General features: G+C 45.2%; 2 protein-coding genes and 1 pseudogene across 9 annotated transcripts; 1 reads left to right on the forward strand and 2 right to left on the reverse strand.

The window, feature by feature from the left end:
- Positions 1-13,143: 13,143 nt before the first annotated feature.
- On the reverse strand, positions 13,144-133,886 carry LOC138301789 (DNA fragmentation factor subunit alpha-like; annotated as a pseudogene).
- Positions 133,887-134,783: 897 nt separating this feature from the next.
- Positions 134,784-554,508, forward strand: PEX14 (peroxisomal biogenesis factor 14). Its single transcript, XM_069241206.1, has 9 exons — positions 134,784-134,925; positions 204,728-204,763; positions 303,651-303,735; positions 447,694-447,822; positions 518,422-518,507; positions 525,926-526,028; positions 538,759-538,856; positions 552,652-552,743; positions 553,478-554,508. The coding sequence occupies exons 1-9, from the start codon at positions 134,899-134,901 to the stop codon at positions 553,938-553,940; spliced, it is 1,119 nt and encodes a 372-aa protein (XP_069097307.1). The 5' UTR covers positions 134,784-134,898; the 3' UTR covers positions 553,941-554,508.
- Positions 554,509-713,713: 159,205 nt separating this feature from the next.
- Positions 713,714-917,904, reverse strand: CASZ1 (castor zinc finger 1). Of its 8 annotated transcripts, XM_069241214.1 has the most exons (21): positions 917,682-917,904; positions 813,355-813,882; positions 799,405-800,218; positions 796,588-796,704; positions 791,633-791,701; positions 778,615-778,705; positions 774,341-774,505; positions 766,201-766,373; positions 758,174-758,284; positions 757,470-757,645; positions 756,101-756,233; positions 752,573-752,636; positions 751,746-751,867; positions 750,225-750,347; positions 744,024-744,335; positions 740,738-740,936; positions 739,961-740,132; positions 733,895-734,043; positions 732,866-733,103; positions 729,882-730,166; positions 713,714-719,283 (listed from the first exon to the last, which is right to left on the reverse strand). In XM_069241214.1, the coding sequence occupies exons 1-21, from the start codon at positions 917,728-917,730 to the stop codon at positions 718,151-718,153; spliced, it is 5,223 nt and encodes a 1,740-aa protein (XP_069097315.1). In that variant the 5' UTR covers positions 917,731-917,904; the 3' UTR covers positions 713,714-718,150. The 8 variants fall into 8 exon arrangements, with proteins under 8 accessions (XP_069097315.1, XP_069097308.1, XP_069097310.1 ...); XM_069241207.1 differs by having other exon boundaries at positions 757,470-758,284; XM_069241209.1 differs by lacking the exon at positions 917,682-917,904 and adding an exon at positions 915,969-916,039 and having other exon boundaries at positions 757,470-758,284.
- Between the last annotated feature and the right edge of the window lie 235,529 nt (positions 917,905-1,153,433).

Raw genomic sequence — 1,153,433 nt, forward strand, 5'->3', positions numbered from 1 at the left:
GTATGTTGTCAATCTGACATACTTTGGGACCAGATTTGGTATTGAGGACACTGTGTTACGTCTGCCTGCAGCCTGATGTTCATGTGAACCCTGATAAGGTGAGTGATGGTATAATCTCATGTAGTATAGAATACATAACTCACACCTATTGTGTACGTACACTCATACACATCCATTCCTGCTGTATGGTGTGTGAGGAAAAAATTGTGACAAATGTCACATACGTAAAGATTGTCTGGAAGAAAAAGTAGAAAAAATATTTTTCTGCTTAGACATCCAGTGAAGAAGACTTATTCTGTCCAACACAGCATTATACTGTATAGTTTCTAGTTACCTCAGAAATAACCCTCAGGAAGGGTAGATGATGGTACAATCCAGACCACAGTGCATAGATATCAGCCCACATTCTTTCAGGCCAGTTGTATTGACATTCTATTGGCATTGACATGAGGCAAACATCACTAATCTCCCTCACTGTTGATGTGTCACATTACACAGAGACAAAGTGGTTGTGTAAGTGCTATTTATTTTAAAGTACTGTAGTGCTATTTTACATAGTCCAGGATTGTGAGTCCATTAGTGTGACACCTTCCATTGTGATTCTACACAAGTGCAAATGGACATGTCATTGGACATGCTGGGGTGAAGTGTCATACAGTGCAGAGGGACATGAATTGCCAATGAGGTAGTGAGAGACAATCACAGGGCAGAGTGACAAGATAAACAGTGGGCTGGAGAACAGTGCTTGTGAGCAGCTGTTGCAAGACTGGCATGTTACAAAGCACAGGACCTTGGTTATAAGTGGCCATGTGGCATGGACTTGTGCTACCGGGTACTCTTACGGGTAAAGGTGATCTGTTCCACGTCTTTATCTTCTGATGTGTGTGGTGTCCCTTCTGCCCTTGGTGTTGGTGGGTTTGAAGGGTCAACACACAGTTCAGTGTTTGAAGACGTGGAGTCAGAAATCCCGGTAGCTGCCAACTGTGGGGCTGTTAAGGGCAGTACTGCAGCAAGGAGGAGCTGCTGGTTCCGAAGGATAGCAGCTACATCACTGTGGTAGGCAGCCAGGTCGGCCCTGAGGGGGTCAATATTGCATTCGTGCACACGTTGAAAGGTTTGTTGTTGGGGGTGTTGTGTCAAATCCCTTACTGCTGTGCTGATTTCTTTCACAGTTTGTTGCAGTTCTTGCAAGATAGATGTTCGCCCCTTGCATGGCTGCTGCCTGTTCTGCACTTGTCATCCTGCACGAACACACTCCCTCTAGGCTGGCTGCCATATTTTGCATCCCCACCAGCACCTCCTTGGCCAACTCCCTCTGTACCCCAGCTACAGTTCTCTCAAAGCTGGTGCTAGTGTCGTCAGAGTCGTACAATTGGGGTGGTGGGTGGGTCCTCTGTGATGGATGCTGTATCTGTGCTCCTCCTTGCGACTAAAGGTGGGGTCTGGAGGGTTCCGAGGACATCTTGGAGGGTCTGCTGGCTGATGTTTGTCAGCTCGTCATCCATGTCATCAGGGAATTCCAGGCCAGGCATATCCCCAGGAGAGCCATTGTCCTCTGCAATGAGATATGGTACAATTAGTGTGTCTGTGTTGTGGCATTTGTAATGTGACGTGCCTGACTTCCTATTAGTTGAACATTGTGATCTTGGTTCCTGTTCATTGTTCCTGTCATTCATACTAGCATTCTCCCAGGTCTATGCCCCACCTCCATGTCACATGTAGTGTGGGCAGTTTGAGGGCAATGTCAGCGTCATATCCTCTAGGTGTAGGTTCTGCCCAAATTGTATGTTGCCACCTTAATTGTCTTACTCAACCCTCTGTCTACTTCCATTCTGATGTTGTGGCCTTGCACTGGCTGTGGGTGTTCTGATGGCACTTGCACTACACTTAACAATGTGGAACTGCCCCAGTCTCAGATATTTCACATCCAGTTATATGTTGCTGAGACCTAGCATATACTATGTATAGCATTGGCATGGCACACTACAGATGTCAGCATTGGTATTGTGTAATGTTGATGTTGGGGAATGTGTGCTACATTGGATTGCACTGATGGTCCTAGCAGTGTTTCATTTCCTCTTCTGACTGTGCGGGTGTATCTCACTAGCCAGTAACATATGTTCTCCCCCTCAATGCTGTTGCCTGAGCAGTATAACAGTTTGGATGTTCCATGGTGTCATTGCAGCTATTGTGACCCAGGCACAGGGTGGACCCTGACATATGCAGCATGGGTATGACATTACTGCTGTGTACCTCATAATGTTTATGACAATGGCTGATGTTTGTAGCGACTATGGACATTCACATTTGTCTGGATTGGCACATTTGTATTGATTACAGGGGATTGATAACATTGTCCTCCTGAACCCTCTAATTTGGGCGTGTTTGATCCATGGTCACGTAACTGCCATTAGCTACTTGACCGCCACACACAGCAGAGGTGGTAGTGGCAACTGTTGTAAATGTTAAATTACACTTGTGGATATGGCCTGAGACTGTTAATTGAGCCCTTGCACATGTAGGGAGAATACCAGCTGACATGTGACAGCAGGCTAGTCTTACGTTGTACCCTACCCTCCTGGACTGGCTTTACCTTTCCATCATCCTTGTCATGGCAGCATACCCCCAGGCAAAGGTTGTTGGTGTAGTGTAGTTCTGTGCCCCAAGTTTCCTCTGGACAGCCCATGCCCCGGTGCCGTGCACCTTTGCCCATTCCACGCCCTGAATATCATGATTTCCATGCATTGTGAGTAGGTAGGTCCCCCCCTTCTTATACAGTAAGTTTACAAATAGCCATTTTAGTTCCTCATGCCACTTACATTGCATCTGTGTTGTCTCCTGGTAGTCTGCGCTGTCCTGTCCTTCAATCCCTGTGACGATCTCCTCAGGGATGACGGCTGCCACCATCTCCTCCATGTGGTCCAGGACCTTCTGCGGTGCTGGACTCCCACCTCCAGTCTGCAGTGCGGCCTTCCTGTTCCTGGCCATCTTTTCCTTGGTCCTGCGCTTGCAGTCATACCAGCATTTCTTGCACTCTATGCCACACTGTTTATCTTGTCAACAATTTGTTGCCATATTGCCTCTCTCCTACTAATTGGCAATTTAGAGGTGACAAAAAGTTGGTGCTGGTGTTCCGTCACCTCTTTCACCAGTATTTCCTGCTCCTCTGCACTGAACCAACACTTTCTTTTCTTCTTCTCCCTCGCCCTCTCCTGGGTCTTGTGTGGGTACTCCTGGCTGGTTCCTGGTCTGTTGTCATCTTCCTGGGGTCTGTCCAAGCTTCTGGGATCCATTTTGGCTCTCCACTGCACATTTTGCAGTGTTTGCGACGCTTTTTGATGCAATTGCATAAAAAAAAGGCATGTATCCGGTTTGCGACGTTGTAAACCGACTGACAATCATTTTCGCCGCGTTAACGTCGTTTTTCTTTCCGACGTGACGCATTGGTTTGATTAAAAAAATGACTCACATCAGTGGTTTGGCCCGCTGTGCGTCAAGTATAAATTTGATGCCCAAGCGGCGCAAACAAATGGCGTTAAATTTTTTGACGCAAAACTACGTCGCCGCAGTTTTGCACCAAAAAGTTTAAATATGGCCTGAGTGTTTCATATGGATGTTTATTCACTTACTGCCCGTTTGTTAGATGCATGGCATATGTTACATTCCATTGCGAACATGGGAATCAGTGACCTATTGAGTTGATTGTTTAGGATCTGATTCTTAACGGTAGGTTGTATTTCTTGAACATGTTTGGTGGAAGGTTGTACAGACCGGTTGTTGGATTATGTATATTCATGTGTGTTTTTATTGTGAGTGGCACAGGTAATCGTTTGTTGAATATGTCTGTTTCTTATGGATGATTCGTGCCAGGTTTAATTTCATTGTGACAAGATTAGTGGACGTATTTAATGGATTCATCATGATATACTGAATTTGCCCAGGAGTGCATTGTATTGTATTCTATAAAGTATTCGCAGTGCTAATAGGTATGGATTCGCACACACACACTTTCTATCAAGTGTTTAATGCTCCGGATATACATTTCTTGTGGCGGCATTTGCACATTGCTTGTTTCATATATGCTGTTTCTAATATCTTCCGTCTCTCTCCGCACTCTTATATTACAGAGTAATCGAAACCACGTTTAAGCCTCTCCACGCCACCTTCCACCAAATGCTGGTCTCATTTTTTTTCCGTTTGTAAAGAGCGAGCGTAGTCCAGGGTTGAGCTGGGTTTATGTCTAGCATGGTGAAAATTCTTTCAGAGAATTAGGAGTTGTTTTCAAGTTGTGTGTGTTCCATTGGTGAACAAAGTGTTACATTTGGACATTTTTGGTAAATGTCCACTAAACTTCATTTTTTTCAATCACTTCATTTCCTAAAAGCAGTTTAAAATGCGTTGAATTTTGGTGGAAACTGCAAATGTTATGATCAAAACAGCATTGTATAATTAATTCCATATCGTATAATTATTATATAAAATAATCACACGAGTTTAAATATACGTGGCTGGTGTTTGTCCTATATAAAACTTAAAAGTTAGTTGAAGTAGAGAAATAAAAAAGACAGAGTACCGTCAGTACCCCTATGACTGACGCTGATGCCCACAGGTGGAGACTATACGTTAGCCGGGAAACTCCACATTTCAGTGAAGTTCATCAAATTTCGATTGAAAGTGGCTTTTGCTTGGAGATTGATTTAACTCCCTCGTGTTTGTTGAAAAAGTTCCAAGAAAGAGTACATAAATGTGCCCATTAGCGCCGGGTCTTGCAGTGAAACGATGAGCGGTGGTGCTGACGAGCATGGAGATGCTTTATTGCCTGTCGTCGCTGTCCTCTTTCGGTGGGAAGTCTCCGAGTGATTTTTCAGAGGTTAGAGGCGGGCTGTAAAGAGCTCTCTGCGCTTCTGCAAGAATAAGAAGCAGCAATATACTATTTTTAGACACGGTATTTAGCTCTTGCTTTCTCGGGCTTCTGTTGAGCAGAACATTTGCAAGTCAATTGCAAGGAGTGTCCTACAGAACAGCCTTGAAAATGCCTCATTTCGTTTATGGCATCAGAGCAGTGTTTGTTTATTGGAAATACCTGTTGACGGGGACTTTACAGTGCTTACTACAGACCTGGGAACGCTGACAGGACCACCTTGTCCTGGTGGCATGGACCGGTTGGCATTACTTTCTTGTTTTGGGAAGACATCCCTCTAATCAGCGGGTACTCTTTGCAGAATGGAACATAAAACACAATGTCCTTGACGTGGTGGCAGTGCTTGGGGAGTGGGGACTGTCACTTAAAGGGCCATGTTTACAAAACTTTAGCACAGCAAGTCATCTTGCTGCGCTGCCCTGCCCTGCGTCAAATAGAAAGGGCAGGAATGTGCCGTGACTATGCCGTAAAAAGGGAGGAAGGAAAAGCAGATAGGTGGAAAAACTGGATACTGTACGAGTTAGACTGATTCTTATCCGCAATACATTAAGTGTTAGCATAAGCAAGGCTGTGTTTCCCCCAAGATGAGCCAGGTACTCTGGTCACCAGGAGGTCTTGAGGGGGACCTATATATCTCTGGGTCTAGAGTACAGGGCAGTAGTGTACCGTATACATCCATCTGTTTATTACAGTATATTTGGGAGTCCAGCCACACCTTGTATTTGAGCGAGCTCCCACGTCCCCAGCAACATGCAACCGGCCTTTTTGCCAACATCAACCAGTGCTGTGTATCTCCTGTAGGCACGGTGTTATCGCACACCTACCACAACCCTCTGGTCCCTGGTCACCTCATGGCTGATCATTGTAGTGTGGCAAGCACTTCATTCCTGTATGACTGAACACCACCGACGGTCCATGCCATATGTAAGAGCGATGCATCTGAAGGGATGCAGCAGGCCCAATTAGACATGTCTCGCAGACCCAGAGAGCCTACTGCTAGAGGACAACAGACTCGTCTGGGCGCAGCAAAAGGACCACACCTTTTCCAATACCTATTTACTGCTTCCGTCGGGAGCGTGGGCTATATGTTCGTGTTGGGGTGTCCTCCAAGCAGGTGCAGTAGAGCTTCTAAGGGAGCTGCTTCTTGGAGGTGGCCATGGTGAGGGACTCTAGAGCCCGGCATGTACCTGTTTTTTGCTGGAAACTTGGTGTGCGTTCTGAGAGCTCCTCTTATTTGGTAATACAAAAAAAGTATCAAGGAGAGTCGACATGGCAGTGCCTCTGAACTATTCCCATGGTTTGAATCTTTTTAGGTCGCAGCCTATACAAAAGACATCTTGGAGAGTTCCAGAAAGTTGACCTGGGACTACATTCTGCTAGTTGCTTGCCATAGGCTTTGAGGTTTGTAACTCATGTTTTCTGAGTTTCTGTTTGCTGGCTTTATTTGCTTAAGTTTCACCAGCTCGAGTTCGTAACTGCCTATGCTAAAGAGGAGCATGTCGTGAGAGGTGTACCCGTATGGGGTAGTGTACCAATGGTGAAACATTAGCAAGTGTTGTAGAGTCTGCACGTATTATAAAATATGTATTCCAAGTGACTATAGCATAACCCACCCACACAAGTGCCCAATGCCATCAGGACAGTCCCCTTCCCCTGTCCCACATCATCAAACATATAGATGCACAACTGTGATAACTATTAAAAAACAAAAAGAAAACAAATATCTCCATCTAATTTGATGGGGTACTAACCTTGGACGATACCAGAGCAGTCCGCATGGGTCTCCATGTACTAAGCATAAGGGTGCCAAGGGCTAGGTGTCCTATATGCCAATACCTTATGACAGGTAATCAGCACAGTGGGGACAACAGATCCCTTTGCATTAGCACTGATGCAACTCTCGAACGAAGCTCATGCAACTAATTAGAAGTAGGGTTTAGAAGAGATGCCGTGTACAAGTAGTACCTCTTAGTGGTCCTGCAACATTGTTATATTAGTCTGAGTTAATTTGTCACAATGGTGAATCGTCTTGGTCTTGATTGGGTCTCTCTCTGCATGACCTATATTAGAAAGTCTGCCACTAGCTAGGATGTTTGAAATACGTGCTTCTGACCTTCACGTGTTACCTTCACCCTATTAGGGTACAGTATCGCATGCTGAATGTTGGCTTTGAATAACTGATGCTTGGTGGGTAGGAACTTCCTTCAGGTTTCTTGCACTGGAATGGTGAAGACTGGATAAATGAAGATGTTAACATCAAAGTTTAATTTCCCCTTCTCCCTTGCGTTACGGAGTGTTGTGTCCCTATCTCAGAAGTTCAACAGGTGCACTATAATGGTCTTGTTTAAAAAAGGAGGGGGGCACTACACCCCGAATACCAGGGCCCATCTAGGCTGATTATACACCTCTGAGTCATGGGCCTGTACAGGGGACCTCCTCCCCCCCAAACCCATCCCCACCACTTCCCTAGCAAGTCCTGCTGCTCGGCACAGCTAACTACCAGTGTGCCTACCAATGTGCTGCAGGGCCTAGTCATGCGCTGATAGCTGGCCCTCCCAGCGGAACCGCCCACTGCCAGCTGTGTGTCCCAGCGGCTTCACCCACTCTCATAGCTCTCTGTCCAGTCCACTCATGTGGCAGTTCAATTTTCCCTCTGAAGCCTTTCTATGGGGCCACTGGTGGGCAGATGGTTTCCCACTGTATTCTGAGACCACAACGTGGCACGCACTCTTTTGTCTGCCAGGCAGCTGCTTCGCTCACAAGCACATCGCCATGACTGTTCGCCTTGTCGCTGGTTGCTCTCGCAGGGCTAGTTGGGTACATCAAACAGGATGTGGCTGAGTTGGGAACTGATGATAGCATAGTTGATCAAATTTTGACAGATTGTACCCTTCGGCTGCTGGAGTCTCACATAGATGCGGGCAGCTTGCTTGCATGCTCTCTGGCACCCCCGATGCCCCTCTTTTTATCTTTTCTAATTGGAGGACGTCTCCTACTGCTAACCCTTTATATGAAGGGGGACTACAGCAGGAACATGCGTCAGTGCAATGCTAACATTTGCTTAGAAAAAACATTTGCTGCTAATGGCTACTTACAGCTTTTCATTGCTGAGCACCTCCCAGTCTTTCCATCATCATCAGGAAATTGTCAACAGCAGCATGCTTCATCAGCTGTCCAGGCCTTCAAAAGGGAGCACTATTTTCTCTGCGCACACTACCTTGTTGGAGCACCATCATGATTAGCTTAGTGACGGGTTGTCTTGGCTGCTCCTAGTTCAGCTATGCATGATTTGTCAGGTTGCAGATTTGTGACATGTGTATGACAGTGTTGGCTTAAGTATCACCTAATAGCTCCAAATACAGCTGGGATTCAGCACAAACCTCAATCAGTGCTAGCAAATACATTTGAATAATTTGCTCAATAACAGTACATTGTGAACATCCTTTCAAGAAAGGTTGTGGTGAGAATTTCCTACCCCAGCCATTACCGCCATCGTAGACAGCAAGACTATTCGTATGTTTTAGAGTATGGATTATCTGGTTTTGGATATAGACGTATTTCACATACACAGTGAGTGTTCGTGTGTGTTCTTTCCCATCTGTTTTTATTCAGCTTGTTAAATACCTAAAGTCCCGTTATATAAGAGTAATTTTTGCCCTTCACCATTTTGTCTGCATTGTCTTGCAGAACCTTTAACATAGAAGGGGCCATGGTTCAGAATATAACAGCTAATAACCATTGATTGTTAATTTTTGGATACAGGGCAGAAAAAAATGTGTTGCTGAATCTTCTTGATGTGGAAGAGCACAGCATCTTTGATCACGTACCTCAGTGTAATCCACCGCTTGGAAGCGATGCTATTAGTTATTAGCTACGAGTTCATAGAGGTGACAACATACTTAAAAAGTAATTTCACTGACAAACAGAGCAAAGTGATGAAACACAATAAACACTGCACTACATATCGGCGGTGCAAGGGAGCAATTTAAACTCTTGTAAGCCCTACGAGTACCTCCAGCTGATTGTGAGTTTATAAATATTACCAACGGGTATAGGCAAGGTCAGGTGGTGGCACATTATGCAGATAAAAAAATGTAAAAAGTGTAACACATCCAGTATCACCTTATTTATTGGATCATGTGAATATTACAGGTGGTAGTGTTGGTGTTTTTAAACTTAATATAACATGTATGAGTCATGACCAAGTAGGGAGTCAGATATGAATGGAAGGAACATTGTTGGAAAGTATGTAATAACTAGAAACAAGCAATAATCAGAGCTACTGTATTAAATCCATTCTCTAATTTTCTAACTGTGGAGGCTTTTGATGTTGGTATCAGACTAGTTCTTACCCGGTTAGTGAGAGGCGTTTGCCTCTCATTTTTTAAGGTACACTTAAAGACCACAGAGAGATTTAGGCTGTATCCTAACTGTCGGATGTTTCTTTAGGGAAGTTTGTGATCAGAATTAACTGGTTACTGTTTTTGATGGAAAGTAGTAGCACAGGTAAAGCATCAGCTCGCTTAGTGCGATTTCAGAACAAAATAGACCATTCGAGAAAGCATATAGACACGAGGGTCAGTGGACAGCAAAGCTGACTGTTGATCAAAGCTAACCAAGTTTCATATACACTAAATTAAAACCAGTGATTTCAATGAGTATCTGTGATTTAAATGCCTTGGGAGGTGGTAGAAGCTGATGAGACAGAGACAACAACTGACTTGGCCCCAGCCCTACCTGCCTGTCTTCAGAACCTGCATAGCGACGCATCCAGCGGGACCAGTGACCTCTGAGGACTCAGAGGACTGACCTGCACCTAAAGAACCAAGAACCAAGAACCTCCCAAGGACAGCGGCTCTGTCCATAAACAACAACAAAGAAAGCAACTTTAAAGAGTCTCTAACTTCCCGCCAGAAGCGTGAATCTTCACACTCTGCACCCAACTCCCCCGGCTCGAGTTCTGGACAACCAGCACTGCAGAGAGGACCCCCAGGCGACTCCAACAACGTGGACACCCTGAGTCGACCTCCCTGCACCCCCACAGCGACGCCTGCAGAGAGGATCCAGAGGCTTCCCCTGACCGCGACTAGCTGGTAACAAAGGAACCCGACGCCTGGACCAAGCACTGCACCCGCAGCCCCAGGACCGAGAGGAACCACCTACCAGTGCAGAAGGGACCAGCAGGCGGCCCTTATCCTAGCCCAGTCGCTGCCTGGCCCGAGATGCTCTCCTGTGCCCTGCCTGCATCACCAGAGTAACCCCCGGGTCCCTCCATTGCTTTCAATGCAAAGCCTACTTTGCACGCTGCACTCTGCTGCCCCTGTGCTGCTGAGGGTGTGTTTTGTATCCTTGTGTGTCTCCCCCCCCCCCCCCAATGCTCTACAAAAACCCCCTGGTCTGCTCCCCGAGGGCGCAGATACTTACCTGCTAGCAGACTGGAACTGGAGCACCCCTGTTCTCCATAGGCGCCTATGTGTTTTGGGCCCTCCTTTGACCTCTGCACCTGACCAGCCCTGTGTTTCTGGTGCGGTGGCTTTGGGGTTGCCTTGAACCCATAACGGTGGGCTGCCTATGCCCAGGAGACTGACTGTGTAAGTGCTTTACTTACCTGAAAAACTAACTATTACTTACCTCCCCCAGGAACTGTTGATTTTTTCAGTGTCCACTTTTAAAATAACTTATTGCCATTTTTACCAAAACTGTGTGTACTACTGTTTTAAATCAAAGTTCTATACTTACCTGTGTGAAGTACCTTGTAATTTATGTACTTACCTTAAATTTGAATCTTGTGGTTCTAAAAATACATTAAGAAAATATATTTTTCTATATAAAAACCTACTGGCCTGGAGTTAAGTCTTTGAATGTGTGCCTCATGTATTGTCTGTGTATGTACAACAAATGCTTAACACTACCCTCTGATAAGCCTACTGCTCGACCACAGTACCACAAAATAGTGCATTAGTATTATCTAATTTTGCCACCATAAACATCTAAGGGGAACCCTTCGACTCTGTGCACACTATCTCTCACTTTGAGATAGTATATACAGAGCCAACTTCCTACAGCCCCTGTAGCATAAGGGGGGCCCATCCGTTTAGAGGGCACCCCGTCGATCCCAAGACAAATGAATATTTATGGAATCTGGGAAAGACCAGGCCCTTCATCACATTCTGCAGACGAGCCCATCATTTTGCGTTACACCACTTCATTTATTACAAGCCAATTGACTTTACGAACGGCAGCTCCAAACAAAATATATTCACTGGCGAAAAAAACAAAGATTAAAGGGATGTTATAGTTCGGTGAAAATTTCAGTTAAAATATACTGTTTTAAACAAAGACACTGAAATTCACCAGTTATAATTATCTCAAGTAACTATATAGCATGCCCTAAAGTAACTATAACTTGTTCCTCCGCCATTGCCAATGTGTCATCAATGGCATAATTTTCATTGTTGGAGTGATGTTATCAATCTTGTCATAAAACATGTCATGAGTGCTGTAATATATGAATTAATAAGCAGTGCACGGTGAGGTACAGTTAGAGGAACAAGGTATAGTTACTTGAGATAACTAAAAACTGATGAATGTCAGTGGTGTTGTGTGTTTAAAATATGTTTTCAATGATATTTTCACCTAATTATGATGTCCCTTTAACCTTTGTTTTTTCAGTGAATTCCTACGTTTTTTAATGCAACGTTAACACATTGTTACAGTTCCTAACTATAATCTTACTTTAACATTTGGTTTTTTTTTCAGTAAATTTCTGTTTTTTAAAATGTAAAATAGGATGGCCATCACCGTGTGTGCACCCCATAGCTGGTACCCAGGGCTGCATTGTAGGGCTGGGTGCAGGGCCTGCAACCAATCCACCACTAGTGCCCAACCCCCTCACTGCACATAACCATTGGCTGTGCGCAGCATGGTGTTGGGTGCAGGCCCTCCACACAACTCTCCACTGGTGCCCAACACCCACATCTCAAGGCCTTTTGCCATGCTGGGCGCAGGATAGGGCACACCTGTTGGCTTGCACGGCTATGTAGTGTTCCAATGTAAAGGGTTTTATTTTTAGTAAGGCAGGTCTACTGACTTTGTCAAAGGTTCAGATCACCAAAATATAAAAAGTTGGCATATTGGCTTTATGAAGGGATCAACATATTAACATGTATAAAGCACACCTATTAACTTTGTCAAAGAGTCACTGTTTATTATAATCAGATGTACATTACGTAAAAATGATTGTCATAAAAAAAAAAAACCTTATTAAAAAGATCAACATCTTTGAGTCTTTCTTTTAATAATTTTCAGGCCATAAAATGCAGCTATAGAAGCCACCACAAGCAGGCTCTGCACTCCAGCTGAAGGGCATACAGCTCCATCTCAAAGTGCTTTAAAATATATGGTAAGCTCTCCTGAGGTCATGAATTTAATGACCCAGGAGACGTACTGTGTTTTTTTTTAAAACAGTTGCTGGGGTGGTGCTGCACTCCCTCCAGCCCACCACAACATTATAAAAATGCTTGGTGGTGCACCTGTCCCTTCAAGAGGCAGTGCGTCAGACCGCTTGGTGCTATATAGGAATTCGAAGCAGCACTGACCTGTATATGTCACACCCAGCAGGAGCGATGTTCTGAATTGCAATCTTCAAATGCCCAACTGTGCTAACACTGATTAGTGTATCTGTATGTCCTAGATGCTGGACTGAAGATGCAAACCTCCTACATATGCTGTAGTTGTGCCCCTCCCTGTCCTCTTATTGGACAGAGTTAACCAGCTCGCTTAGGGCCCTAAAGGACAAACAATATTGGGACACTGCAGACCACTGCATACGGGGATGATATCCAAAACCTAAAATGTCCAAGACTGAAATACGCTTTATCGATTTGTCTCTCCTAGGGGCTATGTGACATATCACAAGGCTATGGAAATCGCCCACTCCACCTCTTATTTTGAGTTGTTATGAAGAGGAAACAAAATGGGGCTCCGCAGAGGGACTGGCGCTTCTTAGAAAGGAATATGGGGCACTACGCAAGAGACCCATATCCATGACTTGGGACGCCCTTTTAGAACAGTTAATAGCACAGACGGAAGACAACAGTTACGTTTTGCACAGTACTCTCAAATCTCACAGGAGCATGTATGATATCCTCTGACCAACTATCAATATTAGCCATCACACCAAATCAAATGCAGGACACACTTTATTTTTACATGTGCTTTTTATATACCTTAACTGTAATGAAGATTACAGGTTGCTACGGTGCAAATGTTAAGATGTGGGGGGAGGGGAAGAGTTGAGCCAATGTCTTCGTTATTATTGTTACGTTAAATTAATTAACATATGAAGTTAATACCAGCAATGGTTGTACTTAACGTCATGTTTATTTACAAGAATACTTGCTACAAGTGCACATGGAAGAGAATGTGTCTAATGATGTAAGTTTAACAAGGGATGTAAATAATACAAAGACATGATGATATTGGTAACTTAGATTTAAAATATAACAAATACGGTTTTTTTTTTAAACCCTGATGAGTGTAAGAATGACCCACCTGGATAAGTCACTGAAGGGAAAGGGGGAAAGAAAACAAGGTAAGTGGGTGGAAGAGAAACTTCTTGGGTGGCAGCCCTGGGTCTGCCACTGTCTGCTGTCTGGGATGCTGGCTCGCAGAATGCTGTGCTGTGTACCAATGGAAGGATCAGTACGTGAGATATGTGTGGTCCTGGAAAAGAGAGAGGGAAGTCAAAATATGCACGACGCTACTGGTGGTGTTCTGTATAATAACCTATAACATGTATATGCTATACTTGGAACAGGGTAAATAATGCATTGTTCTGAAACTGAGTGGAAAGAACTGCATCGTAATGCTTTGTCGAAGAATCCCAGACAAAACCCAGGTGGAGACAGGTAAGCAGAGCTCGGGACACAGCGGAAGATCTTAAAATCAGGGCGTAGGAAAAGCCTAAAACTCTTAGTCAAAGCCCAGCACAGGATAAGTAGGTTCCTGGGAACACTCACTAACTCACACTATAGCCCTTTCCACACACACTACTGCACACATTCCAGAATGAAAATAAATGCAAGGCCACATGGCACGCTGATTAACTGTTGGGTTTAGTAGGGCCTTAAGGACTCTTGAGGTCCAGTATACACAGGAATAATAAGGCTCATTCATAAAGGCTCTTGGTAATAAGGCTCTTTCTCTCACATACATCAGTGTTGGGAAGCAAACCTCCCTTGCCCCCCAATGGAGAGCTGCGTGGTATAAGAAGGATTTCCCAAGCACTAGCTTAGTAGCTTAAACGTCTTGCAACTATGTTTTACATGGAAGTCTTTCTCTTTAATACATGCCCCTGATGCACATCATGTGCACTTTGTTCTGTGTTCTACTTGGCTTTTCCTTTGTTTTTGCGGGATAGTATTCAGCACGTAGCAGCCGTTAACCAGGAAGGAGGCCGATGCTGCAGTGATGTTAACTGGAAGGAAGATGCTGTCCTGATGCAGGACTTGAAGGAAGTTCTGCAGTGAAGCAGAATTGAGGGAAGCTAATGCTGCCGATTCACATATCGGAGCTGATTGTCAAGTAAGGACCTAAGATGGCCTCTGGGACTTCCACGTCTTGTGCGACAGGAAACCACCAATAGGGTGGTTCCCCGTCATTGTCTGCCAGGAAGTGCAGCCGGGCCCTGCGCCTGTGTGGCATGTCTGCGGGCGTGGCTTTGCCTAGCATGTACAGCTCTAGCCGATAGGAGCCCATAAGGGGCCTAATGGTGACCAAGACTAGGCGGCTCTTGACAGACCAATAGGATCCAAAAATATAACCAAAATGTTCTTACAGGGCAATATGGGGGAGGCTCCTTGTCTCGGCCAGTGAATAATAAATGAGAGGCTCCTGTTGCTCATTTATTATTCATTTTTTTAAAACTTTATATATATGTTTTTGAGTGACCCACATCTTTTCATTTTTTATTTTTTATAATTGGTGGCTGTGGCGGGATGCCCAATGCTTAGTGGGCACCTTTGTGTTTTTTTTTTAATTACTTGGTGCCCCAGAGCATCTATAAGAAGTTATAATCTTGGAGGTTGTAGGGGGAGCCCCGGGGCACCCGCAGACCCTGCCGACTCTCAGGCCACCTCTGTGGCAGGAGCCAGCCACCTTTTGATTTTTTGATGAGTGCCCCGGTGACCACCAAAGAAACCCTCAATCCTGCCTTTCTTGAAGGCTGCTGGGGGGGATCTCCAAGGCCCCCCCCCGGCCACAGCCAATTTCCTGGCCAGCACCATACTATGTGCTGATGGGAGCCGGCCCCATTAATTTGCTCCTGTGCAGGTGAGAACAGCTGTTTTCTGTGTTCCTGCCTGGGCAGGAGCAAAGATATATTGTCTACCTTGAAGAGTGAAGGCAGGGAATAGATTTCCCACCCTATTTCTGATCCCTGCCCACACGCTTTGTGGCAGGAAACCACATTGTTCTAGGGTATGGGGTGCCTTGGGACACTGCGATGAAGCTAGGGCCCTGGAGCTGATCTTCAGGGAAGGGGGGACCCATGTATGCCCCTCCACACAAAAAATACACTATCCCCAGGAAACAATGAATGCGAAAAACATATTTTGAGACCTCCCTTTTTCTCGGCCCCCTGATCACAGATCACCGAAGCTTTCCAGGAAGGAGTTGAGGTTGATGATTCTTTTTCTTTTAAAGTTTCATGAAGATTCGTCAAAGAGTGCCAAAGTTATAAGCAAACAAAAAATCCTTTCCTGGTCCCAGCTATAACTTCCCAGAAGCACTGTGAGATATATATGTAAAACCTACTGGCGGTCGCCAATAGGTACTTATAGTTAGGACCTAGGCTCTGATTTATACTTTTTTGCGTCACAATACCATCATTTTCTGATGCAAAAGCGGCGCAAACTTACAAAATATAATTGTATTTTGTAAGTTTGCGCCGCTTTTGCGTCAATAAATGACGGTAATGTGGAGCAAAAAAGTATAAATCAGGGACCTACTTTCCATAGGAAGAGCATTTTTTGATTTGCCAATAACTGGTGCCGCTTGACGAATCTTTATGAAATTTTCAAAACTTAGACTTTATTTGGTTCAGATGTTGTCTTGAACGTTTTGGGGTGATCCGTCAAGTAGGGGCTGAGAAAGATGGGGGGGGGGGGCCCAAAACATGTTTTCCCCCATTCATTATTCTAGAATCTTTAGACACACCTACAGCCCGAACTGCTGAGCAGAATTACACCAAATGTGTCAGGAAGCTAGATCTTGGTAAGCATATTGTGCTTTTTGTGATTTGGTGCAAATATGTTCAGTAAGTAGATTTGGAGTTATTTAAGGTTAAAAAATATAGATATATAGGGTTGGGGGAATGCAGATCTGGATCCACAGATCCTGACTGGAATCCGCGTATCCAGGGGAACAGCAAGACCCTGATTGGCTGGCCGCAACCTGACAGAAAAGTTGAGCTCATCATTTTGTTTGTCGCATCGGCTGCAAAAGCACATAAGGAGTCAGGATACAGGACTCCTGACCCCATAGGATTATTAGAGGGGTTTAATTTGATTCACAGATCCAGAGAATCTTTTTATTTTATTTTTTTAAAACACCCACTACATCTAATCTCATGCTGAACACGGGTGAAGGCTATGCGCAGCTTGGTTTGGGTGCATGCAGGGGGGTTGGCCACCGGTTCTGACCACAGGCCAGGCCCTGCTGCCAACCCCACCACACGCGATTATATTTACATGTGTGAGTGTTAAAAAAAAAACTATAGAAATTCACTGAAAAAGACAAAGGTTACAGGGGCGTTAGTTAGGTTCTGAATTTACTTGCACAGAACTATAGAAATAGTTATAGTTAATTCACTCAAGTAACTATACCTCTCCTCTGTGCCGTGCACAGCTAATTACTCCACATATTACACAATTGACGACACCTTCTATGGCATCATTGGTATTATCACTGCGACATTTGCAATAAAATTATGGATGAGTGTGCGTGGCAGGGGCGTGAGCTATAGTTACGTTAGGGAGTGAGCAATTGTTATTTAAGTTAACCATAACTATAACTGCTGAATTCTGGTTTTGTGCGAGTAAATTCAAAAACGTACTATAATGTTCCTGTAACCTTTTTTTTTTCTCAGCTAATCTCTCTCTCTCGCTATATATATATATGCTTTCCTGACAGTTTAACGATGGAGAAACATGTTGGGGCTCGTGAGCGGACGCCAATGCTGTACACTGTATCGACCACCACTGCACGTATCGGCGGACAAAACAAGCTACTCCAGCTAGTGTAAACATTCTGGCCAGTTTTTTAGACACTTTGTGGGAAATTTCCTATAGTGGGCAGTCATCTTCCTATATTATCTCTATATTACAAACACTGTTAGGACCAATATAACCACTGCGTCTTTCCCTAACAGTAGGATTTATCCTTGCTATATCATGCATTTTGTCCTGTTTTTTGGACTTGGTCTTTTGAGATAATTGCTTTAATAATAATGTCACAACCGTAATTATGATTATATACATGATGTGCACTCCTTACAAACTGACCACATATTCAATCGACATTATATCTTCAAGATCAATATGGCCAGCGTTCTTTCCATCTTTTCCAACTGCATCTTCTTATACAGAATTATTAATATGGAAGAAAGACCTTGTCTGATCTCCATTTCGTGATGAAAAGAGTGAAGGGACTCATGCGAGAATTCCCCTTTTTTCTGTGCATAACATAAAGATCGAAGTAGGACCTGGTTTATCGCCACATGTCATATATAAATAGTGCTATATTCTGAAGCGGCTTTTCCGCATTCAATATGGCGCCCATTTAGAATGCTGCAACTCTGACTCCAGGATTATTCCTAGGATTCCCGTACCTTGAATCCAGGTACGGGATATCAGGCTTATCTAAACCAACACATACTCACTCTATTCAAATTAGAAGCATGTTTCATGACCCCTAACAACATCGTACCCTTTTATTATTTAAGACTTATGTCTCCGGGTACAACAATTACATGAATGACAAGTCTCACACTGTTCCTTTATATAACACATTATATTGATAATACCAATAAACCTTTTCTGTAATATCCAGTTGGGAAACCAAATTACATGCAACACATTTATGTATATTTTTGGACTGTTATCTTCTTTGACTAACAACTGTATTTCTGCATTGAATTGTTATAGGATATATACTGTTAATTATATTATTATTATGTCTTGCTCCATCCCACTAACAACCTGTTTGTACAGTTAATTCAGCAGTTAGTTAATGAATATTCCATTTCTTGTACCTAGATCATCCACATTTAAAAATTAACTTAGTGAGATGAGTAACCCAATGGTATGATGCTTTTCGATTACAACTATTACGATAGTTTCGTTTGACTAACTCACCATGATCACTACTCAACACTTATGTGGTTCTTCTATTTAATTGTAAAGTGCCACCACCATTCTTATTTCTTTTTTGGTTCTGGATCTTTTGATCTCATTCTTGAATGAATCTTTTCCACTTTCAACTCTTCTCCTATTTGACTTATTGCTATACCTTCTTATTTTTCACAACTTATGGATCTGGTTATGGGACTATTACTTATTCGAGCTCACTACCCATCACCTCTTTCCCTTTCTTTTTTCCTTTAGCATACCTATAATCTTGCACCTCTGGGTTGTACCTCTGCATGGTTCTTACCACTATTTTAGCTTATGAATCCCGACAACCCTTTTTTTCTGATCTACCATCTCTTATCACTTGCAGCCATGAAAAAGGCTAGGTGAACACACCACATGGGGCGAAACACGTGCCAACTGTTTCTTCTTGTTATCTTCAGAACAATTCCAATGCTTGGAATCAATAAATACACTTTAATCAAATATGAGAATCTGATGGATTATTGCCTGCTTGCAACTTGTAATTCCATTCCAACTTTAAAAATGATCTAAGTGGGTTCTCAACTCTTGTGCTTTCTGATGATTATTCTTTTGGGGAAAAACTGGTCCAAACACCCACTTGATTACCCACTGTTTAAATCAACAAATCTGGGCAATTGTTGAGGAGGGGAGGATTGGACCTTGGTTACTTGTGCTCCAGCTAGTGTATTGTAGCCAATATTTAATTTGGCAGTGAATCCAAATAATGTGTTTCAACCTCAAAAAGTCTTCGTCACATGACCTGAATGATCATTCCATTCTATTTAACAGCATCATCGTGTTAACATAAAGTGCGAAAAAGTGAAACGAGTGAATAAAAGTGAAAAAAGGCTTAACGTTTGGGCACCTGTGTTCAGTACAAAATCAAATAGATCAATTTCCGTTCTGCATTACCTAATCTATTCATCATATTGTATTTACATTTGTCACCATCATTTGTTAAATTATCATTTTATGAGCACTTCCTTCAATTAATTTCTCTAGCTTTCAATAACCACACCAACCATTAAACAACAGTTTGGACAATTTTGTCAAGTTGCAGACACTAGAATAAATCAATTCGCCATTTAAAACATTATCCTCAGGTTTTGTAGGCTCTAAGCAGCCATTGTGACCTATCGCAGTTCCAACCATCTTTATAGCTCTAGTAGCTTCATGAAAAACTGTCCACATTGGTCACAACTCCATTCTTGTAATTCCCATCGGGCAATCATGCAATCTCTTGTGCCGCAAACACATAACAATCCTTGTCAAATGGACTGTATTCATCAACAATACATTTACAAGTATATTTTCATAACATTCAATGTATCGCACCCAGATGGCTCCTCCCTGCATGCTCTCCAATTCATCTGTAAAAAGAAATCATGAAAAATAATATCCATAACAAAGTAATAAATTAGAACCCAGCATATCCTTCCCTTGAGTCATCTTTTACCCTTTTAGTCACATAATTACAATAGGCAATTACAGATCATACACATCTATGTGGGTGTGGGAAGTCTCATCGTGTTTCATTTGATCCCTCTCATTACAGGTGTACAACCAGTTTCCCATCTCTGTTCATCCCTGCTGGTGATAAGCACCCAGGATCCAGGACAAACATGGATTCCAACCCGCGGAGGGATGTTACCCTGTTCCATCCTCCAGGGTGTTTAGTCACTGTGTCAGTTCTCCCAAAAATGGCTTACTTCTAATCTCCCTCATGCTTTTCATTGAAATGTTGTGTGTTGTAGCTCTGATCATTGTTGGTTATTGCTTACCAGTGCTGTCGGATGTGTTTTTTTTTCTACTGGGATAGTAGTTGAACCAATATACCACTTGTCACACGACCATACAAAACATATACAACTAAATCTAGTTTGAATGTGATATGCTTTGTTATCCGTCCCATTTTGTGCATGTGAGGTAATGTTACCTCTTGTGTGTTGACACTGTATTTACATACATTGCACTGACAACAACGTTTGAAACCCTCTCCCTGTTTCCACCAATTTGGCTGTCTAGGTATGAAAACACTGTGGACTAACAAGTCCTTTAGAGATGTATTGCTTTGGAAAGTCACAGAGGGATGTGTACCCACCTTATTTTTTAAAATAGGGTAATGCGACAAAATATCCCATTTATTCTGAAGTATCTTTTTAAATCTATACGATTTCTGTGTAAATTTAGTGATGAAGAAATAGGGTTCATTCTCATGTGTGGGTCTCAGAGTTGTTGGCCTAAATAAAGCTTCTTCCCTGTTCACTTTGTTGGCAAGTATATTTGCTAGTGTCAGTGCCTTATTGGAGCAACCCCTCAGTTTGGATATTTTGATCATTGCTTTCTTGGTTCTACAATAGCCCTCCTCAGTGCTATATTTACGCTTTGCCTGGAGAAAACCACTGAACGGGATACTCCACCTAAAATTGGGTGGGTGATTACTTGATGCATATAAAATAGAATCCCATGCTGTGTCCTTCCTGAAAGTTCTGTCACTAGAGTCTTGTATTTTTTTTTTTTTTAATAACCAAATTTTTATTATTTTCATTAATACAATAACAATGTGTCACATTTGCATAGTTGCAGATGTCAAGCATAAAATAATTATACCTGGTACAGCCATTACAGCCCGGACTTTCATCATACAACATCGAGACAATCAATAAAGCTAATATTGTCCACTGTATTGTTCAGCCCATCTAAATTTGTGTTGACTCTAAACCAGACTGAATATTCCACAGCTAGCGAGACCAAATCTTAACATACTTCTGTGGGCATCCACGAGTCCTACATACCAATCGTTCTATGTGGATGCACCAGTCCACCCCTCGCCTCCACTGCACGAGTGGCGGTGGACCACTCGCCATCCACTGCACTGCAATATCTCTCTTCGCCGCCAACATGGCTGTACCCAGCAAGGTTCTCTCTGCCTGCAACTTCCCCTCCCCCTCCACGACCCCCAAGATGACCACCAAGGGGGAAGGTACTGTTGTGTGACCCATCACCATGGAGAGTTCACTTAACAACTGCTACCAATATTGTGCAATGACTGGGCAGCTCCACACCACATGGAAAAAATCAGTAGACGAGCAAGACGAGTGGAATGACCAAAGATGGGCACGCTGCAATCGTTCAGGTATTAGGTAAGCACAATGCAAGTAATATAGTTGCACCAGTCGCAGCCTGAAAGAGAAAGTAATTTCACAAGGTGCCATAAGGGCGTCCCTCCAGTCCGCATCTTCCAGTGATCCCAGCCATGCCTCCCAACGGGATCACAGGTGTTGAAGGGGACCAGCTGAATTCAGTATCAGAGACCTATATATCTGGGAAACTCCCCCCTTAGCACCTCTTGCAACCACTTCCCCTGCCATAGGGGTGTGTGTAGTGTAATTTTCCCCGCCATCCTGTGCTGCGATGTGCTGCACTCCACCCCGCAAACACCTTCCTGGTGCTCTCTGTAATACTGTGGTAGATGGGACAGCCATAGAGTCGGTCCAACACGTGAGAAAACCCCATCAGTGTTAGTTCTAAACAATAGGCCGGATCATCCGAGCCTCCGTAAACCATTCACAGTTTATCAAATTTGGGACGACAAGTACTAGAAGTAGGGACTTCTCATACCCATGCCACCCTCATAGGAGCTGTGTTGGCATGTATCCCAGTTGAGACTCTGTATTTTGTCGTGCCATACAAATTTCCCTGAACCAGTGACTCAGTATGCTAATGGGAAGATTGTGGAAAAGATAAAAAAAATCTAGGCAGCACTCACATTTTGTATAGTGCAATATGGTCCGTATCATTTAAGGGAAGGGAGTGCCACTTTTTGAAATCCGCCCCAACCCTACGTGCAGTCGGGGTAATATTGGAGGCCCAAGTCATAGATGTGTCTAGGGCAACCTTAATGACTAAATATGTGAAACTAATGCGCTGGATGGGAATAGTCGACTGCCAATCAATGACATCCTGAGACCTTGATATATGTGCAAGAAGGGATTTTTTAGGGTTCGCCTTGAGACCCAAAGCCTCTGCAAACAAGCTTAGGCAGTGAAGGCAATGGGAACTGCTTTCAGCTGGATTCAATATGTTTAATAAAACATCATCTGCATAAAAAGGCGATGTGGTCATCATCACCCACAGGCCACCTACAGCCAGTGGATAGTGGGTCACTGCGTAGCAGGCATGCAAGAGGACCTATGGCCAAGGCAAAAAGGAGGGGAGACGGGGGACAACCCTACCTTGTCCCTCTACATATGGTAAAGGCCTCTGACAGTGTTCCATTAACAAGGACACAGGTGGTTGGTCGCTCATATAATAATTGGACCATGCGCCAGTATTCACCACAAAAGCTGGCCTTACTGAGTACCTGGCCTAAGTAATCACAGTCCACAGTATTAAACGCTTTCTTAAAGTCTATCAGGAGTAAAGCTAACGATTCGTGGAGTCTGTGACGATGAGCCAATGAAACATGTAGGCGCCGTAGACAATGTCTTGTGCTACGAGTTGGTATAAAGCCACACTGGTCCGAATGAATCAAGGCACCCAAAACCAGATGGAGCTAGTTCACCAGAAAAGTGGCATAAATATTTATTTCCCCATTAAGTAAAGAAATCGGACGATAGTCTGCATACGAGATCAACAGGGTTGTGTTTTTGGTAGAACCATTATCATGGCTTGATCGAGATAGTGGGGAAGGCGGCCAGTGTCACTGCCTCTTCATATAATGTGTGCAGAAGGACAGCAAGTACATCTCTAAATTTTGAGTAAAACTCAGTAGGGAATCCGTCCGGACCAGGAGTTTTCTGTGTCTTGAGAGACGAGATGGCGTCACCAATCTCCTCTGTGGAGATAGATTGGTCCAGTACTAAACGCTGAGTGTTGGTAAGACAAGGCATGATGATCTCTGTGAGAAGTGGCGTTTCTAGTTCTGAGGCAGATTTTGGTGGCGCTTTATACAAAGTGGCATAATACTGTGTAAACTTATCCACTATGTCATAGGATGAACTTTGGGGAGACCCTGTAGAGTATCCAATTTCAGGTATGATCAGGTTCGCCAAGGACCTATTGGCGAGCCAATAGAGTAGTTTACTATTTTTATCTCCCCATCCATATATCCGTGCCTGGAAGGCACGTCAGCTCTGTCTCGCCGCCTCCAGTGAGTGGGCTCGGATTACCACTCTGGCCAGTGTGAGAGCTCTATCCACACCACTGTGCTGATTGCCTACAATTCGGGTTACTAGCTGCAGTGCAAGGACCTCCAAGCAAGTTATACGTGCTCGCTTGTCCCTCTCCTCACATGCAGCCCACAGTGTCGCAGCCGCTTGGACCATGTCATCATTAGCCACAAAACAGGAATTGAGCTCTGTGTGAATCTTGTCAACAAAATGGTCATCTTGTAACAGCCATGCATTGAAGCGCCACATGGTACGACAGGTTGAGTCAGATGCGCCAATACTTAGAAGGAGCAGGGCATGACCTGAGTTGCCACTAACTAATATACAGACTACGGATACCGACAATAGGTCAGTGGCCGGCATAAATACCATATCAATATGTGCGTGAGTATGGTTTGCAGCTGATGTATGTGTATATTGTTGGGTCTTAGAGTGCCAAGTACACCATACGACACAGAGACCAAGGCCAGCTATCCATTTATAGAGAGAAGTGGAACGACGTCGTCGCACCTCAGATGGGAGTCTTGTAGCATCCAGGGCAGGGTCCAGGACCACATTCGTATCACCAGCTATAATAGTGAGGCCTGGAGGCATCTGAACTACTATGTCTGTAAGTGTGCCTAAGAATGGATCAAGTGCAATAGGTGGGTGGCCTTCTGACATTCCCATCAGAGCCACATATCGGCCCTGGGAATCCAGCCACGATCAGTGCACTACCATCGTGAAGCCACAGTGCAGAAGTATCGCCACCCCTCAGGATCCCTATGTGAAGCCTGCGTAATACATGCACTCAATCCCATATCGTGCGAGGAACGGACAGTAAAACACCCATCAAATGCGTTTCCTGCAAGAAAATAATGGAAGCATGGAGTTGTAGTGTGGATTGCAGCACTGTTGCTAGTTTACTTCAATTTAGTAGTCCATTCACATTCCATCAAAGTACCATGTATTCCGGCAACTTTACAAAGACTATGCAATGTGACAACCTGGAAAAAAACAGGTAAAATAGTTCTTGAGCAGATAGGCATGCCGAAAGCTCATCCAAAACAACCCAACTCCTCCCTCATCTCTCCCCCCACCCCCCAAATGAAGAAGCATCTGTCACCCCCACACAATCCGAACAGAAATTAAGACTGAAAACTTTCAATACGATGTGGAGTGGTGGACCCCTCCAAGTTGTAGGATAAACATGGTGTCATGCCCGCCATTTCAGACCCAGCAGCTTAATCCCCAAGGGTGGTATTGGGTCATAGCATGGGTGTTTGGCTTAATTGCTCCCCATTTCATGCTGAGTCCTGGCCTCCCACTTCTGCATCTGGACAGGAATCTCTGTGATGTGGGGATAATGGTGGCGATGGCCCCAAACTCAGCGAGTGTGAGTCCTGCTAATTCCTCTCATGTCATTTACAGGATCTAGGCTGGGAGCGCTTGGACTTTCCGAGTCTCTTCCCTTTCAATTGGGATGGACCTGCTTGGGCCGGGTGCAAAAAGGAAAGCAATCCAGCATCGCCCCAGAGATGTTACTCCTCAGCCATTCCCATGCCAGTAACAAAGAAATGGGCTTTCCCTTCACAGATAACCTTAAGGTGAGCCAGGAACAATAGCATATATGACAATTGCATTGATCTTAATTTCTGTTTCACATGTTGATAAGAACAGCGATGTCCTTGGACCTCTCGTGAGTGTTCTGGCTATATTAGTATTTTGGAGTTTTGAATTTGTAGGATCGCCTGCACACATGCTTCTTTCAAGATCAAATCTCAGTCTCGAAAATTAAAGAAATGGACAATCATCACCCTAGGTGAAGCTCCAGGAGGAGGCTTAGCCGTGAGAGCTCTGTGATCCCGTTCGATAGCAAACCATGGGTCAGCATGATGGCATCTAAGTTTTCAACCAGGTCTCAAGAAATTCAGCATTCCGAGATCCCTCAGCTCCCTCCAGAAAGCCCACGAACCGTAGGTTTCTGCACCTCAATCTGTTCTCTGCATCTTCCACTCTTTGCTCAAGCTAATGGGTGTGCGTAAGCAGGCGGTTCACGTTAGTCCTCTATTCGCGGCCGTCCACTGAGGAAATGTGTGCCTCCACCTCTGAGACCCGGTTCGTGGCATTTTTTAGATCCATTTTTGAGGGTGGGCCATATCCACCCTCACTCCTCGATTTTATTCTTCACTGCTGCCTGCTAACTCTGGATCGCCTGGAGAATTGTTTTGTATCACGTCCAGCCAGGGCAGAATCAGGCATAGTGTCTCCTCCTTGGGCTGTAGTCGGAGTTGTAAACTTGTCAATTCGTGTTTGGGAGAATGGAGGTTTCGGTTGCCTATCTTTACCCATCCTGGGTTGTTTGTTAACGGGTGTAATAAGATTAGTGTAAAGTTCATCTTCCAGTAATGGCTAGATCACCAGATGAGATCAAGTGCAAGTGCCGACAGCATCGATTCAAATTGCGTTTTTGAGATCATCAGCCTCCCCTGTGCCAGCCAGAGTTCCAGCACCCCTCTCAGTGATGGTCACCTGTTAGGCCCACAGATCAAAGTGTCAAGTTGATTGCATGCCAGTCCATGCCAATTTTGTTTCATTGCAGATGAGCATGGGGAAGCCAGTAGCCCAGGCAGTGCGCTGCTGAGGGAAAAGAAATGTAGATCAACGGCGCACAGGTCTGGATGAACCTCACCAAGCATCACTAGTCAACAGCAACCCAGTCGCAGAGAGTGCAGGGCATACCTGTCAAGAGGTCCTGGTCGTAGCCTGTGATGTCGGTGTTTTCAGCCAGCATCCTCCATCCCACAAAGGAGGCCCACCTTCCAATCTGCCCTCTGTGAGGGAGCCCCCACAAGGTGTCAACCGCAGAATGGAGGGTTTCAAGTTAGACCCCTGCAGTGGCGCACCTCAAAGGCTCACATGATTTTCCATGCAGCGACCACCACTCCACAACCCAGGGTCCCCAACAGGAAAGTCAGCCACATCATTCAGTTCAGTTCGCTCTGGTAGCCAAACCACCCCAGCGGTCGTGGCCGGGCACGCACACCTCAGGACACCCACATCCACATTCTGGGCCCAGGGGGCTCGGAGGTCAACAACAGATTGAAGTATTCTCCAACAGACAGTTTTGTGACAACACTATAGGTCATCCAGGAGTGTTGGTTCAGCTGTCATGAATTTTAGGCAATCAATGCAATGTAGGTATACTGTGTTAGAAACTGCATTTTATCCCAGCTGAGCAGTTGGTTACTGTACCATTCTTTGAGATACTCTGGAAATCTTTGTTGGAGATTTGTATAGTATGCTTTGTCAACTTTTTCATAGCATTATCTATCACTCAGTTGCCTTTATGCTTCCTTAACATAGTTTTCCCTAGACATAAGAACCACATTTCTGGTTTTCCAGACGTCAATGGTTATGTTTAGATTTTACAGTTCTATCACTATGTCTCATGTTATACATTCAAGAAGAATACTTTGAAATCTCATACACCCTTTCAGAGGTACTTTTTTAGGACAAATGTCTCTCTCAATTGAGTCCTCATTTTACTGTGCAATTCAAAACCCAAAGTTACACTTAAGAAGAACACAGAAGAGTTTTAAAAATATTTTTGTATCTTTCATACACGATATATAGAGTGTAATAAAATCAGTAGTACCTAAAATTCATGGTAATAAATTATAATATCATACTTTAAAGGTGTATGAATATACTCTTCCACCAAATTTGCTTTATCTGTAGCCATCATCACTGGTGTCCTCTACTGTGTCCTTTATAGATCCTTATTTGAGGTGGTAGAGAGGGTTGTAGAACAAATCATTTTATGATCTATAGGAAGCAAAAGTTTAGAAAAAACATTATCAAACTCTACTTTGATGGATATCCCAATTAGGCAAAAAAGCGGAAATATACATTTGCATTTACCGTATAGCAGGGATAAGGATCGGATTTTGGTCTTGTCTCAGTAACACAGAATTATGGGCTCAAATAATAAGTCCTGCCTACTAAAATTTTCAATAAAAAAAAAATCTTTACATTGCCCTTATTCATAGGAGTGTTATTGTTGGCCCCACACTAACTATATAAGATTTTCGCACACGTTCAAGGACTGAAAGAATATTAAAGAACATCACTTAGTTACTTCACATGATAAACAATAAAAACATTTTTTGACAAAAAAGCAATCAGATAGAAACAAGTGCATGGAGGCAATTTAGAGAATCCTTAAAATTTGAATTATTCCCAAGAAATAGAGTATATATCTAAAATAATTCTACCAAGTCTTAACTAAGTCACTGGCTAAGCTGAATTTATAGTTAAGTTAATAGCATCCTTTAACAGTCAATGCAGCATCATATTTACATTTTAATTATATAACAATATACTAACACGTAACAAGAACAACATCTGCCAAGAGTGACTCTTTACAGACCCACACACCAATAACAAATGCAGTACTAGCTATATTTATACTTCCTGTATCACAGCAGTTTTAATATAAACTGCTCTTCATTCTATCAGAATAAATTGAGAAACACAACAAACAAGCTCATATTTAAACATCAACCCAACGTTTACTTTTCTACAGGTCAATCTATTTGATGAAAGCAAACTTCATATGATCAAGCGATTGCAGCACATTCATGTTTAGCATTACAAATCCACTGACCACTGCCCCTCATCAGTTTGTAAACTCTAAAGAAACAAGGAGAACCAGGGTGTATATTACTTCTGCAGATATTGCAAACATTCTCCTCTAACTCTCATTTTGTGATTCGCGCAGCAAGCCAAATTACTAACTGTTGAGTTTGAAATTTGCTCTTTCTGCAGGGTCAATCCAATTTTTTTGCCTTTTTGCTGAACCTTATTTTTGCTGGCTATAGAATTCTGTGCAATTTACCCCTGCTAACCAGTGGTAAAGTGCTTGTTCTCCTCCTTTTATCCTTTTGAAATGGGTACACTCCTCATTGTCATATTTAACTTACATACATCTCCCTCTGGTACAAAAGTGTACCCAGGGCCTTTACGTTAAATGCCACAAGTGGGCTGCAGCACCCATTATGCCATCCACTACAGTGATATAATGTAAACTTCGCTGCTTGCCTGCCACCAGCAGCCTGGCAATGCAGGCTTTAACTGCAAATGTGACCTGTAAAAATAACCCCTTTTGACAGGCCCTATCCTTCCTTTAAAATATATATGTCTGCCCTAACACGGCCTTGTTGCCGATAAGGAAGGGTACATAGTATTTATAAGTAGGACATGTAAAAGTTTAATGTTTCCTTACAGTGACTAGCACCTCAAAGCATTTTTCACTATAGCATGGTTGGCTGTTCTATAGGAAAGCTCTGGAATACAATATTAAGTTTATTAAATGCTATTTCCACCTGGGAAACAGCTATAAATTGAATCACTGGAGTTTCTGAAATATTTATTACAAGCCCAAATCACTGGTGAAGTAGGATTTGATTTGTAATAAATATTTTGTATCATTGACTTTTAAAAAGTTACCTTTGCCCTGCCTGAAGTTCCTGGAAACTCGGGGCCTCATTACAACTTTGGTGGTCCTTTCATAGGACCGCCGAAGCCGCTGCAGGCAAAAGACCACCAGTAATGGAGGTCTTTTGCCTGCCACATTAGGAGTCTTCCGCTGGGCCAGTGGGTGAAAACAGCGTTTTTGCGAGCTGACCCAGCGTAACAGTCACCACCACATTGACGCCTGCTTGTAATTGCGCAGGCTGCAATGTTGTAGTGCGTCGGGTGCACCAGCACCCATTGCGCATTTCACTGCCCATAATTCAGGCAGTGAAATGCGCAATGGGGCTGTGCATGGGGGCCCCTGCACTGCTCATGCCAAGTGCATGGGCAGTGCAGGGGCCTCCAGGGCCCCCTCGACACCCCCATTCCTCCAGCCTTTCCTTGGCAGTGTTTACCGCCATGGAAAGGCTGGTGGATTACAACCGCAGCGACCACCAGCCTGCAGGCTGGTTGCAGCCTGGCAGAGTCGGCAGTCTGACCGTGGCGGCTCCACCAGTGTCATAATAGGGTGGTCGGACCGCCCTGTCTGCGGAGGTCCGACTGCCATCGCGAGGCTGGCGGTCTTAAGACTGCCAGCTTCGTAATGAGGCCCTCAATCTGTATTGTGCACTCCCTCTTCCACCAGCCAATAACTAGCATTCCAATAGATGTGAAAGATGTAGAAACTTTATCCCAGGTCATGACAGGATGGTCAGAGGGCTGGGCCCAAGGACTTGATTAACTTCAAAGAGGCCTACCATGTCACAAGCAGATGTAGGTAACACCCAGGCCTGCAACCTTCTTTTGTTGCCCCTCTCCACCCATCCAGAATGACCCCCATCTCAGTGGATCTCTTGTTGGCATCACAGTGTCAGATCCTTCTGGAGTGTTAAGAACTGCTTGACAAGTCTGCTGGAGTTTTTGATGTGACATTTGAGGTGCACTTTAAAGGAGGGAAACAGAATGCCAAAACAATATGTATGTGTTCACTGTCTGGTTGCTGAAAGCTCAACTTTCTTCTTCCAGACATCTGTCTCCGTGTTTTTGGGGGTACAGGTACTACCTACAACTGTATTGTCATGTTAGATTGGGACAACACCCACCCCCACCCCTCAGAGCCCACATTTAGAAGACTTGAAAATGCGCTGTGAATCTTAGGACATCCCAAGGGGTTCATTCACCAATTTCAGACCAAGCGTGGACCTGCGTAAGATCAGAAGAGAACTGAGCCTGTTGTCCGAGACCTTGAAGACTAGACCTGCCCTCCCTTTTATATTCAGGACAAATGAGTGGACTTCAAGGGTCATAAGGCTAACTTCCAGTTAAAGCTACAGGGACACAAGAAGCTACAGGAGGCATTTTCCTGCACCACCAATGCAGCTGGCATTGTTTTGATGAATTCAGATTACTTAAAAAAGTCTGAGGTGAGAGGCTACTCTGCCAAACACAGAGGGGTTTCGAAAGGCTAGGCCCTATATTGAGGTATTATTGATTAAATGCTGTAACCCTTCTGTGATCTCCTCAATACTGTATACTTCATGGCTGCTAAGACCAGTGTACAAATTCCTTCAGATGAGAGTGGCCATGGGGAGGCACTAGGGGACCTTTATGTTCTAGTTCCTTACTACTTACATATGTTAAATAGGATTATGATCATTATGTTTGATCTAAATTACTCCAGAGCACCTGTAATTCCTATATCCTATGATTGTAGTCTATTTTATGCAACAACAAAAAAAAAGTTTAGGAAAAAGAGACCTTATCAAGCAACTGTCCAGCTGACCAGTGGCAACTGGACCTGGACTGGATACTCCTGTTGGCCTCTGTCTGTTGCTGCGTGAATCTCTAAGTGCTTCCCCAAAGGTCCTGAGGGGCTGAGAGCTGTACTCCTGTAGTGGATTGGTACATAAAGGGCTAAAGTCAGACGTTAAAATTTTTGACCCGGATGAACCTGGTTAGTATAACTGAACCTGGTGTAATGTGGCATTGCCATTTTAGACCAAATTTAGAGTAAGGTGTAATATGGAGACCTCCCAACATGTTCCTGTGAGCGAGTTCCTGTGGGAGGAGCAAGGAGCGTGAGAAGTGGGGCACATAGTGACTTGCAAAGGAGAACCACCACTGCTACCGCCGTGGCCAGCTGGGCCAAGCAAGGAGGAGCAATGAAGAGAGAGGTCCGAAGAGGCTCATAGAGGAGAGCTTCAAGAGGAAGCCGCACCGCTGTCACCACGGCGGGCGAGGATCCGGCTGGTCTACGATTAGTATCTGCTGGCAACCCAGTGAGGAAGCCGGCGTGGAGGCGCTGATGAGTAAGGCGCAGGGACAGTCTGCGGACTGCAAGGTGGGGAGCGAGTGCCGTCACCATATGCTGAAATGAGATATGACGGTATAGATAAAACCGTGAAACTGGCCACAAGTAAGGCAGTTGTCCAGTAATCAGTAACAGTGACATTTCTGTCCGATCGCTCTACTATATTGGAGGGGATAATAGTGTGGTTGGGTATTACCTATATTAAAAGGGCTTAGCAATACTAACTACACAGACTCGAGGGAGCTGTTTAACTGAATAAGGTGCTCCTTGCAGGCCCCCTGAAATGCTCTAAAGACCCCTCTTCACCCCTCCATACACCAGATGCTATCCGGAGGCATCTGAAAGCAGAGCTAAGCGTGGAGGGCCTTTTAGGAGTGAGCCCGGTTACCCAGCGGAAATGGCCCACCTAGGATTGGGTGCAGCTTGCTGGGTTAGGTAGTGTGCTCCTGCCCCGTTGGTGCGAATCCTCCTGAATACTGTCTGTTTGTATTACTGAGGGCCATTCAGCTTGGCTCCCTTATACTGTACATCAATCCAGTCCTATAGTGAATCAACATTGAGACCTACATTTTTTTAGATAACCGTCTAGGAGGCATCAGTAGGACAGCTCTGAGACTTCGCTCTGGTAGACTAATCTCACAATAGCCTGCAGAGAAACCAAGTCAATTCCACTTAGAAATAAGGGGCTTAGCTTGACCCAGACAAAAAGTTTGAATACCATCTTCCTTTTCCAAAAAGATAAGCAAAGCAACCCTTCTTTAACTACAAATATTACCGGGGACTTTACTTTACCTGACATTGACATCAATGTTAATTTGAGGAGCCTTGTGGCTTGTGGTGTACCTAAGTTCCCAGTAGGCCCTTCAAAGGCCTCTGGTCTAAGGCTTTTTAGTAGTACACCATCAGATCAATTATCTTAGGTACTCCAAACATCTGTAAAGCCCGAATTTGAGATACCTGGGAACTTGTCCTGTGATCTTCCCAGTCGATATGCATTAATATCTGAATCATTTAAGTGTATGGAAAAAATCTTGTCTGGACAGAAGGCACCTATCACTATTAGAAAAGTCAGTGAATAATTCAGACCATAAACAAGATATTCTATTGGTAATATTGAAGGTGTTGATGAGCTAAAAGGATGAGGGGATGGGCCTGAGGAAGACATTTTGTAACTGCCACGCATGAGACTTGTGAAAAGCTGGGTGTTCTACACACTGGTCCACTTCCTGAGGCCTCTGAAAACAATGTGCTCGTGAACGCACCTTCCCCTCCCCCAACGACTTTCAACTCTTGAACAGAGAACTCAAGTTGGCAAGCCTACTGAAGCAGCCCCATGTTAAGAAGTCGGCGAAACCAGAAAGTCCTGTTTATTAATTAAAAAAGATTTTTGCTTCCGACTTTCCTAGCCCTACCGTCTCTGCCGCCCGTTTAAAGACTCGGGTTCCGGGGTGGAACCATTTCCCATTTTTAGATCTGCAGACCGGTCCGTAACAAGACCATTAGTTTTTCTGCTCCTATAGCTACTAACGAAAAGGGGAAAGCAAGAAAATTATCTTCAAAGAAGATTAAATGGAGCATATCAAAGAGAAATCCAAAAAAACTTTGGTTCCAGGAAGGAGACCCTGGAACTTCATCCCCAAAGGTGACCGGTGGTCTGATGCCGATGCAAGAAAAAAAAGAGCTACAATTGCCACTGGTTGAGCAAACCTTGGTAGATCTGGCATCCTTGAAATTTAATACTACAGCTGGTCCTTTTGTTGCTATGACAAATTTTGAGTCCAGTGAATTCCAAATTCGCTGTCAGCAGAGTGGGAACTTTTCACCGTGTGTTATTGCTCTCACGCAAACTCATGTGGACACTTTGGCCCATGTTTATACATTTTTTGCACCACTTTTGCACCATTTGTTGCTGCAAAAGTGGCGCAAATGTACAAAATATAATTGTATTTTGTAAGTTTGCACCATTTTTGCATCAAAAAATGGTGGTAAATTCGGCGCAAAAAAAGTATAAATATGGGCCTTTATAGCTAGACTTTGTTGCATTATTTGACTGTGACCTAACTATGAACCACTCTTTTTTATTGTCTTGCTTCACAGACATTGGAAATGTAAAGTGTTTAGCTCAGGACCCCAGAATGTCATACAAGGGTCCAGTTTTATTCTAAAATTGTTGCTAATCTAAGTTTACAAAATTGTGCTCTGTTACAGTGTAGAGGCATTGATGTAATTCCGGTTTTGGATGAAAAGCTAATAACTAGCAGACATTTTGTTCATTCAAATCTGCCACTGTCTGATGAGTGTTTGCTGTCTTCTTATGGATTATCTACTAGCAATTTGAAAAGTTTCAAAAGAGATTAGTAAAATACTCTGTGTCTGATGTTTCTGCCTCCTTTACTCCCTTAGCAGAGGATGAGTATGTGAAGTGGAGTTGGTTAGCTGGAGCATTAAATAGTACCCAGGCGCTGGGGCATGTTTTAAAACTTGGTCACTAGTAATAAATTGAGAATTATCTGCTGGAATGCAGCAGGACTAGCAAACTCTCCAGAGAAATTGGACTTCTTAAGTAGTTTAAAAGCTGATTTAATCTGTATCCAGGAAACCTTGTATTCCTCTGACTTTTCTTGTGAGGGCTTGATTGTCTTAAGCTGTAGTGTCTTGCCTTCTAAGAAGAGGCACGTAAAAGAGGAAATGCTGTTTTATCAAGCAATAAGTTAAATGGGATACAACAACTTTATAGACCACTCTAATCTTTTTTCAGGCCCTAAAGGTTGTGATTTGTGTAGAGGAAGACAGAAGAGTTCCTTTGCTAGTAGAGAATGTATATAGTGAGAATGTATTCCCCCAGATAAATTTTATAACAATATACTCTTTCATGTGTTTAACTATATTTCTGATGGATACAAACTACCTGTGGATTCCTCACCTTACGAATTTGTCCTTGCGCCAGCATCTGACAGAAAGTCTTCTTCCCAGCTCTCCACGTTGATGAGGACGTCACAATTGCACGGCTCCACGCGACTCCGTCTAACATCACCGTGCCAATAAGAGGTCCTTGCCGGCGTGGTGACGTCAGTTTCCTTTTTTCCGTGCCTTCGACGCTAACGGTTGTTTCTCCTGGCTTATTGGATAGAGTTGTAGCTTTAGTAGTTACAATGTTTCCCCCGAGAAAATCGGGTTTCAAGCCAAGTAATGAATGTGGCGGACGGATGTCGGTCACTGATCTGCATGGGGACTGCCTTTGGTGTCTTAGCTCTGAGCACGACGCCAAGGCAATGGGGACATCTGTTGAGGCACGCTTGGCTGAGGTCCTCGTATTCTCATCGGATGTACAGACCACCTTACTAGACTTGCCCTTTGATGGTGAAAGGCTGTTTGGGGAGAAAGCAGACTCTGCCCTTGAACGTTTTAAGGACTGCTGGGCTACAGCAAAGTCCTTAGGCTTACAGGCTACCCCTGCTGCCCCTTATAGGCCTTTTCGCAGGTTCGGAGGGTTTGGTCATGGGGCAGTTTTTCAGAGGCCCCAGTACTCGGCCCAACAACCTGCCAATCCATCCTATCGATACTTTAGAGGGCGAGGGAGGGCTAGAGCTAGAGGGGCAGCCCAGCAGCACCCTTCATCATCATCCTCTTCCTCTAGTGGACAACAGCAGGGGAAGCAGCCCTAGTTTTCCCCACCTTATCGAACATGCCTCTCCTGTAGGGGGAAGGCTTTGTCTTTTTCTCAGCGAGTGGGAGTTGATAACAACAGACTCCTGGGTGTTGAATATTGTGGAAAAAGGATATGCTCTCCCCTTTCAGGAATTCCCTCCTCCCTCCCCCCGTCCCTCATTTTTTTCAGAAGACCATCTCCTGTTGTTGCAACAGGAGGTTCTGGCCATGTTATCGAAGGGTGCTGTAGAGTTGGTTCCAGAGCAGGAAAGGGGTCAGGGTTGTTATTCAAGATATTTCCTGATCCCCAAGAAGGACGGTCGCCTGAGACCGATCCTAGACCTGAGGATTTTGAATTGGTTCCTCAAGCAGGAGAAATTCAAAATGCTGACTCTAACGCAGGTACTTATGGCATTGAACAAAGAGGATTGGATGGTGTCTGTCAACTTGCAGGATGCGTACTTTCATATCCCTATCCTCAAGTCACACAGGAAGTATCTCTGGTTTGTGGTGGGGTTGCAACACTACCAGTTTGCGGTCCTTCGTTTGGGCTTACTTCAGCACCTCGAGTCTTCACAAAGGTGATGGCAGTGGTTGCAGCACATCTCAGGAGAAAGGGAATATTCCCCTACCTGGACGATTGGTTGGTCAAAGCCAAGTCTCCAGAGCTGGTGCTGCATCACCTGCAGGTGACAACTCAGTTGTTCGATCTGGGGTTTTCGATAAACGTGCCAAAGTCTCACCTGGCGCCCTCTCAACACCTCCTGTTCATAGGGGCAGTACTGGACACAACATTGTATCGGGCCTACCCCCCGCCTCAGCGGATTCGGGACATTCAGGCGCTAATTCCAATGTTTCAAAATGGAGCGGTTATTCCAGTCCTCAAGGTCTTACACCTGCTTGGTCTGTTTGCTTCGTGCATTCTGTTGGTCACTCATGCGTGCTGGCATATGAGGGATCTTCAGTGGTGCCTCCGCAGGCAGTGGTTTCAGCACAAAGGAGATCTTGAGGAATGGATAAGGATCTCCAGGGACACTGCAGCGGATCTCCAATGGTGGGCAGTGGAAGTCAACCTTTCCCAAGGAAGGCCGTTCTCACTACCACCTCCAGTGGCCACAGTTGTAACAGATGTCTCCACTCTAGGGTGGGGTGCTCATCTGAGGGATCTGGAGATCAAGGGTCTTGTCTCCGGTGGAACAGATGTTTCATATCAATCTGTTGGAACTGCGGGCGATACGTCTGGCTCCCAAGGCCTTCCTCCCTTCCCTTTGCGGTTAGTCGGTTCAAGTCCTCACAGATAACACTACAGCGATGTGGTACATAAACAAGCAGGGAGGAGTAGGGCCGTACCTTCTCTGCAGAGAAGCTCTGTGGCTCTGGTCCTGGGCTCAGGACCATCAGATTTGCTTGATAGCAAATCATTTGGCTGGGGTTCTGAACGTACGTGCGGACAGTCTCAGTAGGCACTTCTCGGCCGATCACGAGTGGCGTCTCCATCCAGACCTGGTCCTATACATCTTCGGGATGTGGGGATCTCCGCAGGTAGATCTATTCGCCACTCTGGAGAACGTGCACTGCCTGTTGTTCTGCAGTCTCCAGTATCTGATGCAAGGAGCGTTGGGGGACGCGTTTCAAATACCCTCGGACGGCCAGTTGCTTTACGCGTTCCCCCCCATACCCTTGATTCCTCGGGTCCTGAGGAAGATTCGCCAAGACAGGGCCCAAGTCATCTTGGTGGCACCGGATTGGCCGAGAAGGGTGTGGTACACAGACCTTCTGCAACTTTCAAAGTGCCCTCTGCTTCGTCTCCCGCTCAGGGCAGACCTCCTCTCGCAGTCGCAGGGGCAGGTTCTACACCCCCACCTCCAGAGCCTGCACCTTCATGCCTGGAGATTGAACGGGGCAACCTGAGTTCCTTTTCTCTCCCACCGGATGTAGTGGATGTTATTCTATCGTCCAGGCGACACTCCACTAAGTCCATTTATGCCGGTAGGTGTGCTAAATTTGTGATTTGGTGTGGAGAGAAACAGAAAGATCCCTTGAATGCCCACCTTTCAGATGTTTTGTTATTTGCTCTTGATTTAGCAAATAAAGGCTGTGCAGTGGCTACAGTTAAAGGTTATTTGGCTGCTCCATCGGCTTTTCTTTGCCTCCCGGACCAGCCCTCTTTATTTAAATCTCCGATTGTAAATAGATTTATTAAGGGCTTGCTTAGTAAGTTTCCTCCCACACCCTTTCATATGCCTCAGTGGGAGTTAAATCTTGTTTTAACATTTCTGGTGAGTTCACCGTTCGAGCCCAGCCATTCATATCCTTTAAGGTGTTTGGTCCTTAAGACTGTTTTCCTAATCGCTATAACCTTTGCTAGGAGAGTTGGGGAGCTTCAAGCCCTTTCCGTAAAGCCCACCTTTACCTTGGTTTTCCCTGATAAAGTGATACTGAAAACCAGGGCGGTTTTCCTGCCAAAAGTTGTCACTCCTTTTCATATAGGGCAAACTAGTACCCCTCCCTCTTTCTACCCTCCTCCCCAGCCCTCAAAAGAGGAAGAGAGACTCCATCGATTGGACCCTAGAAGGGCTCTCAGTTTTTATATTGAGAGGATGAAAGACTTTCGCCTGGAGGATCAGCTGTTCATGGGGTATGTTGGTCAGTGGAAGGGCAGAGCAGTACATAATAGAGCAATCTCCAGGTGGGTCATTCTTTGTATAAAAGTTTGCTACTCACTGGCAAAGAACGTTCCTCTGGAGGGTATCAGGGCCCACTCCACCAGGGCTAAATCGGCCACTTCGGCCCTGGCAAGGGGGGGTTCCGGTGGTGGACATTTGCAAGGCGGCAAGTTAGGCGTCCCGCCATACCTTTGCAAAGCATCACTGCTTGGATTCTGAGGTTTGGAGGGGCGGCCATTTTGCACAATCTGTCTTACAGGATTTCTTGGTGTAATCACACGGGCACCCACCTCCGAGTGCGGTACTGCTTTGGGACTCTATTCATTAGGTGAGGAATCCACAGGTAGTTTGTATCAATCAGAAGAACAAGTTACTTACCTTTGGTAATGCTTTTTCTGGTGGATACAATAGCTACCTGTGGATTCCTCACAGTCCCACCCACCTCCCCGTTGCCTGTCTGATTGCACTAGGATATTCCTGTATATATAAATGATGGTTTTCGATTATGTTGCATCATGAAGGTTTTATGTATATATGTATTTGTTGGAGTTATTGAGGTAGTCGGTTCTCACCTGTTCGCCTCAAAGGCACATAAAAAATGGGTGAAACTGATGTCAGCACGCCGGCGAGGACCTCTTATTGGCACGGTGACGTCAGGCGGAGTCATGTGGAGCCGTGCAATTGTGACCTCCTCGTTGACGTGGAGAGCTGGGAAGAAGACTTTCTGTCGGATGCTGGCGCAATGACGAATTCATAAGGTGAGGAATCCACAGGTAGCTATTGTATCCACCAGAAAAAGTGTTACCGAAGGTAAGTAACTTGTTCATCAATGATGAGAAGAATGAAGGGGAATGTGAATTTTTGTTAGCAGGTGATTTGAATTGCAAAGTGTCTAATCACTCTATTAATACATTGTGTGATGCTTAGAAGGAAACTGCATTTAACATCCCATCCTTGCTGTTTCCATTGAATGTAAGAACAGATAAAAGAGGGCTTATACTTCTAAACCATCTAAGAAAGAATGACTATATGATTTTAAATGGTAGATTCAATTTAAACTCACCAGCCTAGTTCACACATAAATCCTCGCTAGGGAGCTCCATCATAAATTACATTGTTGCTTCCTTTGCTACAGCTCAACATGTCAAAGACTTGACAATCTTAGACTCCTCATTTAGCAATCTTATATTACTTGTTCTCTCTCTAAATTTAAGCCTTTCCTCTGTAGGGTCATGGGAACTTGATGGGTTACTTACTAATTTCAATAAGAGCACAGGTAGAACAAATGTTCCTCTTTCCAAAATAGATACCTTAAAAAGATGTTTATAGAGGGGTATTCTGATCCTAGATCTTTGAACAGGAATATCCCTAACTTTTTTCTGATTTTATGAGGCAGAATGTAAAGGATAATCGTCGGGCACACTATAAACTCACTCATAAAATGTGTCCCTTAGTACTTACCCTGAACAAGGAAAAAAACATTAACTTGATTACAGTTTATCTCATTTTCAAAGGAAAGGGCAGACTTATTATTAAAGAGAAGAACGCTGCGGCTGAACATAGGCTTAAGAAAGCAAAATGCTGAGCGTAGGTGGATTGACCTGAAAGAAACAACCTGCATGAAAAGTTCTCACAAATATTGGGTGATTATTGCAGAGTGTTGAGATGCTAAAATGATCTTCCATCCACCTATTAGTGCTGAGGAGGGTGGAGAGGTTATATTCTCTCCCTCTATGCAGAAAACTCAGATACTACCTTTCTCGTTAATGATGGCCTGTTCGATGGTAAAAGATAAGCTGACCTATACTGTACCCCTTCAGTAGACGAGACTGAGGCATCAATCAGAGCATTGCAATCATCTGGTTCAATAGGTCCTGATAAGGTTGCAATCTCAGTGAATAAGCAAGAGGCCTCTCTTAGGGCAATGATTCTACAGCCTGTATTTGAATACTGTTATCTAAAAGGTACAGTTCCCTCCCCATGAGTTGGAAGTGTCACTATCCCTTTACATTAAAAGGGTGACAGAAACTCTTCTGCTAAGTACGCCAACTTCCTCTGCTGGACGCAGTTGGGAAGGTTTTTGCTAAAAACCTGTTAGAAAACCTTAAGATTTGGGTCGATGGCAGTATGATCATTCCACTGGAACAAATTGGTTTTAGGAAAGATCAGAGAATGATAGAAAATATGGAGGCTTTGCCATTAATAAATGAAAAATACGTAATGATTAGGGGTGCTTCAGTTTATGCCATCTTTATAGACTTCTAAACGGCCTTTGATAAGGTTGATCACCAGATTTGTGGAAAAAGCTACCCAAGCTAGGCATTCCAGCAAATTTGCTGCACTTGATAGTACCTCTACCTGGCGTAAGGTACTGATGGGTGGCTATCGGGGCTTACCTACGGAATTTCCAACAAAAAATACGGTTTGAAGCAGGGGTGTTTACTGGCACTGTTATAATTGTTGTATATTCATGATCTTCCAAATGTCTTCTCGAAGAGTTATAGTTTTGGGCCTAGAATTCAAGGGCGCCCTCTGATATGACTACTTTATGCAGACGATATTGTAATGTAGATCTGATCCCTAGAGGTCTAAATAATCATCTGGCGGCCCTCCAATGTTATGCCGATCAACATTACTTGAAGATCAATACCTAGAAATCCCAAGTATTATGTTTTCTGGGGGAAACCATACGTAAAAAGAAACTTTTTATGGTATTTGGGTTCTCTGAAGTTAGAGCGAGTTAAATCTCATTGCTTCTTGGGGAAAATCATGTCCAGTTCCCTTAGTGATTCTGAACACATATCTAATAATGTGGGTAAGGCCTTATCCCAAACGTGTGGGTTAGGAGCCTTCTATAAGTCATTAGGTAGGCGCCACTTCTTTCACCTCCTTGCATTCTACCAGGGTAAGATCCCTGTTACGTTGTTATATGCAGTGGAACTAACAGATGTACCAGATTGGGGATTTCTGAATAAAACCGAAGGACAAACTTTAAGACGCTTGATTTCTTGCAACTGCTGCTTTAAGGATAGAGTTTGGGATCAAGAGCTCCTTTGCACAAGGCTTAGTAGGGGGAGATTCGATGGGCTTATTGTTTGTCTCAATATGATGTTTCTTCACTAAGGCACCTTATGTATAAAGAGGTTTTTGTCACTTTGAGAGAGAAATCTCTGTACCTTTAAAAGTTTTAAGTACGTTTTAGAACATCTGGAGCTAGATTTAACTACAATGTTTTATTTATCATCTGCCCAGTTGAAAACATATTTAAATCATGCTTCTATAAACAAAAGCTCCCATTTGGACTTAACCATCTGGAGACAAAAGAGGAGATTTAGGGGGTCATTCTGACCCTGGCGGTAAATACCGCCAGGGCCGGGGTCGGCAGTAGCACCGCCAACAGGCTGGCGGTGCTCCGCCGGGCATTCTGACCGCGGCGGTACAGCCGCGGCCAGAAGCAGAAAGCCGGCGGTGTACCGCCGACTTTCCGCTGCCCATGGGAATCCGCCATGGCGGCGCAGCTTGCTGCGCCGCCATGGGGATTCTGACACCCCATACCGCCATCCTGTTCCTGGCAGGATGGCGGTATGGGGTGTCGTGGGGCCCCTGGGGGCCCCTGCAGTGCCCATGCCAATGGCATGGGTACTGCAGGGGCCCCCGTAAGAGGGCCCCACAAAGAATTTCAGTGTCTGCTTTGCAGACACTGAAATTCGCGACGGGTGCAACTGCACCCGTCGCACCTTCCCACTCCGCCGGCTCCATTCGGAGCCGGCTTCCTCGTGGGAAGGGTGTTTCCCACTGGGCTGGCGGGCGGACTTTTGGCGGTCGCCCGCCAGCCCAGTGGGAAACCCAGAATGACCGCCGCGGTCTTTTGACCGCGGAACGGTCTTCTGGCGGTTCCCGCTTGGCGGGCGGCTCCCGCCACCCGCCAAGCTTAGAATCAGGCCCTTAATGTTTTGATTAATTCCGCTGTCATAAGAAAATCGCAACCCTACTTAGCAAGGAATTTGCCTCAGGGGTGAGGCGTTTTTGCACTTTAAGAGTGGATATGCCTCCGTTAAAGGTTTTAACTTCAAAATGGTATGACACCTTGAATGTATGTGACTATTTTCAAAATGACATTCAAGATTTAAAACATGTCTTATTTGTTTGTCCATATTTACTGCTATTGTGTAGAAAGTGGTTGAAACCCCTCCTTGAAATTCAATGTACGAAAATCAGGAGAGGCCCTCAAATTGTTAAATAACCCTCCTAATTAAATGTTTTGATTTCAAATTTTTAACTTTTTTTAAAGTATTTTTTAAAATGTACATTGACCTATTTAAATGATCCTCTGAAGTTTATTTATTTTTTGTTAGTAATGCACTATGTTTGTAATATTTTGTACATTTTATTTATTTTCTATGTTTTGGTTTTTTGTGTTTTGTTTTTTTCTGTCTTTTAATGTGGACCTCTTAGGAGTTCCAAATCATGAAATATACTTTGAACTGAACCCTCGCTCCTTGTGGTCAGCGTCAAATTCTGCTTACGTCCTGTTCTACAACGACCATTGACTATCATTAGGACTTTGTGCTTCTTGCCACTATTTCTACTAAAAACTTTTACATTTTGTATCTACAGTTTCCCTTATTGGATTTTTGTCATTTTTGTGTCATTTTGATCATTAAATGTTGCTCTATTTATCTTATTCGTTTTGCGATGTTTGTTGTTTTGTTGTAGACTTAATTACCGTTTTAGTACTACATAAATACATTACACATGGTCTCGAAATTAAGCCCACCAGAGGGTTGAGCTCAGGTTTATTTAGTAACTGTAGTGGTTCACCCTGACAAGGATTGTGATTATTCCTTCAGACGGGTACTTATCCCCCTCAACTAATAACCCAGATTCATATATAACTATATTCATATTTAATATGTCACAGCAGTCTTAATGTAAATCACTCCTCGTCATTCAATCAGAATAAATGAAGAAACACAACAAGCAAACTCATGTTTAAACAATACTCCAACTTTTACTTTTCTACCAGTTACTCTAGTTGATGAAATCATGCTTCATTTTAAAACGTGATTGCAGCGCTTTTATATTTAACCTTACAAACTCACTGACTGTTGTCTCTCACCAGCTCATACATTCCAAAGAAGCGGAGAGAACCCCTACATTGATAAGGCCCGGCGAATCTCGACATAAGTCTCCTTTGGATCTATTTTCTAAAGCGCACAATAAGCCTAAGTATCACTTACCTGCCAACATTAAGAAATGCAGCATTCGGCATAGTCTTCCTCTCATTGACCACCATGTTATCCTGCTGCCGCAGCTTATATGCTCGTACACTAATTACTATACACCAAGTACCCTGATAAAAGCTAATTCGTCCGTATTTAGTTTTCAAAAAAGCTTAACTCCATATCTGACCAGTAGGAGTCTGGTATTAATGCATTCTTCTTAAACTCAACAGGAAAAATTCCTCTTAAACAAACACATCAATCCCTGCTAATCAAATAACTATTCGTCTCATCAACAGAACATTTACTTCTATTCCTGTCCCTGCATGTTTCCACTACCACCTTCACCTCGTTGTTCTCGACTAAACCGCTCACACATGCCATAGCATCTCCCAGTCATCGGTTCCCTGGCACCCAAATTAATCTTCCCCTATTGAGGATGGAATACAATTTTTGAGGAGTCCCAGTACACATTTTTTTCAGTGCACATGGCAAAATGATGTTTCGACTTCTACATGCTCCCTTTCCCCCTAGCAAAAAGGCCATTATACAGCATTTGCACTCTCTGTCCCACTCTCATCCAAGTGACACATAAACACATAACTGCCAAGTGGTCCCATAAAGTCACTCCACTCCCGTCCGAACCAAAAGTGCCATTGCTGTACCACACCTTGGACCCAAAGTCTACTGGGCTGATGCTACTTAATTCTCACCAGCATATTTCCTGTCCAGTACCTCCTTGTATTTTTCCGATAAAATGCAGAAAGTCCTCAGCTGGAGTAATCCTGTTATTTTATTACCCTGACGCACACACACTCCAACATCCCTTGCTAATACTATATCAAGATCTACAGACTCCTCTGCTAGTGTGTTTAGGTTATAGGATACCCCCACACAGCTCTGTGAATGCTCCTTGATGATGACTGGATGTAACCCATGCTATTCAATTAATACATCCCTGACGCGGTTCTACCAATGCACCTCAGCGCTGAGATGAAGGACCTTACACTATTCCACCAATGAATCCCTTACACAGCTGTGTCAAAGTAGTCAAATTCACAGCTGATTTACAGTAAGTAAAAATCTAACAGTCACAGTATTTAACAAAAGCAATATTTTTATTGTTTTTAAAATTGAAGGGGCAGTGACAAACTACAGTGTACGTCTGCAGGGAAGAAACCCTCAAACTTTCTTCACCAAACCCTTCATAATAACCCTCATGGCTGAAATGATAGCATCATATCTAGGTCTTGTATTGCGATTCATAAATCTTCTCTTCATATGTTATTGTGAGCTAAAGTGCAGGGACTTTTTATCAAAAATCCTTTGTTATCATTGGTAAATACTTTATGTTTTTCCTCCTTGGGGGGGTTTTGTTACCGCCTGCAGACTGCCCCTGTTACATGAATAATTGCACGATTGCTGATACGTTTGACTGCGAGCAAACTTCTTTTTCTTTTTGTGTTTCTCCTTCACACTCGTGCAGCCATGGCACTTTGAATCGGCTCGATTATGTCAACTGTTTTACTTTTCATTTTCAATTTAAGTGGCAAGAAAAGTCCAGGTACGAATTTACAACGCTTATAGCTCTAACTCGAGCAAACACAAGACCCATTGTATTGCGAAAGCTTGTTAAGAGCAGGGCCCGGGCAGTTAGCCCAAGGTGCAACTTCCACCCTGGTAACATTAGTGATATTGGATTGGAATTTGCGTAGATACTATAAAGTCATTCTCTTTTTCTTTTAATTTTTTTTTGGGTGCTTAAAGTTGAAAGAAAACAAAAGATAAACCAGCTGTTGCCAACGGGAACCAATTACACAAGCGCTTTCTACAGTAGAAGGCAACATCACAGCAATGCATCATGCACAATAAGAACATTCCATCATTGTCAGCCGAAACAACGATCCAATATATCAGGTAAACAGACCTATGAAGGTCCATGATATACAAAGTACATACAGTCCCAAAAGAGTCCAATGCCCCAGATGGGGGACATTATCCAAAACTCAAATGATCTGAAAGGTTTCTTAGCATAAAGAATCACAGATACCGCCTCAGCTCTGGTTATAATTGGTTTATTAGAGCAAAAGGACTAGGTAGATTCACCGGAATGTCCGTGGAAGTGACATTTCACAAACACACACCTCGGCCCAATCCCCCCACCCCCCAAGTCATCACAGGGTTGAGCCCTTTGCCTCACTCTTACACAAAAAGAGCTTTCCATTTATTGCTGATGGTCTAACTTAAGGCAAGGAGTGGATTTTTTTTTTTTTTTAAGTAAAGGCGTTTTCTTGAGCCCTCTTTTACTACCTGTCCTTTGAGATCAGAGGTAACAAAGAGGATAGCAGGTGTATCAAAGGACAAGCCAGATGTATGGGCGACTATCTCTAGTTAACCTCTATGTTAGTGATGGGCTTTTTACAAGACGAGCAAAGGACATTCTGGATTCCATTAGATGGGGTAATTTTGAGAGCTGCAGCCATTGCCAGTGGTGCATGGGAGGAACGTGAGAGTTCTAGGTGTGAATAGGGCAAGCTCTAATGCTGCTCACATTGTCCGTGGACTCTTATCATTGCCCACCTTGGCAGCACACGCAGCCCTGCTTGATGCATCACGACTGACGGATCCAGTGACTTCAAAACGTATGTTTTTAAGTATGATATCATTCAGGACCATGCGAGTGTGATTTAAATGACTGTGTTTGAAGTATTATTTTTTATATTTTTGAGCATTTCTGTGTCTGGTATCTCTCCTATTCTGTTCTTGAGGATACTTTAACCTAGAGTGGCACGGAAACTTCTTCTCAAAGCTAATTCAGATCTTTGCACAGTCAGTAGTTTGCATACATCATGGCAAATATGCAGCCACGCTCCTTTCCTTTCTGCAGGTTCCTGCTCTTACAATGTCACTTTTTCAGCCGTTTGGTTTGGACTAGTACCGGTTTCTTTTGTGTTCAGCGTTTGCATATGGTGGGAACCAGCTTTACTTTTTTCTTCATTTTTTTTTTTTTTAACCTGTTTTCAACTTTCCATCAGCTGGTGTAGCCATTGTTGCAACTCCCAGGTTTCGAGCCCTGCTGAAGAATCCAAGTATCTCTTCTGTGTTTTCTGTTTTCGGAACAACCCTCTCTGCTGTTATCAGGATATGATTTCTCAGGAAAAGCCAGGCAATCATGCAGAGTAGAGGTGACTCTCCCCAATGTGATATAGGATTTCATTTTTAAGAGTAAGCACTCTAGAGCAAGTGCATTTGGTTGAAAACCAGTCGTGGCACGCAACATCAGTTGTCTAACTGAGAAAATCCAAGTGCCTTTTGTTCATCCTTGGTGGCCAAATGCAATATGTTGTAGCATCGCCTGCAAATGGGAATCCCGCAAGGATTAACAACCATTGTTCCCAGAGTATCATAAGACTTCATCCAGCTAGTTATGGTTGTCACGAACTAAAAACACATAGATGATCCTAGTAGTGAGGCCATTCCTCATATAAGGAAATATGAGTAATTGCTGGTCAAGGTGCTGAAAAGGGTGTCCATTGTGTCTCTTTCCCTCACACTCTCTCTCGCAGAACACTGCTGTTATCGCTCTTTCTTAAAAGTCCAATGGTCTATTAACATTCAGATTTCTGTTAATGCCCCTGGAATGCAACTGGCTGTGGTTGTTCACACTTAACTTGAGGTATTAGGTTTGACCATGTTGATGTCATTGTTGATTTCACGCCTTGTCACTCGATACAACCATATTAACCAAGGTAAATGCTAAATTTTGCAAGATGAGATATTGTTTTTGTTTCTTTGATATGTGGCTGATTATATCGCAGCTATAATATGGTATGTGAAATAAACATCAAAACAGATTTCTAAATAGAGGAAAACAATAACTTAAAAATTAAAATTAACATATACATAACCAAAACATACGTTACCTGATTTAAATGATATTAAATAATATAAAAGAGTCTAAATACTGTGAACAAAATATATAAATAACACATTAAAAATATTTGAACACTTAAAAAATACAATGATGTTAATAACATAAAAATGTATAATAAACATAAAAATAATAACATTTCAACTTTAAATATATATAAACAGTAAAATATAGCTAAACATCACATTTAAAAAAAAAAATTTTTTAACATTAAATAAAATACAAAAATCTATAAAGTGAATCACCCAACACTAGCAAAAGTGTTGGACTTAAAAGAATTCACATGCACTAATTCCAATGTATGCAAAAGTGGGAAAATTGTTGGGCTTTGGGGGGATTAGATTTACTATTCCCACTCCAAGATAAGCAAGAGTAGAAAAGGTGCTTGACGTTTGTGGAGTTAGATTTATTACTTACAGTCCATCATACACAAGATCAGTGAAATTATGGACTTTGGATGAGTTAAATTTACTATTCCCACTCCAATGTAAGCAAATGCAGGAAAAGTTTTCGAACTTTGTAGGGGTAAGATTTACTATTCGCATTTTGATCTGGACAGCAGTAGGGAAAGTGTTCGATTTTGGAGGGGTTAGATTTACTATTCTCACTCCAATCTAGGGTTAGCTTTACTATTCTCACTCCAATCTAAGCAACGGTATGGAAGTATTGGGCTTTGGAGGGTTTATATTTACTATTCCCACTCAAATGTAACTGAAAACATGGAAAGTGTTGGACTTAGAAAGGGTTACATATAGCATTGCAACTCCTTATCATTTTTAAACAAACATTTAAATACCTGGCAACATAACATTATTAAAAACCTTAAACATATGTACTATAAAAATAAATAAAATGAAATATAATTAGTGTTAATACAAACTTATTTAATAAAAACAAAATAAATATGCTTCCCTCCCTACTCCCTGCTAGGCAAACAATAGGCACCCCACACAAAAAAAGCAAAAATAAAACAATAATGTTAAAATAGTAATTAAGTAAAGCAAATAAATTAAAACTAATACCCATATACAATTTCCAAAGCTTATTAACTATACTTAAGTAAAAATACAACAAATAATTTACATAACAAATATTCTATTACAAAATATATCTAAATATCAATTGAAGTATGTAATTAACCAAAAATTAATTTGAAAACAAAGTATTATAATTTAAATCACTTCTCATCCTTTTCCCCTACAAACTCAGTAGCCCACAACGAAAATGTACATGAGTAACTATACAAAAATATTATGTACATTAAAAATCATAAAATACACTTACATAATTAAAATAACAATTAAGAAAATAAACAATTTACATAATCACAATTAATTAAATATGTAATTAACATAAAAGTTACTCCTGGGACATCAGGAGTAAAATGCCTCAACCACATGGTTGGACCTAGTAACCCCTGCGTGCTACGTGGCTCTCTGAAAGGGGTTCTGACAATCTGTCTGTGGTGGTAACAACAGCCTCTCTGAAACATAAGGCTTCATCTACAAAATAGAAATAAGATCAAATGTCTTGAGAAATAATTCAAGCAAATATTCCCATTTGGTGGTCTCTTGTTACAGCAAACTAATGACAATAGCTGCTTTGCCACCTACTGTCTCTAGTTATGGCACTTTTTGGTATCCCTTCCTCCTGCCTCCTTATTTACATGAAATGTATTATGTTTCATTTGGGTAAGGAGGAAGCAGAGCAACCACTGCTGCTGTCCAGGAAACCCATGGACACTACTGCTAGGTCCATAAATACCAGCCTATGCATACATCAGTAAATGTGGCTCTGGCCTTCTGAATTAAAGTAGAAAATCCTAGATAAAGTCATTGATTTGCCCTTTGGCAGGAAGCCTCTTTGAACTTTGAACAAAGAAGTGCTGCAGTGGTCCTCATTCACACCGAGAATGCAGCATTCCATCCAACCAGTATAAGCTAGACAGAAAACCTCCTTTCAGCAGCCCAGTGCGTGAGAAGGTTTGACTCTACCTAAACCCATTGTAATTACTCTGATGTCTTCCATTCCATAATTTTAAACTTGCCTGTACCAGTCCAGACATGACACTAACCATGGGCAAATCAGTGATTGCCTTGCCACCAAAAAGGAACAGTATTGTCCCCTCTGACCATGAATAAAGCAAGTTGAAAAGCTTTTCAGTCTTGTTGCGTGTCATCATTGGGGTGAAAGTACTGTCCCCATAATACTGAGAAACCGGGATCCTCTTCTGGGCATACAGTTTCACAAAAGGTTACTCCTTAATAGAGCATGAAACTGAAGAATGGAATACTTTGACTCAATCTGAACCACTGATACTTACTCTGGTACATTCCATCATTTGAGTTTGTCTGTGTCATAAATCAACCATATGCAGATCATTGTTGGACCCACCTATAATAGGAGCCCTTCACCTCGGACTGCTGTACTGTGTCCCCTTTAAACTAGAAGACTAGCAGCACCAGTTGTGTGTCTGTTTTGCAGGGCTTCTTCTCTGAGGTACAGCTTGAAGTCCTATGTTTTAAGGGACTGATGGAGATATTGACATGCTTCATCAAAGCAAAGCAAACATCAAGGTTCTATACTCGCTGTAGTTTATGTAGAGCTTCATAGACGTCTTGCAGCAGTCTGAACAAAGCACAGCTGCTGCTAGAATCAGCATGATCCAGTGGGGATCACTAGACAAGACAGGACTCCCCTTCCAAGAACCTCAGGCGGAACAGCCACCTCCCAAAAACACATATTACATGGTAAGATATATAAACTAACTTGGTTTGGTAGATTAATTGAGCCACTGGCACCCAGAATACAGAGAATATACTTGCTACTCTACCACTCACTCAACCAACTCATGTATAGATTACTTTCTACTACCAGCTATAGACAAATAGATAATAACGGGGGTATGAATCCTCCATAGAGGCCCATCAGCTCATGCTCCATTAAAGATCACAGTGGGTAGGAAAAGAAACTCATCAAAAGGGATATGGAGGTTACATGGCATAGTTAATTTTCACACGTTCTGTGAGTGGAGAAAGAGATTATTTTAAAACATAAATGGATAAAGTTAAGTCAGCATGCACTTTCTGGGAAGCATATAAAACAGTTATTAGAGGGAAGGAAGTGACTTATCAAAAAAAAAAAAGTGAGGAAGAAAACCAAGTGAGTCTAGAATCCACACTCAAAAGAATATGTAATCAATATGATAGGGTCAAGACTACACGTGTGGCAGGTAAAAAGACTATTACATTCTGCGAGAGTGAGTGAAAACCTCTTTGAAAAGGCCAACATAGCCGCTAAGTATTATTGACACTAACGAAAAAGCAGAAATATACATAACTCAAGGGTAAACACAATCCGAAATTCTTAGTATCACTTCTACAAATAAGCAGATAACAACATTTCTTTCATAAAAGCATATACATTATCCTTTTTATGAAGCAAGTTTGAAAGGGTATTCCACAACTATTGAGCCATAACAGAAATAAAGCTCCCACTCCTGTTCTGAATTTAGGGATGCAAGGCATCCATAACAAACTCAACAGTTTTGATCTCAAAGATCATTTAGCTGAGAATTTCAGAAGAAGCCTATAGACGTCATGTAAAAGACCTTGTAACAGTAGCACAAGGCTTTAAATTCAATGAGACTCTCTACTGGCAAGTAGTGAAGAGAACTGCGAGCATCTGAAACAGAATCATATTTACAGAGGTTAACAACTGTCCCGACTGCACAATTCTAAATAGTCTGAAGCTTAGAAGTCGCTTTGTAAACTCTGCCAAATAGCACGCATTTGCTTAATCCAAAATCGAGTTGTGAACAACATTTGCCTGCAGTGCTTTAGTGCTACTCAGAATGAAAGGAAATACTTTTCTTATTTGAAGAAAACATGCAGAGACTTCTGCATTAATCTGTGGAAATGGCTTGAATTCTTCATCCAATATGAACCCCACTCTTTATCTCTTCTGCACCCATAGGCAGAGATCCATGTACTTCTGGCCATACAGTAGAATTGATTATTTTTGCCAAAGAAAATCACTTCGGTCTTGGACCCGGTTGGTATTGAAAAAATAGGTTTAATCTATTTCCATATTGCAGAAAAGCAGTAATTAAAATCATCCTTCATTTCTGTCGCAGGTTTATTGAATCACAAAAATAGCCTGTGTAATGCGAATAAGTGATTTTAAATCCAGTGGGTCACTGCTCTCATCACAGAATCGCAAAAATGAGTTTGGCGACAAAGCAGGGAAGACTTTGAATTGGCTGGCCATGGAACAAGAGAGAGACAGCACAGTCGCGGAGATAAGCGATGACGAGGGTAAAAGGATTGTGCCATTGCAGTTCATAATTCAGGTATTTGCAAATTGTTATAAAGAGCTGTATGAAGCACACCCCCTAGTGCACCAAACGTAGTAGCTTGAAATGCTTTGTGTGAGATTGCATGACTCAAAGATGCTGAGCGCTGAGAATTAGAGTAACCACTGACAGTAGAACAGCTGCCTGAAGACCTCAAAACTGAATAGTGGTAAAACGTGAACCTACGAGGTCTTCCAGTGGAGCTTTTCGAAAGACTACCTTCCCTCACAATGCCAAACCCGCTCGAGGGCATAGTAGTTTTGGCATCCTTGAGGGACTTTGACCTCCGACTTGCCGATAGCCACCATCGTAATAATCCCAAAACCCGTCTGCCCCCAAATCACTGTGGCTCTTACTGCCTTATATCCCATATTAAGATCAAAACACATTTAATTGTTAAAGCCCTAGTTAGCAGATTAGCTAAAGTAATTGCCACGCTATTCCATATGGGCCAAATGGGCTTCATATCTGGGCGCAGAAGACACCACCTGAGGAAAGAACAGCTCACCATGGAGCAGACCACTACACTTGAGGCACCATGCCACAACCTTTCGCCATGCTTGTGGAATTTGAAAAAGCTTTCAACACATTAAATTTGGATGTGTGAAGTACCTATTACAACAACTGATACACATTTCAAATCCCAGTGAAAAGCTGTAAAAGGCAACAACACACCCAGCAGCCTACCTCGCAAATAGGAAATCATTGGCTCACTTGGATCAGCAATTTATACCGGGTGTTATTATTGGTAATTCACACAAGGGGGTTTTAGAAAGTCACTGCATTTGTTAGTATCTGGATTTGAAAAGAGTCAGCCATTTGTGTTTCACAACACCCAGTCTTGAAGATGGTCACATACGTTTTGCAATTAAAGAGACCTAAACATCGACAAATTATACACTTTGGCTTTTTAAATCAGATCACAACTCATCTATCAAAAAGAATACAAGGACTACCCCATGGACCATTAGACGTTTGATTGGTTTCCACGCTGTCTGAGGTCACAACCATATTAACTTTGACAAACATTTGTGTGGCTCAATTTCAGTGTGTGAGCTTTCTTATTGACCCTCTAATGTGGTATGACTGATTTAGTACTGAAAAAGACTACTCAGAACAAACACCTTCTCATTCAATGTGACATTAAACAGTTTGTCTCATCATTACATCTTATAGGTAATATACTTTTTCATAATTTTTTCATTGTAACCAGGGGTTGGATTCTATCCATGTCAATTAGCATATTATTGAAGCTATTGTGTAATTAGTATTTTCAAAGTCCCTTGTATTTCTGAAAAGAATACTAATTGGACTGGGATTCCTACTAATATAATGTGACACAGTCAAACATTGGCTGTCCCTCGCAGCTTCACCTATGAGGGAACAGCTGCCGGGCATGGACAGGGGTGCAGTCATGGCAAAGGTAATTTATCTAGCACAAGGGTACCCACACAAACACTGGGAAATTTGCGGACTGTGGACACCTGACTTTGATCTAAGTATCTGATGCATCTGGAGACAATGCTAATGACAGCAGTATATACACTAATGTAAAAAAGCTTGTTGTACTCTTTGTAACCACATAGATTGGAAATGTGCCTATATACAATGTGCTGTTTGGTTGTGAAAAACTCGATAACAAGATTTACATAGAAAACGAACCTCAGGTGGTAGTAGTCTTCCACAGTGAGGGACAAAGAAGAGGTCAGCCTCGAATGTCGCCCCCAGATTGCAGACTCCACCTTGGGGGAAGTGGGTGGTCATTGGGTGGGTGGACAGGTGAATGTGACGGGACCAGAGGCTACAGTTCGAAGCTGCACGAAACAACCACAAAGTATAAGCGAGGGAACCATTTGACAACCACAAACATTTTCATGCAGATTGAGATGAAGATTGTTGTCATTGTTCCCAAAACTATTTCAGAACCTTGGGTCGGTGTTCGAGTGACATTGACAGTGGGTGACAGGTAGAAGGCCAATATCTCATGGATAGCATTGCAGCAGGCTTACAAAAACAACGTTAATGACTTGTCTTTGATGCCTTTAATGTGTACAGTAGGGTGCCTTGATGGATCAAAGGGAGCAGCGTGCGAGCATACTCCTGGTCCTTGCTGAGACCGTATTACTGACGTGAGTGCCTGGGAAGGACAGGAGCCTGCTCAAGTGATAAAGATAAGGCTTTAAACATAAGGGTCGTAGTGGTTTACTAAATAAGCTATTAGGTTGTACTCTTTTTCACCTCTGTCCCTTCCTGGGATGCATAATATTCATGCCCACACAAAGGTTGAGAACATGTTCAACTAGCACCCTGGTTTTGTCTGTCTTCTGAAGATTTAGGGCCCTATTTCGAGTACAACTCCTACATCGTAGTGCATAAACCTTGGACTTTGGACTTAGAAGAACGCATTTATCCGAGTTTTAAAGCGAGGCCTTTGTATCTCGTTTTCATTTATCAGGTACCCAATCAATCTGCTTATATTTTCAGACCTTGGAACCCTTTAACTGTCCACCCGAGTGTCCCAGATATTGAGATGAAGTTAGTCAGTTGTGAAATCATGTACTTTGTGCTGGTGTGTGGTTTGTGCTCAGAATAAGTCAGCCGTATCATCTGATCTAGTCATAAACCTATCTTAAGCCACGTGGGGTGTGACTAGTTCTAATGTAAATTGTAACCAAATATTGTTTGTAGCTCTCGAATGTTTCATTAGAAATTACAATTCAGGCAGTAAGTATATTTGTTTTTTTCATATCTTTGGTAAAGTTGCAAATTTGCTTACCATTCAGTGACTCAAAAGCATGCTTCGCTGGTAGCTTTCCAGCTTTGAATTTCCTCTGGCACTGTGTTCACCAGTGTTCATAGTTCAGAAGCATTATAATCAGCAGAAATATTGGGTAACGCTTTCTTTGTTTTGGCATGTGCCCAATGAGGTGATTTGGTTTTCATTTATAATTCACATCAAGAATTTGTGGAAGGGTATAGATGAACTGAAGTATCAGTAAAAGACTTGCCTACTACACACACAGAAACAATGAAGACAACGTCACACCTACCACCAGGGAGTGTTAGAAATGTTTTCTAGGCATGTCAGTGCTTTGGGATGCCGTAAAAACCTAAATTTCCAGGGGCAAGCTTAAATTTATCCTTAAGTCTGCATCTACTTTAATTTCTGCAAAGGTGCTAAGAGTAGCTGATATTTGAATACATACCCAGGAGCAAAGGAATCCTAGCAAACCTGTGTGCTACGAGGTTCCAAAGAATCTTATACCAGGAAGGTCTCAGAGGAACTCTCAATGCCTAATGAAACTATGTTCCTTTCCCAACACTAGTCTGCAACAGCATGTGCCATGAGCTGCATTTAACGAACGACTCAGTCAACGAGCCTTGGTACAATCAACTCTTGCCACATCCTTGCACTGGTTTCTAGAATGCTCTTGCTCGTGTGCTGGTAGATACATAATCAGTGTGGTTTCTCAACTGCTAAGTCTTCTGCCGGCCATAAGCCCTAACAAGTATGAGAATGGTTCTGAATCTTTATCTAGACTTCAGTGGACCAAACTTCCTCAAATTAATCTGGGGACCTCCTCATGAAGAGTAGTATCAAGACGTCCCTTCCTTGACTGATAAGGTAATGAGTCTTTGCAGTGTCTTGGGGTTGATTCTATACTTGCTCCAAAGATCAACTGGGCAGATATGTACCAAAAACGCTCTATACTGCACAGAGGAGTGGAGCTCTCTTTTTTGCATCTCATTCTGCACTGGCTTTCCAGAGCCTCTCAAGATATTCTTTGTTTCAGAGGGTAGTGAGTGCCCTGGACTGGCCTCACAGTTGCACTTGCTGGCATCCTTACTACTAACACCTCTGTTGGCCTTGACGGGAATCCAATTTGTGTCCAGGCTTTATCAGCACCCTGATGTCTATCTTCTTCCAAGTAAGGCACTGTCTAGGGGCCCAAGTTTCATCTCTCCATTGGCAGTTTCAGGCAAAGCTAGCCTTATCAGAAGTTTATCTCGAGTATATTCACAAAGTTAATGACATCTGAAGCTATGAGAGATTACTGTCAGGACTGCTTTTGTACTGCATCATAGGATTATGTGAGTCACTGAAATACCCAATAGATTCTTCGATATATTAAATGTTTTGAGGACTCTCATGCGTACCTTTTAGCAAGTTCTAACCCTAGGTAAATGAAGGCCATTCCCCGACACATATGCTCTTATGTGTTTTGATGTAAAGTATGTAGACTTCCTTACCATCAACTACACTTTTGTCAATTCAGCAGTTGCTTACTCCCCTCAACCCCCTTTCTGGAGCCAGCTCAATGTATTCTCTATTTGATTCTCACTGGGTTATACTAACTCATCCTCGAATACTGTGTCTGACACTTGTGCAGGACCCAGCACTGATGTGGAATCTGGCTCCCTGGATCCAAACTATGACCTGAGGTTGAGGTCTCCTACAAGTCTAGATTTGTCTATTTCATTTTAGATTATATAAAACATGGGGTAGGATTTATGGAGCGAGACTTCTCTTCAACTCAAATTTGGATTTTGAGGCATTCCAGTCCTCTTGGGCATGAGAAAATAACAGAACCCTTTTGGAGCCCGATGGTTGATACCGGAGGTTCCACCATATAAAATAAATTCTCACCAGTTCCTACTCTGTTCGCAAGATGACCATCATTTGAGGTATTTGCACCTCTTAGGTAAGACAGGAACAAGTTTTACCACCTCCCCTCTCAATAAGGAAAATATATTTTTGAATACAGTAGGGAAATGGTGTATGTCAAAATGCTCAAGAGTGCCAAACCAACACTGATGCTATTCGGGCCAGCTGTAGTTGCAACAAAACGTGAACAATCCTTAAGAGATAGGCAGTGTAATTGTAGTGGTTAGCATATAAAAAGTGTCCTGTTCTTGCCAGGTGTAGTCCACGGAATGCTAGCATCCTCGAGCCAGGCCAAGAATATTGTAACAAGTTTGTCTGGATTTCCTTCAAAGGTGGTGCTTTTGTCTAAATGTTGCAAACTACATACCGCTGGCATTTTCAGTCAGCATACCTTCAATAGCAACTCCATTTTCCTGGCCATGTGGCAGCCCCAGGAGTCTTTTTCTAGCAGCCACATTCCATCGCAAAGGAATATGGGACGCACACCAGCTTTGAGTATATGGCGTTTCACCAACACTGTATATAACAACTGTGTGGTCATTCAGGGGCTCATTCAGACGTTGGTGGTCTTTTCCTTAGACCGCCGAAGTCGCAGGCGCTAGAAGACCACCAGTGATGGCGGTCCACCGACCGTCATATTTTGAGTACTGAAGGATTTCTGCCACAATTTGTGTAAATCCTCCAGTAGTAGTGCTGGCAGTCGGCGGTGCAGATGCAGTTCCACCGCAGGCCTCCCCACCCTGGCAAAAGGACTCTGCCAGCTGTATTACAGTCTGTAATACGGCCGGGCAGTGTCCTGATGGCGGGGCACTGCCGAAGGCGGGAGCGCCGCGTCCAGTCGCCTCAGGGAGGAGCACCTCGTCGGACGAGGTAAGTGTCCTCTGCAAGGGGATGGGGGTGAGGGGTGTGAATGGGTGTGTGTATGTATGCGTGTCATGAATGGGGGGGTGGGAGGGAGTGGTTGTGCATGCCTGCATGTGTGTCTGTGTGTGAATGTGGTGATGTGTGTGTGTGTGTGCGCGTGAGTGTAAGGGTGTTGTAAGTGTGAGTGAGCTTGTGTCAGGGTGTGCGTGTCTGTTGGTGCGTGTGTGAATGCGGAGTTAAGTACAGAGATCTGGGTGGTCACTACTGCGATCGGGGAGTATGTACAGGGATCAGTGGGGTGGAGGAGTCATCTACCAGCATCAGAAATGCAAATTCCTGTTGCTGGTAGCCTTTCTACCAGGGATTTCGTGGCGGTGCTACTGCCACGGAATTCCTTGCAGAAAGGGGACTCGGAATACCGGCGATGGTATTGGGTGGGCCGCCGGGTCGGAGATGCTCGCCTCCGGCCTGGTGGGTCCAACCGCCCTGGAGATAGGAACGGGTAAATGGCGGTGTGGCACAGACCAAACCGGCAGTCTGCACCGCCGCCGGCGTGGTGGTGGTTCAGTTACTGCCATACTTGGAATGACCCCCTGAGTAGCTCAAGGTTAAATATACTGTTTTTTTTTCCATTGAATTTTGCCATATCTTGTATCTTTATTTTTGAAAATTAGTACACCTCTATTTTTGCTTATCAGACCCTTTCCAAGGTAAGGTGCTGGTATACTCCTTCCGGCTCATGGCATGGGTAACTCCTGTCATCACCCTATATAAAGGAGAGATGATTAGAGCTTGATGTGTTGCAACTCTGCCTTGTTCACAGTTGCTCGCTCATGGCCTTGCAGTTTACTCCTGTTGGATACTTACTCAGACCTGCAGCTACCCCTGTTGGATATCCCATCTGAATCCTCCTCCATGTCGAGGCCAGTTGGCCTGTGATTCCAGGAAGGTTTTTCTTATGCTCAGTTTTTTTCCTTCCAGGAACTATTGCTTTATTTGTAGCTTCCTGACTTCCCATCCATTCTGGAGCCAGAAACTGCTAGAGGGAGCAAAAACTCTTACCCTAGGGACAAGAAAACAATTGAGGCGTTCTCTAGAAGACCTGGCGTTGACAGTACGTGAGAAAATTGGTCTGGCTTCATTTATGACTTTTTTAAATGTTCAGAACACCCCTGACTGCGGATAGTCAGAATCTGCATTGTAAATATTGCTGCAGAAGGCAGACTTCTTAATGCCTTGCAAACTGTGTGCATTTTGGAAATTTCCTGCACATTTGTGGAAACGAGAAAGACCATGGATGTTTCAAATGGCTTGTGTTCTATAGACACAAAAATATGTATAATGGGTGAAGTTTAGTGTATTTTGCTCGATCATTTCTTGGCAGTAAATTTAAACAATAAATGTAAATTTTCACAGTCTTTTTTGCAATGGAGAAGGGCAGAACACAATACTATGTTATAATAAAATGCCACAAGTTGTTGATGGAACTGTAAATTGGAGAAATAATAATAGTGATACCAAAAATAATCCTGAAAAGAAGAAAAAAGATAAACAGACTTCACACATTACATTTCAAACTGCGGCCATGCAGTTGAAAAGAATGGCAATTGGATACAATTCTTGTATACAACAAGCTAAATAAATTAATCTAAAAATGGTATCCACATATAAACATAATATATTAATTTGCTTTTTGAGTCATATTAAAAGAGTAAAAAGCAAGGTCTTTCGACAAATGGCAGCGAAAGAGCATACAGACCATGAACAGTAGGTGCTGCATTCAGGAGGTTAAAAGGTGTGTTTATTGGCTTGTCAGGTATGAGTGATGAGCACGGGATGTGGTTGTACATATTACAAATGCAGGAGAGGCACTGTGGTCAATCAAAAAGGAAAACACAGACAAATGTTTAATGGTTTATTAGGTACCATACAAGCCTGGATGTAAAGTAATGGAAACATGTGGGGCAAACATTTCCTTTGGCTACTGATGAGGCGCCAGTACTCCTGTGCAAAGCATTACTTTTACACGTAATTATTTTATTTGTCTGACAACGAGTTTCTAAACACAATGTGTAGTTATGTAGAACTTTATGATCATGGGCAAAACAAATGCTTGTCTAAATTATCGCTGCCGTGGTATGCTTTTGTCCCGTACAATTGCAAACAACAGTCAACTGAACACCCGGGATGGTGCACTTCTAAAGTTCAAAGTGGACACTGACCACAGTATTCTGCTTTTTAGTAACAAGCATATCCCTTGCGTTTAAACTTACATGGACAGCGCCATACTTGCCAGCATAGAATAGGCAAACTGCATTTTTCCACAACATAAAATGTGCCTTTGTAAGCAGCATAAATGGAGTCAACTCGGCGACAGCATACATTAGAAACATTCGTGATGGTATGCAGATGGCTGGGAATTCCATCAGAGAAAACAACTTCTCAATTTGATTCAAGCACATAGGGAGGACCACTGGGATAGGTCAAAGGTAAACAGATGTCATCTATTGTTAAACATACCTAATCGAGAACTAGAATAATGACTATCTGAACCAAACCTCAACCATCTCAGACTTAGGTGCATCTCCAGGGTCAGCATAACAACATAAAATACTGGTGGAGTATAACCTGCATAAGTAGGTCAAATGCACATCAGAAGCTCAGACAGACTTTCAACACACCTATAGGTGCTATGATTACTAACTCACAATTGCTAGAGTTGGCCGTTAAGGAATTGTTGGCTAAGTTTGACTGTCACTGGTGCAAGAATAATGCGCTACCTCATGTTGAACTGAACTAAGACAACCCAACAACAGAGTGGAAAAAGCCCCCGAATGACTTGATGCAACTAACAGGGCTTCCTAATTAAATACTGTACAATAACCTCCTCCACGTGGGTGTCTGGGGTGTAGGCTGCAGAATATTACTTCGTTAATGAGCCCAAAACCACTCAAAATTGAGGTTGCGCCAGATGCCCTTTAGTAAAAGTTAAAAAAATTAAACTTTTTTTAAAAAAACAACCTACATTTTTTTAACACACTGACCCGTGAACTAAAATGACTCTTGAGCAGATCACTCACACAGTGGATTACATTAGAAGAGCCTTTAAGTAAGCAACCAATAATTGTGTCTGTTTTTTTCAAAGAACACGTTGACACAGTGATGTCTAAACATCACAAAGTACAGTTCCAAAGAGATCGGATTGTGGAGTGTATTGCTCCCAAGGCCAGACAACACCCTACTGATGAGACTCTCGTGTTACCTTTAAGTAAGCAACCAATAATTTTGTCTGTTTTTTTTTTTTTTTTCCAAAGAACACCTTGACACACTGATGTCTAAACATCAGAAAGTACAGTTCCAAAGAGATCGGATTGTGGAGTGTATTGCTCCCAAGGCCAGACAACACCCTACTGATGAGACCCTCGTGTTACCTAAGGCTCTGAAAAGGTGATGCTGTTTATACGTTCAGTGCTTTGTCTGTGCATTCTTGTACACTTCCTTATGCATCACTTCCTGCGCTTTGCTCGTGGCCTATGTCCCTCAGGTTGTGGTTCCCTGCCCTTTGAAAGACTGCTTAGGGAGCAAAGGGAGTGCACTTGCTTTATACGCCGTGACAACTCTTCTTGGCAGGCCTCCTGCAGAATCCTCACCTTGGGCTTGTCCCATCCCAACTCCAGAGCTAGGGTGTCCGTGTCTTCCTTGCAAAGAGCATTACAAAGCGAGCTCCTGAACATGCATCCAAAGGAAGTCCTGATCAATATCAGATTTTCAGAATAACCAGAGACTATGTATAGAGTTTTACTTTAGATTATTTTTTTTTATATATTTATTTATTAAAATCCACTAAAAATCGGTGTTCGGTCATTCTGGATTTACAGGTTACTCCTGGGCAAGAGTCACAGAAAGAAGAGTACAGCACACTTGAGAAGAACAAGACTTGCACAACAACATTTTCAAATATCCCCCTCCGACATGCTTAGAATCCCTCGGGGCTCACACCCCCATCCTCATAAAAATAGAATTAATTTAAACCTTGCCTATTTAAGTCCCTCTCTGTCTCATTCACTCATGTCGCCCCACCTCGCTGTAAGTCAGGCTGGTGAACCTATAGCACCAGTTAAGTCACGCTGACCCAAGTCTCACCTCTAGCTGTAGGTTAGACCGGCTGGCCACACAGGATGCCTTGCACCTCACTCATTTTCAATGAAGGTTTACACAGATTGACTAGGTGGAGCAGGCACGATCCCCGACTCTTCTCCAGTCGCAGTGCTGGCTAAGCCTAGATTCTCAACTAGCAACATTCTGGGTGAGTGAACCTTTGGCCCTTAAGTTAGGAAACCGAACTAAGCCTGTCAGTTGTCCAGGCTGACCCAGAATCGTCTTCAGCAGCAGGTTCAGCAACATGAATTCAGAATAGCATGTAGCAAAAGGTTGGACAGCCTGAACCTGGACTCCCCTTAAGCAGTAGTTTGCACAGGATGACAACAGACTCATGTCCAGCAACACAAGGTCACTAAAGGCTTCCCCTATTACTTACAGATGATCCTTATTACTTAGAGTTCACTTATTCCTCTTTGAGGCAATTTGAAGTCTACTCCACTGAACACAACATTCCCTCCATGTACCTCATCTACCTAACTACATTACATATGTTCCTTTTTTTCAACCTAAGGCTCCTCCCACATACTCTCTTATCAAACACATTTCTCCTCTCTACAATACCTGTTAATACCAATCAGTAACATTAATGGGTGGGAGAAGGCAGGGAATCTAGGACTTTCACAAGCAAGTAACGAACTCAGGGTAATGATGAGCATGCACAGCATTACCCTCCTTAACCTCCTCCTTCATCATAGACTTTAACCTTTGGGGACAGTCAATCAAGTATCAAGTCGAGTGCAATGGAAACAAATAACCATGACACAGCTGCCATCCAACATCTGTGTGTTAGCACCATAAGGTTGCTAGGATCCTAAGACTCACCACATCAGTCTGCATTTGTTATAATGCACAAACGTATGTAGGGACATCAAGGTATTTGCACTGCAGATGCTTGGTTATGAAATAGCATGAGGTTATACACATGACGAGGCCACCACACAGTTTAAAATTAACCAGAACGGCGAAGAAGCTATCATGGTCATAGGCAAACAAACTCCGAGTGAAGGCATATGAAACATAGGTATGTATGTAGGAGGTATTTGTATAGCCTAAAACTAGCCAAAGGCAGTGAATCTTTGAAGCCTCTCACTAAGGGTAGCTGGAGTTGGCTTCATGGGCTGGCCATGTATCACAAGCAAAGACTCCGAAACTCTGGGCATCGGTGCATACATATAATAGACCTTCAAACATGAACCACAATCAAGGAAGGACACCTCATCCTAAGAATGGTTAGTTAAAAGTGAAGGACAGACCAAATGATGCTGTCTTTAAAAACTGACTACACCTTTGTCCTAAAACTGCTACACCGGAAAGTAAACAAGAGACGAGATTTGTGATCAAAGACAACCCTCAACTCTCTTACCATAAAACTTCTTGCAGTTGCTCAAGGTGATGAACCTCAAGAACTTGCGGGGGAGAGGGAGATAACAAACATTGCACGAGGGAACCTACAGACATCCTGATGGGCATCAAACCTTTTAACATGTACAGCAGATCATTCTGAGATCTCTGTCACTCTTGCCCACCCGCCATCATAGAAGATCTCAGCACTTGAATAGGTGCCATCTGCTTCCACAAAGCACTGACTAACATGTCACAAAAAGCCTTTGGTGAAAGATCCAATACCAGGAAGAAATCAATCAACAGAGGAAGTGCCATTGCACTACAGCTACTGGAAGAAATGGCTACTTGTAGAGAATATACTACTAGGGTCTCCTTCAGGCTAGACTCCTGCATCGGCCCTCCAACCCTCCAACCTTCTCAAGCCCTAGCCATTACATATTCAAACTTCTAGTAAAAAATTAGCATGAGTGTTGGCAAAATCACTGTGTAATCTCCTGAAACATCTTTGGCAAAAGGTGTAAATTGATGGATAATGGAAATATTAGATTTAGTAGATCAGCACAAACAGTTCATACTTACTCAGCACCATTAAGTAGTCAAAAGGTTACATGCAGCCCTTTACAAAACTCTTTGGTAGATAAATAAATTGCTAGTAGAAGTCAATCTGCTAAGGTTCAGATCATTGACCCCAGACTGACCATAGGATAAATCAGATGCCTTACTCACAGTATGCAAGTTGAGATAAATGTATGAAACATTAATTTCTTAAATCATCCAGTATTGACATATTTTAATCAAATCAGGTGTACCCACTAAATAAAGGAGAAATCTGTTCGCATAAACCGAAGAGTCAAGGGAGACACCCCCTACATCAGATGGGGATAAATAAGTCAAAACCCAGTAACCTGTTGAACACATTGACTCTAGCATCTCATACTCCAGTGATTGAAATGTGTGAAAATGTGCCCCATTAGGGGTTTGGTGTGCAACCTGGTCAAATGCACAATACCTCAAAGCAAACAATGCACATAAGACAAAAACACTTAGTATTAGCTATCCCTCACCCACAGAGTAAAGCTATTCCTCTCAGAAGATATCGTGAGAATGACCATAAACGTTCTTCTGACACTTGGCAATGACAGTAAGGTTTGAAGATCTCCACTCGCTGCCTCTGCTCGTCTGTATTGCCTTTAAGAACAAATGCATCACCTCCAAACCAGCCCATAATCCACTGTCATTCATGATAAAATCCTCTGAGCAAGTAAATATGACCAGCACCTGAGAATAGACAGATTGGAGACCAGGAAGTGCAGGCAAGAGGAAACAATGCAGACACTAGGCATTTTGCTACCACGCACCAAGGGTATAGATATCCATCACACAGAAACCGACCTCCTTTAGAAAAAAAAGGGCAAGGGCCTACTGTTCAAAAAACATCTCGGCACTTGGCATCCACACAACTTTTTTTACCAACAGTAAAAAGGCCCTCATCTACCCTTACATTGCTATTTTCACTTACACAACCTCGCTTTGATCCCCGTATCACAATTCCCCTGTTATGGCCCCACCTACCTAAAGACTTCTACTGCCATTCATAATGCTGCATTCCAGCCTGGCTTCACCTTCATCTGAACATCCTTCCCTCTCTAACCCCCTCCATTGAGTAATTTGTATCATTACCTGTACTATACAAATGTTTTATAGGTAGACACATACAGAGTTATGATGACAACCCACTGAACTAAAAAACAAAATGAATAACATATAGTGAGTTCCAGAAGCTCATTTGCGTGATTAATGGAGCCAATTCTATAGCCTATTTACCAACATAGGGTAAAGGAAAAAAGGTTTGACTCTGCTCCAGTGGCCATTACTAGGTTCATAAACTGGAACACCCAGTTAAAACTCTTGGAGCTCATTCCAGTGTAGTAGCAACACAGTGAGGTGCACCTCCGAAACTAGAGCTTCTGGGTTTTACCCAGTAAGGTATTGGTGTGAGCCAGATAAACTCAGAACCGGACGGCATGCAGAATATCATATCCTCATAAGTCTATATGGCCTATTGAGAAACAGCGTAATTCCATCTCTATGATTAAGTACTGGCATCAGTGGTGCAGCTTCTACGAAGATGCAATGATGCAGCTCCAAATAAACTCTGGGGATCAAAGGAGCAGCAGAGATACTACCCAGGCAAATGCAGCTCCCAAAACAGCGCAAACAATAGTTTACTGAACAATCTATAGGATCCACCCAATAGTGAGTCGGTCTAACAAGGTTTATATGACAGAATCAACTGCAAAGCTAAGGGAGAGGCGAGGCGCACAGCGGAAAGAAGTATTAGGTGTGGTGTGTATCCACGTGAGCAGGATAGATTGTACAGGAATGGTAGTTTAGTAGCAGAGTTTGTCACAGAAAAGGTGAATGCTTATTTTTCAAGAACAGCAGTCTAGTTTGAAGAATGAAGATTCAAAGTATTGAGCTCAAGCGGTATTGATGTGTCTTGTACGGAACCTAAATATGATCAAACAGAAATGTTTAACAGGAACTTGCACGTAACCTTCCTCCCTTTACCTGGATAACATGTTAAGAGGCTGTCAGTTGGATGGCAGACAGCTAGCACGTCACCTAAAGCCGATCAAGTGCAAATGTATAAGCTACCGCAAAGAGAGGCAAGGAAAGAAAAAGGCAAGAAGGGCAAGAGCAGAAAGGCTTAGGTCAAGTGAGTGTAGGAAGGGGAGGGTAGAGGTGTAGGGGGCTTGACACGAGAAACAGGGAACAAGTGTAAAACAATAAAAATTGTGTGAAGGTACTGGAGTGAACAAAGAGTGAGTTTGAAAAAAAACAAGGCAATCTATTCCCAGAACACACACTCTTAGGTCACTCCAATCTTAGTAGATAACTATAACTTAACAAGAATTTCTAGTTTTACATCCATCTGATTTGATTTTTTCAGCCAGGTGAAGAGAAAACCACATTGGTTTGTCTCCTGAAGTACATACACTCTTTTTCCCTTGCAAGTGCTGTGAAGAAGAATCACGAGGAAATCAGCTCAGTCTATAGGATAGATAAATGTAATCTGGATATTCAGCTATATGTTCAGCAGGCTAACTCATGATGTACCCTTAGTATGGTTAAAAGGCTGACCACAGACAACCTTTAGCTGTCAGACTGAGTGACTCCCAAACCAGCATTTGCTGACTCAAAGTGCTGAAAGTAAAACCTGTGTTCCCTGCAGGGTGGCTTAAGTAAATCATAATGGATCAGACCCTCTACGAGATGCAGTATGTTTCATGATGGCAGAGGCACTTTGGTAAGTGAATTTTAAAGTATGTCAGTGTTGAGGATATTTTCTTGTTTAGGAGGAGGCCACAGAAGTTTTATTTCTAAATCCACTTCACCTTTTTATTAGTGCTGTTCAGCACTGCTGTTGCTCACTTCTGTCTATACATCTCATCTCAACAGTTTACACAATCATCACCAAAATATCCACTGCAGTCTCGTCCCAGAAAACAAATTAAAAAAAGAGTAATAATGGTTGGTGTGTTTAGTCTAATCAAGCATGTGTTGGCATCCATAATCTTTCGCCTTACTGCAGCTGCTGCTTCAGTAGGCTGACCTCCAGCATCCAGCAGTTAGTCAAGCAGACTTAACCAAGGTTTTCTGCCAGAGCAGTTTGACATGTGATCCCAAAATGGCCTTCAGCTCAAATTGGACATGCAGACCACTTATGTTCAGCTGCAGGGTTGATACACAGACCCCAGAATGTAATTTTGAACTGGCAGACATCATATGTGTTTGTTCCGAGAGACTGCACAGGTAAGTCTGGACTCACCTCCAGCTGCAGGTTGGACAGGCTTATCTCAGGGCTATTTTTCTCCTTTATTAAAGAAAGTATTTGGCAACTGAGGTGGATGTTATGCGATCTCCCAACGCTGAAACTCATGTCCACTTCGTCAGTGGCTTGGCCTGTGGAAGATCCTATAAGAGAAAGAAATTTTTTGTTTAGTCCCAACATGGTCTACATTCAGCTTTACAGTGTGAGGATAGCTCCTGTAATGAATCAAATACATCGTGCAAAACAGAGAAGACTGGCAGCAGCAGCTCACATGCATGACTTTGTAAAGACAACTTTCTTCCCTGCCAACACAAGTAAGTTGACATTGCAGAGATGCTCTGGTATTTCAAGACACACATTAAGTGGGTCCAAAGGTACTACTTGTTAATTATTCGGACCAGTGTTTGAGGAAGCAGTACTTTGTAGACAATTACACTGCATGATTTTCAGAGAAGGAAAGGTTGATGGTCATCATGGAGTGTTGGTGTTGACCGGATTCAAGTTGTGCAAGCATAGCGAGCGAGCTGCACAGCAGTGCCAGTGAACTCTTGTGAGTGCAGAAAGATGACGGCCTTCTTAGATCTTTAGGTGTAACTTTCCTCGTGATTCATGGCGTCCTCTGCTAGGCAACTGTGTTACAATGTTGCTGCAGCCAGGACCTTGCTACTTGGATATCTTACTGCAAGCACCCAGACAGGAGTGTCCTTTCGATATTTTGGTTTACAAAGAAGTATATTGCATTCTGTTGAAATAATGAATTTTGAACCACTACTTGCATATTTATTTGAACTCTCAGGTCTAGGCTTTTGTGTAATATTAACAGTAGTAGTCATTAGCTTTTATTTCTGTCAAAAACCATAAGAAACACAAATATCACAAAATATAATACATTCGAGACCTTAACACAATATCTTATTCCAATAAAAATATTCACAGTAATACAAGTTTTAATGTAAATAGTAAATAAATAAAACAAATGTTAAGGAAAAGGAAAAATCTAATTCAATCTTGATTAAATGTTTAAATCCTCCTGCTGCCGCACTAAGCTAACAGCAAAAAGATATCTATTCAGGTTAAACACAATAGGCTCTGTCAAATCTGACTTTAAAATACGCAATGCCTCTATAGGTCGCCTAGTCCCCAAGTTTCAACACATAGGTTTGATAAATTTCTTTCTACCTTTAGTGTAAGATGGGCAAAAAACAAAACATGTGCAGTATTTTCTTTGGTGTTCAAAATGTACAGAGTGCAGTTGACCACCTGGCCGTATTTGCCTTGATCAGTAAAATATGAAAACAAAACTTAATAGAAGGAGTTTTTGCTAATTGTGGTTGCACAGTGTCCAGGTAGAGTTCAAACCCTGGGGAAGGTTTAATATTTAAAAACTTGTGCAGAAAGACTACCAATACTAGAGTTACTGTGTGCACTATTTAATATGTATACGCAGTAGGTTTGTTTCAAAATCTTTTTGGATTGAGCAGTTAGTGAAGTTGGCTCCTCCCAAAAATGCCTCAAATCTAACTTGTTAAATCAGAGCCATACATGGCAAAACCATGGGAAAGTGTTGCTTCTATCTAAATCCAGTAATTCCCTCAGTCCCTTACTTTAGGAAGTGAGTTTGTGAGTAACCCAGAGTCTTGCTCAAAGTAATAAAGGTCTCAAGATGGCTAAATGCTCTAATCTCTGATGCCAAGATCTCAGTACACTGGCAACATAGGTGTGAACTCTGGGAGGCAGAGTAACTTACGTGCAAATGTATTTTCACCTACAGTAAGTGGGTCCAGTTTACCGCTTGCCCCCACAGGTTTGCCCCATAAAGCGCTGCTGTTTAGGCCTTATATTTGTAAACCTCCAGGGTTGGTGGGAAGGTCTTTGATTTAGTGGCTTGATTCTTTTTTATAATTGCCATAGAAGTCTGTGGCAGGGTTGCTTTGGATTTTACTGTTTTAAATTCCCATGAAAATGTTGTATCTATTGTGATACCAAGGTGCTAAAATTGGTCACATGCTCGAATTTCTGTTTGTGGGCTGTGATGTTTTTCTTAAAGAACTTATGCGGTCTTATGGCCATATATTTTGTTTTGTTTGAATTCATTTTTAAAACCTTTAAGCTACTGTAATCATTGAACCTATCTAATAATCTTTTCAAACCCCTTCGGTGTCTGAGTCATCAAGATTGTTTCATCAGCAAATCATAATGCTGGTGTTGCAATCATGCTTCTCCACGACTAGGTGGGATTCCATCTCAACAGATGCTGTACTACGTCATTTACGTACAGTGAAAAAAAGTGTGGGTGGCAACATGCATCCCTGTCTAACACCCTTTTTAATTGGTATAGCCTCTGTAATTTCACCCACAGGGCTGCAGTAAACTTTAGAGTAAGTATCTTGGTGTAGTCTGGCTATCTGTCCCAAGAGCTCATTGGGAACATCTTGTTTTTTCAATGTATCCCATATTAGCCCCCTTGGCACCAAGCCAAAAGCTGCTTTTAAGTCCACAAAGGCTATGTACAGATGGCCCGCCCCTTCAATTTGTTGTATTTCCATACTATACAAAAAAGCCTTAAGACCTGGTTGGTTATGCAGCATCTTGGTCTAAAGCAGAGGTCTTCAAACTGTGAGTCGCAACCTCCATGGGGGCCGTGGAGTCATCAGAAGCGAGGCACGCATTCCTCAACCACTTCTGCCTCGAATCCAAATCATCTTCATTTTGGAAAACAACAACCGTCCTGGGACGGTTAATTTAGATTGTTTAGAAAGCTTCAGCTGAATTGTCATTCGGTGAGTCTCCTGTTAAGTGAATCCGAGGGAGGGGCAGACATCTAAACAAGTGTTCTTGTCAGTGTGCCTGCTTGCCTGAAAGAAATGCAAATATGCGCTACCAGTTATTCTGCAAATGTAAACTGTAATCTGCAGGTGTAAAGGATACTTGGGAGCCCGTACTGATCGGATCACTGGAAGCTTTGTGATGACAAAGATTTAACTTTTTTGAGTGATAGTAAAAAGCGTTAACAACTGAACCATGAAGTGCATGCTTTTAATTGTAATTGTATTTACATAGGGGCATATTTATACTCTGTTTGCGTCGGAATTGCGTCGTTTTTTTTGAGGCAATTCCGACGCAAAACTAGCTCCATATTTATACTTTCGCGTTAGACGCGTCTAGCGCCAAAGTCGATGGAGTTTGCGTCATTTTTTTGCGTGGACACCTACTTTGCGTTAATGATATGCAAGGTAGGCGTTCCCGTCTAAAAAATTGACTCCGAAGCATGTGCGCCGTATTTACACTCCCGGGCAAAACTCACGCCCGGGAGTGGGCGGGTCAAAAAAAATGACGTCCAGCCGCTTTTGCGTCGTTTTTTAGCGCCTGGTCAGGGCAGGCGTTAAGGGACCTGTGGGCTCGGAAGGAGCCCAGAGGTGCCCTCCCATGCCCCCATGGACCCCCCTGTCACCCTTGCCCACCCCAGGAGGATGCCTAAGGATGGAGGGACCCATCCCAGGGAACTTAAGGTAAGTTCAGGTAAGTATATATATATTTTTTTGTGGCATGGGGGGCCTGATGTGTGCCCCCCTACATGCCACTATGCCCAATGACCATGCCCAGGGGACAGAAGTCCCCTGGGCATGGCCATTGGGCAAGGGGGCATGACTCCTGTCTTTGCTAAGACAGGAGTCATTTCAATGGGGTTTGGGAGTCGAAAAAAATGGCGCAAATCGGGTTGAGGCGAAAAATGTGCCTCAGTCTGACTTGCCCCATTTTTTGGCGCCCAAGCTCCATATTCCCCTACGCCGGCGCTGCCTGGTGTACGTCATTGAATAAATACGGCGCCCGCATGGTGCTTCAGAATGGCGTTAGCCGGCGCTAATTTTTTTGACGCAAAACTACGTTAGCGCAGTTTTGCGTCAAAAAGTATAAATATGGCCCATAGTGTTTTCTACCCCTAAGGAGGTGTGTAGGAGGCTGGCCTGGCTTGTAGTGTGTAGCAAGGGGTACTTACACTCTGTACCAGGTCCAGTTATCCCTTATTAGTGTAGAAGAGGTGTTTCTAGCAGCTTAGGCTGATAGAAGGTAGCTATAGCAGAGCAGCTTAGGCTGAACTAGAAGACATGCAAAGCTCCTACTATACCACTGGTATCATATGCACAATATCATAAGAAAACACAATACACAGATATACTAAAAATAAAGGTACTTTACTTTCATGACAATATGCCAAAAGAATCTCAGTGAGTACCCTCAGTATGAGGATGCCAAATATATACAAGATATATGTACACAATACCAAAAATATGCAGTAATAGCAAAAGGAATTAATGCAAGCAATGTATAGTTACAGTGAATTGCAATAGGAGCACATAGGTATAGGGGCAACACAAACCATATACTCCAAAAGTGGAATGCGAACCACGAATGGACCCCAAACCTATGTGAGCTTGTAAAGGGTCGCTGGGGCTGTAAGAAAACAGTGAGGGTTAGTTAGAAAAATAGCCCACCCCAAGACCCTGAAAAGTAGGTGTAAAGTGCACCTATATTCCCCAGAGAGCAGAGAAGTCGTGATAAGGGAATTCTGCAAGGAAGACCAACACCAGCAAAGCAACCAAAGTGGATTTCCGGACGAGAGTACCTGTGGAACAAGGGGACCAAGTCCAAGAGTCGCGACAAAGTCGAGAGTGGGCAGATGCCCAGGAAATGCCAGCTAAGGGTGCAAAGAAGCTGCCAGCGGATGGTAGAAGCTGTGGATTCTTTTAGAATGAAGAGGGCTAGAGACTTCCCCTTTGGAGGATGGATGTCCCACGTCGTGAAGAAGCTTGCAGAGGTGTTCCCACACAGAAAGACCGCAAACAAGCCTTGCTAGCTGCAAGGGTCGCGGTTAGGGTTTTTGGATGCTGCTGTGGCCCAGGAGGGACCAGGATATCGCCACTTGGATGAGGAGACAGAGGGGGCACCCAGCAAGTCAGGAAGCCCTCACAGAAGCAGGCAGCACCCGCAGAAGTACCGGAACAGGCACTTGGAAGAGGAGTGAACCGGAGCTCACCCGAAGACACAAAAGGGAGTCCCACGACGCCGGAGGACAACTCAGAAGGTTGTGCACTGCAGGTTAGAGTGTCGGGGACCCAGGCTTGGCTGTGCACGAAGGAAATCCTGGAAGAGTGCACAGGAGCCGGAGCAGCTGCAAATCACGCGGTACCCAGCAATGCAGTCTAGCGTGGGGAGGCAAGGACTTACCTCCACCAAACTTGGACTGAAGAGTCACTGGACTGTGGGAGTCACTTGGACAGAGTTGCTGAGTTCCAGGGACCACGCTCGTCGTGCTGAGAGGGGACCCAGAGGACCAGTGATGCAGTCTTTTGTTGCCTGCGGTTGCAGGGGGAAGATTCCGTCGACCCACGGGAGATTTCTTCAGAGCTCCTGGTGCAGAAAGGAGGCAGGCTACCTTCAGAGCATGCACCACCAGGAAACAGTCGAGAAGGCGGCAGGAGAAGCGATACAAGGTTGCAGTAGTCGTCTTTGGCTACTTTGTTGCGGTTTTGCAGGCGTCCTGTGCAGTCAGCGGTCGATCCTTTGGCAGAAGGTGAAGAGAGAGATGCAGAGGAACTCGGATGAGCACTTGCATTTGTTATCTAAAGAATTCCCCAAAGCAGAGACCCTAAATAGCCTGAAAAGGAGGTTTGGCTACCTAGGAAGGAGGATAGGCTAGCAACACAGGTAAGAGCCTATCAGAAGGAGTCTCTGACGCCACCTGCTGGCACTGGCCACTCAGAGCAGTCCAGTGTGCCAGCAGCACCTCTGTTTCCAAGATGGCAGAGGTCTGGAGCACACTGGAGGAGTTCTGTGCACCTCCCCTGGGAGGTGCAGGTCAGGGGAGTGGTCACTCCCCTTTCCTTTGTCCAGTTTCACGCCAGAGCAGGGCTGGGGGATCCCTGAACCGGTGTAGACTGGCTTATGCAGAGATGGGCACCATCTGTGCCCATCAAAGCATTTCCAGAGGCTGGGGGAGGCTACTCCTCCCCAGCCCGGACACCTTTTTCCAAAGGGAGAGGGTGTAACACCCTCTCTCTGAGGAAGTCCTTTGTTCTGCTTTCCTGGGCCAGGCCTGGCTGGACCCAAGGAGGGCAGAAACCTGTCTGAGGGGTTGGCAGCAGCTGCAGTGAAACCCCTGGAAAGGTAGTTTGGCAGTACCCGGGTCTGTGCTAGAGACCCGGGGGATCATGGAATTGTCTCCCCAATGCCAGAATGGCATTGGGGTGACAATTCTATGATCTTAGACATGTTACATGGCCATGTTCGGAGTTACCATTGTGATGCTATACATAGGTAGTGACCTATGTATAGTGCACGTGTGAAATGGTGTCCCCGCACTCACAAAGTCTGGGGAATTTGCCCTGAACGATGTGGGGGCACCTTGGCTAGTGCCAGGGTGCCCACACACTAAGTAACTTAGCACCCAACCTTTACCAGGTAAAGGTTAGACATATAGGTGACTTATAAGTTACTTAAGTGCAGTGGTAAATGGCTGTGAAATAACGTGGACGTTATTTCACTCAGGCTGCAGTGGCAGGCCTGTGTAAGAATTGTCAGAGCTCCCTATGGGTGGAAAAAGAAATGCTGCAGCCCATAGGGATCTCCTGGAACCCCAATACCCTGGGTACCTCAGTACCATATACTAGGGAATTATAAGGGTGTTCCAGTATGCCAATGTGAATTGGTGAAATTGGTCACTAGCCTGTTAGTGACAATTTAGAATGCAGAGAGAGCATAACCACTGAGGTTCTGATTAGCAGAGCCTCAGTGAGACAGTTAGTCATCACACAGGGAACACATACAGGGCACACTTACGAGCACTGGGGCCCTGGCTGGCAGGGTCCCAGTGACACACACTAAAACAACATATATACAGTGAAATATGGGGGTAACATGCCAGGCAAGATGGTACTTTCCTACAAGGTGTTGAAGGGTCAGTTATGTAAAAAAATGTGTATTGCGTATGGTCTGCGTATTACTAAAATCTGTATTATGGAAGCACTATTTTATGGTAAAACATTTTGCACATTTTGTATTAGTCTATTTTATAGTGTGTTTATTGCAAATATAAAAATATAAATTTCTGTCCTCTCCGATTACCCACAGACCTCTGCAGTGCATTAACTAAGAGGTTTCATAATGCACTACAGTGCATTTCCCACTGACTAACAACTTTCTTTCATTTATTTTTATTTATGCTGGCTGTTATTTATAAAAAACGTACAGAATATTTTGAAGCTTATTTATGACAGGTTTGCGTCACCAGAGCATCACTTTTTTTGATGCTCCGGCAGCACAAGCCTGTCAATCATACCTATGAGGCGACACAAAGCCACCCTATGTGGCTTTGCATGGTCTTATAGATATGGAGAAATGCAAAGCAGTGCAAGCTGCTGCGTTGCCTTACTCTGCGCCAAGGAGGTGTCCCATGGGCCTTTTGACGGCTGTTCCCACGCAACACCCGTGGATTTTGACGCTGCCCCAGATTTTCAAATTCATGTAAACTGGAGCAGTGCTAAAACCTTATGTCTCCCCGGAGCAGACGTAATGAGGAGAAATGGTCTCTTCTAAACTAAAATGAGGAACATATGTTATAGCTTGATTCAGTTAAGTAGAAGTCAAACCGAATAGAGATTGTGAAGGCGCCGGAATAGGCTTGGGTAAAATGTCTACTCCAAGTACCAGGGTCAAGGCAATGATCTCTGGTGGTGAAGCCCTCTTTGTTAACATGAATGATTATTTACCAAAACATAACAGTATCTTTGGGCCTCATTACAAGGTTAGCGGGTGACCGCTGGTCTGCCGGCCAGCCCCTTGGGGAGATGACTCCCATGGAGCTGGCACCCAGCCCTATATGATGTTTCCACTGGGCTGACAGGCAGAAACCTCCTTATTAGAGGTTTCTGCCAGTCAGCCCCAGGGAAACAGTGCAGCATCATTGGCCTCCGCTCCTTATGGAGCCGATGCAGTTGCATAGAAGGGGACCCCAGCACCCTCAGAATGCGCACTGTCTGCTATAGAGAGTGCAGTGCAGGCCCCCCCCACCATGCTCCCCAGCACTGCCTTTCTGCCATCCTTTTCATCCATGAAAAGGCTGACAGAAAGGGGACTCGTGGTCAGCATGGCGATGATGAACTCAGCGCTACCGTTGCTGACCACGACTTCAACTACCGCAATCCTGTTAGGAACCATGGTCCTCGCAATGGCAGCGGTCGTAATCTGGAGGTCAGACGCCAGGAGTCGGCGGTCCATCCACCAGACTTGTAATGAGGCTTTGGGCACCTACAATCAGGTCATTCCAGCTGGCCTCATTTCAATTTCTTTCGGCTAAGGTTACCACTTTCCTATATTCCGGTCTTGCATCTCTCACTAGTTCCATATTTTTGGACCTGAGGGCCATTAGGGATCTCTTCCTGGCTACTCAACAATCCTTAGGGTACCAGGGACTGTTCAATGGATGCCTAGCTGTACCAGTGTTAGAACGTTTCGAATTAGGCTTAGTCAGATATGGTTTAATTTTCTCTATCAAGGTATGGTGGATATTTAATATAGGAATATTTGAGAGTGGTTTATCTGCAAAGGGTAGTATAACATTGGCAAATGCATTGTATATCCCTGTCAAGGTGTCAAGTTTGTTCGCTTTAAGTGGCCATTTGACTGACCTACGGTTGTTACTGATAATAAGCTGAATTGAATTATCTGATGTAATCAGGGCCTGAGAGTCAAATAACGTCCCTGACAATACCATACAATACCATACACATTGGTTGATGTTCACTATCTTCTCTGTTATCCACCTTAAAGGCTATCAAACAACTCCAAGTTGTGGTGCTTGCCAGAACATAATCAATTCCAAATTCACTGTCGCCTCTTTTAAAGATAAATGCATTTGGTCTGTCGGATGGCAATATGTGTAATATTAAAAACACCTGTGAAGAAATAGGATGGGTTTAAAGAAAAATTGTATACATTTTCATGAACACTGTACAAGGTATTAGATTTCTAGTCTGCCTATACATTGCTAAGAAAAGGGAACATTAGGATTTTAATGGAATTCCTTGTTATCTCAGTTGTATAGAAGTAAAATAGAAACCATGCTAATCATCTAGAAGCGCGTATAGGCCTACTGTGGTTATTTTAAACTTAGGAGAGTGGTTTTCATGCACTTGTGTTTTTGAGATATTTCTGGTTAGTTTCTAGGATTTCCTAGTTTCCTCTCCAAGTGTAGAGGTTTGGTTATACAAATATACTATGGTATATCTGGTCTATCTTTAGTTTTCTATGACCAGTTACTTAAGACATCTCTTATTGTGTAGAAATCTGGTACAGCTTATAGACCTCTCTTACTCCAGAAGTGATGTGGGAGCGTTTTGGTTCCTGTGTCAGTATTTTTGTCTATTATCCGATTCCTTGCTTTTACCACTGGCGCTAATGTAGTATATATGGTCTTTGGTGGGACCCTTCTGCTAGAAGATGCACATAAGGCTAGTGCTATCCTGATACTCACCCATTAAAATGACACCAATATACATTAACTTGTGATTGTAAGGAATCCCATTTAACAGATCAACCTGCAGAGAGCAAGGCAGCAAGCCCTTCCCAAAAAGGAGTTCAATTACATTACCTCCGGATCCCAGAACCTGACACCTAAAGTCCTGTCTGTGAGCTTCTAAAATTGAAAGATTTTCGGTGAGACCCAAGTTTTGACGAGGGTACATAAACTGTAAAAAAACCTGTAAACTTCGTACTTGTATAGCGCACTACTCACCCGTTAGGGTCTCAAGTCGCTGTATGCATACCGCTGTGGAACCCCTCCTGGCTTTTCCCTGTGAGGTGCCCACTCCTGGGCAACCTCCAAGGTGAAGCCAGGCATCCCAGCGCTGTTGGGGCCGTTGTGGAGATTAAGCAAGCTAATGCCCAGAGTTACAGAGTGGGGCCCATTAATTAGATTAGGAACCGATGCGAGAATTATCAGGTCTGAGGAAATTGAGCCCAAGACCCGCTGAGGCGGGAATTGAACCCTGGTCCCGGGCCAGATTTCTGCATCAGGGTCTGCTGCTCTAACCATTGAGCCACACTTCTCCACCATAGAAAGACATTTTAACCTCTCCTGGCATTCCTGCAGTCATCAGTAAGTAATACAAACTCAAAATATTATGTTCTTAAAAAATAATGTAATGGAAATGACAGAAACATACGACATCCTAAAATAATAAATGAATTCAGTACCTCGAATGGTGTTATTAAGTGTAGTTTTTAATACGCACTGGGGGAAAGGGAAAGAGTCTTGCAGAACCTTGCAATCTGAACCTGAAGGAAATGGTGGTGGTGTCCTCCCTGGTACTGAGAAGGAATAATCAAATAAACAACTCAGTAATGCAGGAAGAAAGCGGGCAGAAGTCTGATCCTTGCTGAAAAGTACCCACCTCCTCTCTTCCCAATTTAAACAAAAAATGACCAATCAGGCATAGAAATTGTAAGTAACAGGAATAGGAATGATGAGATATGCTTGCTGTTTCTTCCATGGGGATTTACTTGTCCTCTTATTTTATATGAAGGTTGAGACTCAGCATTAAAATGGACATTTCAATTTATTTGGAAGACTAGGTAGAAAAGTTTATTTTGCAGAATTGCAAGTATGAAAGACAAGGTAAAAATAGGGTAGGTTACTAACATTGAGTTCCGATATGGAGAATGTCTTTCCAATTTTTCCTAAAAAATTTAGAGCACTGATATTTCGTCTTTCAAACAAATACTATATATAAATATTGTAAAATGTAAGATCTGCTATCTTCAGTATCTTATTTTGTTCCAACCTATCAAGATCACATTTTGTTTGGTGACGCTACTTTTACACAGAACCATTTGCACTTCATGCTTCAGTATTCATATTTTTATTTTACTTTATTTAATTCCAGCCATTTCGGCAAGGAGCATCACAGCATTTTAGAGAACACACTGTAGCTATATTATTCAGTAGTTGTGAAAGCCCATTTTTGTACTTCTGTGTAATGAAAAAATATTTTAATAGAATGAAAACAAATCAGAACCCTTTACATGGTGATGTGCAAAGGATAAATATGCATTCTGAAACCACATTTTCAGAGATTATTGTTAATACACTATATAGTTTTATCAGTAAAGCTGCAAGTTGGTGGGAAGATTTTAGAATATTTCTTGGAAATTTACTGTCTGTAAATGACAGTGTAATACCACATCATGCTTCAGTAATATATTTATTAAAAGTGGGCATTTAAATATAAACTGAGAAACATTCCTGCCCTGATGGCAATGCTGTTAGTAAACTGAGAAGCAAGTCATGGATGACGTGTCCCCTATATGTGGGCTAGATTCTTATTATACATGGAGCAAACATTTATGCCGTCATTACGAGTGTGGCAGTCTTAAGACCTCCACACTCGCGGTGGCAGTCGGACCGCCGCCAAAGTGGCAGTCCGACCTCCATATTACGACTGTGGCGAAAGCGCCACAGTGGGACCTCTGGCACCGCCACTTTTAGGCTGGACGACGGCCTGGTGGTGCTGGCGGTCTTAATCCACAAGGACTACTGTGTCTGCCAGCTTTTGCATGCAAAGGCTGGCCGAGATGGGGTGCCAGGGGCCCCCATGGGCAGTGCAGGGGCCCCCATGGACAGCCCCTTTGCGCTTTTCACTGCCTGAATTACAGACAGTGAAAAGCACAACAGGTGCCATTGTACCCGACACACTGCAACAATACCGCCGGCTCAATTATGGGCTGCTGTCAATGTTGTGGTGAGTTTCCCGCTGGCCCATCGGGCAACTCATAATAAGGCCAGCGGGCGGAAGACCAGAGTGGCGGTCTTTTGACCCAAAGAATTTGGCGGGCAGCCTTCGCTGCCCACCAAACTCATAATGAGGCCATTAGTCTATTAAATCAAACAAAATGTTTTTTGTACAGCAAAAATGCTGAGCTCACATAATTGAAGGTGCACTCATTTGTGAGAATGAAGAAAAAAACGACTCTGTACCCAAAAATATTTGACTAGGATCACACAATTTGAGACCCATTTACGGGTCAAGTACATTGCAGTTAGGTCGGGTAGATTATTCAAGCTACTCGACCTGCAGGTCTAGTAAACGTTTTATAATTTTTCAAGTACAACGTTCAGATCACTGTGCATGGGTTGGCTATACCTTGTTTAGCAATGTAAGTATTTAGAGAAAATGATTTAGCTTCCTTCAGTCATCTCACTCTGTTTGGTTATAGTGTAATATCCTGGAAGCCCACAACTTCAATCATTAGATGTACATGTCCAATACCCAGATTAACACTGTGAAGAACACTGTGAGACTAGTACCTGGGTTCCACTGGAATTCAAGGTTTAGTGGGTGGTATCCTGTTGTACGACCCTGAAGTTCCAGGAACCCCAGTACTAATGCACTCCAACTAGGTAGCGTGGGTACAGAAATCAAGCCATCATGAAAACTGTTGATGTTTACTCTAAAAGGTGGTAGGGGCAAGAAACTTAACGTTAAGCCAGTGCTGTATATTTAAAGAAGATCAGGAGTTTCATGTATACGTAAGCAAAAAGAACAGTAAAATATAACATAAAGAAAACCCAGAAGGTGCTAGCAGCTTTTGGGCTCAGATAAAACTGTGGACAAATATCTTTGTGACACTTATTAGTGAAGAATGAGGTTGTATGTAACACTGGTCAATGTTATCCTACGGGGATACATTTAGGTCAACCTGTGCTATTTCAGGACTCTATTAATTGATGCAAAGATGTAGTAATCGCAGACCTTCTACATGAAAATGACTGATAAATTGATCTCCTTTTTTCTAGACTAGAGATTCACACATCAATGACGACAGGCTGGACCGGTAAATTCCTTGACTACCTTAAATATTTCTAAATATACATTATTACTTAAGAGAAGGCAAGTCCACAAAACTCTGAGTGAGCTTTTGTAATGCAGACTTTATTTTTTAACGTGCTAACATATTTAACTTTAGCCTCAGAAATGTAGTCTTTCTGACACACTCTCTCAAGGTGTTTGCAGGAATGTTTAAGTGCAGCAAAGGTTGGGGAACATCACATTGTAGGTGGCATCTTCTGGTGTGAATTAGTAACTTGTACCAGAACAGCTGACTCTAGAGCAGAAGAAAGCCAATAATTAATCATAAGCCTATTAGTCCAGGTTTCATTATGAATCAGATAGGAGGGTGACTCGAACATAACACAACAATTGCAAATCTTTGCTTCAACCATTTCCTCTTAATCACAAGATCAACAGCAAGCCCAGTCTTACTTCAACTCAAATGGTAAGGCAACATGATCAGATCATGTTTCCCTCAGGTATGGCGGACTGGAAATAAAATTGTCGGAGACAAATCTAATATATGGCTGGGAGAGTGGGTCAACGTTGCAATTATCTACTTACAACCAAGTGCAGCATGAGGAAAGCACATTGTGCGAGCCAGACACAAATGACACATCCACACAGATATTCAAGTCACCCAATGCAGTAAGTCTGAAGGACCCCAAGACCATGGGAAAAAACTATTCATGAAACTGAAGACAAAATCTAACAAGGTACCATGAGGACCATTCACTTGAATGTGCAAGACATAAAAGTAGCTGAAGGGGGAATAGAAAAGGCCAGACTTCCTGCGGTGTTTCTACAGAGGAAAAACATTGACCATCAACCACTCACAATAGAAGATAGCTAGACCTCCTCCAATCATACCCACATGATCCTCATTCAGAAGTATGAAGAGCAGGGAAATAGCCATATGAATGTCAAGTAAGGGTGTATCTTCAATCCACATTTCAGTCAGGAAAAAATATGTAACTTCTGATCTACAAGTAGTCAGAAAAATACTAGACCACTGAGTGACTGGAAATGCAAGGTGGTGTCGCGGTTCTCAACGGTCTTACCCTCGCAGCGGAGAGGCGTAGGGGAACGGTCCTTGTTCCGACGGGTTCTGCTCTGGCCGAGGTAGGGGCGACCCCTTCCGGTAGCCACGGTGCTGTTTGGTATGAGCGAACCACTACAGTCCGTGCCCTCCAGAAGGAGTCCCAGAGGAAAAACCCCAGTAGGGTAAAAAACCTCCACAGGAACTCCCTGAAACGAAAGGAGGACACCAGGGTATTAGGACCGCAGTTCAGGAAGGCAGGAAAACAAAGCAAATCAGGAACAGACAGGATTCGCAGAAGGATATCAAATAGGAGCGTGACTATCACCAAGGAGTGTTGCAACGCAATGAACAGGCAGTTGGAATCCCCTTAAATACCCCTGGACAGGAAACAGGAAACAGGAAGTAGAACACCGCCATCTTGGATTGGGGAAAAGAAAACAGTAATGAATTAGGTATGTGTGTTAGACAATGCATGCTGGGTAGAGAGGAAGTGTTAAGCATGCTGGGAAGAGAAAAAAGGCAAGTATAAAGAACCCCCAGTGTAAGGGTTCGGTTTGTCCTAGGAACATCGGTAAGTGGTGGTGGGCAGGTGAATACATGCAAGAGAAATAAATGTTAAGCGCATAATGCGCTGTGTGCGGCCATGCCTGAAACCCCCTCGGGGTTTCAGGCTCTGCCGCGTCTGCCTTTAAGGCAGAACTTGAAAAAGGGGGAGCGGCGAGCGCCGTGACCCCCAGACCGGCTCCCTGGAGCCTTTATGGCCCTCGCCGGAGCTGCGGCGACCCCCGCGACCTGGGTGTCTGCCTCGGCGTCTACCGCGGCCCGGGCGTCGGCCGCGGCAAAATTAACGTGCCGCGCCGCGGCAACCTGAGCCCGCGGCCGCAGCGAGCGCTGCGGTGTAACAGTATGCCCCCTCCCCGAGGCCCCGGGTTTGTGAGGGAAGAGCCGAAAAAAGCGGCGGATTAAAAGAGGAGCATGGACTGAAGAGGCATCCTCCCAGGAACACTCACTCAAAGGGTACCCCTTCCAATGAATAAGGTATTGGAGGCGCCCATGGAAAAATCGAGAGTCACAGACCTCCTGCACTTCGTATTCAGGCACATTGTCAACCAACAAAGGAGGGGGACAGGGCAACTGCCTATGAAAGAGATCAGGACGGTAAGGTTTCAGTTGCGAGACATGGAATACTGGGTGGATCTTCCATGTCCGAGGTAGGCGAAGACGCATGGACACTGGGTTGATCTTCTTGAGAATGAGAAAGGGACCATAAAAGCGGGGCTTGAATTTGTTTTGGGTGAGTCGGAGAGGTAGGAATCTAGAGGAGAGCCAGACCTTATCATGGACTTGATATAGAGGAGCCGCACAGCGTCTCCTATCTGCTATTGTCTTCATGCGGGACTTGGTGGACACAAGGTTAGAATGGATAATTCGCTGTATACCCCGTAGCTGTCGAACGAAAGAGGAGATGGCGGGAAGGTTGGAGTTGTCTCTCAGGGGAGTTGGGAAGGCCCTGGGATGGAAACCATAGGAGCCATAGAAAGGAGAGACTTTAGAGGCACTGTGTAGAGAGTTATTATAGGAGAATTCGGCAAGCGGTAAGTAGGGAGCCCAATTACTTTGTGTAGCGTTACAGAAGCTACGTAAGTACTGCTCGAGACCCTGATTGAGTCGTTCTGTTTGTCCATTGGTTTGAGGGTGGAACCCGGATGACAAGGCCACCTGGATCCCCAAGATCTTGCAGAATTGGTTCCAGAAACGGGAGATATATTGGGGACCTCTGTCTGATATAATAACTTGGGGTAGCCCATGTAGCCTGAAAATTTCTTGAGTAAAGACCTGACTTAACTCCTTTGCCGTGGGTAACTTTCTCAAGGCCGTGAAGTGGGCCATCTTGGTGAAGGAGTCCACAGTTACCATTATGACGTGGTTTCCCATTGAGGAAGGTAAGGCGCACATAAAATCGGTGGATATGGTAAGCCATGGGCCTGGGGGAACAGGTAATGGGCGGAGTAAGCCCACAGGTCTGGTTCGGGGTGTCTTGGCTTGAGCACATGTAGGACAGGATAACACATATGCCTCAGTGTCAGCCTTGAGAGTTGGCCACCAGAAAGAGCGAAGCAAAAGATCTTGAGTCGCTTTCACTCCTCGATGACCCGCAATAGGAGAATCATGGCACATGTGTAAGGCTTCGATTTGCACTGTTTTAGTGGGTAAAAACAGGGCCTTATCATGATAATAGTAGTCATGATCTATGTGCAGCTGTGGACGTAACCTCTTTAGTTCTGTTTCGTGTAGACGGGCATATTCAGACTTAACTTGATCTAAAAAGGTCTGTGCTACCCCTATGATTTTATTGTTGTCGAATAAGTTTTGAACCGCGGAATCACCGCACCCAGGATAACGTCGGGACAGGGCATCCACCAGGATGTTCTGAGAACCAGGGATGTAGGTGATATAGAAATCATACTGGCTGAAGAAGAAGGCCCATCGAGCTTGCCGGCTATTTTGGCACTGGAAATTTCTTAAACACTGTAGATTTCTATGATCGGTCCGGGCTTCGAAGGGCTCCTTTGATCCCATCAAAAAGTGTCTCCATTCAGTGCACGCGACCTTTAAGGCGAGTAATTCGCGTTCTAGCACGGAATAGTTTCGCTCAGAATCAGATAGAATGTGGGATAGATAGAATACAGGGTGTTCTAGGTCATCATCGTCTTGTCTTTGTAACAAGGCAGCCCCAATGGCTCTTTCTGAGGCGTCTGTGACAACAATGAATTGTTTGCTAGTGTCTGGGTGTCGAAGAATAGGGGCTTGACTAAAGGCTTTCTTTAAGTCCTGAAAAGCTGACTCAGCGCCTGGTGTCCAACAAAAACCTTTCTTTAGGTGTTCCTTTTTGAGGGTTTGAGTAATGAAGCTGGTTCTCTGGGCAAAGTCTGCAATGAACTGCCGGTAGAAGTTGGCTAGTCCCAGAAAACATTGAGTCTCCTTGATGGAAGAAGGAGATGGCCAGTTCAATATAGCCTGTACTTTGTCTGAGTCCATGGCAATTCCGGTTTGGTCTATACAGTATCCCAAATATTTCACTTCTATCTGATCAAATTCGCATTTTTCAGGCTTACAGAACAAATGATGTTGTCGGAGTCTTTCTAAGACTTGGCGGACGTGTTTGGAATGTTCCTCTGGATGAACTGAATAAATTAGGATATCGTCAAGATACACTACCACTGTTTGTTGCAAAAGATCAGAAAAGATAGAATCCATGAATCTTTGAAAGATGGACGGGGCATTAGTGAGTCCGAAGGGCATTACTCTATATTCGTAGTGACCAAAAGGTGTTCTAAAGGCGGTCTTCCACTCATCACCTTCTCTGACTCTTCGCAGATGATAGGCTCCTCGGAGATCCAGCTTAGTGAACCTCTTGGCTCCTCTGACTGCTTCTAAGATGTCTTTGATGAGGGGTAGCGGATACCGGTCTTTGATAGTGATCCTGTTTAACCCTCTGAAGTCGATACAGGGACGCAGGTCTTTGGTTTTCTTTGGTACAAAGAAAAGAGGAGCCCCGGCGGGTGAAGAGGAGGGAGTTATTAACCCACTTTGTAGATTCTCATCTAGGTACTCCTTCAGAATTTGTTTCTCTGGTTCGGTGAGGGAGTACATCCGCCCAAAAGGAACTACAGTGTCTGGCTCTAAAGAAATGGCACAGTCGTATTCTCTGTGGGGTGGCAATTCAGGTCTTTCTGGCTTCTGGAATACATCGATATAGTCCTGATACTGTCTGGGAACTCCCTGTAGAACATTAATGGATCCTCCCACCTGGGCAGGTGCTGTTGAGAGACTTTTTGGGGACCAATAATCCCCGGCCGGATAGCAATGGTGTTGACAAAAATGGGAGGATAACGAAATGGTTTTTGTTTCCCAGTTGATGTAAGGATTGTGCCGTGTAAGCCATGGAATTCCCAGGATCATGACATGGTGTGGTGATGAGATTAAGTCAAACGAGAGAATTTCCTGATGTTTACCGAACTGTAAACAGAAAGTAGGGGTGGTGTATTGTACCGGTCCAGAGGCCAAGAGTGACCCATCAACAGTATGTACCTGTTCTGGTATTTCTTTGGGTATTTGTGTTATTTGTTGTTCTTTGGCCCAGGTTTCATCTAAATATAGGCCACTGGCTCCGCAATCCAATAAAGCCAAAGTTCTTGCTTCGCGGCCATCAGTTAAATGGAGGATAACTGGTAAGAGAAAAAGAGCAGTTCCTTCCTCCCTGGAAGAGCAAATAGAAGGTATATCACAATATCCCGTCCTCACCCTTCTTACTGGGGACGGGAGTTGGCGTTTCCCAAGGGCTTGATTGGACGAATGGGGCAGGCGCGAATTAGGTGACCAGCTGCACCACAATATAGGCAAAGCCCCTTCCTTCGTCTATGTTCCCTTTCGCTGGCGGATAGAGGTCCGCGAGCTGTGTCAATCTGCATGGGCTCTTCCTCGGTATTCCCTTTGGATTCAGGGCGGGCTTCCTCGGAACGATGGGCGAAGGGACGAGATGGTACTGAGTGAAAAGGCAAACGACTCTTCTTTTTCTCCATTCGTCGTTCATTTAACCGATACTCTATAGTTAGTGCTTGGTCCATCAACCCTTTGAGGTTTTCTATCCTGGCAGAATGTACTAGTTCATCTTTGATGTCCTCTCTTAGACCTCTACGGAAGAGTGTCACCAAGGTACGTTCCACCCAGGTTGTTTCTGCAGCTAATTGTCTGAAACGGGTGATGTATTGTAATACATCCTGACTCCCTTGTTGGACTTCGCAAAGAGCCTCTTCTGCGGACGCCTCGAGTCCAGGGCGTTCAAACATCTGTTTAAAAGTAGTGATAAAGGTGGAATAATTAGATAGACAGGGATCGTTTCTGGTTACTAGAGGTGTGGCCCAGGCCAAGGCTGGTCCTGATAAGGCACTAATCAAATACCCCACCTTGGTCTTATCTTGTACAAATTGCGAGGGGCGAAAGGCAAAGTACACCGTTAAGGCATCCAGGAATTCTTTTAATGTGGTGGGATCCCCGGAAAATCGAGGTGTAGAGGCGGCTACTGCAGGGACATCTGTGGTCCTGGAGGCAAAGGTTTGTCGATAAACAGTATTCTCAGTACGTAATTGCTGGAGTTCTTGAGCCTGTTGTTGTATCGTCGCCAGCAGGTCCTGGTTAGTAGGTTCCGTGTTTACCACTGGGTTATCCATAGTTCCGGACTGCAACAGGAATTGTGGGCGTTGCAATCTGTCGCGGTTCTCAACGGTCTTACCCTCGCAGCGGAGAGGTGTAGGGGAACGGTCCTTGTTCCGACGGGTTCTGCTCTGGCCGAGGTAGGGGCGACCCCTTCCGGTAGCCACGGTGCTGTTTGGTATGAGCGAACCACTACAGTCCGTGCCCTCCAGAAGGAGTCCCAGAGGAAAAACCCCAGTAGGGTAAAAAACCTCCACAGGAACTCCCTGAAACGAAAGGAGGACACCAGGGTATTAGGACCGCAGTTCAGGAAGGCAGGAAAACAAAGCAAATCAGGAACAGACAGGATTCGCAGAAGGATATCAAATAGGAGCGTGACTATCACCAAGGAGTGTTGCAACGCAATGAACAGGCAGTTGGAATCCCCTTAAATACCCCTGGACAGGAAACAGGAAACAGGAAGTAGAACACCGCCATCTTGGATTGGGGAAAAGAAAACAGTAATGAATTAGGTATGTGTGTTAGACAATGCATGCTGGGTAGAGAGGAAGTGTTAAGCATGCTGGGAAGAGAAAAAAGGCAAGTATAAAGAACCCCCAGTGTAAGGGTTCGGTTTGTCCTAGGAACATCGGTAAGTGGTGGTGGGCAGGTGAATACATGCAAGAGAAATAAATGTTAAGCGCATAATGCGCTGTGTGCGGCCATGCCTGAAACCCCCTCGGGGTTTCAGGCTCTGCCGCGTCTGCCTTTAAGGCAGAACTTGAAAAAGGGGGAGCGGCGAGCGCCGTGACCCCCAGACCGGCTCCCTGGAGCCTTTATGGCCCTCGCCGGAGCCGCGGCGACCCCCGCGACCTGGGTGTCTGCCTCGGCGTCTACCGCGGCCCGGGCGTCGGCCGCGGCAAAATTAACGTGCCGCGCCGCGGCTACCTGAGCCCGCAGCCGCAGCGAGCGCTGCGGTGTAACAGGTGGTTGCCACCACTCGGGGCAAGCCAAAAAACACAAAATGCTAACAATGTAAGTGACGCAATAAATGCAAGGAATATTAAAGAAAAAAGTGCTGAAATCTCCCTTCAATTCTTAACAATAATATAAAAAACAATAAAATCTTCCAATTCGAATCAGGTATGTTAATACAGGAGGTTAAAAGAGTGTTAAATACACTTCCCACCTGCAACATCCAATAGAAAATTCAATAAAATCATTATACTACCAAAAGTGATATTACAAGGACACAATTAAAACGGAAGCAAGTCGATAGTGTAAAGAGTGTGTTAATCTTCTTCAGAAATGACTGTTGAACTAAACAATGCTAAAAAATCTGGGTCACTTGGTGAGCCACAATCAGCTATTTTTTTCATTTGGTAGCACCCTTAGTAGGCTTGCCCGTTTATCAACAGATCAATTCATCTCTCATGACTGGATCCCTCCCGTTAGAGTGGAAAAGAGCATACATTATTCTGTTAGTTAAAAAAAAAAAAACATGCACAGTTCTTAGGGTCTATTGTCCATTTCTATGCTCCTTTTTTGCCACTTTGTAATTACAGCTCACATCCTCTTGCACTCAAAGTAGCCAGGGTTCCATTCTTACCATGGAACCAAAATAATGTTTGTTATTGTCAAACATGATGATGATGATTCTGGATTAGGATGGAGTTGCTTGTCATGTCCATCCAGATCTCTCTGTAGCCTTCGACACTTGATGCCTTGGTGTTTTGGTGGCGAGGCTCAGAGGGATGGGAATAAAGGGGCGGTGCCGGATTGATTAGATCTTTTTCAACCGGCATAACCAACTGGTATTTATGCATCTCTTAAGATTAACTGCCAGACGCATGCTCTACATAGTTCTTCAAGGTTCCACTCCATGGCCTGCACTAAACAACCTTCATGTAGCTCCTCTTGCTGAGTTTTTAAATAAATACCATCTCTGGTGCATCTGTTATACAGACCATACTCAACTTATTATTTGGATGGAAGGCAGCAGGGAGGAAGTTTGCAGTAATTTCCACTCTGGACAAAATGCATTAGCAGACTGTATTCCCAAATGCTGTCTGAAGTTGAATTTGGATTAAACCAAACTTACTGTTCTATGGGTCTTCTGGCTGGTGGCCACATACTATACGCGGCTGTCCTTCTCTAGCGTGGACAGTGAAAATCTAGAGGTCACATTTAATAATTAACCCTCTTTTACGGAACAGGTTTGGATAGTAACATATTGAATATAAATAAAGGAAATTTTTTCTTCCTGTGAAGGTTCAATAGCCCATTCTTCAAGGAGTGGTAGGCTCTTTCCTTGACTATTCTAATGTGCACAATGTATGCCTTTCTGGTTTTACCATTTAGCAATTGCACTTATTACAACATGCATCTGAGTGACCTTTACTCCATGTGCAGCAACAGATTGAGTAAATGTTCTCATTCCTGGAAATTTCTGGACCTTATTCTGCCACCGGTCACAGATGCGCAGTCTGTTCAAAAGTTGTGTATATGTTTTAAGGCCCTCCAAGGCGTAGGATCTCTATTCATTCAACAACTTTTTTACTGATATTTAGTGCTCAGGTACGATGTTCCTCTTCAGTATTCATACAATAAGGAAGTCTTGACAGAGTGGTAGATCTTTTGCCTATCAAGTGACAAAGCCCTGGAGCTCTCTGCCCTTGGATCTGAGATCACAGTATTCTAGAGTGCAGAGTCCCATTCCTGACCAGTTTATATTGGTCAAGGAGTGAATGTGGATTGGCCTTGGTCACAGTTCAGAAGGTTACAGTTTCTAGGTTGCCTACTATAAACAATGAAAGGAGATAGAACGATTTCTCCTCCGAAAAAAGAAAGGCTGGTTTTGGAGAGTGTAGCCTTAAGCATACTTCTAATGCAGCATAGACTTTTTCTGCAGTGTTTTGGGGAAACCTGAGGATTTAAAAGGCAAAAACGATTAAAAAAAATGTATCTGTCCTACAGTCGACAGATTTAGTATAAATCACACATAATAATGTATATTGTATAGTAATCACTTTTATATAGTGCTTTGTACCCCTGATGAGGTGATAAAGTACATAAGTGAATGGGAAGGAGACTACTCTGATGAGGGAGGGATTGGATTTGGATGAGAAAGTGCTAGACTTGGAGATAGTAAGTGCTTTGCTGATTGGTCAGAGTGGTGTTCTTCTTTTGGGATAGGGTGCTACATTTAGAACTAAGGGCAAGTTGCAAATTGGGAGTCGCAAAACCATATTTACAACAGTGTACTTCACACTGTTTGCGATTCCCAATGGGGTCGCAAATTACCTACCTCATTAATATTCATCAGATAGGTCGCAATTTGCCACCCCACTGGGAATGGCTGCACTCACAGGGATGGTGGCCTGCTGGGGACAGCAGACCATGTCTATGACTGTTTTTAAATAAAGCAGTTTATTTTATTTTTTTAAATGAAGCCTGTTTTCCTTAAAGGAAAACGGGATGCATTTCAAAACCAAAAATGAAAAGTTTTCTTTTCATTTTTTCAAAGCAGGCAGGGGTCCTTGGGACCCCTGCCTGCTCTGAAAAATTATTTTCGCTACCATTCACAAAGTGGAAGGGTACCCATGGGCACCCCTTCCCGTTTGCGAATGGGTTAGCACCAATTTGAAATTGGGGCTAACTGTGATTGTTTTGTGACTGTATTCACGGTCACAAAACAATCATACATTGCACTGCGACTAGCAATTCGGAGGGGAACTCCCCTTCCTAATGGCGCCTCGCAAACCTATTTTGCGATTCGGTAAATGGATTACTGAATCGCAAAATAGGGTTTGTACATACCAAAATGCTTTTTTCTTGTCGCAAACAGCCCGATTCCGCAAATCGGGCCGTTTGCGCCAATAATAAAGCTACGTACATGTGGCCCTAAGTGCTTAGTGGGATGAGGCACAGTTTACATGTCCTTTGTAGTTAATTATTTTATTATTGTGTTTCGCCCGATGGGTGTGGATTATCATTGTGTTCTATGTAAGAATTGTTTATGTGTTAACTGTAATGAGTAGTGCTGCTATCAAGTATCTGTGCATATACTCTAGTTATGATGACATACCGAAGAGTACAGTGACAGATGCGTGTCACATATGCATTATGTGAGGTCTGCTTTGACTGAGATTCATCTTCTGCGGTTAACTCACAAATGTTGCGGTGTTAAAATTTCAGCAAACAGGGTTCTGATGCTTTAGAGACACTTTGCTGTCACAAGCTAAGAAAATAGAGGGAGTTAGACCCACAAACTCCTACCCATTTCCATGGTTTTACCACTGCCTTCTCCCTTCAAGGCCTCCAGGTATAGTTGTAGGAGTTGTTTGGACTGGCGCTCATCCTCTCTATCATCCAAAAGACGTTGGAGTGTGTCTTGCAGGCCTCGCACCTTGCTGGACTGTCTCCCATCTCTAATGCCAGATCTTGACAGGGCACATCTTCTGAGGAGCTGGAAGGAAGAGAGTGTTACTTTTATTTGTAGAACAGCACTATTCACTCCTCCAAGTCTCGGGTTTCTAGATTTACCCCAGTGGTAAACCCACATATGTTTGTACTCGATTTCTATGAAACACACATCCACTTCTCCAAATGATCAGGACATTAAATCACAATATAGAATAATGTTTCCAGATATGTTATTTATTATCAGTGGTAGTCGCCATTGGATGGTTATCGTTCGAGTACCCTTCATAGGAAATAGATTTTTTGGTTTGCTAATACGTTTGGCGCCACTTGACAAATCTTCACAGAACTTGTCAGTAAAATCTCATCCACCTCAGCTACTTTCTGGAAAGTTTTGTGGTGATCCGTCAAGTGGGGGTCAAGGAAAAGGGGATGTCCCAAGAAGTGGTTACCCCATACAGTTTCCATAGAAAAATGAGACCCAGCTACAGTCAAAACGGCTGAAATGCATTATACAAATTTGGCAGAATGCTAAAAATAAGACCCCATTCCCACCCGAGATGAGGGTCAGAGAAATTTACTTTTTTGTAGAGTGGGTGTGAAGCCCCTTTCCCCGAACCTTTAAAGAACCCCAGGGACCCCATCCTCTTGGGCTGATTGTTTTATTTTGGGATAGGGGCATGCAGCCCCTTGCCCCAGAGCTTTGTCAGGCCCTGGGGGACCACATCTCGCTGGGCCAATAACTTACTTGCTCTATCCAAGCCTCTTTAAGGCCCAGGGGAAAATAACCCCTGGGGCCGAACTACCCCTCTCCCTGTGCCTCGGAGAGACCTACTACCTCCATTGGCCATTTTTTTGGGGGGTGAGGGGGCTCCATCCTCCCGGGCCCGATCATAACAGTGTCTTGGGGATCCCATCCCCTGGTACACCTCTGTGCTCCCTGCCCTGTAGAGTGCGGGAAGGGAACGTAATCTTTATTCCCTGGCTACACTCTGGCAAGGAACACAACTTTGCTCCGGCCCAGAACACAGCCGGCTCCTACTGGCACCTGTGATGAGTGCTGGCTGGGGAGCCGGCCTGGACCTTGCCCTCCCCACCCCATGGCCTCCAACATTGGAACGGTTGTTGATGCCCTTGGGTGGGCATCAGGACACCCACTTTGCTGTATGCTCTTCAGCTGGAGAGCAGACACAGCTTGTGGTTGGTCCTATTGCTGCACTTTTGTTACCTGAAAAATGTTTGGAAAAAAAGACTCAAAGACACGTTCATGTATTTTTTAATAATGTTTTAATGAAAGTATTTTATAACAATTGCTATTATTAAATACTGCAAAGAGTGGAATTATTGAAATATACATTTGATTATAGCTATTGGTGACTTTTTGACAAAGGCAATATGTCTAATTTATAAATGTTGGTGTGATGACCCCTTAATCAAATAAATAGCTCACCACTTTTTATATTTCGACCCTTTGACAAAGCCAGTAGGTCTGCCTTTCTTAATACAACATCATTTATAATGTTACATGACATAGTCAACTGTGTGCGGCAGTGGAGATTGGGCGCAGGGTGCTCCGAAAGATCCCTTATTGCTTCTGTCATGTATTTCACACTTGTCTGCTGAATAGACACAACTTCCTTGGCCTGTGTGCTGAAGACAGCATCACACTTTGCTCCTGAAACTAAATTATGCCTGCTGAACAAGAAGAGATGTTGCTTGTCTATCAGCTGCACTAGAGTAGATTTGCAAAGATTTTCAGCAAAACAACATCTGTTGTATAAGCTTCAAGACACAATTAGATTTGTGCAGCAATATATTCAGATTGTTAACATTAAATGGCCTGCATTGTCTGATGTACTGTATATGTCCAATGTACTGACATAAGAAAATGTTTCCAAAGCATTTGACAGTTATGTATCCTGTCAGTAATATGAAACTGAGCAATTTAGGATCCATGAGGACGATCTTCTGGTGAAGGTATATGGTCGCCGTGCTTACATAGTCAAATACCAAAAGTTAACAAACATATGTATCAATTGTATCAAACGTCTTACACAATTCATAAAAGATGCACACGGACAAACTGTTAAGATTAGAAATAATTAGGAAAAATATATGTAATTTTACAACAATTAATTTCTTACTCCTGAATTGCACCTTAATTATTTTGGGTTGTCAAAGACCCAGAGAGGTTTATGGCATTGTCTTATTTTGTCTATTTTGGGCGACACTCTCACTACTATACTTTCTTCCGCAGGCACTGTAAGGTCTCTGCAAGGCTGCGTGAACACCCACTGCACTACCTGTCTCATTGCCTTGTTTTGTAGAACACACTTAAGTATAATTTACACAAAATCGGCTTTACCTGTTACTTGTCTGGTACAAGCTTGATATTTCACCTCTCAAATGTGTGTTTAGGGCCAAGTCGTCTACAGCCCTCCTTGCCATTCTACATCTATCCAGTGCCTGATAATGATCAGGATATTCAGAACATTTAGATCCAGTGGCCGGAGCAACAGGGCTGTTCTTTAGTCTGCTGCAAGCTTATGCTCAGAAAATGTTTGAAAGGTGCAAGCATGCAGCAGCGTAAGTGACAATACAGATCAAGAATAAAATATGTAAGCCTATAACAAATTTAGTAAACATGTTTGTTAATGTATTAACTGATAACCACAAAACAAGCTGAAAGAAGGATATTGCGAAAATTGGAGAAAAATAAGGTTAGTAATTTCTAATGAGTAAAAATGGCAGCAACCGTTGATAATGTAGGTTGCTAAGTAAATCAATAAAAGCCTATGGAAATATAAGAAAATAGTGAAATGAGGATGGCCTAGGTGAACATTAATATGAACTGTAAGCACCTGCAGTCAGATAAAGATAGTGCATCAGGCCAGACAAGAAACCTTAATCTTGAACTGAAGTGACTTTTCTGGAGCAAAAATTATAGCAATGGCCAGGATGAAAAACTGTATCCATGTGACAATTTTTTTGTTTTTTATTGTTAATTGCTATTGTTATTAACATGACAAATCAATACAATTCTCGTTTCTGACATAGCAGAATATTGCAACAGTTATACTTTTTGTGAGCCCTTATATGTTGTCAGCAAGGGCACTCTCGCTGGCCACTGACGCCTGGGGTTGGCGCGTCGGTTACCCGGAGATGTGTATCATAGCTTGTATCTATTAATGTCTATAGAGGCTGCGATCCCAGCAGTTTGCATAGTGGACGGATAGTCATTCATGTCCAAATACATATCACTGTTTGTCTGATCACCCTGCCGCTTCATTGCGTGACAGTAAAAGTAGCCATTTGTTTGTGCATCAGTGCAGATTCTAAGATAGTAATAAGTAAAACAGTAACATGTAACAACAAAGGAGTACAATAGAGTTATGAGTCTGGTATAAATGCTTCAATGCGTCCACCTGTTAGGAATTCCCCGAATAGCGTACAGAAATATCTGCCCATGCAACGACCAACTTGTGTCCAAATATATCACATCATCGCTGGGTAAACCTATCTTTTGGGTATTAAAGTGCAGCGATTGAGGGGTACACCAGTTACTTTAGCAGGATATCACCTGTGGCTCATGATCACTAGGTGACTGTGAGTAATTCAGTTGTCTCAACTAGGCCAGAGTCTATCTCCGGGGCCCGCAAGGTTGTCAGCATCTCGTCCCAACTGGCCGAGATGGGGTACCTACGCAGACCAAGTACATCCTCTTGCCTCAGGGCCACCCCCTCAGCCTCCGCCCAAGTCAAAAAGGAGCGCCTCCATGCCGACACAGTCGGCGCTTCAGCAGCCTTCCATCTCCGGGTGATCGGCTGTTATAAACCCCAGGTCCAAGAATCGTGTTGTAGCCCTGTGGTGCGGGCCTCTAGAAAACAGGCCCAACACACAGCTTTCCCATATAGGTGACAGTGTGCACAATGTGCATGCTGATAGACAAGCAATAATAGCTCCTCAGTAACTGTGCAAAAGGGAACAAGACCACAACATGTGTAGGGTATCTGCGTTCAAATTATTGCAACAGGGGCAGGCTGCATCACATCAAAGAAAATATCTGTTAATGCGGGCTGGTGTAAGATATGCCCTGTGAATAATGTAAAATTGTTTAAGTCGAAATCTGGAGTTGCAGGGGATTGTTATGTGGCTAGACAGGACAGATTTCCATTGTGTGTTTGTGAAGGGTGTGCCAGAGTCCCCCTCCCAGGCAGTACGTAGCGCTACATAATCATGTTGTGTATGAGTCCGAAGTGCGTCTGTGAACCACTTGATCTAATGTTTGCCCTGCCCCATGAACTGCATGTATTGTACTAGCAAATGAGTTGGAGGGGCAGTCAATAGGTCCCCCCATCTGCTTGGCAGTGACCTCACTAAGGAATTATATAACAGAAAATGCCCCGCTGGAAGGCCCGCTTCTGCAGCCAGGGTAGAAAACAGAATCAGCTTGCCATCGCTGTACAGGTCGCCCAGTGTGTGTAATTCTATGCGGTCACCGCCATTTGGCCGCTCCGCGGTCAAAAGACCGCGGAGGCCATTCTGGCTTTCCCGCTGGGCCGGCGGGCGCCCGCCAAAGGAGCGCCCGCCGGCCCAGCGGGAAAGGCCCTGCAACATAGAAGCCGGCTCCGAATGGAGCCGGCGGTGTTGCAGGGGTGCGACGGGTGCAGTTACACCCGTCGCGATTTTCACTGTCTGCTATGCAGACAGTGAAAATCATGCTGGGGCCCTGTTACGGGGCCCCTGCACTGCCCATGCCAGTGGCATGGGCAGTGCAGGGGCCCCCAGGGGCCCCACGACTCCCGTTCCCGCCATCCTGTTACTGGCGGTGGGAAGGGGGTCGGAATCCCCATGCTTGCAGCGCCGCCATGGAGGATTCTCCCAGCCGGGGGTAATCCGGCGGGAAACCGCCGGACCCGGCTGGGCGACCGCGGCTTTACAGCCGCGGTTGGAATGCCAGATGAAGCACCGCCAGCCTGTTGGCAGTGCTTCCGGCGACCGCCAGGGTTGGAATGAGGGCCATAGTGTGGGAGAATGGAGAAATAGTATAAAAGGCGCAGTAGCACAATCATTTTCAAAAGTGCAACCCTGCCTGCAACCGACAGCGGCAGCACCTGCCAAAAGGTCATTTGGGAGCAGATGGACGCCATTGCCTTCCCAAGAATCCCGTTGCGCTGGTCCTCCTTCCGGTGATATATGTGAATGCCCAAATATCTGAACGGGTGTGGCTGCCAAGGTACATCTATGCCAGCAAGGCGCAACCGCGGGTTCGGGAGATCTGGGTCGAAGGGGAAGAGGCATGATTTCGCCCAGTTAACGTGCAGTCCTGAGAGAGTCGCAAAACGCTGTAATATAACCCCGACCACCGGCGGGACATTGGTGATGTCTCTGAAGTGCAACAGGAGGTCGTCAGCATATAGTGATACGGTATGTAGACCGTCACCGAGCGCGACACTCTAGTGGGGACCTCCGTCGCGTAATTCCACAGCCAATGGCTCCATCGCGATGGAGAACAGCAAAGGGAAAGGGGGCAACCCCGCCTCGTGTGTCTGCGCACCTCAACTGGTCCCGAAATGCTCCCACCCATCTTGACCCGGACTGTGGGGGCAGTGTATAGCAACTTAACCATATGTAAGAAACGTGGACCAAAGCCAAACGGTTGCAAAACTTCGAAAAGGTACGGCCATTCCAGGGAATCTAAAGCCTTTTCCAGATCAAGAACCAAGCATCCCACCAGTGGCCAGTCACTTGTCAAGTATTGCATAACACGGAATAAGCGCCTGATATTATGTGAAGTGTCCCGTGCGGGCACAAATCCGTTTTGATCGGTGTGGACCAGGTCTGAGACCATGGGCGCTAGACGCATCATCAGTATTTTGGCCAGTATTTTATAGTCTGTGTTGAGCATCGCCAACGGTCTATAGGAGCCAAGTTCTGATTGGTCCTTGCCTGGCTTAGGAAGTGAAACCAGCAGTGCCTCATTCTGGGACACCGATAGGGCCCCTCCCTGTATAGATTCCTCATATAAACGGAGGAGATGAGGCGCAAGGGTCAAAGAGAAGGTCTTATAAAAGTCAGCCGGAGTGCCATCCGGGCCAGGAGTTCTACCTGTTGATAGATCAAGAATGCTGCTCTGGATTTCCGAGAGCTCCAGCGGCTCCTCCAGTGCCTCGCGGTGGGCACCCCTCAGGCGGGGCAAGGTGATTGAGGAGAATAAATCCTCGCAGGCCTTGGTGGTTCGGGGTTGCAGCTGAACTGTAGAGCACCCTATAGTATTGTATGAATTCAGAATGAATCTCTGTGGGAGTATGGAGCATCCTCCCAGTCAGTGAGCGGATTTCCGTAACCGAGCCCCGTTCTCGTTCGCACTGGGTCAGCCAGGCTAAAAGTGTGCCCGACTTGTCGGCAGAGGCGTGAGTGTAGCCGAATGAGCAGCATAATTTAAGCAGCGTAACCGCTCCAAAAGGAATAGATGATCAGCTCGGGTGGACAACAGTCGCGTCGTCCCTGTGGGGTTTTGAGTGGCCTCCTGCTCTAGGTGTAGCAATGTCTGTTCCACCAGCGTGAGATCATTTTCAATAGAACGGCAGAGGTTCCATTGTGTTCCCATGCAGTGGCCTCTAACAAAGACCTTAAATGCATCCCACTTGATCAGACCGGAGGACGCCGTACCTTTGTTATGTTCAAAGTATTCGGGAATCGCCCTATCTAATTACGCTCTGAACGCTGTGTCCTCCAGGAGTTCAGGCCGGAGCCTCCAGGTGGGAACACTTGAGGGAGAGGTATCCCACCCTAGAAGCATGAGCTGTGGGCTGTGATCTGAGTGTGTGCGACCCACGTAGTCGATCTCCAATACTGCAGGGTAAAAATTATCTGTACATAGTAATCTGTCAAGACGCACATGCAGGCGATGGGGGGGGGGGGATTAATGAGAACAGACTTTGTCGGTGTTGTTACAATGGCGCCATATGTCTAGGAGGTGCCAGTTCTGAATCCAGGCGTTCAACGCACGTGGAGCAACCATGGTGGACGCCGCAGGTAATGGAGGAAAGGATCGATCTAAGTCAGGGTCCAATACACAGTTGGAGTCCCCCCCCCCCCCCAATAACCAAGGATAATCACTCCATCCCGATAGTTGATTGGACAGGGAGCGGAGAAAGGAGGCCTGATCCGAGTTCGGTGCGTATATGGAGCCCAGCGCCAAGGCTCGGCCTGCAAGTTGCGTCCGTACCAAGGCATAGGGCCCCTGTTCGTCAACAATTTGGTCCTCTGGCACAAAGGGGATGCCCGGCCTGATCCAAACCAAAGCACCTCTGGCATAGGAGGAGTAACCTGTTGCGTATAACTGTCCCCTCCATCGTCCCTGCAGGCAAGACACTTCAGGTTGCGCTAAATGTGTTTCCAGTAAGAAAGCTATGTGTACTGAGTGTCTTTTTAGATAGGAATATACGGAATATCTGCGCCAGGGCGTGTGTATGCCGCGCACATTCCATGTAAGTGCAGTGTGTGTGTTCATGGTGGGTCATGACAGTAGTAGCAGTTAATCAACTGTGTGCGTCGTGCATGTAAGGCCGTGTGGATAATAGCGGGGTTCCAGTAGACTGGCAGGCTAGGAAGGTTCAGATTCCATTTCAATACTAATAAACAAAATTCCATTAGAGCAGAGGGACAACCGGTATCTGCCCAAACCAAATAACCTATAAGTTCAACAAAACAAATATATACAACAATTCTCCACTAGAAGGAGAGTGGGGTAGGCACGGTAACTTGGAGGCGGCTGTGGAGTATAGCGAGCACCCCAGAAAACATGGGTGTGGGGGTACCAATGGAATTTGACACATGGGGAATACGAGAGCGTGTAGAGGCATTAGGGGGGGGCTCCCGCGGGTGTCTCAGCGCACCTGGAACTGCTCCATAATAGTCAAAGTCATCGTCAGCGCACGGAGCAGGCAACACAGGACCCACTTCCGGGTACAATGAACACTGTCGTTGAGGGGGAGAGCCTTTTGGGGGAAAGATCCTTTCAGGATACCACTGATGGAGCAGAGATGGTGTAAAGGTGTTAGAAAAGGTCATCCGCCGTCCAGGGTGTCACCCCTAAGCGCGTTGGGGACCCCATCCCAGAAAAATGTTCAAGAGAGGAAAGTTCCTCACTGTTGGTTTGTGAGAGTTCAGTTTCCACTTCCGAAACAACCTGGAGTACATTAATGGCTGCTGCCGACTGCAGTGCACCTCGTCGCTCCTGTATGATCTGCTCCAGGTCATAGATGTGCTTTGCTTTACCCGGGGTGGCAGTGCGTGTTCTGCGGCTGCGTCTTCCGTGGGAGCGGTGATCCCACGTTGATGGCGTGCTCTTTTCCGGATCGCGTCCACTGACACAGCCAGTGGACTCCAGCCATTCCCACGCCGATTCCGGTGTAGTGAAAAAATAGGATTTGGTCTCAGTTGTTATGCGGAGTTTGGCCGGGAATAGAAGAGAATATGCAAGATTGAGGGCCCGAAGTTTACGTTTTAAAGGCAAATATGAGGCGAGCTCTCTCTGCACTGCCAACGTATAGTCAGGGAACAGCATGACTTGGGCGTTATCCACTCAGAATGGGGGGTGATGTCCTGACCGCCTGGAGGATAACATCCCTGTCTGCATAGTGAAGTAAATGGAGTAAGACAGGGGGAGGTCCGCTCCCTGGAGGCCGTGATCTGACAGGAACCCTGTGTGCGCGCTCCACCGAAAAGAAGGGCGTCAGGGAGCCCCCCGGTACCAGTTCCCGCAGCCAAGACTCAGAATAGGCGACCGCGTCGCTGCCCTCCACGCCCTCCGGAAGGCCAATGACTTGAATGTTGTTTCTACGGGTGCGGCCCTCGGCATCCAGCCCTTCTATGTGGGTCAGGGCATCCTGTAGCGAAGACTCCAGACGATGCGTTGTGGAAGCCAGCTCGTCAAGGCGGCCCTCAAGTGTATATGTCCTGTCCGATAGTTTGCGGTGGTCTGCATATAGCAGGGTAAGGTCACTGGTCACCCTATCTATCTTTCCCTCCAGGGAGGTACGGGCTTGTTCCAGTGAATTGCCTATGCGCTCCACCACCGCCAGCACGGCATCCAGTTTTTGGCTGTCTTGGGGTGAGTTGTCCAGCAAGGATTTAACTCCGGCTCCAGAGCGAAGGTGGCCTGCTCCCGCCATATTTGTGCCAAGAACTTGACTCGCGTCTTTGCAGGGTGTCACCATGTGCACAAGTCTGGTTTCAGCAGATTTGATGGGAAGGGGCCCGCTTGCACGCACCGCTCAGGAAAGCGTGCCTGGCAGCACGAGCAGCCCCGATTTTCACCTCACATGTGTCGCCAAATAGGGCAATGTCAGTGTAGGCTGGTGCCACTCCGGGGGGTCCACCAACAAGTTGTAGTGTGTTCTTGTGTCTTCCAGCAAACGCAAGGCTTCTGTTCCCCGGCCCGCAAGGTTACCGTAAGTGCCCAGGAGGCCGATAAGAAGGTGCCCCCAGGACACAGCTGTTGGCAAGGTCCAGCGTCACCTCGAGGTAAGAGGATCAGTCAGGCCCACTTGCATGCGCATCAGGCGAGGTATGGCGCAGCAGCACGAGCAGCCGTGCCGCCCTGCGTGGCGATGTCCCCGCAGGCGCTCAGCTCAGGGGTCCTCCACGTGGGTCTGTGTCAGGGCCCGCCGGCGGCCGCAAGACACCCAGGGGATGCAGGGGCAGGCCGCCCCACACTTATCTCATTTGTAGGGCCGCAGCAGGCCCCAGGGCCACCCCAGCCGTCAGAGGGCGGAACCGGCAGAGGACGCGTCAGTGCACTTGGGTCGGGCACACATCCGAGGTCGGCGTTCCTTTCGGGCGTCACCTCCACCGCAGGCCGTACGCGGCCGCCGCACGTCTCCTCAGCGAGGTCCGCCCTCCACGCCTTTTCCAGGAAGGCCGCTACTGTCTGTCCCACACGCAATAATACCGCTCACGCAGCGGTCGCGGCGTCCCCCACTGCCGCGATCAAAGCCATCGCCGCACTGGGGGTCCAACTCGGGAGGACACCAGGTACATGGCGCTCATTGGTCCCTCTTGCTGTCGTATTGCCAGATAAACCGGGATGAGTCGCTGAGCGAGATCAGTTTGCGTCTGCCATCTTGGCTCGCTAGCCACGCCCCCTGTATCCATGTGACTAATGACATCAAATTTGCAATGAAGACGAAAATCTAAGTCAAATCAGCTACAGGTAGCTGAAGGCGTCCAAAGTGAGCCATCGCACAACATAAGTTCTTCCAAGAGGTTTTGCTTTGTTAATTTATCTTATTTTAGCTCCACTCGGTACCCACAACAGGTAAACAGAGCAGAGCAGCAAAGGAACGTGACAAACAACTCTAGAAATATTTCACAATGGGTCTAAGCAAAGCCCAATGTAAAGAAATACAAAGTTGCTATTGGTGCTCTTCTAAGCCTCAAAGGCACCAATCATAATTTGGCCATAAGCAAATGTATTGTAAAATTTAAAATTAAATGACCTCCGGAACGTCTACCCAGATTCACTTTCAGGTCCCTCATATTTTATGTGCAATTTTCTAGAGTTCCAAGGTCAAAGAAATCTCACCTTGTGGTTATGAGCTTCTGTCTCTATCTCTTTGTCCCACACCTGCCAGAACATCAGTGATCCCATGTGCTTTGGTCCATTGGAAAGACCCTACTGCTGGGCATGCAGCCAGCAAGCCTGGCTTAGCCCCAGAATGAGAAAAAGGTTCTCGGCCCCTTCTTTTGTATGATAGTGCATTACTAGCCCAATTCCCAAATTGTGAACAAATATAGGACCATTAAATAGTGCTGTACAAGTATTACTGAGTAAGAATATCTAATATATGAGTTTTGATCTAAATTACATATTGTTATGAACTTAGATAACTGAAAGACAATACTTTATAAAAACAGAAATCTTACGGGGAGTGAGCTACATCACATATAGTGTGATTTTATAAACCAAATCAGTATGATTGCTGAATAGGTCGTAAGCCATTTATATTGTCAAAGAATTTTGATGTACAATAGCATTGGTTGCCTCTTCCAATTTTTCTTTCAATATCCAAGATCATCATCAGATTGCCATACATGTATCAACAAATGCAGTATCATTTTTGGATCCGGCTGAGTTTCTATGTTTAAGCAATATAATTATGTTATCAACCGTATGCTTTTGTTTCTCGAGATCTGACTCCACATCCACAATTGGCATTTTCATTATGCCATTTGATGCCACATATCTCTCTGTGAGACAAACTGATTCTGAGGTTTTGTATTATATATCTGCATGGCCCACCCCGAAGGTCTGTGGTCACATCTGGACAGAGAACAGGTTTCCAAAATGTTATAGAGGTCCTAAACTTCGTGATAGTCCAAATTAGAAAAGAAGCCTCACACCTTCAATTGTGAGCCAGTTAATTTTTCCTAGGTGAACCCTTACTGGTTGGTCTTCCCCAATTCTCACTGAGTTCAGTAATTATTGCATTTGTTCCACTGTCTGAGGCTTCTCGTTAGCACAATGAACTACTTACTCTAGCTCCTTGCCCAGTGATCTTGTCAGCTCCCGCACTTGCAGCTTCCTTTGGACATCTGACATCTCTCCAGTGTACTCAAATTCTGAACTGTAGTGCCAGTCACGGGTGCCGATTTTCCTGCTGCACCATGTTTGAGCCCTCTATTTTGTGCAGCTCTTCCGTCACTGCCATGTGTGGTTAGGTCAGTCTCAGCACAAGGCTGCTGGCCAATCAGTGTTCGCTCCTTCTGATGTGATGCCCCTCTTCATGGATCTTCTCGTCTCCCCTCAATTTGGGAGATTCCTGGACCAGATGCAATAAGGAGACCTTGTCTCTTGGCTTGGCATAGAAGGAGGCAACTAACTAATTGACTTCCATTATCAGCCATACTATGCTTGATTAATTTGGACAGTGCAATATCAACCATGCCATACTAGAAGCATGCCTACTCAGAATACAGTAGAAGCATGAGGTTTTCAAAGGGACTGTTGCTTTTACAGCAAAATTACCCTTCCTTCAAATAAAATTAGGTTGTCTATTCTTAGTGCTATCATCCTCAAAACCATTATTTGTTTTCATCTCCTATGAAGAAGCCACGCTTCTATGTTCAAATCACTCTGAGAAGAGGCCACTCATAACTCTTCTCTGCATTGTTAATGCCAATCTAAGACAAGGAAAATTCCTAAGCGCCCTTAAGATTGGGTTGATTCTTGCCCTGCTAAAGAAATCCTCTGTGGAACAAGCCAACTTCACCAACTTGCAGCCTTTAGTCCACCTTCCATTCAAAGGAAAAATCATTGTAAAAGCAGTCAACACCCAGCTACAGGACCACATCAGCAAGATTAATCTACTACAGAACTACCAGTCATGCATCAGAGCATGCTGCAGCAATACTGCAAGTATTCAACGGCAATTGTCTCCTCAACAGCAAGACATTTTGGTCCTGTTTGACATTTATGCATCCTTTGACAAAGTCTACCACTTAACTCTGCTTAACACCTTAAAACAATGCATGAGATTTTCAGATCCCATCTTGAAATGGTTCATATCCCACTTCATGAACTGGCACCAACTTGTGCAAATTTCTACAATATCATGGGAATTCCTTGTCTCCTGCGGAGTAACCTAGTGGTTCATCATTCCTCCAATCTTCTGGAACCTCTCGGATCCATTTTTGAAGACAGCAACCTCAAGATCCATCAATATACAGATGATACCCAGATCTACCTAAAAATAGCTCCACCCACCTACATACAAATACCTAAATCCTGCCTGAAACGCATCCATTCTTGAATATGAACTAATTTCCTGATGCTAAATTGCTTAGAGGCTAACTTCCTCCTGTCTGGCAAAAGCACCAAACAACCCCAGATTCTCCCCTGGTTGGTTTTATAATCAAAAAAACATATCACACTTCATTCCTCCAGCTGACAGACCATGCAAAATCTCTTAGTTGACCCTTGATACTGACCTCTTATTGAAGCAACAGATTGCATGGAAGGTGGTTCCAATGCTTCCTCTTGAAGAAAGTTAAAAAATGTTTTCAGGGAGATGACTTTAGGACAACATTACAAGCATTAGTCCTCATGCATCTGGATGTAGGCAACGCCCTGGTCATCTGTCTCCACTACACTGTCCTAGCACCCTGCAAGCCATCCCAGAAAGGGCTCTAAGACATTTAGCATCATCCCCACATTAAAAGACCTACACTGGCAGTCACTTCCAGACGGATAATCTTGAAGATGTGCCTTATCACTTATAAAGCCTTCAACAAGACTCCAGCTTGTCTTGCAATCAAACTAACCATGTTTGGTGTTGCTTTTGAGCTACGTTTTGGTTCCTTATATACCAACACATACATACAAGTAGTGTGAATAGGTTAGAGATGAGAGTTAATTAAAAACTTATGTAAGGATAACTTTACAAATGGGGATGGGGTTGGTGGGTTCTCCCAACCATGACAATGTAGTGTCCCGAGATGTATTGAAAGGGTGGTGGGGGGGCTATAGTGTACAACAATCTAGTTTCACGTGATATAGTAGTAAATAATCCCATCCAAAATAACAATGGTTCCTGTGATCATCACACCAGCAGGTTCTTGAGAAAGTAAAAACATGGTAAATAAAAAGAACTCATTACCAGTAGTTGAACAACCACAGCAATAAATGTTTGTGCACCTATTTCGCAGGTTTTAACTCCACTCAAGTAGCTTTACCATTTACAAGATCAGTTTCTGCTGTACTCATAATCCTTATTGGGGGGAAACTAGTTTCTGTGGGAATTATGTAAAGGAGGGCCAGAGAATGACAAGCACTTTAATACCTAAGTGCAGACAGTCAGATAAGATAGTGAACTAAGCTGAGTGATGATGGTTATCTTCAGGCTTGGTCACAAACTGGAGCCAAGACTTCATTTGTTTGAAGTGTAAAATGCATAATTGATGAGGGCTCAAAAGGGATAAACAGCCTATTTGAATGATCTCTGTGAAGAAGAAAGACAAAAACAAAAACGCCACTGGGTGACATAGGTGTCCCGTGGAAGACAATGCTTAACACAACCTTCGAAGATGCTCTGAGAGCTTTTCTCAGTCAGTTCTCATTGGAAATTTGGCAGACTGATTCTGTAGGAGGCTGGCCTGGCTTGTAGTGGGTACCAAGGGGTACTTACACTCTGCACCAGGTCCAGTTATCCCTTATTAGTGTAGAAGAGGTGTTCTAGCAGCTTAGGCTGATAGAAAAGGTAGCTTAGCAGAGCAGCTTAGGCTGAACTAGGAGACATGCAAAGCTCCCACTATACCACTGGTGTCATATGCACAATATCATAAGAAAACACAATACACAGATATACTAAAAATAAAGGTACTTTATTTTTATGACAATATGCCAAAAGTATCTCAGTGAGTACCCTCAGTATGAGGATAGCAAATATACACAAGATATATGTACACAATACCAAAAATATGCAGTAATAGCAATAGAAAGCAATGCAAGCAATGTACAGTCACAATAGATTGCAATGAGAGCACATAGGTATAGGGGCAACACAAACCATATACTCCAAAAGTGGAATGTGAACCACGAATGGACCCCAAACCTATGTGAGCTTGTAGAGGGTCGCTGGGACTGTAAGAAAACAGTGAGGATTAGAAAAATAGCCCACCCCAAGACCCTGAACAGTAGGTGTAAAGTGCACCTAAGCTCCCCAGAGAGCACAGAAGTCGTGATAGGGGAATTCTGCAAGGAAGACCAACACCAGCAATGCAACAACAATGGATTTCCGGACGAGAGTACCTGTGGAACAAGGGGACCAAGTCCAAGAGTCGCGACAAAGTCGAGATTGGGCAGGTGCCCAGGAAATGCCAGCTGAGGGTGCAAAGAAGCTGCCACCGGATGGTAGAAGCTGTGAATTCTGCAAGAACGAAGAGGACTAGGAACTTCCCCTTTGGAGGATGGATGTCCCACGTCGTGAAGAAGCTTGCAGAGGTGTTCCCACGCAGAAAGACCGCAAACAAGCCTTGCTAGCTGCAAGGGTCGCGGTTAGGGTTTTTGGATGCTGCTGTGGCCCAGGAGGGACCAGGATGTCACCAATTGCGTGAGGACACAGAGGGGGCGCCCAGCAAGACAAGGAGCCCTCACAGAAGCAGGCAGCTCCTGCAGAAGTGCCGGAACAGGCACTACGAAGAGGAGTGAACCGGAGCTCACCCGAAGTCACAAAAGGAGATCCCACGATGCCAGAGGACAACTCAGGAGGTTGTGCACTGCAGGTTAGAGTGTCTGGGACCCAGGCTTGGCTGTGCACAAAGGAAATCCTGGAAGAGTGCACAGTAGCCGGAGCAGCTGGAAATCACGCAGTACCCAGCAATGCAGTCTAGCGTGGTGAGGCAAGGACTTACCTCCACCAAACTTTGACTGAAGAGTCACTGGACTGTGGGAGTCACTTGGACAGAGTTGCTGAGTTCCAGGGACCACGCTCGTCGTGCTGAGAGGGGACCCAGAGGACCGGTGATGCAGTCTTTTGTTGCCTGCGGTTGCAGGGGGAAGATTCCGTTGACCCACAGGAGATTTCTTCGGAGCTTCTAGTGCAGAGAGGAGGCAGACTACCCCCACAGCATGCACCACCAGGAAAACAGTCGAGAAGGCGGCTGGATCAGCGATACAAGGTTGCAGTAGTCGTCTTTGCTACTTTGTTGCGGTTTTGCAGGCGTCCAGAGCAGTCAGCGGTCGATTCCTTGGCAGAAGGTGAAGAGAGAGATGCAGAGGAACTCTGATGAGCTCTTGCATTCGTTATCTAAATAATTCCCCCAAACAGAGACCCTAAATAGCCAGAAAAGGAGGTTTGGCTACCTAGGAAGGAGGATAGGCTAGCAATACAGGTAAGAGCCTATCAGAAGGATTCTCTGACGTCACCTGCTGACACTGACCACTCAGAGCAGTCCAGTGTGCCAGCAGCACCTCTGTTTCCCAGATGGCAGAGGTCTGGAGCACACTGGAGGAGCTCTGGGCACCTCCCAGGGGAGGTGCAGGTCAGGGGAGTGGTCACTCCCCTTTCCTTTGTCCAGTTTCGCGCCAGAGCAGGGCTGGGGGATCCCTGAACCGGTGTAGACTGGCTTATGCAGAGATGGGCACCATCTGTGCCCATCAAAGCATTTCCAGAGGCTGGGGGAGGCTACTCCTCCCCAGCCCTGACACCTTTTTCCAAAGGGAGAGGGTGTAATGCCAGAATGGCATTGGGGTGACAATTCCATGATCTTAGACATGTTACATGGCCATGTTCGGAGTTACCATTGTGACGCGTGTAATGGTGTCCCCGCACTCACAAAGTCCGGGGAATTTGCCCTGAACAATGTGGGGGCACCTTGGCTAGTGCCAGGGCGCCCACACACTAAGTAACTTAGCACCCAACCTTTACCAGGTAAAGGTTAGACTTATAGGTGACTTATAAGTTACTTAAGTGCAGTGGTAAATGGCTGTGAAATAACGTGGACGTTATTTCACTCAGGCTGCAGTGGCAGGCCTGTGTAAGAATTGTCAGAGCTCCCTATGGGTGGCAAAAGAAATGCTGCAGCCCATAGGGATCTCCTGGAACCCTAATACCCTGGGTACCTCAGTACCATATACTAGGGAATTATAAGGGTGTTCCAGTATGCCAATGTGAATTGGTGAAATTGGTCACTAGCCTGTTAGTGACAATTTGGAAAGAGAGAGCATAACCACTGAGGTTCTGGTTAGCAGAGCCTCAGTGAGACAGTTAGGCATCACACAGGGAACACATACATATAGGCCACAAACTTATGAGCACTGGGGTCCTGGCTAGCAGGGTCCCAGTGACCCATAACAAACATACTGGAAACATAGTGTTTTCACTATGAGCACTGGGCCCTGGCTAGCAGGATTCCAGTGAGACAGTGAAAACACCCTGACATATACTCACAAACAGGCCAAAAGTGGCAGAAGTAGGAAAGGAGCAAATAGCACCCCATGCATTTTAGTTTTAGAAAGGGTCATTGGAGTCCTTGTGGGTCCTTGCTATTCACTGCTACAAGGCCACTTCGGGGCATCAAGAAACACAAGGCTCCTGTAAACAGTGGCAGTTGGGAAGCTGTTTTGTCCAACTTTGGCATTCAGGATTCAGTCCAAATAGCCTTCTGATGTACAAAACAGTTTTTTTCTTCTTATCAGGAGCTAGGAAGATTTGCAGAATATGTGCAAAGCTTGGTGGGCTACAGCATTCAGGGATGTGGAATTCCTATGAGAACTCTCTGCAGTTGAGGTAATTTGTGTGCCCGTATGTTAATGCTGTTCAAACTTGTATTTATGGTATTAATGAAAAGCCTTTATTATTAGGGAGAGTGCTGTAAATAAATGTTTTAAGGTCGCACTGCACTACTGACAGAGGTTCCATTAAAATAAAGTGTAAACATGTTTGAAAAGTTTACCAATATGAGGCTAAACATAATGCTCCCAGAATGCTCTCTGATTAGATGCAAATGTTTGCAGGCAGAAGCTTGTAAGCAAGAGTGATGATTCTTTGCTTTCAAAATAAAATGTTCAGAAAAACAATGTGAGTAGTAAAAAAAACGTTTTTCGCTACAATAACATTTCAGGTGTTATTTCTTTGGAGCGTCATTTAGTAAAATGTGTTGATGCATGCTAATATTTCCCAAAAAATATTCCTAATGGAAAATCAGTGTAACCGTTTTCAGCAAGATTATGGAAAGCATGAAAATGAACAAGCACTGGCAAAGCCAACCGATCTGACATTTTTTGTGAGTTTGGAGAGTGGCCCTCCATGTTCTTTGCAGGGGGGCCCCCTCCAGTTTTGTTACACCACTGATAGCCACAGTAGCTCCTGGCACTGAACCAAACTACGTTGTGTGCCAATATGCTCCTTGTAGAAGTGCGGAATGCGATCACTAACAGTAAAGCCAGTGGATTGAGAGAGAAATAGAAGTTTATTTAAAACAAATGTCTGTCTTAATGCCAGACCTAATTAGGGACCGAATTGTTTAAAAAAAAAGTCACAAAAGTGTACCCATAGTATATGTCATTGAATTAGTGGCTTTCATGAATTCACAGAACTTACAGAAGTAGACCAGTAAATGGTACTCCTAGAAAATATTTGTGAACTCTCTTTTGGCAGGAGCAAATCATGCATGTGTAGATTTTATCATGTGAACTCTATTGAGTGTTTACAAGTTCACTTTCCTTCCAACCAGTTTTTTCCCGATCCTGGAAGAACTACTTCTGCCATTGTCAGGAGTAAGTTCCCAACCATTCTCATTATGGGAAAAGATTAGAGAAGAGCTGGTGAAAATCCGTAAAACATGCAAGTTAGTAGGTTTGCAGACTCAAAGGCATTCCAGCCCTGGAACTATTGCTTACTGCTTCCTCCAGCCCCATTATATAGTTCTGTGGAAAGGTGGCAAAATAAGGAAATTGCTATAGCAGGGATTGAAATTGCAAGTATTCAAGCCCTACCATATTAGTAGCCCTAGCATAATCAAAGAGGCTATTATCAGAGCTCTTACATAATGAGATTGCTGCCATAATTTGTCATCGCACTACATGGCACTAAAGGGACAAGTAGATTTTTTTTTTACGGGACAAGAAGATTTAAGAAGCAACCTGGCCCATGTACAAGTAGATATTTTTTTTAATTCCACACCCCTGGGCAATGCATTAGGCCCAGGGTTACACCAAGGTGACGGCAGCACAGTCATGCGTGATTTACTTTCAGCATACTCAAATCTCAAGTGTAATTTCCTGGAATGCCAAGTTAAAAGCAAGCTCTGAAGTTGGTTAAGGACTCCTCTATTCCTATGTCTTAGGCCTCCTTGTAGAACAAAACTGATCCCATATGGCTGTGGTGACCTCTGAGCAGAGGGGGTAATCCCTCCAATTCCCTCATTAAGAGCTACAGACTCAATGGGGCTTCCAAGCACAGAAGAGAAAACCAGACCAGAAAAGAGGAAATTGGCAAAAAATAATATAGTCTTAACCAGTTCTCCTGACCCTGCATTTTATAAATTCTAGCAGTGATAAAAACAGTTATTCGTAATTTCACAAAATTATGTGTTGTTACCTATCCCCCATGGCCAACAGGTGGAGCCTTGAATATGATCTGACCCTTATTGGTAGCCCATGCAAATGACAAAGCACTGGTGTTGTATGGAATTTCCTGATCATATTTGTCTCACTGACATGCAGCTGAGAAAGCAAACCATGAAATAACTCTGGTCAGACCCAATACTGACACGAGTTACCATATACTCAGGTAACAAGAACATGCAAATCCTATGAAAAAAAATCAAGTAGTACAAAGATAAACTGAGAACTGCACTGGCTCAGACCTTCGTTGACAGTATAGCCTCCAGGCACAGTCGATTTATTGAGTATCCAGATACCATTGTGCCTGGAAGAGGCCATCAGAGACCCTGGCTTAGACACAGTGGGTAAAAAGGTTCTCATCTGCTTAATAAATGTCAAGAGTTATCTACTCAAAACCCCAAGGAGTGAACTGCACTGATATTATTATACAATTGAAACCAAAATACATAATTCATAATTTCTGTAAGTAAAGATCCTTAATTCTCAAAATATTACTAAAAAACACCACCCTAATGTTGACATGTGTACACATGAAGAGTCAATTTTGTAAACTTGATAGGTAGCGAGCTAAGGATCACGCCAGATATTATACCATTTTTGCACTTCCTTGTCCATAATCATAGCCACTGGAATTATGCGGCAGGAGAGTGCCAAAATATGCGGCAGGGCTGAGTAAATTATGCATCATGAAAAGGCAAATTATGCTACTCATTTTGTAACAGTATTACTACATGATTTCGTCATTTTTAAATTTGGTAATACTTTCTGGGCATTGGTTGCACCTTATTAGTACCAGTTTAATACCCAAATGTAGGAATAATCAACAGAAAGGCGACCAGTCGATCTTTACAGAGGGCCTTCCACTTCAAGGTCACACAAGTCATTGCAGTGTTAGTAACATTTGGGCCGTTTGAGCTAGAAACAATATTTTTAGTTGAAATCTGCAGGCTATTCGGCAGATGATGGATTGTGTGGCAAATGCAGCAAAACTATAATTATGCAAAAAAAATCGCTACAAAATCGCACAATTCTAGTAGCCCTGCCCATAATCCATCTAGTTCAGGTAACCTGTTCTGACCTCCTTGTATGAAACTTGTTCTTGAATTTCCAATCTCTCACTGTCACAGAATGGTGCTTTAGCACCTCTAGCTGTGCAAGCTGCCATGGCTGGAGGCACTACGAGCGCATAATTCCTTAAGGTGCTATGCAGCAAGGCGACATATTGAAATAAGATAAATGCGAGTCTGCGTCTGGCAGCTGCACAACTTAATGGTGCTGCAAGTAATTACTGAACAGACATTTCCCCTTAAATTCATTAGATGTTTTTGGCTGTTGTAATAATTTCCCTTGAACAAGGAGATTTTATAAGTAGTGCAAGTACATATGATTTTCTTTACTTAGAGTAACTTTAAGCTCCTGAAAAGTTAATGAACTATAGGGTGTTTTGATTTTAATTGTGGTAATGCGGAATGGAATGCATACAAAAAGAGATTGTGAGGATATTATTTACTCAAGGTAGTTTTTTTCTACACACGCGAACTAGCAGGTTGGGTAATGTCATTGAATCCTTCCTACTTGACATAACAGTATAGATTCTGTAGGTTAGTGATTCTGTGCCTGTTTTTAAATCATGTATTGAATTAATTGGCTTATAAATAAAAAATTCTTTGCATACCCTTTTTAACATGAGATTCTGTTCTGATGTATACAGGTCAACATAAGGGTGTTCTTTTTGGAGTAATATTTTAAGAATTAAAAATCTTTACTTGCAGTAAATATGAACTTTTTTGGTATTTAGGTTTAATTTGAATACATCCTCAGTGGCACGTGGATATCATTTATATGCCCAAGGGAATGTGTTTAAGGTACACTTTAAAACTGTACTTTTATTACCAGAACAATAATTCAGCATGTGCTAAAATATATTACTTTCTTTCAAGAAAGATCAGTGCAGCCCCTTGCGCAGTATTTGTGTACTCAGTGGGTTGGTGGAATTTCGTATAGTATTTTAGACGTTTTACAAAATTATGTTTGAAAGCTTAACCTTGCAAAAATAAAATATAATATTTGAGTATCAATCTAAGACCTCTATGACATGTAATTGTATAATGGTTCCTGTCAATATATAGAAGTTATGGATGATGGGCTTCTAGGCCTCCTAGGAACAATGGTTTTTACCTACGGACAATAGTATGGCAGCTGGCCATAAATAACATTTAGCTTCAGGTGGCCTAGGTTAGATTATTTTTTAAAGTAAATGTATATCTTCAAACTCAGGAGACACTTGGGTCGCTTTTGGATCAAGTTTGGATTTGGGTATTGAGAATTTATGGAAACACAAGCCATGCCCATAGCCTCACTTGCATTTCCTACACAGGAACCAGGTGTATCTTCGATACCTCAAATATAAGGCTTAGAAGAATCACCGTGGCTAAGCGATGCCTGCATAATTCTGCATGCTGAACTTGTGCTGAGCACAGACAAGATCTTGCAAATGCCCAGGGTGCTAATGACCATGTACGGACTGCTGTGAAGGTGGTTCCTGTTGCGATATGTGCCGTGTATCTCTTTTCCCCCACCTTCTGCTGCTGCAGCACGGCAAACACCACTTATGATCTTACAGTATGACTTGAGTGCATGCTGCTGATTATAGTCCAGATGCCTACTAACCCGCTTGCTGCCCATTTCCAAGGACTACTAGTCCTTGAGCATCTTCTGCCCCAATCATTTCCCTCTTCACTTTTTGGAGCACTAACATACTGCATGAATCTCCACTAAATAGGCTCATTTATGTTAAGCCTCCTCAGTTAAGTGCTCAGAGATGGTCCATTTCAATAGAAGTTTAACCACATTTAACCAGCTTATACTTTTATGTTTCCTTGATTTTAGTTCCAAGACTGTTTACATCTGTAAGTTTGTTCGAGGAGTGTTAACAGGACTTTCACTGCAGCTTGAACATAAGAGTTTTAGAATTTACTAGAACGTTGGCATTTTCTAGCTTACAAAAGCTTCAGAACTGTATGTGCTTAGATGATTTAATAATCACCCTATTTGGTTTGTCTATGAGTGTGTTGTGTGTTAGGCTAGTGCATGCTTCAAAGTAGCCACCGTCAGTATGTAAGCAACAAGACGTATGCATCAAACATTTTGCTTGTGCATATTTCTGGAGTTAGCCATGTATACAAGTGAATTCATTTTGTCAGTTTTAACAGAAGCACAGTGTAGTAGCCAAGAACGCAGTTTTTTGGGCTCACAATAAAAAGGGGATTCCATTCGGTTCACAACTTGCCTTCCTTTTTTTAATATCACAACTCCTTCTGTCATCAACACCCACCACCTCTCTGTGTCCTGTTTTAGCTTAAGTGTTAGGGATATCTATACCAGTACCTGGAGATCTTCTTCAGACAGAAGAATGATTTGGGATAAGTCACATTTCAGCTATGCAGCCAACTGCTTCCACCGTGGCATGTTTGGGGAGTCTAATTCATCCACAGCTGCTGAAGATACATGAGCTGTGTTCATGCCTTGAGAGGCACAGTCTTTATCTAGAGGTTTTGTGTTGAACACAGAGGAGGCACTCCAAACTTTCACTAAGGATTAGAGGTATGGTTGAACTAATGCAGTCAAGCACCTGCAAACAGGTAGAAAGGCCCTCGTCACTCTCTTTTGCGCTAGTACCTTTATACTCCTAAATGAATGCCGTTGTTACCAATACCAAACCTCACACAAATTAGGAAAGGAAAAAAAGAACAATAACGAGGCAATATGTGATCGGTTTAAGGGTTTATATGGTGTTTGGGCATTTGAGCAATTTATTTAAGTTTGTGATTGTGAAATTAACTATGGCTGTGGCACAAAGACAAAGAAGCTTGGCAGCACAAATCCAGCATAAACACTATCTTTAAAGGGGGCGGTATCAGCACTTTTGTGAAGTAGTGTTAACTGGACCTCAATTTTACATGTTTTTTTTTTTAAGTATTTGCGGGAATCAGCAAAATATGTAAATGAGCATCCCTGGACGACCTATTGACCTCTCTCTGCACAAAGAAAGTTCATAAACATTGTGAGTGAATTCTTCTAAGATAATGAAAACATTTTTCCTAACCTCTAACACAAAAACTAGGATCTCATAGAAAACTGAAAACATGGTTTCAAAGACTCGAGCTGTATTACAAAACATGTTGACAGTTGTGGAGCACCATGCAGAAAAACCGAGTGAAACACATTACTTTTATTTTCAGCTTCATAGTTAGACGCAAAGGATATCAGCAGTATGGCCTGATGGAATAGCTTGGGACTCGCATGTGCTCCGAGGAGGGAGCCTTCCACAGTGTCTAGAGAGAAAAAGCAAGTAACCGAGGGAAACTCCCCTCACAGTAAGCATGAACAAGATGGTCTAGGTACAAATCTTAAAGCATGTAGGAAGCTGGCTCTGTATATACTATATCAAAATGAGATATAGTGTGCACAGCGTCCAGGGGTTCCCTAGAGGCTTGACAGAGGCTGAAATAGATAAAACTATTGCTCGAATTGTGGTAGTGTGGTCGAGCAGTTAGGCTTATCAGAGGGTAGTGTTAAGCATTTGTTGTACCCATACAAGTGATAGAAGAAACACACACTAAATGACTTAACTCCAGACCAATAGGATTTTATATAGAAAAATATGTTTTGTTGATTTATTTGTAGAGCCACAAGATTCAGTTTGCAGGTAAGTACATAAAATGAAAAGGTACTTTGCATATATATATATATTCAGGACTTTGAATAGAATCGACAATGTGTACAGTTTTTCTTAAAATGGCAAAAAGCTATTTTAAAAGTGGACACTGCAACTTTCAACAGCTCCTGGGGGAAGAAAAGATAGTACAGTTTTACAGGTAAGTATTCAGCTTACAGTTCTTATCTCAGGGATTTAGGGAGTCCGTTGTTGGGGGTTAAAGCTAACCCCAAACACCCACCACTGGCAACATGGGGCCGGTCAGGTGCAAAGGTAAAAAAAGAACCAAATTAACGTGGGCCGCTATGGTGATAGGGGTACTCGGAATCTAGTCAGACAGCAGGTAAGCACCTGCCCTCGGAGGGCAGACCAGGGGGGTTTAGAACAGCACGGGAGGGGCCACAAGTAGGCACCAAAAACACACCCTCAGCGGCCCAGGGATGGCTGGATGCAGGGTGCAAATAGGACATCGGGTTTCCAATGCAGGTCTATGGGGAGACATACAAAAAAGGGTGTACACTGTCCCAAATGGAAAAATATAATCATTAGAGGAACATTAAAGTTCAGGAGCAAGAGCCCTCACACATCAGAGAGGATGTCATGCTTCATAATCGGGTAGCTCCTTGTCAGACCGGCGCTGCAATGTCTGACGGGCTCCCCGTAAGGGGTCTCTTTGCCGGAGATCTTTTAGGTAGCAGCCGTGGTAGCGGACACTACAAGACCTGGTGTTGCAGTCAGGCGCTAATCCTGGCAGGAGAGTGAAAGCTAAAATTGGTTCCCAGTCTTAATAGGAGCGAGTCAATTTAATTAATCAATGGAATAAGACCGGGACCAAGATTAAAAACAGAAGGAAAGTGTAAAATGAGGAATAATGCTCAACCACTTTCTGCATGGTGTTGAAGCTTAAGGAGATTATCGTCGGGCTCCTAGGACATGGTCAACATGTTTCGCGTACAGTGGTCTCACAAGATCCTATGACGCTTCTTCAGGACCAATACATAATAAGACTTCTCCTGTCTATATTACCGAAAGTTTGCAAAAATGTCAAACAAATCATATAGTCACTTACATTGAAGTTCACTAATTGTCAGAAACCTCTAATGGTCGCCCTAGAAAAATACAAACAAATCATTATGATCAAAACACATGGAAAAATAAGGAAGGACACCCGTGACACAACAGTGTGTAGTAACCAGTTGTGTAAAAACATAAGACAATATGCTTACCATCCCTTGGTACATGGGGGGCCCCTTGAGAAGTAGCATGCCGAAAGCGGTCACTACTAATAAAGTGGTAAAGCAGACACCATGAATGCAGTGTAATCAATCAGAACCAAAACAGTCACATTCACTACTAGAGGTCGGTTGGTTAAATTGATTATGAACATCAAGCACATTATTAGTCCATGTCACTTGGAAATTCATACACAGACTCGTCACTAGCATTTATGACATTTGTTGAAGGAAAACTGGGAGGAATAAAACAGTTTTACAACAGAAAATATTTCTAAAAAGGCTTGGTGAGTACTGTAGCAGAGTGTAATAGTCTGCGTGGTGATTTACAAAGGCAAAAACACACTGGCAAAGCGTGGTTATCCATAGAATATTAAGGGATTACCCCGACCTAAGTCTGTTAATATTTTGAGAGATGTCATTAGTTGAGCTCTATGGGGAGACCCCAGAGGTCACTCAGAGGCTGCAGGCAGGGTCGAGGGGGGGTGTCTCGGGCACACCACTGGTCGGATAAGAAGGAGGGCTGCCTACTGAACGATGAGGCACCAGGTGTCGGTTTCTCCAAGGCATGGGGGCTGCGGGTGCAGTGTGTCCTTTAGGCATTGGATATCTTTGTCCGGAGCTCTTGTGCGGGGGTGTGGTGTGGGGTCCTCGGCATTCCCTCTGCAGGTGTCGTTGTGGGGGGGTTTGAGTGGTCAACCCAGGCAAGGGTCTTGCTAGCAATCGCCTGGGGACCTTTTCTTGCTGGATGGACCACTGGGACAAGGGCCGTGGGCGTTGGGTGCCCAGGTGTCAGGAGTCACGCATCTGGAGTGATGTGGGAGTCCTTAGTTGTAAGTTTCTTTTAGTCAGAGCCGCTGTCCTCGTGAGTTCTTGGTCCTTTTGGGTGCAGGGCAGTCCTCTGCAGTTGGCAGAGGTTGCTGGGTCCGCCGGATGCATCGATGGTCTTCTTGCAGGTTCTTTGAAGCACAAGACAGGCCGGTAGGGCTGGGGCCAAAGCAGTTGCCTTCCTTCTTCTCTGCTGGGGTTTTAAGCTTAGCAGTCCTTCTTCTTCTTCTTGTAGGTTGCCAGGAATCTAGTAAGCTGGGTTCAGGGAGGCCCTTAAACCCTAGATTTAGGGGCATGTTAGAGGTCAGAAGTCAATGGCTGCTGTCCCTGAGGGTGGCTACACCCTCCTTGTGCCTCCTCCCTTTGGGGAGGGGTCACATTCCTATCCCTATTAGTCCTTGTCCTTCAAATCAAGATGGAGAATTCTACAGGGAGGAGGTCACCTCTGCTCTGGACACTCCTCCTTGTTTTCCCTAATTTTCCTGCCGGTTTTGCCACCAAATCTGGGGCTTTGTCCGGGGGGTGGGCATCTCCACTAGCTGGAGTGCCCTGGGGCACTGTAACCCGAGGCTTGAGCTCACCGCCAAGTGTTACAGTTCCTGCAGGGGGAGGTGTGAAGCACCTCCACCAAGGGCAGGCTTTGTTTCTGACCACAGAGTGCACAAAGGCACTCACCCCATGTGGTCAGAAACTTTTCTGAAAGTGGCAGGCTGGCACAGACCGGTCAGTCCTACACTAGTAGTTGGGCTAACATACAGGGGGCATCTCTAAGATGCCCTTTGTGTGCATTTTTCAATAAATCCCACACTGGCATTAGTGTTGTGCTGAGAAGTTTGATACCAAACTTCCCAGTATTCGGTATAGCCATTATGGAGCTGTGAAGTTCGTAATGACAAACTCCCAGACCATATACTCAATATGGCTACACTGCACTTACAATGTCTAAGAATGGACTTAAACACTGTAGGGGGTATTGCTCATGCAGCTATGCCCTCGTCTGTAGTATAGTAGGGCTATAAGGCCTGCTAGAGGGGTGACATACCTACGCCACAGGCAGTGGGCTGTGGTCATGGCACCCTGAGCGGAATGTCATTTCATCTTGGTCTTTTTCTCCCCACCAGCACCCACAAGCTACAAGGCAGTCTGCATGGGCTGAGTGAGGGGTCCCCTAGGGTGGCATAATACACTCTGCAGCCCTTAGAGACCTTCCCTGACCACAGGGGCCTTGGTACCATGGGTACCTTTTATCAGGGACGTAACTGCCTGCCAGGGCTGTGTCAATTGTGGAAACAAAGGTGCAGTTTTAGGGAAAGAAAACTGGTGCTAGGGAGTGGTTAGCAGGGTCCCAGCACACTTTCAGTCTAAGTTGGCATCAACACTATTCAAAAAGTGTGGAGGGAGGGTAACAATGCCAACAGTGGCACTTTCCTACAAGGCATCAGCAGTATCTCAGCCAAAAATATGATGCTTTCATCTATTGACAAGCAATCACATATGTACCAGGAGACATTGGTGTCCATGTCTGGTTTCCACTAAGAGCCACAAACTTGGTGTTCGAAGGTAAACACAGGAAGTAGTCTTCATCATCCACAATGGTGCCAATCTCCTCCAGTACCAAGGTGATAGGCTGTGATAAGGGCAGTAGCTCCAACACTGCAAGAAAGAAATACCAAACACAGTAAGTCGGTCAGACTGCACCTGAGAACATACACACATAGGAAGACAAAGAGGGCATACAAAAAGTACAGGCTGTGCTAGGCAGTGTTCTTGGACCAGAAGCAGGCACAAAGTACACAGTCCATGTTGCCGTACCCTATCTAGATCAGGCATTGTGTGGAAGGATATATATATAGAGGAGAAAAAAACACAGACAGCAAAGGCAGTTTAGTGGTTATGTAGACTAAGCTGAGACAGTCCAGAAATCTGCAGATAGAGCTGGCACAGTAAATGAAGATGCACACACAGCAAAGAAATGTCATGAGAAGATAAAACAGAACAGAGAACGTTTCTGAGGATGTGCAAAGCGAACCATTTGCAAAATAACTAACATGAAAGCTGAAGTACCACAACATGTTGGCCCTCATGACGTTTGCTGATACAGGGACAGCACAATATTCTGCTAAGAAAGCAAACACTACAAGCTCGAAAGTCAAACTAGACCTCCACAAATAAGGTGGTGCACACAACAAGAAAAAAATCTAGCAGCTTGGTATGGTTCTCCAGCTCACAGAAACACCTGATGAATATACCCTGAGGTGAGGGAAAGCTGTCGTTCTAAAACGTAAATAAAAAGCACTACAAGTCTTTTTCTTGTTCTCACTGGGGAGTTTTTACTCCTTCTTTAGAGTGAAGCCAACTTACTAGCGGATGTGGTAAGTAAAAACATCTATATGGCGACAAGACAGAGATAGTGTTATTTGGGAAAGCTCAGGATTGTTGATCTGATGATTGGTGGCAATTAGTACCAGGCTTCCCCCTCAACCTAAAGCGTTAGTCAAGAACCTGGGTATCTTTATTGATGATCGCCTATCCATGAAAGAGCAGTTCCTGTTCGGTCTATTGCTTATGCTGAAAAAGGTGTTTCAGTGGATTCCACTTCACACAAGAAAGACCCTTATTCAACCACTGGTAGTCATTTACCTGGATTATGCCAATGCCTTCTAGGCAGCAGCAAATTATTCTCTCTTAGCCAAACTGCAGGTGGTGTAGAACACTGCAGCCCATAGGACTACAACTTTCCCCCTTGGACTCCATCGCAACCTACGTTAACCCCCAATTTACAGTCTATCCTTTCCCTATTAACCTCTTGCTTGCTATATTAGGCACCAGGGATTTAATTTCAATTTTATTTTGGGGAGCGACCCCTTGGGCAAGCGTCGCTCCCCTGGGTGGCAATAATAAATCCTGGTTCAGCCCCCACTGAGGCAGATCGGTTGTTTTTTCGGCCGATCTGCCCCCAGGAGGGTGGGGTCGAAACCCACTAGACAACCAGGGATTTTTTGTTGAAGTATTTGGGCAGTGACCCCTTAGGCAAGGGTCACTGCCCCGGGGACAATATTTTTTGTATATGTTTCGCCTCCCCCCGGGGCTAGATCGTCCATGTTTTTGGTCGATCTCGCATCCAGGGGGGTCGAAACCCACTAGGCCCCAGGGATTGTGTGGTGTGTGTGTTTTGTGTCTTGGGGGAAAGGGTCGCCCTCCAAAGGGGGGAAATTAGTATTGGCCATTTCTGCCCCTCTTGGGGGCAGATGGGCCTATTTGTTTTAGGCCCATCTGCCCAAGGGGGGCAGAAACCACCAATACGCCAGGGATTTTTTTTGTTCCCCTTTTTTTGTTTTGTGCTGGGGTACCCCCTTTGGCAAGGGTCGCTCCCTAAAGGAGGCACAGAGCTATTGGCCATTTCTAACCCCCTTGGGGGCAGATCGGCCTATTTTGTTTACGCCCATCTGCCCCCAAGGGGGCAGAATCCACTTAGACACCAGGGATCCTGTGTGTGTGTGCGTGTGTGTGTGTTTTGTGTGGGGGTGGGGGGAAAACCTTTGGCAAGGGTCGCCCCCCCAAAGGGAGGAAATTAGTATTGGCCATCTATTTTTTTAGGCCCATCTGCCCCGACAGGGGGCAGAAGGCACTGAGATGTCAGATATTTTTTTTGGTTCCCTTTGGTTTTTGTGTGCTGGGGCCGCCCCCTTTGACAAGGGTCGTCCCCCGAAGGGGGGCACATTACTGATGGCCATTTCTGCTCCCCTTGGGGGCAGTTTGTGCTATTTTTTTTAGGCCTATCTGCCCCCACGACGTGAGGGAAATTAGTTAGTTTTTTTGTGCTGGGGTGCCCCCTTTCGCAAGGGCCGCCCCCCACACAGGGTACAGAGCTGTTGGCCATTTCTGCCCCCCAAAGGGGGCAGAAGCCTCTTAGGCACCAGGGCCAATTTTTAAGTTCTTGGTGGCGGGGTGTTTGTCATCTGGCAAAGTATTTGTATTTGTGATTATAACAGTTTCTAGTTCAAAGCTTTTGCTTCCTTTTCTGAGGATACTTGTGGTTTTGGCAGTAGTTGTCCTGCGGTTTCCATAGTTGTATGTTTTAGGTAAGTAAAATCAATTTACACCAAAGGAGTATTGTTGACATGCATGAATGAAATGTTTGTAGGTGGTGTACTAAATGCAGGATTGTGTGTGAAATTGTCCTTAGATTTGAGCACAATGATATTTGTGTTGTCATATGTCTAATTTTCTTTTGTTCTTTTTAGTGGGATATCTGTGTCTGTGCAGAGTAGTTGCTGGTGAGTAGCTTTTTCAGGCAAGTGAGTGGTATCGTTTTTTAGTACATAACTCTTTGTGATAAAGCTACACTTTGTTTATTACTTATTTTAGTGTTGGTTGTTGTAGGCAATCCATTTGTTGTTACAAAAAATCATGGCTAGCCGCAGAGTGACCGCTCAGCAAGTTGTTGGCGTGCTTTTTGAGTCGTCTTCTGACCATGATTATGAGACTGACTCTGCATCTGAGGCGGAGGAGGAAGTGAGAGATTCTGGCAGTGAGTTTTCTGTCCGAGAGGATTCTTCTGATGAGGAAGCCACTCTCGGTGCAGAGGAAGGACCTGTTTTAGAGGAGGACATTTATGTGCCAAGAGTGCAGCAGCCTGGGGCTGAAGGGTTTCCCATTAGAAGACCTGACACCTGGATTGCCCCAAACATGGAGCAGCCACAGTTACCTGCATTTACTGGTCTCCCAGGGTGTAGAGTCAATATGGAAAACTTTTTGCCTGTCAATTTCTTTCACTTGTTTATGGACGATGTATTTTTGGAAGAGATTGTTGAGCAGACTAATTTGTATGTGGAGCAATATTTGAGGGACAACGCTGCCAGACTTAGGCCTCATTCTAGAGCTACTCAGTGGGTTCCCACATATCCAGAAGAGATGAAAAGGTTTTTGGGTTCGATTTTTTTGATGGGGTTGATAAGAAAGCCGTCACTGGCATCTTATTGGTCTACTAGTCCCTTGATGGCAACGGCTATATTTCCTGCAACTATGACTCGTAATCGCTATTTTTCTTCTTCTTTGTATGCTGCATTTTGTAGACAATGATTTAGCCTTGCTTCGAGATCACCCTGATTGTGACCGTCTTTTTAAGATTAGGCCTGTCCTTGATCATTTTGTAGATCGGTTTTCAGAGGTCTATGTTCCATGCAAAGAGATAAGTGTGGACGAGTCTTTGGTCCTTTTCAAGGGGCGTTTCGTTTTTAAGCAGTACATTCCTAGTAAGAGGGCACGGTATGGAATTAAACTGTATATGCTGTCAGAAAGTAGTACAGGATACGTATATAATTACACAGGTCTACACTGGTAGGGATTCCAGTACTGACCTTCCTGGGTGTCCACCCACTTTTGGAGTTAGCGAGAAAATTGTGTGAGAACTTGGTAGACGACTGTTTAACAGAGGTCACCATTTGTACGTAGATAATTTCTACACTGGAGTGCAGTTGTTTAAGGAGTTGTTTAGAGTGGACACTGTTACTTGTGGCACAATCCGTTCTAACCAGAAAGGCTATCCAAGGGAGCTTGTCTGTAAAAAACTTGAGAGGGGACAGTGCAGTGCCTTCTGGAATAATGAGCTGCTAGCTCTGAAATTGTCAGACAGGAGGGATGTGTACATGCTATCTAACATCCACGATGAGAGTACTTCACCTATGACTGTTTGGGGTCAGGTTGCCGAAGTGCGCAAACCTGCGTGCATTTTGGACTACAATAGGCACATGGGTGGTGTTGATAGATTAGATCAGAGGGTGGAACCTTACACTGCTCTTAGTAAGTCTTACGTGTGGTATAAAAAGTTAGCCCTACATTTATTTCATTTGGCAACTTTTAATGCTTTTATTGTGTTCAAGGATTGTTCATCTGAGTCAAGGATGAAATTTGTTAAATTGCAGGAGTCAGTGATAGAGAGAATTATTGAGATGGAACAGGTAAGAGTTCCTAGAGTAGCAGTGGTGGAGGATGTGGCTAGATTGAAAGATCGCCACTTTCCAGATCACATTCCCCCCACTCCCAAAAAAGACTTGCCCACTAAGAAATGTAGAGTATGTGCCCGAAGAAGTATCCAGAGAGAGAGCTGGATGTACTGCCCCGATTGCCCTTCAAAACCTGGGCTGTGTGTGGCCGGCTGTTTCAAGAGTTACCCCTCCAAAAAAAAATTGTGGGGGAAATACAGTGAGCGTAAACTGCCCATTTTATATTTTCATAGGTTCAGTTTCATGGTTGGCATTACTGTCATGTCAGTTAGAGGTTTTGTGTTTGTAGTTTTGTACTTATTTTATAATTAGTTAGTGGTTTCTTTGTTGTTTATAAACAAAAAAGAATGAATTTTATAATTAGTTAGTGGTTTCTTTGTTGTTTATAAACAAAAAAGAATGATGGTGGTGTGCGTGTAGTGGCGCTTGGCTGGCGGTGTGTGTGGAGTGGTGCTTGGCTGGCGGTGTGCGTGGAATAGCGCTTGGCTGGTGGTGAGCGTTGGGTGGCGCTTGGCTGGCGGTGAGTGTTGGGTGGCGCTTGGCTGGCAGTGAGCGTGGGATGGCTCTTGGCTGGCGGTGTGTGTGGAGTGGCACTTAGCTGGCGGTGTGTGTGGAGTGGCGCTTGGCTGGCGGTGTGCGTGGAGTAGCACTTGGCTGGCGGTGTGCGTGGAGTGGCGCTTGGCTGGCGGTGTGTGTGGAGTGGCACTTGGCTGGTGGTGCCAGCCAAACATCAGTCCACACACTCCCATCAGCTAGTGTGATTGCTGTATCAGGCATGTGGGCATATGTAAGTGATGGGCCCTTGAGTGGCGCTGTGTCGATGCAAGTGTTGTAATGTGCTGGGCCCGTGGCTGGCAGCGTGAATGGTCTTGTGCATGCCATGTATGAAAGATGTGTGTATGGACTGTAAAACGGTTGGTGCCTTGACGCGGCTTTACAGCTCACGAGCTGTGAGTCATTGGTTCAGTTTTTTGGCCTTTCAGTTATTAACAGTGCATTTCACTTTTGTGAAATCTCTTGTTAATAAAATTTGATCTACTGAACCATCACTCACCCTCGTGCCAAATCCAACCAGTATGTGTGGTAAAAATGACAAAACCTGCTCCGCTGTAATCAGGCGTCACAGCATTCTTGTGACACGCTAGGTGTCTCATATGGGACCCAGATGATGAAGCATGCCACCAACTTGGTTGGTGGGTGAGGGGTCTTTTTCATGTAACCTAAGTGCATTTCTTTTCACAATTTTAGTGTTTGGCACATCACAGGCGTATGTGGACACATCAAAATGATATATTACAAAACAACCTGTGTTTAGTGGGGAGGGGGCACCTATGTTTTTGGTCCTGGGTGTGGCCTTCATCTAGGGAAACCTACCAAACCTGTGCATTTTTTAAAACTAGACACCCCAAGGAGTCCAGGGAGGTGTGGCTTGCGTGGATCCCCCAACATTTGCTTACCCAGACTCCTCTTCTAACCTCAAAATTTGCTTAAAAAAGCATATTGTCCTGACTTTTGTTTGTAGGATCACCGCTCCAGCACAAAATTCCTACTCCCCAGCGTTCCCCTCAGTCTCCCAAGTAAAATGACACCTCACTTGTGTGGGTCCCCAGAGTAGAGTCAGCCTAAAGATGTATAAAATTAAAAAATATGCTTATCAACTCGCTGTGCTATTCCTTCAATCTCTACAGGTTTTTGGCCTTTTTCTGTTGCAGGCACCTGGCCCACCCACTCAAGTGAGGTATCATTTTTATCGGGAGACTTGGGGAACGCTGGATGGAAGGAAATTTGTGGCTCCTCTCAGGTTCCAGCACTTTCGGTCACCGAAATGTAAAGAAAAAGTGTTTTTTAGCCAAATTTTGGCGTTTGCAATGGATTCTGGGTAAGAAAACACTGGGGAATCAACGCAAGTCACACCTCGCTGGACTCCCTCGGGTGTCAAGTTTTCAGAAATTTTTGGGTTTGTAGTTTTCCCTATATGGCTACTGAGCCCAGGACCAAAAACACAAGTGCCCCCATCTCCCCCCCTCACAAAAACAGTTAGGTTTTTTTTGTTGATAATTTTGATGTGTCCACCTTGTGTTTGGGGGCATTTCCTGTCGTGGGCACTAGGCCTATCCACACAAGCGAGGTATCATTTTTATAGGGAGACTTGGGGGAACGCTGGGTGGAAGGAAATTTGTGGCTCCTCTCAAATTCGAGAGCTTTCTGTCACCGAAATGTGAGGAAAAAGTGTTTTTTTTAGCCAAATTTTGAGGTTTGCAAGGGATTCTGGGTAACAGAACCTGGTGAGAGCCCCACAAGTCACCCCATCTTGGATTCCCCTAGGTGTCTAGTTTTCAAAAATGCACAGGTTTGGTAGGTTTCCCTAGGTGCCGGCTGAGCTAGAAGCCAAAATCCACAGGTAGGCACTTTTCAAAAAACACATCTGTTTTCTTTGGGAAAATGTGATGTGTCCACGTTGTGTTTTGGGGCATTTCCTGTCGCAGGCGCTAGGCCTACCCACACAAGCGAGGTACCATTTTTATCGGGAGACTTGGGGGAATATAGAATAGCAGAACAAGTGTTATTGCCCCTTGTCTTTCTCTACATTTTTTCCTTCCAAATGTAAGAGTGTGTAAAAAAGACGTCTATTTGAGAAATGCCCTGTAATTCACTTGCTAGTATGGGCACCCCGGAATTCAGAGATGTGCAAATAACCACTGCTTCTCAACACCTTATCTTGTGCCCATTTTGGAAATACAAAGGTTTTCTTGATACCTATTTTTCACTCTTTATATTTCAGCAAATTAATTGCTGTATACCCAGTATAGAAGCAAAACCCACTGCAAGGTGCAGCTCATTTATTGGCTCTGGGTACCTAGGGTTCTTGATGAACCTACAAGCCCTATATATCCACAACCAAAAGAGTCCAGCAGACGTAACAGTATATTGCTTTAAAAAATCTGACATTGCAGGAAAAAGTTACAGAGCAAAATGTAGAGAAAAAAGGCTGTTTTTTATTTCAGTTGGTATTTTCTGTAGGAAACCCTTATAGGATCTACACAAATTAACCATTGCTGAATTCAGAATGTTGTCTACTTTTCAGAAATGTTTAGCTGTCTGGGATCCAGCATTGGTTTCACACTCATTTCTGTCACTGACTGGAAGGACGCGGAAAGCACACAAAAAAACGTATAATGGGGTATGGTCCAGTAAAATGCCAAAATTGTGTTGAACAATTGGGTTTTCTGATTCAAGTCTGCCTGTTCCTGGAAGCTGGTGATTTTACCACAGTAAGCACTTTGTTGATGCCATTCTCAGGGAAAAAAACCACAAGCCTTCTTCTACAGCCCTTTTTCACCCTTTGAAAAAAAAAAAAAAAAAAAAACTTTTCGCTGTATTTTGGCTACTTTCTTGGTCTCCTTCAGGGGAACCCACAAACTCTGGGTACCTCTAGAATCCCTAGGATGTTGGAAAAAAAGGACACAAATTTGGTGTGGGTAGCTTATGTGGGCAAAAAGTTATGAGGGTCTAAGTGCGAAGTGCCCCAAATAGCCAAAAAAAGGCTTGGCACCTGAGGGGGAGAAGGCCTGGCAGCGAAGGGGTTAATATCTCTCCACTGGCTTCTCATCAAAAAACGAGCCATGTTTAAACTCTTATGTATTATATTTAAGTCCTATTCTGGAGCAAGCCCCTCCTACTTTCGACAAATTGTCCTTAACATAACATAACTTTAATGAAACCATATCAAGGCAGGAATGAAGGTTGGCAGGTATAGAAATCTGTGACGACCACAGCCTGTGTTCTTTCATCCTTGTCTGCTCCTTCCTTGGCAGCTGTGATGAAGAAAGCCTCTGAGGCCCTTGTTTGTGCTTGTTCTCAGATCTCGGTACAAAGGTCTTAATCTCCTGCATAGCCCTGTCACTGCCTCTCTAAACTTCCCAGTCTTGGACTCGCATAAAAGACCTTAACACTCACTTTCCATATATGCCATTGCTTAACCCTTCATTAATAGCTCGTCCCAAGCCCCTCATAAATAGTCCTGCTCTCACTTCGTACATTAGAGCCTTATCATTGGCGTATTTATATATGCTAGTGCTCAGCTGTCATGGGGGCAGGTTGGGTGAGAGCACCTTTCAGCCTTGAGGTATTTCTCTTGGTGTTGACAGACAGTCAATGGACAGATTGACAATGTGTGCCAAAAAAGCCAAAAGGGCCTCCAAGGTGAAGCCAAAGCGCTGATCAGCCAAAGTAGTTTCTTGTCAAATGTAGGCAACCTAGTAAGAATATTTGGCAGCTCAAAATAAAGGACTGTTAACCTTATTTTCTGTGGAAACCATTTATGTGTCCACATTCCAAACTATTTTTGCTTGCACGTATCAGATATATGGTCCTCTATTATCCCAACACATTGTTTGAATCAGTTTGAGGATACAGCACGCAACACAAAGTTAATTATCTTGAGGCACTAAGAAGAATTTAGAGTCTGGATTTATCACTCCTGAAGGCGTTGGTCTGGAGTCTTGGTGTTGTAGTCCCACATAACAGGGCAAGCTGCAGAAAATGCAGACGATGTAAGCTCTAGGTACTGGTCTCCTGTATAACTCATACCCGCTCAATTAAATAAGAATGTACAATAGTATACAGAGAAGAACCCTTACACCCTTTTAAACTCATAAATGTTTTTCCCCAACTAAAGTAGACCTTGTCTGATATGACCACATTTTCTTGAGCTGGATGTAAACACCAAGCTGTTCTATCATAATTCACTACACTGACGATCTACAAATGGAACAGCCAGGCTATGTGTAAACTGCAATGAAAAATGACAACATTAGAAGTCAGCAAACGCATGTAAACCTCAGACGGTAGGTGTAGTTACAAATTGGTGACCGTTTGTGTGTGATAATCAGCTCAAACATTAAATGCTGCATCTTTCTATGGCACCAAATTCATACATGTCCTATACAGTCCAATGCATATTTACAATCTAGAGGTTATATTCTAGTAGGGGCTGAGGTACTGCCTAACAGCTTTCTATTGGTGGCTGAAAAGCTAATTTGCGGATCTCTACGCTAGCAGATTGCAATTCAGGCTTGCAGGTTACAGTAGCCACGGCATTCAGAATAAACATTCGGGGTACAAAAGAGACAACATGAAACGTTTCGTCACATGTCCGCACATCAGTGAGTCAGCCTTTGAAAACTCATTTTGGAGCAAACAATGGCTTGTCCCCCCAATCCCCTTAAAAAAAAAACATCAATATCAGCTTTGTAACATGTAAAGCCCAAGCACATATCTGTTGATCAATGTATCTGCTACAACAATATGCTTGCAACCTGTTGTTTATAGGCCCTTTCAGTCTATCAATATTCAAAGATAGATAATATAACCTAAAGGCAACCGGCTCTGCAAAACAAGTTACTTCTTATTCAACGTTTGCCATTTGTGTCTACACACCAGCAGCACAATTTTATACATGAATGGTCAAATACTAGCGCAGGATGCCTTGTGTGCACAGAATTCATAGTGTGGGGAAGACTCCCTGTAGGAAGTCAGATTGCAGGTATTTTTTCTTAAAATAAGATGAGTACGCAAGAAGAAAAGGAAATGCGTAGTTTTATTAACGGGTGCACAGCAGCCACAGGCACGTACACACAGGACGAAGACCTCAGTGCAAATGCCAAGCCGGGGTACCCAAAGCTCTAGAACCTAACAGGGTTCCAATTGCCTAACGATGAAAGAACTTATAAATAACAAAAATAAACACAGTGTAATGAAGAATAACAAAAGTAAAATAACACAAGTAATAAATCATAACATTATTAAACCAGTACATATACATATATACTACATCATCTTCCTTCCTTACAAACGAAAACAAACAAATAAAGCTAAATTTCAACCTAATATGAAATCATTAAACTTGGATGGAATTTTGACAAGTCTGTGGCTGCGCGTGTACACAGGTTCCACTACTAACGATGTTGAAGTGGTATTGAGTCCATCATCATAATAACGAGAGTTCTCCATATGAGTAGAAACACCACCATCTTCAGGACTACGATCTTCGTGACTTGTTCCACTGTTCTCCGTCTGATTCAACCTCAGACCATCAATGAATGTGCTACCATCAATGAATGTGCTACCCAAACTGGCACCATCTTCCCTCCCTGCATATACACTTCGGAAAATCTTTGTTTGTGGTAAAGATATAGGAACCACACAGTTTCTGTTCCACCGCCCTTTACCCTCCAACAAAACAGAAGTCTTCGTAACTTTGATTATTTTAACCGGGAGAGAAAATTTTGATTCTCCTTTGCATATTTGATGTGTTTTTTTTTAATTAAAACCCAATCATTCACATTTAGTATAACATCCTTCACATTTTTCTTGACATCATAGTTATGTTTCTGCACCCTCTGTTTCTCACAAACTCTTTGTCTTAATTCTTCCACATCCACATTCATATCTTTGTTACATAAGGAAGTCATCCAGGCTTGCACTAACTGAGATCTGGATTCTCTACCTCTAAGAAGGACAAAAGGAGAAAAGCCAGTAGTAGAGTGAGGGGTATTCAAATATGCCCAGACTTTCTCTTTCAAAAATTCCATCACATCAGAGTGGTTGCTATAGCTGTTTGAATGCCTTCTTTCAGAAAGCGGTTAGCCCTTTCAACTAGACCATTGGAGGCTGCACTATACAATGCCACTCATGAATGTCTAATGTTAAACTTTTTCATAAAGTTCTCCATCTTGGCAGATGTAAAATGCACACCGTTATCAGTGACGATCACAGAGGGTGCACCCTCTAGATTGAAAACACGAGACAAGAACATAATTACTGAGTCTGTGTCAGCATGTTCAACAAACTCATAGTATATCCATTTGGAATAATAGTCTATGGCAACAATTAAGTACCTCATGTCCTTGGGTAACAAGTAAAAAAGACCTGAGAAGTCCATTGCTAAGCTTTCCCAAGCATTATTGGGAAGAGGAATATTATGCAGAGGCTTAGTATGGCACATCTAGTGTTTATTAGACACCACACAGAAGGCACATTTATCAATAAAATCAGTTACATGCTTATCAAGACTAGGCCACCAGTACTTCTCTTTAAGCCTCCTGCAAGTGGCTGAAATGCCAAGATGACCTTCATGTGCCGCTTTTATCAATCTGGATCTCAAGCCACTCGGAGGAACACAAACGGAACCTCTTGTGCCGCTTTTATCAATCTGGAACTAAAGCCACTCGGAGGAACACAAACTGAACCTCTCATGCATATACCATTTTCCCAAGAAAGTTCAGCAGCCAGTTGACAATATGTGTTCAGTTCACCTCCATACTTCTTTCGATTGGGCCAACCATGCTTAATATGATGTATTACTTCCAACAAGAGGGAATCATTAGACATAGCTGAGTGCCATTCTTGCTCAGTAAATAATCCGTCTGATGCTGAAACAATGTCCAGTGTACCCACTACACATTCAGTGTCCTCATCAACGGGATTCAACTGACAAAGCGGCAGAGGTAAACGTGAAAGACAATCGGCTCTAACATTCTTTCCACCAGATAAATACCTAACGTCTAAATTGTATTCTTGTTGCTTTGAAAGTAATCTTACCAGTCTGGCAGAAGCTTTTCCAAGCCATTACCATCCAGAAGGAAGACAAGAGGTTTGTGATCGGTATATAAAGTACAACGAGTACTTCAAATGTATGTTTATGCACCGCCCAGGCACAAGCTAGAGCCTCTCTTTCAATGTTGCTATAATTGCTCTCAGCCTCAGAAAGAGCCCTGGACACAAAAGCAACCGTGTGTTCCTGTCCATTAACCCATTGGCCAAACACTGCTCGTAAACCTTTCAAACTGGCATCCACTGTAATGAAACAGTTTGCTGAAGGTATAAAAGATTTTAAAGCTGGAGCAGACAAAACAATTTGTTTAATAGCAGCAAACGCACCACTGGCTTGCTCATCCCAGATGAATTTACTACCCTTTTTCAACAAAGACCTGAGAGGTTGTACTATCATGGCATATCCATCAACAAATCGCGAGTAATACTCACACAAACCAAGGAATGAGCGGAGTTCATCCTTGTTAGTGGGAGAAGGAGCATCCTTAATAGCTTCTAAATTCCCCTGTTTAGGTCTAATGCCTTCCGCAGAAATAGTATGCCCTAAATATTCTACACTTTTCACCATAAATTTACATTTCTCACCTTTAATGGTCATACCGCAATTCTCAAGAATAGAAAAATTTTTGTCAAGTAGAATTCTATGTTCTTCAATGCTCTCAGTGTGTATTAAGATGTCATCCTGAAAAGCACACACGTTTTTAAGATGACCAAATAGCGAATCCTCGTTTTCTGAAATACACTCGCTGCGGACGCTAAACCAAAGGGCAATCTAAGATACTTGAAAGCGCCAAAAGGAGTTACAAATGTGGTGAGTTCTTGAGAACACTCGCTAAGGGCAATCTGATGATACGCAGAACGCAAATTAATTGTGGAAAAAATCTTCGAGGCACCTAAACTAGAAATTAACTCTTGTATGCGTGGAAGAGGATGACAATCTACAATAATATTCTTATTTAAGGACCTGAGGTCCACACATAGCCTCAAATCACCGTTCTTTTCTTTGGAAGCACAACCGGCGAAATCCATTCTGATGAATCTGTGGGAGCTATGATGCAATCTTTAACTAATTTGTCCAGCAGATCTTTCAATTGTCCTCTTACAGAGATAGGAACAGGTCTGACTTTATGTGAAATGGGAATAGCACCATCTTTAACTCTAATACAATGTTCAAAACCCTTTACTGTGCCCACTTTGTCTGCAAATACTCTGGGAAACTTTGCTATAAATGACTCAGCATCAAAATCAGTGGAGATATTATACACACTAAATTCAGTTACATCCACAGGCATATCTCCCAAAGTTATTGGGTCATCACATCCAGGGTGAAGAATAATGCCCAATTTCGCCAAATCTTTCCATCCAGCAATGTCTCTGCCATTCAATGCTACATCAATTGTAGTCGCGGTGCACCTTCCTAAGATAGACAAAGTAGCAGGAAAACATCCTAATAGATCAATATCATGATCACCAAAGGCTTTGGGACTAATGTCTGATTGTTGTAACACTTTTGTCGCTGGCCAATATTTATGATAAGTTACATCTGCTAATATAGTAATTGGTGCACCAGAGTCTGCCATGACAGAAATTTCTTTAGTGTCAATAATTGCCTTGCAAATGGGTCCTTTGATGTTCATAACACCTCTTCCTCTACAAGGAGGAATGTCTATGGTCAAAACAACATTGGATAATTTACTCGCACATTCTTGAACTGCATTTTAATCCTGAGTATAGATACTATTGACTTTCACTCTCATTCCACTATTAATTGGCCTGGGATTACGATTAAATTGTCTGCAAACAGCTTGAAAATGACCAATTTTTTGGCACCTTAAGCATTTCTTACCTACAGCAGGGCAAGATTGGCTACTACTAATGCGACTACGCAAGCCACATCGGAAACATGACAAAAAAATTATATTTTGTCTCGCTACCCTTTCCTTAACATAACAGACTTCTGTATCCTCAAGCACTTGATTAATACTAGTATGTTCATTTTGCCCACACACTACTTTGGATGTAACAATGGACCTTTCAACAGCCTTAGCAATGTCAACAGTTTCATCCGAAGAAGGATTACGACATGCCAACAAGAGTTCTTGAATTTTTTTTGAATGACAATGAAACACAAACTGATCTCTGATGTGTACATCCACAATGATGCCAAAATCACATTTTGCCGCAAGCACACGCAAATTGGCAACAAATCCATCCACCGACTCATCTACAGCTTGTTTGCACATAGCGAAATTAAACCTTTCAAGTAACACATTCGATTCGTCAGAAAATTGTTTCCTAATTCTTTCTTTCCCTTCAACATACACATTCCACACCACATTATCACCTCCACTGCTATCCTCCGTGGGAGGGGAAACAGGAGGTGAATTATCAAACACGCGCTGTCCAGCCACACCAAGATTATTGAAGAGAAGAGCTAATTTCCTAGCAGGAGGAAAATCATTGGCATCAATTGCAGTCAAATAGTTCTCAAAAATTCTTAACCACTCAGTCCATTTGATATCTGGTTTTCCTCCCTTTGGTAAAAATGGTGGTGGTTGAACAACTAACTGATTTGAAGCCATGTCGCTCAGTTTGCAATCCCAAAAATAAATTCCAAATCTGTACGTATTACATAAACAAATATGTCTTAAAGAAAAGTTTTACATTGCATAAATACAGTCTCACAGTCTTATCAAGAAGTTATCGATGTTTCAAATAATTCGCTGGAATGAAATAAACAAACTCTGTAGGAACTTCCAGTAAGCAGCCGCCGAGCAATACACTTAACGCGATGTGCATGTGCGTGTAGTTTACGTGCGCACAAGTGCGTGTAGTTTATGTAGAAATAAACATCCTGGGAAGCGTATAGCCGCCTGAAATATAAACGTGATGCAGCCGGCGAGGTGTACGCAGCGTCCGCACACAAGCAATTAGGTAACCAGGCAACGCAAACACTTAGGCGGTCATTCTGACCCTGGCGGTTGTAAACTGCCAGGGCATAGTGCCGCGGAAGCACCGCCAACAGGCTGGTGGTGCTTCAGGGGCCATTCTGACCGCGGCGGAAAAGCCGCGGTCAGAAAAGGGAAACCGGCGGTTTCCCGCCGGTTTCCCACTGCCCCAGGGAATCCTACACTGCGGCGCTGCAAGCAGCGCCGCCATGGGGATTCCGACCCCCTTCCCGCCATCCTGTTTCTGGCGGTTTTCACCGTTTTCACCGCCAGAAACAGGATGGCGGGAACGGGTGTCGTGGGGCCCCTGGGGGCCCCTGCAGTGCCCATGCTTCTGGCATGGGCACTGCAGGGGCCCCCTAACAGGGCCCCATTAAGATTTTCAGTGTCTGCAAAGCAGACACTGAAAATCGCGACGGGTGCAACTGCACCCGTTGCACACCAGCAACTCCGCCGGCTCCATTCGGAGCCGGCTTCATTGTTCGTGGTTCTTTCCCGCTGGGCGGGCGGGCGGGCGGCCTTTTGGCGGTCGCCCGCCCGCCCAGCGGGAAAGTCAGAATGACCGCGGCGGTCATCTGACCGCGGTGCGTTATTCTGGCGGGGGAACTTTGGCGGGCGGCCTCCGCCGCCCGCCGAAGTTAGAATGACCCCCTTAGAGCGCACAGCCATTAGACGTCACCACTCAGAGCGCGCAGTGTGACGTAGCACTCTCTCTGCGCTCGTCTACAGTTCCATCGTGCTCGAGCCTCGATGAGAGCTCGCGTACCGAAGAAACGGCCAACGGTAAAATGATAGGTCCATAAACAGGGTTCACACGTAAACTCCAGTGTTAAGGAACAAAAAAAATTATAATAATAATCTCCTCAACACAGCGAAAGTTCCTGAGCGGATCTAAGAGCAGAGAGCCAGTGCTGGTTGGTGGACCCGTAGATCTTTTCCGATGATCACATCTTTACCCCACTCCTGGTACCAAATGTAGAAAGTCAGATTGCAGGTATTTCTTCTTAAAATAAGATGAGTATGCAAGAAGAAAAGGAAATGCGTAGTTTTATTAACGGGTCCACGGCAGGCACAGGCACGTACACACAGGACAAAGATCTCAGTGCAAATGACAAGCCGGAGTACCCAAAGCTCTAGAACCTAACAGGGTTCCAATTGCCTAACGATGAAAGAACTTATAAATAACAAAACTAAACACAGTGTAATAAAGAATAACAAAAGTAAAATAACACAAGTAATAAATCATAACATTATTAAACCAGAACATATATACTACACTCCCTTCTGCAATTACATTGATACGGAAAAGATAGGGCGGTGTTACACCACCCTGTGCTCTCCGAAATTCTAAAATCTGTTTAGCCTCTCTTTGGAGGCGGTTCACTGCTATTGACTTTTGCAATATGCTTCATGTGTATCCACAACCGGCAGGCTTCACTGTCTAGAACCACAGACAGGTGACTGCAGAAAGGCAGGGAGATATAGTGTCAGTATCACATCTGGTGTGCATGTGTTTCAGGTGGCGAAAGTTTCTCCAACACCTCACCCCACTTTACCTTTCCTCTGCAGTTCGCCCAGATTGGCAGCTGCCACCCCATGTCTGCCTCCAACAGCTCTTGCGCTGACCCTACACATCTTAAGGTGGAGCCGGTCGGCATCTCCAGCAGCGTTCGCCATCATTAGAGCTGGACTGTGGGTAACCTGCAACCAGTTTACTGCTAGCACGCTATGACTGTAAATACATTCTGTCTCCTGGCTTTCGCTGAGAATTATCGCACTACTCCTGGGCCACGTTATCGTCTACCACTAATATCGTTTAATTCGCCTCTAATCCCACTGCCCTATGGCCCTTAATATTCAGTGCCCCCCCGGTACTCTGCACCCCCTCCAATTCCTTCTGTACCCTCGTCTACAGCGCTCTTACTTTCTGCTTGCTACCCGATGTTCTCTGTCGCAAGCTTGATGTCCCATGAAAACACCTGTGACTAAAAAAAAATCTAGTTTAGTAAAAGAAAGAGACCGCATAATCCGAGCCTCCGGTCCTGACATAGAATCTCTACCTTTGACTCAACTATTTCTGTTCTTAACTAACTGCAGGGCCGTGGTGAATGTCTATACACTAAATATTCCTTCAAACCCTTCGCCTATTTAGTAGCCATCCGCATACAATGCAAACACTCCCATATTTAGCAAGAAGACTATAAATTTTCAAAGGTAAAAGAAAATTTATTTCAGTTTTCTTCCGCTTAAACTGCCCCGACATTAATGCCGATTACTAGGAAAGTAAATTCCCTGGGAATTTTGCGTACCGCCGCCCCTAATTGTGATACCAAATACTGTCATACATACATCTCAGGAACAAGCAGGTACTCTGGCTAAGAGTACCGGCACTTTAATTTTCCCATTTCAAGCACTGCATACACCCTTCCGAGCTCAAACACTGGGACCTAGGCTCGTTTCCGCACTCCTACGAGAGACATGGACTACAGCTCCCAGACGAACCATGCACACGGCCACCATCTTTGGTGTGTGTCAAAGTCGGGGAGGCTACAAAACTAATCTCTCCCCCCCACCTTAAAAAATAAATAAAGAGGTACTAGTTGAGGGGGATAAAAATTGCGTGCTTCAAGGGGTACACAGTCAGCGTTAAGTTCATTATTCGCCAACTCCACGCTTCACTTCAGATACTCGATCCTCTTCAAGATGGCGCTTTGGCATAAACATCAGGTGCAGTCCGTTTTCATGTTCAGTGTGCATGATGGAAAAGGTAGAAGGATCCAGATGACTCGGCGCTTGACTGTTCCTGTCTGCATTAGCGGGTGAAGGGCGCCGAGAATGAACTAGTGCAGCCTGGGAAGATGGCCTCCAATGAGCAGCAGAGGCAGGTGAGAAGGTAGAAAAGTAAATGGTGGGGGGTGGTTATGCCCCTGTGCAAGAGAACCGCCAAGTGCTTCACACTCCCGCCCAAACGTTAGTTGAACAATTCGCTACTTTCACTGCTGCACCTCCTGGCTCCGTGATCTCCTGCATGACTGTCTCTATAACCGCCAGTTCGTCGCTGTAGCTCAAACCACTGCCCTGTATTGGCCAAGCTCCCTTTGCATTACTGATTCCGTATCGCTCCTTGCGTTATTCTTCCAGCCTGTGCCTCACTTAACCCCCTGTCAATACGGGCAAGCCGGAAAATTAGCGGCGAGAGGAATCCAGAGGCAGGAATCTGGCTCTATGAACCAAAACACATGCCAAACTATGAAAGTCAGCGTTTAAATAGAGCAAAGGTCACGTAAGACATGATAAATGCAGGTTAAGTTTGAACATTTGGTTGCTTCTTGAACGTTTGTCTTTGGCATTGTGGGACAATTCTTTTTATTAAGGAGGTCTGCAGTGTGCCCACACGCGCCTACAGCCATAGTCCTGCGGGGCAAATGTTAACAGATGTTAAAGAGTTAAACACCAACCCTTAACCCGTTCTTTCCCACTCTAATTTCAGATCTGACCCTTGTTTCTACGCTTTGACAGGACACACAATAGGAGCTTTCGACCCAGTTTAGTTTTTGATAATACTTTCAGTTTTATTCCGCGGCACTTCTGCCTTCTATTTAAGCCCTTTGATTTGACCTCACTTGCGCCTGAGCTGTAATTCTAAAAGCGCCTAATTTCTTTATACCGCCAGCTCCTTCCGTAACAAGGGTGAGCGTGGTCTCCATAATGTCTGAAACCCTGTTCTAGTGTGTCTGAGATCTTTTCTACACCAATTTGCTCCCATACGCAGCATACCCGGGACCTTTGGATTGGTAGCTTGCTTGTTCCTCAGTAAGAAGAGCACTTGCTTGGCAGCCCTTAAGAAGAGTGGTAATAGCTTTCCCCTAGAAGAGCGCAGCCAGTAGTCTATCTCTTATACCATGTTTTATATATGTTGATATTGTAAGAAGTTTGAACATCAATTCTGTTGTCCAGTACCTCATCCCAGTATTTTTTCGGTTTGGGACAATGCCATAGTAGCTGAAGGAGGGTACCACCACGTTTTACTTACTACACCTTATTTTTGGACTTATCTCCAGTGTACGCTCTCTGCTGTGTACTCACAATATGTTATTGTCACTTTTAGAGATTCCCTGTTACAGTTGTAGCTGTCACTTTTGCTGTGGTACGCATAATCCTAGTACTTTGTTGCAAGTAGCCTCATAGTTTCCACCTCTTCTGCCCAAAGGTCTTGACTGCTTGTATGTTGTGGTTCAGTCCTTTTGTATATTTCAGAATATGCATTTACATTCTGTTTTGGTGATACTCCATTTTTCAATTGGTGTTAGTGGTCTTTTTGCCAGCTGGTTAATAAATGTGTGATCTGTTGCCTAACTTGAAAGTGTCAGTCTCTCACTTTCTGGAAACCTGTAGTCCATCTTAATTTTCATTAAGGATTTCAAGACTATGTGGTACAAGAGTATTCTTGGAGCCTGCCGCTTGCCAGGCTGCAGACGTAACTTCCTCAGTAGTTGGATTGTTCTCTGGGATGTTGATTGTAAGATATTGGATGGTGATTTGGAAAGGGTGACTACTCACCATAAAGAATAATCTCAACCCTTGTCAGGACAAACCGTCAAAGTCAATACATTACCCTGAGCTCAAAAAGCAGGTAGGTATGATACAGCACAGACAGGCTTAACTTAGGGCAATGTGCAAAGTAATTATGCAGTATCCAAACAGTAAAGTCTTTTTTTTCTTTTAATAAATATTTTTATTGAGCAGAAATGGTATACATTATACAATGCACAGAATAAGAATAGCTTAAAACATCCCGAAAACACTAGTCAGACTTTACTATTGACAAACGTCATCAGTGCAGCATAGTTTAACAATATAAAAATATATCTTGCTGCAACATTTTTCACCAAATTTCTAGTATGCAACAATACCAAACGCCCAGATAGTGCACTAAAACCCCAGATCCTAAAATCCCAAAATTGAATGAAAGTGAACATGTGCTTACGTAAACAAGTACGAGTGCTTGATAAGCCAATACTAAAGTGCTGGTGTCCTGAAAAAAGCATAGTCTAATACCACCTAAAAGACAAAGACACACGAAATAGGAGGTTAATATGTGATCTATGACATGAGGTACCAGAGCCCAGGCAGAAAGAAGCATCAGAGAAAAAGTAGAAAACACGCAAAAAGCCAGGCCGGAGTGTCACATAGGCTTTCCATGCCATCCAAACATATCAAATTGATGAATAATTCTATGAACTTGCTGTACTACTAAAGTGAACTTGTGCAAAAGTGCCACCAAGATAGGGAAGACTAACTCCATAGTACCAAGAGTAATACTATTCCCATACCACGCTGGTAACTCAGATAATTCATAAAGCACCCCCCCCCCCCCCCCCCCCCCAATTTATAAAAGGTTGAGTTTGTGCCATGATTACTGAAATCTCTTTAGGCCCCCACCCTTTTAGTATATGCCTCCCTAAAACCTTCTTCTTTTGTATATGTTTTTTAACCAGCCTTCATACAGTGGGACACGTTCTGTATGCCAAAGTTGTTGAAACAGTGAACTGGCCACAGAAAGCACAATTGAGAGAAATATTTTGCAGGTTTACTCACTCAGTAGCTCTGCGCTTGGCTAGTAAAACCAAAAAGAACCAGCAATGGTTCCCACGGCTACTCCCAGAGCCTGACTCAAGGCTAAAGAAAGATAATGCCAAGAGGGTGTCAGTCTTGGGCAGGAGTAAAAAAATATGAAGCCATGCCCCAGCGCCCTCCAGCTTGCACCAAAAACACAGATCTTCTAAAAAGGGGAACATTCTGTGGTTGGCCACAGGGATATAATACGCTATGCACCGAGATAGGAACAACATTCTCTTTAAATTAGCCATCCTTTAAGGCTTTGTGGCCTAAAACGGAAATCAATTGCCAATCATCCTCAGAGAACCGACGTTGCGAGGCTTCTCCAGGCAAGCCATCAGGCACATCTGTGCTCCTTGGTTACGTAGCAGCCTATACCCAAAGGGCTCGACCTAACAAGCACCCACAACACAGGATGAGTTTCTGAATAATGAGACCTCAAGAAATGAACAATCCTCTGATAACTAAAAAATAATCGTCTGCGCGAATCACCACACCGTACACAAATCTCTTGCCAAGTAATACATTTACAGAAGAGCAGAAACTGTCCTATTTCCTTTAGCCCAGAATGGTACCAGTATCTAATCTGAGAAGGAGAAGGTTGCAGCCCCACATACCTGGCCCCATAAAGTTTCAGGAGTGTAACATTTGATACCATTTGAATAAAACAGTAAAATAATGACAAACGGGCACTTCAGCCCTGTATTTTACTTGTTATCTTTTTTTTTTTTTTGTGTGTGGTAATTACAGGATCTTAATAAATACTGGAAGCCGTGTACCAGCCTCATTGCATCTAGAAAGACTGTGTAAAGCATTGCTTCCTCAGCCAGTGTTATGTCCATATTATCTAGAACAGCTGCCTCACAGTAAGTCTGTATATTGAGGGGTGGGGGGCACAGTCTCAAGCTGGAGTACTGAATACTTCACCCTAGGTATTTTGCATTTCCATACGAACTGCCTAAACATACTGTCAAGATTGCAAAAATATCTCTTAATGGGAATATTTAAGAATAACAACAGTAATAGTGGGAGGATAGACATTTTAATAAGGGCCATCCTGCCTATCAAAGTCGGTGCGAAGAGTGTCTATATGAAAGACCCTTTATTTTATGAAACATAGGGAAAAAACTGTTAAGTCAAAATGTAAAACACTATAATAGCACACTGAATTAGAAAAGCAGAGTAAAATGTTATAAAATTACACCAAAATGACAGAAATTCAATCAGGGGATCCACAGGTGTGAGTCTTTAAAGATTTAAGGGAAACCCCCCCCCCCCCCCCCCCCCCCCCAAAAAGCACAAAGAGCCAATTATAGTCAATAGCCTTAGTAGGCTGGAACCTAGGTGCAATTTGAGGTTACTACAATGGAGTGCAAGTCAGATTGATCAATTGTTAGTCCTGGTCAAAGAAAGATTTTACCTTCTGACTTAATCTTTTACGTCCCAACCAACACCGGTGTACACTTCTCCAGCACATCAGGGGAGGCACTTAGAGACTCAAAGGGTGTCAGGCAGAGGCCAATAGCAGAGTCCAGTTGCCACTGGTCAGCTGGGTACTTCCAGGAAATGGCCTTTTGTAGCCTGTTGTATCCCTGCTTGATCAGGAGGTCAGCCACCTGACCCAGGTAGTCTACCTCTTTGTTCTGGGTACAATAGGGAGCTGGTTCAGTTCTTCACTGTTCCTCTCAGGTCAGATGACAGGTCCCGTCCCGTCCTGTTCTGATCTTTGAAGGTCGAGGAAGTATTCTGAAGGGGGGGCCAGGAGTTACCACATTTGTGCCTGGCACTAGTGAGTGTGTGGAATGACTCTTTGGCACACTCCAAACAATGGGATTAAAGTTCCTGGGCCCCTCCCTAGCCTTTTTGGGCATTTCCAATATTGCAAAAGTCTTCAGCCAAATTCAGTTTGGGCTGGGGTGTGTGGTGAGTGTACTATGGTGACTCTAGCGCCAGACCAAAGACCTCCTTACCTTCAGGAAACATCTCAAGACCTGGCTGTTTGAACAGTAGCAGCACCTCCTCAGCACCTTGAGACCCTCACAGGTGAGTAGTGCGCTTTACAAATTCCTGATTGATTGACTGATAGTGCCCTCCCACATCTAATAATAAAATCCAGTTTTAGGCATACACTGTACCCACAAACCAAGAAAAAAAGCAGAGTTCTTCAGCAACCAGAGAGTGGATCTACAAGAAATATCTTGGCATTCTGTTATCTCTCCTTAGAAGTGTGCCTTAAGTGTTATATGTGAACCCAGCAGACCCGTCAAACTGAATCTGACACTCAGTCAGGATTTGGCACTAGTGTGAAAAAAGATGCCTACAGGCCCTTCCCCGCATTTTCTGTGGAACTCGCAGGAGTCATTTGTGCTCATTCACGGCAGCCTATTGCTTGCTCCTGAGGGGCATTTCACACTTGTTCACACAAATTGAAGGCTAATTACAGGTTGGTAAAAGCTTTAGAGCCAATTTCACAATCAAATTGAATTTTAGTAACTATTGAAATGATACTTTATTTTTGTAGCTGGTCTCATTCCGGAGATACAGTATTAGCATTTTACAGTGGGTAATGGTATAGATCAGTCAAGAAAGGTGTATATGAATTGTTTTTGAAGTAATATTCAGATTATTTATTTTAGATTAGGTAAAGAACAGAGTAATTTTATTTTTTATTTTTTGTTTTTTTTGTTATTGCAATCCTTCATGTTTTTTTAACATTGTTTATATCACATAGAGGCTTGTGACAAAGGACCAGCCAACAAGTGTTTTGTCCATTTATGGCACGCAGGCCTGTAACTTTTACTGACTATTAACCAGTAATAGTCAAACAATCATTTGGGACCCTCTAAAAAGTACATGATTGGTTGATACATGTCAGCCAATCCTATGCTTAAAGACTTAGCTGCAGAAATGACGAATTACTATGTCACTTTTCAAGTTTGGCTTCGATGGCATTATGCTAATACAATGCTTAAAAACTCTGCTAGAAAAACAGACATTTGCGGTGAGCAGTTGTGGAGTGTTCCTTATAAAGGAGCTGCTCTTCACCTGAAACTTTTGAACTTTCTGAAGTTTCCTACTCCTTTTTTTAACCTAATTTACACAGTACTGAAAGTCTAAAACGGTGTGGCTTTGTTGTGTGCGTGTTAACACAAACATTGTTGGTAAAGGCCTAAGATGTACTTCAATGTTTTGTAAATGTCAACTCTTTGTGTTTGCATGCATATGTGGTAACAGCTGATATTTGTAAGAACCCCCCGTTTCCTTTCCCAGGGCTAACATTAGCTTTCATTAGCTTTTAGCCCTTCCGCACATTACTTCAGCCAGTTCTCTCAAACGATCCCCTGGCCTTCTGATATGATGTGGCTCGCGGCTGTATCTGTGTATTCTTGAGCCACAAGTTTGTACGGCGTTCTCTCTCCCGGCAGTTGCTTGCTGACGGGGTAAAAGAGCACCGCGTTGAGGAAGAGCTCGGTGAGGAAAGGCTTTGATCAATAAATCCTACCTGTCCAAGTACAACGCTGTCCTGGTTTCCATCCTTACATTTGTGGCAACGAGCGTCAGCAAGCAGGTAGATTTCCTCCTCACGCGGATGCTATGAATCCATGATTTCAGGTTTCGGCGTGGGAATCCTGATGCTCCATAGGGACCGGCGATCTGTGATGGTGTTTTTATTTTCTTCAGCTGTCCTGTAACCTGATCCTCGGCTGGGTGCTCGTGAGTTTTAAATATTTGGCACCTCTTTAAAGTCGCGCACCTTTGTGAAGGCTGCACTGTGCGCGCGCTGTTTGAACTGCTGCTTCTCGCCTGTTTGGTTTCCTGGCAACGATGTGTTGACATTAGCTGACGCTTCTGTGCGTTTGGAGGCGGCCATCTTTGAGAGTTGGGAAAACTCTCATTGAACCAGACAGTGCCTACATGGAATCGCTCACCATTGCATGGATGACGTGCCAGTTCTCTTTGTTTCTGTAAAAGGATTCCTTCACTGACATAAATACACTTAAATACTCAAGGAGATAAGTGCCTTCTGCAGTGATACGCGCACCTGGACTCTACTGTGTTGCTACTTTGTGGTTGATCTGGCCTGTTGTAGTGCTTTCCTCTTATTTAGTTTCTAAGCACTAACATAACACAACAGAAATGCACTTCTGAGGTCAAAGAAGACTTTTATTGTTGTTTTATTCTTCCCCAACCACAATGTTTATGAATGAATGACGAATTAGTAGCTTTCAAGTCCGCGTTAATCAAACAAAATATATCAGTTTGCAATATACACAGCAGGTTATATTTATAAGATATTGAATGCAAAGCAAAACAAATACTTCACCGTGTAGGAACTATTTACAGCTACATCTTTCTAAGGTCTGCAAGCTGATGACCCCTGTCAGCCGCGAGAAAGAGTGTCATCTACCCACACGGGATGCTGGCAGCTGGCGCCAAGCTCCAGCACGAGGTCCGGCAGATTCGAATCTCACTCTCTGCAGCCTGTTACATTCGTTACAAAGGTGTGCCCCCTCCTCTCAGACCTGGGAAACTGAGCTAGCCTTTTGGAGACTGGCCAGGTCTCCAAGACTACTCCTGTTCCCAAGCTCAAGGGAAGAGAAACGACGCCCATGTACTCTCTCTTATCAGGTCTAGTCTACTGTGAGAGCAAAACATCTTGGTTCTCTGGTGCAAAAACACAGCTTGGAAAAATACAGAACTCCACGTTAAAGGCAATGGGCAGCTAACCTAAATATCAAATGCAATGTCATGTTAAAGGCAATAGGCAGCTAACCTAAATATCAAATGCAATGTCTAGTGTCATGTCAAAGCCAATAGGCATCTAAGCTGAATACAAAATACAATGTCTTATATCATGTCAAAGCCCATAGGCAGCTGAGCTGAATATAAAATGCAATGTATAATATCATGTCAAAGCCCATAGGCAGCTGAGCTGAATACAAAATGTAATATATATCATGCCAAAGCCAATAGGCAGAATATCTAATAGCATGTCAAAGTCAATAGGCAGAATACAGAATGTAATGGCTAATGCAATGTCAAAGCCCATAGGCGGCTCAACTGAATACAGAAAGTAATGGCTAATGCCATGTCAAAGCCAAAAGGCACAATACAGAATGTAATGACTAATGCAATGTCAAAGCCCATAGGCGGCTAAACTGAACAAAACATACCATGTGCTACTGGTGTACCTTGAGCAACTAATATGCGCAGTGGTGAAACACAAAGTCATTGGTCAAAACATACTTTATCAAATGGCAGGACATTCCGCCCTTTGACCAATGAATTTTTGTTTCACATATCTCATATTTCAAACAAACAAAAAAAACATCAGCACAAAAAAAAAAACATTATGATCAAAGCAATCCCTGTAAAGCAATAGAAGTGAATTAACACATTGACTTCATAACCTTTCACATCAGATACATCTACATAGAAAAGACTGGGCACATTTTTTTTTTTTTCTCTAAATGAGTCTCTAATTCAACAGTGTTAGCAATTTGATGTGGCATGAGTTCTACTCATGTAAAGGTGCACGGTCCACCTGAAAGGTTTGCTGGAAGATAAGCAAAAGTCAGAGTTCCATACGAGAGGGAAAAAAAAAAAAACACAGCAAACAAGTTGAACTTGAACTGAAGGCGCAGTTTGCGCAAAATGGATCCATGGTGCTGGCACTTTACTCAGCCAGGTTCAGGTTGGGGATTCGGTCCCTTCCCCGACCCCACACGCACACACCGGAAGGGGGACCACACAGCACACTCAGGGACAGTGGCGAAACGTGGTCGGATCTGCAAAAGAAACAAGTATGACTTTTCTTGCAAATAACATTTTTCATTTAAACTGCACCCTTCCTCTTTCTTTCCCTGTTTTATAATCAGCAGGACGTTTTTGAGGCCCTTTGTTATATTTTCTGCAGGTTCTGGAGGATCACTTGGGGCTTCAGCCCACACATCAGCACTGAGGTTTTTATCTGCTGCGCCACAGCTCCCCTTTTCTTGCACTGTCAGAAGGGCTGGGGCAGACTCCTTCTTTACCAAACCTCCATTCACTGCATTTTTGTCAAGTTGGGCCATTCTGTCTCCAATTTGTATGAATGAATCAGATTCTTTTCTAGGTATCAGCATAATTTCGATTTTTCCTTGGTAATTTGCAGCAATCACTCTCCCTAAAACCTGATCAATTTGCCATTTCTGTTCTGGTAACTTTCCTCTCCCCAACTGCTCTGTGACTGCTTGCATGACAGATTGCTTTTGTGCGTGCTGCACAGTTTTTATCAAATCTAGGGGAATGTGCATCTCTCTCATCTCTGCCCACCTGTAAGTGGCCTTTTCACATTTCTGGGGCACCCACATAGCTATCCCCACTAAGGCAGAATTCTGGGTGAACACTTCTCTCTCTGCATTTTTCTCATTAACATCTGCAAGGTAATTGAACCAGTTAGGTGCTAAAACATTATCAAAGAACCAAAAATCAGCATAAAAATGACACATCTCACGTAGCTCTTGCTTTAAAATCTGACACACATTATACAACGCTGTTCCTTCTACGGTGCCAGAAAACAACATTTCAGTCAATGAATCATTAGTAAAACAAACATGCTTTTTATCTTCAGTGGACACGAATTCAAATGGTGCATTCAACTTCATTGGTAATTCTTTTATCTGTGGTACTCTAGCCCTGTCTTGCAAGTACCAGATCCATTGTATGATTCTAGCTAGGGGCAGTATTTTCTTCCCTTGTTCTTGAATTACATGTACATAAGTATTTCCTTCTTGCACTGCGCAGAAACCTAAAGTCTGCATTATTTCATTTGCCAAATCACAAGCGCGCAGCTGCATATTATTTTTCACAGTGACCATGTACAAAAGTGTTAGGATTTCTCTCAAATGAGGGCTATTCTTTTTCCAAAAATCAAACAAGCTAATGAAACTCGGGGTGTCTTGCTCTAAAATCCTTCGTTTTACTTGTGCATTTTGCAACGGTAACTCGTAAATCACATTCTGAGCTCTCTCGTCTGTGTTATCAGTTAAGGAATGCATTTTGGCTGCCAAAAACCCTGGCTCACACGGAAACTCAGTGCAGCTCGGAGCTGTCTTAACCCCCTCATTACTGGAATGGGACAAGAAAGATTCTTCAAAAACAGCCCTTTTATAACTTTCAGTCTTATTTTGAATTATTGTATCCTGGCTAATTTGCTCACGTAAATTCCTATTTTCATGTTCCAACTTCCTACATTTGTCCTGCATTTCTCTGTAAGCAGATAAAGGTATACAGACCTTTCTGTCATCATTACTTCCAAAACACACTTTTTCTACATATATACAACGGGAATTATTTCTCAAAACAACATCAGGCATTTTAGCTACACATGCATTTTCTTCTGTAATTCCCCAAACAGAAAACAATTCACAGTTTTTCTTAGCACCATCAGGCAGTTCATCAACACATGTATTCTCAGACATGGTCTGCCGTGCTACTGTGATTCCCCAAACAGAAAACAATTTCTGTAATTCTCCAAACAACAAAAAACAATTACACTTTTAAAGTGTGCACTTAAAAATCTACTAACTCGTCAAACCCCTTCTTAATCACCTCTTAATGACCGACACCCCACTCCTGGTACCAATTGTAGTGCTTTCCTCTTATTTAGTTTCTAAGCACTAACATAACACAACAGAAATGCACTTCTGAGGTCAAAGAAGACTTTTATTGTTGTTTTATTCTTCCCCAACCACAATGTTTATGAATGAATGACGAATTAGTAGCTTTCAAGTCCGCGTTAATCAAACAAAATATATCAGTTTGCAATATACACAGCAGGTTATATTTATAAGATATTGAATGCAAAGCAAAACAAATACTTCACCGTGTAGGAACTATTTACAGCTACATCTTTCTAAGGTCTGCAAGCTGATGACCCCTGTCAGCCGCGAGAAAGAGTGTCATCTACCCACACGGGATGCTGGCAGCTGGCGCCAAGCTCCAGCACGAGGTCCGGCAGATTCGAATCTCACTCTCTGCAGCCTGTTACATTCGTTACAAAGGTGTGCCCCCTCCTCTCAGACCTGGGAAACTGAGCTAGCCTTTTGGAGACTGGCCAGGTCTCCAAGACTACTCCTGTTCCCAAGCTCAAGGGAAGAGAAACGACGCCCATGTACTCTCTCTTATCAGGTCTAGTCTACTGTGAGAGCAAAACATCTTGGTTCTCTGGTGCAAAAACACAGCTTGGAAAAATACAGAACTCCACGTTAAAGGCAATGGGCAGCTAACCTAAATATCAAATGCAATGTCATGTTAAAGGCAATAGGCAGCTAACCTAAATATCAAATGCAAAGTCTAGTGTCATGTCAAAGCCAATAGGCATCTAAGCTGAATACAAAATACAATGTCTTATATCATGTCAAAGCCCATAGGCAGCTGAGCTGAATATAAAATGCAATGTATAATATCATGTCAAAGCCCATAGGCAGCTGAGCTGAATACAAAATGTAATATATGATATCATGCCAAAGCCAATAGGCAGAATATCTAATAGCATGTCAAAGTCAATAGGCAGAATACAGAATGTAATGGCTAATGCAATGTCAAAGCCCATAGGCGGCTCAACTGAATACAGAAAGTAATGGCTAATGCCATGTCAAAGCCAAAAGGCACAATACAGAATGTAATGACTAATGCAATGTCAAAGCCCATAGGCGGCTAAACTGAACAAAACATACCATGTGCTACTGGTGTACCTTGAGCAACTAATATGCGCAGTGGTGAAACACAAAGTCATTGGTCAAAACAAACTTTATCAAATGGCAGGACACCTGTCAAACATCTGTGTGAGGAAACATAAATTTATTAATTTTTTTTCCTCGTTTGAGCATACCGACAAACTTGCTCTTAAAGTACTTAAACACTAGTTTCGGATTTTATGATGGATATGGTGGCCACTGCTGTGCACTCTCCTCCTCAGTTTTTGGTGCAACCTGGAAGTCCGCCAATACTTTGGGAGGAGTGGATAGACGTATTTGATAATTATCTTGTAGCTCTGGACGGTTTAGAATTCTCCTCCAGTAGGAAAAAAAGCTATCTTACTTAGTTCTTTAGGCAATGAAGGTCAGCATGTGTTCAAGTATTTGCCAAAGGCTGTTGATCAGTCTGGCCAGCCTATTGATGATGTATTTTTGGAAGCGAGGCGGAGATTAGAGTTGAGGTTTACCAAGACTGAGAATGTGGTCTTGCAAAGGTTTAAGTTTTACACACAACCACAAAAGGAGGGTGAATCTCGGGATGAATTTGTTGCTCGGTTGAGGGAGCTTTCTGTTAAATGTAGATTTGGAGCGAAGACGGACGAGTTAATTCATGATCAGCTCATAGTACAATGTAGGAGTAAGAAAATGCAGGAGAGATTATGGGCAGCGAAGGACTCTAAGTTGAAGGATGCTATAGAAATTGCCAAGGTGGTTGAAGTTTTGTATGAAACAAATGGAGAGGAGAGAAGTTAAGGGTTCTGAGGAGGTATCGCTGATTGAGGGTGATGTGGCTGTTGCGGGTAAATCATCCCAGGGAAGGTCCAGTGGTACTTCCTTTAATTTGAATAGGGTTAGTAGCAGGAAGTGTAACAGGTGTGGGAGCAAGTATCATACTTCTGAGTCCAGGAATTGCTTTGCTCTGGGGAAAGAGTGTCGGAAGTGTGGGCGCAAAGGGCATTTTGCGAGAGTGTGTAGGGAGAAGCAACAGGTAAAAGGGATGGTGGCCATGGTTAGTGATGCTGTTGGTGACATGCTCATGGGTGACAAATTTGAAAGGGTTTTGTGTGTGTCTGGGTCTGACAATGCGGGGGTGAAAGTGGAAAGAATGCAGAGACCTAAGGCAGAATTTACTGTAAAAAATGTGCCTGGCCAACTAATGGTGAATTCTGGTTCTTTATATACCATTGTTCTTAAAGATTTGTCTTTCCTGAAGTGGCCTTCAACCAGATTATTGCCAAAGGACATCAATCCTGGGGGTTATCAACGTGAACAGATAGACATCATCGGTTATAAGCTCTCTGAAATAGAGTTTAAGGGGAGAAAGGTGGTAGGCAAGGTTTATGTAGCGGAGTCCAGTCCACCTATTTTGAGTTGGCAACACCAGTATGACCTTCGCATTGTCAACAATCCATGTGCCCCTAGTCGGGTAGCAGTGATTGAGGATGTTTCTCTTGCTGAAATTTTGAATGGGGTTAAGGAGGTGTTTAGAAAAGAGATGGGAGAGTTGAAAGGATATGTTCATGAAATTAAGTTGAAGCTGGATGCTGTTCCTGTGCAGCACAAGGTTAGGAAGGTTCCAGTGACAGTAAGAGGCGGCGTAAAAGAGCGTCTAAAAGAAATGCTTGACAGTGGGGTGATTGAGTCTATGGAAGCCTCAGAGTGGTTGTTGCCTGTTGTGATTTTTAAGAAGAGAGATGGCAAATTGAGGTTCTGTGTAGATTTGAGGGGGTTGAACCAGAACATTGTCAGAGACACTTTTCCCTTGCCAAACATTAATGAATTGATCTTGCTTATGAAGGATGCTAAATATTTTTCAAAGTTGCATTTGAAGCACGCATATCACCAGATTAAACTTCATCCAGCTTCCAAAGCCCTCACCGCTTTCATCACCATGGAGGGTACATTTCAGTTTACCTGGATGCCTTTTGGTCTGGCATCTGCTGCCAGCGTTTTTCAGAGGAGGATGAACCATATTTTCAAAGGGTTGGACAATATTCTATTTTTTCAGGATGATATTCTAGTGTTTGGTGACACTATTGAGAACCATAATGTCACCCTTAAGATGTTGTTGGACAGATTGTTGCAATCTGGTTTGACCTTACATCGGGAAAAATGCCAATTTTTGATGGAGGTGGAGTATCTTGGCCATTCACTGTCGCAAGATGGTGTTAGGCCAAAGAAAGACCTGCTAGTTGCTATTAGATCTGCTCCAGTTCCCAAAGACAAAGATAAACTGTGGTCCTTTTTGGGTTTGACTGAGTACTACTCCAAATTTGTCAAGAACTTTGCCAGCAAGACTGAATGTCTGAAAGTACTTTTACGCAAGGGAGCTAGTTTTGTATTGGGAGAAGCGCAATGCCAATGTTTTCAATTGATAAAGATTGAAGTGTGCAATGCTGGCATTCTGGTACCTTTTGATACAAGGAGAAAAACAATGATTACTGTTGATGCAAGTGCAATGGGTATTGGAGCTGTCTTGTCTCGAATGCATGGGTCTGCAGAGAAGACAGTTGCCTTCTCTTCACGGACTTTAACTACTGCTGAGAGACATTATGTGGTCATTAAGCATGAGACTTCGGCTGCGACATGGGGTGTGGAGTATTTTTGCGCATATATCTGGGGCAGTACCATCACGCTGTGTTCTGATCATAAACATTTGTTAAAAAATTTGTCACCTGGTGGGACTGGTAAGGGGTCAGCGAGACTAGCTAGGTTGTCCTCCCATTTGCAAGAATTTAATTATAAGATTGAGTTAATTCCTAGTTGGAAGAATGTGCAAGCAGACTGTCTTTCCCGTCTGCCTCTTGAGTGGCAGTCTGTTGATGGAGATAATGTGTTAGAGCATGAGCAAGAGGGAACTGTTGCACCTGTAGGTGAAGTTGTGCATTGGAGTAAAGGTGCTGTGAAAGAAACCGACTAGGATTTGGCTATGAAAGGAGATTAAGTTTTGTTGAAGGTTGTTGATTTGATAAGGAAGGGTGGGAGGAGAGACAGTACTCTTCCGGTTTCAGTGCGGCCTTTCAACAAAGTTTTGAATGAACTTTCAGAATTTGATGGTCGGATGATCCTGCAGGGTGATAAGGTTGTTGCGCTTGCGGGTGAGCGCAAATGTTTGTTTGATATTGCACACAAAGGTCACCTTGGTCAAACAATTACCAAAAGAAGATTGAGAATGGCGTTTTGATATCCTGGCATGGATGATGATGATGATGATGATGTGGTGAGATGGGTAGAGATGTTCTGAGTGTATTCAGAGTGAGAAACGGTTAAGAATGGGGGAGCAGTCTGTTGGGGGTAGCATAACTGATCCTGGTAAATCTTGGCGTAGTGTCTGCTTGGACTTTGTTGGACCTTTGTCTGGCATCGGCAGAGGAAGGAATCTTGCCTTGATTATGGTGGACGTGCACTCCAAATGGCTCATTGTCAAGGTTATGTGTGAGATTACAACGTCGGCTACCATAAGTGTCTTAAGAGAGATTTTTGCGGAGGAGTGGTTTCCATTGGTGTTTATTTCGGATAATGGTACACAGTTAACGTCTGAGGAGATGAAAGCCTTTTTAGACTCATGTGGTATAAGGCATGCATGTACAGCATTGTACAATCCTTGTGCCAATGGCATTGTGGAAAAGGCTAACCGCATGATCAAGGGTGGCCTGCAATTGTCTGTGGTCAATGGTTTAGATGTTGGATCAGTGATCTCGGAATTAGTGTGGGCATATCGCACCATGGTGTATACAACTTCAGGTAGAATACAGTTTGTTGACATGAGAGGTAGGAAACCTGTCCGTAAACTCAAACCTTCATGGATGGAGAAATTGTTGGGAGGTGGTGGTGCATTCAATGGGGACCTGGTGAGTGGAACTGGGTGCAGTGTTGTGAGGATTAAACCTGGTGATTGGGAGAAAATTAAATCTGGAAGTAGAAAAAAGGGTCTTTGTACGTTTTTAGGTCCGTTCAGAGTACATCCGGTACACAGGTGGCATGTTGTGCTTGAAAATGGTCAACGCTGGAATTTCAGGCGTGTTGCAAAATTTGCTGCTTCACTGCGTGGGAGGAATGGAAAGAGGTGTGATGATTGTAGTGGATATATGTTGATGAAAGATGAAGATGTGACTGATCCTCGTGGTGGTGATGCAAATGTTGGTGGCAGTGAAGGTATTTCTAATGTTTGTTTGGGTTCCATGAGAGCTTCTCCTTGTGATCTGAGTGTTAGGTCTCCTAGGACTCCTAGATTCAGGAGACCTTCTGTGTTTTTGAATGATTATGTAACATGATGTAAGCATCTTTGTTTTGACTGTTATTTTCTGTACTTTAGACTCTCATGTTTTTTCTTTGTTCTGAAAGGGTTTTTTCCGTCATTTAAATTGGGGGTTTGATTGTGGGTGTTAACAGAGAGGAGTGTGTTATGATGTGGCTCGCGGCTGTATTTGTGTATTCTTGAGCTGTGAGCCTGGAATGTTTGTACGGCGTTCTCTGTCCCGGCAGTTGCTTGCTGATGGGGAGGAAAAGAGCACCGCGTTGAGGCAAAGCTCTGCGAGGAAAGGCTTTGATCAATAAATCCTACCTGTCCAAGTCCGACGCTGTCCTGGTTTCCATCCTTACACCTTCATATAGCCTCAGCCAGCACTAAGAAATCCCAGGCTACACCTCAACTAACCAAGAAATTCGTAGACACCTCAATTGGCTCTTGGAGCTTATTGCACGGCCCGGAGGACCACTTCAGCTTGCCTTCACACCCTCTCAGCTGATTCTGAAATATAGTTGAAGTGTATCTTTTAGCCCTCAGTTCCTTACTTTTATTTTTTAAATATCCTCTGTCCCTCAAGTGACTTCTGCACCCTCCACTAGTCCTTAGAAGCCATGTTGTGACTTTCACTATTCATGAAACTCCCTGAAAGTCTTTCCTCAGCTGGTTATCCTGTAAGGTTCCCTAGCCCCAGCATTCAGTGTATATAAAACATCATTATTAATCTGCACTCATTATGTCATCACACCAAATTGTGCCCCCCCCATGCTAAATGTGAATTTAGTGGCCAACTCCCAGGGTTGAGCAACTTGCACTGCTTTATATGAACATTGCTACTAAACTGCAAGACTGGTAGCAAAATTGGCTGTAAAATGTACAACTCTCCTATGTCAAAGCTCCACAGATGCACCTACGTGTCTACGTACACATGCAGTTTATTATTAAAGTGTTTTAGGTTAGGAACACTGTTATGTCTTTTGCATCACACTAGATTAAAACCTGATTTTATGCTCTCCTTGTGTACCTTGTGCTTACATTATAAGATAAATAATATTGAATATATATGCTTTTCTCCGTTTCTGACATTTTCGTCATGTTTTGTATCTTGGTTTATCCCTTTGCTAGATGACACAGGGAGCACATCTTGATGGTCTCTGATTGACCCCACTGAAAGTGTCATTGAGGTGTGCCACTTCTAACACCTACCTAAATATGCCCGAGGCAAAAGATGGGCGTTCATTGCAATCAAACAGAGGTTTCTCCCTCCTTGCCCTCAGACACAGCGCAGGACCTTCACTAAGGTTTTATCCTTTTTTAGTCACATAAATAATGAGGTCAACGTTACATTCTGTTAGCCTCCTTGCTGTTGTCTACTGATACTTATATGCCCTCCCCTGTAATGCATCTTCTTCGTAGGACCAGCGTATATAGAAAGACACGCCAGGCCTGCGCTTGTAGAATGGACGCTGAAAACCCTGTGTTATGTCCACCAAGGCCTGCATCACGTTCGCCCAACTATCTCTTAAAAGTATCAACCGACCAGACTCCTAAATTGGACCACCCAGTACAGACTAATCCGGAACTCTTTGAGGCTAACTGTCGGGAGTATCGAAAATGTCTGAAAAATTCATATCTTCTGCCCAACATAATAGACTAGCTCGTTTCCAGATTTCAAATTCTACTGTTCCTTGATTGACCCAGTGCCTAGTGCACTGATACAGCTGAGTAGCTCTGTATAAACATGTCAAATAATGAAATATGTACAAATATTTGGTAGCTAGAGTTGAAAATATTGGGAGAGAGCCATTAATCACTGAAGTCCGTTTATGATGTGCTTGCAGACATTGTCTGAGTGAAAGACTTACATGTGACCTCCGTTTAAAGAGAACGCATTTATCTTTAGTTTGATCTCCCCGTTCTGGACGTTATTTTGTGTCATGCTCTGGGATTACTAGTTATTCAGATTTTGCCCGTGTGGAACGCTGCCCTGTTAGCGCACTTTACGCAAATGTAAGTAGATGCTGCCCTCTTGTGGGGAGAGCCTGCTACTTTGTAACATTTTCGGTGTTTTGTTTAGCGGAAGCGGACATTTACCCAACCTCTGCTACTTTTCGAAATCTTAGGAATGTAACAGTTGTGTTTATTTCGTTTTTAATTTATTTGAAATATATTGAATGTAAAATTTTGAACAGAAACAGTTTACATAGCAAAGATGACTGTCTACAGATCAATGAGCCGCAGTGGTTAACACACTAACTGGTAGTAAGTGGCTGAATGTATTAATATCGTCATTTTGAAGTCTACGTCTATGCTACTGGCACCTTTAACTGTCTGTTGGCCAGACATATTGTTTCCAATGTACATAGAATACACTTTCGGTCAGGCTCTTGCTCAAGACTGGGGAGCTCTGTTTGCTTATCTCTTCTTGATTTAGTGACTTTCCTTCCCATTCTTTTGTTTGTCCTGTCCAGAGGCATTTCGTTCTCACATTGCTCTGATTGGTTGAAGTGTGGCACTCCTTTGCTGATATTGCTTGCATTTAGACTCCTACATTTCCTAACTACAATGCCCCTCTAACTTTTGTTTTTTTTTCCAGTGAGTGAATATGAATATATATATATACACACACATTTGAATGCACACCGTTGCTCTTCCTGCTCTACTATTTCTTAATGCATTTTATTTTTTGCTGTCAGTTTTCAAATATCTATTGTGTACATTTCCAATAAAAAAATAAACTTTTGATCACTCCATAATTTTTTGGCTCTCTCGTTACTCATTTGCTTGCATCTTATGTGATTACTTTTCTTTCTCTTCTTGTGATTGTCCCTCTCCTGGAGCATAGCTTCTTAGCATCTTTTTGATTGGATGACAATCACATTCCTGCTCTTACTCAAAACAGCTGTTGTATTTAAGTACATGTAGCTAGTTTTCCGTAATTTTAAAGCTGTATTACATGCAAAACGCTTGTAAATTCTTTGCAGAGTTTCTTGTGTGAAATTTGAAAAATAAACCATGCCATTAGAAAGATTGAAAATATTGAATTTAATGCTGCTTTTTAAAATACCTTGAGATATGTTTGATTTTCTTTCATATTCTAGATCCAGTATCAAAATGTGCTCTTGTGCATATTTTTATTTTTTATTTTATAGCTACAACATTGGATTCCCGTGATCTTAGAATGGTAAATGAAAAAAAAACAGGTGGTCATGTAAAGACACATCCACACGTCATATTAAATGCCCATATCTCACAAGGCACGCCAAATAACGTATTTGTAAATCGCACGTTCATCTTGCCGCTGAATAACAGATGTTCATTGTTACCCAACTCAGTGGGACTCATTTTATGGACCTTAGAAAGATGAAAGGCTGAGTTAACCTGTCGGGATTTGAACCTGTGACCATGAGGTCAAACAAAGTACTACACTGAACACATTAGTCCACTAAGCCACCGGACCAGCCAACTTGGAATGGGTTTGCTGTAATAAGAAACCCATTCTAAGATTATCAGACATGCGTGCGCATGCAACCTTACATGTGTGTGTTCTCATATTGGTGTAAACAAGCATTGGCAACAGCAATATAGCTTGGCTATATAAAGCCTAGATCTATTGGTTTTTCCAGTACATATTTTATGATTATGATTGGTGACAACACATGCACCCAATGCTGTGACTTGCCTATTAGATCTTAAATTCATGAGATATAAGTATTCACACATTTTTAACAGAACAGTCAGAGGACTAGTCTCTTTTTTTTCAAGTTGCACATGGTATTTCTTTACCCCTGTTTTTAATTCTTCTAGGGAGAAAGTGGCATGGATAACTGGTGGAATGGCATTCAAACAGTAAGGCCTTAAGATGGAAGGATCGAACTCTGAGGCATTACCGGGTGGTTTGAGGGTACCTTGGAGGTTGACTGACCACAGGTTTTAAATAGGTGTGTGTACCTTAGTAAGGTGTTGAGAGGGGTTATCATTTACTGATTTGAAAACCATAGTCAGTGACTATAGAACATGTTTCTTGGCAGTGAGCCAGTAGGCTTTTCTGACAATATGTTTAGTTGAGAATATTTATATTCAGTAGTTGGAATTATGCTGTGTTTTTAAGACTGTAGCTATAAACTCGCTGCTCTGACAACCATGGTTTCCTCTCAACCTCAATACCCATGGCTTGTTCAATTCCCTGCTTAGCAGGATACTTGCTTCCATACATCCCTTGATTTTTTGAGTAGAAGTATCCAAGGGAACATTAAGAATCACCTCAAACCATAAGCAATGATCTTTGTTTTCATATTATAAATTCGGTGTTTTAGGAGGGGTGGGTATCACTTCTTGGAGAATGCGACAGAAACGATGGTACCCTTTCTATCTCTGGCTCACTTAAGAAACTATCCTCTCTACATGTCCTGCCAAATAGGGAGCTTCCTAGAAATCCTTGGGTATTCAGTGCTTTATAAATGCAGTTGCAGTAATAGCCTCAGTAGTAATTGTTGCTAAAAGTTGAGTATCAGATGTAGAATTTGTGCACTGAGGTACTATGTCAGTCACTAAATGTAGTCCTAGGCACTTAGCTTCCCACAGATTTTAGATCTACTTTATGGTCCTCTACTCCCCACAACTTGGAACCAGCAACTAAAGTGGTATTCCTCGCCTGGAATGCAGCCTTGCGTCTTATATGTTTTGAAAACCCTGCTCCCACCCCCCACCCCCGTGGCAGGGTACCTGGTAGAAAGAATCAGCAACCTTACAAGGGTTGGGAAGTGGGATCTATTGGGCATATCTCAGCTGGGGGATGTATGGAAAAGGATGTCCATGAGATCCTTCCATGATCTACAAACCACTTATCAACTCTCCCATCTTCAGTTTTATAAATATCTCCAGCTTCGTCATGCGCTCAATGTACACTTGTCTCATACTGACACTCCGCCAGAATACAGTCCACTAGAGGCTAAAGTGCTCATGGGGGCTTTGGGGAGGGGGTGTCCCAAATTTATAAAATGTTAATTAATCCTTCTCCAGGTGACCTAAATGATCTTAGAGATCGGTGGGAACGATGGCTGGGTCCCCTCGAGGAAGCAGATTGGCAAAATGCCCTAATGGTGCAGAAATTAATAACTATGTCATCCAGGTTGCGGTTGATGCTGTATGGGTCATACCTGTTGCCACAGGTGATGAGCGGACTCAGTGGACTTATTTCATATGATCTGGAGATGTCCTTACGTTACTCAGTACCAGATGATGATATTTCACGAGCATAATGAAGTGATAGGTTGGGGGTTCCAGATGTCTCCATTGATGGTCTTACTGGAGGTGGAGGGTATGGGAGGTTCATGGGAAGAACGTATCTTTTGGGGACTTGCTTGATGGTGGCGAATAGAGACATTGTGACTAAGTGGAACTCTTCAAATAAACCATCCCTCTTGAAATGGAGGTGGGGGTCACCTGCTGTGCAAGACAGGAAATACCAGCTTACTTGGTGAGGGGCTGCCATCGCAAACACGCAAGGGTATGGGGGAAATGGTTAGGACAATTACCATGAACATCCAGGGGAGTAGGGTGTTTGATGATTCTGTACCTTTGGTCTGTAACTGTGTCTGACTGTTGTACCTAGAATTGCACAGTTGCCTGTACATTGTTGGCTCAATCCTGAAGAGATGGTGTGTTATTCCTTGTGTTTCTTTTTACTATAAAAAATCAATAAAAATTGTGTAAAAAAAATGTAACCATAGGCATGTTAAAATAAGTCCTAGCTTATTTACACGCAGGTCAGCCTACCTACTCTCTACAAGCTAACCAGAACTTCTCAGTCAGCATGATCCATGTTAACAGTGCAAAAAAGTCCACTGGCTACCCGCATAGCACCAGACCCACAGTGAAGCTCCTCACCACATACCCTGAGACATCAAAATGACAAGATTGAGAGATATTGGCAAAGCCACTAGGTCTCATCTATGCAAGAGCTTTTGGCTTTTCCTATAAGTTTGAGCCATGTTGTACACCAACCTGGCAGCTGGCTAAAAGTTAGTGGAGTAAGGAAGAGTGGCATGGAGTGTCGTAAAGTAGAGTGTTGTGGAGTATAGTGGGGTGCTATGGGGTGGCGTAGAGAGTTGTGGAGTGGCGCTGAGTAGCGTGGAGTGAAGAGTGTCATAGAGTGGAGTAGCATAGTGTTGTGAAGTGGCATAGAGTAAAAGGGCGAAAAGTGTCATAGAGTTGACTGGTTTAGTGTCAGAGTGAAGTGGAGTGCATAGAGTGTTGTGGAGCTGTGTAGAGCAGAATGGAATGGTGTAGAGGGTGTTGCTCAAGGTGAAATAGAGTGGCGGAGAGCGGAGTAGATTATCATAGGCTGGATTAGTGCAATAGAGGGGGTATGGTATAGTGTTGTAGTGTTGAGTGGCGTAGTGTGTCAGAGTGGAGTGTCACAGAGTGGCAGTGACGAGTGGCGTAGAATGAAAGGAGTAGAGTGGAGTAGTGTGTAATAGAATAGTGTGCCATGGAGTGTCGTAAAGGGAGTTGAGTAGATTGTTGTAGAGTGGAGTAGTGTCATAGTGGAGTACAGTGTTTGAGTAGAGTGATCTAGAGTGGAGTTGATTTTAAAGGAGTAGAGCATCATAGAATGAAGTGTTGTAGAATGGTCTAGAGTGAAGTGACGTAAAGTGCACTGGTGCAGAGTAGATTGGCCTAGAGTGCAGTAGCTTACAGTTCATTAGGTTTGAGTTTACTGGTGCAGAGTACAGTGGCGCAGAGTACAGTGGCGCATAGATTGCAGTGGAATAGGGTGGAGTGGCACAGGGTGGAGCAGAGTGGCATAGTTTGCAGTGGTGTAGATTGCAATGGCGTAGAGTATTTTGTTTGAGTAGAGTGAAAGAGTGCAGGGTAAAGTGCAGTGGTACAGGATAGAATGCATAAGTATAAAGTGGCGTGGAGTGCAGTAGTGTAGAGTAAATTAGAGTGGCACAGAATGCAGTGGAGCAGAGTAGCGGAGAGTTCAGTAGCCGAGAGTGCAGTCTTGCAAAGTAGAATGTCTTAGAGTGTGCAATGGTGTGGCATGCATTGGTGTAGAATGTTGCAGGCTAGAGTGCTGTAGAGAGCAGTGGGATACTGTACAGTGGTGCACAGTAGAATAGAGTGGCGTAGAGCGCTATGGTGTACTGTACATTGGTGCAGAGTAGAATAAAGCGTTGTAGAGTGGTGTAGCATGCAATGCAGAGTGCAGTGGCATAGTGTTGTAGATTATAGTGGCACAGGGTGTAGTCGTGCAGAGTAGTTGCTTTGATTTTTTATTAAAGTGGTGTAAAGCTCATTGGTGTAGAGTGCAGTGGTGTAGAGTGGCACAGGATAGAGTGTAGTGGCATAGACTGATGTTGTGTGGAGTGGCATGGAATGGTGTGCAGTAGTGCATAGAGTGGGGTAGAGTAGAGAGGCGTAGAGTGGAATGGCGCAGAATAGAGTGATGTGGCGTGGAGTGATGTAGAGGTGGAGTATAGTGACGTATGCATGGTGTGTAGTGCACAGCCATTACAGAAACACATCTCCAATTGAAATGACCATGACATTTGTACAGACTGTTGAAATGTGTGGAAATGTCACCTAGTGTATTGATTTGTTTTGATGATATTAAAATATTTGTTCCACCACACATCAGAATTACCCCTGGAGCCAGCATGATTACACACAAATCTTTTCCCTTTTGAAGTCAGCAAAAGGAAATAAACACTAAGCTCCCCCAGAAGGCAGAGCTTTACATTTGACAGCTGTCTTTAAATGCACAGCAAATGTGACAAGTTAAGAATAAGATTAAAGGAGAACTCGGAAGGATACTATAAATAATGTTTGGGCAAGGGAAGGGGCGAACTAGAGCTGGATAGCCTAAAACAAATAAAGACAGCAAATAGAAAGCAAGAACTTGTGAATTACAAACCAAGAAGCCAATGGTAAGCAATGGTTAAAATGCATTCACAGGGAAGCTTTCCGAATATCCCTAAGATGTTATTAGTAAAACAGACAGCGTTGCTGTCTGGTAGGCTTTGGTCTAAAAAAGGGTAGCAGGCACTCACCCAAAAACTAATTATGCTATAATGTGGGGGCGCCGGCTCTCTGTATAGTGCACTAAACTGAAGTATACTGTGCAGAGTCTAGTAGATCCCCAATTGGTATTGCAGAGGCAAAAGTAGTAGGACTGATGCTCTATTGTTTTGGTAGTGTGGGTGAGAAGTTTGGCTTGTCAGACGATAGTGCTAAACATTTCTTGTATTCATAGAGGCAATAAATGAGACGCACACTCCAAGAATAAATCCAAGACCAATTTAGAAAAATAACATTCTTTTTTATATATGTTTCAAAGTCAAGAACTTCATAATCAGGTAAGTAGATTTTCAAGCACAAATACTTTGCAGTTTCAAAAATCAACACTTAGTGCAGTTTTTCAGTTTAGCAATGTTAACCTATGGGAGGAAAATAAGAATGCAGTTTTGCAGGTAAGCACACAACTTACACATCCAGTCTTCGGGGTTTTAGGTCAACAATAGGCAAGGTTCATATTGGTACCAAGAGTACACCCACAGCGGCACAGGGGCGGCGGGTGCAGAGGTCAAATTCGGAGTCGGACACCCAATGTTAACCTCTGGAGACTGGGGTTATCGAAGATGTGCTGCTGAAGGGTGAGTAAAGCGGTGTCAGGGGTCGATCTCTTGGGGTTGAGGTAAGTGCAACGGGGTGCTACAAGGCAGCACCAAACTTACACCCTCAACTGCATTGGGTGGTCTGGTGCCGAGTGCCAATACAGAATCAGACGCCCAATGTTATCCAATGCAGACTGGGGGTACCCAAAGATGCGCTGCTCACAGGTGAGTAAAGCGGTGTCTTAGATCAATCTTCTAGGGGTTGAGGCAAGCACAGGGTGAGCCACAACTCAGCACCAAAGTTAGAGCCTCAGCAGCACAGCGGCAGCCGGGTGCAGAGTGCCTACACAGCATCGGGCACTCAGCGCAAGTCAAATGGGGAGATCAGTTTGGCAAAACGGTTGCAGGATCGGACCAGGAGGCAGAATGAAGAAAACCCACAGCTGCCTAGATAAGTTCTGATGTTAGGGGACATAGAAATACCGATTGTCCAGCTCCCTAAGGCCCAGGGGCTCCGGGGGGACCTTTGGCATCGAGAACAGCTTACCAGGCAGGTCGTGGTAATGGGGAGTCTTTGGTTTGAGGCTGCAGGCTTTGAGGCAGAGGCCGGCAGGGGCCAACCCACAGTAGACTCCGACTCAGAGTTGCTTGGGAACCTTAACAGGACCAGTGGTCCACGTGGACTTAGGCGGTTGGGTGCAGAAGTGGGTCCGGAGGCAGTTTTGCGGTTCTGTTCTTTTAAAGTTGGGTTCTTCTTGTACAGGTCCACTGTTCTTGGAGATCTTGATCTTTGATGAAGGCAAGCAGTCCTCCCAAAGCTCTGGAGGTTGCTTGGCTGCAGGACAGGTCGTTTTTTGGCACTGGATCGTCGAGGGCTGCAGACAGGTGGTAGGGCTTGTGCCAGGTCAGTTGGTGTCTTTAGTCTTCGCTGCTGGTGCGACTCTATAGTGTCTGGCTCTTCTTAGGTTGTCAGCAATATGAGTTCTAGGGGTGAGTGGTGCCACCTAAATACTGAATTTGCAGGGAGTTCCAGGTGGTAGCCAGTGGGCTACTCACCTTTAGGGTGACATGCTTTTTATGACCACTTCCATTGGGAAGAAGACATAACCCTAACCCTAGAGGCCTAATGCCTTCCAAACAAGATGATGAATTAAAAAAGTAGTGTCCACTTCAGCCTGTCTACCTTAGGGGTGGGACTGCCATGAAGGGGGCACTTCTCCTAATTTAACAAATGTTACCGCCTGTGTGGCCACCAAAAGTGGGGTCAGGACGGAGGGGTGGGGTGAGGTTGGTCATCTGTAGAGATCTGGGTCGCATTACAAAGGCAGCAAGGCCTTTTAAGCTCCCTGCCCTGGAATGTCCATCCTGCCTGGGAGAGGAGGTCACACCTTTGCCCAGAACTCTGTCTAAGGTGGCTACACTGGTTTTGACCAGTCAGTGTCCACGCTAGAAGTTGGTAGGTTTTCAGGGAGCACCTCAAAGGTGCCCTCTGAGTGCATGTATTAAAAAATCCAACACTGGATTCAGTGAGGGTTTATCAATACGAGGTATTCGATACCGAACATCCCTGTCTTCAGTGAAGCCATCATGTAGCTGGGGAATTCGCAATGACCAGCACATGTACTGAATCGACAGACATATCAGGGGCATATCTGGTCATGCAGGTATGCCATCACATGTAATATGATGCACCCCACCTTTAGGGCGGGAAGGCCTGCTAGAGGGGTGATTTACATATATTGTATGCAGTGTAAAGGGGACAGGGCACACAGGCTGTGCACTGTCGTGTTTTCATTTTAGTTCTGCACCAAGACACGCAGCCTGAGAAAACAGCACTGTGTGTACCTAGTGTGAGGGTCCCTGAGGATGGCACAATTTGTGCTGCAGCCCTCAGGGTCCTTCCTTTAGTACCCCATGCCCTAGGTCGCAGGGGTACCATTTACTAGTTCTGCACCAAGACACGTAGCCTGCGAAAACAGCACTGTGTACCTAGTGAGAGGGTCCCTGAGGATGGCACAATTTGTGCTGCAGCCCTTAGGGTCCTTCCTTTAGTACCCCATGCCCTAGGTCGCAGGGGTACCATTTACTATGGACTCACAGTGGTAGCAAGGTCTGCCAATTGGGATAAACGACTGTGCAATTTTGGGGTAAAGCGATCTGGGACTGGGTACCTGTTTAGGAGGGACCCAGTGCACTTTCAGTCGAAATAGTGCCACAAACCAGGTAAAAAGTGGAGGGTTACCATGTCAAAAGTGGCGCTTTCCTACACATAAAATCATGCAGATACTGTTCTCTGCAGAGATACTGGGGCACTATGCATTTATTTTTAAAATGAGGATGATTATGTTATTCACTTCTACTTGTGCTCCGTTGAATCAGTAATCGAAGTGTCAGAGACTTCTGTTCAGTGTGCATATTCAACGAAGCTTAAATATCTAGCCTCATTTCATCAAGCCCATTTAAGTTGCCTTTGAATGAGTCTGCTCTGAAAATTCATTGGCTATGGATAAACAGTCGGGCTTTCCTGCCAAAACCTTTCACATCTTTGTGTGTGTCGGGATTCAAATGTTTTAAGAATCCAGACTTTGTTATATGGGTCCTACTAGAATAACAGGACTGTGTATTAGGACTACAGAACTTCAGAATTTAGGAGACTAAGTCGAACAACACTGTCAGAAATCGCTGGCCCCACTTCTGGCTAGCTCACAGTGCCTCACCTACACCCCTAATCCTGCTTGGGTGAAAGGTGATTGTTGCAAACTGAATGTGACCCTCTGACTCCCAAGGAAGTCATGGAAACAGATCTCCCCCTTTCGTGGTATTACTGCTGCATGCTCAGCCAGAACAGAACAAACTAGAGATACGAGATCCTTCTCAATACATTTACTGAAACCACCTTAGTCTTGCGTAGAGAGAATGAGCTGCCATAATTAGGTGGATGAAACAAAGCAAAGTAATCAGCATTACAAACATGATAAAGAGGATGAACAAACCAAGCATGATAAATGATTTCAATATATTCCTATATAACCCTAAACTATACTGAGAGCATAGTGGGGATACCCTCTGCCTTTGCCCGATCTAAAGGATCGGCCTTAACCCCATACCTGGAAGCTGCGTACGGAGTCAGCTTGTAGTGTGGATGACAGTCCTCATGGAAAGCAGGTAGATTAGGGCTAGCAAAGCTGCATGTCGAATATAGCCCAAAACGGTTGAGGCTGGAATGCCCCTCTGCCACTTCCGGGTCAGTGCACCACTTATATAATAAGCCACTGTGTTAGAAGCATAGCTCTGATGTAGTGCTATGTCTAGATGTTAGAAGCTGTCTCCTTAATGGGTAATGCAATCACTGGATATAGTATACTGTGTTCCTAGCCTTGAACAGAATGTACTAATTACATGTCTATAAAAGTCTATCGAAACCAAGCAACTTGTACAATATATTCCTAGAATAATAGCATGCAAGTGAAGTGTGGAAAATGTCACTTCTAAAAAGCCATGCTAAAAACAGTGCAGCAAAAACATGTAAAATATAAAACGGAGCTAAACGGGGGAACCAATGTGGGGAAAAGAGGGTATCACTGCACCCTCTGCTTGGCCGTGAATAGACAGATTCTGCAGAACCCGTGTTATGAACGTAACAAAAGGAATAAAATGTTCACTTCAACAAGCAAAGTAACAAGCTGAATAAAAAATGAACCAATTAGAAATATCAAATCAATCAGAACAAATTACTTAAAAACAAGAGAAATTTTAAAAATGAATAGAAGCTTCCAAAGTGTCATCCATATTGTCAGTATCAATAGTATCAAGAATGTATTCAGCTTCTGTTGACGACAGAGCCGCAAGAGCCTCGGTGACATTTGAAGGAACAAACATGGTCAAAATCCACAGCCGCCACTCAGGTTTTAGCTTCCTGTGCAGTGCCCACTGGTGATGAGCCAGAAGGAAGGAATCCTGGAGATGTAGCATCCATATCCACGTAAAATGACTAATAGTAGACATCCTGAAGCAATGGCAGTACCATGGGACATCACTGAAAATGAACCCTTAACACGGACATCAGCAGATCTATGTCCATAGATTGTACCAATTGTTTTGCGATACAGATGTTGAGTGCACAGTTGAAAGGGCATCAAAGACAGTGGAACACAGGCTGCACACAGTAAAACCATACTGGCCAAACGTATCAGACCACTTGCCATTTTGTTCCTCCAGTAAGGGTACGCCAGAATACTGTATCATGCGTTCATGCCACATCTGGACGTGCGGTAGCTCCATCACCATTTGGCTTCGAGATGGGTCATCCATTGCGGAGCTGCAAAAGTAAAATTACAATATAACCAATATAGAATAACACAAGTGGTATGACTCCAAATACACTCGAAAACAAAGAGTGTATAAAAGATGGAATACTCTGAAAACAGTCTGGAAAGTACTGGCACACCCATACCGAAGTTCTTTAAAAAAAAAAGTCCAACAACTCAGGTGTTGGACACAATAAAAATGTGACTCGCAACTTCACCAAAGCATTGTGGAAAGTTGGGATTTAACAGCGTTTGTATTTCGGAGGGCTAGCTTGCAATTCCAAAGTTTCATGGATGTGAGGGCCACGTTTTTCTAAAACACTAGAGCCTTCAGCTGGCTCAGTTTATCGAAGTTAACATTAAAGGCAGTAATGGAAGGCCAGGACTATTCTTGTACCCTGGGGGGAGCCGGCAAAACCAGTTCTGAGAGCTGAGCACAGAAAAAGCATTTAAATCTCTGCTTTCATGCTCTATGGCAGAAGAACGCGTTACAAATATCCAGGGTTGTTTGTTTTATTTTGACGGACAATATTACTAATTAAAGCTGTAAAGTGTGAAGTTTGTAACGCAAATGTGCATGTTTACATGTCTATAATCGAGACTATTCTATAGGAATGATCCAGCTTAGCTACTGGAAATAAAGAGTTGTTCATGGGAGATACACCGGTTCAGTTACTGCCTGGTACTCAAGTTGTGAGAGAATGTCCTGCCCAGAGCTTTTGCTTTGTGTTTTATTGGATATTGAGATTGCAGTTGTGGGCTGGACCTTATGGGTATTACATGATAAGGCAATTACTTATTCAAGCCCACATGGCTGCAGTATAACTCAGGGGCTTGTGCGAGGGCCCATTCTGCAGCGTAGACTTGTTTAACTTCTTCAGAAACTAGGTCTGAGAAAGATGGTAACATTACATCTTCCTCTTGTAGGAGAGTTCCAACAAAGTCCGGAGGCCAAACCTTTCCGTCCAAGAGAATGTCATAACTAAGTGTTGGTGTTTCCCAGCAAGTTACTTTGTGCTTTTATGCCCCCCTCAATATGTATATTCAATGTTTACTCTCTTTCTTGCGGGGCAACCCGCCAATCTGGGGTTTTGACTTCTATGTAGTCGTTAGTTGCTTTCGCATCCAGAAACTCTTGAAGAATCTGGCAAACTATTGTGACCTCTGCTGCGCTCTATAGCAGAGTCCATGCCCTGTTCTGAAGTAATGTTCTCAGTGTGTGTGGCCTATTTTGCTGAAATTCTCACAACCTTCTTGTTTTTGAATTGAGGTTTTTGTTGTGGAAGTTTGTCTTCCTGTTGTGTGGGATGCTTTTTCAGGTTTAACGTACTCTTCCTGTCTCTGCTCTGACCACCACGTCCTCTCAGACCATATGTCCAATAAATCATGAAAGGAACAAGAAGGATGTGTATCGGTGTACTGATACCTGCCAACTTGTTTCCAAGTATCATGGTCACGTAAATTATAACGTTTCTCAGAGCTCTTCAGTTGCAGAGATTCTCCCAGTGATTGTTTTCTCTTTATTGGTTCTTTGTTTATCCCAGCATTTTTAGAAGACTCTGGTGCTTGCTTGGTATGGTCCTTTACATGTACTACCTTTAAACTGTGGCTTATTTGGTCTGGCTCCTAAATTATCATGACCTATAGATGTATGGGTTTCAGCACTAGCTTTTGGTAACTCGCGCTACTGATCTATTAATGGAACCTGTGCAAGGCATTGACGAACCACCCATGCTGCTGCTTCCCCTTTAATATTTCCTAAAATTGAGGATACTGTGGCGAAGTTGCTAATTAGTTTAATTCCTCAATCGAGGGCAGGGGCAGGCCTGTATTCATTTTAAATCTGTTTTAACACATCAAGTGAAGGTTTACCATGAGTTATGGTATACATTGCAGCAGAGACTGAACTCCATGTGGCACAATCATCAATAGAGGTTACCATCCCAAGTGGCAAGCACATTATGTGAATGCTAGGTTTATCTTGAGGTCCCGCATGGAGAAACACTGCTTCAAGCTGGTTGTTTTTTTTAGAAAACTAGAGCGGAAATTTCCTCCCATCTGGTGGGAATAGTATCATTGTTCTGGGTTAATACCAGGCATAGCCAATTGTGGTTGGATACCTTGAGTAGCCCTTTCTGGGGCAGATGTTACTGTACTCATAACAAACTGTGTTAAACATCTTTATAATCTAATTAGATTATTATATGTAGGGCACAAATCAGCCACAGGTAACTTCTGTGTGTTGGGAATAAATGTGTAGCCTGCTAGGGCTGGCCATATGACCCCATCATTACTGAGGGGACCCAGTCTGATGTTTAATAGAACTTGTGGTAAGGTGCCCTGGAACTAATTTTGTTGTTCCTGAAATGTTAATGGTATCTCCAAATCGTGATATTGGCTGTTTTTGCCTGGTATGTTGGCCCCTGTATATGTATGAAATATGTTTGTGTTAGCATCGACTGCAGAAAAAGTGCCCATGAGTAAAATACTTCAGTTTTATACGCATTCTGTGCCTCAACCACAAAGATAACATCTACACCCCCTTTGGGTAGCCCATGCATGTTTAAATGTGCTGTAACAGCATGTCTGCAATTGGAAGGAATATTAGTTAAAACCACCATTTTAGTATCTGGAATTCAGGGAGGGAAGTGCTAAGGTGGGGTATCATTTTAAAGGTTCGAGCTTGAGTAACCTACAGACAAATATAGGTGCTTCCTATAGTGCTGGCGAGATCATCATCCCTAACACCACAGACATCTCCATGTTAAGGTGAATAGGGAATCTTGGTCAGAAAAGAGAAAACTTATTAGGAGACCCATTAAACGAGTACCTGACCTATGTACTTTGGTGGTGCCATGTTATGCGGTTCCTCCTAAAATAAGAGGACTGCGTATTCGTATGACAGATCTTCAGAATTTAGGAGGCTAAGACTGTCTACACTATCAGAAACGGCTGGCCCTATTCCTAGTTAGTTTACAATGCCTCAACTACACCCATAACACTGCCGAGGTGAAAGGTGATTTTGGCAACCTGAACATGATACTCTGACTCCCATGGAAGTTGTGGAACAGAGCTCTCCCTTTCGTGGTATTACTCATGCCTGCCAAGGCAGAACACAAGAGAGATACGAGATATGTTTTCAATACATTTATTGAAACAATCATAGTGAGAATGAGCTACCATAATTAGGCGGATTAAGCAAAGCAAAATAATCCGCATTACGAACATGGTGAAGAGGATGAACAAACCAACCATGATAAATGATTTCTATATGTTCCTACATAATCTTAAAACTATACGTAGTGTGTTGCGTAGGTTCTCATTATGCTAATAAGGCTACTGGATTCGGGAGACAGGGTGACATGGATGGTGGGTACTAAGTATGATTCCACACCACATGATGCATGTCGGCCTAATCCGGGTTCTCCGGCTAACTAGCAGTGCCTCATCTCTGGCCGAGATGATTGTGGGAACCGGGCGCATAACAAGGAAGACTCCTCAGGGGAATCGTGGTCGATCAGATCCCATTCCTTTCTCTCAGTTACTGAAAATCTCATATAGGCAAAGAGAACAAAGCCAGAATATAGTTCAATAAGGATTTATTGAAGTAACTGCATCTTAGATAAAAACGCATGTATTGCAATAACTAGGATGATAAAACACAATAAATGCAAGCAGGTGACTAACAGAATAAAACACAAGAACGTTCCTACCATACTGTCACTAGGAGTGATAGATATATATAATTCTCCTACCTACTCCATGTTTGAGCATAGCGTAATAAGCCTAATCTGCCCTACGGGTTTCCCCGCTGGGGGTATATCATTCCTCATACCTGCAGGAAGAAGCCTGTAGTCTAGAGAGGTACCATCCCTATGTGGATCAGGGGTCCGGCCATCTAAGTAAGTAGCGCATCTGGCTGGGATCTTCCTCTAATGTTTCTGGGCCAAAGGAGTATTTTTACAATAAAACAGCTGACATTCTAAGAAATGGTCCCCACATATGTGTGTGTGTTTTTCTGTGAATGTTGGAGACGCAGCATAGCACGTTTGTTGGCAACCCTATCTGACTGTAGTCTTGGAGAAAGCACACAGTGAAATAAATGTCCTACTAAAACGTGATGCTTTCCTAGGCGAAAGTACAATGCGATAAAGAAAATAAAACAGCACCATAAATGTGGCTATTACTAGGAAAATAATGAAATGCTAAATAACGTGTAACTGGATTAAAGTGCACAGCAGCAGGCCTACTTAGCTAAAAACAATGTGTCTAAAACATGGCTAAATGGCTATACAATACCCGCCCTTTGCCGGTCAAAGGTGGTTTAAAAGCTCAAGGTAAAATATTCTAATAAAACTCTTACACTAAAACATATATGTCAATAGTGACAAGTTAAGAGACACAGAGGCAGTGAAAGGATAATTTGAACACATTTAGAAAAACACAAATTCAATAGTCAGTGTTGCTTTGGAAATCGCCAATTACATCTGGGACAATTGAAACCAAGAGACGTTCCACTTTGGCAGGTGGTAAAAGATCCAGATCATATCCAAGGAAAACCACAGAGCACTCATGTTCCAAAGCCTGAGCTCCAGCCGAGGCAGCAGCATTATGTGTCATGCCCACCATAAAGTTAAGAGTTGCGGAATCCACAAAGGGCAACTCCTAAACGGCTTCCTGTAGCAAACGCACCCTCAACGCGCATGTCTGATAAGGAGCCCTTATCAAGAACATCAACAGATCAGTGTCCAATGAAAGTAAGCGCTGCGTAGAAAGACAGACTTTCAGTGCACATTCAAAGAGGCACCAGAGGCATCTAAACACAGGCTGCACACAATCCAAAACCGGTCAGAATGACAAAGACCAGTCACACTCCAGATATCCCAGGAGTGGTGCTCCGAAATACTGCATTATGTGTTCACAACACAGTTGTGCTGGCAGTAGCGCTTTCAGCCCTTTTTGCTGTGAAGGGACAGCGACTGCGCAGGAGAAGTAGCAACAGCAAAATGCCACCTATTCTAGCCAAAGTAATCGGAAATCCCCCTGAAATCTTCAAAAATATTGAATGTATGGCTGATGGTATTAAACGGAATATAGAAGAGAAGGTGTGAACAAAACTAGAATCAACAGCCTTAAAAAAAAAAAGTGGGCGATTCCAGTAGGACTGGATGCATTAAATATTCGTCCCACGTGTTCATCAGTGTGTTTGTACTCAAAAGGGACTGAATCTCCGCCGATTACCTTTAAACCTGAAGCGCATAGGTGTGGCGTGCAGATGTAAGCGCCCCATGTTTTTGAAACAAAACCTTTAGTCTGCTCAACTTGTCAAAATTCACATCAGAAGTAGCAATATGAGGCCAAATGTCTGCTACTCCTTGTAGCTGCGTACGAAGAAAAAGGACATTCCCGCAGCACTTAACAATTTGGTAGACCGAAACGACATAAGCTATTCCAGTTCGCATTCCACAACAGCTCTCACTGTTAAGGAGCACATAGCTGCCATTTGAGGGCACCACAATGCAGGTCTAATCAAGGGGACTGGGACTCCCTTCAGATAACAAGCCAAATTTGCCTCGGAGGCATTACATGCCCTGTGCAAGGACAGCTTTTTACAAAGCATCGAATGGCTCACAGAAGTCTCACATTCCAGGCCTCTTTCAGGCCACTGAAACATTTGTATGCGAAAAGAAGCTCCCACACCTCGTGTTTGGATCCATCTCACAGTCTTTCATATCCGTCCACTGGATGTGTTTCAAACAGGATGCAAATTGAAGCATAAAAATGGGCAGATTTTTAACCCGATGTATTAGCCATTCAGCAGATGGTATTTCAACCACAGTAAAAGGCAACTTTTCTAACTTTACAATATTCATCATGACATCTGTTGCTCTTTCTTCTTCTTGTTGTCGCGTTGAATTAAATGTTGAAAATATCTCCCTTGCGCTCACGTGTTGCCAGGGAACGCAACCTGCTTTCAATGTTTGTAGTGTCCAACCTAACTGCGCAATGGATCTTAGCTAAATTTGTCATGTTGCAAAAATGATACATCACTCTGTACTATATCTATTGCAGAGGATGAAGTGTTATTCAAGGTGTATATTCGGTCAGGCAAGGTGTTAATCCCATTATTTGCAACGGTTAATGCTTTCTGCAATTTGTTTCTGAACTATTTGCCTTAACCGGGCAGCCGCTTCTTGTTGGGAAAGCTTTCATATTTTCTTATATGCAGCATATAGGAAGCTTTTTCTGCGTTGTCTTCTGGGGCCTAATTGGAAATCCTGTAGATATGTGTTATTTGACATGAGGCTTAGATGTTCTTTTACAGCACCCAGCGAGGAACCCTTCAACCATTGCTGGCATAGTGTCCCTACACTGTATGTTGTCACTATAACCGAGTGTTCTGAGGACATATAGCGAGGGTCCGGCCTATTCGTTCTCAACCCTCCCACCCCCCGAAGAGTTAACAAAACGTGTATGGCAACCATTGGTGTCTACAGACAACAATATCCACCCACCAGGACGCGAAACTGATGTGTTACATGTACCATTCATTGGCCCAATTAATTGAGCTGATCTTTAGATGCATTTGTATACTTTTGCCATTTGTCAAATTTAGCAGGGGCGGGAATACTGGGCGCATTTAATTCTTTAATGTTTGCTAAACCTAAACAGCTTGTTTGCTGCACTGTTTCATTTAAAAATGTAATCTGAACAGGAAACGTGCATGCTCTAAGTAAAGCTTCTGTTCCTCTTATTTGCCAATTTTTTGTTCCCCACTCACTTTGTAAGTCAATCGACTTCGACCAGTACTCATAGCCTTCTATAGCCACTCAGAAAACACAGGAATCTGAGTAAATCAATTTTGTGTCTGTCAATAAAACATGTTGACTTTCCATTTCTGGCAATTTAAAATAATATTGACTTAGCATTCTTAACATTGTGCCCAGAAAAATATGCACATTTTTCAGTGTACGTTTTAGAACTACCTACTGGTGGAGTCGGGCAGTGTTCCCATTTTATATATTTAAAAATAGTCTTTGGGGTACATGCTCTGTGAATTAAATGATATCCATAATAATTATAACAGAACATATCTCCATAATATCCTTTAAACTGGTACACATCTTAATTTTCAAATATGGCATAATGCTGCAGATCAGACATCATAGCATCAACAGTTTTCACATCCCAATCATCAGAAACTACTTCAGGTGTGATTACATAATTCATAGAAAGTTTGAATACATATGTTATTTGAATGACCTCAGTAGGCCCATATATATCAAATAATACTTTATCTCAAACAATCCCATTAGGAATTGGTATGGCTGTAATGTTCACTAGGGACAGACAAGTCTCTGCAAATTTTGTGTGATTAAAAAATTTGGTTTTAGGACCTCATCCACCAGTTCGACTGTAGAGCTTTCAGGAAGAAAATGACCATGCATAAGAAAAAAGAAAACAATAACAAACCCAATCCAAAGGAGAAAGGCAAGTATAGTCAATAAGAGCCATAGATAATAACATGGACCAATTAAATAGTTAATTTTGAGCCAATGTATCAGCTTACATGCTCTTGACAGTTCTGTTGCAGTAGAGGCAGATGAGTTCGTGAAAGTGTCATTAACGTTGACAAAATACCCAAAATCAGTTTGTGCAAAAACTGCAGCTGTGTTTTGAAGAGGAGAACTTGCAGAAGACTCCCTCTGTGGTTCATAGTAGACTATGCCATCCGTTTGTGTAGGATTTGTAAAACATTGCTCATTATCATCATTAATAATTGTAGAAGTAGTTGTTAGTAGAACCAATGAAAGCTCATTTTCCATCCTCCCCAAGCTCAGAGAGGCGTCAAAGTTTCTGTTGAAGACTTGTAGGGGGACATCCTGGTCTGAAGTGGGAGGGATTCGGGTACTACCCAGGAGTCCTCTAGGTCTGCTGTGCAGGATCGGCCACATGGTGTAACTGGACATTGTCGATGGACACAAAGCAATTTTCTTTAGAGCCAGGCAGCAGTGGTAGAATCACAGTTCTGGCTCTGTGTATTCCCAGGACTGGAACTGCATGATAAGAAGGACCGAACTCCTTTTTCACAGCAATCTTTTCACGCACTAGATCCCCAACTTTAGGAATCCAGCCGGTAAATGTTACTGGTGCATTCCTAATTCCAGAGGAGGCAGCATCGGCACATGCGTTGTCATCACGGAACTGTTGTAAGTCCTGTAAGACAGTGACGCATTCATTTATGTCAAAGGGTATATCTGCCACCTCCACGCCAGCACCATCAAGATCTGGAACATACGTTCAAAAGAGGCTTTTGTATAATGTACCCCCACCTCCCCTGGACCCTCTGGGCATATTGTTAACTGCTCTCTGGGCTCCATATAGGTGTATAAGCCAACTACGACCCATGCTTAATACTCTAGCTGTTTAGTATTGTTTTAAATCTTGGTTTCGTTGCTCCACTACACTATTTTCCTAGGGATGAAATGGAGACGAGTAATGCAGTTAGACTCCTAACTAAGCCATTGTGTCCCTGTAAGCCCTTAAGGCAAAAGCAGGGCCCCGGTCTTAGTGGAAAGCCGCAACAGCATATGTGTCAATACAGGCTTGCAAATCTTTAGTAACAGTTCGAGCGTCAGCCGAGCATTGTGGCCAAACCCATGGAAATCTGAAGCATAAGTCAACAGCGACTAGGATGTATTTGTATGCACTATCTGGGGGTCAAGGGACCACAGTGGTCCAGGTACACACATTGTAAAGGTTTGTTAGAAATCATGAGGGGTGTCTGCGGTGGGTGTTTCACAGTAGACCCTTTTTATTTGCTGGCAGATGTCACACCATACGACATACTGCTTGGTCTGTTTGTAGAGACCTGTGCACCAATAGCGTGATTGTAATATTGAAATTTTAGCTGCCACACCAACATGAGCAGAAGCAACTCCCTCATGTGCTGCTTTTATTAATTCAGGTCTTAGGTCTTCATAGGGAATTACTCGAACTCCCACACTTGGTATTGTTAATTGTGCATCAAACATGCCTGCCATCCGGTAGGCATATTTAGCAGGATACGCTTTAGGCAAAGGCGTCACGTCAGCCGAAGCTTTCACGGCTGCCAATGTTTCATCATCAACTTTCAGCATATAATGATTTACTGCAGCAACAGAAGCCAGGGATACTGCTGATTTGGCTGCTTCGTCAACCAGAGTGTTGCCTTCAACATGTATTCCAATACGCTGATGTCCTAGTGAATGCACAACTTGGACATTAGGAAGCGTTTTTTTCAGCTCCTCTACTTTTTCCCACAGTCTCTGTTTAATGGTATTGCCTTTTTGAATCTCTGAACCCATTTTTGTGCCAGTAATGCAGATATTCATTGAAGGACTGGACACAATAGTACGAATTACAGACAATTAATGTCATCTGCTCTGGATCCGTATGTTCCAGTGCCATCACTAGAGCCTTGAGCTCTGCAAATTGTGCAGTGCAATCTCCTAGACTCTGCATGTAAGTATTTTGTGGATGGAACTTGCCATCCTTTATGTAACCACTCACGACTGCGCAAGCAGTGGAGTATTTATGTTTGGTTCCCATTGCTGTTTGGGCTGAACCATTAGTGTACACAATTCTATGATATTGTTCAATAGGCAGTGTATGCTGGAACTGGATACTCAAGTTCATATTGTAAGAATTCTTGAGTCTGTAATTTGAAATTAAAAACATAATCAACATCAGTGGCGGTTAGAGATGTTGCCCCTTGGCTCCAATGTGGATTTAATGCTTTAGCGTTTGGAATGCTCGATTTGGTAACCGCCTCAAGGGCTGGAATTGGCGATACGATAATAATGCGCTTCCCCTGGGCAAGTGGTCTCTCTTAAAGGACTGCCATCTGGACAGCAGCGAGGATTTTCTCAGTGGGAGCAAAGCGTTGTTGTGTATAAGTGTGAGTTATATGCAATTGGGGCAGTCTCACCCTCATTGAATGTCACATATGTGAAACCAATGGCACCAGCAATTACTCTGATGACCAAATGTTTTTATTGTCCCTTGTATGCAAGTTTTTTGCTTCAGGCATGTCTTTTTGCAAAGTTTTTATAATGCGTGTGTGTTTGTCCAGAATTTACTAGTAAAATCAGGACGTATTAAGTCATACAAAGGTTTAATGCGTTGTGCATAGTCTGGAATATATGTTATGCCAAAATTTAAAAAGCCCAACACTGACTGTAGCTTTTTTATTGTGTTTGGAAGTTGTGGTTGCATGCATTTTTCTATAAATTGGGGCGCCAGGCTCCTGCCTTCATCTGACAGTTTGTATCCTAGAAACAGGACACTAAGGAAGGCTATTTTCTTTTTTTTAAAGTTGAATTTGTAGCCGATTTTGGCAAATCCTACAACATTATGGGGTTAACCATTTTAGATGTTGCATGAGGTCGTTGTCTGTGAGATAAATGTCATCCACATATGACAACACCTCAGGGTCAATATTGTGTAGAATAGATGTTATATGAGCCGAGAACAGTCCTGGGCTATTCTTGTACCCCTGTGGGAGTAGGCAGAATTTTTCTGAGATCCAAGGTTGCTAAAACTTGCTAAGTCCCTACTTTCAGGCGCTATGTTTTGGCAGAAAAACCAGTTGGATATAGCTAGGATTGTCTTGTATTTTTTGCGCACTATATTGTTCATAAGTGCTGTGCTGTGTGCATTTTGTATGGCAAATGTTTTTGTGTGACTGTTTAATTGTCTGTAGTCTAAAACTATTCTGTATGAGTGATCTGGTTTAGTGACTGAAAATTATCGATTATTCATGGATGAGACTGAGGTTTCAATGACACCCTGGTACTCCAGTTGATTGAGGATTTCCCTCACAGGTGCTTCTGCATTATATTTTATTGGGTATTGAGCTAGAGGTTGGGGTTGGGATTTTATTGGTATTCCATGGTAGAAGGAATCTTTATCCCAGGCTACATGGTTGCGATATAATGCAGGTGCCTGCGCCATTGCCCAATCAATGGCATGCAATTCAACAAGCTTTCTGGGAACAAAGGCCGAGAAGGATTTTTCAAATACATCCTCTCCATAAGGGAGATCGCGGATGAATTCTGGCGGCCAGTCTTTTTCAGCCAGCAATATATCATAAATAGAAACGACGCAATCCCCAAAAATGGCATCTATCCTACGTTCAATGTCTCCTTCCAACTGAATAGTTATTTTGTACACCGTATTGGGTGTGGAGACACTCATGCCGGCAGTCTCAACTTCTGAGAAGTCATCAGTTGCTTTCACCTCCAGATGCTCTTAAAGATCCTAGTGAACTATTGTGACCTCTGCTGCACTGTCAGGCAGTGCCAGTGCCCACTTCCTGTTCTTCAGTAAATCCCTCTTCTTGAGTGGCATGTCGTATTGTAACTGCTGCTACTTTTTGCTTTTTAAATTGAGGAACCTTCAGGCGCTTGCTTGGTAGTTTATTTATTAGATCTGCCTTGAAAGTGTGGTTTAATCAGTCTCAACCCCAGACTGTCTCGAACAATACTAGAATATGTTTCTGCGATAATCTTTCGTAGCTCTTGTTCTTGATCCTGTGCGGGAACGTCTCGGAGCCTCATGTGCACTGCTAGTGCAACTGCTTCCCCTTTAAAGTTACTTATTGAAGACACTGTGGCAAAATTGCCCATTAATTGCATCCCCAAATCCAGGGCCGGGACAGCCCCGTATTCATCTTGAATTTGTTTTAACACCTCCGGAAGATTGGCAAATGTTGGTGTATCGTGTGTGGTAGTGCAGAGCGTGGCAAATACCATGCCCCATGTATTACAGTTATCAACTGTGGGAACCATCCCGAATGGCAAGCAAATAGTGAGAATTATGTTTATCATGAGGCCCCGTATGGGGAAAAACTGCTTCCAGCGCATTTATTTTTTGAACTAACCAAAATGGAATTTCCTCCCGCTTGGTGAGTACCTTACCCATGATCGAATGTACAGTCGCAGGGTTAATGCCTGGCATAACTGCATGTTGTTGCACTGGGGCAACACCTGTTGGGTTAGTATTTAATGTTTGCATAACAAACTGTACTAATAGTCTGCATATCATTGTGAGCTCTATGTAAAGGTGGCGCACCTCATCTACTGCTGAGGTTGCTGCATCAGGGTGTGTTGTGTATGTGGCAAATAAAGGCAAGGTCGGGCCATTGTTGCTCAGAGGACCTAACATAACACGTAATATTGTATGTGGTAGGGCGCCATCAAGCCAGTTATTATGGTCTTGATAAGATAAAGGTATTTCTAAATATGTATACGCTCTGTATTGTGCAGGTATGTTTGCAGGTGTGTAGTGGTGAAATGTATGTGTGTTCTCATCTACTGCTGGGGAAGTGACCTAAGGGTAAAAAAAAATCTGTTCTATAGGCTGGATGAGCCTCAGCAACAAATGTGACTGGACCGTTAGGCCATTAGCCAATAAATGTGCAGTAAGGGGAGGTCACATATTTACTGCAATTGCTACCTGTTGTGGGTTCGCAATTTTAATGGTAGATGTATGTTCAGAGATAAAGACACCAAGTGGGGATTGGTCCTTTTAAAGTTCAAGCTTGAACAGCCTACAGGTCAAGATAGTACTACCTATTTTAGTTCAGGTAAAAATCCTCAATACCATGGACATCTCCGTATATAGTATTGAGATGTCTTTAGCCTTAAATGGGACAGAAATACTCAGGACGATCCAAATATTAGTGCCTGCCCAAACGGTGGCGCCATGTCGCGTAGATTCTCACTATGCTAATGAGGCTACTGGATTCAGGAGACAGAATCACGTGTGGTGGGTACTAAGTATGATTCCACACCACATGACTCCTGTCGGCCTAATCCGGGTTCTCCGGCTAACTAGCAGCACCTTATCTCTGGCCGAGATGATTGTGGCAAACGGGCTCATGACAAGGAAGACTCCTCAGGGGAATCGTGGTGGATCAGATCCCATCCCTTTCTCTGTTACTGAAAATCTCATATAGGCAAAGACAAAAAAGGCAGAATATAGTTCAATAAGGATTTATTAAAGTAACTGCATCTTAGGTAAAAAGACATGTATTGCAATAACTAGGATGGTAAAACACAATAAAAGCAAGCAGGTGAATAACAGGGTGAAACACAAGAACAGTCCTACCATACTTTCACTAGGAGTGATAGATATATATATATATATATATATATATATATATATATATATATATATATATATATATATATATATATATTTCTCCTACCTATACTATGTTTGAGCACAGTGTAATAAGCCTAATCTGCCCTTCAGGTTTCCCCCCTGGGGGTACATCATACCTAGAGGTAGAAGCCTGTAGTCTAGAGATTCACTGTCCCCATGTGAATCAGGGGTCTGGCCGTCTAAGCAAGTAGCTGTAGTGGAGCAATCAGCATATAGTCATGGTTGTCTGGCTGGGAGCTATCTCTGATGTGTCTGGGACATAGGAGTGTTTTTATAATAAAACAGCTGACATTCTAAGAAATGGTCTCCACGTACGAGTGTGTGTTTTTCTGTGAATGTTATAGACATAGCATATCACGTTTGTCGGCAACCCTATATGACTTTAGCCTTGGGGAAAGCACAAAGTGAAATAAATGCCCTACTAAGAACGTGATGCTTTCCTAGGCGAAAGTACAATAAGATAAAGAAAATAAAACAGCACTGCAAATGTGGCTATTGCTAGGAAAATAAAGAAATGCTAAATAACATGGAACTGGATTAAAGTGCACAGCGGCAGGCCTAGTTAGCTTTAACAACGTGCCTAAAACACTATACAACAAGAGCATAGCCGGTATATCCTCTGCCTTTGCCTGATCTAAGGGATTGGCCTTCTCACCATACCTGGAAACTGTCAGGATTCAGCCTTTAGAGTGGGTAGCAATCCTCACGGAAAGCTTGTAGATTAGCACTAGCAAAGCTGCATGTCGAATATAGCATTTGTCCCAGGACTGTTGAGGCTGGAGTGCCCCTCTGCCCCTTCTGGCTCAGTGCACCACTTGTATAATAAAAAGTCACTGTCAGAAGCAAAGCTGTGATGTAATGCCTTGTCTAGATGTTAGAAGCTGTCTCCTGAATAGGTAATTCAAGCATTGGCTATTGTGTACTGTGTTCCTAGCGTTGAACAGAATGTACTGAATATATGTTAAGAAAAGGCTAACTAAATCAAGCAACTCGTACAGTATATTCCTAGAACAATATCATGCAAGCGAAGCATGTAAAATGTTATTGCTAAAAAGCCATGCTAAAAATAATGCAGCAAGAACATGAAAATATGAAGCAAAGCTAAAATAGGAAACCAATGTGGCCCCAAGAGGGCATCACTATAACTCCTCATTGTAAGCTTTGGTCAAATTCTCAAATTTGTCAGGCTACAGAGCCACATCACTGTGGCCACAAAACTAAACTGGATTTTAAATTCAGAGGTGTGCAGTGGTCCTCGCAGAACCAATGATAGGATTTTGAGTCACAATATCTACTGCTGCATGTTGACGTTTGCTCCTTCATTTATGGCAATTGTAGGAAAGCAGCATTAACTTGATCCAGTCAGATTCGGGCCAGTAGCCCAGGGGAGGCTTTGAAGTATGCCAAACATGAAGAGCGGTACATTTTCAGGGTGGGTGTCACTTGATACCTTGCAAGGAGTATAATTGAAAGGTTAATTATCTACGCTGGTGTATAAGGAATTCTTGTATTTAGTCTCAGAGGGGTGAGGATCATTGATGATGATTTGCAAACTATATGTGCTAGTGCAACCCTCCATGATAAACAAAGCCATGTGTTTAGCACGGCATGGTCCATTCCAGAGTCGATATTTGTTTCTGACAGGACAGAGGAGGAGTTGAAATTGTAGAACAGCAGGAAGCAACTATTTATATATGATTTGGTAACAGAATGTATAAGTACACAGCTGACTGGTATAGATGGGTGCCATGCTTAGATTACTATTTTATATCTACAGAACTACAGAATGCTATAAGCTGTTGGAGGATATGGATAAAGGTCCTTATGACAATTTGTCTGTTCCAGTGTCCCATTGCAAGAAAGAAACTTCCTCTTCTTGAGTTTATGACAGATTGAGATTTTTGGTGCTGGGTAGAGGATAAATCACTGTTACACCCTTCAAATGCCTTCGCAACCTCGGAGATTCACCATAAACCTCAATGAAAGTACAGAGCCTGAATATTAGTCAATGCTTGGCTCTGCTGTGGTGGCCCAAGTCGGTGCATTGGTTAAGAGCATCGCCTGGAATATCTCCTTATCCCCTGGCTCCTCAAAATTGACCACCTGTTGAAGCTCACAAGAGCTTTGTCAATAGCGTGACCTGATTACTGCAACATTGCCTACACTGAACTTCTAAAGAAGCGTATAAAGAGGAATCAGAGGCATTGAAACAAGACTGCCAGGTTGTTTCAATACGAGGAAGCATGCTTAGGTAAACCCAGTCCTGAAAGTGCTCTAATGTGCGTAGATGATGACAAAATTCATTTTCCTCTGCTTCAGTCACAAGGCCCTTGGGGGTGGGGGGGCAAACGCCCTGCATATGTTCAAATATTAGAAGTCTGTTACACACCCAACATGATCCTACGTTCGGTGATGGAGTTTTAGATTACCCTAGACTCCTTTAATCGTACTACACATGGAGGCAAAACACTAAGGCGGTCATTACAACATTGGCGGTAAAAGCCGCTTACCGCCGTGCAGAAGACCACCAACACACCGCCGCGGCAGCGGAAATCCGCCACAGCTATTATGACCCACAGCACGGAATCTGCCAAAATTCAGACACCCACACAAGTCCGCCACACCAAAGGTCAATGATAAACTGGCGAAAACAAATCCTCCACCGTCACGCCAACAGAAATACGCCCACACTATCAGGACCCACGAATCCACGCGGCGGTCTTTCAACCGCGGTATTCCATTGGCGGTACACACCACCGCGCTCCAAATACACGCACACTTACAAAACACTACCACATTGGACAATTCGAAATACACACACCTGATACACATACACACACCACTCCCACACACCCAATACAATACAAAACACACACCCACATCACCCACAAACCCCTACGACCACAATTACTGAGAGAAGGCCAGAGAGAGACACCACCATCAACAATACTAGCATCCACAGGCACACAACACCATCACCCACATAACTTCTACGCACCTCACACTACACACCACTACATATCAGCACACTTAGCACCCCACACACCACCCCACACATCACCTATGCCACCCCATGGCACGGCAAAGACACCCCAGGTTCTCGGAGGAGGAGCTCAGGGTCATGGTGGAGAAAATCGTTGGGGTAGAGCCACAGCTATTAGGATCACAGGTGCAGCACACCTCCATAGCTAGGAAGATGGAGCTATGGCGACGAATAGTGGACAGGGTTAACGCAGTGGGACAGCACCTAAGAAATCGTGAGGACATCAGGAAGAGGTGGAATGACCTACGGGGGAAGGTGCGTTCCATGGTCTCAAGACACCACCTTGCGGTTCAGCGGACTGGCGGCTGACCCCCACCTCCTCCCCCACAACTAACAACATGGGAGGAGCAGGTCTTGCCGATTCTGCATCCTGAGGGCCTCGCAGGAGTAGGTGGAGGAATGGGCTCTGGTAAGTCAAATCTTAACTATTACATCCCCCACCCTACCTGCATGCCAGCACATACCCCCATCACTCCAACTCCTCACAGATGTCCCAACATCACAAACCACACATCCTAACACCAAGCCCTGCATGCAACAACAAAGTATGGACACCCATCACTAAAGCATGCCCACTGCACATACCCATACACCCCCCTAAACCATCATCACACAAGGTCCCACACAGGAATGCAAGCACTGGGGTACACTGTCACCCACCCATTGCACACCATGGCGCACACAGATGTAATAAACATCCTTTTATACCCCTGCAGGACCCCTATCCAGCGTCACCGGACAGGAGGGTCCACACATGTCCACACCACCAACAGAAGAGGCCCACAGTGATGACAGCACCTCTGTCCAACTGGATCTAAATGACCAGCCCAGCCCATCGGGGACCTCTGGACAGTCACCCAGCGGGCCCATACCTCCGTCCCCAGGACACGTCAATCAGCAGTGTGTCCACCACTACAGGGAACCCAGGCTAACCCACCACCCCAACAACAACAGGGACCTGGGGGCAGTGGCAGTGGGCACACGGCCAAGGGGACAGAGGCCCAGGAACACGGGAACTGGGAGGGCTGCTGTGCGACGGGGGGCGGACAGGCCCAGGGAACCCACTCTCCAACATCATGGGAGCCTACCACCACTCCCAGGAGACGATGGCAACGGTACTGGCCAAGTTTCAGGAGACCCAGCGCCTGCAGGAGGAACAGTATTCGGGCTTCAGGGAGGAACTCATAGCCATCAATTCCACGCTGCGCACCATCGTAGGGGTGCTGAAGGAAGTACTCAACACCAGGAGGGACACTGTGGCACTACAAGGGACCCCTGACACTATCATGGACGATGAACTGCCCACCACCTCCGCCGGCGCTAGTGGACAGGAGGCACCGCCACAGGACCAGCACCCTACCCCCTGCAGAGGGAGAACCACCTCGCAAACGGTCCCTGAGATCCAGGACAAAGACAGAGAACGATGCCAAGACCCCCGCCAAGAAATGAAACCACCCTGAATGTCATCCCATTGTCCCACTTTGTCACCCTGTCCATCCTTAAAATGCCCCAGCTCCACTTCCTATGCCCATTAGGGCAATGCACCTGTGAGACTAATAGACTGGACTCTGCCATGGACATTCCTCCACCATCACCCCTCACCATTTTGCTACCCCCTCCAATATTGAGCACCTAAATAAACACCCTCAAAGCACAAAACAATCTGGAGTCAGTCTGTGATTTCGGAATAGTGTATTAGCAATTACTGTGGCAAAAAGCTCTTTCATTTGTAATGTCAACATACCTATGTCACACAGCTGTAGTCCATGAGGAATCAAAGCAGATGTCACACATTGCGACCCTCATCTGTGAAATCGTAAGGGAAAGTGACAACCCAGTGACCATACACTGGGTGAAAACGACAGGCAGTAGAGAGGTAGTAGTGTTCAAGTACATGTAGTAGGCAGATTTGTATTCTTACCTGTGTTTCACTGGAAATACTGTTGTCCATGTCTTCTTCTTCTGCTTCCTCGTCTTCACTGTCCACAGGCTCCACAGCTGCAACAACACCGCCATCTGGACCATCCTCCTGCAGAAAAGGCACCTGTCGTCGCAAAGCCAAGTTGTGAAGCATACAGCAGGCCACGATGATCTGGCACACCTTCTTTGGTGAGTAGAATAGGGATCCACCTGTCATATGGAGGCACCTGAACCTGGCCTTCAGGAGGCCGAAGGTCTGCTCGATCTTCCTCCTAGTTCGCACAGGGGCCTCATTGTAGTGTTCCTCTGCCCTTGTCGTGTGATTCCTCACTGGGGTCAGTAGCCATGACAGGTTGGGGTAACCAGAGTCACCTGCAAATGGCGAGGGACAACTATTAGACACACACTAACCTGTAGGGTTATCCCAATACAACCATTCCCACTGTCTTGCTTCCAGGTGCCCACCTAATAGCCACACACGGTGCCTCTGGAGTTGCCCCATCACATAAGGGATGCTGCTATTCTGCAGGATGTAGGCGTCATGCACTGAGCCAGGGAACCTGGCATTCACATGGGAGATGTACTGGTCTGGCAAACACACCATCTGTACGTTCATCGAATGATAACTCTTCCGGTTTCTGTACACCTGTTCACTCCTGTGAGGGGGGACCAAAGCCACATGTGTCCCATCAATGGCACCTATGATGTTGGTGATATGTCCCAGGGCATAGAAATTACCTTTCACTGTAGGCAAATCCTCCACCTGAGGGAAAACGATGTAGCTCCGCACGTATTTCAGCAGGGCAGACAACACTCTGGACAACACGTTGGAAGACATAGGCTGGGTCATCCCTGATGCTATGCCCACTGTTTGAAATGACCCACTTGCAAAGAAATGGAGCACTGACAGCACCTGCAATTGAGGGGGGATTCCTGTGGGATGGCGGATAGCTGACATCGGGTCTGGCTCCAACTGGGTACACAGTTCCTGGATTGTGGCACGGTCAAGCCTGTATGTGATGATCACATGTCTTTCCTCCATTGTCGACAGGTCCACCAACGGTCGGTACACCGGAGGATGCCGCCATCTCCTCACATGTCCCAGCGGACAGTGCCTATGAAGGACAACAGCGAGCACAGAGTCAAACAACTCAGAGGTACGTACCCACAGCTTACACAGAACACCAATCATAATCTAAAAAGTGTCCTGTATGTGTGTTGAGTCTAGGCCTAGGTATGTGTGACGCAGTTAAAAATGAAGCCATGTGGGCCCCTGAAATGGCGGCTGCCTGACCTGTAAAGTGGGACAGTTGGATGTGAGGTAACTGCGCTGGCGTTGTACACCGTTGCGGTAGGCGGTTGAAGACCGCAGGGCTATGCTGCATTTGTTAACATTGGACCCTACGGGTCCCAGGAGCCAATGACGATGTACGCCGGTGGTGATGGTACGCACCGCCGCGGACATGACCGCCATTTTCTATCTGTTCAATCAGTCGATACCTGAGCTTCGACAGGAGAGGACCTACACTGCAAGTGCTGCTGTGACCTCGGTCTGGAAAAGACAATGGCTCGAGTGTCTGGGGAAAGGGCCCCTGCCTTCACATCGGAGGAGTTGGAGAAGCTCGTGGATGGGGTCCTCCCCCAGTACACGCTACTCTACGGTCCTCCAGACAAACAGGTAAGTACACTGGGAGCATGCTGTATGGGCTATGCCTGTGTGTAGAGGGCTGGATGTAAGAAGGAAGGGGGGCGAGTGCGGCGTGCATGAAACGACGGTGAGTGCATGTGCCACATGCCAAGGGTAGGGATGGGGGCCAATGACTGACGGTGCAGTTGGTAATACGTTTCTCTTCCCCCTGTACAATTCATGTAGGTCAGCACCCACCAGAAAAAATATATTTGGCGTGTCATCGCCAAGGACATCCGGACCCTGGGGGTCTACCACAGACTGAGCACCCACTGCCGGAAAAGATGGGAGGACATTCGCCGGTGGAACAAAAAGACGGCGGAGGCTCAGCTGGGGATGGCCTCCCACCGTGGGAGGGGTGCCCGTCGCACCATGACCCCCCTTGATGTTCAGGATCCTGGCGGTGGCGTACCCGAAGTTGGATGGGCGCTTGAGGGCATTACAGCAGCCACAAGGGGGTGAGTACACTCTCATCCTGCTGATTTTGCGCACAGTAGAGGGGGTCTGGGTGGGGGAGGTGGGCTGTGGGTTTCCCTAGGACAGGGCGAGTTCCGTAGGCAAAGTCCCTCCGTAAGGCAGGCCATGTGGCACCCCACCCCACCTCTGTAGAGTGCCAAGTACACCTAGTCATGCCCCTGTGTCATCCATGTGTGCAGATGTCGTCCATAGCCTAGTAGGCCATTTCCCAGGAATTGAACAGTGGAGCCCAAGAGTGCGGCGTAGTGCAGGGGGCTTGTGTGTCTGTCGTGTCCGCCAACGGTAGCGGTAATGCATGCACTCAACATGTCTTTCTTCTGTCGTCCCCCCCCCTTTTTGTGGTCTCCCTGTTTTTGTGTGCATTAGCATCGTCAGGCGGAGGAGGAGTGCCACCGGAGCAAGAGGGGGCTGCATCCCACATGGCCATGGAGGGCCACACTACGGAATCGGACTTCACCAGTGGGACGGAGGGCGAGGGGAGCTCCACGGCTCCAGGGGAGCTACACGGACTCGTCCTCTGAAGGGAGCTCCCCTGTGGTGGCGGCAACATCTGTGCCCCCCCATCTACAGGTACAGCCGCCATCCCCCCTTCCAGCACCGCCCTCCCAGCAGCCCCTCAGCCTTTGCCCTGTGCCCGCTCACTCGGGACGGTGGGCATCACCTTCGCCCCAGGCACATCAGCCCCTGCCCCAGTCACCCCTGCTGCCCTCAGTGAGGAGGCCATTGACCTCCTCAGGTCCCTCACTGTTGGGCAGTCTACCATTTTGAATGCCATCCAGAGTGTATAAAGGCAGTTGCAACAAACCAATGCATTCCTGGAGGGCATTCATTCTGGTCAGGCGGCCCTTCAGCGAGCTTTTCAGACTCTGGCCTCAGCACTGATGGCAGCCATTGTCCCTGTGTCTAGCCTCCACCCCCCCCCCCCCCCCCAACTTCCTCCACCCAGACCTAATCCCCTGTACCCCAGCCTATCCCAAACACACCTCTAGACCAGCATGCACACACGTCAACACACAAGGGAAGCTCTGGCAAACATAAGCACCACACATCCCACAGGCACTCATGCAAGCATCAGACACATGCAGACACACCAACATCCACTGCCTCCACTGTGTCCCCCTCCTCCTCGTCTCCCTCCTCCCTCCCAGTCTCGTCTACACTCACACCTGCATGCACTACCTCTACAGCCACTACTGCCATCACCAGCACACCCACCACCACACCCCGCTCACGTGCAGTCACCACCCCCACTACCATTCACACGTCACCTGTGTCCTCTCCCAGTGTGTCTGTGACGGCACCTCCCAAGATACACAAACACAGGCACACACCCACCCAACAGCCATCCACCTCACGACAGCCTCCAGCGCATGCACCTTCACCCAAAGTCAGCAAACGAACACCTCCTACAACCACAACCTCTTCCTCCACTCCCAAACCCCCTCCAGCTACCCGTCCCAGTGTCTCCAAAAAACTTTTACTGTCCAACCTTGACCTCTTTCCCACACCTCCCCCACCCTGTCCGTCTCCTAGGTCCCGAACTAGCACCTCAGCCCCAACATCTCTGGGACCAGTGGCTCCTGTAGTCACCGGAATCTGGAGTGCACCGACAACCAGGGCAGCCAGTGTGGCACGGAGCCACAGCACAGACAGTCCCCCACCTGTGAAGCATCAGAAGTTGGCCAGTGCCCGGTGGGATAGGGGGAAGACTCCAGCCACAAAAGCCGCTTCCCGGGGTCCCGGTGGGAGTGTGTATTCAGCTGCGACACCTTCCAAGGTGGGGAAGGGCCACAAGAAACCAGGAAAGTCTGGGAAGAGCAGCACGGCGGATGACACCGCCATCATCCCCGCTGACCAGGAGGCCACAGCCGTCATCCCCGCTGACCAGCACCACAGCCGTCATCCCCGCTGACCAGGAGGCCACAGCCGTCATCCCCGCCGGGCTAGAGAGGACCGCCAGCACAAGCCCCGCCGGGCTAGAGAGGACCGCCAGCACAAGCCCCGCCGGGCTAGAGAGGACCGCCAGCACTAGCCCCGCTGGCACAGAGACGACCGCCAGCACAAGCCCCGCTGGGACAGAGACGACCGCAGCACAAGCCCTGCTGGGCCATGAAGGACCGCCAGCAGCTGAGTCACTGCAAAGGAGCCTGCCGCTCCAAGCACCGCTGAACAGGGCACCGCCGTCTCAAGCACCGCTGAACAGGGCACCTCCGTCTCAAGCACCGCTGAACAGGGCACTGCCGTCTCAAGCACCGCTGAACAGGGCACCACCGCCTCAAGCAATGCTGGCCCATGAGCGCCAAGGGCACTGACGCTACTGAGTCCGTCACAGGCAGAATGAAGCACTCTGGGCACCATGCCCCCTCCAGAACCAGTGGAGTGATCCATCCACTACCTCTGTCCTTAGCAGGATGAAGCACTCTGGGCACAATGCCCCCTCCAGAACCAGTGGAGAGATCTATCCACTACCTCTGTCCTTAGCAGGATGAAGCACTCTGGCCACCAAGCCCCCTCCAGAACCAATGGAGAGATCCATCCACTACCTCTGTCCTCAGCAGGATGAAGCACTCTGGGCACAATGCCCCCTCCAGAACCAGTGGAGAGATCCATCCCCTACCCCTGTCCTTAGCAGGATGAAGCACTCTGGGCACATTGGCCCCTCCAGAACCAGTGGAGAGGTACATCCACTACCCCTGTCCTTAGCAGGATGAAGCACTCTGGGCACAATGCCCCCTCCAGAACGAGTGGAGAGATACATCCACTACCTCTGTCCTTAGCAGGATGAAGCACTCTGGGCACAAGGCCCCCTCCAGAACCAGTGGAGACTGTTATCCACTTGAGAGACTGTGGCTTTGCATTCCCCAGGATAGAACAGTGGGCAACCCACCCACTGTAGAGACTTGAGAGACTGTGGCTTTGCACTCCCCAGGATTGAACAGTGGGCATGTGGCCCTCTCGTGGATTTGGCGTCGTGCACTCAACCGGCTGAGGTGCCCCCCCTTTGCCTCCCCCTGAGGTGCCGGTTTTCTTGCTCTCTGATGCCTTGCAGTGTTCTCTCTGTCATGGTCGGGATCTTGTGTGGGCTTCGCCCATACCGTGTGGGCCCAGTGTTCCATGGACTTAATTGGAGCACTACCTGGACTACTATGCTTGGTGTATATTTTGTTAATGGTGTATATATATATTTTTGCATACTTTTAATATATTACAATGGTTACACTCATTTCCTTTTGGCTTTGCATTCTTCCGGGGGGGTTAGGGGGTGTGTCAATTATTTATTAGTGTGTGTGGTAGTGGGTGGGGGTGTTGCGTGTGTGTGTCCCTGTTTTTTCCCTCCCCCCCCTCCCCTGTGTCGTAGGTGCAGTACTCACTGTGGTCTTCGCCGCCGGTATTTGTGCTCCTGGTAGAGGAGCAGGAAGACTGTCGCAGGGAGAATTTGGAGTTACTGCTCCATGGTGTCCTAGTCCCTCGTGGGGTGTGTAGAGGTGAGCGTTTTCCCTTCGGAATCCTGTTTCTGCCGTGTTTTTATCCGCAGTGAATCCACCCCGGAAAAGGTGGCGGTTTGGTAGATTGTGATACTGTGGGCGGTACTTTGTCCTCTGCCTGTCTGTTGGCGGTGACTGCCGCGCTGTTTGTCTGTACCGCAGTGGCAGTCCGAGTGTTAAAGTGGCTGTCTTTGTTGGCGGTTTCCGCCACGGTCGTAATTGCAAAATTTGTACCACCGGCCTGTTGGCGGTCTTACCACCACTTTAACACCGACCGCCAGGGTTGTAATGACCACCTAAGTCTACAATTCCAACTGAGGGGTCTGAGAACCTTGTCCAACTACTTGCATTTCGGAAAAGGCTTGAAAACTGAACTGTTCTCTGTTCTTGCGTTTGAACTTACTTTCGTTCACTGGAAGTAGAAATTAAAGAACAACAGATTGGGACTTTTATTGTGTTTACCATTTGGACTCATTTCTATCCCAACCAACAGATTCTAGCACATCTTAAGTGCTTTGATACTGATACCATCTTCCATCAAAGGCATAAACAGTGCGCAATTAAGTTAACCCTTGGGGTGCCGCATCCTGCCAGTCATTCTCATGCACTTAACACACCCACGGTTTTGAACTTCCACTGGACACGAAGGGAATATACTTTTTGTTGATTGCTAATTGAGTGAATCCAGTGGTAGTGGAATTTGTGCACCATACCCCCCAAGGGGGTCAAATCTAAAGACCATCAAAAGAGAGACTTCTTTGCTTCATGCCGTGTGGCCTAATCCCAAACTGACCGAGCAGACAGTGGACCCCATGCTACTGAGTTATATGAAAGCTACAATGGGGGAATATCGGTTGCAAGCTCACAGCGAGTGAGATGAGGCTGGAAGAAATTAAAAGAGTACACATAAAGGGATTGTATCGGTGCCTAACTCATCTGGAAAGTTCCATCATTAAACAGTTTGGAGCCCCGGAAAGTCATCGTGATTTCTGAAAATACACTCTCTGCCGCTGTCTATCTGGAAAGAGAGGTTGAGGTGTTTTGGTCAATGCCTTACAGGCCACACACCTAAAATGTTGATTCCCTTGTCTCTGGAGCAGAAGGAAAATATCAAAGAGGAGGTGTAACGTTTCTTGCAAACAGAAGTAAGGAACCTGCAACTTCGCTGGAGGCTCATAGGGCGACTCTTCTGCTGATAAGAGGACTCGATGGGACAAATTCAGTGACTTGCTATTTTTTGGGTTGATGTGCTGCATTGCTTTCCTCTGGTATCCAGTGAGGCTTCGTGTGCAATGTGAGTGGAGAGTCTACACTTTGACAGACACCCAGGCAGTGAGGAATTTCCCATGAAGCGAAAGATCAGATACTTGACTGGAAAAGTCAGAGGGTTCAGATAAGAACTGAATGAGAACTATGTATGGCGACTTGATATTATTTTTTTAAAAAAATATTTGGTTAAAATATCTTTCTTGTGCTTTATTTGGCAGTTTGATTAATTGGGATGGTTCTCCACCTAGTAGGACATGTGTCTGAAAATGTTAAGTCTCTAGACGTCAGAAGTGTTGAATGGGTATGCCAAAAATCTGCTATGAATAGCACAGTCTGCAGACATGAAGCAATAGGCTTTAGCGAATTTGACTATTAGGTGCGTCTTATATATGTGGTTTACCACACACAACAATACTTTCAGCCTCAATGTCACAAAACATTTGCTATCCGAAGTTAGCCCGGTACAGCTTCTGGGATGGCTTTCCCCCCATCAACCTTCAGATGTCTGAAAATTTCTTCTGCAAATGTTCGCTCTTTTTATTTTTTTTCATTAATTTTAGCTGAGGGAGAAGGTGAGAACAGATTTAGCAAGAAAAAGCTTTCTTCCCTCTAGGTGGGGAGTAACTGTAATTTTCTCTATAGGGCCACAGGCTTGGCATAGTTCCATCGACAAGTCAACATGGACCTCCGTCTGGATGCTGAGTGTCTCAGTTTCGCGTTGGCCAGAAAGACTATGGCCAATCCACTCACCCCTCTGCCCCCCCAAAATCGATTCGGCTGAGCTGCCTCCTCCTCCAGTATTAAGAAAGTATACTTCGGTTTGTGGGACAATGTGGTACTGACCACACTTCACTGCTAGAGGCCAGCTACAAGCAAACAAAGACTCTATGTCTCATTGTTCTCTAATTCTAGATTTAAGACCTAACCACATACCCCGTGTAGCCAGTCTTCCTTGAACTTTCTGAAGTAGTGCTGAGGTGTTAAATTATGTGACCTGTTATCCACATTGAATTGTTTACGTTCAACATTCTGCATTAATCTGACAAGACTTTTCTGTTCTTGCCCTCTCGTCCCATCTTGTATATTTTCTATCCCAACAGACCGCACTGCACTTTCACTGGTTGGCCAGGTCTGTAGGTCCTTTTAGTAATTCTCCCAAGTTATGTGCAATAGAATAGCTCCATGCAATACATCAGGGCTGTCAGTAACTTCTAACTTGTTCTGCTTTCTCTGTTCTGTTATTTTTTTCTGTTATCCTTGGATACCAACAATAAACTTCGACTCACAGATTCTGATGGATTGTAAACACATCGCTAGTGCTTGTCTGACTCCTATACTTGATTACTAACCAATTTCTCATGCTTGTCCCATTCTCACCAGAACCTCTTTAAGAAAGCCCAAAGCTAGGAAACATCCCAACACTGAGTTCTGTTTTAGGTCTGGCAAGCTACACCATCCTACTGGCCCACTCAAGTAAAGTCTACTTCTAAATGCTAACATCCCAAGTTTGTTGTATGCATATACGTGTATGTTGCCTGTGTGATGCGTACAGTTTATGAGTTGAATGGAGTAATGGATGCCTGCAGGTTTCATTTTGAAAGCTCCTGGTCTTTTCCTGTGCACAAGATGAAGGTGAGGTAGTTTTCGCAGACAGTGGAAGCGTATTGCTGACATTTCTGAAACAGGAGGAAAGAGACCTAGTCTTAAGAGTGAGGGGAAGGAGACGGAGCTTCTTCAGAATTTGTGTTACTTGCTTTTGCTGAGAGGGGCTGCTGATTTAGCCTACCCGTAGCACTGACATTTGGTAGAATGTGGGGGTGACAGATGGGACTGCAGTTTCCATTGCTCAGGATAAGGACCCTTTAGATGAGACCAGCTTTGTTTTCCTTTTCCTTGTCACTGTCAGTGTGGCTGTTGATGAGCTAAGTGCAGAAAGCTCCCAAATCTTTATTGCTCTGTTGTGGGTACTCCAGGCTGGATACTTCTCTGCTGTGAAAAGTATCACTGTGCAAAGGCTCTGTCTTGAGACAAGCTTGCGAGGAGTAATGAACACAACCACCATTGGTTCTGACAGAGAATCCATATTTCCTGTCTGCTTAACCTCTATAAAAGTGGCAGTCACTCACCACTTGTTTCCAGTTCCAGGCTATCTTCAACCAAGGGAGTGCTCCTCAGAGCACCCAAAGGACTTCTGTGCAACTAGAGCTGGTCTCTCCTTACAACCAGTTTCCCAGAAGTGAAGGCACATCACCTGCAGTCTGATCCGGAGGAAGATCTATTTTCCCTGTCCCGGAACCTCTGCAGAGTCCTGCCTGAAGGGAGTGTGCCATCGCTGCTGGAGGACCAGACTACTGTTGTGGACAAGCAATTGACCCTGGTGCTGTGGATCCATCCACCAGAGGCTTGCAAAGAAAGTGACTCGCATGCTCACAACTCTGAGGCAGACACTGAGGCCGCAGTGGACGATTGGCATCACTTACAAAGTGTGCCTAACAGGATCTGGCTGTCACTCCTGCTGTGGCACTTAAGTGTGTGAGTGTGTGCGTGTGCTCTGGGTGCCTGCAGTGATGTAGCTGTGGACTTGTCCACTTGTGCCACGGTAAAATAAACCTGTGAAGCTGTGGCATTTGCTCAAGTGTGCCAGATATACCAAGATTGTGGCTTTCCTGCTGCACTTGACAATTGTGTGCCTGTGCAGTTTATGTGGTAGGAAAATAAGGCATCTATTCCAATGCACTTGCAAGTGTGCCGAAGAGAATGGGTGTCTGCCTGTGATGCTATCTCCATGTGTACCTGTTGGATTCAGCTGCTGCTGGGCAGAAGCACCTTGAACTAACCCAGTCGCTGACCCCAGACCTGTGCCTGACAGAGGACTACACATATTAATTCCCTCATTCCAGGAAGGCTTGAACAACTGACTCCAAGACTCGCCCGTCTGGAGGGAGAAGGCCTGACTGTTACCTACGTGCCCACCTGATGCTGTTTTCCAAGACGAGGAAAAGGGCTGCCATCTGAAGACAGCTGCACGCTGCTGCAACATCCAGAACACCGTCTTGCAGCCCTGTCTGCCTATTAGGAGTGGAGCACCTGCCTGGTACAACTTTGGTTCTACACCTTCTCCCTGACGAGGAAGGATCATGGACTGCAGAATGGGAGGCCAACCATGGCGAACAAGGGAGAGAGACTGAGTGCCGTTATAGTCGAAGACTGGTTACTAGGGCGGAAAACTTCTGCACCCCTTCCCACACCAAGGCTACCTTAGAGTAGAAGGGAGCAGAATGAGAAAAGGGGACTCCCTTACCTGGAAGGATTAGCCTCATACTTCTAACTCTATTATCTGGATATTTTTGTGTTAGTGTGTAGTATTGACTTTTATTGTGTAATAAAGTGCTTCTTTTATTAAGATAAACACTGGGCTGTACAGTCACATTACTGAGCTCTTGGATGTCTGTTGTGGATTGAGCCTGATGTACCCACTCAGTAATTGAGAGACGTCTGTGACTGCTCTCCATCACTACAGTTTAAAGTCAAGTGTTAAAGGGTTTAAACTTGCCCCGGCTTGCAGAGCCATAGTAGGACAGACCCCCGGGACATCGGAGACTAATGACTCCGTCCCCTGCAGCAGTGGCCCAGCAGCCCATGCCTGCTCCATGCCCCGCCTACCCCCCTGATCCGTGTGACAGGTTGTTACGCACTCTGAAGTTCGATGCCTCATTCCATCACGTCACTACTGTCATGAAGTGTAGTATCCTCTCCGCTTCCTTCTGTAGTCCTCTGTTTTCCACACTGCCTCCTCACAGTTCCCGTTTAGCTGCTTTTCGAATTTTCCGTTTTAATTTGTAATTTTTGCCATGCTAAATAATAATTTAACAGAAAATAATCCAAAATGTTATAAACCTCTACCTGAGGTTGTAACTGGTTAGTAATTGCCCTCCCAAGTAATTGTACTACTCTTGGTAAGTTGGAAAAGACACTAAAGTAGTGGAATTGGATTCATGCATGCTATATGTCTCTAGTAGAGGCAGCGCTTCGCCTCCTTGCGGATGGTAGGTGAATGACTTGCAGACCGAGGGAACCAATGGTTTCAAGGCCACTGAATATAGGTTTTCTAATGTCCCTGTTCCTACTCCATTTAGCTCTGAGTATGCAACTGTGAGTTTCACTAACAAATCTAATTGTTCTGGTATACGATTAAAGGAGAGTGAACATCACTGGAAAATACTAATACATTGTCTATTTTAAGCCTCCCCTGTCTTTGAGGGTAACTTTATGCGTACAAATCGTACTATTAGGATTTTTTAGGATATTGTGGCTGTTTCACCTATCTCCTTGGTAGTGCAGAGCATGCAGAACTTTCCGCCTATTGGCCCATGACCCTAGATACACATAGTAGTCAGAAGTTTGATTCCATATACATTATAACATGGCATCAAGGAATATATTTTTGTAATACACATTGATCGTACACTTAATTTTGGATGCTCCAAATAAAGCCAAAAGGTTCTGTCCCTATCAGCTTGTGACACAATAGAAATGATGGCACTCTGTATCATGAAAATGAATGGATCTGATGGTATCAGATGGGATAGTGTTTGTTTATGGACATTTTTTGCAGTCATTTTATTGAAAGAAACACGCCCATGCTATCCAGCAGTCCACAGATATCCTATTGACCAGTGCAATCGTATGACACTTTCAGCAACAGTGTGGTGCTTAGGTCATTTATTACAAAACTCTGTGGGTGTACTATGTGGTCATGAAATTATTGTGGTTGTGGTTATGTGAGGGTCCGGGATTTTCACATTCCTGTGGACTTAAAGTAAATATATATTTTGGGTACTTAAAAGCTAACTTGATATTTTTTTGGTACCTCCACCGTTCTTACACTTTATTTTGGGGTTTGCTTCGGAGCCACTGGAAGGCAAAATAGCCATGTTTTAATTTTCCTCTTCCGCGATGCCTTCGTTTTGATGTCTTTATTTTGTTCTGTGTTCTGTTAATGTGATTTTCTTTTTGTACTATGCAAATGTGCCTCCGTTTTTTTTTATCAATAAAAATAAAATCACCCTTTTTTGGTGGTCGTGGTCTGAATTATTGGGTTCTCAAAAGGGATCTGGACGAAAGCCATTTCATATTGTTGTGTATCTTAGTTCCCACCATGCTCAGGGCTATTTTGGATACATTTGGTTTGGCCAAAGGTATCACCTGGAGGAATGTCGGTGGTGAAAATATTATGGAAAGTGGGAGCTGTCTAGAACACTTAAATCTCGAATTCTGATGTCTGAATGTTAGAACTGGACAAATCCACCTGATTTCCAACATTGTCTGGCTTCCCTTGGGGAGGGGGGGGGGTTCAACTTCAGAAAAACCGAGAGACGGTGTACCGAGGAAGTGTGCACATGTGCCATACGATAATGACCACATTAATCTGCAGGTTATTGGCAACTGAGGACACAGATAGAAACGAGGGATCCTACAATTGACATCCATCTGCACCTGCTACAAGTGTACCAGGTTGGCTCATGATAACCACCACTTCTAAAGCCACTCCACTGTAGGCAATACTGCCACTGACACCACTCTGGGAACGGCTATTGATGTCTGAGAAGCTATGATGAGTCAGCCACAGCTGTTGAAGATCTCCCCCATTATCTAATAGCAATTTAAAGAGGATGGCATGGTAACTTCCTGTGATGGTGGGCAAGGCAGTCCTAGGCACCTTGTGGCTCCTAATGATACATCAGCTGTACCTATTGGTGTACGTTTGAGATCGTCCATGCAGGAGGTCCTTAAGGAACTTTGACCACTTTCAAAAAAGAGCAGATGCCTCCCTTGGCTAACTCCCTGAGGAGGCCAAGCTCTTCCTGCATTAGCAGACGTGGTGACCAAAATCTGGAACATAAAGATTTGCAGTCCAGATTTGCCAAATATTGCAGGATTTCGGAGAACGTTCTTTCACTGCCCCATGAACTGGCTCAAGATGTCCAATCTTACCATCAGGCCGTCATTGGAATAGGGCTTAATTTGTACTGGTGGTTCTAGATGGTGGACAGTGGCACATATGTGTGTGAAACGATACATATTTTTCGTCATCAGACTTTGAACCCAACATGAAAGAAAGAAGCAGAAAAGGGGCAAACAAAGAGAAAGATAGGAAAACAGTGAGAACGAGAAAGCTGGAAGAAAAATAATCTGCTTGAGGTAAAGAGAAAGGCAGTGTAGGGTGTTGGAAGAAAGAGGCATGAAGTGAAGTAAACATTCAGTAGCCTTTTGTTCAGCAGTGCTGGCGGGCTGCTAAGAAAAACTTTGGGTTCCTCCGCTTGTATTTTTGCGAATTAGGTGCAGGGTATAGGAAGTTGGCTCTGTATATACTTTCTCAAAGTGAGAGATAATGTGCACAAAGTCCAAGGTTTCCCCTTAGAGGTTGTTAGTGGCAAAGTTAGATAATACTAATGCTCTATTTTGTGGTAGTGTGGTCGAGCAGTAGGCTTATCAGAGGGTAGTGTTAAGTATTTGTGTAACACACACAGGCAATAAATGAGAACACACACTCGACTTAACTCCAGGCCAATAGGTTTTTATATAGAAAAATATTATTTTCTTAATTTATTTTAGAACCACAAGATTCAGAATTCAAGTAAGTACATACATTGTAAAGTACTTGGCATAGGTAAATATGGAACTTTGAATTAAAACAGTAATGTACACAGCATTGGCAAAAATGGCAATAAGCTATTTTAAAAGAGGACACTGCAAAAATCGACTGTTCCTGGGGGAGGTAAGCATTGCTTAGTTTTTCAGGTAAGTAAAACACTTACAAGTTCAGTCTCTGGGGCATAGCCAGCCCACCGTTGGGGGTTCAGGGCAACCCCAAACACGCAGCACCAGCAACACAGGGCCGGTGCAGGGGTCAAAGTATGGCCCAAATAACATAGGAACCTATGGAGACAGGGGGTGATCCGGTTCCATTCTGTTGGCAGGTAAGTACCTGCGTCCTCGGGGAGCAGACCAGGGGGTTTTGTGGAGCGCTTGGGGAGGGGGGGGTCACAAACATGCACACAAAATACACCATCAGCAGCACAGGGGTGGCCGGGTGCAGTGTGTGATGCAGGTGTCGGGTTCTAGGTAGAAATCAATGGAGAGACATGGGGTCACTCTGGTGATGCAGGCAGGGCCCTGGAGGGGGAGTGGGGGGGGGGGCTTCTTGGGCCAGCCTCTGACTGGGCAAGGATGAGGGCTGCCTGCTTGTCACTCCTGCACTGGTAGTTGGTTTCTTGCGGTCCCTGGGGCTGCGGTGCAGTGCTTCTTCCAGGTGTCGGGTTCTTTGTTACCGGGCAGTTGGGATCCGGGGGAGCCTCTGGATTCTGTCTGCAGGCGTCGCTGTGGGGGTGCAGGGAGGTTGTCTCAGGGTGTCCACGTCGTTATAGTCACCTGGGGGTCCTCTCTGCAGTGTTGGTTCTTCTGGACACAAGCCGGGGGCGTCGGGTGCAGAGTGTTGGGGACTCGCACTTCCGGAGTGAGGCTGGAGTCCCTTTAAAGATGGTTGTTTCTTTGTTTCTTGGACAGAGCCGCTGCCCACTGGAGTTTCTTGGTCCTTTGGTTGCAGGGCAGTCCTCCGAGTCCTCAGAGGTCGCTGGCCCGGCTGGATGCGTTGCTTTGCAGGTTATTGAGTCTGGAGACAGGCCGGAAGGGCTGGGGCCAAGTCAGTTGTGGTCTCTGCGGGGCTTTCAGGTCAGCAGTCCTTCTCGTTGTAGGTTGTCAGGAATTTTGTTCCCGGGTTCAGGGTCGCCCCCTAAATACTCAATTTAGGGGGGTGTTTGTTTAGGTCTGGGGGGCAGTAGCCAATGGCTACTGTCCTTGAGGGTGGCTACACCCTCTTTGTGCCTCCTCCCTGTGGGGAGGGGGGGCACATCCCTAATCCTATTGGGGAGAATCCTCCAAAAAAAGAAAGAAGATTTCCTAAGGCAGGTGTCCCCTCATCTCAGGACCCCTTAGGGGCTGTCCTGACTGGAGGGTGACTCCTCCTTGTTTTTCTCCTTATCTCCTCCGGACTTGCCGCCAAAAGTGGGGGCTGTGTCCGAGGGGGCGGGCATCTCCACTAGCTGGAGTGCCCAGGGTCGATGTAATACCAGGCTTGAGCCTTTGAGGCTCACCGCCAGATGTTACAGTTCCTGCAGGGGGAGGTGTGAAGCACCTCTACCCAATAAGACTTTGTTACTGGCCACAGAGTGACAAAGGCACTCACCCCATGTGGCCAGAAACCAGTCTGGATGTGGCAGGCTGGCAGAAACTGGTCAGCCTAGGACTAGTAGTTGGACTGGTATACAGGGGGTATCTCTAAGATGCCCTCTATGTGCATTTCTCAATGAATTCCACACTGGCATCAGTGTGGATTTATTGTGCTGACAAGTTTGATACCAAACTTCCCAGTATTCTGTGTAGCCATTATGGAACTGTGGAGTTTGTGTTTGACGAACTCCCAGACCATATACTCTTTATGGCTACCCTGCACTTACAATGTCTAAGATTTGGCGTAGACACTGAAGGGGCATACTGCTCATGCAACTATGCCCTCACATGTGGTATAGTGCACCCTGCCTTAGAGCTGTAAGGCCTGCTAGAGGGGTGACTTACTAATGCCACAGGCAGTGGGTTGTGGGCATGGCACTCTGAGGGGAGTGCCATGTCGACTTAGTCTTTTTCTCCCCACCAGCACACACAAGCTGTGAGGCAGTGTGCATGTGCTGAGTGTGGGGTCCCCAGAGTGGCATAATACATGCTGCAGCCCTTATATACCTTCCCTGGCCACAGGGCCCTTGGTACCAGGGGTACCATTTACAAGGGACTTATCTGTGTGCCAGGGCTGTGCCAGTTGTGGAGACAAAGGTACAGTTTAGGGAAAGAACACTGGTGCTGGGGCCTGGCTAGCAGGGTCCCAGCACACTTTCAATCATAACTAGCATTAACAAAAGGCAAAAAGTTAGGGGGTAACCATGCCATCAGAGGCATTTTCCTACACAGGGGCATGTCCTACAGTTGAAATTTTCAGTAGTGTGTCCAAGCTCCTAAGGCATGAACTGACTGTTCTACAGATTATAGAGATTGCTACCCGAGACAACTCAGTACCATCCACCGTCCCTCTCCTATACTCTACCTACACAGTCATCCCAAGGGGTGATCAGCCCATGCTGTCCAGTTTCCCTCCACATGAGGGTAACCACCTATCAGACAGTAACAGTTGGTGTGAAACAGAATTCTGGGAAGTGGGGTGTTTTAGTTACTGGTGGGGTATGGTAGGGCAGCTAGGACACTGAGGTGTGGGGCTTTAGGTGGGGTAGGATAGTTCAGCCATGGGGTGAGTCTTTTGGGGTTAGTGTGTGGGTAGAGTGGAACTGTTAGGGCACGGGATGTTGCAGGAAACAGTCACAAACACTTTCAGATTTTGAATCAGCATAATTTTGTACTATACTTCCTAGTCAGGTACATTATTGTTATGTAGGCTATACTTCTAAATGATGTGTCTGATGACCACAGCATCGGCTCCATTTCGATGTGCAACGTGTCCCACTTCTGCTGCCTTCGCATCATCATCATTTGTCTTTGTGTCCTCTCCTCCTCACGCATTGGTACATGTTGCTGCACCGCAATGTTGCGTGGTATGCAGCAGATTAGTACTGTGCGACACACACTATCTGGTTTTTACCTAAATCCTCGCCTATTGTGGTACAGGCAGGAAGCGCCACAAAAGCATGCTTTACTGTGTTCCATGTCTTGCAGTGGGCTCTTTGTATAACAACTTTCTAAAAATAGCTGATGCTTGGGTAAGGGGCATTGGTTGTGGCATCACTGAATGTCCCCTGCAAGCACTAATGGGAACCTGTAATCAGAGATGCTGAGAAAACACCTTTAGGTGGGCGTGCATTTGATAACATTTGTGATTTAATTTTTTAAATCATGATTTGAGCACTGGCATTTCACGAAGAAGGTACGAGTTACATCACATATTTAAACCAAGTACCTCTGTTTAGCACTTAACTACTTAGTGGTAACATAGCTGATCAGCTTAAGGCTTTCTCAAGGAGGCAATGCATGTTTAGACCCTTAGAAAATAGAAGAACACATAAATGTTCTTAGTAACTGATTGTCCAGTCAGTGCTTTACTTTATAAAATACAGTTGATTCAAAACATACAAGAATACGAACCTGTACATAAAGTAAAGATCAACAAATAAAAACAGAATCAATGGGATCCTCCTCACCAGAAATACAACATTAGTACTCTTCCCAAAGAAGTGCTCATCTAGTCCTTGGCCAACACTAGCAGCTTTTCTTGAAAGTGGTTTTGGAGGGTGTCTGGTACCTACGGATAGAGGTCTAAGTCCTTTGTGGATAATAGCCGTTTCCATTTTCAGTATACGGGGATACCTGAAGTTCATAAGCCTGTATTCAGAGAACCACCTGTGGCGGTGACAGTGTTCTCATGACAAAGCTCACAAAGGTCTGCTGGCACTGGCTTGTAAAGATCAAGATGGAGACTCCGTACTTGGTGAGTTGAGGACAGCAGTTCAAGGCAGATATCCTCAGAACTGGTCGTCCTATGAAGATGTATCAGGGTTCTATACTCACGGTGACCCCTTCTAGCTACATCTCGGAATCCCCGGGTCAGGTGGTGAAATCCGTATAATCATTCAGGCCTCTAGCAGCAACTTGAGTGTGCACATACACTCCTCTTAGCCAGGGTGGAAAGGTCAGAAACCAGTCAGAAAAAAGGGCATACCTTGACCTCAGAGCCTATGTCTCATAATCATTCATTGTAGGAAGATTTTTGAGGACATTTTGGGGAAGGGGGAGGGAGACGCAGGGCAGCAGGTTTCTTCAGATGCAAACAGGGGAGTTTGTCATAACGATGTTGCGTTGCTTGACAGCACCCTGGACGTTTTTCCCTTCTCCGGTGGTCATATCTTTATATCAGAATCGATAGGTGTATGGTAGGGCTGGAGTTCATATTTAGTACTGCCAAGTAGCAACGTCCTGAGCAAGAGCATGCCTGCATGGTGTACGCAGTATGCAGTGCTTCCTCCGAGTGTTGGAGTGGTAAGGGTAAACAGGCAGCCTGGAACAGCAGGGCTTAAGGAAAGCTCAGCTCCGCAGTCCATCTGTTCAGGGATGGTATGCTGCATTGTCCACCTGCATTACACCTTTCCCCTGGCACTAGACGCAGCCAGTGTTTTATTAGAGCGATCCATACCCCAGGCACATTTAAAGTAACGTCTATTGACCTACATTTGTCTTCACTGTATTGTCCACTCCGTTGGAAATTATGTGGAAAGCAACTAAATTCAGGAAGAATTCATTAGCTGCGACAGTATTTTTGTAGCACTGGGCTATGCCAAACATTGTGCCAGGCCCACTGTATGCTGGACAGTCAGATTGCTGAAAAAATGAAGCCCTGTAAGAAGTAGGACAAGAATGGCATGACAGTCTGATTAGCAGCCTTTATTGATAGGCAGTCTTCAGTGGTAGTCACAATAATTGTTTCATATCTGTTACCGTAAGCTGTGTGTTAAATTGTCAGGAGACTGTGGTACGTTTGAGGTTTTGAGCTGGGAATCCTTTGCTTTCTTGTGTGATTAGGGACTGATATTGATCTAACTCGCTGTGCAGTCTGGTACAGTTATTCCAGCAGCATGGCATTTTGTATAAATATTAAGATCTGATGAAGCACAGGGAAATGTACAACACGACAACAGCTGCTGCCATGTTGGTGCTTGAGAGGGGTTGTGAAGAATGCATTTATATTCATTTGTGGTTAATAGGACTCTCATTGTGTGATCGGTGTTCAGATGTTCATTATTGTGATTTTTTTTTTTTGTGGTACTGTTACTCATTGATAAAAATGTTTTTTTTTTTGTTTCAAATGTGTAGTGTTGCATCACATTTTTGTGATGTGTGCTGATTGGGGAGTTTGGTATTTGGATAAATTCTGCTTGATTTGTGCAACTTTTCATCTGCTTCTAGTTGGGGGTGCCTTCAAGGGCAAATCTTGTTCAGTTGTTGGCCCTTGAGGACGTAATAGCCTGGCTTTTCTATGTGTGAAAAAACTGCATGTGATAACCTCCTATGTGATAAAACTACTGGTGTAAAAATCTCATGTGGTGAAACCGTATGAGGTAAAATTGTGCACTCACTCATAATCTGGGTGGGTGATTTTACAGTAGATATCCAGTTAAAACATTTGGTAGCAAAATAGAACCAAATGTTAGTGCTAGTCTTTATTATATTAAATTGATGCCCAGAGCCTTGGAGAACTTCTTGAGGAAGCCTCAGCTACTTGATCACCGTTACCACAGGTGAATTAAAGAAACTACATAAACCTTTGTAAAACATTGCAAGTAATCGCACATTGGCTACGAAACCTCCATTAGTCACAATCAACATATCCCCAGATTGCTGGGGAAAAATTAATAGAAAATCTTTGTGGATAATAGCCTAACCACCAATACGGCTGCCCCAGAGAAGAAGACGCCATGCCCCTTGACCCATGATATTTCTTGTAGCAAAATCTCATGCAAGTTGAAAAATCCATTAGATTAACCCAGCCAAGTGGGGTTCCTGGCCCAAATAACCTTCCCACATCCCTTCTGAAAAAAGCGCCTGCGAGATTGACCCAGATCCAGACTAGTCCCTTGTTCAAGTAATTTCTCACCTCAAGTCACATCCCAGACAGTTGGAGGGGGTCGTTACCAATACTCATCCAGAAAAAGAGAGATTTCAAAATGCCAGAGAACTTTTGATTGATTGCCCTATTAAATGTGGAAAGGAAGTGTTTCACTTTAATTTTAAGTCAGGAATTGGAAAACCAGGCCTATAAAGTCAGCTAATCGTGTATTTTCAGATGAGGGGGGTATAAAAGGGTTGTAACATCAAGGATAACCTCCTGAGCTTAAGCACATTGACTGACAATACTATGGCAACAGGGGAAAAATCATTATATGCTGCATTTATTGACTTCATCAACGCATCAACCAACGAAGGCTGTGGTCCAAGCTGGATACGTGTGGAATTCCGTCACCCTCATTAAATGCCATTATTACCTTGTACTATGATACATGGGTCAAGATAAAGATTACCACAAAATGGGCCATGTCAGATAAGATCTTCACCAACAAGGGGCTGTACAAGATTGTATTTTAGCTCCTTTTCTGTTTCTATATAGCTGATCCGAAACAGATTGTTCTCTCCATTATCATGAGGCCAAAAAATCCAAGTACTGCAATACAAGGATGTTACCGTTCTGAAAGATAAGACGCCCATTGGCCTGCAGAGATTGCTTGAGGCACTAGCTGTTACTGTGAGACAAATCAAATTTTAATTAAACTATCCCAAACCAGGTTAGTGATTTTTGGGCGTAGATTATGTAAAAGTTGCACTTGTTTTTTGAGTAAGTTAAAATTGAAGACGGTGACTGTCTAAAAATACTAAGGAGTATGGCTGGATGAAAACTGTTGATCCACACAACCTATAAAAGCCCTTAAGTGTTCATCCCCATCCTTGATTTAAGCTTTCCAAAGATTATATAAAAACCCAGCCTTTCTGGAAATAACTGCTTTACATAAGGTTGTCAGCACTTGCTTTTGGAGCAATTGCCTTGAAAGTCAAACAGGACACCTGGATGGCTAAAGCCCAACGTAAACGTAAGGTGGTAGATTCCACCTACCAGTATGCAAAAGTCACTCGCAAACGTATTTAAAATTGAATCTCACAAGGATACATCTGTCCCTGAAGGCCATGTTGCTTGCCTATTATGTCAAACTAAAGAGGGCGCCAGGTGGATGCCTTAAACTTCTCTTGAATTTCACTAGAGGTTCAATACATTTGAGGGCCAATCTTCTATTCAAATATCAAGAATGTTGTCGAAACAAGCAAAAATTATCTCAGCAGATTAGGACATCAATGATCTCAACATAACATTGCATGGAAATGTGGTAGTTCAGCTGTAAGCCCAGAAGATACTGCCTATTTATTTAAAACAATACTTGTCCAGGGACCAGAAGCAGCAGTTGATGCGGCTAAGATTTGGGTTCATAGCCCTGAAACACTATTAGTATGGAAGATTAAGTGGCAGGAAGAACTGCAACTACAAACTGTGCAGCCTCCTGCTTGAGTCATTAAGCCACATAGTGTGTACATGTAAGAGGTTGTTACCCCTCAGGAAAATCTGCCTGCAGACAATTTTAGAGCCCTGGGCATTCAGCCTTGTAACAATGCAATTGAATATTGCTTGAAGTGGAGGCAACTCATTTGGTAGCACAGTTTCTCAAGTATTTGAATGCGCCGCAGATGTATTCTAATTCACTTTGTTTTTTAAATCACTTTTTTATGCCTCCAATACTATCCTCACCTCTTTTCTGCACTGGTTGCACTTTGTGGTCCTGGTATTGCTTAGAACTCTGGACACTCAAGTGGCAACAATACTATTGAATGGTGCACAATGGGGCAGGTAATCCAGCTACCTACATTGCTTACAAAGTATCTAAAAATAAATGTTATTCATTTCCTATGTATTCAAGTCAAGCTAGTGGTAGGCACGGCTCTGGCAATGTATAAATGTTTTCAAAGGATTTTAGGTCATTTTGAGGTTGAAGTGCTTTTTAGGTGGCAGCCTACCAGACAGCTTGCTAAGGACATCTTTGGGACTTTCAGAAAGTTGACCTAGGAATGCATTCCGCCCGTTGATTACCATTGGCTTTCTGGTTTGTATACTCTGCACTACTCCACTCTACACCACTGCTCTCTATGCCACTACACTTTATGGCACTGTACTCTACTCTGTACCACTCTGCGCCACTGCTGTCTATGCCACTACACTTTATGGCACTGTACTCTATTCTGTACCACTCTGCGCCACTGCATTCTATGCCACTTGACTTTACCCTGCACCACTGCCCTCTGCATCACTCTACTGTATGCCGCTTTGCCCCATTCTGCTCTGCCCCGCTCCATTCTGCCACTCCACTCCGTGCCACTGCTGCACCACTGTACTCTGCACTCAACTATGCACCACTTTAACCCATGCTACTGCATTCTACCACGCTGCATTTTATGCCACTGAACTCAATGCCACTACACACTACACCACTATACTCTGCAACACTTTCTGACACTGCCTTCTACGCCATGCCACTCCTGTACACAACACTTTGCCCCTCCACTCCACCCTAAGACATTCCCCTCTGACACTCTTACCCACTCTTCGCCATTCCGCTCTACGACACTCCAAGCGACTCTCCTGTATGCCACAAACTTTTAGCCATGCTGAACAGTAAGTAGCCATGCTGGAGAGGGCTAAAACACACTGGCAAAGCCATTAGCTCTTGCATAGGCGAAACCTATTGGTGTTGCCAGTGCTTGTTCTGAAAACCGCCGTTCGATGAAGAAGTTTTAGACCTCGTTATGACTCCCGTTCAATAAATGAAGGACTAGTCTGAACCTTTCGGTAACTAGCACGTATGCCCGGTGAATACATTCTTTTCACACCTAGCAGAAGAATCGCTTTGAAACTCTCTGAAATTACCTTGTAGCTAATGTATAACCCGCTATGGATTGTGTTACTTCAGCCAGGAACGGCATGATATGTACGGCCTTTATTAACCTATGGGATCACGTTGTGGATGTTCTGATTTTAAATGATCGTGCAAATAAATCTATTACAAGCGACAGTCCTTTCGACCCCGTGGTCAGTGAGGAGAAAAGACAATAGCAAATACTGACACTGGGGCCGTTACTCTTTGGCCTACACCAGTGCCTAGTGAAACGCTCTAACATGAAAAGTGATTGTCAGTTTATTTTTTAACATTAAATATAACAAAGTTCTGGTAGTGCGCTTCTATTTTAGCAGATCGCAGCGGGCTTGCAGCTGACCTAACTCTAAATTGCTTGACTGCGGTGGGTGAACGTTCATGTTTTCAACTCAATGCTGTTTTCCGAATGTAATGTGCTTTGTTTGACCAGCAGATGGCACCAGCAGCCTATTTTTTTCAGCATTCCCTCTCTTTTCTTTCAGAATGCCGGCGAGCCAGCCGTCCCGCGAGAGCAGCTAGTAAGTGCCACCTAAGTCTTCTACATCTTACTCTGATTAAGAAAATGAAGTAGTGCAGTTTGGAAGCAGGTTTACTTGTGGACTCCTGCTCTAGACATTCGTGTTGGTCAGATTTTGAGAACATGTTAAACAGCTGTTATCTTAGTGAAGCAGCGCAGGGCTGTGCCTACGTTTTGACAATACGGGGGTGAGGGAGGGGTTCTGACGCAAAAGCCGTTTCTGGGAATACGTGGTGTAGTCGTATTGGAAAGAGTTAAGAAAGGGTCAGTCACAGTAGCCAGAAGGCGGTTGAACTTGCACACCTTTTACAGCAGGCTCCTTCACATGCACAGAGAGCTTGACTCCAGCTGCAAATGAGAGGAAAAAATAGCCACACTTACTCGTGAAAAGTTTAAACATTTATCCCCACTAAGCAGCCTTCGAGAGTTCCAGGATTGTGGCTGCTGGTGGTGGCTTCTAGCTGTTAAAGGAGCTCTCATTGGTGCTAGTAGACTCGTTGGTACTAACTGTGTGTGTGTAGGATGACTATGCCACCCGCATGCTTCTGCTTCCCTAGGTGGCCACCTACTGTTGCCTTAATACAGCCTCAGTCCTATCCGGTGCAAAATTCTGTGTGCGGGGTGACTATGCCACCCGCATGTTGTTGCCCCAGGTCTGTACCTACCATTGCCTTAAAAGAGCCTCAGTCCTGTCCGGCTCAAAAATAACTGCTTACTACCTTACTTTCCAGGACTGACTATTAGTAGTTTGACATGGTTAAAGTACTCCCCATCATCAGGCAGGGAATCCTCCATAGTTATTATTTGCGAGGTGCAAACACTTAGGCCCTTATTATGACCCTGGCGGACCGAAGACCGCCAGGGCCGTGGTAGTGGTCTCCCCGCCAACGGGCCAGTGGTGAAGACAGCCATATTACGAGGTCGGTGGATTGGCTTCTGCCGAATCCCCGCCCGTCCCGCCGCTTTTCTGTGGTCTGCTGTGCTGGAGATGAGTACATCCAGCGCGGTGGACCACGCAATACTGCCAGCGGTATTACAAGGCGGGAGACCGCCAACATTTTCCTGGCGGTCGCACCGCCAGCAAAATGTTGGAGGTCTTGCATCCTGGCCACAAGAATAAGCATTCCTGTCACCAGGGCACACTTGCGCGCACACACTTCAACATACCTTCAAGAATGCACCAAAAACACTCCTACATGCACACAAACACCCCCCCCTGCACCCACGCAAACTCGACATACAAGCCCATTCACACTCACACATACACCGCTGCACGCACGCATAACTCCCCCATCATAACTCATTCACGCACCTCGACTAAGCCCCGCATTCAATCATGCACTCACACACACACACATGCATTCAACCCCCTGCACCTCCCCCGCAGTCGAACACACACACACCACACACACACCCACTCAACACCCCCACCACCTTCCCTATTGGACGATAAACTTACCTCGTCTGACGAGGTTGTCCGGGACGGATCCCGGCACATCTACCGCCGGCAGAGCCCCGCAATCAGGACACCACCACGCTGTATTACTGGTCGTAATAATACTGCGTGAGGCCTCCTTTTGACGTGACGTGGCATTGCCTGCAGTGGGACCGCCTCTTCAGCGCCGACAACAAGAAAGCATGACTGCTGATGTATTTCCGACTAATTTCTGGTGAAAATCCCTCAGCACTCGTAATATGGCAGTCTGAAGACCGCCAGCTCTGGTGGTCATCTGGTGGCGGCCACGTCGTTAGTGGTCTTGAGAGTCGTAATGAGTGCCTAAGAGCCTCACTTACCCCTTGATGATCAGTTCCTCCTATTTTTCACCATTCGACTAGAGAATGGAAAGGCGTCCTCACAGCTATGCTTTTTTTATTTCCTTTTGTGATTGGATGGCTGAGCCCTGGGATAGGAATCACTTTTCTCCTCATGCCTGACGCACCATCAAAGAGAAAGTCCTTTTACAAGACTTGTAACTGATCTGGTGCGAGGAATATCCAGCCCGGCAACCCTTGCATGAAGTGCATTTGCCACTTTCATCAACCTGGGCATTCAATGTAGAAATGCATTCTGTTTCAGACGTTCAATCAGCAAGAGTTTGACAGACAAAGAGAGGCCTCTCTACTCTTTGCTTTAAACGCTGCCTCCTTCAGAGGAGGAATCAATCCATAGAAAGTGTTGCCCTAGCCATTTTCTCAGGGCTAATAAATCGAAGCCGAAGCTTGTCGGCTCCTAGTATCTGGTCTTAACCTCTTGCTTAAAGACACTTTCGACCCATTCTTCAAAAACCTATGCTTGTGGAAGAGCAGACATCGGGTGGGTACAAAACACCTAGTTCTTCCGACACCTGATTGGTGGCTCCTTTGTCCATACTTGCGAAGGCGCCAAATGTTTCTATATCTGTGGTCATCTTAGCAAAGGGTTCTTTACCGATAACTGCTGCTCTTTGACAGACTATTTAACATTTAACAAAGGAATCATCTTTGTTATTCCCTCTGTCACTTCATCTCATTAATCTCCATGTTTGTGGCACCCTGGTCAGCTGCTTTGTCTGCAGTCATAATCACCATAACTACTTTGTCCGCAGCCACAGTCCCAACATTGATGACACCCTACAACATCTCACTATCAGTGATCTCATGATCAATGACCGTACTGGTGACAACGCTGACACAAAGCATACAGCAAGGAGAAGACATAGATGACAGCCAACATGATTATGCTGTAGCTCAAGCACACAGAATCTGAGCATTTGTCTCATGCTTGGCGAGTCTTAGCATAAATAGGAAAGTTATTGCTATGGTCTGTGCTATTTCATTAATAGCTGCTATTTCCACTCCTTCACGTGAACTTTCTTTATCTACCAAAGCACATATTGAAAGCTGTGACTGCTTTCTACCACTAGGTCCGTATGTGTCTCTGCCATACAACGTATAACTGGTACCAGGTCACCCTCGTTTTCTGCTTCTGTGTTCCCTCTGCATCACAGCAAGTTCATCCTCTGCACCCACCACCTGCTTCTTCTGTGCATTCTGCACAACCTCTAGTTCCATAAAAGCAGCATCCGCCTTTTCCAGCTACCCCTGCCTCTCCCCTGTTCTTCCTCAGTAACCTGCTTCAAGACCCTCCGTCAAGTATCTGGTTCCTGAGATTCATTGTGGCAATACAGACTACATGATGATGATGATAATGATCCAGAGGAGCCTTCGCACAGTGACCAGGCCTGAGAGTGGGTTGCATATGAGGTTCTCAATAATGCTGTTGCAGAACTAGCCTGCAAGACTCTCCACCAGATGACATCACTAGTGTTTACAACCTTTTTCAAATGAAAGCCCCAGAAAAGTGATGAACCGCTGTATGCAGTTGAAGAGACATGCTTTCTTTTTAACTTTTAAGGTAAGTCCAGGAAATCCATCATATCTTTACCACAGTTGGATCACCTCTGGGTGGAAGGCTTGGCATATGAGAATTCCAGCCCTGGTGTCCCTTTCCTAGCCCGACCAGGAATGATTTTAGGTCCCCAGGCACTTCTTCTGTGTGCCAGGGTTAATCAAGTGCAGTATGAATCCAATACCTTTGCCGCAGGCTAGCGGCAATCTTTCAGTCTGACAGATGTGCCCTCGGCCCAGATCATGAGGGTTGACCATAGGGTGGAGGATTGGTGCCTGTAAGGCAACTTCTGTCAAGGTAGCAAGTGCCTCTCCTTTTCTGTCCAGGTATGACAGACAACGTTGGGGTTAAACATCTTTGTTCTTCTAAATGCTGTCTGATGAACACCATGCCGAAGCCAATGTTGTTCAAAAGTCAGGTGAATTTACATCCTCAGCCCTCATCAAAGCTTCTTTGAAGGCCTCCATCAGTGGTTTATGTCAGATGATTACTGGAACATCTTGCACACTACTTCATTTGCCACTGAGGTGTGCAGTCAGCAATTCGGGATATGCAATTCTATTTCCAATACCATTTAGTAAGCTGGTCATGAAGCCATAAAAGCCCTAGGTAAAACAAGGTGGTTCCACATCCTCCAGCGCCAACAACACTCATCGTACAGGCACCAGAAATATGGTCAAAAGAGCACTATGAGCCTTCCTGACTTACTTTTTATTCACTCATATGGGTTCTACCAACGGAGACAATCCTATCCACAAGATAACACGTAGTGACAGTATAGCATAAGTTCTCACAGAAAGAGTAGAGGAGCCTCGTCCAACAGAAGTCAGGACCAGGCCCAACTAACATGAATCAGCATGTTGGCCATCCCTCCTCCCACAACAGCCCTTCATCGGGGAAAATCAGGCTTCTATGTTTAAGACATGATCCAGTTAGGTCATTTCCACAGAGTTAATTTCCAAGTCCCATCTGAGGCGATTAAAGATACAGTACCGTCTTCATTTGAAGGCTCTGCAGACAGAGGACTGCTTTTCAAGGCGTGCATAACCGGCTTGGGAATTCTGATCAATTGATTCTCAGTAAGAGGATGTCGAGCTCTGTATGTCTCCATCTCATTGTCTACAGTTTGGGCCACACAATGAGGTGACTGGGTTAAAAGTAGCATGTGTGCACTGCTAGGTAAATTATTTTTACTGAGGAATCACAGTCTTACAACACACAATACTTCAAGAGCGAGAATATATGAAAAATACCAAAGCTCTATGGCGGGTACAGGCAAGTGACCCTTTCTTTGCCCAGAGCCAATACTATTGTTCTCACTGCACACTGGTGACTCATGTTTATTTTATAAAGGCCAGCCTAGAGGAGTGTCTTCTGGTCGCTGCCCTTCTGGGGGTCTCTTAGGACTGTTTGTGGTTTAACACTAGCATCGCATCCAAAACGACCCTCGAGGTGCTCTCGATGCATAGCAGTAGTTTTCTCTAGGACGCCCACCCCTGCTATGGCTAGCTGTGGTAACGCCTATCAAGATACGCCCGGTGGTTAAGACCAGTCTGGAGTGGCTAGCTGTGGTAAATGTTATATAGCCAGCCGGAATTGGGTGTCAGCACGGCTCGCTGTCGTAGCATTAGAGAACTCTTTTAGGTTAGGTGGGATGAGGCTGTATGGCTAGCCATGGTGCTGACATTAAATATCCTCAAGGTGACCCTGGGGGAGGTCTTGCACTACTGTTGAGCGGTCTGCATTTTAAGGTAGAAGATCGAACGGGCATTTCTTGATTTATCACCTGTTTCAAATTGTATTTAGCCCCTTTCTCTTGCCCTCCCGCCAGCACCTACGATAGCCGTGTTTTGCTGCAGGGCCTGTGGACACTCGGGTTTCGTTGACAGCGGGCGCCTGACACATCCCTCTGCCGTCCTCTCTCCCTGGCACATGCCCTGTCTGCTGGCGATGGGCATCTTCACCTTGCGTAAACGGAGTGTCAGCACCTCGCTCCACTGCTGTTTACGATTCCATTCGTCACCATCGCAGGATCAGCCTCACCTTGAGTCGTGTGCGCCCCCGTCCCCTCCCCCTGAGCAGCAGCGATGCTTCCCGCGCTCTGCCGGAGGACGCACCGGCTAAAGGGCTTCGTGCAGAGGGCAGTGCGGGCAGCTCCCATGGCAGTGCTCTGCAAGGAAGGGGCAGTGCGGGGAGCTCGCGCCTCAGAGCCTCTCCTGGGGTGGAAAGGACAGTGCAGGTGTCTTAGCGCCATGGCCTTGTGTGTGTAAAAGGCAGTGCGGGGAGCTCTTGGCAGAGCTCTGCAAGGAAGGGGCAGTGTGAGGAGCTCACGCCTCGAAGCCACTCCTGGGGTGGAAAGGACAGTGCGGGTGTCTTAGCGCCATGGCCTTGTGTGTGTAAAAGGCAGTGCGGGGAGCTCTTGGCAGAGCTCTGCAAGGAAGGGGCAGTGTGAGGAGCTCACGCCTCGAAGCCACTCCTGGGGTGGAAAGGACAGTGCGGGTGTCTTAGCGTCATGGCCCTGTGTGTGTGTAAAAGGCAGTGCGGGGAGCTCTTGTCAGAGCTCTGCAAGGAAGGGGCAGTGTGGGGAGCTCGCGCCTCAGAGTCTCTCCTGGGGTGGAAAGGACAGTGCAGGTGTCTTAGCGCCATGGCCTTGTGTGTGTAAAAGGCAGTGCGGGGAGCTCTTGGCAGAGCTCTGCAAGGAAGGGGCAGTGTGAGGAGCTCACGCCTCAAAGCCTCTCCTGAGGTGGAAAGGACAGTGCAGGTGTCTTACCGTCATGGCCTTGTGTGTGTGTAAAAGGCAGTGCGGGCACCTCCCATGGCAGAGCTCTGTATAGAACGGACAGTGCGCGGAGCTCTCGTGAGTTGTGGATGGAACACTGTCCTAGTGTGGGGGGGGGGGGGAGCTCTCCAGCCAGATCTCTGCGCGCAAAGGACACTGATGGGAATTGGGGCGCGCCTTCCGTTAGTGCAGTGGCACCGGGACCTAGTGGCATGAGGGGGGCTCACTCTGCTCTGAATATTGATGTGTTTTATAATTCATTGAGCAGGTCGGGCGTTCCCTCCTTTCACCAGCGCCGCGACGCACTGGCTACGCTACAGGCTGGGAGCTCTAGTGACAGTAATCGGCGTGGGGGGGATATACAGGAAGCGTTCATGACGTGATCCGCACGCGGAGGACAGTGCGGAGAATTCTCGCGCCAGAGGCTGAGCACTGCCCCTTGGAGCTCATACCCCAGAACCCTGTCTTACATCAGTCTTAACTTCATGGTCCTGCGTGCAAAGGGCAGTGCTGGACACTCTTCTGTCAGAGCTCTGCGAGGAAAGGACAGTGCGGGGAGCTCTCGTGTCTGCTCTGCGAGAAGCCAGTGCGGGGAGCTCTCGTGTCAGAGCTCTGCGAGGAAAGGACAGTGCGGGGAGCTTTCGTGTCGGAGCTCTTCGAGGAAAGGACAGTGCGGGGAGCAAAGGACAGTGCGGGGAGCTCTCGTGTCAGAGCTCTGCGAGGAAAGGGCAGTGCGGGGAGCTCTCGTGTCAGAGCTCTGCGAGGAAAGGACAGTGCGGGGAGGAAAGGACAGTGCGGGGAGCTCTCGTGTCAGAGCTCTGCGGGGAGGAAAGGACAGTGCAGGGAGCTCTCGGAAGCTCTCGTGCCAGAGCTCTGCGAAGAAAGGACAGTGCGGGGAGCTCTCGTGTCAGAGCTCTGCGAGGAAAGGACAGTGCGGCAAGCTCTCGTGTCAGAGCTCTGAATGGAAATAACAGCATGGGACAGCTCAATTGGAGCTTTTCTACTCGGTGTCCTGATGCATCCGAGGTCTAATCTCTAGGGCTCTTCCCCTGACCCCTCCACTCCTTACATTAGTTTTACCTTCTCAAAGCACAGTTCAGTTTATGGCTATATTCCCTGACAGCTCTTCAATGACGGGGCAGCACGGATCCCAGGCAGTTCTGCATCATAGACGATCTAACCTCTGACATGTCTCCATCACAGCCCAAAATCACATAAAGGTTCTTACTCCTCCACAGCGCTGTACACCTTGGCAACTCTTTACACCTTCGCAGCTTTAACTCCTTCACAGCTTTAAGTTCGCCAAACCTTTAAATCGTCGCTTCCCTGCGCCTCTTTGACCCCCCATCTCTCCAACGTGACTCCTATTCCCCCTCCTCAACATTTCTACCAACGGAAAATACTAATCTCCTGACTCTCTTGACATCTAAAATCCTTCAGAATGTGAATGTCTGAGAGCCCTAATCCCAACCTATTATAACTCGGAATAGCTCTGTTCTTCTTTAACCCAGTCTTTTGAAACACTTTTCTTTGCCAAGGGCAGGGAGTAAGTCGTCTCGCTCACCTCCCGAGCCTTCCCCTTAACTTTGCTAAATGATGCATTCTTCTGTCCTTTCTAGGAATGCCCAAACTCCCTCCCTTGCTGCCTCACTGTCTAGGGCATGGGTACTCCCAGACATTCTCCCAAAAGCCAAGAAGTTTGGTCTGTGGTGTAACCAAGGGCCGCTGTGGAGGGTAGGGGTAAGGAGGTGGGAGAGCGGTAAAGGGAGAAAGAAGCATGTACATCTAGAGGCTTCATTGAGTTACACAAGCAGGAACCGGAAAATCTCTCATCAATCTCAGCTTCCCCATTTGACCAAATTGTGTGATACTAGGCAATTGTTTTATTTCACTTTCCCTCTGTCCTTATCACACATGGAGGACCTCGAAATACATAACTTCAGGATGTGCGCTACACAAAATGTTTTCCTGTGTAGTGTTTGAGTCAATAAACTATAATGTTATTCTTGTTTAGTAGCAACCCAGGCCACTAAAAGGGTGCATATAACAACTTATTTGCCTCTTAGTTCACTATTGGGATTGTCAGAGTGTGTGGAAAGCATTAATATTTCTAAGTTCATGTTTGAAGACTATCGCTTTTAGAAATACTTATCAATGCACTCATAATCTGATTTACTAAAGTGAAATAAAACACACTTTTTGAATTTTGAAGAGACTTTCTTGTATTTTCATATGTTTGCTGCAAGATATCTTAAAAAAAAATGTGTTTCTAAAGTTGAGCTCTGCAGGACATCCTAGTTACTTTTTTCTTTAACTGCAAGTAAGTCAGGAGGGCCAAATGCGGTTCCCAGGCTGTACTTTAGGTATACTGGTCTAGGGGCTTTTTTTGGTCTGACAACACGTCTCCCACCCTCAACTCGTGGGCAGCCTGGAGAAGCTGGCTCAGGGATTAGGTGTCCATCCTATTGTTTCTCCCTCCCCTTTCACATCTTTCAAAGACACTCTGATATAGGTTGATAATAAAAATGCACATTCCAAGGGATCTCTCCCCTTCTCTCTTCCAGCCATTCTAGCTCTGGGCCACAACTATACACAAAATCTCAGATTGGACAACCCAGTACAATAACTAGCTGAGCAGACTGTATCATACCATAAAGGGGCCTGCAGAGCTGTTCAAAGCTACCAGCACACAGAAAACAAACAAAAAAACATACACGACCGTCTCTTGAACTTCATCATCCAACGCACTTCTACATGCTGCATCCCATAACATGGTAACCACACCTCTGTGGTCATCACGTACGACATGGAAACACTTCCCACATTGGATCATAACAAAGACCGCATCCTTCTAACCACATGCCGTACATGATGTAGCGTGCCACTCCGGTAGGCAAGCGTTTCAGCGCCTTGTATAGGGATAGTAAGAGCTTTAAACATGTTGCAGTGCAATACTCTAGCCTCTTTGGAGTCTCTTCCACCCTATGGTTAAGGTTTTTACCCCCACTCTACACCACCCACTTTCCCTTTATATCCTCGGCTCTTTTGCACTAATGTTTTTTTGCTGTTTTCCCTCACTATTTTTCTCTTCCGAATTCTAGGTGCTACTCTTTCTTTATCATTGAGGGACTTTCTCCTTTCTGTCTGGTTTATCCAAAATGTAATCTCCTTTCCTGTCCCAGGCACTTCTTGGGGACCTCTCACTTTCATCACTTGGGTTGGTGGTGGAGAATACACATGCTCTTCGAGAGAACTCTCTCACACATCTATGGTGTTATACTATGTTTACACCCAACTCTGTAGTCTTTCAATACATTTCCCTTTTCATGAACAAATACCCATTTTTACCGGACATTAGGAAGGCACAAACCTCCGCTTTCTAGGAGACCAGTCCTGGACGCTGATATTCTCCTCTCTTCTCAGTGCGACCCTAGGATGAGTGGACGATTTTGAAGATTTTCAACAATACATTTTACCTTGCACTAATGTTAAGAACTTTATAAGAAACACAAAATGTGTGCAGGGGGTAAGGACCAGAGGATGCCGCCATTTTTCAAATGGAGACTGTCGAAATACTTCAATGCAGAGAAGCTTATACCATTTAAACTTTAAGCGAACCAACACAACTGATTGCAAGTGAGATTACTGTCAATGCCTGGAATTTGTTTCTCCTCCTCCTTATGTTCAATTCTGTCTGTAAATTCACTGTGAAAATCGTTTGGAAATAGTAGAGAAACTTTAATAAAATTACTACAGCTATTACACTTGCAGAAGTCCTGGGGTCTTACTTTACAATTGTTTTTCTAAATGTGCTTGTGTTCTCAAAGAGGAATTGTGCGACCAAAACGATGGTATGCTGTGTTTGTGTGGTGTTGTGTTTTTGGAAGGTATGCGTTACAAGTGAAAAAAAAGCTAAATTTGCACGATTTATAGCAATCGGAAAAGTAATATGATTTCGAAGGTTCGATTATTACTGACTTTATTAAGTACTCATGCCTCCATTTGACAGGGATGCCTCCGAGCATTTTACCCTTTGTACTTAATCTAACATCCCATGGGTATTACCCCTTGTACACTCCAAGGCCAGGCAGCTCAGTTGGCCCGTACCCCCGTAATATTTATTTTTAGTGCTTGCAGTTTCTGAGAAATGCAGAGGTGGAATGTTGTGGACAGTGTCGACATGCTGGTGAATGTTAAAGATTGGTTTAGGACTATTGCAGTAGTTGGTCACTAGTATGTTGACTAGCACCAGTCCTTCCCCCATCTCTGCTGATGCCTACAGACCCTAAGAGAGGCATTATCTGGATGAAGTCTAGGAACCTGTGCATCTGGTTAATTAGTGGGAGGGGAGAGGAAAAACAATCACTACATGCTTAGTGGTGAAATGTTCCAGTGCCATCTGCCCCCCACATCTTTTCACTTTTAATAGTGAATATTTTTCTCTGCAGGGGCACCTGTCCTGGCGTTTTCCGAGTCATGAGTAGGTGACTGGGTGGTACTTTTATCCTCCATCATCTCTCCTGGTGAGTGGGTGCTCTTGGGCTTAGTATATTGTGGTGAATGGCACTCGTCTTCTGTTTCTACTGATGTTGAGTACACGCTGTGGATTTGTCAGGTACCTGCAGTCTGTCTTGTGGGTGTCATGTGTCTTGCCCACTTGTTAATTCAAAGCTTGCGTCCAGCCTGCAGTGTGATGTATTCTCACTGTTGGGTTTCGGGAACCTGCTCAATGCTTTCTTCTGGCAATGAGTGCTTGCCTCAAAAGGGGACCAGGATAACGTCTTCAGTGAAATGAATGGAGTGAAGTAGAGTTATAGAGACGCACAACTACCTCTAGTGTTGAGTACAAGTATAATCTACTAGTGGTGAATACATGCCTTGTGGGCAATAGAGTGTCTGTAGTTAGCATGCATCTTCAGCTTCTTCTGGTGATGAGGAGAAGTGTTGGGTGCAACACACAGAGAATAACACCCGGTTTTGAGCATGTGTCCTCCGTATTGTCCGCCAATGATGAGTTTCTGCATGTGCGGAGACAAAGAAGTTGGCATGGAAGATAACGTGTCTCCCGGCATACAGGTCCCTATTGTTAAATGGGTACCACCTCAGGAGTGATGAAGGATTATTTGAGGCTTGCATCATCCCTTACTCTGTGTCAGTCTCCCTTAGCGCGTGTCGGTTACATTTATGTTTAAGTGACTTTGTTTAATACATTTCTAAGCAAAGTAACTTAATTTAATCAATATGGGGATACATTGCAATCTAAGGAGAGATCATGTGCACACTCACATTGCGATATGTACATGAAGCAGTTCGGAATTAGAGTTTTTTTCCCCACTGTTTTTGTAAAGGTTCAACTTGAGGTGCATTAGCAACAATTCGGAGTGCAGATCAAGCAACTGCCAAACAATACAAATTCTCGAGTGTTTAAAAAAGATTTGGTCCAGTGCATCTCCAAGAGGATTTATTTTTTAATGAGAATGCATAAACGACTTACAACCTATCTTAATCTATAGGTTCCTCTTTAGGTCAGGCTCAAAATGTGTACACATTGATCAAAGAAGTGAAGCTGCAAGCACTCGGAATCGAAACACCCGAGAAGTATCTCAGACCACAGGCTTTCCTAGGGGTGTTCGTACTGCATTGTAACCAGGGATATTTAGACAAAATAAGTTCTGTAAAAGAAACCTCAGGGCATTATTAACAGAGGAAAACATTATTCCCATCTATAACAATGAAATCAAAAATATTTGTTCGGTTTCTCGGCACATACCCATACTTAAATTACAGTCACTGCAGCCATAAAAGGCGCATAAATAATACATCCTCGCACGAGTGAAAAATTAAAACCACGAGTGATTCAAGCATGTGTATGCCTGCTGAAATGTTGCAGTGATAGACATAGGCGAAACAGTGTAAACTAAACCCAAATAAAAAGGCAATATTCAGTAATCCAATTAAAAATCAACATCAACGTGGCCAAGATGGCAACCGAAGCGGACGCTTGAAAACCGGCTCCGCTCCAAGCCCTGCAATTATACTGTTTGCACTGCCCCACTCGGACCCCTAACTTACTTGGAGGGGGAGCCCCCACTACTGGACGTGGTGAGCTGGACCGGCGCGAGAACTAAGGAGCGCCGCTGCGGCCTGTGGTGCGGGCGTGGCTACGGGCGCTGCTTGACTGGAGCTCCCGCTCTGTGCCCAGGGGCGGGCACGCTAGGCCTGTCTGCATTACGCGCCTAACGCTGGCTGATGTTTGAGGCGGCGGCCACAGCGGGGCATGGCGGATCCACCGGGACCCAGGAAAGGGTGCGGCATGGACAGAGAACAGTAATGGCCTGCAATAGAAAACTATGAGCATGGTGCGGGGCAGTTAGCACAGCCCCTTCCCATGGCCCTGGAATAATGAGACAGGCCCTGAATAGCAGTGCGAGACACAGCGGAACTGGACAAGGAGCACGGAGCGGGGAGCTCACAAAAGGCTGTAGGCTGGAAAAGGCTCGAGCGGGCGAGGTGGATTATAAGGACCATAACACACAGATAAAAAGTAAGGAGGTTGAAGGAGGAGGGGGGGGGGCAATGATGGTGGCACACAAGGCAGGGTACCTCCTGAATTACAGCCAAGAGTAGGGGAGGATATCCTCTAGAAACCTTAACCCCTTGTGGGCCACCCGATTGGCACCCCCGTGCAACAAGTGGAGCGCAACCAGAAGGCCTCGGCGAGCGGCAGCAGCAGCCTGGGAGCTCCATAGCGCCTGCAGACCACCTAGAAATACTTCCCAGTACACCCTCCTATACCCCGGACTAGTGGGACAACACGTACCGTTGAGGTGCTATATAATCAGCAAGATCTCAGTGCCCATGACTACTTAGGCGCTGTGGAATCAACCGTTATACCGCTAACACTGGAACAGAGATGGGACGCACTAAGCAGGATAAACAGACGGATGGCCATGGGATGCAGAGCTGTCGCGTGACTGGAGACAACATGCACTCTCCACCAGATCGCCTGGCAATGACTTTAGCGGAGTAGTCTCAAAGGTTTGATGAGATCCTAAACGTGATACTTGATATTAAAACAACATTGGGATCCAAGATCGACGCTCTATGAATAGATATGGGCCACATGTGGGAAGGACACAAGAAACAAAGAACGTATTGAGGCTACGGAATCTATAATGGCTTCATTAGACCCCGTGATTTCAAAAGCCACCACCCACAACAGGGCCTTACAGAGAGAGGTGGCTCAATTCCGACAGCATGCAGGAGACCTAGAAGGTAGATCCTGCCGCAATAATATATGTATAGTGGGTCTCCCGGAGTGAGTGGAGAGCCTCAACATGGACTTGTACATTGAAGAATGGCTCTAAGAAACAGTACTTCAGGGCAAACATTCAGTGTTCTTCTCGGTGAAGAGAGACCATAGGGTTCTGGGGGGACCGCGCACACCCGTGGGAGCCCCGCTGCGCCCTGTGGTGGTCCACCTATTCAATTACAGAGTTAGACATCCTATATTACAAGTATCCCACACAAGGAGTCCATGGACAGTGCAGGACAGTGCAGGACTCACAGGTGCACATCTACCCAGATTACACCCTAGAGGTGCAGCTTAAGTGATCCTCTTTCTTATTAGTCAAACGCACCCTACGAGAACCCAAAATAAAGTATGTATCGCAGTTCCCGGGAACACTACGAATCCTGGACGAGGGAGCCACCACATTCTGCAACACGCCAGAGGAGGCATGGATGGAAAACAGAGGCATATCTCATGGAACAACGGAGGCACCACCTCTGGTGCCCAGGGATCTGAAACGTGGGAACCGGGGCCTGCGCTGGCAGAGCATGCAGACAGGCCTGGCTAGGGAAAGGGCCCATGTGTTGGCAGAGGTGGAACAGCAAGCCTCACCAATGTCTCCGCTTTCACCTGAACAGGAGCACTTGGATGATGAGGAGCTGGGCACTGACAGGGCCCTGATGCACTGCTGGGTGGCGGCCCGCGGGTGACTCCGCAGATATTGGATGAGATGATATAAGGTTTGACTGAATTAGTAGATGAGTAGGTGCAAGTACTTTACTAAATAGCGACAATGAGGATGCAATCGGAGGGGCACCACTTAAATACGTACATAATACGAGGTGGGACATAAGTTTGCATTATGAGGGCTGGATGCTATTATGCAAGAGCTTTGAGGATAACACACAAAAGGTGTAATCAAAGTTGATCAGTTGTTAATTATATTACTTGTGCGCATCATAGTGCTATTGGCTGATCGCCTGTTGACGCAGCAGCCTTGGATGGGGAGTTTGGTGCCACATTTGAAATGTGGCAGAGGGATCTTTTTTATTTTTTTCTATTTATCCAATTTATTCACCTTTTATTGTCAATGTTTGGGTGTGTGATTGTAGGGGAATGGACTGGAGATGGACGAGGGTCTGGCAGACACAAGGAACTGCCTTTGCATGACCTAGTGATACATTAAGTGGTACCTGTGAAATCAACAAATGGATATGCAACTGTACCAATACTCTTTCTTAACTTGGACCGTCTGAGGGTTGGCGGGATTTGTTAAAAGATACCAAGTATACCAGTACTTAGAAGATGTAAAATACATGTGACACGGCTGTAGGAGGCCCACCTCACTGCCCCAGATCTGCAAACGTTGGCGGGGCACACTGGGGGGGCCACGTACTCCAGATATGCCAGGGGGGCTTTCATTTGGGTAGCGCCAGGGGTGCGGTTAGAACTACTACACACTCGGGTGGACCCCGAAGGAAGATACGTAATTCTGGAAGGGAGTTTAGACAGTGCACCAATCTCAATAGTCTCCTTCTACGCCTCCAACTCCAACCAGGCCACATTCTTACAAACGCTCACACCAGCACTCCTATGTAACATACTGGCATGATGCTACTGGGTAGGAAACTACAACTGCATCCCGGACATAGAACTAGACTGGTTGCGCCCACCAGTATCCGGGGTCCAGTCCGTAACTCTTACACAACATTTATGTAGATGGGTGACACATAACCAACTTTCGGCTCCCTCAAGGGCCCTATTCCCTACTACCTGTGAATACCCCCTATTACTCTGGGTTACACGACCTACACACAAGAACAGACCTCTTTTACTGTAACTCGGAGGCACTGACGAAGATTAGAAACGCAGAATACCTAGGGCGAATATGGATAACGTGGAACCGAACCCTCCCCAGTGTATACCCAAGTGGAGACTCCCAGCATCAGCCCTACAAGGTGGTGCATTCAAGGACTCCTTTAGGGAGCACATTGTCCCTTACTTTGAGATAAATAAGGGCTCGACTATGGACACAGGGATTGAGTGGGATGCGTTTAAGGTAGGGCTCAGGGGACACGCAATAAAAACGACATATGGCGTCCGGCTTACACTGCGCAGTGAACTCCAAGAGCTAGAATCAGAACTGCGGAAATACGAAAAACTCTTACCAGCAGACGAGTCGGATGCAGCCCTCTTGGCACAAGCTCGCGTTGGCATATAAGGAAGCCCTGGATAGGCTTAACAAATTAGATTATAAGGAATATCAAACACAGAAGCACTCGGAGGGTGATAAGGCCAGCATGCTACGTGCTTGGTTACTGAGATCGGATGCTGCACGCGTCCCAATCACTGCTGTACAAGATGGGGCTGGACAACTACTCAACACACAAGTGTCTGTTCACTCTGCTTCTATTTATACTATTCCAAATAATATTCCGCCCCAGAGGAACCTGAGGGCGATCACATTAGGTCATTTCTGACTGGCATCGACATACCGCGCATAGCAGCAAATGCCCAATTACTCTAGAATCTAATTTGCAGATCTCAGAAATAGAAGAGGCAATCAAACAAATGGCACGAGGGAAAACACCTGGAACCGACGGGTGGCGGATCGCATTCTATGCCACATATCAAAGGTTATTGGGCCCCCAATTGCTGGTAACATATAACACAGCATATGCTGAGGGAATTCTACCCAAATCCTTGCGCGGGCAACGTTGGTAATGATACCCAAACAGGTAGAGATCCATTACTGATGGGGTCTTACTGCCCACCATCCTTGCTTAATACAGACTTTAAAATAGTTGAGTACTAATAAGTAGATTGATACCCATAATTAGCAACATGATTCACCCGGATCAGAACGGATTCATTCCAGGTAGGAACATGTTTATGAACCTGTGTGGCTGTTTCTACTTCTGAGCTGGGCGAAAAATAAGGGGGACAAGGCCTGGGTAGCCTTGCTAGATATAGAAAAAGCTTTTAATACCTTGTGCTGGGAATATCTAATTACTGTACTGGGGAGAATGGGCATAGTATCCTGTATCCCTAAATGGATCGCCCTCCTGCACAATGCCCCACTAGTGAGAGTGAAGTCCGGTAACCTCATATCGGAAAAATTTGACATCAGGCGCGGAACCCGTCAGGGATGCCCCCTCTTGCCACTGCTTTTCACGCTAGTGATGGAACCCCTGGCCATCGCCCTCCAGGCACACGCACTTGACTGGGGCCGCTGGTGGGAGATAGGTGGCACATAATATGGTAATACGCTGATGTCACACTTGCATATCTATGCAATGAAGGCAGAGTACTGGACCAACTGATGTCTCTCCTACAACAGTTTGGGAGGGCGTCTGGCCTGCGTGTAAACTGGAAGAAATCTTGCTTATTTCCTCTAGCACTGTTATCCAAAGAGCTACAGGAAAGATTACTGTCCACTTCTTTGATATGGGCCTGCAACACTATTAAATACTTGGGGGTTAGAATATATCATTCGGAAAGGGACCTTATAAACGCAACTATCGGCAAGGCCAGAACAGATGCAAGATCCTCGCTGTAGTTTTGCCCGATGGGTAGAATTGCTATTTCCAAAATGCTAGTACTTTCCAGGATCCTGTACTTTTTCTCAGTCGTCCCAGCCTTACCCCCACGCACAGTGTTCACTGAAATGAGCTCTGTGTTGATAGCGTTGATATGGGGTAAGAGCCGGAGATGGGTAGCAATAGACAAATATACATACCATTGACAAGGGGGAGGGGCTGGGAGCACCAAATTATGACCACTACTTCTCATCTGCCCAAGTTCAATGGCCCAAGCCTTGACTGGCATCGTGCAACCAGAACGATTTAGGACATAGTTATCGAGATTGACAACCCTCTACCCCCCCCCCCCCCCCCACCCACTCCCCCTGCTAGGATGTTAAGGTGGCTCATGCAAACTGACCCAGATGCCCCAGGGGATGACAATAATGTCCTAATGAGAACTGCCAAGAAGTGTTGGAATATGTAAGGAAATGCCTCCTTGGCATGGTTACCATCTGACTTTTTGCCTTTGCTGATGCTAAGTTTTGATTGAAAGTGTGCTGGGACCCTGCCAACCAGGCCCCAGCACCAGCATTCTTTCCCTAAACTGTACCTATGTTTCCACAATTGGCACAACCCTGGCACTCAGATAAGTCCCTTGTAACTGGTACCAAGAGCCCTGATCCAGGGAAGGTCTCTAAGGGCTGCAGCAGGTCTTATGCCACCCTGGGGACCCCTCACTCAGCACATGCACACCGCCTCACAGCTTGTGTGTGCTGGTGGGGAGAAAAAGACTAAATCGACATGGCACTCCCCTCAGAGTGCCATGCCAACCTCACACTGCCTGTGTCATAGGTAAGTCACCCCTCTAGCAGGCCTCACAGCCCTAAGGCAAGGTGCACTATACCACAGGTGAGGGCATATGTGTATGCCCCTACAGCGTCTAAGCAAAACCTTAGACATTGTAAGTGCAGGGTAGCCATAAGAGTATATGGTCTGGGAGTTTGTCAAAAAAACGAACCCCACAGTTCCATAAAGGCTACACTGAAATCTGGGAAGTTTGGTATCAAACTTCTCAGCACAATAACTGCACACTGATGCCAGTGTGGAATTTATTGTAAAAAGCACCCAGAGGGCATCTTAGAGATGCCCCCTGAATACCCATCCGACTACTAGTGTTAGGCTGACCAGTTCCTGCCAGCCTGCCACAAACCAGACGAGTTGCTGGCCACATGGGGAGAGTGCCTTTGTCAGTCTGTGGCCAGGGACAAAGCCTGTACTGGGTGGAAGTGCTTCTCACCTCCCCCTGCAGGAACTGTAACACCTGGCGGTGAGCCTCAAAGGCTCACCCCTTTTGTTACAGCGCCCCAGGGCATCCCAGCTAGTGGAAATGCCCACCCCTCCGGCCACTGCCCCCACTTTTGCAGCAAGGCTGGAGGAGATAATGAGAAAAACAAGGAGGAGTCACCCACCAGTCAGGACAGCCCCTAAGGTGTCCTGAGCTGAGGTGACCCCTGCCTTTAGAAATCCTCCATCTTACGTTTGGAGGATTCCCCCAATAGGATTAGGGATGTGCCCATCTCCCCTCAGGGAGGAGGCACAAAGAGGGTGGAGACACCCTCCAGGACTGTAGCCATTGGCTTCTACCCTCCCAGACTTAAACACATCCCTAAATTTTGTATTTAGGGGCACCCAAGAACCTAGGAAATCAGATTCCTGCAACCTGAACTACAAAGAAGGACTGCTAACCTTCAAGCCTGCAGAGACGACGGACGACAACAACTGGTTTGGCCCCAGCCCTACCGGCCTGTCTTCTGATTCGAAAACCTGCAACCAGCGACGCATCCATCAGGGACCAGTGACCTCTGAAGCCTTTAGAGGACTGCCCTGACCACCAGGACCAAGAACCTCCCGTGAGCAGCGGCTCTGCTCAACAATCTGCAACAGACTTGCAACTTTTCTTCACCTTCAAAGACATCACTCTTCCTGCTGGAAGCGTGAGACTTCACACTCTGCACCCAACGCCCCCGGCTCGAGATCCAGAGAACCAACACCACAGGGAGGATTCCCCGGCAACTGTGACCCCGTGAGTAGCCCAAGACGACCCCCCTGGACACCTACACCTGCAGAGAGAATCCAGAGGCTCCCCCTACCGTGACTGCCTGTAACAAGGGACCCGACGCCTGGACCAAGCACTGCAGCCTGAGCCCCCAGGACCAGAAGGAATCGAACCTTAGTGCAGGAGTGACCCCCAGGCGACCCTCTGCCTAGCCCAGGTGGTGGCTGGCCCGAGAAGCCCCCCTGTACCTGCCTGCACCGCTAGAGCGACCCCCGGGTCCCTCAATTGAAACCTATTCAAAACCCGATGTCTGCTTTGCACACTGCACCCGGCCGTCCCTGTGCCGCTGAGGGCGTGTTTTATGTGCCTACTTGTGTCCCCTCCCCCCAGTCTCTACAAAACCCCCCAGGTCTGCCCCCCGAGGACGCGGGTACTTTCCTGCTGGCAGACTGGAAGCGGAGTACCCCTGTTCTCCATAGGTGCCTATGTATTTTGGGCACCTCTTTGACCTCTGCACCTGACCGGCCCTGGGCTGCTGGAGTGGTAACTTTGGGGTTGCCTTGAACCCCCAGCGGGGGGCTGCCTATGCCCAGGAACTGAGACTTGTAAGTGTATTACTTACCTCACAATCTAACCAATACTTACCTCCCCCAGGAACTGTTGATTTTTGCACTGTCTACTTTTAAAATAGCTTATTGCCATTTTAACAAAAACTGTATGTTATTGCTCTAATTCAAAGTTCCTAAATTACCTGTGTGAAGTACCTTGCATTTTATGCATTTACTTCAAATCTTGAACTTGTGGTTCTAAAAATAAATTAAGAAAGGATATTTTTCCTATATAAAAACCTATTGGCCTGGAGTAAGTCTTTGAGTGTGTGTTCCTTATGTATTGCCTGTGTGTGTACAACAAATGCTTAACACTACCCTCTGATAAGCCTACTGCTTGACCACACTACCACAAAATAGAGCATTAGAACTATCTAATTTTGCCACTATCTTACCTCTAAGGGGAACCCTTGGACTCTGTGCACACTATTTCTTACTTTGAAATAGTATATACAGAGCCAACTTCCTACAGAATATATATACAAGCACTAAACAACACAAACCCCCTTATGCACCGCAGCTGCCGCTGTGGGTACTGCCAGGATGCGCAGACATGCACCCTGGGTCAGACGCAATCGCCTGGGAGAGGGCAGGTATAGCAGAATGCAAGGACTTATTTATGGATCGGATTTTGGCCACATTTCATAGTCTGGTCAATGACTATGGCATACCGCCAGGCACCTTCCTGACATATGCGCGCTTACACGATACCTCTAACACTACTTGAACAATGCATAAGGGGAGCTAACTCTTTCCACACTACTCCAGACATTACTATCTCACTATGATGCATGTCAAGCAGTTACTAGCATATACGGTGCTATAAGTATGGACAAGGAACACTCCCTTCAGGCTCTCAGAGCTTATTGGGATTCAGCCTTTCAAATGCAGCTTACAGATAAACAATGGCTGCAGGGCCTCTTAATACCAAAGATCATATCTACGAACGCCAGGCTTAAGTATACACAATTTTTAATTACCTGCACCACACGTATATTAACCCTTACCAACTGGGGAGCATGTACCCGGGATTGGAGGATATATGCCCAAAATGCCAGTCACAAAAAGTCGATTTTCTACTCATGGTATGGACCTGTGCACCTGTAATTACCTTTCGGGAGTCCATAACCGGGATTCTAAACACAGTGACAGGAGAGCATATACATAGGGATGGGATGCGTTACGTATTGGGGTTTACAACCCGTACAGCACAAAGCAAATCTTTTAATAGATTTCTGGATTTGATGCTAATCCTAGCCAAGTGCAGACTAGCAATGTGCAGGAAATCAAGTGCAGCACCACATATCACATGGTGGTTAACCGCTCTCCGGACAGGGATACTTGTAGATCAACAAGTTGCGCTCACAACCGGCATGCATGGAAACCCCACCAACCAGGCTACCAGACTGGCAGAAACTTTTAGAGGCGGTTGAAAGACAACTGCTCCTACATGGACCCTGAGCAGGTACATCACACCAAAGACCCACCACAACATGAGGCAACTTCCTTCACGCCACCCTTGCACCACTGCACAGTACACGAACTATTGATCATTCGTACCGCTGATATTCACACCCTAAAGTTTAAGGTTGTAAAGAGTTATTGTTCAGGGTTTTAAGGGTATAGTACAACCTAGATACGATTGAATGCACTAGCGCTATAACACGCGCACATAGAAGGGGAGGTCAAGTCCGATGTATCACAAGCAAAACCTATAATGCTAATAGACCAATCAGCAACAATGTGACTGTAAATCACCTGACATGTATGCTTATGCGACAAATGTAACGGCCAGTACTAGTCGTTTTATGTACCCCTGTTTTTTTCTTTTTTCTCTCTATTTCTTCTCTTTGTTTCTTAAACCAATAAAGATTTATTTTATTTTTTAAAGTCGGCATCAACTGGTCACATTAAAAATGTAATATAATCTACCAACTAAAGTTTGAGGTATTAGAAATTGTGAATCGGCATCCAGCAAATGGTATCAATAGAATCTAGTTGGGCGAAACATTTAAATGGAGCTGCATTAGACATGGTTGTCTCATGTGTATCCGACATCACATTACTAGTCTATTGGATTGTGGGAGAAGGAACCCTGCAATGGATTTTAGTGTTACGTTCCTGGCAACACTGTTTTGGGACCAATGCCTGCACATGGTATGAAAAACCCTACTGAACTGTCAGGTCCGAGTAATCATGGTCTGATGGGATTGTAGACAGGTAATCTTGACAACCATACTTTGTAACTATCAACTACATTTTCTGAGGGTATTTTTATTTTCTTGAAATCCACTAGATTACAGTTACTTTACTCGATACAGCTATCTGCTAGTGAAGGGCTTATATGCTTGAAATTCCATGAGTACTAAAACAAACCAAAACTATTTGTCTGCTGTAAGATTTGTAAGGAATTTTTTATAATTGAATTTACAGATACTAATAAGCAACTGTGGTATCACTGAAGAGTGCTAATGAACGGTGCAATATAGAGTTTAATTGAATGAACAAAGTAGCTTAAAAAAATATTAACTGATATCAAAATATAAAGCAGTGCAAGGATAGGCAATATAGTCACAGTGATTTAGTACACTGAGAAGTCCGAGCCTAGGCGGCTTTCTCCGTTGCGCTGTGAGGTTGAATTTGAGGATTGTACCTTGAAAATTTGTTTTTGAGGAACATCTACACATAATTTGGCCTTCGTTTCTCCTGTTAGTGAGTCCACGGCTGGGTGGGAATAATGCCCTCAGTCGCTTCTGGTTGGGAGTACAAACCTAGCACAGGACTTGTATTGTCAGTCTTACCTGCTGGTGAGTGCACATCTTCTCTATCATTGGTCTCTCTTGATGCTAATTACTTACTTGTGGGAGGGTTTTTGGTATCCTCCGTTTTTCCTGATGGAAACTATACGTTGTTGGCGGGGCTCCTGTGTTCAGTTTCTCACAGAGTTGAGTCTTCACTCGGGTAGGACTTGCATTCGGTCTCTTGGTGCCGAATACACACCTTATTATTTATTGTTAATCTTTTCCTTTTCTGTCTCCCATTCTTTCTTTCATTACATTTTATCTTTATGTGTACATGTAAAAGCCAGAGGCCTGAATGCAAATAACCTGACCCGGAGTACTCACCCTGGGTCAGGCTTAATCCCTAGTCTGGCCCCGTGATGAGTATCTGGTATGGGGCTTAAGTCATGTGTCTTTGCTGGTGCTAAAGGAATGCCTCTGATGAGACTCATTTTCTCGTTTGTCGCAAAGAACGCCTGGATTTGGGCCTCTGTCATAAGTCTCTCTTCGAGAGAGTACACACCTTTTTCTGGACTGATGTCCCCGGTCTCACTCGATGATGAGAACACACCAGGGGTGGAGTTTCTTTTCTCGTACTCTCCAGGTGGTGAGTACATAGCTGCTGTGGTCCTTAGCCTTGCCTGTTGATGTGTACACACCTGGAGTGTGGGTTGTGTCTTCAGTCTCTCCTGGTCGTGAGTACACACACCTGAAAACGGGATGGTGCATTTAGGCTCTCCAGTGGTGAGTAACATTGGATTTGAGATTCATCCTCGGTATAGGTCAGTGGTATGTATATGCCTTGGATGGGGCTTGTTTCCTAAATTTGTGGAGGTGATAACTGCACACCTTAAATGAGTCACATGTCCTTGTCGGCTAAAATCTGTTTGGTACTTGTGTGCTTGGTTTCACTCACTGTTGAGTACACACCTGGAGCTCCATTTAGTCATCAATCTCTTGTCAGTCACGAGCACACAGTAGGCTTAGGGCTTCTGTCTTCAGTCTTTATTTATTTTATTTTTTTACAAGTACATGCCTTCGCTAGGATGTGTTCCTTCGGTTTTTCCAGGTGGAAAGTACACACCTGAGGTGTATACTATTATTCTGTCAATGCATGTTGTATGTACACTCTCTGCTTAGAGCCTCTGTCCTTAGTCACCTATTGATGATTTTGGAGCTTAGCCTGTTCCCTTAGACCTATTGGTGGAGAGGTCACATGGGGGGGGGTGTATGTATGTGTCCTTAGTTTCTTTATAGTGAGTACACACTTGGGGTGGAGCACTTAGCCTAATTCTGCGTCCTTGTTGAGTACTCTGCTGAAGCAGGTCTTTGTCATCAGTCTCTCTTGGTGGTACATCCATCATTTGTATGGTGTTTGTGTCATCAGTGTTTATTAATGGTGTGTTCACAAATGCTGAGCTATACGTTCTTTATCTTTTCTTAATGAGTGTGCTTTTGAGGTGGCACACCTGTTCTTAGTTTTTCTTGGCAGTGAGTTCACACGTGAGGTGTGGCTCCCTTCTCTAGTGGCTACACATCGATAGTGTTCTAGTGTTTTTAGAAACCTGGTGGTGAGGCTTGTGATCTTAATTTCACCAAGTGGTGAGTGCAGTTGCTTCATGTTACATCCCCCGTAGTAACTTATAAGTACACGCCGTTGGCGGGGCTCATGCCTTACGTTTCTCACACTGATTAGTATGTGCCCTCAGTAAGGCATGTGTCTATCTCTCCGTGTGACGAATATGCCCCTCGGACAGGTCTCATGTCCCCAGTCTCTCCTGAAGATTGTGACTGTTGGCCTCAGTCTCTCTGAGTGGTGGATACACGGCTGTACTGAGTTCATGCCCTCTGTTTTGGGCAGTGGGAAGAACACACCGGTGGTAGGTCTTGTGACCGTCTCAGCTGAGGGGAATAAATGCCCGACTCATTTCTTCAATTTAATTGTGAGGTGTCCACACCCTGGGCAAGGATACTAGCATGGTCTCATCTCGTAGTGAGTGTGTCCTGGGTTATTCCTGGGAGACCACACACAGACTGGTTGTTGAAAGTGTGTAGCTATTACACTGTGGCAAGTACACATAGGAGGTTGAAATTATTTCCTTACTCGCACCTGGTGGTGAGTCAACATTTTTGGTGTACTCTGGGTCCAATCTTCCACAGTTGTGAATCTAGGGTGGGACTCGTGTCCTCAGTCTCTCTGGTTGGTGAGCACCCGCTTGGGGTGGATCTTGTGCGCTCGTCTGTTCTTGTGTGCTTTGACACTGGATTTGGGGCATTTCCTCGCAGTCTGTTAGTGTTGAGTATATGACGGGAGACCTTGGTGTCTGAGTGTAGTGGGCACGCTGCTGCACAGGGGCTCGTGAATACACTCCTCAGGTATTGCTTGTGCCCTTAGTGTGTCTCTTCAGGTGGCGAGAACTCAGTCTGTTGGTGAGGAGTACAAGCCCAGGCTGTGGCACGGGGCACAGGTCCTCACTCCCGCCTGGTAGAGTTAACTTGTCGGGTTTCGCTTGTGCCCTCAGTGTGTCTTTCAAGATGGGGAGTACACATTTGGGGGTGGAGCCATTGCCATCAGTCTATTGGTGAAGATGACAAACCTTGAGTGGATTACCGGTCCACACTTAATAGAGAGTTCAATTATTGCGTGGTGCTTGTGTCTCAGTCTGCCTTTCCAGGTGGTGAGTGAGTACACACGTGAAGCGGAGCCTGTGCCCTCAGTCTGTTTAAGAACAGTAAAGACTGTAGGAGCAGCACGTGTCTTCAGGATCAGTTCACGCCAGGTGTGGAGGCTGCGCCCTCAGTCTGCTGGTGAACAGTACACACCCTGGGTGAAGGACGTGCCCTCAGTATTTTGCGGGGATCAGTTCACGCCACGTGTGGCGCCCCTGCCCTCAGTCTGTTGCCGAATACTACACATCTTGGGTGAAGGACATGTCCTCAGTATTTTGCGGGGATCAGTTCACGCCAAGTGTGGAGCCCCTGCCTGTTGGGGGACAGGGCACATCTTGGGTGAAGCACGTGTCCTCAGGGGATCAGTGCATGCCAGGTGTAGATGCTGCGCCCTCAGTCTAATTGGTGTGCAGTACACACCTTGGGTGAAGCACGTGTCCTGAGTATTTCGCGGGGATCAGTACACGCCACGTGTGGAGCACCTGCCCTCAGTCTGTTGGTGAACAGTAATGGCCGCTGGAGCAGCGCGTGTCCTCAAGGGATCGGTTCACGACAGGTGTCTAGGCCGTGCCCTCAGTCTGTTGGTGAACAGTACAGACCGCGGGAGCAGCGCGTGTCCTCATGAATCAGTTCGCGCCAGGTGTGGAGGCTGCGCCTCAATCTTTTACTAACGAGTACACACCTGAGGTGGGGCGCGTGTGCCGTGAGTCTCCCGATGGAGGGTGCACGCGTTCCTGGAGGAGGGGAGCACCGGTCGCTGCTGCACTCCGCCCCCCGCCTCTCCTGCTCTGGCAGCGCGAGTCGCCGTCCGGCCGCCGGGTGAGATGGCGCCCTGCCAGCCTTCACCACAATTCATTCTCTGTCAGTTTAATAAATGCACTACTTAAATTATGAAATTACAAAAGAAAGAAGAGAATGCACTTATTCAGACTCTAATACATTAAAAATAAGGCATTAAAACCCTAGCTTTTTTTTGTTCCAGAATCGATAATGAGCAGGATGGTCTGTAGACATTAACGGTCCCGGACATCCCAACTGTGCGCCATAAATTATCGGACAAGAATGCACATAAGTCTTGAATAATGTAAATACATTAATGCATTTAATAATTTAAACATTAAAATGCGGCTGGAATTTGTGGAAAAAGGCTGTGCTGAGTTGTGGAATGCACTGGGAAACTTTCTGGGGGTTGGGGTCGGAAGGGAGGGCTGTTGTATTCTGAGTTTATTGGGTCGTGGGGGCTGCTGACATGCTCCCACTGGCGCCTCTAGTTTCTGGCTGCTTACCCCCCGGAAATGCGGGCGGGTTCCCAGGGGATGTTTGAGTTCTGCATGGTATGGACGGCCACTGTGGGTGCTGAGGTGGACCTGGCGTACGAGATTCTTAGCAGGTTCCACCTGCTTATTTATTTAGTTTTTTTTTCTAAAGCGCAGGAATGATTCAGGATCGTGCTAAAGCGCTTGACACCAAAGCTATAGACATGATACATTATAAATGTACAATGGTTAAAAAGTGAGGAACCGAGAGCGTATGGCGCTTCAGCAGTCAGAGGTGTACAGTAAGGTACAGGACAAAGGTAAGGTACATCCAGTGTTGTGTAATTGCAGCGGCTTATGAATGTGGGTTTCCGAGGAGCTGGGAGCTGAATGTATACCAGGCCGTGTAGTTGGTTTTAGTGTGGAGAGGGCAAACGTAGTATTCAGGCTATGGCCGTCAGTTTCATGATTAGGTAATTTTTCAGGATAATGTGGGTCGTGGCGCCCAGGGGTAGCCGGTGACATAGCGGCGTATTGATGGGGGTTTCCCTCTTGGGCCTTTTGAGAAGTCAAGTTTTACGAAGGTAGCCCCAGTGTGGCACACTTCCGCCAGACAAATCCAAGTCTTATATGCTTTCCTTCGGGAAGGCACCACCAGTCTGTGCTCCATTGCTTGGTTGCCGACCCCTTGTGGGGCAGTGCCAGTTTTGGGCCTGCTGGTTGTAGTATTCTTTTAGCTGCCTGGCTCGTGGAAGGCAGTGCCAGCCAGAGCTTTGTCGGTTGTTGGCTGGTTGACAATTTCGGCGTTGCATTGGGCATGTCTGGGGCTGGCTGCTGGTGGGGGTAGATTGCACCATGTGGGACCAACGCTTCTTATTGGGGTACCCGTTTACAGTGCTTAGGATGTCTGTGCTTGGTGCAGATGAGCCCTCCTTGCGTCTAGTGGATCTGTTTGGCCCTGGAATACGCAAAACCTCAGCACGCTACTAAAGGAGAGACAAGTAGGCCGCCTAGATTCCCCTGGTCCGGGCTGAACCATTGTGTCCGTGAGGGCGCAGTGCTTTCCTTGGTGCAAGTTGAACCCATGTCTGCTTGTGGTTAGAGTACCTTCTTGTGTGAGAGATGTGGCCTGTGTTTGCCTGCAGAACGGCTACCACCTGTGTGTGCCTCTCGTGTAGGTGAAGCTTCCGGGTGAGCCTCTGCCAACCCCTTGAACAGGTGGAAACATTATCGGATCCTTAATGGAGAGGTGAAGGAGCGAAAACCCTTTTGACACTAGGGGCGAGTGGAAACTTTTGCCCCTTGGGTAGGTATGGGGTTTGTTTTCTGTCCTTGGGGGCAGATAGCCAGTTGTTCCCTGCGTGGAAGGTGGCGGCGGTTTATCTGTTCTTTTAGGCAATATGGCCCACGTTCGCCCCTGGGGTGATTGATGGGAGAGGCCAGAGGGGGTGACACGGTGCGGACTACAGTTACATATGGCAGAAGTCACATTGTGACTAGTTGTTCCCATCACCTGGTGGTGTCTCGCTCTTCAGTGTTTGTGTCATGCATACTCCCGTGGTGCCCCTGTGCCCCCTAGCAGGCCGCCATTGGAAACCTTTCAGGCGCATGAGCCCGCAGATCCATCCACTTCTGCGGCATGAAAGGCGTTTCTGACTGTGGGCAAAGAATGTGGCACAACCGGAATCTCTGCATCTAAACCACCTGGCAAGATTCCGTCTGAAATGTGTATTTATTCGGGTGTTTTTCTTTGCGAAGCTGAGGCTTTCTGCCGTTTTTTCAGCGGCTCCGCCCTGCGTGGGACGGGGCGAGGCCGCGCTCTTGTGCAACACTGAGCCCGCCATGAAAGCGCTGGCACCGTTGGCACCGGCAGCCGCCACGCCTTCCCTGCTTGTACCCTGTCCCTCCTTGCGTCCCCTCCACCGACCCGCATCGTAGCAGGAGAACAGAGGGTTGGGGGCATTTTTGTCAAGTAATGTTGCTGCGGCTGCGTAGAATGTGAGGGCGTGAAGGCCACACTCCCCTCCCAGCAGTCCAGTACCTGGATGGCTTTTCCGCATCCTTGCTCCGGTGTCGTAGGCAATTAACACCCTTTCAAAGAAAAAGTATCTTTTATTGTTACGCATTTCTAATGTGTCTTGCCGTCTAGGCCCGCCCTTCCTTTCCGCCAGTGTATTTGTACATCATAATGACACTGCCCACGTGGCCTGTTGAAACAGTTCACCGGGTCAGTTTTCCACTACAGACCTGTCCACAATGTCTTTAACCACATGTGGCAGTGGCCTCCCGAACTCTACTAACTCCCTAGGAGAAGACCTCCAAATGGGACACTATACTTTTGTTAAGACCACCACAAGTGGGCACAATACCCGAGAAGGCTTCTAAAACGTAGGATAAGACCACCTGAACAGAAACACACTCACCCAGCCGAGGCATGCAGAACTGTACATAGTACTGTCGGTTCAACCGTACTGGGCACAGACCTCAGACGGTGCATCCTTAACTGGATTGAAACGCCCTGATGATGACTCGTAATCCGTATTCAAAACCCTAGTGGGGACCTTTTAAAATGGAGACAATATTTAAGTTTCTTGATTCAAAACATTGAATTTTAAATTTCAAGTCCATACTGCTACAGGTCAAAAACTGAAAAAATGTTATAATGAAAACTTTGTTACACCAAACAAAAAGTTCTCAAAATAATATGATTTTAAATTGTTAAAACGTGTGGAATTATTGCTCAATAATGGCACATTAAGTATTGGTGCTGGGTGTGGAGCAGAGTCAAGTCTTAGAACTGTATAAGACTGACATGGTTTTGGGTACACTATTGCTGCATTTTATTTTGGAGTAAATGATTCTTCTGTTCGTTTATTTAAGTTTTCCTTTTTAACAATAGAATGCTTAGACTTCACTGTTGCCTAAGTGCTGTGATTGTGCTGGCCCAGTAGGATTAGAATATGTGAATAAAAGTAATGCACAGAACACTGCAGTAGGGTCATTAGCCTACCCATATGTGTGGTCATGTTTGAAACTTGTCACCACTAAGTTCCATAGGCATTTCTGCAAAATACACATTTACTTAGTTTCCCACTGAAATGACTAAATGCGACTTGAGGAGTATTTGTGAGTTTTTTGTTTTTTTGTTTTATTTGTCCAACATCCATAACGTTTTAAAAATATTTTACAAAAGTAACAGAACATAGCACAGTTTAAAAAGGTGGTAAGCCAAGTGGTCCCTTTTGGTGTGCATTACTAGTACCAATTTTGTGGTTACCTTTAGCAAATTATCCAGCAGAACTCTGTCTAGAAAGACAATCTGGGCTTGAGTGTTTATATAGCATTAAGGAGCAAGTAGACACCCATGGTGTAGTGGGTGGACATGGTAGCTCATTGCTTTTTTGAACTTCTGGCTGAAGAGTATGCCCCAGTGTCTGATTGCAGCAATTTGCAGTGCAGTAGGACATGTAGATAAACAGACCAGAACCTGAAAATTGCACATGGCGACTTGGGCGAGTTTAAGAGATTATGGTTGGCAGATCTTAAGTTGTAGGGTGAAGCGTATCCGACCCCAATGTCAGATAGTAGTCAGAGGCAGAGCTATTCAGTGCTTAGATTAGAGGCTTGACTATCGCCCTGATTATGGTGGAGAGTCCGCTTGCTTGGTGACGAAACAGTGAGCTGTGTTTATGCTTAGGCACATTATAGAACGTTCTAGTGGTGAAGTTTAAGATCTTGTTAAGTGATGCAAATAAATATTTGGTGGAGGCCCACTAGTTATAGACAGATCTTATTTATCGTCACTATTTGACATTGTGCAGCAGTAGACATGTTGGTAATGAAGGATGCCATTTTCATGGAGGGGTTGAAGAGAACATCAAGGTTTCTTGCAGAAGAGTAAATATTATCAGGGAGGAAGTGGGTCAAGCCTGCGGGAGAAGTGGACGCTGATGAGACGGGGAAATCAAGAACCTCAGTTTTCAGAGTTTAACACGCTGCACAGTAGCTCTCGTCAGTGACTGATAGTAGGTACTGTCCGATACTCCTGAATGAAGCACAGTGGAAAAGAATTAAAAGAAGTCGATATGCCTGTCATCGGCATGAATGTGGTACAAGAGTCCAATGAGCAGATAATGTGTCGTAGGCAGGTGATGAAAAGAAGGTTCTAGGCATAGAGTCTCGAGTGACAGTGTGAGTGTAGAAATGCGGGCAGTTCACTGTTGAGGCAAGGGGAGCAGTTACTTCTGTTCCTTTCCTGGGTACTCTGGAGAAAACTGGATTGGGCTGGTAAAATAATAATAATAAAAAAACCTGCTAATTGGAAAAAAAAAAATGTCAGTTACTTCAGAATTTGTGATTGCAATATCTGCTCTTTGGTGGGGAGCCGACCTCAATACAGATTTCAGCCACTCGTTATTTAATTTTTACTGCACAGTCAGCCCGATTTCAACTGTTATCTAGTTCTCGAGATATCGCAGTTTGAACTTTGGAGTTTTATTGATTTGCTTGAACATAATCCTAATGCTTTTTAGACTTCAGAGCTCCCTAGGCATTAAAAACATGTTGACCTCCTAGTTTCGAAATCGAGGCACTGTAAGGTAACCACTATCCCTAAACCTGACCATGAGGTTGCAGTACCCTGGACCAACAGAAAGAACTGGCTGCTATTTATCATTTTCCAGACTATTTACTGTCTATTTTAGGTCTGTTTTTTTGACAGCGCTGCTGCTAAATAAGCCCTTTTCTAACAATAGTCATAGAGTGGACTTGGGGACTACCCATTTCAGCAAGATGTTTTAATCGATCAGCCTCTTTCAGCCATTGGCTTGAGACTTTGTCAATCACATTATGGCTTAGTATTATTCTGTCACCTTTGGCCAAAAGATCCCAGATGTCGCCGTATTCACACAAACATTCATGAACCCTATTTTCCTAGACTCAAAAATGTGCTGGGTTCAAAACTCTACGCAGTCAACTATACCCAATGAGCATCCTTTGATTCCCTATCAGACATATCGAGACTGCAGCACTAAACTGCTGTGGCACTCCAAGATCTATGTTTTGCCAGCTCACTGTCAGTGGGATGGGGCAGGAGAGTAATTTCCAAATACACCATTGTTTCGAAAAGATTGTGAAATGGGACATGTAGAGACAGTAGTTGCTGTTTTGCTTATGTTAGACTGTCCCTTGTGAGAACTATTTGATAGTTTTATCAGCAACTGTAAATGCAAGGCACTTAAGATTCACATTGTTTCCTTTTATCTACTCTATATGTCTATTTTATGGACATCTCTTTTCAAAGAATTATGCCAAAACAATTATCGATCTTTGTTGAGAGTAAAAACGTATATCGTATTCAAAAATAACATTCTCATAGTTCTCAAAAGTAAACCAGCCTTTAACTGCCTGTCCACCTCCATACAGAAGAGCCAAGGAAATTGAAACAGTCTAGGCTGTTGTAAACAGTATTAACCAATGCATGGGGCTTTTAGCAATATGTAGCCTTTGAGGCTAATGGATAGTCACTCTTGCGGTCTCCCTCTATAGACCTTATCTTCAGGCGCCCAGTTGAATGCAGACATTTCTTCAGTAGTTCCACTTCCCTCGCACCTGAAGCTGTTGCACGAGGTCATTTGTGTCATTGAGGAGGTCTGAAGTGACCTTACATGATCTGCTCACAAAGGTAAATATACATATGTATATTCACTATCACACCTAGGTGTAACTGTACTCTTTTTTGCTATCCACCATTTCCAAGTGTAGATATACAACTTATTGTAGCTTTGCGGGTTTCCACCACATCAGTGGAAGTGGTAGAGACATTGAAGACTGAACTTGCAAGTGAAAAGTTACTACTAGCAAGTTTTCACACACAGGTGGAGATTTCCACTATGGTGGTGGAGATCTCTAGATGGGAAAATATAAAGGAAATCAATAATGTTTATTAATTTTATTCGTTAATTTATTAAAATATTAATGTTAAACATAAATGCAAACTAAGTGAAAATAACTATTTTCAACTGGGAACTAATAATATAACATGTTACAACACTAACTTTTCAAAATAGATGTTTATTACAGAATTTAAATACATTGTTTTATAAGTATACATTTTTAAACAAAATAAATCTTACCCATGCTACCAATTCCAATTAATATTTATTAGATTTAATTAGAATTTATTTTCATTTGATCATTTTTAATAAGTTTTACAAAATATAATTTAATGTTTAAATAAGTTAATTATTACATTTGAAAATACAATATTTATCATTTGTTTATTTGTAACTTTAAATAATTATATATCTTTAATTTAAAAAGCAAAATGATTTCCATGTTATTAACATTATTTCCTACGGGGTAGAGTTATTTTAATTCTGAACCTTGATTTCCTCCCCCCCCCCCCCCCCCCCACCACCATTGGACCCTGTTGCAATAAATATGAGTGGCCATATGTGGTGCTTGACACATTTCCATGCTGTGCTCGATTATATTTAATACTGTTGAGTCATTACTAGGACTGTAGTAACTTTAGAAGTGTAGTTTGTGAATAGGAACAACCTTACTATTTTTAGCTGTTTTTTAGTAACACATGCCTCCCTAAGTACCTGCATACATTTCCAAACCCTTCCCATTTTGTATCAGATTTTCCCAATTTTCCTATGAAGCGCCCGGTCCCTCTCACATTTAATCCAAATTTGCTTACGTGTCAACATCTCTGCCTTGAAAAGACAGAAGAGGCTTTGGGCCTGCACGTCAGTGAATAGCATTTTGTAGTCCGTGATCAGTACTACAGTAATAGTATTTCTCCTTGCTACAAAAAAGTGGTTGTGAATATGCTCTTGGGAGTTCTGTACATGGCAGGATTGGAATTGGTGTTGTGAATTTTTTTTCTCTGTCTTTCCAGAAGGAGGATACATAGCCTCTGCAGTTTTCCTTAGTGTTTTTCATGTTTTCTCAACCTTTTTTCCTTTTTTTTCCAGTGCCTTATCCCCAGAATCTCTAGACTGTAAACACTAACAAATGCTGTAAGCAAATGTCCATTATAGACTCTCATAAGGAATAAATGTGGTTCCCGGTTCGTTGCATGACTCCAGCACTTCTATGCCATGATATATCGGAATGCAGTCTGATTGTGGGATGCAAAGTTTGCTTTGGCTTCCATGAAAGGAACATCAAGGATGCTTTCTAGGTCAGTATTCAACTCTGAGCCAATCCACTGAGAGGCAACAAGGACTTCACAAGAAACACAAACTCCTCCTCCTTGCCGCCCAAGAAGAACAACACTGGAGGTACTGGGAGTGACCTGATTCCTCAGAGGTTGTCCCAGTTCTACAGCTAATCAAGCAGGTGTGTTTCTCTGCTCCTAGCATCTTTTAGAAGTAAATCAAAGCCTTCCAGAAGGTCATGCTGCCTATCTTCTTTCAAAGAACTTCGTACTGACCCTGGGCCACCATGGGTCCTGCAGCACTTTTGATTCATCAGTACTCACAGCCTAGTCTTCTGCTTCTCATTGAAGAGCAGTACCCCTGCATTATCATCACCAAAGCTGGTTTTTAAGACTGCAAATCCTTTTTGTGGTGTTTGGTCCAGGCTCATCAAAATTGATTCTGACATAGATGATTGTCTTCATCCTTGAGATTGTCAGAAAGTGGGTGGTTGAGTGTTTGAGAAAATCTGAGTTACCACAAATGTCCAAAATTACTCATCTTGAACACTGTATGAAGTTATGATCTTTTTCTGTTCTGAGTTGAATACTCTGTGCATCTGTCCCTCCTGTGGATATAGACTCTGTTAGCGAGGTTGACAACCTTCTCCCATCCATGCAATCAGACTTTGCCCTGCACTTTGGAAATCACTTTTGATACAGACTACCTCAAATGAATCTCTTAAGAGAGGTAGTTGATGACAAGTCTCTCTTACTTTTCAACAAGTCTCTTTTGGGCACTCTTAAGGAGCCCTGAATTAAATCAAGCTCTGCTTCTGTTAAATCTCTGAGGGCCATAAGAAGGTTTATGCCGGATCCTTGCAACCCCTCCTGCTTTCTCATCCATTGTCGGGAAAATGTGTTAGTTCAGGCATCATCTGCAAAACTGAAAGCCAATACATTTCCATCTGTGCCCCCACTCAGCCCCAACATAGATTCCCAAAGCCTTGGCATAATGGCTTAAAAGGTCTTTACCTCTGGCAGCCTTTAGCCTAAAGTTACTAATACTGGTTGTCTTTGCAAACGCTGATCGAGGTGCAGCAAAGTGTTTTTTTTTCAGTGCACCTTTTTGCTTGAAGCTTACAAGGATAACTCTTTCTTCCTATGACGTGCCAGAGAGGGTCTTGATATTCTTTTGAGCATCAAACACCTTTCCACCAAGTAGCAAGCAGATTGCTTTTTTGCCAAAAGCTATAGATCTGTATGCCTAGACCCCCTGAAATCTGGCTTTCTGGATATCCTATAATTTCTCTTTAAATTTGGCATTTCTGCGAACTTGCTTGAAGAAATTGCTGCTCTGGGATTCCAAGCTCATTCTGTGAGATGAAAGACTGCATCTTCCTGCTCTTCTGTAGGGTGCAGGTTCAGTCAAGCAGCACTTGAACCATCCTTACATTGCTTTAACATTGTTAACTCGATGCGAAGCTCGTTTTAAAATCCGAGTTAGTTAGAGCTGTTCTTCTGCTTTCTATTGTAATTTGGTGGTATTCTCACCCATTCTTTTTTCCTGTTGCTTGGAACTGTATGCAAGGTGTCTGCAAGTGTGAACATCCATTAGAAGAAAAAAGTTATGTGTGAATGTTTATTAGACAAAAAAGTTATGTTTGCAAGTGAGGATGTCCATTAGAAGAAAGCATTATTTACCTTTGTTAACGTTGTTTCTGATAAATGTGTTGCCCTTACTTTTCCTTCATGTGGATTTTTCTTTTATGTATGATTTCTTTGGCGTCGTCCTGTGCATCCCAATATCTGAGAGATATGTAATTCAAGGGTGGAACAGACATCATTGGCTCCAGCAGTGCAATATGTAGGACTCTCAAACATCATTTTCCGACTCCTCCACTCCGAAACAGACCTTATGCAGCAGCTCCTTGGGGTGGATAAACTGCTACAGGTGAAAAATTGTAAAACTCCTGTCTGGCTCGTGGAGATGAGGTTCATACAAGGAGCCTGAGAGAGATATCCTATTCGTCAGAATTCTTTTTAGCAAATCTAACCAGCACTTAACAAGAGTGTGAAATATCTGCAGATTTCTACTGTTGAACAGACCTCCATGTTGCTACTTGGGTCCACTGTCATACACTTTTTAGGGTTGAGCCTGCAAGAGCATGCGCTGGTGCATGCATCTTGCATGCCAGACACCGTTGTTAAGTAAAAGGGCTTGGGTCCTGCCCATTTGCTGGCCTATAAGGCACTCTTCTTTATAGCCTCATAATTCGTCTAGGCAGGCGTAGCATAATTTTTGTTCCTCTCAGTGGAGTATGGACCAACCACTGATTTATTCAACTTAACTAGTGCCTGTCCATTGCTCCTGATGTGATTGAGGTAATATTTTGTTCTTTTTAACTTCTAGTGCCCTGCAAACATAAGGCGTGTGACTGACAAAAAAGTGCCCTGCAGGACAAACAAAACAATAATTTATTTTCTATAACTATCTTTCTTTTATTTTGCCAAGTCTTCTTTTCTCACTTTGCACTCGTGTTTTTTTGTTGTTTTTACTCATGGACGCTGTTTTCAAAAGATGAGGATGATGCATTAACACGTAGTTGTGCAATACACCCCCAATTCACCCCACTCTATCCCACTTAATCCATTCCATCCCAGATCAATCCAGCCCACCCACTCCAATCCAGACCACCCAACCCAATCCACTCCAGTCCTCCCAACCCACCCCATTCCAATCAGCTCCATTCCATTCACCCCACTCCAGTTCAAAACAATTTGCCTCACTCTAACCAAAACAGTCTGGCCCACTCCAATCTAAATCAATCTGCCCCATTCCAATCTGCCCCACTCCAATCCAAAACAGTGAGCCCCACTCACTTTACCCCACTCCAATCCAGCTCACCTCCAATCCAACCCACTCCAATCTACCCAGTCCACCCACTCCAATCTAACCACCCCACACCGATTCAACCCTCTCCAATCCAGACACATCCAATTCATCCCACCCCAATTCAATCCTCCTCACCCGAATCCAATCAACCTCAATCCAATCTACCACACTTCAATCTAATCGCCCCAACAGCAATTTAATCTTCACTCCAATCCAGCCAACCCCACTCCTTTCCAGCCCACCTCAATGTAATCCACCCCACCCCACCCCATCCAATCCATTCCACCCCACCTCATTTCAGGTTGTTGGGCATTTTGGACTGGCTCAGAACTACAAAGCTATGTTACAGCATCTAATTCAAAATGTCTACACCATTTTATTCAAAGCATTACCTGCGCTTTAAGATTTTTTCCTTTTTTACCAGCAGCTGATCATTAATTATTTTTAAGAAGAGTAGCCTTTTTAGTATATTTTTTCTAATCCCGTACGCAGTTGTGCACTTTTTTTCTGTAAATTTTAGAAAAGGTACATGTAGGCTATCCTGAATAGTTTGCTTGCCCTTTTCTTTGCCGTTCAATTTCTCCCACAATTTTCTAAATAAACTGGTGATAATTGTTTCGTCTATTGGAACATTTTCAAATTTTGCATGCAGGGTTTTTGGGGTTAGGCATTGGTCAAGGCCTGATCTTATTAAATCATATGTAATATACTCTATTACATAACATAGGTACTTTCAGTCAACCTCCTTCATTCATTGGTCTATTGTGTAATTCACATCTTTCCTCCATTCTCTACAGCATACGGCATTGGGCAGTGGTCAGCCCACTCCAGTTGTTGCCTATCTTCAGTGTTAGTGACTTCATTTCGCTGTTTCACAAGGAGAAGATCTGCACATAAAGTAGCTCTCTTCAGTGCCGGAGAGATTTGTGCCAAAGTGTGTCTTTTGAGATCGAAAAACATTTATTTTAGCTATTTTTTTTATTTATTTTTTAAATATTGGCGAGGGCCAAGCAGCTAAATTGTACAAAAAAATGACAAACCAACATTAGCAATGCCAAACAGCTGGCAGCCGATGCTTTATTTTCTTTCTGATTGTTAATTTGGTATCGTTTTCCCAATATGTTCGTGTAGCTCCCCTACTGTCCACAGTCTTCTGCAACCACCTAAAAGTCTCCTCCCCTCAACTATCCAAGTGTCCCTCCTACACTGACTACACAAGTTCCCTGCCATATCTGATATCCATATCCCTTCTCTACTCCAGCACTCCCTCAGCATTCACGAATCTCCCTCCCCATCTCCCAACAGGTTTCTAGCCGCCCTCCCCCTCCCTCACCCTTTCCTCCGTACTTGCCACATGGCAGGCCCAGGGAGGCGGATCTGATTGCAGTAACCCCTCTCTGTCTGTGGGCCCATCAGTCTGAGAGCACCCAGGCAGCATCTGCTCTTCTCACATCACTCGTGAAGGCAGCTAATTAAAATAGAGCTTCATTTTTCCGAAGCATTGTTTGGCAGGAATTGGACCCGGGTCTAACCCAATTGCCGCGTGTTTATGAGCCTTTATCATATCAGAGCTACTCTGCTCTCCATGTCCAGGGCAGCGGGGAATGAATTGATCCGCACTGCATCTTCGGAGACGCATTAATGATTTCTCGTTCAACTTTTCCACTTCCTGACTCTAGAAAGCTTTCTGTGCCCCCACCCATCAATCCATCTTCCTCCCACCGCCAGTGCCTTTGTTAGTTTACTGCGAGGACCCTCTCACAACTAGCCCCGCACTAATTGGCCTCAGGTACACTTACCACCGCCCACCCCATATCCCTTTGTCTCTCGCTCCCTCGCTTTTGTCTGTGCAAACTGTACGGGGGTGGATTAGTCGGTGTTCGGGAGTTGGACTTCAACCCAGGGCCCTTAACTGCCTCATCCCGTCCATTGCCATTGCATTCCTTTCCTTACAGCTGTCCTCCGATAACTTACCTCTCCTCTTTTGTCTTTACCTCGCGCCTCACATTGCTTATCTCTTATCCCCCTATCAATTACCTCTCCTCCCATTCCTTACCTATCCCGTATTACCTCTTCCCCTTCTCTCTCCTACTCCTTCGTGCTTTTCTCTTGTTCCTTAACACCCCCTTACTCCTAACTCTTTCCTCCGGCTCCTTATCCCTCCACCCTTTTGTCACTGCACTCCTATGAGTGGTAACTTTTCTCCTCTTTTTCCTAATCTCATCCTCCTGTTCATTATCATTCGTTCCTGTCCCTTCTAGTCCTCTTGCACCTGTCACTTTTAACTCTTCTCATGGTCCTCACCGCTCTCCAGGCTGCCTGAACAAGATGTTGGGTTCTTTCTTAAGGAGAGATGAGTGTAAATTAGACGGAGCTGTAGGTAAAGCTTATTCCAGGGACAAGAAGCCGCTTATGAAGTTTGTCTTCCTGAACAAGTTTTCCCTGCACAAGGAATGTTCAGATGTGTCTGGGACAAAAAGCGAGTGACCGGGCAAGAAAAAAACCTAACTTGAATCTCTCCTGAAAGTAGGAAGGACACCAAAAGTTGATCTCTGTCTCTCAGGCTGAAGATTTCAACAAGATTCTCTTGTATAAAGGAAGCCAGTAAACTTAAAAAGGTGAAGGGAAATCAAATCGGATTTATAGAGGCCATGAAGCAGATAGTTTGTTGCGTTTTTGATGGCGTGAAGTCTTTTAAGAGACAAATTTGGGAAGGCTCAAGTAGCAAGCATTTTAATTGTTGAGGAGAGATTAAATTACTCCTTGGATAACATCGTGCCTACCACCGAAGTCTAAGATAGGGTGGAATCCCCATAAATGGCAGTAACCTTGACTATCTGCAGTGTGAATGATACTGTCAAATAAAATATCCAACTTATGCACCGTTTGCACTGGAGTAGAAAGGGAGCCTAATTGGTGAACCTATCAGGCCAATATCCAAAAAGATGGGTTACCAAAAACCAAAACCTCAGTTTTATGGGAATTTACTTTTGCATAATAGAAGGCATACCGCTGGCCATTGTGAACAGGCAGGATTGAAAGGTTGTGGTATTAGTCACGTTAGGTCTTCTCATGTTGACTAGAAGTTGTGTCCCCCTCTTAGACATGCATTGGAAAATCATAAGACTTGACAAGAGCAGTCACTAAGGCCATGCATTCATTAGAGTTGGGCTAAAGGAGGATCCCTGAGAAACCTTGCAACTAAGTGGTCCTCAGCTTGACCTGAATGGACAGAGATTGTTTTGGAGCTTTTTGGTAAGAGACTTTATCCAATCAAGTGCTTTGCAAACGATGCCTACACTACAAAGGCTCTCAGTACTGGATTTTTGACAGTGGCAAAAGCCACTCATGGATGCCTTCCTGAAGTTATCTAAGGCTGCCATAATAGCAATATCAATATCAGAAATAGCTTTAAAACCGGCTTGAGCTGGGTTAAAAGACTGGATAGATTAGAAGTGCTTTGAGAGTTGATAGTTAATTTAGTTTTCAAGACTTTTCAATGTAAAAGGAGTAAGCCACAAGATCAGATTATAGTATATTAGTTCAGGTGAATTAGCATTGCTTTTCTTAAATAAAGGGAGCACACGTGTTGCTTAAGTGAGGAGAGGACAAAGGCCTTCTCCAGCGAGTAATTGAGGGCTTGACATATGACGGTTGCTACTACTTGAGCAATATGTTTGCTAAGGTTGAGTTGGATTTATCGAGGGACAGTTAAGTAATAGTCAAAGGGCTGAATTGGATTAAGTTCCTAATGATATTAGAAGAACAAGTGTCAGTATGAGTTCCTGATGTCCTTGATTTTGGAAATAACGAACTCTGACAAAATGTCACATAATTCAGATGATGGCGCTAATGTCTAATCTGAGAGCAGCTCGATGGTTAGTTCACTGTCAAATATGGCTTTATTGCTATTAGATGATAGGCATAGTAAATCTTGGTTTTAGCTAAATCTAGCTAAAAGAAAGAACTTTTTGTAGGCTTTGAGCTCAGTCTTATATTAAGATTTTGTCACAGGAACATGTTTCTGGTGTCGCAAATATTCATACTTCTCCAAATAAACGTACGTATCTGAATCAGCCACGGAGCAGAGGTATGTGATTTTACTCGTTTTATGAGGAAAAGTCGAAGTGATTGCTGTCTGGATCCTCATAATGAAATGGAACGTTGCCCTCTTCAGGGCCATTTTAAGAAGGCGGGACATATTCTGTAGTTATATTGGCAAAAGTCCATACACTTAGAAGTAATTACGTGGAATAAAGAAATCAAAATATTAAATACACTAATTAACTATTGTGTTGTAGGAAATACCTGGCAGAATTATTGTAACAAATGCTGAAAATTATGTTTGATTAACGGTTATGAAGTACACACCGTGGAATCCAGAACAATGTCCATGCTCCATGTATATTAATTTTGTGTTGAGACAACTAACCAGTGTTGGAAACCCAAGCTACCCCCTTAAACATGGAAAGCAGGGAGCAAGTACTATAAAGAGGAATGTCGTCTGGCACTGGCAGTTGTCACTTCACCATAGAAGGGCTGTCTCAACATCCTAATACCTTCCCTTTCAGTCACAGCTAAGGTACAGACTTTGCAAAGTACCTTATGCGTGCCTTTAAGTCTATACTTGACACCTGATTTTCTTATGTAAACCACATATTTATTTGTTTTATAACGCATTGATGACCCTTGCTGGGCTGTCAATGAGCCCTGCAGATTAGAGAATTTAGCATAACATCCAAAGGATGAAGGCGCAAAAAAACAAGATTAGAGCTTGTGAAGAAATTATTTGGGAAGGAGTATGCAGTACTCACAGTAGAACGTGGGGATATCTGCCTGATAACCACTCTGTGGTTCATGTTTGTTGCTTGAATGTTTTTGCAACTTATATGACGCTCATTTATTTCATGGTGATGATCTGACCTGTATTATATGTACCGTACCGTATGTTCATGTCATCTACCTGTCATGGGAAAGTGGTCAGCGTTTTAGACAGTCATGCACCTGAAAACGTTCCACCCCACCTGCGAGCCATAAAATTCAAACTGAGGAATGCAAATGTTGCTTTTAGGAGCAATATGCTGCTTTACACTTGGAAATCATCAAGTTAATGTCAGTGATGACGCATAATGTCAAATGCATTTATTTCTGATGCATTATGGAAAGTGTGCCTTGGTACTTAAGTGCAGTTTTACGTGCAGGGATTGCAGCGGTTTGTGATCATATTATGTTTTTTATTAGTGCTCCGGTGTGGTCTCCTGACTGTGTCAGCGATACACCAAAAACAACAATGTACTAGGTATTATCACCGATAACAATGTGAAATCATTTAAAAGCTTTTACTTACTGTAAATCACATACATATTTTCCACATATTAAGGTATAGGGTAGATGACCTTGTGCTGCAAAATGACAGAAGGGGAGGGAAGTTTTGTTTTGTATTTTTAAAAAGAAAGCTTGTCAATGGATAAAAGAAATATGTTGTGCTAAATGTGCTGATGTTTTGGTTCTAATGCTCTCTGAAAAGTGAGGTGCTTCGAAATTCCAGTCTGGTGTGTCTCCAACTCCGTCCAGCACCCTTGAGGTATACTCATCACAGTAACAGCTGACTGCTCCTGTCTTGTTTACCTGCCAATCTTCTCCTCCTCTGCTGATGGTACAGGAGGAAACCTCTGCGTCATTCAGCTTTCTTCCTCAGTCTCAGACTTGAAATGGTGATGGCCATTATAGATCCACTGAGTCTTGTTTGCAAGGGATTGAAGTTCATCTTGCTATCATCTAGAGATTGTCAAGGGCCTTGTTCTCAGAGATGTATTCTGCAGAAATGTTGTCGTCCAAGGAATTTATTTGGTTTGGAATTTTGTGTTGAAGTCTTCCTTTCAAGGATTACAAACTCTATACATCTGGATCATCATTACTAGGATTATGAAAGCTATTGCATCTAGTTATTGAAGAAGCTTGTGAATCCCCTATATTATATTGACTTTGTTCATATAGCTCGAATTATGTATTGTTTTACGGTACATCCAGTGATGGGGGAAGTGAATGTATATTGCCACCAGTTGCTATTGAGTATTCATTATTTAGAGATGACGAACTATGTATTTTTAGAATCATTCAGATCAGACTTGATATCTATCTTGTTGAAGGTTACAAGTTACAAATATAAGAACTTGTATTACAGTTCAGGATATTCCACCTATTATTTAAAAAGGTTGATTAAATATTTCACCTCTAAGAAATTATAGGGTTACCAGCAGCCATAGAGTGCATTATACAGAGATTGACACAAGGTATATAAAATATCATAGCAGAAATAGTGAACTGTAATATTATTGACCGAATACTAAAATAATTATTTGTAGATGCCAGTGCCTCTGCAGTGTAGGTTAAGTCCGGTGCAAAAAAGTGTAGGTTAAGTCTAGTGCAGCAACAGGCGAGGTGAAGATGTCCAGTGTCTATGTTTCTCTGTATTGGCCCATTCTCCTTGATCTACCGCTGACCAGTATAGGTATTCTTTGCATGGTTGTCAGTGTGTCCAGGGAAAGGTGGATAGTAGCAACACTCCTGTTGGATCTGAATGGCATAGCAGCACAGCTGTGGCAGGCTTCTATGATAAATTATTGGGTAGGCCCACGCCCCAGGAGTGAGTTTAACCTTGACCCAATGCTCTCTTTGGTTCCTTAATTTAGCATTCTTTATCACTCTCCCATTTTGTACCTCATCTCATGCTACCACACTCCCCCACTACCCTGTTTAGCATCCTATTCCTTGGCTCACCATTTGTTTCTTACTTTTGTTACCCTCTGCCTCAAGTCTGTTTTCCATTTCCTTCTCTCTCTCCAGGTATCTGCTCCTTACTTCTCTGCTGTTGTTCCTTTCCAAACTCTGTTCCTCCCCACTGCTCATTCCTTGGCAACTTTTATCCTTTTCTTAGTGACGCCTAACTTTGTATGCCTTCATTACCCACTTCGCTTTCCTCTTTCTGAAAACATCCCTTACAAGTAGAATCGATAGTGCTGCTGTTAAGGAAATGCATCTGGTGTGTTTCGGGGACATGCTTGTAGTTGGAGCATGGGTGTTGGTAAAAATGCCTGCTGTTGTAGTGTATGTTGGCACAAATGCTGCTGTTACAGGAAGTCTATTGGCTGGAATTACAGCATTAATAGCATGTATGCCAGAAATATAGTCTTATTTGTATACTATGTGCTGGCAGAAGTGCTTCAATTGCTTAATGGTAACATTATCATTCTGATTCATTCTTGTTGTTTTAGTACCTATTTGAGGACTCCAACTCCTGCTAAACTATAATACCTCTCCCTACCTAAAGCGTTTTTACTAAGAGCTTTTGCTACCACAGTCTATGCCCTTTTCCTAGATTTGGAATAGGGCTTTACAAGAAAACTCATATCGAGTGTCCTGGAAAATTACAAAGAAATTTTCATTCAATTAACAAAAAATGTAGTCCAACGAATATTGAGCATCCAAAGAGGGGCATTCAGTGGCATTGTGTTGTGAAAACCTAAGGTGGTACAAAGCAAAGTTGAATGATAGTGCAGTGATCATGTGACTAACACGATCAATGAACTATTAAAAAAGTAAAAGCAAAATCAAAAGACTAATGGTTGCAAATGCAGTAAAGTAGGACCTAACTCAATGTGCAATGATTTGGAAATTCAAATTTGAAAACATGTTTAATTAAATACGAAGGCAATCTAGTAGTCAGTAAGTTGAGGTTTCGACAACCTGGCAGGTAAATAATATTTCAAGGAGTCTTCATCAGGCATGGATATCTATGACAATTTAGGTATGGCACCCTTATGGATAGAAGATTGGGTTTCAAACGATAAGCAGCATCAATAATGCATGTGAAGGCCTCCCAGATATTTCACTATAGAGTCTCGAGCGATGCAGAAGGCCAAACAAGTTCGTCCTTATGCATGTCAACAATCCCTAACAAGGACTGTCTTCTGTGATTTATTTTTTTCTACAATTTTTGATTAGGAGATATCTTGTAGAGTCCTATACCAAATTTAGAAAGATGTTAAAACGTTTGCTTCTTCTGCACGCCCTCATTGACCAATTTTCTTACTAATTGTACTCCACTCAGGTCCCCAGGCTTATTGTATTTGCTCGTTATTCTTTTGTATATAATTTGAGTGGGCAAATATGGTCTGAAATATTTTAATTAGGCAACATGTGTCAATGTTTAAGGATTAAAGGAGGAACAGGATTCGCACCTGTCCATTTACAGTTCCGGTGTAGACAGAAGCTTCTGCTAGTATGGATTCTGCTGGCACAATGGCTTACCATCATGGTTTGTGTTGGTGGAGCGGCCATCTTTTATAGCATAGTGACACTTACTCTGATTATTGCCCCTGAGTTCACAGGAAACTCTGCTGTATGAGGCAGCGTGATGGTAGAAATACTCGCCGTTCTAGCATGCGATAACAAGGAGCCTTGCTGTTATTTGGGTGTATTCCCTTCGTTTTAGCCTGTTGCAGAAGTTTCCATGGCTGTACTGCGTGCTGACAGATCTGCTGCTTTCATGGCTTGCAGGCTGGCAGTAATGCATGCAGGCACACCTCGTGTTGCCCATACAGTGTGCGCGTTTATTGGCATAGTGAGCGTTTATGGACAGGACTGCCTGTAGCTGGACGTGATGGTGTTTTACAGGGCGTGCAGCGAGAGGCGCGGCTTCAGTAATGCTGTGAGTGTTGCAGAAATATCTTTTGGTCTAGTGCAGTGGTTCCCAACCTGTGGTCCGGGGACCCCTCGGGGTCTGCGAAGCCTCCTCAGGGGGTCCGCGACTGCTTAGAAAATTAAATAATATTAACATATTTGGTCCCCATCTATCAGTAATGACCCAGTGGGGGGGTCGCCGGATTCCAATAATGATTTAGTGGGGGTCCCCAGGTTCCAGTAATGAAAAATTGGGGGTCCACAGAAGTTGAAAGGTTTGGAACCACTGGTCTAGTGTGTGTTTACAAAGATGCCTGCTGGTATAGAATGCGTGGTGGCTGAGAAGCTTGTTATTCCTAGTTTGTATTACGAGAAATTGGCGCTGTGGTCGTATGCGTTGATAGAAATACTTGTTAATTTCCTTTGTTGACAAAAATGCCTACTGTTAGTGGGAGAGGAGGAGGGTGGTATTACAGGAATGAATGCTACCTTACTAGAAGTGTATGCTGTTGTTTTTTTATGTGTTAGGCATTTTGTTATTGTTTTGCATTGCATCGGTGCAACTTGGCGAATGTTTAACAACGTTCTCGTGGGAGGCAGTTACATTGAGTGGATAAAATACAGTACTTTGGGACATAACAAGTACTATGGGCTCTCATGACAGCATTACACAAGGACAGTAATACACTATGTATTATCACCTATAACAACGTTACATCGTTTAAAAGCTCTTTTGTAAATCACATGCATATTTTTTACATATGAAGGTAAGGGGTAGATGACCTTACAAGTGCTGCAAAACGACACGCGGTTTTGAGAGATGAGTTTTCAAACAAGTTTTGAATTTTTACAAAATTTCTTTTTGTGTAGAGGTGTAAGGGACATGAGTTCTAGAGCCAAGGAGTCCTGAATATAGACAGATCTACTACCAAAACGTGTGCACCTTACTGAGAGTAGGAAGAATCGGTCTTGACTGACTGAACGTGGACAACTTTCAGTCATTATGGCGACAGGAAAAAGGTAAGGTCCGAATATGCTTGTTCATAAAGAAAAGTTCACTTGGCTAATCAATTTTTTGACTGTAGGCAAGGTTCCATTTGTTCTTTGGGCTCCATGCTTGCAAGGGCACGGGGAGGGGTAGAAATCTACCGCACTGCCTGTAGTAGGTTCAGGAAAACGGCTCATATTTTTTCATGGCTGAAGATGGGCCTTTTTGCTGCTGCATGCCAAACTTGACTTTTCTGTGGACTTAGATGATGTAGATTTTTTTTTTTTTACCTTGGTAACATGTCTTGACATTGCTCTTCACAAGCCTGGTTTTTGTAGTTGGGCTTGCAGCCATTCTGACGGCACAGGAATGTTACACACAGCCCTCTACCCTGGCACCCCACATAAAAAATTCAGATCCCTATAATTGACCAATAGTGGTGTTTGAAATACAGCATTTCTGAAACTCTTTGATTGCCCACTACCGTCTTGTTGCTTTACATGCAATAGTCTAGAGTTTGCAATGGTCTTCTACTGCCCTGAGTCATGCTGTCTGACAAGCAAGCTATTCTGAAGCTCCATGGCTGCCCTCCACAGCATTGAGTCGTGGTTTTCCACATGCAGCTGGAATATTTGTGCCAATGTGTTCTTGGTATCCCTCATGCAGTTCTTCTACAGCTCTAGTATTCACCTCAGCCCTTGATTCAGATGTCTCATATTCAGATAGTCTGAATCTGAGGAGTTATCCTCGAAAATGCTCCTGGCGTGCATGTGGCAGCCATGTTGGGGCTCAGGATTGTCTTCCACAGCCCTGGGTTCTTGTGTACCACGTGCCGCCAGTCTGAACCTTCTCCAGGCACTTTGTGTCTGGCATCGCAAGATGAGTGCATGGCACTGAAGGGATATCACTGTACGTCAGACTTCCAAGAAATGCACTTATTGTATTTTTGTCCTGGAAAATAAATTTATGGAGAGCATTTGATTTAAGAAGGGAAAAAAAATCTCTTTACGAAGTGAACCTCAGATGCGGACTCGTCGATTTGAAACTTAATGAAATCTCGAAACTGCTCAATAAAAGCTCAGTGATGACTTTAAATGTTTAAATGTAGAGGTTTTTAGCCATCAGGTTAATGTTTTTGTATCATTTTTTGATTCAATTTTGAGCACTTCGCCAGGTACCTCGGCCACTTGAGGGGCTAATCTCATTTCCAGATATAAATGCTGCTTGCGGCCTCTTACCTCACCGGGTACCCAGCTCTCATCCGGCAACTTGGTGTGTTTTAAAAGTTAATACGTCTTTATTTTTAGGGAGCGGGTGGCGTAGGACGAAGGAGTATACACAATCCTCTCTATAGTGAAAGGTGGCAACATTTCTGCTTTTAAACCCTTGGAGCAGTGTTGAGGTTTGGGGGCAGGGAGAAATGCTCTTTAGCAAACCTTCTGATCCATAATCTGAGCGATAAGAGGCGTTGATCGCTGCACTGCTCCTCTGTAGAAACTGAAGGTTATCAAATTGAGTTATGATTGATTTGGGAGGTGAGGGGTGGGTGGCGAGTGCTCCTGACCTCTTTCTAAAGGCTTTCTCTGCATTCTCTCTTCTCTTGTAGTTAAGTTGTTCAAGTAAATTGCAAACCTTTTAGCCCACTTCACACCTGGGTACCTCCAGTTAAACATCCAGAATAAAAAGGAGCGTAGTGTTGGATATTGCCTCATCGGATGCCCAGAGTGCCAGTTTCGGATCCTGGTTCTATGGAAGTTTACTCAGTTTAGTGAATCAGTGTGTCAAAATAAGGTTTGGTGCACACTGTGAATGCTGCACGCAGTAAAAAAAATTGATGGCACATTACTGTGACTCACCCAGAATTAAGAGTCCAAGCTTGATTAGCATTCCACATAGATGTAAACTGTAAAGTGAATGGATTTTTGGTTCTAATTTGTCCTATTATGAATGTTATCGTTTGAGAAGAGCAGCCGACTGAGCTACAATTTTGTGGATCCCAATTGAAAGAATTGCTTAAGTTATGTAGAGGTGGGTTTCTGAAACAAACACCTTTTTATAGGTCTTGCCCGAAACAGCACATGCGCTGTCGCTTGAGAGACATTTTGATAGCTTAAAGGGGGGGGTGCCTATAGTTCACCCATTTCTTACCATTGATTGACTTCATCGTCACTCTACTTTCTGTGCTTTTTTTGGTTAGCGGTTCTGCTTTTAGTTCCTCATTTTTGTTGTCCCATCCATGGAGCACAAAGTACTTCTTTTGTTGCCATAAACTGTCCTACCTGGGCTCATGCTTTGACGGCAGACCCATTTTGTTTTCTTTTAGTTAAAGCTTTCATAATACTATCTCTGTGAGGAAGCACTCCGTAATACTGCTTTTACGAAGAAGCACTCTACAATGCTGAATCTGTGAGAACACACTCCAAAATACTGCATCTGTTTGCAGGCCGTCTATTTCCATTCTGCTCCCTCTCCTGCTTCCTGCACGCTTCACTGTGGCAGAAAAGTTTATTTTCAGTCTGCTTATGTTTTCTGAATTTTGTTGTCTGATTGACATGTCCTTTTATGTTGCCTTTGCACCCTACCTCCTGCCCTAATACTCTTCTTTCGCACCACCTCCCCCTTCCACCCTCTGTCCCTGTGGCTTTGACCCCTATCTTCATAGCTCTGTCTTTGTTACTGCTTCATACATGCTACAACATCCTTGAGAAATTTTACTTGCAGAGAATGCGTGTCACTTACGTTTTTCTGACTTCTGTTTGATTGTAGATATGATACTTCTTTGTGTTGCTTGCCCTCCCACATCCGTGTTGCCTTTACCCACTATCAGTCATTGTGGCATCCCCCCCCCTCTCTCAGTCCCTGTGGACTTTTCCCCATCCCTACCACCCACCCTCTGTCCCTGTGGCCTTTTCCCCATCCCTCCCTCACACCCACCCTCTGTCCCTGTGACCTTTTCCTCGTCCCTCCCTCCCTCCCACCCACCCTCTGTTCCTGTGGCCTTTTCCCCGCCCCTCCCTCCCACTCACCCTCTGTTCCTGTGGCCTTTTCCCCGTCCCTCCCACCCACCCTCTGTTCCTGTGGCCTTTTCCCCGTCCCTCCCACCCACCCTCTGTTCCTGTGGCCTTTTCCCCGTCCCTCCCACCCACCCTCTGTCCCTGTGGCCTTTGCCCCCTCCCTCACCCCTCCGTCCCTGTGGCCTTTGCCTCCTTCTGTCCTTGAGGCCTTTGTCCCCTCCCACCCTCTGTCCTTGTGGCATATGCCCCCTCCCTCCCTCTGTCCTTGTGGCCTTTTCTCAGTCCCTCCTATCCACCCTCCGTCCCTGTGGCCTTTGCCCCCTCCCTCACCCCTCCATCCCTGTAGCCTTTGCCCCCTCCCTCGCCCCTCCGTCCCTGTGGCCTTTACCTCCTTCTGTCCTTGAGGCCTTTGTCCCCTCCCTCCCACCATCTGTCCTTGTGGCATTTGCCCCCTCCCACCCTCTGTCCTTGTGGTCTTTGCCCTGTCACACCCTCTGTCCTTGTGGCCTTTGCCCCCTCCCTCCCTCTCACCCTCCATCCTTGTGGTCTTTGTCCCCTGCCTCCTCCCCACCCTCCGTCCTTGTGTCCTTTGTATTCCACCCTCCGACCTTGTGGCCTTGGACTCCACCCCCTCTCCCCTCCGTCCTTGTGGCTTTTGGCCCCCTCCCTCTCTGTCCTTGTGGCCTTTAGGCCCCCTCTGTATAAAATGCCATAGTATACTATCCAATGACTGGTTATACCATACCATTCAATGACAGGCCAGACCATACGATTCTATAAAATGACAAACCATGCCATACCATACAATACAATGACTAGCCCTACCATATTGAACCATACTAAACTATACAATGACAAGGCTTGCCATACTGTACTATGCAGTTACAGGCCATACCATGCTATACAGTGATAGTCCATAGCATACTATACAATGACTGTTCGTACCATAACAGCCATACCACACTGTACAATGATAGGCCATGCTATATTATACCATAACATACTATACAAAGATAGACCAAAACATGCTATACAATGACAGGCCGTACCATACCATACCAGGCCATACCATACTATACAATGACAAGCTATACCATACCATACCATACTATGCAAATGACCGGTGATACTGTATTATGCTATACAATGACCGCCCATAGCATACCACCCTATAATGCACAATGTATAACTGCTGCGTTGGCTAAAAATATTGACAAAGCCAACAGATCTGGACTTTGCTATCGAATTTGCCAATGCTTTATATTTATATTTTACTTTTTCACATACCTTTCAACCAAGAGCAACCACCACTGTGCATAATCTTTAATTGAAGATTCCATGGAGTGAACAGATAGCTTTTCTTTGAACCCCTTCTCCAAGTCAGTACTTAATCCCGACAGCCTCCTTTTGGGTCTTTCTTGTGGAAGCCCAGGTTGCCTTCCTTCAGAGGCTTGTTTTATGAGGCAGTTAGTTCCAGAAGCCTTCTGTCAAGGCCTTTTGTCATGAGGTTGTGTGTCCTAGATGCACTATTTCAGGGTCTAGTCTTGATTAATTATTTTTCACTGGTTGCATTTCGGTTCTAGTCTCCTGTGATTATTATACTCCTGATACCTACTTGAAAATAATTTCTGTGGGGTAGTATGGCCCAGATGCCTTGTGTGTAAACTGACCTCAGTTGACTGCTTTCAGAATCTGGTGGTCACCTGTATCCAGGGTCTTTTTTTTTTATGGAGTACTAGGGACTACTTCCTGCTATCAGGATACAAGATTATCTCCAGTAAGTAGTCTGATGTAACTTTCTCTCTTTTTATCAAAGTGGTCGTATATGTAATGATTCATTTATTCTGTCCAGCCCCCTCTTTCTTTGCCTTTTTCTGTTTGTGTAGTTTATTGGTAGATTCTTTGAACAGGAGTTATGATTGGAGTGTGCAATCTACCATCCCCATCAGTGCTAGAGTTCCGTTGTAGTCTGCGTCATTACTCTTCAGTAGACATCCAAGTCTCCATGGTTCAGTCTATGGTGCCTTTGGCTTCCTGTCATGCCGTAAAGTTATGTTACTTATGGTGTCTTGCGGGGTTCCATGTGACTTACTGTACACATAAGATGAAAGGACAAATGCTACTATGTTTGCAAAAATTAGATCTCTGTACCAATTTTTCCGTTGTCTCTACGAGCAACAACGATCATGTGCAAAGCAGCATCACCTTTTCACAGAACAGAAGCAATGAAGCACGCAATTAAACCTCATAAAATATCGAGTTTGGGTCATGTCATTTTTTTGTTAAAAAACCTATTTTATTGAATGTTTTGCAAAGTGATCACAACAGACAGAAACATACTTCCATTGTCTAGTAGACTACACCATTAAAGTCAATCGCAAGAACAATTGCAGTAACTTCAACCAACCCCCAGCTCTTCCTCCCTCGGCCCCGCTCTTCTTGAGTCCTGCCCACTGTAAGTTACCATTAGTCTTGTTTTAGTCTGGGCGCTTAGAGCTATAGCAGAAAAATTGCAAAAGGAGGTCTAGCAGTGTGTGTGTTGGGGATGGAGGGTGCAATTCTGTGCATCTGCTCAAGTACGGACTGATCACTCTCAACACTCATCCCGTCTGACGAGATCCCCTCCTCAGAGTTTCTAAGGAGTCGGGTTGTTGATCGTACTGGTGATGACTCCTGGGATTGCGCTTTTGGTTCATTCAAGCTGTCCACTAGAGCTCCCCAGGCTCTCACCACTTCGAAGGGCTGCAGGCCCCTCCTGGCCTCTCTGAGTAACACTTCCCCCTCCTATGTTGCCCACCCTTTTAGGTCCCTGCGCCAGACTCCTATGCAGGGTCCACTTGACACCTTACAGTTTCAGATGATTTCTCTTTTGGCCAGAATGTACACCGAGTCCTAGAGTTGGTTGGTTACCTTTTCAAAGCCTCTAAAGACTGAGCCTTGTCCCCCCTCATCATCCTATAAAGCACATAACTGCCATAAATGTACCGATGATAAGGCTAAGTATTGGCCAGTGGCTTGCAACTTTGGTTCAGCTAGACCTGACTTCCAATGCTTGCGGAATGCTGCAGTGTTGGCTCCATGAAGCAGAAAGTGGCCTGTGGTAGGTCAAACTCTGCCCTGAAGTCCTCAAATGGAAGCACTATCCCTGTCTGGAACAAGTTGCTTACTTTGGTCACCCCTGCCGTTAACCATTTAGCCCTCCCCACACAGCTGCCACTGTGAGTTAATGGATGCAGGAATGACAGGGGAAACTCTGGAGAGTTCTGGATGTGAGGCTTTGTTTTCTGCAGGCACCTCGCCCAGCAGTTGGGTATAACTCTGAGTTCTGCATGTCGCCTTCCCATGCCCGTCCCACTTCCAGCAGCACCTCTGTCAGTTTCATTAGCGTTAGGGTAAAGGGTCGCACCGTCCCTTCTGGGTTCCGCTTGCTCACCAGCCAATGAGCTGACCATTGGAACTATGCAGCTAGGTAGTAGGATTCGAATTCCAGCACCGCCAGACTGTAGTCAGTCGATTGGCGCTGCAGTTTGGATAGAGCCACTCATCTCTTGCTTGTCCCTAAAATGAATTATGTTTATTAGGGCATCCAGTTCCTTAAAGATATGTCTGGGCATCCATATGGGAAGTACTGTGGAAAACGTACAGCAGGTGTGGGAGGACTATCATCTTAAGAATGGGGACTCTCCCTGCTATCGAAAGTTGTAGCGTTCTCCAAAAGGTCATGGCAGATCTAGTGGAATGGATCACCAGTCCCACATTCACGTCCAGTATGTCCTGCTCGTCTTGGTAAATCTTAGTCCTCAAATATGACCGGCTACTAGGTTTCCACAGTAGAGTACCAAGCCCGTCTGGTGGATCCCTGTTTGCACTCAAAGGGAAGAGGCGAGACATCTGGGAGGTTACCTGCATACCCGACAGGGTACCAAAGTCTGCCAGCATGGTCCTGGTGCCCCATAGGTCTAAATGCATGTTACATAGAAATATTACCAGGCATCAGCAAATAGAGCAAAGTGATGATGTGAAGTGCCTGTTTGCATCACCCAGTATCAGCTTCCCTCCCTTGCCAGGTTTGCTGGGGGGGTCCATGGCCAATGTGAATAGCAAGGGCAAAAGACGGCAGCCTCTGTCCATGGTGCAACGTTCCGAGATGGCCTGACCAGTACGTACCGGGGCCGTATAGGTGGTATATAATAGTCAGACCCATTGTATGGAATTCCCCTCTAGTCCCATTTGGATCATAACTGCATATAAAAAAACTCCCATTCTACAATATTGAAAGCCTTCTCTATGTCCATCGCTAGAACTGCTGCTTTATCTTTATCACATGAGGAGTCATCTAGTACAGCTAGCAGTCGACAGATATTAGTAGTGGTATTTCGGCCAGGTATGAACCCTGCTTGATCGGAGTGGACTAGCCAGGGCATGAACGGGAGGAGCCTTGTGGCCAATACTTTGCTGAGGATCTTATATTCCAAGTTTACTATTGATAGCGGTCTATAAGCCCTACAGTCTTTTGCCGGTTTCCCAAGCTTTAATAATGGCACCACCAATGCCTCCCGTGTGATGATCGGGTTAATGCCCCTCTCGGTATGGTGATTTCACTCCCCTCTGCCTTGTCTCCTGTGAGAGTTGTGAGGGGTAGTGGTGCCAGGAATGCCCGAACTGCTCCTGAATAATGGCAGATAGTGCTCTTCTAGAGCCTAGCGTAGTAACTCATGAAATGGCTGTTTTTCTTCCAGTCTGTAAAGCCAGTGTCCCTCATCTGTTTGCATTTCAACTATTGTGGAGCCTCTTTTTGGCCTGTTTAGCAACCAGGCTAGCAAGGATCCAGTATTGTCCAGTTCATCATGGGCCCGGGCCATGTATTGTTATAATCAAAACAGCAAAGTGTTTCTACTTGACTTGCTACAGTCTCTTTGGCCTCCAATAGTCTGTTGAAAGTCAGGGTGTCCTGGTCTCCGCTTTTCCTCTGCCTTCAAAGTCTCCTTGACTGCTATGACTTCCTTTAGTAGAATGTGTTGCACCCCCGACTCTGCAATACATCGCCCCCTAATCAGCACCTTGAAGGCATCTGATTCTACCAGGGGGTACAAGCTGTACCATCGATCTCTGCAAAATAGTGCCTAATATGTGTCATCACCTCTAAATATTGTGGGCCCTCTAGCGATTCAATCTTCAGCTTCCACGTAGGAATACACGCCTAAGGGCGCCTCCATCGCAAGTAAAGCAGTACTGGGTTATGACCGGAGACCGAGCAGGCCAGATATTCTGAACCGGGTACCGAACCGTGTATATCAGTAGTGCAAAGAAGTGTTTCTAGCCGCACATGAAGGTCATGGAGAATCGAAAAAAGGACAAGTCACGTGTCTGTGGGTGCACTCGACGTCGCAAATCTATAAGGCTCCATTGCATTTGCCAGCCTGCATATTGCCGTGCTACCTGTACTACCAGCGAGTCATAGAGCAGGGGGATGAGAGCGATTGAGCTGAGGCGGTCTGCCATATAATAAAAATCTCCCCCTACGACTGCAGCCTGTACTAGATATGGGACTAGGTGACCCGATAAGTTGGCCAGAAAGGCCCCCGGCTCTGTGTTAGGTGCATAAATGTCAGGGTTGATGATGTCCCCTGTGTGTTGAAAAGGGACCCCCAGCTCTGATCCAAATAAGGGTACCTCTTGCATAGGCAGAATAGGTGGTATAATATGCCTAACCCCTTCCTCGTAAGTGTGGTACTGCTCCCTCACAAGCCATGAGGTGCGCTTCCTACTGCATTACCATGTGAATGCCCCTCCTATTCAAATATGAGAAGACTTTGTATCGCTTTCACTGTACGCATTCCCCTTGTGAGGAACTTGTAATTCCCAAGTGTAGTCATCTCATCTGTGTCCATTCCTCCCCTCCACCTTCCCGCTCACTACGGTTCCCTACTCAAAAACAGTAACCCACCTTGCATTAATGTCTACAACCCAAGTGGCGTAGGACTCCAATTCCCTTTACTAACAATCCAACAACAATCATCCCAATCCCCCGTCCACAGGACAAGCAGGCAAAAACCGCCATCCAAACTTTCAACCTTTTAACTACACTCGCAGGAGTGCCGACGTGCAACATTTTAGGAGGGATCAAGATAACCTTATAATTCCCACCTGACATCCCCCCATGCAGTTCCTCTTCAATCTGTGCTCACCTGGCTGTTGGTTGCCCCCTTCCTAAGCCCTCCCCGCCCTGTTTTAAAAAAAAATGTAAAACAAGCATTCCTCTCTGCGCTCTCCCTGAATGACATGCACATTGTCACTGGTTCATACCATTAAAATGTCTCAGTCAAATGATATTATCAGATGTCCCTGGGGTCACCGCCGGCATAACATTGCCTGAGCCTTGGGAAATGCAGGAATCGCAGTCAGATTCCGAATGGACTTGATTCTGAATGGACCTGATTCTGAATGGACCTTCGTTTCCGGGTTGCGTAGTCTGTCCGTTACTACGGTCAGTGCCGGTGATAGTTCTTTATAACCTTCTTCTCTGTTGCTGATAACGTTCTGCCAGGTGGCAATGGTCATTGCACAGTATCCCCATGTCCATTGAGAAGGAGTAGATTTTTCTCTCTAGGACCTCCCGGGATGGTTTAATAGCTTGGCATATGTTCTGTAGGGTGGGCCTCAAGGAGACTGTGTGGTTCAGTCGACTGTCTTCATTCTGCAGGAGTGCGGATAATCCCCCCCATGTGGCCTCCTCTCATTCCCTGCTCTCTTATGACCGGTGAGTGTATTGTTTCCGATTTTTTGCAAAGCAATCTGTAGGTCATAATCCTGCCCCAGGGGGTATCATAGATCTTCCCAGGTGAGGTGGGGGAGAAGGAGGGAGAGAGCAGCAGATATGGGGTGAGCAGGCTTAAGCTGCCGTCCTGCAGTACCTTCACTTTGTGTTTGGGGTTGTCAGGCGCAAAGCTCCAGGCATTGAGCACAATTCCATTCTCTCTGCACTCAGTTACTAGTCTGGGCCTGCTCTTGCATGCCGCGAGCCCCCAACCCGGTCTTATTTAATACAGCGGATTTCCAATGAGATGTTCTCTTTGAGGCCCTGAAGTCATGTCCACTTCATTCCACTAGGGTTAGAGGTTCAACAGTCAGGGACCACCTCCTGTGCTGCACCCCATTGTGCCCCCAAGATGGTCTCTCTCCACTGTTCAGGCCGTGTCTTCTATTTAGTCTTCTGCATAGTCAGGAGAGGGGCATCCCAGTGCCTTCAGATCGCCATCAGCGCCAGTTGAGCAGATAAATGTCTCATGAACCAAGATGCTGCCAGGTCCCCTGGAATCCCTGCATAGCCTGGGGCAGTGCTCTATCTATGTATCCTCGGCCACCATCCCAACCTTGGCAATAACTCTTTGGCTACTTCTTCGTTGGAATACCTGCCCCCTCCTAAGAATTATATTAAAAGCTTGGGAATCTGGTTAGACCCTCATCTCACCCTGGAACATCATGCCAAGAACATTTCTGCTGCTTGCTTTGGGTCATTAAGACTTTTGAGAAAGGTATTGGGAATACTCCCCCCTCTGGCAAAAAGACTTATTGTACAAGCAATTATTTTGGCTCGACTCGACTATGGTAAAAATTCTTGGCTCCCCCAAATATGTGGTCAGTAAATTGCAAGTGGTCCAGAATGCTGCAGTGCGTCTTCTGCTTGATATTCCAAAGCATAAACGGGCCTTGTCCTCTCTCCACTGGCTTCCGGTGGAACAGCGTATAAAATGTAAAACTCTCTGCATTATCCACAGATCACTGCACAATAGAGGACCTCATGTGTTAAAAACTTTGTTATCCTCTAACCTCCTGGTCGGTGCCCCTCCGCTGTGCCAGCACCCACCTCTACAGCCTTACAGTATTGTTCTAGCCTCCATGTGAGGGAAAGATGTCCCTGACGCACTATGTCTTGCACGGCCACCAGGCGCTGCCAAACTATGTCTCCAGGCACAGTCACGCTGATTGTATGGCAGGAGGAGTAGGGCGACCAGCTCTCCTAGAATCTGCCGACCGTTGCCGCCTCTCAGGGTCTCCGCTTCTCTCTGTGCGCAGGCAGGGCTCCAGGGGTACTCGCTGTTGTTAGCTCTCGCTGGTGTGCTCCCTCCTCCAGCTGGTCCCCCAGCTGCAGCCACGAGTCCAGCCAGGTCCTCCCCACAGCTGATCGGAGTGTCTTCGTGCAACCAGAGTGCCCTTCGCCAGTAATCCTGAGCGGCTCTAGTCAGTGGTGTTTTTTGGTGCCACTGTTCCTCTCTGTTCATCCTGTGCAAGCTCTGCAGGGGCAGAGCTGAGTCCGTTCACTGGCTTGCGACCACTATTTTGGAGCTGATGCCCAGCAGTTGTTTGATGCTGTTTTTGCCATGCTGCGGCTTTCACAAACGACGTTTAGTTGTGCCATCAGGATGGAGGTTGTCAGCTGTCATCCCCCAGTGTTTTGGGGGCCTGGATAGCCAGTTTTGGTTCCATTGGTGTTAGAACACGCCCCGGGTCGGGTCATGTCATGTCCATTTGTTAGGGTATCTACGTTCCATCCTTGTGATTACGAAACAATTGGATTTATCCAACTTTGCGTATATTCCTTTGCAGATTTGCAATATGTCTGATCTTTAGTGTGCAAAAACAAACAGGGAGAAGGAGGTTGTGAGGCTGGGTCTGTCCTCCTTATAGCCTATTTAACATTACAAAAGAGGCCCAGCTAAACAAACTACCACAGGATTGATAGGAAAAAGGATTTTCCTGTTAGAAAAACCCTCACCCACCCGGGTTACCCCTTGGTGGCACGCTTCCCGTTCCGCTACGGAGTTGGGTGTGCTACGACCTATGGGGATATGTGGAAGCACTGATGTAATCTTGTCAATGTAAATACCAGTCTCCTAGTAATCCCAATGATTTAGTAGATGTCTTGGTGGCGGTATGATTAAAAAAGGGGCTGCAGGATTGGGGGATGTAATATTCCTGACTTCCTAGTCTACATGTTTCGGAGCCTTATCCCTAGGCTCCTCTTCAGGACCAAGGTGGACTCCCTGGTGCCACTCCTTGTTTGAGTACCTCTAATGAAAGCATATATAATACATGCCCTTGATATGGTGCAATTCACCTTACTAATGTGGTGACATAAGATAATACCTATCATTTGTGGTGTCTGTCATTGATACTCTGTAATATTTGGATTCTCATATCATAGCTCCTCCGGGAGGGGAGTGTGCTTGTAGTCATACTTTCCTCAAAGTGACACTCCCGCTCTGTACCTAGTGCTCACCTTCCCGGGGTCTGAAACGTTTGCTGTGACAGGAACTCAAATTTCAGCACACCAGTTGACGGGTGACAGACAGACGTGCTTTTGGTTGCTTTTTGGGTAACCGTTTGGGAACAACTTGTACTTTGGGAGTGTGCTCAGACTGACTGGCATCTGGTTACCCCTTTCCCATGAAATTGGTATGCAATAGTGCAGTTCCTTCATAGTTAATCCCTATTTGGTGCAAATATAATGGAATTTCCTTTTGATTTTCTGAACCTGTACCGTACACATACTGGTAATGGGTTAAATACTTCTATAAATATTTGTCTTTGTTCCAAACAAGTTGGATTGTATCTTGTGTTCCAAATGACTCTACTTGCAGCAGCAGTGAAGTGGGGATTGGGAGCCAAAATTCCCATTTGCTATATAATTTTAGCTAATGTCAGGGTTTAGAAGGCTTGCTAGGTAGACAACTGTCTTTTCTTATTTACTCCATTATTTACTTAATATATAAGATATGACCCTTGCAAATTACTTGTTTTCATTGGATCCAAAGGGTACGTTTGTCCATTATTTGCAGATTTGCTCTTTATCTGCTACATTGAACTGTCAGTTTCTTTTTGTCTATTACATCGAACTGAAAACTGTGTTTGTAGTGGATTTATCTTTCATAATGTGCATCCACAAAGTTCTTTCCATCTCAGCTATTATTCATAGGTGATCTTAGAATCCTGGGTGAGTTGTCACCAGAACCCAGGTGCATTTATATTTTTGCGTATTATGGGGGACTTCCAAAAGAGATCATACACCAACCTCCAGCTCGAATGTTGATGAGCATATTTTAGGGAAAACATCACTACAACGAAGACATATGCCTTGTCTAATTGTATGATATATGCCACAGTCCATGCACATAGAATAGAAGGGGGTAGGACCAGAGCTAGGAGGGCTCACTTCCTTACGTTGTCTATCTGTGGATTGGATGGTTGAGGAAGCCATTAGCTTTATGCCTGATCCATCCTCCCAGAACTCAAGACACACCTGGGAGCCTAAACTTACTCCACGCGTGACTTCCAGATCAACCTTATAATAACTGAGCTGTGATCCTGCTCACTGTCTCTGAGTCCTGCAGAGGAACCGAGCGGCACCCTATATTTCTTTTTGTAGCATCACATTCTAGGCAATCCAGGGTCATGATTCGTTTTCTTGCAAGATTTCTTTACCCACAGTGTGGATGAAGGAGTGTCACTGCTCATGTTTGGAAATGTTGCTACACCAGCTAACAACAAAGAAAGAATATGTAGTTACTCTGGAGGGTACAATTAATGTATTCTAAGAATCTGTAGGTCTTCCCACAGTAATGAACATGAGTGGTCCAGAAAATGTCACACTTGCATTGGTTTGAAGACATGGACTGTAACGATGAAAGTCCAAGCATTAAACAGCAGCTGTACTGCTACACATTTGTGCGTTTTTGAGGGCTTGCCTGCTAGACAGCGCCAGCTGTCTAGTTGTGTAAGACCTATTGGGAACTTACAGTGGATTTACAGCCCATTCGTTGCTTACTATTAGTTGGCTTTGTCTATATAATTTGGTTGCTTCTCATTTGCCTCCCTCTTGTATTTGTCCCTTCCCTTTATGATCCTTTAGATTGACTTGCGTGTATCCTTTCACTGCTCACAGTTCAGGAACTATTTTTTTTCTTTCATTTAGCCCACCATGAAGAGTGCATGTGTGTCTAGCTCTCTCCCTTGTGTGTTGCTTTCCCACCTAACACCCATCCATGTGCTGTGTTACTCCCGTCTGTCCCCACTCTCACTTTGTCTGTAAAAGCACAGCACCAGGGATACTTTTGCTGGGGTACGGCTGAAGTGCAGCGGAAAGCGGTTGTTTTTGTTGTATCTCCTGGATGCAAAATATTTCAAGAAAGAACACGTGTTGGCATACAAAGTCTTTTATCACACTGGATGAATAGTCACCAGCTGCACTCACTCAGCGAACTACTGAGGTAGAAGTTGTACTTCACTTGACACTTCTGCAGGAAGCTCATACATCTTTTTCCTCGGCTATTACAAATGACGAAATGGCTGAATCCTTTAAAAGTAGATTAGGCCTTAGGAAGTGTTTCCCATTAATTTCTGGTTTTTCATTCTTTTTAAACTCTGTTCAGAGTTTTCTGAGTAAAAAGCATTGACAAAAATAATCCATTCTATTTATAACGATTCAAAACAATGAATTCAATGTACAAGTTTTGAGATACCATAAGATGTTTGTTCCCTTAACTCGAATGTGTGTGGTTGATACACCCAATATGAACAAAATCCCTGCTAGAGCAACATATGCCTGCGGTTGTTGTACGTCATCGCTACAAGATCTGTCCTGTGTTTTAGACTGTTTTCCCACAGGTACTGCTGTAATCATCTGTGTTTCTATTTATGTGGTGGCTGTTTCGATGTATCTATTTGATTGTGAGCTTGATCGTTAACCGTATAAATGGGCAACTTCCCTTATCCAGTATTTCAGCCATTTCAATGAACTTCACAAGACACTGAACAGTGGGGGCTTGTCATAGACCCTACTTTTTTCCAGCCTCGATCAAACTGGAGAAGACTCCCTACTTGGACTAGTAGGCCTGACCTACCTACATCTCTACCCCTCTGACTTGCATTCCCCCAGCAAATAAGAGAGTGGGCAAGGCGAGGATGCATAGTCATGGAGTTGGCTTAGACCACTGAGCTCTGGTGCCGACTGCACAGCTACATCAGAAAAACGTGATGCAAAATAAAGGTGCATGTGAGTCAAAGGATGGTGAGCGAGCCTCGCTGCTTGATCAATCAAGAATATTAATAGAGGATGGCAACCCACCTTGGTAGAGTCTCCCTTTCCCTTATGCATTAATTAGCCCTGGGAGCCTTCCAGTAAGTTTGTCACCGTACATGTCCCTTAGACACTATACTTCTTCATGATCCTTTCCTCATCCCTTCCACTGTGCATGGTCTTGAGCAGGGTCAAGGACTACCCTCTATGCTGCAATCGGGTCTTCCTTGATCTTTGATCAGTGGTATTGAAGTTCAATCCCACTGTATCTTTGTAGTATGACCATTGTTCAAGCAGTTTACTGCTTAAATTAAGGGGCTGTCAATCTCATCTGCCTCACCCGCATCCCCCGACTCAACCTGAGGGACTGCAGAAGCAGAATTAACTCCAATGAAACTCTGACACAAATATCCAAATCCAAGATTCAGCTTCTCCTACTGTAAGCTGGCCCAGGCCAACTCCATATTGGGAAAAGGCGACATCTGCTCTGTAAGGGCCAGCTGAAATTGAGAAATGGGCATGCTTTGTCACATTGCGACCTAGGGTGACCAGGCATCCCGGATTTGATGGGACCGTCCCATTTTTTTCCCCCAGCTATCCCTGCAGATTTTGGCAACTTTCACTTATGTCCCGATTTTCAGTGAGGGTTGACTGAAAACACATGGAAGAAGAGATATTATATTTTCTAAATCAGAACTAGCTTATCTCAAAGCAATTTAATTACCAGATATGGTTCTTGGTTTAAAACGTGCGATTAATTGTATTCCCTTAGTGCCTTGTTTGTCTGTTTCTTTGATGAACACTGTCATTCTCTACCCTCGGTTGCTGTAAAATTGTAGTCCTCGATTTATTTTTGTGTAACATTCCGGTTTTTATTTTCTATAATCTGGTCAGCCTAACTATACCCAGAAAGTTCTAGAGGCCTTAGTCACACTTTTCTGGTGCCCATAGCTTGTATATCTCCTTACAGATCCCAGATAGGGAACCAGTTCCATCTGGGTGGACTGCAGATTTCAGAAATACAGCCATTGGACCCGTGGGTCACCAGAAGCGCTTGACCACATTATAAAGCAATACATTATTTTCAGACTTTGGCTTGTTTGTATAAGCATAAAGGTCATGGCACCAAGGAAACACAGGGACGCCATGAATAGCTGTAAACTAGTTTGAGAACCTATAAACCTCCCAGAAAACAGTTTTTGCCACTCCCATTCCTATTTATTGACCTGACTCCTCTTGTAAATTGTTTCTACTACAAGAGCTACCCATAGTGCTAAAACTCCATAGATAACAGTGGCACTTAGGTTAAAATTGGGATATGCTCCGTGCACATTAAAAATCTATTATTTTGAAAAGTAATTCCTCTCACCCGACAGTGCATTGGTTTATAATAATTAATGTTGTATCGTACCTGTTATCAACCTACATACCACGTCCGGGGAGCTAGTTAGACCTTGCTTGATCAAGGTTAATTTCTGAAAAATGGGGATTCTAGAGCATTCAGCAGGGAGGAGCTCAATTATTTATTTGCCCCAATGGCTCTTATGACCCAGTCTGTAACTTCTGTAATAGTTCTTGATTGTTCTGCTCCCCTAGCTGGGTCCTGCAGGCCCCAGAGGGCTCTAGTTTGTTTTTGATGTATGCTCTATTACTCAATCCCATAGGTGTTTAACTTAGTAGTTCCTGTGGCCTTGGCACCAGTGACCTTGTCGTGTGCTCCTATTTCTCCGGGTGGCCTTGGACCGAAACAAACTTTGCACCCATCACCACTTTATCTGGCCTGCACTCATCTCTCCATTTGTCCCATGGCTTTGTGCAGTGTTTACTTGTTTCTAGGGATGAGCGCCCTGTACCTTCTCCAATTGATCAGTTCTGAACCCTCTCCCTAGTCAGAATATCCATGCTTCCATGATGATTTGCACTGCTTGTCTGTTTATTTTAAATTATCATAATTACACATGTACAACTAAGGGGGTTTCTTGCCATTAGCCACAGCAGCGATGTGATTATTGCTCTTAAAAAAAAAAAAAAAGAAAAGTTGATGTTACTTATACTTAAGCGATATCCACATCCTTATTTCTTTTTCCTGAACTCCGTGCTTAATTTGAGCCGATGGTTTGCGGTGCTTGGCACTGGCAGTTAATTGTCAAAACTGGCGCCCAAACCATTCTTAAAGCTGTGGGGGACTTTTATAGTCGGATTTATGATATTTGTTTGAGTGTGGTGTTTAGTAGTTGTGTTGGTAGGTCATTGGCAGCCTGACAGGGGCAGTAGATGGTGCAAGCTGCAGTGGCCTCCTGACAAGGGCCCTGGCACTTATGTTTTTTTATACAAATTAAGCACTGCCTAAACTGTAGCGGAGCAGATCCAGGGTTGCTCTCAGCAGAGACAGGAGAGGATAACAATATTTAGACCCTACTTTCTCCTCATGCTCAATATATTTTGGAAGCATGGAACCTGGGGAAGCCCTTAATTGACAGAGCAGAGAGCTTGAAAAAGATGGCACATGATAGCTTACACTGTTGAAAATAGTCCTTTGTCCCTTAACTGATTGTTGCGTTAGATCCTGTCTTTTTGGGTGGGCCTTCCTCCTGAGTTGGCTGGCCCGTGGACCTCATAACACTGTCATGTGCCTACTGCATAGTCTTTCTATGATCCCCTTTGGCTCTGAATGGTCTGGGCCCCTGCGATCCTAGGTGGTCACAGGGCCCTGTGGTGCTGCTCTGCTCTTTCAATTTTTATTGCTTGGCCATGGCTCTGGGTTGTCTCAGCTGCCCATCCTTGAGTTGGTCAGACAGTTGTGCACAGTCAGCAGGAATGTCACCAGTTTCCCTGTACAGCAGGTGTCTCCAACCAGTCTATCATGAGCTACCAGTAGCTCTTAGACCTATTCAGAGTAGCTCACATCCTGGAGTTCATTTTTAATTAAACACAGTCACGATTTTCCTTTGAGAGTGGCGAGAAGGCTGTGTTTATTTTATACGTATGTACTCCTGTTCATACATCTCCAAAAGCCATACTCTCGCTGACACACATGGCGGCTCTGTCATAGTGTCCCACGGCAAAGTATTTTGTTCAAACCATAGTATCTGGCTTTATGGACTTTAAGTGTAAAGTCAAGGATGCTGGGTGTGTAGGGTGTCCGATAATGCACAAGTTGTTTAGCCTTCGGTAGCTCACAATGATTTTCACTGATCAGAAGTAGCTCTCCCTACCAAAAAAGTTGGAGACCCCTACTGTATGGTTTTCCATGATACTTACAGGGCTGAGTGAAGAATAGACTGCTTTACAACTTGCACCACAGGGGAATTAACACAGTAGCACTGACTGAATGTCTGGTACAGTGAAAGAGTTGTGTAAGATGTGAACGAGGTCCCTGTAGAGATGGGGATTGTAGTTCGTCAGAAGAGTCCTAAATACTTAGCCAACTTCGTTGTTCAGAACTCACCTTCTTACCGACCTCTGCAATCTTCACACCACAAACTACTGAAGGAGAAATCGATAAATTCTTCATCCTGGTTCCCATTTTCACCTCCCCTTCTCCCTTTAGCAATGTTTCCATATAAATACACACATTGTAAGCGATATTAACCCTTTTAGTGTATTGGGATGGACTGCCACCCCCCCTCTGCACTACCTCTAGGATACAGAAAACATTGAGGTCACATCATGACATTCAAGGCTGAGAATCGCTCTGGTGCAAGTACCAAAGGAATACCCTTTTCAGGCCCCCACCCAGGGTTGCAAAAGAAGAACTCCATACAGCCTCAGATTTTTTTCTTTGGCCATTTATAAACACGCACTCACTCTGAAAGCATCCGGAGCTCAAAGGCTGCTTTGAGTGTGATTAGTACTCATGAGCACTGCTAAATAACCACCCCTCAAGCAACAAAAGAGGCACTGTTGGAAAGAGGAGATTCTCCACTTTCTATTGGTATTCATCCCTAGTTTCTTTCTGCGTGGTGATTATCACAGAAGGGAGATCATTGAGGAGGAATCCACTGTGCTAGACCACCAGGGAAATTATCATGGGTGGAATTGGGCCCCCAGCATGAGCTAATACTCCCCTCATCAAGGGGAAGAGAGGAGGTGGGAGATACAGCCACTCTGCCCACTGCTTTTCCCTCAGTCTGCCTGCCCAAAGGGAACAATCATCCCACTAGACTCTGCGTTTTTTTAAATATATATTTTAATGAGTCATAGCGGGCTGGCTTCTCCCAACATCAGGCAGCACATTCTCACCACTGGGCAAACTTAACCCTTCTACCCTCTCCCCTTCCTAGGGGCGGGACAGTTGGGTGGGGCAGGGTCTATCTCAAATATAAATGCCTAGAAGGAAAGGCTGCTATTAAAGTTAGGCATATTTTCACTAAATGCTATTGGTAGGCATATGTGCTTGCATCGGGCAGGACCTGCTCAGTCCTGGGTTCACACTGTGTTTCTGACCCACCAGGAATCTGTTTGGTGGAATTTCGTCCTAACTACATAATTATACTTACAAAATTCCTAATTTCTGCTCTGTTTCCATTAGGGAGATTGAGAAAAATGCCCCGCAAGTTTCAAAACTGGGCCTACAGAAAACAATGTCCTCACTTTGCACAGGCGATGAATGGAGTATTGGGGACCTAGATAGACTGGCACCTGTGGAATCTCACCTATTTTGGAAATTCCTGAAACTAGAGACTCTGTGGAATCCAGGATGGATTGTATGTGGATTGCCTGATTTCCAGCATGTTTACTGGCCTAGAACACACAATTTTCTCTCACTTTTAATGGGGGATAGCTACATTGTTCAAGCCTGGGACCAGCTGGCAACCAGCCGTACCAAATCTTCTGGCGAACGAAAGTTGATTCTCAGAGACACCATGGTCCTGAAATTGGGAATCTGGCAATGCAAGCGGAGTGATAGGTCCTTCTGTGCTTCTCCATGGCTTGATGAATTAATTGCACTTGTCAAAATGCTTATACTATGCAAGTTTCTGTGCTTATTTATAAATATACCTGTATCCCCGGCAAAACATTTATTTGCTAGGCTATGCTTGTTGTAACGAACTTAGCCTGGGGAAGCAAAATTCCTTGGCTTCAGTGGGAAATAGAAGCTCGGCCATAGAAGGCGATGGCTTTTCAGGGCCAGACCTTAAAAGATATTTCCTTGCTGCATAGTGACACTACACATTGTACTGAGCTGGATCCTAGAACCTAGCCCTTCACCTGCCTATTCAAAGAGACCAGGTTGAAATTGGCAACCTCAAAATGTTGCTGACCTCTAAACTGCGTAAGCCTCATTAACCAGTAGAAACTGTCAGTCATGTGCAGTATGAACAGCCACTAGAGCAGCAGAATACAAATGTGTATCCACCTGATATGCCTGTAGCTCATAACCCTGCTTTGCCACCATCAATGAACAAAATTGAAACTAGACCTTCGAGGAGTATGACATGTAAGAAACAGGCCCTCCAGATGGCACTTTCCTTACACGAGAGCAGTTCCAGGAGTGTGGGACTTGATGTGTTTTCCTGCTTTTGAATTTGTCAGGCAACGGTGACAATGTGAAATACATTCCCACATGAACCTGAGGAGTTCTCCCACTAACACAGATGTGTTTCTGTAAAATGTAGATACCCAGTCTCTGGTGTTTGCACAACTGCTACATGGGGCACGTGGCTCCCCCAAATTTCACTAATAAGGCACAACTGAAAGTCGACCAGGTAGAGGGGATAGGTCCTAATACTTAGCAATTTTGCTACGAGCAAACTAAGTTCTTCTACATTAATTTAAGACTTAAACTCATAAACTTCTACTTCTTCGCCAGACTATTATAAACACATAAACGAGTCCACAGAATAGACTCCTCACACCTGTCGCACTGCACCACATGCACATCGGACCCTGCCGACTTCTTGCATTTAGCCTAGAAGCATTGATATTGGACTGAAGTGGCACATTCAGTCGGGAAACATGACCAGTATGATTGAAATATATAGCATTAGTTATGTTATTGAGGTATATCTCAGGTATGCCATGCACAGTTGGACAGTTTTATATCCTCTTAGTCTAAGTAGTGCAATATGCGAGTTTCATAATGTGTTGCTTATTTTGTGTGGTGTTGACCTGGATCTGCCGCTGTTGGGAGATAATATGTTGTACAGTTTCTAGCATTGTAATATCGATAAATAGATGGGAAAAAACATACCAAACCTCCGGGTTTCTGAAAACAAAGGACCAAAAGAAATCCTGGCTTGTGTGGATCCAGCAGCTTTTCTTTCCCAGAACACCCAGCAAATGTCAGACCTGTGCCTAAACTTTCCAAATATGGGAGATAGCTGCAGGATTTGGGCCGAGGTTTTGAGGCACCCAGAGAACTACCAACCCCAAACATTTCTGAAAACGAGAAACCCAGAAGAATCCACTGTTGTTTGGCTTGCTGCATCCCATCATTTGTTCCTATCTAAAATGCCCTGCAAATGTCAAAGTGTGAGTGCATAAACTTTATGTCCTCAGTTTATCTGACAGAAAACAATAGAACTTGCAGCCAACAGCAAAAGTTCTGCCATTGCCACTCTTCTCCCGAAAAACGCTTTACACAGCTATTGTACCGGACAGGAATGGCTCAAACTGTAAACTTTTGAAGTCAGTGTAATATTATGTTGGCCTTCTCATGGTCGGGTTAGATCCGTTTCTTTTGACTGCCACTGGCCCACTCACACAGCAAGGGGCTGAGGAACATAACTAGATCTGGGGGCTGAGAAGACTGAGAGCATCTAGAGGGAACAGTTGAGGAGACCATATCTATAAAAGAGATTACAAGGCAGTCAAAGTCTGGGATTAAGCACAGAACCAAAGTAAGGAACTCAAGAACAAAGGCAACAAGGTACCTGGTATTTCCTCCTGGTCTGTAGAGAGATTAGGAGAATGGGGCTGGGTCGGTGATGGTAATGCATTTTCTCCTCACTCTTCCAGGACCCTCTGAAGCAAAGACCCCTTAATTTAATTGAACCCCAAATCAAGACTAAGCTAGAGGGAAGGTTGCAGAGGTTGGTTTTAGATATAGTGTAATACAGTGTATGGCTTAATAAAGGCCAGTGTCTGCTGGAAGGTATTTAAAATGGAATAGATTCTTAATACACAAGAGGTTAACAGAATATGTAACACAACGGCTAAATCAGAAGTATCTCAAAGTAGCGACTGCCGAGATATGACGCTCAACTATTTGTACATACTTGAATGAAACGGAACAAATATGGTCGCTCGTATATGTACTTTAAATTCGGAAATGTTAAATCATAACGTAAACATAGTATGCATTATGGAATGCTTCAGTCTCCAGGTACCTGCTGTGTGTTTTTTTTATTTACAGACAATCAGTCAATCAAGGATTAGAATATACTTCTGCATGCCAATTAGCACTGCCACAACAGTTTTGGGGTGCCAGAGATTCAAGGTAGTTCAGATAATTAAGCTGCTGTTGTGGAGTTTAGGGCCAAATGCCCAGTCATGTTCCCAGCCCAGCGCTGTAAAAGGTTTAAATGGTGAATTAGTTTTTGGATCCTGCTGCAGTCAATAGTTCACAATTTCTACCCGACCTTCCTGGTAGTCAAAAGTGGACATTGAAGTTCAAACTTCAAAGTGGATGGTCAAAATAACACAGTTATTGGGTTTTTTTGGGTCGTAGCAACGCAAATGGGTAGAGGCTACCAGGTAGACCTCATTAGCTAGCATCCAGAGATCCACTGTTCTTGCTGCCTTCCTATAGGCCTGTTGCACATTTTGAAATTTGTTTCAGGAGCTCTTGAGACCTAGGAACTAGGAGACCTCTTATGGGTGCGAAGGAGTTCCCCTTAATCATAATTTAGCACGACCACTGGTAGTGAATGGAGGTCGTCTGTACATAACAGTGGTCCTCAGGGAGCCCCAGGTGTTTCCCAGCCGTCCACCGGCTGCAAAGACTCACAGAACATTACGGAGCAGTACAGACAGTAGCCCTTAATTGTTGAGGATTCTCCTTCCCATAGCTGAGGCTTTTGTTTGATATTTGGGCATGTTGTTGTGAAGCCTTTATAACTTGTTTTCCTACCAAAATATCCAGGGCACGCTTGAGTCCATTATTCCTCACATGTTGGGAATTGTAAAGGTCCCAGGGTTCGCCAGTCAGCCTAAGCCTGAGAAAAAGCCAAAATATGGCAAACAACGTTTTACATAAAATGGGACAGTACTGTGCAGCAAACTGTTTTTACTCTAAAAGCGACATCAATAAAATAAGCAAAGTGGATTGTTTTTCACCACGGGTTTTCCAATTGTGTAAGTGGTGATCACTATTTCCTATTTTGTGGATTTACCTGCTTTCACTTTGTGTGGGAAAGAGGTTGAAACCAATCGAATGACACAGAAAGCCAGACGTTTCAGAAAATAGCTGAATCTAGCAACATGTACTACTAGCTGTAAATTAATATAGTGAAATTGAAGGGATAACAGGCATATGGGACACAGAAAGTAAAGGGAGAGCATTGTTTTTATATGTACGCTTTTGCAGTGAATGCCAATTTACAAAAGTAGTACATTGTCACTTCTGTCAGACTCTTTAGGTCGCAATGATGTTTTGGGTTGTCCAAAAAACTGCGGTTCTCTGAGCCATCAACCAAAGTGGATTACTGTGATTTTACATAGTGTGCAGTTAATGCATCATCTCGGAACGAAAATAAAATGCATAAAAAAGGTTATAAAGTAAACGTGTGTTTTTCGAATGTACTCCAGAATCTGAATTGGAAAGAAAGGTTGTTTGTATCGCTCTTAACCGTGAATTGCCCAGCTCAACCAGAACCCCAAATTCCGGTTCTATCCTCACTCTGGTGTGACTCATTAGTCCCTCACTTTGGTTCTGTTGCACAACTCTTCTAAGCGTTTGTATCCCTCTGTCCCTTGCTCTGCAAACCCCCAGCTCCTCTGTCTTTTCCTCAAACCCTCGCTCTAACCCCTCGACTTTCCAATGTATTTATCCCCTCAGATCCTCACCCTCTGACCTCACTCCTCATTTTTTTGCCCTCCGCTCATATTTTTGTTCTCTGCTCTCTCCTCTGTCCCCAGCACCCCGCTGTCTGTCCTGCGCCCATTCCATTCTTAAATGCATCCCCTTGCCCTGTCATATTCTTCCGCCCCTTGCTCTTTGTCCTAGTTTTCCTGCTGTCTGTACCCGCAACCCCATGCTCGCTGTCCATAACCCCACCTTGTCAGATTCTCTTTCTGTCCCTGTCCCTGTCCCGTGCTGTATTATAGCAGGTCCTCACTTTCTATCCACAGCTCTTCGCTCCCTCTATCGTGTCAACTCCTCCATCTTTGTCCATCATCTCAGCACCTCGCTTTCTGTTCCACTATTTCGCTACGTTCCTCGTCGTCTGCCCCCAGTCACTTGCTGTGCCTATCCCCTCAGCTCCTCGTCCTCCGCTCCACGCCCAGCCTCTCTGGCTCCATGGAAGCTGAAGCCTCTTTAGTGAGATCTACGACTCCCTAATTAGCCCCTTGCATTTCTCCAGTGCTAGCATCAGCAGTGTGTGTGAAGGCTCTGGCTGATTAACAGCCGCTTTGCAACTATTTCCTCATGCCATGGATGACCGTATTTGTCAAACTGTGCCTGACAGGCCTGATTTCTTGCTAAAAGGCAGCCTTTCTGTTTGATGGCACTCCTTTGTTCACTTGGGTGCCAACGGAGGGGGCTTGAATGTCACCCTCCATAAATCTCACCAGGGTTGTTAGTTAGATCTACTTGTGGTACTAGAGCTCGTATTGCTGTGCGTGGGCCAAGTCACTTCAGCATCGTGTGAGGGCTCCACACTGTTGTGCGAGGGCCGGTTTTGTGCATTGGGTGATTGGCCAGAGCATCCAGCAGAGCATCAAGCGATGGCCTCCTATGTAGATTGTAAGATCCTGTATTGTTGGCATTGCACGTGGAATAATTCACCAAATCACTTTGAAAGGAAACTCTTTAATTTGTGTTCTTTTAGACTTCTCCACCAGACAGCGCAAGCTTATCTGTTGATGAAAATACCTATTTTCTGTTTACAATACGCTTAGTGCCCACCCATTACTATCATTGGTTTGCTTGATTGTTGCTCTCATTTGCTTGCTTGTTCTTTGTTACCTTGTGTGCCCTTTGCATCCTTTTCTTGTGTTTGTCCCTGTCCTGCAGCAGGAACAAATTACTTGTGTCCTTCCAATGCTAATTTTTCAGGCGATATTTTTTTCTGTTTGTTGAAACACTTCACAGTAGTGTATGTTTTTCGTCTGTCTCACTTCTGTACTTCTGCCCTCTCCGCCATGCTTGCGTAGCTCTCTAACTTGTGGGCTTCTCTCTGGCCCCTCTGTGATGCCCTGGTCCACGTTTGCTTCCCCTCCCCTTTGTTGCTTTCTCTGCCACATGCTTCTGCATCCCAGCTCTACATTGCTCCCTGATGCCTGTTTGCTTCTCTCCCCCACTCACTGTTGCTCTCTTCCCTTTTGCCTTTCCCAATGTTGCTTCCCTGCACCCCAGTGTTGCTTCCCTCATCAGTACTACTTTTTTCATTACTTACCAATCCAAATGGGATCAGTAACCCCCCCTCAAAAAAAAAAAAAAGCACTGATGTCAGTTTGCAGGCACAGATATGCGTGGTGTGTGTGCCTACAAACTGATGCAGGCAGCCACATCATAGGCTTTTTTCCTCTCTTTCAGCCATCCTCCACAGCATCAGGAATTTTGTGCAGCTTGGCTGAAAACCGTTGCCAAATCTAATAGGCCCCAAAGGTGAGACGTGTTGGCTTTGCCAATACTTGTTTGTACTAGGAGTCTTCTCACTACTGGCGAGATCACCGCAGCTTCGTGTGACCTGCATCACTTTGCATGGCTGAATTCTTAAGAACATTGTACAAGGATTGTTGTGGGTGTGCCCATTTACTATAGTTTCTTATGAATGCTGATACTAGGACTTGTCACTGCACATGGCAGAATGAATCTGCATCGTCTAAAGAATGTCATTTAACACCTGATACAAAGACTTGATCCACTGCTCAAGGGAGAATTCTCCAGACCATCCTGCTAAGGCTTCCCCTTGAGGTAATAGAGCAAATGCAAGAACCTGTGCTTGGTGCCATTAGTTCTCGTCTACAAATAGCTTTTAGCTCCCTGTTGTCAAAAGACCTTTTGTGGACAATTTCAGAAACTTACAGTGGGCCTACAGTCAGCCCATTGCTTACCAGTGGTTGGCATTCTTTTCCTTTTCATTTGCTTGCATGTAATTTAATTTATTTCCTTCCTTTTCCTTTGTGGGCCCCTATCCTGCAGCATAGCTTCTTTACTACCCTTTTGATTGGAGGAGTTGTATCCTCCCACTGATCACATTTAAAGAACTACCTTTGTCTCTTTCTTCCCCCTCAGAACCCCCCCCCCCCCCCCACCCCCACCCCCAGTACTGTCTGTTGTGCCCTCCACCTCTTGGATTACCCATTATATACCCCAACCCTACTTGCCTTTTTTATTTGCTCTATCATTTTTTCCTCTCCCTTGCCAGCTCACCCTTGCTTACCTCCACCCTGTGTTGACTTTGTCATTGACTTTGCCATGAGGTGCTCCACCCTTGCACCCCCTCCTGGTGCATCCTTTAAAAGTAAAATCTTTTTATGTTTTGATAGGGCCCTGCAACTTTCATTTGCTGCCAGGACACTCCTATTGTCAGATACTCTTTTGTACACTTTAAGTTACTTTTCTTTTAATTTATAGCTTCCAGATTAGCATCATCTGGCAATAGTGAATAAAAAGGACAGATGGCAGCAGTTAGCCATGTACATGCACAAATATGATGACTTATGTGTGCACATACATAATCATGATGGCCAGCCGCAGAGTTGTGCATGCAAAAGTCGTGATGCATGCACATCTAGAAGCCAATGCGCTTTTTAGGTGAGTGGGATATTTTACACAATGGGCTTGCAGCCTGCCCATTTCTTAACTGCTCTTGGCTTCATTGCCACGCTTATTTGCTGTCTTATAATTGGCCAGTGCTTGTTGGCTTCATTTCCTCTTCTTTGGACTGGAGCATGGACCAAGAACTGATTGCTTCTGCTTGGTTGCTGTCCTTCCACCGATCACTGTTATTGAGATGCTACGTATATTTTTTCTTCTTCACTGTTATCCTTGTGGAACCTCTTGCCATCAATAGGCATCATTTACTATGCCACACAAACTTCAAAGAAGCCCTGTTCTCCTTTGAAATGAATGTTTATTGTGACAACAGATGTCTGCTTTTATTGTGACAACAGAAGTTGTCGGCTTCCAAATGTATTTTCACTAAGATATTGATATGGACGCATTTGCATTCTTTATGTGATATAATTTTTGGGGACAAATTACGTATTTTATTTCTTTTTCACGACTGGGAGATTAACTAATTTGCTCAGAATCACAGGGTTGTTGTGTTTTGTGCTGAGACCTAACAAACTTTGGCAAAGTCAATAGGTCTTGCTATAAAGACCATTGGCTCTGCTATTGTCTTTTATTCCTGCTGAACAGTATGAGCATTGACAACTTTGACAATGATTTGTATCCATACTGTAAAGCAGTGTGGCTAAGAATAATAATAAAAAAAGACTGATTCATCCAGCGCTAACATAATTTGGAAAAAAACAAAGTGAACTAGTCTTGGCCTTGTCATAGTGTATCCTTAAACTAGTTTTAGCCACACTGCAAAGCTTCTGCGCTGGTGTACAGATATGGCAACAAATCATTGGCAATAGCTCTGATAGGTGAGACCTATTGGTTTTGCGAATGCTTGTTTATTTCCTTTGCTGCTGCAGCAACAGCAAAAAAGCATTTCTGTTTGCCAGTGCTGACTTGCATCTTCATTGTTTTTTTGTTGACAAAACCAATAGGGCGAAAACAAGTGGTATGGCCAATGCTTCTTTTAATTTGGCCTATGACTTTGGGTGTATTTGATTAACAGAACATGTGTATTTATAAAGCTTGCGTTCACCCGTGGATTTTTCGGTGCTACGCAGCAGATTTTTATTGTTCGCCAATTAAGTTGTACTAGTTTTGTTGCCCTCATGAGCATGGAGAACTGAGTGGGCCTTTTGGGATGCAAACCAGTGACCTTAGGGTCACAGACAGATCCGGCAGTAGATTCGTTAGTACATCCTGCCATCATACCCAGAATTGTAGATCATTGTCTAATCTAGTACATTTGCAGGACTGAAAGCCGTGCAGTCGCCCTGCAGTTAAACATTGCTTTAATCCCCATAAATACCCCGTCTTTGTTTTTACCTCATGGTCTCGGACCCCAGAGACGCACCTGTATGCCGCTGTAAATGCTCATCAGTAGAACTCTAGGCTCTGGCTGGGGGAAGGGTTCTGTCCGCTTTACTCCAGGTCCAGTGGCAGTCTAGTTCAGAGGAGTATCCCTGGTTAGCTGCGTTTGTGTATAACTGCTGTCCCGTGGCCTGCGCTGCTGACGTCTGCAGCTGGTTAGCAGAAATGTCTCTGCATGCTTAGCTCTGCGGTGGCAAACGTGAAAAACATACTCTGGATGGTTGGAGGTTAAAGTTCAGGTGCAAGATTGTACACAGTGATCACGCTCAAAGCTCGGCGCTCAGACATTGGTGTTAACTATCAGAGTTCTATATGGATAGTTGCAATATGTGGCAATTAAATTCAAGCACATACTTGAAAAGCCTACAGCGGCACATGTAAGTACAGCCACCAGGCACATAACTCTATGGGAGATAATCATGTTCTTTCAGAAAGGTGTGGTTCTCTTGGGATTCCTGATGGTCTGCTGGATTTTTGAGGAATACTACAGTTTCTGATCCCTCTCTCTAATCTGTCAGCTTCTACAGTGTAGTGTACACTGAAGGGTAGCATATACTGCCTTGTGGGCACCGATAGGTCCCTTTACAGGGTTCAGAATATACAGGAGTACCAACTGAAAATTGTGTCTCCCAGTTGGCATCCAACAGCTAGAATCAACTTTATAGGCCTCTCCATTGTTTCTTTGGGCATGATTTCATGTTTTACTGGGGACCCACTGGGCCAGGTGCAGCCACAGTCATATAAACCATAGGACTAGGGTCAATGTGGCACCAGGTTTTTGGATGGGTGCACCCGACGATTGAATGGATCCCATTAATCTCAGAACCAAGAAAGACATGGCTAGCCTGCACACATGCCATAGATTTTAAATTGGAGTGAGCCTGTTTTCTTTTAGTTTCAGGCCAGGATAATCTAGAGTACTATGAAACACGACGTCACCTCAGACTCTTAGCCCTAGACTCGTTGGCTCAATACTAAAATGGCCACATCAGTGTATTGAGGCACAATGAAGGCTGATGCAGAGGAGTAAGCTCCACAAAGCAGAGTAACTACTTTGTGGCTTTTCCCACACACCTTGGATTTCTGTTCTAATGTTTGGTTTTGCTTATTTCCGCTGCACATAAATGTGGCTCGTTTGCTGGAGCCCCCTCGACCCTACTTCCAACATGCAGCGGTCAGCTAGGCCTCGGAAGCAAGAGCCAGCTCCAAACTTATGGACACACTTCACTCAAGACATAGGGCGCTGCAGTTTGAGACTTTCTATGGGTACTCGGCCAGGCTTGATCTGAGCTGAGGCATGGTGCTGGCTAATAATTTTTTCCTGCATTATTAGATTTTTGTGTTGCAACCTACTTATCTCTGTTGACTTTCTTTAGGGAAACATCTACCCAGGGCACCTGCTCAGTGCCAACTTTAGACTTTCCAGATATCAATACAGATTTTTTGGGGGGTATGTAGACCTCTGTGTTCATTTAATGAGGTTTCACATGCTCTCTGGAAACATTTAGCAGCTATCCCGTCTGTAGCAGGGTGCTTGAAATCCCTCTGGCAACCTGTCTTTTATTCCACTTTTCAGCACCTAGCCTTCTTGGCCGGGTGCTTAAAGCATAATTGGACGATGTGTACATTCTTTTAACAGTGGCGCATGTCACGATCAGAAGTTGACGAGGGACCCGCACTTTATATGCCTTTGGTGCCTTGAGCGTGACCACGATCCAAAGGCCTGTGCCAATTGCCGCACCATGAGCCTGAAGGCGTTGAGGGAGTGTGCCCTGAAGCTCCTAGTGGCTCACAGAAGTCTCAATCCTGGTTGAAAGAAAGATACAAAAGTGGTCGTGGAGTCCAAAATCTTAATCGAACTCCAAGTCATACGGTCATTCTGGTAAGTTTCACCGCAAAAAAAAAAGAGCAAGGAGTCGAAGAGGTCTTTGACTTCACCTCCTGTCTGCCGACAAGACAAGTGAGCATCGTCATTCGAGGCTTTGCTCTGCAGCTGAGGCAGTGCCTGGGCCGTCTCTGCACCTCCCTGAGTTTCCGGCAGCTGGAGCGACCCACCCCCTCAATTTTGACTACTTTATGAGGCCATGCACCTCATATTTGGTTGGCCCGTTCTCTCTGGCACTCCTTTGGGCCCTATGGGTTTGGGAGGGGCCCCTATGGGTTCCGCCCTGGCACATTTTGGGCCCTTTGAATACAATGATGGATCATACCCCGGTCATACCAACTCGACCTTCCCCGGCTTCGTTCCGAAATGCTGATGACACTGGTGCCATTCCCATTCTGATTCCTAACTCTGATACGGAGCCATAGGGCATTGGATGACGTTGACTCTCACGCCGACTGGGTCCATGCTTTCAGTATCAGCCCCTGAACCTCATATAGACTGGTGTGAGAACCTGGGGTGTGCCGGCAGACTGGATACTTCTCCTGGTACTGGTGCGTTCTCTTTTCCTACCATGGCTACGGAGGAGGGAGCCTCTTTTGCAGTGGTGGTGAGGAGGGCGGCTGAGGTTCTTGATCTTCAGTTGCCCTCAGTGGCAGTCAAGACTAACATCTTGACTGAGGTGCTTCAACTGGGAGTGTCCTCCTCAGAACCTTTTCTCCATTTCAATGAAGCCCTCACAGAAGTCCTGCTAGGGTCTGGGTCCAAACCCTGTGGAGGGGCTCCCCTGTGAGCAGGATGATTGCCTGCCGCAACACCACTTCAGTGGACCCCAGTTTCCTCACCCAACAAACTGCCCAGAGAGCTTGGTGGTCCGAGCCTCTATGTCCTGAGTAAATCCTGGTGCATTCCTTACTGTCCCACCAGACACGGAAGCCAAGAGACTGGACACCTTAGGGAACATGTTCTCTTGAACACAGTGTGCCTTTTAGGCTGCTACTCCTACGCTATATGGGATATGGTTGCACAGGTCCTGCCAACGGTCCCTGAGGAGGCCCGGGCTCAACTCTTCCAAGCTGTTGCTGACAAGAGAGATTCAGCTAAGTTCATGATTCAATGTATACTTGACACAACCGACTCACTGGGCAGAGCGGTTTCATTGTCTGGCTGAGGACAACTGGCTTTTCAGGGATGTCCAAGCATCACTTAGGAACATGCACTTTAATGTCTCCCGTCTCTTCAGAGGCAAGGCAACCTCAGTGCTGGAGTGCTTCAAGGATAGTAAGGCTACGGCCAGATCCTTGGAACTTTCCCTGGCCCCTTGCCAACCTCATTCTGCCTTTCGTGGCCATGGCAGGGACTTCCAGCCCTGTCTTTACCAGTCCAGTCACCACGGCCCGCAAGCTTCACAGCTTCTGCATGGCCGAGGGCACAGTCCCCACAGACCCTGTGGGTTGGGTAGCCAGAGTTGAGGTCAGTCTACCACGCACCGACAGCCACAGCCTCCAAACCCCTTTAATTTGCCCTCATACTATCATGGGCACCCAGTGGGAGGCAGGGTCTTCCATCACCTGCCCCATTGACGGTCTATAAGATCAGACTGCTGGGTTTTGCAGATTGTCCGAAAGGGCTACTCCCTTCCCTTCGTAACCACCCCTCCCCTTATGCCACCCACTTATGATGACAGGCTGAGAGGACCATCCATCCCTTCTCTGCTAGGAAGTGATGACTGTCTCTTGCCAAGAGAGCGATATAGAAGGTGCTGATGCCACAAGTAGGTTGTGGTTGTTATTCCCTCTACCTTCTGCTGCCCAAAAAAGGCAAGGACCTTTGCCCTACCCTCGACCTGCAGCCTTTCGATTTCTTCCTCAAGAAGGAGAAATTCAACATGCTCACTCAGGTCCTGTATGTCCTCAACCCCGGAGACTAGATGGTAGCGTTGGATTTGCAGAACACACGCTTCCACATCCCTGTCCTGCCTACTCACAGGTGCTACCTGCGGTTCACGATAGGCCACAAGCACTTTCAGTTCATTGTGCTCCTCTTTGGTTTTACCAGTGCCCCTCTGATGTTCACTAAGTGATGGCTGTGGTTGCAGCTCATCTGCAGCGATCAGGGGTGCCAGTCATCCCCTATCTCAATGATTGACTGTTGAAGGCGAGCTCACCCCAGGCTGTTGTCTCCAGCCTCTAGACTATGGCAGACCTCTTGCACTTCCTGAGGTTCACTATCAATATGCCAAAGTCACACCTTACTTCCTCTCAGACAGTCCCTTTCACATGAACTGTTCTGGAAACGGTGCAGTTTGGGGCTTATCCTCCTCAACGGTGAATCCTGGTTATTCAGCCTATGATACTGATATTCCAGCCCCTTATCCTGGGTTTCGGTAAGACTGCTCTGAGGCTGTTGGGACTCGTGGCCTCCTGCATCTTGTTGGTTATACATGCCCCCTAGCATATGCGGACTCTGCAGTGGGACCTGAAGTTCCAGTGGGCGCGCAGCATCAGGGAAATCTATCTGACATGGTCCAGATCTCAGAGGAAACTGCAAAAGATCTGCAGTGTTGGCTACTGAAGCGCGATGGGGTCAGTGACAGACCCCTCCATCCCAAACCAGATCTGTCAGTAGTGACAGACATGTCACTCCTGTGAAGGGGTGGCTATCTGGGAAAGGTGGAGATCAGAGGCCTCTGGTCTCTGGCAGAATCTGAACTCTACATCAACCTGTTGGAGCTCTGAGCGAAGCGACTGGCATCAAAAGCCTTCCTACTCCAACATGGGAAGGCTAGTGCAAGTGTTCTTGGACAACACCACCGCCATTTGGTACTGCAGCAAGCAGGGCGCGGTGAGGTCATGGACCTTCTGTCAAGAGGCCCTGCACCTCTGGACATGGCTGGACTATTAGTGCATTTCACTGGTGGTTCAACACCTTTTGGGTTCTCTGAACGCCAGGGCAGACAAACACAGACAAAAATGCTTAGCTGATCACAAATGGTTTCTCCATCCAGAGGTGGTGCAGGGTCTTTTTCAAGAGTGGGGAGATCCTTGGTTAGATCTGTCCGCCATTGCGAAAAGCGTGCAATGTCAGCAGTTTGCATGCTGGAATTTGCAAGGTGACTCTTGCTCAGAGACACTTTTCATCTTGAGTAGAGCTCAGGCCTCCTGTAACACCTTTCCGCCCATATCACTCAAACCTGTCAACTCTTGGCTTTGTGTGGCGATTGAGCAACGAAAGTTGACAGTTTTCGACCTTCTGCCCGAATACTGCAATGTTATTCTGGCAGCCGGGCATCCCTCCACCAAGATGGCATATGCCAGCTGTTCGGGAACATTTGTGGCATGGTATGCAGAAAAACTGGTCATTCGCCTTCTTCCTCCCTTTGTCATGTTCTTCTCTTCATTCTTTCTCTTGCCCAGCAGGGCCCTGATCTGGGCCCTTTAAAGAGCTATCTTTCTGCTATCATAGCTCTACTGTGGTTGCCTGATAAGCCATTCCTCTTCAAATCACCTACTGTAAATAGATTTTGGAAAGGTTTACAACATCTGTTTCCACCTCCTTTCCTTATGCCTTAGTAGAACCTCAGTCTTTTCCTCCCCCTCCTTATGTGTGCTCCTTTTGAGCCCTTGTCCTCTAAGGCTCCTTACTATCAAGACAGCCTTCCTCATGACTATAACATCTGCCCGTAGGTCAGTGAGCTTCAGGCTTTGTCATCCAGGCTTTCTACCAAAAGCGGCCATTCCATTTCACATAAGCCAATCCATCACTTTGCCTACTTTTTAGACTGCCAACTGCCACTGGCAGCAACTTCTTTTGAGGACCCAAAAGGAGTGTTGTCTTTCTAACTTGACTGCACACAAGAGTGTTGTGTGGACATCTAACTCTTGGTGGGATATGTCAGAATGAAGAAAAGGCGGGCTGTGTAAAAGCAGCCTGCTGGATCATGCTCTGTATTAAAATCCGCTATGCATTGGCCAAGAAGCAAACCCCTAAGGGTTTGCATGCTCTTTCCACCAGAGCTAAAGCTGCAACCACTGCATTAGCACGCGGAGTTACAGTTGTGGACATCTGCCAGGCAGCAATATGGGCTTCTTTTCACATGTTCATGAAACACTCCTGCCTAGTCAATTAGGTCCGTCGTCATGAGCACTTTGCCCGGTTGGTCCTGCAGGACTTCCTTGTTTGAAATTGTCTTGCTGATCTCCCTTTGGGGAGGTATTGCTGGGGTATGTGTACTATAAGGAATCTGCGGCTAGACGTCTATCATATGAACAAGTTACTTACCTTTGGTAATGCCTTATCTGGTAGAGACTCTAGAGTCCAGATTACTTACCGACCCATCCTCCCCCCTCTATGAAGTGATAGCTAGGGACAGGGCTGTTCCCCTTTCAGGGCCCTAATTTTCCACAACAGTGGTTAGTGTTCTTTATGGCTCTGTGCTTCTGTTGTGGAACATCACAAAAAGAAACTGATGTCAGCATGCTGGTGTGGGGCCTGTATTGACACCACCCACATTAATTCCAGCACCAATGACGCCACACAGATTCAAACACCCCTTACCAGCACGCAGGGGTACTGCTTAAGTAAAGTTTCCACAACTAGTGTGACGCCTGGAGATAATTCTAAGTTAAGGAACCTGTGGTTAGATAGTTTCTACCAGGAAAGCGTTACTGAAGATAAGTAACTTGTTATTTAATAGGCTTAGAATTCCACTACAGGCATCAGAATTCATCTGTCCACCGGAAGCATTTAGCAACAAGATACCTGTTCTTTCTTGGGTCCGAAAGCTTGGAAGTCACATGGTCAAAGCTCAGCAGGGAGGGTTATCAGATGGTCAAAGCACAGTTGTCATTTACCATACTTTTGTGTTAAAAAACTCTTAAAGTTTTGGACATTGGTGCCCATTTCGGGGCCAGTGAGTTAACACTCACGTACCAGGTGGCATTGGGAAAGCAGGGTTCTAATAACATGCCCCACTCTGAGTCATAGTGCTCACATTTCACAATTAAGTACTGTAGCCGAGCTGAACCAAAGTGCCCATCCTGTCTGGGTTAAAGAGATGACTGTGTTACCTGGTGTGTCGATCAGACAGATTCCCATTGTTTTGGGGTCAGATAGCTTACACTTCCTGTCTTGGTGTATATTGGCTAGTAGCCAATTGGGTCAGAAAGTTGACCTGCTAGGCGGCTATTAGAAGCGAAGCTGGACCAAGCCAAGGTGCCTTTTATTTACAGGATCAGAGAGCTCATCTTGCCTGGCTGGGTACATAAAGCACAGTTGAAACCGCTTACTTCTCATCTGGTGGGTTGGAAGCACAGCTTTTATTTACAAAGTGTAGCTTGTCATTAGATATAAGAGCTTGCCTCACCAGCCGGTGACCAAAACTGCAGGTAGGATAATATTCATTCCTTGGTCCTAGATGCTGGACTGTTGCTGAGGCTCAGATGTGCAAAATGCAGCAGAATAATTTTCTTGACCATTTGTCGAGATGTCTCCCAGCAGATTGATTTCATCCTAAGTCCACCCTGAGTTAAGCTGGCTGGTGCTGCTGGCCCACAGTGCTCTGCATGGCACTGTATCTCTGTATCATTAGGCCGGCTGGTCTCATAAGGGTTATCACCTCTCTCCCTTAGGCTATGGCCATGCAACAAAGTGGAGTAACCAGGACGTTGGCTGGATGAAGTAAACAAACCTTTAGGGAGTGCTGTGCATCTCGGAGTTGGGCAACATGCATAGGATCCCTTGGTGATACACACTACGTCTCCCTGTGTCTATCAAGTGCAAGACGTAGTGAAAGTGTGTGGTCCAAGCGAGTAGTTCTTTAGAGCATGTTTGGGTACAGATGAGAGTAGTGGAGCATGCAAAGGTGTGGGAAGTACATGCCGGGGATCAAGAGCAATGGGCAGCCAGCCATGCCCAGCGGAGATGCTCACACTGGTAAAGTGTGCTGTATTAGGGTTTACAAAAGTAAATGTGGTGCCAAAAGGCTGTTTTGGCCCATACTGGGGGAATGGCATAGATCCGAAGGTCTGTAAGACACTGAATGGAAACAGTTAAATGTCAAGCCCTTTGTACGTTTCTGTAGTGACACTGAAGTTGGATCCCGAGCCTTGGTCGTAGTAGAGCTCTCGTCAGCCTACGACACGGGAGGGCGAGGGTGGTATTGGCCGTCCACCCGCTGAACCCGGCTGCATTCTGTTGCTCCCACACCGAGGACTGGCTGCAGGAGTAAGCCCTGATCTGTGCTCCATAAATAAAGGTAACCGGTGGCAGTTCAGCCGTAAGATGAAGGTTGCACAAGCTGCTTCTGACCCTTGAAGGCCTACTTCTGCAGTTCCAGATCTCCAGGTCCCCTTTTTTTGTCCGGGCCCACTCCACTCACTCCCCTTCCGTGGCTGGCGCCGGTCGGGGCTGAAGCTGCTTGAGCACTCAGCGCCCTGCGCTTCATTCCATCAAATTTAAAAGAAGGGGGGAAACACATCTCTTCTTTCTTAAAATCCATTAATCAAGGCCGTAGTAGGCAAAACGAATCCATGGGACAATGCAATAAACATGAATTATCCCCGCGCCAACAGCGGTAATGGCAGCGCACTACATCAGAGCAGGTGTAGGTCAAATGATTACTTATTACACCTGTGGTGGGTCTGATTCAATTGGCAAAAATCATCTTTAATAGGTTAAAAGGCTGAGCTCGTCAGGCTCGTCTTAGAGTGCCTGCAAAGAGCCGATGATGGAGGAAACTGTCATTGGTAATTCATTTAAGGGCAAATCCTGGAGGGGAGGGTGGTGTGGGGAGCGCAGGGGACGAGAGGCAGTGGAAGGCAGGTGGGTGAGAACGCCCTCGAAGTAAGCGAGAAAGTCGAATTCACAAGCGGAGCTAGCCGAACCACACCCACAGGAAGCAGATGCTCGCATCAGTCCACATGTGTCTTCACCCCTCTTACACTTAGGCACGCCCCCTCGCCCTTCTCCACACACGCCCAGCAGTGGCGGCCGGCTGCTTTAGGAGGGAGGGGGGCGGGCGGGCGGGGCACACACACACAGACACACTCATTCTTTCACACACAGGCACGCACGCACATCCATTAACAACACTCATACCATTCAAACATGCACGCACCAAACATTCATTTTAAAACATCACACACATACACACACACATTTACCTTCGGCCTCCAGGTCCCAGAAGGGTTGGGATTGCTGCCTTCCCTCATTGGCTGACCTCAGGTCAGCCAATGAGGGAAGGCTTCAGTCCCAGCCTCGTCACAGAGTGGGATGGGGTCAGTGAGACTGCTGACCCCACCCCACTCTTTGACGAAGTGTCACTGATTGACACTCACCCTGGGCACTTCAGGGCTTAAACTGAAGCGCCCAGGGAGAGTGTCAATTGGTGACGCTTTCCTCGGCACCCAGGGGAGGGCCTCGAAGCACCTTTGCTGGGCTGAGGAGGTCACGCCCATAGGAGCTGTGATCTCCTCAGCCCAGCAAAGTTCAGCTCAGGCAGCCAGGAGTCTGCGCAAATCGCGCATGTCTGCTCCTGGCTGCCTGACCTGAACATGAAGAGTGACTATCAGGCTGACCTTCGTTCAGCCTGACAGACATTCTTCATGGGGGGCAAAAGGTTGGGGGGCGTGGCCCCTCCGCCCTAAAGGACGGGCCGCCACTGACCCCTAGCCATCCCGTTCCCACCCTCTACATAGCAATCCGTACATCCACCCACTCGGCCTACCCGCCACAATCCTGCCTGCTACATTCCCTATGCCCCCTCTGGCAGCCTACCTCCCCATTGACCCTCCCGCCCCCTCTGCCTCTATGCCTACCTTCCACTTTGGACTGTTTCAGTGCCTTCCTGCACGCCCCCTCCACGCTCTGTCTACTACTTTGTCCCCCAGAACCTACATCCTGCCCTCGCCACCCATTCTGCCTGAACTCCCGCCCGCCATACACTTCATCATATGCACCCACTTTACCTCCCAGCTCTCATTACCCTAAGCTCCCTCTTTCACCCCACAACCTAAATTACCCCTCACGACTTCTAGCATCCCATACCCGTTCTCCAGCCACCCCCGCTAGCACACTTCTTCTAATCGCCACCCACCCTAACCTTCCCCATCCCAGCTTTACCCTCCTACTTAGTAGCACCCATGCATCTTAAGCACCTCCCACCCTAAACCCATATCTGTTCACTCAGCTGTGTTTACGAAATTCTGAAGGCTGTGACTCGTACATGTACGGAAAATGTACATAGGAAATGTAGGAAAATAGAGGTTGTAGAATATGGGGTTATTTCTAACATCGAACACGGTTTTTGGTCTATACAGACTTCGTACTCCTAGCCAGAAAGGAGTATAAAAAGGAGTATAAAAATACAAATGGGCCTTGCAGCCCAGTTCATGGGCCCCGGATCCTAGGGCCCTAAGGACTGGCCAGTCGCTGGACGTGTGCTCATCTGTAGAACTCTAGGCTCTGGCTGGCTGGGGGGAGGGTCCCGTCCTCTTTTCTCCAGGTTCAGTGGCTGTCGAGTTCAGGGTATCTCTCCCTCTGCTTGCTTAGCTCTGCGGTGGTAGGCGGACGATGCTGCTGGCACAGGTGCAAGGTTACAGGGTGTTCACACACAAAGGTCGGTCTCCAGACAGCGAAGCCTTTGCGGCCTTCTGTTGTTTTGTGTAACATTTATCGTGCCATGGCGTATGGCTGATGGGAGCTGTTGCGCACACCACGTTGCACGAAGGATGGGGAGGGGGACGACTTTGGGAGTGGTGAAAGGAAGGAATTCAGTACATTAACACCAGATTCACTTGGTTATTCAAAGAAGCGATCTTGCTTGTACAGGCTTTTCGGAGGGTGCACCCTTCTCATTGTTGCTGTAGCTCTCTACTATGGTGACAAATGTCCAGGGGGCTTAATGGTGCTTGGTAGCTCCTCAGCTGGTTTGGCCCTCATCTCCGGTACATTTCCAGGTAGCTGCTGATGGACTGCATCAGGGCAAGTGGTAGACCTTCAGGCGTGGTACCAGTCTTTGGTAGGTAAGAAGCTCATTTGTCATTGTGTACCACCTTCCCGTAAAGGATAAGTTGGCAATTAAAGAGATCAGGTGATATTTTAACTTGTATCCTCAGTTTCGTACCTAGCAGCCTACTGCCACGGGGAACAGCCTTAACCTGAGGCCTTCACTACTTGTATGCTTTTACCAAACAAGGTAGTTTAGTGTCTGCATTATCTGTCTTATTTACTGTTTGGCGTGGGTAGTGGGATAGGATGGTAAAGGTGTTCTTAGGGTTTAGAACTGGGTAGGGTGTAAGGTGGTAATGGTATTTTTAGGGTTTGGGGAGGGTAGGGTTACAGAGTAGCCTAGGTAATAAAAAAGGGTGATTTCCCCAATAAAGGAAAACAATGTAAATTTAAAATAAAAGGTGAGGGGGTTTGGTAGGGTCTCCACTCGAAAAAGAAAAAAAAACAGATAACAATGTGAAATGATATATACGTTAATTATACTTGCCTTGTGTGGTAAAGGCATATGCGTTGTAAACTCGTACAACTAAAGTCATACAACCACTTCCACTGCCAGCAATGTCGGTAGGCAAGGTTTTGGTGCCAGCCAGTTATTTTGGTTTTGTCTCGGCATCCATTCTCCCGTAATAGAGGGTCAGAGGCTGGCTTTCACTCCTCCTTTGCGTATTACTTGATTCAAGGCAAACATGAGAAAATAGAGATTCTTTTCCCCTCGATGGGTACATTAATATGTGTTGATGATGCTTAGTTGGGAAAACTGCCTTCTCTAAAAGATTTGCTGCTGACTCTCCCCCCCCACCCACCCGCTCTTTACTGATTCTTCCCCCCCACCCACCCGCTCTTTACTGATTCTTCCCCCCCACCCACCCGCTCTTTACTGATTCTTCCCCCCCACCCACCCGCTCTTTACTGATTCTTCCCCCCCACCCACCCGCTCTTTACTGATTCTTCCCCCCCACCCACCCGCTCTTTACTGATTCTTCCCCCCCACCCACCCGCTCTTTACTGATTCTTCCCCCCCACCCACCCGCTCTTTACTGATTCTTCCCCCCCACCCACCCGCTCTTTACTGATTCTTCCCCCCCACCCACCCGCTCTTTACGGACTCTTCCCCCCCCACCCACCCGCTCTTTACGGACTCTTCCCCCCCACCCACCCGCTCTTTACTGACTCTTCCCCCCCACCCACCCGCTCTTTACTGACTCTTCCCCCCCACCCACCCGCTCTTTACTGACTCTTCCCCCCCACCCACCCTCTCTTTACTGACTCTTCCCCCCCACCCACCCGTTCTTTACTGACTCTTCCCCCCCACCCACCCGTTCTTTACTGACTCTTCCCCCCCACCCACCCGCTCTTTACTGGCCCTTCCCCCCCACCCACCCGCTCTTTACTGACTCTTCCCCCCCACCCACCCGCTCTTTACTGACTCTTCCCCCCCACCCGCTCTTTACTGACTCTTCCCCACACCCGCTCTTTACTGACTCTTCCCCACACCCGCTCTTTACTGACTCTTCCCCCCACCCACCCGCTCTTTACTGACTCTTCCCCCCCCACCCACCCGCTCTTTACTGACTCTTCCCCCCCACCCACCCGCTCTTTACTGACTCTTCCCCCCCCACCCACCCGCTCTTTACTGACTCTTCCCCCCCCACCCACCCGCTCTTTACTGACTCTTCCCCCCCACCCACCCGCTCTTTACTGACTCTTCCCCCCCCACCCACCCGCTCTTTACTGACTCTTCCCCCCCCACCCACCCGCTCTTTACTGACTCTTCCCCCCCCACCCACCCGCTCTTTACTGACTCTTCCCCCCCCACCCACCCGCTCTTTACTGACTCTTCCCACCCACTCTGCTGACTCTTGACTCTCAGCTGATACTTCTCACCTCCCCCCCAGCGGATTCATCCCACATATCGACTGATTCTTTGTACCCGTCCTCCGCTGATCACCTCCCCACCCCCTCTCTCAGCTGATTATTCCCACCGACCCTCCTTGGCATATTCATCCCCCCCACTATTGGCAGATTTTTCCCACCTACCTGTTCTCGCCACTCTTGGCTAATTCTTCCCATCCACCCACTCCCTCACTCTCGGCTGATTAATGCCAAAATAAGCTGTCTCCCCAACACTCTGCTGAGTCTTGACACCCGCGCACCCTCACTCCACTCTTGCCTGAGTCATCCCACCCGCTCCCACTCTCGGCTGAGTCTTAAATCCCCTTCTCGGCTGAGTCTTCCCACCCGCCCACAATATCCCCCTGACTCACCCATGCTCCCCTATTGCGGCTGAGTAGTCTTCCCACCCGCCCTCCTCTTTCTCAGCTGAGTCTTCCCACCCGCCCTCCCCTTTGTCGGCTGACTCGGCTGAGTCTTCCCACCCACCCTCCCTTTTCTCGGCAGACTCGGCTGAGTCTTCCCAACCAACCCCACCCACCCTCCCCTTTCTCGGCTGAGTCTTCCCAACCAACCCCACCCACCCTCCCCTTTCTTGGCTGAGTCTTCCCAACCAACCCCACCCACCCTCCCCTTTCTCGGCTGAGTCTTCCCAACCAACACCACCCACCCTCCCCTTTCTCGGCTGAGTCTTCGCAACCAACACCACCCACCCTCCCCTTTTTCGGCTGAGTCTTCCCGCCCAACCCCACCCACCGTCCCCTTTTCGGCTGAGTCTTCCCGCCCAACCCCATCCACCCCCCCACCCCCTTCTCGCCAGGGTCTACCCACCCAACCCCATCCACCCCCCACCCCCTTCTCGCCAGGGTCAACCCACCCAACCCCATCCACCCCCCACCCCCTTCTCATCAGGGTCTGCACCCCCACCCACCCCCCTTCTCGCCAGGGTCTACCCACCCACCCACTCACCCCCTTCTCGCCAGGGTCTACCCACCCACCCACTCAACCCCTTCTCGGCTGAGTTGGCCCACCCACCCACCCCCACCCCCACCCTCTTCTCGGCTGAGTTGGCCCACCCTCTTCTCGGCTGAGTTGCCCCCCCCCACCCTCTTCTCGGCTGAGTTGCCCACCCCCACCCTCTTCTCGGCTGAGTTGTCCCACCCCCACCCTCTTCTCGGCTGAGTTGTCCCACCCACCCACCCCCACCCTCTTCTCGGCTGAGTTGTCCCACCCACCCACCCCCACCCTCTTCTCGGCTGAGTTGTCCGTCCCACCCACCCCCACCCTCTTCTCGGCTGAGTTGTCCGTCCCACCCACCCCCACCCTCTTCTCGGCTGAGTTGTCAGTCCCACCCACCCCCACCCTCTTCTCGGCTGAGTTGTCCCACCCACCCCCCCCACCCTCTTCTCGGCTGAGTTGTCCGTCCCACCCACCCCCACCCTCTTCTCGGCTGAGTTGTCCCACCCACCCCCACCCTCTTCTCGGCTGAGTTGTCCCACCCACCCACCCCCACCCTCTTCTCGGCTGAGTTGTCCCACCCACCCACCCCCACCCTCTTCTCGGCTGAGTTGTCCCACCCACCCACCCCAACCCTCTTCTCGGCTGAGTTGTCCCACCCACCCACCCCAACCCTCTTCTCGGCTGAGTTGTCCCACCCACCCCCCCCCCACCCTCTTCTCGGCTGAGTTGTCCCACCCACCCCCCCCACCCTCTTCTCGGCTGAGTTGTCCCACCCACCCCCCCCACCCTCTTCTCGGCTGAGTTGTCCCACCCACCCCCCCCACCCTCTTCTCGGCTGAGTTGTCCCACCCACCCCCACCCCTACCCTCTTCTCGGCTGAGTTATCCCAAAAAACCCACCCACCCCCATCTCGCCAGGGTCTACCCACCCACCCCCTTCTCGTCAGGGTCTACCTACCTACCCATCCCCCCACCCCCTTCAAGCCAGGGTCTACCTACCTACCCACCCCCCACCCCCTTCAAGCCAGGGTCTACCTACCTACCCAAACCCCCCACCTCCTTCTCGCCAGGGTCTACCTACCTACCCACCCACCCCGACCAACCACCACCCAGACCCCCTTCTCGCCAGGGTCTACCTACCTACCCACCCACCCTCCCACCCCCTTCTCGCCAGGGTCTACCCACTCCCCCCGCCTCCCCACCCCCTTCTCGCCAGGGTCTACCCACCCCCCCCAACCTCTTCTCGGCTGAGTTGTGTCACCCACCCACCTTCTCGTCAGGGTCTACCCACACACCCACCGTCTTGTCAGGGTCTAACCCTCCTTCTTGTCAGGGTCTATCCACCCCCCACCCCCCTTCTCGCCAGGGTCGGTCCAGCCGACCAACCCACCCACTTCTCGCCAGGGTCCGAACCCACCCCCTTCTCGCCAGGGTCCGCCCATACCCCCTTCTCGCCAGGGTCCGCCCACCAACCCACCCACCTCCTTCTCGCCAGGGTCGGCCCACCCACCCACCTCCTTCTTGCCAGGGTCGGCCCACCCACCCACCCACCTCCTTCTTGCCAGGGTCGGCCCACCCACCTCCTTCTTGCCAGGGTCGGCCCACCCACCCACCTCCTTCTTGCCAGGGTCGGCCCACCTCCTTCTTGCCAGGGTCGGTACACCCACCCACCCACCTCCTTCTTGCCAGGGTCGGTACACCCACCCACCCACCTCCTTCTTGCCAGGGTCGGTACACCCACCCACCTCCTTCTTGCCAGGGTCGGTACACCCACCCACCCCCTTCTCGCCAGGGTCAGTCCACCCACCCACCCCCTTCTCGCCAGGGTCAGTCCACCCCCCCACCCCCTTCTCGCCAGGGTCTACCCAACCACCCACCTCCCCACCCCCTTCTCACCAGGGTCTGCCCACCCACCCCGCCATCCCCTTCTCGCCAGGGTCTACCCACCCACACCCCCAACCCCCTTCTCGCCAGGGTCTGTCTACCTACTCACCCACCCGCCCACCCCTTTCTCGCCAGGTTCTACCCACCCAGCCACCCTCTTCTCGGCTGAGTTGTAACCACCCACCCACCCCCACCCTCTTCTCGGCTGAGTTGTCCCACCCACCCAGCCACCCTCTTCTCGGCTGAGTTGTCCCACCCAGCCACCCTCTTCTCGGCTGAGTTGTCCCACCCACCCACCCAGCCACCCTCTTCTCGGCTGAGTTGTCCCACCCAGCCACCCTCTTCTCGGCTGAGTTGTCCCACCCACCCAGCCACCCTCTTCTCGGCTGAGTTGTCCCACCCACCCACCCCCACCCTCTTCTCGGCTGAGTTGTCCCACCCACCCACCCCCACCCTCTTCTCGGCTGAGTTGTCCCACCCACCCACCCCCACCCTCTTCTCGGCTGAGTTGTCCCACCCACCCACCCTCTTCTCGGCTGAGTTGTCCCACCCACCCACCACCACCCTCTTCTCGGCTGAGTTGTCCCACCCACCCACCCCCACCCTCTTCTCGGCTGAGTTGTCCCACCCACCCACCCCCACCCTCTTCTCGGCTGAGTTGTCCCACCCACCCACCCCCACCCTCTTCTCGGCTGAGTTGTCCCACCCACCCACCCCCACCCTCTTCTCGGCTGAGTTGTCCCACCCACCCACCCCCACCCTCTTCTCGGCTGAGTTGTCCCAAAAAACCCAACCCCACCCTCTTCTCGGCTGAGTTGTCCCAAAAAACCCAACCCCACCCTCTTCTCGGCTGAGTTGTCCCAAAAAACCCAACCCCACCCTCTTCTCGGCTGAGTTGTCCCAAAAAACCCAACCCCACCCTCCTCTCGGCTGAGTTGTCCCAAAAAACCCACCCCCACCCTCTTTTCGGCTGAGTTGTCCCAAAAAACCCACCCCCACCCTCTTCTCGGCTGAGTTGTTCCAAAAAAAACACCCATCCCCTTCTCGCCAGGGTCTACCTACCCACCCCCCACCCCCTTCTCGCCAGGGTCTACCTACCTACCCACCCACCCACCCGACCAACCACCACCCAGACCCCCTTCTCGCCAGGGTCTACCTACCTACCTACCCACCCCACCCACCCACCTACCTTCTCGTCAGGGTCTACCCACCCACCTACCTACCTTCTCGCCAGTGTCTACCCACCCCCTTCTCGCCAAGGTCTACCCACCCACCACCCACCCCCTTCTCGCCAGGGTCGGTACACCCACCCACCACCCACCCCCTTCTCGCCAGGGTCGGTACACCCCCCCACCCCCTTCTCGCCAGGGTCGGTACACCCACCCGCCACCCCCTTCTCGCCAGGGTCGGTCTACCCACCCACCCCCTTCTCCCCAGGGTCTAAACCCCACCCCCTTCTCGCCAGGGTCCACCCCCCACCCCCTTCTCGCCAGGGTCTACCCCCCACCATCCCCACCCACCCCCTTCTCGCCAGGGTCGGTCCACCCACCCCCTTCTCGCCAGGGTCTACCCACCAACCCACCCATCCCCTTCTCGCCAGGGTCTACCCACCCACCCACCCATCCCCTTCTCGCCAGGGTCTACCCACCCATCCCCTTCTCGCCAGGGTCCACCCACCCACCCATCCCCTTCTCGCCAGGGTCTACCCACCCACCCATCCCCTTCTCGCCAGGGTCTACCCACCCACCCATCCCCTTCTCGCTAGGGTCTACCCACCCATCCCCTTCTCGCCAGGGTCTACCCACCACCCCCCCACCCTCTTCTCGGCTGAGTTGTCCCACCCACCCACCCTCTTCTCGGCTGAGTTGTCCCACCCACCCACCCCCCACCCTCTTCTCGGCTGAGTTGTCCCACCCACCCTCTTCTCGGCTGAGTTGTCCCACCCACCCTCTTCTCGGCTGAGTTGTCCCACCCACCCCCCCCACCCTCTTCTCGGCTGAGTTGTCCCACCCACCCCCCCCAACCCTCTTCTCGGCTGAGTTGTCCCCCCCAACCCCCCCCACCCTCTTCTCGGCTGAGTTGTCCCACCCACCCCCCCACCCTCTTCTCCCACCCACCCCCCCACCCTCTTCTCGGCTGAGTTGTCCGGCTGAGTTGTCCCACCCACCCCCCCACCCTCTTCTCGGCTGAGTTGTCCCACCCACCCCCCCCACCCTCTTCTCGGCTGAGTTGTCCCACCCACCCCCCCACCCTCTTCTCGGCTGAGTTGTCCCACCCACCCCCCCCACCCTCTTCTCGGCTGAGTTGTCCCACCCACCCCCCCCCACCCTCTTCTCGGCTGAGTTGTCCCACCCACCCCCCCACCCTTTTCTCGGCTGAGTTGTCCCACCCACCCCCCCCCACCCTCTTCTCGGCTGAGTTGTCCCACCCACCCCCCCCACCCTCTTCTCGGCTGAGTTGTCCCACCCACCCCCCCACCCTCTTCTCGGCTGAGTTGTCCCACCCACCCACCCCCCCACCCTCTTCTCGGCTGAGTTGTCCCCCCCACCTCCCACCCTCTTCTCGGCTGAGTTGTCCCACCCACCCCCCCCACCCTCTTCTCAGCTGAGTTGTCCCACCCACCCTCTTCTCGGCCCAGTTGTCCCACCCACCCTCTTCTCGGCCCAGTTGTCCCACCCACCCACCCTCTTCTCGGCCCAGTTGTCCCACCCACCCGCCCACCCTCTTCTCGGCCCAGTTGTCCCACCCACCCGCCCACCCTCTTCTCGGCCCAGTTGTCCCACCCACCCACCCTCTTCTCGGCCCAGTTGTCCCACCCACCCACCCTCTTCTCGGCCCAGTTGTCCCACCCACCCACCCTCTTCTCGGCCCAGTTGTCCCACTCACCCACCCACCCTCTTCTCGGCCCAGTTGTCCCACTCACCCACCCACCCTCTTCTCTGCCAAGTTTTCTCAACCACCCACCCACACCCCCTTCCTTCCCGGTGGAGTTTTACAGCCCACCCACCCCCCCTTCCTTCACGGCTGAGTATTGCCACCCACCCTCCTTCCATCACGGCTGAGTATTGCCACCCACCCTCCTTCCTTCACGGCTGAGTATTGCCACCCACCCTCCTTCCTACACGGCTGAATATTATCACGGCTAGGTATTCACCCCCCTTCAAGGCTGAGCTTTCCCACCCCTCCCCCCTTCACAGCTGATTTCCCCCCTCTTTAACGGCTGAGTTCTCCACCCTCTTTAACGGCTGAGTTCTCCACCCTCTTTAAGGCTGAATTCTCCCCCCCTTCACATAAGGCCCCCCCCCCCAAAGCTGAGTTTTACCACTCACCAACCCCTTCACAGCTGAGTTTTGAGACTCCTCTCCCCTGCCTCACGACTGAGACTCCCCACCCCTGCTTCACGACTGAGACCCCCCTTTCTTGGCTGAGTTTTCCCACCCTCCCCCTTCTTGGCAGAGTCTCTCCCTCAAACACCCCCACTTCCCCCCGCCGGCTGAGTCTTGCCCAAAAAAAAAACTCTACTCACAGAGGTATCTTCCCACCCACCCCCACTCTCGGCTGAGTGTTCCCACCCACCCCGGCTGACTCTTCGCCCCCGTTCTACAGGGAGTGCGGAATTATTAGGCAAATGAGTATTTTGACCACATCATCCTCTTTATGCATGTTGTCTTACTCCAAGCTGTATAGGCTCGAAAGCCTACTACCAATTAAGCATATTAGGTGATGTGCATCTCTGTAATGAGAAGGGGTGTGGTCTAATGACATCAACACCCTATATCAGGTGTGCATAATTATTAGGCAACTTCCTTTCCTTTGGCAAAATGGGTCAAAAGAAGGACTTGACAGGCTCAGAAAAGTCAAAAATAGTGAGATATCTTGCAGAGGGATGCAGCACTCTTAAAATTGCAAAGGTTCTGAAGCGTGATCATCGAACAATCAAGCGTTTCATTCAAAATAGTCAACAGGGTCGCAAGAAGCGTGTGGAAAAACCAAGGCGCAAAATAACTGCCCATGAACTGAGAAAAGTCAAGCGTGCAGCTGCCACGATGCCACTTGCCACCAGTTTGGCCATATTTCAGAGCTGCAACATCACTGGAGTGCCCAAAAGCACAAGGTGTGCAATACTCAGAGACATGGCCAAGGTAAGAAAGGCTGAAAGACGACCACCACTGAACAAGACACACAAGCTGAAACGTCAAGACTGGGCCAAGAAATATCTCAAGACTGATTTTTCTAAGGTTTTATGGACTGATGAAATGAGAGTGAGTCTTGATGGGCCAGATGGATGGGCCCGTGGCTGGATTGGTAAAGGGCAGAGAGCTCCAGTCCGACTCAGACGCCAGCATGGTGGAGGTGGAGTACTGGTTTGGGCTGGTATCATCAAAGATGAGCTTGTGGGGCCTTTTCGGGTTGAGGATGGAGTCAAGCTCAACTCCCAGTCCTACTGCCAGTTCCTGGAAGACACCTTCTTCAAGCAGTGGTATAGGAAGAAGTCTGCATCCTTCAAGAAAAACATGATTTTCATGCAGGACAATGCTCCATCACACGCGTCCAAGTACTCCACAGCGTGGCTGGCAAGAAAGGGTATAAAAGAAGGAAATCTAATGACATGGCCTCCTTGTTCACCTGATCTGAACCCCATTGAGAACCTGTGGTCCATCATCAAATGTGAGATTTACAAGGAGGGAAAACAGTACACCTCTCTGAACAGTGTCTGGGAGGCTGTGGTTGCTGCTGCACGCAATGTTGATGGTGAACAGATCAAAACACTGACAGAATCCATGAATGGCAGGCTTTTGAGTGTCCTTGCAAAGAAAGGTGGCTATATTGGCCATTGATTTGTTTTTGTTTTGTTTTTGAATGTCAGAAATGTATATTTGTGAATGTTGAGATGTTATATTGGTTTCACTGGTAATGATAAATAATTGAAATGGGTATATATTTTTTTTTGTTAAGTTGCCTAATAATTATGCACAGTGATAGTCACCTGCACACACAGATATCCCCCTAACATAGCTAAAACTAAAAACAAACTAAAAACTACTTCCAAAAATATTCAGTTTTGATATTAATGAGTTTTTTGGGTTCATTGAGAACATGGTTGTTGTTCAATAATAAAATTAATCCTCAAAAATACAACTTGCCTAATAATTCTGCACTCCCTGTAGAGAACAAGGCCAATGGCCACGCTCTGATTCCAACCCCTGCTGTGCAAGTCTATGCATATGAAGGCTTGGGCTTGCATCCCACTGCTGACAGCCATGATGCTACCACCCGGGCCAGGGGACGAATACTCCTTATAGTGCCTCCCTTTGCCAGGCAAAAGTATACATCATAACCAGTTCACAAAGTTGTAGTCAAATCCTGCATCTAAAATGGCTGCACACAGGATCACAATTGCTTTTTGATTAGCAAATTATGTTCCAGCTTCTAAAATTTTTCCTGATGTGGGATTCACGTGTTCCACATCTCTGGGCACTCAACACTCCTTTGTTGTCCAGTGACATTTTATAGCATGGATAAAGTGGGCAAACCGTGATTTGTCAGAGGCTTCACCTTCTAAGCCCCAAACCCCGCCCTAGTAAAGTATAGTTTCTGTCTGGCTCACTGCTATTTATTTCTGTATCTCAACCTTCGAGGTATAATTTGATATTGTTAGGCAACCGGGGCATAGTTTCAGGGAAGATGTTTGGGGGTACTACACCCGTTAATAAATGTATTTTGTGATAAATAGTTGGGTACAGGTTTTTCAGTCAGGTATGGTGCAGTGACTGTTGGATTTAAGCAGGATTTATTTACATACACAGACAAAAACGTGCGCACACTCCCTCTCTCTGTTTTGGAAAGACTTTAAAATGTTGGTTATTTCACAAAATAATGGGTTTTCTCTCTCTTAGTACTCCTACCAATCCACATTCCTCTCACTTTCCGCTATCTTTGAGCCCCTCTTGAGTGTCCTGCTTGCCCTACATTATATACCAGTGTGATTGTTGAAGCTGAAGCTCACTTCTTCCCAATCTTGCTGACCTAACTACACCCCTGTAGGCAACATAGGGGCCTTCAAAATATTCTTGCCCAGGGTCCCAAAATCCTCAAGATGACACTGCTAGAGTCAGACACCTCTGAAGGTGCACCCCCCCTCCCCCCCCACCCCCTATGGCTCTTTTTATTTTTTATATTTGCAAGATGTGATTGTTAACTTATGAGTGGAGAATGTAAAACTGCACAGATGTATAAAGCCGTCAACCTTTTAAAGCTCACTGGCACTTTTTTTAATCTGAAAACTAATGTATGGATTTAAACCCAGCTAAAGATAAAAGGCATGCTTTCTGAGTAAAGTTCTACTTTCATAACTAGTGTGGTGTAAATCTGTTCAGCTGTTTTGGCCCTTGGTTTAAACAAGTTTTCTGTGGAAGCTAAAATGTGAACACCTTGTCTTAACTTTCTAATGCCGGCATGAAAAGTGGCATGCTGGGCCTTCAATGACTGCCAAACGATTGCCATATTTGGTGCAAATTTATCCATGAATTCAAAAGTTAAAATCAAATGAAAAAATGTCTTTTTAGTGGACAGCACAGCTGAACCACAACTGTGCAGTGAAGAACACTACTGTGTAATATATATTCACCGAAAAAAAGTTAACGTGAAATCATGGTTAGCTTTTGGTTATAACATCTTAATATATATTTAAAGAAAAAATAGGAATTCACTTAAATAACAGCTAACATATAGTTATATATCTGAATAAAAACGGAATACCACTAAAATTCACAAGTTATGGTTAGGACTATAATTTATAATTCTCTCAAAAGCCATGCAACCCATGCTTTACCCTCCAAATGCAGTTTTACCAACCAGAACAGAAATGAAAATAGCTCAAAGTCATGGGCATTGGGGCCTTCGTTGCTAGAGAGATGCAGTTTAACATTCATCTGGCCCTGCAGGAGTCTGTAATGATTTTGTAAGCTCATTACCCATCCAGGGAGGAGTGATCAGTGTCAGAAACGCACAGTATTTAATTATATACCTTCACAGTAAACACCAGCATATGGGCATGCCAGATTAATTTATATTTGCATTGCTCATCAGTAGCAACAATGTAGTAATCTTAGGTTCTGAATGCCATGTTATGATAAAAAGTTTATGACGTATGAATTTGGGAAGTAGTAACATGCTTATGTTTTTTAAATAAGGCGTAATATTAAAGGACGTTACAGCAAGGTAATAAGGTGGAAGCTATAGCTGTTTCCTATTTAACCTCTAAAGAGTCTACTTGATGTGGTAGGGTGTGGTCATGCAGGGAACTGACATCATTTGTCATAAGAGCGGATCTGAATGGTCTGTCCTGATCTGGTGCATGTGGGGGAACAGAGTAAGTTATAGTAGATCCAATAATGTTTCGAGTCATTTGCATAATTTTAGTAGGAGCTGAGCGATATATAAGGGTCAGAGAGAGAGACTTTAGTGATTTCAGCTACAGTGCTGCTCTATATCCATCAAAAGAGAACGTCTCTAGGGTGGGCCCAGTCAGCTGCACGCAGAGCTCTGTTTTAAGCATTTTGGATTTCTTTTTTCCTGGTTTCCATAACCCACGGCCAGAATGGAACTAGCAGTGCCGGACTGAGAACCCACAGCAGCCCTGGCAGTTTTTTCCGGACCAGCCCCGAGGTGGGTTAGGGGGAGGCTCCGCTGCTTTTGTTACTGGAGACCGATGTTGCAGCACTGCTGTAAAAGCGGCCCCAGTAACAAAACTGGCGCCCACAGCAGCAAAACCGGCCCCAACCCTTCCAGCCTCCCGGGAAAACGTCCGATGCCCGCTACGGCCAGTCCGGCCCTGTGAACGCGTCTAGTTCACGAACTGTTGGAGGGCTCCTTGAAAGCAGGGTTGGCGTGTGCGCGTATAAAGAGCAGTATCTCCACTTTCAGCCTCACTTCAGCAGTAATTAGACTGCCGCCCCTGTCTACTCTCTGTCCTAGGCCCACAACAGATGGAAGATTCATTTGGGATTTTAATTAGAACAAAAAGGATGTGGTTCAAAGAGCACAATGTAGGCCTCCACTCCTCACTCTGTAAAATCCACAGACAATTTATTTCTTAACACTCCAGTATATTCAAGTTGGAACAGGATCTTTTCTTTTGTTGGAAACAAGGTGGGTTTCCGTTAATAACAATAAAATACATTTTAACATGACTAGTGTATCTCTTGCCAATGAGTGATGGCTGTGTTTGAGGGCTGAATTAAATCGGAGTTCTCCTATATCCAATAGAGTACAACTCCGTTCTTATCAGATGTGTGGTGGATAAGCCATTTGTGTTAAGTACTAGTTATTTTCAGAGTGCTGCTGCTGTCTGCTCTGCGTGTGTATGCGGGTTAAACTGCTACCGTATTTTACCTTTTTGGGTGGGAAGTGTGCACTTCTGCTGCTCGTGCGCTACCGGTCTTGTACTTTAAGGAGGCTTTAACTCTGCACAATCTGCTTTGGCTATGCCTGTGTGGGATTTTTCTCACTGGTGCACTTGGTGCAGTACCTATTCTGTGTGTGTGTGTGTTTGTAGCGTTCACAGCTATTGCCTCTTGTATTGAGCCTATCCTGTGTGTGTATAAAGCGTGTGCTTCCACTGCCCGTATTGTACCTGCCCTCTGTTTGATGTAAGAGTGTACTGTTGATGATACTGTAGGGTTCTGCAAGTCTCTTAAAGTCCATCCTACTGCTTTTGTGAGCGCTTGGCTTGACTTATTTACTGTGAATTTATTGCTGCCCCTTTTTCTCTGAACAGATTTCGACAGCTGTGAAGTTTCTTCAAAATCCCAGAGTTCGCCAGAGCCCACTTGCCACACGACGAGTGTTCCTGAAAAAGAAAGGTAATGCCCTCTCTGTGCCAGGCTTCAGCAGCAGTAAAGCGTGGGATTGTTTCCTCACCTGGGAGGCATAACTTACTCGAAGAGTCAAAATGCAGGTAGCATTGACTCCGGGATCTAGGATCACAGGTGCCATCCAAGCCCAGGATGAAACTGGACATCCCAGCATGGCACCCTCACTGTTCCAAGCGTACACAGGGCAGAGGCATGGTAGAGGAATGTTTGGTATACAGGGGAGGCTCCTCGCACCCTGGCCTCAAGACAATATGAAAATATCCCCTTTTCTCAAAGTCACATGGAGATCTGTCCACCCTCCAGTTACTGGGCGGTTTTTCCCTCGCAGAGTCTCAGGTATACAAGTACACCGAAACCCACGGCCCTTATTTACCAGGGTCAGCAGCGGCGGGCCACCAAGTGTGTACATACATGTACAGGAAGTATTCATACTCTCAGCTTTTCCAGAGTAAAGGTGACAGTGACCGGTTCCTGTTTGGGTGGTGTCCAGCACTGATGAGCTTGTAATCATTTGACAATTCCAGAACTCGGTTTAGAAGTTTTGACGGAACTCCACAAAACAGTTTCAAACTTCAACATGAGAAGTTTTTATTACAAACACATTCAATGAATGTGGGTAATTTCTTTCACACACGAGACGTTTCTAGTATAGCAGCAGTTCATCACCTTGTCAGAACAGCAGCGTTTTTCAGTGCTTTACAGAATGCCTTCGCTAGCATGGTCTCCACCCGTGCAAGGTTTCCACTGTCAGTTGCAATAGGAGAGAGAGACTGGGAGCTCTTGCAGAGTACTTTAGTTACTTAGGTTGACCGATCAGAGTTCATGCGATCTACAGCAAGTCAATGGTTACAAATGATGGAACATTTTTACGTGGGTCAAATTAAAATCCAAGCTAGAAGCCAGTCGGATTATGCTACAGATAAATATCATATTGTTGTTCTTTTTCATGAAAGCGTGATCAGTTGCATATTATTAATAAACATTCCTGGAGGCAGCACCTGGTGTACACTTCTCTGCCATCACGAACATAGCACGCATAGGCAATTTAATGAATTAATAATCATGTAGGGCTAATGTGATACCAGATATTTACCTTTTTGTGTCTGAACTGCATGCAATGACGTTAGCAGAGTACCACTTCTCTAATGTGTTTTCAAATGTTATCACAACCATGTTGTGGTTCACACATTTTTTCCCTTGGTAGTAGGTGTCCCTCATTTGTTGCCATTTGCCTACTTCATGGAACAAGTACAAAGGTGATGCATAAATGATCAAAGATTTTGCTGGGTGTAAAGTGTGGTGCTCAGGGTGTCAAAAGTCAAGATTTTTATTCTGTAGTTAATTAAAACCATTACAATATAACAGAAACATATTCATGATAAAGAATTCCAGGTCAAGAGAAAATAAACACGTTTTTTACAATTGATAAAATGCCAGTGCATATGGTGGACACATAAGTTGGCTAAAACAATAAGCCTGTTTAACTTTCGAACTTGTGGCTACAGACCAAGCTGAAAACCTACCTATATATAATAAACACAAAGTGAAGTGAAGGTAACTGCTTTTTCCAACCAGTGAGGGGCGCATGGAGACTTTTGTGGGCACCTAAAACAAAAGCATTGTTAGGGGCTGCGGGCAGGTTAAAACAGGCCACATGTTTAGAAAGGCTTGTTAACTAAAAAAAAAACCAAAAAAAAAAACAAGCATTTGCAATTAAATAGGTTTCGCGTTTGCTCGAGCTAGATCAATTAGCACTGTAAACTGCTAACCGGACTTTTCTTGCCACATTAATTGAAATTGAAAAGTAAAACAGTGTCACATAACTTACTGGACTTTTCTAGCCATATAAACTGAAAAGTAAAAGTTTCAAATAAGCGAGCTGACGGCTGCCATCAGCGCAAAGCAGACACACAAAGGGAAATAAAAGTTTGCTCGTAGTGAAACCTATCGTCAAAAATACAATTATCCATGTAACCAGCATAAGTGCAATTAACTATGTAACAGGGTCAATGTCATGCAAAGCGCTCGACTTCTGACCAGCGAGATCGCACTTTCGAAAAAAGAGAAAAAGAAGTCCAGAAACCGGATGGAAAACAGCGAGCCTCGTATATTTTCAGAACTTGCTCGAGGAGGGCTAAACACCGGAAAAGGCATGACGTATGCATACCTTTCACTAATAAGAAGCAACGAGATTTTAAAAGGCAAGCCCACAAACCAATGAAAGAGACTGACGTGACATGGGCATGGTTTGAAGCACAAAGGTCAGGACTGCCACTTTTGGGCCATCAAAGGGTAGCATGTTACTCTCACCCAAGGCCAGCATGTATGCCACAATAAGTCAGAGGGAAGGAGATCCACATTAATAGTGAAAAAGGTAGCAGTGTCTGGTGGGGGATGTAAGGTGCTAGACCAGTGGATTGTATAACGCAGCACAGGGGAAATATTAAAATAAGAACAAACTTATACCACAAATGGTGTGTACCAGCAGCTGGTAACAGCTAAGTGCACCAATTAAAATAACAGAGTTACAATACCGTTTCATAAATGGGGATGGAAGTGAACCAATAAAAATTTACATTTCACAGTAGCCAGTGACTAAAATTTCATAGCTATCACACATAAAATATGTGCCGCTACAATACAGGGCATTCACAGTGGGTTCTTAAAGCTACCTATGATTCAGAGACTATGGGGATGACTGCGGTAGGCAATTCAATCAGGGGCTCAGGCTGGTACCACTTGGTGGAGCCCTCAGACAACAGAGTTTCTTAGATGGTAAAGATACAAACTTAACCAACAAAATGTTCAGAGCACTGTTGTCAGGTTTAAGGGCATTGGTAATGACCTGTCTGCATGAGCGATGCCCAGTATGCTCCATTCCCGCTTCAGGAAAGATTTTCGTTCCTCAAATAAAGCTGGGCAGCTGCTGACAATGTGTTCAAAAGATCCATCGTACAGACCACACCCCCGCACGTTGTTGATTCCAAAGGCCTGCGCCATGTAGCTAAATGTTTTAGGAATGGCCACTCCCAAAGTATGAGGCCCATGAATCTTTATTGTTTGTGTTTTTAACATGTGCAGGACAGATAGGGTGAGGAAAGAGCCCTTGATGACAGTCTATGCGCCCTTACATTTCGCTAAAGCGACTATGTCAGCCTGATGAGAAAGGATGCACACGCACTTTTTAATACATTTCTAAAAAGCACGTTGACTCATGTGGGAAGCCAAAGCTCTCCAACCTTCCAGGTACAAAGACAATCCTCTAAGTACAGATGGTGGGGTTGCCTAGATCCACCAGTTTGAATATCATTACACAGTAGAGCCTCTATTTATCTTTTCCTGGTGAGTTTGAGTTTGTAGCAAACATTTAAGAAAGCTCCTGCTCTAACCACCCACAGGTTGAGGAGGCCCAGTTCCAGCCAGATATGAGCAGCTGAGGAAGATCTCGGCAGGCGAGGTGCAAACTTGTATATCTTGGTCATAAGTTTATTCAGGAGCTTGTCGTCCGTCCTCAGTAAAATTTCACTACCATAGGACAAAGATGGAATCATTTTTGCCCTAATTACATTCAGGAGAGGGAGAAAACTTACCCCCTCACAGCAAATTTGATACTTTTGAAAGGGACATCTGGAGGGCCAAACTTTGATTTCAGTTTCCTTCATTTGCTGGACAAAGGTGCATATTGCATCAGTGATGACCCCCCCAAGCATTTGTTTGACTTCCTTTTTGATCTTGTCATTAAAGTGCCTGCAGCCCAGCCCCCCTTACTGGATTTCCTGCCTAGTGTGGTAATTTTAGTTTTCCTTAAAATGACTTGGCAATTGTATAGGAGTGCAGTGTGTTTAGTAAATGCCGCAGTCCAACTCTTGTATAGCTAAACAGTGCTAGATCATCTGCACAAAGCAAATTTCTAATGTTTGCCTCCTATCTTAGGGGAATGGCTGTTGATGATATTGAGGGCGCTGGACAAGTTGAAGATGAATAAGTTAAAGATAAGAGGGGCTAACACACACGCCTGTTTCACACCCTGCGAGGTTGCAGTTTTTCTGGATACACAGGACCTGTCACCCAGTTTGATGCTGACCCATGTGCTAGTGTGCAGCTGAATGATAGCCTCCTGGAGTGTTGGAGGGATGCCCGAATTCTTTAACTTTGTCTAGAATGCCCCTGTTGGGACACCAATCAAATGCTATATGTATACACCCTTGTCCAAGTAGGGACCACAATCCTAGTCAGAGTAAGTCACAATCTAAATTATCCTGTGCCCACCCTCTGGTAGGTTGACACTGAGCAGACAGGCTTAAATTAGAAGGCAATGTGTAAAGTATGTGTGCAATAAATCATAGAGTAATACAGTGAAAACAGCACAAAAATATACCACACAGGTTTAGAAAAATAGATAATATTTATCTGAATAAAATAAGGTCAAAACGACAAAGATCCAATAAGCACAAGTTGAAATGTCGCTTTTAAAAGGTTTAAAAGAGTCTCAATCCATAGAAATAAACAGTTGTCACTTTGTTACACACAGTACCTGGTATGTGTCAAAAATAACGACGCACAGAGACCGCAGAGATGGAGATGCCTGGAAAAATAAGGTATTGTGTCGAATTTTCAGACGCCGCACAGACGATGTCGTTTCTTTCAACACTGCAGGGGGTTTATGTAGCTTTTTGGCATGCTTTCTTGGTTTCTCACTGCAATGTGGGGATATTTTGACACCAAGGGACAATGCGTTAAAAATCCTTGACGCGCTAGTTGAAGGCACAGGCGCTGCGTTGATCCGGTAGGTGATGCTTCAAATTTTCAGTTGCAAGGTAGACGCTGTGTCAAATTTCCAGTTGGGAAGTAAGGACTGCGTCGTTCCGGACAGCTGTGTGGCGATTTCTTGGTCGCAATGTAGGCTTTGTGTCGATTTCTGCAGGTGGTGTGTTGATTTTTGACGCACAAGGAGTTTCTTGAAGAGATGAAGTCTTTGTTGGCCCTGAGAATTCAGAAACAGGATGCAAGCTCAATCCAAGTCCTTGGAGAGCACTTTTGGGGAAGGCAGAGTCCTTCCAGCAAAGTCAGAGGCTAGCAGGGTAACGGCAGGGCACCAGTCCTTCTCAGCAAAGCAGTCCAGATGAGTCCTTTGGGCAGCCAGACAGCTCCTCTGACAAGGTGCAGGTGTAGGTCCAGAAGTGTCTGAGTTGGTGGGTTCAGAGACCCAGTACCCAAAAATGCCTTTGAAGTGGGGGAGACTTCAGAGAGTGGTCTTGAAGTGCACAAGTTCCCCCTTCATCCCAGTCCTGTCTGCCAGGGTCCCAGTGAGGGGTTTATCAGTCCATCGTGTGAGGGCAGGCCACTGGCCTTTGAAATGTAAGTATCTGGCCCTCCACCCTTCCAGCTCAGTAAGACCCATTCAATATGCAGATGAATGCAGATGTGACCGAGTGCCCTGTGTTTGTGGTTGTCTGGGTGAAATGCACAAGGGAACTGCCAACCAGCACAGACCAGACTTTGATTGGAGATCAACGGGTGGAGGGCCCCCAACCTCTAATGTCAAAATTGTGTCCTTCCCAAGTATTGGCACGTGTCTCCACAAGCCCATCTCCCATTGCTATTCAGGAACCCCATGAGCCCTTAGTGTAGCTTCATATGCAGCAAACCACTTATCAATGGCATCTCCCACCACATAACTTGATTCCACATCTTTGGGTATACAAAGCTTTTTGTCTCCAGCAGGTCCTGTATGTATGCTGCCACCATCACTACTGGACTCAGACTGGCTAGACTTGAGTTTCAGCTCTTTCAGACTCCGTTCATGAGCCATGATGAGTTTCTTTCCAGCCAAGGCCCTTTCAGCCTTAGGTTGTTTGGCTTCTCTCTCTTCTCCTCCGCCTCTATTTTTTAATCTTGCTAACTGCAGCTGGAGTTCTCTCCCCTCCCTCCTTTCCTCTGCAGTCAGGCCGTGACATGAGACACTGCACCCTGGTTTAGCAGGGGGAAAAATCCAGGTGTCATATCCCCCACTGCAGCACCTCGGGCGAGCCATCCACTTGCTCCCCCAGCTCACCATGCTCTTGTGAGGGGGCTTCTGCCCAGGCCCTCAGCATCTTTTGCTGCTCCTCCTTCTTGAAGGCTCCACAGGTGGGTACCCCCATCCACTTGAAAAAGCACTTCAGCTGGTTAACTGACCTCCAGCTTAGCCAGGTCAAACTCCCCATCTCCACTTGTGGATTTCAGCCAGAGACATGATGTATAGGGTTAGATTAGAAAATGTCAAGCAGGGAAATTGTAGCAAAAAGAAAACAAATCAAATTGACCTTTAACTGTGGGTAGGTAGTGTACACATAGCTATTGTATGGCACTGCACAAACACAAGTCCTATCCTCCCCGCTGATCACCAATGTTGGAAATGGGGTATCTAGTTGACAGTTATACACCCTTGTCCAGGTAGGGACCACAATCCTAGTCAGGGTAACTCGCACACAATCCAAATTATCCTGTGCCCACCCTCTGGTAGCTTGGCACTGAACAGTCAGGCTTAACTTAGAAGGCAATGTGTAAAGTATTTGTGCAATAAATCATACAGTAACACAGTGAAAACAACACAAAAATATACCACACAGGTTTAGAAAAATAGATAATACTTATCTGAGTAAAATAAGGTAAAAACAACAAAGATCAAATGAGCACAAGTTGAAATTTCACTTTTAAAATGTTTAAAAGAGTCTCAATCCTTAGAAATAAACAGTTGTTTCTTTGTTACACACAATACCTGGTATGCATCAAAAATAACGCCACGTGGAGACTGCAGAGGAGGAGGTGCGTTGAAAAATAAGGTGTGTCTAATTTTCTGACGCGGCAAAGATAATGCGTTGTTTCTTTCCATGCTGGAAGGAGTTTGCTTAGTTTTTCACAGCGCAGTCTTGGTTACTCACTGTGATGTGGGGATATTTTGATGCCCAGGGACAATGCGTTGAAAATCCTTGACACCCTGGAAAAAGGCACAGGCGCTGCGTTGATCTGGGAGGCGAATTTGTGTCGAATTTTCCATCGTAAGTTAGGCACTGTGTCGAATTTCTAGTCAAGAAGTTGGGGCTGCGTCTTTCCGGTCGGCTGTGCAGCGGTTTCTCAGTCGTAATGGAGACTTAGCGTCGATTTCTGCAGGCGGTGTGTCGATTTTAGACGCACAAGGGGTTTCTTGAAGAGATTAAGTCTTTGTTGGAGGCAAGCTCAGTCCAAGCCCTTGGAAAGCACTTTTGGGGAAGGCAGAGTCCTTCCAGGAAAGTCAGACGGCAGCAGTCCTTCTCAGCAAAGCAGTGCAGATGAGTCCTTTGGGCAGCCAGACAGCTCCTCTGACAAGGTGCTTGTGTACATCCAGGAGTGTTTGAGTTGGTGGGTCAGAGACCCTGTATATATACCCTGGGCTTGAAAAATCCTCTCGCATTGGCGAGCCTTTAGTTGATCAGGAGGAGCTATCTTTAATACTTACTTGTCCCTTCTGGTGAGTTGACACTGAATAGGTGTTCTGTTCAGTTGAAAAGTGGAGGGGCAGTAAAAGATGCCTTTAAATCTTGTTCTTATGCACATTTGCTCTGTGTTCACAAACAGAGGTCAAAAGTCATTTTTTCTTACAATTAATGTTCCTCCTGACTGCAGAGTTCCAGGACTTTGTAAGGTGAACTGTGTGACCTGCTGCTTAGAATTTAAAATAAAAGGATATAGGGTGTCAGTTTTTCCCTAACACAACATTTATATGACTAAGTCAACTGTGCAAACATTTGAAAATATATTTCAGTAGTTGTGAAAGCCCTTTTTTATATTTCTGTGTGATGAAAAAATATTTTAATAGGATGACAACAAATCAGAATACTTCACATGTTGATGTGCAAAGGATGTGTCCCCTTAAACCTAATTTTCACAGATTGTTAATACACTATATAGTTTTATCAGTAAAGGTTAGGTTGGTGAAGAGGTTTCTGGACATTTCTTGGAAAGTTACTGTGTGTAGATGACAATATGTTAGCACATCATGGTTTAGTAATATATTTATTAAAATTGAGTGTTTAAACAAGCTGAGAAATACTCCTGCCTTGATGGCAATGCTGTTAGTAAATTAAAAGAAGTCCTAGGTTATGTGAGCTAGACCTCATGGGTATGTGGGCTACATTCTTGTGATGCATACAGCAAACTTCAGTCTACTTAACCAAACAAAAGAGGGTTTTTTGTACTGTAGAAATGCTGAGCTCACATATTTGAAGGTGCAATCATATGTGAGAATTAAGAAAAAGGTGACTGTGTAAACTATTTGCCTAGGATCACACAATTTCAGACCCGTTTACGGGTCAAGTACATTACAGTTAGGTCGAGTAGATTATTTAAGTTACTCGACTTGCAGGTCTAGTAACATTTTTATGACTTTTCGAGCCCTGATACCCAAAAAATGCCTTTGAAGTTGGGGAGACTTCAAATAGTGGTTTTAAAGTGCACAGGTTCCCCCTTCAGCCCAGTCCTGCCTGCCAGGGTCCTAGTGGGTGGTTTATCAGTCCATTGTGTGAGGGCAAGCCACTGGCCTTTGAAATGTAAGTGTCAGGCCTTCTACCCTTCCAGCCCAGGAAGACCCGTTCAATATGCAGATGTGACTGAGTGCACTGTGTTTGTGGATGTCTGGGTGAAATGCACAAGGGAGCTGTGAACCAGCACAGACCAGGATCGGAGATAGGCTATAAGGCACAGATGTTTTTAAGTGCAGAGACATGCTCACTTTCTAAAGGTGACATTTCTAAAATAGTAATATTAAATCCAACCTCACCAGTAAGTAGGATTTTCTATTACCATTCTGGCCATACAAAATACGACCTGGTTACCCCTTTCAGATCAGAATCTACCACTCAAAAAGTATTAGGTCAGTCCTAATGCTAGTCTATGAAAGGAGCAGGCCTCACAGTAGTGGAAAACAAATTTAGGAGTTTTTCACTACCAGGACATATAAAACACATGTACATGTCCTGCCTTTTACCTACCTAATGGGTTACCTATGGCTACCTTAGGGTTGACTTATATGTGGAAAAGGGGGAGTTTAAGGCTTGGCAAGTACTTTTAAATGTCAAGTCGAAGTGGCAGTGAAACTGCACACACTAGCCTTGCCATGGCAGGCCTGAGACATGGAGGCCTCGGAGGGAGGTGCTATACAATAGCTTTCCACTAAGTTAAACATTTCTTTATGGCATTTGGATTAATCAAGGTAAGACTATGAATTTCTGTCTGATCTCGTACAGTTCAGTGGAACTTCCTGTGTACGCCTTCCATTTAGAACTTTAAAACCTAGATTACTAAGCTGCAAGACGACAAATAGTCCAACATACTTTGTGGGCATCCTTTGGGCCTGGTTTGTTCTGTGAAGTTCCAAGCGCATCAGCCAAGGTGTCAGGTGTTTCCTCATGGAGAGGCTCACATTAAAGTCTCCTTTTAACACACTGTCAGATGAAGTGTAGTTCCTGGCCAGATCGAAGGTTAAGTGAAGAAAATGGGGCCAAAGTCTGGGGACTAGATTCAAGTTAGAGGGACGGAGGCTCCCCTATAGAATCAGTTCACTGAGCAGGCGCCCTTGTTCTTCATACCCTTCAAGACCATTGGTAATGCCTTCCTTGTCCTGCCAGACCTTATCACTTCACTGCTTTTGTGGCTTGTAACACAGAGGCTTTTTGGAGTTGATCTGGGCACTGAAGAATGGTGACGCAACTTCGCCTCCTCAGCACTGGTTGGAGCGCTGGTTGCTGAGGTACAGCCTGCGGAGCTTCCCCTCCTCGTGTGTAAATGTACACACGAGAACTGTTGGCAATCCGCTCTCTGCAGGTCCTCAATCTGCAGCTACACAGGGAGTTACTATGGCACTAGTTCAGTTACACAGGCTCTTGGCTTCACTGCTTCTCAGATTCCCTATTAGTTATTCAAGGTTTTGTGCCGATTTCATGAAGGTTGGACCTTTCTCCACTTCATTTAGCGCCACCTCAACCTCCCTCCCCCTTTTTTTGTAGCCTCCAGCAATTTTACAGGGAAGGGGCATGAACACTCTACACAAAGGCAGTTAAGGAAGATTTTGGTGTGAAATCTTTTTTTTTGTTTTTTTTTTTTAAGTAGGGGAGGGTTAAAGACTGAGGGCTCACTCCTCATGGCACCTTGGCTTTTTCTTCTGGTCGTTGCTTCTGGCTGGATTGCAGCCTGTTGCTTGAACTAGTTGTTAAAGCTTGTATATGATGTTCAATGTTGATGGCTTCTTAGCACGGCTAACAGTGTAGAAAGAAGACACCGGCTGGCAGTGTGGTAACAGTAGTAGGTTGAGGATGATGGGCACAAAATGGGCAGGAGAGTGAGTGGCAGGTGTTTGTTCCCCTGCTGATTGATGCGTTGAATGATGCCTCTGGTGGTGACTAAGCGAGTGTGCGGAAGGACAAAAGGAAAACTCAGACTGTCACAGCCTGGCACAGTGCAGGATGGGAGCACACCCAGGCCGCAAGCCGCATCCAAACCTGGTTGGGCTGCTTTTGCAGGCCTGGGGCTCAACCTAGAGCAGTGGGACCTACACCCACTGAGCCTGCTTGGCCCTTGCCCCGCTACTCTGTGTCCGGGAAGCTGCGTCAAAAATTCGGCCTTGCCCTCTGCGGTGTCTAGCAATCTCCACCTCACTGACGCCATGCTGCAGAAAGCCTAGTGGCTTGGGGGTATGATGGAGAGTCTGGAAGCAGAGCAGTAATGATGACTGCGGCCGGCTGGCCAGTCGCTCTCGCAGTTGTTAGCAACAACGTCAGGAAAGGAAATTTGTGGCTGGCATGTGTACGAGTGCCGAGTAGGCAAGCTGGGAGAGGTGGGCAAAGAACAGAAGAATGAAGGTGGAGGCAGTAGCCTCCTGCCGCTTTCCTGCTTTGCCCGCTTGCCTACTTGCGGCCTGCCATCCTCTGACTCCTCCAACCGCTCCTCCTCCTCCTCCTCCTCCTGCTGCTGCGTCGTTACGTCTGAAGTCACATGTCAGCCCCTACAGTTCAGATGCCCTGAATAAGGTGGCAACCTCAAAGGTCGATCCAGCGGACTTTAACAGTACTCAGGTAAGTGTCATAGTTTCTAGAGGATGGCCAGCATGATGATGAGGAGTGAGGACTAGCTAGCCTTTTATTATGTCTGTTGGAAAGAGGTATTTTGTTTAGTGTAGCCTTGAAAGAGTTTGGACATCCGTCGGGGGTGTATTGTAGTCGAATGGGATGACAAAGGAAATCTGAAACAGCAGGAGGTAGGGACGAGCAGTTGGAAAGCACTGGAGGGATCTGATAAATATATCTTAATGCAGATTTCTCATCTTATAATTATATTTCATGGGCCAGACTGGGTCCAGAAACTTTTTTCCCCAGCAGTAGCTCTCTCGTGTTGCCAGGTGGTCCCATGTCGCTTCAGACAAGACTCTTCCAACATCTGGGAGATTAAATTTGAGTATATTAGAAGGTAGCTGCCATCAGTTCCTGTGTTTCCGTACCTCAACTACTTGGGTCAGGAACTCGTGCTTCACTGATAAAATTCCTCAGCTTTCAAGAGTGACTAGATAAAATGTCTCCTCCCAAGATCTCAAAATTTAAACCCTGTTGATGATGCTGCATCATAAGGTCTGTTGGACCGACATGATACTTGCATGTGGCGTCTGGGGTCCGACCATGATTCCATGTCCTATGACTCCTGTTCCTTATTGCATTCAAAAGCCACGAGAGATCAGGAGCCCTATGTGTTATTGGCCAAGGTCTGCACAGACTCATTGTAGCATTCCTCTTCTCTTTCTGGTCAGTCTAAAAGAGAACAATCTCTCAGAATATCTTCCCACAAAAACTCCAAAGGAAAGAAAAATTCTACTTCTTCCTCAGGACTTGGTCCAGTCCTGTGTGTTCCCTCAACTCCAGGCTCTTTCTCTTTGTCTAAGATGATCCAGATCTTGGCAGAGATGGTCAGATTTTCTAGGTCCTTTGGCTGACTCCTCACAAATCGAGGCTTTCTGGAAGGCTGTGGTATATTTGTTTAGGGGTGCTGCAGTTTCCTCTGGGAAGCACTGACCAAATGTGTACACTCGGATTTTGTGAGTTTGGCAAATCTGACTGTTATGACTATTCCTGGCTCCTTGATTCCACTGGTTCTGGCCCCTGTGCATAATATGTCTTTGCCCAGGTTGCTGTCCCCCATTTGGTCAGTGCCTCCCATGATGCAGTCTCACATACCACTCTAAAAGCCGCTTTCAACACCACCCTTTAAGCCTTCAAAATTGGTTAAAATCATCCAGTTGGCCAGGCAAAGATTAAAGCATACTTTGGTGACAAGCCTTTGGCAGAGCATCTTCCTAGGCCCCAGCGATTTCCCTAGATTAAATAATTATTTGTGTCCGATTCTGATGCCCTTGTCATGCCTGATAAGATGTTGTTGCTTATAGCATTTATGACAATAGAGAAGACAATGACTTTGAGGCTGAAAAGTTTGTTGGGCCTGGCTTGCCCTCCGAGACAGTTTCATCAACAATATAGAACATTTCAAAGCTATTCCAAGTCACAGTTGTCCTGGCATTGTCAGCCTTCAAAACTGATCCAAATATAAAACAGGTATACTTATCCTTTCCGGACAGGAATGTATCTTGTGAATTCCAGCAACATGAGGAGATCTAAGCCCCACCATATTTTGCTGCCTCATAACCTCTCTGATTTCACTCATTAAGCTTAAGCACCATTTGGTGGGGATAAGCATATCCACCAATCCAGAGACCCATCCTCCACCACTACCTTGGCAACCTCTTCTTTCAGCAGGGCAATTTCAATATATTGTTCTTGAGCAATGTCCTGCTGGCCCTCTTCATGGAGACTTTTCTGGTGTCCCTACACTTCCAGGGTGCCTACTTTCATCTTCCAATCTTCTCCACCCAGAAGGTTTAAGTGAAGTTCATCAATGGTTACCAGTGTTACCAGTTCACTTTGGTACTACTAGGCCTAATGATTGTGCCATGTGTTTTGAAGAAAGTGTTGGCGGTTTTGTTGGCTTCACTACAGAGATCAGGAGTCCATATATTTCCCTACTTGGATGACTGAATACTGAAAGTGGGCTGCCTGGAGCTGGTCGAAGCATATCTTCAGTGCATTTTTACCCTCCTCCACAACTTGGACTTTGAAGTCAGTGCCCAGTAATCTTACTCGCCCACATTGAGGCTGATCTTTGGACGCAACCTACATGAATGCCTTTCCTCCTCACAGGTGGATATGCAAGAGATGATTCCTTCCAATAACACCATACCTAAATCTGGTGATTCTCATTATTTGTCCTCCAAATAGGGAGTAACATGAAGAACTGGATTTACCAGTTCCAAATCAGCATGTGTATTCCCCATCTGGGAATTAATAAGCTTCCATTCAAACTGGGAACCTCCGGTCTAAAATCAACTGCCTTGATGGTTGTGGACATTAATCTCAATGTAATAGTTTACTTGCATTATAATTAGATATTACTAATCTAAAAGATAATGAGTCATGGTGAACTGCTTCAGATTTGTGGAGTTCAACAGATTACATTCTTTGAAATCCAGTTACTTTTGCTTAACCTTTACTGAATTACGTCTCTGGACTGAAAGCAATTTTGAACTAGGTGGATCTTGCACAAGACGTAGATTGAGGTGACCAGCCATGGACGTATGTGATTAAGGAGTTGACTCATCCTGCTATCTGAGTGAACTTGCAGATGGCTATACAAGAGGTGGAGTTGGGAGTGCAAGAAGCAGGGAAGCGTGATTTCTACTTTGGCTTGGTTGAGGAGAAAGCATTGAATGGCCATTCATTGACGCAAAACTGAAAAGCAGCTGTTGACTCGGGCCTTGACCGAAGGAATTAAGATGTGAAGGACAATACCATTTGCATGTCATCAGCAGAGATGTGGCATTTGAGCCTAAAGCAACAGATGATGGTTCTTAAAGTAGTGGATAGTCGAGGGTAGAGGCTAAGGCCATTCTCAGCACAAATGAAGCAATATACTTTTTCAGAATGGGGGCAGTGTACCCATTGCACTCCAGTGCCTCTTCATCCCTTCACTGTGGGTTTAAAAGTCATTGCATGGCTGGTAAAGCTTTACGCCCTGTCCCCTTTTCACTTTTCCCTTCCTGTTTTTTTCCTACTTGTGGGCGCCAACAATTTGTGAATTCATTGGAGTGTCTTCTAGGCACCCCCCAACAGTCCTGGGGTGCAAAGGATTTAAATGACTGAATGGCTTGTTATTGTTAAGGGTGAATGTGTCTCATTTCCTTCCTCCGATGTCTCACTAGCAGTACCTCAACCCTAATTCTGTGCATATTTTAATTTCTAATCTTGACTTGCACATTCCCAGCGCTGGTGCCAACCTAGGTTGAACTGGATTAAAGCAACCTCAGGAGAGTGTCCTGGTTGGAGTCTTGACCACATGAGCTTGATGGTGTTAAGGGATGGTGTGAGGATGATAAGATTTGAAGGGCAAAAACAGTATTGACTGATAGGGATCGGAGTGGTGCCGGACAGAACGTGTTTGTATGGTGTATGGAGGGTGTGGCTGAAATGTTTAGAATAAAAGTGTTGTCCGAAGGTGTCCCCTGGAGTAGTTGGAAGGTTCATTAAAAGATTGTTGTTGTAGGGCATACGTTTTCAAACTGGGGGGTGGGGCCCCTAGGGGGGCCTCAAGTGATCCCAGGGGGGGCGCCAGACTCTGGCCAAAAGAAGCATTATACAGATAACAGGACTTTGTTTTAAGCATAAGCATGATATTGCATTTTTTTTTAAAGGTAACATTACTTAACTGCAATGTTTAAATAGGTCTAGACATATTTAAACATTACCATCTTTATAAAATAATTGTGAAAAATTCTGAGGGGGGCCCAATGATTATTTTTCAACGGGGTGCGCGGCATTAAAACGTTTGGAGACCTCTGGTGTAGGGTGTCGGCATGGACGTCGGGTAGATATTGCCACTGTTCATGCTACTGCTAGTTTCAGGGCTCAGGAAGGAAGTGACAGGAATAGTTAATAAACATGCAGCTTCCACGGCTTGGCTTTCCCCTAGCCCCTCAAAGCAAACAAGCTGTTGAGCAGGCAAGGTTGGGACAAAGTAATTTAATTGGACCCAAAGGGTGTACAGTGTCAACGTTGGCTTATTGGTGAATCGACATCCAAGTAGGTGGAAAATTTCAGAGGACAGTGCAAGTAGAGGGAGTTGAGCGAGTGTGTTTAAGATTGCTGGGGAGGCCTGCTATTGGTTGGTCCTGGCAGAGCTGTCTGGAGGGGTGTGGTTGGATATAAGGACAGGATATGGGATGCGACAGGTGTTTTTGGAGGATGGCTGGAAGGGAGCGACTTACATTTGATGGTGTTTGCGTGTATAATTGGATGCTGTTGGCAGAGGGCTTATTTGCAGGAGGATTTTGGCACAGTGTTCTGGGGTGGGGCTTTGTGTTGGCAGGAGTTGTTATTGAAAGCAAGTCTGAGGGTGTAAGGCGTGCTCTATGAAGGTGAATTGTGTGAAGGGGCGGCGAGCGATGGAAGGGAGAGCTTCGGCCACGCCCCTTGCCTCTTTCTCCCGTTACCGTGCGTCCACGTGGGAGTAATAAATGATAACGACTCGGGGCTCGTTACCGTGCGGGAGCCGCAACGCGCCGAGGAAAACTGAGCCTAAAAGCTGCGTTGATTATCTGTGGAAACCCGAGCCGGAATCCATGTTCTCCAGGAGATCTTTCAGCCTCGGAATATTATCCGATATGATAAGTGCTGGCCCTGCTCTGGCCCTCTCCAGCCGCCCCGCTCTCTCCGTTGCCAGCGACAGGTATTGCTGATCCGCTTCTACTTTCGCGGCCAGAGCTTGGGTTTCATTTTCCAGCGGAATATTCAGAGCAGTTTAGAAAGAAGTGTCCCTGGTGCCTGCTGCTCCCCGGACGCCTCGCACGAGGACTTGTCTCCATCAGCGGCCGCGATGTCTCCATTTCATTGCAGCCTGGGCCTCAAGGGGCGGGATGCCCCGCGCGCGCTACTGCTTCCGGCCCGCCACTTATCCTCTCTGTGGTAATACTGAAGGGGGCGCTGCACCTTCAAGAGATTCATGTCGTCAGTGCTGAAAGTGCAAACAATTCGTTTCAATCCACGTTTGCTGGAGTATGGAGCTTATGAGGCGCACAACTAGGAACGACAAACCTGATCCGAATGTATTTTTCTCTGTCCTTCACTTACCAAAACTGACACTAAACCAGCAGTCCAAAAGCACAAATCCTAAAGAGTTGAACCATTTTCTGCTTGATGGCAGTACAATTAACCCGCCACTAATTTAGAGTTCTACGTTTCCTTCTCGCAGCCCTTTAATGAGTACGCTGTTTGTACCCATACAAGTGACATCCTGGTGCTTGTATGGAAATATTTTGTGTACTAGTGCCTGGAGGAGAGAAGGTGATTCAAGCTGCCCTATTTGCAGAAGACTGCTGACTTTGGCAGACATTCCGCAGCTATCCGTGCATCCAATCTGTGGTGAATGTTCTTCTTGTTATAGAAAGGAGCTGGAAAGTGGAACTTGTGGTGGAAAAGCGGGACCAGGCTACAGATCCAATGTGTCCTCAAGAAAGTAAAGATGCAACATTCTTGAGAAAAGAATGTTAGATTGCCCTAGTCGCTTGGCAGACGCAGTAGTAATTGGAAACAAAATAAAAAAAATAAAAACGAGTAACTTCACACGAAAGTTTTGACAGGTGGAATGTTCACCGTCTGCAACATCAGAGGCAAAAAATAAAAATATGTTCCAGCTCAGAACACAAAAGAAGCCTAGACTCAGTCCTTGATTTAAAAATCCCACACTTCAGTAACCTCGAAATACTTTGTTATCCAGCAAACTCGTAAAGGCTCATAGCAGCAAGTTGAAAACCATCTTCCAGAAAGACTGGTACTAGAGGAGTTTTACATTCCAAAGGGCACGTACACCTGCAGTGTAGCTGGATTTCGAGTACCCTGCTGTTCCCGAGGCCCTAGACTGGCCCTTCTTCTCAAGATGCCATGCAGATAGTACCTACCTACTGCCCTTAGCCAAGACAAGAAGTACCTTCCATCCTTACTCTCAACCAAAGATGGAACCGTTAAACTTGGTAAAATCACTGATTGGTTTAAGCCTCTGTTTGAAATATATTTGTGTAATCTGAAGCTCACAACTTTGAATCATAAGTGAAATCAAGGGGTTTGTGGTGCTGCTTCCCCCATCTATGAATATAAGACAAAAAGAGGGAGTTGAAGGTTTTTTAACATAAATCAGAATGCATGCTCCCGATCATGGCTATCCATACAAGAGTATCTGGTCCTAACAAGATATATACATTATAGGAGTCTGGATCTAGGTTCTTTGTGGAAATTCTACTAAAAAGAACATAGGCCTCCTAAGGACAGGGGGGTCTCTATTTATTGGTCATCTCATTTTTATCGTACAGTACTAGTCATATTCCTACATGGTCATTTGTTGTAGTCTAGAAAAATAAATAATTTTACATCTTATTGTTCTGTCATTTCCACACCTAGAAGCAAATATTCAAGAGATGGTATCACTGCTGTAGAGTCTGCTGTGGAATTTCAGTGCATCAATTTGTTTAGGATATTAGCAGTCCAGCACATATGATCACACTTCATTACCAGATATGTATACCACTCAGCACCTGAAATATAAAAAATCAGACATAGTTAAAAGCAAGTGTTCGTCGTTCTGTGGAGGACTCACCACAACAGATGTATCCCCCCTGGTTCGTATAGGCTCAGTGATGGTACCTAAAAGTGTGATCAGAAAAAAGTTACTATTGTGTAGTGTTCTCTTGATAGGTGAAATAGCCAGCCACTCACCTCCAATGTGTACACTGGCGGCTGCAGTCGAATCTGTCTGCCTAACTGCGTCCTTTGAAAGCGCACTTCCTCTATTTGTTAAGAGTTCTGTTCACTGCACCTGTGCAATAAAATCTCTGCGCGTGCATGTGGATTAGAGGAATGCAGTAGATAATAAGTGGATTATTGCCAGTTATCTTGAAATGGCCTGCCTGAGCTTTGCTTTCTGGAGTCATTATTTCTGCTGAGATAGAGTTATATGATCATTTATGATGAGTCATTCACAGCATTGAATTTTGTATTGGTGGAACACCAGTTGTCTTTGAGATTGTATTTAAAAATTGTGCCTGTAACCATATTAGAATTTCAGAGTCGGGTATACAAATTGTTGGTGCTAGAAGTTTACTGCTTCAAATGTGAAAAAAACAAATGGCGTCCAACTTGAAGAGATTTCTTTTCGTTTTGTAAGTCAGTTCCCTTGTCATAAGCAAGCTTGACTTCAGGAACAGCCTCTATGCTGGGATTGACAAAGAACTCACAGGCTGTTGACGATTCAGAACTCGGCTGCCCACATCACTCTTAACCTCCCATGCCGCCCTTTCATCACCCCACACCAGAAGGCGCTCCAGTGGCTTCCCATATGCAAATACGCACAATTCAAATTCCTCACCCACCTTTTGAAGGTGCTAAATAACACTGACCCAGTATTCCTCAGCTATTTCATCTGCTTTCACCAAACCTTCCAGACACCTCCACTCACCCGGACTCCTCCTTGCACACATCCCACACATAGAAAAGCAGATATGGCAGTCAGGCCTTCTCCTGCATCGCTCCTAAAGCATGGACTGACCTGTGACTACACATAAAAGCCCTCTCCTCACATTCCTTAAATCCCACAAGAAGCTGAAGACCTGGCTTCTAGAGTAGTCCCACTAGGCATGGCTAGGATCACACCTGCTTAGCGCCAGCTTACCCTCCTGGGTGATAGTGTGATCTACAAATCTGCATAACAGAACAATGGGTCTTCATTGTAAATCAATGTAGTGAGGGCTGAATGAAGACACTACAAATATACATGTGGTAGTGTGGCCAGTTATTAAAAGTTCATTGCTTGATTTAAGTGAGATTAACAAGCCACTCCATATTTTAATACCACTTGGTGTATTGAGAAAGTCATAAGTGGTTCCATTTAATGCTGTCATTGAGGTGTGAGCCCGATCTATAACCCACTGCTGTTCGATCTTGTAAAGGGTGCATTTATCGGACCTGAGGACCCTCTCAATGACACTGCAGTGTAGATTATTTTAAGAATCGCCCATTTGTTTTAAATGGGACACTAGTTTCATAGTTAGCTTTCCTGATGTTAGGTTACTTCAGAGTTCGAAAATGTGTGTTTTTATGTTCCAGGTTGTCATGCCAATGTATTGAAGCTGGCAAGGGAACAGAAAGAGTTAAATTACAGAGTCTACATTACAATTGGGAAAGGATCTTTGTTGCCGTGGGTAAGGGACACCCAGGTCAAGGGAACTGGTATGTTTAGTGTACATGCAGATATAACAGTTACTACATAGGAAATGGACATGAGCTGGTAGTGGAGACAATAACTTATCTTCAGTGTCGGGGGTTAGCAGTTCCCTCGACCTGGGAAATCATACAAAGAACCCATATTCAGACTGTATTTATTTGTATATCGGGACTAGTACTCTTTTGCGTAGCAACATCCTTCTGTGTATAGCGATGGCTTGTTAAAGTTTCCTAATCAGGCAGGGCTGAATTATCCCTTTATTCCTTTTAGGACGAAGTAAGTTCTATTGAGTTAAGAGATGTTAACAATAACTATCTAAGAGACCCTTCAATTTATGCGTGCATCATACATTATAATTATTTCTCTTTTCACATAATTAAAAGTACAGCGTTTCACCATGGTTCCTTTCCCTAGTGGCAGAGAGATCCCCTCAATCCCACAAGGCGTAGCACTGTATTTCATTAAATCCCAAGCTGAGAGTCAAACCTTTTTATTCAGTTTTATTGATTAGAGAATGACAGCTTTCTGCATTTGCCAATCATAAAGTCTCAAACTCTTCCAACCATTGAGTCTTAAAGTAAAACAAGCATGGGCAAAGCCAAGAAGTCTGTCTTTAATGTACTAGTGTATGCAGCGTTACCTCACTAGCCCACAATGCACATAAGGGCGCTAGCAAGAGGGGACAGTGAGCCATATAGCTGTAATGTAGTTTCTCATGCAGTTCAGTGTGAGCACTCCTGCGGAGGTGGAAGAATCTATCCAAACAGCCAATTTGTAGTACTGCATCATACTTTAAAAACAGAAAGTTTAGTACTGTTAAAAAGATGTTTATGAATTTAGTTCCCTGTGGTTAGCGCCTGCTTATTGTACTGCTTTGGATTTTTAGGATGCTTGTATTAAATTATTTTTGAAGTTTTCACTCCAGATATTTGTCTGCACATAGTGCTGAAGGACAAAAAGAAATACAACAAATGTGCAGATGAATTTACTGGTGGAAATTGAGTGAGGGACTGTGAAGCACTGCCCATTTAGGATTTCCTCTAGCCTGGCCTTTGAGTGATTATGAAGCGCTGAAGTTGAAGACTAGGCTTAACTTCTGAGAATTGAGTGACCCTGAGCCACTGTAGCCAATGAATGTACTTAGAACGTGAACAATGATTGACCACATATCATTGGGATAGAATACCAGGCTCAGATCCCAACCTTTCAGTGAACAAGGACAACTAAGATATTGACCTGAGAATGACTGGACCAATGTGATGGACTACTGCAGTGAGATCAGAGCCTTCAAGATTCTTTGAAGCACTGAGGTCTAGGACAGTTCTTTGAGTATCAGTGGACTAGTATGTCAGTGGAAAGAGTTAAGATCCTAAGCATTGTGTGACCCTGGGCAACTGCAGTCTGGGACTTTGCTCAGCTGGGAAACTGAGTGATCATGGTCCAGAATAGTGAACAGTGGCTCATACCTTTAGCACTAAGTGACCATGGGCTACTGCAGTCTGTGACTGGACTCAGAACCTGACCTTAGATTGACTGTGCACCAATGTGATGGATGACTTTGTATAGATGCTGAGCATGAAGTGACTGTGGACCACTGCAGCCTTGGACTGGGTCCAGAACCATATCCATGATTTATCTCTACTTCTACAAAGGTAGATTAGGCTCATTACCTGAGCTATGACTGACTGAAGATGGTTACTGTGGAAGACTGTTCAGATCCTTACTCGTGAGACTGTTTACCACTTCTGTTGAAGGCTAGGCTTCCACCCTAACATGGACCATAGTGACGGCTATCTAGGTTCATATTCTGACATTTGAGTGGAAGGGGTACAACATTCGAAGACTGTTCTTAAAACTAGCCATGAGAGACATTGGACTACTGTGATAGAGGGCTGAGCGCTCAATTCTGAGCAGAGTGACAAGGGTCAATGCCCTTAGGATCTGAACTCAAGCTATGAGTGATCAGAGACTACTATGTTTCAGCACTGTGTTGATATCGTGGCCCGTGAGTGCCATGGAGTGTTCCGATCCTAACCTGGAAGTTAAAGTGGAGCAGTGTGACTGATGACTGCAATAACAGCTTAGTCTATGGTTCACAATGGCCACTGCACAGGATAGGGCTCGGAGCTTGAGTTTTGAGTGACTGTGGACCAGTGTGATTTTGGATTGGGTTCAGATCCTGAGTATTGAATGGCCATGAACATGAACCACTGCAGTCCAGGTCATAGTTTCGAATCTGACCAAAGAGTGACTGCAGATCACTGTAATTGATTACTGAGCTCAGATCCTGAGATGTGAGTGAAATGGGACCACTACCATGCTTGAATGCAATTAGATGCTGAACTGCGAGGATCCGTGGCCCTTGATTTGGATACGAGTTGGTGAGTTTCTTTCTCAGTGTACCTAGTAGAGTTTCATAGTTATTTCCTGCACGTGGAGAAGTGGGACTTGTGCTACATCAGCCACAATGACCAGTGTGTGAGGTAGGGGTACAAGGGTGCTTCCTACATGCTTCCCACACTCCTGCAGTCTCTTTGCCAGCAGCATGTGATGAAGGCAGTGGTGCAAGAGATCTGATTTCCTTCTATCATTTATTCTTCTTAGAGTCTCCTATATACTTCCATCTTTCTCTTACATTTAGTGAGTGCCTGCTAGTTTCTCTCGTTGCTTTATTTTCCATTCTTCTCCCCGCTGTGTCTCTCCCTCCCATGTAATTTTGTGTCTTGTGTTATGAGCTGTGCCCTCCTGTATGATTCCCCATTGTTGTGCAGTCTCTCTCTCTCTCACACACACACACACTCATTCCCCCTCTTTTTCACCCCGTCCATAATTAATCAGATCTCCTTTCCTATATTCCCCCGTGTCCCTCGTCTCTATTTTTTGTCTCCTTCGTCTGTGATATGTTCACTGATGTGTTCCAACTCCTCTTCCCTATAGTCTTCCGTCTCTTCTGGATTCTGTGGGCTTTGTGTCCTCTATTTCCTCCCCTCCTCCTGTGTACACCACCTCTTCTTATTCTCCCCCTCCCTTGTTATGTTTTCTCCATTACATTCTTCCACATCCCCGCTATTTCAGTTAAATTGTGCTCATTAAAATTCACCGTCATTCCCTGTTTGACATCACTGCCCCTCCCTACTATCTCCTCAATTTATATCCCTCTGGTGTAAACATTTTCTGCTCTCATGACCGATCCAACCTTGCTTTTTTGGACAGTTTATCTAAGCTTCCTGTTTCCCCCCCCTCTTTGCGTGTGGAATCTCGTTACAATGAGAGCTTCTTAAGCATTGATTTCAGAACCATCTTAATTTAATAGACCCGTCATTACCGAGAAGTCCTGGGAGTCGGGCCTAGCTTTCCAGGTCAGCGACCTTTTAATTATGCACCTTGTTCCCAGGGTCAGGCTTCTATCGACTGGCCCCTTTCCAGCCCACATGCCATAACTTGGCGATCCGGAGAGCCTCTCTCACCCCCACCTTCTGAAATAAAAAGTAAATTATAGCCACCTGATTTCCTAAAACGAATGTTCTCCTTTGACTTCCCTTTGTAATTAATTCTGCTCTGAACACGTGTCTGGAGTCGCTGTGCCGACCTTCCCCTGAGCCCGCCTCACTGAGGCCAGAATGGAAGAGATTGATCAGTGAAACGGAGGGCTTGTAATTCACCCAAGTCCCTCTATCACAATCACGAACATGTACTTTTGTGCCAGCTTCTGTGTACTATGTGCAAAATCTGGCAGGCTCATCATCTCTCTAACAGCCTCTGGCTTGTGTACCTATCATGCCTGGCGCCACAACATTTAACCCACCGGTGACATGCCCCTAGATCTCTGTCCTAGCTCTTGTAAGTCACTGGTGTGTGCCTCGCCCCCATCAGGCTCAAGACTTTCTACCAGGGTTTGAAATCTCTGCCCAGACACTGCCAGGGATTATGCCCTCCCTCTGCCAGAGTAAAGAATCACAGCACTAGCCCTCTCAGGTTCTAAGATCTCATTACAACGTCTTCCAGAATCTCTGACTTGTCTCGACCAGGACCTGTGCCCACCCTAATACCCTTTAGAACCTATTTCCCAACTTTGAAGGCTCCAGAATGTCTGCCCCACAGCTGGCAGGCTCCATGATCTCTGCCTATCTCTGTAATTCTTGAGGACGTTCACTCATGTCGGTCAGTCATGGGCACTTCTTCCAACACCTGTCAGGCTTCATAATCACGGGCCACCCCATGCCGGGCTCCCCGAACAGTGCCTCACCTCTGCCAAGCACTAGGTTGTGTGTATGCAGTCACCCCTGGCTCTATACTCTGTTCCACTCCTTCCAGACTCCAGGGTCTCTTCCTCACCTCTTCCAAGCACCAGGGTCTTTGTGCAGACACCCCAGGCTCTAAACTCTCTTTTCCACTCCTTCCAGACATTTCTGCTAAGCACATTGCTGCGTGTGCAGACACCCCAGGCTCTAGACTTTGTTCAACTTCTTCCAGGTTTCAGGATCTCTTACTCACCTCTGCCAAGCATTAGGGTCTGTGTGCTGACACCGCAGGCTCTAGACCCTTTTTTCCATTCCTTACAGGATCTCTGCCACACCTCCACCAAGCACCAGGGTCTAGACTCTCAGTTCATCTCCTTGCATATTCCAAGATCTCTGCCACACCACAGCCAAGCACCAGGGTCTGTGTGCAGACACCCCCAGTTTTAGACTATCTGTACCACTCCTTCCAGGATCGAGGATCTCAGCCATACCTCTACCAAGCACCAGGATGTGTGTGCAGACACACCAGGCTCTAGACTCTCTGTTCATATCCTTGCATATTCCAAGATCTCTGCCACACCACAGCCAAGCACCAGTGTCTGTGTGCAGTCACCCCCGGTTTTAGACTATCTGTACCTCTCCTTCCAGGATGGAGGATCTCAGCCATACCTCTCCCAAGCACCAGGATGTGTGTGTGCAGACACCCCAGGCTCTAGACTCTCTGTTCTACTCCTTCTAGACTCCAGGATATCTTTCTCACCTCTTCCAAACACCAGGGTCTGTGTGCAGACAACCCCGGTTCTAGACTCTGTTGATCTCCTTCCAGACTCCAGGCTTTCTGCCTGACCTCTGCCAAGCACCAGGGTCTGAGTGCAGACATCCCAGGCTCTAGACTCTGTTCCACTCCTTCCAGACTCCAGGATCGCTGCCACATCTAAGCCAAGCACCATGGTTTGTGTGCAGACATCCCAGACTCTGACTCCCTGTTCGTTTCCTTCCAGACTCCGGGATCTCCACCTCATCTCTGCCAAGCACCAGGGTGTGTGTGCAGACACCCCAGACTCTAGGCTCTCTGTTCCATTCCTTCCAGATTCCAGTGTGTGCAGGCACCCCACGCTCTAGACTCTTTTCCACTCTTTCTAGACTCCAGGATCTCTTCCTCACCTCTGCCACGCACCAGGGTCTGTGTGCAGACACCCCAGGCTCTAGACTCTGTTCATCTCCTTGCAGATTCCAGGATCTCTGCCTCCCCTCTGCCAAGCACCAGGGTTTTTGTGCGGACAACCCAGGTTCTAGTCTCTCTGTCCACTCCTTCCAGGCTCCAGTGTATCTGCCCCACCTATTTGAGACTGAGGAATCCTCAACTATCCTCTGCCAAGCACCTGGATTTTAGACTCCAGGATCTGTGCCCCCTCAGCGAGGCTCCGAATCCCTCGCCGCTCCTCCGCCAAGCACCAGAATCTGTCTGTACTCTGCCAGGCTCCAAAGCCTGCCTCCCTCCCTTTCCAGGCAATCGAATATCTGCCCCCACAACCCTCCAGCGCCCCCGCTGCCAGGCTCCTTGTCCCGTGACACGCCTATATTTTTCCTGTTCTCACTCAGCGGACTCCTGTAGATCATTTACCTTTCACCCTGTTGCAATGCGGGCGCCGTAGCTTTTCTAATTCGTTTATCAATGGTTTTTAAGAGTTGTGGTGGCTCAGTTCCAGAAAACTCGCATTTTTTATTATTCATCTGTGACAGCTGTTTCTAAAATAGGGATCTAGTCTCAAGGGCAACATCACTGTACATTTACAACAAAAGGGATAACAGTGGCACCACGCAGAAGTGACTGATATTTCCAGTACAAATAAAATTGAACAGACTAAGTAACATATAACCGGTCCTAAGAATGTATGTAACCCGTGTAACTTGATAAATGCATTGATTTCGTCCATTGCTTCTTCCCAGGAACAGCTTAATTTTATCAGGGGGTTTCATCCAATTTATGCTGCCGAAGATGGACAAGGCATAGTCATGCAATATACCATACTCAAGCTGAACGCATCCCTATATGCTGCGATAAAACATGACACAGATGATTGCCCACCGCCCTAGAGAGCAACATTGTATGCATTTCACATATGGCTTAATTTTATTACATATCAACCCCCTTCTGTAATCTAGAAACCCTCTCCATCATGAAGTAAGATGGCCTCTCATGACCTTCCTTCCCATATTTCCAGACATTTTAGTTTCGGTTTTGGCAGACACCGATATTTTAGTTAGAAATGCAGCAATTATCAGTGGGCAAGCAGTGGCCTGCCTTGGCAGGGTGGCGTGCCCCTTCGGAGGTTACCTTTCTTGTTTGTTTTAGTAAATTTTTTGTGTGTGAACGATTTAGACTCTGAGACTTGACACCACTGTTTGTATATAGTGAAGAAATGTCAGGTCTCTTTGGTGGGTATACAAAGAACTAATTCCTCTGACAGTGCTGCTTCAGGCCTGAAGATGGTTAGGCAGGGTGTAGTCTGAGAATTCTCTGCTTGGGGGCAGCAAGTGACCTCTAACATGCACACGTGACACCCCACCGATCTCCTTGATGTCCCTGAGGAAGGCAGATGGGCAAAGGAGTGCCTTCTAAGGACTTACCTCCTCGAATCCAGAACACGTTTTACTACTGCTCATTAAGGCAAGGACAAAGAAAAGCAGTGCCAGGCATACTTTTCTGTAATTGACAATTATGGCGCAATTATGTAGGAAGGAACAGAAAAGTACACATTATCATTTTCGAGTTGCAGATCTCTATTTATATAGTGCTTTACACTGACCTTTAGTGAGTTCTGAATGCTTCCACATTTGGCAGTAAAGTGAGTTTGTCAGGAATCACGCAATTCAGTTAAATGAATTGGCAGGGTGGAATTAGGTGCCTGAATTTTGGGATCCACCGTCGACACTCTGGCTACAGTAGCAGGCCATGTCTTCTCTGTTGGAGATTTCTAAAATCTCTAAAGCCATGTCTTGAGAGAGATGTAATTGGCACAGGTGCACTAGAGTTGATGTGCTGTGTTAACAGCATTATCTCTTGGCTCACCAGTAGGCAGACAGGGGATTGCAGCTTGCAGCTGGCTTTCGAAAAGAAGCCTTGTCTGCCCCTCTGGTTTGGATATAAACCCGAACCTTAATCTGAATAAATCACGTGTTTGGTCATGTAACTTAGGTCCCAAGATTGTCCCATCACTGCCTGGCTGGTGTAGGAGAACCACAAGGCCAATCGGATAAACTTTATTGTGGGAAGGATTTGGAAACTAAAACGTATTCAGTTGCATTTTGTACATTTTACTACTTAAGTTCCTGACATCGGAGACAGGTGATGTAAGCAATGAGAAAGACAGGCAAATGTTCAGAAACCTGGATTTCCAAACGTCACCTCAGAAGAAAGGTCTGAGGAACAGACACATCCAGGGTTCACATCTTGTACATTCATGTACTGGCTGCTCCTACGGTCTCTAGAACAAACTTACAGTGCAAGACTTAGTTGGCGTTTCTCACATGCAGGCCTCTATGCGTCCGCTCAGCGGTCTTTGGCTGGTCTCAAGAGTTCTCGCCAGAGAGCCGCAGGAAGGCAGTGAAAGAAGAGCATGTGCTAGCCATTCAGGAGTAAGCTATACAAGTACATCAGGGTAGTCTCCGCCTGCAAATTGCACTGATCAAACTTTCTGGACTTAACAGTGAAGTGAGCTTAATTTACTCCTGCCACTTGTCATACGTGGACACCTGCGCTCAGTGTCTCTGCAGAGAGATGGATGAACTGAAACAATTGTCTTTGGTGGAAGAGGAGCTTGGACGCTCTTTCTGGTCATCTGACTTCCATAAGTATCTAGTAACGATTGATATGAATTTGCACATTTATCCAAAATGAGAATGTCATTGCACAGTCGCAACTCTTCATGCTCACTTAGGCTTTCATGTGCATTGCTAGCTACAGATGAGAGGGAGCCATTGGTTGCTGTCTCAGTGAGCATAGCTTCTAACAAGGACCCCGATTCAAGGATATTCAATTTTTGTGGTATCACAATATTTTAGGTAATACGTTATTTATAAAACCTTGAGCCTCTTGTAGAAGGTCTTAGTACTATGCAGGTAGTCACGCTGTGCTAAGCATCTTAAAGGGAATAAGGTTGCACCCAGCCGTGTTTTGAGATGGAGGTGTTCCAGTCTTTAGGAGCCACATTTGGAAAAGAGTGCCTTCCTAAATTAACCAATTACGAAACAGGCTCAGTGTGCAGCAGGGATGGCTTCCACCACATCCCAGCTTGGATGAGTGAGCCAGTCCGAAACAGAGAAACAACCAAAGGGCGACACTGGAAGTTAACCCTAGGCATCTTGGCTTGAGGAGCAGGAGGAGGAGTAAGTGGCTCCTATCAGAGCTATGGATGATAGAGTAATTGATGGAATAACATATCAACAACAGAGTGTAAATGGGACTAAACAACGTGACTACTCTAGCCACTAATTGTTTCTGTAGGTATTTAAAAGATTTTGCCTCAAGACTGGAGTAAGGTGAAGAAGTGGCAGATTGGTAACTAAGCACTTAAAGTGCAAAAGTAAAGCAGTAGTATTGGTAGTCAATTGGACATTTTTGTTAATAATATGAAACCAGTATAATCTTATTTGACACTGAGATTCGGATATTGCCGACAGTTGTACATCAAAGAATAGAACTTTCCGGACTTTAAAAAACTGCATGGCGGGACAGAGCAGTGGCTCTATTCCTTTGGTTAGTGGTACTCCATGTGGGCCTATTAAATGAAGCCTCGAGGCAAAAAAAACAAAAAACTACTGGCTTCAGATTTAGAAACTTTGTCAGAATTCACAGACTCCAGAAAATAGGAAAAAACTGAAGGGAGGAGTTTGCCTGATAATAATGGGGGCAAGTAATCATTAACCCAAGTGAAGCTTCGACCCCAAGTGTGAGCTGTCTATGCATGAAGACATGGAGTGTGAGTAATCAGGAGCTTGAGAAGGAAACTGTGAAATTAATTTTGGTAGATGATTCATTTGAGGGGTCCATGTAGAAAGTGGGCTCATTACCATGTGAGGGTTATATGAGAAATACATAGTCTGAGAAGATAAAAAAAAAACAAATAAGCTTGCCTGGGCCAGAACGTAGTTTACCACAAGGGAAGAATGAGCAGGGATAGCATTGATATAGAGTACGGACAAAAGATCCGGCTCAAATGCAAAAGAGCCTAAATGGTGCAGCAGTGAGCTACATACTGTACCACTATACTAGACTTTGCTCAGAGATTAACTGTCTTTGCTGTAATCCAACCGTTGTCATATAAAACAAGCTAGAAATGCTAATTTATTTACTAATGCTAATTTAAGGGGACTAGAGGAGATTCAAAGATAATGAACAAAGGGAAAACACCTCAAGGAATTGATACAGAGGACAATAAAGCTTGCAACTTACTAAAAGACAGGAAAAATGACTTTACCCCAAAATATAAGAAATCTGTAAGATATGTGTTGACTATACCTCTTATGTCCTTCAAGAACATTACAGGTACAGACCTTTAAATCAGTCTACGGATTCTATTCCAAATAGAGAGTGAGGAGAATTAAGTAATGAACAACATAGGAGTACTTTTTCCAAAAATTGGATAAAAGTAAAGAAAGGGTTCAGAGTTGAAGATGAAAATTCCACCCAATGAAAGTCCATTGTACACTGCTATGTTGGCTAAAATCTGCTAAAACAAATACTGAAGGAGCTTACTGAGACAAAAAGCAACCAGAAAAAAATAATAAAAAAATGTGAACATCTAAACCTGATAATGGATGTATTCTCAGAGAAAGTGGAAGCTGTAGTTGAAACAGTAACCCACATGGAAGAGCATGTCGGAAACCAGAATATGAAATTCAAAAAGGGATCAAATAACAGAATATCTGGAAGAAATGAACTAAAGGGGAATGTGAAGCAAAGAAAAACAGATCTCAGAAAAATAAATTCCGTATTGTGCTTATCCAAATGCTCTGAGAATACATCAGAGAGCAATCCTTTAAGTCGGTCGCATAGTTATTAAACGCCAAATTCTAGAGAAGCAGCTGACAAATATCGTAAGCGGTTATCGATTCCCAAAACAATATCATGTTCTAGTTTCAATCCCCAAGTTAGGCTCTTCACATCGAAGTATACTGTTCTTTCAGGACTACACAATAAAGCAGAACACTTTAAATAAAGTCAGTGAACAAACAGAAGGACCAAATCTTACTGCTGTATTCACCTCCCTGTATTCCTTAATTATTCTTTGGCACCAGAAAGCATTTGAGAGAAATTAGAATCCTAGAGTTTGAACTGAAAAAAATTGGTACTTCTGTGGCAGTTGTGGGTCTGACAGATGTGAAGGCAGCTTGCCTTGAAGATTTGCAAGAGCTCCACAAAACGAGGAAATTCAGATTTTATTTCTAAGGTAAAGAGAGCCAGAAATATGTTATTTTGGGCTAGCCTCGGAGATGTGTTGTGTAAGTGCTGTAAAGTGCCAAGTTGTAAAATCTTGTGGATGCAGATCTACACTGTACGTCCTTGAATGCTATCCGGCACATTCATTAAAAACTGCATTCGAGACTGGACCGGGCTCGACAGAGTTTAGGCATCGGCCAGGCTTATCAGGATTAAGGATAAGATGGTGGGTGTAATGGTTGGAGGTAAAATGCCTGGAAGCAAATGCCTGGAGAGAATAAGTTCATGATATTCTGATGTTAATAAAGTATGTTTAAGGTAGTAACGTTAAATGTGAATAGAATAAATGATTTTCATAAGGCAGGTTCTTTGTTTTCCTATATTCGGGGCACCAAAGCACAGATCACAATGATTCCATTTAATCCAACAAAAAATAGCTAAAGTTAACTGGAAATAGAAGTATGGTTTGATCCAGGAGCTAATGTTTGCCAGTGATACTGCCTCTCACAGGGGCACCTCAATAACAATTTGTTGGTTACATATATATGGTATATAGTCAACTACAAAGCTTATAGCAAAGGTAGATGGAACACTGCATTATTAAGATTGCACAATTGTTCATACACAATTGTTTTATATTATGGACCAATCACGGATGATTCTCAAGCACTGAACGATTCATTAATCTCACTAACCACCATTACAAGCACAATAGTTATGGGTGGGGATTTCATCTTAACTCTTGGAGAACCTAACTAGGACAGTGGGTCATCGCGAATATGAAAAATAACAGAAAACATTTAAACAAATTAATACTTGTATATAACCTGAAAAGTATTTGGAGAGAATTGCGTCTGTATGTTCATCAACATACTTAACCAAGCCTTAAGATTCGCCTCCTCTGCCAGATTACAATTGTTTTTGGTATTTAAATTGTCATATGTGCCCCTTGTGTAAACATTATTTGTGCAATATTTGCTGATTAAAGCATGAAACAGTTAAGTGCCAAATGGGGTGGAAATAATCAAGAAGATGGCAGACCAACATGGAGCTTCAATGACATGTTTCTAAAATGTAAGTGAAATCGGAGAACACTACAAGAAGGCATGTGTAATTGTTTCACAACAAATGTCAACTCTGCCCTGGTGGACCTGGCTGAATTTAACGCTGTTTTAGTAGTATCTGCATCTCTAATGCTGCAAAAGAGAAAAGGTTATGTCAAAATGAAATTAAAAATTGAATGCAGCAACTTGATACAGCCACCACTTTATCTAGCAAAATGAGGTGCAGAATGAGATAAAAATATATTACAAGCAGGAAACCTATGCCGGTGCCCGCAATTTCGGATAAACATTTACAAAGGTGGGATAAAGGTTGGGAAATTAATTACTTGCCTGGCAAAACAAAACACAACAGTTAAGTATTGAAATACCATGTATTGAAGAGCGGGAAGCTAACTTAATGTTAAGTGACTCAGAAAAAGTAGTAAACATTTTTCAAAATGATTATAGCAGCCTTATACTATAACTTTCGATCCACAAGGTGAGGATATAAGGACAGTATTTTGAGAACTTTCTTTATTCCATTGAGACCCTACGTCCAAAAGAAATTCTAGCAAGTTCAATCATTTACCCAGAAGTGGAAAAAGCTATTAAGGATGTGCCATTGGGTAAATCGCCATTTTCAGATGATTAGGGAAGTTAAATCTTTAAAACCTTTTATAGATCCACTTGCAAATCAGTAATATTATAAGTCAGTTTTTAGTAGGCAGGTCCGTACCAATTTTCTTTTGACGGAGGCATACTATGCGTTTTTGTTTCCTAAACGTAATAAAAATCCCAGACAATGCCACTTGATTCCCCCTATTACATTTCTCAATAATGACTACAAGATCTTTATGAATATCTTAGGTAATCATTTAACGAGAGAGGGGCCCGGGTACAACATGAATCAAGAGAAAACAGAACTACTTAAGTTACCACCACTTAATGCAACCCCGATAAATAGTCCAGTTCTTGATTTGGGTATGCATACTACCAATAATTTGAATGAACTGTATGGATTCTGTTATGTTCCACTATTGAGAAGGACAACAAATCACTTGTAGAAATTGTATCAGAACACATTTTAACTGATAGGGGTGTATCAACCCAGTTAAACAGTGGCGGCTCCTCCGTTTGCGCTCCCAGCCAATCCTGACGTTGCTCGGAGCCTGTGCCTGCAGCATCCAGCGACGGAGAGGAACGACGTGGCGGCGAGGAACGGAAAGTGTTTTTTTTTTTTTTTTTTAAATTAAATAGAATAAATGTTTATTCCCTCCCTTCCAATCACCCCTCCCCGCTCACACCATCCCATCCCGTCCGCACCCCTCAATCCGCTACTGCAATTAAAATGACAATATTGCCACAGTGTCTGGTGCTCTTTCACACTATTCCCTGCAGGTCAACAAAGACATTCTTTTGTAAATTAAGCACTATATAACAAAGTTATTTTGGACAATAAAAAATATCCAAATTGCCCAGGCTGTAGTCTGCTTTAAATGGGGGTTAGGTGTTGCCAGACATGGAAAAATATTACACAGCTGCTCACTTGGCTATTTAGAACACTTAATGATTCCTGATACTGAAGATTGTATAGAGAAGATTATCATGAAAGTGATGACTGAGCTAAAATTAAATAGATATCTATTCAAATGTAGTCATCCCAATTTTTTTTAAAAGTCAGATTAAACATTTTACATATTTATTTACAGGTATTTAACTTAATTTACAAACCACAGAAAAATCCAACTTTTACATGAGTTCGCTCCAATATAGGTGAACCTTAACATTAATACTGATGTATGAGAAAATAGTAAGCTGTAGCAGCTATATGGAGTCTGACACCTTGGTGATGCCAAGGATTCTTTAGAAATTAAAACCTTTCCTCATTTAAAAGAACAGTCTACCAGCCTAAGGTACATTTTTAAGTGTTTATTACTAAAGGATTGATTTAGAATTCATAAACGGAGCGATGTTTCAATATGTAAAATAGGCAGGTTAGAAGATTTAAATGAAATAGGCCAGGTTTCAACTAGTTATAAACTATTGTTCTGTTAGAGTCTTATAATCATAGATTCGTCACCTGTCTTATGTCCACCATTTCCCCAGGTGTCAGACTGGATCTAAAAACCTTTGAGTGGTGCTGCTCTGCCCTGACACTGTTCCACTCCATAAATGATGTGCAGATCCAATATATGCGCCACTCCTTCACTGACATCTGTTCCTTTCTTTCCACACCACCAGACATGTATCTGGAGCTACCTCTCATCTCTTTGAAGACACATTTTACCTCAAATTTACACAATGTGCAAGTGAAATGTCACCTCCCAAGATGACAGATTTAAAACTTTGTAAGAGCTCTCGCAAGCAAATGTCTGTGATTGATCCACATGAGGTTTGCCTGTGCTGCCTGGTGTCAAGCCACAACTCTTAAGGCCTGCAGTGACTGAGCAAAGATGAATCCAAAGCTCTTTCGGCTACATGTCAGCAAGAATTGAAAGACCCCACGTCCAGACCGGTCCAAGCCCAAAGGTCTGTCTCGATTCTGTTCCCATCTAGAAGTTGGTCAAAGGTTATTTGTCATCGGGCTCCAGATCCTTGGATAAGTGAAAGGAAAAAAATCTAAGTAGCACTCTGCCCCTTCCTGCCACTCTCATACACCTGAGAAGAGAGTAGGGCATTGCCATGCCTTTCAGTATCACTCAGAAGTCAGTCGATCTCTGAGCCAGTCCTGCAACTTGCCCAGTGCAACTCTAGTTTTTGGGGCCATCTGCAACTCTGAGGCAGATCCTATAGTTCGACAAGGCCAAGTTGTGACTCTTGAGATCTCTTCAGATTCCTGCTGGAGCGGCTGTGGGGCCAATGGACCTAAGGAGCCCTGGAATGCAATTGGTGGGTTCTCCCTCAGAGCTAGTTGGACTCTCTGATGCTGCCATTAGACCTCTACCTGCACCTTTGCCGACTCTGGCTCGAAGTCCCACACTGGGTCCTGGGGTATCCACGCCAATGCAGACTCCATCGATGAACGAGGTGCATCCTGTTGTGCTGTTTGACTTTGTGTTGGCACTGCTCCGAATTTGATCGAGGCTGTTCTTAGTGTCCATTGAACTACAGCCTTTGACCACTCCATCTGAGAAGCTCAATGTCTTGGTTCTGCAGGGTAGGTCTCAAACACTACATTCCTTTTTTGGGATGGAAAAGTGGTATAAGGAACCTCTAGGATGTCAGTGTCCATGACACCATTCCTGACTCAGGCCTAATCTCACCCCCAAGCCCTGCAGCTGAGCCTACTTTGCGATGGTCACGCAGAGGGCAGCCAAAGTTCTTAACCTGTAGCTCTCCACCTTGGAGGTCCAGGTCAATGTTCTATCCAATGTCCAGTCGGGGCAAGCCAATATTGATCCACCGTTTGCCCTTTAATGTGGTTCTGTTAGGGACATGTGTCAGACCTTGCTCTGGTCATTGCGCCATTGCCTTGCCCCAGGTGACCCCACTTTTTTGACTCCACACCCCTCTCCTGAGAGCTTGGTGGTGCAAGCTTTCACCATTCAGACAAACCTAAATGCCTTCCCTACTACTGCCCGGATTAGAAGACTAAGAGAGTGGCGACATCTGGGAAGAGGGTATTTTTTTCCACTAGGTTGGCTGTTTGTTCAGTCAGTGCCAGTTTCCTTTTGGGCTGCTATACCCAGGCTTTTGGGGATTCTGTTGCTAAATTCTTCCCAGGTATCCCGGAAGGTTTTCATCCTATACATATACAGGCAATACAAACGGCCGCGACACTGCCAAATTTACCATCCGTTGTGATCTGTATGCTACATATTCTATTGAGCAAGCCATTGGCACTAGTGTAGCTATACCTCGATATACATGTTTGAGATCAACAATTTTTTTTGGGTGATATTCAGTCGTCCCTCATGGACATGCCTCTTGATGGGACTCCCCATTTTTGTCGAGCATATGAAAGAAAGGAGAGCCACAGCACACCCCAATTGGCTTGTCTTCTTTGCCACTCCATCTGCATCAACCCTTTCTATCTCTCTGTGGCTCTGCTAGGTGTGCCACATACAGACAGTCACTTAAGTCTTACCAAGATTTCCAGCCGTTTTGTGGCTGAGGTCATGGCACACACTGAACCCGCAATTAGGGACTGCCAGTCAGTCCACTGCCTAGTCCTATAGCCCATCCTGCAAAAGCCCCTTTGTGAACCCTTAGTGGAGCACCGCCACCCACTTGGAGGCAGTAGCCAATGATTTTTACCGGGTTGGCAGGCCATAACATCTGAAAGGTGTGGGTCCTGCAAATTGTTCAGAAGGGGTACCTCCTACCCTTCCTGGCTGCACTTTCCACCATTCTTGCAACGTCTGATGGAGGAGCATCTGTCTGTCTTACAGCAGGAAGTTTAAGCCTTTTTGGCTAAAAAAGCTATGGAGAATGCCTGCATTGGAAGTGTTTGTGGTTGTTACTCACGCTACTCCCTGGTGCCAAAGATGTTGAGAGGCCTTCATCCTACTTTAGACCTGCACCCTCTCAAAGCCTTACTCTGGAAGAACAATGTCATGATGCTCTCTCTGTTCTAGGTCTTATCTGCCCTCGATCCTGGATACTGAATGGTAGTTTTGGAATTGCAGGGTGCTTATTTTCACATCCCCATCCTGCAGGCCCACAGTCGCTATCTGCAATTTATGGTGGGAGAGGAGCATTTTTTAGTTCACTGTGTTCCCCAGTGCACCTCAGGTGTTCATGAAAGTGATGGAGGTGTCGGCAGCAGGGGCCGGGTTCAGTCTTTCCCTACCTCAATGATTGGCTGCTGAAGGTATGTTTGCTTTCAAGCGCTTGTCACCCACCTCCAGACTATGACAAACCTCCTGATATCTTTGGGGTTCACTTTCACCAAGTTGAAGTCACGCCTGACTCTTTCTCTGACTCCTCCTTTTATCTGAGCCATTATAGACACTGAAAGGCGAGTCTAGGACAGTCAGGCTCTGATCCGGCTGGGACTGTTGGCCTCCTGCATCCTGATGGTAAAGTACGGCAGGTGTCTTGCAGGTTCCGCAGTGTGATCTTAAGTCTCTATGTGCCCAACAGCAGTGGGCCCTCTCAGATCATGTCCAGGTCTCATAGGAGACTGCAAAAGACCTTGCGGTGGCTGTTGCTAAACCACCATTGGGTCAGTAACAGACCCCTCTCACTACCCCATCCAGAACTAAGTGGTAACAGATGCCTCACTTCTGGGATAGAGAGGTGGAAATCAGAAGCCTATGGTCTCTGGTGAAGGCCTGGCATCACATCAACCATGTCGAGCTGAGAGCCTTCTGCATGGTGCTGGAAGCTTCTTGTTATCCATCAAGGGAAGGCTGGTGAATATTCTCAAACAAAACCACCACCATGCCAAGTGGTAATGCAACAAACATGACAGTTCGTTTGTGGACCCTGTCCCAATGAGTGCTGTGCCTCTGGAAATGGCTGCTGTATCAAGGAATCTTTCTGTTGGTGAACCACCTAGTGGGATCTTTGAACGCCACGATGGACAAACTCAGCTGTTGGTGCCTATCGGATCCTGAGTGGCAATTACACCTGGAGGTGATGCAAAGTCCCTTCAACTCATGGGGAGAAGCTTAGTTCCATTCCTTTGCCACAACTGATAACATGCAATGTCAGTAGTTCTGCATGTTAGAATTCCCAAGTCATCTCTCTCTCTGAGACATGGTCTGCCTACAGTGGGACTTGAGAATATTGCATGCCTTCTTGCCGATACCCCTCCTGCCCGAGTTCTGAAGAAGATCAGGGACAACCAGGCACAAGTCATCATAGAGGTCCCGGATTGGGCACAGAGTGTATGATATCTAGAGCTCCTAGGCATGAGCATCTGTCCTTCTACCACACTGCCCTGCCTCTCTGGGATGATCTGTTTTCACAGCAACAGGGCAGGGACTCTCACCTGGGCCTCTGCAATCTCCACCTTAATGTTTGGTAATTGAGTGACTACAACTGAACACATTTGACCAGCCTCTGCAGGTGATTGATGTTATCTTGGCAGCAAAGCAATCCTTGCCAAAAATGTATTTGTCTGTCATTGGGACAAATGTGTGGTTTGTTATGGCATATGACAGATAGACCACCTCCTGACCAAGTTATTTAATGTTGCTATTTCCCTCGCTTGACAAGGCTTTGCTTTGGGCACAGGTAAAGGGAACCTATCAGCCTTCATACGGTTGCAGATCAGCCTTCATTATTTAAACTGCCTGTTGTGTTGCAGTTTTTCGAACTTGGAACAAACCTCAGCATATGTTTCCTCCTCCTCCCTTTGTTATGCTTCAGTAGACCTTATCCTGGTCCTCGCTCATCTATTTGATTTGTACTCTGTTTGAGTCACTACTGGTCCTTGCAGCTGCTCACCCTCAAGACATTGTTCCTAGTTGCTATGATATCAGCATGCCAGGTGAGTGAGTTCAAAGCTGTTTTATCAACCCCCTGCATACAATCGTCTTCCTAGGCAAACTAGTTATGCATACTCTGGTATCCTCCTTCCAAAAGTAGAGACATTGTTCTGGAAAGCCCTGCTGGATCTCATCAGGACTGCTCTGTTGCCTTGTGGGCCACTCCCCAAGGGTGGACACGCACCTCTGTGTTTGACTAATCCGGCTGCCACGGCTTTAATTCCACCCTCTTCTGCATCCTAACATGCTCTGACTTTGACTCCTCCAAAGAAGACGGTGGCCTCCACTGTGACACCCCTATTCATTTGGTGTTAGAAAAATGGCAGATGCATTGGAGTTTATGTTCCGCTGTGTGAAGGTGCAATCAAGCATGTTGAGAGAAATTTTGCTACCCTCTTCATTTTTGGAGCCTCTGCTACCGTTCAAAAAGGTGTTATTAAACTGTGTCCTAGCTGGTTGGCAAAACCTGCTTCGGACCCAGCAATAAAACAAACAAATAGCTAGATGGCACAGACGCGCCCTGTATGATCTGAAATTAATCTCATCTGAAATTCTTGTAATCCTTACTTTAGCCAGAAAGTATTGCTTGTCCTAGCCTTTTCCACAGAATTGAGTCAAAATGCTTTAGGGTCAGAACTTCAGGCACTTTTGGTTTGGCCACCATTTACAGTATTGTACCTGGGTAAATTTGTTCCACGTATCTGCCCATCTTTCCTACTGAAAGTGATATCTGCTTTCCACATCGGTCAGTCCATCACTCATTCATCTTTCTTCCCTCCTTTTCAGCCCATCAGATTGGAGGATGGGATAAGGCAGTGACCAAATGCACCATTTCCCATTGGCTTATTTACACCTTGTGGAGTGTATTCATGTCCACTCCACTGAGGTCATTGCTGCTTTCACAGCTCTCTCCATAGGTGTTCTTGTGTCTGACATTTGCCCAGTCACCATGTATTAATCTGTGTGTTTTTGCTATCAATTACTGCCTCACCACTTAGACACGGAGTGATGGATGCTTTGCCACGCCTGTGATGTACGGCATCTGTGACTAATCAGCACACGAGTCCCAACTCCCAGAGCATATACAGGGAGTGCAGAATTATTAGGCAAATGAGTTTTTTGACCACATCATCCTCTTTATGCATGTTGTCTTACTCCAAGCTGTATAGGCTCGAAAGCCTACTACCAATTAAGCATATTAGGTGATGTGCATCTCTGTAATGAGAAGGGGTGTGGTCTAATGACATCAACACCCTATATCAGGTGTGCATAATTATTAGGCAACTTCCTTTCCTTTGGCAAAATGGGTCAAAAGAAGGACTTGACAGGCTCAGAAAAGTCAAAAATAGTGAGATATCTTGCAGAGGGATGCAGCACTCTTAAAATTGCAAAGCTTCTGAAGTGTGATCATCGAACAATCAAGCGTTTCATTCAAAATAGTCAACAGGGTCGCAAGAAGCGTGTGGAAAAACCAAGGCGCAAAATAACTGCCCATGAACTGAGAAAAGTCAAGCGTGCAGCTGCCACGATGCCACTTGCCACCAGTTTGGCCATATTTCAGAGCTGCAACATCACTGGAGTGCCCAAAAGCACAAGGTGTGCAATACTCAGAGACATGGCCAAGGTAAGAAAGGCTGAAAGACGACCACCACTGAACAAGACACACAAGCAGAAACGTCAAGACTGGGCCAAGAAATATCTCAAGACTGATTTTTCTAAGGTTTTATGGACTGATGAAATGAGAGTGAGTCTTGATGGGCCAGATGGATGGGCCCGTGGCTGGATTGGTAAAGGGCAGAGAGCTCCAGTCCGACTCAGACGCCAGCAAGGTGGAGGTGGAGTACTGGTTTGGGCTGGTATCATCAAAGATGAGCTTGTGGGGCCTTTTCGGGTTGAGGATGGAGTCAAGCTCAACTCCCAGTCCTACTGCCAGTTCCTGGAAGACACCTTCTTCAAGCAGTGGTACAGGAAGAAGTCTGCATCCTTCAAGAAAAACATGATTTTCATGCAGGACAATGCTCCATCACACGCGTCCAAGTACTCCACAGCGTGGCTGGCAAGAAAGGGTATAAAAGAAGGAAATCTAATGACATGGCCTCCTTGTTCACCTGATCTGAACCCCATTGAGAACCTGTGGTCCATCATCAAATGTGAGATTTACAAGGAGGGAAAACAGTACACCTCTCTGAACAGTGTCTGGGAGGCTGTGGTTGCTGCTGCACGCAATGTTGATGGTGAACAGATCAAAACACTGACAGAATCCATGGATGGCAGGCTTTTGAGTGTCCTTGCAAAGAAAGGTGGCTATATTGGTCACTGATTTGTTTTTGTTTTGTTTTTGAATGTCAGAAATGTATATTTGTGAATGTTGAGATGTTATATTGGTTTCACTGGTAATAATAAATAATTGAAATGGGTATATATATTTTTTTGTTAAGTTGCCTAATAATTATGCACAGTGATAGTCACCTGCACACACAGATATCCCCCTAACATAGCTAAAACTAAAAACAAACTAAAAACTACTTCCAAAAATATTCAGCTTTGATATTAATGAGTTTTTTGGATTCATTGAGAACATGGTTGTTCAATAATAAAATTAATCCTCAAAAATACAACTTGCCTAATAATTCTGCACTCCCTGTAGCTTTGGGATACTTTCATAAGGTGAGAAATCTGTAGGAAGATGTATTAATGAGAAGTAAAATGTGCTTTTCTTCGGTAATGATAATCCTGGCTGGTGGATACAAAATCTTCCAGCAGATTCCTTAAAGCTGTCTTCCTCCCCTAATGAGTTATTTCCATGAATAGTACAATCCCAAAGTATGTAAACTTGTTAGGTGCTGTAAAGTTACACTGTTGCTGAGGTTGTCTTGGTTCCTCTCCGCACACCTCAATGGAGTGCAGAAAAAGCACAAAGAACTGATGCCAGTTGTTCCTTGGTATACCCTGTCATCATGTGCAGCAGATGGAGTTGTAATTGAAATTGCAAGGTGCCACAGCTGTCACTGGAAGTTATAGCAGATGTTTTCTGGACCAGTCAGGAACCCATTGCATGGAAAAAGGTTCTCTGGATCAGTCAGGAGCCTGGAGGACTATTCGTATGATGAGGAATCAGCAGGAAGGCTATGTGTCCAAAATAAATAATGTTACTGAAGGTAAGTAACTTTTTCTTCTAGATATCATTATTTCCAGACAAGAAATCATGTAGATCATAGAACCTAGCGGACTGTCCGATCATATACTTCTTTCCCTTCTTCATGTATAGTACTTCTCCTGCAAAGAATACCTAACCCATGAAATAGTACCCCCAGTTATCCATGCCGTATTTGTGGCCCTAGTAAAATCACAAAACACTAATGCATGCTCTTTTCTCCAAGATTACAATAGCAATCTTGCTCTAACATTGGACAAAATTGACCTACCCTGACTGGTCTAAAAAGAACGTGGGAATTCTCCAATTGATGTACCTCGCACATAAATAACCAAAGTAAAATACTGAGAGCATGGATCGAAACTGAAGGAATTGTCCTGGAGAAAACATCCTTTCTCTATTCAAATTAGAATGGAGCGTAGTCAAGAAACCTTTATAAGTCAAAACCTACGTTCTTCAAAAGTTGAGTTGAAGGTGCACAGAAATCCCAGAAAGAGCTGTTTGAGTTCTAAAACAATAACCCCACCATTGTATATCCCATCTTAACTATTCCCAATGTGGTAGCTGTTTCTCAAACAAGTGCTCTCAGAAATGAGACTGACACCTATTCTCAGATTCTGACAATCTAATAAACATGCCCAAAACAACTCCCACCCCATCATCCAGATAGTGCATAATCAACTCTGTGTTACAGTAAGCCACCATGAATGCGCTAAATACTTACAAAACTAGATCCTTGCAAACACATATTTGATCTCATCCTTCTACACTTGACAGAAGAATACATGAATCGTCACAGTCTCAGATTCAATGGCGTCAATGAAGCACACCAAAGAAGAGTCATTCCTGATCTCTTAAAAGTTTGTTGTGTACGGCCTTTACTTCAGACCGATGCTGCCCAAACCTAACTGAACACCAGTCATCAGTGGGTGACCAATCTGTGCTGTCCCTCCCACAACTGACAAAATAACAGAGGAATATGCCGTTGACTAACTTAATAAATAACATCACTTAATAGCAACACTTAGGCCACTCCCAATCAGGCTTGAAATCTGGGCCTAGGTGGAAACAAACCTCTTCGTGATGGTCAATGTCACCTCCAGGGCTTTGACAAAGGAAACATGTCCTTGCTAGTTTTATTTGACCTTTCTTCCACATTTTATGTGATTGATCCCAACACTATCCTCGCTTTCCTTGACCAGTGAATGGATTTTGAAGACACTTTACTAAACCTATTCTGACCATACTGCTTATAAAGATTATCACAGGTCAAGATAGGAGACTCCGTCTCTAATATCACACCCTTGCATGTTGGTGTGCCACAGCACTCGATTTTGGCTGCCATATTTTGTATCCTCCATGTTGAACTGCTAAGTAATCTTGTGCATTAACATAAAATCTCATTCCACCACTATTCCGACACCCAGTTTACCTGACTAGACTACACTATTAGACTTATTATACCGACCACCTGTATTTAGTAAATACAAACCTCAGTAAAACAGATGAGATTGAATTTAACTCACTGAAAATTAATTCATCATTCTGTCAACCAAAACTGCCAGTCCCTCCACCAATTGGATTGACCTAACCAACAGCATACGACTCTCACCTAGAATTGTCACAGCTTCCAAATCCATCTGTTGTGCCCTAGACGCCAAACTGAACCTGGACACCAATATAAACTTCACAACCGCAAGTACCGACTAAGAGTCAGATAAAACATCAGACATTTACCTCCAGAACGGATCTGAAGATCTTAGCACAGCAACCGTCATCTCAGTAATTGAATATCGAAATGCATTGCTCGGTGGAGTCTCCAAATCTCAATTTGCACAGTTCAGCGCCAACCTATATTCTACTTTGCTGCTCAGATCCTGAATCTCCCATTACCTACAAAACTACTTTCAGCACTTACAAGGTCCTACATTTGGGCTCCTCAGAATAGTTTAGACTTTGACACACTCTCTGAGGAAACAGAGACTTGAGAGATAAATCTCCCCACTGACCCCATTTACTAAAATTCAAAAAGCTCTGCTCTGAAAACCTGTTTCTCATTCAACTGCCATAAGATATGTACCTCCCTATCATCGCATATCCACCTGTTGCCGCAGAAAAAGAGTTGAAAGCCTCACTGAAAATGTTCAAGCATAGACTAAAAACATATTCTAGCCAGTAGTCAGATAAAACCAATGGAAAAGATAGGTGAGATATTGGTAAACTGGCTTCTCTACTAGCACAACATTCTGTCCACTAAACATTATCCCAATCAACACTATGAGAAACATGTGCAAGTGACTATAACAAGTTAAGGTTTCAGACTCTATGTAAGTATAGCTCATTAAAGATGAATATGTTCGCTGAATGTGTACTATGTGCTGCTGTCTGTTATTTGCCTTATATGTTCATAGCTATTTTGTCCATTCATTAGCTCTTTTTTAAAACATATTTTATTGCATTTTGTTAGACAAGAAAAAAACATTGCTGCAATGGTCGACAGCGTACATTACAGCATAGGCCAACAGTGTGGTAGCAGCCATGTACACATATGAATAAGCATGACATGCATATACAGTATTAAGTTGTGTGTATTACACCGGAGCAGAATGGCATTCATGTGACAATCATTAAACAAAAGACAAATGTTAAACTAGAAGGCAACAATCCGCCCACCCTCCCACATTACCACCATGTGAAGTCCATGTCTGTCCTAAAAACAGTCGGAATCTGTGAGTGTGAGAGCTGTCTGCCCCAGTGAGGAAACACAAGAGTCAACATGTAACACATAAAAATAATAGCTGGGAATGACCAGAGGCAGGGACCCTGGAGTATGAGCCCCTTACATCTGGTGAGATCAGGCAGCATTATCGGCCTGGGCTTTAAAGTGTTTCATCAGGGCATTCCACATGATAACTATGGATTGTTTACGTAACCCATGGAATTCCTCCCTACGTAATGCATGACGTTCAGCAGAGCCCCAACACCACACTTTTCTCACCATTCTGTTATGAGGGAAGCAATGGGTGATTTCCAACGGCTTGTAATCTGCCATTTGGCTAGGAGAAGTGCTAAGTAAACAAATCGTGTTTCGGCCTTAGAGGTTTTAGGTCTATGGTAGATCCCCAAAGTTCAGTGGTCAACTGTATCCCAGTGTGTGGACCCCGTAAGTGTCCTGAGTGAGTACCTGATGTTCATCCAGTGGGATAATAGCATGGGACAAGACCACATCATGTGTAGCAAGTCTGCGTCACTAGCTCGACATCTCCGACATGAAGGGGAGGCTGCAGGGAATATTGTATGAAGTTTAGATGGTGTTAAATATGCCCTATGTACTAACGAAGACTGAAAAACTTTTAAACGTGTATTCCGTGATATCATGCTGGGATATTCTATAAGAAAACTCCATTCCTTGTCATGGAAAGCACAATTAAGGTCCAGTTGTCATAGTGTCCTCAACAGGATCAGCGTGGTGTGCAAATGGGCAGGCAGCCCCTTGTAGAGCCACTTGACCAGGAAACTGCCCGAGCCCATTTCATAAGCAGCTTGAACTAGTGCTTGTGTGTCAGGTTCAAAGCCCATTGGTGACCTGTGCACACTAATAAAGCACCGAATATTAGCATGTGTGAGAAAAAGGCCCCCATACAGCTGATTCTGCTGCATGAAATCCTGATGCGGCAGCAGCACCCCATCACTGAACAAGTCACCCACAGTTGTGATTCCCGCGTTCTCCCATGGTAATAGTCTGTGTCGACTGGAGGTAGGCAAGCTACACAGCAGAATGTTTGGTGCATAACTCATAGTTGTGTGTCTATGACGGAGAGCGTTTCTCCAGTTTGTAAGAGCATTGTTGAGTAATAGTGTGAGCTTTGGGGGATATGCTACAACAAGTAGCAACACTTTCTGTAAATTGTCCGAACGCAGCATGTGCTATGAGTAGCCAGTCTTTTGTAAGTGTATCCTGACCAACCAGTAAGACAACCATTGTAGCTGGGCAGCAAAGCATTAAGACCTGAAGTCTGGCACACCCAGACCCCACCTCTGCCAGTAGCTGCAATTTGAGTAGACTAGCACGTCACCAAGGGCCCCAAATAGGGCCAAGTAGTAGGGAGTCCAGTGTCTTGAAAACGGAACCAGGGGCAGAATTTGGTAAGTTCACAATAGTATAATATTTTGGGCAGAATCACTAGTTGGGACAGTGCCAATCAGCCTGACACTTTTGAGGGCAATGTCACCCAATATTTCACTTGAGCTCGTAATTATGTGATGACCCTGAGCAGGTTCCCCTCCAGTAGGTCTTTGAATGATCTATAAATCTGAATGCCCAAATATCGGAATGCATGGTGAACCACAGGTATGGACCGCATGCCCAAATAGATCATGTCCTGAGGTATAGTGTCACAGAATGAGTTGGCCATTTGACTTGGTGTGATTGACCTGCAAGCTAGATAGGTCGCCAGACTTGCAGAGTATAGTGGAGATAGGTGTAAGATTTGCACCCAGGTCCTGAGTGTACATTATCATGTCATCCTCATACAGTGAAACCTCATGGGACTGAGGCCCCCACAGGATACCCCATCCGACTGACTTCCTGTCTAAGTTTCTGGGCTAGTTAGTGGTTCCATTGCAAAAACAAGCAAAAGGCGAGGATAGTGGGCATCCTTGATGGGTTTGTTTGGAAATCTCTATTGTGTGAATATTTGATTTCCAGTTATGACCCTCGGTTTGGGAATAGTATAAAGGAGTTTGAATCAATTAATGAAGGTGGAAGGAAAGTTACATCTGCGCAAAGTCATGAACATGTAATCCAAACCCAAGGAGTCAAATGCCTGTTGGAGGTCTGAGAAGCAGCCCGCATTGGGAAATGGGTCATGCACTGGCACCATCACCTGATACAGCAGTCGTATATTTAGGTAGGTGTTTCTGCATGGACAAAACCACAATGGTCAATATGAAACAGGTCTGGGAGCAATAGGAACATTCAACGGAGCAACACCTTGCTCAAAATCTTGTATTTTAAGGTAAAAAAAAAAAAAAGAAAGAGGTCTATAAGAGGAAAGGTCCTCTGGAGCCCGTCGGGCTTGGGCAAAGAGGTGACCACCTCTTTGCTTAAGCCCACTACCAGGTTTGACTGGTAGTGGGCATCAATGATCCCGCACTCTAGGAGGCCTTGTAAAGTTTCTCGAAGTGCAGGACTAATTGGGAGGCAAAGGTTGAGTAAAACTCGATGGGTAACCCATTATCCCTAGTGTTTTGTTATGCACCATGTCTCCAGTAGCCTGTCATAATTCGTTGGCTACAGCGGAGCCCCCAGTTCCACCTCAACGCTGTCAAAACCTGTGGAAGTTCTAAGTCACGCAGAAACGCAGCTATACCTGCAGAGGAGTGAAAAGGCCGAGCTTCATACAGCTCAGTGTAATATGAATGAAAAGCCTTGTTTATCTCCCGCTGTGTCATGCAACATACCCCTGCGGGTGTCATCAGGGATATTATTGGTGTGTAGGATAATGTTGGTTCTATCATGCGGGCCAGTAATGTACCTGCTCTATCGCCCTCAGCGTGGAACCTCTATAACTGTGTATTGTGGTCCATAACACTGACGCTTAGAGAGATCAGCATGCTGTATCCTGGCTTCCTGCAAACCATCCAAGTGCACAGGGTCATGTATCGACTCCTGTTAAAGGAGCCCCAGTCGTGTTTCTACGTGTTGCATGTTTCGGAGTACCGAGTGTCTGGCAACTGTACTCGTGGCTATAGGCACTCTCCTAATCACCACCTTAAATGCTTCCCATTCTATAAGTGGTGTGGAGGCCGTTCTCACATTCTCAGCAAAGAAGGTATCTATGGTGAAGACTACATCTTCTAGAAGTGTGGTGGTTGTATGCACCATGTGAAAATCTGTATTGGGACCTTGCCTCATTCCATCACCGTTTCAAGAGGTTTGTGGTCCGAAAATGTTTCGGCCAAACGGGTTGCCTGTGAATTTCTCCACCATGTAAGAGGGGCAAAGGATATGATCTAATCGTGCATGTAGTCACTGTGTGGGAGAGTAAAAGGAATACTCATGCGTTCCCATGTTGCGTGCCTCCTATATATATCAACCAATGACCAGTGTGACACCTAATTAGAGGCGGCTTTAGCCTGTTTGACCAAGCCAGCGCTCGTCAAGGGGGGATGGAGGCAGTCGAGACTGACATCCAGACCTGCATTAAAGTCACCCTCTTTCAGTTATGGGAGATTAGGACCATTCTGCCAGTACTGATATACGGCAAATACATAGCGACCATTGGTGTCAATTTTGGTGGCTTTGGCCTCAAGTGGTACCCCAGGCTGCAAGCAGGTGGCTGCCACAAATCCTGAATACGTAGTGGCATATAATTGACCCGTCCATTTCATGAGCAGCTTAAACGGCTTCAGGGGAATAGAGGTGGGTTTCTTGTAAATGAAGTATATTCGATTTCCAGCGATGACGATGCGCCCAGAATCTGTGGTGCTTGTGAATAGACCCCAAACATTCCCCATCAATATCTTGTAATGTTGTGAAACAGGTGGCATGGCAACAACTCGCAATCACACAGGAAAGAAGGATTCCCCCTTTAGATGCACAGCTATACAAATGACATTGGAACGTATATGGCAGAAAAAAGAAAAAACAGTTCCTCAAAACAAGGTCCAGCAAAAAACGATTGTTTGACCCAAACAAAACTACCAACTAACCAATTATAACGAAACAGTATATTGTACACTAGCTTTGGGGTTAGGCCAACTGCAGCTTAAGTCGGGAGAAGCGTGCGCTGGGCACTGTAAGTGCAACTAACACACATGGGTGCCCCAAGGAATCCAGCCTTTAATAAATGTGGGGAAACACTCACTAGTAATGCAACAGGTGGTAAACGTACTTTAGACTCAAGATGTGCATACATGCTGCGTGGATGGCAACAATAGACCTAGGTGAGCCTGAAACTGTATATGACCATTATATCACTGTGCCACAGTAAGAACAGTCCTGGAATGGAAGGAGACAATGTACAACCTCCCTGCCCAAACAATCCTATCTCCTGTATACAGTAAGGTGGGAGAAGGGAGGAAGGGTGGGGAGCGACAGTTGTGGAGCTCACCGCTCGTCATCAGTTGCAGCTCAGCTCCTAGGCAGACGTTGTTCAAAAGCCGCTCACCTCCTGTGCCAGGCCCCATCACCTTCAGTCTGCAGGGCCACCCGAGTCAGTCGTGGAGACCCCGTACACGCCTGTCAGGCTCACGGCCTTGCTGGGGGGTGCACTTGGCAATCAGGGCTCAAAGGCAGCGTGGGGGGTGCCTCCGCTGCTTCACTGGAGCTCCGGCAGCATCCTTCAGGTTGCGACGGCCAGGTGGTTGACACAGGCCACATGCACTGCTCTGGTATGTTGGAGTATTCACCTTGCGGTTTCTTTTGGGCGGGTCGACCGTTGAACAGGCAACATGGGCTAGAATCACCCCGAAAAGGTAGCACAGCGTTCCTCCACCTTTCTTGCACATTAAACCCGAATATGCTGCCTGATGATGTAGGATTCGTCGGTAAGCCAGCTCGAGCAGAAGAGAAAATGTCTGCCATCTTCGGTGGTTAGCCACGCCCCCATGTATTATATTACTGGATGTAAATTATTTCCATCTTATGTGGCACTCTGCAAAACTAGAGAGGGTAAGACTGTGCTATGCAAAAATAATAAAGAATACAAATTCTTGGTCCAGGCAACTGGAGCATCTGGTTCAAGAACTCCAGTTCAAATGAAGGTGTTATGAGATAATGATAATGAATTGGAGACAATATTGTAGAACCTGACATCAAGAATGAAAGGCTCAGGGAATAATAGGAAAGATTGATAAATGATGGCTCAAGAAACCGCAACATTGCATGCAGCAGCGTGTCTTGTGTCTGACAACCATGGTTAAGGCCCCATCACTCCAATAGTAAAGAACCTGAGATGGCTCCAGCTCGAAACAAGATGTTCAAAGCTCATCTGCTTTACCTCCAATCCATCTACAAATGCTATAATAATGCTCATAAACACTTAAACTCTCTGGGATCTTGCTCCTCGAAGAGCAAAAATGTTCTATGCCTGAAGCCCTAAAAACCCTAAAACACAAACCATCGAAGCAGGCCAAACTATGGAACTACCTCAAACTCAAAATATTCTTGGCTGAGATGTATTATCACCAAATAATACTCTTGTTGCCCCTGTGACACGTCCATAGGCCCCTCATTTCAGATTTCTGTTCGCTGTTGTCAACTCAGTATACAGAACAAATATTCAGACAATATTTCATTTTGGATATTTTTGACTTCATGGTGTGTATGCTGACTAATGACCTATATCTTTCACGGTAATAGCTTAAAATCTTTTGTGCATATATGGACCCATCAGTTGTACCTACTTGTCTAGCGATGCTGACTCCTTTCGATATGCTGTTACACCTTAATTGTTGTGTATGCCTTTCATGGTTAAAGATGGGGATTCATTGCTTTCGCAGGGGCATTCCTCCCTATTCCTACAATTTTACTAATCCTCTATTTACCTCATTGTGTTTTTATAACATATGTATGCATGCCTGTTACACTACACATACTTCACATGCATCACAATTTTTTTCTGTACAGCGCTCAAACTGCCTTGAGTCCTGGTCTATGCTGTAAAAACATTTACAAAATAAAATGCACTTAAATAAGCATACAGAGTGCTTAGACAAGGAGTGGGACGACTAGTGTATGACATTGCTAGGTATTTAGGAACTTGAGGAACCAAGCCCCGTCCCTATTGGCACTGGCACATTTGTGGAGTGATGAGATCTTTACTGGAAAAGATAACATCGCAAGTACCATAAATGTCATAGTTCATCCTAATGGGTCAATACATCAGTTTTTGTAGTATCATGGGCTTTTAAGAAGCAAGGTGCTGCTCTCCTGCACTTGCATGATTGAAAGTCCTGAACATTTTCAGTGCCTCACTGTGCCCATTGTCCACCATGGAGACATTGATGCTAATGCAGTGTTCCAACTGCACGATTTAAGAAAGGTTGAAAAGTAGTGGCACACTTTTTCTCCTGCTTCTTTGACAGGTAGAGGGCACATCAAACTAGGATTGTCAGTATTCTTGTTTGTTCTCGCTGTGCCATTGCCCTTGAAATTGTAATTTGCAAAGGTTAGCCAAAGTTCCCATATCAATGCTTGGATACTACAGATTTGCCCATGGTAGAATGCTTAAGTTTATTCTAGGATGTGGAAAGTGGTTTGGGCTCAGCTGCAAAGTGGCACTTTTACAGATGAATACACACGCCGAGGTATTCCTTACTTCCAAAATGCTTGTTTAATATAACAGAAAAGAGTTAAGGGTGAAAACCATAGCATATACTGAGTTATGAAAGAGGTTTGGTTGTTAGTTTGTGCCGATAGACCCCACATGCACTCATTTTAGGAGTCCGAGACTCTTGATAAGAGGCTGCTTTGCAATAGACCATAAGTGTTGTGTAAAGAACCCGAGACATATAGATATAGATAGATATGTATGTATATAGATATAGACAGATAAACGTAGAATTTCCGTATAGGAAACAATGATTGGTACTCGCGGGCGTTTAAACAATTAAGTTATTGCTGCAACCATCAAAGAAAACCGACACATTTTGGCACTTAGCCTTCATCAATGTCAGTGAGTAAACATAGTTCCTCCTCTTATACTCTTCATGTGCGCCATTATTACTCATTGAAGCAAACAAGGGACTTTGACGGAAGCGCATTGCAATACACCTAGAAATGTAGCTGGCATCTTAGAATGTCTAAAAGTCATTGATTATATTTTATTCATTGTACCATCTGCAAAGCTTCCCTTTTGAAAGAACCTTTTGTCTCACACATTTTTTCAATCACTTAAAACAAAATCAAAATTAATTAAGAACAATACATGTCGATTATTGGTTGGGTGAATTTCTACTGAGGTGCATTAATTCTGTATCCAGTAACTTGGCAGCCATTTTATTACATGATTATGGTCTGCGGCAATATTGGGTCTTCTTATCAAAAATGCCTCCTTTCATAAGATCTTGACATCGCATTCAATTAATTGACCAATGAATACCAGAAATCAGAGCTCAATACAATAACTTTGTTCCAGTCACATAGTGTCTCCTCATTTCACAATGAAATAAAGTATTAGGCTTGCACGTATTGTCAGGCAATTCAAGATCACAAATTAAATATTAAAACGTAATACCCTACAAATAAAGCCCTGTATTAGCTTGCATCTTGACTGCGTTTTGGTCACTAAATCTGGACCCAAAGTCCATCTTCCATGTTAAGGCTCATTGCGACTCATCCATGATCATATATGAAAAGCAGAGCCAGACAAGCCTGGAAAGGGCTAACATAGTGCATAGACTTCGATTCCTGATGATTCAACTATGGACCCAGAGTTCCTCATCACTATTAAGGCCCACTGGGATCTTGGTTTGAAGATTAATTATATATCACAATTCCAGTTGCCTTAGTTTTAGAGTTCGGTTGTCGCCCCTTTTTCTTTGAAGTACTCTGTCTAGGCAAAAGATCTTAATTAATTGCTATTACTCTGATAGACTAATTAAAAATGTCGTGCAACAGGATATATTGGATCTTTGTTCGTTATCGCACGCATGTGCTCAAGTATTATTTTTTTGGTCGGGGGTCTGGTACTTCCTACATACTTTTAGTTGCATGGACACACTAGACAATATATTGTATAGTCAGAACTACGAGGCAACAATTTGGTGATTTTGCCCTTTTTTCCTTGTGGCGGAATCTCATATTTCTTGACTTTACTGCTAAATTGTCGTGCCAATTACAACTGGTGCAAGGAAAAAGGGGCTGCAAACGAACTCTAAAACTAAGGCAACTGGAATTGCGATCTATAATTAATCTAGAGCTGTGACCAGCGAAACTATATACCGCAGTTTCTTTCTACGGTATATAGTTTCTGTGGTCACAGCTTTATGCAATACATTTTCCCTTATCACGGGGTTGCGTGTTTCTACAGTCTTGTGATTGGACCTGATGTATTGGATGGTGATCTAATTTGTCCTATAATATACGTTACTTCATTCCTGGACATTGGAGTTTCTGTATGATTCCGCGGGTGGATTGAGAAGATTGGGTGCCAATGGATCATTACTAATGATCACTAAAAAGAAATTGGATTTGCGGGATGTGGTGAAATAGGTTGAACTTAAGTGATATTATTAGCCCTGAGGAAGTGACTGCAAAAACATGTGTTGCCAGTTTTTCGTTACAGACATTAACTGTTGGTCGATATTACAATGGAATTAAAGCATTGGATATGAACTTGATTCCTTGTTAGAAGTCTAGTATCTTGGATCACATTTCTAAGGTTTCCATATGAACAGATATCTGGTTGGGGGACCGGGTATCTGAGACTTAGCGCTGGGCATAATTATCCTGTAACCCTCTTTCTTTATATGCATGTGTGATTGTGTATATAATGAGCCAGGGCTTGATTTCTTTATTGACGATGTGTGTTAGAACCCTTAAAGTAATCCAAGTCAGTGATGAATTTCCTGTTGGTTTTCCCTGATTTATTTCATGTTGCCTTGTATAGGCATCCTATTGCGTGTTTTCTTTTCCTAGATTTTGTTTCTGCAGTTTTGTTTTTCATATACCATATGAGTATTGCCATAGCACGTACAACTAAATGAGTTGCCTGGGTGAGTTCAGGAAGTGCATAGGTGTTCATAACTGCAGAGCTCTGGAGACTGATGGCATTGCAAGTTTCTGATAGTGCCCGTCACTGTGCCATAAAGGTGTCCCTAATACATGCTTATCCATTCCCTGGGCTTCGGTAGAGTGATGGTCACGTGTGCCAGCTGTAAATACGATTCTATGGAAAAGTGTTTGAAGGAATTGCTCTACTTTAGAAATTTGGAAAGCACTAAGGAAAACATTTCCAGAGGAGAGAACCCCCACTAAATTGTCATCATGTGAAGCAGGCTCACTTACTCGCTACAACAGTTTTGCCATTTTCTGTGGAGGCAGTTGGTGATGCCAGTAATTGAAGTGGTCATGCCAGTGAGGTGGAAGTGGGCGCTGCTCTCTTAAGAAAAATTTTGAGCACATGCACTTTTATTTATTTATTTAGTTATTTCAAATTGCATAGAGGAGGTCTTCACATCGGGCTCAGAACACAAGCACATATGTGTTGTGCAGATTAGGAATTTGGTGTTAAAATAAAATTAAATGCATTTCGATGAGAAAGTACTTTGACAAATAAATTGTCTGTTAAATGGTCACTGTTGGTCAACAGAAGCCCCTATGCCAAATAGATATTTATTATAATTGTATTTATATAGTCTTATTACCCCTCACTAGGTATTGAATTGCTTTTTTGGGGAGTGGCACACTACTCCGGAACTCAAGGTGGAGTAGTGTGGATTGGTGTAGGGAAATCTAAATTGTTAATTCGAGCGGTGGACATTTGAGTCTGTTAGTTGGATTGAATGGGATAAAGGAGTGATAGAGGAAGGAAGTCTATAAAGTGTTATTTGGGAGATCATAGTAGTAAAAGGAGGTTTGGGAAAAGTCAGAGTGGAGTTAGAGGATATATTGAAAGAAGTATATGATGAAACATAGAGTAGTGAATTGGAGAGAGTTGAAGTTATTTTTTTTTTCTGCAGTAGGAGTAAAGTAATATATGGATATATACCTACATAGAAACCTATCCATGTACATGGAAAATAGAAAAGAGATATAAAGTTGTGTTATATAAAGTCCCATATGTACATGTATATATAAATAGTTAGAAACTTCAACTTTCTAGTGTTGCTGTACATAAAACTATTTTTTTACGTTTTTTTATTTATTGGGGGGAATTGTATGTTTGTTTTAATTTGTTTATTTACATTTAGATTTATTTTTGTCATATTTTCCCCAATATTTCAATATTAAAGCACTTATAGATACACTTCTTAGGATCATACTTACATATTACGATAGATAAAATAAAACAGAGACCCATAAGCACAAAATCAAATAACTTATATGTAAACTATGCAGTGATCAATGTTAGGCATAGAATATATATATATAAGAATATCTATATATTTGTAAACCATAATTAGTGTACATGTTCGTGAAGAGAAATGCACATATCTATTTGCATACATATAATCAAATTATACATGTTTACCTACACAGGCATAGGCTGTACATTTGTGTTTTGAGTATGATGGTCATGTAGGAAACTGCCTACTCTTGAGTAGTCTTAAAATGCTTCTATCATACATCTCTTTCCTCTGTGCTGTACTTTATCTGCGCCCCCAATGCATATACAACGCCCAATAATATAAACATCTCTGCTGTTACAAAAACAACTGACAAATAGCTCCCCCTACCGCCCATACCAAAACTGCTTGTGTCTGATGTTTCAGCATTTATTGATAATATGCTTACATGGTTGTCCATTTTGGCAGATTTACGGAGGCATGGAAAAGGCTATGAAGTATTTACTATTTTCATAGCTTGATTGTAGTTTACAGGGCAGTGGAATGATGACTACTGAAAGTCATGAACTGAGAGGTGTTAGTATAGGTATGCGAATAGGGCCAGGGGAGGTTGAACACAGCAGGTGTATAGGTTAGTAGAAATGAATCAGCTGGGAAGGTGTTTGGTTAGTAAATTAAGGCAGGGTCAGATTAGCATATCTCCCTGTTGAGGCCCAGCCCTCGACCCCAGAGGCGAGGGAAACCTAAGCATATCGGTCCTGGACAAACACGATGTGGGCGTACGGAACACACCTAGACTTAAAGGGCAGCATCATCATTCACATTAAAAGGCTGAAGTCACCTGCAGTCCTGCGAAATCCCGAGTCTGGTTCCTGGCCTGAGCCAAGATGGCAGACGCACACTGCTGGAGCTGTAACTGATGGTAAGGGAGCAGCGACTTCACCGATGGAGGTGTGGTAGGGGTGCTACTATCCTTCCTCACTGCTACCCTTCCCCACTCACACAGGGTCCGTGGATGCAGCTGTGTAGGACTTAGACTGGATCCTTACCAGCTCCGGACCAATGGGGGAGACGTGACCTACCTTGTAGAAGCCTAGAGAGCACGGCTGAGAGCAGTCTTGACCTACTAGAAACCGCCCTTGCGGAGCAAGCTAATGACAGTGGCGACCACAACATCTGACAAGATACACACACACAGGGTCTACTCTGCCTTCGCCCCAGAGAAAGAATTTTGCCTTGAATGTCTTGACACGGGTCTACTTCTTTAGAGTTAAATAATCCATGGTGGCGGCCTCAAATGCATAAGATCCCGCTTACCTTTCCTAACCTTTATAGTGAAAATGAATCCTAAATGGAAAGACACAATTTACATTGTCATTTTACAAAACATGTAATTTTTATTCATTTTTCTTTAACAATTTTCATAAAACTTATATTTATTTACTTTTTTACTCTCATATTGTGTCAAAAAATAAACAGCACATTGATTCACACAGATTAGACAGTTTGCCAAAATTTCCATCCGTTAAAAATACGTTGCATTATCATTTTTTTAAAATGTCACAGCCCCATTCTTCCCTCCCATTTCACTCACATATATCAAACCACTCATATCACATCCCACAGTTCAGACGTTTTGTACACCCTCACCCCTCCACAGACGTCAGTTCTTCCTTTGCCTTCCGCTGTGGTGTCACCGAAGTAGGTTTTAAACTGTCAATGCACGTTTCAGTGGTTTTACATCATTCCTTCCACTTTCTTCAGGACCATAACCCATTTAAATAATTCTCAAGTCAGTGGGACAGATAGGGGTATCTACAATAAACAAGCAAAGTTTTTGCTTAACAAACACATAGATTGACTAGGGTCATTTCCACATACTACATGTTATCGCTTTTGCTAAGGTGACTATTAATCCAGCACTTGACAAATTCGCTTCTGGAGCCTGAATCACAACCTCCAATATCCCTTCAACATAGCCTAAAAGACCTCTTGTTAATTGACATATGGCACCAGTGACTCAAGGACGAACAAGACAACACCTTCTACTCCAGTGTTCATACTTCATACTCAAGGCTGGGCTATTTTCTCCTTGACAACAGGCTGACTCTGAATATTAGACACACAAATAGACACCAAAATCTTATCTGACCACTCTTCAGTAATAATGAGATTAGACTTATCTTTCTCACTCCATCTGAAATGGAAAAGATGGATGTTTAATGAGCTTCTGTTTCAAGACCTGGCACTGCGCAAATCCATCCTTAAAACTATCTAGAATTACATTAAGGAGAACAATAACTGGGAAGTAGAATGGGATACGAAATGATATGCCAAGAAGTCAGTTATTGCTAGTGCATTCATTTCACACAGCCCATTTCACCTGACTATCTGCCCCAAAAAAGCTGAAACCCTGACCTCGAGGCACAAATTAATGATCTTGAATCATGCAACCAGCAGAGTGGCTTCCTGAGGGGGTATCGGGAGCTAGATTAAATTCTGATGAAAGAGGCAGCGAAAAATTGTTCTATACCTATGATTGCGACCATGACAAACGCTTCTGAAAAACACAATACCCAAATGGTCCTTCTCTTGCTACTCACAGAGAAGGCCTTCGATAGGGTAGATTGGGAGTTCATTATGAAACTTCTTCAGCGAACAGGTATGGGCCCTAATCTCCTCAAATTCATCCTGGTGAAGTTTTCTCACCAGACAGCACTTCTGAAAGTCAATGATGAACTCTCTTAACAGCATCCCACAAGGTACCAGACAAGGCTGACCTCTCTCCCCCCTTGTTTTTCCCCATACTTTGGAATCCCTAGTTCACAAAATAACGCTAACTCCTATATTAGGGGACTCCCTCTTGGCCCCAAAGAATACAGACAAGCTTTGTGAACAGACGAGATTGTCTGTTTCATAACTGACTTTGAAACATCGCTCCCAACCCTAGTCCCAGAAATTGACCAGTTTAAGACAGTCTCAGGATTTAAGATAAACTTTGCAAAATCGTCTGCGATTGGAGCCCTCCCACTCCAACGTACTCCTTAGCTCTACAAACAAATCCAAAATAGGCTGCTCATCTTTGTCTGAGGTAATAGATCCCCTAGAGTGTCCCGATTTACACTTTTTAGGAAGCTTGGGGAGTGGGACTTCCCAACGTTGCTGGCTATGTTCAAGTGGCTTGAATACTGCCAGAGTTAAACTGGCACCAAATCCCCACCACTACTCTAAATTCGAGAGTGGAACAGAATTATTCCCGAGTCCCCCTGTTGCATTTACCGTGGCTCCCAAGCAAACACAGACGACTAACAACTGCCTTCTTCATTCAACAGCCATACTATTGGCACACTGGGATATAGTATTCCTCAGACGGAACATGACTGCGTAACCCTCGCGGATGACAGCAATCACTCATAACCCTGACTTTCCTCCCTGTATGACCGATCCACTCTTCTCACAAGGGAATGATGGGACAGATGGAAACCCATTGCGACTAGGGAACTTTTACAAAGAGGGGACATTACTGGACAGAGACACATGCAGAGACAAGTCCCACCTTCAGCTGCCCAGTGAGTTCAGATTGACACAACTGCTACACTGGGTGGTAAACAGGGAACAGCACACACAGCCCAATAGGGAGAAAGCACTGTTTAAGACTCTCTCTTTTTTGGCTGAACACATAAAAAAGGAGCTTCTTTCGTATACTCCATAATAAATCACACTTATGCAGATCAGAACCCCTCGATCATGACTGCTTGGAATGGAGACTTGGCATGAGAGGTCCCAGACACCACCTGGCAAGCCATATGGACTGTTAAATCTTTAGTATGTGTTCAACATATGGAAAAGTCATACAAAATCCTCACTACATGATACGCGTGCCAGCCCGCATGAAAGCTTTAAACAGGAGCTCTGACCTATGTTGGAGGTGCTGAGGGTAGACGTTAGACACGATACACGTGATGGACCTGCCCCACGGTTCGCTCCTGTTGGGAGGAGATAGTAAAAATAGTGAAAACAATCACAAAAGTGAAACTCTCAGCTGATCCGCTTCTCCTCTTACTGGGGGTTCCGGGCAAACACTTTCAATACCTGCTTACGACACCTATGGGTAAATTAGCAACCCATCTCCTCCTGGCTGCCCGTCTTACACAGGAACAGTTCTGGAAGCAAGATGTGACCCTGCCACTGAATGTCTTGTGAATCAAGGTTTGATCAATATATATGCAAATGAGAATTTGACGTATCTAATACGGGATACAGAGCAATCATTTGGCAAACTACGGTCCCAGTTTCTGACCTTCATGTGAACATGGTAAAGGCATGGCCCAACAAGCAAACCATTTGTCCTCCAACATTCGGGAATAGTTGGAATGCCCTCTATATCTGAATTTGACCTATTGGATGCAGCCTACATCATTGACTGCACATAACCATTAATGCGTCCACTCATCCGCGACCCCCTATACTTTACCTTGTTAAAACTAACCTGCCGTACACAATGGTTCAAGTTTGATCCCTTTCCACTGTATTTCAATCTAATGACGCTTGAACTCCTTAAGATATTGTCAACCGTGACTGACCATATCCATTGAATAGGTTATGTATGATGTCTGTAGTTGTTTTTTCTTCGTATATGTTGCTATTGGTGGAAATAAATCAAGTTAAAAGTAAATGTCTGAATCGAGCAAATGTGTGAATTAGATAAGTGGGGCAATTGTTATCTGAAAATCGCTGGTGTCGATTGACGAGGGTGAATGTTAGTTGAGGAGTGTAACTGTTGGGTGAGGAGGTTGAATGTCGGGTGAAGTGTTTCTTGGTTGAGGAAGGTGAGTAGCATGAGTTGTGCAAGGAGGATGTTGTTATGTGGGGAAGTGGGTGTTGTGTGAGATGGGTGTGTTTTTGGTGAGTCAAGCAGGTCGTCAGAGAGGATATGGTCAAGGCTGTTACAGAGGGTGTTGCTGTTGGGTGGATTAGATTAGAGTTAGGTGTTCGTGCCCTGCATTGGGCCAGGAGCACTGGTCTTGGGTGAATCAAGCAGGCACTTATGATCCATGGTCACTATGAAATGGGGTTGCTTTCTTATCTCAAGTACTTTCATCTCATCTGCTTAATTTAGTTCCTACTTTCCTCCAGCATCCGACCCCCATAATTTGAAGTCCTTCCTTTAAGGTGACCTGCTGATCACTGATAAATGCCAGCTGTGGGACTGCGCACTCTGATAGCACTTCATGCCCCCTAATTTGGGTTTGTAAATCCAGTACTGACCTTTGGCGGTTAAATACGGGTCTCCATCACTCTGTATCATTTAAAGATTGCTTCTACATTAACACCGCAAGCCCCTGAACTCTCTCCACCTAGGAGAGGGTTCAGGGGTGATAGTCAATGCTTACAGCAGAGGCTTATTGCGATGCTTTGTCGGGGGAGGGGGCGAAGTCGCCGTCTCTGGCTGCATATTTCAGCTCCCAGGACGCCTCGGCTTTTAAGGGGAAAAAAAGTGCCTGCATATCATTTTTGCAGAGTGGCTTTGACCTTTCACCTGGAGTCTGCTTTATTGAATTCAACCTAAAACGTGTTTAAATTCCCCCTTTCGCACTGCTCCTGTCCTTGACAATACTGCAAGAATACCTCCTCCTACCACTCATAAACTTATTAATATGGAGACTGCCTTATTTTTATATTCCATCCCAAGGTCAGCGGCTGTGACACTGAACAGAATGCATGAAGGAACAAGGAAGCTTTGGAGGGTATGCCAGAGGGCACTGGGGAGTGGAAGGGATGGCAGTCTGATCGCTTTGGAGTCTAAAGGAGATGGCAGCAGAGTCATCAGCAGGGAGGCCATCAAGGGCACAAGAAAACACAGTGCTGGTACTGTGGAGTATGAGGGATGCCCTCGTAATCAAGGATGTCCATGGATCAATACTAAGAGTATGCAAGATGGCTTTAGAGTTAGTAGCGGGCATTGGATAGTGTGAGTGGGAGCTCTGCCAGTACCTCGGAGATTATGAACGAGAGCACTGATAACATCAAAAAGTATGGGTCTTGAAAGATTACAAGTAGGGTGTTGTGGGGGCATCGGCATTCGCGAGAGTTGGCATGTAGGTATAAAACAGGAAATTGGAAAGGCTTTGGAGAGTATGCCGAGGAGCACTGCTGAGTTCTTGGGAGCACATTTCTGGATTCTGCCTACAAAAAAAAAGTACTTCTTCGAATGGCAGCACAATGCCGGTAACATTATGGTGGTGCATAGTTATTTATTGATGATATTCACTGTGGCAGGATGCTACCATTGTCATTGCGGTGGAAATCGTTATGCCTAGGTGCTGTTTAGTGTATGAAGTTGCTGCTCAGTCCAGCACGATCCTGCCTTTGACATTCTAGTGTGCCTGGTAATGCTGGGCCGGTGTTCAGTATTTCAGGAATAGTGCCAGTGACTCAATGGCCCCTGCCACTGGTGTAAGACCACCAGTAAGTCCAAGTCAGTGTGACACGGTACAGCCCCACTTCCCGAGAGTTGCTGGGATTTCGCAAGAACAGTTCTAACAGGACTGTGCCTGCATTTCTAGCCTTGTTTCTTTATTATGGCAGAGCACATGCCCATAAATGTCGGGGTGTTGCTTAGTGTGCCTGGAATGCTTCTCACAGTGCCATAGTACTCCTTAAATATTTCTAGGGAACTGCTCCGATACATTAAAGGTTCTTCTAATTTGTTTTTACAAAAACATAGTGCTCTTACATATATATCCTTTGAGTTGAAAGGCCTGAATTGCTGTGATTTACCATTCTAATTAGCATTGTACGTCTTTTAGCAGCAGCTTCATCCATCCGTAAAGAAATGATTCTAGTCATCTAAGTGACCTTGAAGGTTTTTGCCCACAAGCTGCATTGCACATTTTAACAGAACACCCATCCTCTCTCCTCCTGCCCTTCTACAAAAACCTCTATCCTCTCCTTGGCTGAAAGGTGGGACTGAAGCTGTTTCTTGAATACTAGTTGTAACTTGGTACCCATGTTAGTTTTCATAGTCAAATGCACTCATCCACGGTGTTCCATAAACCATTAAAAAGTACCAGAAATCTGCCATCCTGCACATGTTTCTGGATTGTATTCCAACTCATAATTCGGAGTTAAACAAGTCACAGTCGTCGTGCTTATACGGATTGCTACTCTGACAGTGTTTAATTCCTCAGCCTCTGTTATTTTTATGCACACCATTACAGCACTTTAAACAATTGAAATGGCCTCCTACTACTAGTTAGGTCTCACCTCTGTGCATCTTTAGCTCTCTGTTGTCAAAAGACACTAGTGGGCAATACCAATGCTTCCTGTGCGTTTCATTGGTTGCTTTCTTGGCAATCTCATTTGCTTGTTTATTATTCAATGGTGGCCCTTCCTCTTTTGTTTGTCCCTTCCTTCTAACATAGTTAATTTGCCATCCGTTTGTTTGGATGACTTGTATTCTACCACTGCTTACTTTCAGGAAACTAATTATATTTTTTTGCTTTTAGCACACATGGCAAGTGCTTGTTTTTACTTGCTCCCTACCCCTCCTCCCTCGTTGCTCCTTCCCCTTCACGTACATGTGTTACCCTCCCAACAGTTTATCTAGTGCCCCCCCCGCTCCGCATAACCTGCTTATTTATTTTGAATAAACTCCACCATTGCTTTCTGCACCTCCCTCTCCTCAAAGTCCCACCCCCCAACTCCTCCTTTGCTCCTTCACCTCTACCTGACCTTTTTTAAAGTTGTTTAATCCCTTTAAGAGTTGTATTGTATTTCCAGTTATATAGCACATATTACCCATGACGATTGTTGAAGTACCTTATGGTGGGTAGCACATCACTCTAGAACCAAAAGTTAGTGGTTAATGCAGTTGTAATTAGTTACTGGGATGAGTCTTGTGTTCTCAGGAATCTGATCCATGCATTTCCTCCAGTTGCTTTGTGTATTAAATTAATAGGCTTTATGGGTGATCATTAGTGTGAATTCATGCAACTGGAAGGTAGTCTGAGAAAATAATCTAGTTAGATACTGTTAGATTGCAAGGAATGGTTCTACATAAGTAGAGTATGTAATTTATTGAAAGAGTTGTGGCCAGTTTGCAGAGATATAAACGAGAATAAGGCAGGCAGTCATGCAAGAGAGTAGGTTACGCTCAGGCGGTAAGCATGCAGAGGATAAATGGTAAGGAAAAGATAATTCAATAGAAAGGAAGAAGAGATAACAATCAATACATTTAATTCATGGTCTTTTTTTCATGCGTAGTTTTAGGAATTAAGTGGGGGAAGGCATTTTGAGAAAGCATGCTGTCTGAAGATGGTAAAACTGTAGAAAGAATGGGTGAGTTTTTACGGCCAGGTGTACTATATAGTATGTTGTTACATTTTGGTTCTTCCTTTTGACCAGCAAAGTTATTGAACAGTTTATCCTTTAAGATACTGTAATAGGAAACATTTTTCCATTCTTTTTGTTATGCAGTATGTCTGGTCAGGTGGTCCTTTAAGTTTGCAAGGTAAGATTTGGGAGAGTGGACCATCTCTGCGTGGCATTCTCTCTATTGATTGTTATGTTATGGATGTGTTTGAAACAATGGCTTGTTTGTAGAGGGATCATCTGCTTCTCCCCAGATATTTGTAATAAGACGTTTGTAAAGGGATTGTCCTGATTTGGTGTTTAGCCCTCTAGGGGCTTCTGTCTGTAGGCAGAGATGCCAGAATTTGTGATGATACTCGTTTTTATGAACAAGATGATAATCAGGCCTTAACCATTTATCTGAACTCTACTTGAATCTGAGTAGCTTTAAGCTATGCAGGTAGGGAATTCTATAGCTTGGCAGCTTGAATCGAGAAAGCGGTACCACCAATAGTTATCTTCCTATAGGCAGCAATTATTAACCCGAGTTCCAGCCAGGAACATAATAAGATCCTTGGTTGGGAGTATTCAGTGATTTTTTTTGACTGAAGGAATTTTTATGTTTATTGCTCTGTGAGTATTGTATACTAAGGAGAATCTTCTTACATTTAGGAGACAGTGGAGAGCCTACAGAACTGGAGAGATGCAAGTTTGTATATTTACGATTGGAAGTAATCTTGCTGCTGATTTCATGGTTCTTTGCAGCCTTCTCATTGTTGCAAATCGAATGCTGTAGTATATTTTTTTAGCTTAACCAAATTTAGAGAGGGTGAATTATGTTGTTGCTTGAGGAAGCCCCAAGATGTAGAAAGATGCATTTAATCGTTTTCATTGTGCAGAAAGTTGATTGAGAGAGATGTTCCACTTGAGAGTCCATGGAAAATGTAGTGTCAAGATAATTACACAATTTTGTACTTATTTTGCTATTTTTGGTAGTGGTTCACATTTTATTTAGCCAGAAAGATAGACATTCATGTCTTATCCATTTACTGCAGGTCAGTATTTTAATTTTTAAAGTATTTAACTTTAAGTGATTCGACCTACTTCTAAGAGGCAGGTGTTGAGTTTTGATTTTCCTATGGCCATAGAATTTTCCAGTTTGAGAAGTTTCTGTCATCTGCTTGATTGTACCAGGTGATTTAAAAACTGTTGATAACCGCTAGTAGTGGTTTTATGCATATGTTGAAAAGTAGAGGTGTTATGATAGATCCTTATGGAACTCCTGTTTTAATGCATTAAGGATTTGATGAAAAAAGTAGGTATATGAATCAGGTACGACCTATTGTTAAGTTTATAGGATATTTAATTTACTATAAGGGAAATGCACACTATACTGACTTCTTTAAATCTAAGAATTAAGGCGTCATGTTGTATTTTGTCAGAAGCTGCTTAAAGAGCCAGGAGTAGTAATGCAGCTACATTATTTTTGTCGACTGTTTCTCTTAAATCATCCAAAATTGTGATTAAGGCCAGTATTGCCTTTGAGGGGTCCTGCCGACATAAGCCGCAAGACTGAAGGTCAAGTAGTTTGTTAATGTCACCTGAACCCCACGATGACAATGTAGGACCCTATTACAGGATATCTGATATGTATTTCATTATATCACGTGTTTATTGTGGGATAGTTTGAAATAGCTGTTTTATCATAGTTCAGCTAACAATGGCCACTGATTGGAAGTAGAATATTTAGGTTTTGTTTACATTTCGTGAATTAAATGTTGCTAAAACAATGGGCCACTGGATTTATGCAGTTCTGAAGCAGCATCGTTTTCCACATAATTATGAATTTCACTGCACTTGTCACATAATTTGCAGATTTCGCCAAAATGTTTTTTATAGCTCAAATGGATAAAAATAATACTACCAAGGAATGTGCCACATAATTTTAATTTTTGGCTACATAATTTGGTCCACTATGCAGCATAATCCTAGTAGCTCTGACAATGTTTTTTTTTTTTTTTTAAATATCTATTTTATTGTTTTCAGCACAGGCATTGAACAATGAACACAAACAGTAGAACATCAGTATAACAGCCGTTATATGGTATCATAGTATGAAAATAACAAACTAGGTCTGGATCTGAATAATAGGATTTCCATTCGTCAGTAAACAACTGCACCAATAACTGCTGGTGTTTTTGCAATCTTGCCTATGAGGTGGAGTCATCAACCCCACTTTCCAACAACCGTATACTGATGGATTGTAGTGCAGTGGCATGTAATGTAGTATGCATCCCAGATATTTGTTTTCATGGAATGTGCAAGTTTTTGTCTTGTTGCCTATCATAACTGTTATTATGTTTACATAACCCTGTGTTATTTTCTGGTGACCGATATCTCAGTCGCGACTTTGTCATTCAGCCCATGTTTTGATCGGTCTGATCAACGGTCTCCCATTGTGTTCTTTCTGGGTGTATTATGTGTGGTTGTCCCAGTGTATTCACGCAGTGGTGACCGGGCCCCCCCTTCTCGTGGCCCCCTATGCGGTGTGTCGTTCAAAGGAGGGAGAAAGAAAATAGTGCAGGGGGCAGGCGACGCAGCCGACATACCCCCTCCACAGCATGTGTGCTCCGTACTATCAGATTCACGGCTGGTGCTCGTCATTCTTAGCCTCTAGTCTGGTGACAAATGCTTCCCAGGCGTCATGTCCTGTGCGGGTCTGGCCTCTGTCTCGTAACATGCGTAATACTCGAGTCTCCGTCCGCGCCCAACGTAGTGTCATGCCGCGCCACAACTTAACCTCTGGCGCCCAGCTCTGACAATGTTAAAGTTCTACAGACAGGGGTAGGGACTGTCACTGTGATGATGAAATCAGTATTTTGTAGACATATTTCACAGTTCTCTGTGATATGAGTTTTTATAGTATTGCATTTTGTACAATAAAATCACAAGACACACACACACCCCCCTATATTTATTTATGTATTAATTACCTATTGGCTGATGCCAGTCGGTAGTTATAATTAGGACCTAGTTTTCATAGGAATTTTTTTTTTTTTTGCCAATAACTTTGGCGCCATTTGATGAATCATCGTGTATATATATATATATAATAATATAAATCTTTACTCAGAGTCCCTTGTTCTTATAGAAGTCACTACTTTATCAATGTATGCAGTGGCTTAGTGACAGCCCTCTTTGTATGTAGGGAACTGATGCATCTGCTGGTTTCTCAAAATGATTTCAGCAAGCTTAATGTCTGCTTGTAGTTTTCACATGACCTAATGTGTCCTCTAACATACATATGATATCGCTAGATATTCTGTGTTTCTCCACTTTTGAAACGAAGGCTCTTCCCTTGGGCCAAATTCCAGTTTAAAATGTATGGGAGTAAGAGCTGAAAGAAAAGATGTAATTCCTTGTGTCACTGAAACAGAATCCTAAGTTTCCTACAGAGTACTAGTTATGAGGCAAATGTTTCTTGGGGCAGCCATGTTACGTTCTTCAATGGCCATCCTGCAGTACTAGGTCTACCAGTGTTTGCTGGATTTCCTCCTGGACTGTTCGCCTGTAATCATAAGCTAGTCTGCTCTGTCTTTAGCAAACATCTCTAGGATTTCCAATCCTCCTTTCTCCCTTGTTACCAGCGGTAGCTTACTTGACACCCTCGAGGCCTTCCCTGAAAGGCACTGTTTAGGAATGCTGGTAGTGCTGTCACCCTCTAGAATTGGCACTGTGCTGCTTAAGAACATTGCCACTCGTCTGTGCTGTTGTCCTATAAGAGTGATACTGTACTGTTTAATGAATCTCATATAGCCGAGTTCCTGTTGCAATAGCTTGGCACTGTTTTCTGGTGGTCACACTACTGAGCTCCTAGAACTAGTGAGAGTGGCCCTTTTAAAAGACACTGATATATTGTGGTCTCACACAAGTGGGTGGGGCTTGGTATTCGCTATGTTAACCTATTATCTGTGTGCTCTTTTTTCCTGCAACTTCATTTGTTTGTTGTATTCATCCTGAGAACTCTGATCGGAAAGACAACCAGAGTGCCATCTGTAGTGCTTCCAAGCTGAACCACATGGTTCTGCTGGTTAATGGGTTACCAAAAGTACCATGTGCAGGCCTGGAGAAATATACTTGCCCACTCTATGGCAAGTCAGATTTTATCAGTGCGAGCTACTTTTAGGGCCTGATGGCCTGATCTTGCGAGCCGGCAAAGCACAGGTTTTCTGTTCACTCACAACGTGTATCAGAAGTAAAAATGCCTTTAAATCAAATTTTTCTCTTGTCACATTAGCTCTGTGTTCAGAGACAGAGGTCAGATTTCAGGTTATGTCTTCTTACAATTTGCTTTTTATTTTATCCTAGAGGTTGGTGTTTGATCTTTCTCTGACTGCAAAGTTAGAGGATTTTGTATGTAAAGTGAACTGTCTGACAGTTCTGCTCTACAAAGTGGAGACTTTTTGGGTACTCAGAGGGTGAGTACTAGTAGATCCCTTTGCAGTGCATTTTGACAGAGTTTTTGTGCTCCCTGCTTCAAGTAATGTGACATGTGATAGACTTTGTAATTTGATAGACTTTGTAATTTACACTTGTGATCCCAGTGACATGTATGTATATCTGCATATTGGGTAGCTGCCATTCTAGAGCCAGAGTTGTATACACATCTTTTTTTACCTGAACCCTACTCAGTGCAGCTGAGACCCCTCGCACCAAGGCTAGTATTTGTGAATAGTATCTGCCTACAGTTTTCAAGCCATTGTCGTTCACTGCGCAATGATCAGTCAAAAGTCTGAAAGAACCCTGAGGCGGAAAAAAGCCTTGTTAAACTTGCAGTCTCTTCATTGACCTTCAATGTGAACAGACCAAGATGTAAGGCAACCACTGAAAACTTTTATTGCAGGCTGACACCATCAGGCAACAAGACACAGGACCGTTTTTCTTCAGTATGAATGAACTCCTGTCTTAACCACAGATTTGCCAACTTTCAGAGGGAGTACTGTAAAAACATAGCCAGGAATACAAGTTAACATTACTTATTTCTACAGTTATTTCACCAATCGTGTCATTGTAACTGCGACAAAAACCCAGAGAACTATGGCACAGGCTGGAAGGAGAAATATGTTCATCATTTCACCAATCTCCATAGAATCCCGTCATACCTATAGCCACTGAGAAAACGTGATGCTGTGATTATTTTCACGTAAATATGACTTTGACCTTCTTTCCACATGATCCACTGTCTCCTGCATAATTTGCAGGTTTAAACTCCAATGAAACTGTGTGTAGCTCACAGGGTTCAAAAGCAGCGGCGTTTCTGAAAGCTTCGTTGTACCGGGGTCTGCAAGTCATTGCACTCCAGTTACGACTGCTTTTACCACCAAAGCTGTAGTCCAGGCCTTATTTGCCTTGATTGCATTAGGGATCAAAAGATGAATTTGCTGTATACAAGGTGCACTCCTTCATCTTGTACTAGCAAAACTTAACTAGTCATCATTCAGCTATTGCTTGCTATATTTAGGCATGTGTAAACATACCATTTGATGGTGCAGGGGGTGAGCTTTTGTCTGCAGCAGCAAACAAAAACCTAGGGCATGATGTACAAAGGCGCTCTCAATTCGCAAGCCTTGCTGTTCACAAAATTGCAGTGTGTACTCTCAAGATGGCTGTGTGATCCTTTCTGATTTGCTAATAGGAGGGGTCGTGAAAGGGGAGCCCATCTTATTTCTGATTCATAGAGGAGTATACCAAAGTTCTGTGACTGTGGTTCTTGTCACAATCCATTGATGAGTTACCAGCTCCTGAGTTGGGATGGTAATTGTTTTGCCTAAGGGAAAAATATTCTTTTTGGACGCATTCTCCTTTCTGAAGTGTAGCAGCAGGCTCAAGGGGAGTTGGCAGTGGTCCAGAGGTCAGCGCCTCAACACTCTCACACCTCCTGAGTGTTTTCACCTGTTACTTTAAGGAACACTTCCTCATGAAACAAGTTGCCCTTTTGGAAATGGAAATGTGTGTATGGTGGTCTGCTGTTCCTTGCAGGCTGCCATCTCACTATTTGTAACCAGCCACACAAGGCCAAAAATGTCTTGCCTAATTAATATCCATTAGGCAGGTCAGTCTACAGCCCTCTGCGACTGGATATTTTGTGTCATGGCCTATTAGTACGTAGATTGCAGCACAAAACCAGGGACAGGTCATAAATAGTGGCAATTTCAGGCCATCATTTGCAACCTTTCTCTCTACATCAGGCCTCTAGTTTCCTAAATGTAATTTAACCTGACTTCCTGATTAGATGGCATCAGGCACAGCTGTTGAAGCTGGAACTATTGCGGTAAGTACAAGTCTGGTGTACATAGTGTTGGTTCCCGTCTGCAAATGCACAATGAACAAAAAAACAATGTGATGTGTGGAATAGAGATGGGAGAGCCACTGAAAGATGGAACCAGGTGGGAGCTTGAAGCCTGGCTTTGGCTTAGCTCAAGGTCCTGCTGGAACCTCAAACCTACATGCGCCAAGCTGAGCTTTCATGTGGCTTCTGCCTCTCACCCTCCCTCTGCATAGGATGTGGTGTTTTAGCTAGAGCGGTCTCCTTCAGAACTGAGGAACCAGGTGACAGTCTTGCGTCAGCTCAGCATCCTGTGATTCTGGGCAAATCACTTAATCTCCCTGTGCCTATAAAAAAATGAAGATGACCGTGTATCCTATAAAGTGCTCTAAGGCCTTAGGGTTGAATTTGCGCTAAATAAAAAAAACACTGCACAAAAACTCACAAACGTAAAAACAAAGTTTTAACATAAGGAAAGATAAATACATACCAATTTATTGGCTGATTTGTACAAAGTAAAACCTTGATAATTCAAGGCTACCCCCTACTGAATTGTGTGATCAATGGCAAATATTTTATTTTACCAAAACTCCTCTTTCTTCATTATTGCATATGAAAGCTCTTTCAAATACGTGAGTTCAGAATACCTGTGCTACAAAAACCTATTGTGTTTCTATAGACAATAATGTTGCTTTATGATAATCTGGGCCATGTAGAGGGGTTTACAGGACCACTAGCTTGCCCCTTAGTTTACTAAAGGTTCATGTTTAAAAACGATTACGTTTAACAAGTACTTCTTAGTGCAGTGCTATAACGTGACTTATCAATGTCACAGCTTCCACATGTTAAAGAAATACACTTTTGAATTTTGAAGAAAGGTTATAAAATGTATGTGACGTTTGTTGTATAACTTACATAGCAAGCATTTTCAGGGCTTGGCTTGTGCACAGGCTCTAGGGGAGCCAGGCTCCTGGATCGGCGCTCTTTGGTCTTTTGTTGGCCCACCACCTCCAGTGTGGAATGCTCTCACTTCAAGAGTTGAACGTGCCACATTTTCTGTCAAGACTACACTTCTTAAAATACAAGTGGGTTGTTGATTGGAAGAATCAGACTGCAGCATTTGTGTCAAGCGGCAGGGGGGGGTATCTGGTAACCCCTTAGTGCTGGCGTTATTGTTTTAGAATAACGTTTTGATTTGCGTTTTAAATAAGCTGCACGTGCTAAAATACAGAATACATTTATTAATAGCCGTTGTTAAATTACACATTGTTTGTCGTGTATCCAAAAATAAGCTGTGTCCCAAACTTTGATTAAATAGGAATGGGTGAGCATGCTCTTGTTATTAGAAGTGTGGGTAATATGTGTCTCTTTATTGCCGCCGCCCTCCGCCCCTTTCCACCCGCGAGGGGACAGCTGAAGCCGACCACGAAAAGAAAGTCCCGAGAGATTTGTAGACGATAATGGCGGGCGGCACCTCTGCCAGTATGTGTGTTTGTTGCACCAGAGATTCTCGTGCAGCTCGCAGTTGGTGGAGTGCCACTGTCCAGGGAGCTCGAGGGGTGTTTATCGGCAGCAGTACCGGCTTCTCTTACCTTTAGTCCCCGAATGTGCCAGTCGGTTGCGTCAGGCGCCGAGCCTCACCTGTGCCTGCGGTTGCATCAGCAGCCCGAGGCCTGGCCTGGGCTCAGGGGCTGCGCCAGGGAGTGCAGGCCTCGCACGTGCCCAGGTGTTGCGTCAGGATGACTGGAGTGCACACACGGCCTGTTCTTGCCTCATGTTTCCCATGGGAGAGATAGATATAGCTTTCAAAAAGAAAAGAGAAACACACACCGCAGAGCGAGCCGCTGCCGAGGCACTGATCCTGACTAAGTTTTCAGCACCGCTCAAGGGTCCAGAGAATGATGCCTTATACAGTGCCCTATAGCCCTTCCCGAACATCATTATCCTTACCTTGACTAATGTCCACTATACCTCACAGCTCTCACTATACCTCAAGGCCCCCTTTCTCGCATAGCTCTCACCATGTATGGCCTCACGCCTCAATCCTCAGATGCTCAAAGGTCTCACCATTCTACGTATCCCAGTGTCTCAGGGCCCCTCCATGTCACATCTCCAGGGCCGGCTTTTGACATGGGTGAGCTGGGCCCAGGCCCAGGGCGGCAGTCTTCAGAGGGGCAAAAACTGAACTGTCCTTGAAGGGAGTACTGCAAAGAGCAGCCCCCACGCACCTTGGCTCCAGTAGTTGAGTTTAAAGTGCCTCTAATCGTATTTAACGTTCCACAGTTTTTAGCACCCTGTTAGCCCCTGCCCTCTCCTCCCATCTACTTCTCACACCTGCCACATCACAGCAACACCCCCTTCCCTCCCCAAATAACCTGGGACCAGTCTGGTGGAGCTCAGGTATGGGTGATTCAGGTGAATTGGGGGCGGTGCAGAGAGGTGTTTTCAGAGGCAGGTCCCTGCTTTGAGGGAAGTGACCTGTGAAAAGGGGCTGTTGCCTCATTTTATTCAATGGCGCTTGCGAGGGCGGCACATTTCTTTCCGCCCAGGGCGCTATTGAAGCAAGGGGTGCCTCTGCCCACATCCCTCATCATTCCAAATATCCCCATCCCTCACAGCCTAACCATGACCTATTGCAGTAACAGGTTAAATCTACCACTGACAGTCCCGGCGATGCCCCCTAGTTTGACCTTGGCCTGTGAGCCTTGCTGTGCCTCGCAACCCCCCCACAATGTGTCATCCCATCCCCACCCCTTAGCTCCCTCCTGCTATGCCTCGTATCCGTGGCCCATACCCTGCAACGCCCACACCCTAAAGTCCTTCACATACATCTCAGGCTCACCCTTTCTCCAAAGGAAAGTCAAAACGCTTTCTGTTGGAACTAACCTTATCAGGGTCAAATACAGGAGCCATTGTATCACAACTAACGTCCAATCCTTGATGTATCAAGAACTATTGTAAGAGTGAAAGTATTAGGAGTTCAAGAGGAGTGGGGGCTTTTCTGGTATGGCCCAAGGCTATGTCAATAACTTGAAAATTAAGGGCATTTCAATTAATATGAAGCCTTGTAAAGCAGCTGTTTATGAAGAAATTGTGTATGCGATTGCTTATCAGAGGGCTGTTTATCAACAAGTTGATACGTGTTAAAAAGACTATGTGCCGTTTCTATTGTGGGAACTTACCTGAAATGCAGGATAGAGCTCTCCAGATTCAAAACGAGTATAAAGTTAGAGTGATGGGAGAGGTAGTTGGGTTGCGGAGGGTTAATGCATTGTGGTTTAGTCTTCTTTAAAGAAGGGCATTGTAAATTCTTTCTTAAATTGGAGCAGTGTTGGGGCAGTGCTTATGGATGGGGGAGCTTGGCTGCAAGATAACTGTGAGTGGTGTTGGTCTTAATGGCTTTGTAAATGATGCAGATGGTTTTGAAGATTCATCTGAAAGAGAATATCATATGTTTATGAAAACTGTTTCTGAATAAGAATTACGAGAGTTTCCTATGTACCAAACAATAATTTTCAATTTCACGATGGCCTATGTGCTGTTATACCTTTATTGATACATCATATTGCCCTCTCTTTTGTTCAATAAATGACCCCAGGAATGCCTGACGTGTACCCATACTTAGAGTGAAACCACGAGTGCCTGCTTTCTCGGTGCTGCAGGCCGATAAACCGGGAAAGACAATGTCACATTAGTGACATGGAGCCAGTTGACACGAGTGCAGTAGCCTCCTGACCAGGCCGCGCTGAGATGGTCCCTAATTGTGCCCTTCTGGTGAAAGATGAGACGAGAGGTGGTGAGAAGTCCGCTCTGGACTGGTGCAAGCATCCTCTGATGGCGGTTTTTGATCTTTCCTCTCTGTCCTCCTGCACCAGAGCTTAGATGGGAAGGTGGAGGGGGGGGGGGGGGGGGGGGGGGCGTACACAATGTGATCTATAATGGGGTTTTTCTCTCTCTCCCTTTAAATAAATACCGATCAGCTTTATGTTCAGAGACAATAGGAGCCGTTGGCTTAAATTTGCAGTTTACTGTATTTATGGCTGTAATATCTAGGTGCTGCCACGGTAATTTCAAGCCCCAATGAGAAGAGCAAGGTCGAAGGCAGTGCGTGCGTCCTGTGCGCCGCCGTCTCCCATAAACAAGGCCGTGCAGCAGGTGCTGCTGAAATACAGCGCAGCTTTCCATTACTGTTAGTTTTTACAGTGTCGTCATTATGGGTAATTTATGTTTAAAAAATTCAATTTTATACGGGGCTGTGGGAAATGAGGGTCCTGTGGGTCACGGCGCGACTTTTCGCGAGCTTGGCTAGTTCGTCCTCGCCCCAGTCCTTCTTGCGGAGCTCTCCCCAGGGAGGGTTCGCTGCAGAGGGCGGGTTAACACCCCCACCCATGCTCCCTCCTCCAAGATCAGTTGGTGTTTATTGAATTAGCTCTTCCTACAGTGCAGTGCTGCCTTTTCCCACTGTGTGTTTTCGGGGGTATGTCCGCGTGCCAGTGCAGTGAACTCTAAGTAGAGTGGGGGGCTGGGGAGAGCTGTGGTGAGAAGCTGACAGTGGAACACCCACTTCTCGAGAGGGTTCCCAGACCGACTGTTGTCAGTGTCATGCGTCTCTAAAACAAGTCAGCACAATTCAAACCTTCACAAGTAGATAAACTTATTTAAGGGTGTACAAAAACTGGCTAACACGCTAGGCAGAATTTGACCTCCGCCTTAATGGGAAGTTCACAAGTCTACCCTGTACCTTGAATGACGGTGCCAGAAGCAGCGCTCTGTTGCTGAACGTGGACTTGAGTTCGTGGCCAGCAGCGCTACTTGTTTAGATTTTTTTTTTTTTTTGAAGGTGTAGTTTTTTGCTGGCGTACTTAAGATGTTCTTTCTTCCCAAAGCAAATTAATGTGTCTGAGCATGACATTTTTAAGTTAACCTGGATCAGAAGTTCCATTTTAACAAATTCGATGCGCACCTATTTCGTGTGTCAGTCCAAGTGACTTACATTTGGGAAAAAAGCCTCTTGGTTGTTGCTGCCAGTAATGGAAAGTAGAAGTTACTTCAATTTTAACTTTCAGAACATCACCAGACAACTTTGAAAAACAATTTACCATTACTGTGCACGGATATGTTGTTGAGCTTGCATAGCAGGAGCAATTAAATTGCATTAGTTGAATAGGTACTGTAATTCTAGATGAAGTGTAAAGTTATTTACATCAGCAGCGTTGCAGAGTTCTGAAAAGTTTAGAGAAGTCAAAAAGCCTACAAAGACAGGCCATTGCTACACTGTGCTTGGTCTTACCCCCTGCATTACAGCACCGCTACAAATGGCCACACGATTTCAACATACGTTCTTGATGCTGGGCCAAAAGAGGACCAGTGGATTTAGCAAGCTATGGAGGGCCAAATGTGGCACAATTGACTAAATTATGTAGCTAGAATAAACAAATTGTTTGGCGTAATAGAGCATATTCTGTCACTATATTCATTATGTTGTCATTTTAACCAACATTATTAGGGTCTGAGTAGAGCTCTCACTTTATTAGTACCATTTTAACACCTTGATAGAGCAGTCAGCTCCTAAAAAGTAGCCTGTAAATCTTGAAAAGATTTAGCCACTTTACAGTAACTGAGTCCATTGGAATATGTGAGGGCTTGTAACTCATGTCCGTTTTGAGTTAGAAACTTTTTTGTTCGTTAAACTTATACATTTATGCAGCAGATGGGAGTTATGTAGCAAGTGTGGTAAATTCATGATGGTATGGAGCATGACATGGCAGCAGAATCACCAAATTCCAGTGGCCCTGGACGTAGGAAGTGCACAAACACCAAAATATAATTGTGTATCAGCTAATCCTTGCACCTGTGCTATAGACAATCTCAGTCTCATTAAATATGTCAGGGATGGAATTAGACTCTTCACAGAACAAATAGCCTCACCAACAAAACCAGAGATGGATAACAAGACAATCAAAACACAGCATAGCAAAAGGCTGGTAAAAGAGAGAGTAAGATGTTTCGTTTTGACCTCCTGGTGTATATTGAAAACATTTGCAGAAAGAGTACCATTTAAAATATTTGCTTTCCACGAAAGTTAGTTTTTACATCTCTGTGCAATTTGAAACAGTTTATTAGCCTTTTTATTGGACGAACCTTGAAATATAATGGAACTTACCTATAAGCAGACAAATTACTAAAAAAGATTGAAACCCCTTAAGTTCAGACTGGTAGTCTCACACTCCTCTCTCTTTGCCAATGAAAACATTCGATGCATAATTCATTGAGTGACAGTAGTAGTTTTGGTATTTTGGGCCTGGTATATATTAAAAACAAATACTTCCGGCTGCAAATTAAAATATCTGATTATTAAAAAAAAAAAAAGAAAATGTCAGCTGATTATCCTGTTCTCGTATTAAGAAACATAGTTTTAGAGATATTGGTCAAGTTTAAAACGATGATCTGTTATTGAGCAATACCTTTAAGCACAGGCAGCACCATGGAGACTGTAGGATTCGAAACTTCAACCTTTAAGGAGAGATTTCTAAATCGGAACCATTAAGCCACAATCAGCATTTTACTTTTGGAATGCTGGTTGAAATTCAGCCGTCCTATTAGCTGTCAGCCAGCAACATTCAAATTGCAGAAAAATGATGCTTATTACATTGTTAGTTACGGATAATACGACATGCATCAGAAATAATGGACGTTCTCTGTCATTACAGACGGGTGATCACCCTAGTTGGTAAATGCTTGGGTATAATGACGGGGTGATGCCAAAAGATGTAATGTGGTGATCAGAGTTATATGGTTTATTCCCGAAGGTATGCTGTAGGAAGCTACATCCAGAGATATGACAGTATAGTATTTAAGACCTGCCGCAGTGTACCTTGCTGGGGATATTGTTCACCATACTTTATCCCCTTCCTTATGGTTTACATGCACCCTATTCTCCTCAAAATGTTGTCTATAACGTATGTTTTACTTCTACTGGGAACTGGACCCTCTTCTGTTCAACTGGTCAGTAGATTTAATTGTATACTTTGTTCTCTGGTATTCCTCTTCCTAGTTCGCGTAACGTTCACTGCACACATACCTCACTTTAATTATGTCCAGTGCAGCCTTTGTTCCTCTGACTCTGTGGACTTTATTCCCTGTTAATTACTGGCATATTTAGCACAATTCATAACTTTAAAAAATTTCCTGGCAGGTCCAAAAAATCCTGGAACACTTTGAAAACAATGTATTTAATTTAGCTTACACCACCAAAGAACTGTATCCCAAGGCTAACATATGTCAGAGTGTAACTGTAAAACTGGGAGACTACATTTTTAGCTTTAAAGTCAGTCAAGGGATTACCTCCTTGGTTTCCACTCGTGCCTAAAAGCATCTGCGTAGATAACTGCCTTATCTTTAGGGCTTTCTTTTTCCTTCCTCAGAATTCGTCCTTTTTAGTTTATCTTGATTGATTAGTGTTTGTGTGTTTGGTACATTTGGGGTGTTTCTGCTCTATCTATTTTTTCCACTAGCCAACCCTTCTACAAAGAGGTTTCTGGACTTCCAAAAGCATCGGCTTCACTATCTCCTCTGGAGTCATGACACAGCTCTTGCAAGAAATGCTTGAAATATAGCAGGAACGTCGTGAAGCTGTAAAGACAATTGCAAACTTATTTTCAGCGGTTCCATCAGCCATGATACAGAGGAGCTTAATTGTAGAACTATTTGCTACAGGACAGTGGCGAGGAGGCTGTTTCCTCTCCGTTCGCAGCTTGAAGATGGCAGACTCACTCTGGCCAAAGAGCCCTCAAGAACTTCATTGTGCTCTGGTTTCTCATAGACCCCACCTCCAAGTCGGCGTGCGTTTTTCAGTAGTCTCACCTATCCACTTCTCTCTTGTTGATCAGAACTTGCTTCCATTAAATATTGAGGTATTCCCTCAGCATACAGTATGGGGTGATGTGCCAGACAATTTACCTATTGTCTCCCTTCACTTTCAATGACTGCGCAAAGCCAAAGTACATTGTTCACATTCCTCTGCAGTATGAGTGCTTGGTTAGGTCGAGATTTAATCTGGTCTTCGCTACAAACACTGACAATACTACTAAAATGCATAGAAGCATGAAACGCTTTTAAGTTAAAAAACAAATACAAAATAACTAGTAAACCAGCCACATCTGTGAATGTTTTTGCACAAGCATATGGGAGCCACTTTAGGTGGTGGCGTATTTTCTTTTTGATGCGCAGGGCAATATAACATAAAAATATATAACCATGGCACTAGTTTGCCAAGACCAGACCTTTTGGCTTTGTCGATGCTTACTCAAAAAGTTTTGGCCATCTCGGGAATTACATAAAGTATACACCGATAGAAAGTTGATAAGCATATCTGCCAGTTGGCAGGTATATCTGGCACTAAGTGATGGTGCTGAAATGCCTAATAGATGCTTCTTTAAGAACTTGGGTACTGATTCACAAACTACATTTTGTAATATGGCTATTAGTGCTATGCTAGTACTACCAATGTACTTTAAAAATCCTATTCACAAAAGTAAATGCAGAGTTTAATGCCTCCACATCTCCCATCGTTTTTTGCGGACATCTCCACCCCATCTGCAAAGAACTCTGCACCCATAGGTATACGTTTTAGTAGTAAATGGGAGTGGCTGGGAAGGGAGTTTGCTTACTACTGGAGGGGTGGGCGTTTAGAAGGAGTAAGGTATGGTTAATGGAGGTCTAGCAAGGGATTTACGTAAAGACATTCACCCAACCACAAAAGAACAAGACCGTTGCTATATACAATGTCATCTTCTAAAATTACTAGAGCCAAAAAGGGCACTAAACAATAGTAAATGTACTCCATCTAAGGTCTTCAGTAAACCCAGCACCACAGACTTTTACTGCTACATACTCCCATAGAAAATGATGGCACTTAAAATAGAATTCTATACTAAATATTTGCACATTAAATTAATATTTTGAAACTTTTTATATATATATATATATATATATATATATATATATATATATATATATATATATATATAAAATATATTTTAATATTAAAAAATAAATATGAATTGTAAATAGTTTATTGGGAAATACTTCAATTATATATTTTTTGTGAATTTAATTTTTAAATATTTTTATTCTATATATAACCTCCAATGCATGACAAAGTATTATAAACATTTTACTTTAAGTAGTTTATTAAAATATCTTTAAAATATTTAAATCTACTTTTGTTGCATATGTAATTAAAAAATTAAGTTAATAGTGCATTTTTTTTTGTATTAAATAAAAAAAAAAAATACATTAACATTTAAAATACAAATATTTTAAACTTTTTTTTATGCCATTTAAACTTCTATATTTTTTTCTATACTTTCTCATAGGGAGATGTCTGCCCTAATTGTGGGGGTCTCTGCCTAGTGTGCGGAACGTAGAGTATGGTTGTAATGTCACCACTAATAGTAAGATTACAGTCATATGTGATGTTTACTGGTGGGAACGTGTAAGCCTAATCTTATGTTTACATATAGAAATCGTGACTAGCCAAAAGTAGTGAAGTTACTTAAAAGTGTAAGACTTAACTTAAACATGTAGATTTACTAGTGTAAGTTTACCGTTGTGCAAAGGCTCCTTGGTATTTAACTCCATACACAATTTCTGAACAGAATGGGTATGTATAGTTGGGGTGGAAGGAGACTCCCAGAGTCGTCTTTATAAGTTCTTTCTTTGTGGCACTACAGTTGAAGGAAAAAGCTCCAGGGCCTAGCCTCTTGCATTTGAAGTGATGTTCTGCAACTTCTTCCAAACAGAAAGGAAAATGAGGACTAGCAGGTTTAGTGTTTTAGGTTTGTAATGTTGGCACCTTTCCCTCAAGAACTGAGTCCCAAAAGTAGGTTTGGACCGCAAACAAGACCATGAAATGGATATGCTTCTTAATCAGCAGCCAGTGTAATGAACAAAGATTAGGCGAAACCCGAGAAAATTGCTTCAGGCCTAATAAAACTTTGACCCATATTTTGTATTTGCTCTCTGCAATGGATGGCACAGGCAGGGAGATGAAGATGATCCAAGCATTCACATCCGAACACTGAGAAGAAACCCAAGGAATGGTTGAATGGAGTACTAAGCCTGTGGCTAAAATAAAGATCCCTCAGTGACAGCTAAAATCTTGGGTGTTTGGGGAAAGCTTCGGGTCCTGTTGTGGGGATGTGGCAACTTCCAGTCGAGGATTGCCACAATTAGACATCCCTCAACAAGGAGTATTCTGCTCAAGAAACATTTCTCATTTTTGCAGTGGTTCAACTTGCAAGAACAATTAATATCTTACTGTGAGAATAATGATGTGATGTTGACCAGTTTACTTCACAAGCTGAAGATGAGATGTGTGTCATGAGAAAATCAAATCTGTAAGAGTAGAGCAGGATTCTGTAGTTGAAGGGACCAGAGGATTGATTTAATCTTTGAATAGTGGTAGTGATATCACTGACCGCTAAGGCTTTCTTAGTCAGGATTCATATGGTGAGGCATTACAAATTCATACTGAAGGATATTAAATTGGCTTACTGATGGCTGTGCACCAATTCTCTTTATTTCCCTAGCAAAGGAAGTTGGGGTTTGTTGGGGGAAGGTAGTTACTATATTCCGGTTGGTTGAGATGCAGTGTTTTTCGAAGTGGTGGGATTCGAGGAATGACAGACATATACCTTATACTGGTATGCCATTGAGCATGTCTAAGCAGTGCAGCGACTAGTTAGGTAATACCTTAATGTTGGAGCTGAAAATGTATTTTCACTTAAGAAGGGGTCAGAGTTGAGACCCTTGCATATCAATATGGATGGTCAGTGAAAACAGCTCTCAGGATAATGGGCTCTTGCTGTGCTTGCCCTTTCTAGATGGGACTTGAAGACACACTAATTTAATATGACGTCTCTAGACTTGGAAGCGTGGCTCCTGAGGTGTGCATTATGACTGCCTTAGGCTTCATACTAAATGCATGGACGTGGTAGCACACGCTACACTGTTAACCAGAACTGCTCACACTTGCGATTCAATAAGGTTCTGCATTTGTGTCCTAAAGAGGTTTCCCCCTCTATCCTGGCAAGGACAAAATGTCTCCTCCAAAGTAAGCCTTCCTCAGTTCACTTCAAGGTTCATTTATCAGTTGTAATGACTGATGGTAAGAAAATAAATCAATAGTCTTTATTTATTACCTTTCCAGTTTCAATTTCTGGAAGTCCTACAGATGGTCTGTTCCTCAGCAAACAGACCAATTTTAACCTTGGAGCTTAATGTAGTCCTTCCCAAATGTGTTTCCTTTCCAGAGCAGGAGTGAGTCAGAAACACTTTAGTGAAAAATGACTTGGTAGCCGTTCCTCTGCAATGGAGATTTGTTGATTTGTTGAGATACAGCTATTTGTGCAGGTGAACTACACGCTGAGTGCAGTAAATATGCAATGGTTTACTCATCTCAGGGTTCAGTGTAATCCTTTTTGTGATGTTTTTGTAGGCAGTCCATTTTTGTCTGTGAATTGTTCATGGGCTTGAGCCATCACCGATTATCATAATAAACACTGAGTTAATGAATCATCTCTAGATCATTAGTGTACTTTTTACCTCATATAAATATGTCTTGAAAAGGATGTCCTCGAAATCTGCCACAGCTCAGACATCGGTGGACCAATATGAGACAACATTGCTCTAGAGATTACGCTGTCTTTTTTGTATTATGTATAAAATAAAGGATGTCTAAATATTCCTTGAGCTCAATGTGACGTACTGACCTTTGGAAGCAGTATAAGTAGTATTTAAATGGTACCTATCCAGATGGCTTATCTCCCCCATTAGTTTTCCCCATGTTAAAGTTAACCAGCCTCTTTCTGGTATACTTGGAACCCGTATGAGCTGTGCAGACCTGCAACCACATCTTCCCGTGTAACTTATAGAGCCCTATAGGTTCCCATATTGCCACTTCGAGTATATCTAATAATTTGTGCAGCCAACGTTTAGAGACAGATTGAGGAGTAGATACCAAGGTAGACTAACCCAACTTAAAATTGTCTCTGTTAGGAGGGTGTCCCTGGAATTTTTAATGCATGAATAAAAATGTATTCTCCGTTATCACCTTGAATTGTTTTTAGGTGATAGTTTCTATTTCTTCGTCCGTGCTTTCTGTTGTTTGAGATGGTGGTAGTAATGTTTGCTGTTTAATTAACAACAAATAAAACTGAACCATCTCCTTCATTTTTAGTCAGATTTCAGGCCTTTGAGGGGTACTGAATCCACCTATGCTAACAAACTCCTTTCACTGAACAAAGGCAAGGAAACAGATGTAGACTCCTTGACCTCTCTGCTGCTAATTATGTGGAGGACCATGATATATTTCTAGGAAGGTTTAAAAAGTGCTGGATATATCCGAGTCTGCTTTAGTAGAGATCCAGTACTTTTTCTCCAACATATCCAAAAATATTAAATGGGCCAACAGAATTGTCCACATGCTCCGTATCCTATGCTGTACCACAGGGGTTCACTTCCCTTCCTTCTTTTCTAGTGTTCAACATCTGCATGTGCCACTTGGTTCAGCTTCTTGACCAGTATCAACTGAATGTCCACATGTATCCTGGGGAGACTGCGAAACAGACCGTGGGCTGAAACCAACATAACTTCTTGACTCAACCATTAGTAATTCAGAACGAATGACCGTTTCCTCAGCATGAGCAGAGACAGAACCAAAATTCTGGTGATGGTAGGAGCAGATCCCATCTTGTTTCCCTTCAATTGAATCTCTGGTTTTAACATTCCCCATCTATGTGGACCTTTGGGGGTTCGTTTTGGTTGCAAGCTCATAATTAACACTCAGAATAACACAGTTATGAATGAGACCAGCCTGTAGCACTCCTTACTCTGAAAAAGTATTCCACTAATTCAAATTTAGCACAAGTTATGACAGCCCTTCTTGAGCATGCCCTGGTTATTGCAATAGGATTTATGTAGGACGACCATGTAAATTCATAGGGATGTTGCAGAGGCTAAATTAGCCTTTGTAAACGTCAGCACATAAAGCATGTCCTTAAACCACTTTGCGGCTGCAATTGGATTCTTTAAAAATATCCTTTATTGATTTTCAAAGGATCAGTATACTACATCAGAACTCTAGTGGTGCAATACTTATGTTACCTTGATAATTACAATACTTACAATAGTTCCCTCAACTCCAGCCCCCCCATGCTGCTCATCGTCTAAGGTACATATTTATCTTCTGCATATGTTCATCTTGCATAGAAGCAATTGGTTCACCAAGTGAGCACAGCCCCTGCGGCCTATGTAACTACTCTCCTCATTCCTTGGTCTGTTCTAGTGGTTGCCTGGCTCCAGGATACACAACCCACCCTTCTGACGTTTCTTGGGAAACTTCACAGTCACACACATTTTTCTTATCCAGATTCCGCTTCTTCCATATCATGCAACTCAGCCAGCATTAATGCCTGTGCAGCTAAATCATCAGCCAGACGCCACATGCCCTCCTCACATGCTCCATTCTGACTTCTTCCGCCACTGCCCACAAATGCATATCTCAGAGCCATTCAGTGTAGCTGTGGGGCTGGGACCCATCCATTTAATAGCAATATGCTGCTTTGTCAACAGCAGGCCCAGCAGAAGGAATCTATGGCTTAGTTAGTCTTCACCCCAACAGCACTGCCCCGGGGTGTGTGGTACCTCCCAGCCAGTCGCCTTGTTCACATTGTCCAACACTGCCCTCCAGTAGGGCACAATCATGGAGCACTACCAATACACATGCATAAAATCTGCAACTGGATAACCACATCTAGAATACTGGGCTGATCAGGTGGCTTATTTATTGTGTAAAGTTTTGGGTGCCAGATATGCCGGTTTCATGAAATTGTATCAATTTAAAGAGTGCATTAGAGCTCACAGTGCGTTCTCCCTCATGGACCTTCTCCCAATCCCGAGTGGAAAGAACCTCTCCCAGTGCACCCTCCCAATTCTAATGTGCTTTAGGCATCATCCTCGACAAGTCTTTCCTCAGCGCATGATAAAGTTGTGAGATTAGTCTGCAAGCCCCTTGCAGCGCAAGCAGTGCTACTAATGTCTGCAGGAGTATTGGTTCCTCAAGAAAACAAGGTCATATCTCCCACGCCGTTGCAGATACCTTAGCATACTGCAGGCACTGCCCTGTACCCAATGCAAATGTTTCTAAAGCTTCTTCCCATGTGATGGATTGGCCTCACAGGTAAAGATCTCCTAGGAGCTTAAGGCCTCCATCCCTCCACCATTGCACATACATTACCTCTGGTATCCACGCAAGTGGCTTCAGTACCTAGAACGGCATATCACATACATTTGGCACGTGACGTAAAGCTCTTGTCACTGCCTGCTCCCATACCTGGCACACATATGTCAAGAAAGGCATCTCTGCTGGTACCCGTGAGCCAAACATAAGCAGCTCTGGGAGCGCCGGTTCTCTGTGGGAGCCCCTCAGAAAACTATTTTACTATTTATCCTTGTCGTCAAGCCAATAGACCGCATGCTGATGCTGGGATGCTAGGTAGTAAAGTTCCATACTGGGGAGCTAGAGCCCTCCCCGCTCCCAAGTCTGCTTAAGCATTGGTAGTCCTGTACGTTTCCTTTTATTGACTCCTAGCAGATCTATTATTAGACTACCTATCTCTGCAAAATAATTCTGGAGTATTTCCTACATTGTACTCTGTAGGGTGTATAAACTCCTGGGGTGCAGCACCATTTTGCCAATAGCAGCTCTACCCATCAATGACAAAGGGAGATCCCACCAGAAATGAGTCGATGCTTTCAAGCCCTCCAGCACTCTGCCTATGTTGAGGTCGAGAAACTTGTTTTGTATGGTCAATCTTGACCCCTGGATAAACGTATCCAATCTGCCCCACATGGAGTCATACCACTGGGAGCAACACTGGTGGCACCCTCGCCAGGCCACCAGTCAGCAAAAGTTGGGTTTTGTTGACATCGACCAAGAGGCTGACACTTTCCCAAAGGCACAAAACACTCAGCAGGACGGGAACTGAGTCCTCTGGGTTACGTACATATATATAAAAGCCTCATCGGCGTAGAAGGGTACCACAGGCTCCAGTTGGATGTTGATAAGATTCAAGGTCCACTGCACCATGCACAAAGCCTGCTGAGGCCTAGAGTAACTACTAAAACCGGTGCCATACAAGGACCCACTTAGAAGCCTATGCTTTGCCATCGACTATGCCCCACACACCTGGTCAGCCACTGGCTGCTCAGTCAGCTAAAACATGGCATTAAATCCTGGAAGTGCAAGACCCAAGTATGAAATGCAATTAATCCAAACGTTAGAGAAAAAACAAACCACAGGCTTTTACGTAAACACCTGAAAACTAGACTACTGAAACTTGCCATCTAAATTAACTCTCTGCAGAACAACAGTCGTAACTGAAGACTAATAGGTAAGGTCCCCATGTCACACGATTGGACTCTCCATTGATGGACAAAGCTGACTTTAGCCACAATGGACCGTTCTCTGAACTAAATCAAAAAGTGATAGGCAGTGGTCCACAGATCAGCATAAAAATAAGAATGGACGTCTTAAGCTAAAGATCCATTAATGGAGAAGGTAGGTCAGTGATGGAGAAGGTAGGTAACTCTGTTTATAAATCTGGTCTTCATTGTAGTCTTGATCATGCCACTAAGTCTCAAACCAGATTAGGTGTTCAATGAACGAAACTATGTATTTGAAAATGTTCTAGTTTCCCACTGTTATGGAAATATGTTTCCTTCTCAGCCTGGTTCTGTACATTGCTTCCTGTTCCATTCTGTTTTTTTTTTTTTATATTTTCTTTCGCGCATCCATGTGAACTGCGACCCGATCTTCCCCTTTGGTACAGTGCGCCCCCTTCAGTGCACCTAGCTTCTATGCGCTGCTCCTAATGCTAACCGCACAGTGGGTGCATGGCAGCCCACGACCACTTGATGCTCTGCGCTTCACCCTTTACCCCTCCTCACGGTGCTGTAGCACGATAGCAATCAGAGGGAAGAACGTGTGTCTAATTTCTGTGTGATTATTTTAAGCCAAAAGGAGCATTAGTCTTGGTGATGATAAACAAGTCACTGAGACACAGGACCTGTCTCGGAGCCCTGCTCTAGACGTGTACAAGCGACGTGCTCGTTCGCTGCCCTTTCAAGATGTGTGCGCTTTGTGGCCAGTGTGTGTGTATGTATGTTTATGGAAGAATTCAGCTCTGTGCCCGTGATGGACGTGTTATTTGGAAATGTTAACTTGTGCCCAGGTCCTTGAAAGTGATGGCTCTGTGTTCAGCAGAGATGTGTAGGAGAACTGTGTTTTCTCTCCCCAGCCGGATATCCGTCGGCGGAGTGAGCCAGCGCTGTGTGCAAACCAACCTTCTCGAACCATGGATGCTTGTCTAAGGAAATAGTCCGCTTTGGTCTCTGTAGGTACTGTCCGGGGAAATGGCCTCTTCTTTCTCGCCCAGGAAACGTATATGCAAAGGGTCAGCTCTGTAACCACCCAACCTGTGTAGCCACCTAACATGTGCCAGCCTTTTGCCCACAACGTGAAGGTTACAAGGAATAGTACAGCTCTCTTCCTGTACAGGAACCTGAGTCTAATCAAAATGTCCCATTCTGATTCCCCAGAGCACAATTGGGGGCAGAGTGCCAGCGCTGTGCCCTTCCAGGGTGATCTTCTAGGAATTCCAGCCCTATTTCTAGCCATGGCAGACAGACACATGCCCAGGTGGAGCGAGTGGCTAGAGTGCCACTCAGGACGTGTCTAACAGTAGCGAGTGCCAGACCCATCCAGCACATGCCCAAGGGACTTTCAGGGCTGTGGTTGGAGGACTCTCATCTTGGTTACAGGTCCCTACTTAAGTAGACTATGGGCCTGATTACAACTTTGGAGGAGGTGTTAATCCATCCCAAAAGTGACGGTAAAGTGACGATTTACCACCAGCTGTATTACAAGTTCCATAGGATATAATGGACTCGTAATACGGCTGGTGGTATATCCGTCACTTTACCGTCGCTTTTGGGACGGATTAACACCTCCTCCAAAGTTGTAATCAGGCCCCATGTGCCAACGAACGTTCATCGCCCACTTAGAGAACCTGCAGTCACCTGCTTACAACCATCCCTCCGCTTGATGTATTTTTTAGCTGCTTAAGAATGTTTTGGAAGCAACAGCCCCGGAGCTATTCCCTTCTTAAAGTGGCGGTCTCTTTCACACAGTTTTGAATCTGCTTGCAAAGCTGAATACACCGAACAAGCAAAGACTAGACCAGCAAGCAAAATATACAAACAGCGTTTTCTGAATAAATTCCTTCACACCAGAAAGAAAGATATGTAGAAAAGGAATAGGCTAGATTTGCGAGACTCTACATTACAATAATTACCAGCATCAGCCATGTTTCCGAGAGGTCCTGGTGTGGATGTTAAATCAAAACGAGCTGAGTGTTTGAAATTTTAATTCATGGGGGTGGCTATAAAACTGAAAAGTTGGGAAGGATAATAGAATCATGAAGGAGGGGCACAGACCTCTCAGGTTAAATAAAACTTACATTTCGGATGGTGCCGGAGCTCGGCCTTAACTATGCATGTAATGTACAGCACCAGAAGTTAAATAATGTGAAAAGTCAGCTTTAGCTGCACGTCATTGAACTAAGCACACAATCGCCTTTCTGGTCTCAGGGATAACATTGAATAGGAGTAAGATGTTTTTTTTTTAAGTCATAGAGGATGGCATCCAGACTTCATTTAAATCGCCCTCTACGTTGTAGTTTCACAGTTGCAATTATAGTGCGCCTCGGATCCCTTAGTAGGTACCAGGGCGCTCTTACTGGGGTGCAGGCTACTCATTTTGATCTGGACCCTAAGTGGGACTTCGCAGAGGTGAATATGCACTTGGATTCTCTGGTCCAGTCGGATAAAATAAAAGGCCACTGCAGACATCTCTGTGCCCAGTGAAGAGGGGCTGACACGAAAAACATTTCTATCCCTGCACCTTCAAGGCAGCACAGGACAGGAAGGTAGGTATCTTTGCTGTGTCCTTTAGCAAAGACCGCTAAATGCATGTCCTGTACTTTATGTTCTATGCTTGTGCCTTAAGAATAAAATACATTATTGATAGAGACTTCTAACTACAAGTGTCTCACCTTTTGAATATTCCCAGGCGTCAGACTGGACCCTGGAGGTTTTGAGCAGTGCCTCAGCGCGCTCGTAGGTGGTGCCATGCGGCTCCATACTGATGCTATTCAGCTACAGACTTGACGCAGTGGGCTCTACATGGGCGCCACTCTCCCGCACTGATGTGAGTGCCTTTCTTTCTGCATCACCACATATGAATCCGGGGCTACCTCTCGACTCTCCGAGACCTATTCACCTGAAAAATTATTCTAAATCCATTATGCAAGGGAAATAACACTTCCCAAAACAACAGGTTTAAAACCCTGTAAGGAGATCCTCCTGAGGTTTGCCTGGGGTCGAGCCATGACTCTAAGGCCTGCAGTCTCTGTTGCCATGCATCAGAAGACTCCACAACAAGACCTGTCCAAGTCGAAGAGTTGTTCCGATCCACAAGTCGCAGGAGCCGTTCCGTGGTCGAGTTGTTGTCAAGCTCCAAGTCTTTAGATAAGTCAAAGAAAAAACATTAAAAATCAAAACTGGATTTGGCTCCTTCCTGCCACCCACACACTCCTGAGAAGGTGCATGGGCATCACCATTCTTCTTGACCTCACTCCCGAAGTCGACCAATGTCACAGCCTATCCTGCAACTCGTCCTGACACAACACAAGTTTCTGGGCCCATCTGCGACATGAGGCAGATCGAAGAGATCCACGAGGCCATGCTCCAATTCTTTGGATCCTTACAGACTCCCTCTGGCTCACATGGGGGCTGAGAGGACCTCGATCTGGGTTCCACAGGCAAGTTCACTCATGGTGCCAGTTGGACCCTTTGAATCCATCGCTGGGCCTTCCCTGCTCCAATCCGACTTCACCTTCCCCACCACTCTTCTCGCCAAACCCCAGAGTATTGCCGACTCAACTGACCCAATACTAAAATGACCCCCTGTCTCCTGATACTGCTTGACTTCTCACCTGCCTTTGATACAGTTGTCCTTCCCACCCTCATACGAATCTTGGAGACTCAAATGGGATTCACCCGCATTGTCCTTCACTGGTTCTTCTCCTACCTTTCCAACAATCACTAGTTTGTTCACGCGGTCCTTTCCTGGTCCCAAAAGATCCCTATCGCTTTTGAGTCCCCCAGCATTCTAGACTGTCTTGTTAAACTTTTACATGGAGCTGCTCTACTCAAAGATAACATCATCAAGATTCACCAATATGTTGACAACCCACAACTCTACTTAATTTTCCTCTGCTTTGGACGTCCCACTCCTCAAATACTGAATGCACATCATCCATAACTGGATGTCCAGCATCAACCTTATACTTAACCTAACCAAGACAAAATTCCAGTTATTTGCCAAGAACAAGAAACAGTACAAATCTGGATCAATGATAGAACCTTAGATGTTTTGAACCCCAACTTTCATTGATTGCCAAGTCACTTAGATTTACCATGGTCACCAACCTCACACTCGAGGAGCATATTGCCAAAAAGCACAATGGCCTGGTATAACTTTATCTTCTAAAGAAAGTGAACCAGTTTCTTCCAGAAAGTGAATTGAGCACAGCTGTTCTAGCCTCCTACTGTTGTATGTACATGGTGGCAATGCATCGCTCCATGTCCTTCCCAACTCCACACTACGACTCCCTAACAGCATCCTACACACCGTAAAAAGGCTCATCCAAGACCTGAAGAAATATAATCACATCACCCCCATTTTGGTGTCACTCCACTGGCTCTCCTTGCCTGCCTGCACTATCCTCAAAACACAGCTACATCATTTACAAAGCCGTCATGGCGAGTGCCTCCTCGTATCTTTCAAACAAGCTTCTCATCATTGGTGGTTTCTGTCACACTGACAGCCAGGACACCGTCAAACTGTAGACAAAGAAGTGTATTAAAAAAAAAGAAAGCCAGCAGGCCTTTACCACCTATGCCCCTAGGATATTAAACCACAACATTGTATGTATCCATTAGGACTGCCCCACCGCAGCTCCAATTTAGAAAACTGTTGATGACTCACCTCTTTATAGAACAGTATATTACAATGCATCAACAATCCACAACCCAGTTACTTTTCCTGTCACTCCTAGACTTTATGCTTTCTTTTGACCCTGTACAGCCCTCTACTACCTTTTGGCTAGTTTTGTACTCTGGAATTACTATATGCTTTCATACTTGCATAACACAATCTATGAAGAGTACACGTGAGAAGGAAATGCTTGGACACTCATTGAGAGCCTTGTTTATCCATTCACAGGATGTAATTTGTATTTACCACATTACTCGTCATTAACGTATTAGATTCTGTGTAAGATATGAAGTTACCTGTTCTTCTTCTTGCTTCCAAGTGGGAACTTGCACTCTGTACACAGGTGAGACACTTCTGACTTATAGTGACAGTGGGTGATGGGGTTTCAAGCCTTTGTTCTTGACCCCTTGGGCTGTCTGTGGTGAATACTGTCTTTTAACTTACTGCTGCACTCCAGTTGGATAGTCAAATCACTTCCTTTGTAAACTTTGCTTGTCTAGAGTAGTGACGTTTAGTAATCAAGGCTTACTACAGGATGAGATAGTAAGTTTGTAACTCTAATACAGTTTGACACAGTAGTCCTACTCAAACAGCATGTCCAGCCCAAGGTTGAATCTTTGAAAAATAAAGTCTTGATTTTTATGTTGGTTAAGCGGGCAGTTAAAAGTAATTAACATGCCAAAGAACGAGATAATCCTGACGCCTCCTAAGCCTGGGAAATGACAGCACTATAAAACAAATTACATAGGGATATATGCACACTGTTAGTAATTTGGACTGGGATTGCAGGCATTCATCGATATTTGAACCTATTCAGGTCTTTAGTATTTGTTCTGGGTCTCAATTACAGTCCTTCTTCAAAGAAAGTAAGCGGGCCAGACAGAATGTTATAACTATCAAACATATGTTTTGATATGTCTTTCATTTGTCATAGGTTTTTCAGTGCCGGTTTTTGGAAGTAACGATAAGTCTGCAGCTTTGAGCTTTTGCTGGCAAAGACAGTACACATCTCAACCACGTTTGAAACTTTCAACAATCCCAGAAACCAGAAGTGAATTGTGATTCAGAACAAACTGGAAAATAGTGATTTCTGGATATACCAAAAAGGTCGCCATAGGCTCACATTTGCACCACTAAAGGATCCACCAGACATGGGGTAAATTATCAGAGTGATAAAGGGAGAATTTAATCTAAAAAAAATATGAGTGAAGCTCCTAAACACAGTATGGGGGAGAGCAGTTACATCTCAAACTGGTGTCAACTCCTGGTGCCGACACAGACTTAGCACCCTCTGTAGGTTCTGGCAGTACCAACCATTAGGAGCCCATGTCCTTTGTCTGTGTAGTGTCAGTCATACTTTTTTAGTGTTATGAACACAGACGAGACTTGGATTACCTACTGGTGCTCACAAAGATCTCAGAAACTAGGTGTTATTCAAGATCTAAATCCATCTCTGGACTACAATGTATAACTGTAGTAAATCATATATAGACAATAAAAGCTATGGAATCACAGCAACCAGTTTTCATTATGGGGGCACTAACCCAGTACATGAGAAGAAAGGGAAAACTCTGACCCCTCTTACGCTTGAATGAGTGATATTTGCTTCAACAGTGTCAGAGATGAAATGTGGCAGGTTAGGACACATTTGTCAAAAGTGGAATGTCTGTCCTATACATCCTCAGGCATTTTTAAAAGTATCCCTCCCTATAATCCTAACCTGGCGAAAAATTCTCCCTGCAGCCTGTTAGGAGGTGCTAGTAAACCTCTTCTGAGTAAAAGTATTATTTGATTGTGTACCCAGACGAGGAGCATGGTGGTTTGCCAGTGGAACATCAAAAACACAGCCCACACTCAGGGGGCCCTATTGATTGTAATGCAGACTAAGGGAATAACGGCAGGTAAAACCAGAAAAAGCAAAAAGTGCAGGATGCATATCTGTCTGCAGAGTGCAGATGTTTTAGTCACTACTGAGGAGGATGTGAACATTGAGTCAGCCAGCAACAATGGATACCAAAGAATGAGGGACATCAATGATTGTTTTGTGTATCACCTTCCTACCATAAAGCTCATGCAGATAACTCCTGCTGCCCATTTCCTACCTATCCATCTGGAAGGCCAGATCATCCTACCCTGTGTATGCCCAGTCATTGACCACTTACTTGGGACGCCTCACAGTATTTTCTAACATTTGATGGCACTATAAATCTTTAGAGCAATGCAGCACCTATATACACAAAAAGTTGTTGGGGGGTGTAAGAGCTTGATAAGGTGTCTCAATTTGAGGCACCACCAATGAGGGTCAGAGCTCATACTGTCAAAGGCTGATGATAGGTTTACTACAAGGACACCCCTGTTGGGGGGAAAACTCCTTTTTTTTTTTTTTTTTTTTTTTAATGAAATCCCACTATGCCTGAGAAAGACAAAGGGAAGTTTTCTTTACAGAAGGGGTGGTCTCACACACTTAATAGTGTCATGCTTCATCATAGACCACCCCTACCCATCCTTGTAGAATAAAGTAAAGTCCTGCCATCTTTTATGTTCTTGTAATTTAATCAACTGTACAGGGACCCTTTCCTCAGTATGATCCACCAACATATCCCCCACAACCCAGCGCTTTGGTCTTTCCCTAGTAATCCTTTTTTAGAGAGAGGCCGAGGGGAAACAGAGGAAAAAAACAAATACAGATCTCTTTGTTCCACAATCATCCACACTTCATTTTAAAGATGACCGATACATAAATATTATGGCGCTGGGTACATTTAGATGATTCATAGACTTTCCAAATCTTGGAGAATGGCATATAACATTCAAACACCATCACAAGATTGAATTGATTTATAAATAGGATTAAGAGATGGTTTATTTGGTCCAAGTCCGTGTGTAGACTTTTTGGGCTTCATTTATTTTTACTTGATTTTTTTGGTTCTTATCCTTTGAGTATCTGACTCTTTTTATCCCCAGGATGCCTTAACAAATATTACTGTAGACTAGATTGTGCACAGTCCAACAAGAAGTCAATAGCCCTTCTAACAAGAATGCTGACTGTCCCCCTCACCCCCCCCACACACATATATATATATAATAACAAATATATTCCATCATCTCTGAGGCGTGCCCATCATGTTGTGTGGTGCGATCCTGAGCAACAATTAGCTGACACTGTGTAGACAGAACATAGCGTCATTTATCTGCTTTCAACTACGGATCCCAGCATTCTCGAGGCGCACTTATGACAGACACCAACACGCAACCACTAGTAATAATAAGCTGATTCTATGTAGACAGAACATAACACCATTGACCCACTTTAAACTACAGTTACCAGCATTCTCGAGATGCGCCTATGACGACACAAACAGGCAACGTCGATTGACGCTCAACCAACGCTGCATCTGCAATGTAGAACAGCATTTATTCGTTCGCTCACGGGGGACATATGTTGAAGTGGCTGGGAGGAGGCAACACAAATAGGTAGTATCCCGCGATGCACCCTTTGATGAAGTAAGGGGCATGCCTTGGGGTCAGCTTGGTTTTATCGTTCTAGGAGAAAGGCACCTTCTGGGCAAAGGCGCCGGGCATGTACTGTTTCCCTGCACGCATATATTGGGAGTGTTAACTACATTAACTAAGAACATTCAAAACTACCAGGGGGAGAGCCTGATGTGTACTAACAGGTTAAGCACATTACTTTAGGAGCCTGGAGTGGCCACATGTCAATATGGGGTGTTTATTGTTTCCTAGCACGTATTTTGTTCCTCTACGCATCTTTGACACATTAGTGTATCTCCACCACGGTTACCTATATACGATATGGAGTGTTAGAGCGTGGAGGTTTTTATGGTTGCAGGGTAAAGGCATCTCAATTCTAGAAACCCCGGGTGTTTGATCATTTGGATGTGAATACTGTTCCCTGCACGTATATTGTGAGCAATAATGGGTATCGAGATTACTCGCTAACAAGAATTCATGGGGCAGCCTGATATGTCCCAATGGGATAAGCACACATCCCCAGGGGTCCTCAGAGGCATCATGCAAACATGGGGTGATTATTGTTTTCCTGCATGGATTTCTGATACAGGAATATTTCCCTACTGCCTTAAACTAGATACACGATGGAGGATTGGGGCGTGGATGTTTTTTGCGACAACTGTGCTTAACAGGTGTTCGTCCCAGAAAATATCGTATGGTGGTTGATTGCATCTGTGGAGGGACGAGTAGCTGACAGAAACATGCAGGATACCACAGTGGTATTAGGAGTCAAATAACCTGCATAACCTAATGTTCACATAAGACACCTTGGTTAGCCAGTAGCACTTAGAGCCAGTGAATATGGGTTGTACCTACGACAGTGATACAAGATATCGATAATGATTAGCGACCTAGAATTGCAGTAGTGGTGAGTTTAATAGTTTGACTTTTCCCTCTGTATTTAGTGTGTGACTATAAGGGGCATCGCCCTGCTCCCAGACATGGGGTCCCAGATCCTTTAACTATGGGTAAGCGAATGTCCAGTGTGTCTTCACTTGTCCCTCTATGCCATGATAAGAATTGCGTTTTTTCGATCACCCACTCTTAGCATTATTACATAGGGGTGTGTGACGGAACAGGCATAAGACTATTGTGATGCATGTTTAGCTCTGAACACTTTCTTTAGTCAAACTGGTTTGTGGGGGTCTGAAATACTCTTTCGCCCTGCATGTTTACCATATGGTTCCTTAATTGATGCCTTGAGGAATCGTTTAATTTGAAATCTCTCTCTGGGTTATATTTTGACTAGGTCCTTTAAAAGCGACAGAATTTTAGGTAGGCCCTGTGTGAATTCATTACTTCCAATCACAGACTTAGATTATACTATTAACTTTACACTTTTTTAGTGTTGGGTTTTGATGGGGATCCGCAGCCCTGATGAATCCCCTAGACCTGTAGAGGCTTGGAAAGTGGACAGAAACATGTTGGTTGGCTATCCATAGATGCCTGGGTCATTACACTCAAGCCCATCTCTTTTCATTTGGTTTTTAATCATACCAGTGTGTACCAGAATAAAGGTGAAGTTCCAGTACTCCACTAGGTATTTTTAAGTATCTGGATCCTGTTACTGGACAGTGAACTTTATATAAGAACTCCCTCTGGTAGATCTGAACCAGATGGTCAAGTCCACCCTCGTAACATCGTTCTACAAAGGTGGGTAAGGATGGTCTATGATGAAGCACAGCACTACTAAGTGTGTGAGACCACCCCTTCTGTAAAGAAACCTTTGTCTTTCTCAGGCATGGAGGGATTTCTTTAAAAAAAATCAGGGAGTTGTTTTACCCAACAGGGGTGTCCTTGAAGTAAACCTGTTGCGATGCTCGCGCACAGTGTGTGTTAACACTAGGCTCAAGCATCGGTAGGTAACGGGAGTTCGAAGGGAGGTTGAAGAGGGAGACGGTTGATGTTGAAGACGCGCTTCGGATGTCCTGTTATCGGGGTCGCACACACGTTACGAATAAAAGCTTGTCAATCTCATGATTGTCGTAACGTTTCTTCTTAACAAAATTGGCGACGAGCGTACGAGCGACCCCGACGAAGAACCCACACGTCCATCAAGCACATTTCTTCACAGCTTGAGGCGGGATCTCCAGGAAGTTGTATGACTCGTTTTTTTCCTGCCGTTTTCAACAGGACTTTGTGATTGCTGTAGCGGTAGGATTAATACCTTGTTTACCATTGTTCTTTCGGCGTTTTCGTAAAAACGTCCTGGTGCTACTTCATGAGTTTATCGGTTGTTATTGTTGCCAACCAAACCAGACTGAAAACGTCTTCGCACCGCATCTCGCGCTTTGAAATTGTCTGACGTTGTCAAGCAACCAAGTCTCTTCGTGCTAGTGCGCAAGGCCTGCGCACGTTTTTTTTTTTATTTCGTCATTTTCAAACAGGGTTTGCAGTTGCTTAGCGACCTAGGCTGGATGAATAAATATTTTTCTCCTTGCTAATTTTTCAGAAATAAGAAAATATTTGTTTTAAAGTTTGTTTCATCATATTTTTTGTCATGGCTTCAGGAAATGCATGGAATCTTAGCGCTCCTGAGCCATTCTTGCCAAAAGATGGAGAAGCTACTTTAAAATGGGAGGAATGGCGAGAATATTTTGTAAATTAAATTTCTACATTTGAAGATGAAGAAGAACTTACTCCAGAAAAGAAGAAGAAAATTCTTTTACACTGTTTAGGTGCAAAGGGCCTGAAAATTTACAACAGTATTAACAAAAAAATTAGAGCACCTGACCAAGGAGATGTTTTTAGTCATGCTCTTGAAGATCTTACGGAGTATTTTAGACCTGCCGTGTGCGTGGCTGTTGACCGATTTAAATTTTATCATAGGAAGCAGCAATTTGAGGAATCTGTTGATGATTACGTTGCTGCACTCAAGAATTTGTCTTTGTCGTGCAAGTTTGGTAACCTTCATGACGAACTCATTAGAGACCAAATTATAATGCACACTGCCAATCCACATATCCAAGAGAAACTTTGGTCTAGAGGGGAAGCACCGTTACGAGAGGTTATTGATATGGTCAAAAGCGCTGAACTCACTGGAAGATGAGCAAAGGCTGTTATGCGCAGTGAGGAAAAATCATTTTCGAAGTTGAAAGACAATGCTACTATTGCCATGGTCAAGAAAAACAACGAATTATCGACTAAGAGTCTATTCGTATCAAGGGGAGAAAGAGAATTCAGTTCTGAAAGACAAAAGATCTTGTTTCAGATGTGGCAGCAAGTTTCATCTGGCAAATGATCGGAAATGTCCGGCTCGGAATCAGTAGTGCTCAAACTGTGGTGTTTTGGGACATTTTGCTAAAGTGTGTCGCAGAAGAAAATTTGGTGGGGGTGATGTGAGTGTTAAATGTGTGAGAGAATGTGACAGCGGTTCATCGGAGGAGTCTGATTCTAATTTATGCATTCTTAATGTTGATGATAAGGTACAGAACGTCAAAAACAACATTAGTACACCCTTATGCCATGTCACGATTGCTGGCATTGATATTTCGTTTGTTGCTGATTCTGGTTCTCCCTACACTATCCTTAATGAGGAAATTTGGCAACAATGTTTTGAACCTGTCTTAGGTAATTGCTTTGAAAAAACAGATATTTCTCCAAAAACATTCACGGGTGAACCCATTAGAATTGTGGGTTACAGAAATTTGCTAATTGAATTTAAACACAAACAAGCGCACTGCAAGGTATATGTAGCGGTTTCTGGGCCGTCTGTACTGGGTTGGAAGGACCAAGGAAAGCTGGGTATTATTTTGAACCCCAGTAGTAGTACACCTGTGTCTATTGTACAACATACTGAAGATTTATTGCAAAAAAATTCCCCTATGTCTTTTCTGGCCAAATTGGAAAACTAAAGGGTTTCCAACACAAAATACAAATGAAAGCTAATGCCACACCTTGTATTCACAAAGTCCGAAACATACCTGTTTCTGTGAGGGTCCAGGTAGAAGAAGAACTTAAAAAACTTCAGTCAGGCGGCATTATTGAACCCGTGGAATCCGCAGAATGGGTCGCACCTTTAGTCGTAGTTAAAAAAAAGAAAATGGCAAATTGAGACTGTGTGGATCTCAGAGATCTTAACAAGAGTATTTTAGTTGATCAATTTCCCTTGCCAAAAATAAACGAAATGTTAGCTCGCACTAAAGGTATTAGATGGTTTTCTAGTATTGATCTTAAAGCTGCTTACCATCAGGTGCCTTTACATGCAGATAGTAGAAGTTTAACAACTTTTGTGACACCTTTTGGTTGTTACAGATTTAAAAGAGTACCTTTTGGGTTGGCTTCTGCAGCAGCTATGTTTCAGAGGTTAATGCACAAGGTATTATCGGACATAAAGGATGTACTGATTTTTCAGGACTACATCTTGATAATGGGGAAGGACAGAAATGAACATGATCGTAATCTAGATAATGTTTTGCATAGACTGAGCACACATGGTTTGACGGCAGAAATTGATAAATGCAGATTTGCATTTAACAAAATTAATTATTTAGGTCATGAAATTTCAGATGCTGGTATTAAACCCAAATGGGAATTAGTTAATGCTGTCAAAAATGCCCCTAGACCTCAATCTAAAGATGATTTGCGATCTTTCTTAGGATTGGCCGAATTTTATGCCAAATTCGTACACAATTTCTCAGAAAAATGTTCTGCGCCAACTTCTTAAAACTAATGTTAAGTTTGTTTGGAGTGAGGCATGCGATGAAGCATGTGAAGTAATAAAGAATGATGTGGCTAATGCCCCACCACTTCATGATTATGACCCCATGTTGCAAAATGTTGTCACAACGGATACCAGTTCTAAAGACATAGGTGCAACTTTATCCCAAATCGATGAAAAGGGAGTTGAATGGACCATAGCTTTTGCCTCACGTTCGATTACACCGACTGAGGAAAGGTATTCTGTGATCGAGCGTGAGACACTTGCATGTGTTTGGGGGTTGGAACATTTCCGACAGTTCATTTTGGGTTTTCATGTTTTGTTAAGATGTGACCACAAGCCGCTCACTAAAGTGTTGACAACAAAAGGGTTAATTTCAGCATCACCCCGTATAGCTCGTTTGTCTGTTAGACTTTTAGATTTCAGTTACAGTGTACAATATGTTCCTGGGGTGAAAAATGTGGTGGCAGATTTTTTAAGCAGAATGCCTTTACCTGTTATGAGTGATGAGGATACTGATATTGAAAATTTTACAGTAGCCAATGTGTTAGCTGATTGTCCAGGTATTACCAAAGAGGACTGGGAACAAGCTCAAGATGACATCTTTGGTGTAGTTAGCAGATATATCAAGAATGGATGGCCTAATAAACATTTGTTAGATCATAGTATGCATGTGTTTTGGGAATTGAGACATGAACTCTCTCTGGAAGGTGGTCTAATTTTTTGGAATGGCAGGGTTATTCCCCCCACATCTATAAGAAATAGGATTATTGATATATGTCACGAAGGACATCTTGGCATAGGTAAAACCAAATACAAAATTAAGTGTACTTATTGGTGGCCAGGTTTGGACTCAGACATTGAAAGGAAAGTTAGAGATTGCTATGCCTGTAATTCGTCCGACAAGACTCAGGTAACATTAAGACCACCTCTCCATCCTATTCCGTGTCCAGATGGACCTTGGGAAAGGATAGGCATAGATATTGCAGGGCCAATAATGTATGATGATAAACAAAAATATTTATTAGTTTTGGTTGACCATTTTTCAAAATGGCCAGAGGTTGAGATTGTTAATAGGGCTGATGTGGATTCAATTGTGCACTTCCTGGACAAGGTGTTTCTGAAAGAGGGTTTACCTAAGTGTATAGTAAGCGACAATGGACCTCAATTTATGTCTCGCATTTTCAAAGATTTTGTACATGGGAAAGGTATTGTACATAATACTACTGCTTTATATCATTCGTCAGGAAACGGTGCTGTGGAGAGATTCAATCGGGTGATCAAAGGAGTCATCCAAATGGCAAATTGCAACAATTTGGATTGGAGATGTGAATTAATGCGGAATTTATGGTCATACAGAACGACACCTTGTGTTTCTACAGGGTATTCTCCCTTTGTGTTGATGAGAGGGAGAATTCCCACTGGGAAAGATAATGTGGGTTGGAGCTCTGGGGATAAGAAGGCTGATTGGACACTTAAACAAGTTAAACACAACATTAAAAGTTCCCAAGAGCAAAGTAAAATGTACTATGACACAAAACACAAATGTAAAGAACAAGTCATAAAAGTTGGTGATGTGGTGAGAGTTAAGAAACCAGGTTTCATAAAAAAAGGTAATAATCGATTTTCAGATCCCCTTAAAGTAGATAGAATTTTTTGTAATTCTGCATTATTAAGTGATGGTAAGGTTTGGCACATGTCATCATTGTCCATGTGTAGGAATGTTAATTCTGGGTTGGTTGGGAAGGAAGGAAAAGTTATCAGCCCAGAACGCAAGGAATGCAAATTTGACTGGTTAGATGATTGGAAGTATACGCCTTCCTATGATCCTGGTTATAACTCAAATGTACAGCCTAATGTGCCTATTGTTAACAATCATTTTTGTGTGCCTGCAAGGAAAACAAGCAGGTGTGGTCGTTTAGTCAGGACACCAAGCAAATTTCAGGATTATGTCTGTTTTGCGTAAAGCTACGAATGTGAACTTATTATTCTTTGAGGGTAAAATTGTTTTTGTGTTGAAATTGTATTTTTTTTCTTTATTGTTGTATTTTCTTTTTATTAGGGGGAAGATGTGTTGCGATGCTCACGCACAGTGTGTGTTAACACTAGGCTCGAGCATCGCTAGGTATCGGGAGTTCGAAGGGAGGTTGAAGAGGGAGACGGTTGATGTTGAAGACGCGCTTCGGATGTCCTGTTATCGGGGTCGGAGACGGTTGATGCTGAAGACGCGCTTCGGATGTCCTGTTATCGGGGTCGCACACACGTTACGAATAAAAGCTTGTCAATCTCTTGATTGTCGTAACTTCTTAACAAAACCTATCCACAAACTTTGACAGTTTGAGCTCTGACCCTCATTGGTGGAGCCTCGAACTGAGGCACCTTGTCGAGCTACTATTTCTAGTTATACCTTTCTCCTTCCCCTCCCCCCCCACCTTTTTGTGTATATAGATTTATCCCTGGGAGGATGTAAGGTGAGGTGTAACTCTCAACTCCTTTTGTGTAAGGCATTGCAGCACCGCCATCGCGATGCAGGTTTGTTCGTCCACCCACAGGAGCAATCTCAGCATTCTGTCAGTTTTAGCAAAGGCGGTGTTAGGGATTTTATATGGAATGTTTAGCAGCACATGCAGCAGTCTGGGGAGCACAGTCATCTTGAACATTGCCGCTTTACCCTGCAAAGAGTGGGTCAGTGTGTTCTGGTTTTTAACATCCTACTCCCGAGTCCTGATCAGAGGTACCAGATTAGTCTCGTAGTGAGACGCGGCATTTCTAGTGATCCAAGTGCCCAAATATTTTAAATTTGGGGTTCTATCCTCAGTGATAATGGCATATCACCCATTGGTTTCGATTCCTCCTTTGGGAAGAGGAATTGATCGTGAGACCGGAGTATCTCCCATAAATACTAACAATATATCCTGCAACATAGTGATGGACTGGTATGGGCTAGTGAGGTACAACAGAATTTCATCTGCATACACAGATATTCCATCTTCCCAACTCATGTCTCCTGACCAACTTCAGATTTGTGCATCCGCTCATACCCATGCGGCCAGTGCCTTCACCGCCACAGCAAAGAGCATAGGCAATAGAGGGCAACCCTGTCTCGTTCCCCTCTTAATACAAAATTCCTGGGAGAGACATCCGTTGATCTTCACCCTTGCTCTCGGTCCAGTATAAAGCAATCTTACCCACTTAATGTAGTGGGGCTAAAATCCCAGCTTAGTCAACACTGCTGGAAAGTCCATTCGACCTAATCGGAGGCCTTGTTATTGTCTAATGAGGCTATGGCCTATGGGTTCGGCTCATTCCCTGACCTAGCCAGAGTGTTGTGGAGTCTCTATAGATTCAATCTGATTGGCTTACAGGGCATGAAACCTGTTTGATCAGGGCTTACCAAATCAGTCACCACTGCATGCATTCTGTTGGCTAGCGCTTTTGCCAAGATTTTGGTAGCGGTGTTTGGTAGGGAAATCGGTCTAAAGGATTTGCGCTTATCTCATGGTTTTAACTGCCTTGGGGAGAAGGACAATGGTCGTTATTTGAACATCTGCTGGCAGTTTCTCAGTGCGGCCCGCCTCCTTGTACATTGCATGCAGCGACTCATCTAGGTATTTTGCAGGAGCAGTCTCTAGGGAGCCCATTTGGATCTGGGGCTCTCCCTGCCTGCAATTGTGTAACAGTTAGCAAACCTCTGCTACCGTGAGGTCCGCCTTCAGCTCCTCTCCTTGAGCCCAGCTCAACCATCTTGTAACAGTCCCGAACAAACTCCAGCACTTCCTCTGGGGGTACAACCAGCCCAGTCCTGTTAAAATCTGTCATGTATGTCACAAAGGCCTCCGCTGTATTCCCACCTGCTCTAATATCAGTGTCCAGTGCAAGCTGTCCGATGTGCGTCCCCTCTCTCTGCCTGTTTCCCCCAATCAGCTTCTCCCCCTCGTCCCAGGCTTCAAAAGCTGTTTCTGCTTGGCTATGTAGGAGGTTTTTAGCTCGTTTTGGGCCGCCACCCTCCAATCTTCCCTTTTTAGACCCATGCTCTGCTTTGTCTGCAGCATCGGGGAGGCACAGTACTCACTCGAGCTGCAGTGTCTTTTGCTCTAGCGCTTCCAGGCCCTTTTGTCTATCCCTGCTCTCCCCCATCTCACCTGAAATGATTGTTCTCCTGATCTAGGCTTTATAGGCCTCACAGAGTGTGAGGTTACTGCACACAGGACCCTGTGTTTTCTTTAAAATACTGCTGTGTGGCCTCACTGCGGCGTTTCACTTAGTTTTTGTTCCAGAGAAGCCATCTTGCAGTTCTTCATTCCTGAGCTCTCACGTTTCAGGCATGGCCATGGTAACAATTAGAGGCGAGTGATCTGAAATCCATCATGCTAGGTATTTTTCTTCAGTGAATCTGTGCATCATGGTCTGCAGGGGTAAGGAAACAGTCTAGTCTACACATGTCATGAGCAAGGGAGCAGGAGGAGAAGCACTTTTCTTGGTCATACAGCGTGAGCCAGACATCCCCCAACCCCAATGCTTGCGTGATCCCCTCCAGTTTCACCTCCCCTTCTGGTATATTGCTCATTCTATCCAGGTAGGTGTCCATCAAATTGAAGTCACCCCTCAATACAGTGAGAGCTTGGGACATGTTTGTCAGTAGGTGACCCAGGTATTGCAGTTTCATGGATTGCAGCCCCCGCAGACGCATACTAACTTACTAAGATTATGACTTTGTCCTCCCATTTCCCTTGTACTGCAGTGTAACAGTCCCCTTTATGTAACCATGTGCGGATGACACAAAAGGGCAATGATTTCTTTAACAGGATCACTACACTGTTGGAGCCCAACGCGTATTGCGCCTGGCTGGCCACTCTATATTTGTTCCTTCTCACACTGCAGTGCTGTGTGTCTATCGTGTGTTTCCTGGGGAAAGATCATGTCCGCTTTATACCTAGTGAGCGCCTTGGACACCAGACCCCTCTTAATCCTATTCCTAATCCTCAAGCCTTTAACATTCCACTTCAACAGTGTCAAATCCTCTCTGCGTGAGTGTGTATGTATGATGAGGTGGCCCACCCGCACCCCAACCCGAATGGGTTGCAATACAGCCTGTTCACTATGTAGCAGGACTGATGTCTGTGTGTTTAAAAAAATAAAAATAAAATCCCCACTAACTACCCCCTACTCAACCTTATTGTGATCCTTGAACAGACCAACAACCACCTCTACCCCCCACCCACTTCCCCCCCAAAAATGACAGTATTTACAGTCCCTGAACATATACAACATTAAACTATTGTGCTCCTTGTGCAGGAGTGGGGGGGGGGGGGTACCTGACACTAATAACAGCACTATAGAGTGCCTCCATGTCTCTTGGCACAATATCATGTTACAACTCAGAGCAGCAAAACATGGGTCAAGCACCCACAACCCCCAGATGGGCCGCACGTGTTCCTACCATACAAAATGCAGCGCAGCTCTACTGCATGTCAAATGTATTTCCACTCAAACAATGTTCTCTTCTGTCATCGGGGTGACCACTGGGAGTCGCTCCTCCTCGCCATTCGGCCCCATTCCCGTGCCCCCGGTGCCACTGCTTTCCGTGTCCGATGCCAGAGACCACCATTGTTGCTCTGTTTGACCTCCGGCACTGGCTTTGCCTGTTCTTCACACATTTACCCCTTGGTTTGTGATGTTTTATTGGCTTGCCTGTTCGTCCCCTTTGCTGGAAACCCTTTTCAGACTGTTATTTTGTGGGCAAACATTGAAAGGCGGCCCAACCCCGTGTTGTTCAAACCAGTTCCACACCTCCTGCGCTGACAGAAAGAAATAAGCCTTCTTGTTAAACATGATCCCCAATTTAGCGGGGAAGATGAGTCCGTATTTCAGTTCCAATTAGCGCAGCACTCTTAACTCGTGCAAAAAATAGTTGCTTCTGCAACAGGTTATTGTAGTCCCGGTATATATTGACCTAATTCCCACCTTTATGCCAAGAGCCATGTCCACAGGACAGTTGCAGGATATTGTCCTGGACTATAAAGTTCATTAGCTGCACGATGATCGGTCTTGGTGGAGCCTGGGTGCTGACCTCTGCCCTGGGATTCTGTGGGCCCTCTCTACCAATAAGAACCACGAGTGCCCCAGCAATACTGTACCGGCCAGCCCTCCTCCACAAACAGCTCAACAGTGGGCCCATTTTCTCGCTCTAGGACCCCTACCAAGCGCCGCGATCGCCCCTATGCATCTTCCAATTGGTTCGCCAAGAGCTTCAACTCCATGGCCATAGTGGTGCATTTCAGTGCTCGGTCTTTTACTGTTGGGTGGAGAGCATGAAGCTGCGTCTCAGTGTCTTTCACCCGTCCCGCCGACTTGGAGTTTGTCTCTGAGGATCCCTGTCTTATTCACTTCCAGTGTTACTTTAGTGTTTTTAGTAGCTGGTAGAATGACTGCTGTGTAGGCCGCCAGAGAGGTCCCCTCTTTGCTAGTCACCATTAGGTTCCCTGGACCTTCAGCAACTATCACTGTGATTTCCCCTTGATGACCAGGGTTTCCCCATGTCCCGTGTTTCTGGCCGCCAGCTCCACCGTGCCTTCTACTGTGGCCCTCCCCTCCTCGTCAAGCAGTCGGCCTCCTTTCTGCACTCTGAGGTAGATCACACAAGGCCACTGGCCCCACACCTAGTCCTCTGGTCAGCCTTTGTGGCCCCCCTGCCCAGATCTTAGACTGAGTGTCCGGTCACATCTCCAGGCACTCCCTCTCGAGAGCTCCCTGTCTTCTGGGTCTACCAAGTCTGTTGGGCCAGATTGGTGATTCTATGCCTTCACTCCTCCTTCACTTTCAGGCACCTGTACGGACAACCAGAAGGGGAGAGCGGTGGAGGAGAAGGGCTCCCCACCTCACTTCAATGCGCCATTCACTGCTGCCACCCATCTCCACTATCTTTGCCTGTTGGTGGGGTCACTAAAGTCCCTTCAGCCTCATATAGGCCTCTCTTTGCTCTCCTCCTAAGTCCATCTCATTCCCTCAATTTCCACTGCTCTGTTCATAGGGAGAGGGGTCGGAGGACCACACGTGTTCTTTTCACAATAGGGGGCCAGAGATGGAGAATGGAGCCCCTGCCACCACCCTGCTTGTTTATCTTTTGGTGCTATTCTGCATTGACTCATTCTCTCAGAAGCTGCCTCTCCGTGCTCCCAGTGCCTTAACTAGCATGGCTGTCGTCTGGAGGCCGAACTGCTGCTCACTCGCCCCCAATACGCTCAGGCAACTTTTTCCTTTGCTGCCAATGCTCACTCGCCCTTCCCACCACCACCAGGCACTTCACCCCTCCAGGCACCTCTCTGTCCCCGGCTCGCCCGCAGGTTCATCAGCACCGCAGCCCCCTCAACACACCGGCCACCATCTTGTGTGCGCTTACCAGCGGGCCGATCTGTGTTTATATGCCCTCCATGGCTGGACTCCAAACACTCCACCGCTGCTGTCGGTTGCTTTCCTCTTCACAGCCGGGGTTCTGGCAGGTCTATTTCAACCGGGTAACTGGCTTCAGGACCGAGGCCTGTGGGAGCTCCACGGTGCACGTCTCACTTCATAGCCATCCAGGCCACGCCACCCGAACCCAGCATTTGTTGGTGTGAAACTAGACGGAGCACTGACAGTGTTGCCAGATTTTACAAGCCTTCTATAGCCCAAAGCTGTTGAAAAACCAGCCCAAAGTAAGCCCAAATGAACCGGTCCCAGCCTAAAAAGTAGCCCAAACTTTTAACACTGAACTAATGCAATCGTAGGCTGAAGCAAACATTTTAAAGCATAAATCTAATTTCTATTGTAAGCAAATATGTGAATATGTTTCAGGCAGACAATTGACTCTTTGGATTTGTCATGTTTTGAAATGGGGAATGAGCCAAAGGATGGCAACTCTCTCGTATTCAAGGTTAAGTAAGAGGTATGCTCTAGCTTTCAAACTGGTTTTACAATAAAGCAACAATTCACTGATAACAGCAAAAAGTTATACATCTTAATGGACTACCCCTCATACTTACTCAACTTTTCATGCCGAACTCAAGTTTGTGGAAAGCAGACTCAATGCTGTTTTCCCTTTGCATTTTACAGTTCAAGTCCTGTTAATCCCAATATGTCAGCCCCAACATGCAAAGATAACATTTGCTACATTAGCTCAGTCATTAACCTATGATAATCAACACCCCCCAAATGGATTCAAAGCACAACCTTTGTTCTTTTCACTGCCTTTCAGATGTACACGGTAGATAAAGGTGAAATGCAAGTAGCCATCTAGCATTCCCAGTGTGTATCTGCAGTCTGCTCTACTACTGTTCTACTTTCTGGACTTTTCATTAAATGGGCAGCAGACCAACATTTCACTAATTTCCTGCCTCCTTCGGACGTACTCGGGCACTACCCCTACACTTGTTTTAGCGGGCTACCTCTACCCTGGACAGTGGAGGTCAACAGGGCCCTGCAGAAACATACATCCTTGTGTGAGGTGAAAAAGGCTGTTTGTGTGAGGCGATAAACACCCTTTTGCAATTTGCTACCAGAGGCCAGAACACAGTGACCCAAACTCTGTGAACTTGAACTTAAATTATTGGTAAAGGCTAGTGTTTTGGGTCAAATGCAAGCAATGGCTACGCTGAGCAGAGCATGACTACAAGTGATGTCAATAATTTAGGCACTAAGATCACGAACAGAACCATGCAGTGAGGCTGTGCACTGGCCATGTACCCTCATTTCGCTTAGCTCAGCCAATGAGACCACATTTGTGCTTGCACTGCCTGCAACTGGAGTGAAATAAATGAATAAATCAGCTGAGCACACAGCTCAAAGTGCATTAAAAAAAGTATGGGAACAGTGATGCTGCATGCAATGGGGCAGGGTTAAACGTGTGGCTAAAAAAAAATATATATATATATATATGTTCTGTTTCAGGCAGCCACATACATAACTCATGCCTTAAAATAAAAAAAGTTAAGTTAATCACTGTCTATTATGAAACCTTTATTAGTTAATGCACTGAAAGGTCTGTGTGTAACCAAAAAGCCACAGAATTAAATCTTCACTGCTGCAATGGAGAGTTGTGTATTGTGCAAATGTAAGTCATTAGGTTAAACTTGCATTACTGACAGTATAAGACAGACTGCTACCAAACGTGCAAAAAAGTTTCAGATAAAATGGTTTAAGTAATACCCAAACTGAATGATTTATTTTTATTTAAATGCCCTGCAAAACACACACTGCACAACACAGCTGGTAACCCCTTTGCATTACCAGACGAACACAATAACTCTTTGTCATCACCAACCTTCATGTGATTCCACCCAGTGCTTAATTTGTGCTTGTTGTTTCCGGTGCAGAGTACTGGCACTTATTTTTGAGGGACAGCACTCTTTTTTCCTGCCTCAAGCATTTACTGCAAGCAAAAGACACATATGGGAAAGACGGAGGAATGCAAAAATGAAAAAGAGCGCCAGAATGGGAGAGAGCAGAAAGCTGCAGGAGTGAGGTGAAATGGCTTAAAATGGACTAAAGAGGCCCAACATGGCTTTAGGATTACGCTGCCCTAGTATTCCGTGTTTGCAAATTTAATTGCAGCAGCTGCGTGTTTAAGAGGAGAGCTGTGGACACCGGCACGTTTTTATTTACAAATTAAGCACTGGCTGTGCCACTCATTCTTATTCAATCCTGCCATGCTTTAGATCCTATGCACTGTCAATCCACAATTAGTCCCTGAATATTAAAAATAAGGAACACATCTACTCACAACAAGTCACAAAGGTACAAATGGAAGGACACTTACCTTGACTTACGCAGCTGCGCACCAACCGGCCGCACGTCAGTGTAGGTAGGGGACGTAGGTAGCACCTACACAACAGGAAGGGGCCAGGGGGGGTGTCTCCCCTCTACCCGGCCCCCATCATGCACTCTGGGGCTGGGCGCTGGCTTTAATTTGGGGTCCAAGGCTGAAGCGCACAACAAAAGAGACTTTTCCAAGGGGGGTGGGGGGGCCCCCCCACGCACCATAGTACACCACCACGTGCTCAGCGCAGCCAGTGAGTCAACAGTGTGCCACACACTGGGTCGCTCCTGGCTCACCACTGTTGGCGCCCACCCACGCAGGCATTTTAAATAATGCCGCGGGGGCAGGCCAATACTTCTTCTCAGGGCCATCAATTGGTAGCGCTTTCGCGCGCTACTAGATTGATGGCCCTCTGCCCCCATCATCAGCTAATGTGGGGCGCGCTGCGCCCTGCTGCCAGCTGCTGTGTGCAGTGCCTGGCGGCGTGTGCGCCGCGCAGTGTCTCAGGGGGCTGTCAATTGGTAGCGCTTTCGCGCGCTACTAGATTGACGGCCCTCTGCCCCACTGAGAGCTCCATCGAGCTCTCAGTGGGGCAGAAGGCCGTCAATTTAGTAGCGCGCGAAAGCGCTACCAATTGACAGCCCCCTGTGACACTGCGCGGCACACACGCTGCTTCCTGCTGCTGTGTGCGCCGCCCGCGAGTCTGAACTCGCTTTCTCACGGGGCGGGGCCTGGCCGGGGCAGTATCTCCGGCGGCGCCGCTCCGCCGAGATTTTAACGCACACAGGGCTAAAAATAGCCCAACAATCGGGGTCCCCGCAATTGGTTTTTTTTTCCGCACAAATGGGAAAAATATCGCCCATTTGTGCGGGAAACCGCCCAATCTGGCAACACTGAGCATGTTCTCATAAAAGGGGCGGGGTTAACGCATTTTGGCATTAACATATATGAGCTTACTCTTAAGCGCGGAGTAATTGGTTAAATATTACCTATTTGTTTGACATTTTAAGAGTACATCTTACCCTTTTAAGCTTCTTAGCACAAAAAAAGAAATTGACATTCCTTTAACAAAAATTACAACGGCTTCTTCTGGTTGCGCCAGATATTTCATGCTTTCCTACGCTTCATTCGATCTGGTGGTTTTGTAATTCAATAGGGAGAGAATTCTACAGGTTGACTGAGTCACTTCAGATGTCTCTGCTACTGATGTGCAGTTTCCTGGTGGCGGCAATTATTATCGTCAGATGTTCAGAGGAATGGAGTGAGTAGAAGGAATGAAATGGGGTACATGTTTCCCTAAACAATTTTGGGTACACTTGATGAAGAGATCAGTGGATTAAACCAGAGTCTTGTATGATATGCTAATGTGACCTGAAATTTTCCATTGCAGCAAAACATAGGCAGTCCAGTTGGTAACTAAGAGCAAATCCCTGAGGAGGATATTAGGAAGACAATGACATTTCATTACAGAAATCTTGACGTCATGAAACCAAATCATGACATTTGTGAGAATAGAGTAAAAATGTGCAACCTTCATAATGTGTGAATTAAAAAAAAAAAAAAAAAAAAAAAAAAAAAACGTCCAGAGCCTACCTTAAGTTGAAAAAAACAATGGTAAGAGTCTAGTTTAACCCATAGGGTACTTAACATAAATAAACACTAGTTTAACCAATAGGGTACTTAACATTAATAAACAATGTTGCGTCCAAGGGTGGATGTGTCCCATTAAAAGAAGGTTACATTTGAGACTTTCAGCTATTTAAATTGACTCAATGGTAACACATTCAAACACCAACGTCCTGTATGCAAGACTGAAAACTATCAGTATAAGCACCCAGATCTCCCTCTACTTTAAGAAGGATCAGGAGCGCCATGTCTGCCTCACTCAAAAAAGAGATCACTGACGCTGGCCTGTTAGACATCTGGCGCGATCTTCACTCTGATGTAAACGAGTATTCTTTCTACTTGCATGTACACCTGTCTTAATCGCAAATAGGATGTCCCATTCTCACCTGAAAAACGTAATAACTGCCCAAATTTCTGATATCTCAATTTCAGATTATGCACATATACATCTTACCTGGACACTGCGCTCAGTGAACTCCTTCACCGTTCCGTGCTGGTGCTTGCCCCCCAGCTCCTCTGCGACTCGAGAGATAGAGCTGCTATTGCAGAAGCCATCACTGATTACTTTACGATCAGTGCCCTCCCCGGCGCCTCACACGATCTGGGATGGCTTCAAGGCCACCATCTCAGGAACCATCTACACCATGTCCACCATTAGCGCTTGAGAGGCTCATCTTCTTTAGGCTAACCTTCCAGGGAAAATCCAGTCTCTCTAACACAGAGGTAAGCTACGCTCTATGACTCACCCGAAACAACAACTGGCCCTGCAGCAGGGACAACTCCACATACTTCACATAAACAAGATAGAAATATCTCTGTTCACACTCAAACAAATTCTATGATGGCAGAGGGAAGGTGGGCACCCTCTTAGCATGCAGACTTAGACACCAGCAAGCTCTCCCCCACATAACTAAAGTCCATACTCGGGGGGGATAGCTGGGCTATTCAGGAGCAGGAAACCTTTCTGACTTTTTACCAGCACTTTTACGCTGCCGGGGGAGAGGACCAACAGGCTATACAGCCATATCTTGCCCGTGGCAACCCCTGGCATCTGTGGTCGCTCAAGACTTGGAGGACCCCTTCAGTATGGATGAACTGCATCAAGCGCTTAAAATGCTCAGAAAGGGGAAGACACCTAGCCCGATTGCCTTATGCCCACATTTTGTCAGGTCTTCTCCCCTCAACTGTGTGAGCGCCTACTCACACTTTTCAGCTCTTTCTCCAGCTCCACTGGCCTTGCTCCAACCATGTCCCATGCTAAAATCACTCTTATTCCGAAACCTGGTAAGGACCCCACCCTCTGTTCGTTCTACTGCCCAATAACCTTGCTCAATACTAATGTGAAGATATATACTATATTGCTAGTGAATCACCTAGAATCCCTCCTACCTGACCTCATAGTTCCTGACCAAGTGGGCTTTATCAAGCACAGGCAAGGCCCAGGCAACATCCACCGGCTGGCCCACCTGGTGGAAAAAGCACATAGACAACACATCCCAGCCTTACTCCTATAAGTGGATGCGGAAAAAACCTTTACAAGGTGAATTTGCACTTTCTTCAAGTGGTCCTTATCAAAATAGGACTCGGTCCCAAAATTATCAGCAGCAACACCGTGCCCACATCGACGATCCGAGTTAATTGTCATTCATGCCAGCCCTTCTCCATTTTTAGGGGCAGCAGACAGGGGTGTCCTCTCTCACCTCTGTTTTTTGCCCTGGCGGTAGAGCTGCTAGCCATCTGTCTTCGCCAGCCCTGGACATAATGGGCATCCATTTTGGAGGACAAGATCATAAGATCTTGCTTTTTGCGGACAACCCTCTCTTGGCCCTGACCAACCCAAACACCTTCTTCCCTGCTGTGGTCCAAACACTCCAAGCCTTTGAAGTCGTATCCGGCTATAGAATCAATATGTCAAAATCTCAGGTGCTTATTATTACCATTCCTCCCCACAAAGTACTGCACCTCCAGATAATAACTCCGTTTTATTGGACACCCCACTCCATCAGATATCTGGGTCTTACTATCACTTATTACCTTTCCACAGAAACATGGTCGAATTGGTCCTCCCTCTATGAGAGCATTCTAGAGGGTCATGTCTCCTTGCTAGGTCACATCAATACGGTCAAAATTAATATCCTCCCCGGCTCCTTTATCTTTTTCAATCACTCCCCACACCCATCCTTTCCGATGCCATACACAGACTTCAAGGGGACCTCTCCACATTAATATGGAAAGGGAAATGGCATGCATATCTAATGTGTTGCTTATGGTGGCTAGAAACAGAGGTGGTGTGGCATGCCCTAATCTCCAAGACTACTATTTGGCAGCCCACCTCAGATTTATTTCAGAATGGGTAGTCGGAGCGAAAAACACTATAGGACCTAGTGTGGCTTCCCAAACATGGACGACCCGAAGCACCTATATAGCAACTCCGATGCGACCAGTGTTGGACATATGGAATAAAATAGCATTGAGCTGGAATCTTACAACATTCCCCTCCCCAAACACTCATATCGCACGCAACCCAGACTTCACACCTGCGCTCCTGTGAGACTCTTTCCCAGACTGGATCAAAGGTGAATGCAGGACACTGCAAGATCCTTTTCTGGGAAGCACCATCATGACCTTTGAATAATGCAAATAGCATTTCCACCTCCCTAAAATGACGTGCCTGCAGTATCTCCAACTGTGCCACTGCACCCCTCCAACATGAAGGCCGCTCTTGCACCCTTACTCCCTTTGAAACATTAGTCTGAAATTTTGAGGGTGCATGTCTCTAAGACATATGCTGTTCTCCAACTATCCCGCGCTGTCTCAAGCCACCCATATCAGAGACAATGGGAATCCATCCACACACAAGGCATTATGGAAAAACCATGGGAAACCCTATGGTGAGATATACCAAGAACATTTTGCAGCATCTCCCAGAAAGAAACTGCTTATAAGCTCCTGACGCAGTGGTACTATCCCCTGGCCCGCTTACGCACCCTCTGCCCAACATCATCCTCTGCATGATTGAGATGTGGGGCACCAAAAGGAGATGTTCTCCATAAACGGTGGACCTGCCCATACATAGCTATATTCTGAAAGGAAATCGTTAGCCACATTAAAGACACACTGGGGTACCCCACTCCCATGGATTATCATACAATCATTTTAGGATGGCGCCCACTATCACTACATGCAATGACACATGCAGACTGGTACCTGGTGCGCCACATGACTGGAGTAGCGAAGCAACCTGTTGCCCTCACCTGGAAGTCCTCTAAAGCGTCACCCATCACAGCCTGGTTCACAAGATTATGGCACACTTTAGCGCCTTTCCCATCCCCCCTTTTACTTTAGCAGTTAGTGGCAAACATTTCTGCTTCTCCAGCACTTATCACTGCCTTATGTTTATTACTCACAGCTTAATAGTTGCAGCTTTTTGTACCCTTTGTACTGTTTATCATGCTTAATTTTGCACGATGTGAGCTTTGACTTTCTATACTCTTCTCTGAGTAGACTCATAACTCCTTACATTATATCCTCATTGCTTGTTATTTGCAGTGTATCATTTTGTGAAAAATGTAATTAATAAACAGAGTTTGAGTAAAAGAAGGATCTGAAGGTTTTCTCCATACATGTACAAAGAAAATACATAACATTGCCCCATGTTGACTCAAGTGGAGGAATAGTTATGAGTTGATAGTAGTTGTTGAAAAACAATCTTACACTGACCGATTCATTATCACTAATATTAACTGAGACAAACCTGGTAAGGCGCAGCTATTGCAAACATAGTCATGTAGATGACAGATCCACCAACACTAATGCTGCAGGCCTTCTGCTGTTGACACACATTCTTATGTCTTCTAGTACTGCACAATAGCTGATTTGGTTTACGTCCATGAACCAAAATGGGCTTAAATATGATTAATTTACTGTTGTTTTCAATAGCGTCTTAATATTGCCACCCAACAACTTTCTCTTGCAGCTTTAGAGGAAAATAAAAGGTAGCTGGGAAATTTGTCTATCAATGACTGGTAAAAAAAAATATCCGGCCAATCGGCAGTTTTATCAAGACTGAATCATCTACTGAAAGAGTCATTAATAATACACCGAGATCAGTTTGAGTCAACATGAGTTATGATTTTAAAACTTTTCCTATGCATGCCTCTCGTAAGGAACCGATTTTCGGACCAGGGAGGACTGGCCTGGCAGTTCGGGCTGGACTGTTCCCACGGGGAGCAGGGTTAAGCCTGATTTGCATATAGCTGGGTGCAAACTGGGGTAGTGTGGTGGGCAAAAAAAACGATGAATTGGGTTGCGGCCCGAGCAATTGCCAGTGGCTGAGATTAATTCAAGGATTCCATCACCTTGTTGGTTTTGCATTTGCCGCCCGAAGTGCACCGGGTATTGCCAGATGTGTGTTTCGAGCTCACTGTGCCACTGAATTCAAGCTATTTAGACTGATGAGGAGTGTACCCCGAAACCAGTTCCAGAATGCTTGTTTTCAGTCCACGGAAGACCTGGCCTGGCAGTTCAGGCTGGACTGTTCCCTTGGGGAGCAGGGTCATGACTGATCTGCATATGGGTAGGTCCTAAGTCGGGTGGCATGTTGGCCAAAAAACAATGGATTGGGATGCGGCCCGAGCGATTACCAGTGGTTGAGATTAATTCAAGTATTCCATCCATCACCTTGTTGTTTTTGTGATTGAATGGTTTAAGCAAATCAGATAGAGACTGCTTATCAAAAAGCCCACAGCTAGACAAGTAGGGTGGTTGATCAACATTTGGAATGAGTCTTGACAATAGAAGGAAGTGTAATCACATGTTGAGCAGTTGATAGATTTTGTACATTTAGTATGGAACTATTCCTGCAACGATTCACGTAACAACGTATACAGCTAGTGAAGAGTAATGTTGAGGCAGAGTTTAAAATCTTTCCCTGCTGACGTTTGAGGAATTTGTCCATAAAAACACTGATTTGGTGAATTTTATTAGACTTTGATAGAGACTGGGCAAGCAAGCGATTTTGCATCTTAATTATACTAATTACATTTTCTGATCAAACATGAACTAATTGTTGAAGATTTGTTCAGCTCCTAAATAGGAGTTTTCATGTATGGTGGGGTGGGAGGGAAGATTGGGGGGGGGCGGTAAAACTAGCCACCCTGATTATTTAAGCAATCCACATTGTTGTGCACACATTGTTTTTTTTTCTGGGTGACCCTGGGAGTCAATTGTTGATTTTTCACTTTTAATAAAAGATTAACCTTGTTCAAGCGGTCATCGGAATAAGACCTGTTTGGGTCGAAACACGTTGTCTTTTGCCATTTGCAATAAACCTAGTTAAGCATATTTGAGTCTGGAGTGGCTCGCCTTTTTGTCCACACTGTACTTGAAGAGCGACAAATGACTCTTCTAAGTTTAGCAGGGTACGGAGAAACCCTTGCCTTTGAAGCACCATCCCTCAAGCTAGGCGTCCTTCAACCTTCAATCTGTCTTTGGAAGCAATGGCCATCGGACAGCTGCCAGTCAATTACTGACCAAAGAGGAATAGCAATTTTACCGTTTGGGGTCTGGCAGTGGAGAACACAGATTTTTCACTCTGTCTCGCGCCATATTGGACTCACGAAAGCTGAACAGCTGTGGCCTGCTAGGTACACTAACCTGAGCGCGCAGAGCACGTATACAGCGTTCTGCTTGAGCTATGGCAGAGCATATCCTCAAAAGTCATAAAGAAGCCGCTGACCAACTTTTCAACAAAGATGATGGTCCCTAAACTAGTGAACCCTAAGTATGGACTCGGGAAGTACACAGTTAAATGAGAAACAAAGTTTACAAGAGAAACTACATTATATTGAACTGAGTAAAAGGTGATAGGGGACCTCGTTACAAATGTATCTGGATGATAGTAGTTTACCGAGAGAGGGTACAGATTTTGCTCAGCTGATGTTCATTAGAAGGTGTGAAACCTTCCCAGAACATCGGTGGTAGCCTCAAAAGCTTTTGTATTAGTGTTTACTGGGGAGGAGTGGAGGTGCGTTGTTGGAGGTACATTTAAAAGTGCCTCAGGTTGTGTACTGCCCCTTCGAGGCCCCACCTCCTTCTCACACTGAAAAACGTTTACAAGTTTGCAGGTCTTGATTTTTACCTTTACCCTTTTCAATCCCCACCTTTGACTTATCAAAGAGTGGGCCGAGATTTCCATACATTGTTCCCAAAGGATGCTTAAAATATTTATAAAATATGCCTGGAAAGAGCAGAACGAAGAACTTGAGAAAATCAAAAGCTTGTCCATGGAGCTAAGCAAAAAAACCGACCTGGAAATGATATTGACTGCCAATACCCCAATGGAAGAACGCATTGTTAATTTTGAGGATTTAAAATTGTGTAAAGAAATCTTCAAAGCGAAAATAACATTTACAAACCACAGGCGTATTGACTTTTGCAAGAAAATTGACAATGCACGTTCCCAAATAATGAAACAAGACACTCCAACTTATGGACAAATACAGTAGTGATGGACATTCAGATTCAAGTGCCCTAGTCTATTCATGTAAGTGTGAAAGATCTTAACAAGAAAATAAACTATCTTTTTTTAAGGGAGTACATACATTTATGTCAAGGTAAGGACAATTCAGACCAAACTAACCTAAGCAAAAGTAGAGGATGAAAAGCCAAAAACAAAAGGAGGATGAGAAAAAAGCAACAGCAACCTAATGGGAACAAGGGGCCGTGAACAACACAACTGTAATGAATATAAGTGGCAAGTTGTCTGTAATTAATCTCTCCTCCAGAACTCTGAATACCCCTGAAATTGAACCTTTAAGTTTGAGTCTTTCTTATTGCCTTGGTTTATCTCAGAATTTCTCTCAAACAAGAAGTAATTTGTTTAAGTTTACCCTAACATTGAAGTTACATAAGGTACACTTGATGTACTAGAATAAAATTGACACTGTAATGTTATCATCAGTTGATAAGTCGAATCTGCTGTTTTCAGACGTAGAAACTTTTAGATGCTATACAGTCTGAGCCATGGTTGTGAAAAGAGTGAGAACATTGATGTTTCGGCCCCATGTATAAAACTAGAACATCAATTGAATATGGTATCAGAACTGATTTTACAGTGCAAAGTGGTGTCAAACTTAAATCCAAATATGTACCCCAGACACCTAGGGATAATACTGACATTTTAATTATAAAGTTACTTAAGATCATATAATCCTGTGCTATAAAACACGAGAGCAGAAATAATCTTACCCTATAACACGAAGCTCTAGTAGAAGTACAGAATGACTATAGCATAGTCATAAAATCCCCAGACAAAGGCGGTAATGTTATCCTGTCCAGGAGGAAGTATGTGGAGGAGGACTTCTGACAATTACTTTAAACTGAAGCCTATCAAAACTTGACAAACAATATGCCATTTGGATTTTCAGGTTGCATATAGGGAAACTCTTAGAGAGTGGTACAGTCAAACTATCCTAGAATGGGAGAGGTTACTATTTTAGAAAAAGTATACACCCATGACTCCCACTTTATATTTGTTATCTAAAATACACAAGGATCTGCTCAGCCTTTCTGGACAACCGATCATCTCGTAAAAAAAAAAAAAGGCTACTAAAACATATGTCTATATATGTAGACCATTTTTAGTTTCTCTGTGTTCAGAGCCACACATTCTGTGATGTATATACCAAAGCTTTTATCACTAAAATCCAAAATATCAACTCAGAACCATCTTTCTATTTACTGAGTGTGTATGTCAATATGGTATACACCAGCATTCAACATGATGATGTTATCCAGGCATTTAAATACTATCCAAGGGCCCATGACATTAGCTATCTGGTACTTGAATGAAAATATATTTCTGTTTGAGGGGCAACGCTATAAGCAAGTACAGCGGACTGCCAGTGAGGACCTGCTGCGCTCCCAGCTATGCTAACCTATTCATGGGCTGGTTTAAGCAGCAGATGCTCTGGACACAAGAAAAGCTACAACATATGGAGAGTATGGCTTTGATAAATTAAGGATATTTCTGTGATTTGGAGGGGGGATGAAGGTGGACGTAAGATGTTTTGTCTACCATCTGTAACAAGCAGTTTAACTTAAAATTCACCATAAATTACAGTGCAATAACCCTAGAATTTGACAAAACATAAATTGTTACCAGTTCAATTACTAAGATGAAACCCTTTAGAAAATATAGTGCCAGGAACTCCATACTACATGCAGATAGTAATCATCCACCCAGTTTTATTTGAAGTATATCTTATAGTAAAGTTTTAATCGCAAAACGTAACTACAGTTCCAACAAGGCATACACTACTGCCCTATAAATCACATGATGTTAAGTTTTAGACACAGGAGACACTCCAATAAATGCCTTCAACAAGCTTCCAAAAAAGTTAAAAAAAGACCATTAGGGAGACTGTTATTAGCTTGCAGAGGACATTCAGAAAGCGGACCTAGGAATTCATTCTGCTGTTTGCTAGCCATTTGCTGTGTGGTTTGTAACTCACATTTTTTGCTTTCCATTTGCTGGCTTTGTTTTATGCTGTCCAGCTTGAGTTCGTACCTTTCCTTGTCCACACCTTATATACTGTATCCTTCAGAGTGCTCCCTTTCTGTAAACAGGCCTACAAATCTTGTTCTTATTTTGTCTCATTTGCTGTACATTCAAAGACCAAGGTCAAATGTCAGGCACTGTCTTCTGAGGGCACTTGTTTACTTTTCCTTCCCAGACTTCAAAGTGAGAGAATTTATCGGGCAATCTTGTTGTATACTGGGGGGTAGGAAAGTTTTTTTTCTTTTTTTTTCTTGCACACGATGACGTTCAAATGAACTATTAGTATTTCAGAATATATCAGAATTAGGAACACAAATGAAGCAAATTTGTTGTTATTTCTGAAGTGTGTTGGAAACACAAACTATATTATCAAAACAACTCATTACACTAGGTGATGCAATTTCCACTGTGCACTGTATAGTTTTATTAGTAAAACAGTAGCTCTGTCTGTGCAACTGTAATGATCTATTCAGTTGGAAGTGTGTTGTCTGTAATGGCAGTGTGCTACAACACCATCAGTACTCCACTCCATGCCACTCCACTCTGAAAAACGTCACTTCACACCACTCTACTGCACTCTTCATCACTGCACTCAATGAAACTTCATGTTACACCGCTATACTATACTCTGTAACAATTTACTCTGTCAATGCACTATTCACCACTCTAGTCTACACCCTAGTCTACACCACTGCACTCTACAGCACGCCAGTCTTGGCCACACCAATCTGTTCTGCATAACTCCACTCTACGCCACTGTACTCTACGCCACTCTGCAACACTGTACTCTGCGTCAATACAATCTATATCAGTGCATGTTACTCTGTAACAATCAACTCTGTGCTCTTGCACTCTACATCAGTCTGTTGAATGCCACTCTAATCTACTGTGCATCACTGCACTCTACACCACTTTACACCATTACACTCTATGCCACTCTATGCAACTGCACTCTACCTTGCACCACTCCATTCTATGCCACTTCGCTCTACTCTGAAACAGTTTGCTCTATACCACTGCACCCTATGCCACTCCATGCCACTCTGCTCTTAACCACTGCACTCTATGGCACTCTGCTCTTAACCACTCTGCTCTATGCCAGTCTGCTCTTCACCGTTGCACTCTACACAACTGCACTGTACACAGCTGCACTCTGTGCCCCTGATCTCTATGCTGCTCTACTCCACATCACTGCTCTGACACTACTCTAAAACACTGCATTGTCTGCCCCTGAACTCTGCGACCGCTCTGTTCTGCACTAATCCTCTCTATGCCACTGCACTGTAAGTGCCTATACTGCACACCACCCTATGCTACTCTGTTCCGCATCACTCTACGCCACTCAATTCTGCACTCTATGCCACTGCACTCTAAGCCACTCGACTCCCTGCACCACTGCTCTCTGCATCACTCAATTCTACACCACTCCACCTCGCACCACTCTACACCACTGTTCTTTGCCACTTTACTCTGTCACTGTACTCTATGCCACTCCCTTCTGCTACACTAGTCTACTGTGCACCACTGCATTGTGCACTGCTGAATTCAATGCCACTGCATTCAATGCCGATGCACTAAATGCCGCTGCACTCTGCACACACTAAGCCAATGCATTCCACACCAGTCCACTGTTCTCTATGCCACTCTACGAGACTCCACACTATGCCACTTCAATACCCGACATTCTCTGCCATTCCACTGTACAACACTCTACTCTTCGCCATTCCACTCTGCAACACTCCACGCCACTCTCCTGTACCCCACTGGCTTTTAGTCATGCTGGGAAGCAGCCACGTTGGTGTACACCGTGGCTAAACCTATTGGCTTTGCCAACGCTTGTTTATAGAATGAAATCTGTGGAAAGGAACCTAATTAGAAAGAAAAGGAACCTATCTGTTTCATTATAACTTGCATCAACCAACCCAAAAATGTCAGGGGTATTCTCCGAAGTCATTGGGGTATCCTTCTGGATGATGAGTGGTGCATTATGTAATATAAATGGTGGTGCAAATCCCTCAATATCTGTTAGGAGTGCCTCGCTTAAGGACAAGTTGGTACATATTTATCTCAGACCTGTGCAGAGTTCAGCACACAGGTTCTACACATGTGGTAAGTGTACAGTATAAAACCTTAGCTCACCTGTGAATGAATACGATTTGATTCAAATCACCCAAGAACAAAAGATTAACAAATACATCATATGTACGTGAACATGCAGAACTGAATCCAAAAACCTAATTTTGTACCACATTTTTGGCATTTTTCCAAGAGGTAGCCTAGTTTCCCTACTTTGTGTGCTATCAACCTAATTACAGATTGTGGTGGAAACTAGTGTGAAACCCCTGGGTGGATTCTGAAAAGCTATAGATATCTGAAAAAGCAGACACATTTCCGAACTCAGCAAGGGGTCATTTGTGTAGATCCTTCAAGGTTTTGGCCAGGAAAAGGACTGTTGAAATAAAGAAATATTGAAAATGACTAGCAAAAAATGGGCATTTGACACATTTTCATCTGTAACTTTTTGTAACAATGGCCAATTAACAAAAACAATATACCATTACGTCCGCCAGACCTTTGTGTTTGCGGGGCAATATAGGGTTTGAAGGTTCTCCAGGAACTCAAAGTACCCGGAGCCAACAACTGAGCTGCATCATACAATGGTTTTTCATTGAGTACTGAGTATAAACCAGTTTTTATAGCAAAGTAGGCATAGTGAAAACTGAGTATCAAGGAAACTTGTATATTTCTGAAATGGGCTCAAGATATTGCGCTTAGAGGCAGTGGTAATTTCTACATATCTGAATTTGTGGGTACCCATACTAGCGTATGATTTGGAGGGCATTATTTTAAATGTCATCTTTCTTACACCCTGGCTTACATTGAAAGGCACAAATGCAGCGAAAGCCAATAGGTAATAAATGTTCTACTATTCAGTGCTTCTGCAAGTCTCCCAATAAAAATGGTACCTCACTTGTGTGGGTAGGCCTAGTGCCTGTGACAGGAAACGGCCCAAAACGCAACATGGACGCAGCATATTTTTCCACTGAAAACTGACCCTTTTTTTCCCGCAATTTGAATAACTCTAGATTTTGGACCCTAGCTCAGCTGGCACCAATGGAAACCTAGCCAACCTGTGCAATTTTCAAAATTAGACCCCCTTGGGGTATCCAGGGTGGGCTGATTTGTGTGGCTCTCACCAGGTTTTCTTACCCAGAATCCCTTGCAAACCTCAAACTTTGATTAAACCACATTTTCCTCACATTTCTGTGATGGAAAATTCGTGAATTCACAGGGAGCCTCAAACTTTCTCCCATATGGCAGTACCCCAGGTCTCCCAATAAAAATGGTACCTCACTTGTGTGGGTAGACCTAGTGCCTGTAACAGGGAACTGGCCAAAATGTAAGATGGGTGCATCTAATTTTTTTCGCTGAAAACGGAACCTTTCCTTCCAGTGTAGGTAGCTCAGGATTTTGGACCCTAGCTCAGCTGGCACCAAGGGAAACCTAACCACCCTGTAAATTTTTTGAAAACTAGACATCTAGAGCTATCCAGGGTGAGCTGACTTGTGTGGCTCTCACCACATTTTTTATCCAGAATCCCTTGCAAAACTCAAACTTTGACCAAAACAATAAACTTTCCGTCCATTTCTGTATTCTGCATGCAGTTAAAAATCTTACCACCCAGCATTCCCCAGAAAAACAGTGCCTCACTTGTGTGGGAGGGCCAAGTGCCAACGGCAGGGAAGGGCCCAAAAACTATTGTGGCAATAATGATAATGTTGGGTGTAATAATTAGTCCTGAGATCTGTAACCATATAGGGAAACCTTTCAAACCCATATTTTTCTGAAAAGTAGACATCAAGGGGAGTCCAGGGAGGTATCACTTCTGGGGAACCCCTAAAGTTTTCATATCCATAATACCCTGCAAAGGTGAGACGTTTAATAAAAACACTATTTTTCCTTGCATTTCTGTGACATAAACTACTGGAATATGCAGCGATCTACAAACTTCCTACCACCTAGTGTTCCCCAACTTGTCCCAGTAAAAACACGACCCCACTGGTGTGCCTGGGCCTAATGCCCAAGACAGTATGGATCTCACAAGGGTCAATGGTAGTGCTTACATGAAGACTACTGTTGACCCTGGGGTGATCCATTTCTGACGGAGGCACTAGATCCAGGCACGCAAGAATTTGAGGCTGAACAAAATTAGGGGCCTACCAAGAGAGCACTGAGTCTGTGCTTGGCGCCATAGGTGTTTGCTCTCTGGGTTGGCCTAACCTGCTACTGTTGTCCTGCTGCACAGACTGTGCTTGGGAAGGAACAGCAGAACTGTCATCATTGTCTCCCTCTGAATCGCTGGAAGAGTCGTCATCAGGTAGGACTCTGCTGACTGGAATAACACTTCCAGATTCTGTTCCAATGTCCTCTCCCTCAGTCTCAGTATCTGATGCTTCAGTCTCTGATCCTGCCTTAGAGTTGCCTTCCATAACCTGAGTAAGGGCTTGAGCCGCAGTCATCCAGCGAGAGGCCATCTCTGCTACTGGCTAAAATCGTCCTTCTAAAACACTATCCTATGTAGAAGGCAGGTACGTTGTTTGCAAATTGTTGGTAGGTGTGTGTGTGTGTGTGTGTGTGTGTGTGTGTGTGTGTGTGTGTGTGTGTGTGTGTGTGTGTGTGTGTGTGTGTGTGTGTGTGTGTGTGTGTGTGTGATGTTTGCCACAGTAAATAACGTTGGTCATCTTGTCTTGTCTTCTTCCCTCAAATAACAGGTTCTCCAAAGACACCTAAAAAACAAAAAAAGACACAGTTTTACTTTACCTTGCCACATTCCCATCATCACAGCCTTTAGCGCTGGTGGCACCCAGTGTGACAATCATTTTTAGGCCCCACCCTCCCTTGACCTTCTTGTGTTCCCTCCGTCCCAGCCAGCAAAAGTGCCCATCATCTCTCCGTTGCCCCTCCTGCACATATATTTCATTAGTTTTAAAGTGCAGTTAACAACTAGCTTTACTAATCCACTCAGCTAGTCACATAAATGACAGATCTGTTCTTTGCAGCCGTCATATAAATCCTCTGCACTACTTTATGGTGTCAAAACTGCCACTAGACAAAAGTCTGATCTCACTCTCTCTAGCAGGAACATAATCACAAGAGTTATCTTGACATTTTTATTGCTGCCTGAAACCGATACCGTCGTCCCACAAATCCGAGAAATCCTATGATAAACATAAACAAAAGACTTACAAAATTGTAAGTCCTTTGTTTGTTTATCATAGGATAAGAAAGTGTGAGTGGCTATTTAATGTAGTTGTAAGACGCTTCTGTAGTAACCTGTGATCAAGGAGCTTTTTGCTCTGAAATGCGTCAGGTTTTTTCTATTACTTATGTTGCCAGAGAAAGAATAAAAGCACTTGTGCACACACAGAGTTACGGCTCGTCGGTTTTGTCACTCCGAGATTTCTCTGATTTGCTAGGCTTATCAGAGGGTAGCGTTAAGCACTTGTTGTACACACACAGGCAATAAATGAGGAACACACACTCAGAGACTTAACTCCAGGCCAATAGTTTTTATATAGAAAATATATCTTCTTTATTTTAGAACCTCAAGATTTGAGGAAAGTACATCAAATGCAAGGTACTTCACACAGGTAAGTATAGAACTTTGATTTAAAACAGTAGTACACACAGTTTAGGTTAAAATGGCAATAAGCTATTTTAAAAGTGGTATAGGAAGTTGGCTCTGTATGTACTATTTCAAGGTAAGAAATAGCATGCACAGAGTCCAAGAGTTCCCCTTAGAGGTAAGATAGTGGCAAAAAGAGATAATTCTAATGCTCTATTTTGTGGTAGTGTGGTCGAGCAGTAGGCTTATCAGAGGGTAGTGTTAAGCATTTGTTGTACACACACTGGCAATAAATGAGGAACACACACTCAAAGGACAATTCCAGGCCAATAGGTTTTTATATAGAAAAATATATTTTCTTAGTTTATTTTAAGAACCACAGGTTCAAGATTTACAAACAATACTTTAAATGAATGATATTTCACTCAGGTATCTTAGGAACTTTGAAGCAACACAATAGCATGTACAGTTTTAGCAAAAATGGCAATAAGCTATTTTAAAACTAGACAGTGCAATTTTCAACAGTTCCTGGGGGGGTAAGTTTTGGTTAGTTTTGCAGGTAAGTAAAACACCTACAGAGTTAAAAGTTGGGTCCAAGGTAGCCCACCGTTGGGGGTTCAGGGCAACCCCAAAGTTACCACACCAGAAGCTCAGGGCCGGTCAGGTGCAGAGGTCAAAGTGGTGCCCAAAACGCATAGGCTTCAATGGAGAAGGGGGTGCCCCGGTTCCAGTCTGCCAAAAGGTAAGTACCCGCGACTTCGGAGGGCAGACCAGGTTTTGTAGGGCACCGGGGGGACACACAAGTCAGCACAAAAAGTACACCCTCAGCGGCACAGGGGCGGCCGGGTGCAGAGTGCAAACAGGCGTCTGGTTTGCAATTGGTTTCAATGGGAGACCCAGGGGTCTCTTCAGCGAAGCAGGCAGGCAAGGGGGGGGGCTCCTCGGGGTAGCCACCACCTGGGCAAGGGAGAGGGCCACCTGGGGGTCGCTTCTGCACTGGAGGTCGGATCCTTCAGGTCCTGGGGGCTGCGGGTGCAGTGTCTTTACAAGGTGTCGGGTTCTTTGAAGCAGGCAGTCTCGGTCAGGGGGAGCCTCAGGATTCCCTCTGCAGGCGTCGCTGTGGGGGCTCAGGGGGGTAAACTCTGGCTACTCATGGGCTCGCAGTCGCCGGGGAGTCCTCCCTGTAGTGTTTCTCCGCAAGTCGAGCTGGGGGCGTCGGGTGCAGAGTGGAAAGTCTCATGCTTCCGGCGGGAAACTTGGAGTCCTTCAAAAGTTGTTTCTTTGTTGCAGGTTTTAGTTTTTTGGAACAGACCCGCTGTCCTCAGGAGTTCTTGGTCCTTTAGATGCAGGGTAGTCCTGAGGCTTCAGAGGTCGCTGGACCCTGGGGAACGCGTCGCTGTTGCAGTTGTTCTCGAAGTGGGGTGACAGGCCGGTAGGGCTGGGGCCAAAGCAGTTGCAGGGCTTCAGGTCAGCAGTCCTTCTTCGTCTTAGGTTGCAGGAATCTGTTTTCCTATGTTCTGGGGGGCCCTAAATACTCAATTTAGGGGTGTGTTTAGGTCTGGGGGGTTAGTAGCCAATGGCTACTATCCCTGAGGGTGGCTACACCCCCTTTGTGCCTCCTCCCTGAGGGGAGGGGGGCACATCCCTAATCCTATTGGCGGAATCCTCCATCTGCAAGATGGAGGATTTCTAAAAGTCAGAGTCACCTCAGCTCAGGACACCTTAGGGGTTGTCCTGACTAGCCAGTGACTCCTCCTTGTTTTTCTCATCATCTCCTCCGGCCTTGCTGCCAAAAGTGGGGCCGTGGCCGGAGGGGGCGGGCATCTCCACTAGCTGGGATGCCCTGTGGCGCTGTAACAAAGGGGGTGAGCCTTTGAGGCTCACCGCCAGGTGTTACAGTTCCTGCAGGGGGAGGTGAGAAGCACCTCCACCCAGTACAGGGTTTGTTACTAGCCACAGAGTGACAAAGGCACTCTCCCCATGTGGCCAGCAACATGTCTGGTGTGTGGCAGGCTGGCAAAACTAGTCAGCCCACACTGGAAGTCGGGTATGTTTTCAGGGGGCATCTCTAAGATGCCCTCTGGGGTGTATTTCACAATAAAATGTACACTGGCATCAGTGTGCATTTATTGTGCTGAGAAGTTTGATACCAAACTTCCCAGTTTTCAGTGTAGCCATTATGGTACTGTGGAGTTCGTGTTTGACAAACTCCCAGACCATATACTCTTATGGCTACCCTGCACTAACAATGTCTAAGGTTTTGTTTAGACACTGTAGGAGCATAGTGCTCATGCACCTATGCCCTCACCTATGGTATAGTGCACCCTGCCTTAGGGCTGTAAGGCCTGCTAGAGGGGTGACTTATCTATGCCATGGGCAGTGTGAGGTTGGCATGGCACACTGAGGGGAGTGCCATGTCGACTTAGTCATTTTCTCCCCACCCGCACACACAAGCTGGCAAGCAGTGTGTCTGTGCTGAGTGAGGGGTCCCCAGGGTGGCATAAGACATGCTGCAGCCCTTAGAGACCTTCCCTGGCATCAGGGCCCTTGATACCAGGGGTACCAGTTACAAGGGACTTACCTGGATGCCAGGGTCTGCCAATTGTGGAGACAAAGGTACAGGTTAGGGAAAGAACACTGGTGCTGGGGCCTGGTTAGCAGGCCTCAGCACACTTTCAAATCATAACTTGGCATCAGCAAAGGCAAAAAGTCAGGGGGTAACCATGCCAAGGAGGCATTTCCTTACACAACCCTCCCCCCCCCCCCCCCCCCCCCCCCCAAACGAAAGAGGATGAGACTTATTTTTCCCAAGAGAGTCTTCATTTTCTAAGTGGAAGAACCTGGAAAGGCCATCTGCATTGGCATGGGCAGTCCCAGGTCTGTGTTCCACTATAAAGTCCATTCCCTGTAGGGAGATGGACCACCTCAACAGTTTGGGATTTTCACCTTTCATTTGCATTAGCCATCTGAGAGGTCTGTGGTCAGTCTGAACTACAAAGTGAGTACCAAAGAGGTTTGTCTCAGCTTCTTCAGGGACCAAACCACAGCAAAGGCCTCCCTCTCAATGGCACTCCAATGCTGCTCCCTGGGGAGTAACCTCCTGCTAATGAAAGCAACAGGCTGGTCAAGGCCATCATCATTTGTTTGGGACAAAACTGCCCCTATCCCATGTTCAGAGGCATCAGTCTGCACAATGAACTGCTTTGAGTAATCTGGAGCTTTTAGAACTGGTGCTGTGCACATAGCCTGTTTCAGGGTGTCAAAGGCCTGTTGGCATTCTACAGTCCAGTTTACCTTCTTGGGCATTTTCTTGGAGGTAGGTTCTGTGAGGGGTGTCACTATTGATCCATATCCCTCCACAAACCTCCTGTAGTACCCAGTCAAGCCAAGGAATGCCCTGACTTGAGTCTGGGTTTTTGGAGCTACCCAGTCCAGAATAGTCTGGATCTTGGGTTGGAGTGGCTGAACGCGGCCTCCACCTACTAGGTGTCCCAAGTAAACCACAGTTCCCTGCCCTATCTGACATTTGGATGCCTTGAAAGAGAGGCCTGCTGCTTGCAGGGCCTTCAAAACTTTCTTCAGGTGGACAAGGTGATCCTGCCAGCTGGAGCTAAAGACAGCAATATCGTCAAGATAAGCTGCACTAAAGGACTCCAAGCCAGCAAGGACTTGATCCACCAACCTTTGGAAGGTGGCAGGGGCATTCTTTAAACCAAAGGGCATAACAGTAAACTGATAATGCCCATCAGGTGTGGAGAATGCTGTCTTTTCTTTTGCTCCTGGTGCCATTTTGATTTGCCAGTACCCTGCTGTCAAGTCAAAGGTACTTAAGTATCTGGCAGCACCTAGTTTGTCAATCAATTCATCTGCCCTTGGAATGGGATGGGCATCTGTCTTGGTGACAGAATTAAGTCCTCTGTAGTCCACACAAAACCTCATCTCTCTCTTTCCATCCTTGGTGTGAGGTTTGGGGACTAAGACCATTGGGCTAGCCCAGGGGCTGTCAGAGTGCTCAATGACTCCCAGTTCCAGCATCTTGTGGACTTCCACCTTGATGCTTTCCTTAACTTGGTCAGACTGTCTGAAAAATTTGTTTTTGACAGGCATGCTGTCTCCTGTGTCCACATCATGGGTACACAGGTGTGTCTTACCAGGGGTTAGGGAAAAGAGCTCAGCAAACTGTTGTAAGACTTTCTTACAGTCAGATTGCTGTTGGCCAGAGAGGGTGTCTGAGTAGATCACTCCATCTACTGAGCCATCTTTAGGGTCTCTGGAGAGGAGATCAGGGAGAGGTTCACTCCCAGCTTCCTGGTCCTCATCTGTTACCATCAACAGATTCACATCTGCCCTGTCATGAAAGAGTTTGAGGCGGTTCACATGGATCACCCTTTTGGGGGTCCTGCTAGTGCCTAGGTCTACCAGGTAGGTGACCTGACTCTTTCTTTCTAGCACTGGGTAAGGGCCACTCCATCTGTCCTGAAGTGCCCTGGGAGCCACAGGCTCCAGAACCCAGACTTTCTGCCCTGGCTGAAACTCAACCATAGCAGCCTTTTGGTCATACCACATCTGGAGTTGTTGGCGGGCCTCAACGTTTTTGCTTGCCTTTTCCATATACTCTGCCATCCTGGAACGTAGGCCTATTACATAGTCCACTATATCTTGTTTGGGCTCATGAAGAGGTCTCTCCCAGCCTTCTTTTACAAGAGCTAGTGGTCCCCTGACAGGATGGCCAAACAGAAGTTCAAAGGGGGAAAACCCTACTCCCTTCTGAGGCACCTCTCTGTAGGCAAAAAGCAGACATGGCAAGAGGACATCCCATCTCCTTTTGAGCTTTTCAGGGAGCCCCATGATCATGCCTTTCAATGTATTGTTAAATCTTTCTACAAGACCATTGGTTTGTGGATGGTATGGTGTGGTGAATTTGTAAGTCACCCCACACTCATTCCACATATGCTTCAGGTATGCTGACATGAAGTTGGTACCCCTGTCAGACACCACCTCCTTAGGAAATCCCACTCTGGTAAAGATACCAATGAGTGCTTTGGCTACTGCAGGGGCAGTAGTGGACCTAAGGAGAATTGCTTCAGGGTACCTAGTGTCATGATCCACTACCACTAGGATATACTGATTCCTTGAGGCTGTGGGAGGTTCAAGTGGACCCACTATGTCCACACCCGCTCTTTCAAAGGGGACCCCCACCACTGGAAGTGGAATGAGGGGGGCCTTTGGGTGTCCACCTGTCTTACCACTGGCTTGACAGGTGGCACAGTAGACACAAAACTCCTTTACTTTCTGGGACATGTTGGGCCAGTAGAAATGGTTAACTAACCTTTCCCAAGTCTTGGTTTGTCCCAAATGCCCAGCAAGTGGAATATCTCCTAGTGGCACCTGGTTTGGGATCTCTTGCCTCAGTGTAGAGGAGTCCATCTTCCCAATAGACTCTATGTGTTCCAGTGATTTTTCCTTTGGTCTCTTCAGCTGCTTGCTGCCTAAGGCCTTCAAGAGAGGGACATGTTTCTTGCCCCTTACACAACTGTTCCCTTGTGGGTCCCCCTGGGCCTAAGAGTTCAACCTGATAAGGTTCTAACTCCATAGGCTCAGTTCCCTCAGAGGGCAGAACTTCTTCCTGGGAAGAGAGGTTCCCTTTCTTTTGTTGTGTTGAAGCTGGTTCCCCAGTCTTCTTTCCTTTCCTCTTGGAGGGTTGGGCCATTGTTCCAGACAACAACACCACTTTTTCACCCTGAGCCTTGCACAGTGCCCTTGTCTTGACACACACCAGTTCAGGGATACCCAGCATGGCTGCATGGGTTTTGGGTTCTACCTCAGCCCATGCTGAGGACTCAGTCATTTCCAAGCAAACAGTCTACAGGGATATTTGAGGAGAGCACCACCTGTTTCAGGCCATTGACCCCTCCCCACTCTAAAGTTACAATAGCCATGGGATGTACTTTAGTCTGATTGTCAGCATTGATGACTGGATAAGTTTGTCCAGTCAGGTATTGACCAGGGGAAACCAGTTTCTCTGTCACCATGGTGACACTGGCACCTGTATCCCTCAGGCCTTCTACACTAATCCCATTAATAAGAGTTGCTGCCTGTATTTTTGCATGTTAGGGGGCCAGGCAGCCAGTGTGCTAAGTCCACCCCACCCTCTGAGACTAATGTAGCTTCAGTGTGAACCCTGATTTGCTCTGGGCACACTGTTGGTCCCACCTGGAGACTGGCTATTCCAGTGCTAACTGGAGTAGAGTTTGAAGTGGAAAATTTCTTGGGACAGGCCTTGTCTCCAGTTTGGTGTCCCTGCTTATTACAGGTACGACACCAGGCCTTCTTGGGATCAAAGTTCTTACCCTTGTACCCAAAATTGGATTGTGAAGAGTCTTTGGACCCTCCCTCCTGAGCAGATTTTTGGGGCCCTGTAGAAGATTCTTTACTTTTTCCCTTGGATGTCTCAACACTTCCCCTGGGGAGTCTTTGTGACCCCTTTCTTTTGGTCACCCCCTGTGGAAGTCTTGGTCACCCTAGTCTTGACCCAATGGTCCGCCTTCTTTCCCAATTCTTGGGGAGTAATTGGTCCTAGGTCTACCAGATGCTGATGCAGTTTATCATTGAAACAATTACTTAACAGGTGTTCTTTCAGAAATAAATTGTACAGCCCATCATAATCATTTACACCACTGCCATGAATCCAACCATCCAGTGTTTTGACTGAGAAGTCAACAAAATCAACCCAGGTCTGGCTCGAGGATTTTTGAGCCCCCCCTGAACCTAATCCTGTACTCCTCAGTGGAGAATCCAAAGCCCTCAATCAGGGTAGCCTTCATGAGGTCATAGGATTCTGCATCTTTTCCAGAGAGTGTGAGGAGTCTATCCCTACACTTTCCAGTGAATATTTCCCAAAGGAGAGCACCTCAGTGAGATTTGTTTACTTTTCTGGTTGCACAAGCCCTCTCAAAAGCTGTGAACCATTTGGTGATGTCATCACCATCTTCATATTTAGTTACAATCCCGTTAGGGATTTTTAGCATGTCAGGAGAATCTCTGACCCTATTTATGTTGCTGCCACCATTGATGGGACCTAAGCCCATTTCTTGTCTTTCCCTTTCTATGGCTAGGATCTGTCTTTCCAAAGCCAATCTTTTGGCCAACCTGGCTAGCAGGAGGTCATCTTCATTGAGGCTTCCCTCAATGCTTCCAGAGTTGCTGGACTCTCCTGTGAGAGAAGCAGCATCTCTATCACATTTGGAGTCAGGGTTGGAGGAACCCTGGTCTCCCTATCTAGGGTTGGAGGTGGGAATTCCTCCAACTCACTGGTGTCCCCCTCTGTGAAGGCATCATCAGAGGGGTTGTTTTTAGCAAACTCTGCCAAGAGCTCCTGGAGCTGTATTTTGGTAGGGTTTCAACCGGTCTTTATCTTTTTGATTTTACAGAGAGACCTTAACTCTGACATCCTAAGATGCAGGTAAGGGGTGAGGTTGAGTTCCTTCACATTCTCTTCTGTAGTAGACATTTTGTTTCTAAAAGTTGGAATATTTTTTAAGAATCTAAAACTATCTATAGAACTTAATTCAAACTTTTACAAAACTTTTAAACTCTAAAAGAAATGCTAACAGGGACTAACACAAGGCCCTAGCAGGACTTTTAAAAATTTAGAAAAATAGCAAAAATGTCAAAAATCAGTTTCTAATGACAATTTTTGGAATTTAGTCGTGTGATCAGGTATTGGCTGAGTTAGTCCAGCAAATACAAAGTCTTGTACCCCACCGCTGATCCACCAATGTAGGATGTTGGCTTTGTATGTACTATTTCAAAGTAAGAAATAGCATGCATAAGAGTCCAAGGGTTCCCCTTAGAGGTAAGAGAGTGGCAAAAAGAGATAATTCTAATGCTCTATTTTGTGGTAGTGTGGTCGAGCAGTAGGCTTATCAGAGGGTAGTGTTAAGCATTTGTTGTACACACACAGGCAATAAATGTGGAACACACACTCAAAAGACAATTCCAGGCCAATAGGTTTTTATATAGAAAAATATATTTTTTTAGTTTATTTTAAGAACCACAGGTTCAAGATTTACAAACAATACTTTAAATGAAAGGTATTTCACTCTGGTATCTTAGGAACTTTGAAGCAACACAATATCATGTACAGTTTTAGCAAAAATGGCAATAAGCTATTTTAAAACTAGACAGTGCAATTTTCAATAGTTCCTGGGGAGGTAAGTTTTGGTTAGTTTTGCAGGTAAGTAAAACATCTACAGGGTTCAAAGTTGGGTCCAAGGTAGCCCACCGTTGGGGGTTCAGGGCAACCCCAAAGTTACCACACCAGCAGCTCAGGGCCGGTCAGGTGCAGAGGTCAAAGTGGTGCCCAAAACACATAGGCTTCAATAGAGAAGGGGGTACCCCGGTTCCAGTCTGCCAGCAGGTAAGTACCCGTGACTTCGGAGGGCAGACCAGGGGGGTGTTGTAGGGCACCCGGGGGGGACACAAGTCAGCACAAAAAGTATACCCTCAGCGGCACAGGGGTGGCCGGGTGCAGAGTGCAAACAGGCATCGGGTTTGCAATTGGTTTCAGTGGGAGACCCAGGGGTCTCTTCAGCAAAGCAGGCAGGCAAGGGGGGGGGCTCCTTGGGGTAGCCACCACCTGGGCAAGGGAGAGGGCCACCTGGGGGTCGCTTCTGCACTGGAGGTCGGATCCTTCAGGTCCTGGGGACTGCGGGTGCAGTGTCTTTACCAGGCGTCGGGTTCTTTGAAGCAGGCAGTCGCAGTCAGGGGGAGCCTCTGGATTCCCTCTGCAGGCGTCGCTGTGGAGGCTCAGGGGGGTAAACTCTGGCTACTCACGGGCTCGCAGTCGCCGGGGAGTTCTCCTTGTAGTGTTGTTTCTCCGCAAGTCGAGCCGGGGGCGTCGGGTGCCGAGTGGAAAGTCTCACGCTTCCGGCGGGAAACGTGGAGTCCTTCAAAAGTTGTTTCTGTGTTGCAGGTTTTAGTTTTTTGGAACAGGGCCGCTGTCCTCGGGAGTTCTTGGTCCTTTTAGATGCAGGGTAGTCCTCTGAGGCTTCAAAGGTCGATGGACCCTAGGGAACGCGTCGCTGTTGCAGTTTTTCTCGAAGTGGGGAGACAGGCCGGTAGGGCTGGGGCCAAAGCAGTTGGTGTCTCCGTCTTCTCTGCAGGGCTTCAGGTCAGCAGTCCTTCTTAGTCTTAGGTTGCAGGAATCTGTTTTCTAGGTTCTGGGGGCCCCTAAATACTCAATTTAGGGGGGTGTTTAGGTCTGGGGGGTTAGTAGCCAATGGCTACTAGCCCTGAGGGTAGCTACACCCTCTTTGTGCCTCCTCCCTGAAGGGAGGGGGGCACATCCCTAATCCTATTGGGGGAATCCTTATCTGCAAGTTGGAGGATTTCTAAAAGTCAGAGTCACCTCAGCTCAGGACACCTTAGGGGTTGTCCAGACTGGCCAGTGACTCCTCCTTATTTTTCTCATTATCCCCTCCTGCCTTGCTGCCAAAAGTGGGGACGTGTCCGGTGAGGGTGGGCATCTCCACTAGCTGGGATGCCCTGTGGCGCTGTAACAAAGGGGGTGAGGCTTAGAGGCTCACCGCCAGGTGTTACAGTTCCTGCAGGGGGAGGTGAGAAGCACCTCCACCCAGTACAGGCTTTGTTACTAGCCACAGAGTGACAAAGGCACTCTCCCCATGTGGCCAGCAACATGTCTGGTGTGTGGCAGGCTGGCAAAACTAGTCAGCCCACACTGGAAGTCGGGTATGTTTTCAGGGGGCATGTCTAAGATGCCCTCTGGGGTGCATTTCACAATAAAATGTACACTGGCATCAGTGTACATTTATTGTGCTGAGAAGTTTGATACCAAACTTCACAGTTTTCAGTGTAGCCATTATGGTGCTGTGGAGTTTGTGTATGACAGACTCCCAGACCATGTACTCTTATGGCTACCCTGCACTTACAATGTCTAAGGTTTTGTTTAGACACTGTAGGGGCATAGTGCTCATGCACTTATGCCCTAACCTATGGTATAGTGCACCCTGCCTTAGGACTGTAAGGCCTGCTAGAGGGTTGATTTATCTATGCCATGGGCAGTGTGAGGTTGGCATGGCACCCTGTGGGGAGTGCCATGTCAACTTAGTAATTTTCTCCCCACCCGTACACACAAGCTGGCAAGCAGTGTGTCTGTGCTGAGAGAGGGGTCCCCAGGGTGGCATAATACATGCTGCAGCCCTTAGAGACCTTCCCTGGCATTAGGGCCCCTGGTACCAGGGGTACCAGTTACAAGGGACTTACCTGGATGCCAGGGGGTGCCAATTGTGGAAACAAAGGTACAGGTTAGGGAAAAAACACTGGTGCTGGGGACTGGTTAGCAGGCCTCAGCACACTTTCAAATCATAACTTGGCATCAGCAAAGGCAAAAAGTCAGGGGGTAACCATGCCAAGGAGGCATTTCCTTTCAAGTGGACACTGCAAAAATCAACAGTTCCTGGGGGATGTAAGTTTGGTTAAGTTTTTCAGGTAAGTAAAGCACTTACAGAGTCAGTCTCCTGGGGCATAGGCAGCCCACCGTTGGGGGTTCAAGGCAACCCCAAAGCCACCGCATCAGGAACACAGGGCCGGTCAGGTGCAGAGGTCAAAGGAGGACCCAAAACACATAGGCGCCTCTGAAGAACAGGGGTGCTCCAGTCATAGTCTGCTTACATGTAAGTACCTGCGTCCTCAGGGAGCAGACCAGGGGGGTTTTGTAGAGCACTGGGGGGGGACACACACAAGCCCATAAAACACACCCTCTGCGGCATAGGGGCGTCCGGGTGCAGTAGGCGAAGTAGGCATCATGTTTGCTATTGAAAGCAATGGAGGGAACCAGGGGTCACTTACGCGATGCAGGGAGGGCACAGAGGGCTTCTTGGGCCAACCACCGACTGGGCTAGGATGAAGACCACCTGCTGGTCACTGCTGCACTAGTAGGTGGTTCCTCTCGGTCCTGGGGGGTGCAGTGCTTGGTCCAGGTGTTGGATTCCTTGTTACCAGGCAGTCGCGGTCAGGGGGAGCCTCCGGATCCTCTCTGCAGCGTCACTGTGGGTGTGCAGGGGGGTCAACTCAGGGTACCCACGTTGTTGTAGTCTCCTGGGAGTCCTCTCTGCGGCGTTGGTTCTCCTGAACTCAAGCCGAGGGCGTCGGGTGCAGAGTGTGAAGTCTCATGCTTCCCGCGGGAAGAGAAAGTTCTTTGAAAGTTGCTTTAAAGTTGCAAAGTTGTTGCAGTTTTTGAACAGTGCCGCTGTTCCCTGGAGTTTCTTGGTCCTTCGGGTTCAGGGCAGTCCTCTGAGGTCGCTGGTCCCCCTGGAACCTGCGTCATTGTGCAGGTTCTTTGAGTCTGGAGTCTGGTAGGGCTGGGGCCAAGTCAGTTGTTGTCTCCGTCATCTCTGCTGGGCTTTCAGGTCAGCAGTCCTTCTTCTTGTAGGTTGCATGAATCTGATTTCCTGGTTTCAGGGTCGCCTCTAAATGCTAAATTCAGGGGTGTGTTTAGGTTAGGGGGGGCAGTAGCCAATGGCTACTGTCCTGGAGGGTGGCTACACCCTCTTTGTGCCTTCTCCCTGAGGGGAGGGGGACACATCCCTATTCCTATTGGGGGGAATCCTCCAAACTCAAGATGGAGGATTTCTAAAGGCAAGGGGCACCTCAGCTCAGGGCACCTTAGGGGCTGTCCTGACTGGTAGGTGACTCCTCCTTGTTTTTCTCATTATCTCCTTGCTGGCAAAAGTGGGGGCAGTGGCCGGAGGGGCGGGCATCTCCACTAGCTGGGATGCCCTGGGGTGCTGTAACAAAAGGCATGAACCTTTGAGGCTCACCACCAAGTGTTACAGTTCCTGCAGGGGGAGGTGAGAAACACCTCCACCCGGTACAGGCTTTGTTCCTGGCCATAGAGTGGCAAAGGCACTCACCCCATGTGGCCAGAAACTCGTCTGGTTGTGGCAGGCTGGCAAAACCTGGTCAGCCTAGCATTAGGAATCGGACTGGTATTCAGGGGGCATCTCTAAGATGCCCTCTGGGTGCATGTTACAATAAATCCCACACTGGCATCAATGTACATTTATTGTGCTGAGAAGTTTGATACCAAACTTCCCAGATTTCAGTGTAGCCATTATGGAACTGTGGAGTTAGTAATTGTCAGACTCCCAGACCATATACTCTTTATGGCTACCCTGCACTTACAATGTCTAAGGTTCTGCTTAGACACTGTAGGGGCATAGTGCTCATGCAGCTGTGCCCTCACCTGTGGTATAGTGCACCCTGCCTTAGGGATGTAAGGTCTGCTAGAGGGGTGACGTATCTATGCCACAGGCAGTGAGAGTTGGGCATGGCACCCTGAGGGGAGTGCCATGTCGACTTAGTCATTTTCTCCCCACCAGCACTCACAAGCTGTGAGGCAGTGTGCATGTGCTGGGTGAGGGGTCCCCAGGGTGGCATAATACATGCTGCACCCCTTAGAGACCTTCCCTGGCCACAGGGCCCTTGGTACCAGGGGTACCATTTACAAGGGACTTATCTGTGTGCCAGGGCTGTGCCAATTGTGGGAACAAAGGTACACTTTAGGGAAAGAACACTGGTGCTGGGGCCTGGTTAGCAGGGTCCCAGCACACTTTCAATCATAACTGGCATCAACAAAAGGCAAAACTTTAGGGGGTAAGCATGTTTAGGAGGCATTTCCTTAAAATATATATCTGCCACGAAAATATCCACACCTCCCATGTGGTGAGAATAACGAGCCACTCCAGATTTTGCTCAATTGGAGTGAAGTTTATTGCATTTTGGCAGAACAGCAGCAGAAGCATTTCGACCTCAAGCGGTACCTTTATCACCTAGCTATAAGTCAGTTTTCACTGTATTTAAAAACAACTGCACATCACACAGGATACAACCAGAGAAACAGTGAAAAGACTTCCAGTCGAAATTCATGCACTGGCCAACAATTGTAAACATTTTGTTTATACCTCCCAGAGTTATTTAAATACACCATTACCAAAGTGATAGCCCGACTCATTATTCCAAAATAAATACAATGCAATAAATTGATAACCAAGATTTTTCATACAATTCAAGGAATTCTGCGTTTTTGCTGTAGTAGCTAGACATGAAGTGGATAATTTTTCTTCAATAAAACCTCCCAGCATGTTGAAAACACCAGCCTGCAAATAGAGTCAGTCCATGCATATTCTTTAAAACCATGTGGTTTCTTTGCATTATATATAATAATCATCACATCCAAGTACAGTGTCCATTCCCCATTTAATCATACTTCAAACAGTCATAATATTAAAAGATAAGTGCTTGCTTAGCTCCCAGTAGTTTTACTGCCTTTTGCTGGTCCTACACTAGAGAAGAAATGTTCTTGCAGTGCTTGTCTTCTCTCCCGTTCTGTGTAACTGTCTGCATTTGACTATACTGAACCTCTTGCCTGTCCCACCCCAGTAATCCATTAAAAAACAAGTTAAAAAATGTATTGTTACAGTACACTGGTGCAGAACGCAACTCTTCATCGATTTAAAAACATCCACATATTATATATATTTATATACACACACAGACCGATTTCTCTCTCTCTCTTTATATATATATATATATATATATATATAATCACCTTTTTTTAGTACATGTGTGGTTTCCCTGGGGACCGATTGCAAATCCTAGGGAAATAACACGTGTTAAAAAAAGTATGTCCCTACAGGGGGTTGACCCACTTCCATGAGGGCCGCCCCCCCCCCCCTCGCCCAGATGAAATCCCTAGCGTCTAGTGGGGTTTCCTGGCCATGGATCACAGAGAGAAAACCGTTTCAGGAAGGTCTTGTTTGTCTTTCAAACGAGGCCTCTCTGAAAGCTGGAGAGGCCCTTTTAGAGAGCAGCCTTACCTGCTGAGTCTCTACTCCAGTGGGGAAAAATTGTGATGTCAGCATGCTTTGTGGCACGCTGCTGTCGCAGATTGGCAGGAGGGGTTTCGGGGAGAGACGCAGAAGCTGTTCCGCATCTCCCCGGGGTTTTTTTCTGTGTTTTTTTTATTGTTTTTTTTAAATGCTCCTGTGCTTTGCACCGGATTATTTTTTAAAGCCCTCCTTGGTGACAGCCAGTGGCCATCAGAGGCACCAGGGAGAGTGTGCATGTGACGGCCATTGGCCGTCACATGCACCAGAGGGGTTAACATGAGTGCTGTTGTACAACAGGGACTGGTATAGTGAACAACAAGAAGTTAGCAGACATTATGTACACTTTACAGCAAACATTTGTTTAAACTAGAAAAGATCCTGATTTGAAAGGATATGCACCTGAATGGTGACTATGGAGGTTGCCATTGTGATACAGAATATATCCATTGTTTTATGATTGAATTGGTAATTTTGTGTGTAAAGCCGTTACAGCTGGGACTGAGTGATAATATTAATGTCGCATTACTGCTGTGTAATGCTACTACAGCCTTTATATCATACTGTAGAGTTAAAAAATGAACTTTACCAGGGTTGTGTCTGTTTATCACCGAATTACAGATGGTTCTAATTACTAACTCCTCACATTGTATCGTTGTCCCATGTGCATGAAAGACATTTAGGTCCTCATCACCGCCAGACTCGCTGTGGCAGTCAGGACCGCGGCTACTGTGGCATCTGACCGCCACATTACGACCCTGATGGTCAGACCACCAGGGTACTGCCATCTCCACCGAGATCGGTGATCCCGACAGGCTGACTGTGGTGGTGGTCGGAATCAGCCAAGGTGGTGCTGAAGTCAGTCACCCTGCTGACTACGACCTGGTTCTCCGCCACCCTTTTCATGGTGGTTTCACTGCCATGAAAAGGCTGGCAGAGAACAGGTGCAGTAGCCAAAGGTGGGTCCCTTCACTGCCCATGCACTTGGCCTGGGCAACGCAGGGGGTCCCTCTGTCCAGCATCCTCGCAGTGCTCACTGACTGCTGTGCAGACAGTGAGCATTGCGAGGGTGTTAATGCACCCTGTGGGGGGCAGCATTGCTGTTGGCTCGATTACGAGCCAGCAACAATGCTGCCACCACTTGCCCGCTAGGCTGAGGGGTGGAAACCTCAGCCCAGTTGGAAAATCATAATAGGCCTGGCAGGGAGGTTTCAGTAAGGAAGTTCGGCGGATAGGTCATTCTGCTGCCGAACTCGAAATTAGGCCCTTAATCCTATGTTTGTCAACAGCCCGTATAATCTTCATGAATGGTATAGGTGGCTACCAAAGCCATATTTCAAGCTTTGTAACAGTGTATATTCATGGTGAAGAATCAGTCACACCAGGGACGTGTTTTTCCTAATACCGGACATTTGGATAAATAACAGTTACAAACTGCATAATGTGTAAGTCTTTCTTCTATTCCCAAAGGAGAAATGTAGATTTTCACTTGTAATAAAATATATACTTTGTTGTTGAAACAGTCTTATGAAGAAGACCTATTCAGGGTGAAAATGCATTTTCTTGTTTACCGTTTGCAATAAACTTGCTTAAGCATATTCAACTCCAGAGTGGCATGCCTTTTTTGCCTATCATACATTAAGAGTGAGGGAAGACTTTTACAAATTTAATGGGGGACCGAGACACCTACACGAAAGCCCTGACCCTTGAGCTGGGCTCCTCAAACCTCTGGTCCAACTTTGGAATGAGTGTGTATATAAATATCAGTGACAACATTAAAAAAAAACACTGAAATTCAACAGTATAGTTCTCTCTTCTAACTATGAACTATGCCCTAAAGTAACTAACTCGTCCTCCACCATGCACAGTATTTTCATGAATGATGTAATTTCAAATGTTGTAGTGATGTCTTAAATTATGGTATAGAATGTCATGAGTGATGTAATATGTGGGCTAATTAGCTGTGCTTAGCGAGGGCGTGAGTTTTAGTCACCTTACGGAACAAGATTAGTTGGGGTCCCCAGAGCTCATTAGAGGCAAGGGGATGGGTGCCTCTTCCCCCCCTCTACCCCCCCTTCCCTGTGTTGTGAATTTGTCCCCCAGGGAATGGGATCCCTGGGCCAAGACAGGCTCCGTAAGGGAGGCCTCGCTGACATCCCCCTCCCAAATAATACATGTCAAGGCCACCGGCTGACCCCAAAATATATAAATAAATATATATATATTCCTAATCCACCCCTTACATTTATTTTTATTTTTTAAAGACAAGATGGGAATATGTCACGAGTCATGTAATGGTTGCCAGCAACCTTTTCTTCATGTTGCAGACAGCCAAGCAGAGCGCACGTGCACTCCAAAGATGCTCTAACTTTTTTGAGGTACTCTTACAAGAGTCCCTTGAGCGCAACCGCCCAGATATTTAAAAAAAATATATATATATATTTGTTCCCTAGTTTCTGTTTTTTTTTTTTTTTTTTTAAATGGATGTATATCAAATTACAAAAAGCACGCTTTCTGGACCAAGATTAACCTTCCTGCCAAACTTGGTGTAATTTCGTTCATCAGTTTTTGCTGTAGTGCGTTCAAAGCAATCTGTGAAGAATGCCTGGGAACCTTGCGTATTTGCCACCCCCCCTTTTTGTTTTTTTCTTGGAACCCACTTGACTGATCACTCCACAACTTTCCATGTACAAACTAGACAAAAAAGAGCACTTTTTGGAAAGTTTTGTGAAGATTTGTCAAACTGCGTCAAATGTCTTAGCAAGTCAGAGTTTCCAAAAGATGATTGTTTTTTTGTTTTCATTATTTAGAATTTATCTGTTTAGCTGTTTTCGAGAAAATTGCATTTAAAGAGGCGGCTGTGATGGTCAGGAAGGGGTTAAAAATATAGTGATATCTGGGCGGTTTGTCCCACTGGAGTCTCATAATCGTATTCTTAAAGAAATAGGCCACTCTGATTTTCCGAGAGAGCTTTTTCTCTCATACTGCCTTTTTCGGTACTGTTGGAAATGGCCCTTGTTGCAGGGTTATCCCCAAACCTTTTGCCGCCTTCCTCCTATATTTTCAAGTCTGTTTTTGCTGGTTTATTGTCTCTGTGCACTTTGCCACTGCTAAACAGTGCTGAAGTGCAAGTGCTCCCTATGTAAATTGTACTGTTGATTTGTTCATCGATTATTAGCATATTTGATTTACAGGTAATTCCCTAGTACAATGCACCTGAGGTGCCCCGGGCCTGTATATCAAATGCTACTAGTGGGCTTGCAGCACTGGTTGTGCCACCCACATTGGTAGCCCTGTAAACATGGCTCAGACTTGCCACTGCAGTTTCTGTGTGTGAAGTTTTAAACTGACAATTCGACTTGGCAGAGGTACCCACTTGCCAGGCCTGAACCTTCCCTTTTTTATACATGTCAGGAACCCCTAAAGTAGGCTCTAGGTAGCCCCATAGGCAGGGTGCAGTATGTTTAAAAGGTAGGACATGTACTGGTGTGTTTTACATGTCCTAACAGTGAAATACTGCCAAATTTGAGTTTCAAGGTTGCAAGGCCTATCTCTCTCATAGGTTAACAGGGGGCTGCCTTTAAATAACTTTAAAGCTTACATACCCTTTGAGGGCAGATAGAAATATTGAATTTGGGGTCTTTTAACTCACCATTTAGAAAATATATATTTTAGTGAAGTTGGTTTCTAGATCGATGAAACATTCACCCCAGTCTCAGATCTAGTTTTAATCCATCAATTATTTTGCTCACCATGCCACCCCAGTTTGAACCCACCCATATGAATATCAGTCTTGACACTGTTCCCCATGTGAACAGTCCAGCCCGAACTGCCAGGCCTGGTCCCCCGTGAAACGGAAAGAAGCATCCTGGGACCGGTTTCAGGGTATCACCCTTCATCAGTCAGGCTAGCTTGAATCCAGTGGCATTGTGAGCCCGGGACCCACTTTAGAAAGTAGGCATTTTTTTGCTTAAACCATTCTGTGACTCTGCCTGTTTGTGGATTCCCCGTCTGGGTCAGATTTGACAGTTGTGCTGTTTACACCTCTCCTCCGACATTGACACAAAAGGAGCTGGCATGTAGCCTGCATATCCTGATGAGCCATCTGAGCTAGAGTGGAGGGAGGAGTGGTCACTTACACCTGAAAGTACTGTGCCCTGCCCTCACACAATGCAGTCTCCAACCCCCTGGTGTGTGTCTGGGGCCTGGCCTGGACAATGAAGAATCTTACAAACACTTGAGACTTTGCTTTGAAGTTTTCCAACTTCAAAGTCAGAAAGGGAAATAAATATTGGACCCAAAACCCCAGACTGGTAGAATCTTTCTGGAATCAAGAAGAACCTCTGCCCAGACGAAGAGCAGAAGAGCTGGATGAGGAATATGGTCTTTTTGCTGTGTTGCTCTGCTGGACTGGCCTGCAGTTGCTGCTTATGCCTGAAAAGAGTGCAAAGGGTGAACTTTGCTTTATGTCCTGCTTTAGGAAGTTCTCCAAGGACTTGGAGTAGAGCTTGCCTCCTGTTGAATGTCTCAGGGACACCAAAGACTTTAGTTTCCTCAATCTGCAGCACTGGGAATTGTGTGTTTTGTGCTGTTCAAGAGGAGAAACCACTGCAACGCTGCCAACGATGCCGCTGGCCTTCACTGTGACCTGCCGATGCCGCACTTGCCCACTTGGAACTGTGACCCTGGTCTCACCTACGCCATCATCGGATGACTTCACAGAGCCGCTGCTCGCACCGCGACCTGTGGGCCCCAAACTCCGGCATCGCATTCTCACAACGCAGCCTGGGCATCGCCGATGATGACACTCCTGCTGACACCGGTGCTGCTGCCTGCACCGTGGCCTGTGGACACCGCTCGTGAGGTACACGAGGCACCATCCTGTCCGGCGCCGCAGCCTTGGTCCACTGACACTAGCACCATCGACTCCAGTGTCGTCACCAGGCATCCCTGCCTACACGTGGCCTGTGGACACCGCTTGTGAGTGTCACAAAGCACTGTCCCGTCCCGCACCACCGGCTTGGGTGTACCAACATCAGCACTTCACCAATGACGACGACACTGCCTGCACGTGACTTGTTGATACTGCACGTCGCACCACTCTGCTTCATACCACAGCCCTGGTCTGACCTGTGGGCACCACACGTCACATCGTCCTGCTTTGCACGGCAGCCGCAACGACATCCACGCCAGCTCTCCTGAGTTCATCAGCCTGGAGTTCAATCTGCAATGTGTGTGACTTCAAGGGGCCGACAACTGACGCACTGACTCAGGAACCGACACTGCGATGCCAGTGACGCAGCTCACTGCGAGGATCACGACACCCTGCAATCCCAAAGGTACTGTTTGCGGGTATTTCCAACACCGTAGCTAGCCCGCGACGGCATGGATGCCCTGAACTGTTGGTTTTGTTGATCACAATGCCGTGATAGCGCCAAAAGGGGTGTTATTGACTTCAAGGAACTGTATTTTTGAGTAAATCTTGCATAATTCATATATGTTGGATTTTTATCGTATTTGGTCTTGTTTTATATAGATAAATATTGGCTATTTTTCTAAAACTGGTGTGGTGTCCTTTTGTAGTGTTTTCACTGTTACTGTGTGTTAGGTGCAAATGCTTCACACATTGCGTCTAACTGCTTGTGCTAAGCTACCAAGGGGGTGAGAAGGCGTTTTCTGAGCGAGTATCTCCCTTATCCTGACTAGAGTGAGGGTCCCTACTTGGACAGGGTGCAAACCAGCTGCCAACTAGAAACCCCATTTCTCACAGGTACCATGTTACTGAGCAATCTAATTGGCTAGCTGCAACAAGGGCCGGACTGGCCATACAGGCATCAGGCGAATCCCCGGGAGGCTGCTTCTGTTACTGGAGGGCTGATTTTGTAGCAGTGCAGCAGTTTTAAACTCCAGAGTTCCTTGTACAGCCAACAGTTTTCAGGCAGAAATAAAAAGTGCCAAGATAACTCCGGTGATTAATGCACCTTCTGGAGTGAGATCAAAGTTTTATCTAGTGGCAGTTTTGATTCATCTAAGGTAGTGCAGAGGGTTAATATGCCTGCTGCAAAGAGCGTGTACTATGCAGATTAGAGAACAGTATTTTATGTGCATACCTCACTGGAATACTGCTTTTATCATAGAGATCTTTTTGTTACTGTGCAGTTCATAAATTACAATCATAATCTAGCACAGTGAGCTATGAACGACCATCAAAGAGTTGAATGCAAACTGTATGGTAAAGGTTAGAAAGTTATGTTTTTCTTGGTCTTTGATTCTCCTAATTTTGCTAAAAAAAAGGGTTGGTTTGAGTTAAAATAAATTATTAGTAAAGTCAACCCTAACCTTTCTTATGTTCTGAATCCTGAATTTATGCTTTTCCAGACCAATCACTCTTAAAAAATGCCTACCGGTATGGATGATGTGTGAATCCTAAACCTTGACATTCTATACCATAATTTCCATTTTCTATACACTGACTTACACAGGTATGATTCATTGTCTCTGTGTGTGCGTGATGTAAAGTGCTTCAACACCCTATGCTAGTAAGAGAGGCGCTATACAACAATTTAAATACATGTGAGAGAGGTGCTATCAAGAGATGAGAAGCATTGTTAGAGGGTGATGATGAGGGAATCACTTAAGAACTCCAATAAAGTTTGCGATATCTTGGCACAGTGTAAGGTTATCATATTCAATGCTCTAAAAAGTAATACAATTGAATATGTAATGAAAAATGTGTTGTAGAATGCACTGTTTTTGCTATTTTTTCCCCATGTTTTTGGGGCCGTGGAGGGGTTTCCCCAAGACTCATTGTAGTGATAAGGATCGCACGCTATATACTCTTTGGGGGCTGATCTGACAAAATTTGCCCGGGTTGCTTTGTGTTCCCAGTACGGCCCTGGATGCAACTTGGAGAAAAAAGTTGTGCCTCCATTACAGGACAAGGTCATTCTTTTCCTGTGTCTTGAATTTGTGAAAAAATCATATAAACGTCAGGGTAGATACACCCTGGCACTTATTGACGTGGTACCCTCAGGAGCCAAAAATACAAAAACATTGTAAAAAGTTGCACCCGGTACTTCTGCAGTACCCAGCACGGCCTTTCTGTGAGGTCCAGCTTTACTCCAGTGGGAGCCTTTGTCCAAGCTTCACCTCCATTGGACCTCAGGATTGTGCAAGCTTCATTGGGTAATGTTTGTGCAGTCCTGTAGTACTTTAAAGGTGGCTGTGTGCTTCAGTACTGCAGGAGTACCACAGTAATGCAAAAATAATAATAATAATTAAAAAAAATAAGCATGTGTGCAGGGTGTTTGTAGGTTATTGGTGCCTGTGGATTGTTGCATGCCTTTGGCCAGACCTTGCACCCTACCCACACTGCACATGGCTGAAGGCTGCACACACTGAGAGTTGAGGGAAACCAGCATTGAGGGAGACCTATTGTTGTATGGACCTGTTTTAGCAAGCATTTCAGATGAGACAAACCAGGCACTCGGCTTTGTCCCATTGCACCCTGAGCGTGATGTAAGACTTTACATTCTTTCAGCAAAGACGCAGGACCTCTTGTCATGGGCCACATGGGAGCACTGGATTGGGAAGTAAACAAAAAACGAACAAGTTGCTGATGATTTGTTAATGCTCATCAAAGATATCCCAGTAATGTTGGGTCCTTTTTTGCTCAGGTTTGACAGATGAGGAGGTTGACCTGGCCCTACAGCAGTCGGGCACTGCCACAGAGGATCCCTCAGCTCTTGGTCCACCTACACTTGCGGTGTCAGGACCCCCTGCCTCTCAGACTCTGCAGCCCTACAGTAAGTAATTCCACTTCTTACTCTTCCTGTGTTCACATCATTCACACCTTATCATCAGGCGTTGACACTGTTATTCACCTCATTTTCCCTAACACTAAAATCCTGGGGGATAACTGGTTCTATCCTCTCCTGGTTATCCTCCTACATTTCCAACTGCACCTCCACCATCTCCTGGTGTACTGGAAGTCCAGTAGCAACCTGAATTACAGTAGAAGCTTCCAAAGATTCTGTCCTTGGCCCACTCCTTCACCCTCTACACCTCCTCACTCAGCAGCATCTTCTTGTCATTCACTGTCTTGTCTTGACTTCCTCAACTGTTGGAAGAAACCACATACAGCCTCACAGATCTAAATCAATAGATAAACTCATTGTTTATTTCTCTTATCTGCTCTTCCTGCATCAGTGTCCATGCTCATTTCCTATCAGCCTATGTTATCCACAAAGCCTGTGCAAGAAATAATGGATCACTCTTTGACTTCCTAGTTAAACCTTGTCACTTTCAACTGCATACAAACCTCCAAAAATCACTATTTCACATGATCTGCAGCTTTACCAAGTACCATGTGCTAAAGAAATTAGATTAGTACTGCCACATTCTTCTACTTGGCCTCCCCAAATACAGGTATACCGCCTTGGGAAGTAGGTGATGCCTTATTCTGTTAAACTTACCCTGATAGAATCCTATCTCCTCATTCTGACATTAGGTAAATGACCTAAAACAGAACCTCATTCAGACATTAGGTAAGTGACCCAAAACAGAGCACTCTTCAAATTCCTTACACTAGTCTACAAGGTCATGCATGCAGTGCTCCACATAACCACAATCATCAATATTGACTAGTTCAGCTCACATGCTGTGAACAACTTACCATAGCCTCCTGGTCAACATAAGGCCAAGGTGCACCACCTCCTGATTTAGGGTTTTCTCATGTTTTAGTGTGCTGGATAGGAGTATCACACACTTAACCATACAACTAATCTGTACCTGTTTTTGAAAAAAGCTTTCATAGCGCACTCAATTCCCAAAGATAAAAACTACAACTGTGGCCCAACTCATTTTACAGACCACGAAGGCTTGTCATAATGATAAGACCTTTGTCACCTCTGTAGACCTCATTGTTTGTGCTTGTCTGTTACAACCCAGTGAATTCCTCTTCCCTATCCCAGCACATTGATGCAACCACAGATTGTTGTGTTCTTATGTAACGTTTGGTCTACTGATGTACAGTATTAAGTTTCCAAAAGATAGTCTTGTCAATAAATAGGTACAAAATACACTACTTTCGGAGATACATGGTTTTCTGGTGAATATTTTAGTTGTCTCTCACTCTATGAATGTCTGTATAAATGAGTGGTGTGCACCACTTTTTAGAGTGCCTTCCATTCAAATCACAACTGCATGTGCAAAATCATAGCAGACATCACTTACTTGTTGTTTCAGATTCTCACACAAATAACCACATCAGCATTTACCTCTCGACCCAAACCTGTCACATGAATTACACACTACATCGCATTTTGGTAGGTGTTTACTCTCTAGTCCAGCATGCAACAGACATAGTAAACCTTGTATCTTCACAACACCTGAGCATTTTATACTATGGAGACATGGCTCTCCATACTTCCATTAATATCTTTGACATCCTAGTATTACCTATCGGAAGCATCCAGCACATCAATCAACCTAGCAGAACGTGAGAAAGTATTACTATGTTCCACAGGTCAGCGTGAACCTGGCTGCTCCAGCCACCCAGCGGCTCCTTCAAGTGCCTCTCTTTTCCTATCATCTGCAGTCCTAAGTGTTACCACCTACCTCATCTTCTGTCCACCTGGCCCCAGCTCCACCTTCACCCCTGAGACATCAAACTCATTATCATGGCATCCACCAGATAATCGTATACTTGAATAACATCCTTTTTGGGCACTTCAGTCTCCCAGGCAATGCAACCTCCAACAACATCAAAAGAAATAATATATATATGCTCATGAAGTGTAGAGTGTCACAAGATATATGCTCATGAAGTGTAGGCTGTCTTTTATTGATATCTTCGGTCAAACAGATCATAATAATTATAGAAACACCACTGACGTGATAGTCCGATGTTCCAGATTCTTCCTGGAGCCTCTGTAACAACTCTCAGGTCCAGGAGAGACTGCCTATAAAATTGAAGATGATGAATATTCTACAGGCTATTCACAATGGTAGTTTACCCTTGTGACTAATTTACATGTGTAATTTACTCTTATACTTTTGAGTAACTTTACTGCTTTTAGTTATTCACAAAATACAAGTGTAAAGTTATTCAAAAGTGTATACTTATGCTTCTCCACCCACTGAAAAAGGGGGTGGGGCCACATTTGAGTGTGTATTACTACTTCCAACAAGAAACAGTACTAAGTCCAGCACCGCCCATGGCCAACCACTGATAATGAAACACCCTTCCAAATTAGCTTAAAATAAAAAATCTGCAGGAAATAATGTTAAGTAAAATGATTTTTTTAAATAGTTTAAAAAATAAATTTATTTTAATGTTAACAAATAAAGCATTTATCAATTATAAATTGTAAACTTTTTTAAATTTGTAAATTAATGCAATATTATTTTTCTTAAAGTATAATTAAACATATATTTTAATTCAATACATCACTTGTAATCAGTGTTAATGTATATAGTGTTATACTTTATGTGGAGTTGATTTTTTTTATTTAAACTTCAGAAAAATAATTTTAACTCTATTTAATATATTTAATTTAAAGATAAATTCAAGATGAATGCTCTATTTTTTTCCACATTTAAAACAAATATGTAACATTTACAATAATATATAACATAAAATAGTTTTACTAATTTATTATAAAGTTGAATAAACATTTTTAATTTTCCCAATACTTCACCATAAGGAACTCACCACCTTGGCTGTAGAGTCTCTCTATGATGAAATACAGGTAAAAGTAAAAAAGTTTATTGAAAAGAAAATAATACAATATTTTTATGTTAAGTATTAATGTAAATTACATTTTACATAGAACAAAAGAAAACTTCTGCAGCACTATTTTTTTTAAACTGTTTCTATTGAGTTTAATAAACTATGAACATACAGTTCAGCGCAGGTTATTTCACGATATAATAGTCATAGTGCATTACAGTACCAAAGAATGTTATTGAGCTAGATCCAAGCTAGGAGCCAGTCACGTCCACTGTAGTAGAATTCCCCTTCAACCCTCCTATCCCACACAAGATCCACATGAGACCAGACATTATATAGCTTGTGGAAAACAGAAAGATGTCAAGACCATATTTGGCCATCACCTGTTCGAGAGGTTCAATGTGTATGTTACCCACCCCAGTATTGGAACTTTCGTAGATTCACATGCTTGAATCGTCGTCGAGCTGGGAGTCCCTGGTGTAATACAAAAGAGCCATGCTTAATTGCATATAAAACTCTAAAGGCCCTAGGCCTCTAATTTAGTAACGTATCATAGTTGTTTTGTAAAAAAAAAAAGAACCAAACTTAAAAGACCACCAATCAGCTCACACCATTCTCTGGAACCCTCCTGTGAGGAGCTGTTTTCTCTTAGATTTTCCACCGCATGTTGTGCTAAGGAGTCTCCCTAGAGCTCCGCTCACTTTTTCCTCTCAGAAATCCTTTCTAAAGAGATTTGGATTCTTGTTTCTCTGTAGAGCTTATTCAAGGTGGGTCAACCTGACTACCATGTCAGAGACACCTAAGAAAAGGCTTTTTAGAGCCTGTGCCTCCTGCATGAAGAAAAGGCTGCATGTGGATGACCAGCATTAGGACTGCATATATTGTCTCTATTCTAACCATAAACCTAGAGACTGTAAGGTATGTAGAACCTTTTCTACCAAAACACTTAAGGACAGAGAAGGTCGCCTTTTAATCTGGCTACAAAAGCTGAAATCCAGAGACCATCCAGTTTCTGATGAGGACAGCGCCTCTTCTTCTGTTTCTGTGGTGAAAACACCCGTGAAAAGGCAAGCTGAAGTTTCTTCAGAGGAAAAACCCAGATAAGCCTTTAAAAAATCTGCTGTAGTGTCCTCCAAAATTTGTAGCCCTTCAAGAATGAAACCTAAAGCTTCAAATTTGAAATCTAAAAAGAAGCCTCTCTCTGAGCCGTCAACACCACCATTTAAGGTCAAACATACCTTCAAGAAGCCAATTTCTGCGCTGTTGACAGGATCATCGTCTACGATCGCGCCGTGACGGCTCATGCCTTGACAACGACATCCATCGTTGCCACACTATCTGTGTCAATGGCAGCAACCGGCTCTTCGTCGACAGTCTGCTCATCCTCGTCGACGGGACGCCCTATCTCTTCTCAGTCGGTGCTGATACCATTGACGCTTCCATCGACGGAACACCTATCATTGATGACCCCACCGACAACGGCCTCGTCGACGGACCAACAGCAGTCGACAGCATCGTCGACGATAGTCCAGCTGTCGACGACACTCCATCCGTTGACGACGTCTCAACTGTCGACGCTTCCACCTCCGATGCTCTCGCCGACTATTCCTCCGTCGACACCACCACCATCGGCGGCACACTCGTCGATGATGAAGACCACAGCAAAAGTGCAGAGACCATGTTCCTTGCCTCTGTTTTCATTGACGGACCAGACTGCACACACAAGGGCGAAGAAATATTGTTTGACGCCCTCAGTTAACGTCCCCCTAGCAAGGTTTTCAGCCTTTTACCCCAACACATATTCGATTACGATGACTCGGACATAGAGGGTATTTTTAGAGTGGCCAGCAGCCCTTCACAGTTAAGGATTAAATGCTAGGAGTACTCAGATGATGATGCTTCATACTATGATCAAAGCTATTATGAGCAGCCGGGCCTGACAGGCCTTCCCCCTGGGCTTGTTTCAGACTTGCAAGCAATGTTGGCGGACTATAAGGAACTATTTCCTACAAAGCCTTCATCGGTTCAACAACCAATATTTCTGTCTATGCCAACAACTCCTCAGTTTCAGCAGACGCATCATACACCTCCGCCAAGGCCACAGCATTCTGTGCTTTCTACACTAATGCATCAAGTCTCCTCCGATGAGGATGCGGAGGAAGGTGAAATACAGACTGGGAATGACGAGTGGGATGATTATATCATACCAGCGCCTGCATCTCCTACGGCACATGTGGTAGAGTCCCCACCTGAGGACATAGGTGGCTTCCATAAACTGCTTGAACGAGCAGCCAATCAATTTGATCTTCTGATGCCCGCAACTCAGCAGGACTGCTTCCTCTACGATTTTAAAGAACCCCACAGAAAGACAGTCGGGCTATACCCATAATAGACCATGTTTGGAGCTAGGGCTTGAAAATAATGCAGAATCCGGCAATGAAAATATAAATCCATGGATTAGGGTCCTGCTTGCCTCTCAGGTCACCCGAAGCCTGACTTTGTGATTTCTCAAGCCGCCTAACGTCGCTCCAGAAACCCCTCCACACCGTTGACGACACCGCCGGATAAAGAGGGGAGACGCTTAGATAACATCGGCAAGAGGTTTTCCTAAGTGTCCGCTATTGTAGTAAGGGTGGCCAATTCCCTTGCTCTACTTGGCAGATATGATCGACCGCTCTGGTCAGACATGTCTCAATCCTTGGAAGAGCTTTCGGAGGGTACCAAAACGGAAGCAAGAAAGGTGCTCATGGAAGGCCAACGATCTTCAGCAGAGATCATTGATTGTGCGCTTGATATAGCAGCAATGGGCGTCAGATTACTCGTCGGGTCAGCCTTTTTGAGGCGTCAAGGTTGGCTCAAAGCCACCACCTTTCGTCCAGGAGTGCAGACAAAGATTCTGGATCTTCCATATGACTGAGAAGCACTTTTTGGGAAACACAACGATGACGCTCTGCAAACTACTAAATCGAAACAGAGATAGCAAGATCCCAGACACAACAAAAACATCTTCGTCTGCTCTGCTTGGAGGTAGCGACCATGCTAAAGAAAGGAGCCATAGAGGCTGTTTCATATTCGCAGAGAGGGAAGGGTTTCTACTCCTGCTTCTTTCTCATCCGAAATTATTTTTGCTTATGGAGGCCAATACTGCATTTGCGAGAGCTGAACAAGTACCTCAAGAAGCAGACATTTCGCATGGTTACACTGCAAGACGTCCTCCAGCTTTTAAACAGAGCAGACTACATGGCCTCTCTAGACCTTCAGGACGAGTACTTTCACATTTCCATTCATCCACTACACAGAAAGTACCTGAGGTTTGTGGTCAGCGGTAAACACTTCCAGTTCAAGGTCCTCCCCTTTGGGCTACGTTCAGCACCACGAATCTTCACCAAATGTCTGGCACCAGTGGCAGCCTACCTAAGGAGAAAGAAACATGAGGTTTTTCCTTATCTCAACGACTGGCTAGTGAAAAATCCAGATGTCCAGTCAGCACGAAATTCAGTCAGGGTGCCTTTTCAAGGACTTAGGCCTGACACTAAACAAGGAAAAATCGTTCCTTCCACTGTCCACTCGGTTAGAATTCCTACGGGCTGTTTTAGACACACAACAGGCCAAAGCCTATCCAGCGCTGGACAGACAGACAAGACTAATCTCCCTATCAAGGCAATTCCAAAGAAAAAAGTGTCTTTCAGTACAAGTCCTTACTAGGCATGATGTCGTCATGCATAAGCCTCATTCCATACTGTCGGCTGCGCATGCGTCCAATTCAAGAGGAACAGGACAAACAATGGACGCAGGCGTGAGGATCCTTCAAGGACACAGTCCTCATAACACCACACATGGTCCACTCGCTCGATTGGTGGACAGTTCCCGAGAACATTTCAAAAGGTCTTAGCTTCTTGGCACGGATTCCTCCAATGATTGTAACAACGGACACATCACTCACCGGATGGGGTGCATGCCTGCAGGACCTTCGGGTGAGCGGCAAGTGGCCCCCTTCTCACCATCTTTTCCACATAAACCTTCTCGAGCTGAGAGTAGTCTGTTATGCCTTGCAAGCCTTCCTTCCGAGGATACGGGGGTCAGCAGTGCTTGTCAGAACAAACAATACCACCACAATGCACTACCTCAACAAGCAAGAAGGAACACGGTACCACCTACTCTCTCAAGAAGCGCAAACGTTCCGGAAATGGTGCATTCACTACTCAATCCACACAACAGCGGAACATGTCCCAGGCCTACAAAATACGATCGAGGATTCATTAAGCAGGTTGGCAACATCCCCCACGAGTGGGAATTAGACCAGCGGACATTAGACGAAATATTCGGCCAGTGGGGAAAACCGAATCTGGACCTATTTGCATCCTCCCGAACGCCAAATGCCAACATTATGCAAGTTGGCATCACTAACAGGGGTCATGGAGGGATGCATTTTCGATCGCATGGTCAGGGATCTATGCGTACGCTTTTCCTCCGATCCCTCTCCTCGCAAGGGTGATCAGGAAAGATGAAGTCGGAACCCTGCCGGATGATCTTGATAGCTCCAGCGTGGCCACGTCAACCGTGGTACACGGAGTTACTTCTCCTGTCTGCTTGTCCACCCATCAGAATCAGACCAATTCGGGAGCTGCTTACCATCAACCGGGGACAAGTGAGGCACACGTATCCCAAGTCTCTGAGTTTGTGCGCAAGGCTCCTGAATTCAACGAATTCGGCCATTTAGATCTACCAGCTGAGTGCAGGGAAGTGCTGGTTAAAGCACGCGCAACTAGCACCACCAAATCATCCCGCCTAAAGTGGAAACGATTTTGTTTGTGGTGTGAAACCCAGAATGTACACCCTCTCTCCTCCGCACTGGAGGAGGTGTTGCTATACTTCTTGTAGCTGGCACGTTCTGGACTCGCCCATTCGTCAATTAGGGTCCATTTGGCAGCTATCTCCAGATACAGGAGGATACCATGTAAACCGTCCTTATGTTCTCAGAGATTAGTCAAACAATTCTTCAAGAGTCTCTTCAAATCCTTTCCTCCAATGAAACCTCCGGCATGGCAATTTAACGTCGTCCTTGGCCAGCTCATGAAGGAGCCCTTTGAGCCTATCCACAGGGCGAACATCAAGTACCTCACTTGGAAGGTGGCTCTCCTCCTCGCCATTACCTCGGCACACAGAGTTAGTGAAATTCAAGCTTTCACTATACATTAACCTTTTTTGCAGTTCAAAAAAGATAGAGTAATTCTACTCACAAATCCCAAATTCATTCCTAAGGTGCCTTCGGAATTCCATATCAACGAACCAGGTGTGCTAAAATCCTTTTTCCCGACCCCCACAAACTACTGCAGAAAGGCCCCTGCATTCTCTCGACCTTAAGAGGTGCATAAAATTCAATCTGGACAGAACAAAGTCATTCCGGCAATCCAATCCGTTATTTATAGATTTCAGTGCCGCTAGGAAATGACACTCTGTGACAAAAAAACTATTTCCCGTTGGATTAGAGACACAATAATCTTCTGCCATCAGAAGGCAGGTAGACCATTGCAAACGAGAGCGCATTCTACCAGAGCTATATCTGCGTCCTGTGTGCTGTTTGCGGGTGTGTCAATTCAAGACATCTGTCGGGATGCGACATGGAGGACAACTCATACCTTCAGGCAGCATTACTTCTTGGACACAGAGTCACTTTGGGATGCAGCCGTCGGACAAGCGGTCCTTAGAAACCTGTTCCAATGAACGTGAGCTAAACGATTACTTCCCTCCATCCGCTTATTTGGCATTATCTCACATTTTCTTTGAAAGTAATTCTGTAGATCGTAAACTAAGTGTATGTACATATTGTCATGCCGGTTCGCATTTCAGAGTGCTATGTTGCTATCTGCATGTCGAAAATGTGTTTTTCACTGCTTATATTCTTATTCATGCATGTGAATCTATGAAAGTTCCAATACTGGAGTAAGGAACAAGTTACTTACCTGTAACTGTAGTTCTCCAGTATTGGAAACTTTCATAGATTCACATACGACCCACCCACCTCCCCTGGAGAGCGCACCTTCATCTCCTCAGTACTAGCTGTATTGCTACACTTGTGCTTGGAAAATCAGAGGGAAATCAGCTCCTCACAGGAGGGTCCTAGAGGGTGGTGTGAGCTGATTGGTTTTCTTTTAAGTTTGGTCCTTTTTTTACAAAACGACCATGATATGTTACTAAATTTGACGCCTAGGGCCTTTAGTGCTTTATTTGCAATTGAGCATGGCTTTTTTGTATTACACCGGGGACTCTCATCTCGATGACGGGTAAAGATTCAAGCATGTGAATCTATGAAAGTTTCCAATACTGGAGAACTACAGTTACAGGTAACTTGTTCCCCTCCCCCCCCCCATCCTCCGTACTATCTGCAGAGCTTGTATCCTCCACACCCGTGAACCGGTCCAGTAAGGTTCCCCAAGCTGCCAAATCAGTGAGTGCTTTCTCATCCCTACGTGTTAGGCGCATATGTCATTCCTCAGCCGTACCCCATTCCATTAAGTCCTGTATCCAGTCAGGGATCAATGGATTCTGGGAACTCAACCACCCAATTGCCACCCTGAACCTGGCCAACAGCAGCGCCAACTGTGCTAATTTATATGGAATACTCCGGCCCCGCGGTCTCTGCACCACTCCCAATAGACAAGTCATCGGCGTTGCCTCTAACCCCAGGCCCGTCACCTCCTCCACTTTCGCTACTACCTCTTGCTAAAAATTTTATCATTCTGCCGGTCCATGCCAGATGCAGGAAGGAAGCACCCAGTGTGCCACACCTGGGACACCCCGCTCTTTATCTCAGGTCAGTCTTGTTTAGGCTACTAGGTGTAAGGTACATTCTGTGTACAAAGTTAAAATGCAGTAACTTAAATCTATTATTACATGACACCATACGCACCATAGGTGAGAGGCCAAATCCCAATCAGCATCTGCTATAGGTGCCCCGAGGTCCCTCTCCCACGCCCTGCGCCCCACACTTATCACACCTGGTTGAGCCTCCCAAAGGGCTTTATAAAACCGGGTAATCAAGTTCGTCCCCTCACCCCAATTAATCAGGCCATTCAGCACCGCAGAGGCCCTAGGGGCTACTGGGAAGCCACTCCAGATCTCACTTGCCACACTTTGAATTGGAATTGAATTGACCAGATCCAAAACCAAACCAGTCCCTAGCTTCAATAAAGGAAAGGAACTCCCCATTGGGGTAAAGATCCCCGGCCACCTCACATCCACCCAGTCTTCAGGCTTCCACGGACATCAACTTTTCCATATCCCGAAAAGGTGCTAAATCCCATATTCTCAGCTCTCTGAGGGGGCTCGTCGGAGCACGTGTTTAACTGCCTGTTCCCAGATCCTTGCAGTGGGCCTGACCAAGTAGGGAGCAGCTGGATCAGATCGACCCCCGACATCAATAGATGCACCAATGCCTGCCCATCCAACATTCCTGCAAACAATCTCTTCTCCCAATTATCAGCATCTGTCATCCACTTGGCAGCATATTGCAGGTGTGCTGCGTAATAATAATGTCTAATATTGGGAATCGCCAGCCCTCCACCCTCAAGATCCTTCTGTAACACTGGCAGAGCCACCCTAATACATTGCCCAGCCCACACCAAGGAGATCAACAGGCTGTCTAGATGACGAAAGAGCTGAGCGGTCAACGGGTATAGCGAGTTCTGGACTAAGTACAGACACTGCGGCAGGAAGACCATCCTTACCACAGCAGCCCTGCCCATTACAGAAAGAGGTAATCTATTCCAGAACGAGACCAAACGCTCCAGACCAACAACCACCCGCTTGACATTATGCTTGTTATGCGCGGCCATAGTATGAGTGACCCAAATGCCCAGATACCGGAAACACTCAGTTTCCCACCTGAGACCTGCTTTAGGTAAGTCAGCCTGGGGAACACCGCAAAGGGACCCCAGGGGAAACAGGAGCAATTTTTTTCGGGTTTACCCTGAGACCAGAAACAACCACCCCAACACATCCATCCTCTGTAGAAACATCGGAACCGAGACACAGGGTTCCTGGAGATAAACCAACGCATCATCCGCATACAGAGAGACCACATGTGTAGTCTGCCCCACCCGACTCCCCACGGGCCCATCCCCTCACGAAGCCGGATCCCTAGTGGCTCCACCGCAAGAGCAAAGAGGAGAGGTGAGAGTGGGCATCCCTGCCTTGTACCCCTACCAATCTCTCAGGAGTCCAATAGCTCCCCCCACACCTGAACCTGTCCAGTGGGGGCAGTGTAGAGCAGCCGCACAGAAACCAGGTCCGAACCCCATGCCATGCAAAACCTCTAGCAGATAGCCCTACTCAACTGTATAAAAGGCCTTCTCAAGATCCAAGGACACCTGCGCCAATTCAGTTTCCTCGCCCTTGGTCTCATGCAAAACGTATGCCAAATGATTATAAGATGTGCTGCGACCTGGGATAAACCCACATGGATCCTCGTGTACCAAACCCCGAATCACCCCACGTAGCCGAGTGGCCAAGATCTTACAAAGTATCTTGACATTGCTATTTAACATGGTAAGCGGGCGATATGATGAAAGGTCACTGGGGTCCCCACCCGGCTTAAGCATCAAGCACACAATGCCCTGTCGCATAGATTCTGGCAACATACCAGGCACACGGGCTTCCTCAAACACCTCCAGGAGCCTCTCCCGTAGCGACAAAGAGAACGTCTGATACAACTCGACAGGAAAACCGTTGCCAACCTAGACCTAGACTTGGAAATCGCAGCCACTGCCTCGCTCACCTCCTCTACAGTAATCGCCGTCACCAAGGCCTCCCTACTTAGCAATTCCAATCGCAGAAGCCGCCCCCCACACCTTCCTTTCGGGGTACCGCACCAGTCCTTGATACCTTCTGTAAATGTTCTGACAAGACCTGCAGAATATCTGTGCGCTTTGTCAACGTTTCACCGCTAGCATTCCGAATGTGCAGAATAGGAGGGGACTCCACCTCCCTTTTCAGAATCCATGCCAAAAGTTTGCCAGATTTATCCCCCTCCTGATGTAGGCACTACCTGTATGCTTTGAGAGTGACCCGACTCTGGGTATCCCAACAACTGTTAACCTCCTTATATAACCCGAATTCCTCCCTTTCAGCTATTCTTGTGTATGGTAACTGCTGCTGCAGATCCCCTAACTTCGCCTCCAAAACTGTACGTTCCTGTTCCATTTGTCTGCGTACCCGCATGTCGTACCGATGCAAACCCCTCACACTACGGCCTTCATAGCCTCCCATTCCAGCCCCCTAGATGTTTTTGTGTTCCAATTCAAATTCATGTAACTATTAATGGCCTCACCCACCCCATCCAGGCACCCCACATCCATGAAGAAGGCTGCAGGCAAACGCCAACTATGCGCTTTACTGCTGTCTGCTAACCCCCATTGTAATTGCATCAGAACAGGTGCGTGATCGGACAGAAACCGACCCAGATGTGTAATCTCCAGAACCTGAGAGCTATTGAGACCGGCTAGAAGAAACCTATCCAACCGAGTACGTGTATTATGTGTTCTAGAGTGACAGGTAAATTCCTTGCCCTCCGGGTGCAACTCCCTCCAACTGTCCCATAGCCCCAACTGGCTCATCACTTCCACAAGAGATTTCCCCATCAGGGGCTTGGTCCCCAGCTTTGGCGGAAGGTGATCCAGTTCCCCATTCAGTATACAGTTGTAATCCCCTGCCTAAACAATAGGCCTAGCCACAAGCTCCCCCAGGATCTCTGGTATTTTATTGTAAAAGGAGTTATCATCAATATTAGGCGCTTAAGTATTAAGGATAATGACGGGTGATCCATCCAACATACCCTCGACCAGAACATATCTCCCCTCAATATCTACCTCACTATATGTGTACGTGAAAGGAACCCCTGGAGCCACCCATACGGTCACACCCCTCGCGTAAGAGGAAAAGGAGAATGAGAACATTTGACCCTGCCATTTTTTGGATAGTTTTTGTGCTTCCTCCTCCGTCATGTGCGTCTCCTGGAGACAGGCGATATGCACCTTGTGTCTCTTTAAAAAGGAGTGTACCCTATAATGCTCGGTAAAGTTGTTCAACCCCCTAATATTCCACGTCAACATGTAAATCTTATGACCCATATTGGCACTGAATTGCTATTCCTCCCACCTTAATGCCTCCCCTTGACTTCCATCCCACCACTGGAAGACAAACAAGGTACATCATGCATATCTCACCATTATACCTGCGCTGTGAAAACAACATCAAATGTTGGTGAACTTTGCCAATCAAACTCCTCAAACCTCCAAACCCCCACCCCAGATATACAGTACAACAATCAAAACAAACTACCATACTGCAGATCCATTCCGTAAGTGCTGCCAGGACAACAGCCTAATCCCCAACTACCTAGTTATAAATTCCTACCACAAACGTCGAGTGACCACCCCCACCCTCGCTACAATCTACTATTGCCTGCAAACAAAACCATCATTGCTCAATGTTATTAGCGTTGCGCCCCCATGTCCAATACAGCCCAAGTTTAGATAGTTCCCCTTCAGAACCCTGATCATTGTCTTGGAGCACCACTTCTCGCAGACCAATTGCTCCTACTCAGACACAGGCCCCCTGATAGAGGGCACAACAGTCAACTCCAAATGTCAGCGACAAAGTCAGACCTGCACGGGGAACATCTCCGATCCCGGTTCCAGCTCTCCACCAGTCCCATCTGCCGGCCCAGCAGACACCACCGCCATTGTCCCATCCTGTTGTATCTCAATCCTGAAGGCAGGGTCCACAGCCGACCCATGAGCCACAGTGCCCTCTAACAGGCTTCCCCACGGGCTCTCCAGTCTGGGCCACCGCTCCAGAGGCCCGATGAGCCACTCCACCTGTCCTTACCAAACTGCCCGGAGTGGCCTTGTGCCACATCTCCAGCCATCGCCAAACCTCCTCCGGTTGCTCAAAGAAATTAAACCTACTTCCAGAAACCACCTTTAAGCGCACAGGATATAGAAGCATATATCTGAGATTCATGGCCAAGAGCTTTGCTTTCACTTCAAGGAAACCCTTTCAGGAGTTCTACACCTTGTTGGTGTAATCAGGATAGATGGAAATGTTGCCGTTCCTAAATACCGCCCTGTCAGAGTCACGGGCCGCCCTCAGAACACAGGCCCTGTCTTTGTAGTTTAGAAGACGGGCAAGGATAGCCCTCGGAGGTGCACCTTGCTGTGGAGGTGCTAGGAGGGTCCTATGAGCACGCTCCACTACAAAAACTCTGGAGAAGCCAACCGGCTGCAGGACATCCTTAATCCAATTTTCCACAAAGGTTTCAGCTTGCCACCCCTTCGTACGCTTTGGGAATGTCAGCAATCTTATATTATTCCACCAAGACCGTCCCTCAGCATCTTCGTCTTCCCTCCAGTGTTACAACCATGGAGGTAGCCTGCACCATTTCCTTACGCAAGGCTCCTACCTCCGTCTACAGCTCCACAATAGAGCCCTCCACCACCTTGACCTTGTCAGAGACTTTCCTGAGTTCCGCCCTGAGGAGGTTTACCTCAACTGCCACCGTTTCTATCTTGCCTTCAAGAGCCACCCTCGAACCCTGAATAGCAGCAAGAATCTTGGCTCGCGATGGCTCCTCAGCGGTCGTCGCCACACTCTGACTATCTTCGGACCACCCCCCCTGGACAGGCATGGCGCTACGTTAGGGGCACCGGAGTGGTATATTGTTCCATGGTATTCCCCTGTAAGCTATGGTCCGCCGATCTCACCCCATTCCCCAGCAGCCTCTGAAGCAGTCTATATCTTCCTCTGGATGAGCCTGGCGAGGCAGGAAAAGCTCCCACAGTTCACAGGAACAGAGGCTTGATAACCACCTCCGCAGCTTTAGGATGCCGCCACACCCCACTTCCCGGTAAGTATCCCCGGACCAGGGAAGGCTAAGCACCCAGGCAGGCACCCCCACAGGCCCACCACTTTCAGTCGCAGGAGGCCCACAACCAGGCCTCAGGCAGCCGCCTGGAAATCTCTTCCTCCCTATGTGGCTCCAAGGTGCCCCCCTAACAGAGCTGCGTACGAATCTGGTCGACCGCAACCTGGCGCTCCCTCCAATGTCTCCTCAGCATCTCTGCTGTTCAGCAGGGCTACTCAAAACCCAGCGACACCTGGGCAAACACCAGCCTGACCAGGTTTCATTAACTCCACGGGCCCAGGTCGTTAAAGCCGCCATCCGTTGCGATGGGCCCAAGCCTAGGCTTAGGCAATCTCCAGGAGGCCTCCTCTTTCGCACAGGGCCCAGACGGCGACCCTCAACCAGCCATGACTCCTAAATTACAGCTGCAATCTTCCGATCCCTGCAGCGGGCCCTCAGAACCCCTGCCGTCCAGCACGGGGGCCACACAATGTCCAGGACCCCCAAGGGTGCCGCGAGCTCGTCCGGGCCCGCCTGACAACACAGGCCTGCACTGTTCCGTCTCCTCACCCGGAGACTCCTGGAAGTCACACCAAGCTCTCCACCGGCTGCCGGCAATCCAGGGCCCAACACGGGAGGAAGAGAACCCCCCTCTGGGAGCAAACGCCAACGACAGGTCGTCGGCACGAATTGCCACCTCCGGCTCACGCTGACCCGCGCGCGGCCCATGGAGCACCCCTGTGCTCAGGGATAAAGCCGCAGACAGGGCTCTGTTCCGCGATGCTGGGGGAGTGCCAAATATCAAGGGCACCCCAGGATTAGGACAGAGTTCAGCCGGGATGGCGGGAGCTCACTAGGAGCATGTCCCGCCAGCCATCTTGCTTGGCTACGCCCCCCTGCTGCTGCACTACTAACTTAATTTTGAATTATAGCTTTAATTTATTTAAATATAATGAATTAATGTTTTTTCTGACACTTGTATTAAAATATAAATTCCCACCGAAAGTAAAAAAATATATATTATTGTGTCCATTTTTGTAAAATTAATTAGAAGTAATTTAAATATATTTTAATTAAATATTGATGTTACATAGAACTTCAAAAACGTTTGTTCACATTTTATATTTAATAATTGATTTATTTTTAGATTTTTTAAACATTGAATTATAGTTTATTTTTAATGATTTTCAATATCTTTTCATTTCAATTAACATTTGTTACTGGTGGGGTTTTATTTTAAGTCCATAGCTCCATCATTTTCTATCTGAGGGTGTTGCGGTTCCAGTCAATGGTTATCTGTAGTGCTGGGCTGACTGCATCTCTGAGCTGGAGTAATTGACTACTGGTTTTGCTTCCTTGTTATCTGTGGTAGCTTTAGAATGCAGATTGGAAATAGTAATGCACTTACTGTTTTGTGGATGGGTGAATATCCCTTCCTAAACCCCTCCCAATTAGTACAATTTTCCTTTTTTCAGCCTCTGCCCGATCCCTCCCACATTTCCTACTAAATTAAATGGGTGAGGATCTCCCATTACAATAGATAGTAAAGGTGAAGGTGGGGATTTAGACTTATGGGGTTGCAAATAGCATCTTGTCATACGTTTAATAGTACCATTGTAGTACTACTAAATGTACGACAAGATGCAACTTGTGAATAGACCCAAGAACACTGGTTGAGAGCTCAAGATCAGCCTCACCCAACTGAAGCGGTTTCATGCAGTCATGAATCTTGCCATGCAGGCTCTTAGAAGAGCAACATATACACACAATCTATCAGACCTAAGCAGCACTGGTTGCTCTCCAAAGCTATTTATGTGTAGGGTAGCTACCTGCGTGTCTTCTGTGAACCTTAACTTAGACATGCCTTCCTTCAGGGATGTATCTTGAATACTAGTCTGGCTTATGCACCTGTTTCCTCTCAGCATTATTTGAGGATTTGTTTTTACATCTCCACCCAGGTGGGAAGAATGAAGAGTAAAACGTTAGGAAGGATTACCTTGACTTTATCCTGGTTTTCTATCCTTAACAGCACCTTCCGAGCAGTTTACTCTTTAAGCATATACAGTGTGTAAATATACATAATTGGGAAACATGTCTATATTGATATAGCTGGAAGGTCCCTCATATGACGCAGAGCCTGCAGGCAAGCTGGAAACACTCATGTTTGTGTCCCTCACTACAAAATTTAAAGAGGCTGCATTTTTTAAAGAGTGTTTGTTTGGACCTCCCGTAGATGTAATGTAGCCCATTTGGTTGTGAAGAAGGGAAAATGGGATTTTAAGTAATGGAACCACCGTGAATCAATTTTCCCTTTTTAATTTAAATGATGAACAGTGGTTAAAGGTAGTTGTTTCCAGCTTTCACCATTAAAAGATTACCAAGCTGGTCAGTGCGGCCTCAACCTCAACACAATGACAATCTCAAAGGTCTACAGGCAATGCAGCACCAAATGCACTGCTGAATTAAGGGCAAGCCAATAAGGGAATGTGATTGTTGGTATGTTTCAGACACTCGTAGCAATCATTTCTGTGTCACGTTGATCACTGATGTTTTCTCAGATAGGAACGGAGTAGCCCTCCTGTCTTTTACTTTGTGGTAGAGTATGGAACAGCGGTAGCAGAAGACATCCGATGAAACAGGAGCTTACGGGAGCTTCTGTTACAGTGCTGAACCGTTCCATTGACTGGGTCCTGTGCTTGCTCGAACTCAGGCCTTGTCAGGAGTCTCTCACCTTTGACAGGAGGGGGGCACAGAGTAGTTGCTGGATGTGGGGTTGAAGGTTTTTTGTAAAATTGAGGGATGTATCACCTTAATGGACAGTTTTAGTGTGACCATGGGCGTCCAGTTTACAGTAACAATTACGTGAGATGTAGGGTGAAAGAGGATGATGACAAAGACTCCTCATTGGAAAAGAGTTGAGTTAGTGGACGGGATAGTGCATAACACAACAAAGCCTTGTCCATGAGAACAGTGTATCCAGAGAACTGTTTGATATGATAGAAACTCCCAAGTCTTTCCTTTGCTGCCAGGTGTGAAGGATGAAGACCTGAGAGCATACATTGTACTGTGGATGCTTCAGCAGTTGTATTTAGAAGTAGGAAACATTTATTTTACATTGAAGTGTTGCAGAATCAAGAACCAGCCCAAAGATGTCAAATAAATCAAAATCACAGAAGCAAGCTTTATTCTTAAATGTTCTGATCACAAAGCCAGAGCATGAATACTGAGAGGGGTGAAACCAAATGGGTGGATTCTATTCCTTTAAGAACACAAGAGCCACATCTTCATAGATATGGCTAAGAAACTATAAGATAGAGGCATATACATTTTTTACTGAAAGAGGTGTTTCTTATTAATACTTATAACCACAGATTTCTCACCTTGTGACTGCATCCAGAAACTTCAAAGCAGTACTCCTGCATGCCGGTAGGTGGTGTTGTGGGTCTCCAAACCAATTGTAATTTTATTTATATAGTGCTTACTACCCCTGACGAGGCATCAAAGCTCTTTTCGGCGATTAGCACGCTACCTTGGAACCCAGAAGGATTAGTGGTGGATTAGTATAAGGGAATATGAGTACAGTATTAGTATAGGGAGGTGTAATTTAAATTGAGCGGAGAACGTGAGTCTGTTACTTGGAATGAATAGAATAATTAAGGTATAGAGGAGGGAAGAATCCAGAAGTGGTAATTGTGAAAGCATAGTAGCAATATGAGGTTTGGGATGGGTAAAGGAGAGATGGAGGATGGAAGAGTCTGTAGAAAGGGATTGGGGAGCTCAAAGTAGTGAAATCGGATTTGGGATGAGTTAAAGGAGAATTTAGTAGGGTTGTTTGGAAATGGCCCTGCCCACTTGTCCTGTAGAGCACAAGGCTCTGATGGGGCCATGACCCACACTTTCTAGCCAGGCTGAAACTGGCCGAAGCAGGCAGTCTGGTTTCTGAAGGCCACTATGTAACTAAATACATCCTGGCGTAACTTCCTAGGGGCTTGCTTCCAGCCCTCTTTCACCAGACTCAGAGGTCCTCTGACTGGGTGCCCATACAACAGCTCACAGGGGCAAATGCCAACTCCCTTCTGTGGAACTTCCCAGTAGGCAAAAAGAAGACATAGCAAAAGGACGTCCCACTTATGCCTCATGGAGTCGGGCCCCAATCATGCCTTTCAGGGTGTTTTTTTAATCTCTCAACCAACCAGTTACATTGGGGGTGGTAAGGAGAGGTGAACTTGTAATTGACCCCGCATTCCTTCCACATGGCCTTTATGTACATAAAATTGGTACCCTGGTCAGATACCACCTCCTTGGGGAAACTCACTTGGTTAAAGACCCCACTTCACTGCCCATAGCTTCAGGATACCAGGTGGCATGGTCCACCAAGACCAGGAAGAACCTGTTTGCAGGTCTGTCTTGGGGTCCAGAGGTCCTACTATGTCAATGCCCACCCACAGGAAAGAGTTGGAGGGGAGAATTAAATTTCCCTCCACTTTTGCCACTTGCTTGGTAAGTCTGGAAGGTCCTACGGAAAGCATCTGACTTTTTTTCTCATTTGGGGCCAGTACAAGCGGGTGACAAGCCTGTCAAATGTCTTGCCCTGCCCTAAATGTCTTGCCAGAGACACATCATGAGCCAAACCCAGTAGGAAGGCTCTGAAGTGCTGGGATACCACCAGCACATGGACTTACCCAGACCCAGCATCCTTAGCCTCGCTATACAGGAGACCATTCTCCGAATAGATCAGATGATCCTTGGGCTCAGCGCCAGCTGCCAGGTACTTGGCCTAAGACCTATGAGAGTAGGGCACACCTTCTCCTCTGCACAGAACTCCTCCCTGGTGGGACCCCTTAATTGCTCCTAATGAGTCAGCTCAGGCAGGTCTCCCAGTTTGGCCACTTGTTCCACTGTAGGTGCCAGGGTGTCAGGGTGTCCCCCTCAAAGTCAGCCTCCTCCTGACCGTGGGAAATTCAAGGTTGGATTTCCTCAGCCCCGTGCCCTTTTTCTTGGCAGGAACCTGGACCACTGTTTCAGGCTCCAGGTCCTTCTGATCACCCTGACTGGTTGCCATTGACCGAGTGATCACATGCCCACTCTGGCAGCACCAGCATCCCCAAGTGTGACCTGAGCTCCACCTCCTTGCAGCTGAAAGTGTTTAGGTTGTTGCCTAGCAGAGAGTTGACAGGCATGGTGGGACTCCCCTTTCAGACCCCCCCCCCCCCAAACACACAACCCTCACTCCCCCCCCCCCCCCCCCCCCTTCCCCCTACACTGGCGCTCTGAGTTGTCCACTGCAACTACTTGGTGGAATACACCAGGGACTATCTGCTCTTCAGACACCAGGTGACACCGGACCATGGTCACACTGGTTCCAGAATCTCTGAGAGCCTCTACCCATTGATGGTCACCCTCTGCCTGTATTTGCTAGTGTTATCAGGCAAGAGGTTTCTCTGGACCATCTCACTGTCCCCAGTGTCATCTCGGTTGGTTCCCCACCCTTACCTGGGACCAACTCCTCCCCAAGCGCTACACTGGCCAACTCCTTGGTCTGCCCACCAGTGGGTGGCTGTTTCCACTTGGGACATTTAGGATCCCCCTTCATGTGACCCACCTGGTCACAAGCAAAGCATTTAGGGGTCCTGCCTCTGGAGACTTTCCAGGCGAGGCCCTTGGTTTCTTATCTCCTGGGGGACGGGAATTCTTACCCTGGGTACTAGATTGGTACCCTTTAGAGAACTCCTTTTGTTTACTCGTGTCCCCGCAACCCTGTTGCTAGGGGCCCTGCCCTCCTTTGGAGGAGTCTCCTCCATACATCTTCTTGTGGACCTTGGTACTCACCCAGCGGTCCGCCTCCTTAGCAAGCTTCTTGGGTCAGTCAGCTTACTATTGGTCAAGTGCTGGCACAGCTCTGCAAACCAGAGACTAGACAAGTGCTCCCATGCAATTAAGTTGTACAGCCCCTGAACATCTGTGACTTTACTGTCCTTCACCCAACCATCCAGTGCCTTGTAAAAAGAATCTACACATTCTAACCAGGTCTGTGAATCAGTTTTCTTACTCCCTCTAAACTGATCCCTATACTCATCAGTAGTGAGACCATACCTGGTGAGAAGAGACTCCTTCATGTCAGAAGAGGTGAGGTTGTACCCCTTACCCAAAGCCAAACAAGTGTCCCTCCTATCCTCTGTGAAGTGGTTCCAGCTCCCCAATTCTTCTCAGGGACCGCATTCATGTGGATAGATGCCTCATATCCACCTCTGGATATCATTTCCCTTCTTGTACTCCCATCCTACATTCTTAGGAATGTGTGGACTACCCTATCTGAGTGCACTGAGGTATTGCTACCACCATTGCTGCTGGATCTACTCCTCTGATCCAGCTCCTTTACTCTGAGTTCATGGTCTGAGAGCATTTTCTTCTCCTCCATTTTTAGCCTCTCCAACTCTATCTGATGGCTCCTGGCTTCTCTCCTGTCTTCCAGCTCTTCTGGAGTCAGGCCCTTTGAAACACTACTGCTGCCTGGCCCAGAGGGTACCTTCCCCACTGGCAGCTCCTGCACCCTCAGCACATGTTCCCTTAGATTTGACTCCACAGTCTCCCCAGTTGGATCCTCGTAATGCCCACTGGCATTTGTAGCTGCTACCTAGGCCCTCAACGCGTTTCGTAGCTCCTCCTTCTTGGTGAGGCCTCTAATTTGGACTTTGAGGCTTTTGCAAACTGACTTCAGTTCCTTCAGGGTGTAGGTTTCCAGCCTATCCTCCTTAAAAAACAAATCCAGGGATGTAATTGATGATGCTCTTAACTATGACATGATGTAGTAGGGAGTAAAACTGGAACATAAGACCAGAAGTAGATCAAAAGAAAAATCCGCAAACAGCACCCTGTATGTGGTACGTAGTGGTCTGCAATATGGTAGTGGTGTACAACAATCACTGTAGGCCAAGTGCAAATGCAAGTCCTATCCCGCCGCTGCCACCAATGGTAGAAATGGGGTCTGTAGTTGGCAGTCGGTTTGCACCCTGTCCAAGTAGGGACCCTCACTCTAGTTATGAAAAGGAAGATACTTAGCCCAGATAACCCCTACTTACCCCCTTGCTAGATTGGCATGAGCAGTCAGGCTTACTTCAGAAGCAGTGTGTAAAGCATTTCCACATAACACACAGTAATAGAGTGAAAACACTACAAAAGGTCACCACACAGGTTTTAGAAAAATAGCCAATATTTATCTGTGTAAAACAAGACCAAAACGAGAAAAATCAAACATACAGTAATAAAGATGAATTTTGCAAGAATTAACTTAAAAATACAGTGGCCGCGGTGTGAAGCGGGATGGTGCGACGTGCTCTCCAGGTCACAGTGCAGGCAGCGGTGTTGTTGTTGCTAAAGCGCTGTCATCGGTAGGCCTGAGGCGGCTGTGCAAGGTGGGCTGCGTGCTGCGCCCACGGGTCATAGGGCAGATACGAGCGTCTGTTGACAACACTAGAGTCGATGACATTGGTGGACTTGGGCTGCGATGCAGGACGGGGATGGTGCGTCGTGTACCACACAATTGGTATCCTTAGGCCACGGTGCACGCAGCAGCATTGGTGTCAGTGTGGAGCGTCGGGATGCCAAAGCTGCAGTGTGAGCAAGGTGATGTGGAGTGTGGGGTCCACAGGTCATGGTGCAAGCAGTGGCTCGGTGACTGCGTCAGGTTGCGGCCTCAGTGAGACCAGAGTTGCGGTGTGACGTTGGGCACGGCTCCGTGTGGCGTCATCAAGTCATGGTGCAGGCAGCGGTGTCGTTAACGGGGTTGCAGTGGTTTTTCTTCTGGGGCAGCACAAAACACACAGTTCCCAGTGCTGTGGGCAGAAGAAGCTAAAGTCTTTGATATCCCTGAGAATTCCAACAGGAGGCAAGCTCTACTTCAAGCCCTTGGAGAAACTTCACAAGCAGGATTCACAGCAAGGTCTTTGTCCTCTTTAAGCAACTGCAGGCCTACCCAGGAAAGCACACACAGCAAAGGGGCAGTACTCTTCCTCCAGCTCTTCAGCTCTTCTCCTTGGCAGAGGTTCCTCTTGATCCTGAAGTGTTCTAAAAGTCTGGGGTTTTGGGTCCACTACTTATACCCTTTTCTGCCTTTGAAGTAGGTAAGCTTCAAAGGAAAGTCTCTGTTGTTGACAAGATCCTGCCTTGCCCAGGCCTGGCCCCAGACTAACTCCAAGGGGGTCGGAGACTGCATAGTGTGAGGACAGGCACAAGCCCCTTCAGGTGTGTCAGCTCCTCCCTCCCCACTCTGGCCCAGGAGACTCATCAGGATATGCAGGTTACACCCCAGCTCCCTTTGTGCCACTGTCTAGAGGTAATTTACAATAGCCCAACTGTCAATCTGACCCAGACGTGGAATACAAAAGCAGGCACAGAATGGTTCAAGTAGGAAAATGCCCACTTTCTAAAAGTGGCATTTTCAAACTGACAATTTAAAAACCAGCTTTACCAAAAGGTGTATTTTTAAATTGTGAGTTCAGAGACCCCAAACTCCACTTCTCTATCCACTCCCAGTGGGAAACTGCACTTAAAAGATATTTAAAGGCAGTCCCCATGTTAACCTAAGAGAAAGATATGCAGCACTTCACTGTTAGGACATGTAAAGCACATCAGTACATGTCTTATCTTTAACATGCACTGCACCCTGCCTATGGGACTTCTTAGGGCCTACCCTAGGGGTGCCTTACATGTAGTAAAAGGGAAGGTTTGGGCCTGGCAAGTAGTTACACTTGCCAGGTCGAATTGGCAGTTTAAAGTTTAAAACTGCACACACAGACATTGTAGTGGCAGGTCTGAGACATGTTCACAGTGCTACTCATGTGGGTGGCGCAATCAGTGCTGCAGGCCCACTAGTAGCATTTGATTTACAGGCCCTTGGCATGCATAGTGCACTTTACTAGGGACTTATGAGGAAATCAAATATGCCACTAATGGATAAACCAATCACCAATACAGTTTATCTAGGGAGCACTTGCACTTTAACACTGATCAGCAGTAGTAAAGTGCGCAAAGACGACAAACCAGCAAAAACACAGAGTCCAGCGTACCATAAAAACAGGAGGTCAGAAGGCAAAAAGACTTGGGAAACACGCAAAAAGATGCCAGGTATAACAGAGATCATAGTAGTAAACTGAGGTTTGGGGTGAGCCAGGAGGGTTGGAGGAGGGAAGAGTCTAGGAAGGGTTATTTTAGAGATCATAATAGTAGAATGGGTTTGGGATGAGTCAGAGAGTAGAGATAGAGGATAGATCGACACCGCCGTGATAGACGGAAGGCCCCTCTCTTCCTCCAATGAGCCGGCACTGTCCCTCAATGACATTGCTGCTTGTATCATCTGCCACTGATCTGCAGTGAGTTGTTAAAGGGAGGACAGCTGAGTAGGTACTGGGGGCAAGGAAGTGCCCTATTGAGCTCTGCCACCCATTGCCTGAGTCATAGGGAGTCAGTGATCCAGAATGATGACGATCTATCTAGTCCCAAAAGTCCTTGGTGTCCTTTAAAAAAAAAAGAGGGATTCGACCTTGGATAGTGTCCGATCGGGTGTCGTCTGTGGGTCCTCTCTTGAAGGCAGACGTATTGCCATGCCCAGGCATCAGGTGGGGGAGGTTTGATCATGTATCATCTGTGAGTCCCCTCACAAGCATATTGTGATGCCCAGGCGTTATGGGTTATTGCCTCTCTAGGGGGCGAATGAGAGGGGACCCAAAAGGGGTCATAGGCAGAGTTGCGGTCATCCCTGGTGTAGCGTGCCACGGGGGCAGCCATGGGTTATCCCCTTCTCCTACAGCTTAGGAGTGGCCTCCCCCTTTGGCAGTCGCTGGTCGATCCCGCCAGGGTGTTATCTACCCCTCCGCTGGAGACCCCTTTCTGGTTGTACAGAGATGCTGTGGGGAAAGAGCGAGGTCTAGAGTACCCCAGGAGGAGGCCCCAGGAGGCACACAGCCAGTGAGCCAGTCAATTTATATTGAGTGCCCCCTCTCCTCCTGCTGCTGATGCGGTTTCTGAGGTTTTCTGAGGATGGCAAGAATGGGTGGCTTCATCGCTACAGCTGTGATGAGCCCTCCAGGTCTGCGAGGGCTGTGTGTGTCTGCAGCAGGATCTGGCCAGGCAGACTCACGTCTGCGGGTGGGGGCTCCATGCCATGTCCGCCCGCTAGAGTATGGTGAATGTAGAGGGTGGTGGGGGGCCACACCAGAATCCGTGGGTGCCCCAAGAGCCTCGTTATTGTGTGGCCGATGATCAGCCCGCTGGGCCAAGTAAAATGGGCTCTGTCAGGGATCACCTCATGGGGTGGCTGGTATCTGCTGTCGCTCCCTCACCCTGCCTCCTGCAGCCACCATACAGGGCCATCAACTTTGGGTCTGCAGGCACCACATATCTGTGGGTACTATCCACCAGATGTCACAAGGCCCCAGGGCTTAAGGGAACAACTCAAGCGGTAGGCCCCAACTACCAGATAGGCTGCCGCTGCTTCCAGGCCTCAACGACAGTCCCCAGTATCAGTAAGTTGGCGCCTCTGGGCCTTTAGTAGCCACCTGGCCCACCTGGGGAACTGGCAGGTGGGAGGCAGTGCCAGGTCCCAGGGGAGGATTAGCAGGCTTAAGTTAGCCGACGATGCAGAGCTCTAGGAGACAGCGACTGCCATGTTGGTGAGCTGAGCCATCCCCCCCTCGACCCCCCCCCCTTCAGTTACTTTCATTTAATAATGCTCTTTCTGGTGGATACGCTAACTGCAGGTTCCTCACTGACCCTCCCTCCACCATTTTCTATGAACTGGACTCTTCCATTTAAAAAGGTCCCAGTCTAGAGAACTGTACACTGGTCATGCCAATTCACTGATGGATTTTGCATATATGGGCACAGGCAGTCTAAGAATGCACCTGAGGTCAGTGTGTATGGGTGGCCTTTATACATAGCTCTACTCATTACTTCTGGAACAGAACGAAGTCCATGCGAAACAGCACACCACCTATTGGAGTACTGCTTTGAAGTTCCTACATCGTTTGTCTCCTGGGGAATATTTACATGGTGAAGAATCTTCGGTTAATTGAATATCCAACAGAAAGAGGGTTACAGAGGATAAGTAACGTGTTCAATAGGGCTTCTTCAGCCAAACAAGCTCATGTTGCAATAGAAACAACTGTAACACTTGTTTTGAGATGGTGTGCGGACAGACAGGGGAATATTTATACTCCATGATCTCTATGCCTTGAGGAGATGTGGGAAGGAAAGCAGTAGATTACCATTACAGAGAAGACCGAATGCTGATGAGGCCACACTAACTCACTTGTCGAACTGGTTTTGAATTAATCAACAGAGAATTGCAATATATATTGCTTCATGAATTTATGACCTAAAGAGGATGTAGAAAAGGCGTGTCATTTCTCCTGTGTTTGATCCACGGAGTGAATTTAAATCGTTAAAGTGAGACGTTTTCCAAAAGTTTTTTTTCTTTTCTTTCTGTCATGGAGTAACCTTTGGCTGATTGTGGGAGAGACTGAAAGGGGATTGGACAGCCAGTGCCTCTGCTGCATCTCCTACCAGTTTTAACTTTTTGGGTCCTGCTATTAACCTTGTTGGTGAGTGTGCAAGTAGAGGCAGGTGCTTGCGAGGACCTTCTTGATTAGTATGTCACCTGAAAGACGTGTCTACTGACAACATCACACAGGTTGCATTGGATGACATTACACACCAGCAGCCATTTTGTATCTGCTGGTACACGCTGTGTTGCTAAAGAGTCTTACTTGTTTGTAGTTAAGACCAGTTATATACACTGAAATCTTGGACACGTTCTTTGAGAACATCGCTGGAAACAAGATACCTCAGTACATTATTTTGGATCTTTCGGTTTTGCACCAGTGCTCATTGAGTTTGGAAGCAAGGCACTAAGTAGATTTTGTTTATACTTTACAATGTGCACCTAATTATTGAGCCACTGACAACATTATTGGGAGCGAGGTTCTAAGTATGTTTTATTGGTCATTTAAGATGTGTTTCTTCTATCTGACCTGCTAGCTCTATGGGATTTTGGCTGCATTGTACTATCTGTGCAGCTCATACTTTAACTCTGCCACTAGCCTTCATTCCTGCTCCTGGTGAGGTGGCTATAGAATGGCCAGAGTTGAAGCAAGAGTTTCTGAATTAAGTTTCTGTTGTAGAAGATGAGGACCTTGCTCCTGACAAGAAAAAGGGGATTCTCTTGCATTCCATAGGGATCTGAAGCACTGAGGCTCTACGAATGAATGGAAAAAACAAAATCTGCAGGAGTGTGTGATGTTTTCAAGTCTGCTCTGCGATGATCTAGTCACTTCTCAGACACTGTGCGCATAGCTGTAGGTAGATTACATTTATTCCAGAGGACACCAGATTGTTTGGAAACAGTTATGGATTATGTTTTTTCTTTGAAGAAGCTGGCTTTCATGTGTAGATTTGGAAATGTATTTAATTTGGGATTAAACCATAATGCACACTACCAACTCCACTGTACAGAAGTGGTTTTGGGTCAACAAAAAACAATTGTGAAAAACACAGTTATCAGGAAGGTGTGCAAAAGCAGCCTTGAAGAACACCAATGCAGAGGAAGTAGTCATTAAGGTTAATCCAAGATCAGCTCAAAGAAACCAAGAATAGGTCTGAGGACGAGTGGTGTAAAAAACAGACAAAAGGTTAATAAGATTAAAGTCACTAGCTGGAGAATATCTGGCCTACTGCTGGAATTGTCCATTGCCAATCAAAACTGCTTGAGCTGTGGCATTTTGGGACATTTTGCAAGGGTGAGCACAAAAATACAAAAGGGTCCATAGTGAAATACGCAGCTGAAAATTCTGTATACAAACCATCAGAGTGATGACTCCAAATTGTTCGAGTGTTGAGGAGTGAGTGAGTGCTTGGTTTTAGTGTAAATTTGAGGAACAAACCTGCTTGTGAGTTAAAATTGGATGGTGTACTTTTCTGCACAGTAACTGTCAGCCATGGGGTTGAGTTTGTTTGCCTGTCATGTCACAGGTTCCATCCTAAATGACTCTGCAAACTCCGTAAAGGACAACCTCTTCAGTACTTGGCTCTTGGCTGTAGCGTTGAGCAGTTACGGACTTCTCAAGTGGTAATGTGGGCATGAGCAATCTCAGGACCTCACATTAGCATAGTGTAATAACTGACTATCCAACTCATTGATTTGCTTTTAACAAAGAAAAGTACTTTATTGTACACTAGAACTGAATACTGCGCACATAATCCATCCAGCATACATTTTATTGTAATGGGCAGTGAGGTCAGGCTGCAACTCTATTTGTTACTTCTTCCCTGGTATCCTCCCCTCAAACACCCACTCCCACAATTCTAGACGGCACTCCCTTGGAATTAAAGCAATAGCATGATTATAGCTCAGATGAAGATCGCCCCCTCTCTTGTAGGTTGCCTCAATCTCCTTGTTGATTGGGGGCACCCACCCAACGAATGGTGCCCTTGATAATGCTACTGCACATCTCTGATGGCTGTAGGTGGTGGTCTCCCAAGCAAGACAATAGTCCCTGTGGAAGACTGCATCATACAGAGAATAGGTAAACAGGTGCTATGGGATCAGTGTGGCCCGCCCATCTCTTCTTAGCCTTGCGACTATGCCCAGGCTGATCTATGACCGTTGGCAGAGCCGTGCACCTGCCGAACTCCCTTGAATCACATGGCAATGCACTGGCCCAACTTCTGGAGACTGAGGCTTAACTCAGGACGCGCTTCTGAGTAATATTGCTTAGTATAGGATGCACGTTGTCTGGGCACAAAGGTTGTGCTGTACTTGGATCACAGCGCAGAATGGCCTTTATTAGCTATCTTCAGGTCAATTTGTTGTGATTCTCAACAGGAACTGCAGTTGGGGGGATTTTAACCCACCAACACTAAGGTACACAGCTCACTCTCAGAAGCGTCCTCTTCTGGAAGTCCCACTAGCTCCAAGGTCACGTTGCACCTCGCTCCTCCTAGATTAGCACTCCTGCGCTATTGGCAGGCTCCTTCCCTTTCTCAGAAAGCAGAATGGTTCGTACGCGCTTCAGGACAGGTAGACCACTCTTTCAGTAACGGACAGATTCAGGAACTGTCCATTCACCTCTGGAAAGCTGGTTGTCAGGCAGATAGCAGCTCTGTTTGCACAGCAGTCCTCTGAGTACTCTATGTAGCACTCCCTTCCTTGGTCATAGAATTGAATTAAATGGGAGGAAAATAATGGGAGAAATATGTTATAGAAAGGGGTCCTGTGCTTGGCTAGCTTGACCAGTGTTCGATTGGTATTACATTAGATCCCAACAAGCCAGAATCTGGTTTTATTTCTGGATAAGTTGGGTATTATTGGATCCAGGATGAGATGAGAATTACACAAGGTATTTTAGTATCAGGGGAAGAACAGAAGAGTTAAGAATCAGATTATTCTTGAAGAAGAAGCCAACCTGTCATGCACCAATTTAAGAATATAGCTATGAGCATAAGAAAGGAAGCAACCCAAGAGGTTTACAAGTTACTGACAACAGGAATCCTTGAACCCGTGGAAGCAGCAGAGTGGATCAGCCCCTTTGTCGTGACCAAACTCTCAAAAAGGAAGATCGGGCTGTGTGTTAATTGGATGAATCCCAACTCTAGTATTATGGTTGCTAAGTTTCCCTTGCCGAGGTACATTATTTGTTGGCCATGACCAAGGGAGTGTAGTGGCATTATACTATTGGTCTTCCATCAGCGTTCCTTTAGGTACTATTGAATCCCAAAAGTAAGGCTTTGACCACAGTCATCACTCCAGTTGAGGACTTAAACTTTGTGTAGATGAGTTTTGGATTGGCACCCATATCTGCTTTCCAGAGGCTCATGCTTTCAGGATGATTGTTTGATAATGGAACAAGTAAGAAGGAGTTTGATGAATGGTGAAGGGTTGATCTTGGTATCCTTGAAAAGAAGTTTACTAAGTAGAGCAAAAGCAACCTTGCAGTGCTAACGGTGTTCATTAGGGTGAAGAAGGAATTTTGCGTAAGGAGTTAGTGGAAGCCATATAGACTACTCACTCTCCTACTAACAAAGTTCCTACCTAGTGTGAGCAATTTTTTTCTCCAAGTTTGTTAGTGAGGACACCAAGCCTAAGACAGCGGTTAAAGAAGCAACATAAGTTTGAGTGGACACCTAAACACCAGGAAGACATTGAAACCATTAAAGATGGCATCTGTAAAGCCACACCCCTGCAGGGCTTTCAACCCCATGGACAAGAGCATCTACACCACTGAGTGCAGTGCAAGTGTTTGGGTGAGGTTTTAACTCTTGTGGGGCCAACTGGGCAGGAAATGACAATCAGTCTTCGCTCCTATTGTCTTTTGCCAAAAGAATTTCACTACTCTCTTTTACTGAGAGGGAGACCCTGGTCTGCAAGTGGAGCTTACAGCATTTCCGGCAGTATACCTGGGGGTTAGAATTCTCCCCAAGGACCAAACACAAACTTTGACTAAAAAACACCTATCCAATATTGTCAATATAATTACTTGATTTCAACCACAAAGTACAGTTCATACTTACAATTAAAAATAAGGTTGCAGAATGATTGAGCAGGTTCCTGTAATCCTTGAAGGAATGTACAAAGCATGAATGGAAGGATCATTTGGTGGCTTGCATGGACAAACCAAATAATAGTATGATCACCCAAGCGAGGTAGAAGAAATTCTATGACAAAGACAGTAACTTGGAGGAGATCACAGGTTTTGTGAAGGAGGTTGACCACGTTAAAAAAAAAAAAATCACATAGACAACTCGTGTTTTTAAGAGGTTAGGTATGAATTAATGAAGGATTCTTGTTTTTTTTTTTATTATTTGAGAGGTGGGAGAGATACCACCTTTGGGTTTGAATGGCCGGATTATAGGGTTATCATGAAGGCCATTTTGGTAAAATGAGGAACACAAAGGCGGAGGAGTCCTATATGCCACCTATTAGTCCCATACATGATAGTAAAGGTTTATCTTTGTGTGACTGGATTGCTTTTCCAAGTGGACGTAAGTGGGCATTGTGAAGGAGGATGTTAAATTTTCTGATAAAATCTTCCAAACTGAGGGGTTGTCTAAAACTATTTTAGTGATAATTGTTCACAATTTAAGTGAGAGGTTTGGAAGACGTTTTGTATTTGACATTATTGAGCATAGGAACTGGGAACTTGAATTTAAAAAAATGTGTTGTTTAGGGTGACTCTCACTTTGATTTGCCACAACCATTTTCTAATTTGAAAGGAAGTTTGCTCATCACTAAGGGTGATCTAGATTGGGTGACTCCATTGAGGCAGGAATAGGTCAAGATATATTCCTGCAGGTTGGGGAATAGGCATGAGGAGGCAAAACTTACGACTAGATTCACAAAAGCTTTTCAGGTGATCCAAGTATTCTCCAGTTTTGCCGAACTGAGTGATGGCAAGGTATGGATTTTGGCTGCTTAGCCGTGTGTGGAAGACTCAAACAGAATGTGAGATGAACATTAGGAAGAATCTACTCCTTGGTGGTGGTTGGATGGTGTAAAGGATAAGGAGTGAAGCGGAGGGATTTACAAAGTTCTCTGTACAGAAATGTCTACCTGAGGATATGGAGAGAGAAGAACAGTGCTCCCTCCAAAGCCGTTGTATGAGGGTGCGACTGATGTGTCTGGGTTAAGCAGAGGGGTCGCACTGTAATGGTGTCAGGGAAGCATAAGTACTTTGTGGTTGGTGGAACTTTTTTCCAGGCGTATTCTGGCCTATTAATGTCTCTCGTCACAGTGTGTGTGGGTGCAACTGTTGCTCTGTATGATTATTGTTTTGTGTGTTGTTTACGTGTTCCGTTGTGATGTTTTATTTTTTCCATGTATAGGGGGAATGTCGTTTTTGCAGAACATCTACTTGCGCGCCATCTAGCCCAGTGTTATTTCTTGAGTATTCTAGTATTTAGACTGAACTGCCTGGAATGTTGTTTGCTCCGGTCCTGGGCAAAGGTTCCACCCTTAGTAACAGTTTAACACTCAAACACAGCAATAGGCAACTGAAAGGTGCCCGATTGAATGCGAAGGACATTGCACTGTAGCAGTACGCGTCGCTGCGTTTTTAGTAACACTTGATCCATTTCAGCTAGAAACTTTTTTTTAAACAAAATCAGTGAATTATAGAGCACATGATGTATTATTTGGCTAATGCCGCAAATTTATGATTATGTAGACGACGCTGGAGACTCAGAATCGCATAGCTCCAGTGGCCCTTCTATACAGGACAGCAGCGGTGCAAGCTTCCCATTCTAATGGACAGAGGAAAGATTGCTTTTACTGTGTAATGCGACATGTGGTATTTATAGAATGCTGCAGCAGTGGTCGTTTTAGGTGCCGTGTGGGTGTTATTTACGGAGTGTTCGGGAAGGGTGTGCTCCTGAATGCTTTTTTGTTCAGGCTCCCACGAAGTTGTCAGGGGCGTAGCTTTAGGGGAGTGTTTAGGGTACTACACTCCCATCCACCCCACTCATCCCCCCTCCCAACCTCCCCTACCTACCTCCCAACAAATGTATTTTGTGATAAATAGGTGGCTACTGGTGCTTTAAGTCGGGCATGGCGCGGGGGTCTGCCGGATTTCACTAGGAATTCTTAGATACAGACAAAAACGCACACAGACTCTCTCCCTCTCTCCGTTAGGAAAGACTTTACAAATGTTAGATATTTCACAAACGAATGTGCTTTCTCTCACTTAATACCCCTGCCAATCCGCATTCCTCTCCCTTTCTGCTGCCCCCTTAAATCTCTCTCGTGCGCCCTGCTTGTCTTATAATGTATTTAAGACTATGTGCCAGCATGATTGGTGGGAAATCTAAAGCTCACCCCCCTAATCTTACTGACCAGGCTACGCCCTGGAAGCTGTCAGTTACGGCTGAAGTCGAGGGCTGAACTGCCTTCACCCTGGGTCACCCAGTATCGGCCTGGCTCTTGCTTGGTGACCATGTCCTGTGCATGCGTGGCATTGGCAGCCGGCACCCGGGGCGCCCCCTTGCTCGGGAGCCCGACGTCTCGTCCTCCCTCGGCTGCTGCTGAGAGCTGTCAGAGCTGCTCCTTAAAAAAAATAAAAAATAAAAAAAAAATTCTGATTTTGATTAATATGGAGAAAGGGGACATAGTATGACTGATAATAAAACTGATAAATGACATCTGAATTACGTGTAGCGGTAATTTATTACATAAAATATATTTTATTTGACATACGATTAGTTGCTGGAAGCATCACTCACGCTGACGAGTTGAAGTCACGGCGGCGAGGCCGGGATCTCCGGCGGCTGCCGGGGCCGCCGTATGAAATATACCGATCCCGCGCTCAGGGAGAAGAATCCGACTTTAAATACTTCAGTAATTAATTGGGTTTATATATTCTTTTTTTTTTTTTTTTTTTTACCTTTCTCACCCCCTTAATTACGATCGATCTGCTGGGAGTTAGCGGTCTGCGCAGGTTGTGCTGACATCTGATGGCTCTGCCGTTTCGCAGGGTGCTAGACTGGGAGGCCTGTGTCCTCGAGTGCAGGGAGGTTGGCCTGGGTCCTCGAGTGCAGGAAGGTTGGCCTGTATCCTCGAGTGCAGGGAGGTTGGCCCGGGTCCTCAATTGCTGGAGGCCTGGGCCCTCGCGCGTTGGCTGTCGAACTCGGAAACCTGTGATTTTAAGTATGAGTTACTGCACTCTGAACCCTGCGCCCTCACCTGTGGGGGCCGACCTCGGTACACTTAGGTGTTGGGTGCTGAGCTCGGAACCCTGGGTCCTCAGGTGTGGGGTGGCGGACTTAGAACCCTATGTCCTCAGGGATGGGGTGGCGGACTTTAGAACCCTGTTTCAGGTGTGGGTTGCCGGACTTGGAACCCTGTGTCCTCATGTTTGGGTTGCCGGATTTGGACCTTGCCTACTCAGGTGGTTGGTGCTTGACTTGGAAGCTCGTGTCCTCAAGTGGTGGGTGCCGGACTCAGCACCCTGTTTCTTAAGTGCTGGGTGCTGGCCTGGCAGGTCTGTGTCCTCCAGTGCTGGGTGCCGAACTTGAAACCCTGTGTCTTTAAGTGTTGGGTGCCCAAACCCGTAGCCCTGTGTCTTCAAGTGTTAGGTGTCGGACTTGGCACCCTCTTTTCGTAAGTTCTGAACTGGGAGGCCTGTGCCTTCAAGTACTGGGTTCTAGAATGAACGGCCTGTGTCATTAAGTGCCAGTCTGGGAGGCTTGTGTCCTCAAGCGTTGCATTGTATTGCAGAATGAAACTAGCTTTTAGTACCTTTATTTGGGGCACTGAAGAACTTGCCTACATGGGCAGCCCTTTCAGTTTGTGGTGCCTAGTTGTGTGGTGAAGTACTGGGTGATGGACAAGAAAAGTGGTAAGCATGTCTTATCTGAGTGCAAGAGGTTTATGTTGCAGTTGGCCTGCTGACCGCTAAGTGTTATGTTATTCGAAATCATGTGTGCAGAAGGGTTATAAATGATTTGACATTACTGTATAATACTCAGGCTAACCATAGGTCAACCATTCTTAGCTTACCTGGCTAGAGAAAATAGGATGCTGTTTGAGTTACCAATTCCTCCAACTTCAAGTATCATCTGCAGTTTACCACCTACAAACATCTTTCCAGGTTATATCGCAGGCTTGAGGGATGATGTAGTTATCTTAGGACCAGACATGTTTTGAACTGTCTTCTGAAATGTATGTGCTTCAGAATGCTTCAAATCTTGGCTGGTATCGAGCTCCAGAGCTTGGCAGCCTCTACTGAGAAAGAAGTGCCTCCTTTGGTTTTATTATCGTAAAGTGGTATAATAATCTGTGGTGCAAGCCTGGAGCTCAGTGTCCTGTTTTGCTTGTATTGGTTGATTTAGCATGGAGGTATAGTCAGAGCCACTGGAATTATATAATTGTGCGACTGCAGCATTTTTTGTGTAATTACATATATGCTGCATTTGCCACATAACCCATCATCTGCTGCATAATCTGCAGATTTTAGCAAAAAAATTGTTTCTAGCTCAAACGGTTCAAAAGTGAGTTAAAACGCACATCTATGTGTTGAGGTGCAGTGGGAGACCTTCTGCGAAGGCTGACTAGTCACCTTTCTCTTGCTTATTGCTATATTTGAGTGTTAAACCAGCAGTAATGAGGTGCGACCAAAGTGTAAAAGTGACAAACTAATGAAGTAATACTATCACAAAATGTGCCTCATTACACTGCATAATTTTCTTGCTGCATAATCTACATAACCCTACAGCATAATTTGCCAATTCTCTGTTGCATAATTCCACTGGCCCTGGGTATAGTCTTTAAAATAAACTAGGTCATAGTAGTGTAAGGTCAGCCTTCACAACAGTTTGACTAGTCTTGGGTTGGCAATACGCGCTAAACCTTCCTCAGTGGGCCTAACACTTTGATGTGCGGAACAGCACCACGTTTGTGATACAGTTCACCATATACATTCACATTTTAAATGAAGCACATTATAAACCTACGTTTCTTAAACGTAGCATGGGGGTAACAGCAACATTACTCTGAATACATCACTTTAGAGAAAGCAAAGTTTTGATGCGCTGCGTTAGTGATTTGCACTAATCATGGGGAAGGCTTTATCGAGTCATTGGGGTATCAAGGCTCTCTGTGCCTTATGGTTATAAGTAGGAGCACCACTGAGAGGCATCTCTGTTATCTATCAGTTCTTTTGTGTCCCTGCAGTGCATTGAGAGTCTTTCACCCCTATTAAACTATGATTAATGAGTAATCACCACCAAGAGAGGCACTGCTGTCTAATCTGTTGAATTTCTTTGAAAGTAAACCAGTTTTCTGTGGAAAGTTACATGCTTGTTTTCCATGATGGTGTAGTCGTTGGATAGAAGTGCACCATCCTGGCAGTTCCAGGTTACCACTCTTCGTCCCATTAGTGACTTCACAGGTTTGTGGTCAGTTTGAATGTAAACAATATTCCAGACAAGTAGGGACAGAATCAAACCAAAGGAAACTCCACAATATGGCACTTTCTCAGTTACTACATACTTTTTTTTCTCTCTGGACAGCAACCAGTGGGAGATAGTCAGCCAGAAGCTTTCAACCATTCTTGTGTCATTGCGCCAGCATTTTCCCATTCTCATGGTCTGAAAGGACAGCCTCCACAATGAACAACTGAAGGATGTCGGGCAATTTTAGGACGTGTTCTTCATTGAGGGCCTTTTGAAGGCCTGCTGTCACTGCTCAGTCCAAATGAACCTTGTATTGTGGAGAAGTCAGTGGAGCAACTATAATTTCATTGTGCTTAATATATCTGAGTTGAGTGAATATGCACTATCACTTAAGAATGTCCACACAGGTTCTTTATTCTGGGAGGTTGCCAGTAAAGGATCACCTGAATTTTGACCTTTAAACGTCGTTTATTCCCAACAGCCACATGGTGCCAACGGAAGTCACCAAATGTTGTTCCACCTGGCAGTTTGATACCTTAATGGTACACTTAGTTATTCGAGGTACTGTAATGTCTTCTTGCCACAGATTTAAGTGGTCCTTCCAGGTGGAGCTAAACATGACTGTGTCCTGCAGTTGAGTTACAAAGATGTTGTCTAGTAAAGTGAGTACAAGGGTTGTCAGCATTTTAAATGTGGCAGGTGCATTTTTGTTAATCAAAAGGGTATTAGCCATAATTAGATGTGTCCCTCTATAATGGAGTCAAGCCAGTTTGCCGCAGTCCACTGATCAAGTAGCAGGTGTTCAGAAATTGAGCTGCCTCCAATTTGTTGATGTTATGTTATTCATGTGTTACAAAGCACACATTCACTGAAATGTCATTGCACTGTACTGAAACATAACAGGTGGACAAATAAATAACACTACATCAATTTATTAGGGTTGGCTATAAAGAAAAGTCTTCTTTGTCTTAGAAAAGTTAAGCATTTAAGTGCTAGAGGAAAGGAAGATGAATAGGAAGTGTTTTTAATTCTAGCTGCTACTAAGAAAGCTCTGTAACCAAACTTTACTATTCTGGTTTTTGGGCTAGCCTACGGAAACCTACCAATGAAGTACCTGAGAATGATGACAACAGAGTATAGAAACCACAAAGAAGGTGCATGTCCATGAATATCAGGGTGGGCCAGTCTGAAAACACTTTTCGTGAAATGGGGCCAATGGTGGTGTTTCAGGATTGGTGAAATATATTTGTGTCGACGAGCTCCTCCAAAAAGCCATACTACTGTATTTTGCACCAGTTATAGGCATCTCACGAGCTGATTAAAGTGCCCAAATAGCTGGAGTTGCCATAATGCACCCTGGCCAGGACATTTAGAGTGCGGTGGTTGGTTAAAGTAGAGTAGATTCATCTTCCATAGTTTAATTGCTAGTAGCATCACAATTCAGGTAGATACCCAAATTGTGTACCAATATGGACGTAGTTAGAGACGCTTCTATCACTTCTGTCCAGCAGTTGAGGTTTCATTTGTTGGTATCAGTTTTGGTGATGAGGAGCTTCGTTTTTGCCACGTTAAGATTTTAAAAGTTGGCAGTACCAAAGACAGACTGATTGGAGCACTGGAAAGGAGGAGCGCTTGTCTGAGTGGTTTCTGCAGTGGGAAGCTTAAACTTAGGCTGCCAGTCTTCTGCACACATATAAAACAGAACTCCATTAGAATGGAAGAGTAGGGCCAATTGTGTCACGTAGCTGGTACTCAAAAGCAGTGAAAGAATTTAGCCCTGTAGCATTAGCATTAATTAGCATCAGACTTGACTGGAAGGTGTAAAATGGCCTAGATCTGCATCATGGAAAAAGGACCTAATCCACTTTATGAAGAAATCATACCCTCGGTCCGTGATCCTGGTGAAGGGTTTGGGAGTGGTCGACGGTATCAAGGACCCTGACTAGTCCAAAAGGATTAGCATACCAATACCTCCGCTGTCATAGAACAGTAGTAGATCATCTAATACAGACGTTGCAACAAATTATGTGCTGTGCCCTGGTCTAAAGTCTTCTTGGACAAGATGAAGATTGTTAGATTCTACAGATAGTTGGAGTTCGTTGAAAACTATCGTTTACATTTTTTTCCAGGGATGTTAGCAGGCAGTTGGGCTGAATGGTGTTATGAACAGAAGATTAGAGGATTGATTTTTTTTCTTTCTAGGAAAGGCTTGATCATATCATATTTCCATTGCACAGGCACCACTCCCTGCATTAAGGAGAAATTGAATAAAGTGGTGAAATTTGCTAGTTAAGCATGAAACTAGTTTAATGATTCTAGCACGACCATGTCAGCCGGTGGAACATGCGGTCTAGTGGTCGACCTTTGTCACCTCAGAGATAGAATTTTTTTCTAAAAGAAGAGAATTTTATGTGTTGGACATTTTGGGACAGCTAGATTGAGCTGATTAGTAGCACGGAGTCCTGTTAAATAATTCTTTATTTTAGTAATAAAAAATGCCAAAAGACTGATGCTGAGTTTCTGTGCGGATGTTGCCCTTATTTTGTTTATCCAGCGGAACAGACAGGTCCTCCGTGACACTGAACAATTCCTTGGCTGGTTTAGAGTCTTGTCTGATAGGGGGCGAATGTATTGCTTGGTCAGGCGAATGTGATGCTTATATTTAGTCAGAAAATCTAAATAGTGTAGTTTAGCTTCATGAGCGTACTTAAGTCTCCAGTATCTCTCTACCCGTTTTAAGAGCCTTTTCCTCACTTCTTGAAATCCGAAAAAAAAACTTAGTAGTCACACTTGGTCTTAAGTGTGGTTAGGCTCAGTGCCAGGATACCCTCCTGTGTGATAGTGTCTCTGCATATCTGCATAACATAGCATTTCAAGGTTTAATTAGGTAGATTCAGAAGGGAACCAGAAATTGCAATGTTGGCTATTTTTGAGAAGGTGAGTACAGGTAATGAACAGTAGTAGTGGTGTGTCGAGAAAGTGGGTCAGATTTTCATTAAGTGTAATGAGAACGTTTAACTTAACAATGACTTGGTTGAAAGTCTGGACAGAAACGAAGTTGATGAGCTTATCAGTCCTTGGACTGGGGTGTGCCCTTTTCTTTGTGTCAGAGCTGAGCACCCAGTAGTCTAAGGAAAATTGAATGTTTATTTGCTGTTGTTTTGGAAATAGGATGACTGGATTCTCCATAGATTGTGGGTAGGCTTGTTGACCCCTACGCTATTTGTAACCTCAGATTCCATGCACTAAAAGACCCTGTCACACATCACATCGATGCTCAACTCTTATGTTACCCTTGTACTGGTGTCAGTTTCAATGGTAGCTGGGGTTAACCCAGGGATCAAGGAGAACACCTGAGAGAACTGCGTCAGCAACGTTTTTGCTGTCTTTGCTGCTCCAATGTCTTTGTTGGGGGGGGTTGAACTTAATTGAACAATCGTTTTCTGCTCCTTAAAGGAGCTCAGGAGGTACTTGCTGGCTGCCTCTTTACAAACAGCACAGACTTATCAAGGACAGTGGCATTGACTGAGCCTGTTTATGAAGAACACTCAGACGTTCCAGCGGAAATTGGGGTCTTGTGTTAAGTAAAGAACCCCACTGTTCTTTTCATGCATGTGTAGTGGCTTACCCACTTGTCTAACAAAGCTCTGAGCTGAATTTGCTGTATGGCTTGATTATCAGAACCCCGTAGCCATCATGGTCACTTTCTGATTGTGCCTATCGTTGATGAGTTACTCGCTGGCACGAATGGTAGTCTTTCCTTTTGTTACGAGTCATCTTCCCTTTGAGGCTGAGTGTTGTGTCTGCCATGTCACGAGTAGCAGGTCTCTAGTTTCTTTCTCATTAATCCTACATCAGGGCTAGAGTGACTAGACCGGGCTCCTAAAGTGTGGTAGAAGAGATGGAGCCCTGTTCTTTTCTGAGGCACCTTCTTGTGGGCAGAGAGTAAGCATGGGAGTTGAATGTTCCAGTATTCCCCAAGGTCTTCTCTAAAGCCCTGATCTTCCTCTTCATGAGCAAGTTTGAGAAACGCTGCAGCTTATACTCAGAATGTCCTCTTGGGCAAAACCTAACCCATTATTTGAATTTGTGACTAGTTTTTTTTTTTACTGCAATTCTCTTTGATTCCCCTCCCCACTGACTGACTCAAAGGAGGAAAACAGAGATTGAATGGTCAGTGGCTCTAGAGTGGAAACGTCCCTAGTCTTGACGTTTTTGTGGGATTGATTTCAGAATTTATTAAATTCGTGTGGTGCCCAACCCCTTTTCCATGGACTGGACCATGAATTTCTATTCCTCATTCTTGTTTCTCCCTTCTTATCAATGCGAGAGAACAATTGCCGCTGAAAGCAAGAGAGGTAAGTGACAGCCCTACAACCATCTTCAGCAGCCTCCTGGGACTCTGAAGGTCCCCGACAACAGGACAATATAGCCATGCTTCAGAAACCTGTATAAGGCTAAATAATGTTGACCCAGCACTGCAAACTTGCCCACTCCTGTACCAACAAACCAAGACCTCTTTGTCTAAGGCTGTCAACCCTGTCTGGCAGGAATAATACTGGTAGATTAATGACAGCGGAGGTCTCATGCCTTACCTGCAGCCCCTGACCTAGAGGAAAGGGGGTGTCCTATACTAGCAGAAAAATCTAAACACAGCTGTTCAGAACTAAACAGTAACTTCGTGTGGAGAGCATAACCACAAACTTGCAGCATGGGGGCGTGTCCAAGATGGCATCCAGGACGGTTGCCTGAAGGCGAGCTTCGGCCTGCTGCATTAAGTTATCTGTAGTCATCCCCTCAGGAGCCTGGCCTACAATGGGACTGGAGACGGATGCACCCCACCCTGCCTACTTTGGATTCATATACAGCTGCAGAGGGTCCCGGTGACAGCCGTTGCCGACCTGCCGTGAGCAGCAACCTTTGGAGAACATATGGCGTGCAACACTGTTCCCTCTTGCCTGCCCGGTGGTTCAGAGAGAGCCCCCATCGGGTCCTGGAGGGACGTGGCCCGAGACGGTGGCACAGGCAGAGTCCGTGCACACCTGTCCCCTGAGTGAGCCGATGAGAGGGGCAGAGATCTGGTGTTCCTGGACGGCAGCCACTCTACTGAGCTGAACAGGAGCTGTGAGGTGTGGCACGCACTCAAGGTGTGACAGACAACGGCCTGACTCCTGCCACGATTGGGGACTACATCAGTGGTTCACAGACCACTGCAAGGGGCACGGAACGAGGCTTGGATGCTGCGAAAATGAGCGTGTCCCCACAATCATCTAGAGACAGGCCAGTAGAAGAGGGCTTGCTTGGGACAACTTAACCATGCTGCTGGGGAGCGCCTATCGGGGTGAATACCACATGAGACGAGCGGCCTGCCTCCTGCAACTGGATGACGCGGCACAGGTATTGATAGCGCCAGTCTGCAGCTGGCCCCATGGTGAACACACAGTTAGGTATTAAAGAGGTATCTGGGAAGTACTATGAGGTGCTCTATAGGGTGCCTGAGCTTATGGACCTCGAGTAAATATCGGCCTGTATGGGGAGACCACTGGAACCCCACTCCTCAATCTGTTTCAGAGACAAGATTGAAGTTTCTCTGACTCTAGACGAGATCAAATTAGCTATAACACATATGGCAAGGAGCAAAACACCGGACACAGATGGGTTGCCCATTGAGTTCTGTGCCACTTATCTAACATAGCTGGCTCCTCGCTCTTACAGATTTATGAGCAGGCCAAAGAACGTGGTAGACTTTATGATTCCATGAGAGACTCTCTAATAACGCTGCTCCTGAAGCCAGGGCAAGACCTGTTGGAGGCGGCATTGTATCGCCGACTCTCTCTGCTTAATCTTGATTACAAGATCCTGGGAAAGTTGCTAGCCAACAGGTTGACCTCACCTTGCACAGACCAGAATTCATCTGGACCAGCACTGGGTCCATCCCTGGTAGGAACATGTTCTTGAATCTACGCCACTTATTCCGCATCGTGGGATGGGCATGCAGAACGGTCACCCACCATTGGGTGGCCTTTGGACACCGAGAAGGCATTTGGTACCCTACGGTGGGCTTACCTACAGACCTTGTGGACCATCTTAGGGATGGGACCAGAGTTTCGCTGGTTGATCAGGATCCTTTATGAGAATCCATTGGCCAGGGTGCTCACGTTTGAGATTATATCCGGCAGATTTGACATCGAATGGGACACCAAGCAGGGCTTCCCCCACTCTCCCTTACTGTTCGTTATGGCCATGGAGCCCTTGGCATGTTTGTTGCACACTTGAGCCCCTCAGTGGGGCATCTGTATTTCGGGATACCACCATGTATATCTTGGCTCCTCATTGACTGGGAAAATCGTTCCTCTTGCAGACACTTGAACTGCTGCACCACATGGGTGAGAACGACTCGCTGCAGTGGAAATTTGACACCATTAAATACCCTGGTGTTCAGATATATCATATGGAGCACGTCCTAATAGAGGGTAATTTAGGTACGGCACTGACGTCGATTCGGCAGTCCTTGCCCTTTTGGACACAGCTAATCTGGTCCCCCTTGGCTAGAATATCGTAACAAACGTGTTGATTCTCCCCAGACTTCTCTATTTCTTTGCGGCTCTACCAGTTATTCTGAAGAAGCCCTTCCTTGTGGACCTGCAACGACTGCTCACCTCTCCTGTATGGTGGAACGGGAGACAAAGGGTGACGATTTCCGCTTAATATGCCGCACTAGAGGATGGTGGCCTATGGGTACTCAACTACGAACTCTGACGCTGCAGCTCAGCTCCAGTGGCTGCTGCATTGTTTGGGTGACACCCCGAGTCCCGAATGGGCCATTCTCGGGTTTGGTTTCAAAGGCAGGCTGCTGTTTGAGTGATTTCTGGGCTCTCTCTTTTCATGGCATTCCAGATGTTCTATTGAGAGTAGATGTCTGGTGTTGGAGGAAATATATACATAGCGGCAGGTGGGGGGTGGGGGGGCTGCCCTACGCTCCAGGTCTCCCACCATGAGCCCTGCCTATTTGTAGATGTTTGGCAGAGATATATCAGCCCTGAAGTTGGACAGCTGCTGGACTTAGGAGATGTAGTGTCCAAGGGTAAATTGTGTGCGTTCGAAGATCTGGTTGCTATGGGTGACTTACATCCTGGACAATTCCTTTTATTCTTAGCCTGGCCTGTACTGTGGAGTTGTCCATAGTGTACTGTGGAATTGTCCATAGTGTACAATTACACAATATGATCTCCAGACGCATATATCCTTTTTTTTTGTCTCCACAGGAAAAACATTTTTCCCGTGAAAGACCCCTTTCCCCTTCACATTTGTGGGTGAAATGCCCCCTTCTAACGCTGGGAGCGGGGTTATTCCAGCGTGTTGATTGAGTAAAACTGGCATTTTCCAGGCGGTAAAATTGTTCACAAACTTGCAGTACAAATCACTCCTTGATCAGTCCACTTTCTCCTCATTGACTCGGGTTGACCACTGCCCGATTCTACGCAGTCTTTGGGGGGGGGGGGGAAGGGAAGGAGAATGGCAGTAGTAAAACCATGTGCTCATGTCGGGAATCGCGGCGGTGAACGTGCGATTCCATCCAAGTCCCAGATACCTGGGTCAGCATTGGGAAGATCCAGAAGGCGGCTTGAAACCATTGCATGCTTCCTACAGGATGTGAAGAATACGACTGGAAGCAAAGCTGTCTCTTTCCCAGTGACGCCTGCCGTCTATTGCCGTGAGCTGTCTCTTCACTAGAGAGGCTCTACTCGAGCCACCCAACTCAGTCTTTTCTTGGGTCTCGCAGCCGTTTTACTTCTGAGCGCCCAAACCTCCTGCTGTTTCCTCACGAGACAATTCTGTCTCTTGAGGATTCTCATCAGTCTTTTCATAAACCATTCCCCTTCCTCACCGAAGGCAGTGCTATCTCTCGCGAGACACACAGGTGTCTAGGCTGTGTCTTATTGCAGGCCTTACTAGGCCCTCTCCCCTCGCCCCCAGAGCGGTCATCTGATGCACAGTAGGACCCCGAGCTATCTCCCCAAGGGCCCTCCGCCGTCTCTCCCCGGGGACTGCAGATTAGCCGTCTCTTTTAGATGCACAGTAGCTGCTGGAGCCTTAAGCGAGGTGTCGCCTTCAGGTTGCTTGTTGTTTTTTCTGTAGAGATTGAAGTGTCTCCTGTAATCGGAGTAAAATGCCATTTCGTTTCGGCGCCTTTATAGACTCTCTGAACTTTTGTGAAAGATCATTGCAGCTCTTCCATTAATAATGAAATGTGGGGACAATAAAACGGCTCTAGTGAGTGCCGGGGGACAGCAGGGAATTAATAGAGGTGACCGGCTACGAGTGCTGCTGGGGCACTGATCATTCGCAGCGTGTGACCAGGAGCACCTACCTTGGGGCGCCGTGGACGTGAGCTCTGCTTGCGACCCCAGCCCTTCCACCCGTGGAAGGGTCTGGAGTGCCTGCCGTCTGTGTTCCTTCGCCTGGGCCCTCGCCTGCAGCTTGTGATCAGGGACACTTGCCTCAAGTCCATGGAACCCTGAGCCCCGAGAGACCTAGCTCGGGACCCTGGGAAGGGAGCCAGCACCCCTGGATATCGCTTGTGTGCAGACATGTACCCCTGGGTGGCCTGGCACTCTGAGCTCAGACGCACCTACCTCCCGGCCCTGGATCGTGAGTACAGCTTCAGACCATGCACCACCAGACCCCTCCCCCCGCCCCCATGAGCGGCCGTGATGTCGCTGACTGGGGCCGAGTCTGCCAGGTGCCGACAGAGGCACATAACATATGGCACTGGGTATCTGACAACAGCTTGACATTATGACACTCCCGTCTCAAGGGCCTGGATATTGTTGTGTGCGGAGTCCCCTGCCTGAAGCTTGTGACAAGAGACACTTACCTCAGGACCCTTGAAACACGAGCAGTTTGATAGCTACCTTCCTTCCCGTCGCTCCACCCTCCCCGTGTTAAGTGCTCGTGTGCAATGATTTTTCGCAGGCTACCTGGGCCAGATCTGCAGTTTGTGGCGAAGGAAAGGCCCTAAGGATCTGGAACCTTGAAAGATTATGGTGCCCAGAGGCACTAGCCGTGGGTGCCTGAGGCTACACAGTTACAGCGTGTGACCAAAAGGCGTCTTCTATAGCCAATGGGGTCCCGAACCTGGCTTGTGACCTTACGTGCCGAAAACAGCTTGTGATTAGAGGTGCCTGCCCCAGAACGTGAGTACAGCATGTGCCCAAAAGCACAGGTCACAGGGTTCTTGCCTGACTTCAGCTTGTGAGTACAGGCACGCACTTGTTCCTGGCTTCTGGAGTCCCAAAGGGGACTTTACTTGACCTCCTTACCCCTGAGCACGACCTGTGAACAGACACACCAGCATCAGGGGCAGCAGCACGCCCTCAGACTTCACTAAAAGTTGTGCCCTACATTGATGTTGAGGGGGCCCTTTCAAGCGAGAGCAGCTTTGTGGGTTCTGTTTTGTCATAGACATTTGTATAGTGTGCTCCTGCCACCAGAATGGCCGAGTGATGCTGTGGGTCTGGAATCGGTGTCTTCTTGCAGAGCCCTTTGGTATTTGTCTCGTCCCTCCTTCAGACTGCTGTGTCCAGAGAGGAGGGCATAGGAGACAGTACATTTCTAGGGGATGCACCGCATTGGGGAGAGCCAACCAGGAGTCTGTATTGGCTTCAAGAGCCAAGCGCTAGACGGGCCATCAAAAGATATACATTCAGGTGACAAATATAATGAAAAACAGTGATTTTTTTTTTGTTTAAATAGAAGGAAAAGTGCATTTTCAACATTTCTAATTGTCTCGAAGTACATGCGATTATAGCACCGAAGTGAGTGGCATTTATTGATATATATATATTTTTTTTAAAGAAACTTTTAGGAATACCCCCATACTATGCCGACGTTGCCTCAAATGTAAAATGTTCATGTTTCATGTAACCATCTGTAAGTGAGGTTTTTTTTTGAGTGCAGACCCTCAACCAAATTACTTCAGTGTGCTCTCAAACTAGATGGTTAAGGAAAATGATTCAAGTAAAGTGATGGCCGTGGATCACAGTCAAATTGAGAACCTAGGATTTTAAGTCCAGGATTTCCATTTGTACAGTTAAGAAACTGTAGGGTTAGATCCCTTTTCCCTCCATTTAATGCCAAAGGTCAGTGTACTGTGTTCAGTTATTCAGTTAATGGTTTTCAATTAATGTTGATATATGGAGTCCAATAAATACACGTATCACACCTTGCATAAGCCTGGCACTGTACATACATATATACATGTGATTAGTCATAAGATTTAAAGGTGTGCTTTTCTGTTTGCAATATTTCCACAGACACTGAAGATCAAACCCAGGACAGAACGAATATTCCTGTCTGAAATCATGCTGCAGGAGCAAACTCTGTGGAGACTCAAATAATTCATTGTTTTTTGCTAATTATTTCATTGCGGTCTTTGAGATGTTGAGCTTCTCCTAAAATCGTTTTTTTCACACAAACCAGCTGAGCCAGAAATAACATTATCATAAAATAGTATCTTCCTGCCTTGCATTACTCTGCTGGCTCGCCTGGCCTGACAAACAGACCAATTTTAGGAGAGTCTCAACAGCTCAATGACCGCAAGTTAATAATTTACAAAACAAAGTGTTCCTAGAGACCCCAACGTTTGCTGCTCAGGCTACAGCGTCTAAAGGAGACTTATGTGGTGTACAACATGGCTTCTTGAGATCGGCTGCCACTGTTTAAAAACAGTGTCCATTCAAAAATATTAGAGTGGGGGATATTGTTCACTGTCCCCCCGCCCCCAAAGGAAAAAAAAACCTCTGAAATCAGGGGGAGGTGTGCGGGTTATATTTCTTTCCTGTCTTCCATGGTTCCTAAACCCTTGGCCAGAGATGTGAATGTTGCGCGCAGTATCCAGTTGGGTCTTTATGTTGTGGTTACCTGCGGGTATCCAGAGCATGAGATGGCCAGAGAATATGAAAGGGTGGGATGTGGATACGGAGCAGGTGGTGAGAGCAGAGATGGTAGCACAGATAGAATTAATGACAAGCAAAAGATGTAGATAATGTGGAGGAAGTGACTGGGATGGTCAGAGGGCCCAGTGAGCCATAGGTAGTCTGGAAGAGATGGCAATAGAGTGAAAAGGAATTGAGCTGGGCTGCGAGGGGGCGAGCAGTACAATTTACAGGCTTACGCTTCACACATGCATTACTCAGTAGCAGCATGTAATTGTGATTCAATTTGTATAACTTGCTCTGCAAACTCAAAACTGACACACACTTTACGAATGAATGACTGAAGACATTTGTAAGGTGCATAATTCCTCCATCGAGGTCTTCGCATGAGTGACAGCCATTATTATGCACTCCATAAAATAAAAGGGGTCTTTAAAGCAGGAGAACCTGGGTAATTCCCAGAGCTGCAGTGAAAGTATCTCCCATATCGTATCCTGCTACACGGATGACACTACCTTCCCTAAATTAAACCTGTACGTAGGTACCAATAACAGTGGCGGCCCTGGTTTTGTGGCATAGCCATTCCACTTAAGGTGACACATTGAAGTATACAAAGAACTGATGGATGGAATGCGTGAATTAATTTCAGCCCGTAGTAATTACTTGGGGCTGCATCCCAATCCATTGTTATTTTGCACACCATGCCACCTCAACCTGGACCCAGCTATATGCAAATCAGTCTTGCATATGGCTGGGTCCAGTGGGAACAGTCAAGCCCGAACTGCTCTATTGAAGCACTCCTTCCATCATTTGTTTTGTATACTTTAGTGTGTTACCCTAAGTGGGACTGGTATGCCCAGACTTGGGTCCGATGCACACTGGCACTGCTATGCCTGGCTGGTAGGCCCTAAAGGTGGCAAGACCAGTCCTGGTTTGCTTATGTTCTGGTTCAGAGAGGATCTGGCCTGGCAGTTCAGGCAGAACTGTTGCCAGTGGAGCAGGTAAAAGACTGATTTGCATATGGCTGGGTCCAACTCAGGTACATTCTTTTTTTGTATACTTTAGTATGTTGATACAACAAATTGACACACTTGTGCATCCAACAAGCCATTGTTTAAGGAACCTGATCCTTATGTGAGGTGACTACTACTGATTGCTGAGGTATCCTGGTATTCATTCTCATGAATTCAATGTCACTTTATTTAAATGATGATAAATGGTTTTGCCAGAAAGTAGATTTAAACCATGAGATCGTTTTATTCACACTGCACCTATAATAGACTGTAAATTGCTGCTAATTTATTTGCTTGTTTATGATACATATATTTAAATAATATATTATAAATACATTAGTAACATTTTTTTTTAAATATCCGATTCTTGAACAAGGTTTCCTTTCTTACCAGGGAGGCATTATTTTTCCTACTCAAACCCACTAAAGCTCAGACGTGAGCATTTTGTGCACTTTGCAGTGAGTGAAAGACAAGTAGCTACAATTTGCCTGACCCACAGTGTGGCACCCAATAAAGTGGATCCCTGCAATGAACTGTAGGGGAAGAAAAAGGCAATTATCTACAGCACGGGTACTCACAAACATTTTCCCAGGGGCTGCACTGTTTGGTCTGTGATGTGACCGAGGACCGCAGTCAGAGGGCTGGGGGTGGGGAGGGGTAGTGTTAAAGTGGTTGTAGGGTAAGTGAAGCGTATACATCTAGTGTCTGAATTGTGCAGTGTGAAACCAGAAACTTGGGTATAAATCCCGGCTTCTCCACTTAACCAAATTGTGTGATCCTAGGCAAATGTTTGACTTCACTTCACCTCCTTTTTTCTTTTTCTTCATCATCACATACAAGAACCTTGAAATACGTCTTCAGGATGTATGCTGCATATTACCTTCTGTGTCTGATTTAATAAAATATGTTGTTCATGTATAATAGAAACCCAGCCCTCCCAAAGAGTTCACGTAACAAATGGCTTGCCTCTTAGTTCACAGTTAACATTGTTGTCAGGGTGTTGGGGGGAAGGGGGATGAAAGTTTCCAAATTTATGTTTGAAACCTATCACTCTAAAAATACTTCTCAATGCAGTGATATAATTGTATGTACTAAGGTGAAACGGTTCTGCAGGTTAATGAAATGCACTTTTTTAATTTCAAACAGATCATATTTTTATATTTTTGCTGAACGATGTCTTTAATCATGAAGGTGTTTCTAAAGTTGAGTTTCAGGACACCCTAGTTACTCCCTTTTCAATTAGCCTCCAATTAAATACTTACCCGTTTATTTAACCATTTTTAGTGCTGGTGCCAAGTCGAATAAACAGCAGCACAGTGCTGCTGTTGACCTGGGTGCTGCATGTAAATGTCAGGAGGGCCGCATGCGGCCCCCTGGCCGTACTTTGAGTATCACTGATCTACAGCTTACTATGGTCGTCACCCATCACAGTTTTTACTGAATTTGTTGAAGAGATATTATACAAAGGCTCACTATAGAACCGACCCTGAGTCACTCAAACCTGCCACGTCTCTGGAGTGGAATTGAAGCACTTCTGAAGGCATCATTGGTACCGATAAGGTCAAGGCAAGACCACGCTTGAAAAATAGCAGAATTGAGCATTGCTGCCCAGGCTTAGCTAACCTCATTAAATAAGATGATAAAAGACATGGGCCCTCATTCTGACCTTGGCGGGCGGCGGAGGCCGCCCGTCAAAGTCCCGCCGTCAGGTTACCGTTCCGCGGTCGAAAGACCGCGGCGGTAATTCTGACTTTCCCGCTGGGCTGGCGGGCGGTCGCCTTCAGACCGCCAGCCAGCCCAGCGGGAAAGAGGCTTCCACGATGAAGCCGGCTCGGAATCGAGCCGGCGGAGTGGAAGCCGTGCGACGGGTGCAGTTGCACCCGTCGCGTATTTCACTGTCTGCGCAGCAGACAGTGAAATACATGTAGGGGCCCTCTTACGGGGGCCCCTGCAATGCCCATGCCAGTGGCATGGGCACTGCAGGGGCCCCCAGGGGCCCCGCGACCCCCCCTACCGCCATCCGGATCTCGGCGGTCCGACCGCCGGTATCTGGATGGCGGTAGGGGGGGTCGGAATCCCCGCGGCGGTGCAGCAAGCTGCGCCGCCGCGGAGGATTCAATGGGGCCGCGGTACACTGGCGGGACCCCGCCAGTGGTGCCGGTCCGACCGCGGCTTTACCGCCGCGGTCGGAATCCCCATTGGAGCACCGCCGGCCTGTCGGCGGTGCTCCCGCGGTCCTCCGCCCTGGCGGTCAAAGACCGCCAGGGTCAGAATGACCCCCATTGTTTCCTTTCTCCATTGCCTTGTATGTTCTGTATCAAAAAGAATGTCCCTTCTTGAACAACCATTCTCCCTGAAAGCTGAAACCTACCCTCTTGGTTTGGTTGCCCATAACAGAACTGTTTTTTCTTAAAATCTTTTTATTGTTAGTTTACCATAAAAAAAAAAAAAAGTAGATGGTCATCTCGGAGCGGCTAATTAAAAAAGATGAAAAGTTGCCAGGGGTACTTTTTAGAGAAACGAGAATCCCAATAGCAAATTGCCCTCCCAGAATAAAATAAACATGGGATGGGGGAGGGAACGAATGGAAAAGCTGGGGGTGTTCTTCTAACAATTTAAACAAAAAAACAAAGCAGGACAGGAAGGGGCGGGGAGGGATGCGGGGGACAAAACAGACTTATTGACTCGCTTGAGTTCATCTGCCTTACATAAGGGCAATACGAAGGAGAACTGGTCACAGCCTAGACCAGATTGGGGGTGGGTGGAACACGTTTACTCATAGGCAGTGCTCAGTTGTATCAGTGTTGGTTTCATTTGTTTTATTTTTACAGTTCCTTCATCGTCGACTTCAATGCTTAGCCTGAGCTCACATTGTTTCCCTGACTATTCACTCGTACAGCAGTCAATGTGTACATAATAGGTGCTTTGAGCTCATTTCCCATATGACATAGTTCTCACTGCAATTAGTAAAGACAAATGTCCAGCGAGCAGGCACCTTTTATACAAGTGTGGAAAAAACAAGCCTTAAAACAGATTACATTGGTGAAAACCTGAATTGTATAGTCATTGAAGATGTCAAGATAGAAGCACCGAGGTATTTCAGTATTGATGAGCAGCACTTGTTTTGAGCTCTTTTTCAAGTGGGTATTACAGTGTTTAGGTTTCCAGGTCACAATCAATGAAAAGAAACACAGATGTAAGAAGTATTAGCCCTGTCTAGCTCAACAATCCAGGTTTGGGTACCTCGGCAGGTTGTTGCTCCTACAGCTGAGTACTGAAAAAACAAATAGGTCCTCAAACTGAGAGGGTAAGACAATGGGAGTAATTGAGCATTCTTGCATGGTGTTGCTAGTCAATGTTTTTCATAGGTAAGGCAGTGCAACTGAGCCTCCGTTGGCGACTGTGAATATTTGGGGCAACTGAATCTATTTCCTGAAACAGTAAATAGAAATTGGGCAGTTGCTGTTGACTTTTGCAGATGTCAGCTTGCTATTGGACCTTCATTGGCACATATTTTGAAACATAATGGGTTTGGTCTAAATATTTTGGTGCTAGGTGAGTTTTAAGAGCCGTGTTAGGATAGGCCTCTTGTGAATTCAAGGTAAATAGAAGAGCCTTTGCACTCTGTCATGGGAACCACTGGTCTCAGCAAAAGCATTTTCTTTGCAGATTCCCTATATTCATAGAACACTTTTTAGGGTGAATTTCGGATTGCTGGAGCCTTGTATCTTGGGGATATCAAAGGTTTTGATGAAGTTTATACCTGTGGATCACTTGTGAATCCCTCGAGGAATGGATCCACCTTCCTGGTCGTACATTTGGAGGAGATACAACTAGGTGAATTATTATTGGAGCTCGCTTCCCTAGGGTTAAAGAAAAGTTCTTGGGTTGGTGAATCATTAATTGTAGGAGGCAGATATACTGTTGTCTCGTTTGAACTTCTGTCATCATAGCTGAGGTTCTCCATGTGCCATGCTTTTCCCACTGTTGCATTGTCCCAAATTCAGGCAGCTTCCCTGGTCTCAGGAGGATAGGTCGCTGGTCCTGGGCTCTTTAGTGATACCATTTGACAGCCAATGGCACGTGTTCCAAAGACTAGAGTCGATTTTTGCACCAGATTTAACGATGTGGGAATATTATGGAGTAGAAGCTGTTAAACTCAGTAAAGAAAACGTGCAGTAATGTAATGATAAATTAAAGGGAAGCAGTTGCAGTAACTCCCAAAATGTTTAAAAAATTTAACATGCAAAAACTACATTTGAGCCATTATTTTAATTTAATAGAGAGCTTAGTCTTTTTGCAGTTTTACTTTATGGCAGCTGACAAATTGATATGGCCCTAGAGAAGGATAAGTAATCAAAATAATTTCTCTGGAGAATAGGAAGCTCAATGAAAGCTGGGGGGTCGACAGCACTCTCATTCTGCCCAAGTAGAAAACATTTGAGTACAGACCAACTCTGTCAAGAAATCATGGCTAAGCCGCTGGTGCACCTGTGCAGTTTTCTCACATCCTGCTCCAGAGACAGAAAAGGCTTCTAGTTAACTGCCTGCATCAAAGGTTGGAATGAAAAATAAACCCCATCCAAAAGACCAATTTGCTAAAAAAAAAAAAAAAAAAAAAAAAAAAAACTCTAAACATAGCTTTGTCCATTAGTGGCTGAAGGCAGATTTTCTTTTAACACAAACTAGAACACATTTGAACTCCTCCCATATTTGGATAAACACTGAATCCCTTAACCCGGGCATTATAGTTGTCTTTGTCAAAATTCGTCATCCCACTTTGCTCCGGAGACTGAAAGCCATAGGATACAAGTTACTGCCTATCACTGGATTATTTCATTCCTAACCAGCTAGTGCCACATTGTATCCCTGTTCTCCTCCTGCTCGGACCTTTTCCCCCTCAAGTACAGAAGAAGAACATTAGAGATACACTTTTGCCCTTCCACAATAATGTAGATGAGGGTATGTATCATAGATCACTACTGGAGCTGATGTCCCTCGTCCTCAAATTTTCCAATTTACACAGGTGACACAAAAGCTATATGAAAACCTAAGAGCCCCGTCTGACATAGATTCCTGTGCTATGGGCCAGTGCACCCTTGCAGTTCGTGAATGGCAAACACTGAATCGCCTCAAATTAATTACTTCAAAAACTGAGATGCTAGCATGTGATAAAAGGACCACTTATGCACCATCATTAGCCAGGACAAAAGACCCGAGGTGATATCTTAACCTATCACTTTAAGTTATGAAGGTCTGATATGCAATAAGATGGCGAAGTCAAGTGTTTCCTGATCCAGGATTCCATAAAACAATACTTGATATCCTCAGTCTGTTTCTCTCTTTTCTAGTCTATGCCAATGGTATAAACTGCAGCGCATTCCACCATATGATAAGAAATCTATGGATAATGCAGGTTGTAGTAGCAAGACATTTTCTTAAGGTTACTAGCAGGTTGTGTATATTATCAGGTCTTCAGTCGGACAGTAGCTACCTTTGGTGAGATGTAGCTATGTGCATAGCGCATCATGCTGCTTATGTCTCAGGCCCCTGCTTCCTTCGGCAACAGCCCAGTGCCTACCACCAATCCAAGGCTTTTGGATCTGCTCTGGCTGCATGCCTGTTCGTCCCTTACTTCAATAATTACTTATTGGAGGAAACTCCTCAGTCCAGACGGCTAGGATCTGGAATACACTTCCCGCAAGTAAGAGTAATTTGCGAGCATCCTGAATTCTGGAGAGCACTAAAAGCCTTGTTCTTCCTACACTTATAACTACTACGTTATAATAAACCATTAAAAACTGTAGCAGTCAGAATGCAAGATGGCATTTATTCTTTCTCTCCTCTATACTTCATGCTTAAGTGCAGCAAAAATGACGCCATCTATTTAGAGAATGACTGCAAACCCCGTGCATCGCCCAGCAACCCCCATGTAGAACAGTCTACCATCAACAATCTCTTCAACAAAACACTTCAAAAGGGTACCAAGAAACTCTTGCGGGCTATGAAGATTAATATAAATGCTACAATAAAATACACGAGGCCACTGGGAAGTGCTGACAGTGTGACCTATCCTTGTTTAGAAACTTAAATCAGATCTCAAAATGTTTGTTTTCCGCCTCAACAGAAACCCAGGTAGTAGTTGTTTACGAAGCAAATATTGTGAAAAAAATATTTGCAATGACTCCATGAATCTGATGTAGAGAGTTGCAAACTGCCATGCAACTATCCTCAACATAGAAGCAGGCAAAATACGATCATGACCGTATTTGATCTTGTGCCTTGCCTTGATTTGCTTACTGTTACTCCCATCCTGTGGCTATCCCCGGGTTTCTTTTTTTCTTTCTTAAACCAGTGGTTTGCCATGGTTCTCCTCATCAGTCCATCTGCTGGACAAAACAAAGGTTAAAGAGATGTTATACTTAGGTAATGGGATTAAACACGAACTTTCACTTAAAAACAATGAAATTCTTCAGTTAGAGCTTAACTTTAACTAACACCCCATCATGCTTTACTTATGGTCTCACATATTACATCACTGATGACATGTTAAATTACTTCTTTGTTGACATCACTGATTTTTTCAGGTCTCTGGGACCCTGTCCCTGAGTCTTTTAATGGTAGCCACAGTATTTTGTCCTTCTGTTACAGTCAGCCAATTGGAACATTCCAGTAGTATGGTTCTTGCCCGGAAACCTAAGAAAAATCTCCCTTGACCAGTCAGCTTTGAGTTCTTTTTAGGTTGCAGCCTACCAGACAGCACAGCTGTCTGGTTTGCTAAAGACATCTTTGGGACTTTCAGATAGTTGACCTAGGAATGCATTATTGATTACCACTAGCTTTGTGGTTTGTAACCAAAGTTTTCAGACTTGTTTGCTAGATTTATTTACTTTAGGCTCGCTGGGTTCATTTTGTCCCTCCCGTTGCCTAAATTGTGTTTACTGTATCCTTCCACGAACTCCCTTTCTGTAAAAAGGCCTTTAAATCTTCTTATCTTGTCACATTTGCTGTGCATTCAAAGGCCAAGGTCAAATGGCAGGTGCTATCTTCTGATGGGGCTTGTTTACTTTTCTTTCTCTGACTTCAGAGTGAGAGGATTTATGTGCCAATCTTGGTGGATACTGGGGCTAAAAAAGAGGCTTTTTCTAGCACTCAACAACATTTAAATGAACTGTGTAAATATTTCAGGATTATCAGAATTAGAAGCACATTGTTATTTCCGAAGTGTGTTGGATACAAATACTTTAATATGATCAAAACAAATCATTAAACTAGGTGATGGGATTTCCAAACATTTTCGTGTGTGCACTGTATAGTATTATTAGTAAAACTGTATGTTTGTGCAAATGTAATGGTCTTTTCAATTGAAAATGTGTTGTCTCTAATGGCAGTGCGCTACTATACCATGCATACTCTGTTCTATGCCATTCCATTATACTCTGCACAACTCCATACCACTGCACTCTACTCTGCACCACTCCACTTTACACCACTCCCCGTAACTGCACTCTGCGCCTCTCCACTGCACTGTTTGCCACTTCACGCTATGCCTCTCTACTCTGCCCTGTACCACCCCACTCTATACCACTGCACCCTTCGCCACTCTACTCTGCACCACTCTACTCTGCACCACTCTACTCTGCACCACTGCACTCTGCGCCAGTACACTCTACGCCAGTGCACTTTACTCTGTAACACTCAACTCCATGTCCTGCAGTGGCCAGGCAACATGGCTGGCAGGACGTAAGGCTCAGAGCTCCCCCGAGCTGTGCGCCGTAATTCTTATCAATCTTGCAAAATCCTGCAACCAGAAACAAAAAGAAAGCCGCCCTAGAGCTGTAGCAGCAATAGCATTCGATACTGAGGCAGACCATAATGAGGGGCAGCCGCAGCGTTAACAAACTACCAAGCATGGTGAGGGTGTACCGAAGACTCGACTGAGGCCAACATCGCGTTGCTCGTCTGAACACCGTGGCCGGCCACGTCAAGTAGCCTTTGAGCATCCAACTCTCAAGACTTGTCCAAGCAGCGGAGTGCTGCCCTGTGCCTCCTCTGTCACACCCGGGGACAGGTTTGGGGAATAGCAGCAGCGCCTGGAGATGTGAGAAGACCCGGGGGAGGTGACTTCAAGGGCCGGGACCCATTCAGAACAGTGTGTTGGTGGTGGGGGGAAATCCATCAACATCCTGCTGCCGCCCTTGGCTCTGTGGGTGGAGGACAGGCAATAAGCTTGGGGCTGTAGATCCTGGAGTGACCACCCAGACAAGGGCAATTGCAGCAGTTGGACCCTCACTGCTCCTGAAGCACCAGATGGGCCCTGACCGGCGGCTACAGGAGAAGAGAATGAAACGCCAATCCACCACCCTAAAGACAAGCAGTACTGGTGTTTCCACTCCACTTGAAGGGACAGGGCAACGCAACCTCCTCCCCAGATTCAACAACTGTTAGAGGGACTATCACTTGTGGAGAGGGCCTCCTACTCAAAACAGCTTGTATAGGCAAAGTCCGTCCTGGACACTCCACGTGTAAACAGGGATACGTCTCAGAGGATACTTCCACAGGCGCCAGTGACAGAACTTTGCACCCCCAGTGATCAAAGGAATAGCTGGGGGCTGCACGACCTAACCTTGGAGGCAGCGTGCAGGGCCACAGCTTTCAGCTTGATCACTGGGACCAGGCCGGAACATTGTAGATTCTTGTTAGCTCATCATGACCCAACTTGGGCCTCCGTCATATCGGAGGCAACGGGGACTACAACCCTACACCCACCAATGGGAGTGGGGGGGAGGGTTGGGGAAATAACAGATGTGACAGTAGGACAACGAGGATCTGATTTGTATGCCGTCCACGGAGAGGGGAGTATCGCTAGTTGATGCAGGACGCGGCAGCTGTCCTGATCTGACAACACTCCAGAAGCACCAACAATACCGATATGCGCTCGGAAACCCAGATGGCAGAGGGGATCCATCTTGACCGTAGACTGGGACTTGTGGGTGGACTCTCCCCCCTCCCAGGTATAGCATGGGCAAGTGCAGGTCAGCCCGCTCAAACCCAGCAAACACCATAACCCAATATATCATACCCCAACACCCCACACAAAGAATTACGAGGCAGACGGACCCTAACAACGAAGGTGATGCCCCAAAAGGGGACTTGGAGCCCGCCCAGGACCAGAAACACCTTAGAGCACACGATTGCAGTAGCGTTGATTGATGTTATTCCGCTGTGGGCAGATCTGCACAAAGTTGCGGACAAGTCACAACAGCTGAGGGTAGCATTGCCGAAATACAAGGGGAGGTGGTCGCACTCAATTGTCAAATGGCCCAAATGGCCATGGTCACGAAGGGTTTGGAAAGGCAACCAGAAGATGCAGAGGGTGTCCTTGACGCAGCAACATATGAGTCACAGGTTTTCTGGAGTGAGCAGAGGGGGGATCTGCTAAAAAATTCTTCAAAGAGTGGCTGCGCACTGACCTCAAACCAATGGGGCTCTCTAAATTATTTGTAGTAGAAAGAGCACATGCATAGCATTGGTGCCCCTGCCTCCTCCTGGGGCCCCACTGAGAGCCATAATAGCCAAAATTCTCAACTATTGTGATTGGGACTGCATCCTTCTGGCAGCCCGTGAGCAGCCGGTCCCAGCATTTGGCAACAGCAAGATAACCATATAGCCGGACTATACCAGGCAAGAGCAGCGCAAGTCCTTCTTCACAGCCAAACTAAAATCTAAGGTGCTCTAACTTCAGTATATGCTCCTGTACCTGGTGAAGCTGAAGGTCAATGCACAAGAGAAAGCCAACTTCTTTGACAAATTGGGAGAGGTATGGGAGTGGCTGAAAATTAGAGGAGAGCTAATACCACCACACTCTGGACCAAGTCAGAAGAGCTATTGGGGAACACGAGCAGCCAGAGGAGAAATGTGGTGCCGCACTGAACAAAAATCTTAACACAACCCTGCTAGGACAACGGAAGATCATGATGTGGGGGGGATGGCACTATGCAGCTTAGTGCAAGGGAGACGTGGGAGACTGCGCAAAATGTGGACATGACACCAGTGGCTGATGCAACTGAGACTGGGGCCTCAAGCCCCACGCTGGACTTTGTGCCACACATATTGGCTGCATCGCAGGTGAGGGGTGATGATAACTAAGCAGGAGAATGTGCACCCGTAATCTCCAAATGTAAGAGTATAACTTCACCAAGAGAATCAAGGGGGTATGAGTGGCAGCTGGGGGAGTAGCAGCGGGAAGTTTACATCTAGTGTGCCTACAGGATGCAAGGACACGTAGAGCACTCAGTCTGATAGTGATTAACCAGTACTGCCTGAAACAGGATGGACAAGAGAGTTAATTTTTGTATTTGGCCCTAGGGCAAATAGATACAGCCTCACCTTACACATAGGTGGATGATTGACTGGGCTGCTGTATGGTTAAGTGAGTTAACCAGTCCCCGTTGGATTGGTTGTATAGCTGTGCAAGTCCTGGCACATGCTTGGGGTGGCCATTAATAGTCGCAGGGTTGAACTATGCATGTCCATGGGAGTGGGGAGGGACTTTGTTATGCAATCAATCTTTGTGTTACGAAGTTCTCAGCAGTGGGGGGGTGTCAAAAAGTGGGGAGGGATTGAATTATGGCCGTTATGATGGGGACCGACCTGAAACTCCTGACATGGAATGTCAGAGGGCTAGGAATATACACTAAGCGACATAGGGTTCTCACCACCCTAAAGCGATATAAAACCTCCATAGCTTGTCTGCAGGAAACACATCTTGACGATGCAGGTGCCACGCAACTCTTCCTACTCTACCTACGCAAGGGGCGCATTATTCTGGACTGCGCTGGGGGTCCCTTTCTACCTCACATATATGGAGGCAGACCCAGGAGGCTGGTTTGCCCTCCTGAGGGGAACCCTAGACGGCCGAGGCCTGACGACATTGAATACCTATGCCCCGAATAACGATGACCTGACATTTTCCCACAACATTCAAGACTTATTACTGCAGCACATAGACACACCGCTGTTGCAGCTAGGAGACTTCAGCTGTATACTAGACCCTGACCTGGATAGAGCACCACCACCGGCAGGGACTAAAACCTTAATGATAGCGGTACTCCTAAGTGTGATGTGAAACATGGGCATCAAAGATATCTGGCGGCTGACCCACCCAACACAACGGTTTGATACCTGCTACACACCACACCTACAGTAGACTAGACAGGCTACTAGTAGCAGGACTCCCATGAGTGGAAGACATAGAAGTGGCACTCCTGGCTCGCTTCCTGATGGATCACTTTCCAGTGTTTTGTGCCGTGCCATGGGGAGAACCAGCAAGAGAAGCTAGGTCCTGGAGGATGTTGGAAGTGAGGTGCTTTTGTGTGCACTGACGGACTACATGGCGAATAATTGAGGAACTACGAATAGTAGGACCACAGAATGGGATACTCTAAAAGTGATGCTAGGGGGCAGGTGCATGATCTTAACCGCAGAGTGTGAAGACAACTCCGACAGGTCTCAGACAGAGAGGAAGCAACGTTGACTTCACTGCAGACAGGGGATCAAACATACCCGAAACAAGCCTTAAAGAGCAGGTAGTACTTGGACGGATAGCGGGTATATGGGATAGGCTGGATAAATATACACTAAAACAATATAGGCAGCAATTTCATAGGGAAGGGGATAAGTTGGGTTGGCTGCTCGCATGGATACTGTAAAGGAAGTATCCACCACTGTTCACCATAGACCTGATTTTGAAGGATGGCAATAGGGCCACCACTAGGGCAGGGTTTATCGGGGTATCCCAACATTAGCAGCGGTGTGTATATACAGCGGACTCGGATATAACACCAACTAGATAGGTCTCATTTTTGGAAGGCTTGGGTCTTCCACAACTTGCATAGCCTGCTGCTGAAGAGCTGGATGCCCCCATTGAACCAGAGGAATTGCGTATGGTGTTGCACATGCTCCCATAGGCAAAGGTGTTGGGCAGTGATGGCTTTCCTTCTGTGTTTTACCAGGCATTCTTGGTAACAGTTACACAGAGACTCCTGGAGGTATTCCTGGAGGCATGCAAAAGAGGGGTGCTACCCTCTACCATAGTGAGGGGGAAAATGCATGTTCCCTAAGCCAGGTGGCAATGAGACCAATCCCTCTATCTGTAGGCCGTTCACCATGATTAAATCAGACATAAAAACACTTTGCAAATTACTTGCCAACCCTCTGTCACCACACATCTCAATTGGTGCATGAGGATCAGTGTGGGTTCATCCCAGGTCCGAGCATAGGTATGAACTTATGACGACTCCAGCAAGTCTTACAAGAGGTGGAGTCAAGCTCTGAGGAGCTAGCGCTAGTCTCCATAAATTTAGAAAAGCCTTTGATGCTGTGGCCTGGCGCTACCTCCTCAAAGTGCTCAGGGTTAAGGGAATTGGATCCCACTTTCGGGAATGGGTATGGCTGCTGTACACCAACCCCACCACAAGAGTGCGTGTGGGTCGGACTCGATCAGAAGCATGGGCACTGGAACATGGAATGTGGCTGGATTGACCCCTGTTCCCCCTTTTATTTGCCATTGCTGTATAACCTATGGTAATTTGGGAGCTCCTCATACTTAGTGACTGGGGTATCTGACTGGGTACCACTCAACATATAATATCCTAATATGCAGGCAATAGGCTATTTTATATTGCCTCTCCGCAGGTGGCCTTACTAATACTCTTGCAAGTCCTGGAAGAGTTTGGGGACCTGTCTGGACTCCACCTCAATTGTAAAAAAAATTCTGCTTTTCCCCCTGGCAGCCTTGGCCAGTACACTGCGGGACCGCCTCCCACCCCTGAGATTTTTCTGGGAATTGGCACACTTTCGAAACTCAGGGATGCAGGTGGCCCACATTGAGAGGCAGCAGCTACGTCTCAATACAGAACGGTTCTTAGACGCTCTACAGAAGTCAGTGGCCTTCTGGAACACGCTGCTGCAATGATTGATTGGTAGGTTGGCTTTAGCCAAAATGGTTTTGCTGCCCAAATGTCTGTATACATTGCAGAATACGTTTCCCCATCCCCAAGCATTTATTTAAACAGCTGAATTCCATACTTATTTCACTTTTGTGGGTGGGTCTCCACAGTAGAGTGGCCTTTTCCACTCTGACCAGACAGTACATAGCCAGAGGCCAGAGGCTTGGAGTTGCCGTGACTAGACCTTATTGTGCCACACACTTACAACATGCGGCAAAATAGTACGACGATTAAGATAATTGTGAGAAGAGTCTCTTGGTAGGTTTGGTCGCTACAGATCAACTTCCAGCAATACTAATGGAGGGAGCTGGCGTAGCCAGAAACCGTCCATATGCAGTCCGTCAGACAGCTCAGATATGGCAAGACTTTATTGAAGCGACTCTGGAGGTAGCCCGTTTTCACAGAGAACTCATGATCTGGATACTGATGCCGATACGGAAAATGATGGACAACATGTCCTTCCAGGCTTGAAGGAAAGGCGGCTGCACCCTGTTGGGGATCTATATTGTGGTAGGTATTTCATAACATACGAACAAGCCTGTGAGAACTTCGCATTAGGGCCAGGACACTTTTAACACTACCTTGAGCTCACAAAGGTGACCAAAGTGACATGGTCTACCTACCTGGACACGCCCCAAACCACACACACATTGGACATCTATTGATCTGTGGGTTGGGTCGACACCTAATAACACTTTTGTACAGTGCAATGAGAATAATGTGGCAGACCGCCCACCCCTCCCCCATCTGCGTGCACCTCTTGAAAATCAGACCTAGCAGCACCACTGGCAGACTGACACACACAGAGTCATGTAACGCTCACTTTAAGCTGATACTTTGGAATTTCCTACGCAGGACTTACTTGACCCCCAAGAGCTTACAACGCATGACACCCTCACGGCAGGATAGCCCACGCTGTAATGCCAATGTCGCAGACTTCATGCACCTAGCATGACACTATTGGGCTGTGCAGGACTACTGGAAACAAGTGGTTACTGATTTAAACAGACTATACATTTACAAATAGACTGCACACTGTTAACGCTGCCTACTGGCCCATGTCAAGAGACCAAAGGGTCTCAAGATGGCCTCTAAATTCTTGCAGCTGGTGTTAGTATTGGCCCAGTGCTGAGTAGCCATCACATGGATTGGACAGAGAGCCCCCACACTAGAGCCATGGTACAGGGATGTCCAAGAATGGGCACTGACTGAGTAGATACACATGAGATTGACCAGGCGAGATGAAAAGCTAGAGGAAAACCATCAGATTTGGGGGGACCTCTGTGATAAATTCCTCGACCTCGATGCAGATAGGGAATCTGCAGAAAGTAACGGCTCGAACGCAAGTGAGGATGATGATGCAATTACAGACAGGGGAAATGGTGAAGTGCAGAAGTGTCAGCGTGACTGGCCTTCACAACATGACGTTCCGCTATGCAATCTTAGGGGGGGTGGAAAGAGTCGGTCAGTGTGTGCACTGGCTGAAACCATGTTCTTACTACCACAAAGTATCATGTACACCGTACAGTGTTTCTCCAGCTGTCGACCATTGTTTTGAAAAGCTGAAAATAAAGGTTTAAAAAAAAAAAAAAACAATGCCCCTGCACTCTGTGCCAGTCCACTGTACTCCAATCTAATTTGTAGATGCCACTGCGCTCTACGCCATTACACTTTATGCCATTCTATGCAAGTGCACTCTACCCTGCATTGCTGCACTCTCTGCCACTCCACTCTACGCCACTCTACTCTGTGCCTCTGCACTCTACTCCACTCTACTCTTAACCACTGCTCTGCACCAATGCACTCTACCAATCAATCAGTCCATTTATAGAGCGCGCTACTCACCCATGAGGGTCTCAAGGCGCTGGAGAGGGGGGGGGGGGTGTTACTGCTGCTCGAAGAGTCATGTCTTGAGGTGTTTCCTGAAGGCAAGATGGTCCTGGGTAGTTTTTAGGTGTGCGGGGAGGGAGTTCCATGCTTTGGCTGCCAGGTAGGAGAATGATCTTCCTCGAGCGGTGGTTCTGCGGATTCGTGGGACGGTTGCGAGGGCGAGGCTGGCTGAGCAGAGCTGACGGGTGGGCGTGTAGAACGAGAGGCGGCTGTTGAGGTATTCGGGGCCCATGTCGTGGAGTGCTTTGTGTGCGTGGGTGAGGAGCCTGAAGGTGATCCTCTTGTTGATGGGGAGCCAGTGCAGGTGTTTCAGGTGGGCGATATGTGGCTGTGGCGAGGAATGACGAGGATGAGGCGTGCGGAGGCGTTCTGTATGCGTTGTAGTCGTTTCTGAAGCTTGGCGGTGGTTCCTGCGTAAAGGGTGTTTCCGTAGTCTAGTCGGCTTGTGATGAGGGCATGGGTAACCGTCTTTCTGGTTTCGGCGGGGATCCACCGGAAGATCTTCCGGAGCATGCGTAGGGTGTTGAAGCATGATGACGAGACGGCGTTGACTTGCTTGGTCATCGTGAGGAGGGAGTCCAGGATGAACCCGAGGTTGCATGCGTGATCTGAGGGGGTTGGTGCGGTGCCCAGCGCCGTGGGCCACCAGGAGTCGTCCAAGGCGGATGGGGATTGTCCGAAGATGAGGACCTCCGTCTTGTCTGAGTTCAGTTTTAGGCGGCTGAGATTCATCCATTCCGTGACGTCTTTCATTCCTTCCTGTAGGTTGGTTTTGGCAGTGGCTGGGTCTTTGGTGAGGGAGAGTACCAGCTGGGTGTCGTCGGCGTAGGAGATGATGTTGATGTTGTGTTTGTGTGCGATGGCGGCGAGGGGGCTCATGTAGATATTGAAGAGGGTTGGGCTGAGTGAGGATCCTTGGGGTACGCCACAGATGATCTCTGTAGGTTCTGAGCGGAAGGGAGGGAGGCAGACTCTCTGGGTTCTGTCGGAGAGGAACGAGATGACCCAGTCCAGGGCCTTTCCTAGGATTCCAGTGGTGCAGAGGCAGGTTATTAGGGTGCGATGGCACACGGTATCGAAGGCTGCCGAGAGGTCCAGGAAGATGAGGGCGGTTGTTTCTCCATTGTCCATCAGGGTCCTGATGTCGTCGGTGACTGCGATGAGGGCGGTTTCTCTGCTGTGGTTGGCTCGAAATCCAGACTGGGATGGGTCGAGCGAGTTGTAAAGCGGTCAGCTGCTTATTGACGGTCTTCTCGAGGACCTTGGCCGGGAAGGGAAGAAGAGAGATGGGGCGGAAGTTCTTCAGGTCATTGGGGTCTGCCGTGGTTTTTTTCAGGAGGGCGTTGATTTCTGCGTGCTTCCAGCTCTCGGGGAAGGTGGCTGATGCGAACGAGCTGTTGATGATGTTCCGAGATGGGGTGCGATGATGGTGTCGGCTGTGTTGAAGATGTGATGGGGGCAAGGGTCCGATGGGGAGCCGGAGTGGATGTTGTTCATGATGCATATGGTCTCTTCTGAGCTGATAGGGGTCCAGGAGCTGAGGGTAGTGGTGGGGGCTGCTGGTTCGGTGGTAGGAGGCGGGATCTGGGGTCGGAAGCTGTCGTGTAGATCTGTAATCTTTCGGTGGAAGAACGTGGCGAGGGAGTTGCAGAGTTCTTGTGACGGTGTGATGTCGTTGGAGCTGGAGCTGGGGTTGGAGAGCTCTTTGACGATGTTGAAGAGTTCCTTGCTGTTGTGGGTGTTGTTGTCTAGTCGCTCTTTGAATGATGTCCTTTTGGTGGAGCGGATCAGCTGGTGGTGTTCACAGGTGGCGATCTTGAGGGCTGTCATGTTTTCTGTGGTTCGTTCGTTGCGCCAGGTTTTTTCGAGGGTTCGGCAGGATTTCTTAGATTCTTTGAGGGTGTCCGTGAACCATGGGGTTTTCCTGTTGCTGGTCCCGCCTGGGGGGTTTTTAAGTGGTGCGAGGTTGTCGGCACAGTTGGTGATCCACTGTGTGAGGTTGTGGGCTGCGTTGTTGACGTCAGTGATGTTGGCTGGTGGGTTCTGGCTCAGTGTTGAGAGGAGCTGGTCTGTGGTGATTTTGCTCCAGCATCTGCGGGGGATTTGTTGTGTGCGATGGTGGTGAGTCTCCCGTTTGAAGGTGAAGTGGACGCATCTGTGGTCGTTCCAGTGTAGTCCGGAGGAGTGGCTGAAGGAGACGTGGTTGTTGGCGGAGAAGATGGGGTCCAGTGTGTGGCCAGCGATGTGGGTGGGGGTGCTCACCAGTTGCTTGAGTCCAAGGTTGTCGAGCAGGGTGGTGGTGGTGTTGTTGTTGTTTTTCTCCAGGTGGAAGTTCAGGTCCTCGAGGAGGATGTATTCTGGTGAGGCTAGGGTGTGCGGGCTGATGAAGTCTGCGATGGTTTCAGTGAATTGCGCGAGTGGGCCCGGGGGTCTGTAGATGAGTGTTCCTCTGAGGGCGGTCTTGGGGTCGGTGTGAATCTAGAAGTGTACGTGTTCGGCGGTGAGGGGTGTGTCTTCGGTGGTGGTCGTGATGTTGATGGTGTTCCTGTAGATGATGGCGATTCCTCCTCCGGTTTGGTTGACGCTGTACTTCTGGGCGATCTTGTAGCCGTCGGGGATGGCTATAGCGATGTCTGGGGCCGAGGAAGCGTTCATCCAGGTTTCCGTGATGAAGGCGACGTCTGGTGCTGTTGTGTCCAGGAGGTTCCATAGTTCGATGGCGTGCTTGTGGACGGAGCGTGTGTTGAGGAGGATGCACTTGAGGTGGTTGTTGTTGCGAGGGCCGGTGGGTGGTCTGCAGGTTCGGAGGCATGTGTATTTGCAGGCTTGACAGGTGAAGGGTCCATGGGTTCGCTTTGGGGTGGCTTGGTAGCAGGTGGCTGTTTGTCCAGTGTTGAGGGCGTTGAGGGAGGCAGAGTCGTATCTCTGTTGGGTGCTTTGTGTGGGGTGGGGGCCAGGGGTTCTGGCGCTGGGCGCAGATGGGCTTGCCCTTGGTGCGCCTTTGGCGCGCCAGTGGCGCGGCTGCGCAGCAGCCACCATAAGAGTGTAGGAGGGGTCAGCTGGGAGGCAGGAGGCGGGAGGGTAGGACAGCGAATGGGAGCAGGAGGGCGGGGCCACACGGGAGGCAGCGGCGGAAAAAACGTGGCTGAGGAGCCCGTTGGAGATCGCGACGATCGGAAAATGGAAGGCAAAAATAGAATAAGAAAACCACTCACACGGGGTACATGAGAGAAGGGGGGCAGGCAGGCACACGGGGCACAGAAAGCAAGGGGCACAGGCAGTCAGTGGGGAACCAAGGCGGCGATCGCGCAGGAGTTCAGCGCCGATCAGGAAGAAAGCAGGTCACAGCGGACAGAGCAGGCGGAGCTGCAGCGGTGGGGAAGCGACCTACCCAAGGGTCAAGCTTCACTCTGTCACTGCACTCTAATCTGCATCCCTGTGCTCTACATCACTGCACTCTGCTCCACTTTGTGCCACTGCACTCCACGGCACTATACACTATTCTCCACTACTCTATGCTACTCTACTCTCGACCACTTTATACCACTGCACCCTATGCCACTCAACTCTAGTCTGCACTCTATGCCACTGCGGTCTATGCTGCTCAACCCTAAGCCCCTGGCCTCTGCATCACTCCGCTCTATGTCACTCCCCTCCCCTCTGCGCCCCTCCGCACTGTACCATGCATCACTGTAATCTACGCCACTCCATTGTATGGCACTGAATTCAATGCCACTGCACTCTGCAACACTCTACACCAACGCACTCTACACCAGTCCACTGTACTCAATGCCACTCCAGTGTATTCCAGTCTATGCGACTCCACACTATGCAACTCCAATACAAACACTCTCTGCCATTCCACTCTACAAGACTCTACTCCACTCTTCTTTGTTCCAACCTGACACTCCATGCGACTCTCCTCTATTCCACTAGTTTTTAGCCATGCTGAACAGCAGACACACTGGTGTACAATATGGCTTAAACACATTGGCAAAGCCAATAGGTCTTGCATGGGCTAAACCTATTGGCTTTGCCAATGCTTGTACACTTTTGGTAGCTCAGTAGTACCATGGTACCCACAGTCAAGATATCTCAAACTTTTTCTGAGAGCTAACCCCTTCATACTCAGCATGAGTTGCTCTTTAAACACAAACACTACTTTCTCAAACTACTGAACAGACTTAGACCAAATTACAAATAGCACACTTTCTGAATAAAGTTCTTTCTGTCAATTTTGATGTAGTTGTTTTCAGTCATATTTTCTGTGTTGGAGAGCAAACATCTGTTTCAATCAATCAATCAAGTAATTTATAAAGCGCGCTACTCACCCGTCAGGGTCTCAAGGCACTGGGGGGGGGGAGCTACTGATCGAATAGCCATGTTTTGAGGCGTTTCCTGAACGTCAGGAGGTCCAGGGTCTGGCGTAGGTGGAGCGGTAGGGAGTTCCAGGTCTTGGCAGCGATGTGAGAGAAGGATCTTCCTCTGGCAGTGGTGCGGCGGATGCGGGGGACAGAGGCGAGGCTGGCGGAGCGGAGATGGCGGGTGGGAGTGTGGAATGTGAGTCTGTCGTTGAGGTAGGCCGGACCATTGTTGTGGAGGGCTTTGTGTGCGTGGGTGAGGAGTTTGAAGGTGATCCTCTTCGTTACGGGTAGCAAGTGTAGGTCTCTAAGGTGGGATGAGATGTGGTCGCAGCGTGGGACGTCGAAGATGAGGCGGGCGGATGCGTTTTGGATTCGTTGCATTTTCGTTTGGAGTTTGGCCGTGGTTCCCGCGTAGAGTGCATTTCCGTAGTCTAATTGGCTGCTGATAAGAGCGTAGGTGACTGTTTTCCTGATTTCGACGGGAATCCATTTGAAGATCTTGCGGAGCATGCAAAGGGTGTTGTAGCAGGAAGAGGAGATTGCATTGACTTGCTGAGTCATGCTAAGTCCAGGATGAATCCTAGGCTGAGTGCTTGAGTGGTGGGTGTGGGTGCGGTTCCTAGGGAGGTAGGCCACCAGGAGTCGTTCCAAGCTGAGAGGTCGGTGCCGAAGAGGAGGATCTCTGTTTTGTCAGTGTTTAACTTGAGGCGGCTTGATTCCATCCAGTTGGCGATGGTGTGAAGTCCATTGTGGAGGTTGTTTTTTGCAGTTGCAGGGACTTTCGTGAGGGAGAGGATCAGCTGGGTGTCGTCTGCGTACGATACTATGCTGATATGGTGGGTTTGTGCGATGTTAGCGAGTGGGGCCATGTAGATGTTGAAGGGCGTTTGGCTGAGGGAGGATCCTTGGGGGACACCACAGATGGTCTTGGAGGCTTCGGACAAAAACGGCAGAAGGCGGACTCTCTGGGTTCTGCCGGAGAGGAATTAAGAGATCCAGTCGAGAGCCTTGCCGCGGATCCCGGCGTTGTGGAGGCGTGTGCGAAGGGTATGGTGACAAATGGTGTTGAAGGCTGCGGAGAGGTCCAGGACGATGAGCGCTGCGGTTTCGCCTTTGTCAAGCATGGTCCTGATGTCATCTGTAGCAGCGATGAGTGCGGTTTCAGTGCTGTGGTTCTTGCGGAATCTGGATTGTGAGGTGTCGAGCGTCTTGTTGTCTTCCAAGAAGCGAGATAGTTGGCCGTTCACGATTTCCTCGATGACCTTTGCTGGGAAGGGGAGGAGGGAGATGGGCCGGTAGTTCTTAGGGTCATCTGGGTCCGCCTTGGGTTTCTTTAACAGGGCGTTGACATCGGCGTGTTTCCAGCTCTCCGGGAAGGTGGCTGTCTCGAAGGAGCTGTTGATGATGGAGCGGAGGTGGGGGCGATAATATTGCTGGCTTTATTGAAGATATGGTGTGGGCAGAGGTCTGAGGGGGAACCGGAGTGGATGGAGGCCATGGTGTTGACGGTGTCTGCATTGTTGACGTGGGTCCAGGCGCAAAGGAGGTTGGTGTTGCTTGGTGCGTTGGGGTCGTGGGTGTCTGTGGTTGGCTGGTGGGTCTGGGGGTTGAAGCTGTTGTGGATGTTTTTGATCTTTCGATGGAAGTAGGTGGCGAGGGAGTTGCAGAACTCCTGTGATGGCAGGGGTCCGTTGGAGCAGGGCCTGGGGTTGGAGAGCTCTTTGATGATGCCGAAGAGCTCTTTGCTGTTGTGAGCGTTTGTGTCTATGCGGCTTTTGTAGTAGGTTATTTTGGTGGTGCAGATCAGCTGGCGATGTTTGCGGATGGCAGTCTTGAGGGCGATGTGGTTGGGTTCGGTAGGTTCATGGTGCCAGGTTTTCTTGATTCTTCTGCATTCCCGTTTGGAGGCCTGTAGGTCGAGGGTGAACCAGCTCGCCTTGGCTCTGTAGTGGATGTCTGAGGGTTGTTTGATTGGGGCGAGGGTGTTGGCGCAGTCGTCTATCCATTGATGCAGGTTGGTGGTGGCTGTGTTGGGGTCCGGGATCCTAGGAGAGGGGCCCGGGCGAGGGTGGAGACCAGCTGTTCTGATAAGATTTTGCTCCAGTAGCAGCGGGGGGGTTGTGTAGGGTGCGGGTGAGTGACTGGCTTCTGGAAGGAAAAATGGATGCAGCGATGGTCAGTCCAGTGGAGTTCGGTGGTGTGGCTGAAGGAGACGTGGCTGCTGGCTGAGAAGATGGGGTTGAGTGTGTGGCCTGCGGTGTGAGTGGGTGACGTGACGAGTTGCTTAAGGCCAAGGTTGGCGAGCAGGTTGGGGGTGTTGATATCGTTGTTGTTTTCTAAGTGAATGTTGAGGTCGCTGAGGAGGATGTAGTCTGTTGAGGCGAGGGATTGGGCGCTGATGATGTCGGTGATGGCGTCGCAGAAGTGAGGTCGGGGATCTGTAGACCATTGGGAGTTGTTTGGGAATTAATATGAAAAATCGCATTATTGGAAACCCCTTTTTACCTGGCTGCTGCTTGATCAATCAGTACAGAACTTTCCTTGAAGCAGCAAAGGTAATTTTACATTGGGAGTTTTGGAAACTGTCATGCTGATTGGTCCAACTATGACAAAGTTAATAAAGAAACAAAAATGCCCTTCCTCTGGAAAGTCTGACATAATATTTCAACACTGACTGACTAAAGCAAGGATATGAGACTGTCAACAAAACAAGCTGCATCTGTCAATAGCATAGTTCATTTTCATTTTCCCACCGATTATTGCGGAGCCATAGTATGTCCCTCCATACTGTCATGACTATTTTATGACTTGGGAAATTATCTCTTGAGAATCTATCAGTTCTCCATTTATGTACTCACCAGCACTGTTAAATACAGTTGTGCTATAGTGTGGAGGATGAACAAATATTTTCTGTTGTGCCGTCGTATAGCTTTTCAAGTGCATTGTTGTTTTCTGTGATGTTTTCTATTTTTAGCTTGTGTTGTGGTGTGTTTTTTGTTATTGTGATCTTTGTTCCAGTGGTGATGTGCTTTGTACTTCTTTTTTCGCTGCATTGCTTAATTGCTGTTGTGTTCTACTGTAGCTCTTGTGTTGCATTCTGGTCTGTGTGTTCTGGTGTGTTATATTTGTGTTGTGCTGTTATGTGTTTGTTGTGCTCTTTTACTGTGTGCTATTTTGTTGTTTTTTGATAATTTTATAGACATCAACAAATGGAGCTTGATTACAAACTAAACAAGCGTATTCTTATCCAGTGACAATCATTTCCCACTGTCTTAGATGTAACATATTGCTTCAGCTCTTCAACTATTTAAGACACTGATCATCCCAAAACTGTAGCAGTGATATATATATATATATATATATATATCTCCAAGGACTTTTGGGAGGGGGTGCTTTCAAGTTATACTTAGTGTATTGGTATTCAATGATAACAATTTAATAAAAAGATTTTTAAAAAATAGCACTTAAAGCGCTCACTTTATATGGGTCGTTGCCTTAGAGTTGAAGCGGAAGCCCTCCCGTTCTAGTGTGCTGAGGAACCCTGACAGAGCTAGTCTAGGGTTGTGCTTGATATGTGCTCATCAGATGGGGTGTTTCATTTTTTTGCTGTTCTTTCCCTCAGGTCCTGCAGGCTCCAGGTGGAGAGACTATGGGGCTCTGGCCATCATCATGGCAGGGATCGCGTTTGGTTTCCATCAGCTCTACAAGGTAAGATAATGCTGACAGTGTGTGCTACTTGACCAGCCTCTTCTCTTCCATCCTGTTGCTTCTCTCCAATCCTTTAACCCTTCTATTCTGTGTTGAGCATCCTTCTCTGTCCCATGCTGTAACTTCTCTCCAATCCAGAGACCCTTTTATCCTCTGTTATATCCATCCCTTGACCAGTGTCTTCTGTCTTATCCTCTCACTTTTCTTCAATACAGTGACACATCTCCTGGTACATCTTTCCCTTGGCTAGCCTCTTCTGTCTCATCCAGCCTTTCTTTCCAATTTAGTGGCCCATCTCTCCTCAGTTACCTTTATATCTTGACCAGCCTCCTCTGTTCCATCCTATCACTTCTTTCCAATCCAATATCTCATCTATCCTCTGTTACCTTTATCTCTTGACCAGCCTCTTCTATTTCGTTCTTCTTTTCAATTAAGTGACCCACTCTGTCCTCTTTTACCCCTTATCCGGTCTCCTATGTCCCATTCTCTCTGATTTATACTACTAACTTGAGATCCCTCACCTGTAGAATATTTTGCAAGTGCCAGGCTGGATCTGGAATTTTTCACATTGGTGCTTCTGTGCAGCGCTAGATGGCATTGTGTGACTCTGCATTAGAATTGTTCTGCCCCAGAAGGGACATATCAGAGGCACATATAAGCATCACTGCTGAGTGCCACCATTAGTTCCTTTCTTTCTGCACCTTCAAACACGGATCTGAAGCTCTGCTCCCTTTTTTGTCAGTTTGAAGAGTTTGTAAACTACTTCAGTATGCATGGGAACGATGTCCCTACCCAAGGCTACAAGGTCCAACCTATGCCATGCCTGTTGTAAACAGATATTGGTGACGGACATGCACCAGCTCTGGTGTTTGAGATTTTGGAGCATGCATGCAAGTTGTGTGCCGAAAGTGCTGTCATGCACCCAAAGGAGATCTAGTACTGTAAAGTAATGCATCATGTTGGGTTAGCATTAGTGGGTCCATAAGTGGTGCCATCTGAATCCTTAGAGCTCACCTCTAGTTCTGTACTGATCCTGGTGCAGACTTCTGTTCAGGCTCCAAGACCTACATCGGTCCCTTCCTCGTTGACTCTGGACCTGATGTTGCCCTACTTGGGTCTTATGCCGAACCCCATCTGGGGTCGCTATGACCCCACACCCGTGCAACCAGTTACTGTACAATTCGAGTCAAACAAAGTCTTTCCTGTACCACAGAACCATCCCCAGTTGCTTCACAGCTTTCCTGTTCTGACTCTGACCATAGTTTGCTGACACTTTCAGATGGCAATGGAGATGCTGTGGATGGTTAACTTCAAATTAAGATGATGAAAGTCGATCCATGGATTTTCAAGAGTCCAGTGGGATTGATTCTTCCCCCGAAACAGGGCTGCCCACGTGGAGAGTGCTTGCTTTGGAGTAGTAATCAGACATGCTGCTGAGGTCCTTGATTTACAACTCATGTCTGCTGAGGGTAAAACAAATGTGCTTACAAAAAACCTGATCCTGCCCTGTAGTGCTTCAAAGAAAGCTGGACCACGATGTGCTCTTTAGGCCTTTCAACCCTGGCCAGACAGTTCCTTCATCAGTTTTGGTCCTTCCGAAGCTACTCAAGATATTTGCTTTATAGATAATGCTAGGTCTCGTGCCCTTCTGCAGTCCCTTTAGCCCTTTTGTGGCCTGGGACATGGATCAGGCAGATAATGTGCAAGTTACCAGGGCCACCGTTCTTCCCGGTACCACTTCCCTTCAGCATCAGCTTGCAAGGTGCTTTAGTTTCCCCCTAGTGGCACCCAACCACCCTCTTGGAGAAAGAATCCTACGTTTTCTTCTTGGATGGCAGTTCATCACATCTGACAAATTGATCCTCCAGATGGTCCACTTCATCTATGCCCTTATGTTCCTTTCATTCCCTCTACAGCCTCTGCCTACATCAGCAGTTCTCAGAGGAGCACCTATCCATCTTATTGCAGAGGTGTGAGCCCTTCTGCCCAAAGGGGCCATTGTGAGGGTTGCTGGCTTTGGAAACAGGGATGTGTTGTTAGTCCATCGATTTCCTCATTCCGAAGGGCGACGAGGCCTTCGTCCTGTTTTAGATCTTTGCCCTCTTAATTAATTTTTGTGGAATGACAAATTCAAAATGCTCATTCTGATCCTGGTCTGTGCGCCCTGGATCTGGGAAACTGGATGGTAGCCTTGGACCTACAAGATGTATAATTGTAAGTGCTTGTCTTGCTGTCCCACAGATGTTACCTGCATTTCAATGCCTGCCAGGATAATTTTTAGTTTGTTCTGCCCCCCTTCTTCCTTTCCAGAACCCTTTGGTGTTCACAAAAGTGAAGGCTTTTGTAGCTGCCCATCTTCAGAGGCAGGAGATACCATTTTTCCACTACCTCAACAACTGGCTGTTAAAGGCCCAAGTCAGTCAAGACCCCCTCCAGATGAATGGTAAATCTTGTGACTTTTTTGGGGTTCTCGATTAACGAGCCAAAGTGACAGCTGAGTTCTTTGCAAAGGCTTCTTTTTATAAGAGATGTCTTCAACACAGTGTACTTCTGGGCCCTTCATCCACCGCAGCTAGTCCAGGAAATTCAGGCTATCATCCTGATATTTCAGTCTTGGTCGTGAGCATCACTGAGACTTCTAGGGCTGTTGGCCTTGTGTGTTCTACTTGTTCACTTCGCCAGGTGGCATATGTAGGCTCTTCCTTGAGATCTGAAGTCTCAGTGGACCCAGCACCGAGAGAGCCTGGCGGATGTTGTCCAGGTTTGTGAGATGATCTTCAGTGGTGGATGCTCGATTGCAGCCTGACCAGTGGCAGACCGTTCCCCCTTCCCCATCCAGAGCTGATACTAGTAATGGATGCATCACTACTGGGTTGTGGAAGCAATCTGGGAGAGGTAGAGATCTGAGACCTCTGGTTTCAGGCAGAACCCAGCTCCACATCAGTGTGTTGGAAGGGTGGGGCATCTGCATGATGTTGAAGGCCTTTCTGTCATCCATCAACTGGAGGCTAGTGCAGGTCCTCAGGCACACCACTACCACCATGTGTTACTGCAACAAGCATAGTGTAGTGAGTTTCATGGTCTTGTGTCAAGAAATACTGCACCACTGAAGTTGGCTGGAGCATCTCCCAGACCATGAACCACCTGGTGGGATCTTTAAATGCCAAGATGGCCAAGCTTGAACGGTGATGCCTGGTGGATCACGAATGGCAGCTGCACCCTGTGGTTTCACAGGGCATCTTCTGATCACTCCCTGGGTCCTTTCTCCACTATCGAGAACATGCTGTGTCAAAACTTCTACACATTGTAGAGCCCAAGAATGCAGTCTCTACGTGACACATTCAGGCTTGAGTGAGGCACAGGACTACTGTAAGCCTTTCTGCCTCTGTCTTTCCTGCCCAGAGATCTGAAGATCAGGAACAACCGGGCCCAAAACATCACGGTGGCTCTGGATTGGGCCAGGAGAGTGTGGTGCATGGAACTTCAGGGGATGAGCATCTATCTTCTGCTCATAGTACTCATTGGGGATAATCTTCTATTGCAGCACAAGAGCAGAGTTTTGCACTCAAACCTGCCCAGTCTTCACCTCCGTGCATGGAGATTGAGTGAGGCAGATGATTGTGTTTGATCTACCATTGGAAGTCTGGTTTACATGTGGTCTTTGACCTGTATATTGGCCACACTGGTGCACGCATCAATAAATGTTCGGCTGTTACTTACTCCTTGGACCCTGACTCTTATTGCTTGATCACTTGGATCAACCACTCGGAACTTGTTCTGGTGTGCCCTGGTTTGCTGTTCATATATTTGATATCATCACTGACTACCCTGTAGTCAGCGTTTCTGGACACCTGTGGTGGGAGGTGCCTGGATGGTTGGCATCCACTGGACTTCGACATTGCATTTTCTTTAAGATTTACTATAAGGACATTAATCTGAAACCTTTGTTGATGTACGAGCGTTGTGGCATCCTCCACCTTTTTCTCTTTTTGTAATTACCATTGGAAGTCATTGATGTCATCATCACTGCGAAGAGTCCATCTATTAAGACCATTTATGCCGGGCCCTGGAACAGATTTGTGGTCTGATATGGAGTTCACAAAACAGGCACTTGGCAAACCAAACAGTTTGAAGTTTTATTGTTTGTTTTTCTTGGGCCCAGCAGGGCCTTGCAGTGGGCACTATTAAAGGTTATTTTGCAGTCTTTTCAGCCCTCTTGAGTTTTCCATACCACCAGTCCTTGTTTAAGTCACCTGTTTTGATGTGATTTTTTGCGATTTATTAAAGGTATGACCTGTTCCCACCCAAACCATTTGTGATGCCACAGTGGGATCTTAATTTTGTTATGACTTTCCTCATGAGCATTCCCTTCGAGCTGATGCCTAGCTATTTTTTGCATCTTCTGACTCAAAACCGTCCTCCACTGTGATCACTTCAGTTCATTGCGAGAGTGAATTCCAGGCTCTCTTAAGCAGCCACTCTACCCCTCCTTTTTTTCCGGACAAAGTTGTTGAAGACCAGAGTAGCCTAGTTGCCAAAAGTGGTGAATCCTTTTCATATTAAGCTATTAATGAACCTCCCAATTTTCTTTGCTCCAACCCACCCCTCTAAAGAGGAGGAGAAACTCCATCAACGGAACCCCAAAGGAACCCTAAACTTTTACACCAGTCACACCAAACACTATTGAGTGGATAAGGAGCTTCTTGTGAGGTTCTCAGAGGCAAAGAAATGTAAAGTGGTGGAGAAACAGACTTTGTCAAAGCAGATAGTCCTCTGCATTAAGATCTGTTTCACGTTGGCCAAGAAGCAACCTCCAGAAGGTCTGAGGGATCATTTCACCACGACCTCTGTAATGGCATGCAGAGTGCCTGCTCTTGATCTATACCAGGCTGCAACGTGGTGGTCAGTGCACACATTCTTGAAGCACAACTGCCTTGACAACCAGGTCCAACAGAAAGGGTTTTTCACCTGTTCTTTGCTGCAGGAATTGTTTGGACTGAGTCCACTCAACAGACACTCCACCTTCTGGAGGTACTGCTTTGGTATTTATGCTACAGGTGAGGCATCTGCTTTAGAAGTATCCAAACGCTGTTTCTTTTGGATACTCTGTCTAACCACAGATTCCTCACCAGCCTCCCACCTGTCTGTTCTGTGAAGTTGCCTCTTTTCACCATCTAACAAAAGTCCTCTAGTACCTGTACCAGGACGTTTGTACCTCCAGTTGCTTTCTGTCCATATCTGAGGACGTAGAAAGAAAAAGTCTAGCAAGAAACTGATGTCTGTGCAGGTGTGGCGCTTAAAGGTGGTTCTACTCCATCATTCCTTTGGCAGTACGAGCCCAACATGGACCTGCACAGCTCCTCTTAGCAACAAGTGGGAGCACTGCTGTGAAAACTTTCAAATCTAGGCTGGGGGATTTTCTACAGGTGTGCAATCTGCTGTTAGTCTATCTACCAGAAAGTGTGTTACTGAAGGTTAAGTAACCTGTTAGTCACCTCTACCTTGATCTGCCTCCTCAGGTCCATCCTATCACTAAACTCCAATCCAGTGGCCCTTCCATTCTGTTCTATCTCTTGAGCAGCCTCCCCTGGCCGAGTCTGGTCTCTGTCCTGTTACCTCTGTTCCTTGACCAGCATCCTCTATCCCATCCTACCACTTCTCTCCCGTCCAATGTTCCCTCTATCCTTTCTGGCTCTCTGCTGTTCCTTTCATTCCTCTCGTTCTGATATTCCTCTTCACTGTTAGTTTAACTCCTGCCTCTTACCCACTCTCCTCTAGTGGAGATGTCCTTTTCTATCACTCCTCGACCATGCCAGTGCTGGTGTCGCTCTCCCCATTGTCACAGTTCTCCTGTAGTTCTTCACATTCAGCCATCTCCATGACTCCTTCCTGCTGTTTTGCTTCTTACCACCCTTCCATTTCAGCAATTCCCCTTCTCTTCCCTCTCCTACTTTCCTTCTATCCATTTCCTTTCTATCCACTTCCCTCTGGCACTTCGTATGGTTTCTGAAGTTCTGTTTTGTCACTCAATTCTCTTCTTTACCTGCTTATATCTCTCTCTCTCTCTCTCTCTCTCTCTCTCTCTCTCTCTCTCTCTCTCTCTCTCTCTCTCTCTCTCTCTCTATATATATATATATATATATATATATATATATATATATATATATGTGTGTGTCAATGTAAATCCTCTTGAGTCTTCATCCCACTCTGCATATCTTTTGCCCATCCACAGGCTGCTGTGCTGGGTGCCTCCCAAGCAGGGGGTGGTCAATAGCATGGTTTCCTCTGGACATTGTAGTCCACGGTTTGTGTGTGAAGGGGGGAGGGGACAGCTCCAGTGTCCCTATCATATCTGCCCACATCTCCCAGAAGTACTTGAAGCGGGTGATTGTGGGGTGTAGTGTATGTACTGTGTGATGTGCTCTGTGTGCCTGGAGATGCACCCCGAATCCCTCTTGGTCTCTTCCGAGGGTGCCTGGTGCCGCTCCCCACGGGGTATTCTCTGTGCAGTGTCTCTGCGTCTGTGGAGAGATGGTGAGTGGTCAGGCCGAAGGATACCCCTCACTACTCTCCGTCTCTTCCATGAGTGCCTGGTGCCGCGCGTCATGCAGCGCCAGAGTGCAGTGTGGAGGTACCTGTGCAGTGAGGCGCTCTGTGCCGGGGAGAGATGTGACGATGAGATCGCAGGGCACCCTCACTTCTCTTATTCTTTTCCAGAAATAAAAGAGCTCCTCGTGTGCTGCTGTCAGTGTGATGCGCTCTGTACACCGAATGGTACTCCCTTGCACTAATGTACGGTTCGTATTTCGGGTACTCGCACCACTAGGCACCCCTCACTGCTGTCCGTCTTTTCTATAAGTACCTGCTGCCGCTTATCATATCGTGGGTGCCAGTGCTCGAAATGGAAATCCGAGGTGCAGGTACTCTGTACCAGAGTGCATGCTTAATTCTGATAAGTGCCGGTACTCTTCAAATAAAAGTATTACGTTTTTCTTGAGAAGTGTAGGACTTCTCCCTCTCTCTCTCAAAAAAAAAAAGTGCCAGTTCTCTGGACCGGACAGTACCGACCCATTTAAAGCACTGGTGGGTGCTATATATGACTCGTGGCGCTTTCTGTGGAGTGATGATGCAGTGTGTCGGTGGTGTAAAACCACAGGACACTCCTCATTACAGTGCCTAGTGCCGCTCATCATGGAGGGGTTGCAGTGTGGTGCTGAGTGCCCGGGAGTGGGGTGTAAGGGGTTACACAGCTGGGGACCCCTCCCCGCCCCCCGTCTCTTCCACAGGTGCCTGGTGCGCTCATCATGGGATGCTCTACTTGCAGCGTGGTGCTCTCTGTGCTTGAGGGGCTCTGTGTTGGGGAGGGGACGTTGAGGGCCGCACCGCAGGCCACCCCTCACTCTCTCCGTTTCTTCCAGAAGTACCTGGTGCCGCTCATCATGGGGAGCCGCGCGGACCGGGAGCAGCTGCAACGGATCGAGTCCGGTATCTCGGAGATGGCTGTCAGTGTGACACAGACAGGTAGAGATTAACGACTCTATCAACTCACCACCCCCTCCCCATCTCCCTGTGTACACCCCGCCTCCTCCCGGCCCGTCTCTCTCTAATGCGGTGACTTCATTTATCTCTGCACAGAATCTGTTCACATTTGCAAATGAAGACGCCGTCATTTCGGTTTAATTTGAAATTGCTTGTTTACTGTCGCTGCGGCCTCAATTAATTATGTTTTCAGGGAAAGGCTCCCAACCCCAGAATATTAATCAGGGGTCTGCGATGACAGACTCGCAGAGGCCGGAAAGTTCACTTCTCATTTCTGTCGAGATGAGGTTTCCGGCGTTGCCATTTTTGGCGCGTTTTCTCATTTCTGCCACCGAGGGGGTCAAGGGAGCCCATAATTACTGTGGCTAATCCGACGCCTGACACCTTCCTCTGTCATGGGCTCTGCGGGGGGCTCACGGACCTTCGCGCCTTCAGTGCGTCACAGCTAGGCCCTGTTACTAGTCATGAGCATGGCGGTCTGTCTCCTAGGAGTGGATGTGAGGATCGCACTTTGAGACTAGACCCCGACGGTGGTAGGTTTCGAAGTGCCCTTCATTACAGAGACCACCTCAGCTGCCTGCTTCACAGTCTCCCTCTTGTAGAAATGACGAAAACTGTTGTTTTATTTATATATATATATATATATATATATATATATATATATATATATATATATATATATATATATATATAATAATATAACTTGCTTTGCACCGTATTTTTTTAATTTGGTGGTGGAGATGAGTTAGGACAATCGCCGTGTCCCAACCCACTCAGGAGGGAGACAACCTGGCTAAATTGGTGCATTTCCCTATAGGGCTGATATTAACATGTTTGCCAGACCCGGAAGGTTTCTGTCTCAATCCTTCTTTGTGGGCCTGGCTAAACCGTGTAATGATTAGTTAACTACATTGATATTTCCCGATGATGTGATTGGTACCTGCCTCAATAAGAAACTAGTTGGTAAATTTAATATCCTAATCTGGGTGGAGCAAGTGGTTGAACATCTATGTCTATTCCTTAGAGACCTTCAGCACCCCATGGCTATAAATGAGCTTTTCTTAAACTTATGGAATAGGTTTTTATTTAGCACTTAGATCTCTTGATGAGGCACTGTTAGGCCTCTTAGAGTGGAATCTTCTTGATTACAGTTCCATTTTCTTACCTAGATATCATACTAGGTCTTACCCCAAAGTATTTAAGCAGAGTTCCAAAATCCAACATCCATGACTTTCGTCCTCCAGAATCAGGCCATGTCTATGGTGGCTTTTAGAATAGGAAATGGTTCTCAATCTTGCTTTTCAGAGCTGTACTAAAAGTTGAAAGCAACATTTAAAAGTGTATTTAAAACTGCTCATCGAGATTGCAAATTAGACTGACCCTTCCCTGTGTATATCAGGGGTTCTACCCAAAAACGCTCTCTTTACAGTGGAGCCAACGGATGCATTTTACCACTAAATAGTTTGTATTTCGACTTCAAAGCATATCTGATAAGTTTCCCACGTCCGTGCGTGATGTGCTGCTCCAGTCCAGTTTTTTCCCTTTAAATTAAGGGACTTGTAGTCCTTTTTATGAAAAAATAAACAAACTTACAATTCCCCTAACTAAAGAAAAATCCTGGTCTGAAGCAGCACATCGCATATGGACCTATGAAACTTAGAAGGCCTGTTAAAGCATTTGGGACAATGTGTGTGTTAAAGGTGAGAGTTGGATTCTGGGGGCAAAAGGTCACAATTTTCTAGACAAAACCTTGACTCACGTGTCCATACAGTGTTAAGTGAGTATTAATCCAAATGTCATGTGACCACTAACAAAGCATCACAGCAAAAGCTGACCGTCACCATGAACATGCAGTGTAGGTACTGACTCTGGTATCGATTATCGCTTACTTCATCATTGATTATATGGACTTGGATGTACCATGATGGAAACTTAGCACCTGGATACCCTAATGGGTGACCAGAAGCGATCTACAAATCTACTGATTGATTGCTCAAATCTGACTTTCCTAACAGAATATTGACCATTAGCTGTATAAGCTTTTTTGGACTGAAAATTCAGAGGTTTGATCAACAACTTCGAGAAGTTACATCCTAAATTTTGTTAACACATTGGAATACATCCGTTGCATTTCCCCAGTAGAGTGATCTCTGATTTGCTTTTTAGGTCATGTGACCACTGCCCTCCTTTCAAGGCCTGCCTTTTATTATGTTTACAGCTCTGAAGAGTTACTCCTATCCAAACACCTCAATATCTGGTACAATTCTCTGGAGCACTATTTTCTGAGATGCACAAATCGTGTGTGCTTGCAAGTATATTGTTTTTTCTTTCCATATGATCAGTCCAAGTGTGCTGTTTCTAGGCACCACCAGAGTCTTTGCTGTTCCATTGCTCTATGATCCAGGCTGCACAAAAACATGTTGATAACGGGAATGTCTCTTGAATCAAGATGTCAATTTTTAGTAAGCCTGACTTATGAACTTCACACAGATTTTCAGAACCTGTAGTGTGTTCATAAGAGTGCACCACACATTGGAGCATAGTTTTGCGATGGCAGCATTTACCTTGACACAAGGCATTTTCTTTGGCTTCTTGTAGAGTACTGAATAGTATTCCGATTATTCTCCACTATTGGATCGTTGTTGAAGTGGGAGTCCCACAGTACCATAGAAAGCAGTAGTGAAAAACCTACATGGAAGTTAATGTTAAGACATTTCCTTTAATAGCTTAACATCATTTAAAAAGACCAAAAGTCCAGTCAGTCATGTGACAGCACACTTTAGAACCCTCACTATGGCGGCTTCAGTCCCTCGGATTTTCTATAGCATGTTGAGTGATGGGAGTCTCACTGAGTGCTGCTCAGTTGTCTCTTCAGTAGATTATATATATATATATATATATATATATATATATATATATATATATATATATATATATATATATATATATTACTACCTGACTGTGTTAGAACAACTTAAAAAAGGATTATTCAGGCCATGTGGGGCAAGAGAGGTTGTGCTCAGAAGACCCACATAAAGAGTGCATGTACCCTCTCCATCTGGAGCTTACAGTCAAAGACTGCTAGATTTGCCACACTTTCACCCAGAAAACTCTGAAGGACAGAGAGGGAAGACTATTATTATGGCTACAGAGACTGAAGTCTAAAGAACATCCTCTCTCTGAGGAGAATAGTAACTCCTCTAAAACAGAAAAGTCCAGCAAGAGGGATAGATCTCATAAGAAGGAGCCTTTAGAACCACCTAAAAAGGCTCTCATGAAAAAACACCATGAACCTTCAGGACATTATAAAGAAAACATATGAGGAGCGTTTACAAGTTTCAATGGAAAAAATAATTTTTTTCTCATAAAAATTTCCATCGGAACCCAGAATTCCATCCATAAAGGAAGTCCCTCTTAAAAGATCTTCAAAATCTCTCTCGTAAATGATGAAGTCAACTTCTGTATAAGAATTCCAGTTTTCAGGCATCATTATCACTGTCAACTACATCGTAGTTGATGACTACCACAACGTCGACCTTTTCTCAGTAGCATTACCAATGATAATCTAATCTCCAGCGGCTTCGACGGCTTATCACTTCTAAACTATTGTCGATGACTGCACCCTCATAAAAAAAAGGTGCTTGGGAAGGTTTCACAAACTTCAGTCATGATGGCACCTAAACACCTGTCAACGACTGTGTGGTCGACAAGACCACAGTCGACAAAGACTCCGTCGACGACAGCCCCATCGATGAAGACACCGTCAACAGCAGCCCCGTTGACTAAGACACTGCCGGCGAACACACCGATGATGGCAGCCCCTTTAACGAAGACACCTATGACACCAATGCTGACAAAGACCTCGTCAAAGGCAACAGCGATGAAACTCCAGTCGATGAAGACATCTACATTACTGCCAACACTGCAACCATCCACGAATGCACCTTTAACACCACTGATGCCTGTGTCTATCATGTTGCTTTCTGAGACATTACCAGCAGAGATAATCCTTCCTGCTCATATGTCATCAAGTAAAGTTTCACCCTTTACTCCTGCACATTTAGTTGCCAAAGATGACTCAGAGGATGAAGTCCCTATTGGTGTGGCACACAGCCATCTGAGCTACATTTAATGTGTCAGGAAGATGATGAGGAGGATCAATTCTATAAGGACCAATAGTGTGCTGGCAAACAACCACATTATGAGGAACAATACTCTGTTTATAGTCAACAAGACCAACAGGAGCACTCAGTTCAGATGCCACTGGAGTTAGTCACCCAGCTCTAACATATGCTTCAGGATTATAATAAGAGGTTATTAAATCTGCACCATCTGACCCTCCAACACAACCAAAGACACCCATTCTGTCTCCACAAATGCATACACAGATTCCTTAACCTCAGACGTTACAAATACCAGCTACCCCCACCTTAACATCACTGACAAATACATTGGCAGACTCACCAGCTGATGATCCACATACCTTGGATGAGGATGCAGAGGAGGGAGAGATACAGGGCTCCACTTTGATTCCCAGTGAATGGGATGATTACTTATTACCTACACCATCTCCTCCTGCACCGCCACCTGTGGACTCACTGCCAGGTGACATCAATGGTTTCCACAACATCATTGAGAGGGCAGCAAAGAGGTTCCAGCTTCCCTTGACCACCAAACAGACTGATTACTTTCTCTACAATTTTTAGGACCCCATGAAGAAATCTGTCAGTGCTATTCCTATTGTGGATTTCAGGAAGGAATCAAAATCATGAAAAATTTAAAAAAATACAGGGCACTGGGTGATTCACCGGCATGTCTAGTTGGTAACTCCAAGCTGGATTCCGTCATGTCGCAAGCAGCCCAGCGACATGAAAATAAAACTTTAACCCCTGTCACAACTCCACCAGATAGGGATGGATGTTGACTATATAACATCGGCAAACACTTCTCTAGCATAGCAGACATCACAGTTAGAGTAGCCAACTCTCTGGCGTTCGTAGGAAGGTTTGTTAGACAAATTTGGTCTGATATGGCTTAATATGTAGACCATCTGCCAGAAGAAGCAAGGGTTGATGCTAAGAATATTCTCTAAGCGGGAGAAAGGGGTTCCGCAGAGATTAGTGACTGAGAATAGCTATCTTCTCAATGGGATTAAGGCAATTAGTCGGAGCAGCAGTACTCGGAAGACAAGGCTGGCTGAAAGCAACATCTTTCATACCTGAAACCAAAGCAAAATCTTGGACCTGCCGTACAATAGTGAAATGTTGCTCGGCCATCATTTTGCTGATGCTCTCCAGGCTATCAAGTGCGATACAGACACGGCCAAGTCCATATGAACTCTAAAGAAAAGGCAACAGCCCTTTCAGGGATCTAAGGGGAGTGGTCATACTCTTATCAAGGAAGATTCTAGTCCTATATACAACAGTTTCATCCCTTCCAGAGTCTGTATCGCTCCCAATACGCCCAACAATATTGACATCCATCTTCAGTGGCGTACAAGCAACCAGTAAGAGGGGAAAAGCCTCCCAGAGGGTGAGACACTACCAGAAATGACCTTTTATCGTCAGCGGTTGCATCTCCCCCCCCTCCCCCACCCCCCACACACACACTCTGAGAAAACAACTTGAGGGCCGTATAGCCTTCTATCTTCAACAGTGGTCCCTCATAAGAACAGACAAATGGGTCCTGGATGTCATAATTCAGGGACACACATTTAAATTCACCAACCGCATGTCCCTTCAAGAGGGGCACCTTCTCCCTATCTAAAACAGCTCTTGCTGGAGATATCCATCATGCTGGCAAAGGGTGCAATAGAAGAGGCCCGAAGACTGAGAAGGAAATCGGTTTCTACTCCCGTTTCTTCCTAACAAGTACAAAGTCAGGAGACTGGTGCCCTATATTTGACCTCAGACGCTCACCAAAAGTTAGAAAAAACAGTAATTCAGCCAGCACCCACTAGCCATTCAAAGTCCTCCCCTTTGGCCCAAATTCGGCTCCATGTGTATTCACCAAGTGCCTGGCTCCAGTGGCAGCTCATGAATGACAAAGAGTGCAGGTATTCCCATACCAGGACGATTGGTTCATAAAAGCTTCAACATCTCGGCAAGCCACAGCAGACACAAAACTCTGCCTTACATTCTTCGAAAAGCTGGTTCTCTCTGTATAAAGGCAGAAATCATCTCTCATTCCACCATCAAATCTACCTAGGTGCAGTCCTAGATACAGACCAAGACAAAGCTTTCGCCTTACAGGAACAACAATCCAGGATTCAACAGCTATCCCAAAAACTCAGCAAAAGAAAGTCTTTTTCAATTTGACTTTACAAGCTACTCATGGGAATGCTATCCTCTTGCGTTCCACTAATTCTGAATTGCAGACTACACATGTATCAATTTCAGGAGAATTGGGCAAGCAATGACTACAAGTTCAGGGGTCATTGGACGACTTCATTCAGATCATCCTGACTTGATAAGATCCATGCTATGGTGGGCTCAGAGCGGAAACATTGCCAAGGGACTAACATTCTTCTCCCAGGTTTCAGACTTTGTCAAAACGACAGATGCATCCTTTGAGGGATGGGGTGCTCATGTCCAGGATCAGTCTGTCAGTGGAAAATGGAACAAATCTGAAAAGAAGATGCATAAAAATCTACTGGAACTCAAAGCCATAGTGCTTGCTCTGTTATTGTTTCTACTGAGAGTAGCAGGCTCATCCGTATGGCACCACCACCATTACATCAACAAACAGGGAGGCACAAGATTATCAGCCCTATTTCAACAGGCACAAGCAATCTTCGAGTGGCCCTGCAGAACCAGATAACACTGAGGGTGGAGCATTTGCCTGGAGCAATCAACTTGTTAGCGGACACTTTAAGCAGGACAACTACCATTTGTCACAAGTGGGATCTCGATCAAAATATTCTGGAAACCATCTTCACTCGCTGGGGTAAACCAAATCTAAAACTGTTTGTGACCAAGAGCAACTGAAAATACCATTGTTATGGAAGTTGACATCACTAGAAGGGGCCGTTGGGGAATGCGTTTTCCATCAGATGGTCAAAGATCTTTGCGTACGCTTTACCCGATCCTGATAAACCTGAGCATTCTATGAAAAATGAAGAGAGAAACTTGCCAAATGATCCAGATTGCTTCCAGATGGCCCAGACAGTTCTGGTTCTCAGAGCTCCTACTTCTTTCAGAACAGGCACACATTCAGCTGAAGCCCATTCCTACATTACTGATGATCAGCAAAGACCAGGTACTTCATCCCAATCTGTCTTCTCTACATTTGTCAGCCTGGTTCCTGAATTCAGTGAATTCGCAAAATTGAATATCCCAACATACTGCAGGAGGATCCTGGCAAATGCCAGGACAGACACCACAATAAGTGTCGCGATTCACCTTTCTCTTACCGCCTTTGTCAGATGTAGGTGGAGTACGGCTTTGGATTTTGCACATCCTGGTCTGACCCCGATAGGGGCAACCCCTTCCGGTAGCCACGGTGCTGCTGGCAAGATGGAAGCCAAGGCAGTCCTTGCCTGCGAGAAGGAGCTTCAGATGAAAAACCATCAGGAAAAAAACCTCCAGGAAGGAGCTGCAGGGAATCAGGAAAGGCACAGCAGAACTCAGGACTCCAAGACTGGAACATCAGGAAGCTGCAGGAAAAATTCAGGCAGGAACAATCCATAAAAGAAACAAGCAGGAGCGAGGACCACCACCAACCAGGAGTGTTGCAACGCAAAGACGAAAGAAACTCAAGCCCCTCATATACCCGGAAACAGGAAGTGAACAAACAGGAAAAAGGGAAAACCTTTTTAAGCCTTATTAAGTTGGGAAAGTGTCATAAGACAAACTAGGCAAAACGCCATCTTGGAAAATGTCTAATAACGGGAAGGAACAGTGCACGCTGAGAAAGACAATCATTCTGAGACATGGAAAGTATGGCCCCCATGTCCAAAAAGACGGACAGCCGAGAACCGAAGAAACCATTTGCGACCCAAGACTAGAGCATGCGGTGACCACGGCGAGATACGCAGCCTGACCCTGGGCCACCCGACCTCACCGTCACACAAGCAGTGGACGCTGCGGGCAGATAAGCGTCCCGCGGCAGGTCCAACGCACCAAAAATCAGACCACGGGATGAGAATGGGGTGCAGCAGGCGGATTACCGACCCATGGCGTAGCAATAAGACGTGTAAGCTCAAGTGGAAATACTACTATTTCTGGTTTCAGGAAATGAGGGTTCATCCGATCTCATCAACCCCAGAGCAGATCCTGCTGTATCCTCTACAACTGGCAAAATCCTGTCTCACTTATCCGTTAAGGTGCACCTAGTGGCAATATCCTGCTTTTGGAGATCGGAAAAGTTACCTTCCCTTTGGATGGTGAGAATAATCAAGCAGTTCCTCAAGGGACTTTTCAGAGTTTTCTCTCCTGTGAGGGAACCTCTCCCTACTTGGCATGTCAATGTAGTATTGAGCCAATTTATGAAAGCTATGTTTGAACCAATCCACAAGACAGACATAACATTTCTCACGTAGAAGGCAGCAGACAGTTAGTGACATACAAGCGTTTACCATAAAAGAGCCATTCATTCAATTTTAACAGGACGGTGTCATAATAAGAACCAATCCCAAGTTCATACCAAAGATCCCTTCGGATTTCTACATTGATGAACCCATAGTATTAAGGGCATTCTTACATTCTGTCCCAGTCCTCATACAATGGCAGAGAAATCTCTGCATACCTTACACGTTTAAAGGTGTATCAAATTCTACTTAAAGAGAACGAAACAGTTCAGCAGAACAGAATTTATGGAAAGGATTCCCAACGTCCAAACAAAGCATAGCAAGATGTATCGAAACTGCCATTCCATTCTGCGTCGGCAGGCAGGAAAACCTTTAGCTCGCAAAGTTAAGGTTCGTTCCACTATAGTTGTCTCTACTGCCACACCTCTTTGCTGGTGTGCCTATTCAGCTGATATGCTGAACAGCAACAAGGTCCAGCAGGCACACCTTTACGCAGCACTACTGCCTGGATTCTGCTGACAAAAGTGATGATACTGTGGGACAAGCAGTATTGCAGCATCTATTTCAATAAGGTGAGCCACTTCCATCTTTCCCACCTTCTGCAGGTTAATTATAATGTTATTATTTGCAAATGCTAATGGCTGACTATTCTGATTCAAGCATGTGAATCTATGAAAGATCCACTACTGGAGAAGAAAATAAGTTAATTACCTGTACCTGTAGATCTCTGTATTGGTATATTTCATAGATTCACATGTCTCCCACCCTCCTCCTCACAGAGGCTCGTCTTATTCCTATACAGTATGATATCTCACTTGTGCTGGAAAATCTGAGGGACTGGAGACTCTGTGGTGAGGGTTCTAGAGGGTGCTGTCACCTGATTGGCTAGACTTCAGGCCTTTTTAAATGATGTTATAAAGGTATTAAAGTGAATATCTTTTGACATTAACTTCTGTGTAGGTTTTTCACTAATGCTTTTTGTGGTACCGTGGGACTCCCACTTCGGTGAGGAATGATTCAAGCATGTGAATCAATGAAAGATACGAACACTGGAGAACTACAGTTACAAGTAAGTAACTTGTTTTCTTTTGTTCAAGTTCACAGAGCAATCATGAACAAGAATGCCAGATATTTCCAGTATAGGATTGATAAATACAAACTCTGGCAGGCCCTAACATTGTGGGCATAGTCCCGACTGCTTGTGGTGTGTCTTAGGCTAATATGCATTAGGTAAGGCACTTTTGTAGTTGGTTGATTGTCACAATATTGCAGACTAACTATAAACCTAAAGGTACGTTGCAATCATATCCTAGACAGCCATCAGCATGGTTGATTTTTGAGTGTGATATTGTGGTACCACACCTTGTGGTTGGGGGACTACTGTTGTGGTTATTTCTTTTAATTCCAGAAGACTTTCTCCTTTCTGCTAAGCCGATTTCACTCTGGCCCTAAAAAATAGCCTTTCTAAGTATGGTTTAGACATTTAACATAGAATGCAAGGTTTCACACCCTGAAGCGTATGTATACCAGTGAAAGGGGTATGCATTCTTACAAAGTTTAATGTCAAACACAAGTTTACACACCCATCTGATTCTGGAGGATGGCAATTTTCTGACTAAGCACCTCGTCCCACCTGAAAAAATCCCACTAGAAAATTAGTTCCCCATCCCAGTCCCTTATCTGCGTCGAAGGGCTTGTATTATGGAAGATCTAGCAGCACCAGCAGCTCCTGCACCAGTTATTACTTTCCTGAGAGGGAATCTACTGAAATGTTCAGTGTTGATGGGCGATAAAGGTTCTCATGACCTAAGGGTGAAGCAGAAGATCATGAAGGAACATTCTTTCACAGTTAGACTGGGTAAGGTGAAACCTATATGTATCACTATACACTCGGGATGCAGTACCAAATTATTCAGCTTCTCTTAGTCAGCTGTGAATACATGCACTAGAAACTATTTTAACTTTTTTTTTTTTAATCACTCAGACACTTCTAAAAACATTACCTAGTTATTGAATCTAATAAATGATCAAAGGGATATCCTAATCAAATCTAGAGCTATCCGTCCTCAAAATACTCACACACTGTCGTAACCATGTGTCTGTCATCATCAAACGTCCCTGTGAAACAGAAACCCCCAAATACAAACGTTCTTTAAAAAAAAAAAAAAAAAATGCAATGAAGTGTTCATCAAACTCTTCTGTCCTTGCTCCCATCATCCCGGCATTGAAGTCCTGCACCATAGTCATTTGACTCTGGTAGATGTTCTCTATGGCAGTGTCACAGGAAAGTACATGGCACGTGCCCTTTCCTTTTATCAAAAAAGGTTTGTATTTGATATTTATAGTATCTTCTCTTTCATTTCAGAAGATGGTGGTCATTCTTTCGCTGTTACATTTGTGAAAAGGCCTTTCGGGTTTGTTGTAAAGAGGCACAGCCGCCACTTGTTATACATTATCCTAAGGGTTCTTTAGAGATTTCAGCTCTTTAAGAAATTTATGATATATTATTTTCTAGTGTTACAGAAAAACTTTCTTTCTGCAGCGGGGACAGTCCGTGCTTGTTTGGAATTTATTTGTTGTAGTCATTAAGGCTGTGGAGGAGTTGTTTCAGCAGAGGCTTATACGTTTCCTTTTCTGTCGTTTAATCTTTAACATGTATAATTGATGGCCCAGACACAGTTTCAACTGATAAGCTACACGCTCTTTTTAGCAGGAAAGATGTATTTCCAAAAATATACATGTGCCCACCATGAGCTACATATATAAAGATTCATGTTGGAAATATTCCCTTTTTCTTTTTTTCAGTCGTTCTATTTTTAGCTTCACAGCCTTCGCATAACCTTGACATTAAGTGTATTCGTAGTTAATACTTGGATAGCACAAAAGAGCCTCATTGAAACTTCGTGGATTATGGAGCATGGATGCCTGCCAAGCTGTAAGAAGTAAGGCTTCAGCAATCTAAGGGATGTTTCCTTATGGGAACGGGGCAGGGAAATCCACCCTTTCATTCGGCAAGCATTGCTGCCTAGATGTAATCTTTGTTCCTAAAGTAGGCTTGGGCAGGTACCACTGAAATAAGATTTTTTTGTTGAGTTGTGGCCCTTCAAAGTCTCTTCTCTGTTTTCTTACTGACCGACTTCTCCAGCCCATCTAGTCATCCCAGACCCGTAAGAAAAAGTCCTCTAGTTCCAGCAGTTAATTGTCGAGGTGTAATGAAGTTTGCACTCTATCAGTTTTCGTAATATATCCATTACAATCAATTGAGCAACATTTGTTTAAGTGCATCTTGGTTGTCTTCCACTTTTACAGACGTGTTTTATTAGCACAAATGGAATACATATACCAGATTCTTACATCTATACCCCATTAGTCCGAAAAACACATTTACTGTACAAGTTAAAAATATCTTTATTTCAACCATCAGCTTGTGAAGCTGGATATACAAGTTAAGAAAAAAGATTGTACAAAATCTTTCTAGCTATGAGTCAAATGCTTTTCAGGAAATCTTGAATAATTCCAAAATCATCTAGCTTGCTAACATAAGTGCTGTTACTCCATAATTAATTATTCTGACTATAAAAGAGAAGTCTTGAAGCAAATGTTCACATCCATGGATCCTACCCACAGCTTCAAAGGTGAAACAGTTTCCATAACCAACATGGGCTTATAATATCATGCTTGATGAAGAGTGCAGACTTTCGATGCAGCAACACCACACAGTACTGCTGACCAACACATTACCTAAAGACCATAAATTAGGAATTAGCCCTCTAATCTGTCAACTCAAATTGGCCTTACATTCATTATACCTGCCACACAGTTAGGGATTATGTATTACACCAATAAGTTAAAAACACTCCACAAAACATTACTTATTTTCAAAATAAAGCTGATGTTTTCTTTCTTATAAGAATCTACCAGACCAGTGTTGTGGAAAAAATAAATATTGGAAGTTGCTGTCTGGTGTAGGCTTAACCAGACAGCTGCTCTTTAGTGAAGTTTTTCATCACTGCTTCTCTCTTGTGAAGTTCAGCTAACCACTGCCAAACTACTCATCACTCTGTAGTGAAACTAAGTCATGTCTGTTCTCTAATGAATTTCAACAGGCTGGTGCTGAAATGATGGGTGGGCTGACATGAGGCTTGTTGAATCTGGATCCCTCACTTACACTCCTTCTCTCTCTAGTGACTCAGCTACAAGGAACATTGGCTTCAGTTCAGGAGCTATTACTGCAGCAACAACAGAAGATTCAGGACCTTTCGCAAGAGCTAGCAGCTTCTAAGGTAATACCTCTTGTTTCACTGCCAGCCACCCCTATAAGAAATTCCCCTGTTTGACCCATTTTTATTTCCAGTGCGATCGCTCCACTTCTCCAACATATGCAGTGTGTACTAGTTTTTAAATGTCTCCCATAGGCAGCAGATAGTGATGGATAGAAGTGCTTCAATTTAAATACCTCGGACTTCCTCACTGTAACAAACCTATCCATTATTATATGACTTGTCTGTGCAATTGCAGAACGGGACCAACCACATGCTTATCAGGCTTGACCCTCACACAAACATTTCATCTTCTACAGCAATATGACACCCCATTCTTGTTTTAGAGATTTATAGAGGCATTCAGACGACCAGCATCTCTAATATAATAGGCAGGCAGTACATTGATTATAACCATGAACAGATGTCAGTCTACGAATTAGAGACCACACGTATATTGTTGTGTCCTAAAAGGTGACCGCAACAAGTCATAAAGTTTGAAACGTTCTCAAAACTCATTTTAATATTGTGTTTATTACCAGGTCTTACCCAACACTAATGCTATTATTTTTCTTAATGGCTATTTAGCACTTACGTATAATTCTCTATTAGTATAGCATTTCATTGCTTGCTGTAGTTTATAAAATAAATCTTCCTTATATTCTTAGAGCCAGGTATCATAATACCTCTGAGATGTTTTGAGAGCTTGGAGTGTTTTTTTATTCTGCGTGCAGCTCACCTTTTTTAATACCAGTTATTGATTTGAAATCCCACTTAAACATTGTTTTTTTGTAGTCTGTAAAACTTTTATGAAAGGGCACGCATTATTTTATGAATTTCACTTAAGTTTTTTGGGAGTTCATAATGAACATTTTATATGCCTTGTTGCACTGACACGTCATACTGGGATTCATGGGTAATTTTAACTTGCATTTACTTTTTTGTTTCTTGATCTCCCTTTACCAGGTTAACCATTCTGGAGTCTTTTTTAACGCCCCGGATGAGGGGGTTGCTGTCTATCTTAATAAAGCTCCAAACTCAATGTGGATGTTGATTTGCCACTTTTGTTAAGGTGGTTTGAATTGTACAAGAATTGCTATTCGTTTTGTTTTCTTTTAAGCGTTAATTATGTGTTTTCTCTTTTTTATGTCAAACACATTCTACTGTAACTGAGGCTGTCTTTGGCACGCTGATCAAACAGGGAACTGAGAACAGATTTTATTAACCAATCGGTGCAGTATCGTTACTCTTATTAATTATCATGTTTGTGCTAGCGCACACAAAATCATGTTCACCTTTGCTGGTTTATTTATCAGCACAAGCTAGTGGCTGATGTTTTTTGTGGTATTTGGCAAAGTGTGTTTCACACGGTGGGGAACATAGACACTACACATGGCAGGAAGATGTAATTCTGATCTTAATGCGTGTATCAGAAATTCGATCTGGATAGTTTGAACTGCTTTAGATCGGCTGGTGTCTTACCAAAGGAGTTAGTGACTAGTCTGCTGATTAAACTTGTGTATTCTTTTCAAAAAGGGTGTTATTTGAGAAGCATTTCTTCAAAGTTATACATTGATTTTAAGGGTTGCTTTCTTAGTGTAAGTGGAAATAGTGTATGGCTTTCCAAACGTAAGCACAATCATTACAGTAGACTCCATTTGGATAGCTGGGAGGGACACAGCTCTCTTGTTGTGTGCTCTCATTATTCCCTGTTTAGAGGTTGTTCTTTTCATTTTCAGCATACTGTATAAAATCGATTGCTTAAAAAGCTTATGTTACGTTATAAACTGAATCTAAACATGCATTACAGAATTAAATACTTGGGTCCGTTGTACCAAGCTAGGGTCGTAAACCGACTCCTGTCTCATTAATATTTATTAGGCGGGCCCTGCAAATGGTTGAAAATAAAGAGATGGAGGGCCGGCAGTGGGCAATAGAACTGTTTCTGTTCACTCGCGTTCATGCAATGACGCCTGTGAGAAAAGTGGTCTGTGGAGCATGCAGTTATCCCCTAAATTATTCCCCTCATCCAATATCTCACGCAATGCCAAATGGCTATATTCACTTGATGGACGGTGTGCAAAGGAAACTTCTACTCTGAGAATGGGATACCACCCCCTTCATGAAGTTGGTATCAAATCGATGGTTTGTGGCTGAAATTGTTATACAGGCTACTCATGCATTCCATTGAATTTGTTGGGAGGAGAGAGAGGTCCCTTTCTTGCAAAACTGTGTGCCAGGTCCCAGGCCCAGCTGTCCCCGTGCTCCTGGCTTCTCCTAGCTTTTTCCTCATTCCCACTGCATTCTCATTTCTTTCCCCCCATTTTTTGTGCCCTCTCCCTGCTTTTTCCTCACTTTCAATGGTTTCTCCTTGTTGTTTGTGCAATTTTTTTGTGCCCTCTCCTTGCTCTTTCAGCCGTTCTCACTACTTTCTCCTTGCTTTTTCCTCCGTTTTTGCGTGTCTTCTCTTTACTTTGTCCTCGTTTGCACTGATTTCTCCTTGCTTTTCCCTGTTTTTTTGTATGCCGTACCCTTGCTTTTCCCTAATTTTCACTGCTTTCTCCCTGCTTTTCTTCCTCATTGCTGCTCTGTCCTGGTGGCAGTTATTTTCTGCCTAGCCCCATTCACTGCCTTCCAGCGCTACTCCATCCTCCGAGGACTTACTTAATGGAGGCCGCAGCATGACCCCATTGAGCAGGTCCCAGTACCAGCTCTCCCTGTGCTACTGCATCGTCCTTGCTACTGTCCCCTCCTTGCTTTTTCTCTGTTTTTTGAGTGACTTCTCCATGCTTTTCCTTCATTCTCACACCGTTCGCCTTGCCCCACCACCGTTTTTTGTGTGCCCTCTTCACGCTTTCCCCTTGTTTTCATTGCTTTCTCCTTGCTTTTTCCCTTGTTTTTTGTGTACCCGCTTCTTGCTTTTCTCTCGTTTTCACTGCTTTCTCCTTGCATTTTCCCCCGTTTTTTGTGTGCTTTCTCCTTGCTTTTTCCTAGTTCTCACAGCTTTCTCTTTGATTTCCCCCTGTTTTTTTGTGTGCCTACTCCTTGCTTTTTCCTCATTTTCCCTGCTTTTGCTGGGACCTGCAAGCGCCTTGGTACCCTGTCGGGTGATTAGGGTCTCTTTACAAATCCTGATTGATTGATGCCCAGCCTCCTTCCAAATTGCAATCAGTTGCTTAGGGCATTTTGCCAATCAGAAAGTAATTTTTGACTCTCAATTTGTCCTTTGTGCATCGCAACATAATCTTGCTGTCAGAAAGTCTGTGATTTTGTAAATTTCAGATTTGTTTTGTTTTTACCGCAAAATGACTTAGAGTTTTGAGCCCTTGTTATTTTAAACTAAATCAGTTAAAGGTCATACATTTTATAGACATTTGATCTCTCACTCGTGCTACCTTAATTAGCAGCATTCTGAAATAAGTCAGTAATAGATAATAAAATCACAAGGTTTTTGGATGAAAACAACCCATGCCAGCATCTTCAGGTCATTTACTACACTGGTTTACTATACAAGCAAGTGTCAACATCAACCCCAAGTTCCACATGCAATAAAGATTGCCCCAAAATTACAGGGACAACATTTAGGAGATTGGTGAGTGTATGTTCCGATTGAACCACTAAAAACACAAGGACATTTTATGTTCAGGTTAAAAAAAAAAGTCTTTATTGCAGTTTTCTCAACACAGATATATTTACCCGTGACATGGGAATCCCTGTACTGGGTTTCCTGATTTCAGGCATCACTGTGAGATAGACAATAACATAGATGTTGCACGCATAGTGTAGGCTATACATCAGTTACAGTGGTATCACACTCAAGTTCCGTAATGACCGGTATGCAAACATATAACCACACAACAGCAATAACTGGCACATGGGAGAGAGAAGAGGTATAATAGGGGGCACCCGTTGTCAATGCAGGTAGTCTCAACAGTTCAGAGCGAGGATGAAATTACAATTTATGGTCATAGGACAGTTGTGGCAGGTCGAGATGGCTGGGTCACTATGCATTGCGTCCCTGTGATCCACCGGAGTAAAGAAAAGGGGTGAACAAAACAGGGGGGTCTGAGGCAAGTGCGAGTGTTAGCAGATCGGCAGGCATTTGCAGGGATATGGGGGTCTGCACATGATGGCACCAGTCCCAGGGAAGGAGGATTGTCTTGGGACATAAGATGAATGAATTGTTCGAGAACTGCGTCCCATTCCAAGGTTATATGGTGTTTGCGAATGTCACATTTCTTTCCCCCAGTTGCCGCATTCTGCCAAGCTGTCAGCAGGGCTGCAGTTCGGGCCTTACCTTGTAATGTAAATGTCATCTTGGTGAGCAGGAGGGCCAGCCCGGCAAAACTCGTGCACACGGAGTGTATTTTCCTACATTTGAATATGTCTAGGGCACAGGCTATAGGATATAAGTTCAGTAACTTTGTGCAACGCGATATGGACACTACTCCAGTAGGTGGCAAGGCCAGGACAGGACCACAGCATGTGGAGGGGGTCTGCATCTTGAGTCTTGTAGCGGGGGCATCAGGGATTGGCCGCAGGGAAATAGTAATGGAGCTGTACGAGGGTTAGATATACTCTGTGAAGGACATGGAACTGTATGTTTTTGAATCTGGTGTTCTTGAGACACCTTGTGAAAAGTTTAGCACCATGTCCCACTCCGTATTGTGCAGTGCCTTCTCCAAGTCCTCTTCTCACCTTGCTCTCAGGGGACCTAGGGAAATCCCGGTGTGGGTAGGTATTGTTCGATACAGCCATGTGATCAGATGGCCACCATCTCCCATGGTGAGGCGCACCTGTAGGTCAGTGTGGGTAGGCGGTTCTTCATCCCATGAAGACCGCAGGTTGTAGCATGTGTTGTGTAACTGTCGACACATAAGAAATTGGCCTGGTGGGAGGTTGTGATTGTGTCTGAAGTTGGTTGAGCGTCAGAAGGTGGTCTTCAGAAAAGAGATCACCAGCAGAGATCAAGGACCGTTTGTGCCAGTGTCTAAAAAAGTTTTATCTTCAGTTGACTGAACATTAAATAATTAAGACCTTTGCTTTTTTGTCTGTCAACCTCGCCGAAACCAAGCCCTGATGATAAAGTGGGTAGATTGTGGTACTTGTAAAGCATTATGAAGTGTGATGACAAATGCAAATGTAACCCCGGATATGCCTTATTCATAAAGGCAGGGTGGCTATGACCGTTGAAGGGGTGGCTTTTCCTGTAGGGGTAGTATTAAAGGAACAGAAGTACATGGATTGGGTGCAAATGGAGTCTATTAGGCTATTTGCATGATCTTGGGTATTAACAGAAAACCATTCACTCTGGCCTAACATGTTGAACACCTTCATTATTAGAGCATCCATAAAAATATTGTGTTCAGTTGATTCATAAGATATATCAGTTTTGGGTGCCTGGATTTCATAAATGGGACAAGTGTTAGAGAATATAATGTAGGACAACCTCTGATATTTAGGGACCGGAGCAGGAAGTGTTTCAACATTAGTACAGCCCCACTCATTACGAGGTGAGGTGGTTCGACTGTAGGAGAGCTAACTTTGCACAGTTTGGGTATTGGAATTTCCCTACTGGCGTGTCATTGTGAACATGTATATGAGTGTTCTTTGTGGTGACTTGTCATTTCTGACCAAGTGTGAAGGATGTCACTGTAGGAGCAGCTTATCTAACACTTTCTGATGGATACAACTACCTGTGGATTCCTCCCCTAATGAATACTCCCATGGCGCCAGCATTCGACGGAAATCTTCTTCCTAGTCTCTGCACGTCGACGAGGACGTCACTCTAGCCCACGCGACGCCGTCTGACATCATACAGGCAATAAGAGGTCCTCGACGACGTGCCGACGTCAGTTCCCTTTTTTCCGTGCATTCGAAACAGTTATCTTCGAGGGAGCAACTGTTACTTTCGTGGTTACAGTGTATTTTTTGCTGCGTAGTCCTTCGCTGCAGTAATAATGTCGCAGAGAAAGTCGGGTTTTAAGCCTTGTCATGAGTGTGGGGGCAAGATGTCAGTTACGGATCCTCACTCCGACTGCCTTTGGTGTTTAAGCTCCGACCACGACGTCTCGACTTGCGATTCATGCCAGCACATGAATCCAAAGGCCCTCAAGGAACGTGAGGCGAAGTTGTTTATGGCGAAGTCGAAGAAAGAAAAACATCATAAGAAGTCTTCTTCGCCAAGGCATCGGCGTCATCGAGACTCCCGGCGCCGTAGAGAATCACGGCGCCATTCAAGCAAGGAGACTCGTTCCAGGTCTTCGGATCGGCGCCGGAGGACTTGGGAGGTCAGTCCCACGGTCACGCCGCATCCATCGACGCCGTTGCCCTCTCCGGCGTCACCGACTTCACCTGGACAGGCGTCGGTGATTGAAGTGGTGCAGCCTCTGGTGTTGTCTCCGGCGTCGCAGACGTCGAGGCCGGCGTCGGGGTCGCCTTCGATACAGGCACCCCAGTATCCGGCTTTTCCCACCCCTGGAGCCGATAGTACCGCATTCCTAAATGCGATGTATACCATCTTCCAACAGATGGCTCCAGGGGGTGCTCCGGCTGGCCCTTTGTCCTTTTCATTGGGTGATCCTGCGCCTCTACGGCCGGCACCCTTTATGCCCTTTCTCCCTTTTGGGAACGTGGGCTCGGCGCCGGTGGCCGCTCCGGTGACTTCGGAGGGATTGGTCCCGGAGATCTCCATTCCGTCGTCGGGATTTCGTCCTGTGGGTCCATCCGCTCCGAGTGCTCTTTCATCGGCGCCGAAGCTACCTGTGGCGCCGGACGCGGCGTCAGTGGCTTCTGAAGATCGGCGCCGATCTTCGGCTTCGGCGGAGGCATTGTCGACTCTGCGTATCGAGCAAAGGCTTCATTCGAGGAGACGTGCTCTCCGTTTATTAGAGGAGCAGGAGTACCAACGAGTCCTGGAAGAAGAAGAACTAGAGGACTCGGGTGATGGACTGCATGGTCTAGATACAGCCAGTGGGCTGGACACTTCCCCTGAGTGGGATCTTTCGTCTCCAGGGGAATACACGGAGGAGGCTGCTTCCTTTCACGCAGTGGTACGGAAGGCAGCTAGTTTTCTGGACCTGCCTTTGCCGGTGGCAGAGACAAAACAGAACCTTCTGACAGAGGTGCTTCATCCGGCCTCAGCTGCGGCAGAGCCTCTATTGCCGTTTAATGACGCTTTGCTGGATCCGGTGCTAGAGGTGTGGAAGAGACCAGTATCTTCCCCAGCGGTTCATAGAGCCGTAGCCAGGAGGTATCGAGCTGCACCAACTGACCCTGGCTTTCTTTCTAGGCACCCTACACCGGAGAGCTTGGTGGTGCAGGCCTCCTGTTCATCCAAATCAGCGCCTGGTTCTTTTCCCGACGGTGCCTGGGGACAGGGACTCGAAGAAACTGGATGCGCAGTCCAAGAAAATCTTTTCGTCCTGCAGTCTGGCGTTGAAGGCCACCAACGCAACTTGTATCCTGGGGAGATATATTCATGCTCTTATGGATGACATTTCCTCATCGTTTACGGAGCTTCCCCAGGGTCTTTTGGATGTTGTTTCAGATGCCCAGGCTGCCGCGACCCAGATTATTCAGTCTGGGCTGGACACGACCGACTCGGTGGCCAGAGCAATGGGCACGACTGTGGTGGCAAGGAGACAGGCCTGGCTCCGTAATTCGGGGTTTTCTGCGGATGTGCAGTCAACCCTATTGGATCTCCCTTTTGATGGGGACAAGCTGTTTGGCGCCAAGGCAGATTCGGCCTTGGAACGTTTTAAGGAGAGCAGGGCCACAGCCAAATCGTTAGGACTCCAAGCTCCTTCTTCCTCTGCCTCTTCCACGATTTTCAGGAGGTTTCGGGGATTTGGGCGTGGCTCTTCCTCCTCTTCCTTTCGGGGGAGATTCCAGCAACCTGCCTCTTCCCATCCCTATAGATCTTTTAGAGGGAGAGGGAGGGCCCGCACCAGAGGAGCCTCTCAGCAGCACTCTGCCTCTTCCTCGTCCTCTGGAGGGGTGCAGCAGGGAAAGCAGCCGTAGGCTTCCACCGTTTCCCACTCACTCCTCTCCTGTAGGGGGAAGATTACAGCATTTTCTCCGCAAGTGGAAGACTATTACAACGGACACTTGGGTTCTCAGTATTGTGGGAAAAGGCTACACCCTTCCCTTTCGGGAGTTCCCACCCCTCATCCCGCCCCGCCCATCTTATTGTTCAGAAGAACACCTCCTGTTGCTAGAACAGGAGGTACAAGTCCTCCTTTCAAAGGGCGCGGTAGAGTTGGTCCCAGAGCAGGAAAGGGGTCGAGGTTGTTACTCAAGGTATTTCCTGATTCCCAAGAAGGATGGTCGGTTGAGACCAATCCTGGCCCTGAGGATCTTGAATTGGTTCCTCAAACAGGAAAAGTTCAAGATGCTGACCCTAGCTCAGGTGCTTTTGGTGTTTAACAAGGAAGATTGGATGGTGTCTGTCGACTTGCAGGATGCTTACTTTCATATCCCGATACTCAAGTCACACAGGAAGTATCTCCGGTTTATGGTGGGATCGCAGCACTATCAGTTTGCGGTCCTTCCGTTTGGTCTTACTTCAGCACCTCGAGTCTTCACGAAGGTGATGTCGGTGGTTGCGGCAAAGCTCAGAAGGAAGGGGATAGCAGTATTCCCTTACTTGGACGACTGGTTGATCAAAGCCAAGTCGCCGGAGCTTGTGTCGCATCATCTGCAGTCAACGACTCAGTTGTTGTTCGACCTGGGTTTTTCGGTGAACAAGCCCAAATCTCACCTGGAGCCCTCTCAGCGCCTCCTGTTCATAGGGGCAGTACTGGATACAACATTGAGTCGAGCCTTTCCTCCGCCTCAGCGGATTTAAGATATTCAGGAATTGGTTCCAATGTTTCGAAATGGAGCGGTAGTTCCAGTCCTGAAGTTCCTTCGTCTGCTCGGTCTGTTTGCCTCCTGCATTCTGTTGGTCACGCATGCTCGCTGGCACATGAGGGCTCTTCAGTGGTGCCTCCGAAGGCAGTGGTCTCAACACAAAGGAGATCTAGAAGGTGCTGTCAAGATCTCCAGAGATGCTGCTGTGGACTTGAAGTGGTGGATTGCGAGCAACAATCTTTCACAAGGAAAGCCGTTCGCGCAGTCGCCACCAGTGGCCACGGTCATAACGAATGCTTCCACTCTAGGGTGGGGAGCTCATCTGGGGGATCTGGAGATCAAAGGCCTTTGGTCTCCAGAGGAGCAGATGTTTCATATCAATCTGTTGGAGTTACGGGCTGTACGTCTGGCTCTCAAGGCCTTCCTCCCTTCCCTTCGTGGTCAGTCGATACAGGTCCTGACGGACAATACTACCACGATGTGGTACATAAACAAACAGGGAGGAGTAGGATCGTACCTTCTCTGCAGAGAAGCTCTTCGACTATGGTCCTGGGCAAAGGACCATCAGATTTGCTTGGTAGCAAATCATCTGGCTGGGGTCTTGAATGTACGTGCGGACGGTCTCAGTCGCCAATTCTCGGCAGACCACGAGTGACGTCTCCATCCAGATCAAGCCCGTTTGATCTTCCAAAGGTGGGGGTTTCCTCGGGTAGATCTGTTTGCCACTCTGGAGAACGCGCATTGTCCGTTATTCTGCAGCCTCCAGTATCCGATGCAGGGAGCGTTGGGGGACGCGTTTCAGATAACCTGGTGCGGCCAGTTGCTTTACGCGTTTCCTCCCATACCCTTGATTCCTCGAGTATTGAGGAAGATTCACCAAGACCGGGCGCTAGTCCTCTTAATAGCTCCGGATTGGCCAAGGAGGGTGTGGTACTCCGACCTTCTCCAACTCTCAATGTGCCCTCCGCTCCGTCTCCCTTTCAGGGCAGACCTCCTCTCGCAGTCGCAGGGGCAGGTTTTACACCCCAACCTCCAGAGTCTGCACCTACATGCCTGGAGATTGAACGGGGCAACCTGAGTTCCTTCTCTCTCCCGCCTGATGTAGTGGATGTTATATTAGCGGCCAGGCGACACTCCACTAAATCTATCTACGCTAATAGGTGGTCTAAATTTGTTGCGTGGTGTGGAGAGAGGCAGATTGATCCCTTACATGCTCATCTATCGGACGTTTTGTCTTTTGCTCTGTCTCTAGCGCAGAAAGGTTGTGCAGTGGCTACCATTAAGGGTTATTTGTCGGCCTTGTCAGCCTTCATTTGTCTTCCAGACCAACCATCGTTATTTAAATCCCCTATTGTTATCAGATTCTTGAAAGGTCTTCTAAATAAATATCCTCCAAAACCATTCGTTATGCCGCAATGGGATTTGTCCTTGGTCCTGACTTTCCTTATGGGGTCCCCTTTTGAGCCTATGCATTCTTGCCCCTTAAGGTATTTGGTTATAAAAACAGTTTTCCTGGTAGCTATAACATCTGCAAGGAGAGTGAGTGAGTTGCAGGCCTTATCGGTAAAGCCCCTTTATACAACTTTTTATGGGGATACGGTGGTGTTGAGGACCAAGGCTGCTTTCCTCCCGAAGGTTGTTTCACCCTTCCATTTGGCTCAGACAATTACTTTGTCCACGTTCTATCCTCCGCCTCATCCTTCTAAAGAGGAAGAAAGACTGCACCGTCTGAACCCAAAGAGGGCGTTGAGCTTCTTTATTGATAGAACAAAGGATTTCAGGCTGGAGGATCAGCTGTTCATCGGGTACGTGGGCAAGAGGAGAGGAAAGGCAGTCCACAAGAGAACACTCTCCAGGTGGGTGGTTCTTTGCATTAAAATCTGTTACTCTTTGGCAAAGAAGGACCCTCCTGAGAGCATTAGAGCTCATTCCACCAGAGCTAAGTCGGCCACTTCGGCCTTGGCCAGAGGTGTTCCTGTGGTTGACATCTGCAAGGCCGCAACTTGGTCGTCCCTTCACACTTTTGCGAAACATTACTGTTGGGACTCTGAGGTCAGAAGGGACGGCCATTTTGCACGGTCAGTGCTGCAGGATTTCTTGGTTTGACCATTTAGGCACCCACCTCCGGCGTGGTACTGCTTTGGGACTCTATTCATTAGGTGAGGAATCCACAGGTAGTTGTATCCATCAGAAGAACGAGTTACTTACCTTCGGTAACGACTTTTCTGGTGGATACATTAGCTACCTGTGGATTCCTCACAGTCCCACCCGCCTCCCGTTGCCTTTCTAGTCTTACCAAGTAATCCTTGAGTGCGCTCCTCTTGGTCTTCAAGGTTGCAATAGATGTTGTATATATGGATACTTGTGTATATTTATCTGTATATATATATATATATATATATTTGAAAAACAAAACGGCTCTCAAAGGCACCGCGCTCCAAATTACCGGTGCTACTGCTGAGGCGAGCCAACCCGAAACAATGTTTTAAATCAAAAGTTTCGAACTCGAGAAAGACCAGACGGTCGAAACGCGTCGTTCGTTTTATTTTTCCAGTTGAATATGAAATAAACGCCATAATTTTCACCCTTAATGGAGTGCACTGCTAATTTTTGATTTAAAATATATATATATATCTTTGTGTACATACATGATTTGCATATATTTGTTCGTTATATTAAATTTACAGCTATTCATTGCAATATTGTGTATTTTACAAGGTTATGGGATGTTGCCTTGCTCTTTCATTGCATTGGGTGGTTGTTCTCATGCACGTAAAAAATGTTGGTACTGACGTCGGCACGTCGTCGAGGACCTCTTATTGCCTGTATGACGTCAGACGGCGTCGCGTGGGCTAGAGTGACGTCCTCGTCGACGTGCAGAGACTAGGAAGAAGATTTCCGTCGAATGCTGGCGCCATGGGAGTATTCATTAGGTGAGGAATCCACAGGTAGCTAATGTATCCACCAGAAAAGTCGTTACCGAAGGTAAGTAACTCGTTCGTTGTGCTCAAGAAAGGTGGCATTGGTGGTCAGAGCTCCCCCAGTGGTCATAGTCTGTCTCTTACTCACCCGACTCTCCATACATATTCTATAATAAGTACACCCTTTGAATTCTGATAATTTTTAATTCTCTGAGCATTGCATGCAAACTGCCTTGGCACACCTCAGAAAGAGTGCACAAGATTAAAAAAAAAAAAAAGAGAGCATTTTGTTTAGAAAAACAGTTTCTTGAAATGCGTTTGTCAGAAAGAATCCAAAGCACCAAGGAAAAATAACAAGCTTTGGCATATCCAATAGGTCAAGTTTGCACATTGGCAAAGGCAAAACGTCTGGCCTTATTGTGCAAATGCATGCGGGTTTAGGCATTCATAAAACACTGTATTGGTTGCTTGCTCAAATGCTGTGTATCACATTAAAGCAGGCCCTACTGTGTTTGCCAATGCTGGGTGGAAAGTGGCAAAAAAGGATTACCTTCAGTACAGATATTATACCAGATATAAACAATGGATTATGACAAACAGAGGAATTATTTTTTTCAGATGTATAATAGTTCCTCTTGTATTCCAATAGAAGCACTCCCTGGAACAGCATGAGGAGAGAGATGCTCTGTGGTAGAGCCTAAGCCCTACTCTGTGTAAGCCGGCAACAGTAATTCTTGCAAACAGCTGACCTGTGCAGCTAGACCTAAAAAAACGCATAGTTTCTTATTTCTGGACCTTAATCAAAGTATTTACTCCCTACAGCTGTTAAGTGTGAGTCACGTACAGCACTGGCAATCTTCCGTGACTATCCAGGCTCTCAGTAGCTCGATATATTTTCTAATTTGAAGAAATTAAACTTTAGGAATAATGAACACAGGGGTTTTCTTTTAATGTAAAGGAGGCTTTAGATCATATTAAAGTGTTTGTGTCTTAAAGAGAATTACTTACGCAGGAATGTGCACATTGGGGGTGGGGTCCTTGCCTTCAGATCCTCCCTGTCTGTAGTTGTCCTAGAGCCCTTTGTAGTGGTGGTTTTGAGGCTTAATTATGAGTGGAGACCAGACCAAAGCCCCCAACTCAGGCCCCACTTTCTCTGCCCATTGTGCAGTTTCCCAGCACTCTCATTGTGTGTGATCTCCTATCCAGAAGACTCAAAGGTCAGCCGTTATTTGCAGAGTGGCATAAATGAATTAATGAATGGCGACTTCGAATAGTGCAAACTGTGTTCTCAGTGAGGCATCTCGATGCTGGATCCCCAATTGGCAAAAAAGGCTCAGTTCCTGGTAAGGGAGTACAAGAAAGGTCAGGTTTTAAGGGCTTTTCGAAAACTTCAGTGAATGAATATTTTCCAAATATGAGGGAGCAAAGAATTTCTTAATTTAGATGCAGTGTTCTGGAAGGTTAACGCATCCTAACTTGGGAATTGACAAAAGTGAGAAACCATTGGAGATTGGAGTAGATATGATGGAACAGGATATAGAGCTAAAACCTTCACATATAAAGGTGTTGAGTGTTGTAAGTAGGCCTTAAGATAGATCCATAGTACCTCGAAGGAAACACCCTTCTGGAAGGTAAACCAGCGAAGAGAAGTCAAGTGTGAGCGGATACTAGCATGACGAGGGAGGACAAGGAGTGATCTTAATAATTTGGAATAGGCGTCTAAGATACTGAGGAAGACCAAAACAGATGGAGTTGCGGTAGTCGTGGCAAGATGAAATTACTGCTAATATTGTCTGCTTTCTATTTTCCAAAGGAAGGAAAACAAGGATTTTCCTCAGTCTTCAAGTGAAAGAAGCATGCCAATGTTAGATTTAACACCTGGGAGTTGAAGGATAGTTGCCGGTCAAAAATGAAAATGATACCTAATGTGTAGGCATGAGTAGGGGCTGCCATGGGGCCCATGCATTGACGCCACCAAGTGTTGGGCCTTCGGGAGTATATTGTTTTACCATAGCTTACAAGTCTCTACCCTCCCCCTTCCCCAGACTTCTTCTTCAACCAACTGGATCCTGGAATCTCAGAACATCAGTGAACTGAAGGCTGAGATCTACTCACTCAAAGGACTGCTTCTGAATAGGTAAGAAGGGAATGATTGAGGACAAAATGGATCAATAAGGGCATGTGGCTTGCTGATGCATGATTACCTGGCCGGTAGATGCTTACTGGCCTTATTCTTTTTTAGTTAGGTAGCACTGCGCCTGCTGATTCAGTGCATCACAGTATTGTGTTAGGGGGAGGGTCCACTTTTTGAGCAGTGTTCCTGCAGCTATTTGGGTGGATGAGACCTTAGACTTACATTGTTAAGAGTAGGCAGACGATGTAAAGTTGCACAGTGTCTAAGGAAGAGCTGAAGTTGTACCCCCTGCCCACATTACTGTGCTTCTTCCATATTGCAGTGAAGGGCCATGATCAATGGTACACAAAATCCCCAGATAGAAGTAGTAGCATGTTTTCCTGTTACATTTGAAAAATTAACTGCTGTTTTCACTTTTTCCTATTTTCTTACTTTAATTAGTTAAAGACTGAGCTTGATTTCACAGTTGCAGAACAGCCAGAGAACCAGACATCTTAACATTGCAGTACTACGGCTTAAGGGACATCTCCACAGCTTTGCATATGCCTACCACAATTGTCTATACACATACACACACAGAGATGTCCCCAACTTCTGTGGGCTATTCCCAATGCCCCATACCGATTTATTTTTAATCTAGCTGGTAACCTTCCTTAGGTTATTTTTGAATGGGCTCTTACAAACTTGCTAACCAACTTATTTATTCGCCCTCATTTTCTATGTTTTCTTCTTTACAGAAGACAGTTCCCGCCGTCACCATCAGCACCCAAGATTCCTACGTGGCAAATTCCTGTGAAGTCCTCAACAGTGTCCAGCCCTGTGGTCCTCAACCATAATAGTAGTAGTGACATCTCCCCAGTCAGTAATGAGTCCAGCTCCTCCTCACCGGTTAAGGAAAACCATAGCCCGGAGGGGGCACCAATGAACTGCCACCTCCTGAGTGGCATGGAGGAGGGGGTGACCGCTGAGGTAGGCGTGAAGGGGCAAGTGCGAATGGAGGTGCAAGGAGGGGAGGAGAAGAGAGACAGTGGGAACGAAGAAGATGAAGAGGATGAAGATGATGATGTTGACCATGTTGATGAGGAAGATTGTCTTGGGGTGCAGACGGAGGATCGACGCGGGGGTGATGGACAGATTAATGAACCAGTGGAGAAACTCCGGCGCCCTGAAGGAGCAAGCAATGAGAATGAGATGGACTAGGCTGTGTGGGGTGTGCACGACATGGGATTTAGACAGAACAGGACTTGCGGCCCCATTGGATTACATCTTGATGCAGAATCTTTTACTTGATTTGCGAGTTAAATTAATTTATCTCTCATAGAGTTTAATTGTCCAGTTAGCAAAAGATCTGTCCCACCTCACGCTCCTGTGATACATTTTGAGCATATGGAGACTGCTACATGAGGGAAATCACTTAATCCACTCCTCTCTATCCTTAGCACTTTTTCATCTCTGCCATGTCCCACTCACTTGTTGTCATTCCTCTGTATGATATATGTGAAGAGTCTTCAACCATGGGAACAGTTAAACAGCTCACGAAGACTGGAGAAGTGCTAGTGTAATCTCTGAGGAGGGGGTCCTGCTTGTGCATAAGTAGTGAAATTGTGGGAGTCCTGCCCTTGCCAACCTTACCTACACCCACTCGCATCTGCAGGCACCCCTTCGGACATCCATCATCCATGCACCGTGCTCGTTTATGTGCTATTGTGTAGATTTATGAAATCATATACAAATGTATATAATTGTAATAAATATGCGTTTCACTCTTCTTGGTTCATATGTGTCTGTATTACGATATATGTGTAGGTCAGCTGCATCTGAAGTTAACATCTCGTTCTTGGTATGCTTGGAGAATGCGGACTACTTCTCATTGGTGTTGGAAGATGCCATAGAGCCCTTTACACAGAAAAATGTTCTAGGAGCTCTGTTTTTTCTTTGTCTTTTCTTTATTTGTGAATGACACTCACTGCTTTTTGGTTGGTTAAGTGAATGAATTACAAGAGCAGAAGCTGATTTACATATATTAGTGTTTTATTCCTTTACAAAATCAGGCAGAGGAGATTGCTGAAAGAAGTCAATATTCTGACTTTTATGAAATTTCTAGCAGTTTGTTTATTAGCGTAGAAGGTGTACATTTAAGTTCCAGAGAGCGGTGGCTTGTGAGTACATGGATCTTTCCCATACTGTTTGCTTCTCCTCGAGCAAAGCATAGATGCAATTATATGTGGCTGGCCTTGGAAGAGTTTTTTTTTTTTTTAAACCAGCAGTTCTCAACCATAGCAACTCTACTAATATCATTTAACTTTAGAATACCTTTACCTTAGCATGAATCCCGTATACAAAGAGACAAGTCCCTTTACAAAATTATTTTTGAAGTGCTTCCGATTTGGAAACACTGGTTACTTTTTAACTAATAAATACAAATGGTCTTAAATAACCACCTGAGCTGGACAAACAGCACAAGCCTCGTGGAAGAGTGATTTTACTTTGTCGCTGTAAATCAAGCCAAGTAGTCAGGAACCTTACAGCCTTAAAATGCACCCTTAAGACAGCTAACCTCACATGATTTTCTGTTCTGTAGAGGGAGACCTGCAAACACCAGACCTCTCTCCTTTCACCCACTGTTGCCCCAAAAACTTTACTGGAGCAAGTGTGTTGATTCCCATGATGTATTTTATATGAAGGAATTTTTTTTCCCCTTAAGTCAGTTTAATTTGAAGGGCATGTGTACAATGAATTCCATTCATCTGACAGAACAGTCTGCTAGGACCTTGTGTTAGGTTGTTTACCTTCATGATTATGAGAGATAAGACATAGAGTTAGCATGGCCTTGCCTTTTTCTAGGTGTGGATGGATTTTCTTCTTGTGTACAATAAGCCTTTTTGAGTTATGTGTTGACTGTGAAAGTGACATATTACCACCCTGTCGGTAAAGTGGCTTGAGTAGCAAACAGGGAAGGGAAGGAATCACCTCATCCCCGATCACCTGCCCTTGATATCACAGGGCAGGTTGAGACTGTAGCATCTCAGGAATTCCAGCGTCTTTGTGTGCTTAGATGTTAGGTTCCTCAAAGTCAAAGTTCCCTCCTCTTTGGTGCACCCACGCATAGTGGCCAGTATTCCACGTATGGAAGTTGTCATTATCAAGGACATGACAGTAGGGGTCTATCACCGGAGAATTTAACATTAGCAGACTTACCTTCTTCAACTGGAGGACATGAGTAGTATGTCCCAAATGTTCAAAAAACTCAAAAGGCTCTACAGCAGTGGAAAGTGTAGAAGACCATCAAATTCTGAGGCTTATGAAACCCACAGTCTATATATTCTTTTGGTACAACAACGGTTGCCAGACAACTCCCGGTGAAATGGCGAGCTGTGGCCTTCTACTGTCCTTTCTTAGGAAGGGTAGAAAATTCAGGGGAAGCAGCAGTACTCTATATTTGCCTTAGTAAACGTTTACAGGGAGTGCAGAATTATTAGGCAAGTTGTATTTTTGAGGATTAATTTTATTATTGAACAACAACCATGTTCTCAATGAACCCAAAAAACTCATTAATATCAAAGCTGAATATTTTTGGAAGTAGTTTTTAGTTTGTTTTTAGTTTTAGCTATGTTAGGGGGATATCTGTGTGTGCAGGTGACTATTACTGTGCATAATTATTAGGCAACTTAACAAAAAACAAATATATACCCATTTCAATTATTTATTATTACCAGTGAAACCAATATAACATCTCAACATTCACAAATATACATTTCTGACATTCAAAAACAAAACAAAAACAAATCAGTGACCAATATAGCCACCTTTCTTTGCAAGGACACTCAAAAGCCTGCCATCCATGGATTCTGTCAGTGTTTTGATCTGTTCACCATCAACATTGCGTGCAGCAGCAACCACAGCCTCCCAGACACTGTTCAGAGAGGTGTACTGTTTTCCCTCCTTGTAAATCTCACATTTGATGATGGACCACAGGTTCTCAATGGGGTTCAGATCAGGTGAACAAGGAGGCCATGTCATTAGATTTCCTTCTTTTATACCCTTTCTTGCCAGCCACGCTGTGGAGTACTTGGACGCGTGTGATGGAGCATTGTCCTGCATGAAAATCATGTTTTTCTTGAAGGATGCAGACTTCTTCCTGTACCACTGCTTGAAGAAGGTGTCTACCAGGAACTGGCAGTAGGACTGGGAGTTGAGCTTGACTCCATCCTCAACCCGAAAAGGCCCCACAAGCTCATCTTTGATGATACCAGCCCAAACCAGTACTCCACCTTGCTGGCGTCTGAGTCGGACTGGAGCTCTCTGCCCTTTACCAATCCAGCCACGGGCCCATCCATCTGGCCCATCAAGACTCACTCTCATTTCATCAGTCCATAAAACCTTAGAAAATCAGTCTTGAGATATTTCTTGGCCCAGTCTTGACGTTTCAGCTTGTGTGTCTTGTTCAGTGGTGGTCGTCTTTCAGCCTTTCTTACCTTGGCCATGTCTCTGAGTATTGCACACCTTGTGCTTTTGGGCACTCCAGTGATGTTGCAGCTCTGAAATATGGCCAAACTGGTGGCAAGTGGCATCGTGGCAGCTGCACACTTGACTTTTCTCAGTTCATGGGCAGTTATTTTGCGCCTTGGTTTTTCCACACGCTTCTTGCGACCCTGTTGACTATTTTGAATGAAACGCTTGATTGTTCGATGATCACGCTTCAGAAGCTTTGCAATTTTAAGAGTGCTGCATCCCTCTGCAAGATATCTCACTATTTTTGACTTTTCTGAGCCTGTCAAGTCCTTCTTTTGACCCATTTTGCCAAAGGAAAGGAAGTTGCCTAATAATTATGCACACCTGATATAGGGTGTTGATGTCATTAGACCACACCCCTTCTCATTACAGAGATGCACATCACCTAATATGCTTAATTGGTAGTAGGCTTTCGAGCCTATACAGCTTGGAGTAAGACAACATGCATAAAGAGGATGATGTGGTCAAAATACTCATTTGCCTAATAATTCTGCACTCCCTGTATAGCTCAGTATAACCCGTTTTTACTAATTTTTGTATTTAGGTCATGGCCACTGAAATTATGTGATGAGTGAGCACAAATTATTCAAAAGTCTTTACTAAGTTATGCAGCAGGAAAAAGCAAATTATTTGGCGAGTCAGCCAATTTTGTGAAAGAAGTATTACCTCATTATTTTGTCATTTTTACATGTTAACACTATCTGGCTAAAGGTTAATCACCTCATTAGTACCACTCTCACACCCAGATACAGCAATAAGTAACAGAAAGATGACCAGTCAACTTTAGAGAACAGCCTTCCACTGTGCAGTAACAGGTATTGTCTCTTTTTTTAGTAACTTTCAATCCATTTGAACTCGAAACAGAATTGTTCTTTGTTAAGAAATGCAGGTTATGCTGCAGTTGAGGTAGAGTGTGGCAACTGTGGTAAATGTATATTTTTTTCAGAAACTGCCACAGCGGCAAAATCACATAATTCCAGTGAATTGTATTAAGGGCCTTTACAATAATGGGGATCCTTTTATCTTTGTGGATTGCATGGTCTCATAGTTGTCACAATATTACATTCACACCAGTGCATTGTTATGGTAGAAACCCATGGATTCATTTTGGTGGTCAGTTGAATGATCTAGGATCGTCTAGTAATACTAAACTAGAAATCAGGTTGAAGACCTGGATAGTCATTCATTGATTTTTGGAGACACATGGTAATGTTTTTTTAGGTATATGTGTATTTAGCAAACCTAGCTAAATAACAGCTAGATTATGTACAATCAAGCTGAATTTTTGACTTGTATTTGCTTGATTTTACTGTGGCACCAGAAACCTTAACACTCTAATGCAGTTCATGTTTTTAAATACAGTTTTCAAAGTATCCACCTGTGGTACTTCCTCTGCAATGATGTCCAACAAAGTTCAGTAAAAATATTTTCTTCAAGATCCCCTTGCTTACAAGAGATGGGTGTGATGTAGAACTCTCCAGGTTCTATTCCTCTGAAACTACTCTTTATAACTGTTGCTAACTAGGATTAAAATTGTCCCCAGTTGTCTATCGATCTGAATATATACGCACAGAGTGGTTAGCAAAGGGGTACTTTCTGCAACTCCAATCTAATGTTCGGGAATGTAATATTTTTTGTTTTTCTTCCTAAGCTGAAAAGGTTGAAGCACATTTTTATTTTTCATGAAGAATTTGATCACTGGCTAATCCTTTAAACAGTAAAAGAATACAACTCTTCTGTCCCAACATAATACATTTTCAAAACTAAATTGTGATAGTTGGCCACTCTAATCTATCCAGAATGGGTGCATACATACAGAAGTGTTCATAACTGCACCTTTTTTCGAAAAGTGCAACTTTAAAATTTTTAAACCTTGGCAGTGTTTATTTTTGTGCCTCTAAAAACATAGTTGTTTTTTAAATTGGTATCAAGTATAATTTTTCCTCTTTTTAGTTCTCAAGTTTCTCCGAAGTATGTATCAACAGCACTATTCTGTCTCCAGTGAGTGAACATATCTTCTTTTTCATGGACTTTAATGCACTGTTGCACTTTTACTTTGATTCATATAACTTACATTACCAATGTAGTATCTTACAGTGATAGTTTAAGTTTTCTCTGAAATTTAGACAGTACAGTACTTTCTCTCCTGGAGTGAAATTATTTCCTCTCCAAACATAGGATCTTGTGTTCCTAAGCAAAGCTCATATTAAAAGGTTCTGATGTTTTTAGTAATCTGCAGCATTGGATCAGTTTTGCCAAAACCACACCCTTTCTGATGCTTAAGTTATAGTTTTATAGTACTCAAAAGATTCAATCTTCAGACTGCTAATATTCCTCCAGTAGATGCTCTTCTTTGTAGTGCAAACCTGAATGGTTTTATTGAGTATGTTCTAATCCCAGTTGCCTTTAATTTCTCTTGTGGAGCAGCATGCTTCGCCAAAAGGAGCTTTTTGATAATTCAGTAGTGATAGGTATCAAGTAGTTTGAAGAATGGGCATCCCTTTTCATAAGTCCCATTTTTTTCCGATCACAAATGAAAAAGCATATTGAAGAGAACACCTTCCTAGAACTTTTTTTCATCTTCATCCATTCCCATGCAACATTAGTGCAATATTTGTATTCAAAAGTGTATTGACAATGCAGTAAACCTGGTTTGGAAAAGAAGGGGAGAAAGAATGAGAGTGGATGCAAGGAGAAAGAGAGAAAACGTCCCCTCATCAGCAAGCTGAATAACGTCCCTGTCTATTTAAAATCAAGCTTTTCCTTTAATTGATTACATTACAGGCAGTATGGTGTAAAGAAAGTCTTCAAGACCATTAAATATATATTTTTAATAGAAAGGGAGTACCAACTTACAGTCTGTATTTGAGAATTCCCATTTCATCACACAGTAGCTGTTGGACCTTGGCTTCTGTTAGAAATTGGGTTTGTGGTTAACTGGAGTATGACCCTTGGTCAAGCAGCAACCACAATCCTAGTCAGAGTAAGTGTCAGGCAAACCCTAAATTAACCTCTGCTCACCCTATGGTAGCTTGGCACAGAACAGACAGGTTTAACTTAGAGTCAATGTCTTAAGTACTTGTGCAACAATTTAAAGCAGTGAAAATACTAAACAAAAAATTTCCTCATCAAGTTAGAAATATAGATCTGAATTTAATAAATAAAGCAAGACCACAACAACAAACATCCAATAAGTAGAACTTGAATTATGATTTTTTAAAGAGTAAACTGTAAAATAGCGCTTGGAAGCAGGAAGTGCCAACGGGGATATCTGGTCACGCCGAACCAGGACACAGTCAAAAGTTCAGGCTGACTGTAATGGAGCATGGGCCGGCTACAGAGCACCAGGTGGGCCCGCTGAACCAAAGTACCTCAAATCCTGGTTGCAGATGGTTGTGTTGGTACTAAACCATGCAGTAGAGGTGATTTGTCGATTTATTTTCTTTCCCCACACAACAGTGGTGATGAGTTTTTCCGAGATGCGGCAGATGTTAAGGCGCTAGTTCCTGCTGCATTAATGTCGAGGATCCAGGTGTCGTGGCTTGCAATGCGAAGACCGATGTCAAGTAGGTGTTGTACAGTCAAGGCAATGCATTGTTTCCAATGTGGAGTTTTTGCATCGAGGTTGCTGTCGATGGGTATGCGAGAACCTTGGCCAGGAAAAGCATTGCAGTTCTAAAGGTGATGTGCAGTTCTTTTCCACGCAGCAGGAGTGATGTATCGATTCAGCTCCTGCCACAGAAGATGTGTTGGTTTTGCTGGAGAAAACACCTTGGGCCCACTTCAAAGGGTCCAGGGCTGAGGTGGCACCACTTGATAGGGCAGACTCACAAATGGCAGAGATCTGGTGCAGAAGCAGGTGGTTAGAATTCTTTTATGTCTCTGAGACTTCAGATCAGGAGACCAATCAGCTAGCCCTTGGAGTCACTCTAGGTTCAAGTGATGCAGCTCCAGTCCTTCTCACCCAGGCAGGAGAACATCGCACAGCAGGCAGGGCAGCATAGCAAGGCCAGCAAAGCAGCATTCCAGCAGAAAAGCAGTCCTTCAGCAGCACATCAGTCCCTTCTTCCTGGCAGTGTATTCTCAGGTCCAGAAATGTACTGAGTTGGTGGTGTCAGAGGTCCAGTACTTATACCCAGTTGGGCCTTTGAAGTGTGGGAGACTTAAAAGACGAGCCATTGAAGTGCACAGAGGCACTCTCCTGGCTCCATTCTCACTAAAGGGCGATATGCAGACCTTTGTGTGGGGACAGGACACAGCACATCCAGATATAAGTGAGGCTGAGTACAGGTCCTCCCCCCCCGTTCTCCCAGGATGGCTCTTCAAGTCACACCTAACCTCCCATTGTATGTGGCTTTCTAGAAGGAATACACACAGCCCAGATGTCTCCTACCCCACACAAGTGATCAAAGACGGGCATCAGGCACTAAATGGCTAATATCAGAAAATGCCAATTTTTTGACATTTTCGAAATTTACAATTTCAAATTTGACTTCACCATAAGTTGTGATTTTAAATTGTGATTCCAGAGACGCCAAACCCGAGAAGTTTATCTTTTCCAGGTTCTGAATTACAGTATAAGATGGAATAAAGTAAGCCCTGTGTTCTCCTATGAGAGAAATAGGCTTTGCTATAGTGAAAAACATATTTGGGAGTTTTTCATTACCAGGGCATGAAAGACTAAAAAATACATGCTCTCTCGGTTGTCCAGGGCCTACCTTACGGGTGACTTATACGTATAAAAAGGGAAGGTTTGGGCCTAGAAAAATTGTTACTTTGCAAAACCACAAAATAAAATGATGCATGGAGTGTTGAAACTTTTCAAACACTCACCCCAATTCACAGATCTGGGTTTAATCCATAGAGTATTTTGCTCACCAAAGCACTGCATCTTAGACCGAGCCGCATGCAAATCAGTCTTGTCTCTGCTCCCCTTGGAAACAGTGCAGCCGAACTGCAAAGCCAGGTCTTCTGTGGACTGGAAACGAGCATCCTGTGACTGGTTTTGGGGTAGCCAGGCTAGCTTAAGTCCAGTGGCGCAGCCAGCAAGGGGGCCACGTCTGGGCATACCCTAGCCACTTACAGCGCAAATAGCGAAACCACAATAATGTGTGCCCTAAGTGGCTTGGGTATGCCCAGGCGTTGGTTCCTTGCTTGCTGGGCAATTGGATTCAAGCTAGCCTGGCAAATAAGGAGTAATTCCCCAAACCCTGTCCCAGGATCCGTGTTTCTGGTCGAGAGGGGACCTACCCTGGCATTTCAGGCTGGACTGTTCCCATGGAGAGCAGGGTCAAGACTGATTTGCACATGGCTGGGTCCAAACTGGGGTGACGTGACTACCAAAATAAAGAATGGATTAAACCCAAATCTGTGACTGAGGGTGAGTGTTTGAAAAATTTCAACACTCCAGCCATAATTTTATTTTGTGGTGTTGTTAAAAGGGTTACTTTGCCAGGTCGAAATGTCACTGTAAAACTGCACACACAGGCTCTGCAATGACAGGCCTGAGACATGGTTAAAGGGCTACTTAACTGGATGGCACAATAAGTGCTACAGGCCCACAAGTAGCATCTAATTTACAGGAGCTGGGCACATGTAGTGTGCTTTACTAGGGGCGTATATGTAAGTGAAATATGCCAATTGAGAATAAGCCAATATTACCATGTTTAGGGTAGAGAACACAGGCACTTTAGCACTGCTTAGCAGTTATAAAGTGCACTGAGTACTAAATCTAGCACAAACAAGGTCAGAACAGTGGAGGAGGTAGGCAAAAAAGTAAAAGGAAGACCACCCTAAGGCTGTCGGGTCTAACAGCTTCCATTCAATCAATCCATTATTTTCGGTTATGTTATTTATGTTGTGTGCAAATGAAAGCTCGGAGTTAAAGATGACTTGTAAGTCGTGAGCTGAGTTGGCTGGTAACAGAGGGGGACTCATAGATGTGTTCAAGTTGAACATAAGCAGCAAGACATTAACAGATTCCAACAATAGGATCTACTTTTGTGAGCTGTTAAAACAAAGCCAGTCGAGATCAGTCTGATATCAGACATGTTGAAGGCGCATCATGACGGTTTGCCAGTTTTCAAGCTCATCTAGTATCCTGTTTTCTATCTGGTTGTTGAGGATAGGTGATGACACAGATTCTTGAGGCACCCTGCAAGACAAATTGGTTGTCTCCGTACACAATCATCCCTTTTTCACATGGTTTAACAATTATTTAGAATTAACTGCATCTCTGCCATACTGTCGTAACTGTAGAGGAGTGTGCCAGGGTCTGAGTGTGGTGTCGGGTTGTTAGCGGCTGCTGTATATTGTATGGGTACCGTCAGTGGGCCTTTGAAGGGGTGCAATCTATTGAGCAAGATTTGCATGGCTCCTTCTGTGGGCTGGTGCATCCTGGTTGCCATTCCCATGCTCCCTCAGTGTGCAGTGCAGATATTGTCTGAGCCCAAGGAAAATGGCTGTGCCACGTATTCTATTTTGAAGAAAGATCTTAAGCTGCAGGATATAGTGGCACGGGTCTGTGTCCTTTTGTGCCTTTGGAAAACCTTCCGTGAACAGTGCCTTAGCCATTGGCCTCCTGTGCAGGACAGTGGGATTTAACAAGAGCACAAATTCATAGGCTCTCACTTTCTGATCGGGTTTAGTGTTATTTGATCTACCATTGTGTTTGTCAGCTCCTCAATCTTTACCCGAGAATCTATCAGTCCAGGGAACTGTAAGGATTTGTGGAAGGGACCAGTGAAGTCCCTAGATTTCCGAAGGCTAAAAGTTATCTGCACTTTTAATGACATAAGAGTTTGCAATCCTCTTCCATCGAGGATGTTGTATTTACAGCAGACATTTGAAACTGGTTGATTAAGTAATTTCACTAAAGGCCTAGCCTTATTAGTTTTGTGTGTGTATAGTATTGTTAGGGTGATACGTTAAATGTGATTTTGGAATATTTGCACTTTTGTGTTATTGGCCCTCAAATGTGAACCTGTGTACAGTGCTCCTTTGCATGTTTTGTGTACTGTATGTATCTCTCTGTTTAAAAACAATAAAATATATGAGGTTCTAAACTGTCTTAAAACATCTTGGATTACGGTAACCGTATCATTCAACCCTGCAGTCAACCAACAACTTGACAGAAGGTGTTTTTACAAAAAAGACAAAGTTGGACCGTCTAACTAACGTAAAGAAAGCCCACTCTGTCTACATCCACTCATCAGGATCCTTTCAATGAACTGTGTATTGAAATGCTCACTTCAGTATCCATTGTGTAAGAGCTCGGCCAGCTAGGGTCAGTCCTTGCACTGTCCAGGCAGCCTGTCAGACTTGCATCTCCACCACTCCTTGCTCAATGTGATTTCAGAGTAATTGTTCTATCATGAACAGATTATGTGCTCTTTAATTGAAAGAAAATGGTAACTGGCTCCTGTGGAGTGATCCTGGGTACAGTAAGTATTGCATCATTCTTCGGCATCGTGGGGTTTTGCACATTATATATAACATATAGAATTGCCCTCACAAGCATGTGACCTGGTATGTTTTGAAAAAAAAAGTAAATCTTTAAAGCAAATATCCCTACGTTTATGAGCCATCTCAGTTTGATGCAGGTGTGATACCCTCTCACTTTCTAAAAGGGCTGGGGAGAATGGTTTAATTTTTTTTTAGGTCCTCCTTCTAGATTGCAAGCTTACCAAGAACTTAAAGTGGGTTTACAGCCTGTACATTGCTTGCAATTGGTTGACTTTATTGTAACGTATTTGTTTTTTTTGTTTTGCAGTGTTTTTTCCTTGTTCCATATTGTTAATTTTATGCTTCTGCCCCCTGCCCCCCTCCTTTCCTCCCCAAAGCATGGCATTTTTACCACCCTTTTGATTGACTTGTATTCCACTGTTGCTCACTTTAAGGGAACTACTTTTTTCTTTGTGGTTAAGCACTTCATAAAGGGTGGGTATGTTTATCAGCCCTCCATCTCATGTGCTTCTCCCCTGCCAAACACTCCCCCACCACAGTCCATGGTGCTTTCTTCTTCATGTGATGCTTGTTTTTATCACCCATGTGCTGCTTCCAGTGCCCTGTTTTCCATGTTGCTCTCTCCCTTGTGCACTTCACCCCTCAGCCCATGTTGTTGATGTCACCCTTGTAGCTGCTTTTCCCCTCCTCAACCACCTCACCTAATTTTTTTAAATCCTGTCCGCACCTACTTCCAGTTCCTTCCCCCTTCCGTTTCTGCATACCCCTGCTGATTCCCCGCACCCTTTTTAATGTAATTTTAACTTTAACACATGTATGCACATACTTAATCAGGCATGTGCTTGCACATTAAATTGCATCTTTTTTCTCATTTGGCTGATGCTGCACAGCACTGGCAAAAATATTTTTCCCGATACTGTCCAGCATCATTAAAAGTAATTGGCAAAGCCATTAGGTACCAAATATGAGAACTATTGGCTTCGCCAATTCTTGTTGGTTGTGTCCTCAAATTCAGCACTTGTGTGGTTGGTTAGGCGAAATGTCTGCCAAAGTGAAACCTTGTTTTAATATATACATTTTTTCTTGTGTTCTGCCATCTGCAGTATTATCAGTGTTGACGGGGTGCTGACTATTTTGTCTTGTGGAAATTTAGGTATGTTATTCTGTTTTTTAGAGTGCTTGTCCACCCACAGGCTGCTTGGCACACAGTCAGTGATAATTAATCGGACATGGGAGTTTATGGGAAGTGCAGGCTTACTTCGGGAAATGAAGGAGTTCCAGATTGTCTTCATTTGGTATTTATTTTAAAAGGGGCTAAGCACCTGCTTGTCAAAAGGGGATTGGAACGATGGGTGGAGAGGGTCTAAGGGCTGAAAGGGTTGAGCTGAAGGGATCAGTCCAGGATACCAAAAAGAATACCACAAGTAAATGCCTTCATTAGGTTGCAAACCATGGTCTGCAATTCTCATGGACTTTAAAAGCTTTCAGCTCTACCCATACATTCTTTTTTCCATGAGCCTTTGTTCTTCGGTTACTAGCCTGTGCACAGTGGCGTGGAGCAGGACTGCAGAGACTCTGTAACCAACGAAAACACTACGGGAAAAAGACCCTTAAGTCATGACTGCTGTTCCCTCCCAAAGCTGCTTTTCGTGTAGCAAGAAGCTCGATAGTTGTACCTAAAGGAATGTCACTGATATCTTTAGGTAAGTACATCATTCATTTATGAAAATGACTTCGCCGGTTTTGGTCTTGACTAGTCTGACCCATACCACCAGTCACAGCTACTAGTTTGTATAAGACTTTACGCGATAGCAATGATTCTTTCTGTTGTAACACCCTATATACGTATCCCCTAGGAGTGTCAGTTCTTTTTGAAAAGGGCTTTTACCTTCACGTATTGTGCAGGGAACACTTCAATTTTTCTTTACCCTGATCTGTTCTGTACACGTTTTGAAGCGTTCACTTTATTAAGAAAAGTGATTACCATTTGCCACCATCTTCAGTTGTTGATCAGAATATGCAATTCCTGGGCGGGGGGGTTGTAATTACACGTGTGTGTGGATGCATGTGTGTATATATATATGTATATATACATATATAGCGCCTAAGATTACTCATGTGTTTGAAAGAAAAATGAGCGCAATCATTATCCTCTCACCCCTAAAATTGTGATTGCAAACATTTCTGAGTCAAAGAAGATCCTCTGGTGTTGGTTGGTGTATCACAACCATCCTGAAATTATTTCTCTAAAGGCTCAGAAACAGCTCCACTTAAATTTCAACCTGCAGACAGGCCATCACCTCGACGTCTGAAACTACGCTGTTGGCATTATTCTTTGATTAAGGTATTATTATCTGTGTGCTTAAATGTATAGCTTTATGCCGCCTCTTAAGCTGAGCTCCCAGTTGCAGTTCTGACGGAGGCAGTGGTGAAAAAGAGTAATGTAGAAGGATTCCTGACAGTTACAAGTCTGGAGAGATTAGGCACAGAGTAGGAAATGGGAAGTGAGCAAGGTGTGTGGAAAAGGCTCACTCGCTGCTTGCAAGCAGGTGAGGCGGAAGACGGTTTGGAAGACAGCCCACTTGTGCTTGATGGTGGCGCTACCAAGGACACCAGACGAAACGTCTGTCAAACCTAGAGACTTAAGTCATTTAAAATGGGGAATATTATTATAGAGATCAATAGTCTGAATTGTTAAAACTACCTGGATTGTCTCAAATGGCAGAAAAGTTTGGCCTAGCATTGACAAAAGGAGATGGAAGCAGACAAGTAAATAGGGCTGGTGAGTTTCAGCTTAAAATAGGTATCTAGTCTCATTATTCCAAAAGAAACATTTCCAGAAAAAAACCCTAGAAGGACGAGGACTTTGAAGCAAAGTGGGTCATTTGTAAATTGGAATCAGCTATTGCATGTTTTAACTACTTGTAACATGATTTAATAAGTAATTTTTGATACTCTTTGTCGTTAAACATATTTTCTGCTCTCACGTTGTTAGGCTCAAGTGGAACGAGCAGAAGAGAGGGATGCCACTCTGATCACACTAGCTGATGGCCAGAGACTTCAGAACAGGGGACAAGTTCAGTCCAAGCCCTTGGAGAATATTCACAGGCAGGATACACAGCAAAGTCTGGTCTTTATCCTCTTTAAGACAGAAGTAGCAACTGTAGGCCAACCAAGCAAAGCACACACAGCAGAGGGGCAGTACTCTTCCTCCAGCTCTTCTCCTTGGCAGAGGAATTCACAAACAGCCCAATTGTCAGTCTGACCCACTCAGAGATTCCACAGGCAGACGGAGGCACAGAATGGTTAAGCAAGAAAATGCCCACTTTCTGAAAGTGGCATTTTCAAAACAGACAATCTAAAAACCAACTCTACCAAATGATGTATTTTCTAATTAAGAGTTCAGAGACCCCAAACTACACATCTCTAGCTGCTCCCAATGGGAAACTGCACTTAAGGCCATCCCCATGTTAACTTATGGGAGAGATAGACTTGCAATAGTGAAAACCAAATTTGGCAGTATTTCACTATTAGGGCATGTAAAACACACAGGTCCTACCTTTTAAATCCACTGCACCCTGTCCATGGGGCGACCTGGGGCCTACCTTAAGGGTGACTTACATGTAGTAAACAGGTAGGTTTGGGCCTAGCAAGTGGGTACACTTACAAGGTCGAATTGGCAGTGCAAAACAGCACACACAGACACTGCAGTGCCAGGTCTGAGACAGGTTTACATGGCTACTCGTGGGTGGCACAATCGGTGCTGCAGGCCCACTAGTAGCATTTGATTTACAAGCCCTGGGCACCTCTAGTGCACTTTACTAGGGACTTACAATCAAATATGCCAATCGGGGATAACCAATCATAACCACAATTTACATAGGAAGCACTTGCACTTTAGCACTGGTCAGCAGTGGTAAAGTGACCAGAGTATCAAAAAACAGCAATAATGAAGTCCAGCACACAGTAAAAAATACAGGAAACAGAGGCAAAAAGATGGGAAACCACACCAAGGATGCAAGATCTAACAGGGCTCATATGGCATGTTAATAAGATCATAAAGAAACGGATGTCCACGTGTGAATGTGGCACAGATATAGTTGCCCGACATCACATCTGGGGTGGAAAAGATCTGATGCGAAGCCACCCAATAGCCCCTTTTCACAAGGGATTCAATTGCTATTGAAAATTCTCTGGATCCCCAGGGTATGAAAAAAGTGAGTAATCTGTGGTTAGAAGGTGTCTTTACCTGAAAAGCCATTACCGAAGGTTAGTAACTTGTTTATTAATTCCTCACTTTATTTGGTTATAATTTTGGTGGCAAATAGGGCACCAGACAGCTGGACATAGGGCTTGATAATACTTCAACACAAGGCAAAGAATGGCTCTTTTGTTTCCCCTAGTAATCGTACCCCTGGCCTAGTGGATTGGGCGAGACTCACAGGTGTGGAGCATTAAAGGGGAGGCTGGCTTGGAGCATTGCATATCGTTATATGGGACAACATATTGACTTATGTTCAGAACTCCACAAAATCCATCCCATGTCTGATGCATATGTTGGATATGTGGGGGAGGCTCGGGCCTTCGGGTGAACTGGAACAAACCAAGTACATACCAGTTGAATGTGAGTGCAATGTGAGATATCCGGAGATACTACTGTCACAGCAGAACACAACGCATTTTAAAAACGTGGGTATTCAGATCTCTTGACACCAACACAGGTGCTGGACCCTCATTATAGTTCCATTGCTTCAAAATTTTAAATATACATGGCAGCGTAGGGCAAACTTCGTCTTAACATAATGGGAAGGGGAGTGTTATTCAAATTGGTGGCTCTTCTGCAACTATTGTATGTGTGGCAGAATTATCCATCAAATTTCTTCTCTTCCCTACAGTCCTCTCTGACTAGCTATTGCAGGTTTGTAGTCGTCTTCGCGACTACCCCCCCCCCCCGAGGATTGCTTTTAGGAAATGTGCGCTGTCCCCTTATGAAAGAGGGCTGGGAATAGTCGACATCAGAGTTTAATGAGCTCCACAGCTTTATCTGATTGACTGTTTTTTGGGAAAATGGCAGTGTAGGAAAGCACCCTTTTTGGCATGGCTAGCCCTTACTTTTCACCTAGTATCTGATGGTATTGTCCTACAAGCTTTAGAGCTACCAAAGCCTCGGGCCTCTGGTAGACTGCCAGCACTTCAAACCACTGACTCTCCCTTGGAGTAGAGGAGCTGCTTGCAGTCCGCAGGCGCCATAAAGCAGAGTCCAGTCCACCGCCTTGCAGCTCCTCATCCCCAACCAACAGTGCAGATGACCAGGAGAAGGTACTCATGCTCTGGAGGACCAGAACTAACCCCCCCCCCCCCACTAAGTGTGATGACAGCAGGACCCATTGGAGCTCTGCACCACCAACCCCTGAGGTACTGGACGCCCGCACCAAGCATTAACAGTGAGAGTCCAGTCGGGATTCTCACTGGACCAGGACCAAGCAGCCATCAAGGGACGTCAGCATCACTGAGACCCACTTTGTGAGTGGGCCAGCTGTACTGATTTTGCCCCTGCCAGCTAGTTGACCTTGACCGTGAGGAGCACTTTTGCGCACAGAGCCCAGCTGCCCTATCCACTCTGCACCCAAACTGTCGGGCCCGGGTCCCGAAGAACCAGCTGTGCCCCCTTGCTCTAAGGCCCCTTGGAACCCAAGCCCCTGTTTGGGAGCTCTTTGACTTGCCGCCAAGTCCCCCTGTGTAGCCCGTTTTTAGGTGCCCCCCCTCCTCTTCATAACGCGCAGCTACAACCACACCAGCACCCTGCTCCCAGTGGAATTCTGAGAGCTCCTGACAAAATGCTGGTTTTACCTTGGACCTGGAGTCCCTACATCTTTAATTCCGGAAGGTGAAACCGAATGTACTTAACTTTATACATAATTGACTTTTCTCTCATTGGATTGCATTGTGCCTAAAGGTGCATTGCTTTTAGGCAAGAAATCAGTACTTACTCATCCGCAAAGTTGTTTATATATATATATATATATATATATATATATATATGTAAACACACACACACATATATGTTCGATGGCATGTGTAGCTGCAGATGCACATGCAATGCATTATTCCGCCATCTAGTGTTTGGAGTGTTACTAGTTGTTTTTCTTCTAAGAAGTCTTTTCGGAGTCACAGAATCGAGTGACTCCTCCTCTCGGTCATACTGTGCATGGCATCGACTCCGTTGTTAGATTGGTTTCTTTCCGCTGTCGGGTTCGGACGTGTTTCCTCTCGCTCTGAGATTCTGAATCGGAAACTTTAGATAACTTCTTTGACCGTTGATATTGTTTCGATCGCGTTACCACCTAGACTCGAACCGATAGTACAGTCGGAATTTTTTTTTTGCCCTTCTGGGCACGTGCGCCTAACTCGGGCCTGTTTGGGCCTACCATGTCGAAGCCTGGTGGATCGGACTCCATTTCGATTTGGTCCCGGATGCCACACAAAATTTCCATACACAGACCAACACCTTGTATGTAATCTGTGTCTTTCCCCTGATTGCGAGGCCTGACGATCGTTTCGCTCCAAAAAGACCCTGCGTGTTCGGAGAGCCAGGAGACTGGAAATGGCATCGAAGAGTACCGAGCATATCAACACCATGGAGGAAGAACAGGCGCAGATGGCACTTTCAATCAGAGACACCAACTCCGAAGAAGTAGTAGGAAGATAGACTCATCCCTGCTGGTCAGCACGTGAGTACGGCTGCCCCTATGCCCATTCATAAAAAGTCCTCCAAGGCCTTGGGTGCACCCCTGCAAGAGAGCCGTGGTTCGACCTAAAAGAAGATTCTCGTCGACCGACCTTCAGGTTCGGCCTCGAAAAAGACCACACCTCCGTCGATACCGGAGTCGAGCAAGTCCATCAAAAGCTCAACTGCCAAACTGAGTCGGCGACCCCACTCTTTTGAATCAAAGCTTTGACGTCCTGCTACGGAGACGAAACAGCCAGCTGTATTTTCGGGCCTGAAAAAACAATCCTCTTCGGAGCCTAAAAAGTCTTCTTATTCAGAAGAACAAGAACTTTCGAGCCATCTTAAGCAAAGCTCAAAATCACTTGACGAACAGTCATGGAGACCATCTGATCATGTTTCTGAGGACACAGAGATTAAACCCATCCTTGAAATCATGGATGAAAGACAATCAAGGATTCATATCCATAAAGAGACTGGCAGAATAATTACTGCACCTCTTCTACAGACCAAGAGAAAGTTGGTTTTCCAAGAACATTTAGATACTGCTCCAGCACCAGCAAAGATTTTTAAACGGAAGGAAAAGCCATTACTTATGCATACTTCTTCCCCTCATTCACCACAGCTTTCTTTTTCGCCACTAGCCCACCACCTTTGCCTTCAAGTCATTCACAATATTCTCATGGTGATAAAGTTGATTTTTGGGATCTCTATGATCCGGATCCTATTCCTGCCAATGACCCGGACTTACACCCTTCCAAACCTTCTCCACCAGAAGATACTACTGCATACATGCAGGTTATTTCTAGAGCAGAAGCGTACCGCGGGGTGCTTATGCACACTGAACCTTTAGAAGAGGATTTTCTTTTTAACACCTTATCCTCCACGTGCTCACAATATCCCTGCAACCCAATGTAACCTGGCATGATTAAGCATGCAGATGAGATATTCCGTGAGCTAGTCAAAGCTAGAGTTTTAACACCACGCATTGACAAAAAATATAAGCCTGCACCTACAGAGCCTGCTTACATTACTCACCAAGTACCTCCAGACTCAGTGGTTGTGAGTGCCGGCATAAAGAGGGCTAATAGCCAGGCGTCAGGGGATGCTCCTCCCCCTGACAAAGACAGTAGGAAATTTGATGCTGCTGGCAAGAGGGTAGCGACACAAGCTGCTAACCAATGGCAAATTGCAAACTCGCAAGCTTCACTGGCAAGGTATGATAGAGCCCACTGGACTAGATGCAGGAACTCCTACAACACCTGCCAAAAGAACACCAAAAAAGAGTACCACAGATTATTGAGGAGGGTCAGGACATACGTAACAACCAAATACGGTCTGCCCTTGATGCTGCAGATACAGCAGCTAGAAGCATGAATACATCCCAGAAATGCACATTCAGCTAGCGGATCACCTAAGCAGAACACATCAACAGATACACGAATGGGAAATTCACTCTCAAGTACTTAATCAGTACTTTCAAAAGTGGGGAACACCAGAAAAAGACCTATTTGCAACAAGCGATAACACAAAATGCCAAAACTTCGCATCCAGACACCCACACCCTCTGTCCAAGGGCAATGCTCTATGGATCAACTGGTCAGGGATATTTGCTTACGCTTTTCCCCCTCTCCCACTACTTCCATTTCTGGTCAACACACTGCATCAGACCTCTCTCACCATGATACTCATAGCCCCAACGTGGGCACGTCAACAATAGTACACAACACTCCTAGTCCTGTCAGTAGTACCTCGCTACAAACTTACAAACAGAACGGATTTGTTAATACAAAACAAAGGGCAAATCAGACATCCAAATCCCAGCGCTCTCAACTTAGCGATTTGACTCCTGAAGTCATAGAGTTTGGATACTTACAACTTCCGTTAGAATGCATGGAAGTTCTCAAACAAACATGCAAGCCTACAACTAGGCAGTGCTATGCTAACAAATGGAAACGATTTGTTTATTACTGTCAATCTAAGAATACTGATCCACTTACAGCATCTATACAAGATATTGTATGCTACCTACTTTATTTACAGAAGTCAAATTTAGTTTCTCATGTATTAAAATTCATCTTACTGCCATATCAGCATATTTGCAGACTGTACAACTTACCTCACTCTGTAGAGACCCAGTTACAAAAGCCTTCATGCAAGGACTAAAATGTATTATTCCACCTAGAATACCACCTGGTCCTGATTGGAATCTCAATTTTGTGCTCACATAACTAATGGGCCCACCTTTTGAACCCATGCATTCCTGTGAGATTCAATTCTTAACCTGGAAAGTTGATTTCCAAGTGGCCATTATTCATTACGAAGAGTTAGTGAAATACAAGCATTCACTCTTGAAGAACCTTTTTTCCAAGTACACAAACATAAAGTTGTACTTAGAACTAATCCAAATTTTCTGCCAAAAGTTGTATCACCTTTTCACATAAACCAAACAGTGGAATTGCCAGTCTTCTTCCCACAGCCAGATTCAATTGCAGAAAGAGCCCTTCACACTTTTGTCCCTAAAAGAGCTCTAATGAACTATGTGGATAGAACAACAGAATTCAGAAAAACAAAACAGCTTTTCGTTGCTTTTCAACAACCACATAATGGGAATCCTATCTCTAAGCAAGGGTTGGCAAGATGGATTGTTATATGTATACAAACCTGTTACATTAAGGCAAAAAGACAACTTTTAATCACACCTAAAGCACATTCCACTAGGAAGAAGTGTGCATCTGTGGCATTTTTAGGAAACGTAACAATGTCAGACCTGTGTAAAGCTTCCACGTGGTCTACACCACATGCATTTACAAAGCATTACTGTGTAGATGTATTTTCAAAGCAGCAGGCCAATGTTGGTCAAGCTGTCTTAAAAACATTATTTCAAACAACTCCAAATCCTACAGGCTAGCCACCACATTTCTTGGAGAGAGTAACTGCTTTGTAGTCTATGCATAGCATGTGTATCTCCAGCTACACATGCTACTGAATGGAAAATGTCACTTACCCAGTGTACATCTGTTCGTGGCATGTAGTGCTGCAGATTCACATGCACCCTCCCTCCTCCCCGGAAGCCTGTAGTTGTTGCAGTTTTTATAATTTGTACATATGTATATACATTTACATTTGCATGGACATCTATTTTTACTTACTATTTCTATACAACATTTACATTACTACACTTGATCACTCCTTCCTACACCCTTTTGTGGGAAAACCATCTAACAACAGAGTAGATGCCCATGCGCAGTATGACAGAGAGGAGGAGTCAGTCGATCCCGTGACTCCGAAAAGACTTCTTCGAAGAAAATCAACTTTTAACTCTCACAGCCCAAATAGATGGGGGAATAATGCATAGCATGTGAATCTGCAGTCACGAACAGATGTACACTGGGTAATTGACATTTTCCATAGAGAGAAAGAGAGAGAGAGAGGTGTTATTTTTCTAATTAGATTTATTCTTTGAGTGTGTGTCCCATTTATTGCCTCGTTTAGTGCAACAAATGCTTAGTACTACCCGCTCATAAGCCTAATTACTTGCCCACACTACCACAACAGAGAGCATTAGTGATATCTACGTTGGCCTTTGTCAACCAATTGGGGATCCACTGGACTCTGCATGGCATGCTTCTTTTTAGTGCACCATATAGAGAGTCAGCTTCCTACAGGCACTACCGTGTGACTGGAAGTGGCACTATGGATGTACATGCCTTGATTTTGATGCTAAGTGGGGGAAAATCCAGTAGAAAGCCACAAATAATGGCTATTCCACTGAAGGTTTGGTGAGAGGCTCTGAAATGGATGAGCTGGAATGGGGAGCTGATGCTGGAGACCACACTTTGGCAGGGAATCTGGCTTGGGGTGCTATCCATGCCTGATATTTTCCAGGAGTGGGACAGGATCAGGATATCCAAGATTGGGGTATGTGATGTCCAACCACATGAGTTAATTTGAGCAGTTGAGGAATTTGAATTACATTATTTGCATTTTGTCCATTACCTAAAAGTGAATCATGCACTGGAGGGGCACAAGGATAAATTGAACCCAGTATCAGAATTCAGTCTCATGGAATTTAAAGTTATGACAGAAAAGCCAGAGGCAATGGGCATTTCCAGGCTATACAGAACAATTCCTCAGACCCACTCTTGACACTTAGGGAACAATGGGAATAGGGCCATCAGTGAAGTGGGGGAAGAGGGGAGTGTATGGAAGCAAAAATGACAGCTCAACAGCAATATATGCAGAGGCTACAACTCATACAATTTAGCTACTCCCAAAAAATATATTCTACAACAGGGAGGCTATAAAAAATGTGTAAAGGAAGAGACCCAAATTGTGGTTTCATTAGAGGTACATGTGTACACATGGTATGTGAATGTCCTTTTATGCAAGTGTACTGGTCAACAATAGCCTCTACACATTGCAGGTTCCAGACCTCCATATTGAGAAATCTCTGAAAACTCTTATGCTAATTATATTTCAGCGCTGGGATGGTAGTAAGTGGGTGAATATGTTGATTGCAATTGGATTGATTGTGTCCAAGAGAGACCTAGCTCGTCATTGGCAATCACGTACATCACCACCGATTTCTCAATGGTTAAGACATATGGGCTATTTTGCAATAGAGATGAGTCAGTCTACAAATTATGGGAGTCTCCTCAAAGATATTGGAAAATCTGGGGGGGACGTGGTGGAATCATTTCAGTCTACAGGAATAAACGCAACGGGAAATAGTTGAGGTTGCCTGTTGGAAAGTGCAAACTTAGTTTTCATTTTTGTATTGTGTACTCTAACAGGCCAAGTGGCAAAACATTATTTTATAGGTATAACCTATATACCTCCCATAAAGGAACCAAGTTTGCCTTGACAAAAATCAACTGTTCAAGACGTGGAGAGATAGAAGCGAAGCCTCTCTATATTTTGTTGACTCCTCGTTAAGATTTTTTGAACAGAGGGCAATATCCTACAATTTGTGTTAGTCCTGGAGATTAAGGTAAGGTCTGTTTTATTGTGTTTGGCATTATCAAAGATGAACAGACTAGTACCATTCATTTGCTGCACTTTTGTTGGATAATCAGTGCTTGGGCATTTATAATGAAGATGTGGCCTATGATTCAGTCTCTAAAATGTGGAATTTATGAAAAGTTTTCAATGACAAAGTGTGTCCTGAAGTCTTTGATTATGCAAGATAGAGAAGTAAATGTAATACGACCTTTTGATGCTATTGTTGCAAACTGATAAGAAATGGCATACAAAGTACTCTACACATCTCAACAATGCCAAAATAACTGCTCTCCCGAGTCTTCAGCATCTAACTTGATATATCTTTCATGAAATATGATTATAGATTATGACCACAGTACAACTATCTGATGTTCAAAGTGAGTAACTCTTCCCTTTAACAATGTTTTCAATCAGGTGATCATTAGTTATATTCATAAAATGTGGACTGTCTGTCTCAATTGAGCATAACTGATGGAAAATGTAATGTTTTCAGCGCAAATATGTATTCTACCCAGAATGTAGCAAACGTTGCTCCAGTATTGCAAGAAGTTTTTGACTTTTACATCCTGTTCACCAAGACCCTGAGCTGGTCCTGATGTTTTAGAATCACTATGCTTTCGTCCTAGTTTGCTCTGGATATTCCATTATTCCCTAACGTTTTACAGTTTGTTAGCTCTTTGTGGACAGGAAACATTCGTCAAGTTGCTGGAGGTACAAAGCTTCTAATTTAATAAATGAAGAATACTTAGTCATTTTCAACAGATGTAAAAAACAGTATTAAAAAAAGAAATTACAGAGAAACATATTATGAAGAACCTTGGTGGCAAGTTTGTAACACACATAGACTTAAAATGTTTTATGATTATCCTTATGATGAGTTGTGCAAATGGTGACCATCTCTTAATGGCGCTTTTGTTTCTTTCATATCCTCATGTCATGCTGTTCTTAGCAAATGCCATTTCCGAATACTTTTTGACATTAGCCGGCATGTAATTAAAGAACATAAGAAAGGGCGAGGACAATGGACTAATTGGTTTATATCCCTAAATCCACTTCACGAGAGGATACACTCATTTGTGAAGAGAGAGATACGGTTCAGATAAGGTGTGTGATCATTTTAATGCCACCTCTTTATTCCAAGAATATGGAAGAATGACAATTTCTGGTTTCCATTACGTTCCTCTACTGGAAATTATTAATTTTTCCCTAACATCAGTGTTATTTTAGCTTATTCTTCAAAACAACCTGAATTAACAAGTGATAAGAAGGCTGTTCTGGTAGAAGCCACTCCCTGTGCACCAATCTGTGCATCGTCAAATTTATCCTCTTACCTGCGTCTCTTAGAAGGGGCCTACCTTCTCTCTTTTTGCATGTGATTGTGCAAGCTATTAAGCAGCCACCAAACATCTATTGAAAGTAAAGAAAAATTCTACTCCTTTTTTTATTCCGGGAACAACAACAATAGTTACAGAAAGTATCTTACACAAACCCACATGGGGATTCCTGATATCACCAAATACATGTTCTAGATGTCATCCTAGGGATTATGAGCGTGGTGTTCTCTGAGTTACTTGCTTGTCTTTTCAACACTTTGAGGTTTATCACATGAAAAATCTGAGTAAATATTTTGTACTGGAGTTTGTTTTTTGGGTATATGTCAAATGTGGCTTTAGGTCACTAAATAAGGCAATTCATGTGTTATCTAATGTGAAGTCCTCTTTGAGAGATTGAGTTCTGATTGGTTGAGGAAAATAAATTGCAATTTGAATTTGAAAAAAAGCATAGGAATTCTTAGCTGCCTCACTGCCAAGTTCCAACTTATTCTCTAGCTCAGTAGTCAAAATACACAGTGTGACAGGCCGACACTATCATCGGACCGGCCATATCCTTGGGGCACCGGCCGTACAGCGCTTCCTGACCTGGAAGTCCTCGGGCAGGAACCAATCCTGAGGAACTTCAGGGTGACGGCAGGAAGAAAAGGGACTCTTTGGTCCGACCTGAGAGAGCAAGAGGAGGAGCCGGAGAAGAACTTGACGACGAGGGAGCAGAAAACGACATCGGGAGCGGAAAAGGAGGCAGTGACGGACCTGCAGACAGCGCGAGAGCTGGAGGACATCGGGACCACCAGTGGCAATCCGAGAGAAGGGAGGATCAGGAGGCAATACCCCAAAACCCCAGCCACGCTCTGGGAAGAGCATGGCCTCCGCAGGTGTGTGGGCAGGGTTAAACAATATCAGGGGTGGGAAGGAGGGGAGCAAGGAGGGAAGGTAAAACACAGGGATGGACAACGGGGTGCTTCTTGTTTTTCCGTTGATTTGTGATTCGTTCCTTTGGTTATTTTTTTTATTTTTCCTTCATACACCCTTCACTTATTTGGTCTTGGTTAGTGCTTGTGCTTTTTTTTTATTTTGGGGTCTGAGGATGCTATCAGACAAGGAGAGGGAAAGTGCCTAAACCCTCAGGAGTAGCCCAGATAACCCCTCCCCTCTAAAGCATAAAAGTACAGTGAAGGTCAGTCATAGCCTTCAACCAAGGAAAAAAGCAGGAAGACAGAAAGGGGCAGAAGAAGACAAGAGAAGAGAGGGACAAAGAACCACAAGTAGAAGAGAAGAAAGGAAAGAAGAGAGAGACAGAAGAAAAGTGCAGAGAGGATTACAGGAAGAAAGAAAAGAGGAAACAGGGAGAGAGAGAAATAGAAAAACAGAAAAAGGAAAGAAAACGCAAATAGGCCACTTACCGTTGTCTGTATCTATTTCTTTTCTTTCCACATGTACCTCCTGGTAGTCACCTTAGAAAAGAAGACCAGAAGTTAACGCTAGAGGAAGAGTGGCCAAAGAACGCAACATAAAGAGGAAAAAAACAGAGAACAAACATTGTCCTGTAGTCTAAAAATAAAGACTATACGTGTGCCATCTGACCACGGGCTTTGTGTTATCATTGCGACCCAATTACACACGGTTTACATCACAGGAAGTGTGACAGAATCAGAGTACTTAACATCAAGCACCACCATATGCAGCAGACTAGGAGAATGAAGGACGGAACTTTATTTGTACAGTATTGCATGGGAAGACATGTAAAGCGGTGGCAAAGTTATTAACTTTGAAACCTCTGAATTTTTATTCTAATACCAACTACGGTCACTGACCAAAAATCTTTTATTTCTGGACAAATCACATAACGTCCTTTGTGATTCGAAATGTTAATTTTTGCAATTTTAACGGTAAGCAAATCAGATTTGTAAAACAGCGCCATCATGATGCACACATCCTTGCAGTGCCTTAATTTCTTATTCACTGCACTATTGTTCCCTGGGTATTTTCATGCTATAAAGGTTCTAACACATGAAATACATATTTGCTGGTACATTTAGGATACAACTAGTTGTAGATAAGTACGAAGTCGGAAAAATAACAGAGTAAAAGATTATGTAATCAACAATAACAAAATTAATTGCAGCAGCGGCTCCTCCGCTACGGTAGAGGAGTGTCTCCCAGCCAATCCTGGCGTTACTCTGAGCAGTGTCAGGATTGGCGCAAGGCAGGCTGGGAGCCTGTGCCTGCGGTGATGACGAGGGAGAGAAGAGTCACGGCGCGACGGAGGAGGTAAGTGTTATTTAAAAAAAATATATTTTATTAATCCCCCCCAGTGCTTCCCCCTCCCGCACGCTGCCCCGCCCCCATTACACCCGCAAGCCGCAACTAATTAATTGCTTCAGGATTTAAATGTTGATACTCAGTCAGCTTGGCCAAACCCACTGTCCATCTTCATATTTTAGCTACCTTTTTCCTCTGGTTTTAGTTTTATTCTTTTACCTTCACCTCCAGTGCTTCTAGTTCACATGACATGGCACTGCTTAAACCATCGTATGAATGCAATAACTACTGCCTATAAAGTATTTAGTGTACACAACTTTAAACTGTAATTTGTTTAAGCTCTTGTCTAGGCAAGATTATCTACAGGACCAACACTTCATTCATCTATAGCCCCTGTTGGATCGCTTCTTGCATCTCATTGTTCCAAATCTTTAACACTACTAATTTTTCGTGAGAATTAAGCACCTGTTAACAAATGTTGAAGACACTTCAGTACTCTGCATTTGGAATGAATCTGCAAAATAAATTTATTGAAAAGATGTGATCATAGAAAAATCGAGCACAGATTTCCCAGTGAAAAAAGATCCCAGAGGCAAAACAAGAGGTCAGGCTGGCTCCCCCTCACGGACTCTGCGCTCAGTATGGGGGCACAATGCGATTCGCCGGTCTCATTTTGGACGATCAAAAGTGAAACTTACCTTTGGGCTGTTTTCTCTCTTGCCTTTGGTTATCTAACCTTGGGAGCAATAAGTTTACCACCTGTGCAACCTAATCGTGCTTGGTCTGGATCCTTGCTGCAGTGAAGGAAAGTTATGCTTAATATGGGCAAACAAAAGCTGGGTGCTTCCAACCCAACTTGCACTGATTGTCTAGCCCTGCCTCCGCCTGCACTTTTTCTGCCCCACTTGTACCCATTGGTGGAACCCACTATAGTGGGCTGTATGGTTCTACTCTAAATTGCAGTTCCTACTTAGCTTGCTGATCCTCTGATGCAGATCCCTCCCCCCGGCGCCAGCCCTCCTTCAGCGAAGTGCAAAAAGCAAGGCAAGCAACCCAGACCCAACAACGCTATGGTGTACTCCTTGGCTTCCCAATTTCAGGATCATTCTCACCCTCTGGTTCCCTCCCCCTTGGATACAGACTTCAACACCCTTCTCACTCTGTCTGAATTGCTGACTAAAGCTTTATCGCAGCCTCTCCCCAGTTCTCGAATGTCTGTCCATTATTGAATGGAAGCTGACTAAGGTCCATTGTTCCAGAGATGTTGCTCTTGGCAGCGGGGTTTCTAACTCGTGTTTAGAACCTGTGGCCTCATATCATTCAATCCCCATGGAAGATAACCAGGTCATGTCACAACATGGCTTATCCTCATGTCCCTTGTTGCCGGACACTCAGCCCAAGGGACCACGTGCTTTTCAGCCTCCTCTAACTCCAACACCTCCAATTCCTGAGGGCACTCAAAACCTTGTTTTGCAAGCTTGTCCCAGGGGAAGCCCCTCTGTGCTGCAACTAAACCCAGCTGTCTGCCATTATGTTGTGGTTTTAGCACACATTCCGAAGCTTGAAGCCCAGACAACAGAGAGCACTAAGCAGCTAATGAACAGTTACACACTGGTTTCATTTTCACCTGCACTATAAAGCCAATCTGTTTTCGGACATTTCGTTTGCACAGGTAGTGGCCTGGGTGGTTACTGTGGTTAAGGGTTTCAAGGGTGACTGTGTTGTTAACTTTGTCAATCCATCTGTGGCTGGAGAATTGATTTGCTCCTCTTATCTGGGTCTTGTGAGCCCCATTGATGTGAAGATTCTGCCATTGGGCTACTTTTACAGAGATGTGGGCCTGAAGGGTGGTGCACCGAGGCCCAGGTGTGTTCCTTTGCCACCACAGACTGTATCTTGCTCCGTTCCAACCATTAACCATTTTTCTGCCTTGTCTGGGAAGGGTGACATTGCTTGATGTCATAGCCTGACCTTACTATCATCCAGGGATGGGGAAACTGGAGGCAACAAATCCCCAGGGTGTCCACATTGCAATCTGCTATTATTTGATAGAGACTTCTAGTTGAAGATTCCTTACCTTAGAATTCCCCCCAGGCGTCAGACTGGATCTGGATATTTTTCTTCAAGCAGTACCCTTGTGCGCTCGACTCCTCGTCCGTTGTTGGTGCCGTTGTTGGTGCCGTTGTCACCGTGATTATGTTGTGGTCGTATATAGGTGCCACCCTGGCGCGCTGACGTCCGTTCTTATCTTTCTGCGCCATTCTATGCACAGATCCAGAGAAGAGATACCTTCAGTAGCTTTTTGACTGCCTTTTCAACCCTTTTGCTGAACATTTTGGCTTCTTGGTGCGTTAAGTTGTCTTCATGTACCGATTGAAGCCGTGTGACTCATGTCAGCGCTTGATGCCTGTGACAGATCTGCACCTCGTGTGTTTGTGGTCTCTGGGGCGCGACCATGACCTTAAGTCATGCTCCAACTGCTGGGCCATAAATCCGAAGGCTTTGAGGGAGCGGTCCCTAAAGCTCATAGCGGCCCGTCGGTCAGCTTTGTATTACTTCTGGTCTCGCTCGAGAGGAAGGTCACAAGCTGTTCGCGGAACCATCACCATTCGTCCTCGTCTCACTCCAAGTCCTCGGGACATTCGGGTCACAAGAAGATGATGTTGAATAAGAGCAAGTGTTCTTCGGCTTCACCCTGTTGCTTGGGCAGTGCGTCATCCTTCTAGGCCTAAGTCCCCGGAGCCTGCTTCTGGCTTGGCTCTGTGCCTCCCCGAGTATCGGGGAGCCGAAGCAACCACTGCCCAACTCAGGGAGTTTTATGAGGCCATGCGTCCCATATTTGGGTAGACCGCCCCTCCTTTGATGCCCTCAGGCCAATAGGGTTGGAGGGGACCCCATCAGGTTCCACACCGGCGGCTTAGGCCTCTTCTCCGGAAGGCACCCCCAGGATCCATTACCGGATCCAACCCAATGCAGTTCGTGCCATTGTGGGTGCACAACTCAATGCTTCCGACGTTGGTTGGCCCATAATCAACGTCAATCCCATGCTTATTTCCGACTTCCACCCAGAGGTTGAAAAATGTCGCTCTGTGACGATTCCTAATTAGACGACAACATCATTCCTCAGGGTGGATTCTGACCTTATACCTATGGGTATGAGTACAGTGAGAGTATCGAGGGGTCGCTGGACCCTCTAGAATACCAGCTTGAAGACCCTTACATTGACTGGGCTCAGGAATTGGTTAAAGCCAGTGGTTTGGACACCTCCCCTGACTGGCTTGCTTTCTCCCTCTACCGTGGCTACGGAGGAGGGAGCCTCCTACTCTATGGTGGTGCGAAGGGAGGCCGAGGTCCTGGCCTCGAGCTACCTTCAGTAGCAGTCATGACTAACGTCCTGACTGAGTTTCTTCAGCCCTGGGCTTCCACATCAGAACCCCTATTGCCCTTCAATAAGGCCCTCACAGATGTCCTGCTGGGGACGTGGTCTAAACCCAGCATAGGGGCTCTTGTCAACAGGACAATCACCTGCTGCCATAGGCCTGCGCCTAACAATCCTAAATTCCTGACCCAACACCCTATGCCCGAGAGCTTAGTAATTCAGGATTCTTCCTCTTCTGGTACATTCCCTTCTGCACGCCTGAACAGGGAATCAAAGACTGTACCAGCTTGGGAAGACAATGTTCTCTTCCTCCAGTCTGGCATTGTGGTCAGTAAACACTGCATGCATTTTGCGCCACTACACCCATACTTTATGGGATACGGCCACGCAGGTGCTGCCACAGGTCCAGGAGAAGGCCCGGGCCATTCTCTCCCAAGCTGATTGCTGATGGGAGAGATGCAGCAAAGTTCACAATTTGATGTGGACTGGACACCACCGAGAAGATCGGTTGAGTTGACAGTGGCCTTCTGGTACCATGCTTGGTTGAGGACATCTGGCTTTTCGGGTGATTTCCAACAATCGCTTATAGACATTCCTTTTGATGGTACCCTTCTCTCGGGAGACAAAGCGGACTCAGCACTCAATCACTTTAAGGAGTCCTGGGGTGCGGATCGGTCCCTTGACCTCGCAGCTGCTCTTCATCCCCCTCAGTCTTTTTTTTTGCCCCTTTCGTGGCTACGGAAGGTACACCCAACCACATCCATTTCCCTCCAGTCACCGCGCCGTGCATGCTGCCCAGCCTCTGCATGGCTAAGGACGTTGTATCAGACTTTCCCATGAATCAGGGAGCCAGCGGTTGGTCTAGTCCAAACCCCCCCCCCCGCTGCAGCCTCCAAGCCTTCTTAGTCTGTCGCTCCATCACAGGCCAATTGGTGGCAGGATTTGCCATCACCTGCCCCACTGGGAATCCATCACCATGGACAGGTCAGTTTTGCAGATTGTCCGAAGGGACTACTCCCTCCCCTTCAAGACTATCCCTCTTGCCATGCCACGATCCTACGATTGGATGACAGAGGATCACTTGGCACTTCTCCATGAGGAGGTTACGGCTCTCTTGGCCAAGGGAGCCATAGAGAAGGGTCCCTGTGCCAGAAGTACATCGTGGTTATTCCCGCTACATTCTAGTGCCCAAAAAGGACACCTATTTCCATATCCCCATCCTGCCTGCCCACAGACATTACTTACGGTTCATGGTAGGTCACGAATGCTTTCAGTTCACTGTGCTCCCCTTTGGCAATTACTACCGCCTCTCGGGTGTTCACGAAAGTGATGGCGGTGGTCGTAGCACATCTGCACCAGGTAGGGTTTTCAGTCTTCCCCTACCTCGACGACTAGCTGTTGAAGGTGAGCTCGCCCCAGGCTGTTGTGTCCCACCTCCAGACTATGGCGGACCTCCTGCATTCACTGGGGTTCACTATAAACGTGCCGAAGTCACACCCAACTACCTCTCAGAAGCTCCCTTTCCCCTGAGCTTTTCTAGACACAGTGCACTTTTGGGCTTATCCTCCCGAGCAGTGAGTCCAGGATATTCAGGTTATGATACTGATGTTCCAGCCTCTATCCTGGGTTTTGGTGAGAATGACTCTGATGCTGCTGGGCCGCATGGCTTTCTGCATCCTGCTATTCACACATGGCAGATGGCCTATGCGGGCACTGCAATGGGACCTGAAGTTCCAGTGGGCGCAGCATCAGGGGAATCTCTTCAACATGGTCTAGATGTCGGAGGGAACAGGAAAAGATCTACAGTTGTGGTTAGCGAACCAAGATTGAGTCAGAGAGAGATCCCTCTCCCTTCCCCTACCATATCAGACAGTGGTGACAGATACGTCACTCCTGGAATGGGGCGGTCACATGGGAGAGGTGGATATTAGAGGCATCTGGTTTTTAGTGGAGTCCAGGCTCCACATCAACCTTCTGGAGCTCAGAGTGATCAGGCTTGCATTGAAAGCATTCCTTCCCTTTCTCTAAGGTAACATGGCGAAGGTGTTCACAGACCGCACCATCGCCACATGGTATTGTAATATGACATGGCTGGAATATCAGGGCATTTCCCTGGTGATTCAACATCTGGCAGGCTCTCTGAACGCCAGAGAAGACAAACTCAGCCATCAATGCATGGTCAATCTTGAATTGCATCTCCAAATCGAGGTGGCTCAAGGATTCTTTCAGCAGTGGGGAGAGCCTTTGGTAGATCTATTTGCCTCCGCAGAGAACACGCAATGTCAGCTGTTTTGCACGTTGGATTTTCCAAGGCAGCACTCGCTCAGTGACGCTTTTCATTTCCAGTGGAACTCAGGCCTCCTATACGCCTTTCAGCAAATACCACTTCTGCCTAGAGTTCTCAAGAAGATCAAGAACGACCAGGCCCAAGTAATTCTTGTGGCTCCAGTCTGGGCATGGAGAGTATGATATCCCGAGCTTCTGAGCATGGCCATTGATCCTCCATGCAGATTGCTTTTTTTGGGAGGATTGTTTGGTGCAGCAGCAGGGGAGGATTCTCCATCCAAACCTGTCCAGTCTACGTCTTCTTGCGTGAAGATTTAGCAGCGGCAGTTGACAGCTTTTGACCTTCCGCTCAAAGTGTGTAATGTGTTCTCGACAGCCAGGCATCACTCCATCTAAATGGTATACGTCTGTCTTTATCATAAATGTGTGGCATGGTGTACCAACAAAACTTTTTATCCCCTTTCTGCACCTCTGTCTGAGGTCCTTTTGTTTATTCTTACTCTTGCCCAGCGGGCTGTGTTTTGGTCACCGTTGAAGTTTGTCTGTCTCCATTCTCTGTTTCCTCAGACTTCCTGATCAACCCTCTTTCTTTAAATCTCCCATTATGTTGTTATTCCATGAAGGTCTTACCCACATGTTCCTTCTAAACCTGTTCATAATGCCCCAGTGGGATTTCAATTTGGTACTCACTTTCTTCATGTGTGCTCCTTTCGAGCCTCTTCATAATTGTCCTCTTCGGCTCCTCATATTAAAAACAGCCTTTTTTGTGGCCATCATCTCTGCACGGAGAGTGAGTGATCTACAAGCTCTTTCTTCAAAGCCACCCTCAATCTCTGTCCATCCTGACAAAGTGGTGCTTCATACTAGGACCTCTTTCCTCCCTAACTTGGTCATACCCTTTCATGTAGGCCAATCTATCACCTTGCCTACTTTTTATCCACACCCCACATCCTTCTCCTGAGGAGGATAGACTCCACTGTCTGGATCCAAAAAGAGCTTTGGTGTTCTACCTCAGTCGTACCAAAGACTTCCAGGTGGACTATCAACTCTTTGTGGGTTATGTGGGTGTGCAGAAAGGATGGGCAGTGCAGAAGAGAACCATCTCTAGATGGGTTGTTCTCTGCATCAAACTGTGCTGCACTTGGACTAAGAAGCAACCCCAAGAGTTTGTTTGCTCACTCCACCAGAGCAACAGCTGCAACCACTGCGTTAGCACGCGGAGTTCCAGTCCTGGACATCTGCCAAGCGGCAATGTGGGCATCCCTGCACAAGTTCACCAAACACTGTTGCCTGGACAGTCATGTCCACAGGGACTTCCTAGTAAGATCTTGGTTCGCAGACCCACCACCGGGGATGGTATTGCTCGGGTATCTATTCTAATGTAAGCAATCTGCAACTAGAAGTCTCTATCAGATGAACAAGTTACTTACCTTTGGTAACAAATTATTTGGTATGACATATTCTAGTTGCAGATTCCTTACCATCCCACCCATCCTTGCTGTGAACTGATTTCTAGGGACAAGGACTCCCTTTCAGGGCCCCAGTTCCTGTGCACCAATCTCAGTATTCTTCATGGCTCCACGCTTCTGGCGTGGAAAGTCATGAAAATAAAATGACGTCAGCGTGCTGGGATGGTGCATATATATACGACGGCAGCGTCATCAAAGCGACCACTACACCAATGACTGACGGGCAGTCGACCAATGCCACCTGACGGCACGCAAGGGTACTGCTCAAAGAAAAATCTCCAGCTCCAGTCTGATGCCTGGGGGAATTTCTAAGGTAAGGAATCTGCAACTAGACTATGGGCCTGATTCTAACTTTGGAGGACGGTGTTAAACCGTCCCAAAAGTGGCGGATATACCACCTACCGTATTACGAGTTCCATAGGATATAATGGACTCGTAATACGGTAGGTGGTATATCCGCCACTTTTGGGACGGTTTAACACCGTCCTCCAAAGTTAGAATCAGGCCCTATGTCTCTCCCTGATAATTCGTCACAGAAGCTAAGTAACTTGTTTGATACTACAAAAGAGGATGCCCACAATAGTTGTGCGAGATCTCCTCCCTCCCTGTTCATTCTGTTAATAGAATTAAATTGCTGAGTTGGAATGTTGTGGGCCTTGCAGCCAAAGTCAATATGAAGATTTAAATGGACTTTATTTCATCATTTGTTATTGTCCGTTTAAAGAAGATCTAGGCCACCAAAGATCTTTTTTGTGATGGTTTCAATTGCTTTTCGGTTCCAGTCACACATTCTGCGATAGGTGGGGCCCAGGCCGGGCTCGCTGTGTGGTTTAAGACCTTTCTCGACTGTGCTATTTCACCTATTTATTGTCACAAATAGTAGGCTTTTTCAGGCCTTTTCTGTAAAGTGGCCAACCACCTCAAGTTTTGTCCTTATTAACTTTTATAATGATACATTTTCCAACAATGATAATCACAACTTTGTGTCCCTTTTTGATTTCATTGGGGAGCAGGAACTTTGCTTCACCTGCTCAGATACTGCTTTGAATGTTATTTTAGCAGGGAATTTCAATGCTAAATTAAGTGCTGAGGTGAGTGATTTTAATAACTTTACTCTGCACGTCAGAGCGGCCCCTGCAAGCCCAAGTGATTGTAGAGGGTAGATGCTGCTTCCCTACTTGCCCAAAAATAAACTTTGTACTAATCTCCTATGGGTGGGGCCACATAATCCTTGGACCCCCACATTCGTTGGAGGGACTTGCACATCTACTATTGATTTTATTATTGCCAGCAGAAATTTACTTGATTGCATTAAGGATGGGACGGTCATTCTCAGTACATTCAGCTATCATAATCCTTTATCCATCACGCTGGCATGCCCAGTGTAGTGCCCTTGTGTAATCGGTGTGGGCAGCACCAATGTCCTCTCGAGGAATAATAGTCTTAGGCTTGTGTGGAAATCTTGTAACTTGAACGATGTTCAGCATAGACTTTAAACCAACCAACAGATCTTACTTTTTGTTTGCCTTAGAACGGTGGTTGATTCTAAGTGTAGTGTGGATATATTTTGAACCTTAGACAGAACTATTAGACTCATAGCATGTGCTAAGAAATCTGTCCATTCCTGGTCTGATCAGGCCTGCAGAGAGGCACTGAGAAGTGTGTACAGTGGCCTTAAAGCAATCCCTTAGGATCTGGCAGTTGCTGCTGCCAAAAGGACATCATAGCCGGAGGAAGGCTGAACTAAGGGAAGAAGTGTGGACTACATTGGTCACCTCCTGTAGGGACAGAGACTCCGGTCTGTTATGGCACACAATCAATATTAACAAAACCCTCCGAACTGATTCTAATGTGGTCTGTGCCAATATTAGCGCAGATGCCTGAATTGACCACTTCAGTAGCGTGTATCACTCGAAAGACTGTCAGTGATGTGCCTAATTCTAATTTATCTACTTTTCCATTGAGTATTGAATTCTCAGTGGATGAAGCTGCGGAGGCTGTTAATTCAAGTCCTGTGCATAAAGCTCCAGGTCCTGATGGGGTCCCTATGGACATCGATAAATTTGAGGTGGCCCTGTGGGCGGCTTTCATTACCAACTGTGTGAATGTCACATGCAAGAGCGGCATTCCATAGTCATGATGCTCAGCCTTTATTGTGTTGAAAATTTAAAGGGCCTCTCCTAGCTGCTGTAGACCTATCTCTTTAGTAGACTTCATGGTCAAAGTCATTGGCAGGGTTGTTTTTAATAGAATTATGTCCTGGTCGTCTGAAAATCATATTTCTGAGTTTCAGTATGGCTTCAGATCAGGTTTAGCCACTCAAGACCAAGGCCTCAATCTACATTTGATAATCAGCACGTACACTTCACTGAAAAATGGTCCAGTCTATCTTGCCTTCATGGACCTGGCCTGTGTTTTTGATAGCATGGCCAGATCCAAACTTTCGAAATTTCTAGAATTTAAGGGATGGACCCAGGCTTGGTGTCTTTTTTACATGCCTTGCATACGGATTTATCTGCCTCTGTTCGTTTTGGGCTGAACGGTGATTGAGCTGAGCATTTCAGCCTAGGATAAGGCATCCAGCAAGGCTGCATTTGGCACCAATTCTGTTCCTTTCGTATATTAATGACCTGAATTCCACATTTGTTGGCAAAGGAAAGGATATGCCAACTGTGAATGGGTGAAGTATTCCTATTCTTCATTTTTGTGAGTTTTATGGATCGCCCTTGTCTGGTCACTAACTCTGCTTAAACGTTTGTCATGGCCTGTGGCTTCAGAAACCAGAAGATGCACAGTCTCACACTACATGGAACTTTCATTGCCAAAACCCATGAATGTTCCTATCTGTGGGTCACTTTTGACTCACAGAGGTCCTGGAGCCCCTGTCTGAAACAGAGGACGCTTAAATTATGGAACCCGGTTGGCTTTCTTTATAGTCTGGCCTCCAAAATTGGCCACAGATCTATATCCCCTATGGTTGAGATTAATAAGAGAAGGTGCCCACTCCCCATTTTAACCTATGGTTCTGGCTTTTAGGGTTATACAGTAGCTAAATTCCTGCAAGGTGAGGCGAACCAAGTTTGGAGGCGCATCCTTGGTGTCTCACCAAGGTCACCAACACATGCAGTGTTTGAGAAACTGGGGCTTCTCTATGTTGCCAACCACATCCTTCTGGCCCTGTTGCTCTTATGGTGCTCCATTTGACACAATCCAGATGTTTCCCTGGACAGGGACATTGTTCAAAACTGCCTTTCCTGTAACAAGGGTCTTTGTATCCCCTGCCTAAAGTATGTCAGAGATACCATTGATGAACTCTGCAGACCTAACCTCTTGCCTCTGCCTGCAAATATCTCTCTTAGGGACAAAAATTGTATCAAATTGAGCTTTGGGGACATTAGAAGGAGTGAAGGAGAGATGTTGGGCCTGAAGAAGCCTACCAGTAGGGAGTAACTGCTAGTTCAAACCACCTTAGGGTTGGAACTCTATCTGGAGATGGTGCCCAGAACTTGGGATAGGGTTCTACTGACCAGATTTAGGTTTGGCCAGATTAGGAGCCAGCTCTAATTTCTTCTAGGCAAGGGTTACCCCAAAATTGATATTGGTTTGCCCTTGCAATGAGCATTCTCTACAGACTCACATTTTGGATTTTGTTGTTGGTACTATTACTGCAATGCCGCAAGGTTCTCAAGTCCGCTCCTCGAGGGTGCCTGTTTTTAGCCATATATTCTGGCACTCTTACATTTGCAGAAACTGCACACCTTGGAAGTTTGTATAGGTGTGGCTGCTTTTCTCAGGTATGCCCTGCATCGTAGACCAGCATTGTTGCTACAGTTGACCTGATGTTTTTTGACCTGGAAAGCCTCTGGGCCACTGCCAACCCTTATTCTTGTCATGTGTTTTGGCGGCTCTGCGCCAGCCTGGACGCTTCCAGTGACATTTGGCAGTAACTTTTGTCTTGCACTATGCACTTTCCGGGACTTATTTGTTTTAGGTTTTGATGATAATCAATGTTTCATGTCGAGTTTTTTGACACATGTTCTGCTCCAAAAGTGATAAAGGGCCGCCACTGGGTGCGCAGCCGTCAGTACCTTTCCATGAGGTATTTCTGTGGTCGGAGCATAATTCCAGGGCCTACATCAGGCCTATTGACAACCTTTCTGACTCGGATACCTTGCCTTTGCCTCATGACGGAGGTCATACTTGCCCCTTGACTGATTTAAGAAAAGTCATGCCATAGCACAATCACTGGGGCTGCCTCCCCCTACCAGGCAATGTCCTACACACATTTTCCCCTTACGTGGCTACAAACAGGGGTTTTCAGTACCGCCAGTGCCAAATCCGCAGCTGGCACAACCTTCTCTGCCATTTCATGGCTGAGACTAGCTCCCAGAGTCAATATGTGGGGCATCAGATACAACGTGCAGCTCAGTTCCTGCTGCTCTGGCAACTTCAAAACCATTTTATTGTGTCCTCTTCAACACACCCACACACATCAAGTAGGAGGCAGGATCAAACATTTTCACCATGGGTGGTATGCCATCACATCGGATGCATGGGTCCTGCAAATAGTTTTAAGAAAGGGGGTATGCTGTTCCATTTATTTCTCTCCTGCTGCACCTCCTATGAACATCAGAGTGGCTGATGGAGAGACACGTTTGTTGTACAAGCTTTTGTGGCCAAAGGCGCGATAGACAGGGTTCCGGCCTGGAAGCAGGAACGGAGTGTTAGTTTAGTTACTTCCTGATATGAAAGAAGGATGAGACCTTCGTCCTATTTTACATCTTTACCCTATGAATGCCTTTCTGTGAAGGAAAAATTAAAGATGCTAACCCTTGCTCAGGTTCGGTCTGCTCTGGATCTAGGAGACTAAATAGTGGTATTAGACCTGTCAGCCTTGTATTCCATATCTACTTCATGCAAGCCTACTGATGTTATTTGTGGCTCAGAGTGGTCCAGGAGCATTTTGAGTTTTCCGCTCCCCTTTGTCCTCACTAGTGTCCTTTGGGTGTTCACGAAAGTGATGGCGGTGGTTGTACCGCACCTTTGGAGGCTGAGTGTACCAGTCTTTCCTGTACCTTGATGACTGGCTGTTAAAGATCACATTCAGATGTCAACCTCCTAAAATCATTAGGGTTCTGCAGTGGGACCTGAAACCCAGTTGTCACAGCACCAGGGGAACTTATCAGATTCCATCCATCTTTCAGAGGAGACTTGAAAAGATCTGAAGTGGTGGCTGCTAGACTACGCTTGGACCAGTGCCAATCCCTCTCCTTACACCATTCAGAGATGACACTGGTCATCTCTGAATGGAGACTGCATCACTGCTAGGCCCCTGAGGCCATCCGGGAGTGGTGAAGATCGGAGGACTCTGGTCTATGATGGATATGAATATTGTATATTCTATTTTAGCCCTGATAAAATTATTGGTTACACCTATACAGTATGATGAGCCACGTGTTGGCTAGATCCTGTCCGCAAATTGTAATACAGATACAAATATTTAAGATCCACTTCTATTGTCAAGAAGATTGATGTAATTGTTGGAGTGATTTCATCATTTATCTGAAGTTTGAGGGCTTACTCATCTGTTTTGGAGAGTGTTTGAGAAGCTCCACTGGCTTTTTGACTGATGGCTTTCGTATGCAGTTGTTGTCAGCAGTTATCTTGGCCTGGCAAGTGTCAGGTTTCACTCAGAAGTATGACATGATATGGTTGCTTGGCACCATGGATTATGATGACTGATGACTACAGATGTGTTTTATACCATGTCAAGTTATTTGGCTGAGTTGTCAGCTATGATATGTGACTTTAGAAATTAGCTATATGTTTTCTCTGTGAATAACTGGATCTTCAGAGAAACATTTGTTTATCAGTGGCTTTGTAGATTTTGAGGTACAGTTGGTGCCAGGTACCACTGGTCCAAGAGCAGTGGTTTATATCCATCAGTACTAGTATCTCCAACAGGAATTCAACCATCAAGAGTTTGGTGTCTGCAGACCATTGAGAATGGCGACTAAATTGATATTGCTTATTCTTCTGTGCCAAAATACTGCATTGTTATCTTTTTGTGGACCTTCTTGGCAGTGAGCTCATCTGGAATGGTAAAACTGTTGAGGTAATTGTTCAACCAATAAAGCATGTGTACATTTATGCTTCAAAAGTAAATAAGCTTGAGGTTGTGGTCTACTTCGTGGGTAGAGTGGTTGATCATTTGTAGGAAGCCAATGAAATCCATGTCCTCTCTGTCCTCACGCAAATGGATGCTATGTGTCATCTGCTCAGACATTCCTGCAATGAGAACGGAGGCCTTCAGGCTTGTCAGTGAGTGTTGGGTAGGCCCATAAAATCCCCAGACATTTTTTTGAAAGATGCTAGATTAGAGACAGGTACATGAGAATGCTTGTTCACTGATTCATTTTACAATAGGTTTTAAGAAGAATTTTTGGCTTGCACCTCATACCAAATATATGCTATACTGCCGCCACCACAGCCATGTTGCCTGTTGTACAGCATGATGTTTTAGCTGGTTGGCAGAAGGTCTTCAAGTAAGCAATATGGTTGTAATGATGGTAAAGATAAGAGAGTAGAGGTTAGTGATAGTTTTTGCATGGTTTACTTTGATCTTGCTTTGGGCAGTGAATTTGCAATGTAAGTTTGACCAAGGACCCTTACGGGCAAGATTAAGATTGGTGTTTGAAGGCGAAGGTGGGCGGACAGCGTCACTGTTCTGAGTTGGAACTGAGGTGGATTTAATGCTAAAGGAGAAAGTTATCCATGCCTACCTAGCTTTTAATATGATAGAGGGTCTGGCGGAAGGAAGTGAGCTGGGACGGTGAAGTTGGTAGTGGTAGTGGGCTGGTCTAGGAGTGAGCATCCTCCAGTGGTTGCGATGAGCATCCTTGCTTAAAAAAAACCCATAAATGCCGGTATTTGGGGAGCGTGTTGGTTATTTTAAGAAAACAAGATGTTTGGGAGCTAAACAGTTACTAACATGCACTGGCAAAACTAATACGTCTGGCATTGGCTATCAGCCTTTTGACTTTGTCTGTCCTTGTTTTGTTTTCCCTTTCCACGATTTTGCACAACTTTGTTAGAAGAGCGCTTGGGCCTTTGTCAATGTAAAAAAAAAAGAAAATAAGGCAAAAATATGTTTTACTTTCAGAAAGCACACATTGTCACATTAGTCCCAGGCACTGAAGTGACTTTTATGTGTGGGGATGTTGTTCTTCTGTAAGGACAGAATGCTATTACTCACAGTGAAATTAGCCAATGGCTGATGAAGAACAAACCAATTACCCTTGCTATATGCAGTAATGGGTGGAAGAAACATATGAATAACTCAAAAACAAACCATTGAATGAGAGTATATTACACATATAGGCCCTCATTATGACATTTGGGGTAAATCCCACTTAGCGCCATGCTGACTGCCGCCAACATACCGCTGCCGCGGGGGATATCCGTTCACCATATTATGACACACACACCCCAATCCGTCACTATTCAGCCACACCCACAATTCCACCACACCAAAGGTCAGTGATAAACTGGCGGTATCAAAACCCACACTGTTACGCCAACAGAACTATGCCCACAACATTATGACCCACGAATCACCACGGCGGGCATTCAACGGCAGTAAACCATTGAAGGTACATACCGCCGCGCTCAGAATACACACACACACTAACAAAACTGCAACACATTGGACAATTCAAACTACACACCCACACCACTATAAAACACACACCCACATTACCCACAACCCTTTACGAATACAAATAATTGCCAGCAGAGAGAGACAGCAGGACCACTCACACAACCAGAGCCACATACCCCATCACCTATACATCACCCACGCACCTTACATCACACACCCCAACACATCACCCTACACACCCTCACACACACCACTCACACTACACTCATGGCACCACAACAACACCCCAGATTCTCTGCGGAGGAGCTAAGGGTCATGGTGGAGGAAATTATCCTGGTAGAGCCACAGCTATTTGGATCACAGGTGCAGCAGATATCCATTGCTAGGAACATGGAGCTATGGCGGGGAATCGTGGACAAGGTCAACACCGTGGGACAGCACCCCAGAACAAGGGATGACATCCGGAAGAGGTGGAACGACCTAGGGGGGAAGGTGTGTTCCATTGCAGCAAGACACCAACTCACTGTACAGAGGACTGGCGGTGGACCCCCACCTCTTCCCACACAACTAACAACATGGGAGGAGCATGTCTTGGCAATACTGCATCCTGAGGGCCTGGCAGGAGTAGGAGGAGGACTAGACTCTGGTAAGTCAAATCTCTATTACTGTCACCCCCTGACCTGCATGCCATCATATACCCCAACCCTTACCCTCACTCCCATCTCTCCACCACCTCCCACACACCCCACCATCTCATCCCACTCATCCCAATGCCAAGCCCTTCATGCTATACCTATGCATGGACACCACTCCAAGACCTACATGGACACCTATCACTACAGCATGCACTAGAGACAATCAGCTAGCCCACCAAATAACACACACAAGGCAAAGCTGCCAGGGCAATAACAACCATAGAGGGCAACCCACCCATGCACAATATGTCACACACAAGCAATAACACTGCATTTACATCCCCATAAGTATCCCAGCCAATGTCACTGGAAAAGAGGTGCCAGCAACATCCAGTCCCCCCACAGAAGAGGCCCACAGGGATGACAGCAGCTCTGCTCGCCTGGATCTGGATGACCAACCTTGCCCATTAGGGACTTCCGGACGGTCAGTTACCCAGGCACAGTCTTACACCACCATAGAGCCTCCTCGCTCAGGAAACACCACCACAACACTGGTGTCAGTGGCATTGGGCACATGGTTCAGGGGACAGAGGCACAGGACACTAGGGAAGCTGGGAGGACTGCTGTGCCCCAGGGGGAGGACAGGCCCAGGGAACCGACTCTCCAGGAGGCACTCACCGCGTTCCTGGGAGCATACCAACATTCCCAAGATACGCTGGGCCAGATCATGGACAAGATGCAGGAGAACATGCGGCTGCAGAAGGAACAGTACCTGGGGATCAGGGAGGACTTAAAGGCCATTAACACCACCCTGGTCTCCATTGCAGGGGTGCTGGCAGATCTGGCCAACAGTATGAAGGAGGCAGTGGCACACCAGCGATCCCCTGACACTAGCCAGACTATTGAACAGCCCTCCACCTCCGCTGCCGCTAGTGGACAGGAGGCCCCACCACAGGACCAACAGGCCACCGGCACCCCTACCCCGGCAGAAGGAGAACCACCCCGCAAACGTTCCCTGCGATCCAGGCAGAAGCCAGAGACTATTGCCAAGACCCCGCCAGGAAATACGACTCTACTGAATCTCACCCTTGTGTCCCACTCTGTCGCCCTGTCCACCTTGAACTGCCATTGCTCCCCTTCCTATGCCCCCTTGGACAATGCACCTGTGCTACAAAACTCTAACCTGGACTTTCCTCCGTCATCACCCCAGCCCATCGCACTTCCCCCTTTTCGTCAGAGCACTGCAATAAACACACTTAGAAAAAATACAAGTATGGAGTATGTCAAATGATTTCAAAATGTATTCATTTAACAAGGTTCTTAAATTGCAATTCAACTGTACAGTACTGTTTACATTGGAAAGTCCTGTAGTTGCCTGCAGTGAACACACCAGGAGCAATAGTGGGGCGCAAACATCTGCAAAAAGAGATGCCAATGGGTACGGTGAGTGGCCATAGCAGTAGGAAATCACAGCCTGCCAGTTACAATATCACACATCAAACTGTCAATGAATTGTGAAATAACACTGTTGAACCTGTGTTTCATTGCAAATATTGACGAATGACTGCACTTCTGTTGTCCTCATCCTCTGCCTCCTCATCTTCACTGTCCACAGGGTCCACTGCTGCCACACGGCCATCTCCAGCCTCCTCCTCCTGCAGAAAAGGCACATGGCGTCTCAAGGCAAGGTTGTGCAACATACAGTATGCCACGATGATCTGGCAGACCTTCTTGGGTGAGTAACACAGGGCTGCACTTGTTAGACTGAGGCACCGAAACCTGGCCTTCAGGAGGCCGAATGTACGTTCAATAATCCTTCTTGTTCGCCCATGTGCCTCATTGTAATGTTCCTCTGCCCTTGTCCTGGGATTCCTCACAGGGGTCAGTAGCCATGAGAGGTTGGGGTAACCAGAGTCACCTGCAAATATTGTGGGATAACTGTTGGCCACACACTAACCTTTATGTCCCACACCATACCCAAACACCAACATCCACTGGGTGAGAACCGGGGCTCACCTATTAGCCACACCCTGTGCCTCTGGAGTTGGATCATCACATTTGGGATGCTGCTATTCCTCAGGATAAAAGCGTCATGCACCGAGCCTGGCTACTTAGCATTAACATGGGAGATGTACTGGTCCGCCAAACACACCATCTGCACATTCATAGAGTGAGAACTTTTTTAATTTCTGGAGACCTGTTCATTTCGCCTGGGAAGGGGGGGGGGGGAGGGGGTAATGCTATATGTGTCCCATCAATCGCACCAATGATGTTGGGGATATGTCCCATTACATAGAAGTCAGCCTTCACTGTGGCCAATCCTCCACCTGGGGGAAAACAATGTAGCTGCACATGTGTTTAATCAGGGCAGACAACACTCTGGTCAGCACTATTGAGAACTTTGGCTGTGGCATTCCTGCTGCCAGGCCCACTGTCACTTAGAAAGAACCAGTTGCCAGAAAATGGAGCACGGATAGCACTTGCACAAGAAGGGGGATCCCAGTGGGATGACTGATAGCTGATATCAGGTCAGGCTCCAATTGGGCACACAGCTCTGTGATTGTGGCCCTGTCCAGTCTATATGTGAGGATAATGTGCCCGTCCTTCATTGTAGCCAAGTCCACCAGAGGTCTGTACACGGGGGGATGTCTCCATCTCCTATTCATCTGCAGCGGTTGCAATCTATGTGGTAAAATAGTGAGCAGCTGGTCATTATCTGTACATTCTAACCACTTCAGTTCAATGCATATTGTGATTGTTACAATATTTAGGTGAAATATGTCCAGATTGTGAAAATGTGACCTGTGACGCAGTTAGGATCCATGGCCTCCCCCCCTCCCCCCTTAGAAATGGCATCCGCCTGTCCAGTATGGAGGGACAGGTGGAAATGAGGTAATTCTGCTGACGTTGTGCGCCGTTGCGGGAGCCGGTTGGGAACCGCTGTGCAAATCCTCATTGGTTATCATTGGGCCCTATGGGGTACCGTGACCAATAGTGATCTTCGCTGGCGGTGACGGTACGCACCGCCGCGGACGTTACCGCCATTTTCTATCTGTTCACTCACTTGCTACCTGACCTTCAACAGGAGAGGACCTAGACTGCATGTGCTGCTTTGACCTGTGTCTGGAACCTACAATAGCGTATGTGACTGGGGAAAGGGCCCCTGCCTTCACCTCGGCGGAGTTGGAACGATTAGTGGATGGGGTCCTACCCTAGTACTGACGGCTGTATGGGCCTCCAGACCAACAGGTGTGTACACTGTGAGCACGATGCATGAGGCATGATTGCATGGAGTGGTGTGTGTGAAGGCCTCGTGGGGGGAGGGTGAGGGGGGTTGGTGGATGGGCCCTGGGAAGCGTGCAGCATGTGTGCTCGGCCATGTCTGTGCTAAAGGGGATGGGAAGGGCTATGGTGGGCCATGAGTGTAACAGGCAGGATGGTCTGACTTATACCTTTCCCTGTGTGTATTTCTCTGCAGGTCAACGCCCATCAAAAGAAGGATATATGGCGTGCCATCCCCAAGGACGTGTGGACCCTGGGGGTCTAGGGCAGGTGGAGCACCCACTGTCGGAAATGGTGGGACGACCTGAGACGCTGGGCACGGAAGACTGCGGAGGCCCAGCTGGGAATGGCCTCCCAACAAGGAAGAGGTTCCTGTCCAACCATGACCCCCCAGATGGCCTGCCTATCCGGAGCTGGATGGGAGCTTGGGGGCATCACAGCAGCAACACTGGGGTGAGTACAGTGCCCTTCATTTGTACTTACGCCTGGTGGGATGGTATCTGGGTGGAGGATGTATGTCTGTGGGTGCCCCTAGACCAGGCCTGACATAGCAGAGTAGGTCCCATGTTGGCCTGGGTTCTAATGTGAGATTCCTCCAACCTAGATAGTAGGGATCCACTACTGGGCAGGGATACGCGGGTCTCAGGTATACTGCAGTTGGCGGTATGTGTCCCTACACATGGCCTGGTGACTAGCATTGTAACTGGTAGTGCATTGCCTAGTGCGTAGGGCTGTTCCCTGTGTGTGTGTGTGGTACGCCAACGGTGGTGTTGGTGCCGCCATTGACCAAGTGTATCCTTTGTCTCTCCCCCACCCTCTTTTTGTTTAGTCGCCCTGTCCTTATGTGCATTAGCATCATCTGGCGGAGTAGCAGTGGCACCTGCGATGGAGGGAGCTGCATCCCACAGGACCCAGGAGGCAGAGTCCACCGACGCTGAGGGCACCAGTGGGACGGAGGGCGAGGGGAGCACCTCGGCGGAGACTTCAGGGGACAGTTAGGATAAGGATACCTCCTCCGATGGAAGCTCCCTGGTGGTGGCGGACACCTCTGTGACCACCCCAGCTAAAGGTACAGCCGCCACCCCCATACCAGCACTGCCCTCCCAGCAGTCCCTCATCGAGTTGCCCGTGCCAGCTCACCCAGGAGGGTGGGCATCTCCTTCACCCCAGGCACCTCAGGCCCTGCCCCAGTTAGCCCTACTGCCCTGAGTGAGGAGGCTATTGACCTCCTTCGATCCATCTCTGTTGGGCAGTCAGCCATTGTGAATGCCATCCAGGGGCTGGCAGCCCAAATGCAACAGTCAAATGCATTTTTGGAGGGCATTCACACTGGCTTGGCGGCCCAACAGAGATCAATCCAGGCTCTGGCCTCCTCTCTGATGGCAGCCATTGTCCCTGTTTCCACCCTCCCCCCTCCAACTTCCTCTACCCAATCCCATTCCCCTCAACCCCAACCAATCCCATGCACACAGGCAGACGAGCATGCACACAGGACAACACACAAGAGTGGCACAGGCAAATACAAGCCCCACACTTCATCCCACAGGCACTCACACAAACACCATCCAGATGCAGACATACCAACATCCACTGTGGCCCCCTCCTCCTCCCTCCCAGTTGCCTCTCCACTCACACCTGCATGCACTACTTCCTCATCCACTACCCCCATCACAGCACACCTATCAGAACACACACCTCACTGGCAGTCACCACCCCCACATCCATGCACACGTCCCCTGTGTCCTCTCCCACTGTGTCTGTGCCCCCTCCCCCCCCCCCCCCGGTACACAAACGCAAGCACTCAGACACCCAACAGCCATCCACCTCACAACAGCATCCAGCCCATGCACCTGTACCCAAACACAGCAGACTGATAACCACTTCCTCCACTCCCAAACCTTCTCCCTCTTCCCACCCCAATGTCACTAAGAAGCTTTTCCTCTCCACTATTGACCTCTTCCCTACCCCTTCCCGCGCCCCGTCCTTCACGTCAGGCCAGAGTGGTCAAAAGCCAGGCAAGCACCTCAGCCACCCAGTCCACGGGCACAGTAGTGTCCCCACCAACTCCAGGTGGGAAAGGATCCCGCCCACCAGCCAGCCAGACGGAAAGGGTGCCTGCCCCAAGTGCTGCAGAAAGGAAGGGCAAGGAGACAGCCCCAAGTACTGCAGGAAGGAAGGGCATGGAGCCAGCCCTGGTGCTGCAGGAAGGAAGGGCAAGGGGCCTGCACCAGCAGGCAGTAAAGACAAGGGCCCTGGTGCTGGGACCCAGTTGAGACCCCACCACCAACCATGGTGATGCAGCCATCCGAGGCTGCAGGGGATGGGCTGGATCCCCTCCCCCACCACCACCGTCCCCACCAGCTCCACCAACAGCACCGCCACCATCAGCAGTGGGCAACTGTCCGAGACTGCAAGGGATGGGCTGGAGCCTCCCCCCACCACCAGCTCCACCAGCAGCACCGCCACCAGCACTACCACCAGCAGCACCAGTGGGCAGCCGTCCAAGGCTGCAGGGGATAGGCTGGAGCCTCCCCCCACCAGCAGCTCCACCAGCAGCACTGCCACCAGCAGCAACACCAGTGGGCAGCCGTCTGAGGCTGCAGGTGTTGGGCCAGGTGTTGGGCTGGAGCCTCCCCCCACTACCACCAGCAGCACTTGCAGCAGCACCACTGCCACCACTGAGCAGCCGTCACTTCCAGCGGACATTCTGTAGACCAGCGTCCATGGGCTGTCGTGCGGCCTGCCCACTGCAAATCCAGTGGGTATGACACCGAACTGAGAGTCTGTGACCTTGCACTCCCAAAGATCTGCATCACAAGGCACAATGCCCCCTCCAGAACCAGTGGAGATGCCATCCACTCACCCCATCCTCCCCAGGATGAAGATCACAAGGCACAATGCCCCCTCCAGTGCCAGTGGACAAGTCACCCACTTGAGAGACTGTGGCCTTGCACTCCCCAGGACAAAGAGCTATGGGCATGTTGCCCCCTCCAGGAATAGTGGTGGTGTTCCATCTGCTGGCTGAGGTGCCCCCCCACCGCGTTCCCCGTCCCCCTAAGGTGCCTGCCTTTTTTCCAAATGATGCCCCTGCAGTATTCTCTCCATGTTGGTGCAGGAGTGAAGTGGGGATTTGGACTTTGTAATGTGGCCCTGTGGCCCACGGACATTGAGGACTGGGAGGTGTCCCTACATTTGTAAATATGTATATACTTTTTGATTTGGATGCACGTATTGCTACTATTTTATCTTATTGCACTTTTTTTAATGTATAGTAGTTGTCATTGCATTATTCCTGTGGGGTACAGGGTGTATATATTATGTTACTGCAGCTGTATGTGTGTATGGTGTTGGGGGTGGTGGTGTTGGTTGTGTGTGTCACACTCTTTTTCCTCCCCTCCTCCGCTGTGTGCTAGGTGGCTGTACTCACCGTGGTCGTCTTCGTTGTCATTGGTGTTCGTAGTGGAGCAGCACGTAGCATTGGAAAGATATGCAGCTCGGGCTCCATGGCGGCGTGCTTCTTCCCAGAGTCTCCACAGGTGAGTTGTTTCCCTTCTGTGCAGTGTTTCTGCCAGGCTTTTGAAGTCGTCGGTACCGCCCCAGAAAATGTGGCAGATTGGACTGTCTTAATACAGTGGGCGGAACATGGTCTTCCGCCTGGCTGTAGGCGGTTACCGCCATGGTGCCTGTTCCTTCCACCCTGGCGGTTGGTGTGTTAAAGTGGCTGTCTGTCTGAGCTGTTTCCGCCATGGTCATAATTTTGCAAACATTTACCGCCAGACTGTTGGTGGTATTACCGCCACTTTATCACCAACCGCCAGGGTTGTAATGAGGGGCATAATTTTAGTAATCTAAAGGCATTTGCTATCACCAGATCTAAAAATGAGAGCTAGTATTTAGGGACAAATTAGAAAATTAAAAAAATGTCAAGTTAGTATTTGGGAACAAAATGAGTTTATTTCCTTAAAGTGAAAGTTACTATTTCTTGGAAAATTGGTGTCTTTTCAAAAAATGACAACCGCATCTATTTGGATAAGGTAAAAAACATATTTCAAACCGATATTTGAGTGAAAACCTCTGCTTATTGCTGATCTTACAGCATAATTTCCATCAGACAGCTTTTTCTTGTTGCTTCGGTGGTCACACATAACTAATAGGGACATTGCATGATTTCTAATAATAGTAAGTTATGAGTTTAATTAACTGTATGACTGTTTGTTTTCCCACACTTTCCCTAGATTTTCAGTCATATCGTGTGATTAAGACTCTTTTTGGGAGGAAGTGGGAAAGTGAAAGGGATTAGATGGTAGAAGTGAATAAAGGTGCTTTATACTTAAAAAAAAAAATTATAGTCACGTATAATTTATACCGGTGGTTACAGCGGGGGGAGGGGACAAAACAAGAAAGAGAAGAAAACAAGGGGAAGTGATAGGGGGGAAAAAGTGACAAAGAGAGAATGCAAAGATGCGATAACCTGCAAGAGTCGGATAGAGCTTCTGGCGGTGCATGAAAGAGGACAGAGGTGGAATTATGGCCACGCAAGCTTGGCATTCGGCACACCGACATTAAACAGCTCTGCTCTGGCCACTGCTTCTTAAATGGGATGAGAACCCACGCTTCCAAAATATCCCTGGGATTGTTCTACTTAGCCAAATACAAAAAAAATAGATTATTTTCTGAGCGCACCTTTAGGACGCCCTAAAAAGTGGCCTTTATTTGTTCGGACCATTGTGCCGAAAACTGCCCCGTTTCTTCTCGTTTGTCATAAATAATTTACTTGTTGTAACCCCAAACCTCCCCCTTCTTATTCGGGGGCGTGGGTAGGGGGCAGTAGTCATTGTCGGTGCTATTGGGGCCGAGTAATTACCCACTCACACCGGTCAGAACGTTAAGCGGCTACCGCTGCAGGGTAGGAAGGGCCGGGGAAGACCATGTGCACTTTGTCCCGTCTTCTGTAGCCCACGTAAGAGCAGTTCTGTACCTCTCCGCCAAGTGGCGACATTTCACAAGGCTTTATACCACTTCTGGACTGAGAGTTAACGGCATTAATTGCAATTAAATTATATTACTTCCGTGCTTGTGTGTTTCTCAAGAAAATATAATCTTGGTACTTTATCCCTAAAAGTGATCCACTCGTTCAGGTAGCTGTAGCGTTTGCATGTATTCTGTAAATGAGTCATTGGCAGGTGCACCATCAAAATAAACAGGACAAGCCCCAACCTGATGAGTGAAAACACGGAGCTTTGTGTGTGTTTGTGTGATACATCTCTGAGTGTAAACAGCATGAAACTAGTGGCAGATTATGGAGGAGCCAAGGAAACGGGCTGATTCCCCGGGGGCACCGCCTGTAGGTTCAAAGGGACCTGCCCACATCAGAAGCTGGCACCAGAGGTGGCATTGTGATGGCTACAGCACCTGAGCAAGCAGTGCGCTTTCAAGGCCAGCGCAGCCATAATCCCTTTGTTAACAAGCTGCAGAGAGGCGGGCAGTGCCAAAGCGAAGGCGCTGGCACCCTGCTCTCCTGGCAGGCGCTCAAGGGCTGTCTCCTTTGAGAGCGTTCAGATAAAACAAACAGATTTTCGGTGCCCAGCCCTGCCCCACCTCCCCTGTCCCATCCCTTTGTACTGATAAGACAAACAGCTTCTTCCCTTGTCCTCGCTGGGCGAGTCTTTAATCATCCGCCACGGAGGGGAAAGGGTTAATTACCAAAGGTGTATGAGCTCAGCCACCCCCCTCCAACAGACAGGCCTGTGGTTTTATGGAGTGACGTGGACCTTTCGTAGATCACAACAAGGCGGTCTCCAGCACAGGAGCACTTTATTCCTTGTGCTTAGGCGGCGGGGTATTGACTGCCGTGTAACAGCACCTGGTTCCCTTCCAGCTGCCCCTAATCGGCCAAGCCTGCTCTACGTGGGACCAGAGACCTTGTAAGGCAGGGGCAAAGTAGGGAATTGCTCAGGATCCCCTCCTTCCAAGGGCCTCATGGGAAATATAACTTTCTCTCTAGGAACCTGTGTTAATTCTAGTCCTTCCTCTAACCCCCTCTCCAACTCTGTCTACATGTACCCCTGACTCTCTCTGCCCATTGCCATCTCAAGGAGTTAAGGGGTCTTGAGCAAGGCCTATTTCAACTGCGCTTTTTGTGACCGTGCTCATTTTAACTATCGTTTGGCATCATGATGGGTTGAGTTAGCAGAAATTGAGTTATAAAAGTAAAACTTTGTTCTGTACACGGGCCCCCAAAATATGTCTTGCCCAGGGCTCCCAAAACCCTTAACATGACACCATGTAGGACACCAATGGCTGTTCCCTAGGAGCTGTTGTTGATTGCTGCCTGTGAACTGGCACCAGTGACAAGTACTGCTTGAGCGCTTGTTTGGATGGAGTACTGAATGCTCCCATTTGAGCATTCTGGTGGGCTACTGACTGCTCCCTTGGAGTTAGGTCTGAACAGGTACTGATTATGCTCCTGTTACTGGTGGGATATTGACTGCTCCCTGGGAGAAGATACTTGTGAGGTTCGACATTGACTGCTTCCCTGTGATGTAGTACTGATGGTGAGCTGCCTGCTCTCTGTGAGCTGATACTCATGGGGTACTCGCTGCTCTCATATGTACAGGTATTCATGGTATGTTGACTGTTCCCTGTGAGCAAATACTAAATGCTTCCTTTGAGCTATTAGTGGTGGAGTGCTGGTTGTTCATGTGAGCCGATACTGGCGGTATACTTCTGCTTCCAGCGTGCTGGTCTGGTGGGTCCTGGGTGCTTTCTGTATGCTGGTATTGGTGGGGTACTGACTTCTTCCTGTGTGCTGGCTGTGGTCTGGTGGGCGTTAAAGACTACACCCTCTGAATAGCTACTGATGGAATATCAGCTGTTTCCTGTTTGCTGCTACTAGTCTGGTGGGTTACTGAATGCTCCTGGTGAGCAAGTACCGGTCTGGCACTGACCTCTTCATGTGTGTTGATGCTGGCATTGTTCTGGTAGAGTACTGGTTGGTCCCTGAGAGCTGGTACTGGTGGGACATTAGGTCTTTCAGAGAGCTGGTAGTGGTGCTAAAACTGTCTGCTCCGCAGTGAGTTGATGCTAGTGCTGTAGGAAGAGTCCCACACTATGAGCATTATTTTTAGGCAGCCACATGTTGGAAAACTGGGATCTCTTTTTTGGGGCAATTGATTATTTTTGGGTGTGGTGGCACTGTTTGAGGGAGCAGAGGGCATAGTGTAGTATTGTAGTCCCTGTGGCAGATTTTTGCTTTAATAGGGAAATATCTCATGTTTGTTGTGTAAAGAGATCCTGTGATTATTTTGTACGCAATCTCATTACTTTTTTGAATGGGTAAGAAGCATATTTTGGGGAAACATGATATTTCGCGGTCATTCTGCTTATTTTGAAGACCAATCTTTTGCTTATTTTTTGTTTTGCCTGATACTTTGGGCATGATTCACAAACTATGCTTTTTAGTACATAAAGAAGTACCACAGTAGTACTACTTACCACAAAATGCAATTCTTAAACCTGCTGCTCCTATCTTTTCAGTGGGCAACATGTAAGTTTACTACTTTGTAGTTGTAATTTTTCTAGTTAGGAGTAAATGTGGGTGAGACCAGGGGGAGTGGTGAGAAAATGGGTAATAACTTCTACAAAATAGGAGGGATAGGCTAATACAGACACCCACCTACAAAATATTAAGCCCATTGCTATTCACAGACAACACTTTTAAAGTTCCTACAGCCCTAAAGATGACTAAACAATAATAACTGTACCCAAACACAGACTTGGAGTAAGTCAAGAACCAGACATGGCCCCTTGCAGGAATAGCAGCACATTCTCATCAAAAAAAGTTGAGTCAAGGACTTAAAATAACATGCCATAGGACATAATGTATACATAAAATTAATTTGTCTTTAAAAATTGTATACATTGTTTAATATTAAATTATACATAACTATATAATATATACATATATAATTATACAAAATTACGATTGATCATTTTATTATTTTACAATGTATTAAGTTTAATTTAAAAATGAGATTAAGCATTTAAACTTCTGTTAAAAAAATAATAATTTAAACTACACCAACACACATCTCTCAGCAAAATGTAATACATATTAAATAAAAATGTAATTGAATTCATTTTGTACTACATGTTTAATGTGATGTCTTATTGTGATATCACATTTTATTTGTTGTATGTTAATATATATATATTCTAAATATTACGTTTATGTATTATCTTAAAATATTCGTAGTATTTTTTTTTAAGGATTAATCAACTTTTCAATACATTTTTGTTATACTTTCCCATGTGGAGATCTCTTTCATGGTTTCTGAGATCTGTTTGCCCCTACTTGTGAAAAGTTGCTAGTAGCAACTTCCCACTTCTAAATTCAGTCCTGAATATCTCAACTCCTTGAACAGAGCAGATGTCCATCCACACCTGTGTGTAAATCTATACTCTGAAATGATGACTAGCACAAATGTGTAGATTTACATGTGAGTAGGCTTTCACGTGTACATTTACCTTTGTGACTAGGCCCCTTATTTCACAGACCCTTCTTTAAATCCTGATTGGTATAGGGCCCAAAGACTCTGGCCTACACTCCTATCCCATTAGAAGAGATCAGCGTTGGTGGAACCTCTTTGTAAACTGGAGAAACGCCCCATTGCTTCGAGTTGTGGCTGGTGGTTTAGTGTATGCTGTGCTTGTGGCGTACCCAGTGTCCATCTGGAAGATTAACAACCACCACAATTCCCTATATGGTCCCTCCGCCTGCTTTTTCAGGGTCCAGTAATGCCCTTAGAACAATCATGTAATCTATATATGAGAACTGAGAGTCTTTACAGGGAACAGCATATTTCCGGATTCTAAAACGCAATCTCCAAAGGTGATCAAACTCATAGAGCCCCTCCCAATCCCTTTGTAAATGAACAAATCGTGCATGTAGAAACACATTTTTGGGATCGGTCACTCTGCAGCACCTGTGGCCTTTCACTATCTGCATCCACGTTAACAGTTAAACCTAGGCCTCCCTTTGATGGTGGCTTGCTTAGACACACTGAGCTGCCCAGGCCATCTCCCTATCCCTGTACTTTTCCAGTGTATTTTGTTCTGAACAACGCAAGTAAAAAGAAGTAGCACAGCGGTGAGCAATATAGGGGCCTGTTGATCTGATAAACAGGATGCTGTGCCATCACCAAAAACAAAGACTGTGCAGCCAGACTCCCTAACCTAGCTGGCTGCTGGAGTCTAGGTGCCATCACCCATGCAGGATTATGTAGAGGGCCGAAGAGCTGCCCTGGTTGCTCTGACTCACCCAGCAGGTTGGTAGCCCTTTGTGGTAATTGAAGTGTTAGTCCCTCCGGATATTTTTGCAAAGCTTGCCGTCCGCATCCAGGACACTCCAGTCAATTTGGGGCCAATAAAGAGCACTCATCCACTGGGGAACTTCCGTCAGTGACTAAAGATGTACCTCTCCAGTTTTTGGGCTATCCAAGACCTTCCTGAAACATTCCCACTGGAGCTGAAGAAACAATTGCTTCAGGACCTTCTCTGATAACCCTAGTCACAGAAGATTGACTCAGTCACCAAAATATTCTTTCATTAGGCAGATTCCAATACACTCCTCCATCTGTATGGCTTTTCAATCTCTCTCAACATGCCTAGTGACTCCTAGACAGGGAGTGTATCCAGCCACCTTCTCATTGGTAGAGAGTTCCAGCTGCTATCTAAAGGGGCCAACGGGAGCCTGCATAAAGGTCTCTCGCCCTCCTGGTATTGTTACATACATGTGACCTAGAGGCGGTCACTCACAGTCCAAGGAGTTGGCCCTGCACAAGCTTCAGAGGCACGCAAAAACCTGTTTTATAGCCAGACAGCTTATTCTGCAGATAGTCTGATTGTTGCACGATGCAGTCCTCGGCTTGCCTCGAAGGCAATTTGATCTTTGCTTTGAATGCAACCCGAGGGCAAGCTGCTGCTTATTGTAAGGAGAATCAAGTGTTTATTCCGGGGTAAGTCATTAGCCAGATGCGTATTCGAAGGGAAAAATAATCTTAATTATAGGACAGGCTGAGAATGAATTTAGAGGCAATCGAATACTTACTTTTATCATGCTACCTGGTGCTTTTTGGAGTCTAATTTAATGTCTATACCAAGGACATACATATGATTTTAATTTTTAGTCAGTGTAATTTTAATTTTATCAGCAAGCTCATGTTTATTTTATCTGCATTTTTAAGCTTAAAACTGAAGGCTACAATCCAACATTTTTACGTGCAAATTGATGCCTGATACTTTGGGCCTGATTCACAATCTGTTTGTTGTTTTAGGCCAGTCTTGTAGGACAATGTGAAACATCTTATTCTTTTTTGGGTGATTTTGTAATTGTTTTTGGGCAATATGACAATTATTTCAGGATCATTCTAATGCTTATTTTGTGATTTATGTAATGCTTAGTTTGAAGTAAAAAATACGTCTTTTGCCAAATTATCTCACTTGTTATAAAGGGAAGTGGCTACTTGTATTTGGTACATGGGTAGAATAATGTGATCCAACTTGATTCTTATTAGATGCAGTCTGATATTTCCTATGGGGCAATTGCATCAATTTCTTTGGGGTAACCACGTTTTACATTGTGCTTTTTGGCAATGTCATGTGTATTTCAACGCATTTTTATGTTTTTAAAGCAATCAGATGTTTGTGGTTAGTTTTAAATATACAGAGGAATTGTCCTTATGGTATGACATGATTTTTGTACTGGGAAAGCCATATTGTCATTCTGGAGTCAATCCAATTATATCCATCTTATACTTCATTTGGAGTGCAATCTGGTGTTAATTTTGGAATGGGACTGGGTGTATGTTTTGATGTTATTTTACGTTGGATGTAATTAATCATATAGTCCTTCTTTTACTTCTAAACATCTATTCCTGAATCTCTAAAGGCACCAGACTTGATCTAGAAGCTCTTGAAATATTTAGAGTGCAATCTTGTGTTTATTTGGGAATGAGATTGGGTGTATGTTTTGTTGTTATCTTATGTTGGATGTAATTAATCATATAGGTCTTTCTTTTACTTCTAAACACCTATTCCTGCATCTCTAGAATCACCAGACTGGATCTAGAAACTTTTGAAAAAGCTCCGGCACACCTATGGGTGTCACCATCAACCTCTCTTATGGCTCTGCCCCACCTTTGGACATGAAGACAGTGTCACATAAAGGCGCCACCCCTATGAACTAGTGTCATTTTTTTCTCCATGCCAGAAGATGCAGATCTGGAGCTAGCTCCACTCCTTCTGATTTCATTGTTGCAACGGATTCTAAGATTCTTTCAAACGTTGGCAGTATGAAATGATGTTCCCTCTAAGATGAAAAGTTTCAAACTGTTTCCATCTGTAGGAGCAGATGTCCATGATGGACCTGCAGAACGTCTCCTTTTGATGCCTCAGCACTAAGCATGACTCCAAGTCGTGCAACGAGTGATCCTTTATGCACCGGATGGCTACCAAGGACAGAGAGACCAGCCTCCATGTCCCGGAACAGAACTAGCTAAACCAGCTCTGGTCGAAGTTGCCCTTGTAGGGTGGAATTAAGGTGGTCTAAAGGCTATTCTGAGGGCATTGTCACGAAACATTGAAGACAGAAATATCGACTTCACATACTTTGAATGCAAAGTCAATTATGTTGATTGTAAATATAGAACATCACAATATTGCCATAAAATAGGTAAGTATATTGAATGTTTAGTATTAACGATTATATTAACTTTAAAATATATAGGGAGCAGGGCCTGGACAGCCAACATGGCACACTACTGAACCGAGCTCTCTGGCCAGCAACTCTATAATCTGACTTTGCCCACTATGATCCAGAGACTTGGGCACCACACTGCTGGTGGAATAGAGTGGGGGGACACCCTGGAGCAGATGAAGTCCACTGTTGCCTAAGGAGGGCCAAGCCAGAAACTGACCAGTGGTGGAGGAGGTGATCCACTGGGCTGAGTAGGAAGACACCACCCACGGACTCACAGCATTCACTGTAGCTGGCCCCTTCTGTCTGTAGGATGCTATCAGAGTTTTCTATGTGGGGTGAGTTTGGGACCACAAACTGCTGAGGAGGGTCCGGTCCTGTCGGGATGAAACTGTCCTGGGCTTTCTACCTGCCTCTACAGGCAGCAAGAAACTCCACCCCCTTTCTCCTGCAAAGATTTCCATGTACCTGACTTTGGTCCGGCGGCCAATGAGGAGAACAACTCCTCAATAGCCAGCAGAACCACATGCTTCATTTTTAGAAGTAGTACCTCTAGCCCAGTCAGCCAGCCAAAATAACTCATTTGGTGCTGGTAATTCTGCCCTCTCCCCACATGGAGTTGCAGCCTGGAATAAGTGGACCTGCCGGGAGCCATAGGAAAGATCCTAAATTGGAGACTGGTGGTGGTGTTGAATTGTCCGCCATTCCTAAGGGACCCTGAGACGGTGGAACCCCTCGTGGTTGCTAACTTGCACTCTGCAGTTGAATGTGAGAGTGGGGCTTTCTTGTTAAAACACTGCTTGAGGAACCCTTGTGTCTCAGCTGGAGCCCGGTTGGGACTGTGACCACAGTGTATGCCTAAGACAGAGGCTGGCCCAGCTGAATCTACCTTCTACAAACTAGCACCCACTTAAGGAAACATCTTCTACCGGACATCCTCACTATCTGGAGCTGCAGGTATCCTTATGGCTGAGGGAGGTCCATTACTTCCCTTCGAGCTCTGGACAAATTCTGCAGACGTAGGCTCTTTTCTCATGGGCCCTTGCAGATGCTACACAGTTTTAGCTGCAGTAAAACCAAAATATAATGTCATGTAATATTAGAGGGATGCAGACACCATCTCAAAGAAGCAAAATGCAATCTCTCCTCAAATGAAGATGGTGGGGATTCACTTAGCAATGATCCACGAATCTCACATTATGCAGATAGGGAGGGGGGGGAGGGGAGGGGTGGTACCTGATATTAATATATTCGTCTCACTAGACTACTAAGCTCTGCCACTCTGCCCTTCCCTCTAGTCCCTGGACTACCTCGATAGAGAGTTCTGAGACCACAATCCTTTAATACTTGGATGGACATGGGGTAGAACCCCTTCCCCCGTTTCTACTTTGCGCCTGCAACCGACAGTCCTCGGAGACCAGGCGTTTCAGGGAGCACTGTTCAAAAATATTCATCAATACTTCAAGCAGAACAACAGGACAGCCTCCTCACCAGCAATGGAGTGAGAGGCATTTAAGGTAGTGATCAGAGGGTCTTCTGTCACACTCAACGTGGAGGCAGGAAGGCTATATTGTGAGATCTAGAACGAGTCCAGAGCCAGGCCCCTTTAGTCCAGTTATGTGAGGAGGAGGTCCTGGTAGTGCCCCTGCTGACTTAACAATTCAAGATTTGTAGCCTGCTCACACTCTGACAAGTTCAGTCGCCTTTTAGCTTGGTTAATTAATAATGAGTTCGGGCAATATCCAGAAGCAATACTCTTTGACCCAAATGGCAACCTGCTCTATTTCCAACAAGACATACATAAAGCCTTAGTCACATTCTATCAATTGCTTAATCGATGCCCTCTTGGGGCCTCCTCAGAAGCAACATTGTAATTGTATTGTAATATTATTTATATAGCGCTTACTACCCCTGACGAGGCGTTGAAGCGCTTTTCGGCGAGTAGCACGCTACTCCGGAACCCAACAAGAATTCGTTATGGATTAGTATCGGGAAATAAGAGTACAGTTTTAGTATTATTATGAGTTAATTTGAGCAGTGGATATGAGAGTTTGTTAGTTAGATTGACAGGAGTAATGGAGGGGTGGAGGAGGAAAGAAATCCAGAAGTGTTAATTGGGAGTACATCCCTCATTTCCCCATCCCAGGGGCTTGGGATGAGTAAAGGGGGATTGAGGAGGAAGATTCTGTGGAAGGGTTAGGGAGATCATAGTAGCAGGGTGAGATAAATGAGGGCAAATTTAGTAGGGTTGTTTTGAAGCTCATGGTAGAAGAGTGAGGTTTTGTGAGTTAGATGTGGAAGCGGAGGGAAGAGGTTAGGCAGAGTTATTTAGGAGATGAAAGCAGTAGAATGGATTTGGGATGAGTCAGAGTGGGGATGGAGGATAGATTGATAGAGACATGACACATGATGGTGGGTAGATAAGTGTGATAAAATGAGAGCAGGGATTCATAGATATCTAGTATAACAACCCACCCAGGAGCCATGCAATGACCCAAGAAAGTGCCAAGCACAGAAACAACATACACATATACATACATCTATATATATATATATATATATATATACACACACACACACACACACACACACACACATACACACATAAATACACACACATATGCACACATATATGTACATACAATACATAATTAGAACCATGGATAAATATAGTTAGTCAAACAGGTTTAAAGAGTGTGTGTGTATTTTATTGTTATGACATAGTAGCAATACATATTTTCTAAAGAACTATACTGAACTTGAAATAAACACAATCAGAAACAATATTTATCAACATAGGCATATGCAGTCCATTGTTGTATGAATATGGTGGTTATGAAGGAAAGAGACAACTCTTGAGTAGTTTTCTGAAGACAAGAAAGTTATCTGTGGCTCTTATAGTTGGGGGTAATGAATTCCATAGTTTGGCTGCTTGAACTGAGAAGGATGTACCACCTATAGTCTTTTTCTTGTATGGTGGTGTTCTAGGGCGGTGTGCCAATCTTGAGCAGAGGTTTCTTTGTTGGATGTATTTTGTTATTTTGTTTCTGATAAAAAGCGGTCCTGTTCCATGTATAGCTTTGTGGGTGATACAAAGCAGATGGTAAGTGCATCTTCTGGCAGCAGGTAACCAGTGTAGTGCTCTCAAGGCAGGGGAGATGTGGGCTTGTGGCTTTACATGTAATAGTAGCCTGGCTGCGGAGTTCTGGATAAGTTGTAGTTTTTTCATAATAGATAGAGATGATCCATGGTAGAGGCCATTGGCATAATCCAGTTTGGACAGTACAAGCGAGATAGTAGCTTGCACCTTGTGTGGAAATCCAAGGTTGGGGAAGATGCGTCGTAGAGTCTTCAAGGTGATGAAGCTTGTTCGTGCTAATTTGTCTCCTTGGGCATTCATAGTTAACTTGGAATCCATGGTGATTCCTAGGTTTTTAACTTCCTTGGTTAATTGAGGAGGTGGTCCGAGATCGTCAGGCCAGACGCACAGAGGGTCAAAACTTTTCCAGTCACCACATATGAGTATTTCTGTTTTGGAGGTATTTAGTTTGAGATGGCTCCAGGTTATCCACTGATCAACGGCTCTAAGGCAACTGAAGATTTGTGAGTTTTCAATGTTTTTGGGGCATTCTAATTTAACGAGTATTTGTATGTCATCTGCATAGTTGTAGCATGTGAGAAGAAAATCATTGATCAGTTCTGGTAATGATATCATGTAGATGTTGAAAAGCAAAGGTGAGATGATTGATCCTTGGGGGACCCCTGCTTTTGTGAGATAGGGTTTGGATGAGAAGGGGGGAGAATAGATTATATTAGTTGTGTTTTGAAGGTAGGATGTAACCAAGTCGAGAGCAGTCCCTTGTATGCCAGCTTCTTGGAGTCTTTGAATTAGGGTGTCATGGTCAACCGTATCAGAGGCAGCCGAGAGGTCCAAGAGGAGTAGTGCAGCAACTCCATTACGGTCAACTGTGTTTTTAAGATCATCCCAGATTGCTATGAGTGCCGATTCAGTGCCTCTTCCTGGACGGAATCCAGTTTGGAAGTCTGAAAGTATAGAATTGTCTTCAATGAATTTTGACATCTGGGCGAATGCTGCTCTTTCTATCAATTTGCCCAGTAAAGGTCCATTTGTGATTGGTCTGTAGTTGTTGGGGTCTTGCGGGTCTAGGGTTCTTTTCTTTAATAATGGTCGTATGTATGCCTTTTTCAGGTCTACAGGAAAAGTTCCTGTAGTTAAAGAGTTGTTGATGATCCTTCTTAAAGGTGTGGCAGCAGAAGTAGATAGAAGAATGTTCTCGAGGCAACTCTCTTCCTATGGTGGTCCAGGTAGACCGAGAATAAAAGTGACCCACCTATCACAGTCCAAGAGATCAATGTGGTGATCAGAGTAAACTGTGAGAAAAATAACTGGCACTGTTGGCCTCTTGGATGAATTTTGCAAAACCTTTGCAGTATCCTTAGTGCCAAAACTAGCCAGTACATACGAAGTTGCGAATGAGGTCGGCCGTCTTCCCACTACCCTCTGTGAGGCCTCATTGGTCTGCATATTCGAACCTGAGAGAGTTCCCTCGCAATTCTAAATAGATTACACAATTCTCCTTAGAATTCTGGCTGACCGAATCCAACGGGTACTTCCACATCTCACACAGAGTCACGGAATCTGCTCAATTGCACCGGCCTAAAGCAGCTGCTCTAGTACTACACCCGGAGACGGCGTTTGATACCTTACATTGGTATTACCTTTCTAGGTCCAGGCATGATTCGGTTTTGGAGCTCACAGCATCTGACTGGTTTGACTCCTTTAAATAGACCTCTGTTCCTCTCAGCAGGGGCAGTAGACAAGGATGCCTCTTCTCACGCCTTGTACTGCATCAGCAATTATGTTGTTGAGAGCCCAGACACATTTTGCAGAGCAGGATGGGATATTATCTTGCCAAATTTAATTGCCAGATGATGTCTTATTCTACCTTAAAGATCTGTCAGGGATCACTGTAGTATTGCCTAGCTCTCGGCTGAGTTTGGGACGGTCTCTGGCCTCTGAGTAAGCTGGAACAAGCCCTGGCTCTTTCCATGGCTCTCGAAAGCTGCTCTGATACCTGAAAGATTGCCTAGTGTATTGGTGGGTACCTCCTTTCGGTACCTGGGAATCTGTATTTTCCAGTCTGAACAGGATTTGCTGGATGCCAGCCTGACAACAGCAGTGATTCCATGCAGGCCTTAATTTTTTGCCAGTCTTTCCCCAATCAGTCACAGGACAATGCTCCCCTATCTTTTATACCACTTTGACAATCTTCAAGTGCTCCTCTCCAGAAAGTTTTTACGAGATCGGGATATGCTGCTTTGAGAACTTATTTTGCATAAATTGTGCTGTCGAGTGTCCCTATCAAAACTGCAACTCCCACCCAGTTGGGGTGGGCTTGGCGCTTCCAACTTCAAATGCTATTAGTTAGCAGCTCAACTCCAATGGCTGACCTGTTGACTGACTGTGTGCTTTTCAAAGAAATAAATATTACTGAACCTCCCCTCAATCATGTCACAGTCCTGGCGCTGTACACCCCAGGCATCTGCTATGGTAGTGGTCCTCCCCTTCTCTACCAGGTAGGTCTGAAATGCCTGTCTAAATGTTTACATATTACTCATGGCCTTCCTCCCTGTAACTCAGAAATGCCACACTGGATCTTCCCAAGCAGATTGGACACTTGAAACTGCAGGGACTACAATTCTGAATCCAAGCCAGGGTTTCTACTCTGGGCAGTTTGTTTCAAGATGACCAGCTTCTTCCACTTCTGGCTCTTGATGACCAGTTTCATCTTCATGAGCACCAGTTTCTAATTTGTGGTTTCCTTATATGCGCCCTTCAAGTGATCTGGGTACTGGTAGATTCTGAGTCTACTACCCATACCATTCTGCACACCCTACTCACAATGGGGAGTGTTTGTTGGTTGTTTAGGGCCTTACTAACTCATTTGCAGGCTTCTGTGCAGGACACCAGAGAAACCTGTAAGACTGAATGTAGTAGTCTTTTATTACAAAGAGTTGATGAGAGTGCTAGAATATGCACAGAAATATTCTCAGTACAATTTTACATCCTACCCAAATTAGTAGATTTGTTTCTGGTGTTTTGAACTCGTGTGTTTCATGTAGCGCCCAAGTAGTAGATTTTAAGCACATGGTCTGGGACTGCCCTCCGGTGTATGACAGTATTGGGACGAGATATCAGTGTCTGGATGCTTTTTGGGCCTGCCACATGTGGGCTCCTGGGATGCGGGTGCCCTGGGATTTTTAAAACTGCCAAAGAAAACTAAACCAACCACCCACTTCCTCGACTTTGCACTAATCATTTCAAAAAGGACCATCACAACGCACTGGAAAAGTCTGATTCCCCATTCCAGTGGAGCCTGGTTGTCACTCCCTGAAATTACAGGTAGGGGTGGAAACCGTGGCCCTCCACAGAGAACAAGCTAATGGCCTACATCGACATCTGATAGCCCATAGATGGGAAGAGCTGCTGTCTAGGCTGAGTTACTTATCTCCCCCAGTTCCTTATCCATTCACGGAAAATATTTTCCTTTCTCACCCTTTAACCCCCAAATTTAGTCTAGAATCTAACAATACATTGGTAGACAAACTCTAGACCTGGTGCTCCTGCTCCTCTGTGGGCTAACCCTCCTTCCCAGGGGATTTATCACCCACAGTCAAAATCTCCTGCTGAGATCTCTTTTCCCCCACCCAGCTAATGACCATTTTGGCCAGTTCATCCACTACTTATGTTTTTTTCTTTTACTCATTTAACTTGTTTTACTACCCCCCAGGTTAATATTACCCCTTAGACCTAAGCTCACATTCTCAATGTCACCATATGCTGTACATTGGAGTTTGATGGCACCCATCAGATGTTCTATCTGTGGGCAGCTTTGTCCTTACACACTTCCACATGATTGTTGGGCATGCCCTCAATTTGTTCACCCTTGTAAGTATTAATGCATTACTTTGTCATACCCAATAATGATTAAAACTAATAAACATTGATTAAAATAACTTTAAAATACAAATTAAATGTACCAAAAAATTACACTTGTAAAAATATACTTATGTCAAAAATAAATAAAAATTATATAGCGGACATACATAAAAATATTTTTTAATAAATGCACAAAAATAATAAACAATATTGAAATTATTAATTAAACATACATGATAAAAAAGTTAATTATAATTTCAAACACAAAATATTAAAACTTATAAAAATTCAATAATATCAAAATAAACTGAAAATACATAGTAAAAAGTAATGTAAATAAAATAATAATGATAAATTGAATCAAAAAATAAACGCTAAACCAATTTTATAATTGACATAAATAAAAAAAATAGATGTGGAGTGGTCAAATTCACTTCTGCAATGGACTTCGCAGGAGTCAGATTTACTATTGCCACTGCTAAATTAAAATATATATTTAAAACTAAAAAAATATAAAATATATTTCCACAAATACATTAAACGTGTAATATTTCTAAATTCATGTAATTTACATGAAGAATAAAAAACTAAAAACACTAAATTAACAAATAAAATTGTCGAAACTTCTTAGCAATGAGAATTTAAAAATCAATTTGAAACACTTACTCTCTCTCCCTAAAATTTCAACACCCAAAAAAACATGAAAACTAGAAAAATATAACAATGCACCTTATTTAGAGAAACACTAAAAATAGAATTATACAGAAAGACTTAGAACAGTATAGTTATTATCCAAATATTAAAAAACATAATTCACAAAAACCTATAAACAATTACCATGTTTTTGTTAAACACACATAACATAACTAATTAAAAATTATAAAAAAATACATTTTTAAATAAATATCTAAAAGAAGGTCCCACCTTATTTCCCAATAAACCCAACAACCTCCAATAAAAATAAATTGTAATGAAATAATACCAAGTATAGAACCAAATATAAAAAAAAATTCACTAAAATTACAAATACTTAACATTAAACTAACTTGAAACTCAACTAATGAACCGCAACAAAATAATAATAAAAAAAAATTATGTGTAGTAATTTAAAAAAAAACAGATATAACATAATTAAATGATATTCTTACTTTCATTATTCTGTCCTACAATATTCTTGATATCACAGTGTTTATGACACACCATTTGTGACTACCCCATGGAGACCATGCTGCAGATCGTTAAGTTCATCCAAGCTCTGGAACTGTTAGATCTTACCTGATGTCAAGATATAGGATTACCCAAGCTAATGATGAGGACTTCCCGCCCTCCCCCCTCCTTTAATTAGAGTAGACTTCTAGAAAGAATGTTACAGAAGGCAACAAGTAACTTATTCTTTTGGACATATTCAGATGCTTAATTCAGGTATGACCATTAGTTTATTTTATTCCATTTTAGGGCTGTCTGAGATTCATTGTACCAATGTAGTTACCTTTTTTGTACACAAGACATTTGTGGAGCAATCTAATAATTTAAACAGTGATTGTCCTGTGGCTTAGCTTAATGATTGTTATTTTTCAATTTGATATTTTAAAGGGAACGTGATACTTTTCAGAACCATTTTAAGCTTATTAAAAAACGAGCATATATTTATTTTGAGGATAACAGGTTTGTTTTGAAAACAAATTGTACTTAATTTTGGAGTGCATTGTGATATTGATTTTCAGGTTGTTTTGTGCTTATTTTGGGACTATTATTCTTATTTGGGGAAAGTTTGATACGTTGTTGCAGGGTATAATTTGATGCTTACTTTTAATGCATACCTTCTATTGACACATTCTTCTGATGACTGGGAACACCCAGATGTATTTTGTATGTGCAATGAAGAAAATTGCTTTCATTGTGATACCAGGAGTGTTATATTTTTTGCTGTCCCTCGCAACCAATTGCTGAAATAGTTCTGTTGAGAACTGACAGAAAATAAGCTTTTCCATAGCAATCTGCTATTTTGAAAGCATGGTGAAGGAACCCAGCCCAAGTATCTCTTGTCCTTGCACTGCTGCTCTGACCTCTGAGTAATGTAATGCTTACAAGAAGCATAAGGGTACCCCAAGCACCTTTTTGTTATGTGCACATCTCTTTGGAAAGCCACTGATGCTGCATTAGTTTTGGTGGAGTGTCATAAAGTCTCAAAGATGGTTACACTCCTCTTAAGATTTAAATGTTCAATATGTAGGCAACTGTTCACCTGATACAGTAGTCTTGACCAGGGCAATTGGAGTTCAGTAATTCTAGGCTGCAGCTTTTTTTTGCATAGTTAAGGATTTGCTGCATTTTCAGTGGTGGCATGAGTCATCTATCTCACATACCATCACATGAGGTTTTTAACCAAACCTAAGGTCCCTATCTAATAAGGTGATAATATGGACACCATAAGGTATTTTTAACCTGTTCTTGATCCTGCCACTATCCAGCATAGTTAATCTAAGAACTTCCAGATTTGTCACTCCATGGGAGGTTGAGTCCGCCCTGATGGCACTGTCCCACCTTGGTAGGGAGAGGTTGCTAATGATGAAGCATGACACGATTAGTGTGTGAGGCTTCCTTTTCCAGAAAGAGGATTCTCCTTTACATGATTGAGCAGACCATTATCCTTCCCATATAGGGTCCTGGAACACACCCTGAAGTTGAAAGTACAGCAGCAGCTTTTTGAGAGCTACTGCCCCCTGTTGTGATTGCTTTCCTGCATTTGCCCCATAATCCGTCATCTACTGGGAATATGTTTTTGTACACAGTGGAAAGCCCTTTGCAAAGGTTAAGTGGTCATCTTTCAGTTTCTTATTTATGTATTTGGTTGTTACATTGTTACTAATTAGGTGCCCAGACAGTATTACCATGAATACAAATTGAAAATGAATGAAGTAAAACTATCAAATAATGTGCCACATTATGCTGTATATTTTGCCTTTTCTTGTCACATAATGTAATCAACTCTGCTGCATAATTTGGTGCACCCCTGCCACATAATTCCAGTGGCCCTGGTCTTCACCACAATGTTGCCTGGGAGGAAATCCCCATAGGTGATAAGAAGACCAGGCTTGAGGCAATAGCAACTAAAAGATTGCTTTGAGTCACTATCACAAGATGCATTAAGCTAATATTTTTTGCATTAAAGAGGCAGCGAGCAAGTGGAGATCCCATGTGGGAGCGTGGTCTGTAATTAGAAGACATGTGTAGAAGGCTCACAAAGTCACTTTAAACTGATACACTATTTAAGGAGAATGATAGGCAGCAATTGCTAAAAATTGTTTGTGAAGTCATCCGTGGGAACTCTGATTTAGTCTGATATGACATGCAAGTTAAAACATCTTTAAAGGAAGCCTGTAAGGAAATAAGAGAATGCGAGAGTCCTGTGACAAAAGAAAACCATTTACCTGGTAGAGTTTTTCTTTCCTGCACACATTACAGCAATGCTTGTTTCGGACAAGCCCTGGTGTGCCTATGCAAATATCTTAGGAACTATCCCTTGGTTGTTAAATTCAGCATTGGATTGAAGATAAGGAGAATATCTACCTACTGAATCTGGAAATCCAGAAGTTCCAGGAAGTTATTTCTTGAGAGTCCAATTAATTCCAAAGACCAAATCTTACATGGCCTAAATGCTGCTATGAGTTGCATGTACAAGGTCTAACAAAATTAAATTTCTTCTTTTTCAGAGTTCTGTCAATCTCGAGTGGTGGAGGAAAGGTTTAGATTAATTTTTATGACCAATCAAGACAGTGTGCATGCCTGATGGAATTTTCTCCTGCTTGCACAACAATATCAGTAACAAGTATTGATGACTGCCCTGTATGAACATGTTAGTTACCAGTAAGTGTAGTTTGCCAGTAATGATATCTTTCATAGAATCACATGCTTAAATCATTCCCCGTCGTCGAAGTGGGAGTCCCACGGTACATAGAAAGCAGTAAAATTTAATTTACATTGAACTTAATACAAAAAACATTCATTGGAAAAGCTTATCAGTGTTATTATAAATGACCCAAAGTCCAGCCAATGAGGCGACAGTACACTTTAGAACCCTCACTACAGGCTCCAGTTTCTCAGGTTTTCTAGCAACAGTGATGCAGAGAAGACCTAAGGTGAGCCTCTGTTGGGAGGACAGGGAGTCGCATGTGATTCTATGAAAGATGCCAATACTAGATAGCTACAGTTAAGTAACTTATTTTCTTCACCAGTATTGGGGTATCTTTCATAGATTCACATGCTTGAATCAGATTAGCTAGCAGTAAACAATATATATATATATATATAGTAGTTAGATTGTTTTCTTTCCGCTGTCGGGTTCGGACGTGTTTCCTCTCGCTGCAAGATTTCGAATTGGAAACTTTAGAGAACTTCCTTGATTGTCAGCATTGTTTCAATCGCGTTCCACCTAGCCTCGAACCGATAGTACCATAGAAAACGAAATTTTGCCCTTCTGGGCACGTGCGCCCGACTCAGGCCTGTTCGGTCCGACCACTTCTAAGCCTGATGGATCGGACCCCATTTCGATTTTAGCCCCGATGCCACACAAAATTTCCATACACAGACCAACCCCTTGTATGTAATCTGTGTCTTTCTCCCGATCACAGAGAAGAGGATTGCGAGGCCTGTTGATCATTTCGATTCAAGAAGACCCTGCATGATCGGAGAGCCAGAAGCCTGGAAATGGCGTTGAAGAGTACGGAACATCTCCGCACCATGGAGGAAGAAGAGGCACGGACGGAGGTTTCCATCGGAGACACCGACTCCAAAGAAGAATCGGAAGAAGATAGGCCTATCACTGCTGGTCAGCACATGAGTACTTCTGCCCCTACTCCCATTTATAAAAAGTCCACGAAGGCCTTGGGTACACCACTGCCAGAGAGCTATGGTTCGGCCCGAAAAAGGACTCTTGTCGACCGACCTTCGGATTCGGTGTAAAAAAAGGCCACTCCTCCATCGGTATCGAAGTTGAGTAAGTCCATCAAAAGTTAAGCTTTCTACTTGAGCAAGCGTCCTCACTCCTCAGAGCCAAAGCCTCAACACCCTGCTTCAGAGCCTAAACGAACGGCTATATTTTTGGGCCTGAAAAACCTACCATCTTCGGAGCCAAAAAAGTTTTCCTATTCAGAAGAACAAGAACTTTCGAGCCATCTTAAACAGAGCTCAAAATCACAGGATGAACACTCGTATAAACCTTCGGATCATGTTTCTGAGGATACAGAAATCCAACCTATCCTTGAGATCATGGATGATGGACAATCAAGGATCCCATATACATAAAGAGACTGGCAGAATAATTACTGCACCTCCTCTACAGACCAAGAGAAAGTTGGTCTTTAGACACTGCTCCACCACCAGCAAAGGTTTATGAACGAAAGGAGAAGCCATTACCTATCCATACTTCTCCCCCTCATTCACCACAACTTTCTTTTTCGCCACCACCCACTAGCCCACCACCTTTACCTTCACCAACTCATTCACAATATTCTCATGGTGATACGGTTGATCCTTGGGATCTCTATGATCCAGATCCTATTCCTAACAATGACCCAGACTTATGCCCTTCTAAACCTTCTCCACCAGAAGACACTACTGCAAACATCAGGTTATTTCTAGAGCAGCAGCGTACCTTGGGGTACTTATGCACGCTGAACCCTTAGAAGAGGATTTTCTCTTCAACACATCGTCCACGCACTCAAAATATCAATGCCTCCCAATGCTACCTGGCATGATTAAACATGCGGATCAAATATTCAATGAACCAGTCAAAGCTAGGGTTATAATACCACGCATTGATAAAAAATATAAACCTGCTCCTACAGACCCTGATTATATTACCCACCAAGTTCCTCCAGACTGGGTGGTAGTGAGTGCCGCTAGAAAGAGGGCTAATAGCCAGTTGTCAGGGGATGCTCCTGCCCCTGACAAAGAGAGTAGAAAATTTGATGCTGCTGGCAAGAGGATAGCGACACAAGCTGCCAACCAATGGCAAATTGCAAACTTGCAAGCCTTGCTAGTAAGGTATGATAGAGCCCACTGGGACGAGATGCAGGAACTCCTACAATACCTCCCAAAAGAACACCAAAAAAGGGCACAACAGAATGTGAAAGAGGGTCAGGCCATAAGTAACAATCAAATACGGTCTTCCCTTGATGCTGCAGATGCAGCAGCTAGAAGTGTGAATACTGCCACTACTATACTCAGACATGCATGGCTACGGTCCTCTGGTTTTAAACCTGAAATACACTAGGCAGAGCTGAATATGCCTTTTAATGAAAAACACCTGTTTGGCCCTGAAATTGACAGGGCCATAGAAAAACTCAGAAAAGACTCAGACACTGCCAAAGCAATGAGAGCCTTATACACAAAACCCTACAGAGGCTGCTTTCGCAGACAACAATTCAGAGGAGAATTCAAGCCACAGTCCACAGAGGCTTCTATCTCCCAGGCTAAACAAGGGCAACAGCAATAAGAGAGAGGGGGATTTAGAGGGTCTTATAGAGGCCAATACTTTAGAACCAGATGCAAGTTCCAGCCTTCAAAACAAGCCAGTACCCCATCTAAACAGTAACTTATTTACCATATCTCAACCCCACACATCTCCTGTGGGGGACAAACTGCAGCAATTCCACTCCCATTGGCAAAATATCACCACAGACCAATGGGTATCGTCAATTATCCGCAATGACTATTGCCTAGAATTGATTTCTACCCTTCCAAACATTCCTCCATGTTATCACAAGCTGGCCCTCAGAACACAATGTTCTATTACAGCAAAAAGTACAATTGCTACTACTAAAACAGGCAATAGAATTGGTCCCACATTCTCAACAAGGAACAGGAGTATACTCACTATTCTTCCTCATTCTCAAAAATGATGGCACTCTCATGCCCATCCTAGACCTCAGATCCCTAAATCTTAATATCCTGTTAGAACACTTTCACATGGTAACTCTGCAGGACGTCATCCCACTACTACAAAAACAAGATTACATGACTGTATTAGACCTCAAAGATGCATATTTCCATATATCCATCCATCCAGCTCACAGAAAATACCTAAAGTTTGTGATAGCCGGAAAACATCAATTCAAAGTTCTATCATTCGGCATAACAACAGCTCCAAGGGTATTTTCAAAACGTCTAGCAGTAGGAGCAGCCTACCTAAGAAGGCAGCACATACATGTCTTTCCATATCTAGATGATTGGCAAATAAAATCAAGCAATTTTATATAATGCCAACAACACACTCAGTGCATAATAGAGACCCTACATAAACTAGGGTTCACTCTCAACTACCAAAAATCCCATCTTCTGCCAGCACAGGTGCAGCCTTACCTAGGTGCTATTCTCAATACGCAAAGAGCCTTAGCCTATCCAAATACACAAAGGATACAAGCTTTTCAAAATCTCATACCACAAATGCAGCCAAATCAACAATACACTGTAAGATTTATCATGAAACTATTAGGAATGATGGCATCCTGCATAGCAATAGTACTGCATGCAAGACTAAACAGGAGGGCACTACAACAGTGCCTCTCACAGCAATGGTCTCAAGCACGGGTTCAATTGCATGATCTAGTGTTGTTAGACCGCCAAACGCACAAGTCCCTTCAATGGTGGAATCTCGCCAATTTAACGAAGGGGCGGTCATTTCAAGACCCTGTGCCTCAGACCACAATACCAACAGATGCATCAATGACAAGTTGGAAAGCTCATCTCAACAACCTTACCATTCAAAGGGAATGGGATTCAGACAGCTAAATTATCATAAACCATTTAGAATTATTAACTGTGTTCCTTGCCTAAAAGCGTTTCAGCCACTTCTCAAACATAAGACTGTCTTGATAAAAACAGACAACATGATGACCATGTATTACCTAAACAAACAAGGTGGGACACATTCATCTCAACTGTCCCTTCTAGCCCAAACAATATAAAAATGGGCAATACACAATCAAATTCATCTACTAGCAGAATACATCCCAGGAATACACAGTCAGCTAGCAGATCTCCTAAGCAGAACTCACCAACAGATACACGAATGGGAAATTCACTCTCAAGTGCTTCATCAGTACTTTCAAAAGTGGGGAACACAAGAATTAGACCTATTTGCAACAAGCAATAACGCAAAATCCCAAAACTTCGCATCCAGACACCCACACCCTCTGTCCAAGGGCAATGCTCTATGGATCAACTGGTCAGGGATATTTGCTTACGCTTTTCCCTCTCTCCCACTACTTCCATTTCTGGTCAACAAACTGAGCCAGACTTCTCTGACCATGATACTAATAGCCCCAACGTGGGCACGACAACATTGGTACATAACACTCCTAGACCTGCCAGTAGTACCTCACTACAAACTTCCAAACAGACCGGATTTGTTAAAACAAAACAGAGGACAGATCAGACATCCAAATCCCAGTGCTCTCAATTTAGCGCTTTGGCTCCTGAAGTCATAGAATTTGGATACTTGCAACTTCCATTAGAATGCATGGAAGTTCTCAAACAAGCATGCAAGCCTACAACTAGGCAATGCTATGCTAACAAATGGGAACAATTTGTTTATTACTGTCAATCTAAAAATACTGACCCACTTACAGTATCAATACAGGATATTGTATGCTACCTACTTCATTTACAAAGTCAAATTTAGCTTTCTTATCTATTAAAATTTATGTTACTGCCATATCAACATATTTGCAGACTGTACAACTTGCCTCACTCTTTAGAGTCCCAGTTATAAAAGCCTTCATGGAAGGACTAAAACATATTATTCCACCCAGAACACCACCTGTTCCTGCTTGGAATCTCAATATTTTACTCACCAGATTAATGGGCCCACCTTTTGAACCCATGCATTCCTGTGAGATTCAGTTTTTAACCTGGAAAGTTGCTTTTCTAGTAGCCATTACTTCATTACGAAAAGTTAGTGAAATACAAGCATTCACTCTTGAAGAACCTTTTTCCAAGTACACAAACATAAAGTTGTACTTAGAACTAATCTGAAATTTCTGCCAAAAGTGGTATCACCTTTTCACATAAACCAAACAGTGGAATTGCCAGTTTTCTTCCCACAACCAGATTAAATTGCAGAAAGAGCCCTTCATACTCTTGTCCCTAAAAGAGCTCTAATGTACTATGTGGATAGAACAAAGGAATTCAGAAAAACAAAACAACTTTTCGTTGCCTTTCAACAACCACATATAGGGAATCCTATCTCTAAGCCAGGGTTGGCAAGATGGATTGTTAAATTTACACAGACTTGTTACATTAAGGCAAAAAGACAACTTTTAATCACACCTAAAGCACATTCCGCTAGGAAGAAATGTGCATCTGTGGAATTTTTAGGAAACATACCCATGGCAGAAATATGTAAAGCTGCCACATGGTCTACACCACATACATTTACAAAGCATTATTGTGTAGATGTATTTTCAAAGCAACAGGCCAATGTAGGTCAAGCTGTCTTAAGAACATTATTTCAAACAACTCCAACTCCTACAGGCTAGCCACCGCATTTGTTTGGAGAGAGCAACTGCTTTAGTCTATGCATAGCATGTGTATCTGCAGCTACACATGCCATCGAACGGAAAATGTCACTTACCCAGTGTACATCTGTTCGTGGCACGTAGTGCTGCAGATTCACATGCACCCTCCCTCCTCCCCAGAAGCCTGAGGTCGTTGCAGTTTTTCTTTTTTGTACATATATATATACATTTACATTTGCATGGACATCTATTCTTACTTACTATTTCTATTGTTACACTCTATCACTCCTTCCTAGACCCTTTCACTCGATCCTGTTACTCCGAAAAGACTTATTTGAAGAAAAACAACTTGTAACACTCCGAGCCCAACACTAGATGGCGGAATAATGCATAGCATGTGAATCTGCAGCACTACATGCCATGAACAGATTAAATAGTCGAAGGTGGGAATAGAATAAGTGTCTCACCTTATCGAAACAAAATACCTAGAATCACTTGTCCTTCTCCTGCATCCATTCTGTCTGCGGCATCGAGGCGGTAGTGCTGAGTGAAGGAGTGTCTACTAGACCAAGTTGCCGTTTTACTTATCTGTTGTATAGGCACACCTGTGAAAAGAGCTGCGGAGGTGGAGACAGCTCTGGAGGAGTGGGCCTTGACCTTGCTTGTCAATGGGTTTCCTGTCTGCTGATGACTGATAGCTGTAAGGCGGAAGCAGTCCACCGTGCTATCATCTGTTTAGTAACAGGATGCCCCTTTTTGAGTTGTCCATAGCCTGCCAACAATTGATCTGCTTTGCAAAAGCTGCTAATCTAGAATTTGAGACATTGTTTTATATCTAAGGAATGTAACGCTCTTTCTGCTGGAGTTTGAGGATTTGGGGAAAAAAGTTTTCAATATTACTGGTTCATTTAGATGAAAGTCCAAAGGGACCTTAGGGATAAATTTAGAATTAGTTCTGAGAATGACAGTGTCAGACTTAATCTGGAGAAGAGGCTGAGTGATTGTAAATGCCTGGATGTCACTGACCCTTTTTGCTGAATTAAGTGTTAGGAGAAGCGCTGTCTTCCTGGAAATGTATTTTGACTTCGCCTTGTGTATAGGCTCAAATGGATGTATATTACACCATTGAAATACCAAGGAGGAGGAGGGATTTTTACTGGAGGAAACCATCTTATTAGGCCTTTAAGGAATTGTTTTACTATTCTAGAAGAACATAAAGTTGGAGAATTTGTGGTGCGGCGAAACCTACAAATGGCTGCCAGATGTACTTTGATGGGTGAGTGCAAAAGACCCGATTTTGCCAAGTGAAGAAGATGTGGAAGATCCTGTTCTGGAGCAGATGTGAAAGGGTGGACGTTGGAATCCATACACCATATACAGAATTTTTTCTATTGATTCAGGAAGGAGAGACCTTCGGAGATGTTTGATGTCTTCAACCACCATTTCATGGCCTGCTTCATTGGGGAAGGGGGGCTATTTGAACTATATCGTTGAAAAGATCCTTTGGTTTGCACCCACTGGTTGTTCAACTGTTCCTGAAGGGATCTCATGTGGAGAGGGCAGTTTGAGATCAATGGAATGCAAGAGGAGAGCATCTACAGAAAAGATTTGCAGATTTGGACAGAAGTGAACTTTCTGCCTCTCTTGGGAGTCTAAAGCTTTTGCTTGTTCCGTATCCGGTACAGCTTCAAGAAAGGTGATGCTGGTTGTAGGAGTAAGGTTTGACTTTTGGTAATTGATTGAGTGGCCTAAGGTTTGCAAAAGAGATAGGCATGTTGATGTCTCCCTGCCTTCTTGGCACTCTGTGTTCGCCTTTATGAACCAATCATCCAAGTACGGAAACACTTGAACTCCCCTTTGAAGGAGATATGCTGCTACCAGAGCCAAGACCTTGGTTAACACTCCAGGAGCTGATCTTGGGCCGAATGGTAACACTTGAATTGATAGTGAGTGCCAGCTACCTTGAAGAGTAAGAATTTCCTATGGCTTGGGTGAATTGGGATATGACATCTTGGAGATCTCAAGCTGTCACGTGATCCCCTTGATTGAGCACGTGCAATACATCTTGAACAGTGACCATACAAAATGATTGTTTTTTCAGGAACTCGTTCAGTTGTGGAAGATCTTAGATGGTGCGCCAGTCACCTGTCTTTTTCTGAATGAGGAAGAAGCAAGATTAAAAGCCTGTTTCCCCCCTAAGACTTTGTTATGGTTTCTATTTCTCCCTTGTCCAGCATTGTGGTAATCTGTACAAGGTGCTTCTTCAAGTGGGCAGGTGGGGGTTCTCGCTGTGTTACATCTGAAGGGGTTTGTTGGAATTCCAGGGTATGTCCTCTGATGATTATATTGAGGACCCACTGGTGTGATGTGATCTAGGACCATTGGTGGGAGGTGCTGGAAATGCTGCCCCTATCTGAGCATTGTAATAAGGGGTGGTGGCCGGCACATGATAGAGGTCAGTGCTTTCTGGAAGTGTCCTTGCCTCTGTAGGGAGACTTTTCTCTCGTGGGATGTCTGAAGGCTGCCTATGGTGGTTGCCTATCAGGTTGTTGTTGTGTGATGGCTGTATGAAACTGGCTTTGATAAGGCTGGTATTGGGGGAGACAACCTCTGTAAGAGTAAAGTCCCTGACCCCTGGCTCCTCGAAAGGTCTGTCTTCTGAATTATAGGGTACCCCAGAGATCTGGCTGTCTCTTTGTCTGCCTTTATAGATTGTAGTGCCTCATCAACATGCTTACCAAACAGGAGTTCTCCATCGTATGGCATGTTTAGTAACCTCATCTGAACTTCCAGGAGGAACGAAATGGCTTTTAGCCATCCTTGGTGTCTTAGTACTGCTCCCCTGGCTAGCTGCCGAAAGCCTGTAGCTTAGACATCTATGGCACAGTCTATGATCTCTGCAGAGATCTTAAGTCCCTCTTGTAAAATCACAATGCATAAGAGTACACTGTTCCAGAGAAAATGTGCGTTAAACTCCACTAGGCACTTCTATATCTAGAAGCAAATGCCCTCACACACCCGATGGATGTCATACTTCATCATAGGACTTGCTCCTCGTCAGACTGGTGCTGCAGTGTTTGACGGGCCCACCACAAGGGGGCACTCTGACAGAGATCTTAATTGGAAATCCGTGCAGTGGTTTAAAGAGTATGAATTAATTCAATCCTACACACAGAAAAAAATAGGAGAGAGAAAAAGTGTATAAAATTGGCTCAAGAACCTTCCAAAAAAAACACAATTTCAACGAAGGGTCTCGGTCAAGGTTAAAAAAAGGTTTTCGGGAGTGAAACGGAGCTAATGCTCAGCCACTCTATCAACAAAACAAGGTGAGGGAAGAAGATATTATCTTCAACCGTCACAACAGGTCAGCATGTTTCACGCCTAGAGAGTCCATACGGATCTAGTAGCGCTTCATTAGGACCAAATAACAAAAGAAATACTTCTCTCAGGCTATTTAAAGAGACTTCAGTGTGTCTAAAAATGTATGTGCAAAAACAGAAAGTTACTTACTTATTGTAAGATTCTAAATGAAATGTGTAATGTGAAAAAAAGCCTGTGGAGAAAAAGGAACACATTAATAAGATCAACCTCAATTTGGAATCACACATATTTAAAAAAAGACAAATAATCTTAATGGTGACGTGGCACTCAGTGTTCAAAGTGTTACCATGCTTAGTGAAGATAAGGCAAAAACAGCTAAAGCAACACTGCTTACCCTCCCTGAGTAAGGATAAGGCTTCGTAGGAATGAGCGTACCATAGGACTGGTGTGATATCTGTACAGATGCAGAAAAAACATAAGCTTATAAAAAAAAATGGTTATTGTAAAATCTTCAGCTAGATCTGTGCTTCAGATCTAGCATCCTCTGGAAGGAGATCTATATATTGGGAAATGTCTGACCACATCTGGCGGTCGTATCGTCCTGCGATCGCCCATGAATTTGCTGCTCTGATCCTGTAGCCGTCATTGGGGAGAATTTCTTTCCTATTGTATCCAGGCCCCTTCCTTCCTTATCTGATGGTGCGGAAAGCAGACAGGATGGGTTTCTGGACCAGCGTTGGGCTGCCTGAGTTATCACCAAGTCATGTTTGGGCTGATAAATCAGGCAAGTTGGTAAGTTCTCTGGTGCTTTTTACTTTATATCGAATCTGGGAAGTACTGTTGGTATTGAGGATGGGGTCTGCATAACCTTAAGGCCCTCTTCCCAAATAAAATCCACAATGGGGATCATACTAACTGACTTTCTGGTATCCTCTTTAAAGTCGTAAAGACAGCAATGCGATTGTTTTGTGACAATGGGAAGCTGTAGCTTTTTGGAAGCTCATTCCATAATACTATGGAACCCTCCTATGTCCTGTGGCTGAGAATCTACAGGTGGTGGAGTAGAGGGGGATGGTGTCTGTGTTTGTTAGTCGTCCCACTCATTGGGAAGTGAGGCAGTGTCCTGATGTCACCCTCTTCCTGGTCCTCGTCCGAGGAAGGCGGATCATTTTCGGGAGGTGAAGATGGAGGTGGCAACAAAGTTAGAGATACCTGGAACTCTGACGACTGATCCCTGGTAGAAGGACTTAGCGGCAGTGGTCGCTGGAGTGGTGTCCTTGTTAGTGGAGTTACTGTTCCTGATGGTGGGAATCTATCATAGTAGTCTTACATCATAAGTTGTAAATTGGTGATAAGTGACATTGGCATCTGCACTGTTGGTTCCTGCTGTTGTTGTGAACATGTGTCATGTTGGTCAACAAACTGTTCATGAGCATATGAATGTTCATACTGCTGGTCTTCCTCATCGTCTTCCTGGCATTTAATTTGCTAATCAGAAGGACTACGAGCCTCTCCAAACAGCCCATCATCAGAATATTCATCTTCATATTCCCCTTCATTTCCTCATCATCGAGAAGATTTTCTGGAGGTGCAGGCGATACTTGACTCGGTGACGTATGTGGCGGTAGAAATGTCTCTTGTGTGTATTTGCTCCTTACAGTCATTAATGTTAAGGGAAGAAATTATGGTTTTGCTGTTGGAATTGTTTGTATTGTCGTTGATGGTGCTGGCGTTGACGGTGTGCCTGCAGGATATAAGTGAGTATTCAACTGTGGCGACGATGGTGCTGTCGTCGATTGTGTGCTCATTGACAGAGCTGCCTTCAGTATGTAAATTGTCGGTGCGGTTGTTGATGGAGCCATCAAGAGTATCAACGTTGACGGTTTAAATCTCTTTGACGTAGTCGCTTTCCTTACTGAAGTCGATGGGCCTGATATTGGGGAGTGGCTCCTCTTCGATGGGTCAGTTTTAGACAGTTTTGTCAACGCTTTCTTTCCCTGGGACATTGTTGACTGTAAAGCAGGTTTATGGTCACCAATGTTATCGTCGTCGATGATAATGGTGACAACGTTATTATCCTGGGTGAAGTGCAGTGCTGTAAAGGTTGCCTTTGCTGTGGTAGCAGTGGTGACCAAAGCTGTCTTCGATGATGTGCTCATCAACAGCCTTGTCTATGAGACTGAAATTCTTTAAGTCGTCGATGGTGGCAGAGTTCTGGATGGTTTTTTAATCTTGGCAGCTGGTGTGGAAGGTTGAGAATTACCTTTTCCTTTCTCTTCCTTTGAGGTGGATGGACCTTCCTCTGCTTTTTCTCCCACATAATGGGTTTTCTTGGTTGCCTTACATCGTTTTGGAGAGAAACTTCACAGATTTGTTTTCTCCTCTACGCTGCCTCAGATCTCTGTTAAGTTTCACTGTCATCATCAGAGAGGGGATACTCTTTGGACTTAGGCTTACCCAAAGCAGGATCCTAGCCTCTCTGTCTCTCAGTGTATTGTGAGGAAAGGTTTGACACATCTTACAATCTTTCACCTTGTGTTCTGGGTGAATACAGTATATTCAGTCCTTGTGAGGGTCTTCACAGTGGAGCTTTAGCTTTCCACAGGTGCTGCAGGGTCAAAATAATGCTTTCTTGGCTGTAGACATGATGTAGAAGTCGCAGTCCTAGAGGTAAACAACAGTATTCAGAAGAATTCCTGTCAGATAAATTATAAACTAATCAGAGCTCAGGGAGACTCCCTTCACACGGCATGCAGTAGAAAATCTGAGAGACTGGTGCCTCTGTGGTGATGGTTCAAAAGGTTTACTGTTGCTTGATTGGCTGGAATTTGGGGCATTTATAATAACACTAATAAGCTATTCAAGTGAATGTATTTTGCATTAACTTCAATGTAAATTTAATTTTACTGCTTTCTATGTACTGTGGGACTCCCACTTCGACAACTGGGAATGGTTCAAGCATGTGAATCTATTAAAGATACCCCAATACTGGAGAACAGGTCCATGTGTGTAAACCCCTACAGTTGATGAAGATACACTTGTAAAGAGGGTATTCTAATCCACCAAGCATGTTCTTTGGGACATTTATTTTCCTTCCAGGTGCAAAGTCATAGAAAAGTGATTCATCTTAGTCACATAGCTGAACAGCAGTTTGACAGAGAGCAAGACTTTTTTCCAGTTTGTGTGGTCAAATAGAACTTGATGATCAAATTGTAAATGCAAACGCAGTCACCTTTCCGCTGCTTAAATTTCAGTGCTGGGGTGGTTGCTGTTAGTGATTTATGTGGAGCATCAGTTTCTGGGCTGACCACAGTCCATAGATACTCATGTCTTGGTAGTGAGCTCCCCAGCTGCACAGGGAGGAGTTGGTTATTACTGCTATCTGATTCGTGGTGGAAACACTTTCTACCCAAGAACATTTTACCCCTCAAGCCACTACTTGAAAAAATCCACTATTTTCCTGCAGATGAACGTTTTCTTAGACAGCGGTTTTCAAAGTTGACCCCAGTGAATGGACATATGGAATTGCATGGCTAGTATTTTCAAACAAATAAGGGAAATCACCTAGATGCTTGAGGCCGTGAAACTTGGCAGCCTCTTAAAAGTCTATACTGAGGCCTTAAAGCAAAGAGTGAGATTGTTACCTACATTTAGGAAAGTTGCACGTAGAGCCTTATTTAAGCTATCTTTGGTGACTGACTGCTTGTCCCTCTTGGCTGTCCTTTTTTGGGTAACGATATGTTAAGAGCCCAAAAAGGAATCTGCGCAGGACTGCTTGTTCACCGTCATGGTAGGGATCTCCATGATCACCAACACCATGGAGCCGCAACACAGGCTTCAAGTACACAAGGGCAAGATGCCTTCTCATGAGCTGTCTGAGCCATGGGCAAACCAACAATCTTTCCCTGACTGATGCCACCAGTGCGTTCTGACAGTACCTTGTGCAGATGCACCAGTGTCAAAGTATGAGAACAAAGGAAAGTGTGAGAGGCAACCATTTGAAAAAATGGCAGAGGGCCTTTGCCCCTCCTGGATATTGATCTGAGCCTGATTAGAGCAACTCCAAGGAAGACCTACTACTTCACAGTACTGTAATGACTTTATTGATTCATTCATCATGGATTTATTGCGCGATTAATTAAAATCATTGCAGATGTTAAATAAAATACCTATCAGTTATGGTATGTCAGCTGTTGCCTCTAATTACTTAAAATATATTAAGATGAGTCGCACAGTCAGAAAGCTAACACTATATACGATCACGGTAGACAATATAATTTTACATACATCGTAGTATTCTAAAAATGTTAATTGAATAAAATCCCTACATTTTAAAAACGCACAGTTAATTTTGTCAATAACACTCAAACATGCTAGGACTGCACCTATACATTATAAGGACTGAGCAAGTATGTCAGTGCTGTAGGACGCACAAGCATGTTACCAGGTGCTTTCTCACCAAGTGCTACTTGCAGATGCACGCACCAAGTGTGGGTACCTCCTAAATAGACAGTTGATTGCTCTGGAAAAATGGAGGCAGCCCCATACCCGTACTTATAGGTAGTGGCAAAATGAGTAGCGCTCAGTTAAGAATTCCCTCCTAGCTAGATAGAAAGGGAAGCATCTGACAGAGGCATTATTATCCATGAAGTCACAGAATTCCCATAAATAAAAAGCAAGAACTCGCCATAAAAAGCAAGAACTCGCCATATGTAAGTTCCCCGTCCACACCACCGACCGGAAACCTCTAAACTGTGTGAATGTAGTGAAGCTTGTCTTTGATGGCATGTTTCTCTCGCCTAAACGTTGTAGCATTGGTTCCTCCCTAATTGGCATATTTAATTTACCCTAGTAAAGTGTGCTACATGTGTCCAGGGCCTGTAAATTAAATGCTACTAGTGGGCCTGCAGCACTGAATGTGCCACCCACATAAGTAGGCCCTTAACCAAGTCTCAGGCCTTCCATTGCAGTGCCTGTGGTCAGTTTCACTGCCACTTCGACTTGGCATTTAAAACAAACTAATTACCGAGCCTTAAACTCCCCCTTTTTACATCTGTCACCCCTAAGGTAGGTTCTAGGTGACCCTAGGGTAGGGTGCTATGCAAGTAAAAGGGAGGCCATGTATCTGTTTTTTACATGTCCTGCTAGTGGAAAACTCCTAAATGTGTTTTCCACTACTGTGAGGCCTGCTTCTCTCATAGTTCAGCATCAGAACTACCCTCATATACTTTTGAGAGGTAGATTCTGATCTGGAAGGAGAAGCCAGGTCATATTTAGTATGGCCAGAATATTAATAGAAAATCCTACCTACTTGTGAAGTGGGATTTAATATTACTATGTTGGAAATGTCACTTTAAGAAAGTGTGCATTTCTCTTCACTTACTACCATCTGTGCCTTACAGCCTGTCTCCAATCCAGGTCTGGCCTGTGCAGGTTGCCATCTCCCCTTATGCATTCCACCCAGACAACCACAAACACAGGACACTCAGTCACATCTGCATACTGAATGGGTCTTCCCGGGCAGGAAGGGTGGAGGGGCTCACACTTAAATTTAAAAGGCCAGTGACCTGCCCTCACACAAAGGACTGATAACCCCCCACAGGGATATTGGCAGACAGGACTGGGCTGAAAGGGGAACTTGTGCACTTCAAAACCACTCTTTGAAGTTTCCCCCACTTCAAAAGCATTTTGGGGTATATAAACTGGGTCTCTGACCCTACCAAATCAGACATTTCTGGATCTACACCTGCACTCTGTCAAATGAACTGCTGGGTTGCCCAAAGGACTCATCTGAACTGCTTTGCTGAGAAGGACTGCTGCCCTGCTGGCCTCTGACTCTGCCTTCCTCAAAAGGACTCTGTAGGGCTTGGATTAAGCTTGCCTCCTGTTCTGAAGTCTTAGGGCCAACAAAGACTTCACCAGCTAGCTTTTAGCTAGTTTTCCGACTTCAGTGACACCAAGAACGTCTTCAGCAATGCCAGCACCGATGCCGCAGCTGCTCCTGCTCTGTGGGCATAGCTGCCCGCCACAACCGTGGCCTGCAGTGCAAGTCAGACGTTGCCATGACACCTCTGACGTCACGCAATGTTATTGTGACACTGCAAAATTGACTCATCACGTTTTGACTGACTGGATTCATTGACCCCGCCGGGTCACAGACGCTGTACCAGCTTCCTCTGCAACCGACGCCTCTCCTCCCCTGCCTTGCAATATGGAACCGATGCCTCACCTTCCTGGACGCTATGAGGGACTGACGCCGCACTGGCTCCAGTGACGCTTCATCTCCACGATTATGTATGACATCTTTGTTTCCTCATTTCCAAAGGTACTGTGCCTGGGGGTCTGTATGACTTTGTGACCAGCGCCTGTGGTGTCGGATTATTGGGAACGACTCCGTCAACAATGCCGTGATAGTCCTATTTGGAGTTATTGAGTTTCTAAGTGCTTTAGTTTGATTTAATCTTTTAAAAAATTATTTTAAAAAATATAACTTTGCTTATGTACATTGAATTTTCATTGTTCCAACCTTATTTTATTCAGAAAATATTATCTATGTTTCTAAACTTGTGCGGTGTATTTTTGTGGTGCTTTCACTGTGTTACTGTATGAGTTATTGCACAAATACTTCACACATTGCTTTCTAAGTTGAGCCTCACTGCTCAGTGCCATGCTACCAGAGGTTGAGCACAGAATAATTTGTGTTGTGTTGTGATTTACCCTGATTAGGATTGTAGTCCCTACTTGGACAAGGGTGTACACCTCTGCCAACTAGAGACCCAATTTCTATCACTTAGGTTGCCACTTCATCCTGAATCAGGTCATTCGTTCTCCTTGTGTCCCAACAGTGCGCCTAAAGGAAAAAGATGAGATTGGATCCAGTTTGTACTCTGGAATTCCTCCAGTAAATGGAGGGATTACTGCCAGCGGCAGCTTCTCTGATGTGGCAGAGGAGCGTCCTCCACCCACCGCGGCCAGCAGCACCAGCTGCAAAACTTTAAAAATAAACAATAAACTATGTTTATTATTGTTTTACTTTTAAAGGGACGGGGCAATTGGCATGACAAGCACGAACGGCAAGTACATGTGCACTCCCCTCAGGGCACATGTGTTTGGCCGGCCGTCTCTGGCCGGCCAAACACACATGCGCCCTGATCTCTCTCCAATCCGGCACTGTGTTGCCGGTTTGGAAGCAGCAGACAGAGGATCACAATCTGCTTCAGAGCACCAAGCCAGGGCACTGTGGCCAATCCTAACGCTACTTTCATGCTGTCAGCAGCATGGAAGCAGCATTAAGATTGTCTGTAGGACAGGCTGGGAGCCTGTGCCTGCTGTGATGAGCAGTGGCGCAGCGGAGGTGGTGAGTAAGGTAAGCTTTTTTTAAAATTTATTTTAAACATTTATTTCCCTGCCACACGCCGCCCGCCCTTGTTTTGCGCTGCAAACCCTCCACTTACTACTGCTACATGGCAGGACTGGCCTACTAGTGCCATGGGCATAAAGTGAAACTACATGTGTAGTGTCATTAAATCTAATCAACCAGTCCTTCAACTTTGAGCGGCAAATGCACTCAAGTGACTCCACTGCCAGGGCAAAGAGGAGCAGCAGGAGCCAGGAACCCTGTCTAATACTGCTCACCAACTCCACGTTAGTTAGATCTGTATCTACAATGCTTTTATACATCTTAGTGATCGGAAGCCAAATTTATACACCTTCAATGCCTCAAATGGAAATTATAAGCCAACTGAGTGAAACACCTTTTCAGTATCAAGCGATGCCACCCCATAAGTACCACCTCTCATTTTTAGGTGGTGTATGACGTGCTTTCCTCAGCAGATTTGCGACCATACTTCTGATAGTGACGAAATTTAGGGCCATATGTATGAGCACATTTTCCCATTGACACAGAATGGGAAAAACCCTTTGCTACATCTGGCCCTTAATTGCTGCCAGTGGATCAATTGGACAACCACCCTCCAGGGCTTGTCTTCTAAGGCTTTACTGTTGATTTTCTGCCATAAGCATTTTAAATTGACGTAAAACTATCTGTTTTTACCCTGCATTTGGCTCTCACACCCTTCAGGGTGCAACTCATGAGGTTTTGGCGGCAGCATTCTCAACTCTGAGGTGTACCCACATTTTACGCCACAGGACAGCAAGCCGGAGCTATTATTCCACTGCCATTATGGCTCCACCCCACTTTATCATTGATTTCAATGTAGTGTTGATCATCAACGTTCAACTGTATGACTTATAGTCTGACAATCTTTATCACGCTTAGACATCTTATTATGATCATCTTTTGCATAGAATCTGGGAGTTGCAGTCGCTCCAGTGCCTTGTCAAACACCTTCAGCAGTCTATTTAAGAATACCTTTAGGGCACATTTGTAAAACCTGGCCTTCTGGCCAGGGGGTCTTGTCTCTGTGCATTTCCTTCACTATAGCCCTCACTTCATCCCCAGTGGTTTTTCCAGTGGTCAATAACCCTGGGAGCCTTTCTGATTGTATATACGCATGGACTCGCTTATGTTCCTCCACTGGTCGTTGGCTATATAGTTCAGAAGGTAGTGGTAGAACATACTGTTTATTTATTTCTGGCATGATTCTATGTACACCAACTCATCCACTATTCTCACTAGCGAGTATATCTCTCTGTTGCAGTGGGACAACTGGTCTCCGGTCCGCATCAAATCCCTTAGAGAACACCGAACATCTGAGTTGCTGCATGTGGAATACATTCAGTTCTGCTGTCCATAAATTGATACTGAGTGTCCGCTCTTATCTCAAGAGCGGTATAGGGCTTTACAGAAGGGAGCCTCTGTCAGAGAATAAGGAACCTGTGGCCGTTTCCAGCCCAACAAGCTCTTGTCGCAAGGTTTTGTCCTTTAGCCTTCCTCAGCCGAATACCCGTTTCACAGACTATCTGAGGCTTCTTTTACAGCAAACTTATACTTTTTAGGGCAATCAGATGCAATTATTTTCCTTATTTTGAGGATAATCTGATAATTCTGGTACGTATTTTAGGGTATGGCCCTTTTGGAAGCAATCGTGTATATTGTGGGATAAATGATGTGATCGTTTTGGGGACAGGAGGAATCTTTTTCTGGGCAGTACGATAACTACTTTTGTGTAACAGTATGCTATAAGCTGGTGCTTATTCGGTTGATATGTTGCCCACTGTGGGGAAAATGTTATGTCGATGTTATTGTTAACTTTATTTTTATGTTTGCGTTGTCTTGTGTTTTTTTTGTTGTAGACAATCATAGTTTCACATCAGCTGAATACTTTCAGATTATTTCTGTTGCTTATATTTCTGCCTTGCAGGCCTAAGCATAAGGCATTTTGGAGTACTTAACGCAGTACTCTTGTATATAATCTTACATGTCTTTGTGAATTGATCCTAAAACATCTAAAATGGGAATAGAATGAGAATAATGGGGGAATATTTGTATACAATTAGTACAAATAGAAATTATTTTGCCCTCTGAATTTTAACTAAAAGGGAGTTTTATGTCTGAAATAAAAATGCATGTACGAATACTTAAAATAGTACTTCTATGGTATCAGTTCCTGTATCATAAATGCTTTCATGAATCTGCCCAAAGGTGCCTAGATATGCAATCACTAATTTGATCCATCTTATGCAACAATAATATATTTGAATATTCTGATGCTTAATGTTTAAGGATAGGGGTATGGATAAAGTATAGTGCTGTTTGATGCACCTGTCCAACCCTGCAATATTTATGCTTTTCACATGTTACCTCAGTTCATTTTTGCCTAGAGGTTTCTCATCCCAAGTGTCTTTTGGGCCAAATTCCTGTAGCATCATCAAAACCTATGTAGCTGCCTCAGGATTAGTAGCAGACATCAAGAGGGGTTTTGTTGAATCTTTCTGGTGCTAAGGATAACCTTCTATGATTCTATTGTCTGGGTCTTGCTATGTTATGCAGATTTGTATTGCGCACTATCACCCAAGAAGGTATCCTAGCACTGAGCAGATGTGAGTCTAGTCAAAACATGGACCTAATTGAACTACTAGAATAGCAAAATGATCAGGTTCTTTCAGATTTCAAGAAGTGAGGATGAGGCTGTTATGTGTATAGGCAGGTCATTCCATGCTGTAAGGGGGTTGTATGAGAAGGCTTGACCGCAAGATCTGTTTTTTTTTTCTTAAGTGTGGGACGTGTGCAAGTAGGAGACTGGATGAGCAAAGGTGTCTGGAAGGTTTGTTAAAGCAGATTAAATTGTTGAGGTATGGTGGACCAGTGTTTTGTAGTGCCTTGAAAGTGTGGGTGAGGAGTTTAAATTGTGCTTGAGTATGTATGGGAAGCCAATGCCCATCCATAAAGTGCAATGTGAAATAAACACGTCGTGGGAGGTTGAGAGTTATCCTGTAGTCAAAGTTGCTTGTGACAAGGGTGTGCGTGATGGTATTCCGGGTGTTAATTGGGAACCATCTAAAAATCTTCCTCAGCATTTTCAGAGTATTGAAGCATGAGGTGGTGATGGCACTGACTTAGACGGTCATGTCGAGATTGCGGTTGATAACAATACTAAGGTTCTTGGCGTGGGTGGTGAAATTTGAATTGCTCTTCCCGAAGTTAACAGTTTTGTTCTTGTTGTGCTCCGCTTCAGATAGTTGGTCTTCATCCAGTGGCAGTCATGGAACTTGATCTGGGTACTGCGTGTCTTGTCAGTGAGGGAGAGAATGAGTTTCAAGTTGTCAGCATAGGAGAGGACGTTGATGTCTTGAGAGCACATAATGCTGGCTAAAGGGATCATGTATGCAATGAACAGGGTTGGCCTCAGGGAGGATCCTTGCACAACTCCGCAGATGAGGTCACGGGTCTGAGGTGTATGGTTCCCAGCTGACTTAATGGGGCCTTCCAGGCAGAAAGGAGCAGATCCATCAGAGCGAGTTTTTTTGGATTCTAATGTAATGTAGGCTTTGGATGGGGTGAGAGAACTTGCCAAATGCTGCAGAAAGGTCCAGGAGGATGAGAGCCGTTGTCTCCTCCATGCAGATTCACGTGAATGTCATCTGTGGCTGTGATTAGGACAGTTTCTGTGCTTTTGTTACATCTGAGACCAGATTGTGGTGTTCAGTAGTTGGCTGTCGTAAACGTATTCAGTGAGACATCTGTTGATGATTTTTTCTAAGTCCTTGGCTGGAAAACATAACAGGGAGATCGGCCTGTAGTTATCAAGCATTGAAGGGTCACAGAGGATTTCTTCAGCAATAGGACAGTTGCATGTGTCCACGCATCTGTAAAGGTCAAGGAAGAGGTGGAGTCATTCAGAATGGGTATAAGCATGGCGCTGATGCTTTGCAGTCCTCTGGAGTGGGCAAGATGGGAGCAGGGGTCTGATGGGTCTCCTGAGTGGATGGACTATGTGGTGGCAGGGGTTTCTTCAGGGGTGATGATGGGGCATGTGGTTAGTATTAGTTCTTTGGATAAGATTTGGTGGTGTTTGGTGAGGTCTGTAGAGTCCAGTTGCAAGTTGAAATTGCTGTAAATAGGGGTGATTTCATTGAAATAGATTGTTACAGAGGTTCTCCAAGAAGGTGATCTAGTTGGATGCGGTTGCTGATGAGGTGCAATCCTTCACAGTGGTGAAGATTTCTTTGCTTAAGTTGGTGCTGACATCGATGAGGTACGCCAGAGTGGTGCATTTGGTGGTCCAGATAATTTGGAGATAGTGTCTCAGAGCGAATTTGAACATGGTCTTATATGCATTCTTTGTACTTCACTAGTTTGCAGTGGTGTTTTATCAGTTTGAGTTCCTCCATGCATGACCTGACTTTGGGTCTAGATCTTATTGTATTGCTTTGTTTGAGTGGGCCCCAGAGTTGGTGCAGGAGGTAATCCAATTGTTGAAAATCTTGGTGGCTTCGGGCTGCTGTTGCTGTGTTCAGGTCAGTGGGTGTTGAGAGCGGTGTTAGTCTTTGTCGGTTATGCTGTTCTAATTTTGGTGGGCTAATCTGGCAGTGGTGTATGTGCACTTGACCGGGCTGGGCTGAACTCTGAGGGCGTGGTCTGTTCAAGTGACTGGTGTGGGCTCATCGACTCTGATCTTGTTGAAGGTGATGAAAATGGGTCCCAGGAGGTGTCTAGCAACGGGGATAGGTCCCTTTACTAGTTGGGTGAGATTCAGTCTTCCAAAGTCTTTGATCAATGTTTTAGAATTGAGTTCCACATGGTTTTCCAGGTGGAAAAGCAACAGATAACATTCTTGTGGATGATGGCAATTCTGCCTTCACGTTTGTGAAGTCTGTCTTGGCTGGCAGTCTTTTAGTTGGCAGGGATGGCTCTAGTGATGCCATGTGCTGATGCATGGTTTATCCAGGTTTCTGTGAAGAAAAGTTGGCCCAGGTCCTTGTATGCAGCTGGTCCCAGCTCTCTGTGGTATATTTGGAGAGTGAGCAGGTGTTAAGGAGCATTCATCTGAGTGCAGACTCTTGTGTGGCTAGTTCCAGGACTTTGTGAAAGAGTGGGGTATTGAGTGCTGTCTGCGTGGGTGCAGTGAGTGTTGAGTGTGGATGAGTGCATGAAAACATCCAGGACGTGCAAGAGAATGCTCCCTCGGTATTGTGTGGTGAGGCCAGGCAGCAGCATGGGGAACAGCAGCTGAGGTTGAGGAAATGCAAAGGGTCACAGAAGAGCAGCAGCACAAGGTTGGGGAGAACCAAGGTTTAAGGTGCAGTCCAGGCATAGACAGGTGCAGATGGCTTGCCTTTAGCTTGCAAGCAGTGCATCTATGCTGCGGTCACTTGTAAGTAGGTCCTCGGAGAGGGGCACAGTGGTGCCACTTCCTAATTGCTAGGCAGTTTTAGCATTCTTTATGCATTTTGCCGGTGTAGTTTGCACTTTGACATGTCACACAATTCTTTTTTAAATGCATTGTGCTGAATGCAGTTCAAGTGCCTTCTCCTTGATTTTCCCTTGTGGCCACTGATTTCTTTTTGGTTCCCCCCTGTTTTTTGTGCCTTTTCCTCGTTTCTCACTTGTTTCTCCGTGCTTATCCCCCAGTTTTTGTGCAGCCTCCCCATGGATCTCTTGGCTGTTAGAAATTGGGTCTCCCGTTGGCAGTGGTTTGCACCCTATCCAAGTAGGGGTCCTCACTCTAGTCAGGGTAAGTGAGTCACACAGCTAAGAAGACACCTGCTCACCTACTTGGTAGCTTAGGCAAGAGCGGTCAGGCTTATCTCAGAGGCAATGTGTAAAGTTCACACACAGACACACACCCACATACCCACACACACACCAACACCAATATATATCTCAGTAAAACAAGACCGAAACAACAAATATCCAACATACACAACCAAGGATATGAATTTTTAAAGATTAAATCTTAGTAAAGCGCTTAGAAACAATAGCCCCACCTGGGGCTATCACGACATCTTGACAAAGTCATTCCCAACAGTCCGACGTGACTCATCAGGGAGTGTGGGCTGGTCATGGAGCCCAGGTACAGTACCTTGGAAAGCAAGGAAACAAAGACTTTGCATGTAGTTGAGTAGGTGAGGCGTTGCTGAAGCCGTTGCGCCATCAATGTTTTAATGCTACCGGGTAGGTGAGGCGTTGGTTCCTTACTGCTAGACAGGAAAGGTAAGATGTTAGCTCCTTATGATCCAGTGGGGTTGATGAATCCAGCAGGTCAAGACGCAAGGAGACAACTGCGCTGTGTCGCTATCATACCACGGGGCCACAGGTGCTGTAGGGAGTTGGAGCTGGGTGCCACAGACGTCGGTGGCATTGTGCTCTGGACTCACGCTGTGGACTTTAGCGGCATTGCGGCGGTTGCAGTTGTTTTACTCAGCAGGGACCATGGCTCTGGTGATGGCAGCAGCGTGGAGTCAGACAGTACTGCCAGTTCTTAAGTGGCACTGGAGTCGATGTGCTTGGTTTCTTCTTGGCTACACCAGAACTCTCTCCCAAGGGCCCAGGAACTGGATTTGGCAATACTTGGGAGGCCAGGACTCTCAGCAAGAGAGCCCAGGTCTGGTAGTTGAAGTCTTTGATGTCCCTAAGACTTAACAGGAGGCAAGCTCAGTCCAAGCCTTTGGAGAACCTTTGGAAGCAGGATGTACAAAGCAAAGTCCAGTCCTTTCACTACCAGGATAGAAGCAGCACAGCAAAGCAACAGACAGAGTGGCAGTCCCCTCCTACAGCATCCAGCTCGTCTTCCTGGCAGATTGTCCTCAGTCCAGAAGGATTCTAAATTTGTGGGTTCAGAGGACCAGTTCTTATACTTCTTTCTGTCTTTGAAGAAGGCAAACTTCAAAGAGACGTCTTTGTAAATACCCTGCCTTTCCTACTCTGGCCCCAGACACACCCCAGGGGGTTAGAGACTGCTTTGTGTAAGGATAGCCACAGCCCTATTGAGGTGCAAGTGTAAGCTCCTCCCACCGTTCTAGCTCAGGAAGACCCATCAGGGTGTGCAAGGTGCACCTCAGCTCCCTTTGTGAGACTGTCTAGAGTGAATACACAAACAGTCCAACTGTCATCCTGACCCAGACGTGTATTCCACCTTTAGGCATAGGCACAGAACGGTTAAGCAAGAAAATGCCCACTTTCTAAAAGTGGCATTTTCAAACTTACAATTTAAAACCAACTTCACCAAAAGATGTATATTTAAATTGTAAGTTCGGAGACCCCAAACCCCACATCTGTCTGCTCCCAATGGGAAAATACACTTAGGAGATATTTCAAGGCAATCCCTATGTTACCCTATGGGAGAGATTGGTCTTGCAATAGTGAAAAACAAATTTAGTGGTATTTTACTATCAGGACATGTAAAACACACCAGTCCATGCCCTACCTTTTAAATACACTGCACCCTTTGCATGAGAATGCCTTGGGCCTACCTTAGGAGTGATGTACCTGTATTAAAAGGGGAGGTTTCAGCCTGGCAAATGGGGTGCAATTACCAGGTCTAAATGGAAGTTTAAGACAGCACATACAGGCATTTCAGTGGCATGTCCGAGACATGTTTACAGACCTACTTATGTGGGTAGCACAATCAGTGCTGCAGGTCCACTAGTAGCATTTGATTTACAGGCCCTGGGTAGACATAGTGCACTTTACTAGAGATTTAGTAAATCAGATATTCCATTCATGGATAAACCAACCACCAATACAATTTAGACAGGGAGCACTTGCACTTTAGCACTGGTCAGCAGTGGTAAAGTGCCCAGAGTCCTAAAGCCAGCAAAAATGAAATGCCACACACATCACAAATAGATCAGAGGCACAAAGTTTGGGAAAGGGCGATTCCCAACATAGACATCACCTCACTTTCGGAATTCCGAAGGGCCCTCAAGACCTAGCTGTTGGATTGAGCCTCCTGGACCAGCAAGTGCCTGGATACCCTGTCGGGAGATTAGCTGTGCTTTACAAATCCTGATTGATTGAATTGACTCACAAATTATTTTGCAGTTCATTCCCATTTTAGTTTTTTTTATCAGTTGATGCTTGCACGTTCAATTGAATGTTCTGACATGTCATTTTTTTGCCATTCATTAGAGGAGAGTGTACTTTCCACATGGGGATGCTTACATGCTGTTTGTTTATTGGTGTGGTGAAATACCAAATAGAGTAGGATATGTGTCGACAGCCAGGGCAATAGAATGATTTGCCTCATGCTCAAAAGGAACCTTCATTAAGTTTTTAGAGGTGAGGGTTCTCTCAAATGTTGCAGCCGTTGTCCCAAAATGCAGTAATAGAAGGGAGGAGTTTTCTTGTAATAACTTAGCATGTATTGAACTGCTGAAATTATCGAATTTGAAATGTTAATGAACTAAACTGTAAAACAATTAAGTTGTGTGGTGAGTTAAACTGTATCTATCATATTGCTAGAGGATTAACTGAACACGTTAGAGTGGGGTGCACAGCTGTGAATTAAGCTGGTAGTGCTATCGTAAGGATGTTATATATAGAGACATATTGTCTATGTAAATAAGACAATTTGAGGGCTGTGCTCTGTGACAACAGGAGAGATATCCACTTCCCAAGAATACATGAATTTAAGGACATACAGTAGGGGAGACTAGGGGTATACCTGGCATATGGTATTCTCAACGTGACTGGACGCTCCGAAGTGAGCCAGTTTACAGAGGCAACTCCATTTGGTTTGACATAAAGGGCAGAGCCCATTTCATCTGGGGCGGCTCCTCTACTAGGGCGAAGGAGCCCCCCTCCACCAGCAGCTGCAAAACCTTTTCAAGAAAACAATAATAAACTGTGTTTATTGTTTTTTTTAAAAGAGGTGGGGCATTGAGGTGACAAACAATTGAGGGGAGTGCACAGAGCACTCCCCTGAGAGCCAGTGTGTGTGGCCGGCCGTCTCAGGCCATCCAAACACACATGCACAGTAGGCTGTCTCCAGCCCGGCACTGTGTTGCTGGAGAGAGCCTGCACAGGCTCTCAGTCTGCATGAGAGCACCCGTGCTGGGCTCTCCCAGCCAGTCCTAACCCTGCTCTGAGCAGCGTCAAGATTGGCTGCAGGGACGGAAGAGAGTAGAGCGGATGGAGCGGTGCGGGAAAAAGACCCACGTTTTTTTTTTTTTTTTTTGGGGTCATTCGTCCCCCCTGCCCGCCACCCCGCCCCTTTTCCCTCCCTCGAGCCGCGCCTGCATTTCAAGAAGCTTTTCTCCAGTGATATTCTTGACACTATTGGCCAGGAAAAACTCCACTCCCCCTATTAAAGTGATTTCTCAGCATTAAGAAATGTAATTAGTGACTGTGTCAGGTAATCTTGATTAGTCGTGTCTGACGTGTATATGAAGGCCATTATGGGCAAGGAAGAAATTTGTTAATCTTTCATCCAATCTCAATCACATCCGCAAGGCACACATAGCTGACTTGCCTCGGACCCTGTACCTGACATCAAGCCTGTTTTGCTATAGATGTCTTGCTCTTAGAGGGACATTGTACAGTCCATTGACTGTGCATTGATTCTCAAGATCCTAAATGGTTCCAAGTGCTCTCAAAGCCTACCATTTAAGATGTTACAAAAGTATATGTGTTGAGGGCAATTGTTTGAATTGTTACGCTCTGCTTTTGGGTTATTTCTCTGGCACTGTATTGCCAGGCATTTCTAGTATTCACCATTGTTCACCAATTTAATTGTTCAATGTCACTGGCTGCGTATTAAATATGTTCTACTTTTCAAAGGAAAGCCGATGCCATGCCCGTTGTAGAAGACACTGAACCCCCAAACCTTAGGTAAGGTTCTTTGACCAGGGAGAGGGATAGTCCTTAATTTGTAAAAGAATAAGTGCAGGTGGCCAAAGTTTAGCTCAGAACCCTGCAGCCGGTGCTATCAAAGGTCGGGGTGCTGATTACCAAGACTGTGCAGCATTTAATCTACCTCATGCCTCTTTAATCCACCACCAGCCATTCTTTGATACGTTATTTATGGCTTTCACTTTCTTCTTTTTTCATCATGTGGTTTTCTCCCTCTTGCTCTGGGTTATCTTCTGATGAGGAAAAATAAGTGAGGATTCCTAAAAGTAAGTACTGGTGGGCCCCACCTGCAACACTGGCTCAAAGTAGGCACTGGAGATGTATAGCCCATGGCTGACGGGACATAATGCTATTGCAACATCCCACCCTCTGAGGATAAATGTAAATACAACAAGCATTTGCAATTCAAAGGGTCTGAAATTACGTTGAGTTAGAGCTATTAGCATTGTAAACTCCTAACCAGATTTTTCCTGCCACATTAAAGGAAAAAATAAAACGAGCGATCGTGCTGCTTTATAAAGAGAAATAGTAGTCCAGAAACCATACGGAAAACATGGAGCCTCGTATGTTTCCAGTAGTTTACTGGTGCTCTTGAGGAGGGCTAAACACTGGAAAAGGCATGACATATGCATGCCTTTCATGAATGAAAACAAGCGGATTTTCAAAGGCAAGCCACAAGCCAATGAAAGTGACTGACGTAACATGGACGTGGTTAAAATCCCCCTAAAGAGAGATTAGAAGAGGGACGGAGGACTTTGCGCTCGCCCCTAAAAAGGAAAAATAGAAAGACAAATATTTGAATGTTGAAGCAGAAGGTCTAACCCAGGTGTTATCGACTCTGAGCCACTCGTGTCTTCAGTGGTGCTCTCTGCATTCCAATGTTGTAATTTGCATTAATTCGTCATTTATTCATTTGTAAAGTGCAAACTGTCATTTGCAGATATCCTGGCACATCCTGTGTAGAAGTGTGGCACAATGGTTAGAGAGGCAGACCCTGATGCAGACATCTGGCCTGGGACCAGGGTTCAATTCCCGCCTCGGCGGTTCTTGAGCTCAGTTTCCCTGGACAGGATATTTCTCGCCTCGGTGCCTAACCTAATTCATGGGTCTCACTCTGCAACTCTGGGCAATAGCTTGCTTAATCTCCACAACGGCTCCAACAGCGTTGGGATGCCTGGCTTCACCTTGGGGGTTGCTCAGGAGTGGGCACCTCACAGGGAAAAGCCAGGAGGGGTTCCACAGCGGTATGCGTTCAGCGCCTCGATACCTTAGGGTCGGAGTGCGCTTTACAAGTACGAATTTACATTACATTACAATAATGACAGGCATTAACAATCTCAACAAAATAAAGGGGGGGGTTCTGGAGAGGGGAAGATAGTTAAAGAATTTTGGCCCCAGGACCGTAAATAACTATCCCCATGTTGCGCCTTGTGGAAGCAAGGGCCTCATAGCAAAGAGAGGGCTCCTGACCGAAGACATCTTCCTGGGTGGTAGGGTGAGGTCAAAGAAGATAGGAGTTTGTGACTCTTGAGACAGTAAGCGATTTGTACTAAACAGAGGACCTTGAACTGAATGCATTCTTTGATCAGGAACCATTGCCACTCACAACGTGCATTAGATAGATAAGCAAATCTTCAGAACCCGCTTGCATGATTATAGCCATGTTTTGGGTCCTCTGTAGCTTTGTGATTTGAAAGTTGGGGAGGCCGAGATAGAGAGCATTGCTATAGTACAGCCAAGACAACATGGCTGAGCAGAAGACGTCTGCCCACGTGTCCCAAGGGAGAAAGAGCAGGATTTTCTTGAGAACTTTAAGTGCCAGGAATCACTATGCTTTCTTTTTATTGAAATAGAGGTGGAGGTTATACCAGATGCCAAGAATTTTTAGCTGTTGACACACACCAAGGGAAGCGCCCACTAAAAAGAGGCCAAAGATCCTCTGACCAGACCAGCTTCTTGTTGTAGCCGAAAATTAAAAATGTTGGTTTTATCACCATTCATTGTCAAACACGTTGTTGTCATTTATGAGTTTACGATTGTTAGGCAGTCCTTTAGAGGCAGGAGGTTTGTGATTTTGGATTACTAAATTTAAGAAGACTCTGCCTGTCATCAGAATAAGACAACATGTAAACACAAAAATCTGATCAGCTCTTCCAGAGGCTGAACATAGATGTCAAAAAGAATCAGGGAGAGCAAGCAACCATGTGAAGTACTGTCCCTAAAAAAGCGCTTCCTTGGGAGGAATAAGGCGATGAGAGCGCTCTTGTTAAGAAGTGAACTAGTTAAGGGCAGGTTTGGCTAAGCCAATCTTAATGAGATACATCATTAGAATGGAGTGATCGTTGCAGATCTTAAGATATGTAATTAGAATGGAGAGATCAATTGTATCAAAAACAGCAGACGGGCTAAATAGTAAGAGGCCAGAAGAGTTGCTGTATTCCTTTGTATGAAAGGAAGTCAGTGGCCTTAACCAATGTGACCTCAGTGCAGTGTCCCGTCTGGAAATCTGCTCCAGTCCATGCAAGTTAATCATGAACTCCTGGGTACTGTGCAAGCCATTTGGCAGGCAAATGTGCTATGATTTTAGAGAAACCTGGGAGCAAAGTAATTATTCAAAGGTTCTTTGCAATTGAATCCAATTATTTTGAGAAGAGGCGTAACAACACCCTTTTTATAGAAATCATGGACATGCCCCAAATCAAGTGAAGCATTGATTGACAGAGAATAGGTTCTGGAACAGGGACATAAAATAGGAGGGGAAGGGGTCAGCCAGTAGTCCAGATTTGAGTTTAAGAAGGGTCGCTGAACCTCAGCTGGTAAAGTTTTTGGTGGGGAAAAAAGGAAGCAAAGTCTTCACTACCCATCTATAGTAGGGCGACCTGGTAGCCCATTCACAAATAGTCTTGTAATTTGATAGCGGTTAAACGGTTCTGCTGAGTCTGAAGAGAAGTACCGCACACGCTTTCATATATAAGCCCACATTTTTTTAGCATTGTTAGCTTTGGCCTCATCTCCTGGATGTGGATGATAGAAATAGACTTGCTTTTCCAAGGATGGTCATCACACATATTTTTGTCACTTCCAGTTTTGTTTCTAGAAAATTACTGGTGTGGTCTAGTCTATTTATTTAGTTCTCTGTTAGGATACTTATTTGAATTTGTAAGGGTGTACTTTGCTCATCGCTATAAGTTGGTAACAGAACAAAAGAAGGAGAAAGCCAAAAAGCCTCCATAAAAAAAGGCAAACTAAATAGAGAGCGCCTAAACGAGGGAGAAGGAGTTGAGATAGTCAGGGTGAGCCTGCATTTGTGCACAAAAGAGTGGTAGAAAAATTATTTAACAAAAAAGTGAAAAACATATTAAAGAGGTTTAAGATTTTTTGAAATCAGCATTGAGAAGGTAGGAAGCAGGATGCTAGTAAACTAAGAATTTTGTTGCCAGTGAATTTAAATACATTTAAATTAAATGGGTGACAGTGCACCTTCATAAAATATTCCTCACACTTCACTTCGATGGCTTTACATTTAAGAACTGCATGGTTAATTTTACATTCAGGTTTTTATTTAAATGTCACAGCTTCAAAAAATGTAAGAGAGTGCGTAAATGTTTTTGTGTGGGTACCACTGGCATCTTCGCCCAAAAAAAATGTAAGCATGTAACCATGCAGACTACACTCCAAAATGAATATCATATTGCCACAAATTAGGTTGCAGACTGCCAGTCAAACTGCCTTACTGTACTGTCCTCACATTTACCATCAAACTGTCTCACAAAAGGTACTGGAGTATTCGACAAACAAGCATTAGTTTATCCCCTAAAATAGGCAACACATTTCCTCTAAAGTAATATACGATTGCACTCTTAGGTACAGATTATACTACAAAACACAGAAATGGCAGTCTTTTCTCAAGATCCCGTGGCGGGTAATGGGCAGTATTAAAGGCGACAGCCTATTTTCTTAACTGTCTCATTACACTCAAAATAATTCCCTCTCCATGTTAGCCAAGAATATCTGCCTCCTTGACTCTCCAGTAATGTTCAAGAACGTAAGGCTTACTCAAACAAGATATGTTTCGATACAATAGAACACGTCAAACATGAGGTTTAGTGCAGATGTGACATTCTTCTCCTTCTGGTCTGACCACTATTTGATCCACTTGTGTATTTTTTGCCTAAAACAATGCTAGCATACAGGCACGTGCTCCCTCAGAAGGCTAGGGTCAGGAGATGGAAGTGTTGCGATACTATAGCAGTAACCTACTGCCTCTGAACATTCCGGCTTGTCTTCTAGCCCTCAATCCTAGCTAACTGATTCTGGCCACTAGACTTGTGAACTCGTTCTCTAGAAAATATTACAATAGGTGGTTCACTGCACATCTAAAAAATAAAATCCAGAGGCGTTTCTATTATCCAGTATCGAGGGCCTAGAATAGACGTCGACTATAGAAAACAGAAAATATTGTAATAGGTGGTTCACTGCACATGTAACAAAACAAAATTCCAGAGGCGCATCTATTCTCCAGGCTCTCGAACCCACTTCAGCTATAGCACTACAAAACGTGCCTCCGTGATGCTTACAAGACTATTGGGCACATGCGTAGGTGCACCAGATGCTTCCTGGAAAAAAACACAAGTTACAGCTTTAAAAGTTTCAGTAGGAACATTTTGTGTCAGTAAGCCCTTAATTATTGCAAAAAACATTACGTTTCTTCAGGGCTATGTGAAGGAAATAGTTGATTTAGGAGTTCTGGGGATGATTTCATGTTGATTCCAACTGACCAATGATTGGTATTTTTAAAATAGTTTGATGTTTAATATTATGGTCAATCTGATATTATGGCCACCAGGAGATTCTAGTTGTTAATGTTTGGGTAACCTTGTTTTATATTTGGTAAGTAATAATTGCTACAACCCTGTGCTGCAGTTCGGGGAAAGTAACATTTTCTCGGATTGTTTATATTATGTATTGAGTAAATAGATAATATCATAATTTTAGTAGAATAAGGCTATAATCTCTGGGTATATTTTAGGCTATTTCCGTAGAGAGTTGAATTTTAGTGTTTGGAAATAGGACAGCAGATGTCAGTTTTTTGGAATAGTAATGCCAGACTTTGGGGGAAATTGTTATTTAGGACTAGAGAAGAAAATGTGATTCCTGCTTTTGAGAATACATTTGTTGGGCATTATGATTTTATTTTATAAAAATAAGATGACACTCTTTAAGGAAAAAATGCAGCAAGGTTAGGGAAAACAAATGTTTAGGTTTTTAATAGGCAAATATTTAATTGGCAATCAGGGGTGTAAAATGTAATAAAATATGTACTTGTCCATGGGGCAGGTTGCTTCTTAAATCTACTTGGCCTGTAATAAAATCTACTTGTCCCTTTGGTGCCATGTAGTGGGATGACAAACTATGGCACCAATCTCATTATGTAAGTGCTCTGATAATAACCTCTCTGATTATGCCAGGGCTAGTAGGGCTTGAATAATTGCTATGTCAATCTCTACTATAGCAATTTCCTTATTTTGACACCTTTCTGCAGATCTACATACTGAGACTGGAGAAAGAAGTAAGCAATAATTCAAGGGCCAGGATGCCTTTGAGTCTGCAAACCTACTAACTTGCATGTTTTAAGGATGTTCACCAGCTTTTCTCTAATCTTTTCCCATAATGAGAAAGGTTAGAAATTTACTCCTGACAATGGCAGAATTAGAAGTTCTTCCAGGGTCGGGAAAAAAGCAGTTGGAGGGAAAGTGAACTTGTAAACGCTCAATAGATTTTCGCATGAACAAATTTATACATGCATATTTCCTCGTGCTAAAATACAGTTCACAAATATGTTGTAGTAGTGCGATTTCCTGGTCTACATCTGTAAGTTCTTGTGAATTCATGAAAGCCACAAATTCTAAGTCATATACCATGGGTACACTTTTGTGACTTTCTTTAAGAATTGGGTCCCTATTTAGGTCTGGCTTTAACAACGACATTTTGTTTTTATTAAACTTCTATTTCTCTCTCTATCTATAGGCTGACTTTACTGTGAGTGATCGCATCCAGCTCTTCCACAAGGAGCATATTGGCAAACAAAGTAGTTTTGTTCATTGCCAGGAACTACTGTGGCAATCAGTGCCGTAACGGAACTGGAGGGCCCCGCCTGCAAAGAACATGGAGCCCCCACAAAACTCACTCAGGGCAGGCGAAGTGGTGAGGGGGCCCCCTGGAGGGGCCTGCAGGGCCTTTGTTACACCACTGGTGGTAATGTGTGCTTTTTGAGACCCAAAACTTTTTCTTTTCTTTTTGCCAGTGTTGGTTACAATGGTAAGGGCCTGGCAGCTCCCACAATGATAGTGTTAAAAAAAGCCATGTCCAAACAAGACAAGCATTGACGAAACCAAAAGACTCACAAAAGTTTTGGGATCGGTTGGCTTTGCCAGAGCTTGTTTATTTTCATGCTTCCCATAATCTTGTTGAAAATGATTACAATAATTTTTCATTAGGAATATTTTTGGGAAATACTAGCATGCATCAACACATTTTACTAAATGACGCTTCAAAGAAATAGCACCTAAAATTTCATAGTAGTGAATCGTTTTTTTTTTCTACTTGATTTTTTTCTGAACATTTTATTTTTCAGGCAAACAGTCGTCACTCTAGCTTACAAGCTGCTGCATGTATTTGCATCTAATCGGAGAGCATTCTGGGAGCAATATACTTAGCCTCATATTGTTAAACTGTTCAAACGTGTGTACAATTTCTTTTTTTTTTTTTTTTCTTTTTTTTTTACTGGAACCACTGTCAGTAGTTCAGTGTACCCTTAAAACTTTTATTTACAGTGCTCATCCTAATAATGAAGGCTTTTCATTGCTGAACCATAAATACAAGTTTGAACAGCATTAACTTATGGACACACATATTACCTCAACTGCAGACAGTTCCATTCTCTGTAAACTACCAGCCAAAGGGTTTGTGCTGCAGGGCGTTGGGCCTATTTGTCCCAAGGACAAAATAAACATGAAAACTTGTTGCCCTTGACCCCCAAACAATATGTCCTGGGTGTCGGGCGCTAGGAATTCCACATACCTGGCAATGTTAAGATTGATGTAAATGTATTGCTATTATTCGGGGCGCAAGATATGCTATTTTTGTCTAAAGGTAATATGAATTAAGAGAGTTCACCATTATTCTTTTTAGGAAGTTTTATGATTGTTGACATACTTTTACTGCTAAATTTCTTCAACATATGTTTTAATTTTTAATAAGAATTTGATGCCAACTTGTAAGAATAATTTGATACTATCTTTAGGGATATCATTGTAATGCATTTAGAAAAACACCACATATATGATGCTATTTTTAGTTTTCTGAGAAGTATTTTGGGGAGATAAATCTGTATCGGGAAAAGTGGATTCCGTTTTTGAGCTGTCGGGTGATTATTTTGCATAGAATTTGATACATTTTTTTTTTTTAAGTAAATGCTATTTTTTGCAAAGTTAATGTTCATTCCAGGAGGACAATGTGACTTTAATGTTTGTGGAATTATGACACTAGTATTTGGGGAGTTTGGCTATTTAGAAAAACGTTTCTAATTGTTGTGAAATAATTTATTACCATTTTGAGACAATACAAAGATATTTTAAGGCAATCCGATTTTAATTTGCAAACAATCCAAATCCGGAGAGATGCAAATTCATTATGAAAAGTCAGATAGGTCTTTAGAGAAAACAAAAAGTAAAATTTACTGAGAATGTGATTTTGATTTGTGGAAATCTTTGATGCAATTGTGTTGGTCAATCTGAAACTGATTTGTAGGGGTAATCTTACTTTGATTATTTTAAGGGAAATTCTTTCCTGTATTTTTGAGAATTGAATGGTACAATGTTGAGGGCGTTGAACTGTTTGAGAAGATCGATTACAATTTTGGAGCTAATTTGAAAGCAACTGTAATGGAGAATTTGATGCTACTTGATGTATTCAGCCCATCACTAATGTATGGTAGAGGATTTTGTCTAAACATTGAAATTTGTACTTTTATTTTGGGAAATGGGATTCGTATTTGGGAAATTAGGAAACCATCTTGAGGATTGTAAAGTGATATTTAGGTTTCTGGCTGGGGATGCTATGGAAAATCAATCTTTATTATTGGGATCACGAAAGACTAAGGCCCTCATTACGAGTTTGGCAGTCTTCGGGCAAGACCACCATGCAAAATTCCGCCACCGTCTTGCCAGTGTTGGCAGTACAGTGTCCGCTGTATTATGAGACACAAACACCAAGCTGACGAAACACAGCCAGAAATCCAACACCGCTAGGGCCACTGACGAAGAAAGAGCGACTGTCCATCTGCCGGGCCCACCACGCCGACAGCATTCCGCCCGCCATATTATGAGTCACAGTTCGGCACAGTGGAACATGCACAGCGGTAGGCTAGAAAATCACCGCCAATAGAAGGCAACACCAGATTGGACAGATCGAATACCCCACACCTGAAACATATACACACACCTGATCACTGCACTATAAGACACACACCCTAGTGAATATCACCACGAGCAAAGATATACAATCCACATACCACTGCACATAGAGCAAGAATCCACATGTTGCACGCACCCTCACAACATGTCACGCCACAAGCACCCACGCTTCACCAACAATGAGTTGCAGGTCGTGGTGGATGAGATACTCAGAGTTGAGCCACAATTGATGGGAGCACAAGTACAGCAAACATCAATGGCCAGGAAAACCGAGCTATGGCAGAGGATCGTCGACAGGGTGAACACGGTCGGCAGCTACCCACGCACAAAGGAGGACATTAGAAAGAGGTGGAACGACCTTAGGGGGAAGGTCCGTTCCATGGTGTCCAGGCAGAACATTGCCCTCAACAAGACTGGAGGTGGACTCCCACCTCCTCCCCTTGACAACTTGGGAGGAGAAGGTCTTGGACATCATGCTTCCTGAGGACCTAACAAGAACCATTGGAGGGATTGATACTGGCAAGGAACCTACACCCCCCTGAGCACTAACCACTGCAGTCCTGCATGCCTCCCAAGCACCTACCACTCCCCATCATGTCACAAACCACAAGAATGCAGCCTCCACTATCACCCCAACTTTCTACTTTGCATATCACATCACTCCTCTCCCACGATCCACACACCCACCCCGCGCAATGCATGCTAAACCTTCACTATCTTCTCAACTACTACTCCCACAATCCATCACTAGGCATGCCAGATTCGACTCACACTTCACAATGGTGCACCTACATGGACATGCATCCACAGCCCTCCCAGACTGCTAGCCGATACCACCTCACTACCTATGCCAATTACAGCAATGTCAAACAGCAAACCCACAACTACAACTGACACGACAAGCATGGCCCAAAGGCCATTCACAATGCAGTATCAGCATTGCTGCAAATGTCCTTGCCCTCCCTGGGTAATGATTCAACCCACTGCAAGCGACACACCATGATGCTACAACGAAATTTCCACATAATAACTCTCACCCTTTTCATCCACAGCGAACCCTGCTACTGCCATCCAGCAGAGGATGCCAGGGTCAGACAGCCCTTCCCAGGATGAAGGCCCCAGTGGCTGTCTGGAGGACGACGAAATGCTTGCGCCATCTGGGGAGACTGGCCAGTCCACCTCCAGCAGCCCCAACCTAGACACCTCGGACTCACCCTCCTGTGTGGCTTCTACACCACAGCTAGCCCCTCCTCCCCAATTTTATGCCTCAGGGACCATTCAATTAGAGGTGTGCCGCACAGTACAGGGGCCCAAGTCAAGGGCACCCACCCCAGAAAATGAAGGCCTTGGTGCTACTGGGAGGTGGCACACTGTGCAAGTGGCACAGGGATCCAGGGCTAGTGGGAGGGGATTTGTGGTCCAGGGAGGGGGCAGCAACATCTTCAGACTGGCCAGGAGGCCCACAACCAGGTCCTGAGTGCATACCACCAAACCCAGAACACCATGGCCCAGATCCTCACTACCCTGCAGGAGATCCAGAGGCTACAGAGGGAGAACCATCAGGAGGCCATGCAGCAGTGGCAGACCCACAATGCCACCATGGCCACCATAGCAAGGGTGCTGGCGGAACTTGCTACCATCCAGCATCAGTCCACCTCCCACCAGCAGGCCCCTGCCATAAGCCAGATCACATCTGAGCCCTCCACGTCAGCCGCAACCAGTGGAATGGAGGCCCTGCCACAGGACACCAGCACCCCTTCCCTTGTAGCTTAGGAGCCCCCACGCAATGAGGACGTCCAACCAGACATACAGCCTCCACTGATGCCAAGACCCCCTCCAGCAAGTGAGCCACTTCAGAACATACCGCCTTGTGTCACAGCGACACCCGGTTGACTGTCTACTGTCATAACACCCTTTTCACATGGCCTTCATACTGAATAACGACTCCCCACAGGTGGGCTAAGTACTCAGATGATCCCACTCACCATCACCCCACTCATCAGCCCTTGCACTTGTATCATAAAAATAAACACCTTTGAGCACAGTTTCTGTCTATGTCTTCATCTACCATGAGTACATTATGTACAGCCATCACATATGTAACAGGAGACCATTGACCTACCAATTAATGTGACGGTGCCAGAAGGGGGAGCAATCATACAAGTTCTGTAATACAGTTAACAGCGCCACATTTAAAGTAATGTGTACAGACTACACCCACATTGAATACACAGCCCTGGTAGCAGCCCTGCACACTATATACATAGCATGGCTCAGACACATACCTGTATGTCACTGGAAGTAGTGTTGTATCAGCCCTGCTCTAGAATCAGCTGCATCGTCATACTCCTAATCACTCTCCATTTCCCCTTCATCAGCCACTGGCACAGCTGCACCCTCCTCAGCATCCTTCAATGGGATGTGACGTCTGATAGCCAAGTTGTGCAACATGCAGCACGCTACAATGATCTGGCACACTTTTACTGGTCTGTACAGTAGGGCCCCTCCAATAACGTGCATGCACCTGAATCTGGCTTTCAGCACTCCAAAGGTGCGTTCGATTACCTCTCAGGTCCTACCATGGGCCTCATTGAAACGATCTTCTGCTGCTGTAGTTGGATGCCTGAGAGGTGTCAGTAGCCATGGCAGGTTGGGATAACCAGAGTCACATATGTGCACAGAGGTAATACTCATATTGAAAACTGTATTGAAATCTGGAAGGTGGTGTAGAGTGTGCAGAATACAGAGGCACACATATGACACGATACATACAGGTGAGCAATGCACAATCCCGTGCCACCAGCTGTGGGATGCTGCTGTTCCGCAATTTGTAGGCATCACGCACTGACCCTGCAAACCAGGCAGTCACTTGAGTGATGCAGATGACTGTGAGACATCCCACCTGAACATTGGTTGAGTAGAGGTTTTTACAGTTCCTAAACACCTGTTCACTCCTCCTGGGTGGCACCAGGGCAAAGTGGGTCCCATCAGTAGCCCCAATCACATGTGCCACAGCGTAGAAGGCTGCTTTCACAGTGGGCAGATTGTCACATTGGGGGAACCTGATATGACTGCCAATAAGTTTCAGTAGGGCACATAGGATGTTCTTCAAGACGTTACTGAACATGGGCTGGGACATTCCGGCAGCCCAGCCCACTGTTATTTGGAAGGACCCTGACGCAAGGAAGTGGAGGACTGCCGACACCTGTACTGTGGGTGGGATGGCATTGGTATTATGAAGACCAGGTCGCAGATCCAGCTCCTACAGCCTCACAAGATCCATGATGGTCTGATGGTTGAGCCGATAGCACTGGATGAAGTGCCTCTCTTCAAGGGTGGCAAGATCGACCAGGGGCCTGTAGACAGGAGCATTCCTCACCATCCTTTTTCCACCATACCTGGGAATAGGAGGAAGTGGCAATCATTAAGTGCATGAAGGACTGTGTGGACGCAGCGGAGCTGTGCACAGGTTACTATTAAACAACCATGACACACCTCATAAACCACCTCTGTACACATTGTAGCAGTAAAATGGCAGCTTCCTGTCCTGCATATAGAAAGTCTGGATGACGAAACACGTGTCGGCTGCTTTCTTGGACATCTCATGCTTTGGAAGTAATACATTTCAAGTATTTACAGTGGCGTGTTTTAGACTTCAATTACTTGATATCATAGATGGACTTCTACGCATACTCTTATGTGTGCCCTGGTGATCCCGTGAAGTAAAATTCTACAGCATCATCAGATTCTTCCTCCGATGGTGACTCCCTGGTGGTGGCGGATCCTTCAGGCCCTATGCTTGCATCATCCTTGTCTGCCACCCCCCCTTCCCAGTACCACCCTCCCTGTAGCTCCCCACCTAGTTGCCTGTGCCTGCTCACTCAGGAGGGTGGGCATTTCCTTTGTTGCAGGCACCTCAGCCCCTACCCCAGTCAGCCAGCCCTGCTGCCCTCAATGAGGAGGCTATTGACCTTTTGAGGTTCATCTTTGTTGGGCAGACAACTAGTGTGAATACCATCCAGGGACTGGCATCCCAGTCAAATGCGTTTCTGGAAGGTAGTCACAATGCTATTTCTGCCCTTCAGAGATCGTTTCAGGCTCTGGCCTCCTCAATGAAGGCAGCCAGTGTTCCTTCTTCTTCCATCCCCCCTGCGACTACCTGTTCACACTCCCACATCCCTCTCCCATTTCCCATCCAAAGCACACATTCATACCAGCATGCATCCCCACCAACAGACCCAGAGCGCAAAAACATTCACATGCACCACAAATGCCACCACCGCCATGCACACACACACCAACATGCACTACCTACCCTGACTCCCCCATATGCTTCCCCTTCCATCACATCGCCACTCACACATGCAGATACCACATCATCAGTCCGTAGTCCAGACGCATGTCCTGTCACTGCCACCACAGCAGCTGACCCCCATGTGTGCACCCCGTGCACCCCATCCGCACGCACCACAACAGTCAACACAACATGCAGCACATCCACCCTACCTTCACACACCACCCCAACATTCACTCACACATCCCCCCTGCCATCTCCCTGTGTGTCCTCCGCTCCTTCTCCCAGTACACGTTTATGCCCACACCCAGCGCACACATTTCACACATCCACGCATCAGCACCCAAACCATATCCACCTACACACCTATCAACCATCCCCTCTCCCTCCACTCCCAAACGCCTAACCCATGACCTACCTGCCGCCCCTAAAAAGAGATTCCTGCATGAATTTTCCCTGTTTCCGTCTCCTGGTCCCAGTCCCTGTTCCCCCTAAACGCTCTGTTACCCTTCCCAGAGCCCTGCCTTCCACCTCCCTGTTCTCTGGGCTGAGCCATGCCCCGCGGTCCACAGTGCTGCCACAACAGGTACACCTGCCCCTCACACCTCCAGCCCTGGTAGGAATCCCTCTGGGTCCCCTGCTGTGGTGGCCTCCACCACCGCCACATCTAAGAAGTCAGGAAAGAGGAGAAAGGCCAAGGCATCCCCTGACCTCAGGACAGTAAGGGGGGGAAGCCTGATAAGAAAAGGAAAGACCCACCTGTGGTGATGTGGTTAGAATCAGGATGTCTCACCTGGAATCGTGTGACATTGTATAGAGTGATGTCACGGCATTCCAGGTGACAGATGGAGAGAAGTGACGGTTGGTTGCGGTGCCTGTGCCCCTCTTCTACAGGATTGATTTATGTTTGGAATTGAAATAAACATCCTCTTTATTCGACGTATTCACGACTACTCATTTCACCACCCCAATCCAAACCCTGATCACACCATCACCCCGCCCATCCCTGAGGTGCCTGCATGCTCCATTGATGCCCCTGCCCTGTGGAGGTCTGCACATTGCACTCAGGAGTCAAGTTGGGCAGTCCTCACATGCCCAGTGTGCCCGGGACATTTGGATAATGAGACACTTGCCCTTGTGACATCTTGTAAATAGTTATTTTCTAGAGATTTTGATATTTCCAATTATATTTATCTACAATGGCACCGTTGGTGTCGGTGCTACATAGCTTTCCCTGGCTTTCCTTTGCGCATGTATGTATGCTGATTGTACGTTTGTGTGTGTGTGTGTGTGTGTGTGTGTGTATATATACACTAATGTCCTTCCATCCAGTGTGTGCTAGGATGGGGTACTTACGCCTGGTGTCTGTCGGCGTCGCTGGTCCTGGATGTCAATAGCCAGCAGGAGCATTGGAAAGACTTGCAATTCGCGAGCCATGCCGACTACGGACGTGCTTGTGTTCCAGAAGGTGGGTGCTTCCTTTTATGTTGTTCTTGAGTAATGTTTGGAAGTCCAAATCAAAAACACGTTCCTCCCCCACAGTGAATCACCATGAGTAAGATCAATATTGAAGTTAATATCCAACGTGGGTGTCACAATATCTTGTGCCCATGCGTTGTTTTCCCCTTAATGTGGTTTCCACACTCTGCTCTGAAAGAGAGAAGCATTTGAAAATAAGTCCAGTGGGGAGGGAGTGAGTGGGACGGACTCTGAATGCCATTGTGAGCCTCTAACAAGAGAATGCATGATCATGTGACACCCTGCTTTCTTATGTAGAACACAGGTGCCATATTGTTTGTCAGAAGATTTACTCTCTTCTGTGGCTCCCTGGAGAAGAACGTCTGCAGAGCCAACTGGTTTGCTCTTAGTTTCAGAACGTTCATATGCAAGGCTTACAATTGTTTTGACATTTTTCTTAACCCTTGGAGATGTGCACCCCAACCCTGTAGGGATACAAGACCTGTTCAAGGTATGCCACACTGTTTAAGGAACAGATCAATGGTGGTCTGGGCAGCCTGTTCTCTAAAAGGAGCATGGAGCAGCCAGTTGTCCAGACATGACACTGGTATTGAGCACGTAATGAAGATCCTTACTGTAAATTGGAACCAGAAATGGAGGAGTGAAAACTGATACTTGTTTTTTGACCATGAATCACAGATACTTCCTGTGATTTGAGTAAATTGATAAATGTAACTATGCCACCAGGATCACTGGTCACCAAAAACAACGTATTTGTTGAGCAAAGTTATCACTTTGTAAGTATCATAATTGTGAAGGTAAGTGTTTTCCTTAAAGACAAACTAAAGGAAACGGGCCTAATACCGGTCTTGGAGTTCTTGCATTTTTTTTTGAGGAAGTACCTGGCGTATTGATCATTAGTGACATACTGTAGGTTTTTCAAACACTTCTGGAATTTCAGGAGGTTAGCAATGTCTGCGTGGTCAATCAATACTTTTCACACCCCCAGGTGCCAGGTGCCTAGAGCTTACCCTTATTGTTGCGAGGCAACCTTACTTTGTGGTGGAAGTCTTAATAAAAGCGGTGCTTCACCTCTTATTGTGCTGGGTTTATTTCTGGATAACTTTGTAGAAAAATTATGCTGTAAGATAAGCATAGTGTCCACCCTTAGTTGATGGTGTTCTCCTAAGTGTAATCTGAAGGAGTAACCTTGCTTGTTAAAAACATGCCCAACAATATAGTTGTCTTTTTTTACGTTTTCATAGTCTACAGTTTCTCATTAATGTAATTTCTGAAGAGATTTTTGATCCTTGAACATGTCAATTTTTCTCAACTTTAGCAAGGACTGAAATTTGTACTGCAGAGCTATCTTTTTCTCCTTAGGAAAGCTTCATCAACACGCTGCTTGAAACTAATGCTAAATGTATTCATAGCTGTATCAATGTTAATAAACAGCAAGCCTTGTTCGACCTCTTCCTGGTGTTGCATGGCAGTAAGTACTTTATTACACAGAAAACATAGAATTCATCAGCACCCACAATAATGCGCCAATATCAGTCATGGATTTGAGTTTTTGTGATCTAGGGGCCTCTGCTGCTTAGACTTTCACCTTTATCTAATGGGTCTCCATTCAGTCTCTCATCAAGTTCCTAGCCGCACCACTGGGCTGTGTTCAACCCAGCTCCAGCAGCGGGATAGCGCAGGGAAAAGGAAGCCTCCAGGCAGCAAGCAGAAGTTGTCTCTGAGACTGTGTCAGCGGAAGGTGCAGCGCGTCACTCCATGGGTCACAACTTGAGTGGAAGCTTCTGTCGGGGGCCCTCTTCTCGGTGCGGGCTGCAGATTGCAGCTCACTCCTGCACACTAGTGGATACTTAACTGACGGCGCAGCTCACTCCCATACTCTGGCGAGTGCTTAGTGCTTCTTTTTGAGTTTGAGAACGATGGCCAGATGAGGATTCTTTGCAGTGGCGGAAGACAAGCACTAACTTCATCGCAGTGCCTCAAGACGACCTTGAAACTCATGAGGTGCCCCATGGCACCTCTGAGGTTACTTAATCTTCAAGACTCAATGCCACAACTGCCAGTGCAGTTGTGGGTCACACTGGCCACCAGCAGGCGCTTATCCTGACTTCAGTCAGGCCTGCCACACAGGCACACTGCTACAGATGACTGGCTGCTCCAACCGGGATTACTGACAAAGGTTGCACTGCCTGATCCAGCAGTACTGCGAGCCTTCGACACACTCGCTTTGCGAGTCTGTCTGGCAGGCCCTAGGCCAGGGTCCATTACACCAGTCCCTTCCTCGATCCACTCTTCCTGCAGGGTTAATTAAAAATCATTCTTGAATTGGGAAGCCTTGTCAAGTGACAATGCAAAACCCAACATATCAATCAACGAATTGTACATCTCAGAGTTAACATATGCCTCTATTATGGACAATGATAAATCAACATACAGTTCAAATAATAGGTTCTTCTGGTGCAGCTAAGGTGGCTGCAAGTAAACATGGAAAGTACTGACTAATTAGGCAAGTGCTCAGAGAAGTGGGGAATCTGAGCAGACAAGAGCATCTCAGGAGCAAGCTGCTAGATTCAAGCAACCTGAATCATTTACATGCCCAGGCGAAGTGGAATACGCACCTCAAGACAGGCAAGAGAGAGCAAAAGGAAACATAACCTGGAAGTAATGGCTCTGAGATCATCAGCCAGTTTGTCAAGGGCAGGGATCAAGGCAGACACGAAGGACCCAGCATGCCCCTCAGATCAGTGCACTGACATGCTGCTCAAACATTAGCATGGCTGGGGTGGCACGCATGTGGGATCACTAGGCCCACCGCCAAGCTTACATACAGCAGCAGTGGCCAGCTATATTTTGCACAGGAGCAAAGCAGTTCATAGGGAGATGGACTTAAGAACAGCCGGACCGAACAATGGGTGCAGTTGGTGGGGCAACTACACAATATACTTTCAGCAAGGTAACAAGCATGGACCCGCGTTAGCCAGGGCAATTAATTGCAAACCCATGAGTAGCAAGAAATGCTGTTTTGTGAGTAATCTAACTATAAAAGCTATAAGGGATATTGACCTGGCCAGTCAACTTTAGTAGTTAAGTCTGCAGGATCAGCCAGCCTCACTACCTTGTAGTTAAAGAGGGAATATGGAGGAAATAGTTTATTGACATTTTTTCCTGTTTATGGTACAATTTGAGTGTTTTGATCTGTAAACACTGATAAAAAAAATAGGAGAAAAAGAAGAGACGGAAAAGTTGTATCAATAATTGGCTAGATGAATTTAGTCATAGCTTGCAAAACAGTTGGAATATTCCCAAATTATGTAGCAAATCTATGACTTTTTCGAGACCAAACTACATGAAGCACTGAGAGTGTTTGCAGTTGACGTGTGACTACAATATGAGTGCAGATTTTTATTCAAAATGCAGCCATGCCCTACATAGGAATGGGTCAACAGGATGTGTCAAGCTACATACATAAGTTGGTAGCAGACGGGAACGTGGTGAATAAACAGGCCAGCCCCCACAAACAAACACTACATGTACAAACCATACAATAAATAAAGCACCAAATTCAGGAACAGAAATGGACAAGGATCAAGAGGGAACAGCGTTGTTTATTTGAAATATGAAAAAGAGGACTTGCGTAGATGCTAGCTACAAATCCGGACATGCGAGTAGTATCTGTGAAATGGGGGCACCTAGCCAGTGACTATAAGAATGTTAAAAGTACAGGGGGAAAAAAGCCTTCTAGTGCTCAGACACTTGCTGTAGGCATGCAGGGCACTACTACCAAACAAGAAATAAAGCAACAGTAAAGAGGTACTTGGCAATTGTAACGTCCTCCCCAGACTCTGTACCAGCTAATAAACACGCCACACAGGGAGCTACGTATTACACGTCTTTATTCAACATTCTAAACCTGCATTCAGTTTGCCACATTCTAACACTTGCGTCATCACTCTATGGAGTCGTTCATGAGCCGAAAGGGCTCCGTCATACACACTCAAACAACACTTCATCTCCCCTTCTGTTAAATAAAAAAGTTAACATTTTTTACAACACATACACAATTATAACTCTTCAATAAGCCTTCTTGATGCTTTGATGACTCATCCTGATCGTTTCTCCGGAAACTGGAAATCAGCAATAGGAATGTCCGTGATCATCTTTGGCGTTGCAGGAGAAAAAGCAGTCTGAGGTTTCCAATTGTCTTTCCTGAACAGTCTTTACGTGGACATTAGTATCCGATGAGCATGGAGCCACATGTTAGAAATGCAAGTAGTCTCACGTAAGAGATTTCCCAAGACGTTGGGCAGTCACCATGTGTCCTTTGCTGGTTACAACATGGAAGGGCTTGGCATCAAGCGGAGCATCAGATTTGCGTCTTCCTGGCTCACGTACAAGCATTCAATCTCCTCTTGTTAAAACAATGTCCTTTGCATGTTGTCTCATGTCTGCATAGAGCTTCATTTTCTTTTTACATTTTAAGTCTTTTGTATAGCTCTCTTCCTCAGTTCTTGATCTTGTATTGGTCCACTAAGGTAACTTGGTCGCCATTGCGGTGAAGTGTAAAAAGGTGAGTAGGGTGGCAAATTGTCTCTAATGGAATGGGGTCTCCACTTTCGGGAGGAAAGAGGCCCGGGAGCAAAGCGCACCACCTTGTCAGGGAACACAGTAAGATAGGGAGGCTTGAATGTTAAAGCCTTCTGCTCATTTACCCTCTGGGCAGATGTTACTGCCACTAAGAAGGCTGTCTTGATGGTAAGCAGCTGGAGGGGACAATTGTGCAGTGGCTTGATAGGAGCAAACATGAGGTACATGAGAGCCAGGTTCAGGTCCTACTGAGGAATAATGAAGGGCAAAAGGGAAGCATATGTACAAGCCCTTTCAGAAACCTATTTACAATAGGGGACTTATACAGAGAGGGTTGGGCAGAAGCAGGAAGGCAGACCGAGCAGAAAGGTAACTCTTAAGAGTACCCAGAGCAGAGCCCTGCTGGGCAGGGGTAAGAATGAAGAGAAGATTATCAGAAAGAGCGGCCGAAAGAGGGTTGGTAGTCTTTTTTTTGTACCGTAAATGTTTGCCAAGGGCAGGTGCATACCGTTTTGGTGGAGGAACGCCTGGCCAGCAATATAACTATACAGATTCCAGGAGAAAGTTCAAAAGCCATCAGCTGTCGCCGCTCAATCTCTACGCAATGAAGCAGAGAGTTGGCAGGTTGGGATGGAGAACCCTCCCCTGCTGCTATGAAAGAAGATCGTCCCGAAGGGGCAGCCTGATCGGAGGATCGATGCTCATTTTCAGAAGCTCGGGGTACCAGAGTCTCCACTCAAGACGAAAAGCATCTCGAAGCCATAGCTGCCTTGGAAACTCCAACATGCAAAACTGCTGACATTGCACGTTCTCTTTGGAGGCAAACAGATCTAACCAAGGCTCTCCCCACTGCTGAGAGAGTCCTTGTGCCACCTCTGAATGGAGATTCCACTCATGATCCGCTAGGCATCGACTGCTGAGTTTGTCTGCCCTAGCATTCAGAGAACCAGCCAGGTGTTGAACCACCAGGTTTTATGCAATGCTGTTCCAGACATATCCAGAGACTCTTGACAAAGGGGCCAGGACCCCAACCCACTTGTTCCAGTACCACATGGCGGTGGTGTTGTCTGTGAACACCTGTACCAACTTCCCCTTTACAGAGGGAAGAAATGCACTCTGTGCTAGCCGGATGTCACAGAGCTACAGCAAGTTGATGTGGAGACTGGATTCCACTGGAGATCAGAGTCCTTTAATCTCCACCTCCCTCAGATGGCTGCCCCATCCCACGAGTAACACATCTGTCACTACTGTCAGATCTGGTTGGGGAAGGGAGAGGAGTCTCCCTTTGACCCATTCACGGTTCATCAGCTACCACTGCAGATCTTTTGCAGTTCTCTGGAGATCTGGACTATGTCAGAACGATTCCCCTGATGCTGCGCTCACTGCAACTTTAGGTCCCATTGCAGAGCACGCACTTCCCATCTGACATGATTCACAAGCAGGATGCAGGAGGCAATGAGGCCCAGCAGCCTCATTCATTCTCACTGAAATCCAGGATAGAGGCTGAAACATCTGGATCATAACCTGAATATCCTGGACTTGCTGCTCATGAGGATAAGCCCAAAACTGCAGTGTGTCCAGAACAGCTCCAATGAAAGAGAGCGTCTGAGAGGGAGTCATGTGTCACTTTGGCACATTTAGTGAAGCCCAGTGAATGCAAGGTGTCCACCATAGTCTGAAGGTGGAAGATGACAACCTGGGGCTTACCTGCCTCCAACAGCCAGTCGTTGAGGTAGGGGAAGACTAAAATCTGCTGAGAAGAGCTGCGATCACCGCCTTCACCTTGGTGAACACCCAATAGTGCTGATAAGGCCAAAAGGAAGCTCGGTGAACGGAAAGTGCCTACCTTGAACCACAGGTAAAACCTGTGGGCAGGCAGGATGGAGATGTGAAAATATGCATGCTGCTACTCCAACACTACCAGCCAGTCTTCTTGGTCTAGGGCAGACAAGACCGGAGCCAACGAGAGCATCTTGAATTTCTCCTTTTTGAGGAAGAGATTGACAATTTGCAGGTCTAGAATAGGTCGAAGACCCTTGTTCTTTTTGGGGAATCAGAAAGTAACGGGAATAACAACCACTGCCTACTTCTGATATTGGAATCCTTTCTATAGCTGTCTTGGCCAAAAGAGCTGTAACTTCTTCTTGGATCAGAGACAGAAGATCCTTCGCCAGCCGTTCTTCTGTTGGCAGTGTGGGTGGGAAAGATTGAAAAGGGAGGGAATGATCTGCAAGCCCAATTTGTCCGATGTAATGGACTGCCAGTGGAGGAGAGGATGTTGGATTCTCCTTCTAGGTGGGCACCCATGGTCTTGCAAATTCAGACTAGGAGGGCTTAGACGCTGCAGCTGCCGTAGGGTTAGTGGCGGACGGCTTCTGGCTAGCAGCCCCACGGGGTCTGAATGCACCATATACACACCCTTGCACAGCTTGGGGACCCCGCGCAGGGCGATGGCTGGCATAGGGCTGGCCCAGTGGCATGCCCCTTCTGTAGCCATGAAAGAAGCGAAAGGCAGACTGGGGGTGAGGTGTCACTGAGAGGGCCAAGGACTTGGTCGTAGCACGCGAGTCCTTGAAGCGCTCCAGCACCAACTCTGCCTTCTCCCAAAGAGACGAGTCCCATGAAAGGGCATGTCCATGAGGTTTGCCTGGACATCCCCTGAAAAGCCAGAAGTTCTCAAGCAGGTGTGGCACCTCAAGGCCACTTGCGACAAAACCACTCTGCCCAGCGAGTCAGTTGTGTCCAAACCACACCTAATGGTGAACTTTGCTGCATCTCTCCTGTCTTTTACTGCTTGTGAGAGCAAGGGCCTGGACTCCTCCATGACCTGTGGCAGCACTTGCGCAATCGTATCCCACAAGATATGGAAATAATGGCCCAACAGGGATGAGCTGTTTTCACCAACTGCTAGGAAAGCATTTTCTTGCCTGAGCTATCCAATCTCTGGGATTCCCTGTCCAGGGGAGCGGCAGGGAATGCGCCATGGGAAGTTGAGACTTGTACTACCAAGCTCTCAGGGTGGGGTGTTGGGTGGGGTAACTAGGATCACCTGGGGCAGGACGATGGTGGCAAGCATTTATCCTCTTTACGGGTGCCCCTGTGCTGGGCTTGGACAAAGTTCCTAGCAGTACTTCAGTTAGTGCTTCATTAAAGGGGGCCATAGGGTTTCGGATGAGGAAGCTCCAGGCTGAAGCACTTCCGTCAATATGTTAGTCTTGACCCCACAGAGGGAAGTTTGAGATCAACTATCTCTTCACTACCTCTTCACCACCATTGCATAAGATGCTCCCTCCTCCATAGTCAGTGGTGGGGGGGGGGGAGCAAGCCAGTATCTGGGGAGGTGTCCAGCCCACTGGCATCTCCTAGTTCCTTATACTAGTCCATCGTTTCACTAGGGGTGTTTAACTAGTATTATAAAGGGCCCAGTGACTCCTCACACTGTTCCCCCATGCCTGGTTGCTCAGGTAACAAATTAGAGGCACTGGGCCCTGTGTGCACCAGAATCTGCATCGATCAACGCTGTTCCAACTCAGAGTTGTCAGGAATGAGAATGGGGCTGAATGCTGGCAGCATCGGTGTTGGGATCACGCCAGAGAAAGTTGCGTTGGCACTACCGGTGCCGATGCGAATCCAAGATCGAACCTGTGAAAGGATATCGGAGCCGAGACCGGAGCTGTTGGCACAGAGCCTGATAGGACCTCCTCAGACCCCTTTGGAGGGGTCAGCCTGCTCAAACATGAGGTGCATAGCTTTATAGAAGTCTTTCAACTGAGCAGTGGTCTCTCTGGCTCCCGAAAATGGGGGGAAGCACAGACCTGAGAGTGGCTCTACAGAACCGTGGCTGAAACACCAATGTTCCTCACTCGTCGCGTTGGCTGAGAGACGAGGCAAAGTCAAAGTCCCTTTAGACTTCTTCTTCTTTTTGTGCCTCTTCCCCAAGTACCCTGAGGACCTCAAGTGCGATGAAGAGGACTTGGGGCTCCCAGAGCGGTCCCGTGACCTTCTCCTAAATAGGGACAAGATCTCCTAGGAGTCGCTCGTAGATGGACAAGATGAGGGTCCATAACTGACAAGGCACAGTGACAGGTGCCACACAGCTCGGACCCTGCCTTTCTAGAAGACATTCCTTTGACACACTTCCAAAAATAATCAACAAAAAGTTTTAAAAACCTGTCAAAAAGAGACAGGGGTAGCTATTCTCTGGATCAGCGCTAACTGGTGCGGAAAGAAACGAACTGATGTCCGTGTGCTTGCGTGGTGCCTATATAGATGACCACAACATCACTTCCGGTGTCCGCAATGACATATGGAACCGACCGAAGCTACTCGACGGCACGCAGTGGTACTGCTCACACAAAAGCTGCCAGATCCAGTCAGATGCCTTGGAAATTCAGAGGTACGGAATCTGCAGCTAGAAGTCTGTATCAGACATGCCACTGTCTTGACACAAGTCAGTGACAATATTTTTCCAATTAAATAGCAGCTGGTGTCTTTGATTTCACAATGAAGTTTATGTGGGCATCAGTTGTCTTCAGTGGGGTACCTTGACACTGTATAGGCACTTTGGAAAAGTAGTCAGCAGGCTTTTGATCTTTCCTTGGATGATGCACAATTGCATAGTTGTATTGTTGTAATCATAGACCCCAACTTTCAATTCGTGGAGGTGGTATGATCGCCAAAGATGGTCTGTAATGTTTGATGATCTGTCACAAACATGAAAGGTTTTTCCTACATATTTGGAAATGTTCACAAGCCCCCGCCACTACTAAACTTTCTTTTTCAGGTTGTGAATAAGCACATTCAGTCTGGGCCAAACTTTAGTTTGCATGAGCAATAATAGGTCTTTGAGCATTTGGGTGTCCGGTGTGCTGTGCAAGGATTGCGTCTAACCCCACCGGGCTAGCATCCACAACTTCTTCTGTATGTAGCTTTGGACTGAAATATGCCATTTCAGTAGTGTTTTCAATAGTTTGTTTGATTCTGTTAATACTTTGCTTGCATTCATGTGACCAGTGAAATGAAACATTCATTCATTTTCATCAACTGTCACAATGGAGCACTCACAGTGGCAAAGTCTCATATATAGCTGTAACTGTAACTGGCCTTGCCAAGGAATGAATGTAACATAAAAACATTTTGTAGAGACTGGCATTTAACAACGCTTGTACTTTGGCTGGATCTGGTGTCTTGCCTCCATCAGGAATGATATGGCCAAAGAATTTTAGCTTTGTTTTATTGAATTCACATTTCCCAGCATTTAGCATCACACCTGCATCGACAAGTAAAGGACACTCTTGCCTCAGAACTTTGTCATGTTCCTTCTGTTTTGCTCCGAAAACTAATATGTCATTGCTATAGTTGAAAGAATTCACAACAGGCCTTATGATACGTCTATTGTTTTTTAAATTGTTCCTGTATTTCATAAATTTAAATTAGTAGTGTCATGTTAATAAATAGTATAGAATCAAAATATTCGATAATACCTCAGGTGGCAAAGTTTGTATACTGTCACCATTAATGACATCATTAGGTGATAATAAGTAGGGCAGGAGATTTCACTTTCGCTGCTGCCCTTGACACACCAGCATAAACTTCCATAAATGTATTCAGAAACTGTGACTGTTACAAAAAGAAATATTTTAAAAAGCTCAAAGTAATAATACTGGGAAATGTTCTAAAACATGCTTACATATACACTGGAACTAGTTGCAGAACGCTTAAAGTATTTGTCTCTACATAAACTATTTATGGTGTGAGTGGGTTACTGTTTTTTTAAATATTTCTTTATTGCATTTAAATTTGAAAGATGACATAATACAGCATAAAGGCATGTGTGATCCACGCTTTGCATGCAACTTCAAGTCAGAACAATAAACGGAAGGGAAGGGTGTAGGCAGAACATGTCCATGTATCCACAAAGCAGGATTATCAAAGTTACTATATAGATTATAGGAGTTCAACAAGTTGTCACCACACATGCAGTCTATATGGTGTACATCTGTCTCCAAATTGCAGGGGGTGTCCCACTTGTGCCGCCCATGTACTCAAATATGTGGTGTGTTGGATTATATGCACGCCGTTGCAATCATGCTTCGCTTACAGGAGAGGGGTCGGAGTCTATCTGCGCAGGCCCCAAGGAAGTAGTGAGGTCCGTTAACATTAACTCCCATTATGATGCTAAAGAATACTTGCGTAACCCCAATACCTCCTCGCGCGACGAGCCATGCACTTTGCTCTCACCCAGTCAGTCAGTGATCGTACCCGTGCTTCGTGTACCGGTGGTTCGGGGGACCGCCATTAACAGGTGATTAGGCGCTTGGCCTCTAAGAATCCCAGATCTGGAAAACGGGATGCTGCTTTCAGTTTTTTTACCCTAGGGAACAATCCCAGAATGCAGGCCTCCCATGTCTGAGGTAAGGGCCGGTCTACACAGCGCACTAGGTTCTCTAGAATCAAAGACCAGTAGTGCCTCAGAGTGAGGCAAGAACATACCATGTGCAGGAGCTCTGCCCCCAAAGTCTGACAGCGCGGGCAAGCAGCATCTATACAGGTAAAGTATCTGTTAATTTTCTCAGCTGTGACATAGGCTCTTTGAACTATATAATATTGTATTAGGCGAAACCACATATTGCACGGGACATACACAAGAGTTACTAATATGGTCTTTCATTCCTTGTCCGTGAAAGGTCCCCCCTGTCTGCCTCCGTCTCCCTCAGAGGGCCACAAGTGGGTCGAATGTATGTGTACATAAAGAGTCCGCCAGCCAGTGTATTAAATGCCACCCCTCTCCGAATACATGCAGATATTGCAGTGTGTTGTGTATCTGGGGTTTCCTTGGCGAGGTCCCCCCATACATGCTGCAAGGTATGTCTGAGAGAGCTATACAGTAGAAAGGTGCTTCAGTGTAGACCAGTATCCTTCATCAGTGTGTCATGAGTGCGGAAGGCACTTTCGGAGTATAGATCCCCTAGAGTATATATTCCTACTTTGTGCCAGGCGGCTAGTTCCGCAGATGTCGTGGTGCATGCACCTCGTGGTGTCCCTAATAATAATACAGCTGGTGCATAGGGCACGACGTCCCTGGTCAGGTAACAGCATCTGCGGTAGCAGTGGTAAGCCAGATTCAGTAACATAGGCGCTGGTGTGGCGGATTTAACACAGGGGCAGAATAAATGGAGCAACTTACTGCACGACCATGCCCGAAGGTCAGTGGCCGTGTTTACCAGGTGTTGCGATGAGAACCAATGACCCACCCACTGCATCTGTGCTGCTAGGTAGTAATGTTTCCATTTGGTAGCGACAAACCTCCCAAATGCAGTGGGCGGTAAATTTTTAGATAGGGCTACCCTATGTCTGGAGGTGCCCAGATTAAATTATGGATTTCTCGCTCCACAGATCGGAAAAAGGAGGCCGGGATATATATAGTGGTAAATTAAAAAAAAAAAATAGGAGCCTCTGCAGCACTATCATTTTGACAAGGGCTACCTTGCCCATGACTATTAGCGGCAGCGTCCTCAGAAATGTCATCTGCCGGTGCAAGTTCGACACAGCATATGTCAGATTTCCATCAAACAGATCAGCATCTGGGTGATATACCTGTATGCCAAGATACTGAAGGTACTGGGCTGCCAGGCCAGGCCAGGGGCCATTGATGTGAGGTTCGGATCAGGTACAGCAGTCAACAGTGGAAAAACACAAGGCTTGGCCCAGTTCACTCGCAAGCCAGAAAGCTTTGCATGTGCGTTGAGTAATGGAATTACATTGAGGGGGACTCCGCTATATCTCTAATGAGCACTAGAAGGTCGTCGCATATAAAGAGACCACATGATTTCCATCGCCCAGTGGTATGCCCCAAAAGCGCCCTGCCCTGCGGAGCGCGCCCACCAGCGGTTCTACCGCCAGAGCGAAAAGTAGTGGGGATAATGTACACCCCTGCCGTGTGCCTCTCCTGATACAAATAGAGGGCGACACGAGGCGTCCTGTTTTGGTTCGAGCCGAGAGGGGGCGTGTGGAGCAATTTCACTAATTGTATAAAACGTGGGCCTAAACCATATTTGGGCAAAACTGCAAAGAGGTAAGGCCATTCCAGCAAGTCGAATGCTTTCTCTAGGTCTATCACTAGGAAGCCCGCTCGTGGGCAACGGGTGGGAGCGCAGCGCATCACCCAAAACAATCTACGCAGGTTGAGGGACGTCGTGCGGCCCGGTACAAAGACGTTCTGGTCCTCATGCACTTGTGCAAGCACCAGTGGGGCTAGTCGCATTGCAACAATTTTGGCTAATATTTTATTGTCCATATTGAGGAGCGCAATCAGCCAGTAGGAATGCAGCCTGGTAGGGTCCTTATGCTGTTTCAAAAGGGAGACCAGTGTGGCATCCCTCAATGTATGGGGCAAGCGCGCCTATGCCAATGCTTCCTCATATAAAGTGAGTAATTTAGGTGCTAGTTGAGCTGGGTATGTCTTATAGAATTTGGCCAGTAGCCCATCCGGGCCTGGCGCTTTACCATTGGCAATGGAGAAAATGGCATCCCGCACCTCGGGTAGTAGGAGAAGGCCATCTAGTTCCGAACACTGCTCGGCAGTGATCCGGGGCAGTGGCAACTCCATGAGGGACTGGTCAATCTCATTCAGGGGAGGATCAGAGACTGCACTGTACAGGGATTCATAATGTGTGTGAAATGCTGCATGGATTGAATCCTGCATTTACAGCAAGCCATCCTTTGGTGTCTGGATAGACGTTACCGTGTTATGGGGAGTGTCTTGATGTATCAGTTGGGCAAGTAGTGCTCCAGCTCTATCTGCCCTTGAATGTGTATTGGCCGAATGCGCTGCATAGTTAAGGCACCTTAAGTGTTCGAGGAGTTCTGAGTGTGCTTTACGGACGGCTTGCAGTTCGGATAGTGTACCGGGGTTCCGGACCGCTTCTGATTCATGCCACAACAGCTGGTGCTCCACAGCGGACACTTGGTCGAGCTGCTGGTGCATACCCCAGCTAAGCCCCGTGCAGTGACCTCGCAGTGTGGCCTTAAACGTGTCGCATTCCATAGAGGGAGACAAGGTCGTGCCTGTATTGAGTTCAAAGTAACTGGTTATCTGTTGGCCAATCGATTCACTGAATGATGGGTCCTTCAATGACGCAGGCTGTAGCCTCCACGCGTGGGCAGAAGGGCAGCTGGCCCCATCCCAGATGAGCTGGAGGTATTGGGGGTTGTGGTCAGAGCGAGTACGGCCCAAATAATCTGTCCTCACAACTGCTGGGACCAGATTGGCCGTGCAGGGAAGTCTGACATGTAAATTATGAGGGGCCGAGTAGAAGGAGTATACTCTAGTTGTTGCACTATCATGAGGGCAGACGTCCATCAATTGCGTGATGTAGACAGGATACTAAAGAGCGGGCATTAGAGGTAGCAGTGGTGTGCTTCAATGGTGGAAAGAACCTGTCTAGATGTGAATCTAATACACAATTAAAGTCCCCACCGATCAGCAAGCGGACATCATGCCATCACGGCAGCAGTCGATTGAGTGCGTTTAAAAATTAGACCTGGCCTACATTTGGAGTGTAAATGGTGTCAAGGAGAATGTGGCGACCGCTTAGCCATCCTCGAACGATCACATACCGGCCATCTGTATCTGCGACTTGTTTTAGAATATACCTGGCCTCGCCACTTCCTTCTAAGCGCGTCTACCTCTCTCTGAGCTTATTAGGTGCAACTCTTGTAGCATAGATATATTAGCGTTGCGGCGCTTCAGATAGGAGTATATGGCATAGCGACGCAGTGTGTATGCCATGAATATTCAATGTCACCACATTAATGTGTGCCATTCTATAGAAAATAAACAACCAAGGGCGCCGCGCATAGTTGTCATACGGTTGGTAGCGTCCTTAGTGCATGTATGGGAGCAGAGCAGTGCGTGGTAAGTAACTTCATGATTCGCCTAGTGATGGGTATGTTATTGGGCTGGCAACACCAAACAACATATTGTAACAATAACATTGCAAATACCAAAAGAGTAGCACACCAAAACAAGTGGCCACCCAAACTGGGTGATAGCAACTAAAACAAGAGACAGTCGGTCTTACAATAAAAGGGACCGGGTGAAGACCCTCAAAATGTATCAGCAGAGGGACTACACTGGGCACCACTTATGAACAGTCTGACGTTCGTGGCTACATGAGGAGCATTATACATTATCAAGAGCTACGCATACTTGAATAGAAGCATGAATAGGAAGACAGCTGAGCTCAAATGATATTGTCTGTCTGTGGGGTGATATCTGGAGGAACATGCGAGCTGTGCACAGATGGCCAGGAGGCGACAGAGCTTTCTCCATCGGAAGATGGGGAGTCTGGAGCATCCGGTCCAGAGCAACGTCCCGCATCGAAGAGCACGGCCGCCCACTGCAGGACACTACGCAGCTCCTGGATTCTCTGCTCCAAGTCTGGAACCACAGGGAGATCTCCGCCCCACGAGTCTTCATCCGACGTTGCTCCCTGTGGTTCCGCCGAATATGGTCTTCCTTTGTTGACGCTGATCGGGCTGGCCGCGCAGCGCCCGGGCCCTCCAGCCAGTGCCATGCCACCTTGGGGTGGCGAAGAAGTGTGTGGTGTCAGCATCCACCACCTGGAGCCTAGCTGGGAAGAGAAGAGAGTAAGCAAATCCCATTTCATGGGGACGTTGCTTCCATGCCAGGAAATTATTACGCTGTTTCTGTACGGAAGACGTAGAGTCCGGGAAGAACATCACAGTAGCGTTGCCCACTCACATCTCCGTCATGTGGGGGGTATCTCTGTCATGGTAATGAAGGAATCATATTACCATTGGTCGCAGGTTGGTACCTGCTGTGGGTTGTCAGGTCGGAACGCTGTGTGCGGGCTCGATGCAGAAAAAGTGGGTGAGGGTATCTGGGGGAGAGCCATGCGCAGCCAGTCCTCACCGTATCGCACGGGGTCGGCCCCCTTGGTTCCCTCCGGCAGGACCACAAGTCGAACATTGTTCCTACGGGATCTGCCCTCTGCATCCTCCGCCCGTTCCTCCAGTAGTCGTATTCTTTCTGATAGTTCTGTTAGTGAGGTTTCCAGGTGGGTCGTTCTGGGCGGCAAAGTTGTGACAGTTTGCTCCACCAGTGTCACCCTGTCTGCTAGTTTTCTATGGTCCGCATGGCGGAGACTCAGATCTGAGGAGACCGCATCTATCTTAGACTCTAATAAGGTCCGAGTGCCATTGATAGCCAATAGTACAGCATCCAGCTTGTCCGCTAGTGCACCGGGGCGCGCCGTGGTCGTCATAGTAGATATTGGATTCGGTGGGGCCCCCCAGCACTGAGACGCAAGTGGCTGTCCCCTGGGTCGCTGTCGGCCCATGACCAGCTGTTTAGCAGCGTACGAGGAGCGATGAGACGACACAGTGTGAGCCGCGTCTGTCTGTCAGTGTCTCGGGTTGTGGCATATATCTCCATTGTGTGTTTAAGAATAGCATAGCTGGGCTGTTGTCAGTGTGCTCCGCCGTCCAGATATGGAGGCACTGGGATCGCCGACAGGGCACAGCCACAGAGTCAATCACACAGTTTGTTTAGCTGAGCAGGGTCAACTAAGCGCAACGCGGGCAGTCACCGCGAGTCACACCAGTCCGGTAGGATTCGTTTAGAAACACCGCACCGTGCCTCGCGGCACAGCTCCACCAGTAACCGACAGCCAGCCCCCAATATCACAGGCCGGGGCAGCGGCATAATTGGGGCACATCAAAGTGACTCCAGCATGCAGAAGGCGGGGGGCCGCCGCCAGGCAGCAGCCGCAATAACACCGGTGGCAGACCGCATCCATGCTCCCCCTCCAGTTCCATAGTCTGCTGCACAGGGCCCAAGTACCCCAGGGAGCCCCCTGCCTCTCACAGCTGCAATCAGGCAATTCCCACTTTCACAGCAAACTTTGGGGCCTCACATGGTCCCGCCCCCCCCTTCGTTCGAGGATGTAGACACCGACAGACTGTCCAGGGAGCCAGCTCACCTCTTTATTCCGGGGCACCTCCGCCCTGTGGCGCTTTCAGCATCGCTCGGCCGGCTCCTGCTGTACTCTCCCATGCCGACCGTCACAGTTACACCAAGAGCTCGCCTAGCCCTCAGCGTGCCATTTTGGTGCCCGGGCCACGACACTACAGTCGGACACTTCGGCTATTCACGGTCGTCGGAGGGAGGTGGGAGCCGGTTTCTGTCCTCACAGCTCCGCGATGCTCCGTGCACGCCGCCTCTTGTTGGCTCTTCCCCTCATGCTGGTCGATTGCTGCAGGATAACTCTGTGGCGCTGCCAATCTCCTCTAGTTAGCGTCCACCATTATGGCTCCTCAAGCCACGCCCCCTGTATGATACGTCTAATGACCTCTTGAAAAATTTCTGCAGCTGATATACCGAAACTTTGTCTTTTGTATCAAAAAGACAAATATGTATAGCAAAGGTTGTAATGTACCTGCAATTCTCTTCACGTTCCAACTGATGATATCCTTTATCTAATTCAAGGCGAGAGAAGACCTTCGCACCTAGGTCCTACCACTATGGGAGAAACTCATGGCATTGAGCCAATAAAATGCTCAATGATAATACGAGTTGCTTTTCAACCGTTTCTTGCAAATTAAATGCAATTCTTCTGTGTCTTTGAGCAACAGGGCAGACATCCTTAATAATATGCAATTGAACTTTCATTGTCTTAAATTTTCCTAATCTACTTATTATTTTGTGATGAGCATTCACATTGTAGCTCACTGATATCAGTCCCATATCAGCAGCTGTGTTGGAGCTAAGTAAATAGGCACTTGACACTGTACCTCGGAATATATGAATGGGTGCTTGCTCTTTTGTTTTCTTTTGTTTCAAGAATGGATGTACCTTTACTTTTTAAGGGTGTTGATGTAGCACATGTGTATACTTAGGTTTTCGATGGCATCAGTTATTGTAATGGAGATAGTTAATTATATTTCTCCTCAGGCATAATTTTTATTGACGCACCACTGTTGATGAAAGGTATAGAACAACCGTTTATTTTCAGTGTAATCTTCGGACAGTGTTTGAAGGACTTTGATGCTTTTTCATGTCAACTTATCTTTGATATTTTTCTTCACATGCAGCCAGTTCAACATGTGCACATTTTTCTGAGGTAAACATCAACGTTGCACAATCATCTTCACTTTCACTACTGACAAACTTTTTGTCAGTAGTGACAAACTTAATACTGACAAACGTTTTGACGATGATTTTGATGACAATCAACTTTGTGTTGCTTTCTCTCAGCTGATGTTGTCACTTGTCCTTGTGGGTGTGTGTCGAGCATCGCTTGTGGACCATTTGGTCAGCCATTTTGTCTTCTCGCCATGACACACTTCATTTTTCCGTTGCCTTGCAAACAGCAACAGAACGGTTCTCTTTATCACAGCCTGTGCATATCCATCCAGTGGCGAACATTTACCTTCATCTGGAAATAACAGTCCACATCTGAAACACAGCTTCTTTTTCCATGAAGACACCACCTTGTGTCCTTCATATTTGGGTTTTTGCTTTCTTTTAATGTTCATGACTGACTCAATTTGGGCACCTCAGAGCTCCATGCCGCAGCTTCTTGATCAGCATGCTCTTCAACTCTGGCAGCTATGAGAACTTGCTCCAGACTAAGTTTCTTTAAGCATTAGTTGCCTGACAGGCATCCATCAATAACTGAAACGTATTGCTTCTTCATAATTAAATTCATTGATTCTGTAGTGTTTTATGAGCGTATCCAGTCTCTCAACAAATTTATCTATGGTTTCACCAACTCTTTGTCCTTCGTGACTGAAAATGTATCTTTCCTAATCTACATTTAGCACTGGATTGAACGTTTGATTCAAGTCTTCTTTAATTTGACAGTACGTAGCTTAATCACCTTGCAGCATTTTCTTTATTACTTCTTTTACACCGCCAGCAGCAAGATTCTTGAGGTATTTGATAATCTTTGTGTTATCAGTCTAATCTAGCGCATCAATAAAATCATCAAATGTCTCTATCTGGGCAGTCTATACATTGTCAATATTTTTCTTTTAGGCATTATTGTAGTGTGGTGGTGGTTTCAGGAAAATGGCAGCACTATAAATGTTCACTGGACTGGCTGACACTGTGACTTGAGCTCTCTCCGGTTGCACCTGGTGGTCTTGATAAATTGGTTCATGCACACCATCTTGGAAGCCTTGTGATGTACTGGTCTCTGGATCATCTTGAAACATCTGTGGAACTGTAACTTCTTTCTTGGTCTCCATTGGAGCCATTCACTTTCTGGATATCTCCAGAGTTCTGCTAAGCCACCACCTGGCAGCTTTGGTGGTGTGCTACTTCAGGTATTGGACAGCTCAGTAAGTACAACCTCTGTGCTTCTTCTTAGGTCTCCTTGCCTGTCACTGAGGTTGTAGAGCTCTTCTGCTCAAGGCTCTGGTAATTGTGACAACACTAGGCTTGGTTATCAATTGTTCTGACATCTAGTGATCTCTTCTGTATCGGTTTATGCCCACCTTTATCATTATTACTCCATGCACTGTATAGCTTTATATTGCATAGTAGCGCTGTTCCTTTCTGTATGGCCTTTCTAATACCTTCTTGACCAACGATACGTAGACTTCTCAGTGAAGCTTTTTTTTATCTTCAAATGCTTCACACCATTTGGAGTTGCGATTTGACTTCTCATGCGCCAAATGGCTATCTTCGGCACTTCGAAGGCACAAATGGCATGCACAAGCAGCTTGCATGGACCATGGCAAACCCCCTGTGAGAGCACTGTTGATCTTCGGGTTACTTATCTCCTATCTAATCGCCACTTCTAGCTTCCTCCCCAGCTTGGGTACCCGCTTATAAATATGCCACAAATAGCTATGAATTACACATTTTTATTCTTCTACGTGTAACCGTAAACTCAACATTCTAAACCTGCATTCACTTCACCACATTCTAACACTTGGGTCATCACTTTACGGAGTCTTTCAGGAGCCAAAAGGGTAGCATCATACACACTCATGCAACACTACTATAAAAATGTTGTTTTGACGTGAAATGGCCCCCCTTTGCCTTTAGCAAGCCGAAGCTCAGGACTTTGCTCAGTGTTTACCACAGGAATAGGAATGCACAAGTACAACTGACTGGCTTTAAGAAAGGTTTCAAAGTATTCTTTGAGAGTCTGTCACTTTAAACAGTGACAGAGCACGCAGCAGTTTTCAGGGAATAAAATGACAATAATTAAAACTGGGGAGAACTGAATGGTCCTTTATCCTACCACCTCTCCTAAACATCATGGTGTTCCCAATATTCCCAAGAAAGATTTAGGTCAGTTTAGGTTAATTCATCACTTGTCATCCTCAGAGAGGAACTCCATAAATAACTGGATCAGTCAAGACCACTGTTTTGTAATGTGTCAGTTGATGTTTTTAGCCGGATCAGGGCAGTAGGTAAAGGCTCCCTTACGACTAAGGCTGATATTGAATTGTATTTCAGACTGTTCCCAGTGTATTCGGAATGCTTCCACCTTCAACATTTCTACTTCAAAGACCAGTTCTTTTTTTCAACAAATGTATGCTGATGATGGTGCCATTTTCTGCTCTTACTTTGAGATATTCGGGAACTTTCTAGTTTGGGTTGTGCACATCCTGCACTCTATATAAGGCAAACTGCACTCCCTGGATAAATTTCTGCCCGTTGGAAAGCCAGGCAGTCGTTGGTGCCACACTCTTCTGTCTTCACTGGTACAAGTGAGTAAAAACGTAGTTGTACCTCTAGGGGAAAAAAACACATAAACGGGCCGGCAACCACATATACTTTATATGGGATCGAATTATATACATTGGAGTCTGCAGGTTCCTGCAAGAAAAGCTCTTTACACTGGAAGACAGAGGAAAACTAACACTAGGCGACATTCAAGAGGTTCTTGACAAACAAATTTACAGCTAGAATTATCCCTGCTGGCTGAGTATTTGCAGGGTGCCTAGCATGGATTACAGCCGGAATACACAGGATATACCACCTCAGAAACTTAAGAGTGAAGGTGAGGCAGGACCTGGTAATGTGATGCACGTTTCTGCGCCAGATCAACTGGAAATTGGTTTCGACGGACCTCCGTGGATTACATCTCACCAGCTGCATCTGTACACTGGTGCTGCAGGTAGAAAATGTTCTGTCAAAACAAATGCCTTGTAACTTGTAGAATTAAAGGGCAGATAACCACAAAGTGGCTCAGCTTATAAAAAGTGTGAGAGTGAACTACCTCTTAGTACAATTGCTGGTGGAAGTTCAGCTCTGGTCTAATATTGAAATCAGAGCAAGGCATATTGCTGGCACCATTATTTCAATTATGGATACCCTTTTCTAATTTCATTGAGATCAAACTGCACAACTCGTATTTCATGCAAAACTGTTTGCCACCTTTCACAGTAAGGTTAGCAAAATGTGGCACTCAGTAGGCTGGTGGGAGCAGAATAAACCTTCGTAGGCTGCGCTCTCAAGATGGGAAGGAGCAAATGTGAGCGAAGGCTCCAACTGGCAGCGCTAGCTGATTTCTCAAGGACTGCAAAAGGTCATGACCCCAAAACATGCTACTACATAACAGCTACCATGAAGACCTGAGGCTGTTGAGAGGCTTTATGATGATTTTCAAAGGTTAGTAGTTTTGTTGAGTGTGGGGGAGACAGAATGACATGCAGAGTTTGAAATAACCTTCTTTAAAGCTGCCATGGTTTTCTTTTGCGAGTCTGCGAGCTGTTGCCCTTCTCAAAATGAAGTGGGAAGATACCTGCATGCAACAGGCGATGTACTGCTAGACAAGAATTCTGAACAGCTAAGGATCATGAAGCCTAAGACTGCCGAAGAAGGAAACTACAAAGGCTCAACTGAACTGCATCACTGACAATAAACACTGCCTAATATGCCTGCTAAGAGGGGACATAATTATGAAATCAACTAGGAAGCATACGCTATTCATTCATGTCCATGGCCTGTATCTCAGAAAATGTGAATTTTCAAACTTTGAGGAAGTCAGGCCTCGTTTAGAATAGGTCAACACTGACAACTGCCCAACACTAGCTACCAAATGAGGTAACTATGAGAGTGGGCTGAAGGAAATCTAGTGTATATGAAAAGTGCCTGAGACATGCTGTAGTCGGACCTTACCTCTTTCATATATTTACAGTAGAATTGCACAGGCCTCAGTTAAATGTGTGGTCCATGTGTGTAGGAAAGTACCATCTTGCCTGGCATGTTACCCCCATTTTTCACTGTATATATGTTGTTTTAGTTGTATGTGTCACTGGGACCCTGTCAGCCAGGGCCCCAGTACTCATAAGTGTGCCTGAATGTGTTACCTGTGTAGTGACTAACTGTCTCACTGAGGCTCTGCTAACCTGAACCTCAGTGGTTATGCTCTCTCATTTCTTTCAAATTGTCACTAACAGGCTAGTGACCATTTTTACCAATTTACATTGGCTTACTGGAACACCCTTATAATTCCCTAGTATATGGTACTGAGGTACCCAGGGTATTGGGGTTCCAGGAGATCCCTATGGGCTGCAGCATTTCTTTTGCCACCCATAGGGAGCTCTGACAATTCTTACATAGGCTTGCCACTGCAGCCTGAGTGAAATAACGTCCACGTTATTTCACAGCCATTTTACACTGCACTTAAGTAACTTATAAGTCACCTATATGTCTAACCTTTACCTGGTAAAGGTTGGGTGCTCAGTTACTTAGTGTGAGGGCACCCTGGCACTAGCCAAGGTGCCCCCACATTGTTCAGGGCCAATTCCCCGGACTTTGTGAGTGCGGGGACACCATTACACGCGTGCACTACATATAGGTCACTACCTATATTTAGCTTCACAATGGTAACTCCGAATGTGGCCATGTAACATGTCTATGATCATGGAATTGCCCCCTCTATACCATCCTGGCATAGTTGGCACAATCCCATGATCCCAGTGGTCTGTAGCACAGACCCTGGTACTGCCAAACTGCCTTTCCCAGGGTTTCACTGCAGCTGCTGCTGCTGCCAACCCCTCAGACAGGCTTCTGCCCTCCTGGGGTCCAGCCAGGCCTGGCCCAGGATGGCAGAACAAAGGACTTCCTCTGAGAGAGGGTGTTACACCCTCTCCCTTTGGAAAATGGTGTGAAGGCAGGGGAGGAGTAGCCTCCCCCAGCCTCTGGAAATGCTTTCATGGGCACACATGGTGCCCATTTCTGCATAAGCCAGTCTACACCGGTTCAGGGACCCCTTAGCCCTGCTCTGGCGCGAAACTGGACAAAGGAAAGGGGAGTGACCACTCCCCTGACCTGTACCTCCCCTGGGAGGTGCCCAGAGCTCCTCCAGTGTGCTCCAGACCTCTGCCATCTTGGAAACAGAGGTGCTGCTGGCACACTGGACAACTCTGAGAGGCCAGTGCCATCAGGTGACGTCAGAGACTCCTTCTGATAGGCTCCTTCAGGTGTTGCTAGCCTATCCTCTCTCCTAGGTAGCCAAACCCTCTTTTCTGGCTATTTAGGGTCTCTGTCTCTTGGGATTCCTTAGATAACGAATGCATGAGCTCATCAGAGTTCCTCTGCATCTCTCTCTTCACCTTCTGCCAAGGAATCGACTGCTGACCGCGCTGGAAGCCTGCGAAACTGCAACAAAGTAGCTAAGACGACTACTGCAACTCTATAACGCTGATCCTGCCGCCTTCTCGACTGTTTTCCTGGTGGTGCATGCTGTGGTGGTAGTCTGCCTCCTCTCTGCACTAGAAGCTCCGAAGAAATCTCCCGTGGGTCGACGGAATCTTCCCCCTGCTACTGCAGGCACCAAAGAACTGCATCACCGGTCCCCTGGGTCTCCTCTCAGCACGACAAGCGAGGTCCCTTGAATCCAGCAACTGTGTCCAAGTGACTCCCACAGTCCAGTGACTCTTCAGTCCAAGTTTGGTGGAGGTAAGTCCTTGCCTCCCCACGCCAGACTGCATTGCTGGGAACCGCGACTTTTGCAGCTACTCCGGCCTCTGTGCACTTCCGGCAGAAATCCTTTGTGCACATCCAAGCCTGGGTCCACGGCACTCTAACCTGCATTGCACGACTTTCTAAGTTGGTCTCCGGCGACGTGGGACTCCTTTGTGCAACTTCGGGTGAGCACCGTTTCACTCCTCTTCGTAGTGCCTGTTCCGGCACTTCTGCGGGTGCTGCCTGCTTCTGAGAGGGCTCCTTGTCTTGCTCGACGCCCCCTCTGTCCCCAGATGCAATTGGCGACATCCTGGTCCCTCCTGGGCCACAGCAGCATCCAAAAACGCTTACCGCACGACTTGCAGCTAGCAAGGCTTGTTGGCGATCTTTCGGCGGGAAAACACTTCTGCACAACTCTCCACGGCGTGGGGGATCCATCCTCCAAAGGGGAAGTCTCGAGCCCTTGTCGTTCCTGTAGAATCCTCAGCTTCTACTGTCCAGTAGCAGCTTCTTTGCACCCACAGCTGGCATTTCCTGGGCATCTGCCCATCTCCGACTTGCTTGTGACTTTTGGACTTGGTCCCCTTGTTCCACAGGTACCCTCGACTGGAAATCCATCGTCGTTGCATTGCTGGTTTGTGTCTTTCCTGCAGAATTCCATTATCACGACTTATTTGTCCTTTGGGGAACTTTAGTGCACTTTGCACTCACTTTTCAGGGTCTTGGGGTGGGCTATTTTTCTATCCCTTACTATTTTCTAGTAGTCCCAGCGACCCTCTACAAGGTCACATAGGTTTGGGGTCCATTTGTGGTTTGCATTCCACTTTTGGAGTATATGGTTTGTGTTGCCCCTATCCCTATGTGTCCCCATTGCATCCTATTGTAACTATACATTGTTTGCACTGTTTTCTAAGACTATACTGCATATTTTTGGTGTTGTGTACATATATCTTGTGTATATTTGCTATCCTCATACTGAGGGTATACTCTGAGATACTTTGGCATATTGTCATAAAAATAAAGTACCTTTATTTTTAGCATATCTGTGTATTGTGTTTTCTTATGATATTGTGCAAGTGACACTAGTGGTACTGTAGGAGCTTCACTCGTCTCCTAGTTCAGCCTAAGCTGCTCTGCTAAGCTACCATTATCTATCAGCCTATGCTGCAAGACACCCTATACACTAATAAGGGATAACTGGGCCTGGTGCAAGGTGCAAGTACCCCTTGGTACTCACTACAAGCCAGTCCAGCCTCCTACATTGGTTGTGCAGCGGTGGGATAAGTGCTTTGAGACTACTTACCACTCTTGTCATTGTACTTTTGATAAGAGAAAAATATACAAAACAAGTTCAGTGTGTGTACACATAACTAAAAAGTTTTGCATTTCCTCTTTTCACTCTTTTCTAAGTGCTGAAAAGTACTTCTAACTTTCTAAAAAGTTCTTAAAAGTTTAAAAAGTTTTTTTTTCTGTCTTTCTAAAAGCTCTGACAAACTTTTTATCCTTTTTCTATCACTTTAACTCTTTCTAAAATGTCTGGCACAGGCCAAAATGTTGATCTGTCCAAACTTGCATATGACCACCTTAGCTGGAAAGGAGCAAGGAGTCTCTGTATAGAAAGAGGTTTGAGTGTAGGGAAGAATCCTTCCTTGGAATTATTGCTTAACATGCTTAGAGAACAGGATAAGGCCAAAAGGGCCCCATCTGTTGAAAAAGTAGCTAATGGTTCCCAATCTGATCCAGGGACACCCCTAGGAAAAGATTCAGGAAAGAAACTTCAGAGCCTGCCCATTACTAGACAGTCTAGCATAGTTGGTACTGATGTAGAGTCACACCATACAGATAGTGTTGTCTCACATCATAGCAAGAGCATTCATTCTCACCACAGTAGAAGTGTTGTTTCTGTTAACCAAGCTGTTAGGGTGCCTTCTGTAAGGGACAGGTCTCCTTCTGTCCATTCTCACCATACTTCTGTTTCAAGGCATGTCCCTCCCACCCACCCTGATGACAGATTGTTAGAAAGGGAGCTCAAAAGATTGAGAGTGGAACAAACCAGACTGAAGCTCAAGAAGCAACAGCTGGATTTGGATAGACAGACCTTAGAAGTAGAGAAGGAGAGACAGAAACTGGGTTTAGAAACCCATGGTGGCAGCAGCAGTATTCCCCATAGTCATCCTGCAAAAGAGCATGATTCCAGGAATCTGCACAAGATAGTTCCCCCTTATAAGGAGGGGGATGACATTAACAAGTGGTTTGCTGCACTTGAGAGGGCCTGTGCTGTACAGGATGTCCCTCAAAGGCAGTGGGCTGCTATCCTATGGCTATCATTTAGTGGAAAAGGTAGGGATAGGCTCCTTACTGTGAAAGAAAGTGAAGCCAATGATTACAAAGTTCTTAAGAATGCACTCCTGGATGGTTATGGCTTAACCACTGAACAATACAGGATAAAGTTCAGAGAGACCAAAAAGGAGTCTTCACAAGACTGGGTTGATTTAATTGACCATTCAGTGAAGGCCTTGGAGGGGTGGTTACATGGCAGTAAAGTTACTGATTATGACAGCCTGTATAACTTGATCCTGAGAGAGCATATTCTTAATAATTGTGTGTCTGATTTGTTGCACCAGTACTTGGTGGACTCTGATCTGACCGCTCCCCAAGAATTGGGAAAGAAGGCAGACAAATGGGTCAGAACAAGGGTGAACAGAAAAGTTCATACAGGGGGTGACAAAGATGGCAACAAGAAGAAGGATGGTAAGTCTTCTGACAAGGGTGGGGACAAATCTAAAAATGAGTCTTCATCAGGCCCACAAAAACACTCTGGTGGGGGTGGTGGGCCCAAATCCTCTTCTAATCAAAACAAAGAAAAGAAACCATGGTGCTATTTATGTAAAATAAAAGGCCATTGGACAACAGATCCCAGTTGTCCAAAGAAAAGCACCAAGCCTCCTACCACTACAACCCCTACTGCTACACCTAGTGTCCCTAGTAATAGCAGTGGTGGTGGGAGCAAACCTACTAATAGCCAATCCAAGGGAGTAGCTGGGCTCACTTTTGGTAACTTAGTTGGGGTTGGTCTTGTTAGGGAGACCACAGAGGCTGTGTTAGTCTCTGAGGGGGCTATTGATTTAGCCACCTTGGTTGCTTGTCCCCTTAACATGGATAAGTACAAGCAACTACCCCTAATAAATGGTGTTGAGGTTCAGGCCTACAGGGACACAGGTGCCAGTGTCACAATGGTGATAGAGAAACTGGTCCACCCTGAACAACACCTACTTGGTCACCAGTACCAAGTAACCGATGCTCACAACAACACACTTAGCCACCCCATGGCTGTTGTAAATCTCAACTGGGGGGGGGGGGTTACTGGTCCACAGAAAGTTGTGGTAGCCTCAGATTTACCTGTAGACTGTCTACTAGGAAATGATTTGGAGACATCAGCTTGGTCAGATGTGGAGTTGGAGGCCCATGCAGCAATGCTGGGCATCCCAGGGCATATTTTTGCTTTGACAAGGGCTCAGGCCAAAAAGCAAAAAGGACAAGGTGACTTGGATCCTGGAACAATGGACCAAGTGCTCCCTAAAGCTAGGGCTAGTAGAAGTAAAGCACTTCCTACTATCCCTCCCTCTACAGTGGATTCTACTTCTGAGGAAGAAGAATTTCCAACCTGTGCAGAACCTACACCAGAGGAGCTGGAAGCAGACACTGCTGAGCTTTTGGGTGAAGGGGGGCCTGCCAGGGAGGAGCTGAGTGTGGCACAGCAAACCTGTCCCACACTAGAGGGTTTAAGACAGCAAGCTGTCAAACAAGCTAATGGGGATGTCAGTGACTCTCACAGAGTTTACTGGGAGGACAACCTCTTGTACACTGAAGCAAGGGATCCTAAACCTGGAACTGCCAGGAGGTTAGTGATTCCTCAGGAGTACAGAAAGTTCCTCCTAACTCTAGCCCACGACATTCCCCTGGCTGGACATCTGGGACAAATGAAAACTTGGGACAGGCTTGTTCCCTTGTTTCATTGGCCTAGAATGTCTGAGGACACAAAAGAGTTTTGTAAGTCCTGTGAAACCTGTCAAGCCAGTGGCAAAACAGGTGGCACTCCAAAGGCACCCACTATTCCACTGCCTGTGGTTGGGGTTCCCTTTGAAAGGGGAGGGGTTGACATAGTTGGCCCCCTTGACCCTCCTACTGCTTCAGGCAATAGGTTTATCTTGGTGGTAGTGGACCATGCCACAAGATATCCTGAAGCAATTCCTTTAAGGACCACTACAGCACCTGCAGTGGCAAAGGCCCTCCTGGGAATATTTTCCAGGGTGGGCTTCCCAAAGGAAGTAGTATCAGACAGGGGAAGCAATTTCATGTCTGCATACTTAAAGGCCATGTGGAAGGAGTGTGGTGTGACTTACAAGTTCACTACACCCTATCATCCACAAACAAATGGACTGGTGGAGAGATTTAACAAAACTCTCAAAGGCATGATTATGGGTCTCCCTGAAAAACTCCGCAGGAGATGGGATATCCTGTTACCATGCCTCCTTTTTGCCTACAGGGAGGTACCCCAGAAAGGAGTGGGCTTCAGCCCCTTTGAACTCCTCTTTGGACACCCTGTTAGGGGTCCACTAACACTTGTCAAGGAGGGTTGGGAACAACCTTTAAAAGCTCCAAAACAAGATATTGTGGATTATGTACTTGGCCTCAGATCAAGGATGGCTGAGTATATGAAAAAGGCCAGTAAAAACCTTCAGGCCAGCCAAGAGCCCCAGAAGCAATGGCATGACCAGAAGGCTGTTTTGGTTCAGTACCAACCAGGGCAGAAAGTGTGGGTCTTGGAGCCTGTGGCCCCAAGAGCACTCCAAGATAAATGGAGTGGACCCCACACAATTGTTGAGAAAAAGGGTGAAGTCACCTACTTAGTTGACTTAGGCACTGCCAGGAGTCCCCTTAGGGTGCTCCATGTCAATCGCCTTAAACCCTACTATGACAGGGCTGATCTCACCCTGCTCATGGCAAATGATGAGGGACAGGAAGAAGACAGTGATCCTCTACCTGATCTCTTCTCTTCCACAGAACAAGATGCTCTAGTGGAAGGTGTAGTTTTGGCTGATTGTCTTACTCCTGAGCAGAAAGACAATTGCATAAATCTCCTGGGTCAGTTTTCTGAACTCTTCTCTACTGTGCCAGGTACCACTTCTTGGTGTGAGAACACTATAGATACTGGAGACAGCTTGCCTGTCAAAAGTAAGATCTATAGGCAGCCTGACCATGTCAGAGACTGCATAAAGCAAGAGGTGCAGAAAATGTTAGAACTGGGAGTGGTTGAGCACTCTGAAAGTCCATGGGCTTCTCCTGTGGTACTTGTACCAAAACCTCATTCCAAGGATGGAAAGAAAGAATTGCGGTTTTGTGTTGACTACAGAGGTCTCAACCAGGTAACCAAAACTGATGCTCACCCTATACCCAGGGCAGATGAGCTCATAGATACACTGGCATCTGCCAAGTATCTAAGCACTTTTGATTTGACTGCAGGGTATTGGCAGATCAAATTATCAGAAGATGCTAAACCTAAAACTGCATTTTCAACCATTGGAGGCCATTGCCAATTCACAGTAATGCCTTTTGGATTGAAAAATGCACCTGCCACTTTTCAGAGGTTGGTGAACACAGTCCTGCAAGGGCTGGAAGCTTTTAGTGCAGCATATCTGGACGATATAACTGTCTTTAGCTCCAGTTGGGATGATCACCTGGTCCACCTATGGAAAGTTTTAGAGGCCCTGCAAAATGCAGGCCTCACTATCAAGGCTTCAAAGTGCCAGATAGGGCAGGGGAAGGTGGTTTATCTGGGACACCTTGTTGGTGGGGAACAGATTGCACCACTTCAGGGGAAAATCCAAACTATTATAGATTGGGTTCCCCCTACTACTCAGACTCAGGTGAGAGCCTTCCTAGGCCTCACTGGGTATTACAGGAGGTTCATTAAGAACTATGGCTCCATTGCAGCCCCTCTTAATGACCTCACATCCAAGAAAATGCCTAAAATGGTATTATGGACAGCAAACTGTCAGAAAGCTTTTGAGGAGCTGAAGCCGGCCATGTGCTCTGCACCTGTCCTGAAAAGCCCTTGTTACTCTAAAAAATTCTATGTCCAAACTGATGCATCTGAATTAGGAGTAGGGGCAGTCCTATCACAACTTAATTCTGAGGGCCAGGATCAACCTGTTGCTTTTATTAGTAGAAGGTTGACCCCTAGGGAAAAGCGTTGGTCTGCCATTGAGAGGGAGGCCTTTGCTGTGGTCTGGGCACTGAAGAAGTTGAGGCCATACCTGTTTGGCACTCACTTCATTGTTCAGACAGACCACAAACCTCTACTTTGGCTAAAACAAATGAAAGGTGAAAATCCTAAATTGTTGAGGTGGTCCATATCCCTACAGGGAATGGACTATACAGTGGAACATAGACCTGGGAGTAGCCACTCCAATGCAGATGGACTCTCCAGATATTTCCACTTAGACAATGAAGACTCATCAGGTCATGGCTAGTCTTATTGTCCTTCGTTTGGGGGGGGGGGGGGGGGGGGGGTTGTGTAGGAAAGTACCATCTTGCCTGGCATGTTCCCCCCCATTTTTCACTGTATATATGTTGTTTTAGTTGTATGTGTCACTGGGACCCTGTCAGCCAGGGCCCCAGTACTCATAAGTGTGCCTGAATGTGTTACCTGTGTAGTGACTAACTGTCTCACTGAGGCTCTGCTAACCAGAACCTCAGTGGTTATGCTCTCTCATTTCTTTCAAATTGTCACTAACAGGCTAGTGACCATTTTTACCAATTTACATTGGCTTACTGGAACACCCTTATAATTCCCTAGTATATGGTACTGAGGTACCCAGGGTATTGGGGTTCCAGGAGATCCCTATGGGCTGCAGCATTTCTTTTGCCACCCATAGGGAGCTCTGACAATTCTTACACAGGCCTGCCACTGCAGCCTGAGTGAAATAACGTCCACGTTATTTCACAGCCATTTTACACTGCACTTAAGTAACTTATAAGTCACCTATATGTCTAACCTTTACCTGGTAAAGGTTGGGTGCTAAGTTACTTAGTGTGAGGGCACCCTGGCACTAGCCAAGGTGCCCCCACATTGTTCAGGGCCAATTCCCCGGACTTTGTGAGTGCGGGGACACCATTACACGCGTGCACTACATATAGGTCACTACCTATATGTAGCTTCACAATGGTAACTCCGAATGTGCCCATGTAACATGTGTATGATCATGGAATTGTCCCCTCTATACCATCCTGGCATAGTTGGCACAATCCCATGATCCCAGTGGTCTGTAGCACAGACCCTGGTACTGCCAAACTGCCTTTCCTGGGGTTTCACTGCAGCTGCTGCTGCTGCCAACCCCTCAGACAGGCTTCTGCCCTCCTGGGGTCCAGCCAGGCCTGGCCCAGGATGGCAGAACAAAGGACTTCCTCTGAAAGAGGGTGTTACACCCTCTCCCTTTGGAAAATGGTGTGAAGGCAGGGGAGGAGTAGCCTCCCCCAGCCTCTGGAAATGCTTTCATGGGCACACATGGTGCCCATTTCTTCATAAGCCAGTCTACACCGGTTCAGGGACGCCTTAGCCCTGCTCTGGCGTGAAACTGGACAAAGGAAAGGGGAGTGACCACTCCCCTGACCTGTACCTCCCCTGGGAGGTGCCCAGAGCTCCTCCAGTGTGCTCCAGACCCCTGCCATCTTGGAAACAGCGGTGTTGCTGGCACACTGGACTGCTCTGAGTGGCCAGTGCCATCAGGTGACGTCAGAGACTCCTTCTCATAGGCTCCTTCAGGTGTTGCTAGCCTATCCTCTCTCCTAGGTAGCCAAACCCTCTTTTCTGGCTATTTAGGGTCTCTGTCTCTTGGGATTCCTTAGATAACGAATGCATGAGCTCATCAGAGTTCCTCTGCGTCTCTCTCTTCACCTTCTGTCAAGGAATCGACTGCTGACCGCGCTGGAAGCCTGCAAAACTGCAAGAAAGTAGCTAAGACGACTACTGCAACTCTGTAACGCTGATCCTGTCGCCTTCTTGACTGTTTTCCTGGTGGTGCATGCTGTGGGGGTAGTCTGCCTCCTCTCTGCACTAGAAGCTCCGAAGAAATCTCCCGTGGGTCGATGGAATCTGCCCCCTGCTACCGCAGGCACCAAAGAACTGCATCACCGGTCCCCTGGGTCTCCTCTCAGCACAACGAGCGAGGTCCCTTGAATCCAGCAACTGTGTCCAAGTTACTCCCACAGTCCAGTGACTCTTCAGTCCAAGTTTGGTGGAGGTAAGTCCTTGCCTCCCCACGCCAGACTGCATTGCTGGGAACCGCAACTTTTGCAGCTACTCCGGCCTCTGTGCACTTCCGGCGGAAATCCTTTGTGCACAGCCAAGCCTGGGTCCACGGCACTCTAACCTGCATTGCACGACTTTCTAAGTTGGTCTCCGGCGACGTGGGACTCCTTTGTGCAACTTCGGGTGAGCACCGTTTCACTCCTCTTCGTAGGGCCTGTTCCGGCACTTCTGCGGGTGCTGCCTGCTTCTGAGAGGGCTCCTTGTCTTGCTCGACGCCCCCTCTGTCCCCAGACGCAATTGGCGACATCCTTGTCCCTCCTGGGCCACAGCAGCATCCAAAAACGCTAACCGCACGACTTGCAGCTAGCAAGGCTTGTTGGCGATCTTTCGGCGGGAAACACTTCTGCATGACTCTCCACTGTGTGGGGGATCCATCCTCCAAAGGGGAAGTCTCTAGCCCTTGTCGTTCCTGCAGAATCCTCAGCTTCTACTGTCCAGTAGCAGCTTCTTTGCACCCACAGCTGGCATTTCCTGGGCATCTGCCCATCTCCGACTTGCTTGTGACTTTTGGACTTGGTCCCCTTGTTCCACAGGTACCCTCGACTGGAAATCCATCGTTGTTGCATTGCTGGTTTGTGTCTTTCCTGCAGAATTCCATTATCACGACTTATTTGTCCTTTGGGGAACTTTAGTGCACTTTGCACTCACTTTTCAGGGTCTTGGGGTGGGCTATTTTTCTATCCCTTACTATTTTCTAGTAGTCCCAGCGACCTTCTACAAGGTCACATAGGTTTGGGGTACATTCGTGGTTCGCATTCCACTTTTGGAGTATATGGTTTGTGTTGCCCCTATCCCTATGTGTCCCCATTGCATCCTATTGTAACTATACATTGTTTGCACAGTTTTCTAAGACTATACTGCATATTTTTGGTGTTGTGTACATATATCTTGTGTATATTTGCTATCCTCATACTGAGGGTACACTCTGAGATACTTTGGCATATTGTCATAAAAATAAAGTACCTTTATTTTTAGTATATCTGTGTATTGTGTTTTCTTATGATATTGTGCAAGTGACACTAGTGGTACTGTAGGAGCTTCACTCATCTCCTAGTTCAGCCTAAGCTGCTCTGCTAAGCTACCATTATCTATCAGCCTATGCTGCTAGACACCCTATACACTAATAAGGGATAACTGGGCCTGGTGCAAGGTGCAAGTACCCCTTGGTACTCACTACAAGCCAGTCCAGCCTCCTACAATGTGCCACTGGAACGTTACTGTAATGCAGTGATGAGCGACCACGAAGGTTACCTGTATTTATCTTAGCAGAGGCATGCATCCAGTGTCATGCTGTCCCTCGCTTTAAAATGGAAACAACTCACCCCCAGTGGTGAGGTGAGCTGATGCGGACATCTTAGTAATTTACTTAACGGGAAATGACCTGACCACACTGGGGAGAGAACAACTGTTAAGAGTCAGGAGAAATGATCTAACAGCGATAGCCAGGTTGACGGGTCCTCCGGAAAAAAATGCGGGCAGAAATTACCCCCAGATGTTATTGGATGGGGGCTGCATTCCACGGTGAAATAGAATAGTCTAGGAGGATGCTAAGAATGGCAGTGTGCAAATTCTGCTAAGATATGGGCTTTAATTTCTTTGGACATGGTTTGATAACCTGGAAAAATGCAGGCTTTTACGTGGAGGACCGCATGCTCTATCAGGGGCTAAAATGACTCAGCTCCCTAGGAACATTTCAGAGACATTATAACTGGCAGGGTGATCTAAGATGGGGAGTTGCAGAGTGAGAAGTCAACAGGCAAGGCTGATGGGGTGTGGGTAGGGTGAGCTGCAAAGAGATGTCAAATCCTGGGAAGCGTGGCAGTAAGAAATCGCTGAATCCGAGGAAGAACGCTTTCCTACAACCCTTTACAAAAATATGGCCAGAGGGTGGGCAAGCTGCCTATGAATGCAGTTAGCCTTGCGATGCCAAATGGCAGAGCTTGTTAAAAAGACAAAAATGGTGTGTGTCCAAAGCAGACTTTGCACTCACAGTCCAAGCCTGACCTGAGGCTGGCTAACAGGAACAATACATAAAACACTGTCTGATGATGATGCACCATAACTTTGTCTTACCATATTTGTATGAGCTGATAACTGTGTTCGACCTACCTTTTCTTTTGAACATCCCTGTGAAAGGAAATTTTACATTTGAAAAATAAATGTGCAGCCATTCAAACTCCAAAAGTTGTGTTTGGTTGCAATGGTCCAGGACAGGTTTGTTTGGATGCAGGGTCTTGGAGGGGTTTGTAACCGAGTAGCTACAGTGCTCGGGCTAGCGCAAAGGCCCAGCCTACTGAGAGGGCTTAAAAGGGGCTGGAGGTGTAACCCAGCTGAAAGCCTGAGAGGTTGATTCATATGCACATTTTGAAAATGTTCAAAAATAGACTCCTCCCAGTTGCCTGAGCTCCTCTCTCCTTCCGACCCTTTAGGGGTTTAGTAAGGTTCAACCAGAAGAGAAAGAAAAAAGCGCCAAGAATTAATGTATTGATTTATAGAGCACGGCAGCTATTTATATGCAACCTGGTGCTAACGGACAGGGCAGAAGTAAAGAGGCCAAAGTAAGGTAATTACTCCTGGGTGAAACGCCAGGTCTCTAGCTATTAGCAGAAGGAAGGAAAATGTTCTGATCTTAGATCCTGGGGCAGTGAGTTTCGTAATAGGAGACCAAGTCATGAAAACGCTCTGCTTTCTAACTTAGTGAGTATAAAACGAGGCACAGCTATTAGTTGGGGGTCCTAGATCTAAGTGAGTGGGGTGGCACATAGTGAGTCAATCTGGACTGGGAAAACTGTCTCCTTTATTGTTTAAAAGCCTGATGACAAAGGCACAGAGCCTTGACTTGAAGATGCAAGTGCATAATTAACCAGTGCAGCTCTTGCAGCCGAGATGACATTAAGCAGCAAGGAGGAAGATTGCATCTGCTGGGTCAGCTGAATGGAGTTTCTAGGAAGACCAGATAGAGCGCACTCAGTAGTTGATGCAAGATTGTATGAGAGCACAGAGCAGTCTTTCAAATTGACTCAGGAAGTATGGGATGCACGTTCTGGAATTGTCCCAGAGAGTAAAAGCATGAAGATCGAATTGAATTGATTTAGCTGGCAAAAAGAGGGACAAATCTATCTGGGTTTCCAGATTTTTAAGAGCTTCTTACGGGTGGTAGCAGGGGCCCAAGGCACTGAAGCGATCCCAAACTCATATTTATCACCTTTTTAATTTTAGTGACTTAAGTTTCACCTGGTTTGTATAGCAGACACGCAGGTCAGACTTTTTTGCTCAGAGGTATCCAGGTCTCATGCAAAAGATACCACAATCTGGGTATCGCCCTCCTAAGACATCAATGCAAAGTCACAACTTTGTTGAAGGTTAGAAGTGGCCATTATATAGATGGTAACAAGAATAAGGCTCAAAATAGAACCTTACAGAACTCCACACCTCCGCAGCACTGGTTCTAAAAGGCTGAAGATCCATGACCTAGGACTTACTGAGGAACTTAGCTGTTTTATGCAAGATTACAAGTTCCAGTCTCCCTGAGCTGGTCAGCAAGGACTGGTGGGAGAGGTGGTGGTATCAAAACTAGCAATGAGAGCCAGTAAAATTAGCGTATCACATCCTCCGCTGTTGAGCCTCAGGTGGATGTCATTGTGACAGCTAATAAAGCTGTCTCCATGCCATGCAGTGGTCTGACTTCAGCTTGGTGAGAATTTCGTAGATTGTGAGACTATAAGTAAGAAGACTGCTGGAAGTTAGCCACTTTTTGCAAGATCTTAGCAGTGTAGGACAGACGGGAGATGGAACTCTAACTAGAAAGTGTGCCAAGGTGAAGTGGAGCAAAGGCAGTGAGGGTGCCAATTCATTCAAGTATTAGGGCCCCAGGCCCAGAAAAATAAGGTCCCCTTTTTGAAGATCAGTTTGGCAGCACCTAAACATTGTCTCACCGACACCTTGCAAATGCTAACTGAATGCAGACGCTGCAGAGGATTAACTGTGAGAGTAGATAGGAAGTAGGTGAATTAGGGAAGAACACTTTTACCCTGGTGCAGAAGATGGCCCAGAGTAATGTGAGATGCAAGTATAGTTAGGTTTGGCATGCCAAATGGCAGGGCTAGTTTCAAAACTCAAAAGATGGACCGTCCCAAAGTAGACACAGTACTTGCAGCCTAATCCTTGGCCAGATGCTAGCTAACCAAATCAAGCTGTGAGTAGCTACGTAGCCTGTCTAGACTCTGTACAAAAGTCTGCCGTCCAAGGTATAGTGTCGGACTTGTCTCAATTCAGCTTGGTCAAGGCATCAAGGGAGGACGTCGGGTGAGAGAGGGTAACCAGGATGGCGCCTGCATACAATGATATTTTATGTATCCCAGCCGGGGTAGGGATGCCATGTATATTGTGTGAGTTGCGGGTAGCAATCACCAGGGGTTCTAAAGCCACGATAAACAGCAGTGGGGAGAGGGGGCATCCCTGTCCTTTGCCCCTATAAATAGGGAAAGGGGTACATGATCATTGCACATCACCCCTGCTGTTGGCTGAGTGTAAAGTTCCGTAACCATGCTATGAAAGTGGGCCCTATGCCTATGTGTTGTATGACCTGGAACAAATAGTTTCACTGAAGTGCCTTCTCGGCATTGAGGAAAACCAACAGCTTTTCGTCTGTATTATTACGCACTTGCCAGAGGACATGAGAGAGGGCCTGAAGATGGGACAAAGAAGTAGGGTAAAGGAAAAATCCAACCTGATCCCTATGTACCAAGGAGGGAACGACCTTGAGGTTGGCTAGTAATTTAGCCAGAATTTTAGTGTTGGTGTTAAGGAGAGAGACTGGCCTATAGCTTGTGCAATGCAGAAGGTCTTTTTTTTATCATTCATGAAATATTTTTATCTTAAATTGTTCATCACAATTACACAAATCCAGATCAAGATATCCCCGGTGGTGGATTTCAAGCCATAGACTCTTCAGGAGGACTGTGTATTGAAGAGTCTTAAACAACAGATATGAGAGGTGAAGTCAGGTGATACGTCTGTTTATGCATGGGCTGAGTGGGCATTCTATGGAATGGTGGGTGTGCACGGGGTAGGAATTGGATGATGCATATAATGTTGATGTTTGGGTGCTGGGTGAAGCATGGAAGGTTGTTTTTCATTTTTATTTTTTAATTTTTTTTTAAACAATAACAGGAATAAATCCAGATGACGTTACAAGGCCCCCAACATATCCTGTGTCACTAGTAGCATATCAAAATTATTGAAGAGTTGTGTATCTGAAGGAGACATAAATGCCGTTCAGATTGTTTTAACCAAGTGATATTGTGGATAGCAACGTAGGGACTCCTGGAGTGACTGCTAGCTAACATGAGCATGGGTGTGGTACATGTCTTGATCCAGGAAGGTGTCCTCTGCAATAGCAGCCTGTCTGCCCATAAAAAACACAGTGAGGTTGCCCCACATATCTTTGGGGTTGGATGTCTGAGGCATCAGTTCACACACTAGTAGTTCTTCCTTGACAATACACCACATCATTCAATCATACCTTAGTGAAGGGGTCTGGTTTCCTACCCCAATGCATGGCCACCCTAGGTTTGGTCAGGAGGAGGAGCATGGCAGTCAAAACAGTGCTGTGCTTTGGGGACCTCCTTGACGTAGCCTAGCCTGCCCACCAGAGGAGTGAAAGGGGGATAGTGATCAATTATCTTGTGTATAGTATGGAAGACACCTGTCCAGATTTTTGCCATCTTAGGGCAAAGCCAGGCTAGCACAGGCAGCCCGGCTCTTGGGCTAGCCTCATTTTAAAAAGCTGGAGAGGGGTGTGGTAGAGACTGGGTAGGAACTTAAAGTAGATTAGGCAAAGTTTATAGTTGGGGAGGAGAAGGTGTTGTAGTTGGCTGCGGCAAAAGGACCATTGTGCTTCTGGGAGGGGCGGGTCTGTATCCTCTTTCCAGTGCATTCTGGCATGTGGGGGAACTACCAATAGTGAGTATTGTGTTATGGTATAAAGACGAGTGATCAGTTTGGCAGGTCTGGGGATATGAGTATATGTTCCAGTGTCGGAAGGGGCTGTGGAGGGGATGAAAAACTGTTGTGTATGGTGCGGCATGCAGCACAAATGCGATAATATAATAGTGTGTCTGAAAAAGAGAGGGGCATAGATTCTTTATGAATGGTGGGAGAAACTGGTTATCTGGATATAAGTCTGAGGAAAATCTAAGGCCTTGTTTGTGTGCACAAGCCTTTGCTTTTTTTTTTCCAGTAGAAGTGGCAACATAGGGTTGTCGGCTGTGAGGATGGACGGCGCCTATAGCAATGACAGGCCCACTTTCTTAGTCCCAACCATGCCCAGCGTAAGCACTCAACTGGGTGATTTCCTCCCAAGGGGCTTTGTAAGACATGTAAAGTGCTGGCGAAAAGTGGTAGGGGGCCGGTCTGTCTCCAGTGCTATGTGGGTTTCTAACAGAGTTGGGTGGGTCCAGAAATGTAGGAATTTGGCCCATGCACAGTAGGCATACAGTGCTATCTCTGGGGGTACCCAATCCACCCTGTGTGGTTGGAAGGGTAAGGACTTCCCAAGAAATCTGGGGTTGACTCCCCGCCCAGGTTAGGGTCACCATGTTCACCTTTAGACATTTTAGGAATTGAGCAGGGAGGGGGATATTTAGGAACAAGTAGAGGAATTTGGGGAGGGCGTTTAACTTGGCAATCACAATGCGACCAGCCAGAGATAAGGGTAGCTTGGACCATATTAGTATTCTTTCCTCAAGCCAAGACATGGCTCAGCCATAGTTTGCATGCCAAAGTTTCTCAGGATCACAGCTTAACCATATTCCCAAGTATCTAGACGGCTTCTCCACCCACTTCATGGGATACTCAGTAGGAAATGGGAGAGTGCTCTCAATGAGGGGGGATATTATTGTCTTTGTCCAATTAACCTGAATGCCTGAATAGCCACCAATTTTACCACCTTACGGGTCCAGTGGGACCAGGTTTTCCTTGGAGTTACATGCATAAAGGTTAATGATGTCGGCGTACATTGAAACCACTAGACACCTCATAGTAAACCTTATGCCCCTGTTGGCATGACACTGGTGAAGCCTAGCGGCTAGAGGTTCCATTGCGATAGTAAAGAGTAATGGGGAGAGTGTGCATCCTTCTCTAGTACCTCGGGACACCAGAAAAGGGTCAGAGATGTCTGTTAAGTCACACTCTGGCCGTGGGCATCGTTTAAAGAAGTTGTACCCGTTTAATGTATTGTGGATTTAGGCCTATCCACGCCAGCAGAGGAGAGAGATAAACCCATTCCAGAGTGTAGAACACTTTGGGTGCATCAAGTAGGGCTGCCACCACAGTAATTTGTGGACTGAGATGAGGCATAACTGCAAAAATTGTGCGAAGGTTGTGCGATGTGGCTGTGCCCGGGACAAAGCCTGATTGGTCGAGTAGCACTATCTTGGGGAGGAAAGGTAGAAGGTGGTTCGCTAGAACCTTGGCATAGATTTTGTTGTCCATGTTTATTAGTGAGAATGGCCTATATGAGTCACAGCGGTCATCTGGTTTGAGGAGTGCAATGATTACCGCTTATCATAGTGAGAGCGAGAGTGAGCCAATATGTAGGGACTCCTGATACAACACTAGGAGGTGTGGGGCGTAATCTTTGTAGAAGGCCATGGTTTGAGTCGGGGTCTTGAAGTTGTGTAACATAACCAGAGGTATACGATGGACAGAGTAGCGCCACCACTGTTTTACCAAGTCCGTACCCCTCGCCATATCATTGGGCCTGCACCTCCCTGTGTAAATAGCGTGTTTCTTGGAGGGCCTCCTCCCAGAATTCGGATAATTTACTGAGGATGCTGGCCAGGGTGTCAGTACCCTCGGAGTGATATTAATGCATTTGCAGGGCACAAATCTCACACTCCAGCCTGGAAAGAGAACTTCAGATTGCCTTCAAAACCCCAGATTGTTTGTCAATGCATGTGTCCCGAATTAGAACTTTAAAGGCTTCCCAGAGTGTGGAAGGTGAGTAGACTGAGTCTTTATTTTGAGTAAAGTAGTCGACGATTCCAGCACAGTTTTTCTAACGGAATACAGCATCCCATAGCATGGACGGCAGTAGCATCCAGGCAAACACATGCAGTAGTCTGGGGCATTAGGATCTCCAGTAGCACCAGGGCATGATACGATAAGAGTGTGCGGTAAATGGGTCACTCTAGTGGTCCAGGTGTGGACCTCCCTGGAGATTAGCCAGAAGTCTATTCTGGACAGGTGTTGTGGGCCACCGAGAGGCAAGTGCCTTCTTGTGGCTGAGGGTGGAGGAGCCTCCAGATGTCATGTAGGGAGTTGTCAGGAGCTACTGTGGTAAGAATCAAAGTGCAGAGGGGGTGTAAGCTTCTGGAGGACACTAAACAGTCCATTTGATCATCCATTTCTGTGCTGAAAAGGGTGCAGGGTCCTAGTCCAGTTATTTTGACCAGATGGTGGTTAATAACTCTGGGCTGCCGGTGTTAGATCCGTATACCATGACCAGGGCTACAGGGTGTCTGTGAAGGGTGCCAGCCAGAATAACATAACACCATTCTGGGTCAATGAGGGAGCAGGATAACTGCCAAAGGATCCCTCTACGGAGCAGAATTGAGATTCCCCCTGGCGTATTTGGAGTAGGTCACCATCTAAAACGGAGGCCTGGGGCCTGTGGGTACTTTATGTGAGGCTCCTGAAGGAAACATACATCTATGGCATGTCTGTTTAGATAGCAGTGTAGCAAGCGCGTTTTACGGTGGTCATTTAAGCCTTGGATGTTACAATTGATGCAATTGAGGGTGGCCATGTAATATGGGGGAATTTGAGAAAACAAATAGCTGGCAAGTGCTGCAGATACTGTGCGTAAGGTTGCAGTTAGAAAGAACCATGTCCAGTGGTGAGAACAGATCGAAGAGTTAGAGGCAACAAAAATTCAACAACAAAAACCCACATCCTCTCCCTCCAACCCCAAATCAGGTTGATAAGAATACTCCCTCCCACCACCCACAAACTGCATAACCAAAAATGTTGAGTAGACAGGAAATATCTCTGGGAGGGGGAACAGCCATCTAAATGGGGACAGTCATTGGTGAGTGTAGGATCTGAGAAGATATATGCAATCAAATTTAGGAAACAGAGCTCCTGTGTTAGAAGGAACATAGAGAAGCTGATGTACTTTTGCAAAAAAGAAGTATGTTGCGATAACCACCTGGCACTTGGTGATCCCTGGGGAGAATGATGGCCCTTTGCGCTTGCTTAGTGAATTTCAGTGCCACTTTGGCGACTATAAAGAAGTGAGGTTTAACCTCATGGAAGACTCTGAGTTTGCCCTGGTACAGATGGGCAAAGGGGACCTCCACTTTGCGAAAGAGTTTTGTAGTGGGCATAAAGTCTCGGCGTGCGCCTGCACTGCCAGTGTGAAATACGGGTAAAGTAAAATATTGCTGCCTTAATATTGTAATCTTCCATGCTCCCTGGTAAGCCCAAGGACCGTTTCTCGATCGTGATAGTTCAATAGTCTTGCTATTATGGGGCAGGCTGGTGCATGGGGGGCAGGCGAGGGCTCAGTGAGCAGTGAGCGCTCTCCATAATGAAGATCGGTGACATGCTCTCTCCGAAGTGTTCCCTCAAGAGTGTCTCGACAAAATCCTCCATCTTGGAGATTGCCGTTGATTCAGGGATTCCGGTAATTCGAAGATTGTTGTGCCGTGATCTTCCCTCTAGATCTTCATTTTTGTGCTTGATCATTCTAGCACCTTATCCATGCAGAGTCTGACTGGTGGTCCTTGACATCTGAAACTCGAATTTCCAGGTGGTCCATTCTTGTTTCATGTTTGTCTACCTTTTTTTTTACCTGGTCTAATCAATTAGTGAGCAGGTCCAGTTTAGCGCTGATATTTTTCAGGCTAGTTTTAGCCTCTAGGAGCAGTTCCTTCAGGTCAATTTCCTGGGGTTCATCTTATTCTAATAAATCTGTGGCGGGCTTGGAGCTCCCACTGTGCTCTGCTCGTCTGGTAAGGTGTATCTTCTCGAAGGACAACTTGGTCTGCTTTGCCTCATGTTTACCCATGATGTGACCACCGTGTTAAACGGGTGCAGATAGAAAGTAGGCAGTTCACTAATGCTGGGGTGAACGGTCCGTGCAGTGGGACGTCGGAGTTCACGATTTCCTTGGAATACCCTACGGTGATGTTTCTGAGTGAGTGACAAAGCCCTGGGTCATGAATCAGTGGAGCCCGCCACTCCCTGATATAGCAATTGTGTCAGGGAGCACGAGCAGGCTGGGCCCAAGGCAGCAGTGATGGGAGTATGCAGGAAGCAAGCCGATCGTTATGTCGCACACAGTGTCTTCCCACTCCCACCCATCGTATCGGAGCGGGCCTGTGCAAGTTGCATTGGAAAAGCCATTCCTTTTAGGGGCAGCCAGGATAATGGGGTCTGGGAGTGAGCAATAATGGTTACTGTGCCAAGGTGTAGAAAGGGCTCCCCGAGAAACCAGGCTGGTCAATTAGGTCTGTGTTGGTTAGAGTGCACAATGTAAGTCTATAGAAATGGTAGTGGTCCCACCAGTTACTGCTCCACACTCACATGTAACACAGGTCTGTGTGGGGTTGGTTCACCAAGAAAGTGGAATCACCACAGTAAGTGGCCAACTATGTTCATCTGTTGCATCGGGGGCAGTTTCAATTTTATGCAGCAGCAGGTGAGCAGGCCTGTGGGATAGAGAGCAGGCTGGGGGAGCGGCCCACAAGTGGTGACTTAACATGTAAACAATGCATCTGCAGCCATTCAACCACAAAATGTGTACCTGGATGGAGTCTTTACTTAACCAAGCAGGGACTTGGAGGGCCTCATGGCACAGGTGTCACATTGCTTGGGTTATTACAGGAAATGCAGCAGGAGACACTGGTAGGGATAATTGGCTGTTAAAAGGTATCACATAGTAGTGCCTTATGGACTACTGCTATTTCAGTTTTGTAGAACATGTTGTTTGGGAGCTAGATTGGAGGCAGGGAACGCTTGTGCAGATGCTTCATATTTGGGTATTAGTGGAATAGCAGTGTCCATGTCATCAGTGTGAGATGTACCTGTTAAAGCCATCAAGTTCCAAGGACCAATTTATGGCCCTGGGAGTTAAAGCACTTCTGGAGTCAGAGAAGCACATGAAAGGTCAAGATTTATTGTTTTCTACACATTTAACCAGAGCAGTGAGTGCGTGGGTGGGCTGTACAACCTGCTCATCTAAAACATAACTTAAAATATGGTATATGACTACAACTATTGTGGGGCGCGTGGCTTGACCGGCCAAGATGGCGGTCGTACTCTGAAGCCCGATAATCCGTCAGTGATCCGACTGAGAGCTGGGAGCTCGGCACCGCGGGGGTAGCAGCGACCGTGGCAGAGCCGCGAGGGCAAGACTGTACTGTACTAAATGCTGCAGGCCACAACGCAGCAGGACATGGGAGGAGTGGCGCACCTGGGCCCACGTGGGGGTGAGAGAAAGAGCAGAGGCTGTGCGGGCCGGCCCGTGTGGCGCCGTGGAAGCGCGAGGACCTGACTGAGCCCTGCTGTGGAGATGTAGTCGGCAGCTGCCCACCTGAGGACAGAAGACGGTGAGCGGCACTCTGGTGGTAGGGGGCTAAGGGTAGGGAGTGCGGATCGGGGAGACTTAGGTGCTGAGTCTGAGCAGGGACTGGGAGTCCCCTTGGCCCTGTGTGTGTGAGGCACTGAGGTGACATGCCCCTCCCCAGCCCCCTTCTTGATAGACGGACAACAGGGTGAGCCCCCTTGGGCACTGGGTAGCGGCAAGGCATCGTTGGGTCCAGGTGGAGACAATCGGTGCCCGATCCTTTGGGGGCCCTTGACTGCGGGTAGGAACCTGTGGAGCCACCAGCCAGAGGAGTAAGGCTGCCCGTGCTACTGTGCCCCTGGCCCTTGCACGACAATACATAGATGGGCCTCGTACCATTGAACCCTGGGGGCATGGGAACTGGTGATTGTTGGCCTCCCCTGTTCTGCCTCACCGACTGGAGGTCAGTGCCTACCTGGCCTTCCCCTCCTGATTAGACGTTCCTCCGGCGGTGGAGCCTGGGGGCGGAGGGTGAAATGTAAGAGACTTTGGAGCAGCTACACCGAGGAGTCTCGGAGGCGAATGAAAGCGGCGAGGGGAGCAAGACACCTGGGGTAAACTGGAAACTGCCGAAGGGGTAGCTGCACGTGCTGCTGCACACTCTGAAGGTCGCCTGGCGCAAGCAAGCGGGCCCCCTGCGCTGTAAGGCCAGCTCTCCCATCTGTGGGTAGCTGCAACAGGAGGGCACGCAGGAGACCATCTGAACGGGGGCTACTGTGTGAGAGAGAGACCATTGGAGGGCTGTGGAGATTAAGAAGCAAGTGAGTTAGGTCTGCCCGGCCACCTACTCGCATAAATGGTTTCATTACGGGAAACAACCAGGACCCCTCCACCGCCGATATGGGTCGCCCCTGATCCGGGACGGGAAATGCCCCACAGGACCCGAGACAGGAAACCTCAGCCTCCAATGGCCACAAGCTGGATGCGATTTTGGCTGGGGTGGAGCGCATTGGCACAACACTTGACCAGACGCAAGCTTTGCTGGAGAGTAAATTTACAAAGTGACCTGAGTGCTGCATGCAGACCGTTGTAAACTAGTTGACAAAACTTGCTTATTGGAGGATACCTTTTGTGACCTCACCCCTAAGGCTAGCCAGATGGATGCCTCGTTAAGGGACTTGGTCTCCAGAGTTGAGGTGCTGGAGCATAGGGCGGAAGATGCAGAGGGGTGCACTAGGAGAAACAACATTTGTGTGGTTAGCCTTCCAGAAGGAGCAGAGGGGGACAATGGCATTTCATATATGGAGAAATGGGTTCGTGAGCTGGTCCCGGTGGAAGCGCTCACACAATTCTCTGTTGAGAGAGCCCATCACGTCCAGACAAAACCCCGGCCGCCGGGTGCGTACCCCAGACCATTTCTGTTTCAAGTCCTACATTTTGCTGACAGAGACACTATACTACGAGTGGTAAGGTTGCTTCCAGGTCAACAGTGCTAAAGTCATGATGTTCCCAGACTACATCATTGCAGTACAAAAACGAAGGTGCTCCTTCTTATCTATGAAATGTAAACTGCGAACACTTAGGCTGACATACTCCCTGCTTTTCCCTGCCAAACTGAGATTCAAGGCCAAGGGGAAGGTGCGCTTTTTTGACACTCCAGAAGCAACGTGGGAGTTGCTGGAGTCATCTGGAAGTGTCAACTAGCAGGAGCTGCCCCCAAAGAAGAAGGAACAATGGAACTCAGGGCCTCGGAGGTGTCAAAACCGATGATGTCATGAAACTGCCCCTGTATGGCTGGGCCTTGTCCTGCACTTGGAGCAGATCATCGAGGTGCAGCGCCCCGCACTGCAGACTGCTGCAGCTATCAGAGAACAAACGATCATTTCAGATACGGACAAAGAACTTGACGACTCTGATGCAGAAGACAACTCTTTTAGTGGAAATCTTTCGGACAGTAGCTCAATTACCCTCCCGAGCGTGACACTGCAGACGGCTGATGACATTATATGAATCCATAATGATGTAATGTATTTGTTGTTCTGGCATGTGTTGGTGTGCCGCTTAAAGATGTTTGACCGTGCAGTGTGAAATGGGCAGTGGGGTGGCTGCGCTGCGTGCCCAGTCTCTGTCTACATTTGCGGTGTAACAGGGGCATTGCTGCAGAGCGTATTGGTTGGGATAAACCCCCTCCCCACACACTTACCCATTAGTCATTGGGTACCTTCCTTTCCTACGTTAATCACGCTGGCATGCAAGTTAGATGGTTTGGGCAGATACCTGTTGTCCCTCTGCTCGGATGGTATTCTTTTGAAATGTCCTAGTGGCGGTTGTGTGTTGGATGCCACATGTGTTAGCTAATGGCTGGAGTCCTGGCCCCCTGCTGCACCCTATCCCCTGATGACTTACCGACCTCCCCAGTATGACTCGCCACCTCAGAGGAAGGTGAACTTACAGGTTTTCTTCCAGTCACCCATCTATGAATTCAATTATTGTGAGAGGTATTCACACGCCGGCGCACAGGTACTCTATCCTTAGGAGGCACATGATACACATAGCGCTTTTGCAAGAGATCCACCTCATGCATGCAGAATGCACGAGACTACTGCGGCGCTGGCGGGGACAATTGTTTGCGCCATAGGGGCCCTGGTTTGGGTTTGACCAGGTACCCCATTTGTGGCGGAGAAATGGAAGGCAGGCGCTGGCGGTCGGTATGTGTTTGTGCGGGGGTGCTTAGACAGCTGCAAGTTAGTTATTGCTGGGGTCGGTATACGCGCCAAACATAGAACAGGCCTCTTCCCCTATGATGTATGTGGAGTTCTCTCCTGCTGAAGTGGCCTTCCATGGCTCGTGGGAGGAGACTTTAACTGCGTTTTAGACCCGGACCTTGACCGGTCCTTCCCACCACTGCCCACCGTGCCTTCGGTGACAGCGCACGCGCGCTGAGCGACTGGCTTCAGTGATGCCGGTTGGTGGACTCATAGCGCCAACGCAATGCTGAGGCAAGGGTCTATTTGTTTTATTCGCATCCACACCAACTACACGTGCGACCTGATAGAATACTTTGCTCACATAACCTATGTCCTACGGTACTGCAGACAGATTAGCTTGGACTAACTCACTCTGACCACAGTCCCCAGCTCCTGCAAATGGGGTAGGACACATCCACCTGCCGTCCCCACCTGGCGGCTACGTCCGTAGATGCTGGAGGATGCACCCTTCAGGTCAACTCTTGGCACAGCCATCGTTGGAATACTTTGATCAAAATGCAAGCACTACCTCATCTGGGCTTATGGAATGGGATGCGTTCAAAGCCTACATATGTGGTCACACAATGGAGCATGTGTAAGTCCATAACACGTGACTTGACCCGAGTCGAGAAAGATTTGTTGCAGCCCGAAAGAAACGCTATCCAAAACTCCCTAGATGCGTGCACCCTGGCTAACAAAAGGGCTGAGCATCTATCCTTGGTGGAGGGATTGCATTGTCTGAACTACGCAGCTCATTTGGCGCGCATGCACATAGCAGCTGACAAATCAGGCAGATTATTAGCCTGGCTGATCCGCCAGGAGCGCACTCCAATGGTGGAGCTGCAGTCGGAGACTGGCAACATGCTCTACACTCAGGAGGAAATACATGATTAACTGACACACTACTGTGTACAGCTCTACACCATTCAAGAACACAGGCGAGCCCCAAGACCCTTATGAAGTTCCTCTCCTCGCTTCCACTGCCCTGCCTCACAGAGGAGCAGCGGGAGGAGCTAGACGAACCATTAGCCTTAGCAGAAATACAGGACAGTGCACATGCATTGGCTACCGGCAAAACCCCGGGCCCCAATGGCCTCCCATCAGAGTTCTACAAAACATACTCCGCTCTCATTGCACCTCACCTGTTACGACTGTATGGAGAGGTGCTGTCGTCAGCATCACTGCCGGCATCCCAACATGAAGCATTGTTGATATCCCTTCCTAAGCCCAGTAAAAACCCAGCAGAGCAGGTATCAAATAGGTCCCTGGCGATGCTAAACACGGACTACAAAATCCTGGCCAAGGTGTTGGCGATGCGGCTATCACCTCTGGTGTTTTACCTGATTCACCCTGACCAGAGCTGCTTAGTGCCGGCACACAGCACTTCTCTGAACATCAGATGTATTTTCTGGGTCATGTAGTATTCCGTGCAGCGGTGGCCTGGAGCAGGATGTGTGGTGTTAGATTTGGAGAAGGCCATTGACACCCTGGGATGGCCCTTCCTATTTGCGGTACTGCGCCGGCTGGGTTTTGGCCCAGGCTTTCTAAGACTAATGAAACTGCTATACACTAATACACAGTTCAGGGTCAAGACAGGTGCAGCTATCTCGGGCCGATTGAGGTGGGCAGGGGGACTGGGCAGGGCTGCCCTTTCTCACCATTGCTCTTCTCCTTGGCGCTAGAACCCGCTGGGGGATGGTGGACATGTTGTGTCCCTCTATGCGAACGATCTTCTTCTGTATTTTAAAGACATCTCTAATATCCGAGGAAGTTGCAGGTATACTGCAACGTTTTGCCACACTGTCGGGATTACAGGTCAACTAGACAAAGTCCTGTCTCTTTCATTTTAACCCTGATTGGCCAGACCCCGGCCATGTTCTATTGGGGATCCTAATTCCCTGGCAATCCAGGACAATTCGATACCTGGGAGTTAATGTCTATCACACGATGGAGGATGTATATGAAGTAAATCTTAAATGGTAACATCCATCCGTGCCCAAATGACTTTCTGGCAAACGCTGCTGCTATCCGTGATGGGGCGTGTGCACTCCTGAAGATGGTTGTCCTCCCCCAGATGCTTTATTACTTTTCCAACTTGCCCCTGCAGATCCCGACTAGGTTCTTCAGGGAGCTGGAGTCCAGGGTTAGAGAGTTAATCTGGAATAAAAACCATCCTAGAGTGGCACTGACTAAAATGTACTTGCCACTGGAAAAGGGTGGCCTGACGGTACCAAACATGGAACAGTACTACTTGGCCTCCCAGTTGCAATTGACGACCGGGTGGCTTTCTGAACTCCAACTACTGATACGGCAACATTGACTCTATCTTGGACGTTAACAGCGATATCACACCTGTTCCACCCCAGCGCAAGCCCTGGGACACCAGACTCGTTCCTAGGAAAGGTGGCACACTGCAGTTACCGCAGGAGCTTGCGCATCACGAATGCAGTTACTCCATACGCACCTGTTTTGGCTCTCCTGGGCACACCATGTGCCACATGACTTTGACGAAGTTGGAGCCTTGGCACACCACAGGGCTAAATACATTGGAAGACCTATACACTGAGGGTGGGTTAACCCCATTTGCTACACTAGCAGAAGAAACGGGTCTGCCGACGGGGCAGTTCTTATTGTATAACTCCTTAGTGACATTTCTGTTCCAGTGCCAGGGAGACATTTCCGTTGAACCACCAACACATCTCCTGGTGCAGTATATGAACGTTATGGGGCAGGGTAAACATTTGGTACGATGGCTTTCGGAGGCGTTGCAAACACACACAACTCACACCTGCGCCGTGCTGCGAGATGCTTGAGAGGGCAACATGGCCAGACCCTGTACAGATAAGGAATGGGAAAGTGCCCTGAAAAGCCACATCAAGGTTCCGCACACTGCACGATTTCAATTGATCCAAATCTACATATTCTATAGGGCATACCTCACGCCGGAAAAAAATCATCAGTATTTTTATCGCGTGGACACAGCATGCCCCCGCTGCACCTTAGAGGCAGCAGGCCTGTTACACATGTTGTGGTCCAGCCCCTCATTATGTCCTTACTGGAGGGCGGTGTTGGAACAGCTCTCGATCTGCATGGTGCGCCGACGACGGCTGACTACGTGGGACGCATGTATCCTGGGCCTTTTCCCTAGAGCTAAATAACACAAGGCATCCATGAGGTTCTTGGACCTCAGCCTCCTGATGGCTAAGCGCCTCATCACCAAGAGATTGAAGTCTGCAGAACTCTCCCCCCCTTCTCCCCCGCCAGTAGCATGGAAACAATCACTTATGGTATGGGCGGAGGAAAAGGGGGTGTCGCTGCGCAGGGAAGACAGCTTGGGACTGCGTAAAATTCCTCTAGCCGGGATGCAATGCTGCTAGAGTTGCAGGATCAAGAAAGAGGGGCGGATGGGGTGCATGTGGATGCCATACTGATGGCAGAGAGTCAGGTTGGCTGAATGTGGTAACTTACTGTTGTGACTATCAGATGATGGGCCTGACTTTTACTCGTCCCACTGGAAGGGGAGGAATGCGTAGCAGAACAAACCAAGAGGAGACCTGGGACAGCATGTTGAGGCGTGGCGACCTGATGGATAGGAACTGACAGAGGGTGGGGTTGGGGGACATCTGGGGATTGGATTCCAGACACAGTTATTATTGTGTTGTTACATAGTTGTATCAACGAAACATGCTAAATCTTATTTGCTTTAATGTATGATATACAATAACCACCTGTTGGGTAAATGTGTAAGATACATTATGCCTTCCAAGCTAAACAAACTCCGCAGGCTGAATACGGGGGCTATTATACAGTCCTAACAGGTCTTCTCCTTGATGTCACTTGTACACGTTATCCGCACACTGACACAAATTTCCCTGTCATCCAACATGGTTGACGTGTGTACTATGCTATGTACTTTGCAATACTGAGTCCTTCCATTATGATTGTTGAATATGTTTTGAATATATATCTCTCTGTATTAAAAAATGAATTAAAAGATTCAAGCAAAAAAATTACTGCAACTATTGTCATATTTCACACAATTTGAAGAAGAAAAAAAACAAGAACAGTCACAATTCTACTATGATGTTGCTGGAAGCCTGAGGCATCTGAGGTCAAGAAGATGGAGATTAGACAAAAAATATTGAGACCAGGTCCTGCAACTTTAAATCCATCTTAAAAAGGCATAGGAAAACTAAAAACAAAAGGATTGAACTAAGAGTGCATTATGCTGAACATATTGATGATGGTGGTCCCATAGTCCTAGGACAACCACACAGTGAGTTATGGGCAAAAATGTTTTGTAAAGGAATGCCCAGCAATGCATTATGGGGCAAGTTTCCATGTGCAGCAAATATTGTAGTATCTTGATTGTAATGCTCAGAACAGTCCCTAAAGGACACCATAATCAAAATAGCATTTGCAATAAACATGTTCATGTAACCATATAGTCAGCTCCTAGAGGATATAACAACATGAAAAGAGGATGGCATAAAGTAATTCAGTGTAACATTTTATGTAACCCCTAGAGGGTGTAGTGCCTTACACATTTCAGGCCTAGCAGGCCTAATGCAGTACTGTTACAAACAAGGTCCTTAAAACACAAACTATTCTCAACTGTAAAACAAAGGTTCCAGCCATGAAAAAGCTTAAAAAGACATTGAATGGTGGCAGAGGGTATTAATTGGTCCTCCCTAACCTAGGGTGGAGAATCAGAAATGACCTAGACAGAAAGAGTGTGTTGTGCTGAACTGTATGGTGGTAGTCCCATTGTCGTATGACCACCACAGGCTGAGTGATGGGCAAAAATGTTTTTAAAAAGAAATGCCCTGCATAACATTAGGTGGTGAGTTTCCCCGAGTGCAGTGAATTTAGTAGTATCGGCTCTCCCACTGTGCCGGGAGAGCCGTGTTGAGCATTTGTGTTTTTTTTTCCTGTGTTAAATTCTCCAGTTTGAGTATTTTTCAACTGCTACACTTGTTAAGTGGTACTCATGTAAAAAGTGCTCCTCAGATTGAGGTTGCGCTATATGAAACTTCACGTAGTAATGTAAGGTGCTCCGCCAATCGAATTTGCACCATATGAAACGCCACTATTTCATGTAAAGCGCTCATCCGTTCAAGTTTGTACTATCTGAACCTTTTAAAAAAAAAAAAAAAAAAACATTAATTAAAAAGACTCACCTTCCATCTTGCAGCCTTTGTGCACAGACACCACAAAGAAACAGCGGCATGCTCAAAACAAAGAAGAGGAAGAAGCAACATACGGCATGAGGCGGAAGAAAAAGGTAGTGCATCACACTAAGGTATAAGGCCGATCGTGCAATGATCTATGTAACAGGGTCAGTCTCAAAGGTGGTAACAAAGCAGCCTCAAGGCGGGACAAAAGTAAAGCATTTACTTACAAAATCAAGGGAATTTAGAAAGGCAGGCCAAGGAACTAATGAAAGTAAGGGATGTGTTGCAAGCCTTTTCTCTCTAGGGAAGTACCTAAAATGGAATTTGTATTCTTGTTTCACTGAGTTGCCCATTTTCTCCTTCCAGTCTGAAGCATTCCCCCTTTTAGAGGCAATGGTTTGGGAAAGAATGGTCTGTGGTAATACTGCTGTAGCGGGTCTGTAATCCCGAATTGAGCTGCTAGGCTAAATGTCACAATCCAAAAAGATGGAAAACAAGTATTTGGGAGACAGAATTTTTTTCCAGTTTTTATTGAGTGAAAATGTCAAACCTTGCATCAGTCATGCAAAAAAATCAAATAAATAAAACACATATATTAAATTTCTAACCGCTCTAAATTCAAGTGGAAAATTATTCTGTTCTCAGTAATGCAGGTGCCCAATTCAAGTATGTGGCCCACGCCTTTAATTTCCCTGTTTACATGCCTGGATTCCTTTTAACTCTATGAATACCCATAAATGTACACACAAACACACATCATGTGCGCACAGCTATGGGCGTTCAGATAGGGTGGTTTAGTCAAACCTGGTTTCCACAGAAAAAAGAGACATTCCATCTGACAGTGAGCCCACGGGGGATGGCTTTTAATCCTTCTGTGCAATATTCCCAGGAGAGGGAGTGCTTCCATCTTCATTTTGTTTGCTACATTTCATGGTCTCCTGCCTCGTTGGGACTTCTGCTACCCCAATAATAAGACAGTCCGTTTGATTGTAGGGTAGGACAGGGACAGGGTTAGAGGACTTCCACCTTAACTCTTCTCTGGTGCTCTTTTTTTTTTTTTTTAAACTGAGCATAACGGGGAATGATCACAGGTCTCAGGCCCTTTTCTCATGCTTAGAACAATTTATGCTGTAGGAGAAAGAAATTTGCTGGTGGGGTCTTAGCAGCTAAATTAGATGATGGGGGTATACTCTCATGAATGGGCTAGCAGTATTGGGAAAGAGTAAATGGGGCCTGCAGTGGAGTACGGTGGGAAAGGACAAAGGTAGAGATAAGTAAAGATTTAAAAAATGGAATAGGATTTGGCACTGCTTGCCTTTCGTTTGAGAAGTGGGCACATTACCCTGGCGAGATGAGACAACGGCCATATATTAATATCCCTGGAGAACAAAAGGGGTATATTAGAAAAGTTCTTCCAAGGTCCAGGGCTATCAAGCAGTGATACACAGGAAAGTGAGAGAGGTCAAGATAATTTGATCTTGTGATCCTGAGGTCACCCAGATAGAATGTTGGTCTTTGTCAGGTAGTGATCTGCTGGAGACTTGGACTGGTGAAAGATTAAGTTGGTAGGAAAACCTTCTGCAAGGAAGTGACTGAGTGAATTTGGGAGAATAGAGTGAAGTAATGTGGCTGGGATAGAGTGTAGTGATGAGGTTGTCATTCAGAGATTAGCAGAACGGGGTGCAGAAGCTATGAACAGCATCAGCGCCAACAAAAGACTGAAGGTTGGGCATCAACCATCTAAGTCGTTCCCTTCATACTGTGAGAATTTAAGGAAAAATGGGTGACTTTGGAGTGTGATCCCACATATCTTCGAGGTCATGTGCAGACTTGGGTGGCCTAAGCAGTCCCACATTCCTGCCACACATTACTGTCCAAGGCCAGACACACATCATCATGCGCTGTCTGCACCAGCAGACTCCATCCAAAGCCATTTAGGCCTTGCCAGGACTCACAAATCAATGCCTCCACATAACTAGGTTCTGCCAGCAGTCACACACCGGTGTGCCTAGGGCCCCTCAACTTTTGAACATAAGTCCTTTGTGCCTTCACCAGTTTTCCCATCACGACCGAAGTCCTCCAGTCTGTCGGTGCTCGGCATTCCCAGTCCACTGTTCTAACGCCAAAGTGAACCATTCAACCACACAAGCATAGATTTAGCTAGCACCCACTTCGCTGCTCCGAAAATATACAGAGGACCCCAGCCTTCCAGATGACTGCAGTGGGAGCAGGCCTTTAAAGTGATGGGTGAGGTGAGAGGCAGTCAGCCGTCAGTGAAAATATGAAGCAAAACGGAACTAAGAAAAACGCACACAACTGATTGAGACCCCAAAATTAAATTAACTACAAACTTCTACAAATAATCTGACAAGGTAATCATTAGTGACTGCTTATTCATGTCCGAACATTTATGTTTTTTTCTACAAAATTCAAGTTGAAAGTAGGAGTCAGACTGCCCCCGTCAGTGCTAAAATGTGAGGGCAGTCCGAAGACGAGGCTCCCCGAAAAATCAAAAACTAAAACCTAGAGTAGGATTAAAAAAAGAGCTTGCATTGCACACTTTACATACAACCCAACTCATCCTCACTTGGGCGGTCCTAGAGCGCCGATGTACGCTGTTTTACGCCCGAGAGAGCCCCGGGGCCACGCAGCAGGAGGCTCTGTAAACCAGACTTTTGTTCTATATAAACTTTTACAGAAAAAAATACTGTACAGCTTTTTAACCTTTTTAACATTATTTAAACACATTTCAAACTATTTACGAGCCGTTGTGGAGTGAGAGTTAGTGTTTTTTTTCAGGGGGAGACGCAGAGCACAGACACTGCACATTCAAATCTTATGGTTATTAAAATTAATTCTGTTTTGAACAAATTAATAAATAGAAAATAAATAATCTGCGAAGCGACCAAATCCAGTGTCTGTGCTCCAAAGCTCTCTGAACATTCCCCAGGGAACCGTACACCTCATATTGCATTTTAGCCAAATCTCAACTGAGCAAGTTTGTTTTTTATCCCAACCAAGCAATTTTTTTTATTTTTTTTTAATCTCTACCGCGCAGGTGTTTTTTTGTTTATCCTATGTGAACAGGTGTTCTTCGCTGGTTCATGTTGTAAGGTGTGTGTGCGTGTATGTGACATTGTCACATTTTTGTGTAGTAGCCATCTGCCAGTGTTTAAGGTGTGTCTGCCTTCCTGACTGGAATATGTTCACTGTGCAATGGTTTCTGTGCAGGGCACCATTATAACACGCTGTTCCTTATTCAATCCTGGCCAGTATGTAGATCTGACATTAGTGCCAGGCACAGGTGCATCAGTAAGGGTGCAAGCTGCTGTAAATCACCTACACGGATTACCTTGTGCTGAACAACAGCTGAAGAACCCCCAAACCTACTTGTGGGTTGGTGATCAGTGAACCTCGATAGTGGACCTCACATGGCACTCGAATGGGCTGACGTTGGGTGGGAATGCTCCAGGTGTTCCCCTTTAAGTTGCGCATGTCCCTTCCTCAGTTTGGGCAAGATGTTGTAGGTCATACTAAAAAAGGCTGATCAGGAGAAAACATTCCTTCATGTTAAGCACTAGCTGGAGTGGCATGACAAAGTGAGTAATTTTGAGGTTAAACTGGTAGGTTTCCTCGTTTCTAGTGCTCTAGGAGTGACTGGTTGCACTCCCTCGTGTTGGGTGCTATATCCAGTGATCTAGTGGGATTCCCACATGTTAAGAGCTCTTTCTCATGTTGGGTGCTGTGTGCTCATCTGTGCCCCCTTTCTTAATGAGTGTCAGCAGAGTTACCCCGTCACCATGTCCTCAACTTTGAGAGGTGTGGCACGAGTGTATCCTCATGGTAAGTGCTAAGTGTTGGAGTAAAACTGGCTAAAGGGCCTTTACCCTCTGGCTCAGCAGGTTGTGGAACCTCACATCAGTGGTGAGTGCTGACCTGTTGATATCTACAAATGCCCTGAGATGGATCGGATCCCTCCCGTTCCACTTCCTGAATCGTGGAGTATGGAGGTCTTGGAAGGAAAGAGTCCTCACCCCACCTCTGCACATGGCCTCTGACTCCAGAGCACCAATAGTAGCTGCTATGGCTCACAGCAGGACTGAGCAGCGGGCCCTGGGTATGTCCCCCTTCTTCATCCTCAGGGACAGACCATGCCCTCTGACCTGAGAACATCCCTATGCAGACTCCAGACAGATCAATACAAAAATAAATAAATAACGGAGGATCAGAGAGAGAGGAAAGCTTTCTACAGTGATCTATATCTATAGATACTTAATAGATACATAAAAAATAATCTCAAGCTCCAAAAAACAGAGCCTTGTGAGGAGGGGTCTGGAAGAACAGGTGAGCGGGGAGATGAGGTGAGGGGGCTGCCTGTCTCTAAGACGTGACAATACATACTCTTCTCTCTCTCTACTCCCTTTATTTAATGCTTGAGGGTAACATACTACTTTATGGACGCTTTCCTGTTCCCATGGGGCAATCAGTGTTACCACAACTTCTAAAATCCATCACCCCCTCTGTTGAATCTGGGCTTTTTAAGCCTCAGTCATTGAAAAAACCTCCAAAGCGAAAAAAGCCCCTCCCAAACCCAGAAATAAGTTTAAAAAAGTGAAGAATCAAGCATGCTCTCAAACACACCCACACACAATCGCTTACGCACACACAACTGGAGAAGCTGAGCTAGCAACCAATAGGCTAATGCTGCAGTCTGTGGACGAGAGCTTCAGAGCGTTCTCTGGTTTGTCTGCATAATAAAAGGTAAATCCCAGTCTGTAAACAGCTCTCGTCCGCAGTCTATTTAGCAAATTTTTCGCTCGGTTTTCTTCTCTTTTCGTACCCCAACCTCTGCTCACACAGGAACGTCTCTGGATTGTGTACGTGCCATAGACAGGGAGCGTCCACTTCTTAATTAAAAAAAAATCTTGTGTTTGAAGTTATGGAGTGGCGGCGAGGTGAAGGGGATTCCTTGGACTATTGGAAGGACTCAGGGCCCTGGTAGCACTCTCCAGGCCTCCCTGCATTGCCAAGCCTTCTGGCTCAGGGAGCGAGTCCTCAGAGTCAGTGTTGAGGTCTTCTTCCTCTTCGTCCTCATCATCGTCGTCATCTTCCTCTTCCAACTCCTCGTTCATGTCCTCCTCCTCTTCCTCCTGAGAAAGGTCATCATCCACATTTTGAGAAGCAGGTGCCACAGCATCCATGGTCTCCTCTCTGGAGGGTGCCACACTGGCAAGCTCCGGAGGCTTCTTGCTGAGGTCTAGTGAGTCATTGAGCCCCACCCCAGCTGCGTTCTGCAGGAAGAAGAGGGCGCTGCTGGTGTCGGTGCTCAGGTTCAATGAGCTGTCCAGATTGACATTCTGGTGGCCCTGAGTGTAGTCCATGTCTGTCTGTGACAAACCCTCAGGCCCTGGGGAGATGGCCGGGAGTTCACCTCGCTCCTGCTTCTCATGTTTGCGCTTGTGAGAGTCCATCTGGGACATTCCCACCACAGTGTGCTTGCAGCAGGGGTAGGTGCAGTGGAAGTGTGAGCACTTGAGCTTGTACTTGCAGTCGGCCACATCACAGTCCACACTGGAACTGAACTGGCAGAAGCCGGCAGCCATGATGATGTCCTGCTTGCCATGGTGCTTGCGATGTGCTGTCACCTTGGTGCTGTCTGTACAACGGAAACCACAACGCAGGCAGTGGAAATGTGTGCTGTTGCCAGAAAACTGGCACTCTGTGAAATTGCAGCGCAGTGATGACTTGAAGCGCTTGAAGTCATCCAGGACTAGGTTATCCACACGGTCATGGTGCTGGGCATGCTTGTACATGTGTGTTCGGCCGCAGAACTTGTAGCCACAGTTTTCACGAGTACAATGGTAGTGCGTAACTTTAAGAGAGAACTGACAGCCAGAATCCTTGCAATCCTCATACAGGTCGTAGCGCCGGAAACCTTCCAACATCATGCCTTCATCAAGCATTTTGCGGGAGGAGGCAGTCTTTCGGCGCTTCCCGAATGGTGACATGTCCTCGATGATCCAGAATCGCTTCTTTGCGCCCGAGGCAGTGGGCATGGTGATGGTGTTTCCTGTGAAGAGATTAAGTTCCAAACTGATTACATCATCAACAAAAGTTTGAAAACATATCACAATTTTAGTACTGCTTACAAGACAACTAAGTGTGTAATACGATCAAGATACATGCACAAGCACCCATCTTCAACTGCAAGCATCTGCTAATGTCAGCAAAACGAAGCCCTCAAGCTGCCATCCACCCTTCACCTACAAGGCAAAGAAATGAACAAAAAAGCCAAACAGGAGAGAGGATGGGTGAGAAAAATCATACACCCAAACCTCAACTGAAAATGCAGTCTGCCAAGGAGAGACGAGACAAGGTGCAAATGAGGATTATTGTGCAATGCTTTTACTGAAAAAGTGAAAGTACTGCAGAGGTATGCCCGTACACAGCTTTGAAAGTATGGTAGCTTTACATCGGAGAGGGCACCCTGCAAACATCATGTGCCAAATGCACTTCTCTGAGTATCTGAGATCATGTCCGATTTTCAGAGGATTAAGGACAGTATTCAGGCCTTTATTGTAAGTAATGACTCCTGTTAGTACAATAAACCACCGGGTGAGTCCTGGGGCCCTATATTGTCAGCGTGAAAATATTGATTGGGGTGTCATACTCATGTTTATCTTTGTCACATGATCATTTGGTAAGAAATTCTATAGTAATGTCATCAGTGTGAGAGCCGTTTTGAGTACTATACTCATATTACTCGATGGATCATACTTGTGTGAAATCATAATACATCATGTTTTCGGGGTGAAAACAATGTTGGGGAGACTGCTGTCTTTTGGGATAGTGTTGGAATCATGTGTCCCTAGTTTAACAACCCCATTTTCCTTCTACTTGTGCAACGCTCAACCAAGCAGAGGAAAGTAACCCAGTAATTTCCATTCCTGAAATAAAATTAGCTTGCTCCTCAACACGTTGACTTGACTTCCACCAGGCAGTTCCTTTTACCACTGTTGCCCAACTGGGATACATGCAGAGCAAGGGGGCAGACGGTTCACTCGCAGAGAGGGGAGGTGTCAGACTAGTATTACAATCACATGGTGAGTAAATCATACATACTTCTCTGGCCATGTATCCTCTCCCACTGCACCTATGGAAGGATTCCCGTGCACTGACAGGTGGCGATAGCGGTAGTGTCTACCAGAACCTTTGGCGGTTCTAAAACCATTCCCCAGAATTGCTTGGCCCTACTGTAGACTAAGTGCTCCCAGAGAGACAGTCTAGGAATATGGAGTGTCTGCCTTGCATATTAGATCCAGAGTAAGGTGTCCTAGAACAGCCAGGGACATTGTCTTGGCAGTGGATTCATAAGCAGGATTCTTTCAAGAGACTCCTGCAGAATACCTCTCAGTCTCCTATAGCGGCCTCTTTTCCTGTGTTGATCAGCTGACAGGTAAAAAAAAAAACTTGTATTCATGGACAGCAAGGGGCCTGTGCACTCCAGGTAGAACATGCCAACCTTCCTAATGCGTTTTATAAGCATAAGAAGAATTTGAAAAGAAGCCTTTGGTAAATAAATGGCTTGGTTGATGTGGAAATCCAAGACACCTTTAATAGGAATGTTGAGTGTGTTTCACAAACATCTTAATCCCTACAGAACAAAGTACGAGGTTCCACTGAGCACAGGGACTGCTCAGCTCACTTACTCGACAAGGTCCAGAAGAACACTTGGCTGCCACTATCCATATCTCTGTAAGGCATAGCTTTTAACTGCTTTTATGATAAAATAATATTTTGGCGCATTTACATTCCAGAGAGGCCTCAAAGTTGCGGGGTATAGATAGAGGAAGCCATTAAAGGGGTTTTCAACAGCTTCCTACTGAAGCCAGAAACCCACTTTATCTCTGTTCCTTAAGTGCTAATAACTGCCAGAAAGGTCTTGGAAGAAGTCCCACTCTACGTCATCACTGTGTGTTCTCAAACCCTGGCATGATTTTGTCCTTCAAACTGCAAAGCAGCTGAACCATCTGCAGATTATCACCACTCTGCCTCCACCGCTGGCACCTCTTTAACATTTTATCAATGTTCTTAAACTGCTTGTGGCCACCTTTTCTCTCTGTGATAAACATTTCTTACTACTTCGCCTTAACGTACTTCATACCTTGCTTTCTTTTGTCAGCTTCTTCTACTGTCTCTGATGTAGATGGCCACTTACTTTCTTCTTTTCCTACAATCTGTATCAGATAATCCTCCTTTCTTCTAAAAAATAGCCAACCTTATTGTGCCCCAAGCCCTCTTCTTGACTCACATAAACAATCTGCCCTATGCACCTTTATTGATTTACTTCTGTGTGCACTCTTTGAGCACATCTGCTCCTTTACTCAGCAGTTCAGTAAATTATAATTGCCCGGTTCTTAAAAAAAAGAAAAGTTACTTTGAACTTTCACTTTCTCTTCTCCCGTTCGTCTTCCAGCTACTTCATTAACTTGTTCACCTTGATTCCAGTTGCCCTCCCTTTGATATGACACCTGTCCCTCTCGTTAAACTAAAATGTATCTTCCATTTGTATTTAATCATCTTGCATCTACTTTTCACTCTAAACTCTTGTTCAACTTTATTCTTATTGATCAATGGATTGCTTTCAACATAGTGAGCCATTCAATGCTTTTCACTAATCTCGCCTCAGGAGGAATTTAAGGTTCTGCTCTCTCTTGATCCTATCAATTCTGAGCACTCACACAGTTTTGAGGCCATATCAATCTTGTCCTTTTCTTGCACTTCTCTTGATTTCCTAAGTGTTCCCCACCGTTTTATCTTAGTAGAACCTAGATTACACTTGCCGAAAATTCACGTGTCTCTTTTTTATCATTCTTTTCTGAACTAAATAATTCTTCAGATGTCTGCTCACTCTTTACAGTTTCACTCCAACCAAGCTGAGGATGTTTTTTTCCACCCTGCAATCTTCACGCCTATACAGGTTTATCTATTCCCTCTTGCTGTCCAACCTCTTTACCACTGTCTACTTCTGCCTGTTGACTGGCTGTCAACTCGGATGCCACGCCACCTTTGATCGTTTTAGCCCTAGAATGTCCACATGATCCATCGCCTTCTCACTTTTTAAGTCACATATTTATTTATTTATTTATCAAGTTTTATATAGCATGAACATTAACCGAAAGGGTTTCAGAGCACTTTACAAGTGTCAAGTACAGACAACAGGTAGATTATAGAGCTAACATATTTGTGAAAATTACAGTGTGCTATGCTTTTCTTATGCTTAAACTAAAGTGCCCTGACCACTCCGTCTCTCTTCACCCTTGTCTTACAGCATACTCCTATCCTGTCTGCAGATCAGTGTCACTGTTTTCATGCTTTTACCCTTCACAGTTCATTAGCAGCACCAACATCACCCCACACTGTAATTCCCTTAGTGGGCTCTCATTCGGTCACCATATTCTGTCACACTGTACTGTCTTTTCTTTTAAATAGCCTTGCACTGACCTCATCTTGCTTGGCTTCATATCCTTGGTCTAGCATCTGAGATCCACCTTTCAAATTCTAGAAGAGGATCCTTCCCATGCAGGTACTTCATCATCTTTCCACTTTCTCTTTGTGTGCCTCTATTCTAGAACCCACTCCATCCTCACCCCATACTATCTTCAAAGACAACCTTCTCTACTCTGACTTGCCCAATTATTTTGCCCTGTGTTGACGTTAGAATTGCAGTTCTTTTTAACTATATTTTTTTAATCATATGTGTCTTGAGCTTATGCCATTTTAGTGCATTGTTGAGGGAAAGGACATACTTTGGTGAAACAGCTCTATAAGCACCTGTAAAAATGAACATAAAATAACAATAAAATCAATAGGATGGGCTAGGTCTGCAATTTCTTTTCATGTTTAAGTTTATTGGTCGAGTTTAGAGTGCAAATCCTGCCTGGTGTGGTTGCCCGGTCCTCTTTAGGACCAAGCAAAGTTGCCCACAAAAGCAACAGGATGTTTAAAAACCAAAATGTATTTGCCCACTTCAGTGTCAAAATTATCCTTCAACCCACTTATCTCCTCTAAATACCTTTAAAGCAATTTTGAAATTAGAGAACCAGAAAGTCTGGCATTACGAGAGACTAAGTGGGTTATTACAACTTTGGAGGAGGTGTTAATCCGTCCCAAAAGTGACAGTAAAGTGACGGATATACCACCAGCCGTATTATGAGTTCCATAGGATATAATGGACTCGTAATACAGCTGGTGGTATATCCGTCACTTTACCGTCACTTTTGGGACGGATTAACACCTCCTCCAAAGTTGTAATAACCCCCATAGTGTTAAAATGGTGATGCCCTAGTCCAATGTCCACAGTTGAAGTTCAACTATCAGTCTGTGTATTTTAGAGAACTCCATGCCCCCTGTGTGTTCATACTTGACAGGGAACTGGTATATTCCATCAAATAGCAGATTTTCCTATCAGCAGTAGCAGAATGTAGCTTCCAGGGTGGGAGATAAACTGCCTTCCATTGTAGTATGATGTTCTGCAGGGATCGTTCCTCCCCAGACCATGGCTCATAAACTTTCACTTTGGCACTTTCTGTTTAATCCAGGGCATGAGGCACTCTTAGGGAAAGACAATACCGAGCTGAAAATATTCCTCTTATCAGTGAAATGTCAGGTTATATATGGTGCATCTTGAGATAAGATTATTATAGAGGGGCTGCTGAATTTACCAGGTTATGATGCAAGTATCAGTCTTGTATGTAAAGTCCCATCTTCAGAAGGGACACAATTGTCCTCATTAGATAAAAAAGCCTTTGCTTAGAGAGCCACCTACATTGTTTTTAGAAACAAATGGCTTGATGTGCTAAAATATTTTGGATGTACAAAGCCTGAGATTTGCAAAACCCCAAGGTTTGCAACCGCAAAATACATTTTAGCATTTATAAAACTACTTTCATGTTTTGGAAAATACTTTCTCAATTGAAAAAGGGGTTTTGACACTAATTCCTTTTAGTTCACAACCCACTGAACTAGTAAAAGTGTGTGATACTGAAAGCTTGGGTACAGGTGGCAGCAATGTCTAGTCTTGAATATAGCTTTTCATGACATCTGTTGGAGAGGCCTGGTTGGCTTTATGTTAGTGCGAGGTGACCTAGTTTAAGTGGTCTGAACAGTTTAAGAACAAGTTACTTATCTTTGGTAACACCTGATCTGGTAGGGATTCTATCTAAGGTAAGTAACTTGTTCATCAAACTTCTAGCAGCAGATGCCTTACCTTAGAATCTATACCATAGCAATACCTCCCCAGTGGTTGGTCTGCGAAACTGTTTCACACAAAAATGTCCTGCAGGACGGAATAGGCAAAATGCCTGCTATGACAGACCTGACTGTCCACTCAGTAGTGCTTAGTGAATGTGTGCAGAGTGGCCCATGTTTCTGCCTGGAAGATGACCAGAACTCAGTGTGCTAACGCAGTGGCCACAGCCTTTACTCTGGTGGAATGAACATGCAAACCCACTGGGGGTTGCTTCTTGGCCAGTGCATAGCAGATTTCAATGTAGAGCATGATCCATTGGGAGATGGTCTGTTTCTGCAAGGCCTTCCCTTTCTGGGACCCAACACACTGTATGAAGAGTTGGTCATCTATCCAAAACTGTTTTGTGCAGTCAAGGTGGAACAACAACACTCTTTTTGGGACCCCGCTGTTGGAGTCTCTCCTCTTCATTAGAGGGTGGAGGTGGAGCGTAAAAGGTAGAAAAAGGGACAGACTGGCCTACGTGGAACAGGGTGACTACCTTTGGCAAGAGGGATGCTCGAGTCTGAAGGACAAGTTTGTTGGGAAAAGCGATATGTAAGGAGGCTGAGATGACAGTGCCTGTAGCTCTGCGACACTCCGGGCAGATGTAATTGCCACGTGAAAGGCTGTCTTGATGGGGTGGAGCCTAGGAGGACAAGAATGAAGAAGCTCAAAGGGAGTGCACAATATAAAGATAAGAAATAAGTTTTAGTCTCACTGAGATATTACAAAGGGAGCTGTCGAAAACCTGGCTGCAGACCCTTAAGGAACCCAATTACAATAGAGGACTTGAAGGGAGACTGCTGATCTGGCAACCGCAGAAAAGCAGAGATGGCAGATAAATAACCCTTCAAAGTGCCCAATACAGAGCCCTGCTGGGCAAGGGTAAAGACAAACAAAAGAACCTTGGAAAAGGGAGCAGATAAGGGATCAAACCTTTTCTTAGCACACCATACCACAAATTTATTCCAGCATCTGGCATGTACTGCCTTGGTGGAGGGATGCTGAGCTGCCAAGATAGCATTGCAGAATTGGGATGGAAGTTCGGAATTTGTCAACTGTCAACACTCAATCTCCACGCATAAAGGCAAAGCCATGGACATTGTCAAGGTAGAAAACCCTCCCCTTCTGCTGTAACAGAAGATCCTCCCGAAGAGGCAGCCTGATCAGAGGGCTGACAGCCATGCTCAACAGCTTAGGATACCAAACTTTCCAAGCCCGGTCTGGAGCCACAAAGGATGACTTGGGCCCAGTCGTTTCTGATCTTGAGAACTCTGGGCAGGAGTGGTATTGGTGGAAAGGCGTATAGGAGGCCCGAGCGCCACTTGAGACTAAAATAGTCTTCAGGTGAGAGCTCCCTGGAAACTTCTAAGTGCAAAACTGCTGACATTTTGCGTTCTTGGCGGTGGTTAACAGATCTAACCAAGGCTCCTCTCCCCACTGCTGAAAGAGACATTGCACTACCTACGGATGGACACACCATTCGTAATCCGCTAAGCGTCTTCAGATAAAGTTCCTCTGTCCTGGCATTCAGAGAGCCTGCCAGGTGTTGAACAACTAGGGATATGCTCTGATGTTCCACCTATGTCCAGAGGTGCAAGGCCTCTTGACAAAGGGTCCCCAACCTCACCCTGTTTGTTGCAGTCCCACATGGCAGTGGTGTTGTCCATTAACACCTGCACTAGTCTTCATTTGATGGAGGCTAGATAGGCTTTTAATGCCAGACTCATCGCTCAGAGCTCCAGCAGCTTAATGTGGAGTCTGGATTCTGCCATGGATCAGAGGCCTCTGATCTCCACCTCTCCCAGGTGGCTGCCCCAGCCCAGGAGTGAGGCACCTGTCATCACTGTCAGATCTGTTTGGGGAAGGGAGAGGGGTCTGCTGCGGGGCTACTCACAATTTGTCAACCACCACTGCATATCTTTTGCACTGCTCTCTGAGATCTGGTCATTAAAGGGAGGGAGTAGCCCCTTCAGGCAATCTAGAGAAGCCAACAGTCAGATGTTATCGACCTCCAGGTGTGGAGGTGATGGCATAACCTGCTCCCACTTGGTGCCCATGATGGTCGAAGGGCAAACTAAAGAGGTTTGGAGACGGTGGCTACAAGAAAACTTGTAGGCTGGCTGCCTGACCCATAGGGTCTGTGGGTACTGCATCTTTGGTCACATACGGGCTTGGAAGCTTGCATGTGGTGGTGGCTGGGAGGGTACAGACGCGGCTGGAAACCCCTTCCGAGACCACATAGGGAGTAAAAGGCAGACTCGGGCAGGGGAGGTGCTATGAAAAGACCCAAGAACCTGGCCATAGGTCTGCTATCCTTGAAGTGCTCCAACGATGGGCCTGCCTTGTCTCGGAAGAGATGGAAGCGATCAAAGGGCATGTCCATGAGCGAAGCCTGGACATCGCCCGAAAAGCCAGATGTCCTCAGCCATTCATCGTGCCGTAAAGCCACAGAGAAGAAACCGCTCACCTTAGCTGGTTGTTCGTATCCAGCCTACATGGAATTGTCAACTTACCTGCGTCTCTCCCGTCAGCAATGGCTTGGAAGAGTATGACCCGGGCTTCATCCGGGACCACAGGTAACACCTGTGCAACCGAATCCTACAGGGAACGGAAGTTATGGCCCAAAAGTCACCACAGTATTCACTGACCGCAGTGTCAGGCTGGCAGAAGAAAAACATTTTCTTCCCCAAAATGTGCATCCTTTTGGATTCCCTATCCGATGGAGGAGGAAGGAATGCACCAGGATTTACTATGGAAGTGGCAGCTTGGACCACCAAGCTCTCCGGTGTGGGGTGCTGTGTGACGAAATTAGGGTTCCCTGGGGCGGGAGAGATGGCAGTGGGCAATTGTCCTATTTACAGAAGCCCCTGTGCAGGGCTTGGACCAGGCCAGAGTAGGAGGTTCATGAGGGCTTTGTTAAATGGGGGAAGCAGTTCAGAGGGAGTGACACCCGGTTAAAGCACCACCATCAAGACGTTTGTCTTGACAACCAGGGAGGTTAGCTGAAGGTCCAGGACTTGGTCGTCCTCCTCATCACCATAACAAATAAGGCTCCATCCTCCTTAGCCACGGTAGAAGGGGAGACCAAGCCAGTATCTTGGGAGGTGTCCAGTCCACTGGCATCCACCAAATCCTCACACCAGGTGTCCTCATTGGGCTCTAGGGACTGGCATTTATATGGGTCCAATGACCCCTCTCAGTCTTCTCAGAGTCCTAGCCCATAAGAATAGGTCTCAGGCTCCAACCTAGGTAAGATGGCTCCAGTCGGCATCGGAGTTGGCATCAGATGACACCCATCCGGCTCAGTGTTTGGAGTACAGATAAGAATGGGACAGGTACCAGTGCCCGGAAAGGCCGAGGTGGCTCGACCGGTGCCAGTCCGCCCATTTGTGGATCCGAGGGGCCTGACTGGAACTTCGGGCATGCCTGCTGGTGGAAGACCAATAGGTGCTCCTCCTGAACCACTGGGCCCGAAGGCGCTCCAATGGGGGTGGGCTGCCCAAATATGAGGTGTATGGCATCATAAATTCCGGGGAGGTGCGGAGACCACCCAGTTGCAGGCTTAACCCCGGAGGAAGGCCTCGAGTGTCAACGATCCCTTGTCTCATCAGATGACTTCGAGAGATAAGGCGAGGGCGAAGCCCTTTTCAACTTCTTGCTCTGCTTTTACTTGTGGTATTTACCTGAATGAGATGTCTTTGATGAAGATCGATGGGTCCATGTCTGATTCTGGGACCCTCCTTTCGACCAAGATTGAGAAAATTGCGGTGTAGCATATCAAGCTGCAAGGAGCTTGAGGGATTGCGCCCTCAAGGCCTTGGGGTGTATGGCGCAAGAAACAATGCAGGTCTTTGTTTCGTGCTTGTGTTGGAGGCAGCAGAGACAGATGAGGTGCGGGTCTGACATTGGTCGGTTACAGGCTCCGCACAGCTTTAATTCAGCCTTTCCAATGGACATCCCTGGCACCACAGGAGACAAATCTAAAAAAAAAAAAGTTGGCAAAAAGTAAAAAAAAAAAAAAAAAAAGACAATCAAAAGACGACTGAGGGTAGCTCTCTCTGAATCTGTGCTAACTGGTGTGGAAAGAAGAGAACTGACATCAGCACGCTGGTATGGTGCCTATATAAGGCCTGCACACGTCAATTCTGTCATTGACGGCACACAGCGGTACTGCATACAAAACATTTCCAGGTCCAGTCTGTCGCCTTGCGATAATTGTAAGGTAAGGAATCTGTAGCTAGAGGTCTTTATCAGATGCAATGCTTCATTTGACACCATACAGTCACCTCAGCTATGACCTTATTGTAAGACCTTGACGGCATTTCTGGGATAATTCCCAGGTTTAGGCTGAATCCCAGGGGATCACCACATTCATGGTTAGCTCACAGACACAACAAGCCCTTCACCAAACAGTCTGTGCAGAAACACCAAATCACACAGACTTTGAAAACTCTTGCAAAATGTGAGCTTTTGCAGCTGGGGTAAACAGTTTTTTATAGTTCTATACATAAGGGAATTGGCACTATAGCAAGTATTCAAATGAGGTGACCATATATAAAGCACTAAATTCAGACTGGCAAGAGATATCTTCTGGGGTTTAAGTGGTAGGATAGTGAATTATCTGTGGCATACAATGGTAGAGTAAACCAGTTTAGAGAAGATAAATCTGTCAGGAACAAAAGTGCATACAAAATATGCTGCATCCAGGTGCTCTCGAGCTTTATGCAGAATGCTGAGCCTCATGACGGAGCAAGGAGCAAAGCGAGCATCTGACAGCGCGCGGGTGCAGTAGAATCGCCAAGGATATATTTTATGCAATTCAAATTATTCCGGGCTGAACTGCTCCTGGGTAGGATATCCCACAAGCATAGAGGAAGAGGACCACTGGACAGAAGAGTGCCTACTCATTCTATCAATGCAGAAGCATCATAAGGGGAGACCTTATTTGTTACCCATGCCACAAGTATCATAAGTATGTTATCAAAATGGGAGCATCACATACAGACTGTATTTATGTGATTAGTATAGGAACATCAGTGGGTCAGTCATGGTTAATGCCGCCTCTCAATGACTTAGTTTTTCCTTCTGGGCTTTTCTTCCTGCCTGGTCCATCTAAGCCGAAGAGAAAGCTCCGTGATGTACATGCCCATTACAGACAGCAACCTAGGTACAACTAGCAGTCAAAAGCTTTCAACTCCCAACGTGCCCAACTCAAATCTGTATCCTTCTGTAGATGATAAACTGAGTACTACTGAGTTGAGAATTAGTGCTGTTAGTACAGTGCTTAGAAGTGAAGGACATATTACTCTAAACCGTGCAGGCTGAGGACCAAATGTGTGTGGCAGATGTGCTGCTCAAAGCATAAAATGAAGTACCTGCTGCGTCCTGCACTAGAGGGACATCACTTTTGGCTGGAGTTGAGGTGGTTAGGACCTGCGTGAAAGCTGGAGTGCCGTTGTTCGGGATGACGAGCCCCCTGCCGCCTCCCAAAGTGGCACTGAACAGAGAGTACGACAGGCAGGTGGGCGTGAGCAGGTAGGGAAGGGAAGACAGTGGAGACCTGAGCAGAGTTTGTGGAAAAGATGGAGGCAGCGGTGGAGGCGCATTGTGGGTGGTGGTGGCGTCATCGGTGACAGCAGCAGCAGTAGAGACCAGGCAGCCTGGAAAGTGTGGGAAAAAAGCAGAAACAAAAGAAAACAGAAAAAAGAAAGAGAACCGAAATGAGAAACCCAAACTGCAAAAGCAAATCAGATGGAATGGAAAAGGCAGTAACAGAAGAAATGAGGAGATAGCAGACTTGCAGGAGCTAAGAAAACATGCAGGCCGCGGGGAAGAAGAACCAGGTAAGATGTGGCAGCACCATAAGTTATGGTGTGGCGGCATAAATCAACCTCAGAGCTCAAGAACAATGTGTAAAATATGGGCTGAACACGCTTTAAATGGGATCACATGAAATACTATGAGCTCTAGGCAAGCAAGTTTGGATCCTATGGGTAGGCTGCGGGATCAGAACAAATGGGAAATTGCCACAATGTGGCAGATCAAGGAGTACAGGACCTTTGTTAACAAAGCTTATGGTATATTGTGCCACTCACGTCCCTCAGTACATTACACTTAAAAGAGGGGCTTGTGGATCACGGGCAGAGTTGCTTGCGTAGAGGATATTTATTTAGGGAAAATCTGGTTTTCAGTACAGGTCTCTCACTATAAAACGTAAGCCCTAGCACTGAGTTTAGGCTACTTAAGAAAGAACCTGTGTGGAGATTAGATAACTCGAGATCAGAACAAGAGGAGGCCAAGAAGTTTTGCACACTTTTATAAAAATCACTGTGGGCAACACAGAATGGCAAGGTCAGCCAATAACACATTGTGAATTGTGGAACATGGATCAGCGAAGTCAGAACGCTGGGTGAAGACATGAGGGCTCGGTGATAATGGTAGTTCAGCTTGGTTTACGAATCTTGTGTTAATTGGGTATTTTCTTGAATTATAGTAGTTTTATGAAACCCAGTCACAGACCAGCGTTCCTAAAGGACTTGTGCTGTATTTCTACTGATGAGAACAGACACATCTCAGTCTTATCCCTTATATCGGTTGCTTCCAACAACAACAAAAAACCTTGGCTGTCCCTTAAGTGACAAGAGCAGGGCAAATCTGCCAAACTTACTTAAAACGTTTTCAACTCCAATCACTCAAAAGGGTTCAGGGAGTACTTGCACTTGGAGCATCAACCACTTCTTGACACTGGTAAGCAAAATCAGCCTTTGAAGGTCTAGATTGCTGTTTTGGAATGAAGGGTTTTTGTAACAAAAGTAGGGCTTAAATATTAAGATTAACCACCTTGAGCTGGGGAACACGAGTACTGCTTTTGTTTTGGGAGACGGTCTTGGTACTCCCGTGCCTATAGAGATTATACAGAAGGACGGCAGATATATTTCTGAACTGCCTTCCGAAGAATTTGTGACAGTTATTGGGTAATGCTGCCTTACTCGGATTCACGTGAACTCTGAAGGCTGTGGATTTCTATCTGCTTCTGAACTTTTATTTGCCAGGAATGCTCTCCACAAACTAGCTAGGGGCTGCACATACCCTTTAAGATTTTTAGCAAGTCCTGAAACCTTATTTTATTGTACTTGTAAGGTTCGTCTGTCCCACCCTTAGTTAAATGGGTTAAGCATACCTCCTTTACCCTCGGAAGCTGATTCCTGAAACAAGTACACATTTCTCATTTTTGTTTAGATATTCTAGACTTTGTTCAAATTATTTTTGTTTAGCTGACTAACGTGCTTTTCTCGGGGGTTGTCTCCTCAGAACTGGAACTCGTATCATGGAAAATTCAATGTCTAACCGGCAACTCTGTACTTGCCTTGATGTACTCGCTTGATACTGTGTACATCACATCCTCCAGAAAAGCCTCAGTACAAACAAGAAATACAAATGCAAACGTTTCTCCTCCTGCTGGAGTCAATTCAGCTGTCAATTCGGTAGAATGACTGGACTCTACGGTCACACAGACCGCGTCACCAAGCAAGTAAAGGTATGCATCCCAGCCCAGAATCTGCATGATAGCAGTGTACATTTTCGGGGTGGTAACGACCACCACAAAAAAGAACAGCACTTCCTATTTGTGACCAACTCATAATGAGACAAGGGACAAAATGGGCGCAAATAGTTTTTATGGCAATTTCATAATTTCAGCACCGGCCTAACTAAAGTTAGCGTGACAGTGAAACGCTTTCCATGGAAGCATTCTGCTCGATTTGGTGTGCTAGAATTCAGACCTCAAATGTCTTCTACATCTCACTGTGAAAGTAGAAATCATTGGGGGAGGAGAGCAGTCTCTCTCGAGCTATCCACCTTATGCATTTGTCAAGGCCAGCTCAAAACTTAGAAGGGTCCTATGCTCCTATTTTTTACGTGCTACATCTAGTCACACATGCCATCATTTCTTCGTCACATGAAAATATACTAGTGTCGGAATAGTAAGACATTAATTGATCCAACGGCGGTTTCACTTTACGTATGTTTTGGCTATATTAACTTCTTTCTACATAACTTGCCTTTTTTTTACACTTTTGTTCTGTTTTGTTTGCTGCTTTGAACTGACTTTACTATTAAATATACCTACTTGTCACTTAAGAGAGGTGTTATGCCTTCAATCTGATTTAAGAGGATTTAGGGTTAGTGTTCACACTCTAAAATCGCAAAGTCCCTACTGTGAGCTCCCCATCTGCATTGAAGTTGAAAGGTATAATTTTTGCTCCAGAGTAGGGGAGTGGAATTTCTTCGTTTGACCAATATGAAAGGATGTCTTAAGCTCTGAATTTGGCAGACCTGTGTGGTTCAGAAAAGTTCTTACCTCCTGATGTACTCTCGTTGCCCACTGGAGTACTGGAGCAGCTTCTGTCCATGTTGGAGGACTCCGAGGATAGTCCTCCTGGGCTTCCAGCTCCAGTGTAGTCCATATATTCATCTGTTTCTGTGTCGTTAGTGTTTTGGGATGTCTGGAAGGAAGCCGGGGTACCTGATGATGCAGGGCTGGACACCATGCTGCTAAAATGTGACAGATTGTCACTTCGAGCTGTGTGTGGAAGAACCTGCAAAGAAATGTGAGTTCATGAGATAACTTAGAATGTGAAACCCATCTCCAATTATACTCAAGGCCTGCCTTTTTCCACAGTGGTGAGTCCGCTTAACCCCTCTCCTGGTCATTCACATTGCCATCAGCCTCCTATGTACTTCAGAGCAGCCTCGTTGTAATGCCGGTGGTATTGCTTCTCATCCCCATCTGTGCTCTGGTAAGTTTCCAGCCTCCAGTGTATAAGTAAAACAGAGCTTTTAATAAAGTATGCAGAGCATGGTACAGTGTGTACTATGCAGGAAACTATGTCTAATGTGAGGTCTAAAAATCTAACATAAGGCATTCTAGTGACAGCCTAACATGACTCCTACGTATCTCTTTGGGCCTGGGGAATAATTCCTTGGTGAGTTATAGAGGTTATGAAGCTGCTACATTTAATTGCTTCCCTTTGGAAGAGACAGTTTATGAATAGGTCACATCTGAAGGTAGTTCAACGGCATCAGACAATGTTGTGACTTGGGATATAAAGTTGTGCAGCAGTATTTATTGTGTTCAGAAAGTCTGCTAATAGTTGGACAAACAAAGTGAAGGTTGGTTTGTATGATCCTAAGGGAACCGTGCTAGGATGGATGGGAAGGGACACTGTCGGCTTCATAGCAGTAATCGAAGAATTACTTTTAAGCAGAGGGGCCTTTCCTGCTTATGCCCAAACTGCATTTTCAAACATGTTAAGTAATTTAATCTGAAGTTGGTATACTTAAAAGCTATGTGGTATTGTGCTGTAATTGCACTGTAGCAAATTCGTACCTGTCCAGGCACGCGGTCGAAGTTTTTCCCCAGCATCCTCCTCATGTGTTTACGGGCATGCGAGGTCATCTGATGCTTGAGAAGGAACGAAAACTGGCAGCTGTCACGAATACAGTGGAAGTGGCTGTTCACCTGGTTGTATTTACAACCTGTAACAAACAATGGAAATGTAAGTTTCTTTTGACTATGGGTTTGATGCACTAGGAATAGCTTTCAGTAAACCATCAGTCACCCCACAACCAGCTCTGCAAATTATATTAGATTTTGAAGGAAAGAAACCACAACAGTACATAATTTACAGTCAGAATTGTACAGGGTCATTTGATTGACGGGAGAAGGTTCATGACTCCATCAGCAGTCGGAATGTTTTAAAGGTTAGTGTGTGATAGTTACGGTCTTGCTACTGGAAGTCTCCAGGATGATCAAGGATACTAGCTAACCAGCTGGCTAACAAAGAGTGCTAGATCTGCACTACTGGCTCTTGAGGGGAGTACTTTTTATGTGACTTTAAGGTGTTAATGCAAATCCCTAATTTCTTTGCTGAGGGTCCCTCTGGTGTGCTAGCGGTTTATTAAAGCCCAAAGATTCCTATCCCTCAGGAAATCCAGGACAGATGGAGCCCTTATACTTAGGAACGTGCAGTTTTTTCACTACAAGACATTTTGGGAAGTTTTTGTTTTTTGCAATTTAAGTTTGAAAGGTATCCTACTTTACCTTTCTCTTCAGCTGTGTAAAATGTACTTGTGCAATGAGAGATAACTTTCACAGATCGCAAGATAATTTTCACTCTTATTAGATCCATCCATGAAGAAAGAGATATGCAGAATTTTCCTATGCAAGTTTATCTTTTGCGGGGGGTTTTTCTGTACACAGTGGCAAATGGATAATGTATCTTTCTTTTCAAGGTTAACTTTTGTGACATATGTTGACACAGAAGTTTACACTTTCAGGCAAATTTTGGAAAAGGTCGAATATTCCACTTTAAGTTGCAATTTTTCCAAACAACTTTGTAAAGGTTGCATGAAAAAAAGCTTTTCAACTTTGTATACCACTACTTATAACATCACCGTAGTCCCCTTCTCTCACCATGTTGTGGGCGTTTCCCTCATTGACCATCCGCTTTATAGAAAGGACTCACTAGAGGACAAACAGAAAATAATAGAATGGAAAGCCTTGCTTTCAAGCAATAGATTTGTCCTTGTGAAGTGCACCCTTCCTCAACTCATAGGGTATACTAAGTAGATAACACTCATGGTCATCTCTATGTCACTCCCACTACAGCGGGGAATGATCTGTACTGTATCCTTATCCCGGCACTTATGATGATCCATCATTATTGGCCCTTATGCTTTGGTTTATGCTTTCTCTTTTTGTACTATCTGTTTGGAACTGCACTCAAAATTGAAAAGTGATGTTATGAATTTGGGTCCTTGCACATTTCCCTACTTGTGTTATGTATTTGGCATCACCATCACCCAGGTAAGAGCAGCTAAGTAGAGGAAGCAAAATTCTGGGCAACACAATCTCCTGTGATTAACACTTCAGTGTTTTTTGGTAGCTCAGCTATCTGTCTGGTCTCACACTGTGGATACTTATAACCAGACTGATGAAGCTTTGGAGCTTAGGATCAGTGTGAAGCAGCACAGGCTATTCTAGTACCAGCTTAAGGGGGTTCGGGGTCCTCTGAGTTCCCATTGAACAAGGGCAGATGATGTTGGGTTCAATTTCAGGGTGTGGTTGTTTTGTGGGCTCACTTTGTGAGATTTTGTGATCTGGGTAATTCTGAAGCAGTGGAGTATCTTGCTGGAGTGATTTCATGGCAACTCATGCTCTCATGGGATCGAGTTTATGCAGAGCTGAGATCGGTTTGAGTGATGTATGATCTCTAGCAGTCAGCTTGCAGATGCTCTGCTCTCCTGGCCTCAGTTAAAGTGAGATTTTCATCTCCAGGAATCAGAGCCTGAGTGAGCCCAGGCTCTCTGGGTGTCGTGGCTTTGATATAAGAGACCACTGGATCATATGGCATTAGTTTGAGTACAGTATCACCTTTAGGAGGGATGGATATTATGGATTCGTCAGGGAGAGGTGTAGAATAAACCAGAATTAATTTAAGCGAGAAAATAATCTCTCTTGTTGGGGGTGGAGGGCGCACAAAGGAGCTCGTGTCTGTTAGAAGTGACATAAAATGCTCTCTGGAGCAAGTGGAGGAGTTTAAAGGACTAGTGGTCTCTACAAAGGAGCACAGAATCTCCTGTCTGGGGAAGAGCATTGGATTGTGGGGTTATTTGCCGTTTGTGCAGAATTAGTTTAATGGAGGGCAGGATGCAAGATATTCTGGTTAAGAGGTAGTCCAGACCCCTCCCAGGTGTTTATACTTGCCCTGTTCACTTGTGGGTTTTACTGCAAGCCCATTTGCTCAGTGCTTAATTTGTAAGTAAAAACGTGCCGGTGCCCAAAGCCCTCCTCTTAAACACGCGGCTGCTGCACTTAAATGTTGGAACACGAAATACTGAGGCAGCGTAATCCTGCAGCCATCTCGGGCCTGTCAATCCATTTGCAGCCACCCCCTGCCCCTTCAGCTCACTCTAGCAGAGTTCTACTTTCTCCTTTTGTGGCGCTTTTTCATTTTTCTCTTCCTCCGTCTTTCCCAAATTGGACTTTTTCTCGCAGCAAATGCTGGAGGCAGAAGAATAAGCGCAGCCCTCAAAAATAAGTGCCGGTGCTCCGCACCAGAAACAACAGGTACACATTATGCACTGCATTTGCTCCGATTTATCTTGCAGTGCTACACATTGCCGTCGTCCTAAAATGTACTCACTAACAATGGGTTGTGATAATTTTACATTTTTTAACATATGCTCAGTGTTACTCTGTAAGGGTGTGCCCTCGTTTTGTAAAACGATAAATGCATTAATTCCATGATCTATATCTTGTATGGATTATAAACAATGCTGGATAAATATTATTCATTCGTAGACCATGGTGTACTGTTTGAGTGAATGCAGCATATTTTATGATCAGTGCGAGTTAGCTAATGATTTCCCTGGAGAAGTTTAAGGGCGCCTAGAATCTCCTAGGATCAGTATGCAGGGACACAGAATGTCCTTTTGCTGGAGCGCAGGATCACCTGCGATTCGCTTGACAAGGTCTGGGGAGCTCTTGATTTTGAAAGTGACTCTTCGCCTGTTGCCGTGGTGATGTGTAAACTAACAGGTCTCTTTGTCCTTTCACCTGACGCACCAAAGGTTGAGGGAATAGCAGCAATGTGACTGCTGCGCAGAAAGAGGAGCCGTGTCTGTTGACGCCTGTTGCCAGGGCCACCGCTGGCAGCTTATTAATGGGTATGAATAGTTTATGAATCCTGAGCCCAGTGGAGCTTTTCACTTCTTTCCGGTCTTTTGCAGTTGATATTTTCGACTTGAGATCTGTCTCTCAAGATTTGCTGGGCTATCACCAGCTCACGTGAAGGCAGAAGTGGGTCACCGACGGTCCCAGGGTGGAACACGGGGGTCTCCGGCGCTGCAGCACCAGGGCATAAAATGACAACATAATCTGACCCTGATCGAGCAGAGGGCGAGGTGGAGCCTCGGTCCAGGCAGTTGGTGATGGTCTGCCACATTTAGGGCGTTCTTTGTGCTGTATGAACATATTAATAGTCTAATTCATAAACAAAAAACGCATCTGAAAATCAATTCTTCCATTAAACATCATCAGTTGTCAGAAAAGCTGCTAACAATAACATCATGAGAAGAAGTGAAACCACCCTAAAACCACTCCCAGGCCGCAACAAACAGACACAAGACAGTGGCTGCGGGTACTGTAAGCCACCCCCGGCTCTGTGTTCTATGATGATCTCCTCTTTCCTTCAGTGGCCTATTCTTTGCATGCTTTACCCCTTGATTTATTAGAAATTTCGATGGAGGATTATTGACCTGGTTGATCCTGGCTCCCAGCCAGCCAACAGGAATGCATTCATCCGAAGTGCACTATGTTTGCTTTCTGTTAAAAAAACAAATCTAACTGTGACCTTCAATTGAACTTGGTGCACAGAGTTCATTAACCAGTGTCCCAATATAGACGCAGAAAAAAATCGATCCTCAAGCTCTCCACCCCTCAAACCAACTAATTTTGAAATCTAACACATTCGGCCCTAGGAATGGCAAACGTGTTCGAGTCGCCCCTTAAATGTGTCCCCCTATCTAAAACTCTGGTGCTTACTCATTGTATTTTTTTTTTGCCTTGGGTTGAACCGTCTGGACTTGATTATTATTTTGATGATGAAGCCACTACCAAGATACCACTTATATATGTGTTGGTCAGCATAAAATCTGATATTTACTTTTATGTTACAATGAAAATCCATCTATAAGCCGCTTAGCATGTTCTACTCCAGCACTCTACGTGTACTAGGTACGATATGATCCAGGTCCTAGCGGTACACTCTTGTTATCGCCATGTAGATTTGGCCACGCAGCCATTTTTTGGAAACTTGGCAGCCAAGTCGGGCATCCCTAAAGCTGATCGGAAATGCTGTTTGTCCACAATAGAAATTCCAAGTTTTATTCATGTCCTTTTGTGTCCTAACTTATTGATTCACCACTTAGCAACTCACTCATTATTACTTTAAGTGACTTAAAGTTATTTAATTCAATAATGAATTGCCACGGTAAGAGTGGAATTCTGTCTGCGGTTTTCTTTTTCTCTTCCAGGCAATCTGAAATTGGTAATTATTGAAGTGTATACAATTTGTCTATAAACAAGGAATAAACGAATGCAGTGTGCCCGAAATGTTCCTTAAACCATGTGTACCCTACTTAGCATGGCACCTTGGATGCTCTGAACTGTTAATGCCGAGGCGCAGGCAGAGTGAGGGGCTTTCACTTCTGTGGAGGACTACAAGTCCCAGCGCCTCTACCCATCTGCTTTCACTACCGCAAGCAAACACCCAAATTCACTTGCGCCCTCTCATCTCTTCATTTAGATTTGTAGATTTGGTACATTGGGGTCAGGGAACGAAGCTGAAGCGATCTATGATTGCCCGAATATGTGTACATCAGTCAACAAATATGACAATCACATGTATTTAGTGAGGAGACACATTCTGAAATTGGGACATTCCCGGTTTGGCTTTACAGTAAAGAAAGTGTGCTGGGCAGGTCAGGCGTCCGTGGAGCAGGGATGGTGAGCGATTACAAGGTGGAGATTCTGCTTCTACAGGTGGCAGAGGAAGCTCGCTGTACTGGGACAGATGTGCAGTGAAGCCCGTCTGTGTGGTGAGCAGGGATTCATAACCTGAGTGGGTGCAGGGAAAGCAGGTCATTTCCTGGTATACAACTGGGTACGGTGTGACCCAGTTTTGCTCCTGCAAAGCAACAATGTTCCAGGGGCCTGCGGGACATGCTTACGAGAAAATGCAGCGTTTAGTAACATTTCCCCCCAAAATTATCTCACAATTTTTGTCTCGTAATGTTCTAGTGTTTGTTGATGACAGGCTATAGAAAGCCTCGAGTAGAAACTACAGGAAGGAAGCATGGCTTCTAGAGGTACATTGGCTTACTGCCTTCTTGTGGCCAGGTGTAGCGATGGCAGCGTCATGGAGTTCTAAGAGCAAGCCAAGGGTAGCAGCTGCTATCCATTGATACCGCTCATCAACCTCCACGATGCCAGACCCGCCTGGGAGAGATGAACACGGAGAATCGTCTATGGGAAGGACAGAGCCCTAGCGGGAAGATCTTAAGTGGGAGGGCGGTGTATCTGCAGCCCCACCTATGGACGGACAGTGCCACTGTGAGGTGTCCGCGGGGGGAGAGGCCGATGACGCACAGTGACTTCCAGCTCAGGGGGCAGAGATGTGATAGGAGGCCCAGATGAACGTGCAGACCCACCCGTGCAGCAATGGCACAGCGAGGCCCAGCTTCGCGTGAAGGTGAACAGCAAAGCCCAGCTAGATGCCGAGGGCAAGGCAGTGTCTATGAAAGGGCAGCTATACAGAGCAAGGCACACCGACGGGGGCAAACAGTTCTAGTGGTGCCTAATACGAGGGGCCACAGATACAGGGCACATTACCTGCTCTGCCACATTCCTCACGTTTTGTGAAGTACTTGAACCCATTGGCAGCTCTGCGCTCCGCCTTCTCGTGCTTCTTGACATGCCATGGCAGCTTGGTTGTGATGTTAGTAACGAAGTAGCACCCAGGCCGCAGGCAGTGGTAATGTCCCCGCATCCGGAATTCGCAGTGCTGCAAGGGGGCAAGAGAACGGTAATGTGGCGGGTTCCACTGGAAGGTACAACGTGAAACCGAAACACCAATTTTCCCCTCACATGCACGGCTTCTTGGGACTCCAGGTACTCAGCTCTTCTCCTGTCCCCCCAGGCTAACCAGTGAACCAGACACCCTGCACAGCCATCTCCAGGTCAGACTAGGAAACAGACAGAATGCTCCACTCCCAAAGGCATCCTGGGATCTAGGCACACTGCTCACTTTGTAAATCATTCATCTGCAAGGAGTCCTGTGAGGAAGACACGCGCTCCAACCGAGGCTCACCCTGCAAGCAACCAAGCACCCTACTTGAAATCATTCATTCGCAAAGCATCCTGCGAGCGTGTCACCATGGTGTCACTTTAAACCGTTCACCTACAGTGCCTCACGGGGCAGGCGACACACTATAAAAGAACCCCACACTGCGAAGCTCCAATCATCCCTCTGAAACCACCCCTAATACACCTCCCACTCTGCAGTTTTAGGAACATGTATTTTCTAAGTGCTTCTGTGGCCCAATAAACTGAAACGTTGCATGCCTCGCTCATCAACATTCTCCAGTCATCATTCTCCTAACCACTCACCTGGTTCGGACATAGGCACTGCAAGGAATAATATGCAAACTGGTCCCTGACGTTCACTAGGCTGTTGTTGGGGTTGATGTGATCCAAGCAGTGCGACTCTGCCTTGCCCGAGGTCTTGCACACATACTTGCAGTTGCCAAAAAGACAGTGGAAGTGGAACTTGTTGGCATATTTGCAGTCTGTAGCCAGGCATGGGTCGCTGTATCAGGAGAAAAGGGTTGTGGTAATAAGTGGTCACAGCTCACTGCATGCAGCCTGTTGCCCAACCTGCCTCTATACCCTCTGTTCCTGCTCTCTGAAACATCCCAGGTTCTATTTAATCCACCCCTTTCCACCAGCGGACCTTCCTGTGTTTTTGCCTCTGTTTTCAACATTTCTGCTACCCACCGACTCCTCAACTGCTCAAACCTCATCCCTGAGCACTTGTAGGCCCAATGAGTCCACTCCCCAGGAAACACTCGTTTTCTTAATCCCCTCCCTGATGCCCGGAGTTTGACTGCACCAGGCCTCTCTCTAACATATAGCCTAATTCTGATTCCTAGCGTGGGCCTCGCAGGAATGACTATTAACATCCTCAAAGGAAAATATCTTTGACACCCCTACAGGAACTCAAGTGATGTCCGATTCTCTAAAAAGCTTCTTTCTAATAGATATAACAAGTATTGTTCTATTTATTGGATTTGTAGTCCAGTTCTGGAGGTCGTTTCAATAGATTGGGGGGTTGGGGGTGGTGCGTTCTAAAGGACACAAATTCCAAAAAGGAATCAACACAGTACAAGAGTAAGCTTTGTCCTGTGACATGTGGCGAGTAATGGTGGAATTGGCAGTATTATTAAGAACAAAAAGGTTTCATACATGCATTGTTGGTTCTCAAGCACTAATCATTTCAATTCTCGGGAATGTTCTGCAGCAGAGAACTGCTATGAAACATACCTTTGGAAGGTTTCTGGAAGTTGCTAGCTGCCCTCAGAAAATCCTGCAGGAAGCATAGGCATCGCTGGAAGTAAAGTGGCGCTGATAGCAGCTGGATCCTGCTGACGATCGGGTCACTATCCTTATCCTATACTAATGCAGGATTTACTGAGGTCCGCTAGATCTTTCAGCAACCCCTAAATGTTATTGTGGGGGGGGGAGGGAATTGTTTTTCAAGAGAAAGGAGCGTGATCTTTAAAAGTATCTGCCTGGACTTCCTTTCATAATCTCAGTTTTCCTAGTACGATATCACCTTGTCTTTTATAAGTTGGACCTGGAAGCCTACTGAAGAATCTTCACTCAGTTCTAGCAGGGCCTCGCCTCAGTGGAGTGGACTATCCCTGAGGGATGATGACCATGGACGATATAAGTAATCCAGCCAGGACAAAAGTTGTGTGCAGAGGCTGGACATAAAGAGGATGCAACAGGAGTCTAGAGTGTGGCATGGGTTGTGTGTTAGTTTCTTCACATGCTGACTGACTTTGAATCTTTTGTAGGTCTCTTATGCTGCCTTGATTTCCTGATTTTCCCACTAAATTTAGAAGTTCCTGCAAGAAGGAGTTTAACCACTTCAGGAGGGCAGACGTCCTCAGAAAAGTTGGAGATGGGATCAAATGGGTAATGCAGAAATACTATGACTGGCTGTGACTAAGCATCAAGGCAGCACTTCAGCATTTCACGGAGATCAGTTGGCTTGGTGGATGACGAGGAAACCACAGATCAGTGGTAAAGAACTTCTTATCCAGTTCTTTTTACTTAGTTTTTGGTAAAGATGTGGTCAGCAATGGGAATAAATCGTCCAGTATTTCTTTGTTGTCGTCAGGAACTAGGTGCCTGTGATGCTGGTTATGCCTATGTTGTGGGTACCAATGAGCTTGGCAGTCAGAATACTTTTGCTTGTGGCTGAAAGCTCACTGAGGGTGGGCCATATGATTAAGCACTCAGGCAAGGTCGGGGAGTAATGGGAGTGTGCTTATGGGCAATCCTATGCAAGGGTTCGTGAGCTCTAGCTGGAGGAGGGCATAATGGCAGTGATTTCAAAGACTTTTTGTTAGTGCAAAAGATAATGACATGCTGAGGAGGATAGAGACTAAGACATAGAGGGCAGCTGATCTCAAATAAATTATATTGTGGTGTTCTGTATTCTTTAATCACTCAGTATTCAGAAGTGACTGCTTTATGAATTTGTAGTTTCAAAATTGCCTCCAGTCACGTGTTTTCTGTATGCAGCTTTTTCTACAATTCCCCACAATGCAGAAGATGATCGACCACCTTCTGACATGTGGCAGGGTCAGGTCCACTGTAGACCTAAGTAAAGCATTTTTGATATTTGGAACTCACTTTCAGACACTACAACCAAGCTTGTAATCCATTTTACTGAAATAACCAGGCACTTTTCAGCTGTTCCAGACGTATGCTGGGAGATATGCACCAGCTGAGAGCCAGTGATCCCAAGTACTTAATGTGGGATTCAGCAGGGTGCCTCGAACCTGCACACCTCTCGATTCAGCAACTGTGCCCCCTATGAGATCGTAAGAAAGGTGTAACTTCATGCAAGTGTACAAAGCTAGATATGTTTGCAGATAGACCTAGTGAATATATTTTTCTTTTTGAGCACAGACTTTTATTCGTTTACACCCTATGAAAAAAGCTCTTTAAAAGCAGGTTAAGATCAAAATGCAATCAGTATGTGAGAAATGATTTGTGCTTCGGCATGATGCCCGTCACAAGTTTGTGATGATGGTCATGGGGTTGCAGACACAGATGTGTGTCTATATCTCCTATTGACGGAGGCAGAGGACAAAATAATCTCCAGCCCTTTTTGCAGGCCCTCATCCACCATCAACGAATCGATCAGTTTAGCACTACTGCTGAAGTTTAGAACTTAATTTCTTAGTTTAAATTACTGTTCAAGTGAAGTCGACCAAAGAAAGGCAGCACAGAACATACTTAGCTCACTGTTTAAATTGTGTCCCTAGCCCCATGCAGCTCGCCTATAAATAGAACCTGGTTGTTTGTGGCCAGTCAGGGTGACTGACAAGTACTTAGGGCCAACAAGAAAGTGACAGAATTACCTACCGGTGCATTCAACTTGTTGCACACTACTCTCTCTGCGTTTGCTCGAATAGTGCTTTATTTTGGTATTTCTTTGCAGGAGTGGTGTCTGCTTTGATGCAGCTGTTTAGCAGCATGTCCTCGCGGTATAAAACAACTAAGCATACATGATTCTAATTCCATGTTTCTAGATAAAACTTCTCCCCCTTGCATCAGAGTCCCCAACAATAATTAAATCTATGAGCAGTTTACTACTCACTTCTCCTGGAACTGGAGGAATCCGGGCTTGACCTGGGGTTTGGCATTTTCCAGTGAAGTTGTTGCCAAAGGAGAAGCTACCGGAATGGACACTGCTGCAGGAATCTGTGACATCTGTGGCAATGATGCTGCTAACTGCTTCCAGGCCAGGAGTGTGGGAGTGGAAGGCAAGGGTGCCTGGCTTTGGTTGGGCACATCTTGGGTAGATGCTGCTGAAATAGTAATTGGAGGAGGAGAAGGAGGCAGGGATGCCTTGGAGTCCATGGAGGTCGGGCAGGTCGATCCTGTACTGCCATCTGTTCGGAAGTGGAAGCTGAAAAGCAAACACATGCTAGAATTAGGAAGCTAGGTCTGGTGAAGATGTTCAAGGAGGACATGGAGGCTAGTAGGTGCCGTGTTATCAGAAACATCACCGGAAGTAGCTGGATTTTACTCAGAGTATGGCACCACCTTCTCTTAGAAAAGAAGACAAGAGAAGTGCCAAAAAATAACGAGTCTGAGTTGGGAATGAGCAGTGATTCCCAACCTGTGGTCTGGGGACCCCTGGGGGTCCGCGACTGCTTAGAAAATTAAATGATATTAACAGATTATGTCCCCAGCTTTCAGTAATGAATCAGTGAGGGGGTCCCCGGATTCCAATAAGGATTCAGTAGGGGTCCCTGGGTTCCAGTAATGATAAAGTGGGGATCCACAGAAGTCAAAAGGTTGGGAACCACTGCCACAGAGGGACAATAGTTAGCACTGGGTGTTCTGCAGGGTGTTTGTACAAGAGGTGGACACATTCAGGAAGGAGCCCTGTGCAGGTACCTCTCCCTGAAGACAGATCCGGAGAGGATGCTTTGCAGGTTCTTTATCCAGGACGAAGGAGAATACCACACATTTAAAAAAGAAAGCGGCAAACATAGGTATGCCAGAGATCTCTGCACTCCCTCCCAGCATGAGTATTGGGGCTCAGGACGCTGCTTCTGTAAGGTGTCTTATACAGTGAAAGATCAGGGAGTTCCATTTGAAGAATGTGTCATATAGTGTGAGGGTCCCCAACTGCGCCCATTGTTCCCAGTAAAGTATGTGCCCACTGTACAGTGGTCCTGGTGCCCTCTGTGTGCCCATGTAGGATGGTGTGTCCAATGTCTCTGATGTTCACCTCCCTCTAACCCCGCTGCTTTCTCGAGTTCTCGTCAGTGTCCCCCAATGTAGACTACTTATGTATATGACTTATGTTTTGATGATAACATCCTTCAACTTATACATCATGTAATCACCAAACGTGATTTACGGTGTTTTTCCTCTTTCTTTTTACTTATTGTCTTTATTGATTTTTTTCACCCCGTTGATGAGCTTATAGTGTTACAGAGTTGTATGAGAATGCACTATAATGTTAAATGTACTGTTTCTGCTTGCTGCCTGTTAGCTTAATTTTCATATTTTCCTAAAATTTTTGTTTAAAAAACATTTTTTTAAACCATCAACACAAGTTGTTTCCTGGTGTTGGGATTGCGGTTAAGCTGTAGAAATCATAATTACCAGAAGATTAGTGTCTATGAATAACCCCTAAGCATGCTATGGATTACACATTTGTTCACACTCCAATCATTTCTGTTTTTTCTGCATTTTGACGTGAAGTTTCGTTGGTTCTAGAACCTAGAACCAAGGTCAAACCTTATGATTTCAGGACATTCTTTTCAATGTACTGTATTTATTGCCATTAGGCATTGATGACAAACTAGGGGTGAAATGTAAATTCCTGTGCAAGCTGGGTTTTTTCAGCAATCTGAATTCTGAACTGTGTGATAATTACCACTGCTAGCTATGATTTCCTGACACATTTTAGCAGATCAAATCTACTGAAATTTATTTTTGGGGGTCCAGGGTGTGTGTGTGTGTGTGTGTGGGGGGTAGGTGGAGAAAAAAAAGGCAAAAGTATAACATTTTATGCTTAAAATGTCGTTTTCACATGTAATGCCTCACTTCGAAGTAAACACCTGGAAATGGCAAGTATGGTAAATACCTCACCTCCTTCCAACTTATAATCGGGGCCTTAGTGAACTATTCCCCAACTCTGCGGAGATTTTTGTGATTAATATTTTCTACGGATAAAGTATTGCCATTTTGAATGATTTCCTTCTTGTGTTTCACCCCAGCTTTTACATTGGTACAAACTGTTTTGAGATTATGGGGAATCTTACAAAAAAAAAACAACATATGATCCATATCACGAAGCTCAATAAATGCACAGAATATTTCAGTTGCAAGAATACTCCAGATTTGTGATAAAAAAAAACGACCCAATGCTTACATAATAAAAATTATAATCATCGTGATCAAGGAGAAGGATTTTATCCTGTCTTTCGCAAATGTAACGCATGTATGCCCACACAGAGCGAAAGCAAGTAATGTGGACGTTCGATGTGCAGTCCCCGTAAGAGCGATGTTATCTGACAACACAGAACAGGAACCTAACGGCGATAGCAAATCTGCGGCCCCTGGTTATCTTGGCGTGATACAGTGTATCTATTTACCAGCTCGTGGGCGATACATATCACACTATTCTCTCACCCAGCCCCATTCGACGCAATGGTTGAAAACATGCAAGTCCATTCTAGAGAGTGAAGTGCTTTTTACGCTTCTAACGGTAGAACTACAGTGGAGAGCTTAGAGCTGGTTTGGTGGAGGAGAGCATTGAAATTGTAAGGTTACTTCTAGAATAAATTCGGACTGATCCAACAGGACCAAGCTGCAATATATCTCGGAGTCCAGTAGAGTAGCTATGATTTTCACCAGGAATGTTGTATTGATGTTTCGAAGTGACATTGGCCAGCAGCAAGAGCATTTCTTACGTGGTTTACCCGGTTTGAGTAAAGTAATTATGAATGCCTCACGCAGGATGGGTGGCAGTGAGCCCCTTTCCTTCACATCTTCGTACATCACTAGGTGGTGGGGCGGTAGTATGTCTCCATATTGATTGTAAAACTCGCTGTGAGGCCATCCCCCACCTGGGGCCTTACCTCCAGCCATACAAGTAATTCACTTCTTTGTCTTCTAGCCAGCATAGCCTTCTCACGGTAAGGATTGATATCTACCGCAGAGGCCTTATCTTGCGATTTGAGCATAACAGCCAAGACCACCAGGGCTAATGTAAAAATCTCAACACCGTTTCCCTCAATTTCTACTATCTCTTGATGGGCCCACCTTGCATTTATTGATCTAGTCAGAGTCCTTCCTGGTCTCTGAACCCCCCCACATATTGCAGAGCCATAGCATTTTTGTTTAAATAATTTACCTCTTTCTTCCTCCAGAAACTCTAGTAGTTTCTTATTAAGCTTTCACGGGGTTTCTGCCTATTGCATCATAATATACTCCTCCCCTAAAATTCGTTCTTCCATTTTATTCTCTCTAAGGAGGTGCGGAGCGCCTGCATGGTTCCAGATTTTTTCATTATGCATATATCTCCTATGTATTTCTTAAATACCTCCCACTCTATACACCACATCTATTTTGAAATATTCTGAAATTCTCCTCAGTGGACAGCTTAAACTATTTCATGACTATTTGTTGGCCTCAGAGGAAAAGACGAAATGTAAATGTAAGTGACGGGATAGTGACCAGACAGTATGCTTGACTGGATCTCATTTGTCTGACCCACAAATATGTATTGCGTATATGGAGTGAGTAATCAAAGGGTGTTTGTGTCATGTACCATGGAATAATTTGTAAAGGCAATACGACTGGGTTTTCTCTGGTGCCAGGTGTCTACAAGTTTGTATTGAGCATTTACCAGCAACTATCATTGTGGTGTTGCTGATGGTGGCCTAGCAATAGGGGAAGATTAACGGAGTGTGATAATAAGGACTGTCTGAAATGCAGGTCAAGACCCCCAGATGCCACCGCAGACACACTCAACAAAGCTCAGGTTGTCTATAACGTGGCCATATGTGTTAATAAGCCTCACATACTTGTTGTGTATTGAACCTTGTGTTAAGCATCAGTCCTTATTGTAAGCCACATTCTGAATTGCAGATCTTTTGTATCAAAACTGTTTTTATTGGTTTTCAAATCAGTACAAAGACAGTCATGAAATGCCCATCATGTGGTTTACATCAGAAGTATAGCTAGTGACATGAACAGTGTAATATTCACAAAGCAACCACTTGGTTGGCCTTGTAATTAACTTTCTAATAGAGAGTCACATCCATGACTGAACCTTGCCATATATGCCTGTAGAAGCCATATACACATTTATAAACACATTACAACCAAAAGAGCTTGACAATAACAATTTGCATGATTAGGGTACAGTTACAAAATGCTCAAAGAAAGGTGGCTCCAGACGAGTCACAAGGGGTACAACCCAGCTAGCATCTCAGGGAACGCACCGGGGGATCCAGAAACAGGATCATATCTGGAAGAGGTGAAGAGTTCTCGCACAGGTAGGGCAGGAAAATAGAGGAAGGCCCCTCTACTGCACAAGAAGTCCCCATATGGAATCAAAGTTTTTCCTGAAGTCAGTCATAATATCAGTTAACTGTTCCATGGTAAGTGCGTGCCCAAAGCAGGTATGACAGTGTGACGTTGATGGGGCTTCCGGTTTCTTCCAGGCTGCCGTCAAAGTCAATTTGGCAGCTCTGAGGCAGAGCTATAGAGTAGACCTATCTCCAGATGTCTGATGTTTAAGGGAGGTGTCACGAAGGCCCAGTAATACATGTCCTGGTGTCAGAGGTATGGGTAGCCCAATATGTCTATTTTGAGCTAGGATTTCTTCCCAGGAGGGGCGGACAGTTGGACAGTGCCACCAGATATGATGATAATCCCCCCGTAACCACATCCCCTCCAACATCTATCTGAAGTATTGGGAAAGATATTCTGCAGATTCGCTGGGTACAAGTACCAGTCATAGATAACTTTATAGTGGGCTTCGTGTAGGCTGAGGAAATGATTAAATCTGGAAGTATCACGCCTTAAAGTGCTCTATTGATGGTCTTCTATCTGTGAGCTCAATACTTGTTTCAGTAACGTCACATGCCGTAGAGAAGTGGCATTTATGGTAGCTCTCAAGAAAGCATATAGAGAGGATTTGCAACCTTTGGCAGATCCGGCCCTCTGAATGTATTGCTCTAGTGGCAGCCTGTTGAATGTCTGCTGTGAGAATCCAGTGTTTCAGGTGGGTATAATGATAGGCCTCGATTTGGGGAGACTGAAATCTTGGCAGCAGTTATCAAATGTTAGTATGTCCTAGTTGTGGAATAGATCCGCTATGGTAAGGCAGTCCACTTCTCGCCATTTATCAAAGGGGACAGGCATCAGTGCCTACTTCACCGGCAGAAATGACTATTGGACTGCTGACACCACAACTTTAGATTACTTCTGGATCACGAGGAACCTCTGCCAAGGAGAAGAGCTTGATGCTTGAGGAGGACCTGCCACTCTGCCGGTTGCTTTGCTGTGCTGGCCTGCTGCTGCTGCTTCTGCCTTAAGAAGGAAAGGACTAGACTTTGCTTTCTGGAATCCTGATTATGAAGTTTCTCCAAGAGCTTGGACTCAACTTGCCTCCTGTTAAGAAGTCTCAGGGACATCAAAGACTTCACCTGCCAGCACCTAGGTACTCCTGCTGAGGACCCTGACTTTCCAAGTCATGGCAACTCACTTCCTGGGCCCTTTGAAGTGAGTTCTGGTGAGAAACAAGAAGATCCAGGCACACCCGACTCCCGACAACTCCAGAACTGACTCCACTGCACGACTACGCGCTGCTGCTTGCAACACAAAGCCGTGGTCCCCGCGAGAGTGCAACACCCTAACCGACACCACAGGCCTGATGCAGCCTCGCTGAAGTCCAACGACTCTGTGAGTCCCAAAGTGCCATGACCCCAACGTCCCTGACACCCGACCCCACTGCAGCGCCTGTAGCACCGTGGTGTGACAGGGGCTATGTGAGGTCGCCCATTGTGTCTTGACCCGCTGGATTCATTGACCCTGCCAGATCGTAAGGAACTGATGCCTCACACTGACGCTGCATCATCTTCCCTGCTCAGCAGTAAGGAACTGACGCCGCACCAGATCCAGCAACAGCTCACCTTCCTGACTCTGTGCATCATCATTTACCATGAAGGTAATTTTTCCCATTGCCCCTCTCTTTATATACAGCCATGTACAGTATGGTCTTCCAACCGCTCCCTCTGTAAACTCTCCCACAGATGGACACACTTACTTGGCATGCTTTATAGCTCCATCCATGGTGCTAAAGAGGGCACCACATTCCAACACAGTGCAGTGGAAATGTGCCTTATGTAGAAAGTCACAACGGGTACTGCAGATATCACTGGGCCCAAACCTGCAAAACAGAAGAGTGCATTAGAGCCATGTGCAGGAGTGTGCATGCTTGATCAGTGGGTGGTGGTGTATATGTGTCTGTAGGCATGTGAATGAGAACAGGTATATATGTTTGCACGGAGCTGTATGTTCATAGTGCATATGAGCTGTGTGTTTGAATGTACTTACTCATGCCCAAATCATGGATTTTTCTGTGTTATATGTGCAGAGGGGCGAGTGCAGGAATGTGTATATGCATGCACATGATGAAATTTATGTACAACAATTTATGTGTTGTCTGTGCATAATATTATGTACATCAGTATTACTATGCATATTAATTCAATGCCCAGTTCTATATAACCATTGACATTATGCTGCACTTGAAATTAACCAAACCCATTTGGAACTGTCTCACGGTGTGCATACGTTTCATGTGTGGAGATATCTGTGGCATGTAAATGTTCAGTTAAATGTCACCATAGACTATGGGCCTTATTCGCAAACTGCATTTTGTGCTACAGTACTCATGCTACAAAATGCAATTCACAAACCTACATTCGGAGGCCTCACCTATCCCATCCCTCCTGGGCAGAAATATCTGCCATCATGGCGGAGATAGCTGCACTCGAAAGTCTATGTTTTGGTAATAAATGAGGGAGGGGACAAAGGGGAAGGGCTGCAAAATATTTACTAGTAAATATGAGAAATGTGAGGAGGGCTTTGGGAGGGACATGCCAATACAAAACACGCTCACAAAAGAATAAGAAAATTGCAATTCACTAAATACACTTCTAAACTTACTACAGCCCTAAAAGTGCCAAAACAGGTGTAAGTATACTGCAGCCCAGCCTTGGAGTGAGTAAAGCGCCACACATGGCCAAACACTGGAACTGCAATGCACTTCCTTATAAACAATAGAACAGGGAATCAAAATTATACCCACAGAAATAAATGTTAAATTAATTTGCTCAACATTTGAAATTTTATATATATATATATATGTGTGTGTGTGTGAATGCTGATTTTAATGGATTAAAATTATACATAGTATTTTTGTAATAAACTTTATTTTAAAAAATAGATTAAACGTTTTTAAATTAATGAAATATAACCTTTAACCAGGTTTAGTAAATGTTAACAAAGTAAAATTGTTAGTATGGGTGAGTAATTTTCTTTAATTCTTGATTAAAAATACTATTTATAAATGGATTTATTTTAATTCTTTAATGCATATTTATTTTGAGGAGTTAATGTGAGGTATATTTTTATTTTATTATTTCCAGCCCGTATGTGAATTTAATCATTGACAGTCCCTCTACATGTACTGCATTGTACTAGATGTGGATCGGATTCATAAGGTATCCGGGCCACTATGTCAGGACAAGAGTGTTCCCTCTCCACAGGACAGTCTATGTACCTTTGCAAGTAAGTCTTCCAGGGCTCTGGAGCCTTCATCCCTTCAGCCTCCCCCAGGTCGCCAACCTCAGGGTCTGCCTTCACGCTCAGGGTGGTGCCCTCACCCACCTCCGTAGTCTGCATCTGCCATGTCCACAAAAACACATTGTTAAAAGGGTTACAAAGGAGAACAACCACAGAGGCTTCACAAAAAAGCTAGGGACCAGAAAGCAAGATACGACCCAAAAGGAAGTGCCGGGTTATGGAAGTAGGTATGGAAATAGAGTAAGATTGAGGCAGAAGTGAGTTAGGAAGATGGTACATAATCAGGTGCAAATGAAGAGGGAGAAAGGAAGAAGCATGTCAAGTGGAAGTATAGACATGGAAGTATGCAGATGGGGTGGCAGAGGACAGGCATAAAAGTTAGGATTGCGTAGAATGCAAAGGTGAGACAGGTGATGGTCAGTGTAAGCGACTCAAAAGGAGGTACACAAAGACAGGTGGGAACTACATGGAAGGTATTACTGGTGGGACAGGAAAAGGTGGGCTGAAATACTAGGAAATAAGACTGAAAATGAAAAAGATGGTGGGAAAACCAAAGGAGAATTAATGCTAGCAACAAGGAAAAGATGCAAAAGCTCATATAACAGAGAGAAAATGACGTAGGTAAGATCAGATGAGAGAGGACATAAGAGGTACTAGGTGGGTCACAGTCCAACAAAATGCAGTAAACATCTAGATCATACGTTCACCCTCTCAAACCGCCATTCCTTAACTCACCTAACCCTCTGCCTCTCTAATCAAATCACACATCCTATAAATGATTGCTTGTTAGGTTATATGTCTTACCTTAGTCATCTGCAATGGCAGAAGAGCTGCGTTCCCCGTGGTAGGATGGATGCTGGATTCATTACTGCAACACACAATGTTTAATAGTTCAGAGCAGTGAAATCAGTCCAAGTGGCATCTATGCAATTAAACACCTGCCTACCTACCTCCTACGCCACCAGCAACCCTCCAAACAGGTGCAAGTACCAGTGGCATGGCATGTATGTAGAATCTACCCTACTACCACAAGTCCCACATGTGCACTCCACTAGATCTGTGTGACGATGCACAGTAGCTGGCATCCTACAGTCTCCTAGATCACAAAGAATGGAAGAGCGGAAAGGGTCACAGATGGTTTTCTTCTGCACATCAGACTGAACCCATAAAAGGCCTCTCCACTGCGTAAAAACCAGAACGTGTCTGCAGTCCTTAATACGAACCATCCAACCCTGACTCTAGCTATTCAGAATAGAAAAGAAGTATTGAATGTGTGAATGAAGTTGTGGGTAGCTTGTTAGTGACACTGGAAAGCTGAATTAGCACCTATCCCACTTCAGCCTTTCTCCCAGTGGAACAGAACAGTCATTAGGTGTGTCATCTATTCTGTGCTGCCACCCAAATAGGCTTGTACACACTCCCTCTCTGCAGGTTTGGCCCTTCTTTATTATGCAGTGAACGGACCTGTAGTGGAAAAATCTTCTTACTTAAATTGACATACAGAAGGGCCACCTACACTCGACACTCCAACCTCTAACAACTTATGACCGAGTCATTAACTTTTAAGAGTTCCTGGTAGCCCCAATCTGAACTCTAAACATAGTTTGACCAAGTAAAGTCTGAATCCAGAAGGCAGAATAGAACCTTTTGCACATTTCTCTGCCTAAGTGTAAGAGATGACTTTCTTGGATTAATAGTTATACCGTAGACATGCTTTTGAGGGGGCTCTCAGCTGGATCCAAATGAGGGGGAAATTAACCTCTGTTTCCTGGTGTGCCATCTCCTCACAGGAAACTCATTGATGGTGGTCATATTGTGTGCAACCACCATTTCATGAAGTAAAAATGGCAGTATTTGATATGGATCAACAAATATTTGATTTGTTCATCAACAAGAGGGGGATAGTGCTCCATAATGTGTTGCAGATGTTTAAGGCTGTGCTGGTTAAGGGGCTGAAAAAAACAGTAATCTAAATAGAGGAAAATGTAAATTGTTAACGTTTCATATTGCCTTGACTAGTGCCATCGCACTAGTGAAAAACATTGGAGTCAAGTTTGTCCCAAAAGGGAAGCACCTTGATGTTGTAGGGAACATTCCTTGCTACTAAGTGGCAGTCAGGTAGCTAAGTGATCACTGAAGCTGAGCCAATTCACTTGTTCCCATAATAATTTTGACAATATCAGTGGAAGTTATTAATTGCACTGGAACATATTTGCAACAGTGCCCTTCGTTTTTTTTAGGCAAGGACCTACGGCATACTGAAACTGAAGGAGGTTTATAAGTTTTACGATTTTTCTGGAACATCTCCTATGTGGTGTGGAGATGGATGTTGCAGGGAACAGGAAACAAAAAAAGAAAAATGTTGCCCACTACTGAGGGAACCGAAGGATCTTGAATAATTTTCACTGTCCACTCAAATAGACAGTGACTCCTACGCCTCCTCATTACATTGGTCCCTGATTGTTGATGGGAACTCTTGCAAATAAGGCTAAATCAGTTCTGCCCCTTTTTCTTGTGAAGAGAGGAGGAAGAGACTCATCTGTTGTGTAATTTCAGGAATATCTTATTAAGCCTGCAAGAGGATATCGCAAACCATGCTTCAACTTCACGTAATTCAGCTACGTGCACCAGACACATGCCACAACGAATGGCCTACTTGTTCCCAGCCGCATCATCAGCCTGCCCAAGGTGTGGGACACTGGAGGTGGGGTTTATCCACATGGTGCGAGGGTGCCTGGGGGTGGCATGTGCCTGGAGAGAGGTAGTAGCGGTAACCTGGCAGTGGTTGACACTGCACTCCCACCTGAGTCTTGTTTACTGGGAATACGCACAAGGGTCAAAGTGGACAAATAACTACATATATTTGTTGATTTGGCATTTGTACTGTTTAAAAGTTAAATCGCCACGTCCTGGAAATTGCCAGTCTCCCCAGAGACTCTATGCTGGCTCTGTGAGCTGCTTAAATGGGTGCATATGGAAGCAGATGCCTTACAGAAGCTCGCACACAGGGGAGCGGCGAGAATGGGGGTCTGATACGCCCTCCATGAAGACATACTCTGTAGTTTCCTGTTACAGTGTGTAAATTAGTCTGTATCTCTGAGAATATGTTAATGTGATGCCCTGATTGGTATGCTATGTGGTCTGTAGGAATTACACAAGTGGGGACATTTATTTAGACAACGCTTTAGTGTGTGTACCATGACATGAGACGGTTAACAACTTACTATGTGATTGTAGCTCACCACTGTCTTTTTATTTCGTGTTTTCTGTTGGTTATGCTTTCTCTTGCATATGTACAATAAAAACAAGTAAAATTAGCCTGCTAGGGGAAATACGTCACTTGGTGTGTCATTAAAGGCAATCTTATAAAGCCAGAGGGGTATAACCTCTAAACATGTTTACGTGAAAATACAACAGGTCCAGGCGAGGTTTTTATATCCGGTTTCATAGATGACAGCAATGACACTAATACATAAATGAAGAGAACATTATTCTAAAAGACTGTAGTAGCCTGCTGGGACTCCACCTGCAGAAACATGTTGTTTCGCCCATCTCTGAATGGATCAAACGAACTGCAAGGATGGCGAACCAGGCATCTGTCACACTCTAAATAGACCCCTAGGTCTGGACTGCTTCCACATATACTATAAAAGTGAGGTGTGATGTGGAGGGTCTACGCAAAGCGAACAGTGCCTGTGGCGTCAGATGTGGAGATTCCTGTACCTAAGGATCTGTAATCCATAAAATCCCATACTTTCAAATGATAAAAGGAGCTAAGACGTAGAAAGGAAAATATTACCTATGCAAACTGTTTTACAGGGTTAGCTTGTTTCGAAGATTGTGATGCTTTGAGCATTTCTTATATTAAAGTATTTCCTGACCTGACGAAATTATTCAAAGTGTGAGCATGTGAATGACTTAGAGGAAAATCCCTAAAAAGGACAAAAAGGACTTGGGTCGCTCTCAAGCAATGAGTCACAGTGGAGCCATCCCTCTTGGAAAGAATTAGGAACTAAAGAGCTGAGGCGGCATCATTCATTTGAGGGGGAGACTTGGTAGTGTGGTGAGCTCCCAATAATCTTGGGTATCAATATTTAGTTCCAAAGAATGAATTTTGTCCTGCTGATCACGTAAATGAATGTCCCACGCGTTTTGGGAAAATATGGAGGAACATAAAACCACAGAACCTTTTTTCACTATGGAATGACCTTTGTTACTTCGAGTAACTGGACCTTCTTGGGGACAAGAGCAAGTACTTCTAATGGGCTCACTTCAACTTAAGGTTGTTGGTCCATCTCCATCATTCACACAAAACATACGTGTCCTGCTCACCTCTCTTCCTTCACCCTGAGATCCAGGCTCTGCTCTTGCAAGGCATTCTGAGTTTGTGACACCATGCCTTCTGGTGACTCCTGTTTTATATGTGCTGAATTCATCCATCCTAAAGTCAAAGGTTGCCCCAGGCCTGTAATGAAAGACATACAATGAGAAGAGCAGAGGTATACAAGGGTGCCTGCAGTTAGAAACACTGAGCGGGCACACAAAGAATCAATGGCCAGATGTACGACCCTCAATGTTTGTGACTCGCAATATGCAATTTTTAGCGAATCCCAAATTGCGAGTCGCAAACACTGATGTACAGCAGTGCATGAGACACTGTTTGCAATTCCCAAATGGGTTGCAAGGAACGTGCCTCATTAATATTCATGAGGCAGTTTGCTACTCACTGGGAATGGACAAAACTCTCAAGGTGGTCTGCTGCAACGTTTGTGACTGCTTTTTAAATAAAGCAGTTTTATGTTTTTTGAAATGCAGCCTATTTTCCTTGAAGAAAAACAGGATGCATTTCAATAATAAAAAATAAAAGTTTTTTTCTTTTTTAAAGAGTGGGCAGTGGTCGGTGGGACCACTGCCTGCTCTGAAAAAATGTTGGTGCCCCATTCACAGAGGGAAGGGGTCCCTTGAGGATCTCTTCCCATGTGCGAATGGGTTAGCACCTCTGTCAAGGGACAACCTTTACACTCCCCTAATAGGTTACCAACTCGCAAAATAGGGTTGATACGTAGGTAAATGCATTTTACAGGTCGCAAATGGCCCATACATCTGGCCCCAAGTGTCTACATTGAAATACCTTCCAGGACAAAAGTGCCGACACACAGTGGGTGCACACTGTGTACAATAAGAGACAACAGTGAGCACAGTAAATGCACAAAGGAGCAGCGCACATTTGCAGTGAGAAACATTCAAATAACACATCACATCGACACAGGGTGTGCCCAGTGCCTGCAGTGAGCGGCACAGAGTGGGCCCTTTGCCTGGGATGAAAAACATACCGAGAGAAGACAGACAAAAAAAGGCATGGTTGCTGCAGTGGAAGAGATACTAGCTGCAAAGTGGAAACAAACAGAGGGAGCAAGTGCAAGGGGGCATACTATAAGCACAGTGCAAACAGACAGATGGTGTGAGGTACCAGCTTGAAGAGACATGCCAGAATCACAGTGAGGGCATAAACGTGTCTACATAGACAGACCTAGTGTGAGCACAGGCAGGTAGGAAGTCGTGCCCAGTGCCTGCATTGAGAGTCTCTTGAGCATAGCACAGGAAAGGCAAGCTTGATCTTTGAAAAGATTAGCCACATTTTGTCTATTTCCATTTGGGGCACGATTCAGCCACCAACATAATACATACTACATATACTCACCACATTCAGAGGTCACAGCTGGTTTCAGTGCAGCAGCTGCGAGTCTGGCCATCATGGGTGAGATGAGGCCTTTGCTGGCAGAGATCCTGTCCATGATGGAGGTGCTTGTGAGTGATGAGATGGGAGTATCACTGGATCTGGAGCCTGCTTGGGATGGGCACTCTGCCTGGGCGGCACTGGAAGAAATCACAGTCATTAGATTGGTCCCACTGACAGGAAGTGATGTATTCAGGCGGTAGAATGGGCTGGTTCCAGGAAGTGCCGAGTTGGAGAGAGACAAACTCATAGGCATGTTGCTGGGTAAGGTCTGAGACAAAAGGGTGGACATCTTGCTGACAGTTGGCATGGGGTTGCTAGGCTTGGAGGCCTGTGGAGAAGAGTGTCCTCCTGCACTAGGGAGTATGACAGACACGGAAGACTGCTGACTGGTGGGGGAGGCGCTCAGGCTAGAGTTTTTGCTACTCATGGCTGAGAAGTCAATGAGGTCATCGTTGCTGGAGTCATCTGGCTCATCTTTGGAGCCTATGAGCGAGGAAGGCAGACCTAGAACACCAGCACTACGGACATGCCGGCGCTCATGCTTGCGCTTGTGAGAGGTCATCTGGCTGGTGGAAGTGAAAGTGAAGCCACACCCAGCACGTATACAGTGGAAGTGGTTTGTAGCCTTGCTGTAGACACACCCTTCATACTTGCACTCCTCGTACTTGTAGTACTTCTTGAACCCATCTTTGGCATAGGCATCATCCTTTATGTGGTAGCTCTTGTGCTTCTCAATGTCGCATTTATTCTTGAACGTGAAGGCACAGCCAGTCCTCCTGAAGAGAGGAACAAAGAAGGAGTACTTAGAAAAGGTAGCATGCTTACTCAGACAATGGCAGGGGCATTCTCTCAGGGTGTCCAGAAAGTGCTGAAAAATACACAGCAATGGCATTACCCACCTGTAACTACGGTTCTTCAGTGTTGTATCCTTAACGAATGTATGTGCTTTTGAATTATTTCCAGTCTGCGTGATGGAAATAATTTGTACTTTGAACACAGCAGTACAACCAGTTCTGATTCGAAAAGATTTGCCTGCTAAGTATATCTGCTAGGACTGTTTACAACCCTTGAAGGAGGTACACAATTATGTGAATGCTGTGTAGAATTACTCATTTCTGAGGAGTTTTACAATCGAGGAAGAGGTCTTGTTCCCTCTTGATTTCGTTTAGTTAAAATGTTTTGATCTGTCCGGAAGCCTTTCTTTATTAGATATGAATGCTTCCACAAGCACTGAGAGATGCACTCATCGCTTGCATAATGTATGGATCTAGGACTTGAAAAAAATCCTCCCTATTTTTCAGGATTCGGCATCAGGACAGAGCACAATTGAGTTTTCACACCAGTTTGACTTGATCTTCTAAGTGTTCTTGAATCTAATGTCAGTATGCATTCAGCCGCACCTGAATGTATTCCTGTGAAAACGTACAATAAGAAACAACAGGACTAAAGAAGAACATTGAGTTTTGCTACTGACCATTTGAAGTTGGGAGCCTGAACACTTTGCTCCATTCTTCAGATGTGCAGTGGGGTCAGGCCTTGCATGTTTGTATTAATGTGTGCTCCCAAAAACCAAAACACTGTTTTGATAAAAATACATGATTCTTGAGCTTTGCCGAAAAGACTTAGCGATTACAGAACTCATATGGTGTCTTGCAAGTGCATACCACTCCAGACTGAGCGAAGTCCTCCTTAGCATGTTACTGGCAAAAGTTAGATACTGATCCTAAATGGGTAGTCTATTTTCTCGCCCAACAAGTGCACAACATTTGAGAGCACATCTAAAGGTTTAGCCTCACTTATAGACATACTATAGCACTACAAAAGCAGAGCTGCTCATTGGTCAGATATCATCAGCCTATGTCCAAGATGTGCATTGAACTGTCAATATGATCATTAGTAGAGTACTCCCTTTTGATCAACATAGGGCTGTCGTCAGCCTTTTTCTTTTTTTTAACCTGCAACTGGCGATTCAAGAAATGGTGACAAGTGATTCCACAGCTGAGCTGTCATTTATGCCCATACTGATAAGCTCCTATTGGCCGTTACCGTGATCTGCCAACATATATTCAGGCACCTCTCTGTTCTATCTAGTGGCACAGATTATTTCATGAAATGCTTTTGGGCAGCTTCTGAGACCACCGAGTCTGGCTTGATCCAGAAAGTAAAGTACTCTAGAGATGTCTATGTGACCTGTATACTTCTCAGTATTGCTTACCTAGAAGGAATAATTTCCAAAGGTTTTCTATGAAGGCATGGAGATTGCTGATGTCGCAGGGCCTTTTATGGATCTTTCTTATAGTTACAATCCATTTTCTTATTCAGAGAAACATCTGAAAACCTGTACAATTAGCATGTTTGATGAAATTAGGTAACGATTGTTTTCAGTAACAGGTATGCATCGTAGTTAACGAGGAACCTGGAAAATCTTAGCATGGATGGTGCTGTTCTTGGCAGGGAAGGAGGTATCAATGAGGTGTTCCTGGTAGGCAAGAGATTTGCCAATGATGGGGATGTCGACAACCCATAGCCTTATGATTATTAAGGTTCAAAGAGGAGGTTGTTGAGATGATTTATAAACAACAACTGTTACTGGCTCTTTCTGAGTCATCAATGAAGAGATCAGAGAAAGGGGCAGAAACTCTAAATATCTCAGCAGTGAGGAGAGAAAAAGACTCAGTTTAACAGCTTAGTCAACCTCAAGACTGTTGAATCTTTTATACCCACTAACAACTTGCACTTTCAATTTCTATTTAATTACTTATCTTTAGCAAGATGATTTGTGAGAAAGTGATAGCCACAGCCATGTCAGTTAATTCTCGAGAGGAGCGGGATGCAAAAATGACACCTTTTTCCAATCTCTTTAGATTTGGAAGAGAAGCTCTTACACATTGAACATTTCATTATTCACCTCTCTTCCCCATACACCACCAGACACCAGTGAGAGGAAATCCCTGAGGCATCAACCTAGACTAAGGGAACTTAATCTCACAAGGCAGTAAAATGTTCTGAAAAAAATGGATGACCAGTATCAGAAGTGGTGATTAAGTTGTGCCCTGTTTTCAGTGTAAACTATCTGAGTAGATTGTGGAAAAAAAACTCAAAGAAACAGAGCTAACTATTAAAGTCCCCTAACGTGACATGATGTAGAAAATCTGAATCTCGCCCCCCAACTACAGAAAGTCAATTTTAAGTCTGTTCACATCCTTAGGTAGCCAAAAGGGTTGTATGATGTAACCACACATGCGGCAACCACGCATGCCTGAACACGGTCAGAAAAACGACTGAGTTGTTTCCACGCATGCCTTTACTGCGATTTTTCGTTGTAAAGGCATGTGTGGAAACCGCATGCGTGGTTGTTGCATGCTAACCCCAACACTAAAAATAGAAGTACCCCGACCCCCCGCCCTTACAAACTACCCCGATACCCCCACCCATCCTGAGCCCTAAAACTGTCCCCCACCCCAAACATAAAACAACCCAACCCCTAAAAACAAAATTACCCTGACCCCCACACCCTGCCCATAAACACAGATGTAACCCAACCCCACCTTTAAAAACGACCCCGATACCCCCACCCTGAGCACTAAAACTGACCCCCACCCCCAAAAATAAAACTACCCAACCCCTAAACACAAAATGGCCCCGACCCCTCCACCCCTGCCCCTAAAAACCCAACCCCATGCCCTGAATACAAAATTACGCCAACCACCCACCCCGCCCCTAAAAACCGAACCCCCCACCTGCCCTAAATACACAATTACCCCAACCCCACCCCTAAAAATCTGACCCCCCCACCTGCCCTGAAGACAAAACTACCCCATCCCCCCACCCCACCCTTAAAAACCCGCCCGTCCTAAATATAAAATTAAACCACCCCTAATAACCCGCCGCCCCACAGCCCTAAATTCAAAATTACCCCAACCCCCCACCCCTCAAAAACCTGACCACCCCCCACCCATTCTAAATACAAAATTACCCCACCCTAAAAACCATAGTACCAACCCTCCACCCCACCCATTAAAAAATAATAATAACCTAACCTTCACCCCCGCCCCACCCCTAAAAACTACCCCCAACCCTGCACGAGCCCCACTTACCTGACCACTTCCTCTCCCAATGGATCTTCCTTTTTCTCTGCCTTAATCACGCATGTGCGTTGTTCAGCACATGCGTGGTTAAGGCAGAGAAAAAGGCCTGCGTTGTTCAGGCAAGCCTCGTTACGCTTGCATTGATTCTGGATCCTTCTCGTCAAAAAGCCCAAACAAGGAAGTGGCTATGCTACATTAAATAGTGTACCAAGTATATGCCTTTATTTATGAGTTGTTAAATGTAGAAATATACTGAGGCTACCTGATCTTATCATGGCGAATAGTTCAAAAGTATCAAAATCTATTAAACTTTCCAATGCTGGAGGGCATGACCCTCTTCTCCCAGTATAACAAGTACTTCAAGGCCATGGGTATTCCTCTTAAAGGCACTAAACCAGGAAAATTACACTGGATTTACAAAGGATCAGCGACAAGGTCCTTCTCACCTGCAGATATATCTTTGCTGCATTGACTGGTGTTATTTGCCGTACTACAGTGACTATCAGTGGAAGCGTTTGGTCTAAGGACAGTGCTGTGCACAAGTTTAGCTCAACTACTGTGGAACTGCGTAGTCATTGGCAAGATTTTGTGCAAGGGACACTGCTCACCAGCAGTGAGGTGTCTGGTCTATGGGTGGGACTTGTACATTGCTCAGATACAGTGAAGTGCAGGTGTAGGAAAATGCCACTGTTGGCATGGTTATCCCATAACTTTTTGCCTTTTTTTGATGCCAGCTTTGTTTGAAAGTGTGCTGGGACCCTGCTAACCAGGCCCCAGCACCAGTGTTTTTTCAGTAAAACTGTACCTTTGTCTCCACAATTGGCACACCCTGGAACACAGATACGTCCCTTGTAAAAGGTATCCCTTGTACCAAGGGCCATGTGGCCATTGAAGGTCTCCAAGGGCTGCAGCATGTATTATACCACCCTGGGGATCCCTCACTCAGCACATGCACACTGCCTCACAGCTTGTGTGTGCTCGTGGGGAGAAAAAGACTAAGTCGACATGGCACTCCCTCAGAGTGCCATGCCCACAACCCACTGCCTTTGGCATGGGTAAGTCACCCCTCTAGCAGGCCTTACAGCCCTAAGGAAGGGTGCACTATACCACAGGTGAGGGCGTAGCTGCATGAGCACTATGCCCCTACAGTGTCTAAGCCAATTCTTAAGACATTGCAAGTGCAGGGTAGCCATAAAGAGTATATGGTCTGGGAGTTTGTCAAACACGAACTCCACAGTTCCATAATGGCTACACTGAATACTGGGATGTTTGACATCAAGCTTCTCAGCACAATAAATCCACACTGATGCCAGTGTGGGATGTTTTGAGAATTGCACAAAGAGGGCATCTTAGAGATGCCCCCCTGCATGCCAGCCCAACTGCTAGTGGTAGGCTGACCGGTCTCTGCCAGCCTGCCACTACCAGACCAGTTTCTGGCCTCATTGGGTGAGAACCTTTTTGCACCCTGTGACCAGGAACAAAGCCTGTCCTTGGTGGAGGTGCTTCACACCTCCCCCTGCAGGAACTGTAACACCTGGCGGTGAGCCTCAAAAGCTCAAGCCTGGTGTTACAACGCACCAGGGCACTCCAGCTACTGGAGATGCCCGCCACCCCAGACACAGCCACCACTTTTGGCAGCAAATCCAGGGAGATAATGAGAAAAACAAGGAGGAGTCACCCCTTCAGCCAGCTCCTACCCTAAGGTGACCAGAGCTGATGTGACCCCACACCCCCTCCTTAAAAAATCCTTCATCTTGTTTTGGAGGATTTAGCCCAGTAGGAATAGGGATGTGCCCCCTTCCCCAAAGGGAGGAGGCACAAGGAGGGTGTAGCCACCCTTACATACAGTAGCCATTGGCTACTGTCCTCCAGATCTAACACACCCCTAAATTTAGTATTTAGGGGTGACCCTGATCTGACGACCAACAAAGAAGGACTGCTGACCTGAAAACCCCACAGAGAAGGAAGATGACAACTGCTTTGGCCCCAGCCCTACCGGCATGTCTCCTGATTCAAAAAACCTACACCATTGACGCATCCTGCGGGTCCAGCGACCTCTGCCGATTCAGAGGACTGCCCTGCAACTACAAAGGACTAAGAACTCCTGAGGAAAGCAGAACTGTATACCTCAAGCAAGAAGAAACCATCTTTAAAGGGACTCTCACCTCACTCCAGAAGCGTGAGTCCCCACCACTCTGCACCCAATGCCCCTGGCTCATGTCCAGAGAAACCAACGATCCAGAGAGGATCCAAAGGGCGACTCTCACGACGTGTCCACCCTGGGCTAACCTCTCTGCACCCTTACGATGATGCCTGCAGAGGGAATCCCGAAGACCCCCCCTGACCGCGATTGCCCGGTGAAAAGAAACCCGACGCCTGGAAGAAGCACTGCACCCGCAGCCCCCAGGCCTGTGAAGAACCAACCACCAGTGCAGCAGTGACCAGCAGGCAGCCCTCACCCTCACCCAGTAGGTGGCTGGCCCGATAAGCCCCCTCCATTGATTTCTATCACAAACCTGATGCCTTGTTTGCCCACTGCATCCAGCCGCCCCTATGACGCTGAGGGTGTATTTTGTGTGCCTACTTGGGACCCCCCAGTGCTCTACAAAACCCTCCTGGTCTGCTCCCCGAGGATGCAGGTTCTTACCTGCTAGCAGACTGGAACCGGAGCACCCCCTGTCTCCATAGGCGCCTATGTTATTTGGACCCCTCTTTGACCTCTGCACCTGACCGGCCCTGTGTTGCTGGTGCTGGCGTTTGGGGTTGACTTGAACCCCCAACGGTGGGCTGCCTATGCCCTGGAGACTGAACTTGTAAGTGCTTTACTTACCTCAAAAACTAACTTGTACTTACCTCCCCCAAGAACTGTTGAATTTTGCATTGTCCACTTTTAAAATAGCTTATTGACATTTTATGCCAAACTGTGTATATTACTATTTTGATTCAAAGTCCTATCTATACCTATGCAAAGTACCTTACATTTAATGTACTTACCTTCAATTTGAATCTTATGGTTCTAAAATAAATTAAGAAAATAATATCTTTCTATATAAAAACCTATTGGCCTGGAGTTAAGTCATTGAGGGCCATATTTATACTTTTTGACGCAAAACTGCGCTAACACAGTTTTGCGTCAAAAAAATTAGCGCCGGCTAACGCCATTCTGAAGCACCATGCGGGCGCCGTATTTAATCAATGACGTTAGCCAGCGTTAGCCGCCGGCGCTGCCTGGTGTGCGTGGAAAAAAACGACGTACACCAGGCAGCGCCGGCGTAGGGGGATATGGAGCTTGGGCGCCAAAAAATGGGGCAAGTCAGGCTGAGGCAAATTTTTCGCCTCAACCCGATTTGCGCCATTTTTTTCGACTCCCAACCCCCATAGAAATGACTCCTGTCTTAGCAAAGACAGGAGTCATGCCCCCTTGCCCAATGGCCATGCCCAGGGGACTTCTATCCCCTGGGCATGGTCATTGGGCATAGTGGCATGTAGGGGGGCACAAATTAGGCCCCCCTATGCCACAAAAAAAATATATATATATACTTACCGGAACTTACCTTAATGTCCCTGGGATGGGTCCCTCCAGCCTTGGGTGTCCTCCTGGGGTGGGTAAGGGTGACAGGGGGTGTCCCTGGGGGCATGGGAGGGCACCTCTGGGCTCCTTCCGAGCCCACAGGTCCCTTAACGCCTGCCTTGTCCAGGCGCTAAAAAACGGCGCAAAAGCGGCCGTACGTAAAAAAATTTGACCCGCCCACTCCCGGGTGTGAATTTTGCCCGGGAGTGTAAATACGGCGCACATGCCTCGGAGTCAATTTTTTAGACGGGAACGCCTACCTTGCATATCATTAACGCAAAGTAGGTGTCCACGCTAAAAAATGACGCAAACTCCATGGACTTTGGCGCTAGACGCGTCTAACGCCAAAGTATAAATATGGAGTTAGTTTTGCGTCGGAATTGCGTTAAAAAAAAACGACGCAATTCCGGCGCAAACAGAGTATAAATATGCCCCTGAGTGTGTTCTCATTTATTGCCTGTGTGTGTACAACAAATGCTTAACACTACCCTCTGATAAGCCTAACTGCTCGTCCACACTACCACAAATAGAGCATTAGTATTATATATTATTCCCTCTGTCAAGCCTCTTGGGGAAACCCTGGACTCTGTGCACACTATCTCTCATTTTGATATAGTATATACAGAGCCAGCTTCCTACAGCAGGGCTGTGTGCACAGTGGAGAGACAGCATGACGCTGTGACATGGCTTGTGTGCAGGGCTTGATTCCTCTTCCTATAAGTGTGTTATCTATAGCCAAGTCTGGTGCATACTGCCATGCTCATCAGATGGAAGTGTGTGTTCTACAGGGAAGCCTTATGCGAAGGACCCTGCTTCTATGCAGCGTGGTACTACTTTGAGTAACGTGGTGATGTACAAGTGGGCCTTCTACACACTGACCTGGTCAGATCTATAGTGCACATGTCTGGTCTGCATGGTGCTCTGCTCACTGGAAGTCAGATATGTGGTTTAGAGAGAGGTCTTGTATGCAGCATTGTGCTCCCCCGCTGGAGTTGTGGAGTATAACAGCTCTTGTGTAGAGCACCCAGCTCACCTGCAGTGGAAGTGAGTGGTCTTCTGCCCGTAGAACTGACAGTCCGAGGTCCCGCAGTCTTCCGTGGCGCGGAACCGCTGGAAGCCGTCGTTGATGAGCTGTGTGTTCTTTTTATGGAAGTTTTCGTGGGTCATGACATCTGAGGTACTGGTGTAAACCTTATTGCAGCCCACCTGCCAAGAAGACAAGAGTTTAGCAATGGTGATGCTCTGAAGGACCAACAGCCGTTTTAACCACAATTGCTTTTATATTTCTATAGTTAATACCCAGTACAACCCCAGCTGTATATCCACAATGTGAGGGACAGCAATGTCTTAAAAGACGAATATGAAGGAACTCCCACAAAGCATGGGGTGGGGGACGTTCTTCTAACTGCAGAATGTGACTAGTTAACAGGCTAGGGGGCAGAAAACAGATGGGATGCGGACTGATAGGTGGGATGCATGCCATGAACTAAGAGACCACGACATTCTGGTAGGGAGTTTGGGGGTGGAGGGGGGGTGTACGGTGTTGTGAATTAACTGTGCCCAGGCAGAAACAGTGTTGTGATTAGGGGGGAGATGCCGGTTGCAGTGCACGGATTTGTGCTGGAATCGGTAACCCTACAACTAACTGGCAGTCAGAATCACACCCAGCGTGGCGGAGGACCCCCCTTCAGCCACCCCGTGGCCACCCTAAACTCGCGTAGCTTCGATTGGGATTTGTGGAACCCAACATCCCCCCCCCCCGGCAACTTGTTCTGTACCTCACACTAGGGGCCACGGGAGCCTGGGATACAATGGGTGCTGGCGGGGCCGGGGTGGAGGGGTGTCGAGAGACCACGGCTAAACAGTAGCAGTGAGAAACTCGTGTGTTTACCTGAGAGAGACGCGCGCGAAGCACGCTCCCAGCTGGAATGCTGCCCCGTCCATTCCCTGGCATCGATCTGCCGGGAAACCGGGCAACTTTGCCATATTGAGTAAAAAAATACAGACAATCCAAAAATGTGCCGCTGAACAGCGGGAAGGCATGTGATGTGCCAACATCTGCAGCGTGTCAGAGGGAAAGGAACATCACTGGCCCTCTTTTCCCTTCACCCCACTCCCTCGCTTGCCACACTCCTTGCCGCAAGTGCACGTCCCTTCCTCGGCGCTCTGACGCCATCGCTGGTTGAGTAGTAGCGCTTTACAGAGAGCCCAAAGAAAATAAATAATTAAGCGTACCAATTTCCTTTTCCCGCACGCCCTCCCCTCTATCCCCATTCCACTTCCACCCCTGTGGTGACCCCCAGTGCTCAGCCCCGCTCCGCACCAGCCTTCCACCTGTCCACCTTTTCTCAGTCACCCAATCTTGTCTCGCGCCCACTGCCCATGTCTCGTCCCTTCTCCCAACCACTCCATACGCCCCAACCCGCCGCTGGTGAATGGGACATTATAACACTTTGACAAATGCCCAAAATGAGTAAGCCGGCCTCTAAATCTCCAGCTTTTTCCAATATAAAAGGCCCTCCGCGGTGACACCTTGAAAAAAAACAGAACCCGCATGGGATGAAAAAAGAATTAAACAAAGCGCTCATGAGGCCGAATCTGCAGCGAGAGCTCGGCGTTAAAGCAGGAAAAATGTAGGGTTTCTGTAAACAGGGAGCGGGACATTATCAGCACCAAGTATGGACATGAGAGGGAGACAGTAGCCGACCCTGGCTCCTGAGTTTACTTTATCACACCTTAGTCCAAGTGTGAGGTGGTGGCACACAGCGCTTCCTGGGGGAAGGGTACAGAGAGGCCTACTTCTGGGACATGAGGGCTGAGAAGGCTCTCACCTGCGAAAGGGCGCCAAGAGTCCCCACTTACGCCAAGTATGCTCTGACGGGCTCCATCTGAGGGGGTAAGAAGAACCTCTACTGAGATAGGCTGCTGTACCCGGATCCCTATGGGAACGGCACTGAAAGGCCTGCAGTGGGGCTTTGCTATGCAATCAAGGGCTATGATGAGGAGCTCATGTGGTAGGGTTGTAAGTGGTCTCACAGGTGAAATGGTGCTGAGGGTCCTCTTGGGAAGGAAAAGGCAACTAGTGGAGGCGCCTTCACCAGCATGGACAATACACCAACATTTATCCCACATAAATGTGTGTGCGCAGGCAGAGATTAAACACTCCATATACAGGCATCTCGCATAGTGCACTGGCACAAGCATTCCACACATCAGTGCTTTAAATGGGCCGGAACTGTCCGGTACTGAGTACCGGCACTTAATTTTGAAAGAGGGAGAACCAGCAGTTTTCAAGCAAAATTTAATACTTTTAATTGGAGAGTTCCAGCACTTCCCAGAAACAAGCAGGTACTGTGGTACAAAGTACCTGCACTTCTATTTTTCTATTTCAAGCACTGGTCTCACCCACAAACACACCTTCATACACTGCCCCTTCGCAGAGCACACACCCAGCGTGCACAGCACTGCTGCACAGACTGACTGTACACACCCTCACAGTGTGTACACATAGGCATAGGCTAGTCCAGTATACGCACGGCAAACTCCATAGAGCCCACCCAAGAAGCCTGAATAGCAAGTGCTTTAAGCATCGTGTTTTATAAAGCTGTTTTGTGGCATTTTCTTAAATTTCTCTAGGTTAGGAAAACGGATATGTTTCTATATATTGGTGTATGCGCTTACAGCTAAAAATGTGAAACGTTTCAAAACACAGATAAATCATAATTCGCATTGAAGACTCAGACGCGGGCCTCCCTCTTGGCACAATTGAGACTCCAACAAAAGATTGTTGTTTGGGCATTGAAAGAATGGAGCAGGTGAAACAGGTGGTTACGCACAACATAAGTGGTGTTCTCCAGACATAACCAGATTTTTTTTATTTAGTTTAATGTATTTAACAAAACAATTGCCTGTAATCGTGGATCAGCTAAGAAGATTTTAAAAAAACTCTCAGTGTGTTGGCTAGGATATTCACTTTGTAGAGCCTTCCTCAGGACCATAAGGGCAAAGCAGCAGTGTCCATACTATATTCTCCAACTGTCAAACAGTGACCCATTTGGTTTTAGAAATATGTGGAAGTTCCCCCAGCTAAGGGGGGATCCCACCTTGCAGGTATTCATTTTCTTTCTTAAATGAGATCCCCCTTGCAGACTTTTAGGCATCTCAAATATATTTATACCTAGCAGAATCTTTCTGAGACTGGGAACCAAAGGAGTGACCTTGCATCTGAGGGTGTCTCTAGCTTCCTCTCAGATTCAAGACTTGGACTGCCTTTAGCTCCCTCTCAAGGATGGTGGAAGACCTGGTGTTCGTTTGGGCCTTCTTATGGGCAGCAGACATGAGGCTCCTCCATCTTTTCTTAGGTTTCTGTCAGGAGACTCTTAACTGTTGTAATACTTTTTGAGCTCTCGTTTGGTTGACTAGTCCTGGGACTTCATTCCCAATCGTCTCAAATGAATCCTCCTGCAGCTTCTAAATCCTCCTTTTCCTGCAGATTCCTACTGTGGGCGTTCACATACATTCAGGCAAAGATGGAATATTTCTTGGAATCCACCCCCCTTCTTTTAAAGTTTGGATAATTAGTCAGTGAGTTCCACCCGAAATTAATTATTATATGTGTAAGATTTAATGAGTTGTTTCTACTGTCATGGTGCATTTTTTTCCGGGTACTGCGTGTGACAGGTTTACTTGTTCCGAGGCTGTGTTTTAGGGTCATTCCAGGCCGTGTCCTCTGTCCAGTAAGCATCTCTCTCTAGTTCATGCTCGGTCTGTAAAATAGTATCAGCTTCCACCCAAGATTTTCTGAATTGCCCTGTGTACTTCTGGGGGCCTGGTTGTTGTCAGTTCCACCTCTGCAGTAGGCTGCTGCTTCTACTGATTCTGCCGTTCTGTTTTGGTTCTTCTTGTGCCAACACAGACTCGTGCTAGGGTCCTGCTCTGCTGGTGTCCTTGCTCCTAAGTTACAGTAGCCAGTGTCTGTGGTTGCTTTTCTTTTCTGGGTGTGGTTCTTTCTACCTGAGCTGACCCTTCCTTTCAGTTCTCATCAGTGTTTATTGGAACATGGCCTGACCTTGCGTTCCTGTGCTGGGGTCTAGACACAGTCTTCCTGTGCTAGCTTCTAATTTTTGTGTTTCTCTGTGGATGGTGGTGAAATTTTTTGTTCTGGTACTTGGCTCTGGATGCTAGCCCCTGTGCCACCGTTCCAGTTTATTGATCTGTAGGAGATGTCACTCTCTCTGCTTCTTTTTTTCTAGGGAAATGACAGCTGGGCTCTAGAATCCTTCCCAAATACATTAAATCAGGTGGAGCTCTCTGCTTATGGAGTCTTCTCAGGCGTTATTGCCTATGTACAGGTGCTGAGAGATGAGGTGATGTGCCCATGTACCACACAAGCCACAAGAAGGAACAATGTATCTGTTTTGTTGCACAAATACTGTCTCCCTGATGCACACTGTGGATACTCTACAGCCCAAAGGCCTCCTACCACACATCACTCTGCTCGACACCTGTAAAACTCTCAAGGCCTCCTTTAAAAAAGGATGGAAATGTAAACACCTCTGAAAAGGAATGGTAACAATTTCCTTCGTAAATATAATTTAAAAATGCAATATTCTCATTTGGAGGAATCAATATTGAGATCCAGTGGAGAATCTTCAGGTGGAAATAACTTTGGAGCAAAGTATGCTGACACTATTTTTCAGAGAACTGTACGTTTCCATTATTCTCTTAATGAGGCAACCTGCGTCCTTTAGAGGCCTGAACAGAACCTGTCCCATAACCAATAACCTAATCTTTTGTTTCTAATTTACCTTCGCACCTTCTTAGCCAAGAAGAGGCCGCTACAGGGGACTTTAAAATTAGACGAGGAAATGCCTGCATTCAGCAACGAAGGACAAGAGAAGTGATCAATTCTGGAAGGTAATGTGGAACCTCAGGGCTACATGTATTATCTGATTTAGAATTGGATGGTAACGGAAAATCCAATGATTTGTGGATGAAGGGGGGGAAACCTGTTTTAGAGGTTCCTCTGCTAACTAACAGTTGTCTGGTGCAGTTACATATGCAATAATATAATAATTCCACACCATTCATACATCTGCATTTTATAACATATTTTGGGAAAGTATTGGTTACTAAGTCATGCATTCTAGTGCACAGTATTGAGATAGTGGAGATTTCCAAGGACCAGGCACTGTTTATAAAGTGCAACCTGTCTGCACTTGCTGACAGGTTCAAAGGACCCCTCTTGGGATAGACAGGTGAGACTGCTTTGAATAAAATGGTATCACTCGTGAGGTTTTTGTATGTCTTATTCAACAACTTATATCGGACCTCTGACCGTGTGGATGCAGCGCTTGAACTCTGCTTTACAGATCTTGTTAACTACGTTATGTAGATCATTATACGAGAGTGGCATATCAGTGCTCAACTTGTAGGGACTGGGAATTATACCTTCCGATGGAGAAAGTCTGGTCATATGATCCCATCGAAGAACTTGTTATTCGGAAGGACAGCCCATCATCTACCAATTCAAGGAAAGATTTTAATATGAATCAAATTATTATAGTTGGGATGAAGTAAGACTCGCAAGATTGAGCCAAAACGCTCCTTTAGAGACTTTGATCTTCTACTTTAATTCTGGCTCATATAAAGGCAGCCACCTGCTGGATAATAGTGCTACATGGTCCCTAATTCTAGTTACCTGAAGAGTTGATTAACAGGGTCACAATGATCCCAATACCATCAGAGGCGCAGAGAGAAATGACAATCTGTTTTTCACCAAGCTTTCATTAATATCAGATTCAAGCTTCACTATTCAGGAATCTTTGGTACACAACAATAGTTGTGTACTAAAAGGACCATCTAGATAGTTAGGTCACAACACATCTCAACGCTCAAGCAAACGTTATCAAACTAACATCTTAAAATGAGAGTTATTGCTGATTGTTAGGTATAACTGGTTAGATAACTTTTTTCCCTACACTGGATAGCCCCTTTAGATCACAGCCTGATGTATCAAACTAGAGTCTAAGGTCCTGAGATATCACAGTTCTTTTCTGTCTGCCTGAGAATAGTAACCAGACTTTGAAGCACATGAGAGCAATGTGGACAAGAACTTTCTACAGTTTTAAATACTACAAATTTGACGTTTGCTGTACGGTTCAATGCATGAATTGACTAAAAATGTCTCTTATCTCTATTGGTCATGTTTACATGGTCAGAGTTAGTTTTTGCTGCATATCGTTCCATAGTAATGGCCATCTTGGCCAATGACAGGCCTCAAAATTGTAAGCTTCATTGATTAACAATTCACTAACTGTTTCAAAAGAAAGTCTCTTCCTTTAAGAAGGAGTGCCCCTTCTTCAGAGTCGATAACTGCATCCACAGTTTGAGTTCCTGCATTATTGTGGCAGTGGGTCTTGGGGTCGATGGAAGGACGTAGGTCTGAAGCTGTTCATTGCAGTTGTGTTTGGTCTTTCTCTGAAAAGTCACAACTGTTAGTTTTTCACTTGTGAGTGAGTTACATTGCCTGCTTGTTGGGAAACGGCCTGTTTCGTGGCACTATATTGTGATTAGAGCAGTCTTTTTACTGTAGTCCTTCGGGTGAGGTCCACTGCTACTCCAGATAACGTATATGCAATTCCCCATAGTTCGAACATATTCCACCAAGATTGTGGTAAAACTAGATTAACCGTTATTCAAGGGATACATGTTTGCAGTATTGTCGCCGTCCTCAGTACAGTGCCTGCAGTGTGAACGTAAACATCGTCTAGAGGCCATTCAGTATGCCCATTTAGGATGCCATGCTAGCACTGGAGTTGGAATATACATCCAGTCAAAGCAAGCCAGTTTCCTCTGCTAAGACAGCCCATGAAAATTGTCCCTTAACTGAGTGTTTGGTAACCATTTCAAATGCATCTCTTTGATGACTGGAAGAGGGACTTCTATACAGTTCTCCTGGAATAAGTAAGGACCGTGTCTCTAATTTAAGATATATTTTTCAAGAGCTATTACTGGAAGTAGGTGTACCTCACAACTACTTTCTGGACTCTGGAAGTGTGTGTTGTCACTCATTTATGTGCAGCCCGGACAAAACTGGGAACATTTCTTTTTGGGCACTGACCTAATGTGTACTTCCCTCACCCCCCCCCCCCCCCCCTCACCATAGCCCAGTGTAACACCAATGACCAAAACTTAGCCTTTACAACATCAAGTGACCACAAACACTTGGCTCCCGTGAAAGTGAAGGTACCCAGCCCTTCCCAGCATGTGTCTATCCAAAGTGGCTAGAGAAAGAAGCAACCCTAAAGTGAAAGAAAACAAATCAAGCACGCAATTACAAGGTATGGGCCTTTAAAGTGACTAGTGCCCTTAACCCTGATCGCAAGAAGTTCAAGAACCAGGGCACCCCACTGGGAGGTTACACCGACCTTCACACAATCTTCAAGTAAGGGTCTTTGCTAATCCAAACTTACTAAGGGAGTCGTCGTTAACCAGTGCAGTTCTAATATCAAGTATTTTGGTTCACTCCAGAGAACAGGAGGATTCGTGTCAAATACTGATATATGCACCATACAAGCACTTATTTAGAAAACGCTCTAGAGTAACTTTCTTCAAACGTCTTCTTCAGCTCCAAGATTTAGAAACATTCTGGTTATCTTAGTTTTTCATATGAATAATAAGGTACTTAGGGCTAATTTGACTTCGCTTTGTTAAGAACTGTGAGATGTTCTGATTTTAAACACTCTCAGGAGATTCAAAAATACTAGATTTCGTCAAGTCTTTTAAGAACCTCACCCAAGCCACTAGGTAACTTTACAGCATAATAAATATGGCAAAGATATCAATGTTGGAGACACACGGTTAAAAGCAAGCACGTTTCCCTTACCCTACTGTAGCAAAGCTCATATCCTAGGTGAGAGTTTGGTTACCTTTGGCCAATGCCTCAAGCCCCTTAAAGTGCTCAATTACTCCTAAAGCAACAGTGCGCAAATCCTCAGGTAGTGCTCTGTAACCATGTGACAATGTCTGGATGCCCCTAGAATACTCATTCTGTCCTTTTACTGAAGTGCTCTGTTATCCCATAGCAGTGCTTAGCTTATCTCTGACTTGCAGTGCTCTAGTAGTCTCCAGCAACACCCATTGCCCAGGGTGTGCTCTGTGGCTGTGGTTACCTGCATGCAGTGATAGTGGGTGCTCTTGCCGTTCAGGTGGCAGCTGTGGTAATACACACTGCAGTCGTCCAAAGGGCTGAAGCGCATGAAGCCATGTTGCAGAGAGTTGTCACGCTTCTTGTGCATGTTGTAATGTCGAATCACATCCTGTTTACTGGTGAATCTCTGAAGAGAGACAGAAAGGTAGAGTGTAAAATAGGAAAGAGGTGTGAGCATGCTATGAGATAGAAAACTGTTAAGGGAAGACAGAAAACAAGAAGAAGGGGAACTAGACATGAGTATGTTAGCCAGATTGTGTAGTAGAATGTGGAAGAGAGGACAGACCTGGGTGGAGAGATGAAGAATGAAAAGAAGTGAGAGGAAAGAAAGAATGAGAAGAGAAGGGAGTCATCTGAGAGTACAGACTTGTTTTGAGGAGAAATAAAGGAGAGGAGAGTAAGAGGTGGATCAGAGTAAAGCGGATTGTATGTCACTATATTGTTGATTTACTATAAAGGTCACGGTAAGTATGAACAGGAAACTATAGATTTACTATTCTTAATTCCATATCTACTTACCTCAACAATAAATTGGTATTCGATATCAAGGATACAGTGTTTTTGGCAGGCCGATATTAAAACCACTGTGTAATGATATTGTGGTATAAGACCTTAGATTTCGAAGTGATAGGAGAAACACGTGGGAGGAGGTCAAGACAGCGGGAGGCTGAGCAGAAAATAAATTAGAGCAGCAGAGATGTGTGTGAACAGAGACACAATGGTACTGTTTTCCAGTAAACAACTTCAGTGTTTTTCTGCTTTAGCACGGAACCCAGGTTTCAAGTCTGGTTCCTCAAATGAGAGTGCAAAGAGACTTTTCCATCAAGGACCAGATGAACAAGTAAGAATCGAATAGGTCAGGAAGGATTCTTGAATGGTGTGATCAGGATGGGCAGATGAGCAACGGATGACAAAGGGCAGCACACTTTGAAAAGGCATGCATGGAAGACATAGACGCGATCAATAGAGATAAGCAACCCCAGGCAGTTTCATGAGAGACAGGCAGCCAAGGCTACTATCATGAACAGCCCACTTTTCTCAGTGGAGTTGGGCAGGTCCAAAATTGTCAGCTGAGATCAGAACTTCCAAAGTCTACAAGAAATATAGGAAGAGTCTGGCAGGGTCATCAGACAGGCAGACCCTGATCAATGTCAGGAGATAGGAGAAGGTCTTAGTAATGTCAGCTGACAGATTGGAGCATGTCTTTGTCAACAAAGACGGACAAGCGCCTATATAGTATGATCCCATAGGTGACACATAGATCAGGTAGTGCGAGGTATTCACCTTACCAGCTCTAGAATTGTAGTGCTCAGTGCCTTTTACTCCAGTCTTACTGGATATGCTGACTGAAGGCGACAAGCTCACAAAATCACATGCACATGAAAAGGCTAAGGTGAGCATAATATATGAGGAGTACTTTGTACTTACTGTTACAGCTAGTGTAATTTACCTCAGAATATAAGGGATATACTAAGGGATAAAAGCAGGCAAACTATAAATAGCCCATGAATATTTTTTCAGAGGGCCTAGTCAAAGTGTATATTAACCCCGGGGTTAACATATATGTCTTAGTGTTTACAGCACCAATGAAGAATATCCATTTTGCTATATTGTGTATGAAATCCAAGGGATACGGTGCTGAAAATTAGCAGGCTCCACATTTTCTATTGCTACATAAGTGTGATCCTTGAGGGAGACCAGTAACGTTGTAGCATTCAAGGATGCAAGAGATCATCCAATAGGCAATACCAATCTTAAAGCAGGTTGGCTACTAAGAGTCTATCCAATTAATACAAAGTTTTCATCCTGGCAAGATGAAATTTAGGAGACCTTCAAATATGGCTCTTGCTGTGTCAGACTAACGGTTCAGAAAGAGTCTCCTGATTAATATAGAATCAATATACAATACAGCCAGCACCTAGGATGGAGGAAAAGTAAATTGCCTGTAACAACAGATCTTCAGGGAGAGCAATCTCTCAGATTCATTATCTTAGAATAACTCCAGGCCATCAGGGTGACATTGTGAACATCTATTTTACAATTTTTTCCTCTTTCTCTGAAAAAAACTGAAATACGAACCCACAGAAAAAGGAGCCTAACTCTTTTCTGTTTCTTTATCTGTTTGGCATCTGTCTTTAAGAGCCTAGAGCCAAAATCACAATTCGGTTTAGATTAGGTTGTGAGGATGGGTAGTTAGATGACGATTTCAGAGATGATAGCTGTGCCGGTTAACTATTGGTAGGGTATAAAAAATATTTCCTTCTTTTGCAAGGGATCCTTCTTAGAGTCATAATCATAGAATGGAATGTGTTTAATAGTAGTAAACAGGAATTGCATAGTTATTGGTTCCTACAATTAAAACGCATTTTCTGAAAGCCCAGAACCATGTATGGGCTGTTTGGAATACTAAGCGGTAAAAACACGGACGATCTCCATTTCAAAGTCTTGCTGATATGTAGTAAAGAGAAAATATGTTGTGAAAAAGGCAGCTACTGTAGCCATACATCCTGTTGGATGAGCTCTCGAACTTGGAAGAGCTCAGTTTGTGTTCTTAGTATTGCAAATTATAGCACTCCTATCCATATAAATTCATTCAACTTTAACTCCTGACAGAACTTGAATAGGTAGTTACATAGGTGACGTGTCCGCCTGTTGCTATCCACTTCAGAAAGACTAGACTGCAACAGGGACAAATAATCTAAATAGTGTTTAGCTTTAGTCCTCCCCTGATAACACAGGATTGCTTTCATCCATTATAAGGAGTGACAGGATTATTCTGCTGTTTTGGAGAATTTCCAAAAGAAAATAATTTGTTTAAGAAAGGGTTCAGCTTCATAGCCAATGGCAAAATCCTTTACTATTTTATTGTGTTCATTAAATAGGATCTCATGAACATCCTTTGAAGTGGCAATGAAGGATCATTATGGTACGATTCCTGGCTCTAGTGGCAGAAGAGATGCAGATGTGTCCATCATTTTCTTATGAGTGAAATCTGAACATAGAGGGCTATTCATTATGAATATGTTTGAGTATGGAACAGACCTAATCTATTGGAAGGTCAACTCCATCTCTGTAGGAGGGAAGTCTATATCCAGTTATGTCTCTACAATGTCCAGATAAAGGGGGTTTGCAGGGATGTGATTAGGTATAACTTGCGCCCACTAACAAATTTTCAGGTTGAATAAAAGAAAGGCACCCAACCTCTGACAGAAATTAATTGTAGTGGACCATAATGGAGTTAGGCTTAAAAGGCACACAAGGGCATGCCACGTAAAGTTAGACCCCAGGGATATCTTATAGGGGCATTAGTGATGCTAGATCTGGCGCCTTTAGGGAGGATTCCAAGTGTGTAGTGACTAAAAGGTGCTTCAAAATGAACTCTGGTCAGGTTTGGCTTTCATGTAGCTATTGTTAGGCAAGGGTCGCACATGCATAGTGTCACCAGCAGATTGGTTCCCATCTGCTCAGCCTATCCCCAATTGTTGGAATGAAATGTTCAGGAATGATGGATCACTAGTCAAGTGAAACATGAAAACACGTACTCACCTGAAGCCTAATTTGATGCAAAGAATTCCTAAAATACCCACTGATGGCAAATCTGAAAAAGGAAGGCCATGACGAATTCTTTATTCAACAACCAACACAAGTCCCAAGCACACAGCCAGGTCACTGCTTCTTTAGCACAATGCACAAACAGTGCAGATTAGCTTGAGAGAATATGGACAAGAAAGAGTACTATCACTTGAAGCAAGTCATAAGAGACCTGGGTTGAGGCAGCAGCAGAGCATGGAAGCCAGCTGTCTGCACAGTTTGGAGGGCAAGGACTTTTGTCACAGAGAAACTGTGCAAAAAGCATCCTATCCCCAACATTGGGAGAAAAAAGACCGAGTTATTGGAAAGTGGTGGACAGAGCTAGTGAGCAGGAATGCTCCAGGGTATATTATTATATATGTTTCATTTTTTAAAAACGTTTTCTGTTTAAGAGAAGCTCTAATAGCCTTGGCTTTAGCCAGGAAATCCCATTAGTCACAAGGACAGGGGACGAGATGTGTCTGGAGGTCTTGACTGTTTAGTATGTAGAACATTTAAGTGCAGGCAGAAGAAGTAGCAATCACCCAGTCTTCCCACAAAGAATCTCACTCTTGCATACACATTCATGCACACACCACCTGCTTTGTCATTTCTAATGTACTTACAATGACGCACGTCAGCACTAACATGCATAGCTATACTCACCTGATAGTTGCACTCTGGATCCAGGCAATGGTAGTGTTCCCGGTACTGATAAGCACAGTGAATGTGCCCACAGTGTTGGCTGCCGGAAAACCTGGGGCAAAAAGAAATAGCTTGTAAAACAGATCACACAGACATGCAGAAAATTATGGGGTACACTGGGAGCTTAGGCGGACAAGAGACTGGGCCTGAACCTTGCAGTGTAAAGGGACAGGTGAATAGAGAGGAGGAGCAGCTCGTTCCAGGTACACACAAAGGATAGGCTGCAACCAGCAGGCTCCCAAGAAGGAAGAAATGCTGACAGGATGCCCGGAAGCAAGAACATCAAGGGGCCACCTGAATGTTACAAGAGTCACATAGACCTGAATTTAAATGACACAAAAGGCACATCGCAAACCATTCCTCCACCCGCCGCCCACTCCACTCACACACCCAAAGCCCGAGGACCCTTTAATGGAAAGAGGTTGTCTTTCTGAAAAATAAAGGGCTTGGAGGGGTGGTATCAAGAGTATGTTGATGCTTGCTTACTGTGTCACTGGAGATTCTGTTGGTTCATAAGTATATTGATACTGGTTATTTTTCTTGTATTCATTTTAGGAGGCTTCTGACTCTTCAACACATTGTTTTATTGCTGTTATGATTTGACAATTTTCACATGCTTTTTCTAATTCACTATTTCTTTCCAAAGCAGTGCTAGCAGTGAGTACATTCCTCTCCCACTGCTGTAGTTGCTGGATTCCAGACTGTTTTTTCTGATTATAGCCCCTGTCTTTTTCACGCTCCTGGCCTTTGACACGCCCACCACCATAGGCTACATCATGGACACGTCTCAGCTTTTTTTAGGTCTCATTTACCGGGTCACTGGAGATACTGTTGGTTCCCAAGCACCTTACTAGAACTGGTTATTTTTCTTGTATTGATTGTAGGAGGTGCCTGGCTTCTGGCACAGTGCGCTCCATTCCTTCTATTGGTTTCATGGTTTGCCTATTTCCACATGTTTATTTTAATTATTTTCCAAAGGCTAGAGGTGTGGGTGCTCATCCCCTATTACTGGAGTTGTTGGGCTCCAGACTGTGTTTTCTGTGCCCCTCCTTTGTTTCTGTGTGCCGACACTTGGACACACCCACTTTTACCTTCACGGGCTGCATCCAGGCAACATCTGCACATCAGATGATAGATCTTAACTCATCACTCAAGTCTTCAGCTATTCCCCCAACTGAAAGTATGCAATAGTGGTACCTCTCCTGAACAAGCCTTCAGTGGGTCTTTCTGCTTCAGTTAATTACCAACCCATGTTTCTGCTACCACTACTGGCCAAGATTATGGAAAAACGTGTCAATTAACATTCAACTCCCCCATGATTATTCTGGGCCTGTCATAATTTAGTTTTCAACTGACGCATAACACCAAATCAGCAGTTTTAGCAATCCCATAACATCTTTGTGCCTTATCTGCTCTTATACTTTTGGATCTCTGTGGCACTTGATACAGTGTTTAACACTAGTTTATCTAAGAGCCTTTACAAATTAGGCATCCGTAAATCAGCTTTGTGATGGTTTGTTTACTTTTTGACAGATTTTGCACTGTCACTATGAAACCCTGCCCCTTCATTTCTTATACACTTCCTTATGGAGTGCCGCAGGAACTCTCCTTGAGCCCTTTACTATTTAATGCCTAACTTCTACCTCTGGCCACGATCATACATTCCTCCAACTTTATTGTATTTCCTAGGCTGACACCCAGCTCATTGTATCATTGTCTGATGATACCTCCTCCAGTCCCAGCCAATTTCAAAATTGCTTATCTGCAATCACTAAGTGGGTGAGTTTTGATTGCTTAAAGCCTAATGACAAAAGACCAAACTTCTACTAATTGGTAATCAGAGTTCCCGAGTTGGTGACCTAATGACCTTGGTCTTCCAACTAACCAAAACTTGCAGTCAAAAACCTAGGTGTTTTGGTAGATGACAAACTATAATACAAACACTTAAATAAGCAACATGCAGCCTGCTGCTGCAGGTTACAGGGTTCTCTCAAGAAAAGTATTTATTTTCTTCCTGTACCTACACGCAGATCTGTGGTCTAGTCCCTTATCACCTCACAAATGGACTGTGAAAATATCCTCTACCTTGGTCTATCAAAATCTTTGGCATCCGATGCAAGTTGTGCTGAATGCAGCCATTCATCTTCTGTATATTCATCGGCTTCATCCAATCTTAACCCATCAAAACAATTAGCATTGGTTTCCTATGGCCATGTTCAAGGCTCTCTGCTTTGCCTGCTGTGCTCTTGATTGGGAAGCCTTTTACATCTCACTCACACCTACTACCCTACTTCACCTTGCGCCTAAAGGATTAATTTCGGACAGTGAGCCAGCATTTTAACTTTTCCAAACAGGTAGAATTCCAATTTAGCAATCTGGCCCCCAAACTCGGAAACAGTTTGCCTTTGCATTTCGTCTATTTTTGATTGACACTTTAACTGATGCTATTTCGACATTTGTGAGTGTAAGTGCAAGGCAAGTGTAAGTAAATCTTATACGGATGCTGATTTTTAGGCACCATACCTTTAGCTATTATACCTTCTCCAAAGCATAACAGAGGAGTCCAAATTCAATGGTCATTCAAATATTTTTTTTTGGGGCTAAGTCTGCAAAAGTAATCATCAGTGCCCTAATGAATATACAACAGCCTTGATGGGAATTTCTGCTACTGGCAAATGATAAGAGCAAATCTGCAAAGAAGTTCTCAAGTTATCTCATTAAAGGTTTTGCGCCTTTGGTTAGAAGTTTGCGACTGTCCCATTAAATATATTGTAGCTCAGCTGAGAGGTCCTGATACAGTTTCTTTAAGATTGTATCAATTCTGCTGAGACGTTCTTCAAGTGTCAGTTTAAACGAGTAGGTACCATGCTAAGATGTTCTGATGTATCGAAATAAAAGTATAGCAGGCCTGAGTAGAAATTCAGAAATTGGCCCATTACAATACGACATTTCTTCTAGGAAGAGCTTTGAAAGTCCAAATAAAGATGGAAGAAGCCTGCTGTTCAGAGCATTTATAACCTCATTAAATACATAGCACCTCTGTTTAGAAGTGCCCATAGAGGCAACATTTAAAAATACAATCCCTGTTAAAAACAAATAGAACTAGTTCCCGCACCAAGCCTCTAACAATCTTGCTGAATTGTATTGGTTCTGACCCATCAGTATGGCCATTCTGCTTAGAAATGCTAGTACATTTTGCTACAAGTACAGTAGCACAGCTAAAGGCATTGCTGTTTTTAAATTTAAGGTTTTATGCAATGAAACAGGGTTGACCCGGTAATCCTACGATTCTGGGTTTGATACAAAAATATGATTCTCTTGGAGAATTAATAGTTATACACAGAGTCTGAATCAGTATATTCATCTTTCCATACTTGTGTGCTACCTTTAATGCAGTGGACAAGATGAGGACTTTTCATAGTCTCTCAATGAGTGCTGTAAGGTAGAGCAGGATTATTTTGTACTTCCTACCAGGGAACACAGTACCGGATCCTGGGGGTAAAATGGAGTTCAGATCCTTTGTTACTCTATCCCTTTCCTCTTTGCTGGGACTACCACCAAATTAAAGTACGCTCTTCTGATACACAATGTTACAAAAACTTGACACAGCATATCTTCATGTTCATTTAACCAAAACGTTACATTGTCTAAACAATATGTTGCTTTGCAAAGGCTGGTAAATGAATTGTTCCGCACACCCAAAGCATTTACCGGTCTCAGATCCAGTCAGCACGTTTTTGTAAATTAGTAAAGAAAGTCCACAACTGTTTGTAACAACTGTCACATCCGACTATTTATCACCTCAAAGTTCCCCTATGCTTTTTAATGCATGTCTTAGTGGCTCCTTTTACATAGGGACATCTTTATGCCAGTTCAGAACTCGAAACCACCCCTGGGAAAACTGACTCACTTCAGTTTTTCCTACGGAGGAAATTTCCTTCTACCCCTTTATTGTGAGAGTACAGGCTTGTTTGGGTGTATTTATAGACTTTGCAGGTATAGCAAAGCTGTATCGGAAAGTCAATGTCTAACAAAACTGTTTGTACTGCCCAGTAATTCCGTGTAACATAGGCCCTCCCTCCTGCGCCAGGTGTGTTGGGATACAGTGAATGTGTTTAAAGGTGCTATGTGTAAGGGAGCTCTGTGTTTGGCAAGATTGGGGATGGTTTCCTCAATCATTCTCTCCTCTTGAATTGTTTTCTAAGGGAATAAACTAATCACCCCCACCCAAACAGCTCTGATGGAAGAAAGTCTGTACAACTTGCAGAGCAACAGCAAGAATAAAATTCCATGTAAGCAGATGCTTTTCTCTTGTCTGACTTGGGTTTGAAATACATATTGAAACAAGGCCAAGTATCTGATGCGCAAGAGGGAGAAAGACTGCAAATGTATGGCTAAGAGATGGTGTAAGGACTATGTGACACCTTAGGGACCAGGTAGTGAATATGGTTGTTAGACCTGGCCCCTTCGGCAGGGTCATGCCCAAACTTTTTTTTTCCTCCTCCTGTTCTTCTGACCTCGTTTTTGTTGGCTTTAGGACGCTGGGCACTTTACCACTGCTAAACAGTGGGAAAGTGCAAATGCTCTCTACTTAAAACATGGTAACATTGGTTTATCTGCTATTGGCATATTGCATTTACTTCTAAGTCCCTAGTAAAGTGCACTACCTGTGCCCAGAGCCTGTAGGTTAAATATTACTAGTTGGGTTGCAGCACTGATTGTGCCACCCACATACAAAGCCCCTTAAACATGACTCAGGCCTGCCATTGCAGAGCCTGTGTGTACAGTTTTAAACTGTCATGTCGCCCTGGGAAGTTAAATCTCTTGCCACGCCTAAACCTTAATTTTTAATACATATCAGTCACCCCTAATGTAGGCCCAAAGGCCTTGGGCAGGGTGTAGTGTATTTAAAAAGCAGGACATGTTTGCATGTCCTGATAGTGAAAAACTCTTATTTTCTTTTTTCGGTACTGCAAGGCCTATCTCTCTCTTAGGATAATATTGGGACTACTATATTACATTTTATAAGTGTAATTTCGAAGTTGGGAGAGATGGGACCCTCAAGTTTGGTGTCTCTGGAATCACAATTTAAAATCATAACTTATGGTAAAGTTGGCTTTAAAATTGTAATTTTGGAAATGTCACTTTTAGAAAGTTGGTATTTTCTTACTTTAACCATGTGGTGCCTTCTGCCTGTCTCCAATACACATCTTGGGTAGCAGGGCACTGGACTCTGTGCATTCCCCCTAGATAGCCGCACACAAAGGGAGCTTAGGTGTCACTTACAGGCCACCTGAATCCTGGTGGGCCATCCTGGGCAGGATGGAAGGGAGGAGCTGACACACCTGACTAGGCAGTGTCCTGTTCTCACACAAAGGATTGCATACCCCCTGTAGTGAGTCTGGAGCCATGGCAAGAAGGGAGGACCTCTTTGCACTTCAAAGGCCCTTCTTTAAAGTCTCCTCCACTTCAAAGACACAACTGGGTATAAATACTGGAACTCTGAATACTCTGCCAGGAAGGACTGCTGGGATGCTACAAGGACTGTCTCTCTGTTGACCCGCTACTCTGCTGGATTTCTGCTTTGCTGAGCTGACACACTGCTGGCTGCCCTCTTGCCTGGGAGTGAGAAGGACTGCATCTCTACACCCCAAAGCCAAAGTAACTCCAAGGGCAAGGTAAGGAGGATTACAAAAATATTGTCTGCTTGACGTTAATGTTCATACAACTGACATATTGTAAGAAATTAATGTATTGCACCACGGCTATGAATAAATAGGTTATTTTTTTACTTATTTAACCAGAATGTAACTATATCTTATTTTGAATGTTTGTGTGCTCCAGACATCAGTAGAACATTGTAGGAAGGAGTCACTGCTTTGGCAGTGTACGTATTTGCACCTCGTGGCAGCAGGCCCGCAGTATGTGGTAGCACTGTATAATACTGAATTTATTACTGACCATACCTGCAGGGAGGTATTTGTGGTATTATTAGTTTTTCTACTGCTGCCTTTTTGTAACAGTAGCTGACTTCAAGGGCTAGCTGGCTTGCCTCCTGTTTTCTGAAGTCTCAGGGACACAAAAGACTTCCAACTCACCTGCTACAGCTCCTGGACCCCTCTTAAACCAGCTTCTGACCCCTAAGATGTGCCCCTCCAGTCCTGGGCTCTTGGAACAGTGTTTTGGCTCCTGAAATCAAGCTTTTGGGCTCTTCATGACTGCAAACGGGCCCGCTCGCACCAGAATCAGTGCAAGCCACCGCAAGTTCATCTCTTCGCACAGCGACTATCGCGGCTCACATTCGCCAGTCTGTGACACCCAGCCATCTGTTCACACCTGCGGACCACAGCCAGCGACGCTTTCCTTGCTCCTGGCGAAATTCTTCCCCATGAATGGACTCTTCACCCAATTCTTGAGAAGGTAAAACTTCAGTTGGACTTATCTGGGGCTGTATCTGACCCACACTTTTGGATTTAACCCGGTCTAGTGCAACCAGATATACCCGGTTGGCACTTTTTGCTTTTAAGCATAATATTGCATTTTAATCTTTCAAAATTCATAACTCAAGTGCTACTTATTGGATTTTTACCATTTTGGTCTTGTTTTGTTTATTGAATTAAGCACCGTGTTTCTACCCTAGTTTGGTTTATTTTTGTGTGGTGTTGTCACAGTTTTAGTTTGAAGTGTTGCACAAATACTTTACACATTGTCTCTTAAGTTAAGCGTGACTGCTCTGTGCCAAGCTACTAGAGGCTGAGCACAGGTTAATTTATGGTGTGTATCTAATTTGCCCTGACAAGGATTGTGGTTACAGCCTGGACATGGTGCACACCTCTGCCAACCAGAATCCCTATTTCTAACAATGGTCAAAAAGATAACTTTGGACCATAGAAAAATGTATGGGCATTGGAAAGTACCTAGGTGGATTTCAGCTACCCCCACCTTGAAGCCCTTGGTTGATCTTCAGTCTTTATCCCAGAAGATGACATGGTTTATCTCTAGAACCTTGCATAGCCACAGCCTTAACCAGCGCAGAAACGTGGTATGTCCACTCGCCTGCCTTCAGCCTGAAAAAGACGGTTGTGTATTCCCAGCCCCATATCTCGTAAATAAGGCCTTAGTGCATCCTCAGCCTTTAACACCATCAAGAAGGGTTTGGATTCCAATGCCTGAAGATGCCCATGGGCCTGGCGCTGCGCTTTGATGATTCCTTTCAGAGTTGAGTGGGATCTGTGTACAGCAGTGAGGTTGCTTTTCCCCTGGTTTATGAGGGGATTGTGTGTTGTAAAACACAACATTTAGTCGGCCTTACGAAAAGGCATGTTTGCTCTCTCCTTGTAGTGCATATGTGACATTCTAACATCTGGGACATACAGTGAAAGCTGCACTTGTGACAGAGCTTGCAAAAATAGTGGCAAGTCTGTAGTCTGTTTAGCAAGGAAAATAAATATAACGTTATGTAGGAATTTGGAATGGATTGATAGATCTATACTTTCCTTGTCCATTTGGATATTTCTCTGTTTGGTTGTAAACACTTGTAGTTTCCCAACTTTCTGGAGCGATGTTAACAATTAAAAAAGGAACTCTATTGCTAGTATCGATGTATAAATTTAACGGAGGTGTTATTTATTTTGTCAGAAAAATAAATAGGATCCATTTTGGTGGCGGCACCTTACATGCTGGAATCAGTCTTTTGAGTCCCTCAAGTTAAGACAAGCATTATTTCTAAATAAATGCTGGCCTCCCCTATGTTTACTTCACAAATGCTGCTTGTGCTGTTCAGATACAGTGAGTAATGGAAAAAAACTTCAACTATAACTAAAGAACGGGCTCAAGAACAACATTACACCTAGGCCCAGATTTACTTAATAGCCATGCAGCGCAAATGCAGCAGCGAAAAATGCTGCGCTGCGTGAGGAGAGAGCTGGAGAGAACCATATGTACAGAAATTTGGCTCTCTCCTCTCCCTAGAGCCAGCGCCGATTTTAGCTGCTGAGTGCCACGCACACACTTTAGAGCCATGGTACTAGGGTGTGTGCACAGGTCTAGCATAGATTTTGGACTGGAAGGGTTTCTTTCCTGTACATAATACTATGCCTAGACACACTTTGAAGCTTTTCCTACGTTGTATGTGTGGTGTGCAGTACAGCACACATGCACAGTCGGTAAAGAAAGGAGAACTGTAAACATATCTCTTTTTAAATGCCTGCTTTTCAGCGGCATTAATTTTTGGTGCTAAATTAATGTTAGTAGATAGAGTTTAACATTAAAAAGCATGGCACTAAGCAACGCAAAGCAGTGCTTTGAGCTGTTTTGCGTTACTTTTAGGGTACTTTCCAGTGCAAAACAAGTTTTGCGCTGGAAAGTAAATAGGTAAAAAAAAAAGATTTTGTGTTGATTTGTGTCACTTTTGTGACACAATCATGGCGTAAAATCTTAGTAAATATACCCCCTAGTTTCTTTTTTTCTGAATAAGCCATATCAATAGTTATCCCAACTGCCTATGGACCTCCATGTGTATCAATATGTCTTCAGGAGTCATGTTGCTATGTTCTGCCATATGCAAATCTTTAGCACTCATGCTGCTAAGTTCATCAACATGAAACTCTTCAGGAGCCATAGTGCCAAGTTTGGTTATCTGGATGACCTATAATTTTCTGATTTATGTGGTGAAGAGTTTGTAACTTCCAATACGTTGTAACCAACATCTCAATCTGTCAAATGCAATGAGAGTCAATGGCAATTGTGGTTATCTGCTTTTCTTGAATACACGAGGGAATAGTTGATCTAATTGAAAAGCTTCGACTGATATTTCAAACAGTTTCCTCAATAGTCCATTGTTGTTTGCCTCTTTGTTTAGTCCCAGTATTTTCTGTTACTACAAATTAATTAATTTCTGGGAATTATGCCTGAAAATAAAAGTGTAGTATTTGTTGATCTAGCTCCCACTCTACACTGATGTCAAGCTGTATGCAGATTTGTATAACAAGTACTTGTTTACTTGGAGCACATCTGCTACTTCACTGTATATTCTTCTTGATCACCTAGTATCAGGTGTTCTGTGCTGTCATGCCTGCCTGTTTTCTGAGAGTGTCCTTCATGGGGACCAATGTTAATATACGCTCTCCATCGTATAACAGGTGCATTCGTAGTAACGGTTACATGAGGTATGGGGTATGAGACAGATCTGCAATATAAATGAGGATCCATCCAACACTGCAGACTCTTGTGAATTCTTAGTCACAGCTATCATATCCTCCTAGGCTCCCATCCTCTGGCCAGTGACTATTGAGCCATTCCTGTAAAAGTCTTATGTACAGTCAAGAATGTGGCAACAGTGGTATATAGAATGCTGTCATTTCCAGCTAATGCATCACTGTTCTCACTCTCGGAGTCTGTGATGTAATGTGAAGTGGGATGTTTTTCTGAAAAGGCCGTATTTCCTTGATGCCTAGATACTTCCACATGTACAAACAATTTTCCAGAGTGGATGCAGGGCTTGACCACTTTCTATTCCTTGTAAACACCTAGCAGGTAAGCATGCACGTCAATGGCACAGACTCCCCACCTTCACTGTCTTAATTCTCCCATTATAGTCGGTTAAATTGTTCCATAGCTATATTTACACCTAATAAATATCCATACACAGATATATTTACAATAGTTGCAATGTTCTGTTTGCATCTTTCTGACCTTCTTACCACATGCACTGCTCCTTTTGAAGGTGGGCCGCCACTGCTGAAAGGCACTTGGAGAAAACCTTGAACTTGAAACCAGCTATACAATAATGAAGGTGTGACAAATCCGTAATGATAGCCACCCACCACAACACATGGATTTCTTTTGTATTTGTGATGCATTTGGATGTGAAAAGCATCTCTTGGGTCTGTGGCTGCTTGGAGCGCCTGCCTCCTTTTCACACACAATGGTACCATTTGGTGTTAGGGCATTTTTTGAAGAGTGTCAGTACTGGTTCAGTGATGTGGTGTGAACCTGGTCCCAATATGCCCTCCTTTTCTTCAGTGTTAAAGTATACTGATATCACTCCTTGTCCTGTTACAGTTTGCGGCACCTTCTTGATGTTTGAAGCAGCAGCAGAAATGCTTCCAAACAAAAAGCTAAAAACGGCCATTATTTGTCACCGATCCTCATGAACTGTGATTCCTCAGCCTTGAAATAAATTACATGAGGAATACTTGATCAATGGTCTTCTACACTCAGCTTTCCAAGTTTATGGAGTGTCACATCTGCGGCAGGCCCACGACTGTGCTTGTGACTTAGGTCCCCAAGCTGGCTGACTGTTTCCCCACATGCACGCTCCTCCAGAACAGGATCTGTTTGAGGAATTTGTGTGCACTGCCACTTGGACGGATGCTTTGAATCATATGGCGGCTGATACCCATGAGAAGTGAGGTTTGTTGAGAAGGTGGCCCATTTGAGGGAGCACCACTTCCATGAAAACTGCTTTTCTTGCCACAGAGCCAGTGACTTAGCCGTCTCGGTGCCCTTTTAATTCTATCAAGTGCTTCATCCACTCCCTGGCCAAATAACTGTTCTTGTCGCACAGCAGATTAATGGCCTGCAGAACCCACGAGTGTCTTCGTAACACAAGGCCTGTAATTAGCTGCTGGCTTGCTGTGTCAGCTGTGTCCAACGAGGCCTTAATGCGTGTATTAACAGTCGCTTTCCCTTCTGGTATTATTATGTTAGTTTTTTTCCCCCGTGTTCTTCTGAAAGAAGTTTCATGAACTCCATCATGTCATCCCAGTGCTGCTGGCCATATCTGCACAGTGGAACAGTTTTATCAGGTGTGTACCAGGTAACTCCAAATACCACCTTCTCCTCAATGACCTCCAGCTCCTTGCTCTCCAGGGAGGTCTTGATGTTGGGTTGAATTAGCAGATTGCTGGCTGTTATGGCTAATACCAGATCTGCTACAGCATGATCCGAAAAGTATATTGGACGCTCTAGTGCTGCACTGTTCACGATTTCCTCCATAGCTATCAATAAGCTCGGCCTGGCTGATGAAGACGAAGCTGCTTGATATTAGCACTTTCTTCAGCATTGCTAAAACGTACTTTCCAAAAGTCAGTGTTTCTACAGGAAAATAGGGGCAGGGACTACCCTTCTTCCTTCATCATAACACCATATGTCAGTGAAGCTTTCTGTTTTACAGGGTATTATGTAGTCAGTTTATCAGGAAGGAATCCCTTAACCAGATAAGATTTTGTTTCCTAGATTAGGGAATTGCTTGGCTGCCTTTTAAGAAGGCTGCTTTTGGTGTTTCTGTTGAGGCCCATCATCTCTTACAATAAGAATGGAAGTGAATCATTCTGAGTTTCCTAATCTCGTTGAGATCCGTGGGTGAGAGTATACTAAACTTTTTCTTGAAATGGAATCCGCTGTAGGCCTGTTTTTCAGGACTTGGTCATGTGAATGCCTTTTCAAAGGTTACCCTTGATTTGATATGGTTAACTTTGGCCCATTTGATTTAAAAGCCTAAGATGACATCTGTGTTATGATACAACATGTGATGGAAAACTGTTTTGAGCTTGATCTTTGAAACATAAATGGGACATCCATTGTAGAAAGTTCCCTTTATAGCCAGCCAGGTACTTCTAAAAGTCTCCCACAACAGCAATTACAGAATGTTTCATTGTTTGATGATATCTGCATGGGTTTTTAAATCTATTGCGACATAATTCGCAGTATGGTCCATTTAAAGGCTACAGATCTCCGACTTTATCCAGAAATCATCATGTTATGTTTTGTAGCAGCATCAGGGTATATTAGAGACCTTTTGTAAAATGTAATGCCTTTGAGTTTACCAACCTTCACATCATCTACCATTAGTCAGCCCATAACTGCATGTCCACAATCAAATATCAACCAGCCAAGGGAACTATGGAGCCTTGTCTAAGCATTGAAGACCTGACACTTAGAACTCCATTTCTGGAGAGTGGATGAAACATGCAGTATCACCTTTAAACCTGCTACTGCTACGTAACTTTAAAGGATATAGAAAACGTCTGTGTCTAAATTGCTTTGTTTCACCTTGGAGTGCCAATCCTGCTGAAACAAATTGTAGACCGTTATTCCGCAAGATCGATTTAGAGAAGTAAGAATACAACATCTACAGCTGCATAGTCACAAATACTTTCCACAGATCAATTTAGCCCATTTCTTGCTCTGTCTCGTGTGCACTCTACAGCTTCTTCTCATCTGTCAGCTCTTTCCTTTAAGTTTACTACCCACAGGTAGGTCACTGTCTGGCATACAGAGATATCACCATGCAGGTTGTAATAGTAATAATTTTTAATATAGTTGTCAGAATGCAAGGTCATCAATACATGGTCATCAGAATAAGGCATAAAAAGTTGTTAGTCTACAGCAAGCAGGGGTATCAATATGTAGGAATCTCAGTAATCACACGCGCTGTTGTCAGGACACAGGATTGATAATACGTCAAACACCATGTTATCAATATGTGGCATGTTTGTTTATCATTAACTGTCCTGCTGAGGTCTTGGCATACAGGTTTATCCACCCATGTGGTTACACATTTTTAGATATACCATGGGATAATCCCACATATATAGAGGAGCTCCTCCCATGATTGTGCAGACCATACTGGCTCAGGCAGAGGGGTCAGGTAACCCGCGCTTGGTTTTCAGATTAAAAGCCTAGCTTCACTTTGTTCAGGAAGAGGCAATCCTATGGTCCGGCATCTCATCCTTGGGTCTTTTGAGCAGATAGGTGAATAGGTTTGTCCTGGGTTGGGTGCTTCAAAGGTCAAGTAGCAGAATAGGAGCTGTTGTTATATGGGTATATATTTCTTTTCACCAGAATCGCCCTTCACCCCAGTGAAAATCAGACGAAGTGGATAAATCTGAGAAGTCATATATCCTGTAGATCAGCCAAACAGATATAGTACCACCAACACCCGGCTATTAAGGAAAGAAGAGAACAGGCGGCATACCTGGCAATATATTTCTGGTAAATATTAACATCCTCGATGACAGCTGGTTTGTCTGTGGGCAGTCCGTTCCTATTGAAAAACACACGGAGGGGCTGGTTAGATTACACCATAAGCCACCATTCCGCCACCCGCCTACCCCCAGTTGTTAAGGTTAAATTATAAACCTTTATAAAGAGCATGCCCAGTACCCGCTGCCAATCTGCCTTTGAAGCCCTTGGTTTACAGGCAAGTTCATAAATTTCTCACTGACACCTGGACTCATTGGTTAAGGCACCAAGGGGTCCAGTGGTGGGGATTCAGAGGTATGGGCTCAGTTATACAGTATCTGCAGCAGGGGCTGGGGATAACATGTATGCACTGTGGCTCTTTTAGAAATATTATAACTTATTGCATAAAAAAGTTGCATCTTGTAATATAACTCATCCCAGTAGAAGCCGAATTAAGTCAAAGCATGGTACAACTATGCACAATGATGACCAATAAAAAATGACACTTACTAAAATGAAGATTAAACCAGGACAGGGCAGTCTTGGAGGAGGCTTGGGTTGAAGGTCTCAGAACGTGTCAGCAGAGGGATTTAGGGGGTCGCTATCCTCTCTTTTCTCCTCCTTAGGCAATCTAGCTCTCCTAGCACTTCCGGAGATGTTTTTTTCTCAAATGTTCAGGTGGTGGCCTCGATTTTCCCCACCTCTTTAAGAGTTAGTTTCTCTGAGTATGCCTATTAGCACTTTCTAGAAATTGGTTCTATCTCACCTTACAGGGGACTCTTTCACTCAGTCTCATCTCTCTACCTTCTTTTGAAACAAGCCTTGTTGTCTATCACAACCTTTGAAGTAGTTTTCCTCTCACTTCTACAGAAGGAAGTCTCTAGTACCTCTTTGGAAAAGGGTTAACCTATCACCACTTCACAAAGCCGCACTCCCTTTCATGTTTTCAGAAGGTAGTGTCTTGCTCCCTTTTTCAAGGGGTAGCCTTACTCTCTACCATCTCATCTGGTGGTACCTTGAGGTATTTTTCCAGGTAGTGTTTTCTATTATCTTTTTCGAAGTTATCCTTGTTCCGTACAGAATCCTCCGGAACTAGGTACTCTCTCAAACCTGTTCAATAAGTATTTTAGTTTATTCAACCCGCAGTAGCAGAGAACACCATTTTCTTGTATCATGATGACATTTGTTTATTTTATCTCTTTAGAAGTATCATTCTATGGAGGGAGTTCTTTGCTTATCTGTTTAAGAGAGTCCCTGTCTCTTTCACCCTTTAAAGATGTAGTTTTGTCACGTATTTGGGAGCTATTTCTCTGAAATCTCCAAGAGGTACTGTCTTCTACCACTTCAGGACATACATTCATTATGTTCTTTTTGAATGACCAAACAGCAAATTTGTCTTCACCTACACGGGAAATTGACCCTTTTGATCTCTTCAGGTAGTAGTTTCCATTTAGTTTCACCTCTTCTGGAGGTAGTTCCTTTCTCTCACTTATTCAATAGGTGTTCTCATCGTCTTTTGCATGTATTCAGGACACAGTCTTTCTTAATTACCTCTACAAAAGTTTATTTCTCTCTCCTGCCTCTTTGGAAGACATTCAGCTAATCTATTCAGGGGGCACCCTCAATTCTCTCACTTCCTCAAGAGACAAATTCTCTAACCATTACAGGAAGGAGTTTCACTTTACCTCTTCAGGGGATTGTTTCTCTCATTGTCAGCTTTAAGTGATAATTTAGCCTCTTCAAGATAGCTTCACTATCCTCTGTATGTGGTATTTTTCCTCTGTTGACTTCTCTGGGGCTTAATTGTTGCTTACCCTTTCAGAATTAGTTTCTTTCTGACCTCTTTGGGGGTAGCCTAATTCCTACACCTCTGAAAAGGGTAATTTCTCTATGTCACCTATTCAAGAGGTAGTTACTCTCCCTTATTTTTTCAAGACGTTAGTTGTCTAGCCTGCTACTTAAGGATACATCCTTATTGGGTGCATCACCTACTAGTATCTCCATCCTCTTCTAAAAAGATAGCTTCACCCTGCCTACCACTCTTCGAAGCTTTCCCCAAATCCTCTCACCTCATCTGGAGAAGTTTCTTTCTCGCCATTATAGGAGTTAGTTTCGCATTTGGTCACTCTGTTTATCCACCTCGCTATTCCTCTTCTGGTGCAAGCCGCACACTCTCAGGCACATCGTCAGGACACAAATTCACAATCCTTTACATACTGGCTTCACTTCCTCTCACTTCACTGAAGTAGGCTATCGCTCACTTCCTGGGGCAGTAGTTTCTTCTCTCTTTTTCAGTAATAATCTTGCTTTTTTTCTATGTCTTCAAGAGGTAGTTTATCAAACACCTCTTTAGGTGACAATTTCGCGCTGACCTCTCAGAGTGCAGTTTTTCCAAGTCTTGCCTCTTCAATGTGCAGCCTCACCTTCTACCACCATTTATGCTTAAGTTTATAACTTGCCTCTTTAGAATGAATCTAACTTTCTGTCACCTGGTCTGAAGAAAGCTTCTTGCCACTCAATCAGTAGGTAGTGCCTCCTTCTCTCACCGCTCAGTGAGGGAGTGGTGCTCTTTGACACCTCCTCTTGAGAACGGTTGCCTTTCTTCTTTTGAGATACGTTGTCTTTGGAGTTTTCTTTTTGGGAGTATAAACCTTTCATGTAACCTCAACCAATGGAACTATTGACCCTCATGCTTTTCACTATGTTTGTCCCTTCTTTCTTTTATTTCCTAATTTACTTAATTTAAGCCTGTTTCCACTAGAGTTCCTTACTCTTCCCTACAACTGTTCTTAATTTCACACACTAGTGACTAAGGCTGTCATTATGAGTGGGCAGTAGAAATTCATGTTTTTTCCCCGCTCCAAAATTAACAGCTCTAGGGGACACAGTTTTTCTGGTGGTGAGGAAATAACAAGAATTCCAACATTTTGGGAAATAACATGCACTGACTGTGCCAATCCCTGCATATTTTTCACCAGTATTCCACTACGTGACTTTGCCAAATTTCTGCAGATGAAGTCTACGTTTGGAATAGCACTCACTAATGGTGTTCCAGCTAACCTCATAAATCTGATGGGACCGGTTTTGTCAGTGACCTGACTCAATGGAATTAACGGACCACTTGTAATGAAGACATAAAAGTGAGTATTATTTGTTTTTCTACGCTCCTACAATTTGAAGGTGGTGTATGAGAATATCTTGTGTTGCCCATGAATGAATGAGAGAAAAAAACTGAATTGCGAGGAGCTAGATGTTTGACATATTGATTATTCAATAATTATATTTTAGGCATATTTGCTGTATAAACAGAGATGGTGTTTTGATTTTATTGTTATGGGGTGTGGGTTGATTTACCTCTCCAGGATGGAACTTTATCGTATTACACCTGAGACATTATTGTTAAAGGTGGTGCTCTGAGGAATCATCTCTGTTGACATTTGACGTTTTGTGGTGTAACTATTGTGCATGTCAGGTGGGTTTTGTGATATCAATACCTACGGTAGAATCTTGAAGAACTTGAGCTAAGAAGTCTGGGCTTGTAACATCACTTCAGTCTGGCGGGATTATGGGGAGTTAGTTACACTTGAAGAGATACAGATTACTAAGAACCTGCTTATTAGAATTGGAAGAAGTCATATTGTTATGCATTGCTAGGATCCCAATGGCTCAAGCCACCCGGGTTTCAACCATTGGAAAGGACATCAGTAGTTTACTTATCAACAAAACTGTTAACTCTATGAATAACCAAACAAAGGGTAATAGAGTACAACAGAAATCACACTGAAACTGCTGAGGAAAACTACTGAAAGTGACCTTCAGTATATGTCTCCACCACCAGATCACACTACCGGGCCTGATTCTGTCCTTGTCACGTGGTGTACAAAAGTTTAATCACATTAGATCTTAGGTAGGGCAACTCACAACCTGTTGACAAAGCAGTAGAGATATAAAAATAAAAAATGCAACAAAGCCCAACTGTGGAAGCCCATGACAATCAGATTTTATATTTGAGGGCAAGGGTTTACGGGAGGTTCTACTGAAGGTCACAAAACATTTGAATTGATCGAAACATGTCAACCTTTGGCCTTCTCACCACTAATCCTTGTTATTAGATTGGTGACATGTATGAAGTTACTGGCGTATCTTTACAGCCTCACATCCTACTGTGTCCATATGAATCATTATTTTTTGCTTCCCTACAAGCCCTTCCTTTGTTTTGGCAGCATGTTTCTGTTTTTATTGTTGATTTATATTTTAAGTTGTATGTGAAAGAAAAAGTAATGTACAAGCTTAAACGCCAGCCTGCTTCTGTGATTGAGTTTGGATATTGTTGACGGCTGCTGCTCTAGACGTACAAGGGCTACATGCTCAGGAAGCTTGCTACTCCACCTTCCCATGTTGTACCTAGCATGTATGGAGTGGGTTTTCTCTGCTGCTGCTGGAAATGAGCTGGTTCTGTGTGCATGAACAGAATTTGTATGTGTGCTGCCAAAGCTACACCTATTCCTTGTAGCAGAGAAGCTGAAACAGATCATGCTGTACTGTCTCTTTTAGGTATTTGTAAACTGCTGCTCATATGATACAGTTTCTCTCTGCAGACTCCCTTGTAGAACTATTCCCTTTGCTGCATCGGTTGTATCTGAGAGATCCTTCAATTTCTGAGTCATGCCCCACCTTTGCGATGTATGGATGAAGTATGCATTGTTGCTGATTGTGCAGTAATTGTTGCATACATGAAAGACATTGTACTGCTGTTCTATGTTTTTCAGTGTGAGGAAAGGCTCCAGTGCGGATGTTTGTGCTTCACACGTGAGAAAGAAGCAATCTCTTCTGCTGCCCTTGCTGCGATGCTCACATTTGTACTGTGGGGTCGATTTCAAGTGAGTATGGAAAGTTTGTACTGATGCTGCTCGTGGATTTCATGTATGTGTGTAAGAGAAGTTGATAATGACACTGGTTATGCTGTACCTGTTCTGTGTGAGGGATGCTTGCAGTTCTGGTGAAGCTTGCACTGTTGCTGCTCGTGCTGTACATGTCATGTGTGCGAGGGAAGCTTGCACTGCTGCTGCACGTGGTGTAGCTGTTCTGTGAATAAATGGAAGACTTCAGTTTTTAGTGCATCTAAATGGACACCTCTCACACAAATTGTTAAAAATAAAAAAGTAACAAAATATCGATTTTATAACAAACTTGAAAACATAAACAGATGTCAGCCACTTTAAGGCGATGTAATCCGAGGACGCACCCTGGGCGGGTGGCTGTGGTTAGAGAACTTACATTAATTAACATGTTTGTCTGCCTTCAAATCATTCAAAACTGAAAGCATCAGCGAAATGGAGCCCAGTGAAGGCGAGAGATGCACAGGGTGTGCGCATAACGCACCCATCCACTATGCAAACCTACAGATAGTCCTCGATGTGTTGAATGGAAAGGATGTGGCCAGTGCATAGGACAGCCTTGCTCATGCATGTTTAGATTTTCACATATAAGGCAATTAGATGGCCTGATAAGGTACCCAGCCATCTTAGGTCTGTAAACCCACACTAATGACAAAGTGTGCGCTATATAATTACGTCTGCCGTAAAATAACAAAACAGAATATAGTGCTTTCTGAGAAAATGGTGTAAATCGTTCTTCAGCTCCTCGTCTCGGTATATGTATGTAAAGAGCAGACACGATACAACAGTTCTTAATACGATGTCCAGATGTAAAATTCATGAGGTATTTCTACATCACACTCAGTCGTCGTCAATGAGATTTGAGCCCTGCAAACCGCCTGCACCTCTTAACGTCCCTGCTAATCATGCAATGTGAGCTCTCTTCCGATTGGTGCATAGCGATGGACAGCCTGCTGCTGCACGAGCATAAGACGCAGCACACGTGACTCTACCTGGGACACCCCTGGGTTTTGAGGTGGGTTCAGATGTGACAGAGTGTAATTATACTCGGGGACCGTGTAGCTGCTGGCAACACTACTTAGAACCTGCGCTGATCAATGAGATCACAAGCTTAGAAATAGGAGTGGGCCCAATGTTTGAAGTGCAATCAGTGCTTTAACAATATCTAGGGTAGGAAGCTCCCACCTCTGTGCTCAATGTGCATTCACTTTCTTTCATACCTATTTTCCAGGCTTTATCAAATATGTATAAAGTCATGCTGCTAGAGGTTACAAATGCCTGGCGTTTGTTGTAGATACTAGAAAACAATCAGATTATCAACAAATGAGCACAACAGTCTCAACCCTACAAAAGGTAAAATTAAACTATCATTTTTTTAAAAGGGTGAACAGCTCAAGTAATAGATTGAGAAGTGTCTACAATTATAAAATACACTTGAAAACGGTTTATATGGACCTGTTGTAATTTACTAACTAAATGACTTTCTGATGTCTTCTCAAAACTAAGCAATTACCAACATGTTTCGATCAATTGTTACCCTTTCATATATCTTAATCTGGATAGAAGTCCACATACAAATTTCAAATATAGATACGTACGAAATATTCAGTTAAGTGAAGAAAACTTATGTAGGTATTACTTGCCTTCCACTAGGTACAATAAAGTCTGTGACTAAGGGATCCACTGGATATCAATGAATCCACTGGATAGAAACTGGTTATCACTGTACAGTTTCATCCAGGTACAAATTCTAGCCCATATGAACTACTAATTGATGACATGGCTGATCTTAAAATTGGACTTCTAATGTAATTAAATTCAATTGACATATTTTATAATGTGCAGCCCATGGAAGACTTTGCATTCATTGTATGGTCTCGCCATCTGAGAGGGACTTTCAAACACCCGGAAAAAAATTAAACAGCATTGGCTTTATTTAATATTAAGCTTGCTTACCCACTTCTGCTGCTGGCTGTGCTGTTCGGGGAGCAGTATAGCATCAATATCTTCAATTCTTTATTAGCACCCTTCTTCCACACACAATTTAAAGAAAGGTGTCCTTCATCAGCAATGTTACCAAATATTACTCCTTTTATGAAGCTGGACTGCACACACAGAGCTGCAGATTTATTGAACTGTCACCCAATGCAGCCCAGCAGCCAAAATGCTGTGCTGCGTTGCATGACAGGGAGAGAGCATCCACAGCGATATGTCTCTCTCTCCTCCTCCCTAGCACCAGCGCATATCTTAGCTGCTGTGCACCACGCACAGACCTTTGTGCCATAAAGCAAGGATCCATGCATGAGTCTAGCATAGATTTTGTACTGGAAGGGTACTATGCACAGTGCAGCACATGTGCAAAGTGAAAAAGAAAGAAGAACTGGAAACATTTCTCCTTTTAACACCTGTTTTCAAAATACTTTATTTTTTAATACAAAACCCTGTCTCACATTTTTCGTAGAAAGGGTTTTGCATCAAAAAGCGTGAGTGGTTGCCAGGGAACACCCATGTAACGCCCCTTTGATGCTAAGTAATTAATGCAAAGCAGCACTTTGCGCTACCTTGTGATGGTTTTAGTCAATTTCCGAAAGTAAATAATTAAAAAACATTTTGTACTGGTTTGCATCACTTTTATGATGCAAACCCAGCGTAAATTGTTAGTAAATCACCCTCTGAGTGTAATAGCCAACTTTCATCCCAACTATCACACTGTGGAAACTGTCTCATGGTCCCTTCCCACTCCTAACCATCAAACTAGGGTGTTGTGATTGAAAACCTTCAGATTGGTGAGTGGTAGATAAGTGAGCATGCCCCCAATCTACCCCTACTTCCACCCACTCCCACATCCCAAGGAAAGTGCACTGGTAGGAAGCAAGGGATGTCTTACTTGACTGTAGAGACTGTTCCGGTGGTGATGGAGTCGGTCTTAGAGAAGGCAGACTTCAGGTACTCTGGGGTGTTAAATGAGAGCGAGGCTGCCTGCTCTGCGGTGACCACAGGTGTGCTAGGACTGCTGACTAGAGGAGCAGGAGTCAGCGTAGGAACCACCGCAGCTGCTTTCACTGGCGTGATTTTTGGGATGCTGCGCACGTCATATTTCGAAGGCCTCCCCACTTTGCCAGTCTTAAAAGCAATGGCACCGCCCATGTCCTGCACCCCCTCTCCTGGCTTGAACAGGTGAAGGTATTTTACATTCTCCAGGTCATACTTGGAAGGTTTTTTGTAGGTATTTCCATTCTGTGGCCTGAGGGTTTCACCAGTCTTCAACTTCTGAATAAAAAAGTCATACTTGGAGGCACGTGACATCAGACTCTGCATCTGAGCGGTGCCCGAGGAGGGTAGGGGCAAGATAGTAGCCTTGGGCTCTGTCCCTGGCGTCCTGCCATGCTGATGGATGATGCCGTCCCTGGCATGGGCTAACTTAGAGTTCAGCTCCTCACACTTTGCTCCCTGCGGGGGCCATCCCAGCTGTTCCCCCGCCTTCAGTTTCCGGATATACTCTTCATACTTGGAGAACCTTGCTCGCTTGCTGATGGCATCCTCTACGGGGAGGGAGGCTGTGCCGAACTCTGAGGTAGGCGTTTTGAGTTTGTCGAAGTTCACCTTCCTGCAGATCTCATCCTTGATGCTCTGGTCACTGTACCCAAAGATTCCCAGGAATTCGTGCATGGTGGAGGTTGCGTAGTCATTCAGAGAGGAAGCTGCGGTGAGAGAATGGGGACAGATTTAGAGATACATCGCACACTCTTTCCTCACTGTGATCTACGGGCGCCTAGTGCACTTGTTAGGTTTTACGACTTAAATTAATTTGTTTGAAAAAAAAATGTAATTAATACCAGGGTAAAATAAAAGAAGTTCATCAATGCCAGGAAAATCAATTTCCTAAATGTTCTTGCCGATGGCTTTTCAGTACATTAAACCAAGTTTTCCTAACCGTTCCTGCGAGTGCAGCCTGCCCTATGCAAAGAAAAAGCCATTTTATTGGGCATGAGAGATGCCTCTTTTTGAGGACGATAAAGTGTCATGAGAGAGCATCAGCGGGAACAGGCACATAAGAAGCACCAGATAGCAGTGGCATCAAACAAATCAGCGGTCTGCATGTGAACATTAGCAAACAGCAAAAGAAGCATGCGGTGTAGAAATATCCAAATAATAGTGTTGTGCGTGCGAGCAGCATAGGCGCGAATGTTAGCATCGCAGACAAGTGGATAAGCATGACACGTACTTAAGGTTCGCAAAAATGCATTGTATAGAACGGTGGTCCGTACCAAAGCATCAGAAAGCAGGTGGAGTATGTGGCACCCCAGTGTTGTGCCTGGCAGCATCAATGATGCAAAAGTGTGCATGTAGGAATCAGAAATACCAGCTGTGTATATTGGCCTGCATGAATGGGAGTTTAAAAGACTACTGAAAGTGAAGGAGAAATGATTCAACCTTTTCCGTCCCTGCAATTGTTACTAAAAGAACCTTCACAGCTTGTCATCGAAATTTAGACATAATTAAAGTGCTAACTATCGATCCGCATTGAAAGGACTCAAGTTAATAAGATTCCAAGAAAATATACACTTTTACACGAATAGCACAGTACACAATACTTATAGGCAACATGAAAAATTGATCTTGGGTATGTCATAGCTCCACAACTAATCTGCCTTAGGTTTCTCTATTTTGTGCTCAATTAGTTCTTGGGATTAGGGGCCAGCTAGCCCTCTCCCAATTTATGTGCCAGGTCAGGGGGTTGTCATCTGTCACTTTAAACAATCAGTTAATGTTCCTGCCTACACTCCCAAGCACTAAGTGACCTCCTCCTTGTTCCAGAGAGAATAGTTGGTCTCCATTATCCCTAAGATGATCATTCAATTAAATGGTCTGGCACACTGGGGCTCCTCTGCTGGTGATATTTTTAGTGCATCCACAGAGAAAACAGGAATGAAAAATCTTCCAAGTGAAATAACAAGATAGGAACTGAACTCTCTCTGTCCTTGTTTTTCTCTTTTTTTTAGGATCAAGCCTGCGTCGCATGCGTTTCGCTAAGCGAGGCGCTTTAGGAATTAGAAAGGGCTCAGAGCCCTATCCACGTCACGTCAGTGTCTTTCATTGGCTCGTGGGCTTGCCTGTTAGAATCTGCTTGATTTCATTAGTGGAAGGCATGCATATGTCATGCCTTTTCTGGTGGATAGCCCTCCTCGAGCGCATCGACCAAGTACAGAAAACATGCGAGGCTCGCTGTTTTCCGTCCGGCTCGTGGACTACTTTTTCTTTATTTTCCCAGCGCAATCTCGCTTGGCAGAAGTCGAGAGCTTTACATAATATCAACCCTGTTACACAGTTAATCGCACATTTTCCGGTTACGTACATAAATGCACTTTTGGCAATAGGTTTCATTACGAGTGAAAAGTCGGGTTAGGAGTTTACAACGCGATCAGCTCTAACACGAGGAAACGCGAGACCCGTTGCATTGTAAATGCTTGTTCTCCTTATCCTTCCTCACCTGTTGTAGGAAAAACGCGTGGGCAGTAGATTATTTACAGAGAACAAGGAAACATAGGACATATATACACTCTAGAAAGTAGAGACCCAGGGGAGGCGGAACGAGGAGTCCGAAATATAATTGGGGTCTTGCATTGAAAAGATGGTACTTATCACACCACACTCTCCTACACACCCATTCACCATATCATTCAAGTAGGTTTATAATCCCATTCGAATATGTAGACAAGTGAGTCCTACAGTCCCCATGAGATTAAGATTACTTCACTCACAATAAAATAGACTTGGTAGGAGAAATAACGTGCATGCCAGTCCAGACACTGCACTAGTCTGAGGGGAGATCTAAAGCCTCTGCCTGTCACTCCAACTACACAGCATTGCTGGGAGACCAATAATCTTTCTGTCACACATCTCTTTACTGAAGTAATTACCACCTGATCTTAAAGAGGCCGACCTCGCCTCACAGTACTGAAGCATCTGTCATAGATGAGTAAGTCAATTTACTATTTTTTGGGGGACAGAGCGAGGTCTCCTGCATGGATTTGAAGAGCGTTTAGCCCTGACAATGGTGGCAGAAATACCATTCAGAGTGACAAGGGAGTGCCTACTGGGTGCTCTAACTTTTTAAAGTAATGTGGCAGTCTCCTGCAATCGAACCCTTCGTCCAGCCATGAAGGACATAAAAGTTGAAAGTGCGTGCTGTTTTGCATGAGTAGAGGACACATGTATGAACATTGTGTCACAGACACCCCTAGCCTCAGCGGGATCTAATTTGTATTTGCTACATTCAAGTGGTGCATTCAAAGGATGGAGGGAGGGAAAAGAAAGCAGATGTGGATTTCAGGGCTGTCTCCTAAACATTACTAGGGTCCTCTGTAGTGAGACTTAAGTAGAAGAGACAGAGGGCTCATAGGAAACTAGAGAGTTTCCCGCCACTTTTTCCAGGCAGGTCAAGAGCCACCAGTGAAAATTAGAAACGCTCTGGGTCCTGGGTTGGGATCTACACCACCAACTCTACTTTCCAGGTTTGAATTCAGAGATCTTGGATCTTTGCTTTGGACTGTCAGGAAAAGCTGCCTTGACTCTGCTTCAAAGGGGCAAGCTGACCAACTGCTCAGGAGGGAGATTTATGGGACATTTACGGTTTCCTTACATGAGGATGACACTGATCGGGACAAGGGGGCAAGCCAAAGATGTCCGCTGTGTACTAGGGCTGGGGAAGGGTCTACACATTTGCAGGGAGGGTCAGGCCAGGGAGCTCTTAGGGGCCCACCATAGCATGATGAGGTGGTGCACCTCAGTAGATGGGAAAGTACTTGTCCAAGATCCCCAGTGATATCTGAGCACTTTGAGGTGTTGGCACAAATCGGACTGCAGTCTGGGTACTAAATAAGAGAAAAGCAAAGTGCCAGAGAATAGTTGCATTAACAGAGATGCCGAGGTTAGGAGCCAAGTAGTCACCAGGGGCGGGTACATCGCTGTTTTGGCGGTTTTGTATCTGGCCCTGAGGAAGACTCCCATGCTGCAAGATACACCAAGGGATGAGCACTGATATCCCACTGCTGCCTCCCCAAGTGATGCCGATACTGCCTTTAGTCACCTAAGAAAAGCAAGGGGGAAGGAGGGGAGGTAAACGTCAACTGTACACAAGCTCACCAGTCAGGAAGTGAGATCCCTGCTCACTGAATGACAGCGACCATGTAGTGCATAACTTGCAAGTTGTGTGGTCCCATCTTGGTATTCAAATTACAAAGGCACAGCCTGCATCATGAACATGGCGGAGCAAGGCCTATATCACCACAAATGTGGAAATGGCTGAAATGGACCACCTGCAAAGCTGGTCTGCCTCCAATGATGTCTAAGCCCAAAACAAACTAGTGCAGGGAGCCCTAGCAAAAACTAGGAGAATGTGGCATGGAATTATCACACAGGGTTGTCCTATTGGCGCAGCTGTGGCTACCTCTCCTAATCGCTGAAGAGTAACATTGCTTGTCATCTTTTGATTTATTGCTTCTGGATCATTTGTGTACATAATTCCATTGTGTGTTCTTTAGTAAAGTGTTTGCACGGGCTGGACATTCCACTTTGACTTGTGTTTGTTGACTGAGATCGGAATCTCTGACCCCACACCACTTTGCGGAGTAAGTCCTGAACTTCTCAACTTAAGTGGCATGAGATTCAAGTGCTGTAGAGCTGTACTTGGTGCTCAGTTCTGATCCCAATAGTAGGGTTCATCCCCAGGACACCAGAAGTAAATTAATTTGATTTAAACAATCGTGGCCCAGTAACCCCTGGCCACCGGTCACTCCCAAAACTGTTGCCACACTATTTCTTCTCCAGAAGCATAAGGTCCCTTTACACCATCATCTACTTCAGTAGACGTCTAGGTAACCGTGGCTGTCTAGATCTACTGAATGTCCACAGGTATCTCATGGTGTATGCCTTACGTAGATCACATCAAAAGAACGTTCCTCTGAACTAACATTAATTCTGTTTCGAAGTTTATGGGTGCTCACTCTTAGAAATGTCAACAACAGTAGCTCAAATATCCCAGAGTGGTTGAAGATGTAGTCTGCAGGAACACCTGTGATGCCAAAGTCTTCCTTGCAGTAGATCCCCTAATCTGTACTGCACTCAAGAACATCCTGGGGAGGCTCATGCTGACATACTGTAGTACAGCAGTTTGTGGCTCAGACTGCCTTTCACAGATAGGTTCCTGACTGGATGAAGGTGTTTGATTTGGGTGGACCTTTAAATGGCACCGGCTGCCCTGGTCTACATGATCCCTTTAGGGTCTTGAGTGTCTGTATCCAGTACATCTTAGGTGTCTCCAACTGTCCAGTGCAGTAAATGATCTTGCTCTATGGCTTAGGCTATGTTGCTTACATACATTTCTGGGTGCCTTAAGTTGTCTGAGCTGCTCAGGAATTCCTCTTCCATTAAATCACTGGGTGGGCCAAGCTGTCCAGTTCTTGTGGCTGCCTGGGTAGCTCCATCCATCTAAATCGCAGATTCTACAGAGGGTCTGTGTTGGAAATGGCCCTTTTTGCAGGGTTATCCCCAAACTTTTTGCCTTCCTCCTCCTATTTTTTTAGGTCTGTTTTTGCCGGTTTATTGTCTCTGCGCACTTTACCACTGCTAATCTGTGCTAAAGTGCAAGTGCTCCCTATAGAAATTGTACTGTTGATTGGTTTATCCATGATTGGCATATTTGATTTACTAGTAAAGTGCACCAGAGGTGCCCAGGGCCTGTAAATCAAATGCTACTAGTGGGCCTGCAGCACTAGTTGTGCCACCCATATTAGTAGGCCTGTAAACATGACTCAGACCTGCCATTGCAGTGTCTTTGTGTGCAGTTTTAAACTGCCAATTTGACTTGGGAAGTGTACTCACTTGACAGACCACAACCTTCCCTTTTACTTCATGTAAGGCACCCCTAAGTTAGGCCCTAGGTAGCCATTTGGGCAGGGTGCAGTGTATGTTTAAGGTAGAACATATACTAGTGCGTTTTAGATGTCCTAACAGTGAAATACTGCCAAATTCGGTTTTCACTGTGCAAGGCCTATCTCTCTCATAGGTTAACATGGGGGCTGCCTTTAAATATCCTTAAAGCACAGATTCTCTTTGAGACCAGATAAAAATGTGGAATTTAGGATCTCTGATCACAATTTAAAAATACATCTTTTAGTGAAGTTGGTTTTTAAATTGTCTGTTTGAAAATATCACTTTTAGAAAGTAGGCATTGTCTTGCTTATACCATTCTGTGACTCTGCCTGTTTGTGGATTGTCTGTCTGGGTCAGTTTGACAGTTAGGCTGTTCACACCTCTCCTCTAGACAGTGACACAAAAGGAGGCGGGTGTAGCCTGCATATCATGATGAGCCATCTGAGCATGAGAGGAGGGAAGAGTGGTCGTTCACACCTGAAGGAACTGTGCCTGTCCTCACACAATGCAGTCTCCGACCCCCCTGGTGTGCGTCTGGGGCCTGGCCTGGACAAGGAAGGATCTTGCAAACACTTGAGACTTTGCTTTGAAGTTTGCCAACTTCAAAGGCAGAACTGGATATAAGAAGAAGACCCAAAACCCCAGACTTTTAGAATCTTTCTGGAATCAAGAGGAACCTCTGCCAAGGAGAAGAGCTGAAGGAGGAGTACTGTCCCTTTGCTGTGCTGCTTTGCTGGATTGGCCTGCAGTTGCTGCTTATGCCTGAAAAGAGTGCAAAAGGTGAACTTTGCTGTGTGTCCTGCTTGAGAAAATTCTCCAAGGGCTTGGACTAGAGCTTGCCTCCTGCTGGAAGTCTCAGGGACACCAAAGACTTCAGTTTCCTCGACCTGCAGCACTGGGAACTGTGTGTTTTGTGCTGTTTAAAAGGAGAACCCACCGCGATGCAGCCAACGACGCCACTGGCTTGCACCGCGACCTGCTGATGTTAAACGGAGTCGCATTGCCCCACTTCGCACCACAACCCTGGTCACTGGCTCACACCGCAGCCTGGGCATTCCCCACGACGCCGCTCCTGCTGATACTGGCGCCTCTGCCTGCGCCGTGGCCTGTGGACACCGCTCGTGAGGTACACGAAGCACCGCCCCGTCCCGCGCCGCAGCCCCGGTCCACGGATGCCAGCACCATCGACTCCTGTGTTGTCACCAGACATCCTGCCTGCACCGTGGCCTGTGGACACTGCTTGTGAGGGTCACGAAGCACCGTCTCGCACCGCTGGCTTGGGCCTACCGATGACAGCGCATCAGCATCAACAATGCCGCTGCCTGCACCGTGACCTGTGGACTCGGCACGTTGCACCACCCCGCTTCACACCGCAGCCCTGGTTTCACCGACGCCGCTGGATGCCGTAACCGAGCCGCTGCCTGCACCGTGACCTGTGGGCACCGCACGTCGCATCGTCCCACTTCGCACCGCAGCCCCGACGCCATCCACGCCGGCGCACCTGACTTCATCAGCCTGGAGTTGGATCTGCAATGCGTGTGACCTCAAGGGCCCGACGACTCCTGCACCGACTCTGGACACCCACCGCGACGTCAGTGACGCCGCCCTCCGGAGCTCACAGCGAGGATCACGACGCCCTGCAAATCCAAGGTACGGTTTGCGGGTCTTCCCGACACCGTAGCTGGCCCGCAACGCCGCGGCCGGCCTGAACTGTTGGTTTTGTTGATCACGACGCTGTGGTAGCCCCAAGTGGAGCTATCGACTTCAAGGAACTGTCGTTTTGAGTAAATCTTGCACAATTCATATTTTTCTTACTGTATGTTGGATTCTTATTGTATTTGGTCTTGTTTTATATAGATAAATATTGGCTATTTTTCTAAAACTGGTGTGGTGTCCTTTTGTAGTGTTTTCACTTATTACTGTGTGTTATGTGCAAATGCTTTACACATTGCTGCTGAGATAAGCCTGACTGCTCGTGCCAAGCTAACAAGAGGGTGAGCAGGGGTTATCTGAGCGGGTATCTCCCTTATCCTAACTAGAGTGAGCGTCCCTACTTGGACAGGGTGCAAACCGACTGCCAACTAGAGACCCCATTTCTAACAGTCAGGTTCTCCAACTCTGGTAGCACTGTGGCTGGCTGAAGATGCTCTACCATGACATCTCTTGATGGTTCAGTCTGTTCTTTGGGTGAATCAGGCTCACTTTCCCTGGAAGAGTCCTATATGGAGAAATACATGCAATATATGTTTCTTCTTTTCCACACTCTTTTATGAACTTGACATTATACAGTATTTGCCTTGGCCATCTCTGCACAGGAGTACAACGGTTACAAAGACAAACAGAGAAATTCATTAGCTTCTTCTTGCTGATGGTGGACACACAAAGTGTTGGCTCCCACCCTTAATATGTAAAAACAGAAAAAATCTGCAAAATAATTATAAATAAGTTTGCCTTTGGATACTTAGGAACAACCATGTGCCATTCACAAGCAGCAAGAGTTGTATTTTCTATAGAAAGCGCTGTGTAGTTATCTGATCCTAGTAGTTCCTTGGGGAGCTCAGGCTATCCTTCTCTAGCAGATCACTACATAGCTTGGAGTGTCTGGGTGCGCTAGGTGACTGGTAGTTCACAATGTCTGTCTCTGGCAGTTTTTTTGTGTAGGAAAGGCTGACCGACTCTGCTAGATCTCTAGATGGCTCTAGCTGTTCTGGTCTGATTGTTCCCTTAGTGACTCAGACTGCTCGTCCTTTGGTGTATCAAGATGAGGAGCTCTGGTGGATGCCTAGTGTAGATATTTACAGCTGGAGTGCAAACCTGTCTCCGATTGGGAGCTAGGTAACCAGATCGCTCAGCTTTCTGTCATTGCTTGCCAAGAACAGGCTTCCTGGTGATGCCTCTAAGTGAGGTATGCTTTTGCACAATGAAGTAGTTATCATGTCCCAATTATCTAGAACCATAAATGGCTTGGAATAACCCCTACCAGTGTGCTAAATATGGAGGACACTGAAAGAGGATGATCTGAGAGGTTAAGAGTATGAACATATGGGTCTATGCAGGGCTGCTGCTAATTCCTTTTCACTGCCATAAAGACTTTTGTCTGGGACTATGGTAACCTATCTACCTTCTAGAGAATTCGACCCACGCCCCAATTTTCTACATCCAAGTAAAAGTTTATAGTAAGCAAAGCAGAAATGGGAGGCCATCTACCACATACTGTTTTTCACCTCAATCGGCGCACCAAATATCGCAAGATATGTTCAAGTGCCAGCTGCAAACAAGTGTATCAAATTGCTAATGCTCTACTGGTTTTTACACTATGAGGTGCCTCCTGAGGACATCATCTGTACAAATTTATAAGGTTTGTTTACATGTTAACCAATTCCATTAACATGTCAGCCAAGGCCCAGTGCGTGCCCTTCAGTTAGTAGCAGGTATCAATGTGGTCGAGCATGTCAGCTAAGGCCCAGAATGTCTGTACTGTCCCTTAGATGTCAGTCATGTTTCCATTCTTTTGCCTGGGTGTACACTGGTAAACTACGATTGGCGGAAGAATATATTATTTACCTTTAATACTGGTTCTCCACATTCCTATATATTATATATTCCCATACTTGTTTGAATACGGCTACATAAAGGGTGAGGATCCTGGTCATTAAGTACACACGGCAGTGTACAGTTCTGTCGCTAATTTATATCCTTTTATACCCATTCTCAGTACACTAATGATGGCATATAAGCTATGAAAGCTCTGTATTAGATTTTCTAAAACCTATTATAATGTGTACCTACTGGCCTTGCCGTTGGACGTGAATGACAAAAATATACCAACGCTGGATATTAAGACTCTTTGGCCTATATTTATACTTTTTTAGCGCCACATTTGCGCCATTTTTTGATGTAAAAGCAGCGCAAAGTTACAAAACACAATTGTAATTTGTAACTTTGCGCCGCTTTTGCGTCAAAAAGCGGCGCAAATGCGGCACTAAAAAAGTATAAATATGGCCCTTTATTACCTGTAACCAGGAGTTGGCAGTATGAGTCTACTGTTGTTTCATATGCGGTGCATAATTCTACCATGTACTGCCAGGCTCGGAAAATTGCAGGTTGTTTACATCCAAGTTTTTCTATGTGGGTGTTGGCTTCATGTGTGATCAGTATGACTCATCTGTATGTCATCTTGAAACTGACAGTGAACTGTGACACAGTCTTCACTTCAGATTTCTATTCTGCCATTTTGGCTCAGAAGGAGAACTTCTTGCTCAAGTGGAGAACAAAGAATATATCAAAGGTAAAGGTTGGTAGCTGATTATTCTCCAGTATGCTCACTAACTCCAGTTTGGATGAATCATTTATTGATTGACATGCGGTGGACAGATGGCCAACTGTAGTGTCAACTGTTTCCTACAACTCCAAGCTATGTTTGGGGAAGACATGAACCGACTCGCAAGTGGCAGTTCAGGCATCTGTTAAAAGTGAGTGTTGATCGATAGGACTGTTGTGGTTTGTGTTCGTCTTCTGAAGGACAGTGGTCCATTACTGCTTAGAAAACAGCATCAGAAGTAACCTATGAGCCACTGTGCTAATCCTGATTAAACAGCAGGCGAAATTGTACTTGCAGAGCAAAAAGGTAGCACTTAAATAGAATAGAAGTAACTTGATTTGAAATTGCTTCCTATAGAGTCTGACTCACAGAAATCTTTCAAGCGTCGAATGGATATCAAAGTATCTACCACTTACTAACCTATAGCAATATAGAGTGCCTTTGTTGGATGTTTGTCAAGATGGATTACAACGTTACCATCCTGAACAGTGACAAATGCTACGTTGATCTGAAATCCCTGGTTTCCATTTTTAAAATGAAACAAGGGACATAGATTTTATGTTCAACCACCTTTTCTAGCGTTGCTAAGTTTATAGGGTAGCCAGCGGATTTTACGGAGGATCAGCTAGATATAACTGCGCAGAGTAATATTTTTTCAAAATGCATGATTGGACATAACTCAGGTGCAAGGATCACAAGCGGCTATCATGTTGGTCCATTACACCCTATAGACTTGAGCAGTCACCCTTCTGAAATGGACTTCATTTCCTCTGACAAGAGTAAGTCATGTGATTTAGGAGGGAGCTACAGCTTTCACAATGCAGAAGATGGGCTTCCTGTCACACACAAGAAAAGCACGCACAGCCTTCTAAAACTGAGCTCAAATTAACATCTGAAAAGAAATTATTTATAAGTACAAAAAGTAATTCAAAATCTTTTGTTATGACACAGACCGCAGTGGCTTCCAGAGCTTTCACACTAGGAACTGTAAATTCCTTCCGGGTGGGTTACAATATTACATCTATTGGCTACAAAAACGAACCCTGCTTAGTTACAGCCCAGATTCTTCTCTTGAGTTTTGGCGGATATTCCTAACCCCCAGGTGAATCTCCCCAAATGCTACTGATGAAGAGTTTTGTGGGCACCTGACTTCTCTGTATGTGTAGTTGGCATACTGCAGCCTCTCAGACCTTTCATCTACTGCCCCTTTAGCATGCAGGCGGCTAAGAGCGCTCATCGCTTAGGGCTGGTGTTGTCTGAGATGCTGGGGGCGTCTGCGCTTTCCCTATGAAGCTGGGGGCATCTGTGCTCACAGTGTGGGGCTGGGGTTGTGTGTGCTCCCCTTGTGTGGGTCCGTGCTAACCTTGTGCTGGAAGAGAAGGGCTTCCCTATCACAGCAACTGAAGGTCACATTTCTTTTCATTGATCTCGCAATGTTTGTTAATTACTCTGTCACTGATGTGGCAAAGGATAATTAAACAGTTCTGTTTATATCTTAGATGCATAATTATGTGCCCTGTCAGTAAGCTTGTTGGCGAGAGACTCCCCACCCTCCTTTCCCCAGAGAGGAGCAGACAACTCAACCAAGACACCCATACTCGAGGGTAATGAAGGGCGCTCGTGTGACAAGGTGAAATCTGCAGATTTCGGTACCTTAGCTAGGGGAGTGGGGCAGCTACAACTCACCTCTCAGTTTCACAGCTGTCAGCAGGGCTCCTTTAGTCTTAGTTGTAGCACTTTACACCTCCTTTCTTCCTCCAAGTACAGCACCTATAGCATTTTAGAGGCATATTCCCCTGTACTTCCTTTCTACAATATCAGCAGTTGCGGATTCTAGAGTGTCCGCAACCCGGGTTCTCGTTAGCTACAAGAGCAGCTCCATGGCAAACGTAACCCCCTCACCCTTCAGTCCATGGCGTTTCGCCTTAAAAGGCAGTGGCTATATCACCACAGAACCAAACTGGCAAGCAGTTTCTACTTAACAATCAGTCCTTGGACCACTCTACCTTCTCACTTATGGGTGGCTGGGAAGCCTCTAGCAGTCCTGCAGGACGGCTTGTAAATCATGGTCAAATGTACCTTGCACAGTCCTTCATAATGGAGGTACGAGCTGTGGAGAGGTGTTTTTAACGAGCCAGCATTTTTTTCACGGGAAATAGGGGGGGTGAGATGCAGGTTTTCACATTTAAGGATGACAATAAGGAGCCATGTTAACTCCTACAGGGGAGTCAGCCTTAAACCGGCAGTGGACCAGTCTCAGAGCTCTTACTACAACTTGTCTGTCTGGCATTAGATTGTGCTACTTGTCAGCTCACCCGAGTCCTTATTCCTTGGTTTTCTGGATGGAAGAATACCACCATGATGATGCTACAGGCCCTAGCCCAGGACCTCCTGCTGAGGGCTGCACCTGTACAATATTCGAGTCCTGGGTCTTACATCTACATGGCAATTCCTGTCCTATTCTAGAGGCTCATTTACGGCCGGACTTGCAAGCTACAAAACACCATTTTAGAGCTGCACCCATTTGTTTTGACTTCATGTATTAGAGGTTACCAACAAAACCATTCTGCTCTGCATCTGCACTTGCCCTGCTAATACTTCCCATTGTTGGGCGACTGATTTTCTGCAAGAGACCAGAGTGATCTTTGGCTTCTGCCCCTGCAATGTCTCGATTCCAGAAATGTTTGTGCGCTTTCCTGCTTGTCTAGGTCGTGTCTCTCATTGGCTTCTAGCCGTCCTGCTATTCTGATTTCCCCTTAATAATTTAACTACGTCTCTGCAATGTATGCCTCACGTGGCAATGGTCATTGGCTAAGGCTCCTCTCCACTTCCTATTATATTGCCTCAGCAAATCATTCCTGCTAGGACTACTCTCATTGACTATGTATTTAGATGACAAGTACATGATCTACTCATGTCTTGGCTTTCTGTTTCAATACATATTCTGCACACCTTTTTCGTCCTTACAGGTCGATCTGCTCAGACCATGTACAACTGAACTTCTAATATCCCATATGTCCATGAGGGTCCTGCTAAGTTGCAGCCACTAATCAAATCTTGTATGGCTTAACACTATCCAGCAGCAGATATTTAGCTTCTGCCCAAGACTCATTAAGAACCTCTTTGTGTTCTGTTACACCACAGAATTCTATGAGTAAACTCACTGACGTCCTGTTATCTAATTCCCCCAGCAGCAGCCTATGTGCAAAAGTACCATTTATATACTAGTCTAGTTTCTCCATGACTCATTTCCTGTTCTCCGCCACTATGCCGAAGCTCAAAACACCACCACCAGTCTGTCAGCTCATCGTCCATAATTTCCCTATCCCAACTTGCCAGGTTGACTTTTCACCGGAGCCTCAGGGCTATCTGTTATGTACTCTGCTCTCTATTCATTTACACCTATGTGGTGTGCCCAGTGTTGACCAGGATTGGTAATGTCTTGGTGAATCTTCCATCTACTACTTTAGTCTCCCCCAAATGTTTTCATGCCACACTCAGCGTCCATTTACAACAATGGCGTTAGCTCGAACTCTCCTTTTGTGCTGTGTTCAAAGTGTCTACAACAAGAAGGTGTCTCACCTGAAGATGTGAGGCTGGCTGGCTTGACCACAGCCTCACCGGGCGCAGTCATGCTCTCCTCCTTGGCAATGGCTCCATTTGAATCCCTGCTCCCCACACAGTTGCCACCCTGAGACCCCTGAGGTGCTGCTGGGTCATCTGCATTGTCCTCATCATCACTGCAGCCCTTTGGTTGTACCATGTATACCCCTTCAGGGGGTGCCTCGCTATTTTCAGACTTCCTTCGGCCCAGGTGCTCGTCCGTGTACTCTCCATTCACCCACTTCTCGATGACTTCCCTTCTGCGTTTGTCTTCATCTAATCTCTGCACAACATTGAGTCCTTCCAAGAGTGTTGTATGGAGGGGCTGCTCTTTCTCACAGCTGTCTGGTAACCTGGGGTCTGTATCCAGTGTCACGTCCGACCCTATGTCCGAACCCACCTGGCGGCTCAGCTTGGCACAGATGGCGTTCACTTTCAGGCCACCTTTACGCCTGGCAGCCATCTTAGATTTTCCTGAGGATGTGTCAGTGCATACGGTTCTTTCACCTGTAAACAGAAAAAAGGAGAGATAACATATAGTTTGTTTATTAATGTAATGGGTCACTGGAATGCTGCCTTCTAGCCACTTCAGAATGCAAAGCTGTATCAGAAGCACATCCTCAGGGACACTACTGATTGGATACTCCACGACTGGTAAAGCAAGGCCCTAGAGTACACACATAGGCTGTACACAAGAGCACCATACTAGTCACAATCTGTACTTCAAGCCCTATATTAACCATTGTCTGTACCTCAAGATTCTTACTATTCATGGCACGTATTTCAGGGTCCTCTCTTAGTGAAGACCTACGATCCAAGTACTTTGACATGTGCTCCAGGGCTCTTCTATCCACAGTCAGTTTGCAAGGACCGCAACTAGCCAAGAACTCTAATTCGGTTACTATACACAGAACGGACTACAGGATTGAATACTAAACACAGCATGTTCTCTTAAACCTATTCTCAGTTAAAATGCGAAGCAGTTACCGAAATACACTGGAGAATCATTCAAATTCAGTACAGGACAGGGAAATTACAGTATATAATTACCAACCCCCTCAACCCCCCCACACGAAGGTGTGGAATTTAAACAGAAAACAGAAAAAAATGACATCTGATTGACATATGAAAATAAGCACAAGACTTAAAACTTAAATCATATTAACCTAGAAGTTCTAAAAATAATTACGAGTCCCTAAGCTGTTTCAAAAAGAAAGATAAAAAATGTTTTTTCTTTAGAGCAACATATATTCCACATAGACAAGGCGTACAACCAGGATGAAGTTCCTAATGGAGACGTGCAAAATTTAGACTGTTTTCCCTTTTATTTATTTTTTTAAAAGTGTTTCTACTAATTATACTGTAGAGAGTTTTTGCCACGTTCCTCACTTTGCATTAGAACCAGATTTAGCAAGTCTTTGCGTTTTCCTTGCGTGGCTTTGTAGAGGAATATACCGGAATAAAACGGCTTGAGCTGTGTTAGGTTACATTTCAAGCTGGAAGGTGTTCCTTTGGTGGAGCATGGGCGTTCCTATACATCCACCCATGGATATTGACTCATTCCCAGATTTACTAAAGCTAGTAAACTTGGGAAAGTATAAAAAAACTACGCTTTCCCTAGTGAGGCATAATAAGGAGAAATATCGTTATTTCGCTTTGTTACTTTCGCTTTCTAATTGTGATGCATCAAATCAGAAAGAGGAAAATGCCTTTAAGGGTTTAAGGGAAGGAACACCTTCCTACACAAAACCAATCCTGCCATAACATAGGCACCCCTGCACAGGTGCCTGCGTTTGTGCTAGGCAGCATGCAGGTTGCCCATGCAAGGGGAGAGCATAAATGCTCCATATCTTTTAAATATGGAGCATTTCTGCTCTCTCTCTTTCTCCAACACAGCAACTTTGCTTTTTGCCTTGTGTGAATGATTAGTAAATGTGCCCCTAGATTTTTTTTGGCAGTGAGATAAAAAGAAAAAAGTTTAAACTCTGGAATTCAACGTGAACCACACTGACATAACAGAACATACAACCCTAGAGTTGATACACATAAGGGGAAAGCGATGAACAAGGATTGTGTGACAACCTGTCTGGGAGAGTTGAGAGCCAGTAATGAGCAGAGAGATAGCGTGGAGAGTTAGGACTCGGTAATACCATGTTGGAAAGAGTGATTTCAAGCAAAAGTTGAAAAACAGCTGAGGTCCATAGCATTAAAAAAATACGAAATGTATTCTTGGGATAAATTTCAAATTAGATTCAGGCATCGATACCGGACTGCCATTGCATGCCTGATATATGTATGATGTATGCACAATGTCACTAAAACCCCACAAACATTTCGACTAGTAAAAGTTGACTCACGGGTTTTCGCATACTCTCTAGTATTCTTTATAAACCGTGAAGCCCACCTGCCTTCTCATACACCTCCAGCTGCCCCCCTCACCAGCCTCTATCTATCCTCAGCCCATCCTACCTGCCCCTTCAAAAGCTTCTGACTGGTAGTGGACCAGCATCTGCCCCCACCAGACACTTTCCTATCTTGTCCACAACCTCTACCTGTCCCTTACATTCATCTGATTGCCCAGTCAGAGTCTTTTCTCACCAATCTCTCTGCTTCTCAATCCTGTGCCTGCCCCATCCCAGCTAGTGCCTGACCTCTGACTAATGTCTGCTGCCCTTTACAATCCTGTGCCTGCCCCATCCCAGCTAGTTAGTGCCTGACCTCTGACTAAGGTCTGCTGCCCTTCACAATCCTGTGCCTGCCCCGTCCACCTGGCCTGTCTATCCCTTGTATGACCTCGGTCTGACCCTTCACATGGCGGGCTTGTTCCCTCACAAGCCTACTTGTTCCCTCCTTCCAATCTCTTCTCCTGCTAACAAAACAGCACCTGTCCACCCCAGCCTCCTGAAGACTTACACATGACTGGGTCCAAACTGAGAAAGTATGGTGTGCAAATTTATGATGAATCGGGTGCAGCCGGAGTAGTTACCAGTGGCTGAGATTAATTAAATAATTCTATCCATCACGTTTTTGTATACTTCTTCCTACCCCAGTACCATTCACTGTCCTCTCACAGATCTGCCTGCCACCTCACCAGCTTCTGTCTATCCTCTCACAAACCTCTATCTGCCTCTCACAAGACTGTGCCGGCTTCTGTATCAGCCTCTACCTGCCCGCTGACTGGCCTGACTTCTCAGCAACCTTTAGACATTCTCACAAGTCTCCACCCGAATCTTCAGCTCCCTCGCCAACCCGCATATGCTCCAAGGTCACCTCTGTTGCATCGCACTTTTGACTTCCCATCCCTTCCTGTGACTCGGCAACAGATAAGCTTGTCAACCTCAGAAAGATGTCCTTTTGTAAGAGGACTACTGGGGTCCGACGTTTTATGCTGCAGATACCCCTACAATGCTTCTAAGAGGTCTCTATTACAATCTCATGCACCTTACAATCTTGGCAACTCCATACATAGAATGAAAGGTGGGTTCTGCGGACCAGCAGTCGATGCAAAGAAAAACTTTGGAAATTCTGGATCGGTGTGCCAGATAACAAGGAGGGCACAAAAAGCTAGCCAATTTGCTCATTCCGCTATGGCTCATCATCTGCAACATCACAAGCTGGCAAATTAGATTCCTGTGAAATAGCTGCAAAAATGCAAATGGACAAAGCCAACAGGAGTACCCCACAAAACAGCTCACTGAGAAATGTTCAACATCTACAGAAGTGTGCACCTAACATGGCCAGTCATCAACAGAGCTCTGTGCGAAAAGGTGCAAAATGTGCAGAACAGTGAAACTCCATAAACCTGCTCGACACTGCCAAAAGGACCAGACACATGTAACTCACCACAGAATATCCAGAGAGTTTTGGCAGTGTGCCCAGTGAGTGAGGATCGTGCTAGCAAAACTAGAGTATCCTCAAGTCTGTTCTTCAACAAATGTAATGCTCCAAATGATCAGAAATTCTGGGCACCGTCCATCAAAGAAGAGTGTAGTGGTCAATCCCAGGACAATACCTAGTGAGAGAGCTTCAGAACCAAGGCCCTTTCCTCGTTGAATAAAATAAACCAACTAGATAATGGCTCACTTCCAATGGGAAATTAACATCTGATTCAACAGAATCATCGTAGGGGCGCAAAGCTCAACACTAGTGGATGTCGATTGTGCATACCTAGCCCTCGAACTTTGGCAGTCTTAGACAAGAGCATCATGGGTAACTTGGTTTAATTTCTTATCTCAGTAGGGATATGGAAAATCCAAGCTCATCCTGGGGAACTGAATCTTCGAGGGTTATCAGTGCTCACCTCTTGGCAAACCAGCGGTTTGTAGGAAACCATGGCTAAATATATTCCAGGCAAAAATAGCATTTATAAGAGGACCTCCCTCCCTATCTGATACGAGCACTGTAGTCAGCTTAGGCTCAGTCCTTTCTATGTGGACAGTAACTTTATTGGTAAATGCTCCTAATACGCTGTTTGGCAGGGGCATGCGTCCTGTTAACGGGGGGATTGTGGGCAACCTAGCAGCCCTCCACACCCATCCAAAACAATAGCTTTAGTGGCCCACCCCCTTGCAGACAGGTAGACCATGGATAATCAGGCCTGCCTTGCGGGACCGGTCAGACCACTCTACACTCTTACTTAATGTTTAAGATTTCTTGCTCATATAAACAGCCACGTTTATTTTATTCTCTCAAACATAAATGCTTTTAATTTACATCTTTATAAGGAAGTCGTTTGTAAATCTTACCTGTCAAAGAGTTTCATCTCTTTCCCAGTCCAAACTTTCAGCTCCCGTATTTACATAGGGAACTTCCTCTTCAAACAATGCAAGAGTTTAAACTTCAGAGCAGAAAACCTTTCCTGTGGGGGACTTTAACGTATCCACTATCAGCCTGTGATTGCCAGAAGTTTCGTGAAAATGACAAAATCGAGGATAGCCTGTGATCTGCAGATAAAAGGTCAAAACTAGGCATAACTGTGACCAACAAGTGGAACGTTATAGGCTACCAAGAGTTTGGGAGCCTTTGATTAGCAGACTGGGCGAAGTGGACTTCAACATATCCATAAAAACATTGTTATATGCAGAAGACTCCTGCTCGTCTAGGTTACTGCCAATCAGGAGAGAAACCACCACAGCCTTGTGAGCAGGTCACTGACAAGAGCAACAAGGAAGGTGCCAACCCACCAAAGCTGTGATCAGAAGGAGGATCCAGTTCGTCCAAAAATCAGGAAAGCTTTTGATTAGGAAGTCAATAGAGGAGAAAGGCACCAAATCTAAGAAAGCTCTAAATTACCCAGTGATGTTATAGATCAGGAAAAAAAGAGCAGCTCCATCAGGCTACGAAACAATGGCCTGTTCCTCTGTATTTAGAAGGCGGGAAGCAGATGTTCTAACCTTCACTGGCTATTCCTCCAGTTCTAACTAGCCAGCTCCCAATCCAGTAGGCAGCCCCCCTAACTTTAGAGACAGCGGTCATTTCCTTTAGTCCAAGTGGAAAAGGCAATTTTTCCCAGTTATTATGGCTTGGTCCTACTCTACTACTCTTTGCTCTGTTGGAACCCATCCTGTCTTCTCTTTCTAGAGGCACTGACACTGCAGATTGTACAGCTGTGATGTATTCATCATGGCCTAGAGGAAGGGTCATTGCTTCTAGCCTTTGAAAAATGGAGGGGCTAGAGACAATGACCCTTTCTACTAGCCATAGAGGTAGGGGCTTTTCCTTCATCCTGGACGTTGTGACTCATTCCACCATCTTTACGGGAAGAAGGCCTACCCTACAGCCTTGGAAGAAGCGGCCTATTCTTCACGCCAAATCCCAGTGGCCATTTTTTCTGCACTTGGAGACAATGTCGTTCATCCATCTCTAGAGACAATGGCCATTTCCTCCACAGATATTTTCGTCATCTCTAGCAGCAGTGGCATGGCGCTTGTTTGATTTGGCTACAGAGATAGTGCCACTCCCCCTTCGCCTTCAGACATCTTGTCCTTATCCTCCGTCTGCAGAGAAAGTCTTTCTTCCCAATTCTACAGTCAGTGGTCATTTCTTCGTCCTCTGGAGGCTGCTGCACTCCCCTATACCTCTATGGAGGAGGCCCTTTCCTCCAACACTAGAAGCCATGGCCCTTTCCGCCAACACTAGAAGCCATAGCCCTTTCCGCTGCCTCTAGGCACCTTGTTGTGGCCTTCTCTATCTGTAGGTACAGGCAGTCTCCCTGCCTCCAGGGAAAGCGGCTCTTGGAGACAGAACCCCTTTACAATGCACCTGAAGCAGAGCCACTTTCTTGCAGCGGTTCCTTCCTCAAGCCCTAGAGCCAGTGCCCTTTTCTCTGCCTACATCAGGCTGCTGTGGGCTCATCCCTCCCTCCAGTTTATCAATAAAACACTTTATTGCTTTTAGTCCAGGAAATGACCTTGGAACATAGATTTGCATGTCTCTCTATATCGACCTTGGAGCCTAAACAGGCTGCTCTAGCCTTCCTCCTCTTCAGCTCATAACTAGGCTGCTTTAACCTCCCTGCGCTCCTACCCCTATGGAGGCTGCTCCTACCCCATGCAGACCGATTCAACCTTTTTGCCCTCCTACCCCTACACAGCTGCTCCAACTTTCCTGCATGCCTACACTACGGAGGCTGCTCTTACCCAGATGCAGGCTGCTCCATCCTTCCTGCGCTCTACCCCTACACAGGCTGTTCTACCCTTCCTGTACTTCTACCTTTATGCTGGCTGCTCCAGCCTCCCTGTGCTTTTTGTGCTCCTACCCCAATGCAGGCTGCTTCAACCTTCCTGTGCTCCTACCCCTACACAGCCTGCTCCAACCATTCTGTGCTCCTTACCCTACACAGGCTGCTCCAACCTTCCTGGGCTCCTACCTCTACACAGGCTACTCCAACCTTCCTGCACTCCTACACAGGCTGCTCCAATCTCCCTCCGCTCCTACCCCTAAACAGGCTGCTTCAACATCCCTGTGCTCTGATCCATACATAGGCATCTCTAATCTTCCTGCGCTCCTACTCCAACACAGGCTGCTCCAACCTGTGCTATGATCCATGCATAGGCCGCTCCAACGTACCTGCACTCCTACACAGGCTACGCCAAACTCCCTGCATAGACTGTTTCAACCCTCCTGCGCTACTACCCCTACAGAGACTGCTCCAACCTTCGTGCCCACCTACCCGTAGATAAGCAGCACCAACCTTCCTCCACTTCTACTACTACATAGGCTGCTCCGACCTTTCTGCGCTCCTACCCCTACACAGGCTGCTCCAACCTCCCTGCGCTCCTACCCTTACACGGGCTACTCCAACCTTCCTGCGCTCCTACCCCTAAACAGGTCACTTCAACCTCCCTGTGCTCTAATCCATACATAGGCATTTCTAACCTTCCTGTGCTCCTACCCCAACACAGGCTGCTCCAACCTTCCTGTGCTTATATCCCTACACAGGCTGCTTCAACCTCCCTGCGCTCCTACCTGTACATAGCCAGCTCTAAACTTCCTGCGCTCCTACATGTACAAAGGCAGCTCTAACCCTCCTGTGTTCCTACCTCTACACAGGCTGCTCCAACCTTCCTGCGCTCCTACCCCTACACAGGCTGCGCAAACCTTCATGCTCTTCTACCCCTACACAGGCTGCTCCAACCTTCCTGTGCTCCTACCTGTACACAGGCTGCTCCAACCTTCCTGCGCTCCTACCGCAACACAGGCTGCTCCAACCTTCATGCGCTCCTACCCCTACACAGGCTGCCCCAGCTTCCCTGTGCTCCTACCCCTAAACAGGCTGCTTCGACCTCCCTGTGCTCTGATCCATACATAGGCATCTCTAACCTTCCTGCGCTCCTACCCCAACACAGGCTGCTCCAAACTATGCTCTGATCCATATATAGGCTGCTCCAACGTTCCTGCGCTCCTACACAGGCTACGCCAAACTCCCTGCATAGACTGTTTCAACCCTCTTGCGCTCCTACCCCAACAGAGACTGCTCCAACCTTCCTGCCCTCCTACCCTTCCTCCACTTCTACTACTACATAGGCTTCTCCAAACCTTCCTGCGCTCCTACCCTTACACAGGCTACTCCAACCTTCCTCCTCTACTACCCCTAAACACACTGCTACAACATTCCTGCGCTCCTACGTGTACAGAGGCAGCTCTAACCTTCCTGTGCTCATATCCCTACACAGGCTACTTCAACCTCCCTGCACTCCTACCCATACATAGGCAGCTCTAACCTCCCTGCACTCCTACCTCTACACAGGCTTTTACAACCTTCCTGTGCTCACATCCCTACATAGGCTACTTCAACCTCCCTGCACTCCTACCCATACATAGGCAGCTCTAACCTTCCTGTGCTCCTACCCCTACAGAGGCTGCTCCAACCTCCTACCCCTACAGAGGCTGCTCCAACCTTCCTGCGCTCCTACACAGGCAACTCCAAACTCCCTACGCTCCTACCCCTACACAGACTGTTCCAGCGCTCCTACCCCTACACAGGCTGCTCCAACCTCTCTGTGCTCCTACCCTTACACAGGCTGCTCCAACCTCCCTGCGTTCATACCCCTACACAGGCTGCTCAAACATTCCTGCACTCCTAGCCGTACACAGGCTGCTTCAACTTTCCTGCGCTCCTACCCGTACACAGGCTGCTTCAACCTTACTGCGCTCCTACCCCAACACAGGCTACTCCAAACTTCCTGCGCTACTACCCTACACAGGCTGCTCCAACCTTCCTGTGCTCCTACCCCTACACAGGCTGATCCAACCTCCCTGCGCTCCTACCCCTACACAGGCTACTCCAACCTCCCTGCGCTCCTACCCCAACACAGGCTACTCCAACCTTCCTGCGCTCCTACCCCTACACAGGCTGCTCCAATCTCCCTACGACCCTACCCCAACACAGGCTGATTCAACCTTCCTGCACTTCTACCCCTGCACAGGCTGCTCCAACCTCCTTGCGCTCCTACCCTACACAGGCTGCTCCAACCTTCCTGTGCTCCTATCCCTACACAGGCAGCTCCAACCTCCCTGCGTTCATACCCCTACACAGGCTGCTCAAACCTTCCTGTGCTCCTGACCGTACACAGGCAGCTTCAACCTCACTGCGCTCTACCCCAACACAGGCTGCTCCAACCTTCCTGCCCTCCTACCCTACACAGGCTGCTCCAATCTTCCTGCGCTCCTACCCCAACACAGGCTACTCCAACCTTCCTGTGCTCCTACCCTACACAGGCTGCTCCAACCTTCCTGCGCTCCTACCCTACACAGGCTGCTCCAACCTTCCTGCGCTCCTACCCTACACAGGCTGCTCCAACCTTCCTGCGCTCCTACCCTACACAGGCTGCTCCAACCTTCCTGCGCTCCTGCCCCTACACAGGCTACTTCAACCTTCCTGCGCTTCTACCCCTACACAGGCTGCTCCAACCTCCCTGCGTTCCTACCCCTACACAGGTTGCTCCAACCTTCCTGCGCTCCTACCCTACACAGGCTGCTCCAACCTTCCTGCACTCCTACCCCAACACAGGCTACTCCAACCTTCCTGCGCTCCTACCCTACACAGGCTGCTCCAACCTTCCTGCGCTCCTGCCCCTACACAGGCTACTTCAACCTTCCTGCGCTTCTACCCCTACACAGGCTGCTCCAACCTCCCTGCGTTCCTACCCCTACACAGGTTGCTCCAACCTTCCTGCGCTCCTACCCTACACAGGCTGCTTCAACTTTCCTGCGCTCCTACCCGTACACAGGCTGCTTCAACCTTACTGCGCTCCTACCCCAACACAGGCTACTCCAAACTTCCTGCGCTACTACCCTACACAGGCTGCTCCAACCTTCCTGTGCTCCTACCCCTACACAGGCTGATCCAACCTCCCTGCGCTCCTACCCCTACACAGGCTACTCCAACCTCCCTGCGCTCCTACCCCAACACAGGCTACTCCAACCTTCCTGCGCTCCTACCCCTACACAGGCTGCTCCAATCTCCCTACGACCCTACCCCAACACAGGCTGATTCAACCTTCCTGCACTTCTACCCCTGCACAGGCTGCTCCAACCTCCTTGCGCTCCTACCCTACACAGGCTGCTCCAACCTTCCTGTGCTCCTATCCCTACACAGGCAGCTCCAACCTCCCTGCGTTCATACCCCTACACAGGCTGCTCAAACCTTCCTGCGCTCCTGACCGTACACAGGCAGCTTCAACCTCACTGCGCTCTACCCCAACACAGGCTGCTCCAACCTTCCTGCCCTCCTACCCTACACAGGCTGCTCCAATCTTCCTGCGCTCCTACCCCAACACAGGCTACTCCAACCTTCCTGTGCTCCTACCCTACACAGGCTGCTCCAACCTTCCTGCGCTCCTACCCTACACAGGCTGCTCCAACCTTCCTGCGCTCCTACCCTACACAGGCTGCTCCAACCTTCCTGCGCTCCTACCCTACACAGGCTGCTCCAACCTTCCTGCGCTCCTGCCCCTACACAGGCTACTTCAACCTTCCTGCGCTTCTACCCCTACACAGGCTGCTCCAACCTCCCTGCGTTCCTACCCCTACACAGGTTGCTCCAACCTTCCTGCGCTCCTACCCTACACAGGCTGCTCCAACCTTCCTGCACTCCTACCCCAACACAGGCTACTCCAACCTTCCTGCGCTCCTACCCTACACAGACTGCTCCAGCCTCTCTGTGCTCCTACCCTACACAGGCTGCTCCAACCTTCCTGTGCTCCTGCCCCTACACAGGCTACTCCAACCTTCATGTGCTCCTACCCTACACAGACTGCTCCAGTCTTCCTACTGTTGCTCCGTTTTATCTCAAACTTCTCTACAGGGTGCTCTAATCGTTTCCCCCCTATACCGTATGCACTAAACTTCCTCTTCTCCTGCTTATGAACAGGCTGCTCTAACCTTCCTCCTCTCCTGCTCCTACACAGGCTGCTCTGATCTACCCGCTGCTGCTCCCTGCCCTCTCCTACCTCTACTGGGTCCTACACCAAGAAGTTCTACGCGGAGAAACGTAGTGACATGTAACAGTGAAGCATGGTGAGAAGCATGCAAAGTGGTTATTACAGGAGCAGAATCGCAGAGTTTCGTATTATGGGGGACGCGCAGTTTGCTGAATTTTCTGTGTAGTTTCCTTTTATGCTTTAGTTGGTGCTGGGAACTCAAGGGCTCCTTGCGCACAAGTGCCTGCTTGGCTTAGCGTTTCCTCGCGCACGAAATCAAAGCGTACAAACGCATGTAAACTATTCGCTGTTACTGCTTTTAGCACCATACCCCAGCTCGCGTGGAACCTCGTGACTTCCGTGTATTGGTCATAGTGTTTGCAAGAACTACGTTAAGTTCCCGACAACAACATTTCGTACACATTCCTAGGAGTGGCAAGAATCAAGAGGTGGCGTGATGAAGTAATTTGCACAAACAGCAATCATGGGCACAAGCACCTCATTTGTTTTTAAATGTGCTTGCATTGTACTGAAAGCTGTTCGGTATTATTTACATGCAGCAGATGCAGGTATTGCACAGAGCTTTGTGCTATGCACTAAGGCCCATATTTATACTTTTTTAGCGCCGCATTTACGTAATTTTTTGACGCAAAAACGGCGCAACCGTGCAAAATATAATTGTATTTTGTAAGTTTGCGCCGTTTTTGCGTCAAAAAATTACGCAAATGCGGCGCTAAAAAAGTATAAATATGGGCCTAAGTACTCTTTGTGCTACACACTACATGCTCTTCGGCATTATTTGCATGCAACAGATGCAGGTATTGCACTGTACTTTGTGCTACAAACCACTTGCTCTTTGTGCAACGTACTACATGCTTTTCAGCATTATTTGCATGCAGCAGATAATGAACTGCCCTTTGTGCTGTGCACTACATGCTATTTGTGCTATGTACTGCATGCTACTCAGCATTATTTCATGCAACAGACAATGCACTGCACTTTGTGCTGCGCACTACATGCTCTACTTGCTCTTTGTGCTATGCACTACATGCTCTTCAGCATTATTTACATGCAGCGGGTTATACACTGTGCTTTGTGCTACGCACTACATGCTCTTTAGGCTACGCACTACATGTTCTTCAGCATTATTTGCATGCAGCAAATAATGTACTGCGCTTTGTGCTGTGCACTATGTGCTCTTTGTGCAATGCATTACCTGGTCTTCAGCATTATTCACATGCAACAGACAATGCACTGCACTTTGTGCTATGCACTACATGCTCTTTTTACTATGCACTAATGCACTGCGCTTTGTGCTGCGCGCTCGTTGCTCTTTGTGCTATGCAATACATGCTCTTTGTAATATACACTACATGCTCCTCAGCATTATTTCATGCAACAAATAATGCACTGTGCTTTGTGCTGCGTGCACGTTGCTTTTTTTGCTATGCACTACATGCTCTTTTTACTACACACTACATGCTCTTTGGCATTATTTGCATGCAGAAGATAATGAAGAGCGCTTTGTGCTGTGCAATACATGCTCTTTGCGCTACACACTACATGCTCTTCAGAAATATTTACATGCAGCTGATAATGTACTGAGCTTTGTGGTGCGCACTACATACTCTTGGCTTTATTTGCACGCAGCAGGTATTGTATTGTGCTTTGTGCTACGTACTACATGCTCTTCTGTATTATTTACATGCATCAGGTAACGCACTGTGCTTTGTCATACGCACTACATGCTCTTCAGCATTATTTACATGCAGCAGATAATGCAGTGCAGTTTGGCCTACGCACTACATGCTATTCGGTATTATTTACATGCAGCAGGTATTGCACTGCGCTTTGGCTACCCACTGCATGCTCTTTGGCATTATTTACATACAGCAGATGATGCACTGCACCTTGGGCTACGCACTACGTGCTCTCCTGGATTATTCACATGCAGCAGGTAAATTCACTGCACTTTATGCTATGCACTACATGCTCTTCTGCATTATTTATATGCAGCAGGTACTGTGCTGACCTTTGTGTTATGGACTACATGCTCTTCTGCATTATTTACATGCAGCAGATAGTGCAGTGCACTTTGTGCTATGCACTGTATGCTCTTCGGTATTCCTTACATGCAGCAGGTACTGCACTACCTGCTGTTTGCCATTATTTATAAGGAGCAGGTACTAGACTGTGCTTTGTGCTACACACTACATTCTCTTCAGCATTATTTACATGCAGCAGGTACTGCACTGCACTTTGGGCTATGCACTACATGCTCTTCTGCATTATTTAAATGCAGCAGGTACTTTACTGCACTGTGCTGTGGACTATGCACTACCTAATGTTTGTCATTATTTAGAAGGAGCAGGTACTAGACTGTGCTTTGTGCTACGCACCACGTGTTGTTCTGCATTATTTACATGCAGCGGGTACTGCAGTGCGTTTTGTGCTATACACAAGCTCGTGTGCATTATTAACCTTTAGCAGATAATGCACTGGGCTTTGGGCTGCGCACTACATGCTCGTTGGCATTTTTTTAAATGCAGCAAATAATGCACTGCACTTTGGGCTGCGCACGTCACGCTCTTCAGGATTATTTACATGCAGCAAGTATTGTACTGCTCTTTGTGCTATGCACTACAAGCTCTTCAGCATTACTTACATGCAGCAGATAATGCACTGCACTTTGGGCCACGCACTACACGACCTTCGGCATTTTTTACATGCTGCAGGTACGGCACTGCGATTTGGGCTACGCACTACCATGACTATTTAGAAGGAGCATGTACACTGTGCTTTGTGCCCCGCACTGCATGCTCTTCGGCATTATTTACATACAGGTACTACACGTTGGGCTACGCAGTGCATGCTCATCGGCATTATTTACATGCATGTACTGCACGTTGGGCCACGTAGCCACGCTCTGTACGGCTGGTCCTCGCGCTTCGACGGGACTCGGCAAATGACCGCAGGCTGCGCCACAGGCCTGACGAGGAGCTGACGGCACTGCCGGCTTGTTGTGCCTGGAGCCAGCAAGGGGGTCGGTGCCAAGGAGTCACCGCGGGGACAGTGGATCCCTAAACTCGGTGGAGTAAACTACCCCCCTCCCCCCGCGCGACCTGCCAAGGCGCCTGAGCTGGGCGGAGGCTCTTTGAACCTGCGATACCAAAGCCGCGGAGAAAGACGGGCACACACTGCTAATACAGCCCTTTATTTGCTTTTTTTTATTTGATGTACTAACTTTGGCAACATTTGCATTACTTATGTCAACAGAGCTCTGAATTTAAAACGAGAGATAGTAAAGCAGAAGGATGGAGGGAGACAGGGAGGAGAAACAGTGAAGTAAACAGGTGTTCTTCCTGGTGGACAAATGAGTCTGGGGAGATGGCGCCCCCGTTCTCCCCAGTCTGTCAACATACTGAAGAGCGCCTTGAAGCGTTGCCCGGGAAATTACCCCCCAAAACAATATAATCGTTTACCGGTACGAAAAATAAATACGCCCTCGCACAAAACATTGCAGAGAACTTACCTTAACAACAACTACCCCATCACGTAAGAGAGCAAGCAAAAGGTAAATGTATAAAAGAACAAACTGTAAGCTTAATTTTAGGGTGGATGAGGTAAGGGTGTATTTAGTATTTCGGTCAGGGTAGAAATAAAGGAGGTAAGGGAACATTTAGGGTTTAACAGTGGGTAGAGGTAAGGGAAGGGAAAGGTAAAATTAGGGTTTCTGTGCTAGTTAGTGGAGAGTGGTACAGTTCTAAACCAATGAGTGGGTCTTGTCCAATTGGTGGAAGCTGTAATGATCATGGCCAAAGGGTAGTGAGAATGGGTGGTTAGCATTGGGGATCTACGTCTGTGGGTGTAGGACAGTGCCATCAAGTGGGTAACGAGGGATTAATATATCAGTCAGTTGACAGAGAGGGAGCTCCAGAAAATCGCCAATGACCGAGAAGCCATTCTGAAACTGAGAGAAACTGACCAGATATTAAATATCAGTTAACAACACTGACTGCCTCTCTTCCTGAGAAAGTTCTTGACTTTGAGTATAACAGTCTATTGAGACTTCAAGCGAGTAGATATGCAAATGGATGAGTAGGAATATAAACCGATGTGAGGCAGGAAGGGAGGGATGTAAAGGTGCAAAAAGGAACAGGAGGTGGATGGCCAGACTAGTAATGGGACAGAGTAGGGTAGAGACTGAGAATAAGGAGGGATAGAGGGCAAGCGTGGTGCACGTGGAATGTGACAACAGTGAGGCAACAGGGGAGAGTGAGGAGAGCAGAGGCTAAGAAATGCGGGGCTGAGAGAGAATGAAGTGCAACAGGATGGGTCATTGTAAGCAGGTGCAGAGAGGAGAGGCAGGATGGGCGCAAGTGTGAGGTGGATGGGCGCACGGGTGGGGCGGATGGACACAAGGATGAGGAGGATGGACGCACGGGTGAGGAGGATGGGCGCACAGGTGAGGCGGATGGGCGCAAGGGTGAGGAGGATGGGCGCAAGGGTGAGGAGGATGGGCGCATGGGTGAGGTGAATGGGCGCAAGTGTGAGGTGAATGGGCGCAAGTGTGAGGTGGATGGGCCATGGGTGGGGCGGATGGACACAAGAATGAGGAGGATGGACGCATGGGTGAGGAGGATGGGGGCAAGGGTGAGGAGGATGGGCGCACGGGTGAGGCGGATGGGCGCAAGTGTGAGATGGATGGGGCGGATGGACACAAGGATGAGGAGGATGGACGCACGGGTGAGGAGGATGGGCGCAAGGGTGAGGAGGATGGGCCCAAGGGTGAGGAGGATGGGCCCAAGGGTGAGGAAGATGGGCGCAAGGATGAGGAGGATGGGCGCACAGGATTGGGAAGAGGTGTAATGTGAAGAGGTGGGGACAGTGCGTGAAAGATGCAGGTGAGTGAGGAAGGACATCGGAGTGCACCGGGGCGATGGCAGGAGAAGAGAGAGGAGAAGGGGCATGAATAGGGTGACCAGACGTCCCGGATTTCCCCGGACAGTCCCGGCTTTTAGAGTACTGTCCCGGTGTCCCGGCGCTTCTCCTAATTTTAAATAAATGCACCGGTTTTTGGGACAAAGGTCATATTATTAAATAAATGTCCCGGTTTTTGAGGCAAAGGTCAGATCATCTAGGGAACCATAAGTTAAAGACGCCTACAAAGTATAAAATAATTAAAGTATTTTATTGGTTACTGTCAGGCGACACAGTTCCCTGTCTGCTTCAAGCAGAGAGATGGAGTGGGGAGCAGAGAGAGGTGGGTGGGGTGGGTTGGGGGTGCAGGGTGGAGGTCAAGCCATAGCAAATTTTAGATATGTAGTCTTGTACATGTGTGTGTGTGTGTATATATATATATATATATATATATATATATGTGTGTATGTGTATACACACACACACACACACGTATAGGCACACACACACGTACAGGCACACATTCACAAAGCTAAGAAAAAAAACGGGACAGGCCAGATATAAAAGTGAGTAATGTCTTTAGTCCTTCTTTTATGTCTCACCTGTCCTGGTTTTTGCTCCTCAAAATAGGGTCACCCTAGGCATGAACGATAGGGGGAGAGGGAGAAGAGGGACTAGGGAGGGCTCGGGGGAAGAAGACCGAGGGTGGGGGTCACATTTGATCAGAAGAGGCAGTTAGGGGTGGGAGCCAAAAAGGGGACAGCAATGGATGAGGTAAACAGGAGTGAGTGAGTGCGGTAGCACGGGGCATGGAGGAACAAGATGCATGGGAGGGCGGGGTGGAGAACAGACATTGGGACAGGAATGAAGCAGTGGTGGCAGGGCCAGGAGAGTGTAGGAAAGGATGAGGGTGGATGACGAGATGAAGCTGAAGTAGCCAAAGGCGCGAGGGCACAGTGAGGATCAGATGAGGGATACAAGACGGGGAGGGCGGCACTGTGGTGAGGAAGAAGAGGGGGGTCCCGGGCTCTTATCCTACTGTCAGCTGCCTCGGACCCCAGGTCCATCCGCTCAGCTCGTTGGCATCAAATCCCACAAACAGCCGATCAAATATTAATACTGTGTATTTTCATCAGATAAACCTAATTGCTGGGTCCATGAACGTGGTTTGTGCTCCGTTTTACAAACAAAGGGAGGGAAGACTGAGGGCCTGTGGATGAGCCTGTCTCCATCCTTCCACTAGGGCGGGGTGGGAGAGCGAACACCCACAGCCCCTGCCTGGTCCTGTCCTTGATGGGGCAACCTGAAGAAGAGACCCTGCCCAGGCACAGAAGCTAAGACCTAGATACTAGAATCCCCTACACTGGAGTGCAGGTTGGGGTCACCCAGATGGCACCCCCTGCCGATGCCTGGTGATACATCTTCAACTGTCCAAATGAGCCCCACTGTGCGGGAAGAAAGTAACGCTGCCTCTGCCTGTGCCTACAACAGCCAGGAGTCCATCACCTGCGGTGGGGTGGGAAGCATGTGGTCAGGGTGTTCACGTGGTGCCATGTCATCAATATCCTGTTTCCAGACCTGATGAGTCCTGGGTGTTGTAGCCTTGCTGTGCTTCCATTGAGTTAATCAGACTAGCTACACTGTCTCTATTCACTACTGAGTTCAAAATTATTCTATTCTAAAGACAAACACACATATATATATATATATATATATATATATATATATATATATATATATATATATATATATATATATATATATATCCATCCCTTTGACATCTGCCTTCTTCTCAGACTGTCCCCTTAATGTACTATTAGCTCCTTCCCAGCAGTTCCCTCTACCTCAATCTCCCTTGTGCTCCAGCTGGTTCATTTCCTGGCTCCTTCCACACTACTGTACACCCTGTCTTTTCTTGCTTGTGCTGCCTCTTTTATCATCCTCAAAGGACCATCACCTTTCCATGATCTCTGGTTATCAGGTACTGCCCTTGGCTTACATCCCTTACCAGGGACTACCAGTCGATTCCTTCATCACATCTTTTCTAATTAATTCATTACAAATATGTATTGTTAGCCATGTTATCTTTCCTTCATCCTAGCCTTAATATCTTTGCTGCTTTTTGTAATTCTCACTGAGTTTGCTATGGTAGGCACATTTTCTCATGCAACTGATATACTATGAAAGCTAAAATTGTATACATAAATAAGTAAAATAAATATCTTACAGACAGCAATGATTTATAGGTTAATCAAGATTGGGAGGAGTCTACAGTCTAGAGTGAAATGGGCACACTTAACCACAAGAGTGGGGTCAAGAGGAGGGGGACAGTGGTGCGATCTTCAAAGCCACAAGTGTTCAGCACTGGTGGAGGGTGGTGGTGTGCTGAAGCCTAGCCCTTCACTTCCAAGAGGCCTTGGGGTGGCTATGTTCTAGAGTTGGCTAATCTTTGAGGAGAGAACACACAGACAAAGGGCACCAGTAGCTTGCTATCCAAATAAATGCATCAGCAAAATTGTGTTGTCCACAAACACAAGTCCACACAAAAACATGCATTGCAGCTAATGCATGTGGCATTAAAATTAGATCTAATAGTGGTGAAATGTCACAGGGTTTTGAATTTTTGAGGAAAAAAACTAATACCGCAGAATGTTTCACTTCAAGTGGTTGAAATGTCTATTGCCACACTTTAATATACCAATCCCACAAAAGATGAGCGATCCTAAGGAAAAGGTAAAGTAGATGCTTCAAGAATACTTTTCCCTGGACAAACAAGTTGTGCATCGAAAGCAGAAAGAGGCAGGAAGGTTTCATGGCTTAAGATTATACAAACTAGTTAAATACATGCTGGTCTAAATACAGCCATCAGAAGAAGACATCTGTACCTTTACTAGACACACGGCTAGGGAGTGTCTCAAACATCACTACCAGATGTGAAGTCACTATTTTTTCATTGTTCTTCTCTTCTGGAGCATGATAAAGGACAGAGATTATCTGAGGCCCCAGGTCTGAGACATACTGTTGCCACAGAAGAAAATGCTTTTAGTTGCCTGCACATTGTGAGGAATCATACATTATATAAAACGTTCATTAAAGGCAATCAAAATCATGAAGGTTGCCAGCTATGAGAGAAGACCTTCTCTAGAGCCTGACATGCACGATCATTTGCCTAGACAAAAGCAGAGCTGTACTAACAAGGCAAAGCCTTACTATTCGTAAAGTGGCATCAAGGCTTCCTATCAGCACTCTATTGTTGTACCTCCATCATCAGTAATGGTTCCTGTAGTCTACATAAACAAGAGGAACATATGTCTACTCCAAGACCATTTCGACATCACCTCTCTGGTCTATGCAGACTAGGTTACACTATGCGTAGAGATATACGTTTGCCCTTAATAACTACTGAAGATGGAAACACCCATCTCGATCATGAGGAATCCTGGACCAAACTTTCTCCAGGCGTTCCACTAGGACAAGGATCTTTATGAGGCTCTTTTTCGGCCCCTATGTTGCCAAGATAGAGACCGCTGTCCCGCCAGATCCCTCATGTATTGGCACTCTGAGGGGCATATTTATACTCTGTTTGCACCGAATGTGCTTCAAAATTTTTGCCGCACAATCGGCGCAAACCCTGCCCCATATTTATACTTTGACGTCCGACCCCGCGGGCGTCAAAGTTCCACCATGTGCGTCATTTTTTGGAAGGGGGAACCAGCCTTGCGTTAATTATATGCAAGGTAGGCGTTCCCTTCCAAAAAATGACTTTAAGGCCTGTGCCCCATATTTATACTGTGACGTCATTTTGACGCACAGGAGGGGGCAGGCCTTAAAAAACGGCGCCCAGCCTGATGGGCGCCGTTTTTTAACGCCTGGGTCAGGGCAGGCGTTAAGGGACCTGTGGGCTCGGAAGGAGCCTAGAGGTGCCCTCCCATGCCCCCAGGGACACCCCCTGCCACCCTTGCCCACCCCAGGAGGACACCCAAGGATGGAGGGACCCATCGCAGGTAAGTTGGGGTAAGTATTTTTTTTCGTATTTTTTTGGTGGCATAGGGGGGCCTGATTTGGGCCCCCCTACATGCCACTATGCCCAATGACCATGCCCAGGGGACATAAGTCCCCTGGGCATGGCCATTGGGCAAGGGGGCATGACTCCTGTCTTTGCTAAGACAGGAGTCATTTCAATGGGGGTTGGGAGTAAAAAAAAAAATGGCGCAAATCAGGTTGAGGCCTGAATTTTGCCTCAGACCTGACTTGCCCCATTTTTTGACACCCAACCTCCATTTTCCCCTACGCCGGCGCTGCCTGGTGTGAGTCATTTTTTTTACGCACACCAGTCCGCAGCGCCGGCTAACGTCATTCAATAAATAAGGCGCCCGCATGGTGCTTTGGAATGGCGTTAGCCGGCGGTAAAAATTTTGACGCACAACTGCGTTGGCGCAGTTGTGCGTCAAAAAGTATAAATATGGGCCTGTGTACCTTGATTGAAGAGTCTGCCTTATGTCCAAGTTCTTTGTAGTGTCTTGAACGTGGAAGTCATCTAGGAAGTTTAGTCCCTGGCTGCCCTAACAGCACCCTTAATACTCCTTTTAGGCAAAGGTTTTAATGTCTAAATGGCATTTTAAAGTAATTAGTGAAATCGGACATTGCAACTATCGAGTTGGTTGAGCATTCCCGCCAATAGGGCTATCTTGTGACACTAAAGTTGCCTGAAATTTGCCCCCCACCTCCTTTTGAGTTCGAGGCCCACCTACCACTGAGAAGGTTTCTATATTCACCTTACAGTTGCAATGAAGTGTGCACCCCCTTCACTGCCTGGGTCATCATGCACTGGGCTATCCCAGAACTGAAGGCTGTCTCATCAGTGGAGTCATTTGACCTAGGACGTCCTCTATGGCAGATATTTACTTGCTGTTGAGGTCCGATGCAGTTTCTTTCTCTTGGAACCAAGCCCACTAGAGGTAGCCACTCGGACCTCTTGTCACTATAATCTCACCTTCCTCAAAGTTTAGGCCCTCTTCATAGTGATGACTGATCGATGTTGAGGGGGAAAACATGAAAAACTGAGGGCAGTCAAGATTATGAGAGGGAAGTCTAGTAATAATAAAGGGCACAGCAGATCCCCACATGACCCCTTTGTTGTGCTCGCTTTTCTTTAGTGCGAGGAGGAGGATGCCAAAGCATGTGAAGGGGCCTGGAGCCAAAGAAAGACCAGCAAATAGCTTTTCACATATTCCTTTCTGTAGTAATCAACCACAAAAATATATTCATTGCAACAGAGACATACGCACAATGTTACCAAGGGTTGAGAAATGCAATTCCACCTTTCATAATGTTAAGTGCACTCTACAAAACAAGATGATCTGTAGGAAGCCTAACAGTCAATAGAAGATATTTTTAAAACAGGTTATCTTTGAGTAGGAGATAATGGGGATTTGGTATATGGGGACATAGTTAATAGTTTATGAGAATTACCGAATATTCTAGGTTGGAGAAAGATCCGATAACAATGGTTCCCAACCTTTTGACTTTTGTGGACCCCTATCTCATCATTACTGGCATCTGGGGTCCCCCATTGAATCATTATTGGAATCCAGGGTGCCTTTACTGAAGCTGGGGACCAATGCCTAAACAGTGTTGATGATTTGAACTACATAACAATATACAAAAAATACAGAAACAAGCATTCCATCAAACACAAATGATTACACATTTTAATCAATGTGCAAACAAATAAAAAAAAATAGGAAGGTTGGAGTTTTTCTAAATTCAATTGAAGCTACACATCATCCACACTATATTCTGTTTGATGCACCTGCATTGCTCCCACAAATCAATCTGAGGATGCTAATTTAATTTTTAGCACTCGAATTTCAAGTTCCTTAACATTTACAGTATGTTTTAAAATTTTCAATTGTACATTTAGTCACTTTATTTATACATACTTTATCTGTAATATTAGTTCATTTTCAAAGCAGTCACGACCTCCTGAGGAGGCTTCGCAGACCCCCCAAGGGTCTCCAGACTAGGGTTGGGAACCACTCTCCTAGAATAAAGAAATATACAGCTATGCTCACACTCCCAGGTGTCTCAAAGTTCCTACAATTGCTACAGAACAACCAAACACCAAACCACAGATGAAAGCTTCAAGTAACTCGCAAATAAAATGTTATTAGGGGTACGCCAGCGGTCAGGCAGCAAACCCTGCGGAGGACACACATGGCCCCCAATATTCAGGATGCCAACACCATCACAACAAATGATCACACACTGCCGCCGAGGCACAGAGCTCGACCTTGACTGAGTATCTTTCCTTCGCAGGCACTAAGGTGTTAACATTGATTGGTAACATGGCGCACAGCAGATTGCCATAATAAATAATTTACTGATATTTATAAATATTCAAATCCACAGCATCAGAAACGGAAGGAGAGGGTGACACTCGACGCGTGGCTTTTCCTATTCACCAGAGAGCAACTGCTTATTTAAAACAAATATTTTTTTTGTTACATAAGACTCCTGAAATATGTCCGTGGCCGGAAGCGGGGGATGCTGTAGTCGGAGAGGGGAGAAGCTGGAGATCAAATAGGCCGGAGTCAGGTGAGGCCAGAGTACAGGTTACATCGAGGCAGCGGAGGCCGAAGACTGGTTTGGGAAACCAAAACAGTGGGGCCTGTGTGGGCTGCTGCATGTGCTAGTGTTGCATGTGCATGTGTTGGAAGGAACATTGGCTGCTTGAAAGGCAGTGGGTAGGTTGGGGACTAGTGGGACTTCATTGTGATGCACGACAGGCCGGGGCCGGAAGTTGGGGCCTAGAAAGATTAGGCCCCGCGTTGGGGGGATGTGCTATTCCGGTCCTGCTGTGGCCCCGGGCAGCTGGGGTGTGCAATGGCGGTGACAAGGGATGTTAGGGCTCTGAGGTCGCAGGAACATGTTAAGGTGATGTGATCACAACCTGACCGAATCTATACACGGAGACTGGAGAGTATCACCAGAGAGTTGCCGCTTGCCTGGTCTATACTTTCAAGTTCAGGTCGGTACAATACTGAGAAAAGTAATGAAGTTCGTTATGTTTTTCTTTTCCGAAACGAAGACTGCAAACATATCAAGAAATCAGTTAAAAACTATTTGATAGTTACGTCGTTTCATATGATTATTAGATCAAACAGTGGGATGCCATTTTGCAAACGAATCCTGACCATTTTACATGAATTATTTTCCACTTCCCAGCTCCTGACTGTTCCAGAATAGCAAAATATAAACAAATAGGTGGTATTCTATCTAAGAAAGATGGCAACTAGTCCTCTAGGGCAGATACTCCGGGGCATATTTATACTCTGTTTGCGCCGAATGTGCCTCAAAAATTTTGATGCACAATCGGCGCAAACCCTGCCCCATATTTATACTTTGACGCCCGACCCCTCGGGCGTCAAAATTCCACCATGTGCATCATTTTTTGGAAGGGGGAACCAGCCTTGCGTTAATTATATGCAAGGTAGGCGTTCCCTTCCGAAAAATGACTTTAAGGCCTGTGCCCCTTATTTATACTCTGGCGTCATTTTGACGCACAGGAGGGGGTGGGCCTTAAAAAACGGCGCACAGCCTGATGTGTGCCGTTTTTTAACGCCTGGGTCAGGGCAGGCGTTAAGGGACCTGTGGGCTCGGAAGGAGCCCAGAGGTGCCCTCCCCTGCCCCCAGGGACACCCCCTGCCACCCTTGCCCACCCCAGGAGGACACCCAAGGATGGAGGGACCCATCACATGGAAGTAAAGGTAAGTTCGGGTAAGTATTTTTTCCGATGTTTTTTGTGGCATAGGGGGGCCTGATTTGGGCCCCCCTACATGCCAATATGCCCAATGACCATGCCCAGGGGACATAAGTCCCCTGGGCATGGCCATTGGGCAAGGGGGCATGACTCCTGTCTTTGCTAAGACAGGAGTCATGTCAATGGAGGTTGGGCATAAAAAAAAATGGCGCAAATCCGGTTTGAGGCCTGAATTTTGCCTCAGACCTGACTTGCACCATTTTTTGACGCACAACCCCCATTTTCCCATACGCCGGCGCTGCCTGGTGTGAGTCATTTTTTTTAACGCACACCAGTCCGCAGCGCCGGCTATCGTCATTCCATTAATAAGGCGCCCGCATGGCGCGTTGGAATGGCGTTAGCCGGTGGTAAAATTTTGGACGCACAACTGCGTTGGCGCAGTTGTGCGTCAAAAAGTATAAATATGGGCCTCCGTGTGCTGGATTGTCTCTTCAGCTGCGCCATCCACCTTGATGCAGGGCGAACCTCCTTGGTGCAAGGCAGGCAGAATCTGGAAAAAAAAAAAAAAAAACAGGGCACCAAGGGGCCCGACCAGAAGGCACTACGGGGCTATATGAGAAAGACACAGCACTAACCAAACAGAAGCCAACATTACGACATAAACAGTACTGGCACAAGGCAGCCTACCCCTTGGCGCGGCGCATGGCAGGCTGGCCTCGAATCAAGGAGGTTCCTGGCGTTTGGTGAGAAGCTTTGAACTCCACTTTAGGAATTAAAGCACCCCACTGCTGAGCTTTGAAAACATTTCACCCATGCTACGCATAAAGGAAAACGGGCACACAGCCTCAGGACCAAAGTCCAGAGGTGGATGCCGCTTGCATCTGTCACACCCTGTGCACTTTAATCGTCTCCACAGCTTCCGCTTCTCGTCACTCGGATGCCACCTCCAAGTGCTCACCAGGGAGCTGCATTGGCCGTGAGCACCCAACGTGTACCACATCCATATCTCAAGGGAATACACTCCTTTGGCGTTCCCAATATCTAATACATAGATGGTCACCATAGTTGAGGCATGTCTGCTTGAATTAAAATAACTCCCCGCTAAGTTGGTAGCCCTGTGTTTGAGTTGTCTTCTCCCCTGAGCCACTACCAGAATCATTAATATTCATATAAGGAGTTGGCTCTTTGATGGCTGAGTTTGGGCTGGAATATATATTTTGCTAGATGAAGCCAGTTACACCAAGTTTGATTGACAATAAAGCCTGTGAAACTGCCCCTTTTTTCCCTAAACTGTTATATCGGACCTAAAAATCCTGTATTTTGGAGATGTATACTGGAATGCCTAGTGGCCCTAAACAGTCCTTCTTCATGTTGAAGATAACTGATGTCTGTTCTCCTCAAGCTAAGACCATATTAAAAACAGTTTCCGATAATGCCTCGACTTGAAGCACTTGCCTGTTGCTTGAAAGCAGACAGGAATCATTGTCCAGGGAAAGTAGTGCATCAGAACCATCCCTCAGGTACCCAGTAACCCTAGGACCTGGGTAAGATAAACAACAACACACAAATGGTCCTTAAGTTGGGGGGGGTGTATGATTTAGACGTCCGAGGCAATAGTTACAAATAAACCTACAGTTGATAAGATAATGCATAAAATGAAGTTGTTTTTAACAAAGATAATCTTATTTAAGTCAAACATCCAATAAGTATCAGAAATGTATGCAAAGATGTGTGCTCCTAAGAGGGATACAGTGCAGGGAAAGTGATTGAGTGAAATAATGGTGCACGAGTGCTGGACAGACCAGAAGGGATCTTTATCTAGCTTAGTCACAACAAAAAGGAGAGTGGGTAACATTCAGATTCACACTCGTGAAAGCACAGGGCTGGTACACATGCTGACTGAAGGAGCCCCGAAATTACACTGCTGGAAGTAAGCTGGGCACTGGTCCAGCCCCCAAAGCAGACGGAGTGCTGTTCGAATTCATAACTCTTTATCCGTCATGGGCTTTATCCTGGGTAAACTTTAGGAGGCTGACTTCGTAGGAATTTTTATGTACTGCAGGCAGCTATAAAAGAAAAACAAACTCCTTGCTGTATCAGAGCGATCATTGGCAGTGGCTTAGTTGTGAGTTGTCCTAACTGCATGCATATACCCCACCAAGAGGAATGTAACCCATACTTGAGAGGATGATTACAGACATTTGGGGTGAAAGGAATGTCCATTATGGGAGCTGTACAGGTTTTAAATGTAGCAGTCTGCAGGTCTCGTTGGGGTACCCCAAATACTCGATGCACTGCTAACAACCAGTAGGTCTCACCATAATCAATCAAAGGACACTATTCAGTCTCGTACTTTGAGGGGACCCTCTGGGTGCATCCTCAGCAATAAGCCGTGGGGAGTTTGCTGGGGAGCAGGAAAGTTAGCACATTTTGTTTTCTGAAATTAGAGGATCAGGAGAAAACCTGATAGTGGGACAGCCTGTACCAAGAGTACTTGGCTTTCGTTCTTGTAGCGGGGAGCTGTCTCCACTGACTATTACATACACCTGGCAAAACCGGTAAACTGAACTGGCCACAGTCACCGACAAAAAGTCAGTGTCACTGCAAACCAAACACTAGTTGATGGGAGTCATGGATCTACACCGAAAACACCCCCTTAAGAAAGGCTGACGACGTCCCAGCCGAGCACTTCTGCTGCAGGGGGCCTGATATTCACGGTATGAGAGTGCGAAGGCATCAAGTGAATGTATGGTTTTGTGTAAGCACACTGGACGCCTAGGAATGAGCAAGGAACATGTTACCAGCCTCTGACTGTGGTTTGAGACTAAGGCCGCCCACACTCAGTGCATTGAAAGCAAGTAGTAGAGCAGCAACCACAGCCCTTCTGCTTCACGTAAATGTACAGAGGACACCAGTGCAGTGAGGACCTGAATTCAAGCATCACACATTGCTATAGCTGCCCCGCATGCATTTTCACAGCTGAACTGTGCATTTTGCATCTATTCGAGATACCTTCCTGCATTAATTCTTTGTGTCCATTTAAAATATTTTCTAACCTGAAGAGCACAAATGGCCTCACTTAGCCTAACTCATAAATCAGATGTAACTGTTAACACGTTCCCTTCAATCGATCTCCTTCTAGAGACTGAGAAAACAGCCCAAAACCACCAGGCACGAGCGGTAAGGACTGTGAGCTGAATGGCTGCAGCAATGTTCTCGTGGATTGTGGGCAGAGAGAAGAAGCGTCCTGCTGAGGAAAACCCTGCAGAGGACATGCAGAGAAGATCTTGAGGCAGCCACAAGTGTGTGCAGACCCAAGCCCACAAACTCAGACCCATCAAACCCACGCGGAAGGAGAGCAACACAGCACCAGAGCAGCACAGCAGAGGAAACAGAGATGTCAAACAGGCCAGAGCAGCAGCCTTATAAAACAGGGAGACTGCAAGTGCAATGGCGGTGAGGTGCATACTTAGGACCCCCTTCCACCGCTGCTGTCACTTTTATGGTGCAATAGTGGCGCATTCCTGGCAACCATATCTAAAAGGCCACTCAAAGCCATATTCCTTAAATACAGTGCATTCCTGCCCTTCCCAAGTGATGCAATGCAGCCAGTCAACTGACCATAGAAGCAATGCAGATGTAGGAGCAGATACCCAAGAAACACAGAAGAGCTCTGAATGGATTAATGCTGAAGGTCTTGGAATGGGCAGACACTGAGAGGCTCTGAAAGAACGAACACTTTAGGACTTTGAATGGACATACATTAAAGTGCTCTGAATAAATTAACTGTGAAAAACACTCTGACCGTGAACTAGATGGCTCAAAGCCACAACCAGTGGAACACGAATAGCTCTGTAAAGGCCACTGAGAACAGACCAGAAACCCACAAAATAGGTCATGGCAGAAACATGAGTAACAGAAGGGTTTTGAGTAGCAACTAGAGGAACAGAAGCACTCAGCAGTGAAGTTATCCAGAACATAAGATGTTGACATGAGCCTGCCCACAACGGTACATGTGGCAAGGCAGACAGATCTACACTAACTAAAATATAATCCTTGCCCCAGAGCAAAGCAACACTTGAAATAGAATAAGGGACACTACAATTGTTCTAGGAGATTAACACATTATAACACATCATTCTGCTTTAAATGAAGGAAATAAAAATACTTGCCAAATAAATAGAACATGGAGCACTACAGCTGTCATGGAAGACTAACACATTACAAGACACTATCAGTAAAGCCAAGCGAAACACTGTAGGACTCATGGTAGGATCCAGAAAGGGAAGTAATGCCAAGAGAGACCAGAGAAACAGAGGGCACCTCAGAACATGGCAGATGAGAGTATGCCAGGTAGTCTGCCTTGGGAAGGACTTCCTGTAGATACTACTCAGGGTACCAGTGGCACACCCAACTTCAACTATGTTTCCACTACTTCTGAAACTCAATGACGAGACCGCTTTAAGCTTTCTGATGCTAGTTTCACCTTCTAAGTCTTTCTATCAATTTATATCTGTGGGTAACTTTTTCATTATTAAACAGCATCTTTAGATTCCACTTTTAAACATCTTTGTACTCCTATCCTCCTCCAGAACCTATCTCCCGCAGAAATCCCACAGGATCAGGCACAATCCCAGAGATTCCTGGAATGACTTCGGGGAACAAGTTTGGAAAAGCGTTATTTAGTCACCTCAAAGTCAGTGGGTCTGAAAATCCTCTCAGCGGAGCAGTAAGTCATTAGTCAGCAAGTCCTTCCTTATGAAATTCATAAATAATAGATATTTTCAGGAGAAGAGCAGGGTCAAAGGTTGAATCCCAGGGAGCCCCGAAGCGGAAAGGAAGGGAAAAGAAGAGCTGCAGAAGAAAGTGAGGAAGAAAATGGGGAGGAGTGACTGAGAAGGGGGCGAGAGAAAGGGCGAAAAAGAGTGCACCAGAGAGATCAAAAGTGTGGGAAAGAATTAGTGCACGTGAAAACAGAAACATCAGGAGAGTGGTAGTTATAATGGGAGCAAGGGAGAGAAAGAGGTTAGAAGACAGAAAATGCAGAAAGCAGGAAATAAAGAGAGAACCAAAAGGAATAAATGGCGGTAAAACAAGAGAGAGCCTGAGAAATTAGGACAGAAAGAGTGAGCCAGAGTCAAAGACGCAGCAAGAGAACAAATAAATGAGGAAAATAGAGAAAGGGAGAGCGGGAGAAAGATAGAACGAGGGAATAGAGGGAAAGAAAGATTGGGGAGAAAAGGTAGTAAGAAAGTGAGTGGGAATTGGAAAGAGGGAGCAAAGGACAGAAAGCGAAACAAGACGAAAGAGTAGTACAACTAGAGAGCGAGGCAGCGGGCCTCTGAGAAGAGGAATAAGGGAGCAGGAGAAAAACAGGTGAAGGGCACCGCAGAGAAGGGCTGAGGGGGGAGACCCCGATATAAGAAGCAGAGGAGTGAAAGTGCGGAAGTGAAGAAGTGCTATAGCCGCGGGCTCGGCCATTACCCGTGTCACACAGGACAGTGCCTGTGTGCCAGTCTGTCAGACCATGTAACAACGTCTGAGCCGATGAACCTATCAAACCCTACAACGGCGCGTGTAGGTTTGGTTAAGGTGTGTGTTTTTTTAGGAACTATTTTGTTATTTATTTTAACCAGGAGTGGTACAAAATTAGAAAACAGTAAAAATACACGACAGTATACATCATAGAAGCAATTGGTTTTCCACACCATGACATAAATCAGCAAGGCACTCTTGGTTGTGAAGGCCCGTCCTTCCCACCACCATATTATTCCACCCCACAAAATCACGTCCCTTCATCCAGACACCAGGGCCTAGCCTTGCAGGGATCTAGCTTTATTCCCCTGTATCTTGTGCTTTTGGGGACAACCTCTCACCAAATAGATAGGATGCTCTAACCCATGCAATAGTCAATGCCCTTGGCCCGGGTACTGACATATGGGATCTGAGTTCTTCCAGGCCTGTGGTATGTCTCTCTTGGCGCGCACCAGGCCTAGCCAGAGCAGTGCCCTATGGTACCTGTTCCCCTCTGTGCCCCCTTTAACGTGTAAAAGAGTCAGTTTTGGATCTCTCGGTATCTACCATCCCAGTATTTTCTCCAGGGCACCCAGTATCCCTATCCAGAATGACTGCTGTGGTTACCTATTTGCCTCAGTGCTTAATTTGAGCCAATGGTTGCAGGTAGGGTCCACCAGCACTTATTATTTGTGGACCCGAACTTATTCTACCTCATCAGACATTTCCCGAGAGCAAGAGAGGAAAAACGCACAAAGGGGTTAAGAAGGGGGAAAAAAAAAGATGGGAAAACCATCACAAAGGGAGAAACTGGGAACCTGCGGGCGAGGGATAAAGGATCAGGGAGTGTCTGGTAGTCAATCAAAGAGACATGAGGTGCATTCCGGACTATGCAGCCTTGGTAGTCAGTGCACTAGTGCCGACTGCGGGCTTCCGAGCAGAGCTTGGGGCACTTATTCTTCTACAAATTAAGCAATGGCCTCAAAGATGTGTAAAAAAAAAAATAGTGTGTTCTGTAGTCCGAGCAATACTGGGTTTTCTCAGACACGCATCTTGATTGGGCTGGCCGTGGCCAAATATTCCAGTCCTGACAATCGTAGTATGCCTGCTGGAAAAGGCACTATCAGGAAATTTCGGTGAAACTAAAACACAAATGCTTGGCTATAGTCAGGGCGTATAGCAATATGCTGCAGGGTTGACCTAAATATTACCAAAAAAGCAAATTACGCAGTTTAACGTCGCACATCTTGTGGCAACACTACATCAGTATTTTTTTTATTTTTCCACATTACCACTGTCTAGGCAAAGTTTTAGTTTAAAATCTAAAAACAGCAACTGAATGGTGACCTGTTGTGGCACAGCAAATGGCCTGCCACTGCACAGCAACACTTGTGGCAGCATTTTTATGAACTTTTGTTTTGTCTGAGATAGAAACAATTCAAGCACAAGAGGATTATGTGGCAGCAAATTAATGATTATAAGAAAAACGCTGTGTCAACATAGTGACAGAATTCCAGTGACCGGTAACTCATAAGTGCCATGTTTCTCTGCACCGGCAAACCTTAATCATCCGGATGTGCCCAGCTGAGGCAAGATGACATGCTCCTTGGCACCCAAGGGATTAAATTTACAAATCGGACAAGCTCCGCTGAAACTGTGTTTATTGTTGTTGTTTAGGAAGGCTAAAGCTTTCTCATGAGATGATCTAAGCACCTGCTTGCTTGCTGTGATTGATTCTACAAAACTTCTGTGATAGAGTATATGTTTACGGCTCGCATCGCCTCAGGAAGGCTGTCTCCTTAACAGTGAAGGAGTATCTTCTTGTCAGTTTTCTCTCTAACGATTATTATTTTTATTAAGTATTTTTCAGACATCCCAAAGCTCAAAATCTCAGAGCAAAATACATTGTTGAAAGAAGAAAAGCCAATGTTCAAGGACCATTGTTGTCTTAGTTGTCTCTGGATACCCTCACGACTCACCACTGGAGATAATCCACAGGTCACAATCCAGCACGAACAGCATCCAGAAGGGAAAATGCAGCAAGGTGTGGGGACACCCTTGGCGGAAGGGTTGAATAAGGTCCCTGCTTTGGTACAGAGAGGAGTAAGGCTGGAAGAATGGGTAAATGCTCTGTCGGTGGATCTTCACTTCCTTCCACTTCCGGAATTGTTTCATCTGTTCCTCTGTTGTCATTTGTTCCCAACCCTGGCAATGTTTGCAAAGGAGACAGATTGTTCTGGCCTACTGCTTGCTCATCACACTGAATTGAGCCTCCAAGTTATTTAACAGACAGACAAACAGTTCCTCCTCCACAACACTGCCTAGCTTGGCCCCACGTCCGTTTTTCTGAGTAACACCAGCAAATAAATTCTGCAGCTAAGATGAGGTCAACAGATTCGTGGTACATTAGTTCCTAGAGTCAAGTACTTGTTAGGTGTACGAGCAAATTGAACAAGAGTCCAACTCCAACCAGACATTGTGCTTTCTTTGAAAATCCTATTGAGACTCAGTCAGATACAGCTTCCTCATCTGGTACCCTAGAAAAATAGTTTGTGCTGAATCTAGTTGAAATAGAGTACTTTTATGGATTCAGTCCTAAAAGCCAGAGTGAAGCCACAATCCCTTAATGATGGAGAAATAGCGACTGAATGGAAGAAACAATGTTGCTCTTCTTGCACCCAGAAAGATCCATGGCTCCCTGAGCCATAACACAGTGACACTAAGGGAGAGGTGCCCCAGAAGAGGGGAAACATAATGCATTCTACAAGTATCATTGGAGCAAAAGATCCTAATCAGGCAGTCTCAATTTTGTGTGTGTGTGTGTGTGTATATATATATATATATATATCTTTGGATGACCACAGTGGAATTATTCAGGGCTGGGAAGGGTTTGGTAAACCTCCTCTCAATGGAGACAGAAAAATGGTACCTCAACTATTCTAATTCTGTAGTGCCACAGCCAGGGAGCCACCAATTACTCGCCAAGAAGATTGTCCTAAGATGATGAAAGTAAGAGCACAGTGCTATCTGACTAGACAGAATCTATCCTTTGCTTGGTGGTCACTTGGGAAGTCTCTAGATTTGAGATCAGCAGATAAAACTGTTGTAAACGGAGGACACTGGAAAGAATAAATGCAAAACGTTTTACTACTGCATAGCTGCAAGTGAAGCACCAGAATTGTGTGTGCATGCATACCTACATGTAGACCTGATATATGCTCAGCATATATTACGGACATAGCAAGCACACACTAAACAAACAAACATATATTATACTTCCCCAAAACATGGCCAGGCACAGAGAACCAATACAGAATATGCCCTAGGCAACAGTGAGTATACACTCACATTGACACAAGACCAAAATAACGTGTCATATTATTAAACAGGTCTCCCAGGAATCTGGAGTTATTAGTGTATTTACCACACTTGTGGCTTGAGGAAGCGCTGGCTGTCCATTCGATAAAGCCCTGGAGGTAAGCCTCTGTAATCACTACTTACACCTCGACCTCAATCATAAAGCAGGGTCTACTTGCATCATATATGTGTCTCTGCATCTTTGCTTCTGTGCTTCATTGTATGTAAGACATCCTGAGAGTTCTTGAGATGACCTTACAGGTAGCAATTCCTGCACCTTGTGTCATCGTGGTCATTGCTGTTCAAGACTGTTCCATTCGCCACCTGTGTTCTGCCCTTTTATGATTCCTCCCCCTGACTACTGAGCACCTTGTCCGTTGGGTACTGCCTGTGTGTCCGTTCTCTGAACTGAGAGGTATTACCTTCTTTCAAGGAGTCTAGCTCACCCGCTGCTCTCTCTTTGCTTTCTAGGAATCTGTTTTGTAAATTTCCAGGCTCTATCTTGTTTAGAAATGTCATTCCCCTAGTGACTATCTCTCCTGAATCTTATTTCTTCTCAAATCTGGGTTAGTTTTTTTTTTTTTTTTTTCACCTAGTGTGCCCCTTGGATCCAGGGCTTTAGTGTGTGAAGATACCTGTGTGGCATTCTAGAAAGTGTATGCACACAGTCTTTCCTCTACTGGCACGTGTGCCCTTGTAATTTGTCATCATTAGTGTAAAGCAGTGTATTAAATGGAAGTATAGAAGTGTAGGTACTCAGTGGCAGGTTTATCAATCTTTCACATAATGCAGCAGGCCACCTTGCTGCACTGTGTGAGAGTGGAAGGGTAGGAATGACTGTATTTACCATTATATAGAAGTTCCTGTCCTTTCGTAGCGCTGGCGCCCTTTAATGGCTGCCTAGCACCAAAGCAGGCACCGTTGCATCATGTTGCAAGGGGGGCCTCCGTTGTAGGCAGGATTGTTTTTGTGCAGGAAGGGGCACACACAGAGGAAAAATATGGAGAAAGAAAGATATTTCTCCTAGTTACGCCTCACCTGGCGAGGCGTAGCATTTTGATGCATTCCCAGGTCTGCCACTAACGGTAAACCTGGGAATGCACCAAAATCCATGGGTGGATGCAGGAAAACACCCACATTTCAACCATGGAATACCTCCCTGGCGCAGAGTAGCACAAGGCAGTGATTTGCCCTGCCTTGCGTTGCTCTAGAATAGCCACTCATGCCTCTCTTGGGTTTTGCGTCGCTCTTGCGCACCCTTGCATTGTGCAAGGGAGATGCAAAGCCTTGATAAATATGGGCATCAACCTTTAAGTACCTGGTTGCTTCTAGGAAGTGTTGGTACTCTCCTATTAAATACACTGCAGCTGTGCTAAGAACTGCAGGTACTCTCCCCTTCACATTAATTAAGGGAAGGTACTCAGTACCGGACAGTACCTTCTCATTTAAAGCATTGGTGTAAAGATACCAGCAGAACTACTTCAGTCATTCTTCCCTAGTGAAGCACTGACTATCTATCTTTACGAATAGACTACATGGCATTATGGTCCCTCAAAGCTCTTGCACACCGCTGGTGTTCTTGAGTACTGCTTGCTCCGAATGTGGGTCGCTGCCTTCTGCCCTAGCCTACACAACGTTGCTTATTTCTTTTCACTCACCTGCAGGAAAAAATCCCCTTACCCACAATCCTGCACAGATCCACGTGTGCGCCTGTCCTCCTGGGGTCACCTTGGCGTTCTGCTTATCGCCAGTGATTGGGTGGTCTGGCTTAACTTTCCCAGGTAGCTTACAATGCCAACCAGGGCAACGTTACAAAATGAACACACATCACACACAGATGCACGTTACACATGTGGGCACCGATTAACACATCGCACATAAAACACAGAAAGCATACCATAAAAACAGACACACATTGGACACACACAAGCAGAGAACAAAAACAGCATAAACTTTTTAATGATGCTGTCAGAATGCGCAGATGAAGCAGTGAATTAAGGGTGTTAGGTGCAGGGGTGGTTGGGGGTTCGGGGGCCTGAGGGAAGCCCCCGCCCGCTGCCGGCCTCCTTTAGCAGTGTCAGCCCCCACCCGCTCCCCAGTGAGGACGGAGCCCGTGCTCGCATCTTTCCATAAACTCAATTTCTCTTTCCTTCTGAAAACAAGTGAGCTGTAAATACTGTTTAGCTCCCCACCCCCTCCCTTGCACTATAAAAACACAAATATGGCATAACTCAGCCCTGCGCGCAGGCCGTGCTGGAAGGTCAGAACAAACGGCTTTCCAAGTCACTGCTCCCGGAATCATTTTCTGTATTAAAACCTGAATCTGCACTTTCTGGGCCGAGCTCTTAATTATGGGCCTTGTCCTTGGGACGGACAGTGATCCTTCACGGCGGCCGGGCACACCCCCCTCCCAATCTGTTTTCAAAGTGTGTCTGTCCTTTATTAAATTGTTTTCTTTTCCACATTATCAGTTGCCATGGAGACCTCATCTCTTGGATTATTTGAATTTCATTATATCTATTGATTTGGGAGCATTTCATCTTTTTTATTGTTTTTCTGTCAATTTTCAAAACGAATAACCATCTAATTTGCGTCAGTGCTGATTATGTTTGTCCCTCAACAGAGGTCGCAGCTGCGCCGAGGAAACAAATCAATGACAGGCATCATAAAGAGGGCTGAGGGGGGGCGTGCCTGGATCAAGGGGCAGTACCAGGATCAAAGGAAGTGGGGGGCAAGTAGCGGTGCCAGGGTTGGGTGGGTTGGTGGTTGGTGGGGGAGTAAGTGTATGGGGCGCCGGGCACCCCGTGCCAGATTGAGGGTGACAAGTTAGAAGGGGGGACCAGCCTCAGACTCGGGGGGTGGGGGGATTGTGGGGGCGTTATTAATGCTCGAGGTTCGGGCACGGGTTTCCAGTGGGTGGGAAGGGATATGATTGCCTAGAGACATGGACACCACAATCGGGTGTGGGGAGACGGGCCATCGGTGTCTCGTGAATGGGGTGCCAGGATAATGAAAGGTGAATGGAACAAAGTTCAGAGGGGTATCGGGGCAGAAAGGGCGTCACGAGCCCTGATCATGGAAACTGTACCCACTGCCCCGGGCTTGATGTGAAACACAACCTAAACGCTGTTGGCAACTCTGGGACCCAGTGTCACTGCACCTGCTGTACTTTTGATACTTAGCGCCTGCTTTAGATATTGGCGGACGGGTTACAGTCCACCGAAATCTAAATCCCATTATGTCCTATGGGATGTAGATATTGGTGGAGGGCATTTTCGTCAGGTTGTTAGGGAGTAACCTGTCCGCCAAAAGCTAAATCAGGCCCACTTACACATGACACTACTTTCGCGGGCGGTGGGTGAGGGGTTGTTGGGAACTGGACAGGATCAGGTTGTGAAAGTGATTAGGGATGCCCGTGCCTAATTTGAATATAGCAATGCATCAGGATGGTAAATGATTGACGGGAGTTCTTGACTGAACGTGAATCGATCATAATTATTACAAAGCGCATTCCATTCCATCATTTTAGCTCATGATTTGTCCATGTCAGAAACGCCTCAGAATAAGGCGAATCTGCTGTAGCAGTGGGTTACAAAAAACAGTCTGAATTGCTATGCCACATCCCCTTTAAATAGGAACGTAAACAGCCAGGGCTCTTTTAGGTTTTGCTTTCTGCCTGTCAATGTAGACCTAGTCGCTTTGTCAGTGGTTTTTGCTGATCTGCAAACGAGAAAAAAATACATTTTGCAGATGTTATTCAGCAACAGTTAATATAAATAAATAAATAAACGTTTTGGAAAATCCAATAGATCTTGCGTTTGGGACCTACTTGCTCTGCCAATGCTTTTCTTTGGAACCTACCAGCTTTGCCAATGCCTTTTGGGGATACAGAAGGAGCATCGGTAAAAATCAATGTTTTTTTGACTATGATGTTAATGTCGACAAAATAAAAAGGATAATGTGGCCCCTACGGAACAGGGGAGAGCATTTTCTTTTACATTTTTATTGATCAATATAAGATTCCGGGCATTACTTAGATAAGTCATTAGAAAAAGAAAAAAAGATAATTAAATTGTAACAATGCAAAAGCACGTTTGTTGGGGCAGGCAGCAATTTGCTGTCAGGCTTGCCTAAAATATACATTTAAAAAACCAACGACATGGGGGGCAACAAGCGAGTCGGTTTGAGTATGCAACGGGGAGTAGCTGGAGGGCCCAAGGGACAGAGCAACACAGGATTAGGGAGAGAAGCACACAAGGTAGAAAGCAGTATGGAGGGCAGGGGAGCTGCACATGAAAAACAGTACGCAGGGCATGGGCACAGGTATTTCGCGGAGGACGAGGGAGGATAAACATAAAGAGTGAGCGAGCTGGAAAACGTATGCACTCTATTGGAAGCCATACCCAAAAAGAAAAAAATGCAGTTCCCTAAAAGTTAGCAGTGTAAGAAGACAAGTCATTCAGTCAAGAAGATGGTAAAGATGCTTTGCTTCAAAGAAGGGGCAAGCACAAGATGGACAAGGAAATACATCAGAGAAGAAGCAAACAAACAAGAGTGACAGTAAAGCTAGCCAATGGTAAGCCATGGGCCGGGTGGAAGCTCCTGTAAGCCCAAAATATGTTTCTTGCAACCGGACTGCTGAACATGAGTTACCACATATGGGTGTGTACAATGCATGACACAGGTATATATATATATATATATATATATATTTAATGTACCATTCCAAAATGGCGGACACCAATCTTGGAGCATTATACAGAAACTATTTTAAACATGCACAAAAGCCCTTTTTGAAAAAAGAGCAGCCCAGCAACAACTTGCTATTGCCAGGCCCTTCAAAAAAAATAAAAACATTTTTTGTTTTTAAAGGAACACCTTAACAGGAGGGGTGTGGAAGCTACAGAGAGTGTGAGAGCAGAGGGGGAGAAGTCAAAGTTGTGGGGAGCAACAGAGGAGCTTGAGGCATGAGGAAAATAAAATAAATCAAAACAAATGAGCTGGGGAGGGGCACAAGGAGTGCTGTAGGAAATCTGCATTTTCTACCTGGTCACCCTGGATTTTTCACATTCTGCTGGACCCTATATTTTTCCTGACTTTAGAACTATGTGAACCTTACCCCTGCTACCCAGTAGTAAAGTGTCTGTGCTCCCCTTTAAATATGGTTTAATTGGCGTACTACTATTTGGCATATTTAACTGGCTTATAGATCTCCAGAATATGGTACAAAGGGTACCCAGGGTCAGGAAGTTAAATGCCACTAGTGAACTGAAGCATCTATTGTGCCATCCACTACAGGTGGCAGTGTAAACATGGCTTCAGACCTACTATTGTAGCCCAACTGCAGCAGTGTAAGAACTACAATTTGGCCTGACAAATCCTTTTGACAGGGGAAATCTTCTTTACAAATGTTTAAAAGTCACTTCTACATAGGCCTTGTAGCCCACAAGGCATGGTGCATATCATTTAGAAGTAGGTTATGAAGAAAGCTAATGTTAACTTGTCTTTGATGTGAATAGCACCTAAAAGCTATTTTCACTATAGCAGACTAAACTATCATATGCCAGAGAACAGATTAACATACTAATAGTGTATCTTCGGAATGGGACCAGCTAGACAAATAATTAAATAGTTACGTTTTGAAAATAGTTTAATCCAATTCAATGGTGAAGTCATATATTTAATAAATATTAAGGAAAAGTAACATTTAGAAAGTTACCTTTTCCCTGCCGGAACTTCCTGAAGACAAATTTCCAGCTTCTCCTGGCTAGTAATTAACCTGGAATAGGTGTTAAATGCCTCAAAGGAGCAAACAATAGGCTGACCTGAATGGGCAGAGATGACTCTCTGAACTCCCCAGAATATTCAGAGTGGGTCCTGTGGGCATCCTTTTTGACACAGCAGTGTCAAATCCAGCTTCAATGTCAAATGCTGTTTAGTAGTTCTGCTGGGTTCACACCTAAAACCTGAGGCACACTTAAAAGTGGAGAGAACAACATGTCAGTACAATTCTTGTGGTCCACTGTCTGGTCGATGAAGGACTCTGTGTTGGATATGGCTTTCTGGAGGGAAAAATCCTGAAATGTTTTGCTTTTTCCTCCCAGCCTATGCTGTCTCCCTGTGCCAGACCTACTGAAGACAGGGTAAGCAGGGGAAAGACGTGGCTGGAGTGCTGACCTCGGGTGGCCCTGTGTAATAGGTGTACTAGATACCTTGGGGAGGGGAGAGGGGGGTGTTGTCGCAGCTCTGGTTGCCAAGAGGAATTCTGGTGCATGTGCTGCCCCATTGGCAACCCCGTGGACCATGTCCGAGGCCTGATTTAGTAGGCCTGCAGGCACCCGCACTCAGGATAAGAATCCTGTGAGGGGGACTGAACCTGAGTGGGCTCTACGCCATCCCCAGAGAGCCCCAGTAGAGGGGTCGTGGTCAGCATGGAGCTGGATGTGCACCACCAAAAGGACATGCCCAGGTAGGGTTGGAAAGCTGATTCCTTAATAAGTGGCAGTGGGCCACGAGCATCGGCCCCTGTGTGGCAGGGTGGAGATGCACCGAGGGCGGAGACCGTGCTGGCCAGCATGTGTGGGACCCGGAGTCCTGGCGGGCTCAGGTCTGGAGGTCTGGGTAAAGTACGGGCCCGGCACAGCTGGCCCTTACCAGTGTACCCACGCACTGGAGACACCAGTGTGGTGCCCAGGCGCACTAGCCCAGAAGGTTTCTAACCACAGCTTGACACCATACAACTAAAGAGCCTAGGAGCTCGGAGCACTTTCCCTCTGCTAATGCAGGGTGAAAGTGCCCACGCTATCCATACTGGTTAGAAACTGGCACTGTGTGGATGGGGGTTTGCCTCTCCAACGTGGATGTCCGTGTCTACAACCTGGTGGGTTGTTTCTTATGTGGATGCACACATGGCCTAAGTGACAACTGCGCTCGTATTCGCGCACAACCATTCACAATAGGAATGGAACCTGAGGGCTCAGGCCGATCGAGGCGCATGAGCACAATGCTGGTGCCTGTAACCCAAGTGTCATTTGCCTTAGCAGACTAGTGTGTGCGATAGGGCACAGGTGCCCAGGAAGTGCTGAACACTGACGCATGTTCGCACTGCCACTGAGAGCTGCTCTACCCATACAGTGATATGGGACACTGAGGCTTATTAAGTCCCGCTGCAATAAGGGGTTGCAGGGGAGCAGCCTAATACTGTTTAGTATCTTTGGACTCAGGATGACAAGCCCAAGCAGGTGGTAACAGTAGCGTTGTTGCCCCTGGCCAGAAAATGCCACTTCTGGGAAGTGGGCATTTCCTGCCATTGGGAACTGTTCTGGTGCACAGTAAATTAGGCTTCATTTCAGGGGTCCTGGGGAAAGAGCACACCTGCACATTCCCCAGATACTCCTGTATCCAGAACGATAGATCCCTGCCATTTGAGGCCTAGTGAGATAGATCGGGAGAGGCTGTGACACCTGGCCTCCAGGAACCAGAGTCTGGCATCCACAAAGATAAGATTTGCATTCCAGTACCCAAGGGCAGACTTGGAGGAAAGTTAGGGGAGACATCTGTGGTTCAAAGGAATACCCTTCGAACCACCTCCTACTTCAAAAGTTGTACTTAGCCTAAGTAGGGGTACTCAAAGTCTGCAACTTAGAGTACCATCGACAGATATGTAGGACCAGTGCGGCTGGAGAGTGCCAGCACACTGTCAGAGGAATCTGGGTGTCCAGGAGGATAACTGTCCAAGGAAGGGGAATCATGCATCCTTACTGATTAGAGACTGGCTTGAAGCTGATTGCCTGCTGCTGGGTGGCATCCTCAAGTAGCTCTCCGAGGGCAGGTTGGCTGCCCTCTGTTCTCTGCGGAGGTCTCATGGACATCAAAGACCTCCTGACAGGGACCTACATCATTATTGGTAAATCTGGAGAGCAGTGCCCTCCGTTTGTGCATACATTATGCTGGACTCCACCTGGCAGGAGCGTTGGGTGCATGGACCAGGAACTAAGTCTGGAGACCGGGCTCACCAGGTGTGGGGTAGCAACGTGGTGCTTGTACTACTGGTGAGTAGCCCTTTATCGTGGTTACCACTGCCCCCTGAGGCGGCTTGTGAGGTGAGCAGATTACAGTTGCAGGACCCTGCTGGGAACTCGTTCACCTTGAATGGGAGGATTGCACTTGTGTGACCTTCAGCTGCATGCTTGTTGTGTGCTGTGCCCATTTGTAGGTTGGAACCTGCGGAGGTGTGGGTACAACCCAAGAAATGCTTTACGTGGCCTAGTACTGCACAACGGAACTTGCATCTAGTGTGTTCGTCTGGAGAGTCCAGTACTGCTAAGGTCATAATATACTGGGCACAATACCTCAACCCAAGCGGGTTCGGAAACCAAGTCCTGAGTGTAACCGGAAAGTCTGGTGTCTGGTGTGGGTCAAGTCAGCACGCACCAGACTAGTGCCTCCTGTCGAGGGGGATTTGACACTAGGAGTTGGTTGAGGAAACCTGGTGTCAGCACTGAGAACTTTCTATGTGGGCGGGAACCTGTCTGGGGCCAGTGGAAGTTCACAGATACCAGACAGGGTGTCTCCAATCCATAGACACAGACCTGGTAATTTGTTGTGTGCAACCTGAAGTGTCGGGGTGGGTCGAGTCAACAAATCCTGACGGCAACTCTCCATTCCGGATGTTCTGAATTTGGCTACTTTTTGGTAACAATGGATTGTCTGGCAGGGCTGGGTGCCTCTGAGTCTAAAGGAGGGCCCCAGTGACCATCCCCCTGTGTTTTGCAGACATCCAAACGAACCATCTACTGGAAGCCTGAACATCTCCTCTTTAATTGTTCACTGGCTTTTGTCTTTCCTGCCCCCCACCTTGACCCTGACACCTGGGCAGTTGTGCCTTTTCCTTGAGTGGCTGGTTGCCCAGGGGAAAGTTACTATAATCTTTGGGGTTGCGGTGGGGAGAGGTTAATTGCAGGCTGATGGGCAGGTGGAGGGTGGGTTGGGACCCGTTAGGGTGTACAAGCCAATGGGCATCCACTTGCCAGTTATCAGGGCATCGCATTAGGGTGCACAAGAGTGTGTGCATGTGTACCAGCAACAACTGGTACCTGGACCCTGTGCCTAAGCGCGGGGTGGATGTTAGGGAGTGAGTCTGAGCAAGAACAAGAGAGTGCTGGGGCAGCACTGTGGTGCTGCTGGGTACTTGGGCTCTGCCAGGAAGTTCATATGGTTGACATCACATTTTACTAGCACGGCTGAGGCCATGGGTCTAGGTAGGAGTGTGGCTTACTTTGAAATAAATTGTGCTGCTACTGTCAGCCCCAGGGCGCACCCTGGAGTGCACGTGTTACACTGATTGTGGGTACAGTGAGGGAGAGCCTGGTGCTGACAATGGGTGGGTACCTTATGGGGGTGCAGGAAGGGAATGAGTGGTTTCCTCAAATGTATATACAGTGATCAATGGTTAACGCAGTGGGGCTTATTAATGTGTGTTGCGGGGTCATTGAGATCCATACCCAAGTTTACATTGAGTATTATTGTCTGTTGTGTACTTATTGACATTTAGGCTGAGATCACATTGTAATCAATCATGGGAGTGAATTGAATACAATTTTTCTATAGTACAACACATGTGAAGTCTCTTTTTGGGGGGGTTCAGTCGGGGTGTTGAAGAAACATGTTGTGCTGTTGTTTTACACATTGCCTCCGAGATAAGCCTGACTGCTCCAAGCCAACCTACCCACGGGTGAGCAAAGGTTATCTAGCGGGTATACATGACCATCCCAGGCAGTAATGGCATGCTCCTCCTGGCTGAGCTTACGTTTTAGCCAGCTGGTCCGAGCCACCTCAAACACTCCTCCTTTGTCCAAACAGACTTCTGTCTCCAGGTTTACATACAACCCTTGGGGCATGCTTGAAAGGGGGAGAGGACAATTCTCATTGATCCACTGCCTGTATGCTGAAGGACTCTGTTTTTGTCCTACCAGAAGTCTGTCTCTGGGTTTACTGTAGGTACAGTGGCTGCCTCAAACTGGATTTTAGTGTTAATATGGGAGAACACTAGGATTGCCATAATACGCTCCCAACACACACACCTTGCCCCCAGAGCCCATGTTTAGTGTGGCCAAAGATTTTTGCCATATTACAATGCCCAAAGTGGGCAGTGTTGGCCACGGGAACCTTTACTCCATTGGTTAAGACATGCCCAGGAGCCATGCCCATACTCTAGCTAGTGCCAGCCATAACCTAGGCATCTCCGAGCACCCACTTTAAAACAGTTTTAGGATGAGCTGAAGATCAAAAGAGGACTGGGCCTGCTGACTATGACCCGTGAGGAGCCCTGAAAGACTGGACCAGCTTCCTCTTGTACCTAAGACAAAGAAGTGGGTAATAAGCCTCACTTCCTGTTCAAGCTACAGGGATACCTAGAGGCTACCAGAGGCCTTTCTCCTGGAAGTAGTCTCTTGACCAGTGACACTTGGGCTGAATCCTGATATTAGCCTCTGCCTGACATCCTGTGAGTGTCCAAGTGCTTCACCAGAGGTCCGAGGGAGCTTTAGAAGTGTACTGTATCTTCAATTCTTTGCAATGGATTTTCTCAGTTTGGAGTCATTTTATTGATTATATTTTACTCTAAATTTTATAACTCAGTTTGGGATTTGTATTGTTTTGCATTTTGACTTTATTACTGTTTTGGTACTGCACAAATACTTTACACATTGCCCTAAGTTAACCCTCTCAGGTCTGTGCCATAGCTATCAGGGGATTGAGCTCAGTTCATTTTACAACTTTGAGGGTTTACCCTGACAAGGCTGTGATTGTCACTTGAGGTGGGTATTCACCAACCTCAAATAATCTAATTTCTTACAGGTGCAACCTGGGGTATTTGAGAGGGGAAGCAGGACATGATGGACAGAGCAGGAAAACACAAAGTCCCATGGAATGCGGCAAGAGAAGAAAAAAAGTCATTCCCTGAATGGAGGCAGGGTGAGGACATGATTCTTCCAATCAGAACAAATTAAAGAAGAATTGCTCCAGAAGCGGGAACAAAGAATAGTGAGAAAAACCATTGACTAAGGAGCTGGGAAATTAGCTTGACAACAAACCTATCCAATGTAGCACAAGGAGCTGATAAAGATTAAAACATGTATATATATTTTTAAATATTGGGGACAACAGGTCTTCAACAACTAAAGATGTCTCTAGGCAAAACAGAAAATATGATACAGGTTGTTCCTATACCTAATGAGTCATATTTGAGGTAACTAGGCCTAATATTAAGGAACAGTGTTTTCACAAGTTTGTCTATTTAATGAGTGTAAATCACAGGTGGTTACTTGTGAAATATGGGCGAGGGTGCAGTGTACTCACACTTTTGTGTGTCTAATTTGTGCAGTCAGGGATGTCTGAGATGGATGTGGGTTGGGAGTGTAATCGCATGCTCCTGTGTCTGATTAGTGTAATCTGGTGTGATTGAGCCTGATAGGTGGATGGTAATGTAATCACAAACTTGTGGTTCTAATTAATGTAATCAGTAATGACTGAGATTTATAGGCTAGCATAGGGTATTCACAAGTCCATTACTCTGACTGGATATAAAAGGGGGATGATTGAGCCCGATAGGGTAGAATTGTTTAATCACAAGTTTGTGTGTCTGACTGTTGTAATTGGGGATCACTAACCCTGATATGGTAAGTCTTATTCACAAGCCTGTGCGTCAGATTAGTATAACCAGGGTGGTGGGAAACCATATAATGCACGGGGCGAGACAGTATGACCACAAGTATGTGCCTGATTGGTGTAGTCAGGGGGGGGACCAAGCCTCACATGCAGGGGGGTCCGTGTAATAACAGGTGCCTTAGACTGATCAGCAGGGAGGTAGTAACCACAGGTTTCTGAGTTTGATTACTGTAGTCAGGGGTGAATGAGCCTGTCATGCGGGGGCAGCAGTTGTAACCACAGGTTCCTGTGTGTGATTAGTGTAATCGGGAGGGATGGGGGTGACTGGTCCAGATATGCGGGCAGGATTCCGGTGCCGGTTCCGGTGCATGATTAGTGTAATCAGCAGTGACTGGGCGTAATAGGTACAGTACAGCATACCCTATGTTCAAGTGTCTGATTAGTGCAATGATTAAGGTTACCCAATGAGTCCATGTCATCAGGACTACTCTGCTACAGTCTTGGGCTTTCCCTCTAGAAATCATTGTTTTCAACTGTGTTGGTCCAATTGGTTCTGTTGAAATAAACCAACATTACAACTTCCATAATGAATTTGGAAGCTAAAGGAACCTCTAGAACTGGTAAACAGTGTCCCTGATGACATGGAGCCAATTTGTTACCTTAGTAATCATGGTGACTGAGCCTGACACGCTAGGGTGGCAGGGTGGCGGGGTGTCACTGTAGTCGCAGGTGCATGTGTATGATCATTGTAATCAGGAATAACTGTTCGTGATTTGGGGTGGAGAATACAGTGTCATCACAAGTTAGGACTACATGGTCGCTCATTTATCTACTTATACTCTAATACATGGTTTTGCTAAAATAAGACACAGGTATCCCTCCTTATGCTGTCTCATCCAGATGAAACATGCACACCTGTGATTACACCACCAATCCCGTGATCAGGCACCCTATATTGCTCTGTTCACCTGACATCATGCACAGACACCCCGATTACACTAACGCTCTCTTATCATGCAAGGACACCCCTGATTAGTTGCATAGGACTGAATGCACCAAAACTGTCTCTACATCAGTGGCTTGAGGCCGCACTGGCCCTATTCAAATTGATGTGCAGATACAGAATCAGCACAAATGTATGTTTGCACCCACTTTGGTACAACAACCAATGTGCAAATTGCCCATCCCAGGGTTTTTGTTTAGCAAATTTTCTCAGGGATCGGACCTGCCGCAAATCTACTGGATAAATCGCATACATTTGCTGTTTGCGAACACTGGTATGGAGAATAATATGCTTTGTTTGCGTTAAAACAAAATGTGTCCTCAATTGCACCTTGGTAAATAGCAAACCCTGCACAGTGTATATTTAATGTGTGCACAATTTGCACCTGGCAGGCAGCACAATTCGTATCCCCTGCTCCTTTTGGAGTCGTGTGCTCTCAGCTAATCGCTATAGGCCCCTCTACCCTTTGATTGGGCAGAAAGTGGGATCTCCCCCAGGCCTGAACAGGAGGCATCCATTGTGTCTGTAGTTGGACTACAGTCTTCGGTGCACGCAGGTGGAGTCACCAAAAATCCATTTCATTGTCTCAGATTCGTAAGAGCGGGGGGAATCTGTTTACGATGGGAGAGCCAGCTGAGGGGTCTCTACTGTCAACAAACACTGGTTCTAAAAGAGATGGGAAAGGCAAAAAGTTGGTGAGTACCCCACTAATGCTCAACTATAAATGAGGCTCTTAGTCTTTTACCCATCTGAGATAAACACAACGAGGAACACTTTTTTGGGTTATTTGTGTCAGGAAAGCATTTTAGGAGTAATCTTGCTCTATACAAATAAACTATTAGGCTGTGTTACTCATCCTAAATTATCCGAGGGTAAAATGTCTTCAGGGGAGCTCACTCCTAAAGTGGGCATCACTGGAGTGATGAATGGCGTGAGTGGAAGAAGGATGACCATGTTATCAGAACTATCCATGGCTGGTCGGGGGTGGCTGTACAATCAAGGGTACCTGTGCCTAATCAGGGAGGATGGTGTATTCAGGGTATGACCTGCGTCGATCTGTGCTTCATAGTTCATTATGCCTTATACGTGGTGACAATGTAGGCAGCCATGTCCCCTCCTCTTGAGTGACAGCCCCTTTCTAAATTGTTGTCAGTGCGTAGTTAAAAAGCATTGGAGATGCCCATGGCTCAGCTGTGGTTGATGGTGTAATGTGGGGCTGTACAGAAGAGGCCTGGGGGTCTGATTTAGACACATGACAGTCAGAGCACCATTTCCTGCCCCAGCCACTGTTACTTTTTTGCTTTGTTAGACATTTCTGTGGAGATATGGGTGGCTGAGAGGCGAGGAGGGAACGGGACAGCATTTCAAATTGCTTACTGGGTCTCTTTCTTTCTTTTTTTTTTTTTTAATAATTTATGCAATTTTAAGCATTTATGTATAAATTTTTTAATAAGCCACCCTGGAGCAAAATGGCCATTAGCAGCCAGCGGCCTTCTGTCCAATGGGCTCAGACGGCTTCGGAGCGGAATCGATGTCGGAGAGCACTCCGGTCCGCTTTATGACATGATAAAATGCTTTTAAAGCAATTTACACAAATAAAGGTTTTTTAACAACTGACTGTACTTTATCCACTGGGGAGATAGAATCTGAGAAACTAAAAGGGAGAGGGTATGCATCTGACAGAGTGTGCCTACTGATATCTTCGAGTGTAAGCTTGCTCGATGTGGGTAAGTGTGTGAATTTTATCTGCACAGCTGTCCGTTTGTTCGGGAAGTTTGTGTGTGTGTTTGACAGTATGTGTGAGTCTGTGCAGCCTAAGTAGGACCTTGTGTGAGGTGACAGCAGAGATGTGTGTGTGATAGGGGAGTATGTTAAAGCGCATGTCTGTGACAGGGTGTGTGACTTATTGTGTCAAATGTGTGAGTTGAGTTTGTGTATATTCACTACCAGGTGGATTTGAGTAAGACAAGGCCTTGTAAGAGGATGTGTGCGTGGGTGGCGGTGTGTGATAACAGGTGTGCGTAGGGGTCTGTGTGCATGTGGTTGTGTGTGTGTAACACTTCTTGTTTGTATACTTTAGTGTGTTAGAGAGAGAAAGCACTAGGTTAGGCAAAGCTGAGTGCGGACATACATAATTAACCCTATGGGCTAAAGACCTCTGGTCTTAGATAGAAATTGTCATTTTAATTGTGCAGATAATGAGAGGGTATAAGGAATACATTAATTAAAACTAACCTCCTCCGAGACTTTGACCTTTATTGAGAGTTTCGCGCTACATTGTGACTACTAACCTTCACATCACCTCTCATGAGATGGGCCTTGGAACTTCGCTCTCCAAATGATGCCCAACCCTACCTGCGACTCACCACAGCGTATCCTAAAAGTCAGCTCAGCCCCTGTTCCACTGGCACCGCCAACTGAAGCTCCTCTCTGGGGCAGCCCCCCTTGAACCTGCCAGGCTCCAGCCTGCCTGCACCCCAGCACTGCGAGGGCCCGTCCCCTCGCATAAAGGTCATGTTCCAGCAGAGACGCCCCAGCGCCTGTGTTTGTACAGAAGCCGCGCGGCAGGGCCCCCTCCTAGGAAGCAACTTATTAAAGTTTAAATAGTAATTAACAGAACAATAAAAAGAAAGGGATGTTCGGGGAGCTCGGCACACACTAGGATTTTGGCAGTGGCAGCATTTTCAGTGTCATGCGTTGGCAGTAATGCCAGGCTGGGCAGGCCGCAGGTCCAGAGCCGTGCGAGAGGAAGAGCCTTCTCGGGCATTACTGAGGCAGGGGCCGCCCTCTCTCCGGGAGCTGGGTGAGGGGCAGAAGTGGTACATGTGGGAAGAAACAGGCATCCTCTGCAGGGGAGACTGGAGCACTTTCTGTGGTAGGGAGAGGAGCAGTCCCTGTAGGAGTAAACTGCGCTGAGGGACAGGGGAGGCCTATGTGGGAGGGGCACGAGAGTCTTCTCCGGAGAGGCGGGAGTAACCCCTGTAGGAGTAGGAGTAAACTCTGCTGAAGAACACATAAGGTCTATGTGGGAGGGAGATGAGTCTTCTTTCAGGGAGGCAGGTGTAACCTCTGAAGGAGTAGGAGTAAACTCTGCTGAGGGATAGATGAGGGCTATGTGTGCAGGGACACAAGAGTCTTCTTTTGGAGCGAATATAATGCATGAAAAAAAATAGTTTTTCGACATATAATACACATCATTGGTCCCTCAAATACCCCTATACATCAACCATAGAATCAGGGAACCTCTAACTTGACCACCACCTAGCACTTTTAATTTTCAGCCCCAGGGACCGTATCCTATCAGGTAAAATTGCGGCCGCAAATATCTCTTCAGGTTGTGGCCAGCCAATCGCAGCATTCCTGTTGTACATGCGTATTCATGAAATCACTGAGATAGTCGGAAAACAGGCGCAAAGGAACCGCTGCCCTAGATATAGAAATGTCTTCTTCCTTCATTATGTTGAAAACTACTGAACGAATTTACACCAAATAAAAAGCACAATCTGTGGAAACAAAATCTAGCTTTCTGCAGAATTTGGTGTAATTACGTTCAGCAGTTTGGGCTGTAGTCGGGTTCAAAACTCCTATGGGAATCACCATGTGAAATGCACTTTTTTTGCCCCCCCTTTTTCTCGTCCCCCGCTTGACAGATCACCCTGAAACTTCCATGTGCGATAAGAATCACTGGCACACTTTTCTTGAAAAATGTTGTGAAGATTTGCAAAAAAGATATATGCATGTCAAAAAACGCATTTCCTATGGAAAAATAGTCCTAGCTGTAACTACCTACTGGCTACCTCCAGAAGGTTGTATTTTATATAATACAAAACCAAAGAAATTCACCTGCTGTAGTTAGAGTTATCTGAAGTAACTATAAATTGTGCCCTAAGGTAACTATAATTCGCACCCCCGCCATACACAGTTTTTTTCGTCAAAAATGTTACTGCAAATATTAAATTGATATTATCAATGATTTATCAAAGATGTCATGAGTGCCATAATTTGTGGGGTAATTAGCAGTATATGACGAGGGTTGATGTTATAGTTACCTTAGGGCACACAGTTTTTATATATGATTTTTATTGCTCAACAAAACACAACACAGACTGTATACATAACATCTGTACTGTCAAAGCAAGAGATAAGAACAGTTGAAAATGCTCCATCATTGAATGCACTCCTCTAACATTGTCCCACTCACCCAGTTGCTCCCAAGGGCCAGATGTACAACCTATTGTTTTGCGACTCGCAAATTGTGATCCATTTGGGATTCGCAAATTGCGAGTCGCAAAACAAAATGTGCAACTGTGTTAAGTACACAGTTTGCGATTCCTTTTGGGGTCGCAAATGACTTACCTCATCAATATTTGAGGTAGGTCGCAATTTGCGACCCCATTGAGAATGGCCACACTCACAGGGATGGAGGCCTGCTGGGGACAGCAGACCACCATGTCTGTGACTGCTTTTTAAATAAAGCTTTTTTTTTTAATGCACCTCGTTTTCCTCCCCCCCACACCCCAGAGTTTCATCACACATTAGCCCTAGTGAGGTGCAGTGGGGAGGAGGTGTAGATTGAAGTGTTGGCACACAATCAGATCTCAGCACCAGAGAAGGAAGGGTCACTGAGCCTTTGCGTCCCTACATGTACAAATTTGGATTTTCCTTAGTTTCTCAAAAACTACTGAACTGATTTATACCAAATAATAAAAATATTCCTTTCTGAACAAGAGCTACCTTTCTCCCAAATTTGGTGTAATTATGTCCAGTGGTTCAGGTGCTATTTCTGTTCAAAATCCCTATAGAAAAATGCATGGGGTAAAAGCATTTAGGGGCCCCTCTTTTTCTCTGCCCCCTCTTGATGAATCACCCCGACACTTTCCAGACAGACGCTGAAGTAAGCGTTGTATTTTTTTTGTGATGATTTATAAAATGGCACCAAGGTTATTAGCAAAATAAAAAAATGCTTTTTCTATAGAAACTTGGTCCTAACTATAACTACCTAGATATATATCGAGTGCCATGGTTATTGCCATTCTCTGAGCAATTTATATTCAGCCACTGCCAGACTGTTTTCGATTGTCTGATGTCAGCCTTGCCATATTTGCATATCCTTAGAACAATGCCTGCTGTTACACTTTAGGGTGCGTATATGTGTGTATATACAGACTGTATCCCAACTGATGCCAGCCTGTGGTATTAATATATGCGAGTGCCATATCAGGTGGCAGCTTCTTGTACAGTCAATGCCACATCTAGTGGCAGGCACGCGTTATTTATATGCAGTCAGTGCCATGCCTGATGTTACACTTTGGAGTATTTCCATACAACGCTTGCCAGCTTTAGAGCCAAACTTCAGGTATTAATATGCAACGAGTTCCGGGTCAGGGGTCTGCCTCCTGGTATGTCTATACTGTCAGTTCCATGTCTGATGCCAATAGATTACAAAGTCACCCATTTACTTTCTAAATGCTTCTTTTTGTTAAGAACTTCGGCCCCGTTCGATGGATCTGAACAAAGCTTTTAAAATAAAGTGTGCCACCGTGCAAGTTTCAGCCTTCAGAATGTTGTGCAGTTTGGTAAGGAGGGCGGGGTTTAAGTGGGGGTCAGAGCTCCCTTTCCCTTTTGACTCCATGTGAATGTTTGTTCTCTGGCACAGCGAAACACCTGGACAGGATGGCACCAGACCTGGTATGGATACAGAATGTAGTCTAACTTAACCCCCTGTATCTGTCTTCTCTAACTCCAGTCAGTTGTTACAGAGAAAAGTAAAACAAAGGTATGTACAACTGGCACTTATGCTTGTGTGTCTGTTCGCAAACCGAAAGTCAAATTTAATGTCAGATGCTTGATTGAGAAGGTTCGGTCCCGTCACCCAAGTACATGCTGGACCTGGGATGGCACAAGGGCACAGTGTTCACATGGACATCCTTGTGCGATACCCGAGGGCACACCCCATGCTTTGGACACAGGACCCACTGGGATGCAGAGTGTGGCTAGTGAGTACTGGGCAATGACCAGGGGTACTAAGATAAGAGTACTGGGCACAGGGCACGTCATACCCCACCGCCACATACACAAACAATCCTCAAGGTGTGATATCCTGTTGTGATGTATTGAAGTGTTTTATGTTGTGGGCACTTGTAGTTTAGTGCTGTGTCTTCATTGTGTGGTTGAACTGTTCATGTGGGGTTGCGTTACAGTAAGATGCTATGTTTGCATCTGTTGCAGGGGGCGTAGAAGAGGCCTTTGCTATTGAACAGTTGTTGCCCCCCCCCCCCCCCCCCCCCCTGTCAGCTGTGACTGACTTCTGGCACTAGTGTTCAGACGAGCTGCGTTTAAATGGAGGTCATAGAGTACAACGCAACGTGTGCGTGCGTGCGTGTGTACGGTGACGTGTGGTTTCACACTCTGGGTGATTGTCGGAGAGTCAGTGGCATGTCTCCTGGATGGGGTCTATAAACGCCTGGGTTCACACCTAAGGTATTATATTACCGGAGGTATTTTATTAAGTGGGTGCCACGTCCTGGTGGCACGCTTGTGGCACATAACGAGGGGGCTGGGGTGGCGTTAACTGGTGCAGATTTTCTTCTCAGCCTTCGGCTTTTCTGCCGTACCCGGCCTTCGGTGGGCACTGTGTGGTGCCCTAAGCCACCGTTCTGGGCACGGCGAGATGCCGCCCCTTCGCTCTGTTAACAAAGATATCCGACAGTTACCAGGTCCAATCACACCGAGAAGCCATTTTCCACTGTCGTCCCCTCCCCCAGGCGTGTCCCAGGAGCTCACACCAAGTATTTATAAAACTGCAGCCCTGGTGGCAGCGGGTTTAGCAGTTGTCAGCCATCTGGAGAAGGGAATTATTACAGCCACCTTTTTAATCCTATATTGCCTAAATCCTAAAGCTGGTTATGGCAGAGGCGAGGCAGAGGGCTGGGGAAGACCCGAGTGGGCCAGGAAAGGAGGGCTCTCCCGCAAGGCAGCTATTTATTTTGGGAGGTGCCCTGCATGGTCGCCAGCATAACGTTTTAAGTGGTGCCTTTTTGGCTCACTGCCCACTACACACGCACGCACAAACAGCCATAGTGGCCGACATGCAAGCGCCCGCGGCTCCACACAGACTCGCTGCACGCGGACACATGCATGTAGGTACACGCTGAGAGGCCCGCACACAGACACTTCACCACGGAGGCTGCTGCAAAGGTCTCCTGGATCTGGTAGAGACCGCACAGCTGTTAACCTGGACTCGTAGGTTTCACCCATGCCTGGGGACAGATTTACCAAATTTCACGAATCCCCAAAACTTTTCCAGAGTAGATCTGGAAAGCTACGACATTCACAGGTTTACAGACCTTCGGGGAAAGTTTAGTGAACTAATGATTACATTTGTGGGAAGTCAGTCCTGCTGCACATTGCCAATTTAAGCCGGTGGTTGCAGGTGGAGCCCCCCAGTACTATTTTTGGGGCCCGGCACTTAATTTGACTTGAAACGGCAAGGCTGTAAACAGTGGTAAATGGAGAGAGCAGGGGTGAAAAGAGACCTACACGAGTCTGACATAGGGGCAGGGAGAGTGTAGCGGTGGATGAAAGGGGCATGAGGTGAAATAGAGACTGGTCCGTCTTGGTGTTGGGCAGCACCAGCATTCATCGTGGGCCGGCAGCTTCTGAGGAAAAACTGGCACCAGTACTTATTCTTCTACAAATTAAGCCCTGCACACAAAAAGTACCTTTGTGCATGCCAGTATGCACCATTTTGTTTTTCTTCACGAGGAAAATATTCTTGACATGAAAAACCTGCTTCCCCCACATCCCCGCTATTTTTTAGGTGGGGGATCCTTTACCATTCCCACCATGGGGACAGATTCACTCATGCTTCCATTTTCTTACGATAATGGCATTACTCCTAGTCCTACTCCCTCGCCTTCCTTTTAACCAATGAGGCCTCCCGCCTCCCCTCTAGACCCTCCCTTCCCCTTTCAAAACCCCCCCCCACCCTTATCCCCTCCTGTACAAAAACCAAGCCCAAGCTGCAACTCGGACAGTCCGTACCGGGAGGGTGGGAGGGAACGGAAAAGGAAGGCGAGGGAGTAGGACTAGGAGTAATGCCATTATCGTAAGAAAATGGAAGCATTACCTCCCGTCCCTCCCTCGCCTTCCTTTTAACCAATGAGACATAGCAAGAAAACACACAGGAGACGGACATCGAGTTGCAAGACCTTTATTTAATATCCTGCACCAAGAACATCCCAAACATTATCTCATAGAGGATAAGACCCGGTGACCTAACACCGACTCCAAACTACCCAAGTCCGACAGCCTATAATGACGCACAAACGTCGAAGGAGAAGCCCAAGTGGCGGCCCTGCAAATTTCCACCACGGAAGTCCCCTGAAGCTCCACCACCGTAGCCGCCATGCCTCTGGTAGATCTCCCCTGAATCCCTTGAGGAGGAACCACCTCTTTCAAGGAATAGGCCAACAGAATTAAAGATCGAACCCACCGACTCAAGGAAGCCGTGGAAGGTTTTTCACCTTTGCGAGCCGGACCAAAATTAACAAACAGTGAATCCCCTTTACGAAAAGGAGCCACCACCCGCAGATACTCCAACAAAACCCTGCGTACATCCAACGAATGCAAACGGACCTCCTCCCTTGAGGAGGGATTCGGACAAAATGAAGGAAGGATGACCTCCTGCCGGGAATGGAACGAAGAATTGACTTTTGGAATAAAGGAAGGTACCGGAACCAGAACCACCCGATCGTGAAAAATCTTACAAAAAGGAAAGGAACAAGCCAATGCCCCCAATTCCCCCAACCGACGAGCCGAAGTAATGGCTACCAAAAAGAATGTCTTCAAAGATAGATGACGCAAATCACAGTCCCCCAAAGGTTCAAAAGGGGGCTCCGTCAACACATCCAAAACCAAGGACAGATCCCATGAAGGAAAAGAACGTACCGGGCGAGGAAATAAATTAACAAGCCCTTGAAAAAATCTCGGCATCAAGCGCCCTTCATCCTGAAGATTACGCCATGGTCCTCTGAATGCCTGAATAGCCGCCCACTGCACCCGAAGAAATGCCACTGACAACCCTAAATGAGCACCGTCCTGCAGGAACTGCATCACCTCAAAGATAGAAGCGCAGGTAGGATCTAACTCACGACTTAAGCACCATGACGAAAACACCTTCCACTGTCTACCATAAGAAAGCAAAGTGGAACGTCTCCTCGAAGCCAGCAATGTAGAACTCAAAGCTACCAGCACCCCCAGACCTGTCAATCCCCGTCGTTCAACTTCCAGGCCGTCAAGTGTAACCTTCTCAATGACCCCAATGGGAGGCAGGGAAACTCCAGGGGAGACGGACAAAGAGGCAGAGGCCACATCCTCCCGTCCGCCATCAGCCTCAACAAGGGGAACCAATTCGCCCTCGGCCAAAGTGGCGCAATTAGGACAACCCTGGACCCCAGATCCCTCACACGTAACAGAAACGCCCTGAGTAGTTGAAAAGGAGGGAACGCATACAAAAGGCCCTGCGGCCAAGGACATGACATCCCGTCCACCTCCCATGCTTGGGGACATCGAAACCGGGAGCAGAAGCGATCCACTTTCGCATTCCCTACTGACGCAAACACATCCAGCACTGGAAGACCCCAAAGCCGAACCAGATGCTGAAACAGAGACTTCTGGAGAGAGAAAAGTTGAGAGGAAGGAATCACTCTGCTCAGCAGATCCGCCCGAACATTCACCACCCCCGAATGTTCGTAGCCCTGAAAGAAGGAACCCACTCCTGAGCCCACACAAAAATCTCCCTGACTAGATTGAACAGAGCCCTTGACCTGGTCCCTCCTTGCCGATTGACATAAGCCTTGGCCACTAAGTTGTCTGTGCGAACCAGAACCGCCGAACCCCTCAGGGAATCCTGAAAATGGACCAGAGCCAGGAATACTGCCCGCAATTCGCGCCAATTCGACGACCGACTCGCCTCCCGAGGGGACCAAAACCCCTGAATCTGAGCCGACCCCATCCATGCCCCCCAACCGGAGAGGCTGGCATCCGTCGTCACCACCACGGGTCTCAGAGGCGATAAAGAAACCCCTATCCTCAGGTGGTCTGCATCCAACCACCATTGCAACTCTCTGTGAATCAATCCGGACCCTGGAACCCTGTCCTTCAGAGAACCGGACCCTGGTGTCCACCTTCTCAAGAACCATGTCATCAAGCACAGGAGATGGAAACGTGCCCAAGGAACCAGAAATATCACCGACGCCAAATGACCCTGCAGACGCAACCATAGAAGAGCTCGGGGAGCAGACCGCAACAATACCTTCTTTACCAAAGCCTGTAGGACACCCAACCGTTTTTCTGACACAGTCACCAACCCAAGAAGAGTCTGAAACCGAGCTCCCAGAAAAACCAGATCCTGGGACGGCACTAAGTCTGACTTCTCCCAATTGATTAAAAACCCGTGGTTTTGCAGGACCCCCAGAACATGGACCACCTGCTTCTGCAAAAGGTCTCGTGATTGGGCATGAATCAAAATGTCGTCTAGATAAGGATGCAGAAATACCCCTTCTGAATGAAGCAAAGCCACTAGAGGAGCCAGCACCTTTGTGAAAATTCGAGGAGAAGATTTTAGACCGAAAGGCAGAACGCAAAACTGATAATGGTCCTGACCCACAGCAAACCTCAGGAACTTTTGAGAGGATCTTGCCACCGGTACGTGTAGGTAAGCGTCCTGCAGATCCAGTGACACCAGAAAGTCCCCGTGTCTGACAAATGGAAAAATAGTCTGAATGGACAGCATGCGGAAATGCACTGTCCTGATCCAGGTATTCACCTCCTTTAGATTGAGCACCGGCCGAAATCCCCCTGAAACTTTCTGCACAAGAAACAAGACCGAATAAGTGCCCTGACCCCGTTCGTCTAGCGGAACGTGGGAAATGGCCCCCTTGACCAGTAAGTCCCGCACTCCGTCCAATAATGCTCTTCTCCGTGACCCCTCTGAAGGCAGAGGTGTGGGACGTACCCCTGAATCTGGAGGAACCACCACAAAATCTATGACATAACCATTGGCCACAATGTCTAATACCCAATGATCTTTTACACTGTCCTTCCAAGCCGAAAGAAAGTGACTCAGTCTTCCCCCAACCGGCCCTCTGCCAGGCCCACAGTGATTGTCAGGACCCCTTCTTGAAACCACCCCGGGTCGCAGGAGCAGACTTCTTAGGTGAAAAACGCGGCTGAAAACGCCGTTTCCTAAATGAAAAGGATTTAGCATCCCTAGTAGGAGAAGATCTGGAATGTTTCTTCCACCCTTTACCCGAAGAAGAACCCCCTTTATAAGGTAAGGCATGCTTCCGTTCCTCAAAAGCCTTGGAAAGCATGGATGGCAATTGTTCTCCAAACAAGGTACGACCTTCAAACTGCAGTCTCAACAAGGCCGCCTTTTCCCCTGGATCAGCCTTCCAGGAACGCAACCAGAGGGACCTACGAGCCCCAATCAAAGACCCAGATGCCAGAGCCGAAGTACGGACCACATCCGAAGACACATCAGCCAACAATCTGGCCTGCTGCTCCATACCAGCCAGGAGCTCCGAACATTCCGCCCCTTCCTGTACAGCCACCGCCAGATTATCAAAGTCTTGAACCAATGACTGTGACGCATAAGCAGAATAAATCCCTGCCCTCAGCGCCAGATTCTCCGCAGCAAAAGCCCTCTTAAGACCCGAATCCACTTTACGGTCAGTGGCATCCGTAGGCACACAATCCTCCGGATTGACTGCCGTTTTGCCAATCAGAGTAGCCAAAATAGAGTCCAGGCGTACTGAAGGAGGCAAAACCTCCTCACCCTCAAGTAAGTAAAGTTTCTGAAGGAATCGTGGAACCTGAGCCTTATCCACATCCTTCCACTCACGAAACACCATATCCCTCACAGGTCCCTGAAAAGGCATGGCAAACTTTGAAGGTGTCTTATATTGAGGAAATAAATGAGAATCCAAGTTTGCAGGTTGAAACACTGGGAAACCCAAATTGTCCCGAACATGTGCCATCACTTCCCACATATCTTCTCTGGAAACATATTTCCCCCCAGATGACGTCGATGGGGCCTCATCCTCACTCTCCGATGAGGATTTCCTAGCTGCTACCGATGAATGCGCACATTTAGACTGACCAGTCCTGGCCACGCCTGCTTGTAGTGCCCTGGTCACCGCCACCTCAATCATATCCTGAACCTCCTCTCTGGACATGAGGGGAGTACCCCTGCCAGGTACCTGTGAGTTCTCAGGAGTAGTAATGCTAGCCTCACCCCCCTCCTCCTCCGAGGAAGAAGAGACAATCCTACGTCTCTTTGCTGGAACTTTAGGCATGGTAAACAAATAATCACTGACTTGAACCCCAAAAAACTACCCTCTATATAGGCACCTGGTCCTCCCCCCAATCAGGGCTCCACCAATCCCTAAAGAGGTCACTCAAATACATAAAAACCACGGGCCGAACGCCCGTCCTACCTGAGAGCATCTCAGAATTGAAGTCCCTCGGTTCCCCGCGGCTCCGCGGCGCTGAAACCCGGAAATCAACGTCCCAGCCACAGAGGGCCGGCTGACCCCGTCAGCCGGCCTCCAGGACACGCCTCTCGAGCAACCATGCTGCTCGTTCAAAACGCGCCCCAGCCGTAGCACTCCTCGCGGAGCTCCGCGTCCCGAGGAGTGCCTCCATCGACGACCTCCAGGCCCCGCCGTGCAGGTAAGAAAGGGAAAGAAAACCGTCTAGCGTGGGCTAGACAAAAGAACAGGAGGGGATAAGGGTGGGGGGGGGTTTTGAAAGGGGAAGGGAGGGTCTAGAGGGGAGGCGGGAGGCCTCATTGGTTAAAAGGAAGGCGAGGGAGGGACGGGAGGTAATGCCCTTGACAGAAGTAAATCTGTAAATGTTACAACGATCTCAATAGGTCATGGGCAAGTTTTTACATTTTTAGAAACTCATGAGTATGTGGGTGTTGTCAAACTCTTACCATCCTGAAATGCCCGAACCCTTGTACCAGATTTACATAATACTTTTTTAATATAGTGGTCCATACCATACTTCTCTTTGGAAGTGCTGTGCACAATAGCTTTTGCTATAACCTAGTTAAACAGTACTCAATTTACTAACATTGAAAGAACGAAAGACTGAATGGTCAGTGCTGAATTGAATTGTCTGATTGACCCCCTCATTCTAAATATGCCAGTGATGTTGTGTAAAGTGAAAAATACCAAGTAATCAGAATTTTATGCAAATTGTCCTTCTACAGAACATCATAAAAGTTTAAAGGAGTACAGGTGATATTGCTCACTTCCAGGTCACGTCTGGAAATGTCACTGGCATTCTTTTATGGCCACAGGAGTTTGCGGTAATGATAAGGAGATGCTTTAAACATTGCAGAAATCGCTGTCACTAATGTTAATACCGGACCAACCATTTCCACACTACTTATCAGAGAAGATCTGAATGAGGGATTTAGCGTTTTTTGGAGAAAAGTAGGTAACTAACATACATAAATGATGCTTGCACCGCTGTGGTACCACTCTTACTATCCATTTATCACTCCACTTTATTACTAGCATTATCTGGGGTAGCAAGGACCACATGCCCCATCACAATCTAATCCTGCACTCTGAACTCAAGTATTGTACTGTGGATTTACACAGCACTAACAACCTCTAGCGAGATGCTGAAGAACTTTGCCGAGAAACAGTAAACTCCTTTGTGGAGTCCAAAGTTAGTTCCTAGTACTAGTTGTAAGTGTTGCAGCTAGTTGTATTTTAGCAGCATTCTAAGAGTTGGTATACTAGTTAGCTGCGTGGAGTTTCTAGTTTACAGGAAATGTAACTGTTGTTAGAGAAACAGATACTGTAGATGAAGCCGTGGCATCACAGTATTAGTAACCAATCGATCCACCAGCAAACCACCCGTAGAGAACTTTCTCAGGTTTCTCTGGGTTAAAGCATTAGAGGGCCCATGAGGTTTGTTCAAAAGTATGGTAAGCATTTCCTACAATAGCCCTCACCATTGTCTAACCCGCGCCCCCCCCAAAGACTGCTGCTAGCTCCGCATATAGCAACAATATGTAGAGTTAAGATTTCAAATACAAAATGGAAACTAAACAGAAAAAAATCAGCACTAAGTAAAACCACACCTGAACTTGCCTTCAATTTGAGATTCCTCTAACTCAGTCGTGGAGACTACTAAATATTCCCCAAGGAGACATGCTCAATTAATTCATGATAATGTTGTGACAGTACTGCATGTATTACACTATCACCGTTTGGTAATGATGGTCACCACCAGATGTGGAAGAAGAAGCGCTGAGTCACGTTTAACCCATTCGTCTTAGGAGACTGAGGACGTTGCTTTCTGTTCCCCATGGATGACATTCCAACCACCTCTGTGGCGGGCGTACCACTAATAACACAGTGGAGGAAGGGCCGCTGTATTAATATGTGGCTTCCATGACTGTGTGTTCTTGAGATGGCTGCCTCTCCCATGGTCTGCCCAACCTGAAACATCTCAGTTGAGGGAATTATACCATACTGGTGGAATTTCCACCACTGTGTGACGTACTAGAACCTTGTCAGAGCCAACATGTCTTGCCTCCCTGTGATGCTTGGGGTGCATCTCAGCCTGTTAGGGGACATCTCTGCCTTTTGGTGAAAGCCCACCACCCTTTCTGTTGAGCTCATTCATCCTGCTATCTTCGGCAGACCTCTCATTGTATGGGGCACAGCTAAACGCCTACGTTTTCAGGAGAGTTGTTATTACCCCTTGGTGATGCAAAGATGGTGCGGCCTCTACTCAGTGAGAAGTTCTACATGTGTCGGGCTCTGTGTTGCTGCATTCTCCATGAATCAAGTTTTGGATCTGACAGTGGAGCGAAGCAGATAAGGATTCTTCGTGTTGGAGAGGGATTACCTCGTAGGTTTCCTGCGTTTGTCGTTACTTTTAGCAGAAACAGCGATGCTCGACGAGACCACGCTTGGCGTCTGCTGAACCGGGAAACAGCCTGAGCCCTGAAGAGTACATGCACTTATAAAACCCTATGCAGAACAGGCACACCAGCAAAGAGACCGCACCTGGTTTAACAAGGGGTTAACAAGATGCTAAAATAAACATGTCGAATGTCTTTGATTTAATGTTAAACTAAAAGTACTTTGCGTGTATAGCTCTACTGGAAAAGGTGAAACCCGATTTTAATCGAATTGCTCTTTTAGCCGAGTTAAAATAATTGGGACGTTCTAAATAAAATGATTTAAAACACACACACTCTTGTTACACGCATTAATTACAGGTACACATAGGTGGACGCACACAGACACATTCAGTGACACACACTGACACACACACACACACACACACACCCACGGTCTATCGCTGGCTTGCACGAGGCTGTCAGGTAAATTAGATCTGAAAGCTGACAATTTCTGACCATATTTCCTTGATTATTTCAAACAAATGCACACCAGCCGCTGTAAGGAGATTAAAGTGACATAAACGTCCCGGGTGGGAGGAGGGAGGGCACCGGATTCAGGTCACCCCATCCGTCCCTCATCTGACAGCCGCTATATCGCTATCCAATCCAATAAAAATCCCCCCCTTTTGCTTTAATTAATTTTACAGCTAGCTTGCTTAATTACTTTCAATCAAAATCCTCCTGCCATCACAAAATTAGAGCTGGTTGAGCTCCATTAGCCTAAATTCTTCATTTCCATAAGGGAGCGGGGCTCTCACCCGCTCCGAGGGAGCGCAGCCCTCACTCGCTGCGAGCGCGCGGCGCCCATCTTCGGGGGGACATGCCTTTTCTCCCAACTTTGTATTCGACCGTGAAAGAGGCAACGTTAGCGCAGCGGAGGCTCCTCTGGCGGCCACGGCAGACTTCATCGAGCGATCTGGGGCCCAGGCAAGCTCCTCAGTCTGGCTAACGCCATGGAGCGGGCCCAGCCACGTGCCCATGGGAGCCGGGTCCACCGCGTTACTGGGGGGGGGCTCAGACATGTGAGAAGTTCCAGGGATGCGGAATTATGAGCGTGTCTTTACACAACCGCACTCCATGGAAAAGACTGGGAATGAAACAACGCACCCTGACCCAGGAAAAATAAACAAGCAACTTAGTTATCCATCGGTTGCAGCGCTAGACACCCACTCTTGCCGTCTTTTCAACACACCGAAGCCAGGGTCCAGGGCCCACAAAAACGAGTGGGGAATAGTTTGCATAGGCAGTGAGCATCTATGTCACTTCATTATCGTGCTCCCCTTTACAGTCACAGGAGAGGTAAAAACATAGCAATGTGTATAATATATGCGAGTAAATATACAGTTTAGAGTGCATATTTTTATAGATTGATCACATGCAGGGATGCAGAGAGGTTTACAATCTTTTTTTTTGTTTTTATTTGTGCTTTGAAGAGACCGCATGACTTTTTCAGCTGTATAAAAAAATTGATATTATCCCAAATGGAAATGTGAAAAGCATATTTATTTTACTTACTGTGAGTCACATGCATATTTACTATGCGTTTAGGAGCCAACTGTATGAATGAGTCAAAATGAAATTTTAAATCAAGGGACACACTTGCTTGGTGCATTTAAAAAGGACCGGTTTTCAGCAAATAAAGTAAATGCCCTGCCTTGACTGTTCTAATGGTTGGGTGCACACAGTCCCAAGAATGACAGATGGATTTGAACTGCAGCCATAGGAGCGTTCGCACCTCAGTCCCTTTAGAAATGCTGACCACTCTTACTTATCTGGCCTTTGGAAGCAGGCCGCGGGCAATATGCAAGCCTCGCTTTGTCCAGTCAGTAAACAATGTGAAAGTATAATAAATTATTGGTGGGCCTAAGCACCACAAGCCCTGATAACCTGGCGCCCATGGCCATGCCAGCTCCACGAGGTGGACAGATGGCCCTGGGCTTAGGAAAGCTATCTACAGATGGACGAATGGACTTCTAGGTGACTTTGTGCTGTGTGGTAGAGCTCAGGTGAGCTCCTAACAGTGGGCTGAAGACCTAGGGTGACTACTTACGATGGAATGAGTGTTGCATGGTGCTACCTGAGATAAGACCCCAGTTGTATTCCAGGAATCCAGCTCCTTCCAGCCTCCACCCCCCCGCTTGCTATGATGGTGTGAGGGCCCAAACAGGCTGCCTTCATTGAAGTGGATGTCCAACCAGCTACCTAAAGGTGGGGAGGTGTCAAAGCAAGCTTCCTCTAGCAGTAGGGTGACCATATGTCTCGGATTTGCACAGCCTGTCCGAGGAAATGCAGCACTTGTCACAGTTTTCAGTGTCCACTGAAAACAGGAGGCACGTTTTCATGTGGTCCAAAAGAGGATACATTTAGCATTTATGATAAAGTAGTTAAAATGTAACCTTTAACACACAGTATCATACTTATTAATTAATCACTTTTAGTGACCCATTGTCTGTGCTCTCAAAGTTGGAAAACACCCTCAAGAAGTCATTCAATGCCCCTAGGTGGATGGAAAATAGCAGCCATACTTCTAGTTTCTGGAATCCCTGGTTTGTGGTTTTCCAAATCTGGTCCCCTATCCAGCAGGCACTGTTAATCTCAGGGCAGTGCCTCCGACCAGCTATTTCCCCTTTGTTGTTCAAAGCTCACTGTCGTATCCAAAACAGGAGGTTTCTTTCTCTCCTGCTAAGGTGCCTACAGAGTCTACAATATCCTTCCCATGTTCAAAGCCAGGCCCTTCTGCCCGTTGAGGTCCTTGCTGAAAGCTAGGGCTCCTAGGTCCTAGTGGGCTCCATATCCCTTGATCTAGAACTGGGGGTGCTGTCAAGGTCTCTGTGTTTGTAGCCGAATGAAAGGTGTTTTTCCCCAGGTAACGCGCACTCTCGCACTCAGCCCTGGAGAAGTTAAGGTGGCAGATTCTCGGCCTGGCTGTCTCTGAGTAGGAAAGGGTGGCACTTCTGGGGGGGGGGTGAGGATGGGTGAGGGCCGTACACCCCCGCACCGAAGATCCACTTTCCCAGGACAGCTGACTTCCTGACCCAGGCCCATGCTGAGATGCAGCTCACAATAAATGTGTCACTTGTGTGTTTTTTCTCCGATATGTCCCTGTCTGGGAAATATTTGAATCAAGGGAGGCCTGGCAGGGCGGCCTCCTGCTACCAAGCACAGTGAAAAGGGCACAATAGAGCTCACAGGCCCTAAATCCACCAGACTCGCCCTAAATAGCATCAGTCTATAATCTCGCCTGACACACGGGGAGCCCTGTTATTCTTTCTCTCCATCGCCTGGCTGGAGCCGTTCAAACTCATCAACGTTACTTTCTGTCCTTTTTTCACACACATTTGCCAAACTGTCTGGAAAATGCTACAAACATGGCAGTTTCAAAGAGGCCCTGGCTGGCGCGGGGCCGTCCCTGTGCCTGCTGTCACCACGATGCCCCCGGGCGCTTCTGGTCTGCTCGGGGAGGTGGTGGGGGGGGGGGGGGGGGGGGTTGTATCCGAAGATAGGCAGGTGTGTGCGCCCAGTGGCGGGTGCTTGCAGCCCCTTTGTACCCCGGCCCTGCACGTGAAGACTGTTTCCCCACGGTGGTGCACTGACTCACCCGGGCCACACCAGGACTCGCACCAGGATGTGGGGATTACAGCACACACTGGCTGTGGATGGGGCCTGGTACGGCGCCAGCGACGGGCTGCCATTAATCTCTCTCTGCACTGACACCAGGCCTCGAGCCGACACCTCAAGGATGAAGCACGCAGAGAGCCTGTCAGGTCTATTCTAGAGGCCCCAGCGCCTCCCTTGCTCGATTAGCCAGCCTTCTTGGGCCTCTAGTCGGTAGAAGCACTCCGAGGCCTCCTTTTATAGCTATCCGGAACAAAATCCAGCGCCTCACTCTTCCTTGGTTTAAGTCGTACTAGTGCAAGGACAAAATGTCTCCTAAGCGGGGCACTTCAGCTGGCCTCCTACGCGTCTCCTTTCCCCTGGGACACTGTGAGGCACTGACTTTAGACACTATGAGGCGCTTTATGGAGGCCTATCTTCGGGGTCACAGCTCCCCAGTCGGTGGCGGGTCGCCGTTATCGCAATGGGCCTTTGTTAATCAAGTACGGGTTCCAGAAACCTGGCCATACATCTAAAAATCTGACTAGGGACGGATTGAAAGCCAACCCTAGTCAGGCGCTTGGAAATGTTTGGAACATCACAGCCCTTTCCACCTTTACAGAAGCGCTGATCGACACTCCGATACTGTAGCAGCCGCATAGCACAGCATTCTGGTACTTGTAGTCCTGCATTTGTACATGACAATAAAAACAGAAGAGATACTATCAGCGTCTAGCGTAGGACAGTCTGACAGCTCTGCCCTTGCACAGCAATTTCCTTGGGAAATTGTATAAATCAGTAGCACCCTCGTGTATATAAGCAGCCCTCCAAGTTATAATGGCGGTACTTCTGGTGGTATTTTATTATTTAACATTGGGGTTTCAGTTTCATATTTACTGGCTCCTTCAGGTTTTAAGACTGGTGCTATTTCTCCTAACAAAGGATTTGGAGCCTTCAAGAGCTTGAGGGGCCTGGGAGCAAACCTCTGCTCAAAATGTTGACACCCTTCAGCCTAGCAGCAGTATGTGAGATATGGGCCTTTTAAAATGTTTTTACTTTCTGCCCACATTGCCAACCTTGACTCATCCACGCCTTCCATTGGTCACAAGGATTGCTTGTGCAGCAGTAGGCAGTATCCCTGGCTTTGATCAAGGTACATGACTACTGCTCATGTCACCAACTTCTGTGTGGCAGCTTCTATGTTTCGACGTCCTACACTCCAACTGGTCATACTATAACACAGGCTATTCAGGTAAATTCCTGCCTTTTTCCCCTGCCCCCAGCATACCAGAAACAACAAAACAGCGCCTTGAGACCCTAATGGGTGATTAGTGCGCTTTATAAATATTATGATTGATTGATTGAAACCTATGAAGGGACCTGTAGAGCAAATTATAACTTCCAGCCAATAAAACTATGTCTTGATTGCCGTATTCTTACACCTTCTCCACTGCACTGCTCAGTGCGGCACCCCAAGACAAGAGTACCCCTCAAGCACGTGACCAAAAACACTTACCACAAAGGACCACAACAAATAGAGGCTTTGTCAGCCATGCACAGGCCCATGGTGTTGCGTGTTCAAGTTTGAAAAAGGACTTTGGTGGCCCACAATAGGGTATGAAGTGCTATATAACTGCTACAGTACAATAGCATCTTTTGTTAGCAGGCACAATTTATCAACTGGACATATTCATATGAGCACATACATATTTTGAAGCTGTAGAAGAATGCTGCTCTAATTGATGCGCCAGACCATACAGAATGGGGTGGAGGGGTATGATGGTTTTGGTGTAAGTGGTGCACAGTTTAGGTGGGGTGTCTTTTGGGTGTAGCTGTGGGTACATGAAATGTACAGACTGCCAGTGGTGTCATTTGTACAGAGTGCAGGTTACAGGCACAGGAAGTAGGAGGTGTAAGTGGAGTGGGTTGTATTCGGTGTTCGTGGTGTATGTTCAGCGGGTGTAAAGTAAAGATGCAATAGTATGTGCAGTTTATAGGCGGTGGAGATGTGAAGGATATAGGTTTTAGGTGATGTTGAGCATAGGGATGGTAAAGGGAGCATTTGGTGTGGGACACAGGTGAAGTCAGGTGATGGCCTGTGGTGTTCCTACATGCTGTATCTGGCTGTGCTGTGGTGTAGAATGCCTGTTATGGACTGAGTTTTGTGGGGTGCATGTGACAGAATAGGGGCTGGGTGAAGGTGGTGTTTATGGCATTGCTGGTGTAGGGCCTAGATAAGGGTTGTTCAGAGTTAGCCAAGGTTATATAATATATGACGGTACGGGCTGGCTTGTGATAGTATTAATGGCATAACGTGTAAATAATATTGTATGATATCTGAGGTCTGGCTGGGGCTGTCTATTTTAGCTGTGGGTGGTGATGTATGGTATAAGTTATGGGGGTTTATATGTAAGAGGGGGTGTAGGCGTTGGATTACGTGTGTTCGCATCCAGTGCGTTATCTCTAAGCCTTCTGTAAGGCTCGAGACACACTCTGAAGGGTTTACCATTGACTATTTAACAAGGTCAAGAATATGCATCCGTATAGATCGTGGGGTTTTGCACAGTAACAGGTACATTTTTCAACTGAGGCACAAAACATCAAGCATTCCAGTTTCATGCCCCACTCCATACTCCTGTAGTACTGGAAGGCAAAAGTGGTGCTCCGTTTAGCAGCTGCACCGTCCTGATGTTCTGCCTTTATCCAAGAAAATGTCTCTGCTACCTAATTTGCAATGGATTTCACTTGGTGTTCTCTCAATCTCTGAAATTCCCGGGAGTGAGATCTGCTGGGAGCCATAATTATCTACCAGGTTAACCAGAAAAAGGTAACGTGACTAGGGCTTATAGCTTCATCTATGAAGGGGATTGGTTTGTTGCAACATATATTTTCCACAGTTGCAACATCATGACCAGGCCTATTCAGCTGCTCATCCTTCGTATTTCAATAGAACGTATTGCCTTGTGTAATATTAAGACTTGTTATTTACTGTAGTGGGAAAGGGCCAAACCGGCTGAAGCATAATCTATCTATAAAAAACAAGTCATTATGATCAGGCTTCATTCTCTTCTAGTCACTCGCCCTTCCCGGTCCCTCCAACTGCCTTTCAGGAGCACAGGATTAGAAGCGTGCTCCAAAATCAACCAGCTATCATCAATCCCGCTTTTTCTCTCTCCTCGCTCCTCTCCCTCCCTCTTCCTTTTCCCTTCTTCATCTTATGCTAACCCCTAAGTCTCTCAAACGGTAAAATGGCAGTGTAGGCGCTATATATGGAATGGACATGTCATAATATCATGTTCCCATCTTCCTTCTTGCCTATTACCCCCTTCTCTCGCTGATTATACTGTCGTGTTCTGAGCCGTCACTAGGTCGACATAACCACTACACCAACAACTAACTAAAAATCACAAGATTTATTTTGGATTTTGTTATTCATAAACTATTTATTTAAATTGAATATTCTGCATTGCATCTATTGTACACCATCTTTTATTAAACAAAAATATATACATATATGATTAACAAATGTATGCTTTTTTGCTCGTATCATTTTACAGGTACAATATTAAACAGAAATCCTAATACATCTGCAGGCGATCAGCAATAAGTATTGCATATTTGGAGTTGTAGTTAAAGACCAGTCAATATATATATGTATATATATATATATATATTTTTTTATTTTTTTATTTTTTTTAAATCATGTTCCATTTAATCGGTATTTTATGGCAAACTACTGAATGATTGCCCTTTAATTAGGAAGCAGAGCTAGTGTCAAATGCAATTCAGAACAAAACTACCTCAGTGATACCTCCTCTCAAACCCAACAATTACACCAGCACATTTCTTACACAATCCTCCATGGGACTTCTCCTGGGACTCCACTCAATTGCAAAGATATTATGTATTTATTCTCTCAGGCCTTAAATCTTTGCATCTAACTACTGCTTCCCTGGTCTGTTTTATCTCAATAATCTACCCACAGGAGACCCAAACAGTCCTAGCATAGTCCTGGGTTTTATCTCTAAAAGAGAACAAAAGCTGCAGCAGATTCCATTAGAACCCGGAGACCGCCAGCAAGCCCTCACCCCCACACCACCAGCCATACGTAGACCGACAAACTTATTGGTTGGAAGAAGTTTTTATTACACAATATTTATGATATTTTTACATATAACTTCACCATAAATCACTTCAAATAAACTTTTTCATATTCACAAAAACATAAATCACATCCATAAGGTATCTTCAGCAACCATAAATCATTTACTTATGACATGATCCCTTCCTGTCCTGAACCACCATTGGACCACACAAGTGAGCCGTACCTCACATGTATCCCTAGGAGGGGCGGTTGCCCTGACTACACCGTTCCTTGTCCATACGCTCAGGGTTACGCCCCCCCCTCCAAACACCAATTTGCCTAGAGGTGTAACGGGGCGGCCAAGAGCGGGAGCCCCATGGCCCCTCCAGCGATCTGGGCTCGCTAACCCTTAATCTGGTGTGTACATCCACAGGTTGGCTCAGGACTTCAGGATCCTATCTCTGGTGTTAACCCGAGGCCCCAGCCTTGGGGACCCCTCTGTTGCTCCTGGTTACTTTAATACCTCACTTTCCGGCTAATACTTTCTACACAACATAAATTAAGGAGAGGGTGGGTGGGACAACTGCGAGCCGACCGCCACTCCAGCCGCCACAATGCAAGAAGGCCGAGCCTTCCTGGGGGGGCGCTTATGTAGCCCCCCATTGGCATGCAGTGGCTGGAACCGGTTGGAGCTGGTGCAGCCGAAACGTTCACCTTCCTAAACTTCCGCCCGACACCTAGCGAGGCGTCGGGGCGGAAGTAACAGGCCATCCCATCGCACCACTAGTGCAAAGGGGTTCTTGGGCCTCGGCGGTCCTGTTTTCTAAGGGGCCACGCTCCCCCATTTTGGGGGGGGGGGGGGGCGCTCTTCCATAGGTCGCTCTACCTAGGAAAGAATTTCCTTGAGCGCAAACAATAAACTGTAACAGAAACATGGAGTACAAAGAGAAAGACTGACGTGTGAAAATCACCTTCCGAGGACTGCTTTCTGAGGCCTGGCCCTAAAAGTGAACAGGGGTCCCGGCAGACTCTACCAAAAGCACTGTAGCTAAGGATGACATGTTGAGCTTTAAACGACTTGCCTCAGCTAAGCAATAAACCCTTGCAGAAGAGTGGCCTGAGTCCTAGCAGACTTACTGCTGAGTGAAAAGTTAGCCACAGTAGGTTCCTTTCTGAGGTTTGGCCATAACAATCTAACGAGAACCCTGGCAGACTCCATTAAGTGCACTGTAGCGAAGAATCTTCAGAGAAAACAATGAATCAGACATATTGCTGAATGAAGTGTGGGTGCCTGGAGGTTCCTTTCTGAGGCCTGTCCTTACAAAGCGAACAAGAACCCTGGCAGACTTCACTAAGTGCACTGTACTGAAGAACGAATGGTCCAACTGTAGTTGACTTTCTTCAGAGAAAACAATGAATCCTCGCACAAGAGTGGCATGAGTTCTAACAGCCTTACCAATGAATGGAAAATGAGCCCTGGTAGGCTGCTTTCTCCGGTCTGTCTCTAAAAGTGAAGAAGAACCTTACCACTGCAGCTAAGGAGAAAGGGTCAAGTTGTAGCCGATTTCCTCCAGAGAAAACAATGAATCCTTGCTCAAGAGTTCTATGAATCCTAGCAGATTTACTGATGTGTTAAAAGTGAGTCATAGTAAGGCTCCTTTCTGAGGTTTATCCCTAAAAGTGAATACGAGCCTTAGTGCTGAGAGAACCTGAATCATGCTAGAGGCAGCTACTCAGTTTAAGAGTGAACGACACGTCCTAGCAGACTTCTCTGAGCGTAAACAGAATCCTACAACACTTCCTAAGTGTGGCCAACGACTTCTAAGAGCGTACGAGAGCCTTAGCACACTCCTCACTGCGCAATACATTTAAGCGTAACCAACCCACCCTAGCAAAATTCCCTGAGTGACCATATGGCCGTACCATAGTGAGGCCTCCCTAAGCCTGAAGGGGGCCCTGGATGACTCCTCCAGAAGAACTCAACTAACCTTAACTGCAACTTCCAGAAGTGGCCCTCTGGGCGCAGCGGTCACTAAAATCCACGCTGGCAGACTTTCCAAAAGTTAGAGAGCACTTTCACTAAGGGTAACTCTCGAGCCCCAGCAAACTGTGAGGGGTTAATGAGCCTTGGCATACTTCAAAGGGTGAACGAGCAGCCATAACAGAGCTCCCGCCTACTCCCCCCAAACACTGCATAGGCCACCGTGACCTCTAAATGTCCTCTGTATCCTCTGTACATGGACAGAAAGTGAGAATCCACAGTTGTCTCAACATTTCGCACGTAAGGGAACAACTGTTGTTGTACTTTTAGAACAAATCCGCCAACTGTTCCAAAAAGTGCGCCCCTCCCCTCCTCCCAGACCTAAAATAAAGAACCCATTTCCAAAACACGAGCTTCTGAGGTCGTTTAAAAATGTTATTAACAAAAACATCACTCAAGGGCCGGGCACCTGTTCGGAAGGAGCAACTGGCAGAGCCACTGATTTTTAGAGAATTAGATCAGGGTACAAAGAGGGATGGGAGGGAAAGAGGAGAGGGATGGGAGGGAAAGAGGAGAGGGACGGGGAGGAGGGGGAGGGAGGGCGACAAGAGACAGGGCTTTGGTTGTCACTTTTAAAAACTCTATTTTTAGGGACTTTCCTTTGTAAATGTGAACATTTTGGGAGATAACTTTGAAAAGTAGTTTACTGTAACGCTCAGTGAAGGCGCGCAACTGTAATGAGTGGGGTAACAAAGAGTAAGTTGATCCCAATAAAGAGTTGAGTATAAAAACCAGTACAGAAGGCAACACTGTGGGGGACGGGGGCGGGAGAGGGGTGTGTGGCAAGAAAGGAGTAGGTGAGCGGGACTGCGGGCGGGTGAAAAGGAGAGGGAAGATATGGACGTGTCTGGGAGTGGAAACGTTAAATGGCGGAGGACAGCTTGGAGGTGAGGTTAGATGTAAGTGGGAGCGGAGAAGAGAGGACACGGAGGAGAGGCAGGAAGGGACTGATGGTGGGCAGAAGAATGGGTAGTGAGAGGTGACGACAGATGCAGGCCTAGGTTTAGGATCTGGCACATTTTAAGTTCTTAGACACCGACACCTTTCTGCCCTCTTCCCCTTTCAAACTAGGCCTGCTATAAGCCAAGCACATAGTCATACTCCAATGTCTCAACAATAGCCCGTCTCCCAGAATTGGAGGACCTAGTACTGGCAAGGCACGAAATATCAAAGGCATCCTACTGGCTAGGAATCAACATGCAGAGCCCCCTCGACTATTTAGCAATCACAGTCAAAGGCCCCATCATTGCCTGGGTACCAACAGGCAGAGGTCATTCTATTGGTCAGATGCCCAGAGTAAAAACCCTACTAAGCCCCACTGCTGGCTGCTTGTGGCCAGGTAACACACTGAAAGGCCTCACTATTGATTTTGGAATCCAAAATTAAATGGCTCTCAATTAGCCAGGAACCTAGGATAAGTTACGCTGTGGGCCAAACATCACCCACTTTCAACCAGACAGCTAGAATCATGGGTGCTTTGATGGATGCCAGAGATAGCCCTTTTACTGGCTAGGTGTCAGATTCATATGCTGTACCATCGTCCAGGCACCTGCAGACACACACATACCCCACCGTGGCCCAGATACCCATATCAGAGTTTAACAGACTGCTCTATTGGCTAGATATCCAGAGTTGTTGGCCACAATCTCGGCCAGTAATTGAGGTGCATAGGCTCCACAGTAGACGACCAAGCTCAGAGTCATAGGTGAAAAGTTCGTCCAGGCACCGTTAGACAAAGGCCCCATTAACAGACCTGCACGCACAGGCACAAACTAAACGCACACATCCTGTGATCTCTTCACAGTCACCCCCACCCACAGGACACTTGCTAACACATCTTCAAATGCGGCAAAAAAGGCCCCAGCTTTACGAGACGTGATCCAATAACACGTTTGATGAAACAACCATTCAATCAAGGGAAGGATGAAAATCAGAATTTCATATAATAAGGGAAAAATACAGACCATCCAATCATGGGTGTGGCTAATAGGTTAACTGCTTAGACAAGATCTGTCATGATGACAATCATCTGATTACTGGTAAGCTGAAATACAGACCATCAAATCATACACAAAGTGGAAACACTGACCATCCAATAACAAGTGAGGTAAAACAATCTGATCACAGCTAGTACTAAATCATATTTATGGGAGACATAATCATCCAATCATATCTTAGCTGAGGCATGAGATTATATATATATATATATATATATACATATATAAAACGGTATGGAGTGATGGCCAAAACCATTAGATAATACAGGCAACTCCTGATGTGCCAACCTTCAGGAAAATGATTCCACCACAGCACAAATACTAATTTGCTGAGAGATTATCCATGCTTTAACTCCCTTTTTATATATATATAAAAAAAAAAATCATTGAGGATGACTCCCAATCTCCCCCCTCTTATATCGTTAGCATAGCAGCAGACAGTGGCCCAAATGTCACTTCAATGTTCTGTCACGAATCCTGATCCCAAGACGACTGAAAGACTGACTAACCAATTTGAAGTAAAGATAGGAGTCTGTTGTTTAATAAGTGTGCTGAAACACGGAACAGCAAGCAGGGGGCATAACACAACCATCCACTCACAGGTGAAGCCAAAAAGCAACTACCAAATTTCGCATGAGGTCGAGACACTCAATCCAATCAGTGGTAAGGCTGAAACAATTCAACCAATAACAGGCAAGGAAGAAACACCAAACATCCAATATCTAGAGAGGCAATATGGATCATAACACCCTGAGGTGTGACTTTGACAATGCTATCACAAGATCCAACATGGAGCCTACCCTTGTTGCGCCTGATACACAGCACACCATGCCTGGGTCCAATACTGATCTCATATCCTCAGGGTCCAACACAAATCCCATTGCCCTCTCTGGGCCCGAATGTAGGGAATACACTGGAGCACCAAACAGGATGCCACCTCACAAGGTGGCCACAAGGGTTGTGTGCTCCAAGGGCCGCAATATTGGCCATGCTCCCTAAAATCCCAATAGTGACCATGCAGCAACGAAATCCGGCTCAGGTGGAATGTTTGCCTGGCCCTTAAAATGGGCTCTCACTCGCACGGCCTGACACTCATTAGGCCTGAAAGAAGAGCACGTTTAATCTGAACTTCTCTCGCCCTCTCTGAACCGACAGATGAAATTTCTCGGTCTCAGGGATTTTCTCTCCCTCTTTTTTGCTGTCACAGGTAACAGAAATTAGCTTAAAATGCAAAGGATCGCATATCAATCTTTCTCAACAAGAATATCTACAAAATGTCGACATCAACAAAAACACCAATCCAGGTCAGTCAGGGGGATTTTAACTTACACTAACAAAGGCAGTTCCAACAGTCTGGGAACATGCTCCACTTGCTGCATCCTGGCCTAGGGGGCTGGTATAAACCCTGGCAACAAACCTATCCTCTAATCCAATCAAGGAGCTATATTCAGACAAAAAAACGACCCTGAACCCTGGCAAGGAGCGCAACACCCCTTACGCCATTAATGCAGCTAAAAACACAGTTCAAGCGTGGAACAAGGGCTCAATTACCCCACTTATGGGCAATGGCGAAAAGTCTTCTAATTTGCCCAAGGGGCCCCACCCTAGTAACAAGGGCAAAAAAATAATTCTATCCAGGCAACACAAGCAAACAACATGACTCAACAATAAACTGTGTTTCAGATGTTGTTATACATAAAGTCAGTTATGGAATTGAGAACATATCCTCAAATCTTGGTATAGAGCTTAGGACCCACTAGTGAAAGCAAGAAGCTCAACCGCTCAGGAAAAGGACTACCCCCAATTCTGACAATGACGACGGCCCCCGTTTACATGGCCCAAAACCCTTCTTACTCAAACAAGGTCCTCAAGTAATGGCAATTCAAATGAAAACAATCACATAATCTAGTTATGTAGAGTACCCATGGTGGGGACACTACATAGTTGGTTTCAGTTACTGACGTCTGTGGCACACCCTTTACCTGTATGCCTAGATGTGAGGTCAACAGAACAGCAGGGTACATACATGGGTTGCCTCAACCTACATTGTGTGGTAAGAAAGGGGTACTGGGTGCATAGCATTACTAATGGAGGGTGTATGGCTGCAGTATCAGCTCAGTAGAAGGCCAGCCCTGTGCACCTGAGTCCTACCTTTGAAACCGTGTACAGAACTGTTGTTGGGATGCCTGGTTTGGAATATACTCACTATAAATTCTACCCAGTTAACCCATGAAGGAATACCAAGAAAATGCTCCATGCTCAATGGCTGTCTGCATAAACCTTTAGAGGATACTCCTACCTGGGTGTAAGCTGGATCCCTGCCCTGCTCCCAATGTACCTCCACTGCTGGCCAGTATATTGACTTGCTGGAGTGCTTGTTTGCAGACGCAAGTCATTTCTCAGCTAGAGGAGCACATCTTTGCCAACCAGGATCCCACCAGGGCTACAGCGCAGAATAGTTTCACTTCTGACACTGCTAGGGGATCCCTACACACCATAGGTGCTGGAGAAAAGACCTGACAGGTGAATAGTGATTGTTAGTCTTTTTTGTGGGGAGAGGTGGTTATCAGGGTCTGTTTCTCTGTTGGCTTAATTTGCTCCTCTTCGCTGGGCACCAGCACTCTTCACCACTTTCCTGAATTGTACATGCAGAACTGTGCATACAAGGCTTTTCAATTTCTGATCTCCTATTGATTTTTATTAACAACACTTCTGTGTATAGTTCAGCATACACACATATACTTGACATATACTTTTCATACCAAAAATCTTATTTAAAAAAAAAAAAAATTAAGACCGGAGGTTATCTAACAAATTATTAAACTGCAAATATTACTGCTTGCCAAAACGTTTGCAGTCTCTGTGGAAAAACACGGATGTGGAAAGGGTGACATTTAATGCTGATCTACTCGTGTTCATGGAGTCGTTGGCCCAATGTAGGGAAATTCTTTCGGCCTATCCTGTTTCTTGTGCGCAGTTCTTTTTGGGATGAGGTAAGCTTGCCCTATTCTGTTAGCTAGGCTTCCGTTCCTGCTAAATTACAGAGTTGTAGTTTTCTTTGCATTCCGAATTCATTTTGGAGCAAACATTACTGCTTCACAACAAAGTCAGAAATACCTTCTCAAAGGCTACATTATATACGTTTTTGTGTTATACAAGTTTCTTTGTTTTGAACGAGTTTAGATCGCTAAAACACTTCCTAAATGATCGTGTGTAGCATATAAAACATATGCTCGCATATTCCTGTCTTAATTAGTAAGGAAGCTTACAGTTATGAAGCAAAGACACCAATACGGGTTTTGTTTGGGGCGAAGGGCAAAGGAAAAAAAACCGACTCGGGTTAATGCAACATTGAGCTGGTGAAGACACGTTTAAGCCATCAAGCGTATTCAATTACTATCATTTTAACACAAGAGCACAACTGGTGTCAGAGGGAATGTATGTCGCAAGCTGAGTCGTAATTGAAAAAAAATTTAGATCTGAATTTACCACTTGTTGAACACACTAAAGCCTAAAAATAAACGATCTGGAAAAGAAGCAAACTTCAAGCAACTGCTGCCAGGAGAGGCATCTGAAAACACGAGGCCAGAGTGAAGGCATCACTTAACACAGAATCCTGCAGATATGTAACAATCAAAACATATGGGAAGAAACAGAAAGAACTGATTAGAGCATCATCACTGAGTGGGTCTGAAATATAATAAAGGGGGATTCAAGAATGTGAAACAATAGTGGCATTAAATGCGACTGGCTTAGAGAAAGACCAGATAAAAGGGATTAAGTCCTACAAGAACCTTCCATAAGCTCTGCCACAGCAGAGGCTCGACATGTCAGCTCTCTGAATATGTCCCTTTAACAAAGAAAAAAGACTGAGCGAAATAAGCAAAAGGGCGATGTTCGAAACATGTTTAAACCGGGCGGAGGAAAAGTGTTCAAAGCGGGCACCAGGGAGCCACATATTCTGGCGCTGAGGCAAGGAGATTGGAGACTCGAACTGGGATTCTTGGCACGGGAGATCCGGGGCCAACTGGGGAACAGAACATTTTTTTGACTGGAATGGGAGTTTATAGCGGGACAGGCTCCGACAGGTGCTTGTTCAGAGCCCCCGCGGGGGAGGCGGGCTAGCTAGCGAGATCCGCATATCTACTTATACTGAAGGGGAACAGTAAGCCTAGCAGAGTTGCTGTATCACAAAAGGCAATCATCTGATTGGACAGTTTGTAGTTCTTATCAGAACAAATTGTTGATTGAATGTTCTGTGGCGCTGGTGCCTGGTGAGGCATTATGCACTAGCTCCAAAATTAATAAAATCAGCAATGCTGAAAATGAGATGGTTCAGCCCCACTAATGCGTCTAAACGTATATAATTTGACAGTCATGTAAACACGGCCTTTGCTGTGGGTCTGTGTAACACGCACGAGTAGTTTCAATACCTCTGAGCACAAGATAATCTCTTGGTCAAATTAAGGCCTCGTTATGCTGCACCCTATGTGTACTGACTCCAACTATGGCCACAACCTGTTACATTACACGAGGAAGAGAAAGCTGTACTCGGCTGCCAGCTCATTGAGTCTTGGCCAATGATATTTATTAGTTTAAGACTAGTAGAAACATGTTGTAAATGCACTGAACTGTCATCTTTGGGTGTGAGCATCTTGAGATAGTAAATGGGGTAAGAGTGAAGGACAAAAAAAAAAAGAGAGAGAGAGAAAGGGAGAGAGAGAGAAAGAGAGAGAGAGAGACGTATAGTTTTTAACAGCCTAACCATCCAACTTAACTTTGGCTATCCCGTGGTTTTGCATGTTAATTCCAGGACAAAATACACCTTGTGAGCAAGGATTCTGGCCAAACCTCTTAGACTGGGGTGTCTCCTGCTAATTTTATTTCATGTGAAAGTAAATCTTTTTCTCAGTCTCTTCCTTTCTTCTTTTCCTGTCTCCCCTTTCCAAAACCTCTTCCCTCTCTATCAGTCACCCACTCTCCATCATAGTCCCTGATCCTTAACATTCTCTTGCTCCCTCTGTCTTTTACTTTGTCTTTCTGAGAATAAAGACAGTTGTAAAGCCTTGAAGGGCAATGGCAGTTAAAAAAAAAACAATAGTCAATGGTAAATACACCACCTCCTTGCAAAGTAATAAACTTCCCTCCTGTAGGCATTCACATATAAAAGAAGCCAATTACATTTATTCTCAGTGCCAAACAGTTCAACACACTGAAAAAGAAAAAGCTGCCAAGCAGCTAAAGAAATTAAACAAAATCAGAAAATAATACATATTCTGTGTCTTTCATTACAACTATCCACTGCAGATTTTGGATGGGGAAATGTAATCCAACCGTGTCAGTCTTCTTCATCAAATAAATAAAGAGCCATACACAGTTTGTCAGCATTGGTTTATGAACTACCGTCAGTTTTAGACCCAGAAAAGAAACAGACCACTACATCGATTTCACATTATCTCCTCTCCTGATAATCTGCCACTGCCAAGGCCTGTGATCAGTTTGATCAGTGAAGGGAACACAACCATTTCAGGACCACATTTCGTTAATGCACATTAATGCACAAATTATGGTCAAACCATCTCTCTAAAGGTTTTCCCAACATCCGTGGGAAGCAGTGACATGCAGATCATATCTGAGCAGTGATGTCCATTTTCTCAATCAGTTAAAAAGCAAATGAAGCACAACTACACCATAAGTATCTGAGCCATCAGAATGCAAAATGAATATCTTATTTGTAAGTACATGAACTGCACCAGAGGCAACTCACACAGGTCATGGATAGCATCTTGGGTAAGGTAAGCCTAGATAATTTTCTAGGCTCATCTAGGATGGCAACAAAGACAACAGCTTTCCAACAGTGAAACATCCATGCATAGTCTTTCAAGGCTATCCAGTTGTGACCAGAAATGCACTGACATGTCTTAAGTGTTTGGCCTCACACTTCTGATTGAACCAAATGTTGGCCAGGAGGGGCCAGATGTTACCCCGATCTATCTGGTGGCCAGGTTAAGTCACAGATCTCCTTTGTGCATGCTTTTCCTGGCCTTGATGGAAAGCGTTGCTTCTGCAGGAGCTTGCAGCACACCTACATCAAGCATTCTTCCAAGATTAACTCATGCCAGAAAAGATGAGAGTGAGCAGAACTTATCCTCCGTGGGAAACATTTGACAAAGTGGAATGTAAAAGATAATCATTGGCTTTACTTCTCTTTACCAATCCAAGGGAGAAGAATCTCCTCCGATTCGACTTAAAAGTCACAACAAAAGTAACTTCATGCACACCGATGAAAGAGAACCCTTAAAACGTGATGGAAGAATACATTAAAATGAAAATTGAATTAAGAGGGGATGAGGGTTATTAATGAAGCAGTGCCAGGGTAGGGATGAAGATATGTAATGAAGAGAAGGGGTAGAAGTAACGAGGGTCTTGGGTAGAGAAGCCTCTGTATGGAAACAGATCATGTTCACCCATGTCTAGCATTGTTGGGGGATGTAGCCATTTGCTGTGTATATAGAGACTGGGAAGAAACAAGACTCAGCCTAAGTAGCTGCCTCTGTAGATTCCGAAGAGTGCAGCCATGCTCTGGGACTGTACACCAGCAGAAACCTATTCTGTACAATCTTTTTGGTAGACAAGGTTTGGAGAAGGGGTGCACAACGCGGGCACACCAAGGCTGCATCCATCACAGATTCTCCAAAGGCCATGTAACTGTTGGAACACTGAAAACATGTCTGCATCCGGCCCTCAGGGACCAACGCCAGGTTTTAGCTATGTGCTCATCGACATGTATTGAATTTGCAGTGAGGATGTTTACAAACAGGAACTCAGCCCAGCCTCTGTGAAGGAGGATGTGTTTTGCGATTAGTTACTGAGGAACAAGTGCACTCCATTTCCACAACTCCGAGACAAGGGCAGTCTAGTCGCTTCCACAGATAACCGTCTCCTGCTAAATTTGCAAAATCAAAGTGGGACCGTTCTCATCTGCTCTCACGCGCTCTAGGAGAGGGCTGCGCGCTCTACATGGTCTTGTTGAGGGCAGGCAACCTTTGATCACAGCGGCTGTATTTACTCTGGCTGTGTATGAACCAGAGTATCTAATATGCCTACATCAACAAGGTCTGAGAGTCTCTGGTCTTCGGTGTTCACACCTAAGAGAATGAGTTTACCTTTCTAAATGTATCCATTAATGGCTCTGGGGCAGTTGTCTTCGTATCTGCCTGTCACAACCAGCAGCAAGAGCACTTTTGTTGTTTGCTAACAAAGGCCTCCTCCAAGAGGCCCTGGACTTTCATGATAGCATGAGCTGGTCCTGCGTGGGCCTTGTCTTGGTTGCCTACAATGGGCAGTTCTGTACAGCTATTGCCTCATTTGCTGACCCAGCCAGATTGGAGCGACTTAGGCCTGGTTTGCTTACATTGCCCGGTTCGGAACAGCCCTTCCCTCTTGCCTCTAAGCCTCTAACTCCTCCTCTCTATCTAAACTCTGGCTTTGTGTGGCCCATGTCTTGTTTGCTTACACACCGACGGCTCCATGAGGCTCTGCTCCATCTGCCGTCAGAAGCCAGCGGCAAGTGCACCGTATCCCATCTACCCACGTCAGCTAGCCCTGAGACACCTTGTCTACCTATGCCCACAACGGCCACCTCAGAGTTGCCCTCGCCACGTTGCTCGGACTAAGCGCCTCCGAGCACCCCCGCCTTGTTTGCCCACAAGGGCAGCCCGAATGATCCTTGTCGCGTTTGCCCACAGGGGCAGCGCTAAGTATCTCGTCCACAGACCCCCGTTTAAGTGGCCTTGGCCTCTTTCGAAAACACCAGCGGACTCTGCACTGCTGGTTCGCTTCCTGCGTGCTCTCTCTGGGCCTAAAACGGCCTTAATTTTTTTATTACCTGTTTGACTCTGCTGCCTTATTGCTCTCTACCACTTAATGGTTTCTGTAACCGTGGAAACGAAACGAATAAATGTGCACATGAGAATGAAATGATTAAACAGGTCGCCCTTGCAAAACAAATGTGCGTCCCGTGTAGTCATTTGTGTATCCAGCAACTGCTAAGAGTGCACACTTGCTGGGCATGGAGGCTCGCCGTGCAAAGCCCCGCAGAGGTCTCTCCCGGGGAGGGGCTGTGCCACCTGTCGGATCGTGGGCAAAGTCTGCAGTAGAACCTTTGTGACTTTCGGAACATTATCTGCGCACATACATAAAGCTTCGGTGTGAGCTCCGTGCCAGGCACCACGCCCTGCACCCTGCCGGGAAAGAGGCAACCTGCCAGGTGAATGACAAATCAAACATGGGCAAGGTGAATATACAGGCTTGCAGGGTTGCACCGCAGCACTCTGCAGGTATTGCCCTTATTCGGAGCAGCTGTGAACGGCACCAAAAGAGACAGTGCCCAGGAAGAAGCAGTGAAAACAAGCACTGGCAAAGCAAATAAGCCTCACCTTTTAGACCTATTGACTTTGTCAATGATGTTAGCATACGTTGCATTGCATCATGATAAAGCATTTTTTGTTGATACTGTTCAGCATCGAACACAAAAAAGAATATGAAAAAATGGTGCAGTGACGCGCCCACTGCTAGCCGCCATGTCATTTTCTTGGAGTGAGCATATATATTGACAAGGGTACCTTTTTTATATTTACCAATTGATAGGTAAATTAAAAAAAAAAAATAACTAGCACAAAGGTTTTTTTTTTTTTAAAGCGGAGGGCAGGTAGCAATTTGCTGTTCAGCCCTTGCAAAATAATAATAATTGTAATAATAAATTATTAAAAGGGCAGCAGTGGTGAGGGCAACGATGTGTAAATAGAAGAAACAGGGAGGGGGCACGGAAGATGACATAAAAATAAAGGCGTACTGAGTGAACAGGGGAGAGCTGTAAAACACATACTCTAATGGTGTACTTAACCAAAAACAAAAAAATAGTTCCCTAAAGTTGAGTGGTGTAAGGATACAAGTCAGCCAATCCAAAGAGGATATGCTGAAGCGGGAAGGAGATAGCACAAGAAAAGCAAGGCCAGCCACTGAATAAGAAGCAAAAAAATGAAAGCGACAACAAAGCCAACCAATTGTAAGCAAGGGCAATTTGTAACCCCACTATAGATGCTTGGTAAGCCCACAACAGGTCATGCGTAACCAGTGCTTAATTTGTAAAAAAAAAAAAAAAAAAAAAAAAAAAAAGGTGCCAGTGCCCACTCTCCTCTTAAACATGCGGCTGCTGCAATTAAATGTGCGAACATGGAATACTGACAGCATAATCCCGAAGCCATCTCGGACCTCTTCAATCCATTTAAAGCCACTCCCTGCCCCTTCAGCTCACACCTGCAGCTTTCTGCTTTCTCTCATTGTGGCGCTTTTTCGTTTTTCTCTTCCTCCGTCTTTTCCAAACGTTTCTTTTGCTCACAGCAAATGTTTGAGGCAGAAGACTATGGGCCATATGTACAAACACATTTTCCCATAGACACAGAATGGGTAAAACCCTTTGGTACATCTGGCCCTAAGTGCCGGCCCTCAAAAATAAGTGCCGGTGCTCAGCACCGGAAACAACAAGCACAAATTAAGCACTGTGTGCAACCAGACAGCTTGCCTAGTCAGGCAGGTCAGGCCTAAAAATCATGCCTGGAAGACTCCCCATCTAACCATAAAATAGCCATCACAGACATAATTAGACAAGCACATTTAGTAGAAGACCTGCACAGAGAGAAGATGCCTGGTATAGACAGAAGAGGTCCTACACAGACAGAAGACCTGCACAGACAATAGCCACCCTGAACAGACAGAAAACTATTCATACAGACCGAATACAAAACAGAGGGAGAAGACGCCTCACAGAAACAGAAGTCAATTTAAACAGACAGAAAACACCTCACACAGAAAGATGTTGCATTTAAGTAAAGGAAATCACACACATATACAGAACACACCCAGAAAAATGCAATAGATGTCTTGTAGAGACAAATGTACTATGAACATACAGAAGTAGCCCCACACTGACAGAAGACCTACACAGGCAGAACGCACCATGAAAAGAGATATGCTGCCCCCACTCAGGCAGAAGGCCTAAATAGACATAAGTTTCCCTTAACACTTCACATACACAGAAGACACCTCAAACAGACAGAACGTCCTGCATATAGGCTAAAGAAGCCCAACATTGAAAGAAGAAGCCCTACACAGATAGAATGCACCTTGAACAGACAGAAGAAGCCCCACACAGACATTAGACCTTCCTCAGACAGAAGGCACATTGAACAAACAAAAGCCCCCTCACACAGAAAGAAGACCCCCCGAGAGATAATTATGTCTATCGATAGAAGAAGCCCCACACAGAAAGATGATACCATACAAGGCAAAATATGCCCTCCTCAGCCACATAACTCACACATATACTGTGCACACACAAAAATGTCCTGCACAATATACTCACGCGCACAATATGCCTTACACAGATGGCATGCACTTTGCACAGACAGACAAAGCCCTACACAAAAGAGGCTCTAATAGGACTGGGATTTGTCCTTTAATGTCTTTAGATTTGTTTGGTGGAAAACGTGCCTGAGAGTAGTTAGAAACTTTCAGATATCTCTTGGGGTACCAAAACATGATGGTGTCACTTTGAGTATGTGTGTGTTTATAAAACGAGTGTCAGTGTTAAATGCCGTCAGCCTTATTCCATATGTAGGAAAAAAAAACTACGTCACTAAATTAGGGACAAATCATTTTTTTATAACGTGCACAGAGACGAAAGAGAAACTCGGGATACAATTTCTGATCATCTGTATCACCATTTTTTGTTATTAGCCTCCACTTTTCTGTTGTACCACAGATGCTCACCAATCGGTCCTGCACCATTTAAATAAATGAATGTCAAAGAACAACATCTCTCGCCTCATTGACCAGACATACACATTTACATCGTAGGTCAGTGACAAATCAGCAAACACAGATCAACATCTAGCATCAAAAGAAAGGAACAGGCTCAGAGATATACAGATCCACAAAAGAACATGTTTAGCATTCCGGGTGGAAGGGCGTACCTGGAGCGATGGATATACAAACAGAGCCACATTCAGGGTGGTAGAGATGCAGGGACACACAAACTAGCACCGCTTGCATGAAAAGATGGATGGTAACAAAGAGCAACATCTCGGGCCTGCGGAGAGGTAGGAAAGACGGCAACATTTCAGGCCTGAACTGAGGGACAAAAAGCCTCACCAACTTCCTGTGGCAACCCGTAGTAGCGACCTTAGCAGAGCTTGCTGTCCAGGACTGTCCTTCTATGACGTGGAATTTAGGAAGCATCTCTGCACTCCTTGCCTGCACCACAGGGGCACGATGTCCGTGTATCTGTGTCCCCCATAAGTTGGAAGGAGAGGAGATAGTGCTTTTTCTCTGAGGAATGTCCTGCTCCGGACATCTTACAGGAAGTAAGCGACCATGGCACACTAACTGTGAGTTTCCAGGTGCAATTATCGAAAAGCACTAAGAGTTCATCTTTTAGTACAAAATGTTCTGAAATAAAACAAGAAAAAAAAACAAACAAAAAAGCCGCAAGAAAGAATCGTCTCGAGATGCATGGAGCTTGCCAAAACAAGTGCACCCCGCCTTGCCTGGCCTACCTGAGGAGAGGACCGGTGCCAGCTCTGTGCTGAGGTGACACAAGCTTTCCAGATAAACCAGATTTACAACAATTTCCACAGCCTTCTTTACGAAAAAAAAGGTTTACAGGTATTTTTGTTGAATATTTGAACTGTGAATGTATTTCTGGTAAAAAAAAAATGCCCTTTTGATAGGTTACGAAACTGAGAGTTCACTATACACAAAGCATGTAGTGTGCAGATCCACAATAAGGCTCGTTTACCCCTCCCACTGAACAGGTGCAGCAGCAACAGCACAAGACCCCCCTCAGCAGATAGAACGGTTGCATCGTTATCAGTGCTAAGTATGGGCTTTACACAGAAGCTCACTCCGAAGTCTAGCTCATCCAGGCATTGCCAACAAAACAAGGACTAGCCCAGTCCTTTTGCAATAGACACACAACCAGCACACGCACATACAAATACAGACACACGGCACAGGAGCTGCACAGCAAGATTCTGGAAAAGCTCCCCCCCCACCACCATGAGGGGAGATCAGCCCCTTAGAGGTCGGGGACGCAGGGTGACCTCCGCACTAGTTGTGCGCGGGCTGGCCTAGTTACTTCCGCTTGCACACCTCGCGAGGTGTGTAGGCAGAAGTAACACCTAGGGAGGTGCGTTGGACCTGTGTTGTTGTTATCCGGGCCAGGCCGCCGCGCGCCAGTGGGGGGCTTTATAAACACCCCCCCAGAAGTCTCGGCCTTCTTCTTTTCGGCACAGCGGCGGCTTGGACAGACGGCGGCAATTTTGTCCCACCCACCCTCTCCCTGCTATTAGGCGGAAGAAGAAGTACTAAAGTAACCTGAAGCAACAGAGGGGCCCCAAGGGTGGGGCCCCGGTATAACACCAGAGATAGGATCCTGAAGTCCTGGACCAACCTGCGGATGTACACACCAGATTGGGGGTAGGGAGCCCAGATCACTGGGGTGGTCACGGGGCTCATGACCTTGGCCGCCCTGTTACACCCCTTGGCTGATTAGTGTTTGGAGAGGGGGCGGAACCCTGAGCATGTGGGCAAGGAGCAGAGGAAGCAGGGGTGCCTCCCCCCCTAGGGATACCGGTGACGTCCAGTTCCTGTGTGGTCCAAAAGAGGTTCAGGACATGAAGGGATCCTGTCACAAATTGATTTATGGTTACAGATATAAATGTACGAATTCATTTGATATTAATTTTGGATTTGCAGTGAAAAGTTTCTTGAAGTGATTTCTCTGATAAATATTTGTATGTTTTGGATATTAACAAAGTAAATAAAATAAATACTTCTTCCAACGAAATGAGGTGTCGGTCTGTGTATGACCGGTGTTGGGGCAAGGGCCTGCTGGCGGCCTCCGAGTTCTATGTTACACAGAAAGGTAGAGCTCAGCAGCAGCAGTGAACACTTCCCTCACTTACATCAGTTAGAACGAGGGCAGTGTGTCTTACAGAGAAATAATAAAGTACAGAGCAGCACTGCAAACAGACCAGGCAGGGCGCAGCCAATGACAGACAGAAAGCACACAGCACCGGTATACAAGGCGTGCAGGACCCAGTGCTTAATTTGAGCCGGTGTTTTCTGGTGCGGGACACCGGCACTTATTTTTGAGGGTCGGCACTTAGTTTTCTACATCGGGCATTTACTGCAAGCAAAAGACACGTACAGAAAAGGCGGAGAAAGAGAAAAACAAAAAAGTGCCTCAAAGGGAAAAAGCAGAAAGCTGCAAGAGTGAGCTTAAGGAGCAGGGAGTGGCTGTCAATGTATTAAAGAGGCCCAATATGGCTCGCACATTTAAATCGAGCAGCCGCACGTTTGAAGCGAGAGCTTTGGGCACCGGCACAATTTTATTTACAAATTAAGCACTGGCAGTTCCTCCCTTCGGAAACAGGAAGCGCCTGAACATCTCTCATCCAAAGGTTCTGGGCACTGCTGTACCAGACTTCGGCAGCATTTCTGTCTTTGAGCGTACTGGTGTGGCGTGTTACAGTAACATGCTAAGAAGGCTGAATTGCTACTGTAAACAGTGTTTAGAGGGATTATGCGGTGAGAAGTGGGCAGCACCAATAAAACCAAGCAGTTTGCGACAAAATATCCACGGCAGGACATGTAAGTAATATTTAAAGATGCAGCAGAAGAAAAAAAAGCACACAAGGAAAATAACATAGACTTATTTAGACATGCAAACACAGGAACGTACTACGGAGACACTAGACAACCGCTAAAATCAGAACTGTCTATACGTAGAGTGTAAAAATCACTCAGTGGAATGGGAAAAATAAACCATAACCCGAACAAATGGGAAAATCAGAGAGAGTAACCACTGTAATATACAATAATGGGGGATGTGTGACTAAAGTAACCATTTGGTGGCCGGAGTTAACAGCGCCATCAGCGAGCGTTTCTGATATCCATAAAACAACACTAGACTTCACCTCAAATTGTATAGGCACTTTTCGGGGCCCGTATATTTATTTGAGGTGAAGTCTTGCATCCTTTTGTCTATCGATGTCAGATGTAAATTCATATGAGGACCAGCGGACACTGTGGTGGAGGTACCATTCAAGCAGACCATGATGACCCTAACGAAGTGTGGGTGAGGAAGATGGAGTAAGGGCTGCTTAGTGAGCGCGCTCCCCTTCACCAACAAGAGGCATCTCTGGGTTCTCCAATCAACAACACACTATGTCACGCTGCCTCTGTTTTGGGAGTGTCTAAGTGCAAGAAGGGCCCCCTTTGATGTTCTCCGAGTGTAGCATCATGGTTCATCGAGCGTATTTGCCCCCCCTATGTACCACACATTTAGGGACCAAACAATGAACAAGGCTGTCTCAACTGTGACTGCTAGATCTCTAGCCATTCGAGTTCTTCAGGAGCTCTAACCTTATGAGACCCTTTGATGCTCCAGGACCACAATGCACAGAAAGCTATTGACAGCAACTGACCTGATAAGAGACACGACTATTAAACCAGCCCGTTTGCTACAGTGCCTACAGGGAGGTACCCGATAGAGGGCAGAAAAAATACTCTCCATGTGTTAGTTGCAAAATATTGGTCAGTTTCTCCATTAGGAGCCAAGAGAGGCTCTGATACACTGTTTTACACTGAATATTGTTCAACCACAGATCCTAAAAGCGCTTAGTATCAAGAAATGTTTGCTGCATTTTATTTGAACTTTAAGTCTTGGCCCAAAACACCACAGCAGCAGTGAAACTACCAAGTTATCTTAAAATGTCCCCCTGTGATACACCTGTCTGACACTCTTAAGATGCACTGTGTGCTACCATTGTAGCAATTTACGAAATTTAGGCCCATATTTATACTTTTTTGCGCCGCATTTGCGTCATTTTTTGACGCAAAAGTGGTGCAAACGTACAACATATAATTGTATTTAAGTTTGCGTTGCTTTTGAGTCAACGTATGACGCAAATGTGGTGCAAAAAAAGTACAAATATGGCCCTTAGATTGCTTCTGTCTGACAGGACATTGTACTTTAAGTGGGACTGTTGTATTTTTTCACACCATCTCCACCGAGTAAGCCTTAAATACTTTTTCGAAGTTACTAGCACAGAAAGCAAGGAAGCTATGGCTGCGAAAGTGTGATAAAGTATGGCTCTGTATGCCATCTGAAGAGGCAAACACAAAAAAGGTATCCCTGTGGTGAAGGTAGCTTGGAAAAGCAACGGATAAAGGTCTACTTTGCTTACCTCTTCACATACTTATCTTGGTAATACTTGATTGATTGCTTGCACCGATATCTTGCACTATTTTGGGTTCCATTGCTTAGAGTGCCATTGTAATGAGTACTAGGGGAGTTTCCGTGCTACTTTAATGGGCCTTGGGCAGATAGAGCGCTACTGTATTAGGCATTATGGTGCAAGTTTTAGCAAGGTTTAGAGCTGGTGGGGTCAACGCTGGTAAGCAAGGCTACGAAACTGCTTGGCATTTAGATGTACTGTGTATAGCTTATTCCATATGGGCATCCTGCTAATAGGGTGTGTCTCTGTAAGGATGTTACAGTAACAGCCTGAAACAACAAAAATGCCGATCTGCAAGTCCTTGCCGAGCTATTCTGTGATTTTTTTCATTTTCTGCAGAAAAAAAACCTGTTTATTCTTCTGCTGTTGACACTAAGGAGTCACCTTCAAGTGTGTGCCAGACAAACTCTGGGCTCTGGGTCCACAGGGGCATCGCCAAGTGCCCTACACCAATCTCATGGGAAAGATCTCGCTCGTGCCAGCACCTGGTGACACTGCCTGGTTACTAGCAGTCCATTCTGCTTTGCAGTACATCTATAACCCCGAAGGTGAGTTTTCTGGAACATTTCCCTGATATTCCTGCCCACCATCAGGGTGCGGTAGTATTGCACTAATGTATGTATTCCTATAATTTGAGAACCCACAGTAACCCTGACAGGTAAACCGTTGTGCCCTCTGGGGAGAATGCCAGCATCCTGTTTGATCAGGTAAAGAATTGTTTTTTTTCTGGTGTCTGGTTTTGGCCTGAATATACAACCCGTCAGACAATACAGTTGTACCAGCAAGAGTCGTAAAAACAACCCTTTATCATTGGCTTAAATTCCAAACAAAGCTCTTTGACCTGGATAAAACGCTTGACGTGCCTACTATGATGTTAGAGTTACAGGAAGACTATGCATAGGTGTTTGGCAGCTCAGGTGTAACAGAAGCTGTGCTATATCAAAACAGGTTATCCCAGGGGGAAGGGTCTGCAGTTGGTCTCCTTGGGTCTAGGGTGGCAGCACACAGCACTATCTAGGACTGTCTTGAAGCTGTGCCTACTACAGGTGCACACAGCCCTGGTTTCCTAAAGGTAATTCCACTTCCATGAATTCACCTATCCCAGGAAAGAAAAAGATTAAGTACAACTCAAAATACGCACATAATTATGGATCAGATCTCTTACACATCATCCACATCTACATAAACAGGACTACGCTTACATGAGCCAAGTATACCATTGTGATATTTTATTTGTTTTTTGTGGGTGTTGTAAAGTACTCACACCACTTCTCAGCCACATCAGAGAACGTCTATGCACTGAGGGATGGATTAAGGCAGAACGGAAGCTGGCAGGAGGAGAACGCTGCCATCTGATGTCCCAATTGGCAAGGACTGTACAATAATGCTGTCTGGGTATTACACGATACAGTCACAAACCTGCCCCCACTGACACTAAGGGGCATATTTATACTCGGTTTGCGCCGAATGTGCATAAAAAATTTGACGCACATTCAGCGCAAACCATGCACCATATTTAAACTCTGACGCCCGCAGATGTCAAAATTCCTCCGTGTGAGTAATTTTTGGGATGGGGGAAACTGCCTTGCGTTAATGACATGCAAAGTAGGCGTTCCCGCCCAAAAAAGGCCTGTGTGCCTTATTTATACTCCTGCGTCATTTTGACGCACAGTAGAGGGTGGGTCTTAAAAAACGGCGCACAGCCTGATGTGCGCTGTTTTTTATCGCCTGGGTTAGGGCAGGCGTTAAGGGACCTCTGGGCTCACTTCCATGGTCTCTGACCATATAAGGAGTCCAGAGGTGCCCTTCCCTGACCCCAGGGACACCCCCTGCCACCCTCGCCCACCCCAGGAGGACACCCATGGATGAGGGGAACCCATCCCAGGTAAGTACAGGTAAGTTGAGGTAAGTATTTTTTTTTTTTTAAGTGGCATGGGGGGGCTAATTTGGGCCCCCCTACATGCCACTGTGCCCAATGACCATGCACAGGGGACAGAAGTCCCCTGGGCATGGCCATTGGGCAAGGGGGCATGACTCCTGTCTCTGCTAAGACAGGAGTCATTTCATTGGGGGTTGTGCGTCATGAAATGGCGCAAGTCCGGTTTGAGGCATGATTTTTGCCTCAAATCTGATTTGCACCATTTTTTGAAGCACAACCCCCATTTTCCTCTACGCCGGCGCTGACTGGTTTGAGTCATTTTTTTTACTCTGAAAAGTCCGGCTAACGTCATTCCTTAAATAAGGCGCCCGCATGGTGCATAGGAATGGCGTTAGCCGGCGCTGGTTTGAGTCAAAACGTATAAATATGGGCCTGAATATGTTCCCCTCTTCACAAATATGCACAAGTCACGAGAGGACGGGACAGGTAAGAGAGTAAATATGGTCAAGGGTGAAAAAGGGGCCCAAGGAACACCCAACTCATACACATAGGTACCAACAGGGTCGGTTAGGAGGACTACTGAAAAAAATATCCCCACAGCCAGAGCTGGTGCCTTCATTATTCTACATAGTACATAGTGTGCACTCCAAACCCAGAGTCCTAAAGGACTCCAACACAACTGCGGCACTATGAGACCCAGTAGAGCTGTCGGACAGGGTGTGACAGAGGTCCACCCAGTCTCCTTCAGCCAACTATGGTGAGTGTGCCCCTCTCCCAAAGCTTGTTACTAGCCTCCCACCATGCACCCAATGATTTACACAAGTCTATGCCATTTCCTGTGGCTCTGGACATGCGTGAGATATAGCTTTCCGTACATATGTTGGTTAATATCTGCAGGGAGGGCATCATGTTGCCAGTACTGGGTTTTCAGTTGACTCTTTGATCAGTGAACTGTGAAGCTGCGGTTGGCTCACTTATTCATTTGTAACCAATGTGAATCACTGTGCCCTACTGACAGAGCAATATGCCAACTTTTTGAGGTGGGTGATCAGGTATAAGCCTGCTGCTGTCATCCTTGCATACTGGTGGCCAAGTGGCCACATACTTGATGCCCAGCTAATGCCTTGGCGTGATCACCACTCACAAGTGCTGCATTTCTATTACTTTAACACTTTCATTCTACCCTGACTGACGCGCACAGTGTGAGTAAAAAAGGTTGCTACAACGTCTTCAACGTTGCTCAAGAAGGTAAAGTAGCATGCAGGATGGATGAAACCCCTTCCCGGCTTCCTGCTCCAGCCCTCCAGAGGAGGACCCTTCAAAGGAGTAGGAAACATAGGCCCCTCTGATCCTCTAAGGGCTGAGCTGGGAAACAAGAATTGAATAACAAAAGTACACACTATGACCAGGGCCACTGGAACTATGCGATTCTGCATCTTGTTTTCGCTTATCGATTTCCCGTATTTGTCACATAATCTGCAGATTTTAACAAAAAATTGTTTCTAGTTCAGTAGGATCGAAAGTTGCTAAAAACGTGCCCCATTTTTGCAAGCACTTGAACACCCTTAGCAAAGGTTAACTGGTCATCTTTTAGTTGCTTATTTCTGAATTTGGTTGTTAAACTGGTGCTAATGAGATGAAATATCTGCCCAGACAGTACTCGCAGGTGTAAAAATTACAAAATAGTGTAGTAATACTATCAAAAACTGTGGGGCATGTTGCAGTATAATGTTGTGCTCCCCTGTCGCATAATTCCAGTGGCCGCGATTATGCCGGGGCCGCGGGTCTGTCTAGCCTGATTTAAATTCGGCAGCTACTGGACTAAACCCGCACATCTTGCCTCAAACACTCGTTTTCAGACCGTGTCCCACGCAGACCCCCGGGGGAGGTCCCGAATGTGGCACTTCTTGCGCTGGGCGAGAGGCACAGGAGCTGAAGTGGGTAGTGCCCGATGCCCTGCGGGTTAATGGCAGCTGTTGGCATGGAGTGGCCGAATGGGGGAGGGGGAGCCGAGACATAATCAAATGTACCTCCGCAGCCCTCCTGGTTTCTGGGCGGGCTTCTGCCGGGCGAAGCGTCGAGTCGACTCCTGCACCCCGATCCTTAGGAGGCCACCTGCCGGAGCTTCCAGGGGCCCTGGGCCAGGACCCCTGCCAGCCGGGCTAGCTGTCTCACGGCGAGGCCTTGGGAAGAGCTGCTTCTGGGGCTGCACATCCCGGCAAAGCGTCACAGGCCGAGTTCAAACCCAAAATTAGAACATTTTCAGGACACGCGCTCAATCCACACCATCGCCTGTTCCTGCCCGTCAGCGAGCCTTCAGCTTCCAAAGTAGAGACTTTACGACATTTGTTCAATGAACTAAATGCACACACTGAGAGAAGGGTAGGCCTCCTCCAACTACCCAACACAAGAGCTCCACTTCCAACCAGGCACACCGGTCCTCCTCTTCTCACTTCCTACACAGCACACTACCGCCTCCTACTCTTCAGAGTTCATCAAGGCTCCCACTACAGCACAAAAAACCACCTCCCGCTTCATTTGACCCTACTGCATTGCAAAGTTTATATAGCGCTCACTGCTTCCATGTATGTGGGGCCGTGAAGCGCTCACATACATGGAAAGCACCCTGGGTGCCCTCCCCTTCACCAAACACAGCACGCCCATTGCTCCCTCTAAAACAGCACAACAGGCATAATCACCCCCTTCCAGCAGATCACCTGGGGATTTCTCTTCCTACACAGAGACTAGACTCTTCCCCCTTGTCCTACTACCCAGCACAGCAATCCCCCTCCTCCTAGACTCTTCTACACCATGCACCCAGGCCTCTAATGCTTTCAAAACCTACAAGGCCTCCTCATCCTCCATAGAACCCTAGGCTCCCGTTTCCTACCAAGCTTCCGCCACTGAGTGACCTGGGTCTGTAGCTCCTGCATTCTAAGGACCACTACTGTAATTTTGTTTTATTTGTTGTTCCAGAGTTGTTTCCACCCAAGCCCACCCCTACCACCCGCAAGACGTTTTCATGCAATTCCATAGCTTGTAACTAGTAAACTCCTAGAAAAAAACTTTAGAACCCGACTGCCCCATTTTGCAGCGCTGGCCATGAAAGTTCCAGCACCCTGGGCCACTCAAAAAAAGCCAAGTGCGATCAGCCAGTTTTAAGCTGGAGGCGAAGATGAAAATATGGCAACAGGCCTTCTCAATTTATGCAACCAAACTCAGGAGCAATAGTCCTGTTTCCACCAGGGCTGCCACAAATCCAGTTTAGGAAAGTGAGAAAAGCACATCCCTTTAAAGAGCACTCTCAGGAAAATGTAGTAGTTCACCTCCACTCTCAGAAGCCAGATAGCCCTTCAATCACCGTTAGACTGTACCCTGCCTTTGACCTCACACATCGCTCAGCTGCCTTTTGCCTTTTTGCCTAGTTTGATGCTATACAAATCCCACCCACATACAATCTTACATATACTTCAAGATCAAGCTGAGACACAGCTTTAACTGTTTTACCAACTCCTTGTACCAAAAACATCTTGGAAAAAAATACATACATAGATAGAGAGCTTTCAGTCAGCCATCTACACCCATTGGTCAATTAACTTTCACGTTTTGTTTCAACTCAGCTAGGCCTACAGCATGGAGTGACGGGTCTTTTACACTGTTACTGATGGCATATTCATGAGCACAGGTGCAAATCCACATAAACACTAATGGATGTGCCAGTGCATCAATACTTTACATTGCCAAAACATATTTCTTTCCAGAATTTATATATTTTTAAAAACATTTTAAAGTATTCTTGTATGCTTAAATTAGGACTTCGTGTTACAGTAATTAAAATCCAACAATACCGTTTCTTTGAGCAAATATGGACCATATTTTCCTGTGATGTATGTACACCTGATTCAATTACCTACCCACCCTGTTATATTAAAATGATATGCAACAGTTAATTATTTTAAGTTAATCTTTTTCATTGCAAACGTACAGTTGCTAAGTTTAGGTGACTATATGTTTCCTTTTTCGTCTTTTTGTGGCATTCGCTTGCAATAATAAATACCAGTACTTTTAACCAGTGCACCAGTTTGCTAAGGCCAGACTCGTTGGCTCTTTCTATCCGGAGCCCTACCTGATAATCCGGATGTAAGGGAGACAGACATCAGGGCACTGGCTGACGTTACCACCTGTTAGCTGCATCCTGTCACAATGCACAGCCACCAGTCAAACTCTGCTCCCTCCCAGAATTGGCACTCCTACCAGACTTTTAGACCCAAAATGCTCATCAGCAGCCAAACCTTTTAAGCTACCCACGCTCCTATGTTAGGCCTGGCTGAGACCCTCAGATGCTACCCATCCGCTGTCTGCCAGCATGGAACTAAAACTAACGGCAAAGCACTACCAAGTGCTAACAAAATTATGCACCGTGTGCTTGCATTGGATTAGGTTTTGTCGCTTAAACTGACACTGGGTTGTTTTTTTCGTTTTCGGTTGTATCTGATCGCTCCGAAATGCTATGCACATATTTTACTCTTGTGTTTTAGTTTAATCGTTCTGCTACTAAACTGGTGTCTAAAAGATGGATTAAATGCAATTACAATGCAATTAAAAATGGACTCCTTGTCATAGGCATGTCTCTGGCTAGCCATTGGTCTTCACTGACTGTATCAACTTGCGCTAAACTGTTTCAGAGACCAACTATAAAGCACCTCCTCTGAGTAAGCATTACCTGCTCCAACCACAGCTACTAGAAGGCAACCAATTAAGCTAAGGAAGTTCTGCCTAACGTTGCAGGGGGCAGAATCCAGGGCTTTTGAGAGAAGTGAAATGACAACAATAACGCCCGAATAGGTCTGCCCTATGGCGTAAAGAACCACCCTACACTTTCTATTGTCAAATTACCTAACATTCAACACGGTTTAATGTCCATCATGTACAGAAGTCACTCACCATGGCCAAACCCGAAAGACACAAGTTAAGGAGAGCATGAGTTCCTGTTGGAGGTCAGTCAAGGGCGGCTCTCCTAGAGCCAAAACGCTTTTCACCATTTTGGTGAAAACTGCATCTTTGCAGCCACAGTTTGAGGAATGAGCTGAGGCAGGGTAGTTTCTAAAGCCTCATCTCCAGTACACAAACACCTCCCTCACATGACCCTGCCCCCATAAAAAAGCTGCTCATTTAATTAAAAAATGTAAATTCGCTGTCATCTCAGGGCTTGGAGAGTTAGGACGACATCAGCAGCTTTTATTTCTGAAGACAGACAATTGATTCAGCTGTAAAGATCTGCCGGAAAGCGAGCAGGAGGTCTCCCGAATCCCCCGAGGTCGGGGGTCTTCTTTCTTGACTCCTAACAACTGGCCCACAAAATGTAGGAATGACTTCCCTTGACAGCCACCATTTTTATTTTGTCATGGGAATAGTTCCCCCATCTCGCTGGGGCAGCAAAGGACACAGCATGAGAAAGAGCACTACATGTACCTAACACTGGCTTCTGGTCGCTGCCTAATCATTTGGTCACCTGTATACTTTACTGATGCAAACTTTAAAATGGGTAGACATGAACTGGCTGCATCTTTTATCATAACTCTCACCGCATGCTTGATTCTGCCACGGCAGCTTGAAAGCTAGGGCTCATCCAGGTTTTAGTAGAACTTGTGGCCCGACTTCCCATCTGTCCTCGTTACGGATCAGAGTCATGGCGCTAATCATCTGGGGGTTGTACACTACCAAATTCTCAGTTTTCAGAGGTTCCTAAGGTCACACCTAAGCACTTAGTGGCATGTGGCAATTTGGACTTCAGGCTGTTGTAAATGTTCCTTTGTTACTTGGTTCTTTAATATGTTCTTATGTGAACGTCCATGTACTGGAATTATGTAATTGTGAATCTGCTTTGGTGAACTGCAGTCAAGTCAGTGTTACATTTTGCGAGCCTGCCTGCCACGCCTTGCTACTTTGCCCTTTCCCATAGTACCACTGGCCCACTGACTGTCTTCTATAAAAAATAAATCCTCATCCATTTCAGAGCAACCATCTTGGTTACCTTATGTTAAGGTAAAACAATCTGGGATCATTATTGGGAAACCTTAACGACAAGAAACATGTAGTTTTCAGCACTGATCACAAATTTAACTGTTCTATTATCATACGTGTGTGGATTTTGAAACGTTATCACACGATAAAATGTATTGTTCATAAACTAGTGACCTAGAATTATAAACAAAATATGTATCTTTTCCTAAAAAGAAACCTCTACATGGATATTGATCTACGCGACTGTAGTAAAATGTGATAATCTGTACAAGAAGCCTACCAATAACCCATCTCCCATGAATAAACCTTGCCTGCACAACCATGCGAGCCACTGGAAAGTGAATTAAATGAAGGGAGTCTTAGCTAACTGCTGCACTCCTGGGCCCTGACATATACAATTTCTGCATTTTGTATCTGTGGAGAAATGTGCTGAAACGTAAGTTTCCTAGTGTTAATTATTTCTGTCCAGTAGGAAGAACTTATAGTTTTACCTCCTTTTGTGGCTGGATGCCCTTACAAAGCACAGGGTCTGGCGAAAATTATTAATAGTACTCAAAGCAGGTGTATCCCATCCTTGCCCTGCACCTCTTGAAGCCAATGTGGATGCCATTCCTTCTGAAGAGACAGAAGACCGATCATTGTCAAAACCGACAGTAACGACCTACTTTTGTATCATTTCCACATCCTTCCAAGTGAGAGCTCTTTAAGCCCACCTTCAGCACAAGGACGTGTGCAGTCCTCAAGGAGTCCTGCACTAAGTGCATACATGACATCTTAGATGTTCTCGGGCCCACCAACCAACTTCTCTAAAACCAGGCCATCCGAGGTCTCCTTTCGAACTGCATGATATAGCTAACCAGTGTTTAACATGCCTTCCGCTCCCAGTCAGGCATGTCAGTAATAAGGGAGTCCAAATATCTGGGTATTCCCCCCTTCCATTAAAGAAAGTAGTGCATGATAACCCTGTGGGACAAGCAGTCCTGAACCAAGGGGTTAAGTGCTTTACAACTTTCAATACAATTCTTACATCATCACTGGTTTTAACTATGCAAATTTGACTCTGCTGGTGGCACTAAGCTCCACACTCTAATCACCTCTAGAACTCCTAGGAGGGAGTTGGTATAATTTGAAGCATTAAGCATTTGAGAGAGAGCTCAGTCACTGATCAAGTCCTTGGGAAAGATTCTGGTCTCCTCTGGAGCTCATTCAACGTCCTGTGGTGAATTCAGAACCTGCCTCAAACACAGTTTGCACCAGATCTCGGAGTCACTTGTCAATTCCACATATTCTTGCAATATTCCTGAGCACAAATCCCTCCAAGAGTTATATGGAGGAATTTGCACGAGGAAAACTGGTTGAAATGGGGAACTGTCAGTAGTTATACTATTCAGCAAAAGCGAAGCTGCTCGGTATTCTACATTCAGACCGGTGAAAATAAGAATCGTGCAGCAGACCCACCCAGGATATTAGTATGACCATGCAGTAACAGTATTCTCCTTGGACGGTGTTACCACACGACAAATCCAGTTCGATTAGCACGAGGCCTCTAGGGGGGCTATGCGAAGTTGATCTGGACCACAGAAGTAAGCACTAAAGAACTATGTCTTTCATTTGTGTTCTTAATAGCATGTGCTGGTGACTAGCTGAGTGACATGTTTCTTATGGTGCTTTCAAACACTTTAGTAACATGCTCTACCACTTACTCGACCTGTGTCGAGACCCCCTCAGTCGCTTCAGTGTCTTTATAGTCTGGGTAAGTGCTGAAGAAGGATGGATTCGTGGTCTCGGAGGACTTGTCTTTACTTGGATTACAAATACTGCCTGTGCCCATGTTGGTCTCAAGACCCCTAGAGGCTACAGAAGGTGGTATTTTCTATGGTTTGGTCAGGCTGAATCTGGTCTTGTAAGCACCAGAGATGGCTTCCGCAACTATATTCATCTATCACTCTATGTTATCAACCTACACAGCTCTCTTCTCAGAAACGAGGTTCAGGCAGCAGACCATAAGCAGAGATATATCAATACACAAGAATTCTCTTAGAGAAACAAGCCTGCAGTAGTGGGGCCCTCAAATGACTTGCCCTCGTTCTTAAAAGCCTTCGGTAATCTGTCGCCCTTTGATCGCCACACCCAAGCTCAAACAGGCTTGCTTTGTTAGTCATATTACTCACAATTTTAATCAATGCGCAGACTGTTGAGGTGCTTTAACACCCACATAGTGCTCACAGCTTCAGCTTGTATCCATTTCATGTTAGTGTTCCTTACTTTGACAAGTGTCTGCAGAGTTACCGCTGGGTACTTATCTTCATCTACACTATTCACGTGTCTGCTAACTACCCATGGATTTTCCATTACCTGGGCTATAGTTTGTGGGTATACTTATGCAAACGAAAAGCAAGCGTTAACAGAGTGTGCAGATACTAAGTCATCTTTGAGTTCACTCTCACGCAGAAGAACAGCAGCGGTATGCCATACACAAGACTCAGACTACACGCAGTCACAATGTTGACTTGATGTACCCTAGATTACTAGTGTTACTCCATGCTGTGACTTTTCACCACCTGATACAGTGAATTACCCCATAGTGTTATGCTATAACTTAGATGTCCTAATACCCACAACTACAGCACAATGTGTCTGGACAGTGCGATACCCTTAATTACTCAACAGTGTAATGCTACATTATTTGTAAATCACAATATACTGTTAAATACTCTATAATGTTATTTGTGTTTGCAGATCCCAAGATACCACTTGTTACTCTATATTATGTTTTAATCCAGTGATGTTCTCAATTGCTATTGAACGAACGTGGATATCTATCACCCTAACATAAAAATATGTAGTGCCCATGGATCTCACCACGTATTTGATTAATATGTAGTGTATGTGTATAACACAATCCCTAGTGTCCATAGCTTTCACAGGACATTGATGCCCATGGTTCTTCTTATAACATGATTACTCAACAGTATGTGTGGATCTGACAATACCTTAATTACTCTGTTGTGTCCATGGATCTGATGATATCTCTAATTTTCCTATAGCATCTCTGAATTTCACAGTCCACTGGTTACTCTATAGTGTCCTAGGATATCACCATACCTCCACCAACTCTGTAGTGCCTGTGAATCTAAATTGTCCTTTGAATTCTCATGTTTTGTATTAGCACTCGGCCATGTTATGACATTTGCGTACAAATACACAGCTATGATAATAAAAGCAAACAAGCATTGGTTAACCTAATAGAACTGAGTTTAATATTGTAAAACATGCCGTGTTAGCACATTAACATGAGACATACAGGCGAGAACCAGCAGGAGCTCGCAGAGGGGACTCTTTTATACAGTAGTCCTTATGCAGTTCAATGCTAATGTGGTACAGAATTTTATGAAAAGTCTTCTTTCCTAAGATGTGGCCATTTAATGGACTTTGAGGATCAACTCAAGGGCATATTATTGTCTGAGGTGAGAGGGGAGCAGGTGAGGGGGTGTCTCTAGAAGGTCTCCATATATTTCTATGTGGCTCATGGAGATGGACTCCCTTCCTTTGTAGACAGAACTTCATCAGAAACTCCCTAGGAGTTTTGTGGAACACTGCAATCCATATCTTGCTCTAATTCTTGTTTCTCATGAAGCATCTTTCACATCCACGAGTTCTTGTCTAGGATCAAATGAATGGAGCTTGGGCAAGGATCCATATCGTGAAAGAGTTCTGCAATTGCTCTACAGTGTGAATGGATTGCACGCACACTGTCTTGATTAGTCTGTAAGGGATGTACATCACGCTCGATTACTCTACAGAGTTAGTGATTTTCACATAAATTCAGTTACTTTGCAGTATGTGTGCATCTCACCAGACTTTTGATTCCTCAGCAGTTAGTGACTCTCGCCATAACATGTTTACTCCATGGTGCTCATGGATCTCATCATATGTTCTATTACTCTCTAGTGATGTGGACAACACCATACCGTGAATACTCTATACAGACCAATTGATCTCCCCATAACTCTGATGACGCTGTAGTGTCCACTTTTAAGTGGGGCAGGTCTGGCCCAGTTGCGGAGAAGGTACATAAAACCAGAGTTTGAAAAAGATCCCTACTGGGATTCAAGTCCTTAGCTTTACAGCCAAAAACACTAATCGATTTCTTTACAATGACCGTAAAAACCATTTAAGTAACTCACGCCAGCGATGCAACCACTGTTCAAATTCCACATTTTACTTCATTTTGCATTCCCTGATTACTGCTTCCTCTAGTTGTGTTTCTGTAGTTTTTTGTCATGAAACTCATAACTCTTGTAGTACAGGCAATAAAGTTGTGTAGGCTGCATGGAGTATTTAATCACTGGCCTCTCTGTAGAGCGCACACAGCGGTAGTTGAATATCTGCCAATTGTAATTGTGGAAAAATGTGTGAAGGAACTCTAGTGCTGTCGATATGTAGATTGTACCAAATGTAAATTAGATGCAGTGCTTACAACGTGATTGGATAGGTTGAGTGGGGGGTGTAATGGAGGAGATGAAAGGAATTATGTGGAGGTTGAGTGAAAAAATTGCATTGAAGAGGAAAGAGATGACATACGAGATAAGCAGATGGGGGATTTAAGAAATATGTGGATAGAAGAAGGGTTTAAGTGTCTAACAGATTGAGAGACTGCAGAGGAAATTGGGGGTAAAGAGCGAAAGGGAGTATCTGGGACACTGTGAAGACCACTACCCTTTCTGCAGACGTTACTAATGTTTGATTCAAACCCATAGTTTCAGAATTGTAACATTTCAATTCTAATTCTTCAAAACAAAATTATTGCTGTTAGTAATTCATTTGATACATCAAATAAGCATTGGCAAACCCAATAAGTCTGGCTTGTTTTAGTTCGTGGGTTAGATGCAATAACAAAAAAAGTAACAGAGAAGCACCAATTTAGTTCAGATGTCTTAAACTACTCTGTCAATTACAAAGCCATGCCTCTTGGGAAGGATGCGTATTTACGCTTATTTGGCCACTAGTGTTTTAGAAATCCCCTACCTATTTCATCCCAACTAAATCTCTGCACCATGGTGTCTCTGGGCCTCCCACCAGTGCTTTAAATGGAAATATAGAAGTGCAGGTACTCTCTATTCCGAGTATATGTTTGCTCGTGAGAATTGTATGTACCCATCCACTGTAATGTATTGCAGCAGTGGTGAGAAGTGCAGGTACTCTCCCCTTCAAATTGAAGAAGTGTCGGTACTCAGTACAAGGCAGTATCTGCCCATTTAAACACTCACGACGGATGCCCGTTACTCCTGCATGTCGAGTAGCATGTTCAGCCAAGGACAGCTGTGACGGTGGGAGGGAGTTAATGTATTCGGAGGCTAAAGTATTAGGACGTTTAGCAGAGTGAACAGTAAGTGCCGCACTCTGCAGCCTGCACGGCCTACTGTTCCCAGGAAATGTACGCTCCTCTCATTCCACGATTCCCCAGCAGAGGGCGCATGCTGCAGAAACCCGAAGGCCTGCCATAAACCCGTCTTAGCTCGAAGTGCGGCTCACACGCGTGTGTAAGTTGTGATCTGATCCTCTGAGGGGAGGCTCCTGTCCTGGCACTGCGAACCTGTTAACTCTTCGTTCGCTGAGCAGGGAGGAACCCTTTAAAAGCGTCATAAAGGGCCTTTCCCTTGCAAAACCCCAAAACACCTGACGGGTGAAGCTGGGCGAGGCACGACGGGGCTGGCACCCGTGTAGCACCGGAGGCCCTGCGCCCACAGGAGGCACAGACACTGGCCTGGCCAGATCTGCAGCTCTCGGGCTGACAGAGATTGTCAGTTGTCCCCTGGGTGTCAACAGAGATCACCAGGGAAACGTAGGTACATGTGCTCGAAAGAGACAGCTTAGTGCAGAGACAACACGATAGAGATCCCAGGAAGAACCTCCAGGGCAGACCACCCCTCGCTCTTCCTTTTACCCTGGCCAGATGGGCATGCACAGGCCCTTCTACCACGGCAGACAAGAGGGCCTCACACCCACATCCCCTTCATGGCAGGCACATTTACAACCACACCATAGTGTGGAAAGACGAGACAGGCAGCCACTACCTGCTGAGCTGCAGAATAGGCAGGCGAGGGTCTCAAAAACATCCTCTGCCCTCATGTCAGGCACACCATGCTGTGCACAGACAGGCAATACCTGCTGACCTCCAGAACAGCCAGGCCCTGCCCTCCTGGCAGCTACATCCTCACCCGCAACATGCTGGCCCCCGGGACACTCACTCTTTCGGATTAGAGGACGCGGGTGGACCTCACTCGGTACCCATGTCGCCAAGGCAGAGATATTACTCGCAACATGCAGGCGGGTACTCAACCAGAAACCCCTGACTCCCAAAAAAAGAATACGAGACCCTCACTGCCATCGCGCCAACCGCATCCTCACCCACAGTATGCTGCCCCTCAGAACTGACTGCACTCAACCACAGTCGCCTGCCCGAGAACAGACGAGCGAGGGCGTCACACACAGTCACTGATGCCACATAAAGTGCCCGTCCACTTCCACCCCCGCCGGTCCCCATAAACACAGGCCCTCGCCGCCTGTCTCCAACACATCACCCTTGCTCCCGGGACAGGCTCTCACCCAAAGCCCAGTGTGACCAGGACAGTCAGACACCAAAGACCACCGTTCTCAAGAAAGACAGTCCCATAAACTCCATAATAATCAGGTTTTCGCCCCCACCGACCCTTTCCCAGATAACCTGCCCGAAGAGAAGCGGGCCTTCTCACCTACAGCTCCAGTCCTATGCCAGGAATTCTGGCCCTCATCACTGCACTCTCTCCAAAGGAAAGGTAGGCCATCATTCGCATCCCAGACCAACCGCCTCCCTCACCCCTGCATGTAATGAGCGGAACTATATGCGTGTCCCAAATGCATGACATTCCTTAATGTTTATTACAGAAACCAGGCGAGCAGGGCGAGGAAACCAACCGAGGAACTGGCATTGCAAAGCCACCCAACAGGATCGAAGAAGCCGCTCGCCATCGAAACTGCTCAACAGGAATCCAGGAGCACCCTAGGTGCCCGCCCACACCAAAACCACCCAAAAAGAATGCGAGCTCTGCCCGTTCGCCTGTAAGCATAACAAAACACCCCAAAGCAGCTCAAGCGCCCGCGCAGTGCCCCCAGACATTGAAAACTATCTACAAGCACCAAATGAACCATAGGTACTGCCGCCCCATGGGAAATCACCCAACATGAAAAAGGTGCCCACCGTGGAAAGCCATCAGAGCAACGGAAGGCCCCCTTTCAGTTCTGAAAGCCAAAGGAGGGCCCAAAAAGCCCCATTTGGTGCCCGACACAGAGCGCCAACAGACGCCCACAATGCACCCCTTAGTCTCAACATTGAAAGCCACCGCAGAGACCATGGAGCCCTTTAATGACCACAGCGCCTCTTTTCCACCCCTCCTGGCATGTCTCTTGCCCTCGGTGGCTGATTCTCTTACCCTCATTCCAACTTGTCTGCTGTCTTCTGACAACAAGTCGCCCCCGCCCCGCCTCATGCCTGTCTCCTGCCCTCGACCACAGGCTGGGTCGCCCCGACTCAATTATTCCATCTCTTAATCTCAATCAATGGGTGCGTCTCCTGTCCGCAGCCCATCGGTGGGTGTCACAACGCACAGAGTTCAGTGTCTATTTCCTGCCACTCACTGAGTCCCCCAGTCCTCCCCCCCCCCCACCCCTGGGCTCCAGGAATGCCTCCTACCTGCTGACATGAGTGAGGTCTCTTCCTACTTCATGACCTGTCTCCTGTCCTCATGTACCCTCTCGGTTTCTCATCATTCAAGTCTGATTCTTACCCTCCGTGTCGCACTAATTCCCACGAGATATGTAACTTGAACTTTCTTGTTGCCTGTCTCTTCAAAACTCTGAGCGTCTATCCCAAACGGAAGCCCGGTCTCGAGGCCTTGCATCCAATCTGAGGGGATGTCTCGCTCCTGCTTTTAGCCCCCTCTCTTCACTCTCATGACTCTCGCGGTCCGTCTCTCGCTCTGACCCCTCAGCGCTCCTCGGCCCCAGCTTGGCTCTCCGTCCTGCCCCGTCCCCTTCGCCGGCACGGTCATAAACACTGCCATTGCCACAGTAACCTGCGGCGGGCCGGGTGCGCAAGTGCGCCGGGCCTGGCGTCAGGAAGGGTGGCCGCGGTGCGGACAGGGGTCTGCGCTCCCACAACTTCCCCACGAGCACCGAAGGAAACGTGCACCGCAGTTCGGTCGCCCCTCCGTGCCGCTTCTGAAGGGCACCTTCGCACCGGCCCGAGGTGCCCAGCCTCTGCCCTCCATCCCTCGCCCCCTCTCCTGCCACTCTCAGCCCGGCGATCCCCGCGGCTCTCCTCGACACCCCAGATCAACTCTGCGCCCCTCGATCTCCGAGCCCCCCGCTCTCTCGGCTTCTCAGCCCGGCTGCCCCGGCCTCATCTCTGTACCCCTGGGCTTCGAGGCGTGCCTGCCGCACTCACGGCCTGAGCCCGACAGTCCTCCTACCTATCAAGAGCTCGGGACCCCCGGACCTGTCACCTACCGCACCCCGCACTCACCCTCCCGTAGACTCCTAGATTAAAGTTTGAAGGTGTATTACTAGACCCTCAGGACACATGAGGCGCTATACAAGAGACATTTAACTCGTGCAGATCCAGGACCTTCTTGGAATAAAGGTGTTTCTGGGGGTCCCGTAATCCCCGCCCATCCCATCACAAGAGATCCAACGGGGCTGCCACGTTCCTTGAGCTCACTCACTTGAAGCCACGGGGTACCGCAGAAGTCATGGATTACAGCAGAGACTAGGGCCCCAAGACCCGCAGGTTGCAGGAGGTTCGCTGGGGGCCCGTAAACAACCGACCTTCCTGCGCCCCATAGGGAGCGCTTCCAGCCGTACAATATTCCCTATAAACTACTTTTGGACAAAGCAGCAACGGGGCCAGGAGCCACGGTCAGGATTGGGGGCGGGGGGCGGTGGATGATGTTGGTGCCGGGCAGCACAGCAGGGGCCCCTGGGGCCAGAGGACAGGCAGACCAACTTCTGGCAGAGTCTAGAGACCCCGAGCGCGGTCCGGGGCTGCGGGCGGCAGATCCCCTAATAACATCACACAATATACCCCGGGCAGGACGGGGCGCACCCGGGCCCCAGCCGCGGCGGCGGAGGATGGAAGCGGTACTCACCATAGTCAGAGAGTCCGAAGCCCAGCTCGCTTAGGTAATCAACTTTCATAGTACTCGGTCCTCCGATCGCAGGCGATTTGTCCCCAAAAAGAAGTTTCTACGAAGCCCGAGGTCATCCCGGGGGTGAGGGCGGGGGCAGCGGGACAGGCAGGGGGCAGGGAGTGGGCAGAAAACCCCCTCTCCGGCCGCAGCAGGTGAAGGATCAGCCGGTGCACCCAGAGCCTCTCCCAGCCCGGGGAGGGGAGGAAGGGGCGGGGCTAGGGGCGGGGCTAGCGAGGGGCGGGGCCGAGAGGGACTGACAGGAGGCGGGGCAGGGGGCGTGTCCGAGGAGGAGGCTGAGCACAACACGGGCGCTCCGCAGAGCCACAGCCGGGGACAGACACGGGGACACCGGGGAGAGAGCAGAGGGAAGCATGGAGCAGACACCGGGGAAGAGAGCACAGTGGAGGGAGGAGAGGAGAGCTCCGAGTGAGACATGAGCAGCCAAGACAAGAAACTCGGAGAAGCTCTGAGACTCGGGCAGACAGTCCGGAGTCCTGAGAAGTGACAGCGCAGAGAGCACACAGGAGCAAGCGTCGCTCCGAGACCGCAGCAGAGACAGTGCACAGGGAAAGATCGGAGACCGAGGGCAGCAAGTACATGGGACAGACACCGAACACAGAAGGGGGCAGGGAGACGCGAGAGAGCTGAGGGAGGGGCATTGAGACAGCACAGAAGATAACAGAGATATTAGACCTGGAGCGTGGACCTTGAGAGCACATACAGGACAGGGGGACATCTACGAGAGAAGAAAGCAGGTCAGACCGTGCTTTAAACACGGAGCCGGAGGAGAGCCCAGGAGCAAAGGTAGCGGAGAAGGCAGCCCTAGGCCAGGGCAGATGCAGCACGGACCCCACAGAACAGTGGGCAGCCCTAACACCAGAGGAGAGCGAGTACAGACAACATAAGGAGACTAGATCAGAGACAGCATGAAGAGAGGAGAGCTCTGAGGCCAGATCTGAGGCTGCACAGAAAGCATAGAGAGTAGAGCTCTGAGATCAGATCAAAGACTGTATGGACAGCATAGCGAGGACAGCTCTGAGAGTAGAGACCGCACAAAAAGCATTATACCAGAGCAGACAACAAGGCAAGCATAAAGAGAGGAGAGCTCTGAACATAGAAACAGCTCACGAAGCTTAGAAAGGAGAGCACTGACACCAGAGCAGAGACAGCACATGCAACATAAAGAGAGGAGAGTTCTGAGGCCAGTTCAGAGACAGCACAGAGAGCACGGAGAGCTCAGAGACCACAGCATAGAGAGTACAGAAAGCATATAGAGGAGAGCTGAGACCAGAGTATTGAGAATAGAGAGAGGAGAGCTCTGAGATCAGAGCATAGAGAGTAGAGAAAGCATAGAGCGGAGACCACTAAGACAAGATCAGGGACAGCACTGAGCATAGAGAGGAGAACTGTAAGATCGCAGCATAGAGAGTACAGAAAGCATAGAGAGGAGAGCTGACATCAGAGACAGTACAGAGCATAGAGAGGAGCGCTCTGAGATCACAGCATAGAGAGTACAGAAAGCATAGAGAGGAGAGCTGACATCAGAGACAGTACAGAGCATAGAGAGGAGCGCTCTGAGATCACAGCATAGAGAGTACAGAAAGCATACAGAGGAGAGCTCCAAGATCGCAGCAGAGAGAAAGTACAGAGGACATACAGAGGAAAGCTCTGAGGCCAGACCAGAGACAGCACAGAGAACATGGATAACTCAGAGACCACAGCATAGACAGCACAGAAAGCATATAGAGGAGAGCTGAGATCAGAACATTGAGAGTAGAGAGAGGAGAGCTCTGAGATCTGAGCATAGAGAGTACAGAAAGCATAGAGAGGAGAGCTCATAGACAAGATCAGGGACAGCACCGAGCATAGAGAGGAGAGCTCTAAGGTCGCAGCAGAGTGAGAGTACGTAAAGCATAGAGAGGAAAGCTCTGAGGCCAGATCAGAGACAGCACAGAGTGTATAGAAAGGAGAGCTCTGAGACAAGATACAGCCCAGAGAGCATGTAGAGGAGAGCTTTGAGATCAGAGCATAGAGGGTACAGAAAGCATAGAGAGGAGAGTCCCAAGATAGCAGCAGAGAGAAAGTAGAGAGCGCTGAGACCAGATACAGCACAGAGAGCTTTGAGATCAGAGCATAGAGGGTACGGAGAGCATAGAGAGGAGAGCCCTGACACCAGAGCAGGAACAGTACAGACAACAAAATGAGAGGAGAGCTCTGAGGCCAGATACAGCACAGAGAGCATAGGAAGGAGAGCTCCGTGGCCAGATCAGAGACACCACAGCGAGCACAGAGAGGAGACAGACCAGAGAGATAAGAACCCCGAGACCAGATCAAAGACCGCATGGAAAACATAGATAGGCAGCTCTGAGAGTAGAGCAGAGACTGCACAGAATGCATAAGGAGAGGAGGTCGTTATACCAGAGTAGAGAGAGTAAAGACAACATAAAGAGACGAGAGCTCTGAGACCAGAGCAGACAGCAAAGAAAGCATAAGATGAGGGGAGCTCTGAGTTCAGAACATTGAGGGAGTACAGAGAGCATAGAGAGGAGAGCCCTGACACCAGAGCAGAGACAGTACAGACAACATAAAGAGAGGAGGGCTCCGAGGCCAGACCAGAGAGAGCTCAGCCAACATACAGAGAGGAGAGCTCTGAGATCAGAGCATAGAGAGTGCAGAAAGCATACTGAGGAGCACTCTATGGCCAGATCAGAGACAGCACAGAAAGCATAGAGAGGAGAGCTTTGAAACCAGAGCGCACAGCATAAAGAGAAGAGAGTTCTGTGATCAGAGTATAGAGAGAATACAGAGAGCACAAAGGGAAGGAGAGATTTGTGACCAGAGCAGAGACAGAACAGAGAACATAAAGAGAGCTCCAAGGCCAGCTCGAGACAGCATACAGAGCACACAGAGGAGAGGAGCTTTGTGACCAGAGCAGAGACAGACCAGAGAGCATAGAGAGAGGAGAGCTCCGAGGCCAGACCAGAGATAGCTCAGCCAGCATAGAGAGAGGAGAGCTCTGAAGCCAGATCAGCGATAGCACATAGAGCAGAGACGAGAGGAGCTTTAAGACCGGAGCAGAGGCAGACCAGAGCCCATAGAGAGGAAGGGAGAGCTCGGAGGCCAAAGTAGACATACTGCAAACAGCATAAAGAGGGAAGGATCCTGGGACCAGAGGCCGTAAGGATAGCATAGCGAGGTTCAGAGACCATGGCAGAGACGGTCCAGAGAGCACAGAGAAGGGAAGATAGCTCTGGGGCCAGAGTAGAGACAGCATAAAGAGCAGAGCTTTCAGACCACAGCAGAACAGTGTAGAGACCATACAGAGGAGGGCCCTGGGAGCAGGGCAGGTACAGCACAGGGAACAGAGAGCAGTCCGACATCAGAGACAGTAGAGACAGCATAAGGCGAGCTCTGAAACACGAGCAGAGACAGCACAGAGAAGACACGAGAGCTCTGAAACTAGAACAAAGACAGCACATAGAGAAGAGAGCAGAGACGGTACAGACAGCATAAAGAGAGAAGAGATTTAAGACCACAGCAGAACAGTGTAGAGACCATAGAGAGGAGGGCCCTGGGAGCAGGGCAGGTACAGCACAGAGACCACAAACCAGAGAACAGCCCGGACACCAGAGACAGTGCAGACAACATACGGGGAGAAGAGCTCTGAAACATGAGCAGAGACAGCACAGGACCGAGATGAGAGCTCTGAAACTAGAGCAGAGACAGCACAGAGAAGAAAGGAGAGTTTAGAGAGCAGAGGCAGCACAGAAAGCATAAAGAGAGGAGCGCTTTGAAACCAGAGCAGAGGAAGTACAGAGTATTTATGAGAGGGGCGAGGACCGAGACCAGAGCAGAGATATTGCAGACAGCATAAAGAGAAGAACTCTGGGGCCAGATCAGAGACCGTATGGACAGCATAGAGCTGACAGCTCTGAGAGTAGAGACTGCACGGAAAGCACAGACAGGAAATCTCAGAGACCAAAGCAGAGACGGTCCAGAGACCACAGAGAACAGAAGAGCTTTGAGATCAGTGCAGAGAAGAGAGTTCTGAGAGTACAACAGAGACAGCACAGACAAAACAAAGATGAAGAAAGCTTTGAGAACAGATCAGTGACTCAATAGAGAGTCGACTCTTAGGCCGGAGCAGAGATAGTACAAACAGCATAGAGAGAAGATCATCACAGAGACTGTGCAGAGCGAATAGAAGAGAAAGGTGCAAACTAGGCCGGAGTGGAGACAGCGCAGAGACCACTCTGAAGAGGGGACACTGAGACCAGACAAGAGACAGTCCAGAGATTATACAGAAGAGCTTCAAAAGAGATCCCAGACATTGGGAGAGGGGAGCTCTGAGACTAGAGCAGAGACAGCTCAGAAAGTACAAGGAGAGCAGAGCCCTTATACCAGATCAGAGAGAGTACAAAGGGCACAAAGAGTGAAGCACACTGAGAACAAAGCAGACTGTACAGAGAGTGCTGAGACAGTACAGCGAGCACAGAGAGGACAGCTTTGAGGCTAGAGCAGAGACAGCACAGAGAGCATAGAGAAAGGAGTGCCCTGGGACCGGAGCGGAGAGAGTGCAAAGACTATAGCACTCAGAGTAGAGGCTGAAGACCAAACCCAGAACAGAGAGCTCAGAGACAGTAAAGAGAACAGCCAGAGCTGAGACAGAAGCCCTGAGGCCAGAACAGAGAGCGCAGCGACAGCAAAGAGAAAAGTCAGACTAGAGACTGAAGACCTGAGACCAGAGACATTAAAGGGAGCAGACACAACTGAAGACCTGAGACCAGAGTCAGAACAGAGAGCATAGAACCGAGACACTAAAGAGAGCAGTCAGAGCAGAGGCTGAAGCCCTGAGACAGAGCCAGTACAGAGAACACAGAGCAGAGACAGCAAAGAGAGCAGTCAGAGGAGAGACTGAAGCCTTGAGACCAGGGCCTGTGCAGAGAGCTCAGGGCACAGCCAGTACAATATGCTGAAGCCCTGAGACCAGAGGCATTGAAGAGAGCAGACACAGAGACCAGAAGCCCTGAGACCAGAACCAACACAGAGAACACAAACCAGAAACTACAAAGAGAGCAGTCAGAGGAGAGACTGCGGACCTAAGACCAGAGCCAGTGCAGAGAGCACAGAGCAGAGACAGCAAAGAAAGCAGTCAGAGGAGAGACTGAAGCCTTGAGACCAGGGCCTGTGCAGAGAGCTCAGGGCACAGCCAGTACGATATACTGAAGCCCTGAGACCAGAGGCATTGAAGAGAGCAGACACAGAGACCAGAAGCCCTGAGACCAGAACCAACACAGAGAACACAAACCAGAAACTGCAAAGAGAGCAGTCAGAGGAGAGACTGCCGACCTGAGACCAGAGCCAGTACAGAGAGCGCAGACCAGAAACAGCAAAGAGAGCAGTCAGAGGAGAGACTGCCGACCTAAGACCAGAGCCAGTACAGAGAGCACAGACCAGGGACGGTAACAGAAGAGAGAATCAAAGGGAGTGGCATACCGGGAGCCATAAAATCACAAAAAAACCAAGCAGGAAGAGGCCGGAACTACAAGGGTTATCACTACGACTCCGAGGACACAGATCAGGGTGGTCTCGAGGTTGTGTTCCTGTGGCCTGGCTTTGCCCCTATCACCTTACATGAAAAAGCAGCCCATCTGAAACCTATCTGAATGAACGGCACACTGCTCGATTGGATAAACCACCTTACGGATCATCCTGGTAGAATAAACCCCTCTGCAAGATGAATGACGTAGCAGAGACGCCACATCAAACTGAATGACATACCTTCGAACAAGCTAGATAACCTGCCAACACAAATAACAATATCACTCCACGAAGTGTGATTGAACACTTGGCAAGAACATCACATCGAACACATGACTTATCAAACAATATGATTAATCATGTTACAAGAACATCTCTTTGTAGGGATACACAAAGCCCCTAAACAGGGAAAATCACCTTACTACAGTATATTTAATACATGCCATATCACCTGATTGGCCCATGCAACTTACAAGATGATCACCTTCAATACATTCTGTTTTGCCTAACTGTATTCACATTGATATCGTATCAATATATTACAAAGATGTCAGATAGAATGTGTGCCGTATTGCACTAAGCATAAATCATCTTTCAAAGACATCACATTGAAAACGCTGCACACCCCCTGCATTGATAAATCGCCTTATAAGGAGATCACATTAAATAAATGCTATTTAATTTACAGGATTTAAATACAAAGGCATTAAACTGAATACATGCAATGCCGCCTGCAAGGTTAAATTGCCTTCCAAAGATAACATCTTCCTTCTTCAACTGGTCGATTTCACCAGGTTTCGCCATGGAGCTTCCAGGACAGCGAACCCTCTGAAGATCTATGCAACACAAATCATTTTTTCAATTAAAAAATACAAAAAAATCTGTTAATCATTGATCACGACGGATAACCCGTGGCTACACCCTTGAGTTAAAAAAATGTCTAGCTATTTCGGTTTAACTTTATGATCTCAATCCAGGAGAATTGGACTTTATCCTAGCACTTCCCTTTAACCTCAAATCTACAGACTCTTTAAGGGAACAGGCACCCGCATGGCTTCTTAAGCAATGCTCAAACCTAGTTACTACAGTTATCCATTATTCAATCAATCAATCAATCTATTAGAGAAAGCCTGGTCGCTAACTGCCACAAACAAGGCTTTATGACGTCTTTCATCATATAATCCAATCTGTCCTCAGGTGAGCTATCTAACTTTAAGTTCCTTGCCAAAATCTCAGAGAATGCAGTTCCTTTCCAGCTGAAATCTTTTGTAGATATCAACTGAATCTTGTTCCATATTCAGTCCTGTTTCATACCAGCACATGGACTGAATCAGCCTTACTAGATTTTCGAGATGGCTTTTTATGGTTCATTGATGAAGTGCAACTACCTTGCTTGTTATGCTGGATCTGTCTGCAGTCTTCGACATGGTGAATCATGATCTGACTGTGGAAAGTCCGATACTGTCCTGGGAGCGGTCAAAGATAACACCAAATGGTTCCACTCCTTTTTGACAGGGCGATCTTAAGCTGTGAAACTGGGACCTTTTCTCTCACAGCCCCTACATGCTTTATGGAGTTACACAGCATTATTTAAATTCCACCTGTACATCTTACCTGCCATGGGCTCACAATGTTAAGCTGCATTACTATACTATGCTTATGATAACCCGATCTATGTAGGGTTCTCACAAGATCCATAAACTTGCCTGGATCAGACTATTCTAATTCAGGACATCCAAGATAGAATGAGTCACAAACTTCTATAATTAATCCAATCAAAAATCGATCTGATAATTTTTGGTTCCCGGGATAAATCCTCCATGTACCTAAAGACTTCTATCATCTTCACGCAAAGAGGGTCTGTCAAAGTTAAAAATGTAGGCTTTTTATGTGCTGAAGAAGCCACTTTACTGAAACAAACTCAGTTGTGAAAATCTGCTTCTAAAACATCAATAGACTGAAGGCAATATTTGCTCTAATCCTTGAAGAACAGAGCAGAGCCATTACTTGGAGTTTTGCAATGCCCTCTATGTGAGTCTCCCTAAGATCCTATTGGACAGAATTCAAAGGGCGCAGACTGCTGCACTTCTTTACCATATGTGGTTTGAAGAGAAGAGGATGACATTTGTGATGCCAATCATTCTCTACATTGGCTCCTTAACCGAGATCGTATTGCAATTAAAAAAATGCATATTGAGTACGATTTTACGCTCATGAGGTCCCTCGTTACTTGATCGCGAAAATAGTAGGTTATAAACTGCATTATTCACGAAATCTCAGGCCAGGTTAATGGTTCCCAATTGTAGCACTCGTTCACAGGGCGGTCTTTCATTTTCAGTCCAGGCACCAATGATCTGGAAATCACTACTATCAGACACAACAAAGCTCTCAACAGCACTTCTAGGCTTCAGGAAGGATCTGAAGTCTGGTCTTCTGGGTAGGCCTTTTGTAACCAGTACCAGGAGAGTGACACTCACTGACTCACTCATTCACTATAGACACAAGGATAATTCGCCTTGTAAACATATCCAACTGAATTTGTTCCAGATCACCAGCGAGAATTATTCACCTTATGACGACATCACATTTAATACATGCTTTATCGCCAACAGGAATAAATTAATGTTCTAGGATATCACATTGAATTCGCTAGCTACCAGGAAGGATAAACAGCCTTACAAGAAAATCACACTGACTTTGCAAAATATTTATTTTAGTCTGGATTCATTTTGTGTGAGCATTTCGACAGGAAACATTTTTATAGAAAGCAAAAATAGCAATTAAGAAAAAAACATCAACAGATAGTGGTTCGGATAGCCAGATTTGGTGGAGTATCTGACTGTGGGTTGGACAGCACTTACATCTATAAAGTAGGTGGGGAGAGAAATACTGGGACTGCCAGTGTAAGTCGTTAAATGAATTTGGAAGAGATGTTAGATGAGTCTTCAAATTGCAGAGAAGGATTTGTTTTTAATATAAATTTTTATTGAAATACAAAATGCTAACAATCTGTATGAAAATTAGTGGGGTAAACCTAAGGCCTCTTTTTCATTACTCATCTAAGCATCCTTACAACCCCTTCATTCATCCTGCTTCCAATTTACTCTGTTACTCCCTTTCCTAACATTCAGCCCCGCATGTCTCAAGAAAGATAACGTTAATTTTAAGGAGACTCTCTTAGTTCAAGTGTGTAGACCAGTGGTGGCCGCCACAAATGACAAGGGGGGCGGTTTGAAATAAAATAATAATTTAAATTTAAAAAAAAGTACCTGTTTCTTGTAATGCCACCACCTCGATCCCCTTCCCTCGATGTGGTGTCCTAGCACTCCCTGGGACATAAGCAATCTCAATTTTACTCTCATGCTAAACCTAGTATGAGAGCAGTGTCAGGATTGGCCTGAGCATCTTGGTCTGCCACTCAGACAGTGCACTGGGATCTGTGCAGTTTCTCTATCCTGATTGTGCAACACAGCTGGGTTGGAGAAACCTAAGTGTGCATGCCAGTTTGGTCGACCTAAGGCAGGCGGCCAAACTGACATGTGCACTTAGTGCACTGACTCCACTCCCCTTCCTCCCCACTTCCCATGGACCAGCTCCGCCCCTCACCCGCACCTGCTGGCTGAGTCAGCAGCTAAAAAATAAAACAATATTAAAATATCGTTTTATTTTTCAGCTGCTGGCTTAGCCAGTGGGCGACACTCCTTTGCCATTGCAAAGGAGCCTCCCCTGGTGTAGATTCTCTTCCATTATCATTTTGGCAGAGAACACCCTAATGGTGGTGCCAGAAACTAGTTCAATAAATAGTTGAGCAATTATTAGAGATGGGCGAGCTATCAAATTAACAGGGAGAACTGAACTAAGGGTCAGCTCTCACTCTAAGAGCCTGTGCAGAAGCCAAGCATTGAAAATATTTGGCACGTAAATCATGCAACAAAGATCATGTTAGAATATGAAAAGGTGCCCTCAATTTTTGTTGTTGAAAAAAGTGCATTAATGAGAAGGATTTATTTAAAGCAAGAGTTTTTAAACATGAACTGAGAAACATTCCTGCCCCTGCCCTGATGAAAATGAAATTAGTGAACTAAGAGGCAAGTCATTTCTTATGTGTACTCATAATGTGGCCTAGATTTTTATATTCGGACAACATTACAGTATTAAATCAAAACCAAGAGGGTTTTGTACTGCACACATCCTGAATTCACATATTTGAGGGTACGCTCATTTGTGATAACAAACAAAAAGAAAGCTCCATAAATTAAAGTGTTTTGTCTAGGATCACACAAGTTGGCCAAGAACGGAAGCCAGGATTGATCTCAGGTTTCCCAGTTCCACTTTTGGGCAAGTTAGCCACTAGATGGAATCTCTTTCTAACATCAAAGCTTAACGTGTTGTCACTAACTTTTGGTATATGAGATCACAGCATGGATGACACACTGCAGTTTTACGTAGTGCAAACCTTGCCCAAGGACATAAAAGCACTTTAGACATAGACCATGCAGCACATCTTTTTTTTAGCAAAGGTAGTTTTTCATGGATTCACAGGAATGCTGAGCCGAAGCAGAGATTTGAATCTGGTTCATCATTTTACATGGTTGGCAGCTGTAGCTACTAAGCCACATTACCTCCTGTGAAAGCTCAGCTGATTTTGGGCTCAAGGTTCTAAGAGGACCTTGAGCTGAGCCGGAGGCAGGCATTTGGTTTGAGGCTGGCTCATCCACTTCTAGTAATTATTAACACCAGATATTGTGCATCAAATGTGGGATTAATTCATTCCCAGTTGTGGGTGCTCATCCTCAATTCTGTTCTTTAAAAACACAACATTGTTTTCTTTGGCTGATTCCTGAGGTGTTGGCGGGAAGGTGCTGCAAAACAAGCAAATGGGCCTTAGGGTAGCAGGTGAAACATATAGGTACATTTATCTTATTGCTCCACACTGCCTCTATTCCAAAAAAAACAAGACAACTAAGGTATTTACGGGTAGCAGAGGCCTAGGCAAAGAACTTCTCAGAGCATCCTTGCTAGACCAATCAGGCTTAGGTTGGTCTTCCCCCAAAATGCTTGCTTACTCGCCATGTGTTATTGAAATTTGTTTTTGTTGGCTTTAGGACTCTGTGCACTTTAACACTGCTAACCAGTGCTAAAGTGCTTCTGCTCACTCCTTATATCATGGTGAAACTGGCCTACACCGATTGGCACATTTAATTTACTTATAAGTCCCTAGTAAAATGGTACATGTACCCAGAGTTTGTAAATTAAATGCTACTAGTGGGCCTGCAGGACTTATTGTGCAATCCACTGAAGTAGCCTTGTAAAACATGTCTCAGGATTGCCATTGCAGCCTGTGTGCAGCTTTAAACTGCCAATTCAATTTGGCAAAATAAACCTTTCCCCAGGCCTAAAACTCTTTTTAATACATATAAGTCACCCCTAAGGTAGGTTCTAAACAGCCCATAATACAGGTGCAGTGTATTTAAAAAGTTGGTCACATAGTTTTAAGTTCTACATGCCCTGGTAGAGGAAAACTAAGCCCACTTCTCCCACAGGATAACATTGGGTTACCTTTTTAGGTTTAATAAGCAGTAACTTTTGTTTGGAAACATGTAGAAATGCCATGTTCGATCTCTAAGAAATTGTAGTTTAAACTCCTCTTTAATGGCAAAGTCGGATTTTAAGTCACATTTCTGAAAATGCCATTTTCAGAAAGTTTGCATATTCTTTTCCTAACTACTTAGTGCCTGTAGCCTGTGTTCTGGGTCATTAGAGTAGCAGATGGCCTTTGTGTATTCCTCTCAGACAGTGAGACAAAGCAGGACTAGATGTCGGCAGGATGGGCCAGGCTGTCAGGATGGGAGAAGCGGAGTTGTTCCCTGCTTCACTTAACATTTTAAAGGAGGTGCTTCAGCACACTCACAAGGGACTTCACACCAGGCGTTTGTCACCTTAGACCTATTGGAGCCTGGGCATGGAGGAAGGAAGTTCTAGAACCAACTGTGGGGCGAACTCTAGAAGTTTCTGCCACTTCAAAGGTGGCACCTGGTATAAATACTGGACTCTCATACCAACTCTTCAGTGCACCCCTGGACCTGTGAAAGAATTCAGAAAGACCGCCTTGTAAGCCAGAGGACTGCCCTGCTGCCTGACTTGTTCCTCAGAGGACTGTCCTGCTGCTTGAGGCCTGTCTTGTTTCTCAGAGGACTGCCCTGCTGCTACCAGAGATATGCACTGCTGTTTGAGGCTTGCCTTGCTACTTCAAGGAGAGAAGGCTCTCTCCTTGATCAAAGGCTACCTGAGTAATTCCAATGGTCAGTTGACTGCTGTCGTGTTCTGAGCTACAGAGACACAACAAGCTCCAAAGGCCTCCCTCTTACTGCCCAGCTGATATGCTGCAATTGACCATGCAACCATACCTGCCTGGGCCCTGCGGTCTCTTCTTGAGTGAGTTCCTGATCACCAAGAGGTGTCATCCCATGTCTTGGACCACTGACTGCCATCAGTTGAGCTCTTCCTGTGAAATCCAGAAGTTTGGAACTCTGCGACTGGACTTTGAGAAGGTAACTTTTTCAGCAGGACTAACCTAGTTCCGGTATCCGGCACCCCGACCATGAGAGTCAACCTGATCATGTGACTTTGTCTTGGTCTAGCGCAACCAGATGCCCACAGTAAGGGCTTTCTGCTTCTTAGTGCTGTTTCCCTTAAACATTTCAAATTTCACATCTCCGATTTTACTGCTTGGATTTTTGCCATTTTGGTCTCATTTTAATTATCGCATTCAACTCTAGTTGTCTAAAATGGTTTTAGATTTGTCTTGTGGTGTGTTTTTCCTTTATTAGTGTTTGTGTGCTGCATAAATACTTAATACAGTGCCTCTAAGTCAAGCCTGACCACTTTTGTGCCAAGCTACAAGAGGGTTAAGCACAGGTTAATTTAGTGGATTTAGTGGTTTACCCTGACAAGTATCGTGGTTGTTGCTTGAGAAGTGTTCAGTGGTGGAATTCAGTGCTTTTCTTTATACAGTATCACTCAGTGATTTTGTGTAGCTCTAAAATCACATATAAATAGCTTGAGATTCAACCAATTTTCAGTTCTTGATTGGCTTATTTTTCTTTCTTCAAAATCACTTCCTTTCTACCTGAGTATGTGCATGTGTGACTCTGCCTGCTGCTGGAGTTGGAGATCAAAAACCTCAAGAGCTACACTGTGGCTGAGCTTAAAGATTTCAGGGAGAGGGAGCTTCCAGCAAACAGGAACTCAAAAAAGCAGGAGCTCCAGAAGGCCCTCAGGGCCTGGGAGGAGGTCCGTCAGTTACATTTTATAGCACAGGAGGTGATCTTTGAGGAGGAGCAGGAGGCAGAAATGGAAGGGGAGGATGGCAACCCCTTGATTGTGGCCTCAGAGGAGAAAGGAGGGCCCACAGGAGTGAGGTCCGCTGCCAGATCCAATGCAGGCAGCAGTATCTCCGTCTGTAACCTGTCCCCAGAGGAGCTGGAGGACAGGAAGGCAGAAAGGAAGTTCACGCTTTAGATAGCCAAGCTGAAAATGAAAAAGGCAGCTGCCCAGAGGGCTGCAGAGAGAGCCTTGGCAAGGGAGAAGGCTTAGGCAGAGAAGGCGCTGGAAAAAGAGAAGGCTAGGGCATAGAGTGCCTTGACATAGGAAAGGCTGAGGCAGAGAGGGCCTTGGCAAAGGAGAAGGCTGAGGCTGACAGGGCCCCGGAGGAAACTAAGCTGTCCCTCAAGGAGGAGAAAGCTGAGGCTGAAAGGGCCTTGGCTGAAAGGAAACTGGTCTTGGCTCATGAAAGTGAGCCTGAAGGAGCTAGACCTTAAAGCAAAACAAGCAACAGAGTCCAACAACAATGGTGGCTGGAATCGAGTAAGCCATGGAAAGGGTCTGCATATGCGAATATCTGGTGCCCAGCTATGTGCTGAGGGATAACATACATAAATGGTTTTCTGCATATGATATAGCTTGGAGAATGCACATGGTACTAGAGGAGGATTGGAAAACTAGTCTAAAGAAACACATGCCCCCAGTGGGGAGGGATACTTTTCTAACAGTAGAGGTGGGCCCTCCCTTGAAAGCCATTTTACTCAAAAACTTTGAGCTATCTAACCAGGATTAAGGACAGCCAGAAACTACCAAACCAGTCTTTAGAGGAATTTGTGGACTACTCCAGCAAGGCACTGAGTGGATGGGTGAGGGACAGTAAAGTGGATGATATTAATGGGCTGTATAATCAAATTTTGAGAGAATACATGTTTAGTGCTTGCTTTACAGAGTTTGTACCAACACCTGATTGACAGTAAGCTTACTGACTCCAGGGACCTTGCAAAGAAGACAGCCCTATGGGTCAGTACCATAGTGTCCAAAAAGGCATCTGCAGTGGGTGGTTCCATAAAGGTGGTCAGATTCTCCAACAGAAAAAAGAGGGGGAGAAATACAAACAAAAAGGAATTCTCTAAAGCCACCCAAAATAGTGAACAGAGGAAAGAGATCCACCCCAATTTGACCAAAAGAAAAATGGGTCTATGGACAAAAAAACATGAACCTTAGTTCTCAATTGCTATAAGTGTTTCAAATATGGGCATGTGAAGGAGGATGACAAGTGTCCCAAGATGGTAGACCAAGGGGTTGGCCAGTGTAACACTCAGTTAGTACTGTCGCAGAGCAGAGGCTACCGTGGTGTCCCTGGGTGAGAAGGAGATGGTGCCCAAAACCCACATGCCCCATAGCAGGCAACCATGAGAGTCACTACCTTCTGCCTCTGGTTCTGTTTGAGTGTTGTGGGATCTCAGGCAGCAGCAGTGACCCATTAGTTCAGAGGAGTGTCACCCACCCTACAGCCAGGGCAGCAAACATCAAAAATAAAATGGTAATAAAATGATTTTATTTCCATTTGATTTTTCAGCGTAGCCAGCCCAAGCCCAATGTCAGGGTGGGGCAGACAATTGCTGCTGATTGCCATCATGGAGTACTGGTGGCTTGTACTCCAGTTTAAAGTGTGCATGTCACTTTGGCCGGCTCTCATGCAACAGCCAGTCTGACATGCACACTCTAAACCTCTCCAATCTGAGCTGTCTTAGTTTCTGTGGAGAACAGACACAGGCCTCCAGTGCTTGTAGGAATGGTGAACCAGCCCGCTCCAATCAATCCTGGCACTTTGCTCATACTGGTTAACAGCATGAGAGCAGCATCTGGATTGGTAAGGGGGATTGACTCTGAGACCAACATGCTCCTGGTGACAGATGATGGGGTGGAAGAGGAGAGTGAACCTCTCTTCCAAAGAGCAGAATGTGCCAGAAGAAAGGGTCAGCCTGTCCACTACCCTGACCCCACAGCAGCAGAGGGACTATCACCACTTTTGCCTCTCTGTTCTCCCTCACCCCTTGGCTTACACATTTGTGTACTCATGATGTTGAAACAGGGGACAGTATGCCTGTGAAAAACAAAATTTGCAGGCTATCTGACAAAGTGAGGGTGAGCACTAAGGAGGAATTGTCCTCGATGCTTGAATTCCAGGTGATCAAGCACTCCAATAGTCTCTGGTCCAGCCCAGTGGTGCTGGTACCCAAAGCCGCCCTGCCTGGTACTGCCCCAGAATTCAGTTTCTGTGTGGATTATAGGGGGCTCAACCTAGTCATCAAGACTGATTTTTACCCCAGCACCTGAGCTGATGAGCTTGACAAGGTGGGAGATGCCAATTTCCTGAGTATATTTGGTCTGACATCAGGGTACTGGCAGATTGCACAGACCGAGGAGGCTAAAAAGTGGTTAGCATTCTCTACCTTAGAGGGCCACTTCCAGGTAAGGGTGCTGCCCTTTGGGTTGAAGAATGTCCCTGCCACCTTTCAGAGGTTGAGTAACAGGATCCTGCCTGGAATGGGGGCCTTCAGTGTGGCCTACCTGGATGACATAGCGGTCTCAAATCTAGCTGAGGCGATCACCTGTTTCACCCTCCGGGGGGTGCTTGGTGCTCTGCAACAGGCAGGCCTATCAATGCCAGAAAGTGGCAGATAGGGCAGAATTCTGTTTATGTATCTGGGACACTTAATAGGTTAGCGCAGGGTACAGCCCATCCAATCCAAGATAGATCCTGGCATGGGAGCCCCCAGACCTCAGAAAGAAGGGAGGGCCTTTCTGAGCCTCACTGAATACTATAGGTGGTTTGTCAAGGGGTATGACACCATTGTTACACCCCTGACTGAGCTGATTTCGAAGAAGCAGCCCAGAAAGAGGATATGCAGAGAGGTCTGCAAAAAAGCCTTTGACACCTTCAATGAGCTGTTTGTACAGCAAACCCAGACTTCTCCAAGGAGTTCATGGGGCCTATCCAGGATGTAGGATATTAATGTATTTATTAACTGTAGGTTGTACATTCAGGATTTATCACTACCAACCCTAAGAAATTATCCAGCCGTAAGATCTTAGGAAGAGCTCCTATTGATATAGCATTTACTCCTACACATAGCAGTACTACAAAGTCCACCACAAGTTCAGTGCCTCTAGGAACAAGCTCTTTATAGACTGTTTTACTCTTTAGATTGTAGGAGATGACTCAGGGTATTCTCAGAAGATGGTCTCTATGTGTGTGAGGTAGGAAGTGAAGACTGGAGTAATAATTATCTGAATCACAATATGGTGTTGGGAAAGGAAGGTGGGGCTGAGGTGTGAAGTAGTGCTGAGTTAGAAGTCAAATGGTTCAGCTGAGCAAGTATGGACCATAGACTGTGTAGTGTGGTGAGGAAATTATATGGACAGATTACATAACATTATATAACATGTCTGTCCTGTGATAGAATAAACCAGCTAGATAAGATGAACAACTCCTAGAGGAATATCCAAAACATGGCAAAGTAATTGATAACATATACCATGTTACAGCATCACAATATCGAAGCAATGGCATTTCACCTGGTAATTTACTCCCAGTAACATCCAAATGAATAAATGATTTATCGTTCTGTAAGATAAATCAACTCACAAGATTATCCCACTCAATAATTAACTGATACTCTTCAATCAATGCTTCACCTTTAGGAACCTCGCTTTGATAACTCACTTCATACAAAAGTGACATGAAAAATGGCAAATCATCCACAAATTGTTCTCCCTTTCTAGATGTCAAATCACTACTGAATAAATAAATCATAAGTAAAGAAATACTTGTTTGAATAAATTACGTATCACCTTATAGATAAATCAACATACATGCAATACTTCGAATAAATTAGATATTATACATCATAAGCATTTCCTTATTAATCTGTAAATTATTGAATGTTATATGTATATCAAAACATCTTTATACGAAAACAAATTATAAAAATTATAAAGATCTATCTCTCAATAAGGTAAATGTCTCTCCAATAATATCACTTCTATACAGCAACACAACGTTCAACAGTCTTTCAGTTATTGGACTATTCCATCAACTTACATTTCACCTAAAAGAAATGCACCTCCTTACAGGACATATCAAGTTATTGGATGGTTACAATTATGAATATTCTATTATAGAACAAATCGTCCTAAGAGATAAATCAGATTACAAGACCAGCAAATCACATAAATGACATATCGTGACCAGATAGGAGCAAGTAACTTATAAGAATGAAATTGACCGAACGAAACATCAACTATTCTGTACATTAGGACCTTGAACACATGGTGTACAGCCTGAATATGTGAGCGTTGTACAACCTGTTCGGCAGTTGATGATTCACGGCCCATAGCATAACTCGGAATCTTTTGCACTAATCCAGTGGCGGTAAAAAAAATGGAATTTCAGTAACCTGATGCTGTCGACTCTCTCTGGAAGCTGGATCCAGCTAACAAGAGATTTTTGCAAAACATTCTTGGCGATCTCAGTGAGTAGACAGTAGAGTTTGGGATCTAGACTCTTGGCCCGAGGATGGTTACAAATAGCACATGCACTTTGTTAAAGGGCGGATGGGATGTTACTGGCACCTCTCACATGACTTCTATCTTGTAACATGGCAGGGCAGGCACAGTTCCACAGTTCCACAGAGCAGCGTTACTTACATTTCTCAGCAGAGCAGCGATACTTTGCGTGAAACACTGCTGAGAATGGAGGCTACACTTTTAATAGCATGTTCCCAGTAGTGCTGCTACACATGCAATTGTGCAATGCCGGCACGCCTCACAGCGCTGATATTTATAATGAGACAGTATCAACTTGTGTCACATGGCTGTTACAAGCCACCTCCATCCTCAGAGGTGGTGTGAAGGTTGATTTCATATGTAGTATAATATCAGCACAGTTAATGCTGGTCAATGTGTTATCATAGGTGTGTATTTATTTTAAAAGAACTGGTCTTCATTTTACTATCAGGTACATGTAATCGATACAATAAGGCTGAATAGAGCACAATGGGGTCCCTTGGCAAGACACTCAGAAAAAGCTATGTATTCTTTTTTGTGGCCCAGAATGGGTGTAAACAGTGAGGAAAAAACTGACAGAAACGTCAAACTTGACAGATTGCTGGATAGATAACAGGAAAAAGGAAGAAACCTTGATATTAGTACCAATGGTACGGATTTCTTTGGTGGAGGATGTACATTGTTAACCCCTTGGTCCGGCCTATGTCCTCCGGGAACAAGAAATGTATCTTCTGAGGTGGTGCTGGGGGAGGGGGTTTTGGGTGGGGCGTAGGTACGATGTAAGTTATTTTTAGAACCAGGTAACAGATTGACGATGAAGATGATGGCTTAAGTCTTGTAGACTAGAGAATTCTGTTACTCATCAGGATGGCTTGGCCTTCTGATCATCAGCTTGTACTGCATCTTCGTGTGATTTCTTCTATGTTTGAGGACCTGGTGTGGCTTCATCCAAAGCCACTGTGTGCAGTGGTGTAGCCAGTGTGTCATGGGCCCTACTGCAGGGATGGAAATAGGCCTGTGGCTGCTGTTTGGACTATGAAATACAGAAATGTTGACGGTTCAATCGACCAGCCTCTGGACCCTGGTGCTGCGCCAATGGAAGCTACACCACCATCTGTGTACTCTATATCACACCAAGACAAGAATGACAAATCATTTTAAGAGTTCCTTTCTTCGACTGCTTGGCAGATTTCATTGGTTCTCCCAGTAGTTCCCTGAAGGAGCTGCCTTCGACAAGGAGGCATGTGGATTCATCTTGGGCAGGTGACCAAGAAGAACAAATGTGAAATTGGGATGGAATAAGTAATCGTGTTGACAGACTCACATACACAATTTTCATGCGCTCAGGCTTGTTCTCACAACAGCGCATTCATACCGCCCAAAAAACCTCACCTGCTCGGGAAGAAAGATAAAGCTTTGCATTGCTCCATGGGGTGTAAGTGGCGTTACAATCACACTCCATGGGGGAGTGCAAAGCTTTATCCTCTATCTGAGTGGGTGTGAGTTTGTAGACTGCATGAATGTGCCATTGTGAGGGGTTAATAGGGTAGCAAGCCGCTATAGTGAGTTGCAGGAGGTTTTTTTGTGGGCTTTTCCTTCTTTCCACTATCAGCCTAGGGCTCTGATGGGTTGCACGGGAGTTGGTGCCTGGATGGGTCCGGGGAATAGGGGCTACATGGACATGCTGAAATAAATAGGGAACCTCAGGAAAATTATAAAATTGCAGCATGTGACAGCTGCTGCAAAGAGCTGTGGACTTCCATCCCACTATGCTTGGCCTTCTGACTCTGTCAAACATCCAACCAGTGAAGAGACCATAGGCTTATCAAGACTTTACCTGATGCCCTTGCTGATGAACCACTTCCTCCTACATAGCCTCCACCCCAACTCTGTGAGGCATCTCTCCTGTGCTTATCCTCTTGGCCTAAAGAGCTTGCGCGCTCTGATCTGGTCAAGTCCCTCATTGTGATGGGGGTCTTCTGAAACTAGAGTTGATGCTCTCTAACATGAATAGACATCCCACTAATGATGAGCCATCTGATATAATGTCAACTCTATCATTTTAACACTCTCAAATGCCACATTTGGACCGACTTGTCCGGCTCCTTTCTGGGCTAACCTTCCTGACCCGAATTAATAGATGTCCCATTGAGAATGATTTTATCTGGGCATACAGAGTACTTGCCTTCTGAATAGACATCCTATGATAAGTTCAGATGTTTAATTGGTCCACTAACCTTACACAGATTTTCCCAGCAATCCCTGTTAGACTTGCCACTGACAGTAAGTCCCCCAAGTCCTAAGCAGGTTATCCAGCCGGTGATGAGTTCCCTAGTCCTATGCACAAAATGCCTTATGCTCACACTAGACATCCCATTCTTTAATGAGTTTTCCATTCCTATCCAAAGTCAATCCTCTGAACCTTTCTCACGTCAAACCCTGTTTGACAGGGCCACGTAGCAGATAGGGGCCACCGTGCCCCAATTTGGTATGTGGTTTTGTGTCTCATTTATTTTGCTGACTAACATTTCACTGCCTGCACTGATGCATCTAACTAAACAGCAATGTAGTTGGAGGTCGCCAAATGCCCATGGGCAGAGTGGGAAGGAGAGTGGGGGCATTGGGGAAGGGGGGGGGGGCACACAAACAAGGCAATCATCAAGGGGCAAAGACCTGCATCAAGATTGTGTTGGTGTCTGCCCCTCGGTGAAGTGTCCCCAAATCCCAACAGTGGTGGTTCAGATCATTTATCACTCATGTGCTGGGAGCCATCCTACTGTGCCACTGCACATTGAGCCAAGTACAACCCTTTTCACACTAGACTCTTAATGTAGCGAGGCGAGCAGTCCAAGGCTTCTTAGTGAGTTAGTGCAAGAGCTCAGAACTCAATGTCAATCAACAGTCACTTAGTCTTCAGCCCAGTGCTTATATTTTTAAAAATAAATAACTTACTTTAATCTTACAGCAAAACAAAATACTACACAACATAATAGAAATTGCAATTTCAGGGTTGTAATATCAGTTACAATCTTCAATCAGGTACCCCCACCCCCGGTACTTTCTGCCAGTTCTAGGAGATCTCTAATGCCTGTCCCTGAGGATGATGTGAACACTGGCATTAATTAGGTACACATGCAGATCACTTGTAGTTATCACCTTGATTAGATACACAACTCAGTGTACCAGTTTGCACTCTTGACGTTCAGTCAGGCTAAAAGTCTCAACTCCTTGTGCCAGGTTCCTCTGCTCAGAGAGACTGGGGGATCACCACACAACATAGGTAGCTGTTGGCTTTACTCTCTATGGCACTCAGCTTTCTCTGGGTCTTCGTCATACCGGGAACACACTGGATGTCTCTCCTCCTGCAGCGGTAGGCTGTCTACCTCTCGCTGCACCTAGGCAGGCTTCTGGGCACTAAGTAGACCCACGGCTCCACCAGAAGAAAATTGAGACATCAGGTGATGTCCCCTCACCTCTGGGAGACTAGCTGCCTGTAATGTAGACACCATCCTTCTTCACACAGTAGATCTTCAAGTGCTCTGCACAGTACACCCTTCCTTGTTCATGAAGAACCTGAAATGGAACAAAGTGCAGTGGTTTGGAATGTGGATTTGCTGTCTGGGGATTCCGAAATGGTTTGGAGTGCTTCTCTTTCAAATGTCATTTCTGGCTGTCCCTTAAACAGCCTTTGTGCAATGCGATGGCTCTCACAGCAGGTAGCAATGGGGCTGGCTCTAAGTAGAATAATTCAAAGCAGCAGCACAATAGAGTGTCTGATGTCAGCAACTAGCTGTCATCAGCCTGCCAGAAGCAGTATTTAACACCTGGAACAACAAAAAGTCCAGTCTCACTCCTCACCTCTACCATATACCAAATGGCAGAGTTCAGAAAGAACTAATCAGAAGCCCTTTGCTAACAAGGTCCACACTGAATTTCTAAAGGGAAGCCTGTTTCCTTCATTGTCGTTGCAGTGCGTGGATTTTATCCATCTGATCACTAGAATGCCTGCAACACACTTTCACTGTCTAGGGAAGCTATGTCCCTCCTCTAGCTTGTTCCATGCTAAGCTAGGGTATTCTAGTGCTCAGACTCTCACAGAAAAGTGTCTAACTACCATCATGGATAGCTACACACTCACTGCACACATCTGACATTCATATGGAATCTCAGCACAAGGTTTCACATAAAAGCTGAACTTTGGACAAGAAGTTCCAGTAAGCTATTGTCTCCTTGACATAGAGAACAAGCATTTGCTGCACATTTGGTCTCCCATGTGCCTGAGTTAGAGCTATTGGCATTGTAAATTCATAACTGGACTTTTCTTGCCACATAACTTGGTCAACCGGGCCTCATAATTTTGTCTTTTCCTGCCATATAATTCCAGTGGCGCTGAATATAACTAAAGCACTTCCATTTACCTTCTTCCTGTATCTGCAGCAAAAATTAAAATGTTGCCATTTAGCATCTTAATTTAAATCGGCCATGCTAATTCCAATAGAATACCACTTTCACCACTTCACCATCAGAGTTGCTGGCTGACTAACACAATTCCCCAAAAAAGACAAAATACAGTCACAGGGAAGAAATAAACTAGAAGGGTCATCCAAACAAGAGTGTTCAAACATCATAGTGTAATAAGGATATTAAGTTTGCCTGAATTATGGTCATAATTGTCATAAGAAAAGATCATTAAAACATGTACAATTATCATATAAACCTTTATCAGAAATAAACTTTTGGCATTGGACTGCAATGCTCAAAACAGCCTGTCTCGGGTACCATAACAAAAATATCATTTGTAAGAAACATGATCATGTAACCATATTGTTAGTACCTAGAGGGGTAACCCCATGAAAAAACAGGAGAACGTAATGCATTGTAACCATATACTTAGCCACTTGAGGGCATTTTTAGGGCTAGTAGGTCTACTGAAATGATATTACAAACAAGGCCCTCAAAACAAAACTTCTCCCAGCAATAAAACAAAAGTTGTAGCCATGAGAAAACTTAAAATACACTGAATGTTGGAAGGAGTTATTATTTTGGAGGTCCTCACTAACATAGTGTGGGGACCCAGGGATGATGTAGACAGAGGCCCACATTATAACATTGGTGGTAAATGCCGCCTATCGCTACTGCCATGGCCGCCAAAAGATCATCGCCGCGGCTAACATCCCTATGCCATAATATGACCACAGCGGATTTCTGCCACAAGAAGGGTGGAAATCCAGCTGTGGCCATGCTGGCGGACGGTGTTAAGGTGGCGCTGCTATCACCAGCAGCACCACGCCAGTAGACCGCCGCCAACCGTATTATGACAAACAATACGGCCTGGCGGTGTTCTGCTGACGGTAGCAGTACCCTGTCCCGTACCCTGCCGAATGACCCCCTGGATGCAGCTAAGTCAAGTTTACGACAAGGGAGGGGGTGGGGGATGTTGTGTGTGTGTGTTGGGGCATGAATGTGTGAGTGTGTGCGTCAATGTGAATGAGTGTGTAGTGTTGTTTGCATGTGTGTGTGCAGGTGTGAGAATGCGTGAATGAATGGAAATGTGAATGCGTGTCTTCGTGTCGGTTTGAATGTGTGTACGGATGTGTGTGTGAATGAGTGGATGCATGTGTGTATGCTAGTGTGAGTGTGTGTATGAATGTGCGTATGCCTGTGTGACTGAGTGTGTGAATGCGTGGTGTGTGCCTGCGAGTGTGCGCGTATGGGGGAGAGGATTGGAAGGAGGGGAGCATGGATGGAGGGGGGTTGTCTGGGGAGTGTTAGGTGGGGTGGGTGGGCCTCCTACCAGTGAAAGGGAAGGAGTTCCCTGTCACTGGTAGTGCTTACCGCCATGGTTTAATGGCGTTATGAAAGCCACGAAAATCATGGTGGTAGGCAGGGTCATAATGCCGCAGACGGGACAGTAGCGGTCGCAGGGTTGGAGATTGTTATCTCCGGCCTGGCGGCTGCTGCCGCCATGGCGGTTGGTGTGGTACATTGGAGGGTTGGCTTCAGCCAACCTGCCAATGTCATAATGAGACGGTATGTACTGCCAGCCTGTTGGTGGTACTACCACCACATTTACAACAACCACCGGGGTCATAATGACCCCCATAGCGTTTAGAAGGTGGTCCCACTGTCCTAGGACCAGCACAGACTGAGCTATGAGCTTAAATGTTTTGCAAAAGTAATGCCCTGCAAAGAATTATGGTGCTAGTTTTCATGCCACAAATATTATAGTATGTTGACTGCAATGCTCAGAACAGCCCCTAGAGGACACCACAATAAAAACAGTATTTGGAAGAAACATGGTCATATAATCATACAGTCAACCCTTAGAGAGCATAACAACATGAAAAAAGAATGGGAGAAAGTAATGCAGTGTAACCATAAATTTAGCCCCTAGAGAACATAGTGCATTATACATTTTTAAGGCTAGCAGGACTATTGCAAAGATATTACAAACAAGGACCATAAAGCATAATTTCTCTCAGCTGTAAAACAAAAGTTCCATTCATGAGAAAGCTTAAAAAGATAATGAATGGTGGTAGGGATTATTATTTTGGAGTCCCCACTAACATAGTATGGGGGCCAAGAGATGATGTAGACGGAAAGAACACATTGTGGTCAATGTTTTGAAGGTGGTCCCATTGTCCTAGGACCACCACAGGCTGAGTTATGAGAAAAATGTTTTGTAAAACATGCAAAACATTATGGGACAGGTTTCCGTGCCAAGAATATTTTAATGTGTTGATATGACTGTAATGCTTAGAACAGCCCCTAGAGGACACCACAATGAAAATAGCATTTGTAAGAAACATGGTCATTTAACCATATAGTTAGCTCCTAGAGGGCATAACCACACAAAAAGAAAATGGCAATAAATAATGCAGTGTAACCATATTTTTAGCCACTAGAGGGCATAGTGTGTTACATAGATTCAGGGGTAGCAGGCCTATAACAATGATATTACAAACAAGGCCCTTACAACACAAGAAACTCCCAGCTGTAAAACATACGTCCCAGCAATGAGAGAGCTTAAACAGACACTGAATGGTGGGAGGGGTTATTATCTTGGGGTCACCACTAACAAATTGTGGGGACCCAAAGATGATGTAGACAGAGCACGTTGTCTTAAACATTTTGATGGTGATCCCATTGTTCTAAGACCACCAAAGTAATGCCCTGCAAGGCATTATTGGTCGACTTTTCCCTAGTGCAGTGAATATTGTAGTATCAGCTCTCCAACTATTCCAGGAACGACGCTTTCACTTTGAGGATTTCTGTTTTACATAAAGCATTCACCAATTTCAAGTGGTGTAAGGTGGGAGCCACAAGAAATTACTCTGATTAGGTAACTGTGAACAATGTGACCAGCGCTCCAATACGGCTGATCGAGTTCACGCTGTTGTGCGTGTTCATGCTGTGAGTGCCATGGCCACCATGCAGCACAAAGAGGAGAGACAAAAGAAATAGTTCGCCCACCCTGAAATATATCAGCAATAATGTAATAATCCATATAACAGTGGCAGTCTGCAAGGTGTGATAAAAACAGCACCAAGGCAGGACAAACGTAAAGCATTTACCAATGACATCAGGTGATTTTTGAAAGGCAAGCCCACGAACGAGTGAAAGTGATAGGCGCAACATGGGCGTGGTTAAAAGCCCACAATACTTACAACAGGTCAAAGCGCTTGAGCGCTCGATCTAAGAAGGAGTGATCATACTACTGATTCACAAAACACAGAATGCTTCCACCACCACTCTGCAATGCACCCAGTGTATGGACAGTGATCCAAGACCCACTATAAAAGCATGCTTGGAGAACCCCACCAGGTCACAGAACACGTTCTGGAACTCACATTACAAGAGACAGGCCTAGGAATCTGCACACATGTCACATTACAATGTCACCAGGGTGAAACAAAAACTCAGGAAACAAGATTCACAGGCCATTGGGCACTCAGGGAAAACGTACATGCCCGTTTACCACACAGGAGGCAGTCCCGTCCCAACCCATGTCCTAATTATGATGAACCTCTTGTCCTGGAGAGGCTTAACTGCCTGACCTCATCATACATTACACGATTCAGAAGTACCATGCTCATAAGGAGTCTTTGCACTTTGACTTCATCAGCCATCCAACTGGTGGTACAGGCTTTAATCCTTAACCAGGCCTGAGACCTTTTCTTCGGATCCCGAGGCACTTAGTGAGTAATATCTGCAGTTGATTTCACTGTGCCACTTCAATTGGATAATCATGTTAATCCTTTTGGATGTCTGAGTCTCCACTGGTACTGACATGGAGCAAGTCATGGCTTTCTAGAATGTAAAAGCTGGTTAGAAACTCAGATACAGCATAATACTTTCTAACTGCTATCCAAGTTACTGTTCTTTTGAAGAGAGTACTTCTGCTGGTAATGGGCTTGTCCTGGGAGCTCCAGTGGTGGTACCTCACATATAGTACCAAGCATCTTGTGTGTGACAGGTTGTAGTCAGAATATTCCAAAGAGAAGGGCCCTGGTCATGCACTGGATTCACTAATCGACCCTCTGGCACTAGGGAACACAAACAGAGTTAGGCATAAATCACAACTTTTGTTCAATATAACCGGAACCCTGTACCAATACCTTTTTGACAATCATTCAACCATCTACCTCCTCATCTTTAGATGACAATTTTCTCCCACCACCAGTAGGACCTCATTCCTACTGCCTTCACCTCCTTCCATACATCCTCAGCAATTCCCTACCAGAAACAATAGGTTATCTGAAGTTGAACACGACCAACACGGAGCTTGTTTTCAGAAATGGAGGCCAGTTTCAACGACAGCATGCAGATGGGCTCAATTTTATTAATTTTAAGTCCTGATGTACAAATCCCGAGATCACAAAGTAGTCACTGTTTGCACAGCAACTGTTGGCACCTGTGGCTTTGTTTGCACAACGATGGATTTAGTTGTCAAAGGCATATGAGGGGGGTAGAAGTGATGTTGTTGATCATACCGCCAAGCAAATTATGTAAACCTGGGTAAATCAGATCTATAAATCTATACATTAAGTGGCGCTATCTGGTATAATATGCCCTACTACCAAAAGGCATAAACAGTGATGGCTAAAAAGTTTCTCTGTGCAAACATATAGTGTAGAATACCTAAACACTCCATACGGTTCGAAATTGTTTAAAGTCCTCAAAAATAAGGATTTTTAGAAAACAGGTCAAATTCAATTCCTTTTATTGACTTACAGAAAACATTTTATCTTTACAAGGCATAAGGTTTGGTATCAACAGCTGACACATGTTTTGTCACACTCATGACTTTTTCAACGCTAATGGTCTCGTAAGTATTTTCAAACAAAGGGATAGAGCCTTTGGAACATCCGAAGTGAAAAATGTGTATTGGTGAACTGATGCCAGTCTTGGCATAGTTACAAGGAAAGTCTTGATAAACCACAACAATCGTCATGCAATGGCAAAAAGAAGTCTACAAAAAGCAGTCACTTAAAATAGGGTTCTGCTGTCCCAGAAAAGTAAATATGTTTGACATCAATATAGTAGAAGCAATGTGGTCACTGCTTTATAGACAAGGCAGGTATTGGGCTGACAAAAGCGTCTTAAAACAAGCGTAAATAGCAGAGCACAAACATCAGGCTCTGAGTTTACAGAATGTCATGAGACTACGGGCAGGGGGACAACCTTGGTAATGAGGTAGGATTTTGTTGCGAATCCTGCAGACAGGGTTGGGAAAACAGGTATAGAAGCCCATGTGAGAAAGAAGATCTCCCATTTCTACATCCCAAATCGCACACTGCCCTATTTTTTTTTTTATGATAGCCACTGGCTCTTAAAGGGGAAGTAGTTGGAATAAAAAAGTTGGCATGATGTGAGGGAAACTGAGAGGAACGATCTGCAGTCCCGTGGACAGCGGAGTACTTCTAACGTCCATAGTCAACATTCACAGTGCGGAAACTCTCTCCCGTGGACAGCTTCCACTTTGCCACCTGGTACCACCCCCTTTCGGGGGTCATATATCAGTAACGATTGCTACACTCCAAAGAGAATTGTTCGGAGACGAGGACACTCATTTCCTACCCCTTTCCTTAACAATTCGTAATGGGCCACAAAGTGTACGCTGTAAATCGCAAAAACATTTGCAAATGTGCGTTTCATGTATTAGAACATAGGATTTTGTGAACCGCAAGCTTTGCAACCACAGAATTAATTCATAAATCAGGTCACTGATGCGATCTCCACTACCCTGCCTCTTCCAACAGACCCCGAGTTTCTACATCCACTCATGCCATTCCTTTAAAGAATACAATAAACAAAAATCCAGATTGCCTGCTGTCAGATCAGCCTCCTCCACAAAATCAAGCCCACCTACTCAATTCATTCTTTTCATTGTTCAGTGCACGCCATCATCCTCATACACATTTATGGGGCCTGATGCCACGCAAGATAGAAACACGTTCCATGGCACCACCCACATGAGAGTGGGCCAACATAAAATTCGGCCATCTAGCTCTCACAGTCAAAGCTCTCCGATGGCTTTTCCCATCCAGTACACAATAAAGACAATGGGCTATCTATAAAACTATTCACACACACAAACGGAACTACTTTGGGTTTTATATAGGTACCCTTCCTGGTGACGCCTGTACTTCCAGTATGAATCACGTGGCTCTTGAGATCCCCACAACCAACATTTGAGAAAACAAGACAGGCCTTTTTCTCATTATTGAACTATCTCTTCTTCACCTGAAGCTGATTCTCCGCCTTGTTGACATTCAAGAAGTAACTCAAGATATTTATCTTTCCCACTCATGTCCCATCGCTAGGATCAATCAACACCCCTCCCAGTTTGATTTTGACTCCACTTCCTTTTACATTACTTTCCTCCTATAGTCCACCTGTGTAACCCAACCAGTGGCAGTACAAAAGCCCCCGACGGTGTGGAGGTGGGGAGCCCGACCTCCAGTGGACCCCTTTAGCAAAACTGTCCGGTGGTCGGCCGGGGAGACCCTCCCCCCCGCCCCAAGGACTTTGCTGGGGGACCCCCCCTTAAGTTTCGTTACACCACTGAACCCAACTGCTGTACCGCATCACTCTTGTAATTTTGTAAAAGCTCCCTTTGCACTTCTGTCACCTGCCTGTTGAGCTAAGTAATTGCTCTTCCTATACATAGTGCTCCTCTGCTCTCTGGGGAAGGATCCACAAAGGACAAATACCTCTATTGTTTGGAATATTTTCATTAAGCTTCCCAACTGTAAAAGGAATGTGGTGAAGCATACACTCACAAATAAACGCTTCCCCCATATCAATCCCAGGCTGGGCCGCCTCCCGCAGGAGTACGGTACATCGTGTTTCCTCACCCAGCATGGCCTTTCATCTCGTTTGGGGCCTCCCAAGCTCCTATGTCTTACTGCGTTCATCCTCTTCCACACCCTCATCCTGTCATATTTCTTGCTGTCATCCATGGACCCTATATCTTGTCAAATTTACGAGGACAGCCACTTGCCCAATACACCAACTTCTGGGTCCCCATACACCAGTCCAGACCTTCATCCCACTCTCGCATAGTCTGCAGTGACTTCACCCCCAGTACTTGATGAGATTCCTTCGCACCACAATCAAAGCTACAATGCTGAAGAGCAAGGCATAGCGCTCAAAGGATTGTTTCCCCCCCCCCAATATTTGGGAAAAAACTGATGAGTGTGCTGCACTCTAAAATCCAACATGTCCGATAAGCTATTGTCTTTTCTCTCCCAGTATGCTTTGACCCCTGGGCACTCCCAAATCATATGAATCAGGGTGCCTCTCATCCAACAGCCTCGCAGACAGGAATTGTCAGCTATTCTCCCCATTCCGGAAGAACCAGGTCCTTGTATAATACACATTGTGAAAGAGTTTCAACTGGATTAACCGAAAATCTGCCCTGATCGCAACCTCCCCTGGGTATCTGCACGCCATCACTCAGTAATCATCTTCAAGCCTACCCAGATCCCCCTCCCACTTCCCTCAAAGTATGTGAACTGTGTCTATTATGAAGCAGTGTAGACTAAATCTGGGATGCCGCATGGCTCATCAGAGGAGCGTCCAACACCCTCTACTCCAGTGAGGATTCCTCCCCCACTTCCTCCTTAAGGGCCCCACAGCTCCCTAAGATAGATCTCAGTTGAGGATACCTCAGGAACTGACTTCCTGCCAATTCATATTCCACCTGTAGGGCAGCAAATGAGATAAGCTTTCCATATTTCCAAACATCTCCTAGATTGGAATTGCCAAGCAGGTTCGAACTTCCTATAGACCTCCACCCTCCGCAAGTCACCCAAAAGGTCTGAGTCCCACAGAGGTGTCTCCAATGTCAGTTTATCTGCCATACCACTGTCCAAGTAACATGTTTCCATAGCCTCACTACCACTGCTGTCCAGGAGAGGCAACAAACTCCCTCCACATAATCTCCAGGCATAACACTCTGGTTCCATTGTTCTTCTGTCTGCCAAGAAGGAGGGTTCATGCTGCATCAAAAAGGCCCAATCATTTATCATCAACAGCTGCGAGGCCCATTAGTAAAGATGGAGATTTGGAAGGGAAATGCTCCCCTCTGCGGGGTTACTAGTCAAAAATGGCAAGGCCCCCGTTCCACAACACTCACCTGATCTCATCCACAGTTCGGAAAAATGTATCCGGGACCATCAAAGAGGTGCTTTGCAGAACATACAAACGTTTGAGGAGATAGATCATTTTGTAGAGAGACAGTCGTCCCATTAGAGAGAGTGGGAGCTTCCTCCACCTCTCCACATCATCCCAACAGGCCTTTAGGACCCTCAGCAGATTGTATTGGAGAAATAATTATTGGTCTGGTGTTATCAGAATTCCTAGGTATAAGAAACCCTGAGTCTCCCATCTGAAGAGGTACCTCAGTCCAGCTCCAGATTGTCCTCCACTAGCAGAAATGCCGCTCATTGGTGCCAATAGATACAGATCCCAGTGTAGGATTCAAAAATGTCTAAAATGAACAAATGCTCAGTATAACGTGCTGTGGGTCAGTCAGATACAACAGGATATCATCAACATACAACAAGATGATGTCCTCTCTTGGTCGCAACAGAGCCCACAGATCAGGGCGTCCGTGCATATCCAAGCCACCTGGGGCTTCAGTGACACTGCAAAAAGCAAAGGGGACAGCAGGCACCCTTGCCTAGTGCCCCTGAACAGGCTGATCTCCCTTGCGAGCACCACACTGACTCGGACCCTGGCCTCGGGATCCCTGTGCAGTAGCCCAATCCAAGACAGGAAGTTCAGACCAAAACTCATCTTGTCAAGGACAGCCAACATGTAGGGCCATTCCAAGAAATCAAATGCCTTCTCGGTATCCAAGGCCAAGAGGAACGCTGGCTGGCCTAGTCTATTGCAGCGAGCCAAATACCCCATCAACTGTCTCAGATTATGCCTCGTAGCACTGTAAAGCATAAAGCTGGATTGAACCAGGGCCACTAGAGAGGCCACCACCATCATCATACGGTTCACCAGGATTGTTGCTAGTATCTTTGTTTCCACATTTAGCAACAAAATTGGCCTGTAGGAGGCACAGTGATCAGGTGTCTTTCCCGCCTTATGTATCATAATAATCGTCACCCCCTGGAGGTTGTTTGGAAGTCTGCCCATTTTCTGAGCAACAAAGAACAATTTACGCGTTAGCCCTACCACTGTGGACTTCACACATTCAAAGAATTCTGGCAGAAACCCATTTGGGCTTGGGGTTTTGCCACTGTGCAGTTGAGATATAGCCTCAGCCACCTCCACTTCAGTAATCTCTGCTTCCAACAAAAATCTCTGGTTGGTCTCAAGTGTGGGGGGTCAGGATGTCCCTGACAAGCTCATCCAGGTTGATCTATCTAGTAGAAGCATGGGCCTTGTAAAGGGTGTCCAGATAGGCTGTGAACCTTGTGCAATCGCGATAGAATATTCTTGAGCACTGATGTACCTGGACTGATTCCCTGTACCCATCTCTGCCCTTCTCCTTTTTTAGCTAACTAGTCTAGGATTTTTCTCACCTTATTGCCCACTTCGTGGAGCTTATCTTGAATCGCACTAAGTGAGCTCAGGATGTTTGGTGCACGGGGGACTCTTGTCTCTTCAATTCCATGTGCCAGCTCACCGAAGGCAGAGGTGACATAATTCCTCTCTTATTCCAACAGCTGCTCCTCAAGCTTTCTACTCTCGTTGTCTCTCTTCTTCTTGCCAGCTAGGTAGGCAATTAACTGTCCTTTAATCTTTGTTCTGTAAGTCTCCCATAAATCCACCTCAGTCCCAGCATTTACCGCAAAGTACAGGTCTGTGGTAGCAGCAATCATCTGTCTAGTATCACTGTTGGTCTATTCCCAAGTGTCCAGATGCCAAGTCCTCCTCAGGCCAGGTATGTCCATCCGAATAACTGTGACTGTGGATGAATGATCTAATTTCACATGTGGGATAAATGTTGTGTGGCTAAAGCTACCCATCTGGTGTTGAGGCACTAAGAGATAGTCCAGTCTGGACAAAGACTGCATGGAGTTGGCTGCATATGAGTATTGGCGCTGCCCCGATGTCCCTTTCGCCAGAGGTCCACCAACCCTAGGGCGTCTATGGAGGTGACCAACCATGCATCCGCTTTCGCTCTCACCGCAGACAACGTCACTCTTTCTAGGTCTTTCTGCAGAATCAGATTGAGGTCTCCCCAATGATCATCAGCACATCCAGGACGCTCCCTATCCAGGACCCCACAAGCTCTAGGCCCTCAGTCTGCAGCCTGGCACTAATAACATAATTCCACCAGGCCTTCTCCATAGCATCTCCCCTGTATCGCTGTCTGACATCCATTCTTACTGACCCACGTACTGGAGACCTCAAGAAGGAGAGACCTGTGGGCCAGGGTTCCTACCTCTCTGGAGTCTGCGGAGAATACTGCATGCATCAAAGTATACGTTGCCCCACCAATGAATCTACAGTGGTTACCCCATATGTGTGTTACCTGCAGCAGGATATCTGGGTTGTGCCTAAGCTAGTATTTCCTCACTACCCCCCATTTTAGCCTATTTCCGAGGCCAAAGGGGAGGACTTTCAAGGTCTGGTTCTGAGTCGGTCCCAGTTGTACAGTACTACCCATCAATGTATCAACTGACATGGACCCGGAGGTCTCCTCATAGTCCCATACATAGCCCCCTGCTCGTTCGCACATGGGCCCTGGCCCTTTCTTCTCAAAATATCTGCAATCTTAGGAGTCAACACCAGGAGGTCCGCACCATTTCCATCCTTCAGAGAGTCACAAGATTCCTCCCCAGAATCACCCGAAAACTGAGCCAGTTCTGTACACCTATTTAGGAAACCAGAGAGCGGCTCGACTAAAGTTCCACCACCACCTTTGCCTTTTCTGTTTCCACCTGATCTTTAGTTGGGTCGGTCTTTGATTTGCTTCACAGCTTCTGTCTCGGCCTAGGTTTCTGCCAGGCCCTCTGATCCTGGTCTCCCAGTGTGTCCGGAGGCCAACAGCTCGTAACCTCCAGCCATGCCCACGCCTCGGCAGCTGAGGTGGAAAAGTACAAATGCTCTTGATCGATCACACAGAGTTTGGCAAGCAAATACAATATATATTTTAAGTGCAACTTCTGCAATTGTTGCTTCACTGGCACTCTGGCGTTCCACATCTTGGGTGTAGTCTGGGTAAATACTGACCGGGCCTCCCATTGGCTATTTGCATGGGCCATGTGCGCATGCTTGCTGCAGTATATCATCTCTGTCCCAAAAGTTGAAAAGCCTGTCCACTACAGCTCTAGACAACTCTCTTGGTCTGGGCGGGCCACCAGAACCCTGTGGGTCCTCTCCACCATAAACAGAGTGGAGGGCTTGCCCTCCATGACGATAGTTAACAACCAATCCTCCAAGAAAAGTTCCATGCATGAACCCTCTGCCTTTTCCGGCATGCCCACCATCCTCACATTATTAAGGTGAGATTGACCTTCAGCGTCCTCCATTCAATCTTGGAGTCTCTCTATGGTCACCTGCATGGAGCAGATCTTTTGGTTGTGTTTGGAAAAGGTTGGCTGCAACTGGGTAACTGCTGGTTCCATTTCCCCTACACTGACCGCCAATTTCCTGTGGTCCGCATGAAAAAATCCCAGGTCCAGAGTCACTGCATCAATTTTGCTTTCCAGCACCACCTTGGTGTACCTAATGGCCACCAAAATTGCCACTGTATGAGCTTTTAGGCCCAAGCCCTGTCTGAAAGGTGTCCTGGGCAGGTCTCGGATCTGCTGGGCCTCAGCCAATGGACTCAGCCTCATCAGTTTAGTGTGTAAGATTATGCCTCCTTACACCCAGGTTGGTGACCGTAGGACCCCACCAGGGCTGCACCTCCCCTAAGGTCTTGGTGTCTCCAGTCAAGAGCACAGGGACCATCATAAGTGTGGGTCTGCCGACATCCCACTGTGAGTTCAGCCCCACGAAGACCCACCCCTCCACCCCAGCGGGCCGGCTTCCCAGCCCCCTAGAGGCCAAGCCTGAGCCACAACGAAGTCCAGCCCCAGGAAGGCAAGCACAGCCACCCACACAGGCACCAGCACCTCTGTCTCACCTCAGTACGCCGCAGTATCAGGTGAATGTAGCCTCAGACGGTCAAGATCAAACCTAGTGGGTAGAGCCCTGATGCAGATGGACACCCAACTCACCCTCCAAAGTCCTCGTAGGCCTCAGGCTTTCTCCCGTGACCACCCTCTTGGCCACAGGGCCCTGAACTGCCCACCAGGCTGCCCCCTCCCTGGTGTTCCGCAGAAGCCACATGTGCGGGTGGAATGGGGCAGAGGGGCCCAGAGCAGCATCACATGGGACACTCTGTCGTCGGCGTGGCAGCCACGTGGCACCCCAAGCTCAACAGGGTTCCAAGGCTGTGGAAGATGAGGCCGTCAGACACCGCAGCCCCTTGAGTGCTCGAGGAGAGAGCCGATCCTTCTTTCCTCTCTGGTAGAGGATATCACAGTGCTCCCCTGGGAGCCAGCAGGCCTCAGCAAGACCTCCAGTGTTCCAAAGCACTACACAGCCCACGCGCCAAGCGCCATCATTGCCCCTCGCCTCCTCTCCAGCTCTGCTTCCATCCGCCGCGGGATGCCTCCGTCAGGGCCAGGCAAGACTATTGCGGCTCGTTTCCTCTCCCGGGGACAATCATCCAGCCCAGGCCACCCAAGATGCACTCTGGGCACCAGGATGTCAGCACTCATAGCAGCCGCTTCAGCAGCATACATCTGGCACCATGTTCGGCTGGCCATGTCCGCCTCTATTAAAGTAAATATATAACGTTTGTTTTTAGTCCTGCACAGAACCCACTTTTACATATTGTCATTTCCCGTTGGTGAGGAATCTCCAGGTGCTACTGATCACCTACTGATCTACACCCACTCTCTGTGCTAAGTTTCTCACTAGTGATAAACGCCATGCCTTCAGGAAGGATCATCCTCCTCTCTCCCAGAGCCAATCAGGTGTCCTGTTGATGCAAGCACCAGAAAGCAAGTATCCCGCTCCTTACCACAACTGACATCCCATTGATGGTGAGGTCTCTGGTTTTAAATGCCTAGCCCTCTCATCCTAGTAGAGGTTCCATTGTCACAGTGGCCAGCCTTTTAGCACTAGCAGATGTCACAACAGACATAAGCCCTGGTGTAAAGCTGTGTGCCTCTATCTCTGTCAGATTTAATTCTTGATGAACCTCCTGTTCCTATTCTGTCCTCAGCTTACTGATTCAATCAAAAGTTCTGTTGGCACCATCATTATGAATGATTAGGTTTTGTCAGACATACCTTTGGGGAAAGTCTATTTATGACCCTTGACCTTGCCCGACATCGCATTCGCACTGGGCCCACAGGTCCTATATAGATCTAGCCCCTGATTGCATCAAATCTCTCATTGGGGATGTTCCCCATAGCCCGACACACATAATCCTTCTGACTTTATCAAGACTCAGATTTGTTATGAGACCCCTGTTCTTGAAGAGGCTCTATCATCAGACCTCGCCAGGCATCCCGTTTTTACAGAGTCATAAGTTTAACCGAGGCTCTTTGGTCTCATCAGACAACCCTAAAGTCCTACAGACACTGCCCTATACCTAATAGACATTCCAATGGCTAGTGTGATCTGGGTCAATACAATCCTATCTCATTTCCCCTAACAAACATACACTTGAGGAAATTTTCTTGATGAAGATGTCCAAGTAGGACAGAGCATCCTGATCCTTTGCACCACTCATCACCTCACTCTATACATCAGTATGCTAATAAGTCCATTGTCTTATCCAGGCTCCGTACTGTATGCCATTAGATGCTTTCCGGTGACGAGAACCATGCATTACAGGGACGTCACCTGATGATCTACTCAGGCACTTTGACAGTGATAAGCCCATGGCCCAGTTGAAGTCACATCCAGCTATCCCATCAGATCAGAGATACCATTTGCGCTAAACCATTTAGTAGAATCAGACATGGCCTTCGGCCCCTCAGATGGTTCCAATCTGAAGGCATTTTGTCATTGAGAAATGTGCGTAAACCATAAATAAGCTGGATCCAACCAGGAGTTTTTACTTTTAGTGAATATGTGAAAACTATAATCTAAATGAAACTTATAGGTAAATGTCAGTGAAATCCATGTCGAGAAATGTGATTAGTTGTTATTGCATTATAGCTGCCCAGTCCACACAGCCCGACTCCATCTCCCCTCTGAGCGTCCATGCCAGGGGTCCTGGTAATCGAATCTCTCCCACAATCATCTTCCCATTAAATTTAATTATGTGCAATTTCTAGAGCCTATCAGCCATTTTAATTACAAAATTGCAACATTGTCCAAAGCTGAAGCGAAACCAAAAAACTAAACATCTTCTATTTCAGGAAAAGAAAAAGCTGAAATACCAGCGTCTCCTCATTAATGTCCTTTTCCCTCTCCTGTGCCCTGCTCTAAATATCTCATCCATCCACCCAACTCTCTCCACCCTTTCATAGAGGAAATGAGGAGATACGGATAATGCAAGTATTAAGGCGGCAGAATAATACACATAAGTAGGGTATGTTACCATAATATACCGTGCTACCATTATATTGTAGCACAAACATGAACCAACAAAATATTTACAAGCTAATTACTTTCAAGTAAGTATAGGCTTACTATAATTAACTAGACCTATATGGTATCTAATGAAATGTGTATCTTCAAGATATGTAGATGTACAGTTACGAATCCATATATGTACTCACTGTGTCTATAGTTTGGTCATTTTTGCTAAAATATGTTGTTGCACGATGTTTAAAACTTAATATTCTGACACACAGCCAACAGGAAAAGGAAATGAAGCCCTGTAGTACACCTCAGAGACATGGAGGCATTGTACGAGCCGTAGGAAACACAACAGTGTATAGTACACACAGGACAGACAGCAATGGTATAATTCTAGTAGGAGGTACACAGAGGCATCGTGCATTTAAGATGTACAGAGAATGTACTGCACCTTTAGGAAAGACAGCAAGGAGGTATGGAGAAAGTAGGAATGAAGGTATGGACAAGGGAGGAAGGACAACTATGTAAAAGTACTTATGGGATAGACACAGGTCATAGTGCATGCGGGAGGTACTGAGGTGGTAGTGTACACGCAGGATGAACAGCAAGAAGTTACTCGTGGTAAAATACAAGTAGAAAGGGCAGCAAAGTTATAGAAAGCATAAGAGAATAAAATGGCAAAGTACATGGAGGAGTTACAGAAAATGGTATAAGTATGAATGACAGCAACCATATCATAACTGAAGAGACATGAAGGGATATATTTCTTGTGGGAGGAACACAAATATTATTAAAAAATCACCTTGATGGTGATTCCGATATCCTCTTTCTCTCTCACTCACGAACAAACTGGAATTGTCTGTGGCTTAGGTACGACCAAACATTTCCTCAGCTAGCAAGCGGGTACCTTAAAACTTGACAACGATTTTTGCATGCAGACCCCACTCCATACCCGTGCACCAACAACATCGTGCCTTTCATGCAAGTGAAACAGACACATAGATATATATGTGATTGTGTGTGTGTATGTATGTAGTCAGTGAAAAAAAACAAAGGTCAATTTAATGGGATGTTATAATTAGGTGAAAATATCAGTTATAACATACTATTTTAAATTAACAAAACCACTGAACTTCACCAGCTGTAGTTATCTCAAGTAACTATAACTGGTGGAATAAAGTAAACACAACTCTTGCTTCCACTATTCACAGTGTTGTCATCAATGATGTAATTCCAGATGCACAGTGATGTTGTCAATAAAACATGGCAAAAGTGATGTAATACATGAGGTAATTAGCAGTGCATAGTGATGGCAATGTGGCTTCTAAATGCCTCAGCGAGGCGGGCCGCACACTCCCCTCCCCCAAAACCTTTCAAATGCGCCAACCTCCCAGGCCATGGCCCACTTAAAATTCAAAACAGTGAGAGACTCGCCCTTTTGTTTATTTCTTTTTTATCAACACTGCGGATGTGGTATTGGTATTAAAAATATATTTTTGCCCTTCCCTCAAGTGAGGAGGGGGTAGGGGCAAGGCATTCCCTATCCCTGCATACCTATGTCTGTTTTTAACATTTTTTTGCAGGACAGGGGACTGAACCACTGAGTCCTAAAATGGCTGCTGCCACACCTTTATTAGATTTCATCTTTAGATCTGTCAGCTCTGCAGATTCTCCGCTGCATCATATTCAGAGAAATTTTGGACTTTAATGTCTCAAAAACTACTGAACGGGTTTAACACCAAATCATAAAAAGCATGCTTCCTATACCAAGATCTAGCTTTCTGCCAAAGTTGGTGTAATTTTGTTCAGTCGTTTTTGCAGTATTGATGTTCAATTATCTTATGGAACATTGCATAGGGAAATACATTTTAGGATGCACTTTTTCTTGCCTCCTGCTCATCAAATCACCCTTAAACTTTCCAGGAAGAAGCTGAGGTGGATGAGACTTTTTGTAAAGTGAAGATTTGTCAAATAATGCCAAAGTTATAAATAAACCAAAAAAAATCAATTTCCTATGGAAACTTGGTCCTAAGTACCTTACTCCTGATCACCAGTAGGTAGTTATAGTTAGGTCTGCATTCCATAGTAGGATCATTTTTTGGTTTGCTAATAACTTTGGTCCCGTTTGACAAATCTTCATGAAACCTTCCAAAGAAAACATTCATCCACCTCAACTCCTTCCTAGAAGGTTTTGGAGTGGTCAGTCAAGTGAGGACTGAGAAAAAATGGGGGACCCAAAGCATAAAATCCCCATGCATTTATCATAGATTTGTTTAGACACGGCTACAGCACAAACTGCTGAACGGAATTTCACCTAATTTGGCAGGAAGCTAGATCTTGGGCTGTAAATTGTGCTTTTTGAGCAGTAGTTTTGGGGAATTTAAGCATAAAAAATAATTGTGTATTCGGATTGTTGGGCTCGCGAGAGTCCTGAAAGCCTTCCGCAACAGAGCAAATTAAAAAATGGAGCCTGGTGATTGGCTGAGAGGCCAGTTTTTGCCATGAGGCTTCATACTCTCATGGAAGCGAAAGGCTCCAGTGAGTTTCTTGAGAACGATTCATCTGTTTGGCTGGCTGTTGAAATGTTAAAAATGAAATTACAGCCATTACTGTTTACTGTGAAAAATTGGAGGTGTTGTGAAAATGAAGCAATAAAGCTATATCAGAGGGAAGCCGAAAGGTATGCTGTCACCCTAGATTTGGGTGTCTAAGGTATGGCTACTGTGATAAAAATAAATGTATGTTGTTTTTAACTATTTTTTATGAACTGGCAGGACTCTTGCGGGATCCTGAGTAGTAAAAAGAGGTACATGAGTTCTGAATACACTCCATTAGTATGAAAGCATATTGTGGTAATTGGTTTTGAGACGAAGTGCGTAAAAGATAAGAACTGTAATGAATAGATGGTTACTTCCAATTTTCCCAAAAGTTATGAGCTTGCAAGACACTTGCAGGATTGTGAACAGTAGAAACGAGTAGATGATCTTTGAATACACTGTAGTATGTACACTTGCTACTTTAGGAAGGAGTATTACTGGAGATGGTGTTTGTCAGAGTGTACTATTTATACCCATTGGATTTATAAGAGTTTCCACACCCTACTATGCACACCCACTATCAAAGAGAAGGATATTAGCAGGTAGGACAGGACAGAGTCTGCTATTCCCACCCACAAGAACGAGGTCAGCCAAGAGAAAGATCTCAGTGGAGAGGCCAGTTTCTCTCCACACACCCTACTACGCACACCGTCATCTGAGACATAGTTGTGACAGAAGAGGCCAGTTCATGTAGACAACCTAATATGCATACCTGTCATCTGGGAGAGAGAGATCTGACAGGAGACGCTTGTTCACGTACAAGCCCTACTAGGTACAGCCATCATCTGAAACAGAGGTCTGACAGAAGAGGCTAGTCTGTGTATAAACCAAAATATGCACACATGTCATCTGAGATAAAAGTCTCACTCAAGAGGACAGTGTTTCTCCACACATCCTACTACGCACAACCATCACCTGAGAGAGATGTCTGGAAGGTGAGGCCAGTCCATGTACACATCCTACTACTCACACCCATTATCTGAGAGAGATGTTTGCTGGGACAGGCTAGTCCATTTACACACCCTACTATGCACATTCATTATCTGGGAGAGAGGTCAGACAGGAGAGCCTAGTCCATGTTCACACCCTAATATGCATACCTGCCATCTGGTATCATCAGGTCTGACAAGAGAGGGCAGTCCATATACACATTCTAATATGTACCCCCGTCATCTCAGAGAGATGTCAGAGCAGAGAGACCAGCCTCCATCCCCACAGCCTACTACACACGCCCATCATCTGACACAGAGGTGTCCGTATAGAGGCCATTCTTTCTCAACACAACTCACTATGGACACCTGTCATCTGACAGTGAGGAGTGGAAAGTGAGAGTAGTCCATATTCACTCTCTACAAAGCACAGCCATCATCTGACAGAGGGGTCTGACCGGACAGGCTAGTCTCTATACACACCCTAATACACACACGTGCCATCTGAGAGAAAGGTCTGACAGGAGAGGCCAGACCATGTACACATTCTAATACGCACACGCGTAATCTCAGATAGATGTCGCAGCACAGAGATTAGTTTCTCATATCATTTTGTACCATGTACATCTGTTATCTGAGCGGGAGGTCTGGAAGAAGAGACCACTCCATGTACACACTCTACTACATCTGTGTTTATATGTTAGCAGAGATATCAATAATTTGAGAGAGATGTGTGTAGAGAGGTAAGTACCTTCCGATATCCTACTATGCACAGGTGTCAACCAAGAGAGAGCTGTTGGCAGAGTGGGCCGGCCTTTCCTACATCCAACTGTGCACATCCGTCATGCAACTAAGAGACGTCAGTGGACAGGTCAATCCCTCTCCACACTTTTCTACGCACACCTATCATCCAAGAGAGAGGTCTCAGTCTACAGGCTAGTTTCTTCCTACACCCTACTACATCCACTCTTCATCCAAGGGAGTTTTGTTAGTGTGCAACTATAAGTATAACTATATCTGCTGAATTTCTGTGGTTTTGTATGGGTAAAACATCAACCCAACTATAACGTCCCTGTAACCTTTGTTTTTTTTTCAGTGAGTTTCTCACACGTTAAAACAACCACGGGCCCACCCCTCACATACATCTAACATCACGCAGCACATGGCCTTCAGCTGCGTGCAGTGGGTTTAGGTGTGTTAGTGGGTGTATTTTTTTCATTTCTTGGATCCTTCAATTTCACACAGGGTGGCCACGGGGATCCATGAATTTGCTAAAAAAAAAAGCAAGTTTTGGCTACTATGGGGTCAGTATACCTCTATCCTGACCCCTTATGTATGTTTTTTAATGTTTTTTGTTCCCCCTGGCCCGATGAGACAACTAAAATGGTGTCCGCAACTTTCCTCTCAGGTTGCGGTCAGCCAATCAGGGCCTCACTTTTCCCCTGGATCCCCATCCCTAGATATACAAATTTATTTTTCCTTTAATAACTCTGAAACTACTGACAGTATTTACACCAAATCACAAAAAGTGGTCTTTCTGGACCAAGGTCTAGCTTTCTGCCACATTTGGTGTAATTCCGTTCAGTTGTTCGGGCTGTAGTCGTGTTCAAAATACCTATGGGAAATTGCATGGGTAAAACACGTTTTGGGACCTTCTTTTTCTCATTCCCCGTTTGATGAAGCTCCCTGAAACTTTCAAGACAGCAGCTGAAGTAAGTTGCATATTACTTTTGAAAAATTCGTGAAGGTTTGTTAAATGGTGCCAAAGTTATTAGCAAATCAAAAAACGCTCAGTCTATGGAAAAACAGACCTAACTATAACTGCCTACTGGTGACCGGCAGTAGGATATATAACAGTTGCGGAACTGTTTGGTGTGTGTGTATATATATATATATATATATACAGCATTAGGTTTTGGATGCAGGGCAGGCTGGGTGCCTGTGCCTACAGTGGAAGAGTGGATAGGAGCGGCAAAGATCGGAGCAGTGCGGACCGTAAGGTAAATATTTGTTAATTTATTTTGCCCTCCCACCCTGGCATGCGCCACTCCACTCCTTTTTCTTCCCGCGAGCCACCACTACTAACCATAACCTCCCTGTAACCTTTGTTTTTTCAGTGTATATATATTCTCCAGTACGTATTTAGAGTTAGAACCTAGTTTCCATAGGAAAGGCGTTGTTGTTTTGCCAATAACCTTGGCACTGCATGACGATTTTTCACGAAATTTTCAAAACTAATACTTTGCTCAGTTCAGCTGCTATCTTGGAATGTTCAGGTGATTCGTCAATCGGGTGCTGAGAAAAATAGGGGGGCCCAAAATGCATTTTCCCCATTACTTTTCCTATAGGGTCTTTACACACACCTACAGCCCGAACTGCTAGACGGAATTACACAATATTTGGCAGAAAGCAGGATCTTAGTACATAGATTGTCTTTTTTGTTATTTGTTGAAGGGAGTAAGAATGTAAAAAAGAAATAAGAGGTCAGGATACAGGAATCTTGACCCCCATAGGCAGTGCTTGAAATGGAAAAATAGAAGTGCAAGTGCAGGTACTCAGTACCAGAGTACCTACTTGTTTCTGAGAAGTGCCAGTACGCTCCAATTAAAAGTATTAAGTTTTTCTTGAGAAATGTAGGTACTCTCCCTCTCAAAATAAAAAAGTGCCGTACTCAGCACCAGACAGTACCGGCCCATTTAAAGCACTGCCCATGGGACACATAAAGGAGTCCCTTAGGGACCCCTCATAGGCAAAAAAGTTCCCTTTTTTTTCCCCCGATTTGCAGATCCGTGGACCCGCAGATCCACTGCTGGATCCACAGTTCCAGAGAGAAATTGAAAAAAAAAAGAAAAGAAACACCCACTACATCCAGCCTCTTGCTGTGCATGGCCGAGGATCGTGAGCTTGGGTTTGTGTGCATGCAGGAGGTTTGGCCGCTAGGCCTGGCCATTAGCCAGGCCCTGCGGTCAACCCCCACCTTGGACGGATGAAGGCCATGAGCAGTGCTGATTATATTTGCATATGTGCGTGCTAAAAAAAAATAGAAATTCACTGAAAAAAACAAATGGTACAGAGATGTTATAGGTGGGTTCTGTATTTACTCGCATAAAACCATTGGAATTCAGTAGTTATAGGTATAGTTTCCTCAAATAACTATAATTCGAGCCCTAAGGTAACTATAACTCGCGCCTTCGCTACGCACATCTAATTGCTCCACATATTACATCATTGATGGCACCTTCTGTGACATCTTGATATTATCACTGTAACATTTGCAATCACAATATTTCACAAAACTGTGAATGGTGGGAGCGTGAGTTAAAGTTACCTTAGGGCGCAAGTTATAGTTACTTTCCCTCATGATTTTGAGGTCTTGCACCATGATTAATAATGTACAGTGTAATGTTGAGCCACTTAGAAATGGTGTACCTCACAGTGTTTTTGTAGCAATGGCTCCAAGTTGTACTTGCTTCTGCTCTTCAAAGTAGAGTTTGTAGTGTATCTTACCAAACTACGGAGGGCTGTCCACAAGGCCTAGCTAAAGAGGCCTTAACAGTACATACTGCATACCTATCAACCTTTTGGCTGTAAATTGTGGCTCATGTTGTGTTATGAGTGTGATCCCATTAAAGTGAATAGCGACCAAATGCTATATTGCAAGCTGTTCAACATTTAAAAAGTTGGCAAACCCATTAAAGTGTCTTTAGGCGTTTTTCTTCTTAGGTGGGTGAGTAACAGTAAAATAGGGTGATATCCACCAAATGTGGGTGAGTTCAGATTTATATGCTATGTGTCATGCATTATGCCCATTTTTACTTGACTTTTGATAGAAAGGTGAGTACAGCTGTAGCTTGCTGAATTGCTTCCAGTCCACATAGTTTATAGCACACTGTCACAATGATTAGATGAAGTCAAAAGTGATGTTATCAATTATTTAATTTGAGATGTCATCTATGATGTCATTTAACATGTCATGAGTGATGTCATATATGTGGCTACAAGCAGTGCATGATAAAGGTCTAAGTTATAGCTAGTACAATAAACCATAACTGGTCAATTTCAGTGTTGTTTCAGTGATTAAATATTTGTTTGTCTCTCAGTCCATCACCTAACTATAACATGTAAAAAAAATAGATTATGTTTTTGAAGGGGGTGAGAAAAATGGCAATCTTTGTCAGGCTAAATCAAAAAAGTCACTAAATAAACTTGCGCTTAACCCTCTGATAGCTTGGCACAAAAGTAGTAGGCTTAACTTAGAGGCAATGTGTAATATGCAGTAATCAAACAGTAATGAAGTGAAAACACAACACAAGAAAAACCCTAAACCAATTTAGAAAAATAAAGAATATTTTAATAACTAAAATGACACCCAAATGACAAAAATCCAGTAAGTAGAACCAGAGAAATTAATATTTTATGGTTGCACTAGACATGATCAAAGTCAAAGGTTAAGACCAACCACGATGGAGCATGGATCAGGTTTGTCCTGGTGGAAAGGTTACGCTCTGACTTAGAAACATTTATGGAGAAAAAGTGGTCATCAACGAGTTGTCGGTGCTGTAATCGACAAAGACAGGAAACCTCCGATTAGGCGACGTCCTGAGGCTGTGCCCAAGAAGACCTCAATATCGATCAGCTTCAGCCTCAATGAAGCCCCCTACTTTTGGATTTAAGAAATTTTCTGGAAGACAAATCTGCTCTAGAGGGGCAAACCAGCAAGCTGAAACCGACAATGATTTCATGTTATTGGCTGCAATGGCGATCCCGGTCTCTGATGGTTCTCCAGTCAGAAAGTTGGCAAAAAGTTTTAAGTACTAGATCTTGCAGTTTGAGCACAGGAGGAGTACAATATGGGGGGCACCTGGGGGCTAGAACGCACTCCAACAGATCCCAGCACCAGAGTCCCGGGCAAGTATAGTTGGTACTGATCAGCTGGGCAGTTGCAGCAAAAGGCCCCTGGTACCTTTTTGTGTGCCTGTAGCTCAAACAGAAGGTCAGCTGACTGACCCTAGAAGTCACTTCTGGGGTCCTGAGAAATTCCTGGCCACTCCCTAATTGAATTGGTAAAATTTCCCACGGGTCACCCTACCCACTTTTTCAGAACGTCCTGGGTGCTTTACTGTAAAGTATCCATTAGTGCCCTTCCCCATCTAAATCTAATATGGCAGAACCCTTCTTCCCTTGCTCAGCGGTCCCTGTGCCCACCTAGAGGCGTGGCTATGATAATGGGCAAACCCTTCCTTTTGGTCACTCCAAACTAGTTTTGGGGCAGCTCCCCTCTGCCATAGGGTTTGGAGCCAAACTAGGAAGATAAAGGGAAGCAGGCCTAGTTGTGAGATACATCTGCCAGTGACGGGGAAGGCACCAGTTGATGCTCAGGATGGGACTGGGCTTATTCCCAGGCCATCCTGCTCAAGGAAGAAAAACACCTCTCCACACAACCCAAGTCTTTGGCTACTGCCTGGGAGTAATCCGCTCATCACCACAAGAGCGCCATTCACCAGTGAGGTGACACTAGCAGAAAGGCACATTTGACTTAAACAGGAAAATTGCAACTTTCTAAAAGTGTCATTTTCAAAACAGTAATCTGAAATCTAGCTTAACAATTAAGTTGGATTTTAAATAACTATTAAATAAGAGCATGAATCATTTTTCTAGTTGCTCCCAAACCACAATTAAGCATTGAAAGCTGTTCTAATTTAACCCAGTGCTTCTCTCTGGGAGACCAGCCTTCGTACTGTGAAAAAAGGACTTTGGAGGTTTTTCACTCCCAGGACATGCAAAACCTTAAATATACTTGCCCTACTTTGCACCCTGCCCTATGGGCGTTTGGCAGGTTGAAATGGAAGATTAAGCCTGACCACCCAGGCTGCAATGGCAGACTTGTAGAGGTGTTTTATGGTGCCTCTTTGGTGGGTGGTACAATGATGGATGCAGTCAGCTGGTAGCATTTAATTTTCAAGCCTTGGGTACAGGTTGTACCATATATGAGGGACTTACAAGTAAATGAAATGTGCCAATTAGGTATATGTCAATTTTACCATATTTACAGAGAAGAGCACAAGCACTTTACTACTGTTTAGTAGGAGTAAAGTGAGCATATCCTCCTGGCCAACTAAAATTGGTTCAGTTAAAGATGGCAAAAATCAGGAGAAACCCTGCTGCAGAAGGGCAAATTTTCAAGATAATGCCACCTTAACCTTTGCTTGTACAGTGAATCTCTGTGGTTTTTCTTTTAGCTAAGTTAAGACTTCATTGCTACACCTAACTATAAAGTCACTTTAATTTCTGATCTTTTGAGTGTTCTTTTTAACATGTTAAGATCTTATTGCTATACCTATGTATAAAGTTGCTTTAATCTTTGGAAGTGAATTTTGTTTGTTTTAATAATATTCAACATGTAAAAGGTGTAACGCCTTCTTCAACTGGGGAACCCCGCTGCATGTGGCATATGGTCACATGCAGTAAGTAGAGGGTTGGGCACAAGGTCTAGTGTCTGGCTAGATATTGGGCCTGATTACGACCTTGGTGAATGGGATACGCGGTCTCAAATGAGACGGATATCCCATCCGTCCTATTACAAGTTTCATTCTATCCAATGGGACCTGTAAAATGGCGGGCGGGATATCCGTCACGTTTGTGAAGGAGTATCCCATCCACCAAGGTTGTAATCAGGCCCATTGTGCCCAACTCTGTGCAAGCATTTAACCTGACCCACCTCTGTACACAACACTTGGTTGTGTACGGAGGAGGCTGGACGCAGAGTTTTACCACTGAATAATTTGTTTTTTGTGTTGTTTTTTTGCACACTTAAAAAAAACAAAAAGAGTTTGCATTTCATAAACTGTTTCTTAAAACCTTTTTTACAGTTTTGAACTACTGTTTCTTAAATTTGTAGTTCTTCATCTTCTCAAATAGTTTTTAGTAAAGTTACTTTTTTTTTTTCTTAGGTCTTTGTGTTTTTTTCTTAAGGTGATCTTCGAAGGCCATAGAAAAAATGTTTTAATGGCTTCCCCAGAGGCCAAAACTTTCAGACTGGGTCTCCAATATAGAGCGAAATGGTTCATCTTTATGTCTTCTTCCTTTTGATGTTGACATAGCACTCCCTCTGAGGGAGTCTGTTCCCCTTCTGCTGCTTGACTCCTCTGCACCTCAGCACAAGTTATGCTGTTGAAATGAATTGCTTGTTGGTGCTTTCACATCCTGCTCATTACTACTGAGCAGGTTTTATCCCTATGCACCTATTTACACAAAATGCACATCACTTCTTGCACAATTTTCTTTTGCCCACTGCAAGTTGTAAAAACTGCCATTCTACCAACTTTTTCAAGCCTAGGTGGTTGTAGTGCTGTAGACGTTGAAGCAACCACAATAACTTCAACCTCTCTCTGGGGCTATGATAGATGGTGATGCTTTTCACACCGAAAGTGCCTCTCTAAAATGCCAAAATGCTAAAGGTGTTTAGGAAAATTAGTTGAGCCTTTTTCTAATGACTGTTGGCTTATTTTATCAGTAGTGTTCCTTGTGTGGTCAATCAGATGGCTGCTTACACTGCAATTATTTTTTTGGTGTCCCATTGGTTGCGCGGTACTCCTATAGTACCAATACAGCCTTTACATCTATTTTCCTGGTCTTGCGGTAGTACAGGGGGTCCCAAAAGTTTTAATCAAAAGTTGTGATTGTTACGAAAGAGTAATTTGTTTCAAGTTTGAGCATAGGTGTTTCATCACAGGCACAGAGGCACAAATAACTACAAAATGTTTTATAAACATTTCTGCTATTTTAAGATTTGCTGTACCGTGGTACATAAAATGTTACCACAGTACATGTGACTAACAGTAAAAGCACATTGGTTGATTGAAATAACTGCATTGATGCACCTTTGACAAATCCCACCCCACTACCCTCTTTAGGCAAATGCAATTGAGTGTGTCAACTTTCCGTGCTGTGCCCTGAGCCAATTATCTGGACGTTTTCCCATTTTGGGGGGTAATGATTAAAGAAAAATAAAACATTGCATCTGGAAAAGAAGAGACACCACATGAAGAACCTCAGGAGGAGCAGTGGAGAACCATTCCAGAATCCATCGCCTGGCAATTCTTTTGACTTTTGGCTGGAGGGAAGAAAGTGTTTGCTAAAGTTGTCACATGCAATCTGTGCCATACAGAATTCAGAAGGGTACTGGCTCCTCTTTTGACACATGAGGTATGATGAACCACCTGACTGTGTATCAGAATTGCCAAATGAATGCTGCCAAAGGAGACAGGAAGAGGAGAATTAATCTTCAGCCACAGGGCCATCTGCACAACCTAGTGACTTTGAACCACCACAAGCCTGGGCACTTTGTACTCTCATATTGGGTTGTACGACACCAGGTACTTTTTATTTGAAAGCAAGGTTCTGTAGCTCAGGAAAAGCGGGTGGCAGGAATGCAAGAAGTCCCTGTCCCCTTTCTGCCGCAGAATGCCCACTCCTCACTCTTTGCATGGCCTTAGGCTGTGCACAGCTGGTGCTGCAGGGCCCAGCTTTGCCTCCAGATCCCATGGAGTAGCGAACACCTATAACACAGAGCCTTTGGCCATGTGCAGCAAGGGTTGTCTGTCAGTGCCTGGCATGGGGTAGGCCCTGAGCTCAACCTTCTGGGAGCAGCCAACCCTGCTGTGCACAGCCTTCTGACATGTAAGGCAAAGGCTGGCTGCAAGGCCTGATCTGTGGATAACACCCAACCCCTGATGTGCATGGCCCAAGGCACAGGGATCGAGCCTCTGGGTCCTGCAATGGCAGTCATAACATTTTAATCAATGTTGTGATCAGCGAATCCAGCTGTTTCAGTCTTGCAGGTCCGGGAAATCTCTAGTGGGACTGATATGGCTGGCAGTTGGAAAAGCTACCTCAACTAATCAGAAGTGGCTATAATTTTTTTAATTTTGTGGTCCCAGGACAAGCATGGGACCAACCATCCTCATATACTTAACTTTTTCAGAGGGTTACCCCTTCATGCCCTGCCCAATCCCCTCTTTCAATTCTAATTTCTCAAAAACAACTTTACGAATTTATACCTAATCACAAAAACTCACATTTTCTAAATTCTAACCTTTTATCAAATTTGGTGTAATTCCATTCAACCTTTTGTATATCAGAGAGCAAAGTTTCACATGGGAATTAACATGGGGAATCACATTTTGTCCCGCCTCCCACTTTTTCTTTGTCCCTATTTAACGGTTGCCTGTGAAACTTTCCATGAAGGCACAAAGATGGATCAATGTTTTTTTATTTTTTTTTAAACTTTCATGGCGATTTGTCAAATGGCTCCAAAGTTACTTCAGAAACAAAAAAATGTTCCTCCCATGGAAACTCTGACTTTAGTATATGAACACAGATGTGACCATTGCTGTATAATTATATATTAACTACTGGCAGTACCAGTAGGTAGTTATAGTTAGGATCTACTTCCCATTGAAAACGCGTTTTTTGACTCGCCTATATATCTTTGGAACCGTTTGACAAATGTTCACAAAGTTTTCCCAAAAAAGTGTGCCCGAGAATCTTGTTGTGCTTGAGAAACTTCTGAGTGATCCGTCAAACAACAAAAAAACAAGGGGGGGGGTTGTTGGGTGTGTCAAAAAAAGTGCATTTCCCATTTCAATTCCCATAGAGATTTTGAACACGACTACAGCCCAAACTGCTGGACGGAATTACACGAAATTTGGCAGAAAGGTAGCCTTTAGTCCAGAAAGAAGCCTTTTTGTTGGTTGGTGTAAATTCATTCAGTATTATATGAAATATTAAAAGAAAACCACATTTGTATATCTGGAAGCACGAATGTTTCGCAGATACTCCCGATCTTGTGCAGAGATCTGAGTGGCTACCAACACCTCAACCAGAAAGTGTTGGCAGCCACTTTGAGACACGGCTTCAGAAAAAAGAAAAAAGGAAAGGGCTCAGGGTATATTACCCTACCCTCCCTAGTCTTGGTGCAGGACTCCCCCCCCCCCCCAGGCTTAAAAGTATTTTTTTTTAAATCACAGCGAAAATTGCAGTAAATCTGTGAATTTCGCTGTGATTTGTAAAAACACAAAACAAAGTATATGCGTGGTCTCCCACGCTTTCTTCTTATTTTACCTCCAAGTCAGCCAAGTTCCGAGGACATTGCAAAAATATAGGAGGGGTACAGGGCCCACCACCTCCCCCAAAGCACTTCTCATTATGTATGTGGGCGGGTTTGCTGGGCCTGCCTGCGCCACGGGGACCACCACCTCCCCCAGGTAAAAAGTACTAACTGAATGCCAGGGGGTGGGCGTGTGCCCCCCGCGGCACTGGGTATTGCCACTTCCCTGGAGCCCTGCTCATTATATGTGTGGGCAGGCCCGCACAGCCCACCTGCGCCCTAGTGACCAGTACCTTTCCAGGGCAAAACATATTAAATTAATGTGGGGAGGGCACCCCTGCAGCCCCGGGAACGGCACCTCCTCTAGGAAACATAAACATTTAATAGGGGGTGTCCTGAGGACCCCCTTGCAGCTCCGGGGATGCCACCTCCCTGGTGCAACGTTAATATAGTATGCAGGTAGGCAGGGACCACCACCTCCCTGGGGAAACATAGAAATGTAATAGGGTGTCCTGAGGATCCCCTCTGGCCCCGAGGACCACCGTCTCCCTAGGGCAACATCACAAAATAAAAAATAGGGGAGTCCTACAGACCCCCCATGGGCCCAGGTACCTTTACAATAACAGGAGAGGGGGTCCGTCGCGGACCACCACCTCCTCTTGGCTAAATTCAAAGATGGGTGGGGGGTCATGCGACTCACCTCGTGTAGCCACAGATGACCCTGGGGACTGCAACCCCTCCCAGGGCCGGCTCCTGCTACCTCTCGAGGTGCCCATCTTCGGGAGGAAGATGTCTGAATTTGCTTGGTGGGAGCTAACAGCTCCCACCAAGCAAAAGCAAATATATCTCCGCTGTCAGCAAGCAGGAGCTGTCAAGCAGCTCCCGCTTGCTGAAAGCGGAGTTTTATCTCTTTCTCTGCACGCAAATATGCGTGCAGGGAAAGAGATTAAAACATTCCTGCTATTTAAAGCAGCTCCCTGCTTATGGGAGCAATGCTGGGTCTCGCAGGACGCATGGACCAAGCTAGGACTGGGGGGACTTTAAGCTCCTTCTGCGGTCCTTTCCGCGCAGCAAACATTTTGCTTGTCTGTCGCTTTGAAATTATTCTATGGAGAGACCATTGCAATAACAATAGTCTCTCCATAGAAAGCGGCACACAAGATGTTTGGTTTAACGTTATAGCTATCTTTTGATGCAGCTCTTGGCATTAGGTTGAAGGTTCAAATCATGGTTTCTCATGGCAGTGTGTTTATTTACTGGTGTTTTGACTGTTAAACATTCCTAGTGATGGAACATTTACATCTTTTTGCCATCAATTTGGTTTGAATGTCATATCTATGTCTGGATACTACATAGTAAAGAGTCACCTGTGGTCTAGTGGTTATGGTCTCAAGCCCTCACCCTGAAGTTTGAGGGTTGCAGTCTAGGTGTGTCAGTAGTCACATTCCTGCTTTAACTACTTTTCAAAGTGAAATATTTAAGATATATGCTGAAATGTGATCGCACTCTTCTTACTTCAAAAATGCATTTTTCTTTCCAATTTATCCTAAAAAGTCTCATTCTAAGTATATTATTCATCAAAGTCTAGAAAAAGTCTAGAAAAACTCTCTCTCCCTCTCTCTCTCAATTTCTCTATGTCAATATCTTCCTCTAAATGTCTCTCTCTCTCGCTCAGTCTCTCACTTTCTTTCTCTCTCATCCCATCCCATAATGGGAAGGAAGAGAAAGATTGGTTTTGTAATTGTCTCTAAATAAAATGACTTCAAAGTGTCACACTAGCAAGATGTTTGGTTTTAATGTTATAGAGATTGTTTGATGCTTGGTACAGCAGAGTCACTTGTGGCCTACTGGAAAAGCATTTGGACTGATACTCAGTAGGTTGATGGTTCAAATCCTCCTATCTCTTGGTGGTGTGTCTGTTTATTTACTAGTGTTTTGAATATTAAGCACTCCTTGTGATGGAACATTGAAGTCTTTTTTCCAGCCAAATCTTTGGGTTGCGGCAACTCCCTATAACCACCCAACCTCAGGCTAGGCCCTACGGCCAACCCATGGCGCATACAGAAAAGGCTGTGCGTGGTGCAGGGTTGGGTGGTTTAAAGGGTTTGGCCACTGGGCCTGGCCATAGACCAAGGCCTGTCGCCAAGTCCCGCTGCACGTAGTAATACATGGCAGTAATGTATGGCACAGGGTTGGGTGGTTTGAGGGGGTTGGCTGCAGGGCCTTGCCACAGGACAACTAATTTAAACCACTCAACCTTGCGCCACGCAAAGCCTTTGGCCATGCATGGCAGGGTTGGCCACAGGGCCTGGCACGGGGTTAGGTGGTTATACAGGGATGGCTGCAGGCCCTGCGACCAACCCCTGTCACGCACGGCCAAAGGCCATGGGTAGTGTGAGGATGGGTGATTGTGGGGGTTGGCCAACCCCAACGACACACATTTAAAGGCTGTATCTGTCGCAAGGTGGGTGGTTATAGGGGGTTGGCCGCAGGCTCAGGCAGCAGACCAGGCCCTGCCGCCAAAACCCAATGTGCACAGCCAAAGGCCGTGCATGGCTGTGGTTGAATTAACGTATAGTGATTTAAATTACTTTACGTTAAAAAACATAGAAATTCACTGAAAAAAACAAAGGTTACAGGGATGGTATAGTTAGGAAATAGAATTTTAAAAAACCATAGAAATTCTCTTAAAAAAACAAAGGTTTCAGAGACGTTTAAGGTTGGGTTCACATTTTAAACATACAAAACCATAGAAATTCACTTGTTATAGTTAAAGGTAGCACACGTAACTGTAACTCGCGCCCTTGCCATCCACTAATTACCTGACAAATTTCAGCACTCATGACATCTTTGATAACATCAATGTAATATTTGTAGTAAAATATTTGACAAAAAAACTGTGCATTGCGGGAGCACGAGTTATAGTTATAAACAACTTATAGTGTTGTTTGGGGCCGGGCAGACCCCTCCCATGCCCCGGGGACCACCACCTCCCTAGGGCTGCACTTAAAATACGATGGGGAGCCGCACAAAAACTCCCTCACTCCAAGTACCACCCCACCCCCCCAGGGCCGATAACTTCATTAAAAATATCAAAATATGGGCCATATACAAGCATAGGGACCACCACCTCCCCGGGCCAGCCCAGGCCGATAAAAGGAGTGGGTCCACATATGGCCCTAGGGACCGTCAACCCCCCAGGGCCAGTTCCTGCTACTTCCTAAGGTGCCTACCCTCAGGAGGTAGCTGTTTGCTTTTGCTTACTGGAAGCCGACAGCTCCCACCAAGCAAAAGCAAACATAACTCTGCTCCCAGCAAGCGGGAACGTCATAAATGCTCCCACTTGCTGGGAGTGGAGTTTTCATATCTTTCCCTGCCCGTGGTCCTGTGGGCAGGGAAAGAGGTTAATAGATTGCTTCTGCATGCAGGGAGCTGCATTACTAGCAATTCCTTTCATGCGAGAGAAGTGCCGCTCCTGCAGTAGGTTGGGAGCTGGCTGATACTGCGTCTGCCTTGAGGCTCCCCTTGCGGCCTTTCTCTCTCTCTCTCTTCCATCCCATAATGGGATGTTATAGCTGCATTTTGATGCACAGCCGAAAAGAGTCTCTTCTGGCACACTGGTAAAGCTCTTGGACTGTTGTTCAGAAGGTTGAAGGTTTAAATCTTCGTATCTCATGGCAGTGTGTCTGTTATTTACTAGTGTTTTGACTGTTAAACGTTGCTAGAGATGAAACATTTACATCTTTTTCCCATCAATAATCTTTGCTTTGAATGTCATAGATATGTCTGGATAATGTACAGTAAGGAGTCACCTGCAGCCTACTGGTTAAGGTCTCAGACCCTCACCCTGAAGGTTGAGGGTTCCAGTCTTGATGTGACAATTGTAATTTCTCAGCTTTAAATTATTTGCAACTTCAAATATTTAAGGTACATACAGAAAGGTGATCTCACTCTTTTTAACTTGCCAGAACATTTCTTATTCTTATTTGCGCCAAAGACTGTGTGTGGTGCAGGGTTGGGTGGGACATATTACAGCCACATAGTACAGCACTAATAATATTTTTGAAAACATCATTCATAATATCAATGTAATATTTTCAGTAAAATTATTGAGGAAAAAACTGCGCATGGGGTGCAAGTTATAGTTACCTTAGAGCACGAGAATATAACGTCCCTGTAACCTTCATTTTTTAAGTAAATTTCTATGTTTTTTAATTCTATCTCCTAACGATAACGTCCCTGTAATCTTCTTTGTTTTTTTTCAGTGGAATATATATATATATATATATTCTTCTGTACCACCACGCATGTTCCGCCACGAACAGCAATTAGCCTGCTGGTTAGTCGTCAGTATCATAGGGGGACCAATCCTGTGTGTAAACTTTTACCAAATATAGGTTGCACATGGACATGTTGCAATACAAATTAATTTGCTTCTCTGAACAACAACTGGTCAACAGCAAACAAAGCATTTTGACTGTGGTCTTGGGGACGTTACATACACTGTGGAGATTATGAGTGGGTGGTGTGAAGGAGCCAGAGCTAGGACTAAGAGTATCATAATGACCATTATGGCTTAAATGTTATTTTTTCTCATTTTTCCTCTTGTTTTTTTCACCTTCCTAACTGGTTGGGAACCTGATTTCACAATACAAAAAGGACTGGTATGGATAGAAAACATACCAGGCAGTGCATCCAGCAGAATTGTTGTTAAGAACATCCCAATTAAAGATAAACACTTCTGAGGAGATGCCCAAGATGCTGCTCTATTAATGTTTGCAATATGAAGGTGTCCGTCTCTGAAAAGTCCAAGGATGCTGCATTTGGACCACTGGAAAGAGCATTAAGTCTATGAAGTGTCTGAACTTGCCCAATTTAAAACAAGACACTACGGGTCAGATTTAGAGTATGACGGAGGGGGTTACTCCATCACAAACGTGACAAATATCCTGTCTGCCGTATTTACATTGTAGCCTATGGAACTTGTAATGTGACGGACGGGATATCTGTGACTTTGTGATGGGGTAAACCCTCCGCCAAACTCTCAAACAGGCCCTATGTACCTGGTTTTAGCAGTTTATACTGCCTGGTTGTTGGGGGAAATTCAACGATATCTCCTAAACGATTCATCAAAAAGCTTGACAGATTTGTTTTTATCCTGGTAGAATGTCATGGCACCAGTTATAAGGTAAAGCCAAGGAAGCATGAGGCCTTGTTTAAAAGAAAGAGAGAGTCATTTTCTCGTTCAAGTGGATAGGAGCTTCAGCATAAAGGAACGCACTGTCTGAAGCATCACCATGCCTTTATGAAAGACAGTTTAAGGCTCTTTAGAATAAATTATTTCTGAAAAAGGAAATGCAGCCAGAAAGGCTGACTTCCCAGTAAGCAGGGCTCTTTTGTAAGCATGGTCGGACTGAAACAGAAAATAAGCCCAGGCACCTAAGTAAAAGTGGCGTCCATTAGTGAATCAAAAAGCAAAAACACAAGTGGCCATTGTTTGCTAATTGGGGCAGTTATTAACTTGTAAATGCTGTACTTTTTCAATATATGGAAGATTAGATGGATTTGAGCTTGTTGCAGGAAATGTTTGTTTTAATATCACGGAAGTCAACAGTAAAACCTGCCCAACAGATTATATAACAGGCCCAGAAACAGGAAAAAAAGACCCAGGCACTGAGCTGTCAGAGCAGCCCATTGCACACTGACTGATTGCCCGATATGCCAGTCCGTCCCTGTTGGTAAGAAGGCAAAGTGTCAGAGAGGACAGTGGATAAATGGGGCTAGGTCACTTATTTGATCACTATCTGAAGCTGAATTTATGATGAGAGGATGTAACTGAAGCATATTTTCAAAATGTCTCTTACTACCCTATTTTAAGACAAACCGGTCATCAAGTCTGTTAAGTAAGTAAGACTGTAGTGGAAAGGCACTGTTAAAAGAATCTGTTAAGACACCTGTATCAGCCAGATGAGCTATAAAAAGGTAGGACCGTAATTAAAGATATATGCAATAGATTCAATGTTTGTTGATTCCGTAGTAAATGACTAACTCACTTGATCTTAAACTGTTTTTTTAATTACATCCTTTCTTACAGCACACACATTTGCAATGTTCAATCAATCCGGTTTTATTTGAATAGCATGGCTTGTCACTCAAGTGGGTATCCAGGTGCCTGCTGCATATGTTTATTAGAAAAGCCAGGTTTTCAGTCCCTTACTGAAGTGGGTCAGCAAAAGTTCGGTGTGGAGGGGGTTCCAGGCTTTGGCGGTGAGGTGGGAGAAGGAGAGTAGCTTGGCGCAGCATATGCATGGTATCTTTGAGAGGGAAATGTGTGCTGAGTGGAGGTTCCTTGTCGGTTGGTGGAGGTGAAGGCGGTGATTCAGGGAGGTGGGTCCTTGGTTATGGAGGGCTTTGTAGGCAGCGAAGGGGCATCGTTTATGGATCTGGAGCCAATGGAGGTTCTTTAGGTTCTGGGTGAAGTGGATTCCTTTGGGCAGGATGAGGATCAGTCTGGCAGCTGAGTTCTGGATTGTCTGGAGTCTTTGCATGACTTCGATGGTGGTGCCTGCATTGAGTGCTCTCATCCATAACTGTGTCTATATAGAGACATTTTTCAGTAGCCACAAAATTAGCACCTCTAGAAGAGCCGGGACCAGCAAAAAACTAGTTGAGAGAAAAGACATGGCCTAGAAATTAAATCTGGTGATGCCAGAAAGTGGTTACCAAGATCCTATAAAAATAGCAGAATTTCATAAACATCAGGAAAGTCTGATTCTAAGAACGAAAGTCCAGAGGTCCCAGGTACTCTATTATGCAACTCTTTGTATTTTCCCCTCCAGCTTCCCTTTTTGTGATGATGTTTTTCTGGTGATCTCTGAATCAGAAACCTTATAGATTCCAGTTCTCAGGATCCACCAGACAAAGTTCGACTCTGTCCCACTTGGAGTTTGATGGGGAGCAGGCTCTGCAATACAGTACATTTGCATAACTCCCGCCACACTAAACTCGTGGTTCCTTTCCTCATTTAGAGGAGGGTAACTGCTTGGTTTTGACAACAGAGCCTTAGCAGGCTCCGCTGTCAGAAACTCTTGACCGACTGGCCCATATGCCACAAGGCTGCCAGATCAGTGTGGAGGACCTGGCATTTTTAGAATGGGACTACCACCACTGACTGTCCCTGCCCATGTTTGCCATCATTGTTGAATGATGTTCTAGACACTGCTTTAGTGAAGAGCAGTGGCTAGAGTAAGTAGAGGGTAGATTGGAAGACATGGTGCTATTTTGATTATCTTAAAAAGAGATGTACAGAGGAGTGTGAAAAAAGGGGACTAGGATAAATAGAAGCGATAGTACTAGTTCAGCTATATAGTTCACCGGAGAATGCAGGTGGGATTCAATATAATTCTGTGCTAAAATTAGAATATTCAGAAGAGGCGAGCAAGAGAGTAAAATCTAGAACAAATATAATGTGGGAAAGAAGAAAAAGGAAATGTCACCAGTGGGAAGACAATGCCGGAGGCACTAAGAAAACAAGAATATTATTACTATTATCATATTACCATACCATATTCCCAATTTCCCACCACTAACTTCCCACATTTACTACGGAGCAGTAAACTTAATGTGGGGAGAACTCCCCACCGAAAAGATAGGAGAGATTCAGATCTCCACCCGTGGATTTGTGAACTGTATTTTGCAGTAAGTAGTATTATCTTGTGTACTATAAAATGCAGTTTGTGACCTGGCCCTTACAGGTGCAGTTACAACTAGTAACACTATGCTTAAAGGCTGGGATTTCCACCACTGGGGCTGAGATTCCCACTACTGGGATGGAGATCTCCTCATGTAAATTGTAGGAAAAATCATGCAGGTTACTAATTGTGAACCGAAGATGATACGAGACAATGTACAGGAAAAAATATTAACCAGCTGGGGGCCCTGGGAAAAAATAGAACCATTTATCCCAGACCACTGAAGTTGTCTCTGCTTCTTGGCTACGAACTGTAGGTCACCTATGTGCATGCAATGCAGCTCTACTTAGAGGACCAAGGGCAAGGACTCAGAAAGCATTTGGATATTGGTTATTTGCCTCTAGAAACTCAAAAGTAGTCGCATGGTAATACCTAACCTTGGCAAAAAATGTTTCTGCTTATACACAAAGACTCCAAACAAGTGTTCCTGAAGTCTCTCTTTAAATGTTCTGACTTATTTTATTCTTCCTTGCTCCAAATCAGGCAGTAAAACGATAAGTGGTCAATATGCAAAACTGTAGACCTTTTGTGACACACTGCTTTAGCGGTATGTGGGAGCCACACTACTGTACCGTTTATAGCACATTGGGCCAGTAATATTTTGCAAAACTGGGTATAACTTTAAGGTATTTTTAAGACTTTTCACTAAAGGGCAAATTAGTTGCAAACAGTGTATTTTCGGGCACAACATTGAGCTTGCTTGCCAACAAGCAGACTTTTCTGACACACACAGCCTCAGCACTAGCAACTGTTCTGGTTTTCTGTTTCAACTCTTGCAACAGGCAAACCACTAATATTTATTTAAGATATCAGTCGGGCGTGGCCAGAAAAAAGATAATATCATCAAAGATTCAGCCCACATTGGTCTTTTGTGGAATCCCTTCTGCTATTTGGTCCTACTGTCTCACAGGCTAGTCCAACCTGTGCATAGGCAGCTGAACCTGCCATCCTGAGGATTTACTATGCAAGGTTCTCTGTTCTGCCTATCCTGGGGATTTAGTATGCAAGACACATATTCAATTTTGAAGGCCCACTAAATTGGTTATCAATAATATATAATACACAAGGCCCTATATAACTTTCATACTTAGGCTTTAGTACATAAGGCTGTCTATAGTGATTATCCTGTAGCTTTTTGTGCAAGGACTTCTAGCTTGGTTATCATGAAAACGTAGTGCACAAGGCCCACTACGTTGAGTATCCTGTGTCCATTGTCATAAATATGCTATTTCTAGGTTCCTCCACCTCACCTTGGATGACAAACAGAGGCATTTTTCCCATTTCATGTTTTCTGTTTATCTATTTGGGCCTTCACCTGCATTGATCCAAGCCCGTAGAATACTGCATCACTTTGAGATACTCGTTTTGGAAAGTCTGGCTTCTCGGATTTCAAGATGTTCATCATACTTTTCTTTAATGCCAGCTTCTCCTCATTGCATCCTGTTAGATTTCTTGCCGTATCTTCTGTGTCAGGGCCTTATTATGTTTTTATTTTTATGCTCTTTCTTCATATAGCCCCTCCTCTACTATCTTCTTTCTGGGGCCCTTATTAGGAGCTGCCTGGTAAATTGCAATCCGCACAGTAACCCCCTTTGCTGCTCGTGTCACAGTTAGGCGACTGGGGGCTAAGACCGAACTCTTTCAGTTTTCACCCGGTAGTTTTCGGCAGGTCACACGTCAGGGGTGAAAATCCGATAATTACTGGGACATGTAGATTTTGGCCTAATCCAGTCTTCATTACCATGGACAAATTTATAATTCGGAGTTATTTATGGATCCGATAAATTCCGACCCACTGGGCCTGTATTCCTTCAGCCTCGTTGTGCCTCGTGCCTCTCGCAGCGCCCCGTCCAGCCCCGGGTCCTGCACGATGTCTCCTCCTGAAGTGTTGATGTTTCGGGTGCCCGCTGGTTTCAAGGGTTGATAAAGTAGCGCTGCCCGCAGGCTCCGTGATGTTAAACAGCTCCCGCGCGAGGGGCTGCTCTCTGATGGTTCCAAACACATCCCAGGAGGAGGAGAGGGTACCCAGGCCGGTACAGAGTTTGAACCAGACGGCACCATTCAACAAGCTGCAGGATGTGCACCGAGAGAGCTGGGGTAACGTATAGAAATGCAACATACTCTTCAGCCTTCAAAGCAGCTGAGCAATAACTGGGCTTCTCAACAACCACTACACTCCCTCACTTTTCCTGCAGAGGGAAGAGGCTGAATTATGCACTCTAACTGAAGTGCAGTAAGCTTGGTTTAGCTGATGAGTTCAAAGGAGGACCAGATTTACTAAGGTGTCTGCCCTGGCACTCACGTAATGCTGAGCCACACAAACCATCAGGAAGCATGGCGAAGCCCTGCAAAGAGCTGCAATGGATCAATGTTCACATATAGAAGCTATTTTTGCATTTAAAGTTGACCGTCACGCTGGCCGAATGCCCTTTGCACTGTCCACCGGCTACTATATGCAGGTGGGGTGTGCCTGGGACAGGCCAGCACATAAAACCTTTGATTGTGATGCAAAGCCAGATTTAATAAAGTATCATGATCAGACTTTGCCGCAAATCCAAATGTCAAAGGAAAGCAGGCACAAGCAAAGGGTCAGGCTGTATGCTGCCCACCTGATTTACCTTCATGTAACGTGTACTTTACCCGGAAGCACATAAATGACATGTCTGACCCATGTGTTGGTGCCTACACATAGAAGTTTGTTCTTGAGTGTCTACCACCAGTTCACAGCCTATACGAGACAGAGCAGCCACACCTTTGCCCTACAGCGCAATGCTTTGAGTGGTGCAAAACAGCCAGATTTAGCATGCGCTCTCCAATAATGTCACTGACAGTCGACTCTCTAAATATTGCGCTCACCATTTTCTGCTCTTGCAGTGCTGCAATGCAGTGCTGCAATTTTTCGCATGGCTTCACATCAGGGGAGTCTACAGATTCAAATTAGCCCTGATGGAGTGCACAGCATATGGAGGTTAGACTCCATGCAAAGTTTAGAAGCAGTTGATACATGAGATTGTTTAGATTGATTTTTTTGTCATCCGTCTAGCAAAAGTGGTTTCAACTGCCACTTGTGCAACAACATTGCCTTCTAAAGGTCATGAAAAGTTGGTCCAAGGAACACAGGTCCCCGGTTTGGTCTAAAGAGTAGTGCAAGTCACATCTCACATCCACACTGTCCAATGTTTCTTCCGCAGAGGGAGCAAAGGTTTAAGGTAAAAATATTGGGAGATCTAGCTCTTTGTTCAGTTGAAGCGCTCAGTACATGGAATGAATGAGAGACTGGCACTGACAACCTGAACCCCAAGACAAAAGCAAACTCTGACTCTTTCTTTCAGCACCAAAATCCCTATTCTTCACCTGCATCAGCCTTCTGGGCTGCCTACAGTTTCTTGACTCACACCACTGAGCATGGTTAAGAGAAGCTATATCATTGTATCTACAACAAACCCAGAGACAGATGTGTGGTAGGACAAAAGCATGGTCTTTGAGCAACCACACAGGGGATCCACATTAATTGTCTTGGCATCCTGTTCTCTCCCTTTCAATGCACTCCAAGTGTTACCTGTGGGCCAACAGATCTGTCAGGCAGAATCTGACTCAGTGGTTTTAAAAGGATGCCTTGCATATTCTGTTGAGCACAGATGAGTCATCTCTGCCCACTCAAGTCAGACTATTGTTTGCGACTGTGAGGTATTTCACACCTCTTTCACAACTATTCAAGACTGGAGCACAGACTGAGAACTGGGAGAAGCGTTTGATAATTATCCTTCTGACAGTTTAGGCACATAAAGGATACCTTTCTAAAAGTTACTTTTCCTTAATATTTATTAAAAATCCAACTTCATAATTGAATTTTAATTTTAATAAATATTAATAACAGTTGTTTAATTATTTTTCTAGCTGGTTCCTTTCCCGAATTGTCAGTATCAGTATTTTAATCTGCAGTTTGGTTTTCTACACAGAACAGCTAGTTGGGCCACAGTAACAATAGCTTTTTGGGCCTTGTCTCTGTGGAAGCATGGCTCCAACCACCCTACCTGGTAAGCTACAAGGCTTGCATAAGGGTGACTTGCTAATATTTGGAAGGGAGGTTTTTATCTGTCATAAAGGGGTATTTTAACAGGTCGCACTGCAGGTTTACACTACAACTGCTAGGCCTGGATGGCACAATAGGTGCTGCAGTCCACAAGTGACATTTGTTGTTTAGGCCCTTGATTCACTCTTTACACTATATACCAGTGAGTTACAGGGTAGTTAAATGAGCCAATCAGGAATAAGCCAATTTACCCATGGTTAAAACAGGTTCACAGGCACTTTATCACTGGGATAAAATCAACCGAGTTCTAAAGCCAGCAAAACAAAACCTGAGGAGACATCACATAAAATATGGCAATTGCTTATAATGGCCAAAATGCAGTACTTTGTTACAAGGATTGCCCAGTTGTACCTGCCCTCCCTCAGACCCTGAGATGTGGCCTTGCAATGCAGCCTTTTTCACCGTCAATCCCTAAGTTTACAGAATCCAAGAAGTTAGGTGTAGATGGGTTCTCTGCGCCTAAGTGAAAGGGCAAGCAATGGTAAAGTAAGATTTATATCATGAGTGACTTTATTAAACTCTTGTACTCCGTTCCTCCTTCGATGGTGGCCCTGACTCAAAGCACCCGGGGTATGAGCCCCGTAAAGAGATTTTCATCTATACATCTTTATGACACTGTGAATCTATTACTTCTGCACATTGCAATAACATCAGTTTAGACACTGTGATGGTTAAGGTTTAGGTTAAATAGTCTTACAAATGTAGTGCATGTCAGGTTTTTCTCCATTTTCTGTATTCTGCAGGCTAAACTGCCTGTTCTCCTTAACGACATAGGATAACAGAAACTAGGACTGTAGGACTTAGCCAAGACTATCTTAAAACCCTTCACTCCTCAATGGTAGCTGTGGTCGAGACGATCTAAGTGGTAGCTGTGGTCGAGACGATCTAAGTAAGTGGGATCCTTACAAAGCCATCTCAAAATGTAATTGTCATTGTACACTTTTTCTTCCACAGGCGAGTCTCTACTGCATTGGGAACAAACTATATAGGCAGATTGGCACCAGGGACACACCACATCTTGGTTCTGGGTAAGGAACAAGCACAGTTCACAATAACTGTATCCGAATAATACACTACTGGTTGCTGAACATTGGTGCCATATCTGGGTCACAATGTAACACTAGGAGAAAGGAGTATTAGCAAGACATTTAGGGACTCTGGGAGCAACAAGGGTGCAAGAATGTATTGGTCCAGGATGAATATAACCTGCAGATATTACCAGTTACTCCGTAACAGTTATCTGGCAAGTCTGCAGTACCTTTGCTGGTAGGCTGGATGGTAATTATGTCCTCCTAGTTCTCTGGCATGCTTCAGGTCTACAGACAGGTATTTCGGCTGGTTGGGTACATAAGCGCTTCAGGTTTGGGTCCAGTTGAACTTCTTCCTGCTTCGTCCCATCTGGGAGGAATTGGTAACATGCAGTGCTAATATCCAGCAGAAGCTTTTTAGATCCGGACACATCTTTAAAACGTTTTGCTGGTGTTATTTATTAAATTGAAGGCTCTGCATGCAGAAAATGTTGAAATAGCAATTTATTGCAAGTAATGAGCAAATCAGTAAGCTGTCCATACTGAAAGAGACAGAGCACCCAACAGTCCCTGGCCACTTCTCACGCACTTTCTCATGGAAAATGCAATCAGAGGGTTCTGCATTCCACCAGAGAACAACAAAACCACTGCAACAAGAGAAGGAAGGCTGAAACATAACATTATTGTTGATATTGACAGTAGTGGAGTTGGTGGTACTGAAGCAGAACCAGTTGGCGGTGTTACTATTGGTATTATCAGCCGTTCTTGTATCAGTAGTGTGTGGTATTGGTGGTTTTTAGAGGCATTAGTAGTACTAGTATAGTAGATATTGGTGTTAGAGGTGAAAGTATTGTGGTGGTGGTGTTGACATTTGTGTTATTGGTCGTGCCTCCTGCAGTAAACATAAATTGCTTTAATTATACATGTGTGAAGTAAAGAATTGAGTATGGTGGTGAAATAAAGAAATTAATGTGATGAAATAAAGAATTGAATGTGTTGAAAAGTGTGGTGGTTGAGCATGGGCCCCTTGGTAGCAGCAGGGGCTGCAAAACCTTTATAGTAAAAAACATAATAAACTTTGTGCGTGACGGGGAAGGAGGGGGAGTGCACAGCACTCCCTCTCACTGTGCATGTATGATTACCCACCCCCCACTCTCACTGCTACGCACCGCCGCGCCCAGCCGCTTTTCCCTCCCGCCAGCCGTGCTTGCGGTTGAGTGTACAATTTAGATGTAAAATAGTCCCTTATTCATTGCAGTTCTAGTTCTCCATGTGAGGTGGAATGATAAACCACACAGCAAATAGCATGAGGTGAGAGAGCATACTCTCACATACTCCTATGGGGTGAAAATGTCTCACTGTAAAGGCTGAAAGAGGCTGATTAAAAAAAGGCAGTAGTTGAACAGGGCTGACTCAAAGTCCCGTCTATGCATACTTTAAGCAGTGGTTATGAAGACTACTGCATTTGCAACCCAGACATAAAAGCCAAGGTGGGACAGCAGCAACATTTTTACTGTGCGAGGGAGTAGTTGGAGGTTTTAAGTGGCAGTCAGCGAATGAATGCACTTGAAGCTTTCTAAGGTACATTCCGAATGAATATATGGGGTACTCAATTCCCGTGTGTGAATGAGGGTTTGTGTATGTTGAGCTTCAGCCTACAAAAGCATGCAGGGGGCTGGAGCTGTTTGTTATTATGTTTGTGAGGGAGTCTAATTTTCAGTCTTGAATGATTGTGTCTTTAAGATTTAAGGTGATTTCCGAATGAGTGTGAGAGGCTCTGAGGCGCAGTTGTTTTATCAGTGTGCGAAATTCTAATCTGTTGTGTGAACGAATGTTCTAGGTGTTCTCATTGGCAGTCAGCGAATGAGTCTAACATTCTCTAACTGCACTGCGGACCCACAAGCGAGGTGCTCTAAACTTCAGTTTGTGATTTATTCCACCAGGGAACCTAAGTTGCAGTCTGTAAATTAGCGTATTTGCAGGCTTAAGGTTAACTTTATGAACTAGTGTAGAAGAGGCTTCATGCTTCAGACTGCGAAGTCATATGTACGGCACTCTTAAGTTCTGTACTTTAAGTGGATTGGGTAATTCCGGTACTCAGTTCTGGCAAATAACAAAAACCAGGTGTTGAGATGAGTCTCTGCAGGCCCCTCCTTTCCCTTCCTTCATCACTTCCCCGCATAAAAATCCAGCAACAAATGAAAACAAAGCAGACGGACAGACTGGCCAGCTCAGGCAGAAGGGTAGGAGGAGGGGGACAACAAGGACGGGACAATGGACCGGGAGGAGGAGAACAAGGACGGGACAATGGACCGGGAGGAGGATCACTAATAAGAACACTAATGAGAGCAGGACCACAACGAGGACCAGGACAACCCAGATCAGACCACCAGGAGGACGATGGCAAAAAAGACCAGGATTTCAAATGTGAGCAGCACTAGAAACGCAAGGACCAGGAGAACAATACAAACAGCGGCAGGAGCACCAGAGCCAGCATCATCAGAGCAAAGAGGACTTGAATCATGATAACCACAAAGACAGGAGTTGGGGTGCCAGGAGAATCATTCCAGAACCTGGATGATCAGGACCAAAAGGAGCGTAAGGACCAGGACAAGGAAGACCGGGAGGCCACTGGGGTCAAGAAGAAGAAGAAGAACAAGACTAGGAGGACCAAGGATATAAAATCAGAATCAGTATTCAACTGGCAGACGGAGAAGGAGGAATTTAACCATTATTCCATCAACACTCAGAAGGAGCAAGCCTGGAGAAATATCACACAAATAAGCTGGATCAAGGTTTGACTCTGCTGCCTTCTTTCCTTCATGCAGCTCCCTGTGTCTGCAATATGAGTCCTGGATTGCAAACTCCACTGGAAACAGTTTACACCCGATGCAAAACATCGCCTGCATCCTGGTTTACTGTGGAAGTGGCTAAAACAAAAAACACTTATAGAAATAAGATATTGCATTTGGCTGATTAGAAAGTAATTTATTTGGCTGCTCTCTGACGTTACAAGTTACTTCTTGCAAAGGCCAAATTAGTTTACTATAATCGAATTCATCAAAAAACTGTTCAGAATTATTAAGTTGTTGACAAATCCCATCTGTAAGACAAATGCCGGTACTACGGGGTACAGGCAAATCGACTTTTTAGCCATTTTTTTTTTCTGAGTAAAGATTAATTTATTAGCCAGACTTTCATCCTGATATTTTCACCTAATTGAGGCTCTTAGAGGGAAGTGTCATATACCTGAAGTATCCTATCCACTCTCGGTGGTTGTTTATTTGAGCTTGACTCTGACTCATGAAACTTGAGCATTGTTCTATTCCGTCAAACCTGGCTCACCTTTGGAAATATGTCCTGTGCATATTAAATCTAGCACTAGGTATGCTTTCCTCCGCTCTACTCTACTCTGCATCTTTAGTGACACTGATGGTCACTAGAGCTTGGAAGCAAGTAGTGATCACTCCTTTACTAAATAAATATCTGCTGACCCTGAAGTTTTGTGCAGTTATCTTACCATCTCACTCCTTCTTTCTCCCAATAACATTATTGAAAAACATGTTAATGGGATTGTATTACAATTTATCAGCAACTGTTCACTCCTTGACCACGCTCAGTCATGGTTTAGACCACAACACAAACTACACTTCTGTTGATAGTAGACGAGATTTGCAGAACGCTAGAGGAAGGTAGCAGTTTGGCTCTGATATTATTGGACCTCTTACCTTTCTTCCACACATTACATCACAACGTTTTTTACGAGGCTCTATGAGGCACATATCAAGGACAATAATTTTACTTAGATGAGATTTTATTTGGGTGGCAGAACTCAAGCGTTGAAATGTCCTATTTTGAATCAGTTTTTAGGAACAGGATATGCCACAAGGATCATCCTTAAGCCCTACCCTATTAAAATATTCGTAGTTCCTCTTCCTCATGTATTTTGGTTAAGTGGATTTGGTTTAATGGCCTTTATAAATAATGTATAGCTGGCATTTCACCTTGATGATTCGAGTGGCCTCCCTAAGGAGAGGTAGCAACATATGTAAATGAGATGTGTCTGTCAATGAATTGATGCTAAGCCCATTCAAAACAGAAACCCTCATTCTAGGAGGATCTTCTGTGATCTGGTCAATGAATTGGTGGCCTTCCCAACTTGAAACGTCACCCATCCCTCTTAAGGAGGCAACAACCCTGTGGGTCATTGTGGATAATTCAATCTCTTTGATATCACTTATCAATAAAGCTACCTCCACCTAGTATTATTATCTCAAGTTGTTCCTTAAAATTTGTCCACTCTTCTCTGTAGCCTGTCGAAGGACTGTGATACAAGTTAATACTCTTGCAAGACTATTATAATGCATTATTCCTAGGACTCGATTTTTTATATCTTGGCAAAACTGCAATTGCTATAAGTACTCGTGGCCGAGATCATTCTTTCTCTACCCAGAAGGACTCCCATGTTTCTGGTTCTGTGGGAGCTAAATTGACAAAAGGTTCACCTTCAAATACGTGTGAACCATGCTTTCGTCCTTATGCAGCAAGGTCCTTGATACTTACGAGCGAAACTTGTCCATTAATACCCACCCAAAACCTTTTGCTCATCTACACACATTTAATCAGAGTTTCTAGCTTAAACGTGAAGGTCAGGAGGCACATCTTTGTGCGTTCTCATGGCAAAAGAATGCAACTTGCTTCCCATTATTGTGTGGGCTGAAATAAACTACCTTATGTTTAGAAAGACTCGTAAAAAACACATCATCTTACACTTAGAAAGAATCTTAAGGCCTGGCTGTTTCATAAATGTTAACTGCTACAGCTCTCCCTGGTTTATTGTTCCAGGTTGCGACTTTGCAGGACACCCTTGAGTAACGGCGTCCTATACAAAAGCATAATCATACTATAGTCGGGCTGACAGTGAGGACAGTCCTGTCATACAATATAGTTTAGATGACAAAGAATAGGGACGCCATATTTCTCCTGGGCCTAGAAAAATAGGACCAGGACAACCAGGATGAATGCCAGCTTCAGGAGTGGTGTCGGGATTAAGAGGACCATGACAACCAGGACCTGGGTGACCAGGACAGCATCTAACTGAACTAAAAGTACTATGATGATTAAGGCCGGGGGATCACGACCAGGGACAGGAAAAACAGGACCACAAGGACAAGATGGATCAAGAGGTCAGGACAAGGAGAACAAGCACCAATGAAAAAAGGACAAGGAGAACGAAGAACAAAAGGACCAGGATGATGTATAGGACAAGGGTCAGCACCACTGCACCAGAAGGAAGTCTGGAACACTTAGGGGTACCAGAACAGGAAGAACAGAATTACCAGTGGGTCTAGGAAAATCAGGACGACCAGACAAGTAAGACTAAGAAGGCCATGAAGGCTAGCACAAGGCGGCAAGGTCCACGGAGCCAGGCGCATATGACCATGCAAAGAAGTATCAGATGAACTGCCTAATTTACAAAGCCATTACGACCAGCACCCCCTGCATATCTGCTAACAATCTCTGGTGATGCTGGGAACACACAGCCAGGACACCATCAGACTACAGACTAATGAGCGTAAAAAAAGGAAGAAAAAAAAAGGTATCAGGCTTTTTCCATCAACGCACCCCAAGTTTGAAACCACAACCATTCATCAAGACTGTCATAATGCAGCTCCAATTTCGGGAAAGACTTGAAGTCGCATCTCTCTAAAGAGCCCTACGTAGCAATGCACTAACAGTCTACAAAGTAGCTACCTCTCCTATCACCCATTGACTTTAGGCTTGATTTTGACTATGTGTGCATTTTGGCTAGATTTATGCTGTAAAAATACTTCTATAGCAATATTTCTGGTGAATACATAATCAACCTATAGATTATGTATGTTATGAATATTCCTTCCTGGCTTTAGACTGGTCTGGAAAACGTTTTTCCAGAAATTACTCTCCAGTGCAGTGCAGTGGTGCCACATGGCTCCAGCTGCGACTCTGTCTCCATATGTAATGTAATAGGAATATATTAGGTGCCGACCAGTGTGCTGGCATGATTTTCTGATATTCTTTCCATGCCCCATCAAGGAGTATGGAGAAAAACTGAGATAGCCATGAGAGTGGCAAATGTTTGCATACTCAAGGATCTTATTAATCACAGCTCTAGCTCATTGGAGGATGGCGGATGATGAGGAATCCCTGGGAACATTGTGTATGTATCAGAAATATTGTTACCACCAGTAAGTACATTTTCTTCTGATGGATACATCTTCTGAAAGATTTATCACTTTATGAAGGAGCCCAAAGCAGTACATTCCTGGAAGGTGGGATTGAGTAGTTCTGGTTCACCAAGGAAATGTTGCAACACACTTCAGGCACAGTACAAGTTACTGCATACTTGAGATGTGAGGTAGTAGCGCCTTGCAAAAGTATGCAAGAATCACCATATAGCTGCCTTGAAGATGTTGGCAACTGGAATGCCTCTAGAAAAAGCTGTGGAATCAGCCGTGGTCCTAACACAATGGAGAGACATGAATGCCATCCAGCAGTGCTTTCTTAGCCATGGCATAGCAGATCGTGGGAAAAATGATTACCCCTCACAAAAAGAGTGCATTCAGTCTCTAGCCTGCCCTTGTTCGCTTCAGGTTCTCTCCTCAGAGGTTCCTCCTCCTTGTTTGGATGTGAAGGAGGGCAGAAAATGAACTTGTAATAGACTAGGCTACATGGAAGGCAGGAACCACCTTGGGTAAGAAAGATGGGCAGGTGCGAAGAAGTAACTTGCCGGTTATACAAATGTGAAGAGATGACAAATTAATAAGACCTAACATTCACCAACCCTATGTGCTGAAGTAATTGCCACAAGAAAAAGTGTCTTCATGATAAGACGTCCAACCAGATAACTGTTCATAGTTTCAAAAGAGGGCAATCAAGAAGGTTAACATGAGAGTCAAACCCCACTGTGGAACAATAAACAGAGTGTGTGAAAATAAGTAAATTAAACCTTTAAGTAACGGCACCAACAGTGGAGATCTAAACAAGGAACGTTAATCAGGAAGACACATGAAAAATACAGGTAGCACTTAGCCGTACATGCTGCCAGGCCTTTTTGAGCAGAGAGAACACAATTCGTAATACATCAGAAAGACGGATTTAAAAAGGTTGATGTCTTCCAACTCGAACCACTGACTGAACTAAGTCCGGCGACCTATGCAGGTGGATTTAGTAGCAATCTTTCTGGCTCCCAAAATGACATCAGTGACCTCATTTGGGAAGGAAACACTTCACTGCTCAATCTCTACAACCACAATGTTTGGGGTTTGGGAGGAAGAAATCACTATCCTGATGCAAAACTGGTCCATTCTTGTGCAGCAGAGGAAGAGGTGGGTGAGTGCTAGGTGTCAACAAATCAGGAGACCAGATCCTCCTCGCACTGTCTGGGGCAATCAGAATAAGCTCTTCTGGATCCTCCTGCACCATTCTCAGTACTTTTGGCAGAAGCAGGATGGGCAGGAATTCTTACAGCAGGCATTCTGATCAGTTGAAACTTTAGATATCCCAGAGGAAACCATTTAGAGGAAAGTGTATGATTAAAAAACGAAGGACACCTCCTGTTCTGGGTTGTGGCAAAAATATATTCCATCCATGGAAACACCATGGTGGAAAAGATCACCTCTGTCACTTCGCGGGAAAGCTTCCACTCATGGTCTTCATTTGATAGGTCTGCTGAGAGCATCTGCTGTCACACTGAGGGGGCCTGTTAGGACAGCTGCTACTGGGAAGGCCTCCCACCACTATGCCAATTTTATAGGCAAAATGTTTTCAAACCTACGGTCCATGACCCCACACTGTCCTGTTGTCTGCCAGAATCCGGACATTGCCGCCCCTCCCCGAAATGAAAGGGAGAAAGACCTCTGGTACATTTGCTAGTCCGTCACAAACCAAAGGCTTCATGCCATCAGGTCACTTAGATGAGCACCCTAGCCAGGGGAGGATGCATCTGTGACATCAGCAGTCTGGGCCTGCAGTGGGTTGAATGGGTGACCCATCAGAAGGTTGGAAGGGTCCATCTAGCCGTACAGATCCTGATGTACCAAGTGAAGGATCAACATCATCTGAGCCACAAGACGCCCCTTATGTTGTAGCTACATCCTCCTCAGACACCACGGTAGAACTCTCATCTGCCACCTGGCATGAGATACTGCTAGAATGCACAAGGCCATGATGCTCAGCAGCCGCAAGAGACCCACAGACTGAAACTGCCGAGACTTCAGCAAGCAGGTCTAAGTGGGAAGAACTAGAAGATGAAAATGGGGATCCAGACACACTATCCAATCTCCAAAGTTCAAAGCCTACAGACCTGACTTTGGAACAGCATCTGGAACAATTCCTGTATCATGAACAAGTTCAAAAGATTGGCCTCAGGCCTCTGTCCTTCTTGGGGACCATGAAGTAAAATGATTAAAACTGTGTGCCTCTCTCTACTACAAGCACCACAGCTATGGCCCCCTATTCCTGCAAAGCAAAAACTTCCAGCTCCAGGATCAAGGCATAAGCCAGTGAGTATGCTGTAAAGGAAGGAATCAGTCTGGGGAAGATGTTATAAAGGTAAGGGCACAGCTCCAGTGGGACAGCTGTAGTACCCAGCAGTCTGACATGATTGCCTCCTATTGAGGCAAAAATGAGACCCCTGCTACCGGAACGTGATGTTGGTAAAAGAGAGAGAGTCACAGGGGCATGGAGGTGGTAGAGCCCACAGGCGGGGAATGGACCTGCTGATGTTTCTTCCATAGTCTTCTTCTAGATCCACCTCATCTCCAAAAAGATTCTGAGGCATTTGGACAGGCTGGCATAACTGCCAATGGCGGAACTACTCAAACCTATAATAACCACAGAACCTCTGATTTGTTTGATGTGAATTCACCTTGCAGAGGAGGCAAGGGCCAGGGCATTAGACATAACCCTGCTGTTCTTTAAGTATTCCAAGGAGAAGGAGTTGGCCTTCTCTCTAACTACCTGCTCACAGTCAGAGAGCATTTCTATGAGCATAGCCTGGATATTATCTATAAATTTAGTGGAACACATCCAAGCATGTCGAAACAGCATCACTGATTTACCCACAGACTGGGCAATGAGGTCTGCAGAGTCATAACTACACTCACAGATCCCTTATGATACATCTAGGCTATCATTCAGCAGGACAGACAATAGCTTTCCCACATGGTCTGGCAAGATGGCAATGGTACCTTTCACAACTTTCCAAAAGGCATGGACATAGCTTAAATGTCAGGTGGCATAAGCCATGAGAAGAGCCAAGCTGCCAGAGGTAAAAACTTTGCAACCCAAGGTGTTGAGCTTCCCTGTACTGGTGTTCCATTGGGAAGGTGTTGGGGTTATACTAAGAACACAACACCTGATTACCAGACTCTCCAGCGATGCATGGGAGGTCAGAAAGTACTGGATGACTGACACTTTGAAGTATAATTAGATGGCAGCATTGTAAGGTGGCAGATGTTCGGCTTCTGTGTCAACAGCCTCTGTACTGGCCTAGTCCTTATTCGCCCTAGCAAAGTTACAGGAACTGAGCCAAAAATCTCCAAATGGACAAAGCTTTGGGCCATGGTAAGGTGCTCACAATATGGAGCATTTTTTAAAATTAATCCTGACTTTCTTCTTTGCCACACAGATGATATTTTCACCTATCAACTCACCACTGAAGAAGGGCCCAGATAAACGAGAGACAACACATTGGCCTGATTCAACTTCACCATCTTGAGGCTAAAGCCCGTGGAGGTGTGGCGTCTGGAAGAAGCAGGGTCATAGATGCTAAATTCATCCAGCCCACAGGATTGGACTCCCCACCTTGGGTAGTAGCCCAGAGGGTTGTGGTGCCATCCTGAAGATTCAGCGTCACTAGACAAAAGGCCCCAAACAATACAGGATAGACTGAAGGACTGGGAATCCCTTGACTTAACTTTTTATATGCTGGGGCATTTTCCTTATGATCAAGGAAATGTCTTGCATCGAAGAACGATGTTGAGAATGGAACTGCTTCTTTGCTGAAGACAAATCCTCTTCTTTCTATGGTACCTTCTGTGTTTGCTGTGGGAAGATCTCATGGGATAATGTTCTCTGGAAGGCAACTTACCTTTGGGATCCCAGGTCTGCTAAGGAGTCTTTCTGTGAGCCTTAGCCGAAATAAACTTGGCCTCCTGCTGTCTTGAGGAATTCAAGTGCATGGAGGCGTAACAGACAAAGGCTGCAAAGCATGTTCCAACCCTAAACTCAACATACAATCATCTTAGAGGTCCAAATGGGACATTTTCTTGTGTCACTGTTCGCAGGACATGAAGATGAAGGTCATTCAAGGAGACATTTGATAATGTCACTGTTGAAAGCTGAGGAATAAGTAAGTGAGACACCTAGAGAGAGTGCCAGATCATTTTGAAAAGCTGTGGAAAAAAGGAAATTATGCCAGCTGCTGATTGCTGCCTAAAACTCTCAGGTGATTTCACATCTGGAGGCAAAGTGGTGATGGAAAACAAGGCACTATCTGTGGGCAATGCTTAATTTGAGCTGGTGGTTGCCTGTGGGGACAACCAGCAGTCAGTTTTGAGCACTGTCACTTAATTGTCCTCAGACATTTACAGAGCAAGAGCAGTCAAACACACAAAGGGAGTAAAGGGAGAAAAGAAGTAGGAGGAGAAAGATGGAAACCACATCACAAAGGGGGAACGCAGGGACCTGCAAGAGTGAAGTAAGAGGGCCGGGAGTGTTTGGTACTGGATTAAAAAGTTGCCGAATAGGCAGCCTTCGTATTCGACACTCGGACATTTAATAGCGCTGAGCTTAGGGCACTGTCACTTTTTGTTTTATAAATAAAGCACTGCCAGTGGGAATTGGAGATTTAGTGCCAGTGAATGTTTTCCAGACAATCTGAAGCCTGGAAGGATGTTTCTGAGGTTAGGATCCTGCTGGCAGAAGACTCATTCACAATGAAAGGGGCAGAACCAAGAGCAGGTACAGCAGGGGGTTCAGCTCGACCAAGAACATAAGAACCAGAAGCAGAATAAAGAAGTAACCAAAAAGAGGCTGAGGACCACGAGTGAGCGAAGAAACAGGAGAAGGCCACATATATTAGGACATCAGCTTAGTTACAGATGTCTTGGCTCCTGATTCTTCTTCTTGGGCAATGCCCATTTTAGTGATACCCTCTACACAGGCACACACTTTTTAGCCCTCATGAAGCACTGTCTTGGATTCTGTCTGGGAATTAGTGTGTCAGGGGAATTTAGCTGCAGTCTCTATATAAGTGTGCAAGGAGCTCTAGGTTGTAGTCTCAACATTGGTGTGCAACGGCCACTAAGCTGTAGTCTGTGAATGATGTCCTCGGGTCCAAGAGGTATTCACTTCAAGAGTAAGCAAGAAGCTTTAAGTAACAGTCAATGAACAAGAAGGGAAGTGGTTCTCAAGCTGCCTTCTCTGTGATTGAACGAGAGGACGTCCTCTCACTTGAACATGGAGAAGCCACTTCAAATACCACTTGCCTTCTTGTTCATTAATTGTTACTTAAATCTTCTTGCATTGGTCCTGAGGACACCATTCACACACTACAGCTTAGTGGCAGAGATTAAACAAACAAACAAGCTTCATTTGTGCTTCTCTAATTCTGATACATTCTGAGATACTTGCAGTTCATTTAAATGTTGTTGTGTGCTAGAAAAAAAAACATTCCTACCTCCAGTCAAGATTGTCACATAAATCCTTTCACTTTGAAGTCTGAGAAAGAAAACTAAACCTCAAGCTCCCTCCGAAGACAGAGCATAACATTTTACCTCTGACTTTGAATGTACAGCAAATGTGACAAGTTAAGAACAAGATTTACAGGCCTATTTACAGAAACGAACACTCATGGAAGAATACAGGAAAGGTAGTATGAAAAGGCTTTACTGCTTCAGAAGGATAAACTCACACTGGACAGCATAAAACAAATAAGGCCAGGAAATGGAAAGCCAGAAAATGTGAGTTATAAACCACAAAGTCAATGGTAAGCACAGGTGGAATGCTTTCTCAGGGAAGCTTTCTGAATGTCCCCAAGATGTCTTTAATAAACAAGACAGCTCTGCTGTCTGGTAGGCTTCAACCTAAAAATAAAGGCTTAACTGTGACATTAGCATCCATCCAGACCTAAGTGCAACTCTACTGTACAATGCTTAGCACACTCAGCTTGTACAGAACCTTACAGAGTGAACTCTGTTCTGCACCAGAGAAGGAGAAGAGGCCTAGAGTGCACTCTATTTTCTACCGCAGAGCAGGGATCTCCCAGTATACGCTACCTAGTAGCAAACAACATCAAGACCTGAGCACGATCCTCGAAGTCCTTGTAATGCTGGTGAAGGACAGCCACAAAAAAGTGCAGGGTACACTAGAAGTTTATCTGCTTTGGAAAACAAACCAGTGTAACGTGGTTCTGACAAAATATTTTTATCAAACCAGTGTCAATTTTTTATTTTTATAAAGAACGCCTGAGAGGTCCCCACTTTAACACCCAGGCCCAAAGCAAGCCAAGCTTTCACTTGACTTCTGTCTGCCATCTGTGCTCTACCCTCATGCAACAAGAATTATAGGCAAAGCAGTAACCTTTGATGTGAAAGGGATAAGAAAAATAGATACTCTGTTAGCCACTGAACTGCACAATGTGGAACTAGAAAACCTGGAATCATTCCCAGATCCCCTTCTTTATAACATTGCGTTCTCCTTGATAAATATTTAATTTTATCAAACCTACTTTTTTTTAATTATCACATACGAGAACACCCTCAAATATGCAAGCTTGGGATGTAAAAGTTATTGTTTGATTTAATAGATTATAATGTTGCTACATCCAAAAAATCTAGGCTACATATGGCATGCACATAATAAGAGACGTGCCTCTTAGTTCACCAATTACATCAGAGGAGATGGGGCAGGAATGTTAAACACTCTTATTTTTAATAAATACCTTATGATGCAATGATATAATCATATGTGCCAAAGTGAAACGCTTCTGCATGCTGAAGAAATAAACTTTTTTGAAATTTTTAAAGGAACTTTCTCTGTTCTTACATGGTTTATGAGCCAAATATTTTCAAGGCTAGCCTCGTGCACAGGCTCGTAGAGCCCAGCCAGACGCTTGGCTCGACTCTCCCTGTTAAATTTTCTGGCTCTCCCACATGTAAGAAGGAGAGGCAGGAGCGAGAGGCTTCTAGTGCAGTTGTGCTGCGGAGGAAGCAGGGAGGCTAAGAGCAGGACCATGCATTCTGAACCTTGTTCAGCAGCCTACCAGGGGCGGCTCCTCTGTTAGGGCGGAGTTGCGTTGCCCACCCCTCCCCCCAGCAGTGGCAGCTGCAAAACCTTTACAAGAAAACGATAACAAACTGTGTTTATTATAGTTTTCTTGTAAAATGGTCGGGCCATAGGGGTGACGAGCAGTGAGGGGGAGCGCACTGCACTCCCGCTCAGTGGGCATGTATGTTTGGATGGCCATCTTGGGCCGGTCAAACACACATGCACAGTAGGCTCTCTCCAGCCCAGCAACACTGTTGCCAGGTTGGAGAGAGCAGGCACAGGCTCCCAGTCTGCCTGGAAGCAACCTGGCTGGGCGCTGCTAGCCAATCCTAACAATGCTCTGAGCAACATCAGGATTGGCCGCAGGGTAGGCTGGGAGCCTTGGCCTGCAGCAGATAGGCGGATGGAGCGGTGCGGCGGCGATCAAGGTAAGTGTTTTTTTGTATTATTATTGATTTAATGTTTACTCCCCTCCCCTTGTGTCGCCCCACCCCTTTCGCGTGCCACGACTGCAGCATACATGGGTGCGCTAGTCCCTGCACATGAGGAAGGCGGCATGGGCTGCAAAGAGTAATAGTGTAACATTATCCCCTGCAAGCCCCGTGGTGGGCCCCCTCAGCATAGCACACTGTGCACGGGTGGCAGGCCCCTCACTGGGTCCAGGCAGAGAGGGAGTCCCCTCCATGCACTGTGCAGGGGACCCCCTTAAGTTTTGTCATGCGGCCACCACTGCAAAGGAGCAAAAAGACCGACCTAGAGGCAGGTCTAACAGGAGCCTGCGTGGGTGCTCTGTCCCTACACAGGAAGAGGACAGGCTTAGGTCGGGAGCCTCAAAGGCACTTTGTTTACTGTTCAGGAGGAAGGCAGGACAAGGCCATGCAGTGCCCGATGGGTAGGTCTGCATATCAGAGTGTGGGAAGATTTTTACAGCTGATTTTCTAATATTAAAACTAACACTTCCTGCAGCAAACACAAATCCGTGCAGGGTCCCATAACTCGCAAAATACCCATACCACGTATCTTTACTAGTTAAAACTGGCCTGATTTCCAAATGTTGACCACTTTTTTAGCTACTTGGTTCGTTAACATGGGGCACTAGTATTTCGGTGCCCTGGGCCTGTATTTTTTCCCAGACCGACCCTGCAAAAACACAGGGAAAGAGGCCAGATGAGGTGCAGGGACGGAATTGCATTAGTTGCAGAAGAGGACAAGTCTCCCAGCGCACTCTGTTCGCAGCACAGGACTGGGACAGGAGCACTCTTTCCCTACAACGCGATATCCACACCTGGACTATCGGAAGCGCCTCTACGGCTGTTTCAGGCTCCGGTGCTGGAGCAAGGCGAGCTGTGCCAGGGGAGCAGTTACCAGGCTTCGAAGGCCTGAAAGCCAAGAATGCCAGCGCGCCATTCATTGTGGCACGCCGGGTGCCCCCATGACCCACACGGTGTTCCCCGTTTCAGGGCCACTGCCTGCAGCTCTCAAACAATGATCGGCTCGGCTTTGAAGTCAGAAAAGAAGCAGAAATGTGAAGGAGGGTCTTTTGGGTAGGCGGGTGCCATGGGGCGCGAGGGGACACAGGCGAGGCGTAGAAGGAATAGGGGCAGCACTGAAAGCACAATGGAAGTGCCTCTCAGGAGGGGGGACAAAACCCAAAAGACAAAAGAAAAACAAACATCTTTGGAAAGGGCACCTGCTGCGGGTGTCTGATGCCCCTCGGCCTAGTGCTGCATGCTGGTAGGGACTGTTGGCGCCAGTGATGGATGGCGTGAGGCCTAGGCGCCAGGTTACAGCACAAGCAACTCTGTGACAGGCAAGCTCCCCGGCACATCTCACATAAATGGGCGACTCTACGGCCCACTTCTGCAATCTACCTAACAACGTGTCCTCGCTACTCACATCTGGCGACTCCACAAATACCACTTGCCATTTCTGGAACAGTGAGACCCCACCAATCACACCTGCCATCTCCTTGACAGCACATCACACCTGGCATCTCCTGTGAGATCCCACCAGTCACTTATGCCATTCCATCTCTCTAACATGACACCTCACCAATTACATGTGACATCACCATAGCAGTGACACAACACACATCACAAATACCATCCGGCTAACCGAGGAACTCCGAGAATCACTCCTGATACGACCATAACAGTAACACCCCACCAACCACACCTGCCATCACCCTTACAGCGAGGTGCCGAACACCACACCTTGCATCTCCTGCTAGTGAGATCCCATCAGTCACATATGCCATCCCGTCTCCCTAACAGTGACACCTCACCAATTACATGTGACATCACCAGAGCAGTGAAACCACACACACCACAATACCATCCGGCTAACAGTGAAACCCCACCAATCACACTTTCTATGACCATTAAAGTATGGCCCCACCAATCACACCTGCCAACACCTTAACAGCGAGATGTCACACATCACACATGCAGTCTCCTACTGGTGAGAGCTCATCAGTCACATGTGCCATCCCATTTCCCTAACAGTTAGACTTCATCGATCACAAGTGTCGTCATATCTCCCTAACACTGAAACCCTACCAATAACACCTGCCATTTCATTAACAGTGAAACTGCACCAATCACACCTACTACTACCATTACAGTAAGACCCTCACCAATAACACCTGCCATCACCTTGACAGTAAGACCCCATCTATGCCACCTGCCACGGGCATAATAGTAAGATCCCACCAATCACATCTGCATCAGCCTAATAGAAAGACTCCTCAGGTTAAACCTATCATCTACCTAACAGTGATACACTGCCAGTTAAACCTATCACCTACCCAACAGCGAGACCCCCACTGTTTAAACAAATCATCTACCTGTGAGACCTCATCAGTTATACCTGCCATCTGCCTAGGAGTGACATCCACCAATCAAAACCCCAAATCACACTTGCCATCTCTTTAACAGTGAGACTCCACCAACCACACCAGCTAGGATCATAACAGCAAGGCCACCGTTAATGACGCTTACCACCTCCCTAACAGTGAGATTCCACCAACCACGCTTGCCAAGCCCATAACAATAAAATAAGATCTCACCAATCACGCCTGTCATCTCCCTAACAAGGAGATGCCACCAGTCACACCTACCATCACTCAAAGAGTTAGATTTCACCAGTCACACCTAACAGTGAAACTCTATCAATCATATCTGCAGTATAAAGCGACTAATGTCACAACACACAAACATTCTAGTCCTCTTATTACAACTGCTCCAGGTAACCTGCCAAAAGCCCAGGCATTACAGGCTGCTCTAGTTTGCCAAACCCACACCTAACCAGACATGCCACAGTGCTCCAGGCCCTCCTATTGACAAGACCACTGGAATTATGCGACAACGAAGGACCACATTATGCGACAAAGTTAACTAAATTAAGCAGCAAGAAAAGGTAAATTATGTAGGATAATGTGACACATTCTGCAACACTTTTATTTTGATGTTCTATCACGTGATCACATACTAATGTCTCTGCAGAGGTTGCACCTCATTGGTACATGAATCAGCAATTGGAATGTGACCAATACACCTCTACAAACGGTCTGCCATTGCTGGCACTATATGTGGTGTTTTTTAAAGTAACCTTTGATCTGCTTGAGCGAAAAACTTTTTTGTTGAAATCTCCATGGTTGAAATCTCCAAATTACGCAGCAGTTGGTGTATTATTGGGCAGCTGGTGTAAAACCACAAGTATTCTGAAAAGCTGCAGCCACAAAATTACTTAATTCTGGTATCTCTACCTTTTAAAACACAGTAATGTCAGAGTGCTCCACAAACAAACATCTAACTAGATATATCTGATATGGCTAATGGCTGCTGTCTCCAACCAATGCTCGAGGCCATTCTACCTAACCTTTCTATGACAGTGTTTCAGAATCATATACCTGTACTGCTGTGCTACCTAAGCAGACCAAAATTACAACGCTGCAAGGTGATCTAAGGAGAGTATTGTTTCAGTGCCACATACTTTTCTACCTAAGCAGACCAATATCATAGTGCTGCCGGTGATCTAAGGCAAATAGTGCTTCAGTGCTACAGACTGTTCTACCTAAACAGACCATTATCACAGTGCACAGTGTGATCGAAGGAGATTATTGTATCAGTGCTACAGACTGTTCTACCTAAGCAAAACAATATCACAGTGCTACAGTGTGATCTAAGGAGATTATTGTTTCAGTTCTACAGACTGTTCTGTAACCAATATCACAGCGCTACAGTGTATTCTAAGGAGATTATTGCAATATCACAGTGCTACAGTGTGATCTAAGGAGATTATTGTTTCAGTTCTACAGACTGTTCTGTAACCAATATCACAGCGCTACAGTGTGATCTAAGGAGATTATTGTTCCAGTGTTAAAGACTGTTCTACCTAAACAGACCATTATCACAGTGCTACAGTGTGATCTAAGGAGATTATTGTTTCAGTTTTACAGACTGTTCTGTAACCAATATCAGAGTGCTACAATGTGATCTAAGGAGATTATTATTTCAGTGCTACAGACTGTTCTATAGACCAACATCACTGCGTTACAAGGGTGCTCTATAGAGATTATTGTCTCACTGCTATAGATTGTTCTACATAAGCAAACCAATATCACAGCACTACAGTGTGATCTAAGGAGATTATTGTTTCAGTGCTACAGACTGTTTTATAGACTAATATCACAGCGCTACAATGTGATCTAAGGAGATTATTATTTCAGTGCTACAGATTGTTCTATAGACCAATATCACAGCACTACAAGGGTGGTCTATCGAGATTATTGTCTCAGTGCTACAGACTGTTCTACCTAAACAAACCAATATCATAGCACTACAGTGTGATCTAAAGAGATTATTGTTTCAATGCTACAGACTTGTTCACAGTCAAACAAGACCAGTAGGTCGAAACGAGTCGGTGGTGATGGTAGGTGCCTGTTTTTTTGACTGCAAATAAAGAAAAGAGCACATTTTTCTCCTGGAGTGCACTGTTGCAGTTGTTATCAACTGTTTGCTTTGGAATATATATATATATATATATATATATATATATATATATATATATATATATATATATACAAATATATACATATAATCACCAAGGTACATATATGTGGGGTTAGGCAAAGAAAATCTATAAAAAACGTACCTTTCGATATTTTGTCTCTCAATATTCTGTCCCATATAAATTCTGCCTTTGAAATTCACACCCTACTATACCCACATCAAAGACAAAAATTTGATCTACGGAGATCAGTGCTACAAACTGCTTTACACAGATAATGTTACAGTGCTAAAGGATGATCTGTTTTAGGAGATTAATGTTACTGTGCCACAGGCTTCTTTGTGTAAGCAGACCTATATCACAGTTCTACAGGGTGCTCTAAGGAGATTAATGCCACAGTGGTACAGGGTGCTCTGTGTACACAGACCCACGTCACAGAGCTATACGGTGATCTAAGGAGATTAATGTCACAGTGTTACAGGCTGATCTATCTAAGGAGATTATTCTCACAGAGCTACAGGTTGCTCTTTCTTTAGCAACAATATCACTGTGGTACAGTGAGATCTAAGGAGATGAATGCCACATGGCTACAGGTTGCTCTTTCTAAGCGACAATATCACCGTGCTACAGGGAGATCTAAGGAGATTAATGTCACCGTGCTACAGGTTGTTCTTTCTAAGCAACAATATCACCGTGCTACTGTGAGATCTAAGGAGATTAATGCCAGGGTGCTACCGGTTGTTCTTTCTAAGCGAATATATCACCGTGCTACAGTGAGATCTAAGGAGATTAATGCCAGGGTGCTACCGGTTGTTCTTTCTAAGCGACAATATCACCGTGCTACAGTGAGATCTAAGGAGATTAATGTCACCGTGCTACAGGTTGTTCTTTCTAAGCGACAATATCTCCGTGCTACTGTGAGATCTAAGGAGATGAATGCCACAGTGCTACAGGTTGCAGTTTTTAAGCAGACAATATCACCGTGCTACAGGGAGATCTAAAGAGATTAATGTCACAGAGCTACAGGTTGCTCTTTCTAAGCGACATTATCACAGTGCTACAGGGAGATCTAAGGAGATTAATGCCACAGTGCTACAGGTTGCAGTTTTTAAGCAGACAATATCACCGTACTACAGGAAGATCTAAGGAGATGAATGCCACAGAGCTACAGGTTGCAGTTTTTAAGCAGACAATATCACCGTGCTACAGTGAAATCTAAGGAGATTAATGCCACAGTGCTACAGGTTGCTCCTTCTAAGCAGACAATATCACCGTGCTACAGGGAGATCTAAGGAGATTAATGCCAGAGTGCTACCGGTCTAAGCGACAATATCACCGTGCTACAGGGAGATCTACCTAAGAAGATAAACGTCACAGCATGGATGTTCTGTCCGGGCGGACAGTGTCACAGTGCTACAGGATGACCTATGTAAGGAGTTAATGCCACAGTGCTTCAGGTGGCTGCAACTAAGCAGATCCATATGAGAGTGCCACAGGCTGATCTGAGGAGGTTGGCGCACAGTGCTACTGGGCGTTCTGTCAAAGCAGACAATAGCACAGTGTCACAGGCTGCTCTTCTAAACAGACACGCAGAGGTGCAGCATGCTTGGTCTAAAAAGACGAATATCACAGCACTACAGACTGACCTATTAACATCACAGTGTGGCTGCTCTATCTAAGAAGACAGTGTTACAGCGCTACAGGACCTCAATATAAAGAGACTGATGTCACATTGCTACATGCGTCTTTATAAAGGACCCATATTAAAGTTCTATATTATGATCTACCTTAGGAGATGAATGTCTCAGTGTGACTGCTCTATCTAAGCAGACAATGTTACAGTATCACAGGATGATCTATCTAAGGAGATTAATATCACAGCGCTATAGGGTGGTCTAGCTACACTGGCCCATCTCCCAGGCTAGTGTGACTGTGGTACATGCTGATCTATCCCATCAGGCTACTGTGACCAAGCCACAGGCTGAAGTATCTCATCAGGCTAATATGACTCTGCTACAGGCTAATCTATCTGTCCAGGCTAATGTGACCGTGTCACAGGCTCATCTATCTAGTCAGGCTAGTGTTTGATTTTTGATAGTTTTATAAAGCGCGCAAATGCCAATGGTGTCTTGGTGCTAGGGGTCAAATACACCATTTACAGAACCTCAGTCAAGACCAACTGCCCCTCCGTACGAACCAGAGAACAACCAGGTTTTAAGTAGTTTCCTAAAATTCAGATAAATTGTCTGGATTCTCAGCTGTATTGATAGCCTGTTCTAGATTTGTGCCGTAATATAGAAAAGCTTCAACCTCTCCATTTGCATCTCCTGTACTTTCGAACATTAATTGTTCTGGAAGCTGAGGATCGTAATGTCCTTCGGGGCTGGTACCAGGTGAAATTTCTTTTCAAATAATCAGGGGCAGTGCTGTAAAGGGATTTATGAGCAAGGCTAAGAGCCTTGAACTTACTTCTCTCCTTCACCGGCAACCAGTGAAGTTGGTTCAGCGACCTTGAACAGATTGACATTTGGGAATCTTTATTAAAATTCTAGCAGCTGCATTCTGGAGACGTAGTTTTTTCAGCGAACACTGATGGAGGCCAAGATACAAAGCATTACAATAATCAAGTTTGGATAGAACCGACAATTTCACTACTGTTTTCTGTAGTTGCAAGGGGTTATACTGACACAACTTCCCAATTAACCGCAACAGCAAATAGCAGTAAGACATCAATTTATTAATCTGGTACTCAAATGATAAGTTATGATCAAAAACAATTCCCAAGTTCCTGGCGGTGGATATAGGTAGGGGCAAGTTCCCAAATTTTGAGGCCCCCAAGTGTGACTCCAAGCTGGAACAGACTTACCAAAATAATACTTACTATTTTATCAGACTTCAACATAAGACTGTTGCTGTTCATCCATTGAACAATTGCCCTCATACAGTTATTAAAGCGAGAAGCCGTATCCTGAAAATCATCAGGTAAGGAAACAATTAACTGAATATCATCTGCATAAGCAACAGGAATAAAATCAAAGGAGTGTATCAGTTTGGATAGTGGAGCAACATTAATATTAAACAATGTGGGACTTAAGTAGGAGCCCTGAGGAACTCCACACTGCAAGAATAAAGGCTTTGACACCAAAATTCTAAGAGCCACTGAATGTTTTCTTTGAGTTAAAAATGATCTAAATGTTACTGTTCAACATGCTGATCTATCTCATCAGGCTAATGTAACCGTGCTACAAGCTGACTTATCTCACCAGGCTAATGTGATTGTGCTACAAACTGACTTATCTCATCAGGCTAATGTGATTGTGCCACAGGCTGACTTATCCCACCAGTTTAATGCGTTTGTGCCATGAGCTGATATATCTAGTCAGGCTAATGTCACTATGCTTCAGGCTATTTCATCTCATCAGGCTAATGTGACCATGCCACAGGCTGATTTATCTCACCAGGCTAATGTGACTGTGCTATAAGCTGACATATCTCACCAGGCTAATGTGACTGTGCCACAGGCTGACTTATCCCACCAGACTAATGTGTTTGTGCCATGAGCTGCTATATCTATTCAGGCTAATGACACTATGCTACAGGCTAATTCATCTCACCAGGCTAATGTGACCATGCCACTGGCTGATTTATCTCACCAGGCTAATGTGACTGTGTCATAGGGTGATATTTCTCATCAGGCTAATATGACTGTGCTACAGACTAATCTATCTCACAAGGCTAATGTGACTGTGTCACAGACAGATCTATCTAGCCAGACTTATGTGACTGTGCTACAGGCTGATCTATCTTATCAGGCTAATGTTTCTGTGCTAAAGGCTTATCTCTCTCACCGGGCTAATGTTTCTGTGCTACACGCTGATCCATCCCGCCAGGTTAATGTTTCTGTGCTACACGCTGATCTAACTCATCAAGCTGTTTCTGTGCTACACGCTGATCTCTCTCATCAAGCTGTTTCTGTGCTACACGCTGATCTATCTCATCAAGCTGTTTCTGTGCTACACGCTGATCTCTCTCATCAAGCTGTTTCTGTGCTACACGCTGATCTATCTCATCAAGCTGTTTCTGTGCTACACGCTGATCTATCTCATCAAGCTGTTTCTGTGCTACACGCTGATCTATCTCATCAAGCTGCTTCTGTGCTACACGCTGATCTCTCTCATCAAGCTGTTTCTGTGCTACACGCTGATCTATCTCATCAAGCTGTTTCTGTGCTACAGGCTAATCTATCTCACCAGGCTAATGTCACTGTGCTACAGGCTAATCTATCTCACAAGGCTAATGTCACTGTGGTACACGCTGCTGTATCTCACCAGGCTGATGTCACTGTGCTACACGCTGCTCTATCTCACCAGGTTAATGTTTCTGTGCTACAGACTGATCCATCTCACCAGGCAATGTTTCTGTGATACCGGCTGCACAGTCTAACCTGAATAATGTGACATTGCTAAAGGCCGATCTATATCAGCAGACTAATGTCACAGTGCTACAATAGCCCTTTTCCAACCATACTAATGTTATAGTGCCAGAGCAGCCCTACATCACAGTACTTAAAGGCATTCCTAACTAAGCACTGTCATGTCAGAATGTCACAGGAGTTCTCTAAAATAAAACCTATGTGACAGAACTTTCTATCCAGAGGCTGAATTATATTCTACAACTAAACAGACTACTGGCAGCCAGCTACAGGCTCCTCTCTCAAGCCAGAGTAATATGATTGGACCTTAGGCAAGTCTTTCAAACCAGACTAAAGTGACAGAAGAAGAGCCTACACTATCAACACAACAAATATCCTAGCTCTACAGAAACCTCTGTCTTTCTACACTAATTCAACAGTGCTGCTAGCAGCCCTGCCTAATTAAGTACGTCTCAAGATAGAGCAATTACTCTAACCCAACTAACATCACAATGTTACCTCCTACTTTATCTAACCCACTAATGTCACAGTGCTACACATTCCTCTATCGAAGCAGACTGATATTACAACTTTTCTATCCAGCCTGACCAATGGTAAGGTCCTACAGTGCTCCAGCCATGTCGGTCTAGCAAAGAACAGCAAAGTACAGTAAGATGCCCCATCTAATCGGGCTGCTGCCACGGTGCCCTAGAGTTCTTGGTCTAACCCAAATACCGATTAGGTGCAGCAAGCTGCTCAAACAAATCAGGCTACTGCCACGGTACCCCAGGCTTCTCGGTCTAACCGGAATACTGGTGAAGTGCAGTAAGGACCTCTATCTAACCGGGCTGCTGCATCTGGGCCCCTTGTGCTGCGCTCCAACCCGAAGAATGGTAAGGTGCTGCAAGCTTCTCTATCCTACCAGGCTGCTATCATGGTGCCCCAGGCGTTTTACTCTAACCTAAAGGTGCAGCAAGCTCCTGTGTCCAACTGGGATGCCACGGTGCCCGATTCTTGATCTACCTCAAATACTGGAACAAGGTAGTAAGCTGCTCTAACTAACTAGGCTGCTGACACGGGTCTCAGGCTTCCTGTTTTAACCTGACTAGCAGTAAAGTACAGCAAGGTACTCTATCTAACCAGGCGCTGCCACGGTGTCCCAGGTGTCGTATTCTAACCAGAATACTGGTGAGGTGCAGTACGACGCCCTAACTAACCAGCCTGCTGCATCTGTGCCAAAGGCCCCTCACTCTTACCTGAATAATGGGCAGCAAGCTTCTGTATCTAACCGGTATGCTCCTGTGGTGCCCCAGATGTCTCACCCTAACTGAAAGGTTCAGCAAGCTACTCTAGCTAACCAGGATGCAGACACGGTGCCCCAGGTTTCTTGATCTGATTCAAATACTGGAACAAAAACTGAAAAAAAGGGGTTGACAATAAAATCAGAAAAGAGAATATTTAAAGAAAAAGAAAACTGAAGGAAACAAGAGAGAAGGGTAACAGAATATACAAACTGAATGTTCAAAACCGCTTTCGCAATTTAGTTAGATAACGTTCTTTCAGGGTTATCCAGTACATTCATTCTTCAATGTCTCTTTGTTTGCACAGTTCCTCTTCATCACAGCAGATTTTTCTATGCTGAAGGATTGTCTTCCTTTATTGTTTTCTTAACCTGTGGTGTCCTTTTGTCCCTCATTCTGAATTCTTTAAGTAGATACATGCCAGTCGTCTCATTTCTCCTGGATCTTGGTCCGCTAATGGATGGACAGCTTTAGGTTAGCATTTTCCGACCCAAATGAGGACATTGTGTTTCTGGTTGCCTCAGTTCTGTGGTGTATCTAGTGCCCACAAAAAGGATGCAATGGAGTCATAAGTTCCCGCTGCAGAACTGGAGAATGCATCTCTGTTACTGCTTCCCCATTTTTAGGCACAGTTGTTCAATGGAAAAGATCTGCCACACTGCATCAGAGTAACTATACTGTGACAGGATGAACTGCACGTGTACATCAGGTTTAAATTATCACTTGGCCCATCCCTGACTGTATGTCCAAGGGTCTTTGGTCTTTCATAGCGTGACTAAACCGTGCTCACTTCAGTGTATACAGATATATTGGTTCACGTTATGACTCTTTCAAAGGATCATTGCTGGAACCAGTGCAATATTTCAAGATTTCAAGCTATCTCCACCTGAACCTTTGCTATGGTGAGTATTCTACAAGATTATCATGTTTGTATTACCATTCTACCAAAATATTCTGTTCAAAACATTGACTGGCACAAAACTCTTAAGATTAATAAATGCAGATAAACATAAAGTTACTATTCTTAACTCTACAGATATGTACCATATATATATATATATGTTTTTTTTTTAACTTATTTATTTATTTTCAAGGTAGGTACTTGTTGGTTTAATCATACTGAATCTATACTTACCAATATATACTTAGTTCCAAAATATTGTGGTACTTGATAATTTGACCAAAATATTTTGGCAGAGCGATATTTTCTCCTTGATACTCTTCCATATAATCCTATGGTGACTCTGAATTTGTATTCCTGTGTTTCAACACTAGAAGTTGAACTGATTACTGCAAAGGTCTGACGTAATTCTGAGCTTTAAAAAGCCTCTCCTTTGGTTAACCTTGGTGTCTACCATATCATATCCAGTAACCACCAACTTCGCTAAGTGACACAGTGGTAAACTGGTGGAGATCATATCATAACCTATCACTCATACAGGCAAGAGAACTCAGGTATTCACCAGCTAACTTCATTCAACTGTTCTAGTACGACATGTGTATAATAAAGAACTAGGTTTTAAATGCTAGCTATTGAAGGGCGTTGACCTGTACTAACTGCGGTAGGTTTTTGTTACCAACATTCACACACATTTCAGTGAGTTAGAACTTGACTGTTTGACCACAACTACCATTGAAATACGGTTCTGTCTAGAATCTAGATTCCTGGGTCAGCAGAGGGAATATCCAATATCACAAGATCATAATTTGTAAAAGAATAAGGGGGTGATTCTGACCCCAGCGGTCACGGACCGCCGGGGCCAGGGTCGGCGGGAGCACCGCCAACAGGCTGGCAGTGCTCCGCAGGACATTCTGACCGCAGCGGTATGGCCGCGGTCAGAACAGGAAAACCGGCGGTCTCCCGCCGGTTTTCCGCTGTCCTGCAGAATCCTCCATGGCGGCGCAGCTTGCTGCGCCACCATGGGGATTCTGACACCCCATACTGCCATCCTGTTCCTGGCGGTTCGCCCGCCAGGAACAGGATGGCGGTATGGGGTGTCGTGGGGCCCCGGTAAGAGGGCCCCACAAAGAATTTCAGTGTCTGCTGAGCAGACACTGAAATTCGCAACGGGTGCAACTGCACCCGTCGCACATCCTCCACGCCGCCGGCTCCATTCGGAGCCGGCATCCTCATGGAGGGGTGTTTCCCACTGGGCTGGCGGGCGGCCTTTTGGCGGTCGCCCGCCAGCCCAGTGGGAAACCCAGAATCACCGCAGCGGTCTTCTGACCGCGGAGCGGTGTTCTGGAGGGGGGAACTCTGGCGGGCGGCCTCCGCCGCCCGTCAGAGTTAGAATGACCCCCTAAGTGTTGGGTCCAAGTTGTTTTCTCAGACGCTCCTGGCCTGTGTTGCGGAATGTCGGGTTTGCCAAATGTCAAGGCTGCCTAGCTTTGATTCCACCCCATGCCTCTTTGGTGTGCCACCACACACTCTCTAGTCATTTATCTCACTCTTGAAGGTACTTTTTCATCCCTGCTTTCTCCCTTTACCGCTGTTTTTCAGTCATTCTCTCCCTCTTTCTTCCCCCCTTTTCTTCTTCTCTCTTCATTGTTCTGAGTCAAAGGCTGATAATAAAAAACAATTGCTGATTCCCAAAAATAAGTGCCTTTCCCCCTTCCCCGCCCTGCAACCACTGTCTTAAAATAAGCCCTGAGTATAACCCGTGACAGTCCCTACACTGAATAGGATTTGGAGAAAAAAACAGAACACACAGACCTACAGGCTGCCCTCTCTTTCAAGCAGGTGTTATACTGCCAACGAATGCCTTTAGTAACCATAATAAGATCGCAGTGGTATAGGATGTATTTTTTAGGTGTATTTTAACCATGGTGCCATGAGCTGCAATATCTAAGCACACTGTCACTGTGCTCAAGGCTGCTGTTTCTAACTCGATGAATGGCACGGGCTACAGGATGAACATCTAGCAACGCTAAAGTTCGATCTTGTATTTCAGAATATTAATAAGAAAAATACTGACTGACAAATATTGTGGCAGAACTTTCAGTTACAAAATATAACTCTGTTGGGTGCAGAGCTCGAATTCTTAGCTCCAGCGGGGTGATCTCTTTGTAAATGACAACTCGTTAGGCTTTAACTATCAGGGTGCACCTAAAGGACTAATGCCCTGTGGCAAGTACTCTCACACAGCTCGCTGTTAAGGGATTAGCTGAGTGATGGCAGCTACTGGTTTTACAGAGGCTGTTGTACCCAGGGGTGATGCCTACTGTCCACTCCACACATACCTGGAAGGCGCCCAGCAGCATAATCTGTCTCACAATGATGAGCACACTGTGCACATAACTGTCTGTCCTTTTCCCTTGAAAATGATCTACATAAATGTAGTTACTCAGCTGCTCTCTACACAGACCTATGACAGATGTTCACATAAGCTCTATTGTGTACTCAACCTCAGAGACATTGCTGACCTTGGGCCATATTATCGAGTGTGCCCTGGGAGTGCAACACCCGCGGTGCATTTTGGGATTACAGAGGAAGCCACAGACGATTGTGTGGCCCTTGTGTGATACTGATTGCACTGGCAAACATGAAGCACCAGCGCTATCTTCTGAGGGCGTTCCCTTGTTTGCATGGGGGTGTGGCTATAGGCAAATGATGAAATCATTTTGCCTTTGCGCCCCCACCATGTTACAGACGTGGTGAAGAGACAAACAGGCCCTTAGTAGGTGCACTGAAAGTCTGCCACACAAGAAGGTGGTGCATTGTTAGTGCGTTCCCCGAGAGCAGGCCTCTGGGAGATGAAATGGGGTCTCCCTGACATCCCCTTGCAGTCACTCACTGCACCTGCCTGCAAGGGAATCTCCAACCCCTCTTTAAAGTGCAGGTGCGTTTCTTGTGCACAGAGAAACGCAGATTAACTTTGAAGCAACCACTCTGTATTTCACTGAGTTTGCTGCCTCCAGGGCAGCACGGGTTTGCATCTGTCCTGGTAGCAGTGCATTGATTGTAATAGGGTGCACTGTCCTTGTTTGCGCCCAGTGGTCATGTTTAAAGGTGCACCATAGCAAAAACAGGGAACTAGCACCCTATTTGTAATATGGCCACAGGCCTTAACCATACAGGTAGTAAGGCTTTTCTTTGTTCTGAAGGTCCCCAGGCATCTTAACTGAATACACCAACATTTGCACCGAGAAATCCCTCTCCTGTTTGCCTTCAAACGTTCTGACCGAAAAATGGAAAAACACATTAATGTTATCATGCTATTACCTAGTCTCTGTAACCACATGAATGCCACTACCAAGCTCCTCTGAGTTCTCCTGGCCTTTGCCCAGTAGCTGGTCCTCACCCTACTTCTGACAGCTGCAGGATCTCTCATTGATTTTCTCCTCACCCCACAGCATGCCCAGATAGGGCCACTGATCTGCATGCGGAAGTCCTGCAACACTCTCCACGCTTCCCCTGGGCCATAGGCTGGAAGATCCGCATTTTCCCGGAGATTTCCACACACTGCTCCTCGCTTTGGTCCTGGGCATATTCAACAGATTCCATTTGCTCAACTGTTGAGGGCCATTCCCTCCCTCATTGAATCTTGGCCTGCTTCTCATCACCATGCCCCACACTGCACCTCACTCTCTGCAAACTGCAGCTAGAAAGTAAATGTTAGACCTGGCATCCTTGATGTGGTTCCCATGACTTTTTGCCTTCAGACCTCCTGTTTTTGCTGGCCTTAGGATTCTACACACTTTACCACTGATAACTAGTGCTAAAGTGCTTGTGCTCTTTCCCTAAATCATGGTAACATTGGCATATTTAAATTATTTATAAGTCCCTAGTAAAGTGCACTACATGTGCAAGGGCCTGTAAATTAGATGCTACTAGTATGCCTGCAGCACTGAGTGTGCCACCCACTTAAGTAGCCTTCTAAACATGCCTCTGCCCTGACTTTGCAGAATCTGTGTGAGCAGTTTTGAAATGCCATTTCGACCAGGCAAAATAAACCTTTTGCCGTCCAAACCTTCCTTTTTAATACATACAAGTCAGTCACCCCCAGGGTAGGCCCTGGACAGCCCAGAGGGCCGGGTGCAATGTATTTAAAAAGTAGGACATGTAATTTTTAGTTTTACATGTCCTGGTGGTGAAAAACTTATTTTATTTTACCACTGCAAGGCCTATCCTTCCCATAGGTTAACAGTGGAATTGCCTCATTGCACTTTATAAGTGAAATTTTCAAATGGGAAGAGATAACCCTTTCAGGATTGGTGTCTCCGGAATCACAATTTAAAATCCTAACTTATGGTGCAGTCTGATTTTAAACTGCAATTCTGAAAATGCCACTTTTAGAAAGCTGTCATTTTCTTGCCCTAGCCATTTGGAGCCTGCAGCCTCTAGTCACATGACTGGGTTTAGTTGGCAGTTGGGCTATGTGTATGCTTCCTAGAAAGCCCCACACAATAGAAGCTCAGGTGCTTCTTGATGGGCCATCTAGGGCAGGATTGGAGAAAGGAGCTGGACTCAGCCTCACTTACACCTAAATTGTACTGTGTCCCGACCCACACAAAGGGCTGCATACCCCCTGTAGTTAGTCTTGTGCCAGGGCAGGGAGGGCAGTACATCTGTGCACTTCAAAGGCATGTCTTTGAAGTCTCCCCTACATCAAAGGCACCCATTGGTATTACAGCTGGAGCTCAGACACCACCACTTTGGTACACTTCTGGACCTGTGGCTACTCTGTCAGGAAGAATGACTGCTGTGCTGCTGAAGGACTGCCTGTCTGCTGGACTGCACTCCGCTGGACTCCATCTTTGCTGTGCTGCCCTCTTCTCTGGGCGTGAGAAGGACTGGACCTGCATCCCTCCAACCCAGAGTGACTCCAAGGGCTAGTTGGCTGGCCTCCTGAGCAGAGGTGTGAGGGGCATAAAAGACTTCCAACCACCCTGCTTCTGCACCTGGACTCTGCCATCTGTGGGTCTACCCTGCAAGTGTTGCCACCCTAGTCCTGGACCCTTGGAAGTGGGCCTAAGGTGCTTCCCAGCAGGACAGATGCATCTCCTTGGCTGAGTGGCACATCCTCAAGCAGACTCAATGGTTCGCCACTGCTGCCTGGATTGGACCCAGTACAGAATACTTGCATGGTCACCGCATCCTGCATCTTTGGTTCCATGCATCGCCTTCGGAATCGCTGCTGTGTGATGCTTCTCTGGAGCAGGTCCTCGTATCCCTTGTCAACAAAAGCCTCAACGCCGCCGCCGCCAAAGCTCCACATCGCGATTCACCTCTCATCGGAACCAATGCATCACCTCGGCTGCACAACGCATCCCTGACACCGGCTTTTGTATCACAAGCCCAGTCGCTGGATCCTTGACGTGGATGCAACAGGACCTTGCACCACATCTTTGCTGCATCTCCGAAGGAACGCAATGCATTGTCTAAGCAACACATCTTCACCTCAGATCCACTCAATGCTCCTCAGCCAGGATTTAAGGTACTTTGCTCCTCAGGCTTAACTGGGTCCCTGTAGCCGGCCTTAGCTCCATCCCTGTTGGCCTGAACTGTTGACTTTGTCCCGGTTCGGCACAACTGGAGATCTCTGGTTGGCACTTTTTGCTTATGACTGCTATTCTACTGTTTAATTCTTTAAAAAATGGTAACTCATGTTGTACTAGTTGGATTTTTGTCGTTTTGGTCATGTTGTTTTTATTATGTTAAATTCTATTTATCCTTTTGTGTTGTGTTTTCACTGTTTTGTGGATTGAAGTGTTGCACAAATACTTTACACATTGTCTTCAAGTTAAACCTAACTGCTCAAGTGCCAGACTGCCAGAGTGTGAGCACAGGTTAATTTGGGTGTGTGTGTGCCTTTCCCTGACAAGACATGCTATTGCTGCTAGACCAGGGCTCACACCCCAGTCAATCAACAACCCAATTCCTCACAGGATCCTACTACACAAGGCTTCAAAGAAGTAACACACAATCAGAGTTTGTGGCAGCCTATCTCAGCATTCAATGACACTGCTGCCAGGGAGTATGTACTTAGTGTGGGTGCATTCAGTGAGCTTTCCTCTGGAGAGGTTTTGCCCTGCAGGTCTGGTTCCATGCAGATGTTCAAATGAAATGACCATAAATAGGCTCCAGTCAGTGAGTCTGCCACTCATGCAACTGACCTTAGTGAGGCAGGAATTAGTGAGCCTGCCTCAGGTGAAGCCTCCTCAGACGGCATCAGTGAGCCTGGCCATGTTTCAGTTGTATCCAGTGAGGTAGTCCTAGCGAGACTACTCTAGTGAAAATATGGTATTCTTGGTGATTGTGCCCAGTCAGGCTGTACCCAGCAAGAATACCATAAGTGAGGTTGGCACCGGTCAGACTGCCCTGGCAAAGCTGCTCTCAGTGAGAAGGACCCATTGAGACTCACCCAAGGAAGGTTCAACCTAGTGGGGGTTTTCTCCGCACCAGTGAGGTTCTAGTCAGTGCAGACAGATCAATTGGAGATAAAAAAATTACATTAAAATTAAATTGCACAGAATTATCAGTGACATTTGCACATTTCTTTACGAGGAATGCTTCAGCTGCTCTACTAAGATAGATGTTAGCATCACGAGATTTGAAAAACTTACATTGAAGTTCAACTGTTGTGTGAAAAATGATACGGGGTTAGCATAAACATTAAGCAGTCCCAGTTTTTGAGAGACAATCTTGGCTTACCAACCTGTACCCCGGCCGAGGTGGCAGGATTCGAGAGCTGGGGTAGCAGGAGAGGTATGATTTTATATTCAAGCACCACAATCTGATTTGGGAAATCCCATAATGACAACATATATTACGAGAGAGAAGATAAAGCTTTTCAACCAGTTTGACACAATTACATTTCAACAAGTGGTTTGGCTGAGCAACATTAACAGAGCGCCCATATAAAAAGGTTACAAAAATATAGAACAACTTATTGGTTTGGTTCAGAAATATGTTTTTTCCCCCGTGTTTAATGACCTTAGTTAGAGTTCGAAGGAGTGGGACAGAGCCCACAGAGTTGCAGGAAAACTGGCGGATGTCCTGTCCGCCTTATTTAGAATGCCATTAACATCAATGCATTCTTAATAAGGTGGGGCGGAGCACCCGACACTTTTTGGCGGATATCCCTCATCCGCCCAATTGTAATGTGCACCGAAATGCATTTACATTCCAGTCTGCAAGAACGTAATGAAGAAACCCAAGATTAATGGAACTATATGAACACAAATTGCATTTACGATAATGTAACGCCCCTGGCCATCCTAGTCTTGGTGTTCGGAGCTGCAAAATGGGCAGGAGAACAAAAGGTGAGGCAAGCGGTGGGAGAAGGGCTTACAAAAGACCTGTAAGTCTATCCTGCCACAGATCACGAGAGAAGTGACTGTGTAGTGTGAATATGTGAACTGTACTGACGCAGAGACATGGCATGATGGAATGTGCAGGGAGGTGAAAAGTGTGCTGTGAGTCAGAGTGGGAAGTAGCCAGTGCTTTAATTGGGCCGGTACTGCCCTGTACCGAGTACCGGCACTTTTTATTTGATAGGGAGAGTACCGGCACGTCTCAGAAACAAGCAGGAACTCTGGCACATTTCCATTTTCAAGCACTAGAAGTAGCAATATAATGAGTTATTCAGTCCCATGTGAGTCTTGGGAGATAGAATGGTGACAGTTTGGCGAGGAACCCAATGTGCATGGAGATAGTGTCAGCTATGTGGGCACGTGCAGAACCTTGGAGAGTGCATTTTAGATATTAGCTTGAGAACTTTTGTTCTTGATGAACCACTTTCCTTTAGTGCCTTATTAAAAAAAAGGGTAGGGTTTGCAATGTGGAAAGCGCTTTCTGCTGAGCTGGCCCCGCCCTTCAACGGATATTCTTGCTCCATGTCTCACCATAGAATTTCGTTAGTGGCTAGAGGACCTCTTTGAAGACATAAAGGTACCTTTTTTTCTAGTTCACTACAAATTCAGTAGTTGCATTGATTGGCGACTGCCAAACATCAGCATCCTTCATACAAAACCCAATTAATGTCTATGCATTTAGCTGCATAAATGTGTTGCTATCACAGCACGTGATACATACAGCTTTGTGCCATTGGAATCCAAGATATTCGGCTTAGCGTTGCTGCATAATTTAACCAGAGGTGCTGCAAAATCTGCCCACCTTTCCTGGATAACTCCAGTGAATCTTCCTTCAACAGGCAATTTATCAGCAGACTAGTGTGCAAGCAACTGTGCTGCAAGAGAGTGCAAGAGTAGGGCTGAGACAATGGCATGATCCAGAATCCATGTGGTTCTCAGCGGCAGACCAAGGAAGAAGTCACACTATATAGTACCGAGGTCTCAAGTGAAAAAACCTTGCTACTCTTGTTCAGCAAGTTGACACAAAGTGATCCAATCTTGTAACTCAGGCACAGACGTTTCCGTAGTCATAGTCCAAATTGACCTCAGTGTTTACTTTGTTACTTGCAACTGATGAGCAGGAGTGGGGCTACTGCATCACATTCACTTGCAGTAATTCCATTTACACCTTGCTAAGCCAAAGGCAGCTCATCCTTGCATTACAACTATTTCCAGTCAACAAACATACAATCTTTGTCATTGACTGGAGATCCTTGGAATGTTATTAATAGACAAACAAATTGCAGAGGTTACTTTCAATGGAGACAATATATAGTTCTTGTGTTAGGCAATTAGAGGTTAAAGTTCCCTCCAGGGCCCTCAGTACTAGTATCCTAGAAAAGGGACGGATTTCCCCCAGCCCTGGATATGCCAAGACCAGTGGTACCAGTAACGCAGAGGATGGGGAAAATAAGATCCATTACAAGTAGAATGAACCGTGATGGCCCACTAAGAAACTAGGAAGTACCAGGTGAATTTGTAATTTCGTATCCAGCTTCTCCTGAAATTCCTTATTTTAGGCCGAAATTTCACCTGGAGTTTACATCAGGTAAAAAACTAATACTTCCAGTGGAGGTGATAACTGTTAATACTGTCCTTTTGGAAGCCACTCTTAAAGAGGACCTAAGACTGCAAATGAAAATGAAAGGCTCTGGCTGACCAAACCAAAATGTAGCCATTAGTGAGCCACCAAAATTCTAACAACAATAAAACAACTGCTTTGGAGATTTGGTGGCACTCTACTTTATACCGCATTGCCACATGTAGCCATAAATTGATGACATTTTTGATCACTGCAGCACTGTGCTGGGTAGTAATGGTACTTCCTTGATTTTTGTGTGATGTTATATATATTTTTTTGTAAATCATAGTAGTATGCTGTTTGACATCGCCACGGTCTACAGCACTTTTCTTCCTGAGGTCTAGATGATGAAAGCACTGCAAAAAACAGAAAATAAAAGATCTGCTCTTACCATACAATATACGGGACAGACTACTTTCACCTTCTTGGATTTGTTCTGTTAATTCATCCTAAGGGAAGTTAAGAAGAATAATCCATAAAAATATCAAAGGCACAGCATTGATAAGATAGTCTCTTCACATCACTATCAATAATACAGTAGATTTCACTTCTATTGCACTGCTCCACTGATACTTTCTACTTTCCAGATAGATTTGTGTCTCTGCGCACTTTCATACACAGAGGAAGACCTACCTGTCACTCGTAATAAAATAATGAGAAACAACAAAACACATCTACCATTCTTTAGAATATTCGCAGAATTAAAGAAACGGATGTACATGGTCAATTAAATCAAAGCAGAAAGGATAACTATGTATCATAACGGACAAGCCTGTACAGACAGGAAACAGCCAGAGCATCACAGACAGAGTGGCATAAACAGCCCAAAGCCAAGTGGCACAGGCAGAAAACAGCTAATTGCGGTAGTCTGCAAACAGTATGTTCAACACAAACCACAAACATGCAGTGATGTACAGAGAGCAGATGAAAATCTGGCTAATGGGCATATTAGTAGGCCTGGGTGGAACTTGCGGAGTTTCCCTCAGCGGAATTCTATTGAGTTACACAAAAACTCTGCAAGATTCAGTGGAGTTCCGCGAGCAGGCGGAATCAGGCAGAGTTTAGCAGGATCAAAACAAATCAAGACATGTAGTGATGCACTAATGATAGATATTCACAGAAACCCGCTTTCCACACATTCTTATTTGTGTCATCACGGCGACTACAACGCCAACGACACCCGTGGAGTCAAACGCCACCACCTACCGACACGTAAGGGTATTGCTCGAAGAAAAAATCTCTGGATCCAGTCTGATGCCTGGGGAAAAATTCTAGGTAATGAATCTGCAACTGGAAGTCTCTATCAGATAGTTTTATCAGTAAAACTGTATGTCTGTGCAAATTTAGTGGCCAGTTCAACGGAAACCATGCTGTCTGCTAATGACAATACACTATGACACAATGCTTTTTTTACGTTAAAAAATCTCTGTGCCTCGTGTCCTTTAAATGTAGGTGGGCTGCAAACGTCTGATGTTCAAAAAAGTGGGTAGTGATTCTAAAAGTTTGGGAACCACTGTTCTATTGCACTAATTATGTAGATTAATTTCTAAACAAACATATGTATAAAAGGTCAATGTTTAGGTAAGGAAGCTTGGTTACAAAAGAAAGTAGTCATGCGAAAGATGGATTATTGTATTAAGGGAAAAAAATACATATTTATATTATCAGGTTAATTAAACAGGCTACGAATTGGCTTCTTGATTTAAAAGTGGCAGGATATCATTGAATTGGTAATACTGTGGGAACAGTTATGAAATATATGTTTGGTGGACAAATCTATGTGCTGATATTGAGAAATGTGTACAAATATGGTAAATATGGGCCCAAATGAAAGTTCACATAGTAAACTAGTTGGTTTGTTGAGTCACTTGCCTGTTCCACGTGGATCATGGCATACACTATCAATGGTTTTTATTGTGGAATTACCCAACAGTCTAGGTTTCACAGTCATTCTAGTGGTTGTGGAACATTTTAATAAAATAGGTCATTTCACAACAATGCCCAGGTTGCTCTCCATTTTACACAACACAGTAGTCGTTTATATGGTGTTCATAGATTCTGGTTACTTAATGTAATTTATTTTACAGTTCTGGTCTGCTGTGTGTAAAGTGCAGGATATGGAAGTTAATCTGTGGAACAGTTACCATCCTCAGATGGATGAACAGGCTGAGAGGTTAAGTACCCATCCTAAGGACATTTCATGTTGTTTTGTCCTCTAAGGCCTTGGTTCTAGATTTTGTCTCAGCCTCTTAAAATGGTCCAGGTCTATCTAGCCTCATTGTGAGCCAACCAGATATTAGTTTTTGTTTCTCAGTTGGAAGGGGGTGAACATTCAAAACATGCAGGCCATGCTAGACCGCCTAGGCATTGGTGATGATCTCTATGATTGGTAAGCCAGGAGGTCCCGCTCTGTGTTAATCCTAGGCCAGAAGCTTTAGTCTCTGTATTATACCTAGGCTGGTGTTTTAGTCTATGCATTTTCCCTTTACTTTAGTCTGTTTGTTATCCATAGGCAGTAGTTTCCATGCTCCATGTTACTGCTAGATGATAAGCTTTGATATGAATGCTCTCCCTAGTCCAGGATTTCGATCCTGTGTTATCTTTGCACCTGTCATTTCACCCTTCCAAAATGCATCCCTAGACAAGGGGTTTTGATCTGTGAATTATCCTTATCCATACACTGATTACATGTGTGCCTTCTTCCTAGTCAGGGGCATTGTTCTTTGCACTGCTGTAGGCCATGGGCATCAATCTCTCTCTGTTACTGCTAGTCTTGGAAATTGATCTCTACCTTATTTCCTTGGTTAGGGCTTAAGTCTTCACAAAATACCCAGTGGGTTTCAATCTTTGCATAAAACCTAGTCTAGGATGTCTACGCTATTCTCAAACAAATAGCTTTATTCTGTCCTTTAACCATGACGCTGTGCCTCATTTTCTGTGAGATTCCCTGTGCTGGTGATCTGATCACCGCCCTGATACCTGCACTTAGACCTCAGGCTTTGCCTTATCCAGGGGATGCACGTAGTACAGCACTTTGTTCTCCCGATAGGAGCTCTGATCGCTAAGTAATGATTAGAGTAATCTCTGCATTATCCCTGGGCCAGGGATTTGAACCTTTTCTATCCTAGGTCCAGGACTCTGATCTATGGATTTCTCCGGAAATAGAGCCCCAGTCTCTCTAATAGCGAGAAGACTGTTACAAGAACAATATTAAACCTAAGCTGGAGACTTAGGGGGTCATTATGTTTTTGGCGGGATGCCCTGCCGCCAACCGTGCTGGCGGTCAATGAAAGACCGGCAGTGTTGGCGGCTGGCATCCCGCCAAATAATGATGCATGAAGCCTCACCGCCATTGATGGCGGTGAGGGCCACCATGCGTCATGCTGGCGGTCGTTGGGGGGGGGGGGTAGATGCTGCTCCACCCTCACCACCACGTCAGTCCAGCTGCCACCGCCACGCCTATTATGAAGCAGTTATAGGCGGCGAATGGAGAGGCGGCGATGGCAGCGGATCAGCATCCAGGGAGTCTGTCCCCTTCCGGAGCAGCGCAACGGAAGAGGTACGTGCTGTCCTAGGGGGGAGGGGGCGTGTGTGTGAGTGCATGGGGGTGTGCGTGAGTGTATGCGGGGGGGATGTGTGTCTGAGTGCATGTATGCGTGTGTGCATGTAAGTGAATGGGTGCATGTGGATGTGGGGGGTTGGGGTTGGGGGACCTGTATGTAGGGGTGGGGGATGGTGAGGGTCGGGTGGGGGGACTTACATGGGGTTTTGGGGGTGGAGGGTTGGGGGGTTAGTTTTTAGGGTTCGGGTGGTGGCTGTTCTAGGGGCTTGGGGGGTAAGTGTTGTGAGAAGGGGGGAGGGGCCTGGTGTGTCACATACAGGTGACAGGAATGATTATTCCTGTCAGCCGTATGCTTTCCGCCAGGGATTACCTGGCGGGGTAACTCATCAGGGATTCCCTGGTGGAAATGGGATCATAATCCCACTGCCTGTCCATCCTCCACCGCTGGGTCAGATGTGCCCACAGTCGGCCCGGCGGTCGAATCCGGCCTGGCGCTGGGTGGTAGTGAACTGGTTGCTTTGGAGCCAGTTCACTTCTGTGTTCAGAATATGGCGGTCTGGACCACCATGCCGTTGGCGATAATGATCGCCACCACCGGCTTGGCAGTCCAAACTGCCATGTTCATAATGACCACCTTAGATCCCTATACTGACCCTAGGTTTGAAACTTTTATCTTTCAGTTATCCCATGTCGAATTTTTTGATCTCTGAATTATCTGTATGCCAGGTGCTTTGACTGTTACACTAATCCCAGCTTCTTAGTTTCAATTTCTAAGTTGTGGCTAGGCCAATAACTTCATCTTTTTGTTTCCTCTAGACAACGAACCGATCTCCGCTTTATTCCTTTTCCTTGTCCGAGGCCTGGAGCTCTGTGTTTTCTCTAAACTGAGGATTTTTGATTTCTGATTATGCGTACGCCAGGGGCTTGAGTATCCCTGCTTCTCTACCTCTGCTAAAGGCTTTGGCCTCTCGATAATCAGGACACCGGGGACTTTGCGCTCTGTTCTCGAAGTTGGGGACTTGCATGCTACATCATCATTGAGCCTCTCAACGCCTGATTTCCGTGCATGAAAAGAGAATTTTCCCTTTTCAAGGGGATTATTTTTAATGATTAGTTTTTAATGATGAGAGTTAAAACAATGTGCACAAAACACATGAAAAGTAAAGTGAATTATTTAAAGCCATATGTTCCTGAGATCAGGCAGAAGTGAAGAATTTTGCTGTGGTGCTTTTGGGAGCACCTGTCGTCCTTTAAGCAAGAGGTTTGGGGACAGGGAGGAAAACTGAATGAAGCCAGTGAGTAACAGTGTCCATCGATCACTCCTGAGCTCGCATGTAGGCAGCATACTGTGTAGGCCAAAGGTGGATGGGCCGGGGTGCTCCAAAGCACAGGACCCCCAGATCAGCCTCTGTCTCATAAGCTCATGCTGAGAGACAGCCAGTGCAGCGCTGCCGCTTTCATCTCTCGACAGCATCATCCTTACGTCCAATTCCGGGCTTCAAAGCCAAGTACCATCCCCAGTGCAGCACATGAACAGAAGGAAAAGGATTAAAAATTCTCTTTTTGGTGAACAGACCTTTACTTTTCTTTTGGAAACGAAAGGGCATTTCCTGTAGTTCCTATGCAAACGCGAATTTGCTCTCAGAAACTGCATTTTGTTTGAATTAAAGAGCAGAGTGAGACGTTTACAATCACAGGCAAGGACCATGTAGGCATATCTATAGCCCACATCAGGATCACATAGGGGAAGTGTAGAAAAATGCCACTGTTGGCATGGTTACCCCCTCACTCTATGCCTAGCGTTGATGCCAGCTTTGATTGGAAGTCTGCTGGGACACTGCTAACCAGGCCCCAGCACTAGTGTTCTTTTCCAAAACTGTACCTTTGTTTACCAATTGGCACAGCCCTGGCACACAGTTAAGACCCTTGTAAAAGGTACCCCTGGTACCAAGAGTCCTGTGGCCATGGAAGGTCCCTAAAGGGCTGCAGCATGTATTATGCCACCCTCAGGGACCACCCACTCAGTACATGCACACTGCCTTGCAGCTTATGTGTGCTAGTGGGGAGAAAAGACAAAGTCGACATGACACTCCCCTCAGTGCCATGCCCACCAACCACTGCCTGTGGCATAGGTAAGTTACCCCTCTAGCAGGCCTTACAGCCCTAAGGCATGGTGCACTATACCAGAGGTGAGGGCATAGCTGCATGAGCACTATGCCCCTACAGTGTTTAAGTCAATTCTTAGACATTGTAAGTGCAGGGTAGCCATACTGAGTATATGGCCTGGGAATTAATCATTACGAATTCCACAGCACCATAATTGCTACACTGATTACTGGGAAGTTTGGTATCAAACCTCTCAGCACACTAAACCCACACTAATGCCAGTGTGGGATTTATTGCAAAATGCACACAGTGAGCATCTTAGAGATGCCCCCTGTATGTCAGCCAGCCTGGTAGTGTAGGACTGACCAGTCTCTGCCAGCCTGCCACTTCCAGCTAGGTTCTGACCACATGGGGTGAGTGCCTCTGTGCACTCTGTGGTCAGAAACAAAGCCTGTCCTGGGTGGAGGTGCTTCACACCTCCCCCGCAGGAACTATAACACCTGGCGGTGAGACTCAAAGGCTCAAGCCTGGTATTACAGCACCCCAGGGTACTCCAGCTAGTGGAGATGCCCGCCCCCGGACAAGCCCCCACTTTTGGCGGCAAGTCCAGAGGGATAATGAGAAAAACAAGGAGGAGTCACCCTCTCAGCTAGGACCCCCCCTAATGTGTCCAGAGCTGAAGTGACCTCCTCCTTGAGAAATCCTCCATCTTGCTTTGGAGGACTAGGAGCAATAGGGATAGGGATGTGCCCCCCTCCGCAGAGGGAGTGGGCACAAGGAGGGTATAGCCACCTTCAGGGAATATAGCCATTGGCTACTGCCCACTGACCTTAACACACCCCTAAATTTAGTATTTAGGGGCGACCCTGAACTCAGCTCTTCAGATTCCTGGTGACCTCAAGAAAGAAGAAGGACTGCTGAGCTGAAAACCCCGCAGAGAAGAGATGGAGACAACAACTGACTCTGCCCCAGCACTACTGGCCCATCTCCTACGTCAAAAAGCTGCAAAAGAAGAAGCAATGCGTTCTGCAGGACCAGCAACCCCTGAAAAGCCTCCAGGGGACTGCCTGAATCACTGAGGACCAAGAAACTCCTGTGGACAGCGGACCTGTCCAACGAGAAGAAAAAGAAACCATCTTTAAAGGGACTCCCACCTCACTCAAGAAGCATGAGTCCAAACTACTCTGCACCAGATGCCCCTGGCCCGTGTCCAGAAGAACCAACCAGCTAGAGAGGACCCCCAGACGATTCCGACCAAGTGCCCACCCGGGGTTGACCTCTCCACCCCTCCACGACGACGTCTGCAGAGGGAACCCCTAGGATCACCCTGACCGCGACTGCCCGGGACGGAGATATCTGACACCTGAAGAAGCACTGCATCTGCAGCCCCCAGACTCAAGAGAAACCGACCACCAGTGCAGAAGTGACCAGCAGGCGGCCCTCCTTCCTGCCCAGTTGGTGGCTTGCCCGAGAAGCCCCCCTGTGCCTTGCCTGCAGCGCCTAAGTGACCCCCGGGTCCGCCCGTTGAGTTCCATTGGGAACCCGATGCCCTGTTTGCACCCCGTACCTGGTCGCCCCAGTGACGCTGAGGGTGCTTGTTTGGTGCCTACTTGGGGACCCTTCTGTGCTCCTCTAAACACCCCTGGTCTGCCCTCCGACAACGCAGGTACTTACCTGCAAGCAGACTGAAACCGGAGTACCCCCGTCTCCATAGGCACCCATGGTATTTCGGCTCCTGTTTGACCTCTGCACATAACCGGCCCTGTGTTGCTGGTGCTGGGTGTTTGGGGTTATCTTGAACCCCTAACAGTGGGCTACCTATGCCCCGGAGACTGAACCCGTAAGTTTGTTACTTATCTCAAAAACTGTACTTTACTTACCTTCCCCAGGAACTGTTGAAAATTGCACTGTGTCCACTTTCAAAATAGCTTTTTGCCATTTTAAAGAAAACTGTGTATATTGTTGATTCCATTCAAAGTTCTAAGTATTACTATGCAAAGTACCTTTCATTTAGTGTACTTACCTGCTAAATTAATCTTGTGGTTCTAGAAATAAATTAAGAAAGAATATTTGTCTATATAAAATCCTATTGGTCTGGAGTTAAGTCTTTGAGTGTGTGTTTTTCACTTATTGCTTGTGTGTGTACAACAAATGCTTAACACTACCCTCTGATAAGCCTAACTGCTCGACCACACTACCACAAATAGAGAATTAGTATTATCTATTATTGCCTCTGTCAAGCCTCTTTGGGAACCCATGGACTCTGAGCACACAATGGGGGGTTATTCCAACTTTGGAGGAGGTGGTAATCCGTCCCAAATGTGACGGATTTACCACCAGCCGTATTACGAGTTCCATAGGATATAATGGACTCGTAATACGGCTGGTGGTATATCCGTCACTTTACCGTCACTTTTGGGGCGGATTACCACTTCCTCCAAAGTTGGAATAACCCCCTATATCTTATTTTGATATAGTATATACAGAGCCAGCTTCCTACACGAAGGAAGTCCATTGGGGTGAAATTTATCCGTGGTACTAAAAACAACGTCTCTGTGGGATAGAAGAAATTTGATATTAATTTGAGATATTCCTGGTGGTAGGTAAATAAACAGTTATAGCCGGTGCTTTCTCTCAGCATCACCGGGACACACTACTCACTCTGTGCAAGGATAACTAGAGTCAAGAGCAGAGTATCCACATTGGTCTACAAGGCCTAGTACTGTGCCAAATTCCCATAATATTCACAAGGCCTATGTTTACATTAGATGAAGCTAAATTGGAATAATTTACTTAGCTAAAGGCTATTTTAAAAATCTGGCAAGGCCCTTTGCGGATCAGCCCAAGACACGTGATTTGGATCTTCCTTTTGAATCAAGAGAGCATAAGGTGTGAAGACTGACAGCTCCTTCCCAAAGAATGTGTAGCGAAGAGGTGGTGGTGGGGGGCGGGGGTGCAGAGGATTAAGCCACAAGAATAAAGCCGGTCGACACTTAACATAATCAATGCCATAGTGATTGCCAAAAGCAAGAACATCAAATGAAATACTAAAGAGTCGCTAGTCAAATCTAGAGCAAAGCCTCAAAGTCAGAGGACCCAAAATCAGTAGGTTATTCTGGGCTGTTACACCTCGGAATAAAGGCGCTCTGAAGGACTAATCGTCCATGAAAGGGAAAAAGGAGGAACAGTGAATTTAATTCCAGGCATCAGGGCCAATGGGTTTGGGCCAGCAGAATGGTCTTTGCACCAGAGAAAAGTCTCAATAGTAGCAGCTAAGGTACTCTTATGAATCAAGTATTGTGTCATTATGCTTCATCTCGGAGATTATGTAGTATCTATTGAATAACATTGTCAAAACATAGCAGATATAATGACGTGCAGAATTTATTGGCACATACACATGTATCAACATTATACCATCTCATGGTGTCTTAATTAACTCTCGTCACCCATCCTTGGTTGTTCCAGGAACTCAATGAACTTGAATTGTTTGTAAAGTATGACTCCAAAACGTAGAAGATGAGTAGGATCTTTATTTAGGCACCACTCCGGAAATAAGCGTCCTGCTTCAGATCCACAGAAACGCAACTGCCGATCTTAGAGTAATACCTATTCTAGAATACATAATGAAATAATGCACACGTTGTCATGGAAACTTACGTGCGTGAACATGCAATCAATGCACATAACACATCCTCCTTTCTTATAAATACAACAAAAGCAAAAACCTATACAAACACAAATATAAACAAAAAGAAAAGATACATACAAAATGGTAACTAGAATAAACAATAATACTAAACATTAAGCCATATAATCAGAAAGCCATTTTGGTTTACTTCTACTTCTCTTACTCTTGGTAACTAGATTATTATCTGTCACATCAAACCCTGATGACTTACTCCAAAAAAATTAAAATTAGTGATATCCTGAGCCTTGTTCATAAGATTATTCTCTTCAGCACATTTATCCCGTAACTCAAAATCCTGACCAACATTTTCAATTTCTAAATGAGCACCCACACTACGGTCCTTCTCTTTGTTGCTCTTCAACAAATTAGACTCATACATCAGGTCACAGTCATGAGGTATCTTATGTTCATAAATTATATTGTGATCATTGAAATACACCTATCTAACCCCCTTTAGGATGTAGATGCTTTTTAAATTCCAGACTTTACCATCAGACACTCTCACTGCATTTTTCAAACCCTCAATTTCTCCAAAAGGTTTTGAAAACTGGCGTTCACCTTTCTTAACCTTCCATGGTTTCCTAACCTTGACTAACATTCCTACCTTAATGTTAATTCCACACTTAGTACCTCTGCTTTGATCAAATTTTGTTTTATAACGATCAGGAGTGTCACCTAACTTACGTCTTACAGCATTTAAATCCATAGTAACAACAGGATTCTCAAATAACCATGAGGGATTACTTTTAGTTCTTGATACTCTACCTCTCATAATTTTGAAAGGAGTACATCCTGTCATCATATTCATCGTTGTATGATACATCCACACCATTTTATGTACATGTAACTCCCAATTGTCATTGGCAATACCTTCAGATTGAATGGCACCCTTAAGTACTCTGTTAAAACGTTCAATAAAATCATTACCACTGGGATTGTACACCAACCCTTCTGAAATAATCCTTAGCCTTTTTTTTAACATAAATTGTACCCCATTATCCGTAATTACCTGTGTGGGAATACCTTTCTCTGTAAATATCCTATCCAAGAATTTAAGGACTTAGGGGGCAACCGCCATTTGGCCGCACCGCGGTCAAAAGACCGCTGGTGCAATTCCGACCTTCCCGCTGGGCCGGCGGGTGCTAACAATGTTAGCGCCCGCCGGCCCAGTGGGAAGGGGGCCTGCAACACTGAAGCCGGCTCCGAATGGAGCCGGCGGTGTTGCAGGTGTGCGACGGGTGCAGTTGCACCCGTCGCGCTTTTCACTGTCTGCTAGGCAGACAGTGAAAAGCAGGCTGGGGCCCTGTTAGGGGGCCCCTGCACTGCCCATGGCAGTGGGCCCCAGGACACCCGTTCCCGCCAGCCTCTTTCTGGCGGTGTAAACCGCCAGAAACAGGCTGGCGGGAAGGGGGTCAGAATCCCCTGGGCAGCGCTGCTTGCAGCGCTGCCCTGGAGGATTCTCCCAGCTGGGGGAAATCCGGCGGGAAACCGCCGGACCCGGCTGGGCGACCGCGGCTGTACCGCCGCGGACGGAATGACGAATGAAGCACCGCCAGCCTGTTGGCGGTGCTTCCGTCATTCGCGACCCTGGCGGTCTATGACCGCCAGGGTCGGAATGAGGGCCTATGTCTGTATCCACTTTATCCAGAATTTCAATGACAGGCCATTTAGAAAAAATGTCTATGGCAGCAATAATGTATTTGTCTTTGTCACTAATGAGGCCCATAAAATCCAAAGCAATGACTTCCCAAGGACTCATTAGGTTACACGAAAAACACATGTTGGGTTTTAATGTCTTCAAAGACTTATCAGCATTAGCACATTTTATGTAGACTCTCACACGTCGTTCAATGAAAATATCATAACCAGGCCACCAAATATTACAGATTGGTTGGTCCTTACAATCCCTCCATGTCCTTCATGGCATTGCAATGTGATTAATCTCCTTAGACTAGCTGGAGGAATAGCCCTATCACCTCTCCATAGTATACCCTTAATATGGGATAATTCCTTTCTAACTTCCCAAAACGTTTTCAAGTTGGGTTCTAAAATTCTCTTCTCTGGCCATCCTTGAACAATGTATTCTGAAACCTTCTGCACAATAACGTCTTTAGCATACTCCCCTTCCCATGCCTTCTTGTCAATAAAAGGGACATCATCATCATCACGTATCCAAGCAATATGATAATTATCCCACTCAGAATTGATTTCCTCCTTAATCTGTAAGGGCATCCTGGAAAGAAAATCAGCAGAAACATTGTCCTTTCCAGGTACATAAATGACATAAATAAAACCCTGGAGTCTCATGGGCAATCTAGCTAAATGAGCAGGTGCTTTGATCATGCCTTTCGTTGTGAGTAATTTAACTAATGGTTTGTGATCACTTCTCACCTCACATGGTCTGCCCCATACAAACGCTCTGAAATGCTCCAAAGCCCACATACATGCTAACATCTCTCTTTCTATGACTGAATATTTCTCCACTGACCTATTGAGGGATCTTGAGGCATAAGCGATTAAAGATTCACCACCATCAACCGTCTTCTGGGATAATACAGCACCCAAACCTTTCGAGCTGGCATCAGTAGTAATAATGCTAAAACATAGGGGTAAGCAGACACCACAAGAAAATCTAAGCTGTTATTCTGAGGCGCTGTAAATCATGAATACTCAGAGAAATCGGGGCACATGGTTAACAAAGTTGCTACAATCACACTTGCATGTGTGACCTTAGCATCAGAACGTATGTCAACATGTTATACATCATTCTGAGATGGCTCACTGCTATTTAAGTGAGTAGCCATAAAATTGAAATGTCCCCTACTTTCAACCAAACTTTTAACATATCTAGAAAGCAAAGCAAGTTGGTCCAACTGTTCTTAGAAGTGTTCATTTGAAGTGAAATGTCTTTCATATAGTTCTGAAAGGACAATCAGAAAGTAATAAATAACAAAGCCTGCTCTCTGTGATTCTCTCTTCCAAGTATGGTCTGCTGCTGGGCTTGGGCTACTTAAAGGCTTGATCGCGCTGCCCATCCTAAGGCTGGTCTGCTGATGTTAGGTATGGGCTTATGTTAGCCTGCTCTCCTGGGCCTTTCTTCTCTTTGTTGCTCTGAGGAGAAACTGGACTAGAGTGGACTATAATGGACAACATAGCCCAGACTATCCCATTAAAGCCACACACTGGTCTGCCTTACTTTTCCAGATAACTGAAAACTAACACCCATAAACCTGTCCATTATCACCATCCAGTGGTGCCCACCCACCCTATTCTTTTCAGTTGGATATACCTAATTTCTTGTTGGAAAATCTCATACTCGCACCATCCTAACATTATTGACTAACCTGTGCCCCTGTAAACCACTTACACATAATGTACCTCTACAGTTGCTCCACCGGTACATTAACTAGGAATAACACACCTTTGGATATTTAGGAGTGCACATACATCACTCGGAGGAAAGCCTACTGGCTAGGAACTTGAGCTCCACAGTGCAGTCATTATTGGGTGCATTGCATTTTAGAAATCACTGCAGATATTGGTCATTAGTAGAATAGTCTTGTCTAAGATGATCATGCTTCTGAGAATACTATATTTTTGTTAATCTGTCATTTTCAGTCCTTCACTCATTCTTTAAGGAATTAGATTCCATGTTGATGGACAGATGGGGTCAGCAGGACATCAAATGAGAGGCCTGTATAAATTGAGGACTCTGGGAATGAAGATGGTCGGCAGCTCCAGGTTTCGAACTGTACTTTCTGGCAGCCTACCTCCAGTGGGTTCCCAAATGCCTGTATGGAGTAAAAGTACACAAGTCTGAAATATTAGAAAACAGATTCAGAAAGGGTGGCCTACCTGCCCTGTTTATTAAAGTAGGGTCAATGTACAGAGATCATCTTTGCATTTTCTAAGTTGTCCTATGGTGTTGGAAGAGGTGCTTACAAAGAGCCAGATCGCCTTAACCTTATGCTTCAACCTCGCCATTGGTGAGTCTCTTGAGTCCTCATGGGCACATTGGTGAAATATTTGGAGGCCAAACAGAATAATGATTAATGACTGCAAGTAACTGTTACAATTCCAGTGAATGGCAGTTCCTAACTTAGTGCCATACAGTGCCTAATTTAAACTAGTGGTTGCCGGTAGGACTCACCTACACTTATTTTTGGGGACTGGCAATTATTTTTCCTTATCAGAAGCTGACCCAGAGCAAGAGAGACAAAAACATACAAGGGGAAAAAGGAGGAAGTGAATGGCATAAAAAACATGATACAGCAGAAAGCAGGAACCTGCACGAGTCAGATAAGGAGTGGCTGGTGGTGGATTAAAGAGGCATGAGGGAGATTAAATACTGTGCAGTATTGGTAATCGGCATCCCAGACCTGTGACAGCACCTGCCACAGGCTTCTAAACTAAACTAAGCTACAAATTAAGCACTAGTGCCATAATATGCTCATTACATGAGCGCTGGAGAATGAGAGAAACAGACCCTCAGGCACATGAAGTGATGAAACTCATTTTCATTTTGGGGAAGAGTGTAAATTAATGACTTAGCTTCATAAAGCGCTTGTCTTATTGTCCTGAAATAAACTGAGGAGCCTTAGGAGCAACTCGAAATTGCTCTGGGGAAAGAACTGAAAGGCACAGAATGAAAGAAAACACCTAAATGCACACATGTGATCTCTAGAAATGCTAAATTTAAATAAATTCTACGTAAATATCTGCACAAGCCATATTTGACCCCAAACAGATTACCTAGATGTATAATGTAACAACTGTGCATTGCTCTAAATGCTTACTAGAGAGAACAGGGTATGTTCATATTGTCTGGGAATGCTATGGAATGGCTCCGTTTTGGAAAGATGTAATCACCCACCTCACTAACACCCTATCTAGACCCTATGTTTTAACCTCACGTGCCCAGAATTAATGACAATGCAGTGAAATCTGTTGTAAAACCGGTGAGAGAAAAAGATACTCCTCTAATAGCTAAATTACACAATCAGCAACAAGAAAATCTGGGTTCAAACTTTGCTCGGAAAATTTGCGTAACCCTAGACAAATATTCTATTTCCCCGAATGTCCTTTTAATTTATTATCCGAAATGACAGTATCTGCAAATGTGTGAGTTCAGGAAGTGTGCTATACAAAAACCTGTTGTGTTTATATCTGAAGATTATAATACTATATTAAAAATGTAGGTCACATGTGGGGGTACACATTGTAAATAACTTGCCTATCTTTTCACTGGAGGCATTGTTGTCAGAGACGAGGGAGGCATGACTATTTCTCTGTTTATGTTTTAAAACAATTACTTTGAATAAATACCTATCAATGCAGTGATATAATCTGAAGTACTAAGGGTTAAGCCCATCCGCATGTTAAAGCAATGCACATTTTTCAAAGTGACTTCATCATATTTGTACATGTTGTTTGTTGTTGGATTTACATGAAAAAATGTTCATGTCTCAGCCCATGAAAAGACCTTTAGAGCCAAACCAACAAAGTAATTATTAGTGGTTATCCTACTCCATGCACCCCCACTGAAGCTACATTCCTGGAAGATTAAGGAGGAATGGGAAGGTTTCTATCCATATAACTCTCAGGCCAGATAACTGTCGAAATTCCTGAAGTGTACCCCTAATCTGTCCTCCCCATCTTTTAGGTACAACAGAACATCATCTACATAAAGGGATATGATGTGTAAATTGTCAAATATTAGGATGCCTCGGTCTCTGCTGTCAATTCTTATTCTATTGGCTACAAGTTCTCTCACCAATGCAAACAACATGGTTGACAGCCGGCACCCCTGCCTAGTATCAAGACGTTCTTCATTCTTAGTGTAAATAATGTTTCCTGTCTTACCCTTGGCTGTGGGTGCTGTGTACAGCAAGGAAACACACTTTAAGAAATCGCCCCCCAATCCCAGATGAAAGAACAATGCACGCAGGTAATTTAATTTCAAAGTATCAAATAACCTTCTCCAGGTCAGTTGACAACACAACTGGATCATTAAAGTTGTGAGGAGTTTCTTCTAGAATGGTGAATAGGCATCTGATATTCAGTGAGGTGCTTCTCTCTGAAATAAGCCAAGGCGTTATCCTTATGTACTACTGTAGGGAGTACTACAAAAATACCTCACATAATATCATACAGTTTGATTCAGAAGAGACAGTAGACAATAGCATCCCCTATCCAGGGGGTTGTATTGAAGCTTCAGTCGGGACACTATCAATGCTTTCCTAGTAATGTATGGAGGGTGTATCAACCTCAGTGCAGTGGAATTCACTTCCTCCGGTCTTGTAGCCAGAGTCTTCACATAAATCAGCTATAATTCTACAGGCAGGCTTTCCGACCCTGTATATTTCCCATGTGCCATCTTTAATTTCCAACACGGATAGAGGGCAGCTCAGCCCTCGTGAGCTTCTTCTGAAATTCTGGTTAGGTTTACTCTATCCATAAAGGTTCCTAGTTTGTTGTGAGCAGTATGGTGTAAGCTTCTACATTAACTTATGTAGCTGGCCAGAAAACCTGTATTAATGTTGTTCTGGGTATTAGAGATTTCACACACTCATTTCTGACTTCCATGATTAACATCTCTTCTGTTCCTATTTAAGTACGCAAACTAGGAACTGATGGACTTGTTCACCTCAATGTTTGTTCATGTGACATAGTCTGTATAATGGAGACATCACAGTCTCTCCATTATTGTAGCCTATTTTACTTTGTCAGTCAATAGGTGCAGCCTCTGCTTGGGGTCCAGCACTACCAGCTGATCTAGGTTGTGAAGTCTTTGATCAAGTGTAACCAATTCCTTTTCAAGCACTTTCCTGATTTCCACTATTTCTTTAATGTTGTGCCCTTTAATTAACACCTTATAGGCCTCCCATTAAAACATTGGTGGGTGTAAGCTCATTTTTAGTGAAAAAAATCGTAATCGCCTACCCAAGGGATTCTCCAAACATATTACCCTTGACCATTGCACATTGCAATTTCCAAGTGGGTTCAATGGTGTGTTGACTGCTGTATATCATAGTGAGTAACATTGGGTTGTGATCAGACAGTGTCCTTCCCAGGCAAACTGATACACAGGTTGCAGTCTAAAAAACATGCATGTTGTGATCTGAGGAATAGAAGTACTCCGGGACCCTGACATGCATATGCCCCCAGGAGTCTTTGAACTCCCAGTTTGTTATCCTGAAGTCCAACCCTTTTGCCACTCTTTTCACTGTCTTGCCGTTCTTGCAGGATACTGGGGGACAGGAACAGTCTAGTTCTTTTTAAAATACACACTTATAATTTACACCCAACAGCTATGGTGTTTGTGGCCAATCAGCTAGGTAACTGGTTAACAGAAAATACAAAGAGCGCCTGATCAGAGTTAGGGGCATATACACTACCCAAGACAATAGCAGACCCATCCAGTCTCCACTTCACTAGGACAGACCTATCTTCCTTATCAATAAGGACCTTGTGACAGTAAAAGAGCCTCAATCAAAGCAGTTCACTTTTTGCATAGGAGAAATGACCAGAAGCAAACAACTGGCGTCTCCCTCTGTGCTGCAGTTTAACAACCTGGATATCTTTTAATGTGTATCTACTGTAGGAACATCACTTGAACCCTACACCTGAGATAGCAATGAACCATAAATATTTTGGCGCGTGACCCTATGGCCTTGGTGTAATACATCATAAACATCTGAGTATTTATGTCAAGCATTGGGGTACTATAAAGCCAGGCAGGTGCCGACCCTTATTGGGGTTAAGGGTTCCATAACCTGTTGGTTCAAGGTAAAATCCGTTCACTACCCAGTCATATTATGCCCATCCAAAACTCCCAACTTCCCATCACAATGCCACACAACCAGAAAAGCCGCAGCTCCGTCTAATTAAAGAGAACATAACTGCGAGGCTTTACTTTAGCAAAGGAAGATTTGGGGCAACCAACATTGATAGCCCTTTGTCCCTACCAGTTGTGCTGTAAATGCTCATGATCCTTGTCTTTGCCTCTGTTGTACATGTCGCACCAATCCCGTGCATCCTGACTCGGTGAAAAATTGAGTTTTGTCGCTGAGCAGCACCTTCATGTTTGCGGGGAGCGGCAGCATGTAACAGACCTGCTTGACGGAGGTGCTTCCGGACATGTAGAAAGGATGACTTTTTGTACTGGTCCGAGGCTGTGTAATGCAGAGAGATGAAAACTGCATTTCTGTCTGTATTTAACTGCTAGAATGCTCCCAACAGAAATGTTCTGGGGATTCCAAAGTTCATAGGCGACTCAAAAACCAGCAGGTCCGGGAATTCAGGAGGCTGGCAGAGAGCACGGGCGGGTGCATCTTACTGCGTGTGGTGCTTGCTGGTCAATTCATGGGATTGTTAGTGAGTTACTTAAGCACACATGTCTGCACTCTTGTCGGCTTTTCATTCCCTGTCTCGTCCTGTGCCACCTGGGCACCGCTTGGTTCAGCTGGCATTCATGTATTCTGTAACACTGCACCTTGCTTTCCGTTGATCTACTGCACTTTTCACTTCGTCTAGGTGTTTTTGTTGTCAGTTTCTAGCCCCATCCAACCGTTTCTTGGCCTCAGTGTTAGTTAAACCCTTCGCCTAATGTGCCAGTTCTGTTCTCTTGTTCTGCTCTACTGGGTCTAGCAAACCCTGCGTTGATAGAATACCTAGCTGTGTCAGTGTGGCATTCTGGAATATGCTTCTTCTGATCCCACTGTTGCCTCAAGAGGCCTGTTTGTGTAAGCTATGGCAGTGCAAGTTGATTTACTGCCCCTGTCTTAATGGTGATGGGCAGTCTGGTTTCTTAAAGAAGTGATCAGGCGAAAATCAGAAAGGGGAAAGCCTTCTTTGGCAACGTTTTCACAGTAGATTTACTACTATTTTAATAAATGACTAGTTTGGTGGAAAGACGTAATGTGTATGCATTCTCGAGGTGTGTACTCAAGAATCAAATCGAAGTAAGTAAGTAGACTCTTGCAAGGACATATTCTATGGCGAAGTGTGGACCTTCCTACAGTACAAGACAGAGTTGTTTTAGGTAGTAGTTTTCTTTGGTGTTTTCTCTTAACTTTAAATGCCATACGTCTAGCCTGGATTAATATTAAACGTGTGTGTTTTATACATGTTTGAGGGAATACTGTATACCCCTTTTGACATGGGATTCATTTCTTGGCCCTTGTTCCTACTCCCCCACAATTTTTTATGTGGGTGCAAACTCATTTCTAGCTGAACCTGAATCAGAAGGTTTGTGGAAATAGCTTCCCCTGTTGGTGTCTGCTTGCAGGGGTTTCGCCAGCTAAAACTTAGCACAATTTGTACAGAAAAACGCAGCACATTTTCAGTTTGGAAACCTTGGAATACAGAAAATCACACAGTATTACTGCATTCTTTAAAATTCTGAAATGCCAAACACACAATGGTGCAGCAATTGCAAACTTATTTACGAGCAGCCTGCGCCACCGGTGCATCACTGCTTGTGACGCACCGCCGGCGCAGGCTGCTGACCCACATCTAAAAGGTCACGCAAAGCCACTACTTTGCGTGGCTTTACATGGCCTTGCATATATGAAGTAAGGCAACGCAGCGCAAGTCGCTGCATTGCCTTACTTTGCGTAAGGGAGGTATTCCTTGGGTGTTGCAGTGGCTGTTCCCACTGTTCCATGCAACACCCATAGATTTTGACGCATTCCCAGATTTACAAGATTTTGTAAACCTGGGAAAGCGTCAAAAGCCTACGGCTCCCCAGGGGTGGTGTAAGGGTGATGCAGCGGGAAAAAATAACATTATTTCTCCCCGTTTTTTCCTCTTTCTATGTGTGCTACATTCTGCAGCACACATATAAGGAGGAAAATGCCTCTTGTGATTGTTTTTGTGTTCAGGAAGGGGTCCCTTCCTGCACAAAAACAATCACCCCCGCAAAGCAGGCATCATTGCACCATGGTGCAAGGGTGCCTGCATTGGTGCATGGCAGCAATTTGTGCACCAGCGCAGGAAACAAGGACAGAAAATTGCCGTATTTTGTGGATAGGGAGCATTCCTGCCCTTTTCTTTTGACGCAGGGCAGCACGGCAAGAAGGTTTGCGGCGCTGCCCTGCGCCAAGAGCCTTTAAATGAGCACCCCCGTAAATACCACGCCCGGCAGAATTGTTATGCTTGGGTACATAATTAGCAGTCTTGATTACATGGGAGTTATAATGAGGCCTTAAGTATTTCTATTGAGTGTTCTTTAATCATTTGTATTGTATGGATCTTTGTTATTTCCCTTTATTGTGTTAGAGCAGAGGTCTTCAAACTGGGGGGTGGGCCCCCCTAGGGGGGCCTCAAGTGATCCCAGGGGGGGGCTCCAAACTCTGGTCAAAAGAAATATTATACAGATAACTTGCCTTTAATTAAAGCAGAAGCATATTGTTGCAGTTTTAAAAAGGTAACAATACTTAACTGCAATGTTTAAATAGGTTTAGACATATTTAAACATTGCCATCTTTCTAAAATAATTGTGAAAAATTCTGAGGGGGGCCCAATGATTTTTATTTTTCAACTGGGGGGGCGCGGCATTAAAAAGTTTGAAGACCACTGTGTTAGAGTGTACTGCTCATTTAACTGCGTCTTCCACACACCTTCTGACAAGTAGTTTTGCCTTCGGCCTGCTTCCAACAGAAGCAGCTCATTTTGGAACCTGCGTTTCTCTCTTTGCACAGGATTACTTCAGTTGAATTTGGCGGCAACCTGGTATTTTGATTGTTAAATATGAGTCAGTCAACCAGCGTACTGAAAGCCAACTTTAAAGCTAAAAGTCCATGAACTACCTCTGCCCTTCCTCTGTGTGCATTATCTGGGGAGTTTCTAAATGCAACCCCAGCAAAGAAGTGCTCACGACTCCTAACTTTCAGAGACTGCCTTGCTTTTAGTTCTATAGTGTCGAGAGCCCTTCACAATACACGCCTAGTGTTAACTTTACATGAGTTGGTTGCTCCCTCCTGTGTACTGATTTGCCTCCATCTTTATTTCATTTCCTGTGCTCCACAAACTTTCTCAACATTGTGTTCTATGGTCTTAGCTGTTAACATGATTACTGATGTTGTCCAATTAATTTCTAGTGCTTACTCAGTTTTCTGTATTAGTCTTGGAGGGTCAGTGAGTGAGGGTCTTGGTGCCTGGGAATGGTTCCAGTGCAAGAAGAGAGTCTTGGCACCAGATTAGCCATGAAAAGAGACCAAGGAGTGAAGAGACTTCTGGAACGTAGCTGGGTGATATACTTGTGCACAAGGAACATAGAAAAACAGGCTGAGGCGCAGTTGAACAGCCCTGAAATTCCAACCAAGGGCAGTGCTAATGGAATGGCTTGATCTTTATGCGATGCAGCCTCTGGACACATAGGTATCACCAGGGCCCTCAGCCAGACCAGAGGAACTTGAACAGAGCCTTGGAACATGAGATGAACCTTTGATGCCAGTGAGTGACTTTTGAGTAGGTCACAATGAATACTGTCCATTCACCGGAAGTGTTCATGAGATTAAAAGTACTCGCCGAATGGTTTGAGTGCCAATGATTCAGTGTCTCCTTGGCGAGTTGATAGCTTGCATTTGCTATGACAGAGCAATGCTTACCTCTCCTGTGGAGACTAATCAGAGAGTCAACTCACAACCCCCATCCAGCTGTATGAAGTGTGGCTTGGAGCTCCTCCAGCACTGCCAATGAGAACGTTTCTGGTACCAGTTTAGGGCAGCAGTACCACAACTTAAATATGTATGTTACCAGTGTGAATTAAGCTCCCAATGAAAAGAGTGACATTTTGTTTTTTAATTACAAAACACACGGAAAACAACTTAGAAGCCTAGCCTAGAAGCCGGCACAAATACTGCAAGAGAAAAAAAATGACACTTTACATGTAAAACAGAGAACAGTCTAACTAGAAAATAGCACACAAAAGGCAATAGGTGTAGCAGTAGCAGGCGATACCTTTAGTCTCAAACCGCCCATCGTTATTGACATGCTTGAAATCCAGGGAGCAAGGGTAAATATCGAGAAGGCGCTGCTACTTCTCCAGCAAATAATAATAAAATTGACCCCCCCTCTGAGTTCCATAGTATATATAAAGTTGGGCACAACTGGTGTTTGCACCCGATTTTAGAGTCCAAGCTCAACAAAAACTGAATTTGGACATGTGACTTTTATTGGAACAGAGTTCTCCAGATATAATATTCTCAAAGGAAAAAAGGGCATGCAAGCATTGGCATAGCCATTAGGTATATCCTTAAAGGTGAGTGCCAACCTATTGGCTTTTCCTACGGTTGTTTGGTTGTGGTGTATGACTGCAATCGCATGCACATTATTTTGTAAGAGATAAGTATGCATGTGCGCATACAGCAGCCATCCTGTTGACTATTGCAAGATGGCTGCCACAAGCGCATATGTGTGCAGGCCTCAGAGCGTACGGATTGTGAAACGTGCATGCACATGCATCACAACACTCTGGCAGCCATTTTCCTTTTCTGTTCTAACATGACCGATGGCCATGTGGGAACGGTAAAGTAAATACTAAAAAAAAAAAACACATAGGTGAGCGGAGAAGTGGCTCAGTAAAATCTCGCAGCTACAATTCCATGTATGAGAAAATAATAATAAAAATAGAAAAATTAGTGGGATGGGTAGGAGAGAAGGGGTACTAGAGCTAGCCAGTTAGGAGTGGGATGGGCTGATGGACAACGCTGTCAATCAGTAGGGTTAAGCCAGCTGATCGACAGGAGAAAGTATGTGTTTGTGAACTGGCCCACAGTAATGTGTGTGTGTGTCTGTCTGCCTGTCTGTCTCCGATGTGGTACTGGGCCTTGTCCCTGTAGGCTTTTAGGTTTGTACAGGTGGGTACCGGGATTCTGGACAGCTGAGTGACTATGAAGTTTAGGATCTTGAGAAGTTCGGGTAGTGCCAGTACTCTGGATAGTCTTGAACCGTAGGGCAAGGACGGCCGGGAGAGACTGTAGGAGGAGGGGATTGATGGGGCTAGCAGGAGCTGTTGTGGGGCTGGGGGTGTACTGAATAAACTCGGGTGCATGGGAGGGGTAGAGCGTGTGTGTGAACACTTGGGCCCACACACCAGGACCGTCCTTCTGCCGCTGTCCTCCCCCAGCTCCCACACTCCCCTCCCTATTCCTGTTTATGGATTTGTAATCAGCTTTCTCAGTAAAACACCAAATTGTGCCCTGTTGCTGCTGCTGCTGTTCTTTTCCTTATTTCAGCTTCAGTTTATCAGTGATGCAAGCAGAATAACGCCAATTTACTCCGAATGCGTAATCCTAAAATCAGATTGGGGGATTTTATGAGCCAATATGACCTTGCATATGTCTCCATTAAAGCTATAGTGGCCGCTCTTGTATGCTGCGTTCCCAGTACATATTTAGACAGATAACACTAATTGTACTTGACGTGTCCTCTTAAGGCAGCCCCCTCCTAGGGAGGGGGGAGGAGGATATCCAGCAGCGCCAGCAGCAGGACGAGTGGAGCTAACCCGAGCCTCGGCTTCTCCGAGAGAATGCCACGAATTGACACCAAAATTAAACCAGACTCGACCCACTGGCGGTGAAACACGACCACCCAATGCACAGACGCACACAGCATCAGCACCGACAGACACTAAGCATCACACTCATACTCTCTCAGGGACACTCTTGCACCGTTCATGGACTTACTCACTAGTCACACGTAGGCACACAGTCCACGGCTCACGCCATTTACAAAGTGCTAAACATACGCACGCAAACTCCCTGCACGGCTCACACACAGACCGATCATAAACAGATAATGTCACTGCACAGATCACAAACACATCTGATCACACACAGCATACACAGTCGTCACAGACAGCTCGCAAACGCACACTCTGGCTACACACACTCACATACACACTAAACGGCAAAAATCACTATACTCATACTCACTCTAAAGGTACATAAGCTAATAAACACACACACTCTCTGCACAACTCACACACAAACTGATCACAAAGAGATAGTGTCATTGCGCAGATCACAAACGCACATCGACAGATCACACGCACAGCTATTTCTCTCTCACACACACAAAACAGACATTTCACAAAAACACAAACTGAGTACACACACACACTCTCTCTGCAGGGCTCACACAAAATCCACACAGTCATTGCACACATCAAAAACACACCTCGACTAGTCACACACAGCTCACAAACATATCACATACAGCACACAAACTGACTACCCACACCGACACATTCATAGCAAATATCAATGACAGTCACACTCACTGCACAGATACACAACTAATAAACACTCCCACACAACCTCGCTGCATGGCTCAAAATCGACCACAAACACGCATGTTGTCGTTGCACACATTACAAACGTATATCAATTGATCACACACGCAGCTCACAAACATAAACATCACAGATAGCTAACCAGGGATGTAGCTTTGGTCTGGGTGGTGGAAGGGTGTTTGGAGTGTGACACCCCCGTCCCCCCAAAAACATAGAATTATGCATTCTTGGCCAGGTAGTTGGGTCTGGGGGTCTGTCGTGTCTGTGCCGGGTTTTCTCATCTTCTGATTTTACTAAGAGGCTTTAAATTGTTCATTTTTTTTAACCAGAACCCTAAATATATAGTGACCGGTTTATTACAAAAGTAGTGCATTTGCATTCATAGAAGTACACCTTAAATAGATGAAAGTTTCCTATTTTAAGACATTCACATTATTGGCACCGGAAAGTTGTATTAGTCTCAAGTTTCAAGGTATATTACAGGCATTAAAACCCCCCAAAAGGTGATGAGTCAAATCCTTGCGATAGTCTAAATACTGACAGTCCCTCGGGGTCATATTCCAAACCATCATTTTTCGCCCCCTGTGCTACTCTAGAAAGAGTGCCTGATATAGGGTTGGCAAACAGGGTAAAGGCGAACAGGGTTGTAGCAGACATTACGTCTGCCACACTGCCTTTACTCTGCCCACCAAATTTAGAGATGTTCACCAGCCCCACTGACATCTCTGTACATTTGCGGGAAGCATCTTCATGGTTGTTCCTGTCAATGTAAGACGGATGGCTCCATCAAACTTGATTGCTGGCAGTCAAACTTTTCAAAAGTTTTTTATTTTTCAAAAACAAACTCCCACAGCATAAGTTTGTTTTTATAGAAAATTAAAAAAAAATGAGTGCTACACCAATGGAGTTTTCTTATTTGATGTTGCATTAATTTTTCATGGTTTACGGATCTTCACCTGCAGTGTATACTTGGCGGTGACAAATTGGTGAAAAAAAGTCATCTGACTGCACTCTAAATAGGTCGGAACAGTCAGCTTGTTTACTTCCAATGGTGCCGACTTTTTTTCAGGCCATTGGAGGAAGGTTTCATTGACAAAGGAAATTTTACTCCATTGCCGTAAAACATGTGGTCCATCCAACTCAAAATCATGCGAGCAGAGAATTTGAGTTCAGCAGACAGGGTACTCAACTCAGTTGCAACAGAATACCTGTCCTTCAAATTCTGTACTGACCTTGCTTCTCAAAACAATAGTCCACACTGAAGGGTAATAAATGAAAGTAACCCCTCAACAACCAAGGGGACAGAGATTTAGAAGACCAAAGTAAAGAGATTTCCCCTGGGTTAAAATAATATTTACTCACATATCTTATCCGTTCCTCACTTCACTCTTAATTTCCATTCATCCTACTTTCCCCACACCAACAGTGCTATATATTCTGAAATCGCTCCATGCTGAACCTTGGTCATCTCACTCATTCACCCTGTGACCCAGCTCTTTTTTAGTTTGAAAATTTGAGATTCACAACCCTCAAATGTCACTGAGCTATGGCTCTCCAGCTAGCAAACACAGATTAGGCACACATGCACTCATAGCAAAGATCACCAACACTCATTCCCAAACATACCCAAACGAATACTCTGCCCAGCTCACACAAAAGGGCCCATAAACCTGTTATTGCACAAAACACAAACATACTATATTGATTATTTTCAAACACAGAAACACACTCTGCAACTCTAGGAAGAGGATGCGGATTTACGTCCAGAGCTGCTGACTTTGACACTGATGAACCAGATTTGAGTCTATTGGCTCAAAATCTCTGATTCCGGGCAAATCACTTAATCTCCCTGTGTCTAAAAGGAAATAAAATGAATGTGACCTGGTGTAATGTAACTGGTGCCCATATAAAGCTCTCAATACCTGGGGGTCGAGTTTGCAGTATATAAAAACTGATAAAAAAATAACTTCACAAATACTCATACCACAATTTCACAGACAGCTCAAGATAACACATACAGGTTACAAATACCGACATTGTAAAGATAAAAAACATTCATACATCTGGCAAAGATTACATACATTGCACAAATATACAAACTCATCACAGACACACACACACATTCCATGTTCATCTAACACACACAAAATAATCACAACCCTACTTCCTGCACAAAGCACAAAAGCAAAATAGCAATCTTATCTCTCAAAGGCCTGCACTCACTGCACTCATTACAAAATGCTATATCTTGATTTTTACAGTGTTTAAAATGACATTACTGCTATTTCTACGCACTCTAGATAACTTAGCATTTAAAATTTTACAATAGTATGTTTACTGACCGCAGAAGTATGGAAGGCCAAGATGGCAGTGCTGGGATTCGAACTCATGACTTGCTTCATCTATGTCAGCGACAGGCATTAATTCACTGAGACACCCTGCCAGTTACACATATACACTGAACAAACACACAATTCATCCAAAGGTTACACACACAGAAACTGGCCACACAACATTACATACTCACTCTACAAATGATAAACTTATTCCAAAGACCTGCCTAATGCTTAGCACAGAAGAAAACAGAAAACTTTCAAACACACACGCACAATCATCGTCCAGCTCAGAGACTCACAAATGTATCCCAAATTCAAACTTATATGCGCCGCTGGCAAAGCTCGCGTATTCAAACCGATCAGAAACTCAAACAGGCTATGAGGAATCCATCTGCCCGGAGTTATCGCAGAAGATGTGTACGTGTGTCTGCAGCCTTTTTAACACAGTTGAGGGTCTGCACCCGGTCTAGGGCCGTATGTGTTGAAATGCATACCTATAAAGTGTATACCTGCAGTGTGATGTATTGGTTACTTGACCAGCCAATGGCCATTTGGCACTGGAGTCCCAGACAATGTAACTACTGCATCATGTACCCTAGGAGTTTGACAGAGTACAGGCACTCGTCATTTCACAGCCAAAGGTGACATATTACAGAAGGCTTGTTAAAGTTTTCTTCTACACATACAGCCATGATCGTTGTTGATGCCGGAAAATTGCACCCACGGGCTTATATTAACACTAAACGTGGAACTGACCTGGCGCAGAGTGAGTTACATTTTATCAAGATTACAAATTTTAGCCACCAGTCAATCTCAGAATGCGTTTGGGCTTTCGAAATCTGAATAAGAAGATACTGTCCACTTTAGGAAAGTTCTATAAGATTCCCGTCTCTCATTATCCGCTTGTCATTTAAAGGCACCCTCACCTTTAATGGAGGCTAATTAGTTCGTAACGGTCCCAGGAAGGGAGGCTCCCCTGAAGTGGCCTTCAGCTGATCTCTTCCATTGGCATGAAAGCACCAGCACAAATGGGGGTCCATGAATCAGACATATTTGTTATGATTTGCTTTGTCCTGGAGCTGAGCTGGAAAGGCACTAGACCCATAGGCCCTAAATAAAACTGGGGAGACTGTTGTCCTGCCTTACTGTGTCCAATTGCCTGGAAGTCACGAAGAGAGGGCTTGACTGCAGTCCTAAAAGAGCACTTGGGAGAAGTCTCTTAGAGGAGCTTCCCAGTGCCTAGAAGCCGGTTTGTGGGTTCACCATGTCTACCAGCTACATAGGGTACTAGTGGAGACAGTGATACTACTTGCTGCCTTTCAACAAGTGTAGACTTGATACAGCCTGACTACAACGTGTTGTGGAGGCTAACAAGACACAAACTCAGTCACAGGCACTCAACTCAGAATCACTAACACCGTGATAACAGCTTGAAGCTCTAAATGAAAGGGCAGCAATGCCCTTATACCCAGCTGCCGAGGGCTATACGAGTTAAGGACCTTAACTTGAGTTATAGGCCTGAGCCACAGACGAGGGCCCATAATAAGGGGGAGGGCCTTTAACAACTGGTGTAGCCTGATGCAGAAGGGCTATAAGGCTATTAGAACATTCTATCCACTGAGGGTAGAATGTTATAAATTACAAAGGGAGAAACATGAAGACAAACATTGGAATGTTGGCGCTCCGGGCATATACCAGCCATTATAAAGAGCTACTATATTGTCTTCAGTGGTGCTCCTCACATTTCAATGTTCTAATTGGGTATACAACCCACTTCATCTCCACATGAAGCTTACACTGAGGCAACCTCAATATACGTTCTCTTCCAAGCAGCAGTGGGGATCAGGCTCACCTACACCTGGCATAGCCTCACATCGGCCCTGCCCACACATTGATCTACTTTTCAATCAGCAGCTCCCAAATATCAGGACCATTACAAAAGATATCCCTTACCCTGGGTCTCCCCAGGACCGGGCTTATCATCCCGATCCTGCTGGTGCTAGTAGTGTATAGATGTTTCAAGGGTGAGGGCACATGTTCCACCTTCTGAAACACGATTCTCCATACCAGGGGGAGATGCTTTGGCAGGCCTCTCCAATTGGTTCTATGACAGAGTAGCTCTTATAAGCTCTCACTGATGGGAGGTAGCTTGATTTAAAGGCGTATGTGACTTTATAAAGGCACTATGACACAATGCTAGCCCCAAGTATACTGCCTGAAACCGAACTAGAAAGATTGCAATGGAAAAGTCAAGTTTTTAAAGATTTACTTAACCTGAATATATTATTATCTTTTTTTCATAGTTGAAGCACAGTGAATAACAAAATTTAGTAGCAAGACACAAGAAAGCGCAGTCCACACAACAGGATAATTTCTCAGACGATGTAACCAAAAGCTGAGGTGAAAATATAAAATGACGGGCACAAATAGGCCAGGACTGCTGAAGACAAGTGCTTGGAAGTCAGCTTCCAGTTACACAGTGCACATGGACTTAAACATACATTACCTGGTTAGGGGTAGTAACCACTGATGCTCAACATAGTGACTGCAAATTTGGGAAGAACGTTTTAAACCAAATACAAGGAAACCAGCTGAATTTTTTATCAGATGCAACTTTGGAATTAAATACTTAGAGTCCCAGGTACCGAGCAGTTCCATAACCCACATTAAAGCATAGAGGCATGTACCCCACCTGTTTACAGACATCTAATTTACAGGAGCAGTTGAAGATGTGTGTTTTCAAGGTCTTTAAAAGAAAAAAGATGCTGATGGTGAGCTTGTTGATCTTTGGTTTGGAGGAGAGCTCGAGGTCCCATATAAATCCAAGACTTCAAACAGTTGATACTGGCAAGGAACAAGTGACTGTACCATGGGGCGACCAATCCTTTGATCTAAGATCATAGATGCCCTAACCACAAGAATCTCTTTTTTATCTGTATCTTCTAGACTTTACATCCTTGGCGTGGTCTCCCTTAACTTTTTGCCTCTGTCTCCCAGGTTGTTGATGTGCGCTGGACTCTGTTTTTGCTGTTTTTGTTACTCTGGGAACTGCTAACCAGTGCTAAAGTGCAAGTGCTCCTATAAAAAATGTTTATGTAATTGGCTTATCCATGATTGGCATATTTGATTTACTAGTAAGTCCCTAGTAAAGTGCACTAGAGGTGCCTAGGGCCTGTAAATTAAATGCTACTAGTGGGCCTGCAGCTCTGGTTGTGCCACCCACATAAGTAACTCTGTAATCATGTCTCAGACCTGCCACTGCAGTGTCTGTGTGTGCAGTTTTAACTGTAAATTCGACTTGGAAAGTGTACCCACTTGCCAGGCCTAAACCTTCCCTTTTCTTACATGTACGGAACCCCTAACATAGGCCCTAGGTAGCCCCAACGGCAGGGTGCAGTGTATGGTTAAGGTAGGACCTATAGTAATGTTTTTTATATGTCCTGACCATAACATACTGCTCATTTCGTTTTTCACTGTTGCAAGGCCTGTCCCTCTCATAGGTTAACCTGGGGGCTACCTTTACATCTGATTAAAGTGTAGATTCCCTTTGGGAGCAGATAGACATGTGGAGTTTGGGGTCTCTGACCTCACAATTTAAAAATACATCTTTTAGTAAAGTTGATTTTAAGATTGTGTGTTTGAAAATGCAACTTTTAGAAAGTGGGCATTTTCTTGCTTAAACCATTTCTGTGACTCTGCCTGTTTGTGGATTCACTGTCTGGGACAGTGACACAACGGGAGCTGGGGTGCTGTCTGCATTTCCTGATGAGCCATCTGTGCTAGGAGGGAGAGGAGGAGTGGTCACTCATCCGGAGAGGGCTGTGCCTGCCCTCACACAATGCAGTCTCCAACACCCTGGTGTGTGTCTGGGGCCTGGCATGGGCAAGGCAGGATTTCACAATCAAGAGAGACTTTCATTTGAAGTAGGCCTACTTCAAAGGGCAAAATGGGTATAAGAAGGGCACCCAAAACCACAAACTTTAGGACACTTCTGGAAACCAAGAGGAACCTCTACCTGGAGAAGAGCTGAAGAGCTGAGGAAGAAGAGCTGCCCTGCCTGTGACTGTGCTTTGTGGAGCTATCCTGCAGTTGTTGCTTCTGCCTGTGCTAGAGGACAAAGACTGGACTTTGTGTTGTCTTCCTTCTTGTGAAGATCGCCAAAGGCTTGATTTAGAGCTTGCCTCCTGTTCTTTGAAGTCTCAGGGACAGCAAAGACTTCTCTCTGCCAGCGCCTGGAGTCTCTGGAGAGACTCCTACCCTGCCAAGTGGTGCCCATCCAGTTCCTGGGACCCTGAAAGGAGAAGCTGGAACCCCAAGAGTGAGAAATCCACGCACAGACCGCCGTGTGGGGAAAAGATCGACGCGACTCAGTTCTGCGGCTAAACAATCAATGTGCCACCAACTTTGCGGCTGAAAATCGGCACTCGCCTGCAACGTAACCTGAAGATCAACGCCCGGGGCTGGATAAACGATGCACAGCATTGCTGACGGAGGCTGGTTAGATCGCAACCCGCGCTGCGTGCTTTTCGGATCATCTTGCGGCTGGATTTCTGACACAAATGCCGCTGGGCGTGTATAAACAACACAAGGCCTGCCTGGACCTGAGAGTGCTGATCAGATTGATGCATCGCTCTCCTGCGGAGAGAAGAAACGATGCACACCGATCCGACTGAAGGAGAAACAACACAAGGTCTCACTCATGAGTGAAATTGATGCATCGCAAGCCCTTTTTGACGCACACTCACCCGTGCAGGGTTATTTTTGATGCCCCCAAGGTACATTTTCATGCTAACAGCGTTAGCGTTGTGTTTAAAATTACATGAAGGCTCTTTGTGCATTTTTAGTGATAACTTGACTTGTGTATTGTGGATTTCTGTCGTTTTGGTCTTGTTTTGTTTAGATAAATCTTTTCTATTTTTCTAAACCTGTGTTGTGCCATTTTGTAGTGTTTTCATTGAGTTACTGTATGTGTTGGTACAAATACTTTACACCTAGCACTCTGAAGTTAAGCCTACTGCTTGTGCCAAGCTACCAAGGGGGTAAGCAGGGGTTAGCTGAGGGTGATTCTCTTTTACCCTGACTAGAGAGAGGGTCCTTGCTTGGACAGGGGGTAACCTGACTGCCAACCAAAGACCCCATTTCTAACAGTATTCGACTGGGGGCCAGTGACAGGTAGGTGCAAAAATGTGTTTCAGTGGAGGATCCAGAAGTGTGAAGGCACCAGTGCCATCTACATCGGATATCATGTGCATTTCTCCAAAGCTGATATGAGGGCATACTCAGTGTTATGCTCAGGTCTAAAACCTGCCTCAGCCTAATCAAGATGTTCACTATCTTCTGAACACTTTGAAAGCCCAGCATGCACATTATTCCCTTTAATGTCTGCTAGAAAAATGGGTCAATATTTTGGCTAAAAGATAAAGTAATGATCTTTCTGGTTAATACTCCATCAACCTACAGAATCCTGACCTGTTGAACAACCCCCAGGTGACAGACTGGATCCACAAACGTCAAAGCTCTTAAGTCACCAGTAGAAGGCTCTGCACTCGGTTGGCACCAGAGGTGACACCAGGAAGCGTCATCAAGACCATACGGTGCCTGTCATGGAAAACATTGCCAGTTTCCCTCCAATTTTTCCAATCTTTCACGGTGAAAGGGTAGACTGACATGATGAAGGATTGCAGTATCATACTGTGTATATATTGGGATGTTATTAACTTTCCCTATAACTCATACAAGAAACTGGGAGGCAGGCGGGTAGGTGAGGAATATACAGGTATAGTATCCACCAGAAAGCTACTGCAGGTAACTTTTTCTTCTGATGGATACTACTACATGCAGAGCCCTTACCTGCAAAATAGGTTTCACAGCCATACCATGTCCAGGAGATGGGCTGATGAATGGTTTGACAAAGAAAATCTGCAGAATGAACCTGTAAAGTGTCTGTCCCTGAGAACCTCCAAATCCAGGCAGCAGTGCTTTGTGACGGTGTGCAAGGAAGCCCACATTGCTGCTTTACAGATTTTTGCAGTAGGGAACACTCTGGCAGGTGCAGACGTAGTAGACTTAGCCCTGGTGGAATGGGCTCTGATTCCTTCAGGATGATATTTTTTGGCTAAGACAAACCTAGTCTTGATGCCAAGGATGATCCAATGTGAGGGTCCTCTTTTGCACTGCCTCACCTGCCTTCGCACCACAGTACCTGACAAAGAGCTGGTTGTCCGATTGGAAATCCTAGGTGAAATCCAAGAAGTAGTTAACTGCCCGGCTGGGATCCAAATGATGTAACTGTTCCTCCTCAAGCATAGGATAAGGGGGATAATAGAAGTTTGAAAGGTGACTGACCAAAATGCAAGGGAGTCACCACCTTAGGAAGGACAGCAGCCCTAATTCTCAACATTGACTAATCCGGGAAGAAAGTATTGAAGGGAGGGCGAAAACTAAGGCCCATATTTATACTTTTTTAGCGCCGCATTTGCGCTGCTTTTTGACGCAAAAACGGCACAAACTTGCAAAATACAATTGGATTTTGCACGTTTGCGTCGTTTTTGCATCAAAAAGCGGCGCAAATGCGGCGCTAAAAAAGTATAAATATGGGCCTAAGCGTCTGCAGCTTACTAACCCTCCTAGCAGAAGTGATAGCAACCACAAACAATGTTCTGACGGTTGACATATGTAGGGTACAATTGGGATGGGTTTCAAACAGAGTCCCAATCAAAAATGTGAGAACTAGATTCAAATCCCACTGGGGGACCATAAAAGGGAGATGAGAAAAAATATTTGTTAAACCCTTTTGAAAGCACATCATAACAGAGTATTTAACAAGGGCGGCTTGTCCGTTAAACAGAGGATTGCCGACAAGACGGCCAAATACCCTTTCAATGTGCCAACAGCACAACCCCTCTGAGCAAGGGAAAGAGCGAACTGAAGCTACAACCTGGCCTGAAAAGGGTCCATACTATTATCTGCTCACCATGCAACAAAGTTGGGCCATCTGCCAGAAGAAAAAGATTTAGTGAATGGGTGACAAGCTGACAAAATTACGTCAACTGCCTCTGGTGGCAGCCGGGAGGAGCTCAGTTGTCTCCATGCAATCTCCAAGCATGTAGGTGGAGTTCCAGGAAATTGGGGTGCAAAACCATTCCCTCCAACTGGGAGAGCAGGTCAGGTATGAGGGGGAGGTGATATAGGGGACATGCAGAGAAGAGCAGAAGGTCTAGGACCACGCCCTTCTCGCCAGTCCTTGGCCATGATTATGATTTGAGCCCGGTCTTCATGTATCTACTTCAGAACTTGAGGAATCAAGGGTGTTGCACCTGGCCCTCTGCAGGGTCACCGCCATCCCAATTGTTTACCTTCGTCCCTTCTGTTTTCTGAACCAGTTTCTTCTGGCGTTTAGGACTCTCTGCGAATTACCACTGCTAACCAACTGCCACATTTAAGTAACTTATAACTCCCAGGTTAAGTCGTACTACAGGTACCCACGACCTGCCAATTACTTGCTACTGGTAGGCCTGCAGCATTTATTTTGTGACCCACTTAAGTATCCCTACAAAATATATCTCAAGCCTGTCATTGCAGCCTTCGTGAAGTTTTAAATTGCCATTTCGACATAGCAAAATAAACCTTTTGTCAGGCCTAAACCATCCTTTTTAATATATACAAGTCATCCCTCGGGTAGGAGTAAAGCAGCCCATAGGGTAGAGTGCACTGTATTTAAAAAAAATTACACATACTTTTACATTTTACATGTTCTGGCAGTGAAAAACTCTTACAATCATTTTTTACTACTGCAATGCCTACCTCTCCTAAGATGATATTGACTTACCATAATACATGTAATATGTGATACCTTGTGCTTGGGAGCAGGTAGGAATATCATGTTTGATGTCTGAGGAACTGTACTTTAAAATCCTCTTTAGGTGTAAAGTCAAATTTTAAGCCACAATTCTGAAATGCCACTTTTAGAAAGTTGGCACTTTCTTGCCCTAACCATTTGGTGCCTGCAGTCTGTGTCCTGGATCACATGGTTAGGTATAATTGCCAGCTGGCTGTGTGTATTCCTCCCAGACAGTATCACAAAGGGGGGCTGAGTGTTGGTAGGATGGGCCATCCTGACCTAATGAGAGGGGTGGAGCTGTCACCTACCAATCTTGCATTTTAAAGGAGCTGCCTCTTCCCACAGACAAATAACTTAACACTATTCTTTTGTGACTCCAGACATCCTGAAACCAGGAAGGTAGTCCCAGAACCAGATGTAGGAGGAAGTCTAGAAACTTCTCCCACTTCAAAGCTGGCACCAGGTATAAATACTGGACCCTCAGATCAACTCTTCAGTACACTCCTGGACCTGTGGATACTACAGAAGAAGGACTGCCTTGCTACCAGAAGACTGCCCTGCTCCAGGAGGCCTGCTCTGTGGTCTGTGAAGGGCCTGCTTCCTTCATCTTAGGCTATCTGAAGTGACTCCAAGGGTCATCTGACTGACCTCATGTGCAGTGCTACCTGGCACATATGCTCCAGAGGCCTCCCTGCAACTGCCCAGCAGACCTAATACACTTGACTAGCCTACCCCTACAACCGAACCTTCCTGAGCCCTGCAGGCCTCTGCTGGTATGGCTTCCTGACCCTCAAGAGGTGCCTCCAGATCCCGGATCCATGGTTTGGCACTGGATGTGCTCCTCCTGGAAGAACAGGGATAACTCCTGAAGTTTTGGGCTGTTCACAACCACAAATGGGCCTGTTTGCACCAAGATCATGCCACACCCGCCGACTGCCAACGTTAAGCTCTGGTGAACGAAACTCTTTGCCCTATAGTGACTGAGACAACAACCAGCTAAGAGGGACCTGCACTTCGTGCTAGAACATCGACAGCCCGAGATGACTACCAAGGCGAAGCTCCCGCAACGACCTTCTGCGATGCCTGAGGGGACCTTCACGCTGCAATAATAACTGTCCACAATGCCCAGTCTGTCCTTCACACTACAGCGACGACCATCCGCAATGCTCTCCATGCTCCTTGCGGCCTCCTTCACCGCAAACTAGACTCTTCACACCAGACTTTAAGAAGGTAACTTCTTCAGTGGTACTTAGCTGGTCCCTGTATCTGACCCGCGCTCCATCACCATAGGTCTTGTGAGTTTCCCCCAGTCTAGCAAAACCAGATTACCACAAGTGGCGCACTGTGCTTTAAGGCATTATACTTATCTAAAATCTTTTAAACTGCTCTTGTGTTGATGCAACCCTGTGACATAGTTTTTTTTTTTTTTTTTGGAGGGCCACAGAGCTGCCGTTTGCCACTGGACTCCTACTTTCTCTCTAATGCACATTTATGGATATTTTCTTTAATTTACCCTTCCGAAATTAGCCTTCACCATCTTGGAATGGTTAATTAGTAATTGTTTTAGAAAATGGCTGCTGCATCATGGCACATATGTGCACATGCATGGTGATATATGTGCACCTATACATCATCATGCCAGGGCTGCTTTTCTTTCTTAGGTTTGCAGATGCAAGCTTTTTTTTTGTTGCTAGTAAGGAACAGCATCAGTGGACCAAAACGCTGGGTCGCACCATTGAAAGGTGAGGTCTACAGGCTTTGCCAATACTTGCTAGGTCTTGCTATAGACAGCTTGACCAGTCTACCAGGCCTCTTGTTACAAATTTTCGACACCATACATAGATTGGGCTTTGTCTCCATTCCAGAGAAGCATTACTATCTCAACTCATGTAAATTCACTGTTTGGTGTACCATTTCACCTCCACTGGAGTGTATGCGCTGCAGTGCACAAGGAACTGATTTATATCTAGGTAATGCTCTCAAACATCATGCATGCAATATTTTATGTCATTCATGCATCCTACAAATAAAGCAATCCTTCTTCAGTATTATTTTTCCTGCATCAGCCTTCACTTATACTCCTACTGGTGGTTGCTCCTTCCTGTCAGACCTCTGTGCCCTGTGTGGAGTCAGGGGACTTTAGAACTTCAATGGACAAGCAGCATATTTGCACGTATCAGTTAGGTTACTAGAAAGACCAGTTACTAGTGGCGCTCAAAACATGGATAAGTGTACCCCTGGCAGTTACACAGTCACAACACAAAAAAGGGGTGCAAGGGGAGTGTGCCCAAGAGGCACATTTCCTTTATGAGCCAGCTGGTGAGCCTCCACCGTGCACTGGCTAACCGCGACCCTTAAAGCAACTAAACAACCACTGGAGGACTAGCTAAGTTTTATTAGCATCAGGGCGCTGTTCTTTCATTTAGGGTGTTCCTTGCAGGCAATAAGACACTTTAGGAAGGCATCGCACACACAGAATCACTCATTCACTAACTCTCTCTCGCTGAGTCCCTTGGAGCTACCCAAGATCTTCAAATCCTCGAGTTAAAAGGGCAAGGGATGTGCCTTAATTCCTTCCATATGCCCCAAACCGTCATTTTCAGACCAAAAGCACAATGAAGCAAGTCCCTACTCTAAGTAACCTGCTCTCGGCCACCGTAGACTAGGTAGCTGGGACGTGTCCTTCAACAACAGAAGGACCTTTTCTTTTCAAACAATGACAGGTCTGCCTTCCTCTTGGCAGACCTAGGGAAACCAGTGGAGAGCTAATTTAACTCCTGCCTACTAACCCATTGGCTTGATGGCCACAAAAGAAATGTTTCAATCCGGAAGTGGCACCTGCTTGAGGTTTGAACGCCCATACTATCTCACTGGGGAAGGGGCTGTCAGTACCTTGCTGCCACGTGAGTCCACTGGACCTAGTATGTCCTCAGCCAACTACCTTTTGTTTTTTCTAACCCATGACAGCACTCCCCCCCACCAACCAAATCTGCCACTACGCGGACACACGAACGTGCACCCTCACACACATACACTCTCTCTCTCTCTCTCTCTCTCTCTCTCTCTCTCTCTCTCTCTCTCTCTCTCTCTCTCTATATATATATATATATATATATATATATATATATATATATATATATATATATATATATATATATATTTAGTGTCTGTGCCTCTTACACTGTGCAGGGCTTGATGCCTTTGGGCAAAGGACACAATCTGAATACTCCTGCCACATGCCGGAGGCGAGCGTTCCGGCCTTTCGAAGTAAGGACACGCACCACACGGTACCGCCTGAATGGAGGAAGGAGGCGGGCTGCAGCAGTCTTGAGGCTCGAGACGCTAACTAGCAGCATCTCTCCCATTTACAGTGCACACCCTCCACTCCCTCTAACTCACTAACCCCTTCCCTTTCCCACCCCGCTACAGCAAAGGTTGTCAGTGACCTTGAATTCAAGCAAAATGAAAAAAAATACAAAAGGTAAAATCATATTTTCCTCAACATCATAATTCCACTTTTTGCAATATCTCTTCTGCAACCCCCTTCCTTTCCAACCAAGCAATGTGCATTTATTAATTCATGAGCCACTAATTAGTTCTTTGTTTAATTTTGTGTTAAACAGACTGACCGGAATGATAACGACTTGCAGCGTTGCGTTTGGGTCCCCAACCGCCCCTGTTTTCTGACAACAAGGGAGTGCAGCGCGACTGGCGTGATGAACTCAAATTCCCTCTTCAGTTGCACTTCATTAAGTCAGGATGTGACAAGAAGCTTAGAGAGCAACTTCCAGATCGGATCGCACATAACAATTGGGGAGGAAAGTTTCCAAAGGGGAGCTGGAGAGGTGTTCGGAATGAAGGGCTCTGCTGCCTTAAAGGAATAGTATGCCGCTCTGTCAATCCATGGCCGGCACTGCGTGTACTTTTGACACTGTGAGGGGGACGAACTCCCAAAAGGAAGCATCCATCTCTGAAACTGCGAGGGGAGAACACTTCCACTGTCTGGATAGCGGGGGGCTCGCACTCCTGGGAGGAAAAGTCCACCCGTGGAACTGCAAGGGAGGAGGACACATCCACAGGGTGAATATCAGGGGTGGGGAGGGAAGACTCCACCCGTGGAACTGTGAGGTGAAGACACACAGGTTGGATTGCTGGAGGCTCGAGCTCCCATGAGGAAGTAGCCATCTCTGGAATTGCGAGGGAAGGACACTTCCGCTGGCTGGATAGCTTGGGGCTCGCGCTTCTGGGAGGAAACTTCCACCTGTGGAGCTGCAAGGGGAGAAGGACACTTCCACCCACCTGATTTTAGGGGTGGGGGTCTGGAGCTCCAAGGAGGAAGCATCCACCCGTGGTACTGTGAGGGCTAAGGGGAACAAACTTCCACAAGTTGGACTGTGGGGGACTCGAGTTCCCAGGAGGAAGAATCCATCTCTGGAATACGAGGTCAGGACACTTTTACTAGCTGGATAGCATGGGGATCGCTCTTCTGAGAGGAAACTTCCAGCTGTGGGACTGCAAGGGATGGAGGACACTTCCACCCACTGGATTTCAAGGGTGGGGGTCTCAAGTTCCCAGGAGGAAGCATCCACCCATGTGGGACTAGGGAGAGGTTGGGGGCCGGTAGAAGGTGAACACTTTTCCACAAATTGGATTGTGGGTGACTCAAGCTCACAGGACGGAAAATTCATCTTTGGAACTGCAAGGGGAGGACACTTCTACTGGTTGCATTGCCAGGGGCTTGAGCTTTGAGGAGGAAACTTCCATCCGTGGAACTGCGAGGGGAGAAGGACACTTGCATTGGTTGGATTTCGGGAGGAGGCGGGAGCTCCCACCACGGGTATACTGCATATACCCATAGAACTCTGAGGAGAGGACACTCCCACTGGTTGGATTGCAGGGGAGGTGGTGGGGGGAGGACATGAGCCCCTAGGAGGAAATATCTACTCCTGGAACTGAGTGGAGAGGACACTGCCACTGTTTGGATTGTTGGGGCCTCGATCTTCTAAGAGGACATATCCTCCAGTGATCCTCCAAGTGGAATGAGCCCCCAGTAGAATACATCCAGCGGTGAAACTGCAAGAGGCTCGAGTTACAGGAGGGACCGTATGGGGGTCACGCTTCCAGGAGGACCCATCCATCCATGGACTGGGCGGGGGTCGAGCTTCTATGAGGGTGCATCTACTGATGGACTGTGAGGGGTGAAGCTCCCAGGAGGACACACTGGTGGGAATTCAAGGTATTTGGTCTCCTAGAAGGACATATCCATTGGTCAGATGACCATGAGTGCAAGATTCTGGGACTTTGCATCCACTAGTGCAATTGCAAGAGTCCTCAGTTCCTATGAGGACACATCGACTGCAAGGGACTCAGGAGGAAGGCTCCACTGGTATGATTGTGGTGTGAGCTTAAGGTCAAGGACAGAGGGCCCACTGGTGTGACTGTAATGCAACTGGGCTTCAAGCAGAATCATCGAACTGTGCAATGGCGTGTGTGAGGCCTCCTAGGAGAACACACCATGCAATGGAACTGCAAGGAAGAGGCTCAAGCTCCCAGGAGGATGCATCCACTGGTGAAACTGCGAGAGTCCCGGGCCATGCAACCTCACGCTCTAAGGAGGTCGCATCCAGCAGTGGAAATGAAAGGGAATCAATCTCCTAGGATGATGCATCCACTAGCGAGATCTGCAAGCTCAAGTTCCCAGGAGGTCATGTCCAGAAGTGGAACTGCGAGAGGATCAAGTCCCTAGGAGGACACAGACTCTGTTGACACTGTAGGAAGCTCAAGCTCTGAGAAAGTCACATCCAGCAGTGAAACTACGGGGAGATCGAACTCCTAAGAGCATGTTTTCACTGGTGACACTGAGAGAGGTTAAGGTTGACAGGATGTCACATCCAGCATGGTAACTGTGAGGGGATCGAGCTCTTAGGAGGATGCATCCACTGGTGACACTGCAAGGGACTCAAGCTCTGAGGCAGTAACATCCAGCAGTGGAAATTCAAGGACATCAAGTTCCTAGGATGTGTCTATTCTAAGGAAATCTAGCCCCCATGAGGATTCCTCCAGTGGTGGCAATCCGAGGGGGCAAGGGAACCTAGGAGGACACATCAACTGGGGGACTGAGAGGCACTCAAGCTTCCTAGAGGATGTAGCCTCCTATCAGCCTGCAAGGGCCTTGAACTCCTGTGAAGGTGCCTCAAATTTTTGAAAATAATTCACCATATCCTTAGGGTTCAGTTGTATGTTATCTGTTGCATGTGTCCTCTGCATAACTGTTATGTGTAACAATATGATGTGTAACATGTATCCCACCTAATGACTGCATTTCTTGGTTATGTTTCGGTGTCTGTACAATGCCAAGTGCCACCTTTCGGCTGTATATTGGTATCTGTTGTGTTAAATGTACGAGGCTAGGTACACATTATTTCTCTACTGTCACTGTATTATTGGGAGGACGCTGCTGTGTCAATTTTAAATAAGACTATTCATGCAATATCTATGCTGAAGACTGAACCACATTTTCCCTGATCTCAGTTTGCCTTAGGGGTTTCAATCCACCATTGCCCTGCACTGTTGCACTTGACCAACGCAAGCGGACTTTACCTTACAGACCCATACTATCTATTACGAAAACTAGAGAGAAAGCAGAATGTGGTAGACAGACAATTTCCAAACTTAAGGCCGTTGTGATTACATCTCTATTACCCTTCATGCTCTCCAGTAAATACCTAGAACAAGAAGTGACTCCTTTATGGCAGTCTGCTTTGCCCTCGGCATGATCCACAGCAACCGACAATCCCTTGTTCAACTGAAACTAGGGCAGAAATCTATAGCACTGGATCATCCCTCGTCCAACTGAAACCTGGCAGAGATCAGGAGCCCTACACTATTCCTTGTTCATCTGAAACTTCAGCAGAGATCCAGAGCACCAGACTATCCCTTGTTGAACTGAAACTTCGCCAGAGATTCAGAGCACTGGACCATCCCTTGTTCAAAAGAAACCTTGGCATAGATCCACAACACCAGACCACCCCTTGTTCAACTGAGCCTTCGGCAGAGATCCAGAGCACAGGACCATCCTTTGTTCAACTGAAACCGACAACAAATGCAACATGTTCATCTCCGCTCAAGACTTGCAACGTTTCTGTCCATTCCACCCTTCTAGACGTGCACTGGTGGTTCTTAATTTTTTGTTCATAAAGACAAACTTTTTACCCCTCTGCCTACAAGAAATAATGGTGCAGGATCAGATGGAATCCAGAAAGACTGTAAAGACCTTGCTGTTCCAAGCAGATGACCACTTTCACGTAAAGAAGTGCTGAACCAGTGTCAGACCCTGACTACCCCAAGACTGAATGAATATTCTCCTCATTCAGATGGTATATATCAGCATAAGCGAGTGTATCTCTTACTCGTCTTCGCTTCACACCATGCTTAAGCACGGCTGCAAGCTGCCCATCGCAGGAGGATGGGAGCATTCTTCTAGTATTCATGCCTGACACCAAAAGTCCTCCCTCAAAGCCACACTATAAATCTACAGTCTATCACCCAAGCACAACGAAAGGAGTTGACTCCTCCATGCCCACATGAAGCACCCTTTGGCCCTCGCCACCGATATGAGGTGCTACAAGAGCTACTAGAATACAATACAGTAACAGTACAAATAGGCCCCACACCTTCTATTCGAGGTCTCCCTGTCTGCAATGCATCGTTATTTTAGTTTTATTTTATGACTAAGACAGGTGTATAACTTGTGATTTTTATCCAAAATAAATGAACCGTAGCAAGCCTCTACAAAGCAAGTGTTCCCTAGTGTCCACACTTGAGACAGCTGGGCTAAGGCCCAGGAAACTGTAGCAGAAATACATAGATAGCCAAGGTGCAGGTACGCGCTAGCATTGTAGGAGGCAGCCGCAAGCAGCCAATACAGTAACAAAGATGATGTGCACAATCTTCATGTGGGACCTCCTTTGGAGTTTCTTCTGCTGTAGGCTTTGGTGGTGTTCTCACTGGTCTTACAACGGAAAAGGGAGGCGTAGCCATTGGCTCTCTAGTTTGGTCTTGACTGCTGACACAAAGGTGCTGTGGATCCGAACCAGGAACCGACCCTCTCAGCTCGGGCCCCTCAAGGAAAGCTTGTACACCTCACCCTTTTGCAGTTTTCGTCATCTTTCTTTTCTTATGGCTTTACTTGGGATAACATTTTCTGACTCCGTTACAGAGATAACGTTTATTTGCTAAATTCACGTGTTTCCTTGAGTTAGTGGCACACATGCTGCTCGCTAGTGCGGTACTGTTAGGCATGAACTAACTGTGTATTTCTAACCTCCTCCCTGGTGTACTCGAATGACTAGAGACTGCAGCCCCTGTTTCTAGACTGCAGCTACACTGTGCGCTCTTGAACCTGCTCATGGCTCTCAGGCGGCATCGGCGTCCAGAACACGCCGTCTGTAAATTATCCGCTCATAACGCGCCAAGGTGACCCGAGGTCAAGTGCTTTTCTTGTCTTTGTAAATATTATTTACCCACAGATGCGGCACGTGCTTCAACAGTTTGGTAAAGGGCAGGCGCTTTTCCGTTCCTTCTGCGCCAGGGCCTCCCTTCAATGCTCCTATGTGCACGCACCTTCAGCACCACGGTGTGTGCATTGCAATTCGTCGCATTTCATGGCATGACAGAGCGGCCCAGGGGAACCTACCCAGAGACTGGAAACGCCAGGATCCACTTCAAACTGAGCACACGCAGCAACCAGACGGAACAGGCAGGAAAATAAAAACCCAACCCGCCCTCAAAACTGTCCACTGGCAAGAACATCCTTTCAAGCCCACCCTCTACTCCAGTGGTCTTCAAACTTTTTAGTGCTGTGCCCCACAAGTGGGAAAAATCACCCCCCCCCCGAATTTTTCACAATTATCCTATTAAATTGGCAATTTTTAAATACGTCTACATTTATTTGAACATTGCAGTTAAGTTCTGTTGCTGTTTTAAAAATGCAATCAAATACATGATGCCAAACATAGTATTCTGGTCTGACAGGCCTTACTGAAGTGTGAAAGTAGCCACAGTGTGATTATTAGAAGTTGAAGGTGAGGCTTAAGAGTATTTGGAGTCCCTTTCCTCTTGATACATACTCCCAGCTCGGATATACATGACAAAACATGTTAGTAATGGCCCATGATTTAGTGCTGCTCATTTTTGTAAACCTTACAGCAAAAGCCCCTTTTTAGCATAATGCTTATTTTGGCCAGAGCCTGGCACCCCCCTGGGATCACTTAAGCCCCCCCCGGGGGACCACCCCTCACTTTGAAGACCCCTGCTCTATCCACATAACTCTGCAATGGTTACCAGTGGTAAGGTGAACATCCTTTCAAGCCCTTCTTCCATCCTCAAAACTCTCCAGTGGGTACCAGTGGTAAGAAGAATATCATTTCAAGCACTCTGCATGGCACAGAGGGTGATCAATGAGATGAAACCAACCTTACGATCCAAACTCAGATTACACTACCAAAGGAAAAACCTCAGATCAAGCGTGGCTCCATGACTGGTAATCCCCACCTGTTCTGTGTGAGGCTCAGAGAGGGTGCTCCTGACTTGACACTGCAGCATGTACGTGTGTCTTAAGCACCTGTTGTGAGAAAAATAATCTGAGCATTAGATCCATATGCACACTATCAGAATGCTGAAGAGAGGGTTTGATCTCTAATGGGACAGAGTTCCCAAGAGAAGGAGGGCAATGGGATAGCTAGGCAGGACTTTGAACGTTGTGAGGGATTGAATTTCGTGATGAGCATTCCTTGTGAACGGGCTCACTGTGCTGTATCGCACCAGTCTGCAGAGTGCCTTTTTCTTTTGCCCACGCTCAAGGTTGGGTGCACTGAGGATAGATCAGATGTCCTAAAACGCCATTCTGGGGAGTAGGTTTCTGCTCTTTTATCCTAATAGAGATAGACACTGAGGCAGAGACATTGCAGAGTATCACCCACTGCACACATCAGAGCAGGAATATAAGCATTGTAAATCCCTTGCACACACAAGAACAGAGGTGGCAGAACATCTGAAAAATGAATGGAGTCAGTGACTAGTGAATGACCCAAGTAGAAGCAGAAGCTGGATTTAGACATGTAAGCAGACGACGTGGGTCAAAGCAGTTGACAGCATCTGTAAGCACTTATTGCCGGAAAAGGTAGATATTTAGCAATCTTATGAATCTGAGGAAGTCAGTTTCCTATCAAGGATACACACGAAGTGAGGGCTATCAAGTTTATCCGTGCACATGAAGGGTACTCCCTTCATGTTTTTATGGACAATAAGTTGTAGTTTGCGAATCAGAATCTTATTTCCAACTGGAGGCTCACAAGTGAAAAAGGTCACAAAACAACCATTGTGCACCTCAGGATAGAGAAGTAGCCCTGCATGGCTCTTCACACACACACATTCAGAACACTAGTATTGATACACACACACACACACACACACAGACTACATTAATATAGATCAATTTACATGACATCAAAAACAATTGCCACGTATCCCATTCTTCTTGTGTTTAGGGATGTTATGTTATGTTATACTATTTATAGAGCTCATGGCTACCCTGGGGTTTCCCAGCGCTAAATGAATGCTAACTGGGACATTCTTATCAAATAAGAAATAGTCTCACCTTTTCCAACTATTTATTTGTTTCTTTGACCAATTGCCTGTCAGTTATCACAACTATTAAATATAAGAGGAGGGGGATAAACATTATGGATGTCTGATAACCCCCATAACATGAGAAGACTCAGGGGTCAACACAGAAGAAAGCTGAAATGTTGATAGCACCGATTTGTCAGGCTGTCATAGTTTGTAGCCATGTTCTGTCATGCTTCAGACGAACCCATCCCGGATTTGACTTTTAATGAACAATCAATGAATGTCTAGCAAACACATCCCAAATCCATACATTGAAAAGCCAGAGACCTATACATATACCAATTCAGCCTGTAACTATAAATAATCTTCCACTCTTGGCTCAAATTGCAAAAAGCAGTCAATTTTACTCTAGCAGTCCTTACCATACCTGCCATAGCCCTTAAACTGATACTAAGAGCTAATCAATGTTTGGGGTGTTAGCACATATTAATTTATCTGAATCAAACTGCCAAACAACAACAACAGGCAACAGGAGGAAACTAAAAAAAGAAAAAACTCTTAGCAACCAGGACTCACAGTGCCCACAACAACCTTTGAGTTTTCTACAATAAACAACAGCGACTCCTACCCATCAGATCCGCAGAGTAGTAGATCATAAAAGCTGTGTGAATAAAGATGGCCTGGTCTGTCAGGCTCAATACTTTCCTCGTTACTGTTATATTAGAGAATTCCATGCCAAGACGGACGTCCGGAAAGAAGATGAAACCCTGGCTTATTGCCAACAAGCTATTTACTGTCTCTAATTATTTGCAGCCTTTTAGTTGCTGCTTTTTTCTGAACTATGGGCCTAGCACCAATAAGTCACTATGGCTGTAAATGGTGTACTTCACCACGTAAAACCATAATTCCAGGCTTTTCTTTCCAGATCAAGTTGCTTGTAAGCAGCGCTTAGCAGTGTCACAATCAAAGGTTAAACAGGATGTGCTTCATAAATGATCACATCTTATTAAGGTCAATGTCAAGTCAGTGACTTTACTTGAAAAATGCATGTCTATTTCCCACTGAATTCATGGCCTATTGTGAAGATTAGAGTTATCCAGCTCTTTAAACATCACAAGATAAGGCCCCAGACAGTTTCACCTCAGCATAAGGGGATATATCACACATGGTGCATGTTAATTGGTTTGGGCTGTGTTAACCTATATAGCAAGCTTCAGGACCCCTTCAAAACAGTAGGGTCTACATTCTAAAATAAGCACTCCGATGTCCATTTTCAATGCATCTTGAAAGGGTATTTGAATTGACAAGGAACCTTTGAATGTAGCACTGCCTAACATTCTCTGCAAATCTAACTCTAGGTGACAGGATTCCCTTGTAATAGCTGAATAACCATTTCATTTGAAGTCTACAGAAGAACTCAAAATATATGCAAACACCCTTTTGATAACTTGGATGGATTTTATTTAAAATTTTTGATTTTGTTAGACCATTATTAGAAACTGTCTAGCTCTTCCTCTTAGTTCTAGTAAGGGTAGGGATTACAGAGGTGTCTCCTAGTATTCCAGTCTCCCGAATACTGTTGTTTCCAAAATAAATCAAACGTCTTTTTGATTATTTGACTTTCCAGTAACAATGGGACAATCCAACCGATATGCAACTTTATGTGGGAAATTGTAAGCAATTTGGAAGACTCAAAGTCCTCGTAGTGCTACAATGCTTAATAACAGGGTTACAGTCGATGGATGAGTATACAATTTCAGAAGGTACCAGCACAGTCTACTGCAAAAGTATGGTTAACTTCAGGTTAGTTAGTGGTAGTGTTTAACCCACTTAACGAAGAAAGAGGGGGTGCATTGGCCCAAACTGAGGCAAGGAAAATGGATTTCTATTCTCCCTGGTTGGGTATTAAAAGACAGGTTAAATTGTCGTTCAGTAAGATCCTCACACTCCTGAACTCTTACCACCACTGTACCTTCTGCCTTGATGATAGCTTTAACACCCCACCTCATGGTTCCTGTATAGTCTGCAAACTGAGAATAGCAATTTACTTTGGACATGGTGCATGGATTTATGTTTCAATAATGTGTTTCAGTGCAATAGAAGCTCTTAACTCTCTGTTAGGGTTACAGAAGAGGTCAGAATCCTGGAAAGGGTCATCTGCCATGAATTTGTGCTCCATCAGAGAGCGAGTGTCTTCATAGGCCTATATCCTGATACGTTTATATGCCTGGATATCAAGGCCAAAAATAACGATCTACAAGATTGTAGAGTCCAGAATATTGATTATCACTATAGCATCAAGTTAAATACAGATTTACTGTTATCTCCAGATCCACATACTTTGATGATGTAAATATCATCAAGGCAAGTAGATTACTGCTGGCCTGATGCTGAACATCCAACATGGATGGAGACAGGCCTGAAGCCTGTGACAGAGACAGTAAGGCCCATATTTATACTTTTTTAGCGCAGCATTTGCGTCATTTTTTGACGCAAAAGCAGCGCAAACTTAGAAAATACAATTGTGTTTTGTAAGTTTGCGCCGATTTTGCATCAAAAAACAACGCAAATGCGGCGCTAAAAAAGTATAAATATGGGCCTTAGTGTCTAGCTGCAAATGGAAAAATAGTTCTGTCACTGGTGAAGGTTACCAGGCTGAGTCACTAACTCAGGCTTATTCAATTGTAGTTTGTAGATCACTGCCAAAGTTCTTCTTGGACCGCTGGCCCTACTTCTCAACTATCACTTGCTCTTCACTAAACCAGTGTCCAAAGTCTTTCGGGCAGACAGAGCAGGCATTAGTGGGTTTGTCCCTGCGGAATCAACCTTGTGGTGCTACTTGTCATCCAAGCCATGCTCTGAAAATAGGTAGGGCTTCTTCCCATTGTGTTCCTAACTGGATAGGATGAGACCATTAAGTCCTTGTGGGAATCATTTAATCCTACTGGCCACTTTGGTTTGCTCCCAAAACCAATAGACTAGAAGTGTTCCATCCTTGTACAACACCAGAGGACAGGCATAGAATTTTAATGGGATGGTACCACTCGTAGAAGAGAGTATGACATGGGGAACAAAATTTGCACGTATATTACACTCCTACACATGGCACACCCTCATTAGCGGTGCTATTGGAGATGTCAAAACTGATACAGATTGACCACAGAGGTACACCTGCTCTAGAGTTAGGGATTAAAATCAGTGGGTAATTTTGAGATTGTCTCCTGGAGTTCTCAGTAAAGTTGGTGGAGAAGCTGCAGTTATGGCAGTGTGCCAGTGGCTGCCAGCAGTTTCCCTTTAGGATTGTGAAATGAATCGTCCAGAGATTATTTCAGAAGTTTATACCTCTGTAGGTAAACTTTGCACTTGTATAGCGCACTACTCACCTGTTAGGGTCTCAAGGTGCTGTACGCATACCGCTGTGGAACCCCTCCTGGCTTTTCCCTGTGAGGCACCCACTCCTGGACAGCCCCAGGGTGAAGCCAGGCATCCAAGTGCTGTGAGGGCCGTTGTGGAGATTAAGCAAGCTATTGCCTAGAGTTACAGAGTGGGACCGATTAATTAGATTAGGCACTGAGGCAAGAATTATCTGGTCCAAGGGAATTGAGCCCAAGACCCACTGATGTGGGAACTGAACCCTGGTCCCAGGCCAGATCTCTGCATCAGGGTCTGCCGCTCTAACCATTGTGCCACACTTCTCCACCTTCTGTACTTTAGGTGCCCAGGCTATAAAAAGACATCTCAAAGCATAAAATGAGAGTGAGAGTTCCAGCAAGGAAAAAGCTGTGGCGGAGGCTCAAAACAAGCAGAAAACAAAATAAAAAAAACTGAGACTGGATCTTTTCAAGACTGGAATCCAGCAGGGTGAATATAATTAGAGAGATCATGATTACAATCAAGAAGCCAGATAAGTATCAGTATCTTGAGAGCTGTTCCTTCCATTCTTTTCAGGACTCAGGGGACAGTAAAAGGTCAGAAAGAAGTGGACCAGATGAGTATCACTGAAAACACATATATATCAAGCAGAAAAGTGAATCAGGATGTGAAGCAGAAGTTATTTACACAGAAGGAAGAGAAAGGTTCAGACTCAAGGCTCAATAAAGTGGCCAGTCTAGCAAATAAACATGCCCTGAAAACTACAGACACTTCGGCGGAACAGAACTTGAATGGTAGTGCTTCTGGACAGTGCAGCAGAAGTAACAATAGTTCACCAGACTCTCAAGGCACATCTAGTGGTGACTCCAATTAAAGAATTTATACATGTTGAGAAGCTGGATGGACATCTAAACACTCCAGACAGGGTTAATGAGGCAGAAATACAAATTGAGGGTGATATACCACAGAAAATAAAAGCCTTATTCTGGCCTCATTTACTACCTGCTCACGACAAAATTCTTGCAGAGGATAACTAGTCTCTGGTTTTTGTAAGGGAATCATGGTGGAGAGGTGTTAAGCCAAGCATTATCCTCCTTAGTAATCTGAAGAACTCAAAGAAAGATATAGAGAGAAAGATATAGAGGTGATGGGTTCTAAAATAGACTCCTGGATTGTGTAGAAACCAAGTGGGCTGTGATAAAGAATCTATTCCATGTGTGATTCATGAAGGAGCAAGCCCCGTGTACAAACTCAATGTCTTTTCAAGCCAGCAGCTAAGCACAATATAGACGCTGTTTTAGATCAGCTCAATATCAAGATAAAACAGTGCCTTGTCATTTCACAATAAAAACCCTCTTTCTTTAGCCTTGAAGCCTGATAATAGATTATTAAGATTATGGAAATTTAAATGTACACATGTTGTACAAAATATTCACAATTCTGGACTAATGAAAATCTAGTAAAAAATAAGAATAAAATAAGCTTAGACATATCTTGTGGATTCTTCATTCAAACCATACCACCTTAATCCTAGTACCTAACTGCTTTTTCATTCGGTGGATTTCAGTACACGTACACAAGACTGCATATAGGGAATAAGAATAGCCCTGGGATTTTTTTCAGCAAGAATCATGAACATCTTACAAGAGGATCCCAAGTTGCTATGATACATTAATGATTTAAACATTATGGACGATGATTTGACTGAACACCTGACTAGGAGTGACATAATAGCAACTCTATTAACTGGACATAGGCGTAATGTTAATTAAAAATAAATAAATCTAAAACTGCTTATTTAATTTCGGTTTTCCTTTGCTATGAACTATCCATGGAGGGCAAAGGCTTGGCACTTCACTCGTTCCACAAGTGTGCCACTTTATGGCCTTCAAACACATTAAGGAACTTACATGCCCTGATGGGAGTTTCTTAACTTTACTACAGCTTACCTGCCACTTTATACTGAATAAGTGAAGCCCTTATATAGATGAATCACTTATGAATTTTCTGAAAAACATTAGATGAAAGTGCACACAGCTTTCCTATGGGGAATTCAAGCAGACATTTTAGAGACAAAATATTTACAAAGGGACAACAAAATTAATTTCCATATTAGGGGTGTTCTCAGCACCTCAGGCTATACATACGTAGAATACAGTGAAAGACAGGCAACTCCCATAGCATGCAGATCGCATTTGTATTCCTCTCTTGAGAAATACTTTAATCCTTACCTAGAAAATTCTCAGTACTGTACAGACAGCTATTCTTAACAAGCACCCTTGGCTGCAGGGAAAACAAATCATTATATTCTGTCCAATACCTACACTAGAAGCAGCAACTAAAGCTGGTATTCCTAATGTGAGTGATATACAGCTGCGTTCGGTGCAGGGGACGGCTTCTTTAAATGCTACTGATATAAAATTTGAATATGATCCTACTCTTCACACAAAAGAATGCTTTACCTATACACGAGTATAACAGCATGGTCTACGTGGATGGCTGTGCACATCCTGCATTGGCACTAAACAGAAATACTCAGTGACTCCAGTTGCACTGCAGATCATTTTTGAAGATGGCAACTTCACTGTGCTATGCATATAAACTAAAGAGTCAGGTGAGCCCCCTGCACAGCTACCAGAAATGCATCCCCTCTTGCATGCATGACAGAAAGCTGATCTGTCTGATTCTAAACATATTGTGTGGATTCAGCATCTTGAGTCCAAGAATGCTAGATTTACAGCACTGAAGCTTGAAGAGGTTCAGAAAGTCAACAGGGAAGTAAAACAAATAAACAACTTTGGGGAAAGGTAGTTATCCTTCAGGATAAGCTTCCTTTGGTCCATGAACAGTTAGTACCCCATGACCCATAAAAGTTAAAGAGTTCACGCTAAAGGGAAAGGCATAGTAGACTAGGCTGCAAAGTCAGCAATGCCAACCTTTAAGGTCACAGCTGTAACAATCTCAAACTAAGAATGATGCAGACATTTTGTTAGCAGGACAAGCAATGTTGAAAGCGCAGAAATCTCCTGATACCTTTTCCTCAAAATACTCCTCCACTCTTGCTAAAGATAATGTTGATATGGTTTTCATACCCGGAGTAGGAGACATACATATTTCAAATGAGCAAGCTAGATTAAATGTAATTAGGGCCTCTCACGAGGGGGTATCATCATGCTGGCATCAGCGCTTCTGTATCAATGCTATGGAAACTTTACTAGTGGCAATATTTACCAAAGGCCACACAAAATTATGTGCTGCAGTGCATTATTTGCCAACACTGTTGTACGATTAGCTCAGACTCCCTTACTATCACTAATGAACCATTTTTCTCAACCATATCTAGCTAATTCAGAGTGCTACCCAATGTAATATATATATATATATATTGCTTGAAATCAACTTATGCTCCACATTCCTTTGGGTTTGACCACAAACACTGCCACTGCTCAAGCAATCATACAAGACGTGTAGAGCCTAGTAGCAATAGGAAACATTCACACCTTCCATTCAGATAACGGCCCTGCCGCAAAGGCATTCATGGATGCCATGTCTGCTTTGGGATTACGACTGCTGTATTTGCACCCCTTCTGCCCAGAATCTAACAGAGTTGTAAAACATGCCAATGGTACGTTTAAACAAGCCTTGACCGCTAGGATGATGGATACGGGATTGAGTTGGCTGCATAACCTGAATGGGATTAAGATAGCACTAAATAACTTGCCTAGAAGAGTATTAGGTCGTCACACTCTATACAAGATGCTTTTTGAAGGACCAATGTATGTGTGTGAGATCTGGATGTGCCTAGAAAGGTGGTAGAGTCAAAATCACCTGCTGCTTTTTTGAAGTTTTCTCTGTTACAGAATGTTCAAGAAACTAGTACTAAACTATCTAATGTGAAGACCACTGGCTCTGCCACCAATGGAGATACAATTCTTAAAGCTGCTGGCAGATTGGTCCCCAAACTGCAGAAGAAGATGCCTGATAAACATATCTTCTGGCCAGCTTACAGACCACCTGATCCAGGTCTTAGGAAAGAAGGTGTCCAAACAGTAATCTTGCCACCATTGCCTAATGCAAAGAAAAATAGAAAACCATTGTTTGATCACATCAAAAAAAACATATATGGAGGATTTGGGGCACCCATTGACATGAAGGTGCCTCTGGAGTAGATCAGCCCGTCTTCTCTATAATCTTTAAGAACTATCTCAAGAAGAGTATAACCATTTTAAAATCCTGAGCCCAATTCTGAAGACTGAGGAGACTGCTGTGTCCAAGTACCAGTTTCAATTAATGAACATGAGGTTGTGATTTCAACATTTCCAACTACTGAAACTATTGCTGTGGTTTATTGTGAGCCAACGACAGAACAAACATCAACTGAAATGTTTCTACTACAAGAAATTGTATGAGAATGTTTCTGGTGCAGATTTTAAAAGAGGAGAAATAATAAACCCCTCTCCAGTTAATCAGAGTTAGAGATTGCTTTTTGCTTGCTGGTGGTTTTGTGACAGATACCTCTGCCCACAATGGTCAGTCATCTGGATTATGTTGTTGATTATAGTTTTGCTTCTTGTGCATGGGAACTACAATCCTGATAAGACAGTGCTGTTTCCTGTGGTTCAGGAATTGCAACTGCATTCTTCTTCATCCTGTGAACACCATTGCGTATCCTGTGCTGGATGGTAAAGGTTCCCTATCAAATAATGGATCACACAGAACCGATTCAAATTCCTTAGGGTTTGAAAATATCCCCAGATTATATTATAGTTCATGGTTCCTTTGAAAATTCGTGGAGCATAATTCTATTAGACACCAATGTATGGCCTAAATTCTTTTGTCACTTTATACAAATTTGATCATTATTTGAATGCTGGAAATAAATAGGCCCTTGCGAAATGTATAATTATAAATAATGGGAGCAAAGTCGGAACTTACCCACAAATAGTCCCAGATATTTCCAGAAAAGGTTTCCTTATTTTAACACTGATGGCAGGACATACCCAGCTGCCTTTTGGTTTCCCAAGAACCATAAAGATTTCAAAAGATTCTGATCAGTAATCATAGGTTTATTTTTTCTGCACAGTTTATAGACTCACTTGCGGTTCAAGGTAATAGATAGAGGGAAGAAAATACAAATGCAAACAGTATTTGGGAACTAAACGGTACAGAAACATTAATTAGGCCATGCATGATCCAAGAGAAATTATACTTTTGAACAAAACGAGTCAGCAAAACACATTTATGGGGTTTGGTCTACTAGAGACCTTACAACACAATCCATCGCAAAAGCTAATTCAACACAATTCCTAGACTGGAGATGGAAAAAAACTATTACTGATTCTAAAGTCAATGATATGGTGCAAGAAAGCACATACAACTTGTCTGAATTAAAGTGTGATGGAAATGCAGTGCCAGCCAATAGATAATGATGTATGCATGAACAGGGTTTTTTCCAAAGTTGCTGCTCAATTAGCAAACAGATCATATACCTGATACACCAAAAATTCCCCCATGGCAGTAAACACATATGATGTTGGTAAGTTGTGGCTCATTCTAATCAAGAGCAGATGTGAAGGAACACCTGAAATGGGCTTTAATTATTTTCTACTGAGGCCACATCCTGAGATAAACAAATGGTTTATATGCACTATAATATCTACTATCATTAAAGAAGAGAAGAAACATTGAGAAAGAGTAAACACAGAAAGAATTAGGGAAGCTTACAAGCAAATAATATAGAACACATTTAAGGTTATAGATAGCAGGTTCCGGACATTCTCAAGACGAGTATACACAATTTTCAACATGTATTCCTCAGTACTCAGTCTTCTGAAAGAAGATTTAAGTATTTTACAAAAAGGACATGCTCAGGTGAGAGGTAAATGGGGCATTACAAACATTGAAAGGCAATACAATGTCCTGGTGGCTTACATAAGTGAAGGTGCCATGTTTCACCCTTACCATTGAACGCAAAAAAGACAGCAATGGCTACAAAAGAAGCATACTACACTCACTTGTCCATAGAGGAGATAAAGAGCACCCCATTACTTTGTGCCTGTCTCGGTATGAAAAAATACACAACACATTTATTTAACATGAATGGAAATCTCCATTTAAATTTCAATCCTTGATAAAGGACAATTATGCATTCATATGCACATCTGCCTGCATTAATCCACTAGGACATTCATACTTCTGCGACTATCACTCTGCCCAAGAGCTTGTAAACCTTTGAAGACCTGCCTTGCTTGTGAATTACTTGATGCACCTGCTCCATTCTTAACTTTTTATTACACACTCCTATGGTATGGTTCTTATCTAGTAAGGATACATAAGAGCAAGCTGCCGTGGAATAACTCCAGATTTACCTTTCCCTTTAACTTATAAGACACAGTAAAATACTGTGGTCTGGCACTATACCCTCCCCGAAAGAAATGGCTGAAAAGTGTTCTAAGCCCAAAGATAGACATTGTAAATTTATGCTTTGATAAGTTAAATAAGCTTGTTGCAAAACTAATGCACAAAGATGTGTTTAACCTCCGTAGCAGAAACAAAAATACCTCAGTGTGTAGCTGGAATACAAAGACTCCTGCAGACACAAATTACAACTAATTCTACTGAGGCATAGCACATCATTTTCCATTCATCAAACCCAACAGGCATGAATAAAGTTTTTTAAACCACTGGATTTGGCTTATTGGCTGGCTGTAAGGCTATTTTTAGATTAATTCCTCCGTTCTTCAGTTTATTAATTTCAAATCTGTTTGGTGGAGTTTCAACCACGCCTCTGATAGCTGGTTGCCCAATTCCCCTCTTTCTTCTAGTAAAGATATAAAGCCGGCATAAATGTAATTGTGAATGGAAATGACAGCTCCCCGCTGCAAAACAATGTCATGACAATATGCCATTCTTCAGCTGGGGAGAATTATTGGATGCAAGCAGTGGAAACCGGACTCTCTGTTTTCATAAGTGTTAAGCTCCTCCAGGATGACCCTCTTTTTGGTGCATGAATGATTTTGACAACCAATACTATCATTCTAAATAAGACAGCTGATTCAAGCATTAAGATTGCAACAATCACAATGCATTGCAATGCAGTTAGCAACTGTGAAATATGTGGGATATGGTGATCCACCAATACTGAAAACACCATCACCGTCAATGGATCTGGCAAGTGTCCGACCAATAGCAGTGTCTTTCTTCTGTTGTTTATTCTGAAACATTCACTAAGCAGAAGGTGTGAAGATTAGAGAGGAACTTTGTGGCAGGTGACTAATACAAGCTAAAGTTCATGCAGATTCACATCACCTAATTTGGTTGAAAGCCAGTAGAAGAGATTCAGCCTTAACTTGTTGAGCTTGCCAGCCCTGCTGCCAGCAGAGACGGAAATAGCAGAATCTGCTATTTTGCTGAGTATTAAACCTTAATGTTCGTGTGCAAGAGTGAACCATCTTTAAAACTTGAATTAAGTTTTCTTTTTTAGTGCTAAGGTTAGCTTATTAAATAGAAGACTGAAGGAGGGATTATTATAAAGTTATATTACCAATATGTTAGCGTAGTTTTTTTTGTTCATACTTTTAGTAAACTCCACAGATGCAATTCTGTTAATCTTCATTGTATTTCCAAATCATATTGTGTGCACTAGGACACAAATAAAAATCTTTATCAAATATATCCGTTATTTCCTAATGTTCCTGGGTGTGATTATCTTTAATGAAAGATGGTTTGGATTCCACTAACTATAACTGTGATATTTCATAGCTTGACTGTTACCTGAAATGCATCTTGCTCAAATACTGACCAACAGGTTGTGGGGTGGCTGCAGTCCAACTGGCTTTCTGTCCTATCGTTCTGGCACATTAACAAAGTAATTCGTTACAGGAGGCCTAAAGAGCCCAATTCTGGCTTTGTTCTAGAAGAATCCAGAAAACGTATTTTAATACCAGCAATACCAGCCATGCAGAATACATGTTTACTACGTACAATGTTTAACACACATACACAAGAAAAAGGCTGTAGTAGAAAGTTAGCCCTCACGATCAGGGGTACAGATAAGGCCATACCTCAGCTCTTAAAATATGCTGCTACCAACCAAGACACACAGGATGCTAGCAAGATTATTACCTGGAAATGAAAGAAGGAGCAGGCTGGATGCCAGGTAGAATCCACCTCTGCATAACAGAGGAACAAAGCTGGCAACTCGAGGGACGTTTGTTCAAGGACACCTGGTGAAAAACGCTGCAAACCTGGTAATTTATACTGACTGCAATCAAAGTGCTGCAGACGATATGGCAGCAACAGGGAGCTCTGGAATGTTACTCTTACATTTTATTCCAATCTCTATCTGTGTCGCTAAAGCTCTCTTGGTTTGTGATTACAGTTCGTGGCTACCGAGTAACAAAATGGGCTGCAATCCTGAAAATTGCCAATCATGGGGTTTTAGTGTCACACTGGCATGTATGGGTATCCTCACATCTTGCCGCCATGCTTGGGGATATCAGTCTCAAAATTCACCAGTGACCATCAGGACTTTCTGGTGTCAAGTGGTGCCTTGCGAGTCACACTGTGGATAGACCTAGAAGCAATAACAAATCTTTAAAAGCCTGTAACTAGGGATCTACCAGTCATGAGTCAGTTTCTATTCTGACAGAAGGTGCGTCTTGTCCTAGTCTCCACTGGGTAGGGGAGACACTGGGTACCTGATTTTTAAGAATGGGCCAGTCAGCCCAACTGATGGCCCAGACTATAGACTCGAACGTTGGGTGATGGGGGACTCATGTCAGTTTTACAGATACCTGCAACTCCAGCATGCGGTCTTGTCATATCTGACTCATGTTAATGTCCTGCCCAAACACAATCCCCTTGAAGCAAAATTGGCTATGGCTCTTCTTCCAGAGCGTGCCTATGTCTCGCTTATGTATAAATCCTTATTAATTAACACTCCGGACTCTTATCCAGACACTCAGGGCGAAATGGGAACACAATCTTGTGTCCCAAGGTGACTCCAAATGGGAGATGGCTCTGATGGGCCCTCATGAATCTGCTATTACTATGGAAGATCGCCTGATTCAGTTTAAATACTTACATCATATGTACCTAACTCCAACACCACTCTGATGCAGGGATAGAGTGGTAGACTCTATCTGCCTTCACTTTCGAGTGACAGAGGGCGATTTCCTACACAGAGTATGGAGCTACACTGTTCTTTGCCTCCTCTGGGATTATTTTTAATACAACACTCAGAGCTGTCCTGGGCCACCATATTGGTCTCAATCCCAAGATGGCCCTACTTAACATAGTTGATGATGAAGGTTTTTACATGGACAAAGAGCACGTTTCTGTGCCAAATGAGCCTGGTGACAGGAAAGAGAGCCAAAACCTGTAAATGGAGACAAACAAAAGCGCCCTCTGTGGGTGCATGGAAGGCAGAAATGTATCTGCGTTGTTTAATGGAAAAACCTACATATAAAAGCCTGGGAATAACCCAGAAAACAGGAGAGAGTATGGCATTGATTCTCTGAGGAGGTCTGAAGAGATCATCTTTTATTAGATGAACGATTCTATTTGCTGTTACGTACATTTCAATCCGATGCCAATGAACCGAAAGTACTGTGTATGCAATCATACTCATTTCCATTGATGTTTTGTGGGCGTAAGGACGGAAGTATCTATCATTGGTCATTGTGACATTTTTTTTGCAAACAATCAAAAAATGTGTCAATCAAACATTATGATCACGGACTTCAGCATTAGAGCTACAAGTTATGATCACTGATTTCAGCATTAGATTTACAAGTGGCTGGATTTCATTGCCACAATGGATGGAGGTCAAAGGGTGAAGTGTCTCCAAGCATTCTTGTAGCATATGTAGAAATCTCAGGTCGTGTCTAGATGTCATGCCAGACGTAGACGTGGGATGCAGCTACTGGATGTGGCCCCACATCGGTAAGGGTCTCATTATAACAGAGTCACTTCTCGCTTACTCCTTCTTAGGGTCATTGGGGTAAGACATTGTTTATGGCACTGTTGGGTCTAGGTCACTGATCACCTTCGAGGTCTGATGGAATTGACAAACTTGCCTTACAGTGGAGATGTTGTTCTCCTTTTGCTAAGGATATTTTCAATCAATAGACACACTCTTAGGGCAGGAAGGTATTTCAGATGAGGACTGAGGGGTAGAAATTCATCCCAGCCTCCTCTGCTCTTGGGAAGAAAAAACAGGACGAGCTTCAAACCACAGAGCACTCTTCGAGTATAAGTAGCCCTCTAGATGCTGCCTTTCAAAGTAGTAGCTAAAGTAAGGCAGTGAGAAATCGAACAGAACTTCTTTCGGGGGACCATGTTAACAAACGAAGGTACAGTGGATTTTGCAGACGTTCAACATTATATTTAAGAATAACATACTAAAACCATCAGCAGGGCGAGCACCTGCTGCTCATGCTCCCTTCCATTACCGGATGATATTAGTAAGAGCTAATGTGCAAGGGCTTCTGGAATGCCACTGGGCAAATATGAACTTTGCGCAGAGGACATCTTAAACAGCAACATACACATTTAAGAGAGTGATCCCGCAACTTCAGCACAAATGAGAAGAGCACTACACCAAGAATGAACAATGAAGAGAGCACTGCTGCAACAACAAAACATTGCAAGCATGCAGATAAACTATCCAGCAACATTAATAAACAAAGTGCAAACAATAGAGGGTGCTGCAACAGACAAGGAAAATGAAGGCCTTCATTTATGGTCCAAGGTAAAATCCAAGCTGTTATGAATGAGCGAATCAACAAATGAACTGGCCCATTTATGAGCTGGCCACCACCTTTTTGTGGGGTCTCTTGGTGATCCAAAAGGGTCTAACAAGTAGGTTTTAACTGCTACCTTAAAGTTGGAAAACCTGTTGCTCTTAGTTGGAAGGGCAGCGAGCTCCAGATTACTAATTGTTCCACAAAAAACAGATCTGCTACTCCTGGTCTTCATTTTGCATCTGGGGACTGTCAGCAGGGCCTGATTATGGCTCCTCAATGTAGAGGTGTAGAATAGTGTGATTGTTTTTTTTTTCAAAGCAAGCAGGCACTTTATGGTAATAACACGTTTCCACGCCCGATTCAGGCATTGAAACAAAACAATGGGTCATAAAGCTTGAAATTGACTTTTTGTGCCCATTCGGCATGCATGATTACTGGATTTTATTGGTTTGGTGATTTATCAACAGCTTGAAGCTAATGGGTGTGAGTGTAGAAGATCAACAAGAGCTATTCATCTCTAATTTAAATCAGTGCATTGCTAACAAATGTGCAAAAACATTTTAAACTTGCATTTAGAATTGTCTTGACCTTTAAATTAAACTGTTTGCTGAAAATTCATACAGCAACCATAAAAAGAAATAAGAAAGCACACCTGCGTAGTGAAGAAAACAAACATAGATCCTTCTGCAGCGAAATACAACGACTACTTAGGACTTGAGTGTTAGTGACACATTAAATTGCTACAGGGATCACAATTTTAAATCATATGGGGCCAGATGTACGAAAAGAGTGCTTGGAGATTTCCTAATAGTGAACTTTTGCGATTCACTATTAGGAAATTGCAAACAGCTATGTACAACAGTGACTGAGACACTGTTTGCGATTCCAAAATGGGTTGCAAGGGACCTGCCTCATTAATATTCATGGAGCAGGCCACAATTTGTGACCCATTTAGGAATTGCCATAGTCACAGAGATGGTGACCTGCTGGGGTCAGCAGACCACCATGTCTGTGATTGCTTTATCAATAGAAAAAGTGGGACCACTGCCTGCTCTTAAGAAATGTTTTCACCCACAGTCACAAAGGGGAAGGGGTCCCTTGGGGACCCCTTTCCGTTTGTGAATAAGTTCCCACCTCATCTACGAAGTCGGTAAAATATGAAACACGCCCCTTCCTACTGCCAAATCGCAAAAGCAAAATGCGATTCAGTTACAAGTTACTGAGTCACATTTTGCCTTTTGTAGATAGCAAAATGCATTTTACCGGTCGCAACTTGGTGAAATGCTTCGTATATCTGGCCCATGATGTTTATTGCACCTAGTACTTAATGAGTGTGGTTAAATTTGCATACAATTACAATTCAGAAGGTCAAATGTGCCAGAACTTGAGGTGGAAAAACATCTTCTATTTACTAGGGCATGCAGAGTTTGGCGCACCAAGCACAAAATCAACGTTATTCCCCAGAAAGTTGGAATAGGTGATAATCACACTCAATAAATTCTGAATACCTCAGTGATTAATTGTATTGGATGCAATATTTATCGCATATGAGAAGGGGCACTCATAAACAGACCCTTAGAGAATCAGAATGGTACAAATCTACACCTACCACACATTACTACAATCAATTGCAGAGTAAGAGTGACAAAGTAATACCAAACGGTAAATGCATCAATACTGCATCACAGCGAGCTATGTACACAAATGAGCAAAAACGTTAGTACTTTTATTTCCACAAGTTAGTCCTTATTTTTTAGTGTAAATCTAGCAGTAATATCAAATATCCTGGCTTTTAAGTTTGCACCTACTTACCTGTCTTCCAGAGCAAATCTTGTAATAAGATAAGGGGGCAGTAAGTATAGTGTGCAATGCAAGGGCACTTGTAATCAGGCTCTTTTTATTTGGAAGGGCCAAGATTCCGAACTTGTGAAGCTCATGCCAGTCTTTCATGGGAGCAGCTACTAATATCTGAAACTCTATTCCTGTCGGTCTCACAACCAAACCTTCTCTTCTGACCTTCATGTGGCATGTAAGAAACTCACCCTTTACATCTACTTGTGAAACACGTTTGTTCCCCCTTGACCTGTCTCTTCTAACCTTCCTACCCTTATCCTAATTCCTAGGTATGGTGACAATGTATTTGCAGTGTCCAAAGGTGAATTAACTCCCATCAATACTGGTGCTGGAGCCCTATAGACAACAGCTTTTCTGGATCCTGCTCAGAGCCGGAAGACCTCAGGCTCTTTCTAAGAGGGCAGTATGGAGAGATAAGGTGCAAGGTGGTGGATCGGTGCTCAGAGCCGGAAGACCTCAGGCTCTTTCTAAGAGGAGCACTACAGGAACCGAAGGTACACCGTTGTCAATCCCTGCCCAGAGCCAGAAGACTTTAGGCACTTTCTAGAAGGGGCGGTATAGGGACAGAAGGTGTAGACCACAGGCCATTTTTAAGAGGGGCAGAATGGGGAGATAAGGTGCAGGGTTGTAGATCCCTGCCCAGAGCCTGAAGACCTCAGGCTCTTTCTAATGGGGGTAATATAGGAACACATGGCGCACCGTTGTGGATCCCTGCCAATGCCGGAAGACTTCAGGCACTTTCTAAGAGGTGCAGCATGGAGACAGAAGGTGCATGGTTGTGGGTCCCGGCCCAGAGCCAGAAGACTTCAGGCTCTTTCCAAGAGGGGCAGTATAAAGACAGAAGGTGAAGACCTCAGGCTCTTTCTAAGAGGGGCAGTATGGAGAGATACGGTGCACTGCTGTGGATCCCTACACGGAGCCGTAAGACCTCAGACTCTTTCTAAGAGGGGCAGCATAGGGACAGAAGGTGCACCGTTGTGGATCCCTGCCCAGTGCCGGAAGACCTCAGGCACTTTCTAAGAGGGGCAGTATGGAGACAGAATGTGCACCGTTATGGATTCCTGCTCGGAGCTGGAACACTTCATGCACTTTCTAAGAGGTGCTGTATAGGAACAGAAGGTGCAGTGTTGTGGATCCCTGCCCAGAGCCGGAAGACTTCAGGCAGTTTCTAAGAGGGGCAATATAGGAACAGAAGGTGCACTGTTATGGATCCCTGCACAGAGCTGGAAGACTTCAGCTACTTTCTAAGAGGGGCAGTATGGGGACAGAAGGTGCAGACCTCAGGCTCTTTCTAAGAGGGGCAGTATGGAGAGATAAGGTGCACATTGTAGATCCCTGCCCAGAGCCAGAAAACCTCTGGCACTTCCAAAGAGGGGCAGTATAGGAACAAAAGGTACATTGTTGTAGATCCCTGCCTGGATCCAGAAGACTTCAGGCACTTTCTAAGGGGGCAGTATGGAGACAGAATGTGCACCGTTATGGACCCCTGCTCAGAGCTGCAAGACCTCAGGCAGTTTCTGAGAGGGGAAGTACAGGAACCGAAGGTACACCGTTGTGAATCTCTGCCCAGAGCCAGAAGACTTCAGGCACTTTCTAAGAGGGACAGTATAGGGAGAGACGGTGTAGATCTCAGGCTCATTTTAAGAGGGGCCGAATGGGGAGATAAGGTGCACTGTTGTGAATCCCTGCCCAGAGCCGGAAGACTTCAGGCACTTTCTAAGAAGGGCAATATAGGAACACATGGCGCACCGTTGTGGATCCCTGCCCAGAGCCGGAAGACTTCAGGCACTTTCTAAGAAGGGCAATATAGGAACACATGGCGCACCGTTGTGGATCCCTGCCCAGTGCCGGAAGACTTCAGGCACTTTCTAAGAGGTGCAGCATGGGGACATAAGGTGCACGGTTGTGGGTTCCTGCCCAAGCCAGAAGACTTCAGGCTCTTTCCAAGAGGGGCAGTATGAAGACAGAAGGTGGAGACCTCAGGCTCTTTTTTTAAGAGGGGCAGTATGGAGAGATAAGGTGCAAGTTGTGGATCCCTGCTCAGGGTGGGAAGATTTCAGGCACTTTCTAAGAGGGGCAGTATAGAGACAGTAGGTGCAGACCTCAGGCTCTTTCTAAGAGGGGAAGTATGGAGACAGTAGGTGCAGACCTCTGGCTCTTTCTAACACAGGCAGTATGGAGAGATAAGATGCACTGCTGTGGATCCCTGCACAGAGCCGTAAGACCTCAGACTCTTTCTAAGAGGGGCAGCATAGGGACAGAAGGTGCACCATTGTGGATCCCTGCCCAGAGCGGGAAGACCTCAGGCACTTTCTAAGAGGGGCAGTATGGAGACAGAATGTGCACCGTTATGGATCCCTGCTCGGAGCTGGAACACTTCATGCACTTTCTAAGAGGTGCTGTATAGGAACAGAAGATTCACTGTTGTGAATCCCTGCCCAGAGCCGGAAGACTTCAGGCAGTTTCTAAGAGGGGCAATATAGGAACAGAAGGTGCACCATTGTGGATCCCTGCCCAGAGCTGGAAGACCTCAGACAGTTTCTAAGAGGGCAGTATGGACACAGAAGGTGCACCGTTGTCGATCCCTGCCCGGAGCCGGAAGACCTCGGACTCTTTCTAAGAGGGGCAGCATGGGGATAGAAGGTGCAGCCCAAAGGCTCCTTCTAGGAGGGGCAATACTGAGAGCTAAGGTGCACAGTTGTGGATCCCTGCCCAGAACCAGAAGACCTCAAGCACTTCCTAAGAACTGTCCTGCCAGGGGTGGCCACAGCAAGCCAAGAGAGCAGAGAATTCTCCTGCTCCCTTCACCTACTGTCCTCCGAAGCGCCCAGCAGAAAAGCCGCAGCCTTTGGCAGCCCCTAGCTTGCTTTTGCTAATTTGCTGTCAGACTGCCTAAGCAAACCAATTAAAACTAATCATTAATTATAAAAGAGAAAGCGAGCAGGAGAGAGGCATGGAAAAGCGGAAATGAGGATGGGGGTAAAACGAAGGAGCAAGGGCAGAGAGAAAAGAAAGCACATGCAGGAGACAAATAAAAGATGGAAGAGAAAGAAATGGAGATGAGGCGGGAGGGGTTTTGGGAGTTGACTATCCAACAGAAGCAGGACTTTCCACTCTGGTCAAACTCCTGCAGCAACTTTACAACAATAAATGACAACTGGTCCCTGGAGAAATCAAGAGAAAGTACCACAACGCGTACACGCACACACGTGCACACGCACACACGTGCACACGCACATACACCTGTCTGGGAGCCCAGCCTTCTGGAACTCTCCACTGGCACCATAACAGACGAGACTGTTACAGTGTTAACTAAAAGGGTGTTTGTTTTTCTTAAAGAAAGGGCTGTAAATATGGCAGGAATGAGAGACAATATAAAGTTTATTATTTCGGAAAAAGTAAGTAATAAATAGTATGCAATCCCACAAATTAGAAACTTTTCTTTGGCTAACTCTATTTTACAAAAATAAAACAACGAACTATTTTCAAAACATAAAAGGCCCCGGAACACTGTCACGGGTCACTTTCGGGGGCTGAACATTCTTCCATTCTCTCCTGCCCCCCCCTAACGAGGGGACACTGCGAGGAAGCAGGGGCAGCTGTGAGCGAGGCGGCAGGGCCTGCGCCCCTCTCGGCGCACACGCCCGCTCCCTGCCCCGGCCTATACAAATGTCGAGCTCCATGTCAGATCCCTGAACCGTGGGGGAACAGGCAACATGGGGGCAGCGTCATGGAAACCGGGGGACTCGAGCACAAGTATGTCCCCCAGCCCCACCGAGGAGCTGTCACAGGGCAGCGTGACTGTCACACGACCCATAGCCCAGGCCTGACAATGCCTATTTTCTGCATCATACTTGATTGATTAAAAAACTTTTTAGGAAAACCATGTTAAAAGACAAAAACGCAAGAAAAGAGAAAAGAAAGTGACACGGGGGAGGAAGGGCCCAGGGCACAGGACTAGGCAGGGGGTTTCCCTGGCAATAGCAGCAGGGCCAGTGTCAGCTAGGATTACACAGCACAACCGTCAAAGAGATGCTTTGAGCATGACATGCAACACAAAGCTGATTAAGATAATGAGAAAGTAGGTACTGCGGGAACCAAGGTGACAGGCGGCGGCCATTGTTTGCTGGCGACACTGTCTCTGACGCTCTTGCCAGTGACTGAGGATCCATACACCGCACCTAGGTCTGCGAGGCTCAGCCCACTGCCCGAAGATCCAGCCACCGCGTGTAGGACACCAAGGTTTTGGACACGACTCTAGACACTGCCTGAGTACTGCAACTATGCTGCCACGGCTCTGGACAAAGTCTCTGAGGCTCTACATACTCCCTGATTATTCTGAAACTACAACTATGCTGCCAAAGCACTAGAACAAAAAAGGCTTGAGGCGCTAGACACTGCCTGGTTACCCAGACACTGCATCCAGGCCATGAAGGCTTTGGACAAAACCTCTAAATCTTTAGTTACTGCCCAATAATCAAGGTGATTAATGCCTCAAAACTCTCGTGGGTGACAAGCAGCGCTCTTCAAGTCCACCTTACATTACATTACAAAACACCCTGTCTAGGCCACCAAGGCTCTGATTCGATAGATACTGGCTGATGATCAAGCTGACACATATAGGCAGCCAACACATGATGGCCTCTAAGGCTAATCCAATGGGGGTTTTATTTTAAGTTCCTACTGTCATTATTTTCTATGGGAGGGTGTTGCAGCATCAGTGGTTGGTGATGTGCGATGCCGGACATTCTCCAGTTTTGAACTAGAGTAATTTACTACAAATTTGGGTCCCTTTTTGGCTTTAGTAAATTTAGAAGTACAGTTTGTGAACAGCAATGGGCTTGCACTTCCGTAGGTAGGTGCACATCCCTCCCTAAACCATTTCCTATCCCTTCTTAAATTTTTCCTTACCCCTCCCTAATCCCCTCCAGTTTAATCATAAGTATCTTCCAGCCTCTCCTCTCTGTCCCTCCCAGTTCTACTAATAAACCAATCAATTAGGTGTGCAGAGATGCCCAGGTCAGGGCAGAGATCTCTGCACAGAGAAAAGGTAGGAGAGGAGGCAGAAACTCCACACGCACGTTTGTAAATTTGTGAAAAGCATTTTGCAGTATGTTAGTAGCACTATTGTAGTACATTAGTAGTACTACTGATTACTACTGAAAGTACTAGAAAATGCAGTTGGTGACAAGGCCCCTATGTTTACTGTTCCAGATTTTTATTTCACCTGGGTTTTCACGACCTCTTTTATTTGCTATGACAGATAAATGGTTCTCTTTCATTTCTGAGGTACTTTTTAATTTTTGCTCTCTTCCTCATATAAGCGAAATATTCAGGATATGAGAAAAGGTTGTGCTGGTTCATTCCGATTTTCAGATGAGGTCTTTCTACTCCTTTGAGCACTTTGCAGTTAAATGTACAGCAGGCTACACATTTCTCTAGTGTAATGGCTATACTATATTGCCCCTTACATTTAATAATATGTTCCTCACCAGGCTCTATGCATTCTGTGTGAACAAACAATTTTGCTCATGTGTAATTTTAATACAAGAGTGAAGGAAGTCTATACATCTGCGTGTAATTTTTCAGCACTTCTGAATACTTACATTTTTAGACTCATGGCCTGATACATATGCCAGAGCATCTTTAGATCTTGCACTATATTTTAATTTACCCCCTATTAGTGCTGAGTTTCTTGCTGTGTCTCACGCTAGATCATGGCTAGATCAATAATAGACAGAGGTAACTATACAACTCATTATTTAATTTATAAAAAATATTCATGAAGCCCAGGCTCTACACAATCAAAACTGGATAAACTAAGCTGAAAATTCTTATTAAGAACTATTTCAAAATTATCAGGATATCACAATGAAAGCCGTAGACGTTAGCCATGAGTTAACCTTTAAAACATGTTGTGATTCATTGGGAGTCTTCTTTGACCAAAATATTGAGGATATAAGAAGGGAGAGTGAGGATGAAATAAGAACTGATATGTATGAGGTTGATGATGGGCTCGTGTGTGTAACAACATATTTCTCATATTTTGATTCCACATCTCCAGAAAATGAATGGAATATAGTTGCCAGGCTATATACCCTTCCACTATAAGCTAAATATTTACCAGAAATCTTTAGAAAACAAACCACCAGTCTATTTGCTGAAAATCTATTTGTGATGTTGAAAGCTTCTCTTCACAAGGGCATTTATCTTGATGAATTAAAACAAGCCATTTTGTCCATCCATTTATTAAAAAAGGCTCTCTTAAACCCAGGTTTTTCATTATATATATATGTTGATTTTGATTCTGCCATTTATCTTTAAGATAACTGAATCAGTCAATAGAGCTCAATTGCAGAAATATCTGGAGACTATTTGTTTTCAGTCGCGGTTTTTCAGATTGCATGAGGGGACGGAGACTGCCATTCTGGACATTGAGTAACAACTGCTAGAACGCGGGAATAAAGGACATGCTACCATTCAGATCTTTTATCGCTGCTGTTTTTGACCACATGTACAACAGCCTCCTCGTTACTTCCATGGAACATGTTTAGCTGTGAAAGGTGGTACACTATAGTGGGCAAGATAATTTCTAACTAAGTGCCAGCAACATGTTCACTCAAATTAATATAGTTCACCACACCACAACTTGAAATGTATCATACCTCAGAGCTCAGCCCTAACTACTCCTATTTAACAGCTACATGGTTTATTTGGAGATTTTGTGGTGTTTTATGGCCTATGGTATCTTATATATACACACACTGATGACGCCCAGATTCTGCTGGATCTAAATAACTGGCCTACTCCCAGGGGCAGGATCTCAATTTCCTTGATAGGGGAAGAAAACTATGACTGCCTTCATGGAACACATTGTCAAAAAACAAAGACAGCCTTGTGTCAGCTATCTCTTCTAAAGAAAGTGATTTCACACTGGAAGTGACTTCAGGCTGCTGGTCAAGCCCTCGTACGTTTGCATCAGTATGGTGAGTACGCACTACTCCATGGCCACCCAAACTCCATACCGGCTCCCAAACCTACAATGCGCAGCATGTCTCATTTATGGCATGAAGAAATATATTCACATCACTTTCATCCTGCTCCAATTCCATTAGCTACAATTGTTTGCCCATTCCATCTTTAAAACCAGCTGCATCATTTTCGAAGCCATCACCACCAGCCCCCTTGTCTATCTTGCGGGTAAGCCCTCCATGTCTCGTAGCTCTTGCCACACCTGCAGCCAGGTCACCATTGGACTGGAGACTAAGAAGCGTAAAAATAAAAGCACAAAGCAGAAAGCCCTTTTCATTTATGCACCTATTATATGAAACAACATCCCCATATCAATCAGGACAGCACCAACACTGCCCCAATTTAGGAACCAGTTAAAGATGCACCTCTTTAAAGAACACTACGTCATAATCCAGTAACAGTACACTTCTGCTCCTGTCCAGCTACCTCACTTATCATTCATTGACTGAATGCTTTCTTTGGCACAGTACAATGATCGCCTTTTGGCAATTCTAGAAAGATTGATGTTTTGGAGGTAGGCCTTAAGTAAGATATGGTACCGTAATTTGACTGAACTATGGAATTAAGGCCTTCCATTAAATCGGTCTCAGCAGTTACAAACCTTGGGGACCATTTTTGTTAAGAAGTTGACTTTTAACTTCCTCCCTCCGGTCATATTTGTTGGTATGAAGGCCTATTATTTAAGATCCATCCATGATTTGGAAACAGACACAGGATAGCTTTAGTGTCCGCTTTAATTTTTCCTAGGTTTTGCTAGTGTATGGCAATTTATTTGGATGCTTTGCAGCCTTTTATACTAGGATGCAGGATGTCCAAATCGGGTCTATGAGGCTTGTGCATGGATTATCAGAGTACATTCATATTTTCGAGTCTGAGAATGAGTCTAAGATGGTTACGCGTGGTTATCAAAATGAGAGTTTGTTGCACTATTGGGAAGGCCTTACATTGAACAGCATCCAGTTATCTTGTAAAATGCTTTGATTTTTCTAGCCCCTAAAACTATTAAATTCAACAGCTGATCCCAAATATGTTGTTCCGAGATAGAAACGTTTGAAACTTGACCCCAATTATGTGGCTGTAACAGGAAGTATGCTTCACAAGAAGCTGACAAGCTTTACTGATTTTAGAGTTCATTTGAATGATTTATTGTCTTGCTGAAAAATGATTATCACGATTTGGAATTATGTATAATTTTATTTTAGATTTCTGCTGATTTTTATTTATTCACTTTAATCTGTTTATTAGTTTTTCATTTAACACAACTATTCTCACATTCCTCATACATCACTTTTCAGCAATAGTTTCCCATTCCAGTTCAAACTGTAATCTTTGGGAACGCATTTTCACTATATAAATAGGACTGTTTTAAGAGTTGGCTTGTGTTTGTTTCCTGATTGATAACTTGACATAACAATGCAAGCCCACGATCTAAACTGGTGCTTTCTGCCACAGACGCTTGCCCCGACACCCTGCTTTGATTTTCCCATGTTTCCACAGTAAGGTAAGTGTTAGAGTTTATGGAAAGGTCTTATTTGTATGCTGAATTGATGGTGTGTGGGCAAAGAGTTGCGTCGTCTCTTATTTGGGCCCTATTTCAGGTAAAAAGTGTCCCCCTGTGTAATGTCAGCTCTTTTGTTGGATCCAGTTGGTACTGTAAGCCCCGCTCCAACTTCAGTGTTTAATAAAGGTTGCTAGGACTTCATCCCGCAGAGGTGCTACTGGATGGCTACGAAACCCTTCAATTTCTTAACAGTGTGAGGGATACTCTTGCTTTTGGACCATCTTTTAACATCTCTTCTCCATCTGTTACGTGGTGGAGCAGTTTTAGCCCCAATGCATGGATATAGCCCTCTTGACCAGAATACATTTTAAGTCAAGGAAACCTTTTTCTGCTTGGGACAAGAAAAGAGGTCCAGAAGACAGCCTTAGCTGTGAGTAGTCCTGTTCTGTCCAAACTCCTAGCCAACTACCCCCTAATTTCTTCCAGAAAGTGCTTGATAAAAAGGCAGTCCCAGACCATGTTGAAGAATTCTGCATCATGACGACTGCACTTTGGACTTTACATTGTATAAGTGCATATCATTTTATTACTGTGTCTGTAATAACATTTAATTGTATCTGAATTTAGCATTCCTGGTCACTTTTTGTGTACATTCCAGCGCCCATTTCCATTCTCTACCATTTAATACTCTTCCCAGGTTCATCGCTTTATTCAGATTGAATCTAGTAATTTTTTTATCATGGCTCTATAGAACGTTATGGGCAATCTGCTGCCGTTTCTTATTGTAAATAGCTGCAACACCTCATATGTTTGAGGTTTTGGAAAAGCATGTGCCACGTATATAACCTGCTGTTATTGTGACAGCCCCTTGTGTCAAAAATTGATCAGTGTAAAATCCATATTCTTCAAGTCAGTGTCTCCAGGGACTTGATCTCGCCCATCCTCATAACACCTGTCCAATGTACTGACTCCCAAGCTAGTTCAAGGTGTAATTTTAATACCACCTAAGTACCCCTAAGTGCTAGTGTTAGACCTGAAATCCTTGGTGTGGCATTATCCCAAACTTTATGTCTTCACCCCATTACTTTGCTGAACTAGATGCACTTGTTTTTGTTGGCATTAAGACATTGCACTATATATTCCTGCTAACCAGTGCTAAAATACATGTGCTGCCTCTTTAAAGTGTGGTAAAATTAGCCTATACATAATTCACATATTTAATTTACTTTTAGGCCCGTAGTAAACGTTATAAGGTCTATCACTCCAATAGAGTGACACTCAGCTACCTTTTTACATTTCATAAGTGCTAACTTCAGGTTGGGAGCATACAGATATATGCTCAAATGAATTGTAATTTAAACATTTCAGGCAGATTTTAAGTTACAAGTTTGAAAATGACACTTTCAAAAAATTGCTGGCATTTTTCTGCCCAAACCAACTGTGCCTTTCTGACAGTCTCCTAGGTCAAATGACTGTGAATGGCTCTGCTGTTGTGGGTGTGTACTGCTTCCAGACAGTGAAACAAAGGAGGCCTAGGTCTAGGTGATGGGAGGTGGTCTTTCTGACAGGATGGCTGGGGAGAGGGATAACATGTTCTGATTACATTTCAAAGGGATCTGACTGCAGCACACACAAAAGAACTGGATACCAGGTATGCCCTTGCCTTTGTCACTGTAGGCAGTCTGGAACCAGGGGAGGAATTGGCCAGAACCAGTTATGGGGGTAGGTCAGGGAAACCCCCACACAAAGACTGCTACTAAGTATAAAAATGGGACCATCAGAACATTCCTGAACCTGAGGAAGATTCAAAAGCAGAAATGCCCTACTTTCAAAAGGACTGCCCTGCTGCTAGACGGACTGCCTTGCTACCTGAAGATGGAACACTGGACCTGCTTGCCTTGATCCCCGGAAGTTAGCTGCCCTCCTGTGTGAGCTACAGGGGCACAACAATACACAACAAACTTCTAGAGGCCTCCATGCAATTGCCCAGCTGATCAGCACCAACTGAACCTGCCTGAGGACTGCTGTTGGCCTCTGCTGGAGTGCACTGGTATTCCCAAAACGTACCCCCAGGTCCTGGCCCCAGGGCTAGCATAAGTGGAGCACCTCCTGAAGAGAAGATGAAAAAACTTGAAGTTTGGCCTCCACAAGACCACAAAGGTATCGCTTTGTGATAAGTATCTCTTCATGCTGATAGTGACAATCCATGGTGACCAGCAATGCAAGACCTGCACCACCAGTGACCATCCGCAATAATTAACCAATGTGAAGCTCCAGTGAAGACCGTCTCTTCACACTACAGCAGTGACCTTCCGCAACACACGACCTGCTCTTCATGTCCAAAGCGTCCGCTTTGCCGTCTCCTCCAATGTGTATGGAACTTTTAGCACCAAACTTGTGAAAGTAACTTTTCAGCTGGACTGTTCTGGTCCCTATATTCGACCTGCTCTCCTTTGCATTCAGCCTGAACTTGTGACTTTCCCACCGTCTAGCTTAACCAAATAACCGCAAGTGATGCTTTCTGCTTTTTGGCACTGCATTTACCTAAAACTTTCAAAACTTATTTCTCCGGTTCTACTGATTAGATTTTTTTGTTGTTTTCCTACCATTTGTTTTTTAGATGTACTCTATTTTCCCAATTAGTTTGGTATTTTTCTTGTGATGTGTTTTCACTTTATTAATATTTGCATGCTTCAAAAATACTTTATACATTGCCTCTAAGCCAAGCCTGACTGCTTTTGCACCGAGCTACCAGAGGGTTAAGCACAGGTTAATTTGGTTCTCCCTGACAAGGATTGTAGCGGTAGCCTGAGTGGAGCTTCTGCTCCTCTCAACCTATGACCTAGTTTCTTACAGTGAGGTAGACCCGTTAGTGGTATATCTGGTGCATATAGCGGCATCAGTGATGTCAGTCTCATGCATCAAACAATCCAGTGCTATTTTTAGTAACCTTGGTTGTTATTACACCATTATTTTACTTGCCATTATCCATGCTACCAATGCACTGTGATTTTTGCCCACAACCAACATATCTATTTCCTACAGATGTGCTCTGGTGGGTTTAAGACACTGAGTGAAGCCCTTTGCCTGCCTTTTCCTTATATTAGTTTTTTTTTCTAACAGTGTGTCTAATTCTCCAAGTTGGTAAAGTAGTACAAGAGTCTTTGCAACACGACCATTTGGCCAGAGCTGTGCGGCCCATGACAGACAGCCTCAGTGTCTTCTAGAATGCACCACAACTCTGGTCATTTTTATGAATATATATGAATTTGTTTTATGTTGTTCACCGTTTGTGTGTACGTGGCGCATAGAGACTAGTTTCTTTTCTTGGCATATGTTTTCTCAAAAGGAAACTAAACCAAATTGATCTACACTAAACTGGTCTTATTTTGCATCCATTATACCAATTGACCAAACGCCCTTCACAACAATATGTAACATAAAAGCTCAGGAATTGAAATGTGGTTCGCTGGTGACCACGAGTGAGGTGGCAACTCTTGCCCTCGCTCTCATCTACGGAGATGAGCTGCATTATCAGGCCAGACATGTCCGAGAGGTTGTCTCACACATGTTGTACAATATGGCCTGTCCCCAGACTGCAGTGCAGTTTGGTTAAAGGCACCCTAGAGAATATGACCCTACTGCATAATGTGGGTAGGTGGTCTGCAGAGCCCAAGTCCCAATGCATTTGTGCCTTACTCATATTATAGAACACAGCATTTGGGCCACCCTATGCCCCATGTCTATGGGAAGGTGGGGGAGAGGTTTGGTATTGCAGTGTCTGTTCAATATTGGGATGGAGCTGGCTATCATGGTCCGCTGACTAACAACAACTTGGGCGAACAAATGACCACCTTCCTCTGTGAGCAACAGGGATAAACACAATGCTCAATGTGAGGAGTATTTTTTGGGGAAATCCAATAGGAAAAGGCGGGTTAAACACAGAAGAATTTAAAGGTGTACGTGTATGTTTCTCCTTTTGCAACAGTTATTCTAAGGGCTATGAAGGCTGTTTGTCTCGTAGAGTGGGATTTACTAAGATTGGAAAGGTGTGATAAAGAAGGATAAACAGATAGTGACAATTAACAGCAGCCCCGTATTGTGCCCTGTGCATAAATTAAATGTTGTCAAACATATTGGCTAAAAGGGTTTAAGGAGCAGTTCTGGAGATAATCTTATGGAATTTCGTTAATAGTTCATGGTTAGGTGCAGTACAGAAGGCATTATTTTTGTGCAGTTTCAAATTAGATATGTGCCTACCAATGGCCTATTTGTAGATGTGAGATGCTCCATAAGGGCTGCTTTTTGCGACGGAGGATACTGCTCCGGGGTCCAAGCCTCTCAGGGGTGGGGAGAGGTGTTGGTCCCCGTGCCTATAGGCTCAATCCTGTTTCCATCCAAGCACCTCCTTGAAACATCCAACACCGCACAAGTTACAGACACGAGTGTCACTGCCTCTGCTGCAAACACAACCTGGGGAAAAACTTCTCCTGATGCAGACTACCTTACAAGCTCTGACAAATAATACACCACAACTCCACCTAGATACAGACCTTAGATTCCAAACCTCATTGATTGGTTATTAATTTTCAACATAATTTCGCTAGCTGGACACTGATTTTATTGACTGTGATAAAATATGTCTTACTGTATTTGTTACCGACCTTCACTCCACCCCTATTGAGCTAGACCTTGACGATTGGCCACAGTTCCCTCTGAAGAGTCTAGCAAACATGAAACACCACCTCTGATACCATTATCTGCTCCCTACACCTCAGTGGGCGCGCAGGAAGAGCTGACATAGACACTCATGAGCGTGCTGACGTTTATTTCTTTTGTGTGGAGGGCTTCTATATCAACATCAAGTCGACATGTTTAACAATTACTAACGGCAGAGAGCAGCTACACAGAAATAATAAAAAGCTTAATTTACAGAACTCCCAAGAAAAGAATCTAAGGTGGTTAACAATAACTTAATATATATACAAATTGTTAATAAGAGGAGGATGGCTTGCTAATAGTCACCAAATACAGAGGAAATGTATTCAAATTTACAAATAACACATTCCTTACAGAAGAAAAACAGGTAATTTTAACCCTTAATTTATAAGCATTAATTGTCCATCCATTAAGGATTTTCAGATCATGACCCAACACACAGCATACGTAGGTGCCTGAACTTGTTGGTCTCACCCTGTCAATTTGTTTTATCAGATAATTTGATGATGAATGTAAGTACACACGGAACAGGTAAGACAACTCTCACAGGGTGCATCTTATTTTAAAGATAAGCATAGCACAGTGAAGCTTTGGCCAATGGGGTACAGGCTACTGACCAGGAGAAGGGAGCCCCTTAAAGTTAAACTAATTTTACTTCTATGGCTGGATGTCTCAGATTTCCAACCTGTGAGGACATTCAGCAGCAAGATGAGAGAAATAGGGAGAGTATACATGCAGCATCAAGCAGCTAAAGCAGCCATGATTAGCCGTTTCTAGAAAGATAGCAACCAAGAACTTGACTACCTGGTGGTAAATAGCATATTTTTATCAGGACCTGCAGAAAAGGCACGACAGTCACACACTAGCATGATTATTGCTTAAATGAATTATCATTTGTTGCCACTAAATGCGCAAATTGTGCTGGACCAAGACTTCTGAGGAGTGCTGAAGACTCAGCTTACGACTGACCTGGATAGCACTACACAATGAAGGACAAAGCCTTCTTTGAGGACTTGGCATGAACAACGCCTAGCTTTGATGCAGATCAGAGTGGTCTCTAGGCTCTGACTTGAGAGAACATTTGGATCCTCATTACAAGTGGCTCTACCTTATTTCTTTACATTGGAAGTACATTTTCTGAGGGTCATGGTTACCAGGTAATTCTGGGGCAGGGAAATATCGGAGGTTATATAGTTTTGCGGAATAACATGTTGAAATCATTACCGGCTCGATCAGAATTTTTGAAGCCACTGGTAATCTAGGCCCATCATGTGAACCCTCCAATGAAAGCTACCCTGAAAAACACTGAAATGTGCAGTCTCCTCCAATGGTCTGATCTTGATAACACCAAGGTATATAGTATCCTTCAAGCACTTCTTGTCTAAAGAAGAGAGTTTAGTGATTTTTTTATGGAGGTTTCCAGAGTTACTCAGAGAATCCTTGGCTGCAGGAACTAGAAAAAGGTGTGGAGGGGCATTGAAGGCCTGGTTATGTTGGTGTATGTTAAATAGTGTGTATATACCCTTTGGAGGCCCCTGGTGTAGATTTTTCTAATTTTTGTATGTCTTGTATAGTAAAGAATTAAGTTAAAGACCTATTTATTGCTATAGGTCAGCAGTAGCAGCTGGTAAATTAGTATAGGGCAAATCGATTGGCAGATTGTTTTTCAGAGTTATGAAGGCATTAGGTGGCATAGACAAGAAAAATCTCGTTATAGTTTCATGTGAGATGTCAATATGACTTTTTCATTGTTTGCAAGATGGCCTCTGAATTGGTATATAACTTTGTGTCAGCTGTCTGGCAAGTTAGCAACACTGTTGTGCTAGGTTTCCTTCAGAAGAGTTAGGGATTTTAGAGCTGGTGAGTTAGATAATAGATTTTAAAATCATGAAGTCATTCTTTTACATGTGATTTAGATAACTATCTCTTCGGCAATTTTCTATTCTGAGTTTGATGATCATCCAGAAAACGTATGTAGTAAAATGTTTAAAAGAGCATGAGTAAAGGATGAGTGAGATCCTAAATGAAGTAGTTCAGCAGTTGTTGTTGTCCTCTCTGGGGAAGCAAGGACCAGTCTCATCAGCAACTGGCTAATGTTCAGCAAGGGTGGATCTTAGTGTGTTCAGTGCTCACTTAGTGAGAGGTGCAATGACAAGTAAAGTTTTACTGCCAAGGCCATCTAGAGGAAATACTGGAAGCAGCTAACTGCTCCAGTGCTGGAGTGTTTGTGAGACTTTACCTCAAATTGGTGGAGAATGTTTCCACTGTCGCTCTCAAATGACTTTTAACATGCATTGTGCTAGCCTCCAATCTTGCTATGAAATGTAGATTCTCCACATGAGTGTGCATGGTTGAATGGAGAGTCTGGATTTCATTAAAGACATTGGGGCTAGCATTATCCCTCCCAACCTGTCCTCTGGGTGCGACTGTGGAGTATATTATGTTGAATTTGGGTTAAGGACAACATAGTTTTGTCGTTTGTGGACAATAATTAGCAGGGTCCATTGACTCATGTTGATAGGTGCTCTGACTTTTGCATTTCAATACGAAAAAGAAGTTCAGTAGTTTAGAAAACTGAAGATAGAACACATTTTTCTTTATTCAAGAAGAGTTGGAGTCTTGGAGCAAAAGAAAGAGGGTGGATTTTAATGTAATTGGGCTTCTACACACTGGTTAATATTCCATTCTGAAATTTTGAGTTTTCCTAATGTTTTGTTTAATGGCTGCTAGGAGTTGGCAATTCAATGCATAATCCTAGCCTCTCTCTCTTTATTGAAACCCAGAACCTCCATTCACACTCATGCGAAGAACTACATTCTCTTCTGAGGTCCTACCATGGACAACGCAGAGATGCAAACAGAGGGCTTTTCTCAGAGGAAAAGAACTAGGCTGCACTGAGATGTGTTGCCAACTCTGAAGAACTGATCTGTGCAACAATATAAGCAGAATCCTATGAGGAGTTGACAGACCCACAGTGATGTAAGGTGCCTTTTATGCTCTCACTTGAACAACAGAGAGAGAGGAGTTGAGAAACCTATCAGGGGGGCCTGAGTTTGACAATACTGAAATGTGAAGCCTTCTCTGAAGACTTTAAGTTAGACATGCCAAGATGTAAATTCTCCTCTATAAGCTGGTCTTGGACAACATGGAGATGTGAGGAAAATAGCCTCCTCTGATGCCCTGATATAGGAGGTGTAAAGTATTCTTTGATGGCAGAACCTAGACAACAATGTAACATAAAGTTTCCTCTAAGAGCCTGACATAGATAACACGGACACGTGACGCCTCCCCTGAGAAATCAACCTGAACAAAACTAAAATGTAAAAGTTCTTCTGTAGATTAGACAGGTACATTCCTGAGAAGAGAGGCTGAAGGTTTTTTGTGTGGCTAACCCGGACAACACATCATCTGCAAACAGCGTCTTGTCATCGGGGATGCCTCTGAATGCCCACTACACATGCAGTGGTAGAACACGTTTGCAAAGTACATGTGCACTCAGTTCAAAAGCATACTTGCAAAACATGCGCAGTAGCTGCTCATCCATTCAAAGAGAAGGCATTCAAAACATACATGCATTCGCAGCACATATATGCACAGGTCACATGCACCCACAGCAAAACTGACTCGCAACACGAGAAGTCACATCACACACTCACGACGAATGTGCAGTCACAGTGTAAGAGAACTAATGGAAGATATTGTTGATTTGCACTTGCAGCACAGGCACACTGGTAACAGCCGTGCACTTATACCAGAGATGCAACAGCATATGCGAACAAAGACACAATTGAACTCACAACGCATGCAAACTTACGCATGCGCCTGTTGTAACACACAGTTAAAATACACAGGAACACGCACAGCTCAGCAGACACCCAGCCTCTGCCAGCTTTTCGACACATGCATTGTCGAGGGACCTACAAACAAAAGCTGCTTCTTGACAGAAAGTCATTTATATTTTAGTTTCGTTCCATTATCCTAACGAATCCTTCATCAGCAGATGCAATATTAACAGCAGAATTCAGCCCATTCCATCCAGTGGGATTTGAGAAAGGCGACAACCATCTCGGTCTATGCGCATCAACCCCCAACTAACTACAGTTTCATGTTATTTTAGTGCCTTCCATGCTAGTGCTGCATAGTCGCATTTGAATGGATCGTTTGGAGGTTCGGATCCTGTACAGATTCTGACAGAAAGGAAAATCGTTTGCACAAAGAAGGAGACCCTGGGTGGCTAAATCCCATCACTCGCACACACGTGTAAGAGTGAAAAGAGGGCTCACGGTGGTTTGCACAACTGGACTCCAAGCTCTGAGTTAGCGCTATAAAAAACTGGCAAAATATCTAAACGTCTGTGCAAAACTGGACTCTTCCAGCGCAGTGCTTAAAGGCTTGTGCAAAGCTGGAGACTGCCTGCATGCCTGTCCAAACCTGGTTCTTACTTCTCACCCCTGTGCAAAACTGTACCCACTGCAATGGGGCTCACAGGCCTGTGCAAACCGGACAACCGGAGCTCAGAGACATGTACAAGTCTACGCAAATGGGACATTTCATCGATCAACCGCTTGTGAAAAAGTGCAGTTTCCTCACTACAGTCACTCTTTCTTGACTCCCGGGATGTGCCTGCCGCAGGCCTAAGCCTAGAGATGAAACCTCTCAAGTCGGGCACCCAGAGAAAATATACCTGGAAGCCTCTGTACATACACACCGGAACCCTCTCTCGTTTGACCTACAAGACAGCCATCCACTCCCCAGTTACCCTCGCTTCGATTGTACAGGTAACAGGTACAAGAGGTCTCGCGGTACCCATCAGATGCATAAATGTGGCTAATGGGCGCGCACCTTTGTTTCACTCGCTTCATACTTTGCAGTTCAAAAGAGATGATCTCCGCATTCTGACTATAACAATTATGCTAGCACCACTGGCTCCAGAAGGCAGAGGACCAACTGTAGCTGGGTGCTGCCTGGAGCTCCTTTCTGGCATCGGATATCGGCAAAAGTAAAGGCGAAATCATAAGGACCATTGAGTGACTGAGGTCTTAAATGGTCACATCAGCCATGGGTAGTACTGGTGCTAGCATAGGTCTTGGACAGTCTGCATCACAAGTCGATATCGAGTAGAGGCAACTCGATATATGTGTCAATTTTAAAGAAATCGATAGATCAGGGATCTCCAAAGGCATTATTTACTCCCTATACTCAGGAAAAAAACAAATTCAGCAAAAGAAGAAAACCATGAACTATTTATTGTCAAGAAATATTACACAGAAATCCATTGTTTACTGTGCTGGGCACGGACCAATGAGGCTCGGAACAATCAGGTAAGAATCATGATGCAGAGTGTGCTTTTGCTTATACTCAATAAAGTCAACCTTGTTTCCTCTTCTGGGCCTATTACAGATTATTTGGGGGGAGGGGGGGTGGTGCAGCAAGTGATCCAACACAAATGGCCCTGGTGTCTGTGAATATGGGTATCTTTTTCTGTATATAGTCTAGGCAAAAGACCATTGCACTGAAGATATTGACACTTCCCGAAAGAGAAAAAGCAGTATGAACTTTGTTTTTTGGGTATTTGGGGTATGGGAGTCATAAAAGTCCATAAATGGCTGATGCATCCCTTCCACCAGTGTGTTAAAATGATTATGACTCATTTCAATTTTAAAATCAGAAAAGGAGGTACCTTTCACAATCAGTAAATACTTCACACTGGTTGCATTTACTGGTTGTGGTAAATATCTCAATCTATTATATACACCTCAGAATTAGGACCAATGTTGCCTTGCACACAACTGACAGACACCATTAAGTACATTGTAGGGCCCCATAGAACAACCAGCTCATTGACCATTCTCTTGCATGTAAAAAGGAGCACCCATTTACTCTGAAATGTGAGTTACTATCACAGATTGCGAGTCCCGCATTTTCAAGTGGTTGCAAACCCTACCTATTGCATAACCTGTGTGGTAGCTGCCATTTTGTTAATAGAACCAAACTTCACACCTCCTCCTCTGGAGTAAGCCTTGAATATTGGACCGTAGCTTAGCTAACATTACAGCATCATAGGCCAATGTAGGGAACATATAATCTCAATTTAGAGATATGATAACGCTAGACAGGCCTAACAACCTGCAGGATATGAGTAAACATGCAAGAGAAGCAATTCTTGAAAGCAATCCCTGTGTTTTTTCTTCCTTAGCTTTTTCTTTTCCCATCCTGTCTCCATCAAAACAGGACACTGTTGGCATGGTTACCCCCTCATTTTTTGCCTAGTGTTGATGCCAGCTTTGATTGGAAGTGTGCTGGGACCCTGCTAACCAGGCCCCAGCACCAGTGTTTTTTCCCCAAAACTGTACCTTTGTTACCCAGTTGGCACAGCCCTGGCACACAGTTCAGTCCTTTGTAAAAGGTACCCTTGGTACCAAGGGCCCTGTGGCCAGGGAAGGTCCCTAAGGGTTGCAGCATGTATTATGCCACCCTAAGGGACCCCTCACTCAGTACATGCACACTGCCTTGCAGCTTGTGTGTGCTGGTGGGGAGAAAAGACAAAGTCGGCATGACACTCCCCTCAGAGTGCCATGTCCACAAACCACTTCCTGTGGCATAGGTAAGTCACCCCTCTACCAGGCCTTAAAGCCCTAACGCAGGGTGCACTTTACCACAGGTGGGGGCACAGCTGCATGAGCAATATGCCCCTACAGTGTCTAATTTAATTCTTAAACATTGTAAGTGCAGGGTAGCCATACTGAGTATATGGACTGGGAGTTCTTCATTATGAACTCCACAGCACCATAATGGCTACACTGAATACTGGGAAGTTTGGTATCAAACTTCTCAGCACAATAAACCCACACTGATACCAATGTGGGATTTATTGAAAAATGCACACAGAGGGCATCTTAGAGATGCCCTCTGTGTGCCAGCCTGCCACTTCCAGACGAGTTACTGACTACATGGGGTGAGTGCCTTTGTGCACTCTGTGGTCAGAAACAAAGCCGGTCCTGGGTGGAGGTGCTTCACACCTCTCCCTGCAGGAACTGCAACCCCTGGCGATGAGAATCAAAGGCTCAGGCCTCATGTTACAGTGCCCCAGGGCACTCCAGATAGTGGAGATACCCGCCCCCCAGAAAAGCCCCCACTATGGCGGCAAGTCCAGAGGGATAATGAGGCAAAACAAGGAGGAGTCACCCCCTCAGACAGGACAACCCCTAAGGTGTCCAGAGCTGAAGTGACCCCATCCTTGAGAAATCTTCCATCTTACTTTGGAGGATTGGAACCAATAGGGATAGGGATGTGCCCCCTTCCCCAAAGGGAGTGGGCACAAGGAGGGTGTAGCCACCCTCAGGGACAGTAGGACAGGGTTCTTGCCCTTCAACCCTAAAAACACCCCTAAATCTTGTATTTAAGGGCTCCCTGAACCAAGAGATTTATATTCCTGATGACGTCAAGAAAAGAAGGACTGCTGAGCTGAAAACCCCGCAGAGAAGAGAAGGAGACAACAACTGACTCGGCTCCAGTCCTACCGGCACGTCTCCTGCTTCAAAGACCCTGCAAAAGAAAAGCGACGTGTTCTACAGGACCAGCGACCCCTGAAAAGCCTCCAACGGACTGCCTGCATGACCGAGGACCAAGAAACTCCTGTGGACAATGGCCCTGTCCAACAAGAAGAAAAAGCAACCATCTTTAAAGGGACTCCCACCTCACTCCAGAAGCGTGAGCCCAAATCTACTCCGCACGCAACATCCCCAGCCCGTGTCCAGAGGAACCAACCAGCCAGAAAGGACCCCCAGGCAATTCCGACAAAGTGTCCACCCTGGGCTGACCCCTCCATGACGACGCCTGCAGAGGGAATCACGAGGATCCCCCTGACCGCAACTGCCCGGGACGAAGATCCCCCACACCTGGAGAAGCACTGCTCCCGCAGCCCCCAGACTCAAGAGAAACAGACCACTGGTGCAGCAGTGACCAGAAGAAGGCCCTCGCCCTTGTCCAGTTGGAGGCTTGCCCGAGAAGCCCCCCTGTGCCCTGCCTGCAGCGCCTAACTGACCCCTGGGTCCGACCATTGAGTTCCATTGGTAACCCGACGCCCTGTTTGCACCCTGCACCCAGCCACCCCTGTGCCGCTGTGAGTGCGTGTTTGGTGCCTACTTGGAGCCCCCTCAGTGCTCATCTAAACCCCCCTGGTCTGCCCTCCGACAACAAGGGTACTTACCTGCAAGCAGACCGGAAATGGAGTACCCCCTGCCTCCATAGGTGCCCACATTATTGTGGCTCCTCTGTGACCTCTGCACCTAACCGGCCCTGTATTACTGGTGCTGGGTGTTTGGGGTTAACTTGTACCCCCAACGGTGGGCTACCTATGCCCCAAAGACCGAGTTTGTAAGTCGATTACTTACCTCCAAATCTGTACTGTATTTTCCTCCCTCAGGAACTGTTGAAATTTGCAGTGTCCACTTTTAAAATATATTTTTGCCATTTTAAAGAGAACTGTATGTATTGTCGATTTGATTCAGAGTACTGAACATACCTATGCAAAGTACCTTTCATTTAATGTACTTACCTGCAAACTGAATCTTGTGGTTCTAGAAATAAATTAACAAAATATATTTTTCTATATAAATACCTATTGGTCTGGAGTTAAGTCACTGAGTGTGTGTTTTCACTTATTGCTTGTGTGTGTATAACACATGCTTAACACTACCCTCTGATAAGCCTAACTGGTCAACCACACTACCACAAATAGAGCATTAGTATTATCTATTATTGACTCTGTCAAGCCTCTCGGGGAACCCCTGGACTCTGTGCACACTGTATCTCATTTTGATATAGTATATACAGAGCCAGCTTCCTACAAGAAGCCATTCTTGAAAGCAATCCCTGCGTTTTTTTCTTCCTTAGCTTTTTCTTTTCCCATCCTGCCTCCATCAAAACAGGACACTGTTTCTTAATCATTTTATCAGTATCTGCATTTCATTCTAGTTTGAACTATACTCATTTCATGTACTTGTATTTATATAGCGCCTAATACCCCTCATTAGGCATTGAACAGCTTTATACTGGGCAGCACGCAGCTCTGGGAACCCAATGTTAGTGGTTAGTCCAGTGTATATTGTTTATTTTTGGTTACTGGAATTACTTTTGTGCTCTCAGAGAAACCATTCCATGCATTTACTAAAGTTTCATTGTGGCAGATTAAATTAATAGGACTTGGGTGTAAACATTACTAAGGGTTGTGAGTTCATGCAGATGGTTAGTGGGATTGATAAATGTGCTGGAGGGGATGCAGGGGTGTTAATTACAAAGGAGGTTGTTATAATCCTTGGAAGCAAGAGTGTGTAGTTTGTAGAAACACAATGATAGAAATTAAGGCAACATACATACAGAGTAAGCTGTATTCAGATAAAGAATACATGCAGAGATTGAAAGTAGGAAAGTGTCACTGAAGGAAAGAGGAGAGGTGACATTAAGAAGTTTTTAGTCAAGGTTGGTTTTCAAGCAGGGCTTTAAGAATATAGAGAAGGCGTTTTGAGATAGCATGTAATCTGAGGTTGCAACACTATAGAAAGAAACACCATTATTTACATGTGATATAGCGCTCTACTTGATAATTTTGACAGGCACTACATTGAGACTAACAATATGTTCACTGTTTAAATACCACTAGGCAACCGCTTCAGCAAGAACAGCTGATCAGCTCAGGGCCTGGAAGCATAAATTAATGACTGGATGCATGTATTAGAAAATATCAAGAAATGTATGTAATGGTTGAAAGAAGCAGTAACCTTGGATCGTAACAACGTGAGAAAATAAAGGGATACATAATGCAGACATTGAGAGGAGATTCTGCACATACAGAAGCAGAGGTCTTGATGTTCCCCTTAAAGTTAGGCTCTCAGTGTTAAAGGAGAATTACCTGGATGACCTTGGTTTAGCATGGCACAAGATGAGGGAGAGAAGAGGCTTCCCAGACAATGGAAGTGTATTGCCTGTATACCTGTAATGGAAGGTCGTGGGTCTGTTCCTCGGTTCTTTGTAGACAAGGACACTGAGCTCCTTCAAACAAAGCAGGGACAGGTATGTAGTTATTACAACCAGCTTGGGATAATCGAAACTTTTCCTTAGCTACAAAAATAAGGATATTGTTCAGCACCCCACTAACAGAATTGTTCACAAAACGAGTACTCATTAGTGGAGGCAAGCGGGGAACCCTACCTCCTCCCTGGGCTACCTAGCGCCTACTAGTTACAGTCTGAGATGTTTGTGTTCCCGTCTAAAAAGGCCACAGCCTAACAGTTTGTACTGGGTTGTAGCATATGGTTATCCGAAGTAGTACACTGCAAAAAACATGGATTGGAATGGAGCCCAAGTAACCAACATTGGTTGGCATTAGTGAAAGCATTCTACCATTTACGTTGTTTTTGTTTTGTTTTTCCAAGCTAGGCGTCCAACAGCGAGCGCAGCGCAGCTCTCCTGCCTAGTGCCTGTGTTGAATGGGCAGATTACCCTGTTTCACAGCAGGCACTGCATTTTATCACAGCGCAGGAATATGTTCTCTTGTGGACTCTGAAAGAATTAAGCTCCCGTTTGTCGGACAACATCCCTAAAGTGTAAGGAACGGAGGGCGAGCTCTGTAATCAGGCTGTGGGACAAAGGCCCCGCCTGACCCTGTCACTTCCACTTAGTGCTGCTGCCAGTCAGGCAGCGGCACCCTCTCGGTCTCCTCCCCGGTCCTGCCATGCGGCCAGGGTAATCCTGCCCCTCCAGCGTCCACGACAAACCTTCCCCAGAGTAAAGCAACCCTGGGAATTGTTATTAGATTAGCGGACTCAGCCTGCCGGCTGCACTAATCCTAATCAGCGCTGATTTCTATTAGCTGGCTTCGGCGGGAGCTCTCGGGCCTGGCGGCCGGGCCTCCGTGAGAGGAAGGCGGCCACCTCCCGCCACCAGGGCGCCGCCTTCCCCCGGTCCCGCGCCTGTCAGTGGCCAGAGATTCGAGCGCGTGCTTCTGCTCACTAGCTGTTGGCTGAGGGGGGCCCGCACTCCGTGCCTGAGCAGCCACATGTATCTGTGGCCCGGAGGGGCTCTGTCCGCCGCGCGGAGGAACATGCTCCTCAGTAATGAGCTTTGGGACCCCTCTGCCGACAATTTGTTGACAGACAACGAGCTTGTGAACTCGAAGGCTGTGTGTTTGGGGTGTGGGGGAGCTGATTCTTTAACAAAGTACAGCTCTTGAAGCTCCACGGAGCCCACTGCCCGCCACCTCCCATTTGGGAGGAAAAGGCGCCAGTAAAGTCACTTATTAATAGCGATAAAAAGTTCCAGGTCCAGGTTAACTGATGTGGCCCTGGTTTTTTCTTTCCGCCGAGGGCCTGGTAGACTGGGTTGTATAACGGATACACAAAACTATATATCCCAGAAAGATTGCAAATGAAAACACTGGCCTGGGGCAGGGGATGCGGCCTAACAGCGCTGCCGACCTTGAAAATTGGGAAACAGGTTCGAGTCCCGGCATCCTGTGATTCTGGGCAAATCACTTAATCTCCTCATGCCTAAAAAGAAAATCTGACCTTGTATAATGTAATCTGGTGCTCATGTCAAATCCACTAATGCTCTTGGAACAAGTCTGGCTAAATAAAACTGCAAAAAACATAAGGTCTTAATTTACCCAGTTCCATGTTTGAGAAGCTCATCCAGCACAACTGTTTTCATTGCATGAGCGGTGTTTGTCCTATTAACCCACTGTTAAGGCTGGGTAACAAGTCCTAGAATAAAAAGAAAATTCCTGGAATGGCTGAGCTTCAAACACATGGAAATGGTAAACGTCTCCACTCTAACTTCTTCACAAACTAGTTGGGTGGGCTACCCGCAGTACTGATTAGGAGCCAATCTTGCTTTGTTCTTACAATACAAAGACTAAGCGAAGTAATGTACTACTGTGTTAGCACTTGACTTGTGGCGCATAGGGCAAGATATACGTAGCTTTGTGTTTGCGATTCCCTATTATTGAATTTTTGTGATTCGCTATTAGGAAATCGCAAACAACTATATACTACAGTGTGTTTTACACTGTTTGCGATTCCCAGTGGATCGCAATTCACCTACCTCATTAATATTCATGAGGTAGGTTGCAATTTGCAACCCATTGGGACTTGCTAAAAACACAGTGATGGTGGCCTGCTGGGGACAGAAGACCGCATTGTCTGTGCTTGATTTTAAATAAAGCAACTTTTTTTTTTTAAATATAACCCGTTTTCCTTGAAGAAAAACTGTGAACATTTGCGACCACATTTCAGTCACAAAACATTCTTAAATCCCCCGCGAGTTGCTGTTAGGAAGGGAATGCCTCTAACACGCCCCTTACTAATACCGAATCGCAAACCCTTTTTGTGATTCGGTAATAGGTTATTGAATTGCAAAATGGGGTTTGTACATACAAAAAGGCTTTTTTGCAGTCGCAAACAGCTCGCTTCAGCGAATCAGGCCATTTGAGAGCACAAAAAATCTATGTCCATCTGGCCCATAGTTTTTTAGCAACAGAATTTTGGGAGTAATGCTGTGTTGCACATACACAACATTGAGGTTTTAAGAAGAATGTGTGTTTACAAATGTATGGCACTGTAACTGGATTGCGCTTAAGTCCCCTGACACGGAGTTGAAGTGCTTTGCTAAAACTGGTTCTCAGGGTGTAGTCCCAGTTATGCCACTGTGTCATTAAATATGCGGAAAGGCAGACAAGTCGGCACTCCAGGGGCCACAGTGAAATCATCAGCCTCCGTCCCTACTTTATTTTGAGTGCGGACCTGTGAAGGACAGGTGCAAAGGCATAGAGTGGTCCGGCCATTGTGACTCAATCAAACTTCAGCTCATCAATAACCTAAAAGGTAGATCTCTTTATAGTAATTTTTCAAGTAAAACACTTTCCAAAGTACCTTCAAATACACATAGCAAATCTGCTTAAAACAGTAAGGGTTGAAAAGTAGGGTGGAAAATAGTTTTCTATTGTTATCAGTAGCAATACTCTACCTTGCCAGGAATTTAATCTTTGCAACGTTGAAAACTCGCTTTTCAGCCCCCCTTCCCCCGCCCTCCTTCGGTCTTTTTTACGATTATCAGCAAATTCTCGCGCTGAGTGCTATAGTGCAGCCTCACCCGGCTAAATAAAGCCTCGCTATTTCTGATAAAGCCATCAAATTCCTTATCGCTTTGTCACAAACGGCCTTTAAAGAGACAGGCCGCGTTCTCTTCCTGCACTTTCACTCATGAGCTGAGCTCTCCTGTCTAACCTCAGGAGAGGGGCTGGGAAGCAGCGGGACAGCGCTCTGTGCCAAGTCACCCACTATCTCTGACTACCCGTGCATCTCACAAGCACACCTGTCGCAGGGCAGGAAACAGGGACTTTGTGCCCTTTGCAGCTCAGGGTTCATAACTGCACTTACAGGAAACTGATATTAAATTATTTTGCTCAAAGTCAAAGACTCACATAGAGATCACGTCTATTCAGTTCCACTGCGTTAAGTTACCCGGCTTTGACAAAGCACAAAGTTCAGCGGTTCTTTGGCCTCTTTGCGTAATTGGGTGCAGGCTGTTGTGAGTTTGTAAACAAAGTGCTGTGAGTCCCAAGGGCGGTGGTGCTGAATGGTGACTGTGACCTTCAATTAACCCGTGAGAATGGGATCAGCCCATTCGAGTTTCAGTACATTAAACTGCATTATAGTGAAGACTGCAACCCAATGACCTGGAACCGAGGCATCTCTCCAAAAAGTGCAATGGCAGGCTCTTCCCCCACACATTGAGAACGCTGGCCCTCGCTGGTGAAACAAAGCTGAACCGCTTGGGTTCCATTATGCAGTGCTTAACTTGTAAAATAAGAAGTGCCGGACCCGAAGAAGCCTGTGGTTTGAGCTGTCGAAGACAGGGGTGCAGAATACCAATGCTGCGTAGACCAGCTTCACCCATATGACACTTTCATCTACCACCAGCAACCCCTGCTCCGTTATCTCACTGTCTAGGGCTGTATTACTGCTTTCTTCCTGTGCATCATTCTTTCACCCTTCTGTGTTTTTCTCTTTCTTGCTCTCGATCGAAGTCTGCTGAGGAAATTTAAGTGCCGGTCCCCAAAAATTAGTGCTGGTGGGCCCCACCTTCAGCCACTGGCTAAAATTAAGCACTGGTTCCATGATGACCAAGATGCAGGGTACACAGCTTGAGACAGCAAGGTGGACTCCAAAGCCTTTTCAACTCTCTCTGGTAGCCTGGTGGAGTAGTCTGCACCAAGCTTCAGGGGTGAGGTGAAGGATGAGACCACGTGTAGTATACCACAACTAATTATTTTGCTCTCTGTGTCTTTCTCCCTCTTTCACACACTGTTGTTAAGTCTCTCTGATAAGCATGAACAGGCAAAGGGGTTTAAAGCCTCCTTATGGATGTAATGCCTGTAAGAAGTCCACTTGGAATAAAAATAATTAAATAACTATTTTTCATAGTTATAAAAATCCAATTCTATGGTTACGTTGGATTTTTATTAAACATCAAGAAAAAGTAATTTTCAGAAAGTTACATTTCCCTGCCTGAAGTTTCTGGTGACTAAATTTGGATATTCTCTCTCCCTTCTGCCAGTCAGGAATTAGTATTTGAATTGGTGTGAAAAGATGTGAAGTGCTTCCCATGACCAAACAATATGCTGACCGGAATGGGTGGAGATGACTCCTCTGAACCTGACAGAATATGCAGAGTGGAGCTGTGAGCATCCTTTTTGATACTACAGTGTCAAATCCTTCTTGATGTCAAATACTGCTTTACAGATGTGCTGAGTTTTTACATAAAACACTGGAATCGCACTTGAAAGCAATGGAAACAGGATGATAGGCGAAACAATTCTTGTATATTCACTGTCTGGCTGCTGGAAAGCCCTGCTTGTTTTCTACCAGCCATCTATCTCTGGGTTTACTGAGGATATTGTGGCTGCTTCAAACTAGATTTTATGTGATATGTGGGAGGCCCTAGGATTACTATAGTTAAAAACACACACACACATACCCACCCTCTCTCTCCGCACCCCACCCTCAGAGTTACGTTTAGTGTGCCTGAAGGCTTTCGCCATCCTGAAAATGTCCAAAGTGGGTAAGATAGGCCCCAGGAACTTTTACCCCAAAGGTTAGTGTGCGCCCAGGAATAATTTTCACCCAGTAGCTTGTGCCGGGCTTTAATGTGGCATTTCCAGGCAGCCATTTTAGAACCCTCATGGACCTGAGTTGATCCCAAGAGGACTGGACCTGCTGCTGCCTGAGACCTGAGAAAAACCTAGAAGACTGGACCTGCTCTCTCTCTTGTACCAAGGAAAAAGACGTGGACTCCAAGGGTTATAAGGCTGACCCCCTGTTAAAGCAACGGGGACACAACAAGCTACAAGAGGTTCTGACCAGTGGCAACTGGACCAGGGCTGGAGTCTCCTGTCAGCCTCTGCCTGCCACCCTGTGATCCACTAAGTGCCTCCTCTGAGCTCCTGGGATGCTTTTGAAATGTACCCCTCTGGTAGGTTGGAACTTAAAAGACTAAAGTCAGAAGATAACATTTTTGATATGGGTGACGCTGGTTGATGTAACTGACCAGCGTTCCATAGCAGTCAGCAGCAAATTGCAACTAGGTCTCAGTCTGCCACAACCATTGATATCACTGGCATTTTATGCTTCATGGCACTATTCCATCTAAAACTTTAAAAAAAACAAATCTCTCGTTCTCATTATTGGATTTTTCATCATATCGGTGTCATTTTGATCATTAAATTTTACTCTTTTTTAGAAAAAAAATTAGTCTGGGATTTTTATTGTGTTGCATTTCAACGTTATCCCTGTTTTGGTAATTCATAAATAGTTCACACATTGTCCTAAGTTAGGTCTGTCTGCTCTGTGCCATAGCTACTAGGGGCTAGAGCTCAGATTAATTTATTACTTTAGGTGAGTAGTCGCCCGCACCAATTAATGAGCACATTGCTTAAACAGCCAAGCACAGTGATTCTCGCCAGGCATGCATTACAGCAATGACAGAACACTTGTGAGTGTTTCGTGACTTCATAGACCCAAATGAGGCACAACACATTCACTTCTTTCTTTATAAAGAAACATAACAGAAAAGGGAATTTGTTGCAACACTGGGGAAAAGAACAGAGAAAGAAAGCAGCAACTATAAAGCACAGTACAGAAGGTAAACACAATCCTTACAGAGGAAGGAGTAACAATGGCACAACATGAGTTGCTCCCTCAGAATTACATAACAAAATATTCCAGCCAGGCAAGAGTACGTCTGTGCCTGTCCTCACTCCTGGTCGGACAAAGTTTGGGAACATTTTAGAACAACTGTGGAAAAAATAGAGATGGGAACACTTCTGCTCTATTAGACTGGACTTGCAAGTTAGCTACAGCATCAAAGCCAGTAACCACAACAAGAAAATTGGCATACATTCTCACTGCAATGGACAAACTCAATTCCATCTGCCTCAAGCCTAGCTTCATACAGCGCTTAATTTGTCCCTGTGTTTGCGACTGCTTTGACCCGGCATTTATTTCTTGACACCAGCACATATTTATGACAGACTACATCACAGTGGCACTGCCTATTTTTAAACACCAGCTGACGATTTAACATTGCAAAATACATAAAAATAATAATACCAGCACTTCAAGGCTATTTTAACAGCTGTGTATGGCCAGGAACAGTCCACATAGTCACATTTGCAGGAGTGTGATGGTAAGTAGGTAGCACTACACTGGCATTTGGCAGTGCTGAAAGGGACATTGGGTGTTGAAGGCTTAGGTGGTTTCTTTAGAGATAACCTGTGCCCTGGCGCTTATTGTTCCACACAAATTAAGCCCTCTCTTCATCCATCATCAATATGATCCCACAAGATTCGTCTGACAGTTAATGCATATGAGACACTGATCACCCTTAAGATATCTGGATACTCTTCTCCTGTTCTATTTACGACAATTGTCAAGAATCACATAATATTTTCTTTCCATCTTCACTCTACAGGGCCTATTGAGCTTGTAAAGACCTCCTGACAACCTTTCCATTTCCACCTTCAACCAATGTGTCACTGCTGCCCAGTGTTTACCAGGAACGTCTACTGAGGGCTCTCGTCGTTTTACAACATCCGTCAGCCAAACATATATACCTAAAAAGGAATAACTTTATTATAAACTCTCTGGTAAATAGAACTGTAAAACGTGGGGTGAACAATAAACACTTGCAGTGCCCAGCCCCCAATGGTACGCAGATATTCAGAGCAAACCTTTAAGATCAGGGCGTCTATTTTGCAGTTCTCAACTTTGGCAAAGTATGTTCAACTGTGTGTTTGGTTGATTCAGCTCTTTTAAGATACCATTGGTCAATGTTGTTTTTCTTACGAACTTTCATCACCATGGATACATCTGGAGCTGTCCTTGTTGCTGATAATTATTAACTTATGAGTCTATTTACGGGGGTGAGAGGATAGATCCAGCTGCAATCCAGTCCATACCTGTTGTTCATGGTCCACTTATCGAACTTGACTTTTAAGTTACCACTTTGGGGTTCTTCCCAAGACATATGTGTTGGGCCCAGATATCGCCTGCCGGCTCCTGTAGTGCCACTGCTTGAAATCAGAAGTTAATCGGGGAGCAAGATCTCAGGGCCCCCAACAACTGGCTCTGGATCTTGTGAACTTGAGAGGAGTTTCTCTCAGCCATGTCCAGAATCAGTGGTTAAATTCCCAAGTGTATCTTCATGAACTTACTCCATACCCAGACTGAATGTGGAGGTATGGCCTGTGCCCAAGAGAGAACAGGATGTTCTGGAGTGTCAGATGCTAGTAAAAGAAGGTTATTTTGTTCCTGCAGTTAAGGACTATGCCAGGCAGAGTCATCACGTTGGTGCTACTCATCTGCACGTTGTTGGTGATTCATTGCTGTCTTGTTATCTTTCTTGTCTCTCCCTCACGATGAGGTGGAGATCACAGTACTGCAAGGCAAATTGTGAGGGGGTAGGTTGGTGTGTCTTTTTGCTGTCAGGTGTGGCACTGCTCACAGGGAAGTGTTTGAGGCTCCTTTTGGGCAGCTGCAATTGATAGTTCCCTGGGCTTAAACTGGATGGGCACTCCCCTGCTCTCAGGCTGGGCGTGGGACATATGCTGATGGGTGATAGGATCGAAAAAGGAAAGTTTTATGGAGAAAAGTGAAAGATTTCAGGGTGGAGCAACTACCCCCTCCAAGCTGGATTTCTGGATGTGGAGCTTCTATTATGGAGAGACACATACACATTGGTGTGTGCTGTGGTCAATGATTCTAGCTATGTTATGGAAGCACAAACAGAATATCTCAGTGTGAGCTATCTGAAAGTAGTAATAAGCAGATGTATGAACAGTATGAACAGCATGAAAGTATAAAAAGCCATCATGACCAACATCCCAGCTTACCTTAGAGTCAAGCTCACCATCTCTGATGGTTTTCGGCACAGCCAAGACACAACCAGACTGCACATTAAGGGGCGTAAAAAGGAAAACAGAAGGAAGCAGGCTGATTCCATCTAACTACCCAAGGTCTGGAACAACATCCCTTGATCTACCAGGACCGTCACAATGCTGTTCCAATTTAGAAGAGTTGAACAGTCACCTCTTTAAAGAACACCACATTGCAATGCTTTAACCGTTCACAACTCAGCTACCTCTCCTATCACCTGCTGACTTTATTCTGCTCTTTAACCCTGTACAGTGCTTCACTTTTTTGGCCGGGTTCCAGCTTTCTAAATACCATATACGTACATGCGTACGTAAACAGGGATGACCAGACTGGGCTATGTTGGGCTATCTAGAAGTAGTTGCAGCTGTTGGTACAGTGGTGATGGTTTCATAAGTACAATGAGCTACAGTTAAGGACTGCCACGGTTGATCCTTAAATGCCCGGATGCTCTTACAGTATCTACCATTCTTAATCCCTTGCTTCCGGCACCTTCCCAGAGGCATTCAATGTTTCAATAGCCATTCCCTTTACTAAGGATTTGTCTACTAACCCCTCTGGGTCCCCTCATTCTGGTCCTTTTCTTGAGACCAACGTGTCTCTCCAGCTTCTGAACTACATGAAGCCTATATTCCTCAATGAATTTTGAGTGTGTTTATTACCAACCATGGCACGGTTCTGTCTTCGTGGGGGTTCTGGATGAATTGCTACATTTATCAGCAGCGTTCAGGACCGTACCATTCTGCTAAGCAGTTTGCATATAGTTGGCTTGATGGTTATGGTACTTACTGATATCAAGACATTTCCATTCCCACTTTTACATCTTAGCCCAGACTGCTTATGGGCTGGGTCTCTTCTAGGTGCCTCATAATACAGCGGATGCTATAAAACTGAATCATACTAGCAAGTGGCTCAGCATGAATGTTAAAATGATTCACCATTTTCGCCCAGTTTTTTTAACAACTGCTGAGTTGCCCATGGCAGACTGAAATGGTCCAATGGCTTTCACTTCTATGGGTATGCAGACAGCACCCAGGTATTCCTTTGTTTGGATGGGGACATGGTACACTTAACTCAGACAAAACTGAGGTTACTGTTGTATGCAGTCGGGGAGGACCAAATCAGTCCTGCTTTCTGTCACTGCAGGGCTGAGAACCTGCCCTTATCCTGTGTAGGATGTTAGAAACTCAGGAGGTCAAACTGTAGTCAGACTTCTCAGTAGGTCGAGACCGTTGACGTGATATACACCTGCTTTTACTAACTAAAGCTTATGAAAAAGATCCAATTTAATCTATTCAGGTCTCATATCTTCATTCACTGCCTCCTGGCCAGGTGGGCCCATGGCTTGACTCTTGCAAGTTCCTTGATCTGACGCTGACGACAAGGTTCTAGAAGGTTATGGGTCTTTTACCTCTCTTTTGAGATCACTTGTCTGGATGTTAATTTCGTACAAAGGGGCATTTAAAGTCGTTGCATGGCTCATCATCTATGCATCGGCCCTTTGAGGTCTTAAAGATAGGGATCTTACACTACATTCAGTGGTGAGCAGGGACGCGTTGGGCCCCACTGCAAGGAGAGAAAACGATCCACTTGCTCCTCCCCGTCCCACCGATGGATAACAGAGGACTGCTATAATGGGAGTGAAATCTCTTAACACCTCTGGGTCGCGGTGTCACTGCAGTTGCTGCACTAATGTTAGCTATGCCTCAGAATACGTTCCTCTGCACGTTCTTTTTTCCTTAAACCAGGACTTCCAATTGATCCCAAGTTCGTAGGAGAGGCCAGCTTTTACATGGAATAGGCCTCTATCTTTGGTGTGCTTAACCTCCAACCACTGCATAATTGTGCACCCACACCGCCTTTGCCACTCTTTCCCGATGAGGACGAGGCACAGCAAAATTGTATTTAGCTGTTCCCCTACCACTGGCAATAACTGACCACATTTTGGAAAGAGATCAGGGCTTTAAAAGGGGCAGGTCCTGGAGTGCTCGGCCCCAACAGTGATTAAAAAGAGACATTGTCACAAGCAAGAACACTGACTTCATTCCTGACAGCGTGCACAAGAACCCTCAAGGCAATCCAAGTTAGTAATGACACCTATGTTACAATTCGCATGTTTACTTCATGTTTAATGATATCTGAGTCACTATTTCAAAAGAGCATTTCCTTTTCTCAGATTATTTGTGTGAGACATGCAGATGGAAGGACTTCAGAAGGAGATGTGTGGAGAAAATTGACAAAAGTGACTTACTAAACCTTAGTAAAGGCAATAGGTTTAACTTGTTTAAGGTGTAAAACCATGCCACTTGTAAAGATTCATAATTATGCTTCTTCAGCTCAGCCGTGATAAAGACACCCCCTTTTTATCATCAGAATAAAGCACTGGAGGAGAGGGTTTTGTCCATCACAATAGGGGCCAATTCCTCATTCTCAAAGAAACGTAACACCATTACACAGCCACTGCAGACATATTTTCACATCTATTGCAAAACTGCCACCTGCAAATGAATGAAAAACAGTACAATGCGGGCAGGGCATAAGTCGAAGGTACACACAGGTAGAGGTGTCTACCCACTCTTTTCACAGTGTACGCCCTCTATCCTGCCAAGAGGTTGGGCCCCACAGAAAAATGCTAAACTTGTCCAGGTGTAATTTTCAGACCTCCACATTCAGCTGCTCCTGCACATTTTCTGATTTCGTTCAGAGAAGCAACATGCAGGCAGTGGAGGGGCTTGTGGCATTTCAGCTAGGTCCATATCAAAGGCTGAAGTTAAGGGGCCATCACGTCCCCTTTTTGGGGGGAATATACTGGCTGGGATCTAAAGGAACCTCACACGAAATGCAGGGGAGGGGAAACAGTCATTCTGCTTATCACTTCAGAGATACTTGAGGAAAGCATACTTTTGACTTTGTTCAGTCCCTGTATATCAGAGATATGCATGCATTGTAAGAATGTCGGATGTGTTGGTCTGTTCCACTATTTACACAAATAACAATTAAATATCACTGTTTTGTTTCATTTCTTTTGTAGCGCTAAAGTGCTGCTCATCACAGTGCAGGGTGTCAGAGCACATTACATCACATGCAGGCATTATACATTGATAATAAATCATATATGTTTAAATAAATGCACATGATGTGCTGCATAAGACAGTGAGGGTAGCAAGGTGTTGGAGCCACATGTCCTTCATAGCTCACTTTACCATATTAGAAGGATTACAATTTATGAACTTCAAGTTGAAAAAGGGTCTCTTTGTTAAAGGCAGTAAAACTCTAACATCTGCAGGTCACATAATGTGCCTTGCAGGAGACATATTAACCCTCTAAGCTACTATGATTCAAAACTGGGACTAGACAAAATACAGACCTCTCCAGCAAATGCGTTAACCTCCAGAGTTATTTTACCATTATTATTCCCTGAGATTTAGTTGGCACACAAAATCTCTGCAGCAGGTGCTTTAACCCAATAATATATTTTAAAATACAGCCTTTGCAACCAATTACGCAGAACAAATGTACTGCCACATTTCTCCTTGGAGCTAAACTCTCTGTGGCAGGGTTTTAAAAAAAGATGTATAAGTTGAGGCCCAGATTTTGCATTAGGGTCTGTGTCACTTTTTGCCACAACACAAAGCAAAATCGAATTTGCTGAATATTGTAATGCACTTAAAGGTACTCATGATAGAGGTGCCAAATATATGAGTGAGGTCTTAAGACCTAATGTCACTTCTTGTGATGTCACTTCCTGTGAGATCATGGGTTCTGGTGCCACTTCTTGTGATGCCATGTCGAATAGCACGCGCCCTGATGTCATGCACTGTGATGTCACATGCCATGATGTCACTTGCATGCTGCCTAACTTAGTTAGTCCCCCACTTCTGCTTTTTAGGGCTTGTATCCTGACTGTGTGACTGCGTGATTACATTTCAAGCAGAAGTCATTGGAGCTTACTCCCTTGTCTTCCATAGCAACTTTCTGAACCAGTACTGGCAAAGCCAACAGTCCTCACTTTGGGAACCTATTGTCTTTGCCAGAACTTCTATAGTGATGCTGTAAAGCATTGGCACAAAAAAGGAAACAATGTGTCCTGAATGAATACATGCATAGTTGGTATGTGTCACAAAGTTATTGTCACAGCGTCATTCAGCAGGCATGCATATGTGTGATGACACATGAATGCACGTGTCGCCACGCATACACACACACACACATGCACACACATAATGTTTTAAACAGACAGGGGAAAACAACGGTCTGGGGTTAGAATATGTAAAAAAATGTCAAGGAAGGGGAAATGATGTACAGGGAGGGGGGCAGAGGTAGTAACACAGAACATTTAGGGAGGGGAGAGGGTGAAATAAAAAGCAGCATTCAAGGGTGAGAGCAACTGAGGATACGAGGGAGCAACACAGAGCGCATGGGGACAGGGATGAAGGGATTTAGGCAGGGAGGAAGCAGCACACAAAGGAGAGTACTCATGGAGTACTTAAAAAAAGAGAAAAGTAGCACTCATAGTGTGGGCAGTGAAAGAATACAAGTCAGCTACTCAAACTGTTGATAAAGATGATCTGTAGCAGGGGAGGGACAAACGCAAAAACTGGAAGGCAAGCCACTGAATAAGAAGAAAGCAAATAAGAGTGATGAAAAAGCCAACCAGTGATAAGCAGTGGGTGGGCTCCACCCCACTGTAACTTTTTGGGAGGAGAGACCTGAAAACTGTTTCAAAATGTAATCCTCATAATAACACCAATGGACGTTCCAGCAGCTGTACAGACACTTGTTTGAAAACCTAGTGCAAACTCAAATTATAGAGAGCTCACTGCTATCTTGCAGTATACATCAGAAACCAACAGACCTTGTTACATGAATTCCATGACTTAACCTGTCAGGGCAGGGATATTTGGCCCTGGGCCAAATGTATTTCGGGGCCCTTCTTTTGAACATCTTTGAATTTGTGATCCATATTAAACTCTTTCATGCCCTGGTCACTGACAGTGCACAGGAACACTGTCAATTCTGTCTTTACATCTTATATTTAGGGATAGTGATGTGTATTTTCAATATTTTAACAGCAAATAATCTCTCTGACACCCTCCGATTTCTCATATGTGAGGTAAAGAAACGTGTTTATGGATGTTGCATGAACTATAAACACAATTTTTCTTCAAAATGTCTGTAATAGACCCTCACACAACACCCACATTAAATATGAATTAAAGGAAAGCGGTATTTAAAACAATCTGTTTAATAAACATTTAAGGTCATTAGGGCAAGACTCTGCAGGACAGAGCTATCCCTATCAGGGGGCACCCTGAGAGGCTGGGGCCCTGGGACAGAGCCCACTTTGCCCATGCCTTAAAACGTCTCTGCATCAGGGTTTTCACTCTGTACATGCTCCATCATTACTCACCAAAGATGCAAGGTTTCAATGCATTACTAGTGCACATTTCGAAAAAGGAAACACCTACTTAAATAACAGAACAGTTCAACATGAGAAGTTCGTATTTCACAAAACTTAACCCACCATAATAATAGTATGGAAAGCGTTCTGCTGTTACCCTAAATGGTCGCATGCTAGTGTATTCTGTCTAGAGCTCTATTGTCCATATGGCTAGGCCCCTATTAGATACTTTTCCCTTTTAAATATAATAATACACTTAATAGAACACTGCCCACACACCCAACAGAGATTCTACAGAATTCAGCATCATCCAACTCTCAACAGTATTATACACCACTCTATAACAAACCTAACTTAAAGCTAGTTAAGACTTCTTGATACACATCCCACATATTACTAACGACTATAACACACACGAAACCAAACAGATACAGAGAACCAGCATGTTATACACACCCACACTGCTGGTTATCTATCTCAACCAGGCTATAACTAGACTCTGGCCTGTGACAGATTTCTTGAGGGCACAGCTTGAAGGTGTCCAAACTCCGCCTGCGAAGCCCTACTAATAGCAGAAATCGTTTTATACACATCAGATCATGTACCATATTTCACGACCCAGAACTGTGCTGCGAATCGTCCACAAACTGCTTCTCTTTAAAACCCCAGTACCCAAAACTAACATCGAAGTCTTGGGATGGCAACTATTTATTCAGTCTCATTTATTGTTTTTAATTATTTTGATTTATAAATGTGTCAAGTAGTTAAAATCACATTAAACGAGCGTGGTGTTACAGTGCAGAGCAGGAAAACATTTCATTCGAGTCCTGCAAGGAGTGTCTATAGGAGGCTGCCACCACAGGCCTGCTCCTCGCCAGATATGCCCAGGCTCTTCACGTGGCTCACCTGGGCCCAGCACACGACGTGTGGAAATACTCTCGTTCTGTATACAAAAGACGTGTGCCTCTGAGTTGTGTTTCCGTATCTCGGCAACCAGCACTGAAAATAGCAGGTTTGTTCTTCCTGCGAGGAGACAACACATGAAAAAGCTGTGCCTGCCCAGCTAAGCCTAGAGATGGCTTCCACTTTCAGGAGCGGTCACTAATCGGCTTGACCCTGCCTCAAACTGAGAAGCCTACGAGCAGGGCACAAGCCCTAAACAAGCACTGGTAAATGCAGTGATTTAGCCTATGTGATTAAGAATAAGCTGGCAATCGTTTATAAACACTGCAATTATAAGGCGTCTGCGTGGAAATTAGTTCATTGAAGGTACACCATAAAGATCTTCCCTGTGATTTGACTTTGAGTGTCGGCACAGGGCGAGTTGAGAAGCTTGTGCCTCTCAATTGTAGTGTTACAAGCATGTTGATACCCTCTCAGCGCTGTGCGCCCGCTTGAAGACGTTTGTTATAGACTAATCTCAGCTTCCGACAATAAGTTGCAATTTCATAATGGTCAGGAGAGAGAGTTTATCTCACTTCAGTGATGTTATGTTTCAACGAGGGCCCAAACTTGCAGACTTTCTTTCACACAGCGGAGCACGGTGTGAAAAATAGGAGTTCTACTTTGCCAGATTTTTGCGAAGAGTCTGCAGAGGATGTCATCTGCTATCTGTGGTACTTGCTCAAAAAAGCGCAAAGCACGGTCATGAGCCATGGTGCAAACATAAGCCAGCGGCGTTTCTTGTAGGATTTGTAACAGAGACAACGTCTCGTAAATTGCCTACTCACAGAGGCCAGAGAAGGACAAGCCACGTTAGAGGTGTGCCTTTTCTTAAAGCACACATGTAACACATAACTACTGTATGTGAATAGCAGCTTGCTGTCTCATTTGATCCTCGTTTTACATGCTATTAGCCATGCAAATGGCCCAGCTTTGCATCATAACTTATGGGACTTTGTGCAAGTTCACCCCAGACACGGCCACTTTGCAAAATTAGCAGAGGATCGGCCCTTTATGACGTACAGCAGTTGGCTAGTGAATAGAGGTCCACTTCTAGCTCTAAAAAAGCAGTAGCACTCAAAGTCATTACTGTAAGTTCAGAAGCTGTAACTGTAAGTTAGTGCTTTAAAAACAATCATTTCCTGGTACCAGTACATACTCTTTCACTGTCAGTGAATGCAGAAAAACCAAAGCGAATGAACACAGTAATATGGCCTCGGGAAACAGCAATCACAATAGGAACAAGCATTGGTAAATGCAGAAAATAGTGCAACAACCAATAGAAACAGAGGAAAAGTAAGTGGCAAGCACAAGAACCAATGAAAAGCAAGGAAAACAAGGGGGGCAGGATGTAAGCCCCTTTTAAGATTTATATTAAATAGAGTAGAGTTCACAAGCGCAGTGCAAGCGCTGTGCAGGTGAGACCTAAAAAAGAAGTGGGGAGGACTAACCAAGTCAGACAGTATATAAGTGACATTATGGCACATGATACCACAGCATGTGACACCATGATGCATGACATGGCAAGTGACATCACAGAATGTGGCATTACTACCCATAACCTTACAGGAAGTAACATTACAAGAAGTGACATCGGATCTTAGGACCTCACACATATGTTTAGCAGGTCTATAAGAAGTATATTTGAGCAAATTACCAGATTTAACAAATGAGATTGTGAGTTGTGCCAAAAAAAGTGACAAGACCCCGACACAAAATCTGGGCCTCAAATTCATCATTTATTTTTTAAAATCTCTGCCACAAAGAAATTGACACAGGGAAAAACTTGGCAGTACATCTGTTCTGCTTAATTGGTTGCGAAGACTGCATTTTAAAAAATCTTATGGGGTTAAGGCACCTGCTCCAGAGAGTTTCATATGCCTCATAAATCTCAGGGAATAATAATAATTATGGTAAAATAACTCTGGTGGTTCACAAATTTTCTGGACAGATGTGAGTCGTGTCTAGTCCCAGTTTTGAGTCAAAGTAGCATAGAGGGATAACATGTCTCCTGCAAAGCACATCATGAGAGATTTTTATTTTATGTAGATAGGTAAGTGGATTACAGCTTTTAACACGGAGATCATTTTGTTACTAGCAGTTCATAAATTGTAATCCTTCTAATATAGCACAGTGAGCTATGGACATGTGACTTCTACACCTTGTAACCCTAACTATTCTAAGTAAGACATCCTATACATATATGTGCACTTATATCATTTATTGTCAATGTGTAATGTGCACATGCCTTGTGACCCGCTCTGAAATTCTGCATTAGGATAAGTAGCGCTATAAAAGAAATAAAACAAAATAGGGATTTTTAATTTTAAATTGCTATTTGTGTAAATACAGGAACAGACCAGCATATCTGACATTCTTACAGTGCATGCATATCTCTTAAATTCAGGTACTGCCCAAAGTCAAAATCATGCCATTCTTAAATACCTGTGAGTTGACAATAAGCCTGTGTGCCTTTGTTTCCCCTCTATTGCATTTACAGGTAGGTGTGAGGCTCCAGGTAACTCCATCGAGAACAAAACGAGGCCTGATGGCCACTTAACTTCGGCCTTTGTTTTGGCACCAGCTCGAATTAAAAATAAAAAAGTCCCCTCACTGCCTCCTGCACGCTTCTGCTCAGAAGGGAAGCAGTCAATGTGCAGGCACTGCTGAATGCATCACAGTGTTTAAACATTACACCGGGACGAGTTCAGCATATTAATTTGCGGCACAACTACTTGGAAGGGTGGATGGGGTCCACCTTGTCAAAACAGTGGGTGGACGCCATGTACCCGCGTGTACCCCAACTTGTGCCCTGCCATTGAGGTGCACTAACACCAGTTACACCCTTGCTGTGCTACACATATGTTCTATGTACCATGCTCTGAAACACATAAGTAAGCTCATACCAAGACTCTGTTCTTTGCCTTGTTGTGTTCTGCTTCACCCTGCAGCCATCCACAGACAGGGGTGCAACAGTCCTTTGAAGGCAGAAGGGTAGATTTCTGGCCTTTGAACCTGGCATTTAAAGAAACACACACAGATGTCTCACCATGGCACATGCTGGATCCTGCAGTTAGGAACTGCTGGTCTAGAACTAGTCAGAAGGGGCCATGCTGTTAGACTGTGCATTGTCTGAATGCAGTGCCATGCAGAAGCACACACGTCTGTTCTGTTCTCTCAATTTTATTTTCACTTGGCCCTTTGTTTTGGTCCAGGAGAGTTCCTTCATTCTGAGGCAAACATTAAATTCCATGCGCAGTGGAAGGAGCTAACGCCAGACTGATGCTCTTTCAGTCAGGCAATGTCCAAGGATCCTTGTCACTGCGTCATCTTTGCAGGTCCCCTAGTCTGTCTTTGGGCTTGTCCATCCATGCTGCCTCGCACTTGTCACACTTTCAGACATGGTTGTAGTCTTTGCCGCTCTTACTCTGCTGCTATACATTACAATTTAGGTCAATCAATCAATCATAATTTATAGAGTGCAACTACTCACCCGTTAGGGTCTGAAGGTGCTGAGGGGGTTCGTCCTCTGTGCTTCAGTCAAAGAGCCAGGTGTTAAGGCCCTTCCTGAATTGAGGCAACAATGGTGACTTCCTGAGGTGAAGAGGCAAGGTGTTCCAGCTCTTTGCCACAAGGTAGGTGAAGGATCTTCCTCTGGCCGAGGTCTTCCGTATGCAGGGTACGATGGCTAGTGCCTGTTGAGCGGAGAGGTCTGGCAGGGGAGTATAAGGTGATGCAGTGGTTGAGGTAGGTGGGTCCTAGGTCATTGAGCGCCTTGTATGCGTGGACGAGTATTTTGAAGTTGATTCTTTTTCAACGGGAAGCCAGTGGGGGTCCTTTAGGTCTATGGTGATGTGTTTGCGGCAGGGGATGTCCAGGAGAAGGTGTTTTGGATGTGCTGTGGTTTCTTCAGGTTATTCTGTGCGTTGCCGGCATAGCGGGCATTGCCATATTCGAGTCTGCTAGTGACCAGGGCGTGGGTTATGGTTTTGCAGCAGTCGTTTGGGATCCATTTGAAGATCTTACGGAGAAGTCGGAGTGTGTGAAAACAGGAGGATGCAACCAAGTTGACTTGGTGGGTCATGGTGAGCGATGAATCCAGGATGAAGCCAAGGCTGTGTGTGTTGTTTGTTGGGGTGGCACGGGTGCTGAGGGAAACAGGTGATCAAGAGTCGTACCAGGCTGATGTGGAGGGATTGTAGGATGAGGATCTCAGTCTTGCCAGAGTTGAGCTTGAGGCAGCTGTCTTTCATCCATGCGGTGTGGATTACATCCCGTTGTGAAAATTCTTCTTTGCAGTTTTGGGGTTTTTGGTCAGTGAGATGATCACCTGGGTGTCGTCGGCATAAGAGACGATGTTCTGTGTGTTGTTCCTGACGATGTATAAGAGCGGGCCATGTAAATGTTGAAAAGTGTGGGGCTTAGGGAGGAGCCCTGTGGAGCTCCGCAGCTGATCTCTGTGGGTTCTAACTGGTAAGGCGGGAGTCTGACCCTGTGTTCTGCCAGTCAGGAAAGATCCTGTCCATTGTAGGGCCTTTCCGCAGATGCCAGCTGCGTAGTCTGAAGCAGAGGGTGTGATGCAAGACCATGTCGAAGGCGGCAGATAGGTCCAGTAGGATGAGGGCTGATGTGTGGCCACGGTTGAGGAGTGAGTGGATGTCATATGTGGCGGCGAGGTGGCAGTCTAAGTGCCTTGGTTGCTCCTGAAGCCTGATTGGGCGATGTCCAGGATGTTGTTCTCCTTGATGTGTATGCGGAGTTGTGTGTTGATGGCCTCTGTGAGAGATGGGGCTGTAGTTCTTGAGGTTTAGGGGGTTAGCCGTGGGTTTCTTCAGGAGCAGGCGGATCTCGGCATGCTTCCAGTCCTCGGGGAAGGTAGCTGTCTCCATGGAACAGTTGAGAGTGTGGCCGAGCTCAGGAGCGATGTAGGTGTTGGCTTTTTTGAAAATGTGGTGAGGATGGGGGTCAGTAGGGGCTCCGGAGTGGATGCCGCTTATGACGGAGTGGGTCTTATCCATGGTGAGGGTGGTTCAGCAGTGCAGGATCTGTGAAGGTTCGCAGGGTCTGAGATGAAGGGTTGTTGGTGGGCTCGGAGGGTCTTGGGGTCCAAAAATATTGTAGATGTCTTTGATTTTTAGGTGAAAGAAGGTGACTAGACTGTCGCAGAGGTCCTGAGATGGAGGGATGTTTGGCGCTTCTGATTGGGGTTTGGCAACCTCTTTGACCACGGCAAAGAGCTCTTTGGTGTTGTGTGCGGTGGCTCTGATATGGTCCTGCAGGGTGGCTTTCCTGGTGGATCTGATGAGGTGGTGGTGGGACTTGATGGCGGATTTGAAGGCTGCGGGGTCATCCAGGGACTTGCTGTTTCTCCATCTTTTTTCTAGCTGTCTGCAGGTGTGCCAGGAATTCTGGAATATGAGTGAGAACCATCTGGCATTCTTGAGGTTGTGTTTTGCTGAGGTCTTTCGGAGTGGTGCTAGGGTGTTGGCACATCTGTGCTGAGATGTTTGAGTCTGTGGTGAGGGGAGGAAGAGTCTTGCTAAGGGTGTTAGTGAGCTGTTTCCCAGTGAGTTGGCTCCATTTCCTGCTTGGGAAGTGGAGTGTGCAGAGGTAGATGGTTGGTGTGGTGATGGAGAAATGAATGCAATGGTGGTCGGTCCAGTGTAGCGTGGAGGTGTTGTCGACGGTGATGTTGTTGCTGGCTGAAAAGATGGGGTCGAGTGTGTGTCCAGTGATGTGTGTTGGCGAGGTGACCAGTTGCTTGAGGCCTATTGTGGCGAGGTTCTCCAGCAGGGTAGTGGTGTTGATATCCTTGCAGTTGTCGATGTGGTAGTTAAGGTCGCAGAGGAGAAGGTAGTTTGTGAGGGCGTGGGGAGATATGATGTCAACAATGCAGTTGCGGAAGGCTGGGTGGGGGCCCGGTGGCCTGTAGATGAGGGTGCAGCGGAAGGTGGACTTAGGGATGACGTGGATCTGGAAATGGAGGTGCTCCATGAGGGGGGAGTGTTCTTCTACGTTGGTTGTCAGGCGGAGGGTGGATTTGTGTACGATGGCCAGGCCGCAGCCTGGTTGAGAAGGCAGTCTTTGTGGTGCAGTTTGTAGTCGCTGGAGATGGTGATGTCCGGTGCTGGGTTTGCCCATGTTTCGGTGAGAAAGGTGACGTCTCAGCGGGTGGAGTCTAGCAGATCCCCGAGTTCTACGGCGTGTTTGTGGAAAGAATGTGTTAGAAATGGGTTCTCTAGTTGGCAGTCGGTTTGCACCCTGTCCAAGTAGGGACCCTCTCAACCAGCCCTCTAGGGACAAAGGTGGGCCAACTGGTGTGACCCCCCTTTACACAGCTAACAGTGCTCCTAACAGGATGCAGGAGTTGGTTGACAGTGATGTGAAGAAGGTCAGCACTGCAGCCCTGGAGTCAGTGAAGAGTTCCTGAGGGATGCAGATGAAGTGGAAAGGCAAGGGCTTACCTCCACCAACGTTAGACAGCTGGCAGAGAGGACCAAGAGGACTACTCCGGACCAACACCCATGATGCAAGTTCCACGCAGCTCAGGATGAGAGGAGATCCACACAGCTGGTTGTCGTTGCAGTAGGTGCCAGCGGATACAGGGGATTGACTCCTTCACTCCAAGGGAGATTTCTTCTTCCTTCTTGTGCAGACTCAAGACACCCTCAGAGGATGCACGTGTGGGGAAATGTTGCAGAAGCTGGAAGGAGCTGTGGAATCAATGTTGCAAGAAGAGTCTTCCTCGTGGATACATATTGTCGGTTCCTGGAGGGTCCAGTTGTGGTTCCAGTAGCTAGAAGTCCAAGTAATGTTGCAGAGGAGTCCTGCTGGAATCTTGCAAGCTGAAACTGAGGATCCACCCATGAGATTAGCCCTAAAAGGGGGATTGGTCACCTACCCAGGTGACCACCTATCAGGAGAGGGCACTGATGTCACCTGCCTGGCCACTCAGATGCTCCCAGAGGTCCCTGCCAACCTTGGATTCAAGATGGCAGAACCCAGGGACCCTCTAGAGGAGCTCTGGGCACCACCCCTGGGGTGGTGGTGGACAGGAGGAGAAGTCACTCCCCGCTCCATTATCTAGTTTTGCACCGGAGCAGGGACTGGTCGTCCCTGAGTGGGTGTAGACTGGTTTCTGCATGGAGGGCACACAATGTGGCCTTCAAAGCATACCAGTGGCATGGGGAGGCTACCCCTCCAAGCCATGTAACACCTATCCTATTTCCAAAGGGAGAGGGTGTTACACCCCTCTCCAAAAGGAAATCCTTTGTTCTGCCTTCCTGGGCTTGAGCTCTTGAAGCAGCAGGAGGGCATAAACCTATCTGAGGGGTGGCAGCAGCTTGGGCTGCCTGGAAAACCTTAGAAGGCTGGTAGGAACAAAGCTGGGGGTCCTCTAAGGAGCACCCAGAGTGCATTGAATCATATTTCCAATACTGGCAACAGTATTGGGGTATGATTCTGACATGTTTGATACCAAACATGCCTAGGTTCGGAGTTACCATTATGTATTTGGACATAAGTAGTGACCTATGTCCAGTACATGCATAAAATGGTGTCCCCACACTCAGGAAGTCCATGGAAATGGCACTGGAGTTCAGGGGGGGACCTCTGCTAGTTCAGGGGTGCCCTCACAGACAGGTACTTGCACCCTGCCCTCTGGGCTAGGAGGGCCTGGCATAGGGGTGATTTACAGTGAACAGGTGCAGTGACCTATGGTGAAAAAGGGTGCATGCACCCTTTCACGAAGGCTGCAATTGCAGGCCTGCAGAACACTTTTAATGGCCTCCCCATGGGTGGCATAATACATGCAGAAGCTAATGGGGATCCACTGGTACCCCAATGCCCTGGGTACCTGAGTAACATATTCTAGGGTCTTACATAAGGGCACCGGTACGCCAAATGTGGAGTGAAAATGGTACAAGTTACCAAGTTAGAAGGGAGAGAGCATAATCACTGAGTTTCTGGTTAGCAGGATCCCAGTGAACACAGTCAAACACACTGACAACAGGGAGGAAATGGGGGTAACCATGCCACGAAAAAGAGTACTTTCCTACAACTACCCAACCCCTTGGGGGTTCTCCTCACTAAGACAGAATAAGAAGAATGTGGACAGACCATCAGCATTGGCGTGCTCTGTGCCAGGACGGTGTTCCACTGTAAAGTCCATCCACTGTAGGGAGTTGTACAACAGTTTTGGGTTCTCAACCCTCATCTTCATTAACCATCTGAGGGGCCTGTGGCCGGTCTGAACTCGGAAGTGAGACCCAAGCAAGTAGGGTCTTAGGTTCTTCAGCACCCAGACCACAGCAAAAACTTCCCTTTCAATTGCATTTAACTTCTGTTCCCTGGAGAGTAGTCTCCTGCTAAGGAAGACTACAGGCTGGCCTATGTCCTATTCATTCAGCTATGAAAGTACCGCTCCCACACCATGCTCTGAAGCATCTCATCAAACTCCTTGGAGAAGTCAGGGGCCAGCAGCACGGACACCGTGCACATGGCCTCCTTCAGGGTGTCAAACACAGTTTGGCACGCCTCCGTCCACATCACCTGTCTAGGCTGCTCCTTGGAAGTCAGTACTGTCAAGGGGACAACAATGGTGCCATGCCCCTTAACAAATTTCTTGTAGTACACAGTGGGGCTTAAGAAGGCTGCCACTTCTGTCTAGGTCTTGAGGGGTGCCCAAGCCCAAATTATATCAATTGTGGGTTGTAGGGGCACCACCCAGCTGCTTCCTACCTGGTGTCCCAAGTACATCACTGACCCCTGCCCTATCTGGTGTCACTTACTGGCTTTGATAGTGAGGCCTGCGGCTTGCAGCGCCTTCAACACTTCCCAGAGGTGGTGCAAGTGGTCCTCCCAACTGGGGCTGAAAACAGCAATGTCATCAAGGTAGGCGGCACTGAAGTTTTCAAGCCCAGCCAGGATCTGATTGACCAACGTCTGGAAGGTGGCATGGTTGTTCTTCAACCCGAAGGGCATGACCCGGAACTGGAAGTGCCCCTCTGGCGTTGAGAACGCCAGCCTCTCCTTGGCCCCATCAGTTAAGGCGATCTGCCAGGACCCAAACGTAACATCAAACATGCTGAGGAGCTTGGCAGCCCCCCACCGATCAATGAACTTATCAGCTTTGGGGATAGGGTGGGCATCAGTCTTGGTGACGCATTGAGCCCACGGTAGTCCACACAGAACTGAAGTTCTGGTGTGGCACCAGGTGCAGCAGCCTTAGGTATCAAAGCCACTGGGTTGGGTCAAGGGCTGCTTGAGTGTTCAATCACCCCTAAAGCCAACATCTTGGATACCTCATCCTTGATGCTGGCCTTCACTCTGTCAGCTAGCCTATAAGCCTTGTGTTTCACAGACAGGCTGTCCCCAGTGTCTACATCATGCGTACATAGATGGGCGGCACCTAGTGAGTAAGAACAGAGCTGTAAATTGTCCCAGTAACTGGCGACAGTCACTCTGCTGCTCTAGAGTCAGAGAAGGGGAGAGGACCACACCTTCTACTGACCCATCCTGCTCCCTGGCAGACAGGAGGTCAGGGAGAGGTTCACTCTCCTTTTCTGCCCCATCATCTGTAGCCAGAAGCAGGGTTAACTCAGACCTCTCAAAGTGGGATTTCAGGCCGTTCACATGTAGGACCCTCAAGGGGTTCCTTGGAGTCTGCAAGTCCACCAAGTAGGTGACATCACTCTTGCGCTCCTTTATCTCAAATGGCCCTGTCCACTTGTTCTGAAGACCACAAGGCTCTACTGGGGCCATAACCCAATTTTTTTGGCCAGGCTGAAACTCAACCAGACTGGTATTTTGGTCATACCAGCGTTTCATGTCCTTCTGGCTTGCCTCTAGGTTCTCTTGAGCAAGCTTCCTGAAGCGGGCAGTCTGGTTTCTGAAGGCCAGCATGTAATTAAATACATCCTGGCGTAACTTCCTAGGAGCTTACTCCCAGCCCTCCTTCGCCAGACTTAGAGGTCCTCTTACTGGATGCCCATACAACAGCTTAAAGGGGCTAAAGCCAACCCCCTTCTGTGGTACTTCCCGGTAGGCAAAAAGAAGGCATGGCAAGAAGATGTCCCACTTATGCCTCATGGAGTCTGACAGACCCTCAATAATGCCTTTCAAGGTCCGGTTGAATCTCTCAATCAACCCGTTGCTTTCGGAGTGGTAAGGAGAGGTGAACTTGTAGTTGTCCCAATATTCCTTCCACATAGCCTTTATGTACATGGGCATAAAGTTGGTACCCCGGTCAGATACCACCTCCTTGGGGAAACATACTCAGGTAAAGATCCCCATCAGTGCCTGGGCCACAATGGGTGCCGTCACTGTCCTCAGAGGGACAGCTTCAGGGTACCAGGTGGCATGGTCCACCAAGACCAGGATGAACCTGATGCTCAGGGCTGTCTTGGGGTCCAGAGGCCCTACTATGTCAAAGCCCACCTGTTCAAAGGCGGTGCTCATGACAGGAAAGGGTTGGAGGGGAGCTTTACATTTCCCTCCACTTTTGCCACTTGCATGGCAAGTCTGGCAGGTCCTATAGAAAGCATCTGTATTTTGTCTCATTTAGGGCCAGTAGAAGTCGGTGACAAGCCTGTCAAAGGTCTGGCCCTGCCCCAAATGTCCCGCCAGAGGCACATCATGAGCCAAACCCAGTAGGAAGGCTCTGAAGCACTGGGGTACCACCAGCACACGGGTTGCCCCAGGCTCAGCAGCTTTAGGCTCGCAATACAGAAGACCATTCTCCCAATAGATCAGGTGATCCTTGGGCTCAGCGCCAGCTGCCTGGTCCTCGGCCTGCTGCCTAGGACCTATGAGAGTAGGACACACCTTCTGCTCTGCACAAACTCCTCCCTGGTGGGACCTCCTTCTTGCTGCCAATGCGTCAGATCAGGTAGGTCTCCCAGTTTGGCCACTTGTTCCCCTGTTAGTGCTGGGGCATCCCCCTCAAGGTCAGCCTCCTCCTAGACCATGGGAACGTCAGGGGCGGGTTTCCCATGCCCCTTGCCCTTTCTCTTGGCAAGCTCCTGGGCCACTGTTTCAGGCTCCAGGTCCTTCTGATCACCCTGCCTGGTTGCCAGTGACTAAGTGTGACCTGAGCGCCACCTCCTTCCAGGCGGAAGTCTCCAAGTCATTGCCCAGCAGACAGTCAACAGACATGGTGGCACTCACAGCTACCCTCAAGGAACTTGAGACCTCTCCCCACTCAAAGGGAACCGGCACAACTTTACACTGGTGCTCTGACGTGTCTACTGTCCCTACTTGGTAGAATACACCAGGGACTATCTGCTCTTCAGACACCATGTGACACCGGACTGTGGTCACACTGGCTCCAGTATTTCTGGGAGCCTCTATCCTCTGCCCATGGATGGTCACCCACTGCCTGTATTTTTTTAGTGTTATCAGGCATTAGGTTTCTCTGGACCATCTCACTATCCCCTAGTGAGACAAGGGTCATCTTGATTGGTTCCCCCACACCCACCTGGGACCAACTCCTCCCCAAGTGCTACATTGGCCAAATCATTGGTCTGCCCACCGGTGGGTGGCTGTGTCCACTTGAGACTTTTGGGATCCCCCTTCATGTGACCCACCTGATCACAAGCAAAGCATTTACAGGGTCTCGGCTCTGCAGGCTTTCCTGAAGAGGCTCATGGTTTCTTATCTTCTGGCGGGCAGGAATTCTTACCCTGGATACTACATTGGGGCCCTTTGGAGAACTCCTTTTGTTTACCCTTGTCCCCCTCCCATTCTGTTGCTGGGGACCCTGCCCACCTTTGGCGGAGTCTTCACCATACCCCTTCTTTTGGACCCTGGTACTCACCAAGCTGTCCACCTCCATAGCAAGCTTCCTGGGGTCAGTCAGCTTACTATCAGTCAAGTGCTGCAAAACACAGACTAGACAGGAGCTCCCATGCAATTAAGTTGTACAGCCCCTGAAAATTTGACATTACTGCCCTTCACCCAACCATCCAGTGCCCTTCAAAAAGAATCCACACATTCTTACCAGGTCTGTGAATCAGTTTTCTCACTCCCTCTAAACGTATCCCTGTACTTGTCAGGAGTGAGACCATACCTGGTGACAAGGGCCTCCTTCTTGTCAGGATAGGTGAGGTTGTATCCCTTTCCCAAAGCTAACAAAGTGTCCCTCCACTCCTCTGTGAAGTGGTTACACAATCCTGCTCCTCAATTCTTCTTTGGGACCCCATTCATGTGGATAGATGCCTCATATTCCTGAAACCACCTTTGGATATCATCTTCCTTCTTGAACTCCCTTCCCACATTCTTGGGAATGTGGACTACCCTATCTGAGTGCACTGAAGTATTGCTGCCACCATCGCTGTTGGATCTACTCCTCTGATCCAGCTCCTTTACTCTTGAGTTCATGGTCTAAGAGTATTTTCTTCTATTCCATTTTTAGCTTCCCCAACTCTATCTGATGTCTCCTAGCTTCTCTCCTGTCTTCCAGCTCTTCTGGAGTCCTGCCCTTTGAAACACTACTGCTGCCTGGCCCAGAGGGTACCTCCCCAACTGGCAGCTCCTGCAGCCTCAGCACATCTTCCCTTGGATTCGGCTCCACGGTCTCCCTAGTTGGATCCTCAGAATGCCCACTGGCATTTCTGGCTGCTAGCCGGGCCCACAGCGTCTTTTGTAGCTACTCCTTCTTGGTGAGGCCTCTGACTTGGACTTTGAGGCTTTTGCAAACTGACCAGTTCCTTCACGGTGTAGGCTTTCAACCTATCCTCCTCAAAAAACAAATCTAGGGATGTAACTGATGATGCTCTTGAATGAGACATGATGTAGAGGGAAGTTCAACTTGAACTCAAGACCAAAAATAGATCAAAGGAACTCCCAAACCAAACGAACCTGTATGTAGTGGTCTGGGTTATGATAATAGTGTACACCAATCACTGAAGGTCAAGTGCAAATGCAAGTCCTATCCCCACCGTTGACAACCAATGTTAGAAATGGGGTCTCTAGTTGGCATTCATATTGCACCCTGTCCAAGTAGGGATCCTCACTCTTGTCAGAATAAGGGAGATGCCCAGCTCGGATAACTCCTGCTCAACGCCCTGGTAGCTTGGCACGAGCAGTCAGGCTGATCTCAGAAGCAATATGTGAAGCATTTGCACATAACACACAGTAATACAGTGAAAACACTACAAAAGGACACCACACCAGTTTTGGAAAAATAGCCAATTTTTATCTGTGTAACATAAGACCAAAACAAGAAAAATCCAACATACAGTAATAAAGGTATGAATTTTGCAAGAATTACCTAAAAATACAGTTCCTTGAAGTCAATGCTCTGTCTGGGGCTATCACGGCATCGTGAACAACAAATCCAATAGTTCAGCCCGGCTGCGGCGTCGCTGCCCAGTTACGGTGTCGGGAAGACCCGCAAACAGTACTTTGGAAATATAGGGCGTCGTGATCCTTGCGATGAGATCCAGAGTGCAACGTCGCAGGCATTGGTTCCGGTGTTGGTGACACCAGGGCTGTGGTGTGAAGTGTGACGGTGCGACGTGCGGTGTCTCCAGGTCATGGTTCAGGCAGCAGTGTTGTTGTTGCTATAACCCTGTCGTCAGTAGGCCCAGGGTGGCAGTGCAGTGCGGGGAGGGCTCCGTGCAATGCCCACGGGTAGTGGTGCAGACAGAGGTGTCTGTTGACGACACTGAAGTCAATGGCACTGGCGTTGGTGGACCGGGGCTATGGTGCGGGACGGGACTGTGCATTGTGTACCTCATGAGCAGTGTCCTCAGGCCACAGTGCAAGCAGCGGCATCAGTGTCAGCGTGGAGCGTCATCAAGGGATGTCAAGGCTGCGGTGTGAGCAAAGCGATGTGGAGTGCAGGGCCCAGAGGTCATGGTGCAAGCAGCGGCTCAGTGACAGTGTCGGGTGACTGCGTCGGTGAGACCAGGATTGCAGTGCAGCATGGGGCATGGCTCCATGTGGCATCGTCAGGTCACAGTGCAGTCAGCGGCGTCGTTGACGGTGTTACGGTGGTTTTTCTACTGTTGCTGCACAAAACACACAGTTCCCAGTGCTGTAGGCAGATGAAGCTGAAGTCTTTGATATCCCTGAGACTTCCAACAGGAGGCAAGCTCTACTCCAAGCCCTTGGAGAAACTTCACAAGCAGTAAACACAGCAAAGTTCAGCCTTTGTCCTCTTTAAGGCAGAAGCAGTAACTGCAGGCCAACCCAGCAAAGCACACACAGCAAAGGGGCAGTACTCCTCCTCTAGCTCTTCTCCTTGGCAGAGGTTCCTCTTGATCGAGAAGTGTTCTAAAAGTCTGGGGGTTTGGGTCCCCTACTTATAGCCCCTTCTACCTTTCAGACAGGCAAACTTCAAAGGAAAGTCTATGTTGTTGACATGATCCTGTCTTGCCTAGGCCTGGCCCCAGACACACTCCAGGGGGTCTGAGACTGCACTGTGTGAGGACAGGCACAGCCCTTTCAGGTGTAAGTGTCAGCTCATCCCTCCCCACTCTAGCCCAGGAGACTCATCAGGATATGCAGGCTACACCCCAGCTCCCTTTGTGTCACCACTGTCCAGTGGAGATATAAAAACAGACCAACTTTCAGTCTGACCCAGACAGGGTATACACAAGCAGGCAGAGTCACAGAATGATTAAGCAAGAAAATGCCCACTTCCTAAAAGATGGATTATCAAACTTACAATTTAAACAACAACTTCACCAAAAGATGTATTTTTAAATTGTGAGTTTAGAGACCTCGAACTCCAAATCTTTATCTGCTCCCAAAGGGAAACTGCACTTAAAAGATTTTTAAAGGCAGCCCCATGTTAACCTGTGAGACAGCTAGGCCTTGTAGCAGTGAAAACCGAATTTGCCAGTAATTCACTGTCAGTGTCAGAACATGTAAAACAATTCAGTACATGACCTACCTTTAACATACACTGCACCCTGCCCATTGGGCTACTTAGGGCCTATCTTGGGGGTGACTTACATGTAGTAAAAGGGAAGGTTTGGGACTGACAAGTGGGTACACTTGCCAGGTCGAATTGGCAGTTTAAAACTGCAGAAACAGACGCTCTAGTGGCAGGTCTGAGACATGTTCACAGGGGCTACTCATGTGGGTGGCACAATCAGTGCTGCAGGCCCACTAGCAGCATTTGGTTTACAGGCCATGGGAGCATGCATAGGGACTTTAGGGTAAATCAAATATGCCAATCATGGATAAACTAATCACCAATACAATTTACATAGGGAGCACTTGCACTTTAGCACTGATCAGCAGTAGTAAAGTGCGCAGAGACAATAGACCAGCAAAAACAAAGACCAGCATACCATAGAAACAGGAGGTCAGAAGGCAAAAAGACAGGGGAAACACGCCAAAAGAGGCCAGGTCGAACAGAGCGTATGTTGAGGAGGATGCAGCTGAGTCACTCGAGGTGGGTGTTTGATGGTCCAATGGCGGAAGGGTCCGGCGTTTGGTGTAGGGTGAGGGTTCGGTGGCAGTAGAAGCAAGAGAATGGTCCAACGGTGTCTCTGGGTGATGTGTGATGACAGGCGGTGGAGTGACCTGTGTTCAGCGTGTGGGGATTCTCCACGTTGTATCGATAGATGGTCAGGGGACCAAGGTTCATGACGCTGGGTGCAGTCAAGGCGTGGACAGGTGCAGGCAGGATTGCCTTTGCCGCGCAGTGTCTACCATTAAGAAGGGGAAAGAGTTAGGAGGGTCTGGCCATCTGGGAGGTGTGAGGACAGGAAAGCGCTTTACAGGGAGGGGGCAGGGCCACAGGGGCAGCAGAGGTAGGAAAACAGAGCACAGAGCGGCGTGAAAAGGAAAGAGACAAGAAAGAGAATGAAGAACTAGACTAAAGAAAGTTAAAGATGACAAGGATAACAAAGCACAGAAAAATAAGCAAAAGTAAAGATGACAAATACAGATACTCATAGACAGATGGCCAATAGGCCACCAAGGATGACACGCAGGCGGGAGCCTGCGGGTGGAGGTAGGCCTCGAACTGAGAGTCAGGCAGGCTCCCAGTTCGATCGCAGCAGAAGCAGCGGCAACAGGTGAAGCTGCGCAGAGGAGAGCAAAAAGATGCTGACCAGGTCAGAGGAGTCACCCTCTCACTGCGCAGAGGAGGCAGGAGGATCCGATCAGCTGTGAAGTAGGAGGGTGGGAAAACACTTTGCAAGGAGTTGGGCAGCAGGGGCACCAGTGGCAGGGAAATGGAGCACAGGGAGAGGGAAAGGCTCTTAAAGGAAAGAGACAGAAAAGAGAATGAAGAAATAGAATAAAGAAAAATAAAGATGACAAAGCACAGAAAAATAAGTAAAAGTAAAAATGACAATGCACAGATACTCACACACAGATGGCCACTAGGCCACTAGGGATGAGGCACAGGCTAGATGTGGGCCTCAAACTGAGAGTCAGGCATGCTCTCAGTTCAATCGAGGCAAAAGTAGCAGCAGCAGCAACAGGTGGAGCTGCGCAGAGGAGGACTAGCAGATGCTGACCAGGAGGTGAGAGGGTCAGGTTGGACACATGAGGTTACTCTGATCACTCTCAGATCAGGGCAGGGACTTTTCATCTTGCCCCATCAAGATACACAGCACAGTTTATCCGGCTTGCTCAAAGGTGCAGGACAGAATACCTCAGGTTGTTTCAGGGTCAGGATGGGACACTTTTCCAGCTCAATACAGCTAACAGAGCAGAGAAATAACATTTCTCAGGCCCTTCTCAGGGTCAGGTTAGGATACTTGGAGTCTCTTCAGGTGATTCTCGGGGCCAGAATGGAAGACTTTGGACTTCTTGAGGTCCCTTTCTGGTTCACAGCAGGAAATTTAGAGCCAGATGTATCAAAATGCAATTTTGCTTTTCCTAAATAGTGATTCCGTAGAAATCGCTATTCAGGAAATGCAAAATGATATGTATAAATTTACCGATTTTCTAATAGAGATTCCTACAGAGCAGGAATCGCAATAAGGAAATGCCATGGCATTTGTTCCAATGAGCCGGTTTTGCATTTCCCCAATAGCGATTTCCTATTTGGGAAATGCAAAACCAAGGATGGCTATGGGCAGTAGGCCCCCGTGATGCACCCCACAAATAGTCGTGCACATGCAGACCACACATATGCCCTAGAGTCATGTGTATGCCCTATTGTACTTTAAAAAACCCATCTTTGGGTACTTTTTTCAATTGCACATAGTTACTATCGACTTGACGTCAATGGTAATTGCATTTCCTAAATGCCCAATTTGCATTTAGGAAATGCTTTGTACACATGCTTTGGAGATCGCAAATAGGAAATCCGTATTTGCCATTCCCTAAAGGACTTTGTACATCTCAAAAGCCCATTTAGCATTTCTTAACAGCCCGAAATATCGATTTGGACCGTTAAGAAATGCTAAATGACTTTGTACATCAGGCCCTAAGTGATTCTTTACTTTCTTTTGAGATTCAAATTTTTCTAGTTGAGTCTTTGCCTCTCATTTATCCTCTAAAGGCATCATGTGACAGCATTAACCTAGCTATCTCCGACACACTTTTGTGCAACATTCACAGTCAGACTCCCGCCAGAGCCCACAAAACATTTGGAACTGGATGGCAATATATTTCACTTTGGTTTGGTAAATAAGTGTTTTGCCTCTTTCATTAAAGGGCTGCATGCCTGTTCTTCATTTGTAGCGCTTTTGTGTCAGAGGGGGCATGGTATGGCAGTTTGGGCTGTAAAAAGTGCCAGTGGCTGAGATTCATTCAAGCATTCCACGGTCATTTTTTTGTTTTTCTTTGCGAGACACCCTTAGAACCATGCGCCTGCTCACAGTTGAATTCCTTGCTCTCTGTCATAACTCTAAAGCTGTCCTCACTGGCTGGGATGCAGCCTAGAGTTATGGCTGAGAGTAATTGAAGCGTTCACAGATCGCATTCTTCTGCTGATACTTGTACTGCATCCGCCTTTCTATGTGCAGCTATGGCAGTGGATGTCTATTCCCATGCTTACACTGACTACCTGTGTTCAGCCATAGCGCGTACCAATTGTGACTCTAGCTCTGCTGACTCTGGTCTGTCTTCTGAATCCTGTACTGACTTTGCCAGAATCTGCTCAGCTACGGATGCTGTTGTTGATATTGTCCCTAATTCTCAAAGGCCTACTGGGGCCACATTAACCTCTTTAAGCTCTGCCTTCCTGTCACTGCTACCTTTGTTGACTATTGCTTCCTCTATTTAGATGTGCATGCTGTTGCCTGCGATTATTCTGAATTCTCGTGTACAGTTGTCCCTACTTATACGTTTAGCGACTCTGCCTTCTTGAGTTCACCAGTGGCAGCTGAAACCCGTGTTTACTCTGCCTTCCAATACTCAACTGTGGCTGCTCCTACTCCTGGTGAGGCGTTGAGGGGCTTTATGGTCGGATGCACGCTACTCGATAACCCAAAGTTAGTGGCTAGCCAAGCAGTTATTAGTTATTGTAAATGTATTGGTTATTGGGTTAGTTTAGTATCCTGAAGAAACAGTTTGAAGCATTCCCTCCAGTTTCTAGTGGTGGATTAATAGAATTTAGGTGGCATTATTAGAGGAGTTCATGAAATAGGAGAAACTGGATAATTAAATAGGGTGGAGGAAGTTATATATTGTGAGACTGCAAGGAGAGGTTACACAGACGGAGAATTTGTGATCTGTTTGAGGGAGATGACTATATAAGGTAGAAAAGGTTAGGTATTCCATGAATGGTTACCTCTCAGGAGTGCTTATGAATTGTAAACAGGGGTATGGTTAGTTTACTTAGGTATACTATATGCGTTGTGACGGCAGTGTTCTGGTACAGTGCTAGTACCTTTGTTCAGTGTTTTGCACTGGTTGCCGATGCTTGTACTCTTTCCAACTTTCTGAATCCAGATGTGTCTCCAGATGCCAGTCCTGGCACTTTCTGTGGTTGCTGGTGCAGCACTGATGATGCCTGTGAGCTTACTCCACTTTCCCATGTTCAGCTGTGACTGCTAATGCTTGTATTAACCAACCCCCCTGTGTTCTGCTGTCACTGGTGGTGCCTGTGCAGGTCCTAGCTCTCATTGTCTGGCTCTGCACATCCTCCTGCCTTCATACATTGAAGTGCGGTGCTTCCATCTGTTCAGAACTATGGGCCAGATGTATGAAAAAAGCCTTTTGCGATTCGGAAATAGCGATTTTTGAGAAATCGCTATTTCTGAGTTGCAAAATGCTATGTATCCTATTTGCGTTTCGGTAATAGCGATTCCTTAAAAATCGCAAATGCTATTACCGAATCGCAAATTGCGATAAAGCCCCCATTCGCACCTAAGGGCCTGTCGGCTCATATTTGTGAATTTTTTGCATTTCCCAAATTGCGAATTCCTAACTAGAATTCGGAATTTGGGAAATGCAAACTCCAGGGTGCTGGGGGCCTCTGCTGCACCCGAAAACAATTTTGGAAGACATGTAAGGTGCACACATGCCAAAAGGGCATGTGTGCGTTACATGTCAATTTTAAAAATGCATTGCACATGGTTACCACCAAGGTCAACTTGGTGGTAATAGCGATTCCTTAATGCCCAATTCGCATTAAGGAATTGCTTCATACATGTGGTTAAGGAATCGCAAATAAGGCTTCCTTATTTGTGATGCCGCATTTAGAGAATCGCAAATTGAGATTCTCTAAATGGGGTCGCAATTTTAAGGAATCGCTATTTTAGCGATTCCTTTAAATTGCGTTCAGAATGCCTTTCATACATTCTGAAAGGCCTTTTTGTATTCGCAAACGGGCATTCGCACCATTTGCGAATGCAAAAAGGCTTCATACATCTGGCCCTATGTCTTCCAGAGTCTTTAGGAGTTGCAGATGCCCTGAACTCTACCCAAAGATTGTATTCCCTTTCTGATAGGACTTCTAGCCACAGATTCCTGACCTTCTAAATATTCCCACGATGTCAGACTAGATCGGAAACGTTTCCATAGTACTTCTGCGAGTCGAAAGGTGGCCCGTGCAATTTCACACTCCCAAAGTAACGCGTGGGACCTATATAGGTGCCACCCCCAAGCGCTGACATCAGTTCCTTTCTTCCCATGGTTCTGGACAAGGATATGGAGCTTTTCTCATCTCTCAGAGACCAGTTTTTTCGTGATTTTTCTACATATTTCTCAACAGTGTGCAAGGGATGTTCCTGCCTCCCCTCCCCAAGAATACAGTTTTTAAAGTAAGGTCTGTCGCAAACAGATGTCTGTGACAGATCCACGCCACGTGTGTTTGCGGTGTCTGGGGTTGAGCCACAATTTGCGGAGACAGAGCGTTGATAAAGGAATGCAAGACAAAACCCTATGTTGCCAAGCACAAGAAGGCGCAGCACTGGGATCGCTCCAAGTCCAAAGCCCGATCATGGTCCTGCTCCCATTCCAGGAGTTGATGGCTGATCTCGAGATCAGTCTTTGTTGTGCATCAAAACCTCAGGTAAGCACAAAACACATCAAATAATATAGCGGAGTTCCACTCCTTCGTGCCATTTCGACTGCCCTGACGAAGCATGTGGAAAACGCAAACAGTCTTAATTTGCACAACTTCAGAGCTGATTCCACAACTGATTTCAGCACAACCCGAATTTCTGTAGCCATCAGAAAGGCTGCACCAGATCGGGGAGTTTCATTCAGCTATGCTCCGGCTTTTCGGATCTTTACTGACTCCCACTGGTGCGCCTTCAGGCCTCACGGAACTAGGAGGCTTCCAAGTGGATCACTGACTGTGGGTCCACCCTCAGCACCAGCTGGGCCATCTGAGCTCCTTCCATCCTCGGCTCCAGTACGGACGACATCCGTGGCGCTTGTACTCATTCCAGACTAGGTACATTGATGCTGACTTCAGTGCTCAAAGAGGTGGCCACAACTGTCCTCTCTAACACTAATTTAAAGCCAGTCTGAGTTCGATTGACGTGACAACTGAATCCCACCAAGGTTTTTGCACTTGCGTTATCACAAGGAAGGCAACATTCCTTACACTCTCTTTTTGGAATGGACTCTTAAAATGATTATGACCAGGGAGATCAGTTTGCTCAGCCCTATCTGGATGACAATTGGTATGAGGACTTACAAGACACTAGAGGGCTAGATACTTTCCCAGAGTCAGCCCTTTTCTCTCCTCCTGGCCTGGACACAGAAGAATCTGCATTCTTTGTCATGGTCATGTGTAGGGTGGCAGAAGTCCCTGATCTCCACCTCCACACCATGGAGGTGAAAAAACATCCCAATGGATGTCCTGCAGCCCGGCCAGACTGTTTCTGAGCCTCTCCTCCATTTTCATGAGGCCTTAACAGATACCCTACTTGGGGCATAGCCTAAGCCTTGCTCCGGGCCTCCTGTTAACCAGCAAATTGACAGCCACCATTGTCCTGCGACAAGCAGCCCAGCCTTTTTGTCACACCAAACCTTTCCAGAGAGTCTCATAGTTCAACTAACCAGACCAATCCTAACAATTTCCCTAGGGAATTAAATAGAGTGTAGACTTTCAACACAGTTCAGTTTTGTGCCTTTCCCCCATGGAAAGAGATTCCAGGAGATTCAGGATATGATCTTGCTTTCTCAGTCTCGGTCTTGGATTACAGAGAGATCGACTCTAAAGTTGCTGGGATTGATGTCCTCCTGCATCCCACTGGTAAAGCATGTCATGCTCTGCAGTGGGATCTGAAGTCCCAGTAGGCCTAACATCAAGGGACCTCTCCGACCATGTTTAAATTTCAAGATCTGCAGTGGTGGCTACTAGACAGCGATTGGGTTAGCGGCAGACCTCTCTAGTTAAACCTCACAGAACTCACAATGGTGACTGATGCATTGCTTCTAGGCTGGGCTGGGCTGCAGTGGTCCACTTGGAAAGTGGAGATCAGAGGCCTATGGTCTCTGATAGAGTCCAGTTCCATATCAGTCTTCTGGAGCTGAGGGTCTTCCACTTGGCACTGAAAGTCTTCTTGTCATCCATCAAGGGGAACCTGGTAAAGGTGCTAACAGACACCACCTCTGCCTTGTGGTACTGTAAAAAACAGGGCGGTTGGGGTCACATACCCTCTGTCATGAGGCACTGCCCCCCTGGAAATGACTGGACCAAACTGTATTTTCCTGATGACAAACCACCTGATGTGCTCACTAATTGCCAGGGCAGAAGAATTCAGTCGGCAAATAGCTGATCAAAAGTGCCAGTTACACCCAGAGGTGGCACAAGGTCCCTTCTGCAAATGGGGAAAACCTCAGCCAGATCTATTCACCACTGCCGAGAATGCACAGTGTATGCACTTGTGCACATTGGAGTTTCCAAGGCATCTCTCACTTGGAGACATGTTCTGCCTTGAGTGGAACTCAGTACTGCTGTATGCCTTCCCACAGATACCACTCCTGCCCCAAGTTCTCAAGAAGATCAGGACAGACTGGGCCCAAGCCATCCTTGTGGCTCTGGATTAGGTACTGAGTGTCTGGTATCTAGAACTCCTGGGTTTGAGCATATGTCCTCCAATCAGGCTGCTCCTCTGGGCCTTCAAAAACCTCCGTCTTCATGTGTGGAGATTGAGCAGCAACATCTGAAGACCTTCCTCAGGAGGTAGTTGATGTCATCTTGGAAGAAGAAGGCTGGATTAAAGCCTATATAATACTTACTTAAATGGGCTTTCCTCAAGCCTTCTTCTATTGCTGTGTCAGTCACATGTTTCTTCTGCCCACTTCAGCATACAGAATGGAGTAATGGGTCAGACCAATACAGCCACTGGCTAACTTCACTGTGAGTGATGGCATTCTGCTCTTTCCCCAAGAGCACATCCTCACACAAAAAATATATATATCATTTTAATAAAAATTTAAAAAATGAACGTGGCCCAGTATACAGGCAGGTTAGCCAGGGGCTGAACTTGTACTTTTTTTAGAAGTTGCATGAAGAAGTGGATTGAATCTGTAAGCAGTGGATTGAATCTTTATGCTATTTCCTTGATATGACATTTTACATTTTTTACAAGGTTTGATGAAAAGTGTTGATAAATATGCCAAATTTTCCTTCTCACTTTTAATTATATTTAATTAATTCATTTTTTAACATCTGCATTTTTTAAATGTCTTCACTATATTCTACCGCAGTGCTGACAAAAGAGAAGCAAGTACACTCCAACTAACATTAATCCACCTCCATTTGTGAATAGCTGCACCACATAAGTCTGTGCTGTTTTTTCGGCTGTTTATGCAGCTCCATTGCAAGTAAGTCTAAAATAGGGTATGTTGATTCCGATGAATATCTGTGTGCTAAGTATTGGGATTAGAGTATATAAATGATTTTTTTGCCTTCTTTTTCACATACCCTAGCACAGTCGTTTTCAGACACCATTACTACTTTTCGTTAAGTGGGCACAAAAAGCACAGATGTGAATGGAATTCGCGTACCTCTCCTGAAGAGAGCAGTCGATAAAACTGTTCGCAGATATAGGATGCACCCATTTTAGCATTAGTGCATATATCCAAATGGCTGCATTAGGGTGTTTTGTATTTTGAATTAGTGTACATTCAGTATTGAGTTCAAATATGAGCATCAGGTACACCGTTTTAGCACTTAGCCCTCAATGAGGGTCAAGTGCTACTCTGGGAGGTGCTGTGGAATACAGACTCTCCGACTCCGACTAGAGACGTGCAACATTAAATCACGGTCCAGTCAGCTGGTAAAAGAAAAGTACTTTAATATTAACACACAATGCAATTACTGTACATAATCATCAGAGGGCATTGTAATTGTTACACTGGTTGAATTTGAGCAATCACAGTAATCTATTCAACTGTTTAACTGCGCCATGGACAGGTAGTCTATATTGCAGTAGTTCTTAAACTGTGGTTTGGGTATTCCTGGGAGTTTGTGAGGCCTCCTCATGGGGGTCCGTGACACTTTTACAAAATTACATAACATTAAAATCAATTAAAAGTACTAAGTATTTACAAATAAAAAAGCAAAATTTAAAATTTGAATTTTTTTCCAAAATTGATTGTGAATTAAAATAAATATTCCAATGTTTGGGCACATGTGTGGTGGATACATGTTTTTTGTTTTTTTGTGTCTTGTTTTGAGGTTCAAATCATAGAAAATACTTAGGCCAGGGATTCCTGGCACCTAATAATGATTCAGTGGGGTCCAAATCAGCAAAAGGTCTATGCTGGTCAGTGGTAATGCTCATTCGTCCTTGATGCTTCAGGGGGAATCTCAGGGGAGCTGCTGATGGCTGAGTCCTGTGGTTCAGTTTGCCTTCCTGCCTTGAAGGTTTTGTTTGCAATCATACCCAGTCCCCTTCTTTTGAGTTACACTGACACAGCACCTTCTCTCTGTGATGTTAGTTTGAGCAAGCTGAGCCTGCAGTTCGTCATTGGTCATCGGCCTCACTGCTTCAGGTGGTGTGCACTGTGGGGGACTCGTCTGCTTTTTTTTACAACCTAGCTGATGTTGGTTGTGCTCTGTGGTATTCTGCTAGTGAGCACTTGGTCAGGGAAACGCCAGTACTGGCGGTGGAGTGGCTGTACAGCAGCTGTGCTGCTTGCAGCAAGGTAAGTCCTGCTTTTCATGTGTAACTTCAGGCACAGGTGAAGGTCCACCACACAAACTACTAGTTGCAGAAGCAGTTGTAAGTCAGGTAATGTCTGATGTCCTCATGGAGAGGGACACCAAGTTCCCTCTTGGCACAGCACAATCCGGTGCAACTGTTAACTCTGGTTATAAGTTGAGGAACGCCTCTTGTTTTAAGGTTTTAGCTTCTGGTAGTAGTAGGCTCAACAACTAAGTATTTTGTGATTCTTACAGAAAGCCTGTTAAGTTCAGGGACTTCCAGTGGACCGCATATGCCTTAAATGAACTTTAATAGCCGGGACCAAAACCCTTTCATAAGTCATGCAGGTCCTCTCCTCCCCAGCCTACAGTGGTCTCCATCACAATTTGTTAGCCCCCCAGCTGTCCCCTTGCAAGAGCACAGCCAATGCCCCTCCTCGGCAGTTAACAGACTCCTTATTTCAAGGCAGGCTCTCCTAGCACCTTGTTCTGGCAGGCTGTCAAACTTTCCCAGGATCTGTTGCTTAGCCGAGCAAGGGATTTCGGGCCATATGTACGAACACTTTTTCCCATAGACACAGAATGGGTAAAAACCTTTGCTACATCTGGCCCTTCGTCCTGAATACTACAACTATGGAGCACAGAAGAGTTTCTCAGTCATCACTGGTTGGAGCCCTGAATTTAGGAATGTTCTACCCCGTATTTATAGTGAAGTCGCTGACAGTTATATATTCCAACAATCAGTTTAATTCAATCATACGAGATCAATCAAGGTTTTTGACACAAAAATGTGGGCAGGAAGGTGGGTTGGAGCTGGGAGTCCCACGCCAGGAGAAAGCCAAAGCAAGGCAACAAAAGAATGGGAGGCTGCCCCACTTGTCTACCTCTTACCCTGTGGTGAAAAGCCATTCAAATCCACGTAAGCCAGGAAAGAGCATTGAAACCCCACAAGCTTTAAAGGGATCCTTTGTCTCCTCTTCTTCACACCCAAATGTCTGACCTACAACAACATATCCTTGGAACATCTCCCAGACGTCCTGCAGATCACATCTGTTGCCTAGGCTCTCTCCAACCCTTCACCTTGTTTTCTGCTTGGAAGCATCTAAAACAAAACGGGTTCCAGTGTTTGAGTCATACATGCATCATCTACCCACCCTGAGAGATACACACTTGCTACATTCATCTGCCACATATATTGGCAAAGGACCCAGTTACAGAGGACTGGCAGACAACTTTTAGAAAGTTACAGAGGCAATTAGCCCAAACTCCCTGCCCTGGCATTGACAGGTAAAAGGACCTGCCTTGCCATCAGAAAGTGTTTAGCTGCCACCAAAATCTGTTCTCTGCAGCTCAGTGAGCAGACAGTAGTGATGCTCCATAGGGAGGGCACACATGGTTTGTTCCTCCAGCCCGGAGAGTCCCTCTCTGGGTCTCAATCACTCACAAAAGACTCCAATGGAAATGCAGGACGATTGTGCATGCTGAGGAAGACATTATAAAGCTACAGACTGCAATGATGAACTTGAGACAGCTGTTGCATGCTGTCCCGAGCCTTGCAGGGAACCCTTCTCCGTCCCAACACCGATTGAACTAGGGCTTTCCAGTTCCTGAACTTTGAAGGAAGGCCCAACGCGAGGCTTCTACCGATCAACAGAGTACTTTAAAGTAAGAATGCTTCTTTAAAACAACGCTATTTCATAAAATAACCAGTGAGGTACAATATTAGCTGACCCTCCACATGAGTGGTCTACTCGAGTCTGCCCTTCATACGAATGCTATTACTTCCTTTGTGAATTGCTCAGTAGCCTGCAGCCTATGCAACCTCTGGATACATATTCATCGAAATGAACAGATTAATTTTCCTTGTGTGTTGATCAAATATACTGTGTTACTTATTTAATTTGATAATCAAAGTAATGTATTTATTCCTTTTTCAGCTGCTTTTACAGATGGTTGCATTGCTCTTTCAGACCTAATTCTGTACCAATCCTGATACTGCTTACGAAATGCATGCCCTTTAAACAATTTTCCAATTGTAAGAATCTGAAGGGAAAGTGGGCAGTCAGGATGCGAGATTTAGCCTACCGTTCAAGCCGGTACTGTCTGGAAGTGAGCGACATCTCTCCTCCATCTATTCAGCAGTTAGACTAGGACGGGAACCAAAATAAAAGTTGTACTCATTAGTGAATCAGGTAGCTAAAAACGTGGCCCACACTGTACACATCAAGGCAGTTTTGAACTTGTGAAGGCATGTTGTGTAAGTGTTTTGCAAGGTATGAGCGACTGCATGCATTTGTACTTGCTGTAGGAAATGTGTGTCCTAATGTCAGGGAAATCAACAGTTAAGACTCGCCCACTAGAGCACAAAAATGCACACAGGCAGACACTCACTGGCCTCACATGGCACTGCCAGATAAGATGACCCTATAGGCAATTTCGAGCCTGCTACTGTAACCCCAGGATGTTCTTCCCTGGTGGTGTTTGGTCACTCGGTACAGTGAAGTAGTAGTGGTCTCCATAGAGCGTCTGCTTTTGTGTGAAGCAGGTTAGCAAGACCACTCACGGCCTGGTCTATAAAATATGTGCTTTCAAGAGACGATGACTTATAACATTCTTAGGGTGCTTGCAATCACCTTGAGATGAAACAATCCTTCGAGTAACATGGAGATGGGCAATATCCGCGCAAAGCTTCGGCAAAGAAAGTTGCTTGTCCCTGAGGCAGTAAAACGGGCCTGATTTACAGGGTAGTGGGTGAAGTGCAATTATAATTGATTGGGAATCCTCTCAAACCTGCAAATGCACCTGATTAATGTGGCCAGACGACCGCTAAAGAACACTATTCGCTAACGAGATGGCTTCTATCAGACTGCAGCTGAGTGTGCCACAAATCTCAGACAAAAGGCACTAGCGGAGCGAGGCTTACACTCCATCCAGAGGCCACCGCTTCACTTAATGAAGGCCTAGACATCACCCTCGCTGTCCCAGCAGATGGGACCACCGGGCTCTTTATAGGCCACAAAACGGCCACATTGCCCAACCAAGGCAGCTGCCTCACTTGTGATCGGCCCAGACACCGGTTTTGTTGGGCCCTGGACAAATGCCAGTCAGTCTCACTCGTCTCTGGCCCAGTGACTAGCCTCATTGGGAACAAAAGAGGTGGCAGCCTTATCTGTCATATGACCAAAGAATGGCCTCACTTGGTCAATGACACCTGGGTGCCTCATTCATTAGAGGCCCAGATACAGACCCCACTGGCCACACAGAGGTGACTGCTTCACTCATTATAGGCTCAGTGGCTAGTTTTACTTGGCACAGTGAGGTTTGGTCATCTTGCTCGTTAAAGGTCCAGAAACAGGTGTCACTGTGCCTAGCAGAGACAGTCAACTTGTCACGGGCTACTCGTTGTTTATGTCTTTGGCCCACTGGAACTGCAGAGTGGTCTTGATTCTTGTAGGTTCTGCCTTGACCAAGGTAAGGGTGGCCCTTTCTGATAGCCACGGTGCTGCTGACGAAGGAACGCCAAAAGGCAGTCCGTGCCCCCCAGAAGGAGTCCCAGAGGAAAACCCCCCCAACAGAAAAACCTCTATAATAGGAACTACCTGGAACAAAAAGAAGCAAAAAGTTAAGTGTTACAACAAGAAAAACAATACTGGAAGAAGCAGGTACAAGCGAGGAAAAAACTGGAGAAAAAATAATAGGAGCGAAGATCACCACCAAAGGAAGTGTTGCAGCGCAAGGAGAACAAGATTCACACACCTTATATACCCTAAAACAGGAAATGACCAACAGGAAGAAGAAAATACACCATACTGGATTGGAAAAGAATCATAGGAGAATATAAAGAGAATTTGAAAAAGGGTCCTAAGGCATGCAGGGAAAAAGAAAGGCATGCTGGGATAAAGAAGAACATGGCTGCTAAGTGTGAAAATAAGAACAAGAGGAAAAGAAGAAAGAAGAGAAAAAAGAAGAAAAGAAGAAAGGAAAAGGCTGTACCAGGTAAGTAAGGGGTTGGGGGAAGGTGCCCACTTTTAATATTGAGGGTGCGCCGCGCTAGAGACCCGCCAAGGCCCAATGCCCACTTTTGGGCCTTGTGCGAGGAAATAAAGAACAGAAGGGGCGCGGCACGCACGGCCAGGAACTAAGGCTGCGTCCGAGCTGAATGCTTGGCTCGTTCTGCAGTCTGACATGGCGTGACAGTAGCCCCCCCCCCGCCGGAGCCCTGGGTTTGTGCAGATACAGACAAAAAAAACGACGAATCAAAAGTAGGGCATGAACAGGAGAACATCTTCCCAAGAATATTCACTAAGAGGATAGCCTTTCCAATGAATAAGATATTGGAGATGGTTTCGGAATATGCCAGAATCACATATTTCTTGAACTTCATATTCGGGTTCGTCATTCACCAACAAAGGGGGAGGACAGGTGAATTGTCTATGGAAAGGGTCAGGCTTATAGGGCTTCAATTGAGAGACGTGAAATACTGGATGGATTTTCCATTTTCGAGGCAAACAAAGACAGGAGAACACTGGATTAATCTTCTGAAGAATTGAAAAGGGTCCATAATAGCGGGCTTTAAACTTATTTAAGGATAAACAGAGGGGCAAAAATCTGGAAGAAAGCCAGGATTTATCTTGGATTTGATAAGATGGAGCCTCACATTGTTTCTTATCAGCCATTCTTTTCATGTTCCTTTTAGTTAACAAAAGATTAGACCGTATAAGACGTTGAATTCTGTGTAATCTTTGGGGAAAGGAGGTGATTGCAGGAAGTGTAGAAGAGGTCTTAGGAGTGGCAGCAAAAGATCTGGGATGAAATCCATATGAGCCGAAAAAAAGGAGTGGCTTTTGCAGCACTATGTTTGGTATTATTGCAGGAAAATTCAGCAATGGGTAAATAAGTGGTCCAGTTACTCTGAGTGGTATTGCAAAAACAGTGGAGATGGTGCTAGAGTCCTTGATTCAGGTGTTCCGTCTGCCCTTTAGTCTGAGGATGAAATCCAGAAGATAAGGCCTCATCGATATTTAGGGTTTTACAGAAGTACTTCCAAAACCGTGAAATATATTGAGGGCCAAGGTCTGAAACAATACCTCAAGGAAGCCCATGGAGACAAAAGATTTATTGGATGAATACCTGACTTAATTCTTTGGATGTGGGTAGCTTCTTCAAGGCAGTAAAATGAGCCATTTTTGTAAACGAATCTACAGTTACCATTATAACTCGGTTTCCTGCTGAGGGTGGTAGTGAACACATAAAATCGGTTGATATAGTATGCCAAGGGACTGGTGGAACCAGTAAAGGTTGAAGTAGACCTGCAGGCCTTGTATGGGGTATTTTTACGTGGGCGCAGATGGGACACGATACCAGGTAACTTTCAATATCTTGCTTAAGTGTGGGCCACCAAAAAGAACGAAGGAGTAATTCTTGTGTGGCATTGATACCACGATGACCGGCCACAGGGGAGTCGTGACACATTTGTAGTGCCTTTCTTTGCACTATCTTAGAAGGTAGGAATAACTTGTCTGTATGGAACTAGTACCCTTTACTCTTGAGTAATTTTGGACGAATTTCCTTCATCTTTTGTTCTGAGAGGGTTGAGTACTCAGACTGTACTTCATTGAGGAAAGAGTGGACTAAACCATTTTTTTTGTCTGGTTCAATTAAGTGCTGTGAAGGGGTGTTAGTACTTTCAGGGTAGCATCGAGACACAGCATCCGCCAAGATATTTTGAGAACCTGGAATATAGGTACCATAAAAATCGAATTGGCTAAAGAAAAAGGCCCAACGGGCTTGGCGACTGTTCCGGCACTGAAAGTTTCCTACGCAATGTAAATTGCGATGATCTGTTCTCACTTCAAATGGTTCTTTAGTACCCATAATGAATTGTTTCCATTCTTGACAAGCTGTTTTTAGAGCTAGAAGGTTTCTTTCCAACACCGAATAATTTTGCTCAGATCAGACAGCACATGAGACGGATAAAGTATCGGATGTTCTAATCCGTCGTCGTCCTGTCTTTTTAATAATGCTGCCCCAATAGCTCTTTTTGAAGCATCATTGACTTCTGATCAATTGTTTGCTGGTGTCCGGATGCCGTAGTATTGGTGCTTGGGTGAAAGCTCTTTTTAGGTTTTGGAAAGCGTTTTCAGCCACATCTGTCCAGATAAAACCGTTTTGCACACTCTCTTTTTTAGGAGTCTGTGTGATTTGACTAGTTAGATGAGCACAGTCTGAAATGAATTGGTGATAAAAGTTGGCCAGACCTAAAAAACACTGAGTTTCTTTGATGGATGAGGGAGATGGTCAATCTAGACTGACCTGAACTTTCTAAGGATCCATGGAGATACCGACCTGACTAATGTGATATCCTAAATATTTTACCTCTGTCTTGTCAAATTCACATTTCTCTGGTTTACAGTAGAGCTGATGTTGCTTAAGTCTGTGTAGTACTTGCTTTACGTGTTTGGTGTGGAGTTCGGGGTGTCTGGAATATATGAGGATCTCATCTTAATAAATTACAATGGTGTGAATTAACAGGTCAGAAAGTACCAAATCCATTATTATTTTTAAAAATAGAAGGGCCGTTTGTTAAACCAGAGGGCATTACCCTATATTCGTAATGACAAAATCGTGTACGAAAAGCAGTCTTCCACTCATCACCTTCCTTAATTCTTAACAGATGGTATGCTCCCCGAAGGTCTAATTTTGAAAAGATCTGTGGCCCCCTAACTGCTTCCAATATGTCTTTGATGAGAGGTAGTGGATATCAGTCTTTTATAGTGACTTTATTTAATCCTCGAAAGTCTACCCAGGGATGTAGATCCATTGTTTTCTTACGAAGAAGAGGGGAGCCCCAGCGGGAGAAGAAGATGGTGCAATTAGACCACTCTTTAGATTTTCATGCAGGTAATCCTTGAGTATCTTCTTTTCAGGTTCCATAAGAGAGTGCATTCTACCAAAGGGAACAACCACTCCAGGTTCCAGTAGAATGGTAGAATTGTAGTCTCTATGTGAAGGTAGTACTGGTTTAGAGGGTTTTTGGAACATGTCTGTATAATCCAGATAATGACTAGCTACCCCTTGAATAGAGTTTATGGAACACCCTAATTTAGATTCTGTGGATAACATCTTCTTTGGGGACCAATAGGTTTTGGATGTTTAACAATGGTCTTGACAGAATTTGGAAGACAGAGAAATAGTTCTGGTTTCCCAACTGATCTAAGGATTATGTTGTATGATTGGGAGAGGAGATTAAATCAAAAGAGACATGCTCCTGATGCTTTCCAAAGTGTAGACATAGGGTAGGAGTGGTACTGATGACTGGACCGGATGCTAATAAGGATCCATCTACAGTATGAACTTGTTCTGGAACATCCTTCAGTAGTCGTGATTTTTTTTGTTTCTTTGCCCAGGTCTCATCCAGATAAATTCCACTGGCCACACAGTCTAATAATGCCAAAGTTCTTTCTTCCCGACCGTCAGGTAACTGCAGGGTAACAGGTAACAAAAAACAGGGCAGTTGCACCTTCTTTAGAAGAACTGATTGAAGGTATCTCAGAGAATCCCGTTCCCTTCCTTCTCAAAGACGATGGGAATTGGTGTTTCCCGAGGACTTCACAGGACGGCCTGGGCAAGTACGAATAAAGTGGCCAGTAGCTCCACAATATAGACATAATCCTTTTCTCAGTCTATTTTCGCCCTCACTAGCAGTGAGAGGGCCACGAGCGGTGTCTATTTGCGTTGGTTCCCCTTCTGTTGCTTCTCTTAATTCAGGTCGAGACTCTTCAGAACGATGGACGATTGTATGTGGGTTTCCTGCATGAGAAGGTCCACGAGTTTTCCTCTTTTCTAGACAGTGTTCTTGTAGACGATACTCTATGGAGGGTGTTAAATCCATCAATCCTCGTAAATCTTCCACTCTAGCTGAATGTACTAGTTCGTCTTTTATTTCGTCTGGTAGAACTCTACGAAACAGAGTCACCAGAGTACGTTCTACCAATGTCGTCTCTGCTGCCAATTGTCTAAAGTGCGTTATATATTGGAGAACATCTTGGGTACCTTGCTGAATATCACATAAAGCTTCCTCCGCTGATGCCTCCAATCCCGGCCGGTTAAACATTTGTTTAAATGCAGTGACAAAAGCTGAATAGTCAGACAGCGCAGGGTCTCTGGAGGCTACCAACGGAGTCGCCCATGCCAAGGCAGGACCAGATAAGGCACTGATGAGGTAAACGACTTTCGTTTTATCTTGCGCAAATTGTGTTGGTCGAAAGGCAAAATAAACTGTCAGAGCATCGAGGAATTCTCGTAGCTTTTTGGATCTCCTGAGAAACGTGGCATGGTAGCAGAGACAGTGGGAACATCTGTGGTTCGGGATACCAGGGCTTGTCGTAAAGCTGCATTTTTATTTCGTAATTGTTGCAGTTCCTGGGCTTGCTGTTGAATGGTTAAGAGTAACAACTGGTTGGGTTCTGCAGCTGCCGCTGAGCTCCATACTGCTTGATGAAGTCTGGCCCTTTCTGGTAGCCATGGTGCTGCTGACGAAGGAACGCCAAAAGGCAGTCCGTGCCCTCCAGAAGGAGTCTCAGAGGAAAAAAATGCCAAGGGAAAAACCTCTCTAAAAGGAACTCCCTGGAACAAAAAGAAGCAAAAAGGTAAGTCTTCCAACAAGAAAAACAATACTGGAAGAAGCTGGAACAAGCGAGGGAAAAACTGGAGAAAAGATAGCAGGAGCGAAGATCACCACCAAAGGAAGTGTTGCAGCGCAAGGAGAACACGAATCACACACCTTAGATACCCTAAAACAGGAAATGACCAACAGGAAGAAGAATACACACCATATTGGATTGGGAAAGAATCATAGGAGAATATAGAGAGAAGGTGCCATTTTGAAAAAGGGTCCTTAGGCATGCAGGGAAAAAGAAAGGCATGCTGTGAGAGAGAAGAACATGGCTGCTAAGTGTGAAAATAGGAACAAGAGGAAGAGAAAAAAGAAGAAAAGAGGAAAGAAAAAGGCTGCACCAGGTAAGTGAGGGGTTGGGGGGAAGGTGCCCACGTTTAATATCGAGGGTGCGCTGCACTGAAGACTCGCCAAGGCCCCATGCCCACTTTGGGGCCTCCTGCGAGGAAATAAAGAACAGAAGGGGTGCGGCACGCCTGGCCACCTGAAACCGCAGCTGTGCCCGAGCCAAATGCTGGGCTCGTGCCACGGTCCGCCGGGGCGCAACACAACTCACTGACCATAGGTCAAGAAGACACCAGGCTCATCATGTCACAGCTGCCCTATGGATCTTTGCATAGGGTAACTTTTAACATTGACTGTGGATTTAGCACATTGATGACATCTTCCCCTAAGGAAACCTGGATAGGAGAGGAGAGGTCATAACAAGCAAGGATTACCAGGATCCAACTGCAACAAGTAGAGGCATGTACCTTTGTTGTCCTGGGGTCTTCTTTATCTTTTCTCCACTGAATACCAAGTACACCCCTTTAGCATTCCATTCTCAGGATAGCGAGGTTGAGCAGTCCAAGACTTATAGAGATGAGATTACAACTTTCAGAACTTAGTAAAGTCCACTAATACCCATTAATGGAGCAATACATTCAGGGGGTCATTCTAACTCTGGCGGGCGGCGGAGGCCGCCCGCCAGAGTTCCCCCGACAGAACACCGCTCCGCGGTCTGAAGACCGCCGCGGTGATTCTGTGTTTCCCGCTGGGCTGGCGGGCGACCGCCAGAAGGCCGCCCGCCAGCCCAGCGGGAAACCCCTTCCCACGAGGAAGCCGGCTCCGAATGGAGCCGGCGGAGTGGGAAGGTGCGACGGGTGCAGTTGCACCCGCCGCGAATTTCAGTGTCTGCTCAGCAGACACTGAAATTCTTTGTGGGGCCCTCTTACGGGGCCCCTGCAGTGCCCATGCCATTGGCATGGGCACTGCAGGGGCCCCCAGGGGCCCCACGACACCCCATACCGCCATCCTGTTCCTGGCGGGCGAACCGCCAGGAACAGGATGGCGGTATGGGGTGTCGGAATCCCCATGGCGGCGCAGCAAGCTGCGCCGCCATGGAGGATTCCAGAGGGCAGTGGAAAACCGGCGGGAGACCGCCGGTTTTCCTGTTCTGACCGCGGCCAAACCGCTGCGGTCAGAATGCCCTGCGGAGCACCGCCAGCCTGTTGGCGGTGCTCCCGCCGACCCCGGCCCCGGCAGTCCTTGACCGCCGGGGTCGGAATGACCCCCTCAGTCTTTTACTCTTAGAAAAAAACACTTTAATTCAGGGACCGCTCCTTTGCTATGGTGAAGGAGCATTGCTCTACTGTCTGTGCAGTGAATGCTGGGACACTAGAAGAAGAGGAGCGAGAGGCTGCAGGATGCGACAGGGATGGAGGCAAGGTAAGTGATTTTTTTATTTTTACCTCATCCCCATCCCCTGGCACCTCTCCCCTTCAGATTTAAAGAGGCTGCCATTGCTTTAATGTTCATAAAACTAATACATGCAACATAGAGATGCACAGGGAGAAACAGACGCTTCAGGACCTTCCTAGGTGGAGTTTTTAGTCCCAAATGCTTTGCTAGTCTTTGAGCGACACACACGCTGTCAGTAGAAATGCTGTGTGAACACCAAGGCTTTTCTGCTGAACTCACAATCTGGGATTCATGAACCCAACCCATAACCCCATGAGGTAAAACATATTCTTTATGAAGCTCTGTGGCCACACGGTACAAGTAGTTACTTCAATGGCAGGTTTATCTGTGTGTGGCGCTACGCTAGTTGCTTGCATGCCTCTTCAAATCCATGCCCATCTTGCCAACGCTAGAGTGCTGTTCTGGGCATGCAAAGAGGGATTAATGAGGCATTGTCTACCACAGATAAGGAGCCTGCTCTCATTGGGACTGAAGGTGGCCTGTATCATCGTATCCCAGTGCTAAGGAGATTAAACTTGGCAACTGCTGATCAGGGCGGAGCTTTTCACGCACCTGGGAAGATTTTAAGCGGATGTGTTTTGTTTTGCAAAATGGCCGACTTGAGTCACTTTACGAATGAGGAGCCCAACGGCTGATAACTACACAACCGCACAGATTTTGGGCCATTTCAGAGAAGCCTCACCTCGCTGACAATCATGAGGCTACGGGATGAAACGGAGCTGCATCACAGGGTCTTCTGGATGCGGATAGGGGCACACCTGCAGGGTCCTGGGCTCACCGGCAGGATCACAGACAAACAAGAAGACTCTGTGGGCCTGATTACAACTTTGGCGGAGGGGTTGAATATGTCCCAAATGTGACGGATATCCAGCCCGCCGTATCACGAGGCCATTATATCCTATGGAACTCGTAATACAATGGGCGGGATATCCGTCACATTTGGGCCGGATTAACCCCCCCTGCCAAAGTTGTAATCAGGCCCTGTATGTGCAGGTCTTTTCCTAGTACTATAGATAGATCTTCTTGCACAGGAGTAGACCACATGGTGCTCCAGAGCAGAACAGACTTCACAATGCTCCCGTTGGGCGTTGTAAGCAAGTGAACGGTCTCCTCTTGTAAGGAGGCTCTCCTCTGTGTGGCACACTTCGGCCCCCATCTCCAGGTCAGGCATGGCTCTTCTCCCTCCAAGGCAGTGTTTCAGCACTTTTAGCAGAGATCTTGGTCAAAGTCCAGCCCCCAGCCTGGTAAAAAAAACACTGGCAGACAGACTCTACCTATTGATCTCAGTATCTTCCAAACTATACAGGTGAGCAATTTTCTCTTGGGCCATTGAGAATTCCCGAAAATCTGAACTGGGGGGGAGGAGGAAGTACTTATCCACAGGGCTGACCAATCAGCTCCAGTGTATTATGCAGATCCGGGGGGCTCCTGAAATCAGATCCTCCGTACGTGCTGCATGCTCATAGTAGGCTGAGGGTATTCAGTAGCTCTAATGGATCAGGTATCTGTGTGCTTTGGACTCAGACAGCCAGGCCAAATCATTTGTGGCACAAATAGTGTAGGAAAAGTGGGGCAATGGTGGGAGCACTCTGGCATGGAAGCAGCACTCAAACACATATGGAGGACCTGACATCTACCACCCAAAGCACTTCTACAGTAAAACACAGAGGGAAGGGGCGGAATATTCCAATGCAGGATCTGTGATGAACAAAACACAGGACTAGACTGACTCACGACCTGCCACCCTCTGTATGCTATCCACACTGAGGAAAGCCAAAATTGATTTCCTAGTACCCAGCCACACATGCATATAGGCTCCACACGTGTCTTGTGATACTCACACAATGCACACGCACTTTTACACAGAGGGAGGTAGAAGAATCTGGTTATGTGAGACTGGCACAGCCTCTATGAAGACTGCGTAGTGAGCACACATGACTGTTGAACTCACTGGTAACAAATTAAAAGCCTACTGCGATCATACAGCAAACTTGCCAGGAGATCAGTCTAAGGGAGGTAGACCATGACGTGCAAATTCCATCAAAATACCAGTCAATGACAAATGTACTTCCTGTTACAGTGGTGTTGCTTTCAACCAGATTTTGCTGAACTAGAATGAGAAGCCTATACAGATTATCTGACATTCCACTCATTGATCCCAAATACTTTTGTGGCTTCGAACAAAATGCAGAAAACACACACTATTATAAAAGGTTATCTGTGGTATACATCTCTTCGTGATAGACAGCGGACCACCAAACAGAAACAAGTATTTGCAATGCAATGGGTCTCGTGTTTAATCAAGTTAATGCTATTAGGGTTGTAAACTCCTAACCGGACTTTTCTTGCCACATAAACTGAAAAGTAGAACAGTTTCACATAAGCGAGCCGAAGGCAGCCATGAGAGCAAAGCAAACACACAAAAAGAAACAGAAGTTCGCTTGCAGTGAAACGTATTGGCAAAAGTGCAAATATACATATAACCGTCAAAAGTGCAAATATCCATGTAACAGGCTTGATGTCATGCAAATTGCTCTACTACTGCCCAGCGAGATCACGCTGCCTACAAAATAAAGAAAAAAAATAGTGCAGAAACCATACAGAAAACATGGAGTTTCATATGTTTTCAGTAGTTGGCCAGTGTGCTTGAGGCGGGCTAAACACCGGAAAAGGCATGACGATACATGCCTTTCACTAATTAAATCAAGCTCATTTTAAAAGGCAAGCCCACGAACCAACCAAACTGATGGGCTTGACATGGGCGTTAGAGAGATTTATAAAGCCGACAGAGATAAAGCCGACAGAGAGATTACACCAGGGACAGAGCGCTTTGCGCTTGATCCTAAAAAAGAAAAAAGTTATTGCACTGGTGCTGAGGGGCTCTGTGTCATAGCTGGAGTAGAACCACTATGGGGCTTCCACTCAGTCTGAAGAGGCCCCGTGTCAGAGGTGAGACTTGCACTGGTGCTGGAGGGGCCATGTCAGACGTAAGCTAGTGACGGTGGGGCCACTTGTTAGAGGTGAAGCCTGCGCTGGTGCTGGAGGGGCCTTGTGTTAGAGGGGAGGCCTGTGCTGGTGCTAGAGGTGCCCCGTGTCAGAGGTGAGGCCTAGGCTGGTGGTGGAGAGGCTCCATGTCAGAGCTGGAGTGCACAGGTGGTGGAGGGGTTTAGCCTTAGAGTTGGAGTACAACTTCTCTGAGGACAGAAGAGGTGCTGAAGCCTGTACTGGTGGTGGGGGGTGTAGTGTCAGAGGGGCAGTATAACCTCACTAGAGCCTTTACTGATGCTGGGGTTCCATGTTTGAGCTGACGCACCAAGCCTACCAGTGCTAGACACATGCAGGGTCAGACGTGGGCTACAAGTCTGCACAGATAGTTGAAGGGCCTCAGTACTCGGGTTGGGGATATGTTCTCCGAAGCCTGCACTAATGCTGCATGGGTATCAGAGTCAGAGATGGGGTGTGAGGCCTGCACTGGTTGTATGAGACTTCTCGCAGTGGTTAAGCTGGACATGTGGACAAAATGGGGTCCCAGGGACGACATCCAAGGGTGTTCGCCCCCAGGGATTTCGAGCGGGTGGTACAGACCAGGGAAGGGGTATGGCCATTGGGTCATTGAGAAGCAGGGGAGTGGCCAAGGTGACGGTTTTGGGTCATGACAGTTAGGTGAAGCCCCTTCCTATCACAGGTGGTCCTGGAGGCATCAGCTAGTCATTTTCTCCTGGGGATTTAGGCCCTTTTGAGTACTGAGGCAGTTTATCAATTTTGTTTCCGTGAGGTAATATGTAGGGTAGCGAGTTGAGGTGGATAAGAATAAGGCGGTAAGAGAAGCCTTAAAAACTCTATATGAAGCGGGAGGGGGGATTTATTAGTCTGAAGTGCATTCACAGGCTTGAGTGGGATTGACGGGTCCTAACAGATTGGCGGCAGGTGGAGTTGCAGCGGCGGTGTTGGCATGCTCGCCACCACAAGCAGAAGTTAGGGCAAAGTTGCAATTCATCGATCAACCTATGACAGCAAGTAAATATGAGTCAGGATTAGTACATGAGGCACTTATGGTCACAGATGAGGGTGGAATGAGAGGCGGGCATGGCAGGGCTCGGGTGTGCACTTCGGCGAGGATCCGCTAGAGTTAAGCGGAGACCACCTGCTTCACCGACAATTGTAAAGCAGGCCTCAGCCCTGCCTTCGAGGAGTGTGGAAGCAGTGGCCTGTAACCAGGGGGCAGCAGTGTGCTCACACGTCAAGGAAGTCACAAGGACACATGACATCAGAATACAGGAAAGCAAGGAGGGACTACAAAAGTCTCTTGTTCATTTTGCAGCCGGCCCGCAGCACAGCGATCAGCGGGAAGGACTGCTAAAAAATAACATGGAATTGGGTGTGTTAGTGAATAGCCGAGATGTTAATGTACAAATTGGCAATTAAACAGAATGCTTTATCTAGTGTTTCGGAGGGCAGAACAACAGAACAGGGCAGAACAACAAGGGTGCCCCCAGTGTAGCAGGAGACTCTGTCAGCTGGGGAGGAGAACAAAACAATCTAATATGAGTGTGCCTTTACAGGAGGGGCTGCAGAAGGCTTCAGCTGTAGTGAGAGGTGCAAAAATCCAGCGTGGAAAGGAAGGGACCAACCTGAGATGTCACAACAAAACAGTTGCTTGCAATCAGGTGACATTCCATGGTAGAAAGGTTGTGGGGTTGGCAAGATATGTAAAGCCAAGAATGTTGATGTAGGAGATGTTCCCTTGGTAGTTGACAAAGGGGTTGACATGGAATCTGAAGTGGAGGTATAAGAGACTGGAGTGGTTAAGACTGGTATAGATGACAATAGCCATAAGACAAAAAAGGGTGACCAAGACAAAAGCAAAGAAGGGCATGCAAAAGGGAAAGGTACTACTATTGAAGGTGATTCCACATTCAATGACAGTAACGTGGAAGGAGACAAAAGTGTTACTAACAAAACAAATGTTTTTCGTTATCTTCCTTATATAGGGGTATCCATGCCTCTTGGGGTTCATTTTCCGAATGCAACAAAGAAGTAAATATGATAAGGTGAGTTTGTTTATGTCTATAAGTTACTGCAGAGGAAGTTGCAGGCTAAGGAGAGCTCAAGGGAGGAAGTGTGGAAGTTAGCTAGAAAGCCTAGACTACCAAAGAATATAGACACATGGACATCTGCGTTTTTCATATACGATAGTGTGTATTGCGAGAAATTTCTGGAACTTTCTGTGGACATTTTTAAGTATATAGATACCATAAGGCAGGCACATGCAGAGTTCGACG

Source organism: Pleurodeles waltl, chromosome 6 (genome assembly GCF_031143425.1).
Source record: "Pleurodeles waltl isolate 20211129_DDA chromosome 6, aPleWal1.hap1.20221129, whole genome shotgun sequence".
NCBI classification, from domain to species: Eukaryota; Metazoa; Chordata; class Amphibia; order Caudata; family Salamandridae; genus Pleurodeles; species Pleurodeles waltl.

Bases quoted from the DNA above. Each gene is read 5' to 3' on its own strand.
- PEX14 (XM_069241206.1), top strand. From the start codon at position 134,899: ATGGCCTCCAATGAGCAGCAGAGGCAG. The intron at 447,823-518,421 runs GTAAGTAATTCC...TCTTTCCCTCAG, and splicing joins TCAGACTCTGCAGCCCTACA to GTCCTGCAGGCTCCAGGTGG. The intron at 526,029-538,758 runs GTAGAGATTAAC...TTCTCTCTCTAG, and splicing joins TGTCAGTGTGACACAGACAG to TGACTCAGCTACAAGGAACA.
- CASZ1 (XM_069241207.1), bottom strand. From the start codon at position 917,730: ATGAAAGTTGATTACCTAAGCGAGCTGGGCTTCGGACTCTCTGACTAT. The intron at 800,219-813,354 runs GTGAGACACCTT...CTCTCACCGCAG, and splicing joins AGCCAGCCTCACATCTTCAG to CTTCCTCTCTGAATGACTAC. The intron at 740,937-744,023 runs GTGAGTAGTAAA...CTCCTGATACAG, and splicing joins TTCCTCCAGTTCCAGGAGAA to CGACCCATGCCTGGCTACAG.